This window comes from Lissotriton helveticus, chromosome 11, assembly GCF_964261635.1.
Source record: "Lissotriton helveticus chromosome 11, aLisHel1.1, whole genome shotgun sequence".
Classification (NCBI taxonomy): domain Eukaryota; kingdom Metazoa; phylum Chordata; class Amphibia; order Caudata; family Salamandridae; genus Lissotriton; species Lissotriton helveticus.
The window spans coordinates 862,361,031-863,514,463 of record NC_136072.1 but is presented as its reverse complement, the minus strand read 5'-3'; the positions used below and the strand labels follow the sequence as shown (position 1 = coordinate 863,514,463).

At 44.4% G+C, this 1,153,433-nt stretch overlaps 1 protein-coding gene and 1 pseudogene across 5 annotated transcripts; one reads left to right on the top strand and one right to left on the bottom strand.

The window, feature by feature from the left end:
* The first annotated feature begins 193,010 nt into the window (after positions 1-193,010).
* Positions 193,011-1,099,849, top strand: RTN4R (reticulon 4 receptor). Of its 5 annotated transcripts, none has more exons than XM_078665916.1 (5): positions 193,011-193,132; positions 345,781-345,968; positions 576,924-576,985; positions 897,338-897,458; positions 1,097,882-1,099,847. In XM_078665916.1, the coding sequence occupies exons 4-5, from the start codon at positions 897,398-897,400 to the stop codon at positions 1,099,306-1,099,308; spliced, it is 1,488 nt and encodes a 495-aa protein (XP_078522042.1). In that variant the 5' UTR covers positions 193,011-193,132; positions 345,781-345,968; positions 576,924-576,985; positions 897,338-897,397; the 3' UTR covers positions 1,099,309-1,099,847. The 5 variants fall into 5 exon arrangements, with proteins under 5 accessions (XP_078522042.1, XP_078522044.1, XP_078522043.1 ...); XM_078665918.1 differs by lacking the exon at positions 193,011-193,132 and adding an exon at positions 236,005-236,025; XM_078665917.1 differs by lacking the exon at positions 193,011-193,132 and adding an exon at positions 264,851-264,866.
* A 25,446-nt stretch (positions 1,099,850-1,125,295) lies between these two features.
* On the bottom strand, positions 1,125,296-1,144,606 carry LOC144790907 (E3 ubiquitin-protein ligase znrf2-like; annotated as a pseudogene).
* Positions 1,144,607-1,153,433: the final 8,827 nt, after the last annotated feature.

Here is a 1,153,433-nt window from a genome sequence, read left to right as displayed (position 1 = left end):
GAAGAAGAGCTGGAGAAGATGTGAGGAGAGACTACCACTTTGATGTGTGCTCTGCTGTGTTGGCCTGTAGTAGCTGTTTCTGTCTTGGGCAGTAGAAGGACTGGAGTGAACTTTCTGCAACTTCATGTTTGTGATTTTCTCCAAGGGCTTGAGGCAGAGCTTTCCCCCTGCTCAGTAAGTCTCAGGACTTCAAGTTTTTCTGCTCGCAGCACTGGGGACTGTGTGTTTTGTGCTGCAACTGAAGAAAAAGCAACCTGATGCCGTCTACGATGCCGCTGCTGACTCTGTGTCCTGAAGGCACCACAGAGGGCACTGTGGCAATGCCCCACTGCCACCCTGGTCTCACCGACGACGCCACAGTACGCCAACATCGAGCCGCTGCTTGGAACGTCACCTGTGGGCACTGCACTCCACACCGCCTCACTTCACGTCGTCGCCCTGGTATCCCCGATGATGAGGCTCCATGCCGACATCGACGCTGCTGCTTGCACCGTGGTTTGAGGGCACTCCTCATAAGTTATTTGATGTACCAACCTTATCCCTCACCGTAGCCTTGGCCTACTGACGCCGGCACCATAGACTCCAGTTTGTCAACCGAAGACATCGCTTCAGCAACGACGACGCTGCTTGCATCGTGACCTGCCAGCACCGTGACGAGCACCGCATCACTACGCACCACAGCCCTGGTCTCATCGACACCACTGGACAACCGTCACTGACCTGCTGCATGCACCGTGACCTGAGGGCACCGCACACCACACCGCTGCACTTTGCACCGCAACACCTTCCGCTTGCCAGCGTTCCCGACTTCAACAACGAGGAGTTCGATCTGGAACCCGTGTCATTTCAAGAGCACGACGACTCCTGCACCGACCTCCAGAACCGATGCCTGTGGCCCCCATGCTTTTGGAGCTCAGCGAGAGGTCGCCAATGCCCTGCATTTTTAAAGGTACTGTTTTGCGGTTCTTCCCGACACCGTAGCTGGCCTACGATGCTGCAGTCAGCCAGAACTGTTTGGGTTTGTTGCTATCGGCTTGTTCTTCCCTTCATCCATCCATTTTCTCACTTTCTTTCAAACTCTTTTTCCATTTATATTTTCCTGCCCTCTTTGTCTATGTATACTTACTGCATATACAGAATGGTATATCCAGTGTACTGATGTATATAGTTTTAGAATAGGTAAATGTTGGGGGGCGTGGCTTAGGAGCCTTTGGAGATGGCCGCGGTTCTTGGGAGCTCCGCCGCGATGTGAGGATTTGGTTCGGCCCCAGGACTTATTTCTTTTGTCCGGACCTCAATTTGTTCCGTTTTGCACGTCGGAACCACACCTGCCTCTAATGCGTCGAAAAATGGCACTCATGGTGAGCCTTTTGACTGATTTTTCTTTCTCCGTTTTGTTGCTGCTCCTCAGCGTAATTCTGTGGCCGCCATTTTGTTTTCAGCGTTCCGCTGACCTCCGTTTTCTTTCTGCGACATGGATTTTTCTCTCAGAAATTCCTCCCTTTTTGGAAATATTTTCTTTTTTCTCCATTGCTCATGAGGTGTGACTATCCTAATCTTGCTGAGCTCTCAATTTCGTTGATATTATTCTCTACTCTCCCGCTTTCCGTCTCTCCTTTATCACTGCATTCTCGAGACTCCTCACACTCTCCTCATGGCGTCATCTCGACATAATCGTACCAACTCCTCTAAGCAAACTGGTTTGGATGACTACAATCTTTTCAGCGTTTTACAAGAGTCTATCGATGGAGATGTCGCTGATCCCAATGCTTCTAAATTGACTCCATTAACTTCCAACTCTCGCTCCAGCTCCAAACCAACTACTAAGGTGCCCTTATCATCGGCGGCTCCTTCTGGCAAGCGAGTGAAAACAAATCCACCATCTCCGACTAGCTCGTCTTCCACAATTTCTATGGAGCTTATTCTGGAGGAGATTCGGGCTCTTAAGCCTCACATGGAAGAAACTAATACTCGTTTACAAAATCTGGAGTCTTCATGGTCGCTCACTGAACAAAAGATTGGAGAGTTGGAGAATCGTGTGGACTTAGTTCAAGGTATCACCGATCAAGTCCCCCTCATGTCTAAGGAAATCCCCTATCTTAAACAGCAAGTTGAGCAATTGGAGAATCGTAATAGACGCAATAATTTACGTATTTATGGACTGGCGGAAAATCTTGAAGGCTCAAATCCAATCTCCTTTTTTCAGTCCTTCCTACCACCTCTCTTGGGTCTCCCTGACACTCCGCCATTGAACATTCAACGTGCTCACCGTCTTGGTCCACCTACTCACTCTGCTTCTGTTTCTTCAAAACCAAGAGGTGTTATTCTTTACTTTTTGGAATATACCGAACTGCTCAAAGTCCTTCATGCAGCTAAACAGCGTGGTAAACTTACTTGGAATGGCTCTAACCTCTTTTTTGCCCAGGACTATGCCAAGGCAACGGCGGATCGTCGGAAGAAATTCTTGGAAATGAGGCCTGCTCTACGCAGTCTTAATGCCCGCTATGGTCTTTTTCACCCTTGCCTTTTCCGTGTGACTTACAATAATAAGACCACCACGTATGAAGACCCTGCATTACTTCAGCGTTTCCTGGACAATTGCAGTAGCAGTTCCATGGAAGTTCCTCTGCCCTGATGGACTATTGCTTTTTCCTTCATGTCTTGTTCATGTATTATTCATGTTTTTTGACTCTCGTTTCTATTTTGTATCGTTTACCTCATTTGCTGTCTTCGCTTGTTATATTATGTATATTTTGTTGCAGTTTCTAATGCTTTTTTCCTCATTCCCCCTGTAGGTAGCGGTTTTGTGGTCCTTCAACGTTTTGTACCCTCTTTGTTCCTTCCTGAGGGTTGTTCCTCTCCTCATGGTCCCGTACTGGAGTTTCCTGTTCGGCGTTCCATTTCCTCATGTGGCTTCACCACCCCTGTTCTCTTCGTTTTCTTGTGGTATGTTTTTCGTTACTTTACTTTTCCTCGAGTACTTTCCTCTTTTTGTCCCCCTCAGCTATGTTCTCTTCTTTTCCCTCCTCTCATTTTTTGTTCTTTTCATTTCTTTTCTTTCCTCTTCATTTTCCTGCCTTTTTTCCTCGTTGCGCTTCATTTATTCATTCCACTACTTCTTTCCTCTTTTCTTCTCTTTGTGTCATCTTTCCTTTTCTTATTTTTCTTTCTTCATTTACTCAGAATTGTTTGTATTGCGTCTATTATTCTTGTTCATATTCTTATTGTTCCTATTGCATTGTTAATATGCCTTTTGCTATTTTCTAATAACAAAACACTTAAATGACGATAAACGTAGTTTCATGGAATGTTAGATGTTTGGGGTCTCCTATTAAGAGACAACGTGTTCTTTCGCATTTAGCTCATTTAAAAGCAGATATTGTTTTACTTCAAGAAATTAATATTAAGGATGTTGAAATTTCTAAGTTACGTCGAAATTGGGTGGGCCATGTTTTTGCCTCCCCTGGTTCTGGTAAGCGTAATGGGGTTGCAGTTCTGTGTCATAAACGTCTTTCTATTGAACTCATTAATTAAACTGTAGATACTGAGGGACGTTGGGTAATTGTATCATTATTGGTTAATAAGATCCCCCTCACTATTTTCAATATCTATGCTCCCACTGTGCACGACAAGTTATTTTGGCCTCAAATTCTTTCCTCCTCCATGCAGCTTTCAGATGATTATCTTATCCTAGGTGGGGATTGCAATATGATTATGGATCCTTTTCTAGACAGAAAATCTACTTCCCGCTTTCCCCCTTCCCAAGCCCATTCTCAATTTAAAGATACCATATCTCAACGCTCCCTTGTAGACTCCTGGAGACTTTGCCACCCTACCTCACAAGAATATACCTTTTTCTCTCCTGTACATTCTTCCCAATCCCGAATTGATTATCTCTTTATTTCCAAACCTTTGACGCAACACATCACTCACTCAGACATTGGCTCCATTCTCATTTCTGATCATGCTTCTGTTTCCTTAGGTCTTGATTTACTCCCCTCTATTAAAGGTACTCGTCGATGGAGATTCAATAATTTCCTTCTTCTTGATCCACAATTCACGTCTGCCTTCCTTGATTTTGCTCCCCGCTTTTTTACAGAAAATGAATCTCCTCATACCTCCCCTCAATTACTCTGGGACACTTTCAAAGCGGCTTCTAGAGATTTCATTATTTCATATGTTGCTAAAAACCGCCGTCTTGCACGGCAATCCTTAACCACTTTAACATCTCAAATCAAACAACTGGAACATTCCTATTTCTCTACTAAATCTCCCTCTGTTCTTAATCAACTTATCAATGCTAAACTCTCCTTTAATAAATTATCCACTGATTCTGCTAACTTGATCTTACTTAAATCTAGTGCTAAATTTTACTCCTCTCAAAATAAAGCTGGAAATGTTCTTGCTAATTATCTTAAAGTTAAAAAAGAACGGACAAAAATTGAGTCGATCGTCTCTTCTTCTAATGTTACTCTTCATAAAGACAAAGAGATTTTGGAAGAATTCACTCACTTTTATCAAACTCTCTATACTCCAGAATCCCCTCCTTCCCCCTCGAGCATTGATACATAACTTTCCACCATTACTCCCACTCAAGTAGAGGACGTTGACTTCTCATCTCTTGATAGAGACATTCTCCCTGCAGACATTTTAAAAGCCATTCATGTCCTTAAGACCGGTAAGGCCCCAGGTCCTGATGGTTTCTCCATTGAATTCTATTCCCATTTCTCCTCTTTTCTCGTTCCTAAACTTCACCAATTATTTTCTTTTTTTATTACTTCTCAGAAATCGGAAGGTTCATTTCAGGAAGCCCTCATTTGTCTTCTCCCCAAAGATAACAAGGATCATACTCTATGTAAAAACTATAGACCAATATCTTTATTTAACTTAGACTATAAAATATTTGCAAAAATTCTTGCATTACGATTGGATAAAATTCTTCCTCAACTTATCGGCAAAGAGCAATCTGGTTTCATCAAAGGTCGACATCTTTCGGATAATACTCGCCTTTTCTTTAATGTTCTCAGCAAATCTTCAAATTTTCCCCACTCTCTGGCTGCTATCGCTTTAGATGCTGAGAAAGCTTTTGATAGGGTCAATTGGTCTTTTATGTTGTCTACTTTATCTTGGTTTGGTTTTGGCTCTAAATTCATTTCTTATATTTCTTTGTTATATTCTTTTCCCAGGTCTTTTATTTTCGCTAATGGTTTAGTCTCTTCTTCCTTCCCCCTTTTTAGATGTGTGCGTCAAGGTTGTCCTCTTTCTCCTCTTCTGTTTATTTTGGCTTTGGAACCATTTTTATCTCAGATTAGATTAAACTCTGATATTTCTGGTATTCCTTATGGGGATAATCAACTGAAGCTTTCTGTTTATGCGGACGATATTCTTTTATTTCTTTCCCATCCTCTTACTTCTGTTCCAGCTTTCTTGTCTGAGGTCTCTTCTTATGCTAGTGTTTCCGGTTATAAGCTTAATGTTGACAAATGCGAAATCCTTCTCCTTAATACATTTTGTTTTCATGTTGATTTTTTATCTTCTTCTTTTCACTGGAGTCCTTCTAAAATGAAATATCTGGGCCTTTGGTTCACTCCTTCGATTAAAGACACGGTTGCATTAAACATTAAAAATCTTCTTACATCCATAAATGATTCTACCACTAGGTGGCATCCTTTGTTCTTATCTTGGTGGGGTAGATTAGATTCTATTAAAATGATGCTGGTTCCAATAATTTTGTTTTATCTCTCTAATCTTCCTGTCAATATTCCAAAATCTTGTTTTAAATCCATTTATTCTATCCTATCCAAATTCCTGTGGCAACACAAAAAGGCGAGGATGTCTTTTGCAAGACTTAAACGTCCTAAATCCTTAGGTGGTGTTAATTTTCCAGATTTTTCTTCTTATCATTCCTCTTTTTTTCTTTCACACTCTTCTCCTTTGCTATTAGAACCAAGCGAAGATGCTTCTTCCTTCCCATTGTGGTGTACACTTGAATCGTCCTTTTTTCAGCATTTTTCCTTTAAAGAATTTATTTCTCTAACACACATCCCCTCTAGGTTGTCTTTTCCTATTCTTAAACTCTCCAGGAACATTTTTCTTCCTCTTTTCCTTAACTGTCTTGATGAGAGAACCCGTTTTTTGCATTTTTACATTTGGTACAATCCTCTTATCAAGCTTAAAAATAAAACTCTTTTCTGGAAGGATTGGTATTCTCTTGGTCTTTTCTGGGTTCATCAAATTTTTCAAGATGGTCTTTGTCTTCCCTTTTCGTCTATCCAATCTCGCTTTTCTCTCCCTTCTTCTTTCATTTCCAAATATATTTCATTATGTGCGGTCGTTCAAGCTTCATATGACTCTTTTGCCTCTTCTTCTGCTCCTCCTACCTCTTCCTCGCTTACTATTCCTTTTCTTTTATCCTCTCCTGCTGCTTCTCTCATTTACAAACATTTCCAAGATATTCCTCTTACTCGTGACAAGTCTAAAGTAGAACAAGATTGGGAATCTGATCTTGGTACTTCTTTCACTATTCCAGTATGGCAAAACATTTGGAATAAACTAAGGAAATCGTCTAGAGCCGCTAATACTACCCAGACTTTATTTTTTATTTATAATCGGCTTTTGGTTACTCCCTCTAAATTACACGCTACCACCCCTTCTATTCCTTCTACCTGTTGGTCCTGTTCTGCTGCTTGTGCAGAGCTTAAACATATGCTTTTCACACGCCCTCTCATTCAAGTTTTTTGGACCAAAGTATGGCAACAAATCAATTCCATTTTCTCTACACACTTTCCATTCTCACTCACCCATATTTTTCTAGGTAGTGTTTCTGATATTTGGTCTTCCCCAACCTCCTTTTCCAATATTTCCATTATCGACCTTCTCCTAGCAGTTGCTTTTCAACAAATTACTAAATCTTGGAAAAATGCCTCAAATGTCTCCTTTCAAGCATGGTGGTATGGTGTTTGTTACAACCATAGACTAGACAGAGCGTATGTATACCCTATTCAACTTGCTATCAAACGTGATTTATTATGGTTACCAGTTACTACTTTTTTTGATATATCTGCTCCATCACGTTCTTTGCATACCCCTACCCATGAAGAAGTTCCTAAACCCCCTTGATTTGCTTATGATACCTTCTCCCTGATATGAACAGATTGCTTTTTTCTTATTTGCACTACTTTTAAGTAACAGTTTTCCATATTTCCTGTTTTTGATATTTTCTGCTTCTGCTACTCTTCATTGATACCTTTTTCTTTATCTTTTTCCTTTTTCCTTTCTTACATCTTTTTCTCCTCTTTTCTTTCTTTTTCTCTTTCTCTTTTTTCTTTCTTTCTCTCCTTTCCTCTTCTTCTTTTCTATAGGTTATTTTTTGCTTCTCTATTGCATTGATTGCTTGTATTTCATATTGCTGTTTTTGTATCCTTATTTCATGCAATCTCTCCTTAATAATTCAATTTCAAAACTTTATTCGGAAACATGTAAATCATGTCCATAAAAGTACATACAACAATACAAATAAAAGAAAAAACACTTAGTCAATCGCAATCAGCTACAAATACGGTGAGATACATATAACAAGCAAATAACACACTTAAAAATTTCCCAATAAATAAGATAGAATAAGAATATTGATAAATATATTTAAAAAATCATGATTTTCCTATAGCTGATGGCCCTGAGTAAAAAACTAGCCGTATAAAAACAGATGTCAGGGTGATGCAAGTTAAAAAGTAATTTCATTGCCGCTTTAACAGTTCTTGCTCCAAATTTAATAAGTAGAGGTTTTAAAAAGAATTTGCGACATTCGCTATACAGGTTGCATGTAAACAAAAAGTGCTCTGTGCTTTGTTCTGAAATATTGTCGCACCGACATGGACCGGTAGGGCGCTTCTTAATCTCAGGGAATGCAACCAATAGGTGGACCGTACCCATCCTCATCCTGGTGAGAACAAACCGATGTTGCCCTTTGGTCACCTGGGCGAGGTAAGGGTGTAGGCCCACAGATTCATTCAAATGGTTATAACGTATACAAGTAGAAAGTTTAAGATCATCCGTAGCTCGTCTTTCTGCACAATGATTTAAAAAAGTTAATTTCAGACTCTCCTTGGAGAGATCCGAGGCAGAACAGTGATCTAATGTAACGTTAAGCCCAAATACACTAGAGAAAGAATCAATTGTGTACTTAATCCATGGGATTTTAAGGAAATAGTCTAGACGTAAACAATCCTCGATAATGGCCCTGTTAAATGAGGTTTCGTCTTTTATCCAGACTGAACGCCACAACATCAAAGGCCTCAACAATAATAGATCATTTATATGATGTAGTCCTAGTTCTTTATGGACCAAACTATTAGCAGTAGAAGTCGGGAGACACAACAATTTTTTCAGAAACATATTCTCTTCAACCTGGAGGGATTCAACCCTGGATACCCCCCATACCCCTGCTCCGTAGAGGGCAGCCGAGAGACACCTGGCTTCAAAAATCTTGAGCATTTCTTTAGGCCTTCTACCACCTAACTTACTTGCAAATGCAAATATTCCATTGGCGCTCCTGATCATTTTGTCGCGCACCACCTTGTGCTCGACATCCCAGCGACCATTTTTGGAAAAATTAACTCCCAGGTAGCAGAAGTTTTCCACGGACTGCACCACTTGGCCGTCAATGAGATACCTATAGGGCTTTTTAATTTTTACCTTACTAACTCCGCACTCCATCACAAATGTCTTGCTTTTATTAATGACCAACTTTCTTTTCTCAATAAAGGCCACAAATTTATCAATCAAAAGCTGTAGACCCCGAGGAGTCCTAGAGAGCAGCACAGCGTCGTCCGCATAGAGTAACACGGGGATGGTACTTGTGTTTACTCTAGGTGCGTCGGCTGGCGCCCTCTGTAAGACCGAGTCTATTTCGTTAATGAACAGAGTGAAGAGCAAGGGTGCCAATACACACCCTTGTCTGATACCTCTCCTGACCTTGAATTTGTCTGTGCATTCGCCCGAAGGCCCATACCGGACACACGAGCTAAGCCTCTCATATAAACGGGCCAGAAAATATATGATTTCCCTGGGTGCTCCCATTTCTAACAAGGTGGTCCATAATATGGCGTGATCCACTAGGTCAAAAGCACTGCTCAAATCAGCGAAACAGAGGTAAAGTGAACCCTTTTTCGCACGGGTATATTTCCCAATCAATAGCTCCAGATTTAAGCATTGTTCAATGCAACCCCTCCCTTTCCTAAACCCATATTGGCAGTCTGTCATTATTTTATTAGTCTCTGCCCATTCTTCCAATCGAACGAGGAGTACACGACTCATAATCTTAACCGACGAATCCAACAACGAGATTGGCCGGTAGTTTTTGGCGTTTCCTCGGTCCCCTTTTTTATGAATGGGGACTATTATGGATTCGGACCAGGTACACGGAATAGTATAGCGAACAGCGGCGTTAAAAACTTTGGCTAGTACTGGCCCCCAAGTCTCGGGCGCAAATTTATATACATCAACTGGGACACCGTCGGGTCCCTGGGCCTTACCGCCCTTGCTAGCCCTGATACTACTTAGGACCTCCTGTAAGGTGATATCTAAATTAAGTACTGGCCAAGAGCAACTTTCCGGCAACGTTACCATGTCAGGATTAAAAATGGCAGAAAAATGCTGTACCCATGATTCCTTACCCACGTTTGAGGTTAACGTGGGAAGTTTATCATCTCTTAAAAAAGGGCTATTTACTGCTGCCCAAAAAAGCGTACAGTTATTCGATACAGCCGCCAGATCAAATCGCTCCCAAGCTTCCTCACGTAATTCGGCTTTCCTTTGCCTAAGAGCTAAATTATAATCAGATCTAAGCTTAACTACAACTGTTTTATCTCTAGGTTTTGTGGATAATGCTTTTTTTAATGTTTTCAATGCCACAGTGCATGCATTATCAAACCATCCCCTGGCCTTGGAGTTAAAATTTCCAGCAGACCTAGTAAACTTACTGCTAATAAAAACATTGATTTTTGTAAAATGGAAAATACAGGCCATCATATTTGAATTCTCATCAGTAATAGAAATAATATCATTTAAACAACAGGAGATAATGCAATTTGAAGTTACTTCAGCCTTATCCCCTGCCCACCTTATTCTAAATCCATTTGGCCTATGTACTTCAATGTTTGAAATAGCACTACTATCTGGGATTATACAAGCTTTCCAAAACCTAGTTTCAATAACAAGACAGTTGTGGTCACTGACCATATGATCTACAACCTTGACATCGGAACTAAAATCAGCTAATTCGGAAGACATGCAAATAAAATCAATCACAGTGTTCGCCCCTCGCCCTACAAAGGTTGGCAAACTAACGCCCTTCCCATCCTGTTCAATCTCTAAAATCTCTAAATCATAGGCGAATAGGAAAGAGTTCAAAGTTTCACCATATGTATTATGTTTGAAGTGCATAACTGGCTCTCCAACACGATTCAAGTTACCACACAACCTTTGATTAGAGAGAGGGCAAACAGAAGTATTAAAATCACCGACATATATGTATTCAAAAACCGTATTGGAGGTTTTCATCAGTTGTTTGATTGCGACATCAAGTTCTACAATAACCGTATATCTACTGGCATCAAAAACGTTATTGTACATATTAATCAACAAAATGTTTTTACCTGCCTCATCCGCTAACCATAGTAATTGAGAATTATTGCCCACTGTAATATATTCCTTCACCCTGATTCGCATTTTCACAGAAATCAGAGTTAGCAAACCTCCTTTGGCCCTCCCTGAAGTAGTTGCCACTGCTGGTAGCTCATAGGCTACAAAACCGTCAAGCCCCTGGAAATTTGTACACCAGGTCTCTTGCAAGCATAAGATATCAAATGTTCTAATTAGTTCTAACCACCCTGGTACATTTAATTTGGAAACCAGTCCTGCTATATTCCAACTAGCAATAAAGCAAGTTGTCGATGATGCCCCCACTAGGATATTGCGGGATATACCCACAGGCTTAGGCAGTATACTACCAATTGTAATTGGAGGCTGATGTAAATCTACTCCTGCAACCACTGCGACAGACTCATGTCTGACCTCTTGTCAATCGCAGTTGTTAAGACCAGACAGGGCATCAAATCTATTATGCAATAGCAGACTAGGTACTAAGGGGGATGCCCAGCGATTATGCAGATTCAGATTATTAATCAAATTGTTATCCCATCCCAATGCTGGCGTTTTCGGTAGGGTTACATTTTGCTGTTCCCCGTGGAAAAATTTTAATGTTAGGGGAACCACCGTACCTCTTCTACGCTGAGGTGGAAAAATATGTGTTAAAACATTGGGAAGTATATTGGGATGAGCAAATGTTATTGCCACGCAGTCCCCTTTAAATCTTTTAGGGCGGTTCCCTATCCAGGGAATACGTTTAACTGTTTTGATATCATGCGCTAGTTGCTGTAAACCACCAGGCGCTAACCTCATATTACCAGAGAGCCAGTGAAGGGCCTTACTACTCAGAGAGCTGGCTGACTCGGTGATGCCGTCATCCAACTGGGGTACATTAGCTAACACTAATACAACTGGTGAAGCTTCCTCAATAAATTGGAGAGGGTCTATACCGTGGGCTTGTGCTTGTGGAATATTAACTGACAACGGGCACCCTTCTACTGTTGTAATATTATGATTAGCTTTGGGTGCCAACGTATGGGCTTGATCAGTCAACACGCCAGATATGCCTTCTACGGCATGATCAACACCCTCTATAGTGTTTTTTGCAGATAATAAAGTATTAAGACTACCTATTTCCTCCGTCAGCTTAGTTTGCAGACCTCCAAGCCTTTTAACTTCCGCCTGAAGCTTATCTATTTTTGAGATCAGAGGTTTTACAATTTCGATAAGTTTGCCCTCTACAACCTCAAGCAGTTTAGCAAACAATTCATCCTCTCCATTATTTCTTATAGTCCCGTCCCCTACTGCCTTTGGGGGAACTCTCGCGGAACCTGGAGATAATGTTCTTTTCCTTTTCGCTCTTTGTCTTTGACCACCCTGTTTCCGTTGGTTCTTCACACAGGCACGCACAGGTCGAGGTGTGTGCTCAATTAGAGGTGAATCGTCCTCTACAGGACCAGTAACAGTGTCTGGGTCAGAATCAATAACGCTATCAAAGTCTACATTCAAAATAACAGGAGATACTAACGTGATCAGTGGCTGACTGTCAGACTCAATCATAGGTGAATCATTAGTTGATACCCTTGTGTCCACCATCACAAAAGGACTATCCTCAGCTGACATAGGCAAGGTAGGGCTTAATCTGCGCAAATCTGGTGACTGGCTTAGCCCTAGTGATTCTCTCCTTTGTTCGTTTATTTTCTTTACAGTTTGCACAACATAATTATCCATGGTATTAGCGGGAACAACAGCAGGTTTCTTTTTGGTTGCCATATATGTAACACGGTATACAACTGGGGGACTGTGTCTTACTTGTGGATATGTCTCTGTTGAAACAGGGGGTCGGGCCCTGCCCCTGCCTCTTCCTGCCGATGAGGGCCGTAGAGGGCCCGCCCTTTGCCCGGGCTTCGCCCCGGGCGTCCCGCTCGCGTCCCGCGAAGCGGGTAGCTGCGGCGCTTATGAGCGCCTCCTGGCGCCTTCGCGTCGTCAGAAACGCGCGCCGCCGCGTAGGCTGCCGGGAGTTGTGGTCCCGGAGCGGCGGCGCGTGGAGTCAGCTGGTTTTTGACTCTTGGCGGTGGCGGCGTGCTGCAGGACTTCCTCGCTGCCTCAAATGACTCCTGGCGGTGGCGGCAACCTTCAGGTAAGTCTTTCCTTGTCTCCCCCCGCTCCGCCGATAGCTGCGGCGCTTATGAGCGCCTCCTGGCGCCTTCGCGTCGTCAGAAACGCGCGCCGCCGCGTAGGCTGCCGGGAGTTGTGGTCCCGGAGCGGCGGCGCGTGGAGTCAGCTGGTTTTTGACTCTTGGCGGTGGCGGCGTGCTGCAGGACTTCCTCGCTGCCTCAAATGACTCCTGGCGGTGGCGGCAACCTTCAGGTAAGTCTTTCCTTGTCTCCCCCCGCTCCGCCGATAGCTGCGGCGCTTATGAGCGCCTCCTGGCGCCTTCGCGTCGTCAGAAACGCGCGCCGCCGCGTAGGCTGCCGGGAGTTGTGGTCCCGGAGCGGCGGCGCGTGGAGTCAGCTGGTTTTTGACTCTTGGCGGTGGCGGCGTGCTGCAGGACTTCCTCGCTGCCTCAAATGACTCCTGGCGGTGGCGGCAACCTTCAGGTAAGTCTTTCCTTGTCTCCCCCCGCTCCGCCGATAGCTGCGGCGCTTATGAGCGCCTCCTGGCGCCTTCGCGTCGTCAGAAACGCGCGCCGCCGCGTAGGCTGCCGGGAGTTGTGGTCCCGGAGCGGCGGCGCGTGGAGTCAGCTGGTTTTTGACTCTTGGCGGTGGCGGCGTGCTGCAGGACTTCCTCGCTGCCTCAAATGACTCCTGGCGGTGGCGGCAACCTTCAGGTAAGTCTTTCCTTGTCTCTCTCCTTAATAAAGTTTCTTTGAAAACTTAAAAGAATAGGTAAGTGTTTTAAATATGATGGTAGTACTGCTGTCATGTCTTGTGGATGTAGTTTGGTTAGTCATTATGATATATGTTACGTATATAGCAGTCCTGTCTTACAATTATATATGTCTGTACCTCTTATTGTGATAAATGTAAGTTGGTATTTGTATTATGTTTATGTGCTCATATATTTATGTGTGTACATGTTTGTTAAATTTATAGCCCTGAAGAGGTCCATTATTGGACGAACCGCTTTGGTTGTGTTGTGTTCTTTTACAAAAAGAATATTATGAATAAAAGAAGAAACTCTAAGAAAAACACTATGGACATGGACCGGGGATTTCTTTTCTTATTGTCAAGTAGTGCACCTTTGCATTTTGTTTGAAATTATTATAATCCTGTATTGGATTGCACTGTGGCAGTGAGTACATAAACAGTGTGCACACATGTTGCAAGGGAAATTCCCATTCAATATATAATAACTAGGGATAGTGGGTCAGGTGCTTGGGCTTTACAGGGTATACTGTCAATTGTTTCTTTTTTTGCCGACTCCAGGTATGCTCATCTACTGCCAAGACATTGATGACCCTCACTGTACATGAAGCCGTTCTGCAGCCTGAGGGTGAAGAAAAGCTTCAAACAGTAACTTTGAGAACATTTGTTTATTTTGGTATGTTTTAAACCTCAATGGGAAGCACTCTGAAATCCTTGGTGAAGGAGAATACATTTTTTATATATTTGAGTGGAATCTGTAGTGACTGTGATGAGTGTGTTCTTTCTTGGCTTCTAGTGCAGAGAGCAGAGCACATGGTTCTCCCTTTAAATGACTATGAGTATGCAAATGTGCAAAATCACTTTTAAACTCCGCCAATTTGGCTCCACCCCATCCACCCTAGTTTATGCAATGGTCTTTATGCCTTTTGCCAGGATGATCACAATCACAAACCTCCTGTGATTCTGAGCAAATCACTTAATCTCCCCGTGCCTAAAATGAATGTGTGTCCGTCCTCATGTAACGTAACTGGTGCTATGTAAAGCGCTCTGATACCTGATTTGGTTCGGGTCTAGTTCGCGGTATATAAAAGTCTGCAAAAAAAAAAATTATGAACAGCTTACCAAAAGGCCCCCACTGCCTTTTCAGCAGATTTAGTGAAGCGTTATTGATTCTGAAGAATATGAGGACATGCTTCATTTAGTTAAGAGGAAGTACACTTGTTTGGTTGAGATTTATCTCTGGTAGTCTTGTCATATTCTCTATATGACGTTTTATATCATCACAGACTTCTGGATGAAGATACATGTGGAACAATCACAATTCCAAAATGCAGACAAGATCACTGGAGACATGCCTGTTCTGGCTCAGTTCCTCACATAGCAACTGACACATCCAAAGTGGTACTCAGACACCCCCTCACACACTCATTGAGCCACTCTCACATACATGCATAGACTCACACAGCCCCTCACACACCCACTCACATGGCCATACAGTCACTTACAGATCCATAAAAGCACTCACACACTCACTCACAGACTAATACAGCTATTTACATATCTACTCACACACCCATACAGCACCTCACACACCAACAAAACTACTCACATACCCAAACAGCCACTCACACACCCATTATTCAGAACCATACAGCCACACACACACACACCCACAGACCCATACAGCCAATCATACATGCTCTCACAATCCCATACTGCCACTCACATACCTACACAGCTAGTCATGCACCCAAAAACAGACCCATACAGCCACTCACATACCCAGTCACCAACCTATACAGCTACTCACACACCCACTCACAGACCCATACAATCTTCCACATACCCATGCACTGTGCCATATAGCTACTCACTCAACCATAAAATCACTTACATACACCCATACAGCCATTCACACACCCTGTCACTGACCCATACAGCCACTCTCATACCTACTAATAGACCCATACAGCCACTCACACACCCACTCACCGAGCAATACAGCTGCTAACACATCTGCAAAACTACTTACACACCCACTCACAGACACATACATCAACTCATACACCCACAAAACCACTCACATGCCCATACATAATCAGACACTCGCTCACAAACCCATACAGCTACTCACACACCTACTCACTGACCCATACCGCTACTCACTGACCTATACAGCCACTCACACACCCGCTCTCGAAGGTAAATCAAAATTTAAAACCCTTCAAAATTCACAAAAAAAAAGGTTACATGGACTTTATAGTTAGGAAATCAAATTTAAAAACCTTAGCAACTCACTGATGAAACCAAGGGTTACAAGAGCATTATAGTTCGGCTCAGCTATCACTGGTAGAAAACCAGTGAAATTCAACAGTTATAATTACCTGAGCTAACTATAAAGTATGCCCCTACAATGCATTGTTTATGACTTCACATATTACATCACTCATGTCTACTCAGAGATATCACTGATGACATCACTTATTGGATATCAAATGATATCAGTGAGGAATCACTGATGACATCATCCACAGAACCACTCACACATCCACCCAGACCCCCACACAGCTACTCATGCACCCATTACACACCCATACAACCACTCACACACCCCCTCACTCATCTACAGAGCCACTCACACATCCACTCACCTACACAACCACTAACTTATCCATACACCTACTCACACAGCCACTGATTCACCCATACAGCTACTCACACACCCACTTATTCACTCATACAACCACTCACCCACTCACTCATCCATACAGCCTCTCAACAAAGCCACTCACTAACCAATACAACCATTCACACAACCACATACAAACCCAGTCACATATCCATACAAGCACTTCCAAGTCTACTCACTCACCCATACAACCACTCAAAGGGACACTCACTGTCAAGTACAGTCGCTCACACACCTGCTCAGTTAACGAAACACCAATTTACTCACCCATATAGCTACTCAGTCATGCATAGACTCTCACACACCCACTCACTCACCAATACAGTTACTTTCACAGACACTAACTCACCCATACAGCTACTCACACATACACTTATTAACCCATACAGCTACTCACATACCCACTCACACATGGATAGACACAGTCACACAGCCACTCACATAATATATATACATATCACTCACTACTAGTACACAAAATATAATGATTTAACTTTTGTAGTACCTTAGCATATATGGTTAACACTCATAAACTCACAATTACTGAATAATGGCATCAGTGATGTCACTGATCATGTCATGAGTAATGTAATATGTGAAGTAATAAGCAGTGTATTGCGGGGGCATAAGCTTTATAGTTCAATCATGTTTCTAAAAGTGCTGAATTTCTATAAGTTTGTACATGTGAAATGTGAGCCTAAGTATAACGTCCCTGTATCCGTTGTTCTTTTCAGTGAATTTCTAAGGTTTTTTTTATTTCAATTTATAACTATAATGTCCCTGTAACCTTTGGTTTTTCAGTGAATTTCTAAGGTTTTTTAAATTGTATTATCAAACTGTAACCTGTTACCTTTAACCTTTGGGAGTGAGTGTGTGAGTGAGTGCATGAGTGTCTAAGTGTGAGTGATTGTGTGAGTTTCTCACTCAATAGGAGTGTTAGTAGTATCTAGGCAGGTCCATGAGTGTATGCATGAGTGTCTGAGTGGCTGTCTGAGTGGGTGCTTGAGTGTTTGAGTGAGTGTCCCAGTCGGTCTGTGAGTTGGTATTAGAGTGTCTGAGTGACTTTGTGAGTGCCTCCATGAGTGTGTCAGTCACTCTGTGAGTGCATGGGTCTGTGAGTGGGTATGTGTATCTCTAAGGGAGAGTGTAGGTGGTTGTGTAAGTGGCGGTTTGGGTCTGTGAGTTGTGTGAGTTTATGAGTAGGTCTGTGAGTGGGTGTACATGTCTGAGTGGGTCTGTGAGGGGATACATGTTTCTGAATGGGTCTGTGAGTGGCTGTAAGGGTCTGTGAGTAGGTGTATGAGTGTCTCAGTGAGTATTTGAGTGCATCTGTAAGTGGGTGTAAGTGTGTCTGAGTAGGTCTGTGACTGGGTATATCAATGTCTGAGTGGGTCTGTCAGTGGGCACGGAAGTACCTAAGTATGTGAGTGGGTTTCTAAGTGTCTGTGTGGGTATGTCAGTAGCTGTGTGAGTGCCTTGGCCACAAATAAACACCACCTGCCCTTTTATCCAACAAGAGTTCACAGTTTTGCCCAAACAAACTACCCAAGTGGAGTTCTTTCTCATTGTGAATTACTAAGTGCTACCTCCTAGGGTACTGTCCAGTATGCATTCTAAACTACAGCTGCATAATGGAGCATTAGGAAATGTCACCAGTGACCTTATGTGTGTTTTGGCAATGTGATTGCTCCTGGTGTGTCTTTATTTAGAAATATGTGATCACATGAATCTTTCTACAAAAAAGACAGCTGGAGCAGCTGGCTAGAGAGGGGAACATGGTGGCTGCGAATTAAACAGCCGTGGGCTGACGATGAGGAGAACGCTAATCAACAAGTGATCCCCCCTTGATAAATACCACTGAAAGATTGTATTGTGTCATGTTTAATGCTGCCTCAGCGGTTTCGGTAGGTACGACCACGGCTGGTTCCAGCTCTGAGGTGAAGAGTGCAATCCTGGCATGGGAGAGAGCTGCTGTACAGCAATGACGTAGCCGGGCAGTGCGAGCTTGCAACTACGGTTGTAGAGCCAGCACAAGCACAAGCTGGCCAGAGGGAAGAGAGAGCTGCATACACACTGCTCCCATAGGAGTCAAGCTTACTGCTGGATCCCAGAGAGTGACAGAGAACTGGGGAGTCAGCAGAGGAGAACAGCGGGTGCAATGGCCCACACCTATGGTGATGAATTCATTGGCCCCAGCGAAAGTAGGTAATTCCATGGATAACCTCGCCAGGTACACCATGCGCACACAGGCAATTGCAACTTCCATTGGGGTAAGTTCTGGGTTACATTTACCACCAGCTTTTGTGGCCCCTAGTGATAAGGACAACTGTTAAGGTAGTGGGGCAGGGACGGCCCCCAAAAAAACAGGGAAAGCAGGGAAATCTACAAAGCAGTCAGGAAATAGTCCGCATGGTAGGGGCAAAAGAATCTTGCCCCCCAGGTCAAGGTCACCCCCTCCCTCAAATCTTTCTATAAAGTTTTGACCCAACCAGTAATGCAGAGAGAGGACGGTAGGGGAGAAGGAAGTACATCCCAGAGGGGCCTAGGAATAGAAAAAGTTAATCCTGCGTCAGCTGCTGATAAGGATACTCCTTTTGATGATCGCAGGAGTGCAGAAACTGGGAAAGGGCCTGGAGAAGGTCTCAGCAGTGCCTTTCAGATATTCACACCGAATAGTTTCAGTGTGCAGGTGGCAGGAGATGAGGCAATTCCTATTGAGAGACACCATCAATATCCTCAACAGATGACTCAGACAAAGGGTCTGAGTGGTGGTCAGTCAGAGGTACGTTTAGCCTTCATTCTTCTGGATGTGAAAGAGGAGATAAAAACAGGGTCAAGATATGGGAGGCCCACCAAGCTGATATACAAACCTCCTGTGCCGCACTGGTGCAAAAATTGGAAAAAGTACCTGTCTGGACCGGCGCATTAGAGGAAGAGGTAATTTTGATGAGAAAAGAAATTGCTAAAATTCTGCTGGACTGGGTGCACTACCTAAAGAGAACCTAGGATTAAAGGAGGATCTGGAAAGGATCGAGAATCATTCAAGAAGGAATAACCTGAGGTTTTTAAATATCCCAGAAGCCAAAGAGGGCACTAACATCAAAGTATTCATAATCAAGCTGCTAGGGGATTTGGCTCTTAAAGAGAGGACAGACATTAACTTAGATCAAGAGATACAACGTGTGCATCGGGATCCCTTTAAAAGGAAACCCTCAAAGACAGAAACCGAGAAAGATATTTCTTTCATACTCTGTTAAGGAGATGATATTAACTGCAGCCTTGACGAATGGCCTGTTCACAGTTGACAATTACTCCTTCTCTATTCGGTCGGATGTTTGCCGTGTAATGGGCCAGAAGCAGTGGGAGTTGGGCAAAAAAGTTGAGGAGCTAAATAGGCTCGGTGCTAAGGCCCAATTGAAATTTCCTGTGATGCTCCGTGTTATGTGGGACAATCAAATGCTCAAATATCGGACAGTAGAGGAAGCGGACGCTTTGATTGAATTATAAAAAAAGGAGGAGCGTCCTGAGAGGATGCCCTTAATGAAATAGCAAGTATTTATTTATTTATAAAGTTTTGCATATCGGGAACAAGACCCAGGAGGGTATCAGAGCGCTTTGCAGTTGAGGTATGTAGGATAAGCACAAACATTACAAATAGGTTTAAGACAAACGTTACCAATAGGTTAAAGACGAGAGCATGACAACCACATGATTCACAACATTTAAAAACAAGACCGGACAGATCCAATAATAGAGAATAATAGGCAATGTACCCAGTACACAGTACCAGTAGGATTATAGCCTGCCAACCCTATTAAACAAGGGATTACACAAATGGTAAAGATAGCGATCAGGTAATGAGAGAGAGACATTCCATAAATAACATAGAAAGTTGTGGAGTGGCCTGTTCACACTATTAAACCCAGAAGTGTAACTGTGTACTGCACAGTCATAGCATCAGAGAAGAGAGCAGTATTGAGGCAGCTGAACCAGGACTTTATGGCAGGAATTTCGACATTAGGATTTTTTTCACTTCTTTTTTGAAAGAAGCGGTGGATGGGATTCGACGAACCTCCGGTGGAAGGGAATTCCAAATCTTCAGGCCATGCCCGAGAATCCTCTGCTACTCGTTCTCTTTTTGTGGGAAATTTGAGGTTTCAGGAGCAGTGAATTTCGAGACGGATGGCCACCCCCTGATAATTCAAGTTTGTGAGCCAGATAGATTGGGTCTTGAATTGCAGTGCTTTGTGAGTCAAGCAACAGATCTTTAGTTGTATTCTAGCTTCATAAGGTAACCAGTTTAGGCATTTTAAGGCTGGGGCTATGTGATCATTTCTTTTTGTACCAGTAAACAATCTGGCTGCGGCATTAATGGAAGCCGTAAGTGGAACCAAGCTTTGTTTGGGGAGACTGCAAAGAGTGGAACTGCCGTAGTCAAGCCCTGGCATTACTAAAGCTTGAACCACCCATTTGAAGTCTCCCTGGGGGAGGAATGGTTTCAGATTTCTTAGTAGCCTCATCTGATGTTTAGCACCCTTGGTTGCATTGCTATTATGTTTCTGCATGTTCAGTTGCCTGTCTAGGGTGATTCCTAGAGATTTAGCAGACTGGATAATGTGGGAGGAGCAGTTGAAGGATGAAAGAAGATACATTGAGAGGTCAATCTTGGGGGCATGGTTAGGGGGACCAATGTGGAGGAATTCTGTTTTGGAGGTGTTGAGCATTAGGTCGTTTTCAGTGAGCCAGTTTTTGGTGTTCATCAGATGGAGTTGATTGAAATGAAGTCTTACGGGGAGGAGACTTTCAAATAAAATTGGGTGCCATCTGCATACATGTGAAAGAGAATGTTTGCTGAGTTCAGGGCATTAGCTAAAGGTTCCATGAATAGATTGAAGTGTATGGGAGAAAGGGCAGACCCCTGTGGAACCCCAATCAGGACTGTAGATGACTGAGAAAGGGATTGATTCACTTTGACACTTTGAGATCTTTTGTGGAGAAAGGAAGCGAACCATTGCAAAACCACACCTGATAGACCCATCCAGTGTTGTAGCGTGGAAAGTTATTTGCTGTGGTTAACAGTGTCGAAGGCAGAAGATAGGTCAAGGAGAATGAGGAGGCAGGATTCATTTTGGTCTAGCAAATTTAAAATGTCATCCAAGATGTGAGTGAGTGCCGATTATGGGCTGTGGCCTCTCCGAAAGTCTAACTGATGTTGATCCAGCAGTTGGAAATTCTCAATGTGAGCACAGAGTTGAGATTACACACACTTTTCTTAAAGTTTCACCAGCGTGGGGTTGTTGGAAATAGGACAGAATTCATTCAGTTTAGAACTGTCTGTGGGTTTTTTTTAGAATGGGGGATACTTGCGCAGCTTTTAGGCAGTCAGGTATTATGCCTTGTAGTAATGAAGCGTTAACAATCTTTGTCCAAATGGGAAGGATGGCAGCTTTAATTTCTTTGAATATGGAAGGAGGTAGTGGGTTATTAAAGTGGTTGGAAGGTTTTATCGTAAGAAGAGTGTTGTAGATGTCATTTTCACAAAGGGGTGTAAAGGTGTGCTAGAATGCATTGTTCTTGGTACCAGTACTAAGGAGGACGGGTAGTTCCAGGTGGTTAGGTGGAGCAGTGCGTCCTTAATTTAGGAGAAGAGCCCTTTTTTATTATAGGACTATATTGATGCTTGATGTTTTTTCGACAAAGAAGGTGACCAATTCTTCGCAAGTAGGAGAGTCTTCACCATGGTCAGTGCGGATGGGCGCCTTGATTGATTGTTGATTAACAATTTCGAATAGTTTCTTGGGGCGATTTATGGCTTGATTAAGTTGAGATCAGAAGTCAGCTTTAGCACTCTTGATTTTCTTGTTGTATGAACTTCTGATAGTACGGCGTTCCAAGTTAAGGTTGTTGTTGAACCATGGTTTGGAGATTTTAGAGGAGGCATTTTTTTGTTGCAGCTGGGCTATATCGTCCATGATACCGGAGATAGAGGCATTATAGAAATCCGTGAGGACATGAACATCTTTCATTTTTAAATGACGAGACCAGGCTTTTGAACAGCAGATTGCTATCTCTTCAGTGTTAATATTTCTAAGGTTCCTTATCCATGGCTTCATTTTCTTGGGTTGAACGCTCTTTGCTAACACCTCCCTGTTAATAAAGAAGAAGATGTAATAGTGGTCGGATCTGTCGCAAGGGATAATGAAGTCTAATGTGATAGTGTTACCTTTGGATATGATGTGATCCAGAGTTTATCCCTTGTTGTGAGTTGGGCTATCATAAATTGAGTCAGCTCATGATCCAATTGGAAGGATTTAAGACAGTTCATTGCGTGATCGTTTGAGTTAGGCCAGTGGAGGTTGAAGTCTCCAGGAAGATTTGGGAAACCAGAGGGTCACCAATGGATGAGATGATTTCCATTAAATGCTCAATGAAGGAAAGATTGTCACCACAGGGGGTGGTATAATGTGTGTAATTTACAGACATGGTGGTTTTTGCTGGTAATGTTCTATGCTGAGATATTCGCTGGAGGATGGAGTGGTGAAATCAGATTGGGAAAGCGAGAGTGTATTTCTGTGTATACAGGCTATTCCTCCACCCTGATTTAACTCTCTGTCCATACGAATTATGTCATGGCGAGGTAGGACTAGAAGGTCGAGTATAGGTGTGAAGGAGTCGTTTAAGCAAGTTTCTGTGAGGATAATGATGTCAAGCTCATTGGTTAGGAGGAGATCATAGATGTTGGAGACGTGTTTACTCACTGATCTGCAATTGAGTAGAGCGCATTTCAATTGGTCAGTCGAGAGAGGGGTTAATGCTGGGAGGATATTGATGCACTGAAGGTTGTCAATATTTATGCCTCCCAGGTTGTGTGATGGTCCTTGGTCAGGGTTAGCTTGGATAGCTTGGATTTGCCCCATACAGGACTTGTTAGGTGATTGGGAGTAGGATAGGAGTAGCTCATGGATCTCAATGGATGAGAGGATAGCTTTCAGTCGTCTGGGGCGGGAAGAGGTATTCGGGAGAGGTAACATTTTCCAAGTATGGTGAAAGGTGTGTGTGCATGGCCAGTGGAGGAGCTGCACTCTCCATGTTTATGTGACGATTCTCTATAGTGCTAAGGGATCTGAGTAGAGGTAGGTGTTCGGTAGTGATGTCTTTCAATTCCTGAAATTCCTTTGTGAGAAGGTGCATGTGGCTAGATATCTCCTCCAGACGCACAGCCCAATGTGAGAGTTGATTGAAGGGTTCCGGAGGTGAGGTGGGGTTTCGGTAGATAGCAGAAGGGGCCAGGGTGGTCATGAGATAGTGAGAGGGAGCGGGTGAATAAGAGTGATCTTGTGGATTACCAGTTAGTGAGGCGAAAAGGTCCATGTTTGCAAGGCAGGCGATAGGGCTTAAGGGGGGGCGGATGGGATGTGGGGGCAGAGAGATAGAGTGGGATGGGTGGAAAGGGTTCCAAGCAGGGCGGGAGGGTGGATATGGATTGGGCTAAAGGCAAGTTAGGAAGGATCAAGCAAGGAGGTTCACAGGGGAGAGGTAAGGCGGAAGAGCTAGAGAGGATTCCCCTGCAAGGATCGCAGTAGATAACCATGTGGAGTTTGGAGAAGTGAGTGACACTATGGGTCCAGGATTTGAGTGATTCACTGAAAATGAGGACATTGTATTCTCAGGAGAAACTAAGTCAGTGAACTTAGGGTCACGGCGCTCTCCTAAGGCATGAGGAGGAATATGATTGTTGTCATCTCAGGCATGAAGAGATTGGTGAGTGTGAGATCATTTGGAGTTGGCCGGGTTAAGCAGGGATGAGGAGACTTGGTACAGCGTGGCGGATGGAGGGTAGTGGGAGGGGTCCACAGTTACAAGCATACTGCTAATTAATTTCGCTCTCATAGGGTAACCCTTACAGGCCTTATGCCTGATAGTCATGGGAGGATTCCTGCAGGAGGGAGAGGGGGGAATTGGGGATGGGTTGGGGGGGGTTAGGGCACTGGGTGGGAGAAGTGGGAAAAAAATAAGTCCTTTATAACACCTAGTTATATTACCGCAGCTGGCTATTAGACCTGGCATCATTGGCGTGAGTCTCCCTTCCATTTTGTACTGATTGCCTCCTCTGTTTTTGATAAGTTTTTGCTGGGTATATGCTTTGGGCACTGTGCCACTGCTATTCAGTTCCAAAGTGTAAGTGCTCCCCATATTAAATTGATGTACTGATTCGTTATTCCATGATTGGGTTATTTGATTTACTTGTCAGACCCTAGTACAGTGCAACATGTGTGCCCAGGGCTTGTAAATCAAATGTGCTGGTGGGCTTGCAGCACTGGTTCTGCCACACACAGAAGCAGCTTGTAAGGTGTGTCTCAGGCCTGCCATTGCAAGGCCTGTGTGCAGTCTGTGACTGCCATGTCAATTTGGCAAGTGCACCCACTCGCCAGTCCCTGAACCTTACAGTTGCTTCATATCAGACACCCCTATGGTAGGCTCAAGGGCAGGGTGCATTGCAAGTGTAAGGTAGGACATGCCCTGGAGTGTGTAGCATGTCCTAATAGTGAATTACAGCAATTTTTGGTTTTCACTATTGCAAGGCTACCTGTTCTCCATAGGCTAGAATAGGCAGTTAGATTATTACATTCTTTTAATCCTAACTGACTCAGGGAACATGGTAGAAATTCGAATTTGGTATGATTGAACTCAGAATGATAAAATACATATTTTAGTAAAGTTGGTTTTAACATTCTGTGTTTGAAAATACCACTTTTAGAAAGTAGGTATTTTCTTGCCTAACTGTCCAGGCCTGCCTCTGCTAGGTTCTGTATTCCTTGTCTGGAGTTTTGAATGACAGGGCTGGGGATTCCAGGAGACAGGCTGAGCCAGCTCAGTGGTGAATTGAGAGATCTGCATTTAGACGGGAGGGAGGAGTTGCACCTGGGACCTGAATAGGGCTGGGCCTTCCCTCTACAATGCTGGCTCCACCTCCTGTGGTGTGGCTGATGTCTCTGCCCTGCACTGTGAAAGGGAGGAAGGAATCATGTAAACAAAGTGCACAGCAACTGGTTTGGACTAGGCAGAGGCCTCTCTGCCTTCAGAGAACAAAGGATTTTGGGGTATAAATATTGGGACCCAGTCCCAAGAACTTTACATCACTTCTGGAAACAAGGAACCTTTTGCCACAGAAAAGAACCAAGGAAGCTGCAGGAGTTTGACTGCCCCTCTGCCAGTGTGCTGTTTGCTGGGTTGTCCTGCAGTCGTCTCTTCATTGCCAAGGAAAGGAGAAGGAACTTTTTAAGGAATTTCATCACCATACAGAATATTCTCCGAGGGCTTGAACTGTGCTTGCCTTCTGCTGAAGTCTCAGGGACAAAAGACTTCACTACCACCTCCCCCTGTGAATTTCCTTGCTGGGAATTCTATCTACATACGATGCATCGAGAGGAAGCATGTCGCCGCCGCAGCTGAGATCGTCGTATCGCCGGAGAAGCATGCCGCCGCTGCATCTCCCAGGAAGTGTGTCTTCATCAAAGCTGCCTGCTGTTGCATCACCGGAGAAGCGTGACGCTATCCAGAGAGTCGACATGGCATCCCCGGAGGAGCGTGTAACAGGGCCTGCGTGGCTCCAAAGTACAGGGTTGTAGCAAGACTGCCAGGGCGTCCACCCTCTACGCATCATCATCGCTGCATCAAGGGCGCCATCTTCTCGCATCGCAACAGGATCATCGCATCGAGGCTCCATCTTGCGCATCGCAACGGGCCCGCAGGACGAGAATCTACGCATCAACCCCACACCGGTAAGGATCACGACGCATCCCCTACTCTGCCAAGCATTAAGGCATGACTCATCCTTTCTCCCGGATCACGGAACCGACGCATCTCCCCTTTTGCGAGCGTTTTGTTCACTTTGCGTTATGCATGTTATGGTATGTTATGTTATGTTAAATTAGCTTATATAGCGCATGGCTGCCCCAGCAACAGGGCATCCCAGCGCTCGCAGACAGGAGCAGGGGGGCAGGACACAGCAGGAAAGACAGCAGGGTATGGTCACTTTCAGGGAAACAAATGCGGCAGCCTCCCTAGATGGAGGCGAACAGCCAAGTTTTGATATGTTTCCGAAAGAGCCAGTGATCTTGTGTGCAGCGCACCTCAAGAGGGATAGAGTTCCATAAGGCCGGGGCCAAGGACCTAAAAGAGCGACCACCTGCTCTGCTCTTGTGCACTCTAACGGTGCAGGCAAGATGCAGGTCTGCGGAGCGCAAGGCACGTGTAGGCACATAGAAGGTACAGAGTCCCTGCAGTATCTGGGGGCCCTGGCCGTGTAGGATTTTGTGGGTTAGGCAAAGGGTCTTAAATTGGATTCTCTGTTTCATGGGCAGCCAATGCAGATGGTGCAGTAGATGGGAGATGCAACAGTATTTGGGTACGGCAAAGAGAGTGCGGGCAGCCGCATTTTGAGCCCTTTGAAGTCTTTTAATGACCATTTTATTGGTGCCCAGTAGTAGTACATTACAGTAGTTGAGATGGGATAGAACCATTGATTGGATGATCACTTGGAGGATAGGGGGCTCAAAAAAATCCCAAAATGGGTTTGAGGCCGTGCAGGCGTCCGAAACAGGTTCTGGCAACTTTTTTTGCATGAAGCTCGAATGAGAGGGAGTTGTCCATTAAGACCCCCAAATTCTTAACTACCTCTTTAGGTTTAAGGGGAGGACCCATTGTTGAGGGCCACCACTGGTGGTCCCAATTATGAGTCACGGCCAATCAGGAGCACCTCCGTCTTTGAGGAGTTGAGTTGGAGATAATTCTCCGTCATCCAGTCCGAGATGGCCGGAACATCTTCCTGGAATTTTAACTGGTCTGACGCGATGTTCTTAGAGAAGGTGAAAATCAGCTGAGTATCGTCCGCATATGAGATCATTTTGATCTTCCGCTCTTTGGCCAGGAGGGCAAGAGGGCAGACGTACACGTTAAACCGCGGGTGGCTGAGAGCGGAGCCCTGAGGGACGCCGCAGTTGAGGGGGAACCTGCCACACAGATATGGCTGGGCATGAATCTGGAAGGAGTGGTCAGATAGAAATGACGCAAACCAGGCCAGGGCCCCGCCACTGACCCCGATCTCCCCGAGGCGATGGAGCAAAATCTTGTTGGAGACCGAGTCGAACGCCGCGCTCAGGTCGAGCAGGATCAGTGCTGAGATGTTGCCTAGGTCTTGTGATGCTCTCAGTTGTTCAGTAACTGCCAGCAGGGCGGACTCCGTGCTATGCCTAGCACGGAAACCATTTTGTGACTTGTCCAGGATCCCATTGACTTCCAGATATTTGGTCAGGGTAGATTTAACATGGGCTTCCATCACCTTGGCCATATACGGAAGGAGAGAGATAGAACGGAAGTTCTCTGGCAGGAATGCATCCAGAGTGGGCTTCTTCAGCAAGGGAATAACCTTGGCATGTTTCCACGATAGAGGGATTATTGATAACTGGAGTGATCTGTTGATCAGTTCCCATCCCTCAAACAAGATGGAGTCGTGGAATGGCCTAAAGGTGTCTGGTTTAACTGGGTCATCAGGCGAACCCGACTTCACCTTAGTGGCCAAATTTTCTAGATCTAAAGAAGACAAGGATGGAAGGGTTTGTAGGGTATAGGAGCGGTCGGATGGACTGGTGGATAAGCAAGATTTAAGAGTAGATCTTCTAATGTCCAATGAGTTGTAGATGCCCTCGACTTTATTGATAAAGAAGCGTGTTAGAGCTTTGCATTGCGAGTTGAGGGCTATTATGTTGTTAGTTCCCGCTGGTGCTTTAGTCAGGTCATTTATCAGGGAGAAAATCATTTTAGACGGACTGGAGCTTGAATTAATCATATTGGTATAGAATGCCGCTTTAGTTTTTTGTATAAGTTTGTGGTATGTTTTAGTGGCTGTCCTATAGGTTTTTTTTGCTAGAGGGTCGTAGGAGCGCCTCCAAGCGCGTTCCAGAGTCTTATAGTGTTTCTTTTCTGATGCTAATATCTCGTTGTACCAGGGATGCGACTGCTCTCGTTTGGCCCTGGACAGTTTTTTTGGGATGCAGTGGTCCAGCAAGTTATTAATCCACCCCCTATAGGCTTTGTCTGCTTTTTCCAGATCGTTGGGCCAATCTGGGCAAGAAGATTTTAAGCTGGACTCAAGGCTGGAAACGTCCAGTTTGTGCCAGGGGCTCCTCCAGAGAGGAGGGGGGAGATTCTGCCGGCAGGCAGCAGATGTGCTAAGGCACATGTGGATAAGAAAGTGGTCCGTCCAAATTAATGGAAGGGGAGCATGGACTTTGAGTGCCCGAATGTTGGAGAACACAGGATCCAGTAAGTGGCCTGCAAGATGACACGGACCCTCAACTAGCTGAATTAACTGACAGGCTTCCAAGTCTCCCAGGAAGTTAGTGATCTCGTGGGAGTCAAGGCGCTCCAAGTGTAGATTCAGGTCACCTAGAATATTGAAATTAGCTGTCTGCAGGGCAAGTGTAGAAATGGTGAGGGTCAGGGCATCCTAGAAGGCACCCACTGGCCCCAGGGGGCAATAAATAAGAAACCCGGTAAAACTAAAACTGTCTAAAATCCTGATCTTAAATAGGGCACATTTGCAGTCAGGTATAATCAGAGGAGAAGGAGTGCAGGAGTAGGCAGATTTAAATATCACAGCTAGCCCCACCCCCCCTGCCGCTGGGTCTATTCTGAATAAGCATCAGATAGCCTGTCGGGAGGGCCAGGGCGGGAATGGCCGTCGAATCACTGGTTAGCCAAGTCTCAGTTAAGAAGAGTAGGTCCGGTGACCGGTCCAGAAGAAGATCGAATATTTCTTTCTTTACTAGGGACCTACAGTTGAGGCTATATATATTGAGACTTGTGGGTTTGAGAGTCTCTGAGGATACCTGAGGGTCCGCTTTGGCCCTGAACCCACATTTGATGCATCGAGTGTGTGGGGTGTCTGGGTGCCAAAGATAGTCAGCACAGGGTGCTTTGGCACGAAGGGTAAGCAGGTATTCCCGGGAATAGAAGGGCCTCTGTGCCGGCCTAAGACCAGGGGTACTGGCGTCTGGCGGCGGACTGGCGCGGACAGGCGCAGACGGGCTTGCCTTTGGCATGCCTTCGGCGCGCCCGCTGCGTGCGTCTGCTGCACGGAGTGCTGGCATACAGGCTTTGTAGCCTCGGAGGTCCCGCCTTTGCCGCAACCCGGAAGTGTGTCACCCCCAGGAGGACCGGACACAGGTCTGCTGACGCCCTCCACACAACCGGCTCAGGCCGTGGTGGACCGGGGCTCAGACCGGGGAGAGGGTGTGGGAGTGCGGGGAACCTAGACGATGCAGGTATGGACAGAATTTCAATTTTTAAATCGCAACTTTTAAAATAAAGTAAAAACAATCGCCGCTCTTCTGCAAGCTAGCGCCTTACTCAGCTGGCGCTTCCGCTGCGCGGGAGTGCTGGCATACAGGCTTTGTAGCCTCAGAGGTCCCGCCTTTGCCGCAACCCGGAAGGGTGTCACCCTCAGGGGGGCCGCACACATGTCTGCTGACTCCCTCCACACAACCGGCACAGGCAGTGGTGGACCGGGGCTCAGACCGGGGAGAGGGTGCGAGAGTGCGGGGAACCTAGACGATGCAGGTATGGACAGGATTTCAAATTTTAAATCGCAACTTTTAAAATAAAGTAAAAACAATCGCCACACTGCTGCAAGCTAACGCCTTACTCAGCTGGCGCGTCCGCTGCGCGGGAGTGCTGGCATACAGGCTTTGTAGCCTCAGAGGTCGTGCCTTTTCCGCAACCCGGAAGTGTGTCACCCTCAGGGAGGCCGGACACAGGTCTGCTGGCGTCCTCCACACAACCGGCACAGGCCGTGGTGGACCGGGGCTCAGACCGGGGAGAGGGCGCAGGAGTGCGGGGAACCTAGACGATGCAGGTATTGACAGGATTTCAATTTTTAAATCGCAACTTTTAAAATAAAGTAAAAATAATCGCCGCACTGCTGCAAGCTAGCGCCTTACCTCAGCTGACGCGTCCGCATCCAGGTACTTTGTTGAGAACTTTGTCGCATTTATCATCAGCTTGAACTAAGCAACTTTTATCATCTTTAAGTCAACTTTAAGTATAGTATTGTGGATTTATGTCGTTTGTGGTCTTGTGTTAAGTCTATTTAAAGAATACTTATTTTTATAAAACCTGTGTTATGTCCATCTGTAGTGTTTTCGCTGTATTACTGTGTATATTCACAAATGCTTAACACACTGCCTCTGAGATAAGCCTGTCTGCTCGTGCCAGGCTACCAAGGGGGTGAGCAGGGGTTATTTAGGAGTGTAATCTCCTTATCCCGACTTAGAAGTAAGGGTCTCTATTTTGACAAAGGTGAATACCATTGCCAACTAGAGACCCCCAGATCTAACACTGGCCAATTCAGGATATCAGATGATATGAAGGTCCTCAAACTTGTGAATGATGGCAGGGGTAAAGAACTATCGGGCATATGCATCAACATTCGGTAATACCTGTCGGTAATACTGAAAAATAACGACTCGGTATTATGAACATGCAAACCGCGATGCATCAAACTAATCGTTAAAAATTACCGAGTCGTTAATAATCGCTATTAAATAACGATTATAAGCCAGCGAGAGTAGCAAAAACCGAAATCGGTAATACCGATTCGGTATTAGTGATTCCGGTATTAGCGGATTCGATATTAACGAAAACGGGAAATTTACGCGACGCTTCGGAAGCAGGCCGATGACATCACAACCAGGAAGTAGGACAGCCACGCTGCATTCAGTGTTCGGAGTAGCACAGAGGAGGAGGCAGAGCACAGGAGCTGAGGACCCTGACAGAACCAGTAGCAACCAGGAAAAGGCAAGCAGGACAAGATGGAGAAGGAGGCCCCCCAGCATGGAAAGGACACACCCCGAAAGCGAAAACGGAAGTTTTCAGATAAGGAGCTGGAAATCTTAATAGAGAGTGTGACCAGCAACCATGACCGACTCTTTGGAAAGTTGTCGCTGAAGGTGCCAGAGGCAGAAAAAAGAAAGATGTGGCTGCGCATCACGGACAAGGTGAATGCCTGCGGAGTCACCCACCGCAGCATCGACGACCTAAAAAACGCTGGTACGACCTGCGTAAGAGGGCCAAGGAGAGGATAGCGCTGAGGGTCAAGGATGCTGCTGGCACAGGAGGGGGCACATCCAATGTGACGCCTAACACAGCCCTGGAGGATCTAGTGGAGGCCACCATAGAACCAGAAGCTGTTGTGGGGGTCACAAGTCTGGACACCTCAGGTGCTGCGGAAGGAGGACAAGGTAAGAAGCATGGCAGCGTAACGATGCAGCGTGTACTAAGTCCCTGCCCAATCCCCCATGCCAGACCCAGTGCACATGTAGCGTTGCCCTAGACACACACCCTCACCACTGTGTTGCACCATGGGAGATGTAGTCAATACATGAATGGGTGCATGCCTGAGCCCAGAGATGAATACAGCAGCCAAGGGTCAAATGTCAGTCACAAAAAGTAATTTATTGTGAGATGCCACAGCTATTGTCACATACTATACCATGATAATAACTATGCACTGTTTCACACACAGATGCATCCCCCATCGATTCTGACGACAGTGGCCGCCTTGTCATCTCGGAGACGCCAGAGTTGTCAGATGCGGAGTGCTCACAGGGAGCTGAAGTCATGTCCTCCCCTTCACCACCACGGTGGACAACACCTCCACCGTCCTCGCGGTCCAAGCCAGCACCACCACCACCACCATCCTCGCGGTCCAAGCCAGCACCACCACCACCACCATCCTCGCGGTCCAAGACACCACCACCACCACCAACACCACCACCTTCCTCGCGGTCCAAGACACCACCACCACCACCACCAGTGCGGGCCACTCCGCAGAGCCGCAGAGCCGCAGAGCAGATGTTGCCGCCCTGTCCGTGATGGAGTCAGATCAATGTTCATCACACCCAAATGTTCCACGCCAGGCTGTCGTCACTCCAACCAGCCAAACTGCAGGCCGACAGCGCATCAGGCAGAGGGGTGTGCCCCCGGGTCGGGCTGCTGCAAGACCGGTCGATCTGTCCGAAGGGTACGGAGTTGTGGAGACCCGGATGCTGCGTGTCCAGCGCCTGCAGGGGAGACACATGGGTGCCATGAAACTCACCATGACAAAACTTTGCAACAAACTTGGCAACATGACTGACGCTGTGCGTGAGCACACCACTGCCGTATCTGCCGGCAACAAAGATATCAAGCTTTGCCTGCAAGAACTGACACGTGCCATAGTCGCAGGCCAACAGAGTGAGCGCCGGCGTCACAGGCAGATCATGCTGGCAGTGAATACTACTAACAAAGCCATCAATAAGCTGTGCAACAGCACGGCTGTGCTGTCCCGCAGGTCCGTGTCCCTGCAAGTGGAGCTAGGTCATTATTGTGGGGATGTGGCAAAGGCCCTTGAGAGGGTGACCACTGCAGTGGAGCAACTGCAGCCAGGGTCAGCCAGTGTCAGCAGTCTGGGAGCGGAAGAGGGGAGTGAGGCAGCCTCCAGTGTCAGCAGCGTCTCCCTGCCGGACACCAGCGTGAGGAGGCGCAGTGGCCGCAATGCAACTGCCACTGACTCCCATCATGTAGAACCCGAGGAGTCACAGGACAAGAGACTGGGGGTACGCGGCAAACGGAAGTGAACATGTGGCAAAGTCACACTGTCCTTGGTGAGGTAACCATGGCCAGACCAAAGTGCCGCACGCGTCACCTGTTCTGAGAAGGGACATTTATAGTTTTAATTTAACTGCAGCAGCAGCATGTTTGTGTTACGTATTTCTGCACCAGTCAGGTGTCCATGCCCATTAAACCCTTGCAAATCTGTTCCTGTTGTCAAGTCACTCTCTTACCTGTCTCAGAAATGATTCCGTGTGATGTATGTCCGCCTCCTTTGCCCTTCAGCTGTGTTGGGCACATGTGCCTGTCGGTGTTGTGGGGGGGGTTGCTGGGCACGTAGTTCATCCTCTCCCTCCACCTCTATGTGTATCCCCCTGCGCGTGGCGATGTTGTGCAGGATGGCACACACAGCAATGATCTGGCAGCAGGTCACTGGGTCATACTGCAAGGCACCTCCAGTCTTGTGCAGTATTCGGAAGCGGCTCTTGAGGATGCCGAATGTTCGCTCAACCACATTCCTTGTGCTGATGTGTGCTCTGTTGTAGCGCTGCTCTTGCGGGGTAGCTGGGTTGAGATAGGGAGTGAGGAGATATTCACGCAATGCGTATGCGCTGTCACCTGCAGGATGGGAAGAGAATGGTAATCAGCATGAATGAAATTATACATGTGGGGATGGAGTGGATGGGGAGTACGATGATGCAGCTACATGTACCTAGTAGGTGTCCCTCTCCGAATTCACAGTTGATCAGGCGCCTGTGGAGGCCACAGTGACGGAAAATGTAGGCGTCGTGTGTGCTCCCGGGGAATTGGGCTACAAGGTCCGTAATGATGAACTTGGCATTGCACACCACCTGCACATTAATAGAATGATATGATTTCCGGTTGCGGAAAATGTATTCGGTGGCTGATGGAGGACAGATGGGGACATGCGTGCAGTCCACACACCCTATGACATGGGGGAATTGTGCCACCTGGTAGAATTCCCTTTTGGTGCGGGTAAGCTGCTGGGGGGTTCGGGGGAAGGTGATGTGGCGATTAATAAATGTCAGCATGGCCTCTAGGAACCGGTGGAAGAAGCGTGATAAAGCACTTTACGACACGCCTCCTGTCTCAGCTATTACCCCCTGGAAGCTTCCAGATGCAAGCAGGTGCAGGCAGCATAGGACCTGCACATGGGCTGGTATGGCGTTGGTCCGACGGGTCTCGTGCTGCAGTAATGGTGCCAGGTCTGCTATTAGGTCCATTATCATGGCACGGTTGAGTCTATACTTGGCGTACACCTGTTCCTCGGTCTGCCCCAGCAAAGTGATGCGCACCCTGAAGATCCTGTCCTGTATCATCCTCCTGCGCTGGGCCTGGGCGTTGATCCTCCTCCTCCTAGCAAGCACGTAGAGGGCAGCCATTTTGGTGTACATGTGGGGTTTTCCAGGGCATTTATGAAGGGTTACTGATTGTCAGCACCTGCTGATGGGGTTAGTTGTTTTTTTTCTGTCCTTCTGTTAACTTTACCTCCTGATTGTGATTCCCCTTATTTTGCTCATGCTAAATAGCGATTTTAGGGATTTCCGGTATTAGCGACTGTTCATGCATTCCATTTCGATTCGTTATTGCCTATTCGGTATTTCCGAAGTATGCTTTGGGGTTCGGTATTTCCGAATGTCTGTTTAACGAATCGGTAATTTACCGCGGAGGATTTTAGCGGATCTTTATTTTTTTCCGATTTTTTGTTTGATGCATTGCGTTTTATGGTTTTGCGTTCGGTATCGGCCTGTTTTACCGATTCGGTGTTTTACCGGGAGGTATTTTCGTTGATGCATATGCCAGAAAATGTCTTAACATGGAATGTAAATGGTCTCAGATCCATAAGTCGGCAGAGATTTGTGATGAGATACCTGGAAGACAGTAAAGCCCGGGTAGTTATATTACAAGAAATGCACCTAACGGCAAGTTAAAGTAGAGCCCTATATTCTAAATCTAGATGGGTTGAAAGCTTTGTAGAATTCTGTAAGAGTTGGAATCTTGATCAGGAAGGTAGTTGGATGTCGATCTAGTCTCATCAAAAACTGATAGCTCAGGTAGGTGGGCCTTAGCAACTCTTAATATTCTGGTATAGAATCGAAATTTGCCTAGCATAGTAACGGTAAGTTTCAATTCTATTAAGGACACGGAGGCGAGGATTATGCTTGTCCTTCTTCGCTGTTTATTACAATACAAAAACCACAGCAGCCCAGAAAAGCTCCAGAAAATGCTTATATGTCCCAAACACAGGGAAAAAGCATTAAACTAAGAAAAACAACGTGATTTTAGTACAACAAACTACAAATCCCATCAGTCCATAGTACTAAGGATAGCATCAGTCCTTTTACAGTGTCCATGACGTCTAGATAGGGTGTCCATTTTGTGTCTTCTCCCTCTTTCTTTGCGCGAGTCACGCCGACCTCTCATTAGTCTTGCTTGGAACCCTCATTCCCTAAAGGAAGAGACACAACAGCGTAAGCGTTGTAAACCAAACTATACGCTTAAACAATCATAATTTTGTTTCACTTGAACAGATTAAAGTCAAATTTAATGACAACCGAACAATGCAAAAGACATTCCAGAAATCAAAACCTGGCTACTTACTGCATTACGGGCGGGAGTCTTGCCTCAGAAAGCTCTGGGAGGGATAATCCTCGCCTTCGTGTCCTTAATAGAATTGAAACTTACCGTTACTATGCTAGGCAAATTTCGATTCTATGTCAGGACCGGAGGCTTCAGATTATGCTAGTTCAAAGCTTACTTACCACCAAATGCGCAATGTCCACCACTGGTTTGAAATAAAACCTCTTAAATGTGGAATCCGAAGACCAGTCTGCAGCACGCATCAGGTCCTCTAAACGAGCACCTAAAGAAAAAGCCTTTGAAGCCATTGCTCCTCTAGCCGAGTGAGCTCCAAATTGCTTAACGTCAATGCCTGCTTCTTGTAAAACCCAACGCACCCACCTAGCAATGGTGGGGGAGGAGACAGCCTTGTGTGGCTTTCGCAAAGCAATGAGCAATTGTCTTTCGCCCGGAGGACGAAGTTCTGTTGTCATATCTTCGTACGCCTTGAGGCAATGCACTACGCACAACTTGGGAGTATCTACAAAAGCTGGATATGAGATCGTCCTTGATGCAGACTTAGTACGACGGCCCACTGTAAAAGTCACACCATCCGGAGCAAAAACTCTTGCCGAGATGTCGATGGCCCGCACATCCGAAACCCTCCGACAAGACACCAAACACAAAAGCATGGCTAGTTTTGCTGACAATTCTTTCAAAGAAAGATATTTGTTAGGTTGCCATGAAAGGAACAGATTCAGAACGACGTTGACGTCCCAAAGAACGGAATATCGTGGTTCCGGGGGTAACGAAAGCCTAATCCCGCGCAAGAGCCTGCATACGAAAGGGTGTTCTCCAACTGAGACCCCTTCTACCGGCTCATGAGCTGCCGAGATCGCAGAACGCATTGCGTTAATGGTACGGTATGCCAGTCCGTCGGAGGCCAATTCCGCCAAAAAACTCAGAATTGGCACGATGCCTGCGACCAAGTGATCCAAATCCCGTCGAAAACACCAACGCACCCACTTGGTCCAAGTGGATCGATATCTCTTAGTGGTGCTGGGTGCCCATGCCTTTGACAAGAGATCCTCAGCCGATCTCGAAAGGCCTGGGAGCGACCAACGTCGCCTGAAAGCCGCCACACCATGAGGCGGAGAGCGCCCTGCGCTAGAAGGTGGTGTGGTTCCCCTTCCGGATTGAGAAGAAGATGAGGAAACCGGGGGAGTAGGATCGGAGAATCCCAAGAAAGTTCCAGAAGAACTGGAAACCAAACTTGATATCTCCAAACGGGCGTCACCGCCACCAACTCCGCTCTTTGGCGGCGAAGATGGGCCGCCATCCGCACAATCATCGCAAAGGGCGGGAACGCATAAGCCCTCTCCTGGCTCCAATCCTGGAGAAAAGCGTCCGTGGCTTCCGCAAGAGGATCCGGCCTCCAGCTGAAGAACCGTGGGAGCTGATAATCCAGACGGGTCGCAAACAGGTCCACCGAGAATGGAACCCAAAGATCGTTCAGCTGTTGGAATACCATAACATCCAATTTCCACACACTGGAGTCCCGCAGATGCCTGGAGTGCCAATCCACCACCTGATTGGCCCTCCCCGGTAAGTATTCTGCTGTCACGGATACATGGTGGGCGAGACAATAGTCCCAAAAATCTTTTGCTAGATTTGCTAGCGCCCGAGACCGAGGGCCGCCTAAGTGATTGACATATCGAACGGCTGAGAGGTTGTCCATTCTCAGGAGAACACACGAGCTCGCTGACTCCCTGGTCCAGCAACGAACTGCGAAGGACCCCGCCAGGAGTTCCAAGCAATTTATGTGCAACTCCTGTTCCTCGGAAGACCAAGCGCCGCCTGTGGAGAATTCCCCGCAGCGGGCGCCCCAGCCCGACCTGCTGGCATCGGACTCTATCACCAGGTCCGGAGCCGAACCGAAGATCGCCCGGCCGTTCCAGGCCTCCATATGGGCGAGCCACCAGGTCATTTCCCCTTTCACTTCTCCCGTAAGGGGTACCAACTGCTCGTAAGACACACCTCTCCTGAGATGATGCGCCTTGAGACGTTGAAGGGCCCGATAATGGAGGGGGCCCGGAAAGATTGCTTGAATGGAAGAGGACAGAAGTCCTACTACTCTGGCAATCTGACGTAGGGAAGTGTGCGATTTTGCCATTGTTTGTCGCAACACATGCCGAATCTTGGCCACCTTCCTGGACGGAAGACTCAAGGAGGCTTTGAGCGAATCCACGACGAAACCGAGGAATACCACGCTCTGGGACAGAGAAAACACCGATTTGTCTCTGTTGATGACGAAACCTAGCCCCTGTAGCAAGGATATCGTCTGCTGAAGCTGAAGTTTGAGCTTCCCGGGGCACTGCGCCATCAAGAGGATATCGTCCAAATATACGATCATCCTGATACCCTGGCTCCGCAGGACTTCCACCACCGGGTGCAGTAGCTTGGTAAAGCACCACGGGGCAGAGGAAAGCCCGAAAGGAAGGGCAGTGAACTCGAACACCTGATCGTGCCAGACGAACTGAAGAAACCGACGATGCGGTGGATGAATGGGGACCACTAGGTATGCGTCCTTGAGGTCCAAACGGACCATCCAATCGTTCTGGAGGAGCACATCCCGAAGAAGATGGATCCCCTCCATCTTGAAATGACGGTACACCAACCATCCGTTGAATTCTCTGAGGTTGATGACCGGCCGTTTGCCCCCATCCATTTTCTCCACAAGGAAGATATTGCTGAGGAACCCCGAGGGATGACGAGTTGATCGACAGATGGCCCCTTTGTGGAGTAGCGCTGAGACCTCCTCGTCGATCAACTGCGCATCGGCCAATGAAAAGGTTATCGGGCGAGGAGGGTTTGTCTGGTGAGGCTGATCGTAGAACTCTATATGAAATCCGCGCACAGTCTGAAGGACCCATGCGTCTGCAGTAATTGCTGCCTAAGCATCTGGGAAAGCCGCTAGCCGACCACCAATTTGAATCTCGTCTGTCGATATGAGACTTACCGTTTGAATTGCTGTTGCCGGCGTTGTTCTTGTAACCGCCTCGCCCCCTGAAGCGTTGGCCTCTCGTAGGGTAGAAGTTTGTATAGTTGGCTGAGGTATTATATTGACCTTGTCCGGAGCCTTGCCCCTTGTTGGCAAAATGTTGACCGCCACGGCCGGTCGCGTGGCCCCTACCGCGACCGGCCCTCGGGAAAAACGCTGTTGAAACACCCGCTTGATACTAGACTGGGCTTTATCGAGGGATGTGAAGGTTGAGACAAACTTGCCCAATTCTTTTATAAACGGGTCCCGAACAGGCCCCCTTGGGCTACTGCCCCCGCCTCTGAGGAGGCCAAATCCCCCAGCTTTGGGTCCAATTTGATCAAGAGGGAACGCCGACGCTCTGTCGAGAGGGCGCAATTGGCATTCCCCAAAAAGATGACGACTCTTTGCGCCCAATTCGACAGAACGTCGGGAGAGATGGCGGCACCTGACACCTTTGCCTCCTCCGCCATGTCTAGGATCTTAGTGATAGGACCTATTTCGTCGAGCAACTTGTCCTGACAGCTGCGCCAGGAACGATCTATGCCTTTGCGTGGGTCCTTGACAAATTTAGCCATAGAGGTGGCCATCTTAGCATCTACCTCCGGTGTCAGAGCGACTTTTCCCTCCAAGGTTGGACGCGGGCACTCTCCCCGCAAACAGCTCCTCGCCTCCTTCTCCAAGGGTTTGCGGAGGCGCCCGCTACAAACTTCGCCACCTTGTCCCCAGGCGCCCAAGCAGCCGACCGCGGATGAACGATTTCATCCGGATCCAGCATACCCGAGCTGTCCTGGGGTAACTCGGGGGCGGATCTGGACGGGCGCCAAGACCGCACCGAACCCTCATCCTCATCTGAGTCTGCCGGTGACATCCCCCCCGGGGATGAAAGAGCCGTTCCCAAAGACACCGACGGAGCCGATGCTGGTGGCGGCGCAGGGGTGGGGTTGGTCACCGTCGCCAGAAAAGCGTCATGCAGACGCTCAAAGGCGTCCCTATTCACACCCTGCGTCCCCCCCGAGCACCCCTCCTTGCAAGGCTTCTTAGGAGCAGGTGGGTCTCCCCCTGTAGGGGCTGGGGCACCTAAATGCACCTGCGCCAACTTTGCGCATTCCTCCACTATACGGGAGGACAGGCGCTCCTCCATGGGGCCTACAATCTCGGTCACGCAGCGGTAAATAGAGCTGTCCACTGCGTTATAAAACTCATCGTCATTAAGATAATGATGAGTCTCCTCCTCTTCCTCGTAATATACCTCCTCCATGCCTAGGGACAGTAAAGCCAGCAAACTGGTCAAAAAGAATGATGGAAAGAGGACAGTGCCAAATACCTCAGCACCAAATTTGGGCAGGCCCTAGGCGAGCACACACTTTGGACTGGCAGGAACACTAGAAATCGGGGCAGCACCAGCCCCAGAGCGTGCAGACCCTCCAAATTGACTGGGTCTTGACCGCCCCCCTTGCGCGCTCCCTTCCCCTGACGGGAAAAAACTTTGAAAAGCTGCAGAGAAAGGCTGTGGGCCAAAGCGCGGTTAAAACCGCGTTAAATTTTTCGCCCGTAGGCGGCAACGCGGTAATCACACCGCAATACAGACCCTTTGCGGGCGTGAAAATTCGGGACAGTACCGACCCCCACACCGAGGGCGTTCAGGTGAGGCGGCGGGGCGAGGCTCCGGAGCGTTTCTCTCCTCAGCGCGGCTTCCGACACTAAGGACAAGCCGCGCTGAGGGCAGAGAGACGCAAGAGCTCCCCCTAGCGGGCCAAGAGCGCACCGCACAGAAACATGGGGAAACAGATCGCGAAAGGGATGAGTAGCGTCCCCGTGATCAACACGGGCCCTGTAAGGAGAAAAGGCACAATAAGAAATACGCCACAGAGCCCTCCCCAAAATTATGAATCTGGCATAGCAAACCAAAATGACAATAAAGATAAAGCGCACATAAAGGGAAACTACTTAACTGGCTGCGAAGCAGCGAAGAAAGAGGAAGAAGACACAAAATGGACACCCTATCTAGACGTCATGGACACTGTAAAAGGACTGATGCTATCCTTAATACTATGGACTGATGGGATTTGTAGTTTGTTGTACTAAAATCACGTTGTTTTTCTTAGTTTAATGCTTTTTCCCTGTGTTTGGGACATATAAGCATTTTCTGGACCTTTTCTGGGCTGCTGTGGTTTTTGTATTGTAATAAACAGCGAAGAAGGACAAGCATAATCTGAAGCCTCCGGTCCTGACATAGAATTTGTATGTGCAGGATTTTACGGCCCAAATTTAGATGACCCTTCAGCATATAGTAAATCTGGAGTGGAACTTAGTAGGGGTAAACACCCCTGCAATTATTGGGGATGATTTTAATACCCTTTTGGACCCTACCCTGGATATATCTACTAATAAGAGTGGAGCCCAAAGCCCCGAGGACAAGGCAGGCTCTCAAGCATATGCTTCTGGATATAGGTTTGGTAGACGCATGGAGGGATCTAAAGGGTCCAAAGCGTGGCAATACTTTGCACAACAAACAATATGGTGAGTTTTCTAAGTTAGACTATATGTTAGTGGATAGAGCGTTAGCTGGGAAACTAATTTCCATAATTTCCAGGGCACATCTCAGACCTTGCCGCAGTCTGTTTTTGTTTATGGGGTTCGGGGCAAGCCATAATACGAGATGGATATTCAAAAGGACTATCCTTCTCGATTCAGATGTTGTTACTCTTCTAAAAAATAGCGAGTATTGACTTCCTGAATAATGTCTGCTCGGCCCCCATAGAAGTAACTTGTGAAACTTTCAAAGCATATATTCACGGGGTGCTGCAAAGTCAGGTGTATTTTAAGAACAAGGCAGATAAAGCGGATTTGAGAGGATTGGTGGAAAGAGTAGGGATGGAGGCTAGGTTGCAGCAAAGCATAGGGAGCAACTGGGACAGAAAGAGAATATCGAATCAGCTGGAGGAGACTGGACTGAACTATAAAATTAAACTGAAAGAGAAGTGCCGAGAGCGTTGGTTAACAAGGTGCATGCAGCAATTTTAATATGGGGAAAAAGCAGGGGAATAGCTAGCTTGGAAAATGAGGGTAGAGAGGTCCCAGAATCATATTAGAGAGCTGATCATTAGCCCCAAGGGTAACACCTTGAATAAGAAGGAAGAAATGCAGGCCCTGTTGGTCTCCCTGCTTTCTGGTTTATATATTGAAGATGTCCAGCCAGATGTGGGGGACTTAAGGAATGGTTAACTGGTGTGGGACTTCTGGGGATCATAATGGAGGGTTGTGACTCTTTGGATGCTTCAATCACTGAGGGAGAAATCAGAGAGAAGATCCTCTGAATAAAGAACTGGAAGGCTGCGGGTCCGGACGCAATACCTGTTAAGCTCCATAAATCAAGAACAGAGGAATTAGTCCCAGAAATGAAATCACTATTTAATTCAATTTATAAGGAGGCAGGACAGATTCCAAGTTCATGGAAAGAGGCTACAATTGTTCTGATTTTCCAACCTGCTAAGGATCCCAGGAAGGCAGACTCATACTCCCCAACCTCCCTGCTAAATGCTGAATATAAAATCATTATTAGCATTTTTGCAGGGAGATTGGCATAGTAAGCCCCTCAGTTGGTACATGTGGATCAGAAAGGATTTGTCCCAAAGAAGCCCATCAAAAAACCTACGCAGTTGCTAATAGGCACTATTGATCTTGCCACTACACGCTCGATCCCCTTGGCAGTTGTCACGATTGATCTGGTTTGTTGGGCATTCTTGTGGGCGGTATTGGATTTGATGGGATTTATCGTTGGTTTTATCTCAATACTTCAGAAACTTTATGAAAACTCCTTGGCCAAAATTATTTTTAATGGTTTCTTGAAGAGGAGCTTCAATATACAAAGAGGCATGAAGCAGGGGTGTCCCCTGTCACCCCTCATGTTTAACCTCTACATCGACCTCTAGCACACTCATTACTAAAAGATGACCAGATTGTCCCTCTCTATATGCTCCCTTTTTGCTGTAAGATAGCGTTATATGCTCATTACTTGATAATATACACTATCTGGGTATTTAGGGAATAACTCCAAGACGAAGGTAATATGTTGGATCATTGATGATATGGAGGAATGTGTTCAGAGATAAAGAATCTTGGGATTATCATTGTTATCCAGATGGATGAGATCCCACTATGTAATTTGAAATGGGTGTCCAAACAGGTGGACAGGTTCTTATCTGGATGGAATAACCTGCCTCTGACCATCTATTGGCAAGTCAACCATATCAAGATGTGGATCCTCCCCAAGTTGACGTATTTAGTTAACTGCATTCCACTCAAGTTTACCAAGGCGATAAGATCCAGGGAAAAATAACCAGCTCTATGTTGGCCTACTGTGGAGCAAGACTTGTAGGGGAAAAAGCTAAGGCGAAGGTTGGAGAAGGGCGGTTTAGCCCTCCCTGATCTGAATATATACTGCTTAGCAGTTAAATTAAAACATTTCTGAATGCTATATTGGGAAAGCCGGATTCCACAACTTGGTGAACACTCTTGGGAGAGATGGACCAGGTGCCTTCTTATAGAAGTTCAGAGCTGTTAAAATTCTTTAAAAAAGTATGGCTGAAGATTTTAAAGACAGCATTAAGCCTCTGGTACTGGGTGAGAAAGGCACTTAATATCGGGTACTGCTCATAATTTGCACCAATCTGGGACTCCCCAGGTACTCCAGAGTGCAAGTAGGACAGGCTGTCTCCCCCTAAGGCAGGCAGGAGTAATTATCTAGGGGATCTGATGATGGTGGAGGGTTTATTTTCTTGAGAGGCATTGGGAGGAAAATTAATTAGGGTACGCTTTGGGATGGCATCAAATGAAAGCCCTATTGCAGGCCTGTTGTCTATCAAGATTTAACAGTAGATTTGGGGGCCTGTCACATATTCCATTCCTAAGGGCTTACGAAGGGAAGATTCCTCCGCTAGGTCTGTATGTAGGAGAGGTTTTTTTCCTTGATCTGACATATGAATTGGACAGATTACAAGTAGTTGTGCTTAAAAGGCCTTTTTACCCACCCACCCCTCCAAGGCACCATGGTTCAGGCCATAAGGAGAGAGTGCAATCTGGTCTCCTGGTACCTGGCGGCCTTTACTCAGGCCCTAAGATACTTTAATACACTCTTAGAGCATGATGAGGTGTCCAAAGTCTCCAAATTTAACTGGGAAGAGATTAAATGTAGTGAAAGAATGTGGGCAAAGGACGTAAGAACCAGAATAATTGCTCTTAGGAACCTCCATTCATGTTAGTGGTACAATCACATCTTCGTTCCCCTTCCCAGGCAAGTACACATTGAAATAATCTGTTGCTTTGGTGTCTGAACCAAATGACCTGTTTGCAATAAACCATCCATCAGTTTCTCAATCTCTACTCTGGGCCAGGACACTGTTTCCCATTATTTATCACAGTTACCAGACCCAGGATAGCGAAATGAAATATTAAGGGTTAGGGTGAGATGTGGCCCAATCTATTCATCCCGCCCATACTCGGCCAGAGTTCATAATAATAGTGGTCTCTGCCCCTGCCCCTGAAAGTTAAATGCTCCCTACTGCATATACTTATGGGCTGTGTCTTTTATCTTGCAAATCAAATTATGTTTTTAAGACCTCTATTTTTTAAATATGATATTCTCCATAGGAGCAAAGCTGTGGAGCTGGTTTCAGAAATGTGTTACTTAGATGTGGCAGTTGGAATTGCTCGATTTTTGCGGTCTGTTAAACAGAGTTTTAATAATGAACTGTAGTGAGTAGGGGTTTTTGGGTAGTTAGGAGGGGGCCATTTTAATGATTTTAACTGTCAATTGAGTTTTTCAAATGTTTTATGGACAATTGTCCAAAAAAACTTGTTTTTCTACCTACCTACCTTGGGAGGCGTTGAGAGCAAAAACTGGCGATAGTTTATCCAGGTTTAAGTATATGCAGCTCGCGTCTTGGTTTATGGCATCCACCCTGGAGATTAGGGGGGAGTGGGAATTTGAGGCCTCTATCTAGGATGTAAGACCATAGAACAAGGAGGTAGCCAATTGGTATTGACATTTTTTAGAGGCAGAAGATAAGAAGCCGGGGGCACCTCATACCATTTGGACAGATATATTTCAGGGAGAGGATATACAACCAATATGGTTTGACTCGTTCAAATTGTTATATTCGGTCGTCACTCCTGAAAACCTTAAATGACACAATTTCTTCACCATTAATAGGCTATATTGGGCTCCTCAAAAAATTGCTACGCTTGTATCGCAGCCTACCCCCAGAGGTAGAAGATGTCACTGCCTAAAAGACAATGACGAACATATCTTTTTCACATGTCCAGAGGTTATTGGAATGCTGTTGAGTCTACTATAAGGAGCATTAAGGTGACATCTATAGTTCTGAATTCTGTCTTAGTCCTACTGGGGGTTGATAAAATCACACATAGCATCCTGAGCAGCAAGCAAAGTGGCCTTGTCTTCTACCTATTGCTTTTAGTTAGGTGGGAGATTTGTAAACGCTAGACTGACCCATCTTTCCCCGCACTATGGAGTGGCTTAAAGCGGCTAAGTGGAGGAGTCGCATGGAGGTGGAATGTAAATCAGGAAGAGCGGCTGAGGTGTGGGTGGACTTTATCAGGTGGATTTCATAAGATGGTCAGGTACTGAAGGGACAGACCCAAATAAAACACTATTGTCCCATGATTACACCAGGACATAGCACTTGGGGTTGGCCCTCGTGGTGAGATCAGGGAAGTGGAGGCCTAAAGCGAGCAAATGTAATGGACCACGAGGTGGACAGAGAGTGTCAAGATAGTCTAAGATTTGTAGACAATATAGTGAAATGAGGACAAAAAAAACCAGGGAAGACGGCGAGACTACAAAGAGGCAAATTGCCACCAAGCAAGGGTCTTTGCTCCCAACTATCGGTGAGAAATGCACTGAGGGAACCCTTGTTAAGCTGTGAATCATCAAGGCAAAAGGCAGGAAGACCGTTGCACACTACTAAGGTGGGAGGAGCCAAATGGGCAAAGCTTCCAAGTGATTTGCACATTTCATTACTCGCATTAATTTAAAGGGAAAACCATGGACTCTGCTCTCAAAAGGAGAGGATAAGGAAGAAGGCACTTGTCGCAGTCGCATACAGATTGCGCTCTAAAAGATCAATCATTCATTTACCTTCACAAAGGATTTCAGATCGTTTTTAAATATGGAATTGCCAAGAAAACACACGTGCTTTGCCTTTGCCAAGCTCAGGAGTTAGGTTCATTTGTCATTTACAGAAGTGGAGCTTCAACAGGGGCATCTGCCCTGTTTATATTTGTAAGTGCATCCTGTTGAGGTTTAATTTTGGAGAAATGTATGTTAGGGCCAAAAGGACCGTAATGAGGAGGGTGACCCCATTCCCGTTGGCCTGGCCAAAATGTAATGGGGAGAGGGCTACACGGTCCTCTTCTCTGGGCCGCTTTTGGTCCAGGGGACCCCATCCCCGGGGCCCGGCCAAAATACAATAGGGAGGAGGGTCTGTGGCTCTCCTCCCTGGGTGGAATTCGGCCCTGGGGACCCCATGCCTCAGGCTTGGCCATGTCTCCCTAGATGCCCTGGAGCCCACCCAAGGCACCACAAGTGCTTTGTGACCAGGGGAGACTAATGGATGGCCCCCAGGGTCCCAGCCTCATGTGGGAGCTGGAATTGCTCCTGCCCACAGGGAGCAGCTGGAAATGCAGCTCTCTGCATGCAGGAGCAATAATTTCATCTCTTTCCCTGCCCATATGACACCTGGCAGTGAAAGTGATGAAAACTGTGCTTCTAGCAAGCGGGAGCACTTTGACAGCTCCCGCTTGCTGGAAGTGGAGTGTTTGCTTTTGCTTGGTGAGAGCTGTCAGAGTTCCCACCAAGTGAAAGCAACAGCTATATCCAGCAGGCAGGCACCCCAGGACACAGCAGGAGCAGGCCCCGGGGGTGGAGGTCCCATGTTTTGCTCTGGGATTGGGACCGCAGTCCCTCTCCTTTGTCGTGCACTGGCAAGCCGTTGGGAGGTCGTGCACTGGCAAGCCGTTGGGAGGTGGTGGTGCCCAGGGCCATATGTAGCCCAGGAGGGAGGGCTGTGTGCCCCTCCTTCATTAAAAAAAATTATTTGACCCTGGGGAGGTGTTGGTTCCCTGGGCAGGAGGTCCACGAGAAACCCCTCCATTTTGATGTATTTAGCTCCAGGGAAGTGGTGGTCTCTAGGTGTTTAAAAAGCCCTAGGAGGTGGTCCATGTGCCCCCCTCTTTTTTTAAATATAACCTGGGGAAGGTGATGGTCCCTAGGGCCCGGGAAGTCCATGTGACCCCCATATGTTTATATAGTCCCGCAAAGGTCGTGGATGTAGGGGCATAAAAATGCCCTAGGAGGGGTTCAAGTGTGCCCCCTCTTTTTTTTTATATTGCCATGCCCCCAGGACACATTTCGGATGCTGTGACAGTTTAATTGTTAGGAAAAAAGATTATCAGGCAGATGCATCAAAGAAAATACCGGGAGCAAACGGGCAGATTCTCAGAATCTGGCCGTTTGCTCCCGGTATTTTTGCATTTGGGATGCATCATCCCAAATGCAGAAATCGCAATTTAAGGAATCTCTAAATAGCGATTCCTTAAATTGCTCTTGCATTTAAGGAATCCCAAAATGAGATTCCTTAAATGCAATGCATGAAACCCAAAAAAATAGCGAATTCTCTAATAGGGGGAGCAATTTACCATGAAGTTGAACTTCGTGGTAATTTGCTAAAACTTTGAAAAATGCACTTTTGTGCATTTTTCAAAGTTACATGTTGCGCACACACATGCCCTTAGGGTGTTGGACACCCTGGCACCCTTGAAATAGCGGAACATTAGCGATTCGGTAATAGCTAATCGCTAATAAGGAATGGCTTTCCCATTCATTCCTAAAGCCATTCCTTATTAGCGATTAGCTATTACCGAATCGCAAATAAGGAATCTGTAGGAATCGCTAATAACATTGCGATTCCTACATGCATCCCGTTTTGCGAGTCTTTAATAGCGATTCCTTAAAATTCGCTATTAAGGACTCGCAAAACATAACTTTGATGCATCTGCCAGAATGTGTTGGCTGGAGAGGTTGTATGACAGAACAACACATGCCTTACAAATCCTAACAATTAAGATAGGGTATACATATTGACTGGCTGCTGAAGGGATCCAATATAAGCTTGTCTGGTATACAAGTATGCTGCTGGTTCTATATCTTTGCAAATATTATGAACTAAAAACGATGCTGCAATGCAGCCTGACTTAAAAGCAGTGACGAATTTTAGACTAATGGGAAATAGGATGCATGAAAAAAAGTATTTGGGGAATATTTACTTTTCGCTGTCATTTTATTCTTATTTTTAAATATCTTCTTTAATATAATTCTTACTCATATGAGCTGTAGAAAAATATCATATAATACACAAAAATCTATTCTAAAATACCAACATTTTGTGCACACTAATTGTTTCAGCATATGATGGAACTTTCCATCTCACCTGCAGTGATCGTATCATCATAATGATAATTCTACTTGTTTTTATATGTTGTGCTTATTTGAATTCAAACATAGATTCATAGTCACAAAATGTATTCCAGAACATTTCCAGTTTTTAGAAGATTTTTTTTTATCTTTTGAGATTTAATCAAACACTTGGATACATGTACTATAAGCTTTATTTTACTTCATGACTTTGACTTCTAATTTATCCAGCCAGTACACATTTTTCATTCTTTCTTATGCATATTGCAATCATTTTTATGATTGTACCATCTTTAAGAAACTTTACTCATCAGTATATTTACTTTCATAATGTGAATCATTGTTGGTTATTTAATGTACCTAGAAATGAGGGTGCAAGAAACCTAAAAACTTATCACAACATGTGAGTCTATAGATGTCATCCCTGTTGTGTGGTCAATTTGATTTAACATTGCCTTACCACAACAATTAATTTTAAGTAAGCCTGGGTGGAATTTGCAGCGTTTTGCTACATGGATCTCCGCAAAGTGACAAAAAAACTCAGTGAGCAGCAGAGTGCGTTGGGGTCATGCCGTTAGTGGTGATTTTGAGTGCCGGATGTTTGCCCCACGCTGTTAAATTATTGTGAACTGCACAATTTATACAAACGTCAGAAGAAAGACAGTCTTCCCTAAAATCTCATACAATGCATAAAATGTGAAATAAAGTGCATGTGCCATAAATCATTAAAGATAAAAAAGGAGAGTTAGAAGGATGAGTCCAGGACCACATCTAAACTATATGTGTCATCAAGGTAACTAAAGTGAAATCATGCCCTTAAACCAGCTTTCATTTAATGAAGGCTAGCTCAAAGTTTCACTGCAGATTTTAGGAAACTAAGAACAAATAAAATAGAATCTCCATGCAACAATTGTAAATAAATAAGGGCTGGACGCACCTGCTTGAATTCCAACCTCCTTAAAATAGGGATAAGAAAAGCTTACCGGGGGGTCGCATAATATTTACAAATTATTAAAAGATGAAGCCTGTCCTGTGGAGACTCACTGTCGCAGCCACGGGGTTCTAAAATCTGGCCTTTAATATTGCCATGTGGCAGGGCCAACAGGAGGTGAAAGAGATCCAAATGGAACCTAGTTACGAAAAAGCGTTCATAGGTGCTGAAAGGCCCCAGGAGATATGGCACAGTCAATGTGTTGTTTTCAAAACTAAACAGTTATGAACGCTAGGTTTCCTTAATTCCAGCTCTTCCCTCTCTAATTTCCTTAAGCTGCAGAAAGACTCCCTGACCCACCACAGATCCTTCTCAGTCACTGATTCTGGGTTTGTGAATAATTCAACTCTTCCCAATATTTCAAAGCTGCTCTTTATATCTCTAAGCCAGGGAATGTAATGGGCATAATCAAGAGCCATACACTCCTTCAGGATCAATCGACCTAAATATGATCCTTCATTCAGCCAGATTTGCAGCCAAAATGTTAGGGGTAAAGAGCCAATAAATCAGAGAGATAGGACACCCCCAGTTCTTCATGTACCACCATGTTAGACATTCCCTGGGGCACACCTAACAGAGGTTTCTGGACTCTATTCTCAGCCACTTGTAACTCGTCCATAGTGACATTACCCCATATTTCGCTACCATAGGAGGCTTTAGTGATACACTTAGCCTGATATATCTTTAAAAGTGCCGCAATCGGTCTCCTACCCAATTTGGAAGCAACATTTTAAATGGCCATCTATTAAAACCCCCAAGTACGAGAAAGCATCAGTACGGGGAACCTGAGCGGATTCAACCACAAATTGAAAGGACTTTTTTGGACAAAGTCCTACCTGCATCACATAGGATTTGAAGTAATTTATTGACATATCCAAATCCACCAGAAAGGAGGAGAAAGAATTAGGCAAAGTTTGTAACCCCCTAGCGGTCCTAGATATAAAGACAGTGTCATCCGCATATAATAAAACAGCCAGACCACGTATGAATACCTGGGGGTAATCTACCCTTGTCTTCGTTAAAACCAAATTATTAATGTATAGATTAAACAAGAAGGGGTCTAAAATACACCCTTGGTGTACTCCTCTTTTTATTGCAAAAAAGGGGGAAACCCTAAAACTTGAGAGAATCTGACCTGAGCCTTTGCCGCTTGGTGGAGGTCTTCCAGATAATAAACAATATTGCCATCTACCCTGATAGCCAACATGGTCTGCCAAAGTTTAGCCCTATTCATGCGATCAAACGCGGATGACGGATCCATGAAGGCCAGATAAACAGTACCGGGGCGGGCAATTGTATATTTATTAAGAATCATAGATAGATTAAGGCACTGGGCCATGGATGACCGCCCAGGGCGAAACCCACTTAACCACTGAGTCCAGCAGTGATATTGGTCTATAACAATGGTTGCTATCTCAGTTGCCCTATTTAAAAACAGGCACTATGGTAGAGAAGAGGATCTCCTTTAAGGCAATGTGCCTTATGCACAAGTCTCTTCACAAGAAAGGCCCGTCTTATTTTCAAGAACGGTGCTCATGGTACCGGCCAAGCAGAAGCCTTAGAACCAGTTCTGCCTTCATGGTCAAGGTTCCAAAAATCAACAGAGTAAAGTGGGGAGGCAGATCGCTAGCATATCGGGGTGAAAGTTATGGAACTCCCTTTTTCTGGCTCTCCGTTCACAGCCAGCACCGCAGCTATTTAGAAAGCAGCTTGACTTGGCTGTTTCCACCTAAGCAGCTTGATTGTCCACGTTCGAGCTCTCTTTAAACCTTTAGTACCTGCTCTCGGTCTGGATCTGCTTAGCGCTAAAACACCTTTGGTAATGCGTGCATTATAAAACTACCTCATTCATTCATTCATTCAAGTAGCCCATGACTCAGGACAACCGGTTTTTGCTGACGCATTCATAACTGCTGTAATATGGGTGCCCAAAATGTTGGGTCTGATTTATAAGGATCCGACGGAATGCCATCAGGGCCCCGGGCTTTATTGCTTGACAACCCGTCGATGCCATCCTTAACCTCTTCATTACTAAAAACCAGACCTAAGGTACCTGCCTCGCAACCAGAGGGGGTGTTTTGGTCAGGGGGACACTGAAACATAGCTTCAAAGTAATATGGCACCCACCGCGCTTCCTTCCTCGTGATTCAAGAAGGGGCAATTTATTATGCTCTAAAACCTTGAATTGTCCCTCAGCGTTCTAGCCTCAATTAACTCCCTCCAAACTTCCTCTTTTAACATTGACTAACGTATGACCAGTTCTATCTTGTACTCCCTTCGGCATATTCTGACTAATGTGGGATCACTTGGGCTCTTATTTAAAACTTCCCTCAGCTTCCTGGCTGCCCTAGAGCAATGAGAATCAAACCATCTATGGACCTCAGTGACAGGACGCTGAACCGGGGTACTTAAAAAGGCACTTATTTTAGCGGAGATAGTTTTAAAAGCACTAATGACCTCTCCCAGGGCAGTTAGTGTGGTAGTACACAGTGCTAACTTGTTATTGCACGTGATGGTTATTGATTCGTAAAATACATCTGGGGATATCTGGGCCCATTTTAACTGTCTTCCCAAATCTGTTGGTCTCAACACCCCACACTGCCCAGTCCCCCTCAGTGTGCCAGTAGGGGCCCGCTAAAATAGACACACAAATAGTTATGGTCACTATGTGCGCTGGTCTGAATAATGAATCCAGTGAATAGTTCGAGTAGAGGCATTGATACCAGTATAAAATCAATAAATGAATCACCTCCCCGCCCATCAAAGGATTGAATAGGGGCCTTACTACAGAGGTCTATAGAGCACATTAGGGACGATAAATCAAATTTATGTAAAAGGCTATTCAGTGTATCACCTTGTGGAGTATGTTCAAATTGAATTCCCCTCACAAGTGGACAACCCATATTAGTCAGACTAGAGATCCTGGTGTCACCACATGGGTGAATATAAAAATCCCCAGCAATCACAAAAAATGTAAAAGCAACATTGAGATGTTTCCTTAGAAAGGAGCCCATCATTAAAAAATATTGCACTCGGCCTTAGCACATGACGTTGAATTATAAAAGTTAAGAAGACCCAATTTGCGGGACCCCTTAAACAATAGCAAGGACTGCAAACACGGGCTCTCCTTTGGCAGTACCCATATCTTACATTCTGCTGCCAAAGAGACATAGGTTACAAGACCACCTCTTGATCTTCCCGCAAGTGATGGGGTAGCCGGAACGAAGAATGACTTGTAGCCCTCCATTGGTAAACTGCTCTCGGACAACTATGTTTCCTGCAGGCAAATCACACTGAACTGCTTTATAAATGAAATCCACGTGGGGTCAAGAAACTTTTTAGCTAAGCCAGGTATATTCCATGATGTAAAATTGCAATCAAGTTCGCCCCAAGTCCCATTGCATTGCCATGGTGTTTAATGCTGAGTAGTTGGTGTCACCAGGTCCCCGGGAACAGGCCCGCTAAGTAACAATTGTCCAGGGAGCCCAAAGGTGCAAAACGATTTGATAATTACATAAGAGGTAAAACTAACTGTTGCCCGCCTTGTAATGGCCAATGCATATAATTCAAATTAGAATTTAGAATTAAATGTGTGTGCCTGGGATGTGGGTAGGATGGCGTCTGCCTATTAAACGGGGTCCTGATGATGTTAGGCATGTTATTCCAACCAAATGACTCAAGTTTGTAGAAAAATCCAAGAGGTAGAGCCGTAATGGGTGACTGGGGGCCAAGAGGGGCGTTAATCAAGGCTGAAGCCAGAATCCTTTTTGAGATATGAGGCCTGTTAAAATTGATAATAACACAGTCACCCTTGCAGAACTTGTAAGAGCTACCTTACCAATTAACCCTTTGCACCATGTTAATGTTTTTCTCCACCATTGTGCCTAAAGCAGTGTTGCAAGATAGCCAATGTAAGACTTTGTTCTTCAGTTGAGAGTAATCCTCCTTGATACCTCGAGAGAGAGCTGGCACATTCCCCAGGATCAAAACATATGGCGTTGATTCCGATGGGAGGTGTATAACAGGCAGATTCTGCATGATAACCCCCCTCCCCACTGAGGTGGCTCTCCAGCCATGTTACTCTCCGGGATGGGTTGATCCCATATGCTTGACCTTTCCACGGGGCCCATATTTGAACCAGGATTTAAGACTGTATGATTCAATGAGGAAGACGAAAACTGTAGGATCTGTGTAGAGCCCCATGGTCACTTTGAAGGGGAAGGTGGATACTCCCTGATATTTTACACGTGAGGCTGCCAAAATGGGTCCTTCTGTTGCCAGGCGACCCCTTAGGGCCTTGGTTCAAAGTTAACGGCCTCCCCCCTCTCAGGCATACAACATTTAAGATAAAAAAGTCCCTTTTCAGTTAAGGTCAGACATTTAAATAATGAGTCCAGTTTGGAGTCCAGCATAACCTTCAAAGAATCCTGGAAGGAATCTAGTATATATGTCATAACTGCCTTTACTTGGTCAGTTGGGAGCTTCTGGGTTGTCAACTCGGCTCTAGGTCTTTTGGCCTTTCCCCCAGGCCTTTGACCCTTTCTTTTTGTGCCTGACCCTTGGACAACCGGCTCTAATCCTCCCAGTCTCCCTTGCGTGGCAAATCCAGCAGTTATCGGTTGCTTAATAGGGGTGCCCACCACACAGCCCTGGATTGGAGGTACATCCCCTTGGGGTTATTAACCACAATGGTGGGTGTAAAGGGTAAATATTGACTCATTGTACAACTGTCCAGGCCATCTGGTCCTTGCACCCTGGAGTTGTTTAATAATCCATCAACACAGTTCGTGATCGTAAGGGCACTTGCTGGCATGGAGGGGGACCCTTGCCAGGGGACCCGGAGAGATGCCAAAACACCAGCTCTATCTCTTTTTCAAGCACTCTTGCGGGCCACTGTAGGAAAGAGTTCATAGCCACTACTGGGTCTGACGCGGCTGTAGTCCCCTTGCTTCCCCCATGGCACACCCCGACCAGTATGCTTTTAGGGCGCTTCAGTAGTCAACACAAATGTAACAACAGTTGAAAACTATTTGCGCATACACCTGGGCACTGTAGCCCTATAACCGGCTTCAAATAGAATTTTTACCAGTGCCAAAAATAATAATGTGAAGGTGATGCTGCCTCCCTACGTGCTCCTCAGCTGCTGGAGCTGACGAAATGGCCAAGCTAGCTGTAAGGAGATCCTGTGCTCGGGAAAGATCAAGAAAGAGAAAGCCAAGAGGATAGGCCCAGCCCAGCCTCCTCCGGTCTCTGATGGGCTAATGACAGCTGCAACTGGGCGCAGGCTCCTGGGGCTTGAAGTTCATCTGACCCCTCCTTTACTGCTCAAAAAACGGGATCGGAGGAATAAAGAATTATTCACCAAAAACGTAGTTCAACACTCATTACTGAGCCCAAGGAAAGGCAGAGATGAGGCAATTGGCTTCATATATATAGCCCCATTTCATCCATATCTTTCAAATTAAGCTACTAGTCCCAGAACTTGAGGCGAAATCAAGGAAGGTGAAATCTAGTATTGAAAAGTCTAAAGGTTATTTCCCAATGCGTTTTTTGAAACCTATATTAATGGATAATGATCAATGTCGTTAGCATGACCACTCTAGAATCCTTAACTAAGGTGAAATATAAAGTTAAATGAACAAAGGATCTGCAAAAGGCCACGTAATCCCTAACATGCTACAAGATAAAAAATAATAATGATATATCTTAGAATCCTTCGACTCGGGCGTTTTCTAAGTGAATGTGTTTTGAAAAGCAGTTTTTGATACAACAGGTGTCATGGTCGCTACATCAATCATTCCTAATAGGAGGATTGTAAAATGACAAAACTACTATAAAAAAACATGGCAAGAGATACAGTTTTGCATAAACAAAAATACATAGATTGGAAGCTTACAATATTATTTACAGCTAATGTCATACATTTGGCTTAAGTGAACTAAAGAAAAATAGAGGAAGGAGAAATCGATTCCTATACTGTCAAAACTAAAGCAATTTAGGAAAGATTATAATCACATGATGCAAAGGCAAAGTCCGTACAAATCCTGGATAAAATAACCTCTGACCAAATTATCTCAAAAGCATTAGACTAATTCATTGCATGGGTGTTGCAAAATTGTGTGATTTTCTTTTCACAAAGTTCCATGAAAATTTCACAAAATTACACTATTCAGGTGAAACGTGGTTTCCGGTATCTTGCTTGACTTTTTTTGAGATACCACATCGAGAGTTATTTGAACAGAAAATGTCTCTCAGTGAGGCATTCTGTGAGAATCAGTCACCTGTGAGAATGTATTATGCAAGCTGTGTGTGCCCTTTCTTTTGTATAATGAATGATTGCAATTAAAATGTTACCCTGGCCAAATTAATGTCCAATAGGTTGAATCGTAGGCCTGAGCAACTGTTGTCAGCCACCCAAAAATTGAGTCATTTATTCCTACTTCATTTCACTGATAAAATCTGGAACATGTGAAAGACTTGGGAGATTTCCAATACCATCTCTCCTAGTGTTAGACCTGGCATTTCTTGGCTTGGTTACCCCTGACTTTTTGCCTTTACCTCCTATTTTTGATGCTATGATGGATTGTGTTTTACTGGCTTAGATGCTTTGGGCACTTTGCCACTGCTGATCAGTGCCAAAGTGCAAGTGCTCCCTGTATAAAGTGTTATGGTAATTGGTTGTCCATAATTGGTATGTTGGCCTTACTCGTAAAGTCCCTAGTAAAGAGCACTATGTGTGCTTGGGCTGGTAATGCAAATGCTAATAATGGGCCTGCAGCACTAATTGTGTCACTCACACATGTAGCCCTAAAGAAAGAACTCAGGCCTGCCACCGCAGTGCCTGCACACAGTTTGCTAACTGCCATGTTGTCCTGACAAACGCAACCACTTGTCAGGCCTTACCCTTCCCTTTCCATGCACATGAGACACCCCTATAGTAGGCCCATGGTACCCCCTTGGCAGGGTGCAGTGTCTGTGAAATGTCGGACTTGAACTGAGGTGTGTACCATGTCCTGACAGTGAAATACTCTCCATTTCGTGTTTCACTGTTGCAAGGCCATCTTGTCCATTGGACAGAATGGGGAAAGCAGTGTAATATGTTTCCAGCCTATCTTCCCATAGGATTAAGATGGAGAGGTGAAGTTTAATGTGCCTGAACTCACAATTTAATAACATAATTGTGAAGGTGGTTTTTCAATTGTGTGTTTAGAAACCACGCTTTTAGAAGAGGCTGTTTTGTTTCTTCTAACAATTCTGTGTGTCTCTGCCTGGTTGTGGATTGACTGTCTGGATTTGAATGTGATAGGATCTAGGAAATGTTTTGACCCAGGGGAGGAGTGGGTGAGACAACAACAGGCTGACCTGCATCTGGACTGTAGGGGGAGGAGTAGCCCCCTGGATGTGAAGAAGCCTGTGCTGCTGCCACAAAAGAATGGCTCCACCTTCTGCTGAGTGATTGAGGAACCAGACCCCCACTATAAAAGGAAGAAGGTGTCACTGGCAGGGAGACACCCAGAACTGGTTTGGACAGGGGTCAGTGCTCCCTGAACACAAAGACTTCAAAGACATTTAGGGGTATAACTATGAGAGTTGAAACCCATGAACGTTAGACTGATCAAGACTGAAAAGGATTGAAACTACTTTGTGGTCAAGAGGAACCTCTACGAAAGGAGAACAGCTGAAGAGACTGAAGAGAAGGACTAGCCCTTGCTGTGTGTTCTGGGGCTGGCCTGCAGTTTGCTGATTTAACTAAGGGGAGGCTAAGGGACTTTGCTGTGTGCTGTGTCCCCCTGCTTGAAAGGACTTTGTTGTGTGCTTTGTCCCGAAGTAACTTGTCTCCAAGGGCCCGAAGAGAGCTGGCTCCCTGTTGTGGAAACTCAGGAACATAAAAGTTTTCAAGTGTGTGTCAGCGATGCAGTGTGCGGGTGCTTTTTGAAGCCTGAGACCTTCATAAGCATTGCCCCGGGACTGTGTGGCCGGAAGCCCAACTGAGTCTCAACGACACTTTGTGCGTGTGCAGCCTGAGACTGCCATGGGGTCTGGGTGCTGGTTGGAAAGTGCCCATGACTGCAGTGGCCCCGCAGTGTGAAGCATCATCCATGCTGCTGTAAAGCTGTTTGTGGCCTGAGCGGTCATCGTAACTGAGGCTGCAGATCAAGATCACCGCCGCTGGCCCAAGCCGCAATGTGTTAAAGGATTTAATGTAGCTAAGGAAGTCGTGAGGTAATCGTGATCGTTGTTCGCAAGAGGAATCTGCCCAAGATCGTCAGCAACGGAGAAGGCAGTGCCGTAACCTGTCCTTCTACAGCGGTGCCTTGCATCAGAGCTACGTCATCATCTGGAGTGCCCAGCTGGACATCCGATGAGCCGGGAGAGAGAGAGAACAAGCAAGGCAGAGCATCCCCAGGTAAGGCTTGGACTCCGGTCAGGAGCCGCAAGTGTGTGTGGCCTGTGGAGGCATGCAGAAGGAGTACAGGAGTGCTCCTGTATCTTTCCCGCTGCATCTCGCAATAGACGGGCTGAATACTTGAGGGGCCCGGACCTGCCTGGCAGTACCGGGCCGCTCTCGGAAGTTCAGGACTTTTGTCTGTGGTTGGAGCCTAGTGGTGCCCGCGCTAATCACGTCGATTGGCCTGGTATTATTCCTACATTACAAACTGCCTTTTTAACATGCCTTAGGGATAGTATTAATCCTGCATTATGAAATGCCTGATTACGTGCATTGAGGATTGAATTATTCTCGCATTACAAACTGCCTAATTACTTGCATTAAGGAGTGTGTTATACTTGCATTACGACCTGCCTAATTACGTACATAGAGGATTGAATTATTCTCGCATTACGAATTGCCTTATTAGTTGCATTAAGGAGTGTGTTACACTTGCATTATGAACTGCCTGATTATGTGCATTGAGGATTGCATTATTCTTGCATTATGAACTGCCTGATTACTTGCATTGAGGAGTTCATTATTCTTGCATTATGAACTGCATTAGTCTGGCGATACGAACTGCATTTCAAACTGCATAGCATTGCATTAGGACTGCATTTGAACATCGTGAACTGCTCATTAATACCGCAAGAACCTACAATTGTTATTTGGCCTAATAACCAGCAAAGTGAAATATTACGACTACACATATGATGGATTCTTATCGTTTGGTATTACCGTATTTTTCTTCTTGATAAAGATACTGCTATTTTCATACATCAGTGTGGTGGCCATTTTTGGTGTTATCACTGTTTCACTGGGAGTGTGGTTGCAACTACTTTACACATTGCCTTGAAGATAAGCCTGGCTGCTCGTGCCAAGCTACCCGGGGGTGAGCAGGGGTTATCAAAGAGGGTGTCCCTCCTTTCCCTGACTAGAAGCAAGAGTCCCTATTTGGACTAAGGTAACTGCCTCAGCCAACTAGAGACCTTCAGTTCTAACACCTAGCAATCTTATAAATATCATTACAAACCTCAAACCAATACATTATTTGCTAGAACCCATTACATCCAGATCATTAAGGATAATTTCTGTTGCTTTTACGTTGCATTATCTGATGAAATTAATGCTTCTCCCAGCCAATGAATAATTTCTTGCTCAATAAAAAAGACACATTTCTCCTTTTCCCAAGAATTCCAATCTTGACCCAGCAAACCTTGCCAACATTGACCCAATTTTCAAACTCTGCTGGCTCTTGAAATCCTTTAAAAACTACAAGAAAACGAGTTAAATTCAATTCTAACATGGGGGTGCTTACAAGCTATAAACAATCTGGCTGCAAGCCCAGATTCAGACTCAGCAAAACATCAGCAACCTTAAAACCTTTAAAAGATGTCTGTCTGATTCTGCACAAAGAGACCCATGTTTTTCAACAAGGTCAAATTCTTAAACCTATATGAAACCAAAGTAACAGTGCTATTTCCATTAGTTGGATAATTAACTCACTAGGAATGTGGTTTGAATGGATGTCAGTGCCTTCTGTATGGTCTCCAAAGACTCCCGCATCGGTATGTTGGTGTATAGGGAGTCTTCATTTACTGTTAAAAGAATATACTGTTCATAGTTAAATGGTATAGAGGTAATGCTGATAATTAAACATAAAGTCAGCGCTATGCTTTACTGAGGATGCAAATTTGTCACTTCAGATTTGCATAGAGGTTGAGCTCCATCAAACCCGTATTTAGGATTCTATACTGTAGGTATCATAAATGTAAAGAGTGATACATTAATATATATTCTTTTGATTTATATGTCACACATAATATTGAGAATTACGAACCCGTAATTTGGAAGATGCTTCGACCATTTTGGAACTCAGATCAGACAATAATTCACTGGAGTGTGTGACAGAGGCATGACCAACTCATGTCATATAATATGAAAAATGATCCTTGTGTGATAATATGGGCTCTTTTTTCACTGACTAGTGGCCATTAAGACAGATGTCATTAGTCCTGATGAGAACATAGGGTCAAAAGGTCACTGATTCATCTTAGGATGTACTTTGATTGACTCATTATGGAAATCTGTGACAGAATTGGATGATTCATACTCTAAAATATACTTAATAAACAAGCTTTGGTACAAATAGAGAAAGCATATTTTTTTAAAAAGAGATACATCTCGGACATTGTTTTTGTTTATTTAAAGAGACTAATTGAAGCATATGCAAATGGATGATTGTTTAACTCACACAGACATTGTCCTTAAAAGGCCCTGAATTTGTTAAAGCAATTGGTCTTTCAAGAACAAACATGTCCTGTATATTCACTACATATTTTTATAGTGCCAACAGTCCACGTTATCACTGAACGGGGAGCTGTATCACCACCCTGTATTACATTATTAAACAATACATATCGTCTGCATGGAGCTTGTCAACGTGTTAGAAGTGGTCTTCCTCAACAAAAGTGTCATGTGATGGGAAGTGGACGCCATCTAAAACTCAATTTTCTGGGTGAAATGTGATGCTCCACAATATTGTGTTTCTGCTGAAATGGTGGAGTGTCAAAGGTGAGTATTCATTGGAAGAACCTTTGTCTCGAAGTATGTGGCCCAGAGGATGAGCTTTTCCCTGGAGATTTAGGTCAGGGATTTGACTGGAAGGATGCATGGTCATCCACTACTTTTAAGGTTACCCCCAGGTAAAAGATATATGTCCAGGTATAACTGTACACTTCAATATAATGCATTATTAACTGTGCAAAATGACTTTGGGCCAGATGTACGACCCGTTTTTGCATGCGCAAACGGGTTTGCGACCCGTTTGCGCATGCAAAAACCTACAGGGCCGTGTTCGATTCCTAAATAGCGAGTCGCTATTTATTTGCAACTCACTATTTAGGAATTGTGAGATGCAATTAGGAAAGGGGTGTTCCCTTCGTAATTGCATTCGCAAATCAATGTACACATTTTTTTTTACCGCAATTGCGGTCGCAAAGCACTCGCAAATTACCACTCTCTTCAAGAGGGTGGTAATGCAGTTGCAATTTGGAAGGGGTCCCATTTTGTGACTGTCTCAAAAAATATTTTGAAGAACAGGCAGTGGTCCCATGGGCCACTAACTGCCCTTAAAAAATTAAACGAAAACGTTTATTTTATTATTTTATTTAAATGCATCCCGTTTTCCTTTAAGGAAAACAGGATGCATTTTTAAAAAACTGTTTGTTTTAAAAGCAATCCCAGACATGGTGGTCTGCTGAGCCCAGCAAGTAAACCATACCTGGGATGGCCTGTCATTCCGAATGGGCTTGAAAATTGCAAGAGGCTCATTAATATTAATGAGCCACGCAATTTGCGGCCCCATTGGGAATCACAAACAGTGGTCGAAACACTGTTGTACATGCAAAACAGCGCCTCACAAATTGCGAGTTGCATAAGACTCGCAAATTGCGAGGCGATATTTTGAGTGTCGTACATCTGGCCCTTTGTGTTTGATGCCTTCATTGTTGTAATATCACTATTTAAATCACACAGTTTTAACCCGAGTGACGGAATATTGAGGAAGATCCTCTTGTGTATTTGTGAGTAGGAACAATTTGATATGTTAACTATCCTTGCCTTGGTAACACATTTATTATTTTGAAATATTTGTATCTAAATCTAGATGAACTGTAACTTAGAACTTCTTTTTTGTCATTGGTTGTGTTGTATTGACTTTATAGCTGAATTGAGGTGGCAAAGTGAGCTAAAGAACAATGATGGATTCAACCCAGATCTGTGACAGGGAATGAGAGTCTGAAAAGTTTCAGCGCTCCGTCCATGATCTCCTTGTGTTTGATTTGTTCACCCTAAGTTGGCAGGGTATGCCCAGACATGAATCCCTTGCTCACTCTGCCACTGTATTCAAGCTAGCCTGGCTGATGAGGGGTGTTACCCCAAAACCGGCCCCAGGATGCTTGTTTCCGGTTCAGGGAAAACCTGGCTTGGCAGTTCGGGCTGGACTGTTCCCATGAGGCACAGGGTCACAACTGATTTGCACATAGCTGGGTCTGAACTGAGGTGGCAAAGTGAGCTAAAGAACGATGATGGATTCAACCTAGATCTGTGCCGGGGTGAGTGTCTGAAACGTTTCAGCGCTCCGTCCATCATCTCCTTGTGTTTTTATTGACTTTATTGCCAATAGTTGGTATTTTTATCATTTTATATTTCTTGTAAGTCAAAAAGTAAAGAAGAATAAAAACAAAAATAGTTCTCACTATTTCTGTTTTCCATTCATGTTCTTACATTCATGTTGATTAAGCATTTTATCACCAGGGCTTTATTCTTTCTGAATGAATTAGTACAAAGCAAATCTGACTGCTTTAACATCATAGACAATATTTTAAATTAGCTACCAAACCACTGTGTATTGCCGATTTCTTTCGAAAACATTGAATTACAGATGGAATCCAGTAACACATAGTTAGAGGTTTATGTAATTGTTTTGGGCACAACAATAGTTGATTATTCTTAACATTTTTTAATTATTTGTGAAGAATGAAGAAAGTGAAAATATTTAGTCCAAAGTTTTAAGTTTAATGAAACTTTATTGATATTGTAACATAAGATAACAAATGCCAAGAGAATATATCCGACCAAGTTACAAGTGAATGTACTCATAAACAAAGTAATGTATACTATTATAAAACTCAACATAAGTAATGAGTGAGGAAAGAATAGAGATGAGGAATTGGAAAGGAGGGATCTAAATCCCTTATCTTAAAATTGTTTAGTAAAGAATATATTGCATATCATGTTTTACAATTAAAATATAATGATATATATTTAAGAAAAACACAATAAGGTATGGATATGGAATAAATTAATATTTCATACATCAAAGTGGCTTGGATACTTCATTAATGTTTCCAGAAAACAATTTGGAGGTTGCTGAAAAACTGGATAAAAATTAAGTTACAGGCGACCATATTAATTCTTGTTTGATCAATGGAGTCAAAGATGTTACAAAGCCTTTATCTAATCTGTGATCATTACACATCCCATACCATCAAGCCTGGAAGATGGCTTTAGAATGTTCCTTCAGGTGTTTTATAATTTGCTGAAATAACACAGGTATCAGAAGATTAGTTATATGTATATTGAATGAACAATAATTCAATTTTTCTGATAAATTAGCAAAATAAAAAGGTATCAGTAATACTGAATGAGGTAACAGTTTGACATAAAATTAAGTTGTTACCAAACTTTAAGCAAAAAAAGTTAGAAATATTTAATATATGTCTGCACTAGCTTCATTACAACCATCAATAAGTAGGCGAGAAAGGATTCATTTTATGCAAACAATCAGATGTTAATAACAGGCTTATGATGAATTAAAAAAAATCACGTTTCTGTGGCATTGGCAGTATAGGATGACTTATTTAGTTGTTGATAAATAATATTCCAGTATAAAAGATGCCATGAGGTATTTAAATCTTGATCCCAAAGCAATTCAATTTTAGACTTTGATCTCTCTATATATGCAGATATTTTTAATGTTTTATAAATGGGGGTAGCCTTTGATATGGTATGATTGATTCACAAAAAATGGTTATCCTGTGAAGGTGCTATAGCTACACCTGCAACTAGGGAAAGCATCCATTGTGATAATAGAGTATACGTATTCTTATAATCGGTAAGAAAATGAAAACATTTCTGTATGTTTCAAAAATCAAATTAATTTCATCAGAAATGAAATGATGCTCCCATTTAATTCCTTTTTGTCTTTAAGTAGGGCAACACATAGATTTATGTTTGATTTTAATCAGTTCATAATAACATATGGTGGAATTAAGAAATGGAAGGCTGTCATTCTGGGCAGATAGCGGTAAAGGTTGAAAGAAACTAGACGTTTAAATATAAGTAATGCTAACTTAGGAGTTTTTTTGTGAATTGTAAAAATTCCTTAAATGAAAACGGAGACATGAAGGTCTTTTCTATGTCCATCCATAGTCGGAAAGGGGGTATTATTGAATTCTAAAAGCCAAAAAGAAAGGTGTTTGTAAGCAAAGACTTGCTGATATAATATAAAATCAGAAAAATTAACACTTTCTTTGTCTTTAGATATTTTTAGTTTGGAAACTGAGATACATTATTTTTAATTATTCTATAATAACAAACTAGTAGGGACTATTTGTATGTTCATAAATGAAAGTGGAGAATATTTAGGTGTATCATGGCAAATTGTATAACATAACTGAAACTAGCACCATCTTTATTGAATCAAAATGACTTCACCATGAAAGAAAAAGAGGACTCCATCTGGAAACGTCAGCTTAATTATACCTTTGATAGAATTAGTAAATCATTCACAGCTATTTTATTTAGCTAGGGTCCAAAGAAAATTCTGAATTGTCAAACGTGTATCTGAAACAATAATGTTTTTAGGGAAACAACTCCAAATTTCCCAAAGTTTAAGTTACACCCTAAAAAAGAAGAAAAAGATTGAGCTTCCTTAAGAAAAAATGGAAGTGAAGATTCTGGGTTTAATATAAATAGAAGGATATCAACGGCATACAATGACAATTTTAATTGTTAGTCATTATATATCAATTATTTTACTTTATTATTTTGGCATACTTTTGTTAAAGATGGTCCAAGAGCCAGAGTAAATTAAAGTGGTGATGGTAGACAACTTTGTCTTACCACTTTTTGTAATTTGAAGGTTGCAGGAGAAATTCAGTTTACAAAAAGTGCTTTAGATTCACAGAATAATAGTGAAATTGAATGTAGGCCTGGGCAAAATTTTAATACAGCTGTATTTCTGGAGCAATTAAGTCAATTTCACATTACTCTTGAAGTGAGCTAAAGAATGATGATGGATTCAACCCAGATCTGTGACTGGGGGTGAGTGTCTGAAAAGTTTCAGCGCTCCGTCCATCATCTCCTTGTGTTTGCTGTGTGAAATCCTATGTCAGGTGTAGGATTAAAAGTAAAGAAATTGCAAGCAAACAATGGTAATTATTCTGTAAAAGATTGGTCAAATAAATTAACTTTCAATTATTAAGGACCTAGCAGAAGAAGAAGAAAGTCCATGTTAATTATAACTAGTGCATGCTCAAGTATTAAAATAACTGCAAAATCAGAATTCATTAATAGTCTTGTTAATGCTTTACTCAGGAAAATATAATAAATCCAATTCTGTGAATCATGAACTAGATAATAAAAGGTATGCTCTTTTTTGTTGGAATTCTCCAAGCAGCAGTAAGGGAATGTAGGTAATATTGAGTAACTGCTTTTAATAACTGATTTTACATAGAATTTGAAATGCATTTGACTTTGAAATTTCGATTTAAAATGTGATAGATTATTTGGTTTCAGTCACCACCAAATACCAAATTATCACCTCCATATTCCATTAATATAGAGGCAATTTATGTTCAAAACTTATTATTAGATTGAGTTATTTTATAGACATTGAATATTGTAACTGGATCTTATCAACTATGAATTTTTAAATTAACCATCTTCCTTCATTATCATTTTCTGGAGATACTAAAACAAAATGTATTTCTTTAGAACTAAGCATGATGATACCATTTTTCTTCCCATGAACAGTTGAAATTAAAACATAACTAACCCAAGTCCTTTTTTGTTGTTTAGTTTCATCTTCATTTTATTGAGATTCTATCAACGTAACGGGTACACAAATGACCATGCAAGCATCTTGATGTTCCAAGAAAATATTTTAAGTACCTTAAGTAACTATTTAAAAACTTGTTGGGGGTACTTTGCTTTAACTAGAGGGGAGCTTTAGTGTGCCAATTCCTTCTTACCAGTTGCAGAGACATGAGCTTGATTGCTGGTCTTCCCACCTCGGTCCGATGCGGTGTCACTACCGTTGTGCGGATGGTGGGAAAGACAGAGCCAGGTACTTCTGGCCGGTACGGTCAGCTCTCTAGTTGTCCGAGGAGCATTTCTTTAAATCCCGCATGCCTCTGTGGCCGTGCAGTGGACAGAAGGACTATGGCAGTGTCTCCGAGCCCGCTTTGCGGTATGGCAAGATAAAGCAGCAATCTTTTTAATAATTGAGACATTGGGCTATTTTAAAACTTGTTGGGGGTACTTTGTTTTAACTAGAGGGGAGCTTTAGGGTGCTAATTCCTTCTTACCAGTTGCGGAGACCTGAGCTTGGTTGCTGGTCTTCCCGCCTCGGTCCGACGCGGTGTCAGTACCGTTGCACGGAGGGAGGGGAAGACAGAGCTAAGTACTTCCGGCCGGTACGGTCAGCGCTCTAGTTGTCGAAGGAGCATTTCTTTAAATCATGCATGCCTCTGTGGCTGCGCAGCAGACGCGCACCGCCGGCGAACTGAAGGCGCAGCAAAGGCAAGCCCGTCTGCGCCCATCTGCACCCGTCCGCGTCCGACAGCGGCTAGGGGACAGAACCCCTGTTGGATTTAAAACTGGACGCTCAGATGCTTTGTGCGCTCTGTCCCATGATGGATGAACAGTGTAAAGACAGCATAAAAACAGAGGGTAAGAGTTGGCAATGTAGCCACTGCTCGTTTATTGCGGATGTACTAGCAGAGGATAAGGAGGTAGGCCCCTCATTTAGGCTCTCCTTAATTAATTGCAAATCATTGAGGAAGCATAGAATTGAGATCTGCGACCATCTGACAGAGGGTCAAGTAGATGCATTATTCCTCACCGAGACCTGGTTGGATGTGGATTCTGTACCAGAAATTCTGGAGGCACTCCCTAGTGGATATGGAATAATGAGAGTGGATAGACTGTCCGGCAGAGGAGGGGGCATTGCAATCATTCATAAACATGATATTCAGTGCTTTCTCGAGTCGGCTGATATAGCAGACAGTGAGGCAGGCTTTTTTACGATTAGGGCAGCCACTAATTATGTCATCAAAGGGCTGCTGGTCTATAGACCTCCGGGACCCTATATGAGGTTTTCACCTAGTTTGATTGAGTACCTCATTCAACCTGCACTACGGTATGGAAAGCTACTGGTGTTGGGCGATTTAAATTTGCATTTCGATTATGCACTCAACTCGGGGGCCCAAGAGATTCGCCAGGAACTGGCAGCGTTACAATTAATTTTAAAATCAGAACTTCCCACGCATAAGCTGGGTCATCTACTTGACCCTATTTTTGCAAACTGGGGTGCTTTGGAAGTAGAGGCCCCGCTTCCAATTTTGTGGTCTGATCACTTCCTGATTCCTTTTACGGCAAAGCTGCCCTTGCCATAGGCACAGGAGAAAGTTAAGATCGGCATAAAATATAGGAAGTGGGTTGGTTTCTCTCAGGGGAATTTTAATCAGACCCCTCTAATGGAAGGGCCACCCTGTGATTTGGACGATAACCTGGCTTGTGAAGCCCCAGAGAGACGCCTTTTGGGTGCACTTGATTGCACCGCACCCTGGTGAAAAAAAATGTCTAGTAAAAGACTCAAATCAGCTCCCTGGTTTGGTGAGGAGTTAAGAATCGCTAAGTCAGCATGCAAACGCCAAGAAAGGCGCTGGAGGAAGGATTTTTCTGTCCACTTGAAAAATGAATATTAAATCAGCCATAAGAATTACCACTCGCTCATCAGAAAGTTCAGGGCTGCTTAATTCAAGGAAAGGATTGAAACAGCTGAGAATTCAACCAAAGAGCTGTTTAAGGTTTATAAAGAGATATCCTCCCTGGCGACCATTGCAGCACCTATTGCAGGCTCAGAAGAATCCCCCAATCGAGTCGCCGAGTACTTTGCGGAGAAGGTGGAGAAAACGTATTCCTCCTTTCCTGACTCCGCTCGTGGTGGCAACAGGGGTGAGGTGGAATTTGCTGATGTTCTGGAAATACTGTGTCTTCACGAATTTTCCTTGCCCCCTCCTGACACTTTTAAACAGAAAGCCATCAGTATTATATCGGGCTCACCTAGGGATCCTGCTACCCCTAAGGTGCTTAGAGGGAGTATTGAGATACTCGAGCCAATTATGAGACACCTTTTAGAGCTTTCTTTTAGCTCAGGAGTGGTCCCAAAAAAATGGAAGCAAGCAGTTGTTCTCCCACTCCAAAAGAAACCTCACATTAGTATGGATCAGCTTGACAATTTGCGACCTATCTCCTTGCTCCCACTATTTTGCTAAGGTTACGGAGAAGGAAGCTAATTTACAACTTACGGCACATATTTGTAAAAATAACCTTCTCCATCCAACTCAGTCAGGCTTCCGGGCACTCCATTTCACCGAATCCGCCCTATTGTTTTCGATTGAGAACATTCGCATATATGTGGAAGAAGGGCAGACGCCGGCCTTAATTCTTTTAGATTTAAGTGCCGCTTTTGACACTGTGGCCCATCATACCATGTTGCAAGACCTCAAGAGAGGAGGTGTAACAGGTAGTGCCCTGAAGTGGATGGAATCCTTTCTGTCTGAGCGCAGTTTTCAAGTAGTGCAGGGAGTTAATTACTCCAGAGACATCAAGTTGACACAGGGGGTGCCTCAGGGCTCTACCCTGAGCCCGACGTTGTTTAATCTTTATGTTGCCCCCTTGGCTAAAATCTCTGATAAATTTGGGATTAAAGCCCTGTCCTATGCCAACAACACCCAACTGGTGGTCTCCCTCACCCAAGAACAGGTTGGGGCTGCCTTCAATTTTGTGGTCTGCCTTCACGAACTGGCTGTGTGGATGGCAAATAACTGCCTGAAATTGAATGGCAACAAGACCAAGGTGCTGGTGATAGGGAAGGCTTCATCAGTCTGGTCTTCGGCATGGTGGCCCCAGACCCTGGGTCCTACCCCCACGCCTTGTGAAAAAGCTAAGAACCTTGGGGTATGGGTGGATAAGTTGGATAACAAGCTTTCTTTTGACTATCATACCAGGTAGGTGGCAGATGCCTGTTTTGGAATTATACGGGGTCTACGGAAAACGTTAGATGCTCTTCCCACGGCATCGAGGAAGACTATGGTGCATGCTCTAGTAACCTCTCACCTGGATTATGGCAACCTTCTGTATCTGGGTGCAACTGCCAAATGCATGCTGAGATTGGGGTGCATCCAGAATGCAGCAGCAAGACTGGTTCTTATGCTTCCAAGGAGAGCCTCGGCAAAAGGGGCTCTGGCCTCCCTACACTGGCTCCCAATTAGAGAGAGAGTACAGTTTAAGTCCCTGTGCGTTAGACACCGGATTATACAAAGGAAGGGTCCCTCGTACTTGCATGATTTTTTAATTTCCTATGCACCAACCAGACATTTAAGATCTAGTGGGATGGGAAAGGTGTGTGTTCCCATCATCAAGAGAGCAACAATGGGTGGCCGCTCCTTTCTCTATCTGGCCGCACAGCTGTGGAAAGCACTTCCTCAGAGTCTCCGGCTGGAGTGCTCTGAGTCTATTTTTCAGAAAAAGGACTGAAGACCCGTTTGTTCCATGCTGTTTAATTTTAGATGAAGGTCCCCTGTTGTTGCTGAGTTAAGCTGGTACCATAGCGCGGGGACACACTGGCCCAGTGTAACCATGCGCTCTATAAATGCTACTATTATTATTATTATTATTATAATAAACAAAACATCAAAACACAAACAAAGATTATTTATCATAGGAGTAAAGTAGCAAGAGGAAGTTGATAATAGTTTATTTGAAGAGCATCAGAAAGAGCTGAAAAAAGGGGCAGATATGATAGTAGAATATGGGGAAAAGCGTTAGTATGCCGGAAAAGAGAGGAAAGGATAGGGTAGTGGAAGGGAAAATTGAGATACTAGTATGAAGAATAAAAGATATAAACTAAATATTGTACCTATAAAAAAACAAAAACAATTGAGGTGGAAGAACCACAAATTGGACAAGACAAGTCTTCACTCCAGGAGGTCCAGAAAAGGGGAGACATCATAATATAATGATATGAAGGAGATGATCAGAAGGATACCTGAAAGGAAAAAGCATAGAAGGAAGTTAAGAAAAGGAAAGAAAAAAGTTTAATAGGAATATTGACATTCCTGAAAAATAAAAGGGTAAATTATTAGAACATCAAGTGAGAAGAAATTACTTATTTATTTAAGGAATGTTTCCATAGCTTCTCCTCTATCTTTATCTGTGAATCATTTTAATTTCATAGGGTCTTCATAATTAGTAGTTTTGTCATTACAGGTGACTTTGAACAAGCATGTATGAAATTGTCAAAAATGTGCATTAATAGATGAAAGAGCAGGGCTCATGTCCAAAAGCTTCCTTTGGTAATCAGCAGTTCATTTAGCAACATTTTACAAAAAGAATTATGTTTTTACCAGTCCATGAAATGTTCTTTTTGATGTTGGGTGAGAGAATGACTTTGAGAAGACTAGAAAATTCTAAAAATAAAAGTACAGGTCCTCTGGATGCAGCAGATAGTGAAGTGAATTGAGGTATCTGCCCAAATCAATGCATTCTTCATATTGTTAGTGAAATTGTTTTTTTATTTTTTTATTTTAAAAGAATTTATTATACTGTAAAGGCTGTACACAGCATTAATGCGCCTACAACCCGGAGGCTGGCAGTGAATAAATCAATATACTCAGACTATTACACAGCTCAATGGCCGACAACCCGGGGGTCCAGCAGCGAAGTCAAGCCTACAATAAATCAAACAATAAGTAGCCTCGTTGAAATAATGTTTAGAAAGCCCATTTGAAATATAACGTACGTCAAACGTGTCCCGTTGTGTCTAACTGTACTATGCGTAAATTTTATACAAAAAAAAAGAAAACAACACCCCCCAAACCCTGTTATGCCAACACCTATCCAGTGTGTAACTTATATTTCGTCCACGTGTGTCATGTGAGTCTACTGATGGATGACTAATATCATTAACCTACTCAAAAAACGTTGCCCTTCCAGAGTCTGGCAAACTCTTCATAATGTCCGCATTACACTCACATCCTCCATCCTATAAAGCTAGCGCCCCCCCGCTGAACCTCCCACTCATACAGTCGCCTCCAGACAATGATCCACTCCACCCGCCTCCAGCCATGTCTCGTAAGATCCCCAGATCTCCTCCCGGCGGGATCTAGCAGGCATCAGTTCCCAATAACGTGTCAGTTGGTGTTTGCAGTAGGTGACAGAGTTTAGCCAAGCTCTGACTGTAGGCGGGCTAGTTGTCTTCCAGTGGATCGCCACCTGACGTTTGGCCAATAGGAACAGCATTGACACCAACCTCCGACTCCCCCTGGGAAGCGACTGAGTATGACTCAACAGTGCTAGCAGTGGCGTGAGCGCTACCTGAGTATTAATAATGTCGCCAATGTGACGGGCCACCTCTACCCAATATTGGGATATTGGACTACATGACCATGCCAAATGTAAAAAGGTAGCATCTTGTTGGCCACATCTCCAACAGTTAGTGTCCCCCAATAGGCCCATGCGGTGTAATTGCACCGGTGTGCGGTAAACCCTATGTAGGAAATTGAAATGTATTAGCTTAAGCCGGTAATTGGGCGACAGATACTCCAGCTGAGAGCAGCAGTAAGTCCACTGCTCTTCCGTGATTTGTGAACCTGTGTCATTCTCCCAATCAGCCCTCGAAGTGTAAGCGACAATGGGGGATGACTTTTGTGTTTCAGTATATATACGCATGATCAATTTCTTGGGAGACGGATTAGATAGAACATTCTCCAATGCAGGGAGAGCCTGTGGTTCCTGAGGGAATTCTGAGTACCATGCCCTACATGCGGCTCTAAGTTGGTAGAACAACAGGGCATCTGACGCTGTGGGCGCCCGCTCCCCGCACATGTTTTGTAGCATCATAAATGTTGCCTCTAGGAACAGGTCCCCACCAGTCACAAATCCGCGCGCCTCAGCCCTGAGAGTCGTGGCCTTGTCTGTGAGTGGGTCAGCAGGGGTTTGCCCCCCAGTGGCATGGATGGAGCATAAAGGGCCCTTACCCCAGCACGTTTCGCTATTTTATGCCATGCCCATCTTGTTGCCTCTACCGTATCATTTTCTGTTGTGGTCGTTTATATGCCTGATACACTTCCCTATTTAGAGGGACCGGGGCTGCCCTATCTATTTCTATTGCCACATGTGGTTGGAATGACGTCAGATGCTGCCAGAAATGCAAAAACTGCGCCTGAGCACTGTATGCATAGAGTTCGAAGTCCAGGGCGGCAAGACCGCCCTGGATGAAGGGCAGTGTCAGCAGGTTCCAGGCGACACGCGGTTGTCTGCCAGCCCACACCAACTCAAGTACGGCCGTCCTGAGTCTACGGAAGGAATGTACAGTAAGTGGCATAGGTATATTAATGAATAAATACAACAATTTAGGTAATACAACCATTTTGGTAATCGCTATACGACCAAACAACGACAGGGGAAGTCGTTTCCATCTCTGGACCCTTGCTTCAAGCCAGTCTATAACTTTTCCGTAGTTTGCCAGCCACAAGTCTTGCACGGTTCTACTGATTGTTATACCTAAATATCTCGTCTCCGACTCAACCCAATCGATCGGGTATTCCGTCGTGAAATGTTCTGTCTCTTCGGTAAGGGCTAATATCGTAGATTTGGTCCAGTTAATTTGTATCCCAGTGAGCCCCCCATACCGTATCAGTTCCCTCATGATAACATCAAAGTTGTCTTTGGGGTTGGTCATATAAATAGTCATGTCGTCAGCATACATGGAAATTAAAAGACCTCGAGACATAAACCCTATGCTCCTGTGTGTGTGGTGCTGGCGTAGCCTTGCCACTAGGGTGATGGCAAAGAGCAAGGGCGATAGGGGACAAACCTGTCTCGTGCCACGGGTAACGATAAAAGGGTCCGATACCTGGCCATTCACAGGCACCCTCGCCACTGGACCGGAATATAGAATTGGAATCTGCTGAATAAAAGGCAGGCTAAATCCCATACGGGCCAACAGTTTAAACAGGAACTTCCACTCCAGTGAATCGAAGGCTTTAGTGGCGTCAAGCAGAGCGGCCACCACCTGCCAGGTAATGTAGGACCCCAAACAGTGTGCGTAAATTGTGGGACGTCGACCTCCCTGGTATGAACCCGGATTGGTCTGGAAGCACTATCTGGGGGAGCATTGGTTGAAGCCTATTGGCCAACAATTTGGCATATATCTTGGCGTCAAGATTGATTAAGGACAGGGGCCTGTAGGAGTAAGGGGAGGCAGGGTCCTTATCAGGTTTGAGCAATGTTATGATCATGGCTTCTCGGAGTGTGGGGGGCAGTTCGCCTAACTCCAAAGCTTCATGGTATACCTACAGTAAACGAGGGGCCAGTATGTCGGCGTACTCTTTATAAAAAGCAGCCGTTAGGCCATCCGCGCCAGGGGCCTTGTCCGGGGGCATACTGCCAATAACCTTTTGTATATCCTCAACAATAATCGGCATATTCATGTAAACTCTGGCTCCATCATTGGCCACCACAAGTGTGGAAGGGTATGCTCAGATGTGAGTCCCTTGCTCACTGCACCATCAGGATTCAAGCAAGCCGGGCCGAAGACGGCTGTAATGCCAGAAACCGGTTCCCCGGAAGCTTGTTTCCTTTCCAGTAAAGAATTGGCTTGGTAGTTTGGTCTGCCCTGTTCCCATGATGCACTGGGCCAGGGTCAGACTAATTTGCATGTAGCCAGGTTCTGAGCTGGGATGGTGCAGTGAGCTAAAGAACGGTGATGGATCAAGCCCTGATCTTTTGACTGGGTAGGAGTGTTCTGCTTAATTCAGATACTCTATCCATCACCACCCCCTTTATAAACCATCATTAAACCAAGCCAGAGCCACCGTATCCAGATAATCTACAATATCAGCCTCCGACGGTCGCGTGGTGGATGTGTATAGTTGCTGATAATAGTGGGACATAGTGGACAGAATCTCCCGCGGCGCTCTAGCAACCGCATCGTTATCTAGTTTTAGTTCTGTAATATAGTCAGCACCTCTAGGGGTTCGCAGCAGACCAGCTAGTGTCCTCCTGGCTCAGTCACTTTCTCCATATCGTCTCGCCTGCGCATATTTATGTAAATAGTTCGTCTCTCTATCCGCCTCTGCTTGATATTCCGTCAATTTTGACCTAATTTTTGCAGTGGTGGCCGGGGATGGGCTATTCTGAAAAGTGCGCTCCCGATCACCAATTTCCTGCTCCAGTCTGACTAACGTACCCCTGATGTCACGTAGTACCCCAGTTCACAACGCTATACAGTTACCCCTAATGACCACCTTGAAAGCTTCCCAGAGCGTACCGGGCGAGTCCACCGAACCTTGATTAAGCATGAAATATTCTTCTATTTTGTCCCGCAATCCTTCCCTGAAAACCTGATCTAATAGTGCAGAAGACGGAAAACGCCAGGCAAATGGCTGAATATATTGTTCAGGGACAGGCAACACTAGCACAGCAGGTGCGTGATCCGACAGGGTGCGAGGATAGTACACCACATCAGATACCTTGTTATGAATATCTTTTGATACAAGCCAGAAGTCTATCCTTGATCACAAGCTCCTATGGTGAGTGGTACAGGTTCCCTCCCTATCTGTGGGGTGTAGTACCCTCCACGAATCTACTAGATGAAGATCTCGTATTATGTCGTGTAAGGTTAGCGCAGCCCTAGGGTGATGTTCACGTGTCGCTCCCTCCCTGTCTAATGTGGGGGATAGAACTACATTAAAATCTCCTCCCCATAGTATCGCCGAGGGACCTAGTGTTAGTATTTGGTGTTGAAGAGACTGGGAAAAATCTGAATCGTCTGAGTTTGGGCCATATACATTAACTAACAGTGTGGGGTGTTGTAAAGTGTGCCTCGAACTGTAACAAATCTGCCCTCCCTATCCACTACCGTCTGAAGAGTCTTCCACTGCAGCCCTCTACGGATAAGAACAGCCACCCCTCTGGAGTATGTCGAATAGCCAGACACCAGTATTTCTCCCCATCTATTATTCCGAAGAGTGCATGCTGCCGTGGAGGGCAAATGCATTTCCTGGAGAAAACAAATGTCTATCTCATGCCTCAGCAAGTAGGCCTGGTCGAGCCTCACCTTTCTGCGGTCATTAAGACCCCTTACGTTCCAGGACATACATTTAAGCGATTGTGTTCTACGCTCCTGAGGAGAACCACCTAGGTTGCATTAGATCGAGCCATGTCCGAAGAACCATCCAACAGTGCAACAGGGACACAAGGTCCCCCTAGAATAAAAAGACACACCAGGTGCATACATATCCACACAGTATGAGGCAGAACAACTGTAGTGAAGAAAAGAAGAAAAAAAAGAACAACATGTCCCTCCCCCCTCCCACACCAACCCCATGCAAGAGAAATGAATTGCCACAATTGCAATACTTATCATAAAGTAAAGTGCGTACAGTAAAAGGAGTATTATGAAATAATACTGTAAAAGCATTGATATGGTTTCTTAGCCATATGATACTTTAAAATGGATAAAATATATACATACATAAAAACATTGACTAACGTACTAAACTGGTGCTTCTAATCTACGCCTACCCCGGTGTACCTGACCTAAGCCTAATACGTGGGAAGGAGTAACTAAGTAGCAGTTTAAGTTAAGTTGGGTTTTTGCCAAGGATCTGAATCAAGAATTCTCTTAAGGGTTTAGTCAGCTCCGTACCTTGGTAAAAGAATGTAGGAGGTCTTGTATCTCTCTCTCAGGACTCGACCTCCCAGCAACCCGCAAGGGTGGCTGGAAACACCGGAGCTGGATTTTCTCAGCTGGAGAAAAAGACAGCGTCTTTCTCAGTGCGTCAAAAAGTAGGGGCGGCTTCCTTCGGCTCCTCGCATCAGCTGGGCTTCCGGACAAGTAGATAGCCGCTCTGCTCCAAACCACCGTGTGTTTGCTTAAGGCAACGTAGGTATATTTATACCTGAAAGGTGCCGGGTTTGACGTAAGGTTGGACATAAGACGTCACCAAGAACTAACAGTTCTTTCTGACTCTAGGAGTTCTTGTGCAAATCAAAACAAGAGCAGGGGTATTTCCCGGGCTGCTGAAGGCTTGGTTTGTTTAAAGAACGCGTTGTACTTTCTAGGAGTCTAGGGGATTAGCCTTGCCGTATTTGGACTGCATGGGCTATTACTAAATATGGATATGATTCTTATGCCTCTATAAGGATATTATTTATTATAGCCATATAAGGGCATAAATCGGGAATATCGAATTAGGGTCCTAGATAGAAACACAACACCCACTCCACGAATTAATGTCCATCATTTCTAAAAACGAAGCAATATTAAACATAACGATGCATGTGTGTTTTCCAACCCACCCCAAAATACATTATTTGCATTTGAAATGGTATATGGCAAATACACGAAAATGAGTATTGGTACTGTACGCTTTTCAAGCAGTGTTATCATTTAGTTAAATGCATATATATATCAGCTGAATGAATTGTGAAAATTACACATGAAATGGCTCTGAATACAGAAAAGAAGGTCGAGACCATTCCATCACATATTTATACAAATGTTGTACATGTGCTAGAGGCTGAGGTAAAATATTGTCTCTAGAGTTCCTAAAATAGAAGCTCTGTTCTCTAAGAATAGTTCTACTTTAAGCAGAGTACTTTGTGCCAGAAAAACTGTAAATATTTTGGAAGTGAAAAAAAATAATTTCGCTCTCAAGGGAAAAAATAGCTCCAATTGTTTTCAGTAGCTGTGTTTATCAAAACTGAAGGCCGAATTCAGAGTTCAGGGAACTCTGTGTGCTCGTTGTTTAAAAAGTTGTTCTTTTTGTTCAGGGGAGAACATCATTTCAGACAGACTTGCAAAAAATTGGTCTACAACATCAGGTGAAAGTTCGACCAAGTTCGAAAATGCTGAAATTGTGCATATGTGAGAATGATTGCTATCATCGATGTCAGGATCAGCAATGCTGTTTGGTGCTGCTTTCCTCTCGTACTTCACTGCCACCTACTCGTAATGGTGAAGTCTCAACGAATGCCGTCATCAGAATAGGTAGCCGCTGGGGACAACACGATGCATGAGTCGTTACCGGACCTAGCAAAGTATCGATATCCATCGGTACTGCTGATGGTAGTGTAAGACAGACGTCCAACACGCATTCTTCTCCGCATAGCATACATCGAAGCACAGGTAAGATGCAATTTTGCCAGATTGGTCTGAATGAAAGAAACCAAGTTGTACTTAGATCTCTTAGCCGGGCAAATCCGAGGACTTTAGTGATGCGGTCCCGGTAGCATATAGCTAGGATCGTTTCTCCCATCGTTGCTGGAGTCTTGGCTGTGGCTTGGTTTGCCATATAGGAGCAGAAGGATCAAAAATAAAATTCCTGCTACGAGTCCCAAAAGTAGAGGCAGACCGCCAAATAACGAATGCACAAAATTCGGGATAATGCCCAGAACTGTTTGAAAGGGTGCTAACAGTCCCGAAAAAAATGTCTAAAATACATGTGGGATGCCACTCATATCAGACATGTTTAAAATTTGACCTAACATTTCTACGAAATGCACGGGGCAATTTGTTGATAATAGGGAATGTATCTCTGCCGCTGTCCTTGCAACTTGCAGTTCATACGTCTCTTTGGACGAGGTTAAAGGCACAGTTGTCTGTAAAAGAATGGATTTCATTCTGCTTAAAGTATCAATTCGAATAGAAGAGATATTCAAAGAAGGCCATATTGCCGCCTCCATGTCTGGATTGCTGTTTGGATACAATGCTTGCATACAGCAAGTGACCATGGAACTAACGCTCACGAGATAGGCTTTTCCTGGCACCATGCCACTACAGCTGTGGTCACTTTTTAGCACATAACTGCCGTTGGAAAGTTGTCTGAAAAATGTCTCTATCTGTGTTGCAGGAGTGCCGTGCAGGAGACATGAAAGGGTATTTGAAGACCCTTCTCAGGCTCCATGCAAGTTAATACCTTGACACAGAAGTGCACCACTTAGTGATTTTTTACAATAGTTACCACTAAGAAATACCTCCTTTTCCCTTCACTATAACATGTGTGTGTATTAGGTAATTTCCATGTTGACTTGATGTATCCTTTACCCAACCTTTCATACAGGCCTGCTAGTATATATTTTTGGCAATACTTAAACTGGAAAGTTGTTATTGGGATTGTAATCGTTCCATGTATTATCCATTCAATGACAGGTCTTTCTGACATTGTTAATGGTAATCTCTCAAGTTTTTCAATGCTCAGAATCGTATAGTCTGCTCCTTTTTGTGCCAAACTGATTTGTTTATCCGTAAGGTTAAAGATAGAGAATAATGACGTTGTGTTGATTAAACGCCATGGCACGTAGCCTGAACCCAGAATTTGCAACGTCCAGCCAAGCTGTACAATAGAACGTAATTGGGACTGACCATGTTGTAACATTAGCAAGTCCTGCTCTATTATATCAATAGCAGATGATACAATGCTGTCCAGTGAATATATTCTGGAGGACAGAGTCGTTAACCCATTGTCCACTACAGAAAGTGATTTTTCCAAATTAATACGATCAATTTCTCGTATTTTTTCAGCTGTTTCTATTTGTGTTACTTTTCAAGCCTCATTGTAAGCAGCGTATACACCGGCATATATGAAACGTTTTTGACGCTGTGTGCGTGGTCCCAGTATGAAATCACGCAAGTCAGCACCGTCTTTGAGTAAAGTCGAGTGTTGCTTAATTTCAGCCAGTGTGGATTTTTGTAGCCACTCAAGGCATAGTTTCCCTACACTGTATGTTGTAACTATCCCTGGATGTTGTCTCTGGGAATATCTTGGGTCTGGACTGTTCAGTTTTAACCCCTGTATTTTGTTCAGGAATCTATCTTGACAATTATTTGTGTCTGTGGGTCAGATCAACCATTTTCTCCAATCAGAATTTGTTCTGTTTTGCTGTAAAATATGGGATACGTCTATCTCCACATCTGTAGTGCTATTACTATCAGGTATGGGCTTCGGGATAGACGGTTTATTTAAGTCTTTTATCTTGGCTAGACCAAGACAGGTTGTTTGCTGAATGGTGTCATTCAGGAATATTAATTGTTCTGGGATCATGCAGGCTCTAAATAATGCTTCTAAACCTTGGACCTGCCATTCTTTTGTACCCCAGATGGTTTTTGTTTCAATGTTGTTTTTCCAGAATTCAAAACCAAATGTAGTCATTTTTTCATAAAATGTATCAGAATAAATCAATTTAGTATTTGTCAACATTGTTTTCATTCCTGTCTTATTTAACATTTTAAAATAAAACGTCTCTGCATCACTTGTGTTAAACCCTGAGAAGTATGGGAATTTCTCATAAAATGTCTTCGAGCTGCCTTTAGGCGGTGTTGCACAATGTTCCCATTGGTTATAATTAAAAACATTTCTAGGTTGAGCAGTTTTATGCAAATAGTGATGACCAAAATGATTATAACAATATAACTCTTCATAATTTGATGAACCCTGCAAATATTCATGTTCTGTGAATTTTGCTGACATTACTAAATCTGACATCATGTTATTAATATTTTCAAAGTCCCAATCATCAGAAAAAGTACTTGGTTTTACAAAGTCACTTAATGAAACCTTTAACTGGTGTGGATATTTCAAGAGCTCAATCGGGCCATAAATTTCATAATCCGTTTTGTCCCATGCTACCCCACCGGGTATTGGATTGGCTGTGATGTTCACTGATGACAGTTCTCTTTTCTCGATGTGAGACGACTTGTGAGGCTTTAGGACCAAGTTGATGTTCTGACTTGCTGTGTCCATTGTACTGTTTTTCCCTTCAATGAATTTTTCCAAAACAAAGAACCATGATGAGCCAAAGCAGGAGCAAAAGTACACCTAACACAATCCAAAATTCAATCCATGGAGAAATCAGTTAGGTTTCTTTGAGGTGATGAAAGAGTTCAGTTACATTGTCTTTGAAAGTTTTTGTTGCTGGCGTTTCTTCATGTTCACTTGGATCATCAGAAAAGTCATCGAAATTGATGAAGTAGCCAGATGCAGTACTGTCAATTGTTGGAATTGCTTCCGGATTTTCTTTAGTCTTTGGATCTTTCTTGGAAACATTAGTATAGTCCGATTCTACATCATTGTAGACAGGTGATTCTTGACGAACTGTTTCAATTTGGGTTTCAAGAGGCAAAGTTCCATGGCTTTATGCATAGTCCTTTTTAATTCACTGCAGGTTTATCAAAAGTGCTTAGTCTTTCAATTTGAACCTCTTGGATTGTAGCAAGATTTGGTCTTCTGCTATTTCTTGGGAGTCCACTGGGCCTACTACTTATTATTGGCCACATGATTGTGGTTTTACCAGGTCGATGGATACAACTCGGTTCTCCTTTTTACCAGCAAGGGGCGGTAGTACTACTGATGGCGTGCAGTCTAAATATCGAGTTTTTAATTTCGAATGGACATAATATCGACTCCAGAATATCGAGATGGCAGTAATATCGAGGTAAGTAATATCAATGTATTTTTTATCGAATTTTATGTTTGTTAAAAAATATCGACTTTAAAAATATCGAGTCATTTATATCGACATTAAAAAATATCGTCTTTTTGTTAGTGAAAAATATCGAAAGTTAAAATATAGAATGTCAGAATATCGAATGTCATGATATCGACTGTTATAATATCGAATTTTATAATATGGAATATTTAAATGTACACTGTTTATAATGTTTCAATTGTAAATTTTTTGTTTAAATATATTAGTTATTTAGTTATTTTTGTATTATAAAAAATTAAAATATAATATTAAATATTTTAAAAATATATTTTAAAAAGTATAATACTTTTTAGGAGCGGGTAGTGGGTTTCTAAGGGAATAGGGTGGGAAGTGTTTTAAAATATTTATAAAATTATTAGTTATAAATGTATAATAATTTTTAGGAGTGGGTTGTGGGTTTTTAGAGGAATAGGGTGGGAAGTGTTTTTAAATTTATAACCATTTTTTTCAAAATTTTAAAACATTTAGAACATTTTTAAATTATTTATGTTTTAGGAGTGCGTTGTGTGTTTTTAGGGGAATATGGTGTGAAGTGTTTTTAAAAAAAAGTAAAAATTAAAAAAAATGTACATTTTAAAATTGAATTTTTAAAATTTTAAAATACATTTTGAACATTATTTCAATTAAAATTGTATTAAAAGAAAATATTTTTTTATAATATTTGAATGTAAATTTAAAAAAAATTGTGTCTGGACATTTTTTATTTATATTTATTTTTGGTGTTATAGTGGAATAGGCTGGCATTTTTTGTACAATGTTCAAAAAAATTATATTTATAATTTATAATTTCAAAAATGTTTAAAAATTAAAATAAAATATAAATTTGAATGTGTAAATTTAAATATTTTATAAAAAAAGATAAATATCAAAATTAAATTTGAAATAAAAATAACATTTAAAAAAATTCCAAATTTTATTTAAATTACATTTTTTTTTAAATTAAAATTTCAAATTGTGCATTGAACAAAGTTTTTAAATGTATGTAAATAAAATTTAAAAAAAAATATTTTTTATTTTTAAAGGAATATTTGGATAAATATTGTTTTGTGGTGTTATTGATGAATAGTGTGGGATTGTTTGTTAACATTTTTATTTATAAATAGAGGTATTTTATTAAAAAGTTAAATAAAAAAATTAAAAGAAAATTAAGAAAATTGAATGTTTTCAAAATAATTAACAATTTATAAAAAAAATTACTTTTTAGTGAGAATAGTTTGCTAAAAAAAAGTTATACATTTATAATATTTATTTAATAAATAATATAATTTATAAAAAAAATATATTGGTAAATTGTTTAATATGTAAATTTGGATTATAATGAAATGTATTATGAATTTGTTTTGGTATTGTATGGATATAGTGTGGTATATATCAACATTTGATACAGTATTTAATCTTTAAAGAAAAAAATTATTAAATAGTTTTTATGTTTACTAACATATTAACATTAATATTTAGTGCATTGGGAATAATATTTTAAATGGTTTGAATGTTCTGCAACTTCCTTGAGTTTATATTTGGTGGTGTGGGTTTTGTAATTTTTATGGATTTAGTGTCCAGCTACTTTCCTGAGTTTACACTTGCTGGAGTGGAAATAGTAATGTATATGGGTTTAGTGTCCAGCACCTTTTTTGAATTTATACTTGGTGGAGTGGGAATAGAAATTTATATGGGTTTTGTGTCCAGCACCTTCCCTGAGTTTATACTTGGTGGAGTGGGAATAGTAATTTATATGGGTTTAGTGTCCAACCCTTCCCTGAGTTTACACTTGGTGGAGTAGGAATAGTAATTTACATGGGTTTAGTGTCCAGTACCTTCCCTGAGTTTATACTTGGTGGAGTGGGAATAGTAATTTATATGGGTTGAATGTCCAGCACCTTCCATGAGTTTATACTTGGTGGAGTGGGAATAGTAAATTATATAGGTTTAGTGTCCTGCACCTTCCCTAAGTTTATACTTGGTGGAGTGGGAATAGTAATTTATATGGGTTTATTGTCCAGCACCTTCCCTGAGTTTATACTTGGTGGAGTGGGAATGGTAATTTATATGGGTTTAGTGTCCAGCACCTTCCCTGAGTTTATACTTGGTGGAGTGGGAATAGTAATTTATTTGGATTTATTGTCCAGCACCTTCCATGAGTTTATATTTGGTGGAGGGGGAATAGTAATTTAAATGGGTTTGGTGTCCAGTACCTTCCCTGAGTTTATACTTGGTGGAGTGGGAATAGTAATTTATATGGGTTGAATGTCCAGCACCTTCCATGAGTTTATACTTGGTGGAGTGGGAATAGTAATTTATATGGGTTTAGTGTCCAGCACCTTCCCTGAGTTTACACTTGGTGGAGTGGGAATAGTAATTTATATGAGTTAAGTGTCCAGCACCTTCCCTGAGTTTATACTTGATGGAGTGGGAATAGTAATTTATATGGTTTTAGTGTCCAGCACCTTCCCTGAGTTTACACTTGGTGGAGTGGGAATAGTAATTTATGTGGGTTTAGTGTCCAGCACCTTCCCTGAGTTTATACTTGGTGGAATGGGAATAGTAATTTATTTGGGTTTAGTGCCCAGCACCTTCCCTGAGTTTATACTTGGTGGAGTGGGAATAGTGATTTATATGGTTTTAGTGTCCAGCACCTTCCCTGAGATTATACTTGGTGGAGTGGGAATAGTAATTTATATGGGTTTAGTGTCCAGCATCTTCCCTGAGTTTATACTTTGTGGAGTGGGAATAGTAATGTATATGGGTTTATTGTGCAGCACCTTCCCTGAGTTTATACTTGGTGGAGTGGGAATAGTAATTGATATGGGTTTAGTGTCCATCACTTTCTTTTTTTTAAATTTTTTTTTAATTTTTCAATGGCAGAGGCATACAAAACACAAGGATGAGAAAAGAAGAACCACACAAAAACATAAAGAACTATAACAATCATTCGTATAGTTGCTAATAGTTGCTAATACTTCGTTGACAAAACCAGGTAAAAAATTAGATGAAAAAGAAGAGAAAATAAATCAATAAAATACATGAAATACAAACAGAAAATATCCCCTTTTTGCAGATATGGATATCAAAAAGATTAGATCCAATTATCAATAGGAGACCATAATTTCCTGGCAAATATCTTCTTTTTGTGGCCTTTCAATTTATGCACTGCTTTATCCATCCTATATACATTTAGTAACTTTCCCAACCATTGCTCAAATGATGGTGGGTCAGCATCAAGCCATCTTGAGGTAATACAGAAACGGTAGATAGACATTCCAATAAACAAAAAATGTTCTTGATCAGCAGATAAACTCTCGGGAGGAACATATAAGCCAAAAATAATCAGAGATGGACATAGCTTGATATTAGCGTTAAGCAAATTAGTCAAAAACTTTTCTATCCTATCTATATATACAGATAGTTTAGAACAACTAAAAAACATATGACACGAGTCTGCTGCTAAAATACCACATCGACTGCAATTAGAGCCTTTCATGGCTTTCCATTTGGCCAATTTTGCAGGTGTGTAATAGAGATCTAAAGATGCCATATAATGTTGGCTTTTAAGGGAACTGTTGATTAATGTTTTATTGCTGATCTCAAACGCCCTTGCCAGATCTATCCCCTCTATGCACAGTTTCCTTTCCCATTTCTGGGCTTGTTGGTCAAGATCATCATGCAGCCTGTCAACCATTAGCTGATAAATTGTACCAATGCGGCTATTCCTCCTACCGCTCTCCATAACAGTATTGATCTCCATTTCGTCACTATATAAGAGATTTTTTTTTTCCAAAAAGCTACGAATTTGTAGATATTTAAAAAATTTGTTTCTGGAGAGACCAAATATATCTTGAAGTTCAATAAAAGACATTAAAGCCCCGTTTTGGTACAGTTGTCCGATTGAATGAATCTGTCCTAATCGAAATCGAATCGTGGAGATATCTTGAAGGGTACCAGATACCGAGATATTACAACAGATGGGTGTATAGAAGTTATATTTTGGAATTATCCGTAAAGCTTTATTAATTTGTCTCCATACCAGAAAAGCAGAAAGTAGAACCTTGAATTTTGTTTTTTTATAGTAGCTTGGCTCCATGAATATTAATAAACATTGGCGCACATGAGCTCCCATAAGCATTTCGAAAATGGATGGTGACAAAAAGATCTCATTAGCATGATCATGAAATAATAGAACCTTAATTGTTTTAAGAGTTATGGCCCAGTAGTACATTCTAAAATTCGGGACTCCCAACCCACCACGGCCTTGCGGTAAAATACACCATTTTAGAGATCTTCTTGAGCGACGATACCCCCAAAGGAATCTAGACAACATCCTATCTATTTTATTAAAAAGAAGCATAGAAAAAAATAGGGGTATGGTTCGAAAAAAATAAAGGAATTTTGGAAAAATCAACATCTTGATAACATTAGCCCGTCCGAATAAAGATAGATGTAAATTATTTATCCTTTCTAAGGTTCTATTAGTAGATATAAGTAATGGATCCAGATTTAATCCAACGATGTCATCGACTTTAGATGATATAGTTACACCAAGGTATGTAGCAGTATCATTTATTGGGATATCGATGGGTGTCCCAGTTTTAGAATGTACAATTTGGGTTTTTGAGATGTTTAATTTATATCCGGAAAATTTTCCAAATTCACTGGCAATTTCTATTATTTTGGGTAGGGCAGAGGAAGAATCAGGGGTTACGATAGCCACGTCGTCTGCGTAGGCTAGGACTTTGTGGTCAATCTCATGGAGTCGGACAGGTAAAATACCAGGTTCTGTAGTTAATCTATTCAGATAAGGTTCTAAATAAAGTGCAAATAAAAGTGGAGAGCAGGGGCACCCTTGCCTAGTCCCCCTAGTAATTGAAAATGGGCTAGAGATATCCGTGCCTACTCTTATTACGCCCTTTGCATTTAAGTAGAGTGACTGCACAGCTTGAATAAATTGTAGTGGAAGGCCCTTCCATTTTAGCACAGACCAAAGGAACCCCCAATCGACTCTGTCGAACGCTTTTTCAGCATCAAGTAGAATAACTCCGACTGGGGATTCCTTTGCCTGAGCCCAGTCCAACAGTGCAATAACACGTTTAACATGATCTGTGGTGTTCTTATGTTTAATAAACCCATGTTGGGTATTGGAGACCAAACCCGGCATCACATCGTTTAGTCTATTTGCGAGAATTTTTGAATAAATTTTGCTGTCAGCTGTAATCAAGGAAATGGGCCGATACGAGCCTAATTCCTTTGGATCCTTATTCTTTTTGACAAAAACGACTATAGTGGCCATAGACCAGGAGTCGGGAGCTTTGTCTTGGAATGCTAAATTAAAGATTTTAAGCAGCTCTGGTTTCAGCAAAAATCTAAATGTCCGATAAAATTCAAGAGGAATCTGGTCGGGCCCCATGGCTTTGCCAGCAGCTAGACTCGTAATAGCCCCTTCAATCTCTTCCCAGCTTATTGACTTAGCAAATGTATCTATATCGTCTGTACTCAGAGAAAGTTGGTTAATAGTCTTAAAATAATCTATGGAATTAAGAGTCTTGTCAACTTCATTGTTGAGATCGTTATAGAGCATCTTATAGAAACCATGAAATGCCTCTAATATGCCTTCCCTACTTTCGTGAAGGACTCCATTTGAATCCTTAACACACTGTATTTCATTGTAAGACGATTTTTGTCGTAAACGCTGTGCTAAAATTTTTCCTGTACGTTCGCTAAATTCGTACCGTTCCGTTTTGTGTTGTTTGAATTTTGCGGCTACCTCCTCAGCGATGTGTGTGCGGAGGCCTGATCGTTCGATAGTTAATCGTGTTTGTACATCCTCTATATTAGCATTATTTTTGCATGCGATAGATAAATCCAACTCGATCTGCCTAATCTTATTTAGCCTGTCCCTAAAATCTATTTGCTTTTTTTTCCTCTTATAATTTGCAAAGCTGATTGTCTCGCCCCGTACAATGGACTTAAAAGAATCCCAAACTATTTGTGGAGAGGCGGTGTCGTTATTTATTAGAAAGTAATCTTTAATGATATTAACCATAAATTGAATATATTCTTCATCTAATAATAGATTTCTTTGAAATGACCAGGATCTGGTGGAGTTTGGGCTATCAGTAGAAAATTGTATCTCAGCAATTATGGGATTATGGTCTGAAATGACTTGTGGTAATATCTCAATACGAATTTTCTCCAAAAAAATTGAGGATACAAAAAAATAATCTAGACGAACAAATTTATGATGAGGAGTAGAGAAAAAAGTATATCCAGGGTCATTATAATGGAGTTTATTCCAGACATCAGTTAGCCCATTACTTAATACCAGGTCTCTCAGCGCTTTATAAGTTTTAACCTTTCGGCCCAGATACCTCTGCTCTAATCTAATATTCCAGTCAGCTGGCATGTGTATATTTAAGTCTCCACAAATAATAATCGGTTCTGTCCAAGTAGATAGCTCTGCGTTCATGATATTAAACAATTCGGCATCATCCAGATTAGGTCCGTAAATACAACATAAGGTAAATTTACAACTTCCGATTTTTAGCTCAGCCAGTCCCCATCTACCCCATTTGTCAGAGAGTGTTTTTAAACATTTCCCTACTCCTTTGCGCATACAGACTGCTACGCCTCTTTTTTAATACCCATTTGTTTGGAAGTAATCAGAACTTCCAATCCCAAATTATTCAAAAGAGAACGCTTATCCCACGAAATATGGGTTTCCTGTATGCATAACAGATCGATATTCAGCGCCTGAAGCATTGTTCGAAACATAGCAATTTTCTTTAAGCCATTAAGACCATTAATATTGATAGTACATATTTTCACCTTTTTATACATAACAAAAGTAATAAAGAAAAATTATCGACCAACATCACGAATATTTGTTCTTCAACGATATCAATTAGATGCCTTGTAATCATCCCTGTGTTGAACACCTCTGCCTTACACCCCCACCACCAACCCTTACCCTTGCCCACCCCCACCCTTACCCCCTGAACCCCTCCCCCCACCCTCCCCACTATATGAGGCACAGGAACTATCAGTTCCTGAAGCGTATGGGTGCCGTGTCCCTGACCCATGGCGTCCTTACTAAAGAAAAAGAAAGAAAAAAAAGAAGAGAAGAAAAAGAGAGGAGAAAAAAGAAAAAAGAAGCGAACGAAGAAGATTCAAAAAGTTCAGAAAGCAGAGAGGAGAGTATAGAGATTACGAAATATAATACTCCTGCATTTGAATAACCATTTAAACAGAATAATTATTACGACCAAGTCCTGTATTTGTCACAGTATACATTGAAATTCTTCTTATTATTCAGAGGGATTCCAAATACTCTTTAGCTTTAATAGTAGAAATAAAATATTTTGTTTGGCCCTTATATATAGTCTTTAATTTTGCGGGACCCTGCAAAAATACAGTTACCTCCTTCTTCTGAAAGTCAGGGATTAGTTGCTTCAGTTGCCATCGTTGAGCCACAGTGGCCTGGCAGTAATCTGGTCTCACAAAAAACTGACAGCCTAGACCATCCGCTTTCTTATCTGGTCTAGCGTTTACAAATATCGCTTCACGGGCAAGGAAATTATTAAATGATACCAAAATGGCCCTGGGATAATTTTCTTGACCTTGCCGTGATTTCCTTGTTGTAAACGGGAATCTGTGTGCTCGTTGTACTTCTCGAGCCCAATCCCAATCAGCAATTTCAGGAAAAGCATCGCTTAATAAATTGATGATAAACTTCCTCGGATCTCCTCCTTCTTTGTTTTCAGGGATCCCCAAAAAACGTAGGTTGTTTCTACGGGCCTGATTTTCCAAACTGGCTAATTTATCGGATAAGTCATCCTTTTGTACTTTAAAGTCTCCAACCTCTTGTCTTTGAGCCATGCATTCTTCTTCAAGTACCGATATCCTGGCCTCTGCTTCCGTGACCCTGTCAGCTGTCTCTGAGCATAATTTAATTGCACGTCTTACTGCGTTTTTGACTTTGGCACATGTCATTTGCGTGCGTTGATTCTCTGCCTTGCTCTCTGCTCTATGACACATCATGGTATCAAATATTGTTTTCAATGTAATCTCATCATTGTTCTCTTGCTGTGAGATATGATCATGTATACCATTGTGATTAGACCCCGGGATATCATTAACCACTGAAGCATTCATGTTATTTGGTGAGTTAGAGTCAGCCTCTTGGCTCATGACATGAGAAGATCTCTTCTTTCTTCGTTTTTTCTTTATAGTGGTTACCAGATTAGAATTATCAGGACTCAGGCTAATCTCACCCTCAGAAGATGGACTCTCAGCGCTGAGGTCTGCCCAGTCTTTATTCGCTTCATCGGATGAAAGCTCTGATAGTGAATAAAATTTTTCAGAGAGCTCTTGATTATGCTCTTGATTATGCTCTTGATTATGCTGCTGCACAGTAATTTCTTTTGCAATTCGTGGTTCGCTTGGGGCTTCATTTAAATATAATGCCAGCGATGGAAGCGAGCATGCTCTATTCGTAATTGCACCACCCAAAGTTGGAACTACATGTCCCATAATACCCTTCCTTGATAAGTCAGTTGGGGCCTGAATGGGCGCTAAAGTAGAAGAATTATTGGGGCTGAGCTGATTGTCACCGCTTACAGCGAGTTGATTAGTGACCTGTGCTGCAGTTATATTAATTATATCAGTGCTTCGATTGTCGTTGTCAATTATTTTCTTTTTTGCAGCATGCTTTTCAAATAAGTCTGGTAAAGTCTGTGATGCTGGACTTTTTAAACCAAGTACTTCATTAGATTTAATAGTAGCCCCTTTATTAGCGTTCTTACCCTGTTTGGTGGTTTTTTTCCCAGGGATCGATGGCGCTGCCTCTGCCATCTCAGTCTCCTCGTTCTCCTGCCCCACGTTGTTAAGTTCAGGCCCAGGTCCAGTTTTTCTGTTACTGCGTGTGGCAATACAAGATGGAAGTGGCGTCCTCTTTTTTTTTCGTGAGCCGCCTCTGCCGGGAAAAACGTTGTTCTGTGCCCAGCACAGGCAAAGTGTAGCACGCCACAGCGGAGACCGCCGATTGAACTCTAGGAAGTTTAGCAACATTCGTAGCTCCGCCTAGTACAAGGATAGTTTGTAGCAAATTATTGTAACTGTGTGCTGAGAAGACGCAATATAATTATTTCCTCTCCTCTCTGTTTTTTTTTGCGAAGACGTTTTATTCTCCACGCTTCTGTGGCTTTTATTGACTCATCCGCCAAGCGCTTTCCCCTCTACTGGAATCCGCTCAAGGGAAGTCGGAGGTGATCAACGCCTCACCACCATCGCGGAGCCTCCGATCCACCCCCGTAATCAAGAAATGAGGAAAAGCCGTCTTCAGGTCGTGCGGAGCTCCGCCTTCCATCTACGAGCAGCCCGAGCAGCCCGAGCAGCCCGGCCCGACTCGACCCAGTCGGCAGCCACAGCAGGGACTGCGCGGACACTGACACCGGCAGCCAACCGATACTATTCCGCAGTCTTGCCAGGTAAGTAGAGCTCGTTTAGCTGCAGCCATCCATAGCAGCGCGAAAATGGCTAAATTTCTCCTTCTTTACCGGTAAAACGGTAGAACGCCAGGAGCGAGGGAGCAAGCTGACTACACAGCCTTCCCCACGGCAGCCATCTTGCCTCGAAGTAGTGTCCATCACTTTCCATGAGTTTACACTTGGTAGAGTGGGAATAGTAATTTATATGGGTTGAATGTCCAGCACCTTCCATGAGTTTATACTTGGTGGAGTGGGAAGAGTAATTTATATGGGTTTAGTGTCCAGCACCTTCCCTGAGTTTACAATTGGTGGAGTGGGAATAGTAATTTATATGGGTTTAGTGTCCAGCACCTTCCCTGAGTTTATACTTGATGGAGTGGGAATAGTAATTTATATGGTTTTAGTGTCCAGTAACTTCCCTGAGTTTTCACTTGGTGGAGTGGGAATAGTAATTTATATGGGTTTAGTGTCCAGCACCTTCCCTGAGTTTATACTTGGTGGAGTGGGAATAGTAATTTGTATGGTTTTAGTGTCCAGCACCTTCCCTGAGTTTATACTTGGAGGAGTGGGAATAGTAATTTATATGGGTTTAGTGTCCAGCACCTTCCCTGAGTTTACACTTGGTGGAGTGGGAATAGTAATTTATATTATTTTAGTGTCCAGCACCTTCCCTGAGTTTATACTTGGTGGAGTGGGAATAGTAATGTACATGGTTTTAGTGTCCAGCACCTTCCCTGAGTTTAGACTTGGTGGAGTGGGAATAGTAATTTATATGGTTTTAGTGTCCAGCAACTTCCCTGAGTTTATACTTGGTGGAATGGGAATAGTAATTTATATGGGTTTAGTGTCTAGCACATTCCCTGAGTTTATACTTGGTGGAGTGGGAATAGTAATTTATATCGGTTTATTGTCCAGCACCTTCCCTGAGTTTATACTTGGTGGAGTAGGTGGGAATAGTAATTTATATGGGTTTAGTGTCCAGCACCTTCCATGATTTTATACTTGGTGGAGTGGGAATAGTACGTTTTTTTGGGTTTACTGTCTAGTTCTTTTTGAGAGTTTATAATTGGTGCAGTGGGAATAGCAAAAGATTTGCAAAACAAATCTTTCTTATTAGTAGGATACTATAATAAATTTTTTGAACAAAATATAAAAAATATAGTAGTAATTAAAATTATTGTTAGTGTAGTAGTAAATTGATCTATAAAATGTAAGAATTATGACATTTTAAAATGTATCTCTTATTACAAAATTTAATATTATAATAATATTTATTTTGAGTATTAAAAAAGGAAACACACACAGGGTTAAATGGAACAATTTTAAAACAGTTCATTAAGATGGTAAAAAAATGGGAAGTAGAGGAATTTTTTTTATTTGCAGTATAAATTAATAAGTAAATAGTGTTTATTATCACCAAATATACAGCAAGTCAATATATATATTTATAAAAAAAATGATACATTGTATTTAAATGATGTTTATGTTTATTCACATATATTTTTCAAGAAAATTTTAATAACAAAAATAATTACATACTGTACATTTTATTTAATAACAATTATTTTAATCACATAGACATTGGGAATATTGTAATAATAACATGTTGAAAATAATTGTTATATTTGTTGTACATACATTTTTTCATATTTTAAAGTACAGAGCATTGATAGATACATATGTATACATTTTTTACAATAGTAACATTTTTGTGGGTTACAAAATGGTCGTTGTTTTATTTAGAAATTAATAAAATTAATATTGAAAATATTAATAATATTAATTTTTACATAGGTAAATAAACAAATAAATATTTAAATACATACATAAGTTTTAAAATAATATTAACATATTTATAAACAGAATGGTTAACACAAGGTTATATATAGAAAAACTTTTAACATATAAGTTAATTACAAAGTGTACATATAAATTATATTTTCTTTTTAACAGTTAGTTAAATAACAGTGCAATATTTTTTTTAAAGTCAAGGATATTTTAGAAATATTTTAAAAAAAGTTAACATTAATTACAAATAATGTAAGACTGAGTTTATAATTTTAAATTGTTGAAAAATAGAAATTAAATAGCTTTTTGGCATATACAGGGACTATTTTTTAAGCGCGTAATGTTATTTTGCCTCATTTGGTGCTGGAACAGCTCGCGGTTGGATGCTGCTTCGCGTTGGAGAGGGTACGTTTGTTTTCATTGTATTTTATAAGTTAATGAAGGTATTTTAAGTGTATGTGTGGCGTGTTTAGGTTTATTTAGATAGTATTATCGATAGAAGATTGTGTTTTAGGTGTTAGGTACAGTGTACGATATTTGATTTTTACCACGTTTTAGTTGTAGGTGTGTGAGGTATGCTAATATGTTTAAATGTTTGTAAATGGATATGTTTACAGTATAAATATGTGTTTTATATATGTATGGGTGTTTTTGTGTGTGTGGGTATGTATTTTTCTATTTTTCAGGTTATCGTCGCGTTTTAATGTTTTGGAGGAGGACCTTTTTTTTTAAGTTGTGTGACGAGTATTATATACTCTTATTTTTACACACATACTTTGGTTTTCGGGTTTTCCAGGAGCGATTCTTTTTTAAATTACTATTTTCGGGTTTTGAAGGGTACATCCTGTGGATTACATTTGAGAGGAGTCGCTATGGATTTGCTCGTATTTGTCATTTTTTTTTTTGCCTTCCTTGGATTGTATGGATATTTTGAACGCTTTGGTATGGATTGTTTGACATTGGATTACTTTTAAAAGGTGCAACGGAAATGTAAGTATTTAAAAAAATGTTTTTGGGTGGGAAAACTGTTTTATTTTGTTATTTAGTTAGGTTATATGTAACATTTTGTAAATACATTATCATAATACATTTAATATATGTTTTTACTATGTATTTGATAGATTAATTACAAATTGTTACATATGACAAACGAAGGAATTGTTAAATTTAGACATTCCTAATGTTGAATGTATAGTTATGTTATATTTTATAGAATAGTTTTAGCTATCATTGATAGATATTCCAGTCCTTTGCTAGTTGGATAGAGGGTAACTTGGCTTTGGAGTGTGTTATAAAAAATTTTCGTTTCTTTGGTTAGTTTAGGTCCAATCAGGGTTACTGATTGCTCCATTCGGAGCTCTTGGTAACTCTGCTCTTTTTGTAAGGATTGTATTATTTTGTGAAGGGTAGGTGTCCCTCTGCCTGTAGTTGATTGGAAGGCATTATGCCATCCTTCAACTGCATTGTTAGTTTTTGCTTCCTTATTTAGTGTGCTAAGGTAGATATTCCACCAGGCGATTTGATATTTAGGTTGTCTTCTATGGCAAGATCTGTGTAGCCTTCCTACCCATGTATCTTCGAAGTAGTCAAGCATAGGGCTTAGTCTTTCTTCGTTTCTTTTATAGTAGGGGCTGTCTATTAATAAGTTATAGTGTTCAGCAACATCTGTCATAGGAACATAGGCTAGGGCGATTAGTTTTTTGATTTGATAAGCAAAGGTGCTATCTGTGGCGTATTGGATACTCAATGTAGATTTTTGTAGATGTCGCCATATACATTTATTGAAATGATAATAGCAACCTTCTATTGCTGTGTGTGTGTATGTTTTAAGGATACTGTTTATCATTGCTTTCTCAAAGTCAATGATTATTCTTTGTGGAAAATAGTCGTTAGTATGTTGTTTGACTTCGGTTAGTATTTCTTGATAGGTAGATTGCTGTTTGTTTGGTAGGAGGGCATATGGGAAGGGAATATTAGCATTTTGGAAATGACCGTGGATAGTGTACAATTGGTAAAAAGGTTTAGGACATACTGAAAAAGTACCATCCATCATCCAAGTTTGGCATTGGCTAAGTTTAGTCATGTTGTTTGCTGTGGCAAACAGTATAACTCTTTATCTTTTGATTTGTTGTATTATAGTATAAATTGTTCTTTACTGTGAGTTACAGAGAGTTCAGGGGGAATTTGCACTTCTTCAAAAGTTGTAGGTGTGGGAGGAGTAGTTGATGTAGCTCTTTTTTGTCTAGCTACAGATCTTTTAAGGGATTCTATAGATGGTAGTTGGCTAGAAGCATGTTGGGGTAGTACACTTAAATGATGTTTTAAAATAGCATATGTTGGTTGATCAGTACTAGTACTAGCTTCTTTGAGGGAATCAAGCATTTCTTTAATCTCTATTTCTGTTACATTGGGTGGGTGATTATGTTCCTTAGTATAAGTAACAGTCATTTCCTGAGTTATAGCTCTGCCATAACATTTGTTAGAATAGTATTTTGTACACTTCCAAAAAACTTTCAGATCTTTCTGTTTCTCTTGGGTGTAAACATATCCCATATAACAAAGAAGCATTTTCCCTTTTTGAGGATAAATACATTTTGCTCCTTCAGTCATGCTTGTCTTTAGGTGCTAGGAGATAATTAAATGAAAATATTAGGAAAGTATTTAAATAATAAAAGTTGTATTCTAATAACACAGTTTATCACATTTATTATTTACCTGTATATCTTTTGATGATTTCAAACTGTTCTTTTCAGGTGTTGCTTTTATTCAAACTGTTATTTTCAGTGTATTTCTTGTTGTACCTGTAGAAATTGACAAAATGTGTTACAATCTTTTACAAGTATTTATGTTTTTTTGGTTGTGATCTGGTAGGTAGTTTCTACTTTGTTACCTATCTATTAAAGTTGGAAGTAGTGTTTTAAATTATATACTTACTTTTTGTCTTTTTAGTTTGTAGTACAGATGTTGTGTAGGTCTTCTGTAGTTTATTTTTCTCTGTAGAAAATAGAGTAGAAATAAAAGAATTGTTTTAGGTATTTGTTTTTTAAATACAGGTGTGAGGCTTGAGACTTAGATTTTAGATGGATATTAAGGTAGTAGTACTTACTTTAGATAGGTGTAACTCGTTTTCTGTTGAAGTCAATCATTTTTCTTTCAGAAATCCTGCAGAGTTTCCCCTTCCTTTAGTTTGGAGATTTTGACTGCATTTTTAGCTTGTTTAATTGTTGTTTTTATAGCATTAGTTTAATAGTTTCTAAAATGTTATTGGTTATTTAAATTGATAGCCTATTCTTATTTGTGGATTTGAATTTTTTTAAATGTTATGTTAATTGGTTTCCTTATATGGGTGACGCCAATTTCGATTTTTTTATGTGTAAGGCCTTTTTTAAATATAGGTAATGTCATTTTTATGTATTTTAATTGCTAGAATATTTATAATCTGCTGTAAGAAATGTTTTCTTGTTAGCAAAGTTGTTTATGTGTTTTAAAATGTTTGTTAGATGTAAAATGTTATTTTTAAATGTTTGCAATATTTATAGTATGTTTTATATATTTTATGAAACACTTTGTGAATATTTGTGATGAGTATAATATTAATTTTTAATTATAAAGTGCATTATGTAAGGATTTAGTAAAGTCGATATTTTTTAAAATACGATACATTTGTATTCTATATTTTTGAATTCGATATTTTGACTATGTTTCATGTTAAGATGTGATGATCGATATTTTAAAATGCGATAATATTGTTGGTCGATATTGTTGTAGTCGTTGTTTTTTTTATTCGATATTGTGGTTTCGATATTTTTGTGTTTTCTTGTTTAAGTATAGGGAATCGATATTTTAGTAGTCAATAATTTGTCACCGATATTTTGTCCAGTCGAAATTCGGTCTGTCGAGGTTATGTCAGTGATCCACTACTGATCTTGTTCCGCTGACAGCTAAGACAGGTACTGCTTTTCTGTAAGAAGGCCCAAATTCCTTCTTCACCGCGATCTTTTCTCTGACCAGATCCCCAATCTTTGGAATCCAGACAGATCTTGCTGGGACAGGTGGTTTTTCTTCAGTGGCTGTTGGCTTTAACTTTATATTACTCAGACTTCTTCATGTTTCATTTAAGTCCCGTAAAACAGCTAAATGGTCTTTGATATGAAAGGCTTTTTCTTCTACCACTGAAGTGTGACTATCTAAGTCCTGGATATGCATTCTAGTACCGAACAATAGTTCGTAGGGAGTGAGACCTTTTAGAGAATTTCTTGGCAGATTGTTAAGATTACGTTGGACACTTGTTAAATGTTTGACCCACCCATCACCCGAACCTAATACCCTCGCCGTTATAGATTGCTTATTGTCCCGTTTTTTTCTTTCCACTACCGCATTTCCCTCAGGATGGAATGGAGAAGAGTACCGCAATGCAATGCCCATGCTGGCCATGGCCTCCTTGTAAGCCCTAGAGCTAAACGCAGGACCCTGGTCAGAATGTAGCATGCCAATTGCGTATGTGCTGATAAAGACTCGCAAATCTTTTATAACAGTTCTGGAGTCAGCCGAGTGATGGGGCCACATCCAAATGAATCTCGTGCAGAAATCCATTGCGACCATGATATATTTATAGTTGCCATCCCTTTGTAAGGGACCACAGTGGTCCAAGTAAACACACGCTAATGGTTTATCTGAGATTAGAAGGGGCGTCTTTGCTGGTCGTTTCACTGTTGATACTTTCATTCTTTGGCATATTTCACATTCTAGAACATAGTTCCTAGTTTGTTTTCTCATGCGCAGCCACCAATATCTCTGTTTTAATAACGATATTGTGGCTGAAACACCAGCGTGTGCAGAATCGACCCCTTTGTGTGCCGCTAAACTTAGTCCTAATCTGTGTTCCATGTTTGGAATTGCCTTATCCCCCACTCCAGGGATTCGAGCAAAAGGAACATTATTCGCATCAGTTATGTATGAGTACTTTACTGGAAAGCCTTTCGGGAGTGTTTTTCTATAATTTTTTAATGAAGCACTGACAGCTTGCATTATGTCGCTGTCTATTTTTGTTTTTGACCAGGTGATAGCCGCTACGGAAGCCGTTTGCACAGCTGCCTTCGCGGCTTCATCAGTCAATGAATTCCCCGCAACATGAACGCCATCACGTTGATGACTCAGTGTATGGATCACGTGAGTCTTGTGTAGTTCTTTCTGTAAAAGAACTACTTGTTCCCAAAGCGTTTTATGCTTGATTGTGCCACCTTTTGCATCTTTGAAGCCGTTTTGAACCCAGTTCTGCAAGTATTCATTGTAAGACTGGACGCAGTAATATGAATCGCACACTATTAGTGTGGGGAATTCGCGATCGGTATTTTCAAGCGCCATCTTAAATGCTAGTAGTTCAGCTCGCTGAGCTGTACAATCTCCTAGAGATTGGGCTTTAGTGACGAGTGGTCTAAATTTTCCTTCGTGCCAACGACCTTTAACAATCGCCGCGCAGCACTGTAAGCTTGTTTACCCCCAACTGCGGGCTGTGCAGATCTGTCTGTATATATTATACAGCCGTAATGTTCCAGAGGCAGGATTTCGGTTGGCAGAGGACATTCATATTCATATTGGAGAAATTCTTGCGTTTTTAAATTAGGATCAAATTCGTATACTACGTCTGATGCAGCAAGAGAATTAACCCATTGTATCCATCTCGGATGTAAATGTAAATGTATTTCGATTTATATAGCGCACGAATCACCCAGGGGTCTCAAGGCGCTTGCTTAGGGAACCCGTCCTGGTATTCCCCTGTGAGATACCCCGGCAGGGTATTCACAAGGTGAAAGCCAGGCATCCCGCCGCGAGGGGCCGTAGTGGAGATTAAGCAAGCTATTGCCCAGAGTCGCAGAGTGTGACCCCGTGAGTCGAGTAGGCACCGGAGCGAGAATTGTCGAGTCCGTGGAATTTTTGAGCCCGAGACCCGCCGAGGCGGGGAATCGAACCCTGGTCCACGGCTGATCTCAGCTTCCGGGTCTGCCGCCTCTAACCACTGAGCCACGCTTCTCCACAATGTGGAGTGCTTTAGCATTTGGAATGCTTGCTCTTGTTACTGCTTCTAGAGCAGGTACTGGTGTAACAATTATTATTCGTTTCAGCTTGTGTGTACAAGTGTGATTTGTAAGCTATTGGTACTGTTTCTCCCTCATTAGAGGTTAGGTACGTAATTCCGCATCTTCCTGGGATGACTCGGATTACAAGGTTGCATACGTTTTCGCGAGTTTTAGCTAACATGTCTGTTTGCAATGATCTTAACATTTCTGTGTGTTTCTGAGTCCATAATTTAGAATGTATGTTCTTCCGAAATTCAGGAAACCTAGTATTGATTGTAAGTTCTTCAGCGTTTTAGGTGCTTGGAGTACAGCACACTTCTCTAAGAAGTTGTCTGCTAGGCTTTTGCCTTCACTTGATAATTCATATCCTAAAAATAGGACAGTTAGATGGGCAATTCGTGACTTTTTAAAGTTGAATTTGTAACCCTCAGCTGCAGACCCAAGTATTATGGTGTTCACTCTTTTCAAGTGTGTCTCCAGGTCATCATCTGTGAGATAGATGTCACCGACATAAGATAATGCCTCGTCATCATATATTTGTAGTAACTCTGTTACTCTTGCTGAGAATAATCCTGAGCTATTCTTGAATCCCTGTGGGAGTGTACAGAAGTGTTTTTGCGACCCCATTATTGAGAATGCGGTCAAATACCTGCTTTCAGGTGCAATGTTTTGACAAAAGAATCCATTAGAGATGTCTAATGTCATTTTATACTTTTTACGCACAATGTTATTCATTAGTGCTGCACTGTGTGAGTTTTGTACTGCAAATGTTTTGCAGCAGGAGTTTAGGTGTCTGTAGTCCAAAACTAGACGATATGAATCGTCTGGCTTGGAGACGGGAAACAAAGGATTGTTCATTTTTGAGGTGCATGTTTCAATCACCTCCTGATATTCAAGTTGATCTAAGATCTCCCTGACTTGCTTTTTAGCTTCTTGCTTAACTGGGTACTGCCTTTGTGCAGTGGGTTGATTTTTTACCTGGATTTTGTGAGGAGAAGAATCCTCATCCCATCCTACATGATTTTTATATAATGCAGGAGCTTGGGCAACTGCCCATTTTCTTGCAAATGTATATTTTTTATGAATTGGAATATGATTTGAGAAGGCAGGCATAATCATTTCTTCGCCATGAGGGTACTCCCTGACAAACTCTGGTGGCCAGTCTTTCTCAGCTAAAAGGATGTCATAGCCTTTCGAAAGGTTATCCCAAAAGAGACCCCTTACTTTCCTAGTCTTGTCCCCCTCTATACGTAATGTTATTTCGTATAATTTATGGGGTTTGCTAACTCTGGTGTCTGCAGTTTCCACTTGAATGTATTCATTCATGTCCACTGTCTCCAGAAGATTCATCAAGATCTTGCGAGCTATGGTCACTTCTGCTGCGCTGTCTAGCATTGTCTGGGCCTACTCTCCGTTTTTCAGTTGTGTCCTCAGTATCCTCGGCATGTTTTATTATTTTAATACTGGCTACCTTCTTTCTTGGAAATTGTAATTTTTTACTTTGATGAGCAGGTTCCTTGTCTTTGGACTTGACGTGCTCTTCCTTGTGTTCTGACCGCCCTCTTCTTTCCGATTTCTGTGAGGAAGTCTGAAAAGATCGAGCGGGACGTGTATCAATATCTTGATATCTATCAGGTTTTCTCAATTTATCCCTATCTCTAAGGTTGTATCTTTTCTCAGAGGGCTCCCTCTGGGGAGACTTGTGTCCTCGGTCTGGAGATCTTTCTCTCCATTGAGGAGACCTTCCTCTGGACTGGAATCTTTTCTCTCTGGGAGTGGATTGTTTATTACCATCCCAACTCTTTTTTTGAGTATTCAGATTATTTTTAATAAAAGTTTTTTCAGGATTTTCAAGTAGTTGGGGTTTTACTGGTTTCCCACCCAAACTATCTCTACCTAGTTCTTCGTAGGATTTTTCTATGATTCTGGCAAGTTCAAAAGGTTGTTCTGCTATATCTGTTTCTTTCAATTTCTGGCGGATCGCCACAGATGCTGCTTCTCCTTTTATGTTGGCTAATAATATAGCCAAGACCTGCTTGAAGTCTTTCAGTAATTTCATACCCAGAGTTAAAACAGGTTCTGGACCGTATTCATTTTGAATCTGTCTTAGTACGTCTGGTATAACCGCCATGGACGGAACACCATGTGTTTTTATGTAAATTGAATTAAAGACTGTGCCCCAAGTGTCACAGTCCTCCACATGTGGTGCGATCCCCATTGGAAGACAGATGGTCAGAATTCTGTGTTTCTCAGTAGGCGTAGTATCAGGAAATACTGCCTCTATTTGACTGATTTTTTGTGCTAACCAGAATGGAATTTGTTCCCGTTTCGCGGGTATTTTGCCAATGGCTGATTGTATATTCTGTGGTGTGATTTTATTTGTGTTCCCCTGGTGAGGGGTGGTCTGTGGAATTATTATTGCTGGTTGGACTTTTGAAGTACGCATGACATATTGGACCAATTGTCTATGTATTTTAATTAGCAATTTTAGCTGAGTTAAAAGTTCCTGGACTGACATTGTTTCAATGTCTGGATGTGGTGTGTAGCTGGCTAGAACCGGCCACGTCGCTCCTGGTCTACCTAGTGGACCATGCCTGCTGATGTGATTTTGATGTTTTAGTGCGCGATTAAACCAGAGCAGGTGCTTTTGGTAAGTTAGTGGGATTTCAACGTCCTCAAAAGGAGCGTATTCATCCGGAGGTTCCCCTATTTTGTAATAGTGGAATTCGTGTGTTACAGCGTGTGCTGCTGGTAAATTTATCCATGAATAGAATACCTCTGTCTGCCGATATTCATGGGCCTCTACCACGAATATGACTGTACCACCTCGTGATGATACTCCATTTACTATAAGTTTTTTAGTTATAGTTCTACTTACATTTACCGGAATGATATATGTATTCGGGTCATTTTCATTAAACCCTGTAACATCGAAACCCGGTTGATTCGCATCTACTGCAGCTTCACCGGTTTCATTGTTTTCTCCGTCAGTTGACATTGTGTTAATGAAAGTTTGCAGAGCAGGTTTCCAAGGAAGCAAAGATTAGGTGCACAATATTTTGGAACACTGTATCCTTCAACGTTGACTAAATCAAAAACTATACATACGAATCTCTTCCTACTAAGTTCCGCCGGATTTTAACCTTTTACCCACTCCAGACGTCTTTTGGAGTTATTACGGGAAAAAGGGGTCTGTGTGAAAAAGCACGACTGAGTTACTCTAATGTCTTGCGTTAGATTATCGCCTTACCAAACGTTGGGCGCCATGTAGTGTAGTTCCTATATTCCCAATAGGCTCTGCGCATTGGAAAAATATAAACAGCAGTGTAGACGTAGGACTGAGGTCGACTAGGTCTCTACTGACTATATTAGACTTAATTAGTTTTGCCAGTTAGCTCAGAGGTCACTAGAAACTTTCTCGAATGTTCAGGAAAGAGTTAACTCTCCAGATTTAGACAAGAAGAGATTAGCTTCTGTTAACCGCATAAACATGACAACTTTTCTCCCTCAGAATAAAGAGTGTATCTCTAGAGTCGTGTGAAAACAATAGACAGTTATTTCACTCAGTCAATCGTGCGTACTTAGTATCACCAGAGTGCAGAGAAATAGAGAGATGGGCGTTTTCAATAAAAGGTGTTATTTATTGAGCAGTCTTCTTTCTCATGCAAGAGAAATGAATTGCCACAATTGCAATACTTATCATAAAGTAAAGTGCCTACAGTAAAAGGAGTATTATGAAATAATACTGTAAAAGCATTGATATGGTTTCTTAGCCATATGATACTTTAAAATGGATAAAATATATACATACATAAAAACATTGACTAACGTACTCAACTGGTGCTTCTAATCTACGCCTACCCCGGTGTACCTGACCTAAGCCTAATACGTGGGAAGGAGTAAGTTATGTTATGTTAAAAATATTTATACCGCGCTCGGTCACCAAACGGTTTCATGGCGCTCAAAGACAATTGCGGGGGGAACAGTGCAGCGGAGTGACTCAGTAGGCTAGCTGGAAAAAGTGAGTCTTGAGTAATTTGCGGAAGCAGACATATTGAGGGCAGAGTCTAAGGGAAATAGGGAAGGAGTTCCACAAAGTGGGGGCCAGGAAAGAAAAACACAATCCTCCATGCTTTTTGCGTTTATACCTTGGGACCATCAGCAGGTTGTGGGAGATGGACCGGAGATCTCTAGAGGGGGTGTAACGCTGAAGACTGGATGTGATAAAAGCGGGAGCTTGATCTATAAGGGCCTTAAAGACAGTACAGCCGAGTTTGAACATGCAGCGATAGGCCACGGGGAGCCAATGCAGTCTCCTCAACAGAGGCGAGACATGTTGATGTTTGGGCTGAAGAAAGACAAGTCTTGCCGCCTGGTTTTGCACCAACTGCAACCGGTGAAGATGGTAGGCAGGTATTCCAACATAGAGGGAGTTGGCGTAGTCAATACGCGAGGTAACAAGAGCCATAATGACGAGGATGAGTGCCTCGGTGATGAGGAACCTATGAATTGTGCATATCCTGCGCAGATGGAAGAAACAGGATGATGTTACTGCATTATTTTGAGGCCTCATAGACAAGTCACTACATATGATTACGCCCAGGCTCATTACCGAATTGACAGGGCAGGGCGATGGCCCAAGGGAGGGGGGCCAGAAACTAGAATTCCAGGAGTTAGCTGGCCCACCCATCACCACCAACTTCGTCTTGTTAGGATTAAGCTTCAGCTGACTATAGTGCATCCACTCAGAGATCATAAGCATAGTGGATTGAAAGTTGGTACAGAAAGAGGGGGAGGAATCAACAGGAAAAATCAATTGTAAATCGTCCGCATAATTAAAAATAGTAACGGGGGAGTGACAGAGGGAAGCTATAAGAGGTTGCATATAAAGAGTAAACAAAAGTGGCGACAAAGCAGAGCCCTGAGGGACTCCACAAGATAAGGGGGAATAAGAGGCGGAATAAGTGGACAAGTGGACTGCCTGGGAACGCTGGTGCAGAAAGGATCTAATCCATGTAAGGGCCACGCCTTGGATACCCGCGTTATTGACACGGTCGATCAAGATGGCATGCTCGACCATGTCAAAAGCAGCCGACAGGTCCAGTAATACAAGAGCCTGGGCGATATTCTTGTCGGCGCCGCGCCTCAGCACATCCATCACGGCCAAAATAACAGCTTCGGTGGAGTGAGCTGGCCGGAAGCCAGCTTGCTGGTTATCCAAAAAGGAAGAGCCCTCGATGAATGCACTGAGACAATGAGTGACGTAGGTCTCCAAGATTTTCCCCAAGTAGGGAAGAAGGGAAATCGCTCGAAAGTTACTCATGACCGAAGGGTCGGCACCAGGCTTTTTTAGTATGGGAACTATGACCGCCTGTTTGAAAAGATCTGGGACCATGCCAGTAGCAAGCGATTTGTTGAGCAGTGACAAAGGGGGGTCAGGACAAGCCAAAAAGATTTCTTTAAGAATTTGCGGGGGCAGCAATCATTAGGGGAACCAGAGCTCACTGAATGTAGCAACAAAGTGAACTCGGTCAGGGAAATGGGAGGGAAAACATCCAGTCGACGGGGATTCATAGGGGGCAAAGGAGGGGGAGTGGGGGAGGAAGGAAAGGGGATGTTGTTTTTGATGGTGACAATTTTTTCAATAAAATACGAATTCAGGGAATCACAAAGAGCTTGAGTAGGTAGGGGTTGAACAGTAACCCGGTCCGGCAGGGAGAGCTCCTCAACTATAGAAAAGATGTCCTTAGCCTTGGAGGCTGAGTCCATAATTTTCTGAGAAAAGTAGGAGGTTTTGGCCAATAAGATAGATTTTTTATACTGTTTCAATAAATACACATACTCGATTTTTGATATATGGTCGTAATTACGCCTCCATCGGCGCTCAGCTTGGCGAAGGGACAATTTATCCGATTTCAATTGATCTGTGAACCAATGCTGAGCGTCATAGGGGACGTTTAGTTTTTATAATTTTTAACGGGGCTACTTTATCACTGGCGGATACCAGCCACTGCTCGAGAAGACAGGCCTGGTCCCTAGGGGCTGTAGAGGGCAAGATAGCATGGAATACTGCGAGATTGGCATGCTTCCAGTTACGGGCAGTAAAATTGGTGATGGGGATAGAGTGAACAGGCAAAATGAGGTTAATAGAAAATGAAATAAAAAAGTGATCGGACCAGGAGCAAGGATACACTGAGGGAGGAGAAATATCAAGGTTGGTCGTCCACACTTGGTCGAGAATGTGACCTTTGCTATGAGTAACTACAGTGATATGCTGACTGCAGTTCAAACCGAGTAGGAGATCGGTGAAATCCTCAGAGGGATTACTCTCACGGGGGTCGGTCGGCCAGTAATTAAAGTCGCCAATGATAAGAATTTTGGCGGAGTTAATGACTAGCCGGGAGACCAATTCGCCAAACTGTTGAGAGAAAAGGGGCATGCAGTCCGGAGGTCTGTAAACAAGGACACAAATAAAAGAAAGCCTAGGAGAGGAGAATTTAAGAGTGAGACGGTCAGTTTTGGCAAGAGTAAAGGTTTCAAGGGTAGTAAACTTATGCTGGGAGCGAATGATAGCTGCGACCCCCCCACCGGCTCTCCCGCCGGCCCTATTAGATTGTAAAATATAGTAGCCAGTGGGGATAGCGGCAAGGATATCCGGGGCAGAGTCTTCAGTTAGCCAAGTTTCGGAAAGAAGAAGGATATCTACTTTATCATCGTCCAACAACTGAAATATCTCAAGCTGGTGTTTCACCAGCTAACGAGTGTTAAGATAAACTACCACCAGAAATTGTGGCCCAGGGGACCCTACGCCAGGTGTGATAGTAGGAGAAACACCGTGTCTTATCAGGGCACTCGAATCAAAAGTACCTGGCACCAACTGCACGAGAGTGCAGGGGGCCAGAGTGTTGGAGGGCAAAAAGGTCGACGCGGGAATAGGAGGTCAGTTGGGCATGATGCATGGCCGCTGGGCGCCACCGGCCGCGGACGATAGCGGATGGGCGCAGACGGGCGTAACTTTGGCGCAACTTCGGCGCGAAGTCAGCGTGCCCGCTGCGCTCGTCCGCTGCGCTTCCGCCATGTCCCCATCTTAAATACCCCAAGGAGAGGAAACAGCTAGCACGCTAACTTGCGTGGAGAGTGTGGTGGCAGGAAGTGGTATGGGGCGTGTTGCTCGCAAAGAGACCCTCCGCTCGATCGGCACACAGCCGCGGCGGAACGGGGTCAAGAGCAGAAGTAGCAGCACATAAGTAGCGTTTAAATAATTTAAAAATTACATCAAGTGTCTAAAAATCACACCAAAGCAATAAACGTAATAAACAGAAACACGAAGGAGGCTAGCGCTATGTGAGCTACGAGCAGCCGAAATCGCCGCTATCGTCACAGGGAGCACACAGCCAACCCCTAGAAATAACCTAGAGCTTCAAAACAGCTAGCACGCTAACCTGCGTGGAGAGTGTGGCGGCAGGAAGTGGTGTGGGGCGTGTTGCTCGCAAAGAGACCCTCCGCTCGATCGGCACACAGCCGCGGCGGAACGGGGTAAAGAGCAGAAGTAGCAGCAAGTAAGTAGCGTTTAAACAATTTAAAAATTACATCAAGTGTCTTAAAATCACACCAAAGCAATAAACGTAATAAACAGAAACACGGAGGAGGCTAGCGCTATGTGAGCTACGAGCAGCCTGAATCACCGCTATCATCACAGGGAGCACAGAGCCAACCCCAAGAAATAACCTAGAGCTTCACAACAGCTAGCACGCTAACCTGCGTGGAGAGTGTGGCGACAGGAAGTGGTGTGGGGTGTGTTGCTCGCAAAGAGACCCTCTGCTCGATCGGCACACAGCCGCGGTGGAACGGGGTCAAGAGCAGAAGTAGCAGCAAGTACGTAGCGTTTAAACAATTTAAAAATTACATCAAGTGTCTTAAAATCACACCAAAGCAATAAACGTAATAAACAGAAACACGGAGGAGGCTAGCGCCATGTGAGCTACGAGCAGCCTGAATCGCCGCTATCGTAGCAGTTTAAGTTAAGTTGGGTTTTTGCCAAGGATCTGAATCAAGAATTCTCTTAAGGGTTTAGTCAGCTCCGTACCTTGGTAAAAGAATGTAGGAGGTCTTGTATCTCTCTCTCAGGACTCGATCTCCCAGCAACCCGCAAGGGTGGCTGGAAACACCGGAGCTGGATTTTCTCGGCTGGAGAAAAAGACAGCGTCTTTCTCAGTGCGTCAAAAGGAAGGGGCGGCTTCCTTCGGCTCCTCTCATCAGCTGGGCTTCCGGGCAAGTAGATAGCCGCTCTGCTCCAAACCACCGTGTGTTTGCTTAAGGCAACGTTGGTATATTTATACCTGAAAGGTGCCGGGTTTGACGTAAGGTTGGACATAAGACGTCACCAAGAACTAACAGTTCTTTCTGACTCCAGGAGTTCTTGTGCAAATCAAAACAAGAGCAGGGGGATTTCCCGGGCTGCTGGAGGCTTGGTTTGTTTAAAGAACGCGTTGTACTTTCTAGGAGTCTAGGGGAGTAGCCTTGCCGTTTTTGGACTGCATGGGCTATTACTAAATATAGATATGATTCTTATGCCTCTATAAGGATATTATTTATTATAGCCATATAAGGGCATAAATCGGGAATATCGAATTAGGGTCCTAGATAGAAACACAACACTTGGAATTAAATACTGAAAAATGCAATGAGTTTGTTTCCTTCAACTCCTTCGGGCAACCCATTTATACTAAGATTATTGCTTCTATCACTGTTTTCTAAATCTTTTCCTGCTTTTTTGAGGAGCAATTTTGTGCAGCATAAAGTCAATTTTCTATGTGTAATCCTGTATATCACTCACGCATTATTCTACTTTAGCTACTTTCTTGTTCATATGAGACCATTTATCATCTAAGATTTCGAACCTTTTGTTAGTTTTTACTATGCATGGCGTTACAACCCCGATTTCTTCAAGTAAAATTTCCATGGATACAAAATGAGTAGATTTGATGTGTGATGTAGGGTCCTTCTTTGATTTTTTGAAGTAGAATTAGTAGATTACATAGTGGCTTTACCAGATGGAGATGGTCTAGAGATACCTGAAATTAGAGATTAGAGATTCCAGTTTGCACTTTGTATGGTCATCCATAATGTCAAACTATGAGGGAGAATACAAATAGTCTTATACAGGGCATACGATGCTCAGAAACAGCCAGTCTCTTATACCATTGAAGCAGCGAGTCTTAGTCAATTTAAGACTTCAACTTCATGTCATCAGTTTGTCATCAGTTACCGCATCTGCGAGGAGAAGGAAGCTGGATGACCACAGAGACTCAACAGTAGACAACGATTTTCATTTGGGCCTAAGCAGGCTCTATGTTCACTTCTTTTTAAAAATAATATAAAGTATATCTGTGATGTGTGTTCCGAAAATGTTACAGTGCTTAGAAGGAGAATGTATTTTCCATGCCTATTGCCATTGTTACAATTTACTGTATTTCATTTATGCCTATAGTGGTGGTTCCCAATATGGATGTGAGGAGAATACGTGACAGTGTATGAATATGGCAGCATAGCTGAAATACATTGACTGTGGATGCCATTAAAAAGATATAATACATTCATAGATCAAACTCTGGTGATAGGGTTGGATTGGCCTTAAATGATTTCCTATTACAATAATGCAATGGCAGGGCCTCCCAAATTGTCTATTTTTAATGTTAATTTACTCTCACAGGAAACTTTGAGACAGATATTAACATCCATTTGTCAGTCATGGGGATGTGGCCAAGTTGGCAACCAAGATGGCTGCTTGGTATTGAAGCTCCGCCGAGCATCGTCCAAAAATCTAATTTGTCGGGCAACCACTGGCCATACCATGTGCATGGCACTAATATAAGCCTTTCCTTTCAGTGCAGAAAACAACATTTCATGCCACTGGCTCTGCTTTGGCCCCTGACTAGCACCAGCCGAGGAGATCTGCCCGCCGTGACCTGACACGGTATTCGGAGGCCCCACAGGATAAGTGCCTGTGGGTGATCCTAAGGGCGGGGCTGCAGTGTGGCCTGAGGTGGCAGCTGTTAGTTCAGCTGTCCCTGCACCTGGTGGTGTCAGACTCGATCACGCATCCTCGGGCTGGATCAGCCTGCCGGACAGTGGGGCTAAGGTGCATGTCCCACCCGTGGATCTCCTCCCGAGCTGCATCACCCAGGGGCTCCCTGCCGGGCCCTTTTCCTCAGCGTCCCTGTAAGACTTGCATTTACTCTGCTGGCAATGACTGGGGATACTAATTGCTGTGGCAGTGGGTGTGTTTGCTGCCACTTTGATGGCAGGGTGACGTGACCCAGCCTGCCTCTTTTACCCTGAACTAGAGTTCTACGTGCGGCGCTGTATGACGCTAATAAGTATGGGCCACTTTTCACTCAGCGAATGAGGCTGGGGCTGCCTGTTTTCATTGCTGGCCCCTGCGCGGCTCTAACCCTCCCGTCTGCCCTGGACTGGGGGCCATATTGGTCAGACCTTGGCCCTGGTGGATGGGCAGTCCACTTGTCATATCTACCTGTGCACTTTCTGCCTCTTGTATGCATCTTCTTGTGCTGGTGAGCAGTGCTTATTCCATTTTGTGCCATCTGGGAAGATGGGACTACTTGATCAGATCATGGCTGCTGCCTCATGAGGTTTGGAAACTCCTGCCCTTTTTGACAGTAACTCATTCACTGATACCTTTGTGGTTGAGAGCATGCATCGATTGCTTGGTCCACGTCTGCGCCCTGGGGCACAGCTGTGACAGATTATTGCCAGGATTCTGAATATCAGGGAACATGATACAGCTCTGCACCTGGCCCAAGTCAAGGGCCTGCTCCAGTATCAGGGTTTGGCAGTCTCCCTTTTTCCTGACTGTACTCCACTGGTGTGGGAAGCCTGTAGTAAATTCACAGAAAGTAAGCAATTTCTACAAAAGCGCAGGCTCAAATATGGAATGCTTTACACTGCATGTATTTGTGTTGAGTTGGATGGTCAGCAGTATGTTTTCAACACCCCTGCAGAGGCTGCACAGTTCTTCAAAAAACACTTACCAGGCGGATCCTCTCTTTGCGATGGCCTTGGCGCTTGCTCCCATGTGGACTCGACGCCCACTTCACCTGGTGCACTTGAGCACTAGTGGATCTGTTTTCATTTGCCACATAAAATGTTTGCCCTCAAGTTACTTTTTCATTGCACTGTTCTAGCCTAACAGATACTTGCCATTTGGCCATTCTTATTCCATTTCAGTTTCCCCATATTGACAACGTGCTTGATGATCAATATTGTTTATTGAAACTCTTATTGGCTTTGCTCCTCTGGGCGTTAGCACCTCCCCCAAGGTGTATACCACTATGTTTATATATTGTTTTTTTCAAGGTGTTTCAGGTTATCCAGCTTCTGTTTTTGCTGGGGTGAGTGGGAGGGAAGATTGTTTGTATTTTCTTTGTCTGGATTATTGAAGCCATTTCTCTTTTGTGGTACATGCCAAAGTTACAGAAAAAAATATACAGGGGAGCCCGAGTATGTGGATATAGGCAGAGACTCTCGGGACAATACTAGCAAAGGCCAACCCTCAGGAAAAGGGTGGAAGGTGTCAACTGCCAAAAGGACTGATTGGGATGAAACTACGTCTCTAGCTGATAAAAGGAAAGGTAAGTTCATCCAGGGAAAAACAAAACCAATAGTAGAGGTCCAGACCACAGTGTATGCACAAAGATACAAATGACTGTTTGTTTGAAAATAGGAACGTGATTCAAAGATATACAAGGAATTTTTATTATACTTATTAATCTTTTTTATTCTTTTTTATTTCTCATAGTTAAGTACAGAGCCAAAGGAAAAAATCATGAACCATATACAATAGTCATATAAATCAATGGAACACAAAATAATCAGATGCATAATCATAAGAATCTCCCACCCCACAGACAAAGGGGTCGGTTTTTACAGTGATCAACCAGATTTCCCCTACTCTTCCGGTCGCAGTCACCCTACTGGATGCTGAAATGGAATTCGACTATCTCGACTGGCCCTTTCTTCACGCCACTTTAGCAAAATTGGGCATCCCCAATGGCTTCTGTAATGTGATTTGTTTATTAGACCAGGATACCTTAGACTGTCTGCATCTCAATGGTGCACTCTCAGAGCCCTTTCACGAGGCACCTGACAGGGATGCCTGAAAGAGATGCCTACTCTCTCCCCATTTGTTTAGAATTGCCATGGACACTTTGATGTGTCACTTACAGGAACAGCATCTTCAGAGGGGCCTCAGAATCCCACGTGGAACACTATTGGCCTCCCTTTACACAGACGGCATACTGATGTTTGTGCGTGACCCTCCTATCAATTTGCCTCCACTGGTCCAAGAGATACAGTGGTTTGGTATCTTCTCCAGATTACACTTTAACTGGCGTAAACCTGAATATTTCCCACTTACCAATGCCACAATGACTTGTAACCCCCAATTGTTCCTACAGTGGTACACAGACTCTGCCAAGTACTTAGGTTTTCATATTCGAAGGGATCAGTAAGAGGTAATCGGTCGCAACTACGGTCCTTCCATTGACAAGCATAAGACGCAGGTGGAGCGATAGATCAGACTCCCTTGGGCATGGCTAGGGGAATAGCCATCATTAAAATGTGTTATCCTGTTTTCTTTACTTATTTTTAAATATTCCTATTGCCCTCAATAGAAGTTTTTTTGCTTCTCTGTATGGACTGCTATTCCGACTCATATGGGCTGGCCTTCGGCCTTGTATTCATTGGGCGATCCTCATACTTCCTTAGGAGTACAGTGGCTTCTGTGACCCGGACCTCAAACTTTATTATTCTATAGCCCAGGCACATTATACCTACTATTTGTTTCCCCTGGATCCCTGCATGCCGTTCCGTAAACCTGAAAGGGCACAACTACTGCATCTTCCATTGTCCACCATACTAACACAGGGTCTTAAACATGACCCCAATACAATACAAATACTTGCTAGTACTAGCTGGGCATGGTTTAGACTTTCGTGCTACCTAGGGGAAGATTCTCTATATTCCTCACATATTCCGCTACTTAACAACCCATGGCTCCTGCTTACTCTTGAACACCTGGTGCAGCATTCCCTTCTCTGATACGACTTACAGGTCTCAGGTGACCTGTTTAAAAGAAGATTTTATGTCCAGGCAATCATATTATCTGTAGCAAATTAGAATTTTTGTTGGAGCTCCCATTTCAGTATGCAGGGGACTGAAGACTATGTGGGTGCATCCTTGAGTGACAGCTACGGCCTCAAAGTTTATAAAGGACCCCTTTTCTTTGAGGTTTTGTAGATTCTTGATTTTTAATTAGATCCTAATTGGGTTTTGAAATTTCAATATCAATGCAAATCATAAAAATAGTCAAAACAACAATAAAGCACAGTGCAGATCTGCATGTCAAAACCCATACACAATGGTAGAGTAAAATGTAGAGGCCAAGGGCCATTCTTGACCTAGTCATAGATAGAATTGACTGCTTGTAGAGGGTTGGGCAGAAGGCCATGTACAGTGGCTTGATTTCATAAAAGGTGGACCTAGCCAGGGCTTAATTTGAGCCGGAGCTTGCCGGTGCTTAGCACCGGCACCTATTTATGAGGGCCGGGTCTACAGTCACGCTGCATTAAGTGCACCTGTCCTGCCGTCAGTAATTGATTTACGAGTTATGCGGGGCACTTGCACACACAGAAAGCGTGTGCTGTGCTACTGCTGTGGTGCCGTAAGGGCTGTGCTGCTGTCTGTCACTTAGTTTAAGTTACAGACGGTCCTACTGGTTGTGAGTTGACTCGATGCATGCAGTAAATTGGCAACACTGTCGGTGACGTGACTGACACTGACTCCTCCGATTCGATTCCCAATTGCCTCCTCCTCACTCTCTGGAATCTCTTCAAGACTTCCTGCCCCGGATCAGGCCCAGTGGGCAGGCACTGCGCACTGTAGTACTTGTTGTTGGGCAGGGTTTTGCTGCCCTGGGCTGGTCTTCTTCTGCGGAGGTTGGGGCTGTGCACTGCAGAGGCAGCGATGCGAGCGCAGATTATGCAAATGAATGCACGCGCATTTTCGCTGCCCGCCACAGCATACCCGCACCTCTCCTCACCAGCCATCGAGTATCCAGTTGTGGTGACTGTAATTACTACTCAACCAACGCATGCTGCCTTTTAAAGTAGCGGGAGCCGGGAGCTGCTTGGACGAAGGTTGAGGTTGGCGTTGGCTACTGCTGCAGTACATTATATCTCTGGACTGCTCAGCAGGTGAGGACGAGCGAGGCAGGGCCTGGTAGGCCGCAGGCGCTGTGACGGTGATTACTGGGTAGTTTTTTTTAATCATTGTCCTGATTGGTCTACCGGCATCTGGTCATGATGGCCTGGGGTAGGCCGGCAGCCGAATCATCATAATTTAAATAAATCAAGCTGCGCAGGTAAGGCAGGGCAGGGCCTGGTAGGCCGCAGGCACAGGATTTATGTTTTTTTTTCATCATAATTGTTGATTGGTGACTGGTTTGATCATGATGGTGAGAGAGCGCAAACTGACCTAAATGTATGAGTGCATCACACTTACCTGTAGTAAGCACAAATCATGAGGAGAAATGCCATGAGTGCTAATAGTATCTGCAATTATATTCTAAATGTATAGCTAATATAGAGATTTAAGTAGAAGTGGAACTAACACAGAAATGTGTGACACTATATGATTTTATTAGATGTGATTATTCCTGAATCCATGTCGTGTAGCTGTTAAAATGTAAGATGGTAGGTGGTTAAACGCAGAATGTGGTAGGCCTCAGGGCCAGAGCTGGAGGGAAAGGGAAGGTGTTTCTTTTCACGACACAGATTGTATTAATGTTTTGGTCATTGCATTAATGGGCCAGGATTTATAAAAATGTTTACTGAATAATAGAATAAGAGTATTAACATGCTTTAATTAATGAAGAAGTTGAATGCTATAATCATTATGAGAAATATTGTAGGCCTGAAATGTTTTAACGTTGGTTTACACGTACATGTCTGGGCCAAGAAATGTTGCAAGCCTTTTTTTTTTGGAAGTCTATGAGAGTTGGGTTCTTGGCTGCAGATGGCTGTCTGCAAGAGGAAAGGGGGAATCCAATTATAAATAATATGAATAGAGGTCTGTTCAGTAGACAGCCCAGACATGGAGGAGGGTTCCGGAATGTTTAAGGGGTATCAGCGGGCCGGAGAAGAGTCTGAGAAGCAAGGTCAACTCTAACGTATGAGGCCCAATACAAAGCATCATGGAAAAAGCCAGAAGCTACACCACGTGAGGGGCGTCTCGAAAGGGGCGTCTCAAATGTTGTTGACTGTTTTGTATTAGGGACAGCACCCCTGGGTGGAGTTAGAGCAGATACCTGAGGACCCTTTAGAGAGCGGATGGGTAGGCAGAGAGGGGTCATGACTGGAGAACTATAGGTTTTCACCAAGAGACTTAGAGTGAGTGACTTCCCTTGGGGGTCATTCACTGCTGACACCTTTGTTAGGTTGGGACTTGGTTAAGTAGGGATACCATCTAGAGCAGGGTAGGGACTGCCTAACCTGTGCGTTTTCCTCCAACTTAAATGAAGGAGAGATATGCGTCAATGCTGATAGCTTTATTATTCTTAGAACTTGTGTTAGTGATTTCCGTTGCTCGTCTGAGGGCTTTCCGAGAGCACATGTATGTAATTGGACCTGTGTACCTCGTGAATCTCATTCTGAGATGCCTGTATTTGCAGCTTATCATATCCTTACAATAAACTTTTGAAAGCTAGAAGTTGTTTGTGATCTTTGGGAGGAGAGTCCTTTATTGGGTGAACTAACTTGGAAATGGATGTACCTTCTACCTTAAAGACAGGCAACAAAGGTTCAGTCGACCAGATCGAGGTTTAGATCAATAGTGCTAAGGTATCGATCAAAATCTCGCCCTTCCAGTTGGTAGCTATAGAGGATGGTTGCCTTCTTGAGGACGGTAACCTAGGCCAGGTTAGCTTACCCCAAGGCCCCTAGAAATCGATGATCGGAAGAACAGCCCGCCGAAGAAGATCCGGATGACGTGAGACAGAAAAAGCAGCAGTATCGGTCGAGAGTGAGTATAAAGGGTTATGCGTGTTAGATTGCGGTGTTTTGTATTGTATCTATGTTGTAAGGTCTGGCGGAGTTGAATGTCTGTAGAGTGACTGTGGAACAGGTTGTGAGCGCGCGCAACCGGTGGAAATCTTAAGTTCAAGGAGAGCTTAAGTGGTTCGGGTGTATCGGACACCCAGAGTAATTGTCAACTAGTGTGAAGGGGGTCATGAGGTACCATTGATCACCCGAAAGACCGAGATAGGGGGAACGTAAGAGTGAGTGCGTGAGTAACGGACGCTGGTCGGAAGTTACTGTGTGTGTAAGCAACCTATCAGAGAGACGATAGACATTTCGTCAGTTGTGTTGACAATTACATATAGACTGTGGACGTACAGTCGAGAGAAGTGACCGCTTGGTCGGAAGTAGTCATTTTTCGGTGTATGAATGGGACGCATGCATAACCGGGAGACGAGTTGAGAAAGGAGGGGTGCTGCTGCGAAGCGGAGAAAAGTGACGTCAGAAAGTGTCGCGACGTGATTGGCCGGCCGGAGAAAGACCGCGCTGTGATAGGCCAGCTAGCAAAGACGTCAGACAGGGTCGCGACGTGATTGGCCGACCGGAGAAAGACCGCGCTGCGATAGGCCAAGTCAGCAAAGCCGCGACAGGATTGGTGGATTGTCATCAGGAAGTAAACAGAGTAGCGAGGCTGGATATTGTGCGCATAATTATGAAGTGTTTTAAATGGTTGAAAGCGGTGTTTAAAAAAGAGAAGCGGGGATCGTATGAAGGGGAAGAAGCCCCGCCGGAGGGTACGCCAGCTCGTTACATGGCAGTGAATGTTGGGTTGCATACGATCCTCTGGATATCAGAGTGGAGTAAGATTACGGAAGGAAATGAGGAACTGACGTTCCCGAAGTACGGGACGTTCAGATTAGAGGTGTTACATCGATTAAAATCAGTCATGACCTCAATGAGACCCTTGCCTAGACCGACCCAGTTTGAAGCCCTTGAAGCATGGATTAGGGCAGCGCATGAAAAGAATATGAACAGACGACAAGAAAGGGTGAAACGATCGGTAAGGGCAGTGCAGGATGCCAGGTGGGATGCGGATGCTAAAAGATGGAGAGTGCATAACTTGGAAGTAAATAAACTGTACCCAGTGTTAGAGGTGCCCGTAAATAAAAGCCCCCTAGAAGAAGATGATGAGAGCGAAACAGAGGACAGCTTGATAAACAGATTATTGACAGACAGGCCACCCCCGTATAATAGAGCAGGGGGAGAGGTCGAGCATACGGAAGGAGAAAAGGGGGGCAATGCAGGAGAGCATAGACCGCTTCCCAGTTCAGAGTGGGATCCTGAGGCAAAGAAAGAGTTGTCCCAGCCTAGTCAGGTGCAACAGGTGGTCGGTAGGTTTGTGGTGCAAAGAGCGCCGGAAACGAAGTGCGCCACATCCTACACATTACCAGATGCACTACAGGTGCCTGTTACCATAGGTCCTATAATATCGATATACGACCAAGAAAGAGCAAGAGGGGAAGAACGGGTACAGAAGGACAGAGAAAGAGCAGGGACGGCAAGGAGGAACGATACGATTAATTCCCCAAGTCAGATGCCGATACCAAAAGAATGGAGCACTCCGGTGCACCCAGTAGGGGACCCAGGAGGAGATCCTGGGGGCCCTAGATGGCCAGTGGATCTGAGGGGATCTGGACGAAAATCCTTTCAAGAGCTAAATGAGTACATGAAGCAGTGGGATGAGGCAGTGAAGGCTCAAAAGAACATCATAGCTGCGGAAGCTGAAAGGGAAAGTCAGGACAGCCGAGCTCGGACTCACTGCGGGGCTGGGGAGAGCAGCCCGGAGTGGGACTGTAGAGAGAGAGATAGTAGGGGAGTCACCCCTTGGGCCCGGAGTGGAGATAGAACAGACCTGGAAAACGGGGGCCCCGGGAGTGGAGGGGTGGCGCGCCCAATACTCAGTGAAGGGGAGAGGAGAGCACAAGAGTACAGAAACAGCTTTAAGTGTCCACACTGTGTGCCTGGCACCAGAGAACTGAATGGGAGTTGTGAGAGGTCGCACCATAGACCCTGTGATGACGGAAATGAGCGCAGCCCAGGGAATATGGGGAACCAGGAAGGATCGTATCGGATACTGAGCGATACGAGGCAAAGGGAGAGTAGCGACCAGAGGGAAAATAACAGAGAGGTGTACGGTGAGAGGAGAGAAGAAGAAGAGAGTGGGCAGAGCAAGAGTAGGGGTAACAGGCCCGTGTTCCATCACCTTCCAAGATCGGATGGCCGAGCATGGGACCTGGAGAGATGGGAGCAAGGGAGGGCACCCATTAACTCTCCCGAGCCCAAACGCAGAGCTCGAAGTTGGGATGGTAGGGAGACCAGTGAGCCCCCTTCGAAAGACATATTGCGAGCTGAGATAAAAGCTAAGAGACTTGATGTCGCCAGCTTAAGGTCAGACCTGGACGACATGGTAGATGGTACCCTGCCTTTAGAAAGAATGGAAATGTATGAGCAGGATGAAATACTGTATATGGCAAAGGACATCACTCGAAAGGCGAGAGCAGTCCATGAGAAGTTAGTCGAACTAGCAGGCAAATATATGGTGGATCTGTCAAGAACCAAAGCATTACAGGGTAACCACAGGCTACATTACACAGATCGAGACCTAGATGAGAGGAGAACGATTGGGCTGAAAACGCACATAAGGGAACTGATCGCTGGAATAAGGACATGGAGGGCACTAGATAAGTGGGAAGAGAGGTGGTCCAAGAAAGGGACCGGCAGGAGAAGCACGCTTGGTATGACACCAGGACTGCAGGGAATAGAAGCATACCCTTTGCGGGAAGTTGCAAATGGGAACTATGTGCATGTCCCTTGGAGTAGGGGAGATTTAGCTGCTTTTACCACCTCCTTCCCCAAATTGCGGGAAAACCCAGTGGAGTGGTACAAGCAAGTCGAGAGGTTTGTAAAAATCTCAAAGGTCCTATGGATAGATCTGAACACGCTGTTTGACATTGTAGTACCAGGAGATCTGTGGACAGCATGCAAGGTTAGCGCTGAGTGGCCCACAACGGAGCCAGAGAGAGATGCTAAGACTAATGGGCCGTCCGAAATTGGGATGGCAAAATTCGAGAGAGTGATGACTTTGCTGAAAGAGAAAGTGCCAATGCAAGACATAGATTGGGTCAGAATAGACCGAACCAGACAGGAACCCAAAGAGACAGTCCACGAATATTACGAGAGATTGCTGAAGGCGTTTAAACAGTATAGCGGCTTGGATGTAATGGATCCAAAGGACATAGGGCAATTTGTGTCCAAGTTCGTCCTGGGACTGAGACCGGATATTAGTTTAATGATTCAGCAACACTCGATTTGTTGGCAAAGTAAACCCCTAGACGAAATACTGAGATATGCCAGGTACTGCTGTGATGAGATAGACTCCAAGGCTAAGAAACTAAAAGAAAAGTTGATGGTGGTACAGATGCAGGCAGCAGGAAAGGGGGGACCGCAGCAACAGCAGCAAGGAACAGGTACAGGAGGAAAGAAGCAGTACAGTCAGAACAAGGGCAATGAGGAGAGTTCTACCTTTAGACCCAGAATAGACATAGCTGCCTTGAAGAAAACGACTAGGTGCCACCAGTGTAACGAGGTGGGGCATTGGAAACGCGAGTGTCCCTACAATGTAGAGATAGGAGAACAAGAGATAGAGGAGGAAGAGGTCCAGAGCGCACCTACAAGAGGGGTGACGCCATACCAAGGAAAGGTGCTCAAAGGGGGGGGGGCTCCTCCCCGAGCCCAGTTCCCGCAGCCTCCTCGAGTAGGGACTGTGGGTAAGACCTATAGACAAATGCCCCTGTTTGTGGAAGGTGAAGAGTGCTATTATGTGGACCCATTAACCGGACAGAGAGTGGAAAGAGAAGACTGCACCCTCGGGGCAGCCTTAGAGGTGGACCAGAGGGGACCCTATGTCGAAGCAGAAGTAGCAGGGTGCCCTACGACATTTCTGGTGGACACAGGAGCCACTAGGTCCACGATCAGATCAGCTGCAGTTCCAGACCTGCCCATGTCTGGAGAGACCATACAAGTGGTAGGGGTCGCAAATAGGAGAATAACCAGCCAATTGACAGAACCGGTACAGGTGAAAATAGGGAAGTATAGCGATGAGCACCAATTTGTGGTTTGCGATTCAAGCCCTGTGTGTCTGCTAGGGAGAGACCTGTTGTGTAAATTGAATTGTACAATATACTGTACACCTCAGGGAGTGGAGGTATTGACCAATGATGATGACGCAGACTTCAAAGTTGCAAACTCAAGAATATGCGTGGAGCTGTACCCTACTTTGACAGTAGATGAGCTCCCCTGGGACTTGAGCGAGACAGTGGCACCAGAAGTATGGGATTTCACTGGGGAAGAGATAGGTTTGGTCAAAGGGGTGGACCCAGTGAAAATTGTAGTGAAACCGCATGCTGAGTTCCCAAGAACACCCCAATATAAATTGACTCCAGAAACGATTGCAGGCATAAAACCCGTGATCGAGTCCATGATTAAACAGGGAATACTGAAAGAAATCGTGGGTAGTCCATGCAACTCCCCGATTATGGGTCTGCAGAAACCAAATGGGAAATTTCGGATAGTGCAGGACCTTCGAAAGATTAATAACATAGTCGTTTCGTGTTGTCCAGTGGTACCGAATCCATCAGTGATACTGTTTCAGATTCCATTCCAAGCAGAGTGGTTCACAGTGATCGACCTTTGTCAGGCTTTCTTTTCGATCCCTCTGGACGAAGAAAGCCATTTTCTTTTCGCATTTAAGCTGGAAAATCGCGTCCTAACATGGTGTCGTATCCCTCAGGGGTATACAGAGAGTCCATCGATCTTTAACCAGCTTTTGAAGAAAAATCTTGAAAGTCTAGTGCTGCCCCAGAAGTCAGTTCTGGTCCAGTACATAGACGACCTCCTCGTGGCGTCAGAAACAGAAGAAGCTTGCAGGGAGGACTCCATTGCTTTGTTAAATCACCTAGCTGCCAATGGGCACAAGGTGTCCCCGGGAAAATTGCAGTACTGCCTGACAGAAGTGCAGTACTTAGGACACAGAATAGAGAAAGGCAAACGAAAGGTGTCACCAGACAGGATAGAGGCGATCATGAAAATGAATGCGCCTAAGACACAGAGAGAGGTCAGGATGTTTCTAGGGATGGTGGGTTATTGCCGACAGTGGATCGCGAACTTTTCACTGAAAGCAAAACCCTTGCAAAAACTGACGCACAAGGAGGTGAGCGATCCGGTACCATGGGACAAAGACTGTTTGATGGCATTCTTACAGCTGCGAGAGGACCTGTGTCGTGCTCCGGCATTGGGAATGCCTGATTACAATAAACAATTTTTTCTTTACTGTTGTGAGAGAGAAGGTTGTGCGTTGTCTGTGTTAGTCCAAATCCATGGGAATGCCCGTAGACCAGTTGCTTATTTCTCGGCTACTTTAGACCCAGTAGCCGCAGCGTTGCCCGGATGTCTCAAATCCGTTGCTGCAACGGGTGTCAGCATTGAAAGATGTGAAAATATCGTCATGGGGCACCCGTTAGAGGTGTGCGTGCCCCATTCTGTTGAATTGTTGATGACCAGGACCAAAACACAGCATCTGACCAACAGCAGGCTCACGCGATATGAGCAAGTTATTCTTGCTGCAGAGAATGTGACCCTCAAGAGATGCTCTGTTTTGAACCCTGCCACCTTGATGCCACTTCCAAATGATATCGAGGATGATGATGAATGTACAGACCATGACTGCCTCGATGTGACTGAACTATGCACCAAACCCAGACCCGACATCGTAGATGAGCCACTGACCGACCCAGACGAAATTTTCTTTGTCGATGGCTCATGTGTAAGAGACGAAGTTGGGCAGTTGAGAGCAGCTTACGCTGTTTGTACAATTGCTGGAGTTGTGGAAGCTGGGTGCCTGGAAGGAGTACACTCCGCTCAGGTAGCCGAGATTATTGCCCTGACACGTGCTTGCTTAGCAAGCAATCAAATTCGAGTCACCATATACACCGACAGCCAATATGGTTATGGGGTAGTTCATGATTACGGGCAGTTATGGTCTCAAAGAGGGTTCATGACCTCTTCAGGCTCTCCCATTCGCAATGGAGAGTTTGTGCGCCTGTTGTTAGAGGCGTTGCAATGCCCAGCAGGTATCGCAGTTGTAAAGTGCACCGCACATACCAGAAATGAGGACTTTGTTTCAAAAGGCAATAGATATGCAGATGAAGTTGCGCGGTATTGCGCGGAGCAAGGGTACTCTTTCACAGAGGTGGAAGTGGGCGGAATAAATGTAAGAACTGAATTAGCCATGATATTGGAAACTGTTGATACTTGGGATGAACTGTCAAACATGCAAGAAAATGCTCCTGATATTGAAAAGGAAACATGGGAAAAGGCAGGATGTGTAATGGGTGAGTCCCATTTTTGGGTCTCAGCAGACGGCAGAGCAGTGTTGCCCAATGAGATGGTGAGTCCAATGGCCAGACTCATACATGGTCCCGTACACTTAGGGAGAGATGCTATGCTGAGAGTGTTTAGACAGACTTGGTACAATCCTAAGTTTAGAATAGCAGCAGAAGCAGTGTGCCAGCGTTGTGTGACCTGTCAGCAGCTGAACGTAGGAAAAAGAACACCAGTTACACTGAGTCACATAGGAAGGTCTGGAGGTCCATTCAACCGAATGCAGATAGATTTCATTGAAATGCCAAGGTGCAACCGCCTCCGCTATGTCCTGGTGGTTGTTTGTGTGTTCTCCAGATGGGTTGAGGCATACCCTACACGTAGGTGCGACACCCTCACCGTGGCCAAGTTACTGCTTAGGGAACTCATTCCGCGCTTCGGGGTGCCGGCCTTTTTGGAATCAGATAGGGGAACGCATTTTAACAGCGAGCTTGTGAAGATGATTTGTGTAGCGCTAAATATTGATCAGAAGTTGCATTGCAGTTACCGACCAGAAGCCTCAGGGATTGTGGAGCAGATCAATGGCACGATCAAGGCCAGGATAGCGAAAGTGTGCTCCTCAACGACCCTGAGTTGGCCTGACGCCCTGCCATTGGTCCTCATGAGCCTTCGTAGTACCCCAGACAGAAGAACAGGGTTGTCACCACATGAGGTGTTAATGGGGAGAGCAATGAGGCTGCCATCTGTCCCAACTGCTGCACTGTTAAATATCACAGATGATATGATCCTGGACTATTGTAAGGGGCTGTCTGACGCCATTCGTTCTGTGTCCCTTCAGGTGCAGGCTGCCGAGGTTCCATCGTGCCAGGGCCCGTGCCATGACCTGTATCCTGGGGACTGGGTCCTGGTGAAAAAACATGTGAGAAGAAGCTGTCTGGATGTTCGTTGGCGTGGGCCCTTCCAGATCATCCTGATCACGAACACAGCTGTGAAGGTGGGAGGCCTGCCCAATTGGATCCACGCGTCACATACGCGAAGGGTTCCAGCACCTCTGGAAGAAACAGCTCCTCTCTCGGATAGACGTCCAGCAGAGGACCGAGAAGCCATAGAGGGGGCTAGCCAAGCTGTAGAGGTGCCAGCGGAAGCAGGGGAAGAGTCTGACCAAGCTGAGGACGGTCAGTACAACAGCGAAACAGACGACGCTACAGAAGGAGAAAGTAGCTGGGAGTACGAGTCAGACACTGACCGGTCTGAGAGAGAGAGAGAACAGACAAGAAGGAGAAGGAGTAGAAGGGCACGTGGAGAAGCTAATTGGCCGCAAAGAAGGAGCTCTAGCCTGAGGTCAACTCCAGAAGTAACCCTTCCTCCGATATCAGAAGACTCAGATCCGGAAGAAGGTGCTCAGGGCGCTGAAGCACCAGACCGAAGAAGGTCAAGAAGAGTGCGTGTGCCTAACAGAAGATACTCCACACCTGAGTGGACATATCTGGCGACAAATGTCTGTGAAACCGGAGACAGGGAGGATCCGAGCGGTGGTGGTGTCCAGTTCTGAGCCCATTATCACCGTGGAAATACGACTGTTGGTACCCGGTGTCGAACAAGAAGGGTCACTAACATTCATGCTCCCCAGACCTCCCCGCCTCAGCAAGTTAAAACACATGTTTCTTTCAGAATTGCAATTCCCCGACTTTGGTACAACGATAACAGCACATGAAGAGCACAATCTTCGTTTGGAAATATTGAACTATGCTATTGAAGCTGCAAGCACAAACCTGATAGTAGACTGTTAAGGACTTTGTAAATAAAGCAACCAGAAAAAGAAGATTACCTAGCGCCCAGGAAGCAGAGAATATTAGGGAACTTCCCTTGAGTTGACGGAGAAGGGCTAGGGTTGTCTTTTTGAACTGTTAAAGGACTTTTGCGAAGAAGGTTGTCAGCTTCCAGTTGTGTGGATTCTAAAGACAAAAGGATTAAAAAGAGACTGTAAAGGAACGAGAGGAAAAGAACTTTTTGCTAAGATAAGAGAGAGCCATATTGTCTGACGAAATGGAGGCCGGCACCCCGAACCGCAGAGCTAAATGTATAATAGGTACACTAATAGTAGGAGTGATAATATTAATAGCTTTAGTGGTAACAATTTCTTATGTAAAGGGACATGAGGAAGAGGCAAAGGTAACTGATGTGAATCCTGTAGAAACGCTTACATCTACTGTTGCTGGTGAAAAAGGGGAAAACACTCAAGAGAAAGCGTTATTAGCTGCAGAAGCCCGCAGGTTACATGTAGATGAGTCCCAAGGAGACTTTAGGTCAAATGCTTATGCTAAACTCTTATATGAATACGTGGATGCCATGGAGGTTAAGGATTGCTATGTCTGCATGCAGTTGCCGGCGTCTGTAGATGAAGGAATTCGATATCATCACCTCCCGCTGACATATGGCATTACATGTAGCTTATTGCTTAGTATATTTTATGAGAGAGATAGTTTTGAATACTATTTCTCCAATTATGATTCAGTGTTGCCAGAAGTCCCAAATTATAAGCAGATGAACAAATGGGATTACTGGAAGAGTGAAGACAGATTGGCCAAGTTCTTCATTCCTTGGATTACCTTAGATACTTCACATGCCCGTAGAAATAACCTGACATGCAAGGTGTCAGAAGTCGAGAAGAAGTTCATAGGGCAGGTGGATGATCGTTACAGGAGACAAAAGATTTTGAAAAAATCAGGACAATGGAAAACAGATTGGACCGAGGAAGAGAAGGCACACAAGAGAAAGGGTAGTAGTGGTCCAATAGCTTTAGATAAAACGCAGAGAGGAAAGCTATGTCTTCACCGAGCCAAAACGTATTATGAAAATGTATACGTTGGAGAAGTCGACTGTGAACATGCTTTCAATATAGAGTACTATACTAAAGATTTCCTGAAGGGAATGCAAGTGATTCCAAATGTGTATTTTGTATGTGGAAGAAATGCCTACGTGAGACTACCTGACAACTGGTATGGATCATGTTACTTAGCAATTGTCTTCCCCAAAATATATCATGCACAAGACTTAGTGATCATTGAGGGCAAGACATCTTCGAGGGGAAGGAGAGATGTAGGAGATGCCGAAATGGTTGGAGATGTCTTCGGAGCTATGTTCCCTCTTTTAGGTCTAATCCTTAATGATGTTAAAATTAGACGGCTGGCAACAGTCGTCGACAGGTTGTCTGCCAGCACTGCTCAGTCCTTAATGCTGGTAGAAGGAGAGATGCAATCGATAAGGGCTATGGTTCTTCAGAACCGTCTTGCGTTAGATGTCCTACTAGCAAAAGAGGGCGGAGTCTGTAAGGCTTTGAAGGTCCAGGAATGTTGCACTTACATTCCAGACAATTCAAAACCCCTTGAGAAGGTTATTAGGAACATAACTGATATTCACAAGGAGATCGAAGACTTGAGTAGAGAAAATGTCTGGGAAAAGGTGGGCCACGGAATGAGTGCAGTTGGTGGGTGGATTTCCACCTTAGGCAAAAGCTTTGTGTGGTATATTCTAAAACCTGTCATCATAATATTGATCTGTGGGATCATATTGTGGGGATTGGTGAGGGTATTCAAATGGTACAGAGCAAGAAGGTCAGAAAGGGCCCAAAGAGAGCAGCTGCAGAGATTGGCTGCCATACAAGATAATCAGTATAGGAGTCTGAGGGCTCTGGAAGCGCAGAGGCAAGTTATGCTACCAATAACTGCAGTTTAAATGTTAGTGATGACCCCGAGAGGTCATCAAAGGGGGGAACTGAGAGAGCGCAAACTGACCTAAATGTATGAGTGCATCACACTTACCTGTAGTAAGCACAAATCATGAGGAGAAATGCCATGAGTGCTAATAGTATCTGCAATTATATTCTAAATGTATAGCTAATATAGAGATTTAAGTAGAAGTGGAACTAACACAGAAATGTGTGACACTATATGATTTTATTAGATGTGATTATTCCTGAATCCATGTCGTGTAGCTGTTAAAATGTAAGATGGTAGGTGGTTAAACGCAGAATGTGGTAGGCCTCAGGGCCAGAGCTGGAGGGAAAGGGAAGGTGTTTCTTTTCACGACACAGATTGTATTAATGTTTTGGTCATTGCATTAATGGGCCAGGATTTATAAAAATGTTTACTGAATAATAGAATAAGAGTATTAACATGCTTTAATTAATGAAGAAGTTGAATGCTATAATCATTATGAGAAATATTGTAGGCCTGAAATGTTTTAACGTTGGTTTACACGTACATGTCTGGGCCAAGAAATGTTGCAAGCCTTTTTTTTTTGGAAGTCTATGAGAGTTGGGTTCTTGGCTGCAGATGGCTGTCTGCAAGAGGAAAGGGGGAATCCAATTATAAATAATATGAATAGAGGTCTGTTCAGTAGACAGCCCAGACATGGAGGAGGGTTCCGGAATGTTTAAGGGGTATCAGCGGGCCGGAGAAGAGTCTGAGAAGCAAGGTCAACTCTAACGTATGAGGCCCAATACAAAGCATCATGGAAAAAGCCAGAAGCTACACCACGTGAGGGGCGTCTCGAAAGGGGCGTCTCAAATGTTGTTGACTGTTTTGTATTAGGGACAGCACCCCTGGGTGGAGTTAGAGCAGATACCTGAGGACCCTTTAGAGAGCGGATGGGTAGGCAGAGAGGGGTCATGACTGGAGAACTATAGGTTTTCACCAAGAGACTTAGAGTGAGTGACTTCCCTTGGGGGTCATTCACTGCTGACACCTTTGTTAGGTTGGGACTTGGTTAAGTAGGGATACCATCTAGAGCAGGGTAGGGACTGCCTAACCTGTGCGTTTTCCTCCAACTTAAATGAAGGAGAGATATGCGTCAATGCTGATAGCTTTATTATTCTTAGAACTTGTGTTAGTGATTTCCGTTGCTCGTCTGAGGGCTTTCCGAGAGCACATGTATGTAATTGGACCTGTGTACCTCGTGAATCTCATTCTGAGATGCCTGTATTTGCAGCTTATCATATCCTTACAATAAACTTTTGAAAGCTAGAAGTTGTTTGTGATCTTTGGGAGGAGAGTCCTTTATTGGGTGAACTAACTTGGAAATGGATGTACCTTCTACCTTAAAGACAGGCAACAAAGGTTCAGTCGACCAGATCGAGGTTTAGATCAATAGTGCTAAGGTATCGATCAAAATCTCGCCCTTCCAATGGCCTGGGATAGGCGGCGCAGGCCGGCGGCCAAATCATGAATTAAAAAATAAATAAAGCTGCGCAGGTGAGGGCTACTGGTTTACTTTTTTATTTTGATGGCCACGTCACTCTGATCATGAGGATGAGAGGTAGTTTTTGATCCCCTGGTTTGATCATCACGATCATGTTTTGTTGCCAACTTGCCAGTAGTGGGTGCACTGCAGTGGGCATGTAGGTACGTTGTGTACACACTTGTTCTGTTCTCTGCAGTAGGCTGTCAGGGGGCGAGTCTGATCTCCAAGGATACACTCCCTGGTGGTTTGAAACCAGCATCGAAACTGACGGTAGTCATAGAAAATAGGTGCAAACTCCATTGTCCTCTTCCAGTCTCTATATTGAGTTTTTCTACAATAAGATGTGAGCAGAGTTTGAGGAGGAACCCGAGGAAGCTTGCACTGACACCTCCTACCCTGTGCTCCTTACACAGGCCAACCCGATGACGTGTGGGCGCGAGACGAGTTACGAAGCCTTCCTTTTCATATATTTGCGCCAAGAAGCCCTACTAAACTCGTTCTTAAAGCAACCCGGCCTAGTGCGCACTGAATGAAGCCCGTTAGCTTCATGGGGGCCTGGAGAACTTCCAGGCACAAGCAGCAGTGTGCGGAGGGTGGGGGTGCGGTGGCCATTTGGTTGTCACAGCGAAGAGCAAACAAAAGGATGGAGCATTTAGAATGAACTTGAAACTTACGTTTGCTGCACTCAAATCCTGAAGGACAGAAAATATATACTCAGTCACTCACGCTCATCAGTGATTTGGAAGCTGGTAAAGGTTAGAGCCAGGCCTGAAAACAAAGACTACAACTCAAAGAGCCACAGCAGGCAAGTGATACCTTCAGCTCGTCTTGGACTTAACCAAACTGCACTTTGCATTCTGGGGCTAGTAGTTTTGTTTTTAGAATTAAAAGTAACGGAATTACACTCCTAGAATACACCTTGTATGGCGATATTATATTCAGTAACAAATAAAACACAGCAATGTAGCATTACGGATGTAATTTCTGATATTTACTAAATAGTATTTCAGGATTTACACAATTATTTTTTTTCTGACTCGGCTCATGCTTCGGCTCCCAGATCCCAGCTAGGTCGGCTCGGCTCTGGCTTGGCCCTCTACCCATAGATTCTTAGGTTTTCACACTGCTACTCAGACCCAATGTGAGCCTCCACAGGGTGCAAGTAAGACGAATGCTCGCTCTTGCTAGGGTACAGCGCCCTGTAGGGGGAGACCCACTGAGAGGCCGCTGTCGCAGAGAGATTTGACTGAGCTACTCATACATGCTGGACAGACTTTCTGCCTAGGTCTCCCGCGTGCGACCTCTTATTGGGTGAACCACCGCTTGACAACAAAGAGAACCTAAATACAAAGGATACACCCGGACATCCTACGCTGTGGCATAGTGGCATACACAGCTTCCAATCACTCAAAGAATGGATCTCTGGCATCTCTTGATAACCCAACACCAAGAGGCGACTGAGTCTTAACTATATAACATCAATGTGTTCATTCAATCACTCACTCAACTATTTGTTTATTCAAACTTTTATTCATTAAATCCTTCTTGTGTCTGCATTGCATTTTAATGGCTCTGACATACCCTCATTTCACGAGGCCGGCTCCTGGAAGGCATTGATCCAGGGTGAGGATGGTAAGGGCCAGGCAGGATAGGAAGCGTTCTGAAGAAAGGTGTACTCCAAAGAGCAGTCATGGGGACTTTCATTCTTCGCATGCACACCCTACTTGGTTCTAGCTTTACCCCCGCTAAGTCAGCGAAAACAGGCCCTCAAAAATGTGTTTACCAAGTTTTATTTCATTTCCCCACTCAAAGACATCTTATGCTTCACTGCACTATCTTAAGATGCTGCATCTCTTCCTGGCAGGTGACATGTTGCAGAGGGGTTGCTGCAGAGTCCATGAATGAAATCAAGGAGGCTGGCATGTAGGGAGACTGAAATAATCAAATCCTTTTGTTAACGTTTGGAGGTTATCAGCTAAGCTAGACCTTCTGATTAGACTTGTAGCTGACGTAAAACCTAGCTATGGTAACACACAGTACAGGAGTGCCAGGCTGATGCAAGCACCACACAAGCATTGTCCCGCTCCACGCCCAGCTCGCCACACTGATTCAGTGTCACTGTGTTACTATCCGGGTATCTCACAGGCTTTGAGTTTGTTCTGTAACTGGTGGATGTGAGGGAAGTTTACTTTTCTGCTGCTTGTCTTTTTACTAAAGTACAATGGTCGTTTGACTGTCATTGTTTGGGGCTTCAGCTGCTGCTCTGTGCATGTGAGCAATATCTGCACTTCTGCTGCTGGGCATGCTGTGCCTGGTCTCTCTATGTGATGGAAGCTTGAATTGCTGCTGTACATGCTGTGCCTGGTCTCTCTATGTGATGGAAGCTTGCATTGCTGCTGCACATGCTGTGCCTGGTCTCTCTATGTGATCAAAGCTTGCACTGCTGCAGCAGGGTATGCTGTGAATGGTCTCTCTATGTGATGGAAGCTTGCATTGCTGCTGCACATGCTGTGCCTGGTCTCTCTATGTGATGAAAGCTTGCACTGCTGCAGCAGGGTATGCTGTGCCTGGTCTCTCTTTGTGATGAAAGCTCACACTGCTGCTGCACATGCTGTGCCTGGTCTCTCTATGTGATGGAAGCTTACACTGCTGCTGCACATGCTGTGCCTGGTCTCTCTATGTGATGGAAGTTTGCACTGCTGCAGCAGGGTATCCTGTGCCTCGTCTCTCTTTGTGATGAAAGCTCACACTGCTGCTGCACATGCTGTGCCTGGTCTCTCTATGTGATGGAAGCTTGCACTGCTGCAGCCGGGTATGCTGTGCCTGGTCTCTCTTTGTGATGAAAGCTCACACTGCTGCTGCACATGCTGTGCCTGGTCTCTCTATGTGATGGGAGCTTGCACTGCTGCAGCCGGGTATGCTGTGCCTGGTCTCTCTTTGTGATGAAAGCTCACACTGCTGCTGCACATGCTGTGCCTGGTCTCTATATGTGATGGAAGCTTGCACTGCTGCAGCAGGGTATGCTGTGCCTGGTCTCTCTTTGTGATGAAAGCTCACACTGCTGCTGCACATGCTGTGCCTGGTCTCTCTATGTGATGGAAGCTTACACTGCTGCTGCACATGCTGTGCCTGGTCTCTCTATGTGATGGAAGCTTGCACTGCTGCAGCAGGGTATGCTGTGCCTGGTCCCTCTTTGTGATGAAAGCTCACACTGCTGCTGCACATGCTGTGCCTGGTCTCTCTATGTGATGGAAGCTTGCACTGCTGCTGCACATGCTGTGCCTGGTCTCTCTATGTGATGGAAGCTTGCACTGCTGCAGCAGGGTATGCTGTGAATGGTCTCTCTATGTGATGGAAGCTCACACTGCTGCTGCACATGCTGTGCCTGGTCTCTCTATGTGATGGAAGCGTGCACTGCTGCAACAGGGTATACTGTGCCTGGTCTCTCTTTGTGATGGAAGCTCACACTGCTGCTGCACATGCTGTGCCTGGTCTCTCTATGTGATGAAAGCTTGCACTGCTGCAGCAGGGTATGCCGTGCCTGGTCTCTCTATGTGATGGAAGCTTACACTGCTGCTGCACATACTGTGCCTGGTCTCTCTATGTGATGGAAGCTTGCACTGCTGCAACAGGGTATGCTGTGCCTGGTCTCTCTTTGTGATGGAAGTTTGCACTGCTGCTGCACATGCTGTGCCTGGTCTCTCTATGTGATGGAAGCTTGCACTGCTGCAGCAGGGTATGCTGGGCCTGGTCTCTCTATGTGAGGAGGGATTGCACTGCTGCGGCAGGGTATGCTGGGCCTAGTCTCTCTATGCGATGAGGGCTTGCACTGCTGCTGCACATGCTGGGCCTGGTCTCTCTATGTGATGAGGGCTTGCACTGCTGCTGCACATGCTGTGCCTTGTGAGTCCCAACTAGTCAGCAGTGACAGTTGGGGATGTGGTTGGGGCAACTAGAGTAAGTGGGTGGAGCCACAGGTGTAAGTGGGTGGAGGCGGAGCTGGGGGAAGTGGGTGTGGCCTCCCCCCAAAATTTGAGCACCTGCACTTCATATTTTACAAATTAAGCACTGGACCTAGCATATCCTCAAAAACACCAATTCAATGAAAACATGTGTTAATGGGAAGTTATGTTTTCTTCTGCTCACGGCATCATAATGTGTATTTTAAAATAATCTTTGCAAATCAAAGTTATGAAAAGTCACAACTCCTGAAACTGACCAGTTATTGATAGTTATGAAAATCATAAATTGTGTCACCACCATACTATGGAAACCATAATTTTCCCAAATACACTGCTTACATCTTATCTTATCTTATCAATGACTTGTAAAGCGCTCGTACACCGGTTGGTTTCATAGCGCTGAGGAAACTGTGGGGTTGCCAGTCCAGAGCAGATCATTCATAAGCCTGTGTGAATAACCAGGTTTTGAGAGATTTTCTGAAGTGGAGTAGGTTGGTGCTGAGGCTGATTTCCAGAGGGATGGAGTTCCACAAGCATGGGGCCAGGGTTGCAAACCTGCAACCCCCTTGGCGTTTCAGTTTGAAGGTGGGTACCGTCAGAAGGTGGAGTTGGGCTAAACAGAGATTTCAAGTGGGGGTTTAGCAAGAGATGAGGTGGTCAATGAATTTGGGGCTGCGACCGTTTAGGGATTTGAACACCAGGCAGCCGACTTTGAAGGCGCAGCGCTGGGGCACGGGAAGCTAGTGCAGCTTCCTGAGGAGGGTGGAAGCGTGTTGCCATCTGGGCTGTTTGTGAATTAGTTGGGGCGCTTGGTTCTGTACCAGCTAAAGTCTCTTAGTGAGGACGAGTGGAAGTCCCAGGTATGTGACTTTTGCATAGTCTAGATGACACAGGACCAAGGCTAGCACCTCCTGTACCAGTGAGCGTGGGACAGTAGCCTACTTATCTTTCTGATTTTACGTAGCGGAGACCACCGTGCCAATGTTTGTTTTTAGGGACAGGTCGTTACCTATGGTGACCCTAGGCTTTTTACTAAGATGGAGGGGGTGGGGGAACCCAAGTCGCTTGCCCAATATTGTGGGCCCCACTGATTGCGACCTCCACCCCCCATCAGAATTAGTTCTGTTTTGCTAGGGTTGAGTTTTTAATGGTTGTGGTTCATCCATTGCTTGATGAATGTCATGGTAGATTGAAAGTCAGATATTGATTCAGGGGAGTTGTCGATTGAGAAAATAAGTTGGAGGTCATCTGCATAGCTGAAGGAGGTCACTTTCCAGTCTTTCACAGATCTTATCAATGGACGAAGGTAGACAGTGTTTTACAGTAGGTTTAACAGTGTGGTGACATCTGCATTTTTCCAGTTTGCCGGGAAGGTGTCTATGCTTTCGGTGGAGTTGGTAATTGTGGTGAGAGCAGGGGAGATGAAGCTGCTTCCTAGGTTGTAGATGAAGTAGGGAAAGAGAACAGAGGAGGCTGCTGAGAGGATGTTTTTGTGGTGTCTATGTTCGATAGGGCTTTCCAATGGTTGTTTGTCTATTTGGTGGCTGTGGTTGGGTCCTGCTGATCCAGGAGGTTTGGGTTGGTGGGCTGAGGGTTGAATTTGTTGTAGATCATGGAGATCTTTTTGTCGTAAATTTTGAGAGGGTGTAACAGAATTTGGTATGGGGTGATATCACTGTTCACTGATGCAAGACTGGAGAACTCCTTGACTATGGCAAAGAGTTATTTGCAGTTGTTAGTGCTGGCTTCTAATCTGAGGGCAAGGGCTCTTTCTTTGCATCTAGTAGTTGTTTGAGGTAGATGATGAAGGCGGCTCTGTACATGAGTCTTGCGGTGATGTTGTTGTTTAAGTTTCTATTTTAATTTGATTGTTTCCAGCAGTGTTTGTTATTCCAGAGGTCGTTCATGTACCAATTTGGATGTTTGCTGTGGTCTTGTTGGTGTTGATACGGGGAAGGGAGAGATGTGGTCATCGAGGCTGGTAATCCAGTCATTGAATATTTTACTGTCGCCATCAGGGTAGTTTTGTGATAGTGTGCAGTTCTTTTTTGGGAGGGTGACTTGGTGCGCAGGTATCCTGAAGGGGATGATGAAGTGGTGTCACCATGTGAGTGGTGTTATGTGGGTGGTGGTGATCGTGTTGTTGGAGGGGAAGATTTTGTTGATGGCATAGCAGGCTGTGTCAGAAGGTAATTGGAGTAGCAGGGTGAGTCGGTGGTTGATGAGGCTTTTGAGGAGGGCCTTGGAGTTGGGGTTTGTGTTGTCTTCCAGCTAGCAGTTGATGTCTCCAGGAGAGGATGCAGTTGCTTGATCTGATGGAGAGGGGAGTGATGAAGTCCACAATGTGGTTGCAGAATTCCACTCAGGGGCACATTGGATGACAGACAATTGTGCTCTTTGGGGTGGTGTTGGTGCCCGTTTGCATTTTGAAACATGGGTTTTCCATGAGGTTGGTGTCTGAGCCTGTGGAGGTGGTGCAGTCGATCATGTTTGTTTTTGTGGATCATTGCAAGTCCTGTGCCTGGTTTGTGGGTATGGTCTCGCTGTATGTTTTTGTAGGCAGGACGGATTATGTTAGTAATGTCTGAGTTGGGTGCTGGGTTTAGCCAAGTTTCAGTCTGGGAGAGAAGGTCGGGGTGGGTTGCTGATTAGGAGGTTCCCGATTTCTGTGGAGTGTTTCCCCCATGAGCATACATTAAGAAGCATAGGGGACAGATAGTGTAGGGTGGTGGTGATGTCGAGCATTGGTTGTTTGGTGGATTGTGTTGGTTGTTTGGTGGAAGTCGAGTTAGCGCATGAGGGGTTGCTACTGAAATTGAAGTGGGTGCAGGTGAAAAATCATACTGTGGTACAAGGAGAGGCTCGGCAGCAACGTGAAGGCCGGTGTGTGGTGTAGAGCCCTTGGAGGATTGTAGCTGAGCAGAGGCAGCGTTTATTGGCTCCTGTGTCTGCAGCTGCTGTGATTGTGGTATTTCATTAAATGGTATGGGGTCAGAGTTCCTGGCTCTGGGCATTGTCAAAGGCATGGATGAGCAGCACCAGTCGCAAAGTAGCCTTCATAAAGTAGATTCTGAGGTGGGAGGGGCTTTGGTGGAGGTGGGAAATCTGGCGTTGATAGTGAAACTAGACAGCATCAAGCTGCAAAGATTGAGAGAAAGGCAGACAGATGTTTTTGCTGGCAATATGAGCAGTCATCTTGCAAGCAGGAGACCAGGTGCCTTCTCAATGCAGTCACATTTGGAAACATCTGTTCTTCTTTGAGACAATATGAACCACTTACATTTGAAAAATGTAGCTTTCACTGGTTCTGTTAGTAGATCAAGCCTTCAATGTTTGGAATGGAAATCAAGTTGTGAAGTCAGAACACTACATTCATCAATGCATGGAAACAATCTGTTGAAAACAGCATACTCCATACTAAAAGCTTTCACATAAACCTTTTAAAATAGCATTCCATAAATCGCATAGCTCGGGGCTAAAAGGAATTGTAGACTGATGCAATATTTTTGACTGAGCAAATAACCATTTATGTATATTATTTGGAGAGTGGTTCTCCAGAAAGTGTTCCGAATTCAGTGGTCCACAAGGTTAAATTAAAGAAATGTGAAGATTCATTGTTGGCGGAAAAACCTGATACTCATTTGACACCATATTCCATAAACGTGAACATGGCCAAGGTTTGAACATTTTAGTTGAACATTAGGTTATCCTTAAAACAGATCAAGCTATTGGAAGGGAGATTTCAGACAAATCTCTTACATTCTAAAGGGCTGATTCACTGAAAGATAATTTAGTAGTAGTCATCTAGTTGTGATAAACCACACCACTTGCTTAAAAGAGAAGCCAGGTTTTTAGGAGATCTCACAGTTTAAAAGCATATAAATATGGCATTAATTGTGAATCATATGTAACTCCTTTCTCTACTTCCCCCACCACTCCAAAATGACTAGAAATATGGGAATTGCACAAATAATTATGCCATGCATGTCCAAACCTGGCCCTGCTCAGGCAAAAAAAAAAAAAATCAAGTGCACAAAAGGAGTGCTGGACATCTTAGGGCAATACACCATTCAGATGGTAATTAGACTGCACCCCTAACATTTTCAAAAATGTTATGAGGATAGGGACGATTTATTACCATATTTTGCAATTGGTTATATTATTAGGAATATCCTATCAGTTTACAGGTATTAAGGCCTTGTTACATATTTGAAGATAGTTTATCTCAAATTTCAAACATTCAGGAGAAGATGCTTCATTCCTCAGGCAGTCGGGCAGCATTGTGTACAGTGTAGGTGTAATCCCCCTACTTAGATCGCACTGGCATTTTGTAGTTGCCTGCATGTTATATTGTAAGGTGTTTTACCAGCCCTGCTTAGCCAGTGCCTGTGCTCTGACTCATTGGAATGTTGGAGTCTGATTATGCCTCGGAATGTTGGGACTGAGAGGGGCAGAGTGACAGTTTGTCATGGGCTGAGCAGCTGACTGGCTGCTCCTGGTGGGGTTCTGATTTACTACATAACTACATGATGTCCTGAACCTTACTACTTGTTATCTTCATGGAATAAAGCATCTTGAAATACGGTGTGCTTCCACATCCTGTTGTCCCTCTTGAAATACTACCTTCCTGAGTGGACCTTCTTCACTACACATTTCTATAATTGCAATCACCCAGAGGGTGTTCCACAAGCTGCATGAAGCATCCTGTGACAGGGTAGGAGGCTGGAGTGCGGGGGTGTGAATAAGACTTATAAACTGTTCTTTCCAAGATGTTGGTCTGCCCCACGAATTTTATCTGAAGTTACACCAAAATGCAGTAAAATAATTTTGTATGGTCTAGTTTCTGTTTGAATCATATATAAGGAGGCATTTCCAAGTGATTGATGTATTATAACAGATTGTACCCCTATATTTTGTCACATTTTCACCACTATTTCTGTTCCTGGTTTTTGTTTCTTGCAGTTGGATGTTCTACTGGATATTTCAGGCTATTCTTGATTTTTCTGTTCTTCCCCTCCCCCTCCTCCCGTTTACTTCCTCTCAGAGACTTGATCCCCCCCTTCGCATAACACCCCTTACTATGGCGCCTGACTCGCCAACCCCCCCACCCAATCCCTACCTACACACCTGAAACCCCATAGCCTGAACTCATTCACTATTAACTTCCCCCCACATCTCTCTGCTAAAATGAGACATAGCTTTAGACAAAAACTAAACCGACAACACAGAGAAACCCTATTCACAGACATCTACCACTCCTCCTCCAAAGGTCTGATTAAGATGGACCTTATTTTCTACACGGAGAGGCCAGAAGATTGGATCTCCAGGCACAGAACGCATCTCCACATAGCCAAAACCACATCCGCACTGCACAGCTGCAAAGTAACATCCCTGCTCCCAAATAGCGCGTCTAGAAGTGGGACCACATCCGTGACCATCTACAGTGACGGCACTGTCCTCATTCAGGCAAGCAACGAGAACGTTGAAACTTTCGACTCCCTCTTCCACTCACTTTGATCCGCTCTCCCCCTCCTGCCTCGCCCTCCTCAATCCAACTCCCGCCTACCACTACACCCAACCCTGAAGCTTTAGACTCCCTCGTCCCCCAACTCCGATCTGCTCTCCCCCACCTGCCTCGCACCACCTCAACCCTACTCCCACCTACAGTTTCTCAGCAGCAAAAAGAAACTCAATCCACATAACCACATTCCCCCACCGAACAGCTCCCCCGAGTCTTCACCCAACACAATGTCCCTACCAAACATGCGCCACAGCTCCCTAAGGATAACACATCCTTACCCTCCTACCGGTTACACTCATAGCAAACTCAAGAAGGTGCCCCACAGACAGTGACCTGTAATCTCACTAGATCCCTCACAGACCTCCCTCCTAGGATCTTAAAAATAGACGACCTGTCATACACAATAAATAAGAGACAACACTGCTTCAACCCGACCTATACCTCACAAGGTGAATCCCCCCAAGGTACCTTCAACCCCTCCCTCGACTCAATGGCGCAGCGACTCGCGTCACTTGAAAACCAAATAGACTCGATCTCCCGGGGTCTAACCAAAATCCTCTCTAAACTAGGTAAAGCTAGCAGATACCACCAATCTCCTCCTTGGGTTCCCCCCACTGCCAACACCAACCACCAGAAGAGCCCCTCTCGGCCCTCAGAAACCCCTCACCCTCAGAGACCCCCAAGAAGGGGCTCGAACCCTGGCCTCAAATAGCCTTAACCTCAAGACCCAACAGAACAGAAGCAGCCATGTCCGACACGGAAGCAGCCATTCTAGCCTCTTAATATGATACACCACCCTCCGACTCCCCAAAATCCAAAATCCAAGTGATCACAGGTCTCCAAAAATACCTCCCCTACACAAAACCCCCGAGACCTCCCGTCCTGACCACCATACCTAGGGCGCCCAAGGAAAAGATCGCCAGCAACAAAGAGCCTTTCACGCATGACATCGGCATTGCCTTTCTCATGGACACCTGGCTCAATAAGCTATCCCCACCATGCCTAGACATGCTTGTTCCCCCGGGCTTCTCCCTCATCAATTAAGACAGAAAAGGCCAGCAAGGAGGAGGGGTAGCTATCATCCATAAAGCCAACATGGCCATCACTGAAATAAACTCATTCGACTACAACAAATTTGAATGTCTCTCAACCAACATCAAGACCAAAGATAATGGCTCCTTACTTTGTCATGAGACCAACAACCTGCTAATCCAATCGCTGTCCAGTCTCCTCTGTGACAACAATTTAACCCAGTACTGCACAGAGGAGACACACTACAAAAGAGCCATCCTCGATGCCATAATCACGCAAAGAAACAAAATCACTATCAATCACATACTCCCCGTTGACTGGTCAGACCACCACATGATCTTATTCCACATAAACCAACTTACTCTCTCTCAACCCCCACTGCAAGACCCCCCCAAATGGTTGAGAAACCTCTCCCAGGTTACCAAGGGAGTCCTACAAGAAGAGATAAGCTCACTTCTCCCAGACAACACTGAGCACCTCTCTACTGATTGTTACAATGCCAAGCTAGTATCCTTGCTTGACAAAATAGCACCCCTAAAACTCAAAAAGAGTAGTGCCATCCCATCCAGATCATGGTTCAACTCCGAACTGAACTCCGAAAGGAGAACACTAAGAGCCAAAGAAAGAAAATGGAGAAATAACCCTACTTGTATTCTTCGTGACCAACTCAAATCAGCCCGCACGAAGTACAACAACCACATCAAAAACAAAAAATCCAGCTTTTTCCGCTCGGCATTGGACAGTGCCAAAAACAGGCCCAAGGAGCTCTATAGCATCATCAGACAACAAACCTCTAAGCCCTCCTCTGTGCAGGCGTCTAAAGAACTATGCAACAAGTTCGCCAAATTTTTCAAGAACAAGATCACAAATATCAAACTCTCACTGGACGGCATCAAAACGCACCACGCAAAGAGCAGCGCGGCTGGGTCACTAGGTCTTTCTCCTGGTCCCTCTCCCAATTCCTGGCTTAGTTTCCATCCTATTCAAGAAACTGAGATAATCACGCTGATCTCCACCTCCAAACCCTCAGCCCATGTCCTAGATCCCATTCCTCCCCTACAGACCAAAAAAATTAAGCACGCTCTAGCTCCGCTCTGGAGCACGATCATAAATAGCTCCCTGAAAAGCGGAGCAGTCCCTGACTGCCTCAAAATGGGTCAAGTCACACCCCTGTTGAAAAAACCCGGCCTAGATGCGACAGATCTAAACAATTTTAGACCTGTGTCGAACCTCCCCCTTCTCTCAAAAACACTTGAAAGATGCGTACTATATCAACTAACCCAGCACCTGGACAACATCAAGCTCCTTGACCCCCACCAGTATGGTTTCAGAAAAGGCTGTAGCACAGAAACCGCGATTCTCAACATCATCGACGATATACATGGATCACTAGAGTCCGACCAATGCTGCCTCCTCATTCTCCTTGACCTCTCTGCAGCATTTGATACTGTTGATCACAAACTCCTCATAAGGACTCTCCAAGAAAGATCTGGCCTTGGCGAGGTAGTCCTCAAATGGTTCTCCTCCTTTCTCCACAACCGCACACAAAAAATAAAAATAAAAAACTTCACTTCCGACCTCCAGCAAGTCAACAGGGGAGTCCCTCAAGGCTCGGTGCTTTCACCACAACTCTTTAACATCTACATGGAACTTCTTTCCAAACTACTCAGAAAAGCTAACATTCACTTCCATCTCTACGCTGACGATACCCAGATCTATCTGGAAACGACCTCTCTCAAAGACATACAAAGACTTAATGATGTGTTGAAAGATGTCCAACGCTGGCTGACAAGCAACCACCTGAAACTAAACCCTGATAAGACTGAGACACTCCTTATCTCAAATAAGGAAGACAATCCCCAAATTGCCGAGTGGTTAAAGGCCATCGATGCACTCAATGAGAATCTTACTCCAGCGGACTCTGTAAAATCCATAGGCTTCACTCTTGACCCCAAACTGAATATGACGAGACACATTAAGAATTCGGCCAAAAGTGTGTTCCTTAACCTCAGACCACTGAACAAAATAAAACCCTATATTCCACCCAATGATCTCAAACAGGCCATCCAATCCCTGGTTCTGTCAAGACTGGACTATGGGAAAGCAGTCCTCTCAGGAATCCCAAAATCACATCTGGCTCCCATCAAAACAACGCTACATGCGGCTGCCAGATTGATCACCGGTATCAAGAAATATGATCATATCTCCCCTGCACTCAATGAACTTAAGTGGCACCCAGTGGAAATGCGGATTAGCTTCAGAACAGCCTGCCTCACCCATAAAGCCCTTCACACCGGCAAACCTGAGTACCTGGCGAAAAAACTCATAAAAGCCGGCCAGTCCAGGAACCTGAGAAGCTCAAACTCCCTCCTACTCATCCCACCTAAAACCAGAAAGAAAAAAACTGCTGATCGATCTTTCACCGGAAGCGCTCCCAAAATTTGGAATTCCATTCCCCCTCCGATCAGATTCATTCCCTCTTTTGCAGAATTCAAAAGCCAACTCAAAACCCGGTTCCTCAACCGCTCCCTAGGAAGTGGATAGTGGGGAGCAAATACCAACCATCGAACTCTGCTCCCGCTCGAAGACTCCGAAGGTCCGTGAAGGCAAATATGTCCTACACTTCAATGTGTTGCTCTTGTATTTTTGCGCTCCTCTGTGGATATGCCTCCCCCTATTTTGTATCTGATGATTATTTGTGCTATGCCTACTGTAAAGCACTCCGATACCCTGGGGTCTGGCCAGCGCTATAGAAAACTTCTTAAATTAAATAAAAAAATGTACTTTCCAACAAGAGCTACAAGATTTTCAAGTGAAATAAATTGTGGTATTGGTTAGGGGGGTGAGTACCAGTCCCAGCAATATCTACAAACCTTGTCAGGGTGTACCAAAAGGATCATAAAATAGACCTGAGCTCTTCCCCCGGTACCTATAAAACAGCACAGACAGGCTTAACTTAGCAACGTGGATTTAATCAAAAGTTTAAACATAACACAAGAACAAACCCTAACCAATTTACAACATAGAGTAAACTTTAATAAATAAAATGACACCAAAATGACAAAACTCCAATAAGAGAAAGGGAATTGTGAATTTTTAAAGTTTAGATATAAAAATAGCATAAAAAATGTTAAGCGCAAACTACTGTCATCAGCATGCGCTTTATCAGTACCTAGGTGCAAGTTGAGGCTTGCCGCAATGGAGTGTGGATCAGACACAGAAATCAGGTTCAACACAGCTGGAGGTTTCACGCTTAGGGGTCCATTATGATGACGGGCGGATTGCCTCCGCCAGGGTGGCGGTGGCCACCGCCACCCTGGCGGAGGCAATCCGCCCGACAAGCACTCTTGTTTTCCCCTCCGCCAGATTAGGATGGCGGAGGGGACAGCGGCGGACGGAAAGACCGTCCGCCGCTTTACCGCCGCGGTCGCCCTGCGACCGCGGCGGTAATGGATTAATATGGTGGCGGTGTCCAATGGACACCGCCAGCCATATTACAATGCCACCAAGTAGAGGCCTTTCCGCGGCGGCAATGCCGCCACGGAAAGGCAGGCGGGGATTGCTGCGGGGGCCCCCTGCAGGGCCCCCAGGTTGCCACCATTGTTGGGGGGCACATGGGGGGTACCTATGGTACCCCCCACATTTGCATATGCAAAGCGGCAGGCACCGCGCGGTGCCTGCCGCTTTGCATATGCACATGCAAAAAAGCATTTTTAGCATTGTGGCGGGCGGTGCAGAGTGCACCGCCCGCTACAATGCTAAAACTACAGGATGTGCCCGCCACTGTAGCGGGCACATCCTAATTCCCCCCACGGGACCCCCGCCCTTATGGCGGGCGGTCCCGTTCCCCACTATGGTGACGGGCGGACAAAGTCCGCCCGTCATCATAATGGACCCCTTAGTCTCTAAAAATGGCAGTCAAAGACCCTCATGGGGAAAAGGCAGCAGGTTGAGGACGAAGAGGGTGTCACGTCATCAAATAGCGCTGGACGAGGTCATGGTCACAGAAAGATTTGCACAAATTAATCAGAGCTGCCAGGAAGGGATCACATAGCTAGCTGCATATTTAAAGCTGAAAAGTCTTCTAAAGAGGTATTTAAGGTGGTCAAATCTTTTCTCAAGCCAAAAGCATTAGAGACCGGGGAACAACCATCCCTCTCTCTGTGCGAAAACATTTCTGACTTCTTTGATAACAAAATCCAGAAGGTCTACCAGTCTTTTTCTGAGGTGTGTGAAACAGAAGATTCTGACAGTAAGGCAGGAGGCGCACAAGAGCCGTCATTCACGAATTTTAGCCTGATTCCAATGCAGGAAGTGTTGGCGGAAATCCAGGCGTGTAAGTCAGGGGTGTCATGCTTCTGGTACCGGCAATCACTGTCTGCCGTCGGAGTACGGGAGCAAGCAGAACTTCAATACCCAGACTCCTTGCGGGGCACGCAGCACGTGAGCGACGTCCTCCCCGCGGCCGCAATATCATGACGGCGTTCGAGGAAGAGAGCGCCGATAATTCGTATGAGAACTGTGTTGTTGGTGGATAAGCGCTAGCGACTCTTGCTGAGACCCACGGAGAGGCGGTAAGGGTGCACCTGCACCAAACCTACGACCGCTTCCAGCCGGGTGTAATCACTCGTTTTTTTTTGTTGAACCGCTCGGAGGGCTCCGAGAGCGGTGTTTTGCTTCATTGACTACTGTGAGTCCAGACCGATTCCTCTGTTGGAGGAGACCGTGACTTCCAAACGGTCTCGTGCAGGGGACTCGGGTCTGGGACTCTGTTTTGATACCTTGTTACCTCGAAGGAACAAGACTATCCTTACAGTCTCAAGAGGTATCTAGCAAAGAGGTATTTGCTATGGTGGCTTTACAGTGAACTTGTCCACAGGGATCAAGCCATAACTGTTGGTTGTTTGTACATTGCATTTGGGAGCAACCCGTATAAAACCATTATACTTACCAGTGAGATTACAAAGGATAAAGCTCTTGGTTGTGAACTCATTTCTTCGTGTAAAATACTATGGTCTTGGGATACAAGCCTTCAACGTTTTCTTTGTTTTTTCTATTACAGGAGAGAGTAGGGGGTCAGTACTCACGGCGAGATAAGGTTTAGCCTCGCACCACAGTGGTTATGGTATGCATGCTCTCTTTATAACATGTCTGAAACGTGATACGTGTACAATATAACCCAGGGTAACACTGTATTCCTTGTCTCTTGTGTTGCCTTCATAGAGTGTATAGCCGCCTTATTCTGCCCTCCTCTCTCTTCTATGGTTACAGCATTACGTATTTTGCTTTACAGGTGAGGGAAAGGAGTCAAAGCGTGTTACCACTGTCATTTTGTATGCTATATATATATAGAGTGTTATTTATGGTTGTTTCCTTTTTTTGTCTCCCACAAGATCTCCCTCCCCGCTGTCCCCTTCCCTCCCCGCGCCCCTCGCTTGATTTCCTCTAAGTCTGTGTTGCTTCACTAGCCAGATTTGGGGCGATCTAGAGGTGAGCTTCTTAAACTACATCTGCACCATCCTGAGGATCGACAGGTGGAGCCTGACAGAATTATCGGCGCACAAAACGTATTTCCTCCCGGTGGTGGTGATATTAAGGATGGCTACCCTAGATGACGTATTAGCTGCTTGGTTTTTGGTACAGACTGAGCTAGCAGCCTCCCGCCAAGAAACAGAGGTTCTGCAGACGAGGGTAGACGTGATGCAACATAACCCCTTTGATGCAGGGACTCCCCCTCCCCCGGCATCAGTGGTTGTGGAAATGCCCGTTCAAGTCCCTCTGGCCCCTCCTGAAAGGTTTTTTGGTGATAAGAAAAAAGTGCAGGTATTCATGACGCAAATCATGCTCCACTTTGCGTGTAAACCCAAACTCTTTCAAACCAACCAGGCCCGAGTGGCCTTTCTTATCTCCTACTTGGGGGGGAGGTGGCGCAATGGGCTGTTCCAATAGTGAGGGGTGAGGACGCCATGCTCTTTGATTGGGATACCTTCCGGGCTGCCTTCGAGAAGACATTTGATAAGCGGGCTGAAACCTTCTCTGCTGATAAAGATCTGTTGAAACTGCGACAAGGCCCGAACGACTTAGTTACCTACCTGAATCATTTCCGGAGGTTGGTCGCCGAAACAGATTGGCCTGAAGCTAAACAGTCCGTGATATTTTACCAAGGTCTTACAGAAGACATGAAAGATGTTCTGGCGCAAGTGGACCCCCAACCACAGACATGTGAGGCCCTGATTGACCTAGCCCTTCGACTGGACCATCGGCTCAGAGAACGAAAAGGGGATCATAAAAGAACCGAGTCCTCCTTTGTCGACAAGGGACATGTAGCAGTGAAAGCGGAAGGAGGGTCCGAACCCATGGAGGAAGGAGCGGTACGGGCGTCCCTCACGTTAAGTGAAAGAGACCATCGGAGAAAACAAGGGTTGTGCTTATACTGTGGCAAAAAAGGCCATTTCCTCAGGGAATGCCCAGTGAAACCCAAAACTGGAAGATTTCGTCCCGGCCAGATGGCAGTAGTCGAGAAGGGGGCGGAAAACTCCAACGCTTGAGCAACACTGAAGGGATCAGCTCAAGCACTTGCATCATCCCTTCTGTGGATACCAAAGATTTCCAGGACCCTGATCACTTCTTCATCACTATGGAGATTCGCATTAACCAAGAAACTCAAAGCCTTCGGGCCATGGTGGATTCGGGGGCAATGGGCTGTTTTATGGACAGAAAGGAAGCAGTATGTTTGGGGGTTCAGTTGTTGAGTAAACCAACACCTGAACAGATGTTTGCGGTTGATGGGCATGAGTTGGAATCCGGTCCCATACGTCAACATACTCAAGAATATGAACTGACTTACGAAGGACACCATCGAGAAAGGCTCTCTTTTAACATCATCCAAGCCCCTCTGTATGGCATTATTTTAGGTCTGCCCTGGCTGAAAAAACATGAGCCGGAGATCAACTGGACGGATCACTCTCTGCTGTTTCGGTCGGAATATTGTCAAACGAACTGTCTTATAGAGGTCATGTTACCGTCAGTAGTGTTAGCTACGGGATTGCACATCGCCACGGCCGCAGAAAAGGAAGTGGAACTTCCATCTCCCTACCACAGTTTTGGCAACATATTCAGTGAGACCCAAGATGAGGTGCTTCCGCCGCACAGAGAATACGATTGCCGCATTGACCTGGTCCCGGGAGCAGTGGTGCCCTGCGGCAGGATATATGCACTAACCCAACCAGAGAACCAACACTTACGAAAATACTTAGACATGCTCCTGGAGTTGGGGTTCATACGTCCGTCCAGGTCTCCTGCTGCGTTGCTCCTCTTTTTTATTCCAAAGGCCGAAGGGGAATTGAGGTGCTGCATAGACTTCAGGGCATTGAACACGATTACCATAAAAAACCAATACCCGCTCCCATTGATACCGGTGTTGCTGGAACAGGTATGGCACGCCTGTATATACACCAAACTCGACCTTAGAGGGGCATACCACCTCGTTCGCATGCGCAAGGGGGACGAATGGAAGACAGCCTTCAAGACGCGGTTCGGGCTATTTGAATATCCAGTAATGCCCTTTGGGCTGTGCAATGCCCCAGCCGCTTTTCAATTCTTCTTAAATGAAGTGCTGCGCGATTTCCTGGACATCTTCGTAGTCGTCTATATAGATGACATTCTTATCTACTCGGACTCCACAGAAGACCACATTCAGCACGTCCGACGAGTCCTGCAGGCCTTACAGGAACACCACCTCTTCTGCAAACTCACGAAATGTGAGTTCCATGTTCAAAAGGTGGAGTTCCTCGGAGTGATGCTCACCCCCGCGGGTCAAGTCATGGCCGAGAGGAAGGTACAAGCGATTCTGGATTGGCCTCGCCCCAAAACCGTCAAGGATGTTCAAAGTCTGTTAGGCTTTGCCAATTTCTATCGGCGATTCATCGGTAATTTCTCCAACCTCGTAGCTCCACTCAGCCGGTTAACCAGGAAGAACGCTCCGTTTGTCTGGACCACGGAAGTACAGGGAGCTTTTGAACAGCTAAAAGCAGCTTTTACTATGGCTCCTGTCTTAGTACATGCAAATCCGGAGCTGCCCTTCATCGTGGAAGCAGATGCCTCCGACATCGCAATAGGGGCTGTTCTATCCCAATGACATGCTACCACAGGATACCTCCATCCTATCGTGTTTATGTTTCGGAAGCTGAATACATCGGAACAGCATTACACCATAGCAGAAAAGGAGCTCCTAGCGATCAGGGACTCCTTCCTGGAATGGAGGCATTGGCTGATGGGGGCGTCACACCCAGTTACGGTTTATACTGACCACAGAAACCTGCAGTACATGAGAGCAGCAAGACACCTAACCCCGAGACAGCTCAGGTGGATGTTGTTCTTCGCGGAATACCGCTTTGTTATCACCTTCCGGCCGGGAACAGACAACAAGAAAGCAGATACTCTCACACGCCAAGAACAAGGGGGCTGTGGCGAAATACCTACAGAGAGGGCCATCATTGAACCCAGCAAAGTGTTAGGAGTGGTCCACTCTGAAGACTTTCTGGTGAAAATACGGAGAGGAATACAAACCTTCCATTGGAAACAATGGTTGAAGAGACATCCGGAATGGCGCTTACACAATGGCGTTCCCTTGAGAGGCAAACAGGTGCTTCTAGCCAATAACGCCCTAAGGAAACAAGCTTTCGAATGGTGTCGCGCGCTTCCAAGTGCAGGCCATATGGGTACCACCAAAACCCTGGAAACCTTGCTAAGACAGTTCTGCTGGCCCTCCATACGGTTGGACGTCTTAGCTTGGGTAAAAGACTGTAACACTTGCCTACGGATGAAAACAGACCATAGACCACCACAGGGGCTCCTACAAACTATGCCTACAACCGAAGTACCTTGGGAGAGGTTTTCTGTAGATTTCGTTGTAGGGCTTCCTAAGGATCAAGGGATGACCGCTATCGAAGTGGTCATAGACTATCGGACTAAAATGGGCCATTTCGTTGCCTGTAAACAGGCTCCTTCCTCCGTCCAGCTAGCACACATCCTCCTAACCCATGTTGTTTGTCTCCAGGGCCTCCCCAGGGTCATAGTTTCAGACAGGGGTGCTCAGTTTACTTCGGGGTTTTGGGGGGCCTGGTGCGCTAAATTGCAGATCTCATCTTCCCTCTCGACGAGTTTCCACCCTCAAACAGACAGACAGACAGACCGAGAGGTTGACAATCAGTCAAAGGGAAATCCCTGGGTGCACACTCATGTATGGAACTACTATATCTCCATACCTGTCTTTGTAAGCATTCAATCATCAGATTTAAAAAACTAAACAATGAATTTTAATTTCCACACTAAATTGGGAACGTTCACAGTCTTTTTAATAAAAAACATAAACACATTTACACAAAATGACAATTTAAAATTTCAAAGACCCATCTTTGAAAGAATATAAAAAAAAAATTTAAAAAACCATTGATCATAACAGTTCATTACAATTCATTGCATATACACAAGAGTTGAAATCGAATATAAAGCAACAAGATCATATAAGGCAAAAATCACAGGCAAGAATTACATTAAATCACAATAAAAGAAAATATCAACAACCCCCTACACAATGTGGCTTACTGATATCTTTACCACTATTGATTGCTGGATCCAAAGGTCATTGGTTAATGAAGGAGTGACACCAATAGTACCACTTATATGTGTGTATCAATTGTTCACTGGACCTTATTTGGATTCTACATAAGAAAAGAATGCGTCGACGCGTTTCGGTGCAGAGAACACAAGATACTGTAGCACCTTCCTCAGGACTGCCGTTTCTTTGGGGTCACCGGTTTCAGAGATTATTGCTTAACACCCTTTCTGTAGACATATAGGGAGAAAGCAAGGTATCACTATTTTAGGTAATTTATGACACCATAGCATGATATAAAGGTCTTATCACATGGTTATATTATATCAACAGAAGTTTTAATTATTAACACTCTTATCTGTATGTTACTGTTGTCAATTTATCTCACTTTTTTCAAATATGGGATCTTGGGAAGCCTTCACTTATTCCACACATTTGGCCTTACTCGGCTTGCGGATTCTACTTTTCCATTCAGGACATATAATCAACATCTTACATGGGTTACACAATTTATCACAAGCGAACATTTCTACATCTAATAACCCTCCGTTTCCATTTTAGTGTGGAAATAGATGGAAATTGGAGGCTGAGGGACCTGCTCATTGCCTTATCTGAGCTTTTCACTTCATTGCTTACATACACTGTAGGTCTTCTCAAACACACAGATTCTTACCATATAGGTTTAAGGCAGGGCACCACTGGAGGTGTAATGTATCAATCCAGGTCCTGACTTCTGATGTAGGTTACGCTCGTTCCTAATGGGGGCATGAAGGGTAATCTCAATATCTTTGTTCCATGGGTACTATCCTAGTCATGCACATTAAAATTTGGGCCGTTTACCTTTACAGTCTCAAGGGATGGGCGGTGGAGAGCCTCTTCTCCTCTTTATTCATATATAATGGCACCTTCACTGTTCTTGAGCCAACTGTATGAAAATCTAATCAGGATATAAAGACATGGTACTATTTAGGGATATAACCCCCGCTTATTGTGACGTTATGTCATCCTCAGTTTTCTATATATTTTTTTGTTAAGGCATTAGCCTCTTGTCCGGGCTTATGTATTTGGATTATTTACCTTTATGTGAATTTAGAGCCTGGAAGTGGTAGACCTCTCCACTCTCTTTTTGATGTATGGGGGTACTACCGCTCTTCTTAATCCGTTAAAATATTTATCTATTTGGACAAGGAATATCACATTAGAGGCATAGTGTTATTTAGGGGTTAAGTCCTCCTTAATTTTACGAGTTTAATTAACTCTAATAAGATCGCCCATAACAGTTTGACTCATCTTACCTTAAAAATTATTAAAACCTTTCCTGAACGGGCATATATCAGCGGAGTTCCGTAGGTGAACTGGATATGTTCTGTTGGGATAGATAAGTGGACATACATGTATGTGCATCTCACGCATGAACTTATCTATTTTTAATTGCATTAGATCTGCCCCTCTATAGTTATCAAATTTCTATTGTTATGGTATCTCCCTTATTAATGTGGGCCTTTAGCGTTATAGTTCTGTATATGGGCACAAGCTGTCCTACGTATCCCGGGTTCCCTTAATGGTTGACATTCGGTAGAATGCGTGATTTTATCTCGTTGTAGCCATATGGTGCTTCGCTGCATATTATTTTTCTTTATTCCCCAGGGCGGGCTCTCCGTCCCGTTGCCTTAATACTGTCTGGGTGTACGAGATCCCCTTGCCTTCTCTGTAGGTGAATTCTCCCTCAATCCCACGGGGCTATTTGAATTCCCACTTTATTGAGGACTACCTATCCGTACTCCCTTATGAATCCTATCATAGTACGGAGCAAAGTGGCCCACCCCCATGTTACGTCTGATTAGTACCCTATTCTCACCTTTTTCGTCGGAAGATCGCGTTTCTGCCTCGTTCTCTCACCTTCGATGCCGGGAATCGGAGAACGCTATATTTATACAGGTTTCAATTTAGGTTAGTTAGTCACACCTGAGTCGCGCGCCTGCGCATGTTAGTAAAGATATTCACGAATTGTGACGCCATCTTATTGTGACGCCATCTTAAGATGGTGTTCTAGTCGTTTTACGCTATGATTGCGTACCATTATTTTTATGTTGGGATACTTCATGATAATTCTTAGCTGAGATTTCCGTATTCTATTTCAATTTAGGTGTATCAACGAGTTTATTCCAATTTATTTCCCATTTCCTTACTCTTTTCTTATCAACCCCCGTTTTTTATATCGTTTTGTCTGTATTCTTTCATTACCATTTTGAATATATTCCATACCTTCCGGGGGTATTATTGTGGGCGTAGTACCATTAATAAGTGCCGATTAAGAGAGTGTTTTTGTTCCCCGATGTTATTAGCTCTGAGTGATCTCAGGCCCTTATCTGCGCCAGTAATCCCTTTACGTTTTCTGACCAGATGGGACTATAGTACCTATTTTGTTTCAGAGGAGGATTCCGGCAATTCAACATTGCCAGTAATATAGCCCCCAATTTCACACTGGTGATAACACCTTTTTCTTTTTTCAGCAGGCTGCAATGTTATAATATTGATTCTAAGGTATTTGTGTTCGTCCCTTTTTATATCTAATGGGTATTTCATCAAACTTACCTTCTCTGTTACCCTTACATATACCCTTTAACGTCTCAGATTACCTCTCGTTCTATAGCTTTTCTCTAGTTCCTTACACTTATATTAGGGCTTCCCACTCTTCTCTTGAGTTCAGGCCACATCTAATGGTGTTAAATTTTACCATGAACCATTGTTCCTGCTGTTTCCTCCTATTTTTGCTGTTTCCTAATCTAGTTTGTTCCCTTATCCTCTCTAAGATTACCCATCTCAGGTCCTTTTCTGTGTGTCCCTTCTCTTTCCAATGTGCCACTAAAGGTGCATTCTCTTTGTTGTTTTTAATAGCAGATTTATGTTCCCCTATTCGTAACCTCAATTCTCTGCCCGTCTCTCCTATATAGGCCTGATTGCATGGGCACAAGATCATATATATTACATTTTTGGTTTTACAATTGTTTAGCGTGGTAATTTCTTGGGTGGCTCCATTGTGTTCTACCTTTTTGGTAACCATACACAGATCACATATGCAGCAATTGCCGCACCTGTGATTCCCTACTGCTTTGGTCCCTAAGACCGAGAGGTTGAACCAAACGCTCAAACAATACTTGAGATGTTTCGTAGACACCACCACTGATGCTTGGGTTGATTGGTTGTGGACAGCGGAGATAGCATATAACAACGCTATTCACTCCTCCACGAAGCTCACGCCCTTCTATTGTACTTATGGTTTCCACCCACGTTTCCTTCCTTTTCTTCTACCTTCCTCCGCTACCAGGCTTCCAGAGGTGCGCTACAGACTTCAGTTGATGCGCAAAAACTTCACTACAGCGCGCAGGAATCTAGAGAAGGCTAAGGCATGCTACAAGGCTCAAGCTGACAAACACCTTAGACCTGGGATAGGATACCAACAGGGTGATTGGGTGTGGCTATCCACCAGAAACATCAGGTTTAAGAAACAGAGCGTGTTCAATCCCAAGTACATTGGCCCCTACAGGGTAGTAAAACAAGTCAACCCTATATCGGTTAAGCTGCGTTTGCCTGCCCATTTCCGTATACATCCAGTGTTCCATATGTCATTGCTGAAACCCTCTGCCCGTCCTGTGAAAAGGGCTCCTGCTCCTATCTGGGTGCAGCATGAACGGGAGTATGAGGTGAAGGGGATCCTGGATTCCAAAAGGGTGAGGGGGAAGGTTTGGTACCTGGTGTCTTGGAAGGCCTATGGCCCGGAGGAGGACTCATGGGAGCCCCGGGATGCTATTCACGCTCCCCGCCTTCTGGCTCGTTTCCATCGTTTGCATACTGAGGTGCTTTCTGGCAGTCAGTGACTATCGGAAGGGGGATGTTCTGTCATGCTTCTGGTGCCGGCAATCACTGTCTGCCGTCGGAGTACGGGAGCAAGCAGAACTTCAATACCCAGACTCCTTGCGGGGCAAGCAGCACGTGAGCGACGTCCTCCCCGCGGCCGCAATATCATGGCGGCGTTGGAGGAAGAGAGCGCCGATAATTCGTATGAGATCTGTGTTGTTGGTGGATAAGCGCTAGCGACTCTTGCGGAGACCCACGGAGAGGCGGTAAGGGTGCACCTGCACCAAACCTACGACCGCTTCCAGCCGGTTGTAATCACTCGGTGTTTTCGTTGAACCGATCGGAGGGCTCCGAGAGCGGTGTTGTGCTTCATTGACTACTGTGAGTCCAGACCGATTCCTCTGTTGGAGGAGACCGTGACTTCCAAACTGTCTCGTGCAGGGGACTCGGGCCTGGGACTCTGTTTTGATACCTTGTTACCTCGAAGGAACGAGACTATCCTTACAGTCTCAAGAGGTATCTAGCAAAGAGGTATTTGCTATGGTGGCTTTACAGTGAACTTGTCCACAGGGATCAAGCCATAACTGTTGGTTGTTTGTACATTGCATTTGGGAGCAACCCGTATAAAACCATTATACTTACCAGTGAGATTACAAAGGATAAAGCTCCTGGTTGTTAAGTCATTTCTTCGTGTAAAATACTATGGTCTTGGCATACAAGCCTTCAACGTTTTCTTTGTTTTTTCTATTAGAGGAGAGAGTAGGGGGGTCAGTACTCACGGAGAGATAAGGTTTAGCCTCGCACCGCAGTGGTTATGGTATGCGTGCTCTCTTTATAACATGTCTGAATCGTGATACATGTACAATATAACCCAGGGTAACACTGTATTCCTTGTCTCTTGTGTTGCCTTCATAGAGTGTATAGCCGCCTTATTCTGCCCTCCTCTCTCTTCTATGGTTACAGCATTACGTATTTTGCTTTACAGGTGAGGGAAAGGAGTCAAAGCGTGTTACCACTGTCATTTTGTATGCTATATATATATAGAGTGTTATTTATGGTTGTTTCCTTCTTTTGTCTCCCACAAGATCTCCCTCCCCGCTGTCCCCTTCCCTCCCCGTGCCCCTTGCTTGATTTCCTCTAAGTCTGTGTTGCTTCACGAGCCAGATTTGGGGCGATCTAGAGGTGGGCTTCTTAAACTACATCTGCACCATCCTGAGGATCGATCGGTGGAGCCAGACAAGGGGCACCAGATGACTCCTGCCCCCGAAAAATTTGGAAAGTGATGGCACACTCTCTCAAGCATGTGTTGTCACACATTTGGAACTCCGAATCAGAAAAATCTTTATTTGGTTATTTACACAAAACAACCATAAAAGCACAATTTGATAAAAACATCATTATAAAAACCAAATATCTAAAATCCTCTTATCCAGAAATATAAACATGTTTGATCTAGTGCAAAGATTTACAGAGATTCTAAGCAATTTAACCCTCCCTACTGTTTCTAAATTTTAGGGCTAATTTTAAAAAGCTGATTACAAATAAAGTGCCTTCGTGTTTTAGCAGCTGTAAATAACAAAGTGCCTGTCTAACCTGGGTAAAATTCAATTTTTTAAGAAGAGGTTTAAGATAAATCCTCCGAGGTGTATCATAAAATGAACAAATAAATAAAAAGTGCACCAAGTCCTGCGGAGAGACATGGTCGCAGCCGCAGGACGGTAGCACTTGGCCTTGATGGCTACCTTTTGGAACTGCTAGCAGTAAATGAAAAAGACCCAGACGAAACCTAATTAACAAGAAACGGTCAAAGCTTGGCATTGGCCAGGACAAATGAGGTTCCATACTGAATGTGGTTTGTAAAACAACATATTTTCCGACACTGCTTTTGTTTAGTTCCGCCTCCTCACGCTGTAGGTTCTGCATAAGGGAAAAGGTGTTCTTCACGAACTCTACATCAGCTATGGTGATAGAGTCAGGGTTCAGGAAAAGTTCAGGGCGCCCTAATGCGAAGAAGCAATTTTTCAGGTATTTTAACCATGGGATTTTTAACATATTGTCCCATGATAAAGCTTCTCTCAAGAGCTGGTGGTTTAACGGTAAATCCTTATTAAGCCAACATTTCAACCAGCATGTTAAGGGTCTTAGTGCTATGATGTCACTTAAATAGGGAGAAACTAGTTCTTCGTGCACTATAAAGTTAGCAGTTCCCCTCGGGACCCCCATCAGCTGTTTCAAGAAATTATTTTCAGTTGCCACCAGATCATTAACAGCTATATGCCCCCATAACTCACTTCCATAACAGCCTATCGCCACGCTCTTGGCCTAGTAAATTTTTAACAGCGCGGCAATTGCCCGTTTGCCCATTTTCCTTGCAAAATTAAAAATGGCCGCATTAGCCCGGGTTATCTCCCCCTTTTTCCTCTGTATGGCGGGTCCCCATTTCAGTTGATTATCGAACAGGACCCCCAGATATGAAAAGGTTTTTGTTGTAGGAATCTTCTCCCCGTTTACATAAAATGGGAGCGTCTTATTATGTCCTTTGCCTACATTCATTACAAAGGATTTTGAATTGTTAATGGCAAGATCCCGGGTTTTCATAAAACTGAAAAAGGTGTCAAGCAACTATTGGAGGCCTTTTGCAGTCCTAGCCAGCAGAACGGCATCGTCCGCATAAAGGAGGACCGGTAACCCTTTGCGCCCAACATAAGGATAATCGGCTCCTGTATTTAAAAGATTGTTCTCTAAATTGTTAATATATAAGTTAAAAAGAAACAGGGCCAAGATACAGCCCTGTCTTACACCCCGGTGTACTCCAAATTCCCTGGTTACCTTCAAGTCCTGGGAATATCGAACATTAGCCCGGGTGTCCTGGTGTAAATCCACCAAAAAGTTGACCAGGTTCTGTTCCACCCCCATATTTCCCATGGCCTCCCATAACTTGGCCCGGTTGACACAATCAAAGGCCGAGGAGAGGTCCATAAAGGCCATATAAATTGTGCCCTGACGTGCCAACGTATATTTTCCCAGAACCATGTACAGGTTAAGGCACTGTGAGATGGTGGAGTGACCTGGTCTAAAACCATACTGAATCGGGGAAATTATGTTGTTTTCTTCAGCCCAGGCTGTTAACCTGTTCAAAATTACACCTCCCACTACTTTGACCACCGAGTCGATTAAGGATATTGGCCTGTAGCAGGTCCTGCTATTTCGGTCCCCTTTTTTGAAAACTGGGACTATCGTGAATACCCCCCAAGACTTAGGGCATCCGTGTTCTGCAACTGCGTTAAGTACAGCAGAAAGAACGGGCGCCCATAATGATATCCTTGATTTAAAAAGGTCCGGGGGCAGGCCATCAGGCCCGGGTGCTTTATTACTGGATAATGATTCAGAAAAGGGGGTGGTGATGAACAGAGTGTCTGAATTAAGCAGACCACTCTTACCCAGTCCAAAGATCAGGGCTTGATCCATCACCGTTATTTAGCTCACTGCCCCATCCCAGCTCAGAACCTGGCGATATGCAAATTAGTCTGTCCCTGGCCCAGTGCATCATGGGAACAGGGCAGACCAAACTACCAAGCCAATTCTTCACCAGAAAGGAGACAATCTTCCGGGGACCGGTTTCTGCCATTCCAGGCGTCGTCGGCCCGGCTTGCTTGAATCCTGATGGAGCAGTGAGCAAGGGACTCATGTCTGAGTATACCCTTCCACGCTTATGGTGGACAAAATGATTCAGAAAAGGGGGTGGTGATGAACAGAGTGTCTGAATTAAGCAGACCACTCTTACCCAGTCCAAAGATCAGGGCTTGATCCATCACCGTTATTTAGCTCACTGCCCCATCCCAGCTCAGAACCTGGCTATATGCAAATTAGTCTGTCCCTGGCCCAGTGCATCATGGGAACAGGGCAGACCAAACTACCAAGCCAATTCTTCACCAGAAAGGAGACAAGCTTCCGGGGACCGGTTTCTGCCCTTTCAGGCGTCGTCGGCCCGGCTTGCTTGAATCCTGATGGAGCAGTGAGCAAGGGACTCATGTCTGAGTATACCCTTCCACGCTTATGGTGGACAAAATGATTCAGAAAAGGGGGTGGTGATGAACAGAGTGTCTGAATTAAGCAGACCACTCTTACCCAGTCCAAAGATCAGGGCTTGATCCATCACCATTATTTAGCTCACTGCCCCATCCCAGCTCAGAACCTGGCTATATGCAAATTAGTCTGTCCCTGGCCCAGTGCATCATGGGAACAGGGCAGACCAAACTACCAAGCCAATTCTTCACCAGAAAGGAGACAAGCTTCCGGGGACCGGTTTCTGCCATTCCAGGCGTCGTCGGCCCGGCTTGCTTGAATCCTGATGGAGCAGTGAGCAAGGGACTCATGTCTGAGTATACCCTTCCACGCTTATGGTGGACAAAATGATTCAGAAAAGGGGGTGGTGATGAACAGAGTGTCTGAATTAAGCAGACCACTCTTACCCAGTCCAAAGATCAGGGCTTGATCCATCACCGTTATTTAGCTCACTGCCCCATCCCAGCTCAGAACCTGGCTATATGCAAATTAGTCTGTCCCTGGCCCATACTCAGATGTGAGTCCCTTGCTCATTGCACCATCAGGATTCAAGCAAGCCGGGCCGACGACGCCTGAAATGGCAGAAACCGGTCCCCGGAAGCTTGTTTCCTTCCCAGTACAAGAATTGGCTTGGTAGTTTGGTTTGCCCTGTTCCCATCATGCACTGGGACAGGAACAGACTAATTTGCATATAGCCAAGTTCTGAGCTGGGATGGTGCAGTGAGCTAAAAAACGGTGATGGATCAAGCCCTGATCTTTGGACTGGGTAAGAGTGGTCTGCTTAATTCAGGCACTCTGTTCATCACCACCCCCTTTTCTGAATCATTTTGTCCACCATAAGCGTGGAAGGGTATACTCAGATGTGAGTCCCTTGCTCATTGCACCATCAGGATTCAAGCAAGCCGGGCCGACGACGCCTGAAATGGCAGAAACCGGTCCTCGGAAGCTTGTTTCCTTCCCAGTACAAGAATTGGCTTGGTAGTTTGGTTTGCCCTGTTCCCATCATGCACTGGGACAGGAACAGACTAATTTGCATATAGCCAAGTTCTGAGCTGGGATGGTGCAGTGAGCTAAAAAACGGTGATGGATCAAGCCCTGATCTTTGGACTGGGTAAGAGTGGTCTGCTTAATTCAGGCACTCTGTTCATCACCACCCCCTTTTCTTATTACTGGATAGGCCCATAATACCCTTCTCCACTTCACGAATAGAAAATTGCAGAGGGTTGTCACCTGGATCACCTCTTTTATGTTCTGGCTGTGGCGTTTTTCTATTAAAAATAGATCTAAAATGGGAGACCCACTCTTCTTCTAATATATGCGTGCCTACAGAGGAATCGCCTGGGGATTCAAACAGGGGTGTATTTATAATCCCCCCAAAATTTTGCACTATTTCCAAGTGTTGTGGGATCTAACAGCTTTTCCCAGATGGAAGCTTTCACTTCTGCTTTACGTACAGCCAAAGCCTTTTTATAGGTAAGGCGAGCTGCCCTGATACTTAGCGGATCCCTCGGTCTGGCTTTTAAAGCCGTCTTTAAGTCACGACTTGCCCTCGAGCAAGAGAGATCAAACCATTTAGAGTCACTACAAGCCCGACCTGTGGAAGGTATGGTTAACATTGCCCCAACTTTTGAGACAATGCCATCATAGGCTAAGAGAATTTCTTGGGCTGAACGTACTGGAGAGACGCAGGTTGATAACTCGATGTTGCACGTATTATTAATCTGTTCGTACAGTTGGGCCGAGTTCACCTTTACCCACTTTAAGCGTCTTTTGCCATCCGTACATTTTAGGACCCCACCATCTACCCTTTTTTTTTGCACATTTAAGATCTTGCCTCCTAAGTGAATGCAGACCGGATTGTGGTCGCTAAGTGAGTTCTCAAGGATTTTAAAACCTAACATATGGGTGCTGAGAGTACTAGAGAGAAGTATGTGATCGATATAGGAACCCCCAACGCTGCCTTTATATGTGGGGACTTCATGAAGAATATTATCGTCCACCTGAGACATGGCAGTGATTAAATCAAATTCATCCGTAAAATTGTTCAGCAAATTGCCCCGGGGGGTATGATCAAAATGAAAGCCTTCTAGTCTGTTACAACCCATTAAACTGGTTACGGTATTTGCTGGGTTCCCACAGAGATGTACGTTAAAATCCCCTGCAATGACAATCTGGGATGAAAGTCTCTCTATATTATCCCTAAGGAAACTGCCTAGTTCAGCAATCTTACAATCCCCTTTTTTGTTAACAGCATTGTAAAAATTAATCAAAGTTAATTAATCTTTCCCGTTTTTGACCGACAGTATTTGGATGTCGTTGTCACAGAAGGAAAATCTTTTAACAGAACATGTTAATGCTAGGTCAATGTACACAGCCAGACCCCCTCTAGCTCTACCACTCCTGGACGGCTCGGCTGGCACAAAGAAACTTTTGTACCCTTCTATGAATACATTGTTTCCTACCAGCCATGTTTCTTGTAGGCAGATTACTGGAAAGGATTTTATAAAAGTCACCCAAATTGGGTAATTGATTTTACCCGCTAGTCCAGCAACGTTCCATGAGATTATGTTGTGCCTTCTTGCAGTTGAATCTGTTGGGCCGGGACTTCATCCCCTGTGGCTTATCCAAATAAAACCGCAAAGCTTGACTCTGTAATATCCCCTGCAACTATTTCCGAATCAAGGTTGATGATCCGTTCACTTATTGGAGTTTGCGTTTGTTCACAAGTCTGTGCGGGCAAGGCAGTAGCTGACTCATCGTATGTCAGCGGATCATAGGCTGACATCACAGGTCCTGTAAGGTCCTCGATTTCATTTATTTCCACAGATGTGACATTCAGCAGTAGTTCTGAAGCGACCCGTGGGGCTAAATCATGGGCCAGAACTTCCTGCGGCTTATCCCTATTTACAACAGTGTAACGTAAATATAGGAGGGTATCTGTTATTGATGTTAAGGTCTTTTCGTAATGTCAATCTACTACCTCGAGGCCTTCCTGCTGATGGAAGGCGTCAAATCGATTGTAAGTGGGTACCCTATACTGAGTGTGGTAGTAATCATAGTGACCACTTCCAAAGGTATAGTTTGGGCGTGTGATATCATTGGCCAGTGAAAGGTTATCATGATATGTATAGTACCTAGGTCTATGTGTGTGCTGTCGATGTATGTTCCTTTGGGCCGTGAGGGGCGGGGGATAGAAATAGCTGAGATCTACTGTTTGGATCCTGCTTTCTAGATCACCTTCCCTCCAGCCGCTAATGTAGTTTGCCACCCGCCGGTCTTTGAAATTTATTATGATGCAGTCACCTTCATAATTCTTTTTCCTCTGTCCCACCCAGTTTAATCTCCTAACATGTAGGATTTGTCCACTTAGAGAGGGGGGAATGGGCCTACGTCTAGTTAGCCAATGACTAACCTTATTTTTTAATTCTAGGTGACCTTCAAACTTTCCTGCATCTAAAGTGGGTACTCCTATCATTACCACCATTGAAGGGGTGGGATTCCGGGGGTAAGTCAATGCATGAAAACTTGCTAACTGGTGCCGATCTTTTGGGTTGAACCTGCTGACTGAAGCTATTGACGTTGTCGTTGTTTAAACCCTCAGCTGCCCACTCACTCTCGTCCCCCCCTTCTGTAGTTTCTGGTCCGGCCTTGCTAGGCAGCACACTTAAAGGGACCGTCTCATCTGTACTCCCACCTGTTATCACAAGAGAAACCATTGGGGGTTCTTTATGCCCCTTGTCTAATGGTTTTGGTAACTGTGATTGTTTAGCCAATTTACACTTGGCTGATGTGGCTACAGGGGTGTTCTTATTGATTGTAGGGCACATTGGCTTGGCTTTGGTTTTATGATGGATCTGGGTTTGGGGAGTTTTTACATACTTCGTCAAGATTTCATTATTTCGCAGATGAACTTCTCCCATCTTTTCTAATTTCTCATCTATCGTGATTACTCTTTGTAATAGAGGGAGCATAAGAGACTTCATTAAATGTTCTATTTTTGGCATGAGAGTCTCCACGTAAGTGTTGTTATTACTTGTCCTATTGATCGGATTAGTGTCAATATCAATAGTCTCGAGGCCTATACTACTCTCAGAGGCTGTCAGATGACTTTGGTCTACTGATTTGGGAGTTTGTACTGCGATGTTAGAGTCTCTCTGTGCTGAGCTCACAGTTACCCCCTGGCCAAGCATGTAAGGACAACCTGCTTTCCCGGATAACAAAGTCAGATGGGGGGATTTGGGATGATGGAGTTAACTGCTTGTTCTCTATATCAGGGAAGCCTGCAAAAGATTCCATAAGAATAGAGTCTTGAGAATATGCTGTGTGGGTAGATGAATTAACGTGCGTGTGCAAGTCCTGGGTTGGCTGAGTGGAAAGGCACATACTTGGAGGTAATGAGAGGCGCCTCTCCGTGCTCTCTATCGCATTGACAACAACCCCTATGGTCTTTTGGAGCATTCTATCAATCGCGGTAAGGCTTGGAGGAGGTGTAGTAACTTGAGGCTTTTTCCTTGAAGTAGAACGGGTCGACATAGGTGTACTTTTGGTCTTACTCATTTTTATGGTAATATATCTTGGTATAGTTATACGTAGACCCTTATACGGGATACCACTCAGAGTTTATATACAGACAGAACGATTGAGTTGGCTCAATTAGGGAAACATGTACCAGGTCACATGAAAATATATACAAAGGAAATATAGAGAGTCACCTTTGTCGATGTCCCAATAGATCCAGGAGGGGTGGCCCAGCCCAATCTCTTCAGGCCTCTGAGGGCCACAGAGGGCCCGCTCGCGTCCCGCAACGCTGAAGAGGCGCGCTTTATGTAGCGCCTCCGGGGCCGGAAGATGGCGATGGCAGCTCCAGCCGCAGTGCCTCACGGGATCAGCAGTCCTCCGCTCGGCGGCCACTGGTAGCTGGAGCGGCGGCGGGAGGACTGCGAGCTGCAATGGAGCTTGGCTGGATGAAATGCGAGCGATGCGGGGATCAGGTAGGGCCCAGAGTTCGTTACCCCAGCAGGAAAAAGGACACACCGGCTCCACCGGAGAGGCGCGCTTTATGTAGCGCCTCCGGGGCCGGAAGATGGCGATGGCGGCTCCAGCCGCAGTGCCTCACGGGATCAGCAGTCCTCCGCTCGGCGGCCGCTGGTGGCTGGAGTGGCGGCGGGAGGACTGCGAGCTGCAATGGAGCTTGGCTGGATGAAATGTGAGCGATGCGGGGATCAGGTAGGGCCCAGAGTTCGTTACCCCAGCAGGAAAAAGGACACACCTGCTCCACCGGAGAGGCGCGCTTTATGTAGCGCCTCCGGGGACGGAAGATGGCGATGGCGGCTCTAGCCGCAGTGCCTCACGGGATCAGCTGTCCTCCGCTCGGCGGTCGCTGGTGGCTGGAGCGGCGGCGGAAGGACTGCGAGCTGTAATGGAGCTTGGCTGGATGAAATGCGAGCGATGCGGGGATCAGGTAGGGCCCAGAGTTCGTTACCCCAGCAGGAAAAAGGACCTGGACTTTGGAACTCATGCCTTGCTTCCGACATTTTTCCCAACATATGGAAACACGCCACACTTCTCCCCCTGCGGAAAAAACAAACGGGGATCCTGGGGATCTAAATAACTACAGGCCTATCTCTCTGCTGCCTGCCCCAGGTAAGATGCTGGAAAAACTGGTGCAGCGGCATTTGACTAATTTTATTGAGAGCAAAGGCAGCCTACATGATACCCAATCTGGCTTTAGATCGGGTATCAGTACCGAAACGGCGCTCTTGGATGTGGCTGAGTCGGTGAGGCTGGTGGTGTATTCAGGGGCATCCACTATGTTGGTGCTCATGGATCTATCGGCGGCATTCAACACTGTTGACCATACCTTGCTGTCTCAGAGACTTAAGGAGATGGGCATAGGGGGCACGGTACTGGCCTGGCTGAACTCCTACTTAAGCAATCGCTCCCAGAAGGTCTCACTACAGCCATTTGTGTCGATGCCAAAACCACTATGGTAGGGAGTCCCTCAGGGGTCAGCGTTGAGCCTTCACCTGTTTAATCTATACCTTGCTCCACTGTTCTCTCTGATCGCCAGTTGGGGGGTAAAAGCTATTTCATATGCTGATGACACCCAGCTGGTCTTCTTTTTTAAAGAGCAGTCTGAGGACTCCTTCAGGAGCTTCAAAGGCTGTCTAAGAGATATTGTGTTGTGGATGAATAACAACAAACTGAAACTCTAGGCAGGAAAGATGGAGAAGATGTTTTTCAGGAAAGAGTCACCTCCAGCACAGGATTTTTGGTGGCCTAGAGAAATGCCCCCCATTCCCTGCAGGCAGTATAAAAATCTTTGTGTGAAGTGGGAGTCTGATCTGTCATTCTTGGCTCAGATACAGCAGGTGACTGCCACCTGCTTCAGTAAACTCAGGAATCTGCGTACATTTCTGCATCTACTGCCAGAAGCGTGCCGGAAAATCATAGTCCATGCCATGGTGACTTCCAGGCTGACAATGCCAACAGCCTATATTTAGACCTACCACAGTACCTAATTAGACGCCTTCAGATGGTCCAAAATGCGGCTGCGAGACAGATTAGGCAGGTCCCTTTCCGACATCATGTCTCTCCGCATTTAAAAGAACTCTACTGGTTACCCATGGCTAAAAGGATTGAGTTTAAGGTGCTGACATTGGCATTCTGAGCCACTCATGGCACCTGCCCCAGCTTCTTGAAACTAAGACTATGTGGCTATAAGCAGACGGGATCTTTAAGGTCTAACTCACAAAGGCTGCTCTGCATACACCGCTTCAACAAGGCCCGCCTAGGAGGTAGATCCTGTACGGTTGGGGTAGCTTAGTTGTGGAATTCCTTGCCAGATGACCTACGCAACCTAGAGGCAGAGCCTCTTTTTAGGAAAAAAGTTAAGACCTGGCTCTTTAGGGCAGAATAATGGGTCTGTGGCTTTGCTCCTTGGTTTCCATCTGCATACTGTTGATCGCTTAGCACTGGGACACCTCTGTTTGAGGTAGCTGTCGCGCTTTACAAGTGTCTGTATTATTATTATTATTATACTGCTGCCGCTGACTTTTGGCCCACAATCTGTGAGTGGGAGACATTTTAAGTTTGCCTCCAAGGAAGGTCACTTACTGGACAAATACTTTTGGTGCATTCATCCAATGAAGATTTCTACCTTCCGACATAGTCACTTCTTTGGAGCATAGATTCTTCCATCATGGCAAGGCTGCAGGCTGTAACCGAACAGGGCTACAAGAAGCCGATACCTTCTCCATGACATCGCATAGAATCCGATCTGCTCCTGAAAATAAGCTCTGAGCAGGAGGAGCCTGAGTCTTTGAATTCAAAATGTTTCTAAGTCCCAGGTTTCAGGATATGGTAATAGTAATACATTTTGACATCAGTCAAAGGTCCACGACTTTGGAGACATCACTTGAGGGTCAAGGCTCACTCCAGAAGAGGCAGGCGTCTGGGTCTAGGAGAGGGCCAGTTGGAACTGGTCAGCTGGGAAATTTCAGGAAAGGACCGCTTATAGATTCCTGTGTCCCTGTAGCTTGAACAGGAGGTCTGCCTTCTGACCCTTGGAATCCATTTCTTTGTCCTGGGTACACATGTGAGAGCGGGTCCAGTCCTATTTTGCTCTTCCACAAGTCTAGAATGTATTCTGTGGAAGCCACATTTAAAATCCTTGCCACTCCCTAAACAATGGGGTAAAAGTTCCCAGGGGTAACCTTACCCAGTTTTTGTAGCATCTCCTGTTTACTCTACTCAAAACAATACCAAAGTGATCTTTCTACCTAAACTCAAGATGGCAGAACCTTTCTTCACCTGTGCAGAGATCCTGTGCCCACCCCAGAGGTGTGGACAAGGAAATGAACAACTCCACCTCTATGGTCATTCAATATGGGGGGCTCCTTGCCCTTCTGGGATTGGTGCATACCTGAATGGTGAAACAAATGGGCCATATGCCAGCTAACATTTGTCTGTGACAAGGTAGGGCTCTTTGAAGTTAATAACATTTCTGACCATCCTACCAGAGCAATGGACACACCTTCCTACACCCAAGCCCTTTGCCCTGCCATGGCAGTAGTTTTCACATCTCATCAGGGGGGCTGGTTAGATGTCAGGTGACAGTTGGAGCTCATGAAAATTAACCTCCAGAGGCTTTAGGCAGGGAAAAGGTAACTTTATAAAAGTACCATTCCAAAATATGTAATACAAATCTGTATTTACTAGTCAATTAGGCTTCTATATATTTTTTCAAAAAGTTCAGAAATTACATTTCTAGTCGTTCCTAGGAAAATATAACATTATTAAATTTAACATTGCATTCCAGTGCTTTCTTATGGAACAGCCAACGTTGCCACAGTGAAAGTAACTTTTTCACCATAAAGCCATGTGTAACACTAAACTTTTACATGTTCTACTTTCAAATGTAATTCACCGTGCCATATGGGCCAAAAGGCCTCCGTAGGGGTGACTTAGTAATATTTAAATAAATGTTTTGACATTTGTCAAAAGGGGTTATTTTGGCAGGTGGGATTTGCAGCTTAAAACCTACAACGAGAGCCAAGCACAAATGGCACAATTGCAGACATGTTTGCACTGTGACTGCGGTGTGTGGCACAATGGGTGCTGCAGCTACCTGGTGAAATGTAACTTATGGGTCATGGGTACACTCTGTACCATATAATAGGGACCTATAGGTAAGTTAAATATATCAATCAGGGGTACGCCAATTCCATCATGCTGTAAGAGGCAGAAATGGCACGTTGCCACTGATTAGCAGGGTGAAAGTGCAATGAGATCTACAGCCAGCAAAAACAGTCAAGGCAAAGATGTGGGGGTACACCATGCAAATGACACTCATTTCAACACTGAGAGATCTAGTTTATCTCTTCTTTATTTTTTCTTCTGACCAGTATCCTCTAAATATGACACTTGACACATTTCTTGTGTACTATTTCAGTCAGGGTGGCACTGTGGCTACTTGCAGGAGTATCCCTTTCTTTTGGGAGTCAACAAGGGGATTCAACACCCCTTCTTAGCATCCAGTCTTTTAAAATCACTTGGAGTTGAGATATATAACTGAACTCAAATCACATGGCCTTGGTGTTTTAATTATAGTTGTGAAACTGTCCATTCTGGAATATTATTTTGTCTGTTTGAGAAAATGGGTTAAAAATTAACTCCAGGAGGCTTTTAAGTTGTGTGTTTTGGAATTGTGATGTATTTACCTTCTGTTTGAATTTAAGAATGTGTAGGAAGCTGGCTCTCTATATAATGTGCCAAAATGAGGTACATAATACATAGAGTCCAAGCAAACATCAAAAGAACTACTGAGACACTAATAACTCCCCAAATTCTCTCTTTTGTGGTAGTGTGGGCAAGCAGTTAGGCATAACAGAGGGTAGTGCTAAGCATTTATTACACACACAAAGGCAGTAAATGATACGCACACTCAATAAAGAAATTTGACACCAATTTATAAAAATAACACGCAATGTTATATACATTTAGATATCAAGATCATTGGATTTGGGTAAGTACTTTTCAAGTTATTAATTTTTACAGTTTTCAGAAATGGAAACAACAAAGTTATTCTGTGGAGGAAAAACATGTATTGCATTCCGTCACTTGTCAGAGACATACGGGACGGTTCTTCTGGACCTGAGGTGAGTGTGGGGCAAGGTCAAAGGCCACATCAACAGGTCACCTTGGGAGACTCTGGGGCATCCAGGTGCTGAGGTTTGTCATGGCGTAAGGTGTCCCTTTCACTTCAATGAAGGAGTGGTCCAATTTTCAAAGAGGTTGCAAGCAGGAACTGGGGGACCAGGGTGGGGGAACCCGCAGGAGGATCGCTCCTTGAGATTCTCAGGCAGATAGGGACACCATTGGTGCACTTCTCCTCAGGCTGTGGGGTTTGGTGCAGTCGTGTTTTTTGCCATCAGGATTCTGTACTGGAGTCACTGACAGTTGTAGGGGGCCTGCAGAAAGAGGCTGCAGGGGCCGATTGGAAGTCCTGTCTGTGCAAATTCAAGTGTGGGCTTTACTCTTGTGGGTCTGGGGACCACGTTGTCCCCGTCACCTCCCTTTGACTTGTGTTTGGGAGCGCAGGTGAATAGGTGCTTGGAGACGTCAGGTGGTAATGGTCACAGACTCACTCTTTGTCCTGGTTTCTGCTGCAGAGGGACTAACAAGACAGCTTGGGCACTCATGATGCAGGTTTCACTGTCCCTGAAGTCTTTCGATGTGCAGGTCTGTCTTCCTTGGAGTTGGTGTCTGGACTGGACACAACAAGCCTTGGCTGCTGCAAGGTGTCCAGTACCTCCAGGGATGCAGACTGTGCGGCTCCTGTCAGTTCTGGCAACCCCACACTTGTGAGAGGATGAATATGACCTGTAGGGACACGGCTACCTCTTCCTGTGTGGCTGCTGCATCGATGGACTCCATAGGTGGCAGGTCGGTGTACCGGGTCTTGCTTCTTTGGTGTCTATGGCTGTAGGGGAGTAGCTCCTCTACTCCAAGGGAGTTAATTCAGGCAATTGGTAAAGCACTGCCCGCCCTCAGGGGTTCTTGAAGAATGCATAGCAGCATGATGAGTCTGCTTCTTCTGTGATTGTTGGAGTAGAAGTCAGGCTAACTGGGTTGATTCCAAGTCAGTTGTTGCTCCTTGTTTCTCATGCAGGACTCTTCTTTGTCCACTCCTCTTGATTTATCAGAATCTGATGTTATGGTATCATTGGTTCCATAAATACTCAATTTAGAGCTGTTAAGGGGAGTGAGGGGTAGTAGCCAATTGGTTCCTTTTCCCTGGGATCACTACCCCCCGCATATGACCACTTCCTGTGGGAAGTGGGCATAACCATGTACCTGAATCCCTAAGTTTGCAATCATCAAGATGGCCAACTATTAAAAGTGAAGTCCACTTCAGGTAGCCCACCTTGGAGGTGGCACTAGCCTGGGGGTGCAAGCACCTTCCTGACTTGCTAATTTACCCACTTGTCCAGGTTCCAAAGGGCTCTGGACAAAGGGGGTGGGCTTCCTCTCCTGTGAGGGAAGCCAGACTTGGATATCAAAGGCTGTGGCGTCTTTGAATCAGCAAGTCACCCTGTGGAAGAGGGTGTGAACACCCTCCACCCAAGTGGGCTTTGTTTCTGACCCCCTGAGAGCGGAAGCCCTCACCATTGGGGTTAGAAACTTGTCTCTGGTTGCAGGCTGGCATGAACCAGTCAATCAGTACACCAATGACTGAAAGGTTTTCACCTCTAAGCTTCCCTATGTGTACATGTATTAAGAAATCCAACACTGGCATCTGTGCCAGTGTTGGTTCATTAATACAAGATATTTGATACCAAACGTCCCTAATTACAGTGAAACTGTCATGTAACTGTGGAACTCATTTTTACCCATGTCCAGCACATGAACTCAAAACAGCTTTCCTGTTCACTTGAAATATATAGTAATAGAACTATTCATCACAGGGGCACACCTGCTCATGAAGATATGTCCTCACATAAAATAAAATGCACACTGCCTTAGGTCTTAAAGGCCTGCTGTAGGGGTGACTTACATATATTAGATGCAGTGGTTTTGGCATGACACACCTCATGGTTTGCAACAATGTCACACAGCCCACAATGGCAGTCTGTGTGTAATTTGTATGTGGGACTCTTAGGGTGGCATAATATATACTGCAGCCCTTGTGGAACCTCTTTATTACCCCTGCCCCAGATACATGGAGTACCATTTACTAGAAACGTACAGGGGTGCTATGGTCCTTTGCCGTTCGTAGCAGAATTAGACAATACCTAGTTTTAGGGAGGGAACACTGGAACTGAGGTCTGCTTAGCAGACCTCTGTTCAGTGGCGGTTCTTATATATGGGTGGAGGGGCTACGCCCTCGTCCTTTTTCTGCCCCCTAGTTGTGCTTTTTTATTCATCAACTAACTGAAAGTAAAGCAATCATTTTTTCGAGTAAACTGCCTCAGGCTGTTTGCTACACAGACATTTACTTCAGGCATGAGGCAGAGTTCGCAAGTCATGTTTACGGGTGCCATAAATCATGCACTCTGAGCATGCGCCAGCAATCGTAGATTTGCCGGTCTGATGAGCTCAAAGCCCTGAGGCTCGTGACGTCACCAGCTCGGCAAACCCATTGTATGCCCTGCTGAAGGACCTCCCCCGCCAATAGAGTTAGCCCTGGGCGCTGTCTGCTTCAGCTCTGCAGAGGCCAGGGCTACACGTCAATCATACTTCACCAAGCCTCGCTGTCACCCCCACCCTACTCTGCCCTGTGACCAATCAGACAAGGGCCCTGTGACCAATCAGACAAGGGCGGGCTAAAGTGAACAGAGAGAAGCTGCGCCATGAATCCTTGCTTGAACCTCCGGTAAGTGAAAATTAAAGTTATATATTTCCAGAATAAAGTCAAGTGTGTAAAATGCTTGCGCCTGTTTTATCTCTCAGCAAGCTATAAGTGATTAGCAGTTTTTAACTGTGTTCGTTCGTGCCCTCCTGTCAGGCATTAGCATAGCTGCCAAGGTTTCAGCTTGCTATGTGTGACATTTTCATAATTTCATTGTATTTATGAGTGACATTTCAACAACTATGAGCGACACTTTCTCACGAGCAAAATCAAGCAAAGAAGATGAGGGCAACATAAATATCAGAATTTGGAGTTCATGAGGGACTATGTTTGAAAACTGAAATGTTTGCGGTCTCTCAGCAGGGCATTGGAAGCAGTCAGATCTTTTGAGATCCAGCCTCAGCAGATATGACTGTAAAACAGTAAATCAATGGTCGCAATGAGGACAGGCAGCAAACTGGCGTCACTCAGGGAGCAGCATTTTACTGTTAGCTAGCCGAGGGGGCGAAGTACGATATGGTGAAAACTAAAGTGAACTGGCGGAGGAGTCACTTTCAGTCAACTCTACTGACATGGAACCTGCAGCAGCGGACTCACTGCCAGCACTCATTATCTGCACTCATTCACCTGCAACGCACTGAATATACATTAGTGGATTTATATGCACTCACAGACAAAAATCTGTTCATCATAGACCTCTACACAGGTGAGATTATCGAGGAATGTGCACTCACTCCTGCCACTGCCGCACATGTGAGATTACCACAAAACCTGCCTCTGAATGTGCACATGCACACCTGACATCCTGTGTACACATACCTGTGAGCCAGCTCTCCCATATCGAAGCAGAGACATTTTAGGAGGGAGACAACTAGTACAATGAAGCCAATTTGGGCTTCAAAAATCGGGAGTCTCCGGCCTGAAGATGGTCTTATTCTTATCTATGTAAATTTTACTCACCTCAAATGCTTAGCAAGTTAAGTGCAACAGAAACTCAGGCTGATGGAAGCCTTATAAACCATGCAAAGTACCGACTTTAAACGTTATGTGTAGCACGATAACAAGCACATTGGTAAAAAAAACTTCAGTACTGCTCCTCCAAAACCGTCTTATTGACATATTTCATCTTTTTGTTTACCTGTAGCTGCGCAGCTTCGCAACTCTAATAATCAGCCCAGAGCAAGCTCCCTAACTTTTCCGAATCTTCAAGCCTTGGCATGACCCAGCCTGTGGTAGAATGTGCGCTCAGCCATGAAGGTGAACCTGCACACCATTCTGTTATTCTGGCCAAACCACCCAACGTGCCCAGGCCTAAAAACTGAGCCACGTGACTGGTGCTACTTTAAAACTCTTCGTTCAGGTTCGCACCGTATAATAGCAAAGAATATCAGAGGCATGTGTTGTCAAAACACAGAACCTATGGGGCATATTACCAACAACTAGCGATAATTATCACTATGTTGGTTTAGCGGCGATATTTTTATCGCCGAGCTGCGGCGATTTTTATCGCTTAGGAACCTTGCTATTATCAAGGTTTATCTCCTAAGCGATAAAAATCGGCCGAAATGCATGAATATCGCTGAAAAAAATATTACCGAGCTAATGCTCTTAGCCATGTTATCCACCTACCATTGGATAACATGGCTAAGAACTGCTCAGGGGCAGGTGTTAGCTTTTGGAGATAATATCTCCAAAAGTTGGTAATAGGAGATAGCGATGTTAGCGACTGTTTCCAGTCGCTAACATCTTGGCACGCCCACTTTGCATGTCATTAGTGATAAATATCACTGACATGCAAAGCGGGGCCCAAGATGGTCGCTATCTCCTACTAGCTGTCGCTAACTGGTGTTAGCGACAGCTAGGTAATAGGGAGATAATGTTATCTCCGCTTTCTTGGCTTTTAAAGACAAAAAAGCGGAGATAAACCCCCTTGATAATATGCCCCTATATTTCCTATACTGGGATTGGGGAACAACTGTAACTGAAACTTTTAACGTTTTCTCCGCACTGCAACCGCATGGTGTTAATCAAAACTCGGGTGGGCTGGTACTTACGAATCATTTGCCTCCGGTCTCCTTAGTCCAGTGTTCTCAGAGTCTAGCCGGCTGTTCTAAGAGTCTGCTGCTGTCCGGTGACATTGTCCTCGGGCGGCCGCTGCAACTGCCGGTCATCGACTCCATAACGTGAGTTCGGTAATGAATTATAGAGTTTAATGCGGGCTCACAAGATTTTAGACAGCACGCTACGACGGCCCGCACTGTGCAGGTGCGAGGAGCAGGCAGTGCTGCGAGGGACATGATTGCAATGGTGCCCACAAACCAGTAGCCTCCCGAACCATTCTTCCCAAAACAAACTCCCCGCCTTCCTTAGCAGGACGTGACGTCCCTCAGGGCGCCAGATTGATATAATCACTGGGCACTACCGTGACGTCAGGCTGTAAGCAGCGCAACGGAAAATATTCACAATTTAAACATTGTTGCACAGTGCAGTGAGCCTGCCAACAGTCATAACTTGGCTGCAAGAACTAAACCTGCACCAGGAACAGCACGTGCAGTCTCGGGTGGTGCACTGTCAGCTGCCATGCTCTCGATGATATCGTTTAGGCAGTGCTTCGGTGAGGCGGCTGACGCACTATACATATGCGTGACAATGCATTTCAGTGTGGTGTTGCGGAGCACCACACTGAAATGCGTTAGTCTAACGCCCGATGCGTGATGCTTGGCAGGACTGCATTCGTTTTTGGCTGGAATCCCGAAGTTTATGATAGATCCCTTCAACCATAAGGGGTTGTAAACTGTAGCTAGCATTTAGTTGCAGGCAAGCCTTGATCACAATATTTGGTGTGTAAATTCGGTTGCACACCAGCACACAACATCAGCTGGCCGCTTCTGAGGGCTGGGTTGAGCAGCAGAGTATACGTGGGACTGACAGAGCGGAATTCTAGGGCTTGGATTCCAGCTGATAGGAATAGTAGTCCTCTATGTGACATTTTAATGGTCTACTTTCTGAAATACACTCTTAATAATAGAAGCAGTGTAAAATTACCCTGTCCTATTGTAAACACCGCTCAACACAGTGCACACGGCAGCTTTACATTGGTAATATAGATAGAGCTGTCCTGTATCGGACTACTCCCTGTTATGCTCTTTGGGGGATTTTATGAAGCACAATTTACTCCCCCCTGAAAAGGTTTCTTGAAGCTGTAAAGGGAAAAAGTACAGCTACTAAAAAGGTGATGGAAAAGGCTTATGATGTAAAATGCAATGTGTTTGGTAGTTTACAAAATTTCAGAAGGGATGAATCATTGCTGTTATCCATATCCGTTGTTGTGTTCTCCTGTCTGTTGGCATGCCCTGCCTGTGGTTGTGCTGCCGTGTCTGTTGCACCAGCCTGCATTTTGTTGTAATGATCTGGTTGTTGCAGTGTGCTGTCTGTGTTTAGACAGCCCTGAATCTGTTTGCACTCCCCTTTTTCTTGCGCTGACCTGTTTCTTGTGTTTCTGTGGCATTGACCTCTCGTTTATTTTGCCACACTGTATGTTCCACTGCCCTATATATTGTTGCGCCCCCTGGTTGTTGCCCTGAACTGTCAGTTGCTGCGCTGCCACGTGCGTTGTTGTGGTGTCATGTCTGTTGCAATATCTAGTCTGCTGCGCTGGCCTCTGTGTTTCTGCTGCACTCTGTTATTGCGCACAGCCCTTCATGTTGCTCTGCCTTTGCATTACCCTTCCCTGTGAGGTCTTGCGTTGCACTGGCTATTGCACTGCCTGCTCTCTGGTTCTGCTCATCTGTCTCCTCATGTGCCCTGCATTACCCTGTTTGTTGCACTGCCCTGCCAGCTGCACTTCCCGGTCGGTTGTTGTGCTAATCTGTCTGTTGTACTGCCATGTCTGTTGTTACGCTGTCCTGCCTCTTACACTGCTCTGCATCTTGCATCTCCGCACTGGTTGTTAGACTGTCACCCATCTTGTTGGTCTGACCTGTTTTTGCACTTCCCTGTCTCTTACTAATTTGTCCTGCCTGTTGGACTGCCCTTCCCCTATTGCACTTCCCTGGCTCTTGTTGTGCTGCACTTTCTCATGTTGTGCTGCCTAGTTTTGTTGTGCTGCATTACTTCATGTTGTGCAATTGCATTGTAGGTGGGCAGGGTGGCTGTACTGCAGTGCAGCAGTGTATGGTGCGGGGCAAATACACTGTAGTTCTCTATGGGCATGGCGCCTGCACTGTGTAGATGTATAATGTGTACAGAGCAGATTGACTGCCTGTAGCTGTGAGTATGTGGGGCCACTTGGACCGGAGATGTATGCAAAGAAAAGGTGCAGTGTGGCTGCATGTTATGCACCCGCAGAATGTTGAACGTAGTTTACTGTGCGCACTGTGGCATTGTGCATATACACGGTTATTGCAGTGCAGCACAGCGGTTGATACTCTTGACTGCAGCGGTCACTGGCTGCTACGGCCGGGATTGAAGTGCACTTGAAGTGTGCTTGCTGGTACATGCTGTCTGATGTTTCCTTTATCTGTGATTTGCTGTAACAATCTCTTAGACTGCATGAAATAATCATGCACAGCCCGTGCAGTAATTAATCAGTGCTGAAATAGGGTCAGGAGCTGGTCTGACCATACCTCAGCCCGGGCCAGCTCTCTCCAGAGCCTGCTTTTGAGGTAGAGGATCTGCGCCGATGAGCGAGGAGAGGCCGTCAGAGAGCATGGAGGAGAGGCCAGTGAAAGGTGACAATCGGAGAGATGGGAACATAAAGGAGGGAAGAGCAGAGGGGAGAGAGAATGGAGAAACTAACAAGAACACAGACAGCAGGAAACAATACAAATGTATTGCTGGCAGCCACTGCAAAGTAAGTGCGTTGAGTGAGGGTTAAGTGCCCGGTGCTGTTGTCTGCGGTGTCTCGAGTCTGTGAGTCATTCAGTGTTGAATTTATGATATAGGCAGCTGAGAATCCGTATTTGGGGCCTCTTACATCCTCTTTCGGAGACTCGAGTCGGCCGGGCCTGGTCAGATCCCATGTGGGACAGCGACCTGGAGTCCAAACTGTTGATGCTCTGCTACAGACCTAGTCAACCCTTGTAGCCGTTACCCAACGGGACAAGCAGACACATGCGCTGTATTTTGATAACAGAAATGGGTGACAGTGACGTTTATTGATGTCTGCATTGGGCTGCGCTCTGCATAATTCATCCCAAACATGCAACCCACACAGAACAGAAGGATTTATGAGCAGGCACAGAAAGATTTGGTGTCGTGAGGAAACCTGCATCCTTGCTACATATCCTTTGAGTAAAACTGTTCATACAACTAGGGGCACACCGGGCTAGAAGCCTTGAAAGCAGACTTGTAAATAAAGCACCAGAAAAGGGAGACAGGGGTTGTGATTGTAGGGGGATGGGAGAGATGGGTAGATTTACAGAGAGATGACGAAGAGGGGCGGTGTCTTCTATAGTTAGATAAAAAACTAGCTAGTTAATGCAGATAGACGAACGGACGGATAGCCTCAAGGAGGGAGGACCAACTGAAGGACGGAATAAAGGATATGAAGCGAGTGACAAAAGAGAGAGTGTTACCACGGAGGACGGAGAACAAATAGATTGCTAGAGACAGTAGAGAGAAATCAAGAGACAGACACAGAGTGAAAGAGGGTGCAAAGAAGAGAAAGACAGACCTAAATATGGATGTAGATAGAGATAAAACGACAGGCCTAAAAAGAGAGAAAACAGATACTTGGAGATAAAGTCAATGGAAAGCAAAGAGAGAAGGGACACAGAACGCACCTGTAAACCAAAATGTCATGCCTGGTGTGTAATGGAACTAACCTGGATGTAATTGATAACATAAGAGAGAGTAAATAGATTGATAAATAAAGCAAGAGAGATGAAGCGAAATTGAAAGAAAGATGAAGAGCCAGAATGAGAGGAGAGAGTGAGAGTGTGTGTGTGTGTGTGTGTGTGTGGGAGAGAGAAGCGATGGATTGTTAGAGATAATGAGAGAGAGGAGGTGAACCAGAGAGAGATGGAGTTAAGCAGAGCCAGAATGAGAGTGTGTGGCAGAAAGAGAGAGGGGTATAACGAGTATGTTGAGCTAGAGAGAGAAAAAGAGGGACATAGGAAGTAAGACAGATATGGGTATGAGCATATGTATACAGTTATCTCTACTATAATCAGACACTGGAACAGACCATTGAATGTTGGAATGTAAAGTCTTGTCCCGCTTTGGGGTAACTTAAAATGTTGTCTGCTACAGGAATTTTTAAATATGAGGGAATGTTAACTTGCTTTGTCAAGCCATGCATTGTAGACTGCACTTAGCCCACATGAAATGACACGTGGGAGGCCTGCTTTGGCAGTGAATTGGATCTGGAATTTCTGAGTTTGAGTTGCATGGTCAATATTTATGTGTCACTTTTATAGTTATTTAGACTGTGTTTCTGTTTTATACTGTTTCTGCCAATATGTAACATTGAGCCACAGATTTGGTTGAATTTGATTGCAGTGGCTCAGTTTATTTGGTGATTCACAATTCCAATCATGGGTAACATATGGCTTGTTGAACATAAATGAGATGTACTTGCAAATTGTTGGATTGCGTATTGCATTTCAGGTTTTCAATTTGACCAAACTTTTGACTTCTTACCAACGAAATACGAGGGTCTTCCTGGTCGAGGACCACACTGCTTTTTCTCTTATCTGTCTTGTATCAAAACCCTGCTGGACTATGGGTTGAAAGAAAGCTTGAATAAGCAGCTACCTATGTCATACGATATCTTTTTATAAATGTAATAACTGCACTTTCACAATTGCTTTATTAACCTTCCTGCTTTCTCAAATTTGCTTGAAAATGCACCATTTGTCCACTGTTTTTTCAAAAATTTCTTGGGGGGAATCCCCCCGAACCCTCCTTAGGTTGTTCGGGCTCGCTCGCTACGCTCGCTCGCTGCGGTGCAGTATGGCAATCATTTTACGCCGCACCACTTTCAAATGTCACCAGCCGCCACTGCCTCTGTTCACTGTCAGACCTGAAAATCAGCATCTACTAGCTACAAAGAGGGTAAAATATGTGTGGGGGATATCTGCAAAACAATTCTCTACAGGATGGCATAATCACAGTGGTGTGCAAGTCCATGAGAATGACTGGGAGCTTGATACTGTTTTCCACAACTAATATTTAATCTTCTTCCCTTGGTTCAGCTACTGTGTCAGCCACCGACAAGTCCTCGGAAGAACAAACCCAAAAGACAACCCAGGTAAGTATAATGTAACGATAATAATAATTAAAAAACTACGCTCCTCTCTCAATTTTTTGGGGTATCACGGTTGGGTTACTTAACCGTGACTCAACTCAGCCTCTCATTTCATATCGCCATCCTGAGATTTCTCTATACTTTCGCTGTCCTAAAAATATAGATAAATAAATATATATAAAATATTATAACTGCTGAAAGTTCAGAATGATGAAGAACCCTGATAGATGCATGGACCCCTCTATTGTTGTTTTTCTTCTATTACTTTGAAGTTTTCAGGGTGGGGACTGGAATTACAACAACGACTATAAATAGGATTTTGGCCTGTTCCCATCACCTTCCTACTACTTTGAGCTATGGGCACTCTCCTGGGAAGCCAGAGACCCCTCGGACTGTGGTGAGCACTGGGGTGCCAGCAGTGGCATCCACCAATCATTGTATCAGGTATCTTCAACTTCGACCATCTCTTCTTGGGAATCTTCTTCTGGCAACACTGCTGATCCTTTTACATTACTTCTAGCACCGGGTCATTCTCTCGTGCATCTGGATTGTGGGAGCCCCAGCATGTGTAAATCCATCAAATCTGGAGAGTTTGTATTCATGCTCCCCTCACTCATCTCCTCTCTTACTTTCTTCTCAGAAAGAAAACCAGTTTATGGATACCTTAAGAACAGGTTTGCATTATTTTGATCTTTTCCTTTTCAGTCATGTTTTGTAAACATGAATTAGTGTAAACTCAAAAATCATCTCATTACTGTAGGAAAGTAGGGTCTGCTTCTATGGTTACCCCTACTTTTTGCCTGGTGCTAAGCTGTATTATGGCTAGTCTGACTGGGATCCTGCTAATCAGGACCCCAGTCTATCTGTGTTATCCCTAAATTATTGTGTTGAGTACTTTGGTACGGGGCGTTGCTTGCAGGCCAATGGCGATGGACGCTTGAGCTCCGTGCAGACCTACTAAACTATTCTATAACAAATGCTGGTGCCCTGGTACTGTGGACGCACATCGGACTCTGCTGGGCCTGGGCAGTCCCTGTGGCCATAATTGGGGGTCCTGAGCGATCGTGCCGCTGCGGCAAAGAGAAAGGAGGTGAAGGGGGCGTGGACGGCAGCCGATGAACATGGCTGCTGCCTGAGAGAACTTCAGTCCTCCGGGAAATCCCTCGGCCATCCGCGCATTGCTCCTCAGTCGGAGTCAACTGAAGCGGACAGCGGAAATGTCGGCACTTTAGAAAACCATATTGGACCACCCGTGACGTCATCACTTCCTGATCCTGTGATGTTATGCCAAGTACAGGAGACGTGGCCTTCCAGACGCACCAAGACCGGGACCTATGTTTGTGGCTGATCCCTCCCAGCGTCCCTACTTTCTAACTTCTTGCGGAGGCCACAGGCGGAGTGTGCCGCAACTTCATCCTGGGGCCCGCCGTGAATTGATCCCAGTGCCCTGGATTTTCAAGCGACTCTCTGCCAGCAACAGCCCAGACTTGATCTCCAAGATGAGACCCCTCTCCCATGTAAGACATGGTGCTGACGGTAACCCCGAGGACCAGGCCCGGGCACTGTAATTCTCCTGGATTACTGCAGCCACGGATACAGGTGCTGGTGCATCCCAGACTGTAAATTCACTGGATGCAGGCTTGTGGACTTCTCCTGCGCAGGCTGTGCTAGGGAGGTGACTGCTGGCTGAGTCTTACAGGGCGGGGCCCTGCTGATACTCAGGGTTTGGCGCTTTCGGTGTAGTGCTGCTCCCAAGTCCTACTAGTGCACTCCTTAGCGGGATCCACTGCCTGGAGGAGGGCTAATTTGGGGCCCCAGAGTACCTATTACCTCTGCCTCTCTTCTGCTTTTGGTGGCCTGAATCTGGCGAGTTGCCTTTCACTGTTATCCTTGGGTCAAGCACGGAAAGTTCCTAGTCGGCAGCATTATCCTTTGTTCCTGGCTTGCCTCTTCACCTTACCTGGTGACATCACTGGAGGGTCTCGCTTAATACCGGCACGTGGAGTGTGGCCCTACCCTGTTGACAAGTGGGGGTGCCCCCGGAGCAAGAGGACCCAGTTAAGGATCAACAACAGTCCGATCCACCTCAGGCATTCGGTGACAACCTGTTCCAGCAACAATTCGCTCATATTTTTGAAGCCACAGTAGACACTAAAGAAACATTACATCAGGACATTAGCAATGTGGCAGTGGGGGTAGGCCTCCTGAGAGCGGAGCACACCAAGCTGGCTGAAAGGGAGAAACAAACTGAAACATGGTTGGCGGACCTGGCATTGGCGCAGCAATCTTAACTACTCAGATGAGGGATATCTCTCCTAGGGTACACTGACTGGAGACGAGAGCTGAGGACTCCAAAGGGCTTAACCGCAGAAACAACGTTAGAGATTTGGGCCTTCCGGGGGGAATAGAAGGCGCTTACATGGTTGCTTACCTGGAATCCTGGTTCCGAGATGTTGTGGTGCTGGAGGGCCTCTCCCCGTTTTATACCTTGGAAAGAGCTAATCGGGTCCTTGCTCTTCCCCCAGGCGCCAGAGAGACCTCCTCAACGGGTGGTAGCCCGACTGCTCCATTTTAAGGACAGAGACCTCCTATTGCAGAAAGCACGCACAGCGGGACCCTTTCCAGTGGCTAACAGCAAGGTGTCATTGTTTCTTGATTACACCTTGGAAGTACTACAACATCGAGCCTCCTTCCTGACAGTCAAAAAGGCCCTACGGGATGAAGGCATTCAGTACTCCTTGATGTTCCCGGCTCGACTGCGGATTGTATTGGACTGCCAGACACAATTCTGCAAAGACCCCAAGGAAGCTTGGGACTGGAATGAAACTTTAAAAATTGGGACAATGCAGGGTCATACACTATCTCGGGGGTCCGGCTTGACTGAAGGATCGAAGGTGGCGGCCCAACGTAAGGCTTTGCTGACACCTAATCCCTCTCAGACAGAGAATGAATGGACCAATGCCTTACTGGTGGTGCGGGAGTTGCTGCATGGTCATAAGATGCTATCAGAGGTAGAGACTGGATCGGAAAAGGCTTCCAGCAGCTCGGACTCGGGCACATCCCGCGATGGCAGTGTTAAGTTGCCGCATGTCACTCCGGCCACTACGGTCAATTTGCTTGATTGTGTCACTGTTCTTTTCTTTATTTTTCCTAGCTTGTTCTCTGTCTCACCTTCTGTCTGTTGCTTTTTCTTTCTTTCGATTCTCCTGTCTTGAAATTATGCTCTCTCGTTGCTGTGATGACAAGATGATGGTGGGTGGCTTTGTAATATCATTGTGCGTCCCTGGATTTGAGACATTGTGTCAATTGAGGCATAGGCGCAGAGTTTTCTTCTTGATTACGTATGTAGTTGTGTCCCCCTTGATTCTCTGTAGCTCTGAGAGGACATTGTTTGTATAGCTTAGTTTGGATGGGGACTAGTGAGTAGAGTATAATGATAGCTTTCGTCACCATTCATTTTTTGACAGGTGGCCACGCCCCCCGGAAGTGACGTAGGAGCCGGAAGTCCCGCCCCCGGAAGTCCCGCCCCAGGAAGTCTCGCCCCAGAAGTCCCGCCCCCAGAAGTCCCGCCCCCTGAAGTCCCGCCCCCGAAGTCCCACCGCGGAAGACATGACCCCCCGGAAGTCCCGCCCCCCGGGAGTCCCACCCTCAGAAGTCCTGCCCCCAGAAGTCCCGCCCCCCTGAAGTCCCACCCACAGAAGCCCCGCCCCAGAAGTCCCGCCCCGGAAGTCCCTCCCCGGAAATCCGGGGCCGGAAGTCCATGGCCGGAAGTCCAGCACATGTGGGGCAATCCAGGAAGGGGGGGCAGGTATAATGTGTGTGAGTGCCCTTCACACAGGAATTAATGGATGTGTATGTGTGTCAATGGTGTAGAGTGGTGGTGCGGGTGTGGCTAGGGCTAGCGGCAAGGCAGGCAGTAGGGCCTACAGGTGTGTTTAGGGTTGTGGGATGGATTAGCAGAGACTTACCTGTGTGCGCCATGTTTGTTGGGCAAGGAGGGACATGTCTGGGCATGCAGAGACATGTCTGGGCATGTTCAGCGGGTAGGTGTGACGGCAGTCTGGTGTTGCTTGAGCAGCGGCAAGGTCCATCTGTGGAATGGGGCCCTAGAGTGCTGCAGGGTCTTTTTTGGGGGATAGGCCAGCCCCTAGGAGGCATTTCTTTTTACATGAGTGTGGCGTAATGGGAATGATAAACATGGCCATCTTGTAAATCAGCAGCATGGGGCTGGCAACATGTCCATGCATTGTTCTGTAACATGGAGGACGGTCATGCATCACCCCCAGTCTGCTAGGCTGCCATGGCAATATTTTGCACAACCTAACTTTTAAAGTGTCTGGTGTAAAATGACACTAATTATGAAAAGAAAAAGAAATAAATATTTTAAGGTCTCCGATATAAAATGAAGCCAGTTATGAAAAATAAAGACAAGTGCACGGATATAAAATGAAGCCAGTTATGAAAAATAAGGACAAGTGCTGTCCAATTGTCATTTCTTTCTATGAGCGTGTAATGTGTTAGGGATAATAAACAGGGGGCCAGGATGTAATGCAGCTGTGGGCTGTGTAACAGACCAAGGCATAGTTTTTTAGCCTCTGTAATGTGTTGTCACAAACCTAAACTGCAGGGTTGCTGGTGCAACATCATGCACAGCCAAAGTTGAAAGTCTCTGATGTAAGTGCCATTAATTATGAAAGAAAAGTAAATAAATATTTTAAAGGCTCTGATGTAAAATAATGCCGGTTATGAAAAGGAAAATAAAATAAATGTTATGCAATTGTGGCTTTTTTCTACGTGGGAGTAATGTGTTAGGGATGATAAACAGGGGCCAGTATGTAAGGCAGCTGGGGGCTGTGTAACTGACCCTTGCAGGGTTCTTTAACAGGGTGTGTGTTGCCACAGACTTATGTTGTAAGGTTGTTGGTGCAACACCATACACAGCCTAACTTTAAAGTCTTTGGTGTAAATGACACTAATTATGAAAATAAAAAATAAAAAATTATATAAATAAGGACATGTGTTATGCAGCCGAGGCTGAGCTCTACGTATGAGTGAGAGGGCAGGGCTTCTAAACGTGGCAATCTTGTAAAGCACACGTCAGGGTACAGCAACATGGACAGGCATATTTTTGTAACTGTAAAATAGTCTGCTACAGCCCATAAAGGGTTGGATGGCGCAAGTGTCACAAAAGGGGGCAAACCAGCCATGGTGATGTAACAGGGTGAGAAAAAATGCTGGTGCAACACATAAAGAGCAGGACGAACAAGAGGCTCATAAGAGCGGCAAAACTAAAATGTAAGTTTGCTGATGTAACATTCTTCCGCCTAATTTTAAACAGTCTAAAAGACTGCAAAGACACGAAGAGGCTTCTACATAAGAGTCAGCTGGCAAGGACTGATAAGCATGAGAGGGGCAAAGAAAGTATGACATTTTCAAAGGCCCTCTTTTACATTTGGGAGGCTGCAGAAAAAAATTGAAGTGTAATACGTAAGCTCTCTCTCTCTCTCTCTCGCCACGAGTTTCCCGCCTGTTAGAGAGAGCCTACAAGACTGCTTTATCAGGGTGTAACATATATGAGTGTACAATATTTTTAAGGCGAGCTTTTACACTTTGGTCTGGTTAATACGTAAGCTCTCTTAGCCATAAGTTCCCGCCAGTCTAGAGGACGACTCCATGGGCTTTTATCAGATTGTAACAGGTATAAAAATAGGGACATAACTTAGACACACACTGGCACTCTGATGAGTGTTTTGGAGTACCTAAATGCATCTTTGTGAGTGAACAGACTTCGACAGTAGACCAGGTGTAGTGTGTGTGTCCTCCACACAGGAAATAATGGATGTGTAGGTGTATCATAGGTGTAGAGTGATGGTGAGGGCTGCCTGGGGCTTGCTGCAAGGCAGCCAGTAGGGCGTACTAGGGGTGTTTAGGGTTATGGGATGGGTGAGCAGAGACTTACCTGTGTGCGCTATTTTGGTGGGGCAAGCAGGCACATGTCTGGGCATGGATGGACATGTCTGGGCATTTTCAGCGGGTAGTTGCGGCTGCAGGCTGGTGTTGCTTGAGCAGTGTCGAGGTCCATCTGTGGAATGGGAGTGTTGCAGGGTCTTTTTGGACATAAGTCAGCCCCCTAGGAGGCGTGGCTGATGCCTATGGAGTTCCTGAGTGGTGGACTGTGGTGTAGGGGCGTAGCCATAGCCAACCAAGGGGCAGGACTTCCATCGGGCCCAGAAGAGGCGGGAAGCTAGACTGTTTGTTTGCTGGGGCAGTAATTTTGCCGCCTAATTTTAAAAAGTCTCTGCTGTAAAATGACAGTAGTTATGAAAATAAAATAAAAATGAATAGAGACATGTGTTATGCAATTGTGGCTTCTTTTCTATGTGTGTGTGTGTGTGTGTGTGTATAATGTGTAAGATATGATAAACGTGGCTATCATGTAAAGCAACAGCTGTGGACTGTGTAATAGGCCAGGGCACTGTTTGTAACATGGTGGAGTATGCTGCAGCAACCCTAGACTGTTAGTTTGCCAATGCAATATTTTGTATAGCCTAACTTTAAAGTCTCTGGTGTAAAATGATGCCGGTTATGAAAGGGAAAAATAAAATAAATAAATATTTTAAAGTCTCTGGTGTAAAAATGATGCCAGTTATGAAAAAGAAAATAAATAAAATAAAAAATAAATAAAGACGTGTTATGCAATTGTGGCTTCTTTCTACGTGGGAGTAATGTGTTAGGTATGATGAACACGACTATCATGTAAAGCAACAGCTGTGGACTGTGCATGGTTCTTTAACAGGGTAATGTGTGTTGCCACAAACCTATGTTGTAAGGTTGCTGGTGCAACACCAGGCACAGCCTAACTTTAAAGTCTCTGGTGCATAATGATGCCGGTTATGAAAAGGAAAAATAAATAAATAAATATTTTAAAGTCTCTGATGTAAAATGATGCCGGTTATGAACAGGAAAATGAGTGCGTATTTTACACCTTTGGAGTGTGCAGAGAAAAAAATATTGAAATGCATCACGTAAACTCTATTTCCATGAGTTTCCCGCCTGTCTAGAACACGACAAGGCTTCTACGTGAGGAGAGAGGTGGCATGGACTGATAAGCATGGGAGTCTTGCAAAAAGTGGCGCTGAGGGTCTACAAATATGCACAGTCATGATGTTGTTAGACAGGGAGAGGTCGGTGAAAGTATGACATTTTTACACCTTGGGAGTGTGCAGAGAAAAAATTGAAATAGGGACGTAACTACACTTGCACTCTGAAATTTCTTGGAGCACCTAATTGTATCTTTTCGGCTAAACAGGCTTTGGCAGAAGACTACAGAGTTAACATGGCGCAGAGGGGAAACAGCCACCCTGATGAAACACTCTATACTTAATGTAAGTAGCTATGGATCTTGTTTTATTCTATAAGGCAGTTATGGTATTTGTTAAACACTTTAGACAAGGAATAACTGTAAAATAAGCATGCATATAGGTATTATTGTAGTACTATATCATAGAGACCTAACAGCTTTAAGAGGGTAGAAATTACAAAACAAAACAATGCCTTTTATACACATATCTTAAGTGTTGGCGGTCTTCAGGATATGTACAATGTGGTAGGGCCGCCTAAAAGCCGGCATCTGCTGTATTACAATGGTCCATTTGTGGTAGGTGCACTGGCTGCTGCTCTGCGCACTTGTTCTACCCCAGATACTAAATTTTATTGACTGCTTGCCTTCCCCTGCTGCATCTCCTGGGAGCACACTCCTCAGCATACTGATACACGATATTTACTTAACACAGCTTGCATTGCAGTACTTGTAGTGCTGGCTATTCTCAGTCTCATACTGTTTAGGGGCAGTACAGTAATGTTATTGGGAAATCGACATTCACAATACTTCCTATCAACATTCTATGCATTTTCGCATTCATTTGAGAAGACTATTGATGTTTTCAGGGTGAGTGTGCCATGAGGCTCCTAGGCTAGTCCATTTGTATTTACAGCAACCAGGATACAAAGTGCACATCAGAGGGCTCAGACAACACCAATGCATTTAACGATTACAGACGGGGCATGACATTCCTCAGCATACTGCCATTGTATCCCCTTATTTGGCACCTCTGATAGCCTCCTCGTGATTGTCTTCTGTACAGTCGACTGCTGTATTGACAACACTGTTTTATTGTAGTTTTACTGCTTTGAGACCATGGCTCATGGATACACAGGTTTTTCTCTCTTGATCTCAGTTGCAAAAATTGTGCTCTGTAGACCATTCTTCGCAGTGGTTAATTCGTAAAAAATAAGTGCCGGGGATCATGTCAGGAGGCAGCTTTCACCAGCCCATTTCTCTTGTAGGCACGTCCTAAAACAGAACCAACTACCAACCACGAAAGTGGGGAGACGATGTGGCGTAATGGCCAGAGTTGCTGACTTTGGCGCAGGGAACCAGGTATGAGCCACGGCATCGGCTCAACATCCTGTGATTCTGGGCAAATCACTTAATCTCTCTATGCATAAATGAACGTGTCCTTAAATGGTGCTAATGAAAAGCACTGGTGTTGATGATTAAGCGCCGCTGAGCACCGGAAAACACCGGCTCAAATTAAGCACTGATTCTTCTGCTTCTTTGTGCTAGAGCTAAAACATACTGGAACCTGTCAATCTGTGGAAGCTATTCCTAAATGAAAGGGCCTTGAAATACATGTGCTGAGGCAGGAGGACAGATCCATACTCCCCATACACAGAGTATACTCCTTGTGTTGTACATTCCGAAAGGTGCAATCCAGTGTAGATAGAAAAACACACATTTTGTTTTTGTCCACACCTATGTCACTCACGATTACTAACAACTGGTGCCCCGGGTGTTGGAACTAGGGGTGCAGCAGGTGGTACAGCACCCTCAGACCTGGAAGGAGTTAAGAAAGGTGATGGAAACAGTGAAACCTTTCAATCTGTGAAATTTTCAAACAACATTAGCAATGTGCTCAAAAGCAGTGAAAGATCAACGGAAATTAAGAAGAGCCCAGAGAACAAAGGTATGCCACTCATGTGAGTGGATGGTATCAGATTACAAGAACGAGGCACATGAAAGGCACCAATGTAACCAATAGCACATTTTTTAAAGTTTGCCAACATCGCAAACAAGAATCATTTGAGTCTTTTAATTGGGAAATGTGGAGACAGACATGTGTTAAAGTAGGGTGGGAAAACAAACCATTCCACAAATTATTTTACCCAGTCGTGCATGCATGGCTAAAACCACTCTGATTTATTAACGGTCTCTTCTAAGTAACTCAGTTCTTTAATATATATATATATATATATATATATTTTAAATAAATTGACAGTGTATTCACGTTTCATAATATTGCACCATAATGCAAACTGAACCACATTTTCACTAAAAAAGGTCACAGACTATCATTCACCCGCCATCATCCCTTCAGCACCCCACTTAAAACTTTTTTTGTCATGCTCATTTGATACACTTGCTTGTTCAGTAACAGTATGATGCTCTTAGAACACCTACAGTTTTAGTGTGCTGAAGCCCCTGGTCAGCAGCCTGAATCAGAAAGGTGTTCTGGCATCACTGATGGCTTTTCTTGTGTGAGATGATGGGTGGTGGTCTCATTTAGGATTTCACCCTTGTTCCCCAGCAGATGGGGTGCTATCCGGTAAGGTGTGAATTGATCTTGACTAACGTTTTGAGAGGTGAGTTGCATTGTGCTGAACACAATATAGTGTGGTGTTAAGCTCACTGATTATAATGTCTGCCTCCCACAAAACGTTAGTCCAGATCAATTCACACCTTACCGGATAGCACCCCATCTGCTGGGGAACAAGGGTGCAATCCTAAATGAGACCACCACCCATCATCTCACACAACAACTCTACACTGCAACCACTCACTACAACCATATACCCAGGCCCGTTGCCGTACCTCACAGCACCCACGTTGACTTCATACCTCCACACATGACCATACATTCTATGGTATACAACACAGCACACCCTACTGCACCACAACACACCTCCCTGTTCACCATACCACATATGCCACACAGCAACACAAAACCTAACACCACACTAATGTACACCACACCAAAACGCAACATCCTACACATTGCCCCGCCCCACCATACAAGTATACTTATACCAGATTATAACATCCCACACTTTATACCAAGCCACATCACATGCTATCATATTGCACCCCACGCACCCATCAACCCCTCCCATAGTTCCCTATGGTTCCACGTCAGACTACACCACACCATGCAGTAAACATACCTTTCAATACCACAACTATCCAGATAAGCGTAATTACATGCAACATCACAGCACAGCAGGACTATACAACAACAAAGTTCCCTTAGTACATATCACCACACGGCACCACTGAACACACCAACATACCGCACAAGACAATCTCATATTGCACTACTCCACTCCAGTCTATCTCACTACAGCACATTATATCATACACCAACATATTCCATCATGTCACAAGATCAATTTTCAAGACCCTCTCTCTCAGTACCGATTCCACTCTCAACACACACAATACCACACCGTGCCACACTTTCTCAAACTTTGGCACACCATATCATTATGTCTCACCTTAAAGGTCTGTGTACCGCATCACCAAATGCCACATAACACCATACCTCACCTTACCACCCTAATTTGCAATGTAATTACTATAAACCCAATGTAGTACAATAGCCAAAACCACCCTTGACTCCCCTACACCACCCTACACTACCCTCTGCAATACCACATCAGTCTAAACCATCCCAACCAGCTTCTTTACATAAGTTACAGCAAGACACAAGTCTGACACAGAAAATGAGGGTGCTCAACATCTAGTATAAACCATCTATCTATTACGGCAAAACTCTTCCCGTCGCTTTGCTGCACCTCACAGCACCCTGTTGACTTCATAACTCCACACATGACCATACATTCTATGTTATACAACACAACATACCCTACTGTACTACAACACACCTCCCTGTTCACCATACCACATATGCCACATAGCAACACAAAATCTAACACCACACTAATGTACACCACATCAATCTCCACCACACCAAAACGCTACAACCTACTCATTGCACCACCGGGTACAAGTATAGTTATACCAGGTTACAACATCCCACACTTTATACCAAGCCACATCACATGCTATCATATTGCACCACAGACGTTCATCAACCCCTCCCATAGTTCCCTATGGTTCCACATCAGACTACACAACACCATGCAGTATACACGCCATTCAATACCACAACTATCCATATAAGAGCAATTACATTGCACATCACCTCACAGCAGAACTATACAACAACATAGTTCACTTAGTACATATCACCACATCGCACCACGGAACACACCAACTTACTACACAAGACAATCTCATATTGCACCATTCCACTTGAGTCTACCTCACTACAGCACATTATATCCTACACTAACATATTCCACCGTGTCACATCATCAATTTTCAACACCACATCTCTCAGTACCACACCACTCTCATCACACACAATACCACACCATGCCACACTTTCTCAGACTTTGGCACACCATATCATTACGTCTCACCTTAAAGGTCTGACCACATCACCAAATGCCACATAACACCATACCTCACCTTACCACCCTAAATTGCAATGTAATTACTATACACCCCGATGTAGTACAATAGCCAAAACCACCCTTGCCTCCCCAGACCACCCTACACCACCCACTGCAACACTACATCAGTCTAAACCATACCAACCTGCTTCTTTACACAAGTTACAGCAAGACACAAGTCTGACACATAAAATGAGGTTGTTCAACATCTAGTATAAATCATCTATCTATTATGACAAAACTCATCCCTTCATGCTACCGCACCTCAAAGCATCCTCCTTAACTTAATAACGCCACCCAGGACCATACATTCTATGGTATACAACACACCATACTGTACCACAACACAGATCCCTGTTCACCATACCAAATATGCCACATAGCACCATAAAATATAACACTGTACCAATCTACACCATAGCAAAACACAACATCCTACACATTGCACCACCGGATGCAAGTATACTTATACCAGATTACAACACCCACACATTATAACAAGCCACATCACAGGCTATCATATTGCACCCCACCCATCCATCAACCCCTCCCATAGTTCCCTATGGTTTCACATCAGACTACACCACACCATGCCGTAAACATGCCCTTCAATACCACAACTAATCATATAAGAGCAATTACATTGCACATCACAGCACAGCAGAACTATACAACAACAAAGTTCACTTAGTACATATCACCACACGGTACCAGCGAACACACCAACATACCACACAAGACAATCTCATATTGCACCACTCCACTGCAGTCTACCTCACCACGGCACATTATATCATACACTAACATATGCCATCATGTCACATCACCAATTTTCAACACCACATCTCTCAGTATCACACCACACTCAATACCACACCTTGCCACACTTTCTCCGACTTTGGAACACCATATCATTACATCTCACCTTAAAGGTCTGTGTACCACATCACCAAATGCCACATAACACCATACCTTACCTTACCACACTAAATTGCAATGTAATTACTATACATCTCATTGTCGTACAATAGCCAAAACCAAACTTGACTCCCCACACCACCCTACACCCTCCACTGCAACACCACATTAGTCTAAACCATACCAACTTGCTTCTTTACCTAAGTTACGACAAGACACAGGTCTTACACAGAAAATGAGGGTGTTCAACATCTACTGTAAACCTACTATCTATTACAGCAAAACTCCTCCGGCAAAACTCTTCCAGCAAAACCTCACACTGCCGGGCCATACAGAGCTGTAGTATAATATAAAAATATAATGCAAACCATGCCACCCTCCCCCAGAGGCATCCGCTTGTTTACTCCACAAATTGGACAAACAATAAACTCGAGGCTCAGGGATAGAGACACACCACAACAGTGCAAACTGAGCAAGACCCCACAAACACGCTGACAACAAGTCAGGAATACACAAGTCTGATTTCCACAATAAATGAACCTTCTGTTGGAGAGCAAACTGACATAACACTTAAGGGTGTTAACAGACCATGTAAATAGTGTAGGGTGGCTAAATAAAAACACCTACCATAACATAACAAAGAGTTCTTTCCTATTTGCACGGTTGCTACTAACACAGTATCAGGTTTACTTCCTTGCTTTCTGGACATCCTAGTCCATTTTCTTCTTCGGCTCAATACACCACAGAAAGTCCTATTTTGTCACACTAAGTATGTAGATTTTAAAGGTCGCTATGGTGATTGAGGGATGTCTACCTTGGTCTGGGACACTTTTAATTGCACGAGGATTTGGAAAACAAAAATCTTCTGTCATCAAAAATATGGAAGGTCTAGACTCATCAGCAGAAGTGCTCTACGGCATGAACCACCGTAGGATCTGCTTCTCAGGGAGTATGAAAGGGGTCATCTGTTGAACGATGTCACATGAGCTCTGAAAAGCCATCAGTGATGCCAGAACACCTTTCTGATTCAGGCTGCTGACCAGGGGCTTCAGCACACTAAAACTGTAGGTGTTCTAAGAGCATCATACTGTTACTGAACAAGCAAGTGTATCAAATGAGCATGACAAAAAAAGTTTTAAGTGGGGTGCTGAAGGGATGATGGCGGGTGAATGATAGTCTGTGACCTTTTTTAGTGAAAATGTGGTTCAGTTTGCATTATGGTGCAATATTATGAAACGTGAATACACTGTCAATTTATTAAAAAAAATTATATATATATATATATATATATTAAAGAACTGAGTTACTTAGAAGAGACCGTTAATAAATCAGAGTGGTTTTAGCCATGCATGCACGACTGGGTAAAATAATTTGTGGAATGGTTTGTTTTCCCACCCTACTTTAACACATGTCTGTCTCCACATTTCCCAATTAAAAGACTCAAATGATTCTTGTTTGCGATGTTGGCAAACTTTAAAAAATGTGCTATTGGTTACATTGGTGCCTTTCATGTGCCTCGTTCTTGTAATCTGATACCATCCACTCACATGAGTGGCATACCTTTGTTCTCTGGGCTCTTCTTAATTTCCGTTGATCTTTCACTGCTTTTGAGCACATTGCTAATGCTGTTTGAAAATTTCACAGATTGAAAGGTTTCACTGTTTTCCATCACCTTTCTTAACTCCTTCAAGGTCTGAGGGTGCTGTACCACCTGCTGCACCCCTAGTTCCAACACCCGGGGCACCAGTTGTTGGTAATCGTGAGTGACATAGGTGTGGACAAAAACAAAATGTGTGTTTTTCTATCTACACTGGATTGCACCTTTCGGAATGTACAACACAAGGAGTATACTCTGTGTATGGGGAGTATGGATCTGTCCTCCTGCCTCAGCACATGTATTTCAAGGCCCTTTCATTTAGGAATAGCTTCCACAGATTGACAGGTTCCAGTATGTTTTAGCTCTAGCACAAAGAAGCAGAAGAATCAGTGCTTAATTTGAGCCGGTGTTTTCCGGTGCTCAGCCGGCGCTTAATCATCAACACCAGTGCTTTTCATTAGCACCATTTAAGGACACGTTCATTTATGCATAGAGAGATTAAGTGATTTGCCCAGAATCACAGGATGTTGAGACGATGCCGTGGCTGGTTCCCTGCGCCAAAGTCAGCAACTCTGGCCATTACGCCACATCCTCTCCCCACTTTCGTGGTTGGTAGTTGGTTCTGTTTTAGGACGTGCTAACAAGAGAAATGGGCTGGTGAAAGCTGCCTCCTGACATGATCCCCGGCGCTTATTTTTTACAAATTAACCACTGCGAAGAATGGTCTACAGAGCACAATTTTTGCAACTGAGATCAAGAGAGAAAAACCTGTGTATCCATGAGCCATGGTCTCAAAGCAGTAAAACTACAATAAAACAGTGTTGTCAATACAGCAGTCGACTGTACAGAAGACAATCACGAGGAGGCTATCAGAGGTGCCAAATAAGGGGATACAATGGCAGTGTGCTGAGGAATGTCATGCCCCGTCTGTAATCGTTAAATGCAATGGTGTTGTCTGAGCCCTCTGATGTGCACTTTGTATCCTGGTTGCTGTAAATACAAATGGACTAGCCTAGGAGCCTCATGGCACACTCACCCTGAAAACATCAATAGTCTTCTCAAATGAATGCGAAAATGCATAGAATGTTGATAGGAAGTATTGTGAATGTCGATTTCCCAATAACATTACTGTACTGCCCCTAAACAGTATGAGACTGAGAATAGCCAGCACTACAAGTACTGCAATGCAAGCTGTGTTAAGTAAAGATCGTGTATCAGTATGCTGAGGAGTGTGCTCCCAGGAGATGCAGCAGGGGAAGGCAAGCAGTCAATAAAATTTAGTATCTGGGGTAGAACAAGTGCGCAGAGCAGCAGCCAGTGCACCTACCACAAATGGACCATTGTAATACAGCAGATGCCGGCTTTTAGGCGGCTCTACCACATCGTACATATCCTGAAGACCGCCAACACTTAAGATATGTGTATAAAAGGCATTGTTTTGTTTTGTAATTTCTACCCTCTTAAAGCTGTTAGGTCTCTATGATATAGTACTACAATAATACCTATATGCATGCTTATTTTACAGTTATTCCTTGTCTAAAGTTTTTAACAAATACCAGAACTGCCTTATAGAATAAAACAAGATCCATAGCTACTTACATTAAGTATAGAGTGTTTCATCAGGGTGGCTGTTTCCCCTCTGCGCCATGTTAACTCTGTAGTCTTCTGCCAAAGCCTGTTTAGCCGAAAAGATACAATTAGGTGCTCAAAGAAATTTCAGAGTGCAAGTGTAGTTACGTCCCTATTTCAATTTTTTCTCGGCACACTCCCAAGGTGTAAAAATGTCATACTTTCACCGACCTCTCCCTGTCTAAGAACATCATGACTGTGCATATTTGTAGACCCTCAGCGCCACTTTTAGCAAGACTCCCATGCTTATCAGTCCATGCCACCTCTCTCCTCACGTAGAAGCCTTGTCGTGTTCTAGACAGGCGGGAAACTCATGGAAATAGAGTTTACGTGATGCATTTCAATATTTTTTTCTCTGCACACTCCAAAGGTGCAAAATACGCACTTATTTTCCTGTTCATAACCGGCATCATTTTACATCAGAGACTTTAAAATATTTATTTATTTATTTTTCCTTTTCATAACCGGCATCATTATGCACCAGAGACTTTAAAGTTAGGCTGTGCCTGGTGTTGCACCAGCAACCTTACAACATAGGTTTGTGGCAACACACATTACCCTGTTAAAGAACCATGCACAGTCCACAGCTGTTGCTTTACATGATAGTCGTGTTCATCATACCTAACACATTACTCCCACGTAGAAAGAAGCCACAATTGCATAACACGTCTTTATTTATTTTTTATTTTATTTATTTTCTTTTTCATAACTGGCATCATTTTTACACCAGAGACTTTAAAATATTTATTTATTTTATTTTTCCCTTTCATAACCGGCATCATTTTACACCAGAGACTTTAAAGTTAGGCTATACAAAATATTGCATTGGCAAACTAACAGTCTAGGGTTGCTGCAGCATACTCCACCATGTTACAAACAGTGCCCTGGCCTATTACACAGTCCACAGCTTTTGCTTTACATGATATCCCTTATCTATATACTTTACCCAAGATCCACAAAGGTATGGACAACCCCCCGGGACGACCAATTGTCTCTGGGATTGGGTCCATTTTAGAGCCTGTCTCGAAATTTGCGGACGCTTTTCTCAGACCGATGGTTCAAAAGACCTCCACCTACTTGAGAGACACCAAGGATGTTCTGAATCTGATAGAAGAAGTGGCCTTCGATCCTAACACCCAGCTATTGATTAGCTGTGATGTGGAGAGTCTGTACACCAGCCTGCCACATCAAGCAACTTTGGAGATTATCGAGGATGTGCTCTTTGAAGACTTCTGGGAGTATCAGACACCGCGCAATGTGGTGATGGATTGTGTCTCTCTGGCACTCTCTGGCACTGAAAGAGAATTTCTTTGAGTACAACGGCACCATATACCTACAAAAACACGGTACCAGCATGGGAAGCACATTTGCTCCTAGCATAGCTGGACTATACGTGCACCATCTGGAGATGACTAAAATACTGAACTCAAATAACCCCTTCAAAGCCAACATCAAATTGTGGAAACGATACATCGATGATATCCTTATCATCTGGGATGGAGATGAAAAGAACTCTGAACAGTTTCTGACATGGTTGAACCTACAGGACGACTTCCTGAGATTCACCAGTACAACCTCCAGGAGCAACTTAGTTTTCCTTGACCTAAACATCTTTCCGAAGAATGGGAGATTGATGACCACAACCCACTTTAAAGGTACCTCAAAGAATTGTCTTCTCATGTACAATAGCTTTCATCCCAGACACCTGCGGGACAACCTCCCGTACGGTCAGTTCCTGCGTCTTCGCAGGAACTGCACAGAGATTGACAATTTCAAAAAACAATCGGAGGACCTGAAAAAGAAATTAAAAGCACGGATGTACCCAGATCGCATCATCAACCAGGCATACACAAGAGCAAAGAACAATTGCCGTGAAAGCCTACTGGAGCCAAAGATACCAAACGTTGAAGAGAAACGACCTATTTGTGTAACCACATACAACACCAGCTCCAATTTGGTGACTAAAATCATTAATAAAAATTGGAAGATCCTGAACAGTGGAGGTCTGCAGATACCCAAACCGATGTTTGCCCACAAAAAAGCTCAGAGTCTAAGAGACGTCTTGGTCCACACAAGACCGAAATCAAACAATAACAACGCACAAAGAAACCCGAACTTTGTCCAAGGCCACTATCCATGTGGAGGGTGCAAGGTTTGTGGCCTTACCCAGAAGAGCAAAAAGATAACATTCAATAATGGAACTAGCTGGGAACAAAGGAGTTTCAGTAACTGTAACAGTGCGAACGTGGTATACATGATCACCTGTCCATGCAAACTTGAATATGTGGGGATGACGAGCAGGGCAGTAAAGATCAGGATAGGCGAACACACAAAAGTACCATAAAATGCAGGAAATCTAGTACAAGACTCACCAACCATTTCCTTGAAATGAGCCACAAACCAGAAGATATTCAATGGACAGTGATCGAAACAGTCAGCAACGAAAAAACCCTCTTAGAGAAGGAACAAAGATGGGTATTTCGTATTCAGTCACATAAGATTGGGCTGAACGATGATATCCCCTGGGCCCAACTATAATGTACCCTCTCGGGAGTGGATCTACTCACTATCCAAGATAACTTTCTCTATCTTATCTAATGAAATGCCATGTTTCACAACAAAAGTGGTAATTAAGGATGTGCACCTTTTCTGACTGTGTCACTACAGTTACTACACAGAGCATGGACTAAAATATAAGCCCCGTGAATCCTTGGTTTTATTTTTGATCCTCTGGTATGGACATAACGAACGTAATGAGACATGGAATGACCATAGTCTCTGTACAAATAAAATAAATGTCACATTATGACTATATATATTAATAAGGAATTTGCCCGGCACCTAATAGGCTATTACACATTGTGTGCGAGTTAAATCTAAATTACTGCGCCCCCCGATCAAGAAAAAGGAAAGGGTAGAAAGACTTCCGTCCTTTTCCTCACATCGTGCCATTAGGTGGCGGCCATCTTGGGAGGTTTGCGCTCTAGTCCACACAAGATTGCCCGGTGACAATGCGGAAACGAATGCGTCTTAAGCAACACGAGACACTCAAGCACGGCATTGCCCGGAGCAGCACGGGGGTGGGAATAATGTTTCTTTTCCTCGTCGGACATGTGAGTAATAGACTCTGACCTCGAGTCTTTAATAAACGGGTCACGGGGGCAAACAACATCTTTGGATTTTGCTCCGTTGGTAAACCAAGGTGCGGTTTTGTTTTTACAGTAACCGCGGAGAACACCCCTCGCCTGCAAGCTCATGGGGCATTGCAATTAACTGAAAAGTGTACGTATTGTAGTATTAACAAAGTCTTACAAAACGGCTAGCGTTTTCTTTCATTCGGTCTCAAAGAAACCTAAGGTGAAGGAGGTCCTTTCCTACCTTTAAATTGCTTGTTCACTGGTAATGCATTGAGTCGTGATTGTGTGTGTGTATGATGAGATGACAGTGGAACCGAGCATTTTGAGGTCCCTGTTCTTAACCAGCGACAGAAAGCTGGTTCCAACTAATGCAATATCCTTCCCCATTTCAATGTATTTAGGGGTACTATTGCCTTTGATATATAAGGCATGCTGGTACACAACTAATTGTTTGTATTTACCATTTGGATTGCGATGTTAATTTACGCATATATGTTGCTTTTCTCTCTTTTTCCTTTTCTCCACAGAGACCACAATAGGTCTTTTTTTGGCACTACTTGTATCATTTTTGCTTCACTGGGCCAACTCATGCCCCGAAGCACAAACAGTCAGCTTATTTTTGCTGTGCTGTTTGTAGGACAGTAGGCATATCTCTGTAGAACTGAGTATATTCTAGTAGGGATCGTTTTTTGGTCCTGATGAGTAAGCAGTAGGGGACTGTTTACGAAACATGTCGACTAGGTAGTTAGCTAATGCTCTACCTCACAACCCCTTCTTAATGTTCCCAGCTAGAGAAGTGAATAAAACATTTTTTTCTACTATGCCAGGGAATTTTTAAACTTTTTTATAAACCACTTTTTTGAGGTCCCTACACTTTCACTGACACCTGTGCACTCACACATAGCCACTGTCACAATATAAGTGCTCCCGCGTATTCGTTTGGTCGTAGCACGCCCCGTCCCGTTATAGGGGCGGGAAGACCCCTATGATGAAGCATGACACTATTGGATTTTTTTAGTGTGTGAGGGGTATTTTAAAAAGCACATTGCGCTCTGGTCTTTCCATCCTTAAGAGAGAGCCTAGCACGTTTGTTAGAAAAATCAAAATTAATATAAATATTATCACTTTTTCACTTTTTTGATAGAATCTCTTTGATTATAAAAGCTTTACATGATAGCCACGTTTATCATATCTTACACATTATACACACACACACACACACACACACACACATAGAAAAGAAGCCACAATTGCATAACACATGTCTCTATTCATTTTTATTTTATTTTCATAACTACTGTCATTTTACAGCAGAGACTTTTTAAAATTAGGCGGCAAAATTACTGCCCCAGCAAACAAACAGTCTAGCTTCCCGCCTCTTCTGGGCCCGATGGAAGTCCTGCCCCTTGGTTGGCTATGGCTACGCCCCTACACCACAGTCCACCACTCAGGAACTCCATAGGCATCAGCCATGCCTCCTAGGGGGCTGACTTACCTCCAAAAAGACCCTGCAACACTCCCATTCCACAGATGGACCTCGACACTGCTCAAGCAACACCAGCCTGCAGCCGCAACTACCCGCTGAAAATGCCCAGACATGTCCATCCATGCCCAGACATGTGCCTGCTTGCCCCACCAAAATAGCGCACACAGGTAAGTCTCTGCTCACCCATCCCATAACCCTAAACACCCCTAGTACGCCCTACTGGCTGCCTTGCAGCAAGCCCCAGGCAGCCCTCACCATCACTCTACACCTATGATACACCTACACATCCATTTATTCCTGTGTGGAGGACACACACACTACACCTGGTCTACTGTCGAAGTCTGTTCACTCACAAAGATGCATTTAGGTACTCCAAAACACTTGTCAGAGTGCCAGTGTGTGTCTAAGTTATGTCCCTATTTTTATACCTGCTACAATCTGATAAAAGCCCACGGAGTCGTCCTCTAGACTGGCGGGAACTTATGGCTAAGAGAGCTTACGTATTAACCAGACCAAAGTGTAAAAGCTCGCCTTAAAAATATTGTACACTCATATATGTTACACTCTGATAAAGCAGTCTTGTAGGCTCTCTCTAACAGGCGGGAAACTCGTGGCGAGAGAGAGAGAGAGAGCTTACGTATTACACTTACATTTTTTTCTGCAGCCTCCCAAATGTAAAAGAGCGCCTTTGAAAATGTCATACTTTCTTTGCCCCTCTCATGCTTATCAGTCCTTGCCAGCTGACTCTTATGTAGAAGCCTCTTTGTGTCTTTGCAGTCTTTTAGACTGTTTAAAATTAGGCGGAAGAATGTTACATCAGCAAACTTACATTTTAGTTTTGCCGCTCTTATGAGCCTCTTGTTCGTCCTGCTCTTTATGTGTTGCACCAGCATTTTTTCTCACCCTGTTACATCACCATGGCTGGTTTGCCCCCTTTTGTGACACTTGCGCCATCCAACCCTTTATGGGCTGTAGCAGACTATTTTACAGTTACAAAAATATGCCTGTCCATGTTGCTGTACCCTGACGTGTGCTTTACAAGATTGCCACGTTTAGAAGCCCTGCCCTCTCACTCATACGTAGAGCTCAGCCTCGGCTGCATAACACATGTTCTTATTTATATAATTTTTTATTTTTTATTTTCATAATTAGTGTCATTTACACCAAAGACTTTAAAGTTAGGCTGTGTATGGTGTTGCACCAACAACCTTACAACATAAGTCTGTGGCAACACACATTACCCTGTTAAAGAACCCTGCAAGGGTCAGTTACACAGCCCCCAGCTGCCTTACATACTGGCCCCTGTTTATCATCCCTAACACATTACTCCCACGTAGAAAAAAGCCACAATTGCATAACATTTATTTTATTTTCCTTTTCATAACCGGCATTATTTTACATCAGAGCCTTTAAAATATTTATTTACTTTTCTTTCATAATTAATGGCACTTACATCAGAGACTTTCAACTTTGGCTGTGCATGATGTTGCACCAGCAACCCTGCAGTTTAGGTTTGTGACAACACATTACAGAGGCTAAAAAACTATGCCTTGGTCTGTTACACAGCCCACAGCTGCATTACATCCTGGCCCCCTGTTTATTATCCCTAACACATTACACGCTCATAGAAAGAAATGACAATTGGACAGCACTTGTCCTTATTTTTCATAACTGGCTTCATTTTATATCCGTGCACTTGTCTTTATTTTTCATAACTGGCTTCATTTTATATCGGAGACCTTAAAATATGTATTTCTTTTTCTTTTCATAATTAGTGTCATTTTACACCAGACACTTTAAAAGTTAGGTTGTGCAAAATATTGCCATGGCAGCCTAGCAGACTGGGGGTGATGCATGACCGTCCTCCATGTTACAGAACAATGCATGGACATGTTGCCAGCCCCATGCTGCTGATTTACAAGATGGCCATGTTTATCATTCCCATTACGCCACACTCATGTAAAAAGAAACGCCTCCTAGGGGCTGGCCTATCTCCCAAAAAAGACCCTGAAGCACTCTAGGGCCCCATTCCACAGATGGACCTTGCCGCTGCTCATGCAACACCAGACTGCCGTCACACCTACCCGCTGAACATGCCCAGACATGTCTCTGCATGCCCAGACATGTCCCTCCTTGCCCAACAAAAATGGCGCACACAGGTAAGTCTCTGCTAATCCATCCCACAACCCTAAACACACCTGTAGGCCCTACTGCCTGCCTTGCCGCTAGCCCTAGCCACACCCGCACCACCACTCTACACCATTGACACACATACACATCCATTAATTCCTGTGTGAAGGGCACTCGCACACATTATACCTGCCCCCACTTCCTGGATTGCCCCACATGTGCTGGACTTCCGCCATGGACTTCCGGCCCCGGATTTCCGGGGAGGGACTTCCGGGGCGGGACTTCTGGGGTGGGGCTTCTGTGGGTGGGACTTCAGGGGGGCGGGACTTCTGGGGGCAGGACTTCTGAGGGTGGGACTCCCGGGGGGCGGGACTTCCGGGGGGTCAGGTCTTCCGCGGTGGGACTTCGGGGGCGGGACTTCAGGGGGCGGGACGTCTGGGGGCGGGACTTCTGGGGCGAGACTTCCTGGGGCGGGACTTCCGGGTGCGGGACTTCCGGCTCCTACGTCACTTCCGGGGGGCGTGGCCACCTGTCAAAAAATGAATGGTGACGAAAGCTATCATTATACTCTACTCTAGTGTTTTAGTACTTAAGGGATTGTTTATTGGGTTTCAGCGTGTCACCTTAAGCGCTTTGGCAGGGAATCGGCGTGTCACCTTAAACGAATTGGAAGGGCACTGTGTACTTTTACATCATGGGTTCTCCACCTGATTTAAAATGTATATCATGGAATGTCAGAGGCATACATTTGGAATTTGGAATTTGGAGGGGTATTTGTAAAGCGCGGCGTTCGCTCCGGAGGGAGCATCATGGCGCTGTGAATCCTTGAGCCCAAATCGCAGAGTGGTGGGAAGGGGGAGTTAGATGGCGGATTTAGTCCAGTCGTCAGGGAGATTAAAAATCCAAGTTTTGAGGAGCTTCCTAAAGGGTTTCTCAAGAGTCTGAAGTCTGAGGTGTCTTGGCATGCTGTTCCAGGCTTTGATGGCCAGGGTGCTAAGGGTTTTACCTCCTTTAGACTTCAGATTGAATTTGGTGGTTGTCATAAGGTTTTCTTGAGAGGATCGAAGGGAACGAATAGGTTTATAGTGAGGGAAACGTTTGGTAAGGTAAGCAGGACCAGTATTGTTGAAGGCTCGAAAAGCAACAATGAGGATTTTGAAGAGTATTCTCTTGTGCAAGGGGAGCCAATGCAGGGTCTTGAGGGCTGTGGAGATTGACGATCTGCGAGGGAGTTTTAGAACCAGGCGGGCAGCGGTGTGTAACACACTTAGAAGTTTCGAGAGAGTGTACTTTTTAGTCCCTGCCATAAGACCGTTACAGTAGTCCATAAGATGGTGCGCCACCATAAGCTGCAAGCATATTTAGTGCGCAGAGGGGTTCAAATCGCTTTCCTCCAGGAACACACATTACAGACAGGAGCGACTAGCTCTGCAGCTTAGATGGCATGGTCAGGTCTTTTATACGACTTATTCGTCCTTTACGCGGGTGGTACTGATATGGATTAGGGCCGAGGTCCCTTTCCAGCCCACACAACAGCTTGTGGACCCAGAAGGTAGATATGTGGTGGTTGCTAGAAGATTAAATGGCAGGGATATAGTACTGGGCAGTTTTTATGCCCCTAATACAGAACAGCCGGCATTTTTTACACAGCTCTTGGGGAAACTGGCTCCACTACTAACGGGGTCGGTGCTTATGGGTGGTGACTTTATCTCTATACCTGACGTACTATTGGACCGGTCTAATCCACTCCTCCCTGCCACACCCATTCACAAGATTTTAAAGGCTAGGAGGGATTGGCAACATAGGTGGGGATTGGTTGACACGTGGAGGGCACAACTTCCGGGAATACGTGACTATTCCTTCTTTTTGGCTCTTCATGAGCTATCTGTTCGGTTAGATGTGATACTCTGTTCCCCAGATATTCATGTTGAAGTCCAACATAGTGAGAATCTCACTAGGACACTCTCCGACCATAACCCCCTGCTTTTGTGGATACTTCAGGCTCATGTGCCCCCCTAGATCCCAACTTGGCGATTAAATCCAGAGCTGTTGGACCATCAGGTCTTTCGCGAAGTGGTGGGTACTGGCATAACACAATACTTTCTAGAGAATACCGGCACACCATCATTGTCTGCTGTAGAATGGGATGCTTTTACAACGGTTTTGAGGGGACACCGCATTTCCAATATGAAGGGGTTACATAGAGTGTTACTGCAAGATATACAGACTGCAGATCAACGATTGCGAGAAGTGGAGCAAGAGCAGCCTGGGCAGCATGATAGGCAGAAAGACCTGCTAAACGCAAGGGAGGCAGTCACCACACAGGTCAAGAGATTGCACTTATAAAAAAATATCAAGTTCGCACTCATGCAGAATGAATCAAAACCGGAGCATTAGTAGCTTGGCTAGCTAATCCTGCAAGACGGGGGACAGTAATCCTAGAGCTCTGTAGTCTGACTGGGGAAGTTTGCTATACCCAACAAGGGATTAATGAACAGTTTGATGCGTATTATATGGATCTCTATCAGAGTAAGGTGTCTCTGAATGATGATATTATTGGAGAGTTTGTAAATGCGGTAGACCTTCCAAGATTAGACAGAGAGCAAGCGGGGCTACTGGGTCGAGATATTGACATTGGGGAAGTGTATCATATTTATTATTTTTTTTATTTTTTATTTTTAGATTTCTAAAGCGCGTAGCTACCCTGGGGCGTCCCAGCGCTGACATACAACCTATTATTCCAGAGGGGGAGGGGGGAGAGCTAGGTTAATGGAAAGAGCCAAGTTTTTAGTTGCCTGCGGAAAGTGAGTAAGTTGTGTTCTCTTCGAATGGACAGCGGATGAGAGTTCCATAGTTTAGGGGCATTGTAGGAAAACAATCTTCCCCCTGATCGTGCTCTGTTTATTCTTGGAATGCAGGCAAGGGAGAGAGAGTCAGACCTGAGTTGTCTGTTAGGGTGGTAGGGTTTGATGAGGGATTTCAAGATTGGCGGGCCTTTGCCTTGCATTAGCTTGTGTGTGATGCATAAGGCCTTAAAAGTGACCCTTTCTTTGATCGGGAGCCAGTGGAAACTTCTGAGAGCCGGTTTGGCCGAGCATCTGGACTTGGTACCTGTAAGGATTCTGGCGGCTGCATTTTGGGCATATTGCAGTTTTTTTAAGGTTGCGGCCGGAGCTCCTAGGTACAGGACATTTCCGTAGTCCAATCTAGAGTTCACCAGACCCTGGATAAGCATTTTCCTAGATTGGAAGGGGAGAAGATGGCGGATCTTTCGTGCTTGTTGGATGAGACCGAAGCAGATGCCAGAGGTTTTCCTGGCCTGGGTCTTCAAACTAAGCTCCTGGTCTAGCCAGATCCCCAGGCTCTTGACTTCTGCCTTCGGGGTAGGAGGTGAGCCCATGCATAGAGGCCAAGAGAGGGACATTGGGAGTTTGCGTGGGTTGCCTAGCAGTAGAATCTCGGATTTCTCTCCGTTTAACTTGAGGCGAGATTCGCACATCCAGCAATGGATGTCATTTAGACAGTCCGCCAAGTTGTCCAGACTTTGACTTGAGTGGTTTAAAGATACCACCAATTGGGTGTCATCAGCATACATGACAGTTTTTATACCAAATGGGGTAATGACGTCCTCTAGGGGGGACATGTAGACATTAAAAAGCGTGGGGCTCAGGGAGGAGCCCTGAGGAACCCCACACTGAAGGGGGAACGATTTGGACAGCACAGGTCCGTCGGACACCTGAAAGGTTCTACCCCCCAGGAAGGATTTGATCCAGGACAGGGCGGTACCAGAAACTCCTGCCGAGCTGACTCGGTGGAGAAGAATGGAGTGGTCCACCGTGTCGAAGGCGGCACTTAAGTCGAGGAGGATCACTGCCACTGATCCTCCTGCGTCTATGATGGTTCGTGCCTCTTCGACTACGGCAAGAAGTGCGGTATCGGTACCTTGCCCCGGGGTAAATCCTGTCTGGGAATGGCGCAGGAGATTGTTGGTCTCTAAAAAGAGAGACAGTTGGAAATTAACAATTCGTTCGGCGATTTTTCCCATGGCCGGGAGGAGAGAGATGGGTCTAAAGCTGGATAGGTCTTTAGGATCCAGGTGAGGTTTTTTCAGCAGCGCCCTAACTGTCGCTTTTTTCCAGTTCTCTGGAACAGTGCCGGAGGCCAGAGAGTTATTAATCAGTTGGGTGAAGGGTGCGTGATAGTATCGGCGACCAATTTTAATTTGCTCAGCGGAGCAGGATCTGAAGGGGCCCCACTTTTCACTGATTGTAAGGTAGATAAAACAGATCAGTAGTGACCTCGGGGAAAGCTAGGAGGCGTGGGGTGTCTGCACTCGGGGAAGAGATGCTGGGAATTTGGGAGGGGATGGGGGGTGGGAGGGATTCCAAAATATTACTGATTTTTGTAGCGAAAAATTCTGCTATTTGGTTGCATCTGGTACCAGATGGGTCTGGTGCCGTGACAGGAACCGGGGTTTTTGTGAGGAGGCGCACAATGCGGTAAGTTTCTTTGGAGGAATTAGAAGCTGTCTGTATTGCTTTCTCGAAAAAATTTGTCTGTGCATTTTTTATACAAGATTTGTAATGTTTTATCGCTGATCCATATGCGATTTTGCTTTCGTGTGCCCAGTCCCGTCTCCAGAGACGCTCGAGTTTTTTACACTGTTTCCTAAGCAGGTGCAACTCTTGGGTAAACCATGGGGATTTAAGACTTCTTCTCTTACTGGGAAGGGGTTTGACGGGAAGGGTTGTATCCAGGGATTGAACTATCCAGTCGCGTAGTTGCGCGTCTGCCTGGGATGGGTCGTCGTCTAAAGCTGGCAGGGTCTCAGCAAGTGTTTGAGCCCATACATTTGTGTCCAGTTTCTGCCAGGGACGAGATGGAGGTTGCTCCAGGGGAGTCTCCGGTATTTCTGCCGATAACTTAAAGTTAAAGGGGATAAGGAAATGATCTGACCAGGGGATAGGGGTGGGGGTATTCACTATTAGCCTCGGAAGGTTTGAGAATATCGGGTCTAACATATGGCCCAAGGTGTGGGTTGCATGGCTGTTTTTTGAGTTAAGACCAAGAGAGGCTAGATCGTTTTTGAGATCGGCGGCTATTTTGTTGTTTGGATCGTCGAAGTGAAGGTTAAGGTCTCCCAGGACCGTAAAGTTGGGAGTAAGGCAGGCCAGAGAGGTGATGGTTTCTACTAGGGAATCGCAGATGAGTCGTTGATATCCTGGGGGGCGATAGACTAAGATCCCTGAGAGGGTTGTATCTGGTGGTAGATGAATGAAGAAGTGGACGTTTTCACAGTCCTGGATTGGGCTGTCCTTGAAAGTGCAGGACAGGTGGTCACGGTAGATAATAGCTATCCCTCCACCGGTACCAGAGGGTCTGTCCAGATGTTTTGTAAGGTAACCTGGGGGGAGTGCTTGGATGATGTCTGGGTCCGAGTTGACATTGATCCACGTTTCAGTGAGGAAGAGAACCTCAATCTCCAAGGGCTGTAGAAGCATGTTGATTTCTACTTGATGTTTTGGGCGGGATCTACAGTTCAATAAGGCCATGTTGATCCGGCGGGGTTTCAGAGAGAGACGTGGTGAGTGTTTGTATGGGCACAGTGCGCAGCGGGATTGTCCTTCATTTAACGGTGATGAACTCTGACAGGGAGTCATTGCACCTCTTAAATTAAGGAGTGTTTCCCGGGTGTATCTCCGAGGGGATGGAGCACGAGCAGGGGTCCTGGGCTCTAGGCTCGGTCTGGCGCGGACGGGCGCAGACGGGCTTGCCTTAGGCGCGCCTTTGGCGCGCAAACGGCGCTCCCGCTGCGTGCAAACAGCGCTCCCGCTGCGCTCGTCCACTGCGCTTCCTGTGGATGCACATATTTTATGCCAGAGATGGGGAGGAGGGGGGGGCGTGGCCTAAAAAAGGGGCTTGGCCTCCCTCGTGGCCGGTGATGGCGTCAGGGGGAGTGATTGTGGGGGCTGCGCAGCAGCGCTGAGATCCGCTGTGCGTTTGCCTATCCCAAATGAGCAGTGGTCTCCAAGTGGTCTTCCTAGCTGGTGAGTTTAAAAAGCAAGTATTTTGTGACAATCAATTTTTTAAAACACTTCAATCGAGTTCTAAAAAGACAGAGTAGAAGGGATAGAAAGGCTCCCGGCTTCCGCCTCAGGAGATAGGGGTATCTACCAGTCGCTAGAAGTCAGCGGTGTTATATGCTCGGCGACGGGGAGCGTGGGCTAAAAAAGGGGCGTGGCCTCCCTCGTGGCCGGTGATGGCGTCAGGGGGAGTGATTGTGGGGGGCTGCGCAGCAGCGCTGAGATCCGCTGTGCGTTTGCCTATCCCAAATGAGCAGTGGTCTCCAAGTGGTCTTCCTAGCTGGTGAGTTTAAAAAGCAAGTATTTTGTGACAATCAATTTTTTAAAACACTTCGAGTTCTAAAAAGACAGAGTAGAAGGGATAGAAAGGCTCCCGGCTTCCGCCTCAGGAGATAGGGGTATCTAACAGTCGCTAGAAGTCAGCGGTGTTATATGCTCGGCGACGGGGGGCTGGCCTAAAAAAGGGGCGTGTCCTCCCTCGTGGCCGGTGATGGCGTCAGGGGGAGTGATTGTGGGGGGCTGCGCAGCAGCGCTGAGATCCGCTGTGCGTTTGCCTATCCCAAATGAGCAGTGGTCTCCAAGTGGTCTTCCTAGCTGGTGAGTTTAAAAAGCAAGTATTTTGTGACAATCAATTTTTTAAAACACTTCAATCGAGTTCTAAAAAGACAGAGAAGAAGGGATAGAAAGGCTCCCGGCTTCCGCCTCAGGAGATAGGGGTATCTAACAGTCGCTAGAAGTCAGCGGTGTTATATGCTTGGCGACGGGAGGCGTGGCCTTAAAAAGGGGCGTGGCCTCCCTCGTGGCTGGTGATGGCGTCAGGGGAGTGATTGTGGGGGGCTGCGCAGCAGCGCTGAGATCCGCTGTGCGTTTGCCTATCCCAAATGAGCAGTGGTCTCCAAGTGGTCTTCCTAGCTGGTGAGTTTAAAAAGCAAGTATTTTGTGACAATCAATTTTTTAAAACACTTCAATCGAGTTCTAAAAAGACAGAGTAGAAGGGATAGAAAGGCTCCCGGCTTCCGCCTCAGGAGATAGGGGTATCTAACAGTCGCTAGAAGTCAGCGGTGTTATATGCTCGGCGACGGGGGGCGTGGCCTAAAAAGGGGTGTGGCCTCCCTCGTGGGCGGTGATGGCGTCAGGGGGAGTGATTGTGGGGGGCTGCGCCTCAGCGCTGAGATCCGCTGTGCGTTTGCCTATCCCAAATGAGCAGTGGTCTCCAAGTGGTCTTCCTAGCTGGTGAGTTTAAAAAGCAAGTATTTTGGGACAATCAATTTTTTAAAACACTTCAATCGAGTTCTAAAAAGACAGAGTAGAAGGGATAGAAAGGCTCCCGGCTTCCGCCTCAGGAGATAGGGGTATCTAACAGTCGCTAGAAGTCAGCGGTGTTGTATGCTCGGCGACGGGGGGGCGTGGCCTAAAAAGGGGCGTGGCCTCCCTCGTGGCCGGTGATGGCATCAGGGGGAGTGATTGTGGGGGGCTGCGCAGCAGCGCTGAGATCCGCTGTGCGTTTGCCTATCCCAAATGAGCAGTGGTCTCCAAGTGTACAATCAAACATATGGCGCGGAATAAGACTCCTGGAGTTGAGGGCCTGCTGATCGATTTTTATCTTACCTATATCGATCTATTGGTTCCTACTTTAGTGACACTTTACAATGATGCGAAGCGAGCGGGACAATTGCCAGTTACAACTCGCGAAGCAATAATTATACCATTATTGAAACCAGGGAAACCACCTTCGGATAGAACTGCCTATCGCCCGTTGTCTCTGCTAACCACTGATTACAAGATTCTAAGTTGGATCTTGGCAAACCGGCTACTACCACACATGGTTCACTTAATACACAATGATCAAGCGGGTTTCATCCCGACCAGGAATACAGCCATAAATATAAGGTGTCTGCTTAACATCTTGGATGCTAACGCCTATCAAAAGGAATCTGCCACCATTCTAGCGGTAGACATAGAGAAGGCTTTTGACAGCTTGGAATGGCCCTATTTATTTTCAAGTCATGCGCAGTTTTCGCTTGGGAGTTGCTTTTGTGGCGTGGATGGCTTTATTATACAACCGTTCCACTGCCAGAGTCAAAATGGGCAGACTGATTTCTGATAGCTGCACTGTGAATCGCGGGACGAGACAGGATTGTCCGCTCTCCCCTCTATTATTTGCCCTGGCCATGGAGCTGTTAGTGGCCCAGGCTGGAACGGGACTGTGGTATCCCGGACTTCGCGTGCAGGATCGGATTCACCATATTGCGCTATATGCTGATGACCTGCTCATGTTTTTAGCTAATACTGCTGATGCGCTCATTGGAGCAAAACATTTGCTTCATGATCTTGGTACTGTGGCTGGACTGAAGGTGAATTGGGCCAAGTCCTGCCTGTTCCCCACCCCCTCATTGGATGGTGGTCCTCAAGCTACAGATGGGGTACAATGGGAATATCGCTGTTTGACATACCTGGGGACTCGCATATATCACACTCAAAATGATTTAGTGGAGGGTAACATGGGTAGAGCCATCAGGGGTCTTAAAAGCAACCTTGAGTTTTGGAGTATACTGCCTCTGTCGGTGGCCGATCGAAAGGTCCTTCTCAAGATGGTGACTCTCCCCAGGTTCCTATACTATTTTTTAACCTTACCTGTTTGGATACCAGCAAAGGTTTTTACACAACTTAAAACAATGTTTACAGGGTTCCTCTGGGCTGCTGGTAGACGAAGAGTGGCGATGAAAGTGCTAATGAGACCAAAATCGGAGGGAGGTCTGGCGGTTCCTGACCCTGAGACGTATTATTTGGCAGCTCAACTGCAGTGGCTTACCCAAGCAGTAGCATTGTAATTTTGAGGACTTGATGAGCATGAAAGAGGACTGACCCCCGGATGGAGACTCTCCCAAATAATCTTACAATTGCCACTATGACTTAAGTTCCTTTCCAATGAGTTGAGGACATTTCGGCTCTGTTGTAATAGGAATCAGAGGCAAGCATAGATCGCACACCCTTATGCCCCTGAGATCCCCTTAGCCATGTGTGCTGCACTACCACATGGCAGTAACTGGGACGCGCTAACGGTTTAGAGGGAGAAGGGACTGACTGTAGTCGGGGAATTATATGAGAACACTTGCTTCCCTTTGCTACATTGCAGGAACGGTATGACTTATCACGCAGTGATTTTCTGCTCCATTCGGCACTCATTGCGGCCATTCAAAAACACTGGAGAGAGGGGTTGCTTGAACCACAGATATCAATGGCCTGACAGTATGTAGTATCAGCAGCGGGAACCTTTAAAGCAGTCACCTGCCTTTGTAGGCGTATAACACAAGAGGCACTGACTTGGTTAATGACATAGCGACTAAAGTGGGAGGAGGACCTGGGTAATGAGATTCCTGAGAAAAAGTGGGCTGAACTAGTCAAACGGGTGTGGAAAAGTACTAGAAATGCCCGCTTACAACTGGTGCATTTTTATATCCTACACAGGGCATACCTTACCCCAGCCAAAATTAAAAAATATTTTGATACTAATTCAGCAATGTGCCCACATTGTAATATGGAGGGGGCTGATTTTCGTCATATGATGTGGGATTGTCCTCAATTGGAGAATGATTGGGAAGAGGTAGTAACACTACTGGACGAAATCACTGATTGATGTGTAGAACCCACTATAGGCCCCAGCCTGTTGCACTGGTTCCACCACACATCAAAGAATAAAGTCACTAGCAAGTTTTTGGACTTGGACCATCTCCTAGTTAAAAGAGACATTACAGCACATTGAAAGTCAAAGAAGGGCCAAAGTGTTCAGAGATGGAAGTCTGATTTACTCAAACGGGCGGAAAGTGAGGGAACCGTTAGATTACAGCTATCTAAGCCCGCAAATAGTGAGAAAGCTCTAGAAGCAGCATAGGCTTGGGAAACTTTAGTAGTATTGCTGAAAATTCCAGATACTGACCTGGATGAGGACCCTGTAGCTGTTGGATCTGCTGAGTGGACCTGATTAATGCCTAATCTATAGCTTAAGGCATATGCCCTCTGCACCCAGAAATCCTCCTGCATCTGGCAAAGAGGTATTTCCACTTTCACTTTATTTACTTGTACTGAATCTAGATGTGGATACTGCCATTGTTAAGTGTGACCCGCCGGGGAGGGGGGAGGGATACGAGGGAGGGTGGGAGTTCAGTTTAGTATTTTAATTGTGAGACAGGGATATTTACTACGGTATTCTCTATGACTGATGGTTGCCCATACTTTACTTGTTTAACAATGATTTTGTTGACATCTGGTTCCGTTGTAATGTGGAGTGGCACTGTAAATGTCTGTTATGACTTTGTCATTTGTTACTAGGCGCGGCTATACTAAATTTTCTTATAGGAACAACTGCTTGCCTATATATTCTGCCGACAACTGTATTGTTATGTTTTGAAGAAAACAATAAAAAAAAGTGTTGAGTACTTTGGAACACTCCAGATTGGATACTTGGCTACCCTTAACAGTCCCTAGTATATGGTACTAAGGTACCCAGGGCATAGGTACTCCAGATGTCTCCCATAGGCTGGAGCATGCATTATGCCACCCATGGGAGACCATGCAAAATGGATCTACAGGCCTGTCCTTGCAGACTGTGTAAGTTGGTGCTTGCACTGCCTACTTAAGTTATAGTTTTACTATATCTAAGGGTCCCTGGACTTGAAACCTATAAGTCACCCCTATAGTAGTGCTTTGCAATCCTGAAGGCAGGGTTCTAAGTGAGAGGGTGCCCCTGCATGAGCAGGACACCCCTGCAGCCTACGGAGTCCATTCTCCCGGGTTATCAGTTAAGCAGCCATATACTATATAGAGGGGCACCGAGTAATTACGTGCTGACCATCTCTGATGCAACAAATCCTATCATGTTTGGTGTCAAACGTGTTGGAATCATACCTCCCATACCGTAAATGGTATAGGGGGTATGATTTCAAGCACTGGAAGAGCCCTCTGTTAGGCTCTCAGTGTTCCCAGTACCAGTCTTCTAGACCCAGACAGCACAAAATGGTTGCTGCCGACAAAAGACACATTTCTTCCCTCCTGCTGCTGAGCCAAGTTTGAACAGAGGAAGGTGTAACATTAGGCATCCTGTCACAGGGAGGTGTGACCACCACCCAGACAGGATTTAGTGTATTGGGACCAGGTGGGTTTGCTTGCAGCCCCAGAAAAATTGCATGAGAGGGACGCTTGGGGTCCCCATGCATAGTCCAATTCAAAGCAGTCACTCTGGCATAAAACTGGACAAAGAAAATGGGGGTAACCTCCCCCGTCAAGACCCTCTCCTGGGATGGCCCCCTGAATCTTCTCAACCCTTTCCGTAGGATACTTAAGGACTTACCTGGGTGTAGATCCCTATTTCATCATGAGATAAGATTCACAGCAGACACCACTGCACTTCTACCGTCTGGGCACTCTGGACTTCACTGGACATTGTTTGGGCCTGACTTAATTGCCCTTCCAGTTTGCCTCATTGTCTTTGCCTGTGCATTGAATGGGAACCTTCCAAGGCCTGTGAAACATCAAAGATACCTGAAGTAATCTCCCTTGGAGTGAAGGAGTCACTTCCCTGCATGTGCAGGCACTGCAACTAAGTCGACTAGTCTGCAGAGCCTGAGCTCCTTCGGACTCCGTGGGCTCTGCAACACAGGTGGTGGTTTTCCCACAGCTCCTGAGGCCTGCCCTAACCTCTCACCAAGTTTGAGGCCAGAATCCCTCGTGGGGGTTGCAATAATCACACCCCTGTGCACCGTGTTCAACTTGCAGTTGAAAAGGCTTGTTGGCTTCTTTGCAAGAACATCTTCTGGCTCCAAGTAGTCCCAACCTCTGGCACCTCCAGTTGTTATATGTTAAATTGAGGCCCTAACATAGGTGCACCGTTTCAGAGGCACAAATCCTTCGTGCCACAGAGACAGGCAGGCCCTTTCACCCAGTTAAGGCCCTTTCAGCTACATTAGCCCTCCCTTTAGAATAACGAGCAACAGAGGCTGTCCCTTATCTGATGTGTGCTCTGGGCGCAGAAGATGGTCCATCTTAAATACGTAATCTCCATGTCCAACAGTGACTAACCTAAATTACAACGAATTCTTAGAAACAGACCCTTAGATCTTGGGATTCTCTCTAGCACAGGATTATTGATTTCTCCAAGAACTCATTAAATATGCATGAACCACTCTTACGTCAATACTAGCATTCCAAGGCACCTATCTGGTATAAATATACCTCCCTTTGCCCAAGCAAGGCAGAGGAGACCAAGACTTCCATGCCGACACTCTGATATCTGAGACGCTGCAACCTGCGTCATGCCACAGCTCCAGCTGGCAGAAGTCCCTCACCCACCCTGAAGGGTCCAGCTCGAGAATCAGCATGAAGTCCCACTAAGGTAATGGGGTTAGACTAAATCCTAGGGGGATTCTTGGCTCTCTAAGACCTACACACATGCTAGGTACACTTAGGTACATGTAGTTAGGCATCATAGGGGTATAGGCTTTATCTTAATGCATTCTGTTTTTCATGTATGTGTTCATTACTATTGCAAAATGGTAGAACTATACAATGCCTTTTTATTTAACTGCACTGCTGGCCATAATTCTCTGCTACTGTCCAACAGTTGTCGCAGCACATATAACCAGTTCTAGAATAACAACTGTGCAATACATATTATTGTAAACACTCCCAACAGTTTCTTCTATGTACTTCTCTGAGATGAGCGACTGAATGAAAAGTAGTATATTGTTTCCACGATCCTGAGGGATCAGGGTTTTATGTTATGTGGTTGCCAGAAGCTATTCCCTTCTTGTCTTCAAGAAGTTTCTAGTGGCCTCTGAGCTAGCTGGTACACAGTAGTTTAATATACATAATAGGGACATACAGACCTCAGTCATATGCCAAGCCTATCGTGTATGTTATTCCAATGCGCAGAACCTATAAGGAAAATAGGAACTACACTACATGGCGCCCAACGTGATTTTGGCACTTATTTAACAGTAGAATCTGAGTAGTTCAGTCATGCTTAATCTCAGAGACCTCTACTCACAAAACGCCAGAGACGTCTGGAGTGGGTAGGCACAAAATTCCGCCACAGCTGAGTAGGCAAACTTCGTATGTAGTTGGTTAATCAAGCTTGAAGGAAAAAGTTCCCATGCAATTGTGCCTTTTTAAAACCTTATCTGAAAACCCTTTTTAGGACCTTTTGTTTTCACAACACAATGTCTGTCGAAGCAGCTGCTCCTGTCACTGGACACACGTCTCAAACGACAAAGAGGAAGCAAATGCAATATATTTTGCACCCAAAATCAGGCATACACTCACACAAAATCCCCTCAGACATGGTTTAACACACCAAGGAGGTACAGTAATATTAATAGAGGCACACAGAGATTATCAAACAGATGTGTTCTATTCTTGTGTTACATTCCCAGCAGTAAATGCTACAACTCAGACTTTTCATTCTTACATACATGAAAAAGTCCCAGCGGTCTACACTCCTTTTGAGGAGATTAAGATTCCGCTCACTAACCAGGACCACAATTTCTGGTTTAATGGCACCCTACAATAAATGAATAAAACCAGGCTCGGTCCACTAGGTAGACTAGGAGCTACATGGCCGACATTAGCCAGCTACACACCACATCCTGACATTGATATAATGCCACAAGATGCACTACTCTTACAACATAAAGAGTTAGTAAAACTCTTACAGAGCCATGACGCAACTCGTCATGAGGACACTTGGTGTCCTGCCCCCAGTAGCTACAAATGAGACAGCTCCTACACAGAGCACCACTACTAAAATCACTCCACAAAACACACACACAGAAATGGGTAAACTGCCCAAGAAACGTGAACAGATTCCTTTCTGGGTAACTCAGAAAATTACCCAGTTAGAAGCAGTATTTCTAAATACCACACCATTTGAAAGCATATAATGCTAACACTCTGCTTGCCCATAGGGATAACACCACAGTTAGAGGACTGCACCAATTGGGGTACAGTCTGTGCTGCCATATATACCAGAACTCATGGTATTCCTTCCTTAGCTGTATTTCCAGATGTCTTACGACAGATACAAAACAAGTATGGACTTGAACCAGCTCTGACCTTAGGTATGAAATTACTAGGTAATTATGACCAGGTATCAACAATAATACTAGCCAACATTAAAGGGGAAGCAGCTTCAGTGGCGATCCGCCAACACCTAAGAGAGGTCAGTCTTACAGACCAACCACAAGAACTTCCCAAAATAATTAAAACTGCATATGCAGAACAGGGAAGGGATAGTTTGGGTGGGAAAGCTTTTAAAAACCATAGCTAATGGGCAGTCCTGAGTAGGACACTTCTAAGCAGACACCTACTTCTTCTAAAAATAAGTGGGATAATAATAAAAAAAACAATACTTTTCAGAAAAGATTCTCAGTCCCGAGGTAGGTCTCCTCAACAGGAACCCTCTACAAAGAGGAATAACCTTTGGAATAGGGATAATATTAGGAAACCTCTGTGCTTACTTTGTAAAAAATGTAGTACCGGGGCTCTCAACAGGTGGACACTTGAGCTTGCACCATCCGTTGCCCCTGGCAGCACTGCCCATGACAGCACCAACACACTACTAATCATCTCACTCTTAAAGGTGTGACAATTCATACTATTACAGGCCCCCAAAGCTATAAGAATTGCTTTGGAGGCAAATACTACTAATTGGAAATGTAAATTTAAATAATGAACAGAAGTTGTTGTGCTCGTACCTAAATTGGCAGACATCACTACCATGTGGCAGACAGTCATAAGCCCCGGCACAAATTAAGCACTGGCTCAACCAGACAGGTATCAGGATACTGATACAGATTTCTCTCAACAAACAACACAGGGAGAGAAGGAAAGTCAGCACACAAAGAAGAGCGCAAGCAGTCCAGGAACAAGCAGGCTCAGGACTCTTCTAAAACAGAAGACAAGCCACACCACAATTAAAAAAATTAAAAAATAAAAAAGAAGAAAGTTGCAGCTCTCAAAGTTAGACATGCACAGAATGCTAAGGACTCAACTTCTGAACGGGGATTGGGCTCAGACAATGCTAAGACAGAGCGTCAGAAATAACAATAGCTCGCCAGAACCTGAAGGAATTTCTGAACAGCAAAATTGAATGACTACATCACGGTGGAAACACCAGACAAAAGGGTGAGCGTCCCACACAAGTTATATGAAATAACACTCCGCATGGAGGAGGACGAACTCAGGAGAGTAAAAGGTCTCTATGCGAAGAACCTATAGTCTGGTTTTGACATACTGTAAGCAGAATAAGATTAGCCGCCAGCATTCGTCAGGGAGCACCCAAAGAGAGAAAGTATATTTTTCCTGCATTTTCGAACCATGTTCCTGTTCACCCTATAGATACATATGCACGGGAGTGGGCAGTAGCCCAAGCTCCAGCATTGTATAAAAATCATGCTGGATGGGATGAGGACTCCACCCACCATGTGATCCCGTTAATAGTTTCACCACATCCTCAAAGACAAAATCCTATTAAGCAAGAAGCTAAAACACAGGTCAGTTAGATCTTAGATCAACTTGAATACAAGGGGATCGTTTGAAATGCACTTCACAAATTAACAATCCCTTGCATCACTTATCAAAACCTGATAATACATTTAGTCTAGTTTTCATTTACAGACACTTGAACAAAGACAGATCCTGTCCAACATGCAGATAGTGCCCCATTAATGAATAACATTATGCGGGAAAAAATACAAATCAACACTTGTTGTCTCAAATGGATGTTTCTGTTAACTATAGCACCTGAAAACAGGTACCTAACAGCATTTAGTATATTAGAGTCCCAGCGGCAATTTTTGTCATTTCCTCCGTGGGTATAAGAACAGCCCAGGGGTATTTTCTGAAAGAATTTCTGAATTGCCAAAGCACTTTGATGAAGAAGCGTTGTCCTATATGGAGGATATTTATCTAACGGATGACCTATTGAGGAAACACTTGACCAGGGTGAGCATTATGGGATTCGCCTCTTGGGGCTACACATTTAATTTTGAGAAATCAGAAATTGCCCACCTTAGTGTCCTATTTTTGGGATCCGAGCTTTCAAGTGAAGGGAAAAGCCTGGCAGCTAACTTTTTAGAAAAGTGTGCGCTGTTCTAGCCTCCAAAGACATTAAACAACTTCCAATCAGTACTGGGAATCCTAGATTTTGGCAGAACATACATTTTCGATTTCACAGAGAGAGTAAAAACCTTTCTACGACCTTTTCCAAGCCTGACTTTTCAGTCAAACACTAGTCACAAGAACACACCAATATTATTTGTTCACTCCAGGAAGATATTATTGCTTCCAAATACATACACACATGTGTAAACTTACACCAATTGGTACTCAGTATCATTTTGGGTCAATGCGGGTACACTTATTAAACCTATAATGAAGGTGAAACTGTACCAATCGCATACAAATTTCATCTGTACACAAACACAGAAATGAGTTTTAATTCAACAGAAAAAAATTCTGACAACCATTCAGACTTCTGTAATAAAAGAAAGAGCACTGGTTCATGGAAAGAGGCATTATTGTCGTCACCCCAGTACCGGGGCTAGCATTACTTATGCCAAAGCCTAACATCCAGAAAGGATACAAAGGGCTATTTATTTTGCTGCATCTGACTTTGAATGCAGATTTGATCCAAGTTTAAAAACACAGGCATTCCTACAATATGAAAAAGAACACCATCTACCAAATGAAATCTTGCCTCTAGATCAGTATGAGTTTTAATTTACACTGATGGGTCTGCACTACCGGCCGCCTTTGTTAAAGATCAGATGCTGGATGGCAAGGTAATAGCACGACTTGGTTGGCAGCTTTAAAAGTCCTGATACTTGCACTTTTAAACACGGATATAGAATTCCCCACACTCATTGTGTGTGTTTCCTTTTACTGTGTGCAATGATGTAATAAATATTTACACCATTGGGAACTAAATGGGTTTAAAGATGAAACAAGGTGGCATAATTAAACACAAAAATTATGGGAACAGGTAGTGGAGTTGAAAAACGACCTACCAAAAACTCACGTAATTAACACGCTGAGTCATCAACATGATGGTGTGCACGTTGAAGGGAATTCAGTGGCTGTTGAAGCCACAAATGGGGCTGTTCACACAACTTCAATAGCTGCGCACACTCGTCCAACAAGAATAAGACGGTTAGAATATGGTGACTGTAATTGCTTCACGCAAAAGCAGCACAGCAGTACCTAAGACATTTCCACTCAAATACTTCTACAAGTTAGATGCAAACAACATTCCATATGCTCAGATTCCTGGAGTGGGGGATAGAGTATTTCCAAATATGGATAGTAGGCAGGAATTAATCATTTAAAACACACAAGGGCTCTGCGCATTCAAGGGTCATAGCTACCATTTCTTTATTGCAACAGTGCTGTTGGTGGCCAGAGATCAGAAGTCAGACTATTGACTTTATCTTGAACTGCAACATCTGCAAACAAATGCCAAGCTACATCAACACAAGACCTGCGCAGGTCCCATTGCTAGACAGCATCAAACGGTCCACTTGATCGTGTCATGTAACAGGACCACCATGGCCCCTCAAATTTTGAGGTGGCTTAAAAATATATCTTAGGGGCAGTGGATCCGTGTTCAAGTTTCCAATAGGTATGACCTCAGCAATCGGCTGACGCTCAAAACTGTTATTGAAAGAGTTGCGAGTCCATAACAGGAGATACGCAATCAACGTTACACCCTGACTGTGGCTCCACACTTGGCTCTCGGCCATGGAAGGGATGGACGTAATATTGCGGTACTCCTCTCCAACGCCGTCCTGAGGGAATTAAGGTAGAGGAGAGGAAGGACTGGGGCATAGAGCAATCCTTAACAGCTAGGGTATTAGGCAGGGCATTAGTGGGGTCAAACACTTATATGGATTCAGGGGACAATACACACTCAGCCAAGAAGCTCTCTAGGAGGTGTGACTCCATTTACGAATGTGGGAACCTGATCATAAATGTGAAGGCACAGTGGAGGATGAAAAACATTCTGTATCAATGATCATTTGGCTGTTTTACAGGAACTAAGGAAACAATGAAACAAACAAAGAATCTGACAAAGTGAAACAGGCCGCCACTGGGAAGTCGAGTTAATCACGACAAGATCTGTCTGAATCCCAAAAGTCGGGGATCTGGGCAGAGAGAGAAAAAGATCACGGACACAAAGGAATTTGGCCCCTCATACAGAAATACATGTGCCAGTCCTTCAAGTGAAAGGAACAAGAACTGTACTTTTGCCACATCCTGCATTGATAAAAGCACCAGATTCATTTCAAATGAAAGCCTCAACCAAAAACGATGTGGCCAATACTGAGTAGTAGGCCTTGTGAACTCCACAGTAGTAGACCTCACTCTCACTACTATTCAAGAAATTCAAACTGAAAAAGGTCATCAGTTTTGAGAAATCAAATCCATGGAGTGGGGGACTATGCAACAATGCAATGGAACTAGTTCTCCTTGAGCCAACCGTTCAAATTCAAAATAAAAGTCAAGACAACACTTAAGTTGCAATTTGGCCAAAAACAAATGTGTACAATAACGTTTTTCAACAAAAGCAACAACTAATAAATGCTTCAATGTTTTTCAACAAAAACATCACTTAATAAGAGCATCAATGTTTTTTCAACAAAAGCATAAAATAATAAAAGCTTCAATGTTTTTCAGCAAAAACATCAAATAATAAATGCTTCAACGTTTTTCAACAAAAGCATCTAATAATAAAAGCGTCAACGTTTTTCAATAAAAACATCAAATAATAAAATCTTCAATGCTTTTCAGCAAAAACATCAAATAATAAATGCTTCAACGTTTTTCAACAAAAGCGTCAAATAATAAAAGCTTCAACGTTTTTTCAACAAAAACACCAAATAATAAATGCATCAATGTTTTTCAACAAAAACATAAAATATTAACTTCAACATCTGAACGTTTTTCAGCAAAGACATCAACTATTAACTTCAACATTTCAATGTTTTTCAACAAAAACAGCAGAAATAACTTCAACTAAATACAATGCAATTTCAACAATTGATCTTACACTGGCTATTTCATTAACTGTGATACGTTTTCCATGGCTCCACGTGAACAGGAAGCGACAGCCAGCCCAAAAACAAACAACAAACATGCAAGTACAAACTTTTGAACCTTTTCCTTTCCAAAAGATACAGACCTGGCTTCACCATGAGTAGAACTATGGGATATTTCTGGGTTCATCTTTTTCTGTTCTACAACACAGGATTAACATAAAACTGAAGCCACGTCCATTTTCAATTCAAATGCAAAATAGACTTATTAATGTATTCAGCCTGAACAAGCCTTTATATTCTAAATGATGTACCTAATAATCCAGTTTTTAATTCTGATTAATGTATTTTGAGCTTTCATTCATTTTATCATTCATTCAGTGATGTCATTACCTTCAGTACATTTTCTAAAAATTGGGTTACTGATACAGTGTATAATATGCTGTCTGTTTTAGGAATAATTGCTACATTATCAGATCATGAAATGTTAGAGATGTATTCATATTGTGGCGCTTTATACCTGTTACCTTCATTAAGGTTATCAACTACACTACATGTACATGTATTTTAATGCATCTAGAAATGTGGTTGTTTAAACACCAGTAGGAACATTGCCAAACACCACCAAACACCATCGCACGGGGGTGGGATAGTTGACATACATCAGCAGGGGTAACATTAGATGCCATTTACAAGACAACAGGACAGACCCAGTTAGGAAAGTATGGGTGGTTTGACCTTTTTACACAAGGCGTGGTCCACAGCGCCGGAGCTCGGAAGAAATCTACCCGAGAAACCCGTGTGAGTCCGAGCAGCAGCCCCCTCCCCCCCCCGAGGCAGCGCAGTGAGGTACGGTGAGGTGCGGCGTTGCGGCGGATTATTCCTCGAGAAACCGCCGAGAAAACTGCTGAGCTAAGTCCAGAGCCACAGAGCCCCTGAGTGACTATATGGCCCCCGGCTCTGGCTTTTGAGCTCTCTGAGCCCCGAATACCGAGGAGACAGGCTGCCAGCCGCCACCCCTGGAACCCCCGAGTTGTGCCAGGCTGCCAGTTACCCCCGCACCCGCCCCCACCTCCAGCAGCAAACCATCAGCCATAGCACACTGAGAGCTGAGCGCGCTGTGAAGTGCTGTGAGTGCAGGCGGAAAGCGGAGTGAGGCGGGGGGCTCGGTGGTGGAGCAGGGGCCCGCAGCTCGCTGCGCACGCACAGCCACGCACCTGTCTGCTACAGAAGAGGCTTTTATGGCCGAAACTGTCCAGATAGGTGTTGTACGCGGAGCCCCCATTTGGTCAAGTTGCCAGTCTGGTCGCCTGATCACTGACCACTGGCTGCTGCTGAGCCGCCGCCCGCTGCTGAGGCAGCTCATAGGACCTCAGCCGGTCTGCTCCCTTGTGCCGCTCAGAAACTCAGAGACGACGATGCCCTTGGGTGGGTGCTATACGACTGAGTGCACAGAGGGGCTGAGCGGTGGCGACCCTTACTGAGTGAGCTGGCATCTACAGAGTTGGAAGGAAGAGCGACAACTGGCAACTTTCATCAGCGCAGCAAGCCGGAACTCAGTCAGACTGTTCTTGGGCTGTCGCTGTTTTCGCAGTTCCTTCCCATCACATTTGGGCTTTCAACACTATTGAGAGGAGACATGGGGTGTGTAAGTCCCACCCCCGTCAAGTCCGCAAATAATACCTTGTCGGCCCGTCATGGAGAACTCTAAGCAACTTAGAAAACTACCACGGAGAAAGGGCACTACTCTCTGTTCCGCCTCCCCCGGGGGGGGTTCAACAGGAGTCGTCGCCACCTCAAGATCAAACGTCACACTCTGGTGGCCTACCATCGCAATCTCGGATCAGCGACTTTTTTGGTAAAACTGTTTTCCAAAAGGGTTCTCCCTCTTCCCAAGCAATACAGCACGACGTGGATTCAAATGCTGATACTCAGATTGACAACCACTGCTTTTCCAGCCCTACCTACATCAAAAGCACAACCCCGGAGAACCCCCCTCTACCCTCGCCCAAATCCTCTGTTTCACATGAGACCCACTAGCTGCATACGCTCTCCCAGTAAGACGTCATCATGATCCCGGACAGCTTTTTTCTCTCACTAAGTGCCTCCTTCACAGCCCCGGGAAATCTACCCTCACCAGTCTTCGGCTCTGATTCCTTAAACATCACTGCACTAAACACCGCGACTAAGCTCCAATTCCAAGCTCAAGTCCACGGCAGCGTCTTGTCCATATCGTCAGAATACTCTGACAACTGCAACACGGCTGATTCAACACCGAAGCCCCCACCACAACACAGCCTAAGATTATGTCCAGGCGCACCCCCAATCAGCGATAACGACCTCTCATCTCTAAACAAGAGCCCAAACTATGAAGGCCCTTTGTTACCCAACAAATTATCCAACTGATTCTTGGCTTCCTTAGAAACTCGAATCGATGAGCTTCGGCCCGCATTCAAATTCTTTTAGAACTCTACTAGAGGATCAGGAATCTCCCGTGTTTGCCTCTTTGGACCGCACAAACTCTATCTCGGTCTCATTGGCATCTCTTCATGCAAAGCAACATGCAATCGCTAAAGCCACGCTATAGCAGTCGCAGAAAATGGAACTGCAGATCAATCTAATGCAAACTTTGGCTTCAGCGCTGTCGGACTTGGGTTCCAGGATAAGCTCACTTGAAGGCTTGGTGGGGCCAACGGGCAACTTGACTTCCTGCTCTTGCTCTCCAATAATCAATAAACTCTTGTCTCTCCCCGAAATCTTGGGCGCAATCATGAAGAGCGTGAAGTGTCACAGTAATGGATATGGGTCACCTAAATCCACGCAAGAGTCTCAAATTCCATTCACCTTTGAAGAGCCTTTATGCCCCGCCACACCAGCCGGTCCACCATCAGGGAGAAAAAATACTCCCCCTTTTGCCGACCCAGCTATTAAAAGTTCGGCCAGTTTGTTACCGGCAACCAGCCCCGGTCACCCTATAGTGGGCTCGGAACTCACAGATACTAGCAGTCTAACATCAACGCAGCTAGCATCTACGCGATCGGACTGCGCTGACACTGCCCATACTGATTCAACCCACAGTTCTTCTAATCTTCCAACGAAACCTTCACTGTCAAGGAGGGAGAGAAAGAAACTTAAAAAACAATCTAAAAAACAACGCTTAGCAAAAAGGAGAGCGGGACTCGAAGGGTTAGCGGCACCCAGCACGCTAGCTACTAAACCAAGGGGCCCCTCTTATTTCCCCATTTTCCTCAAAATCCAAAACGAAAACCACCGAGACAAGCATGACCGCTGCGGGTTAAAAGGATACCAGCGATCAGCCCGGGCTATCAACACAGGGAGCACTTGCGGCCACAAAAGCTATCTGATTATATTCCACAATGACAGCGAATGGATCATCGTTAAATAAAACCACAGGAACAACTATCCATGACCAAAGCCTTAGCAGTCAGAACAACACTGTACAGTCTGTATCAGCAATCCCAGAAGCACGGAATAGTCCACTTAAATGCCAGGGAATGGCAAAAATGTTGAACACGAACCTTCAAAGTGCGATAGAGGGTAAAGCGATAGGTCGTTGTGCGTGCCATCTACCAGAGGATTCAACTAAAGTCGGTGGGGATTCCTCTATGCATATGCAGAGGAATGTTTTGTCCCAACTGACACAAGTCCCGGGAACGACAACACAACCGGGGGGGAACAATCACCCACCTAAAGCTCGCCCCCAACATCTGAAGGCGCCAGCACTTTTAACTGAAATAGCTAGGAGTCAGAATCACCAGCGCCCGGAAAATGGAGCAGAACTCGTCTTTTTTCCTCACTATGGCCAGAAGGGCCCATATGATATTCTTAACAGAAATAACCTTATCCGTCTACTCAACTGTGTTCCAGCGCTGTCCGGGGTCACTTCCTCAGACCTTACATTGGTCAAGTTCTCCTCAATACCAGGGAAAGGGGGCTCAGAGGCCACCATTACAACGTGGTCCCAGGAATCCATCAGGAATGCAATTTTCAGGGAAGCTAGTCTATTTGAAAATTGGGGTATCGAAATGTGGGTTCCTACTCAACAAAAATATCCCCATGTTCTTCTCCCGCAGGCCCCAGTGAAGCAGCCTATTAGCGTACTGAAGGGGTCCCGGGGTGCAACCCATGCCTGGCTTCCAAAAGCGTCGAAAGTGGACAATCTCATAAACATTGCATGCCATAATAATCAACGCCTGGTAAGTTGCAAACTCAATCACCCTGTCTCCCACGCTAACGACAGCCATCATGGGCATCCTGTCCTAGAGCCTCCAACCATCTCTGCCCAGCAGCGTCCTTCCTAACAAGGAAGCCAACCGGATTGACTCTAAACTAACAATCACGTCCTGGAATGCGGTCAGGCTAAAGTCAACTTTTGCCTCAAAATCAGCCGTGGAATTTCTGAACAAAAGCTCTATCATTTGTTTCCAGAAGACCTGGTCTTTATCCCTATCACCTCTGCTCGGCTATTACGAACTCTTTCAATCAGCCGCCCAGCCCAACTCACACAGAAGACCTTCTGGGGGCCTCTCTATTTTCATCAAGCACAGGTGTAAGATAACGGCCACACCTATTCTTCGGAACATGACGACAGGGCAGACTGTACTTATTACCACAAAATCAATTGTAACAGATTTACTGATAAAACACCTGGAAGATCTTTTACTGGAATTTGCGTCCGCGGAGGTTCTGTTATTAGGGGACTCCAACATCAAAGACCTCGCTATCAACGCCCTTTCAGCAATCAAAACCAAAGAGCAAGAAGCGATGACCACCTTTCTAACAATTCACAACCTCCGCTCTGCTCAGCAAATTACCCTGGAACTGCATCAGAGTGCTCATTTTTTGCCAACGTTTAGGAATATTTCGACTATTGATTACATCTGTCTATCACCGCTTCTGGGAAATAAACTGGTTAGGATGGAAATTCCTTATCGCTCGGAGAGCGACCACAAACCCCTAATGGTAACAATGCACTTGCAAATGCCAGTCGCCCGTCGAAATAACAGAAGTGGGGTACTCCACGCAGGTCGAACTCCACACCTTGGCTAGAAGAATCAAATGGGACTCATCGGGCTCTGCCAAGGTGGGAACTTGGCTTAAGGGCGAAACTCCTAATTTCAGGAACAATGCTCCTACAGATTTACATCACCGGTGGGACAACGCCATTGTCCAATTACAGGATCTCTTAGCGGGCCCTGTGGCTCATCATAGATCACCCGGGCCACGCCCAAAGCAAACCTATGATCCAGTTCTTGCCTCCCAAAGAAAGACCCTTAGGAGGGCTGTGCGCCGGCACAAATTGATCGGAACTGTACACACTGCCAATAATGTGGCCTCACTGCGAAAGACCTTTAAGAAACTTTCGTGGGAGAACAAGAGACTAAAAGAACAGAATGAGTGGCTAAAAATATTCGCTTTGCTAAAGGGCAACAATCAGTCCCAGTTTTGGAGTCACATGAACAAGCTCCATTCCACGAACAAAATGAGAGGAAACGAGGTTTGTGAAGAAGATTGGACCCTGCACGTGACCCAACTATATCGTAGTGACGCCCCGGACCCCGTGGTGATTGAATTAAGAGACCGTGCTGACTCCACCCAAATAGAAATTCATGAGCTGAGCACTGTAGCCGAGGTCTCCAAGTATCTGCGAGCCATGAAGAACGACGGTGCCCCAGGGCCCAACGGCCTTCCTGCCGGGGTATTCATACGTGCCCTGGAAGAGTGGGCGGAACTTTTGACTCCCCTATACAACAACGTGTTTAAGACATGTCAGCTACCGGACTCATGGTTAGGCTCGATTCTGTGCCCCATATTTAAGAAAGGAGACTCTACGCTACCGGCTAATTATCGACTCATTGCCCTACTAGATCTTGAGGCAAAGGCATATGCCCGGTGTCTTCTAAGGTCGCTTGAAAAATGGGTTGCAGAAAATAACATCATACCCTACTATCAAACAGGGTTTCGGGCATCGGCCTCTACAATAGACAACATTACAACTCTAGCCATTCTGAGTCAGCAAGCAGCACAAAAAAACCATCTCCCACTTTACTGCTGCTTTATAGACTACAGTGCGGCCTTCGATAAAGTGTCTTGTAACATCTTATGGAGGAAGCTGAATAAGTGGGGGATTCCGCAGAGCCTTCTAGGAGCCCTCATTTCCCTGCATAAGAACACGTGGGTGCGAATTAAAACCGTCCCAAAGACAGTCTCTTCAAAAATCGCCACTGAAGACGGGCTAAAGCAAGGCTGCGTCCTTGCCCCTCTCTTGTTCAATCTTTACACAGGTGACCTTGGAACCTTCCTGGAGAATAGTAATCTTCTTCTGTCAAAACTGGGCCCTGCAAAAAGGACTCTGCACATATTACAATACGCTGATGACATTGTAATAATGGACCAAGCAAAATCGGGTCTCCAAAGAGCCTTAAGTATGCTCCATACATACAATACTGTCAACGCCCTTAAAATCAACCAGGAAAAGACCAAGGTACTGATATTTGACGGATGCAAGAATAAGAAAAGTCTAAAGTGGAACATTGGGCATGCCAGGATTAATACAACTTCAAAATATAATTACCTGGGAGTCTGGTTCAACGAGACGTCTAGACCAGTAGCTCATCTAGCCGCCCTGAAAAGAGAGCAGGAGCAATCACATACTCCCTGACCCGACTGAACCTGTCTCTGGGCAGCCCCTCCGCAGAATCTATTCTGAAGGTGACCAAAGCTACATTTCTTCCTGCCTTAACCTACGGGCATCAGGCCTTCCCCGGCGCATGCTCTGTTAGTCTCAACCTCGCTCAAATTTCTACCTTTAAAAAAATCTTCCATCTCCCAAGTTTCATCCAGCGGACAAGACTACGTTTGGAGCTGGGCCTACAAAGACAATCAATCTATTGTGAGGCAGACACCCTGAAGTATTTTATAAGGACATTAAAAGCTGGAGACAATACCTTAAAATCCCAGCTAAAAGAAACTCTTTCTAGTCCTGGTAACCCTTGGAACACTCAGATTGTAAAGGCCATTACAGTGCTAGAGATTGACAACTTATCTCTTCTTTCAGACACCATTCCATACTCAGTCTGGAAAAAACTTATCAATAAGCAGGTCAAACTAATCTCCCATCGTATGGACCTTCAGGCTGTAAAAACATCTAACATTTTGCTCCCCTTGAACTCCTCGTATCTTCCCGGGAAACCGCAATCTTATCTCCAGGAAAATTTAAATACAGCGGCACGGAAGAACATAATGTTTATGCGACTTCTAGGCCTGCGTTCGACGGCCTTTAACAGATGGGCCCCAACAAGTGAGGGGGGGGCCTGCAGATTGTGTAACTATCACTCCGAATCATGGTTGCATCTCCTGTGCTGCTGCCCCGCCTTGGCAGCCCCAAGAAGGTCTCTTTTAAAACCTTTGTATTTAAAATGGGGCATTAGGACATGCTGGGAGGCCTCGGCCCTGTGTTTTACGTCCACAGACACTCAAGTACTTGCAAGGTCTAGAAAATTTGTGAGACTTTTGGACAATCTTTTTTTACCTTCCTTGGTTCCTGTGCTCCCACCCCCCCCCCCCCCCCCCCCCCTCAAAAACTCATTTCGGACTTTTTTTGTCCCCCGGTTTAGTATCCTCTGTCTTAATCTATTTTTTATTTTGGGCTTGGTACAGTAATAAGTTTATCTTGGCAATTAAAATACTGTTTCCATAATAAGTGTAATGGTCATTAAGCCTTGTGAGTTGTTTTTCAGCTCTGTCTTTTTAATACGATAAATGTGATAATGTTGCTTTTTATAGCAATGGTTTTAAGTAACTGTGCTAAAGTTATAAAAACTTCAAACTACACAAATACCTGTCACAAAAATTATTCCTGAATGTCACCAAGGGACTCAGTATACATAGGCCAGACCTACGTTATGTACAGATAGCATCCAGAGGTAGTGAAATCCTACAGGGTAGGGAAGTTGTGCCTTTTTTGGCTAGAAGCCCCAACACTGACAGTAGTGAAACAAAGGTTTCCTTTGTAAAATTCAATGCTTAAGGCAATCTGAAAACCATGCTTGTGCAGCAGTTTTATTTTTCATTTCACACCAGCTTCAGAAATATTTTTTCTTTTTTTCAAAATAGCACTCTTAAATACAGACTGCCCCTCTTTCCTTTTTGATAAATTTTATCTTTCACATACAATCAGTGTGATACACCTTGGGAATACCTTGAACAGGAACTATACTTCTCATGGTTTCTAATATTTAAAAGACCAGTCTGAAAAGACTGCAACATACCTGTTCTCTGATGCCTGTTTTTTGCAATGAAGAATGCGTGGTCATCATCTGTCTGATACTTCCAAAGGCTGGTTCTGCTGAAGTCCCATGATTGGCTGTGTCACAAGCGTATTCCCATCAAACCAAAGCATTCCTTGCAAATCTTGTGGGTGCCTTTTGCTTCCTTTAGCAGCACCAAGGTATTGATTACAGCACCGGCTGCCTCAGAACCAGCGATTGGCAGCACTGTTCATTCTGTGCTCCCACAACGATTCTGCGAGATATTAAAAAAGGACTGTTCCCTACAGCAACTAGCAACAAAAATGTTGTATCTCTCAGCAAGCACTTTTTAATCTCTATTTTTGCAAAACATGTCCTGAAACACATTTTTTCTCTTATTGTTTCAACTTTCACCGAGTGCTTGGAGCTTTCCCACTAAATTGACCTTTTGTTTTTTTCTAAAGAAAGCATGGTCTTCTGAAACAGCATGTAAGAGTTTTCAATTTTATAAACAGAAACTTTTATAAGTAACTACTGACTCTAAAGAGTATTTTTTTAATGACACTATAGATTTTTCCTGCCTCCACAGAGTTTATAGTAATTTTACATATTTTAACAGCTGCTATTTTTTCAGCTCATAAACCACTCTCATGCAACTGCCTGCCAATTATATGCAAATGCCTATTTTAGTCATGTAGTTTGCTTTTAATGGGTTATTAATGATTGTCCATATATTGGAGTGGGTGTTATATGTTAAATTGAGGCCCTAACATAGGTGCACCGTTTCAGATGAAAAAATCCTTTGTGCCACAGAGACAGGCAGGCCCTTTCACCCAGTTAAGGCCCTTTCACCTACATTAGCCCTCCCTATACAATAACGAACAACAGAGGCTGTCCCTTATCTGATGTGTGCTCTGGGCGCAGAAGACGGTCCATCCTAAATACGTAATCTCCATGTCTAACAGTGACTAACCTAAGTCACAACGAATTCTTAGAAACAGACCCTTAGCTCTTGGGATTTTCCCTAGCACAGGATTATTGATTTCTCCAAGAACTCATTAAATATGCATGAACCACTCTTACGTTAATACTAGCATTCCAAGGCACCTATCTGGTATAAATATACCTCCCTTTGCCCAAGCAAGGCAGAGGAGACCGAGACTTCGATGGCGACACTCTGATATCTGAGACGCTGCAACCTGCGTCATGCCACAGCTCAAGCTGGCAGAAGCCCCTCACCTACCCTGGAGGGTCCAGTTTGAGAATCAGGACGAAGTCCCACTAAGGTAATGGGGTTAGACTAAATCCTAGGGGGATTCTTGGCTCTCTAAAACCTACACATGCTAGGTACACTTAGGTACATCTAGTTAGGCATACTAGGGGTATAGGCTTTATCTTAATGCATTCTGTATTTCATGTATGTGTTCATTACTATTGCAAAATGGTAGAACTATACAATGCCTTTTTATTTAACTGCACTGCTGGCCATAATTCTCTGCTACTGTCCAACAGTTGTCGCAGCACATATAACCAGTACTAGAATAACAATTGTGCAATACATTTTATTGTAAACACACCCGACTGTTTCTTCTATGTACTTCTCTGAGATGAGTGACTGAATGAAAAGTAGTATATTGTTTCCACGATCCTGAGGGATTAGGGTTTTATATTATGTGGTTGCCAGAAGCTATTTCCTTCTTGTCTTCAAGAAGTGTTCTAGTGGCTTCTGAGCTAGCTGGTACAAAGTAATTAAGTGTATTATACATAATAGGGGCATACAGACCTCAGTCCTATGCCAAGGCTATGGTGTATGTTATTCCAATGCACAGAACCTATAAGGGAAATAGGAACTACAGTACACAGTGACCAGAACCTTCAGCCACACCGTATTGTGTGCATTGTGGCCTGAATCTTTTGGTGAGCTGCTTGAGGTCCTCTCGAGACTCCAGTGCGTCCGGCCTGTGGGTCCACTTGAGCTTCACACTTGTTACTTTTGGGCTCCATGGATTGCTCTGGCCTGCCCTGACTCCCCTGTCTTTGGTCAGTCCCCAGGACCTTGCTGTTCCCAACGTTGCTCCTCATCTGCTTTCTGCTTGGCATTCCTTTGCCAATTCTTGTTGGTGCTACTGAAGGACACTGACCCCTCAGCACTCAACATCCTTCCTGGGACAGCTCATACCCAGGTCCTGGTTGTTCTCGGCGTCGCCTGGTCCTCACAGCTGCAGAGTCAAGGTCATTGTCATCTTCCCTAAAACACCGACATTGGAGGGCATTCGTTTTCCAAGTCTCCTGGTAACTCCTGAGTGGCATAGACTCTGTCCCCTCTGTTTTCAGGTACTCCTCTTCAAAAATCCACATCTAGATTCCACTGACACTTTCTCCTCTTCAGGCAGCGGCACGTTTCTGAAGTCCTCCATTGGGTTCGACAACAGTTTCCGACACCACTTCACACGTATGATCCCAGCTTCCCTGGTGTAGGTAACGTGGGTACTAGGGTATCCATGGATGGAGTGACTCTCCATCCTTCTATATTCCAAGGGTTTATTCAGAGTACACTGGGAAGGGTCCTTAATCTTTACAAATCCAACCGCAACTTGCACATTGAATTGTACAGAGCATGTGGTTGTGTTCCCACACTGCACACGCTCTCTGTGTGGTCCCTATCTACTCACCTTAGGTGGTTCCTTGGAGTCCCAGCACTTCTACATCCTATAGACAATGTCTTGACTCGAGTCATGGTTCTTATACTACTTACTTAGTAGATTGTTTGGTACCACCTTGTGGCCACTGTGTATTTTGTCCTATTGACTGTGCTTCTTTCTAAAGTATTGTGTAAATTGTGTTTATCTCCATGTTGAAGAGATTGGAATGTACTAGAGAGTATTATATAATAAATACATATTTTTATAATACTTGATGTGGTTCTTTTTCACTTAATCTATACTATAAGATTGCATTCTGTTAAAACAAGCTGCTTTACACTCCTTGTGGACTAAGGCATAGATGCATCAAGCGAAATTGCGATCGCAATCTCTGCGAAACAGCTATTGTGATTGCAAATTCCGCTCCCGCAATGCATCAAGTACAAAAGCAGCAAATAGCAAATTCGCAAAACAAAGAATCGCAAAACCATTTGGTAAACCCCATTGCGATTCCTTAACAGCGATTACCCACATTTTTTGCGAAATCAATAGCCAAATCGCAATTTAAGGAGAAGCAAAACCAGGTAATAAACATGAAGTCCAATTGTTGAAAGAAAAAAAAGGCAAACAAGAAACAGGTGTTGGGTAAATCAAACACACTTAAGGAGACTCAGTAGGAGCATGAGGAAAGTCACAATGCCAGGTCTCTACATCGTGGCAAGGCGGCTGAGGCTCCAGGCTGCAGCCCAGAACCGACGCAGGATCCAGGAGCGCATCTTCCGGCTGCGGATTACACTCCTGGGCCAGACTGAAGAGGAGATCTACTCCAAATACAGGCTCAATGGGGCTATGATAAAGAAGCTCATCAGAGACCTTGACCCCCTGATGCAGCACCCAACACGGTGGACAAATGCCATGCCCACCCATGTCCAAGTCCTGTGCTGCCTGCACCCCCTGGCCTCCGGCAGCTTCCAGGTGATAGTTGCAGTTGCAGGGGGTATATCACAGAGCACAATGCCACGCTGCCTACAGACTTTCCTGGACGCCATGCTGAGCAGGATACACCACCATATCACCTTCCCAACAACCCAACAGGACTTAATGCAAACAAAGCTGGACTTTTATCACACTGCCCATTTCCCCCATGTAATTGGCTGCATCGACTGCACCCACATTCACATCTGTCCACCCGCAGAGACCGAATACATGTACCGGAACCGCAAGTTATACCACTCCCTCAACATCTAGATGGTCTGCAATGTGAAGACCATCATCACAGACATTGTGGCCCAATACCCGGGGAGCACGCATGATTCATTCATCTTCCGGCACAGCGGCATACACTCCCGCTTGGCCAGGGGTGATTTTGGTGAGGGACATCTCCTAGGTAAGTACACATGCCCACATACAGTATGTTAAGACCATGTTGCTGCACATAACTGGCACTGACCCTCTACTCCTACCTTCAGGTGACAGCGCCTACGGCCTCCGTGAATACCTCCTCACCCCATACCTCAACCCTGCTACACCACAGGAACGGCGGTACAATGCTGCGCATATACACACCAGAAATGTGATAGAGCGGACATTTTGCATGTTAAAGAGTCGATTCCGCATCCTCCACAAGACTGGCGGGTCCCTCAAATACCGGCCTGATGTCTGCTGCTGCATCGTGGCCGTGTGTGCCATACTCCACAATATTGCCACCAAGCGGAGGATACCTGTGGAGGTGTCTGGTAGTGAGTCAGAGGGGGACAACCTGCCACCTGCACATGTGCATCATGCACACGGGGAGAATCCTGCTGAAGGATACAGGCGCCGCACCAACATCACACTGAACTATTTCTAGTGCACCCATACCCCTCACACAACACTGCACTCATGCATGCCACATGAGTTAATGACATGAGAAAGATTTGTGTTCAAAATAAATCTTTTGTTTAGTTAACAAGCTCTCGATGTGCTTTAAATCTGCAAACATGTGTGCTACTGTATTGAGTCATATAGGTTCTTGTATCCTGAGCAGGCGTGCGTGGTTACCTCACCTTGGCACTGCCTGAAATGTAGTCACTGGCGCCTCCTGCCGGACGCACCCTGTCACCTCTCAACCTCCACATTGGGAGTGTCCTGCCGTGATGCAGCGTTGGGCCGGGAACTGCGGCGCCTTTCAGGTTACACCGGCACAGACAGGCTGCTGAGGCTAGATGTACCCTCACTGGCATCATCCCCCCCTTGCATGGCCATGGCCAGATACCTGTTGGTTCTCTACAGCGGTGGTGACCTGCTCCAGGGTCCTTGCAACATCTAGGCAGCATTGTACCATCTGTATCTGCATGGCCAGTGACCTGCGCAACAGCTGGGAAGTGGCGTTCCCAATAAGGTGGTTTGAGCGGGTGTAGGCAGATAGCCGTGTCAGCAGCTGGTGGTGGCGTCTGCGTGTTATGTCCTGCTGCGCCACCATCAGTTGGTTGCTCTCCTTGACAGCTGCAGTTAGCTCCTGCATACTCTCAGTGAGTTGATTAATGTTGCATGCAGTTTTGGAGAGCTGCTGCTGCATTGCTGCTATGTGCTGTGCCTGCTTGCGGTGCACAGCAAGCATCCGAGCCTCAATACCAAGGCCTAGGTTATGTGCCTGTTGCTCCATGTCTGCTGGGGTGGCCACAGAGCGCTGCTGCCTCAACCTGCTGCTTGCCTGGGATCGCACAGAGCTGTGTGTCGTGTCTGCCTCCTGGGTGGTGGTGGGATCTGCTCCACTGGCATGCGCGACGACTGGTGAGGTTGTGCTCCTCCTATGGCTGCAGGGGTGGCCCTGTGTGTTTGGGAAGGTGCTGGTCCAGGTGCTGGTGCAGGTGCTGGTGCATGTGCTGGTCCAGGTGCTGGTGCTGGCTGGCTCTCTCCCTCCATCTCATCAGGAGTCTCCACAATGTGGAGTGTCTCGCTATCAGCATCTGCAGCACCTGTGATGTGAATGGATGCATGATTAATTATATGATTCAGGCACCTGGGATGTAGCAACATGCATGCAGGCTAGCATTCCCTGACTGGCTTTAGGGGTATGTTTCACTTGACTATTCTGACTGTGTGTGGCTATCAGGGACACTGTCACACTACAGGTCCCACAATGCAATTGGGCGTTTGGGAGGGGCAGGGACTGCATTACTGGGGTTACAAATTTGGCTTGCTCTGGAGGCATGAGCATTGTTAGGGGACGGGGTCGCAGTTGCATGGCTCTTACCTTGTGATTGGTGTGTGGCACAGGAGGTGTCCAGTTGAGTGACCCCCAGGCAGGCTGCAGGGTTGATGGTGTCCTCCACTAAGTCCTCCATTGGGGTGTTCGCAGGGACTGTGGAGTCTCCTCCTCCCATGGCCAGTCTCTCCCCCAGTCTCTCTGCAATACGCTCCTTGGCACGGCCTCTGAGGTCGTACCACCTCCTTTTGAGGTCATCGATTGACCGGTGTGTGACTCCAACGGCGTTGACCTTGGCCTTGATGCGCAGCCAGATGCTCCTTTTGGTTGCCTCGGGCACCTTCCGGGACAGCTTCCCAAACAGCTGGTCATGCTCCCTGCTGACTTCCTCTATCAAGTACTCCAGTTCTTTTTCAGAGAACTTGATTTTGCGCTTCCTGGCTGTTTCCCTGGGTCCTGCAGCTCCTGGGACATTCTGAAATCGATGTGTATCCTGTATTGGGACTGCAGGGTGTGTCTCTTGGAGCTCAGTGCTCTGCCTCCTCCTCTATCCAGCTCTGTGATCCAAATGAAGCATGGAGCAGGCTACTTCCTGGTAGAGATGTCATCATTGTGCTCAAAATGCCCCTTCCCGTTTTTGCGATCTCCCAATCTGCGAGATCGCTATTTGCGATTTCGGTATTTGCAAAATCGCAATTTGGGGTTGGGAAACAGCAGATTCTGCGATTTCATAGGGATGTTGGCAAATTCGCCTATGGCGATTGCGGCCGGTTGCGAATCGCAGTTATTTAGCGATTTTGGTGATGCATCCCATTCTGCGAATTCTGGATAGTGAATCGGTATTTTTCGCTATTTAGGATTCGCAGAATGGGTGCTTCATGCATCTGGGGGTTGCTGTCCAATCCTACCTCTGCTAGGTTGTGTATTCCTTCTCTGGAGTTTGAGTGACAGGGCTGGGGGATTCCAGGAAATAGGCTGAGGCAGCCCAGTGGTAAATAGAGAGATATGCATCTAGATGGGAGGGAGGAGTTGCACCTGGGATGTAAATAGGGCTGGACCTTCCCTCCACAATGCTTGCTCCACCTCCTGTGGTGTTTTTGATGCCTCTGGCCTGCCCTGTGAAAGGAGAGAAGGAATCATGTCAACAAGGTGCTCCAGGGCTGTGCCTTCCCTCCACAATGCTGGCTCCACCTCCTGTGGGGCGTCTGATGTTTCTGACCTGCACTGTGAAAGGAAAGAAGGAGTATACCATTGCCAACTAGAGACCCCCAGTTCTAACATCGATCACAGGTGTAACTTGGTTGATTATTTTATGTGGTCCCTGACATTAATTCAACATTTTATTTTATGAGGACTGTAGGAGCAAATGTGCTAAGTCCCAAGGATGAAAGGTTCTGAGCTTAGCTTGCCTGTTGGAAAGAAACTTTTTATCCACTTGTCCCTTCTTCATATTTTGGGAGACTGTCTCTCTTAATTTCCTCATTCTTATCTGTAATTTGGTGAAATATCCAAAAGAGGTTAGTAGTGTCAACTTCACTCTCCCAGGCTTCTCAATACAAGTCAAGCAAGATTCTTGGCTTTCTCCCAAAGAGTAATTCATAATGAAAATGACCCTTTTCCTTTTGTTATTGGCACCGAATGGCAAACATTGCCAAAGGTAACATCTGATCCAACGCTCGAGCCTCTAATCCCAGTCATTTTTTAGGATACTCTTAAAAACGGGGTTGTGCATTACCAAAAACTCATCAGTTTGGGTATTGATAACAGGCAGTAAGAAGTTGCTTTATCCCCGACTGTGAGCACACTTGAGCCATCAAACAGGATTTTAAAAGGGGTACCATGGTCAGTTATGGCTTCCTTATGAAAACCTACCCTTGAAAAGATGTCAATCATGGCATTAGAGAACTAGGCTGTGTTAACTTGTTTCTTGGAATATCGGATCGCATAATGAACCATGACAAGGACAAACCGGTGGCATCTTTTAGATGGATTAAGAGGACCTATTATATCCATCATCACTCCTTTAAATGGTACATCAATTATAGGTAGAGGGTAAAATGGAGCTCTGGGGGGGTTGTATTGACTATGTTTTTGGCTGATTTTATACTCTTTACAAAACTGTTTAACCTGGGAAAATATCCTTGGACTAGAAAAAACGTTTTTGCATTGTTTTCATAGTTGTTTCTTTCACAACATTTCCTGCATGTAAATGTCTATGGGCCAGGATTTGGACTTTTGTTCCTAAAAGGTTGAGATACTAATAGCTGGCTATGTTGATCTCTCCCACCTTGCCTGTATAATAAGAAATTACTCTTAAAAAAAAGGGGTCATACCTCTCTCTCCTATTCTCATTCCTTGGCACCTCTCCATGCTTCTTGTAACAGTGGCACTGGCTGGAAGTCCTGATCACTTTCCCAGATCTCTGTTTCCTCTAGAATTGAAATAGACCCTTGATAATTTTCCCTCCTCTGTTTATTTCTATTTTTTCTTCCATTTACAGCTATAACTTCCCAGTCCTCCAATGAAAAAGAGGCATCTGTTAACCACAATTCTTTCTTCCCCTGACATTTCTGTAGAAGGGACTGAAACTGGGGACCGTCTGTTCCTAAAATGAGAGACTGTCAGATGTGGCACTACTCCAACCTTCATATGTGTCATTTTATCTTCTTTATTTCAAATGCCCGCCTTCGCCAAAGGGTACTCCCTTTGTTTCTCATGTACACACTATATCTTAATGGTATCTTCTACATGATTGGAGCTCATGTCCTTTATGCAAGAAGCCATTACAAACTACCTGAAGCCTGTTCCAAGTAGGGCCTGCACTGGTTAACCATCTACTTTTAATTGATAATGGAGCTGAGATGGTTCAGCTTCTTCTGCACATAAGACTTTCTTAGTAACCCAAAATTCCATTAGCTCTTCTTCTTTCAACTGGGGTCAAAATCTCGCAATGTGTCCTAAATTCCTGCATTCACAGCACGGCGGCCCTGAAATTTGTGAGGCCACACTCCTATTTGCATACATGACCATGGGTTCACATCTTCTGGTATAAAGAGAATTTGATCTTTTACTTAATGGAATTGTTTTACTCTTAACCAAGGGTTCCTCTTTCAAATGTCTATTCTCTTGAGCTTGATTGATGGAGAAGGCAATTTCTACCGCTGTCATTATTGTGACATTACTGTGTTGTTTGACCCATCTTAGTGCAGTTGGCTGGTGTGAGTTCAAGATATTTTCTAAATAGATCTTCTCTAAGATTTCTTCCTTCATACTTGTTTCTGATTTCAACCAGGGATCAGCTAGGTCTTTCACTCTATAAAATAAGACTTACGGAGTTGACTCACCAGTTTCTTCTGTCAAAATGTTACTCAATAGGCATTATCCTCAACCCCTATTTGTTACTAAATACATGTTTTAAAATCCATGAATGAGATGAGTCCCCTAGGTTTAGCGGCCTGGTATGCTGTTTGTAGATCTCCTGTAAGCAAGGGACCAAGATACTGACCCCCACCTATCTGCGGGGTCACTTTTTTCGTATTGCTTAATACTTACTACAATTTCTTTAAATTAAGCCTGTCTGTTCTGTGCCATAACTATTGGTGCTTCAGCCCAGGTTTGTTTATTGTACTTGTGTGCTGAACCTGACAAGATTTTGGGTTTAGTACGTGGGAAGGTCTCAAATCCTCTCTACTAATAACTCAATGTTCTGCAGTGCATCCTGCTTGGAGGTTCTTGCTACCAAATAAATGGCTAAAGAGGGGTCTCATTATGAAGTTTTCTGGCTTCATGGAGCCCTGCTCAGCTACCGTTTTGGACCTTGCATCACTGCTTGATTTGAGTAATAAAAGGTAAGTGAGTCAGAATGTAAAACGTAGATCTGAGACAAAGAGGCAAGTTTACCCTAGTGGCAAAATTGCCTTTGTGGCTATATTTTCTATGTTTATTCCACTCTTAGCTTTTGGTACCGAAACTGATGGCCTCATTGGGAGCAGTGGCCCAGCAGATCTGACTTTTAGAGAACCTTATCAGCTACATAATCCTACCTTGCCCCTTTAGAGGGGTTGAACTTCCAGCAAATGAGACACCAGGTAAAGGCTTTGACTAGTTTGATCTACGGGTTTACTAATCTATGTCCTGATCAACTGCAACCCATTTTTATAACATTGGCACTTTCCATTGTTTAGTGCCTTAGAAAATAATCATCTCTTGCTTGTTGTGCCTCCAAAATTTTCGCCCATTTCTTTTTTATGGCAGTAGAACTTTGTGCACTTTACCCTGTTAATCAATAGTAAAGTGCCTGAGTACTCCTTTTAACATGGTTGAATTGCATAACCCTAATTGGTATATTTAACTTACCTACAAGTCCCTAGTATATGGTACAAGGTGTACCAAGGGCCTGTAGATTAAATGCCATTAGTAGACTGCAGAATATATTGTACCATCCACTACAGTAGCAGTGCAATCCTGGCTTCAAGTTACCATTTTATCCTAACTTGAATGCAATTTGACCTGTGAAAATAAATCCTTTGGACAGGTCTAAAGCTTCTGTTTAAATAATAATAAGTCACCCCTGAGCCAGCCTTATAGCCAATAAGGCAGAGTGCATGGTATTTAAAAGCAAGACATGTTGAAAGTTAATGTTAAACATTACCTTACTGTGACTAGTGCCTAAAGCTATTTTCACTAGCAGGGTTGACTGTTCCATAAAGAAGCATAGGGATACAGTATCAAATGTAAATATACTATCCTTGGCTAGGAAACATTAAAAATATAATTAATTCTTGGACTCTTTGAATAGGTATTAAAAGTCCAATTTATTGTTGAAAACAGATTTGTAATAGATAAAAAGGAAAAGGCACTTTAAACTGAAAAACCCAATCATCTGCTCTGCCTTAACATTACGCTGACTTCTGATGGTATCAATGACTAGAGAAGGTGGTGCCATTGAAAGTTGGGATAGTGAGAAAATCACAAAACAAGTATAGTTAACACCTTATCATCTAGGATAATCAGATCTTTTACTGCAGTCTGGACACTCAGCTCGTGCCCCAAAAAAAGTATCCAAAGGGACTCTTTTGTTCAGATCATCTTAAGCCTATTAAATTCTCCGATGGGAGTCCCAAATTCACCATTGGTAAACAAGTAAAGACATGACAATCTAATGAAGTAGCTTAGTCAAAATAATTTAAATAGGATTCCTGTAAAAGCTGCTCATCAATGTCCTTTGACATGCAGAGTTCATGCTTGTAAAACCTGAGATAAATGCAATCTGATCTTAGTGAGATCGAAACATAATCTGCCGAAACAATCAGTCCAAAACCATGCTCTTTAGTGTCCAAAATGTATGTTAAGATTTCATGCAAGTGGTGTAAAATTTTAAGAAGTCTGGAGTTAAAAGTTTTTTTGAGAATCCATGAATAACCCAACATGCTTACAGTGCTCGACAATAAATATCACGTTCACATGTCATGGCTCCATCCTGGCAATAAACTCACAGTTTGCACATTCAGTCTCAAGGCTTCATGGAGAAAAAGTGACTAAGTGAGTACGAAGAAATTTTGAACGGACAAAGGTGCCAAAATAATCTGACCAGAAAGGGACCTTTCCTGAGCACAAAATTCTAATTTCTTTCACTCTGAGCTTTCAAGCTAAAGTTCAATGTCTTCAACGAGACTTCATCCAAAGGTTATCCAACATCATAGAGCCTTTTTGGGCTACAGCCTGCAGCCTGACCCAACTGAAGATTATGGGCCTCCATTTAGGAGACTAAGCCTGAAGGTAAATTTTCTAACCTGGTTCCTGTATCCAACCTGCGCTCTAATGCAGTAGGTCTCAAATCGTACCTCGGTACCGGTCTGCCGCTGGCAGTTGAGCGCGGTTGGCGCCTAAAGCTTTTTGGTGATATTTGAATTTAAAAATGTAAAAATTCATTTCTCTGGTTCTTCTTATTGCATTTTTTTTATTTTGGCGTCATTTTATTGAAATATACTCTAATTTCCTAAATTTCTTCATGATTTTTCTTGTATTGTGTTCTGACTTTGCTACTGTTTTGGTAATGCATACATACTTTACATATTGCCTCTAAGTTAAACCTGTCTGCTCTGTGTATAGTTACCAAAGGGGTTGAGTGCAAGTTAATTTAGTGACTTTAAATGTTCACCCTGAAAAGGCTTGTGTTTATTACATAGGGAGGGTAGTCACTCGCCGTAACTAATAAACCCAATACCTTACAGGTGCATTTAGCCTAAAAATCTAATAATCCATATCTCTTGTTACCATGATATGATTTTGGATATTTGTTTTAATTTTATTTATTGCATTTATATTTTTGCTTAATTGGCTTGGAAATGTTATTGTTTTTATTTTTTAACTTTAGAACAATTTTGTGCTGCATGAATACTTAACACAAATTTCTTTAGGAACTGCTTTTAACCAAGATCAGTCGGGATAAATTCTGGGATACCATATGGAAAAAGTGTGTTGACCTAGCAAGGCCTCAATTTGTAGCTCTGTGTGAGTTTTTTCTTAAGTTACTAATCCTTACTCTTCCAGCTACTTCATGTTAAGCATCTTAGCGTCAATGGTTGATATGAAATCCCGCATTCTTGTCAGATTCGCTAGGGGTTCGTGGCCCCTAAGCAATGAATAAATAGATTGGTTATATAGAAAAACATGGATTTTTAAATGTATCAAGGCATTATTTCAGTTTTAGTATACTTGTTGGGTAGATACCTAAATGACCACAGGGTTTACTGTGGGAATAAAGCAAATTCAGTTACCTCAAAAAAATACATAAGAGCCATAAGCTCAAACACCAAGACCCCAGGCCTGGACAAAGATGATATGGCTCTTCCTGTGTTCATGATGAACAGAGTCTGCTGTTACAGCCCATAAACTCGCAAAACCTTTGTTAAAAGGGAGATGTCTCTGGTCAGATGATGCATACCCTATCACTTCTCAGAATTGAGCATGTTTTGTTGAAAATCACTTTGCTTTTCTCCATTTTAATTATTTTGTCTTGAAGAGAGGAGGCCACAACGTCGCTTTGGGGGGTTTCACAATGCCATTGCTAAAATAAGTCAGATAGGGAAACCCTCGTCAAGCCAGGAGGTTGAAGACGTATCCCAGCCATCAGTGCCACAACCAAACACAGCTGGAGAAGTGATCAGTATAGAGGATAGTATTAATTAAGGGGAAATAGATTAGTTGGATGTTTGCACATGTTTTACCTATCCTCTGATTGAAGAAAAACAACACCTGAAACGTTTACATGCAAGTCTATAGTTCAGACATTCAGGAGAGAACTCTTGGGACATCAAACATCTGATGCCTCTTTAACGTCAGCTATAAGTGCCCACCATTCTGCTCTTATCTTAGGTCGACACATAGCAGTTAATCTAGAATATATCCTCGGTTCTCCCTCCTGAAGGTTTACAAAAAATCGTCTTCAGTACGCAGATATTAACAACTGGGACTTATAATAGATCCCCGCAAGGTACAACTTTGATCTCATTTTAAAAACCTCTTCTTTGTAACTCAAAAAAACAATCATTCTTAAAAAACAAAACATTTCTTGTCTTCTTCACAGTACAAATGAAATTTTGTAACCAAGAATAATAACTATTGAAAATACTAGAGTGAAGTACTACTAGATACCACGTCTGTAAGTAATGGTTAATCAACAGAGTGCTATTTCTTTGTACATTCATGTCCTACTCTTTTCTACCTCTCACTGATCTTATTCTATCTATATAAAAATAGGTTGCAAATTAGATGGTGAAGAAATCTATGTATTGTGTAACAGTGACCTCATAGCCTATAAACATCTGGTGTTACATATTAAACTGCATATATATACACAGAAGAGACAGTTATCCACAAGGATACGATTATATTTACAAATTGACGTTGTAGATACTGGAAGTTCCTATAGTGAATAATTAGGGAAACATTAAACAAAGTTATAATGTTTATTGCTGCTATAGATATCATGAAATGTAATGCAATTACTGAACCTTTAGTTATTAAAATGTAAGACGTTTTTGTATAATAGCGACCAATATATTCATATATGTATTTTATGGGTTTTTTATTTAGGTCCCCTTTTTTGCACATTGCCATGTCTCTAACTTGCGAATGACGGTCACCTGACGAAGGCCACTGGCCGAAACGCGCGTAGTGTTCAATTCCACCGCATTGCCTTCTTCAAAATTTCCATCGACCGAATATATCGTACAGCACTGTTTATTTTCCCTATTTATGTTGTTATGTGAATATTTGTAATGTATGCAATTGAATGTAATCTATGTAAACAATATATTTTCATTACAAAAAATAGTCGAAAAAATATAGAAGGAGAAATAATTATAAATAAAATCGTCTTCAGATTTTGATACATCATTTTGTCTCAGCCAATACTTATTTAAGGTCGCTTGACATTATGAGTTTAAGTATTAGGGCGGTACAACTATAATTAGTTTGCTATTTAGTTCCTTTCCTACTAGCCTCTTTAACGTCAAGCATAAACAATAGTACAAAAGTTAGACACATACAAAATCAAATGACGAGAACAGCTACTACCAGCTAGAAACCTTTTTTGGCTAAAGGTACAAAAGGCTTCCTGATGGAACCATGCAGGATGAACAGATATTTAATTCTAAGGTAAAAAGGATGGGCCACATCTGTCCAAAATGCTGGTTTGGGAAGCAGAATACCAAAATTATTTTTAAAAAGTCTTACAGACCACAACAATGAGGTCCATGCTTAATTTCAGTTTTGTTTTAAAATATTGTTTTCCGCTGTTATTTCGGTTTCTCATACATAGCAACTGTTAGAGATTTAAAACTTTGCGGTCAAGATAACATTTTAAAAAGTGTAAAAAGCACAAATACCTTACAAAAAATACTTTAAAAGAGGGTTTTCAGAACTGCCAATTCAGCTTAAACAATAAAATGATGAACGTTTTTCTTCCTTTGCTTTTAATACTAGCACATTCATTGCCCAAGAAATATTAGGCATTAAAGTTGTCATATGAATAAAAAACCATTTAGTGATTGGTGAAGAATTGTGAATTCTAGGTGTGACCCCAGGGGTAAATCGCAATGACTAGCCTTTTATCAGGCCCTGTTTTCAACTCACCAGACAGCCTACTCCTCCCACACATGGACTTTGGTCATGTGTAGCCTAATTAGCTGTAGGACACAACACAAGAAAAGTCCCACACCAATTTAGAAAAATAGAGTCGAATTTAATAAATATTTGAAAACAAAATGACAAAAAGAATTTAGCAGAAGCGGAGGTATGCAATTTTAAATTTTATGGTGAGTATAGGGCCTAAAAGCATAAAGCACAAATCAGGGCAATATGATCATACGAAACTGGATGAAGTCACAAGCTCAGGCCAACCACAATGGAGCATGAGCTGGATACAGGGATCAGGATTCTCCAGCTGAAAAAGTTACCTCCTAAAGTCCAGCACGAAGAGTCCAGTTTGCAGTGGAGGAAACTGCAAGGAGCAGGGACAGCATCGCAGATGGTATTCTCTGTAGTAAGGAGAGCAGGCCCGGAGCCTGGGGTGGTGGTTGTTGCATGCGCAAATCCTGTTGGGCATCACAGATGATCGTTCTTAGAGATTCACACTGGTGGTCACTGTGGGCTGTCGATGCTGTTGTTTAAAGTGCATATCTCTCATTGCCGGTTGTCACTGGAGGTGGTTGCTGTATCGTGAAAAGTTGGATTCACAGGCATTTTTCCCTGGCCGTCGGTGCGGGCAGCAAGATTTTGGCACGCACGGGGTCCTTCACAATTACAAAAAGGTTAAAACTTCAGAACTTCCTCTTTCATTCTAGGAGGAGCTCAACTAATACCACAACAAGGTTGCAGGACCCAAGCGGCCGCCCCTCTTGGTGATCATGAACTCATTCCAGCAGAGGCCAGCAGGACTCAGGCAGGTTCAGTTGCATGTCTAGTGCAGCAGGTCAGCTGGGGAGCTGTAGAGAGGCCTCTGGAGCATTGTGCCCCTTGTGGCTCAGAACAGGTCAGCCACTTGACTTTTGGGGTCAATTCAGCCTGCAGGTCTGCAGATTGCAGGTCTAGTCTTTCTTCTTATACTGCAGTGCAGGTCTCCGAAAGCAGTGTGGTCCGTCTCCTGTAGTATCCACAGGTCTAGGACTGTATACCTGGTGCCCCCCTTTGTAATGAGTGAAATTTCTGGAGGTCCACCCCTCACCCCCCACAGACGTGTTTGGAATTTCAGGCCTCCATGCCCTGGTCCCAGTCTGTCTGGGGGCCCAAAAGGCTAGTGTGAAGTATTTTATGTGTGAGCCAAGCAGTGCTCTTTGAAGTGCATTTGTGATTGGTGACAATTACGCCCCTCTCATCAAGTCAGGATGGCCCATCCTGCAAACACCCAGACCCCCCCTACTGCATGGTTGTTTGGGAGGAATACACAAAGTCCAACTACCCCTAATAATGTGACTCAGGAAACTGGCTGCAGGCACCATATGGTCAGGGAAGAAAATGTCAAGATTCTAAAAGTGGGTTTTTCAGAATTGTTACTTGAAATCTGACTATGGCATTAAAGGGAGTTTTAAACTACAATTCCTCAAGCACCACACATGATATTTCTACCTGCTCCCAAACAAACGTTATCACTTATTACATGTAAAAAGATAACCGAATAATATTCTATTGGAGAGGTAGGCCTTGTGTAGTGGAAAACAAATCTAAGAGTTTATCACTACAAGGACATGTCCAAATTTTTAAATACAACACACCCTGCCTGAAGTGCTGTTTAAGGCCTACCCTATGGGTGACATATCTATTAAATGTGAAGTTTTGGGCCTTTCAAAATATTTATTTTTCCAGGTCGAAACAGCAATTTCAAACTGAACAAATAGGCTGCAATGACAGACCTGAGGCATGTTTAAGCAGGTGGCACAATAAGTGCTGCAGACCCACTAGTAGCATTTATTTTCTAGGCCCTAGATACAGGTAATCCCACTTTACTGGGGACCTACAAGTACATTAAATGTGCCACTTAGGTGTAAGCCAAATTGACCATACTTAAAGAAGAGAGAAGAGGTGAATTAGCACTGTTCATCAGTGTTAAGGTGCACAGGGTCCTAAAAGCCAATACAAACAGGTTCACAAGCAGGAAGGTTAAGGCAGAAGGTTTGAGGGTGATCCTGCAGAGGGGGCCAGGTCTGACATGACACCCTTTGACCCTAAAGCCAGGGTAGACTATGCAATACCTTGATGGGATTTCTTGCTCAGGCAATAGAATGTGGAGAATGCCCTTCTACAGCAGAGGCACTTGTCAGTTCTATGCCCTTATGCACATAATTGGATCCCTCTGTCAGTACTCTCCTGAGACACTGGGCTGACCCATTGGAAACTCTTGCCCTCTCCTGTGAACCCCATCTGTGAAGCACCTAACCTTAACTTGTTTTCAGATACATCTGAGTAGGCAGACAGTACCATGATGGCCAACAAAGTGATGTGGCCTATTCCTCCAATTAGATCGGACTTATGTCCCCAACCCAAGAAAAATTCCACCTATAACAGCAGGGCTCAGACAGGTCCCGTTCAGCAGGTCAGTTGGGCATTTACATAGAGGCCTCTGGAGCTTGTTGTGTTCCTGTAGCTCACAACAGGAGTTCAGCCAGCTGACGTTTTGAGTCTCTTCAGCTTGGGATGAAGGGTGCAAGTCCAGTCTTCCTTCTCAGACAGCAGGGCAATCCTTCCTTGGTATCATCCAGAGCTCCAGGAGTGCACTCGAGAGTGGGTCTAAGGATCCTATTTTTAAACCTGGTCTCCCCTTTTAACTGGGAGAAACATCTGGAGTTTCCTCCTCAGAAAATTGTCTGCAATTTCATGCATCTGTGACTGAAACACTTGTTGGCTCTCGATCTGTCACAGAACTTACATATGAGAAGAATCCACATCAAGAATCAAAGAAAGATTGCAGAATCTACTTTGACTTGTGTATATACTTTTGTGGACATAAAATAGCAGCTGCTATCATTGTTTTTGCTTTTGTAACTTTTACGTGTGCTAGGGACTTCACAAATACTAGAGTTGCAGCTGAGGCCACAGAATCTGGGGAGGCAGGTGGTTCTCTACACCTTTTAGCACCGTGCTAATATAGGAGAATAAATACATATATATAGTGAATACATCCTGTGGCCCCTGTCCCTAAGAATAATGCCACCAGTCATTCTTTAGTATCTCTTCCCTGGTAGTAGTCTGTCTCAGGGGGCACAATAGGTTACTGTAAAGAAGGGGCGGTGGGTGGGTGAGGGTGTGGGGGAGAGAGGGAAGGAGGGAAGGAGTGTGTGTGTGTGCGTGTGTGTACAATGAGCAGTGTCCTTTGAAGTGTGTGTGTGTGTGTTTGTGCGCTGAGCAGTGTCCTTTGAAGTGTGACATGTGACAGCTCCACCCTTCTCATCAAGTCAGAATTGCCCATCCTGCCAACACCCGGACCCTCTATTGTTTGGCTGTCTGGGAGGAATACACAAAGGCAAACTGTCAACTACACCAAGTCATAGGACCCAGGAAACAAATTCAGGCACCAAATGATAAAGGCAAGAAATTGCCAACTTTCTAAAAGTGGCATTTTCAGATTTGTGACATAAAAAAATCAGACTTACTATTAAAGAATGTTTTAAATTACAATTCCTCACATAGCAAACATGACATTCTTACCTGTTCCCAAACAAAAGTTATCATTTATCAAATGCAATAAAGTAACCCAATGTTAACCTATGGGCGAGGTGAGCTTTGCAATAGTGAAAAACAAATTTGAGAGTTTTTCACTATCAGTAGAGGCAAAACTTAAAAGTTCATGTCTAAATTTTAAATGCTGGTACAACAAGGTAGTGTCACAGTGGAGAGCAATTTAAACAGATAGACAAAGCAAGAGTTAATCTATTGTAGCTGAACAAAGTAAAGCACCACCATACAGTTGTTCCACCAATGGATGTGATTTTATTTCATTACAACATTGAAATGAATCAAAATATAAAGTACAAAAAATTCATAACTGAATATTTTTCAACAAACAGGTGCACAAAAGGGTGAAGTGATAAGTGCTTGGGAGGGATAGTGAGAAAGGACAGTAGTGCGCATACATATACATCAGTAAATAATTAGATAATGGACTAGCCAGACAGTTTCCTGCCAAATACATTAAATGTCAGATCATAACATAGTTGCAGATATATATTCTTTGTCATATATGCCTGGCAATAAAATAAAGAAGTTTTGACGTTTCAACCTCTAAACGGAACAGCAAAATTGGCGCATTGGGGGCGGGGTCTTCATCAGGTCTGAGGTGAGGGTGAGGAGAAAGCACCAGTGAAGACAGCTATATTGCTTCAGGCTGCGGGTAAATAACCTGATCTGCCATCACTTCACCCTTTTGTGCACCTGTTTGCTGAAAAATATTCAGTTATGAATTTTTTGTACTTTATATTTTGTTTCATTTCAATGTTGTGATGAAATAAAATCACATCCATTGATTTTACAACTGTATGGTGGTGCTTTACTTTGTTCAAATACAATAGATGAACTCTTGCGTTGTCTATCTGTTTTAAATTGCTCTCCTTGTTGTACCACTATTTACCCAGGTCCAGAGGTTGCCCGGGTTTCCCCATTGCTACATAACTCTAAATATTTAAATACATCACACCCTGCTCTATGGGCAATTTTGGGCCTTCCCTGGAATGACTTATAAGTATTTGTTAGAAATTAGGTTTCTGGTTGACTGGGGTGTGAGCCCTGGTCAAGCAGCAACTATAATCCTAGTCAGGATAAGACACAAGCAAACCTCAAATTAACCTGTGCTCACTCTCTGGTACCTTGGCAGCGAACAGTCAGGCTTAACTTGCAGGCAATATGTAAAGTATTTGAGTAACACTTCAAAGAGTAAAACAGTGGAAACACCCCTCACAAAGATCCTACACCAGTTTTAGATAAATAGAGTATATTTTAGTACATAAAACAAGACCAAAATGACAAAAATCTAATCAGGTTAACCAGAGATACTGAATTTCAACTTTTTGAGGAACAATAGTGCCAAAAAGTGCAAAGCGCCAACAAGGGATATCTGGTCATGCAGGACCGGGATAAAGTCATAAGTTCAGGCCATCTATAATGGAGTATGTGCTGGCTACTGGGAGCAGGGTAGGCACGCTTAATAAAGTACCTTAAATCCTGGTTGCGTCCCATTGTGTAGATCCGAGGCAAGAAGCGTCACGCAGTCGAAGTGATGCGGTGACACTGCGGTGCAAGGTCCTGTGCATCATCATCGAGGATCCTGTTGAGAAGGTTTGCAATGCGAAGTCCAGATGCCGAGGATACAGTATGCAGCTGCAGCAGTGCATCGGTTCTGAAGAGATGCAAAGCTGCAATGAGAAAGCCTGCAAAGTCAATGAGTTGCAGTCAACTAAAGATTCGAGGACCTGGGCCGGAGATGCACTGCACCATCAGCGATAGGTTGATTCCAAAGATACAGGGTGATGCAGACCTTCTGCGCTGGGCCCATTCCATGCAGCAGGGGTGATGCATTGGTTCTGCTCAAGAACGCACCGTTGAGCCAAGGAAATGCATTGGGTCGGCTCAGGATGTTCCGCTCAGCAGAGGAAATGAATTGGTTCCCCTAGTAAGCAAGTTAGTTTCATTTCCGAGGGTCCAGGACTGGGGTGGCAACACTTGACAGGGTTGACTCACAGATGGCAGAGTCCAGGTGCAGTTGCAAGGTTGTTGGAAGCCTTTTATGTCCCTAAGGCTTCAAATGAGGAAGCCAGCCGACCAGCCCTTGGAGTGTCTCTGAGTTCTGGGTTCTAGAGGTACAAGTCCTGTCCTTCTCACCCAAGCAGGAGGGTAGTGGGCAGCAGGTCAGTCTGAAAAGCTGGTGTTCAGCAGAGTAGCAGTCCAGCAGAGTGGCAGTACTTTCAGCAGCAGAGCAGTCTGTCTTCCTGGCAGAGTATCCACAGGTACAGAAGTGTACTGACATGGTGGTGTCTGAGGTCCAGTACGTATACCCATTGGTGCCTTTGCAGAGGAGGAGACTTCGAGGAGATGCATTTGAAGAGAGCCGATGTCCCCCCTCTCTGCCCTGTAAGTAGTCTCAATGTAGTGAGTTATGCTGCCATTTGTGTGTGGACAGGACATAGCCTATTCAGGTGTGAGTGATGATGTGCCCAGATCCTCCATCCCTTCCTGCCAGGATGGCCCATCATGTCACACCTAAGCTCCCATTGTGTGTGGCTGTCTAGGTGGAATACACAAAAGCCAATTGTCAACTACAACAAAGTCATGTAATCAGAGACAGGCTGCAGGCACCAAATGGCTAAGGTATGAAAATAACCACTTTCTAAAAGTGGCATTTTTAGAATTGTAACTTAAAACCCAACTGCACCATAAGTTAGGATTTTAAATTCGGATTTAAGAAGCACCAAACTCAATCCAATTATATATTCCATTTGTAAATTACACGTATGCATTGTAATAATAATCCCAATGTTATCCTAAGGAAGAAATATAGGCCTTGCAGAAGTGGAAAACAAATTTAGGAGTGTTTCACAAGTAGGACATATAAAACTTGAAATTACATGTCCTACTTTTTAAATGCATTGCACCCTGCTCTCTGGGCTGTCTAGAACTACCCTGGGGGTGACTTATGTGCATTAATAAGGAAGGTTTGAGCCTGTCAATAGGTTTATCTTGACTAGTTGACATGGCAGTTTAAACTGTACAAACAGGATCTGCATTGTTAAGCCTGAGACATGTTTACAGAGTCACTTAAGTGGGTGGCACCATCAGTGCCCACTAGTAGCATTTAATTTACAAGCCCTGGGCGCAGGCTGTGCTCTTTACAAGACTAATAAGTAAAGTAAATATGCAAATTGTGGATAAGTGTGGAAAAGTCAGCCCATAACGCACCTGATGCCCAGGCTGCTGGCGCAGGACGCCTCTTAGTTCCCATCTTGAACAATTACCAAATAAAGAGACGGGCGCTGGAAGCAGGAAAACAAGAACAGAGTTTTATTTTTCATGAGGAGAGCCTGTCATTTCGGACACTCGCATAGTGTCTTCAGGAGGTGCTCTCTCCTCCCACCCACCCCACTCCATCTATATATCTTTTCTCTGAGGCTTCGTCTTTTATACACATGTTTATGATGCACAAACATTCCTTATTACAATAAAGACACTTTGAAGTAGGAAAAAAACATGCTTGGAATCCCAGCTTCAGGCTTATTCCCATACCAGTCGGTCAGATGTCATCCTCCCCTCCTGAATGTAACAAGAGATTGTGATCTCTCAGCCGGACATTCCTACAGGACACGAGGGCAGGAGGGGATGATCAGATCAAAGGTTGGGCAGGCGATAAGATCGTGCACTTCGGCTGGTGTATCACGGTTTTGTTATGCTGGGCAGGAAAAAGGGGGTGTACATTCACAAGGCTTGGTCTTAGGACTTGGGATCGGGTCGAGAGGCCAAGTGCAGCCGGGGGGGGGTCGTCAGCTGAGGGGAAGGGTGTTCTTGGGAGGAAATGGGGGGGTGTGGGTCAAGCAGGAGGGCTACTTCTAGAGCAGGGTCACGCAGAGGGAGAGGGTCTTGTGGCCGATGCATGAGCAGTGCGCGCGGGGAGGGGTGTCGGGAACAAATGGGCAGAGAGGCCATGGTGCCTAAAATGGCTGTCGTGCACGTGTGTGCATGGGTCTATGCTGGCGGGATAATACAGTCAGGGTTTAGCGATATCCGTTCTGCTTACAACAAGGGGTACAGTGAACACAAATGAACGCCGCTTATGTACATATACATTGCCATTTTCAACATAAGCCAATGTTACCATGCTTTAGGGAAAGAGCACAGGCACTTTAGCACTGATTAGCAGTGGTAAAGTGCACAGAGTCCTAAGGCCAACAAAAACAAATTCAGAAAAAAGGAGAGGAGGAAGGCAAAAACTTTGGCGGTGAGCCTACAGAAAGGACCATTTCCAACCATATTGAGAATTAAGTATTAGGCCTAGCAAAGGGTTTATTTTGCCAGGTCAAAATGTCCATTTAAAACTGGACACACAGGATGCAATTGTCGGCCTGAGACATGAAAAGGCCAAGTAAGTGGGTGGCACAATAGGCATGTAAGCTCCCTGGTAGCATTTAATTTACAGGTCCTGGATATAGATAGGACCACTTTACTAGAGGACACTTTACTGGAGAAGTGTGGCTGTGGGGAAGTGTGGCTCAATGGTAGGAGCGGCAGACCCTGATGCAGAGGTCTAGCCCAGGACCAGGGTTCAATTCCTCGCCTTGGCGGGTCTTGGGCTCAAAATTCCACGGACCTGATCATTCTTGCCTCGGTGCCTATTCCAATCATGGAGTCCCACTCTGCAACTCTGGGCAATAGCTTGCTTAATCTCCACAACGGCCCCCACAACGCTATGGATGCCTGGCCTCCACCTTGGGGGTGCCCAGGAGTGGACACCTCACAGGGAAAGCCAGGATGGATTCCACAGCGGTATTCGTACAAGCGCCTTAAGACCCTCGCGGGTGAGTAGTGCGCTATACAAGTATCAATTTACATTTACTAGAGACATACGAGTACATTAAAGGTGCCAAGTGGGTGTAGGCCAATTTTACTGTGTTTAAATGGGAAATCACTAGCACTTTAGCACTGGTTAGCAGTGGTAAAGTGCACATCGTCCTAAAAGCTAATCAAAATAGGTTCAGAAACAAGAGAGGTGAAGGCAAAAAGTGTAGGTGTGAGCCTGAAGTGAAGGCCAGGTCCAACAATCAGGATATATTTATACAAGCATAAGAGATATGTTGTGAGCTGCAGAGAGTTTCAGACAAAAATAGAACTTTAATTCATTCGAGGGCCGAGAATATGCTAGGGAAAGTTGAAATGAGCTATAAAACAGGAGGAACCAAAGGAATGAGCAAGCCCTCCATCCAATCCCACAATCCCCACGACAGCCAGGCCCTGTACCCAACCCATCTTGAAGGTGCAAATGATTGGCCTGTGTAACTGTGTGTATTTCTGATACTATTTTTCAAGGTCCATAAACTTTGGGGCAGGATCATTGACCCAAGGACCTGTCTGACAGCTATGGGCTCTAGCCCATGTTCTTTGCACTAGGAACCTTGTATGAAGTCTGAAAGCATCATGAGAAAAATGTAGAATGTATGAGGTAACAGGGAGTAGTTCCTCTGAGCCCACTCACATTGGCCTTGATATTAGGAGATTCTCCTCCAGTCCAATATAGTCCCTTTTAATGTGTTTGAAGACATGGGAACCGAACCCAACAGCCATAATGTAGCCTCAACATAACATTTCCGACTGCATGCAGCCAATCACAGTGACCAGACCCACTGATCTTAATTAGTGTTTTCAACACCCATTGGATGTCAGAAAAGATGTCTGGTTTAGTGGATTTTTTTTTTTTTAAATGTAGCCTCATGGACCATCCTAGAACCTATATTAGGGCACTGTCTGTCAATCACTGATCAAGAAATACAAAATATTTTCTCAGACATACCCTATGTATCCAGATTTATATCAAATTAAAAAATGCACTATTCTTATTAAAGTTCTAGTTTCATGCCAATCTGATAGCATTCTTTTTAGAAAGTTTTAGTATGGTGGTGAGCAAACTTTACTGTCAGACACTGAATGGGAAACACAGCTTGTGTTTTCTGTCTTATATTTTTCCTGCCACAGGAATCTATACAAAGCTCCATGTGCCAACACTGTATCCAGCCATGTCAAGTTAGTGCCAATCTTTATGCAGAATTGTCAAACAGAGCTACAGTTACAGAAACCAAAAAGTCAACCAGTAAATTTGCAGTGATTCTTGTCACTCATGAGGATATCCAGGTTCTGGCAGGGTGCAGTTAATTAGTCAAATAGCCAGGTCTTCGGGGGCTTTGGAACTCTACAGAAATGGGGAGGTCCTTGGATGAAGGGGTAGCTTGTTCCATTTCTTCTCTGCTAGGGAGGAGAAGGAGAGACCTCCGTATCTGCTATGTAGGATGCAGGTGGAGGGGGCTAGAGAAAGGGAAGTGGAACAGAGGAGTCTGGCTGGCTGATGGAAGATTGGGCACTTGTTCAATTAGGCAGGTCCGCAGTTGTGTAGGGCCTTGTATACATGGGTCAGGAGCTTAAGATGGCATCTTTTCTGTACAGGATGTCAGTAGAGTTCCCTGAGTTAGGGGGTGATGTGGGTTTATCTAAGGAGAACCAGGACGAGTCTGGCTAAGTCGTTCTGTATGGTCTGCAGTTGTCATTGGTGGTGAGCTGTAATCCTGCATAGAAAGCACTTCCAGAGTCCAGTGCTGCAGATGAGGGCCTGGGTGAAGGCGCTTCTTGAGCTTTGGGGTTCCTATTTGAATATCTTAGGAAGCACGCAGATGATGAAGAAGCAGGAAGAGTGTGAGATGTTGGCCTGGTATATGCTGTTCACTAATTAAAGTGGGCACCTTGTACCAGTCCAAACAATCCTTATTGGTGATTAGGTTAAAGACAACCTGTATTGAAAGGTATCCTAGTGGTAGCTATGGAGATCAGCCTTCAGGCTAAGTCTCGAAGGAATGTAAAGCAGCTTGTTTTACCAGTCTATAATCTCCTGAATGACCAAATGAAAGGAGAACCACACCAGGTATATATAAAATATATGTATTTATTTCTAAACTCTCTCTATGAGATTGGAGAACAAGGCACACAATATTACAGTACTAGAATGACAGTAAATAGCACAATACACAGCGGGCTCCAGGTGGAGACTGAACCATATACTAAGAAAGTGGTTTAACACCCATGACTTGACTAGACACAGTACCTAGAGCATGTAGAATTGCTGGGACCCCAAGGAACCACCCAAGGTAGTGACACAGGGGACCCACGGGGTACGCGTGCAGTGTGAGAACACAGCCGCGAGCTCCGTACAATCCTATGGGAAAGTCGAGGTTGGAAATTTAAAGATTAAGGACACTTAGGAGAGAACTTTGAGCAAACCCTTTCATACTTAGAAGGTTCTAAAGCCAGTACCCATGTGAGCACCGGAGTACTCGTTTCACCTAACCCAGGGAAGCCAGGTTCTTAGGTGTCAAATGGTGTCGGGAATCTTCGTCGTTTTCAATGGTGAGATGCTGCAAAGTGCTGCTGCCGTGAAGAGGAAAAGTGTCCGTTGTAATCCAAGCCTGGATCAAAGCTGAGAAGAACCTGAAAGCAGAGGGGACAGAGTCTGGGTCACTTGCCAGTGACCAGGGGCTCGATAGAAGAATGCCCACCGATGTCAGGTGTTTTAGGCAAAAAGAGGTGAAGCTGGACTCTGTCGCCAGGGGGACCAGGAGATGTCAACGATGACCAAAGTCCACAGGCAAGCTGTCCCATGAAGGATGTCGAGTGCTGGGGGTCGGTGTCCGGATTTAACACCAACAAGCCCTGGCAACTGCAACCCATGAGGTCAGAGAAAAGATGCTTCAGTGAGGACCAGCAAGGTCCTGGAGACTCCCCAAGCAATGGAGAGTCAGGGCACATCTTGAGCAACCAGGTAAGCCCACAGAAAGTTAAAGTTGCCTTCCCAGGGACCCACAGGAAAACAGACCAGGGATCGCAAAGGGACCTTGAGAGGAATCACAAAATACCAGCCCATGGAAAACTCATGGAGTGTAGGCCAGTAATCTTCAGTGGAATCACTGCTCAGGGTCTGGACTACAAGTTGCCCAAAGCACAGCCTTAGGGGTCGCCGGAAAGCAGATGCTTCTGCAAATGGACACGGTGCCCAGGGGTTCGGGTTGCACGGTCCCCACGATGGATATGGGTCTCAGGTTTGCTGAACACACTAGTCAACGCCAGGGACACTTGGAAATATACCTCCTGTATTGTAAAAGTCTTTGGAGTCCTCAGGAGCTTCAGAGTTGCAAACAGGTCAGATGTGTCTTTGGTGCCTACTTAGCAGGGGAGTAACTCCTTTACTCCAAGGGAGATTCTTCAGTCATCCAGCGTTGTGCAGATCATTAAAGTACTTGGTTTCTGTAGCAGAGTTTAGTCCAGGTAATATCTAAAGTCTGTAGCCAGGGGTTCCTACCTTATACCCAAGGCAGGGGTGAGACAAACTCTGGGGGCCCACCTATGGCAGGGTCAGGACAGAGGGGTGGCTACATCCATATCCTTTGTCCAGTTTCATGCCAGAGCAGGGGCTGATAGTCCCTGCAACTGGTTTGAACTGGACTATGCACAGGGACACCAAATGTGCCCTCGATGTAGACATCAAAGCACTCTTGGAGTGCACCAACCCAGCCCCAATACACTTAAGCCTGTCTGGGAGGTGGTTATACCTCCCTGTGACAGGAAACCTATTGTCCAGCCTTCCCCTGACGGAGTTTCTTCCAGCAGCAGGAGGGTAGACTTGTGTCTGCCACTTGCAGCATCCATCTTGTGGTGCCAGAGTCGAGAAAGCTGGTACCAGGTGTACCAGTGTTGTCATATTTCTCCCTCTATGAGGGTGGAATCATACCTCCCACACCAGTTACTGGTGTGGGAGGTATGATTCCAAGGTGTTTGACACCAAACACAACAGTGTTCTGTGTTGCCGTTTTAAAGTTAGCATTTAACGCGAGGTTATAATGCACTTAAGAGTAAATGGTATGGCTGCATCACAGAACAACCCTGGAGAATAGATTCCGAATGCTGCAGAGGGGCCCTGCTCATGCATGGGCACCCTCTCACATAAAACCCAGCACCCTGCCTTCAGGATTGATAAGGCATGCCATAGGGGTGACTGATAGGTTTATATGTGCAGTGATAAGGTAGATATAGTGAACCTGTATCTAAGTAAGGGGTGCATGCACCTCCTTGCACAGGTTGCAGTAGCAGACCTGTAGTGTCAATTTGAGTGGCCTCTCAGGGGTGGCATAATATATGCTGCAGCCCCTGGGAGACACCTGGGGTACTGTGGCATCCTGGTCCTGTGTGTCTGTGCCTCATGACATAGCTGCGCTGATGTCATGAGACACTGGATTCTCAGATGGAATGTTATCATTTGACGACTAAGCAGTTGTATCTTACTTTATTGCTGGCTGGATGTTCACCTGTGGATGAGATCTTTTCTTGGAATAAACCTCTACTTTTACCTACAAATTGTGGATCCTTATTTTACATTTGGCGACGCAGGATGGGAAGAAGAAGATAAGATCTCAACACCTATCTCAAGATTTTTTTAAAAAAAAAAAAAAAAAAAAAACATTTGTTCCTGTTTAAAAGGATTTGTTTCTTTGAAAATTCCTGGATACTTGAAACAACCCGAGATACCTGGTGACATTCAACTCTCAACTTTTTAATTACTAATTCAGACACTTTTGCGCGTATTTTACATAGCACACTCAATTTCTCAACCTGCATTTTTTGAAATACTCTCCTACCTGCCAACGTCTTTACAAGCGCCTTCACGAGCGAGTGTTCTCGCGAGCTGCCTTTGCCAGGAGAGCGCCATTGCCAGATTCTCGAAGCTTTGGAACGTCGGCATCTTGCTTCACCTCGCTTCTCGACTCTTCACAAAGCCTGCCGGGAGACACGCAAACGTGCCGCAAGGCACCCTGGGAGTCACGCAGACGTCGGCGCCATCTTTGTTTGGAGAACTCTTCGGTTTCCAGTTCACAATATACACGTTACGCGCTAATCACGTTATGAACACCGCTAGTCATCGCTATTCTTCTATTTTACCCTGAACTCTCTTATTATCTACAATATTTACCACCCTCAATATCAACAATATTAAGGTACTGTCTTCTTTCCTTTTCCAATATTTGACACTCTCACTGGAAAGCCCTGTTGTCTGGTCTGCCACTGTGACACACACACATTGTAATGTGTCCTGCCACTGTGACACACACACATTATAGTGTGTCCTGCTTCTGTGACACACACACATTGTAGTGTGTCCTGCTTCTGTGACACACACACAATATAGTGTGTCCTGCTTCTGTGACACGCACACATAATAGACACTTCTTTTCTTATTTTCATTTTGTGCTCTAATTTTCTTTATTCAACAACAAAATGCAAAATGTCACTGCTCCCCCTTTCTTCTTGTCTTCACCTGGGGATCCACCAATTAGATGGAAAAAATGGCGTAAAGTGTTCGAAAGGTATGCAAGGGTATGTGGATCTAGTTTGAGTGCAGAAAGGAAGACAGCTCTACTTTTACACTGTTTGGGGGCAGAAGGACAAGAGGTATTCGATCATTTACCCGACATTGATGATGGTAGTTTAAATGAATATGAAATATGTATTGCAAAACTAGATGAACATTATCTTCCTAGAGTCAGTACAATTTTAGAAAGATATCATTTTGGTCGGAGAACACAAATGGAAGAAGAAACGATTGAGAACTATATCACAGCGTTAAGGAAACTTGCGTCCTCATGTAAGTTTGGGGCAAGTCTTGATGAACATATTAGAGATCAGTTCATGCTAGGATGTTATATTGAAAAGGTGAGAGAGGAATTGTGGCAAAAGGATGAACCTTCTTTAGAGGAGGTTCTTACTATTGCTAAGAGGATAGAACATTCTATTAAGTGTGTAGAAGTCATCAAAAAGAATGGTGACAACAAAACTACGAAAGAGACTGTAAATGTTGTGAAATCTACTACTAGATCAAGTGAAAATCAGCAAAAAGACTCTAGAAATGAAAATGTTTCAAACAAAATTCCTTATAAAAGAAAGGATAACAGTTTAGATTTCTCTCAAGTGAAGTGTTACAGATGTGGTAAAATAGGGCATTTTGCCACTGATAGACAATGTCCAGGTTGGAAAGCTTATTGTAGTAAGTGCAAAAAGAAAGGACATTTCACCTCATGTTGTAAAGGGGGAAACTATAGAGGTAGAGTGAATGAAATATTTTATGATTTTGAAAATGATGATAATCTAGATGAACACCTAGATTGTGGACAAATTTATATTCAAACTGTGAGTGCTGAAGAAGCAAAAAATTCCCCTAGTGATGAAATTTTGGTAGAAGGTTATCCTACCAAAGTTTTGTTCGATTCTGGGGCAAAGATTACTATTGTGGCAAAAGATTTTTTCTTGAGTAAGTTGGGACATAAACTTGAGCTCTCACGCCCTGATATAAGACCATTTGGTTATGCTGGCCAACCCATTAAACTACTTGGAGTTTTTGAAGGTATGATTAATTATAAGAATAGGATGGCCAAGGCAAAAATGTATGTTTCTCAAAAAGGAGATAGCATAATAAGCTGGTTTGCTCTTAAGGAATTGGGCGTTATGCTTGATCCGAATTCGACACCCCCTATTCTCCTAAAACAACCCTTTCCCTGCACACCTCAAATTGTTTCATTAGTTTCTCATGATTTCACTAGTGAACTGAAAGCCAAATTCCCTAAAGTTTTTTCGGAAAATTTAGGATGCCTTAATGACTATTGTCATCGGATCATCTTGAAGAAAGATGCTGTACCTGTCTGCTGCAAAGTGCGTAATGTACCTGTAGCGGTCAGAGAACAAGTTAAAGATGAACTTGATAAGCTGGTCAAGGGAGGCATTATTGAGACAGTAGAGGGAACGGAGTGGGTCGCCCCGATTGTCGCAGCCAAGAAATCGGACAACTCTCTCCGTCTCTGTGTTGATTTAAGAGAACTCAACAAGTGTGTGGTTACTGATCACTATCCTCTACCCAAGATTGCGGACATGCTTATGCTTCTTAAAGGTGCTAGAATTTTCAGCACCATTGATCTAAGGTCCGCGTACCATCAGATTAGGTTGGAAGAGGACTCGAAAAACTTAACCTCTTTTGTGACACCATATGGCACTTTTAGGTTCGTTAGACTACCATTTGGTTTAGTGTCAGCCGCATCGGTTTTTCAGAGGGCATTAGAAAAGGTCTTAAAAGGTTTACATGGTGTTAGAGTCTATCAGGACGATATTCTTGTGTTTGGCATAGATGATCCTCAACATGATCTTAGGCTATTTGCTGTTCTAAGAAGGTTGTGTGATGCAGGTTTGACTGTTAAGATTGAGAAGTGTAAGTTTAGAAAAACTTCCATTGATTATCTAGGTCACACTATTACAGAAGGAGGAATTTTGCCTAAGGAAAATCTGATCTCTACAATTTCTAAGATGTCTCCCCCACAGAACAAGGAAGAGTTGATGAGTTTTTTGGGACTTACTGAATATTATAACAAATTTGTGAAAGACTTTGCCTCTTTGTGTACTAATATGAGGTATTTGTTGAAGAAGGGTGTAGACTTCATTTGGGGAGAGAAATGTCAGCGTGAGTTTGAGGTCATCAAAGAAAGGCTAACCTCTGCTCCGAAATTGAGCAGTTTTGATCCTTCTGAGAAATCTATCTTGATTACTGATGCAAGCCTGAAAGGTTTAGGTGCGGTGCTTGTACAGAAATTTGAAGGCATTGAGAGGGTCATTCTTTTCTTGTCAAGAAGTTTGAAGGGAGCTGAAACTCGTTACTCAGTGATTGAGCGTGAAGCTCTTGCTGTTTACTGGTCAGTCAAGAAGCTTAAAAACTTATTGTGGGGAACCAATTTTGAGGTCAGGACAGATCACAAGCCGCTTTGTGAAATTTTAAAGAAAAAAGGTATAGATGCGGTGTCTAGTAGAATCACAAAATGGGTTGTTGGGTTACAGGATTATGATTTTAGTGTAAAGTATCTACCTGGAGTAGAGAACAAAGTAGCTGATGCTTTGTCTCGCCTTGTTCCTAGTTCTGAGGTTGAGGGTGAGGAAGATTGTGATGTTGATGATGAGATGGTTTGTGTTGTGGAAGAGGCTGTCGTTAATAAAGAGAGGTGGTTGAAGATGGTTCAGGAAGATTCGACTCTGGTAGAAGTACTTAAACTTCTAATGACAGGATGGAAGATTAAACCTAAATGTAGTGAAGGTCTCGAGAAATTTTGGCATGTTAAGGATCAGCTTTCTGAACAAGATGGCTTACTTTTCAGAGGAACTAGATTGGTTCCACCCCTAGCTCTTCGGGATGAGCTAATGTCTTTAGCACATATCGGTCATTTAGGAATCTCTAAGACTAAGGAAATTTTAAGGAGCTCGTATTGGTGGCCAAATATGGATTTGGAAGTAGAGCGCAAAGTTAGGGATTGCATTGACTGTGCTCTTAGTGAGAAGGTAGTAAAACCTAAAGTCCAACCCATGGTGATTAGAGACAGACCGGATGCGCCCTGGAAAGAAGTGGGTTTAGATATTTTAGGGCCTATTACTTCAGCAGGTTGTGAGTGGTATGTTCTTGTTCTGGTTGATTTCTTTTCTAGATGGCCAGAAATTGCCATAACTCGTGGTATCGAGACTAGGCATGTAGTGGATTTTTTAACTAAACTTTTTGCTAGAGAGGGCATCCCTAACGCCATCCTCACAGATAATGGTCCCCAATTAGTCTCTAAAGAGATGGAGAATTTTCTGTTAGAGCAAGGAATTAAACACAAAAGGTCCTCCCTTTACCACCCAGAAACCAACGGTATGGTTGAGAGGTTTAACCGTGTCCTTAAGGAAACTATTAGAATGGCTAAGTCCGCTGGTACAGATTGGAGAACAGATGTCTTTAAGAAGATTAAGGTTTACAGGTTATCTCCCCATGCCGTTACTGGAAAGACTCCTTTTGAACTTTTTAGATCACGCACTCCTAATACCCTTGTAGTACCAGCATGGGTCAATGACTTGCAACCACCTCCTCGTGATGACTCTGATGAGTGGATGTTGCGTGAACTTTCTAGAATTGAGTCTAGAAAAAGGATGTTTGATAAGAGACATTCTGTTAAGGTCACACCTGTTAAAGTGGGGGATTGGGTACTTGTTAAGAATCCCTGCAAAAACAATAAGGCTCTTTCTGCTACCTTTAAGAAGCCTATTCGTGTCATCAAAGTTTTCAAGAACGCCATCAAAACTGCTGATCATCGAGTTTGGAATTTAAACAGGGTGGTGGTGGTTAGTAATGATCTTGTGGAAGCTTCTTGCAGTCGTCATTCTCAAACTCCTAGAGTTGAGTCCTCCTCACTTCTTCGCAAGTCTGCAAGGGTTTCTCATTCTCCTAAATATTTAAAAGACTACGTCACTGTGTGATCATTGTTTTAACATTGTTTGTTTTCTCTTATAATTGTCTTGTTGTTATTAGAAGGGAGATGTGTGGCATCCTGGTCCTGTGTGTCTGTGCCTCATGACATAGCTGCGCTGATGTCATGAGACACTGGATTCTCAGATGGAATGTTATCATTTGACGACTAAGCAGTTGTATCTTACTTTATTGCTGGCTGGATGTTCACCTGTGGATGAGATCTTTTCTTGGAATAAACCTCTACTTTTACCTACAAATTGTGGATCCTTATTTTACAGGTACCTATGTCCTGCGGGGGGTCGGGTCCCTTTGGTTGTTAAACTGGAGGGACATGGTAGGTTTGGAACCACTTGGTCCCAGATTTGCCTTTGCCCAACAGAGTCCATCTGGGGGTGGTCCCTACTCAATGTCAAGAGGGATCCCTCAGTGGGTTGAGGAATTTTCACCTGGCTAGGGCTACTAGACTGGGTGCCCCTAATCTGTTGATGGGGGGGTTTCCTCTGGGCAGTGGGCCTTTAGCGCTCCACTGACCTCCTTGACCTCTTCAGCCCTAGGCTGATTGAGGTAGAGGAGAGAGGGGCAGGATACCTGATCCAGACTGGGTACCACCTTGGAAGGGTGCTTGCCATCAGGGGTGTTGCCAAGCCAGTCCTGACCAGTGACCACCTCTGGGGCAGCTCCTTCACCAGGGGTAGGATCAGTTCCCTGAGGAAGTTCACCCTTACCTATAGCCTGGAGGGGAAAAAATACTTTTTGTCAACCCTTCTACTCTCTGGTGGAGTAGAGTGGGCCATTCTTTCAGGCTCCACCACTCCAAAATTTCCCTGGGGTTTGGCTGAGGCCCTAACAGCCCCACCAACTCTCTCAGGGAGGCCTAACATTCTTGAATAGGCCTGGTATTCAACTTCAGCCCAGGCTGCAATTTCAAGATCATTGCCCAACAGGCAATCTACAGGCAAGTTTGGGGACACTGCCACTTTGTGCCAGTGACCCCTCCCCAGCTGAGATTGACTATGGCCATGGAATGATCTATCCTGATACCATCAATGTTGGTCACCTGGTACTTAAACTCAGGTAAAAGCTGTTGAAGGGGTACTACTTTACCTGTCACTATGGTGACACTAGCCCCTGTGTCCCTAAGGGCCACAGCTTTCTGACCATTTATTAGTGGCTCCTGTCTGTACCTGCCCAAGGAATTGGGGCTGACAGTAAAAGTAGAAAATCCCATGCCACCATCACAGATTGAGGAGGCCTATGAAGGGGACCTTTCTAAACCATGGTCCACCTCAGTTCCCCATGAAAACCCACCTAACTGTTTGGGTGCACTACTACTACCTGGGGGATTTCTACTTGTAGTACCAGGAGAAGTGGTAGTATTGTTTGGAGGAACAATTTCCTTATTGCTGACCCTAGGGCAACTAGGATAATTTTTCCAGTGGCCAAACTTCTTACAGACATGGCAATAAGGTTTCTTTTCAGGAGAGGGAGGAGTTTGGGACCCACCCCCAGGAGAGGACTTTTGGGGCCCTGTGGTGGATTTATCTTTTGATTTATCTCCACCTTTCTCTTGGTTCTTGGAAGAATCTTTCTTCTGGTCACTACCCTGATTTGTTGGCTTTACTCTGGTTCTGACCCATTTGTCTGCCTTCCTTCCCAGTTCTTGGGGAGAGGTCATATCAGAGTCCACCAGGTGCTGGTGGAAAAGCTGGTTTTGACAATTATTAAGAATCTGCTCCTTCATAATCAAATTGTACAATCCTAAAAAGTCATGCACCTTTCTGCTATGTATCCAACCTTCCAGAGCCTTAGTAACACAATCCACAAAGTCAACCCAGTCTTGAGATTGTACCTTTTGTGTATCTCTGAACTTAATCCTGTATTGCTCAGTGGTTAAGCCAACCCCATCAATCAGAGCACTCTTCAAGCCTTTGTAATTAGAAGCATCCTCTTCCTTAAGAGTGAGGAGCTTGTCTCTACCTTTGTCTTCAAAGGAGAGCCACAACAAGATTGCTGCCCACTGCTCCTGAGGGACCCTCTGTACTTTACAGGCTCTCTCAAGTGCAGTTATCCATTTGTGGATGTCACCACACTCTGATAGGGAGGGACAATCTTGTTCAGGTTCCTATGGTCATGAGTATGTTCTCTAGCTCTAGGGACACTGTTGCTGCCACCATGGGGCTCTAGACCCAACTTTTTAGAAGCTTTCTGAAGATTTAGGGATTCCCTGTCAAAGGCCAATTACTCTCTCTTGATTCTGAGCTGAACTCTGTCAAAGTCAATCAGTTGGCACTTTCTATCCTACGAAGACTCCCTCCTGTGAGAAGCAGAGGTCCTATGAAAAACAGAGGTCCCTACAGATACACCAGAATGATCAGACTCCTGAGAAGGAGATCTGGATGTTCCTGGCACACTGTTAACTCTTCCTGGTAGAGTGAAGAGAGGACCACTTGGGCCTTCTCCTCCCTCCCCAGGAAGAATTGGATTGTCCAGGTTAGGATCATCTTGATCCTCCTGGTCAGCATTGGATTTCTAGTCATAGAGGTTTTCACTTCCTGGCCTTTCATCCTCTGCTGGCCCACCCAACGTGCCTGCCCCATCAGGCACTGGAGTCTTTCTGAGGTCATCTAAAAGCAAAGCCTCTATGAGGGGTTGAGTATTTGGGTTTTTCCCTGTCTTCACCCTTCTAGAAGGACACATATTTCTCAATTCCTGAAATGAGAGATGGTCATACATAGTAAGCAAGGAGTCACTGGCTTCTGCCCTAGAAGACATACCAGTGTTATGTGGTGTAGGCACCTACCTAACCTAGGGGCCGATTATGATTGCGGATAATCAGCATCCCCCGGGCCGGCGGAATCCACCGCCGGCCCGGAGGATGCAGATTATCCGCTGCGGACTGGAAAAAGACCCCCCGCCAGATTAGGATGGCTGGGGGATCTATTTTCCGTCGACCGCGGCGGAAAAGCACTAACATGGCTGGCGGTGTCTGTCAGACACCGCCAGCCATATTAGGATAGCTGCGGTCATATGCCTTTCCACTGCGGCATTTCCGCCGTGGAAAGGCATACGGTGTTGTCTTCGGGGGCCCATTGCGGGCCCCCAGGGGTGAAGTGGGGTGGGGGGTGCACATGGAGGGTACCTATGGTACCCCCTGCCTTTGCGTGCAGGAAGCGGCAGGCACCACGCGGTGCCTACAGCTTCGTGTATGCAAAGGTAAACATGCATTTTTTTTACATTGCGGCGTGTGCTGCTTCAAGCAGCACCCGCCGCAATGTTAAGAATACAGGATGTAACCGCCAGGGTGGCGGTCACATCCTAATTGGCACGGAGGGACCGCCGCTTCCCCTGCGGACGGTCCCTCCTCCTCTGGGGTGGCGGACGGACGCAGGTCCGTCCGCCATCCTAATAGGCCCCCTAGTGTGAACTACCAAACTCTCTTGAGTTGGAGAAAGGATGTGCTAGGCCCTTGACTTACCTAACTCCAAGTTCAGTAGAACTTACTTTATTCTAGACTTGATTTATATGTACCCAAGTACCTTAAATGGTTTTCAGTTAGTCACTCAATGAGATTATCTGATAAAACAATAGCAAGCTTGAATCCCAACCGCTGAACACCAATGTGAGAAGTTGATCTGGTATATGCTGTCCACTAATTAAAGTGGGCACCTTGTACTAGTCCAAACAACCCTTATTGGTGATTAGGTTAAAGACAACCTGTATTTAAAGGTATCCTAGTGGTAGCTATGGAGATCAGCCTTCAGGCTAAGTCTCGAAGAAATGTAAAGCAGCTTGTTTACCAGTCTATAACCTCCTGAATGACCAAACGAAATGAGAACCACACCAGGTATCTATAAAATATATGTATTTATTACTACATTCTCTCTACTAACCTCTTTAGGAGATTAGAGAACAAGGCACACATTATTACAGTACTAGAATGACAGTAAATAGCACAATATACAGCGGGCTGCAGGGGGAGACGAAACCATATACTAAGAAAGTGGTATAACAACCATGACATGACTAGACACAGTGCCTAGAGCACGTAGAATCGCTGGGACCCCAAGGAACCACCCAAGGTAGTGACACAGGGGACCCACGGGGGACACGAGCAGTGTGAGAACACAGCCGCGAGCTCCGTACAACCCTTTCAGACTTAGAAGGTTCTAAGTCCAGCACCCATGTGAGCACCGGAATACTCATGTTACCTAACCCTGGGAAGCCGGGTGCATAGGTGTCAAATGGTGTAAGAAATCTTCGTTGTTTTCAATGGCGAGATGCTGCAATGTGCTGCTGCAATGAAGAGGAAAAATGTCCAGTGTGATCCAAGCCTGGATCAAAGGTGAGAAGGACCTTTGATGCAGAGGGGACAGAGTCTGGATCACTTGCCAGTGTCCAGGGCCTCGATAGAAGAATGCCCACTGATGTCGGGTGTTTCAGGTGAGAAGAGGTGAAGCTTGACTCTGCAACTACGGGGACCAGGAGATGTTGACAATGACCATAGTCCACAGGCAAACTTTTCCACAAAGGATGTCGAGTACTGGGGGGTCAGTGTTTGGATTGAGCACCAACAAGCCTTGGCAACTGCAACCCATGCGGTCAGGGAAAAGATGCTTTGGTGAGGACCAGCAAGGTCTGGGGACTCCCCAAGCAATGGAGAGTCAGGGCACATCTGGAGCAACCAGGTAAGCCCACAGAAAGTTAAAGTTGCCTTCACAGGGACACACAGGCCAACAGACCAGGGATCGCAAAGGGACCTTGAGAGGAATCACAAAATACCAGCCCATGGAAAACTCATGGAGTGTAGGCCAGTAATCTTCAGTGGAATGACTGCTCAGGGTCTGGACTACAAGTTGCCCAAAGCACAGCTTCAGGGGTCGCCGGAAAGCAGATGCTTCTGCAAATGGACACGGTGCCCAGGGGTTCGGGTTGCATGGTCCCCATGAGGGATATGGGTCTCAGGCTTGCTGAACACACTAGTCAACCCCAGGGACACTAAGAAATCTACCTCCTGTATTGTAAAAGTCTTTGGAGTCCTCAGGAGCTTCAGAGTTGCAAACTGGTCAGATGTGTCTTTGGTGCCTACTTAGCAGGGGAGTAACTCCTTTACTCCAAGGGAGATTCTTCAATTATCCAGCGTTGTGCAGATCATTAAAGTACTTGGTTTCTGTAGCAGAGTATAATCCAGGTAATATCTAAAGTCCTGTAGCCAGGGGTTCCTACCTTATACCCAAGGAAGGGGTGGGACAAACTCTGGCGACCCACGTATGGCAGGTTCAGGACAGAGGGGTGGCTGCATCTATATCCTTTGTCCAGTTTCATGCCAGAGCAGGGGCCGATAGTCCCTGCAACCGGTTTGAGCTGGACTATGCACAGGGACACCAAATGTGCCCTCGATGCAGACATCAAAGCACTCTTGGAGTGCACCCACCCAGCCCCAATTCACTTAAGCCTGTCTGGGAGGTGGTTATACCTCCCTGTGACAGGAAACCTATTGTCCAGCCTTGCCCTGACGGAGTTTCTTCCAGCAGTAGGAGGGCAGACTCGTTTCAGCCACAGGCATCATCCATCTTGTGATGCCAGGGTCGAGAGAGCTGGCACCGGGTGTACCAGTATTTTCATATTTCTCCCTCTCCAGGAGGGTGAAATCATACCTCCCACACCAGTTACTGTTGTGGAGGTATGATTCCAAAGTGTTTGACACCAAACAACAGTCTTCTGTGCAGCCGTTTTAAAGTTTGCATTTACTGCGAGGTTATAATGCACTTAAAGAGTATATGGTATGGCTACATCATGAAACAAACGCAGAGAATAGATTCCGAAGGCTGCAGAGGGGCTCTGCTCATGCATGGGCACCTTCTCACATAAAACCCAGCACCCTGCCTTCAGGATGGATAAGGCCTGCCATAGGGGTGACTGATAGGTGTATATGTGCAGTGATAAGGTAGAAATAGTGAACCTATATCTAAGTAAGGGGTGCATGTACCACCGTACACAGGTTGCAGTAGCAGACCTGTGGTGTCAATCTGAGTGACCTCTCAGGGGTGGCATAATATATGATGCAGCCCCTGGGAGGCCTCTGGGGTACCTATGCCCTGGGTATATAGTATTCCATATACTAGGGACTTATAAGGGTACCCCAGAATCCAATCTGGAGTCTACCTAAAGTACATGAACAGCCTATTTAGGTAGAAAGTGGATAGACTGGAGTCCTGATTAGCAGGATCCCAGTCAAACTAAGTTGAAAACCAGCAAAACACCAGGCAAAAAGTGTGGGTAACTATGCAGTCAAATTCCACCTTCTGATAAATAGGAGATGGAGTAGACCAGAGTTGCCATGGTTAGCTTGTAGACCAATGAGAAGCTAAGGTTTTTAAGAGGGTCAGTGGGGGTAGCAACAGGTCCGAGTTCTGAAGGCCAACAGGATGCATCCTGTTGGAAGCTTTTGTTTCCAAAGATCACTACCTCTGTAATGTCAGTGCTGAGCTTCAGGCAGTTGTCCTTCATCCAGTTGGTGACATCTATAATGCAGTTGTGGAAGATAGTCTTGGCATTGGTGATGTCTTCGGAGAGGATGAGTTGTGTGTTGTTGGTGTAGGAATTGAATGTTGAGTCTGTGGGTTTTGACGATCCTGGCAAGAGGTGTGATATATGTGTTAAAGAGGGTGGGACTGAGCAAGGATCCTTGGCTTATCCACAGATGATTTCCTTGGTTTTTGGGGGAAGTCAGAGTTTTTGAGTTCTTCTGGTGAGCAAAAGTTGGAATAGATATGTTTTTGCCTAATTCTTTATGCATTGCACCTCAAGTTAGCATTCACTGCACTATTTTATATTCATCCGTCATTTCGTGCCATGATCGAAACTAACTTTTGTCTCACTCGTTCTGCCGCAGCAGAAAGTAGCTGCAATATGTTCTCTTGTATTTCCGCATGGTTAACCTTTGCAGTGCTAATGAATAAAGTGTTTTTGTCATCACATATCTTTCTCACTGGACAGGCCTGCTCCCACCCTTAGAGCAGCGGGCGCAGGCAGAGTAAACTTGACGCTGAGAAAGCATGTACCAGGTCCTGGGATTGCAACTCAACTTTGTGTATCCCCTTTGTTCACCAGCTACCAACTGGAAATTTCCAGTCTGGGCGTGTCTTTAGTGATTCTGAAGATATACATTATGTGTTATCATGTTGGCAGAGGTCAGTGCCTCTGCAACAAAATAAGGTGGCTGGTCAGACCGGACTCCACTCAAGTGTACTTCTAATAAATAACTTTTGTTTTTATTCTCTAATATCTGACCGACTCTTCATTTGTGAGGAAGGCCGAGAGGTGGTAACGAGTGACCCTGGTGGCCCCAATCGGGTCACTTCCTTCACAAAGAGGCAGCCCTGTTCAGTGGAAACTAAGAGCTTATTACTAGTTTGGTGGCCCAATAGACCGACGAACCCATAGGGGGCAGTCTGACCACTGTCACACTATGTACCCACCCGCAGTATTATGTCTGCGGTGGTTGGGCCGCCATGAAACCGCCGGCGGCTATGGGATCAATGATCCCACTGGGTCGACAGTCTTTCACCCGCAGGAATATGCTTACGGTGCCACAGCCAGCACTGTCAAGCATATTCCGAGTTGCCATTTCACCCCCCTTTTCAAGGCAGTGAACCTGCCATAAAAAGAGTGGCAGAATGGTACTAAAAGGCCCCTGGTGGATTTGGGCTTGGGGTGCATGTGGGGGGCACATGTAGTGACACTCTGGATTTGGAACCACCCCACTTTTCTGTATGGTGTGGCATATATGCCACATCTTAAACTTGTAGGAAGATGCAGTCAGCAGCGCTCTGACTGTGGCAGTCTGCGGGATAGGCTCTTCTATGAGCCTAGCAGACCGCCGCCACCAGACCGCCGCAGGACCACCCGACAGACCAGGATGTAATTCCTAATCTGGCGATCAGTCAAACCACAGCTTTGGTGGTGCTGCAGCAGATGAAGGGTCGTGTTGTACCCTCCGCTGTAGGACTGTCCAAGTCGTACTAAGTCCCTAACACTTAATCAGAACTACATTTCAGTTATCTCTGCATTTGACACAACAATGGTAACCATGCTATATTGCCAGCTACAGTACATAATGCACCAGAGAAGACAGAAAAGAGCACGGAAATCAGAGTCCCTAACAAAGATGTCATGTAAAGAATAGTAATTGGTTGAATGAGCAATCATTCTGAACTCAAATGTATTCTGCATGAAGGGAGGGGCTTCTGATGGATAAAGAATATAGAATAGGTCACATGGGTGCATTGCTCGTCCATTGGAAAGCTACTTAGTCCAAAAGTTGCTGAGATAGAGGTGGAGTGATTGGAATTAGAGGACTTGAACTTAACTTCAGGGCAGTGCAACCGGTGCGGCTGCCCCTGGGCGCTAACCTGGAAGGGGGAACTGACCTCCTGGGAGGCGCTATATTTAGCAATAACCTATGATTAAAATGCACCTGCTGCAAAGTTCCTTCTAAGTCCAGCGATCAGGCAGCAATAAAAATATCAAGTTAACTCTTATGATTAATGTTCCTGCAAAAGAGAGGGAGCGCGAGAGAGAGAGATCGAGCAGAGCTTTTTCTAGTTTCAGTTTTGACTCACCATAAATTAGCACAGAGGTTTAGTTTGCCTGCTGCAAAGAACAGATCTGTAATCTATGTGGATAGCTGAGTGGATTAGTAAAGGAGCCTGTACGAGCGCTTTAAACAAAGGAAATGTTTGTGAGAGGGGGCGCTATCGCGAGATGAGGGGCTAGGTGGTACTGAGGGAATCCGAGTTGGAGTTAATGGGGGGGGGGCAAAAAATACTTTTGCGTCGGGCGCCACCAGCGCTAAAGCCGGGCCCGGTGCCTACAGCGAATGTATGCAAGTAAAAGAAAATCCGAGACTGCGCTTCCAACGCCTACTAGAAACATCCCGCGACATATGTACCATAAGTAGATTCGATGTTTCATATTATAGCACGCATTTAAAATTAGCATTTATATGCATCGGGTATCTATAAAGAACTCCGAAATCCGCGGAAGCTTTAAGTTAGATGAAATACGGGAACGTGCGATAGCGGGTGTGGGCGCACAACCCTACCACACGCCTTCAAGAGCTCAGATGCTGTCCGTGGTCTGCATTCAGGCTGCGGCGCTCGGTGCCCCAGTACCATCTTTGTCACACACTCTCTGTCCTTCCGTAAACCGCTTCGAATCTGTGTTTTGAATGTGCATTTAGTTACACGCTCGGTGGTCCTCTGCCTGGGATCGTGGCTGCTGTCCAAACTTCTTCTGCGTAGGTCCTGGGTCTGTCATCGCACGATTCACCACAGCCCTCTTTGACGAACGGCTCTGTGGCAAGGAGAATCCCCTGTGGATGGTGCTGTGACTGGTGACTTGCTAATGTGAGTATTGTGGGGAGTGCGCGGCGTCGACATTCAATACTTCTCCCAAACAGCTGAATATGTAGTGCAGATTTCTAATAAGCCGTCTCGACATTCGAAGCGCTCTATTTTGCACAAACATTGGAGCGATAGGGTAATTCTGCTAATTCTGAGTGATAGGGGTTGGATCTGTTCTCTAAATGTCCAAAACCTCTTTTCTTTGTGCATTTTATTTCAAGGGGATGTAGTGATCCAGTGTGGTAAACTGCTCTTTCAGGTAAAGCCCCCGTTGTGACAGCTCACGGGGGGTAGTGGCAACACCCGGTGACAGCAGCGGCTTCCACTCGGTATCTTCTCTGCAGCTCCCAGGGACCCCCTTTATCGCGGAGTCTAAACGCTAAGTTTACGGTGTCCGAACTTTCCCCAGCCCTCAGCAGACAGCGTCCTCTTCTTGTCCCCCCGCTCCATTGCCTCTGCTGCGTGTGGACCGCACCTGCCGGCCTCCGGGATAACTTCCGTCTGGGACAGATCACCCTCCTCCTGCGCTCCGCGGATCTGCGGTCTCCCGCGATCCCCCGGCTGTGATCTGTCCCGCGCCCTCCCTCCCTCCTCTCTCCCGGAGACGCCTCTCCCTTCCTGCCTCTCCCGCCCCCTTTCGCCCTCGCACTGCAGCCTGTAAATCCGACCCAGGCAGAATCCGCTCTCTCTCGTAGAACCACATGATCCCATAAAACATTCATCGCCTCTCAATCCCTGATCCAGCCCCATAAAACATTCATCTTTGCTTTTTACTCTCACTGCCTGCGCCCGGTTCGGTGGCGGGGAAGCTGCGGAGAGGACCCGGCGCCCGGAGCGCCCGCCCTGCAGGTGGAGGTGGGATCTGCGCAGCCGGAGGAGGGTGGATGCAGCGCGCCGGGCTCAGTTTGGACCGGACTCCGTGCTTCTGTGGACGCCCGTGATTTCAAGGGTCCTGACGTCCTCCGCGCGGGACCCCAGCGCACACTGGAGGCTTCGGAGCGCCCCAGAGGCGGGGTGCTATCTCCGGGGACTTCCGATTGAAGTTTGACTCAGGGTTTGCTCTGGTTGTGGAAGGATTGCACCCGCCTCGAGACCCGGTTTGCTTTTCCAGAGGCGCCTCGCTCGCAGCCTGCGATGAGGAGGGGGTTCGCTGGAGGTAAGTGGAGTGCCCCCCCCCCCCTATTTCCAGAACCTAAATGCGTCTTCCATGCTTTGGACTCGAGTTCCCAGATTTAAATATTAGTGCGAGGGTGTATGCATTTTAAAAGTCTCAGGTGACTCGATACCTGTGTAAAGATTGATCGTGTTCAGCCGAGATGCTCTGCCTTCTACCAACTGGGCACTTTCGCCTTTGGGGCTTGGCAGCGGGCTGCGTCTGAGCTGTTCTGGCGACGAGGCTGTTCCTTAACTAACTGTCAGCCTGGTCCGTATGGGCTCTGACACTAAAATTACCTCAATCTTTGTAACACACTAGCCTGTCCCTTTCTTGTTTTAAGAGTCCGTTTCCTGCTTCTTTTAGAATGTTCCGAGACTGTACTTTCATTTATTTTATCCCCGAGCCTCCGTAATTGTTCTAACCATGGACCCTGACTTCCTCTAACGCCAAGACTGTATACCGACTGTTCTAGCGGTGCAGGCGCTCTAAGATGTTTCTAAGCATCAGGGGGATCTTTTTAACAATAAGGATATGGCATAATAGTATTAATCAGGTCGCACCTAGAATGTTTAATCAACCGGGCTGTATTTTAATTATTCTGCATTGAAGTTAGATCATAATTGGTCTAAGAAGGGTCTGTATCTTCTGACAGCGAGTATTTACCTTAATCTGTCCAAACACGAGCCAGTGTTAATTGTTCTCACTGAGTCTTTATGCTAATTGTTATGACAATGAGGTAATGTCTTAATTGCAATGAGGTGTACCGCGCGAGCTTTAATAACGTGGTTGTGTCTCAATTGCTCCAACAATGAGGTTGCACCTTAATTGCTTTAACAACCAGGCTCTTTTTTTCACGAATGGTATTGAACTTTGATTGCTCTTAAAAAATGCGTGCAGTTGTTAAACGAGGCTGCGTCTTAATTGCTCAATCAATTAGGCGGCATTTGAATTGTTTTAACAATGAGGCTTTAATTCAGTTGTTCCAACAATGCTCCTGCCCTGTGATTTGTTCAAACAATGGCATATTGTTGCACTAAACAGCTTCGGGTTCCCTAACTGCGAGGCTGCCGTCGCCCGCGCACCTCTCCCTGCAGGGACAAGGCGCCTCGAGTCCCCTAACAGTAAGGAGGCGCGTTGCGGTTGCTCCAGTGCCAGTCTGACCGCGCACCTATCCCTACAGGGATGGGGCGCCTCGAGTCCCCTAACAGGGAGGAGGCGCGTTGCTCGAGTGCCAGTCTGCACGCGCATCTCACTCTGCAGGGCTGAGTCGCCTCGAGTTCCCTAACAATGAGGCAGCGCGTTGCCCGAGTGCTAGTCTGCACGCGCACCTCTCCCTGCAGGGATGGGGCGCCTCGAGTCCCCTATCAGTAAGGAGGCGCGTTGCTCCAGTGCCAGTCTGACCGCGCACCTCTCCCTGTAGGGATGGGGCGCCTCTGGTCCCCTGACAGTGAGGACTCGGAGGCGCGTTGCTCGAGTGCCAGTCCGCCCGCGCACCTCTTCCATAGATGGGGCGCCTCGACGTGTGCCCTAACAGAGAGGGGGCGCGTTGCTCGAGTGCCAGTCCGCCCGCGCACCTCTTCCATAGATGGGGCGCCTCGACGTGTGCCCTAACAGAGAGGGGGCGCGTTGCTCGAGTGCCAGTCGCCAGCGCACCTCTCCCTGCAGGGACGGGGCGCCTAGTTTCCCCCAGCAGTGAAGAGGCGCGTTGCTCGACTTGCCTGCAGAGCTTCCCTGCAGGAATGGAGGGTAACAAACGGCCCTTCCTTACCCTGCCTGCTTTCTATGTTCATTTTACAGAAGGCATAGGCGGCAGCTTGAGGACAAGCAGGAGGCAGGGTCTGTGCTTATTATGAGCCCAGCACACGAAGAAGCAGTCGTGGGTTGTTTCAGCTCACGATCAGGACGAGAACATATTTAGAAGCCAATGCACGCGCTCTGAGTCCTTTCCTAGGCTGATCGCTTTAATCTAACTTCGCCCCACCGGACGCCGTCCATGCAGTGTAGGAAGACTTAGTACAAAAGGCGGGACGTTATACGAGGATATAAGATACCGAGGGGCACCGGGCACTGCCTGGGCCAGAGGGACCGAGGGGGGTCACTTCTCCAGAAGAGATATTGGAGGTCGGGCTTAGGGGCGCCCCTAGCCCAACTCAACCCCCCGCACTCTCCGAGTTGATCTTCGTGGCACAGATAGAGCTGTTCCAGGTCTGACTAGCTGAGCACTTGTGTGACTGTCCCCAGAAAGGGGCCTTGCTGCTTCCAGGGGGGCTGTACTGATTTCAAGCTGAGTTATTGGGAAGCAGGGAGGGTACACTCTGAACAAAAGTGAGCTGCAGTGAAGGCCATTGGGAAGCTGAAAGGGTGAATCCTGGACACAAGTGAACTGCAGTGAAGGCCACTGGGAAGCTGGACGGTGCCTCCTGAACAAAAGTGAGCTGCAATGAAGGCCACTCGGAAGCTGAACGGTGCCTCCTGAACAAAAGTGAGCTGCAGTGAAGGCCACTGGGAAGCTGAAAGGGTGAATCCTGGACAAAAGTGAGCTGCAGTGAAGGCCATTGGGAAGCTGAAAAGGTGCTTCCTGAACAAAAGTGAGCTGCAATGAAGGCCACTCGGAAGCTGAACGGTGCCTCCTGAACAAAAGTGAGCTGCAATGAAGGCCATTGGGAAGCTGGAAGGGTGCCACCTGGACAAAGGTGAGCTGCAGTGAAGGCCACTGAGAAGCTGAAAGGGTGAATCCTGGACACAAGTGAACTGCAGTGAAGGCCACTGGGAAGCTGGAAGGGTGAATCCTGGACAAAAGTGAGCCGCAGTGAAGGCCATTGGGAAGCTGAAAGGGTGAATCCTGGACAAAAGTGAGCCACAGTGAAGGCGGGAAGCTGAAAAGGTGCCTCCTGAACAAAAGTGAGCCGCAGTGAAGGCCATTGGGAAGCTGAAAGGGTGAATCCTGGACAAAAGTGAGCCGCAGTGAAGGCGGGAAGCTGAAAGGGTGCCCCTGAACAAAAGTGATCTGCAGAGAAGACTACTGGGAAGCTGAAAGGGTGAATCCTGGACAAAAGTGGGCTGAGGTGAAAGTCACTGGGAAGCTGAGATGGTAAACATCGATAAAAAATATGAGCTGCAGTGAAAGTCCTTGGGAAGCAGAGATGGTGCCTCATGATCAATAGTGAACTAAGCAGTCCGTGGGATCCAGGGAGGGTTTACCCTGATCAGGAGTGTGCTACAGTGAAGGTCATTGAGAAGCAGAAATGGTGGATCTTGATCAAAAGTGAGTTTCTGTTAAATTGGAAAGCAAAGAGGGTGCACAGTGATCAAAAGTGATCTGTAGTCAAAGTGATCGGGAAGCAGAAAGGTTGCTCATCTGCTCAAATGTGCGCTGCAGTGAAGGCCATGGGGGAGTCGAGAGGGTGATGAAAAAGGAACTGAATTGAAAGTCATTGGGAGACCGAGCGAGGAGCCCTCGTCAAAAGTGAGCTGCAAATAAAGTCTCTAGGGAGCAGGAAGGGTGGAGCCTGCTGAAAAGTGAGCTGCAATTAAAGTCACTCGGTAGGAGGAAGGGGAACCCTGACCAGAATTGAGTACGTTGCAGTTCGCTTCCTGGGAAACAAGGGGGGCGCTGTCCACCTGGGATTCAGCTACAAACAAAACGAAGGGAATGCCGAGCGGGTCCCCGTATTATATAATGAGCACCTAAAGCCGTTGGCGAGCAGGAAGGGGGCCCGATATACCACGGTGAGCAGCAGGAAAATCCGCCGGGAAGCTCAGGGACTTCTCTCTGCACAGGACCGGGCTCAAATGGAGCCATTGTGAAGCACAGAGGCCGCAGTGTATCAAAGAGCAGGGCTTTAAGTGGGTTGGGTCCTGCCGGTATTCAGCAACGGCAGTTCTTAAACGCAGGTCCTAAGACAGGTCTCTATCGGGCTCTCCATTGTTGGTCTCAGGGCAGGAAAAAAAATCTTAACTCTGCAGCAGTGCCACCCTTCCCTGCCAAGGATGTAGCTTCAAGGAGGCTTGTTTTGATAGGTTCAGAGTCTCATCATATCAGAACACAAGAATGTTCAATATTCTATACAAAGAAGTCATAGTTGTTGATTCTTTATCTTAAACAACTAACAACCATTGGCAAAGCCAATAGCTCTGACTTGCTGTAGGTGTAATGTGACATATCTAGATGTTTTGACAGAAGCATCAACATACCAGTCGGACGGCAAGCTGTTCTAAGCACACCATTTTAGTTTGCCACGCCCTTAGTTGCATGGCCACGCCCCTTTGAGAGACACCTAAAGCCCTGCCTATGGCTGAGCTGTAAAGAGTGCCATGGGACTGCAGCTCCTATGGGTGAGCTGCAAAGAGGCGGGGGGGGGGGGAAGGGGGAGAATCGGATCACTGAGAAGCACAGAGACTGCTCTCTTCAAGGGCCGAGCTGCATGGGGGTCTCTGGGCTGAGCTACAGGGGGTCACTGGAAAGCACAGAGGCTGCTCTCTGCCAGGACTCCGTTGTAAGGAGAGTCACTGGGAAACACATCGGCTGCTCTCCACCAGGACCGAGCTACAGGAGGGTCACTGGGAAGCACAGCGTCTGCTCTCCACCAGGACCGAGCTACAGGAGGGTCACTGGGAAGCACAGCGGCTGCTCTCCACCAGGACCGAGCTACAGGAGGGTCACTGGGAAGCACGGAGGCTGCTCTCTTTCAGGACTCAGCTGAAAGGATAGTCACTGAAAAGCACAGAAGCTGCTTCCGTGCAGAGCTGAGAAACAGAGAGAGTGATTGGGGAGCACAGAGGCAGCTGGCTGCCTGGGGTTGGGGATAAAGAGAGGGGGGGGGGGGTCATCAGGAGGCACAGAGGCAGCCGTCTGCCCAGGAATTAGGTTAAAGGAGAGCCATTTGGGTGCGCAGAGGCTGCCCTCCGGCCGCTGGGATGCAGGAGCAGCCACTGAGCAGCACTGATGCTGCTCTCTGGGCAGGACTGAGGTGCAAGGAGAGGCACAGGGAAGCACCGAGGCTGCTCTCTGGGCAGGACTGAGGTGCAAAGAGAGGTACAGGGAAGCACCGAGGCTGCTCTCTGGGCAGGACTGAAGTGCAACGAGAGGCACAGGGAAGCACCGAGGCTGCTCTCTGGGCAGGACTGAGGTGCAAGGCGAGTCATTTGGACGAATGGGGGCTGTTTTCTGTCTAGGACTGAGGTGCAAGGAGAGGTACAGAGAAGCACTGAGGCTTGTCTCTGGGCAGGACTGAGGTGCAAGGAGAGGTACGGGGAAGCACTGATGCTGGTCTCTGCCAGGGCTGCTCTGCAGGCGGTGCACAGGGAAGCACAGACGGTGCTCTATGCTAAACCAAACGGCAAGGAACGTTAATGTGAAATCAGGGGACATGTCAAAGCAAAGAAGTCTGTTGTGAGCCTGGCGGGCTGCTGCTCCCCACTTGTGTGAGGTGTAATGGAAGCTCTCGGGAGGCCGACCCCGGGCAGAATTGGCGTACAGGTGAAGCCGCTGATGAGGAGAGCAGCTCTTCGCTGCCCCGGAATGAGCCACGAAGTCGAGTGAAGCCGAGCACATGCAGGGGTCGAACCGTGTGGCCGCCCTCCGCAGCCGAAAGAGGCTCGTACCCGAAACACCCCCCCCCCCCCCCCCCCACACACACACACACACACAGACACTCCCCACACGTACACAAGAGGTGGGAGCAGGGAGGGGCGAGTGTCGGTTAACGCCTGGTCCACCCGTGTCATTGCTCTCCAACTATGGTGGCTGGTTAAGAGCGAGTTTCCCGCCCTTTCGCAGGCCCAATGCTACATTCTCACAAGTGCTCAAACCAGGCAACCTAGGCACGGGTTGTATATTTTAGAGCTATTGGGCATATCCGGAGAACATCCTTACCGCTCAACCTGCGTTCACGAAACACCACCCTGGGAAGCTCCGGAGCACCTACCCTCGCGCCGCAGCCTTTCACTTACATAACATGGCGCGCCCCTGAGATCCGATGTAGAGACACTGGAGACCGACGGCAAGTGCAAATTAAACAAAAACAAGAACAGACAACTAAGCATAAAACACCTGTGCTTATTCAATGCATATACATGTGCAAATAAAAACAAAACAGTGCATGTATATTTTATCTATAAAATGATAACGCATTTTACATATGAATATCATGCAATAAGTAATGATTTAGAAATACACCGACAAATATATTTGTTTAGTTATTTATTTGGTTTTCCACAGCGCCTAAAAATATATCACCTTGCCAGCACCATTCTAGACCCCAAAGCGTGCACGCTGAAGGCTACTATGGGATGGATGGACAGATAGACGGACGTTCGGGTGTGAAGTGCCAGGATGCATGGATTATTAAATTGTAGATTGCAGGGCTCTTGGGTGGATGGGTGGTCGGACGGAGGGAGATGGATGGCTAGATGTGAGGTTCCAGGGTTGACTCGATGAATAGATAGACAGACGGATGAAGGTGGATCTATGAACGGACGTGGATGAGTGGACAGACGAACAAATAGGGGGGGATTGTTGAAAGTTCCATGAAGATGGATAATTGTGGTGGATTGATGGATGGGTCTTTCCAGTCTGATGAATGGATATAGACGGCAGGACGGATGCGCAGACTGGAAGAGAGAAATGAACGAATAGACGGGTGGAGGTCCCAGGCGGAGGTGCATGGACGGACGGATGGATGGATGCAGGGGTGGATGGGAGGTCCCGGGCGGATGGGAGCATGGACTCACGGAGGTGTATGTTTGGATGTGAGATGCCAGGCGGATGGCAGGATTGACGCACGGAGGTGCATGGATGGATGGATGACCCAGGTGGATGGAAGGATGGATGCACAGAAGGATGGACGCATGGAAGTGCATGAATGAATAGACGGGTGGAGGTCCCAGGCGGAGGTGCATGGACGGATGGATGGGATGTCTCAGGTGGATGGAAGGATGGACGCACAGAAGGATGGACCCGCGGAAGTGCATGAATGAATAGACCGATGGAGGTCCTAGGCGGAAGGAAGGATGGACGCACGGAGGTGCATGGATGGGTGGGAGGTCCCAGGTGGATGGAAGGATGGACGCACGGAGGTACATGGATGGACAGATGGATGGATGGGAGGTCCTCAGTGGCGTCACTAGAGGGGTGCGGGGGGTGCGGACCGCACCGGGTGACACCAACACATGGGGTGACACCAATCTGCACTGCAGCCTCGCCTCTGCTCTAACCTTTACTGTCGCTCCCTGTGCAAGCTTGTTCCTCATGCTGTTCACACTCGCCAGTGTCTCGCAGGAGTGAGAAAGACAGAGAGAGCTAGAGTGAGAAAGACAGAGAGAGAGGGAGCAAGACAGAGAGAGGGAGACAGAGGTAGCTAGAGGAAGTAAGACAGAGAGGGAGCTAGACAGAGAGAGGGAGCTAGAGGGAGTAAGATAGAGAGAGAGGGAGCTAGAGGGAGCAAGACCGAGAGAGAGAGGGAGCTAGACAGAGAGAGGGAGCTAGAGGGAGTAAGACAGAGAGAGAGAGATAGAGTGAGAAAGACAGAGAGAGGGAGCTAGAGTGAGAAAGAGAGAGGGAGCTAGAGGGAGTAAGACAGCGAGAGAGGTAGCTAGAGGAAGTAAGACCGAGAGAGAGGGAGCTAGACAGAGAGAGGGGGCTAGAGGTAGTAAGATAGCGAGAGAGGGAGCTAGAGGGAGCGAGAGAGGGAGCTAGAGGGAGCAAGACAGAGAGAGACGGAGATAGAGGGAATAAGAGAGAGGGAGCTAGAGGGAGCAAGACAGAGAGAGAGGGAGCTAGAGGGAGTAAGACAGAGAGAGAGGGAGCTAGAGGGAGTAAGACAGAGAGAGAGGGAGACAGAGGGAGCTAGAGGGAGTAAGACAGAGAGAGAGAGGAAGCTAGACAGAGAGAGAGGGAGCTTGAGGGAGTAAGACAGAGAGAGAGGGAGCTAGAGGGAGCTAGACAGAGAGAGGGAGCTAGAGGGAGCTAGACAGAGAGAGGGAGCTAGAGGGAGTAAGACGGAGAGAGAGGGGGCTAGACAGAGAGAGAGGGAGCTAGACAGAGAGAGGGAGCTAGAGGGAGTAAGATAGAGAGAGAGGGAGCTAGAGGGAGCAAGACAGAGAGAGAGGGAGCTAGAGGGAATAAGAGAGAGGGAGCAAGACAGAAAGAGAGGGAGCTAGAGGGAGTAAGACCGAGAGAGAGGGAGCTAGAGGGAGTAAGACAGAGAGAGAGAGAGGGAGATAGACAGACAGAGAGGGAGCTAGAGGGAGTAAGACAGAGAGAGAGGGAGCTAGAGGGAGTAAGACAGAGAGAGAGTGAGACAGAGGGAGCAAGACAGAGAGAGAGGGAGCTAGACAGAGAAAGGGAGCTAGAGGGAGTAAGATAGAGAGAGAGGGAGCTAGAGGGAGTAAGATAGAGAGAGAGGGAGCTAGAGGGAGGAAGACAGAGAGAGAGGGAGCTAGAGGGAGTAAGAGAGAGAGGGAGCTAGAGGGAGGAAGACAGAGAGAGAGGGAGCTAGAGGGAGTAACACAGAGAGAGAGGGAGCTAAAGGGAGTAAGACAGAGAGAGAGGGAGACAGAGGGAGCAAGAGAGAGGGAGCTAGACAGAGAGAGGGAGCTAGAGGGAGTAAGAGAGAGAGAGAGGGAGCTAGAGAGAGTAAGACAGAGAGAGAGGGAGACAGAGGGAGCTAGAGGGAGTAAGACAGTGAGAGAGGGAGCTAGACAGAGAGATGGAGCTAGAGGGAGTAAGATAGAGAGCGGGAGCTAGAGGGAGTAAGAGAGAGAGAGAGAGAGGGAGCTAGAGGGAGTAAGACAGAGAGAGAGGGAGCTAGAGGGAGTAAGACAGAGAGAGAGGGAGACAGAGGGAGTAAGACAGAGAGAGAGGGAGACAGAGGGAGCTAGAGGGAGTAAAACACAGAGAGAGAAGGAGCTAGACCGAGAGAGAGGGAGCTAGAGGGAGTAAGACAGAGAGAGAGGGAGCTAGATAGAGAGGGCTAGAGGGAGTAAGACACAGGGAGAGGGAGCTAGACAGAGAGAGGTAGCTAGAGGGAGTAAGATAGAGAGAGAGGGAGCTAGAGGGAGCAAGACAGATAAAGAGGGAGCTAGAGGGAATACGAGAGAAGGAGCTAGAGGGAATAAGAGAGAGGGAGCTAGAGGGAGCAAGACAGAAAGAGAGGGAGCTAGAGGGAGTAAGACAGAGAGAGAGGGAGCTAGAGGGAGTAAGACAGAGAGAGAGGGAGACAGGGGGAGCTAGAGGGAGTAAGACAGAGGGAGAGAGGGAGCTAGACAGGGAGAGAGGGAGATAGAGGGAGTAAGACAGAGAGAGAGGAAGCTAGAGGGAGCTAGACAGAGAGAGGGAGCTAGAGGGAGTAAGACAGAGAGAGAGGGAGCTAGAGGGAGCTAGACAGAGAGAGGGAGCTAGAGGGAGTAAGACAGAGAGAGAGGGAGACAGAGGGAGCTAGAGGGAGCAAGACAGAGAGAGAGGGAGCTAGACAGAGTAAGACAGAGAGAGAGGGAGCTAGAAGGAGTAAGAGAGGGAGCTAGAGGGAGCAAGACAGAGGGAGAGGGAGCTAGAGGGAGTTAGACAGAGAAAGGGAGCTAGAGGGAGTAAGATAGAGAGAGAGGGAGCTAGAGGGAGTAAGATAGAGAGAGAGGGAGCTAGAGGGAGGAAGACAGAGAGAGAGGGAGCTAGAGGGAGTAAGAGAGAGAGGGAGCTAGAGGGAGGAAGACAGAGAGAGAGGGAGCTAGAGGGAGTAACACAGAGAGAGAGGGAGCTAGAGGGAGTAAGACAGAGAGAGAGGGAACCAGAGGGAGCTAGAGGGAGTAACACAGAGAGAGGGAGCTAGAGGGAGCTAGACAGAGAGAGGGAGCTCGAGGGAGTAAGACAGTACCTAGCGCCGTACAGTTCCGACAGAGGTGGTCCATGGGGTAAGTCGTGAGGGGGTGACACCATGAGTTACCCGCACCGGGTGACACCAACCCCAGTGACGCCACTGGAGGTCCTAGGTGGATGGTAGGATGGACACACGGAGGTACATGGATGGATGGATGGGAGGTCCTAGGTGGATGGTAGGATGGACACACAGAGGTACATGGATGGATGGATGGGAGGTCCTAGGTGGAGGGTAGGATGGACACACAGAGGTACATGGATGGATGGATGGGAGGTCCTAGGTGGATGGTAGGATGGACGCTTGGAGGTGCATGGATGGATGGGAGGTCCACAGGTGGATGGAAGGATGGACGCACGGGAGTGCATGGATGAATAGATGGATGGAGGTCCAGGCAGATGGAAGGATGGACACACAGAGGTGCAGGGATGGATGGGAGGTCCCAGGTAGATGGACGGACGGCATATGGAAGGATGGATGCACGGATGTGCATGGGTGAATAGATGGATGGAGGTCCCAGGCTGAAGGAAGGATGAACCCACGCAGGTGCATGGATGGTTAGGAGGCCCTAGGTGGATGGTAGGATGGACTCACGGAGGTGCAGGGATGGATGGATGGATGGATGGATGGATGGATGGATGGATGCAAGGTACCAGGCGGATGGAAGGATGGACGCTTGGAGGTGCATGGATGGATGGATGGGAGGTGCCCAGGTGGATGGAAGGATGGACGCACGGAGGTGCAGGCATGGATGGACGGAAGGTCCCAGGTGGATGACTGTCTCGATGGAGGTGGAGTGATGGATAGATGTGAGATCCAAGGCAGACAGATTGGGACGGCGGATGGGGAGTGTGGCCCCCGGGTTGTCACATTCGGAAGAGGGCTCCAGGAGCCCGCTACCCAGTGTCCCCAAGAGGCCCCACGGCCTTCCCGCTCGTCTTGAAGAAAGGAATTACTAGTTCAGAGAGTGTGCCGGGCACACGAATCATTAACTGAATCGTTGTCCCACTTTCGCTCGTTTACATGTCCATTAGTGAAAGGGAAATCATCTCGGAGTTCACACACGTTCCGCACGAGCTCGCGGCTCTGGCTTTGGGACTCGAGGAATCATTTTAGGAACCGAACGCCCATCTTACGAAGGCCCCCAAGTGCAATAATGCGCGCATACGACACGTACACTTCATGCTTTGTTCACTCCGGGGTTTTCAAGTTGATAACTTCTCTTTGATGTCCTACTTGCAGCCATTTCCCAGTGTTAGGGTATAATTCCAGCAGCTGCATTCTCTCTGGGAGCGCGCGCACAGGGGGCAGCGGGCGATCGCACGTATTCAACTGCAGACTGAGGGGAGGGACACAGCCCAAGAGTGAGAGAGATGCGAGTCACGAAGCAACTGCCCTCCCACACCCGTGACAATTACCATGATATTAAACGGTCTAGTGATGCCCGCGTTATGCATGCCACAGTGCTCTAAACAGCGCGAGAGGCCGGTTGGGAATTCAACGCCACCAATACCCCTGGTTCCTGTACACCGAGCAGTATTTAATATTTAGACAGCCTGGCAGTAAGGGGTGTGAAAGTTGACAATTAAACAGGCCCCAACAATATGTGTACAGGGACAGACTAAAAGGTAGTTCTGCTGATCTACAGATGTGTGGGTTTATTGAGATACTGTCAGACTGACGGATGCGTAGACAGGTATGCATTCAGAAAAATAAACACGTCTGCACATATAGAGAGATACTAAGATAGATAGGCATTCAGATAAATGAAAACCCAGAAACAATCAGGTTGATGGATGGATGGACAAAGGCAAATACATGGGCAGAGGCAGCTAGATGAACAAGACGATGAACAGAAAGATGGGTTTATAATACGTTTTGATAAATGTACTTTCGAGATAAGAATTGTTTAATGGTGGTCCCAGCTGTGAGTGCAGTTCTAGAATTTACATACAACGAACATACATGAAAATCATACGCATAGTCAAAGGATTGTCTGTACTGATTTCTATCTCAAAATAGCACAGTTCAGAATTCATCCGGAATGGGGTATTTTAGATGAACTTTCTGCCCATCATGGACTTAAAGTCAATCATACCCTGCCCCTCCCACCCTTTACCCTCAAAGAATCCTAAACAACTAATGGCATTTTCAACATATTTTAAAGGACCATACAAACACACTTTTGCGTTGTCCCCAATAGTTTATTCAAATGTCACTTGGAACTTAATGTCGATTGGAAACAAGCACCTTAAGGTCAAATTCCCCAAACTGATTTCATGTGCATGGAAATGTTCTTAAAAGAAGGTACAGCATTTTTTGTCATTCCTCGGGTGTAAATGCCCCCTCCACCCAGACTTTCAACGATGTAGGATCCTTTAATGAATATTGGTGAAAACAAGCATTTATCTCTTTTGAAGCTAAGCAAGTCAGGACATTCACTTATCTATGATTGTTTCGAAATGTGAGCCTTCCCTGAGTCTTCAAAGAGTGATGGCTAGTATTATATGCCATCAATCTAAATAACACCTTCTGGGCATGTCAATGCGTGTCACAAAGCATAAAGCATTAAATGTCTGTAATGGGCCTCGTTGTTTATCAACTACATTGCATTTTTCCCCCAGAGAACATGTATATCAGGAAATACCCTAATGTGAGTTTCCTAGACAATCAGTAGAGTGATATTTTGCACTTAAGAACATCTTATTGCTTAACCAATTCACACATACTATCCTGGCCCAATTGCCTTCTCTCCTACTCCTTTCCTCATTTATCTATCACTTCTTTTAGGCTGCAGTAACCATTCATGCTCACTTTAAGCATGGCACTCTACAGAACTAGAAACTTTGGGATGAGGGCATATGCATATTCCCAAGTAAACACTGGACGCAGAAAAGGCTCTGTTTCTATTTCTCCAAAATGTTTCTTCTGGTAAAAGCAGCCATGCTCCTCTCAACTGGGGAAACGTAATCGCCGATTTAACCTATGGTTAAAAGCTCTCGTTCGCCCTGTATCTTCTTTGGTAAAACTCTTGTCTTCAAACTGCAGCTGAGATATGTAATTAATTGCAAAGGAGATGAAATTAGAGGCCAGAGCTGCCGACTTTGGAACTAGGGTACAAGGTTCGAGCCCTGTCATGAGATTAATATCCTATGATTCTGATTAAAACACTGGAACCCCGTGCCTAAAACACACACCCAAAACAATAACAAGTTAATCTTTCCTTGTATAATGTAATCAGGTGCTCATGTATAGCGCTCTAATGCTCGTCTCAAGATGAAAAGTCACACAAGGAAGAGATACAAACAGAAAGAAAAATTGCAAATGTACAAATAGTAAAGTCACTCAAGGAAGAGATACGAATGGATGTACTCTAAGAGTCACATATGAATGGTAGAGAGTACAAAGGTCTACTGCATATACTAGTGATTAGAGTTATCTCTATATACTTAGGGAAGGTAAATGAATGGATATACTCTAAGAGTCACAAAGGAATGGCAGAGAGTACAAAGGTCTACTTCATATACTAGTGATTAGAGTTATCTTTATATACAGAAAAGCAGAGTTCCATTAAGTCGGGTCGGAGGGGGGATGCAGTCACAGCATCAAGGGAGGGTGGGAGAGATACACGGGTATGGAGAGAAAGCAAATCCGAAAAGGGAAGAAACATTTGAGGATCGTAAAGGGGGAAACAAGGGAAAAGGGTTAAAGGACGAGGGAATGGGCAAGACGGCGGGTCAGGATTCAGAGAAAAGCGGCCGAGAGCAGCAGCAAAATGGCGGCCAGGACAAAAGAAAAAGTAAAGAAGTCCACTCCCTAAACTGTCTTGGAAAGCTAGCAACCTGCAGAAAGTCTTAAACTAGCAGCCAACAAAGACACCAGACAACTGAGGTAACAGAGTGACAATATCATGCACTAGACAGATGTTGATCAATCACATTCTGAAAAAATTGTTATCTTGAGGGAAAAAAAACGTTCACAAAGTCTTAAGTAAAGGGAATTCTAGTAATCCAGCCTAAATTCAATCATCAAAGTACCTGTGAAAACTCTGCCACTATAAGTAAGTCTGTAGGATTTTGCAAAGTTCAGCTGGAATGAAACGATTTCCATGTTCTGCAGGTTTAAGGATAGATTAGTATTTACCCCGAAACTCTAAACAGTTTATTGGTATTTTTAGTGACAGATATGTCAATAGAAATGTACAACAATAAATACAATGTCAGGGTCAATAGCATGCTCAGTTAACCAGAAAGCACAGCAACTTAATGGTTACAGGCAAGTTTGCAATCCAAGATCGGCATGTATCTATACATATCACAGGATAACCACTTCTATATTGCACGCATAGGCAAGATAAGTCATCCATGGGCAACATTTTCCGATATTCTTGAGGGCATCTATGAGCGTCATAAAGTAGTCCTCCAGTGCCGTTCATTGATCCATCCCAGCCTGTCATGCTTCGAGTTTTGGGGCCTCTGCAACTTACCAGTTTTGGGCAATATCCTTCTTGGGTAGAACTAGGCCCACACCGAGCAAGACATCTGTGTATTTATTGATGTCGTGGTCATCAAGTAAGTCTAACAATACAATCTTGAGGGTAGGGAAAATACATTGTACCAGTACCTCTGAGAAAGCCTTGGCTACTCTGTCTGAAGATTTTGTATTACACTGCAGCTCCAGACCGTACAGTGGACGGCTCCCTCCACCACTTAGCACATTGACTGTAGTAGGACAATCACCTACTTCCTGACACAAGTGGGACATAGAAAAACATCAAAAAGGGAGGTATAAGGAAAAACAAAGAGGAGGACTCCTCCAAACATGTATGCAAATAATCAAGGAGGGTCACAACTATTATGTCAACCTCGTAAGGGGTAGGGCTTAAAACTAGTTGACCATTGAAACTTAGCGACAACATCCCAGTAGTCTCTCAGCATCCCCATTTTTTAACCATATCGACTATGGGAACCAACAAGTAATGTTTTTCCCACTTCCGGGGATGCCTGGCTCCACCTTGGGGACTCCCAGCAAGGGACCATCCCACAGGGAAAGCCAGGACGGGTTCCCCAGAGTTATACAGCGCCGGGACGCCCCGTTGCTGGGGCAGCTGTGCGCTTTACAAGTATACTACATTTAGCCAGATATTTTCTAACTCAGTCTTTATGTAAACCCCCACTCCGATATTTATGCATTCTGGATAGGCATAGATACTATCAGTGCTCCCACGTATCAGTCGGTCACAGCACGCCCCTTTCCGTAGCGGGCTAGGGAAGAACCCTATGAAGAAGCATGCCACCAAGGGATATTTAAAAGATATTTTTTTTCTTCCTATTACATGGTTGACGTAATATTCCTTTTTCAAAAGAGTGATTCCTCTTGATTATTTACTGTGTTGCTCCTTGTCTCACACACTCTGTTTTATTGTTTGGTTAGGTAATTTAATTTAATCTATCACTTTTATCATATTAGCACTTTGATGTGTAGCACTATGAATGCACTTTATAGAAGTAGTCAAGACACAATATATGCCCTCTGAGGCTGAATCAGTAGTGTGTGGGACAAGGAGCAACACGTGCACATTTGGGCATAACTGCAGGTGTGTTTAATTAAAGATGCACATGCTCAAATATCGATATCGATAATACCGCACGGCAGGGTTTTGGCATTTGCACCATGCAGATAAAATTATAAGCGTGGGCAGTCCGTATTGTGGACTAAATCGGTAAAGTCTTTAGCAAACGCCGATGTTACATAATTTTATTGTATTTCATAATAGAATGTAATTGAATGTAATGAATGACTGGTGTTTAATACTGCTCCGCATGTTAATTTGTGATCACACCAATTTTAGTCTGTAACAATGTTGAGTTGGTAAACTACGAGTCTGTCTTCCATTATACTGTGTCAGTGGTTCTACACGAGACACGTCACATGCACAGCATTTAAAAAATGGTTGATTTTGATAAAACAGTGTTGGTGAGCAAGCCTGCTGGTTCAAGCGAAATAGTCCGATCAGCAGACAAATAAAATCTTAACGATTTGTCAAGACATGGCGTCGTCATTCCTTGGTTGCTGAGGAGTGTGTATTGATATATATCCCAACACACTCCTTCTCATTACGCCAGTTCCTTGAGCGTGAAGAAAGAGCACCGACCACTGAAGTTCGTCATACTGCAATGTTTATTTCTGCTCATATATATATATATATATATATATATATATATATAAATATACACACACACACACACACACACACACACACACACACACACACACACATGCATTGGAAAGAAGCTGATGAAAGAGATTTACTGTTCAGAAGAACAATATTGTCTTGCCCATGTGTGTATATGTACTGCTGTGCTTTCTGGTTAACTGGATGTGTTATTGACCCAGAAATGTTATTCATTGTTGTTCATTTGTATTGACCTATCATAAATACAATTAGATACCCAGACAAATATACTTGGCCTACCAATGAGCTAGGTACTTTATCAACTCAATGTAAATAGGTAATTTATGTCTTTATATTAGTGGTCCAAATTCCGATTGTAACTCACTGAAAAGAAATAGGTTTGCTGTTCAGAAGAACAATATTGTCGTGGACCTATGTATGTATGTATGTATGTGTATATATATATATATATATATACATACTGTGTATACATACATACTTAGGTCCAAGACAATATATATGTATGTATACATAGTATGTATAGATACATACATGCATTGGTCCAAGACAATATTGTTCTTCTGAACAGCAAAACGCTTTCATCACAATGTGGCACAAAGGCAAGCATGTTATGTAGTAACATGTGCAAAATAAAAGTGTCCTATAACATGCACAGTTAGGTTAACATATAGAAAACAACATTGGGCCATGCAAGAAAAACACAACATCCTCCCTTTGGTCAGGATACTAACACAATAAAAATCACTAAGAAGTATGAACAAAATTAAAAGGTATACAAACTCCAAGCATAGCTTGTAAAAGTGATATTCTGATAGTTATAAGAATTCTAAATTTGGAAAAATAATCGAATCATGGTGCTTCAGTGGAATCCATAATGTCATTTGCTTATTCAGAGGCCAGGGACTCCATTAAGGAGTATGAGGCTGCAAATGATGATTGATTAACAGCCCAAGTCACAAGTTCCAAAGAACAGACACGATCCTTGGTCCCTTCCACTTTAACCCAAAACAATTTAGGCTTGATTGTGCTACACTTTGAAGCCTTGAATCCATTTTGTTGCCAATAATGTTGATTATCATTAAAGGACTGAACACAGTAATAAGAATCATACATAATAAGTGTGGGGAATTTAGGATCCATATGTTCAAGCGCGAGAAGCAAAGTCTTCAGTTCAGCCAACTACACAATGCAGTCTCCTAGAGACTGTGTGCAAGTTGTTTGAGGGTGGAAAACGCCATCTGACATATCACCAGTAACGACAGCACATGCGGCTGAATATTGTTCCTATGGAACCTATAGCAGGTTGAACTGAACCATTACAGAAATAGTATATTCATACTGATCAACAGGCAGAACAGTAAATAGCAAATTATAAACATGCACATACTGTAGACATTCTTTGTTTACAAAGGAGGGTTAAAGACAAAGTCCACATCAACAGCTGTTAAGGATGTAGCCCATTGCATCTCCCTAGGATGGAGGGCCTTAGCTTTAGAAACACAAGCTTTTGTGATAACCTTTAAGGCTGGTACAGTAGTAACAACAATATTGTGTTTCCCTTGAGCAATTGGCCTTTCTTTAAGGATGGCCATCTGCACGACCCTCAGATTTTTTTCAGTGGTAACAAAACACATTTCTGCTCCAGAATATAAAGGCGATTTCTATGCTATAGGCACTGTTTCACCTTTGTTAAAGATGATGTATGTACATCCAACAGGATCTGGTAAAATTTTGATTACCAGATTTGTGGTATTGACACATGTATGCAGGTGACGTGTTTCAAGCAAGTCAGATTATAAAGATCTGAAAGCGTTAGCATATTTTGATGTCCAGCATTCAGTGGAAAAATCAGGGCGTATTTAATGAATAAGGAGGTTTTATGTGTTGTGCGTAATCAGGAATGTATGTTCTGCCTAAATTTAGAAATCCTAGCAGAGACTGCAATGTTTGGAGGTTGCCATTGTGCACATTACCCCCAAAATTGAGGGCCACATCTTTTCCCTCATGTCTTTCTTCATATCCTAGGAAAAGGACACTCAGAAAACCTATATGCGACTTTTTAAAATGTTGAACTTGTAGCCAAGTTCAGAAAATCCCAATATTATGCAATTTACTCTGGCCTAGTTTGGATTGAATTCATCGTCCATCAAGTAGGTGTCATCTACATTGGAAAGAGTATCATTGTCAATTTCATGAAGAATTGACACAATTCATGCCTCAAAAACTCCTGAGCTGTTTTTATAGTCCATAGAAAGTCATGCATAGTGCGTCAGACCACTCGGGGAGCTAACATTGAACCAGTCTCTGCTCTCAGGAGCCAAATAGTGACTGAAAAAATACTTTGAAAATATCCAATGTTGTTCTGTATTTTTTACAGACTATATTGTTAATGAATGCAGTGCTGTTTGTGTTTTCACAGCAAATGTGCATATATGACTATTAAAATGTCTATAATCTAGGCCAATGTGATAGAAATTATCTGATTTTAAAACAGGAAAAAGAGCATTGTTTATTTCAGAGACAGAGGGTTTAATTACTCCTTGGTACGCCAACTGGAAGAGAATTTCCTTAACAAGCGCTTTGGAGCCCAGTTTAATACGGTACTGTAGTTGTACCTGTGGGGCGGACCTTCTAGGAATAACATGATATGGGGAATCCTTATCCCAACCAACATGATTGAGGTATAGTGCAGGGGTCAAAGCAAGGGCCTATTTGGATGCGTAAGCTTGTTTTACTTTGTCTGGAACAAGGTGATAAAAGGAACAATCACATCCTCACCCTCGGGGGATACAAGTAGAAAAGGTAGGCAATAATAGTCCTCCACCAAGAGGATGACAAAAGATGTCAAAAGACATAGTTAAGTTGTCTCAAAATATTGCCATTAAGGTGTATTTAATGTACCCTTCAATTTGAATATCTAATTGATATACTGTGTCTGGAGGGGCTACATGTATATCCGTAATTTCAACTGTAACACGTGTTTCAGTTGCTTTCACTGCCAGAAACTCCTGGAGATTCCATAAAAAAGAAAAAAATTGTCATAGACCTTGAACTTGCAGGCCACAATGCCTTCACCATTCTCTACCCGCCCAACCTCTCCAAAAATGCTACAAAGAAGTTCAAGCACAGGATTATGATAAATCATCCTGAGACTCTTGTTTTAGATCCATACTTCTGCATTAACAAAGGCATTATTTCCAATGATCTTATCTTCCACACAAAAACATGTGCCCAATGGAGAAATTCCTTCTACGCTTTGCTCCGAATCTCCAAAACAAAGAAAACCCTGCATGCCCTCAAATTGTCGGTCACCGCCTCGGACCTATGCCCAGCGAATGCCACCATTACTATCTACAACAATGGTAATATTATTTTACAAGCCTCTCACGATAATCTCAATATCATAGACCGACTCTTCCCTACTCTCAAGATAGCAGTAAACAGTAAGAATAGCACACTCACCGCACCCTCGCATCTTCAGGATTTAAAGGCCTCCCTAACTCCTGTTCTTCAAAATACCACATCAAATTCTCCCAATCTGACAAATGTCGTCCCTGACATTGTGCACGGCCCCCCAGACAAGTCTGATCCAAATACACATGGGTCTCTTGGCCAAGCTGAGACTGGGTTGCAATTAGCCACCAACTTCAGCAGTGCAGAAACCTCCAGTAATCCCTGCCACCCAGTCTGTTTGGTCGAAGCCACACCTATATCCCCCAGACCAGAAGAGACGGGGTTGGGGCTTTGCTACCGATCTCATCATGACGGACGCACCACTGTTATCCCTGCCGTCCTCACAGAATGGCACCAAATGGGATGCCACCAACACTGACCTCCTCTCCCCCCATTCATACAAAGCGGATCACTTAGATCCCCCTCACCCACTGTCCTCCTCGATATCTGAAGGGACCCTTACACCCGCTACACTCACCCCGACCAACCAATCACAGAGCACAATGACCATTCCCCAACCTCACGAGGAAGCCTCTATCCAGCTGCCTCGCCTACATACTACACCACTCACGGATGTGGACCCCACAATAAACCTCCCGGTTCAGCTTCCCACATCGACCCCTATTGAAGTTATCCCCAAGCAAATGAAAAACGTGATTTCGCAAACAAAAGATACTGGTGGTTTGCCCTCCATAATGGATCATACACCCGTACCCAATGTAGATATCCCCACGCAATTGGAGAACATGACCATGCAAACTGGCACTACGAGCGGATAGCCTTCCATAACTGCCCATACACCCACACATACTACCGTCTTTCCCAATTCCGTCTGGCTCACTCGACTTAATGAGTTAGCTACTGGCCTATCCCATCTCAAGGACAAAATGCATAACCTATCTTCTATCACTAAAGAACGTCTTAACATACACAGAGCCACCAAAGACACGTGAACCAAATCAGTCTCCAAACGAGAAATTGCATCCCCTTGAATGCTCACACCGAGAACACTAGTCAGTATAACCAAATCAATGTCCAACCTAGTAGACACATTTCCTAGTTCACACCCTTCAAAAACACTAATCCGGGTAGTTTACCCTCCCCTTCGTGGCCTTAGATGGTCAAGCGATGAACTATCAGACAGTCATAGACAACCTCCTTACATCCTATGCCAGGGATACAGACAACAGTATGTCGCAATGTGACCCTTTTCAATCAATTGTAACCAATCCCCTCAGAGAACCGACTCTCAACAACAGGTCCGTAAATAAAGATAACCTCACAAATATCAACTTAGAACAGATTACCCTAAACCACTCTATTAACAAGTTGAAGTGTGGGCTCATTAATTGCAGATCTGCTAGCAAATATACTACTGATATATTCAATCTCATTTTAGGCAATGATTTAGACATTATGGTCCTCACAGAAACTTGGCTAAATAGTTCCTCCTAGCCCATCCTCAACTTACTGGTTCCTCCTTCCCACAACCTAATCCGATTAGACAGAATAGGGAAACTAGGGGGAGGGGTAGCCTGAATTTATCGTAACTTAATATCAGCCAAGCAAGCGGACTCCATCGGGCCATCCTCCTATGATTATCTATGTATTAATATCTCTGATGCTAAGCGCATCGCCAGCAAGCTTCACATATTCTTCCACACCCCAGGTGATAACTTGACTTGTATCAACTAGATAATGTAGATCATGGCATCCAAAGCCAACTCACAAGTACCTCATATTTTCTTGTGTGACTTTAACCTCCATTGGGCCAACACAAACTATCATATTGTAGGCTGTCTTAAAGAGTTTCTGTCAGAACAGGAGCTATCTCAATTCTGTGACAGCCCAACTCATAACAAGGGAGAGACACTGGACCTCATCATTGCAAAAACAAACATTGTCCTACTAGAATACATCACCCCATGCGATTGGTCTGATCATTATTGCATCCTCTTCTCCATCAATATCGAAGTTACTCAAAAAAGGGACCAACCCTCAAAAACAAGACCATGGAACAGGAACTTGCAAAATATCAACCCCATCACCTTGGTAAACCGTTGCAACTCCGCACTGACCCTCATGATGGACATGACTGATGTACATGACCTCACAACCTTCTACAATTCCACTCTACTCGAAATCCTGGACTCTACAGTGCCACTCCAGGAAAAAAACATCTCCTCTAAGATTTCCCAACCTTGGTTCAATGAGGCCCTGAACTCAGAGCGACGGCATCTAAGAGTTGCAGAACATCTATGGAAATCTGCTTCTACCACTGATAACCATAGCACCTTAGAAGGTTAAGGAATTCATACAATAGGAAGATTCTTAAGGCAAAGGCAGATTTTTTCAGAACCCAGCTGAACCAAGCTATCAACCGGCCAAAAAAACTCTTTGAAATAGTTAAGCAGCAATCATGCAATACGACTAACTCTAGGGAACTAAACAACCTGGCCACACTTACCTGTGATGTGCTTGCTAATTTCTTCCACGAAAAGACTAAGACCATCGAGCTAGACATCCAATCCAAGATGGCGTTCCCGCAGTCTATGGTCCAAGATTTTAAATGTGGTGCTCTATTCGAAGTACATTTTAATAATCCAAGGGAAGTCACAAAAAACAATGCCTTATGGCACACCTTCTCGCCAATCTCACAACAAATAATCGGCAACACTCTTCAAGCAATCAACCCCTCCAATCATTTCTCTGACCCCCTGTCTCCTGCCCTGTTCAAAATCTTAAAAACATCTATCCTACAGCTATGGGCTATGTTTGTTTGCTAGCACAATCACCTAATGTTCAATAACTGTATATTGTTCAAAGTCCTGCAGATTCCTGGCCCTCTATGTTTGTTATCCATATATTTTTGTACAAATTGACACATTTGAATGAGTCTATACCACCTCATCCATTTATGTTCTTATACTGTAAACTGCTCTAATACCCTCGTGGGTCACGTTCGCGCTATATAAAGCTTTATAAATAAATAAGTGGTGACTTCTGCAGCGCTGTTGAGGAAAGTCACAGCCCAACTCTTGTTCAAGAGGAGGGTTCTCACCCTTTGTGGCAATGTTAACAGACCAAGCTGCTAATTTCTTGTTCTGAAATAGGGCTTTATATTGAAGAGTTTTGTCCTCCTTCTTTAGCTTTATGTCAGACGAGAGTTGTGTCTCCCTTTTCGGTTTCACATACACTTCTTGTCTGTATTCAGATCACCCTCCTCTGTCCTACTGCTAGTCATACAATTTCCGAAAGGAACAAGGAGAACGTGTATTTGGAACCTGATACCAGTCTGGAGTCTTGATTTTAGTGCGATCATAAAAATCGTATTGTCTCTCAGAGGACTCCGAGGCGAAGAACTTCTGTGAGGTTTAATTTTCTGGTTCTGTTTAGATTTATTCCATGTTTTTTTTTTGGTCTGGAATTCTGGTCAGTGCTAGGTTTTCCAAGTGGTGGTACTGAATGTCTGGTTACCAAATTATGGTGTCCTAATGATGTAAATACATTAGCAATAATTTTAGGTAGCTCATGTTTGTGGTCGGCTACCGCCACCACGGTAAGCCGCTGGCATATAGCCAGAAATACTGCTTCACCTTTAACAATAGAAATAATTTTTTCGGAGACTACGGGAATATTACCCATTAGTATCATCCCCAAATCAGGGACCTGCCCTGTGTTCATTCTGTATCTGTTTGAGAATGTTTGGTAGAAGGGCCATCGAGGGAGTGCCATGACAGAGACTATAGACTCTGGCAAAAATAGTCCCCCAGGTGTTGCAGCCTGCACCAGTGGGAATCAGTCCAGTGGGTACCCACATAGTTAAAATTCTGTGCTCATCTTGTCAACTTGTAAGGGCAAACACCACTTCAAGGTGATCAATTATTTGGGAAATCCAATAATTGAATTTACTCACGATTAGTGGCATGTTTGCCCATAACTGAATGAACAATTTAGGACTAATAACAGGCGCTGCAGGCATCTGCGCTTGCACTTGCAGACCAAGTCTAGTGGGACCACCTAACAATGTATGCAAAATAAATTGTATGAGGCCTCTGTATAAGACGACAAGAGCATTGTACAAACTACAGTTTTGCACTAGATTTAGATTAACTAAATCAGAGTATGGTGTATACCAAACTAATACCAGGCAAGTAGCTCCCTCATTACTGAGAGGATCCATTTGAACCTGCCCAGGCACCTGAGGAAGGGTGCCATTAAACTAAGTCTGGTGTTCCCAGACCGTAAAAGGAATTTCAACAAGTGCATAAGGTCCATATGCAGCAGGTGTCTGTGGGACAGTGTATTCATGAAAAGTATTAGTGTTAGCACCCACAGCTGTAAATAGAACCCAAGAATAAAAAACTTCAAAGTGGCAGCCTGCATCTGCTTCTACTACAAAGATTACAGAAGCTTCTGCATTTGGGACTCTATGTTGTGTTAAATGTGCATAGATCGCTGGTTGGCAGCAATAGCTAGCATCATAAGTAACTAGAACTGGATTCAAAGTGTAATACCAAGTGGGTGTAAACCTATTCATATTCAAGCTTGAAAAACCAACAGAAGTAGGTAATCCCTAAATACTGTGTAAGATTAATCCCTAACACCACGGACGTCTCCTATAAAAGGTATGAGGGTATTGTGGACAAGCACTACTCAGGGATACCGTAAATCAGTACCTGACCAAAACGTTGGGGTGCCATGTGGCAGGCATTACGCCCAGGAACAGAACTGTGCTTGAGACCATAGAACATCAGCATTAGGGTAAAGATAAGGAGAAAACCTAGCGCGGAGATACTCTACTACTAACCTAACTTAACATAAGGCAAAACGCTTGGGGTGACCCTGCAAAAAGTGCCAGTTCCATTACCCTGGTTTACAAAAATCCAAGGAAAATTTTGACAAAGTGTTGCCTTGATGTGATCAAGAAGTCTAAGAGACTCCAAAAAGGTCTCTGCATGAGGAGTCATTGAAATGAAAGGGCGGAACACTGATTAATAGCCTTTTATCTTGATGCTGCTATTTCTGTAACTCATCTCGCGAAGTAATTTGAAATGTGATAGGAAAAGTGAGGATGGTCATTTTTGGCCCAAGTAAACAACTTTGCTCTGGAAATTGTTTACGTGTTCTATCAGTTTATATGTTCCTACTTGTTGCAAAATTCCTGAATCAAATGGAGACAAACATGGCTTAACATTTTTGCTTACCATCTTTCAAATTACTTTTTGTATTTACCCTAATGGTGTAGTGCAGTACAAACCAACCACTACTCCTATTCATTTACTCTCAATAGAATGTAAAGTTAAAAAAAACATACAATTTTACTATAACAGTACCAGTGCTTCGTAACAGACAGGTGCATATTAACAAGTGTAGAAACTGTTATAAGTTTTAATGTACTTCACAGGAATATGTGATTCTCATTAACACAAAGAAGGGCACAATTGGCTTTCAATTACTGTAATCTGAAGACTTAGTTTAAAATAAAAAAGATGGATGAAAAACAATAAAAAAGAACAACACATACTAAGTAATAAGTAAGTAAAGTTAAGTGTTGTTCCACCTGCACTGGCACTGAGGTGCACTTCTTTTTAAATGGATATTAAAATGTGATCAGTAAAATTGCAGTCACTCACATTTCAAGAGAGCCAGTGTCTGAAGTGGGCTGACCCAGTCCCCTATTCTGTGTGCTGAGGTCAATGACATGACAGTGAATGAAATTTGAGCAGACCAATAAATAGAGGATGATGACCCAAAGCCTTTCTACTTATCAATAAAGGTATGCATTTTTTTAATGAAAGTTTTTGAGCACAACAGATACGCAAAACTGGTAAATGTATTCCTGGGTTAGACCTAACAAATGGTTGTTGAAAATGCCAGTGTATTGCAATTATTTTCTCCAAAGATCTTCTTGTGTCTCTATACTAAAAGACAAGTAGAGGGTGGTAGGCTATATGGAAATCTAGAGAATTTGCAAATGCCTAGGCCTCTGAAAAATGGATTGGATTTTCAATATGTGAGTCACATTTCAAGGCTAAAATGTCAGTGACTGCTCCAGCATACCAGCATTTCAGAGATTCTGCTGTATACGAGATTCTACAATGTTATCATGAGCCATTCTCTACTGAAACTATCTTTTCCTTGCAAAATGTATTACCAATGTGTCACTTTCTATAGGAGGCAAGATTCAAGCCATTACATGTCTCGGCCTTCCACATACAATAAAGTGTGATACACTTATGCTCGATGAGAGGCAAACATTTGAGATGTTGCAGGGATTCTGCTCAGTAACAAAGCTATGCAAGGGACTATAGAACATCAGCATGTAGGGACTGTAGGGTCTGAGTCATCAGTATCTATGAGCCTGGGTCAAATGAGCTATAGTGCGTTACTTGCCCTCCTAACCTTTCCAGAGAAACAAGTGAGTTTGCACCCCAGAGCACAACGCGCTTGACCCTCACAGAGATCATGGGACTGGACACATCCTTTCACTCTCTCACTTGTACTTGTCCACAATAAAATAAACAAGGGACACAAAGAAAGTATATAATAATTATTTAAACTATAGTGCTCTAAGATGCAGTATCGGCGCCACAGTTAGACAACAAATGCATACAAAAAATATTAGTAGCATGGCTAACAAAGCATATACCACAAAAAGCCCTGCCATTTTATATAACAGATTAGCCTAAACCCCTACCCCTTTCTACTGAAGTGAAAGAATTATATATTAAAGATCTCTGGGATTAGTGGCAGACCCTGTACCTTAGCATACATAGGTGGATGTTCTTCATCTCAGCTGATGCAGCACTCTTGCTTCAAGAGCTTTGCTCAGTTGTGTTTTTTCATATCCTTTGTCCTCCATTTTATAACAAGACGTGTGCTCACAAGCAACAGCTGCATTCTCTTGTTAAGTCTAAGTGCTAGTGTCTGATCAGAGAGAATAACAAGGGACATTGTTGTTAAATCTTGTCTAGTGTGTTCACACTAAATCCCAGAAAAAGAATAAAATGCAAAAATGTGCTAGTTCTGTTTGCAAATACAATGTGGCACAAAGGCAAGCATATTAAGTAGCAATGTGTGCAAAATAAAAGCTGCCTACAATGTGCACAGTTAGGCTAACATAGAGAAAATGACAATGGGCCATGCAACAAGCACACGACAGAGACTAGGGTGGGTGGTGGCCTTTTCCATGCAATGAATGCGAAATATGCTATTGTGATATTTTCTGTAAATTTGTTTAAAGAACAAAGCAGTGACTCCTTCAAAAACTGAATGGCAATATGAACAGCAAGAAAAAAATGAATGACACAGAGAAGAATTAGGTGGCTGAGGCCGCCATTGCATCTAAACTGGTCTATTTGCACAGAAAGTTAACTTGGGCTTACATTGTGCCTTAGAGATGGGAACGTTTTGGAGTGGAGCCACTGGTAATCAATGTCACCTCACTAAAGTCAGAAGAGTTGTAAAATATTCCAGACTTACTTAAAGAATGTGTAGCAAACTAACCAAATGCATTCAAAGGGAGATTGTGGCGGAGAGTAGTCCCTGCCTCCAAGACAATGAGAAGAAATGACTTCCAGGTGCAAGATAAGCACTTAAAACCAGCACTCAACAGCTTATTTAGGGGGTTGTTTGAAGCGTAGTGGTTTTCCCTCATCAGCCAAAAATGGAATTATGTTCTGTCTGCTCTATTAAAATAATACCTGTGTATATATTCTGAATAGAGTGGAAGGGATAGCCACAGTTTTTGCCATATGTACAATGTCTGCCAAAGTTTAAATAACCCTGTAGTCTTAATTGATAAACATTAGTCTTAATCACTTTTTATAATGCTACATTGTCTGGTTTAAAGCCAGACGAGTGAACTGTGGTATGTCAGCACAAGCGGGTACTGTGCTGCTAGCTCTTAGCTCAGTAGTTAATTTGTAAAAAATAATAACTACTGCAGCTCTTGTCAGGAGGCAGCTTGAACCAGTTGATTTCTCCTTTAGTACCACCTAAGACAAAGCCAACTACTAACCATGAAAGTGGGGAGAGGGTGCGATATAATTGCCAGAGCTGCTGACTTCAGAGCTGGGCAATCAGGTTCAAGTCTTGGCATCGGCTCAGCATCCTGTGAATGTGGGCAAATCACTTAATCTCACCATAAATTAATGTGTCTTTTACTGGTGCTCATGAAAAGCACTGGTGCTGATGATTATGTGCTGATTATGTGCTGTTGCTGAGCACCAGAAACCATTGGCTCAAATTAAGAACTGTTTTAGCCACTATAGGGATAGCAAACTCTTCCTATGAGCGTTCCAGGTAAATATTTGAAATGAGCGAAGTGGTATCCGCCATGTTTTCAGCAGCAGTGGTGGCTGCCACTGAGTAGCACGGGTGGGGTAGATAGAATTTTGTTTTTTAAGTTACCTTGATGAGGGTCTGCCGCCTCTCGTCATCCTCTTCTGTTCCTGCTTGAAACAGGAAGCACACCCAGCCTCCCCAAAGCCAATCACAATGATGCAATGCAGCATTGTGATTGGTCTGAGTGCCATGATTTGGCTCTTAGAATTCTTGAGGATAGGACAATATGGTCACTGTTACTCTGCAAAACATGTTAAAATGTGAATCATACTTGTCGTCTTCTCTCAAAATTCCTTCAGATCCTTGCTATTTTCCACACTAAGGGGTCCGTTAGGACGGAGAAGTGGACCACCCGCTAACAGTGCGGGGGTCCCGACAATGGCATTAGGATGCGCCCGCCACAGGCGGGCGCATCCTGTATGTTTACCATTGCGGCGGGCGGAGCAGGAATCTCCGCCCGCCGCAATGGTAAAAGTGCATGTTGTGCTTTTCAAAGCGCAACATGACAGGCACCGCGCGGTGCCTGCCATGATTCACTTTGAAATGCGGGGGGGTACCATAGTTCCCCCATGTGCACCCCCCAAGCCACGGACTCCCAGGGGGCCCGCAGGGAGTCTCCGCATGCCTTTCCGTAGTGGCATTGCCGCCACGGAAATGCATTGTGCAAAGCCCATTGTAATATGGCGGGCGGTGTCTAAAAGACACCGCCACCATGTTACTGGTTTTCCGCCCCGGCCGCGGTCCCTCCCGCCATCCAAATCTGGCGGGGGGGAATTGGGCTGATGATGTCGGACGGATTTCCTCCGCCAGGCTGGCGGTAGCCACCTCCAGCCTGGCGGAGGAAATCCGCCCCACATCATAATGTCCCCCCAAGTCATGTTTAACCAAACATGGCCCTCTGAATAAGGCCATCGCAAAAAATAAACGGAATACTTGCAATTGTTTTTTTGTGAAAGCACACTATTCCTTTGGTTCTCTTGGAAAGCAAATTAATATAATATTGGCCAAGGTAATACTTCTACTGCTTAAGTGATGGTTCATTGTGGAGGCACACACCAGAACTCAACTCATGTTCACCATCAATGGGGTGGGCAAATTGCTGGTGAAGGTTTGTAGAAGATGCCCCCTTGGGCAATCTCCAACCAACGTGTGTGCTGTCGGGGCTGGTTGGAGGTGGCATGTACACTTCCTTTGGTGCATTAGACTGTTCCATCTTCCAGACCGGTTGTGTCTCAATTCCACAGTAGGCTCCAAGGTGTCAATGAATGACATGTTGCACTGCTAAAATATTTAAAGCGTAAACAAAATACTAATCTAGTTTCTTCATCCTGAAATGCTTCCCAGGACATTTTCTGTGGTTCTCTGCTCCCTTCAGACTTCATTGGAAAAGGAGTTTAATTTTCTCAACAAAAGAAGTTGCATTTGGGCAACACTACAAAGGTATTAAAGACACTACGCCTGTCGGTTCATGGTGAGTGATGAACCGTGTACGATGCCGAGGTTCTTGGCGTGGTCTGAGGGGGTAGGTGGGCTTCTGAGGGCAGTCGGCTACCAGGTGCTGTCCCATGCAGAAGAGGTGGTACTGAGGATGAGGACTTCTGTCTTCTCAGCGTTGAGCTTCAGGCAGCTGTTGGTCATCCAGATTGCACCGTCTTGCATTCCTTTCTGGTAGTTGAGTTTGGCAGTGGTGAGGTCTATGGTGAGGGAGAGGATGAGATGGGTGTCATCGTCGTGGGATACGATGTTGAGGCCATGTTGTCGGATGATAGCTGCGAGGGGGGCCATGTAGATCTTGAAGAGGGTGGGGCTCAGTGATGAACCCTGTGGGACTCCGCAGGTGATTTTCGTGGGGTTGGAGAGGAAGGGTTAGAGTCTGATCCTTTGGCTTCTTGATGCCAATGTCCACTTAGAATAATAAATCGGAGTGTTTTCAGTATAGCGTGTGACCCACTGTAACAACTATTTGTCTCTGTATATTTTGTCTTACTAAAGTGTTTTGTTCCCATTACACTTTACCACTAAGACGTGGCAGTTGTTCTCCTATGTACGTCACATGCAGCTAAAACATTGTGAAATGTAAGTAAACGTTAGAAATTAATCTAGCAAATGTTATGTTTGCATAGCTATAAATCTGAAAACCTTTGACATGGTCAGTGTTTAATTTGTAACAGAATAAGTGCCTGGGCCCAAAGTTGTGCCTATAAACCCAAGGCCAGCATTATCGAAGCTCAGGGAGTTAAAAATCAAAGCTGTGTGTTCTTGATTCCACCTAATGTCTTTTTAATCCATCCTCAAACACTGCCTGCCTCCTTATAATCACTCTTGTATGCTCATTTTCATCTTTACTTTCTCTCTTTGTCACCGTGTTTCCATCTTCCTCTTTCCCCTCCGTTCCCTCTATTTTATTTTCTCTCTCTTGTTCTGGATCAAAGTCTGTTGAGTAAAAATCAGTGCTGGTGGGCCCCACTTGCAACCAGAAGCTCAAATTAAGCACTGGGCATGGTCTGTTCCTTTTACACTCCTGAATGCCAGAAAGAGTGTGACTAGGTTTAGGTTACAAACTGAACTCAATTTGCAGCAAGAAAAGGAAAAAGCAAACACAAATATTTCATGATGAAGAAATGATCAGCAGTTTGTCATAAGAATGTGGATTCTGTTGGGCTGGAATGTGTAGCTTGGATGCCTGATTCATGGAATGGAAGTGGAGAAGTGTGGCTCAATGGTTAGAGCGGCAGACCCTGATGCAGAGGTCTAGCCCGGGACCAGGGTTCGATTCCCCGCCTCGGCAGGTCTTGGGCTAAAAAATTCCACGGACCTGATAATTCTCGCCTCGGTGCCCATTTCAATCATGGAGTCCCACTGTGCAACTCTGGGCAATAGCTTGCTTAATCTCCACAACGGCCCCCACAACGCTAAGGATGCCTGGCCTCCACCTTGGGGGTGCCCAGGAATGGACACCTCACAGGGAAAGCCAGGATGGGTTCCACAGCGGTATTCGTACAAGCGCCTTGAGACCCTTGCGGGTGAGTAGTGCGCTATACAAGTATCAATTTACAATTTTTGTATGGGGAGCCAGGAGACTCAGAGAGAGCCGTTGGGAGAGAAGACTTGGAGGTTGTGGATTTCTGTGCTTCCTGTGATCGGAGTCTATTACTTGGCAATCAAGTGTTTCTTATCCAGATTGCCTAAATGTAGCTACCTCACACATGAATGAATAATTGATTGGCTTTATATAGCATATGGCTACTTGTAGAGTGTACCAGTATTTTTTGCATAAAAGAATAGCTGGAAGGGTGGATGTACCGTTGAGTACTGAACATTCCATTAAAGTTTGAATAAGTAGGTCTTCAGGGATTTTTTTACGAGATGTTTTATCTATGATGGATCTCAGGTGGTCTAGCATCTGGTTTAATAATTTTGGAACCAGGTGTGATGAGGGAGGAACCCCAGTCTACACCACGCGTGCAAGGGCTTTCATTGTCCATAGGGAGGAGGCAGAGCCTTCACTGTTCATGTGTGCTGCTGTGTGCAACTGAGTCAGACCTTCGGTATACTTATGTTGGTGCAGGGGCGCAACACAGGCCCCTGTAGCCCCCGCGGTGCGGGGGGCCCAAGGCTCCAGGGGGGCCCCTCGGCACTGCACTCTGACAAGAGAGCTCCTAATTGAGCCTGGAGGGGGCCCCTTTTCCTACTGTGCAGGGAGGCCCCCTCAATTTTCATTACGCCAGTGTGTTGGTGATTCTTACCCAGACTGCCACAATATGTCAACTTCACAGCTGCCATTTTACAATCTATCATTGGACAAAAACCAAATACAAGGAAATAAGCATTAGAAAAGCCAGTAGTTCTAGCCTAAGTTATTTGTATTGCTTATTTTCCAAATGAATTTAAAGAAGGGTGTTTTGGGATACAGTACCACCCCTGAACTCCACACCACTGACAGTGCCCTTTTAACACTGATAGGATTATATACTTGTGCCATTTCTTTTCCGTCATTCACTTTTAAGAAACATATGAACTATTTTAAATGTAAATAAATCAATCAACACATTTAATGTTATATAGTTTTATATAGTGCTGGAATATCTGAGGGTGTTTTGGCGCTGCCTTGAAGAAGCTGTGCAAAAGAAACAATTGATGGATGGAATGCTTGACAATGCAAACATTCACCCCCAGTCACAAGGATCTGGGTTTAATCCATCATTCTTTTGCTCACCACACCACTCTACGGGAATGGCATGGTGAGCAAAAAAAACGATGGATTTACGCCCCGATCTCCGTACTCGGGTGAATGGATGACATTGTTCTGCATTCTGTCCATCAATTGTTCTTTTTGCTTGAAGAAGATATGAGCTGAGAGAGTCAATAAGAACTTTTATTGGGTAAAAAGCCATGTTTTAAGAGCTTTCCTAAATTGTAACCGGTTGGTTTATTCTTTAACATCAAGGGTGAGAAAGTGCCACAATTTTGCGGTGCAAACTACGAAGCTTTTGCCTCCCCAACGAGACTTTCTGAACTTAGGTTCCCCCACATTTTTCACGGTCATAGAGCATAAAGATCTACTGGAATGTACCATGAGAATTTCTGAATTAAGTACTCTGGTTCAGTGTTGTGCAAAGCCTTGAAGGCGATATTCACTTGAATTTCAACCAAAGGGACACCGCATAATTACAAACATATTTTTTCTGAATTCACAACGTTAGCAGTAGTTCAGTTTTAGTAAATGCCTTAAAAAATGCAGCCTCCCAAAAAAGGCAGCCTCGTGTTGTGAAACCCCCTGGAATCCTTTTCTTTCCTTGCAAGTGCGAGGGAGTTCTTTGCATGCGGGTTATTTGCGCTACTGCCAGCGGAGGGATATCCGAGCAGCGGTGAAGAGGAGGCTGCAGGGGTAGGAAGCAGCACTGCGGGCTTAATTAGGTGTGTTCGCATCCCTGTGGATTTCTGTTCCAGCAGAGCGGCTTCACCTTCATTAAGATGTATCTGTAGGAGCCGCGCGCTCCCTTTCATGTCTGTGAGGCTTTCTTTCCAGAGGGCCAGATGCAGCACTCTTATACCTTCTGCAAGCACAGTGGCACGGAGAGAGATGCGTGCGCGCGTGGGCAGATATAATAATGAAAAGCAAAAATGGAAGATCGGAATTTTCTCACTCGCTTTCTTTCTGTTGGGTGCTGGAATTTAGAAAAAGATCTCCTTTCTCTCCAGCTACGTATTAGCTTAGTATCCTTGTCAGTGTAGTGCTATGTTAACAGTGTGATGTTGTAGTCCTACTACTATGTCTGTAACCTCTCCCCGTTTTTTGGTTTTGAAAATCTGGTCACCCTACATGCATGATATTTGCACCCAACAATGTTTGATTTTGTGGTTTTTCTAATAGAATTGGGCAGACCAGATGCAAATAGAAATGGTGGCCAATGAGCTGACTAAGTTAGAACGGTTGCATGGTACGAGTTATCCGCAGGCACCCCTTCAGTGCAGGGCCAACATATTTCATATGGCTCAAAAGCGCAGGGAGAAACTCCCCCGGCATCATGGGCACTTTTTATGTGGGTCCTGGGAATAGACCTCACTTTTGTAGGGTCTGTCTCGATGTCTCAGAGGACCACCAAACATCTGAGCTGGCACGGTGGAGTTTATGATGTTGCCTTTTTCCACCCCTAAGTGGCACCTGGTAGGGAGCTGGTGGCCGTTTCCTGGGTAAAATGCCCACCAATGCCGCAAAGCAAAATTTTGTGGCCCAGCTGCTGCTGGAACGATGGAGCGCCCCCCTCCGCCACACTAAGGACACTGGCAGGCGGGTCACTAGGGTACGAGACGGGGGTACCACGCGGGTGGGTGGCGTCCCCCCACTTATTTTACCAGGGGACGCCGTCCCCCCTGCCAAACAGCTGGACTTCACTCTTTGGCCTCTCTGGGACGAGGAGCTCGGCACCTTTCGTGACGTCACTTCCTGGTGTGACGTCACTTCCGGTGACAGCGTCCCCCCACTTCTTTTTTTACTACTTGTGCCCTGGGCGTCACCATCCTCTAAATCAGCACGTGCGGCCCAGACTGCAGCTGGTGCAAAGGACACTTCAACAACGGGCACTTCTGTATAGATGGCTTTGGTGGTGTTTGGGTACACAGGTATCACAAAAGGGCGTGCAAGCGCTTCGAGTCAAGCAGCCCTCTGGCTGAGTTTTGCAGCAACATCTGTGGGTTTCTTTCTCTCTAATGCACTACATAATGTATGTTGTTTCTGAAGCAGACGCTGCTGTGTGCCTCCCATGTATTATGCCTCAATATATTTTCATATTAATATTAATGTGTAGGTTATCGCTTTAACAGCTGGTAAATAATGTGCTCTCTCCTAGTGTAACACACAGGGGGGTGGGTGTTTATCACCATTCTAACACAGCAGCCCTTGCCAGTCATATGGAAATCCGCCTGGACTATTCAGTAAATAGCTCTAAATAGGGTGGGAATAAATGACTCATTTGTTGAATAATGATTTAATCAATAAATGGACAGAAGGAAGAGCTAAAGGAATTATGCAGTTATATTTTTAGGTGATAGGTGGCTTATCCCAAGTGTAAGGTCTTCCATGTAGTCATTCGCAGACAGATGACAAATAGCACCACTTTTGGCTCGTTGTAAGTGGTTTGCTGTTCTGGTCTCCCATCTTTTAGTTGCCTCCATGCCTTCTCCCTATTAACCTCATAGGTGAATTGATGTTTGTGCCCCATGATATTGTCAGCCCCAAACCCCTAATGTGTTGATTCCTCTTCTACTAAGAGGTATTCATTCAGATGACAATCAGATAGATGGAAATGCCTAGTTCTTATTTACTGGGATATTTTGTTCTATCTCCTCAGTGTACAAATGTATAATTGGCATATCAATATTGAGTGATTTTATTTTTTGTAATGCTATTTTTTTAATGAATTATTAAGATTTTTTTTCTTTCCTGCTGGAGCATCTACATGTCTCCATTTCAAGCCGGTATGTGTCTTTTTATGTTTTCTGAATTCATGTTTTCTGAATTCATGTATGAGTCTGGAAAACTATCATTGAACATTAACCCCTTGGCCGCGGCGGAAATTCCGCCATGGTGCTGGGGGGAGGGTGGCCGCGTGGCACTGCCATGCTGGTGACGAAACCACTCCGTCACCAGCCACGGGTGGGCTGTGCTAATGACGGAGTGGTTCCGTCACGGCCCCGCCCACCTAATAGAAACACTCAGTGCAGGCTCGAAATGAACGCCGCGCAGGTGTGGCGACCGGGCCGTGACGGAACCACTCCGTCATTAGCACAGCCCACCCGTGGCTGGTGACGGAGTGGTTCCGTCACCAGCATGGAAGGGGTTAACAAACACATAACTTCAAGGGAAGTTGTTTACAAGACTAATTAAATACAATGTACATGGAGTGGGCTTTCGTCAGCACCCTTCAACCACAAGCTGACTTAGATCATCTTCTTTCACCCACTGTTTGAGACATTGTCAATCATCTCATCTGATCTCATCTCAGCTCATAGGGGCATTGCCTTCTAACTATCATGCTATTGGTTGTTTGGTGTATATGTCCACCTCTTTAAGACTGCTTGCTAATTAACCCTGGGTGTAGTTCCCGTTATAGTGTTACACGTAGCTAAGCGAAGTGCACTACGCAAGCTACGCGAACTGCATAGTGCGGTAGGGAAAATGCTGTTCCCACTGATTGCACTGTGCCGGATGCTTGTCCGCACTGTGCGTAGCGTAGTGTTCCGCCCAGGGTTAGCTTGCTTCACAATGCTACAGGTAGGATTTTACAATTTACAAAGTACACTCTACCATCATACTTTTTGCAACATTCAAATATTTTTCTTATCCGTGTATGTGTGTATAGAAAGCAGTGGTTTTACTACAACATGCGTTTTGTAATGTTTTTGTCATAACTCAAGTGTGAACCTAACCCTACCATGGCCTCCAAGTTGACTTTTGTTAATAACACAAACAATACCACAATTATACCACACCCACCAATACCACACCATCACCAGTTCAACAGCCAATGCCACCACCAATCGTCCCACAAATACCACCACCAAAGAAGATAACTCCTGTACTAGGAAAACCACCAATACAACAAGATCATCAACACTGCTAACTGTATTATCACCACCACTGTTTTATCAGTAATTGCACCATCAATGGAGCAAGCAACAATGACACTACAGTCACCATCACCACCAACACCATCAGTTCCACCCCATCAACAATGCTGCCTTAACCATATCATCACTGCAAATACCACACTGACACCACTAGCAACGCATACAAAAACAATGCTACCAATGCCATCAACAATAGCACCAAGACCACCTTTCATAACAAGCACTGGCAAAGCCAATATATCTGGCTTTAATATGCTACTCCATGGACACCTATTTTGTGTATGTGCTGTCAGATAATACCCAGGCCTATTGGTTTTGCTTGTCCTTGTTTTCCACGTTTCTTAATAAATCAGATGAGCGACCACTGGTGCTGCAAACAAAAATAACCGCGCCTTGAATCCGCCTTAATACGATCGCCATTAATGCAGAGCCTTCTATTTTATTTGCGCTGCTTTCGTTCTCACTGGCATCAATAATTGCCCATAAACACACCGCCAGTCCTTAAATAAACGTCACGTTTCAGTGCAAGTGAGATGAGCTCGGGTTTCCCGGCCCACGCCCGCACGCTGGTGTCAGCAGCGCAGATGCTGTGTGAAGAAAACTCCCTTCGGCGTACGCTAGGGGGCGGTCCGCCCACGTCTGTGCACAGGGAGCTCATTAGTCCGCGGATCTTCCACACTTGGAGCAGTCACGGCCCGAAACAATTCAATCAGCAGCTTCTAGAAGGTGGGAAATAGCAGGCGCGCTTTTATTTACGTACCGCATGTCTGTTTGCACATCCGCTTCCCTAATGCACATCCCAGTGGTTGCCGGGAGCCCCCATTAAATTATAGAAAATAGAAAACATACATTCTCAATGCCCTTGTGCAGAAAATCCCTCCTCGGAAGCATTCATCTCAATTTTCTTGTGTTCCGGAATTGATTTAATTCAGATTAACACCCCTCCCGTCCTCTCTATATCAGCGTGTGCCCTGGTTTCAATGACACCTGCTTTTCAGTGAATGCATTTTCTAGGCTTGTTCTATTTCGTGCTTTTTTGCCGCTTCTTTCTAACACATCTCCCCCTTTTCAGAATGTTCCCTTTGCAATCTGCATATCTTGCCACCTGCTTTTTTTGTGACCTACTTAGGTTCCCATTTTCACATGGTTTCTACAGATAATGAAGCGGACTTCAATACTGTAGCACATTTTATACCGGTGACAGGAAGGCTTTCTCTGAGGCTGGGATCACTGGCAAATGCACCCTCAGAAGCGAACAGGCACAACTCATGGCTGCGTGACTTTAATGGCACAAACGAGCTAAAATCGGTAAAAAAGGAATGAAACCTAGAGCGTTCTCCACCGACTGAGAATAGTTCAGTCATTCTACCCATTACTTATTTTTTATGTTATTTAACTTGAACCAGTCTCTGACCGGTCTCTCTCAGGCTGAAATCACGGGCAAAGGTACCCTCTCGGAACACCCAAGGTTCATTTATGTAATTGCAAAAAATGAGCTAAAACGATGGAATGCAATTCAAATTAAAGGATTACAAGTGTAAGATATTAATTCACGCATTTAAATAGTCAAATATTGTGCTCTCTGATTTCTAGCAGTGATAGTTTTCCTGAGGCTGGAACAATCGGCAAAGACCCCATTATGGAGAGAACTCTTCAGTATAACTGACCAGAGGCACAATTAGGACATCCCTGGGTATTTGTTAAAGAGGAAAGTCATGACTGGTTACCTGCAGCGTTCTAAGAGAAAAAACAGACGCCTCTATTTTTATGTCATTGACAAACCATGGCTACGCATGGATGACCATTGTTTAGTGTTTTACAATATAGAGTAGACAAAGGTCTGCTCCGGAAAATGTGAGTCTAGGCCTCTGACGACTGTGAGGTCACTGTGTAACCCCAGAAATGTGGAGCAGCTGAGCAATGATTTTTTGCTCAAAGTGCATACTATACACGCTCCTCCTTATCTTATAAACTAAATTAACCCGTTTTACCTAGTACCTTGAATGAGAGTCATAAAACAAAATAAAGCACAGAACAGAATGTATCGAAACAGGATGCAACATTAAATGCAATTAATTGTGCAACTTCCTGGCACATAAATCAGCGATTCTCCATCTGAAGCAGCAAGAAAGACCTACAGCAGTAACAGCTAGAGAAAGTGACTAACAGCTCTACCACCACAACAAAAATTGATAAAGTGAGAAAAAAATGAACCCTCCAGGGGTTACACCACTAACCCCTAGCTAGTGCAGATGTGAGTCCTTGTGCCTTCATCTGTGGACTTCCCAGGGGTTTGGGCTATTGGATTCGGACTGATAATCTTATGTGAGCCCAAGACTATCCCTTACCGCAGCTTTTCTTTACTTTCCTTATTTACTGCTTCTGATGTGAGCTCAAGACCATCCCTTACCCCTACTTTTCTTTACTTTACTTATTTACTGCTTCTGATTTTACCACCTTTCACCTCCATCACTTGTTATACCGCCTAGGCGTTTTATTTGGCTCGTCTCAGCACATAATGCAAGAGGGCTTTCCACCCAACAGACTGGATGCCAATGTATGAAAACAGGATATTTCAATCTGGACGGGCAAGCTGATATCTGCTTTCTGCATCAGTGTGGCGATTATGGAACATGTGGTCTTGGACACAGAAGTCCTGTCTTTTTCCCTCCTCTAGAGGATGCTGAAGGCATCATTTGGTCTGGTGGTGCTAACACAAAGAGGAGAGCTAGGTGGCATTAGGCAGAAGAAAAGTTGTAAATCTTCACTCTCATGTCCCAGTTATGACTTCATTGGTTCCCCTTTGCTTCCTCGATTCTCTGTCCCACTTGGTTACTGAGTATCCACCCTCCACTCTGAACTGCCGCTGAAGCTGAAGAACAGTGGTAACAGCATCAAGGGCAAGAGCTGAAACAGAACAAGGGTGGATCAGAAATGCTCAGTGTACCAAGCTGATGGGTTACACAATGCTGCTACATTAAGATATATTGAGGGGAAATACCAGTCGCAGCAGGTATGATTCGCAGGTGGGGGGGGGGGGGCAGGGCTGGTGTTCGTGCTAGGAGGGGAGTTGCTCAGAGGGGAGGTTTAATAAAAAATACAAAATAAAAGTAAACATACCTTCGCCGGCCCGGTTCTGCGTCGTCGGTCTGTGTTGTTCTCTCTGCAACAGAAAGCAGCCACAGGCAGCCTCCCTCCCCTCACCTAAGCCAACCACAATGCTGCAATGGCAGCATTGTGATTGGCTGGGACACTGACCACACCGGCATCTATGGGGATGCCATTTTCTCCATGTAGGCTGCCTGCAGCCCACATGGAGAAAAGGGAGAGTGTGTATGACTGGTTTCGTCCGCCCTCGGGCCGAACAAACAGTCAGCACCCTCAGAGTGGACAAGCCACTCCTCCCCTGCTATAGAGCAGGACCACCCACCCCCCAACTAAACCCTTCAGTTGGAGAAGCAGAAACGTAAAATGGTACTTCTGCTTCTCAAACTGCGAGAAAGCAGTGGGGTGACGCTCCTCAGCGCACATGGAGGAGCCGCCCCATGGAAATAAAATCGATTTCTCTTAAATGCTTGCCTCCTGCTTCACCCAACTTCTCAATTCCCTCATTTCGCACAAGCAGGGAGGCCACAGTCTACATGCAATCCTTACCTCAGGACCTGCATTGTGTATTTAGCTAGTAAACCACAAGATTCAGAATGGGGTTCGACTGGCCTTCAGGGCAATCTCACTGTGCTAGAAGTGCCAGTCCCACAGGAAGGTGTGCAAGCCAGTAATGTGGCTATTTGTGGGCCAGTTTTGTGGTGTGGTGGGCCAGGTTTGAGGCTGAGTGGGGGTCGGTATTGAAAACATTGATATAAAAAGACTAAGATACTGCTGCAGACGATTATATGCTAGAAAATCACGAGCAGCAATATCACCTGACATTTATGCTGTGTCCTAAATATTTTTTTTTAATGTTGTCCCAGATTTTCTATTATTAACTCAAATGGAGCAATAGTTTTATGTATCATAATTAGGACATGATAGTTCTATCAGATTACATTCCGACAACAATCTTGTGGTTCCACCCCCTAACCGGCACTACTGTGCAGGCAGTGAAGGGTTGCACTGGGTGCACACAGCAATGCAGGGGGTATCTCAGATGCTATGGAGGAAGCTACACCATGACATATATATATATATATATATCGTCATGTAATCAAGCCTCTGGAGAGAGGCGAAACGCGTAGGTATGTGTATGTGTATACATATATATATATATATCTATCCAAAACAACAGGGCTCCTGCTGGCAATCCCTCACCTTTACCAGGGGTGGCTCGTTCCTGGCGGAGCAACCAGCAATAATATCCTTTCAAAAACGGCGTTCCACAACGGGCACTCGGGCAAAGAACCACAGCTCACGTGTCTAGTCCAAAAAGTAAGGTTTATTACACCATAAACCCAAACGTGGCGCGTTTCGAGCTCCACAGAGCCGTTTTTGAAAGGATATATATATATATATATATATATATATATATATATATATATATATATTCAAGGTTCAAATGATCTTTATTCGGATTTTAGTGCATCCATAAAAGTACATACAGAATGAAAATACAGTTAAAATACAAAAAAGGTTAAAAACATATATAAAAGATTAAAAACAGATTATACAGTTGGGCCTAAGCAGCATATATATCATAAAGTGCGATGTACAAGTATAAAGTGCAAAATACATGGTGAAAGTAGGGATAATAATCTACTGGAGTACTTAATCACAAAGTTCAGTTTATGTACTCCCGAAGTGATCGTTTATATCTAGGCACATATACAATTAAATCTGTAATCAATTTTGCAACTGAATGGTAAAGTGCAAAGTGCAAAGAATGTATCAAATAACATAATACTATTGACCATTATCCATGTTCCATGCTTGCCCTCGATCTCACACAAGCTTTTATAAAGCAGCTTACAGTATATATAACTTCATCTATATGCAACGTTTGTAAAAATTTTAATGCGAGATTATAATCTCTGAGGTTATATTTGCGAAGAATCGGCATTAAATATTTACAGGTATACAATTTGTAATGGCCACAGAAGAAGAGATAGTGCAACAAACTTTGTTTTCCGCCATGAGGGCAGGGACAATCCAACTCTTCAAGTCTTTTGTTATAGCCAAGAGGGAAGCTGAACAAATTAACTATGCTTCCATCCCGAAACCTAAATAAAAGGCTCCGATTCCACTTTCCTAGTGGTGTTGACAAGTATCTGTAACAATTATTCAGGTTATCACTGCCTGAGTCAATAATGCGCAGATATCTAATAACAACAGGTTTAATAGATTCTGATCTCATACGTTCCTCTTTATATGAGTCAAGCAATGCCCGTTTAATACTGTTCTTATGAGCGGGTACAATAGAGTTAGGGGAACTAAATAAAGAGCCTTGGCCCACGCTCTGCAGGCTATTCTTGACTGCATCCAACCAGGGTATGTGATGGAATCTATCACTTAACAAACAGTCAGATATTATACTGCGCGTTAGGGATGCCGCAGGATTTAACCGTATTTTAATCCAGAAAAGAGCAGGCCTAGACCTAATAAAATCAGCAATATATGGCAGCCTCAGTTCATTGTGACAGATAAATGTGGGGGCACAGAGAACTCCCCCCAGCACCCTCCTACAGAATCTGTTTTCCTCCAACTGGAGAGCCGTGCTGTTACAATAACCCCACACTTCTGCTCCGTATGTCCCAGTTGGCTGGCATTGGGTACGATAAATGTTGAGCAGGGGTGTGACAACATCAGCCAGTTTTGGTTGTCGGAGAGATAAAATTGAATTGATTGACTTACCAATTTTATTTCTCGCATAGGCAGCATGTGGCTGCCATGAGCCTGAGTTGGAGAACAACAACCCTAGGTAGGGGAAAGTGTTAGTGCATTTTAAGATATTGTTGCCAGATTTGATTGAAGTAATATTATACTTTTTTGGTCCGCAGTTCATGATAAAAGATTTTTTAAAATTGGTATTTAAACCAAGGTCGGACATAAAGGCAACAAACCCAGAGATTAAAATGCGTAAGGCATTCGGGGTACGCCCCATTAATACTGCGTCGTCCGCGTAAAGTAAGGTAGTAATTGGGGAGCCATTTATAATTGGGACATCCTTAGTAATCTTACTCAAAGTGCTACTAAACCCATTGATATATAAAATAAAAAGCAGTGGGGCGAGTACGCAGCCCTGTCTAACTCCTCTGCTAATAAAAACATCATTGGACAGATCACCATCATTATTAATTCGTACTCTCGCTTTTAAGTCCCAATGTAAATCAGAAAGAAAATACACCAGTGAGTCATCCAAACCATAGTCAAGCAAAAGTGACCACAACCTAGAGCGATTAACAAAATCAAACGCGGAACTCAGATCCATGAAGCCTAAATAAAGAGGGGATATTTTAACAATAATGTATTTGGCCATAATTAAATTTAAGTTTAGACATTGTTCAACAGTGCCTACTTGGCTTCTAAATCCCAATTGACTACAATGAAGAACATTGTTGTCCTCAGCCCAATTCCTTATCCGTTTAAAGATTACCCTTCCAAGGACCTTTAACGTGTTATCGATCAGTGAGATCGGACGGTAGCATGCGTGGTCCGACCTATCACCTTTTTTAAATATCGGTACGATAACGCTGTTCGACCAGGATTCGGGAATTGAGCTATCACACAGATTATTAAATAGGTTGCATAATAGAGGGGCCCAAAAGTTGATTTCTGATTTAATCTGGTCAATAGAAAGACCGTCCGGGCCGGGAGCTTTGTTGCTAGCGCTGTCAGTTATAGCATCCTCGACCTCCATTATTGTGAAGGTCAGAGGTTCGGCGCTATTGGGTAAGTGAACAATATCTAGAAGAGTATCTGATATAGCGTAAATTTGGGAGAAATGTTCTACCCACGCCTCGCCCGTTATATTACAGTTAATTGGGTTGATGCTAGAGCCAAATGATCTTAAGGACTTAACCTCTCTCCAAAAACCTGTGGTATCCTTTAGTGTGGCAGTACGCGTAAGAGATTCCCAGTGATTGATCACTAAAGCCTCAGATCTAGTATATAGGGCAGTTTTATATTTTGATCTTAATTCTCTCACGAGTATGACATCCCTTGGGTTCGTTTTTAAAGCAGCCCTCAGGTCCCTATTGGCCTTAGAGCAGGACAAATCAAACCAGCGGGGATCATGAGCTGTATTCTGCCTAAATGGTTTGGAGGATTCTCTTTTAATGGCCCCACATAGGTTACCAAAAGCATCAACCACATCACTAGCAGGACTCAGATGTGACAGGCAAGTCTCTACTGTCTCAGGGTGTTTTTTAATTACTCTTGCTAGAATGTCTTTATTGTCCACCCCTTTCCATACTAGTCTTAATCTATCGGTGGATAATGCCAGAGTTTGTGGTCCAGTCTCTAACTTTGCTGCAGCCTTCATGGTCTGTGGAATATGTAGATATATTCTAAGCGGATAGTGGTCGCTATAAGCGGAACAAATGACTTCTGCTTTTAGAGTTATATCACTTAATGTTGGGCATGTAAATATATAGTCTATCGTAGAAGCACAGCCATGACCTATAAAAGTAGGTGTTGTTGTTTTATTTACGCTAGAACCTGCGGTTTCCATTACATTTACTAGGTCGCGGGATGCTAGATGGTTTTTCAGGTCCTCGCCGTTTTTGCATAATGGGCTGTTGCGATACATATGGGCATTAAAATCCCCTCCGATGCAAATGCCATCAAAAGACCCATACTTATGCCCTTCCATAATATCGTCAATAAAAGTAAACAATGAAATAAAATTATTATTTGGACGATTTACAAAATCATTATTATAAAAGTTAATAATACTGTTGCAGGGTTTCTGTACTCACACAGAACTGTGCACAGAGGAGTGGAACCTCGGCAAATTAGGATGTCCCAAAACTTACCTTAGCAACCAACTCACCCCTTACCGAGCTAGCTACAGTGTCTCATTGGACATATCAAACACCCAATGTTTAGACAAACCAGAACATGAACTTACAGTACCTCAGGGTACGTGGGACTCATGAACACTCTTTCGTTATATTATCATTACAAACCAGATCATGGAGTAAAGAAGACACATGTGCATTTGAAATGTTTATTTACTAATGCCGTCTTCTCAGGCGCAGTATCTTTGATAATACAAGTATACTTATTATCAGTAGCAAAATTATCAGCATAGTTACTAAGACATAAAAAGCGAATGGTGACAGCATGTTAACATGCTGTAATGAATAAGAGTTAACAACACTTATATCTCACCCTCCCTAACACATATATTATATTATTATCTAAGAAGGTCTCTTTGGGTTGTTTTAGGGCGGGCCCATACCTTAGTGTCCTAGCATGAAGGAATCACATCAGCATACACCAGCTCTCTCTGCATGTGCACCGCATCAAGTGTGTTAACAATTCTCGTGCAAAGCAATATCAATCCCGCCTCAAGCCCAAGTTGGCAAAGGCTGCACTTGTGTTATGACTATGAAAGCGTGGAGATCAGACCTCATAACAATTCCATATCGTGTTGCTCCTGAAACTTCAGCACTCTCCGTGCAGACATGGTTTATTAAACAAGACTGATATCAGAGCAATAACATATTATTCTCACATACACCACGGCAAACCACTAGGTTGAAAGCTAAGTCAACAATTAAGGGTCGTGTGCAGAAGTTGCAGGAAAGGAAAAATGGCGTTTAAATCTCAAATGTACCTATGCTAACTTAACACGATATAAGGATATATAGGAGCTATACAACAATACACAATTTCATTCTGTTAATGTATGTCATAGCCATAAAACAATTACCCGGTGTAGGGATCAATTTGGTTTGCACCCCAGATTTTATTTTGGACCAGATGGATAGGCCCCCACTGGGCCGACCCATATGAGAGGGGGAAGCCTTTAGGTTATAACAGCAAAATCCCTCCATTGTTGGTGCAGTTAAACACCAAGTTTCTTGTAGCATCAATATGTCACAGTTGTTGTCGACCCAATTTAGCCATTCTTTAATTTTCAACTTGGATTTTAGTCCTGCTATATTCCAGCTGACAAGAGATAGTTCAGAATCCAAGGACGGATATATATATATATATTTTTTTTCTTAGTTTTATATGGGAAAACTCGACCCGAAGGCATCAGAGCGCTATACATGAGTACCAGTTGCATTACAGACACACATTCATTTTTAGGCACGGGGATATTAAGTGATTTGCCCAGAATCACAAGATGTTTGAGCCTCCCGCCAGACTCGAACCTGGTTCCCCAGCTTCAAGGTCGGCCGCCCTAGCCGTACAGCCACACCCTTTCCCCATATTGGGTGTGCTATGGCAGGCGTTGAAGTAAACATGAATCAAATTGAAACTAAATCAATTGCTGCTTGACCCACCATGGCCCTGCACACATACCTGCACCAAGTTAACCTCTCTGCAGCTATAAACCGCTAGTAGTCACAGGGGCACTGAATGTGCCAATAAAGGCCCATTGCCATGTCCCATCTGAAATGCCATCAGCAACTAATGGGTAATATGTGAATGGGTGGGATCAGTAGGCAAGAATGCTGTTGTTACTTGCCTTTGCAGCAATAAATCTGCAACAATATGAAGGGAGGGATGCTAGCTGCTGTGCTGTATTGGGATGCCTAACACAGGCATGGAGGAGCTTTTGAGCCAGACAGACAAACGATATAGTGTTTGATTGAGTATTTATTTCTCTTGCAGCCTAAGTGTTTAAAGGTTTTGAAAAGATACCCTCTTGTATTTAGTGGAAAAAAGATTCCCCAGATATTTATGAACCTTTGCTTCACGCTTGCAATAGTCTCCACACAGTGTTCACTATCAAATCAAAAAACTTCAGAGGAGTCAACAACCACCCTCGTATCGTGTTCATTATGAACCAATAGGACCACATTATGCCTGTGCTGAATGCCTTCCACATTCTCCCTGTAAAGGAAAGAGGAAACTTCAAATCAGATGGCTCATCCTCAAAATCTTACATGTCTGAGCTCTGAATTGCCTGTCAATTGGCTGTCCCTTATGTTTCCGCCAGATTCCGAAAGTCTTCCTATCTCAACTTACTATCCATGACTCCAACTAGTTTCAAAACATTCAGATAAATTCACATTTATGTACAAGGCTTACCAATCTGACTCTGGCTAGCTCTTCCCTTGCATGCCATCTTCCATTTTTTCATCTGGCTCGCTGATCAGATGCCTAAAACCGGTTTTTGTCCCTTCGTATTTCAGCCCCCTCACCCAAGACTTTGTCACCTTCCTATCAGTTTACACAATTGATGGATTATTTCAGTTGATAATATTAATCCTGGAGATGCTTAGTTATTACCTAGAACGTCACACATTTTCAAGCTGTTATCAGTGTGGGCTCCTCCGCTATAGCAGAGGAGCGTCACCCCCCACTGCTTTGAGCAGTTTAAAAGAAAGGAAATTTAAATAGAGGATCATTTTTTGTTATAATTGTATGTTTCCTTCCTTTGCGGGCCAGTGGGAGGGGCTGCTCTGCTCACGGAGCAGGGCAGGGTAGGAGAGGAGTGGTTTGCACACTCCTAAGTGTGCAATGACTGTTTGATAAACCCTCTCAGGCCACCCAAACCATTCATGCACACTTTTCCTGTGCTCCCCGCAGGCTGCATTACAGCCAGCAGGGAGAACAAGCCAAGACCCCAATTCCCTGGTTGAGCGTCGAACCAGGAAACTCAAAACCAATCACAAAACACCACCATTTCATTGATGCCTACGAAATGAGACATATGTTCACAGAACGATGCTTCCTGTCACTCAGGCACTTGTAGTTGCAATTGCATCTAATGCAAAGAATTGGCTATAAGATAATGAATGACAAAGTGCCTTGGGGTGGTGGTTATTTATTTGCAGGAGTGTGTTCCTGTCAGTTAACTCTCTATACAAGTTGGTAAAAAGTTTCCCATCACACATTGAATGATGGTGTCAAGAAAGTTAATACTTGTGTTACTTTAGGAATCCGCGAAATCTTTGTCTTTACTGTTATCGTCTAGCTACATTAGAAAGAAAGACATTTCAGTGCGAAAAAAGTACACTCTTTGAAGTACCTTTACGTTGTAGGTAAAATTTGTTGAGAACCTGAAAGTAGTTTTTTGGGTAACTTCCAGTCATAGGAGAGAAATACACTTATGGTGAAATGTGCGTGGTCCACTACTCCACACAAGCCACCTAGAGTATGTATTAAAAAACGTCGGAGTTGCTTTGATTTATAAATGCGGGCTACATTTACCCTACGCAATTTGTGAATGGGGGACAATTTTATTTTAGTGCTCAGGCCCATTTCCTGTACTTGTCCCACCCACCTAGTGCACATTGCATCTATATGGTTCCGCAATCAGCTACCCGCTTCATCGTCTCTTCAACCCTCGTTGGTGATATTCTAATAGTATGTGAGGGGCGAGCGGCAATACAAAAATCCCAATTTGTCTTCCAATAAGGTTCATGCTGGGGGACGAAAACCATATCAGAGACCTGGTATGGAACCTGTCTATGAACATTACAATATTGGGAACAAGGATAAAGTTTGAAAAATACTTCAGGTCAACTGTGTTTTTAGCTGGCAGGGAAATGGGCACACTATGGAGGACTCCAAAATATATATTTTTTAACTTCTATGCAACTGATGATGAAGTGTTGAAAGAGAGACTGATAACCGATCCTTACTTTATACATTTCATCAAAAGAATTTAGAGTAAAGACTGGAGAAGTGAGGCAATGTTTCAGTTTTTGTCCATCAGTGATTACGGGATCTTGGATCAAATGAACACTGCAAAAGACACTTTAGACTACCATCGCTAAATGGATCAACACAGTGGCCTCAACTAAGATCTACAACAAAATACGGCACATTTTTAAATAAAATGGACTTGTGCTCACCAGCCTCTTTCCCACCCAAGGCACCTGCATGTCTAAAGCTATGTGCAGCAGTCTCAAAGCAAAGGGCCTAGTCAGAGGCAAAATCCCTGCACCCAACGCCATCTTTCCCAACCAGCTTCCTGAGGCTTTCATCCATGCACAATGGAGTGCCCGGTAGCAGCAATCTGAAGGGGCCTCTGGCTCAGCACCAAGAAGCATGTCCCACCAAACCAGCTTCCATAGGCAGCAGGCTCTGGATGCCCAGCACACGTATTGATCCACCCACAAAGCACCTCCTTTGAAATTTGTGCTTTTATTCAGTCAAGATAACAATTAAAAAATACAAAACTGGCCTTTTTTGCACCACAATTGTTTTTTTTAATTTTTATTAAGGACCTCCCGTACTTTTTCCTGCATTCAAATATGATTTTCCATTTTGAGCTTTCGCTAGGCTGAGTTTGTTACACACTAAAATAATGCTATTTCTGACTGAAAGGGACATTTTGTTAAAGCTGCTTTTTGCCCCCTGAAAGAAGAAACGTTTCACCCGTCAGGGAGGGCCAGCCTGCTCTCATTTTGTACTTGATCAATGTTTATCACGCAAACCATTCCTCTACATTTCCCCCCACAATTCTGAAGTCAATTTTTTCCCCTTAAAAATCACAATTGAAACCTTTCTTCATCCAACTATGTCTCCGAAAAGCACATATGTCATAGAACGATACCTGTATTTTGAAGCCCCGAGTGCAGCCAACAAGATATATGGGTATTTTGCTTATTTTATATGATAGTTTATAAAAAAACTGATGAAGGATGTTCAGAAAACCATAAAAAATCGCAAACTGCACCAGACGAATTCATCACATCCAAGTTGTGTTGCAATCCAGGGAAACCAAGTGCTTTGTATTATCAGAACCCTGATATATATATATATATATATATCTAGAGAGAGAGAGAGGGACAGAATATATATATATCTAGAGAGAGAGAGAGGGACAGAAAGCGTGAGACTTTACATTCCACCCATTTAGAATATATTCATTGTGTTTGTCTGGGCCAATTATTAAGCCAAACATGTTACAAAAACATGAGATACTAATTGCGCAGTGTTGATTTAAGGGCTTACATTACACATTCTTCTTTGTTGAATACTTGTCAACATTTAAGATGGAGAACAGTTGTAGTGCACTGTGAAGTAGCTTTAAATAAGTATGAATAAATAATTAGACAAAAGCAGCTTGCCCAACCCAAAGAAACCCTCACTAGATACAATTTAAAATCATGTAGCAGCTAATGCCAGAACATGCTATTCAATTTTGGGTCATACAATCTTCAAACCAACCAAGGCTACTTGAAGGGTACCTTTTAATTCTGGATGTATTATGTCAGTGATTTTGTTGTCTTGAAAATTAGAAGCTTAGTTCCAATAGTTCCACTACATGAGTGTTCTCAGAATAGACTTTTATTGGAAATCTTTTCACTCGCTTGGTGACTTGAATGTTTGTTTAATTGGTACATGATCAAAACATGCAACCCCAAAAGTCTCGTTAATGTATTGGATTAAAATTGATATGTTTGACCTGGCCCTTTTTGCAGGGTTTATGCCCAAAATGTTTGCCTTCTTCCTACTATTTTTCTGACCCCCTTTGTGTTGGTTTTACAAATCTGAGCACTTTATCACTGCTAATTAGTGCTAAAATGATTGTGCTCCTTTTCTTTATACATGGCTTCCACATGTTTGGCATAGTTAATTTACTAGTAAGTCCCTTGTAAAGTGGTATCCAATACACCCAGGCCCTGTACATTAAATGCTACTAGGGAGCCTGCAGTGCTGCTTGCGCCACCCACAGAAGTGGCCTTTCAAACCTATCTCGGGCCTGCCACTGCAGGGTCTGCATGGGCAGTTTACACCCACATTGACTTGGCATTTAAAACTACTTGCCAAACCTTAAACTAGCCTTTAACACATATAGGGGACCCCTAAGGTAGGCCCTAGGTAGCCCTATGGGCTGGGTGCTGTGTAAGTAAAAGTAGGAAATGTACCTTTATTGTGTAACATGTCCTGCTAGTGACAAACAGTCTATTTGGTATCTTACTAGGGGGGGGGGGTCTACTCCTCTAATAGGCTAGCATTGGGAATTCCCTTATATGAGTTTAAATGGAAATTCCTGATCTGGAATGAGTAGCATTGCCCTGTTTGGTATGTTTAGAATGGTAGTGACAAATGCTGCTTACTGGTGTGGTTGGATTTTACATTACTATTTTAAGAATGCCACTTTTTAAAAAGTTACCATTTCTCTGTGCTTATAACTCTAGTCCTACAGCCTGACTCCAATCTACATCCAGGGCAGAGTGACAGTTACACTTTGTTCAAACTTTCCAGCCACAACACAGGTAGGGCTGGACGTGATGAGAGGCATCTGCATCCACCTGCATACTGACAGTCTGCCTGGGCCGGGAGAAAGGGAGGCAGGGTGCACCCACATTTGTATAGGCTGTGGCCTGCACTCACACAAAGGGGTGATTTAACCCCTACTGTACGTCTGGAGCCAGGGCTGAGTAGAGAGGGGGTGTTGTGCACTTCTAAGGTTTCTGTGAAGTCACCTCTACATCCACGACATTTTGAGTATAAGTACAGGGGCTCAGATCACACTTTTTTAGAGCAATTTTGTAACTGGGACTGAGCCTCATCTGGACTGTACTTCTGTTGTTTGCCTGCTGCTAATGGGTGGCTTAAAGAACTTACTGGACTGCTTTTTTGTTTGTTGCCCTGCTGGAACCTGCCTCTGTTCTGCCAAGGGACTGTTGTTTTGCTAGGAGAAACCGCCATATGGATTTGCTGCATTATGGGATGGCCTGCTGCATACTCACCACCTCTGCGCCCTGCTCCTACTGTTCTCCAGGGGTTTGTTGGCTGGCCCCAGTTCCCTCAGAGTCATGCACTAGCAGGCTTGTCTTGGCACTCCGGAGGCTGACCAATTTAATCTTCTTGATTTAAGTGTACAGTGAGCGCTTCTTCTTTCATCCTCCTTGCTGAAAAAGTCAGCACCGCCCGACTAGGTTAATGGAATCCGCACCCCCAAATGGACCCTACTCAGACTGCCAGGGTGTGTTATTCTGGAGTCAGACAAGACTGCTCCTTTTTCTTTTCAGTATAGTGTGGGTGAAACGCTTCATCTCACATGTGGGCACCCCTGGGAAGAAGGAGCTACTCCCCACCCGGGGTGAGCTCTGCATAGGGTCTGACGTGTCGACAGAATGTAGTGAGTCCTATTCATGCCCCACTCTGGCAGAGGGGTGTTTAGTGTGGTGCTTTTCCTTTTCCTCCCAACTCAGGCTGCTAAGGCACAAGAGGCTCGAGCCAACAAGTATTATTGAAGGAGGGCATGTGCCCCGACAGCCAAGGCTTCCTCATGTGGCACTGGCCATCTCCAGAGGGGTGGAGCAACATCCATGGAGCAACACCAAAAGGCGGCAACAACTGCATAGAGAAAGGTACTGTTGGATTACAGAGGTACTACAGCCCGCTCATTCCAGTGGGTGACTAGATTGCCTCCGGTGCCACCACTCTCCTGTTTGGTGCGGCGCTCTTCCTTTTCCCCTGACTCACACAGTTGAAGCAGAGTGGGCATGAGCCTACAAATCATACTCAATGAGGTAATGTTGCCCCGACAACCAAGTCTTCCTCGTGTGGGGGTGCCCATCTATGGAGCGGTGGAGCAACACCGGCAACGACTGCTTCCAGAAAGGTACTGTTGGATCAAAGAAGTACTATAGCCACATGCCTCCCTGTGAGGGACTTGATTGCCTCAGGTAACGCCACACCCCTGCTTGGGAGTACGGAGAGCAGGGGATCGGACCTCTGAGCTCCTGCAGAAGCCTCTTTCATTGATGCCCTGAGATTCCAGTAGTAGAACGGTTGCGAGCCGCTGCTCTATTTCGCACACAGGAGACCAAACAAGGTCTTCTGACTGGACCCTACAGTGTGTGGGAGCCCCCACCTGAGCCGCACCTGGGGTGCTTACACTTGCAGACTAAGTGGCAATGTGGGGTGAGACCTCGATGGAAGCCCCCTGCTCCAGACTTGACGCAGTTGGGAAAAATTACAGTAAAACACCTAAGGGAAGCGCAGGCCTGCTTGTGCCCCACAGACAAATTCTAAATTATGCCTTCTAACCTGGCTCTCTAGAATTACAGTAACCCCACTGATATAAGGACAGGGGTCCCAGTGTCCGTATGTTACTGACATGCTGAGGGTGATGTGTTGATGATTTATCTACTCACAGAGGCCATGGGATATTTTGAGGTTTTATGCCCCACCAACCTGCTGCATTTTCAATGCCCTGACCATATTCTATGCCGTTTTTGGTACCTGCACTGTCAGGATAACGAGTACTATGTCAGTAATTGCATGATGTGCACAGTATTTCTAATTTATATTGTTTTGGTCTGTTATGTGTACAATATATACTATATTTTCATATATAACCTTGTGTGGAAACTCTTTTATGGTGTATTCATTGTGTCTCAATGTTGTGTAAATGCTTTGCACATTGCATCTGGTGATAAGCCTCACTGCTCTGTGCCAAGCTACCAGAGGATGAGCACGGGTTATCTTTGGTGTGTAACTTAATTGTCCTAACTAGAGTGGTGGGTAGTTTGGCCCCACATTTCAGTTGGCGTGCAGGTTGGCTATGTCCAAGTTGAGTCCTCCTCTGGGCACCCAAAAAATATCATAGCTACCTGCCTACATCTTAGGACTCCGGATCCCGAAATGCATTGTGGCAGAAATCAAACACTGCTGGTAGGATGCCATGCTCATTTCTTCATTTAACAATTCAGTGAGCTTTTCACCCGCATGAGCTTAAAGCCACACCAGGATAGCTTTGTTCTACATAATGGATTACTCTGTCACCGCAATAAACATCCATCTTCATATTTCATGGCTCTTGGAGTTCTCTACTTGACAGAAGAGCGTGGCTCCACAAACAAGGGGACAGAGCACCATATATGTAGTAAAACCATGGGAAAAACCAATCAGACATACATAAAACTTTCAGCCAAATATCCACAACACTCTTTTTGCATCTCTCCAGGTTTTTTCAATTCTAAGTAGGTACACATAGATATAAAATTTCCACAGAGTCAGGAGTAACCAATCCATTATTTTCCACTTCTAATCAATTTTTAAGCTGTAAAAGTTGTAGGAGGGAAGGGAAAGACAAGAGAATTAGCCTACCGGTGGCACAGACCGCTTAATAGAGGTCTTTCCTGAACTTGGGCCCAAGAGGTTTCAACGATGTCTCCTGGGGAAGCCTGTGTCAGGTCAGTGCTCTCTTTGAGAGATAATGTATTCCCACACCAAATCTGCATGGAAAGGCCAATGCTGAATACTGTTTTCAGCACATCTGCCCTGGGAGTCTTTCTCCCCGAAACCCAAGTCCTCAAGAACATTGTGAAATCATCAGTAAACATTCATCTTCCTGCAAGTGGACCGCTTATAAGACACCTGCAAGAGATGTCGCCTGCTCCAGACTCAGCTTCTGAACCTTTCTACAGCCCCCCACAGCATAACCTGCAAATTCATCACACATCTGCATATACACACAAACATAAGACCTGCCTACATACACACTCACTCTTGCACCTGTAGGAAAGTGGTGTCTAAATAGGAAAAACAAACATTCAGTGTTAGAAATGGGGTCTCTAGTTGGCAGTGGTTTGCACCCTGTCCAAGTACCGACCCTCACTCTAGTCAGGGAAAGTAATTTGCACAATAGGAATAACCCCTTCTCATCCCCTAGGTTGCTTGGCACAAAGCAGTCAGACTTATCTTCAGAGGAAATGTGTATATATTTGTACGCTCACACAGAGGATTCGATATCAGTGGAGGCGTTTCACAACTGTCTGCAGGACACGGCCCGCTGGCTGCGGGATAACTCTTTACAATTTAATGCAGGAAAGACAGAGGTTATCTTTTGTGCTGCTAACAAGATCTTACATCTTCCCTGCAACTTCTGGCCTCCGGGATCTTCACCTGCAGTTCGGCCGGCAACAACTGTCCGTAATCTGGGCATTATATTTGAAAATAAGCTTTCCTTGGAAGCTCAGGTTACTAAAACAACTGCCTCGTGTTTTGCGATCATTAGATCCCTTCGAAAAATCTTCCTTCACTACCTTCTCAGGTACGTGCCCAAGTAGCAAGATGAACGATTCTCAGTAGGCTTGACTACTGTAACGCTCTCTTGCTCGGTTCTCCTAATTTTTTGCTGGACAGACTTCAAAGGATCCAGTCAGAAGCTGCCAAACTAGTCTTAGGGTGGTCAGGAAGTTCCTCTGCCTGTGCAGCGTTGGCAGAACTCCATTGGCTCCCCCTGAGACAGAGAGTGCAGTTTAAATCCCTCTGCCTTGTTTTTAAAGCCCTTCATGGGACAGGGCCCGTGCGTATGTGAAACAAATGTGATTGGTACACCCCCACAAGAATGATTCGCTCCTCATCAGTGAGACTAGTGAAGGTTCCTAGATTTAGGAAGGTTAGGTCAGGGGGTAGATCCTTTGGGGTAGCAGTGGCTAAATTGTGGAATAGTCTTCACTGGGAAATTAGGAAAATTAGGGAACTCCTTCCCTTCAGATAAAGTGTAAAGACCTGGTTGTTCCCCACGATCTAGACGCCGGACCCCGCTCCTGACTCACTCCCCTTCTGAGCTACTAAGCGCCAGGATGCCTGCTAGGCAACAGTGCGCTCTATAAGTTGAATAAATAAATAAATAAATAAGTAACATGTTGATACACCCCAAACGGACTCCACACCAGATTAAAAAAATATTAATATTTAACTGATTAAAAAAAGAACAAAAACTATACAAATCCAACATGGACAACTCAAGATATGACTTTTCAATGGTAGATACATTTGTAGTGCTTTAGAAATCAATGGTTGCTGTTGACCAGGACAAAGTACCCTAAATGCGTGTGGTGGTGGGGGGGTGAGGCGTTAAAAAGGCAGGTGATATGTCGATTCCTTACTGCTATGCAGGTCGGTACACATTGGTTCTTGGGGGCAATGTGTTGCATAGAGGAGGTGATGCATTACTGTAGGCAGTCATGCGTTTGTTCCTTAAGACGGTGCAGAGTCGTTGAGTCACTAACGCCCAGTGACGATGCATGGCGCTGGGGAGGTGATGCGTCATTTGTGGGCCCGATACCGTGGTTCCTTACTGCGGTGCTGTGTCATTGATGAAATCAGTGCACAGAGACGGTGCATCAGTGATGCGTCGAAAGTCAAGTTGTGCTGCGTCGATTCCACAGTGGTGGAGCAGGCACTGCGTCAGAGTCAGAGCGGTGGATCGCAGACCTTCGTGATGCAATGCTCAAGACTCATGCAGCAGCGGTTCCTCGGAGGCACTTCAATGAAAAGCCAGGCCTGCGTTGAAAGCCGTTGTCATTGCGTCAAGTGGGGTCCAAACTTCGGATGCCGGCAGCGCCGATGCTTCATTTTTGCGAGTATGTGCCGATTCTGAATGATGCTGGGAGTCGATGCATTGATTTCTCTACTTGTTGCACCATAACTCACTTCCAAGGACCAAGGAACTGCAGTTAGCACCACTAGGCAAGACAGGACTCTTAGCGGAGGTGCTGGTAGGTGAAATGTCTTAAGGCCCTGAGACTTCTTAACAAGAGGCAAGCTCAGATCAAGTTGTTGGAGAACCTCAGAAAGCAGGATATACAAAGCAAAATCCAGTGCTTTCAATCTCAGAACAGAAGTCACTAACAGTAGGCCAGCACAGGAAAGCAAACAGCAAAGTGGCAGTGCCTCCTGAGGCAACACAGCTCTTCTTCTTGGCAGAATGTCCTCAGTCCAAAAGTATTCTGAGTATGTTGTGTCATAGATCTAGTACTTATACCCATTTCAGTCTTTGAAGCAAGCAAACCTCAAAGGAAAGTCTTTGTAGTGCACAAGACCCCACACTTCCTTGTCCTGGCTCCGAACACACTACAGGGGGATGGAGACTACTTTGTGAGGTGACAGGCACATCCGTATTCAGGTGCAAGTGTCCACTCCTCCCCAACTATAGCTCAGGAAGACCCATCAGCCTGGTGATGGGCCATCATGATATGCAGGGCACACCTCAGGTCCCTTTGTGTGTTACTGTCTAGAGTGAATTCACAAAGCCCAACTGTCATCCAACCCAGACATGTATTCTAGGGACAGGCAGAGACACAGAATGGGTAGGTAAGAAAAGGCCCAGTTTCTAAAACATATGACAATAAAACTGGCCTACGATTTAGGGGTGGGACAGTGCTGGTAAACTCCCCTAAGCTACGCGGGAGGCAGAGTTTTTTCCCGAACTCCTCGTTCCAAGCAGAACACGGAATAAAAAAAAACCTGAGTGGAGTTCACCGCCCACCCCTATTTCTATAGTGCGACTAATCACCTGAGGGGTATCCAGGTGTTGGAGTAGGTGTGAATGTCATCTGCAGGGTCTTAGTTGAGGAGCCAGGTCTTCAACTTCTTACAGAAGTCCGGAAAGTAAGGAGAAAGCCGATAGCAGCAGAAGAAGGTTCTGTTTCTGTGGATGCAGTGTGTGTGTGAGCGAGCGGCAGCTTGCAGGTGTCTATTGGGCTGGTTGAAGTGGAGGACAGGAGTAGAGGTATGCTGGTCCAATGTTGTGCAGTAGCTTGTATGCATATGTGAGGATTTTGAATTTCCAGTATTTGTGTATCAGAAGCCACTGGAAATTTGTGAGGTGAGGCGCAATGTGGGTGCACCACGGGAGGTCCAAGTCAAGTTTTTGTTCATAACATGCCATAGCGACATGCCTTCCCTTAAACAAATAGGAACTTTGCCACTTGTACAACATCATGTCTTTGATCAGTGCTCAACTTGGGCATGCTTTAATACCCAAGCAAAGAGTCACTCAACTACACATTCATATTACTGCGTCTCCAGATGTAAAATCTAGAAACCTTGTGTCTTCCTAATCATTCAAACAATATAGAAGATCACTCTAGGCCCTCTTAGTCTCTGTAGAAAGGAAAAAGAGATGGACAGTCAAAAGGGACTTCTTCATCACAAGTTCTGCATATACCTGGACAGTCCTCAATTAGTTTCTTCATCCATGTTCACATGACAGTTCCCGTTGCCAGCTGTCCAAACAATAAACGTTGCATGCTCGGTAGGTGAGAGCAGTGGCATGTCATTTTACACAGGTTTTACTCAGAACAATGATCTTTTTTTGACTTTTCATAAAGCAGTGCCACAGTGCTTTTCATGGTCTTCTCTATGAAAGAATGAATGAATGGGAGAATTATAGAGCGCGCAGCAACTCCAAGGAGCATCCCGGCGCTAACCAAGGAAATCCAGTGGTACACACCCCTAACACAAGACCTTTTCACCCCACAGAGAACAGCCATGTTTTGAGTTTAGTTTGGATGATGTCTCAAGGTGGATCTGACACAATTCACATTGGAGCTCATTCCAGGCTTTGGGAGCACAGAAAGAAAAGGGTTTACCACCCATATGGGCCTGCTTAAAGTGAGGGATTGACATAAGTAAAGCAGGGCCAGATCACAGTGCTCTGGGGGCGGGGGAAGATACTGGACAAAATTCTTCCCCAGATTCCCAGGGCTGGACAGATACACAGCCCTGTGGACCAGAACTATGGCTTTAAATAGGATGCATTTCCTGACGGGCAGCCAGGGGAGGGCTTTCAAAGCCAATGACACAGAAGAGCACCTAGGCAGATGCAAGAGAAGTCTTGTCACCACATTTTGGACCACCTGCAGGTGGTTCAGCAAAGCCTTCTGCACTCCTTAATAGAGAGTGTTTACGTAACCCAAGCGCAAGGTGATTAGCGCATGGATCACAACTCTCCAAGACTCCAGCAAGAGGAGTGGAAGACATTTTTTCAAAGTGTGGAGCATACCGAAACATTGGCCCATAACCGCAGAAATCCTGCAGCTGCATGGATAAGGCAATGTCCAACTTCATCCCGAGGTTTTTAACAACCAAAGATGGAGGGGCGGAGTTAGCAGAACAAGAGGCCAGAGATCCTCCCAGCAGTTTGACACATGTGATCTGTAAGACCCCAGATGAAAACAATCTTGCTCTCAAATCTCCTTTGGGTGCTACATCTGAAGTCGATCACTAGTCTTCACAGCAAAACCTACCCACTAAGCTATCCTAGAGTCTAATATAGTATAAAAGCAACTATTTTCACTTTACCTAGATCCTAGATTGGCACCAGACTCCAAACAGTTTTGAACAGAAACATTGGTGTGATCCCAAGTGGGATTACCACAGCGGCATATCAAAATGGAATTTATAAAGTGTAAGGCTACTCTATAGAGTGTCCCGGCGCTAATGGTTCATCGACCACTGATCTCGCATGTGAAATATAAGTTAAGAAGCACAATGAAACAACCAAGTTTTTAAGCCATGTTTGAAAGAATCTGCATCCTTAATAGCACACAGGTTCAGGGAAAGACCGTTCCAGCCCAAAGCGACCAAAGCCGAGAAGGAGGTACCTCCCCAAATTCTTTCTCTTAGTCTTCGGTACCACCACCAACAATGCATCTGCAAAGCGTTAAGTTCTAGACGGATGGTGAAATGAGTCTTGGTTAGATAGCTGGAACCTAGGACATAGAAGGCTCTCTGGGCCAACACCAGTCCCATAAACTTCACTTTCTCCTGAATAGGCAGCCACTGCAGTTCCCTGAGATGGGAATGTTTTGAGTTGTTTCTCAGGATGTTAGGCAGGAGCCGGGCTGCATCATTCTGCACAAACTGGGGTCTCTTGAGTTGGTTCAGAGGGAGACACTAATATAAGACATTGACATAGTCCGGACGTGATGTTATGAGGGCATGGACTACCATTGCCCTACACTGAGAGGGAAGCAGGAACAAGAGAAGAGCAAAACAGGACCCAACTACACTGTCGCTGCAAACCATTATCAAGTTATTTTCGGTGCTTGCCAATTTTGGCTACCTTCTATTGTGGTGAAGCGTGGCTCAATGGTTAGAGCGGCAGACCCTGATGCAGAGGTCTGGCCCAGTACCAGGGTTCAATTCCCGCCTCGGCGGCTCTTGCACTCAATTTCCCCGGACCTGATCATTCTCGCCTCGGTGCCTAGTCTAATCATGGGTCCCTCTCTGTGACTCTGGGCAATAGCTTGCTTAATCTCCACAACGGCCCCAGCAGCGCTTGGATGCCTGGCTTCACCTTGGGGGTGCCCAGGAGTGGACATTTCACAGGAAAGCCAGGATGGGTTCCACAGCGGTATGAATACAGCGCTACGAGACCTCTGGGTAGAAGTGCGCTATATAAATACAAATACATTTACATTTACATTTACATTACTTCTTCCTTTTTAGGGGACACAAAACTGAAACCAAACTCTGCAACTCTTATGTGGGAAGCATCTGCGGGTCATCTTTTGGACTGGGCCCTTCAGTCCTGTTGATCTGTGATGCTCCTGAGATTTTTACTGCCAGAGATTAAAATTGAAGGTTTTGCAGTCCCTCTAACAGATAAATAATTTTCATGTTTAAATCATTACAGCCATTGGGGGTTGATTGTTATATGTACCTTAATCATTTTATAGATATGTGTAAACGACCTAGACATTTAAAATCGAAACAAAATTCCAAACTAGCGCTGCCCACGAGGAATGTGGAACATACAGGATGGCAATTGGAAGCAGAGCCAATCTGTTTCCTAATTCTCAGGAGGCTGCACTCTGACAGCAGAACGTATGCCTTTTGCTTGTTAGAAGGCCATGGCAAATATAAGTGCTGGAAAAATCATAACACCATTGCAACACAAGGCTTAGCAGCTTTAAATTAGAAGACACGATTTTCACTGTTCTCATTCTTGCTTTCAAATATATTTACAGCGGTGTGAAAAAAGAGTGTGCCACGTGAAATAGGTGTAAGATTTGAGAAATAAGTGGGATCAAAAATGTGTTTGCGGCATCGCATCTAGTGTTTGCTATTTCTCACGCCTGTGCAGGATATGAAACCTTTAACTAAACAAACTTTGCAGTGGTGCTAACACCAGTGCAAATTCATTTTGGCCTATTTTGCAATCCATATAATGCAGGATTTTGCAAACAAATTTTGCCCAGTCCACTTTACAATATGTCGGTAATTCCAGGACCAATAGGATAATATAGATTTTACATCCAATGTGGAACATGATTTTAACAAACTATACATTATCAATCCTTTCTTTAAACAATGAAAAAACTGATTTTTTATTTATTCTGCTGCTTATTTAATAAGATTATAACACAAGGGTTCGCCCAAACATAGTCACTGGGACCTGGGTAATATCGTTACTGAGAGAGAGGGGTCCCAGTGTGAAGTCATCAATTAACACAGTTAAATCAAAATATAAAGCAATAAATGTAACTACACCGTTTTTATTCACAGTGTAGATGTATATTGAATACCAAATCTTTGAATTAACACTTCAAAAAGGCTGTGGAGGGCCCCAGAGAGGGAGGGAGGTGATAGGGTGAGGGTAGTGTGAATAGGAAGATAGTGACTTTAAAAACAACCAAATGGCGTAATCAATATTATAGATTATTGCGCTTTCTCTTAGCGCTGAACTGGTATCTTTTGTCTTTTGTCTCTTACTGATTGTGTGCGACACAAGCTCCCGGGCTCCACAATGACAGGCCTCTGATTCGAGCATTTGACCAAGCCCCCAGTTCATTGAAGTCAGCGACCGCCCGGGTGTAAAAGCCGAGGGTCACCATAACAACAGTCAACATTCACGCATCAGGATACTTCCTGACCATGTGACTGCAACGTCTGATGACGAAGGATCTCCCTGATTGGCCCATTCGTGGGCATCGACAGAATGCGGCCACGCCCACCCGGAAGCCGATCATTCCGAAAATCTCCATTTAATGCTCTCCTGGCCCCGCGTCCACATCTTCGGGGTCCGGTCGAGGGTAGATGCAGGTACACAGCGGGTGCCGAGCGTCGAGGGCGTGAGTAGAAGCAAAAACCTGTTCACGATTTCACTACCGAGCTAAGTATTTCTCTAACGCTATACGACTGACTGTACGGTTACTTCCTTTGTTTTGAAAAACCGCAGGGTGTGCCAATTACGTTCCCACCCCCCTCCTGAGACCCATGGTGCGAATTCCTAACACCACGAAAGTGAGAGATATTTTTATCCTGTTAGCACGATCGTGCCTGCATTTTAATTTGATAGCTCCAAGGCTAATACCTTCTTTTTAATCAACCATACTTTTACATAGCACGAATAGCACACAGCACTACCCACTGTTTAGCATCTATAAGCCCAGGGACTACGGTGGTGATAACTATATCGTTACTTTCACCACGATTGTCTCTCAAACCACGCACTGGAGCACTAGCGATGTACAGTGTTCAGCATCATCACTGAATGTATGTTTTGTCCTTTCTGTATGTCCTTGTCCTTTCCATTTACAGGTGCAGAAACCCTTAAGCTGGAAGCCTCCTAAACCAGGAGTAATTAGGAAGACATTCTTCTCTTCCTAATTTCTTTGCACTTTTTTCACTTTTTTGTTAATTTTCACTTTCACGCCCCTAGGTAAGGGTGGGCCTTAGCGCGTCCATTCCACCAGGGTTTAGCACACGCAGAGTCCTGATTAATGGCAGGTAAAATTACACCGTTTCGTGGCTGAAACATGTCGACTGATATTTAGGAAACTACCACTCAACTAATTGTGGACATTATTTCCAACACATAATTTTAAACCTATCCTTAGTGATCATTTAAATAAAGTTATTTTGATACACTACGGACTGTTTTTAACCATTCACCACTCACTAGTTAATTTTCCTTTGCACAACACTGCCTGAACTCACCAACCCCCTCCGCAGTAAATCTGGCGTTGCAGAACACCAAAGAGACACTCGGTCTCTTTGGTGGGGCCGGATGATGAAGCATGTCATCACTAGGTGGTGAGTGAGGGCTTTCTAAAAACTTCGTAAGTGAAGCCGTTCGTTTGCTCCTTCTTGTGGTCTTGCATAATCTAAAGCATTGGACACTCTTTTTAATAAAGCATGCAACAAACTGATGCTCCTTCATACACTTGTTACACGTTTGATAAATCGAGAAAATGTATTTTCTCTACATCATGTTTTGGGGCCCACCCAGGAGGGCGGGGGTGGAATGACCGACCACAGACACTGTATTAAGGTGTGACAAAGGCCGCTTTATTGGAAGCAGGTGCATCCTGAAAAACCCAGTAACCTTGGCCTGTGCCGAACAAAACTAAGCCTCACTAAATAAGGAATACCTACTCCAACCCCCTACACCCTCCCCTAAAAGATATCCCCCAAACACAACATACTCACAACATAACCACCACATCTCCCCGCGGCCGGGTGGGCGAGCAAAAACCACGAGCCCAGGGACCCCCTCAGGCCGCTGTCACAGGATGTTCCATACGCCCAATCCCCTCCTTGGCACAACACTCCTTCATCTCTCTATGAATTTTTCTCCTGGCCCTGTCTACCGCCCCCGGACGCTCCGCCCCCCGCCAGACCCCCCTAGGGATGAACTCTGACCAGATCACATGACATCCTGCCCATTTTGACCGAATTTCCAACAAGTCCCGTTTCATTTGCTTCATCAGAGCCAGTCCCTTGCACACAACCAGGTCGTTTTCCCCCACATGAATGAGCACCACATCCAGACACACCCCCCCCGCACCACGTTATTCAAAACCGGCACCAGCTCGTGCCAACGCATCCCCCCTTTTCCCCGCCAATGACACCTAAACAATCTGTTGTCCAATTCCAAATTAAGGGTCCCCCACCCCTTGCGTTCCGCGTCCGTTGCCGCCCCTATTCTAAAGGAATGCGTCCCGAACGCCATGGGGTCCTCACCCATCCACCGCAGGGCATGCCGCAGGACCCCCAACACCTGCCCCACCGTTACCCATCCGACCATCCCTCGACCGAATACCTCCCCCCCCAATCTCCTGCCGCCCGGCCGCCAATCGCATTCCCCACTCCGCGGGGCACACGTCGTCCAACCTCCCCGGCCCCAACACTACCCAGGTCCCCACCCCCCGCTGATCAGTCTTGGACCGCCTAAGGCGCACTGCCACGTCCCTCGCCTGTACCTCCACATCTTCCCACAGCACCCCCCTCCCGTGCTTCAGACCCACCAGCTCCGAGACCCAGAACGCTCCAAAAAACAGCCACGACATGAGCGTGGAGAACAACACCGCCTCCCCTGCATCGCGACACACCGACGGCAGCGCCGATATCAGTCCTCCCAGCATCTCCTCTGTGATGGGCCGCCGCTGCCTTACCCGCGCGCCTTTCTCCCGTGCCCAACCTTCCAACAGCCTCGTCCCCAACTCCCCAGCCGATGGCGCATACCTCCACCACAACTTTCCCATGAAAGCCACCACCGGCAATTTACCCGCGATCGTCATTTTAGACAAGCCCTTATCCATCAGGGCCAGGATGAAACGCACCACCTGCTCCTCCCTCTGCCACCGGTTCCCTTGCCTTACCGCTCCAGAGTGTCGAAATTCCGCCCACGCCTGTTCATACGCCCTCCACGTGGATGCCGCCACCGACGCCTTCACCAGCTGAACGACCCTGCGTCTCCCACCGAACATATCTCCGACGGCACCGGCGTCTTGGTCTCCTCCGCCTCCGTGGCTAGCCCATGGAACCTCTGCCACTGAGAATGAGACAAAGCATCCGCAATGTCATTGTCCACCCCAGGCACATGACTGGCCTGAAACAAGATGTCATGCTCAAGGCAGCGAAGCACGAACACTCTCATCAATTTGAGTACCTGCGGATCCCGCGCCGACTGCCTGTTCACCACCTGTACCACGGACATGTTATCCACTCTGAACAACACCCGTTTGTGCGCTAACTCCTGCGCCCACACTGTCACTGCCACCACCAACGGGAACAACTCCAAAATTGCGATGCTGCGGCCCCCCGCCTGCCACTGCGGCGGCTACTGCTCTGCGCACCAGCGACCCGCCCAGTACAAACCGAAGACTCCAACACCCGCCGCGCCGGAATACATCGTGACGTTCCACTCCCAGTCCTCTGGCGGTGCCATGGGCACCCCATTAAAGCGCTCCAGGAACGCCAGCCACATCCGCAAATCCTCCTTCGACCCCGCCGACTGCCTCATGTGATGATGCGGCAAAGTCAAACCCGACAACGCCAGGCCCAACCTACGGCAGAACGTACGCCCCACTCGCACTACCTGACACGCAAAATTTAAGTGCCCCAACAACACCTGTACTTCCCGCACCGTCACCTTCCGCCTTTCCAACATGCTGCGTACCAATGCCACCATCGCCGCATTCTTGTCGTCTGGTAGGCGTGCTTCCATGGCCGCTGATTCGAGCTCTATGCCTAAGAATGACAGCACCAAGCTGGGACCGTGCGTCTTCTCTGGCACCAGGGGAACTCCCAAGTAACCCATTAGTTCCTGGAAATTGTGCAGCTGTTGCTGACAATCCGTCAAACCGGGCCGTCCCACCTGAAAGAAATCAATCAAATAGTGCGTCACCATCTCAGAGCCTGTGCGGCAGGAAAAAACCCACTGCAGGAAAGAGCTAAAACGCTCAAACAACACACAGGAGATCGAGCACCCCATCCGAAGTGCCTTGTCCACAAAAATGCTCCCCTCTAATTGAATTCCCAACAAGTGGTAATCCTCCGGGTGCACCGGAAGCAACCTAAATGCCGATTTGATGTCGCACTTCGCCATCAGAGCACCGGGCCCTACTGCCGCCACAATCTTCCGCGCCACGTCCACCGACGAGTACGACACTGACGCGAGCTCCGCCTATATGAAGTCATTCACAGATGACCCCTCCGGCCACGACAAGTGCTGAAGCAGCGTGAACTGCCCCGGCTCCTTCTTGGGCACCACCGCTATCGGGGAGATGATCAGATTCGGCACCGGCGGTTCAGCGAAAGGGCCCGCCATCCGGCCCTCCCTCACCTCTTTGAACAATTTTTCTCGCACAACCACTTTCCGCGCGTTCACTGACTTCAAGTTGTCCGCCCAGCGCGCAATCCGCGGCCCCTCGTATCCCAACCTAAAACCGTCCCGGAAGCCCCATCACAGAACGGCCGCATCGTCCACCCGCGGGTAAGCCGCCATCAACGGCTCCAGTCGGTCCAGCCTAACTGGCGTACGAGCCGTTTCCCAGGGCTCCTGCCCCCCCCCCCTTCCCTCCTCCCCTCCACCCAGCCTGGTTGCCCGCTGCTGCCTGCTGGTACCCTCCCGCTGCATGCTGCTGTCCCGGGGGGCCTCCGACACCCCAGCAGTGCACCACCGGGTGTCTTCGCCCGCACTACGAGCATTTGTGGCGAAAACAGCACACCTGCCAGCCACATGCCCCCTTGTTGAAGACCCAACAAGCCCCGACGGTATTCTGTCCTGCACTCTCTCCATGACCCACCCCCCCACGGGTGGGGCGGGCGGAAAAGGGGGGGCGACGCGAGCGGCAAACCGCTCGCCGTATAAATGGTGCGGCCAAACTTCGAACCGCCCTTCATCTGCTGGTACAAATCCGAGTCCAGCTCCTCCCATTTTGCGTCTGGGTCTGCCGCCATCCTTCCGAGCCCGAAACTCTTCGTCGTAATGTGACCAAGCGTATCCGCCATATGTCACCTGTGCCCTCCGCACCACGTCCATATACTTGAACAGCGCTACGGCCCTGTCCTGGTACTTCTCGCAGTAAACGCTCGCATATATGAGGAAAGCCGCCGACCAATTGTCAATCGTCAGCGGAACTATGGGGCGCCTGGCCAACTCCTGTTCCTCCTCCTTCGATCCCTCCTTACATGTGAGCTCCCTATGCAGGAGCTTCAGCATCTCCACGTACTCCCCCTTCCAGATCTTCTCTCTCGTCGCCAAGGAAAGATGGGCCCCCAGTGGCTTCGCCACCCCCATGTACGGGAGCTTGCACACCGGTACCACACAGCTCTCCTTCCCCCCTGCGGCTGCGCCAGCCATCCCTGCGCCCGTCGCAGCTCCGCCCCCATCCGAAACCAGCCCGGTGCCCCCCTCCCCGCTGCCAACGACACCGCCGTTGCGCCCCCTTCGCCGACCGCCCCTGCGCCCGCTGACACTACTGCCACCACCACCGACGCTCCCCCGTCAGTGCCCACCCCCGTGTCCGTCGCATAGCGGCCCTTCACCAGCTGCACCAAGTCCTCCCCCATGCCTCTGTCCCCACCGAGACCTGCGCGCTGCGCTTCCTGCCCCAACCGCACCCCGCTCCGTTTCCCACCTTACCTGGCGTCAAGGCTGGCGTCCACACCGGATCCCACTGCCTAACCAGTGGAGCTGGGGGGGCCATCACTCTGGGCGCGTCCAGCGGCGGTCGAACCTGCAACATACTGCCAACAGCATTACTGTCCCCCCATCCTGAATTTCCCCCTCCTCTTCAGACTCGCCATCACCATCCCCTTGCTGCCATTCTCGCTCTCCCACCTGGCCATCCACACGACTCAAACCCGCCTTCTCCCCACACACCCTCATCAACGCACCCAAGTCCACACTCACTCTCCTCCCATCTGCTACATCTGACTCGTGCTCAATGTTCACCGCATCCTCTCGCACTCTTCGCCCCCTGGCGGCCGCTCCGACCCTTCGGGTTTGGGCGGGCGGGGACCCCATGGCCCGTAGGCTGCCATGATCTCCTGCCACGTCCTTCGTTGGAGCGTGACCGCCCGTACTAGGCAGAGCCGGCCCATCCCCTCGGTGGACCGGAGCCACAAGCTGCTCACCCGAGAACCTCTCCCACTGCTCCTGCCAAGGAAAAAACGGAGTTCAGCAGGCCGGGGAAAAAATGCCCCCATTCCCCCCCACTCAGTGCCGGCTCCCCAGCCCCTCTGCGGCCCCCTACCCTAACCCCCGGAATGCCCCCCCCCCCTTGTCGCCGGCCACTCTCGCCACCCCCCTACCCCCTCCATCCCCTCCCCGCCCCAGAACCCCCACGCCGCCCGACCCCGATCCCCACCTTCCCCCCAACCTGGACCCCCCCAGCTTGGCCCCCCGCTCCATGCCCCCCACCCCGGTGCGCTACGATCCACCTCTTCACCCCACTCGGCCCCCCCCAGGCCCCCTGAATCCCCCTCCCCTGCCTCACCCCCGGCTCCCCCCAGCGACCCTCCCCCGCACCCCCCGTCCTCCCCCTCCCTCGCTCCCCCGCCGGCGACACTGGCCTGCTGGGCCCCACCACATTCTCCCCCACCCCAGAAGATGATCCCCAATCCAGGTCCGTCTCTCCCCCCCTGTCCCAGCCCCTCCCCCCTCCCCCTCCAGCTCAGAATCCTCGATCAGTAATGGGGACTCCCCCCCCCAAACCCCATTGCCCCTCCCCCCCTCCCCCCACCACTGTCCCTGTGCCTTGCCCCCCAGCAGCTGGTCTGTCCTCCCACCCCCTACCTCCTGCGGCCTCGCGCTTGGCCCCCGCACTACCAGAGGCCCCCTCACCCCGCCCCTCGTCCTGCAGTGCAGTACCTGCCCCACCCTCCCTGCCACGTGTCACCTCACTCACCGGTGTCCCACCCGCCCCCACCTCTCGCCCCCAGCCCCGTCCACAAACGCCAATCAGCCCTCGATGCTGCCGCTGTTGTTCTCCCCGCCACTCTCCTCCGCGTCCTCATCGTCGCCCGCCCCCGCCGCCCGCCCTCTGCGCTGCTCCCGCCCCTTTCTCCTGTACCACGAGCCCTCCGCGGCCGAGACCACGGGGGCCCGCAGGCTATGACAGCTGCCACGGCGCCGTTGGCAGCGCGCCGTGGCGGCCTCACCTGCCCATCCGGCCGTACCGGGTCGAGCCACCCTGCGTCCCCCAGCACTCTCAAGGCCTCCACCACTCGAGGATCCTGCATACCCGCCATGGACACTGCAACCAACAGGTACGATCGACGCCTTCCCGAAAATAGCGTGGGCACTGCCCTTATCACCCGAGCAGGAAAACACCAAATGCCACGCCAACCACTACAAAAACCACGAGCCCAGGGACCCCCTCCGGCCGCTGTGTCACTGCCACCGAAATGGTGGACTGTGGCACAAGATGGCCATAGAAATACCCCCCAGCCCAACCAGCCCAAAAACCCCAGCCCAAAAACAGCCCAAACTGCACAAGGAAGCCCAACCAGCCTAAACCCCGGACAACCAGTTCTCAGGTCTTTCCCCCCCCCCCTCTGGGCCCCGAATCCCCCCGAGGGGGGCAGGCCTCCCGATGGTCGGCCGCCCCCCTCAAAACCCCATTGTAAAAATGGCAAAAAACGACTTCAATTTCTGCCATTTTTGTCCTCGTGAAAATACTACTTTCTCAAATTGTCATTACTCGGGCCAAAAACATGGAGTGACTAGGTTTACTACTGTTTTGGACTAGTGCACATTTTCTGGAAGACTACCCCACGTATACGTGGTAGGAGTCTGGAATACCAAACTGGCCGCTTGCATGAAAAGTTACATTTGTGTGGAGTTGGTGGGCAGTGTATGTATATGATGTGGAAAACTCTTTTAAGCTTTGTGGAATGACTGTGTGCTGTTTGTAAAGCCGCTTTTGTAGGTGTACGATCTCTGCGTAGGGTTGAAATAAGTAGCTGTATGTTTTAAAACTAAGCCTGGGCGGTGAACTCCACTCCACTCTACATGCGGAGTTTACGGAGTTTCCCGCACTCCGCGTTATGCAGAGCTCGCAGTGTTTTTTTCCTCACTCACGTTCACCAACGTCACGTTGGCGAGCGCAAGCGAGGAAAATCAACCTCCCGGTGAGATTTTTTCTCGATCGCGATTGTCAACATCAAGTTGGCGAGCGCAAGCGTGGAAAATAAACATCCAGGCGAGATTTCTCAGCGCGGGGTGGTCAGGTTTCTCATTGCGAGTGGTCGCGTATGCTCACGACCCCTCGCAATGAGAAACTACTTGTTGGCGTTGAGAAAGCTGGCTCTCGAGTAAAAATCTACTCGAGCGGCAGAAAAGAGAAAGAAGGGACTGCTTGCGCTGTGCAATGTGCCGTTCGCAATGATTGCACATTGCGGACAAGCATCCGCACTGTGCAATCACCGCGAACAGCATTTTTCTATGGAACTCTGCCACATACGGAGCTCCGCGTAGTGCAACAGAGTATTTTTGCACTTTGTGTATCTCCACAAAGTGCAACTCCGCGAACTCCACCCAGGGTTATTTAAAACGCCTTTCACATGGAACATGTGTGTGGTATATGAAACATTCGAGTGCTGCAATCTGCAGCTCTAATTCGATGCAATTGCTGAGTGTTCTTTGTAGGTTGAATGTAGACAATGAAATGTGTATGCTAGAAGTGTGCTATGTGAAAAATGATTTTGGTACCGGAAATCAATGTGTGGCATGGTAAACAGGAGAATGGAGTGTAAAGCAGAGTTTTGTAAGAGCGTTGTATGGCTGGAATGAAAAATAGCTGTATAGTGTGTACATTTGGAGTGCATGGTAATTTGAAGTGAATGTACGTTATTAGAAATCAAGATGCAACCTGTAAAATGGGTGATTACAAAATATTTGTGTAATTTGTGAATAGAAAGAAGAGCGTCCTGTGTGTAGAGTTTGAGCAATGTAAAGAAATAGTGCTAAAACATGGTCCAAACTGTTGTACAAAATCTGAGGTGTGTAAAACAAGTGTGTGGTATATGAAATTGATAGATGGAATGGGTGATTAGATGTAATAGGTGCCTAATAAGAGAAATAATTAGTGTATCCTGTGAAAAATGTTTGAAAGTGATATAAATTACGTATGGTATTATTAGGCACTAGCCTCTGGAGTAAAAACGACTGCTTGTGAACTGCGTACATGGTACATTGATATGCAAAGGCTTTGTGGTGGGCACGATAGTTTTTTCAGCATCTGAAACTGTAGTGTTAATAATACTTGGTATGCATACATCGGAGTTTAGAAGGGAGTCTGGCGTGTGGTATGTGAATAGAAGATGGGTTCGTATAGCATGCATAGGTAGTACCGAAACGGATTGTAAAGTAGTGGTGAGTGGGACACGAAATGAGCTGCGATGTGTTAAGTGCACGAGGTGTCATGAGATTGATGTTTCAATTGGATGCTCTACAGAACGTTGACATGATCCAGTTGGGCACTTAGCGGCAATGATTGCACAGTTGTACATTTGTCAGGCAAGCAATCTTAAGAAGTGTGTGAAATGTCACAATGCTCGCCCAAAGTCTTGAGTTCGTCCCAATGGGATGTTGAGGGCCATCCTGTACCTAAAGGTGATTGGTCTCATTAGGTTTATTTAAAGGGTGGACAGCCTATTAGAAGAATCCTGTTTCAGATTCTTCCTGAAAATTGGCAAGCAGTGGAGGGCTCTGCGTTTTTGGCCGAGTGACTTTTGCGCCATTTGAGAACTTCTCTGAAAGCATACTTGAATCCTCTGGATCCTGTAGGGCAACTGATGTAGGCAAGGCTGGTCTTCATAGATTCCATAGACATTCTGAGAAGGACCACATAAAACCTTCATTGTCGACAGATTTTTGGCATACTTCTGTCCACAGTTTGCTTATATTTTTATTTTATTTCCGTCTTTACTGTTGTATATCCCATTTTTGTGTGTGAACATTCATTGCTGATATGTCTTTCATTTTATGATATATCTATATGTGTTGCAGTATTGCCCCGTGTGGCTTGTCTATTTTTATATTTGGTATTTGTTTAGCACAAACCCAGTAAAAAAGCAGCATATCTCAGTACAGGGTTATGAAAAATCGGTCAGAGGATTCCAAGCTGTGCTTAACTTGATGCGGTGGTTTCCGTGGCTCGGCACCAGCACTTGATTGTGAACAGGGGCACTTATAACAGTCTGCTACATGGTGTCACTGTTTGTTCTTCAATTTAGAGATGAGCAAAACAACAGTTATTTATTAATTCAATATATATTTACAATGACTAATACCTGCTGGACAAACCATTCTTATAGCTTTGGGGACTTGGCATAGTCCGAAAAGTAACACTTGAGGGTGCTTGATGGTTATTAGTTGAGTTGATACTGTCATGGGCAGCGCTGGCAGGGGCAATGGGTGGTGTAAGCTACAGTGGTCTCCTCATGAGGGCCCTGGCACTTTTTACAAATCAAGCCCTGAGCCCAAGGTAACCTGAAGTTCTTATGCCGCATCTGTAACAATGAGAGGGTTTGCTTTCAGTGGGCGAGAGATCCCAACCCCATCCCTACTTTTACTGACTCTAAGGTGTCCTTTTTAGCACTCCACTCTAAAGATAGTGAGGGAGAGCTGTCCAAGGCTGATTTAGGGACGTGCTTTGGGCAATAATCTCAGAATGTAGCAACATAACAAAAGAAACTCAATCGATAAATATCCTGTAAGTGCTTTATCTTTTAAAAAGAAGTGCTCTAATGCACACACAATGAAATACTCTGCACAATATCACACACATGTACAAAATGGAAGGTAAAAAACATATGGCAGCAACCTCTAATTTACCGCACAATCTATTGGTGTATGGGAAAGAAGAAATTCCCCTCTCCAGGTGTTCTGAAAATCTTCTTTATTGATGAAGATCAACAGAGCGTTCCAAGTCGGAAAAAATGTTACACAAGTTATAGACACTATAACTTCACAAGCCTGTAAGCACATAAAGCTTAATGGGAAACGTTCCAAAATATGGCCCCCTTTGATAATCTATAATTTTCTATAGTCAGTGGTCTTCGTACTCCTACAATTTCTACAGAAAATAAACACGCCCAGACTGGAGAAAACAAGTAGGGTCTGTGGTGATGGTCTTCACACAGCAGTCCATGATGAAAAGACCAGAACACCCACAGGCCAGGTCAGGGTTAATTGGACCAAAGGCATGGCTCTCTGGAGGCACAGTCATAGCAGGCAGTGGAATCTGCACATGTCCCCACCCAGGCACAGAGGTGCAATGGAAGGCAGCTGGTCGTGCAATGGGCCAGACTCAAGCAATCAGAGTATTTGTAGTAAGTATTTTTTCATATGTGTACATTCATCACCTGTGCAGTCAAAATATACATAAATGAATCAACATGTAAAAAAAAAAACATGTATTGCCATCAGAAAGACCACGTGGTGCCATCGGTCAAATCATAATACGGTGGGCAGGAGACCACCGGCTCAGCATTCATCTTGTGACCGCTGCGTAGGCGGTACAGGGCAAGACCTTCAAACCTGTACTCAGGCCCACAATCGTCAATGCGATAAAAAACATAGAAGTAGACGATAAACAAACTTGTAATAAAAAAACAAAGAATATTTGTAAAAAAAGGTTATGAATTCAGTGCCACCCCAAGTGATCACACAGTAAAGAAACACAAATGATGACTGATGGTGTGTGTCTATGCAGGGCAAACAACTGGGGTACAAATAAGATTCTGGGTTCAAGCTTATGAATCCATAGTACAGACACTTAATTTTTGGGACTAAACCTAGTCTGTTTGCTTAAGTGTCAACACCGTTTCGAACTATAAATTAGTTATAAGGTCATCATCAGGACAAAGAAACAATAGGAAGGTACCAGTGTACTTGTGTCAGCACCCTGGCGCGAGTGTTTGTGAAAGGTAGGCAGTAGCTTTTTACTAATTACCTGTTAGTCAGGTGAGGGCTACAAGTCACCTGTGGAACGAGAGAACTGTCAATACATTAAGACAGTTACATTCCGGTGGTATGAATGTCACTGTCCAGGATTAATAATACAAAATAATTAGGGAGTCACCCTTTATGGCGAAACGGGGAATGGGTTTATAGTCAACAAAAAAATAAAAGATTTTCCCTTTTCCTGGTTGTGGATGATAGAGCGGACTGCAATATACAGCCCTTCTATCACTGCGTTTAATCAGCAGCTGGGGGGTATGATCCGGTTTAAAGCGCACCACACAGTAACAAATTTACAGGGGAGCTAATCAGTATGGATCATATTCCTTTCTTACTTAAACATGCATAGTTATAACAAAATTCAGGGATATATGAGTGGTAAGACAAGAGGTAATGCTCAAATAATAGAGGTTAGGTTGATTTAAGTCAGTATATATATTTATCACAAAATTGATATTATACATTTTATTAACATTTCATAAAAACAAAATATCCATTTTATACAAAAGCATAATCATAAAACATTTTCTATTGAAAATTATAATTAAAAGAAAAAGCACAATAAACTGTCGACGCGGCGTTTCGGTGAACCAGTTGAACACCTTCTTCAGGACAATGCTTTCTATGGTTAAAAACAATCTATACAAAAGATGTAAACAGAAAAACTTTATTACTAAACATTCTATTCAACAGACCTCTTTATTCCATTTCTTAAAAAACTGTAATTATTCCAGTTAGTATTACCTCTGTCTTCTAAACATCTCTGTTTATACATTACATGTCATTTCATTCAACAATAAGAATATTCAACTACAAGGGGGGATCATCTATAGAAATCTATGAACAAAAGATCTATTTTAACTTCTACCATTTGTTGCCCCATGGTGTCTCATTTCTTGATCAGCTTTAGTATCCAGGTTTAGCATGCTAAACCATAAGATTCTCATTTTAGCTTTATTATATTTAGCTCTATGGTGTATGTCCACCAAATACTACTGGTATAGTTATGTTATGCCATTGTGATGGTCCTCTTGGAGTAATCATCATAAAAACGATTGTTTACTGTAAATCGTAGAATTGACTTACTTTGTATTTTATCAGGCAGGGTTTTGTATATCTTCTCTGCTGTTGAAGTTATTTCTCAAGCTGCTGGTTATTCATTACCAAATGTTAGGTATGGGAACAGAGATATCTTCACTGATTATTGATCGCTCGCTTGGTACATTTAAAGCGACAATTGTAAAGAATTTTTTTTTGCTGACCTTTGATTAGATAAACTTGGTCCTAGTTGGTATTTTTTCTTTTTTTCTTTTTTGAGTTGAACAGAAAATTCCCCTTCTGTGTTGTTTATTAAGATATTCATCTGTTCTGTTTTGGACTGCAACAAGTAAAAGTAATCAAAAAAGATAACATTTTAATCATTTTTATAACTGTCCAACCCTATTAGTTGCTACAAGGAGTTTCAAATGATAACGCTTACCTCTAGTACGTTATGCTAGGGGTCTTTAACAGGTTGGGTGTGGTTTAAGCATCAGGTAACTATAGAAAACATAACCATGCGTTATTAGTTGCCCACTTCTAACAGAAATAAATTCCATTATTCTCACTCTTCATTGTCCGTATTACCTTTTGATTGTTAACTGTGAGCAACCTTCTCCTTTTCTGGTTGATCAGCTTCTTGATCTCCCTGCTTTTATATTTTCAGGGATTCTATTTATCAAAAGATAGAAAAGATCAAATTTTGTTCTAATGGTCCCTTCTAATAGATTCAAGAAGAAGAGGTATTAAGAATAAGGCTCTAATTCCTTATTTTTGTAGTTGATTAACCTAAGGTTAAAACTATTATTTGAGAGGGCCAGCACTTACTCGTAAATTTCCTCGAAGCTACTTCCACACCGTCCTGTATCTGGGCTGCAACTGAGATCGTGGTTCAGTTTTACTCTCTTACTTATACTCTGGTTAATTGAATAACAAGCACCTAATTGATTCTGATTAGGAGAGTTTCAAGCGTTTGCCTGGCCTTATTCCTGTGAACACTTCGGCCATCTTGGAACATCTTCTACCTATTTGTTTAGATCTTTCTTGCCCAGGTTAGTATTCTATCTTAATACATTGACCTGTTGTTTTGGGTTCCACTTTTCTTCCCTATTAATGTAAAAGATCAAACAAGATCAAAAATACATTGTTGAAACCATCGCGGAGGTTCTAGCTTCACGTCTTTTAAATACTCATTTAACTAGAATTTTTTGTTTATTAATTTATTAATCAATTGTACTCAGGAGAATTGCCGTTTTTGCCCATTCCGCGGTTCCTATATGTTTTGATGGCTGTTTAAATATCTAGTTGGGTACTACCCAAACGCGATCTTTTTTATTGTGCTTTTTCTTTCAATTATAATTTTTAATAGAAAATGTTTTATGATTAGGCTTTTGTATAAAATGGATGATATTTTGTTTTTATGAAATGTTAATAAAATGTATAATATCAATTTTGTGATAAATAAATATACTGACTTAAATCAACCTAACCTCTATTATTTGAGCATTACCTCTTGTCTTCCCACTCATATATCCCTGAATTTTGTTATAACTATGCATGTTTAAGTAGGAAAGGAATATGATCAATACTGATTAGTTTCCCTGTAAATGTGTTACTGTGTGGTGTGCTTTAAACCTGATCATACCCCCCAGCTGCTGATTAAACGCAGTGATAGAAGGGCTGTATATTGCAGTCCGCTCTATCATCCACAACCAGGAAAAGGGAAAATCTTTTATTTTTTTGTTGACTGTCCAGGATTGAGCCTCAAATGATGGAAAATTCTGAATATTGAGTACAGCCCTGGAAAATTATGAAACTTCTTGTGACAGGAGCCAGAGTTCTGCCTGCTCTGCCTTTACCCCACATGGGAACATCCTGCAAGTGTATGTCTAGTAGGTTAATTTTATACATTTTTTATCCCCAGGCCCTTCCTCTGCAAAGAGAAGGCTATGCTCCTTGCACAGGCTTGTTATTCACTGTGAAGTTTGAATGGTGAGCTGGACCCCAAAATAGGTGATTATGCCATCAGTGTAACATAAAGCATGAATTCCATTAAAGATGGCTCAGAGAAATGTATCCAATTTTATAAGTGCATAAACAAACTCAAATTAAGTCAATCTGACTGTTAGAAATGGGGGTCTCTAGTTGGCAGAGGCAGGTACCTTTGTCCAAATAGGGACCTTTGCTTCTAGTCAGGGTAAGGGGGGATACATGATTTAGATAAACCCTGCTCATCCCCTTGGTAACTTGGCATGAGCGGACAGGCTTATCCCAAAGGCAATATGTAAAGTATTTGTATCAACACTCACAGTAACACAGTGATAACACCACAAATGGACACCACACCGGTTTAGAAAAGTAAAGTATCTTTATGCAAACATTAACAAGACCGAAACGAAAATCCAACATACAAGTATTAAGAAAAATGACTTTCAAAAGGTTTTAGCAACTGAGTCCATAGAAAACTATGGATGCGTGATTTCTTGCAAAGTACCTGTAGTTGCGAAAAAATTCACCAAGCCAAGCAGCCACAGCGATGGGAAGCGTTGAAAAACAAAGAGATGTGTTGATTCCCAAGACCCTCGTGGGTGCGATGCAACAGTTACTCTGTGCATAGGGGAGCAATGTATCTAGTCCGGTCTGTAGAGGGAATCGATGCATCTATTTTGGGATGACTACGATTCTTGGGTGATATGTTGTGGAAAACTTGCCGCACACGGACGATGCATGGAAATCTGGGATGCGTTTACGAATGAGGCGGCGAGCTGCGCTGAGTCGACCTTTTCAGCCGCAATCCCTTGATGGGTAGATTCTCTTGTTGTTGTGTTGCTTTCCAGTTCCCAGCAGCAGAAACAACCTCCAGAGGCCCCACACAGTCACAGGCACTCCTGGCAGGTCAGAACACCCAGCAAGGAAGTTCAGGGGAGCTTTGGGTGAAGTCTTTGTGTTCGTGAGACTTCAAAACAGGAGGCAAGCTCTATTCAAGCCCTTGGAGACTTTCCCCAAGCAGAGGACACTGCACACAGCATAGTCCTTCTTCTTTCTTTGGCATAAATAGCAACTACAGGCCAACCCAAGACACACAGCAAGGGCAGTACTTCTCATCAGTTTCTCCAGCTCTTCTCCTCAGCAAAGGTTCCTCTTGATTCCAGAAGTAGTCTAAAGTTCAGGGGTTTTGGGTCTTATACTTCTACCCCAAAATGTCTTTGTTCTCTTTGTGCAAGGGGCTCTGAGCCCAGTTCTGGGAGGCACTCTGCAAGTGTACAACAACATCCATTGTCAGTGTGAGCCTTGGCTCCAGACACACCAAAGGGGGGTGGAGCCAGCATTGTGGAAGGCCGGCACAGCCCTATTCAGGTACAGGTGCTACTCATCCTACCACTCCAAATGTAGATTAGCCCTATTCAACCTTGTGCTGACTAATTCAGGGAAGGCAGGACACACTTCAACCCCCACCCTCACCGGTGGCTGGCTGAGAGAATGCACCTCCTCAGCCTTTGTCACTCCAAAGCCAGACAGTCAAAACACATCCTAGCAGAAGCACACAGGATGGCTAAGCAAGAAAATATCTTTCTAAAAGTGGTATTTTCAGACACAGAATGTAAAAATCACCTTTCCTAAAAGATGCATCTTTAGATTCTGAGTTCAGGTATACTAAACCTTATTTTCCTATCTGGTCCCAGTGGTAAGTTATATTTATAAGATGTTATAAATTAACTTCCATGCTTTTCTATGGGGACAGATAGCCTTACAATGGTGAAAAATGAAATTGGCAGTATTTCACTATCAGGACATGCCACACACATCAGGGCATGTCTTACATTTCACATATACTGCACCCTTCCCACAGGGGTACCCTGGGCCTACTTTGGGGGTGACTGACATGTAAGAAAAGGGGAGGTTAGGACCTGGCAAGTGGGTTCACTTGCCAAGTCGAAATGGCAGTTAACAACTGCGTACAGACACTGCGGTGGCAGGTCTTAGTTACTGTTTCAGTACTACTTGTGTGGGTGGCACAATCAGTGCTGCAGGGCCACTAGTAGTATTTTATTTACCAGACCCGGCACAATCAGTGCACTTTAATCCAGATCCCATTCACCTCAAGGCTACTTGTGAGCAGACGCCATGCTGACACAGGCAAGCAATTCTTTCCTATCTCTCCACGTGTACAAGCATGTTTGAACACCTCACACACAACCTGCTCTGAACCCTTTATCCGTGTTGTACACAGCAGTTGATCTTATTTTAAAAGTGAGACACTGCCAGTTGCAGCTCATATGCATTTTAGCTGAATCTTACCCTTACCCTTCATCAGAGGGACCTAGTCACGTCAATGGTTTAAAAACAACTGTCTAATAGCTAAGCACTGTTTGGGTTTCATGGACCAGAATTTGTATTCCTACATGTGGCTGAGGCACAGATACAGTGAACGAGTAATTTGAGAGTTAACTGGGTTCTGAGAGCAGGCTGTAGTTGTATATATTTATCCATATCTCAGCGAGCAATGCTTTTATCTTATATGCTTATCAGATGTTTAAGCTGTTTTTTATGTATGTATAATGCATTAGATTCTGCAATCCCTAGCGATGTCAGAACTCTACTGTAATAAGTTATTACAGTTGAGTTCTGACATCAAAATGCCTGCTGCCAGAACCAGCAGCGGAGGTGGAAGGCAGGTCAGGTCACAAGCATAATTAAAGCAGCTTTTTAAAGAAACTAAAAACAAAGCCTTGCTTTTCTTTCTTCATCAGTACTTCGGAGACAAGCAGAAAGAACATGTTTATTTTTTGTACTCCTTAGATAATTACAGAAAAGGTAAAGTTAGAATCTTTCTGCATTTTTCTACAAAGTCGAACTATTGCAGTTTTTTTTAACTGACTTGTATTGCACTGTTTCTAATCTCTTTTTGCAACAAATATCTAACCGTTTTTGATGTGTTTTAATTTGACACTTTAAGTTGTGTTTTTATTCTTCATGTTTGCAAACATGTTCTCTCCTTTATATGAAAGAGTTTCTCATTAAGGTTCTAATTGTTTTCAGGGAAAGGTAATGGTGTTTCCATGTTTTAATGAGAGAAAGTAAACCCTGAGCTAACTTGATGAGGATATTGCAAGTCACCTCGGAGTTTCATAACCTTATAAAGGAATTCGCTCTTTGGCCTCGTTCCACTATATGATTATGGAACTCCTCACTGACTCGCAGTATCAAGAGGTACCTTTTATGAGGAATCCACTGTTTTTAAATCACTCATTCACTTCTTTGGGTTTAGTACCATGATATCAACATTTAAATAAATAAGTTAAAAAATTACCCCTTGTATTTATTTTTAAGCATAATGTATTTAACTTTATTCTTTTTTAAGCTAATGCTCTGATGTCATAGCAGGGGTTATAGGATTATACCTCCTTTAATCCTTTGATGTTTTTCAATTTTTGGAAGTACGTATAGAGTTACTTTAACAGTAATCTCATTGAGACAGAATGAAGGCTCTTGCAGCTTCGCTTGACAAGTGAATCAAAGGAGAGCGAGAATCCTCCTTAACATCATTAGCTCTAATGTTTTGTTGAAGATGACTGTGTAGAACTGAGAGTATATGAGAGCTCAAAATAAAAAAGGATACCCAGACGTTTTGTAATTGGGTTGGGGCATATGCCTCTTCCAAACAAAGACATTCAAACCAATGTACCTCTATCAGTGTATAGATCGCTGACTTGTAAAGATGCATGTAAAGTTCTGATTCATCCGGCACTGGATGCTCAATGACGTGATGTTTTTGTGATTCTCCTGTTATTTCTGCAATGACATTTACATGTGTTTGTTATACATGCACCTTTGGGAATGTACCTGATAGTGTCAAGTTATCTCCCCTAGTGTTTGCACCTAAGTTGTGTGAGTATCTGGTAATATAAAATTATTCCAGCTAGTGGTTGCATGCAAATCCTGAGAAGAGCTGATGATAGATATGGACACTCTGGGGCTCTCCACTTAAAAGCATTTTTTGGAGGGTGTGAAGGATAGAATTCTGGCTCGCTGCAGTGTGTCACACAGAAACAAGTGAATCTTTTCTGAAGATAGGTTACTTACTCTGAACAAAATTCCAAACTGCTCAGTAGTAGTTTAAGATCAGCTGTGTCTTATGTCACCAACAGGTCAAGGTGGATCAAGAATACAGGAAGTGGAATTATCAAAGGCTGCCAGAAGATCCTCTCTTATGTTGATCAACGTTGTCTCTGAACTTGCTTGTGGTCTGATCCCTGACTGACAATTGTGTAGCAGCTGAGGAGATTTTGACTTTGGTGTTTCTTTTATGACCATTACCTCTGCAATTCTTTCCACGGTAAGGGAGATTGAATGTAGAATGATAGAAGAGATCTGAGGGATAGCTGTAGCAAGTGGTAATAATTGCATGCATGTATTCGTTAGGAATTGCCAAGTGTTTAAGATAAGGATTCAAAATATCTGTTAAATCTAGTAGAAGAATGTTTGAACATTTGGATGCTTACTCACTGGTTCCAAGGCAGTTTCGTTAGTCTAAATAAGTAACAATTAGCCAATGAAGAGCATGCCGTTTTTTCATTACACTGATTTGAGTTTTAAAATTTAGGGGCCGATTAGGATGGCGGACGGAAATGGGTACTGTCCGCCATGGTGGGGGAAATTTTACTCCCGGCTGCGCCGCGGAGAAACCGCGGTTGGGATTAGGATATTCATGTCACGAAACTCCGACCGCGGCGGACGGAACACAACCAACACCGTCCGCGGTGGACGGAACACAACCAAGTCCGTCCGCGGCGGACGGAGTCCAATGAACAACCACTGCCGCGGACGGAAATGACCGCGGAAAATAAAACATGTACCGCCATCCCTGAGAATACTCCGTGGCCGCAATTAGGATAAATCCGCCCGTACAACGGAACTCACAGCCATCCACGTCCGCGGCGGAAACAATGCAACGAGAACCACAGCATCAGGGCGGAAGGCCAACACGCACAACATCCCTAGCGCCTAACAAATGTATGAAAGTGCACCGCAAGTCCTAAGCAAACATACGAACATTGACAAGGCCCCCCCCCCAGCACAAGCCACCATGACACGTCCCAATTATCCAATAATGCACACAAGTCAACACGCCCACCTACCACCTGACTGCAAACAACCATCGAGACACGACTATAAAAAGACACCCCCACACAACCACAATCCCTTGCACCACAGCATTGCTGCCAGCAAGAGGGCCATTCGAGACACTGCTAACTCACATAAAATCACATAGAAGACACCCACCCACCACCCTACCACACAAACACCCACCACACAAATCCTACACATCACACACCACACACCTGCACCTCCCAACTCACTCAACTCACACACTGAGCACCACACACCATGGCACCCAAAAAAAACCCCAAATTCACGGAGACAGAGTTGCGGGTAATGGTAGATGAAATTATCCGTGTGGAGCCCAACATCTTCGGGGCCCAAGTCCAGCAGACGACCGTGGCGCAAAAGAACCACATGTGGGACAGGATCGTCACTCGTGTGAATGCGTCGGGGACTGTGCCGAGGACCAAGCACGACATTCAGAGGCGGTGGCATGACCTTAAGACCAGGGTCAAGGGCATCCGAGCGAAAAACCACGCCAGAGCCAATCTTACTGGCGGTGGCACACCCCCGGAGCCCATACCCTACACCGATTGGGAGGAGAAGGTGCTGGTGATACTACACCCAGAGAGCCTAGACGGCCTTGACGAAGGAGAAGAGACTGGTGAGTACAAACCAAGCACCACGATCAGCACGACATGGTCAGGCTCACACAACTGAGAAGAAACATCCCCCACGCCCCAACCCATGCACGTCGGACACCAACACACTAACATGTCCATGGCTCCCAACAGGCCCCCATGTTCACGGGGAGGGTGGTGGTGGTGGTGGCGGTGGTGGAGGGTGGGGTGTGTGAGAGGCCCAAACTACAACTCCCAACAGGCCCCCATGTGCACGTGGAGGGTGGCGGTGGTGGAGGGTGGGGTGTGTGAGAGGCCCAAACTACAACTCCCAACAGGCCCCCATGTTCACGGGGAGGGTGGTGGTGGTGGTGGCGGTGGTGGAGGGTGGGGTGTGTGAGAGGCCCAAACTACAACTCCCAACAGGCCCCCATGTTCACGGGGAGGGTGGTGGTGGTGGTGGCGGTGGTGGAGGGTGGGGTGTGTGAGAGGCCCAAACTACAACTCCCAACAGGCCCCCATGTTCACGGGGAGGGTGGTGGTGGTGGTGGCGGTGGTGGAGGGTGGGGTGTGTGAGAGGCCCAAACTACAACTCCCAACAGGCCCCCATGTTCACGGGGAGGGTGGTGGTGGTGGTGGCGGTGGTGGAGGGTGGGGTGTGTGAGAGGCCCAAACTACAACTCCCAACAGGCCCCCATGTGCACGTGGAGGGTGGCGGTGGTGGAGGGTGGGGTGTGTGAGAGGCCCAAACTACAACTCCCAACAGGCCCCCATGTGCACGGGGAGGGTGGCGGTGGTGGTGGAGGGTGGGGTGTGTGCGACAGGAAACAGAAATGTCTACAAATCAATGTAACCATGTACTGTCCACATTACTGACCTGCTCGATCTTGTCCCTCAGGTGATCGTCAACTGACTGGGGAAAGCAGTACCCGGCCGCCAGCCTCGCCTCCCACACCTACAGGACTCTCTGCCGACGACGACACAGGCAGCTCCGGGGCGGAGGATGGAGCGGGACCAAGCACGCAGCCAGGGCCATCTGGCTCACAGGGACTCCCGGGACCAACCAACGTCGCATGTGTGACTCCCGCGGCACCCGTCTCTGTGATCTGCACAGTCCCCACCACCACCAGTACCACCAGTACCACCAGTACCACCACTACCACCACTACCACGAGCACCACGACTCCTGCCGGTGCCACCCAGCATGACCCAGCGCGCAACGCTGGTCCAACCGCCCCACACACAAGCAGGGTGAGTGGGCCACAAACACAGGCAACGGGACAACTGCCAATCAGGCGACCCACACACCGCCGGTCAGAGGAGGGACAGCTACCCGAGCCAGTGGCACAGTCCCTACAAGCTCTTGCCAGGTGCCAGGCCTCATACGACCGGTCCCAGGCAAACGCTGATCGTGTTCACGAGGACTCAGTGGACAACACCAACAGCCTGCGCGAGATCTCTGGCATCCTTGGCCAGATGTTGGTGATCATGGGCCAGCAGGCAACGATGTGGAGGGAATGGGTTGCCCGGAACAACCCCCCCCCCCCTCCACCATGTGTGTCAGCGCCACCGCCACCGTCACCTCCGCCTCCCCCGTCACCTCCGCCTCCGCCTCCACCGCCGCCACCACCACCTGAGCCCCTGGCGACGGATGTGGCCCATCACCAACCTGCCCTCCCAGCTGCCTCTGTACCACCTCCGAGACGGAGGGGGCGGCCGAGGCAGGAAGTTGCTGAGAGCAGTGTTGGAGCGCCAGGCACACGCTCCAAGAGGGGACGACCTTGACAATGCCACTGCCTGTGCCAGACATTCACCCTGCAAACCATCCTGTCCCACATAGACAATCATTGCCACTGGTCTGCTGGACTAGCCTGACACCCCCCAATGTGGTGTCAGCACGGAAATTTCATCTGCCATTACCTACAACTCCAACTCCCTCCCTCCCACTTACTTGTAAATATTCACCAGCACAAAAGCACAACCTGTCAATAAATTGCATTTACTCACACAATGATGTTTTGCCTCCATGTTTATTCACATGATTGCCATCAGATACAGACGTAAACAGGTACAGGGATCATAGTCGCACATGATCATGGCGCTGCGGGAGTGACCTAGAGAAAACCAGAGACAGCAAACACACGTCAGTAAAGAGATTCACACACATCACAACACAATGCACAGCAACATTACACAAACGACAACCATCACACAAGCATGGGATGGGAGCACACACATCATGGACACTCCTATGTCCAAAGACATGAAGACACACATGTGCAACCATCACAAACCACACCCAGCTGAATAACCCCATATCCACACAACACCAGAAAACATACATGAGGCATTGTCAACCGCCACTAGAGGTAGATACTCACATTCAAGGGAAGTAGCGATCAATGAGCTGGCGCCTCTGGTCCACACCTTCCTCCTCACCACTATCCTCATCAGTCGACATGGGTGGGATGGGAGGCCGAGGAACTCCTTCGTCTTCAGGGTCCAACAGCAGTTCAATGTCATTGCGTACTGCCAGGTTGTGGAGCATGCAGCAGGCAATCACGATCTTGCATACTTTTCCTGGTGAGTAAGGCAGTGCCCCTCCGGTCTTATCGAGGCACCGAAACCTAGACTTCAGCAGTCCAAAGGTACGTTCGATGACTCTCCGTGTCCTTCCATGTGCCTCATTGTACCGCATTTCACCCGCCGTCCTCGGATTACGTAGGGGACTGAGGAGCCAGGGCCGGTTTGGGTAAGCCGAGTCGCCTATGTAGGGGGATGACAGAGACAAACATCAGAACAAGATATGGTGGGTACCCCATGCAACACAGAGATCACAAGAGTCCCCACTGCACACTCACCAACAAGCCACGCTTGACCGGGTGGCAGATTTGCCATGAGTCGTGGGACATTGCTGGTTCGCATGATGTGGGCGTCATGTGCGGATCCAGGAAATCTTGCACACACATGGGAGATGATGTTGCTCGCCAGGCACACCACCTGCACGTTCAGCGAATGAAAGTGTTTGCGATTCCTGAACACTTGTTCGCGTGCCCGTGGTGGAATGAGCGCGATGTGCGTGCCATCAATTGAGCCCACAACGTGAGGTATGTGGCCCAGTGCATAGAAACCAGCTTTGACAGCTGGCAACTCTTCCGGACGTGGGAAATGTATGTACTCATCCTTGTACAGCATCATAGCTGTTAACACATCCCGAAGAACCGTGCTGAACATTGCCTGTGACATACCCCCGGCACCTCCAACTGTATACTGAAATGTGCCAGTAGCGAAGAAATGTAGTACCGCCATGACCTTTGCAGTGGGTGTAAACGAGCCAGGATACGTTCTACGTGGCTGCAGATGAGGAGCCAATTGAGCCACAAGCTCCAGCAACCGACGTCGATCCAGCCTGAATTTCCGAATCACCTCCTCGTCTACCATATCCTCCAGCTGAGTGTATGGGCGATGCACATTTGGAGCCCTCCTGTGTGGGAGAGAGATGTAACTTAGGTCAACGTACAAACGACGCATACGTGTACAACTCCATCACATGTGTACCTTACTGACATAACTCCAGTCGTCACCCTAATGTATCGTAGACACATCACAGACACTCATGCAACTGCATGCACACAAACGATAAGTTTACACACGCCATGTCATCAAGCACAAATGCCACCACCAATGATGATGTGCATACGGTAATGACATGCATGGTGACAGAACGTATAAATCACATACACGGAATGCATGTGTACCACCACCACTGTAGTCACCTCGACACAACAATAAACCGACAACAGATGCATGAATTGGCCACACAGCCGTGATGTACTGTGTAGTTGTGAAGATGTAACAACGTCTGTAGGGTCAAACCCGACGTCAACACGTACGAATGCACATCTGTTGGCCATTGTGTGCCGACCGATGTCCATTGTATGGACACACATGCTATATTGTATGACATATGACCTTTCACAATCACGCTCACATCCCTCATGACGCAACTGCACACAACACATCACGGTGCAGCGTCTGACAAGATCACATATTTGGCGCCGCCATGGCGGTGCTCAACTTCCGCTACTTCCCAAAGGCAGAATGCGGCCTGCGTCCCTCTTCCCATTGGCTGCATGTGCAGGGACCGTGACGGGCACACATCGGCAACCGCACGTGCAAGCTTCAGGCACGGATGCTTCAGTTGCAACAATGTACTATCACTGGCGCCTCCATGGCGGGGCACGTACACAGCGGGGGAGGTGCAGGCCTATACACCCTGCAGATGTACTCAATGGACATGCCAGTTCATGACCCCCCTTACAGTCACCTTGCATCATCCACCGTACACCGGCCGGAGCGGCCGGCCCATGAACAACCGCCGTGCCCGGCCATGAACAACCGCCGTGCCCGGCCATGACCACAACCGCCATGGCCGGGCACGGCCATGAACAACCGCCGTGCCCGGCCATGAACACAACCGCCATGGCCGTGCCCGGCCATGAACAACCGCCGTGCCCGGCCATGAACAACCGCCGTGCCCGGCCATGAACAACCGCCGTGCCCGGCCATGAACAACCGCCGTGCCCGGCCATGAACACAACCGCCATGGCCGGGCACGGCCATGAACAACCGCCGGTCCCGGCCATGGCGGTTGTGTTCATGGCCGGGCACGGCGGATGTTCATGGCCGTGCCCGGCCATGGCGGTTGTGTTCATGGCCGGGCACGGCGGATGTTCATGGGCCGGCCGCTCCGGCCGGTGTACGGTGGATGATGCAAGGTGACTGTAAGGGGGGTCATGAACTGGCATGTCCATTGAGTACATCTGCAGGGTGTATAGGCCTGCACCTCCCCCGCTGTGTACGTGCCCCGCCATGGAGGCGCCAGTGATAGTACATTGTTGCAACTGAAGCATCCGTGCCTGAAGCTTGCACGTGCGGTTGCCGATGTGTGCCCGTCACGGTCCCTGCACATGCAGCCAATGGGAAGAGGGACGCTGGCCGCATACGGCCAATCGCAAGTAGCGGAAGCTGTGCACCGCAACAACAGGGCCAGTCATTGGCCCATTTCACGATCACGCTTCCAGGGCTGACCAATTGCTGGCGACGTATGCCACTGACACGTGCTGAGGGCCCTATATATGTGTCTTGGCCAACATGAAACTTCCTACCCTGGGGACCAGTGCTGCCTGTGACCATCACCTCGACCTGCTGCTGCTGCTGCTGAGCTGACCACCGACTGCTGCCTGTGACCATCACCTCGACCTGCTGCTGCTGCTGCTGAGCTGACCACCGACTGCTGCTCTAGTGCCATACTCCGTGATCTTGCCATGTCGAGTGGCAAAGAGATCCGGTCTCGACCCTTCACCGCCGCGGAGCTTGATGTCCTCGTGGACGGTGTACTCCGCAACTATGGACGCCTCTACGGCGCACCGGGACGGGTGGTAAGTGCAGTGTGGGACATGTTGGTGTGCATGAGGGGGCCAAATGATCAGGCCTATTTATATCTTAGCTGTGTAGTGTGGGCTAGACATATGTTCCTGATTGTGCATGGCTGCTGACAGTAACGTCTTGCCCCTATGTGTGTGACAGGCCACCTGTCCACTGACTTAAACCCTTTTGTCTCCCATCATGGTAGGTCAAGCTGCACCTTCGCAAGGACCTGTGGAGGACCATAGCACGGGAAGTACGGGCATTGGGGGTGTGCAACAGACGACATACACACTGCCACAAACGCTGGGACGACATTTCCAGGCTGAGCAAGAATGTAGCGGAAGTAACACTGGGCCTGATTCCAAGGACGCCCCGTCTGGCCCGACGCTCCATGACCCCTCTCATGCACCGTATCATTGCAGTGACGCATCCTGACCTGGCCGAACGTCTGAGTGCCGATCAACAGCAAACTAGCGGTGAGCATACTGTCTGTGTAGGAAACTTGTGAGTGCTATGCATGTATTGGTGCACAGACACACTATTGAGTTCCGTGTTGCGTATGTATGCCTGTGATGCCATTTTGGTCCCATTGGGTGGTACTCATTTGACATCCAGGTCCGCCATGTTGACACGCCACTTGCTTAGTAGTTGAGTGTTAAAGCACATCCCCTAGTGGTCCATGTCCCCATGGCAGAAAATGTGAGGATGACTGGTAGGGGTGGGCCATGTGCAGGCTGAGGGCTCATGAACCTTTGTCTGCTATGTGATTTGGCTATCCTGTTCCTTCTGTACGTGAGTGTGCCCATGACTCACACATCTTTTCTGTGCATTTCAGCTTTGACAGAGGACGCTCAGCCACAGACGGTGGAGAGTAGCCGAGGAAATGAGTCCGGCTCAGACTTCGCACACACGCAGACTGACACGGAGGAGGCCAGCGCCGGAGAGGGGGACAGGACCGTCCCTGAGGACTCGCATGTGGAGACACCATCGTCCTCCTCGTCGGACACTCTTGGTGAGCCTGCACTGTTGTCACAGACTGGGAGTGGGCACTCATCACCTTCTGTCGGAAGACAGCACACAGGGCCCACACTTCCGCCAACTGCACCATGTATTGTTCGTGGCCGAAGGAGTAGGGGGAGCAGAGTGGCGTTCGGTGCAGGCACCGCTGCCCCTGCCACGGTGAGCCAAAATGCACTGTGTGCTGAGGCCGTTGATCTGCTGCGACAGCTGTGTGTGGGTCAGACCAATATGACAAATGCTTTCCAGGATCCTGATAGGAAGTTGGGGCAGGTGGTGGCATTCATGGAAGGGATGCATGGCGATCTTGCAGGTCTACACAGGACAGTGCAGTCATTGGCAAGCAGTGTGTCGTCTGCAATAGTACAGTCGAATGAACAGGGTGCTACTTCTGTTTCCCCATCTACACCGCTGGATGTCTCAGGGGGTAGTGATTATTCAGAGCAGGACTCAAATACAGGTTATTGCACTAGAAGCAGCGTCAGACAGCACGTCAGGGCACGCAGGGCACAGACCCCATCCCCTAGATCAGCTAAATCTGTTCAGGTACACGACGTCAGATGCACTGGAGTACACACACAGGATCCACAAGTGTTGTTGGGGGACATGCCTTCCGGAGCTACACAGGCATTCAACACGAAAGGTACTCCGAAGGCAAGGGATACTCACATGTCCATGGACTGTTCCTTGGACAAGGCCAGTCAGAAGACAAAGGCACCTACTGAGAGCAGGGAGACTCCCAAGAGCAGGCCCACAGCAGAGGTAAGGGACACTCCCAAGGACAGTGAGAAGACTAAGGCACCTACTGAGAGCAGGGAGACCCCCAAGAGCAGGCCCACAGCAGTGGATAGGAACACTCCCAAGGACAGTGAGAAGACTAAGGCACCTACTGAGAGCAGGGAGACCCCCAAGAGCAGGCCCACAGCAGTGGATAGGAACACTCCCAAGGACAGTGAGAAGACTAAGGCACCTACTAAGAGCAGGGAGACTCCCAAGAGCAGGCCCACATCAGTGGATAGGAACACTCCCAAGGACAGTGAGAAGACTAAGGCACCTACTAAGAGCAGGGAGACTCCCAAGAGCAGGCCCACATCAGTGGATAGGAACACTCCCAAGGACAGTGAGAAGACTAAGGCACCTACTAAGAGCAGGGAGACTCCCAAGAGCAGGCCCACAGCAGTGGATAGGAACACTCCCAAGGACAGTGAGAAGACTAAGGCACCTACTAAGAGCAGGGAGACTCCCAAGAGCAGGCCCACATCAGTGGATAGGAACACTCCCAAGGGCAGCGACACACACAGGGAGCAGGTGTCTGCTGGAGGCAGGTGCACCACAGACGACAAGTCTGCTGGCAGGAACAGGGCGGCGAGCAGGGCACAGGCTACATCCAGAGACAACACTCCACCTAAGGATAAGGCACATCCTACGGACAAGGCATCTAGCATGGACAATGGCGCAATCAAGGACAGGCATACTTCACCCCTGGCTGCACTGAGGCTGATGTTTTCTACTAAACGCCAAACTGATGTCTCCGCGGCGGAGTCCCCCCATACCTCCACTCCCATCCAGGCCAGTCAGAAGCAGAGGAGGGTGTCCCCTGTTGTTGCATCCCCCATTACACATCATTCCGAGTCCAGGCGGCAGGCACAGAGCAAACGACAAGCAGGCTCCAGCACGTCCCCCGAAACCAGATCCCCGGCAGCAGTTGCTCCACCTATGCTGGGTGGTGATTCTTTGGAGTCCCCACCACTTGCCAGTCCTGTCCTGTCCAGGGTGCACTCACACCTCCCTAAGAAACGCAGACACACACCATTGACACCTGCAAACCCCGATTTGGCTCTAGGTGAGCTATCCCCAGCTCCCAGGCCCACCCTGCCTCCTGGCCCATACAGCCCTGTGGCTCATCATTTCAGTTGTCCCAGTGGCGCCGGTGCAGTTGACTCTCATGTATCAGATGGTGGCACAGTGTCAGTTGTGCCCTCTCCTGTTGCAGGTCCTGGCAGTGTATCTGGGTCTATGGCTCACGTGTCAGTTAGAAGATCTGTGGCTGTGTTGCACACTCCTGTTTCTGGTGCTGGCAGTCTGTCTGGGTCAGTGGCTCACGTGTCAGTGACTACATCTGTGGCTGTGTCTCACACTCCTGTTGCTGGTGCTGCCAGTGTGTCTGGGTCCGTGGCCCATGTGTGTGTCACTCGGGCTGTGGCTGTGTCTCACACTCCTGTTGCTGGTGCTGCCAGTGTGTCTGGGTCCGTGGCCCATGTGTGTGTCACTCGGGCTGTGGCTGTGTCTCACACTCCTGTTGCTGGTGCTGCCAGTGTGTCTGGGTCCGTGGCCCATGTGTGTGTCACTCGGGCTGTGGCTGTGTCTCACACTCCTGTTGCTGGTGCTGCCAGTGTGTCTGGGTCCGTGGCCCATGTGTGTGTCACTCGGGCTGTGGCTGTGTCTCACACTCCTGTTGCTGGTGCTGCCAGTGTGTCCGAGGCAGGTAGTTCACGCAGTCCCCCCTGATTCTGTGATGTGACGTGCTGTACACTTCACTCAAATGTTAATTCACATGGTGTGTCCATTGAGAACTGCGTGGCACTCTTGTGGTCCCTGTGACGGGTTGGTAGGGACACGTAGTTGTGCTGCCTCTGATGTACCTGCTCTGTAATGCACAATGCCCTGTTGATGCTCTGATACTGCATGCTGCCCTCTCGTTACCTGCTATGTTGTACCTGCTCTGGTGCCCACTTTGCCCATGTTCACGCATACACTGTGATTTGACCCCTATTATTTGACAATAAAGGTAGTCTATCAAGTCTCGTGGTCTGTCGTTGTCATTCCTGCTTGCGTACTACAAATGTGTATTCGTATATGCTTCTCATCAGTGGTTTCGGTAACATGACACTCCCCCTCCCTACGTCACGTCCCTTGCTGGTATTCCCCTCCAGACAGCCAATGGTTTGTACCTTACCTGCGTCGTCGTCCATAGTAGGCCATGACTAGGACGTGGTGGATCGCGAAGAGCATCGGGAAAGCGTGTAGCGCCGGGTCCATGGTGGTGGTCAGCTTGCGGTGGGTATCTCGGCTGTGTCACCTATGTTCGCTGTGGGGATTCCGCCGTGTTAAGACAGGTTGTTTTTCCGCAGCGGTTTTATGTGTGTTTTCCGCCATCTTGATTTGGGGGACGGTCTTCGACGTCAGTGCGTACGGCGGAGCGTCCGGATGTGTTCCGTCCGCCGCGTGGTCGTGTGTAGTTGGCCGGCGGAGCGTGTTTTTCCGTCGCGGACGGAAATTTGACACGTTTTCCTATCCTGATATGGCGGACGGAGTATCCGCGGCAGGCGGACACGGAAAAGGCTTTTTCCGCCTACTCCAGGGCCGCGGTGGCTCTTCCGTCCGCCATCCTGATCGACCCCTTAATTTGTATTGTTGACAAATGCTTACATGTCTTCAAAGAGTTCAGATGTGTAAAAAAGAACAGACAAAGAGAGAAGAAGATTCAGTATCCTCCTTGCACAATCGGAACATTTCTTTTGTTTCATTAATGCTGAAACCAATGAGATTTGAGTAGAGAGCTTTTTTGTTCTCACCACCTCTTTCACAAACTCAAATGCATCGGGAAGCAGTTTTTACCCACTTGGGCCATGTTTTTTATTCAGTTGAGCTTAAGTTCTCAGTCTTCTGCTTTTAGGTCGAGTCTGAGCAGCGCATGCGCTGCTCTGGAGCCATTCTCTATTTGAGTATGGAGTTGAAGCTCCATCCACTCTCCGCCCATATTTTTCATTGGCTTGAGTCATTGTCTTTTGTAAATGCTGGCATCTGAGTCATTAAGAGGCTTGTTAGTCCATCCTTAGTACGCCCTTGTCTTCATTTGTCACCTCCAATGAGGACTGGCCCATTTACTTCTGTTGGTACACAGTCTTATTTAGTCTTAAGCACTATTTACTTTCACGAGTTTCTCCTACTGCAGGCACAACATGCTTTCCTGCAACATTCACAGCGCCATGCGTGCTTTCACTTTCCAAGCAGCCCGGGACAATGGCTGCCGCTTCTTAGAAATTAAATAGGTCTCGCATTTACAAGAGTTTCAGCTATTGGCATTGTAAATGATAATGCCTTTTATCTATGTAATCATTATCAAAACAAATTAAAAAAAAGGCATTGTCATTTACAATGCCAATAGCTTAAACTCTTGCAAATGTGAGGCCTATTGCTTCACAAATGCTTGTCTGTTTTTGCTGGTGCCTACCTAAGCCATTTTATTTGCCTAATGACCTGGTTCAATTGTCGTTATGATGGATAGTTCTATTTGTTTAGCGTAGCATGTGATATTTCATTGCAAATTCTCTATAAATCGGGTTAAGATGAGCTCTAATTATTAGGCCTAGGCTGTGAATTCCGTTCCGCTGCCGGAATTGGGGTAATTTCGCGTTTCGTGGAGAACACCAAATTGGCAAAAATTCAGCGACCCGCGGCCTCACAGAACTTTTTGCTTATTTGCTCTTTCAAAAGGTGTGTTGGCAAGATATTTCTCCCCAAGCACGCAAATAGCATTTGCACACAGGAAAAATGCCGCATGAACGGGCGGAACAAGCAATTCCGCATGTTCGCGGAACTTTTGCCTGCTCGCGGAGATTGATAAGACGGGTGAAATATTGTACCACATGGGGCATGACATAAGAACAGATGCTTAATTTGTGCAATTTGTGTGTAAAGTGTGTGCGTGTTGTGTGAAGTGGGCATGTGCTGTGTGACACAGGCCTGTCTTCGCCATGTTGTGTGTGCTGTTTGGAAAGGCTGCCTATCACATAAAAGGGGGGTTCTTTTACTCAAAGACATACATTGCATAAAATATGTTTTATTATGGTAAGTGAAGAATGCATGTGAAACAGATGTATTTTATAACCTGTTTAGGGTTGGTGAGGCAATTGAGTGGATCTGAAAAGATCCATTTTACATATGACAACCTTATTGCCTTTGATTGGAATATACCAGTTCAGTATGCCCAATCCTGAATCGGGGTGTGGGTCACCAAGAAATTAAAGTCCAATGAATATTGAGAGCCCCTTTGATAGAACAATCTGACATTATTGAATCATTTATTGAAAGTAGGTGTAAAAATGGTTAGGGAGAGCTGCAAACAGGAACAAAAACGTTATATCCATGCCTGATACGCCTATATACTTACAGGAGAAATGTGACGGGATCTTTACGTTAAGAAAGGCCCCTGTTAACAGCTCCAGGCCCTTATGGAATGCAGTTGATGACTGTTTCAATTCAAATAATCCTCCCAAAGTCTATTCATTTTGAATTCATGCCACTTAGTGCGTTTCCAGGGTGACGCCAGTGATCCTGGTTGTTCTCTCCCCCACCTCTCCCCACCCTCTCTTTCTTGATCCATGCCTTCGTATACCAACTAATACATTGTATACCCTCTTTTTTTTACAAAATCCGCTCTAGTATAATGTGCCCACAAATTAGATACATAGTAAGGGAAGTTTTCCCCTCAGCATGATGTGGAGTTGTTGCCAATATTGTTGCCTGTTCTCAGAACCTTATGAATTGTTTTTTTGGCTTGGAATTCTTTCCCAGCATCTGTTTGCTTTGGCATATTTATCCCCTCATGGCAGTATGAAGAAGTTACTCTTATGAACTTGTTACAATATGATTATTTTGGTCAAATAAATAAAAGGAGATGAATTCAGGTGAAGTGAATGTGCACTTCACATGTTTCTAATCTCAAACCAATATCTGTGTATTGACAACCAATCACCAGTCACCGTCGTGTACTAGCGATAATTCTGTGCGCAGGAGTAAGGCTTGAAATACAGAGATGAGCTTTCTCAGCACTGGCGTATAAGAGTTTCTGATGTGAGAAAAAAGAGCCTAGACTACACTTTCGCAAGGATCTATGCATTTCTCTGTGATTGAGTAAACTTCCATGACTCCCTTTGTGTGCTGAAGCTCTTACAGGACCACTATGTACTTGAACATTGGTCTATTTTCCTATTGCTAGGGTCTTAGTACATCTTTAATACACTGATGTTTTTGATTATTTATGCATAATAATATTGGGAAACAGGATTTATAACAAGGTTTTTACCACATTGTACCTTTACCACGCATGTTTTTAGAACGCATATGCTTTTACAGCATATACCTTTACCACACATTTAAGGTAAATTCAGGAGTGTGAAGGGCCTCCCCCCCACAAATACATTGTTTATATATATTAAATGTAGATACATGAACAATGCGTGGTAAAGACATCCATTATAAAAGCTTATGAGTTGTAAAAAAAATGCATGGTAAAGGCAAGCAGAGTATTTGCCTGCGTTGTTCCGTCATACAACCACAATTATTTACAATAAGATAAAAGTGTATACTGCCTTATCAGCTATTGTTGTCCACGTCTGATATCACTACGAAACTGCAATAGGAACAAGACATTACTTCTTGCCTCTAACAGCGTTTTACAGTTCAGTACTAGTATCGCAAAGCTTGCGGCTAGAACCCGCACATAGCTGATGGCAACACGTGGACATTACTGCCCTTAAAAACGTAATTGATCACTTAAGTTTAGAATCCCTTCAAGTTGTTGCCTTTTCATGTCCTCTATGTGCCAAAGAAATATTTATCACTCTCTGTTTATTTAGCACAGTGCTTGAAAATAGTGCTGGAAGGCAGGAATATATATCCTCATGTTGCAACAGCGGTAGCTGGTGTTAACCGTAGCATATGTTAAAAGCTGAAAACGTTTACTTAGTGTAACTGTCTAAAATACATTATAGCTTCTTGCATTGCACGTGTCTGCAGTGCTCGCACAATGGACATATGTGTCCACATAGTGCACACCCTGCAGTGTCCTGGGGTGCCTACCCCCGGGACACTGTAGTTTGCTATGGCCAACTAGCCCACCAGGAACCTCCAGTATGCGCCAGGGGGCTGCGTTGCAGAGAGGTGTAATGTTAATTAACCCCCGGAGGGCCAAATCCCGGGGGCTTTATAAAAATACAGTGTGGTGGGGGGCCCAATCCCCCCCACATTGCCCCGGGGACCACCACCACCCAGGGTAAAGTATGTATTATAGCAGGTGGCACACGGCCCCCGCAGCCCCGGGGACCGCTACCCCCAGGGGCTTAAATGTATAATGAGGGGGCCTCTAAGGCCACCCGAACACCGGGGACTGCCACCCCACAGGGCTTTAACATGAGGTATGGGGGGGCTCACGGCCCCCCACAGCTCCGGGGATCGCCACCCCCGGGGCTTCTTTTAAAAAGAAATTAAAAAACTGTGTGGGGGGCTCAAGCCCCCCCCACACACCCCGAAGACCACCACCTTCCTGGGGCACTACATATTTAAATTGGGGGGTCCGTGATGGACCCCCCAGCCCCGGGGACCACCACCCCCTGGGGCTTTTAAATGTTGGGAGGGGGGCCATGCGGCCCCCCTCCTGGAGCCTTGTGGTGGCCCTGGGGACTGCTACCCCCCAGGGCCGGCTCCTGCAGTGTCCCGGGGTGCCTACCCCAGGACACTGTAGTTTGCTATGGCCAACTAGCCCACCAGGACCCTCCAGTATGCCCCAGGTGGCTGCGTTGCAGAGAGGTGTAAAAAGGGGCATGGTCTCATTACACCTCCCTGCAACGCAGCCCCCTGGAGCGTTTCTAGAGGGGGAACTAAATCCCCTTGAATACTGGGGGTCCCTGGGGGCCAACTAGCCCACCAGGAACCTCCAGTATGCACCAGGAGGCTGCGTTGCAGAGAGGTGTAATGAGGCCACGCCCCTTTTTACACCTCTCTGCGTTGCAGAGAGGTTGCAGAGAGGTGTAGTATATATTAACTGAAAAAACCATAGGTTTTAGGGGTGTTATAGTTGGACATTTCACTCGTACACAACTATTGAATCTCCTCTGTTATAGTTAATTGTACTAAGTATAACTCCTGCGCCCGCAATCCACTGCTGATGATGTCACATATTACATCATTCATGACATGGTCAGTGACATCACTGATGTTATCACTGATGACATCATCCAGTGAATGTGGTTTGGTTCGTTTTTTAAATATTTATTATATATTATATATATATATTATATATTATATATTATATAGCAATCTGCATTGAAGAATGAGTGGTTATATAAATATAAACATCTAGATGGAGGATTTAGTAGCAGTGTGATTGACTGTTTACTTGACTAATTTATAGTGTCTCACTAAATATATTGGATAGTGACTAAACTGTGTGAATATCTGTATCACTTTGTCAGTTGTTGTGTAAACTGCTTCTCCAGTTGGTTACTAGCTATGTGAAAGTCTACATTAGTTATTGATTAGTTAATTGAGTATTTGTATGGGAGAGTGAATGTATATGTGGTTCGGTGGGTGTTGGGTGACTGCCCAAAGATGGGTGAATAGTTGATTCAGTAGGTATATGAGGTTAGGACTACATTTTATAACAGTTGTTTGGGTGAGTGAATATATTTATGGGTATGGTGATGACCAAATATATCTCTCAATGGTACATGTCCAACAAACTAGAAAAATAAAAGGCAGTGTATGTGACAGTTGTATATAAATAAGTAAACATGATACTCAGTGATTGTATGAGTGACTGTATGGATAACTGTATACTTGTAATAGTGATTTTATAACACACTAAGTAAGAGTTACAATCTATATGAATAGATAATGTGGTGTTTGTATAAGTGTGTAGGTTTGTAAATGAAAGTATGATCCATTGTTTGCATAAGTGAGTAGGATGTGTGTTATGATTAGCTGTCTGCTGTAGAATCTGGAGTGCATTGCATCACAGTTGGTGCTGAGCATTCTGATGGCAAAGAAAATTCAGTTGGAAGCTAGACTTGTTGGTGGTTGTATCTATTAAAGCTGACGCTTGAAACACTGCAAGATTTGAACTTTTATCACTGGCGACGTGGGAAAAACCTTGATTGGGGACAAGCACCCACAACCATCAATTCCCCTGTGAACCTATATTCGGATTTACGACTGGATTATTTGGACTACGATCATACTTCCTGGATTCTCGACAAGGAACAGTTCTACAGATGAAACTCAACACTCCTATATTGACAGAGGGGAGGTATAACGTATGTATATTTTTTTCCTATACTTTCCGAACTTTAACTTACTTTTTGGTATTGCTCGGTCTCTCACGTGTTCAGGTTTTATTTGAATGACTGTGCGTGCTGGCTTGTGAAAGAACTGGCTGGCTCGAGAGGAGCATTCCAATTTGCTCGCGCTGACTCGTGAAGGTCAGTTGACTCAGGCGGAGTGTTCTGACGGAGCTGCTGACCTCATCACGTTATTCACGTTAGGTCACGCACCGTGCTACGGCTTGACGACACAGTGGCCATTTTTATTGACTCGGGAAGCTCTTTCTGTCGGAAGCTCCATAACTACAGCGTGAGCATTATAACGGATTTCTACAATACATCGGACTGTTTAAATCAACTTTATTAAATGTATACACCAATCTCACAGTGAGGATTTCTTTTCAGTTTTCATTTTTGGTAAATTTTTATTGTTACATCGTTTTATAGAAGCAACTTTATTGAATCGTTAACAAGAGTACAAGAGCATAATTTTCTCTGTTGTTAGTACTGGATGTTCATTTAACAATGGCAACAGCCTCTAGCATAACACATCCCCCTTGTACCAAAGAACTCTCAGCCTCAGAGGAACTTTTCTGACAATGAAACTCGTTTCTCAACTGGTAGAGATGTTCCAACATCTAATGAACGTGACACTCATCAACAACGCTCTTCTGTTAATCAAAAAATGCGTTGTTATAGATGTGGTAGTTTCTTGCATTACTCAAGTTTTCCAACTGCTATCCAAGAGACAGTATATGTAATAATTGTGTGATCAAAGGGCACTATGTTCGTGTTTGCAAGTCAACCAAGAAAAAGTATGTGATTGAGGAAGTTTCGGATGTTAATCGCACTGTTGTGGTGTCAAATATAGCTGTGAGTGATGGAATGATTGACTCTGAACAAATTAGCATGCCTTTCTGTAACATTGGTGTGGACGGTAATGTATTTAAACTTATGGCAGACTCGGGATCTCCATTCACCTTGATTGGTAACAAAAATTGGGATGAGATTGTAGGATTATAGAATGTAACACTTTCACCACCTGACATTTCTCCTGTAAGTTATGGAGGGTCACAAATTGAGGTTCTGGAATATGTAGTTGCAAAGATCACATTCAAAGGAAAGGAAACGGTTGGAAAGTTATATGTAGCTGTGAGGGGAGACAATCTCCTAGGTTGGAGACATCAACACGATTTAGGAACAGTTCCTAATCCGTGTGCTAAGAATCCTCAAGATCAAGTCATGATGGTGGAATAATTGGTTGGTAATTTCTAACCTGTATCGATTGATACTGTGTGTGATACAAACAAATACTTTAAAGAATACCCTTAAGTGTTTTCAGATACTCTTGGTTGAAAGGGTTCGAGCACAGAATCATTCTTAAGCAATTAGTGAAGCCTTGTGTCCACAAGGTACGGAGAGTGCCAAATATGATGGTTGAGCCATTGAAATTGGAGACTGAGAAATTGTTAAAATTGGGTGTGATTGAAGAGTTTGAAGCTTCCGAGTGGTTGGCTCCGGTGGTTTTAGCGCCCAAGGATGGTGGTAAGTCAGTGAGAATGTGTGTGGACATGCGCGGACTGAATGAATGGATCTGGGTAGATCGCCAGCCCCTTACAAACATATTGAAGTGCATTAGTTTGCTGAAGGGAGCTAACATTTTTAGTGTGCTAGACCTTTAGTCAGCGTATCGCCAAATTGTACTACACAAAGACTCACGCCATTTAAACCCTTTAATGCTGCGCACGTTCAGCGGACGTCGCGTGCACTACCTCGGTAGTACTGCGCACATCCGCTGAACGTCGCAGACACACCCGCGCAATAGAACGTTCCGCACCAGTGCGGAACGTTCTGCGCAGCGGAGGGGTTAACATCCTTTGTTACTCTTCTGGGGGCATATCAGTTCCTGAGGATGCCTTTCGGGTTAGCCTCGGTGGCAGCCTGCTTTCAGAGAGTGATGAAGATGGTTCTTGGAAGTCTACGGAATGTGATGTTTTTTCAAGATGACATCTTAGTTTATGGAAAGGATGAGAATGAGCATGAAGATGTGTTGAGATCTGTCTTGTGTAAATTGGGTGAGAGTGGACTTACTCTCAAGAAAAAAAAATGTCGGATTGGTCTAGAATCTGTTACTTATCTTGGTCATGTGATCTCAGGGAATGGTATACAACCAAAGATGGAACTTGCGGAGAGCATTATTAAGGCTCCTGCACCAGAAGACAAGGAACGGATTAAATCTTTTTTAGGTATGGCAGAGTTCTACTCTAAGTTCGTCAAAGGTTTTGCAAGTGTTGTTGAAACTATTAGAGTTCTCTTAACCCCTCCCATGCTGATGACCAGCTCAGCTCGTCATCAGTCACGGTGCTCGTGTGCTGATGACGAGCTGAGCTCGTCATGGCCGTTAGAACGCTCACACGCGGTGATAATTCCCCTGCTGTGCTGAGCGTTCTAAGGAACGGGCATGGCCGTGACGAGCTGAGCTCGTCATCAGCACACGAGCACTGTGGCTGATGACGAGCTGAGCTCGTCATCAGCACCGGGGCGCTGTGCGAGCCCCCCCCACCCCCCAGCACAGCGGGGGAATTACCCCCACAGAGAAGGGGTTAAAAAAAGGTGTACGGTTTGCTTGGTCGACTGAGTGTGAGAAGGCCTTCAATACTGTAAATTTGGAAATTGGGAAAATGCCAACTTTGGGTCACTTTGACTCAAAGTTGAAGACTATTCTTACAACGGATGCTAGCCTTAGAGGACTTGGGGCTGTCCTTTCTCAGATTGTGAATGGAGAAGAATTTGTTGAAGCTTTCGCTTCTAGGGCTCTTAGGGAAGCTGAAATAAATTACTCTTGTATTGAGAGAGGCATTGGGGTATTCTGGCCAATACATCATTTTAAATTTTATTTGTGGGGAATTCCGTTTGTTGTGAAGTCTGACCATCGCCCCCTTATACAAATATACTCATGTCATCACAATGATCATATGACCCCTAAGTTAAAGAGATGGAGTGAAGGTTTAATTTTTCGGTGCAATATATTCCAGGTCAGAATAATAAACCTGCAGATTGTTTGTCACGTCTACCCATTGAGATCGAGAAAAACTGGAAGATGTTGAAAGTGTGAACTGGGTGATGGAATCATCTGTATCTAAGGAAGAGTGGTTATCGTGTGTCAAGAATGACAAGGCGTTTTCATCACTTAAAACTGTTCTCTCCAGGGGTTAGCCTGCTTATGAAGATCTTGATTATGATCTGAAATTGAATTGGACAGTAAAGAACGACCTTACTTTTTATCAAGACAATCTAATGAGGGGTGACAGGATAGTTCCACCCAGTGAATTGAGAGATAGAGTTGTCAGCTTGGCTCATGAGGGGCATCTGGGAAGAAGTCTTACCAAGGCACGAGTCAGAGAGAAGTATTGGTGGCTTGGAATGGATCGGATGGTGGAGTCTGTAGTTAAGGATTGCCATTTGTGTGCTGTCAATGATAAATCTCGCACCACTAGTCAATCTCCTCTTTCACCTGTGGAAGTTCCTGATGCAGTTTGGACAAAAGTTGGTATGGATACAGCTGGCCCTTTTGAGTTGATGCCTTCTCATGAGAGATTTGTGATCCTTTTGGTTGATTACACTTCTAAATGGGTAGTCTCGAAGTGCATGGGTGTTGTCAATTCCAAGTCTGTGATTGAGTTTTTAAAGGATGTATTTGTTTCAGAAGGTATTCCTAAATACTTAGTTACCGACAATGGAGTACAATTTACCTCTAATGAGATGGATGTTTTTCTAGAGGTAAAGGATCTTGGTATTGTTCATCAAAAGACGGCTCTGTATTCTCCTCAAGCCAATGGTCTTACAGAGAGGATGAACAGGGTTGTAAAGAGCTGTGCGTTGGAATCTAGGACCTCTTTTAGTAGTGTGTTGAGGGAAACTTGGTGGGCTCATCGCACTGTTCCCAATGCAATTATGCAGAAATCTCCTTTTGAAGCCTTGAGGGGTAGAGTGGCGAACTCCAAGCTCAACCCGGTTTGGCTTCCTGTGAGGAATAGTGATGATGGTGTGACTGGTGAGTTGAATAGGAAAGACAAACTTACTGAATACCAACGTAAGTATAAACAACGGTATGATGTCAGGATGGCGGTCAAAGTGAAGAAATGGAACTTGGGTGATCGTGTTTTGGTAAAGAAGCCTAAGCATGGTCACAAGGGTGCCTCTAATTTCTGTAGTCCTTTCATCATTATTGCAATTAGAAAAAATGTTGTAACCTTGGACAATGGTTGCACATGGAACATGTCCAGATTGACAAAGTTCACAGATTCTAAGGAAGGTCCTGTTATTACTCAGCATGTTGTTCCTCCAAATAAGAACTTGAACACTGGACATGTGTGTAGGCGGGACAGACATTTACCTCAAAGATTATGTCCTGTATTGATGTATTTTCTGTTTTCTTGCTAATTCACTTTATATTTTCTTCAGTTTTTTTTTTAACTTAATGTTTTGATGATTGTTTTCTATTTTATTAATTACTTTGTAAGGGGGATGTGTTATGATTAGCTGTCTATTGTAGAATCTGGAGTGCATTGCATCACAGTTTGTGCTGAGCATTCTGATGGCAAAGAAAATGTTGTTGGAAGCTAGACTTGTTGGTGGTTGTATCTATTAAAGCTGACGCTTGAAACACTGCAAGATTTGAACTTTTATCAATGATCTCATAAGTTAATAGGATGTGTGCTGGTGTGTAATGTCGATATAGGTGTATAAGTATATTTGATAGTGTTCTATTGATCATTGACAGCATGTATGAGTGAATCTATAGGTAAGTGATTAGATGTGTGTGTAGATCTAGGAATCACTGAGTGGGTTTTTAGAAACTTTTATTGGTGTGTCAATGGATTCAAATATGGTACTCTGTATTTTACACTGAGTGATGAAAGGTTAAATTAGTGTATGATGAGGTGTATCTGATTTTCACAAGGATGAGGTCATCAGTGATGTCATTTCAGATGACATCAGTGATGTCACTGACCATGTCATGAATGATGTAATTTGTGACATCATCAGCAGTGGATTGCGGGCGCACAAGTTATACTTAGTACAACTAACTATAACGGAGGAATGTCAATGGTTTTGTACGAGTGAAATGTCCAGCTAACTATACCACCCCTAAAACCTATGGTTTTTTTTAGAAAAAAAAAAAATATATATATATATATAAGTATGTATGTGTGTGTGTGTTTTATGAAGGTGATGTCCAACATGCAAAATGGCCTTCCTTCCTTCGTGTATTCTGTGAGCAAGCTTTGGTTCTATGCAGACTCTTTAAGCTGATGCCATCCTGAAACGGATGCTCGTGCAGATGATACATCTCATCTTTCTGCGACATCCACTTTATTAACCTTTGGGGACCATTTCTGTTGTTGTACATTACCCACGTGCCCCAAATTAATAGGGTCGCCCTGGGCTATTTATGCAAATAAAGAGGTATAATGTATCGCATTCTAGGAGTCCTGGTGGGTGTAAAGAAATAACAACTCTCATAGACAGTTAGAGATTAGCAGAGCAGTGCCTTATTCATCACACCCTAGCTGGACCAACTTCCCACCAAGGAATTTTGACACACAACAGATATGTGTTCTGCAATAGAATGTCACGAGCCCTGTGTTCTTGCCATTTATTTATTGCATTTACTTTTTTGTTTTTGCAGTTTTATATAGCACAAACTCGACCCGAAGGTATCGGAGGCTTTACATGAGCACCAGTTGCATTACAGATGGACACTATCCTTATTAGGCATGGGGAAATTAAGTGACTTGCCCAGAATCACAGGATGTCTGAGCCTCCTGCCAGACTCCAACCTGGTAACCCAGCTTCAAGGTCAGCCGCTCTGGCCGCTAAGTCACATGCTACATCCTAAGGGTGGGACATCACAGTGGGCTTGGCTCTTTTAGCTTGAGAATTACATAGCTGTACAGAGAGCACATCCTGCATGCGAACATTTCGAAACTAAACACAAAGTAAAACTCTAGAACTTTCCTTACATTTTCAGGGAGTGAAAAAAGTCATACTGCTGCTTGTCGTGCCATAGGTGTTTTGCTACTCATATCCCATCCGTATCAATTGGGTCTTATTAAAACAACATCTTTCTCTCTGTGGGGCCTGAATGTAACTGGTTTCTTCCCATCTTTCTATAACTACAAGAATGTTCTGTGTTTGACTACCTCGCTCCTGTGTTCACACCGCACTTGCACTGGTTCACATCATTACACATATTTTCATTTTAATTCTACGGTATGGGATGGATTTTTTTTTAAACATCTCTGTCCCAAAAATACCTCTAAGGATGGAGTGAGCATGTTATCCAGCGCTATTGGTGGTTGATGGAGTAAGAAGATCATTGGTGAGTTACAAGGAGTAAAATACTTTTACTGTATGTATCAAGGATATTCCAGCGACCTCCTCATTCTTTGATCTTTTAAAGAAGCATCACATTTGGTTGTCTACCTCTGTGGCAAGGGCAATCCTTGGTGACTTGAAATATACCTATGCAATAGAGAAGGGATTCTTTACCCCTCATTTAGTTTGTTGTGAGAATCCGGAGCTACTCGTAGGTAAAGCACTATGTATGATCTCTGGGTATGAAATAAGACTGAGTGAGTGCAAATGACACATTAAATTTGTTTCATAATCTAAAGCACATTTTTCTTAAAGTCTTTTGGAAGGTAAACTGTGAAAAGAGTATATTGATGATGGTGCAGTGCAGCTCCAAAAATTCTTCATAAACCATCACCTTAACCCACGGAGCTATTTACTATTTTCTCACAACTGGGCCCATAACTCTTACCTTTCATTCACCCACACATTTATTCTACTCCGAGGATTCAGTGAAGACCTAAAAGGAGAGCCGCACTGCTATAGCGGAGTGTATAAACGTTAAATGTATACATTATTTACAGCTGCAGTTTTAATTTAATACCATGGTTTTTCTAAAAGAAAGATTTAAAACACCCCACTATTAATTTTTTCAATGGATCAGCTAGTAAAAGTTTACTAAAGGACAACAAGACCTGCTTAATTCTCCATGTATTTAATTTTGATTTAGAGATTAAATCTCCCAGCATGATCTCTACGTTTTTACTTAAAGGAAACAATTCAGTTATGCATTAATAATCCTGAAAGAAAGGTTAAATTCAAAACATTTATTTATAAGCATGACAGTTTAGGAAAATAAGAAAAGTGTATATTACCCAAATGTAGAAACGCAGACATCAGCACAAAAATAAAATAGTTCCCAAAGAAACACCTCTCTATCTCTCTTGATGTTCCCTTCTCATAAGACTTTGCACCCATTCAAAAGTTAAAGTCCAGAACATTTCAAAGACCCTACACCATAAGAAAAATTGTGCAGAACGACAGCATCTCGGGGTTCAAAGATCAGGTCGAAAAGCAAGCTATTTTCAAAGTCCCAAATGTCCTCTTTTATACACTTTTCACTAACTTATCTGTCTAAATTCGTAACTCTTATGTCCTAAAATGTACGTGATTGGTCAATTTAGAGTTGGATGAGCATCACCTCATCGTTTTACTGTTCCATTTATGCAAAGTCATCCTTATGACTAGAAAAATAGTGGTGCTATTGTTCACATTTTTACTTCCTTCGAAGTGTCTTTTAATTTGTTATTCGGTGTCCCATTCCCACGAGTTAACTTGCTGACTTCAACAAACTTGGCATGTGCTCCATGAGGCAGGCCACGCTGTCCTTGACCCATACTGCTCAGGCACAGGCAGCTTGCACTTCCAATTGGCGCATGCGTACTTCGACCGCCACCTCGGAATTACAGTCAGCTTCCATTTTGTTTGCTCACACAGGCCTCAATTTAGGAACTATTACAGAAACAAACACAAACGTAAATTTACGAAGTAAAGCCTTTCTGTTTACCTCCCCCTTCTAATAATATCCCAGTTAGTATTTACCTAGTTTTAAGCGACACATATGCATGTTTTTACTTACCAATTTTCATGGTTTATGCCACAAATAAACAGACAAAAAAAAATTTCAATTAGATTACAACAAATGCGTACCCTTTATGACACAATATACGATAAATTAGTAAATTATGCTTGGCAATTTCATGCAAATTAGTATCCCACGTGTATTTGTGTGTGTGCCTTCTATTCTATGTTGGTTAATTTCAAAACCATACGTTTAGTACATTTTTTATGTTATGGATAGTTAATTTTACATGGGGTATACAAAAATGTTGTTTCCACCTTGCTTCATCAATGACAAATATTTGCATCTAATACTCACTGGTACAAAAGTTTCATCAGTGACGTAAGATTGTGCCTCTATAAAAACCACAGAGGAACAGGTAAAATATGGGGCATGTTGTGTGGTATCCATGGAACCTACCAAATGAACCACCAAGCCTGGAGTCATGGCTGTGCCGAAGACTTTCACAGATTAGTCGAAGATATCTATAGCAAATGAATCGAAGATATCTACAGCTGATATGTTTTCCGGTTCATGAGAGTGGGTGGGTATTGTATACTCCTTGACAGAAAAGATCATTGAGAATAGATTGGTTTCCAAGGAAATCTGTGCAATGGAGCCTGCTGTACTCTGACATTAAGTGGAAAATGGTTCTTACATCTGCTAAGGGAAGCATGTTATCCTGACCTTTAGATAGTCCGGAACAATGTAAAGGTTTTTGGTTCCACCACTATATTTTAGCCACTAAGAAGGCTATGCAAATATGGACACTAGGCCTGGTAATTAAGACCCTCGATAATCTGTAGCATTGCAGTGCTCCTATTGTTCACAATTGAATGTTGATAAGTTTAGTTCAGGTAGATTTACTGAAAAAGATTAAGGGTTGAGCACACACACTTTTAGTACATATTTGCACTTTTTATTACCAACATAAATTAATAAAGTATGAAGCAAGTTTATCATACTAGATAGGGTCTAACCTACACTCTATAACTAGTATGAAAGGAAACTCCAAGTGGGTGACAAAGATCTTGCAGTGTGCTAGCCAAAGGTGCCTAACATACAACTGTAAATGTTTCATGTGTATACATAAAGTTTACTCAAAGAGTATGTTTTATTTTTGATTCCAACAGGACTTCTGTGTTAAATACACGCTTCAGATCCCATGGTAGTCCCTCTGGGGATCCAAGCAAAGATACTGAATAAAAGGACATTTATAATGTTTCCTTCAACGTAAGGTGCTTTGTCACAACCCACCATCCCGTTTTGTAAAATTGGCCTACAAAATTGCCAACCCCCCCCCTCAAATTCATGGTGACCCCTAAGTGTTCAGGCTTCTCTATAGTTCCTCAAATATTCTAATGCATTAAGAAATGTTATATATTCATTTATTATTTTCTTGTGGGGAAAGGAGAGTCGGCATAAATAAAATGATAGACACCACGTTCTAGCTCTTCTTCCTCGTCTTCGATCAAGTACCCCCCATCCGACTCGCATACGCTCATCTAGCACTCCTCCAATTAAAAAGTAAGTATCTTTTGCATTGCCGAAGATCATTCTTCTATTTTGACGACCAAACCACTCGATTATTGTATAACTGATATTGTCCCTAGTATAATACAGCTTCTTTAATGACTACGGCACTATGGACATAATAGAATAGTCTGTAACATTGCAAGAAAAAATAGAATGAGGATCTTCTTCAATGAAAAATAGTCTCTCTATATTATCTGCTGCACTATTGACATAAATGAAGGACTAATATCTACAATATAAATTATGGTGCTTTCATGTCTAGTAGGATGAGGGGTGGTGAGTGGGGATGGTACTTCAGCAGAGGCGTAGAATGGAGAGGCACTTGGCTGCGTGCAGCTATCCCAGATGCTAATGGTAGTCAAGGTTTAAAAAATATATTTTTTGAAAAAGGCTTGGTGACCTTTACACCCCCAAATATGAAAAATATTGACATGTCTCCAAATCCCAAATCTTTGAATACTTGATTTATTCTGAGTTTGCACGGTGAGAAGTAGCAGGCTTCCTATGTCCTCCTATGAGAGGCTGAGCCTATAATCAAATGCACCTCTAGTGCTTTTCAAGTTAAATATGTCATAAACAAGGATATTCATTTTCAAGTCGCAGAAGGATACTCTGTTAGCCGTGTTTGACATGTTGGCTCTAAGTTAGTCGCAAGGCTTGGCTGTTTAGGACTATTTTTTGTGCCCCCTGTTTTAAACGCCACCAGTATCTGCCACATTTTTACAAACCATGTGACCTCTGACATCGCCCTTGTCTCCTCTTCGTTAATGGAAAGCGTGCCTTGAAACATGTGTAGGTATTTTGCATTGCCTGGTGCATTTTTTTATTTATTCTCAAATTGGGCCGAGTTTCTAATACAGGCACACTTCACACATTTTTATTTGGAGCATCATTAAGAAGGCATTGCAGACACGCTGCATAATACAGTAATCTGAAGTCCCAAAGCTCACACCAGTGCGAAAAGATAAATCACCCAATATAATATAATTCTTATTCTTCTTGAAATCTTCAAGCACATCACAGTTTTTTCATATGCTCTCCACCTACGCACATTTGTTAAAGAGGAAAAAAAAGAAGAAAAAACATCAAATGCTACAGATCCTTTACAGAATTAATTGTGATATTGAGAAGAAGGCTCTGTGAATCTGATTCCACAGATGTATTACAGATAAGTATTAGCTAGGGAAGCTCAACAGAAAAAGTCCTGAGTGAGATGCTGGCTAATAATGTAATCTTCTAAAGGCTGTGCACATATTCTAATATTCTGTTCACTACGATTTTAATGAGTAAATTTTTACTTGTTTGGGGTTTTCGGAATTTAGTGCAGTGACATTGAATATTTGCTGGTTCTAGGCCACCATGGGGAGCTGTCAGAAGCAGAAAACAGCACAGGGGTCTATGTGCAGTGCTTTATTTGTAAAAGAATAAGTGCAAAGGCCCAAAGTTTTCCTCAATAGCCCGCCACCAGTACTGCTGAAGCTTGGGGTTGCCTATTGCCAAGGATACCTAGTGTTAATTCTGCCTAATGCCTTGTTAATCCGCCACTATACGCTTCCTGCCCCTTTATCTCACTCTTTCTGGTTCTTTCTATTTCATTCCTTCAATTCTCCGTTTGTCACTGGATTGCTATCTTTCTTCTTCTTTCTTCCTTTTCTGCCCTTTTCTGTCTGGTTCTTGGTCAGTCTGGTGATTACAAATATGTCCCGAGTCCCAAAAACAAGCGCCGGTGGGCCCCACCTGCAACCAACACCTCAGATTAAACACTGTGTGTGCATTGCTTGTTGCTCATCCAGACCCACAAATATGGCTGGCAAAAGATTCAGAATGGAAGCAAACTCTAATTTATTCCTAATAGATTTTGCTAAATAGTGGGGTTTTTCATTTAAAGTAGTTTCCTGCCCACCAATATTTTATTTTAGTTTGGAGACATTCAAGCCCACATTTACTAAAATTTTGCACCGATTTTGCTCAGCGTTGTTCAGGTTTTGCTCGAGTTGTTCATTGGGAGTCTTACATGAATTTAGCTTTGATGTAAGTGCAGGTCATTGGAAGGGATTTCCAAAGAGGTGCTTCTCGTAAGTGGACTGAGCAGAATCTTGATGGAACACATAGTCGTTCGGGGTGAGACAAGGAGGTTCTGGTTAGATGAGTGATGGCTATGTGTTGTTGGATGCAACAGGTTACAAATGAAGAAGCATCCTTCATGGATCCAGGTACAGAACCTGACAATTTGAGCACTAACAATCATGAGCTCCCTATTTCCCCACCCCCTTGAATTCTGACTAAGTTCCTTGACTTACTTAGTCACACTAAATCTGGACCCCACTCAGACCCTTGCCCGCCCAACGTGCTACATGACGCATCGCATAAGTTAGTCTGGGTTTTAACTACTTTGTTAAAAACCATCATCAGTGTAGGCATTTTCCTCACAGAATGAAAAAAGCCTCCATTCTTCCTTAGTTGAAAAAGCCTTCACGTAATCCTAAGGAAGAGAAAAGCTACCGACCCATTTCACATCTACCTTTTCCAGCAAAGGTCCTCAAGAAGCATCTTAACAATATTCCCTCAAAGTACTGAGAGAAGAATGAGTTGCTGGATGAGGCACAATTCGGCTTTAGGTAAAGCTACTGTAGAGTCAGCTTGGGTCGTAGTTTCTGAAGAGATAAGACATATCATGGATAACGGAGGGAGGGCTTGGACCTTTCCCAGCCTCCCCTACCGTGATCCATGCAGTCCTGCTTGAGCGTTTAGCAGGACTTGGGATTGTTGGATCAGCACATGATCTTCTCTTCAGCAGGTTCTGGCCCTTGGAGAGTTAGACTCAAAACCCTTTTCTCTGCCTTGCGGTGTCCCCCAGGGTAATCATTGAGCCCAATGCTTTATAATACTTATGTGGCCCCCTTACCTAAGCTGATTCATTCCTTTGGTTTTGCCTCAGTGTCTCAAGCTGATGACACTCAAATTGTTGTCTCAATGTAGATAAGGTTGCCAACCAGTTCAGCGGATGTATGTGTACTGTTGTCAGCTGGATGAGTGGCAATTGCCTTAAGCTAAATTTAAAAAAAGAAAAGGTTCTCCTCTTCAGAAAGGACTATTCCATTTTGGATTTAATCCTGGTGATCTCAGACTCTGCACCCCTGTATCAGTATCCAAATTCAGGAACCTCTGGGTAATGTTCAATGCTGGATTTTATGGATCAGAACAATAAAATATCCTTTTGTTGCTTCTTTCTGTTGAGAAAAGTTCTGCCTTTTATACCTTTTGATTTGCAGAAATCGGTTGTCATCACATTAGTGTTATGCAGATTGGATTACTGTGATGCCCTCTATCTCTCCACTACACAATGCTCTCCAAACAAGCTTCAAATGCTGCAGAAGGCAACTGGTCGTCTTCTCATAAAGATACCAAAGCTAATATCTGTTTCAATTGTCCTATTGGACCTTCACTGGCTTCTAGTTAAAAAAAGAGTGGCCTTCAAGGTTCTTAGCTTGGCACGTAAAGCACTGCATGGTATTGAACAAGGCCGCCTCAAAAGTAAAATTGTATGGTGCACCGCAAACACTGTCGCGATTTGCAGCCTCCAAATCAGTCATTGTTTCAAAAATTAAGAAAGCGTTATGGGTGGCAGAAGCTTTGTTCACTCCACCTGTCGACTTTGGAACAGTTGATATGGCAAGCTTCCAGAAAACAATTAAATCCTGGCTGTTCTCTATCTCTTTAGTTTTCCTTTTTTCCCCGAGGTGTGGTGAATGCTAGCAACAAGACGACTAAGAGCATTCATGTGCTCTATACATTTTGAAACCAATTGTGAGTCACTTAGGTTTGTTCCTGAATTTGAGGTGTAAATTGAAATGTGTTTCTTTTGCATGGAGATGACAGGAAAAATGAAACAAGGAAATGGTGCAGTCGAGAATAAATGTATAAAGAGAAGATGAGTAGTAGGCCCAGGACAGGGTATTGTGAGATTCTCCTAGCAGAGATGTGGGGTTCAAGAATGAAGAGCTCCTTAAGACAGAAAGGGAGCAATCAGTGAGTATGTAAAACATTTGATTGCAGCATTAGTGATGCCTAGATTGATGAAGGTAGAAAGCATCTTGTAGTGATGTCACAAACTTTTGTGCAACCCAAGGCAAAACATTTCGGTGGGGCTCTGAAAAGACTGGAGACTTGTTTTTACAGCATACCACGCCTAGTTGATTTAAGCCATACATTCTTAAGGGGTGTACAAAGGCCAGGGTTTGATGTAGACACATCATTAACTGCCCTGTGTAACTGTTTGCCTAGTGTTCTATTGAAAACTTCACTGATCAATTGGTCAGGGGTCAATTCATCACACACTGTATTGATAGAGCATTCAACAAAAGCTCGTTATATAAGGAACCCTTATTTAGCAGATACCCTAAAAGAAACCAAACACATTGAGGTTTCCCAACTTTCTGTCAAAGATCTTGTGTGTAGTCTCTGGTGGGAGAGGTGTGGCTCAGCGGCCAGAGTGGCTGACTCCGGAGCGCAAGCGCAACAATCACAGTTTCAATCCCCAGCGGCAGGTCAACTCAGCACCATGTGACTCTGGACAATAGCTCACTTGATCTCCCCGACGGCCCCAAGCACCTTGAAACCTTAGGGATGATATGTTAACGCTTTACAAATATGGATCATTATTACCATTAATAATGATAATGGAGTTAGAAGGACACTAATGGAAGTACTTTTTAAACTAAGAAATGTGTTTTTTATGTGCGGTCAGCAAGCGCATTCCAAAAGGGAAATGTATTGCCCTACATTACTTGTAGGTTGTGTAGCAAAGTTGACTATTTTTGACAGAGTATGTCAGAGTTCTAAACAAATGTACAACCAGGTAGCAACTAAAGGGGACTAAGGACAAGAACAAGATGGTTAGCAGCTAAAAGAAGACCTGAGTGATATCATTTTAGTTGTGAGTTCAGAGTGGGCGAGGAAGTGAGACCTTTTAGAGAGTGCAAATTCATATGAAGACTAAGTAGGTAGAAAAATCGTGCATCTTCTTGTGCAGGTGCCAGCATTACCATGATTACAGAGGAAAATGTCAGCATCACTTGGAATAACAAACATCTGCAATCAACAGACAGTGCCTCTATATCTTATGAAGGGAAGAAAATATAGCCACCTGGTTATTTTTAAGTGGTATTGGAGTTCAAAGGGAGAAATATATGAAGAGCGAAATTCTATATAGCATTCAAAAGCTGGTTTTATTAGCCCCCCTTCAAATGATTCTTAGACTGGGAGCAAAGGAACAAGTATTAGTGATTTGAGAAGAGAACTTTAAGAGATTCCCCAGGGTGTTTTCTGGTGAGCAAGGAAATATCTCCGGCTTCAAACCCAGGATTAAAGTAAAAGAAGGAGCTATTACTGTGACACATAAGTTGTGCACTGTGCCTTTTACCATTTCCGATAACCTTGAGATGGAATTAGAAAGTCTCTGTAAAAGAGAAGACATTGGACCTGTAGAGTTCTTTTTATGACTTTCGCTGCCGTTGGTTGCAAGTAAAGCTAATGATGAGTTCCGCATGTTTGTGGATCTCTTCACCTAAATAGAGAAATATATATGCTCTCTCACCCCTCCCAAATAGGTGAGAAATGTTGGCCACTTTAGAAAGGTCAAGATGGTCCTCGAAAATCGATCTGGGTTCAGCTTACCATCAAGTCGAACTAGAACCAGACCTTGCCATTATACAGCATTTGTGTCGTCTTTCGGATCTTTTAGAACTGTTAAATGCATCAGTTACTCAGCAGATAATGTTCCATATGCCCAAAATGATGTACTCATATTTGCACAAGATCGCACAGCACATGATTGTATTCTAGAGAAAATACTGAACATTTTACAAGACAGAGGAATTGTTTTGAAAAGAGGTAAGTGTGAATTTCTCAAGGACAGGGTTGAGTATCTAGACCATGTGTAAGAAATTGGGTTCCGGGTTGAGGGGGATGAAACCCTACTCACAAAGCAAACACAAATCTTGTCATGGTGAATTTAGAAGCAATTCCAAAATTAACCTGTGCTCACACACCTCTGGTAGCTTGACAAAGAGCAGTCAGGCATAACTTAGAAGCAATGTGTATTGTATTTGTGCAGCACAATAACAGTAATACATCGAAAACATAGCACAAGAAACATTGCACACCAATTCAGAAAAATAGAGTAAATTTTAATAAATACATCAAAACCAAAATGATTAATCAGTAGAAACGGAGATACACAAACCAAAAGCACAAAGTGGCAACTGTGGATATCTAGTCATGCTAGATTAGGACAAAGTCACATGTTCAGGCCGACAAGGATGGAGCGTGTGCCAGCTACAGGGACCCAGATAGGACCCACTGATCAAGAGTACCTTGAATCCTGGTTGCAAACAGTTGTGGTGGAACCTAGTTTGTCCCTCCGAACCCGATAACCTTAAATCCTGTTTACGAAGAGTTGTGGAGTCCCGCGTTGAGGATGCGTTGCACAGCCAAGGCAATGTGAGGCCTGAGTCTGAGATGCATTTGTACATCCCTGGTTCCAGGGGCCTGTGAGGCTGCCATGTGAGGTCCTGCATCATTGTCGAGGAGGTCATTGATGAGGGGCTTGCGATACGTGGTCCTGTTTCAAGGAAGCGGCTTGCACCAGCTGAGTCTGAGCCTATATCATTATAGAAGCTGCCGTCAATTTGAAGCGTGCGATGTGAGGGCCTGCCTCGAGGATGCATCATGCAGTGGCAGCTCTAATGAGGGTGTGTACTGCGATGTGAAGTCTTTGCATTGGGAAAGTCCACGCAGCAGTGGCAATGTGTTGGTTCTGCTCTGGATTGCGCTGTGCAGCAGAGGGAATTCGTCTGTTCTTATGAATCCACAGGTGGCCTGCAAGAGCACTTTCAGATCTACTCGGAAGGGCCCAGGGCTGGGATGGCACCACTTTGCCGGGGAGGGCTATCAGATGGCAAAGTCCAGGCGCTGAGTTCAATGTTGTTGGAGTCTTCTGTCGCTGGGGCTCTAGTCAGGAGGCCAGCCAACTAGCCCTTAGAGACCCTCTGGGGACTTGCGTTCAACAGATGCAGGTCCATTCCTTCTCAGCCAGGCAAGGACAGCAGGGCAGCAGAGCAACAGTCCATAGAAGAAGCAGTTCAGTAGAGTGGCAGTCCTTTCAGCAGCACAGCTGTCATTTTTCTTAGCAGAGCGTAAATGTCCAGAAGTGTACTTAAGAGTATGATCTAGGGATCCAATATTTTTACCTGCTGCCCACTTTGAAGTGGAGAACGCTTCTAGAGTTTTCCACCCCCCTGATGCGTCAGGCATCTCCTTCCTCCCTGTCCTGGTTCCAGTTTGTTTGGGATCACAAAAGACCAGTGTAGAACCCTTTGTTAGAGTGCTTGGCAGAGTTTTTATGATGTGCTAATGTTGAAGGGGACAGTGCCTGCCCCTCGTTAACTCGGAGTGACCCATCCTTCAAACACCTATCCTCCCTTTGTCTCATGTCTGGGAGCAATACACAAAGACCAACTGCCAGCTACACCTAGTCCTGTGACCCAGGAACAGGCTGCAGACACCAAATTGTTAGGACAAGAAAATGTCAACTTTAGAGTTCTGTGTAAAAATTGGACTTTCCGACTGAGAGCTTTTAATTACAATTCGTTAGACACCAAAATTGACCTGTCCGCCTGCTCCCAAATCAAATCTACGGCTTTTTAAATATAATAAGGTAACAACAATGTTATCTAATGGGAGAGGTAGGCCTTGCAGTAGTGAAAAATGACTTTAGGAGTATTTCACCACCAGGACATGTAAAGTTTGAAAATGTATGTCCTGCTTTTAAAATAAACTGCACCCTACTTTCTAGGCTGCTGAGACCCTACACTAGGGGTGACTTATCAGTATTAAAAAGGAAAATTTGGGCCTGGCAAAAGGTTTATTTTGCCAGGTCGAAGAGGCAGTTTAAACTGCACCCAAAGGCTGCAATGAGAGACTTGAGACATGTTTAAATGACTACTTTAGAGGGTGGCACAAACAGTGCTGCATGCCCACTAGTATCATTTAATTTACAGCCCCTGGGTGCAGGCAGTATCACTGTACTAGGGACTTATTGGTGAATTAAAGGTGCCAATTGTGGATAAGTCAATCCTACCATGTTTTAAGAGCACAAGCACTTTAGCACTGATTACCAGTGGTAAAGTGTGCAGAGGATTTTCGCCAGCAAAAACAAAGTCAGCAAAACAGGAGGGCTGTATTCAAAAAATGATAGGAGAACCACACCAACGATGTTAGGTCTAATACAATAATATATCTGAATGTGAAATTGAGCCCCAGCAACAATTGATGAAAGCAAAATAAAAACCATCCATGCCAAAGGCTAAGACTGGGCTGAAATATTTTCTTGGTCTCAGTGAATTGTACACTCTTTTTATGCTGAACTATGTTTAGGAGATCAAATGACTGACCAATATACTGATGAGTGTTGAGTTTTTGTGGTATCAGAATGCCAAGGGGTGTTCGACAGGTTCAAAGAACAGCTGCTAGGTGCTAAGGCTCTGTGTGGGTTTGATTTTTTTTTTTACCATTCTGTGAGACTGTGAATGTCAATAATGCAGAGATTGTGGAAAGAGTCATTCCATATCATAAGAATCTATAACAATGATGATAACCTGCACACCTTTAAGGTATTCAATTTTATCAAATTATACAAATTTCCAAAGTTCATCCGTGGTGCTGCCCTCTCATCCTGACTAGCCCCTGTCAGGTATGATAATACTCCAAAAACAAAAACAAACAGAACCTGTTTGTATATAAGGACGCACTATTCACGTGCCCTTACGGTGCATCAATTATACATTCAAAGTAATTATGTAATCTATGTTATTTGAGTTCTCTTAACCAATGTTCATAATCACACATATATTTCATGCTTATATATAAGTTTTCATCAAAAGTTTTACTCAAAGTATCACAAAAGATATATATCAGTCAGATAACAAACAATGTATTCTTGTTTATTTTCCTGATAGTTTTTTATTTTCTAATTTCTTCATTGTTCGGGCAAAGTCATTTACATTTCCCAATGCATTTTGATGGGATACCTTAATCAGGGGTATACTTTACATGAGCTGAAACTGAAAAACAGCCAATCTATGACGTTTGTTCTCCAGCCACGATCCGCTCAGATATCTTGAAAAAATGCTAGCTGGTAAACCCCGTTTTCCGCTGTCCGACAATTCGTAAAACAAAATCTCGGCTTTTCCTTCCCACGTATACATGTATACGTGGGAAGGAATAGCTGAATAGTGTTTTTCAGATTATTTCAGTACTCTTGAAAGACCTTACTATGAGCTCTTTCTTTCCTCTCCTTTGATTAAGAACTTCTCCCTGGCCCATGGCACAGAATCCACATCACACAGCATGGTAAAGAGTCTAACATATTCAGAGCTTTGTCACTTAGCACCTGATCTCTGAACCAAACACACCATGGCATTCTTCTTCCCACACAAACTCAACACTCTTCTTCAGCATATTGGTCAGACATTTTACCCACTAAGCATAATTTAGTATAAACCCCAACCCAGGAATTTTATCACCCTGGACCTGGCTGGCTCCTGCAAAGCACCTCTACTCTGGAGGCTAAAAACAAAAGCTCATAGGTTCGACCTTTTAATATTCCTTTTAATGTGACTCACAAATGTTCTGCATGTTTTTCAGTTGAAGTGTAGGGCCCTGAAAAGAGTGAGGTCCATGACAATAATCCTTGGCTCTAGTGCACATGAGGCTGTAGAAGCAAAGAGGTGTGGCCAGAGCTATAAAGTGAAACCGAGCGATCAAGAGGTATAGGAACAGACAAGTTGTGTTTGTTATGGGGTGTGGGTATGAGCCTAGCAGTGCTGTAAATGAGGAGCATCCAGACGAATCTCGGATCCATCACTTATTGACCTCTGAAACAAAAGGAGCAACCCAGTAACCCAGGGACCTGGGCCGGCTAATTTTTAACAAAAAGGTGGTCCCTATGAAGGAAGTGTAGCCTTTGACTTCCATGGCAAAGTGTCAAGAAGAAATACAAACACCTCTAACACAAATAACTTAGCATTACATATTTATCTTTTTATTTTATTTTATTTTAGGAACTTTTTCTTTGATTGTTGCCAGTGAGAAGTAAAATTTATATTTGCTCTATCGAACACAAGGTGCTCCAAAAAAAAGGGGTGTGATGGTACAGTGAGTGACTATAGGTGCATAAAGTGCATCCCTGCTATGTACAAAAATATATATATGTGGCTGTTAGGAATAATATAGTGTTAGAGATCAACCCTTGAAAAGCGAGTGTTGATAGCCACCGTCAGTTTCTTGAAAAACAGTCCACAAATGTTTTTGTTAACGTTTTATCCCCTGGACTTAGATTATTTAAAACGGGGTCATCATCAGGACACAGAAATATGTAGGTGACACTAGCTGATTGGGGCAATTAGTCAACCAATCAAGAGAATCTTTAAACATCAATCTTCAAACAGTTTTCAAAACAGGTATTCATACATATTTGGATAGAAGGTATATAGGCACTGTAAAATCATGTGTACATCATTGGGTCAGTGTGAAATGGACTTCAAGGAGGTTGCTCCAGTCAACAAATTCCCTGTACAAAAGTGCACGAGTGTATTGTATGTGACCGGAGTTGCTGTAATTTTTCTTATTTCAATCCAGTTGAGTCCAACATAAAAGCCCTTGCTTAAAGGGTCATCTGCGCTCATTGTGTTAGAGTCTCTTCCTGGCTGAGAGCTGTCTGGAGCCTAACACCTAGACATTATTGCAGTGGTGGGAAACAAAGTTAGCAATTGCACTAAGTATTTAAATAGCACTTACTAATTTGTTGTTTGTATTTAATTTCTTTTATATCACTACTAATCCCATTTTGGGTGGTAGAGCACGTTGCATCACACGCACATACCATGAAGATAATGACATGGAAATCAGGGAACAGGAAAGATTAAATAAGACACATATCACACATTTTGGCATGCATAATATGCTAAGAGTGTTTGGTCTGGAAAAACACAAAGCCAGGATTTAAAACATACCCAGTGATTGGGGTTGCCTGTACTAATACGGCTTTATGAGCCAAAATGTACCCTTAGGATACTGAAAGATTGAGAAAATAAGGTTCTAAACCTGTGCCTGACTGGGCTATATTAAAAGGATTGCAACTTTTAAACTGCAAGTAAAAAAACAGATCTCTGCGACAAAAAGTAGTCACACGCTGAGCTATCAACATCAAATACATATATATGATATCCATGCAACATGTTGTGCTAGGCAGAAGGCACATTAAGCCTCTATGCTACTTTATGATGAGTTAAAACTGACTAGAAAAACCACAGACTTCTCCAGCAAAAGCATTAACCCCAGGCATATTTTACTGGTAAAATTGTCCCCTGAAAATTTCCGAGCACACACATCTCTCTCTGGCAGGTGCCTTAAGTCCTTTAAAAAAAAAAAAAAAAAAAAAGCTGTTTATGGCCAGAACAGATTTACTGTCAAATGTGTTCCTTTTGGGAATACATGTAATAGTTGCCCGTCATTAGTTGCCCATCAAACTCAGCTTTTCGTGTCCCCACCGCGTTTTGCTGCTATAACATAGAACCCAAAGTTAAGGGATCCCCGAGCACGTTTTCCCATTGTCCAGCCCTGGAACGTGATTGCAGAACAGAAGGCAGTTTTTTTGTGGAGTGGGTGCCCGTAAACCTGACTGTAGGGTATAAAGTAGCTTGTAAGGTGAAGACAGTGGCGATATGAATATACACCAATAAGCGCTGAATTTTCAGGAAACATGGAAGTTCGGAGACCGGATGATAGTTTGTTAGTAGAGAATGAGGATTAATACTACTTTGTACCACCGAGACCGGATACACTTCAACATTTTAATATTCTACAGGATGCATGGAAAATTCAGAGCCAGAGGCTAGTACAGATGTTTTCACAGTTATATGCAATGTAGCTAATTCACGTTTTTGTGGCCAGGCACGTAGATATTTGCAACGTTCTGATAAAAAAAATGGGCTCATACTAGTCCTCGTGACCTATTGCCCTAGCCAGCATTAATGTGAGGTCACATGTACACCATTGCCTAGACAAAAAGTTTGAGTTTTTAGTAAAAGAAAAACAAAAGCAATCCACACACATACACAGGCAGGCTGCCAAAAGAACAATTTATTCTGCATTTTAAAGATTTAGGATGATGTTTTGTTTTTCGAAATGCAGCCCACAGAGCCTGGGGTTTTTAATCTGAAAACTTAGCAGACAGATTTAAATTACAATATCCGAACATCAGTCTATCTGGATCTCCTCTGAGAAGCGTAATTGCTTAAGTAGGACAGGCTTTTATCCTGCTTGCCACATGCATGATTGCACCATTGATAATCCATCCACGTTTGTTATATAAATTAATTGGCACTCTGAGAACTGTTGGCACTGCAAAAATGTTATTTTGTGCAGTTTCAGTAAAAGCTGAGTGGTCCTGTTCCTGCCGTGTGCTTGAGATGGCTGCTTTCAGACTACATTAAACATGCTTTGGAACAATGACTAAACTGTAGTAATACATATGTCGCCCTGTAGGTAATTTACGTCGCCTATTTATGAAAAATTGAGTTACTTTATGGTAACATATTCCCTTGCTCTTTCAAAATGGAACATTGTGTTAAAATATTGGAAATGCACATTTTAGCCTTTTACTGACATTAGAGTTGAACGCCTTCTGGTGCATTCTGTTCTGAAGGTTTGCAGGAACTGAAATGGACACTAATCATGGAACTCAATCAGGGGTAACAATTGCTTGCACTGTGGTACACTTCCAGTGCCTGTGCTGCCCCTATTGTAATGGACCATGAAAGTAGTGGCTGGAACAGCTAGTAAGGAGGACTCTAAGCCCTCTTTACCTTCCCAAACCCACTCCTTCCTCTCATGCTAACTACTCTGCAACTAAATGGCTGCTGTTAAGGTGGCAGGCGTAAGCAAGGTTCAACCATGCGATTTCATCAGCGAAAAGTTACGTGTGATGTCACACCTCCTACCCCTGTCATTTTGGTGACTCTGAGTCCTTGACTTTAATATTGGTAGCTAAACGAGTGAGGTCTATATTAAGTCGGTTCTGTCAGTCATGTGTAGCCTCAACATTTATTTTGAGAGAAAGCTGACAAGTTTATTTTTTTGTCGGGTTGTGTGAGATGCGTATGGGCCCATTGCAGCCTCTTTATAATATTCTGGGGAAGAATAAAAGGCTGTTGTACCACAATACTGCATTGTATATATCGACCTGCAGATCTGAGGACCTAATTTTGACAGAAATAATAATAATAGTAAATCTACGCTTACCGAGACAATATTTTGGGAGTCAATATCATGGTTATGATAGATCTGTAGTTTTAAGTTTGATGTAATGTTCGACTAGCCCTTTTTGCAGAGTTATCCCAGAACGTTTTGCCTTTTTCATGTATTTTTTTCTGACTTGTTTTTGTTGGTTTTATGACTCTGGGCACTTCACCACTGCTGATCAGTGCTAAAGTGCATGTACTTGGTAAAATTGGTACATTTGGTCTACACCTGTTAGGCATATTTAATTTTCCTGTAAATCCATTTTCCAGTGGTATCCCATATGCCCAGGGCCTGTAAATTAAATGCTACTATTGGGCTTGCAGTGCTGCTTGTGCCACCCACCAAAGTAGCCTTTCAAACCTGTCTCAGGTCTCTGCCGCTGCAGGGCCTGCACACACAGTTTACTGCCACAGTGGTTGCCATATCCGAAATTCTCCTTTTACTACATATAAGTTTCACCTAAGATAGGCCCTAGCTAGCCCTATGGGCAGAGTGCTAAGTAGGCAAAAGGTAGGATATTTGCTGAACTATGTGGCATGTCCTGGTGGTGACAAACAGACTATTTGGTTTTTCACTGCTACGAGGCTGCCCTCCCATAGGTTTATATTGGGTATTCCCTGATGTGTGCTTCAGTGGTAATTTCTGATATGAGAGGGATAGCGTGACCATGATTAGTATATTTGGAATAGTAGCAATGAATCCTGCTTTGTAGTGAAAGTGGATTTGTCATTACTATTTTAAAAATGCCACTTTTAGAAGTGGGCATGTCTTGGTGCTTTTGTGTCTTTATGCACTGCCTGGATGTGTAGTTACCATCTTGTTTTGACTCACTCAATACAGTCACAAAGGGGGTTAAGGTGTGTCCTGCCTTTCCTGGGTGACTCAGCGCTAGGCTGACTAGACCTTGGCTGCATTTAGATTAGTGGGAGGAATTTTCCTTGTACCTGAATAGGCCTGGATCTGCATTTAGAGTGGTGGGAGGGGTTACACCTGCACCTGAATAGGGCTGTGCCTGCCTTCTACAATGATGTCTCCTCCCCCCTTGGTGTGTCTGGAGCCAGGGCTTGGAATGTTAATGGGGGTGTTGTGCACTTCCAAACCGTGTTTGAGTGCCCCCCGGAACAAAGGCTTTTGAACTACTGATACATGAATTCAGACACTGCGTGGACTTGTAGCCTCCTGCTGCTGGAATTACAGACTGCACCAGAGACATTCCAATGCTGTCAGGAGAAACCGCCACTGATGTTTGCTGAACTGTGCTGCCCTACTGGAAGGATTACCTCTTGGCTGGCAAGGACCCTGTATGCTGGCCTGTTGCCTGCTCCCTGCCCGTGTACCCCAGTGATCTCTTTGTTGGGCAACCTGCCCATTGGATTTGAGAATCTAGCCCTTGGTGAGCGCTTTATTGCTCTGCAATTAGAGTCTGTAGAGTGCCTTTGAATGCTGGTGGCCCTGCAGCTCGAATACTGAGGCCCTTCCCTTGTGGTGGTGGAGCAACTGGAGGGGATAACCACTACAGAAGAAGGGCTCTCCCGCTTCCAGTCGTGTTGCCTGCATCATTTCTGTTGATCCGCAGCTGGGGCTCTGCTACGCGGCCCCCAGCTGCAAGACAGCACCCAAGCAGTGAGGAATCCGGCCGGGGATTCCGGCCAACGTCAGAAGGGGCGGGCCCAGCTACACCCGGTAGTGAGCAGAGCCTCACAGGCTCCATTCAGCCGCTTCCTGCCAGTGAATGCCAAAGGAGGGTGACCGTCCACGGTTGGTTCCGCGGACGAGAGGGCGCAGCACCGAGGGCCGTCCTTAGATGCTGCCAGGAAGGCATGGGTGAGGCAGACCTGCTTATCTCTAACCTGGTAGTCCCAGCAGGGTTGTAAAGCGGTCCTCGCCTTCAGGCAGTATTGGAGTTCCTCGGCTGGCCCACACATTCGAAGGCAGCTACTGTTTGCTCTCCTCACAGCGGAGAAGACCGAGCCGGGTCTCCTTGCAGATCACAGTGACTGTTTCTTCCCACCAACCTCCCTCATTGGGTGTATACTTGGTGGGGGCGACTGGCTGCTGTAGTGATGTTTTGTAACTCATCGCTGCATTTTATGCCCTAATGCAGTTCAGGTACCTTTATACTGACCTGATTTGTGTCCTTGTACTCATGGGATGATACATGGGCCTTTTATGATTTAGGTGTGACCTAAACTGCTTGTTGTGTACCTTTGCATAAGTGGTTGCATTTAATGACCTAAAATGTTATGTGCAGGAGCTGCAGGATAATTCACAGTTATGGTGGACTCTACAAGTATTTACTTTAGTGCGCTACTGGTGGTGATATGATGACTGCCTGATAAGGCAAAGTGACTGAGTAATCTATGTGACGTCATGGCAAGTGCCCAATGGCACAGTCATTTATGTTATTGTGGTCTAAAGTGTTTTATGAACACTACAAAGGATATTTTTATATAATCTTGAGTAGAGTCTCTTTTTGTGGCGTGCCTCGTGTGTCACTGGTGTTTGGGTGTGTTGAGTAAACACTTTACAGTATACGTCTTGGATAAGCCTGACTGCTCTGCCAAGCTACCAAGGGGGTGAGCAGGGGTTATCTTAGGTGTGTAACTCTTGTATCCAGACTAGAGTGGTGGGTTCTGCCTGGCTTAGGTGCATACCCTAGCCAACCAAAAAACCCCATTTCTTACATATGGGGATATGCAATAGTTAGAAATTCCGGAAGGGAAGTCTAATGGGGAAGACTAGGCCTACAACAGATTCAGCCATGCTGACTGAGCAGTATCGCCATCCAGTCTTTCAGGACATCATAACTTTGCTACAAATTTAGGTTGGAAACACATTTTAGTGTATGGAACCCAGCTGTGGGCCACATGCCAAAAGTATGTATAGCAAATGATTGTTTCTAAACATTTGATAAATTAGTGGAAGGTGGTAGACAAGAATTTAGGTGTGTCAGTAGTGTGGCTGAGGAAAATTATTGCATCAAGAGATTTTGCCCAGGTCAGTCCCGTAAGTGGATCTGTATCTTGCTGCTAAGCAACACCTGTGGAAGTATTTTTCAAGAATGCTGGTTTCTTTTAGAGATCTGCAATAAAGGGACAGCTACCAAAAAAGAGTGGCGGACCTCCCACTTTCCTCTTCGTTTCCCCAATCTTTTGGAAGTCGTAGTTTTCCCACCCCCCAATCCTCACTTCAGAGACACGACACCAGTGGAAATTGCGTCTCTGTTATCACCCTATTTAGAACAGACTCTCTGACGCTTTTCCTCCCAAGGTCCACTTGATCCAGTACCTCCCCTGTCAAGTATGTTACTATGTGTTAGCATTAGTATGTGCTAGGGTGTTCAAATGTATTCTTTGTTGGCCTAATTGTTGTATTTTTTCTGGCCACAACTTTTGTATTGCCTGCGCTCTTCTTGAATTAATGTTATATATGTTCCCATTTGTGTTTCTACTTCTGCTTTTTTATTAAATGATTATGTCCAGTTGGACAGCTAAATATAGAGATCATTGCATTTCTATGTATAAATGTCTGCAAATGTTTTTCTGTTAGGGACCACTGTTCCTTAATACTTTCTGTAACCAAGGTCCCTGACCACCCTTGTCTCTGTAAAACCTGTCAACCACAACATTTACAATTGAAGTTCACATTTGTGTCCCAGGTGTGAGCAAATTACCAACACTTGTGCGACGACATTATTTTTTCTGTTTCCGTTTTTTTTTATTTTTATTAAGTGAGGTTATACCTGACAGGCTGCTATTGCCACTGGAGTCTTGAAGGTGAAGCACAATGTAAATAAAGGTAACCAGGGTTGAGCAGAATCTAAACCATAAAATTGTCTGGGGAAATATAACTATCCAACTATGTATATTGTGGAAGAGAAATAAGGGGCTCTAGTAAAAAACAATTCCAATGCATCACCAGCGCAAATGATGATCAAGACATCACCACAAAGAACTTTTCCGAGATATGACTGTAGGTTGAGTCAAAGACGAAACCTGCGGCAGTAAAAATGAAAATAAGAACATTACTGTACAATGCGCTCTTTATGTTATGTTATGTTATGTTAATTTTGTCTTTTATAGCGCACGGCTACTCCGATAGAGTGTCCCGGCGCTTTTATTTGACAGCCTGCGAAAGACAAACACAACACAAAAATAAAAAGACAAAGCCAGCAGATAAAAGAGGGGAAACTAAAGGGCAAAGAGTCATAGAATGTGGGTATCCCTAATACCCGAAAACAAACCACTTGCTTCACTAAATTAAGCAACTCTTTTGAACCCTTGTTGGTTAGTGGAGATCAGATTGACAGCTTTGCTTTTCGTAAATGATTAAGAAATGTGTCTGCAATTCACATTTCTCTGGGTTGTGCTTTGTGTAAATCCGGACTGGAACATTTAGTGTTCATCTCATACTACAAAATTAATATAGACATATTTATGCATTTGCTAAGCATTCCTGTTATGTGTGATTGCTTGTTTATATAAGTTGAGCTATAAAACCATTACAGTATGTCCGAAACATGTCCACATTAAGCATGAGTAGGAAACATGTCAGTGGAATTGTGGCCATAATGTGTTCGTTCACATAATATAACCCCAAATTTCCAATTTCAGGGCCTCAATGCTTGAGTTGCACACTTTAAAATTGATATCCAAGGCCATTCGCTCAACATTCACTGCTTACCATCCAATCTTCTGCAAAATCCTTGGTTACTTTCCCCTACACTAACCTTCTACCGAACAGCATACAAATGATTTCACTGGCCCTAATTCAAGCAAATAATATATCCTCCTCATCGGTCTGATTAGAGATGTAATGCCGGCCACTGCAGCCTCTGCAGCACAATGGGGCACCTGAACTGTACAGGTGCCACCTTGCCCTTCAGAGGGTCCCCATTCAGTCCAAGGTCAATAAATATCATTGAATTGTGGAAGACTCGGGGGCCCCTCTTCACATTCTGCAGGAGGGCCACTTCATTTTGCGATATGCCACTGGTCTACTATGAAAAGTTTGCTCTAGTTGGGGTGCAGTGTGCCATTTACACCCCTAGGCCCCAGGTGCCACTGCTACATCATTGATTGCTACCACCTCATCAATGCCCATATCCAGAGCTGGTCAAATGACTGATAGATATCAGTCAGAATTCCATTGTCACTTCTTCAATGTCAAGACAGCCCCGATGCCCTGTTCTCATTCCTTTCTGCCTCAATCATTCTGTACGCAGGTCAGATGCTGGAAATCTTTCAATTACTCAATTTGAATTTCTCCATCTTCAGAAAGAGCTCGCCTTTCCTGGAACCCACCAGTTCAACACCAACAACCCAAGTTCATTGACTCATTATATGTCTTCAGAGCATGCTCAACTTCACTCCCTATGAAGGGCATCAGGCAGCATAGTATCGGACACAGGCCGTAATCTGCTAAACTCCAAAATGCCCACATAGGCCCAGGTAGGCAATGTCTATTGCATGGAGGTTTTGAGGCACATCTTCATGCATGTGCAGTATTTACGTATGATTTTGATTTTGTCGGGATTATCATTAACCTTCCAGTAGTCAATCACAAACATTTAAACAAAAAAATAGCTGCATGACAAGCAAGAACAAGCATTTGCAATGCAATCGGTCTCGCCTTTGGGACCTTGTATGTATTTAGCTATGCAGCACCCTAGCCTGGATGCTGAAACATCTACTGTTCTTTAACATGGAGGGAAAGAATGCACTAAACTGCGTGCCATGCCAGGTATGGGAACACATGGAGAAATATTGCCTTTCAGCGGGAAATGGTATAGTCCAAAGCTCTGTTTTTAATATAAAATCAGGGCCTTTGGTGGTCACACCACTGAAAATACAAGATTTTAAACAAATATTATTGTCTACGGGTGCTCGTGAAAGACCATTTCTATGGACTGGAATCTAGAAAATCCTAAAGTGATTCTGGTACTGACCTCTGCTGGTCGTTTTCTATCAAGAAAGTTAAATAGAGCCAGTTTTCAGAACATTTTTAAAAAAGAAACTCCCTCAGCAGAAAGCAATTTTGGTATTTTTCTGACTTCTACTGGTCATTTTCTATCAATACAGTTAAATAGAGACAGTTGAACAAGCAGAAAGCAATTCTGGTATTTACTGACCTCTACTGGTCGTTTTCTATCAAGACCGTTAAATAGAGGCAGTTGAACAGAAAAAAAGGTCCCTAAGTGGAAGCAGACAATTCCTAGGGCTGATCTGCAGAGCCCACAAAGTACATACACATGTAAGTATATACTATAGTATTTACAAGAAATCTGGAATGCTTGACCTAAAAAGTAGGATAGTAATTTTCTCATTCTTGGTGGAAATTATAACATAAGATTACAGTGGGGAGTGGGGGTCATCTGACTCCTGGCAGCCAATGAGAAGAATTCTAAAATATTAACAGAGCAATGCAGCCCCAGATGGCCATTGCTGTTCAGAACAAACAGAAACGTGTCAGAAATCTCTGGTTATGGTTCCATCTTCCTCAGCTTGGGCGGCGCACAGAGACTGGGGCCTGTCCTGTGGCCCAGCAGCCTGGGGTTTAAGACTCATGCCAGATAGAATGTCGGTGTGAATTCACTCACAAAATATTACTCATCAAACCTGACTCGTAATCCAGTTACATGGAGCTGAGGATCGCATCTGTCAGGCTTTAAAATGTTGCTGTGAACCTTGGATTCATTTTCTTGCTACAATCCTGCTGGCCCAAGCTCGATTGTCTGTGTTCACTTTTGAGATTTGAGCATCCTGGTTCTGGTCAACGTAATTGCAAACAAACACAAGCCATACATGAAACGGGAGACATCAATGGATGACAATTAGTACACGCTGCACAACAACACCCAGCAATGTAATCAGGGCTTTCTCCTTTAGGCCATTCCTGAAGCAGACACTCTTTTACAGCAGATTTCAAGCGAGTCTCGTGGCATGAAATGCTTTGCAGAAATATGAGAGTCTGACCAGTGGGAGCCATCGACCGGAGGCCTCCTCAGACTATTTTTAGCACGAACAATACCACGACTGGAAATACTGTCAGAGCTCTGGGGAGGTCTGCAGGTGTAAACTTTCACCATTTCTTATAAAATCTCTGAATTCAACACTTCCAATGCTTAGCATCCTTCCTCTAGCTATGCTTCTCTGGATGGTCTACTCCGGCCCCCCCAGTATCAGATATCCAGGGGGCGTATTATTGAAGGCACTGGTGTGTGCCTTATGGAATCCAAACTGGTGGATCAGGTACAGCTTGTAGCTGGGCATCCCATTACTAAAGGAAATGTTAGCAAAGCCAATAGGTCTGGCCTGTGCAAGACTGCAATGTTTGTTTTATCTATCACTTTTGAAAAACTTGCCAATTTTACAGAAATATGAAAGGTATCAAATTAAAATATTGGAATAGCTTGCCCAGAAATGCGCTCCTTTTCAGATGGAATTTCACATAATCATTTCTGTAAAACACGGGAAATCCATGGGTAATATGGGGCTAGGGGGGTATGTTTTTATAAAGAAACAGGGCTTCCTTAGGGAAAGAATGTCAAACAATCAAATATACATATAAATTAATGAGGCCCATGTATGTTATCCAAATGGAATAATCATATATATTTATTCAATGCACATAGAAAACAATGATGTGGGAAAACGAACACAAGGAACTCACATATTACTTATAAACACAGGCATATAAGTGTGACAAAACAAAACACAATGGTTTAGTCACAATCTGTCAGTATCAATCCTCATGTATACAAGAATGAACCATTATAGCAATTGAGTCTAGGTGCCATAGTCGATGTTTCGATCCTTTGGCACCTAGTGGCACATCAGCGATGAGACAGCGAGTAGAGGTGATATTCCAATAGGAAAGGGGCACAATAAACATTGACGTTACAAGACACCTCGCAATATTCTACCTTTTTATCTTTCTTTCTGCCCATCAGCAAAAGAGTGCGTCCATCCCTGTCACCTTCTTCTGTAGTTCATGCTGGTAGTCTCCTGTGCCTCCAGGCTATGTACTTCCTTATTCCTGCCTACCTGTGTCCCTCTGCGTGCAAGTCACCTCCTGCTGTCTTCCCCTTCTCTTCCGGGGCTTCATGTACCATCTGATCTCTTTACTGCCCTCAGGCTGTGCTGCTTCTCTTACTTGACAATTTGGTGGAGATGGGATGTTAAGATAGCAACGGAAGTAGTCCGGATGCTACCTGGATAGAATGCTAACCCCATTTGGTAGATTCTTCGCTCTTCCACAGAAATAGTGTCTGTGTAGCGCCAGTTTACCGAGATTCACCAGACCCGGCTCCTACCTGTGTCTTGCTCGCTGCAATTGCAACCAACATTGCAATTATAGGTATCTGAAACTCTAGACCTCGTATGCAAGGATATTCTTACATTGGCTGCAGCCGCACTACAGCACCGCAACTTCCTAAGCTGGTTAGGGTTGTGTGTATGTGACTGTGTTTGTCATGGCTACGTATAGTGTCCCTCTCTCCTTTTCTTTTCAAGTTCATACATTGACTCAGCGGCAAAACAAGATAGGAACGCAACTCTGATCCTTAAACACAGCATCGCCTCTACCAATATAGGTCCCATAACAAACACTCTCTCCATCCCAAGGCACTCTTGTGGGTAGAGTGCTACCCATCCTCAATATAGCTCACTGCTATTTTTTTGTGTGGAGTTTTATATAGCGCAAACTAGACCCAAAGTTATCGGAGCTCTTTAACTCTTCGAGTGCTCATGGCCAGCTGCGGCCCGTGTAGGGAGTTTGCGGTGGGGCAGGCAGGCGGGGCGGGGGGTGATAAACACCGGAATCTGGATGATTGCAGGTAAGTAAATAATTAAATTAAAATAACGAATTTCGTAGCGCGCCCTGCATCGCAAAATGCCCACGCTGTATTAATTACCCGCCTGTGCGAGAGAACTAATCAGTGGGCGGAGTTCGGATGGCTCTCGACCGTCATGAACACACGCCCACCGTGATTTATGATGGCCGGGAGCCGTCCTGAGTACGGGAGCACCACGCCCAACACCGTCCTGCCTCGCACCGCAGTGGAATGTGCCCCGCGGTGAAGGGGTTAAACGAGCACCAGTTGCATTACAGACGGACACATTCATTTTTGTTAGGCACAGGGAGATTAACTGGTTTGCCCAGAATCACAGTATGTTGAGCGTCTCTGCCGAAACACGAACCCAGTTCCCCAGCTCGGAGGTTGACCTCTCTAGCCGTTAGGCCACATTCTCTCCTGCTTCTTCTTTGGTAAGAAGTGCTGTATAATTGCAATACAGTGAAAGCTTGCAATGCTATTGCAATGCTTTGTTTCTGTGGCAGTGCTTAATTTGAGCCGGTGGTTTGGGGTGCTTGGCACCGGTTCTTGTGCAGTTTGTCACAAGGTGTGGCACTGTCTGACTAATTTAGAGATGAGCACAACAGCCGATTAATAATTCAATATGCATTAAAAATTACTATTTCCTGCTGCCCAAGCCATTCTTATATATTGGGGGCCTGAAATAGTCCGAATTGTCACACTTGTAGGAGTGAGATAGTTCGTAGTTGTGTTAGTACTGTAACTGGCATCATAACAGGAGCAATGTGTAGTGCAAGCTGCAGTGGCCTCCTGACGGGAGCCCTTGCACTTATTCATTTTACAAATTAAGCAGTAGCTGTGGATGTGTGGGCCTGTGAAAGCAACCGCTGCTATTGTCTGTGTATTCTAATATTTATATTCTATTCTAATTCTATTTAAATTTTCCATATTGCGTTTATTTGAAAAGGCTTGCACAGCTGCTTCTTCACTTTTGTGACGTGTGCGAGGGGCATGATTAAAATAAATTATGGAGGCCAGGCCGGCGGAATACAGTTTTCGTACCGAGTGATAAAGTCAAACACCATCCTTGTGAGAGCCATCGCGCTTCAGAGAACAAGTCCGCATTGTATGTTTGTGCCCTTTCGTGGAAGCGCATCAACAAATCTAAACGTGTAGTCATATTTGCTTTGCTCCGCAGTACAACAATTTCCATCATGGTCTTGGACTGCCGGCCACCTCCCCCCTTGAACACCGACTGAATTACCCAATTCAACCAGTCAACACAATGGGGGTCTTTGGAAGTCAAGGGGGGGGTACGGCCCCCCCCCTGGCCGTATTTATTAAAATATAAAAATAAATCAAAAATTTTAATCAAATAAACATTTCTGACAATTATTAAAATGCACACTTTTCAGAAAATTAGATTGACATCCGTTTTTGACATGGTATGATGGGCTAACCTTAACAAATAGCTAGTACAGCGTGTTTCCTAACGTAATCTAATCATCCTGAAAATTAAACTGCATTCTAATATTTTGAATAAAGTCCTACGGCAAGGTCGCCAACCGGTGTCAGATCCTTTTACAGCTGCGCTCTCACGTTGAAGATGCGCATGCGCAACCCAGGGCACGTTACACCCACGTGCGCTCCCTGAACTCCATTTAACCATAACAGGAGGGCCCAGACACTCGCGCACCTTAGTGACGTCATAGTGTTGTGAGGGGTGGCTACCAGCCTGAGGAAAGCGTAGACTCCCTCCCCCGCACCCTTTAAATTACTGGAGATCATATCCTGCCCCTGAAGTTCTGAGAGAGACCAATGGCCCCTCCAGCGGGCGGCCCCTTTCGTGAATGGGTCCGCCCCCCCGTAAGGACCTTAAAATGCTGCTCACCGATTAATGACCTTACCGCCAGACACACCTAATAAATACGACATTGCTATTCTAAAGGAAAAAAGGCCTAAGGATAAAATTGTTAATACACAGCAAAGCACAACACATCTACATATACAGATACTCCTGTAAGCGGGAAAAAAGGGCCTAAGGAAAGAATTAGTTAAATATCACGGCACTGCACAAAATGTTTAAAAACTGTTCTACCTTCCAGTAAACGGGAAATTCCAGGCCTACTGAATCAAGCCCCCCTACCCCTGTATTCCGGCACATTGACAAACCTGATACTTACCATTTGCCAAGCCCCAAGGTCTGCTAATTAGGGATGGAGGGTGGGGAAAATTACACGCCCCACGGTGGGGCGAGGAGCAAGCCTGGGAGCGCGGGCACAAAGAGGCCGCTTCCCGCGCTCCCCAGGCTTTTAACCCTTTCGCCGCCGCGACCCCGCCCCCTCGCCCCGGAAGCACACCAGTACTTCCGGGGCGAGGGCGCGGGGCAAGCGGCCCCGAAAGGGACGGGGTGTGGGAGGGGCCGGGCCCCGCCATGCTTGCGTGGGGGCCTATTGGCCCCCCCTTGTATCATGGTCTTGGACTGCCGGCCACCTCCCCCCTTGAACACCGACTGAATTACCCAATTCAACCAGTCAACACAATGGGGGTCTTTGGAAGTCAAGGGGGGGTACGGGGCCCCCCCCTGGCCGTATTTATTAAAATATAAAAATAAATCAAAAATTTTAATCAAATAAACATTTCTGACAATTATTAAAATGCACACTTTTCAGAAAATTAGATTGACATCCGTTTTTGACATGGTATGATGGGCTAACCTTAACAAATAGCTAGTACAGCGTGTTTCCTAACGTAATCTAATCATCCTGAAAATTAAACTGCATTCTAATATTTTTAATAAAGTCCTACGGCAAGGTCGCCAACCGGTGTCAGATCCTTTTACAGCTGCGCTCTCACGTTGAAGATGCGCATGCGCAACCCAGGGCACGTTACACCCACGTGCGCTCCCTGAACTCCATTTAACCATAACAGGAGGGCCCAGACACTCGCGCACCTTAGTGACGTCATAGTGTTGTGAGGGGTGGCTACCAGCCTGAGGAAAGCGTAGACTCCCTCCCCCGCACCCTTTAAATTACTGGAGATCATATCCTGCCCCTGAAGTTCTGAGAGAGACCAATGGCCCCTCCCGCGGGCGGCCCCTTTCGTGAATGGGTCCGCCCCCCCGTAAGGACCTTAAAATGCTGCTCACCGATTAATGACCTTACCGCCACAGGCCAGGTAGTTAACCGACTATCTGGACCCCCCCAAGAACACACCCCTTCTAGAAAGGTCATACTCTCCCTGCAAAAACTTCCACCCACGCCAGGATGTTTCTTATAAAAAGGGCATTCCCCTCCTCTGTCAAGTGAACCCCGTCCCGCAGGTAGAAGTGCTCCCCCCAAATGCAACCATGAGGGATGGTCTGTAAGACCGGAGTCCTAAATAACTTGTCCAGCTTGTTGTTGACCCTCTTTAACGAGCTATTCAACGCGCTGACTGAGTTTCCCCCTCTCCATTCCATTCTAGGTATCAGTTGTGACCATACTACAACACTACCTGGTAACCGCTTCGCTAGCCAACCCGCTGCTGATATAATTTCTTCCAGGAGGACCCTTCTACCCAGACCTGCCAGATCATTCCCCCCTAAATGAAGGATTACCGCCGAGGGAGGTGTAGTATGTCGTGCTAGTAAGTCCGACATATAGTCCCTGAACTGATTGAGGCGGAGCCCCCCCCTGCCATGGAAGGAGACCGTGCACCCCCTACTTTCCACCCTCTGTTTGCCTGATCCTGCAAGAAAAATTTGGTTAGCACGCTTGACATATGAATGCCCCACTACCCAAATGACCACTGTCTTCTGTCTGTCCTCCTGGTTCCTCCATGCTGTAGTTAAGTTGCCTTGATGATCCATGGGTAGTTTCCGTCCTGCGTCACAGGCCCGTGAAACTGTAAATAACCAGAAAAACAGCAGGTATTAGCAATACTCAAAATGGCGGCAGCTCTCACAACATGTGCAACCGCACGTAGCGTTTATAAGCGCTTGAGGACCATCTCCCAATTCTTTGCACACTAGTTGTGGTCAAACCCCTGGCTGTTGCTTCCGTGGCTGCCCCTATCCGGAAGGAGTGTGTCCCAAACTCTTTGTGGTTATAACCAGCTTTTGCCATGCTCATGGCTAGTACCCTCTGGAACTGAAATCTGGTCAAAGGAGTCCCATCCCCATGCATTAGCAGTGACCCCACACACTCCTGTGCCCGCTGTCTTATCAGTTCCTCCACATGTGTCACCGGGCAGCAGGGATTGTTCCTTGCCCGATGTAACGCCAGGCTTTGGCCCCTAGCATCCTGATCAGTTTTAGATTTCCTGATGCTGATCCACATAGTGTCGCCCCTTATGCTGATATCCCGCAGCTGAAGGCCGCCTATCCTATCACCTTTGTTGGCCGCCACGAGTTCACCTACCCTGAATGCCCCATAGAAGGCTAAAGAGAAAGCAGCTTTAAAGAGGCCCACCTCAGACGTAGAGCTACATGTGTCCGGTAGCGCGAGGAGAACAGCTGATAGACGTTCAAAACCTATGGGTTTCCTAGAATCTATGGAGGGGGGCTGCATGCGCCGCCATCCTTTTAATGCCTTCTGGGCCTGGAAGCTGTTCGTAGGGTCCCTGCCCCCTTTTGCCCGTGCGAAAAAGGAGATAGCGGCCTTGTGCCTGTTGGCTGTCGCCACCGTGCGCCCTTCCCTGTGTAAGTTGCCTAAGTACCCATTGAAGCTAGCCTCCATAGTCCAACTACTCTCCCAGCCCTGTCCCAGAAAGTGACAGTAAGACCTGAACGCCCCTTCGTATGCCGTCCTGGTCTTGGGTGCTAGGCTGGCTGCCACGAGGTCATGTAGTTGGGGGCACCAATTTGCCAAAGAATCGCCGGGAATTGAGCTGGCGTTGTCTCCGCCTCCGGCAAGTGATCCCTGAACACCTGCATCTTAAAGCGAGAAAGGGCATCAGCTGCATTGTTTAACACCCCTGGGACATGTTTTGCTCTGAAAAGTACATTCCTTGTCATGCAACACAGCACAATCTCTTTGATCAAGCGTAAAATGAATGGACACCTTGCAGCTTGCTGGTTGATGCATTCAACCACTGACATATTGTCTGACCAGAATATTACCGATCTGTTGGCCAACTCCTCGGGCCAGACTTTCAGTGCCACCCAGATTGGGAAGAGCTCGAGGAAACCATTGTTCACCGTCAGCCCGCTCTCCTCCCACCAGGCGGGCCACTTCTGTGCCACCCATTTCTTGCCAAGGATGGCACCAAACCCAACACTGCCTGCCGCATCGATCCATAAACCAATGTCCTCCGAGGACACCGTCGGTGCACCCCACAGCACTCTGCCATTGAAATCCGCCAGGAATGCAATCCATATCCGCATGTCCTGGCACACCTCAGCAGACAGCCGTGTCCGGTGATGTTTTTCACGAAGACCCCTCATGGCCTGTGCAATTGAGCGTGAAAAGGGGCGAGCCATAGGAATTACTCTCAACGCAAAGTTCAACTGCCCCACTGTCTGCTGCAACAGTCCTAAATTCACTTTCTTCGCTTGTAAGCACAGACCTAGAGTCTGTTTGAATTTCTGGATCTTTTCTACTGGTAATCTAAAACAACCCTCAACAGAATCCAGTTCAATGCCTAAAAATTCGAGGCATGTTACTGGTCCAACTGTCTTCCCCTGCGCCAACGGGACCCCGAAAGAGCGCATGAGCACGCCAAATTCCTGCAATGCTGACGCACACTCCCGTGAACCCGCCGGGCCCAGAAAAAGAAAGTCATCCAGGTAGTGCATAACCCACTGGTGACCCGTACGCTGTCTTAATGCCCATTCCAAAAAGGAGCTAAACTGTTCAAAATAAGCACAAGAAATTGAACAACCCATGGGCATACACTTATCCATGTAGTACTTCCCCTTGAAGGAGAAACCCAGCAGGTGCTGGTCCTCTGGGTGAACAGGGAGTAGTCTAAAGGCTGACTCAATGTCTGACTTAGCCATCAGTGTTCCCGCGCCCAAACTCCTCAGCATGTCAGCTGCCTGATCGAAGGACGCATACTTCACAGAGCAAATTGTATCATCAATAGCATCATTCAATGATGTCCCCCTCGGTGCGGACAAGTTGTGGATGAGCCTAAATTCCCCTTGTTCTTTCTTAGGCACCACCCCCAGAGGAGAGCACACAAAATTCTGCGTGGGAATGACGTGAAATGGTCCCGCAACCCTACCCAAACGCACTTCTTTACCTATTTTTGTTGACACCAGGGTTGGATTGGCAAGGACTGATAGCTGATTTCTACACTGTGGTCTCCCGACATACCCCCCAGCAGGAATTCTAAAACCATGTGTGAAACCCTTTTGCAGTAGCCTGGCAGAAGTGTGATTGGGGTACCTGTTCAGCCAGGGGATCAAAGCTGACAACTGAATGGGTGAATGCGCTATTATGGGGTGGATCTTACTATTCAGGTTTCTTCCTACCCCTGTTTCCTGAACCACTGTTCTTATTGCGGCATGTTGTTTCTGGGTGGGAAGGGTGCCCACATATGTTGCACGCGTGCCTGAACTTACAGGTACCTGGTGCCCTGTGACATGTCCGCCTGTTGAAATCCCAACATACCCCCTTCGCCCCTCCATTTGTTCTCTGTTTTTGGGCCGTCTCCCCACCTGGTGCTGATCGAAAGGGCTGTTGGAACGGCTGCTGCGGCCTGGGGGAATAACCTCTATTCGCAGTAGCGCTAGTGCTTGCACCTTGACCCTTCTCGAATTGGTTGTGCCATGAGATAGAATCCACCTTGTCCCACGACAAAGTTTTATCAAATTCCTTGGATTTTCTGAAAGCGATATCATATTCCTTCCATACATCCCCTGCATGATTCTCATGGAACATTGTTATTCTACTCTGATAGCAGTTCATGGCAGGTTGCATTCCCTTAAAGCGTTCGCCCATTACCGCGCCGTACACTGCAAAAGCCCTCACCCAGTTGATGATGTTTTCTTCCACCCTGAATTTGTACAACTTCGCTCTCCATGCACTGGGCAACAACATATCCTTCTGTGATTTAGCATATTCCCATTCCCTGTTATCAACCAGCAATGAAAAAATATTCACATACTTGTCAGCCCATATCATTTCCTTCACACTTTGTGACACATGCTGTGCTAAGCACTCTCCCCTAGAGGGCAATGTTCCCTCGCCCAGCAGCGGCTGTGCAATCTCCTTACCATTGTTGTCGGGTAACGTTGCTTCCGCGGCCTTGGCACCGCCTCCATCATTTGCTGGACCTGTTTGGGAAGAAACTGGTGCAGGCGGCGTGGCGCCCCTACCACTGGCCAACAATATCTGAGTCACTAATGTTTGTTGCTCCGTTGTAAGGGCCGTATTGACCGGCAACGCACCCCCCCTAACCATGGAAGAATAGCCGCCACCTGAGCTGCCAGGTCTATTGGCACTGGCCCCGACGCGGGGATGGGAGTAGGGGCTGCACCTAGGGGCACCGGAGCCTGTGGTGGCGCGACGGGTGGCACCGGTGCCGCCGCCGGCATTACTGGCACAGTTGGTACTGCCACTGGCAACTGGGGCACCGGGGCTGGAACGGGCACCGGGACCTGGGGTGGCGGGAGTGGGGCAGCAGGGGGTACCTGGGGTGGCGGAATTGGTGCAGCAGGAGGTAGAATGGGAGTAATACTCTGTGGCTGCCCCCCCCACCCTCTTATTTCTTGCCCGCCTGGGTGGTGTCACAAAGACGCCCCTTGGCTTGGGCGGTACTATCGTCCGCTTGGGTCTTCCAGATGGACCAGCCTGGGCATCTACTTTGGCCCCCAGTTCCGCTAAAGTCCTATCCAATTTATCAAACTTCCCCAGTCTCTTATCCATTGCAGACATTCTGCGCATCATTTTTTGTAACATTACACCCACATTTGGATTGCCACGCCCCCTTCTTTGAGACATATTTATGAGCACACCGTGCTCCGTACCTGACCCAGTTGGCGGTGCACGACCTGCAATACCTGACCCGATCGAAGGCGCCTGTGCTGGTGTATGAAGACCACAATCTAGTCTCGCAGTCCTGAAAAACAAAGAGCGTTACCTTTCCAACTAGTGATAATGCACTAGGTAAGACCTTATACCGGTAAAACAATATTAGCAAATTCGACTTTGCTTACCCACCAATTTGCATAGACACACAAATCCTTAACAGGCAGTAATGTTAAAACATATACTTGCAGGATTATACCCATGTAATACACAACTGTATCACCCAAAACGAAAGCGCTATGAATCGTGCAGTAATCAATTGTGGCTAATCATAAGCGGGGAAAAATTCCAGTTCCAGCTATAGCACAGCAGAAATAACCCACCAACTGATGCAAGCAGTCACAGACACGAATATTCCTTAAAACGCCACACTGCGCAACAAAATGAGACAGTGCCGCCAATGGTTATACTGCTAAAGACAAGCCCCGCAAGATCAAGCAAATATCACGTACTGAACCTTGAAGATCAATGTACTGGCATAACAACAGGCAGTGTCATACAGATCATAGTAATAGCGTTAATTGGACATTAGTAATGACAAAACACCCTGCCAGGTACTACCCTGATTAATTGGCATGCGCTTCTGTCTGCATTTCATAAAACGATATCATTTGGCCTTTTCACCAGCCACATTCCCAAAATTGTGCAATGCTTGATTATTTATATCACACCCCCTCTGGTCTCCCCTCCGTTCCCTGCCCTAGCTGAGCCTGCTTAGCTTCAAAAACGAGAAGGGACAAGAGCCAGTCACCGGTCGATGAAACTTGCCCGGTATAACAAAGGCAGCCCCAGCTGCTTGTGGCCGCTCTCTGGAACCTAGCTGAGCCTGCTTAGCTTCAAAAACCAGTTACCGAGGTCGAGAAAACTTGCCCGGTATAACGAAGGCAGCCCCAGCTGCTTGCCGCTCTTGGGAACCGCCGACGAGCCCCACCCGCCCCGCACAATACCTTGAGTCCCGCTGGCGTCTCAGAGATGCTGCGCGCCTCGTGCCTTTCACTTCACCGGTCACGACTAGACGCCGGCCCCAACGAGAAGCCGACAAAGACAGTCCTCGATTCGAGCCCGCCAAATGCTCCGTGCCTCGCCTCCACAGCGTCGCGATGACCACGTACTCCTTCGCGGGAAAACCTTCGAACGCCGCTCAAGTCTTCGCGCCCGACCAACCTGAAAAATAAAACTAGAGAAAATTACACGGCCCCACGGTGGGGCGAGGAGCGAGCCTGGGAGCGCGGGCACAAAGAGGCCGCTTCCCGCGCTCCCCAGGCTTTTAACCCTTTCGCCGCCGCGACCCCGCCCCCTCGCCCCGGAAGCACACCAGTACTTCCGGGGCGAGGGCGCGGGGCAAGCGGCCCCGAAAGGGACGGGGTGTGGGAGGGGCCGGGCCCCGCCATGCTTGCGTGGGGGCCTATTGGCCCCCCCTTGTATTATCAAGGCGTACGTGGAGTTAGAATAGTTAACACACACGAGCGAGCATGCACTGTTAAATGTGCCCATGCTGTACTGGATTAGCATTAGTGACACTGACTGAAATCCGTTTTACTATGTAAAGGCTAAAACTATTGGCTTTGCCGACAATTGTTTTCCTAGCTTGATCCTCGACATGCTTGACACACTTTTGAAATACCCTTAGAGTTAGAAGGGAGGCATATGGTATCTTTACATTTTAAAGCCCAAATAATCCACTCTAAAACCCGAAGTAATACAACAAGTACAAAGGGGCTGAGAGCTAAAAGCATGTAGATAGCTTCAGAAGCAAACCATGAAGGGAGGTCTGTTCAATTCCACGCCCACCGCTATACACAGACTGGGACTGCTGCTCTCTGCTCACCTACACACTTCCATTGTAAATGGTGCTCATCTTTGTAAATACACAGAAGCCATTTGTAAACCCATCTATTTGAAGCACCACCTATAAAAAGAAAGATAATTACACAGAGAAAACTACGGTGAGACTAAAAGTTTCTCCTTAAACATATTCTGTAATTTGGAGTAAAAAGTTCTATAAAAAAAGTGTCCAAGTACAAAATTAAAACACCAAGGTCTAAACTATAATTGTGCCATGTAGACAGTGTGCTTTTTTGCAAGGAATAAGGCTTTTGGTGGCATATTATTATTTAGTACAGAAACCTAAGAGGAATGCTGCTGAGCATGCTGCTGAACTCAGCACTCTGACGTGCCCCTCTTTGGAGTATTTATAGCTTTTTTTAGCTGTTTTGCTGGAAACGAAAATGCATTCGCCATAGATTGCAAGAGTAGGTACACCTTTCCTAATCACGAACACAAAAAGGTGGGGTTTCTTTCATTGGAAAGAAACTACCCTGAAGGGAGGGGATACCTTCTATACGATTTTATTACTTCGTAAACTAAAAAGGCATACACATGTATTTGCATGCCACAGGGAAGGCTACTTATCTGTGCAGAAAATGGTATTTTAGTACCAGAAACACTGAGCCTACGGACAAAGACAAACAGAATGGTATGTAGTGACCACACACTCGACCTTTATGAAGCATGCTACATGCAGGATTTCTTACATTCTGTTCATATCAAGTCGATTTGTAATATACAGGCAAATGACTGGTCTTTTATTAACTGTGAGGCTGATAAAAGATCAAAGTGAAAACACGCTATAGTAATAATGTAACATAAGTGGTCAATGCAAACCATGCATCAGTTATAAAAGCTGAGTAACGCCATAGGGCGGCTGTCATCATAAAAACAAAATGGACATGCACATATGCTCTGTGATTATATACGATTTATCCTCACGGGTGCATTAATCAAGCCACACAGGGTGCAGAAGCTGGTTATGCCCTATCGTCAAAAACTAAGGTCCACAGGGTTAACATGTCATACATAAAATGAACAAAGAAAGATTGACAAACTGTAAAATTAAGAATATTAACTCATAGGAGATGAAGGATACAGGAGAAATACATTTAATCCAGAGTAAAGATAAGTCCCATCCACCAGCTAGCTGGAGCCAGGTGCAACTGACTCTCAGCAAGCTCACAGGATTCCATTGCCATGGTGCTAATCAAAAGGTAACACAAGCACACAGCATATCTACATTATAGTTTACAAGTTAATAACTAAAATAGAAGTAAGCACAATGTTACACAAACACAATTGTACTATTAGCTGGCCCACTTTGTGCAGCTAGTTAAGAGCCTTACGTTTAGAAAGTAGTTGTCAAGGTCTTTCTAGATTAAACAACAACCAAAGGCCATATGGGGGGGGGGATAGGTTAGAACCTATTAAACTGTTTTGAGCTTCCAGCGTACAAAAAAGGAAACGCTTCAACATGGCTGTATACCATCATCAGGACCGTAGTCCAAGTACTCACGATTGATTCCAAGGGTCCCAAAACAGCCATGTACCTAAGGCGTGGTGTTCCACATATACGCCTATGTGCTGTGAGAGCATGATGGGACTTCTAGTCCTGCATCATGTGCATTGCTGAAAGAATGTAATTAATAGCATATTTACACAGCGAGGCACGTCTTGCGCTGTGAGAACATGCTGATTAAGTGAGAGAATAGCCATTATGGCGCATGCGGCGCCACGAGCATTCCACATTATAGTTCCACTTTGAGGCACGTCCCGCGCCGTGAACACAATGAAACATTGAGGCATAGTCCTGAGTCTTACGGGAGATAGTACAAGAAGCCTAAGGACTTCAGAGCTCCCATATTTACAGATATAAAACTGAAAGACATCACTTTCTGTATTACTACTTAAGGTGTAGTGTGTTTTACTAGGTGATTGAAAGTTGACACATATGGTCTTATTCGCACTACTTGCAAATGCCGGCACACACTTCATGTCACAGACTCAGTAGCCCCTGGGCGGATCGGGACAGTGATGATAACTGGTGGTGTGCCCCTCATAGACCGGGTTCTCAGGGTATGCAGGTCTGCATCCTTAAAACAACCTTTTAGTCCATTACTACTGCATACCATATGGGATATTGGACTAGGTGAGTGCAGCGTGGACAAGTATATATTTATATATGTGTTGCCCTCTGTCAGATGTTGAGGTCTTAGCTACCTCTATGTAAAGGCGGATGAAGTCCGTGTTTTAGTGAAAGTCTATTGATAACCATTCAGCGGTTCTCAATAGTAGGGACGGTTTTTTAGAAGTTGGTGCCAAGGAATGTCATTTTCGACCCCCACTTTGTTGGTTCACATCTTATAGAACCAGCTTCTTTTTCAAGAAGGACTTGGGTTGTCCTTGTGGGGTGTGTTACTTTTTCATGTATCGTCCAGTGTAGGTCACTGTCACCTTGGTTTTTCCCTACATAGTGAGCTGTGAGTCTTGTGGTTGATCTTTTGGGTCAATAATTTCTTCTATGCTCACTGATTTTGATCTTGATATTTCTGGAAGTCATACCCACATATCCTAATCTGCATGGACATACTATCAGGTACATCACGTGGACACTGTTACATTTGTATGGGCTCTTTGGTCCCAAGGTGTCCCGAGTCCCAGGTCTAGGGTCTTTGAGTGTTTTGTCAGGCTATATACTGAGCAGTTGCCACATGGGTAATGTCCCATCACCGGGGGCAGCCTCCACAATGTGTCCTGTTGCTCAGTATTGGTATTCATGGTTTTTGTATGGACAAACCTATCCTTTATACTTTTGTTCCTCTTAAAGGAAAACAGGGGTTTTGCAAAAGTCGATTGGTTAGACATCCTTATCCACCAATTCTTGTTAATGATCCTTTTGACCTTGTTTGAGGAGGAATTATAGATGCTCACACAAATCAATGCTTCAGTTTTGTATTTGGTATTTGTGTCAAATAGGGCTTCTCTTGAGTAAGGGTTTATTTTAATTGTATTTTTCACGGAGTTTTATATAGCGCAAATTGACCCGAAGGTATCAAAGCGCTTCACATAGCACCAGTTGCGTTACATGAGGACACATTCATTTTTGTTTGGGTTGTATGTAAAAAGAAAACCTTTTCTTCCCCTGAATCTCAAGATATCCAACAAACTTATTTTGTTTCTGTGGTTTTTTTTTTGTTGCATTGGCAGATGGGTACTTTACAGCTTTCCTAATTTTCATAAAGGTGAACAGCTTAATTAGTTCATTTGCACCCAAGGTAGTGCCAATGTGCATCTCCAGGGCATTAATAATATAATGCTAAAATGAATGTCCCAGAATCCATTTTTGATTTTGTAAACTGCTGTTATGTCCATACTAATTAATTTTGGTAAACTGGAAGTTCAGGGTGTGTTCTTGGTAGTTGGAACATGCCAGGCACATTTAGTACACTACAAATAAAAAAAGTCACAGCAGTTCCCATGTGGAGCTATTGCCAAGGAACAACCTTCCAGTTTCATGGATGAAAGAGAGAGGGTTGTATAAGGAAGGGGTGGGTGATAAATTCCGCTCCACCAGTGAAGTTCACAGACTTTTACCCACTCTGTATAACGCTTGTAACACAGAAACCTGGCAAAATTCCGCCAACTGCCATGTCGTGGAGTGTTTTTTCACGCACGGCTTGCCAACATTAGGTTGGTGAGTGAGAATTGACATCTGCTAGCGCGATTTTCAGGTGCTGAGATGGCACCCGGCAGGATTTTCTCAATGTGGGTGGTCGCAACCGTTCACAGTGAGAAAGCTGCCCCTCAAGTAGAAAATCTACTCAAGCAGCAGCAAAGAATCTGAGCCCTCTGCTGCCATTCATGCTGCTTTTGCAGGGCAGAACAAGCACCCAATGCTAAAAATCAGCGTGAGCAGCTCAACGCGGATTTCTGTCCGGTCATGGAAATCCACTGAATCTCGCAGAGTTTTTAAGAAACTCAGCGAGTTCTGCCCACCCTTAACAAAAAGACTGTTGCAAGTTGCCAACACTCATTTACAAATGCAATATGTTCACTTTTATTATATTTCACTGTATTAAGAGTAACTTTGTTGTAGTCGTAAGGAGTATGATTACATGATGCTTTAATGCGTGGTAGTTGATTTACACTTGTTCACATCTTCACCTGATCTCTCTCCAAAACACGGAACATTGACAACAACTTACTTTTCTTGGGGTTCTGAAAGAGGGTTGCCAAAGCATGTCCTTCTGGTGTACGTATATTCACTTCCTTCTGTTCTCCGAGTATATGAGGCTTCTCCTCGGATGGACTCTCACCAGACAGAGGGCTGGTAAATAAGCAACATCCTTATGATAGGAACACGCTCTCCCGCCCTCTCTCATCGACCCCCTCAAAGGAATGATGTAGCGAAGAGATGCCAGGTGAGCATATGCTCATTAGCTCTCAGGCCTCGTTTACTTTACGCCAATGAGGTATCTTCTTAGAACTAGGGACTTGAATGAGACAGGATCCACCACGCACAAGCATGCATAGGATAGCGTGCATGCGGTCTATCTCACTCTCTGAAACTCAGGAAGGGTTCATGTGTCTCTTTTTCTGTGAGAGTATTGGATGAGCATGCACGGTATGGAAAGAGGGGGTACTATGCACTGTCCTTATCTTCTTAATCCAAACACCTTCTTAAATCCAACACTGAGCTTATAGAGTGGTTGAACATTCCATGTCCCACTCCCCCAACCAGTCCCTGCGAGGTTGTATGTCAGAATATCATAGTAAGAACTATCGCTTGAAAAATGTAGTGTCCTAAATATTGCATACCGAAATATGAATATTTGGTGTACATTTTCTATTATTGGTTCCAATGAAAAGATATTTTGTAAACAATATTTAGGACACAGTATATCATTTGAGATGCTGGTACCCCTCTGATATGCTATGGCTTTAAGAAAAGAGTATCTCTCCCATTGCAGACCATGTAATGGAATCTTCCTGGGAGTGGTGAGGAGTAGAAGATACGACAGCTGTAGGGAGTGTTAATATAAATAAAATGATTTTGTTTTTGCCACACAAGGCACAAAACCTAGTGCTCCATTTACAATAGGCTGGAATCAACTACATCATGGTAACATTAGCGCACAGTGTGCCATTAAGTTCAACCCACAAATCGTCATCAACTGGTCAGCAGGTGAAGAAAGCACGTTACACGTCCTCAGAGAACAAACGGATATACGAGATCCCCAAAAGCTCAGATATTTCACGTACTCTCTTCAATTTATACCTTGCGCCTTCCATCAATAAATGGGTGACACACAATTTTTGTCCTCAAACTCTGCAATATTACATTCATAGGTCTTCTCAAACCATGCTTAAATAAAATACAAAACTAGGTCTTCTACTCAATCCAAATAAGACCAAATTTCTGTTCTATTCCACTTTCTTAGAAGCAAACCGTGGAACGACCTTCTTGAATTCGTGAAACGAGATGGTTTCATCCCTCACACAGTAGCCAACTGTAAAGTCACTGAGCTGGACTTTGCATTCCTCGCTGGCACTTACTCCACACATCAACAGTGTAACCTAACCTTCTAAAATCTTCTTCATTCCCTCAACAAAGGTAGAGATCATAATGCTAAAAGATCAATTAAAACTGCAATTCACGCTCTATTGATTTCCAGATTATAGTTTAACAACATGATTTTATCTGGTGCCCTTCAATCTCACCTTTCCCCTTAAAAATCTATACTTCATTTTGTACCTGGAATATTTACTTCCTGAAGAAAATATTACCACATATCTCCATTATGGCGCAAACTGGGCTGGCTAACATTGAAAGCAAGAATATTTTTCAAGGTTTGCTTCCTAGCCTACAGTGGGATACATATTCATAGTCCATCCTATTTATAAATTTACTGCCTGTGTATTGTAGGGGGAGCAAAGAGATCTATGTAACCTCTGCAACCTGAACATTGAAGTCCTTAATTTCAAAACATCCTTAGCACAGGACAAAAGGGGGCAGTAATTTCAGCTCTGAACTGACTAGCAACCCATATCCGCACTCATCCCACCCTCCAGCCAGTCATGAAACACCTGAAAAGGCATTCATGCCACACCTTGCTTGACTAATTTCTAACTCACTAGGAAGTTAATATATTTCTGCCTTCTTTCCCATACTTTTACCCCTACCTTATCTTAATTGATGAACAACTAAATAGTGGTGGGTTAAAGGAGCCAGTCAGTCTTTAACTTTGCAGGTGGCAATGTGGCCTGTTTTTCTTAGCAGGCTAGAGATCCCTCTGCAGGAGGATGCAGTGAGTGAATGGAGACGCCTGCAGGGTGATGTCTGGAGAGTACAAAGGAAACTCTTTCCCTCCTTTCAAGGGATGTCTTTGTTTGGCTCATGATAGCTCCTTTGCTACTGCACCAACATCTATAAATTGGGTCTGGTGCAGAGGCAAAGCGTTCCTTCGTGTGCATGAGGGCCATGCAATGCTGGTGTAATTTGTGTTGAAGAAGAGGCTGAAGAAGCCTTTCCAGTCCCTTCTGTAATGCCACAAATCATCCTGGGGCACAGAAAATGGGCACGGATTCCAATTAGCATCAAGGGTACTATGTTTAATAAGACAAAGTAGTGTAAAAAAATCAAAGATTTATCCAGCAAGAAACAAACGATGAATGCAAATTTTGGGCATTGATTGGGATTCCATATAGTTATTGGAGGAAAGAGATGCAACATAAATGCTAATAAATTCATCTACAAGCTCTCCAACCTCGCTTTAGCTATTGATCTGGACTTTGAGATCATGTTTTACAGTGTCTTTTGAATTTGCCAGCATGTAGACCATAGATCATTGCGATAATGTCAATTGTTTAAGTTCATCTTGCTGTGTCTTCATCATAGCCTCCTTCTTGCCCACCGCATTGTTCAGGGTAAGGCAGGTCAGCACTGACAATGTGAGCACCGCCATGGTAAGTCTTCTATATGCCATAAAGACATTAAATACGTACTACAGGACCTTATGTGTGCCTGAGGTGCTATGCTTTTGCTGCACAGGATCACCAGCACCTCAGCCACAGTATGGTCAGCTCAGAAACCCAGAAGACTAGCATCTTGTTGGCGTGGGCTCCATTCTGTTATGGAGCACCTTCAATGCACAGTCGGTACAGCAGCAGGTGGACACATGCCAGCACCAGAGGTTCTCTAACCAGGTTACCACCAGTAGTGTATTGCGGCATGTTGCCTGCCAGCTCACAGCCAAGCACTTTGAATGCCTCTCTCCATTCAGCAGCTTCAGGGTCCACGGAGAATGGGTGAGCCACAATATGGATCCGATACCTGCTCCACCAGGCAACTGAGGCACTCACTGGGCAACATGTGTTGTGGTCTAAAGCAGGTTGGCAATTAACTTTAGCTGCCACTAGACCTGCAGCACATTCTTCTCTAACTTGATCACCGTGTAGTAGCTAGTAGCAATCTCTGCATGCTAAGGCCCCCTTTTCAGAGGCTTTTATATGAGAAGTAATCAAGACTATGACACTTTGGTGTTTGGCACCTCTGATATTCGTAGCACCAGCCACAGGCTTATGACTGGCACTTATTTTTATTGAGAAATTGAGCACTGTAGTACCATTAATTCAAGGAATTTAATGCTTCGAAGCTCCTTGAATTTTCCAGAGGTGAGGTATTTTGATTTTCCAGACTTACTTTCACTGTGCCTACCACCTGCCATTTATTTATTTTTTATTTATTTGGTGTATTTTGATATAGCGCACAGCTACCCCAACGGGGTGTCCCTGCTCTCCTGTGTATTTTTTTGTGCTGGCTGAGGTGTTATTTAGAAAGAAGATGGTCAGCAAAACAGGTGAGTTTTTAGAGCTTTCTGGAAGGGTTGTTCTTCCTGAATCAGCCGAATGGAATTAGGTAACTTGTTCCAGAGGGCAGAGGTTAGTACTTGGAAAGTTCTTCCGCCTGAGCGAGTTTTCTTAAATCTGGGGGTTGTGAGGAAATTTTTTGAGGAAGAACGAAGAGTCCTGGTATTGTTGTAGGGGGTGAGACAGGTAGACAGGTAGGCAGAGCCCTTGCCTCTCAATGCACGGTGAGCCAGTACCAGTGCTTTGAATTCTGCCCTTTTTTGTATAGGGAGCCAGTGAAGTCTGCGACGGTGGGGTGAGATATGCTCGCGTAAGGGAATACCACCAACCAGTCGTACTGCAGCATTCTGAACTGTCTGTAGTCGATGACAGAGACCTACAGACAGACCAGTATACAAGCCGTTGGCGTAGTCCAGGTGCGAGGTAATCAATGCCTGGACTACAATCTTCCTGGTGTTATTGGGTAAGAAATCGATAAACTTTTTCACCATTCTGATCTTAGCGAAACATGCTGCAGAGACTGTGTGAACTTGATGATGCAGTGTGAGGTTGGGATCCCATCTAACCCCTAAATTTTTCACCGAGTCTTTGGGTAGGTGTGGAGCACTCAGATCAAGGGGCCACCAGATGTTGGGATCTAATGGGGACGGCTGGTGAAAGAAAAGTACCTCCGTTTTTACTGCGTTTAGCCTGAGGAAATTGTTGTCCATCCACTGGGCGATTGTGCGAAGGCAGTTTTTTAAAGGGTCAAAGGTTGTTTGGGTAATGCTGTTAAATGAGAACAGAAGTTGAATATCATCAGCGTAGGAGGTGGCCTTTATTCCAGCTTGGGCGATGATATCAAAAAGGGGAGAAAAATAAACATTAAATAGGAGAGGACTCAGTGAGGAGCCTTGGGGGACTCCCCAACGAAGTGGGCGGCTGTCTGAGGTGTATGGGGGGGTGAATACTGCCTGCGTACGGTTAGACAAAACGGAAGCAATCCAGTTTAAGGCCGTACCCTGGATACCTTTAGATTGAAGGCGGTCCAGGAGTAGGGCATGGGAGACGGTGTCGAATGCTGCTGACAAGTCAAGCAGCACCAACACCGCTCGTGATCCCTCGTCCATCCTCCAGCGCACTGCGTCTGCCATCTCAATCAGTGCCATGTGATATGTTGCCTAGTTTGGACACATCAGGCTGAAAGAATCTATATATCCTCACTGTCACAAGTGGTACAGGGCAGAAACAGTGTGCATGGCTTGGTTGTACCAAATCCTTTCCCTGGTTCTACAGCCCCATCCCTAGAGCAACCGATTGAAGGAAAAAGAAACGGGTCGAAGATGTAAGGAGACGCTGGTCCTCCCTCTAAAGGGCAAGGACATTTCTATCCGGTCATCCAATTTGATATTTTTAACTCCGCCAGGTTTGTAAACCTGGTGCAATTTATAACATTTTTTATGAAGTTCTGATTTTGTTAACTGCAAATATTTACATCCCTTCTGAAGACATGCTTCTGGAAGAGGCTGATCAAAGATCCATGCAGTGGTGTAATGTGAAATGATGGGGTACCACCTGCAGAATGTTAAGAGTGGCCCCCGATTATCTTGCATTTTACAGATATTCAATGGCCTTGTGTGCAGTGAGGCCCCTGTGAAGAGTTTGGGGCCCTAGAGATCTGCGAGACCCTTCCACTGCAGAGGCCCCTGCTTCCATGTGAAATGGAATACTCACTATAATCTGCGCTTAATTTGAGCTGTTAGGTTCCGGTACTCAGCACTGGCACTTATTCATCAACACCAGCGCTTTTCATGAGCACCATTCAAGAACACATTCATTTTTGCTACGATTATGTGATTTGCCTAAACTCACAGGATGTTAAAACCATGCGGAGACTCTAACCTGGTTCCCCAGCTCCGAAGTCAGTCGCTTTGGCCATTACGCCACATCCTCTCCACTTTCATGGTTAGTAGTTGGTTCTGTTTTAGGCGGCGCTTAACAGGAAAAATGGGCTGGTGCAACCCCCTGCAGAGAGCCACCCCACCCCCCACTAATTTCTCTAAAAATGAACATGAGGTATTTCTAGAGTGTAGACCTAGGTGAGAAGGAACAGAACACTTACTGATGCAGATTTCCCTTCATGGCACTAATATTTCCTGCCACAATCATTCCGTTTTGAACAATTTCCGTTAAGTCGGTTCCCAATGGAAATAGCCTGTAAGTTAGGATAGCCTCTAAGTTAGTGTGTCTCGACATACTAAGTCTTTACTCTAAAATAAAGGGGAGCAGAGCAGCACATTATTGCTCCTACAAATCACATCTGTGGATATTGCCTGGAAGAACTATCAAATATGTATTAAAATTAGAGATGACAACGCAGTGCACTGTGGGGCTGCCTGGGAAACGGTCACTGAAGAGGAATGAAAATCACCGACAGCGACCGAGTGGAAAAATATTCAGCAATTAACGGCTAACGTGCAAATGCACAGGGGTGTGATCAACGTGATATGTGTCTCTAAGAAACGAGGCAAAGGTTAAATCATGCTCCTTTTTACATCGGGAACGCTGGTGGTTTCCAGCAATCAAATGTACCTCCGAGTTTAGGGAGCCGGCGCTACCCACTGCCTCGGTAAGGGTGAAAAATGCAAATCTGAAATGCTTGCAGCAATGTCAGCCTTTCTCTACAAAATGCCAGAGGCTAAAAGTTGTAGCTGTGACCAGCATTTCAATATAACTGGGGCATGGCTTCACCTGGCCTCCTCGCGTTGTTAACATTAGACAGCAGGATCTGCTGTGAAATATGTGGGGGCCACCGGGGCACCCGTGGAGCATACATTTGTAAATTATTGTATTTGTTATTTTAAATAATTACAGGGGAAGGACTTTTTAATATGGGAAAATGTGCAATATAAGCAATTGCTGCAGGGTTAGACTTCTAATATTGCCCATAGGTTTAGAATAGGGAGCACAATTTCTGATGTTATTCGAGTTCTTGGTTTTCTTCATTTGATGTGGGTTAGGTCATTACCAGCAGTGCAAAATTAAATTTTCTCCTAAGAAAAAATTTTCTTATTGGCCATTATTTAATATAAGCATTGGCAGAGATAAAATAGATATAGTCTCTGCAAATTATGGGGGGGGGGACTGCCACCCCACCCGCCAGAGCCCTCAGGCAGAGGCAACCATCCTGCAAATCCACGGGTGGACTTGGGGGGGAAAAAAATCCCAGTGAGAGCAAGAGAAGTCCCAAGGGAGAGCAGGCAATTGGCAAAGCAACCAGGCCTACCAGGGAAAAGAAACTCTTTGGGAATCTGGGTCAGGGTCAGTGGCGTGACAAAATTTGAGGGTCCCCCCACGCTCTGGGCACAGTGAAGAACTCTAAGCCCTTACACGTCCACAGTGCTATACGGGGCCTCCTGGAGCTCGGCCCCCCCCTGCACCTCAGGGGCTATTGTTACATCACTGGTCAGTGCATGTTGGCAGTCCACGGACAGACAGGCAGCAAGATGTCTGATAGGGTAAGTTTGCACCTTTTTACCCTGTTCTAACACCCCTGTTGACTGCCCAGGTGAATCCGTTGGCTTTTGCAACCTATCATTGCCATTCTCTGGAAACCCGAGAAAATTCAAATGATGTGGCCACCATTGGGCTGCCGACCTTGACCGGTCAAGTCTGGCCTTCACCAGTCTTCAGGGCCCTTTGATGGTGCGATGCATCCTCTTGTACAATGTCAGCCTTTCTCTGCAAAATGCCAGAGGCTAAAAGTTGTAGTTGTCAACAGTATTTCAATATAACTGGTACATACCATCACCTGGGGTCCTCACATTTGGACAGAATCTGCTGTGAAATATGAGGGGGCTACCGGAACGCCTGCGAAGCATACATTTTGTAAATATATATATATATATCTCCTCCACAGCGGTTCCTTCTCGGGAGTTTGTGCAGCGCTCGCACATATGCGGTATCCTGCGGCAGAACCCAGCCGCTTACTATTCCAACAACTATTCCCCGAAGGGGAAACAACGGGTCGCACAACCAGCTGGGATTTAAACAGCAATCCTTTTTATTTTACAAATCAAAGGGCAACTAGCGCATTGATCTACGCGTTTCGGTGTCACTCCACCTTGCTCACGATCACCGGGTTTGCCCCACCCTCAAACATTTAAACACATTTTTTTCAAAGTTTAGCATTTCCTGTCACATGTTATGCTAAGGATTCTGGTCCTTGTAGTTTTACCGGTTGTTTGAAACAAAATAGTACTAAAAATGCGCACAATAATCACAAAAAATAAAGTCTGTTGGTAAATATTAAATGCATGAACTCATACGCCTTCCAATAGGCTATTGTCTCTATTGTTTGTTCTGCCTCCCAATAGGCAAATACCATTGCAACTTTTACTCTACAATGTTTGCTGGGTTCTCATTGCATTTGTCATTTCATAGGTGCACATACAATTCCTCCGATTGATTCAACCCATTCGGGTGCAGGGTCCTCAGGTTAATGATAAATCTTGATTCAGCTTGCCTTAATTTTTTGGCTCGGTCACCTCCCCGCTCGCCTTTGGTGATAGTTTGTATGCCATAAAATCTCAGTTTTTGCCAGTCACCCTGGTGTGATTGTTCCATGTGTTTGGCTATGGCATTTGAGCGGTCCTTATGAATTGTTGCACGCATATGCTGCAAAATGCGATTTTTTAATTCCACAGTTGTGCTCCCCACATATTGCATAGGGCACGGGCATTCCACTACGTATACAGTGAATGGTGTTTTGCACGTAATGCATTGTCTGATTTGCCATTTCTTCTTATTAGCCAACGTGATCTCTTTAGTTTGTTTCGCAATTTGGCACATTTTGCAACCGTGACATTTTACGAATCCCTTGGTTTTTAGCCAATCGTCCTGTCGTTTCCTCTGGAAGTGGCTGTGTATTAAATTATCCTTCAGGTTTTTTGCACGCCTATATGTTATTGTTGGGTGCGTTCCCATGAACTCCTTTACGGTATTGTCCAATTGTAGAAGTTTCCAGTTTTTCCGGAGGATCTTGGATATTTTGTCACTTTCTTGGGAGAAGTCCATTATCAAACGGATTTTGTCCGTTTCTGTGTCATCCTCTTTGGAAACTGGAAACTTCTACAATTGGACAATACCGTAAAGGAGTTCATGGGAACGCACCCAACAATAACATATAGGCGTGCAAACAACCTGAAGGATCATTTAATACACAGCCACTTCCAGAGGAAACGACAGGACGATTGGCTAAAAACCAAGGGATTCGTAAAATGTCACGGTTGCAAAATGTGCCAAATTGCGAAACAAACTAAAGAGATCACGTTGGCTAATAAGAAGAAATGGCAAATCAGACAATGCATTACGTGCAAAACACCATTCACTGTATACGTAGTGGAATGCCCGTGCCCTATGCAATATGTGGGGAGCACAACTGTGGAATTAAAAAATCGCATTTTGCAGCATATGCGTGCAACAATTCATAAGGACCGCTCAAATGCCATAGCCAAACACATGGAACAATCACACCAGGGTGACTGGCAAAAACTGAGATTTTATGGCATACAAACTATCACCAAAGGCGAGCGGGGAGGTGACCGAGCCAAAAAATTAAGGCAAGCTGAATCAAGATTTATCATTAACCTGAGGACCCTGCACCCGAATGGGTTGAATCAATCGGAGGAATTGTATGTGCACCTATGAAATGACAAATGCAATGAGAACCCAGCAAACATTGTAGAGTAAAAGTTGCAATGGTATTTGCCTATTGGGAGGCAGAACAAACAATAGAGACAATAGCCTATTGGAAGGCGTATGAGTTCATGCATTTAATATTTACCAACAGACTTTATTTTTTGTGATTATTGTGCGCATTTTTAGTACTATTTTGTTTCAAACAACCGGTAAAACTACAAGGACTAGAATCCTTAGCATAACATGTGACAGGAAATGCTAAACTTTGAAAAAAATGTGTTTAAATGTTTGAGGGTGGGGCAAACCCGGTGATCGTGAGCAAGGTGGAGTGACACCGAAACGCGTAGATCAATGCGCTAGTTGCCCTTTGATTTGTAAAATAAAAAGGATTGCTGTTTAAATCCCAGCTGGTTGTGCGACCCATTGTTTCCCCTTCGGGGAATAGTTGTTGGAATATATATATATATATATATATATATATATTTTATTAATTACAGAGGAAGGGCTTTTGACATGCTAAATTGTGCAGTATAAGCTATTGCTGCAGGGTTATATTTCTGTAATTGCCCATAAGTTTAAAATAGAAAACACAATTTCTGATTTGTTATTCGTGTTCCCAGTTTTCCGCATTTAATGTGCATAAGGTCATTAACAGAAGCGCGGAATTACATGTTCTCCCAAGAAAAATAATTCCTTATTGACCATTATTTAAACGAGCATTAGCAAAACCAGAAGGTTTTTCCTCTGGGAAATATTTTGATTTTGTTAATTTATTTTAAGACATGTTGCACAGCATCATGAGCTGTTAAGCACTGTGGCTTCAATTTTTTTTATTTTTAAAAGCTATGACACTGTCAGCATTGACAGTTGATGCTGCTGTGCAATATTTGTAAAAACAGCAGAGGGAGATGGGGAGTTAAAGCAACACAAGGCAGGGCAAACAACAAGGGCGGGCGGAATGAGGAGAGGTAGAGATGTTCTGCAAACCAATGCACTCTTAAGAAGTGCTTGGTTAAAAATAAAGAAAAATACCTCTGCAAGCGGCGACACCTAAATTCCTTGCCACCACTGTGGGTGGTGGAGGTGTGGTAGCAAGCCTCAACCAGGCCTACTAGTGCAAGGGATTTGCCCTTCTCTGATTAGAGTCCTTAGACCAATAATAAGAAGTTGGCACAGAAGCTGGAATAGAAAAGACAGAGTTTATTAAACCTCATGAGGTGGAACTACATTCACACAACACCCTTCGGTATAGTATAAGGTAGCACACTGACTGGAAGGAGCTGGGTCCTTTTATACCCACACAGGGGCTCAAAAGAAGGCAGTACAAGTACAAGCTGCTGTTCTTAGGCACATACAAGGTCATACAGAAAATGCACATTCGACAAGTGGGAGGAGCTAACAGTTAGCTAGTTGGAGTTAACACATCCTGACAGTTACATGCTTAGGACAGCTGTATGCTCTTCTGAGCATGTGCAAAGTAGAGGAGACTAAACATATATTGTCTCTAGGCCTATTTCAAGAGCAGTTGACAGGAAGGTAGGACAGAGCACATGGCATACAAAATGGCCGACAGAAAGACAAAATGGATTCCATAAAACGGGCAATATAGGTCGAAAAAATGGATGTCTTCTGCTAATGCTTAACTTAATGATTTGCTAAACTACCACAGAGGGAGTCCGAATTCCTCCGGCCACCAGTTAATGGGCAAAGAAGAAATATAGCCACCAAAAAGTAAGATCTCTGTTTTTGAGATGCTGTACTTTAGGCAATTCCTGTTCATCCAGTTATCCACTTCTAGCAGACATTGCTTGAAGTGAACCGGCTCATCTAGTGCTTGCTTGAAGCTAGCCTTAGATGAGCCGGCTCAAGTCCAGGCAATGTCTTCAAGCAGTGTCTTCTCTCCACAGTCAATTTGCAGTTTTTGGACTTATGAACAGGTTTGAGGGTTTGTACTTGCAATATTTCCTTGTTGGCCTTTCACATATCTGCTCCTACGACTGCCTATAACTATTTATTGATATGTGTTACCAAACCTCATATTTACTTTTTCCTTTCAAATTGATTCATTGTAACCCTGTGACAAAATATTCCTTCCAGATATAAAAATCACCCTTTATCCTGATATATTTCACTCACTTTTGTTTTACCGCTAGAGGTATGCAATGACTTACACCCTCAAGTGTTCTCTTCAATACCTAGGTAAAATATGACACACCTGTGAAAGGATTCCCTGGGGACATTGTGTAAGCATCTCCATCACACAGACTGTACATTTGTAAACACCTCAGAGGAAAGGGTGCTGTCACAAAGGAGGTTGGATTGCTTAGATACTGATAGCTGTCCAGGTATTACTTGGGCTAATTGTCATGTAAAAAAAAATAAAAAAATAACATGCAGGCCCTATCCAAGTGCAATCAGGAGTACTCCGATGGACAAGCATAGTTTTTTGCCACACTGAAATGCTGCTTGAGTACACAATTTTGTGTTGGATCTTTTTGCGTATCTGGTTCAGTCAAGAATTTTGAAAGGCTCCTACATCATTGATTTTCAACAAAACAATGTTCCTTCTGGCTTTGCGATCTTATTATGTGTTTTCTACTGTACTTAAAAAAGGTGAAACGTTGTAGTATTCATGGATCAATAAAAATATTGGCAGGTAAACCTGTACACCAGTTAGAAACAAGGCCACAAAATATTTACTAAAAATCAAAGTCTATCTAAAATAATCAGTAGCAATTATTAAACCCCCCCCAACTAAAAAAGATGGAAGAAAACGTCTAATTGTGTTACCGCAGTACCCGATAATGGTATTCTAGATACCCTTTAAACTCATTAATGTCAGAGTCAGATTATAAGATGAATATTTCAAGACCCTACTTGCTGCATTGTCAAAGGTTAGAGAACAGTTGGTACATCATGGTGGGCTCCGTGCACCAATGAGAGACTGTGCGCAAATGCACGTCGCTTGTCTCTGCATCTCTTCGTTAAATTTCTCTGTCTACAGAATCAGTGTTAAGGCCTTAATTTGTGAATTGGAATGAGCACTGCAGTCAGCGGTACTTTATCATAGAATAGCCACTCCGCCTCGTTGTGTACTCCAAACACCCGCCCAAATGTGAAAACATCCCATCATGCTCCAGAGCCTAATCTCTGTTCAAAGCATAATTTGTTATAAAAGATAACAAATGGATACTGGTCTAAAGAAACACGAGATTGCCATATTAGAATGAGATCTACCCAGGTTTTTCAAGGCAATCTTCATAAGTACATTTCTATATAATCATGGAGAGCTTGCAATTATCTGTAGACAAGAAATGTTGTTGAACCCTCAAAGTCTAAGGCCTCACATAAATAGACAGTCCCTGGTTAGCTTATCAGCATCAAGAGATACGAGAGTTCTCTCTGTCCAACTTTCCCCAAGGTGTCGGCTCTATACGTTGAGGGCACCAGTGAGAAACTTGTGATGGATGCGTCTGGATCACAAGAGGTTGTAGACAATCCATAATAAAAACTAAAACCTACTGCTTATTCTTTATGTAGTTTATGAAATCAGAGAAGGAAGACTTAGAACATAGATTTTTAGAATATTCTAAATATATAGGACTCCTAGGACAGGTGGCAGAAAGTTCAGGGATAGTGGAATGGTTCCCATTTAAGCAAGGCAGTGGATGGAAGAAGCAAGGGAAGAGGAGAAGATTGTGTCATATAACCTCTGAAACCACAAAGGGGGGACTGTGAATCTATCCTAGGAATGTAGAAGCAAAAACAATTTTTTCATTAACAATGTCGCATCATTAAAAAGTATTACAGAGTATAGAAACATACAATAGTCAATACTAAACTATAAGTACTGCTGATGCAATAGTTAAGGAAATGATGGTTCACGCGGAATATGATCACATACCAGGGCAGTCAATACCCCTTGTATGGAGATGAAGAAAGGCACAAAACACATTAGACTTCCAATATGTTTAGGATACTGCAATGTAGTTTAGAAGATCAGTAAAAACCTATGTGTTAAACTACTCCTACAGGCTCTGATGCTCTTTTGATCTCATACTATACCGCTCCCTTAAGACCATTCTGTTTGAGTTCCTCTTTTGCTCCTCCATCTTGCTCTGACATGGCCACTCCGAGTATTGATCAGATTCAAAAGTAACAAAATGTATCCAAAGGGTAACTTTCAACTAGGAAATGTAAGTTCTCACCAAGTTCTAGTCAATATAAAGAACAAGTGAGCTAGGAACAGTGAAAAAGATGTATTTTAAAGTGAGTCTTAGCCGCTGTCTTCTTTTTTTAACATTACCTGGAACGGAAACACATCAAACCTTTTAGAAGATGGAGGCACTAAAGGAGCATTTCTTTCTTTGCATATATGCTTTTGACCAGAGCTGGATCCTTGTTGTATTTAGTGCAGTTAAGTGTCAAAGATTGTGCCCTATCTCATTGGTAAGAAAACATGAGCACGTGATGAGCAGGATCTTTAAGGGTCGGAGCTTCAAAAAGAGACCAATACACAAACCCATAACATGATAGAAAGTAATAACAGAAACAAATGTGGGATTTATGACTCCAGAATATTACACAATGGTAATGACAGATGGAGAGAGTGCCCCATCCATAGCACACTATTTAAGAATACATACACAGGACAAACCCTTTTTTTTTTTTAAAGAATCTCAAGCATTGTATTGCCTTTCTATATGGCCTTGATTGACATAGGTAGACTTGAGATTGTTAGACCTGACAGCCTTAGGGTGTTCTTCCTCCAGAATCTTTGCCTCCTGCCTCCAATTTTGCTTAATTCTTTTTATTGGCCTTAGGACTCTGAGCACTTTACCACTACCAACCAGTGTTGAAGTGCATGTGCTCCTTCCCTTAAACATGGTCTGATTAACTTATCCACAATTCACATATTTAATTTACTCATGCATCCCTAGTAGAGTGTACTACATGAGCCCAGGGCCTGTAAATTAAATGCTACTAGTAGGTCTGCAGCACTGATTGTGCCACCCACACAAGTAGCGCTTTAAACAAGTCTCAGGCCTGCCACTGCAGGGTGTGCACTTTACATTGGCATGGTGACCTGGCATTTTAAACCCCTTCCCAAGCCTTAAACTCCTCCTTTATCAGCCCTAGATAGCCCATAGAGCAAGGTGCTGTGTAATAAAAAAGGGTATGTAATTTTAAGTTTGGCATATCCTGATGGTGAAAAACACCCACATTCGTTTTTCAATACTGTGAGGCCTCATCTTCTCGTATGTTAACATTATGAATTCCTTATTACATTCACAAGCTGTAATTTCTGAGTGAGAAGGAGTCGCTCTATTGTGTTTCACATCATTGGAATGGCAGTGATAAATCCTCTTTACTGGTAAAGAGGGGTTTATTACTACCTTTAAAAAAAATTCCACTTTTAGAATGAAGGCATTTTTCTGCTCTTAGGTCTGTGTGCCTGCAGCCTGTCTCCATTGCACGTCTCGGGTGGGTAACACCTGGCCTTTGAGCATTCTCTCTTGCCAGCCACACACAAAAGGAGCTTAGGTGTGACTGAGTGTCTATCCACAATCTGATTGGCCATCTTGAGCAGGATGGGAGGGAGGAGCTGACATACCTGAATAGGCTGTGTCTTGTCCTCACAAAAAGAGCTGCATACCCCCCTGTAGTGGGTCTGAAGCTAGAGGTATAAGGAAGGACCTATGTGTACTTCAAAACCCCTCTTTAAATTCACCTTCACTTCAAAGGCAAAACTGGGTATACGTACTGGGTCTCTGACCCTACCAAATCAGACACATCTGGGCCTATAAAGAACTCTGCCAGGAGGAAGGGATGCTAATCTGGTACAAGGGCTGCAAACTTGCTGGACTGCTGCTCTGGTAGAACTGCTTTTTTGCTGTGCTGCCCTGTTGCCTGCTACCCTCTCCCCTGATGAGAAAGGACTGGACCCATCTCACTTGAACCCAGACTCCAAGGGCATGGTGGATTGCCCCCTGTTCTAAGTCTCAGGGACATTAAATATTTCTCATCCAACCTGCAACAGTACCTGGTCTTTGATTGTTGCAAGTCTTGCCCTGTCAAGTGGCGCAAATCCAGTCCTGGGTCCTTGGAAATGGGTATAAAGTGCTGCAACAGCTAAGATATCACGGATGAACAACTTTGCGCCAATCGAAATAGATGCATCTTTCTCGATGCCAATACATCACTGCTGCTGCACGGACCACAGAAATCGCTTTGCCTACTGCACAGCTCATCAACTCCAGGTTCTGATGCATCCTTGACTGTGCTTGGCTCGGTGCTGATGTATTGCTTTCTGCTTCCTGGATCACCTACATGCCTGCAGTTTGACGACGCATCACCTCGGTGCTTCTCGCATCTTTACTCTCAAAGCATCTTTGACATTGCACAGCTCAGAACCAACGCATTGCTTTCATTGAAAGTATCAATGTCAACGCATGGCCTCCCCTGCCCCAGGCTGGTCCTGTATCTGATCTGCTCTCCACCGCGGTAGGCCTGAATGTTTGGATTCACCCCAGTTAAGCACATCCCCGTCTGGCGCTTTCAGCACTATATTTTCATTTATTCTTTAGAACATGATAACTCCAATTATACTAATTGATTTTTTGATGTTTCGGCCTTGCTTTTTGGTCATAAAAATGTAATCTTTTGTTCTAACTCGGTGTGAAGTCTTTTGTGGTACATTCACTGTGTTTGACTTGATCCCCTAATGTTTAACTCATTCCTTCTTAACTTAAGTCTGTCTGCTCTGTGCCAAGCTACAAGAGGGTGAGCACAGGTTAATTTATGGTATGTATCTCAAGATGTAGGCACGCATGTTAGGGTAGGTGATGCAGATCAGTGCACCCAGCAGAAACACCCGTTACGGTGCGGGCGGACATGCGATAGCCTATGGAGCGATCTGAATTTTACCAATTGGTCACAACAGGAGCGGTTATAATTGAGCTGACACCACCCTGTAGTTTTCACAAGGGGAACCGTTCTACTTTTATTACAGGGGTTCTTTACTTGTTTATTTGTTTTTCACTTCTTAAAATTATCCTTTTTTGGTCTTTTGGTCCTGATGAAGCGCCAAGGATCGTTTTGACCATTGGAGGGCGTGAAACATGTCAACCTGATAGTTACTGGGGTACATTATTACCCAGTCAGTAACACATGACCTACTTTATTTTTGCCTGTAAAAGGAATCTATATATGAAAAAGTCTTTAGGTTATCCCCTAGCCAGTTATAGTCAGTCATTCACTCACTCACCCTCACATTGGATAATCTCACACTCTCACTCATACGGCGTAATAAAAGGATCCTTGCCAAAGTGACCCTTTGGTACACCCGTAGGGCATTGCAGCGCTGGCACGACGAGGAGCAACGCCTAATGATGAAGCATGACTTCACTCAGGATGTGTGAGGGCAACAAGAGACAAAATCTGTGATTGTCTCTATTTTGAGGTTGGAACCAAGACTCCTCTGTTCTCTCCCATTCCATTTCTATGTGGATAATAATGGTGTCCCTATAGGAACTGTTACCCACTTTTTGGATTTATGTGTATATGATGTACCCTGACTAGGATTGCAGATCCTGCCTGGACCGGGTGAATACCTCTGCCAATCAGAAACCCAATTTCCAACAGAGATGTATCCAAAAATGTGTGTTTTATAAAATAACATACAAAATGTTATATTTTAAATGTTGCCACATTCAGAATGAAGTCCAGTTTTGCAAATTGACTAGAAAATAGCAAGAAGGTGGTTTTATTGGGAGTATTCAATAACACAACCACTTTGTGTGGTGGGAAGGCAATTACAGAACTCACAAACTTCTTTATTAATTATGGCACTTTTTTACATATTTAAAAATACAGTAAAGATTGTATGCGATGTTTCCTTGTTTGATCACCAATACAGCTTAGTAAGGTTTGTGAAATCAATATGTTTCTTACCTGAATGGTATGAGCCAGAGGCCAGATTCTTGACAGTGCTGAAAGTGAAGATGGGTTTATTCTAATCTTAGGAGTATCAGGTAGGCTTTCTTTACAAGTTTGGTTAGATCCTCAATATATAGTTTTTGCTGGCCCGATACTCCTAGACTTCTCTTAAAGTATAACTAGGCACGCTTGACAAGTCTCAATTCAAGGACATAACACATCTCAGAGCAAAATATTGGGTCCTTCTAGGCTCTACAGCTTCATAGTGTTTCCCAAGGCATCCATCGAACAGTTGTCTACTCGCCTTCTCAACCTGTAGTGTCATACCAGGGCGAGCAATTTTAAAGCAAATGCATTTTGCCTGTTAGAAGTTATTTGAGTTCTAGTGAAAATCATGTTTTTTCTGAAGGTGATGACCTGATGTGTATCTGGTAATATTCCGTCAGCCAAAATCAGCAGATAGTGGATGTAAGAAATTAGGTTGCTGGTTGAGGGGTGTAAAACCCTACTCAAGCAAGAAATTAAATCCTTGTCAGCTTGAGGTGCAAGCAAGCCCCGAAGTTAGCCTGTGCTCATCTCTCTGGTAGCTTGGCACTGAGCAGTTAGGCTTAACTTTGAGGCAGTACATAAAGTATGTATGCAGTGCTTCAAACAGTAATAAAGTGAAAACACAACACAAGAAAATCCTACACCAATTTAGAAAAACAGAGTAACTTTTAATAAATAAAACATGATCAAAACAACAAAAATCCAATCAGAAGAACCAGCGATATGCAGTTTTAAAGATGTGAGCAAAAATATTGCCAAAAAGCTGTGGACATTTGGTCATGCTGAACTGGGCAAAGTCATAAGTTCGGCCGGACTGTGATGATGGTTGGCTACAGGGTTCCAGTTAGGCCCACTGAGCAAAAGTACCTTAAATCCTTCGGAGCGCTTTGGAATTCCTGAATTGAGGATGCATCATGCAGCAGCATTCCTAGGACATGTTAAACTGTGATGCAAGGTCCTGCACCATTAAGGATGTTGTCAATGAGGGGCTTGTAATGCAAAGTCCTGCATCGAGATGTGTCATGCAGGGCTTGTGTCCTTATCAAGGATGGCCTCGATGAGGAGCTTGCAATGCGAAGGCCTGCTTCGAGGATCCGTCGTGCAGCAGCAGTTCCTGGAAGTCTGTGGGTGGCAATGAAATGTCCTTGTGCCGGAGGATCTCCACGCCGCAGAGGTGATGCGTCTCTTCCGCTTGGGGTTCCGCCGTGCAGCAGAGGAGAGATGTTGGCTCTGCTGAAACCACTAATGGGCTGGAGGATTTACAGGCCCTTTTCCAAGGGTCCAGGACTAAGGAGGAACCACTTGGCAGGGTAGGACTTACAGATCGCCAGCCAACTAGCCCTTGGAGTAACTCCTGACTCAAGGGTTCAACAAATGTAGGTCCACCTTCTTACTCAAGCAAGATGGCAGCAGGTCAGCAGAGTAGGGCAGCAGACCTTCGGAGCAGCAGTGCAGCAGAGCGGTAGTCCTTTCAGCAGCACAGAAATCCTTCTTCCTGGCAGAGTCTACTGGTCCAGACGTGTACTGAAGAGTTGGGTCTAAGGGTCCAACATTTACAACTATTGCCCACTTTGGACCGGAGGAAGATTATAGAGGTTTCCACCCCCTGAGCTGTTAGACATTCCCTTCCTCCCTCTCTTGGCCCTATCTTGTCTGGGTTGACAATAGACTAGTGATAACCCTTTATGAGAGTGCCCAGGCAGAGCCTTTGTGATGTGCAAGCATGGTAGGTCATAGTTCCTTCCCCTCGTTAACTCAGAGTGTCCCATCCTGCCAACACCTATCTTGCCTTTGTCTCACTATCTGGGAGCAATACAAAAAGACCAACTGCCAGCTATGCCTAGTCGCCTGACCGAGGATCAGGCTGCAGTCACCAAATGGTTAAGACAAGAAACTACCAACTTTCTAAAAGTGCCATTTACGGAATTGTGATTAAAAATCTCACTTTACCAACATTTTATTTGCAATTCTCTAGACACCAAACTTGAACTGTCCACCTGCTCCCAAATAGAGTTTACAGATCATTAAATGTAATAAGGTAACTCCAATGTTATCCTGTGGGGAGATAGGCCTAGCCAGTAGTAAAAAACAAACGTAAGAGGTTTTCACTGCCAGGACATGTAAAACTTAAAAGTACATTCCGTGTGTGCTTTGTAGGGTCTACCCTTGGGTGACATATGTATTAAAAAGGAAGCTTTGAGCCTGACAAAAGGTTTCTTTTGCCAGGTCGAAATGGCAGTTTAAAAAACTGCACCTGGGCTGCAATGGCAAGCTTGAGACATGTTTAAAGGGCTACTTAATTGTGTGACACAATGAGTGCTGCAGGCCCACTTGTAACATTTCATTTACAGGCCCTGGGCACACATAGTACCACTTTAATAGGGACCTACAGGTAAATGAAATAGACCAATTGGGCGTAAACCAATTCTACCACATTTTAAGGCGAGAACACAAGCACTCTAGTACTGGTTAGCAGTGAAGTCACACAACCCAACAAAAACGGGTTCCGAAAACAGGAAGGTGGAGGCAAAAATGCTGGGGATGACCCTGCAGAAAGGTCAAGTTCAACAGCTTTGAGTAAAATACATGACACCTTTGACAAAAAGACATCACTGGGCAGTCTATTTCAACTGGTGGATGGTAAAAATACTACAGTCATTAGGAACCATACTTTACAGAATGCTCGGTAGTGAATAAAGCCATTTCCTACTGACATGTGAGTCATTCAACATTATACTAGGGTATACTCGAGCAGGATGAGAACTGCATGAGGTAATGTCTTTGTCCAGTGGAACGAAACACCAAATCTGTATTGCACCTTAGCAAGACACAGCACAATAGCACACCAATATAATGTGTGTGTGTGTGTGTGTGTGTGTGTGTGTGTGTGTGTGTGGTGTGTGTATACTTGTAAAGCGCACTATCACCTGAAAGGTATCTTGGCGCTTTATACCGCTGTGGAACCCTTCCTGGCTTTCCCTGTGAGATGCCCCCTTACTGGGCACCTCCAAGGTGAGGCCAGGCATCCTAGCGCTTTCGGGGCCATTGTGGAGATTAAGCAAGCTATTGCCCAGATTTGCAGAGTGGGACCCATGATTAGAGTAGGCACCTAGGCGAGAATTATCGAGTCCGTGGACATTGAGCCCAAGACCTTGCCGCGTCTGGAATTGAACCCTGGACCCAGGCCAGACCTCTGCCTCAAGGTCTGCCGCTCTAATCGGTGAGCCACACTTCTCCAGACTTTTGCTTACTTTACCTGGACAGATGCTGTGGAGGAGGATGTCAGCAGTTCACACCAGGGGTATGACATAGAGCTTGACAGAAATTTGAAAAATATCCTTTAAACACTAATCTAAGTACATTATATTTATTTATTTATTTATTTATTTATTTATTTAGTTATTTTGAAAGTTTTATATAGCGTGAACAAGATCTTTGCAGATATCAGAGCGCTTCCTATGTCACTTGTAAAAAGACAATTAAACAGATGGAATATCCTTCACGTTGTGATGGAGTAACCTGTCTGTAAACTCTAAATCAGGACCTTAGACTCTCTGTGAGTGTGTGTGAAGCGGAGTGGCAATGTATTCCCTATCCCCCCAGGTAGGATGAATGATGTTGCTCTCCTCTGAGCAGAGCCATTTTTTCATCTGCTTGATCACTAGGCACTACAATGCTGGGGGTGTATATCGGAGCCTAAATTTTCCAAGATTTGTTAAAGAAGAATACCGTTTGTTACTCCCTCTGCACACAGGTGGTACTGCTCAAAGGAAATATTTACTACCATTTATAGACTGTGTATCATGTAACTAATTTAGCGGGCAAGAGCATAATTCTTCTGCTGGTCTGCGCATTACATGGCTAATTATGAACAAAGAACGTAAGGATAAATCACGGGTCACTGCTGCTTGGCCCTCTTTTTTTTTGCCTTTCACCTTCTTTCTTCAATTAGGGTCATTACTGGTAACAAAAAAAAAAGTTAATAGGGAACTTCTCATCATGCATTGAAAAACTAGAGTTACAAGTCAGCTACCATAGTCCGTTTTAGCAGACAAAAATTGACATCTCTGTAATAATGCAAAGGAAACATTTGACAAGGTAGAAGAATAGATTCTCCGACTTTCGACATATATCGATGTCTGCTGCATGGCCTACCTCAGGCAGACTTTTTATAATTCATACAAGGATAGTTAATCAAATCCTCTGCATAGTTGTCATTAAAAAGACCCATGTAGATTTGTTTCGTGTTGCCTTCATATAATCATGCCCATATCCACATTGTGATATTTAAAGTGCCACAATTCCTTACCAAAGTGAATGCATATTCTGATATGCATTCTTGGCTGCTGTCCTCAATTTGAGCCAGTGGTTTCCGGTGCTCTGTACTGGCCCTTTATTGTAAACACATGCACTTGTAACAGTCTGCCAGAAGGTGGCAGTGTCTGGCTAAATTAGGGAAGTGTTCAGAAATAATATGCGCGCAAGGGATTTTATTTAAAAATTCTAATTATAAGCCAGATTGGGAAATAATTAAATTGATTACCCATAAAAATGTAAATTGGAGGCTAAATGTGAATTATTTTTCTAAAGAAAAAACAGTATTGTTACCACACTAACAATAAACATGAATGCATACAATGAATACATAAAAAACCAGGGTTTTTTAGTCAAAAAGTTATTATTTTCTTTACAGTGAATAAAAAGGGTACTTGCAAATGCATTGGGGACAAACGAGAAGCATACTATATACTTCTACTGTAAATCTCCAGAAATAAGTCAATACTGCTAAACAATATTAATGCAATGATTTCAAATCAAACGAATAAATGAAAATCAAAGAAGATAAATGAAAATCAGGCAGAATTAGACTTAGTAGTCGACGTTTCGGTCTTTGGGAATGATTTCATAAGACCATCATCAGGACTTCATTATTATGCAATGGGAATGATGACCCTAAAGAAAAATGCATCAGTACACTGCCTAACGGTCAGAGATGCAGGTCGAAGTATATTCCGAACAGCAATGAGGGACAATTTGAAGCCAGACCTTTGAGATGTTTAAGGCACTTATGTGGCTGTTATTTGATAGTGTTTATTTGAATCCTAATATTGTCTGCAGGTTAATGTCATCTGCAGGATAGGTTCCAGAAGATGTTAGAAATCTTAACACGATTTGGATAGTTGTAAAGCACAGCACGACTCGCGTTCGGCAGCGTCAGAACAACAGCGGCATAGGAACAGCTGAGACCTATGCCGCTGTTGTTCTGACACTGCCGAACGCGAGTCGTGCTGTGCTTTACAACTATCCAAATCGTGTTAAGATTTCTAACATCTTCTGGAACCTATCCTGCAGATGACATTAACCTGCAGACAATATTAGGATTCAAATAAACACTATCAAATAACAGCCACATAAGTGCCTTAAACATCTCAAAGGTCTGGCTTCAAATTGTCCCTCATTGCTGTTCGGAATATACTTCGACCTGCATCTCTGACCGTTAGGCAGTGTACTGATGCATTTTTCTTTAGGGTCATCATTCTCATTGCATAATAATGAAGTCCTGATGATGGTCTTATGAAATCATTCCCAAAGACCGAAACGTCGACTACTAAGTCTAATTCTGCCTGATTTTCATTTATCTTCTTTGATTTTCATTTATTCGTTTGATTTGAAATCATTGCATTAATATTGTTTAGCAGTATTGACTTATTTCTTGAGATTTACAGTAGAAGTATATAGTATGCTTCTCGTTTGTCCCCAATGCATTTGCAAGTACCCTTTTTATTCACTGTAAAGAAAATAATAACTTTTTGACTAAAAAAACCCTGTTTTTTGTGTATTCATTGTATGCATTCATGTTTATTGTTATTGTGGTAACAATACTGTTTTTGCTTTAGAACATTAATTCACATTTAGCCTCCAATTTACATTTGTATGGGTAATCAATTTAATTATTTCCCAATCTGGCTTATAATTAGAATTTTTAAATAAAATCCCTTGCGCGCATATTATTTCTGAACATATTCTTGGCCCAAGCCCGCAAGGGTTGATTGGGTTGCTCACCCTTCCTAGATATAAATTAGGGAAGAGCACAACGACAGTCAATTACTAATTCAATATACATTAGGAAATTACTATTTCCTGCAGCCCAAGCCATTCTTATGGCTTTGGGGGCCTGGAATAGTCCGAATTGTCTTACTTCTTGGAGTGTGATGGTTAGTAGTTGTGTTGTTAATATCATTTGCAGTGGCAATGTGTGATTCAAGTTGCAGTGGCCTTCAGGCAAGGGCCATGGCACTTATTTTTGTTTTACAAATTGAGCACTGCTGGGCTGAGACCAATGTTCTGTTCCCAGACAAATGTGATCATCTATATAACCTTGCTATTTGTCAAACGTTGAAGAACAAGATCTGGCATTGGCTGTTTCCTCTTTTGACCTCCATTTGATTTCTTGCTGGCATGTCCATCGTTTGATGTTGTCATTGTTTGAAGGCTCTACATTCATGCCCTCGGCCTCTTAGTAGTAGTACAAGAATATAAGCTCATTGGAGGCTAATGAATGGTAATAAGGAATAGACAGTTAGTGACGCACATATTGAGGATTCACTTAATATTGAAGATATCAGGTTCGGTAATAAAATCCAGATTTGCAAAGCAGGCAGACCACAGACTGTACAAACAACATACAGCTATGAATAATTTAACAACACAGGCTAATGGAGTAATTTGTGAGAAATCTTAGGACTTCAGACAGGGTTGGACTGGTACAGTAGATAGACGCAGGCACCAAAATAAAACTGGCCCCCATTAGTACATTAGAAAGGTAAAGAAGTGGCCCATATTTGCAAATTAGGGCAGTTGGAACATGTAAGGACACATTGTATAAGTGTTTTGTAAAGTACGGAAAACTGCATGAATGTGAGCTTGCTGCAAGCAATGATTGTTTTAGTATCAGGGAAATCAGCAGTAAAAACCAGCCCAGCATGCCATAAAATGAGGTTACAAACAGTCAAATAATGCACTCCACACACTGACCTTTCATACCAGCCATCGGACAAGTAGCGGCTGCTAGCAGACGGGGTAGTGGGTTGAGCGGGGATAGCTGGGAGGTGGGTGGGGATCAATAGAAAAAAGAGAAATAAAGGACTTACCTGGAGCGGCCAGCCACCACCTCTCCAACGTCTTCATCCTATACATCTGCCTCTCTCTAGTCCCAGCTAGCAGCAGGAAGCACCCGGGCATACAGGCTCCCCTGAGCCAATCACAATGCTGCAATGCAGCGTTGTGTTTGGTCTGAGTGTCGTGGTTCGGTGCTCAGACAGGGAGAGGAAGCCTGTGCATGTTCCTCACCAGGCTGTGTAATGCAGCCTTGTGGGGAACATGCAAAGTGCGCATGACTGTTTGTCCGCAAAAGAGGTCCAGCAACAGTCATAAGCACTTAGGGAGTGCAAACCACTCCTCCCCCTGCTCTGGCCACCCCTGCCCTGGCCACCCCTGCCCTGCCACTGACTGCAATAGGAAACATAAAATGATGATAGCATTACATTATTATCATTATCATTTTCTTTTTCCTTTTGAGCAGTGGGGCAACGCTCCTCCTCCGTAGTGGAGGAGCTGCCACTGAGTTGGCTAGGCACTGCCTGATTGCCTCGCGGGACAGTCCGACTCTGACTACAGCCTTGAAAACGCATTTACATTTGACTTAAAATCGAAACAATTTGGTTCTGCAGCTACTGAGTCTCAAGTAGTGACAACTGAAACTATAAGATCATCAAAAAGATAAAATACTAATTGAATTGCACATGCAAGCAGCACGCTTACCTATTCAGCACCACTTCCAGTCCTGCCCTCTGCCCAAAAGAAATAAAACTGTCGGATGAAAACCCGTATTCTGTGAGATACACCCTCCGTGGCCATACAGCAGCCCTGCTCAACAATACGTGTTCTAGCGTACAGGGCATTCACAAAATACTGAGCCACACTTAATTATTAAACTATGGTTTTTCACTCATTAAAGCCAGCTGGCCTTTGCCTTCTCTGTTTGTAGTAGAACCCTCGTACGAACTATGTAGACATTATACAAATATGCCACCTTATTTTACCTCTAGCTTGTTTTCAAGATTTTCTTTGCATCTTCTTGAAAAAAAGTAAGAGCTCTTCACAAATAGCCAGGCGGAGATGGGAAGAACGAGGGATAATTGATCACAGGCTAATGCTAGATAGAGCTCTACCAAGTTATTTACGTGTCGGATAAGCCTAAACCCGAACTAACTAGGTGCTACTTCTCCCCACTTTAATAGACAGTTGTCTGTTTCAGTAAAACAAAATAGCAGCGGCAATAACACTCGGGAAGCGTTGTATCTGATGCCTAATGACTTTCCCCTCTGCCCATCAGGGTCATTGTTTCAGTGCCTGAACCCACACTTTCTTACAAACAGAAAAGGAGTATTAAAAGGCACAGTGGGAATGGATGGAGCCTGTATCCGGGAAATCCAAATTAATAAAAAAGAAAGGGAAAACTGACATGTACATTGCATGTCAGCAAAAAGTTAGGAATAAAATGAAATAAAATGGTCCCGATATCAATATCCCAGGATTTACCACCTGAGATTACTCACAGGGTGACTACTGGTCCCATTAAAGCCACATAAAACGGTTAGAATGTTCCAGAAGGCCAGCTATTGCGTTCGAAACCCCCATTGCAATGCAAAAATCGACAGACTGCAGTGCAAGACTGCTACTCAGGTCAGTGGAGGCAGGGGTCAGTCCACTGTCCATCTTCATTTATATGCCAAAAGAATTTCTGTTATGAAAAATGTTTCAGCCGTGTTTTTACTTTACCCACTCTGGGAAGGATTGGGGGGGGCAATACTGGGTGCGGCCTAGAGGAACAAAACTTCTCACCTTGGAAAAAAACATTAATTCATGAAGAGGCTTTAAAAAGGGCAATCCTTTCAGCATCCAGATACATCCAATATGCTGCATATCAAAGGGTCAATAGTGCACTTCAGGCTGTTGAGAGGGAATCATGCATCCTATTCTCGGCTCTGAAATTCTTCAAATGTATTTTATTACCCAATGTGTTCAGCACAATTAGTCACAGAGGGGCAAACAACCTTGTGGGGGCCTCAACGGGCATCACAGGCAGAATTTATGTCTCCTGCTGGAATTACAGAGGGTTGCACAAGGATGGCAATTATGCAGCGATTAAATATGTTGACAGGCTGCATCCAACCATGAAATGTCGGCACACGATGGAAGCTTAGCCTTAACCCTTGCAATCATTTGATGCAGAATGATGACAGATGAGACATTCATTGACTGGGACCCCCCAGGCAGACAACGGCTACTCTGCTAATGAAAGATAATGCTCATGTATTTGCTGCCTTGTGTGTCTGTGAAACATAACATTTTAGACTCCAACAACATCGAAAGGTTCCTGGTCGAACATTTTTTAATGAAAATGTCTGGGTGAAGATATTTACAATAAAATATACGTTTTCCAAATATTCAATGAAACCTTGCTTCTGCAAATTTTCTTTAGATCGATGGTGAACACACCTACATGCCGTTGCAGGTCTTTTTATTGACACATATCACAATACCGACCTTTTACTTCTGGATTTTCTCTTGCGGGAGAAAATGCCTTTGAGACAGTAATGAATGCTTCTTCATGCGAGAGTGAGTAAGTAGGCGTGAGTAATTGAGTGCACATACCTATAGAATACACCACACGACACAAGTAATCCCTGGGTGCAGATGTTGGGAAATGGGCTTCCAATTTTCTTCTTGAAAGACTGCACGAGTGTCCTGGAGGTAAAGAGAGAGCATTCTAACAGAAAACTATCTGGTCTCTCTCCCGGTGTCCTAGCCAGGAGCACCGCCACCGACTTCAAGGCTAGGTCCTGGGGGATGTTAGTATAGAGTGATTCTATATCTAACGTTACCAGTGGTTTCATTGAAGGCAGTATGCTCTAGGATGGAAATCATGTGTCCTGTGTCTTTAATATAAGATTCATATTTGGTGGTAAGAGGGCAAAGGAAAGTATCTAAGTATTTGGGCAGAGGTTCTGGGCATGAATTTATAGACGCCACAATAGGTCTAAGGAGTGGGTCTTCCACATTTTTATGTGTCTTGGGGACGCCATAAAAAAAACTTTTGTAATGAAAATAAACAATCAGAAAAATAAAAATAAATACAATGAAAAATAACATGTCTGTTTGAAACTCTTTAATGTGTTGCATCCATTTAAAATTATAGATTGACTCAATCTAAAATAATACAGGTCAGTTTAGAGGTACCTTATTGGTATGCTTTTTCCTTTGTTTCTCCCTCCTCTGGACCTATAATTAACTGTGGGAGTACCCTTTATTGCTCTTACTCAATCAGCATTGAATAAATGGTCTCCCCAGTACACCCCACTGTGTTCTCTTGATTGCCCGTAATAGGAGTGGTCATTTTGGTTATATATATATTATATTCACAAGCATATAGTAATACACAAAAACTTAGTACAACATTAACAACGCCAGACCATCTGTCAATAAAAAGACAAGCTAAGGTATACTCTAAATGGATTGTGTTGGGTGAAGTAGTGAGGCCTGGAATTATAGGTGGTGACTGATACAGAAACCTACTTCTCTAGACCACTATCTCCCAGTCCTGTTTTTAAAGAGTTGCAGAACCTTTCTTTAACTGTTGCTAAAAATGTAACTTATTGTGGCAAGTACAATAAAGTACGTTTGTGAGACAGTGGCAAGTTTTTTCCTTTGCAACCTCACAAATGTGTTTCTTGAAATGCAGGCTCTGTTTATCAGTGCTCACAAAAAAGTCATGGTAAAGTTTATTGTTTAGGTTAATTAAAACAATTACAAAAAAGAAAAATATATTTGAGTACACATATCCTCGGATAAAAGTTAAAAGAAAAGAAAAAAAGAAAAGGGAAAAATTTTAAATACAAGAGACCTTTAGTTATAAAAGCAGTAGTGCTAAAATCAGTGGGGTGTGGGAGCTAAGCATTGTTCATTGCGTCCTGTCTTGGCCATAGCTCCTTAGGTCTAATTTGGGCCGAGTTCTTGGCTTGTTAGTTTGAACTCCACTAGTTTCAGGAACTTCACCAGCTTTCCAATAAGTGGGGGAAGACCCGGATCAAAGCAGGCGAGAACAGCTTGTCTGCGTGTGCAAATTCTTTGTTCGTTGAAGGAAGTTTTTAACAGGACTGCTCTTTCCTCTTTCAGCTTCGGGCAGGTGCATAGCAGATGTTCAAAGTCTTCATTCCCTGCACCGCGCAGCCTGCATTTTGTCCCGCAGTTCCATCTCAGCCATGGTTGTAGATGTGGTATGGCTGGTAGGATACCTAGCCTATGTTTTAGAAAGGCTTCTTTAGTTTTCCTGCCATACCCCAGACCAAAATACGCTTGTAGCCCCGGTAATTTATATGTGCCCAGAGTCATCCAGGAGTGACGCCTGTGGGAAAAGATGGCTTTATCTTCCACGTGCGACTGTCTCTTAATGCTCTTATTTGCTATGTGCTTGAATTGCGCATGCGATACTGAAGTATCCCATAATTCTTTCAGTCCTGTGACAGTCAGCGACTCTTCCAAATATTTTTTCGCCGGCATCTTGGAGAAGCTGCACAGTTCTCGCCAGAGCTGATGGTTCAGTGTATTATCTGGTGCGTTCTTTATTTTGTGCCAGGATTTTATATATGACCCCCTCCGTGCAAGCGTTTGGCAGGTCAGTCCAAATTCTAACCGGATCTGGGCTTGTGAGGTATAGGTTGGCAGGTTAAAAAGGAGTCTGTAGGCCTTTGAGATGATTATGTCCAGCAGTTTCGCATCTGTGCCTCTTAGTGCCTCACTACCATACGTGATAGACGACTCTATTTTGACTTGAGCCACGCGAAGCAGTGACAGAAGGGTTGGACCATTCAAATTTGTCTTTAGTTGTTTGAGTGTCGTGGCTATCAGCATACCTTTCCTCTTTATGGCCTCTAGGTGATTTGAATAGCGACCTTCTTTATCAACTAAGATTCCAAGGTATTTATATTCCCAAGCAATTTGCGACTATCTTTGTTCCAAGTACCCAAGTTTGCGGCTTTTTATTTCCAGTTATTGACAAGACTTTGGTCTTGTCAATATTTACTTCTAGCAGATTTTCTTCGGCATATCCGTGGAGCGTATTGATAAGATTCTGGAGACCTACTTTCGTATGGCTAACCAGGACCACGTCATCTGCATAAGATATGCTCGGCAGCGCTTTGCACCCTAATCGGGGGGCATGGGCATTGCAAGCCTCTAGAGCAGGGGGCAAGTCAGCTGTAAATAAGTTAAAAAGGGTGGGTGCTAAAACGCACCCTTGCTTTAGATCTTTTGTAGTCGGAATACGCCTAGAAAGGTGTGTACCGTTCCCGAGCTTTATCTGAACCCATGTATTGGTGTGCAGTTCAATCAAAAGGTTTAGTAAAGGCGCGGGGATGCCCCAAGAGGCCAGTTTTCTCCAAAGGTTGCCTCGGTTTACATTGTCAAAAGCTGCTTTGAATTCCACAAAGCAAAGGTGAAGAGCCTGTTTGGTCACCCTTGCCTTGTCGATGAGTAACGATATTGCCAGGAGGTTTGTTGTTGTTCCGATGTCTCTGCAGAATCCCGTTGGACTAGATGGAATTATGTTACGGCTGGTTGCCCATTCGCGGAGCTGGGTCAATAAGAGCCCTGCGAAGTATTTTGCCTCAATGTCAAGAAGTGCTATAAGGCGGTAATTATTTGGTAATGTTCTGTCCCCCGCCTTATATATTGGTGAAATGATTGAGCCCCTCCATGAGGCAGGAAGGTGCCCAGATTGGCTAACAGACATATAGAGGGGGTCAGCGTTTCTACCCAATATTCCGGCTCGAGTTTAAAGAGGGCTGCAGGAATTCCGTTTGGCCCTGCTGCCCCGTCCTTTCTTCCTTTGGAGATTAGTTTCCTAAGTATAGCCGCAGTAGTATCGATTTTAGCTTTTTCACATGATGATGTTATTTGTGGGGGCTGGCCCTCTGGAGCAACCTGGGCTTTACTTGTTATGGCGGCCTGTTGATTAAAATGTGTGTCTAGGAAAGATTCCCACGAGGATTTGGTTATATAAGATGTTATACCGCTGGGTTTGGGATTTAGCAATTTATTTATTGTGGACCAAACTGGGTGCTGTTGTTTTCCTTAGAGTCGTGGTAAAGTTTGGCCCAGAAGTCTTCTTCGTTGGATCTTTTGACCACCCATTTCAGTTTTTTGAGGTCCGCCCGGTGCTTGTGAAGCTATGCAAGAATGAACCCGTCGCCCGGACTTTTTCTCAACAGTCTTAGGGATTTATTGATAGCTTTTTTGTGGGTTTTTAAAGCTAATTTCTGGGTGCTAGAGGTCTTCCAAGTGACCCTGGAGCCAAAAGATGGAAAGTGCTGTACTGTTGTTGAGTATTGGTTAGCAAAATCAGCCGTAAAATTTTCCCATCCGGCTACTGGGTTGCCCAAGGGATAATTTAAGCTATTAAGTTGAAATTGTGCTGCTTGAAGTACCTCCAGCGTGTTTGCAACCGAGGTTTTAATTCGTTTAAGGTTTATGGTATGACTGGCATGTGGTCCTGTTGGGTTTGAGAGAATTAAGTCCGGAAGAGCACAAATGGAGACTTCTTGGGGGCGATGGTCGCTATCTCCCTTGTCGCCTAGGTTGAAGCCCAATACATGATGAAAAAGTGAGAGAGAGACTAACGTGTAGTCTATTGTAGAGGTTGCATTGCCTGAGTAAAACGATGCCACAGATGGAGAGTCTTCAGGGAATCTTCCATTTAGGACCCTCAGGACCGTTTGTTCCAGGTCTTCCAGCAGCTCCTTTGCGCGCTTGTGAATTTTACCTTGGCTACTGAAGGATTGGATTGGAATGTTCCAGTGATAAGACTGGGCCTGAATGTCACTGTTTAAGGATGACCCTAAAATACATTGATTGAAATCTCCAGAAAGAATAAAATTGACTGAAGTTTGCGTAGTCATGACATGATATAGATGGTCCATTAGGAGTTTCCCCTCTTGTTTTTTCTTTTTTGGGTTGATGTAGATGTTAATCAACTGAACCTCTTTCTTCTTTCCCCCAAAGTTTAGTGAAATCACGACTGTATTTATAGCCGGAGAGTTGGTGGTAAGTGCCTGCACATTGCCGACAGTTGAGACTTTGATATAGGTTGCTAGGCCTCCTGCGAGCCGTCCAAATTTGCTTTTCCTTGTGGCTGGGGTGTGGTAACAGGTGTAGCCTTCTATGTGAACCGGCTCCTCCAGCCATGTTTCCTGCAGGAGGATGATATCGAATGATTTCACATACTGTAGGAAATCAATATCTGCTGCTTTGTTATTAAGCCCATTTAGATTCCATGAGCATAGTTCCAGGTGTGGTGGGGCCGAGCGCAGTCCTGGCTCCATTAGATTCCCTTGTCATTGGAGATTGCTAGGTGTATTGCTTATTCTGAAAAGTCGGTAATCAAGTGAGCTATACGAATTTGCGACCATTGAGCAGTCGCCTGAGCAGTTGTAGGGGATCGACCCAAAGCGCCCCTTAGCACAGACCTTGTCATCGAACTTGTTGTTGGTGGTCCGTGCCTAGGTCTCTCAAGCAGGGGCAACGGATATCCTATGTTGTGGTACACGGCAGATTTAATCCACCATGCTTTAAGGAGATTTTGCTCTTCTAAGATTTTATTTGCAATTTCGGACGAAATCCATGTTGCTTTTGTCGCTTCGTTACCGTTTTGCCGGTCCGTTTCCATGAATTCTATAGAAAGAAGGTCGGCTGAGGATAAGTTGTTTAGTGCAGGGAAAGGTGCTAAGTAGCCGAAGTAGGTTGCCTCTATTCAGAATATCGAATCGACCCTTTGATTCGTACTCTGGAGTAAAGAGGATAGTGGTAGAGTTCCTATTTGGATCATTCGACTGAGCTGTTGGCGAGTTGGTGGAGACTTGGGTCCTTATGTTGTTGTTGTCGGACTGTGGTAGGATTTCTATGAGAGTGTCCCCGGAGGAGAAATTCTTAGAAGCGGAAGCAGAGGGAACTATAGGGACGCCCACTATGGTGGAAGATAGCGGAGTTTGGGGGCACAGGGGCCCTGTTTCCATAGGTTCTTTAGCTCAAAATTTTTCACAATGTGTGGTAGTTGAGGCTTCTCGTACCAAGTCCGTACTATTCTTTGGCCACGCCCCCCTTAGTTCGAAAATCGGTAGTAGTTTAGATGGGCTAGCGTCGTTCTCTTTTTCATGGCCACGATTTGCCATTTTGTTTGGGTTTCCAGTATCGCTGCCAGGCAGGACCCAACCAACCTCCTGCATAGATGCCCCTTTGGTAGCTGCCGCGTATGCTCTATTTGAGGGAGATCTGTGCCCCATAGAGATTGGCTCTCCGCTGGCATTGCTTTCTGTCATTGGGCCAAGGTCTTGCTGCTCTTATCTTTTACTTGGCCTAAAGAGTGGGTAGACTTCTGGCATATTTGTTGTTGTTTGTTTTTTGCGACCTTTCCTTCTTTGCTGCCGCCGACCTTTCACGTTCAGGGGTGGCGTATTGACCTTTAGAGGTGAAGAGGAGCTTGTTGACGAGTGGCCCAGTGGCAGCACCGGTGCAGCCTTATCTGCAGTACTGATTATAGTAGGCCCTCCTGTTTGTGGTGCCAGGAAGAGTGTTTCGCCAGGAATGATGTACTGGGGCCTTTCGATAGGCCAGTTTGGCAGCCCATCTATCAGAGAGGATACTATTTCTGGAAGTGCTGCCAGTTTGTCAATGATAGGACCGCAGCTGCATGCCAGCTTTTCCTCGTGCTGGGCTCTGCTAATTAGAGAGTTTATTTTGCCAAGTTTCTCGTCAATCCGCCCAACAAAGACAGCCAAGGTATCAAGTAGAGTCAGCTGTAGATCCATTTTATCAGATTGGAAGTGGAGAGTGTCTACGGTTTGTTGCATGGTGTTTAGAAGGATGTCCCATGTTTTTGACACATCTGATACTTGAGACCTAGGTGAGGACCTTTTTTGCGATGTCAATTTGTTGGGTGTTGACGACAGAGAAGAGTTTGGTAAAGTGATTGAATTTGAGGAAGTACCCTCCTGGTCAGAGCCCCTTTTGGTAGGCTGGATTTTGCTGATTAATTCCTCTGTAGGCAAAGATGGTTTAGCCAGTGTGGTCGGAATATAGGAGACAGCTAGTTCGGCCCACTCTTGTGATCCCAAATAAGTTGAGTTGGCAGAGCCGTCGCTCCCAAGATTTGATATGTTTACCACCGCCACCTTCCGGTGTTCATCTGAGGTCTGGTCTTTTACAGTTTCTTCAGTTGACTGTTGGTGAGATTTTGAACTGTCCAGTTGGTCCAGGAGGCTTTTATCAGTGATCAGCGAGTTCTTTGGATTTTCTGGGTTATCGCTGCTTAAAGCTTCTTGCCATTTATAGAAATCCTTGTCACTTAAGATTGTGAGGTTGTGCAAAGAATGCTTTGGTTTCTGGTTGGTTAAAAGTGAGGGTAGAGTAATTGGTATAGGTGGCGAGTTAATGTGCTTGAGAGAGGAAGATAAATGTGGGGCCGACATGGCCAACATGGCTCCCCTGTCGCCTGACCGCGAGACTGATGGGCTACCTTTGGCCATATTTGCAGGCTCGCCTTCCCCCAAGGGGCACTGTTTTCCCCTCAAGAAGTGGACCCGATGCTGGTAAGTCATCTGTTATGAGAGAGCAATTTGTGATGCCGCTTTCTTGATCCAAGGATTGGTCTTTTTGCTGTTCACAAGGGGATAGTGGAAGAAGAGAGTCCTGGAGACCCAGGATTTTTCCAATGGATGAAAAGATAGCGGAGAGTAGATCCTTCAGAAAATTAAATTTTGATGTAATTTTTGGTTGTCGAAGGTTGGGGCGAGAAAATGCCGCCGGTGGGCTTGATCGCTACATACCCCGATCGCTCCTAGAGATGAATCCTCACTCCCACTAGCTTCATTTACATTTTCCTTTTTATTGTCACTTTCTGCGGGTTGCTGTTTTACCTTTGCCTTGGATTTGGGCTTATTTTAGAGGTGGACCCTTTTCTTGCCTGACCTCATGCTTTGGTAAAGCTGATAGTTAAGCGAAATAGTCGAGAAAGATGGTCGGCTGTGCATGCTTGTACTCCAAAAGCTTTCTCAGTGTCTGATATCACAATCACAGTGTCTGGTGTCACAAGGGCGAGATGCAGGGGGAAGGGGGCACAATCTTGCAGTGTCCCAGTGTCCCAGTATCACGATATCCTGTTATCGCTTCCCCCCCCGCCTCACTAGCCACTTGCCCCTCTCCCTTCAGGTCTTCCGAACCGTGGGACACGGCAGCTCACCTTCCCACGCTGACGCCGCCGATGCCGCTGACACCGCCGCTGCTCCTCTGCTCCTCTGACTCCGCCACTCCGCCACTCATCAGCGCTCTGTGCTCTGCACTGCAGTGCTCCGCTCCGTCACTTCCCCGCAGCCAATCCTCACTGCAGCCACTTAGCCGAAGACTCAGCTAATTCGACCGAATTTAGCTCCGAATTGGGCTCCGGCAGCCACCAAGGATCTCTCGATGCGGCCCGCCACGGCAGACACAGCACCCGTTGCTCTTTGAATTCTTACGATCTCTTACGAGCTCAGTTAGTTCGCTACTGTGCAGGTTGCTCTGGCCGCCGCCGGTATCGCTTCCACCCGCGATACTCAGAGCCGGTTTCCCTCATCGCTTCTCATCGCACAGCTCCGGCTCCGGCTCTGGCTCAGGCTTACACTCTACAGCTCTGGGGCTCCCCTCAAGCCCGCTGTGGACAGCCGTCGGAGCTATTCGTCTCCTCCCCTCTCCTCTCGCGGCTGCCAAGAGCGAGTGGCTAGTGGCTAGTGCTCTGTGGCGTTAGCTGCTCTCTCATGGAGAAAATATTTGCTAAAAGTAGATTTGTGTTAGATAAAACGTCACGAAAAACGCATTCAATTGCAAAATTATCTCGTAAAAATAAATTTTCCAAGATACTCTTTTTCTGCTATTGAGGGTAGGCAAAGTCCACGCGTTCAATAAGCCCTGCAACCTGTACAGTGTGAAAAATGTGCCAACCTCTCTCAGCTTTGACGGTGAGGTGTAAATCTTTTTTCCGTTCTACTGTAAAGCTGCTAATCTAAAAAGAAAAACAATGTTCTGGACAGGATGAACTTTCCAGAAGGGGTTGGAAGGCACAGAATGTACCTTCCAACCAGCTCATAGAGTTCTCAAATTCTGATTGTCAATAAGCACCATTGCATTTGTTTATAAGGATGTATAAACCTAGCCCAGTGATGTAATGCAAGATGATGGGCCCCCTGAAGAAGTGCACCTAACAGATATTCTAAGACTTCAGGTTGAATGAGGCCCCCCTGACCCGTCAGGGTCCCTCTTGCACCATAGGAGTTTGTTATGCCCTAGCATACTGGAAAATATTCATTTTGAATTAGTTTGGATCACTATTGGGCAGGTAATGAAATGGATTCTGCATATTTCAATTTTTGCGGATCTACTTTTCAACCAAAGAATTGTGTAAAAGGTCAAGTGAGAGTGCACAACTCCAAATAAATTAGAATTCATCACGAGATTCTCACATCCAGAAAAAAAAGTGAATGCAATGCCAAACAGACACATTACACTCTTACACATTTATGAAAAAAGTTTTGTCATTTAAACTTTGTCAATCTCGTTTAAAGATGCGAGAAAACAGAATAAAGACCACTTTAATAGCACAGAAAATGAAAGGACCACAGATGCCTACATAGACACCTGTTTCTTTGACCTCCTTAAAACGCTTGTGGCAGGACTTTCAGCCAACGCAAAAGTCTATCAATCTCGAGATGAAAGAGATAGGAAGGTGAAGGACTATTTAGGTTCCTGCACATTCCTCCTTTGGCTGTTCTATGTAAGGCTGCAATTTGGATCTGACTCACTTTCATTTCTCATATTTTCATAATATTAACGCGTAGAGAGCTGATGGATAACAGATGGGTGCTAATTCTGAATTCTGATTGGTTGACACTACCAGACAGTGAGCATTGTTTGCCTATACAACTTCACAGTTCATTTTAGGGCAGGGTGTGCCCAACATAAGTCCAGGTTTCAGTGGCAATGTAAATAAGTTTCATAACGAGACGTATTAAAGCATAGGTAAGGTGGGCAATTGCCCAGTGCCACGACCATTCAAGAAGGCCTTGTGAGAGTGAACTTTTTCTTCAGCCCACTTGTGTGTTTCTGTATTTCAAACCGTAATGAAAGATGCATTATTAATTGCCATTACTGGACTTTAATACGCAAAGAAAATGGGTAGTAAAATTAAAATTTGTTCCAAACAGCGCCCCAAAAATATTTCTTGCCCGGAGCCTCAAAAAAACCTGAAGATAATGTTGGTTTCAGGCTAACTGTATGTAAAAAAGAAATCGCCTGAATGGCTTTAAATACGGCATGGGTATAGAAATGCAGAAATCGCACTTGCACAGTTTTTGGGAGAACATGTTTGTTTTCAGGACGATATATCGCACCATACAGTGCCATCATTCTGGAACGTCAACTTATAAAAAGGTAAATAATTCAGTGCTGTAAAACAAGTGCTGAGGAAGATTAGTGAGATTAAGGGTGCGTGACCTGCACAACGTAACATAGGAATGCCAAATCCATCCATCCTACAAGGCTCCGCATTACAGTCTTACAGTACACAATGCTTAACGTTTACCAATAGTTGCAGGTGGTAGGTATCTAGCACTTATTTGTGGGAATGGGGATCTAATTGCCTTCTTCATGCTTAGACTCATAGCAAGTTAGTGAAAGGCAGATGAAAGAACAGTATTAGAAAACTTTGACAACTGGTAAAAACAGGAAAGAAAAATAACCTTCAAAAGTGACATGTGGAAATTAGACTAGGGAGACAGGGTTGAAAGCCCGTTTTGGACAGTATGTGAACAGAGAGCTTTGGGTTATCCCATTGCCCGTCACTGGTTGGCTTTCTAGTCCATTTAATTTGCTTGTTTGCTATTTAATCACGTTCCTTTCTCTTTTTCCATCCCTGAAGCAAAGTTCCATTGCCATCCTTCTGATTCAAAAACGTGTATCTTACCACTGCTTGCATTCTTAGAAATAATTTTGCATTTCTTTTAGCATTCCATGAGACTGCATGGGCTCTCTTACTCTCTTTACCCTTCCTCATGCCTGCTTCCATTTCACAACCCACTTATTCACTATCCTTGTTGATTTCCTAACCGTAGCTTGTCTGTTACTTCCTCCACTCCTCCCTGTGTAGCTTAGAATTTTTAAAGAATACCTCACCTCTGTTGCTCCCCACCCGTCCCTCCTCACTGCCACTGATTGTTGGCGGAGGTTACTTGATCTCCCAGATTCCCTCTTCTAACCCCAACACATCCATATTTTTCTTTACTTTAAAAAAAATATTTTTAAGAGGCTTTGGCCATTATAGTATGCTACTTGGCCTGTCTTTTTCTGAAACAGAGATTCTGAGTAGGGGTGGGCGATAAATTCCACTCCGCCTGCGCGGTTGGCAGAGGTTTGACCACGTGTAGCATGGTGGTCCAGCCAAATTCAACCAATGGCTGCATGGCAGTTTTTTTCCTCAATGATATGCTGATGAGCTTAAATGAGAATTGGCATTCCCTAGCAAGATTTTCAGGCATTGGTATGGTACCCGGTCAGATTTTTTCAACGGGGCGGTCGCGACTTTTCACAATGAGAAAGTTGCCACTCTAGTAGAAAATCTACTGGAGCGGCAGCAAAACCAACTCAAGAAGCAGCCCCCTCTGGCACACTGCATGGTGTAGATTGTGCTCTCTTTTTTTAGCATGGAACACGCTCCCAGCACTAAAAATCAACGCAACCTGTACATTGTGCTTGTTCGCACAACTCTGCGGAATCTCGCTTCATTTTCATGTCACTCCACAAGTCCCACCCACCCCAAATAATGAGCACATTTTAATAACTATTTGAATTTACTGCTCCAAAATAGGGATCTGCTATCTTGGAACAGGAGATTATAAAAAAAATGGTTGCTACATAATGCATCTGCGCGTGCATGTAAGGTGACATATGCACGCATTTAGTTCACCACACTTGGGCCATCGGAATGTCATGAATCATATGTGTTTTGTGAGGAAAGTGGTTTATAATATAGTGTGGTTGTGCGACCTCATGTGTAATAAAGACACAATTCTGTATCCGGTCCAATCAGATTCATTTGTAAAACCTGAGCTCCATCCTGGGTAGCCATGGCTCAGAGCAGGCAGGCTTTATTACAGGAACAATTGTAAAGCTTTAAGAAGTACAGAATGAGTTAAATAAGAAAAAACATGCAATACAATTAAAATCACGACCAATTTGTAAAAATAGTTTCCATTTTAATTTTTAAATAGAAACCTCAGTGACAAAAACCCACTGGTGTATTACAGAGTTATGAAGTTTCAAAGAAACAACAAATCATAGCTTTAACCTAATGCAATAAAGTGTTGTAACCTACTATGACTTGCGGTTTAGGGTTAACAATGACTGGTGACTTTAGAACTTCTTTTTGTGTACTCTTATGGGTATGAACACCAATAGGATCCAGCTTTGAGGACCAGTCAGGTACCTTTGAACAGTTTCCTCGAGGTTTAAGTAGTCTCCTGTCCTGTTCCAGGTTGCATGAGGAAGCCGCCATAGATGTCAATAGAGAAGTCTTAATGCATGATGCTGACTCTGCAGAGGATGTTGAGCTAGTGTTGGAGTCTTCCTGTGACCACATCCTGCTCCACAGACATAAGGGTGACTTTGGCTTCAGGAGTCTTTGTCGATGAAGTTCGGGTGGAGTCCAACACAAACCCAATTGCCTCTGATTGACGGGTCTCCAGTTACAGCAAAACCGGCATTTCTCTTTAACTTGCAGTTACTTCCATGCTGGGCGACCTAACTGAAGTGCGACGACTCCAGCAGACTCTGGTGGAACTTTTGAGGTTTAGACTTAGTCTTCCAGGCTGCACCTTGGCATCCAGCAGCAGTCAGGCTTCTTGGTGCTGGGCTGTCAAGGGTGCAGGCTTCTCAGCTTTATGGCCATGTGGGAGTAACAGGGACTCTGGCTGACAGGCTCTTGGTGTCACCTTCTCTGAGGCTTGGAGAGGACTTTTTCACAAATGGAACACCACAGACTTAGTACTTTCTCTGCTATGTCAAGATGCAGCAGTTGCAGTCTTTCCTTTGGTACAGCCTCTCTTTGCTGAAGTGCAATCCTTCTTCAGTTCTCTCTCCAGTACAAACGTGAACTGAGTGCTGTGTACCAGGGGTGCCAATGTTATGCCTACTACGAGCCTAGAGGAATATAGCAACTAAATAGCCAATGGCTACTAGCTTTCCTACTTCCTGATGATTATTTCCTCGGAGTGTGCCATCTAGACAGCCCATAATGAACTATTCTTCCCATTTCCAACATTACCGAACCTTCTCTTGGTGTGGGAAGCTGCCTATCCCGCCCCAGAGGTAAGGCAATCAAGGGGCTACATGCACTCTGAAAAAACGATTAGACAACAGCCTCTTCATCTCTGCCTGACATGCCAGCCTGTCTGCTAAAACAAAAGAGCAGCCCCTTCAATGTGCAACTACCGTTTGCCCTTCAAAGGTGACTTCCCCTTTGAAGCTTCCTTTTGGATTCACACATACGCTGTCCATTTGGCCAGGAGGAGGTCATACCTCTTCTCTTGGCAGGTCCTTTGTTACTCTTCCTAAGAGTCATTCTCACTTCTCCATTAAATTGGATAAAAAGTAGGGGATCTCAAAGGGGCGTGGACTATGTAATTAAGGGCATGGCTTAGAACACCAAAGCTAAACATCTGTGCTTAGCATAGTGGGCATCCCGACTGGTATTTTGCTGTTTCTCTCATTGCATCCAGGTATAGAATACAGCAAGTAACATTATACCTACAAGCCAAGACTATTCGCTTTATCAGTGGTTGTTAGTTGCATAAGACAAATAAGAAACAACTATGGCTTTGTTATATATAACATTGAAAACGCTTCAGTTCTGAAATGATGAGACTGTGCAAGAACTATAACGAGTCTCTTTGAAGTTACATCAAAGGCAGTAAAGGGTGGTACTGCTGCAGAGTTAAGATTTTTTTTTTCATCCCGAGGGTGAAGAGCAAAAATGGAGAGTCCAATAGTGACCCATCTCTGCAGCTACTTTTTAGAAGTGGCTGTGCTGAGCACCGGCAAGACCCGACCCACTGAAAACCCTGGGGGTGATCATGGATAAATGGGCATTTCTTTACATTTGTGTGATGAGTTATGCTGATGCACACATTCTCTCACATTTTTCCATTTTACTGAGGCTGTTCAGCATTGGAAATAACATTTTTTTGCCAAAGATAAGTAACATCAGCAAAAAGCATTGACAAAACCAATAGGCCTCTACAGGCAAAGCCAAAAAGGCGAGGCCTATTAACTTTGCCAATGCTTGTTTTACACATTAAACATTGACTGATGTGCCCCTGTTGCCCTCCAACCCAAATCCAAGCGTTGCACCCTCTCGGGAGCATTTTGGATGCTGTTTCCTTTTCCTTGTACAATATCTCCACAGTTGTTGCTTGTCACCGAGCTTAGCATCGATCGCCGCGCTGCTGTCTCCTTCGCAGCCTTCGATCTTTCATTTGCAACCACTCTTTATAGGAATACAAAGCAGGCCCTCGTGCAGCATGTTCTATCTAGTATGTGTCTTCCCTCGCTGATGCTAAATCACTTGTTTGCCATTTCAAGGCATTAGCCCGGTGGCAGATTCTTCGGCTCTACCTGATTGCTATTGAACCCCTCTCCAAGGTGATCTATAAAGTCCGGGTTTATGAAGACTTTCCATCTGTTATTACATGCTTGCACGTTACGTACTAATCAAAAGAATGCAGCCGGGTACCGGAATCTGCTGTTGCATTCATGCTAGGCAGCTCAGTTCTGCAAAATGGCCCAGTGCACCTGGAGATTTTCTTTGCCTAAACTGAAGGAAGGTTTGCCTCCGACAAGCGAGTTACCTGTTCCACCTGTCTGCAGCGATGACGCGTCGTGTTAGGTCAACGCATTATGCAGCGGGCTTGTGCGTCCTTTACATATTGCATAGCTACACAAAGCTGCAAATTTTCAATTAGCATTGAGCCAAGCGGCACATTCAAAGCCCACATTCCCCGCAGATTTACATTAGCACCTGCAGGGATAAAAACCTGCGCTCTGACAGGTTATCTCCGGCGCGGATGCTGGGAATCGCCTCCCAGCTTTCATTACTTCGCAGTGGGGCTGTGATAATGCGCGGGACTTTGGCGCGCCCGTATCTCTGGTGAATCATTTGCATTTGTTCGGAGCACAGAGCGCGCGCCTCCGGCTGTCCCGGACCCGGCAGCCGCCAGAAGAACCCTTTGTCTTCTCCGTTGTCGCAGCTCTGGAAAATTCTTCCCAGAAAGCTGCACAAATGGAGTGTCGCGCCCTGCATAAAGTGATATCGCTGCCAGTTTTTTTCTTGCAAATTGGACCCATCCACCAAATCGTTTCAGCTTTTTCCTTTTTAGATGAGCGCACAATAAGATAAGATGGGATCCGCATTCATACCTTGAAAAAACAGACAGTACTGACCTCTTATAATGTAGAATAGGAAATGCCCGCGCCATCAAAAATGAACATCATGATGTGTTATTGCGGCGCTAACAATCCAAAAGTGGTATTTTTTGGGAGCCGAGCAAACCCAATGAAGCTTTGTTAAATATGGCACTCTTTTCGGCCACAGTGGATTTGACATGTTTCCACATAAAGACAAGCATCAACTTTATTTATATGCTAATATACACATCTTGACAACAGGAAACAACTCTAAACAAGCATTTACAATGCAATGGTCTCGGCATCATTAAAGGTAGAGCTATTGGCATTGCTCATGACATTTCTTTTTTTTTCTTTAAATCATAAATAAATGGCATTGTCATTTACATTGTCAATACACACCACTCTGCACTCAACTGCACTCACCTGCACTGCACTGCACTCACCTGCACTGCACTCACCTGCGCTGCACTGCACTCACCTGCACTGCACTCACCTGCACTGCACTCACCTGCACTGCACTGCACTCACCTGCACTGCACTGCACTCACCTGCACTGCACTGCACTCACCTGCACTGCACTGCACTCACCTGCACTGCACTCACCTGCACTCACCTGCACTGCACTCACCTGCACTGCACTCACCTGCACTCACCTGCACTGCATTCACATGCACTGCACTGCACTCACCTGCACTGCACTCACCTGCACTGCACTGCACTCACCTGCACTGCACTCACCTGCACTGCACTCACCTGCACTGCACTCACCTGCACTGCACTCACCTGCACTGCACTGCACTCACCTGCACTGCACTCACCTGCACTGCACTCACCTGCACGCCACTGCACTCACCTGCACTGCACTCACCTGCATGCCACTGCACTGCACTCACCTGCACTGCACTGCACTCACCTGCACTCCACTGCACTGCACTCACCTGCACTGCACTCACCTGCACTGCACTGCACTCACCTGCACTGCACTGCACTCACCTGCACTGCACTGCACTCACCTGCAATGCACTGCACTCACCTGCAATGCACTCATCTGCACTGCACTCACCTGCACTGCACTCACCTGCACTGCACTCACCTGCACTGCACTGCACTCACCTGCACTGCACTCACATGCACTGCACTCACATGCACTGCACTCACCTGCACTGCACTCACCTGCACTGCACTGCACTCACCTGCACTGCACTCACCTGCACTGCACTGCACTCACCTGCACTGCACTCACCTGCACTGCACGCACTGCACTCACCTGCACTGCACTGCACTCACCTGCACTGCACTGCACTCACCTGCACTGCACTGCACTCACCTGCACTGCACTCACCTGCACTGCACTCACCTGCACTCACCTGCACTGCACTGCACTGCACTCCACTGCACTGCACTCCACTGCACTGCACTGCACTCCACTGCACTGACCTGCACTGCACTCACCTGCACTGTACTCACCTGCACTGCACTCACCTGCACTGCACTGCACTCACCTGCACTGCACTCACCTGCACTGCACTCACCTGCCACTCACCTGCACTGCACTCACCTGCACTGCACGCACTGCACTCACCTGCACTGCACTCACCTGCACTGCACTCACCTGCACTGCACTCACCTGCACTGCACTCACCTGCACTGCACTCACCAGCACTGCACTCACCAGCACTGCACTCACCTGCATTCACCTGCACTGCACTCCACTGCACTCACCTACACTGCACTGCACTCACCTGCACTGCACTGCACTCACCTGCACTGCATTGCACTGCACTGCACTCACCTGCACTGCACTCACCTGCACTGCACTGCACTCACCTGCACTGCACTCACCTGCACTGCACTGCACTCACATGCACTGCACTCACATGCACTGCACTGCACTCACCTGCACTGCACTGCACTCACCTGCACTGCACTGCACTCACCTGCACTACACTGCACTCACCTGCACTGCACTGCACTGCACTCCACTGCACTCACCTGCACTGCACTCACCTGCACTGCACTCACCTGCACTGCACTCACCTGCACTGCACTGCACTGACCTGCACTGCACTGCACTCACCAGCACTGCACTCACCTGCACTCACCTGCACTCACCTGCACTGCACTGCACTCCACTGCACTCACCTACACTCCACTGCACTCACCTACACTGCACTGCACTCACCTGCACTGCACTCACCTGCACTGCACTCCACTGCACTGCACTCACCTGCACTGCACTCACCTGCACTGCACTGCACTCACCTGCACTGCACTCACCTGCACTGCACTCACCTGCACTGCACTCACCTGCACTGCACTCACCTGCACTGCACTCACCTGCACTGCACTCACCTGCACTGCACTGCACTCACCTGCACTGCACTCACCTGCACTGCACTGCACTCACCTGCACTGCACTCACCTGCACTGCACTCACCTGCACTGCACTCACCTGCACTGCACTGCACTCACCTGCACTGCACTCACCTGCACTGCACTCACCTGCACTGCACTCCACTGCACTCCACTGCACTCCACTGCACTCCACTGCACTGCACTCACCTGCACTGCACTCACCTGCACTGCACTGCACTCACCTGCACTGCACTCACCTGCACTGCACTCACCTGCACTGCACTCACCTGCACTGCACTCACCTGCACTGCACTCACCTGCACTGCACTCACCTGCACTGCACTCACCTGCACTGCACTGCACTCACCTGCACTGCACTCACCTGCACTGCACTCACCTGCACTGCACTCTACTGCACTGCACTGCACTGCACTCACATGCACTGCACTCACCTGCACTGCACTGCACTCACCTGCACTGCACTCACCTGCACTGCACTCACCTGCACTGCACTCACCTGCACTGCACTGCACTGCACTCCACTGCACTCACCTGCACTGCACTCACCTGTACTGCACTCACCTGCACTGCACTCACCTGCACTGCACTCACCTGCACTGCACTCACCTGTACTGCACTCACCTGCACTGCACTGCACTCTGCACTCACTACTCTGCACTCACTACTCTGCACTCTGCACTCACTACTCTGCACTCACTACTCTGCACTCACTACTCACTACTCTGCACTCACTACTCACTACTCTGCACTCACTACTCTGCACTCACTACTCTGCACTCACTACTCTGCACTCACTACTCTGCACTCACTACTCACTACTCTGCACTCACTACTCACTACTCTGCACTCTGCACTCACTACTCTGCACTCACTACTCACTACTCTGCACTCACTACTCTGCACTCACTACTCTGCACTCACTACTCACTACTCTGCACTCACTACTCTGCACTCACTACTCTGCACTCACTACTCTGCACTCACTACTCTGCACTCACTACTCTGCACTCACTACTCACTACTCTGCACTCACTACTCACTACTCTGCACTCACTACTCACTACTCTGCACTCACTACTCACTACTCTGCACTCACTACTTACTACTCTGCACTCACTACTCTGCACTCACTACTCTGCACTCACTACCTCACTACTCACTACTCTGCACTCACTACTCTGCACTCACTACTCTGCACTCACTACTCACTACTCTGCACTCACTCCTCTGCACACTCACTCTGCACACTCACTCTGCACACTCACTCTGCACACTCACTCTGCACTCACTACTCTGCACTCACTACTCTGCACTCACTACTCTGCACTCACTACTCTGCACTCACTACTCTGCACTCACTACTCTGCACTCACTCCTCTGCGCACTCACTCCTCTGCGCACTCACTCCTCTGCGCACTCACTCCTCTGCGCACTCACTCCTCTGCGCACTCACTCCTCTGCGCACTCACTCCTCTGCACTCACTACTCTGCACTCACTACTCTGCACTCACTCTCTCTGCACACTCACTCTCTCTGCACACTCACTCTCTCTGCACACTCACTCTGCACTCACTACTCTGCACTCACTACTCTGCACTCACTACTCTGCACTCACTACTCTGCACACTCACTCTGCACTGTGCACGCTGCTGATATCATGGAATCTTCCACCACACTTTCTAAAACTCTATAGTCCGAAGCATAATAGGCACAGAACCAAAAGAAGGGTAGACATTGCTTAAAATAATCTTATTGTATTTATGAGAAGCAAAAGCGAGACTGTGAAATGTGCTGAATATCAGTTTGTTACGAATCAACAGAGTGGAGTTAGAGAACCAAGAAATAGTAATTTAGAATCCGGGTTAGAAGGAGTAGTAATCACAAGCTGAGGATCAACGGGCGCGAAACAGCGTGGTGGGCGCGCAGGAGACGCAGCGTGAGCGTGCACATCAGCTGAAGATCGCTGGAGAAGACACCGAGCCTGCTTGCTGCCGTGACTGACCCGCTGCAGAGGGAAAGAGCCCGGTGAGTGGGGGTAGAGGGGGGGGGGGGGGTGGCAGAGAGGGAGTGGGCAGAGAGGGAGGGAGGGTGTGTGTGTGTGTGTGTGTGTGTGTGTGTGCGTGTGTGTGTGTGTGCGTGTGTCTGTCTGTGTCAGTCTGGTGTGTGCTTGCCTGCCTGCCTTTGTGTGTGCGCGTCCACAGACCCTGGTCGGCTCGTGCACCGCTCTGTACTCCCTTGGGAGCTTACATGGCGACAATAGTTCTCGTTGCCGAGACCTAAAAAGGGCAATTTATTAATGCTAGCAAGATGCTGCTGGCTAAAATACATGCTACCCAAGGGGTGGTCTACACCGTACACTCCCAATCTGCTGTTGGAGGTCCTTCCTGGAACCTACACCTACTATGGGCACCCAGAAATCGAAGCCTAGAGGGCAGCGGGACCGGACATATGGGGAGACCTGTTTGCAGATTTGCAATTACAGGACTTCACGGTTTGGTGGACGTTTATGGGATACCACCGGAGATATTCCTGCTCTACACCACCCTGTCAAAGCACTTCTTATACTTATGGGGTAACACTTGTAACAAACCTACCTCTTCCCAGCCTCTGCAAACCGTATTAACTCATGGACAGGGTAGGTGTGCAATCACAGCGATTTACAACTCTTTTAGGCCTGATCCGACACCCCTGTTGGTCCCATTGTACGAGTATTGGGACACAGCACTGTCCACTAATATTACCGATAAACAATGGACACAATGCATAAATCATCCCAGAGTTGTATCACCAAATGCTAGGCTGAAGTATACACAGTTCAATTATCGCCACCATACATAATTAACACCATACAGGCTTGCACGCATTTATCCCACCTCGACATATGTCTGGCTCCAGAGGCACCATTTCCCCACATAGTGTGGACGTGTCCATGTCGCAGACCATTTTGGGATGAGGTGGCTGGGACACTAACAAAGGCAGCAGGCACCCCGATAACAACCCAGGGACCACATTTTCTGCTGGGAATAACGAACGCCAACGCACCGCGCAAGACTCTCAATAAATTCTTGGACCTAGCACTGGTGCAGGCAAAGCGCAGAATAGCTATGTCTTGGAAGTCGGAGCAGGCCCCAGCACCCAATTATGGCTCCAGGACCTCCGTAGAGTACTTGTCGCAGAACATGAGTCACACTCACTAGATGCATCTAGGCTACCCTCACAAATCAATCCCCGACAAGGGCAAGAATATTTGACTGCCATCGAAACTAAGCTGCACACAATTGTCTCAACTAACATAGAATGCTCCCTCGCCCTGTGCACCACCACAAGTAGAAGTGAAATCACCACACATACCGCATATCCTCACACTCTACAAACCCTTGTCTGGACATGGATGTGTAGGCGCTGTGTGGGCACACACACAGCCTATGGGGTTCTCTCTCCCCTCCACCGACACTCCCTGACCTCACACTTGCTCGCCCACACCTGACGGCACGTAAACAGTTCTTATTCCCGAATATAAGGCAGTCGATGAAGGAAAATATTCAGTTATCTGCAATTCTACCGATAGAAACAGTAAGCTTTGCGTCCAAGTTATAAATTGTCAATACTGGTTAAAAAATATTATTTTGAGTTACTGTGAGACACTTCACCACAGCCGCTTCTGTAACCTGTGCTGTAGTAACCTACAAATGTCAGTTAAAGCTCAATTGTATAACCTGCTGAAAATGAATAAACATCTATTTAAAAAAACAAACCTATATGATTATTCAAAATGTTTAATCTTTTTTCCCGCGTGTTAACCCAAGTGCCGACTTTTGTGCCAAATTTGGGAGCACGTCCCGGACGACGGTACCAAATGCACAGGTAGTGCATGTGGAAGACCCCCGCCATCAGTGCATGTTTAGTTTTGCCCTTGGTGACATCAGGGAATAATAAAAGGAAGTTGCGCAGCGGGAGTCAGAGTCAGTCCACGTCGCATCTAAAATAGCGTGTGCACTTAATTTCTTTCTAGGCCTGTCAGTACGCCTCATGTGACAGAGAGAGTTGTGGACGGGGTATCCCTGCACTCCATATTTATTTTTCTGTGGTCCACCTCCCCCTACAAACTACATCTCCTCATTCCCCGCACTCTGCGTAGCTCCCTTCCTGCTAAATCCCCTGTCCAGGCTTCGGTTTGCCTTAATGCACACTCGCCGTTTCTTTTTTGGTATTGAGACGTTCCAATGACTTTCATATTCCCTCGACAGTTCACACTTCTATTTTTTCAACAGAATTAATATTTACAAACATCTGCTTTAACACCTTCCATGCTAATGACGGAATGGTTCACTCATGAGCACAAGTGCAAGTGTGCTCATGACGGAACCATTCCGTCATGAGAACACTTAAAAACAAGCAACCAGTAAACGTGTCCGTCCTAGATAAGCAAACGCATTTTAAAACAAGAGGTGCTAATGCTACCTGCTGTGCGTCTGAGATGCCACGGAGTGCTAGCGGAAGAAACGATCGCTATTGTAAACAAGCTGAGGATCAACGGGCGCGATACAGCGTGGTGGGCACGCACGACGCAGCGTGGGCGTGCACATCAGCTGAAGATCGCCGGAGAAGACACGAGTCTGCCTTCTGCCGTGACTGACCCGATGCGGAGGGAAAGAGCCCGGTGAGTGGGGGGGGGGGGCGGCAGAGAGAGAGAGTGTGAGAGTGTGTGTGTGTGTGTGTGTGTGTGTGTGTGCATGCATGCATGCGTGCGTGCGTGTGTCTGTCTGTCTGTGTGTGTGTCTGGCGCATGCCTGCCTGCCTGCCTGCCTTTGTGCGCGTCCACAGACCCTGGTCGGCTCGTCCACCTCTCTGTAGTCCCTTGCTAGCTTACTAGGCGACAATAGTTCTCGTTGCCGAGACCTAAAACTGGAGTTCAAGCAAGTCTTAAAATGGAGGCCTCTCTAAGGAACGAATGTGAAAATTGTCCTTATTGATTCCAATAGGTTAAATCTGCTGAAAATTGTCAGGGGGGGGGAGGCCCTAAAAGGTGTAAGCATGCAGAATGTGGTCTGTTAAATATGACTTTTTCACATTGTGCCTCATTATCAAATCGAAAAGTCAGAATAGGTAGTATTTACCACACCTACATATGGCTCCCCCATGCATGGCAATATGTGCTTGGACTGGCCCATGAGTGGACCACTGAATTGCAATCTCTACGTGGAATCGCAATTTAGAGTGTTGCGATTTTTATTACAGCTGACAATTACTGGGTATTATAAAGTTAGCACCCCTCCCATTCAAGTTCGGCAGGTTAAACCTAGAAGAATTTAAAGGAGAAAAAAATACTTGGTAAATAATGATAAATGCCACTTTTTTTACATGGTAAGTGCCAGAAGCCACGTATTAGTCCCTACTTCAAGGGCAAAAGTTGTAATAGGCGATAATAATAGCACCAAATAAAATCCAAACACATCGGTGTCAGATTTATTCTGTTATGCTAATTATTGCTTTCCATACTGGACTATGTGTAATGAGGTCAGAGGTGTGGCAAATAGCCCACCCAATTCATGCCAGCTTGCAATGAGGTCCTTAGATCGTCAAAAGAATCCTGCACATAAACACTGTTCTGGCTTATTTTTCACTTATTTTATGTTCTTACCGTCCATAACATCCTTTCCTCACCCTGCTGCCAAATACTAATTTTTTACCTTTTTTGCTGCCATACAGTCGAAATCACCTTTAGCATTGGTGGTGGATAGTGCAGCAATCTTTGTGGGTGTCACACTCCCCGCAAATTACCTCCTTCACGGATTTTGTCCCTACCATCCTCCAATAGTACCCCTCATCTCGCCTTAGCACCTCTCTCACATTTATTTAATAGAGCTACTCATCCCAATGTAGTGTCAGAGCTCTTGAGTTCAGAAACAAGTTATGTATAGATTAGGTGCTTATGGGTGTTTGTTTATTTTATTGATCACATTATATAAATATGATCTTAACAATTGTATCTATGAGTACTTCCCTACTGAAATATTGAGGAAAACCTATATATATCAAAATAAAAACTATGGTGTCCATAAACTCCAGAGTTTATAGACTAACCCCGGTTTTTCCTTTGATATTATTAACGGGTCCTGCATCTGTGTGCTCACACTAGCCCTGCTAGCATGGACGAGACCGTAAACCCACAAATAAATTAGCTTTTACTTACAGCAACACCTGAAAGTCTGAATTTCCAACTATCTATTCATACTTGCACATATGGAAATGTATGCAATGCAATTTAATATCTCTTTATTATTTTCTATTATACATGTATACCCTGTCTATGTAGTTGATTACTTTACTCCTATTGTAAAAAAAAAGGAAGAAAGAAAACAAAACCTTCAGCTGTCGAATGCACCACTCTTGCTCACCCTATACCTCTCAATATATCCTCTACCTCCTCTCTCTGACTCTTCTCAAACCTCATTCTACTACTATGCCCTTCCTAAGATCCTTTATTCACTCTCTCCTCCTCTAACCCTCATTGACTCAACCCAAACATCAGTCTACCTCTATGATCTCTCATATAACCCTTTCTAGACTCTTCTCTCCTCTGTCACTCCTTCACCCACCCCAAACCTCATTTTACAACTAGCAACTCCAAAATAACGCACCCTAGACTCTTCCCTCCTGTATCCCTCCTTTCACTCATCCTGAACTTCATTTTACTGCAATGATCTCCCCAATAACCTTTTCCAGACTTTTCCCCTCATCTAGCCCTCCTTTGACTCATCCCAAACCTCATCTAAATAATATGATCTTCCAAATACCACTCTGTAGAGTCTTCCCTCCTCTATTCCCTCCTTTATCCTAATCAATCAAACAACCAGACTCACATGTTCATCGCTCAAATTAACAACTTCTATTTCCCTATACCAATCCGCCACTAATCCTTAGGGTTTCGGAGTAGCATGCTACTCACCCAAAAGTGTTCCTTTGCCTTGTCAGTGGTAGTAAGAGCTATATAAATACAATTTCAATTCAGAGGCAATGAGTCATAACAGTGTGTAAAACAATGTATAGGAAATGGTATTTAAGACAATGAGGGCTACAAGATTTAGGAGTAACAGGTCGCCCACACTATAGACTTTGTTAGAAATGTGGGTCTCTAGTTGGCAGTGGTATGCACCTTGTCCAAGTTGGGACCTTTCCTTCTAGTGAGGGTAAGGGAGTTACACACCCAAGATAACTCCTGCTCACCCCCTTGGTGGCTTGACATGAGCAGTCCAGCTTATCTCAGATACAATGGTAAAGCATTTGTACCAAACAAACACAGTAGCACAGTGAAAATACTACAAATGGACACCACACCAGTTTAAAGGTTTAAGCAATTCTGTCCATAGAACGCTATGGATGTGGTGATTTGAGCACAAAGTACCTTTGATGTGGCAAAATCCACAAGGAAAAACACCTGCAGAGGAGAGAAGCATCGGAAAACAAAGAGATGCGTCGGTTCTTGAGTCCCTGGGGAAGCGATGCGTCAGTTCTGCTGCATACAGGAGAAGTGTTGCGTCAGCTCTGGACTGTAAGGAGAAGTGATGCTTCGAAATCCAACGGTGGTCCTGTTCTGCTGGTGATGCAGTGGAAAAATTGGCACTCGGGTTCTATGCGTGGAAATCCTGGTGCACTGGAGTCTATGATGGTCTAGCAAAAAAGGCGCTGCATTGATTCTTCAAGGCACAGACTGGTGATGCATCGATTATTTCAGCCACAAGTCGGAGCAGAGGTATGAGACATCGGAGACTTAGTGCTCTGGACTTGCGCTGAGGCGGTTTCTTCAGCAGCAGACAGGCACTGTCGATTTCTTTGGCCGCACAGCGGCAGTGCCTGGAAAATTGTATCACACAGCGATGCTGCATCAGAGAAACAAGCGCTGGAAGGGAGAAGCATTGGTTTTTGAGTCTTTTGCAGCAGGAACTACCTCCAAAAGCTAGACTGGCATCACTTGGCAGGTAAAAACTCCCAGCAGTGGAGTCCAGTGATGCTGCAGGTGAAGTCTTTGATGGTCCTGAGACTTAATAACAGGAGGCAAGCACACACAGAATCCTCTTTAGCAGATACCAAATCAAAGTCCTGTCTCCAAAACAGAAGCAGCCACTGCCGGCCAATCGAGCAAAGCAACACAGCAAAGAGGCAATTATTATCTTAACTTTCACATATGCTGCACCCTGCCCATGGGGCTACCTTGAGCATACCTTGTGTCTTACATGTGGAAAAAAGAAAGGTTTGGGCCTGGTAAGTGAGTGCACTTGCCAAGTCGACTTGGCAGTTCAGAAATGCACTCACCAACACTGTAATGGCAGGTCAGAGACAAGTTTACAGGGCTACTCAGGTTGGTGGCACAAACAGGGATGCAGGACCACTAGTAGCATTTGATTTACAGGCCCTTGGCACACACAGTGCAATTTACTAGGGTTTTACAAGTACATCAAATATGCCAATGCTGGATAACCAATCATAATTACATTTTACACAGGGAACACAACTGATCGGCAGTGGTAAAGTGCCCAGAGTACATAAACCACCAAAGACAAAGTCCTGCATACCATCAAAATTAGCGCATGTAGAGGCAAAAAGTCAGGGTAAGCCACGTCAAGTATGTCAGGTCCAACAGGCATGATAAGCTTAGAGTGCTTGGTCTGGTGAAACAAAGGGGCAGATTTACTAAGTTTTCACGTGGTGTAGGGACCAAAGTTGCTGTGCTACATTATGTGAAATGGATAGAGAGCAAAACAGCCAACTATCTACCAAGATACAGTGCTCTTACTCTCTCCTTCAGTGCTGGTGTACATAAGGCTGCTTTGTTCCAATGTTCAGCCCCTTGCACCATAGTGCAAAGTTGTGTGTGTGACGTTAAACATACGTTTTATACTGGAGGGATACCCGCCTGGAACAAAATTCTATGCTTTGACAAAGTTTAGTAGTTTAAGGCTTTGTATGTCTAGTGCAGAACTCATGCAAAGTTCAAAGGTTTGGAGAAAATAAATCTTTGTATGTTGGACCGCTGGCGCAGGTAGCTGCCAGTTTTGGTCTTACAATAGTGTCATACGCCGATGACACACAGTTGGTTGTGTCACTCAATGGCGACTCTAATATGAGCGCCTCCACCTTTCAGGCAGCCCTTAAAGCTGTCGCCGGCTGGATGGCGAATAATCGCTTACAACTTAACGCCACCAAGACGGAGGTTATTCTCTTTGGTAGGGACAGTGAGCTATGGGGAGACCAATGGTGGCCTCTTGAATTGGGCCCTGCTCCCACTCCTGTAACTGAAGTCAGAAATCTGGGCGTATGGCTTGATGATCAATTGTCATTTATTCCTCACATCAAACGTGTCGCGGGAACTTGTTTTGGCGCTTTACAGTGCCTACGGCCTATTTTTAAATGTTTTGACGCGGACACCAGGCAGATCATAGTCCAAGCTATGGTATTGACCAGATTGGACTATGCTAGCTCCCTGTTTCTGGGTGTTAATCAAGCTGAGCTAGCCCGTCTTCAGCGGATACAAAATGCGGCGGCCAGGATGCTGGTCGGCCTCCCTAAATTTGTTTCTGCTCGCAGTACTATCCATGATCTCCACTGGCTCCCAGTAGGCCAAAGAATTAAGTTCAAGGCTTTGTGCCTTACTTTCAAAATTCTTAACTTGGCCTCCCCTCCTATTCTCACCCAGACCATTCTTCACTACGTCCCCTCAAGAGCCCTTCGGTCTGCAGGGTCAAATCTGGCCATTATTCCTCGTTTTAAAAAGTCCAGAATGGGTGGCCGGTCCTTTTCGGTGATGGCGGCTACACTGTGGAACTCTTTGCCTGCCTCACTTCACTCCATCCCTGATTTGTTTCAGTTCAGGAAACAATTAAAAACTCATCTATTCTCCTTTGTTTAGCTTTAGTGCTACCTGGTCCTTTCTGTTGTGTTGTGTATTCCTTCTCCAATAAGCGCCGGGACGCCTCTTGGCTGCGGCATCTGTGCGCTATACAAAATAAAATAACATAACATAACTGTATGCCTGCCTCGAGGAACCATTTTTTAATGCAAATACCTTTCTTCCAAAGGTAATAAATAGGGATTTTTCATCAAAATCCATGAGTGGGTGCTTGGGAACGTCCATGTACCACACAGGGTACGCCTACTTGATGGAAATTAGCACATAGTTGGACTTTGTGTTACTTTAGAGCTACTTTAGAGCACAATTTAGGATTTGACTTGCAAAGTAAATCTAAAAGCAACATTTAGCACCAGGTTTACATCACTTTTGTGATCCTTACCAGGCGGAAAGTGTTAGTAAATCCGCCTCATAAAATCAGGACTTGAAATGTAACACAATTGGGGTTTCAGACTAATTAAATATTACTACTCAAAGGAATCCCTTTGAGGAATATTAGAATAACAAAGGATTGAGGAAAAAACAATACGTTTCTAAACTTATGCTTGGAATTTGCATGCAGCGCTTTGAAGAAGTTCATATCTCAGTGTGCTATATTGAAGGATTGTAACTTATGAACTCTAAGTAATTCATGGAGGATCTCTGTGACAAAAGCAGTAACAGAATAAGATATGCACATAAAATATAAATTCATGATCTGCGTGTTGCACGTTGTGCTTTGTACGGGGAACATTAACCCTTTATGCTACTTCAGCATGAGTCAAAGTTTTGACTAGACAAATCACAGATCTGTCTATCTATTGCATTAGCCACCAGAGTTATCGCACCATTGTTATTATGCCCTGAAAAATGCCCGGCGTACAAACATCTCTTCAGGCTGCTCTTATCTTGCCTCAGCTTGTCACACAAAGGGCACCCCTTTGAGCTTAGCGCCCGATGAGTCTGCACCGGTTGCAACGTCCTCTTTCCAACACTGACCACATTGACTGCTGAAAGGCATCTTCTTTGGGCAATCTCCAAGAGGCACCATTCACAATTCCTGCATCATCCTGGGCTCAATACGGAGTGCACATTCCTCATATATTTCCAGTGTCCGCCTGTTGAACATGGAAGGTTTTTCTAAACTTTGTGTCTGGTGCTGAAAGCATTATGAAGCCATTCAACTGGCTCAGATTGTATAAAATGCACCAATAACAGGCTATTTTGAAATAAGTACAAAAAATAGTTTTCAAGATGGTTAGTTGTAAATTTTATTTTTGCATTTGTTGGACATTAAAAATGTTGGTGCTAAATTGCATTACGATGGTGCAAAGAAGCCATCCACTCAAGAGGCTGGCATCAAGCGCTGAACACCAGTGCATAGCATGTAATCTATCGCCTATCGGAGATGTTACTCCCTTACCAGTAAACACAAGACCAATCGTAAGCATACAAAATCACATTATTTAGCAAGATGTAAACATTTTGGTATGAAGCCATGACAGTTTTTGGACCCATCCTTGTGAAAAGCAAACCCTTCCATCACCTGGTCTCCATCTTGAAATGAACTTTGGAAAATACTTTGAATGTTCATAAGCGCTATCTATAAACCATACTGTTCTGACCTATGCTACTGTATCAGAGCTAGAGGTGCCAAAGTATGCTGGTCCTGCTCTTCTACAACCACAGGGCCATGTACTACTTATTTAAAACCCAGGTGACATAAGGCATTCACTGTCTCACCAGGTAAGTCCAATAAATTCCAAGCAGCACACAATCAATACAAGTTGGAACGAAGGAAAGAAATACAGGCAGGTTAACAATCCACATATTACATATGTTATGCTGTGGTATATGACAGAGCATTTGAAGTGCACTCTTATTAAAAAGCTGCCTTTTTAGTGTTACGCTGTATAACTGCAGAAAGAAACCGGCTACAAGTGAACTGACAAATACTGGCATGACATACATTCCTTTTAATGAATTTCCAGACGCTTAGATGACAGATTGAGAAGACAATGTCAGCAGTGAGAAACTCCATATAATTGAGGCCTGTGCAGATAAAAGTCTACTGCACATCTTAGATCAGTGACAAAAGGGACTTCTAAAAGTAGGTTACTTTCAGAGTGTAGATATCTGGTAGGCTGATAAGGGTAGACCATGTCCTTTACAAACAAATGACCAGTTCCATAAAACAATTAGTGCCCACTAAAAAGACCCTTGAATTGAATCCTGTACAGACTGGAAACCATTACAAAAATTCCAACACACAGTAAGCATGGTCAAAGTGAAAGGTTTTAGTTAGTAACCAAGGGTCATATTATGCATAACACTGCAGGGGTGCAATGGGCTTATGTGACCTTTTTAGTGTCCCCAGGTGCTACAGTATTACAGAAGCGGCTGCAGATGCCTTCTTAGTCTTTACTGTAAAATGGATTGTACCAGTGTTAATTGTGTGCTGGCACAATCCTAAGAGGCCATGCTCTCATTTGCATGACTGATTGGCCCCATGCTAATTAGAACATTCTTTATCATTGTCCCCGAGTCACATTGCAGTAGTGGGTGCAGAGTTAAATAGACCTTTAGAAGGCACACTATCTGCACCAAATAGAAGTGAGGCATAGGCCACACCCTGCCATACAACCCCTTATAAATCTGCATGGCAGTCCCAGGGACTCACTGAACATCCCACTGGAGGACAGTGTAATCACTTTCTGCACCCGCCTGCAGGGAGAGCTCTACCTGCCTTTGAAATGGACACTGCTTTACTGTCTCCAATGGAAGGCTGACCGGCGGCTTCGAATTGTTACTCCTTTCAGTAATGTAATGCTCCCAGTGATCTAGCACAGGCAGGGCCTTGCCTTCAAGAAGCACCTGCAGTGTTGGATTTTTGTGTTGGATAGCCAAGATACTTTCCCCTACCAGGACAAGCTTTAAAACGTATCGAAAATCTACACATTGACCTCCATTTCAAGTAGTCAAGAGTGTATTACTGTATGGTTTTCATAGGTAATAATACCAACTATTACTAGAAATGGATTAGCCAGGAGATATTACAGCACACCGTAATACCACACCCAGTTTCACCACTTGATTTGGCATTCACAAATTCCACCTGCTAAAAGCCATGTCCTGCTCTCTAAGGAGATGACATCACCGCACCATCCACCTTGACTGTGTAGGGGTCTCTAGCAACTGGCTCTACTACCACACATTTCAAGATGAGTCTGTGCCATACATGTAAACTACTTTGGGACTTTATGGAAGGAAAAACGTTCACATTGCTAATTTGGACTCTGCTCTAACTTCTTCACTCCTCAGTCACGCATTCTTCCAGTTTAAAGCACTCTTTGCATCTGGTTTCTCTTGTTGCTACACATTATTAACACATGCTTCCATTTTTTGTAACATTTATCAAGGAAACAGCTTCAAGATGGCAGCACACAAAATGTTATAGTGCTGTTGACTTGCATCGAGGCACTTGTCTTTGTATCTGTGCATGTAAAAGCCTTGACATGTGTCAATAAATGGTCCGTACATGTTTCGTGGGCCCGGATTTATTTCTGAATCGGACTGCATGACCCAGTGTATAGTAATTGTAAAGCTCTTCAATAACTGGTGGCACAGCACCCAGCATAATGTGGTGCGCGGCTAAACACGTAAAAGGTCCATTAGGTAAGACCTATTGTCTTTGCCCACTCTTGTATTTTTCAGTTTTATATAGCACGAACTTGAATTGAAGATATATGAGTGCTTTACATGATCACCAGTTAAGTTACATTAGGACACTTTAATTCATTATTTATTTTTTTGGTAGGCAAGGGGAGATTCATTTGCCCAGAATCACAGAATGTTAAGCCGACGCCGAGACTCAAGCCTGGTTCCCCTGCTCCGAAGTTGGCAGCTCTGTCCATTATGCCAGAGCGGCCGACTTTGCAAAGTCTAACCTTATTTTGGTTTTATTATGCTTGCTGCGTATTTGTGCCGCCATACATTCCAAAATGATGTACTGCCTTTTTTTTGCTGCAAGTCATGCCATACTAGCCATGAGCCTCCATCTTCAGCACTGTCTTCCACTAACACAAATGTATTTTTAGCTCCAGTTCCACGCTTAAATTTCCCATCTGTGCTTGCTGCCTGCCAGCTAACTTTATTGCGGAAAACATTATTCTGGGATAATTTAATGTACAGTCGGTGTATGTTATCGTGCCCGGGGCAGCTTTATGCGCAGTTTCACAGCACATTACATTGGTGTAGTGGTCCTCTGAGCTCGCTCAGACAGCCATCACCCACTGCCTGATCAAAGGACCCAGGCATGCATTTTATGAAGCTGTTTCCTCATTGTTAAAAGCAGCACAACGTACAACCCTGAGGCGGTATAGACGAAAAAGACGTTACAAAATGAGGAGCATGACTTTTTAGGAAACCCTGTTGGGGTGCATGATGGTGACCCCACAAATAGAGACAGAAGGAAGGATTTGCTTGTGGATGTTGCCTGTGCCAAGTATAGTGTGTTTATGTTCCCTTCATCTCCATTAGTGGTTGGTCGTGTGGCAGCATGCCAGTACTTTAAGAGCACACTGGAGTGGAAATATATCCGCCTCTTGGGAGGAAAACACGGGGTACAAAGTGCTCTTCGCTGCGCAAAACCACTGTCTGCCAGTTGAGCTATGTGAGGCCGCTGGGCGCGTGGCTCTCTTACCAGCAAGGGGAAATGTTGTGTTATAAATATGCAACTTGCTCTGAGATCCAGCGTCAGGGAAGCCCCAGACTGTCATGGCGGTCGGGCCTAGGCGGATGGCCCGCGTCTCCCACCCGTGTAGCGCTGGCCGACCGACCATGTCTGCACTTGACATGAAAGACAAAAACAAGCCCTCTTGATTTATTCATGGCTTTGTTTATTTACTGACAGCATGTCATGCAGAGAGCAATGCAGGTGCACTGCTGCGGAACATCATCTAATACAAGGCAGAGCGGAGGGCTGAGCAAGAGGTGCCTCGCGAGTGTGAAGGAGACAATGGGTAATCACATGGAGCAAGTCAAGTGCTTTGCTGTATTTTTACCCATCATGCAGCAGTCTTATGAAGTTTCTCTATCGAAGCCTGAGTTATGATGGTTGCAATTGTGAGATAAGGATCATGATTAGGGCCGGACTGGGAACAGCCACCTGCCCTGGCGATTGCTGCCCAACCAGGCCTGGGAGCCGGAGGGGGTGGAGGGAGGAGGTACGGGGAGGGGTGTTAGAGTTAGAGTGCTAGTGAAATGCAACGCTCCCACTTTTGATACAGGGGGCCGATATTGCAGCACTGCTTTAAAACCACCCGCCTGTAACAAAAACCGCCCCCCACATCTTCCGGCCAACCGGGGAAATGCCCGGTGCCCGCTACTGCCAGTCCGACCCTGAACATGATGTCAGCCACTCACAAATACCCCCAGAGCGATGAAACACTCCTCATTTTCTACCTCCCTCCAGAAAACTTTGTTGCTTAAAAGGTGACATGCTGGTACTTGACAAAACAACAAAATAAAGAAATACAAGAGACCAGTAAACCTACTTTAAGTGTCCATCATTGTCTCCATGGCTCCGGATTCTATGCTGACATCTGCTGTAGCTGTTTCTCTTTACCTTTAGCGCGAAGAAGCCCACAGGCATTAGTTGCACTTTATAAAGTATTCAAATTCAAATTCTCACTATGCACAGCATATTGGAACAGTGACCCATGTTGTATCAGATGGCATCCTGTGTCATGAAATACCAACTAAGCACTTTATCACGGCTAACCATTGTTAAAGTGCTTGTGCTTTCTCTCTAAAACATGGTACAATTGCCTTATAACCAATTGGCATATTCATTTTCTTAAAGTCCCTTGTAGAGTGGTATACTATATATCCAGGGAGCTGTAAAGTAAATGCTACTAGTGCCTTGCAGCACCTATTGTGCCACTCAGGATGGGAGCAGAGCTGAGCACAGCCACACTTGCAACTGACTAACCTGTGCCTTCACACAAGGCTATTAACAACCATACATTGTCTCTACTGCCAACTTGGAGCTTGGGCAGGAGAGGCAGGGACGTTTATGAATTTCAAAGCCACTGACTAAACACTTGTCCCACCTTCCAGAACGAGGGCACCAGGGTATAATAAGGGGACCTTAGACACCAACTCTTCAGTACACTTCTAAACCCGTGGATACTCTGCCAGGTAGCACTGCTGTGCTGCTACAAGGAGTTTCGTTCTGCTGGACTACTGCCCAAAAGGAACTGCTGCCCTTCTGTGCTTGCCTGCTTCCTGCTCCCCTCTTGTCTGGGGAAGAACTCGACCTGCAACCTCATCTTGAACTCAGGACCCCAGAGTGACTCAAAGTGCTAGTCTGCTGGCCTCCTGATGAGAGCATCAGGGACACAAAAGGCTCCGTAAACGGCTCTTGAACCCTGCTGCAGTGAGGTCCTGAAGCCCCAAATGGTGCCTCTTAGGTATTGAACCCTCGTTGTGGTTCATGGGCTCCTATATAAAGCTTTTGGGCTCTTCACAACCGTGAATGGACCTTTTTGCACTGAAAACCAGTTTGAGCCACCGTCACCCTTTCTCTTCACACAGCAGCATCAACTGCCCCAGTGGACCACCAATGTGCAGTACCAGCCGCCAATCCCAACACCCAGCCTGCTCTTCGCACCATACTTACAACTGTCTGCAACATTCTCTTTGCTCCTTTTGAACCTCTGCAACTTGAACGTGGCTTGGCACAAAACTTGAGAAGGTAAACCTTCAGCCTGACTGATCTGGGACCTTATCCGACCTGCACTCTTTAGTGGTCAGCCTGAATTTTTTACTTTGACCCAGTCCAGTACGACCAGATGCCCGCAGTTGGCACTTTGTTCTTTTAGGTGCTATTTTTACACTTTAATCTTTAAAAATATAACTCCGTTGTTAGACCTGACAGCCCTAGGGCCAAATCTTTTACCTACTCCTCCACTTTCTGAACTCGTTATTGCCTGCTTTTGCTCTCTGTGTACTTTACCACTGCTAACCAGTGCTTGTGTACTCTCTCCTAAACATGGTAATATTATCCCCAATTGGCATATTTAATATACTTATATGTCCCTAGTAAAGTATGCTACATGTGCCCAGGGACTGTAAATTAAATGCTGATAGTGGGCTGCAGCACTTATTGATTGTGCCACACACTTAAGTAGCCCTCAAACCGTAGCTCAGGCCTGCCGTCACAGATCAGGTGTGGGCAGTTTGCACTGCCTTTGCGACCTAACATGATAAACCTCTTGCCAGGCCCAACCTATTCCTTTTTTATAGATATATGTCACCCCTAAAGTAGAGCCTGGATAACGCACAGGGCTGGGTCTAATGTATTTAAAAGGCAGGACATGTACTTTTAATTTTGATATGTCGTAGTAGTGAAAAACTCTTAAATCCTTTTTTCACTACGCCAAGGACTGTCTCTCTCATGGGATAACATTAATTGCAAAGAGAGGACATTTTCAAGTTTGGCATCTCTAGAATCACAATTCAAAATCACATTTCATTTAGGATGAAGTCAGATTTTAAAATCCAATTCTGAAAATACCACTTTTAGAAAATTAGCATTTTCTTACTTTAGCCATTTTGAGCCTGCTGCCTGTCTCAGATCAGTCTTGGGTGGGTGACAGCAGGGCTTTGTGTAGTCCCCCCTAGACAGCCACACATAATGGATGCTTAGGTGTGAATTGATGGGCCATCCTGGGAGGAAGGGAGGAACAGCTGGAGCCAGTCTCACTTACACCTGAACAGGCTGGTCCCTATCTTCACACAAAGGGCTGCATACCCCCTGTAGTGAGTCTGGAGCCAGGTCAGGAAGGGAGGACCATGGTGCATCTCAAAGACTTGTCTCTGTAGTCTCCCCACTTCAAAGGCACACTGGGTATAAGTTCTGGACCTCTGACACCATGACTTCAGTACACTTTTGGACCTGTGAAGACTCTGCCATGAAGAACGACTGCTGTGCTGCTGAAGGAATGCCACTCTGCTGGACTACTTCTTTGCTGGACTCCTGCCTTGCTGTGCTGTGCTGCCCTGCTGCCAGCTGTTCCCCTGCCTGGGTGAGAAGGACTGGGTTTGCATCACTTGAACCAGAGTGACTCCAAGCGTTAGCTGGTTAGCCTCCTGATCTGAAGCCTCAGGGACATAAAGTACTTCCAATGGACCTGCTTCTGCACTTGTCTCTGCAATCTGCAAGTCTGCCCTGCCAAGTGGTGCTGCCCCAGTCCTTGACCCAAGTGAGGGCTAGAGTTCTTGCTTCAGAAAAACCCACACATCCAGTCGAACTAGTGCATCAATGCCGTTGAGTGGATCAGGACCAATGCATTGCCCCTGCTGCATGGATAGGAACCAGAGCATCACTCATGTTGCGTGGATCAGAATCAGTGCATCGCTCCTGTTGCGTAAATAGAACCCGTGTTAGACCTGGTATCATTGGCGTGAGTTTCCCCTGTATCTTTCCTTTGTCTCCTGTTATTTTTCTGTTTGTTGGACTTAGTTTTTGCTGGTCTAAATGCTTTGGGAACTTTGCCACTGCTGTTCAGTGCCAAAGTGCATGTGCTTCCTGTAAACTGTTGTTATGGATTGGTGATTCCATGATTGGTATATTTAATTTACAAGTCTGTCTCTAGCACAGTCTACTGTGTGCGCCCAGGGCCTATAAATCAAATGTTGCTAGTGGACCTGCAGCACTGATTGTGCCACCCACATACGCAACCTGTAAATGTAACTCAGACCTGCCACTGCAGTGTCTGCACAGTTTTGGTACTGCCATGTCGACCTGGCAAGTGCACCCACTTGCCAGGCCCTAACCTTCCCTTTTCTTATATGTGAGTCACCCCTAAGGTAGGCCCAAGGGACCCCTGTGGGCTGGGTGCAGTGTATGTGAAAGGTATGTGTGTGGCATGTCCTGATAGTGAAATACTGCCAATTTTGTTTTTCACTTTTGAAGGGCTATCTATGTTATAGGATAGAATGGGAATTCATTTACAACATCTTATAGATATAACGTCCCATTGGGACAAGATAGGAAGATAAAGTTTAGTATGCCTGAACTCAGAATATAAAGATGCATCTTTTAGTGAGGATGATGTTTACATTCTGTGTTTGAAAATACCACTTTTAGAAAGTAGATATTTTCTTGCTTAGCCATCCTCTGTGCCTCTGCTAGGTATGTGCATTGACTCTCTGGTTTTGGAGTGAAAGGGGCTGGGGATGTGTTCACTGTAGACAGCCACTTGGGGGTTGAGGTGTGTCCTGCCTTTCCTTGGTGTGGCAGGGCTGGGCTGAATATACCCGGGCTGCATTTAGAGAAGGAGGAGGAGATTTTCTTTCACACCTGAAAGGGTGTAAGAAAACAACACATCACCTCACCTGGGTGGCACTAAGGAACCAACGCATCATCTCTCCTGGAGTAAGGAACCGACGCATCACCTTCCCTGTGCATAAGACACCGATGCATCACCTTCCCTGCAGCTGTTCTTGCTTTTGATTTTGACGCATCCAAGGTACCTTGAGTGAAAAGTGTTGCATTTGCAATTTGCTTTGAATAGCATCTCCATTTATAGCATCTGCGACAACGATGATGAATCTCTGCATCGTAGCTCTGCACTCATTGGTGCAGATGCATTGTCACTGTAGGGATCTGTACCAGAGCATCAACTCCTCTGCGTCGTTCGGCACCAACGCATTGCTTCGACCTTCATCGTCGATGTTGATGCAGCCAGGATCAAAGTACTTTTGTTCAGCGGGCCTCACTAGGTTCCTGTGTCCGGCCCACCCTCTATCGTAGTCGGCCTCAACTGTTTACTTACTCGTGGTCCGGTATGGCCAGATAGCACAAATAAGTCTTATTGCTTCCAAACACTATTTTACAGTTTATTCCTTAAAAAATCATATCTCAAGTTCTACTTGTAGTTTTGGTCTTGTTTTATTTATGAAATGAAGAGATATTTTTCTAACCTGGTGTGCAATCCTTATTTTGTGGTGCTTGTACTGTATTATTGTTTAAGTGTTGCACAAATACTTTAGCACACACAAGGAGATGCTGAATGGAGCACTGAAACTTTTCAAACACTCATCCCCATTCACAGATCTGAGTTGAATCAATCATCGTTTTTTGGCTCACTTTGGTGCCCCAGTTCAGAGCCGGCCATATGCAAATTAGTCTTGACCCTGTTCCTCATGGGAACAGTTCAGCCTAAACTGCCAAGCCAGGTCTTCCTTAGACCAGAAAAAAAGCATCCTGGGACCGGTTTCGGGGTAACACCCCTCATCAGCCAGGCTATCCAGTGGCAAAGTGAGCAAAGGACCCACGTCTGGGCATACACTACCAACTTAGGGTGAAGACAGCAAACACAAGGTGATGATGGGTGGAGCGCTGACACTTTTTAGACGCTCACCTCCAGTCACAGATCGTTCTTTAGATTCTCAGTTTCAGTGCTCAGTCCATTAATTCCTTGCGTTTGCTTTGTTCGTCCTAAGTGCGCAGGGTATGCCCAGATGTGGGTCCTTTGCTCACTTTGCCACTGGATTCAAGCTAGCCTGGCTAATGAGGGGTGTTACCCCAAAACCAGTCACATGGTGCTTTTTTCTGGTCCAGGGAAGACCTGGCTTGGCAGTTCTGGCTGAACTGTTCCCATGAGGAGCAGGGTCAAGGCTGATTTGCATCTGGCTGGCTCTGAACTGGGGTGGCGTAGTGAGCTAAAGAACAATGATGGATTTAACCCACATCTGTGACTGGGGTGAGTGTCTGAAACGTTTTGGGCTCCGTCCATTATCTCCTTGTGTTTGCACAAATACTTTGCACATTGCCTCGAAGTTGAGCTCTGTGCTAAACTACCAAAGAGTCAGCTTTGTTTAAATGAGGGTTAGCCTACTTCTTACCCTGACTAGAATTGTTGTTCCTGCTTGACTAGGGCTTATGCCCCAGTCAACCTACAACCGAGTTTCTAATACTAGTTTAAGTGATTGGATTTTTGTCAATTTGGTCTTGTTTCATTTTCAAAATGTTGCCCTATTTTTCTAACTTGGCGTGGGATCTTTTTGTGTGGTGTTTTCACTGTTTTACTGTTTGAAGTATTGCACAAATACTTTTCAAATTTCCTCTAAGTTAATCCTGACTGCTCTGTGATAAAGCTACCAGGGGGTTAAGCATATATTAATTTGGGGTTTGCTTGTGCCTTACCCTGAGGAGGATTGTGGTTGCTGCGTGTTCAGAGCTCACCCCTCATTTTAACCAGTAATCCAATTTCTTCCAGCAAGATAACCTGTACATTGTATAACAGATGGCAAAAATACAGGCTGAAATAATGTCGAAAGAGTTTTCTTAGCAAACCATATGCATTCACATGACACTGAATGCATCCTAGTAGAACATGCCATGTGAGGATATTTTCTGAGTAAGGGATCTGCATTATATTTATTTTATTAACCATTTAAGTGTTTCCACAGAATACACTTGAAAATGACAAAAAAGTTTAAACACAAATGCAATGCAAAAATGTAAATACAAAGTGCATAAAATAATCTAGTACATCAGTAAAAACATTTTTAATAGAATAAAACATTAAAATACAAATGACGCATCTCGTAGAGGTATTATTATAATATAACAAACATTAAAAAAAAACTTATGAAGTAGGAATATGCATTCACTGTTGGAGGGTTTAACAATAGGTCATCTGCTTTCTCATACGTTACTATAAAGTGCTTAGAAATGACTGGATTAACAAATATTCCCTTAGGATGTAAAAGCCCCGGACAAAAAATATAAAAAATGACTCAGATCCTTTCTTGCAGCACCACAGTATTGACAACCAGGATGAGAGGATAACCCCTCCTTTTTAGTCCAAACATTCTCACTAATCGGCATTTGGCTGAATCTATATTTCATAAAAAATCTTCATACCGATGGACCTAGACTGGCCTCTTCTTACAAACATAAAACTCAAGTATATGTAGTCTTTTGATCTGTGAACAATGTGGCAAACCTTCATTAAGCCCTCTTTCTTTAGCACCTTCTTTAAGGGAGGCTTTAAGACAGCACTGCTCAAACACAACAACATCTCTTCACTATTCAAAGCCATATGTTCAAGAGAATAGGTATAAACATTCCCAAATGTACACCTGAACATATAGCAAGAAAAAGGTAGGAGTATTTTGAGTTCTGAAACCTTCTGAGCTCTTGCCTGCTCCCAAAGAGAAAACATGTACATTGCCTGATTGTCACCCTACTCAACAAAAGTTAATATGAATGCACAGAAGTTCACTGGTGTGGGCAGACTTCCTGTCACTTGTTATATAAGTAACAAGATATCAAAATGCACATCTTGATGAGTTTTTTTAAGTGATATCGAGGAGTAAGCAGACAATGTATTTAAAGTACATTAAAATGATTTTCTTTCTGGGAATTTTCCCTATTTCTGAAATTAGCAAAGCTCATATATGCAGAATGTCCTCAATGATTTCTTAGTTGTTATGTATTTTAAGCTGGCAAATAGTATCTGAAAAAGGGATTGAGATGGCACTTGAGAAAAATAGACCGAAACGACTTCACATTTGTCATGGAAGCGTAATTTTTACTACAGCCAACTCCTCCGTCTAGTCGGCGAGAAAATGGTTGAACGCCACTTTTGCTTACAGTGAGCTTATTTCACAAATAACAGGAGGAAATCAAATGCATGAAACGTCTATATATTGGATTTAATTAATTGGAATAAAAGTTGCACAAGATCAAAGCATGTAGTTCTTTATGGACTTGGAAGAGTTAGAGTCCCAACAGGACGGATTAGTGAGTAAATCGCTAGCCCTGACATCTGATGTGATGTGCAAATTATGAGCTAAACTATACCCCAAGCCAACACAACCTTCCGTTCTTCTAAGGTTGGTAAATTTAGTATCATTAAATTGATTACTAATAATACAAGCATTCCAAGATTGTAAATGTGTGTTATGAATCACTGTACACAAAACTTAGATGAAAACGTGAGTTTTTCATATGTACCTTTTTGACTTTTTTTCTGTACTGGGAGAGTTCCCTCTCCTTCCCGACACGAAATTGACTGTGCTTACTCACCACATGCATTTTTGAACATGGCTACTTCAGCCTGTTTCAGTAGAAACTATGGGTGACCTTAGCTACAAAGTTAAGACAACAACAACTTACAGCCAAAATAAAGGATGCGTGCCCAGGCGAGGACAACTGCGCAGCACTGTGACTTGTTTATGTCATATATGTCATATTCTGTATTGTGAAAACACATACCAATAAAAATTATAATAAAAAAAAGAAACAGGCGAGCCAAAGGTTATAGCGAACATTCTTTTTATCCATTTTTGCAAAAACAACACACAGTGTTTTTGATAGTCCACATTATTTGAATAGAAATAATCACAAGGGGGACCTACTTGCTAGGGATCGCTGGACATAATTTGTATGGGGGAAGTCAATAGGCAACTCGCACCGAGTTATAACTACTGGACTTCAAAACTAGAAGATGGAGTCATCAACTTGGAATCAAACTAAGGGGACGAGGGAAGCCACACATTTATGACTAAATTGCATAGAGAACAAGCATTTACAATGCAATGGTCTCGGCATTATTAAAGGTAGAGCTATTGGCATTGCTCATGACATTATTTTTTTTTTTTTAAATCATAAATAAATGGCATTGTCATTTACATTGCCAATAGCTTAATTGTTTGCATATGCGAGACCTATTGCATTAGCACCCACACACACAGGGGGCAGGGGCAGGAGAGCAAGCACAACGAATGAGGGGGCAAGGGCAGGAGAGCAAGCACAAGCAACGAGGGGGCAGGGGCAGGAGAGCAAGCACAAAGAACGAGGGGGCAGGGGGCAGGAGAGCAAGCACAACGAACGAGGGGGCAGGGGCCAGGAGAGCAAGCACTGCCAGGGGTCAGGAGAGCAAGCACAACCAGGGGGTAAGGGAGCAAGCACAACCAGGGGGCAGGGCAGCAAGCACAGTGAGGAGTAGGGGAGCAAGCACAGCAAGGGGGCAGGGGAGCAAGCACAGCGAGGGGGAAGGGGAGCAAGCACAACCAGGGGGCAGTAGAGCAAGCACAACCAGGGGGCAGGAGAGCAAGCACAGCCAGGGGAGCACGCACAGCTTGGGGAGCAAGCACAGCCAGGGGGCAGGGGAAGAAGCACAGCCAGGGGGCAGGGGAGCAAGCACAGGCAGGGGAGCAAGCACAGCCAGGGGTAGGGGAGCACGCACATGGAAGGTTAGTTTAGCAAAGATTTACTTTGCAAATCGGATCACAGCCAAATACCTCTTTCCAACTCAAGTTGATGAGAAAGGAAGAATCCTTCACTCTGGCAGAGGAATCACTTTATTAAACTCACTGTGACTTTAACTTTTCCAGACTGGATTACAACAGTATCTAAGTCAGGGCACCTGTGAACAATGTGGCAAACCTTCATTAAGCCCTCTTTCTTTAGCACCTTCTTTAAGGGAGGCTTTAAGACAGCACTGCTCAAACACAACAACATCTCTTCACTATTCAAAGCCATATGTTCAAGAGAATAGGTATAAACATTCCCAAATGTACACCTGAACATATAGCAAGAAAAAGGTAGGAGTATTTTGAGTTCTGAAACCTTCTGAGCTCTTGCCTGCTCCCAAAGAGAAAACATGTACATTGCCTGATTGTCACCCTACTCAACAAAAGTTAATATGAATGCACAGAAGTTCACTGGTGTGGGCAGACTTCCTGTCACTTGTTATATAAGTAACAAGATATCAAAATGCACATCTTGATGAGTTTTTTTAAGTGATATCGAGGAGTAAGCAGACAATGTATTTAAAGTACATTAAAATGATTTTCTTTCTGGGAATTTTCCCTATTTCTGAAATTAGCAAAGCTCATATATGCAGAATGTCCTCAATGATTTCTTAGTTGTTATGTATTTTAAGCTGGCAAATAGTATCTGAAAAAGGGATTGAGATGGCACTTGAGAAAAATAGACCGAAACGACTTCACATTTGTCATGGAAGCGTAATTTTTACTACAGCCAACTCCTCCGTCTAGTCGGCGAGAAAATGGTTGAACGCCACTTTTGCTTACAGTGAGCTTATTTCACAAATAACAGGAGGAAATCAAATGCATGAAACGTCTATATATTGGATTTAATTACTTGGAATAAAAGTTGCACAAGATCAAAGCATGTAGTTCTTTATGGACTTGGAAGAATTAGAGTCCCAACAGGACGGATTAGTGAGTAAATCGCTAGCCCTGACATCTGATGTGATGTGCAAATTATGAGCTAAACTATACCCCAAGCCAACACAACCTTCCGTTCTTCTAAGGTTGGTAAATTTAGTATCATTAAATTGATTACTAATAATACAAGCATTCCAAGATTGTAAATGTGTGTTATGAATCACTGTACACAAAACTTAGATGAAAACGTGAGTTTTTCATATGTACCTTTTTGACTTTTTTTCTGTACTGGGAGAGTTCCCTCTCCTTCCCGACACGAAATTGACTGTGCTTACTCACCACATGCATTTTTGAACATGGCTACTTCAGCCTGTTTCAGTAGAAACTATGGGTGACCTTAGCTACAAAGTTAAGACAACAACAACTTACAGCCAAAATAAAGGATGCGTGCCCAGGCGAGGACAACTGCGCAGCACTGTGACTTGTTTATGTCATATATGTCATATTCTGTATTGTGAAAACACATACCAATAAAAATTATAATAAAAAAAAGAAACAGGCGAGCCAAAGGTTATAGCGAACATTCTTTTTATCCATTTTTGCAAAAACAACACACAGTGTTTTTGATAGTCCACATTATTTGAATAGAAATAATCACAAGGGGGACCTACTTGCTAGGGATCGCTGGACATAATTTGTATGGGGGAAGTCAATAGGCAACTTGCACCGAGTTATAACTACTGGACTTCAAAACTAGAAGATGGAGTCATCAACTTGGAATCAAACTAAGGGGACGAGGGAAGCCACACATTTATGACTAAATTGCATAGAGAACAAGCATTTACAATGCAATGGTCTCGGCATTATTAAAGGTAGAGCTATTGGCATTGCTCATGACATTATTTTTTTTTTTTTAAATCATAAATAAATGGCATTGTCATTTACATTGCCAATAGCTTAATTGTTTGCATATGCGAGACCTATTGCATTAGCACCCACACACACAGGGGGCAGGGGCAGGAGAGCAAGCACAACGAATGAGGGGGCAAGGGCAGGAGAGCAAGCACAAGCAACGAGGGGGCAGGGGCAGGAGAGCAAGCACAAAGAACGAGGGGGCAGGGGGCAGGAGAGCAAGCACAACGAACGAGGGGGCAGGGGCCAGGAGAGCAAGCACTGCCAGGGGTCAGGAGAGCAAGCACAACCAGGGGGTAAGGGAGCAAGCACAACCAGGGGGCAGGGCAGCAAGCACAGTGAGGAGTAGGGGAGCAAGCACAGCAAGGGGGCAGGGGAGCAAGCACAGCGAGGGGGAAGGGGAGCAAGCACAACCAGGGGGCAGTAGAGCAAGCACAACCAGGGGGCAGGAGAGCAAGCACAGCCAGGGGAGCACGCACAGCTTGGGGAGCAAGCACAGCCAGGGGGCAGGGGAAGAAGCACAGCCAGGGGGCAGGGGAGCAAGCACAGGCAGGGGAGCAAGCACAGCCAGGGGTAGGGGAGCACGCACATGGAAGGTTAGTTTAGCAAAGATTTACTTTGCAAATCGGATCACAGCCAAATACCTCTTTCCAACTCAAGTTGATGAGAAAGGAAGAATCCTTCACTCTGGCAGAGGAATCACTTTATTAAACTCACTGTGACTTTAACTTTTCCAGACTGGATTACAACAGTATCTAAGTCAGGGCACCTCTGGGATAACAGGCTCAAGATGTTACAGATTCAAGCAGCTAAACTGTATGATTTAAAGAAACCAGCCACACCACCAGCACTTTAAATGTGATCCACTCACTTTGGAGAAGAAAATTAAAAAAGCTGTAGTCTGTGCAGAGATTCTCCATTGGCGATAGAGCACCCTACTTATCGCGAGTTGGTAGTTGACTTTTTTTCACCTCCATGCTCCAAATGTTATTGCAGCGAAAAACCCCAATTAGCACGATCAATAGCATCAGCCCTGTCAAATTGCCTTAGAGACAAATAACATCACAGTAAGTGTAGCCTCACAAAATACAATAATGTACATTAAATGGAAAAGGAGCGTCCAAATGAAGGGTAAACTATCAAACATTAACAACGGTTACATTGCAATAAATCGCACTGGGTCGATAACCAAGTAAACATAAATATCCTAACCATAACCTCAATGCCATGGGCAAGAATTCTTCATTAGTTAATATAAAATGAATGCTGGAGCTAATGGTTAATATGTATATAGCTGTATATGTGTGTATGTAATTTTTATATAGCACAAACGTAGCCAAAAGACAGTGAACATTGTAGAGAGGCCAAGGTAAAGATGCAGTCAACATGTGATTTTAGTGTAGCTGGTTTCTGAACTGTTAGTGCAGCATTATGTAGTGATCTTTTAAAAGAAATGTATTGACAACTTTTTCCTAAATTACGTCAGGATTTGGGCAACTCGGATGGCTACAGAGATGTAGTTCAAGATTCTTTACGAATATATACAGAAGGCCGGTAAAAGTTTTTGCTTTTCTTCATAAACAGTCTGATGGTGTCCTGGCTTCGATATGTGGAGAGTCACCAGATATTGTTTCTTATCAGTCAGTTGGGAAGTGGTAGGTGTGTGACTGCTTTGTATCTATATGATGCAGCTGGTTTTAGAGCTGGTTCAGGATGGTACGGGCATACGAGGTGGTGTGATGTGGTCATATTTCTTCAAGTCCTTGATGGGGTGTGCTGCTGCATGTGTGGAGTCTACAAGGATGAGGAGTCGTGCACTACCCCCATCCAAATACATACATATCAAACATACCGGTAGCTTAATAAAAAGCGTTTAAAATGCTGCTCTACAACAGTGATACCTTAAACACCAAAGTATTAATGTTCTATTACCGTTATCGCTACACTAAAATGTTTATTTTGCAATTACCACAAGGATGAGGCAAGTGCATCTGCCTGTATAATGGGTGCTCTTGATATGATATCTGCCTTCACTGGGATCAGGCGTGTTGCGTTTCCCATAACATCAGGAAGCACTGCTTAATAAGAACTATAGAAACATTACGACGCCACTCAATAGAGGCCTCCAGAAACATTAGGTGTTGTTCAATGTGTGTTTTCAGAAATATAAAGGCTAAGTAGGTTTACCGGGAAACATCAGGGTGCTGTCAAAAATATCAGATGGTTGGGGCTGCCTGATAAGGGCTCCCAGAACCATTTTGGGGCTGCAGTAATATGGTGTTTCTGCTCAGTGAGTAGAGTTATCAAGCCAATGTTGCTCGATGAGTGCTACCACGGACTGTGGATGCTATAAGTACAACTACACCAAGATGGGGAATTTGATCTATCACTTTACCAAGTGCAGCTGTCATCTGGGTAATGTCCCAAACATTAGCTGCTAGCAAAGAGTGATGCGCTTCTGTGGTGTTGCAACTAAAACAGACAGACTCCTAACGTCAGCGCATTGCTCTATGGCTGCTAGTAATATGTTCTAGGAGCATTTTTTTCGCCCAGTAAGAAGCACCACAAATCAGCAGCCTGGTGTAACAATATTGCTGGCAGCTATTGATACGTGACGAAAAAGGATTTAAAAAATACCCCGACTGCACCAAGATGTTAAAGGGAATCCAGGGCTGAAAAACTCATCTTAACACCAGTCACTGCTTCAAAGATTTCACAGCAACCAGTCTGTGCTGCCCAGGAACTAGCAAAATACTACCTAACCCGCTCTTGCCGCGGTGTAGTTCTTCGTGAAAACTACTGCCACCACATTCCCCTGAGCGTGCCCCAGCACTCTAGCTCGCCACCCTGTCCTGGGCACCCTCACCGGCTCCGATGTCCTCGGATTCCCGGATCACCCAGTGATGGTGTCGCCGGCAGCAGAGATAGGAAGGAATGCGGGTGTGCTGTCCAAGAACTAGCAAAACACTATCTAACCCGCTCTTGCCGCGGTGTTGTTCCTCGTGAAAACTACTGCCACCACATTCCCCTGAGCATGCCCCAGCACTCTAGCCCACCACCCTGTCCCGTGCACCCTCACCGGCTTCGATGTCCTCGGATTCCCAGATCACCCAGTGATGGCGTCGCTGGCAGCAGAGATAGGAAGGAACGCGGGCCGGGTGCGTAAGTTGACGTAACCAAAGAGCGCCACCGGCTTAAACTTCCTCCGCCACACTCTTCCTGAAACGATGCTTGGTTTGGAACGCTAGACAGGAAACCACGTCAGTACAGTGGAAACCGCTTTTTAACCTGCAACGCCGGAAATTATATTGAAGCCAGGTTTTTCAAATGCGATCCGTGGAAGTAGTTGGACATCTTGCAGTTTTAGGGGGCAGGACAGCAAGCACTCACCTGAGGACGACTTCTTCCGGCGGCGGTCGGGCTGAAATTGCTTCAGCAAAGCGCCGACATTTTCCGATTCGGTGCGTGGTTTTCGTTCTCTCCTCTTCCCATTGGCTGGAAGGTAAAATTCCAGCCAATGGGAAGAGGAGAGAACGAAAACAAGAAAGAGAAAAAACACGCCCCTGAATCTAAAAACATTAAATCTTGGCTGCGCAGTGCAACGCTAGTCCGAGACCTAAAAAGGAGAGGTCTTCCGATAATATTAGGACACATCCATGGTGTCCCTACGAGGTGGTTGAGCTGCAGGTTGAGGGTTTCATTGGCATTACTGCTAATAACGTTTACAACAATGGAGCTTGTGCTACTGAGAAATCTTGGCGATTCACTGGGTCTGTCCTTGATCAAAATTGTCAGTGCAAAAATGAGGCTACTTTGATTCAATGCTTCAAACAGGGGAACTCTTAAAGACGATTTTTGACGTAGGCTTGAAGAGAAAAAAGCATTTATATAAGCAAAATATTTTTATTTTTTTGGATTGGTTATGACATTTTAATTGATGAGGGTGCATACAATGTTAATTTGCATTGTAATTTTCTTAGAAATAGACGTTGTCAGTACTTTGGACAAAATAGTATCACATGATTTGATTCAATGTGGCAGTCTGTCTACCATGTTCTTTAAGAAATGTGAAAGTACATTTGGGTAGAATATAGCCCTGGACAGAAGTGGTGATGTTATCAATTCTTGTGCAATTTGGTGCAGGGATGGCTTTAGGATTGGTGGGGGCCAGGGCCGAATGTTAGTTGGCCCATATGTGACCATTTGCCACCATTCTCTCTGCAGAGAGGCCAAAGGTTGGAGGGGCATGTAGACTAGATATTTTCTGACCCAGTGAGAGAAACTGGGAAAACATGCTCTGCCTTCAGTCTCACCTCCAGAGCTCTCAAACATGCCCGGTCCTCCACATCCATCCACTTACTGAGTGTGCCAGGGACTGTAAATCAAACACTACTGGTGGGCCTGCAACAATAATTGAACCACCCACATGAGTAGTCCTGAAAAAGTTTCTCAGACCTGCAACTACAGTGTCTGCATGCATTTTCAACCGCATGCGCGCTAGCGGTTTTCCCGCTGCGCGCTGCGATTCGCAAAAACCCTCGTTACGTGACAAGGTCAGCTCGTCACACGTGCAGCGCAGGTAACGCCCATGACGAGCTGACCTTGTCACGCGCGTCGAAAGGGTTAAACTGCCATGTCGCCCTGGCAAGTGCACCTACTTGCCAGGACCTAGCCTTCCCTTTCCTTACATGTAAGGAACCCCTATGGTAGGTCCAAGGTACCCCCTGTGCAGGGTGCAGTGTATGTGAATGGTAGGACATGTACTGGTGTGTGTGTGTGTGTGACATGTCCTGATAGTGAAATACTGCCAATTTCGTTTTTCACTATTGAAAAGCTATCTGCCCCATAGGATAGAATGGGAAATACTCTAACATCTTACAAGTATAACTTCCCATTGGGACAAGATAGAGAAATAAAGTTTAGGCTCTCTGAACTCAGAATTGAATAGCATCTTTTAGTGAAGATGTTTTTTAAATTGTGTGTTTGAAAATGGCACTTTAATAAAGTAGGCCATCTCTTGTTTAACCATTCTGTGTGCCTCTGCCTGTTTGCGGATTGACTGTCTGATTTCGAGTGACAGGGGTTGGGGATGTGCATTCACTGTAGACAGCCACTGGGGAGGTTGAGGTGTGCCTGGATGTATCAGAGCTGAGCTGCATGGGGCTTGGCCGCATTTAGTGTAATGGGAGGAGATTTCCTTGCACCTGTATAGGGCCTGTCTCTCTAGCACAATGCTGTCTTCACCCCCTGCGTTCATGCTGCACCAGTGAGGACAGAACAGGTTTTGGACTGGGCTTAGAGACCCTTGCACAAAGAGAACAAAGACAACATGGGGTATAAGTAGTAGACCTTACACCCCAGAACTTTAGATCACTTCTGGCCTCAAGAGGAACCTTTACCAAGGAAAAGAGCTGAAGAGCTGTGAGGAGGATTACTGCCCCATTGAAGTGTGCTGTTTGGGGTTGGCCTGTCATTGCTGTGTCTGCCAAGGAGTGGAAAAAGACTGGTACTTTGCTTTGAACCTTCTTGAAGAAGATTTCCATGGGCCTGTGTGTGCTGACCTCCTATTCCGAAGTATCATGGACACCAAGACTTCACCCCAGCTCCCCTGAACTCTGCTACTGAGAGTTCTGACCTGCCAGGAGATGCCTGTTCCAGTTCCGGGCCTCTGAAGGTTGTTCCTGCTGTTGGGAGCTGGAACAACGCCTTCCCACTCGTATCCCCGAGAGGCACCTGCTACCGACTAAACCGGTATCGTAAATCGTTTGGCTCCCATCGCGGCGCTTGTTATTTCCTGACCCCTTTTCCAACTAATTGTTTGGTTCTAGAGGCTTGTGGCACATACTCAAATGTCCTGATGATGATCCCTTTGATTCAAAAAGTGGGATCGAAACGCCGTCGACTTAATCATGTGCCATATACCATGTGTATATAAAAAGTATTATGTCGTTGTAATGGCGCAATTTGTAAATATTTGTTCATACTGAGATTCAAAGAACAATTTTTCCTTTTTTGCCTAAAAGCCCTTTCTGTGCACTTTGATTGTACTAAAGTGTTTGGTGTGGTTGAATGTGGTACAGGCTTGTACCCCACAACGAGAGAGTGTTGAAGGATATTCTCCATTTACTCAGTTGAATTTATTAAATGTTTTTGACCACTGTCCGGCTGGATAAGTCATCCTAAATGCAGGTTCCATTGTGTCTGTATTTATTCTAATGACCTATTGAATATTGCATGGGACCACTGTTGTTCTTGTAAATCGTTGGGAGCTGGAAGACACCTAAAGAACTGAAAAAATTGACGCATTGTACTTCTTGCAGTTGTTTTTCCGACACAGCACTGCTCTGAGAGAAGAATCTCCACACATCGCGGTGGTGCTGCAGAACCAATGCAGCCCCTGTTGCTGCTGCAAGAACTGACGCATCAAGGAATCACGGCTAAAGAAATGGATGCAGCGCCACTTGACACCTCCGCATCAATTGCCGATGCACCCCGGATTTCCACGCTTCGTTCTTGTGTGGCAAGTTTTGCCGATGCATCACCCACGGATCAGAATCATCAGGGAGTTGATGCACCACTTCCCCCTACAGACCGTATTCAACGCATCACTCATGTCGTGAGCACTCTCACAAAGCTTCTGGGGAAAAAGCTAGGTGTGTGGACATTGCAGGGTGCATAACCCACCAACTCAGTGTGCTTCTGATGCCCCCGAGTTTTGTGCCCGATACGGTGGCACCTCTCAGCATACCCTAAAGCCAGGCCTGATCTGGTTTTAACTTTGTAAAGCCCTAGTAGACGATAAAGAAAAGCAGGCAGCTGCTTCTTCAATGTCACAATAATGACACCTGACTTAAGAGGAGGGGCTGATTGAGCGCCCGGCAGAAAAAAACAACCACACGGACAAGGAGAAAAATTTCTTTTTTATTGACTGCACTCCTGAGAGAATTTCATCCAACTCATCAAAACATTTAAATGTCTATAGATATCACTGGTTTTAATCCCTTATTTAGAGTTTGTGCAGCAGAGCATGACCGGGCTGCCATACATAGAGTGCCTTTGACTATAAATCACTTGTGAAAGGGCTTACAAGACTTAACTTAGACAGGCTGCTCGCCAGATTGACATTCCACATGGGTACCTACAGTGTAAATCTGCATGCAACTTTGCTTTCTTCTTTATCCGGCGGGAAGATATTCCATCTGCAGCCATTGCCTATTCAGGCACTGAAAGCCCACTTACTCCTAGTGTTTCCATCTGTTACAAGGGTGGAAAACACTTTCAAAAAGGTCGTGTACTTTCTACGTTTGTGGGTGTGGACAAGAGTTTTGATTGACAAAGACACCCCAACAATTCTCCTCTATTAATCCAGCAACTCACTACAGAGTCCTTACTCTGCTAATCAGGATTTTCATTTAATTAACATCAATCTACATTTTTGCACACCTGAGCAACACTAATGTGTTCAAAATATTTTGTGACTGAGTCCCTGCATGGGTGCATTTCATTATTTGTGGTTTCATATCCTGATGGTGGTGAGAGCATCGTCTGGAGATCTAAAAGAGGTAAAAATGCAGTATGGATGTTGCAGTTTTCAGCACTTAAGTAGGCATGTCCTTAAGGTTCACAAGGTGTGACCTGCAGGTGACTGTGAGGAGATAGCGTAACATGTGGGTCAAAACAACAACAAAAATCAATGATGTTGACAAAAATGATCTGAGAGGGTTATTTTCTTTTCTGGCGCTCATTGTAGACCTAGGCTGCCCAGGCAGGTTTAAGGAACATCGAATCATGGAGAAAAGTTGTGGTTTCGTAACCAAGGTCTGGGTTGTGTAGTGAGGTATTTTATTTTATACAGAGAGACACCGAAGCTTCAATTGGTACCCGGTGAGAGAAAGGGTCCAGCTAAACCCAAATGACAGAAACTTTGAGATTCTTGATGAGTTGAATGATGCAATCGAGGACTAACATGCCCACCCATATGAGCTCTCACTGACATTGAGTTAGTTGAACTGCTTCTTAACGTAATTATTAGAGGATTATTGATTAAAGTTTAAAATTTTGTCCGTTTAAGCTGCTTCCTTCAGCCTTGGTGTTAATTAGACATGTGTTTTCTGCCAGTTTAATGTCAACTCATTTACTTTGCTTGTCTGCCCTTTTTAGGTCTCAGCTTGCGAGAAACTGCGCACATGCGCAGTCGAGCTGGCGAGACTTAATGAGGTAGAGAGAGTTTCACTAGCTAGGTTAAGCCCCGCCCCTCTTTTCCATTGGCTGGCGTCCTAAACGGTGGCCAGCGATTGGAGAAGAGGTCCTAGTGACGTTCTTCTTTCTCTTTAAGCCCTGTCCTTTTCAGACTGGGTTACTTGACTTACTGCTGGCGTAAAAGGTTTCTTATCTTCTTTATGGGTCCAGATGGCCCCATAAAGAAGATAAGGAATCTTTTACCACAGCAGGAAGTTGGGGCAACCAGTCTGAAAGGGAGAGGGCAAAAAGAGAAAGAAGAACGCTGTCTTTTTTTAATCAACGTGTTTGCTGCAGTACGTTCCAAACACAGCAGAGACTTCCACACTGAGGGTGTTATTGCGTGAAACTACATGCTTAACTATGCGCACTGTTAGTGGACATGGCTGGGATTTAGCAGATGCTGTCATCAGAAGCCGCAGTTTCCAGGGTCTGCCTTGCCGCCTGCCTAGGGCTGAGGCAACCACTGAGCTGTTTACTCCCCCGAAAGGAGCGAGAGGCGCAGGATGGTACCACGGGTGAGTGCCCCACTGTGCCGCCGCGTGAGCACAGATTTTAAAGCTGGAACACTGCAGTGGGTGACAAGTCCCCCATACTTTGGAGCTTTTAAGACCCTAGAGTGTGAAGATGAGGGTGCAGGAACCCGGCGGGCACTGGGTGGGGACCAGCACAGAGGCCGGTGCTTTCAAGGTAAACACACCCTCCTCCCCGTACGGGTTTATGCTATTTCAGGGACAGCTGAGAGCAGGACCACAGTAGTCGTCGGGAGGAGCACGCGTTACACTAAAGTAGACGGAGCACGCACAGGGCACCTCCCACCACAGCCCTGCCTCGGAATCGGCCGGGCGTCTCTTAAGTGAAGTCTGGGTGTTGTGGCCAGAAAACCAACCCAAACCGAAGGTGGATCGCTTTCTTTGGGAGGGACAGGCTGGCACGGTGCCCGCGCCACAGCTGAAGAAGCTGTACCGTGGCTCGGGTGCAGTCACAGCCCCGCCCGAGGCGTGCAGGGAGGCACCTTCCCTTCATAAAAGCACTCGAGTGCTATTCTTGGCTGGAGGTCCTCCCAGCTATTAACAGCCCATCCCACACAGGGTGGGAAGGAAGGGGTTCCCTAGCCAAGCTTCCCCGCTCTGGCCCCGTGGTCTACCGCCCCGTATCTGCCACTCCCCTGCCCGAACAGCCTGGGACACTTTGAGGGTTATTATTCATCTGTTTAACCAAATGCGTCACCCCCACCCCACCCCTCCCCACATTGTAAGGAGCTGGTTTGCGGGCGAAAAATGGTTGCAAGAGTGCTAGGATACCGGAACACAAATGACACGTGTTTTTTGCATTCTTTTTGCATAACGTGAATGTAAGCTTACGCCTCAGATGTTTGCAATACACTGGTACATACTCAACATGACATTGGTGGTGTATGAACGCGCCTGCTGAACGCCTACATTTTGCATGCTAAGAGGCGGGCAGAGTGCTCTACATAAAAAAATGAATTCTTATATAAATATACCCGATCAACTCTTCCGCCTGAGGAAGACCAGTGACTGGAGAATCTCAACAATTGTGGAAGCGACTTAAGAGCCCCGACCATCCCCATCCCGAGGGGGTAGGCGTGTTCTAAAGCACCCCCAGAAGCCGCCCCCTCCTGTACATATTACATAATAGGAAAAGGCTCGTTTGCCATTTTGGGAGGGAGGGAGGGGAAGGACGCATGTGACAAACACCCGGACTCATGATTTGAGGGAAGGAAAACTACCCCCCCTCACCCCACTGGAAACTCAATTGTATCAACAAAACAAGTAAAAAGGGAAAGAAACGATAATCAGAGGACAACTGAACTAACTGCCCGTTTTATATTATGGGGCACACCCCTTAACTTGTAGTGGCGGTGCCCGCGAGCTCCTTGAGTGTCCCCCTCTTGCTTGCTGTGTGCAGGGTCCTCACAGAGTGTCTGACATGAACCCCCAGCAGCAGCAGATCAGCAGCAGATGGCCGCCATCGAGACGGACAAGGAGTTGACTAGCTGGACTTCAGTGCGGTACGCTATCCTTCTTCGAGGTCTTCTGCTTATGCCTTCTCCTGCACGGTAAAGCGAGCACCCCAGCAGGGACTGCACAGGCCTCTCCTCTCATGTCTAGACTGCAACACTTTAATGACTTTAGCACTGCCGGGGTCAATCGGTTTAGAAGGGGGGGGACCGTCTAGTGATCCATTGACTGCCACAAAATTACTGCCCAGGCATGCCAACTTGCAGATATATTTCGCATTGGGGGGGGGGAGGGTTTGAGGGAGGATCATATAGGGGATGCAGCAGTGTGAGAGAAAGCATTGTGTGTAAGAAAGGCAGCAGTGTGTGAGAAAGCAGTGTGTGTGGGAGAGATATCAGTGTGAGAGACAGCATGTGTGTGTTCAAGGGAGAGACAGCAGTGTGAGAGAGACAGCAGTGTGAGAGATCTTTTATTTATGTTTTGGTTTTTGAAACATAAAAAAAACACATTGTTATTTGCAATGTCAATAGCACAAACTCGCGTAAATATGTGACCTATTGCATTGCAAATGCAATAGGTCTCGCATTTGTGAGAGATTAAGCTATTGGCATTGTAAATGACAATGCCGTTTATTTATCTGTTTTCAAAACCAACACATAAGTAACATTTTTGTCATTTACAATGTCAATAGCTCTAACTTTTGCAAAGGCGAGACCGTTGCATTGTAAATGCTTGTTACAAAAATGGCAGGTCAACAACGTGACTACTTATTTCTCATAATGAAGAAAGTGAATTGAGGCCAGGGTCTAATTCATGAAGAACGCATTTCTGGAGCAGGAGCCTATTTGCAGCAGTAAAAGCATCTGAAATGTTTTTGTCCTTGGTGGTTACATTGAGGGAAAAGTCATTTGTATAATTTTTGAGAAAAGGGAATATTTTGGTCGATTTGCAAAACTGAATGTTCCAAAACATTGGAGGTCAGGGAGATCCAGATGAGTGGTCCGCTGAACTACTGGGCCAGTTAGTGGTCTCTGATAGGCAGAACGAGATATGTGCGCTTTCAGCAGAGCAATCCATGTGTTTACTTAATTCAATTGACTGAGGTTCGCTGCCCTGGGAAAATATTTATTGTACCTACTCGTCAAAGATTTTTTTGTTTTCAAGAAACAAATTCCCAAAGCAGGAGGTAATTCCTTGAAAAGCAAAGAACCATGACCCTAATGCACAGGGAGATTTCTTCCTGCACATTGGGCCATTGTGGAATTTTCCTTCCCTTGACAGCCTTGTCTCACTTGACAGTCCTGGCATGGAAATATAGTGACAGTTGCCATACCCTGAATAAGACCCGCCAACTGTAATTGTGACCTGACAGAGCTATGGTAGATGGGCCGTCAGTCCTGGGTGTTCCACCGTGGAGTTAGCTGAGGGTCTGCCTTTGAAAACCCAATATTTTCCCCGACTCTCCATACAGGGGGAAACTGCGAGATTCATGAGCCAGGAGCACCGACAATCTACACAGTGTTACTACGCTCCCAAACTCTGGAAATGCTCTAATCTAATACTGGTTCGGAATACGTTTTTCTATGTGAAGGCGTCTCTTTACCTACACTCCAATTCCTTTCCAATTTAGGAAAGACTTCTCTTAGCTTTAGGAGTAGATTTATTTGTGTTTTAAGGCCATATAAAGTGCATGTTAATACTCACAGTTTTACACATGTTCCAAATATTTTGCATGGCCAGACCGAAACACTCACCTAACTTCCAATTTTCCTACTCCACTCTTCTAACTCACAACTACGTAAAATCTACTATATGTTTCTGTGTCTCATGCTTTTGTCTCCTAAGTGGTAGCAGTTGTTCTCTCTTCTGCAATTGAACCAACTTTTAGTAGTCATCTTTGAGTGATGCAGTCTTTGCAGACCAAGTGTGCCATGATCTCATCAGTCACCAGATCTTCAAAGGTGTGAGTCTGACTCTGGGTAGGAATCTGGCATTGCTTTAGCTTAAGACTCATGTGTCTTCTGTTCTGCTTGCCATTTCACGGCCATCTGCTGCAGGCTCTGGTGCATCAATGTGAGCCTGATTTTGTCAATGATGCTGGCATCTGTTGTGAATAGGCCTGGGTAGGGTTAGCAGAGTTTTACTCTGCGGAAGTCCATGGAGAGCCATAAAAACTCTGCTGCGCTCAGTGCAGTTCCACCAGCCACAGAGTCTGTTAAGTCGCGCTGCTCACACTGAATTTTAGTACCAGGACTTTTTCTCCACTATAAAATCAGCACCAACGGCACTACGTGTTGCGCCAAACAGTGCTGCTGCTTTATGCCACTCGAGTAGACATTCTACTTGCTCACTGCTCCATCAGGATTCAAGCAAGCCGGGCCAACGACGCCTGAAATGGCAGAAACCGGTCCCCTGGAAGCTTGTCTCCTTTCTGGTGAAGAATTGGCTTGGTAGTTTGGTCTGCCCTGTTCCCATGATGCACTGGGCCAGGGACAGACTAATTTGCATATAGCCAGGTTCTGAGCTGGGATGGGGCAGTGAGCTAAATAACGGTGATGGATCAAGCCCTGATCTTTGGACTGGGTAAGAGTGGTCTGCTTAATTCAGACACTCTGTTCATCACCACCCCCTTTTCTGAATCATTCTACTTGAGCAGCAGCTTCCACACGCATGGCAGATTTTTCAACGTGACTGGTCGAGACCTGCTGCGACCGCCAGCGATGGAAAAAGCTCGCCTTGAAGAGGTCTAGTGCATTAGTTTTTCTCGCAAGTGCTCACCAACTTTCCATTGGTGAGCCGCTTATGGAAAATCAACTCTGCTTCGCAAACTTTTCAGAACACAGAGCACATAGTGGGCAAAACTGCGCGGCCCCACCAGCCGAGTGGGATTCTTCACCCACCCCTAGGTGTGAACCCTTCTCATTCTTGTGCCTGGTGTCCCACATTATGCGCCTACCAGACTATGGGAGAACACTTCGCTGGTGGAAACCTCACTACGACTGGCCTGTTTATTGTCTCTCTGCTGGGCTCCCACCTCCACCCCCACACAGTCATCGCTGACCAGGGGTGTCTCTGGCCCTACTTCTGTGTACAGTGGTAATCAGAAATTGGATATGGAAGTTCCATAGCTTGGAAAATATAGATGGAAACATCGATGCACTGTCCATTAAGGTCTCCTTTAACCCCTTCCACGCTCATGACGAGCTGTGCTCGTCATGAGGTAGCCTCCTCGCACGCTCATGACGAGCCCAGCTCGTCACGTAACATGCGATTTAAAAAAACTCAGCGTATGGGCGGAATTCCGCCCGCACACATGCGGTTAATCTATTTACAAAACGTTTGCATATTTTTAGTGGTCACTCAGATTATTCCTGCAAGCACCAAATGTGGCAAGCAAGAAGTTTAAAAAAACGTTTTGCCTCAAGAAGTTTAGCCCAATCAGCACTGTCTGTGGAAACAAACTCCTGCAAAGGGCCTCATCTAATTATTGCAAGTCTGCTCATATACAGACTTCTAAATATCATGTTAATATTTCAGTTCCCAAGTGTTAGACTTTGAATTATTGTTCACTTCAGCAAAAGCGAACGACTTTCAAAATGGTCTCCAGGTGTTAAACATGCTAATCTTAATGAAATGAAGCACGTTGACCGCTGTGGTGTCTATTGTCAGGAACTACATACCAAATGTGCTTAATTGAAACACATGCCAAATCTATTTAATTGATATATTAGCGTATTTTTCAAATAGAAAGAAAAGTGTAACCTCCCTGCAGTTGGCCATGGCCATTGACGATTGTGACATTACATGTTACATTAATTTGCAAAGCTGTTTGTAAGGGAAGTGTAGCAAGGGACCTTTCCCGGTTCTTGTTTATTATGCAGAAATTACTACGTCCAATGGTGTTCAAGATGAATATATTCAAAATAATAGAGAGACTTGAATGCTTTCCTTACGTTTCCTTCTCTGTAGTCTTCAGTACAAAAGACCCATGAATGGCTTTGTATCCTGTAAATATAGAATGTGCCTTCAGTTCAGTTGTCGATGCGAGCATGGCAGGGCACGTAACACAATGCATTTTCTTGTTGCTATTCATCAATGCAGCAAGATGGGCGTTAGACAAAAGAGCTCAAGGTTTTCATTTCAATTAACATTATGCGATTACAACTATGGAAAATGGCACAGTGAAATGAGGGAATCTGAACAAAGCAAGAGATTACAGAAGATTGCAACTATACGTAGTTTCCCCTTAAAGGTATGTGTGTAGATATGCTTTCAAACATTGATCCGAAAAGCAACAAAATGTTATCCTCACTTTGTCACTATTCAGACCTGCTGCTCCGCTGTGATATTCCTTTGAGGGTCCTCCCCACCCATTTGCTAATGCATTCAAATATAGTCAATAGAAATCCTTGTCGGTTTGGCCTCTCATTGGTGTTAGCGCCCAAACATTGAGAGGGCAATTTGATGACCAGTGCAGACTCAAAACACTTACAACAAAAGTCTTCTATTCTTGACGCTCATCCGTCTTAAGGCCCACGGATATAATCATCAACCTTTAGTAACGTAATGTTCAGTCAATGATGAGAGGTTTGAAATAATGTTAAAGCTTTACTTCTCATTCAGAGATTTGTATTGTTTTTGCTGTTTTTATTCAGATTAGTAAATTTACAGAAATATCGAGAAAAGGTTTCATTAGAATCAGCATAATAATGACAGCGTGTTCCATTAAAGAAATAATTTCTATCTTAGTCCAAGAGTCCTAACCTAAATAAGAACCTATAAAGATTTCTCGTGGAAAAGAACAAGATTCTGTAGCATTTAGTTAGCTAGAGAATAAACTCCCCATAAAGAGTTATTCAGGAAACTCAGCCGAGTATCCGAACAAGTTGCAGTAGCAACTGTTAATTAGTCAAGGACACCTAATCACAGCAGTAGCTATGATCAACTGTAAGAGAAAGTCTCCCCACAAAAAGATCAGGATAATAGGAAATCACTGTTTGCAGTAGCACACAGCAATCTGGACAAGAATAAAGGAAACAGAATGCATAAGGCATTGAGGGTAAGGTGGCATGGTAAAGAATGGCATTAATTAATCTGCAACCAGGAATACTTATATATGAAAGCATAAATCATTTGCAACATTCAGCATGGTTCATCCAATAGTCTGTTGTCTCTCCCCCCATTTCCCAAGGTAAACATTCATGCTGGTGACCAGTTATCTAAATGTTTCTAATTTTTCTTGCACTAGATACATGAGGGAAGGTTCTCATGAGAAACTTTGCAGGCTTATTCTGTTAGCTGTTGCCAGTATCCCATTGTGTGGACAAAGGGCTAGTCTAAAGCAATGAAACATTTCTATCAGTAAGTCTTGATGGGAACACACAAGCCAATATCTTCAGAAAGTTCAACATAGCTAATGCTCTATTCATTATAAAATTTAGCAAACTACATTATTTAGTGAAATGAGGAAAACACATGGTGTGAAGGAGCAAAGGAATACATTTCTTTTAGAGTGGCACATTTTAAAGTGATGAACGATTTTACAGTTAGAGGATTAAATCAGCAGTTTCTGGGAGGCATTTTAATTTAATGTCAAGCAGAAGCCTACATAATTTTCAGGCCCTCGTAGAAGCACATTAGGAATGAGAGCCTACTACTTATTTAAACTGCACCTTTATTTTTTACACGTTCAAAAAAGCATCTTCTCCTATGGTGAAAGCTACATGATTTATTTATCAAGTTCTAAAGAATAATTTTCTATGTTTTCTGTTTTCTCTTCTACAGACATGATAAAGTTAAAAGCATTTTATAATGTCAGGCACATTTTCTTCGTGGTTAACCAAGCCAAATTTTATGAAACATTTAGACTTTAACACTGGCTCCAGTACATGGCTTCCTTGTGCGAAGCGCAATGTCACTTGCAATGGGAGCGCAGAAAGTAGGCATCCTTTATCCCCCTATTGTCTTCTGATGGCACATGAGAGTGCATGCAGTTTGCAAACTCAAGAGGGTGCATGGGCACAGTATGATTGTTGCACTGAAAGGAGGTGACTGAGCATCACTACTTCCATTTCCACCACACTGTATGCAAACTGGAAATTTCAGGTGCAGTTTCCGATAACACTAGAAATTGAAGATCTGCTTATTTCACAAAGATAAAATGAAGACTTTTGATCTATCACAATCTATAAAGTATAATACAGGCTAACATGGGTGTGTGTCTACCTTCTGAAAGGTTTTGGTGCTTCTCCAGAAGTTCTTCATACAACTACTTATTTCCCATTCATCAAAGTACACATTTGAATGCTTAATTCAGGCTCTTGGACAGTACATTTCACCCGTATCAATGTTCCACCTAATCAAATTATAATCAGGAGCAATTTAAACAACAGTAAGTGAAGGGTGGTTACCAGCATGTACTGGTTTTGCAATGGCTGGCTCCGGTTGCGCACGTGACTGTAGAAGGAGGACTCAAAAAGAGATCAGGACCATGAAGATCCCTCGTGGGTTTCCATAAAGGTACCTTTTCCTGGGTGTGAGATTCAGGGGCAGATTTACTTTGTTTTGTTGGGTTGTATCACTTTTATAGTGCAGCCCGACCCAAAATTCTGTTTTGCATTTACTTATCCACCGTGTGGCTTTGCATGGTTTAGTAAATACAAAGCAATGCAAGGCAGAGCCTAGCTCTACCTTGTGTTACTTTTCATCAGGGTGATGTTCCATGGGTCAAGCATGGGCGTTCCCATGCATCCACCCATGAATGTTGGCGCATTCTCAGACTTAATAAAGCTAGTAACCCTGGAAATGCACCAAAAAGCTATGCCTCCCTGAAGAAAACATAAGGAGGAGTCATTTCTCTGTTTCTCATTATTGCGTTCTCTCACTATGCATGCCAAGCTTTACAGCATGCATAGGAAGAGGTATTTGCCTCAAAGGTTTTCTTTGTGCAGGAAGGTATGCCTTCATGTACAAAAACAATCTTGCTTGTAACAGAGACACCCTTGCACAATAGTGCAAGGGTGCCTGCATTGCCACTAGGCTGCTCACAGTGAGCCAGCACTAAGAGACAGCAGAAATGCACCATATCATAATAGATATGGCACATTCCTGATGTCTCTTTCACACAACAGAGCGCAGTAACTTTGCTGCCCTGCGTGAAATGTAACTAAATATGCCTCTCACAGTTTTCAGCATTGCTCAATACTACAGAGGGACATACTGAAGGAATTAAATAAGTTTATGACAAGCAGTGTTTAAAGTGTATGAGAGTTGTTGAAGTTTACTTGTATGTTACTTTGGCTCATGTCTCTGGCCAGATGTGATTGGATGCTTATTTGAGGAAAAACAACAATTAAGTTCAATTGCACCAAAGGAGCATCTTGAATTTTCCCTATTAGGAACATACCCGAAAGTAAGTTTTCCTTTCTCATTATGGGATTTGGCCAGACTTTCCCCTAGAAAATGTAAGGAATGTATTATAATTTAGAGATATACAATACCACTCACAATGCATTAGCAAAAAATAAAACCTCCATAGTTTTTATTACTGCCTTCCTAGAGAGTCATTTAGAGTTTGGTTGAATAAGTGAACACATCATTTGTCCCTTGCCTCCCTATAAAGTTGCTGTTCTGCCCTCCATTTAGAGTTAGGGGAACTATTTGCTGTGCCTTACCCAGCACAATTGACAGAAAATCTTGACCCGGCGGCCCATCCACGGTTAATTCATGAGTCCATAGTGGTGTTTTCCCAATCCTAGTTTTTTTTTAAAGGGCTGCAATCTGTCATGTTTTTGTTCCTAAGACATTTAGATGGCAGGAAAGAAAACATTGTTATATTGCTGTGGTGCAGGAAGACAGCCATTGTACTTAAGGAACTTTTCTTCTTTTCCAGCAACAACCCCATGCTTTGGGGGTTTGTTGCGGGGAATCACAAATATATGCTAAGTGGCCCACTTCAATATGTCAACCGCTTAGCATTCAACAGCAATGAAAGTGTATCATAATAGAGTGGTAGGCAAATGGTCAAAGCTTAACTGAGGCCTTAGGACATGCAGACTTTGGAATTAGAAAGGCATGACCCATTCTCTTACACTCTGCAGAAACTGTTACCCACTACTTCATTGTATTCTTGCATGTCTAGACAGAAGAAAATGCTCCTCTTTCATCAGTGGGTATTTGTGATAGAGCACAGGCTCAGAGAAGAGTGTTGGACACTTGTCTGAGTCATCACTATGGTCAGAGAACTGGAGAGTCTCCAATTGGAGACCTGAGTGGTTCTTTCCCAACTGCCTGTACTACAAATCAGGACCATAGTTTTGCATGTGACTCGAGCTTCAAAGAGCTCTTTGGGCATTCCTTCCTACTCAGTGGCAGCCAGCATGGCTCGCAGGTGGCGTGGCAGGCGCAGGGGGCAGGGCGGTTGTGGGCAGTGTAAAAAAATAATAACCACTTACCTTGCTGACGGGTCCCGCATCTCTGCTCTCCTGCTGTCCTTACCTTGACTTGAGGAACAAGAAGCAGGGCGAGGCTCCCCTTATCAATCACAATGGTAAGCACCCAGGCTCCCCTGACCGATCATAATGCTGTAATGCAGCGTTGTGATTTGTCTGAGCGTCCTGGTTTGACGCTCAGCCAGGGAATGAGGCCCAGGCATGTTCTCCATGCAGGGTTTAGTGCAGCCTGCATAGAGAAAGGGGAGGAAAGTGTGCATGACTGGTTTGGGTGACCCGAGAGGGCTGGCCAAACAATCAGGTGGAATTAGGAGTAGGCAAACCACTCATTCCATGCCCTGCTACGAGAGCAGAGCAGCCCCACCCACCTGTCCACAAGCTAAGCAGCACAGAAACATAAAATGATAATAACAAAGTTATTATCTTTTTATGGTTCTTTTACGTTGCACTGCTTAAAAGCAGTGGGCGATGCTCCTCCGCCATAGCGGAGGAGCCACCACTGTTCCTTCTGCCTGTCACTACACAAAAACCCAACATAAAATCGGAGCATATGGTGATACATGCATCTTCAGTGTACATGAATGTGATGTTAGGATTAGTATTTATACTTGTACATTTCACAATATCTTAGTAGTTGATATTGTGAAGCTATTTTAACAGGATAATATTTAGTAACACTGTGATATAGTCACACAACACATTGTGGGAGTGTAAGGGGTTACGGTGGCGTGGACAAATATGGAAATCCTTCTACAGACCTACAGTCCCTTTACAAAATATGTGTACAGTCATATGAGTCATCATCACAGTGACGGTAAAACTCTAGTGTGATTGCCTGTTTCGTGGTGTTCCAAGGCTGCTGTCGTTATTTGCAGGGCTCTGCTTTCGAAGTACACTTTCACTGATATGCTGATGTTACCGTGAGGATTCAGACACTGTCTTAGCTGCTGATCCTGAACATGTGATAATCCAGAATCATTTTATGTCAGTTTCATTACCCTGCCTGTAAAATACAAATTGGTAAAGGATGTAAACGGACGCCGCCTCTTACTATATAATTAGAGCCATCCTGAATCGATCCGCTTCTTGAGATACTACACTACCACGCAATAAAAATTGAGGTAGTAAATGCCCCGGTCACTTACTGTTGGTTATTCACATATGCATCATACCACAATGATGTCTTGTTTATATAAAAACAACTATTGTCATGTGATGATTGCGTTTTAATGATTTACTTCATCTATTGTTCACACTGTGTTTCTTACCTTAACTCCTTCGCCGCGGGGCTAATTCCCCAGCGGCTCTGTGCGGAGGGGGGCGCGCGCAGCGCCACGGTGCTTGTGACGAGCTTAGCTCGTCACGCTGCACGGTGGCGCTGTGCTCATGACAAGCTGAGTTTGTCATGACCACGCCGGTTTTTTCAGAATGCTCAGCACAGCGGGGGAATTAGCCCAGTACAGCGCAACAGTGCCTCATGACGAGCTGAGCTCGTCATGAGCACTAAAGGGGTTAAGGAAAAAACAAAACAAAAAATTTCGTATTTTAGATTGATAATGATCCCACCCCAATCACTGTCATCATGGAAGACAGACGAAAAACTGTAAATATTAAAATTACAATTTAAATTGTACTCCTACCGAGAAAAAAAAACTACTTAAAGGTGGAGATTTTCTGAAGCCTACTGGCTTAGGCAGACATTTTGTCAGCCCTTTCACAAAACAATGATTTATGTCCATTTAATAATTATATTTTTCGTTTTATACATTGTTGATAAACGCACCATGAGTTCTCACTCAGGAAAAAAGTGGACTTCTTTAAAAACAATGTTATCCACAGCATTTTTTCATTATTTATTTATGTTTTTATTATAATACACCAACGTGCAACCTTTCACCACTTTAGAGTGTGTTATGTGTGAGGCAATTTCCGCAAATAATTTTCATGGTGTATTCACTTTCAAACATTTCTCCCTTGAGACTCCAGAGATTAATACTCACGGAACATTTCTGCTAAAGTGCTTTCAGAATATGTATTTTTTAAGAAGTTAGCTATTTTGTTGATAATCCATACCACTGCAAAAAAAGTCACATAGAATCCCTTCTCTCCCTGAATGGCATAATCAGCAGTACAGGTGATCTCTTAGGATACCTGCCCAGCACTCTAAGTCTGCTAAAGGGGTATGCAGACTTGCCAACTTCCAAAACTATTTCACTGTGTGGGAAGGGGCGTGACCTAAGAGGAGGCGGGGCCTTGTGCTTAGAGCTACCTAAAAGGCACTCTGCACCCTCCCTCTACCAGCCCCTCTTCCCCCAAAAACATAAAAACACAAGCTTGCAGAGACTGCTGCCGAAGTCCTGGGGTGTTTTCACATCTCTTGAAAGACATTGACAGAACAGAACTTCCAAAAACAAACTGGTGAAACACTGTGTGATCTTGGTTCCTCACCGTGTGACCTTGTGAAGGGAGCCGATATTCCGTGGCCCACAATGGCACCCTATGAAATGACAGGTCTGGGTATGCCAAGCAGTCTGAACTATGTGAAGCTTGTTCACTTAGATTTATTAACCGCATGCGTGCGGGCGGAATTCCGCTCGTACGCTGATTTTTCCGAAACCGCATGTTACGTGACGAGCTGGGCTCGTCATGAGCGTGCGAGGAGCCTACCTCATGACGAGCCCAGCTCGTCATCAGCGTCGAAGGGGTTAAGACAATTAGACACCTTTTAACTACTTCACCACGGGGCAAATTCAGCCACGGTGCGAGGGGGGGGCGGGATTGGGCGTGGCGCTCAGATACTCATGACAGCTCCCGGCCATCATAAATCACAGTGGGGGTGTGCTCATGACAGCCGGGATCCGTCCAAACTCTGCCCAATGTAATTTACCCGCACAGCGGGGATTTTAGTACCGCGTGGGCAGAGCGGGAAGGGTTTCGGACGGCTCCCGGCCGTTATGAGCACACGCCTACCGTGACTCATGACGTCCGGGAGCCGTGATAAGCACGGAAGTATTTAAAAAATGAACAAAAGTACACACATCAATTTGTCCGGCCTGATTTAAAGAGCCCGAGCCAGGGCCGGACTGGCTACCAGGCAGTTGTGTGTGCTGCCGAGCTGGGGGCTAATTTTTCTGTGGTGTGAGCTTATTTCGTTGATGGGGACCTGCGTGCGCTTTGAAATAAAAAAAGCAAAACGAATTTCGTTTTGCACACACAGGTCCCCATCAACGAAATCATCCCCCTGCTCGGCATCACACACAACTGCCCGGTAGCCAGTCCGGCCCTGGCCCGAGCTCAGAAAAACAAAATCAGCATCGAAACTAAGAAAATGTAGCCCACAGCTTCCAGGCCCAAAAAAACGTAAGAATGAGCAGGACAGGCTAATTATGAAGAAATGAGCAAAGTCCTCCCCTTGGGGCACTGGGCTGGGGCTTTGTGAGTCTAGTAAATTGTTTCCTGTTTTGCCATGCTCATGTGCTAAAAGGCACTGCGGGCAGGATGAGTGTAATGTGATCAACACAGCACTCCCCCTGGAGCATTGGGCTGGGAATACGTGCTGATGAACTAAAAGGCAGTGCCTTTCTTCTCGTGGTGGCTGGTTTTACCATTCTACAATGCTGCTTTCACAGCCTCTGAAAACCAACATTCTGTTACAACTTTACAAAACAAACACCAGTGCATTGTCTTTCAGACAGACATGCTAAAAGGCAGTGACTTTGTGTTGATGTTTTAGAGCTTAGCCCAATTCCGCTCTTCTCAGCCAGTGAAAAGCAACGTTTCTGTTTTGTTTTTGCAGTTTTATATAGCTCTAACTTGACCCAAATGTATTCGAGCCCTTTTTATGAGTACCAGTAACATTACACAAACTCACATTAATTTTTAGGCACTAGTTTAAGTAATTTGCCCAGAATCACAGGATGTTGAGAGACACAGAGATTCGAAACTGGTTCCCCCTTCAAAAGAAGGCACTCTGGCCATAACCCCACATTCTGTTACAACTTTAAAAAAAAGCCAACACAGGCACACTGTCTTATAAACAGAGATGCTAGAAGGCAGTGCATTCCTGTTGGTGTTTCCAGAGTTGTGACACAATGCTGCTTTTCACTGTTTATATGAAAACCAACAAGCTGTCACAACTTAAAAAAAACACCAATACAGGCGCATTGTTGGATGTATGACGTTACAACGCAGGCTATTACAACGCCTGCCTTTACAACGCGGTTTTTACATCGCATACCATTACAACGCATAGCGCTTTTGGGTGCTGGATAGTGAATAGTTTAATTTACTATTCCAACTCCAGACCCCGTGGACACTAGGGAAGGTGTTGGATAGTAAATTAAACGTATTCCCTATCCTAGAGCGCCCCCCAGCGCAATGCATTGTAATAGTTTGCGTTGTAATGACCGCGTTGTAATGGTAGTGCGTTGTAAAAGTTTCGTTGTAAGTGATGTTTACCGCATTGTTTATTGGTAAAATATACCAATAGACATTTCATAAGTATGTGTGTTTCTTGATGTAGGGGGAGGGGCTGGGCTCGGATCGTGTTGGGCTCGAGGGCCTATGAAGACCCCGAGCCATAGCCAGGCATCTGGCTCGAGATTATTAGGGCCCACCCATCTCTAATCTAGAGAGTCAGGTGGAAGGATCCACAGAGAACGATGGACAATGATGAATTCGTCAGATTATCTCAATGTTCCAAGTTAAAGATTGTCCTATAGTAGGACTTTGAGAATCCCAACCGTATTTGCATATAATGCTTAATATTGTCCACCTTCAGACTAATAAGGTGTCATAGTACACTTTGTGCTACACCATGGTTATGATGAATTAACTTGCACTTGTTGATGCATAGACTGAGATGTGCATTGAATTGCAGCATGGATGCAATTAAGCTGTGTATTACATAGTTGACGGTAATTAGCACTGTATTTTTGGAACTATTTGGTGCTGGTAAAGGTACATTGGGCTCTGCTGGAGTTTCCTATGCCCCATTTTATCGAGTGGACATGTAGAGAGCTCCAATGTATGCCAGGAGTGGAAGGATAGTCCAACAAACCTAATGCTGTACCATCACAATCTATAAATAACCGTGATATACCACAACACCGATAATACAGTAATAAACTGCATGCATACGACAGTTTAACACACATCTCGGAATTCGTACCAGCCAGTGCCAAAACAATGCCCTGGCATAGCTAACTTCTGAAAGATAACAACGGCTCAACGTGTGACAAAAGCATACCATGTAAAGCTTGAGACTGTGTGCAATATGACCATAACAAAATGCACTGTCCACACAGTGTACTCACACCTGCAGTGAGCAGCACAGCAAAGCCCTTGGGTGCGATGAGTGACTGCTCACACCTAAGGGGGAAGCCTGGGAGTTCCATGTCACCGCCAAGCCACCCACTGAAGGGACATCCTCAGGGTGCAGTGATTGTACAGCACTTCATATGTCAGGGCACATTCTGATGGCTTGTTGCCACTGCACCCACAGATGCACCGCTGGTGGGCTGGCACTAGTTATATTGCAGAAGGAATCACACAAGTGACTGTGGCTCTTCCTGTTATACCAAAGCAAAAATCTGCTTCTCCACAACCTCTAAAAAAACAAGGATTGCATTGATAATAAAGCTTTTGCAGAGCCAATAGTTCTGGTATTGTTTGCAGACGTTTGGCTTTGTCAATGCTTATTTAGCTTTGTCACAGTTTTTGCAAAAGTAGTGTAACCCATTCTCCCATGATGTAAGTGGTAGTGGAAGAAAAATGTAAACACAACAACAGACCAATAGATGAAGAAAGCAGATTGAAAGCCCATACAAGTATGTCAAATGTATAACTTCAGTAACGTCAAAAGGTCTTGGTTAACACCTAATATTCTCCATTACCATTTAGTCTGTGTATAAGTTTATAGTTTGATTAATTAAAGTCACTACAATCATTTTGGGACACCATGATAAAATAATCTTGTGTACTTTACATTTCAGTTATAAGAAACATCTCATATTACACTTAGTCAAAGTTAAAGTTACCTCAGCTATAACTCTGCAGGAAAAATAAAAAGTTGGTTAAAAACAATAAATATCTAAAGGACGTCCAGCAGCAGCTTAATACAACAAGAGTTTACTTTTCACAAATCTAAGTTTTCACTCGAAATTGGACGTATGCAAATTGTAAGACCTGTTCAAGACTTACAAAAATAATCACCATATTTTAGCTACTGGTCGGCTGCTGTTGACAGTAGGACATGTAACAAACATATATAAGACTTTTATGTCAAGATACGTGTTCACAGCAGTTCGCTTTATACAAAACCTAGGTCTTCATTCAAGGTGAGACATGCAAATTATTAACAAGTCCCAGGGCAAAAATTACTAAAGTGCTAAACGTTGATTCTCCATCTTTAACCTTCTAGTAAGTCACTATTTAACAACAGAAAGCTCATTCACAGAATCTGTGCACATTTTGCTGAAGTACTAATAATTTGTAGACTTTTATGATAAGATGCATGTTCCCAAAAGTTCACTTTATACAAAAACGAGGTCATCAATCTAAGTGGGCTAAGTGCTAATCATTAACAAGCAATATGCAGAAATTGCTAATGTGCTTTAAATGTATTATCTTTCTTAAACCTTCTAATTAGTCACCATTTAACAAATTACAGCTCAATAACAAAACCTGTGCAAATGTTGCTAAAGTGCTAACCGTTAATTTAGTAACTTTTTACTTCTATTCACTTATTGATTATCGGAAAATTATATCTAAAACCTTCATAAAACATATGATATAAGCCACTAATCCCGATGGGGCATGTTCAGAAAATTTGCAAGTCATGCCCAACCACATTAAGGAATTTATCATACATTAGTTCATATTGCACTTACGTATATTAAAATCAATTTTTTGTTTAAAATAGAAATACAGCAGCTAAGATGAGATTTAAAAAAATTCCATATCATTAAAAAAAATTAACAAACCGGCAGGTAATCTGAGTTGACTTGCTAGCTAGAGACAGAAAAAATGGCTTGACAGCATGTTCTTATCCCTGCTTTTAAAATAACAGGTTTTCATAAAATTCGGCTAGCACATATCAGGCTTCGGTGGACACATACTATATGTGATAGTGATTCTTGTGGATAACCACACACCCTGCAACTGCTAGTTGGCCATTCTTGGATCCATTTTGGTATTGCATCCTGAGTTGGATGCAGGCTAAGTCTTAATTTCAAAAATGTATCCTGCATGCGTGATGGAAAAGAGACAGTCCTCACACAATTGACACATTTTAAGAATCACAGAAGCGGGTCACCCTTGTTGCCTTACTTCTCTTCCTTGTGCCTTCATCTGTACTGTTTCCGGGCAAGTGGGGGACAGGAATGAACTTACCATTCACGTCTATCCTTTTTCTTCCACCCCCACTGGCGCTTTTCCCATTGCGTTACCCAAATTCTGCCAGCGACCTTTTGGTGCATTTTACTACATTGAAAATGTTTCCATCAAGAACCTCAGTGTTCTTTACTCATATATCTCATACCTTTTAATAATTTGGACATAATTTGTCGCAGCAACATTTGCAGATTCAACTATTCTAAATACACTCTTTGCCTGAGCAGGAGTCTAAGGAATCTTTGAGATTGTGCCCTCCATTTGGATATCTGAGCATGCTCTATTAAATATTATTTCATTAGTTCTGGGTCCATATATACACAAAAAATATAAAAAGAAAAATATATAACTGGAAGTGATACCCACATTAATGTAAATAGCAACCTTCGCGGTTGAACAATTCCTCCCCCTCAAGCCTGTAAGCGCTCTGATACCTTCACGGGTCTGGTTTGCGCTCTATAAAACTATAAATAAAATTAAATAAATATTATATTACCTCATATATTTAGACCTTATTTATGCAGATGTTTAAGCTTGCTGTTAAGAATGTTCAACATTTTATATTTTTCAAAAAATAGGCTTTTCCATACTAATCGATAAAAAAAGTACATTTAAAAAAAAAAAAGTCCATTAAAACTGTATTAGTAGACCGTGCTTAATTTATACAAATAAAAAAAATGAGTGCCAGGGGCCTCCTCATGCACTATCTATTGCTCCTGCAAGCGCTACCAATGACTGCTCCAACACAACAATTAACCGTCACACTCTTACAAGTGTGACAATTCATGCTATTCCATGCCCCTAAGGCTAAAAGAATGACTTGGGAGGCAGGTATTAGTCATTGTAAATGTAAATTGAATGAATAAACAGCTGTTGTTGGGCTCATACCTAAATTAGGCAGACAGAGCCACCATGTGGCAGACAGTCAGAAGCGCTGGTCATTAAGGGCTGGTGCCGAGCACCGGGAACCACTGGCTCAAATTAAGCATTTTGCATAGAGGCTTAGACTGCCCCCTTCGAGCTGGGCCCACACAGTACAGTTTTCTCAGGCGGATTCCAACTGGGCTTGAATAAAACACACAACAGCTGGCAAACCGAACAAGGTCCTTAACATCCGGTCGAGGCATATGGATTTTTTCATGATTAATACATTCACCCAGCTAACAAGCAATGATGTGAGTAGATAGGCATCTCCTAAAGCATGTGTACTAAAGGTGTGGGTGATAGACTAGAACAGCAATCCTTGTTAAACATTGTGCCTGTTGTAAACGTGTCCGGTCTCCTCAATTAATTTTCTAGGATAGTCGACCCTGATAGCGTATGTTCTGGTTTCAATCTTGTATGTCACATTTCCTATTCGTGTTTGTTATTGGGGATGCATGTTCTCTTATTTAATAAGCTGTTTTGTGCATTCCTGGTGCACTGTACAGCTTGGCTCCACCTATGCATGCAGCTGCCGGGACAGGTCAGTAATACTGGATCAATGAAAGCCTTTGTCTGATGTGCTGAGTGGAGACACTGCAGGGCTCTGGGGAGGGGAGGATCAGGTACAGCAGAAAGACCTCATTATTTGGTTTTCATGTGTAGCTGTTATGAGACAATTACAGTGTTCCAATGGGTGAGATGTCTCAGGTGGGAAATAACGGTTCAATGATTTCCCTTTTATTATATTAAAGGTTCTTAAAGGTATTTGCTCGCAGGTTTATTCCCCCTAAAAGGCATGGTCCTCGTGTGGCACTGTTTATTCATGTACTTTCAAACAAAAATAAAGATAGTTTGATTGCGTACTTTTGCTAAAATTGTAAAAACATAACTTCAGTATATGCTTGTGCTAACATTGGTGTTGTATGATGATGAGTTTCAGTTTATTATTATTATTAATGTTGATAATACAAAATAATATTAAAATATGTATTTGAAACTGATCATACACTGTTAACACCAGCATACACTAATGTTAACATTTTGAAATTGTAGCAAATAATAATACTCCTTGCTATTATTATTAATTGTATTAGCAACATTCTTATTAATAATGCTAACCGCCATAACAATCATGATTAAATACCCTTGTTTACAACTGTTGTGCATGTAAAACATTACTGCATAAACTATATATGCAGATGCGAAGACAGATACATAAAAACTCCATGAGATACCGCAGAGTTCCGCCTACAGGTGGAAAATATGCCTCTTGCAATGCTCGCGCTGCCATTTAGCCCCATTAGCGCGAGCCACGCTGAAAAATCAGCCCGAACAGCACCATGCGTTACCCAAAAGAGTGGCCATTCGAGTTCAGTTTGCTGCCGCTCGAGACGAAAATCGACTCGAGCGGCAGCAAATCTGCTTGAGCGGCAGCCATTTGACTGCAAGAGCGGTGTTCGAAAATCACGCTAAGGGACGCCAGATTTCGCTCATGCTCATCAGTTCGCATTTTCTGGGGCTTTACATGAAAAGAAGTTCACCATGAGGCGATTGGGTGTAATTTGTCCTTTACTCCGCTGTAAAGAATAACGCACTGTGACCAAAATATTGCCAATTCTACAGGTGGAATGAAACCTTACACCTACCCCTACTATTAATCCTCAAAGCTGAGGGAGTGTAGGTCCCTCCAACATCCAAAGGTAATAAATGCGTTATTCAGATTGTACATATTTGCTGTGTCAGGCTGCTTTCTTCATGTTTAGTATTTACAAAAGTGTAAACCAATCACAGGGCACTGGACGTAAAATGAATGCAATGTGATATAACCCTGTCAAATAGGTCTTTAGGACATTAACAACAGTGGGCCTGATTAACAAAAGTGATCTGAAACAAAATCCTAACTTTATGACTTTTGGTATTCACAAAGCTAACTTTACTACTCCTAAATGCCCTTTGTGAATACTGGAAGTCATAAATTTTGGATTTTTTCTCAGATTACTTTTGTGAATTGGGCCCATTGCTTTCCTTTGTAAAGTCATTATGGAGTGCTATCTTGAAGGCAGTAAGCAGGGTTTTCTTCGATTTATTAGCCATGAACACAACATTGAAACTTGTCTAAACATTGTGTAATCCTATACCATCCAAGACTAATGTTACTAGCTCCTGGGTGGTAAACTAACCAGAACTGATGTGATCTTTGAGCGCAATTTTAGTACCTTTTCACTGTACTGCCTTATTTGCTGCTTTTAGCCTTCTACAGAATTAACATTGTCAGTGCTTTAAAATATTTATAACTACAAAGATGTATTAAGCACTTAAGCTGAGCGCAATGCAGCAGAAATCTCCTCGTTGAATGAAGTTTAGTGGAACTGAAATGCTATTAGACTGTAAATAGAAACGTTATATCAAATCTTTGAGCCAAAAGAAAAGGAGCCAGTTCTTGGAGTGCTGCATTCCAGGACTGAAGAGTGGGTATGCTCTCAGCGCCACTATATAAGCTGACATTGCTTGAAGAGAACCATACAACCATATAGGCTGATGAATGTTATGTTCATGCACACATTCCATGCAGACCCTTTCAGAGTGCCCCTATCTGGACGGAGAGTCAATGACATAACACATAGAAACGTCAATGTGCCAAAAAGCCCCCAACGCTGTAGTGTTTTTATGGAGCCACCCTTTGCAGCAGAGCTGCACTGTACAATACTCTTTTTATGGATGGCAGGTGTTACTAGGAAATCTGTCAAGTCTAACTAATGGGATGCATGTGCAAATGTTGTCATACCATGTCTTTGACAATAGCAAGCTCAGATCACTTGCTAGATCTCTGCCAGATCATTTTGATAGCTTGCTCCCTGGGTCTGCTTCTTAAATGGACTAATGCATGCAATGCCGGAATCGGTTTGACCTCCTCCTCGCAGATATGAGTCCTGGTGGGTTTATTTAGAATTTTATTCTTCCAAGGTCGATAAAGTGAACTGAACGATATTGAATTGGGTTGTAATATACCTCTGTTATTCAGTGCCAAGATGCCCATTGGGGTGAATGTAGATTGCACAAAATACACGCTCTGTTGAAATGATCTTCTTTGGGGTGGCTTAAAAAGGTCTTAAAATTTTCCATGACATACCAGTCTTTTGGACTACTTGTCTTGACAAAGTAAATACCCTAAACCCCTTTATAAGGGTGTAAAATGAATGTTTTGTTATTGCAAGCCACCCAAGACAATTCTAGAGCTTGTACTGTTTATAATCAGCAGCTTGGGTAAAACATGCATAACGTTGTAGTGCTTCTTTGTGTCACCTAGTTCTTGGTCTGTTCAAGGATGGACCAATAGTTAAGCAACATTATTTTAATGCAAAACAGTTTATTTTTTTATTACATGAGTGGCAACATCAGTGATATCAGGACATGGGTTTCTTTGTTAAAATATTTATCACACATTTAAGGTATGTTTATGTAAATACAATTTATTAAATATGATTAGAAATGGTTTCAAAAGTACTTTTTTCCATTTTTGCTAGTTTAACTAAATATTTACTTTAGTGTTACCTATGCAGATTTAAAGAGATGGTTGCCTTGTGCCACAGTAAATTATTTGCAATATGGTTCACTGTGTCTATATCCCATCCAGTGGCGTAGTGGGAGAGGAGTAAGAATTGCTAATAAACTGAAGATCCAATGCCATTGGTCCAACAAATGAACAATCCAGCAAGATTGTTTCTTATTGTACCCTCCCTAGGAGGATGTAGGTTGGAATACGTCCCTCTACTTCAGTCTAGAGGAGCACCTCAAACTCTGCTGTCTTCTCGGTCCCTGCATTCTGATGTAACAGTGTTTCTGTAACTGACTACGTACTGCCGGTCTACCCAGAAAAACATTGTCTCTTAGGCACTCTTATTTCTATGCAGGCAATCTTGGAGACTCGGGAAATACTTGTATTGGATATTTTACATGAATCACACAAAAGGTGATGGAAAGAATAGTTGCAACACGTCTAACCTGTGGAAATTGTTTGGGGTAGCATTCCAAACCATCTTTCTTTAGCTCACCATGCCACCTACTTCAAAACCCTTCTTTTTCTAATTGTATAGTGGATATTTTGCAATTTCTTATAATCTCAAAATCTTGTTATTGGCTATTGTTTAATATGCTCACTAGACATTTGTAATTTCTTAACAACTGTCCACCAAGATCACCTTTCTTCTGGTGCCATCCACCCATACTTATCAGCAGCATTTGCCACACTGACCAGTTAGGTCACGCTTGCACCCCTAGGTATTATTGGCAAAGCAGTTTTCGTCCTCTCTTTTCTGGTGCTCCTCACTCTCCGTCTCTATTTCAATCAGCATTCTCAATGCTCATTTCTAAGTCATCTTCTGCTTTCCCTTCACATAACCCCTTATTAGACATAATTTCCTCCTTTAGTTTCTCAAATCTACCTACACTAGTGATGCTCAGATCTTTTTCTCCTCCTTTTCTCTGACACCCAACCTACAAATAACGTTCATTGACTCTCCACAGCTATACAGAGTTCTTTGCTACATCCTTATGAACTACTCAAACTTGCAGAATATCTACTTGTGCCTCTTCCGTCCCCACAACCGAGCAGCATTTACATCTCTATTTGACCTCTGCTATCTAATCTGACACAATCCCTTTGACACTAAAATCAACAACTTCCTACAGGTCACCTGAGGCACCACTGTCCTCGGTCATCCTTAAGTATCTCTGGCTCACCCCTCCTCCAAATTCCTAAAGTAAAAACGTGTGGTGGTGCAAAGGGAGATTCTTTCAACTTACCATGCTTCTGGCTCATAAAATGGGGAATATGCTGTGCCTCATTCTCAGACAAATAACACATATTCTTCAGAAAAGCAATCAAAATTCATTTTTAACTAGGGAAGCCACCACCAGCATTCGTAGGCCTTGGTTAGTTTTGACTGAAGTATTATAGGTTTAGTGTCAAAATCCCACTAGGGGGCATATGTGGACTTTATACCTCAATCAACTGATGAAGTTTCCATTACAGGGTGGAAACAATCCTGCAGTATCACATACAGGAGAGTTAATAAAAAATAATGGCCCACCCTCTCTGGTCAAATTACTTACTATGTGAGGGGAGCATCATAATACAAGAAGAGATTACTTTACCTGGTAGTGTTATCTATTTGAAGCACCCTGCTTTCACAGACTACACTTGCCGCATCTATGCTTTTTAAAGGCCTGTTGCTTCCTAGGTTTGCCTATTATATCAGTCTGTTTCTTCCTAACTAAGGTCGCATGACAGGAATCAGAATTCATGCATATATACATGTGTGAATTTCATCATCTGGAACATAAATGGATTAGTTAACATATAAGGTTGGCCTGCTGGTCATTAGTAGGGTAGAGAGTAGTCACAATTTGAGAGCTACCCAAGAGGTTGGGACATCCACATGAAAACAGGGAACTCCTCAAAGGTTTTGAGAAGGAGATTCCCCTGTTCACCATCTTTCCAAAGAAAAAATGCTCTCAATCACTTTCCCTGTACTCCTATCCATTCAAGTCTATTATCTCAATGCATTGCTGCATTGACTATAGCAGCGCCGCCCTCGCCAGAATCTCCACCCAGCTCCTCAGAAGACTCCAGACCATATAGAACGCTGCAGCCAGGCTCATTCTGGACCGCCACAAACCAACCCACATCGTCCCCCACCTGAGTCACCTCCACTGGCTTCCCACCCAGAAGAGATGCCAGTTCAAGATCCTCACACATGCCTACAAAGCCCTCCACGACCTAGGATCTGTCTACACCAACGATTGACTAAACTTCCACCAACCCTCTAGACACCTGCGCTCCTCTTCACTCACCCTCGCACACCCACCCTCTCATCCACCGCAGCCACAGAGGTGGCTGCTTCTTCACCTACATTGCTGCTAAAACCTGTAATGACCTTCCCCTCCAGCTCTGAATAACCCCCTTGCTGGCAGACTTCAGAAAAAGACTCAAGACCTGGCTCTTTGTCCGAGACACAGAGCCCAGATACCCCTAGGAGTGACAGTGTTGTGCTTTATAAATGCTGTTTGTTTGATTGATTGATATTTCTGCTACCACAAGGTACAGCTTTGGACACTGAACAGTATAAGGAAAACAGAAAATGACATGAAATACAGCATGCGCAAGAATCAGGGTCTTTGCTAAATTACACTTGTGTAACAAGCATTTGCAATGCAATAGGTCTCGCATTTACGCAAGTTTGAGTTATTGGCATTGTAAATGACAATGCTTTTTGTTTGTTTTGGTTCTTAAAACCTAAATAAAAACAATAAAAAAAGTCATGCAGGTGAGCGCTGCATGCACAAAGCGGCAGGCACCGCGCGGTGCCTGCCTCTTTGTGCATGCATATGCAGGGGGGAACCATAGGTACCCCCCATGTGCACCCCCCAACACCCTGGGGGCTCGCAACGAGCCACCAAAAACGAAAGACCACATGCTTTTCCACGGCGGAAAAGCCGCCGCGGAAAAGCATGTCTTCTGCCCCATCCTAATATGGCTGGCGGTGTCTGATAGACACCACCACCATATCAGAGCTTTTCCGCCGCGGTCAGAATGCGACCGCGGCGGAAAAGCGGCGGACGTTTTTTCTGACCCACTAGCCATCCTAATCTGGCAGTGGGTCTTTGGAGCCTCCGCAGCGGTGAATCCGCATCCTCCGGGACGGCGGTGGCTTCCGCCGGACCGGAGGATGCGGATTCACCGCGATCCTAATCGGCCCCTATGTGTGTTAAACCAAACGAAAGATTTGTTTGCACAGCAGAAATGCTGAACTCACATATTTGAAGGTGCGCAGAAATGAAATAATGAAGAAAAAGGTGGCTCTGTAAATTAATTGTGCAAAAATCAAGAGCGTTGAACCTTATGAAGCATAAATACAGGCAGTGTTTAAATACCGTTCCATAAGACTCAAGTTGTGGTGCTGTATTAAGTATGCCATTTGTAACAAACAGGCATGCGACATAGTAGAAATTAAATTGAATCCTTTGTGACCTTTAAGGAGTCCTGAGTAATAGGTGACAATAGATGAGAGATAAAATATGCGAGAATGAAACCTTTGAATTGAATTGCTGGTCAATAAATACACTTTGAGGGAACGTAAAATACAACATTAATCTTTTACCTTTTGGGAGCTAAGAGGATAAAGAAGTCAAGTATGGCTTTGAGTAAACAAATGCATTTTAAAAAGGGGTCAGTTGTTTCTTGGGGAGAATTGCAAAGGACTGTTACAAAATAGGAGGAGAATCCATTATAGGAAGTTGTATTGAGTGCGGTGGGAGAATCCTAACTAATAAGAGCACAATGAACACTATCATATCACACGTGAAAGTGATAAACAAATATTTATGAACAGTATCCAGTGCACGGTCACTCATGGCCCAATACATAGTATATGTAGCAGCTTAGCAAGGGCATAATCACTACAGTTAATTTTTTTAACTATAAATATTAGTTAAAAAGACACAAGGAGAAGCACAAGCTTCACCTATCACATGTCTATTTTAGAATCAAATTCCCTGTTCCAGTTTCTCTGCAAACCTCTATTTACAAATGTCTAAATGTGGCTGGCCCATAATGCTCCAGCTCAGATTAACAGATGTTTGTCAATTTACCATTAAAATCAAGAGATCTCTCCTAAACACCTGCAATAGCTCTCCTCAAAGTCCAGACTTATTTGCTCAAGATACCAAACAGGAAATATGGTTCAAAGTTTACTCTATCTGCTCTTGCCAACCAGATCACTCCTCTTCAGCACTTTGCCATTTTATTGTATATATAGCCTTTATTTCAAGCAGACTCTGGTGTTCCGATACAGCACCACAGTCATAAATAGTGTGTAAGGTAGGACCAATGCTACATTTATTCTAGAAAAACCAGACCAAATAAATCGATGAAAAAACAACATTAAAAAATTAAATCTCTGCCGGAACTACAGAACGCCCCAGCCACAGACACCTCTGCACCAGTCTGTTCCAGGAAGTTCTGCTCCACATGACAACTCAATGGGAGAGCTTTGCTCCTCATGACAACTCAAGGGGAGAGCTGTGCTCCTCATGGCAGACTCCATTAAAAGATACATTATCTCAGTAGACCCAAGCGCTGCCACCTTCCACCTAGGCTCAGTCCTGACACGATTACATTCTGGGCCTTACATGCAAAGGATCTCCATCCACAGCATGATGGACATGACGACAAAGTCTAAACTTTAAGATATCAGCAATGAGGATATTTAAATAAACAGACAAATAATGGTAAATAATTAAGAGTGTAAATGTTTTTATTTGCAATTGGAGTGCTTTTGGTGCTGTAATAAGTTCACTTTGGTAGCAGATTCAACTGTTACAGCTGCTTCACAATGAAGCCAGGTGTGGTTAGTTGGCAGACTTAAGCAAGGACATTAACTAACTACCTCCGTTGTTTTGTATAAGTCCACAGACCCAGAAGTACAGTAGTTCCTGAGCGGATGAGAAACAATTATGTTTCAAGAGGTCCACTGTTGCAATTTACGTTGCTTCTTAAGAACCATTCTAGGATCTGCGTGCAGACAGTGGGCGATATACGTATATGCAAGGTCTCACTTTATATACTCCTCTATCATTCAGTAGGCCCGTTTCAGAGGAAGGCGAGTCTGCATGGAAAAACGCAAGTGAATTGCACATCCGTTGTGATCTTAAAACAATGGCTCATATGCCACTCTTGGAAAAAAACATTATTAAAGGATAAACACCAACATTTTGAATTTGCTGCAGAAACAGATACGTTTACTTGTCCTCCATTAAAATGAGTAAACCCTTAGGCACAAGCGCTCGAACATATTTCAAAATTAAACTGGAATCTTCCTTTCGTTTAGGAATCTGAACATCGGCTCCAGAAGATTCAAGGCCTTCGTTGCCTCCATCTCTAGGTGAGGCAGCGTTACAATGAACTTCACGCCCACCCATGTAAAGTTCAAATTCCTGGGTCCTAATAGCCTACTTATCTGATCACAGCCTTGCCCATTACACATCTACACACTCCCCAACTTGTCCGCAGTTTTTTCTTTACCCGTATACACTCACTATTGTCCCACATCTCCGGCTTGACAACACACAACCTATTACCAGTTCCAACCCCCGCTTCTGGTGTAGAAAGGCTGCTCCCAACCCCAAGGATCCCGTGTCCCGTAACTCACCGAGCGCAGTCTGAACAGCGACTAGTTTACAGCAGAGGAAACGACCTGGCGACTGCGGTCACGTGACGAGTACGTAAACCGCTGCGGGACGCACATGCGCTGTCTCCCCGCCCCTGGCACCGCCTCCTCCTGCAACACCGGGCCTCCGTTTCGGCTGCCGTTTGGCTCCTTATTGGTCTGAGGTTACACGAAGGGGCGGGACAGACCAGGACCGAGAAAACCAAAATAAGAGAGTGGGTGAAATAGTATTGGCTATCCTCCTTGTTCTGCCGTGTTACTCAGGGGTCTTCTGCGCGTTCCGTGCACGGAAAGCCCTCTCAACCACAGAACTGTCTAGAGAAGATACCAGAGTTAGAAACAACACAATGCACGTTACCGTTCAAATGATGTTATAACAAAGCCGCTAAAGTTAATACCTGGCGTAGAGCCAGTGCAAAATGACAAGCAAAACGGCGTAGTGGGAAAAAATATATATATAAATATTTTTTTTAACGCTATACGTAGAACTCTGAAAACTAAACGTGGTTAAGGTCACATGTTGTGTCTAATTTTAGTGCTAAAATGTAACATTTGGGGGGCGACTCGCTATGTTATTTCTGTTTTTTCAAGATCAATGGAAGATGTGTTTAGTGTTTGATCTGACTGTGATATAGCGTTAGTTTTTATTGCCCCGTAGTAAAGAAAAAAGTAACCAATAATTGAGTAAATAAAATAGGCCAAGCTCTGCCAACCTGGTGCAACATTTAAGTTTGTATTTTAATAACTTAATGATATGCCACCAAAATAGATTTATAAAAGAAAAGAATTACGGTAGCGGCCGCAAAGCTCTACTAAACAAACAGTTTTTGCTGGGGTGCATGACGCACCGTGCAGTTAAAATGATAGCGGACCAGAGAGGGAGCATGTCTGAAAGGAGTTCTGCCTCCTGATTGGCTGTTTAAATAAACACGGAATAGAAAGAGGAGCCGATGCGGGAATCGAAACTAGTGGTGCGCGTGCACCAGAGGAGCGGAGGCAAGGGAGCGCGAAGACGCCGAGACGAGGTAGGGGATGTGTGTGTGTAAGCGCCGGGGGTTCTCTGTGTATGTGTGTGCGTGCGTGCGTGTATGCTGGGGGTTCTGTATGTGTGTGTGTATGCGTGGGGGGGGGCTGTATGTGTGTTGTGCATGTGTTGTGAAGAGCCTGCCGGAATCGGAGCGCGTGTTGACGCGCGCGATCTGATCCGATTCCGGCAGGCTGCTGCGTGCGCGTGACAGTCTCTTGTCCTCTCCCTTTCAGTCCTTGAAGGCCAGAATGATTACAATAGTCTCGCTCTGCGACAGCAGGCCTTTGGCCTGCAATCGCAGGGCGAGACCTAATAAAAATGGTACACAGACCTAATAATGAGAACAAGGTCTGCAGGCCAACCAAGCCCAGCTGACTACCACTCAAATGCTTATCTTCTAGTCATTGTTATCCCAAACATTAACAAAAATTAAGGGGATCTATGAATTGTGATCAAATTGTTGATTAAATGGATAGATTGTACATAAAAACGTATATCAATACAAAATACAAATTGGTGTAGGCAGATCCTAGGTCGTGGAGGGCTTTGTAGGCATGTGTGAGGATCATGAACTGGCATCTCTTCTGGGTGGGAAGCCAGTGGAGGTGACTCAGGTGGGGGACGATGTGGGTTTGTTTGGGGCGGTCCAGAATGAGCGGAGAAGTGTGGCTCAATGGTTAGAGCGGCAGACCCTGATGCAGAGGTCTAGCCCGGGACCAGGGTTAAATTCCCCGCCTCGGCTGGTCTTGGGCTCAAAAATTCCACGGACCTGATAATTCTCGCCTCTGTGCCTATTCCAATCATGGAGTCCTACTCTGCAACTCTGGGCAATAGCTTGCTTAATCTCCACAACGGCCCCCACAACGCTAAGGATGCCTGGCCTCCACCTTGGGGGTGCCCAGGAGTGGACACCTCACAGGGAAAGCCAGGATGGGTTCCACAGCGGTATTCGTACAAGCGCCTTGAGACCCTTGCAGGTGAGTAGTGCGCTATACAAGTATCAATTTACATTTACATTAATCAATTGGCTGATTCATGTAGATTTCACCAATCATCATCCTCTGTATCCATGAGTATTATTGATGTTGACAATGTTGTATGTTTACTAATCGGGTTCCTGACTAAACTTACTAAACCAACTAAAAAAAGTATTCTATCCAGCCTGCTTGACTAAACATCATGCACTTTTCAGAACAGTGCCAGTAGCCATCAGAGAATGAGGGGAATGAATAATACAAATGCCTTATTTGAGATGGTTGTGAAACTTCATTCTATTTCTCTTGCTGGGATGAAATGGAAATGATTTCCATTCTCTAATGGAGTTCAGCAAGAACTGTGTTAAGGGTGAGCGGCGGTGTTTTTTTTTCTTTTCTTTTTTAAATCGATGTGAACAATGCAAAACATACAGCTAGAATAGCGTTGTCCATTTCTACGGCTTTGTAATATGGTCTGCAAAAAGGAGTCTGCAGCAGAAATATCTGCCACTGTGAGCAAAAGGGACTCAGCAGCAGAAACAGCTACCGCTGTGGAATCCTTTCACATCTGCTCTTCGTTGGTCACTGCAATAAAGAACATACGGTGATATGCCATTTTGAAAAATGCAATAATCATATTTTTTTATCAGATTTTTTGGGCAGGCTGAGCTGAGTTTGTTCTTATGTGTATGGGCATCAATTCTATACAGGACAAAATATGTTTAAAAAAAAAACGAAAAAATCGAACTCACAATTGCAGCTGGGTGGCTAGATGATTTATTGGGAGATAATCAGAATGCTTAAATTATTGCAACACTATGAAGGAACTATGTCTCCGTTCCTCTTGGGTCATATTTCATATTACCTTCTTCTCCTTTGGCTGTTTCAACCATGTGACCTTACTAACAAATATGCATACATGGTGGTAATAGAACACGCTGGAGTGCTGTATGGCGACATGATTGGCCCAAATTGGAAAGAATTCATGTAAGTACATTTATAATCTAGAAGCTCAGATGAGTTTTGCTTGTGCAACTGATGGTACCATGCTTCTGTCTGGCAGCCAAAGTGTTCCCTGACCTCACTGCAGTAGGAAAAAATTGGAGCCACCCAGCTGAGGGATGGTAGACAAAGGGTCTCTGGGTCCACCAGACTGAATAACAGTGCCACTGGAGAACAGCAAAGGATCCTGCCATATGCTTCCCTTTGTCGCAGGGACGCTTTACCACACACTTTGGTTTGCTGCAGCTGCTTGTTTCCGATGACCCAAGTCTGCAATGATCACCAACACTGCTTCCTCGTTTCCCCACGGTTGATTCTGCTTCTTAGTGGCTCATTGCTACCAAGTCATGGCACACCTTCTGATGACTCCTTTGCGGCACCTTCTCTCCATGCTGACTGTCCCCAAGCTCACTGTAGACTCTTCTTCCTGTTGAAACTCTAGGTTTCTGGTGGCACATAGATGGGCACTACCAGGTACTCATTTCAGCTTTTTTTTGCTCAAGGCAGCCTGTGTTACTTTGGATTTCCGATTCCATCGGGAAATGTAAATACGAGTAACATAATACAATAGTTTAAGCCAGATGGGGATTATCTTCAAACCTTAACATCTTAATTATTGGTTTGGTTTATATTCTGGGATGCTCTTGATGATGATCTTGAAGATATTCAGTTTGACTCTTTTGGAAGTGCCCAAAGGTGTGGATGAGCAAAAGCAACTGATGAAGCGTAAGTTGAAAAGGAGCATTTCATGGGTAAAAAGTAACTAGAAAATATACATACTCCCCATCCCTACTCACATTTTTTGGGGGAATTTATTTTACCTTGGCTAGCTTTTGTCATTTAGTCGGATGGACCCTTTCACTTCTCCATGTGACTATCACCAGAGAATTGACTCATTGCATTTTTCTTAAGAGAATGAATTCACATGTGCCCTGCCAGTGAGTAGGGTCAGTATAGCATGAAGGATGCTACTCTTCCCAATGAGGTGGCACCTTTGCATGATCTACTCCTGCAAGGGAAGTCACAAAGTAATGAAAAGTACTGTAAAAAATAGTGTGAAGATCTGGGCCCACAGTGGCTTTGCACGGTCAGAAGCACCAGCACTGATAACGAATGCTTAACACATACTTCAGGATTTCCTGCTGATTTACACTGAGACTGCCATGTCCATCTCTGTGCCACCCAGTGCTGTATTTGAGCAGGTGCTTTCAGATGCTCAGCACATTTCACAGGCTACAATTTCTGACCCTGCAGGTGGTGGTCTCAATATTAATTGTTCAAATTCAAAATAAAAAGAATAACATACATTGCAAGGCGACTGGCTGGTAAATGTTCATAGACAGGCCAGCACACGCCTGCCCAGGCAGGCATGATTGTGCATCACCACGATAGTGATGATGTCATCACGCTGATCACAGATCCAAGAAGTCATCGACAAACTATGGCTTGCATTCTATTCCCCGAGTCTGTTTCACCCTGCAACTGCCTGAGCCTAAGCCTCCTATTGGTTAATTGTATCTGGGGGCTGGCTTATGACTGAGTTGAGGCAAGGAAGCAGCGAGAGTGCATCTGGAACTTGGGAGTGAGGGCTCTTGAGGAAGAATAAACGAAAGTAAGTGTGGACTTTCCACGTGCTGCGTAGCCAAAGTAGCATTTCCTGCAGCCCTGCATTGCTGCTATCCTCCTCAACGTGCTAAGTGCAGCTGTGGACCAACACAACTTGTGTGTGCCATGGCATCACCTTTAGAATCTGTGCGCTGCACCCCAACATAGCAATTGCTGAGCATGCGAGAGTCCAGTAGGCACCACAGCCATACTTACTGACATTGGCAGCATTACGGGTGGGGACAATTCCTGTGCTGAAGCAGGCAGGGTCACAGCAAGCTGAACAGTGGATGCTGATGCCGTCGCCATCCCTGGACCTAATTACAGGCAGTACTAGCAGTGACATCACCTGCTGTGCTCGAGCAGCCGTCTATTCCGCAATAAACCCAGTCATACCGCACTGATTAATATATGCAAAAAAAGCATTTTCATTTGTTGTACATTTTGTTTTTGCACTCGGTGTAGGTAAGAAAATAGAACACGCCATCTTCCACTTCTTTAGGAATGACAACAGGAAAACGCAGAGTTCAAATTAGCAGGGACATGTACAGGCTGACGACAGGGGTCACAGGCAGCAGCAGTGTTATAGATGAGAGAGAGAGCAGGAGTAAAGAGGAGAAAGAAACAACAAGAGAGGACAGATATAAGATGGAGCTAAGTAGAAGAAAAGGAGAGCAAATCAGATACAAAGAGAAAGCTGCCATGATGTGTAGAAGAGAGCATTAAGAAGAGAGAAGATAGAATGAAAGGATGTAGAGGACAGGACAGAGGAAAAAAAGCAGACACATGATAAAACGTAGACACATCTAATCACTGCTAGAAGACTGATAGTAAAGAGCCAAGATCGAGGGGAGAGAGAGCAGAGCATGGATAAAAGTGAAGATGAAATAGGGCAGGGCTATAATAAATAGAGGGCAAATCAGAAATACAGGGAATAAGCTAACACACCAGGTGTGACAAAGAGGATAGAAAACAATTAGAGAGGTGAGCGGATAGACTCTTAGAGCAAAGACTTAGGGGACAGACAGCAGATCAAGGTTAGAAGACCGAGACTGAGGCAGTGAGACTGTTGAAAGCGGGGCTCACCGGAGGAAGAAGTGAGCTCTGGGCAAATTTTCAGCATCTGCACTTTTTTTTTTTACAAATTAAGCCCTGGGGCCACCTGTGAATCAGAAGCTCAACAATCACTATCTCTAACTTAGAACCCAAAATGGAACTCCATTCTGCAAGGATAGCCATCTTTTTTGTAAATCTGTTAAAGTCTGAGGAATATGTTTCCACAATTACATTGTCATCAGAAATATCTCACTATCAGCCTTGGAATTCTAAACAAGAATACATCTTGAAAACAGGATTTTCCATTGGAATAAATTGTGAGTAATCCAAGTCCTGGCCCAAATATTCTAATCCTAATCAAATGTTTCTTTGATTGAAATCAATTAATGGTCCAGTCAGTCTGATCTGAGTCTGCATTTTTAACATTAGAAAAAGGAGATACAAGGAAATCCTTACTCGTCTAGTGCCAGAGTACATTAAACTTTTCCTCCTTATTGAATTAAGCAGCTGTGTGTGTCAAATGGAAGCCTGCAACAATCTACATTTAGCGATTCATATACATAGTGACAGAGGGATTACCACTGATTAATTGGTTAGGTGGTCTTGTTTTCTTTTCAGTCCAAACAGGACAATGTTTCAGTATGTTGTCTTTTTGGGGTGGCCTTCTTCGGGAATTATATTTTGAATAGCTATTCTTCAGTGTAATAGATAATGATGTTTCTGTAAGTGTTCTATTCCAGTGTGGCCTAATTAATGTGTGAAAAATAATGACTTGTTGCTCAGCGTTCATGATGGTGCCTCCGACAACTGATCTACTTTAAAAAAAAATCTCACAATATGTTCAAAGAATTTTCAGGAAAGGTCCTGAATTGTTGGCTAGATCTGAGTTATATTAGAAAGGCTGCATCGGGTAGAAAAGGCCATTGTTGCTTGTTTGAATTTAGATAACGATAGTAATTATATTAATAACTTTCTTTTAATATAGCATATCTTGTCGTACATCTGTTGCTCCTAAGTGCTGTAAACAGCAACAGAGATGTTTTAAGACAACTTCCTAAGGGCCTCCTGGGAGTGTATTTTGTCTGGATCACTGTCTATTTTTCTACTTCCACCTTTCCCTTTCTCTCTCTCTGCCTCTGACTTTTTCTCTCTGTGCCAAGTGTCACCGTAAAGATTTATGTTTATGTATGACTCCATTTCTGAAACTTTAACATATAATTCAATATTGTTTGGCATCATGCAATCTTGAAAAAATAGAAAAGATTAATAAAGTGCAAAGTTATTCTGAACATGGGGTACTACAATATGCATTGTCGAGTGCCAAATAAAATCTAAATATGACACTTAACAACAGATGTTACTATTCCCTAACTGAAGGTACCCAATGTAATGCTCATCAGATGGACGGAAGACCATGATTGCCAACCCAGGATTCAAACTTGTGACCTTCAAATCACCACAGTTGTCAGCTGCAAGCATTAAATACACCATTTCATGGTTAAAGCACTAGCTTTGTTTATTACTTTAATTAAACCATAAGTAAATGTTGATGTTAAATGATATATAAGCATTGCACCTTAGTGTCGCTGCCTGACTGAAATGTCTCAGTCAGCACATTATGACATGTCTTTCGATCACAGATCCAGTTCAATGTCTAGGAAAAACATCACATTCAACCACTCAACCTGCACTGGACTGATTGTTGAATAGGTCTATGTATTACAACTTGTCAATGATTATGTTGGTTTGCTCACTGTCAAACGTAACCCACCGATGTTCTTTACCATTTAATTTGTAGAAAGATCTAAAGCTGACTGCATTTTAAAGTTAAAGGACAGGGGGGGTTGAAAGTCTCACCTTCCTTTTTATTGTCTGGCTTGACAGCACAGCTGTCAAAAGACACTTATATGAGTTTCACTTGAAAGGAGCTTTGGATCCCCCACATGCGGGAAGTCAGGAGTACATGTTTTGATTGGGGAGACATTGTCTGCATCCTCAAAAAAAGTGCTTTCCCTTCACACCGCTGTGATCATTTTATTTATTTATCCAACTGCCTGAGCTTGAACTATCAGTGGCACACACATGACATTGTAAAGCTATTAGAGTGTTTTAGATAACTTGATAATCTAGGGCATTTTTCTCTGGCAGCAGAACACATGGGAGGAGGGCAGTCATTAACCTGCAGTGATTTGTAGGGTAAGTTTGAAAGTGCATCTGTCTAACCATTTAATCAACACCAGTATTCTTCTACAGTTCTATGCCTTTCACACAAATACCTATCCATTCCCATGCTATCTCCGTGAAATTCGTCATGTTATCATACAGTATTCCTCTAAAGACAGAACTATTGGCATTGCCAAGTTTTGTTTATCTCTTGCAAATATCCTGGGGGGTATCATGATGACTCTTCCCTGAGTCATGCACCTTTTTTTGCATTTGAGATGCCTAAAGTTCAAACATATAACTGGGATTTACTCAAATTAATGTATTAACTTTAAAGAGAGCAGGCTGATAACAGAGAGCAGAGATTATATGTCTTAACTGGGAGAAATTCTGAGTTATATGTTTGAACTTTAAACATCCCACACACAAAAAAGCAGGTGTTCTACTCTGCACATAACCATCATGATATGGCCAGATTTCTAAAGTCTGCATGCAACTAGTGGGTGCTGAATGTTTTTCCTCAAGCCTCCTCTTGCATAATTTGGGGGTGTTGTGTATTTTGCATCATGTTTGTCCTACTAGTTATGCTTTTTCACATCATTTTGGGATAAGATACACTGTTATGAGCAGAAAACATGCAGCAGCGGCTGGCACAGATCGGGGGAGGAGAGTGGGGGGAGCTGGGAGAGGGTGGTAAAGAATAAAAAAGAACCACCTCGCCACATCTCGCTGTGTTCTCCATCGTTCTCTCTGGAACAGAGCACCCAGGAAGCAACCAGGCTCCCCTGAGCCAAGCACAACACTGCAATGCAGCGTTGTGATTGTTAAGCACCCAAGGCTCCCCTGAGCCAATCACAGCGCTGCAAAGCAGCTTTGCAATTGGCCTGAGCATCGTAGTTCGGCGCTCAGCCAGGGAATGGGACCTTGGGCATGCTTTCCACCCAGGCTATAATGCAGCCTGGGTTGAGAACATGCAAACTGCGCATGAATGTTTGGCTGGCCCCAGACGGCCGGCCAAACATTCATGTGCACCCTAGGGAGTGCAAACCACTCCTCCCCTTACCTGCTCTGTCAGCAGAGCAGCCCTGCCCCGTCCTGTTCGCAAAGCTGCTGCATCAAGAAAGAAAAAAAATGTTAACTTAATTATTAACATTTTAATTTTCCTTTTTTCCACTGCTTAAAAAAGCAATGGGGCGATGCTCTTCCACCTTAGCGGTGGAGCTGCCACTGAAAACGTCTAAGAGGAAATGCAGAGCCGATGCGTGCTGAAGCTGCAAGACATGTATTTTTGCTCGAAACTGTCTCCTATAACTTATTACGTGGTTATGCAGATGCGTACACTTTTTAATCGAAAATGCAGCAAATGTATTTGGAGTAATAAATGTAGTTTTAATTTTTTTTTGCATATTATAGGAGGATAATGTTGCAGTTTTGCCCTGGCCTCCGAGTATGCAGTAACATTTAGTTTAATTCAATCATTAACCGATTAAATATCAGTAACTGTGACTTAGATCATTTCCAGAGAGAGACATGCAACGTCCAACATACTATTTGCTCAAATTACAGCTCTGGAAAAAATTCTCTGCTTCATAATCTCCTTGGACACACACTATAAGGAACATATGCAGGCCGACACTCCATTTGTAAAAGTCACCAGATATCACTTTTGTTAGAATCCATTAGTATGATTTTACAGAGAAAAAGCCAAGCACTATCTATCCTTGGCTTTCGCAGAAATGTGAAACTGAAAGGATTACATTGGTAATAGGTCTGCATATTTTATGGACCCATCTTTTCTATTGACTTTAGCTATATTTAATTGACAGGAGACAAGAAAGTGTCCATCAACCTCTGACCCTCTTCGCGAGGAGGCATTATGATAATGGATTGATTTGTTTTACTGCCTTTAAGTCAAATCTATGACCATCTTAACTGTGGACCGTCAGCAGATAGCATGATATTTCCGGGTGTTTAAATAGCATTCATTATAAAATGCCTGAGATGTAGAAAAAGGAAGTGTTCACTAAATGATATTGCCTGGAGAAAATAAGTAAAAGATCCAATTGTTACTATCGTAATTCTGATTCTTTGTGTTATTAGTAATAGATCAATAAAGCGTATGTGTTGCTGCTATTCAATAATTTTGTAACATATTCTGTATATAACATATAAAACGAACTGCAGAAACATGATGTTTTACATTACACTACTTACCCCTAAGGCAGTTCTGATCAATTGGGAGTTCACCTTTTGCCACACCCACCTGCCTCACCCCCATTATGTCTCCCATATACAGAACCAACTTCAATGTGACGACATGTATTTGTTTGGAATTGGTTTGTCAATAGTCCATTTTCAGTGGTTTTTGTTTTTCTTCAAAATGAAATCATCATTATTGCCACTGGATCTGACATTCTTGGCTTAGTTTCCCCCCAACTTTTTGCCTCAATCCTCCTGTTTTTTCTGACCTTAGGACTATGCACGCTCTAGCACTGATAACCAATGCTAAAGTGCTTGTGCTTTCTGCTTTAAACATTGTAACATTGGCTTACACTCAATTGGCACATTTAATTTACTTGTAAGTCCCTATTCAAGTGGTACTACATGTTCCCAGGGCCTGGAAGTTAAATGCTCCACACCACTGGAGTCAAGCTATCCAGGCTGATGAAGGCTGATAGCCAGAAACCGGTCCTTGGATGCTTGATTCCGGTCTGGGAAAGACATGGCTTGGTAGTTCAGACTGGACTGTTCCCATGAGGCACAGGGTCAGAGCTGATTTGCATATAGCCAGTGTCTAACCGAGGGTGGTGTGGAGTGCAAACAAATGATGGATTTAGGCCCAGATCCTTGAACTGGGGTGAATGTATGACATTGTTCTACATTCTGTCCATCAACTGTGTTTTTTGCAATTTTCACCCCGAGTGGGCTGGGTATGCTCAGACGTGAGTCCCAGGCTCTCCACACCACTGGAGTCAAGCTATCCAGGCTGATAGCCAGAAACCGGTCCTTGGATGCTTGATTCCGGTCTGGGAAAGACATGGCTTGGTAGTTCGGACTGGACTGTTCCCATGAGGCACAGGGTCAGAGCTGATTTGCATATAGCCAGTGTCTAACCCAGGGTGGTGTGGAGTGCAAAAAAACGATGGATTTAGGCCCAGATCCTTGTACTGGGGTGAATGTATGACATTGTTCTACATTCTGTCCATCAACTGTGTTTTTTGCAATTTTCACCCCGAGTGGGCTGGGTATGCTCAGACGTGAGTCCCAGGCTCTCCACTCCACTGGAGTCAAGCTATCCAGGCTGATGAAGGCTGATAGCCAGAAACCGGTCCTTGGATGCTTGATTCCGGTCTGGGAAAGACATGGCTTGCTAGTTCGGACTGGACTGTTCCCATGAGGCACAGGGTCAGAGCTGATTTGCATATAGCCAGTGTCTAACCCAGGGTGGTGTGGAGTGCAAAAAAATGATGGATTTAGGCCCAGATCCTTGTACTGGGGTGAATGTATGACATTGTTCTACATTCTGTCCTTCAACTGTGTTTTTTATGAATGGGTCTGCAGCACGGAATGTACCACCCACTTAAAAAACCTTTTAAACTCGTTTTGTGCCGCCATTGCAGCCTGTGTGTAGTTTTAAACTGCCATTTCGACCTAGCAAAACAAACCATTTGCCAGGCCTAAATCTTCCTCTTAAATGCATATTAATCACCACTAGGGCAGGCCCTGACATACACTGGGCAGGGTTCAATGTATTTAAAAGTATTTTTAACTTTTACATGTCATGGTGGGGAAAACATTTTAAATTTGTTTTTCACCACTTTAGCATTCTGTCCATCAATTGTTCTTTTTGCATTTGTCACCCCAAGTGGGACAGGTATGCCTGACGTGGGTCCTGTGCTCTCCATTCACCTGGAGTCAAGCTAGCCTGGCTGATGAGGGGTGATACCCTGAAACTGGTCCTAGAATGCTTGTTTCCTGTCCAAGGAGGACCTGGCCTGGCAGTTTGGGTTGAACTGTTCCCATGAGTAAAAGGGTCAAGACTGATTTGCATATGGCTGGGTCTGAAATGGGGAGGCATTGTGAGCAAAATAACAATGGATTTAACCCAGATCTCTTGACTGGGGGTGAATGTCTGCATTCCGTTCATCATCTGTGTGTCTTTTACTTTTAGAAACTTGGCATTTTCTTGTCCCAACTATTTGGTGCCTGTGTCCTGGGTCTCATGATTAGGTGTAGCTGGCAGTTGAGCTTTGTGTATTACCCCCAGACAGTGGGACAAAGGGGAATAATTGTTGGCAGGATGGGCCATCTCTGACATGACAGGGGAGCGGGGCTATCACCTACCACACTGCACATCACAAAGACTCTGTCTGAGCACACTCACAAAGGGTTTCACACTAGTCTTTTGCGTCCCCAGACAAGCTGCAGCCAGGGCAAGTAGTAAGAAAATGCCAGCTACCTCTGTAAGGGGAAATTCCAGAAGCTTCTCCCACTTCAAAGCTGGCACAAGGTATAAACATTGAACCGTCAGACTCAGCTCTTCAGTACACATATGGACCTGATCAAGATGGAATGTTACTCTGTAGCCCTGCTGCCTGAGTGAGAAGGACTGGACCAGCATCTTGAACCTAGGATCACCAGTGTGACTTTAAGGGCTAGTTGGCTGGACTCCTGACAAGAGCCACAGGGACAGAAAAGGCTCCAACAATCCTAAACTCGGCACCTAAACGCTGCCTGCTGTGAGACTTGGCCAATATCCTAAGTGGTGCCACACTGGGTCCTGGACTCGTGGAAGTGGGTCTGAAGGATCTCTCCCAGCCAAGCAGTAGTCGTTTGGGGTAAAACTGACGCATCACGATGCATCTCCATATCGGTATGGGCTCTGCACAATGCTTCCTTGATGCAGGTCCCTGCAGCTCCTCGGAACCACCACTGAGCAACACCTCCTCGAGGCAGGACCTCGCATTGCAGCAAAATAATTCCTTGGAACCGCTACTCCCCAATGCATCCTAAATGCAGGATTTTACATCAAAGCATGCTGCCCATCAGAACCGCCGTTGCACAGCGTATCCTCACGCAACACTCTTCAACCAGGATTGAAGGTACTTTTTATTGGGCCTAACATGATCACTGTATCCGGCATTTGCTCCAACGTGGTCAGCCTCAACTTGTGACTTTGTCCCGGTCCAGTGCCACAAGATAACCACAGTTGGTGCTTTGTGCATTTTGGCACTGTTTTTACCGAAATCTTTAAAAACACATATTTTTAGTTCTAGTAATTGGATTTTTGTAATTTTAGTGTAAAATAATTTATTCAATTTTACTCTACGTTTCTCAATTTGTGTGATATTTTTCGTCGGTTGTGTTTTCACTTTATTACTGTCTGACATGCTGCATACATACTTTACACGTTGCCTCTAAGTTAAGTCTCCCAGCTTTTCTGCCACGCTACCAGAGTGTTAAGCACAGGTTAATTTGTGGTTTGCTTGTGTTTCACTCTGACAAAAAAGTGTGGTTGCTGCTCTGATTGGGTATATTGCCCCTCAACCAATAACCCAATTTCCTAAACACTGGTCATGACTTTAACATGGATTATCACCCTCTGGAGAAGACATTAATTGTGGTTAATTTCCCACTCTTCAGTCATGGAACTGAGCCAAAAGAAGGGGTTAATAATGTGTGGAGGGGAATTTACAGTGATTAGTGCACAACATCATATGGCAAATAAGGCAATTGCCACCGTCAACCTCAAACACAGACAAATAAACATGTCCACATTTCCTTTTTGTTTAATTTTTATGCTATTCACCCTGCAATCTGGGCCACAACAGTAGATAGTACAGTATTGGAAATATTCTGATTGGATGACATAATTTCAGTATTTTATGCACAGTGCAAATAAAATGGTATAAAAAAAAGATACATATTTTAAATCTCAAGCAATTCATTAATAACCATAAATAAATCGTTTCCCTATTATATAAACATAATATGAATGTTCTTCAGCATTGATGTTGCTACACCTATAAGTTATGTGCTGCTAAATTAAAACATAAAACACGTAAATATATATTTACCAAATTAAATTGAGTGCCCACGTGTCATTTTCAATCCAAAATACTTAGATTTCTAACTTTTTCTCACATTCACCTAGATCTCTACATCAGGGATGGAAGAGGCCTTTTGCCTAATATCTTATGTGAAGAGAACGATTGTAAAGCCCACAGATCTGTAGTTAATATGCTAGCACTTGCAGAGTAAGCACATTAAAACTAGATGAGAAACTAAAGGCGGCCTTTATTGAAGTCTCTCTCATTAAAAAGCGCCTTCAATGAGTTCAATGTAGGCACTGGAGAAGAGATGGAAGTATGCACCTAAACAGCCAATAGCATTAGGTGAATGACAGTTACCCCCTTGGGTTGCGCCAAGAGTTAATTACTAAAGTCTAAGCCAAAGGCAGAAAGAGACTTATTGAAGAAACCAAGTCATTCAATTGGAAATATTAGGTCTGATTTACATTCGTGCTGCCAAAATCCAGACATAAAAAGGTGCCTTGCTTTGTGCAATCCCTCTCAAACTAGTTGAGACACTGATAATGTCATAATCAGGTTCTGGAAATGTGCTTCTGCTGTTTGCTCTATCCAAAGTAAAACACTCTCACCGTTTCAGTGCGGCGACTCGGATATAGTGAGTCTGTAATTATGGCAGCATAAACAATTCAATAATATATACATTTTTTGCTATTAATTTGGGCACCTTTCAAAAATTCTGACACAATTTGGCAGATATTTGACCTGTTAGGCTCTATCCAGATATTACTTTTCAGGTCAGGCGATCAAATGTATTTATTTTTTTAATTTGGGCCCATTAACAGTCCTTAAATCCATGTTTGAGGACCATCTGTGACCAATAATAATATATATCTAACTTTTCAACACTTTCATATCAATCTGAAACATTTTTGTGATGCTAATTCCTTGAAAACTGCTGAATAGATTTACACTAATGTAAGGAAAGGCGAGTTGCAAGTACATTTTAAATTTCATGACACATTTTGTGTAATTCCATTCAGCATTTCCCGAAGCCTGATTAAAATGGAGAAAGTCTTTTTTTTATATACCCCCTATTTTTTCACACTCCTCCTTGATGGGAAGTATGCAACTTTCCATGCCGAAACAAAATAGCATTTAGTTTGGATATTTTTTTAAAACATTTGTGATGAATCTTCGAATGGTGCTGAAGTTAATAAAAAAATAACTTCATTGTCAATGGAAATGGTCACCTAACCATTACTACAGATATAGCATTGTATTTACACCAAAACACTTAAAGTTCCTTAGCTATGGTTAACTCTAAAACATATCTTGCACAACTGCCATGCAAACAATAACGTTCACACGTATTGCAATACTTATCACCTCATAATTATAGAAATAAATAAGAGGACTTCACAATACGTCATTTAACTACAACCAGAGGCGCAACTAGAGCCAAATTTTGGGGGGGGGCTAAGAAAAAAATTCGGGGGGGGGGGGCTTAATCTTTTAGCAATAGGCAGAGTGGAGCTGCAGGGGCTCTTAGAAGTGGTGAAACAACTGCATGGCCTCATTAACATGCAAACGGTAGACTTGTGAAGTGCCCTTTGAGTCCATTGGGTGTTGTGCGCCTGACTACAACACATATAAGGAAAAAAAAATCATACATTAGCCATAGTCATGTCATTCATAACATCATTTTTTAAGTCATTTTTTAAATTGAGGAGGAGTAATCCGAATCCTGGGAGCCGAGGTTCAAGAAGGGAAAAGGTTCCTTTGCTTTCAGATGAACCTGGGTCTTGATCCATTGGCCTCCTTGCCAGAACAGGAAAAATCCTTGCTCGATGTGTCACCTAACAAAAGAGGATAATTACTCAGTCACATATGAATTTCGGTGTCTCAATCCTATAAAGTGACAATTCGTCACAAACTAGTGCTTACATGCTTTCCAGTACATTTACTGTGTCCCACTACCAAAACAGGTATATTACAGGTCCTTAAAGTACATGGAAGTCTTTGAAACTACACAAAATCAGCCAGACAGAAATTTCTCATGCATGTGTATTTTATGTTTTTTAAAAATATTTCTCCCAGCACTGAACAAAACTTATGTTGCAAACCTACAAACCTACAAGAGGTGGTACCTTTATTTATGACCTGTGTATAGTTTTAACATTTTATCTAGCTAATTACCTCCTATTGACGCAAACTCATTACACTTTTAATATTGGAAGAAATTGAGCAGTTGAGAATTCATTCAGGCCATGGTGCCGAATATGTTGTGCAATTATTTTTTATTACACTGAACATTTATGGCACGATTTCATCAGGGAAGTCCAGAGAGGCCTGCTCTTATTAAGATAGATGTGCATATCTCTGCAATATTACTGACAAATAGGCCAATTTATTGCACTAATCCCTTGTCCTGTCCAGGAGATGACCGAAGTGTCTCTCAGTATTAGTAGTAAGGACATTATTGAATATACAGTTTAAAGTGAGGTAGTAGACTTATAATTGCAAATATCTATATGTTAGTAAATAAACCACATGGTTTCTCCTCATTTTGCATTCATGCTGAATTCGCAGACATTTTCAATTGATAGATCGATTTGCAAAATACCTTAATATAAAGTCGAAAGGACCAAGCCCAGTATTTTTACTTGTTTAATGTGATCCCGTTTAGTATTTCTTCATGGAGATCTTGATGCCTCAGACACCAGAAACGACCACGGGGCTAACTCAGATACATAGGTGGTGGCAGGTGACTTGCCTGCTGCTGCTGGCCACAAAGATATCACATTTTCTGGCACTTTTCCTCAAAAATTTAACCTCTCTCTCATCTCGTTATGGGGCGACTGTGACTGGTGACAGTCTGTTCTATACGTTTAGTCAGTGCCTATAAAATCACCTACTAAAAATCAATTTAGTGCTCTTGCATGACACCTTGTCCTACCATGATTGCCATGTTGTAATTTAACTGTTAAGAGTGAGTGAAATCCCTTCTAGAAGATTGTGTACATGCAGTTTAACTCACACCCCATAGCAACTGCATGAAATGGCCACACCCACTACATGAGTTGCTTCTCTCTTTCTGACGCCTGAGGCTAGAACACAAAAACACTCCAAGATCAGTTCCTTCAAGTTTCCCATTATATAGGCTTGCAAATGCTATCTTCTCTGACTGACTGGAACATTTCAAACTTGAAAATGAATTCTTCCTGATTGGAGTTACAGCACCTTTACAGGTCCTAAATGACAATAGATATTGATGCTATTAAACCAGTTGAGCAATGTCAAGGGCCTGAGAGTACATAATAATGGGCTTCCCAATAGTGGACCAGCAGGGCCCGCTTCCTTCTTGCTCAATCACTAACCTTTATGTGCCTGCCTTTCTACCCAAAAACGTAATTTCACCAACGCAAAAGCACCACCAGCTATTGTCTGGGGCCATACTAGCCAACCTCTTGAGAATAGTGGAGTTTACCCAGACTGAGTACAGCTGAGCCGCAAAGAGACCTAACCACCTAAGTTTCAACACCACCAGGAATTTACAGGTCAACAGAGAGCTGACCCAATATAGAAGGATCATACCCTCCTTCATTTTTTAACAAGAACCCTTCGCCCATGATTGGTGACCCGGAAGAATATCAAGAATATCCCTGGTAAAGCACCAATCAAATTCCAATGAGATTTACAGGAGTGTTTGCTCAACACCCCTTTAAAGATCAATATAAGATTTGGACCCCATTTGTAAGTTAGACTCACTTGGAATCCATGTGTGAAGTTAGGGTCCACACACTCTTACTTTGTTAGAATAGCTATGCATTAAAACTTTAATTGCCCAATTCCAGTGACAACAATCATACTATTTTTCCATTTCTGCTCTCTTGACCCTTCAGCACCAAGAAACACTTTTAACAGACTCAGATCGGACAAACTATCCTTCAGGAATATGGCTCCAGTGAGCAATTAAGTGTGCCTATTTCTAACCTTAAGCTGTTTTATCCCTCAGGGACTAGTAATCTCCGAATGTGACCAGAAGGAATTTAGAAGTAGGCCTATTTTACTGACCAGTGGCCTTTATCGCTTAGCACCAGCTGGATGGCTCCAATCCAAAGATGACAGCGGAACATCAACAGTCAAGAAACGTGACCGTTTTTCTCACCTATGGTCCTTACCTATAATTGAAAAAATACCAAGGATAAGTGACTACTGAGGAGCCAGAAAATCATGACTCTCATGCAAAGAAATCAAAACAATTTTAAGAAATATCTTATTTACAAGAACTTTTATTATTTTTTCCTATCAAGGGGGTGAAACAGTACAAAAGCAAAGGGACCATGGATATTAAACATAAGAGTACATGTCCCTCACAAAACCAGAGATACCACATGTTAGAAAGTGAGTTAATTTGGAAATGGGATGCCCTGACCAACGTGATACACACACAGTGGTAAGTCTCAACTCTGTTCTTGATAAAACGCTGCTCAAACCTCATAGCTGAGGCAAAAACAGCATTTTATTCTCCAGAGAAATGTGCATTAAGATCAAGCATTTTAATTTCAATAAAATAACAGTAAAATTGGCTAATTATTCTAGAAAAAAAGAACCATTAATGATTAAAAAGACAGCAAAATTACCAAAACCAGGTAAGGGGAACCTGAAATATGCTTTACTTAGGTTTTAAGACCAAAAGCACCTAGTAAAAAGTAAGGCATCAAAAAAGATTGCAGGTGACCAGGGCCTAGCACAGTTTCAGGCTGACCATGATAGGAGTAGAGGTCATAACAGTGAAGCAGGTGAAACCGGTCAATAATTTTACCTTGGGACTTATTTCAAAGTCCAAAGCTGAAGGAAGAGAAGGTCCCTTGAAGATGGACACGTTATCACTGAGCTCCTGAGGGCTCTGGTGGTTTTGTTCCAAGGTGTTACCTTTAGACTGTCACTTTTTTTTTCAAAAATCACCAGCGGAACAAGACTGGAAGCTGTAGCCATGCACAACTTCAGAAAGTCAGTTATCTCTTTCATGAGGTCCTATTGTACCAGCTCTTAGGGCAGCGAAAAGCTTCAAGAATGATGTACCCGAATTCCTTAGCCCACCATGGGTACACCCTTTCTGGGAAAGCCTCAGAACCATGTCCCAATCATCAAGAGGTGGACAAAATGGAATCCCATGTTTCTCCTGGTCACTCTTCCAGCAGCCCTCATTTGCTTTGGGCAGGCTTATAAACAACTGACCTCTATCCAACCAGGGCCACTGCAGGATTCAGTTCACAGTGGTTAGCTGGGCATTGAAAAGAAGGTTGTTGTGTGTCCATAGAGCAAGCAAACAGAAGGTCAGCTATTGACCCTTGCAGAGTAGTTTCAGCCTCAAGTTGCAAGGATTTTTGTGTCTTTTTTATCCAGCTGTCAAGCAGTTATCTTCTTTAGGATGTAAACTTTTTTGGGTCAAACATTTAGAGACCGCTTTGCATATATTTGCAACTCTAAAAGTCACTATTATTCAGACTGTCAATGTCAGAAATACTCTGCAATGTAGATTTTCTTAGTACGTTATGAAGGAAAGTCTTAATTTTATTAAAGGCACAGGGAAAGTATTATGCTTCTCTGATCTTGCTTTAATTGAACAGCAGCAGTCAAGAACTAAGTACTAAGTATAGTCCTCTCTTCTTTCGCGAGAAGTTAAGGATAAACATTAAATAAAGGAAAAATAGATCGCACAATCCAAAGAGCCAACATAAACAGTTGCTGTCATCACATCCCATATGGAGGAGAAGAAACAGGAACATCTGAAAAAATCATAGACGGAATAATCTTCCATGAGGAAACAGTCCAGGTGGAGCATTCCTTAGGTGGTAGAAGGCGTAGGTGCTTGAGTTCTTTTCAGGGTAGGAAAAAAACATGAAGTTAAACCAGGTTGCGGTGGCATAGTACTCTCCTCCATGTCTTTATTACATTCAAACTTTCCTGATAACTTATAAGGAAAATCTATATTTTATTGCAAGACCTGAGGCTGCTATTATGCATTTTCAAAGCATGTTAACTACAACAAAAAATGCAGTATGCACAGATTTACAGTAGAAAGTACAGAAAACATTATCATTAAACCAATCAGCTGATCTCAGAATGTCCTCCATATGAGAGCCTTCCCAAAAAGCTTTGGAGGCATGGTTCCTCTAAAGGAAATGGGCACCAATAATGGAAGTATTAATTCCTGCCAGTGACATGACCCACTTGATCCAGCGAGTGAGTGTAGGGGAAGATACTGGTTTGTGGGGTTTTCTGAATGAACATAGAAGCTGGTAATCTGATGAAGTCCTGAGATCAACAGAGTTCAGTTCATATACTTTGAGATATTGTCCAACACAAAGCTTGGGTTGATATGGAAAGTAGGGATAAAAAAACGGAGGTTAAATCTGTTTTTGTAAGTCTACAAACTGTAAAGAGCACACCTGTCAGAGTAAACTGTCAAGAGGAAATATCTATAGCTCTAACATCGGATAAATGTTTGATAGACATCAGACATAATAGCATGGTGAGCTTTGCTGAGAGCATTTTCAATGCAAGGTTAGCATTATCCAGCCACAAAATAAACAAATTTAAAACCACATTGACATCCCACAGCATACTGTACTTGGAAACAGGAGGATTTGAAAATGTTACTCCCTTTAACAGATTACAAACTAGTGAATGTTCTCCCACTGGTTGTCCTTTGATGTAAGGACGATTACATGACCGTTAGTGGCTCCTTCATTGGAATAAACTGGGGTGACCTCATGTAGTTACCCTCTTCACCTTAACAACAGGAGTCTGTAACAGGTCCTGTAAGAGATACATACAATGGTGGAGCTGAGCTCAATCAAAAGGTGTTTGACTCAAAGCCTGTTAAACTCTCTCCCCTCCGCCACCCAGATTCTTTTCCTCTAGACATGTTGTCCTCTTATGGCACATGGAGGCCCGAAATGCATTGGGTTTTTTAGACGAACAATAAAGGACTGCTTGTGAAGGACTTCTTGCTTCAATCGCATTCTTCTTAGAGGCCTGGATTGGCACAGTATGAATGTAAGAAAGTTGAAAATTGGCACCTGAGCCCGATTTGTGGATTGAAGTTTAAAAACAATGAATTTAAGTTTAAAACAACGAATAAAGATAAGGTTTAAAAAAAAAGGTTGAAAACTTTAAGAATTGATAAAGAAGTGTGAATATTTGTGCATGCTAAAAGCGGCACAGAGCTGTGCATTTGGTATAGGGGCTGTATAGTCCCTCTCCTTATATGTCCTCTTATGGCAGGCATCTTCTTTTTCTTTTTTTTATTTCAAAAGATTTTATTAGAAAAAGATTTTTACATATACGGTGCAGAGATAGTGAAGGCAATACTTGTCTTGTTGTAACGCCGTCAGTGTTGCAATTGGCATACTGTAGATATGATGGGACACTTATACGTTGGGTATGCATTCACGAACTATGACGTTTGCTGCCTTTGGTGATCTTATGTGTTGCCTTCGAGAGAAGGAAAAAGATAGTGGGAAATGAAAGAAAAGAAAAGAGAGGACAGGAAGATTAGTGCGTTAGTTAGCAGCCATGATTCCAGAGCTTGCGATGGGAGGCGGCTGGGTGTGGGGTACCGAGACGTGTGGGCTGCTTAAGGTGGTTTGTGAGAGGCCAGGTAGTTGTCCAAGGAGTGCCACATCTCGCCCTTTGAGCGGCATTTGGGTGCGTGTTTTAGTGTTATGTTGTTCGCTCCTCTTAGGAAAGTGATCCAGTTGAACCAACTTTTGAAGGATGCTTTCCCTGTGTCTTTCCAATTAGAAAGGATAGTTTTAACAGCAGCTGTAAGCAGGAGGTCAATCAGTTCGTTATCGTTTTTTGACTGGATTTCTGGAGCCATGAAAGCGGTGACTACACCTAGGAAGTCTGGTTGTGGTGAGTACCCAATTACGTTATAAATGAATTCCCTTATTCTTCCCCAGAATGTCTTGACTTTGGGGCAGTAAAAGATAAGGTGCGCTAAGTCTCCTTTTTGTTTGTGGCAGTTCCAATATAGGTCGTTATTACGGAGCCCGAAAGCTGCCAGGCGAGCTGGGGTCCAGTACGATCTATGAAGGAGCCAGTATTTGGTTTGTGCTAGGATTGGGGTGACTTTTATTTTTTGGTGCTGATGTCCGGAAGTGTACCCTCTCCTTCTCACTGAAGTGTAAAAGAGATAGTGAGGTGCAAGTTTTTTTCTCTGCAGAAGCCAATGATTGGAGAATTCTTTCCACCCTCATTCTAGGTATTTTCTCACAAATTCCCTGCCTCCTTTTGCAGCACTTCCTCCCTTGGTTTTTTGTTAACTTACCATTCAGCACTGAAACAAAATGGCTCCTGCCATCCTCCACCTGAAGGCACTGCAAGTGGTAAACATATGCAATGAATGGAATGCTTGAATTAATCTCAGCTACTGATGGTTGACCAGGACTATATTCCAGGCCATAGTTCTTTGCCCACTCTGCGACTCAAGACAAGTACTTCTACTAGCAAGTACGTTTTGGTCCTACTCCAATAGGAAAAGCCCAGCCTACACTGTCAGGCAAGATCCTCACCCATAACTGTTAGTTTTCCCCAGTGAAAGTATACGCAGCACAGAAGCTGGAGGGGGTAAAGTGAAGGATGCTGAAGTGGAAGACCTAAAAGATGGTATGTCATGCCTTTGAATCCGTTTTACCAACTTAAAAAAATATGTAATTTGAAGGTATTTTGTGAATACCAATTAATTGAATTTTTGTAGGTACCAGTGAATTGATTTTTTCATTTCAAAGGATTTTATTAGGCATTTCCAAAACAAAAACATAAAGCAAAGACAAACGGTGTACAGAGAAAAAAAATGATGGGATACATCAGTTGGATAGGAATGTAACAACTTCAGCAATATGATACGCAGGTGGTATTGTCACAAACGGTATACAAAAAGTGTGAAGTACAAGGTACAAGGTGATACAAGGCACTGTACACTAATGTTAGTGAATTGAAATTTTTTGACTGCCTATCATTGAGAAGCAGTTTTTGAAAACTATGAAGAACCAGTATTTGGTTAAAGATCAACTTCTTTCTGTGAATTGATACCCTGAAGAGTTAAAAAAAATTAAAGTCAAAATCCACTTAATCACACCCTTGCAATTTGAACTGCAGACGAAGATTACGAGCTGAGCTGAAAGGAAAGAACAATTGCAGGCTGCTTTCTTCTAGTATTGGTAGCACTACTATACTATAAGAGTGTAATCTTTCTAATTGGAACATTAATGCCGTTATAATTAGAGTTACAGCATACACAGTAGCCTCTCAAATGGCGGTATTATTACAGCTGAAGTTTTTTTATCGAATGAGTACTGCGGCCAGGATAGTTGCTACTTTGTTATAGAAGAGCAGGCACATGATATGCACTCTTAATCCTTGCCTTAGTTTGTCTTGAGATCTAAAGAAGATTTGAGAGGCCTGCAACAGAAAAAACATTGCTTCCAGAAGATAGAATACGTTACATCAGCAAGTACTGGTCTCTAGGAAATCCCTTATTGACTAGTCAGAGTTCTTTAGTGTGGCTGGCTTAAGAACAAACGCTACATTCAAGGTGACCATCAAAGATTACTTAATTTGTAAAAGATGAAAAGGATCCAATATAATGGTATGTGTTACTAGCAAAATATGTAAATTACCCAAATTCGACTTATGCGAACTGGTTACAAATTATGTGTGCATTTACACTGCGCAAATAATCATGAACACACAAACAACAGCCAAATGTTCAGATATCAGGTGCACTCGACAGATAAGAACAAACCAAAAGAAACGTCTTTGGCTGTGTCACCTGTCACAAGAAGGACCTCTAACTCAGTGAGATCTCATCTATAACCCGGCAGGTCAATTGTCAGTCTGGGGAGAAGTGCCAGTCCACCCAAATATATTTCAAAATACAATTTCCCTCAGAAAAATAAATAATGTGGAGAAAAAACGGATAGAAATAATTTTAGGTTTACAATTCGAAAAGGTGGAAAATGTATATATGCACTATGCATATTGCCCTCTTAAAGAGTAAATACACATTCATACAGAACATAACAGCATTGGTAAAACCAAGAGCTCTTGCCAACATTTTTGTTTTCGCTGGAGGAGCACCACATGTGCGCTCATATGGGTGGTGTACATCATTTAATGCATTTCTTTTGTTTAATATAAATAGTTTCAAGATGGCCAGCATGCTTGTGTATATATATATATATATATCACAAACTTGTAATGGTTTTTCATTTTAGTTTAAGAAAACAATCATTCTATTAAGTCACTGAGCATGCTCAGACAGATGTCCATTTTGGAAATGTTTAGACCCTTTTTAAAATGGCCTTTTCGGCTAATAGTGTGCAGACCAGAAAAGGGTTTGGGGGCAAGCGGACCACTGGGGGTCCATAGTTTTTAATAAACAGACGGGTTGGGAAAGGAATGGGGGCCTAAAGGGAGGAGGAGAATTAGTTTGTCATACTTGCTATAAATGGTCTGATGTTGGCTGTAAAAAATAAAAAAAAATACAGAGAGACCTAACTGCTGCTTGGATGAATAAATACAAGAATAGGGAAGAAATTCACCAAATAAGAGCAGAGAAGTGAGATGGATGGACAAAAAACACAGCAAACCATGGGAAAGGAGTGGAAAGAAAGCACACTCCAAGTTTATATTTAATATATTAGGTCGTCTGTAAATAGATAGTTGGGTCTAGCCCTAAAACAAAGATCATAATGTAACTCAGAAACTCTTTTGTAAGTTTGTGTTTAACTAAGAGGCCTATATAGTAAGGGCAAGAGAGTTATTCAGTAGCAGCTGATGACATTTGAAAGTGGTGAGGTGTAAAAGTTTGGTAAGAATGAAGTAGTGATGCGCAAGCCCAGCTGTCATATGGAGCGTTTGGGTCCAGGGGTCCCCCCCCCTCCTGAGAAAGTTTTGAATAAAGAGTGTGTAAATGGGCCATTTATAAGCAAATTTGCGAAAGCAAGAAGGTTAATAAGGCAATTATGAAAGGGTAGTTATAATATCGATAAAGGCACTAGCTATAATAAACTTGAACAGTGGAGAGCTACTTCTAATCTTGGATATTTCATTTAAAAAAAAGTAATTCTGGCAATTCAAACTTGGATCATGTAAAAAAACGTATCCAGGGTGTGCCAATTACAATAAGACCTGTAGAGTAAAGCAGCAGAATGCAGAAGATGGGGGCAAATGCCTGGTTGGAATTTCAGAAACCGGTGGGGTTACAACATCCAGAGTTCTGCTGTAAATCTATGAAAACACTTGGGAAACTTGCAATATCTTTGTTCTTATTAAATATTTTATTGTGTTTAGATAGAGGAACAGCAATCTGAAGCCTCATTTTGGTTGATAGAGTGTACTACAAGTGGACTAAAACATTCGAACAACCAATAAAAGCCAATTAATTTCTACTTTGCTCTTTTCATTTTCTTTGGGGTGGGGTGTTTATTATATCAATCAACAGGATAGAGTCACACATGCCACTACAAATAAACCCTTTTGCAGGTGACATGGACTCATTCTTTCAAGCCAATGTGGGAATGTGCAAGGAGGCATGGAACATTTAAGGCCCAGAAAGAGGGTCACATGGGGTGGGGGAGATGTGGCTGTGGCATTCCTAGGAGGTTGCAGAAAAATAAAGATTCAGAGATGTGACAGGAGCAGTAAAGGGGTGAGAGACGAGTGCCAGAGCATTCTGGAATGTTTCTTAATAATGGAATTTCATTCCCGCCACCCATCAACAGGGTTTATTTAAGTTGCTTTGAAATATCAAGTTTGCTTCTATTCCTTTACTAGATGCACTCTATACCCATCCTTATGCCCCCATTCTTGCGCCTTAATAAAAACCAATATCTCTGAGTGATGGATCAGCGAGTTGGTGGCAGCTGGGCACAGGTTGCCATTTCCCGAAGGGCCTCTTGTTCATTGTTGGATATGTGGAGATGGATGATGAGGGGGCCCGGCAGCCAGCTTGGGGAGTGTGCCACTGCTAAGCTCTGCCTTACCACCTCCTGACCTGGCCCCATCCCTGCCTCTCTCCCTCGGGCAGCCCCCCAACCCCACCCCCCCCCCCCCCACCACCACCGATCCCTCATCCCAGAGTAACCTCTAGTCCCTTTGAGGAACACAGACTCAATGGTCTTCACTGCTGCTCGTGATACCAGAGAATGATACCATCTGGGATGGTAGAGACACTATTCTGTATACCGTGGGAAGGGGCGTAGCTTCCATTGGTGCAGCACCACAGGTTCAGTGACACCGGGGCTCAAATGATCCTGGTGCCCACTAAATCATGATTACTCCTGAATTTAGAATTCAAACAGTAGACAGAGGGCCCATTTTAATCCTTGCATTAGAACATGTGGGTACATTACTGACAACAGGCCCTGAGAAGTGATTGTGTCCGGTCATTCATTGGCACAGCTTGGGTCCTGTGAATCACAATCACTACAGGAAATACAAAACTAAATCCTGATATGCCATAAGTTAAATATAGCAGGCAATAAGGGCAGTCCCCTGGGGTGCATACATGAAAATATGTTGCCAAGCAAACTAGCAAATATTGTGCCCTATGTTTCATTTACCAGGTCCACAATTTGCTCTGTCGATAGTGCCCAAATTGTGGCCCGGTCATAATAAGGGCTACAATAGTAGGTGGTAAGAGTACAGTCTTCCACAATTTCTACATGATGTGAAACTGTTTAGAGGAGGACTGTCTGAGCTCAGAACCAGCAATACAAATTGGAAAGAAACCAGGGGTGGGCAGTGCCTTTACCTTCTTACTGCATTTATCTATAGCAGCGGAGTGGAGAACCCCGCTTCACCTCCAGGCACTGTTCCTGTTGGGCCGCTCCAGGTCACCCTGGGCCCCTAGGGCTTGTGTCATCTAGGGCCCTCCACCAGGCAGCCAGCTCAGGAACACGTCTGTGTGTGCTGCAAAATATCACACTCCAGGTTCAGCCAGTCAAGACAGGCCAAGAATGTGCTTGTTATTCCTCGTAACACCCATATAGTGTAGGCTCACTTGCTGCTTCACCCAGTGCTGTCCATTCTGGCAAGAGGCTCCTTTATGGCCTGTAAGACGAACAGGTGAGGCAGATAACTCGTCATCAGCTACCATGTAGCCACGCCCACAACCTTGGTCACTCTCAGTCACTATCTCTGTCCATCCTCAATGGCAGAAGCAGTTCTGCTGTCTGGCCGAGGTCAGATGAAACTTAAATTTCGTCCAGCTCGAGCCTAACCAATCCTCCATCTACTCTCATGAGATTTTCAGGATGAGAGAAGCTTCAGGATTGGACAGAGCAGGGTAACCCAGCTCTCCTTTGGAGACTGGAAGCCTGCTTGTGCACTCCCCTGGCTGTTTAACACAGCTGCTATAGGAGCATGCAGAAGTGTGCATGTTAGATGGACTGGTGCAAGGCAACCAGCCAATCCAATATACACAGTCTGCACTTTAGTGTCATCTCTGCTGCCCCCTACGCTTCTCATTCGGAGAATGTGCTCAGCCCTCACACCTGCTATGGCATGCACATGATAAAATGGTAATTAAACCATTTTATTATTTAAGTTGGTTGACTGCTGTGCTCGCAGCAGGCAGGGCGACGCTCCTGTGCCCCAAAGGAGAAACCACCACCAGAGTTATTAAAAAGAAATGATATGCTTTAAATTACCTCATTAAAAAAAATCAATTCCCCAATTAGCCATCAATCAGAAACTGACACTTCTTTTAACAGGTTGGTACTTGTATATGCACCTTTCATGAGCATTATTCCCTTTTCATCATTGTTTCCATTATTTAAAATGACTTCAACTCAGTTTTATTCAAAGCGTTATTTCCACCACAACAGTGTCTCTCACACACACACACACAGCTTTATACACAACAACTGTTAGTCACTGGCTATAAACGAAATACAATTCTAAAAATGAGTATCACTCATTACCCTCTCAAATGCAAAGTCCAATCTTTGGCATGTTACAAAGTATGCCACTGTGTATGTATCCCTGGTAACCATTCGGTGGTTGATACTAGGCTTTAAAATATTGAATTTAATTCTATTTTATATCAATCGAATGCCTCCAGGACCATGCATGGGCAGTTCACAAATGCAGCTGCAAGCACCATATCGAGCTGTACTCTGCAACCATTTGGAATTACAAGAAACACCTATATGAACTTCTCATCTCGTAATTCTTGAAACGAAGATGATGCCACAGACTGGATATTGTATTTGAGGCTCCGAGTCCTGATGAAGACTTCAGACCTTCGATTTCCCATTTTGGAGTTTGAAACATGCGGCATCATTGCAAACTCATAGTGTACATACCCTTTGATTTGAATATTTCAAAATGAACACTAATCAAATGACTAGGGAAAAAAATCAATTACACTCTGAGTGGGGATAAGAAACTGGCTCACATAATAGGCCATGCAAACTACACACTTGTTATGAGTGATCTTCATTTTAAAATAGTATGTTTGTTGATGGCTAGTCAATAACTTATTGTAGCTAACAACACTGTGTGGGTGGTCATTGCATGTTAGGAATAAAGTATTGAATACAATTGATTTGGAATATCTTTCTCAGATTCCACATAAAATTGAAAACATTGAAAAAATGATCAAGAGTGAATAATGCTAATGCAAGAAGCACATCCACACAACAGCTTGCATACAATTTCATGTTATAATTGATGGCAGATTGGGGAATCTTTTCTTTGGACTTTCTTAGTATGCTTCGTCTCCAATGAAACTTAATGCAAGCCTCCTATACTATGGTCAATTTAAAATATTTGGCTCTGAAGCATGTCCTTTAAGATATTCTTGCATTTATGTAATTGCTAGGAATCTCTGACAAGTGTTAGATTCACATAAACAGTAAGAAATCTACAAGTATAGTTTACTTCTTTCTGTGATTCACATACATTCGCTGAAACCTGTATGGAACGCTGCACCAGGCTCAGGTTTCCATACATATTCCTGGGAAGGTCATCTAACATTTCTAGTGGGATCATGTTCCCATTGTGAGGAGCAATACACTTTCCCGTGAAGAAACTCCTTTCTCTACACCCCAGCAAATCTGACAGTAATCAATTCTCCGTCCCAGTCCCACCATGGAAAGTGATTTATGCCAGCCCTTTGCACGTGTAAAAACTCTACCGCTTTTGGGGTTGAAGAGGAATGAAAGATATTTGCAAATGCTGACAAACTTCCACGTTTGTGGACATTCACAGACGTTGAAGGCTAACCATGATTTGGAATTCCCATTTTACTACCCCTTGAGGGGGGATTTACATATACAGAGACCTCTGCACTCACTGCAGACATCCCCTCAAACACATTAATGGGTTTACACCTGCCAGGAATCCCTTTGTTAATTCCTGGTAGGTGTAAAACGATTGAAATCTATTCTAAACTTCGTTTAAGGCCAAATTAAATGTTATGAATAAGGACATACATATTTTAAATTTCAAGCAGTGGCCTGAAAATAGTGCTATGAGAGGCATGTTAGAGATGACAAGAGCTGCTTGCAGAAACAAAATCATGGAAGGAGCACCTCGAATTATAAAAGAGCAGTCTAGCTGATTACGCAAATCTTGGAAATAGGTTTCCCAGTTTTAAAAACATAGCTAAAACCAGTGATAAGGAACATGTACAACTCAATTATGTTTTCAGCAATGCTAAGAAAGCCTCCTTTGTTCTGAAAATACATTCTTGAGTCTTGCTTAGTCTGAATAACTGGTGCGTGAAAATCCGTGTGTTTTATTACAGCAGAATCTATTAAAATTTCATGAAAAAGAATAGGAAAACAGTTGGGCTCCAGAAAGCGGCTGGCTAGCAATGAGCAAATAATGCGCGGCGCTGTACGGCTAATGGTGAAATGCTGAGCCACAGCAGTAATTTGTTCACAGGAAGATATGCACTTTAATATTTTCAAGGATATAGTTGACAAAAGCAATGCCTTTGCTTGCAAAATTATTTTTTCAGGCCCACGTGGACACTGCTCATGCCAGTCATGAATTGAACAACATAGATACAATAATTTAAAGATAAATAAACAAGTGCAGATTTCATGGCAAGTGTATTGCATATGTTTAAGTCAGAACATCTATAACGACTGATCTCTAATAATTGGGGCAAGGTGGTATATTTCTTTACCCTGCGAAAATGTAGATGGATACGAATTTTGAATATCCTAATATTTTTGTCACTCTGCTATCACAGTGGGGCTCAAGAATTTTGGACGTGAATTTAGAAATCATCCATTTACCACAAACGGGTAACGATGTTACACTTAATTGGTCATTTCAGCAACAAATATACTTTAATTTGATCTCATAAACATTACAGTTATTCTTAAGCAGGCGATACTATTTACAAGCGACAATGATTATTTGTTTAGAAGAGCATTTTAGAGATGCCACAGGAAATGTATATATATGATCCATTATGTAAGAAAATATAAGGAAATTGAATGGTACGTAAATCCTATATTTAGTTGCATAGTCTTTGCTTCACGTAGTAGCTAGATATGAAAAATATCCATTATTTTCTAAGCAAAAAATGCGGAATATGTATCATTCATTTAAGCGAGTAGAGAGTTAGCATTTGATGTATTGGCTCGCCCTCATGGGTGTCCGGGTTGTGCCCTGCTTGTTTTCAACTCTTGTTTAAAATAGTAATAGGAAATATAAATCTATTTTCCACCATTAATATAATAGTATGTGCAGAGAGGTACCTGCAGCAGCCATCAGACATGGTTCCCAAAGCTCTCCAAGTCTCTGGCCTCGGCTCAGTGGCAAAGCATGCCTCAGTACCTTTCCATTTGTGATGTGCTGCAGTCTCACTGGTGAAGGTAAGCCAAATGTTTCAGGCTTCACCCATGTGGCGTTTGGGGCTACACATTAATCAGTGTGTCCCCCTAACTCTCTCCTTTCTCTTCATGGTGTGGGGGTCAGAAACCTCACTGACCCCACCCTGTGGTGAGTTGGGAGAGAGTGGGGTAAAAACTCATGAGCCTGAAGGACAGCTAGCTGAAAACTAGGAGCCTGCACACTGCACAAGCACTCAACCATGACAAGTTGCTACAAACCGGTGACTCTGAGATACCGAAGCAGTTTTTGACATACAGGTCACCCACTGAACATGTACAGCTTCAATGGCAAAATGATGGCACTGGTATATTGTACGTAATTCTTGGCTTGGGGCACTAATGGGATATGGGAGTCATCAATGGTAAAATGTTGGCACTGGCACATTCACAGCAATTATTGAGATATCAAGGGGCATCTATTGGACAGTTTGAAAAAAATGGGGTCAACTCCTGGAGGACGTTTGTCTTTATTGGCTTCGCACACTTTGGAATAACTTGAATACCCTGGTATGCATGTGAAAATTTTGTTTTTTTACAATTAATTACTCAGCACCATTTTTAGGTCTCGCCTAGCTTTGCTGCGCACATACTCAGCTCACTCGGAGAGATTTATTGCTAATGAAGCCTTTTAGAAAAGGGCTTTAAGCCCCACCCCTCATTTCCATTGGCTGGCATCACCGCTACGCTAAATGATGGCCTGCCATTGGAAATGACCTTTCTGGGTTGCCTCCCTTTGGCTTTTTTGTCCGGCCCATCCGGACTGGATCGCATGCTTCACGGCTGTCCTGAAGCAGTTTCTTATCGCACCGAGGCGTGTTATGTCAACAAGCCATGCGATCCAGTCCGGATGGGCTGGACAAAAAAGGAGACATGGCGTTGAATGTTTATTTTTGCATCTCACTTTCAATTTAAAGTGAAAGCGCGATGCAAAAATAAACAGCGGCTGACTGGCGAGTGATTTTTTTTATGCTGCCTCATCCGATGCCCCTGCCAGCATGCTCCGTTTCCTGCTCGTTTACTTTGATTCGGAGCTCTGTGCCGCTTAATGGTCACCGGAGACACAAGGTAACTAAGTGCGTAGGCTCAGCCCATGGATTTGTTTTTGGTGATTTACTTTATTTTCGTCATGTGCCTTTTGTAGTGCACAACACGCCATAACTCGCGACAGCCGCCATGGCGCAGCCATGTCTTTCTCCCAACCTGCAGCTGCCGTCCACCTGCCCCCGCTTCTCTCTCAAACATTGCCCATGCCAGCATGCTCCATTTCCTGCTTGTTTACTTTGAGCTGGACAGTGCCCGAGGGAGAGCCCCGTGGGGTTGAGTATGAGTTGCACACAGGTAATGACTGTATATAGAGATAATGATTTTTTTATATATGTGTTTTTACCTGTGTTTTGTCGTTCTAAGCATCTAAACAACCTAAGTTAATGGCATTCATTATTAAATCATCATCAGAAGAATGAAAGGCTTTGTTAGTCCTGCCTAAACTTTACCTTGCACCCGGCAGATCACTCGCAAACATCAGCGGCAAGTGTTTAACGCATGTGGCCGCCCTGCCACCTTCTTGCTCTCCAAATTGGTCTTTGATAAGACTATTTAGCAGGCTTACCCGATACACCTCAGACCTGAATTATCCTTTCCTTTGATGTGAAACAATACTACAACTCCCATAATGCACCATGGTCATTAATTGGATGTCCAGGACGGGATACACTTACACCGTGCGACTGTTCCAGATTTTTGCCCTGCCACGATAAACTCACTGAGCTACCTCGGCGTCTCAAACGTCTCTTGCTTTGTGTTGGACACCTCTGGTATATTTGCAGCTAAAAGCCAGCTCGTCTCAGAGTAAACAGCTAATATGGCCTGCATGCGTTATAAGGAGAAATATTCTACGGTTATCGAATGATAAATTAGTTTTGGCATATTAAAAAAATATTAAAAGGAGAGTGCATTAGGTCATCATGTCAGGAGATGGATAGAACAGAGCCAGGTTTCTTTTTTGGCCGGAAGTACCAACGTGTGTACTAAACCTTAGCATGACATAGTGCCTGTATGATACATAAATACCCCACAAAAATATGGCACAGATACTTTAAAGTTAATTTTAAAAAATGTCAGCGTATGTGTTTCAGGTTAGTGCATTAGTTTATATCATTCCACTGTATGAGCTACAGTAAAAATATAGGGGCAGATTTACAACTTCTGGCGTATCTCTGCTAATCAGCAGGGATGCGCCAGAACAGTTGCGACAAGCCAAACCACCCGTGCGCCACCACTGATGCGTCGCATTTATAATGCGGCGCACCGTGGTGCACGGATGGGCAGATGCGTGTCACATCCCCCGAGGGAAAGGCGGCGCATTGCTGGAGTCGCAGCTCCAGCAAGGCTCGGGGTGCCCCTATGCCTAACATGCTGCATCAATCCTTATGCCTGCTTCAAGCAGGCGCAGGGTTTTGACGCAGCATGGCCATAAAAGTGACTGAGTGAAATCTTGTAGATTTCACTCAGCCACTTTTCTGAGGCGTTCCTGGGCCAGAAGGCCCCCGTGTCGGAACGCCCACATGTGGCACAGGGCTTTACAACGTGACGCATCTCCCAGATGCGTCACGTTGTAAATACCCTGCAGCATGGCGCTGGCTTTGCGCCACTGCTGCATCACAAAAGTGATGCAACGGCGGCGCAAATGTGGCGTACGGAGCTTGTAAATATGCCCCATAGTTTCCGAACATGGACGTTGAAACCTTAAAAAAATACACTGTTATGAATGAATCATGACGTAAGTGTGTAACATGGACTATAATTATATTACCAATGCTGTCATATGCGGAGTAACACCATTGTCTACCTCACTATGTAGTAGGTTCGATTCTATAGGTCCCCGTTGAACTGAAATGCTTCAAAGAATGAGGCTGGCCGGTCAAGGAAACGGACGTACAGTGACATAAAATGATTTGATAGGTTCACAAAACTTGTTTAACTAGTGAAGCCGGGATTAGCGTCCAGCCAGGTTTACCAGTTTCACATAGCGCAGAGAGGCAGTGGACGGACATAGCTCCTCCCCCCTTTCAGGGTGAAACCCCAGGATGATGCTATAGGTCCAACTCACAAACAAAAGGTAACAAGCATTTGCGATGCAATAGGTCTCGCACTTACACGAGTTAAAGCTATTGGCTTTTTAAATGACAATGTTTTTTTTTTTTTTTTTTAAACGAACGAAAACAAATATAAACGGCATTGTTATTTGCAATGTTAATAGCTCAAACTCGCATAAATGCGAGACACATTGCATTGCAAATGCTTGTTATTTAAAGTGGTTGGGGCAGCTATAAGAAGTAGGGATTGATTGATTTGATTGCTTTGGTCACTCGTTTTAATTCAAGGCTGTATTACAGCCTCCTACTTTCAAACATCCCCAGCTGTCAGTGCTGAGTTTACCCTTCATGAGGCTAATAACAAAATAGGTCGCCCAAACTATACTCTAGCAGAAGGATGGAGGGCAGAAGCAAATTCTTCAGACATAAGCCACCACAATATACGGTGGTAACCCCCTGATTTATATGTATATCATTGCTAGCAATTGAGGCCCATGCTTTCTACGTCGGTGATTCTCATTTAGGACCATGTATTTACCAGGACTCAGCAGATGGCTCTGCAACAGGAAATAGTATCCTGTACTAATACCAATAATTGTCTTGCTTTATGCAGGACTGACATTTTAAGTGGAAGGTTTTAAATGCTCAGAATTAAGTCAAATGTTGGGTTGATATTTTTTAGCTGCAGCTTCAGCATCTAGTAGTTGCCGGTGTAATGTTCAGCACCCCATTCATAACCCTCCCGCTAGAACCTGAGGCGGATGGTGGGTGCGGATGAGCGGAGGCATTTTTAGATGTCCCATAGTTATTTTAACCTGTTGTGAATTGCGCAGACTGCGAGCTTTTTTTAAAAACCTTTGTTCTACATAGATCGTATTTCGCGCTGACTGCTAGCGCCTGAAATACCTTACTAGTAATGCGGCATTATTTTGACCTTTCGCTGATTGCTAGCGCTTTTTAGAATTTTTAGAATTTTGGGCATTTTGTGTTCCTTTACCCGACTGTGATACTGTGTACTTCCCTCTCCTTTTACCTTCAACACCTGAGGCGGAAAGCCGGGTGTCTTCTCGATTTTAATTTTCCTGCCTGAATCTTCATTTCTCCACTTTGCCTGGTGGTAATTGCATCGCCTTGGATTATTTTCATTTTTCCCATACCCGGACGGCCGACGAGGTCCCGCTGGGGTATTCTGGGACCAGTAGGCGGCCTACACTAATAGCGGCCATCTTAGGAGGAGTCCGGAACGCTGGTCGGCGGACCAGTGGTGCGGGCTTCCTCACTTTCGCCTGCTAAGCCATATAACTAGAGGCCCTCTCCTCCGCGTAGCGGACGTGTAGTGCGGGCGCGCCTCTTTCGCACCTAAGGAGCGCCGAAGGAAAGCCCGTCTGCGCCCGTCAGCGTCCCGGAGGCGGACGGGTGCGGCTGGGTAGTGCCCTGAATTTTTGCTTCTAGTGTTTTGGTATTATGCTGACCTACAAGGCATCTGAGCTCTCCTCTCTTAGGAAAAAGGGGAGCCATTGCTGCACGGTTTTCCCTGGGCGGCCAAATGGCAAGAGGCGCTGCCCCGGTTGCGGCTGGCTCCCGGGTAATGCCCTTGCCTCTGTTGTTATCGCTTCTCCCATCAAGCGCTCATGTTTGCTTTTAAACACAAGATCTTTGAGCAAACATGCTCTAGATATCTATGAGCTCCTGGTCACTGAGGAGCCGATATGTCTATTCCTTACAGAGACGTGGCAGGGTGACTTCTCAAACCCAGATATAGCCACGGCAATTCCCCCTAATTATGTTACTTTTAGGCAGGATAGGATCAAGGGCAGGTGTTGCGTTTGTGGTAAACAGAGGTGTCACGTGTTCCATCGTTCCAACTGATGAAATTCCAGGTTGTGAATCCCTGGGCTTTTCCATATCTATATCACCGCACCAATCTTGTACAGGGCTGCTGATTTATAGGCCACCCGGACCTATTGGCCCCTTCCATGAAGAGCTGTATGCTGTGGTGTCGACACTTTGCCTTAAAGCAGAGCATTGTATGCTATTGGGGGACTTTAACATCCATATGGACATCGGGACTGATGTTGATACTACTAAAATCCGGGATATCACCTTCCCCCTACGACTCTCCCCCTACCTTTTTGTACCCACTCATAACAAAGGCCACACACTTGATCAAGTGTTCTCCACCATTCCTATTGATATCTCCACCCCTACACCAGTGTTATGGTCCGACCATTTTCTAGTCAACTTTCATATTCCTTGCGCCAATAAACCGGTGAGTAATGCCCTTAGTCGGCCTTGTCAGGCCCCTCAGGCTTACCATCGTGTCACCCCGGAGATGTTGGCCCAGGCTTGTTTATGCCATCCATGTCCGCTGTCTGGTTCTTTAGAGAGGGATCTTGACTCCCTGCAGATGTGGTTTACGGAAAGATTAGATGAACTTGCCCCTGTGACTTCCTCCCAGCCGAGCCTCTGCTCCCTGGTTTACTGAAGCCTTGGCTTCGTCGCGGCGGCAATGCAAGGCCGTGGAAAGATCCTGGCGCCGTTATTACAACAACACGGCGAAGCTGGCGTATATGGCTTCCATTAAATCCTACCATCATGACATTCTGTTAGAGAAGAAAGCTTATTTCTCTAGGAGAATAGAGGCTGCTGCAAACACCTGTAAGGAGATATTTTCCATAGTGAGGGAATTTACCTCCCCTAAAACGAGTACACCGTCGTGCACACACTCGGAATCTTGGGTGACCTCATTAGCCAACTTTTTCACTAGTAAAATCAAGACAATTCAAGACTCCTTCTTGTCATCTGGGGTAGTGGCAGCACCCGGCACTAGCACCTTGTCTGGCTCTCTAGCGGGTGTGGAGCCCACTCTTTCTAAATTCCCATTACTTTCCGCTGCAATATCTCCGGATATCATATCCAAATTAAAGTCAGGTTCCCCTCTGGATCCCTGCCCAGCCAAATTCTTGGCGAGAATGGCGGAAGTAATAAATCCCTTAATCAACCCCCTGCTGAATCTTTCTCTCAGCACTGGAGTGGTTCCTCCAGCCTGGAAGCAAGCTCTGATCTTACCACTGCTGAAAAAGCCCAATTTGGATCCGGAGGCTCATGCCAATTATAGGCCTATCTCCCTTTTGCCAGCCTTTGTCAAAGTCGCGGAGAAACACGTACATACCTCCCTCTCCAACTTCCTTGAGAATAACAACCTTTTACATAGTACTCAATCTGGCTTCCGCACTAACTTGAGTACTGAGACCGCTCTGTTGGAAGTGACGGCAGCAATCAAGGAGGTATTGGATGCAGGAGGCAAGGCTATGCTGGTAATGCTCGACCTATCGGCGGCCTTTTACACCGTCCCCCATGAGGGTCTCCTCACCAGACTTAATGAGATCGGTCTGCGGGGGACGGTGTTCAGCTGGTTCAGATCCTTCCTGGCGGGCCGGTGTCAAACGGTCTGGGCCCCTCCCTTCTCCGCCGCGGTGCCGCCACTTGAGGTGGGAGTCCCTCAGGGGTCTATTTTGAGCCTGACTCTTTTTAACATCTTTATGACCCCTCTGGCGGCACTGGCGGAGTCGTTTGGTGCCCAGATCGTGTCGTATGCCGACGACACTCAGCTCCTTTTCACCTGTGGGAAGGGGTCCAATTTCGATGAGGAGAGCATTAGAGGCTGCCTCGGGGCTGTGTTTAAGTGGTTTCAGCAAAACAGCCTCAAGTGTAACTCTGATAAATCCGAGGTGCTCTTTTTCGGCTGCCGGTCTGAACCCATCTGGCATTCTTGGTGGCCTGTGAATATGTTTCCACCATTGGCTGACTCCTCAATGGCCAAGAACCTTGGAGTTAAGATCGATATTGACTTGTCTATGAAGCCCCAGATTCTTGGCCTAACAGGGAGATGTTTTGGTCTTCTTAAGATGCTGCGTAAATTCCTTCCGCTGGCACATAGGAAAATCACGGTGCAGGTGCTTATTGGGTCGCGCCTTGATTATGCCAACATCCAATACTTTGGTTTGCCAGAGTACCTTCTCCAACGCCTGCAAATAGTTCAGAACTCGGCGGCGCATGCCATCTTTGGCCTCCATCGGCGCGCCAGAGCATCTGAGCTCTTGCAGACTCTTCACTGGTTGCCCATCCGAAAGCGTATCGTTTTCAAGGCACTTACTCTGGCCTTCAAAGCGCTTCATGCTACCGGTGCCAAATACATCCAGAGGCGGCTGGCTTTTTATCAGCCTTCCAGATCACTGAGGTCAGAGTCGTTGGCTCTTGCCACGGTTCCGGTTATACGAAGAGTGCGGGTTGGTGGCCGGTCTTTTAGGCGCTTGGCGCCCCAGCTGTGAAACATGCTGCCGGTCACTCTTCGCAGGAATGCTAATCTGTTAGCCTTTCGGAAGGATTTGAAATCTTGGCTGTTTGTTCAGTAGGGTCCCCTCCTCCTATTTTCTGCTCCCTGTCCGTTTTGGGTTAAAAGCGCCGGGACACTCCTTGGAGTAGCTGAGCGCTATAGAAAACACCCCCTAACATTAACATTAACATTAACCCCAGGAATCCAGAAAACCTAGGCTATTCTTTGACACCTCCAGTATTATTCCGTCACTATGAATCACATATTCCCTAGCTGAACAAGTCTCTGGTGCACTTTGCCGTAGATTAAAATCAAACTATGAAAATTAAAGCTTACTTTTATTGCAGTAAAATTAGCTTTTCCCCACTAGAACATGTCTGTGGAATTCCCATATTCATAATATGAGTGAAATTGCGTAAAGAGGCAGTTGAAGCCAGTGCTTAATTTGTAAAATAGTAAGAGCCGGTGCCCAAAGATTTTCTCAGAAACTCGCAGCCAGTGCTATTAAATGTTAGGATTCCAAATATAAAGTCTTGATTCTTCCACAAACTTATTTCTTCCAACACCACCAGCCACTCCCGGTCCCTTTATTTCACTTTTGCAGGTTCGTTTTCACACCTGTTGTCTCCCTTTTTGCACTTTTTCAATTTTTGTCTTCCTCCTCCTTCTTTTAGTGTTTTTCTCGATTTTCCTCTTGCTCAAAGGCTGATGAGGAAAAGTTAGTGCCAGTTCCCAAAAACGAATGCTGGTGGGCCCCATCTGCAACCACCTGCTCAAATTAAGTATAGGTGGAAACTCAAGGAGGTGCCAGAAGTAAATTTGTGCAGCTACAAAATGGAAAGGGAAAGCTGCAGTTTAGTAGATTCCAAAACAGAATCTAAATTGGACAAGGGGAAGATTAAGGATGCGTTACAAGATATCTAAAAGATGATAACTGCCTGCTGCTCCTGAGTTCACATTTAGAATTCTGCCATTGTAAGAAACATGCACAAAGGTTGAGCGGTTTCCTGATAGGTATCTGCCAGTGCAATTAAATACCAGCTTAAAGGTTATAAATACCTCAGCAGCTCCCGGAGCCGTGGCCAGAAATTTCCAAGTGTTATGAAGAATCGTTTATCATATTTATGTCAAGGTTTCTGCAGTGATTCACATGCTTATGCATTGGCCTCAGAGCTCGATACCTGCAGATAGAATCATAATTGCTCAGGCGTTAATTTCCGAGCTGGAAGACCTCTTGGAAATATCCTCAGAACAGATGGGCCTTCCTCTCACAGAGGAATGGAATGTTTATTATGTCTGTGTTGGGTAAGCCTGGTGGTAGGTCGCTCATTGTTGTCGTCAGGGTTGCCTTATGAGGTGAAAGCAAGGTTTTCAATTGCTTATGATGAGGTGTTCTTTGTATAGAGTGATGTGGGGAGTTAGTCAATGAAACAGAATGCAGCAAGCACGGCCTCCTTCTGGATGAAGGTTGTTAAGGTGTTTTTTAGTTGTTATTGAGCGGTGTTTTGTTCCTGAAGGTCTCATTAGCAAGGCCCTGTTGTAGCTAACATACAGAGCTGGAATAGTGCACTCTGTGAATCATTCACAAAGTTAGTTTCATATCCAAACAAGCATTGGCAAAACTAATACGACCAGCTTTTAAGTGCTAACACATGCTTTTTTCAGTGTTCAAAGATAGACATAAAGAAATGCTGTTTACTTATCTATGTCTGGTAATGCCAGACATATCAGCATTGCCAATGTTTTAGATCGAGTACCCTTGTTGGTCCTTGTTAGGCTTTGCCCATCCTACAGGGTCATCGCCAAACTTTCTTTCCTTCACCCTCCTGTTTTCTGAACTCATTTTGTTGGCTTTTAGGACTGTGCGCACTTTACCACTGCTAACCAGTGCTAAAGTGCTTGTGCTTTCTCCTTAAAACATAGTAATATTGTCTTATCCACAATTGGCATATTTACTTTCCTTGTTAGTCCCTAGTAAAATGGTACTGCATGTACCCAGGGTCTGTAAATTAAATGCCACTAGTGGGCTTGCAGCACTGATTGTGCCACCCACTTAAGTAGTCCTTTAAATATGTCTTGCGTCTTCCATTGTAGCCTATTTGTGCAGTTTTAAACTACCGTTTCTACCTAGCAAGATAAACCTCTTGCCAGGCCCAAACAAGATAGATTTTATTGGGGGTTTAATTGAGTAAAGTACTGATACAGGAATGATATATAGAGGACTGAAAAACAAGTTCCTGTGGAGATAATATATACGGTAATTCAGGTTAATACTGTAATATATGGTGCATAGGAGCAGCTTGTACTGTACATGGTGGGTATAATTGTATTCAGTATATTGTGAAGATGTGGGGTTTTTAATGCAGTGTGTATGGAGTATTACAAGGAGCTGACTGGAAGGTGGCTGCAAAGAAGGTTACCACTGCTGATTGTATGGTTTTTGATAGTAAAGAAAGTAAGCTAAAGGTGAAAGGATAGAGAGAGAATAGGCCAGGCAAGGGGGAGAAAAGGTGTGGGAGATGTGGGGTGGGATGTTTAGGTATGAAAGGAGGGGTTTGGGTATGGAGTGGGTAGGGGGCACTTTTTATTTAAAACATATACGCCACCCCTAGTGTGGGCCTAAACAGCCCAGGGGGCAGGGTGCATTATATTTAAAATGTTCGACATGTAATTTTAAGTTTTACATGTCCTGGTTGTGAAACATTGTTTCATTCATTTTTTACTACTGCAAGGCCTACCTATCCCACGGCATAACATTGGAGTCACTTTATTACATTTAATACACTGTACCTTCCAAATGAGAACAGATAACCAGTTCATATTTGTTGCCTTTGGAATTGTAATAAAAAATCATCTCTTATGGTAAAGTCGAATTTTAAATTGCAATTTTAAACATGCTGAATTTTAGAAAGTTGGCCATTTCAACTTTAGCCATTTAGTGCCTGCAGCATGCCACTGGGTCACATGACTGGGTATAGCTAACAGTTAGGCTTTGTGTATTCCTCCTAGTCAGCCACACAAAACAGAGAGCTTAGGTGTGCATGGATGGACATTACTGGCAGGATGAGAGGGCAAAGCTGGGTACAGCCCTACTTACACTTGAATAGACTGTGTCCTGCCTCCACAAATTGGCTTGCATACCCTCTGTAGTTAGCCTGCATGGCAGGGAAGGCGGAAAACCTGTGCATGTCAAAGGGAAACCTCTAGAAGCATCTGCCACTTCAAAAGAGGCACCTGGAACAAATAATGGACCTCAGACACCAACTCCTCAGTACACTTCAGTAACTTTTATTTATTTATCTAGGAAGCTAATAGAGCGTGCAGCTACCCCAAAGGGTTTCCTGGCGCTATCGGCGGACAGTAGCATGGCATAGCAAGAAGAATATTTAAGAGGGCAGGTTTAATCAGGGCTGCTAACAAGGAGAGTTTTTAAGTTCTAACAGAACTGAAACTGTGAGTTGCAGGATCTGAGAGCAAACTGCAGAGAGTTCCAAAGTTTAGGGCCCAGCACTGAAAAGGAGCGCCCCTTAAGACGAGCTCTGAGAAACCTGGGCATAGAAAACAGTGCAAGGTTGGCTGATCTCCGCACTCGGTGGGGACATATGGAGACACCAGGGTTTGGATATAAGAAGGAGCAAGACTGTGTCTAGTACGAAACATAGAACGCAAGGCCTTGAATTCAATATGTTGGTCAACCCTCAGCCAGTGCAGTACCTGCAGCAAGGGAATGATGGAAGAAAATCTCAGCAGTTGAAAGAGAAGGCGGGCAGCCGCGTTTTGGATGATGTGCAAGCAACAAATCAAGGCTTTGTCAGCACCCAGATACAGAACATTTCCATATTCCAATCTGGATGTAACCAGAGCGTGCAGCACTGTTCTCTGTGAACTTAGGGGGATCAGCCAGAGTATTTTCTTAAGCCATTTCAGAATGGAAAAACAGAAGGCAGTAAGCTTAGTGACCTGTGGTGTCAGGGTGAGATTTTTATCAAGATCCTGCCACGAAAAACCACTGCTGTGCTGCTGAAAAGACTGCCACTCTGCTGGACTGATGACCTTGCTGGACTACTGGCTTGCTGCCCTACTGCCTGTGACAGAGGGATAGGACTTGAACCCAGGACTCAAGTGTGACTCTAAGGCTAATCTCCTGGCCTCCTGTTCAGAGCCACAGGGACTTATCAGACTTGTATGGCATTAGTCTTTACATTGCATTTTAACTACACATACCATTATCACGCTTGTACATCTCTTAACATTACAAGTACACTTACCACGCAAACAACAAACAAGCACCCTTTCACCACACATACCAGTGCTCTCTCTGTGCTGTAAATGTCCTGAATGTGTTATAGAATGTAAATTAAACGGATCTATATGCTGCACTCTCTGTTCTGATTGTCCATCCCACTCCAAAGTGCTCTATGTTCTATAAAAAGTGGGGTTCAACAGCTTACGTCCAGGAATATTCATTGAAAGCTAAAAAGGAGTATCCATTGCCGTCACTTTTAGTACTCTGCAGTGCAGTACATAGGGTAAATGTGAGGGACACTTTCTCTGTTCCTAGCTGTCAATTAAAATACATGAAGGCTTGGTACAAGAGTTTGCCCTAAGACCATTATGTACCGAGTTAACTGCCACTCCTTATAAATTATATATTTCTTCCCAAGGAGACTGTCTCCATTGTGGCTTGCATGTGTGATACATTGACTGTTCTTCTTGGGTCCTTCTAGGCCATGGCATCATCCCCGTACTGGTCCATTCTGTCCCCTGGGCATTTGAGCAAACCATGGGCTGAACATAATAGCAGTTTGGGCAACCTGCTGAGTGATGAAACCAATTGAAGTCCTTTTGGCTGTCCATATAATTTTCCCCTAGCGTATGTGTTACTCTAGCTCAGGATTAAACAGTATCTGTCACATTGTATGACATTACGACGCGTGATTATTTATTTTTTCCTATTTAAAAGAATAAGGTGCAACACTGCCATCTACTGTTAAAATAGGTGGCAACGTTCACAACGCCTGACCTGCTCTTTGTGTTATAACGACAACCATATGCAACGCTTTCCTGCTCTTTGTGGCCTCTCCACCTTGAACTGAACTCTTTGAGCTGGACCGAGAAGGTAACTTTTCAGCAGGACCAACCTGGTCCCTCTATCTGATGCACGCCCCATTGAGGTTGGTTTCAACTTGTGACTTTCTCCCATTCGCGCATGACTTGATAGCCACGATTGGCGCTTTGGGATTTTTGGTGCTATTTTGACTTAATTCTTTTAAATTGAATATGTCCAGTTCTACTGGTTGGATTTGTGTAGTCTTTATTTATTACATTTTTATCCATTTTTCAAAAATGGTATGGGTTTTTACTTGTTTTCTGTTTTCACTTTATTATTATTTGAAGTGCTGCACAAGGTACTTACTAAGTTAAGACTGCTCTGTAAAAAGCTGCCAGAGGGTTTGACCACAAATTAATTTGGGGTTTGCTTGTGCCACACGCTGACAAGGATTGTAGTTGGTGCTTGAGTACAGTTTCACCCCCCTCAACCAGTAGCCCAGTCTCTCACAGTCCTATTTAAGGAAGTATTTGTTGAGACAGGTTGCAGGACTCGTGAGTGTACTGATAGATTTATATATGGAGGACCAAATTTGACAATTATTTATTATGAAGTTAGGGAAGTTCATACTATTTACTTACCCCTTACAATGCAATGTGGGCCAGTTAGACCCTATAATATAAAGAGTGTCTGTTGTGCCATTTCTTATACATAGGTAAGCATCAAACATACCCTCAGAGCTATTTTTCCAAAATTTCACAGGTACCTCGAAGCTTAGCATGTGACTAAGCTACTCATCCAGCCCAGTTACTTCCACTTCAATAGTAAGAGAAACGTAATTCCTTGTTCTTCCCAGTCTGGCACCTTTCAATCAGGTTTGGCCCATGTCTTTACAGTTAATTGCATTGAAAGTGGTAGAAAATTGTTGATGGCAATGCAGTATTCCTCTAGGACAAATGTCTGTACTGACCTGGGCCCAGGCTTAGGCCTGTTACTTTTATGGTTATATCTTCAGCTAATAGGATTTTAGAGGAGAATAAGGAAAGAAAGAGTGGAAAGGTGAGTTTAATATATTTAAGTGATTTATTGTTATCTAAGGAATGGCTAGTAAAGTAACCTGAAAAGCAGGTGTAATAAAGAGAGAGACACAAGGCGTTTCGCATGTTAGGAGAGCTGAAATATCACTGCAACCAGCCAGAGAGAGGTCCTGAAGCATAAACATTTGAATGACGTTAGACTGAAAGTACTGGAAATCTACTATTGGAGACCTTAGGCAGGTGATGAACCAACATTGAGAGATACGCTGAGGAACAGGAGAGAACATGTGGATGCTTCAGGGTTATATGGAGCATAGGCAGGAGCATTAGCAGTGACCTGGAATGTGATAGATGATGCCCGACACCGGGAGCACTTCCGGTACAGCTGGGCATGTTGGGGGCAGGAGCAGCACTGTAAACCCCTTTGAACGCTCACTGGCACATTGCTGACAACAGGTTAATGGAACTCAGGGGGCAGTAATATGGGTCCGGTGGTGTCTTGTGCAAGGAAGAGCCATTATCTCAGCTCTTTTTGCACTCCATGTGCAGCTGTCTCTTACTTCGATGGGGACAATCTGCAGAGGTTTAGGAGTGCAAATGATCTTGGGCTAGGGGTTGAAGGATTGCTTTCTGTGTACAATGTATGTATGAGATAAAGAATAGAATGTGTGATGATTACTGTACTTTTCAGATGTAAAATAGTTCCTTGTGTATTACAAAGGAATCACTAATAAGTCCTGCAGAGAATAGTGCTGTCAAGCCAGGCTTTAAAGGTGAATTGCAATAGGAGACTCTATTTCCTGATTCACAGAGCAATGGCAAGAGCATTTTTCAAAGTGCAATTTGTGATAGGCATAATGTGTTACTATGGTGTATTACATTTAAGGTTGGGGCAGGAAAAAGTGGTGTCTTGAGGGTGGTCATGCAAAATGTGGTGAGATCCCACAATTTTGCAATATTGTTGCTATTAACAAACATTTTGCACACAGCTTCCTTCCCTGCTATCTGACTGTCTGGAATTACTGCTCGGTAAAAACAGGCGCCATGTTCCGGCACCTTAGAAAACTGGTCCAGTCGTGATCAGGTGTAGCAGCATTCCATACAGGAATTTCACTCTGCCTGACTTGTCATCAGGGCCTTAGATGTGGAATGGATTTCCATCAGTCGATACTGCAAGTCTCTTCTGGCAGCAGAGTGACTGCTTTTTAGGTCAAGCCTAGCGGCAGCCCTCATGCACTGCTCGCTCTGCGAGGCATGCAGTAGTAGAGTATGCTGTGTAAGCCTCGCCCACTCCTCACCAATACTTTTCATTGGCTGGTGTCATTGCCCTTGCTAAATGCTGGCGTCCGATTCATTATGAGGCTTGTTAGTTCCTCCTTGTTACAGCCTTGTCTCTATTTGTTACTGCCCATGAGGACTCGATATTTTACTATGTGCTAACTCAGGAGCTTTCATTACCAGTTCCAAGAACTATTTACTTCAGTAAGGGATACAGAACGCACGGGGTGCCAGCTTTGGTAATGGCGGCAACTTCCTAACGTAATTTGCATTTTTTTTATTTTAAACTTTAATACGGATCGTGGTGCCCGCTTCAGGGACACCGCGCTCAGTTTCTTATTTTTTAATTATTTAATACCGAGGGGGGTGCCTGCTTCAAGGTCACCGCGCTCGGTTTATTTTATTATTTTTTTTAAATGAAATAACAAGTGTGACACCCGCTTCAGGGACACTGCGCTCGGTTTATTTTAGTATTTTTTAAAATGTTATACCGAGCGCGGCACCTGCTTCAGGGACACTGAGCTCAGGTTCATTTAAAAAAAATTACTTTAGTCATGAGCCCGGGGCCCGCTTCAGTGACACGCGCTCTTTCTTTTTTTTTTTACTTAAATGAGAGCGGTGCCCACTTCACGGACACCGCGTTCTGCAATGCAATAGGTGTTGCTTTTGGCATTGTAAAGGACAATGCCTTTTAATTTTTAATAAAAGGCCTTGCCATGTACACTGCCAATAGCTCCAAAACTCGCAGTTGCGAGACCTACTGCATTATAAATGCTGGTTACTTAAGGTGGAATGAATTGTATTTTTGTGTAATCTGATATTATTTCTGCTTTTGATCATGTATTGCCCAGCTGAAAATGATAAACGTGCTGTATATGTACTCTGAGTGTGATAAAAGTTTGCCATGCTGCCGCTCTCATGGCCATTTTGGTTCATAAGGGAAACTGGCACTACTGCTACCAATGATGTGCCTGTTCTGTGTGTCTTAGTGAAGCTCATTACACAGGGAACATTATTGGAGTTTCAAGTAACAGAATACATCCTCCGAAATAACTGGATCTCTGCCAAAGTAGTGCTTCCCTTTCTGTGAAGTAATGGTGAAACATTCTTCACTGCAATAGTGGATCGCCTATGGTCTTTTTGCAAATGATCGCTTCATCATCTAGCAATGGCAACTGGCCCAGGACCTTAAACAGGAAGTACTGGAGCGTTCCACATGCTAGTCCTTCTTTGTCAAGCAGTTGGCTTTGTGTGCTGCTGAAGTGTCTGTCTCCCCTGTTGCCATGGCACTACAGGAGAGGACTGACTTCACCAGGATGCTCTTGATTCTGGCCCCTGGGCTACTTCTTAGCGCTACATAGCCTCTCTGTTGGGTTTTGGTATTGGCATGCTGGGGAAAACAATGGCACACCTATTTGCTGTCCAGAGATTTGAGAGTGGCAGTTGCCAGTTGGATCGCCACCCTGCAGGTTGTGTAGGATCTTGGTAAATACATTTCTGCTTACAGGTAGAATTGGTGCAATGAGTTTCTTCGAGGAATTTTACACTCACCAGCAGTGTCACGACAACTCAGGAGCATTATCTTTGTAGCACCACTTGTCCTTACTGAAGAAGCTATCTAGAAGTAAACCATTAAGTCAAGGTATGAGGAGTGGAATAAAGCAGTTGAGGGAAGGTTTAGAAGTCCAGAGGGGGAGAAACAAGGATTGATGCGTGAGAAGAAAGAGTGGGAAGGGAGGGTGGCTGCATGAATAAGAAGGGATATAATTTGTGCTTTCAGAATCACTTGGCAGGCCATGATTGAAGATAGAAAATGCAGAAGGCGCCTCCTTCCTCCTTAGAGAGCTGAAATCCTATGATTGTCATCTCTCATCAGGATGGGGTCTTCTGTGGACGTCCTTCGGTTAAAATAAGACATTAATATCGTGTTTCGCTCCTCCTGGGGGGCCAGGAAGCTGCCTTCACGGAGACATGGCAGTTTCTTCTAGCAATAAAAAAGATATATTTGACAAGGCAGACCTGACAAATCTCAGCCTAAGTGAAATGTCATGTAAGCTTTGCTGCATTGCTAACCAAAAGAGCAAGCTCAGGTACACAGAGCAACATCTCTCAATAATGGGCTTTTAAAGGCAATTTCAGCAGATATTTTTGATTGACGTTGTCCAAAGATATTGCAGCTTTAATATTTCCATCCGAACACTCGCATTCCCTTGAAGTTTTCTCCCGCACTGCACTGCATTCTTCATATCTTCCAAAATGGCGGAAGACTTTTACAGAGCCTGCACCAGTGAAGACAATCTGTATTAATCAACATTAAACTGGATTCGATCCACCATAATTACTAGTGAATGTACGGGTGGGTTATCCCCATTTGAGTGAAGCAGCTTGTTAACAATCTAAAGGATAGGTGTATCCTATAAAATGCAAAAACAAATGACTAATGCATGTCAAATCACAGCTATTATGATTAAAAAAGGACGTAACAGTGGTAGCTATCTCGAGAAAGCACTGAGCACCAGTACTAGCCTCTAGAGGTCTGCTTAGAAGTTATTTAAAAAAATCACCTCTAAAGTTTGTCAAACACATGGAGTGCTAAATCGTTAGGCAACAATGAACTGTAGAAACCCCCTTGTAATCAAACGCATTTGCATTTCTTGGACTACAGCTCTTCTGTTGAAAAATGCACAGTCCTTTGCAGACACAACCACAGGCACCCTGCTCACCCCTCTAGGATAAATGTTATCCCTTTTGGCCGTGGTTCATACCAAGTTCAAAATATATTCTCCAAACCGTGGATAAGGGCTGCTTATTACATACAGACTCCGTGGCTGATACACTGAAGGACACAACTGCAGAGGGATTAGGAGGTGAGATCTTATCCTACTATGTCAACCAAACTACAAAAACATCTTCGATTAGTTTCAAATTATATTCTAAATAGGGGGCATATCACAAGCCGATGTGCAAGGCAGGGGTGTCCACCACTGGTGTATGAGGAAAAGAGCCTAAAAGATTTTAAGACACCCACATGGGATAGATTTGCAAAGAACCTCACATTACCATCCTCGTCCGTCTTCCTCGCCACAGTCACCAAGGAACACCCCGTGTTCCAGACACAGCATTTACCCATAAATTAAAAGATCCTCACCCAATATGGCTGCCTGACAGGTAGTACCTGTCACCTGGCCTTGCAAGAAATGGAACCCAGCATGACAGCACAGCACAGAATGTTTTCGAGCATGAAGGCTCCACTCGGCAACTCTACCGTGAGCACACCTAAGCTTAGCTGCAGCCTGTGTCTAACTGAGCTAAGACTGACAAACTGTAGACAGTGTAATGCACAGAGTGACTCTATGTCAGGATGCTTATGATGCTAGCCATAGCAATGATCCTCAGGGAATGGCTGAATAATCACAAGCCTAGAAGCTGCGGCAAGGAGGGGTTTCAATTTCTCCTCACCCATGTTGTATGGCTTGAAGTCAATAAAGTCCATGGGAGCTCTAATGAAGGTGAATCAGTATGTATGCCTGGCAAACATCTTGGATTGGCCACCAAAGCTGTGTTTGTATTATTGGGATGACTGTGCGGTGTGTGAATGGAAGAGTGTCTCTCTTTGTACTAACACTCCAAAGCGTCCAAATTGTGATGTCTGGTGGCAGCAGGAAGATCAGAAGTATAACATGGCTCACCTAAATGGTGTATTTTCAGCAAACATTACTTGGAAAAAAGTAAAAGTCTTTAAAGGTATTGTGAGTTGTGAGCTACTTTTAATTAGATCCACAAAGTGCCATGGTTGATACAATTGGTGATGACATTCCCTATGCCAATGCCTAAATCCAGCCGATATGCACCAGCCTGTTTTAAAGGGGCTGTCCAAACCCACAATCTATGTGGATGTTATGTTGTGTGTGACAACATGAGGTCTTGATAGACAACTAAAAAAGACTGTCAGTACCGTACATGCACATCTAATAAATTATTTTTACATGTGTCCTGGTAACCACAGTGAGCAGGAAGTTACAGTTACCACTGTCTTCTGAGCGGAGATGCTGGTGTTTTTCTTTCATTGTTCAATATGTTTTAAAAAAATGTTGCTCTCCAAGTTCCCACTACTGACATGCCTGAACTGTAAGTACTTGATCCATTGCTCTCGGGAACAGCTCTTTGTTGACCTTCTCCCTATCAAGTCTAGAAGTTGCTTGACATCATTTCTCTGCTCTGAGGTCACTATCTGACACTGAGTGTCCGTATTGACTCTTACACTGTCACTTTTCTTCCCTAGGCAGGGACTTCATGTTCTTCACGCCTGTCAGCTACCACGCCTGACATTCCTAGTATGACATGCTTCCTCTGTGGTATGATTTTTTTCAGATGAATCTAAATCATCATCATAAATCTTTATTTTCCATTTTTACCAGTGCATATAAAGTGCATTAAAGAAAATAAAGGCATCCCTGATACAAATATGTTTACATCATATATAAAATGCCTCACAAAACAGAATTAATATTTAATCTATAAACTCTGATGGTTAAAAAAACAATCCCCACAAAAGTATAAACTGCATTGTCCCTTTTCACTAACCCAATCTGTCAGGCCTTTCTAATAATCAGGTATAATACATAAATGTTTGTGTATATCATATTACATGCCTCGTAAAACGTTTCAAATTAATTTATAAACTCCAATGATTAAAAATACAATTCACGCAAAGCTATACAATCTGTTGTGACTTCGATCTTAATCTTAGCCATCTCTTTTTTATACTTCACTATCCCATTCAGTCAAGGCCCTTTCTAGTAATCCAGGAGACCTAAAAACATTGCCATAACAGAACTACCAAAGATTAGACACATTTTGTTTTCATGAAGTGCAGGACGGCAGTGTTTGAAATGGTATTTTTGCAGGAGTGGGAGAATGTACCTGATCCTATGTGAGTTATAAAAATTACAAAAAAAATAATATATGCAGGTCGAACTAGACGGACCTTTTTATCAGGAGGACATACTGACAGATTGTTTCGCGAATAACTATTCTTGGGAAAACCCATCATTACCGATACATAGTTCAGACAAAATCTGACTAGGATGAAACGGTGTTGAGGATTTGACACAAATATCAAATATGGTTCACCCACCTGAGTAAGGACGGGGGCATGTGAAGTACTGAGGTTTTGGTGTGACTTGCATCTGCTTGGTTGCTTGGAGACATAAATCAACAACTGGAAGGTTTAACAAATAGACCCCCAAACCCAGACTTTCCAGCGTTGTTTTCACGTATTGCAGCCATGTGATCTTATATATATTGTCCAGGGCCATGCAGTCCATGATGATATTTTGGATCACACTAACTGGGTCTCTCTTCCAGATCGAGTGCCATAACATAATCAGAGCAAGTCTCACTATGTCTGAAATGTATGAGGCCTCTAGCTCAGCGTGACAACTAACATTTGCACAATTACTTGGGAATGCTAGTAATCTTTTGTAAAAGCAATCCTCTATGCTTTGTAATTGATCAATTGCCACCACCCCTCAGACCCCCACCCTTTACAGTGACAGATTTTGCACCATACACCTTTTTAATTAACTTGGGATTCTTGGAACCCACCTTCTTAATGAAGCTGAAGATAGCCCGGCCACTTTTCTCCATGGCCAGGACCCTATTATCCTCCATGTTTGACCAAGTATTTTTTCTGTCAAACACAACCCCCAGGTAAGTAAAAGTATCCACCACTGCCAATCTATGAAACCATATGTGAAACAGAGGGAGTTGTTTGGGATGTGTGCCTAATCCTAATACAAAGGATTTGGCTTCATTGACACAAAGCTCCAGACTGGTCATGAATTTGGAACAAGCCTCTAAAAGTTTCTGTAGCCCCACCCCAGTTCCTGCAATTAACACCGCGTCATCTGCATAAAGCACTATTGGGAGGAGTACTGCGTTAAATCACAGCTGCCTGCACCCCATTAGTGTATAAAGAAAATAAAACGGGGGCAATGACACAACCCTGTCTTACACCCTATTTTATTTTAAAAGGCCTTGTGCATTCTCCATCCCTGCTATAACAAACCCAAGTGGTGGCTTGAGCATACATCTGATGGTTAAAACAAACTATTGGTGCGTCAGTGCCAATCTATTCCCAAATGGCCCATAATTTTGGGTTAGAAACAAAATAAAAAGTGGTGACAGGTCAATTAAGGCCATATACATTTTTCAGATTTTGCTGATGTATATTTTGCTATGGTTAAACTTAAATTAAGACATTGGTCTATTGTTCCCTTTCCTTTTTGGAAACCATACTGCACTGCTATTAAGATATTGATCTCTGTGGCCCAATCCTCTAATCCATTTAGCAAGAGTCATCCCATCCATTTTGCTGTACTGTCTAGAAGTTAGATAGGTCTATAGTTTTGCTTGGTTATACCTATACCCCTTTTTAAATATAGCAATAATTATTGTTGTGCTCCATAAGACTGGTGGGCCCACTGTATCTATAATATTAAAAATATTAGTTAAACATGGAATCAAGATCTCTTGACAAGCTAGAAAAAATCTATTGGGACCCTGTCCGGGCTTGGTGCCTTTAAGGGGGTACATTGAGCCAAGCCCAATCTCATCTCTGCAATATTGAATACCAAGGTCTCCTTAATAGGTGCCTGTGGAAAGTTATAAAAAGATTCTAAAAGCACATCGGCAGCTCCAAAAATTTGCTAAAAATGAGCTACTCATCCACCCTCCCCCACTTGAGTATCTAAGGTGGGATCAGAGTCCTCTATAGAAAATGGTGCATTTATCACTCACCGGAAATCCTTCATGTTTTTTGTGTCCGCTGCAAGTGACAAATTCTCCCAAGCTTCCTCCCGCAGGCCCCTAATCCTTGCTATCCGTGCCTTCCTGCATTCCTTACGCAGGGCCTTTACAAGTTTTTGGTCTCTTAGGCTGGATCTAAGGGCACCATTTAGAATTTTAATAATCTTTGACGCATTGAGGAAACCTCTGACAACCTCAGAATGACTCCGTTTTCCTTCAAGGGAGTCTAAGATCAGGCCAGCAGTCTCTCAACTTCTATTAACTTCTCTTTTATGCTTTGTTGTGTCTGGTTCATCTTATAGCAGATATTCCTTGTGACTAGGAAGCTGGTCTGGAGCATTATCAGCTTAACTAGCATTGAAGGAATAAAAGGTGAGGGCGAAGTGAGAGGAGTTATGTATAAGATGCCACTCTCTAAACATGCTGATGAGTATATGTAATGTGACATATGCATGATAGTGATTAGTATGTCTAATGGAGCCATGTGGAAACAAAGTAATATCTGACAAGACATCATCCATAGCAATTAGAGAAGACAGTGCATGCTTATGAGTGACAGTACAGGACAAATCATGAGCAAATGATAGCAAGATTGTAATTGCTAGATCATACATTGCTCACATAGAGCCAAAAGGGTAGGCATGCCGCATGACATTATGGCAGTGTTGCTGCATGTCCTGAAGTGGGATTGTCAGGTCATTAAACAATCCAGCATCAATATGTTTTAGGTTGCCTAGCACAGGAGGGCACTGTACTAGCAATGCACCACCACAAGCATAGGCATGTCTTCCAACCAAACCAGTGCCACTTATGGATTCACAGCACAGACAGTGGCAATGAGCACTCAACTGGTAGTACTGGCACTGTCATCTCCAGATCTCCAGCAAGCAGCACTAAATCTGCCATTTCAACACCAACTACCCAATTCACACCCAGTCATCTTCCATCGAGGCTTGTCACCACTGCTCGATCTCTGACCAGGGCATACATGGTGCCACCATCATTATTACACCCATTGTGGCAGCATAAATTCCACAAAGTGGCAGAGACATGGCTAGGCATGATGTGGGGAGGAGGAGGAGCAAGAAGAGGATGTGCTATTATCAGATCAAGGAGCAAACACAGACTGGATGTAACTTAAATAGGCAGTGGGGAGCCAGTGGCAGCTAGAATATGTCCCCCTGTGCCCGCCACCTCTGTTGCCCAGATATTGGATCAAATGTCCTGAAGGATTGCTGCAACAGAGACGGGTCAAGTTACACTGCAAGCAAACTCATTTTACTCCACAGAAGCTATTGTGATGGAGGGTAATCACCTGCAGTCTGTGTGACATTATCGGTCAGGAGTGAGGGTGCAGCTCCAGGAGCACAGATATGCCACATGCCATCAGGTTCTATTGCAGCATGGACATGAGGTGTGTCCAAAGGCAACGTGTGGGTGAACTTGCAGAGAACAGGGCAAGCAGATGGGCCATTTGCTGTATGACACATGCTGTGCATGAATGTAAATGCATAGTTGCAGGTGAGCATTTTGTCACTGGAGGCAAGTATCCATGCATATAACGGATGCAGTTCCAGCAGTTGCCCAACATATGGACACATGCTCCTGGCAATAGTTCCAGAAGCCATTTCCTCAACTTTCCACATCTTAAAATGTCACTCCATCAGGCCTCAGAGGAGGTCTGCTCCTACTGCCAAACACTCTAGCCCATGTACAATCAAAAAGACTACACTACGAGAAAATTCATGAACATTGTTCAAATGACAGTGTGCAATTCAGCAGATGGGTAGTACGTGTGGTACAAGGAAAAAGTGGGTTTAGCCTATGGCCACTAACACATTTGGGACCACTCCAATGCCATAGAATCGTGTCTTTGTTGCACTGAAAGTGTGTGTGTCATTGGGAAAAATGATGGTGAGACATAAGTCTATCACCTGCCTAAGGAACATAACCAAGTGGCTGATTTATTGCATGTAGATGGCCACCGCACCCACTGGTGCACCACCCCGGCAAATGGCTAGTGTAGCCTTGGGGAAGGAGTCGGGTGCCCCAGAGGGAAGGGGTCAGGCAGAAATGTTCCTGGTCTCTTTAGGAGACAGCGAGATGGTTCCAAGAGCTCATCTGCCTGATAACACTAAAAGGTACAGGCAATGAGTGACGATCAATGGCCATGGTGTGGAGGCTCTGGAAGACAGCAGAGCCAATGGGACCGTTGTCGGCTGGAGTCTGAGGAGCAGGTGGTCCCCAACACATTCTACCCAATGGTTGCTGCTGACAATTCAGAGTGCCTCTGCAAAGTGGCACAGGTTCCCTTTGAGTGGGGGATTGGTCTCAGGTACCTTGAAAGTAGCAGTGAGGCCAGCCATGCCTGTTGACTGTCTACTAGGCATTGATTTGGAGAGCTCCCCTTGGCGAAGGTGGAGTGGAGGTCTCATTTGGAGTTGTTGGGTCTGCCTGAGAGGGCGTGTGTGACCACTCGGTGCATGGCACCCGGTAAGGGTATTCAAGAGGACCTGGAGTCTGAAAGAGTGACCCAGGTGCCTGCCAGAAGGAGAAGAGGCAGGGGGTGCTGGAAACCGTCCCCCAAAGTTCCCACAGTCAGAAGGAGGCAAACCCTGAGGGGGATGCCCTGGAAATTATAGGGGAACAAGAGGCTGAACTGGGGGACCTGCCTGAGTTGACCCATTGGTAGCAGGAAGGAGGCCCCTCCAGGGAGGAATTCTGCCAGGAGCAGCAGAGGTGCCTTTATCTTGTTGGTTTGCCACAACAGGCTACAAAGTAAGCCGAAGGTGATCAGTCTGGATCACATTGGATTTATTGGGAGAACTGTCTCCTGCATAGCAAGCCTAAGGATGCTGAGCCTGGGTCGGCCCGTGTGCTGGTGGTACCCAAGTGCTTCATAGCCTTCCTACTGGGTCTGGCTCATGATGTGCCTGTGGCAGGACATTTGGGGCAAGACAAGAACTTTGAAAGCCTTCTCACCCACTTTTACTGGCCCCAAATGTGTAAGAGTTCTGATACTCATTGTAGGTCTTGCCAGACTTCCCACGCGGGAAGTGTAAGGCTCCTCTCCAAGGCTTCACTGCCACCAGAAAACAAAGGATTTTGGGATATAAATATTGGGTAGGTGACTAGACGCCCTACGCCAGGAACTCCGAGGTGGTCTCCACCAAGTCCTGGCCCCACCCGGTCAGCTCGAGGAAGCCTCCGTAGTGTAACAAACGGTCCTGGGAAGGGTCCTGAGGAAAGGACTGCCATACGACACCTACCAGGTCGTATACTGGGCCCCCTGATCACGGGGGAGCCCTTGCAAATCATATGAGCACCCCTTGGTCCTGACGAATTGCTCTATAAGCAAGAAACATGTTGACCATCCACTCACCAAGGGTTGAATGAGGCTCACTACCTTGATAGTTCTGCCTCTATACCCCTTGTATTTTTAATAGAGCAGTGAGCCATATCATTAAAATCCCAATTTTTGGACTCCACTGACTCCTTTTATTTCACCCACGCTCACTTTTGCACACTCACATATTACCTCCTTGCATGGTCCCCTTACATCCACACACCCTTTGGCGAAGGAATAGAAGATCCCCGCCAAAGAGCAACAAGTATTGTTGCCCGACAGGCATTGCACTGCCAGCCTGGCGCAGGGGCAGGGTACCGATGATGACGCTGAACGATCACCGGGTGGGATTACAAGTGTAGTCCAACCGGCGACTTGTGTGAGGTACCCCAAAAATTCCAAGAGAGGGTTCACTACACTCACCTTTTTACTGTTTGACCCGACAAGAGAGAGACCAATGACAGTCCTTTAGCTGACTGCAACCGGGGAACTCTGTATTTCTTTTTGTTGATAGTCTTTCTAGGACACATACATTGGACCCCTTTAAATAATTGTCCTAACCCTGTGTTCCTCCCTGTTGATACAATATAAATATTGGGGCCCAGACTTTCAGTTCAATTCTGGGAATCACAAGGAACCTTTGCCAAGGAGAAGAGCCAAAGAAGCTGAGGAGGAATACTGCCCCTATGCTGTTTGCTGCCTGGGGTTGGCCTGCAGTGGCTACTTGCTGCCATGGAAAGGACATTGCTGTTTGCTGTGTCGCCTGCTTGAGAAAGATCTCCAAGGGCTTGTATTGAGCTTTCCCCCTGTTCACAAGGTCTCAGGAACATCAAAGACCTCACCAAACTTCTGGGCACCGTCTCTGGAACCGCTGGTTTCAGTTGCCTGGAGAACAAAAGGGTAACCGACTCTGTCATCGAGTCCGTCGCAGGATTCTGTGTCCTGAAGGCACCGTAGAGTGCGCTGCCTCATTTCGCAATGCAACCCTGGTCTCACCAACTCCGTCAATGAGCCGCTGCTTACTTCACGTCCTGTGGGCATCGCACCCCGCAACGCTTAGGTACACGCTGCACTGACCTAATTGACTCCACTGCTGCCCGCCTCGAACATCGACCGGCTCCGTCACCGCATCGTGACCTGCCAGCACCGCATCGAGCATCGCCTCACCCTGCAATGCAAGGCTTGGTCTCACCAACTCTGTCAAGGATCCACTGCCTGCAACGAGCCGTGAGGACGCCGCACGCTGCAATGCTTTCATCTCACATAGCAACTGCGACAGTTGCCCCAGACCGGCTCGTACCTGTTGTCGGCCACAACAACAAAAGGTACTGTCTCCGAGCCTGTCGACGCTTTTGCTAACCCGTATTGATGCGGTTGGCAGGAACTGTTAGACCCAGTCTATTCAGTATCGCAGTCGCCCCTGACGGAGCTACCGAGTCAGAGGAACGGTATTTTCATTGTTTTCCTGCAATTTAAAGGTTATTTTGCACAAGTAACTATTTTTTAGAGTATTGTATGTTGGATATTTGTTGTTTTTGGTCTTGTTGGCTTAGATAACGTTTACTTATATTTCTAAACTGGTGTGTTGTCCATTTGTAGTGTTTTCACTGTATTACTGTATATGTTCACAAATGCTTTACACCATGCATCTGAGATAAGCCTGTCTGCTCGTGCCAATATACCAAGGGGGAGCAGGGGTTATTTTAGAAGTGTATCCCCCTTACCCTGACTAGGAAGAAGGGTCCCTAATTGGACAGAGGTACCTACCTCTGCCAACTAGAGACCCCCATTTCTAACAGAAAGCCAGCAGTTTAATAAAGGGGAGTACTTCTGTCCTGATGGCAATATTTCATTCCAATCCCACTCCTATATTACTGAGAACATGGTTCATGTTCTCCATGTGCGACCTGTATATCTTCAGCGCATAGGTTGGAGTCATATTCAAGGGGTCGAGGCATGTCAGAACTAGTTTATGCTTTGACGAGTAGTTAGATCCCATGCTGGTTGAAGAACTCCACTACATGTGCATGCTTCCTGGTCAGGTAATAAATGACAAGTGTGGTTATTCATGGGCTGGTTTTAGAACCTTTTGGTAATTCTAGTTACCGGTGCCCAGTGGCTCCCTTATGTGGCGTTATGTCTTTTGGTTTCCCTCCCCCCGAAATTACATATTTTACCAATTTTCCATGACGTAATATGTTTCACTTTTTGTTGAAACTGAGTTATGATTGTGCGTTTCACTTGTCTTTTTACTTTTTGCACACAATTTGCACCTGATCAGGAAATGAGGAGTACATGTGTGCTAATTCCTTACATGGAAATGCTTCCCACTCACCTCATGATGGCTGTTTTCTATTTTCTACATTTGATTTTACCTCTCGGTAATTGTGGTTGTATTTCTGCAGGTGAATATTTTGGAAGCTATTTTAAACCTAATTTGTTCTGCAAGAGGACTCTTGCAATTTTACTGATCTTTATTTCTGCATGCAATTTCTCTGCATGCAGAATGATTTGTATTCAAATGGAGTGAAATGAACACATGAAACTTGGCTCTGCCTTACTCATAATCAAGTCTGTGTTATAAATGTGTATAAGCCTTATCATGTTAGTGCAGGTTTTGGTCTTTTGGGCACGGCCAAAAAATGTCTGCGAATCCTCTTGTCTCTTAGGATCATGGTTCTTCGGGCTGTGGTGATGTCTCAACTGGATTATGCTAATGCCCTTTATGGAAGACTCCCACAATATCTACTTCAGAAACTACAAATTGTTCAGAACGCTGCTGGTCGCCTAGCCTTACATCTTCTGAAGCAAGCATCTATCCCTTCTCACCTTGCATTGGCTTCCTGGGAGAAATAGGATCTTGTTTAAGAACTTGACTATTATGCATAGGGCTGCACCATTCTGGGCCAGATTATCTGTGCTTAGAATCTAATTCTACTCTCCCTCTAGATCTCTGCGCCCTTTTCATGGCCATCTGGTAAAAGTTCCTAGGGTAAAACGAGCTAGATCCGAAGGCAGATCCTTTTCCCTCCTGGAACCTCAAAGTTGGAACAAGTTGCCTGTGGGACACTGCCAAGTAAACAATAAATAATTGTTTAGAAAGCAACTCAAGACTTGGCTTTTCACTCTCTAATAAGTTCTTTCCTACCTGTTGTGACTCCTATTTCTTTGCAGCTGCGGGTCACTCCTCTGAGTAGCCATGCTCTTTAGAAATACCTCCATTAAATGATTCATTCATTATCAACACAATTCATTGCAAAAGAGATGACATCAGTTCTGGGCAGGATATAACGCATAACGTTACCCTTACTTGACCTATTCATATCACTAGATGAACAATTTTAGACACTTTGTCTTTCCAGTGGGTGATAAAAGTAATTTAACCTCATCGCTGCTGCCGACGGCCAACAGCAGTCGCGTTCACTACCTCGGTGGTGCTGCGCACTTCCGTTGGCCGTCGCGGCCCCGCCCGCTCAATAGAACATTCCTCACTAGCGCGGAACGTTTGGCGCAGTTAGGAGGTTAAGGTACCATTATGTTTATGTTTACCATTCAATATTAGTTGGTGGATGATAAATTACATGAACTTCTCTGTATAGAGTTATCCTAGATGATAGCTGCTTAGGAGTTACCGTTGCCATGTATATCATTTCAAACTGTTTTTGTTCCAGCAATAGATAAATAAACAATATATACATGTGTAATATTGCAAAATATAGTTTCTAGGATTCTGTTTAGATTTACTTTAGTTTTCAGGACATTATTAGAACACATGCTGCTAGTGCGGAATACTTTGTTCTTGGCATGCACTAAAGTTCTCAAACCGCAGTAAAATATTTTGATTTCAGAACTTTAATACCATCAGGTCCGCACCTGTTGAATCCCATTATTGATTTTTACATCTTTGCATATAATGCCTCTACATGTCTGCACCCAATCTTAGCTAATTTAATGAGGGAGATGTACAGTGAGCGAGGTAAAAAAGACCTATGATAAAACTGCAAAACATTCTGAAATAGGAAGCGAAGCCTAGACACACTTCTTCAGTTTCCTGTTGTTGCAATCGATTGTGATCAAATTGTCTGTTTATGGTTTATATCATAAATCCAATGGCCAGGGCCTTAAAAGGCAAGTTGTCAATAATTAATGTGAATCTGGTAACATGACTATCATACTACCTGGACTATTAAAGCATATTTTTGACACTGAATATGAAGAAAAGCAGTGCACTTAGCAAAGTCACGCTGTTCAGCACATGAGCTGCAGTATGGTAGATTTTCACATGAGGTGCATCCCCATGTCATTGCCTCATTTAAAAAAATTAAAAAGTTGGTGAAGCATCATCCGACCAAAACAGGTTGCACAAGCTTCATTCAACTCAGTGGACTACCACATTGGTCAAATACGATCTAAAATCTCATGATTTTCATAAAACTAAAAACGCCAACCATTCGGCAGAAACATTAGGAGACAAATCATCCATGTTGGGTTTTGGAAGTGCATTGCTTTGTGGGACTAGAAGATGCCAGACATTGGAGGAAGTTGACATGCCTTTGGGTGGCACCCTGAACCTCATTGGATAGAGGTGCCTACTTCTTGTTGCCCCAGAACAGTGAATAAATGTGTAAGATCTGCATAGTCTCTCAGATCTGCTGCCTGAAACTACAAGGAAAAGGACTACCCTGCTGGAACCTGGATTTACACCCAATGGACTTCCCTCTGAATGACTGTGCCTTCTGCACAATCTGGTAATACAGCCCTTGGGACTCTGCCTTGCTTCAAAAAGGACTAAGGTGCCTCCAATGGACTTTTAAGGATTTGGCCAGGTGCAGTGTGGAAATTATGGTCCAGAAATCCGAGAGACCATCTTGGAGATTCGAGCCCTTTGGATTGGTGATTATGACACGTTGAACCTACAAGGACACCTTCAGGAGGCACCTCCTGAAGTTTGGAGAACTTTTGTGAAAAATCTTTATAAGGTGACCGACCCGACGTCAATAGTCAAATCGTCTTCCTTAAAGTGCGACCTGACCAGAATTTCAGGTTCACCACACTGAAAGCTCCAGACTTCCAGGAACCAGGAAGATCCAGACTTCCAGGAAAGTCAAGTCGTTGAACCCTCTCTGAATCTGGCCTGCTGTGGAGGGTCGAGGGATGTCGGAAGAAAAAGCTCCAGAAAAGTTTCTAAATGTGAAGGTAAAATATTGACTGGGGCCTCCCGCTTAGTGTATCCAACTAGGGCTCCATTGCGGTTGTACTCAAACTTTGACTTTGTCCAGGTCAAGCATAACCAGATGTCCCAGAGTGGCACTACATGTTTTTGAGCACTATTAAGTGATTAATCTTTACAAAATCTTATCTCCAGTTCCTACATTGGATTTTTGTTGTTTTGGTGTCTGTGTTCATAAAAATATTTCCTATTTTTATAAATTGGTCTGGGATGTTTATTTTGTGTTGTGCCTTACTTATTTTATAAATTGGTGTTTTTCAGTGTTTTACACTCTTGTCCCATAGGTTAGGCCAGACTGCTCATTGTCTACTACCAAGGGTTGAGCAAGGGGCTAATTTACTGAGACCTTTACTGGCCCCTATACCATATTGATGGCCGTATTACTAGTGGTAGGTGCATTTGTACCCCTACCAATAACCCACTTTCCAACAGATACACTTTTTGTGCATGAAAAAGGCATTCCTCTGGGTGAATTTGTCAATATGATGAATGTCAATATTTAAAAAAAAAACATACAAACATGCTTGTTAGAAAAGATTGACTAAACGGGTACCTAGAAATCAAATTTCCTGCCATATCACATGCACCTATCCTTGACTCATTAGCTGTGCTCCTGTTAATGTGCACACATAAACAAAACCCATCTACTAAAAGAAAGAGCACAGTATCAGTGAGTAAAACAGTTTCTGTGCAGGTTTAAAAATGCTTGCTTATTCATACATCTGTACAGTGTATGCAAATTAAAACTTGGCCCATCTTACTTTCTTTCTAGAATGCCAGAAGACTAGAAGCCAGAAGTTGGACAACAGAAGCTTCAAAGCATGTGGAGTACAGGTACTCAACGCAAAATGTCCCCTAAAAAACCCTATTCAGAAAAGAGGGGCAGGATCTATTGTATAATACAGCTGTGTGACCTAGTGTCTATGTTGTTATGCTCACACTGGAGTTTAGATACCTCATTTTTGGTTTCAGATTTTCCACTTGACCACAAGGTAATTGAACAAGGAAATCCGTCTTTTTCTGCACATCTACCATTGTTTTTGTCCTAACATCAACATAGTGTACTCACCAAACCAGGCCATGCTACATTAGTTTTGCGCTCTATTTAAAAGCAAACATGTTTTAATTTCTTTCCAAATTGTCATCATTGTCACTCTGTAATATTCAAATAATTACAGATATGAGAAGGACGTAGACAAAGTTAATATTTGTACCACGCACCTCTGAAACACAGAATGCGATGCAACTGCCTGAAACTTAATGGCAGCAAGACCGAGGTGCTCGTGGTGGGGGGATGCCCCTCTGTGTGGATGTCGGCTTGGTGGCCGCCCTGCCTAGGAGAGACACCGGTTCCCTGTCGGGAAGTAAGGAATCTTGGGGTGTGGCTGGACGCTGACCTGGCCTTTGGCCCCCAGATCGGCCGAGTGGTGGAGGTTTGTTTCGGAGTCTTAAGAACTCTGAGAAAGGTCTTGGAGTTCCTGCCCATCTCTGCTCGCCAGACGCTGGTGCATGCCTTAGTCACCTCACGCCTGGACTACGGCAGTTTGCTGTATCTGGGGGCCACGGGAAAAGCTCTCAAGCGCCTCCAGGTGCTGCAGAATGCCGCCGCTCGCCTTATTTTGAGGCTTCCTAGAAGATCTGCCTCAAAGGCAGCGCTCCAGGCCCTGCACTGGCTTCCTGTTAGGAGCAGGGTGGAATTCAGGGCCCTTGCCACGTGTCACCGCATACTGGGTGGCAAAGCCACGGCCCCGCTACAGAGTCTGGTTACCAGGTATGAGCCCACAAGGACTCTGCGCTCCTCTTGCACAGGTCTCCTGAAAATTCCAAAAATCAAGAAAGTGGGCATGGGGGGAAGGTCGTTCAGGTACCTGGTAGCGAAGCAGTGGAATGACCTTCCGGCAGAGCTACGTCTGGAGGCCTCAGAACCTGTGTTTAGGAAAAAACGTAAGACTCATTTATTCAGACGGGAGACGGATGCGCTGGCTGCCTGGACTGCCTACTCCACTTTTCACAGCGCGGGGACACGCCTGCAGACGTAAACCAGGCGCTTTATAAATCGCCCTAATAATAATAATAATAAATATTTTCCTGCAGCACCTGATGCAAGACACACGTCTGTTTTATAAAAATACAATAACACCTTTAAACATTTAAAGGAACTTAGTTTCAAGACTACACTTGTAGGTTGGTGGTAACCTGGGCTGAAAAGACAAATGCTGAATTCCTTTTGACTATTCATTTTACAGCTATTCTGTAATAAGATATATATTTGGCCTGAGCTCAGTTCAAGTTCATTCCAAAAGACAAATTCATGTCTTTGTGTGATCTCACCCATTCACAGCCTAGTTGCCCACTTCAAAGGAGTGGCTACATATTGCCCAGCAATTGAGGGATGAAGCAATTTGAGAATTTCAAGAAAGACATCTGTTTTTTAACAACCTTCTTTAGTAACGTTTTCCTTTAGAAAAGGGGGCCAACAGAGCCAGTGGTACCACGCTACAAAGGTGAATAGGGCCAAGTGATGGCCCAAGGAATGAGATTTATTTTGAAGTGCAGTGGTGTGAACAGGGATGGCCAGTAGTGGTATTGTGAAGCAGCAAACAGATAAACTGAGCTGAGACAAGGAGTTACCATTTTTTATTTTAGGTGCAAGGATAGTTTTTTTTTGTCCCAGTGTGGAAAAATACAAACTGGGGGGGCACTACCAACCAGAATATAAGATCCTTAATTATTGCCCGGCGATGTCGCCTCTTGAACCCACAAAGAAGTTAAACTATTGGAGAGGCAGGCGCTGGAGACTGGAAGGCAGGAAACAAGGTTTTTATTCGCTCCGGAGGAGAACACAACGAAAACGGACAGAAGGTATCGTTCTGAGGTGCTCTAACTGCATCCCGGAGGCCTGGCCTCTTATACACGAGTTTATCTCTTTATTACATGTAACACATTCTCGTTGATACTTTGATGTACGGAAAGACATCCTCAGAATCCCCCCTTCCCAGCCCGTTCCCATGCAAGGCTACAGTGGAAGTCCCCGCCCCGTTCACAACAGGTGATGATCATTGCGCAGCTGGGTATTCCGCCGATTCACGGAGTGTGCGGGTTTCGATCGGATCTCGTGGGATGGGGGGGGGGCTTTGATCATCTCGGGGGTCCTTTGAGGAGGGAAGCTTCCTATTGTATGGGGAGGGGCAAGAGATTGGTATCGGCAGAGCTAGGTGTCGGCCTGGGAACGGGGAAGACAGACGGGCACACGGGGAAAAGGGGTTTGCATCAAAAGGGCCGGAGGTCATGACGGGGAAGCAGGGAGATGTCGCGCTGGGAACAGGATGAGGGCCTGGGGCAGAGCAGCGCCGAAGAGGGGTTTATGACTCAAGGCAGGTGCAGGCAGGGGGGGGGGGGGGGGTTGCCAGCGAAGTTAGGAGAGAGAGAGAGAGACGCGCTGGCTCTCGGCGAGAGCAGGGAAGCCATGGTGTCCAAAATGGCGGCTGTTTTACGCGCACAAAAGGTTTAAGGAGAGCAAGAGGGCGCCGATAATGTTGACGGTTTTCAGCCTAACTTTTAACAGTCCTCCCTTTTCAACATATCTAGCCAACTTGCTTACTCAATGTCAATTTTCATCAAATTCCTAACTTCGGTATCATATAATGCCCTCATATGTTCGCTTCCAATGTCCACAGTTTTGGAAAAAATACAACTCGCACATAAAGAACACATAGGTGGCAAACATTGAATTCCTAAGCATAGGCCACATATTACAACTACGGGAATCAGGATAATGGTGAGCAGTCTCCAGCCCCAGCTTTTGACGGTGTCCCAGAACCAACCACCAAGCGACCATTCTTCTTGCTCTTGGTGGACTTCCGAAGAGAGTCTGTGAAGATGTTCGATGGCTTTGTACACTGAGGGTGAGTTGTCCGGTATGTATGTACAACAGCTGGCCCCAATAATGCGGCATGCTCCTCCACGGTCCGCCAGAACTACATCTAGAACGAGGCGGTTCTGAAGAGCCACCAAACGGACCGCTTGGAGCTCGGCAGTGTTGTTGGCAAAGATGCCCGCTGTGATGTTCATGGTTGTCTCGACTGCCTGAGTCAAATGTCGGATGGCACGGCTGTTTGCCATCGGGCCCCAGAGGGGGACGAGTCCTTTCATAGCATCGAGGAACTGTGCTCCTGTTGAGTCGGCTTGCTCAACGTCTTTTGCTCGTTTTTGCCTGTGGTGATTCGCTGGGGCCACATAAGTTGGAGGAAGGACGAAGGAGATGTAGCAAGTGCCCCCCCAGCCTTTGGGGAGCCAGGTGTAGGCCTTCGTGCCACAGATGAAATACATGTTTGGGGATGACACAAAGGAAGGTGGATCCGTGGAGTCCAAAGTTCTGGTAAAGCGGCAAGCGCTGTGACCCACCAGCTGTGTCCCAAGTCCTTCTACACACATGTGGCCTGTGACGTTGATGACCGTCAGGGCTACAGTCAGAGTGGCAGCCGTTCGTTTCCGCAGATAGGAGAAGGTGGGTCTGGTTGGATTGTTGAACACCTGCATTTCGATTCGTTCTTTGGCCGGAATGTCCATTTGGATTGAGTCGCTGGGGGTCAGCGGGCAGAAGTGTGTCTTTGTCTTGTTTCGCCCGGCCCCATGAGAAGAATGTGCTGCAGCTCTGCTGGAGGTGGCATTTTCCGTATAGCTCTCTTGCAGGAGGATCAGCCAGGCAAGGCAGGAGCCGTGGACGGAGAAGGGTGAAGGGATGAATGGTATTGAATGTCCAGTGGCATGGGGTAGCAACCCACAGATCCAGCAGTTGGTGGCGTTGGTGGCAAGATTGTGCTGGTGAAGTAGCTGCACGAAAGAGTTGTTCCAAAACTCCTTTCGCCTCTCTCTTAGTTGAGGAGAGAGCGAAATTAGATAATGTTCCTTCATGGTGGTAGGCTGAGCAGTGGTTAGGAATGTTTCGTGAGCAGGTGCGTGTTCTTCCATAATCCAGAGCGTAGTCATGAGGAGAAAACAGAGGAGGATTACGATGAAGAGTGCAATTGTCTTTGAGCTATGGAGTCTGTCTGTTCTCGGATTTCTGTAGTGGGTATTTCCTGTTGTCTCAGTCGGCTTCTTGTTTGGCGCTTCCATCATCTTCTTATCTGGCGCTTCCATCATCTTCGTCTTCAAGGTGCTCGGTAGTGGGCAGGACCACAGACTCAGTTTTAGCTTCTCTCCAGGTAACCCTTGGTAGTTTGGGTCACCGTTCTGAGATTCTTTAACCTAGTCCGTGGCCTACTTAGCCGAAGCTCCCTCCTTTCGACGCAGGAAATACCCTTCTCGAGATGGCACAGTGGGGTCAGGATGTTTTGAAAGTTCAAGTGTCTCTGTATCAGGGTAGCAGTTCAACGATGGTCGGTCCCGGTTCAGGAGCTCTTCTTGGGTGTTGACGGTGTCTGTCGTGGCCAGGGCTGGAGAGACCTTTTTGCAGTGATGAGCGTGCAGCCAGTGTTTCTTCCCCTCCACTCGAAGTGCGGTCCGAGTGGTGATCAGCACTTGCCAGGGGCCCGTCCACCGGGGTTCCAAACTCTTTGATCGCTGAAAGTTTCGGATCAGCACGAAGTCCCCCGGCTGGATGGCGTGACCCGGACCCCTGGAAGCATCGGGGATGGCCTGCCGCACCTGCTGATGAAGGACAGACAAAGTTTCAGTCAATTTGTACAGATAATCAGACATTAGGACATCCGGAACGTCATGAATGGACGTTGGTTTCGGGGCAGACCAGACGCTCATGGGTCGACCGAAGACAACTTCATAAGGGGTTAAGTGATGTCGGGTGGGGGTAGAGCGCATCGATAGCAATGCCAATGGGAGGGCGTCTGGCCATTTCAGGCCCGTCGTAGCCACTATTTTGGCCAGTTTAAGCTTTAGTGTGGCGTTGTGTCGTTCGACCAGCCCAGCAGATTGAGGGTGGAAGACTGCGTGGAATTTCTGTTTGATACCCAGCCCATTTAGGATGAGCTGGATAACGTTGGCTACAAAGTGGGGGCCATTATCACTCCATAAAACACGACAGAGGCCATAACGGGGGAAAAACTCTTTTAACAGGACCTTTGCAGTGGCCATAGCGGTGTTGTCACGGGTCGGATATGCTTCCACCCATTTGCTAAATGCGCACACCACGACAAGTACATATTTCAGGCCTTGGCATCTGTCTAGCTGGATGTAGTCCATCTGCAGGACTTCAAATGGGTGGTTTGGGACCCCAAATCCCCCCCGGGGTACTACAGTTCCCTTCCCGGGGTTGTGTTGCAGGCATATTAAGCATTGTTGGACCAGGCGTTTGGCGGAATCTGGGATCTTGTCATTGTGCCAAACCCTGGAGACAAGTTCGATCATGGGGGCTGATCCTATGTGGGCTGGGGAGTGTGCCATGGATAATATGGGAATCAAGTATGAATCAGGTAGCAACCATCTGTTCGTGTCTTTTGTCCGCCAGCAGCCTTCATCGTCTTTCAATCCCACCCGTGCCCATTCAGTCAATTCGTGTCGTGTGCTAGCCATTTGTATGTCTCTAATTGTGTCCTTGGCGTCAGTCCAGTTTTCTGCTTGTGACCTGGTCACGTACATACGTGTTGTCGTTCTATTTTCAGCTGTCGTTCGGGCGGTGATGTCGGCTAGTGCATTTCCCTGTCCAATAATGTCTGTCACCTTCTTGTGTGCCTGGCATTTGATAACGGCAAGTTTGTTGGGGAGGAGGACAGCTTCGATTAAGGCGGAGACTAAATCCCCGTGCAGGATGGGTGTGCCGTGTGAGGTCAAGTATCCTCTCTCCCTCCAGAGGAGCCCAAAATGGTGAACCACCCCGAAGGCATACTGGCTGTCGGTGTAAATGTTCGCCGTGGTTCCTGTTGCCAGGATGCAGGCTCTCGTCAAAGCAATCAGTTCCGCTGCCTGGGCAGATCGCTGGGTGATGCGGGCTGTTTCTACTACAGTTCGAGCCGTGGTGACTGCATAGGCAGCGGAAGTGGTACCATCGGAGAGTTTGATGCAAGAACCGTCCACCCACAACTCCCCGTCGGGGTCAGGGAAAGCTGTGTCTCTGAGATCGACCCTACTCCTGGTCTGTTCGTCCGTAAGAGTCACGCAGTCATGTACGGGGTGCACATTGGGGTCGTTCTCTGGCAAGGGTAACAGAGTTGCTGGGTTCAGTGTGGTGCATCTTTTCAGGGTGATATGGGGGGCAAGCAAGGTTAGTTCGTATCCAGTCAGTCGTGCACTCGTCAGATGTTGCGTCTTGGTTTGGTTCAGGAGGGTGTCGACCGCATGGGGTACCAGTACCGTGAGGGAATTCGAGAGTACAATCCCCTCACTCTGTCGGATAGAGACTGCAGCAGCAGCTACAGCTCGAAGGCAGGCAGGCAAGGCTCTGGCGACAGGGTCAAGAGTGGCAGAGAAGTAAGCGCACGGTCGTTGCTTAGGACCGATGGCCTGGGTCAGGACAGATAAAGCGCACCCCTCCCTTTCGTGAGTGTAAAGGGAGAAGGGCTTTCTGTAATCAGGGGTACCCAGGACAGGGGCTGAGCAAAGGGCATCAAGATAGGGCTGTTGCAAACGTTGCTAACCACTTCCTCTACCACTCCTGCGTCTATCAGCGACTGGATAATCATTACCAATGCCTTCTCGCCCTCTGGCGATATCCGATATTGTGGGAGTTTTGGGAGTGTTGCGTCTGGTCGGACAGTAATGTGCACTGGGTCAATTAACATACGCCCTACGTCCGAATCCGCTTTTGCCCACAGATACGGAGGCAGGGTGTCAAGCAGGGACGCGTCGACGTCGGTGATGGAAAACATGTGTCGGGGGGAACAATGTTTAAGCAGAACAGGGTTGTCGTAAAGAAACACTCGAACTCCATCTTGAGAACACCTAATCGTCGCTCGGAAGTGTTTCAGTAAGTCAAGTCCCATAATGGCGTCAGGGCTATTGGAGGAAAGCAAGAACGTGGTGTCGGTGGTGTTGTTTTCTACGTCAAAGAGAATCGGGGCAGACAAAGGGTTGGTGGAGGGCGTTCCATCGAAACCTGTCGATGTTATGAGTGAGCCAGACAAGGGTGCCCTTGGAATCAGTCGTTTAGATAACGCACTACGTGTTGCGCCAGTGTCTACCAGAAATGGAGACTTGGTACCCAGGACCTTAGCAGTGACATAAGGGCCCTGCTGGTCAACATAGAGCTCGACTGGATCCCTCCCTCGCCCTTGGCTGTCCTATGCAAAGGTGTGAGTGTCGTCATAGTCAGATTGTTGATATTGGTTCTGTCTGGGTCGATCGAACGTATTCGGTCTGCTTGATCTGTCATTAGTCGCGTCATTTGGGGGCCCTCGTTGTGTTCCCTTAGGTCTCGGTCCGTCTGCTACATCCCTGGGGTCTCTGTTCCTGATCATTTCCAGGAGAACTGGGCACTGGGATTTCCAATGGCCAGTCCCTTTGCAGAAAGCGCACTGGTCATCTCTAAGGTCTGTGCGTCCACTGTAGGGAGTCAGAGTGCGGTCCTGGGGAAATGCAGTCTTAGGGACGTTTGTCTGGTAGTTTCCCCGGTATTGGTCTCGTCCTATAGTCACCCCTTGCAGTTTGGCAATCATCACCCTCTCTTTTAAGTCTTTCTTCTTTTTCTCTGTCGCCCTATCGTTTTCATTTTTCTGATGCTCATAATATTGGGCCATTTGAAGAATCGCTGTAGGTTTGGAGGCTGCCCAACTACTCTCGCTGGCCTGTAGTTTCTGGGAGATGTCCAATGATAGGCCCTTAACATAATTCTGGACAAACAGATGGTGTCCGGTTGCAGTGGTCATGTCCTGGCCGCTGTAATCGGAGAACACCGTTTCAAACCGGGAGAAGTATTCCGATACATCCTCCTGGGGTTTTTGGCGACAGGCTGTTACTATCGACCAGTCCACTTTCTTTTCTGGAATCAGGGTTTTTAATTTCTCTACAATTTTATCTGGGAGGTCTAGAATGGATTTCAATGGCTTTTGTCCTGGTCCCCGTTGTTTGTCCAAGTCATCGAGTTGTGGCCAGGTATGTCCGAACAGCTCAAGGTGGTCGACTTTCCGGATTTGCTTCCACACATCAGCTGGTAGACATAACCCGAAGAACAAGTCGATGTCAGCCAGGGTCATGATAGTTGAACCCAGGGCTGTACCCAATTCAGTATAGAAGGCAGTGGGGTTTTTACGTAGGTCGGGTAGAGATTTCCGGAATGTCAGTATCTCTTGCCGGTCCCATGGCTGGTAGACCCAGTTGTATACTACCCTTCCCTTCGCATCTTGGTTGTTTGCATCATCGTGAGTCCCTGTACCCCGAGGAGGAACCCAGTAAGGGGCAGCCTCACGTATCGGCATCATGGTGTTAGATTGCTCGGTTGGTGGTTCGGTCACTACGGGGGCCGCGGATTTAGCTCCCGGCTTTCGTTCAGTGAGGTGGCGGAAAACCTCAAGCGTACGCGTAAGGAGGTCCGACACATCACACTCGCCCTCATCCCCGATATCGACCTTCCGGTACAGAGTCCTTAGGCTCTCGGGACCTTTGTCTCGATATCGGTCCTCGTATGCATTCAAGACATGATAACACAGTCGTACGGTAAAATGTCGTCTGTGACTCCCTGTATACGAGCTGAACATATCTGTGATGTACTCTTCATCATCCTTCCTTTCTACCAGTGTCCTTGCTATTTTGTCGATCCCCGCTCGCTCATCTTTGTCTAGCCTGTTTGTTCTTGCAAGGCCAGCCCCTCGAGTCTCATGCTCGTCTAACGTTGTCGTTGATGCGGGTTTTAATACAAGGGGTTCGGCTGGCACAGAGGCCATTGGGGCCGACGCTGCGGCGGTACCTTCGTTTGTACCTGGGGGTGGCGCGTGCTGCGCCAAGGGCCGAGAAGGGGCGTATGGAGGGGGCATGTAGATGATAGGAGGACCTAACAGCAGGTCCTCATTGGCTTGTCGTTTCGAGGGTAAATCAGGGTAGAGCATGGAGGGGGTTCTAACCGGACACTGGCTTGGCGTTTCCCTTTCTAGTTTCTGTTTAGCTTTCTCTCTTTCCTCTATCTCCCTTTTTAGTTTCTGAGCAGCTAGGTGGGCTGCTTTTTGCAGCTCTTTTTCCAACCTACTCTCAGTTTTCTTTTTACGCTGTTCAGTTTCTTTTCGCCACATGCCGAAGCTATCAAGCATAGTGGGTGTTGTCTTGTTTTTACCTAGGGCAGTCTCTAGCATTTTTATTTTATCATCATCGAAGGATCCTGTCAGGGGCCATTGACTTTCTTGACCCTGTTTTGTATATTTATGCCATAGTTTACTATAGGCAATAGCGGTCAATCCATGCTTCATGAACATGTCCTTATTAGGGGTGCCTTCCAGTGGGGCTGGATGGTCCATCTCTAATAAGCGGTCCGGGCTAAACAGGCTACCAATCAGTGGGGAGAAGACAGACATGACGGCTCGTAACGAGGGACTAAAAAGTCAGCACTGCCTATCTTATCACTAGGTGCAAAGACTAGACAGAATATTTCTATTCTACGTTGTTTGCAGGCAGTGAATACCTCATGGATCACAATAACCAAAGACCAACAAATAACAATGGGGAGAATGAGTAGGTCCGCAAAGATCTGCGTTACCTACCTTTTTCACTATCTGCAAAAAGGGTGGTCTCTTCCCTGTTTGCAGACAGGGAATCTCCAGGAAACAATAATTTTGCGAACAACAGTTCAGTTTCAAGCAATTATAGGGTGAGGGAGAAAAAAATAAGCACGGCTGCTACCCTACCTATCCTCCACTGCTTGCAAAGAGAGAGACCTTTGTTTCTCCGTTTGCAGACAGTGAATCCCTCATGGATCAAGATAACAAAAGACCGACAAATAGCAATGGGGAGAGTGAGTAGGTCCGCAAAGATTTGCGTTACCTACCTTTTTCACTATCTGCAAAAAGGGTGGTCTCTTCCCTGTTTGCAGACAGGGAATCTCCAGGAAACAATAGTTTGTGAACAACAGCTCAGTTTCAGGTGACTATTGAGTGGGGGAGAAAAATAAGCACGGTTGTCTGCCCTACCTATCCTCCACTGCTTGCAAAGAGAGAGCCTGTTGTTTCTCCGTTTGCAGACAGTGAATCTCCAAATAAACAAAAAAGAGCAATACTAGTATTTAACAATCAAGCAATTTTTTTCGCAATTTGTCGTGGTAACACGACCTTACCCGGACCGCATGGACAGTTTCCTGACTTCCGAATCCAGCGCCCGATCGTCCTCTCTTCTTCGTTATCCTCGCGGCACTCCTGATGGTTCCCAGTCAGGACCGTAGATCACTCGAGAGAGGTCTGTTCGGAACCAGTGAAGTTCGGATGATCGGCTGTCAGACGAGGGTCTATCGGACAGACGCGTTCCCGATCGTTGCAGTCGTTCACTTTGTCGTCAGGACCTCTCCCACTGGATCCATGGGTCGCTGATGGGCCCCACGCTTGGGACGCCAATTGTGGAAAAATACAAACTGGGGGGGCACTACCAACCAGAATATAAGATCCTTAATTATTGCCCGGCGATGTCGCCTCTTGAACCCACAAAGAAGTTAAACTATTGGAGAGGCAGGCGCTGGAGACTGGAAGGCAGGAAACAAGGTTTTTATTCGCTCCGGAGGAGAACACAACGAAAACGGACAGAAGGTATCGTTCTGAGGTGCTCTAACTGCATCCCGGAGGCCTGGCCTCTTATACACGAGTTTATCTCTTTATTACATGTAACACATTCTCGTTGATACTTTGATGTACGGAAATACATCCTCAGAATCCCCCCTTCCCAGCCCGTTCCCATGCAAGGCTACAGTGGAAGTCCCCGCCCCGTTCACAACAGGTGATGATCATTGCGCAGCTGGGTATTCCGCCGATTCACGGAGTGTGCGGGTTTCGATCGGATCTCGTGGGATGGGGGGGGGGCTTTGATCATCTCGGGGGTCCTTTGAGGAGGGAAGCTTCCTATTGTATGGGGAGGGGCAAGAGATTGGTATCGGCAGAGCTAGGTGTCGGCCTGGGAACGGGGAAGACAGACGGGCACACGGGGAAAAGGGGTTTGCATCAAAAGGGCCGGAGGTCATGACGGGGAAGCAGGGAGATGTCGCGCTGGGAACAGGATGAGGGCCTGGGGCAGAGCAGCGCCGAAGAGGGGTTTATGACTCAAGGCAGGTGCAGGCAGGGGGGGGGGGGGTTGCCAGCGAAGTTAGGAGAGAGAGAGAGAGACGCGCTGGCTCTCGGCGAGAGCAGGGAAGCCATGGTGTCCAAAATGGCGGCTGTTTTACGCGCACAAAAGGTTTAAGGAGAGCAAGAGGGCGCCGATAATGTTGACGGTTTTCAGCCTAACTTTTAACACCAGGAAATAAAGTGTATTACCTCTCTGAAAAAGGAGGCGCTGGAAGCCTGGTTATTATTTTCGGGTTTGCTCGATCTGATCATCCATAAATGACTTCTTCAAGCTTAAAAATAAGGAGAGAATCTGCTTGAAATTTAAAAGGAGATGTCCCTGCCTTTGTAACTGAACTATTCCCGTATGTCTTGCAGGGTATTGGAGAGAGTTATTTCCAGCTCTGTCTTGAACTTCTATTCCAGTATTTTGCTCCAGGGCCTGTGACACCAGCCTCCCTCTGACCCACAAGGTTAATGAGGGCGTGAAGTTTCTGCCAAATAAGACTTCCTGTATGGAACACTGGAAGAATTTCAGAGGACAGCCTGTACCTGGGTATTTCCTGTGGGTTTGACACAAGAGCTTTAGGACCCCCTTTTGTAACTTGAAAATGTAAATTGGTGTCTGAGGAAACAGCCAGGACAACCATGCAGGCCTCCCTAAAAAGCCACAGCAGCCTTACCCTTTGCCGGGGAGGTCAAGGCTGCACTGGGACTGTTTACTCTGTGCCTCATCTCGAGGAGCCCTTTCTGGCTACTCTTTCCAGGACTGTCCTGCTGAAGATCACCATAAAAAGTTTGTAAGCCCCACAGCAAAAGGTTTTAGAAGGTTCAACTGCCAATTTCCATCCAACAGTATTCACTTGTAGGTCTACAGTGATAGGTCAATGAGCCTGTATGGAGGATGCGGTAGCATTTTTTTCACATTTTCAAGCATGTTGTACACAATAACCCTGAATGGCTTTTCCCAGTGCTTACAAATGTGGAGTGCTTTTTCTTCATGATGTTTGATCTGTATACCTATTTTTTTATTTAAAAAAGAAAATTATGATGTTCTGTCTTTTGTCTAATGTGCTGTATATTATTTACGTTGTTTATTTATTAACTTTATTTTTGTTTGACTAGCTATTGGGACTATGTACCTAATACATTTTCTCTGCCCTATCTCTGAAGAAGGTCTTTCTTATTTCTCCATGATACAACTGTTGAGCCAGGCAATTCTCCCAAAAGTCAGTTTTCCTTCATTTGACCATTGCAAGAGGTCATCCCCAGCAGTCGTCAAGACTATGACCTCCTCTCCCAGAGTCTTTCACTGTACATTAGTTTCCAGACAAACTATGTTCTCTCCCTGTGACTCAGACTGTAATAAGGTGCCATATAAAAACATCTTTACAGTGTGATCGTACTTCTGTTGTAATTGGGTGCCGTCTCCCTCTTTACATCATACTTTCCCTAATACGTTCTCAACTGGGCCCTATCCATGATACTACTCTTTACCAGGACTACAGTTGCCATGTAAAATCCTTTATAGCTCATGGATATAGGTTTGTGTCAGAGCAAATACCAAAGTAAAACCATATATTGAAACGTCCAAATGCAGAGACACAAATCTCAACAAAAATGGTCTTATGTTTGGGGTTATGTATTTAATTTGAAAACCTAATTCAAAGTGTCATTTGTATTCTAAAAATGAATATTAGAGTGAACCTGATGGATAGGTATCTGGGATTCTCTATTCTTCAAACGTTTTTATACTCCCCCTCTACCCACAAAGTAGGCACCCCCCGCTATTTCCTTTCAGAATATTTAAATAATTCATTTGAATGATGTGGAATGGACTAATACACCCTGTAAGACATGGCACCTAAGACTAAACAAATAATAACATTTATGTGCTATGGCATAAGGAATGCTTGTTGGTTTAATAGATTAAATGAAATGTGTCTTGTACTTCTTATTCTGTTTAAAGGACTCACAAGTTAATGATATCCAGGCCTATCATGTGTGTTTTTTCAAATTACCGTTAAGCTTGTACGTAGGGGAGTGCGAATTGTACATAACTTGCTTTCACATAATTACGCAACATTTCACGCAATTCTGAATAATGTGAATCTGCCATTAAGCACTATATTTGAGCATAAAACGCATCCTCGTGTCAATTTTTGATACAAGGGAGTATTTTTTAATTAAATGAAAAGAAAAACAAAATTTCTGCAAAGAATGGTCACTCACATTGTTGTTGTTGGCCTTGTTCCCACACTCCTGCACTATAGTTTTGCCACAAACAGCTGCAATTATGCAATGTGGCAAAATGGTGCAATTGCAGGAATTTCCCATAGCACATGTAACCCAAAATTCCGGAAAAATACGAAAATTACACAAGCGTAATGAAATTTCTCCCGAGTCTACTTGTTGATCTTATATGTGAAGAAAAATCTCCGACCAGCGTTCTGCACCAAAGTATCGTTAAATCTTACTGGATGACTAATGATCCTTAGCCTGGTATGTGATGCTAAGCCTTCGATTTCCTGTTATTGTCTGTTTCTGTAAATACAAATCACTGCCCTCTGGTCTCTAGCTTAAAACGCTATTATTCTCGTGGCAAGCAGCATTTAAGATTTACTCTGGTGTTCTATGTGTGCAGTGCCTCTTTATGTAAAACGACTCTCCGCATTAAATATTTTGTGTTGATCTGAATTAGCTGCTTTTTTGTCCCGCTTTAAAATATGTTCCTAAGCTGCTTTTAACCCAATCTTTTTGTTCAATTTTTTTTACACTGTTTGGTGTTTTCCATTATCTTGAGCTTTTGTCAGGGGGCTGCACAGTGAAGAGAGAAAGACAAGGAATTATGATTTATGGAAACTCGTTTTGAGATCTGATTGATTGTGAAATTATTTATAATACAGAGATAGTGTATGCATTTGATGTTTTACTGCTAACAGCAATGTACTCTTTCAGAACTAGACTCCGTGCAACTGCTTCACAGACAGTGCTTCATTTTAGAGAAAAAAAACCATCAACGTAAAAGAAGCTGCATTTCAATGAGACTTGGATTTTCTCTATTACTTTCTCGCTTTCTTTTTTTAACAATTGTTTACATTAAGACAAGTAAACAAAGTTGTTAAATCTTCACTGTGAAGGAGTAAAGCTTGTTTGAATCAAGGGTTTCCATTCCATAGTGAAAGCACATGGTTACAGTGTGACTTTTAAATATTGGAAGTGGACAATGTCTGGGATGTGGGGTGAAAGCTACTAAAATGGCCCACAGGACATTGTGGATGTAACGCAGAGAAATCCTTCTTCTCAGGAAACTTTGAAATCATTCCTGATTTCTTACTTCATATGCATGCATGTATGTTAATTCATCAAAATATCTGGGGTAGTGGAAGTGACATTACACACCCTTTGACCCCAGTTACATCAAAAGTAGTGAGTTCATATGAGGTTTGACAAAGGTATGTCATATGGCATGTGATACCTCATGTATTTTGACTCTGATTACATTTCAGTAAGGGGTATCTTCAAAGTTTAAAACAGCACATTAGGTGTGCCATTGTTTAAAGGAGACTGCAGTTACAAAAACAGATCTATACAAAGTCTATTTAAGTAGGTCTAATGTTTTAAATGGATACTGTAGAACATAGCTTGTAAAGTAACAAGGTACAGGCAATAAATGCCAAATCCAAATCCCATGTGAAAAATGTGGGTCATGTCCTATTCGGACATGAAAGTGCCATCTCGTGTAGATCTGAGCAGAATTTTGATTACACTGCCGTAAGTACTTTCGGTAATTCCGCATTTTGATGCATAACTACTGATCATTATGCATTTATTCTTGCTCGTGCAATTAAGAGTAATTTAAGGGGGAAAATCCTACTGCAAGAGCACATTTAGTGAGTGCAAACAGCAGCTTGTGCTCGCTAATTTTGTTTTTCTGCATTTAGTGGTTTCTTAACGCAAAATGCATACTTGCATCCATTTTGCATTCCAGGGCGCATTCTGTGCTAAGAAAATAGTGCTAAATGCCGGTAGTAAAAGGAAAAAATCCTACCCCAAGAGCACGTCTAGCAAGCGTGAGCAGCTGCTCACATTCACTATTCATGTTCTATTGCATTGTGTGCTATTTCTTAGTGCAAAGTGCATCCTCGTGTCCAATTTGGATGAAAGGGGGCATGATTGCACTAAGAAATAGCGCTAAACACAGAATTACTCTTCTTGCATAATTCAAGAATAATGTTGCGGAATTCGTAGGTAATTGCGTATGATTGACGGAATAACGCGAGTTGCATCCATCCCTAATCTTGTGTATTTAATATGACGGAAATTATTTTCTGTATATTTCATCTAATAAAATATACAAATAAAGGTAATTGGACATTATAGGGCACCACAAGTTGCAGACAGTTCTTTCCTGCCTTAATGGAAAGGAGAAAGCTATTGATGTATGAGCAAAACCACTGGAATTTACACACCCAACTTCGACTGGCCAGATTCAGTATCCCCAGGTGTAACCCTAGCCTTCAATGCTCTGTACAACCTCTCCAAGAGCAATTCCACACTCAGTGCCAAGTGCCACCTTCACATTTTTAGCTCTAGCCGCCAGTACGTAGGCACAGTGCAATCGACCCTGAGCATACTGCAGTTTCATTCTGAGCCTTTATACTATATTATAACTGGAAATATCATTAGCTCACCATACTTTTTTTAATTACACTTGAAATCCAACCGTTTTCCAATTGAGCTTGTAATGAAATATATGCAAGAGTGTTTTTTTGCCCGGATGGAGGATGAGTGAAGTATCAGTAAAAAAATCGGTTTCATTTTTAGGAGGTGAGAGGTCATAGAGGTAAAATGTACAGCAATCATCGATCAAGTCACTTCTTCAGTATTGCAATCCTGTTTCCACTCACCGTTACTATGCTAAGTAACTGGTGCATTTGTATATCTCAACAGTGTGTAAAACTGAGTGACCTCGCAGTTTCAAACCTGTGGTCATGAGAACAAACGCAGATCCTTGAATGGGATGCATTGGCCTACTGAGAGAAAGGAAGCTGCTTATAGTAACACTCAGTGACAACACTTCTCAGCAGCGCTGTTATACCAGGAAAGCACAGTGTGAACATCTCTCAACAGTATTAACGTGCACGGTACAAGCACGTCCCAGAGGGGCTGTTATTCTAGCCATTGGCAGAACCAGTGCACTTTTTATGGGACCATATTAGCACCTTTCCACAGGCTGCCAAACCAATAATGGAACATGGAACAGAGCCAGCAATCCATTGCAGATACTGAACATGGATCCAATTCGATTCCCGCTCAAAGAGCTCTCCCTCCTCCCATGCAGAGTTCTCCATCCCCCACACGCGTCACTTTGCATGCAGTCTAACAAAATGCAAACAGGTCTGAAGCTGTAGCAGAACTTCCTGCAGTCAGGGGATTAGACAACACTGTATATACTTTGGGCCTGTAGTTCTAAGAGATTGTGTGATCACAAGCCCAGAGATTCGCCAAATCAATGGGCTTGTGGTCACAAAATCCCTTTTTCTTATGTACTAACCCCATTTTGTGATTCAGAAAGGCATGTCAACTAGATGTTTTGTCCAAACTTTTTGTCAATATCGTATGTATGAATGGTCCGCGACCAGAAATTCAGTCACAACCACTAATCAGTTACCAACTCCCTAGTTGGGTGATGACTGATTCACAAAAGGCAATGGGTCTTCTTTAGATATGTTCCTCTTTGTGAACTAGGGGGGGGGGGGCAGCCATGGGGGAAGTAGGAAGTTATCCAGAGAACCACTGGGTGCTCCATCAGATGTTTTCCAAAATGGAAAACCTTTTTTAAAGCAACCCCAGCTCTTTAAGGCACATGGGCTTGTTTAAAACAAAAAACACAGTTTCTGTGTTGGATTGAAATAAGAGGGATGGCTGTCTGCTATCCCTTGCAGGACCCCATCCCTTTGATCACTGCCAATCACAGGAAGCTGAAAATTGGGACCTGCCTAATTTCCAATAGGCAGTGGACAATATGGTTTATTGAATAAAGTTGTATAAAGTGCAGCTATATGTACAAGGTAATATAGAACCTACCATAGTATTGTGGCCATTATCTGGGACTCGCTTTCTTGAGCATTCACTAACGGTGACACGACTTACTCTTGATCAGACGAGTTCTGTGCTAGTATTTACACAGTCTCTTAAAGTGCACTCCTTCTGCATGTGAACATCTTTACAGGTAATTCCATGTGTCACTCAGAACATACCATCAGAAGGAAGATTGCACATTCAGAGGGCCTTCATGTCCAAAGCACTCAACACCTCACCTATGCTTGGTGTCTTGTGCCAAGAGCCTGCCATGCCTTGAGCCAACATCTAGTGACCTATGGACCTGTCCCTACCTCACTACAACTTCTACCACTCTCCGAACAGAGGACACAATTCATGTCTTGTCCTTGTCATTTCAGGATATGACCTGTCAGTCCGTTAGAGCAAAAGGACTGACTAGGCTGCCCCATCCTCGACTTGCTCTGTGGCATACACCTAGCTGCCTTCTGTCCCTCCGGACTGGACACACGCTCTTGCATGCAGGTTTGGTTCTGCTAGTGCACAGGCTCAACCATCCAGCAAGCCCTGCATGACTGTCCTGGCACTCACCCAATTACAAACCAGTTCATTTGTGACAGAGACCACAATGTCACTGTGCTGATAGCCTCTCTTACAGAAAGTATACACCCTTCTTCTGCAAAGACTCAGAATGTGTTATTTAAGTGTCTGTGTCACACCTCCTTTCCCCGCCATAACAGATATGGGGCTCAGATCCACACCGGCAGTGGCACAACAAAATATGAGGGTTCGAATACCTCAGTAGCTGCAGCTGGTGAAGGGCACACTGGTCCCCGCTCACATATGATTCACAGTCCCACTGGACTAATGAAAGCCAAGCTCCATAAGGCATGTGAGCAGGTGTTTAGCATTCTAACCCCAGGGGGCACATCAGCTCAGATTCTGTTGTCTTCAGCTCCAACTGAACTTCACTGCACTCTGAAGTGGCTTTCACACCCCAACCAACTTCCTAAACATTTGTTTCAGTAGCAAGGTCAGGGTGAGGAGTAAAGATGCTTTCAGTGTGAAAACGTTATTTTCAAAGCCTGCCTTCACAAGGGAGGTGCCTGGGGTCACAAGAGGCAAGAACGGGGTGTCATCTGCGACCTTTAGCAACACATTATAGACATCGTCGTTTTAAAGTGTGTTTGAGATGTTGAGAGACTTTCAAGCTACTCCTTATCAGGGACCACTGAATAGGTCTACCTGCATCTCACTGGAGAAAGTAAAAATATCACTAAAAATGTTTTTAAATGTCATTTCCATTATGCATTTCTGCAAATAACATGTTTTACTATAATTCAGTTAAATAACTTCAGAATAAGGGAGTACTGAGAAGGGTTTAGGGATTCAAACATCTCAATCACCACCTCTTCAGGCACATCCCTTGACATTCTCTATGGGATTTGAAGCATTTGTGGTGCGTTCTCATTGATGCTGAGAAATGTAAGCTTACGCACCCTCATTAGAGGTCTGTATTACTACTTGAAACTAGTTAGACAAAAATGGAATTCTAAGAAGCTTCAAAATGAGATATAACTCCTCAAGATTGTGTAGTCTAATTTGAGGCACTCTTTTTATGTCAACCAAACTAACTGTTGCACTGACATAAAGTGGTTTGCCCATAAAAACGAGGTCAAGAGGTGGAGCCTAGATTTGAACTCAAGTCACGCTTTAATTCCAGGACCTTAGCTCTGGACCACCTCCACGAAGAAGAGAAAGATCCAAACTTGGCCATGGGTTAATTTAATTGATTGTTTTCTTGTTTATAGCTCAAGAGCATGCTTTTTGGCACAAAAGGCAGGGAAAGAAGAATGCGAAATGTGACATGGCCTTAATTTGCACATTTCGCCATTGAAATGGTTTTAGGTCCAAACCCCACTCCATTGGGAAACAGAGGATGGATCATTTATGGTTTTTTCGTACGTTTTGTGATTATGTCTGCATTTTGTGGTTCACCGTAGCCAACAAACCACACCAACCGCATCACCCGCACTGCCACAAACATTGCAGTTTGTTTTTACCTTTTGTTCAGCCCATGGCAGGAGGAAGCAGATTTGCAAAACTTCAAATATATGCACCACGATCCACGTACGCTTACCTTAGAATAAACAATCAATTTACCCGGCCCTACTGAGATTTATGGCATGACTCCAGCTTGCAGAAAAAAATTGATAAAGTCACTCTTGCCCGATAGCTTCAACGAAGAATCCCACCAATTTAGGATAACATTTAATTATTTATACTACATGTATGCAATTGCATCATTTTGTATAGCTCATATTGCTTTACAGCCATGTCAAAGGACATATATGTTATTTAGAATCATGTTATTTACTACCTCAAAGCTTGTTACAAGTATCCAAATGATGAGTGTACTGACAATTTCCTGTTTCAAAGCACTCAAGTACTCCATAGAGCAGGTCGCAATGACCTTGTGCACAAATGCTGTACAACAGCTCAGCATTTTCTTCCATCTATATTGGTCATAAAAACAGCTACAGCAATAGACTATAGATGGTTCAGCAAAGGTCACTGCGTTAAGAAAGCTCGTCTTCAAAGACCCAGCTCCATTTGAGTGCTCAGCCCTATGCATTGCAGCGCCGAAGCACTGGGTTCAGTCAATTAAAATATCACTTTCCATCCTCGTAGTCAGGAGGCTGGAGAAGGAGTAAACAGACCTGCATACGCTCAGTTCATGAAATAATACACAATATCTTGTGGTTCCAACGTAAATCAATGCTTCTTTAGCTTTAGTGGTTTTCATTTTGAAAGGTGTACTCTGGAATTACTGCAGGGTGATTTATTCTGACCCAATATTGCTTATTTCACGTATGTTTCCTAGGTTCTTTTTTTAGAGTAGAGCTCACATGCAGTCTATTCCTGTACATTTGAAGGATTTGTTTTAAGGTTGATAGGAACAGACAAGCTCAGCAGAAGACTGACATGCCCACATTAAGCTAAAAAAATTAATACTGCAGCTTACAAGTAACTCCAGATCACATAGATTCACTCTCGTAACTATAACATTTACTTCAAGACATTCATTTTCAAGAAAACCAAGACAAGATGGTACCAGCTTGCAATGATGGAGACTGTGAGGTCTTAGCACCCAGAGACGGAATTCTGAACCATACTCCCAGCTCGTATCTGCTCCTATCTGTCTAGTGGGTACCACCCTGTTCACAATGTCCCTGACTCTACGATGACCTCAGGGAAGGATATCCTGCTTGCCACCCACATTTAACAAAACCATTGATACAACATGGCCACATCTCACCACTTTGAAGAACTTGCACAGGCTGCCTCAACAAAATCTGATGCATCACTACCAAAGAAGCAACAACTGGTAGATTAGCCTACCTGGCCAAAAAAACTAGGTGGCAGATTTAAAATAACGGTTCTCAATAATGCCCGGCTCAAAAACAAGGCGTACGGAAAAAAACTGATCAAGCCACCTCCTTCCCCATACAGTGCATCCAGTACAACACCCTCTCTCACAAGACAATTACATCATCACTCTTGCACTTAAGATCGAAAAAAAGATAATATTTTCAAGGATCCTCTCAATGAACCTTAGAAGGACAATTATATTTCCTTGTGCCTCTAAATCACCTTCAGAAAATACCTTCCTCTTCCATCTTCACTGTTGAACTCATTCTTGAATAGCTGTCACCTCCACAGACGTGTTTGCCCTATCAATGTGTGCAGCATGTCGTTGCTTGCAAGTTAGGTACGAATGTTTAGTAATTGAGTAATAGCTGGAGCTGTAAGGATTATACATTTCTTCAGACTTGTAGGAGACAATTTGAAGATTATTTCTAGGCACTGTACGACCAAAGCACAACACAGACTTGAAACTTAAATAACTATAGAACACACTGTATGCTGGACTGTGGGAATTGAAAGTTGGGCCACACAAAGAAAACAGCCTACGTGCAGCCACTCTGTGTTATTGGACAGCATGCAAGGGTAGAACCACTCATGCTGCTCCTTGGAATCGTCTTTGCTTCCCTTTCCCTTCATAGTCCCTGCTTTACATCAATGGGTAATGCCAAGTTCCCAGAAAATTACCACATTGCCCCTTTCCACAAACTTCCAAAGTGAAAGTCTTTTCTCCCAGGAGGTCCCTGCTCTACTGTGATAGAGACCAAAATTGACAAAATTCTTCTCCATATTTTCCTACATTTTTCTTTGCCTCAGTCCATGCTCTCCATGCCACTGGAGTCACGCTATCCTGGCTGATGAGAGGTGAAACCCCGAAACCAGTCCTAGGATGCCTGTTTTCAGTTCAAGGAGGACCTGGCCTGGCAGTTTGGGCTGGACTGTTCCAACTGGGGGCAGGGTCAAGACTGATTTGCATATGGTTGGGTTCAAACTGGCATGGCATGGGGAGCAAAAAAAGAATGGATTTAGGTCCAGAAGTACTGGGGTGAATGTATGACATTGTTCTGCATTCTGTCCATCAATTGTTCTTTTTGCATGTTTCTCATCAATGTAGTTTTCTTCGTAGCAGTAATCACAACATTAAAATGTCGCTGTATACTGACAGACTTATTCACAAAGGTAAACTTACACTTGGTAGAAAGTTTACATCTTTCTACAGGTAATCTCAACTGTCTATGCTCAAATCTATATGCTGCTAGGTGATGGCCGGGGTAATTGAATTTGAAATTAATAGATTTTATGTTTACATTTCTTTATTGATTTTTAATAACCAGACAGCAACCACAATACAATGCAATCTGCAGGTATTGCTATGAGCCTCAACAATTGGGCTGGCTTAATCACAAGAAGAAAAGAAAAAGGAACAGAACAAACCCAGTCCCCCCATCTCTCCTCCCCCTCCCTCTGTAATATGAAACTCCATAACATACGTCCCCAGAACTACTCCCGGTTAGGAACCTCTAGCCTGTTGTGACCTGTAACCTCTGGTGTGTCTCTTCTTCTTGTGGTGTTGTGTGAGGTGGTTGTTAGGTGTAATAGTCTCAAATACCTTGGACAAGAAAGTTCTTTAAATTCTGAGGATGAGAGCGACAGGAAAGGTTTCCAGAGGTCCTGAAATGAGGGCCCTGGCTTAGAGAGTGAGAGAGAGATTTTCTCCATGCCCAAGATTTGCCAGAGCCTCTGGAGCCAACCCAGGTTTGTGGGCGAGATGGTCATCCCCCAGTGAGATAGGATGTTTTGGAGGGCCGCTCCTTACGCTAATGCAATGTGTCGACCCCTCCGTGATCGAAGTGGGAAGGTGAGGGGGTTCGGAAGCCCCAGCAAAGTATAGGCTGGGAAACGAGGGAGCTAATTGTCGAAGTGGGTGTCAATTTCACCTAACACTTGTGACCAGTAATTTGATATTTGAGGGCATTCCCATAATAAGTGAGTTAAGGTTCCCAACGAGGCACATGCTCTCCAGAATTGAGTGGATCAAGTCGGGTTACCTCTATGAAGCCTTGGTGGAGTGAGGTACCAATAGGTTGCTATTTTCGTTGCTGTTTCTATGTTCCCCACACTACGTGTCGTGTGTCGGGCCCATAATATATGTCTGACCACACTTTCTGTGAGAGCCTCCTTCCCAGCTCTCCCTCCCATCTAAGCTGCCCAGGTGATTTATCTGTCCCGGGAATTTGTCTGACAAAACTGTAGTGTTCTGTCGTCAGACATGAATCTGTGTGCTTTGTCACTAACCATTTCTCAAAAGGTGTAAGAGCTCAATGCCAAATTTGTTGAAAGTGAAAACATTCTACCTCTGGGAGGTTCTGTTGCGTGCGGTAAACGACAAGGACCCCTCTAAATCAAAGAAATGTCCTATGGGCCGCCGGCCTTCTTTAGTCCTTTGATCAAATGCAGCTGTTTTGAGACCAGCGGTGAACACAGGGGTGTGTGCAATAGGCATGATAGGGGAGGGAAATGTTGTAAGTCCCCGAATTGGGGCAACTCTATCCCAGCTGAAAGTGTTGAGTGTGTGGCCTTTGATAAGTATAAGTTGTGCGGCTGCTCTGATTTTGTAAGAAAGGGGACTCCCCATAAAGGTTGTCTGGCTAGGGATCTATCCATGAACAGCCAGTGCTTCTCCTATTCCGGCCTTGACCATTCTACCAGGGGCATCAGTTGTTCTGCCCACTAGTAGGCCTGCAAACTTTGGGATCCCCAGACCTCCCTTTGGCACACCAAATGTAGCACTCCCGATGGAAGGTCCAGTGGAAAGATCTGGAATAAAAATATTATCTTTGGTACTTAATAGATTTTAAAAATACTTTTATTGCTGATTTTACTGACCTGTTTTAGCTGCTCAGAACAAGGCCATGGTTAGAGGACGATGCGTTGGCACATAAGAGGCACTATTTTGGGTTTGGCAGTGCTCTAGTGGTCCAGGTACCTAGTTAAAGTCTGTGTGTTTATTGATGGCCACAGCGCAGCCGTACAGTGGATGCACACAACAAGTGCACTACTGGCATGCCAAAGGCAAGCCAGTCTGCGCCCATCCACGTCCCAACCCTAGCCAGCGCTAGCCATATTGCTGGTTGCATACCTGAGGTAGGGTCCAATATCACTTACACTTCTGCGGAGTTGCATGACACAAAAACACATATTAGGAACTGTGCAATCTTGTATTACTGGAATTTGAGGGTCATGTTAACTGCTGTTTTTGCAAACTTCTTGTTCACTCTCCAAATCTAGGAGTTGGGGAGTGGACAGCATGGCCAGTGGCCCTGAATAGACTAAAAGCACCTCTAATCAATGTATGCTCTCTCCCCAAACTTTCTCTGGACATTTATAACCTAATTGATGAGGAGCAATTAGATATCCTCCTTATGAGTGAAATCTGGCTAAATGAGGATTCTTGCTCACAATTGCAATAAGGCCTCCCTTAGACAGAAGGCAGGTGGAGTACTGTGGTAGCCATAACACTTAAAAATACACTGAAATGTTCCACTTTCTAGGTCATAGAATTGGTAGGCACAGAAAACCTGGGTTTTTTGCATTTTACCTTCCGCCAGCTGCTCCTTTGCAAAGATCATGCTTTATCACCCCAATTCCGGGGTATGCACGAGACTCTACCCACTCTATCAATCAGTCAGCACCTGTACAGTAAGCATGGGCGTAAAATTCGTTCCGCTCGTGGATTTTGCGGCTTTCCCGCAATTTCGCGATCCGCGAATCGCGGCAGAATCTGCGAGCGGGATGAATTTTGCTCAGGAAGCACTTACAGGGTTAAAGCAGGTGCCCAAATTGAAGCTAATTTCTTTGTAACCATTTACCAGCTCAAATTCAGTAACGCATTATAATCAGCCCTAGAATCTAGTGAGCACGATCGATGCTAGGCAGGTGTGCTTTCTCCCCAGATCTACCATGTACATAGCTTTAATCCGTGATGGGGGTCTAGGCATCCACGAGTTTCTCGAGCGCAATCCCCCTGTACTTCCAGTGACCAGGAGGCTGCTTTCTCCTCAACTGCTGCGCTGATCGGCCTCTGACCCTTTATAAACAAGAGGCATGTGAACTCGCACAGAAGCCCGGCCCCAGCCCACATACACTAGGCTATGCACCTCTTCCCGCCCTTTTCCCCACTGTGATGGACAGCTCACTCGAGGGACCTCGGCGCCTATGGGCACGGTGGCAAAGTTACAGACACACGGGGTCACTGGAGACAACTCTTCTGGGCCTTTACACAGCTGTAGTAAAGGAAAAGCACAATACATTTACCCAACGAGGTAGCACTTACTGCTTTCTCCTCATTTGCTGCGCTGATCGACCTCTAACCCTTTAAACGAGAGGCATGTGAACTCGCACAGAAGCCCGGCCCCAGCCCACACACACTAGACTTTGCAACCTCTTCCTGCCCTTTCCCCCACTGTGATGGACAGCTCACTCGAGGGACCTCAGAGCCTATGGGCGTGGTGGCAAAGTTACAGACACACGGGGTTACTGGAGACAACTCTTCTGGGCCTTTACACAGATGTAGTGAAGGAAAAGCACAATACATTTACCCAACGAGGTAGCACTTACTGCTTTCTCCTCATTTGCTGCGCTGATCGGCCTCTGACCCTTTAAACGAGAGGCATGTGAACTCGCACAGAAGCCCGGCCCCACCCACACACACTAGACTATGCAAGCTCTTCCCCCCCTTTCCCCCACTGTGAGGTAGCACTTACTGATTAGCAAGTAGAAGGTACTCCAGTTAAGTATGGTGCAAATTGCAAAAAAATCTTTGCGGACCCCTGATTCGCAAAATTCGCCCATACTTACTGTACAGCATAGCTTTTCACCCCAAGGGTATCCAGGCTCTTTGGTTGCTGTACTCATTTGAAAAGTCAGGTCTTGAGTCTCTTCCTGAAGTCCATCAGTGAGTGCGATGTATGGAGGTGGAGAGGTAGGGCGTTCCAGGACTTGGTGGCAAAGTGGGAAAAGGAGCAGCAATCAATGTTGCTGTGTCAAATGTGCGGTGTCTGAGCCAGGGTGAGTAAGGTAGAGTGGAGGTGTCTGGATGGTTGGATGAAGTTCAGGCGGTGGTTCATACTGGTCCTTGGTTGTGGAGGGCTATGCAGGCGTGTGTCAGTAGATTGAATTGGCATCTTTTCTGGACGCAGGAGCCAGTGAAGGTCCCTCATGTTGTGGTGGGTGATGTCGGTCTGTTTGGATAGGTTGAGGATCAGTCTGGCTGCTGAATTCTGTATCATCTGGAGCCTTCTAATGAGTTCAGTGGTGATGCCTGTATACAGTTGTAGTCATAGTCCAAATTGCTGTTGATTAGGGCTTGTGTGATTGTTTTTTTATGCTTATGGGGAGCCACTTGAAGATTCTTTGGAACATGTGGAGAGTGTGGAAGCAGGCAGAGGATACTGTGTTGATCTGTCGTTTCATGGTGATTTTGCATTCCGGCATAGTGACCATTTTTCAGGTGTGGCCTTTTGGTGTGGGTCAGAGGGAGGTATGGTTGGCAAAGATCAGCACTTCAGCTATGTCCATGTTGAGGTTCAAACAGTTGTCCTTCATCCAGGCTGGAACGTTCTTCATGCAGTTCTGGAAGTTGGTCTTGGTGGTGGGATCTGCAGAGAGCGAGAGGATGAGCTGTGTGTCATTGGCGTAGGATATAATGTTGATTTCTTAATGTGATCAGGCGTAAGCCACACCAGAGGAATCCAAGATGAGCACTGTGGCATTCCCAGAGGACGAGCATTGCAGTGCACCAGTCTTTCATGGTGACCTCTTGCGGTTAACACCAGTGGCACAGGTAAAAGTAGAAATGGGGCCCAAAAAGGGTTTTTTAAGAAGCCTGGTGTCGGGAGGAAGAGTGTAGCGATGCAGCAGCAGACAAGCCATGCGACAGTGAGGAGAACCAAGAAGGAGAGAAGACGTCTGGGCCGAGAGGAGGACTTGGAGTGCAGAGAGCCAGATGACTGCAACCCTGCTGTCATACCCATTGAGCGGTCTCAGGACACGGGAGGAAGCTGTGGTTCCCAACATTGTGACCCTGGAGTGCTGTGGCCTGAGGCAAGTTCCTGGGATACAGAGAGCGGTATTCAGGTGGTGGGCTGGAATGTGGCCAAGTGGTGGAGGGGGTGGGGTCTAAGAGCACAAGTTAGCTAGTGAGCTCCATTTCTCTGGAAACACAGGTACGGTGACAGACACACAAACAGAAAAAATAACGATAGTATTCTGTCTGCATCCCTCTGATCACATATTATTATTTTTTTGAGGGCTGAATTACTACTGACTCCTGACCTGTGAGCAAAACAAATGGAGGAGACAGAGAGGGGACTTCCGGTTGAGAACAGGAAACACCTATTGGAGTAAAGACAAGAAGGACATTTCAAGTAGCGAGAAGGAAACCATAACTATATGAATAGCTGTCCCAAGCTGTAATAATAAAGCACTTCAACCTAAAATTCCGACTGAGTATCTCTCTGACTGGTGGTGTCTGACAATGTTGGCTAGTTCTGTGTGTGTGTCCCGAGAAGAATGACGCAATCCATCTGAGTGTGTCTTCCTTTATTCTGATCTGGTGAAGTCTCTTGTGTTTGGTGGGAAACTGTGTTGAAGGCTGTAGTTAGGTTGAGGTTGATCAGGGTGGCCAATTCTCCTCTGTCGAGAAGGGTGCAAATGTCATCCGTGGCGGTGATCATGGTGACCTCAGTCCTGTGTTCGGCTCGGACACTGGATTGGGAGGTGTCTAGCATGTTAATTCTCTCCAGATGTTTGGTGAGCTGACAGTTGTTGGCCTTCTCCAGGACATTGGTGGTAAACGGTAGCAGCGAGATGGTGCGGTTGTTCCAGGGTTCGCTAGAGTCTGCAGAAGGTTTCTTGAGGAGAGGTCTGACCTCTGTGTGTGGCTGTGGTGATGGATGCATTGAGGACATTGGTGAGTTGATGGCTGATCTTGTTGATTCCTAGGTTTAAAAGTCAGTGGGGACAGGCATTGGTGGGTGCTCCTAAGTGAATGGAGTTCATGATGCTTGTGGTGTACGGTGTGGTGAGCGGTTCCCATGCGGTGAGATGTCGGTCGGGGGAGGCTTCCATTGGAGTGAGGAGGTTGGTGGGTTGTGGCTTGAAGTTCCTGTAGATGGTGGGTATCTTGTGGAAGTAATTCAATGGAGTTTCACAGAGTTCCTGTTGGGCAAGAGAACTGTGACAATGGTGAAGAGCTCCATGGTGTGGTTGGCGCTCGCCTCAATGCAGTCTGCCAAGGCATCTGCCCTCGCGTCTCTATCACCCAGGCGTTGCACACAAAATACTCAACTATACAAAGTTCACAATCCTGCTTATTTCAACATTAAGATTGACAATCCTTCAGATAGCCTACCCTGAAGCTTCTGATATGGTTGTAGTCTTTAAGCTATCTATGACCCCCCCATGAGACCGACACGCAGAACCGGTCACATAATCAAATCAATTTTCTCTAATACCTCATTAGGTCTGGAAAGCCCTAGGGACATTTTATGGTCAGACCATTTACTACTACCACTCTCCTGGCCCTCTCTTAAGAACAAGACAAGAATTGGTCCATCCCCTGGGAGCCGTACTTTGAATAAGTTTGATATATCCACCCTGCAGGAGATCTTAGCATCTTCTATGCCTACACTAATCAGCAAGGTTGCGTCGGACAAGGTGACAGTGAATAACTGACTTAGAGCAGCCGCAAGCATGATTGCCCTTGAATCTAGCTTGAGTGCTACAAGACAATGTCCTCCCACCCGCTGGTTTACTAATGAACTAGCAGGAAAAAAAAAGTACAGTAAAAAATTAGAACATCAATAGAGAAAACACTAATCTGAAATAGACAAAACTCCGTATAAAGCTGCAGTGAGCACATACTGTAATAATATGAATCTTGCACGACACACTATACGCTAACAAAATTAGGTTAGCGCATTATAACGTCAAATTAAGTTTTACATTTGTGTCTGACTTCGTGGATCCAAAAGTAACCACAGCCCCATTTGAGACTAATGCATCTCTAAACACAAGGTTGAGTGTGTGCTCCGTGGACAGGATTTTAAAGATACGGGACAATCTTTCAAAGATGATGGGCAATGAGCCTACTGGTGTTGTTCTAAATCAAATAATGCCCATGCTCAGGGTAAACTGTCACATTTCAATTCTGCAAACTTCAGATTTCAGCTGTGATTAAAACGTCTTGTTGGATGCTCAGGATGCTCAGAACATTTCTTAACTTCCTCCCTTGGGAGGCTCAGAAGTCCAGGCATTGATCCTCTCTAGATTGAACTAAGCTAACATTCTTTACCTAGGGGTCCCGGACTACCTAATACAGTGGGTGCAAATGGTGCAGAACACAGCAATTTTCTTTATGTTTAAACTCCCCCAACATGCCTCGGTCTTCTACTACAGTAACCAACTGCATTGGATACAGGTGAAAAATAATCTATTAATGCTTTGACTGGGGTGCACTCAGGGCCAGATGTAGGTAATCCCATATTACCGATTCTTAAATACCGAATCATACCGACAAGCAAATGGGATGTAGGTAATTACAAAATTACCGAATCGGTAAGTTTTGGTAATTACCAAATCGGTATTTACCGATTCGGTAATTGCCATTCATTCCTATGGGCCTGAAGGCTCACCCACCTTGAATTTTGTTTATTATTGGTTCCGATTGGTAATAGTAAATGTGGCCCCAGAGTCTTAAACACTATCTAAAAATATGCATTTACCCAGTGTTAGTTGGACTGATGATAGACTAGTAAATCTGACTATGCTATATATATATGCATTTCTCCAATTTTAGTTGGATTGGTATTAGAATGGTAAACCTGACCCCTCACCTCCTCTCCCTCCCACTAAATAGATGCACTTCCCCAATTTTAGTTGGATTGGCGTTAGTATATTTCACCTTCCTCTCAAGTAAATGTTAATGTATTTTTTTTTAAGTGTAATACATTTTGAAAAAAGCATGTTACTTTTTTAAAATGAGAAAATAACATTCATTTCTGAAGATACAAAATTTTACTTTCAGATGCTTACAAAAATATTCTAATAATTTGTTATACAATTTAAATACGTTTTAATGTAAAAATTATAGTTTTGAATATTTTTTATTTAAAATGCTTATTGCTAAAGAATTGCAGAATAAATTAAGTTAATTATATAAACTAGATTTTTTTAAATTATTGCAACTTTAAAAAAAAGTCATATTTTAATTAAGTACATTTGTTAGTTTTACATTATATTAATATTTGTACACTATATTTTGTTTTCCTATGCATGTGATATTTCTAACAGTAATTGTATACAACAATATTATTGTAATCTATATTTTTGTACTATATATAGTTTAACTGTAGATATTTTTGTTGGTTGACAATCACAATATTTTGGTAGTCAATAGTTTGACATTGAGATTTTGATAGGTCAATATTTTTGTTGTCGATATTCAGGATTGCAGTCATGAAGAAAATATTCATGAAGTAATCCTAGTTTTTGCTAGTAACAAGAATGGCAGGAAAATCATGTCAATGATGCCAGTCCTAAAGGTTTACGGTACTGTGAGAAACAATATCCTTGCTTCTTCCTGGGATGTTAGCCTACAAATATGTCCACGTGGTACTCGGGCCAAGACCATAGTGCAGTGAGAAATGTCAAATGACTTTTTGCTGGGATACATATTTGTTGCATTGTATAGGGTTGCAAGTGTATAATTGATGGTCTCAGCACAATTATTTATATATATATATATATATATATACTAGCAGCCCACCCCAGCGTTGCCTGGGGCAGAAAGGGGCTGAGGGCAGCATTTGAGGCTTTTTGTGCACTAAGGGCTCCCGCCCGTCCCTCTGTGCACACCCGCTCCCACCCCGACACCCTCCCGCCCCGACTCCTCCCGCCCATCCGTCTGTGCACATCGGCTCCCGCCCCGACTCCCTCCCGCCCCGACTCCAATGTGCCTTTACCTTACCTGAGCCGCCGCTCCTTCCCGCACTCCTCACTTCACCGCCGCTCCTCTTCGTCATGATGCACCTGAGCCGCCGCTTCTCCCCGCGCTCCTCACTTCACCGCCGCTCCATGTCCGCCGCTCCTCCTCGTCATCACTCACGTCACGGCCAGCACTACGTCGAGGCCAGCGCAGCGTCGTGGCCGGCGCTACTTTCAGGGCACTACTTTCTTTTAAAAGTTATATTTTTAAATTTAAATTTAAATTTTTTATAGCCTATGTCCATCTGCACACCCTGACAATTTCTACAATGTATCGGGTGTGTGGATTGGCGCTGCGGTTCCCGAGCTTACCTTGCCAAAAGGTTTCTGTTCTCTCTTTATAATAGTAGTATATATATATATATATATATATATATATTCACTGGAAAAAACCATATGTTTCAGGCCTTATATAGTTAGGAATTAGCATTTAAAAAACCTTTGAAATTCACTGAAAAAACCATAGGTTTCAGGCCTTATATAGTTAGGAATTAGCATTTAAAAAACCTTTGAAATTCACTCAAAAAACTATAAGTTTTAGTGGTGTTATAGTTAGCTGGACATTTTACTCATACAAAACCATTGAAATTGCTCCTATATAGTTAGTTGTACTAACTATATTTCGCGCACCCGCAATCCACTGCTGATGATGTCACATATTAGATCATTCATTACATGGTCAGTGACATCACTGATGACATCTCAAATGACATCACTGATGACATCACTGATGACATCATCCAGTGAATGTGGTTTGCTTTGTTATTTAAATATGCATTATATATATAGCAATTTGCATTGAAGTATAAGTGGATATATATAAATAAATATTTGGATGGAGGATTTAGTAGCAGTGTAATTGACTGTTTACTTGACCAATTTATAATATCTCACTAAATATAGTGGATAGTGACTAAACTGTGTGAATATCTGTATCACTTTGTCATTTGTTGTGTAAACTGATTCTACAGTTGGTTACTAGCTATGTGAAAGTCTATATTAGTTATTGATTAGTTAACTGAGTATTTGTATGGGAGTGTGAAAGTGTGTGTGGTTCGGTGGGGGAGTCTGTGACTGTCCAAAGATGTGTGAATAGTTGATTCAGTAGATATATGAAGTTAAAACTACATGTTCTAACAGTTGTTTGGGTGAGTGAATATCTTTATGGGTGTGGTGATGAGCAAATATATTTCTCAATGGTACATGTCCAACAAACTAGAAAAATAAAAGGCAGTGTATGTGTCAGTTGTTGTATATAAATAAGTATACATAAGACACAATGATTGTGTGAGTGACTGTATGGATAACTGTATACTTGTAATAATGATTTTATAATTCACTAAGTATGACTTACTATCTAAATGAATAGAAGAAGTGGTGTTTGTATAAGTGTTTTGCTAAGTAAATATGTAAGTATGATCCATTGTTTGCATAAGTGAGTAGGATGACTTCATATGTGAATAGGATGCGTGCTGTTGTTTAATGTCGATATAGATGTATAAGTATTTTTGATAGTGTTCTATTGTTCATTGACAGCATGTATGAGTGAATCCATAGGTAAGTGATTAGATGTGTGTATACATCTATGAATCACTGAGTGGATTTTTAGATACTTGTATTGCTGTGACAATGGATTTAAATATGATACTCTGTATTTTACAAAGAGTGATGAAAAATTGTAATAGTTTATGAAAAGGTGTATGTCATTGTCACGTGGATGATGTCATCAGTGATGTCATCAGTGATGTCATTTGAGATGTCATCAGTGATGTCACTGACCATGTCATGAATGATCTAATATGTGGCATCATCAGCAGTGGATTGCGGGTGCGCGAAATATAGTTAGTACAACTAACTATATAGGAGCAATTTCAATGGTTTTGTATGAGTAAAATGTCCAGCTAACTATAACACCACTAAAACTTATAGTTTTTTGAGTGAATTTCAAAGGTTTTTTAAAAGCTAATTCCTAACTATATAACTCCTGAAACCGATGGTTTTTTCAGTGAATTTGCAAGGTTTTTTAAATGCTAATTCCTAACTATATAAGGCCTGAAACCTATGTTTTTTTCAGTGAATTTGCAAGGTTTTTTAAATGCTAATTCCTAACTATATAAGGCCTGAAACCTATGGTTTTTTCAGTGAATTTCAAAGGTTTTTTTAATGCTAATTCCTAACTATATAAGGCCTGAAACCTATGGTTTTTTTCAGTGAATTTGCAAGGTTTTTTTAACTGCTAATTCCTAACTATATAAGGCCTGAAACCTATGTTTTTTTTCAGTGAATTTCAAAGGTTTTTTAAATGCTAATTCCTAACTATATAAGGCCTGAAACCTATGGTTTTTTCATTGAATTCGCAAGGTTTTTTAAATGCTAATTCTATTAGCGGATAACGTTTTTATATATTAAAACGTTTTTTAAATCTCAAATGCCTGCTTTGCTAACAGAGTTTTTAAGCACAGGCTCTTTTGTCTCTGGTGGCCATCTTGGGAGACTGCATATCAGATTATTTTTTATGAAATATAAGAGGATTTGAGAAGTCACTCAAAATGTGCCCTAATTTTTCTTTCTTCAGCACTAATCATAATTTCTATGGCAAAATGAACCCCCTCATTTTGTTCCTTTGCAAATTAAATGTTTTAAGTGTTAACACTTTATTCCAATCAAGATGACTTCAGGTGTGCCATACTTTTGTCATAAGTAAGACTGTTAGCGCTCTAGTTGTTCTTTAGAACACTCTGGGACATTCTGTCATTGGGCTATAGTTGGGCAACATCTGGCTGATATTTGGGCTACATTTGGTTTTTTTTGTCTCTGGTGGCCATCTTTGGGCTACATTGGGCTACATTGGGCTACATTTGGGCTCTAACATATATATAGCCCAATGTAGCCCAATATATATTTTTTCAAAGTTAATTTTCGTAAAAACCACTGGAGCACATATCTTGAGACATAGCAAAGGCACATCGGGCTACCAGTCCCTACAATTTTGCCAAGTTTGGTGGAAAACCATTCAGCCGTTCGGGCTAAAAGTGAGTCCAACCGCCCTATGGAAATTAACATGGGGAAAACATGTTTTGGGACCCCCCTTTTATCTCGGCCCCCGCTTGACGAATCCCCCCCAAACTTTCAGGGAAGGACTGGAGCGCCGCGAGGCAAAGTTAAGGAAAATTGTAGGAAGATTCCTCAACCGGCGCCAAAGTTATTCCCAATAGAATGTTGCGATTTCCCTATGGAAAACAATCCTAACTATATATACCTACTGGCTATCGCCAGTAGGTAATATATATATATATTTCTTATAATCTATGGTTAATAAGTTAATACATTTTCAAAAAATCTGCAAATTGTTCTAAATGTACCCAAAATATGTTTTTAACAAATCAAACCCACCCCTATAAAAAGATATAGACTCACAATAATATCACAAATGTAAAAGGAACAGAATAGAGCCACAGAGGGAACATAGGAGGGAGAAACTCGAGGGCAGTATAGATTGTTTACAGAAAGGGTGTGAATCACTGTTCCTAGATTTCCCAGCACCATTTTCTATAATGCTGGTAATTTGCCCTACACTGCTCCAATATGTTGACTTTTGGTCCTACTCCTATAGCTTTACAGGAAATCTTCAGAACCTGGTGAGGGTATATATTTTTAAGGGTACTCTTTACAAGGCAGTTTTAAATAGCCCTTCCACCATACTGCTTCCAACAAATCCTGGCATCTTGAGTTGTAAAATACACTGCACTGTCTAACAATCAATCTCATACTGCTTACTGTCAACTCGCTATCATCCAAGCGACATACCACTTAGATGAAGTTCAAAAAGAGGAACATTATGTCAGATGGTGAGGTAAATCATATAAAGGTAACAGTAACAATAATATACTTACTGCATCAATGTAATGGTAGGCAAAATACAGATGGAATGTAGTCGTAGGTCGATTTGTTTGATCACGGGGAAATGTCATGCAACCAAAAGCATACGTTTGTTGTTATTAAAAGATACACAGTGCATCGAGTAATCATCATTGGCCTCTGTGTGATTTGTCAATCAAAGTTACTGAATACTACCTCCATTGTTACTTTCAAAACCTCTAATTTCTTTCCAATTGTAAAGAAGCTCCATGTATAGGAAGATATTGTCATATTCTTTCACCCATTATACATACATGGATTTTCTACCTGAAAGATCTCTGTGTGCTTTGATAAAAATTTTGGCTGGCAGGCTGCATGCTTTAGAATGGCATGGGTTCCTGGAAAAGACTTCTGGGCTTGTCGTTGTTATATGACTGACCACTAAGAATTCTCTTTCGATGCTGCAAGTTATGGAATAACATTTCCTGTGTACGATGTCTTAGAACTATACTTGTCAATGCATTAGCAATAGTTTTTGCTTTACTACTCTCGAGAATGTCAATTTGAGCACAGCAATGTACGCAATGAAAAGTAAATGCCTTAGTACAAAACCTTTGTTTCCTAAAAAGACAAGTTTGAAATTACATGTTTTTCTTGTTGCATTGTATACTGTAGCAAGTGTGTCATCTCTAAGCTTATGTCTGCATTCCCTGCATTGCCTTTTTTTGTAACCATCCCACTCATTACTATCATGGTCACAAAGGACATACCAATAAAATATTTAAATCATATGGAACTATTGCACAGGTTGCTGTGAAATAAGAAAAATATTTCTTGGGTCCCTGTGAAATTTAGTTTTTATCATCTTGATGACAGCCCAAACCATTCTCCACAGTTTTAGCAATGCCAATTGTTCAGGAAACCTTCTTTCGATAACAGGTAAACAAAACAAACATTCTATTTCTAACTAGTGCCCCTAGTTAGCTACATGTTACAGAGCCGAAGTTGTCTTCATAATTCGCATCAGGTTTTACCAACCACAAATTGTGCAGGGAAAAACAGATGATAAGTTAACCCCATTACAACGCAAATTTATGACAAATGGGTATTTTCATGTACATCAGGATTTGAGGCAGTTTGCATTAGGCCCTTAAAGTTTCAGGTTTCTGGTCTCTGTTCTTAAAGAACTATTACATGCATTGGACTGCTCTTTTGCATTGCGCCTGAGTGATATCTATTTGTTTTGGATGTTGAGTACAAAACTGTTCCATATTATTGTGCGATGCTTTCTGTGCGAGCACTAGGAGCAGATTCTTCTCTTACAGAAGTCCATTCTCAATTGAGGTGCTAAGGAACATGTTATCTGGGTATTGGATATCTAGCTGATCTCAAATAGAGGCTAAGCGCAAAGGGTTTTTTGCCTCTTGCAATTAGCTCTGCTTAGTACAAGGTTTTCTCAGAATATTTCCTGTTAAGTGTTTGGTGCTAAATCCAACAGCGGTTTTAAAACTTACAATCAATGGACATAGAATGATTATGGGTGACACAAGTTTCTCAATCTGAAACCATTGTCCAGAAGCCCGGTAGTCTAGATTGATGGAATATTCTCTCATATTTCTTACTTCCTGGAGGCTCCTGATATAAAATTAATCTAATCCATGGCCCAAAGAGGGTGTAGTTGATCAAAGATGTTCTAAACAGATTTCTGCAGGCAAATATTATTTCAAATTTGACATCTGCTTTGTTCTGGAAAAGATAATCCAGCTCCTTTACAGCGCATGGAGACAACCCTTCCAAAACACTCGTAGAATGGGCACATATTCTTGCATTTCTTAAAGCCACGGAGCTCTATGATTGGCACATTGCACTAGCCTTTAGAAATCTGACAAAAGGTTGCTCTGTCTGGATCAGGAGTGCTTGGAAAAGTGTGGAGAGATGGAATTCTATATAAAATTATGCACTCCATAATCAAAGTGGCAACCTCCAGATTGAATATATTTTCTTTTGTTAGTCCTATAAGTTATTAAGTGGTTAAGAGTAACATGCATTTACAGCAATAGAGCAGCTAATCTGGCTACACTAAGATCTCTCCAATTCCTTTCCAATCCCCCTCTCAAAGAGGATTTTGTGGACAATATCTACATCACGTGTGTCATTGAAATAGCTTTGCAGATAAACAAAGTGGTTCCTTGGTCTTTCCCAACCGAGTTAATGTGCCCTCACCAGGTTGAAAAGGCACTCCCAAAAAAAAAACTGAAGAATTTGAAGAAAGTGAAAGGTAAAGGGAATGTTTACACTACTCCTTTGCCATTTCTCTTGAATTGCATGATGGCTCCTTACAATCATGTCATGTTTACTATTAGAATCAGAATGAGCAAAAAGCACTTTGGCCATTCACGAAGTATAAGGCTGTACAGTGAATATTCTCAGAAATACATGTTGTAACCAAGGCACAAACGGGACCGGACTGGGAACCGAAATCGGCCCTGGCAAACTGCTCGGCCAGGCCTCCCTGAGGGGGGGACAGGAAGTGCAGCCAAGCTCTTTGTTTGGGCCGGTTTTGTTACAGGGGCCGATATTTCCGGGCCCCCGGTAACAAAAACGGCCCCACAGGGGCCCAAAACCAGCCCCCACCATGGCAGCCAACCGGGGAAATGCAATGCCCAGTGCCCGCTATGGCCAGTCCGTCCCTGGGCACAAGGAGACCCAACATTGAGAGAAAGATTTGAAGACGATTGAAGGCATTCCTGGAATTGTGACATCATTATTTCAGGAATTTGGAATTAATACATAGACACCTAATCAGTGAATTTATCACCTAGGTTTGAAGTAATCACCTTGCCATGCCCTTTGCAATAACAGGACTTTCCGCAGTAGAACTGCAATTGCCAGGATGTGTGAATCCATGCAAAGGGGTTTCCATAGAACAATGACTATGGCCCTCTTTACATCAACTGAAGCATCCCAGAGTTTTATCAGACACTGTTAAGATCAGGGTCCCATTGATCATGGAATGATAAACCTGGGATGTTAACTTCAACATGGCTATCGAGAAACATGCCGATCTGAAATAGAAATAGCATTCGTCAAGCTTTATGAATCCACATGTGGCTATTGCTCTTCTAATGATGGCTGATAAAAGAGACTTCTCAAAAACATTCCAGATTTTCAGCTTCGCTGGAATTTATGGAGGCCTGTTTGGGCACCTCTCACTCTTGTTAACTTCAGATTACTCACACTGGCACTAGACCCTATGTGTTGCCCTCATATTTGCTATGGCCAACTTGTAATTAAATTCATTCTCCGATAAAATTCTATAGTTATCCCACTTTCCCACCATCCCGAATATGGCCTGTTTGGGCACCTCTAACTCTTGTTAACTTCAGATTACTCACACTGGCACTAGACCCTATGTGTTACCTCATATTTGCTATGGCAAACTTGTAATTAAATTCACTTTCCGATACAATTCTATAGTTTTACCACTCTCACACCATCCCAAATATCTTCGGTGAGCCAATCATGAACCACAATTTGCAAATGCTGGAATGAAAATCTCAGACTTTGAGGTTCATTTGTCATGCCACACCTTCCTTTGCTACGTTCGAGCTATAAGACTGTTTCTCTCGAACAATAGCCCTGCTTCTTGCTCTTGCTGCCTATATATAGCCCAACCTGAAATATGCCAATGACACCACAACATGCCACACCTCATCCGGCTGGCAGTTACTGGTATGACTTTTCTCCAGGCGCCATCCATTAAATTCCAGATCTTCTCACTGCCTCATAGTTTCACTGTCAGTCCTACAACTAACTAGATAAAGTGTGTATTTTCTACGAAATTTTGTAAAATTATGTGGAATTATGTTTTTAGATTGAAATGTGGTTTGCTAGTATCTTACGTGACTGTTTCTATACAAAGGCATTTTTCACATTAAAAAAGTCAGACAATGCAATCAGGAAACTGGATCGAGCAGAAAGTGTCACTCCCATACATTTTCTGCATGAGCCAGTCTCGCCAGGCGAAAAATATGGGTAGTTATATAATGTAAAAGTTTGATAAATTTCATAAATTTCTTTAAATGATAAATTCTGGAACTTTTCACGTCGCCAGCCTAATCTCAATTTCCCCCAAACGCACTTCTTGCTGTCCCAGAACAACACAACCCTTCTTCTTGCCCCTGACATTCTTGTTGTTAGCCTTGCTCCCATCCAGTAATTTTTCCCCACTCTTGGGCATTCTGGAGCCCTCATAATTCAATTTGGTAACACTTGGTATATGCAGCACTCCAACAACGAAACCATGCCATCAAGAATTATTATTCCCAATATGCAAATATTGATATTGTAGTGACAAAATTGGGTCATAGAGTCCCACTGGAATGTCTCTATATAAGAATACTTCCTACAAGTGAACTACCCTATGGATTTATATTGCCTTATCTATAACTGTATCTAATTAACATACCATTAGGGTCCAGACATTAGGTATGGTTTCCAGAGGGTGTAGCTACACCTGTAAAAAAAAAAGTGGTCTGCTGGGCTGAGGTGTAACAAAATAGTAGGAGGAGGTGCTCTTAAAACCTAATGTGATAAAAAGTTCCATTAAAGAAGATGGCGTTTTTGGCCTGAACATTGTGTCCTAATCTTCCAAGATCCGCATGCATACTATGGTGATGATACATTTTCTTTCTCCCTATCCTCATTTAGCAAAGGCAAGAACTCCAGCCTCTTACGGCTAATAAGGGGGAATATAGAAATATTTACGTTGCCACCCTCTGGTCCGGACATGGTCTGTGGGGCATCTTCTGTGCCTCCTGATTCAGTGGCTGCAAGAGCAGCATCATTTGCCGAGAACACACAGCACCAGCGGATGAAGTGAGTCAATGCACTTAATTGTCATGTGGTGGGTGCCCTCAAGCCTAAGGCCGGCCTAGCTCAACCAAACTCTTCAACACCAGGGAATAAATCCACATTATTAAAGCTCTGCTCAATATAGGCGGCTCAGCGCTCAATTGTAGCGGAGTGATGCGGATCGATAGCCCATCGCTGTCAATGCAGCTTGAGATATTGCACCTGCCACTCAGGCTGATGCTGTGAACATTTTACAAAATATCCCCCCTTGGACGGAGCTTTGTCTGCATTGTCGCCTTCATATGAGGAATGGCTTCCGATAATTGGCAATCATTTCTCATAGCTGCCATGCTAAATAATTCTATGGCCGCTATCTTTATCCAATTGTATCAGAAATCCAGAGGAAAGAATAGCATAGACAAAAAAATTGAATTAGAAATTGAGCCACGTTCTCAAGTTAGTTATGCAGAGGAAGCTGTGTCGTTATAGTGAATAGAACTAGATGAACGAGAATATATGTGAATGTATAATTGGAATAGATGTCCATTCATCCAAGATGCGTCAGCCTGTATGAGGTGATTAGAGGCCGACATAGGCGCTTAGCATTCATTCGCTGTGGGCAGTAACTCCTCAGATGTGGATGAGAGGTCTCTCAAGAGATATTTCACATGTGTATGGTGCTCCTTGAAGTGAATTCGATTAGGGCATTTCACTGCACAGAATTAAAGCAAGACATTGGTGGCTCAGTGATTGTGCAGACAGTTGTATCCTGTCTACAGCATCATGAGAAACGTTTTCATGAGTTCAACGTCCATGTGTGTATTTGGACGGGCATGCAAAGTCAATAGGTATGGCTATCAAGTGCCAGCACATAATACAGACATTTTGAAAAAGCTGTTTACATTCACTGCATGCACAAATGGGGTTCATCACATTACAACTTTCCGACTGGCTTTGCCAAAGCTTGTAGAAAAGTAGAAAAACAGGACTGTGCGGGATACAAGGCAGGGATCAGGGGCTGAATATGACTAACAATGTAAAGATTCTGTGTACTTTTTAGATGCAAAATAGCGGCTATTTATTTGGAAGCACTTCCTGTAAGGTGGAATGATACACTGAACAACCAGTAGCATGAGTTGAAAAGTAGTGCTCCTCTAAGTTATGTTATGTTATGGGTGGTTTGATAGCGCGCTCAATTACCCTGGAGTATCCTGGCGCAGAGCGAGAGTTGTGAGGAGGCAAACACTACAGATAGAGGAGAAAGAATTACAGCGACATTTTGAAAAGATAGGTCTTGAGTACTTTGACATTTTGAAAAGATGGGTCTTGAGTGCTTTTTTAAAGAGGTTAAAGTTCTGTTTAGTGGAGCCTAAGCCCAAGCTCTATATATATATATATATATATATTTTTTTTTTTTTTAAATAATTGGTAACAATATGTCTTGTAGGCAGCTAAGGTGTCAATCTAGACTTAGATATGGAAGACTCCAACATGGTTCCGTGTGGATCAAGAGTGCTTTTTGTGGTGTGGGAGGCCATTCCCCTTCGAGATCAGGTGATCCTCGGTGCCATCAAAGGAAGGACTCACTGTTCTTGAATCCACAGATGCCTACCTGCATGTGGATTTATGTATGAGAAATCACTACTTGTCTATATATACACTTATCTTCACAATGTTTTGCTCTTTGGTGATACTTCATCCACTTTATTGTGCTCCTATACCTTGGCTTGAGGTAAGGCTCTGCTCAGAGTGGTTACTGCATTAGGCCCATGGTCATGAGCAGTGAATATGAAAGCATGAGAACTGAACGCAGTGTAAGGCTAGAGAACACACTGTTTCTAACAATTACAGTGAAGTAGCTAGACCTATTGCCACCCGGGACTGCCCCTGAGTTTAGTGGGTGGGGCGTGGCCGCTGACCGACAACTCGACATGTTCCTGGAGTGGTAGTGCTCGGCAGGTTACTCGTTCTGGGGGGGTGGTGGTAGTCGACAGACACAACTTGCTCACCTCTGCCGCCCCCAAAAAGAGTGCCGCCTGGGGCGGACCGCCCCCTCGCCACCCCCCAGGTACGCCACTGAATGATAACTGCAACTGCAATGCATGGATAGTTTGGGTTCCAAAGAATTCAACCAGAACGTATGTCTAGTGGCTTCTGTGTACAGCTGAAGGATGTGTGCAGTGAGGTTCGGCAGGATGTGTTTGTGGCCATGACCAGTGTCCACCACATACTTCCAAGTGCTCTGCAAAGGGTGTTTGGTCCCAGAAGATACGTCACCTTAGCACAGCTGAAGGCAGTCTCCTATGTATCATGGGGACAGCAACGCTGGTAACATGATGTGTCTGAAATTCAGAAACTGCATCCCGTAGCTGTGAGGGAGAGGGCACTCCTCATATCCATAGGTCTCATCAATGATGTAAATAGCGATGTAATATGAGGTATCATTGCTAGTCTCATTTGTGGCAGTGGTTGGTAGATCATGAGGCGTACATTAGGATGGTAATTATGACTGTTTCGCTCATCACAATTGGTAAATGTCAGTATTTTTGCTTTTAGATTCTTACCATAGTGACCCATTAGCTGAACTTTTATATACAAAATGTTTTTAATTTATTGCATACATTTTGCCTTTATAATAACCATCCAAAATGTCCTTCTGATATTTTTTCCTTCGAATATATATATGCTTGATGTAGAACAGACTTTTAAAAGCACAACATGGAAAATATGTGAGGAAGCCAAATTAATCAATTGCTTGTGAGATGTGTGTAACCTGGAAGTCAAAGTTGTGATTCCCTGAAGATCGTTCACTGATGTAACAGCTCATGTCATCATTAATTACAGCATTCTATGTAACCAGGTACATAGTTTGTGGAGGTGGTTTATGTACACTGCGATATTCGATGCAATATGTTCATGCATAACATACTTTTCACTAAACGCCTTGGCTTATTTAAAATCACTCCTTACATCTTGATACAAATATGGTCGATGTTTCTTTAGGGAGTTATGTTTTCCTTTTTATCAGTCATGTATTTGACAGAAAAACCATTCCCTGCAACTGAAACCAATTACAGGGAATTACAAAGATTTGCTGAGAGCTCCCTATCCATCCCGGTAAATAGTTTTTTTTTATTAGATGTCCTCCTTGTTCTTGATCTGTCTGCAGTAATCTACATGGTCAGCTTGCACGCCTTAATGTGGGGTCTAGAATCAGTGGAGCACATTCAATGGGAGTCCCATGATGCTTTGGCGGCATTCCAGGTGGAATGAAAGAAAGGCTCATATTTGGGCACTTTGGGGCCCATTAGGATGGCGGGCGGACTTTGTTCGCCCGCCATCCTGTCCTGGGAAGGGACCGTCCACCATAAGGGCGGGGTCCCGTGGGTGGAATTAGGATGCACCCGCCACAGGGGCGGGTGCATCCCGCATTTTTAACATTGCGGCGGGCGGTGCTGTAAGCACCGCCCGCCGCAATGCTAAAAATGCATGTTGTGCGTTTCAAAGCACAACATGACAGGCACCGCGCGGTGCCTGCCATGTTTTACTTTGAAACGCAGGAGGGTTCCATAGGTACCCCCCAAGTGCACCTCCCACCCAATCCTTTACCCTGGGGGCCCGCAACGGGCCCCCAAAGCAAAGACCGTATGCCTTTCCACTGCGGCGGCATTAAGGCATAGGACCGAAGGCATTGTAATATGGTTGGCGGTGTCTCGCAGACACTGCCACCATATATACGCACTTTTCCCGCCGGTCGCAAAGGCCGGTCGCAAAGGCGACCGGCGGAAAATCGGCAGACGGTCTTCTCGTCTGCCGCGGACCCCCCAGCCATCCTAATGTGGCGGGGGGGTCTACCGCCGGCCTGGCGGGGGCAATTCGCCCGCCATCCTTATGGGCCCCTGTATTCCCCCCCTACTTCCTGTTCCTTTAATGATCCCCCTTGTAATCTTTCACATGTACTGTCACCCACTCACAGAAATGCTCATCACTTTTGGTGTCAAGCTACACTAAAATGAAGATAGTGCCCACATGCATTTCTGAGTATCCATTTCCAACATCATGTGTACCAACCTACTAAATTGCCTTGGTGATAAAATGAAATGTCTCGTACTAGCTTAGACTCAAGAATTCTGAAACTGAATTAACATTCTCCTCCCACCGCACCTCATGTGCCACGCATTACCATTCTCTCAATACCCTTTTTCTTAGAATCAAAAATGATAATATTAGCACACAGACCATCCCAGAACCTAAAGACAAGATACTCCTCATCTCACTGGACAGGGATCTCTCACTAAAACCACAACTAAAAGTTCTCAGGGCTCCACACCGCAAGTTTTGCAGTATCTGTCGTAGTATCTTTTTACTCTCATCCCTACACAAGCTACAGTTATCTCAGCTTATTATGATCGAAGATTGATGCCTACTCTATAAAACCCCTATAGTGTGACTTTCACAAATAAAGCTTAAAAAGCTAAAAAATAATGCCGGCAACAGCTAGTTAGTGAGTAACGTATTGAAATCCACCTGCAGCACCTTAGTGATGCTCCAATATGCCTTAATCCAACAAAGAATCTCCTGTAAACCACTAACTACAGTTAATCAACCATACTAGTATGCAGCTCTATCCATCAATGCACAAATGCACCCAGATTCTACTTCCAGTCTTTCAACTCTCATCTCTAGACTGTCCAAACACCCAAGTATGGAAAAGCACCAGACACAGCTCTATTCCTCCTAGCAACTCAAACCTAGACCGAAATGCACCCAAATTTCCACACAACACCATGAGCACTCCTCTTTGCAAAATCTCCCACACAAGGACATAGGTCTCCCTCCACCTAGTGGTGTTTCGATCAGAGGTGATTCGGTCAATGGTTTATTCATTACAGGTATTCTGATACATACTGTTACTTACTTTTATGTTTGCCCTCTGCAACCTTATTGATCAGTCGTAGAAGTGAAACAATGATAAGGATATGGCTCCTTGCAGGCTCCAGTAAAATGCTTACTTTCTTTCTCATATATGCAGAAGATATACAGCCCATATCAAACTTCATTGCAGCTTATTTTGTAGTTTTCATTTCTGAGACATTGGTTCGAAGAGGCCAAATCAAAAATTATCTTTATTCAGTTATTGTAGGACCATAAAAGCACAGAATAAAACATTTACATCTTCAGAAATATAAATAACATTCTAAAAACATCAGAAAACAAATAGTCATTAAAGTGCATAGATTCCTCACACTTTGATAGCAGCAATGATGTAGCTTAGAACAGCAGTGCAAACATCACGTGATTCCAAGCTTTGCAAATAGATCGAATCCTCTTTGTAAGAATTAAGGCTTTTGTGCAGTAGGGCAGGGGGTAAAAAGCACAATCTAAAAGAGTCATATAAAGTACAAAAGAACATAAAAAGAACAGTTGATTGGGCAGTAACACAGTCCCAGTGGCAATGTGGGAGGGAAGGAAACCAGGAACCCGCTAGTGGAAAAGCCACAAGGTAATTAACTATGGTTAGTCTAAATCTAATGAGAAACAAATCTGTACAAAGAGGCCAATTTTCTCAGTAAAATACTAATATGGACCTTAAACACAGTTTTCACTCAAAGAATGCTCTCTGTCTAGGTAAAAAAGGGATCAAGTGCAATATGCTCCTAACAAGTGTGAGTGCTAAAAAGGATGCAAATAGCCCAAGTTGAAATGACTCCTAGGTCCTGATTAGCAATGTGGATCTAATTCTTTTTCAGGTGCAAACTCCTGAGTTGGGAAGATTTAGCCCATCCATTTATTGCCCGGGTACTGTTTGTCCAAGTGCAAATTCCATACCTTGGGCTATCTGACCCACAGGTTTTCAGCAAATAAAACAAAGTATCTTCTTCCCAATAATGCATACTTCAGATTTGCACCCACTGGAATGTGCACATTCGGCGGACAGCAAATCATAGATTCTCACTATTAGCATATATTTTCACCAGGTTTTACCTAACTAAAGCAGGTAGGCTACAATAGTGCGGGTAGGTATTGTGTGGGAAACATCCAGTACCACACGGGCATTGCATCCCAATGCCTTTACATCACGGGTATTACAACGCAAGTCGTTACAACGACTTGCGCTGGATGGCACTATTACCTAAGGAATAGTATAATTTACTATTCCAACACCTTTCCTACTGTACGTAGACTGGTGTTGGAATAGTAAATCATACTATTCCTAAGTCCTGCGCCCTCCAACGCAAGTCGTTGTATTTACTTGAGCTGTGAAAACTGTTATGTAAAGATCCGCTATCATTTTGATCACGTTGTAACGTCACATATTCCAATGTACACATGAACGAATAGCACATATACCATTAACATACGACCAAAATGCTGCCCCACTTACGGTTTTTTACCTGAAACAGAACTAGCAGCAAAATTGTAATCAAAGCCTTTATGGCAGTGCTGTCCAAAGTCCTTTCAAACAAAAGTTATAAGCCACCTTCTTCCAAAACGGCTTTCAGTATGGGAGAAGTGAAAAAAAAACATTCCAGCCGGAGCTCAGTTAAGCAAGTTCCGTCAGAACCATTACAAATTGATCAGGAAGAGAGAATGGCTCCTTAACATCATTAAGTGGTGACCTTTAAAATCGCGCAGTCTCCTTGACAGCGAGAGATGACAGAAGCAAGCATTGCAGACGGATGGCGCGGCCCGGGAGTAAAATCAATGGCTTCATCGAGGTGTAGATTCCCAGCGCCGCGCGCGCCCCTGGCCCGCCATCGCCTGCCTTTCCCAGCACATTTCTTTTTTACTGTAGGATAAATTCCATTTGGCACGCACAATGAATTCTCAGAGTGGCACGTCAATTTTTACGAGCCGGCGGCGAGTACAATTGTGAAAGAATAATGAAGCCAGCAGGAATTCATATCAATTTACTTTAAAAAAAAAAAAAAAGAAAGAAAAAAAAAAGACCATTTCCCGTGCCAAAAACGAGTATTATATCGGACCTTCATGAAATTTCCCAGATATATGCTTCAACTAAACACCTAAAACCAGCTCCTGCCACGTGCCCTACTTTCGGAAACCATCGTCTCCTCTCAAAGACTTTGTCATCTTGTTTTCAGCACAAACGGATATACCTTGCGGTAATTTTATACTTCTTAATTGACTGATCTACTGATCTATCTGGCCCACAGTGCCCCGAGGTTCCCACAGTGGTTTGCCGTGTTATATTAAAAAGATATTCACAAATACACAATATGTCTGAGTGCTAGTGTGTTTTGCTTCGTCATAATTTACCCTCCCAAACATGTAATTCTCCTTTTTCCTCATTAAACGTTCAGTCTTGTCATCCATATTCCAACTCTGCATAAAGTTATACTAAGTTCTTAAGAAAAGGATATCCTGTCTTCCATACTCCATCTCTGTGTAAAGTTATGCTAAGTTCTTGAAAAAAAAAGATGTTTGTCTCATTGGATTGCACCACCAGTGGAAGTACCCTGTCTGGAAGGAGGTAGAGACGGGCTGCCGCTTTCAGTGCACAACGATACCCACAAATCAATTCACAGGAAATGTTAAAATAACCTCCTCCCATGAGCCAATAAACAACTCCACTCAAAAGAGACCTTTGATGGGTGTAACAGCAGAGGAGAACATTGTCTCCTACACTGGTGTAGCTGGGCCTGCACTTTGTTGCGTTTCATTAGGTCACATGGCGTCCGCTGGCCTTGTGCGGTCAGAGCACTTTGCTTTGCTTTGGTTCCTCAGCTTTGCCTAATGGACCAAGACTACCTTAGGAGATTCTAGTAGTGGTAACTGACAGGGCTTTCACAACCCTCGGTCTCTGGCAACACTCCACACATCCATTAGGCCAATGTACTCTCATCGATTGCACTAGCCTTGATAATCGTACTACTGTGTGTGAACAAACTACCAAATCACAATGGAGCAGACAAATATGCAGGCATGCCTTTTATATTATTACTGACGTACTTTGGCATATACCATACTTGCTAGTAGATATAGTTATGAAAAAAATGGCTTTTCGCAGTTTGCTGAAAATGTAATAGATAGAGGGCATGAGACCCTCAAAAAGCAAGGATGCAAGATGGAGTCACGCAAGTGAAAGATGTGTGGGAAAAAAAAAGTTTCATTAAAAAAAGTAAGCCAGGTGATATGCATTTGTATCAAAGTTTAAATGCCTGCCTACACTTACATTGACTCTGCAATATTGACTACCAACATATTGTGAAGGTAGGGCACTGTGAAGTTAAGGATAGTAGATCTATCCTTACATATGCCTTCCTGATTAGGGCCGGCCTGGCAGTAGCGGGCATCTGGCGTTTCCCTAGGATGCTGGAATGGTGGTTGCCGGTTTTAGAGCAGTGGTGTGTTTTTGTTACTGTGGGACGATTTTGCAGCAGTGCTGCATTATCAGGTCCTAGTAACAAAAGCAGCAGTGATGGAGTCCAGTTTAGTTAAGCAGCGGGGCTTCACACTTGCACTCTCGTCCACCCACATCCCACCACCCCCTGGTCCGATAAAATTGCCACGGCTGCTTTGCGTTCTCAGGCCGGCACTGTTCCTGATCAATTTGTTGGTAGTCCATATTGTGGAATGGATTTTTGCGCAGGATAATAGTCTTGATCATGAAATTGTGACCTATAATGAGAAAGACTGTGCAAAATGGGGGACCAACAGAGTACTGTTCGGGGACTGAGTTCTCACTTTCCCGAAAATCAACTAGAATTGAACATTTCAAGTGTGATTACTTGCTGGCAGTAAGTTCATAAAGAACTTCAATGGCTTCATGAACTGAAAATTGATGTATCAGAACCATCTTCTGATTGGGTCTTGCTGGAGTAACTTGTGAGGGTGGTTGCATGGGTTTAGGTCATGGTTAAGGGCTATATTTAATGTATTTGCCCTCTCCTTCAGCATGGACTCCTGGTTAGTCTGAACTCATGTATGGGGTCACCTGACATACCAAATGGAAGTTTACTAACTATGATGCAGAGGTTAAGTGAACGTTCATCAGAAATTGATAATTAGCGATGCCAAATCCAAGATGTCTTGATAGAATTGAAAGAAAAATAATTCATGGCATCCAGAAGATGTCCTATGGAATACGTGTCGGAAGGCAGAGCCTCATCAGTTTCCATTGCCTTATTGGACTTTCACAATCAACAAACCATTATGCTATTTATGGGGTTTTGTTAACTCTTTCTGTTCTCCAGTCCTCCCGGCTGAAAGGTTTTAATCACAATAACTAAATATGCATGAGCCAGATCCTCATCCACTGCTCTGGGGAATTCACTCTGACGAAGACCTGTGTGGGCCATACTCTTTTATCCAGTTTAATGACATTCAATGTATTGACATCTGGAGGATGCATAACTGAGTGGAACCTGTCAGAATTCAGACTCATGTTCCATAGATCCAAAACTGTTTCACCAACAAGCACTTTCACTGAGCTACTTTGCCGGAATAATTGATGTCGCTCACACGTTCAGCCATTCTGCCCTCAGGGTCATGAAAAGCCTGACGAAAACGAAGCAGTCCATGTGCATCAGTGCCTAACACTTTCATTGTTGGGTCTTATTATCACGTGGGAGTTTCGGGCCAAATTCTGTTGCAATAGCAATCAGTGCCTCATTACAGCAAATAAGTGGCATTTACAATGGAAGGTTTGAGTCGTTAGTGGTAAATCTGTGGTGTTTATTTCACAATTGTCCTAGCACCGAATCTTTGTTCTTTTTTATCCCGTGACATACTTTGTATGTGTATTTGAAGTATAGCAGTGAACATAAGATCAATTCTAAACATCTCTTGTGTGCTTCGAAGCCTATAAATTGTTGTACAAGAAAGTCTTACAGCCGTCAAAGGTCTTCGATCCATCAAGGTTCCCCTAATTTTCATGCGGAAGTCATGTTAAAAATGTGCATCCCTACCAATCATTTTCTAGAAAGAGTGCTTTACTCATGCAGAGTTGGGAATCTTATTGATCCCCAACCCTAAAAAGCATGTCTTGAATTACCCTATCACGGGCACACGTGCCCTAGAATGCTATAAAGTGCTGCTCTCTAACTATTGCAAGTGGGTGTATTTCTCTCTCGGACCTCAGTATACAATTCAAGCCCTGTCCTTGTACGGAATTATGATGAAAATTGTGTCACCATCTTAGTGCGTGGTGGCAAATAGTGCTATTAGGGTGTTCCAGAATTCAGGCACTAGGTAGAGCGTAAATCCGATGTGTTGTGCATTATACTGTGGCAAAGGCTGGTTGGAACCTGCTGTTTAGTGGTTGCCCATTTATTTTCACCCAACACATGCTGTCCTTCTGTCTTTGACACAGAGTATCCTTCCCTATGACTCAGAATGATACACTCAGTATTATAAAACACACTAGTAACAGAATTCCAAACTGTGTTGATGTGATGGAATGGGGAGCAAAACGTTCATAGGACTCAAGCAAAGACTGAGCGGAAGACCATTTAGAAGCAGCGGAAAATGTGCAAAAAAAGAGGACCTACCAATCTTCAAACAACATAAATGTGTATTTTGTCTAGATTTACAAATCTAATACCGTGCAAGCCGCCATTTTCTATACAGAAGCAATTAAAAGACGTGCCAGACTCTGATGTACTCACAGAATTGTGCTAAACACAAAATGGAGCTTTTGTGTCCTAAAACACAGTTCCTGTATTACACAGCATGTACAGGCCCCACGTTGCCTTTTTTAATGAAAGGTTTTAACAACGTTGTATAAAACGTCCCATTGCTCTAGCAAACTCCCAAAGCGCCGTGACATTTCAGAGAGTCACGCGCAGGCGAGCGAAGAAACATTTTGTGCAGACAGATTTCAGTAGGTGGAATACGTGAATAATGGCGGCATGAAAGCGTATTATACGTTGTGCAAAATGGACGGTGAAAGGAAAACCTGGCATGTAAAGGGTAAGATAAGATGGGCTGAAATACGGCTTCTATTAAGAAGAGGTGCTAAAAATCCAATTCTGGTGTTTAAAGACAGGAAATGGTAACTTTCCTCTAAACCCACTAAATCAATGTATTTGTTCTATGTAATATCCAAATATGCCTAACTCGCTTGCTAAAAGAATTCCCAAACACATTACCCGGGCTTTTATTTTATTTGAACTTCAATCTCGCCCTAATGCGGTTTGCGTGATCTAATTACGGAACATGTACCTCACAATTCTCGAAATAACCCAATTCTGCAAAACGCCCTGTGATGCAGTTACACGACTCTTGGTACGGGTTGCACTCACCCACCTTTGGGTTGCAAATGTGCTTCCCGAGGCCGAAGATTCGCGGTGCTCTGTGTAGTGTGAACCAACGGCCGCCTGATGAAGATGGCTATCACGTTCACAGACTCCAGACGCTGAGAGGACAAGGACAGAGCGTGCGTCTGCGGCAGAGAGGGCTCGAAAACAAGCGCGTGGAGGTCAAGTGATGAAACAGAGGCCAGACGTCGTGAGAAAAAGCAAACGATAAGTCATCCCGGTCGCACAAAATGCGGTTACCATTGCAGTTAATGTGTGCAGGACCTGGGCTGAAGATGTGAAAGTCTATTGTTTCAGAGCGCCGTTGCCTTTTCCTCCTTCTCCTGGGTGATGCTACAATTTGATATAGTATAGTACAGGCATTGATTTTAAAGCAGTACTGGCCAGCACCCTTTATTGCACTAATCGTTATGACTTTTGTCAGGTTGATACTGTTCCACTGGTTGTAGGGGAAGATTATTACCGGGAGTATGGCACTGTATAATGGCAGGCACAGCCCTATGGTGCTTTCCCCAGTAGTTCTTCCATCAGAGGTGGCCTATATACAGGGCGTCTCCACTGCATAAAGGTTCCAGTGCATTTATTTATTTATTTTATTTACAGAGTTTTATATAGCGAAAACTTGACCCGAGTTGGGTATCTGAGCGCTTTACATAGTACCAGCTGCATTACATGAGGACACATGCATTTTTGTTAGGCACAGGTAGATTAATTGATTCGCCCAGAATCACAGGATGTTCATTGCCTAAACTGGAACCCAGTTCCCCAGATTCGAGGTTGACCGCCCTAGCTGTTAGACCAACTCCTCTCCCCATGTTTCCTCCAGCAATGTAATCCATTGTTGTATTGCACACCTGATGGGCCCTGACCTTCCACAGCAAAGTAACCCAAACCTTTAGTGATGTTATCTTGGGCAGTGGCTGCAGGAGTCACTTGCAGACCTTGTGGAGACGTGGGACGTGATGGGAAATCCAGGGGACCCTGCAGAGTTCGGGGAAGAGTGTTTAGGAGGCCTTGTGTGGGTGAGGTGCCACACTTCCTTCCTGGCACTCCTGTGGTGTACCCTCGGTATTCTTGTACCCTTGGCCCATTATACTTTGTCTGATCATTCTATATTGTGGCATTCTGCTCAGTTGAGAAACATGCCTTCTCTCCAATAACTCAAAAATCATACTCCTATCTGTCCTTCCTTCCGAAACATACACAAAAGGACACATACTGTTCTTTAGCAAGCCCAGATTTTATAAATCCCTACATATACATAAATACATTTATGCATGGGTACATAAAGAAGGCAATACATATGTAGGACTAGAGGTGTCAATTTTGTTTAATTTAAACCTATTTAAGTGCTCAATATGCTTTCGTTTAATTGTTAAACCATTAGATATTTAATAGAGATCTATATTTCACCTGCCAAATGTCTTCAAAATCAATAAACATTATAAAAGAGAATAATGGCTTGCCTCATTAACGCTAGTCTACAGTATTTAATTTGAGCCAGTAGCTGCAGCACTTACTTTTGGGGATCAGCAGTGCCATCTTAACACAAGGGCACGCTGGGAAATTGCCCGGGGGATCCACGAGCATAGGGGCCCCATGCAGACCAGAATTTAACACCATTTTTCCGTTGAGCATTTTTATTCTTGTGAGTGGTTGTGTAGGCAGGTCCCAGTGCACTGCTTTGTCCAGGGGTCTATAATACTAATAAGACGGCCCTGGGGAACAGTACGTGTTTTTTTACCTCACCATACTTAGACATAGCACAAGAGAGTGAAAAACACACATGGGGAAAAGAAGGAGGAAGAGAAAGAAGGAAAATCTGTGTTAAAGAAAGAAAGCAGCAGCCTGCCAGAAGGAGGTAAAGGAGCTGGTCTCATGGCTTAAAGAGGCATGAGGTGGAACCAATATTATGCATTTAACCAACAGGAGGACAAAGTTCCTATGCCAGGGTGCAAAAAGTCACCCGTGCATTTAAACACAGAGAAAAATAATACAAAAAGGGGGAGAAAAGAAATCCTAGGTATAGGAGACCCACATGTGAGAAGGAAAAATCATTCTACATCCTCTGCTGCCTTCACACACCCTTAAAGGTGTCATGCTTCATCATCGGGCGTTTGCTCCTCGAAGGACCGGCGCGGCAATCCCCTACAGGTCGCCCAAAAGGTCACTTTGTCGCAGATCTTTTAAAGGACTGCCGGATGGTGCATGAGGGTGTGTGGGTCAAAACAAGGGTCATGTAAGTGCGTGCAGGAACGATAAAAAAGTTAATAGAGGGTAAACATACAGCGATAGTATAAATGGTATACCCTGAGCAGTCCAAAAACTGCTGAAAAATATTGCCCCAAAAGGCACTCTATGCCTGGGTGTCAAAAGTCATAGTAAACATGTTTCGCGCCTGCATCACCATAAGGGTCGTTAGCGCTTCTTCAGGACCAGAATAATTAAAATTTAAAGTGCACGTGAAACAATAAGAATAGATTAAAAATACCCTCTACATCAGTCAAGACGGGGAAGTAACCTGTATACCCTCGTTATGGTTACAGCTGCTAGATTGACGTCGCTGCTGAACGATACCTAGCACTGCTAATAGTGTTACTCCAGTGGTCAGAACAATAGACGCCCGCTCCCTCCTCAACACCTACCCCGCTTGGACGGGGTGCGAGGAGGGAGCACCCGCACATAATTCCCGGTCATATGCGGGCGTCCATTGTTCTGACAACAGGAGCAACACTATTAGCAGTGCCAGGTATCCTTCAGGAGCTGCTTCAGTCTAGCAGCTGTAACCATAACAGATCCTGCGGCTGGGCCCGGGGGGGCTACCAGGAGGGCTTGCCTCCCTGGGCCCTGCAATGCCCTTTTCATTTATGAGGACCTTTTCCTGGGACCTTTGGCTCCATTTGCCCTTGTTTGGGACCTTGTATTTTTGTTCTCCCCTATAGCGCCTTGTGAGCACTTTATTTTTGGTTTCCAGGAGAAAGGAGCACTATGATCCATTTGTTTTATCCTTCTCCAAGCGGGAAGAGCGTGGGCTGTGCAGCGCCGTGCTGCAGCCCTTGTCTGAGGGAATCCTCATGGTAGGGATTCCCCCGTTATGCCTTGATAGCGGGTGCCCACCCCACGGTGTATTTGGGATTTGGGGGGAGCCTACCCCTCATTGTCCACCTTATATTTTATTAATGAAGCGGGAGCCCGCCCAGCGTTTCACCGCCGCATTCCGAGTCGATATCGAAGCCTTCTCTGGGCCGCTCTCAGCGCGACCCGGAAGTCAGGCAACCCTTGTTGTGACGTGGGCGGGGTACCAGGAAGAAGTGCGTCCAAAAGCAAAGCTGGGCGGTATGCGGGGAGGAGGACGGGAGCCTACCCCGCCTCCTCCAATGCCCATGACAAGTCCCGGGTCCCAGGAGGGGGCCCGGGTGAAGCGGGAAGGCAGCAGAGGCCGCCGATGGCAGCGTGGGGCTCCCAAGAGTGAAAGGGATGCCCCGCACCGCAAGAGAAGTGCTGCCGGTCCCGCAGCACAGGAAGGAGAAGACCGGAGCCTTGCGGGCCCCGGGGATTGCAGCAGGACCCCGGGCGGAGCCTCCCCAGTGAGAGAGAGCAACACATATACCGGTGAGTGGAGCCTGAGTGGGGGCTGAGTTGGGAGCCCTCACAGTGCTCCTCCCTATTCCTTTTGCCTCCCTATCCTTAGTGGTGCTTCCCAGCTGCGCCACAGTTGCGGGCAGATGCATCGAGGGGGCACAGGATTGTTGAAAGGGCCCAAAGGGTCCTGTGTCCCCTACATGTCAAAGCATTGACGGTGCCATTTTCCTGAGCGGCCCCCGCCTGATAGGGGGCCTCTCCAACGCTGGGGGCAAATTCATTTGGGGGCATATCTGTTTCAGAGCCCTGTGTGGCTCCAACGATGGCCATAATTTTTTTAGGAAGGCCCAGAGGGGCCCCTGTTTTTCTTGTTTGGGTAAATTTTTCTTCAAGGCCCAGTGGTGCAAGGGCCTGTATTCCCTTGATCGTAGCTGCCTGGCAAGAGCCCGGGCAGCTGCAACGATGGCGCAGATTTATTCAGGAGTCCCTGAGAGTGACAGAAGCGGCACAGTGGTGCCAGGCCTCATTGGGTATTTACAGCTGCTCAGCAAGTAGTGGGCAGCTGCACCGTTTAGGCGCACAGTTCTTTGGGGGTATGTCTTGTGAAGTTAGGGGTGAGATGCACTCCTTGGCCCCAAACTTTCCCACCCGCCCAGCAAGTAGTGGGCAGCTGCTACGTTTAGGTTTGCGCGGTGGCTCGCCCTTGACTTTCGCTGTCTAGGCAGCAGCCCTGACTCTTTGGACATAGGGCATTTGAGCCCCTTTTTGAGATGGCCAGTTGGCCAGGGGGATTGTTAGATTGTAGGGCGCCAGGCCCTAATGTGATTGTGGTGCTAGGAAATGTAATGTATGTAGTATGATTACACACCCTGTTTTATACCTCTAAATGTGTTTCTTATGATTATGAGGTTGTTTTGCATATTCTGATTTATGCTAGTGAGATTGGTTTCCTGTGTGATTTATGCCCCTAATGTGAGTTATGCTTTGGAGGTTAGGGTCTAATGTGTTTAGACTTGTGAGATGATTGCATAATGTGTTTATGCAGGTGAGGTTGGCGCAGAATGTAATTCGCGCCTGATGTGATACTGTACATAATGTAGTTTATGGTAAAGGCTGATGCTATGTAGAGTGATTACCAGTGTTTACTGGTTGTACATTTATGACCTGTTTCACTTCTACTAAGTTTGCTTTGTGATGGTTCTGACAGTGGTCCAGTGGGCCTGGTCATGTGTAAATAATTCCCTTGTAGATATGACCCAGTGCCAGGTGGCACCATGTATATTATGTGTTTACTATACTAATGTGTTTTGAGAATACCAAGGCTTTTTTTGATATAACCTTGTGTGGAGTTCCTTTTGCAGTGTGCCTGGGATGTTGTTGCTATGTGCATGCGCAAATGCTTTACACATGGCCTCCGGGATAAGCCTGACTGCTCGTGCCAAGCTACCAAGGAGGTGAGCAGGGGTTATCTTTGGCGTGTAACTCCCTTGCCCTGACTAGAGTGGTGGTCTCTGCCTGGCTTTGGCGCAATCCTTAGCCAACCAGAGATCCCATTTCTAGCATAATGCAATTGGCTAGTTGGGTATATCCTTCCACCTCAACTGGAGTTCTTGCACTGAGCTGTATAATGGACTACTTTACAACTAAAACTATTTCTGTCTGTTCTTGCTGGATACATCCTGTGTGCCTCGCTCTAATATGGTAATACACCATGTATCAGCAAATGTGCTAATACAACGTATATTAGCACATTAAACCCAGACCTACTGCATTTGCCATTGCTTGTTATTTTTCGTTCTGAGTCATAATTCCTAACTACTGCACAATTTTCCATGTTCTTGTCCCCTTATGTTTATTTCTTAAACTTGTGAACACAATGACTTTTGAAAACATACAAAGATGACCCTATCGACGATTTTTATGATGTAATCTAATCCGATGGCTTCGCTCTAAAGCAAGGGTGAGCATAACTCCTGTAACGCACTTTATATTAGCTCACCTGCCCCCCGAAAGAGGGCCCAAACATGTCCATTGATTGGGTACGCATGGTGGGTTCCACATTTTGCTTTTTTCGTGATGTCCCTATTGGGTAGGACTGTTATGATTGTAATTTTTAGCTGTTCTTATTGCAATTATCTACGGTTTTACTAACAAACTTTTACAATCTTTTATTGTGTAGTTTCCGACAACTGTTTTATCTTTTGCGGTGCAATAGTGCACTTTTATGTTCCGGCTGTGCACATTCTTCGGTCTATTTCTGTATCGCTTGTTAATTTGCATCTTTTTAACCTGTTTCAAAATGCTGCTTGATGCTTTTATGATACCAGTTATCAAAATAAAGCAAATGGTGATTATGGCATATGACGATATATGCCTAATGTTTTGTAGTTTTGAGTCATATGAGTACAAAGAATTACTCAAACTACTTTGATTACTCCGACATAATTACATTTCACCCAGGCCTACTAAAAAGGTTCTGAATTATCTGGGGTTCATCTAAACAATTATGTTCAAGAAAAGTGTTTAGCAGTTGACCAACATTAGCTTAAGGAAAGAGGATAACCTTAAATAGCACTGTTGTTACATTCTGGTATGAGAAGGTTACAGAAGCATGAATGAAGAATTATTTTTTAATTAAAACAAAAGTGGAGGTAGAATATTAATGCACATATTCACACGAAGACAAGTGGAAGATAAGGGGGGAGTGGACTCAGTCATATAACTGTAGGAAGGATAAGCGAGTTAGTAGGAGAAAGGGAGTGTTTGCAGTTATTTTCTGAAGGAACGGCATTTGTTGTGCTTCGTCCCAAATAACGAGAACAAAGCAAAAGACTTACGTTTTCAGCTTTCCTTTATTTGGCATATAGATCTTCAGTTCTATGAGGTTGGGCTGTGTGTAGCACCGTCACAACCAGAGAGGAAGATATTTCCAGATAAGTTGTCTGGTTTACTAGATGGATTGCATTTTCATTTGATGCAAAGTGTTTTGAAATTGATGTGTGCTTGGAGAGGTAGAGGCTAAAGAGCCTTGAAGGTGGGGCTGATGTGGTTGTTAATTCGGTTGTTTATCAGTATGAACAGAGTTTGATTTAGATTACGTTTGGTCTAGACCATTGTCATTCTGGATTGGACAGGGTGCAAACGGTATCTGAGGTAGTTTATTTCAGATGCTGATGTTAATTTAAGCTACAACTGTGTAAGATCTGAAGATAGCTGGTTAAGGATGGATTCTTAGAGAACTCCATAGCTAATGAGAAGTTTTGGCGATTTTGAAGATTCCATCTGGTCCTATTGCTTTTGGCCTCTTAAATAAGTGGGCTGGTCGAATATAGTAATATTCATGTTTATGATGAGAGTATTGAATATATTTTTTGATCAACTATGTCAGAGGCCACCAAGAGGTCAAGAAGGCTAGTGGGAAGCAATTGTCATTGGAGTGGAGGGAAAATAGTAAGAATAACATTAGAGACCAAGGGAAGCAGAGCCTGATGATCACTATAAATCATGGAAACCACCTGTTTGGCATTTGAATTTATTCATAAACCCTCTCCACGCCTGCGCTCAAAGTTCCAAGTGCAGGCATATGCAACTGTGCAACTGCAGAGGCAGTGTAAGCTGTCAGCTGTTTAACTGAAAATGTTTTTCAAAGCAGAAAAGGTGTCATTTTCTAGGTGGGAGCACTGCTTTCAGATAACAAGGACGTTATCTTCCAGTAAATGGCCATTCAGGAATTCATTATTGGCATTATGAGCAGCCAGGATGTTTGTTTAGTAGGATTTCATGTGCTATTTCCTCTGTGCTAGAAGGCTTTCCTGTGTGGTTGCTTGCTCATTGATAATAAGCACTCAAGGAAGGACACCTGGGAGTCTTTGGCACAAGGGAGAATGCTTCATTCAAATAATGCTACCAAATGACCTATCGGATCCCTCGCCTTCAAACGTAACACGCAAAGAATGACTAACCAGAATACAACTGAAATGTGTACAGTTGCTCCCCGAAAGAGCATGTTAGGTGATGGAAGACACATATTTGATAATGCAGACATATATTCTCACAGTAATATGTGTCATTCGATGGATTATACATTTGACACAGATAATACATTGGAATTTTACACACATTCAATGTATTTATTTTGTTTTTATTGTCTACAAAGTGTTGAGATTTGTATCCCATTCTTTCATCCTAGCAATACACAGACTGAACGTTTGTTTTTGCTTCATCTCGTTTTGTTTATGAACAACATAACCTTTCGTGGCTCTTCATGTACTAGTGTCAGATTCTTAGTTCAAGTATTGATCAGCCAGGCTAGGGAGAAAATGTAGGTGTGTGAAATGAGATTGGCGCGGGACAGTTTGTTTAATTTGTTGTATGTCAAATAACATATATTTACAGACTAGTCATAAAGGGTTGTGTTGATTTTATTTTATATAAACCAGAATGTGGAAACTGCTTGGTCTCAGGCATTTTAAGGCATGGGCAAAATGGGCTCTGGCCACCTTTCTAGAGGCCCTATCATTAAGCTTTCTGGATAGTCCCAGACAATGGCATAGTGCACACATTATGGGGCCACCCTGAAAAACATGAAAACGGTCTCCAGTTCTACAATAAATCATAAATATTCAAAGGCTTTGCCCTGAATAGGGCCCTCCTGAAGGACTGGGTTCTCCCTAAAGGTTTGGGGGCCAACTAAGAGGGCTGTCAATGGTCAGACCATAGTTCCCGAGGGCTTGAATGATCTGAAAATGGATAATAAATTCAGACTTGTTCTTAGCAAGGGGCCCCAAATTATGTTTTGCCCGGGTCCTCCAAAATCCTTAAGATGTGCCTGCTTGGTCTTGACTCAAAGCATGCATTCCTCCATGAATGCTCTAAACGAGCCCTACAGGTTTCAATTTATCAGACTCTTCTAAAGTTTCTCGCCTACCACTGAAGGTTTTCAAGTTTGAGTAGCCTCTAGTATCACCGTAAGTCTCAACATCAAGTATTTATCACTTCTTGTCTCCCCTCCAGTTTCTAAAACATATCAGTGCCTCCCCTCCAGTCTCCATTTTCTATTCTAAGCATTGGCCCAACTCGCATAGGACAGTCATCATTGGGCTCAGTCACATCCTGCAACATCTGTTGATTTGATTAGCGTCTCTTCATCTGATGCCACTTTGGTGGCAGTAACATCCTCTCTCAATAACCTGCTTCTTCCCTGGGGTACCAGAATCAGTCAGTCACTTTCTGCTCCATCAGTTGCTTCTGCACTAAGAATCAGTCTTTCTAATATGGGGATCAGGTTCCTTTCTGTGACTTCACTTGCCTTGATGCTTGTAAACAGCCAGTCCCTGTCCCACCGACTGTTTCTAAACCAAAGATGTGTGACCTCCAGTCTGAAGATTAGCTCCTATGCTAATATTCTACTACTATTATATTGGATGCTGGTTACAAAATGTACCACTGTATACTTAAAGGGGATTGCCATCCTTACTTCACTTTCTGCTTATTTACTTGCAATCATCCCACCTAAAACTCAGAGTCTTTCCCCATCATGTCTACCTAACTACATACTTTCATTTTAGTTCTATACCGTGGGTTAAAAGCATTGAAAATGACACACAAAGTCAAAAACACTGCCAGACAGTCAGGCTGTTTAACCATAGGAATTGCTACATTCGGCAAACAAATGCACACCAGGGGCCGTATTGTGCATTGTGCTCTGGAGCACTATGAGCATGTGTACCTGCTTTGTACACCCCGGGGCACAATGATCTTACAGAAGGGGATGCAGATGCTTGTGCTTCCCCTTCTGTAATACTGATAGTGCTGGCACACATGTACCACCAGCGCTATCATGCGAGGACATTCCCTCATTTGCATGGGGGTATGGCCCCATGCAAATGAGGGAATCACTTTACCTTTGAGCCTGCGCCATATTATGGATATCGGCACAGAGGCAAACTTTCCCCTAGGATGTGCACTGAAAGCGCAACACGGAAAAGGGGTGCACTTTCAGTGTGCCTCCCAGAGGCAGCCTTCTGGAGGGAGTAAAGGAGGTCTTGTGGACACCGTCCCCAGACATCACCCTGCGGGTGGGTGCAGTCATTCTCTGCACCCACATGCCTGCAATGGGATCTCTCTCCCCTCTTCAAAGTGCAGACGGCATTCCACCTGCACTGTGAAACATGGAATGGCTTAAAGCAGCCGCTCCATACTTCACTTGAATGCTCTGTCCCGAGGGCAGCATACGTTTGCGGCTAAACCTAGGGGCAGCACATTCTTTCTAATATGGTGCACTGTCTTTGTTAGACCTGGTCCTTTTGAAATGTTTATCATGAAACATTTTGCATTTTGCCTCCTATTTTTTTGACCCTATTTTTGTTAGCTATAGGATTCTGGGCACTATACAATTGCTGATCAGTGCTAAAGTGCATAAGCTCTCTGTATAAATTATGGTCTGATTGGTTATCCATGATTGGTATAATTGATTTACTGGTAAGTGCACAGTGTGTGCCAGGACCTGTAAATCAAGTCCTACTAGTGGGCTTGCAGCACTGGTTTTGCCACCCACATGAGTAGCCCTGTAAATGTGTCTCAGACCTACCACTGTAGTGTCTGCGTCCACAGTTTTACACTGCCATGTTGTCCTGGCAAGTGTGCCCACTTGCCAGGCCCAAATCTTCCCTTTACTTACATGAAAGGCACCCCTAAAGTATGCACAAGGTACCTTCATTGGCAGGATGCAGTGTATGTGAAAATTAGGACATGTACCGGTGTGTTTGGCATGGCCTGATAATGAAATACTGTGTATTTAGTTTTTCACTATTGAAAGACTGTCGGTGCCATAGGATTATCATTGGGGCTGCGCCGTAACATTTTATATATGTAGCTTACTATAGGGATAAGATAGAAAAATGGAGTTTAGGCTCCCTTAACTCAGAATTTAGTAATGCACCTTTTGGTTTAAAGGTGGCTTTTAAATTCTGTGTTTTTAAATGCCACTTTTAGAAAGTGGGCATTTTCTTACTTTACCATTCTGTTTGCCTTTAGCTGTTTGTGTATTCGGCATCTGTGTTGGAGTGACAAGAGCTGAGGATTTGCATTCACTTTAGACATTCAATAGGGGGGGTTCAGGTGTGTCCTGGCTTGACTGGGTAACTCATCTCTGGGCTGAATAGACCTGGTCTGCATTTAGAGTGGTGGGAGGAGTTTTGCTTGCATCTGTATAGGCTGTGTCTCCTTTTTCACAATGCTGTCTCTGCCCCCTGTGGTCATGCTACACCAGGGAGGACAGGACTGATTTGGACTGGGTTCAAAGACCCTGACAGCAAAGTGAACAATGACAATTTGGCGTATAAGTGTTGGATTTCAAAACCCAGGACTTTAGATTACTTCAAGGAACAATTGGACCATGCCAAGAAGTAGAGCGGAAGGACTGTGTGAGGAGTGCTGCCTTTTCTGTGTGAGGGGTGGATTGACCTGCAGTTGCTGCTTCTGTCTGTGGTGGAGGAAAAGGAGTGACTCTTTTTACCCTGCTGTGGCATCCTGCTTGTGAAGAATCTCCAAGGGCTTGTGGGTGCTGGCCTCCAGTTGGAAGTCTCAGGGACACAAAATACTTCAGGAAAGAGCCTTGCTGAATTTAAAAGTAACCTGCCTGTAAAGAGTGCTGGGAGCTGTGTGAGGACCGCTGCCCCTGATGTGTGAGGGGTTGGTTGGCCTGCAGTTGATGCTCCTGGCTAAAGAAGGGCTGAACTGTCCTTCGCCCCTTTTGTTAGAAAGGGGAAACATGTTCAGGAGATTCCTTAACCAGCGTTTATGGAGTGCTGCCCTGGGGCTATTTTCCCTCTTGTGTCCTAAATAGCACAAGGGGAGTGCTGTGAGAGGACTGCTGAGGTGTAAATGGGAGAACTACACAGCGTGTGGTTCCGCAGCCATGAAGGAGAATCCAGAACTGCTGACAAGAATCGTACTCTGAGTCGCAGTACAGGACGAGTACTCCTAAAGATCTGCTGAACCCCTAGTAAACCGGCTGTGGTGCTGCCAGATTGGCACCTTCTTGGCCAGAGCACAGCATGAGATGTGAGCGACAAAGCTCTCCTCCCAGTGCCATGGCAACCCCGATGCCCTGGGAGCTCATGCCCCAACCGCTCAGGAGCCGAGCAGGACGCACAGGAACAGTGGAGGAGCAATGCTGGTGATTTGCTAGGAGGTGGGCCGACGAGGAAGGCTGTGATATCTTGTGATGCATGTGTAATAAAACTATAGCCATTTTATGTCCTCTGGTTATAATTTATGTGCTATAAGTACTGAAGAAAGTGGTTTATGTGCAAGGTACGGGTACTGATTCAGTACACTGGAGGTGATGTTATGTTTGGCTGATTGAAAACACCCATGTTTACACAGCAATTTATGTGCAAGGGCAGTAACACCCTCATAAGTAGTGTGTTCAGAGACTGCATGTTATGGGCAGGCAGGGTGTAAAGTGGTGTTTGCATAATGTTCGATGACGTGTGCAACTTTTAAGTATTTACTTCAGTACACTACATGCTATGTAAGGACCATTGCCTAGTGGCAACATGATTTATGTGATTATGGTTTAAAGTGTTTTATGTACAATACAAAGGATATTTTTATACAACGTTGTGTGGAGTCGATTTTGGGGTGCGCCAAGTATGTCACTGCTGTGTGTGTGTGTGTCTGTTGCTCAAACGCTTTACACATTGCCTCTGGGATAAGTCTTACCACTTTGCGAAGCTACCAGGTGGGTGAGCAGGGGTTATCTTGTGTGTATAACTCCCTTACTGTGGCTAGAGTGGTGGGTTCTGCCTGGCTTAGGTGCATAGCCTAGACAACCAGAAATCCCATTTCTAATAGTCCGTGTTTGCACTTGGCGCAACTTTTGAAAGGTGTGCCATAGTGCAAACAGGGAAAGTGTGCCATATACATAACTAGGCCCCATATCATGTGACTGAGGCCTGTGTAACAGGTCTCAAGCCACACCAGATGTCAATCCAGCTGTCAAAATAATACAAAGTAAGAAAACAGGATGAAAAATACTATACAGATCGAATCCATACACCCAAAGTATGTTGTGTACCTATTAGGCAACCTTAATTTCATGTAGCTTGCGTCTTGCTTTTCTGTGTTCATTAAAGACATTATTTGAATTCCTACATATGTCAGCATTGTGCTTTACATTGTACATGCATTTGTAGCTCCTAAATTTGCCTACTGAAGATGGGGAAGAAAAACTTTGTAATGCTTTTGCACTGCCGTCCACATTCATAATTGAATAATTCTGCTATACTGATGCTTGTATGAAGCAATATAGTCTTTTAAGTAAAGAAAAAAAATGCTTTTGAAATCACTGTATCAGCCTCATCTTAGGCCCTGAAGAGCGAAATACAAACTGAGCTCCATCGTCAATTTCCGGCCCAATTAAAGTATAGCCCTAATGAGCACCCATACATTCTTCAAATAAAGCCTTCAAGGGCTAACCAAGATTCACGCGTATCCCTTAGGGATGTTGGTCTGCCTTCGGATGTTGCATCCTTTTCACCCGCTGCAGCATCTTGCCATGGGCAGTCTGCAGGCTTCGAAGCAGAATACAGTGATTGTCTTATTTGGTATTAAAGATTTCATCATGCACCTCAAACTAGCCTTTTTTTATAGCACTTTTTCTGATGTACACATCAATAATTTTCACCTACACCACGCAATTGCTATATATTCACACACAAAAATATATATACATACACACACAAAAATTATAGAAGGACGACCCTCAATGAAGTACAGCAGGCCAAAAATGATGTTTATTCCAGGCTTATGGCTTGGAGAAGTATGGGTCTTACCACGATGGAGGAATACAAGTTCATGAAGAATGAATTTCCTGTAACACCGGTAATTTACTTTATTCCTAAAATTCACAAAAGCAGCACAAAGCCACCTGGTCGACCCATTATCTCTGTCTGCAACAGTATTCTTGAAAACATTAGCACATATGTAGACTTTTTTCTTCAAGATCATGTTAAAAGTTTACCTTCATTTGTATTGGACACTGGTGATTTTTTAAGAAAACTGTCTGACTTTAGATGAGAACCTACTTACCTATTAATTTCCTTGGATGTCACGTCCCTTTATACAAGTATACACCATAGGGGCGGTACCAATGCAGTGCAGCATTTCTTAAACTCAAGACCAGCATGTTTAAATGAACATACCAGAATGATTTTATCCATGATCAGTTTGTGTTTAGAAAACAATTTCTTTTTGTTTGCTAATCAGTATTTTCAGCAGATTAGGGGAGTGGCGATGGGGGTCTGCTTCTCTCCCAGTAATGCCTGTTTACAAATGGGATACTGGGAGGAGCAGGTCCTCATGACCAATTACCTTACTATCATGAATTCAAAAGTTAAGAAATGGATGAGGTATATAGATGACCTTTTTATTGTCTGGGATGGTTTGAGAAGCGAAGCGGAACAGTTCTTTGTGAGCCTCAATGTGAACACTTTGAATTTAGAGTTCACAAATAGCATCAGTGCCAATACTATCTGTTTCCTAGATGTGGAAGTATTTGTTAACAATGGTAGATTAGAGACAAAACTCTACCGTAAACCCACAGCAGGAAACTCAGTTCTGCATGCTGCTAGTCACCATCCAGCACACCTTATACGGAGCATACCATTTGGTGAAATGCTCCGAATTAGGCGCATATGCAGTACTGAAAATGATTGCATACAGGCTCAAATGGAGTGCAAAGCCAGGTTCCTGAGGAGAGGTTATAAAGCACAAATCATAGACAAAGCTATGTGTAGAGCTAACTCCCAGGACATAATCACCCTTCTGACCACTCACCTATCTAGAAAGGGCACAGCAGATACAACAGAGCAGGGAGCAACCAGGCTTATCCTTACATACAGCAATCAACACCAGATTATTCACAGGATTGTGAAACGCAATTGGTCGCTTATTACAAGTGACCCGGTTGTGGGTACTTTGGTTACTAAGGCCCCCAGTATAACATATAAGAGAGCAAGAACCATGAGCAATTGTCTAGTTTCTAGTAGCCCAGAAGTGCGGACCACAGGATTGTGGTTGAACAGCAGCAAAGGTTTTTTGAAATGCTCTTCCTGCAAGGCTTGCAGGAATGGAGTAAGCACGTCTGAATATATGACTCCCTTCAATACTAAACATATTGGCATCAAACACAAATTGACGTGCAGGACGGAGTACGCAGTGTACGTGCTGGAAGGTCCCTGTGGTCTAAGGTATGTGGGAAGTACGAGGCCACAGGTGTACAAAAGGATCCTACAGCACCTTAGGGCCATCACCAATGGAGACACTGCGTACCCAGTCGCCCGTCATTTTGATGAGTGCCATAACAAGAATGCTGCTGAACTAAAATACTTTGTCATAGACACGGCGCCACCATAGAGGAGGGGAGGGGACCGTGAGTCTCAGTTACGAAAATGAGAAACAAGACATATAATCTTGCTCAACACAAAGACTCCTAATGGTTTAAATGCAAGTGAGGATTGTTTACGTATCTATAACTTTGCACCAGTTTTGGAGAGTGTAATTATCTGTGTACATAACTATATATATTAGCTGCATCAGCGTATTTTGTACAATTTATTTTTTGCACTTTACATATTTTTCATGGATTTCATCACTGGGTAACAGTAAATTTTTGCCATTTTTATTTGCGCAATTTGCACTGCTAACTTTGCACAGCAATTTGAGATTGCCCTCTTGGGCTGTATTGCATTAATGAATTTGGCTAGTTTAAGATGGGTATTTCCTAGTTTTATGTATTATGTAAACAGGATCTTTGTCTTAAACATGATTTTAGCCATACATTGTAATATTTATGGAAGTTTATATACTGTATTTTAGCGGCAATGATATGGAGTATTTATATTTTAAAGCATATTTATTTATTTATTTATATGTTTTTATAATTATTCTAAATTGCTGCTAAATACTATTGTCTCAATAACTGCGCCTCGTTTTGCTGCAATAATTTTCTTAACTTGGTACAAGGATTAACCTAATAGGAAATTATTGCGTTTGATAACTATGTGAAATGACATTCTGTTTTCTATGTCTATTATAATAATGGCACGTAGCACTTTAAAAGGTGAATATCCGCCCCATCAATGCCTGTCATGTCATCAAGGCCTCGCTAGGCCAAAACGCGTCATGGCGGAATGGTGTAGAGCACATTAAAAACAATTAAGCACCTTTACTCGGGTCTGCCTCGTCTTTTTCAATTGCTGTAAAGACGTCTATTCTACCTTATATATATATATATATATATATATATATATATATATATATATATATATGTATATATATATATATATATATATATATATATAATATGAGCAACAAATAATCCTTCTGTTTAAGAACTGCCAGGATGCTCAGGAATGCTTAAATCATATTTATTGAGTACAGCCTCAGTACCAACGATTTTCGGCTTTCATCTTGCTCACTGTATGGGATGAGAGCCAAAGTTGCCAATTACATACATTTGTTCACTGCAATTGCTAACAGAAAAAACTGTGCGAAGTGTATGGAGAGCAGCATAAGGTGGTCGCCATTTTAGCACATGCTTATTCCATATCAAAAATGCTATAAATGCATTGCATCATATTCTTTACTAATTCATAGTGTATTATTTAAGATTTAAACAATGATCATCCTATCACCTATTTCAGTGCCTTGATACATAATTACTGATGCAAATTTTATCCGTAAGAAAATAAAGCAGAGTAGGAAGATTAAACAGCCAGGAGTATCTGTAACCATGCAGAATATCCCAGTGTACCCGAGATGTCCCAAGAGTTCATTTTTTATAAATGTCTTTACTTCCAAACAGTAAACCAGTGCATGTATGCATTCTCCACCAAGCATGTATCTCTCTTTGCCATGCCAATGTGGGCTTACATTAACAAAATTCCTATTCTGCTACCTCGAAGTTTCCACTAATGAAAAGGCGCTACTTCTCTTTCTACTCTCCTTGAATCGATAGTGCTATATTTCTGTGTCCAAAAAGCAAATAAAAACATCAAATTACTTCATTATAAAAATTCAGCTAAGCATTCGTTCTCATAAAACCACATGATCTGTTAATCAAAAGATTTGCAGAAAAGACAAATACAAAATTCTAAAACTGTACAAAAATTTGTAGACGGTCTTTACATAGTAGGGATGCATTATGCTTTACTTCAACTGTATTCTTCAACTAAGTACATTCCTCATGCTCAGAATTAACCTAGATGTACAGCTAATTCCTCACTTAGATTCAACCCTATGGGTTTCAATGTGTCAAAGTCAATTACATACTTAGATTCTAAGACCCTGAGTCTCTGTCACCACCCCTCTCTTGTGGTCCAATTGCATGTAATACTTCAAAAGTTAGAACTTTCTCATTTTGTGAATGTACTTCCTTGAAATGACAAGCCACTTGATAGTGCTCATCACAATGTCTTATTGCCCGCTTGTGTTCAAACACTCGATTCTTAGCTTTGTGAATGTGCTATCAATTTCGTATTTTCCACATGGGCAAATAAGGCAATAGATTAAGTATTCTGTATTGCAATCAAAGCTTCCCTTGATTGTGTGTTCTCCTTTGCTACTAGGAACCTTTATTTTAGTACAACTAACACAGTTGATACACGCCTTGAATCTCATGCAACATGTGAACCCTTCTCTTCCTGCTCTCATTTGCCCACTTCTCCTCTGTGATGTAATCATATTGTGGCTCAACTCATCCTTCAATGATGCACTTCTCCCAAATTTTGTCTGTGGTGTAATATGCAGATATTTTTCCAGTATCTGATCAGTTTTCAAAATATGGCAATTTGCAATAAAGATTTTTTTTTATTTTGAAAGATTTGATTGGAAAATGTTGTGATGAATCTGACCTGATCATATTTTGTGTCTTTTGTCTCAACCTTAGGGTGGAGCAAATTGGCTCTGGAGAGGGTCTCCACCTTTATGTATAGCTTGTTGTATTGTTTTCTTGCTATATCCCTGCTCCTTGAATCTCTCAGTCATCACATCTCTCTCCCCTTCGTATTCTGCCTGTGTACTGCAGTTATGTTTCGCCCTTACTAACTCTTCATGAGGGATGCTATTGATGAGACTGGGCGGGTGTATGCTTGTAGCGCTTAGTAAGCTGTTCCCTGCTGTTTTTTTATGGTGTAATTTAGTGACAAATTGGTTTTTCAGTACTGACATTTCTACATCAAGGAATACTATTTTCTTCCCATTTGTGTGTGCTGTGAGATGTACATAGAAATCATTTTTATTTAAGGCTGAGACAAAATCCAATGCAGACTTGTCATCTCCCTTCCAAATGACAAAATATGTCATCAATAAATCTGGTCCAGATCACAATCTGGTTGTTCATTCTTTCCCATTGGGTGGACACCTACTCCTGCCACCTGTCCATGAAAAGATTCACGTAACTGGGGGTGAAGCAGGTGCCCATCGCTCAACTTTGTACCTGTTTGTATATTTGTTGGTCAAAATAAAAGAAGTTATTTGTCAGGCAATACCACATCATCTCTATCAACATTTGTGTGTGAAACAGCAAAGATATTCGTCTTGCACGTAGAAAAGGCCTTATCGCTTGGATCCCAGGTAATGTTGAATACAAGTATATAGACTGGTTACATCCATTGTCGCTAATACATAGTCATCCTCCCAAGTCACTCCCTCTATTAGAGTTAGAAAGTGAGTAGTGTCCTTCAGGTATTTTGGCAATGTTGTTACAAAGGGCCTAAGATAATAATCAAAGTATTTGAAGGTTAGTTCCATTTGTGAACCCGTTGAAGACACATTGGGTTTGCCAGAGGTTGTTTTTTGCATGTTTGTGCAGTTTTGGTAGAAGGTACAAAATCGGACTTTAGGGTATTCATATATATATATATATATATATATATATATATATATATATATATATATATATATATATATATATATATATATATATATATATATATGTATATATATGGTGTGGTGGATCGTTAATAAACCCCGCCTTACTATCGGTGGTCAGGAACTTTGGATATATATATATATATATATATATATATATATATATATATATATATATATATATATATATATATATATATATATATACACACACACACACACACATGTATAGATATATATATATATATATACACATACATACATACGCAAGTTTAGATGGAGAGCAGCTCTTTTATTTGAAGTACCCTTCAAAAACCACTGACACTCTGAATCTTCTCGCTCCAAATATCTGCTTTTCTACTAGAGTTTTTAAGCAAAGGATTAGAACAGTGCCATCCATGCCGAGCTAGAAAGTGACAAAGGCCTTTGCCGTTTTTTACAAATTAAAGTGACACTATAGTTAGGAATTGTAATAATATCTTACTTTATATTAAAATAAAATTAGAAATTTAGTAAAAAACAAACAAGCGAAGCAGCAATATAGTTAGGTGAATCAGTCAGTTAAAACATAATGTTTTAAACTAACAAAAACTCTAAAATTTACCAGTTCTGATAATTTCGACTATAGGAACTATATCTTACGCCCCCACAATGCACTGCTAATGATTGCACATATTACATCACTCTTGACATGTTCTACTACATCATTGACATCATCTGAAATTACATTATTGATGACAACACTGTGCATGGGGGGTGCAAGTTATAGTTACTTAAAACTGGCTGAAAGAATTTACACCAAATCACAAATAGCTTCTGAATAAAGCTCTAACTTTCTGCCAAATTTGGTGTGATTCTATTTAGGTACTTTTCTGTATCGGAGAGAAACATTTTCTATGGTAATTAACATGGGAAATCACACTATGGAGATTCCTTCTTTTTCTTGCTTGACAGACCAATCCAAAACTTTCCATGAAAGAGAGGAGGTTGGTCAACTTTGTTGTTGGAAAGGTTTGTGCAGATTAGTCAAACTGCCCCAATGTAAAACAAAAGTTCTTCCTATGTAAACTCTGACCTAACTATTATAGAGCAGTTTGGGCTTGCTTTAAAAAATGCTATCATTATCATTGTTATTGTGATAGATCAACAACATAAAACTAGGCAGCATTCCAATCCTACAGTGTTGCTTCTGTGTCTGCGAGGAGATCTGGTTATTAACGCAATGGTATGGAATCACTTAAATGTCTTCTCTCTGATTTTCTTCATATTTCCTCTCTGTGTTTGTGTGGACTCTGAAAGACACCGACACAAGATGCCTGGGAAAGAGATTCATGAGCAATGGCACAGCATCATCTTCTGATCTAATGTGTGGCAAATATGGGCTAGTCTCCCGGGCCATAAAAATAAAGGGATATGCAAATTATTACTGCCCAATTCCCCAACCCTCGCAGAAAACTCTCCCTAGGACTTTCAATTGACTGCAGTTCAGAGGAAAAGATGGTCGGTCTAGCGCTCTTCGAAATTAGCATTCATGCAAATACAAGAAGTTTTGGGAAAATTACGTGAAATGAAGAAGCCATTATGTAGTTATCTATAATAGGAGGAAATGATTCCCCATATTAACTTTTGATGCAACAACCCATTTTGCATTAACAAAAATTAGAACAAAAAATACAAGTGCCATGAGCTACAGATGTTCACATTATGGTTGTTCACGTTGGCCCTTCATACTAGAGCTATCACAGGCACCCAATCCTTGCTGATCTCGCCCCATTGCGAAGGGAAGTACTTACTACGCACTACTTGGTGTGCAACGCAAGTAATACCGGCGCACTCACCACACATTGACCTCTGAATGTTACCTTGTGGCAGGGATAGTGCTCCTCATCCACTTTCTCAACATGTCCAGTTACAGGGATAACACGCTCCAAAATACAGCACTTTTAACACACTGATTGCTGGGACAAGGAGCGTAACCAGCACTCCTTGGAGAACACAGAGAGCACAAGGCACAGGCAAGCAGGCAGGTAGACTAGCCCATCAGGGCCCTTGGAAACAAAGTGGCAGTCCTTCTAATAGTCTCACAGGCTACTGGTCAGTACAAGCAAGGGCGTCCAATGGCAGTTTCTCCTGGCAGCATCACAGTTCACTCTGGCCAGGTGCAGTCTGTAGAGCCAGCATCATCTGGTTACAAGTCCACGCAGTTTCTAAAATCATGGGGTCACAGCTCCTGTACTTATAGTCCAAAAGTCTTTCTTCTGGGGACACTTCAAACAACTTTCAGAAGTACAGAACACCCCCATTCATTCCCAAGCCCTGGCTCCAGACACACTACAGGCAGTCGCAGCCGGCATATCCCGTGGGCGGTGGGCGGGGAGGTCACACGCAGAGGGGGTCACGTGTGGGGGGGTAATTTTAAATAAATTATAAAAAAGTTAACTTACCTTCACTGGCCCGGTCCCGCATCATCCTGAGTTGTCACTGCATCTCTGCTCCATACAGGAAGCAGGTAGCCTCCCTCCCCTCCCCTAAGCCAATCACAATGCTGCATTAGCAGGGTTGTGATTGGCCAGGACACTGACCACACAGGCGTCTATGAGTAGGCCATTTTCTCCATGTTCGCTGCATGCAGCCTACATAGAGAAAAGGGAGAGTGTGTATGACTGGTTTGGTCAGCCCTGGGGCCGACCAAACAGTCAGCACCCACAACAGTGGCCAAGCCTCTCCTTCCCTGCCGTAGAGCAGGACCGCCTACCCGCCTGCCCCCAACCAAACCCTTCTGCTTTCTCTCAGTGCGATGGTATTTATAATACCATTTTGTTTCTGCTTCTCGCACTGCGAGAAAGCAGTGGGTCGATGCTCCTCCGCCCACATGAAGGAGCTGCCCCTAACTACCGGGGGGACAGTATTGTGAAAGTCCGGCATGGCCCTATTCAGGTGCAGGTGCAACTTCTCCCACCACTCTAAATGCAGCCAAGGGCTATTCAGTCCAGCGCTGAATCACCCAGAAAAGGCAGGACACACCTCAAAACCCCTTGTGACTGTCTAAAGTGAATTCACATCCCCTTCTCCTGTCAGTCTAAACCAGACATTGAATACACAACCAGGCAGGGCACAAAGAGTCATAAGCACACATAAATGCACACTTCTAAAAGTGGCATTTCTAAAATAGTAATAACAAATGTGCTTTCACCAATAAACAAGATTTATTACTACTATTCCAAACATGCCAAACATGGCCACGCTATCCTTTTCATATCAGAACTTACCACTGAAGTACATATCAGGGAATTCCCAATACAAATCTATGAGAGAGCACCCTCACAGCAGTGAGAAACGTAATAGGCTGTTTTATACTACCAGGCCATTCCACACAACTAAGGCACATGTCCTACCTTCAGGGTTCCGCACTATCCCCACTGCTTTTCAACCTTTACCTCCAGCCGTTGATTTACTCTCTAGCTAACATGGGTTGTCGTCTATTTAACTACGCCGACGACACCCAGCTGCTGCTGAGTATTGACAATACGCTCATGGCACAAACTAGCGCACGGAACATTCTTAGACATACAGTCAGCTGGATGACGGCAAACTCGCTGAAAATAAATCCGGAAAAAACTGAGGTATTGGTGGTCTCCACCTCAGCCTCGCCTTGGAGTGATCTCTACTGGCCCCAGGAATTAGGATCTTCACCGATACCGAGTGACAAAGTAAAAAGTCTCGGAATAAAGATTGACAACGAGTTGTCAATGGCCAGTCAGATATCCTCAGTTGTAGGGAAGTGTACTGGCTTAATCAGACAGTTACGAAAGTTGGCCCCTCTTCTCTCCTTCTCCGCACTCCGTATGGTGGTTTCGGCCACCATCGTCTCGAGGCTGGATTATGGGAACGCCCTTTATTTAGGCCTGCCTAAAATCTTGATTAATAGATTGCAGGTGGTCCTGAATGACGCGGCGCGTCTGATCTTCAAGCTACCTAGAAGATCCCATGCCTCTCCTTTACTACTCAAGCTACATTGGCTCCCCATTGAACAGAGGGTGGAGTTTAAGAGCCTGTGCACAGCCCACAAGGCCATCTATGGGCAAGCCCCTGCTTACATCAAAGAGCGCATGGAGGTGTACATCCCCAAGCGAGTCCTAAGGTCTGCCGAATCCCAGCTTCTGGTCTGCCCTCGTTATAAGTTAAACACCAAAGGAGGGAGGTCCTTCCAAGTTCTGGTTCCGCAGAACAACCTACCAGAATCACAAATTTGAATTCAGTTGTTTCCTTTAATAGTTAGGGCAGGAGGACAGCCTCAGTGTGCCTTAAGGAATCCTATAGAATCACATGATAACACTACACATTGCAATCTAAACTAAAGGGTTTGACATCGATGTATACAGATTGTGGAAGCAAAAGTTGTAAATAGCAGGCAGGTTAATTCATGTTTATTCTTTCTTAGTTGTAAATAGCAGGCAGGGATTCATTTAGTTTATTTTATCTTAGTTCATTAATTCATCTTTTTTCAGCTATTTATTTTTTTCATGTCACTCTTTTTTTTCTTGTCACGTTTTTTGGTATATTCACACATTGGGTCTTGTATTTTTTGATAAAGTTTTGTTGATTTGAACATATTGGTGGTCGGCGAGTATTTCGCTTTCGTCATCAGTGATGATTGTCTGTTTAAAACGCGGTGGTTTTGGAATAATGATTGATTTACATAAGGGAATTTTTACTCATATCACAATTGCGGGTACATGAGCGGACTTTTTGTAGTTCTACAACTCTTCTGTTGTAGTCAGGTATAGTCTGTTGTTAATGTTTAGGATGGGAGTCCGACCGGAAGGGATCGTTATAAGCTGTTAACGATGACACGGAAGTGCATCAGACAGCCAGGCGGATGAGTTTGAAAGGCACTCGGCGCGTTTAAGAGGTATGCGAGGAGGGTTTTACTTTGGCAAAGGCAACGAGCGGTTAACATTTTAAAGGTATTGATGTTACCTTTACGTTTTTTGTAGGTACCGAGGATTAAGTAGACGGACTCTTGGTGTGATTTACTGCTACAATAGAGGTGAGCAGCTGGCGGGGACTACAGGCATTACGAATCGTGTGCATGAGGATTGTGTCACTGATTTCAGTTATTGCATTTTTTTAGAGTCAGCATCTGACCACGAGATTGGTTGTTTGGACTAAGTCATAGTACTGGTTTAAAAAGGTGAGCAGGGTATCAGTATAACACTGGTGATTCATTTTTTATTATCTTGCCGTGATTGGTTGAAGTGATGTTTTGGATATTTTCATTTCAGAAATAAGTCTTCAAATATTTGCGAGGTATGTTTTGCTTACGTTGGCACTCTTGGTGGCTGGGCACTGTTTAAGCATGAGTTCTTTCACGTCTTTGATTATACATGTTGTGTTTTAGATTGTACTAGTGTAAACAGATGTAGTGTGGGCATAACAACATCCATGTGAACGTTGCAGTATACATTTCATGTTGATGTATTGTGATGATTGATTTCATTTTATGCGATAAGGCATCGTTTCATATTGTTTCCTTGTTGCTTTTACAGTTGACTACTGGAACCCCTGACGAAGGGACAAAGAAGTCCCGAAATGCATTGGGTGGTGGTTCTGACAAATTTGCAAATATTAATGTATATGTTTGAAGCTTGAAATTTAAAATCATAGCATGAATAATGTTTATGTTCATGATCTGAAGATGATTTAAAAATAAATGTTATGACATGGTATAACATTGGTCAAATGGTTTGAACATTTTAGAATTGTTCTGAATTTTTTCATTTAAGTAGTGCGCACTGCAGCCCTAATAGCCCATGTGGTGTTAGGCCATAATTCATAGTTGTTCACCAATACTTAGCAGGTATTAATGCAGAGCAGCACACATACCGTCTAAAAAGAGTTTAAAGTTAAGGAGAGTGTGCGACAATCATCCACATATATCTTATGTCTTCTGACTGACAAATAGCTGCTTATTTAGAAACTGGCTGTAGGTTTATTTCATTTGATTTCAAAGTGATGGGATTTTGTAAAAGTCACCTATGTGACAATCGTACTGGGGTACAGGAAATGAAAGGAAAGGCTGGAGGGTTTCAACTTTTTTCTAATACACAACATTTAAATACCTTTAAATGAACTATGCACATATTTTAAAATATATCAGCAATCAGGAAAGCACAAATGAAGAAGAATTGCAATTCTGAAATGTGATGGAAGCAAAACTTTTAATAGGATCAAAACTAATCAAGACACTTGGTGATGCACAAATGAGGAATATTCACACCCGGTTTCCACATATTATCGTTTGTGCTCTATAAAGTTTTACCAGTATAAATGCATGTCTATTTAAATTTAATGGAAAATGTGCTGTCTGTAAATGACAGTATGCTACCACTCCGCTGCTGCAAAATACACTACTGACTACAAACCAGACCCTTACCACTGAATGACTGTCACATTAGCTACACTTGCCTTTTTGTGTGACACTTGGATTTGTCACAACCCCTAAGACTTCAGTCATATAACATTCATTGGAGCACCCTTGCTGGGAAAAATATTATATCGCCATTGTAGACATTTCTCCTGGATTTATCTTCGCCTCTTAAAGAGATTCAAAGGATAGATTCTGTGGTTAAAGGAAGGTTAGTGGCAACTTCCTGGAAAGGGGTGTTGGGGCTGCAGATACTTTTGTAGAAGTTTTTTTCGGCTGCCCTTCTGAAATACAGACCTTGCAGTAATTTATTAAATGTTATAGTGAAAATAACGGTGCTTTATTTTGTACAATAATAATTGCATTGCTTTCGGCTTTTCAGTGTCTTCACATGTCACTCTAAAGGTATGCCATAAACCTTGTGCAATGTTTAATGCAGCACGTCACTTTCCATCACTGGCGTAGCTGGGGGGAGGCGGTCCGCCCCAGGCGGCGCTATTTTGGGGGTGGCGGCCTTATAATTTAATTGGACACTCCTGACATAAATTATAAAGGATGCAGCCAGTGTCACGCAGCGCCTGCGTGAACAGCGAGCCTGTTAAGCGCCCTGTAACTACCCCGTCTGTCGTCCCTGTCCCTGACTGTCCCAGGGCCGTCAATCTTGTAGCGCACGAAAGCGCTACCAATGACGGCCTTGGGCATACTGTTTGGCCAGCCCTCGCGCGCTGAAATGCAGCACAGCAGCAGTGACTGAGGCGTCATTTGCTCGCCTCCTTCACTGACTGGAACTCTGAAACGGCGCCTCTAACTCCTGTGTTCTTTGCGAAAGGCAGCAGCAGGTGAGGCCAAGAGCTGTAACAGATGCAGCTCCTCACTGTGCCCCCATTGCGCCCGCCGTTTAGCCTCTCCTTCCTGCTGCCCCGAATGAAATGCCTTAACAGCAGTCTAAGGTGCGCCCCACCCGCCCGCTCCCACAGTCACAGGCCTGGGACAGTGTAATATAGTTGACAGTCTAGTAGCTGGGATGGGCGGAACTAGATGGGCTGAGGGGAAGAGGAGGGGCCAGAACAGGATGAGGGCAGTTAGAGTAGGGACCGAGTCGAGACAAGTTGTATACAATAAAGCTCCTAAAATATAAGAACCTGTGTCTGTGGTTCTTTGTAGCAGGATGCTACAACTGGCGACGAAGGTGGGATGAGCAAGCCCACTGCGTGCAGAACCCCTAGAAGACACCCTGTCCCCTGCAGCGTCGAAAAGAGAAAGTCTGCTGCTGTATGTGATGCTGCCATCCAAAGGAGAGATAAGTAGTAGGTGACCCTGCCCCCTCCTGTAATTGTGGGAGCCCAGAGGGAGCCGCTACCACGAGCGCTGAAACGCTCGAGAAAAGAAGAAGCCTTCGCGCCGAAAACGCGAGCTCCGCCTGATGCGTGAGCTTTGGCACGCTGTCGGCACCGGAGAGCGGGAGCTCCGAAAGTGAGTTGGGAGCCTACCCCAACCTCACCCGATGACTGCTGTGGCCAAAAGAGTGTGAATCCAGGTGGGGACTGCCCCACGAAGGTCTGTTGCCAAGCACTGCAAAATTGGAGCCGAGTGAATCCCGACATCGGAAAACCTCACCCCCGATGCGTGAGCTTTGGCAGGGCCCCGCTGAAGGAGCGCGAGACCGGCTCCGAAAGTGAGTTGGGAGCCTACCCCAACCTCACCCGATGACTGCTGTGGCCAAAAGAGTGTGAATCCAGGTGGGGACTGCCCCACGAAGGTCTGTTGCCAAGCACTGCAAAATTGGAGCCGAGTGAATCCCCACGTCGGAAAACCTCACCCCCGATGCGTGAGCTTTGGCAGGGCCCCGCTGAAGGAACGCGAGACCCTGCAAAGTAAGGCGGGAGCCCACCCCATCCTCACCTGACCGTGGCATTGACCAGAGGGAGCCAAATCTGGAGTATGCTGACCCTGGAAGCAACTGCCGGTGAGTCCTGTGTGAAGAATCAGGTTGAATGAAGAGAGAGAAAGTAGTGCCTGCAGATAACCACGGCGGCCATCTTTGAGTCAGGCAACTCTTGGGACACCATCCATGTGCGAACTGTAGGCGGCCATTTTGAAGTCAGGCAAGAGGTGATAAGCAAGCATTGGTTGAAGCAAACAAACAAGCATTGGCAAGAAAAGATAAACAAGCATTGGCGAATGGAAATAAACAAGCATTGACGAGAGCAAAGAAACAAGCATTGGCGGAGACCAAACAGACATTAGCAAAAGCAAACAAGCATTGGTATATGCAAATAAAACAAGCATTGGCAAAGACCAAACAAACAATGGCAAAGACAAGCAAGCAAACATTGATACATGCAAATAAACAAGCATTGGTACATGCAAAGAAACAAACATTGGTATATGCAAATGAAACAAGCATTGGCGAAGACCAAACAAATATCGGCAAAGACAAGCAAGCAAGCATTGATACATGCAAATAAACAAGCATTGGTGCATGCAAATAAACAAACATTGGTACCTGCACGTCGACAAGCCTTGGTATGTGCAGATAAACAAGCACTGGTAAATGCCAAGAAACAGGCATTGGTAAGGCAAATAAATAAGCGTGGATAACGGCGCGTGAACAACGATGAACAAGTCTTGGCAACCAAAACAGAATAAGCACACGCAAACACGAGAATGAATCAACTAACAAGCACGAGCAACCACAAGAGTGACTTAACAAACATGCATTGACAAAAACAAATGTCAGCACGGGTGGAAACCCGAACATTGAGAAACGCAAGCGAATGCGCAGTGGCGAATGTAATGAAGTAACACGTGTCTGCAAAATAAAAGTAGCACAAGCGAACACCAGGACCAAGCAAAGACAACAGCACAATGGAACAAGCATAAGCAAATGCAAGAGACAGATAAAGACGACGCTGAGCACAAACCGAAGAGCGCCGAAGGGAGAAGAGCTGCTGGGCAGAACTGCAGAAGACCGAGAGGAGGGCAGTCCTACAGAGGACCCCGGAGGAAGTAGAACCATCCAAGTTCATTCACCAGCGCACACAGCGCATACTGTGATGGTTACAAAGACTATCAATTTCTAAGCAAACGACCAGACCAAAGACCTTGACCAGAATCTCCCTCTCTCATGGCCGGAAGAGACGTAGCACAGCGGGTCACTCCAGACATTGAAGTACCGCCCCCAGCGGTGCAGACTGTTGATTGGATCTCGGATCTCAAACGACACTGGTGGCTCGAAGCTTTGGAAGATTTCTTAAAAGCCAATGGTGAGCAAAGAGAGAGAAAATGTCTGATACTACTCCTCCACCTGGTGGGTCCTGAGGGCCGATGCCCAATCAGGACATTTTCCAAAGAGGATACAGATATCTATAAAAGACTCCAAAGGGAGCTCTGTGCCCATCTCAACGCACAGACAGATGTGGATCATAATCGCATGGTTTTCAATACAGCACGGCAGGAACCAGGCGAACCGTTGCCAAACTTCATCACTCGGTTACAAAGTCTGGTACGAGGCTGCCACTTCAACACTTTTACAAATGAGGATGCGGTTCGACTTCGGATAGTTGAAGGTTGCACAAACCCTGACACCAAGCGCAAGATTCTGCAAGGGCATTGGTCGTTAAAGGAAATCATCAAGAAGGCCGAAATTGGAATGCAGATAAAAGCAAGAGACGGTTTCAAGGACGTGCACCTGAGAGCAAACCATCAAGATACCTGGGAAGATAGAACTCAGAAAACAAACAAAACTGAAAGGAGAGAGAGGGAAGGCAGACCAGCAAAAAGACAACGGGAAAGATACAGTGACAAAGAAAGTGACAAGGACTACTCAGAATCAGATGACTCAGAGTCAACCATCCAAAAGACAATTCCAAGGAGTTATTCGCCCCCCAGGAGTTCCTCAAGGAGTCATTCAAAAAGACAACGGGAAAGATACAGCGACAAAGAAAGTGACAAGGATTACTCAGAGTCAGACCCCTCAGCGTCCGACTACTCAAAGTCAACCAAGGATTACTCAGAGTCAGATGACTCAGAGTCAACCATCCAAAAGACAATTCCAAAGAGTTATTCACCCCTCAAGAGTTCCTCAAGGAGTCATTCAAAGTATGATACACAGTACTCTAATGAGGAAAGAGCGTCAAGTGGGACAGATCGCACTCCTGGACAAGAGGGCATACTGCACAACAAGTGGGAGAGGAAGATAAACCCTAGAAGAAGGGGTCGCACTGGTCAACACCTGAAGTCGGCGCAGGAACATCAGTCGTCAAGCAGTGAAGACGAGTCCAAGGAAACATCTGGTAGGAGACCACATCAACCCCAGATCAGAGGTGTTAGAACACCAAACAAATGTGAAGGAGAAACAGGCCGCACAAGACGGACTGATCCTCCACAGCAACGAACCAGAAAAGATCCATGCATCTTTGGCTCCCGCGACAACGAAGAAACGGAGAGGAAATCGTTAACTTCAGGCGAGAAGGACAAAGAGGCAAAAGCTTGGGATCAAGCACAAGGAACAAGCATGGGGTCATCAAACAAACCCCCAAATGAGACAGCATTGAAGATGCTCCAACAAAGACACACGGAGAAGCATCCCAAAGACAATTCAAAGGGAAAGAGCAATTTGTCACGGACTACGGAATTCAAAAATCCATTACCCAAGACAGTTTCAAAGAAACATTTGAGAAGGAATGGGAAGAAGGCTCTCTCTGACGCGGAGCGCACATCCATCCAATCCTGGAAGTTGACAAAAGACTTCTCTGACCCAGAGAACATGTCTGTCCAATCCCGTGAGTCGACCAAGTCATGGTCCCGACAACAGACATGGCGTCAACCACCCGAACGCACCATGGAACCAAAGGACATCCTTCCCGTCAAGAGCAACATGTCACACACTAAGGTCTCTGAATACTCAGTCACTCCACCTGACAACCTGTCATGTCAGTCACAAGTATATCCAGACACAGATCAGACACCGTCACCCCTGAAGGGGTCCGCGAGGCTGACTCACAGGACCTACAAAAGGAAAACAGAGACAGTGGACCTTAGTAACCGGATGGGAAGGGACCAGCCAGTCACTCCGCAAGGAAAGCTGGACGTCTCAGGAGAGAGAGATCATCAGATGAGAGAGAAACATGCCTATGCACAGACGCCGGACGTGTCAGTAGAGAAATATCATCAGATGAAAGAGAAACATGTCTATGCACCGATAGCTCACAAGCTCCCCAGACAACCCGAGGCCGTGAATGAGTTATCGAAACAAACCAAAACCGTCTCCTCAGATAGCACCGTACTGTCTGGCCTATATGACCCTGAATTGGTGGGCAGTGTTGCTCTCGACCGGGCCAGCCAAAAGGAAGTGAGGGTAGATGCGGCGAATGAGTTACCGAACCAAACCAAGACAGTCTCATCAGGTAACACCGTACTGTCTAGTATACATGACTCTGAATTTGAGGGCAGGGTTGCCCTCGGCCGGACAAGAAAAAAGGAAGCAAAAGTAGATGCGGGTGCTCGGAACAGGACCGGAACATTATCCACTCGTGAAAGAGATCGAGCATCTGAACCAACCGTAGTTACACCACCGGAAAGAAACATGAGGACTGCGGACCGTGAGAGTAAACAGTTTACACGCAACGTGGTCAAGAATGCCTTGATCAAGACAACAGAAAGATTGACCAAAGCCAAGCTCACCACTGATTCGACACTACTGAAGCTTGAAGAACAGGCCGTCCGCCAACCCGTGTGGTGGATTGAAGAATTGCGTACACTGAAGACATTAAGCTCATTTTGTTAAGAACGGGGGAGATGTAATATAGTTGACAGTCTAGTAGCTGGGATGGGCGGAACTAGATGGGCTGAGGGGAAGAGGAGGGGCCAGAACAGGATGAGGGAAGTTAGAGTAGGGACAGAGTCGAGACAAGTTGTATACAATAAAGCTCCTAAAATATAAGAACCTGTGTCTGTGGTTCTTTGTAGCAGGATGCTACAGACAGAGGCCTACTTTAATGCACCCCTGGGGAAGCCGTCTGCTTTGGATCATGGCAGTCGCCCCCCCTGGCCTCCTCGTTCGATGGTTGTGCCAGAGCTGAGTCCAGCTGCTACCAGGGCTACCTACGGCGCACAGACAGCGTTATCAGCTCTTTGATCTCCGCTTTCCATTCAGGTAAGCCAGAAATATGCCTCCTGCTTTATAATTTAATGTTTCTTTTGCAAAGTGTTTAATTGTGTTAGTAAACAATGTATTTTTGTGACATTTGGGTAAACTTTAGCCTAGGGAGTGTTGCGTGACGATTTAAAAATGACATGCATTACTGGGCTTATGCAATCACTAGTAATGCAGCTGGTGTTGGCATGTTGTCACTTTTCACCAGTGGGTGCATTTACATGAAAACATTTTCATGTTTCCCTTCTCCGCTGCCCAGTTGGGGTCGTGCACAACACTTACGCTGATCTGTTGAGTTTGTGGGCTGCAGGATGTTTTCTCTAACTGCAGCCTCCCCCCGCCCCATCTGGACCTAATTGGCAGGCCAGACGAATCTGAACTTCACACTTACCAGTGAAATCCTCCAGTCATGTGCGTTTGTGACAGGCTGGAGGAGAGGCCCTGATTGCACCCCTAACATGACCAACGGGAGAGAGATACTACAACAGAAAGACTCTCTCTCACATGACAGCGATAGCAGCAGCAAGCAGCACTGTAACACCTTTAGAGAGCAGAGCTGGCAGAGAGGAGTCGAAAGCTGGACTGACTGTGTGGATCACTGCTCAGGTGCGAGGCCATCCCTGCTGTTTCAGTGTGCAGTGGCCCGGAGTCTGCAGCTGTGGTGCACTTCGTCATAAGCTCTTTTAGTTCAATATTAAACCGGTTAAATCTTACTGGTAATTTTGCATTCATTTATCACTACGGGCCCTCGTGTGAAGTTAGTTCCCTTCCCTTTCTGGCGCTGTGCAGAAGTTTTAAGCTCTCCTTAGAGTATTTTGTTGCTCAAATTGGTTTCATTTCTGATATTTACGTTTCCCTCATCTTCATTGCCTGATTTTGCACACAAGAAAGTGTCACTCATAGTCACTGTATGCTGTCATAATTACACTGAAATTATGAAAAGCTCACATAGCAATCTGAAACCTTGGCAGCTATGTACAGTTTAATAATTAGTGCTTGGGCCATCACCACCATGGAGTGGCACGCACAGTCTGATAATCTCTGATACATTATTTGTCACACACAATCAATTTAGTTTAAAATCTGCAGGCAGGGCTGCTCTGTCTAATCATCCTTCTGAGTAAGCCTGGTTTATCTGCAGATCTGATTTAAGCACAGTAAATCTGCAGGCCCGGCCGCAGGGCTGCTCTGTCTCCTCATCCTTATCTGATTCATGGGCGACCTGACTAACTGGGTTTATCTTCGCAGACTACGGGTCATTGCGTGACAGTTTTACCAGCCAGGCTGGCTCTCGCTGGTCTCTCGGCACTGGGGCCCGCCCGGGAGGGGAGGTGTCGGTGAGTTTCTTGTTGGTCAAATGTCAGTAATTTCTGATATTTAGAAGTTTCCCCAGTCTTCATTGCATTATTTTTGCTCGCAAAAAAGTGTCACTCTTAGTCATTGAAATGTCACTCATAATTACACAAAAATTATGAAAATGTCACACATATCAATCTGAAATCTTGACAGTTATGAGTCGAGTCTGGGGCAGTGGTAGTGCCTGAGCGATTTGCTGCAGACTGCAGCAGAACCAACCCCTTTGGTAGAGACCCTGCCACCACTGTGGCGTACTGGAGCCTGAGGAAGGTAAGAGCTAAACAGTTGTCACAAGGGGAGGAAAGGATCTTTGGTAAGTGGCAGGGCAGTGGGCACAAGTCCTATAAAAAGAAGTGGGGGGGACTAACCAAGTTAGCCAGTCAGCAAATTACATCATGACATGTGCCATCCATATCTGCCAAGGTTTGAGATTGCTATGTGTGACATGTGCATAATTTCAGTGTGGTTAAGAGTGAAATTTCACATTTTCTTGCGAGCAAAATTCGAGCAATGAAGATGAGGAAACATAAATATCAGAAATTAGACCCAATCAAATAATGCTTTATTCGATTTTGTTTTAAAATCATGAAAGCGTACACATAAAGACAATCATAAAAAAAAGGCAGCAAACATACAGACAGTAATACAATGCAGTCAAATATCTACAGGAAAAAATATCTACTAAATTAAGAAACTTGTACCCAGACTTTTGAAGTACTTTCCAAATTTAAAAAGCGTGCTGTGTTTCAAATTGGGATTACCAACTAATACATGAGGCTATCCCTTTATACAATTTCATCAGTAGTTAAGATTATTATACCGTGAATCAAGTCTCTTAGATGCAGAAAGAATATTACTACCACTGAGAGTATGGAGACTCCTTCCCAGCAGATGGGTATAGTCTGCCTTTGATCTTATTGGCAGTGTATATGGGGTACTTGGGTAGAAATCATGTAAGTCCCACACAGATATGGGGCCGTCTCCTTTTTGGGGCGGGTAGGAACGTAGATAGGGGACAATGTTCCTATTTCTAAATTTCACTAGAACCAGGTCCCCACTGATGTCTTTGGGTAAGGACCCTAGCCAGCCCACCCTTCTAACACACAGGATTCCACCGTCATGATGGAGTGTAAGTGGTCTGTTTTTAGATAGCCAGAATATGACCTTGTTTAAAAGTTCCTGGCGTCTTTCGTGTTTCCCATGGGAGGGTGCCGGTATTCCTGAGAGAACAAGGACAAATGGGGCGGCTTCTGGAGGTAAGTGTAGGGTTGCTTCTCTGTTTGGGTCCACTCTAACAGCGGTATACTTAGTAATCCCAGATTTAGGGGCGACTTTAGGGGCAGTTGTAGCAATTTTATTGGGCAAAGGAGCATTGGGGGCTTTAAATGGGTCAAAGCCATTAGGTATTACCTTCTTAGAAGTGGACAGAGAATTGATTTTAGTGATTTTCTCTTTACTTATAGTAGTTGGCGAAGGGGCTCTTCCCCCATTAGATGCATCTTTGATGGTTGGTGGAGAGTTGGCTTGAATAAGTTTCTCAATACCAGTTAGTCTATCACCCAGAACATTAATTTTTTCTACCAATGGTAGTATGATGGAATTTAACAATAGCTCCAACTGAGACAGTAGAGAGAAATGGGGAGAAGATACTTGGTCGTCACAATTTCCAGCCTCCACCGTAGTTAAGGTGGGGTTAGTGACAGGCGAAGTAGGACCAACGCACAGTTTTGGTATTTTCAGTTGAATCCCGCTGTCATTAGACCCGTCATGCTTCCTTTTAGCGTTTAGGCCCTGAAACAATGCAATACCTTGGGTGTTGTCTTTTAGAGATGGTAGAGATGAGTCACAAGGTTTCCTAATTGGGGTAATGGTGCAGGTGCCTTTTACGGGGGATGGTGATGCCACCGGGGCATACTTAGTGCCACACAAAGTGTTTATTTCCTCACAAAAAGACAAGTTCTGCAGACTATCAGAGATCAGTGGGGGAGATTGCCTAGTAACTATAGGTTGGCACAGGTCACTCTCAGCTTCGCAAGAAGCGGGCAATGTTCTACTGGTCATGGTAAAATTTAAAGTCCCCTGACCTGGGTCGCGCTGTGAAGGAGATTTCTTATTGGTCCCCTTGCGTGACATATTACAGTGTGCTACAATATAAACGATGATGGTGGCTATCAAGGGAAAATAAGCTGTCCATAAAGTGTCAATGAAAGGATAGGTCAAAACGATATACCTCCTCCTCTTGTCGCGTAACCAAGGGGGGTGGCCCGTCCCGTCCTCCTCAGGCCTCTGAGGGCCACAGAGGGCCCGCCCTTTGCCCGGGCTTCGCCCGGCGCGTCCCGCGCGCGTCCTCGTGGTACAAGGGGCGGTCCAGTCTTTATGCGCCTCCTGGCGCGCTCCTGCTCTCGTCGCGCCCCTAAGGATGCTGGGGGATGTAGTTTTCAGCTAGACCGGTGGAGCCAAGCCTGGCCGGTCGTCCAGTGTGCAGAAGGGGTGGAGCCAAGCCCGGCCTCAGGGGAAAAGAACCTGGGAGCCCCGGTGGGGGAGAGCAGCCCAAACGAAGAAAAAAACCAATCAGCAGGACACCAGAGGACTCGGCCCCTGTCCAGTCTTTATGCGCCTCCTGGCGCGCTCCTGCTCTCGTCGCGCCCCTAAGGATGCTGGGGGATGTAGTTTTCAGCTAGACTGGCGGAGCCAAGCCCGGCCGGTCGTCCAGTGTGCAGAAGGGGCGGAGCCAAGCCCGGCCTCGGGGGAAAGGACCCTGGGAGCCCCGGTGGGGGAGAGCAGCCCAAACGAAGAAAAAACCAATCAGCAGGACATTAGACCCATTTGAGCAACGAAAAACTCTTAGAAGATCTAAAACGGCTGCAAACGACTGCTGCAGCTGACTATAATTAAAATGACAGCTATGGACCTCTAGTAAGCAGGTCACATGGCTCCGCTAAGAATTAACACCAAAAAGAGAAAGAACCTGCGGTTAGGCTGTAGAATTGCTGGAGCGAAGCTGTGCAATAAGAGCCACTGACAATACAAGACAACAGTTTAGTAGAGAACACAGATCTTTACTGGACCCCATTAATGTAGAAGGGGTATTGCTGGGTGCACATGACGCATTGAGAGCTGTAGTGGCAGGAGCATCACCAGAGCCTGCCTTGATGTCCTGGCATAAATATCTCTAGTGTCTCACAGCGAGTGACAAGTTACACACCAAGTGTAAATACATCAGACAACACTTCAAGCAAAGGTTGAAAAAAACATTTCTGCCCCATGGCACAGAAGCAGCTTGGTCTTCAGTCGGGTATTCAGTCCACCCTGCATTGCTGTTTAAAGCCTGCAGCACAGCTGGTGTTAAAAGACCCCTAAATCCAACACCCCACCTTCAGATCCAGATTCACACAGGTAAGTGCAAAAGTAGTCTGTCTCGAGTGACGGTCACAACACACACTGATGTCTGTGAACATGTGGCATTGTGGATGTTTGGAGAGAGCTCAAACCAGGAGAGAAGAATCACTAAACTCAATGCTGCTCTCTCTGTCCCACATGGGACCTGGGCCCAGACTATAACAGGGTGTGAGATACCCTAACACTAATGTCATTTGCCTCAGGCCTATACCATAAATTCATTAGAGTCAGCTGACTCACGGACTCCGGCCACCACAGTGAGCATGCGTGTGATAGCATGATTGCTGGGCAAGCCACAGGAGAGCCTGTGAGACACACATAGCGGTCACAGTCAGGCAGGATGACAGATATGTTTGAAAGTATTTTAAAAAACTCACACCAGTATAATGAAGCGAGTGGCCCCGGGGTGCTGTGCGCAGCCCTCTACAACTGCAAGTTTGGATAGTTAACACTTACTTGCACTAGTTAATAGATCAATGTAAAACTAGCATTCCAATGAGACATGTGAGAAGCATTTGTACCCGAAATTTGACAGTGAGGTGAGATTCAAACTTCGAGTCCGAGACTTTTTTGATTTCAAAAATGTTTTATTGATAAAGAAGAGATATAAAGTATAAGGATCAGAATACAATTTAAGTGATACACTAATGCAAGAGAGCTATACAATCAGGGGCTAAGCTTGAGAAATAATTTAAGTAAATGCATATAAAATTAAAAGTAGCCAGTTATAAAATATAGAATTCAATTAGGGGAAAGCTACTAGCCGGGTACTAAACAAACGTATCACTATCAAATATGGAGATGGGGACAGGGGAGGAAATAGAATAAAAGAAGAGAGGAAAGACGAGAGAGAGCAATAGAAGGATGAAAGGGAGTAGAGGACAGGAAAAAGAAGAGAAAGAAGAAGAAAAAAGAAGAAAAAGAGGAAGGATTCCCACAGGACTAACCAGCCTAGAAAACTGAGAAGACAACACTTAGACAGACATATCAAAAGGAAACTGAGGAACCAACCCTTTTGAGGACAACTCCATATAATCATCCAAAGCTTTCCAAACCCCACTAGAAATAGATGGGGAAAGGTGGGCTTGATTAACCGACGTGTGAGCACTGCGTAAAAAGGAAACCCAGGCCCACCATGTATGATAGGAAATCAAAGAAAAGGACTTCCATTCCATAAGAATAATTTTCACCGCAATAGAGAGGAGGAGATCCAATAGCTGTAATTCCAGTGGATCCAATGGGAGAGGAGTGGGGGCAGCCAGTGGGCCCAATAAAATTAAAGGGAAAGAAAGTTGGAACTCAATACCAAAAATAAGAGAGAGATGTTTATGGATGAGGTCCCAAAAAGGCTGAAGCAAAGAGCAACCAAAAAACATATGGTGAAAATCGCCCGGCAATAAACCACAACTCCAGCATAGGTTATCATCTTTAAGATTTAGCGAGTGAAGACGCACAGGCGTCCAATGGAGGAGATTGATAGAGAAAAACTTAGATTGCATTAAAGATGGTGCAATTTTATTACGAAGAGAGAGTTTACCAATTAATTGCCAAGTCTACGAGGAAATATGATCTGTAATAGCAGGATCAAAGTGGTGTAACCACTTTTGCTGAGCAACCGTCTGTGCGGGTAGAGAAGCAGATGACAAAAATTTATAAATTTTGGAGGCGACGTGACCAGATTTGATCCAAATATGAAAAAGTGAGATGATAGAAGAAGTAGGATGAAGACGGACTTTAGCAAGGGCCACTTTAATTTTTAAAAAAGTATAAAAATCAAGATTTGTTAAAGAATGCGTTTGAGCCAAGGTGGAAAAAGGCAATGGTTGATCAGAAGCATCATATAGATGTTTAACAAGAGAGATCCCTTTATCTACCCAGTAGGACATAAGGGTGGGAGTAATGTTGAGTTTAATTTTGGAATTCCGCCAGATAGAAGACCACCTAGTTTTGTGTAACGGGATTGCCACCTTCCTGTCTACTTCCCTGATCGCAGCAATTGTATCAATAATGATAGAACGAGAAAACAGGATATGTAAACTAGATGTCGTGCAAAAAGAGGCAGTAGGCAAAGGGGATGCTAATTCTTGTTCTATGAGCAACCAAGAGGGAACATAAAGAGATGGAGGAGAGAACCAGAAGGCACCTTGAGAGGCCAGAAAGGCAGTTTGGTATTTTTCCCAATCGGGAAAATTGCAACCTCCCATATCACAAGGACGACGCAAAAATTTGTATGCAAGTCTAGCACGTTTGTCATTCCACAGAAATTTAGAAGTCAGACCATTGATTTCGCGAAAGAAGGAATCTGATAATTTAACCGGAAGCATGGATGAAACAAAATTAATAATTGGTGTGATCATCATTTTGAGAGTCTGGAGGCGACCCCACCATGAAATATGCTTCGGAGACCATGTATCCAAAAGACGACGGACTTTAAGGAGGGTCTGGGATTCATTATAGGCAGTTGTAGCATAGAGAGTAGAACAGAAATAAATCCCTAAATATTTCAGGTGTGTAGACTGCCACTTAAAGCCCGCTGAACCGATATGAGAGGGGAAACAATAGGCATTCAAAGGGAACATTTCCGTCTAATCTTTATTTAGGGTATACCCTGAGACCGAAGAAAAGAGGGAAATGGTATGTGAAATAGCAGGGATTGCCAAAGCAATATCATCTGAAAAAATGAGAACATCATCTGCGTATGCAGCAGTTTTAATACAGTGAGGCCCGAAACAAAAACCTTTAATATCCGGATGTAGCTCAATCAGTCGAAGAAGAGGGTCAATAGATAATAAGAATAAGAGTGGGGATAAAGGACATCCCTGTCTAGTGCCCTGACGAAGATTAAAAAACGACGACGTAGCACCATTAACTCTAATGTTAGCTTTAGGTTGAGAATATAAGGACATTATCATATTAATGAAAGAGTCACCAAGATTGTGCGCGCACAAGACCGCACGAAGAAATGACCAAGAGACCTTGTCGAAGGCCTTTTCCGCATCAAGGGCCAAGGCCGCGGCAGGGAGTTGAGATCTTTTGGCAGCACCGAGAACATGACAAAAAGTGCGTATATTGTCACGCGCAAGACGGCCTTTCACAAAACCAGTTTGAGAAGGATGAACAAGAAGAGGGATAAAGGATTCTAATCTTTTGGCCAGAATTTTAGCAAAAATCTTAGCTTCCATGTTAAGGAGAGAAATAGGACGGAAGTTTTTGGGATCCGAATGATCTTTCCCTTCCTTCGGGATCACTACTATAGTAGCTTCAGCAGCCGTACCAGAAACAGATCCATCCTTAACAAAAGAGTCAAAGAGAGATTGTAATTTGGGAACCAGCGTAGGTAGAAAAGTTTTATAAAATAAAATTGGATAACCATCAGGGCCTGGAGCCTTGCCAGAACGAGTAGCTTTAATTGCAGAAATAATTTCTTCGGGGGAAATAGGCTTATTTAGAAAAGTACGATCATCATCCGAGACCGACTGAATCGGAACCGAAGTTAAAAAAGCCTGACAACGATCAAAAGAGGAAACATGAGAAGGAGTGTACAGTTTATTATAGTAGTCACGAAAAACTTCAAGTATTTCCCCTGTTTGAAATTTTTTAGAACCTGTGTGGTCAGTAATAGAAGAGATTTGCGAGGACTTAAAAGAGAAATCCTGAAATTTTAAGGTAGCAGCCAAAATCTTCCCAGCACGATTTTTTAACAACAACTTCTTGGATTTCTGTGCTTGTACTCCAATATGAGCTCTTTTAGTAACAATGGTATTATATTTGTATTTGAGTTGTTTTATTAGCTGTAAACAAGATGAGTCTTTAGATTGTCTAAAGGTGGCTTCCAGAGATTTAATTTGAGAAGACAAATCTGTAAGCTCCTTTTTAATATCAGAATTCCGTTTGGACATACACTTAATCACTTGACCACGGAAAGTGCATTTAAATGAGTCCCAAAGAACGACTGGGGAAGAAACAGAACCTTCATTTTCATGAAAAAAAATATCTATAGCTTTAGAAAATTCATCAACCTGAGAAGCATCATGCAAAATTTCGGTATTCAACCTCCATGAACGACCGCGCAATTTAGGGGCAAAGGAGGACAATGTAAAGGTAACCGCCACGTGATCGGAAATCAAAATAGGATGTATAAGCGGAGAAGAGGAGGATGAAACAAGCAAAGAATGAACCAGGAGATAGTCAATACGAGAGAAGGAAGAATGAGGCGAAGAGAAGAAAGAAAAATCGCTACCAGTAGGGTTATGGAGTCGCCATAAATCTTGAAGATGAGTAAAGGAACACATATGAAGCATTTGTTTGTGAGATTTAGGAGGACGAAACTGAAATGCAGAGTTCCTGTCTAAAAGAGGATCCATTGGTAAATTAAAATCTCCGCCTACAATAAGATTGCCAGAGTGCGGGGTGTCATTTAATTTTTTGGTGATCGCTTTCCAAAAGGCCGGATCATCAACGTTAGGAGCATAGATATTCATCACATACAGTTCATGCTGACCATCCGACAACTTAGACAACAGCCAGCGACCCTGAGAATCATGATCAGAAGAAAGTATAGATAAACCAGAATTTTTTAAAACTAATGTAATAACCCCATTTCGTTTACCAGATGCATCAGAACAACAAACATCCGAAACCCATTCCTTCTTCAAAAACAACGCCTCTCTGTTAGTGACCTTGGTCTCTTGAAAAAGAATCAGGTCAGAAGACAGAGATTTACAATAATCTAAAACTTTCGACCTCTTCACAGGATGATTCAAACCCTTAACATTAAGGGATAAGACATTTAAACCCGGCATGGAAATACAAAATAACAACGAAAAGACGACATGGATGACAAAACAAGAAGCAACCTCACACAAACAAAGAACAACTCTACACTCCTAGGAAACACAGAGGGAGAATCCATGTGGGGAATCCAAGAGAAAGAGGAAGAAGGAAGAGAAGAAAAGAGAAAAGAAAGGAGGGAGAGAGGAAGCAGGAGGGAAGGCCTAAAAAAGACCAACATCATACTAGGGAGAACGTGGAAAAGGCGAGTACGGGTCCCGTACTAGGAGGAAAAGTAATCGATCACCATAGCCCCAAAATATAACAAGCTGATAGCAGTAAAATAGGAACTAGTAACAGACAAAATTAGCAACGCAAAGCTGCATAACCATGTGAATAGACATAATGTAACGTAATAAAATTGTATAAACACATTCAGTCAGCAGTCTAATAACAGAAAACATAGCAAGAATAATTAATACTAGCAGAGAAACTGATTAGAAAAACAAAAGCCAGAGGCAACTCATGAACAATAGATGAATGCATGACGATCAATATGCGCATCCTAAAAATAAAAACATAGTTAATAAACAAACTATACCTGTATATAATAGCAATATACAATTAAAGTAGAAAAGACCGGAACCTACAAATATGTAGGAAATAAAGGAAGAAAGACAGAAAAATGGAGAGAACAGAAAAAGATAGAAAATGACAAATATGAGAAAGAATAAGGCAACTAGTAAGAGGTAAGCGTCGAGAAAGGAGAAAAGTGGCATGAAATAAATACTGACATAAAGTAAGAACAAGAAGAACAGAATACAAGCTAAAGAATATGACGTTGGAAAAAAGGAGCGAACAGAAAACAGGAAGGGCCCAGAAGAACAGGAAAAGTCGATCAAATAATCTTGGAAGTTAACACCTACATATAGTGATAATATGAATAGGCAAAATGTACCTAAGCAGAATGTATAATTACATTTAGTTATCAGTCTAATGTCAAGAGATATAGCAATAACAATTAATACGATCATAGAAACTGATTAGAAGAACAAAAGCCTGAGGTAACTCATGAACAATAGGCGATTACTGACGAACAAAATACAGAACCTAAAAATAAAAATATGGTTAATGAACAAACTATAACTGTATATAATAATAAGATATAATTGAAGTAGAAAAATAAAAACCGGAACATATCACTACGTAGGAAAGAAAGGAAGAAAGATAGTAAAAAAAAAGATAGAAAAGAGAGAGACAGAAAAAAGACAGAAATGAGAAAAAATAAGGTAACTAGTAAGAAATAAACGTCTAGAAAAGAGAAAAATGATTTGAAATAAACAATGACAGAAAGTAAGAACCAGAAAAGCAGAATATAAGCTAAAGAGTATGACTCTGGAAGTAAAGGCTAGAACAGGAAGCAGTATGAGCATCAGAAGAACAAAAAAAAGTTCATCAAACAGCCTTGGAGGTCAAGAACGATGCAGAACCACAACATGAGAGGAGAGATCCAGACATGGAAAAGAAAGCATCCAGAAGAAGGAAAAAGACAATTCAAGTGCCCGAGGCACCAGAAGACTGCGAAGTCGCTTTCTGAATCTCCATCTCTATCTCCAATTGGTTGTCCAGAAATGTAGCTAAATCGGCCGGTTCATCGTAAATTCTAGAACGTCCTTTATAAGTAATGCGGAACTTCGATGGACCAGAAAACGAAAAGGGAATGTTCATGTCAGAAAGACGTTTCCGAAGATTAAGGAAGCCCTTTCTCCTTATGACCGTATCTCTGGCAAAGTCCTGAGAGGTTGAGATTCGATGACCGTCCCAGATGACTTGTTTAGCTTTGCGCATATGAGAGAGAATCTGTTCAGTATGCTGATGGCGTAATGGCTTAAAAATAACTGCTCTTGGCTGGGTTGCCGATTTAGACCGAAACGTTGGAACACGATGTGCTCTTTCGATCTCAAACTCTCTGAGGAATGAGATTTGTAAGGTGTCCGGAATCCAATGAGATAAGAACTCTATCATAGATGAAGATGATTTCTCCGAATCTTCCGGCAGACCAAAAATGCGCAGGTTAGATCGACGGTTGCGATCTTCCTGCTCAGTGAGATCTCTTCGCAATGCCGCCATTGAGCGCTCCATGTGGTTGATGGATCTGGAGTGTTTGTGCATACCATCCTCTGCAGAGCTGATTCGTGATTCTGTAGCAGATACACGAAGAGAGAGGGCTTTAAAGTCATTCCTGATAGCAGACACGTCCACTTGCAGTAAATCTGTATTAGTTTTCGTTGACTGCGCAATATCATGTACCTCATTAAGGCGCGTTAATATGGTGTCCAGCGTGGAGGTAGTGTCTGACTGAGCAGACTCAGGCGTAGGAGACACCGACTTAAGTCTTTTCAGTGACGTGCCAACATCTTTAGAGTCTTTGTTACTCGTGGAGCGACCCATACTTGTAGCCATGAAGGAGTAACCTCGAAGAAAAAATATATAACCACTTGCAGGAAATAGAAGAGCAAAAACTGTGCAGACTGTAGCCCAAAATAAGAGATATAACACACTTAGCTTAATGGACGCTTATTAGATAATAGCGGCGGGCTGATATGCAGGACAGGCAGGTAGCTAACAAGTGATACAGCTACAAGTAATTCAGGAGGGCACAGCACGGAGTTCGCAGGAAAAAGAACCACACCTGAATAAAATAACTGTACTGAGAGAAAAATATCGCGCGGGCAACTTAATTTCCAGCCAAGCAGCAAGAAAATAGCAGAAAAAAGGAAAAAATGTTACCAATTGCAGGCATCATAGAGGAACATCTTTGACAGCCACCACGACCTGAAATATTGTATCGACAACAGCATTCCTGAGGAGAAAGTGCCAACTGCGTCAGGAGCAGGAAATGGCGGCCGTCCGTGAGGAAAACGAGCATCAGACAGAAATCATGCAGCCGGTGAGTAAAACAGCAGGAAAACCTCAACAAACAGCTCCTTTCATATTCCGCTGCTGAAGGCTGCCTTTTCCGGCCACAGGGGCAGTCGGGGAACGGAGAAATCAGCCCGACGGGAGAACTCGCCTCGGAGCTCAAGCGCAATCCGCCATGCTGAAGCGGCGCGCAAGCCACGCCCCCTTCGAGTCCGAGACTTAAGCTCACACAATCACAGGGTTGCGGATGCCAGGGGCGGCAATCTGAGGGATAGCCCCGGGTGCCTCAAGCTCTAGCTATGCCCCTGCTTTCCATTATCTAAGAACATGAAAAACCGAGGGAAAGCAACTCATGCGACGTATTTGACAGTATACACAATAATAAATAGACAATACAAAATCATTCTGAGCGAGTAGCCAGCTTAATATTCCTATTTAAATTCCTTCAGTGATTCCAATTTATATTTTTTTTCTTTAGAGCCACAGGAGAACTTCGTACAGTAGCTTTGATTCAACATCGTGTTTGATGTGGATTTCAACATTCAATAATAAATCACTCTCCTCGTCCAGTCTCTGCGTTTATTTGCACTCAGTGCGAACTGACTACACAGCTAACCTGAACTCTGGAGTCTGTCTGGAAACTTGCACAGACTGAGCGTGTTTACAAAACTGTTCATGTATCAAAATGTTCTAAAATCAGAGACCTATTAAGACACGGGCAAAGTGAGCAATTTGGCAGGGCACCAACCTTCCAGGGGCCCCCTTGGGAAAGTGATGTTTTTCTCTCTCATCTTTATTTCTCTACTTCAGCCTCTCTCTTTCTCACTGTCTACCTTTACGTCTGACTGATTTTGGGATTGTTTTGGAACCTGGGCATACACGTATTTCAGTTTGACCCCTGTTTCTGAAAGCATAACGTATAATACAGTATTAGTTGGCATCATGCAGTCTTGAAATAGGAGAAAATGGATAAAGAAAGTTGTTCGAAACACGGGGCCCCTAAATGTCTTGCCCAGGGGCCAAACATTCCTAAACATTACACGGGCTACAGTCCACATCAAACAGAACGCTCATTTGGAAATCAACTTCCATTCACAAAGAAACTGGACTTAAGAAAATAAAGAACCTTTAAAGGGCCACGTCTTTAACCTGAACCAAAGTTTTGTTAGCGAACAAAAAATCAACTACGGTTAGTTTTAAATAAATTGTCCCATATACTGAGGTCTCAACATTTTTATCCCAGGATTTCAAAGTGTGCCTTATTCAAGGTTTGGCTACTGATACCATAAAGTTTAATGTTGGCCCTACTCCCCGATAACCTCCTGTTAAACTATCTGATTCTTACATAAATCCAGAGTCTCTGGGAATCTATCCTGAAAAGTTAAAAAAAAATTCACCCTCTTATCCCCTTCTCCTCTGATGTGCCATTCTGTTTTTCTTAAGTCTCACCTAGGAGCACTTGTGCTGTCTCTTCGAGTCATGCTGTATGCAGGTATGGACTTGAAGCATTGCCCATTTTCTACCCATCTTTTCAATTGGCTCTTGTTACTGTTCTTTCTAAATGGTTGTTTTGGAATCATCAATAGGCTTAGTAGTCCCTCCTTAGTACCACCTTTTCTACTTTTGCAATCTCCCAGGAGGACTGGCCCTTTTACTTGTGCTGTTACTCAGGATGTTTTAATTACAGACTGTGAGCATTATTTTTTTAAAGGACTTTCTCCTACCAGCTGTTGCAGGCAGGACATGCACTCCCGCAATTGTTTTTTTTTTTTTAAACCAGCCTTGTTTCACCACTTCCAAATGCTCAGACAAAACAGCATGCTATGCGAGGGGCCATCGTGTAAGTAAAAAAAATGTTTTTTCTTTCAGAACGCGCTTTATCTTTAACATGGTGCACTCGCACCTTTCTGATGTTGTGCAGTCCACACCCAAATAATATTTTTTATTTAAATTAACTACAAAGCTCCACAAATTTGCTATTTTAGATTAACAGCACTGGGGCACAGTCAACAATGGCGCCGGCCGCCCCATCTCGCACGAGCGCTGCGCTTTAGGTTTCTGCATGACTCCCGCTTTTACAGTAACACAGGCTAATGTTTTTTACCTACCCATGTGGCAGAGTGCAGTACCACAACGGAGAGCCCTTTGGGACTTCTTTTAGCCACATATGGTACTGCACCCTGCAACATAGCTAGGTAAAAAACATTAGCATTTAGAATGCCAATAACCCCAACATTTCAGAGTGTAGTACCATATGTTGCCAAAAGAGGTCCCATGGGACTGCACCCTGCAACATGGGTAGGTGAAAAGCATTAGCAATGACAATGGCATTAACTCCAAGTCCAAGAAATACGAGACCTATTGCATTTTTAATACTTGTTTTAATCTTTATTATTGATAAATGACCTGTAGGAAAAACCAGCAGAAATATTTATCATCAATGATGCTCAATCTACTTGCCCCACACTCTATAATCACCACCACAGCTCCCCAGCCTGCATCACATCGCTGAACATAGTAAAAGGACTACCTTTTATACATTTCAGAAAATCCTTCTTTTATGTCGATTGTTCTATTGGGAGTAGCAGAAGGACTATCTTTTGACTAGTAAAGATAGGTGTTATTTCTACATCTCTATATAAATATTTTGTTTTAATAACAGTGAACTCGACCTCTTTTCTTTTGTCAAAGCTTGCCAGATCACTTACAAAATGTGTGATGTTGGAGGATACAATAACTCAAGCCTATGCGGCAATGGCTTACTTTCATTGAAGTCTCCCTTGTCCGCCTTTTCCTGGCCTCCGTTCCAAGTCTTATACAGCCATTTCTCACACAGGGGTCGATTCCGATCCGGTAAAAAGCGCTCTGAATCGTCGTATGGAGCGTTTTTTCCCATACGAATCGTACCTGTAAACGTCCCGTACGTACAACGAAGTACGATTCGTACCAGGAGCCGTACTCCGTACGAATCGTACAAGACACCATACGACTCTAATCTCCGTACGATTCTCCCTCGGAACCCGCTGTACGCGACATCTGTACGGTTCGCGGCTGGTTTTTACGACCCAGCAAGTACGATACGTGTCGGGTACGCACCGTACGACACTTTTTCTACGGGAGCTGAAAACAGCCGTAAAAGCAGAGTTGGCGCCGAAACAGCCCCCCGGGTACGGTGCGTACCCCCCATGATCGCAGGGGTACACACTGTACCCCAGCGATCATGGGGTGTACGAGCCGTAGCCCATTGTACGATCGGTGTACGAGCCGTACCCCCATTGTACGATCGGTGTACGAGCCGTACCCCATGTACGATCGGTGTACGAGCCGTACCCCCATTGAACGATGTACACCGATCGTACAATGGGGGTACGGCTCGTACACCGATCGTACAATTGGGGTACGGCTCGTACAACCCCATGATCGATTATGGGGGCACGGACCGTACGGTGTGTATGTGTTTGTGTGCTTTTCCGTACGACTCGCCCTTACCTGACGTGGACCGTACGAATCGCGTACTCATACCCCGGTCCGGATCGTACTCGTCGGGTCGTACGGCATGTGTACGAGTCGTACGGTATGTGTACGAGTCGTACGCTTCACGGTTTCAGCCTTGCAATACATACGGATCACGACGATTCAGACGGATTCACGGAATACGGATCGTACTTCACGACTCGGATGGATGGGTACGATTCGTACGGAGAGGGCTCCGGATACAAATCGTACGGACGTTTTTATTCCCGAATCGGAATCGACCCCACAGTGTAGGGTGACCAGGTGTCCCGGATCTTCCCGGACAGTCCCGGTTTTTGGATCGCTGTCCTGGCAGCAGTGCTTTAAGTGGGCCGGGTCTCAAGGGGTCTGAGCCCCGGCAGTTTTTTAAAGGGGGCCTTGAAACGGGTCTCTATCGGGCTCTGTTTTGAGCCCTGGCACAGGCGGTCCATTTTTTTTTTCGGACTGCAGTGACAGCTGTCACTGCAGTCCGGAAAAAAAGTGCCAGGGTGCAAAACAGTCCGAGACCCGTTTGGAGACAGCAAGCACATCGATGTGCGCTGCCCATACTGCTCACTTCTCATTAGAGGAGAAGTTACGGCATGACGTCATGCCAGGTGAGCGTTGTGGGGGAAGGGAAATCCTTTAAAGAGTCACTTTCTTTCTGGATTTCCCTTCTCTTTCTGAAACGCAAGAGCAGCAACATTGTGGTATGGTCACCAGGGCTTTAATTGGAAGCTTTTTCAATATTATATGTAACAAGCCATAGTTGCAGCGTATTTATCCTATGCAACTAATAGCTATTGACAAAGCCAATAGTACTTACTTGTTGTAGGTATGATGTTACTTGTTGTCTCACATATCTGGATGCAATGACAGAAACAGCAAAATACAAGTTGGGCGGCACACTATGCTAAACACATATTTTTAGCGTGTTTTAAAGCCACGCCCCTAATTACACTGGCCACGCCCCCTTTGAGAGACCCCCCAGATTTTTCATCCCACTTAAAGCCCTATCCGGCAGCTTTAAAAAAATTAAGCTCATGTCCCGGTTTTTAGAGATGGTTGGCTGAAAACGGTGGGAGGTATCTTTTTAGGTTTTGCAAAGCAGTACTAGTCAGCAGTTGTTATAAAAAAGCAATTTAATTAACAGACATGCTACTGGCTTTAAAATCAGCATTTTATGTATGTTCTTACAGCCTCTTCTGTAATTCTCTGCTAAGGTAAGCACTGTCATTCTGTGCGCAGGGTTGAAGTAAAATTGTAGTCCTTCTTCTATTTTTGGGAAATGTCCCGGTTTTTGGCTTTAACATTCTGTTCACCCTAACACAGTGTCATAGCACGCATCGGACCTTAAATATTAGAGTCAAACTGCCAGATAACGTTTGTGTCATTTAATTCGCTATCCCCATAATGCTAAAGGTAATTAACTCGAAGTAGGGAAAGTGGTTAGATCGGAGTCGGCAGGAATCGTGCATGGGTGTCGTAAGGTTACTGCAAATTGTGCTTGTCAGGCAGTGTGGTCAGATCATACAGATATACACAAGGGAAGAGAGCGGACCAGGCTGGTCATCATTAAAAGAAAAGAGGTGAAAGGACAGGCAGATAATATTCCTCCAGACACAAGGGAGGAAACGCTGACTTTGGAAAGTAATTACATTCAAAATCGGAGCAGAAAGTGCTTATAATTGGCACAACTGGAACTTTCTATAGCACTCGGATACGTGAGTGTTAGTCTCACTGAATATGTAACCTTGGAAATTGTGACAATGCCTGATTTAAGTAGAGGTGATGTAACGTAACTAAAGATAGTAGGAGGGATAGTTTTAAAACAAATAAAGTAAATCCTAAAAACAGGGCCGCTGGGATTCAGCGATTTTGGGGCTGCTGTGTTTTCCGCATAATTGTGCATTTGCTGCATTTACCACGAACCCATCATCTGGTGCGTAATATGCAGATTATAGCAAAATAAATGTTTCTAGCTCAAATGAATCAAAAGTTATTAAAAAAAGTGGAGATATGTTGCTACCAGTGGTAGGACCGTCCCGAGGTTGATTAGTCACCATTCTTTTGCTTATTGGTGTATTTGGGTGTTAAACTGGTACTTGTGGGGTGCAATAGACAGTATTAATGTGTAAAAATGACAAAGAAGTGAAGTACTGCTACCATAAAGTATGCTGCATTACACTACAAAATGTTCCTTGTCTTGCTATATAACTTCTTAAAAAGTCCTCCACTGGCACATAATTTGGTCCTCCTCCTCTGCCACATAATTCCGATGGCACTGCCAAAATATTAGGCATAAACATATGCAACTGGGACAAAAAACGTGTAAGCTCCAAGCCAGCTTTGGCATTTGTACAGTGCAAACCAAAAAAATAGACGTTTTCTGATGTAGACAAGAATGCACTTTTCCGAAATTGCTATTGGCTTAGAACTAATTAACCCTTTTAGACCTTTCCATGTTCACATTTCTTTTTAATGTGCATCGGTTCTGAACCAGACACAGAATGCAATAGTTTGAAGCCTTTAATTGAATTAAATATTGCCAACAAAAATCTTTATATTTGAATTTTACAGTCTACAATGTCATATTTAAATTATTTCTAAATATTATGGCCCTTATTCGAAATGGTAATGTAAAATCAAATTGGGCAGAAGCTCGAATTTCTGCCGGATTTCATATTGCAAGACGCTCTTTATTTCCTTATGTGGTAATGCCACATTTGTTTCAGAAAATTAACCTGTTAGTGCCAAGGGAAAAGTCACAAAATTACACCATGGCATGAGGTAATCCATAAAATGTATCGTAACATGTTATTCCCCATTCTATAGGTGCCTAGACATTGTATATTACTGCCCTGAAGTGCTCATCATATAGATTATTCAATGGTGTTGTGTATGCAGAATGACCGACTCCAAGAATCAAACTCCTCATCCAGACAAAATCTAAATTCAGGGGTGAAAAACATTCGCTCTCTATTAACAAACAAGTGGCACATCAATCGTGATGTTACAGAAAGCACCATGAGGTAGCTTTTTGAACTCCTATATTTTTTATGAGGATTGGACACTTTGATATTATAGAAGGGTCTGCAGATGCCTGTGCGACCCCGCCACCGCCAGAGCCAATCTGCACGAAGGGATGACAGACGTAGCCAAATGGATGTCGAACAGCCGCCTGAAACTGAACTCGGACAAGACGGAAGTCCTCATCCTGGGATCATCACCCTCCGCCTGGGACGACTCCTGGTGGCCCCCCGCCCTGGGCAGCGCACCCAAACCCACAGACCACGCACGCAACCTGGGCTTCATCCTGGACTCCTCCCTCTCCATGACCAGACAAGTCAACGCCGTCTCCTCGTCATGCTTCAACATCCTTTGCATGCTACGTAAGATCTTCTGATGGATCCCCACCGAGACCAGGAAGACGGTCACCCAGGCCCTCGTCACCAGCCGTCTGGACTACGGCAACTCCCTCTACGCCGGAACCACCGCCAAACTCCAGAAGAGACTCCAGCGGATCCAGAACACCTCAGCACGACTCATCCTGGACATCCCCCGCCGCAGCCACATCTCCGGACACCTGAGAAACCTGCACTGGCTCCCGGTCAACAAGAGAATCACCTTCCGGCTCCTCACCCACGCACACAAAGCCCTACACAACCAAGGCCCAGGATACCTCAACAACCGCCTCAACTTCTACGCTCCCAAACGCCAGCTCCGATCGACCAGCCACGCCCTCGCCGCCGTCCCCCGCATCTGAAGAGCCACCACAGGAGGAAGGTCCTTCTCCTACCTAGCAGCCAAAACCTGGAACTCCCTTCCGACCCACCTCCGCCTGACCCAAGACCACCTCGCCTTCAGGAAGCAGCTCAAGACCTGGCTGTTCGAGCAGTAGCAGACCCCCTCCCCCCAGCGCCTTGAGACCCTCCGGGTGAGTAGTGCGCTATATAAATGCTTTGATTGATTGATTGACTGTAATTTGGAAAAATCGAGTGTACAATTTTTGCCCGATCCTAATGGGCATCCTCGGGCATGGGGGCATTACTGAAACAAGGTGCTTTAAAGGCAACATTCAGCTTGATTGTTTGGGGCCCAAATCCCTGGAATTTAAGTTTTTGCAAGTCTTAGAATTGTTACTTGCCTGTGTGCTGTTCAAAAACCCCAGTCTATTAATATATTATCCAAAAATTCTTTGGAACCTCTGATACCACTATAAAATGACACTGGAATCCTTCAATTTTTTATATCTTCTGGCGAAATGTGATTAAAAGTGAAACACAACACTCTGTTTCTCCCCAAAATACCTTCTGGGAAAACCTCAAATTTCCACTTATAAGGCGGTCTTGAGTTCCTTCCACTTTTTCCAAGGATATGGACCTAAATAACTTAAATCCTGACATCAAGTATTAACAACTAAAGCCTTCTAATGATACTGCTGTCATTAATATTGTTTTCTGAAGGGCAGTTAAGTGATACATGCAAGAGAGCGTGACCTGCTAAAGCCGAGTCGAATACTTATTGCACAGAGAGTGTAATTGGAGCTCAGATGACAAGTTGCAAACAGTTTTGTTCTGAATCTAATAACACGTTTCTTTAATCTGGTACCCTTCGAGGTGAGAAGCTGATGCAGTAAGAGAAGTTACCATCCGCATCTGAATTACACATTTTGCACAAACCAGGGCATTTAAACTGAAAAAAGAAGCTACAATATCAAGGTAGGAAAAACAGGCAAAATGAGGAATATCCTGTTTGAATTGGTGGTGCATACAAATTTCTTTAGTCATTCCCTATTTCTCAGGGTCCCACTTGTTTTTTTAGCATTTGTATTGCGCGACAAATCAACGAATTTCGTTTTGTGCAGTGCATCACCAAATGCGATGCAGTGCGCGCCACGAAATTCGTTTTATTTATTTATATGTTTACTTACCTGTTAAAGTCCGTAATCCATACATTACAACTCCCCCTACCCCTCCCCCCTCCCTACGTCACCGCCCTGCAGTTACACCTACCACCGGCCGTGGCTAAAATCAAGGTCATAGAGTTTTCCAAACAAATACTCTGAGAGTAAAGAGAAGTTATAGAATCAGGCTAGACTCCTCCAGTCTGTTCTGATGTTAAATGAGGACACGGTGACAAGTAGGCAGGCAGGCACTGAACTGACGCGTTCAGAGTACGGAGATGTGCCTGCGATGGGAGATGAAGGCTGATAGTGAACATCTGTCACCACCAGCAGCATCTGGCACTTGCACAACTGAGGCAATCAATGAAAGGAGCAGGAATGAGATGCATCTTTTGTGGACAGACAGGATCGCTCCTGATGCAGATGTCACTTGTAGACGAGTTAGAAATATCTCAAGCAGAGGAGAAACTGTGCTATTCCAATACAACACAACTTTCATACGCTTGTGAACGCACCCTAGGGAGAACAAACCAAGTTGTGCTTCCCCACCGTTGCTTTACTAAGAAAAACAACTTGCTTTTTTCACTCTAGTGCTTCCTATTGCACTTTTACACTGTTTAATTAATAGACGTTACTATTAACCAATTAAAAGAAAAACAATTTATTGACCTCGGAAGAATGAAGACTCTCTGCCCAGAGACTCATGAACGTCAGGGCACTGGCGATATGGCAGCTATCTTACCGGATCCACTAAATGTGACAGGCATTCTTTTAAATCAAAGCCTTCTTATCTGTTTATCCTATATTCCTTATGTGGAACTCCTAGGAGCTCCAAATCATAATAAAATTTGATTGATTGACAGGCATTTTGTATTACTTTTAAAAGCCATATGAAAGCCATTGTTCTCTTGTGACTAATATTGTTTTATCCTCATGGGCCATGTTATGGAATACTCCTCCTCTTCTGAAAGGGCGTTGGGGGTATTTGCCCTGCAAGGGGGGAAGCTCGTTTCGCAAAAGGAGTTGCTAGTGCGCACCGTCCGCCTGTAAAATGGAAATGGATGGTGATGGTCTAAACATCCGAGCAATCCTGAAGTGTAATACCCAATTGCTTCCTTCATGTAAATCTGCTTTACCCCTTGCAGATCTCCATAGTGAGGTCTGCACGGGGGACACACTCCCAAAGGACATGCAAGATACCACCACTGTTGCCATGTATGCCATTAAGGAATCTCCCAAGTGTGTGGGGCACTTTGGATGGGATACTACAGAGTCATAGGACACTAATACACTACTCCACCAAAGGTCTACATCCCTTTTAAAGGCTGAGTAAGGGTTCACATGTCTACTTCCTGTCAGTGCGAATAGTGCCATAGCAACAGGATGTACATACGCATGTGCACATCCACCTCGGGTGAGCGATGCCTGCAGCACACCAGTGCTTAATTTGAGCCTTTTGGTTTCTGGTGCTCGGCACCGGCACTTAATCAGCAACACTGGCACTCATGACAGTTTGTCTAATTTGAAGATGAACACAGAAACAGCAGTTAATTATTCCACTTACATAAAAAATGACTAAAACATGCTGCACAAGCCATTCTTATAGCTTTGGGGGCCTGAAAGGGTCTGAAGTATCATACATATAACAGTGTGAAAAATTGTAGTTGGTACTGTCATTGCCAGCACTGGTAAGTAGCAGTGGGTTCCTGACGCTGGCCCTGGCACTTATTTTTTCACAAAGTAAGCACTGCACCGCACTGTCACTTTGTCCTGCAAGACTGTCTCTCTTTCACTGTACGCTACACTCTCTCGCCCAGTCGCACATCCTTGTGGCGTGTTCATGACCTATAGTCCACATTATTTCTTCAGTGAATTGGTGCAGGTGAGCACAGGGCTACTATAAGGGACACAGCCCCACAAGTTTGTTTGTGACCAAGTTGAGAGGATGGGCAGACAGCAATACCGTTCAAGGCTGCTAATCACATTGTAAATAATGCATGTGTTCATTTGTTATAACAAGTTACTTGCAAGAGAGGACTATATTTTCCAGAAGAAAAAAATTGCTGAAAACATTCCGGCAATATAATAAAAATCTATTTTTCCTCCTGACCTTAACTTTATTGTAGAGTAATGAGCGATACATTCTGCCAACATGCTTTTACTTCCTACATTTCTTTTTTAATTATTTACCTTGGACCAACTTTGTAAAGGCCACAGCTGTTTGAAAAAATATTTACCTATCACAAGCTACACATCACAAAAAAACTCCACTGATTATTGTATGTATCGCAAGATGTAAAATATCATGTCACTAATTGCAACAGCATTTCTAGTTCTTAGTCTTGGCCTTAAAGTCATCAATGAATCGTTGTTATGTTAAGATCTGCTTTTCTGATTTATGTTATCCTCTGCTATGTTACGCTATGTTATACTATGCCATGTTCTGATACTTTGCTATTCTATATTATTTTATGTTATTAAATGTAATAATATAGAGATATTTTTGCACGTATTCTGGAATTAGTAGTGCTTCACGTTGTGTTAGAAATGGCGGTCTCTAACTGGGAGAGGCATGCACCTTTGTCCAAATAGGAACCCTTGCTTCTAGTCAGGGTAAGGGAGTTAAACACTTTACATAACTCCTGCTCACCACCTTGGTAGGTTGACACGAGCAGACAGGCTTATCTCAAAGGCAATGTGTAAAGTATTTGTACTCAAAACACACAGTAACACAGCAAAAACACCACAAATGTACACCACACCAGTTTAGAAAAATAAGGTGTCTTTATCTAAGCCAAACAAGACAAAAACAAGAAAAACCAACATACATGTATCAAATTATGACTTTAGAACAGTTATTTAAAAATAGGACTTATAGAAACAAAATATATCCACGTAGGGCTATTACAACATTGTGACAAGCATAAATCTAAGTATGGCGCTGACCGCAAGGTGCGTGGTGTCTGGCATGGATTCATAATAACCCCCAAACAACATTACCTAGAAAATGAAGTCTATGAACAATGCACAGTGTCATGGAGGTGAGGCGTTGGAGCCGAGGTTGAGGTCCTTTTATTGGTTGGCGCAGGGGAGGAGAGGTGTTGTATCCATGAGGAGGTGATGCGTTGAGTCCAGGACAGGGGAAGTCAGCGGTGTCGGTAGTAAGGTGTCAGCTCCTGTGAGGCAATGTAAAGTCGAATAGGTCCTGAAGTCACACTCGTCGGTTATCGTCTCCACAATAGCGGGATGCTGGTGGCATCGATGCGAGCGCTGGCACCAGGAAGGTGATAACTTCAGGCGTCAGCAGGTGTTGAAGGACATCAGAGCTGCGGTACAGGCGGGGCGGTGCGGCCTCGGTGAGGGTTGCGGTGCCACTGGCGGTGTCACAGGCAGCCTCAGAGTTGTTTTTCTTGCTTTGCAGCACCAACCACACAATCCTCAGGGCCCAAGAACTAAAATTGGCGCCCTTTTGAATGCAGGAGTCCACACAGGAGTCCAGGTGCTGATCAGTGGATTGCAGGTGATGTATTTGTGTCCCTGAGATTTCAGAACAGGAGGCCAGGGCACACACAAGCCCTTGGAGATTCTTCTTCAAGCATGTTCACAGTAAAGTTCCAGTCTTTTTCCTCTCCTTGAAGAAGCAGCAACTGAAGGCCTTCACAGCAAAGCACACACATCAAAGGAGCAGTACTCCTCCTTACAGCGCTCCAGCTCTTCTCCTTGGCAGAGGTTCCTCTTGAATCAGAAGTTAATTATTTCTCAGAGGTTTAATGTTTATTACTTATACCCCATGTTCTGTTTGTTCTCTTTGTGGGAAGGGTATCTGAGCCCAGTCCAAACCAGTTCTGTCCTCTCTGGTGCAGCATCACTACATGAGGTTAGAGACACTGTTGTGCAGAGGAGACACTGCATATTCAGGTGCTAGTGAAACTCCTCCCACCACTCTAAATGCAGCTACGGTCTAATTAGCTCAGCTATGAGCCACCCAGGAAAAGCAGGACACACCTCACCCCCTCCTTGTGGCTGTCTACAGTGAATGCACATCCCCAGGTCCTGTCAATCCAAAACCAGACCACCAATACACAAAATAGCAGAGGCACACAGAATGGTTAAACAAGAACATGTCTACTTTCTAAAAGTGGCATTGACTAGCACCCAATTTAAAAACCATCTCCCTAAATAGATGTGTTATTAAATACTGAGTTCAGAGAGCCTAAACTCCATTTCTGTTTCTGATCCCATTGGAAAGTTATACTTGTTAGATGCTATGAAGTAACTCCCATGTTAGTCTATGAGCCAGATTGTCTTTCAATGGTGAAAAACGAAATTGGCAGTATTTAACTATCAGGATATGTAAAAAGCACCAGCACATATCCTACCTTTTACCTGCATTGCACCCTGCCGGTGGGGGTACCTAGTGTCTACAGGAGGGGTGCCTTACATGTAAGAAAAGGGAAGGTCAGGGCCTGGCAGGTGGTGCTCTTGCAAGGCCGACATCACAGTTACAAACAGTACAGTGGCATGTCAGACAATCATTTACAGGGCTACTCACGTGGGTGGCACAATAAGCAAGCCCAATAGTAGCATTTGATTTACAAGACCTGGCACACACAGTGCACTGGACTAAGGATTTAGCAGTAAATCAAATATGCCAATCATGGATAACTAATTATAATCATAATTTACACAGAGAGCATATGCACTTTAACACTGATCAGCAGTGGTAAAGTGCCCTGTGTCCTATAGCCAACAAAAACAGGGCAGAACAAATAGGAGGAAGAAGCAACAAATTAGGTGTTAACTCTGTAAAAAGGGCCATTTCCAACCCATTGTCTCTGTGTATTCTCTTTCAGCCTATGAACAAAGGTATGTAGAGTATGCAGGCTCTTACATCTTTGGGTACTATAGGCTAAAAGGGGGAAACAATTGTGGAAATGCTAAAGTGGCCAAGATACATCTTACGTATAATGGCGTAAAAACAAAGTGAGGTATTCAGGGTAATTTCTATGCTTCAAGTGATCACATTTAATGTAGGCACATTCTGAACCCACACCCCCCCTTTGTTAGTACAGCAGAAGGCTGAAAACTCAAACTGAGGGAATGTGGTACCTGCCATGTCAAGGGCTTCTCAAAGGCTTGTGAGGTTATCCTTGCAAGAGGTAGAGAGGGGATGAAATGCCCGCCTGTAAGGCTTGTGAGGCAAGGATGTCTACATGGGAAGCTCAGGAGGAAGGTGACATCACTTATGAGAATAACCAGTGGAAGATGTTGTGTGCTAGGGATGCTTTGGAAACAGGTGATTCCTCCCTACCAGGGGATGAGATCCGGCTTTGGGAAAGATGAACTAGGAGAAGTCCACATGGAGGACTAGGAGGGAAGTGGCAACTGTTTGTTAGTTGATAGAGACTCACAAGACATGCTGAGGTTGCAACTTTCTTTTAATGCCACTGTAATCTACATTGTTTGATACTATGCACTACGGCTTTGAATGTATTCCCCACATGCCACTATTAACGTGTCAAAATACTCAACTGATAACTTAGTATTACGTAAGTCTGATATTTAGACATAATAGCACACTTTCCAAAGACAAAACATGGCCATGCCTGCATTTTGTAATACAGCATTGTCAATGTAGCATGTTTATGATGTTATCTTGCTATGGATTATATATTCTGTAAACGTGGCCTGTATGCAATTAACTCAGTTTCATCTGCGTCTATCTTAACTTGGTATTAAATTGCCTTATGGACTCAGGAGGCAGACTATCGAAAAGCAGTAGGTTTAGTTGGTAGGTTTGCCATTCTGTAGGCATCCTTGGCTATACTTATCTGTCAATTGATCGTGGGATGCCAATCTATCATGAAATATCAAAAGGTGTATTAACATTGTATATTTCGGAAAATGTAAGGGTATTTTTTTTTCTCAAGAAAACCGTGGCCGGGATCATTTCTATTTGAGCAAAATGTTAAAATAATGAAAAGTTACATTATTTTCAGGGAAATATGGTTTATATTTCTAATTTCCAGAGATCTTAGCAAATGTGTAAACCCACTTATGTGATATTCTAGTAATCCTGGCATTAGCTTGGCAGCTCCAGACTCGGGAAGACGCCTAGGGTTCTAAAAGTATTATATTTACTTTTTTGTAATTACAATCTCTTGTTCCTTGCCCTTGCTAGTTAGCAGCAAATTGGTGACTGTTTAGGAATAATTTAGGTACTAAGGTTCCCTCACCCACACTTGTCCAACGATTTGCTGTTGTGGGGCTAAGGGAGGAAATTTGTGGGAACGTTCTCTTCATTGTCCACTCTCAAAGTTGTTCCAAACGAGAAGAAGATGCCCGGAGGATCCAGATTTGTCCATGAAGGATCATTTGCCAGTGGAGGCCTGTCTTTAGTGGGTGGGCTAGAATCCTGTACTCGTAGTTGGAGCAGCACAATGGCACTCTTACTTTCAATCATAATACTTTGCGATAGTAAGTATGTGCTAAGAAATCAATCCCTACGTTCAAAGTGCTGTTGGATTAAAGTCTAGAACTGGCTGAAGGTGGCACACACGGCATAGGGTCACTTTTCTCATTTCTTACCCTCTCAGTTGCCCCTTTCCAAGCCCTTACCACCATGGTCGGATTAGTAAGACGAGCACTCGGACATTGGGCCGGCATCGGAGATGCAGCTGTTGACTGCTTTTTTGGGCAGCGTGGTAGCCTATTTGGGCTGTGTCTGTGTTGTTCAGATGCTGCCGGAGGCCCCGTGGAGGCCTGAGCGGCCTTTCTGGAGGCTTAAGGGCATCTTTTACCTACCTTCTACCAACGGGGCGGAGGTGTCATTCCCAGTCTCTCTCTGGGCCAGACCATTTATGAATGCAGATTGAGCAGGGGAACTGAGGAGAAGGACCTCACTTATATTCAGGTGTGGTTCACGACTGTGAACTAATCCGTGTGCAAAGAGTCCTGGCAACATTTGCATATTTTCATTCTCAGTGAAGTTTATAAAACATGCCTCTCTTAGAGCCCCTCCTCCAGTGGTTTGCTAAAAAGGCACAGTCCGCAAATGTGGGCCACTTTTTTTTAGGGTCCCCAGGCCACTTTTTGATCCCAATCCAACCCTCCTTACCACCTAGCAGAGGCAAATATTTTCTCTCTCTCTGCGTCCATATTTCTGCCCTCCTTACCATCATGCCATCTTCTGATGCTATGTTCGGCACATTGATTGGGAGCAATGTAACTATCTGAGTTTCTGTATACTCCAGCGGCCTATTCGGGGGCATTTATAATTCAGTAATTTCCCAACAAGCATTGTGGAACCAGCGACTAGGGCAAACATTTTAGGATTTAAAAGCCAGTTTACAACGATGCTGATAGATTCCCTCATGGATTGTTACGCAAAAAGAGCATTTTAAAGTACTTACAGGCAGCAATTGGGTTAAAGCTCTAAAGGTATTTAAATATGCTGGCAGAGTTTGCAGAATCTCCTCCAAGGACATTTTCAGAAAATAAGTTGGGAATTAGGCAAATGTTACTTTAGGAAACCAACAATGGTTACTATTCGATGTGAATTAAACTGTATTTCATGTTTAAAAGCGAAATGTTTAGGAAAATCAGAATGCAAAGTGTATTTTAAAGGATATTTATTTGGGATCATTAAACACAGCTTGAAGTCTCTTTTACAGAAGGGTTGACGGCTTCTTGATTCTTTCTCAAGGAATTTCTCGCATAATTAGTGAAAAATACTGCAATAATAATAGCATTTTACACAAGTCAGGAAGTACTGTCCATTTGCAAAAGTGCAAACCGCACCAAACACTTCATAAACAGCCTAAAAGATTTCAAGAATTCACTGAACAAATGACGTTCTCCTTGCTCTCAGGTAACCCTCGTTTGGGGAGAATAATCCTCATTTCAAGTCAAATACTTGACCTGGTCCTGGTTGTACCCTTTGAAAATATTCCTTCAATCCACTGGGTTTCAATAGCAATTTCAAGTCAGACACGAATTTCAGTGTCACAAGATGCTCATTTGAACCCATTGGAGGTCAAGTGCAACAGGCAATCGAAAATGGCGTTCAGGTAGCGCCTTCAAATAGTACAAGCCGTTTCAAGTGCTAGGAGCTATGCATTCTGCAGAGAGCAAAGTAACTATTAAAGACTGATGACAAAATCGCCCTGCAATACAGCGAACACAATTATCTATTTACTTTTTTATGCTCAGAGACACATGTAGCCCTTCTTACAGACGTGCCTGTAGACCAATATTGAGTACATCAACCCTTTCCCAGTTGGGGTGGTAACATTGTGGAGGAGAAGGTGTGTGGTGTACTTAATAATGATACACATTCAACTTGAGTAATATGGCAATAAAAACACAAGATACACGTGTTTGAGCTACATGTGGTTTGTGAGCGAGAATTAGGTTGTCGTCATGTTTTTTTCCAACTCGAGCAGGTGTGATTTTAGGTTTGTCTTTAATTCAGTGAAATAAGAGGTGACTCTGAGTTGGTAAGGAAGGACCTTCACTTAAAGGGGGCAATTGAATTTAAAGTACCTAAACTGTAAGGGGAAACAAGGAGGTGTTGGTACAGCAAAGAAATCAGGATTGGTAGATTGCAGTGGACGAAAATGGTGCTCATCTAGACTGGACCCTACCCAAGGACACTCCCTCTGTAACCTCCCAAACCAACTGCTTTACATTTCTCATCTGAAGTCTGGCTGAGCAGTGTAGTGTCTGTCGCATGCTGTGAAGTGTGTGCTGAGGTGCAGCCATGGAAGAGGGCATCATATATAGCCTCATACATCAGGCCAGGACCTGCAAGGACACGAACAACAGCTGGAAATAGCCAGACCCCGATGAGGGCAGAAATGCTCTCATGGGATGCCTTAAAGTTGAAGACACCAGGAGGTCCTCTTCTTCATGCCTGATACCAGTACCAGGCAGCAGTGCTTCCAACAGCCAGGGGCCAGCCTGCTCCATTATACAAGGGGGCAGTCAAGGCATCAGCTGCGTGGCTTCATGTCAGCTTCTCCAAATTAATGATCAGGAACAAATATGGAGGAGGAACGAAGGCACTAGACATCATTTAAAGACAGTGCGTCCAGGATCTGTAAACAACATCTCACAATATGCCCCGAATAAGTCTTCCATGCACTTGTTCAACATTGTGCACTGAAAATGCAGCAATGTCAGTCTAGCAACTGATTTTAACAGGTTGGGATGTCTATTCAGCTCTTTACATTGCTGAGCTCCTCATGTGGGGGCCTCATCTATCACCCAGAACTTCATTCTGAGACTGAGAGTAGGTCCTGAGATGGTCGCCTACATAGATCAGATTTGCCGCATTGGATCTACTACAGTCTGATATAGAACATATGTTATTAATATTATTCTTAATGTTATATTTTGCATTCCCTTCCACAATGTCCACTCTTATGACGAAATTCTAGAAAATATCATGTTCTATCACTCTTTGCCACCAACGACATTTTCATTACCATTAGTATTTACCGAATTGATTGGTATTTAAAATACCTCTGGCTCTTAAATTATAACTATCACTGTCAAATATTTAATTATGAGGAGATGTGGTAGGGCGCAATTCCCTGTCCTCACCAGAGACTAGGCCTGGGCGAAATGCCAATTATGCTAGGATAAATGTTGCATTAAGCTTGTTACAGAAAATGTACAACATTACACAATTATGCCTGCTTGGTTCAAAATTACAGCATTTAAGCAATGCAAGTAACTGGAACGCATGCGCCTGTCGTGTTTTTGGTGCTATATTTAGAGTAGAATGCAAAGTGGACATGAAGAAACACTTCATGCTAAAATAAATGGATAAGTGGCAGATTTCGCATAATTAAACATAATGCTATTTAATTTTCCGAAATTTGACATAATTACACACATTTCGCACACCCCCACTCGATACACTCAAACTTCAACTCATTTATTTGCAACATATGGGTACACCCTTCCATTATATGGTGTTCGGTAACCTATAATGTCAGATAGGTCACCAAACAACACATTATTCCAAAATATACATTTTCATTGTTTAGCCACTCAACTTACATAACGGGGAACAGAGAGATATTGAAAGGCCAAGAAGGAAAATCTTACATCTTCAAGCACATTGTCTTGATCACTGCTGTATTGTTATTCATAGTGGAGCTAACCTGAGGGCTGATGAAAAACCTCATAGCAATACAAACCTCTCTGATTGCCAAGGTCAGTGCATGGTTGTAAATCTGAGCATCCTACTGTTTTATATTGTGGTTGTGAGCCTTAGTTGACTGGTCCACCACTCCCGAGCACTTAGACTGCAGTGCGTTACAAGCAGGCTGCCGACCATCTCTCCATCTCTAGGTTCTCTGATAGTTGCTGATCGATTCAACAGCCTATCTGAAACCTTTCTATATCCCATTTACAAAGTCCATTTTGCTGCTGATGTAATTAAGCTAATTGTTAACCGAGTTTAATCTATGAAGTAAAAGGCCAGATATATTCACGGAGACGTCGAGAAGCTGCAGTAGATTATGGCTTCCTTTAAGCGTGGGATGATCAACTGCAGACAATGCATCTTTTGCTAAGTGCCTAAAAAGAAAGGAGATGCGATCTGCTTTGGTGGAGGGAGATGTTTTCCTTGTTACATATAATAGGTGGATACGCCCAGGATTACACATGCAGTTTTCTCACAACTAATGCTGAATCAGCTGTCTGTTTTTAGGCCCATTGGCTTTTATTTTTCCTATAGAATTTGTCTCTAAACAATGAGTGAATATAAGATTTATAGAGCGCTAACTTAGCCCAAGGGCGTCAAGGCGCTAACAGCAGAGCAATATGTGGGGGAAAAAGGCACACTCGGACAGACATCTAAGAGAACAACCAGGTCTTTAACATCTTTCGAAAAAGAGTGTGAGCGTTGTCCCGAAATTTCCTCAGGGAGAGTGTTCCACAATTTGGCTGCAGCAATTGAAAAGGATCTCCCGCCTCATCTCATCCTTTTAAACTTGGGAACAGTAAGGAGATGTTGCTTGCTGACCTGAGATTCCTAGTGGGAACATAATGGTGAAATAAGCCTTTAATGCCATCAGGACCCAGGCCATAGTAAGCATTATGAGTGAAGCTGTCTGCTCAAACTCTTCTGCCTCATTTGGACTAACTGCCGCCTTACCTGCCAGAGAAGCCCTTGAAATCGCCGGCACTGCTGCCTTCGCCGTTACTCCACCGCTGCCTGTCACCCCCCCCTGCCGCAGCCTTCCTCCATCAGTGCTGCCCAGTGCGGGGGAGAGTGAGAGTAAAACTACAACTCCCAGCGGCCTCTGCGACCGGAAGTCGCGTAGAGGCGGAGCGCGCCAGGAGGCGCTTAAAAACGGCCTACATCTCCCGCGTCGCGGGAGCGCGCGGGGCCGCGCCGGGCTAAGCCCGGCAAAGGGAGGGCCCTCTGTGGCCCTCAGGGGACCGAAGAGGCCGGGACGGGCCACCCCCTTAACCTCTGTTCATCAGACACCCTGGCCACAAGAAAACTCGCATCTCAGGTACACAGAACATAGTAACACATCCACATCACAAGTATGAATAAAGCAAGGAAAACCCTGGTGGCGACTAGATCTATAACCCGATCAAAATCTGCTAGCACGCCACTACCTACTATAACTGCCATAGATCTCATGCTGCAAAAAACTATTGGCGTAGTGGCAAATGCCATACAGGATACAGAGAGACGACTCTCACTGACCCCGGATATGTGCTTTCCAGACCTGTCTCAGCGCACCACCGATAACACACACACCATGGATGTCACAATTAACTCCCAGGAATCCTTGTTAATGCAGTCGTTTACAGATTTGCCAGGTTCACATATTAAAGACAATACACCGAGAGCCTTGTTTACACGTCCTGTTAGGAACTCCATGGAGAGTAGCCCTCTGGTGACGACCAGTCATGGCAACATTACAAGCTGCCTGCACACATCGTTTTTATACCCAGACGTTCAACTACTGGAGGATTCAATACCTACCACACAACCCACGTCTGGGATAACTTATGACCCATCAAGTGTAATTCAGCATCACAGGAAAAAAAGAAAGACAAAACTCCCGTTGAGGAAAACCCATCGCCCAATAACCAAATCAAAATACTCAATTAAAGATATTTGGTCAAAACTTAGACAGGCTACGATCACTACAAAAACCATGACCGGGATTCCCCTGACACACATCCAGGTCCCAGATACACTCCCAAGTGAGAAGAATATTACTGAGAGTAACCCGGTTAGAGATGAGACAAGGCAAACAGATCAGCCATCTACATCGAAAACATCCCTCTTGAGCGAAATAGAATCTATGGTCAAATCTCTCCTACAGCCCATTAGCAAACAAATTATTAACATAGAAAAGGCTCTAGGAAAATTTGAGAGAGCACAAAACGAAGTTTCCTCTAGCATGCTTAAAATACTTAAAACAACCAAACCTACATCCATTTTTGTCCCAGCAAGTAAAACCCTCAGCGCTAATAACACTAAAACTGCGAAAGCCACTAGAGACACAACAGATAGTGCCATCAAACAGCTTTCGCATCACCGACAGGGATCCCCAGCTACCCCAAACTTTGTAACTACTACACAAGTAACCCTTAATCTACCGCAGATAGTAGCCACGTCTACGAGTAATACGCAAATTCTACAGGTAGCTGATGAGACTGATGATAGTGAATGGGCTGCCGAGGGTTCCCCCCCAGAACTAGTTACAGCAAATACAGAGCCGTTGCGACACCCTACATTATTAACATCGAATACTCCTAGTAAGACAGTAGGGGCAAATCAGTTTAAATCTGTGCCAGTAACAAGTTCTATCTATATAAACCTCCCACCTGAATCTAATGCATACACTATTGTCATGATTGGGGTTCCCAAGCTGGCCGACAACAGGGGGGAGACTTACACGGAACTAAAAAATAAGGTAATGCAATGGTTAACTACACACAGACCACTTCCCTCTCACATAAGCGGGCAGATCTGTCACGTGAAGAGAGTAGACTGGGTAGGTTCAAGATTTAAATCAACAGAGGGTGATTGCATTGTAGTTCATTTTAGAGACAGACGAGTGGCAAACTTCATCACTAGTTGGAGGAGCTCCTCGACAAATAGCCTAATTCGCACGATGGGTTTAAGCTACTTCTACCCCTCCAACATAAATGGGCAAAACAAAAACCCTCAGACTTATCATGGCCAGGAGGGGTCGCTGGTGCCTCGAGCTCAGTATCAATCTTGTGCGCCCCCTCTTGCCCCCAGCCAGGTGACGTTCTTAGATTCTGAACAAAAAAGACATGTACAATTTTGGGAAGGCAGACCTTATAATTATCCCCCAACAATGTATGAGAAAAGGGAACCTGCACCATATATATACAAACAAGATCATACACATCCATATCTGTCCCATAATCAATTCGGGGTTCCGACCTCTAACAGATACGATGCTCTATATGCCCACGATTATTTGGATGAGGTGGATTGACTGACAAGTACCCTGCCCCCTAGTACTTCACCTGGTCTTCTGAACCGGGTGGAACAATTTAACATAACATGTACTGATAATTCAGCAAGCACTTTAATCCCCCCAAGAGTGGTACCTGTTATTAGTACAATAGAGCCCTTAAAAATCTCTCCTGAGAATTTCTCCCTACAAGCGGTACCTACTCTCTCTACTTATGAATTATGCAGCCCTCCTCCTACAATAGCTCCTACCCTGCCACTCAGCACAGGAAACCAACTAACAGTTGTAACAAGCCGACCAAATCAAGACTTGCATCTGCTAATCAGTATGACCCAAGAGTCATTGTCCGACCCTGACGTAGCTAATACCACAAAAATCCTGTCATGGAACATAGCAGGACTGGCTGCAAAAGTAAAGGACCACACGTGGGTGGAATTCATAAGGAATTTTGCTATGCTATGTTTTCAGGAAACATGGCTTGTAGATAATAATGTTTTCATTGAGGGATTCCAGAGTTTCTTCGTGCCAGCAACTCCATCGCCTAGTGGCAGACCAAAGGGGGGCTTGGCAACATTCATCAGCCTCTCCCTTATCTGTCAGGCTAAAACTAAACAACTGGAAAACAGGAACATACAGGTTATGGAGCTTAGGAAGGGCAGAAAGGCACTAACCTTGGTCAATTTCTATAACTCAGTAACACCACCAGGAGAGTGTAACATCGTTAAACTTCACAACTATCTGCAAGGTGAAATGGCAAAATTGCCACGGAACATAATAATCACTGGTGATTTTAACGCGCACATTTGTGGAAATCCTGTTTTGACAACTATGGGCTCCTTGGGGTGTGAAAACAGGTCAGGTCTTCATTTTGCTCACTGTCTACGAGGAACCCATGTCAATAATCTAATTGATGATCTGAACTTGAGTGTCGCCATGTCCCTGAAAGATGACTCCTTTATCTTCGAAGTACCAACTTATAAAGGCTCCGAGCATGGCTCCTTCATTGACCATAATCTTCTCTCTGTTGATCTGGCAAATTTAGCCCTAAACTTCAATATACATGAAAGCATCTTTAGTGACCACAATCCAATCTCAATTGAACTAGGAGTGGGACTCTTTGATTTACGGAAAAATCACAAAGACATGGGTGCTCTAAAGTTGATCAATGGAAATCGTCGTTTGAAATGGTCCATGATAAATAGTGACACTCTGTACAAATCTGTTAAAACGAGTTGCAACCAGGAACTCAATCTGTGTGTCTCTGAGTCCACTCCACCTGAAATCATTTTATCTGCTTTTGCTGTCGTGGTTCAAAGAATCGGCCAACTGCTATCTGTACCAGTAAAGGGCCCAACTGCTTGCCAGCCAAGATGGTTTGACCACGCTTGTTCGGTAGCTAGCCGGAACTTGAAAATGGCCCTTAGGAAAAAACCAAGGGATTCCGCACATATAAAAATCCTGCGATCTGAATATAAATCAACTATGGCATCCCGAAAAAAGGACATAAAAGCACAGGTCTGGGAGTCTTTGCTTGACCCATCAACCCTGGGTAACAGCTCTAAGTTCTGGAGCATAATAAATAAGCCTATGTTTGATGACCCCAATGCCTCCAGTCTTGGAACCATTATACCCGAGGATGAGTGGGTCTCCCATTTCAGTTTAATTTTCAAGAGCGATAAATCACAGACGTTAAATGAAATTAAAATCACAGAAAAAGCTCCTTTGCAGTTCACAGTTGAAGAAGTTGAGAAGGGGATTCGTGGCTTAACCAGTAATAAGGCCCCGGGCCCAGACGGCCTTCCTCCAGACTTATACAAATCAAATATCTCACTATGGGGCCCAATCCTCACTGCGGTTGTTAATGCTGGAGTCGCAACTGGGAGCCCAAAGTCCTGGGGGGCCTCAACCATAGTACCCGTCTACAAGAAGGGTGATAGAAACAATGCAGCTTGTTATAGGCCCATCTCCCTGATAAATTCAGTTGCAAAGGTAGTGGGAGGAATAATTTTAAATAGGCTGACCACGTGGGCTAAAATCAACAATGTAATGTCCCCTGTTCAATATGGGTTCAGACCAGGGCACTAAACAATAACTCAATGCCTGAACCTATATTTAATTTGCGGTAAATATACTATGGCCATAAAAGGAAACGTGTATATGGCCTTTATGGACTTATCATCGGCCTTTGATTGTGTCGACAGAGGCAGGCTTTGGGACGTTTTGCTCAAAATGGGGGTTGAGAAGAATTTGATCAACTTTTTAGCCGACCTCCATAGCGATACTCGAGCAAATGTCCGCTATACAAAAGACCTGAAAGTTACTATAGATTTTAAGATAAATCGGGGGGTTAGGCAGGGCTGCATTTTAGCGGCGTTTCTTTTTAATCTATATATTAATGGCCTTGAGGAGCATCTTTTAAACACAAAAACTGATAACCCATACATAGCGAGAAAGGGCGTGCCTGTCCTGCTCTATGCAGACGACGCCGTCCTTATCTCCAGAACTGCACTGGGCCTTCAAATATTACTTGATTCTTTTTTTTCATTCATGAAATCACGGGGCCTAAGCATCAACAATACAAAATCATTTGCCATGAAGATAGGTTCCGGTACAAAAAAGTCTTATCCCTTCTTTGTTAATGGGGAAAAAATACCGATAACAAAGACTTTTTCATACCTTGGCGTATTGTTTGACCATAAACTTACTTGGGGACCTGCGGTAAGGAAAAAAAAGGGAGAAACAGCAAGGACAAATGCTGCAATAATAGACTTCGCACGTAAAATGGGAAACACGCCAGTGGTTGCTCTGATAAAACTATATCAAGCTAAAAGCACCGCTGTGGCCTGTTACGGGAGTGAACTTTGGGGTTTTGTTCCTGTGAGTGACCTCGTTACAACTGAAAACAATTTCCTAAAACAAGTACTAAGTCTACCCAAAGGCACAGCTAACTTCTCCACTCACAAAGAACTTGGTATGCCCTACCTAGGAGATAAAATAGCTGTCAACCCCTTGCTGTGTTGGTTAAACTGCTGGACAAATGATGCTATACCGTTTACCCAAAACATCCTTCTTGAAGCACTTACTTGGGAAGGGAAATACAAGATACCTTGGTTAAAATATATCAGAAACTGTCTTCATGAACTGGGTCGGCTGGAACTTTTCCTAGCGCCACAGCAAGTATCCAAACAAGAAGTAACCCATGTGAAAGATATCTTTATGTTGAATCGGCAATTAGCTAGGGAAGAGTCTGAGCTTAAAAAAGGTAGTGTGAGGAAGCATTTCTTAACAAAATCATGCGTGCAAATTGAACCCTATCTATCCTGGCCCATTTGCAGATATGATCGTTTTCTGATGTCCAGATTTCGTTTTGATTTGTATCATCTGTTGCTAGCCGTGCCTAGTGGGGCCCATAGAGGACAAGTGTTGCCAGCTTGCGGCTGCGACAGTAAGTCTCCGCAAGACCTGGCCCACTTTTTATTTATATGCTCCTACTACACGATACCACGCAAACAGTTCTTAAAACCCCTTTTTAAACAAATGAATTTTGTACAAATAAGGCCTGCATTACTTTATCTTCAAATGCTACACTGTGAAAGTACCATGTTTTTATGTAATTTTTTAAAAACAGCCCTGAAATTTAGAAAAAGCATGAAAGGTTAATTTTAAATTGTCTTTTTAACACTGTTCTGAATTGTCTTTTTAACACTGTTTTGAATGTATATGTTTTTATTGTACTTTTATGACTGTATTGCATACAGCCGAATAAAGGAATTTTGAAATTGAAAAATTGAGTGAAGCTGAGGGTTTTGAACATAATCAAACAAGGGTCTTGGCATGCATGGTTTTTTCTCCTTACATGTTAGAGTCCCTGACTGTTTTATCTACTTGTGCCTGCCACGCCTTACATGGAGGACCCAGACATAGAACACAAGGGAGTGTAACCTCACCCTAAACAGGGTGGGGCGACCATAACTATAAATTAGTGGCCCAATGATGGACATGTTGTCCGGTCAAGGATTTCCACCAACAGAGATTGCTGAGGCTCTGCTGGGTGAAACACATTGGTTACCCAATATCCAAATGGACTGGCAGTACTACGAGGTTGGCAGAGGGAGTAGCTATAGTTTTTTGTGTTGGTTCTCTAAATAAACACCTCGCTTTCTCTGGCTTCTTTTTGTATTTCTCTGATCACATTAGACCATGGAAATGTCTTTATTAGTTCAATTTAAATCTATATAATACTGTGACAATGATGAGTAATAATATCAGCTGCAAGTCAGACTAGAGCATCACTGCATCAAAGATACAGGTACAATTAAAGGGCTTTTGAGAGCTTTGCAGATACCTGCATAGAGAGATAGTGGAGCCCAGTGCTTGGCGGTATAGAACGTACCACTAGTAGATTGATCACCATATGGGTAAACTCATGGATGGACAAACTGAAAAGGCCCAAGTAATTTTGGGCAGTTTCCTGTAAAGCTATTATCACACTCATTGGCAGTTTGGAAACCTTGTAATTTAATTTTGTTTCATACATTTTGCCAGTGGGGTTCTGTTATTTTGTAGCACTGTCAATAAGTGCTACTGTAGTAGTAGATTGGTTCAGCCAGGGGTGATCGAGGTCAGAGTATAATGAGAATGATACATCGGGTGATTAATGTTTTGGGTCTGGTGGGATACTTAATGGAAAACTCTAGATGGTGCTGCTTTACCCGGTGCTGTGCATCTACACAAATGATTGAATCTGTTAGGTGCACCTCTGTTAATACATGCACTTTCATGCTTTTCTGTAATGGAAAACATGCTTCTGGACTCTCTTTTCCTCTACCTTTCCATTTAGACCACTGTTCTCTTTATTTCATCTGTCCCTTTTTCTCATTCACTCTTCATCACATCTGCTACTCCCTATGTTACTTGTTTACCCCCTTTTTCAATCACCTTTCTCTATTAACTTATCCATACATTTAAATAATGAACCTGTTAGGGTTGTAATGGTCTGTGTGCTTTCGAGCCCAGCATAATACTGGTTGGGAAGATGAGAGGTACGCCTTCCTGATTTAGAGCACCATTCTCTTTGTTCGTTTAAAGCTGAGCCTGAACTTGATTTCAAACTAGCTTAAATGATATGTGTTATAGCTAAGACCCTCCTTAAAGAGTGTTCCCAAATATCTCACAAAAGATGAACAAAACATGTGCCTTTCTATTTGGTTACAGCTTCCTTTTTGGGAGAGGCATGGGGCCTGATATAAATGTTGCCAGAGAAGAAACTTGGTCGCAACAGAGTTCCCACCCTGCCAAGATTATGGTCTGCCCGCCTGATTTAAAATCAGGTGAACCATAGTTTTGATGACAGTAGAGACTACTCTATCTCTGCCATGCTCAAGCCCCTCTGCCTGCCTGATGGAGTAATGGCCATCGGAGCTTTGACTGTGTGTTCGCCCACCTACTTTAGATGGGTGGACATACAGCTTGTTTTCCATACCCGTCACTGCCAGGAAAAACAAGCCCCCCCCTCCACCTCCTGGCCATAGGAAAAAACACCCATGGTGAGGGGGATCTGCTTTTTTTATTTTTAAAAAGACAATCCCAACTTTTTGAAAATATTAAACAATATTGTATGTTTGCAAAATAGCTCCGTCATGTTGATGGAGCCATCCATCAAAAATACAATGCATTGACCGACGCCATAGTGACTGTGGTTCCTGCCAATGTCTGCTTGACCATTGGATATTTCTAAATTTTAAAGGAGGCAACCTCTCAGGGCGACAGCAAACTTGGCTCCATTGCCCTGGTGTAGAAAAGTGCCACCGCAACCATTAAATGGGCCTTCACTTTTCAGGATTTAAAGCTGTGGTCACCAGGCTGATAGTTACAGCAAATACTTTAACCAATTAAGATATTTTAGGATCTGAAAATAATTACATGATATTTAATACACTCAGGGCCTGAAATCTAGGAACTCACTTCTAGGAGCTTGCAAAGTCGCAAAGCTTTTTTTAATCCGTTGCGTCCGTTTGGTTTTTTCAAAGTTTTACACAAATCATAATTCAAAGCTATATGCTATTGTGCATGGAAAAATTAAGCAAACTGAACTTTCTGAGAAAACTTCTGCATGTGTTTTCCGGAGAGTTTAAAGAGATAACTATGCAAGAAGCAATGTTCCCTCTAATTTTTTTCCTCTGTGTGCGGCATCGTAGGGTCTCTGTGCGCTGCAGCCATGGCTATGTGCGCCAGGAACCAGACCGTGCGTCTGTGCAGCGCCAAATATCCGTCCAAACTTTTGCTTAAAAATCTGAAAAGATGGTGCATTTCCACACATACAGTGCCACGTTAAACTATACTATGTTGTGTGGTTAGGTTTGCCGTAATTTTTAGAGCAAATACAAGTTCAAAGCACTTAAAAAGTATTTTAAAGTTGGGTAAACTAATTACATCGGTGGTACTCATAGTACAGCCCGGGGGCCACCAGCGGCTCGGCATGCCTTCATTGGCGGCACACGGACCTTGCCTTTTCGTTTCTAGGCAAAGTGGAGATGCATGTGCTGTAAGAAGGAGTGAAAAAAACATCAAAGCCTCATTAACAAACAAATGTAAGCCCTGGTGAAGTACTCAGGCCCGGGCTGCCACAAACGAATGGGTAAGTGGGGGGGGGGGGGAGGTTGGGGCTTAAGCCCTTTCAGCCCAATGGGCGTTGCGCGCCTGGATGTAAGCACATTCAGAATTTGGACAATTGCACCTAGAGACCGAGACAGATAGGGAGAGATACCGACAGATAGGAAAAGAGACAGAGACAGAAAGGGAAAGAGACATATAGGGACAGAGACAGAGACAGATAGGGACAGAGACAGAGAGGTAGAGAGAGAGAGGAAGGTAGAGGGAGGGATGGAAGTAGAGGGAGGGAAAAGGGGGTAGAGGGTGGGAGAGGGAGGTAAGGGAGGTAGAGAGAGAGGGAGGAAGAGAGAGAGGGAGGTAGAGAGCGAGGTAGAGGGGGCAGAGGGAGAGAAGGGAGGTAGAGGTAGAGGTAGTGGGAGGTAGAGAGGGAGAGGGAGGGACAGAGGGACAGAGAGGGAGAGAGGGAGAGGGAGGGACAGAGGGACAGAGAGGGAGGGACAGAGAGGTAGAGGGAGGGACCGAGGTAGATGGAGAGGGAGGGACAGCGAGGTAGAGAGAGGTAGAGAGAGAGGAAGGGACAGAGGGACGGGGAGGGAGGGATAGAGAGGGAGAGGGAGGGACAGAGAGGGAGAGGGAGGGACAGATGTAGATGGAGAGGGAGGGACAGCGAGGTAGAGGGAGGTCGAGGGAGGTAGAGGGAAAGGGAGGTAGAGGGAGAGGGAGGTGGAGGGAGAGGGAGCTAGAGGGAGAGGGAGCTAGAGGAAGATGGAGCTAGAGTGAGGGACAGAGAGGGAAAGGTAGGGGAAGGTAGACAGAGAGGGAGGGAGAGGAGGGAGAGGGAGGGACAAAGAGGTAGAGGGAGGGATTTAAAGGGAGGGGGAGGGGGAGGGAGAGGGAGGGACAGAGAGGTAGAGGGAGGGACAGAGAGGGCGGGGGAGGGAAAGGGAGAGGGAGGGACAGAGAGGTAGAGGGAGAGGGAGGGACAGAGAGGTAGAGGGAGAGGGAGGGACAGGTAGGGACAGAGTGGGAGAGGTAGGTAGAGATGGAGGGAGAGAGAGGGAGAGGGAACTAGAGGGAGAGGGAGGTAGAGGGAGAGGGAGGGAGAGGGAGGGAAAGGGAGAGGGAAGGACAGAGTGGGAGAGGTAGGTGGAGATAGAGAGGGAGGGAGAGGGAACTAGAGGGAGAGGGAGGGACAGAGAGGGAGAGGTAGGGACAGAGTGGGAGAGGTAGGTAGAGACAGAGGGAGAGGGAGGGAGAGGGAACTAGAGGGAGAGGGAGGTAGAGGGAGGGGGAGGGAAAGGGAGAGGGAAGGACAGAGTGGGAGAGGTAGGTGGAGATAGAGATGTGTAAACCTTTCTTGTCACTACTGAAAATCGAAATCTTTGGACTGTAGTCTTCATATATTGTGCCATTATGAACTATCTGCACTACAGTTTGGTTTAAAAAGAGTGCAGTTGTAACAAATAATATTGTCATGATCATGAGGGAGGCACTGATTGCTGACATCACGCAAACCTAAGTTAGGTAACATCATTTACACAGTAGGAGACAGAAAATGAAACATCCTGAAAAGACAGACACTAAACATAACCCTGTTTTCTAGCAGCAGGTTGTAAAAAATTGTCTTATGTCAGTTTTCAGTGTTTTTTAGATCCTTTGCACTTTTTTGGCCATGTTCTGTTTTCTTCTTTCAAGGGTTGCTATAAACTCTTTCTGGGACTGATAGTGGAAAATTATTTCTGTTCGTGATTTGGTCAGTGCTTCTGAATAGTATGGTGGGAAATGTAAGCTGAAGCTAATGGGCACTCAGTAGGGAACCCTGGCCTTATGAGAAACTTTTTTATTAAATATACAGTCTGCACCTATGGCCAATGCAAAATGATACTTTTTTTGCATGCTTTTTCCTCACCCACCCACCAGCTGGTGAAACGATGCATAGCATGTGAATCCTGAGTAGAATCACACTGCAAAATATTCACAGCCTCAGTCACCAAGCACCCTTTTCGTTAGTCCAAGAATCTTTCCATCAACAGCATAAAGTTAATGTTTAGCAATTTTGTTTTCCATGGCACGCTTCATCTCATCTTTATCACTCAATGTTGCTACAGTCCTGCTCTTCCCACCGACTAACCAGGCCCCCAAAATCCGTTTTGTTCAACTTTTTTATTTCCCTGTTTATCCAATTACTCCAGCTTCTTACAGCATGTACTCGTTAATCATACCTTTTTTTTGTTGCAGGGTTATATTTTACTTCACTCCCTAGTCTGACAGTTACTCTAGGCTTACTCTGAGTCCGATTTGATCCTTTTTTGACTTAAAGCCAATTGCTGTTGACTGACAGTTGCCCTTACACTGAACAGGAACAGGGTTACGATTAAAATATTAGTGCAGAAATATCTACTGGGGGGGGGGCATACTCAAACTGCTACTTCTGTGGACATTGTGGACAGTGTCTAAGTTATTGCTGCAAGCTTGATAGACCTGTCTCCCCAAATATTTTGCCACTTTCTTTTTTACATAAGTGTCTTGCAGTGTTTTCAATAAACGTTCTTCCAAAGCTATTGCAGCGTTGCACTTGCCTTTCCCCTTCTTTCTTTCCTCTATCGTCATCACTCCTTTCTCCTTTCATTCTACTTGTTCACTCATCACCGAGCTCACCTCGCTCCTCTCAATCTTAATCTCTGTCACCTATCTCCTGAATGATGAGGCTCAGAGGTCAGAGCAGGGCAGATGCCCGGCCGGGGCAGCTCGTGCACACTGCGCTATTTAAATATAATGAGAGAGAGAGGCTCCGATGAGCCTCTCTTCTGACCCTCGGGGCCCAGGCGTGCGTGTGCAGTGCACACCTTATTATTTAAGCGCCTTAATTCCCCTTGATGAAGTGAGGGGCCCGCTGGAGCGTTCCCCCCCTGCCCCCACAACACGGGGGCTGTGGGGGTCTGTATTGCGCCCCTTGTCCTCTGTCTGTTTCGAGAGCAGGGAATCCGTGTGTGTTAGGAAAAGGCAGGCTGAATGTGATTGGTTCCGGATTTCGTCGATGCAGATTTTTAAGCAGTAAATTACCCAGGAACTCCTGAGAATGCTTTATTGCGAAGGATGCGTCTGCCTGTGCATCTTTCGATTCTTATTTTGTTATGTTATACAGCCATATGTTTTTGTTAGAGTTGGAGATGCCGAACGTTTTCTTACTGTATGTAAGAATGGTTTTTACTTTTTCTCTCCGTGAGCTGCAATCGAAAGTTTGAAGACCATATTATTAGAGAATGTTTCCGTAAGTCTTAACTGAGGAAATAAGTCACTAAAGTGTGTGGTCTTCCAGCTGTAAGGTTTCCTTCCAAGCGCAATGCGATTCTTTCAGTGCACAGTTGTTGATGTGAGTTGCAATAAGCACGAATACCAATACAAAATTCCTCCCGCATATAGAAAGCAGCGGTGTCAGGAAGTGCGCGCTGAATACTGCGCGCTGAGGGTGACTGCTCTGCGCGCGCGCTCACCCGCGCAGCTTATTGGGAACAGTGGCAAGAAGTGAGAACTGCAATCCCTTGGTAGGTTTTGGCTACATTGGATTCTATGAGATTGACAATTAGCTCACTAAGATAATTTTACTCAGCTCTATGCGTTTCTTACCAGGCAAACTTTAACTACAGGGTGACATAAGCCAGTCCTGTGCCAATAAGCAGTCTTAATACACAAAGGAAATCCCCAGTCACTGCAAGAGGCACCATCCCAGTTTGCACAATGCTCAACAGCACGAGTCTATTGGGCAGCACCTGTCCCCACAACAGGCAGTGCCACAGGAGACATACCAGGTGGCCTATGAGTATAGGTCACTGCTCCAGAGACACCTCACAAGCTGCAACTGGTTGCAGTAGAAACCATTTGAAACTAGTCAGCTGAAATTGCCCCCAGGCTTCAATTGGAGAAAGGTATTTTTAAGATGACAGTATCACATAAGCCTCCTGTTATGATATGTTAACACAGTAACTAAGCACAGCAGGGCATTCTGATAACAACCTATTATGCTGTCTGCAGTTCCTGGAAAGAAGAAAGGACAGAAGCTTTTTGTAAAGGCTGAATGGACAATTGCAGCAAGCAGCGGAAAGGCCAAAGAGCAAATGCAGGTCAGTGAACAACTGTGAGACCTTTCTCAGTGGGAAGCACATTCAAGAGATTAACCTGGCAGAACATAATTGTTCCCTTGAAAGGAACAATAACCTACCCAGACATCCTGGAGGCTTTGTTCATCTTTCAATGGATCACATATTTCCTGCTGGCTTCTGACACGACCCTGGCAAGCTCTTCATGTTCTTCAATTATTCTTTTGTTGTAGTAGCCCTGTCCTTTTGTTGAAGACATCTGTCCACATGGTAAGAGGTACGTCTTTTCACACTTAAAGTTATGTACAGGCAGATTACACAAAGGAAGTATTTTGTATTTTTTTTTTAACTATTGCCATGTTTGTCAGGGATTGTACAGTGAGTTTTGTTGAAAAGTTTATTTAAAGTTTGAGAAGTTGATTTAGATTTTTCAGTATTTACTCTCTGTGAGGATGGCAGTGGACATTACATCTGCAACCCTGATGAACAGAGTACCACAATATTTAAGGATCAAAGGAACCAGCTTCACGACAGTTCCCGTGAATGTACCAACATTTTGGTGGACTCCCATCATCAGTTTTACGGCTGTGCACCAAAGTTTTATGTTTCTTAAAATCAAACTTGTAAAACGCCATGACCCTCAACAACAATTGCCTTTTAGTTATATATCCCTAGACCTCCCATCATGATGGAAGTAACATCTGCCAGTTCGCCATATAGGTTTCAATGGGATACCACAAGAGCAATTAAGCTTTGAGAAACTCTTAGGTGTTTCTTTTGAACACTCCAAAATTCCAAAGGAGTTTTAGGGTGGCAAGAAATGGGATGACACCCAGAAAAGTCTTGGACTGACTTAGCGCCTGATTTAGATCTTGGTGGACCTGGTCCGGCCATCACTTTTTAGACTGTTTCGTTGCCCGCATACTTGGCAGTCCACCCACTCAATTTAGATGTTGGCGGGTCCATAGATGAAAGACTGTCTGATTGCCACTGACTCCACCAGTATTTCCCCTCGCTTGTCGATGGCACCATAGGCAAAAGCGGCTGTCAGTGGGAGTCCAGCCAGGATTACCGCCGGCCGAATCACAATGTCCCTTTCTGTCAGCATAAATGTGGTGGGCCTACTTCCATACTTGAGCTGGCAGATTCAAAGAAAATGAGGTAAAATTGTACTTTTTTCTGTTTCCCACTTCTGTTTCTATCTTGAACCCCAATGTCCAGGTCCTTTCTTTGCTGGTGAAAGTTGACCATGCCACTACTTGACTCTGTTGTAAATGGGTTCAAAGGTTACTGTTTTACACATCTTACTATGAATCACGTGTCAACATTTCCTTCAGCCTCATGTATTTTTACATTGCCATTACATGAAATGTTATTCTTATGTGTAATGCATTAATGTTCATTTAATAACGTATCATTGTCAAATGAACACACCTGTGTTAAAAGGCTGTGTTTTTGGTGCATACTGGTGTGCATTCAATAGTGTGAGTGTGTTGTACGTGAACTATGCTATATGTACAAAAAGGGGTATGATTTATTACATACATATATTTTTAAACTATGTTCAAACAAGATGCCTGTGACATGAGAGGCACACTGCAGGGCTCTCCCCTCCGGGCTGAAATGTCTCAGCGCGCTTCTCCACGTTGCAAAGAGTAATGTGCCCGACGCGTTTCTGGGGGACTCCACCCCCGTCATCATGGGCTGCTTCCAGTCAAATCTCAATGTATTTCACGTGATTTATGGACTTTTTCTATCAGGCAAATCCATAGGCAAACATGTGGCCTCTTGGTTGGAATTATGGGATTTGTAGTCCGTGGTGAAAAATACACATCGATAGTCTCGGGTGCATGGTGCTTCAATTTAAACTACCCACAACCTATATGTGTAGTGTGACAGTATAAAAGTGGTACTTACCAGTCTCCACTCTACCAGTGGTACTTACCAGTCTCCACTCTACCAGGGACTCACTATGTCAAGAAATCACTGCTAGGGCAATCCCAGCAAAATAGGGAAATCTAAAATGGCTCTGTGCAAACCACACAGGCTTGTTGGCAATGGAGTACTGTTAGCCAGCAATGGAGACAACCGCATCGATGGAGGTGCGCTGCTTATGCAACAGTAAATAGTCTGTCAATGGAAGGCGATTCAGTCAGCACACATCTAAATATGGCAGGCGGAACTCCGTCAGCCTGACAGAGTACTTGTAACCGCGCCTTCACAGCGATTTACTCACTGTTTACTTTTGTTATCAATTTGGTTTTTCACTTGTTGCACCTCACCTGGGACTTCCTCAAGATTTATGTAATACATGCTACATTCAATGCATATATATAAGTAAAAGCACTTAATTCCATGAATCAATCCAACATAAAATTGTGACAGCTCTCAGTATATTTAACAAATGACACTACAGCAAAACAGACTTCATTGTCACCATGTGACTATAAGAATTGTACTACTGGTATTCACCTTCTTAAACTTCTTGATTTAAGATGTGGTAATAAAAACCATTTGGTGAAAAGTTCATAAAATTAGCAAAATAATAAAAAGTGGAACAGTGTCTGCTTTGAGAAATTGTTAGAGGGACAAGGGACGATGGTATCACTGGCATATTGACCTAGTGGAAAACAGAAACCGTAAAGTTCCAGCCCTGGACCTAAAAATAGTGATCAATGTTTCATAGTTCATAGTAAATTCAGCTTTTAACTACGGGTGGACTGCGAATTCCGTTCTGCTTGCGGATCTTGCGAAATTTCTGCATTTCCGCGTGGAATGCGGAAATGTCGAAACTTCCGCAAACCGCAGCGGAACGGAATTCGGGGGCACCAGGAAGCACTTACAGAGGCCTGGTGTGTTTACCTTGTCCATCGTTCAGTTAACCAATGCTGTGATCCTGCCTCAGTGCATCTCCGACCATGCCCCATTAATGGTGCCTTAATGCCTAGTACTTAACAGCTCAAGATTACTTGGCACACATGAATTATGCGCTCCAAACCTATTTCAGAAAAAATCAGGACACGGGCCAGTCAGCCTGCACCCTCTGTATGGCTAGCAAGTCCACAATCTGCTGCCATGCTACAGAGTTCATCCGTGCTCGGGAGAAGCCTAGCCTTGCCTTGATTACTGCCAGAAGGCTGAGATCCTCTCACTCAACCTGCGGAGCTGGTCAGACAGCAAATAGGACTTTGAGCAGCGACTGGTGGCTGGCTACTGTCCGGGAGGTGGCGAGGCGGCTCTCACTTGAGGAGGCCTGACAAGGCTGGAGGCCATCACCTCGGAGTGTGTACGAGCTTGGTGATAAGTCAGGGACATTTTTTAGTGGCTTGCACCCACAGTGGTCACCTCCAGAGTGATGCAGCATATTTTGGATGCCTGGGGTCGCATGCAGACTGCTACCTTCGATATTGTGGGTGTGTTTGCGAGCTACTACAGGGGCCCCTATGGCCATGAGCCACAACCTCACCAGAAACAGGCTCACCAACTAGTAGCAAGTATTCCATTGCCCTCCAATCCCCAAGCCTTGGCCTGGGACTTAGATCAGGCCGCTATAGCCAAGGGAATTAGGGAGGAAACGTCATTGTCGCTCCTAAAAGCTTGCCACTTGGGCAGATTCTATGGGGCTCTGTAATTTCCTCGGTGGCCTACCTTACCAGGTCCTGTATTGATTTTGTTGATGTGAGCATGCGTCTGTGTGTCTTAGAGTGAGACCCTGCATAACGGGCACAACAAGAAATCTCCGTGAGCACGTGAAATTCTGCGTGCTCGCGGAGATTTCTTACTGTTTTGCAGAATTTTGCGGAGGGCAACTCCGCAAATTCCGCTCACCCCTACTTTTAACTCTATGTTAGACCTGGTAGCCTTGGCGTGATTCGCCCTCCCTTACTTTTTGACTTCCACCCTCCTGTTTGCAGACTTCATTTTTGTTGGCTTGAGGACTCTGCAATCTTTACCACAGCTTAAGTGCTTGTGCTTACTAATTAAAACATAATAGAATTGGCGTATACCCCATTGGCATATATAATTAACTTGTAGGTCCCTACCTGTGCTCAGGGCCTGTAAATTAAATGCTACTAGGCCTGTGACACTGATTGTGCCAACTACTTAAGAAGCACTTTAAACTTGTCTAAGGTCTGCCACTGCAGCATGTGTGTGCAGTTTTAAACTGCCATTTCGACCTGGAAAAATGAAACATTTTTTCAGGCCCAAACTTTCCTTTTAAATACATGTAAGCCACCTTTAGAGTATTCCCTGGACAGCCCAGAGGGCAGGGTGCAGTTTTCACTACTGCAAGGCCTACTTCTCGAATAGGCTAACATTGGAGTTACCTTAATATATGTAAAAAGTAATCAGTTCCAAATGGGAGCACCTAACCAGTTCATGTTTGGTATCTTTGAAATTGTAATGAAACATCCTCTCTCGAGCTGAAGAAAGAGTTTAAATTATAGTTTTGTAAATGGCACTTTGAGAAAGTAGGAATGTTCCTACCTTAGCCATTTAGTGCCTGTAACCCATCCCTGGGTCACATTAGTAGGTGTAGATGACAGTTTTATTCCTCCAAGAGAGCCACACACCGTAGAGAGTTTAGGTGTGCCTGAATGGGCAATCACTGACAGGATGAGAGAGCAGAACTAGGTACAGCCCTGCTTACACCTGCATAGGCTGTGTCCTGCCCCCACACAAATGGCTGCATACCCTCTGTAGTTAGCTGCAGCCAGGACAGGGAAGGGGAGGATGCCTGTGGATTTCAAAGGGAAACCTCTAGAAGCTTCTTCCACTTCAATAAAAGGCCCAGGTATAAATATTGAACCACAAACACCAACACTTCAGGACAATTCTGGACCTGTGGAGACTCTGCTAGAAAGAAAGATTGTTGTGCTACTGAAAGGACTGCCACTCTGCTGGACTGCTGCCCTGCTGTTCTGACCTGCTGCTGATGGCCTGCTGCCCTCTTGCCTGGGAATGTCTAGGCCAGCATCTGTTGAACCAAGGACCCCAGTGTGACTCCAAGGGTTAGTCGCCTGGCCTCGGGGACAGAAGGCTCCAACAACCCTGACCCCAGCACCTCAACTCTGCCATCTGTGAGTTCTACCTGCGAAGCCCATCTGCTACCCCAGAACCCTGGACCCTTAGAAGTGGGACTGAAGGTGCTCTGCCAGCCCATGCATGTCAGCAGCTCACCGTGTGGAAAAGCAATGCCGGCTCCCACAGTAGGCGGGAAGCCGACGGGACAGTGGAGGAACTGGGGACCCCCCCAACGGTCCCCAACGAGAGATCAGGCCCCAGGGGATGTGGTCCCCGGGACCATAAATGGCCTGAGGAGGGGGGCCACGCAGCCCGTCTACCCATGATAACATTTTTGTTTTTTATAAACTACGCAAAGTCCCTCCCTCCAACAATTTTCATTAAAAAAACACTGGCCATGCCCCGGGGGATGGGGTCCCTGGGGCCGAAAATGGCCCCGGAGGGGAGGCCACGCGGCCCCCTTCCATTATTAAAAAAGAAATGAATAGGGGTCAGGCATTGGGGTATGGGGTGCCCAGGGCCAATAAAATAGGAAAGGAAGGGGGGGCCATACAGCTCCCCTTCTTAAAAAAAATTTAATTTAAAAAAAAGACCGGCATCGCCCCAGAGGCTCTGCCCCCTCCCTGCAGCACTCTGCAAACGTGTTGTAAGATGGGGAACTAATTCCCCTTGAATACTGGGTGTCCCTGGGGGCCAACTAACCCACCAGGAACCTCCAGTATGCGCCAGGGAGCTGGGTTGCAGAGAGGTGTTCAGAGGCCATGACCCTTTTTACACCTCTCTGCAACGCAGTTCTGTGGCGCTTAATGAAGGTACTTGGTGGGGTACTTGGACCCCAGGGACCATCAGGATTCAAGGGGACTTAATCTCCCAACTTAAAACGGCCACAGGGCATGTTTGCACACATGTCAACTCAAGCCCCCTCCCTTCACCACTGTGCAAACGCAACCCATAGTGCATTTTAAGAGGCAGTTTTAATCCCCCTGCCCTATTATGTACTAGGGCCTTACAGCGAAGGTCATGCTAATCACAGGGTACCCCAACGCATAGTGTTCCCTAGTGTATGTAGGTTTTTTCGTTGTATTCTAAGTGTCTTTTAGCATAGCACTAGCTCTAGGCCTGGTTAGTTAGAGTCAGTTACGACCAGTACCCATCTGAAAAAGTTGTGCGCACAAGATGAGATTGGAACAAGGCCTCTTTCTGCTCCTGTGTTGGTTCTTTCTGCACATGTCTTGCTTCTTCCTGCACTTTTCTTCGTCTTTGTGGACTTCTGTTGCTTCTTTCTGCATTTCTTTTGCTTCTTTCTGTGCGTTTTTTCTTCTTTCTTCACATGTCCTACCTCTGTAGGCATAGTTAGAAACTAGCATTTAAAAAAACCTTTGAAATTCACTGAAAAAACCATAGGTTTCAGGTACGTTATAGTTAGAAATTAGCATTTAAAAAAACCTTAAAAATTCACTGAAAAACCATAGGTTTCAGGGGTGTTATAGTTAGTTGGACATTTCACTTCTACAAAACAGTGAGTTCCGCTAACTATAACTCACGCCTCCGCAATGCATTCCTGATGACATCTCAAATTACATCACTGATGACATCATCCATGTGATAATTTGATGCATCTTCTCACACCTAATATAACCTTTGATACACCCACTCTAAATTACAGACTGCCATACTCAAAACCATAGACACTCCAACAGCAATAACTACATACACACTCACTGATTCTTAGTTTTACACACACATCCACTCACTCACCCGTACAGTCACTCATACTTATGGTCACTCAGTAAAGGACTATCATATGCACTCATACACCTATATAGACACTCACATACTACCACTCATCCATAGAGGTACTCACACACCTAGTCAGTGATGCAAATATTAAATCACACTGCCATTACTCACCTATACAGTTATATGCACACCAGCTCACTTACTCATACAAAAACTAGTACATTCTTCCGCTCTTATACAATCACTGATACAAGCACACACTCATCCATACAGCCACTGTTACAATCACACACTCTCACGTATAGCCATATATATACTCCAACACACATATACACAGCCATTCACATATTTAGTTACTCACACATGTACCACTGAGAAATACATTCACTCACTAACACACCCATACACACACTCAGCCACCCATTCAGTCCATCACAGATGCACTCTTGAAACCATGCACCCAGTGAATCACCCACTCACACATCTATGCACAGAGTCACACACACCCCACCCACATAAACACTCAGGCACCCATACAGATACTCAGACAACCAATCAATAACCCAGATAGACACTCATGTAGCTATTCGCAAACCCATGTGGCCGCTTACACACCAACAGACTGATACAGACATTATCACTCACTTATAGAGTCAGTCACGCACCTACTAAATTATCCATTCTGACACTTATAGAGCCACTCATTCTTAAATACGCCTTTCCCTATATAAATTAAACATATTTAAACTTTACAGAAACACACAGTCACTGGATAATGAAATCAGTGATGTCATTTAAGATGTCATCAGTGATGTCACTGACCATTTCATGAGTGATGTAATATGTGACGTCATCAGCAGTGCATTGCGGGGGCGCGAGTTATAGTTGGCTGAACTAGCTATAACGGGGAATTTCACTGGTTTTCTATGAGTGAAATGTCCAACTAACTATAACGCTGCTGAAACCTGTTTTTTCAGTGAATATATATGTCTCCAACACTTGCATCAGCAAATTAGGACCGCACTCCATGGAAGGTGAGACACAGTCTTTATTATTGAAAATAAGCAGCTACCCCTCCCGCAGTAATGTCCTTTGGCCTTACGCGTTTCAATGCATCTTCCCATCTTCTTCAGAGGCCTCCGTGAGCAGGTAAGAGTTTGTGCGTGACCCTCTTCCCCTGCATGCTCTCATAAATACCAATGATTGGCCTCCGGTGTGCCGATAATAAAACCATTTACATTGCATGCTGGGTTACCTAGTTTTAAAAGCCCATCTTGAGCCCCTGGAGGAGACTCTGCTTGTTTGGAATTAACATACCTCCCATATTTTCATGGCGCGTCTCAGGCCGTGGAGGCTACGCAGCACCCGTGCAAAAGATGAAGGGACCGTTCGAGGGGGACTCTCTCCTTGAAATGGGCATTGGGAGGTATGTTAATGCCAAACATGCAGAGTCTCCTCCAGGGGCTCAAAATGGGCTTTTAAAACTGTCCTTAAAGAAACGTGAGCATGTTAACCCACTGGAGGGTGCTATTGGTGCATAATGAAGAATACGTAACCCAGCATGCAATGTAAATGGTTTTATTATCGGCACACCGGAGGCCAATCATTGGTATTTAAGAGAGCATGCAGGGGGAGCGGGTCACGCACAAACTCTTACCTGCTCACGGAGGCCTCTGAAGAAGACGGGAAGATCCATTGAAACACGTAAGGCCAAAGGACATTACTGCGGGAGGGGAAGCTGCTTGTTTTCAGTAATAAAGACTGTGTCTCACCTTCCATGGAGTGCGGCCCTAATTTGCTGTTGCACATATATATATATTATATATATATATATATATATATATATATATATATATATATATATATATATATATATATATATATATATATATATATATATATATATATATATATATATATATATATATATATATATATCCAACCATAACAGGAACACCCATGCAAGGGCGGCCACAGGGAGCAAACATATTCACAAAGAGGCATGGCAGCATGCTGGTGGGCGGCTTGCTGAGGCTTCATCAACAAGATCTGTTGCCAGACGCGTTTCAAGAGTAAAGACTCTCTTCTTCAGTGGCATTGTTATTGGGTCTCTGAAAGCGCTGTTCAAATGCGCACTTAAGTAATAACACCTGCCGAGTAGGGCGGGCCCCGCCGCCCGGCATCCTGGATGTTGTAGTGCGCATAGTCTTGCTACAGTGAGCGCGCCATTCCAAATGTCCAAATTAATAAAAGTACCCATGTGGGTTTGATGGGGACATCAGCTCGACACCCACCCTGCTTCTTTGCTGCCAGCGTGATGGGGCTGACACCGCCCTGCTGCAGTGCCTGTCCCGCTCCCTCCTCGTTCCCAAACTCCTAAGTAGGTGCCTGGCGAGGCTCACGGAGTGATGGACCGCTCCTCTCGACCGGGACCGGCCGATATAAATCCAACCATAACAGGAACACCCATGCAAGGGCGGCCACAGGGAGCAAACATATTCACAAAGAGGCATGGCAGCATGCTGGTGGGCGGCTTGCTGAGGCTTCCTCAATTCGCATTATATCGGACGGTCCCGGTCGAGAGGAGCGGTCCATCACTCCGTGAGCCTCGCCAGGCACCTACTTAGGAGTTTGGGATCGAGGAGGGAGCGGGACAGGCACTGCAGCAGGGCGGTGTCAGCCCCATCACGCTGGCAGCAAAGAAGCAGGGTGGGTGTCGAGCTGATGTCCCCATCAAACCCACATGGGTACTTTTATTAATTTGGACATTTGGAATGGCGCGCTCACTGTAGCAAGACTATGCGCACTACAACATCCAGGATGCCGGGCGGCGGGCCCCGCCCTACTCGGCAGGTGTTATTACTTAAGTGCGCATTTGAACAGCGCTTTCAGAGACCCAATAACAATGCCACTGAAGAAGAGAGTCTTTACTCTTGAAACGCGTCTGGCAACAGATCTTGTTGATGAAGCCTCAGCAAGCCGCCCACCAGCATGCTGCCATGCCTCTTTGTGAATATGTTTGCTCCCTGTGGCCGCCCTTGCATGGGTGTTCCTGTTATGGTTGGATTTATATCGGCCGGTCCCGGTCGAGAGGAGCGGTCCATCACTCCGTGAGCCTCGCCAGGCACCTACTTAGGAGTTTGGGATTGAGGAGGGAGCGAGACAGGCACTGCAGCAGGGCGGTGTCAGCCCCATCACGCTGGCAGCAAAGAAGCAGGGTGGGTGTCGAGCTGATGTCCCCATCAAACCCACATGGGTACTTTTATTAATTTGGACATTTGGAATGGCGCGCTCACTGTAGCAAGACTATGCGCACTACAACATCCAGGATGCCGGGCGGCGGGCGGCGGGCCCCGCCCTACTCGGCAGGTGTTATTACTTAAGTGCGCATTTGAACAGCGCTTTCAGAGACCCAATAACAATGCCACTGAAGAAGAGAGTCTTTACTCTTGAAACGCGTCTGGCAACAGATCTTGTTGATGAAGCCTCAGCAAGCCGCCCACCAGCATGCTGCCATGCCTCTTTGTGAATATGTTTGCTCCCTGTGGCCGCCCTTGCATGGGTGTTCCTGTTATGGTTGGATTTATATCGGCCGGTCCCGGTCGAGAGGAGCGGTCCATCACTCCGTGAGCCTCGCCAGGCACCTACTTAGGAGTTTGGGATCGAGGAGGGAGCGGGACAGGCACTGCAGCAGGGCGGTGTCAGCCCCATCACGCTGGCAGCAAAGAAGCAGGGTGGGTGTCGAGCTGATGTCCCCATCAAACCCACATGGGTACTTTTATTAATTTGGACATTTGGAATGGCGCGCTCACTGTAGCAAGACTATGCGCACTACAACATCCAGGATGCCGGGCGGCGGGCCCCGCCCTACTCGGCAGGTGTTATTACTTAAGTGCGCATTTGAACAGCGCTTTCAGAGACCCAATAACAATGCCACTGAAGAAGAGAGTCTTTACTCTTGAAACGCGTCTGGCAACAGATCTTGTTGATGAAGCCTCAGCAAGCCGCCCACCAGCATGCTGCCATGCCTCTTTGTGAATATGTTTGCTCCCTGTGGCCGCCCTTGCATGGGTGTTCCTGTTATGGTTGGATTTATATCGGCCGGTCCCGGTCGAGAGGAGCGGTCCATCACTCCGTGAGCCTCGCCAGGCACCTACTTAGGAGTTTGGGATCGAGGAGGGAGCGGGACAGGCACTGCAGCAGGGCGGTGTCAGCCCCATCACGCTGGCAGCAAAGAAGCAGGGTGGGTGTCGAGCTGATGTCCCCATCAAACCCACATGGGTACTTTTATTAATTTGGACATTTGGAATGGCGCGCTCACTGTAGCAAGACTATGCGCACTACAACATCCAGGATGCCGGGCGGCGGGCCCCGCCCTACTCGGCAGGTGTTATTACTTAAGTGCGCATTTGAACAGCGCTTTCAGAGACCCAATAACAATGCCACTGAAGAAGAGTCTTTACTCTTGAAACGCGTCTGGCAACAGATCTTGTTGATGAAGCCTCAGCAAGCCGCCCACCAGCATGCTGCCATGCCTCTTTGTGAATATGTTTGCTCCCTGTGGCCGCCCTTGCATGGGTGTTCCTGTTATGGTTGGATATATATATATATATATATATATATATATATATATATATATATATATATATTTAATTACATCTATATCTATCCAAAGCAATAAAGGGGCCATCTTTGTTGCATCCGTGAGATAAGTTAGAAAGGTAAAGCCAGCTCCTTCTCAGAGGGATGGAAGATAATTGTCAACAAAAATGATTTTCTGCTATTTGTAGGAGAGAAATTGGCGAATTCCCATACCCTGACAACATAGGTGGTGGTGGTAAATGTAGAGGAATGGCATTATCGGTTTACCACCTAGTGATAGAATCAAATTAATTAAGGCTTCTATCGATTGTGACTTTTGTCTTCCTATGGAGGCGTCAATTTGCCATCTTTGGCAAAGTGAGGGAAACTGGAAACCTTTGTCATTTTTTTTATAATTAACTGTGATGGTATGCATATTGAGTTTTATTTCCCTCATTTGCCATTTTCTGGACTATGTGTAGTTAATGTGAGGGTCAAGGTTGGCAATGAAGGTGTACAAAGCAGCCACCAGTTTGCTCAGACTGATCGTGGAGCATATCAGCAAGGCTGCATAATCTGCATATAATAATGCAGGAGTAGCTACAGAGTTCATGACAGGTACAACCTGAAACTCTTCTGCTAAGGCTGTGTTCAAAATATTATTATATATGACCAACAATAGCAAGGCCAAAATACATCCACGTAGTACCCGATGTTCAAAGCTTAAAGAATAGGTGCATTACCCTAAGGGTCCAAATCTCACTCGTACAGGTTACAATGCAAGGTGGCAAAAAAAATGCAACAAAGGCAGGTGTATTCCTATTTCTATTCCATTCTATTCTCACACTTCTGAAGCATGTGACTACCCAAATGTGTAGACCCCTTTCAGTTCCTATGAATAGTAGTGGCAGAAGTATTCAGACTGTAATTATTTGACAAGTAGCAAATATACACAGTGTTACATTTCTCACATGTGAAACATGCTGGCTCTGTTGATCAAAGTCCTCCTTCTCCCACAGTGGTAGATGTATATAGGATAGAGTCCCTTATTGATTGTAGATGAGCACCCCGATGTGCAATGCATAATGCCTTGAACTGTAGCCTTTTATTTACTGGCAGCAAATATAAGGAGGCTAAGAAGGATGAAACCAAGTGATGTTTCTGTATTCACAAAAGAGTCCTGGTCGATGCGTTTTGGATAGTTTGGAGTTTTTTAATCACACATTGTGGGCCTCCCACAGCCACAGTATCTCAGATGAGCAGCCACAGTATCTCACTGCCTAAAGGTTTATGACATTACAGAACACTCCTGGGAACCTGCTTGCTTTGCTCATGCCCATCGTTTGATTGGAGAGTTCCATGTTAGATGCCCAAATAAGAAAGACCTCCGTCAACTTCCTGGAAGAATCTACCAGGAAGGGTACTGCCAGGAATTCGAGGAGGTATCTGGCTAACATGGTTAGGAGGGATTGCACAACCCCAAGCAGGAGGACCCAGAAAGTGAGAAGACAGAGAGACCACTTGTTCCTTATATACTTGCACGTGGCAGGAGATTTGGCTGTAAAGTTGGCTGAAAGCTAGTCAATATTCCTTTAAACTAAGGTCAGTAACTAGACTGCTAACCATATCTGTGTGCTCACATCTGGGTTAGGAGATCAATTTCCTGTGCTTTCTAGGCAACAGGAGTATTTAAGTCTGTCGTTACTAAGCAGCAACTGCCTTTCAACTCTGTGTTGTGTCGTATGGCTTTCATTATGGCCAGTTTGGCACTGTATTCCCATTTCCCCCCATCTTTCCTGTTTTCTCTCTTTCCAGTTCACTTATATTAGAAGGGTTTGGGTTGGGGTTGCTTATTTGTGTGCTTCTTTACACTGTGTAAAGTCATCTGAGTCTCCTCACTCTGCTCACTCAGGGTCCTAGAGTTATTAGTCTTTATATTGGTTGGCGTGCGACTTGTAATAGCACACTCCACGTAGGATTTTGATAAGCAGTGATAAATACTGAGTTGACTGTATGGTTGCTCCTTTGTATATAATTTGCGGACAATCATGGGCTTCTTTCTAGTCCGGAACCAAATTATTTGTGGACATTGACACTCTCCTTTACATACAGAAAAGCAGGCTAGTGGCACATGTGTGTCATTCCCTCTGATTAACCCCTCCCATGCTCGTGACGGAACCGTTCCGTCACGAGCCTCGGGTGGGCTGTGCTGGTGACGGAACGGTTCCATCACGGCCCCGCCGCCGCGCCTGCGCGGCGCTGATTTCGCGCCTGCGCGGCACATTCTATTGAGTGGGCGGGGCCGTGACGGAACCGTTCCGTCACAAGCACAGCTCACCCGCGCGCCGTGACGGAGCGGTTCCGTCACGAGCACGGGACCCCCGTGCCGTTGCCCCGCCCCCTTAGCGCTGCGGCGGAATAGCCGCCGCAGCGAAGGGGTTAATGTGCATGTGTCCAGCCCTTTAACAGAGAATGAAGAGACAACTGGTATTCTAGAAAACAACTTAACCGTAGGGTCAAGCTTGATACATTTCCATCAATGGTGCAAACGTCTTGTGAGGAGGTCGCATCTTTTGCAGACACGTCCATCTCATGTTGAGGGGTAAGCTTAAGATCTCAGTAACAGTGCAGGATTCTTCAAGCTTCCACGCTTGTCAAGGGCAGCACCAGCAGCGTGGCAGGCTTTCCAGAGCCTCAGCAGAGTTTGGCATTCAGAAGATTGTCAATGAGCTACTGACCAGCTCTAGTTTATGCGCACAAAGGTTGGAAGGAGGAAGAAGAGCTGTGCACAATCACTGTCACTATTCAGAGAATCTTTACAGTTTGAATGTCCAACCAACCAGGGAGAGGCAAGTTTTCCCATCTCCCAGAGGATTTTGGAATAGGAGACCCCTCTTTCAGCATGCAAAAGGATGGACCAGCAGGAAGATGAAGTTGTCCTCTGTGTGCAGCACTTGTCCTCCATCGGACAAATGTCATTCATTCATTACGACAAACATTTGCAAACAGATATGGGTAATCAAAGCAGCCAGTGCACCAATAGTGTTCACAAATACTTTTTATACTAGTTAATATATACTAATGTTCATGCTGCTGATGATTGCACATAATGCTTGCAGACATATTTTGTGGAAGCATATATACAGGAAGGTGTACTATTCAGTCCGGGCCTCTTGGCGTAATTGTGCATGCCAAGGCTAGTAGGCACTTCTTTTGGGTGCGTTCATGCATTACAAAAACTCAGTCACCCACTTGCATCCAGCGTTCAGTCCAATGGGACTACAGGAGAGCTTACCTCTACAGGACCATGAAGTTCTAGGCTCTCAGAGCTCATTCAATAGATACACGTAAGTCACCAATCTAGATTGTGTGGCCCCAATGTTTTAGAGAACCATTAAACTGGTGCCAAACTTGAAAAAGACAGAGAAGAAATCATAAGAAAAGTGGGGACGTCAGCTACAAAAGATGTCATAGACTCTTGATCTTAAAGACTAGTTTTACATGTAGGAACAGATGCTATATTGATAGCCTTGGAAACTCAATACCTCATTTTATTCACAGACCCAATACAATTCAATCTTTAATATTTGAATAAATACAACCATTAGAATAATCCATTAATATTTCACACTCACCTATGCAGTCATGTGCACACACCACACTTAAACACATGTATAAACACACACACTATTAGTCCAGAGTGTCTCGCTATTATTTTAGATGGGCAACCTTAAAGAATGAGACGCTGCCTCATGTGCAATAACTATTCACTTCCTGGTGTCTCCCATGGGAAGATTCAACAAGTGCACCACTCTTATAAAATGGTCTGAAATCCGTAACCCATGTCTAGAGGTGGGCTAGCCAACGAATTAACAGGCAGTGCAGAACCAGGGCTGAGCCGGCAATGGTCTGGTTTGGCTGTAAAAGACCACACACAATCTGAGCCATGAAAATGCTTAAAATGTAAAACATCCCATAAACAAATGATAAATTCTCTTCATTCTTTTTTTGTATTGCTTTATTACTGTACATCAGATTATATCACTGCATTGAAAGGCATTTGCTAAAAGTGATAGATTTTTTAAAAACATGAACTTAGAAACATTCATTCCCCCATCTCCGCCCTGACAAATTTGTTGTTAGTTACTGAAGAGGCAAGCTAGTTATGTGCACCGTATAGGTTGAAATGATTCGTATAGTACATAGAGCAGCATTAAATTCAATTAAGTCAAACACAAGGGAAGCTTTTGCACAGCATACATTCTTCTCTCTAGTGTTATAATGGAGAACAAGAAGACTGAGTGAAATAAATTATTTGGCTAGGATCACACAAACTGGTCAAGTGGGAAAGCTGGGTTTGATGCCATGTTTTCTGGATCCACTGTGTGCAATTCAGGACTAGATAGGTATATTGTTCTCTTGTTTTACATCAAAGGATAATACTTTGTCTTCAATACTTGGAGCATGAGGTTGGGCTCCAAGGTCGAAGAGGCCTTTGAGCAGAGCCATGCCTCTGTCTTGAGCGTTCAGTAACTTGCCCCTACCTACTCATGTCATGTAGTGATGTTTTCCAGTCAGTGGCGTAGCTAGCCCTTTGGCTGCCCATGGTGGTCCCTAATTTTGCCCCCCTCCACCCCGCGGCTGGAACGAAGAGCGGGGTTGCTGGTAAGATCTCCAGTTCTTTTGCAGCCTTGCGGCAGCAGATTGTAGAGCATGGGGGAGGTGCCTGCCCGAGACTGCAGGTAAGAGCGGAAGAGTGGTGGGAGGCCACCGCTCCCAAAACTTGTGCCACCCGGGGCGGACCGCCCCTCCCCTCCCCGCTAAGCCACTGTTTCCATTTACAGCTGTAGAAAATGGACTCCACCTGATAATCTGATGGGCAAAACATATCTGCTGTGCACTGTAAAATATTCGATCACTCATACAAACACACTTCTAGCCCAGTGACAGATGGTGGTTTCTAAAGTGTATGCAACCTGTACAGCGTTCAGAGCCTGCCGAGGTCTCTGGCTTGAGGGCACCTGGCCCGCCAGGGCCCTGACTGACGCTGAGCTTCATTGACTTGCTGGATACACTGCCACTCTGAACACATTCCAGTAACATGTTGTTTCTGGGTCCATTAGCGAATGCTAAATGCCAATACAATGCCTATGAGGCACTGGCAAGCACACCGGAGGAACTATTAGAGGAAGTACCGAATGAATTCTTAATGGACAACACCGAACTCAAGTGAGGCGCGTTTATAGATAGAAAAAAAATACAAAAACTGCTCGTTCATTATTAAAAAAAGAAATCCGCCAACAGAGAATTATTTATTCACGAAATTAGGTACAACCCACAGGAGAAAATATTCAAGGGCTCTTTCGTGGCATTTTGCTCAACATGTGCTGCCAATTTTTCTTTCTAATATAAGAGAGAAATATTTAGTTTGGCTGGAGAGAAAACATAAGAATAGGAGTCTCTTTTTTAAATGAAGCTTTGGTTTTTGGACTGACTTCAGATTTCGTGAAAGAAAAAACATTTATCTACGATATGCGAAAAATAGAGATCCCACCGTATAACGTATATGGGGTGGGGCAACAGAATACACATCAGAGGCAGACAAGTTTGAGGAGAAATCAGGAGAATTTCAGTCAAGATGGGGTCCTAAAAGGTCGTCAGAGTAAAGAAAAATTCGTCACAGGTTTGTTTTGTAAATTCAATGTTTATTCTGTAAAGACATCAGTGTCAGGGGCCAAAGCTTTTATTGGGAGCCTGCAGCTGGCACTGACAAATTATGAGGTTGACAAATACCAAGTGTGCTTAGTCTTGATTCAATCTCTCGTCTCGTCCTTCCACAGCCCTACACTTTTCTTCACTTTATCTTAGTCGTACATGTTCTTTTTCATCCCTGCTTTCTCCCTTTGTCTCTCTTCCTCCTCCCTTTTCCCCTTTCTCTCGTGCTCTGGCTCAAATTCTAATTATGAAAAATAAGACTTCACCTCCGAAAATGATTGGTGGTGGCCACCACTTACAACCATCTGCTTAAAGGAAGCACTGGGGAAATAGCCCTTAATATTGACAAAAATAGAAAATGTCAAACTCAAAGGTACTTGGTTGAATACACTTCATAGCCGATGAGATGTTCTGTAGAACCCCTTTAAGCTAAACCCTGCGTGATCTTTTATAAAGGTGGCTTTCAAGCCTTTGTGAATCTTCAAATGGAATTTGGATAGATATACAAGTCTTTGAGCACTTACCTTTTTATTGGAATGTGCCTAAGCTAGGAATCTCTAGGGGAGGTATGAGTTTAAGGGCACAGATTCATAGCAAAAAAGCATTCAATTGATTGTTTCAAAAAGGCAAGCCTGCAAAAAGGGAGAAACCGGGTGGAAGAAACGAAGGCTTATTGAAGGAGGCTTGAGAGGATTTCAGCTTTGGAAAATGGTCAAATGTATCTCTGAATGGCACCTAAATATGGCAGCACGTTTGAAATGACAGTAACCTTTCTCAGTAGGCTAATGCTTCTGCTACGTGGTTCTGTTCACAACCTGCAAATCAGATGCTTGAATGTGTGCAGGGATGGCTCTAAGAATCTTCAAAAGTCACTAAAAGAAGTATTGCTAAAGTGGATGTTTGTAAAATGTCATGATTGACATGCACGTCTGTAAGCCTGGGCCTGGGTCAGTCCTGTGCAAGGTGAGCCCAAGACAGCGTTTCATCCTTCTGAGGTTGCGTAAATAAGTACCACTGAGATGAAAATCATTAAAGTTTGTAGAGTATGCTGAAGACATGCATCACTGAAATTCAGGTGTTTAGAAGGCAGCAGAGTCAATCACAGATGGGTGTGCTTCACTCGGTTTTCTATCCTTCGGAGACTAGTAAAATGGTTATGGTGGAGGTGGGTAATATTACAGTGGCCTGTACCAATGAGATACGCTTTGGACTGGAGCAAAGTTATTCAAATGTCAATCATCTTTTGTGCTAGCTAATACCAGAGCTATTTGGGTAAAATATTGCATAAAATATTGAGTTTTCCAACGTTATGCATGTGTAAATCTTCCAGTATTGGTTCCTGGATTGTATTGTGGTACTTGCACTTCAGTTGTAAACATTGTAAAAGAAAGAAAGCCAAGCATACCACAATGCAAAGAAAAGCTCTATGATGCAATGAACTGCTCTACCCTGACTTGGGACAGGCACCACTGCATTTCAATAGATTGGATAACCAGATGACTCATCATCAGACTAATAACTGAGCTCCAGTGCTGGCCATTTATTGAATGGATCAGTGTATTCCTGATGTATTAGTATTGGATCAATTGAATTGAATAATTAGGATGACATATCAGATGACAATGATTTGGAGAAAAAAAAGGGTGTTCATCGGAAACCTGGTGTTCCAGTGAATTTCTCCTTTCAATAAGTCTTATCTTTACAGCTCTTTGTTAAACATGCATACTTTAGACCAAGCTTTAAGCGCCCATGTGGCTCTCAAAATCAAGGAGTACTTCAACCACAAACCTGTAGAACCTCTCATCCAAGCTCCCTTTCAAAACCATTCTCAAGGAGGCAGCGAGGCAAGGACGTTTTCCATAATAACTTTCTAGGCCAGAACATGTTGTTAACTGAGCTCTTAACTAAGACAACAGCACTACAATGCCACACATCTGGCAGTGATGTCCTATAGAAATATACTACAACATTTCTTTATATAGAGCAATCTGCCTACCTTACAAATTCCATACATGGTTGTTGTCTGTATGACCTTGGCACAAAGACGTCTGAAGAGGCTTTTTTCTTGCTTAAAGTTTTCACCTGTTAAATAAGAGTTACAGCTGATTCATATTTTAAATAAATTGTCGCAACCACTGAAAGCAATTAACCTTGCAGATCACACTATTTTTTTATATAGCTGTAGGGAAAACTGCTCTCACATTTTCAGTCTACTAATAAACGTCTGACAGTCTGAAACCGCCTCAAATCTCCAAGACGTTCTCAACTATTTGCAGACTTTGGATCTCACAGAATATGTAGCCAGGACAATTAATTTCAAGATTTAATCCAGGAGTGAAGTCCATATTAGTATATAAGACGTGAGCTGATTCTCTCACTTTTAGAAATGCCATGTTGCCAACATTTATTGTGATAAGCTTGCACAGTTCTGTTACATAGTTCTTCCACTGCATTTAGGCACTTGACAGTATGATGGTCAAGTAGAACAAGTTTACCAATCACAGAGGTCTGTAAGTGTGAATGTAATTAGGTTCCCCTCGAGAGGTGGGAAATATGAGGGGTGCTTTTAGGGCTGCTGCCTTCTGGATGATCCCTGCCAAAAAGGCATGGGTTGATTTACAAAGATATCCACCTCCAATTCTACCTGGAATGTGAGGGAAAATAGAGAGCTGTGAGACCATTTCACACACAAAGGACAGACAGGTACTCTGAAAGTAACATGTATATAGTGCAACACGGCATTGGAATGGTCCTGTGTTTTATGTTGGCTTTTTCATAGCCAGCCTCATCCCAGGCGGTGGCCTGTGCTCAGAACCAGTCTGGTGAGGTTTTCCATTTCCGGGGGACAGAGGGTACTCACTAAAATAGTTAACACGCTGAGAGAATTGATAGAGCACCGGCAGTGGAAGTAGCATTCTGCCCTCATTAAAAACATAGGGCATCTTCATGATGGTGGGCGGACCGCCACTGACAGGCCATCGGTGGCAGTCCACCCGACATCCAGGCCATCGGCCCAAACGCTAGATTACAATATTGGCGGTCGGAGCACAGAGGTTGGGGGTAAAGGCTTCCGACAGGATCCAAGATCCCGTCAGGGCGGCGGTTGGACTCCTATCCCTACAACAGAGGCAGTTCCTGCACAGGCACAGGCGTAGGGATTAGGATGTTCCTTTCTGATTGCCTTTTCATGGCAGTCTGACCGCCATGAAAAGGTAGATTGAAATGGACTTTGTGGGCCCCAAGAAGGGCCCGTCCCCTGTGGGTCACTGTTTTTTTTTTCGTATTTTTTTGCAGAGTTTTATATAGCGCAAACTAGAACCGAACCGAATCAGTTATCAGAGCGCTTTACATAGCGCCACTTACGTTACATGAGGACACACTTTCATTTTAGGCACGGGGAGATTAAGTGATTTGCCCAGAATCACAGGGGGTTTTTGGCGTCGTTACCGAGACTCGAACCCAGATCCCCAGGTCCGAGGTCGAGCGCCTTAGCCGTTAGGCCAACCCCTCTCCCCTAACTGTTAAGTGACAATGGGGGCACATGTAGTCCCCCCGGCCACACATCCATGCACTGTGTGCCTGGCACCACATGGTGCCAGGCACATGATGCATGGATGTGCACAAAGCGCCTTTTTCTTCTGAGGCTTGTGCTGCAGCTCTTTTCCTGAAACGCAGCACAAGCCATTGTGGAAAAATAATTTTACGCCCACCTGCACTGTGGTCATGTTAGGATATGACCACAGTGCAGGTGTACGTACAATGATGGATGGACTAACAATTCCTTGTATGATTGTCTCCTGCCCGAAATGATGACGGTTGGCAGTCTGCCTGACCGCCTTCGTATTAAGGACCATAGATTTTTCTAGAACTGATTGCAGTAAAGGGACAGGAAGCTCTGTAGAAAAGAAGGTTGAACAGTGTGGGTGAACTTTCATAAAATAGGATTATGTCCCTTTAGCAATAACTGGCCAATTAGTACAATAAGATGGGCTCTCCCCGAAAGACCTCAGAACACAACTGGAAATGGAAGGAGACAAGAAGGAGAAACCTGTTGTGTTTTTTGCCTGGGAAATGAATGAGGTTTTGGATTCCACATTCTGTTGTCCCTAAGCTTTGGAAGTGCTTCTCATGGATCAGGCTAAATGCCTGATGTAGTACCAGGGACACAAAAGACAAAGAAGTGCATCTCTGTGGAAGACTGAGCTGACTAGATGAGACTGGACTGTGGTTTGCTATGGTCAGAGAGAGTCGTTGATCCTGTCTCCCAATGTTATCTGTGCTCGGGTATATTAGAACCTGCTGCTAGTTGTCTGAGAGCTGTAGAGTACCCGGGAAGAAAACATCAAGCATCCCGTGAAGTTTAGACTAAGAAGACTTTTCAACCTCTGTATGACAGGTACACGCTGCTCCGAGCGAAATTTATGGTTTACCAGCAAAACCTTCCATAATTTTTATAATTTTTCATCACCCTTGCAACACTAAATTCCAGAAATTATGCTATTATGCCAAGTCGTGTAATTAATTGCAGTTTGTGGCAAAACTTTAGAGCAAGTCCACAGGAAGAACACGAACAAATAAAATGCAAGTTTGCTGCTGTTTACAGTACTTAGGATTTTTGCTCTTTTTTTTTTTCTTCAAAGAGTGAAATGTGTCCTCATGTCCAAAATGGATGCAAGGATGCTTTTGGTATTAAAATATAGCGACAAATGTCAAATTTGCATTTCACGTTATTACTAATAATTTTCCTCAAGTTTTCTGAAATTTCAAATAACTACACGAAAGCAATATACTAAAATTTAAACATCCATAGTGCTGAGTTTAAGAAAGGTGCAACTTAGAGTACAAGATTTATTATTTATTTCCATCCACAGCATTTTGCCCACAAAAATAAACTTCTGTGGGGCTTTGAAATGAAATTGTCCGACTTCAGGAAGCCCTACTAAGCCACGGCTCCCAACCTTGCCCAGTTAATTTATTTTGAGTTCTGATGAAAGAGAAGGAAAGTAGGTGAAGAAGACAAGGTTACGATAACTCTGATGTCTGCGATTTTCAAGTTTGTCGCGCTCTGTGCTTATTAGTGCCAAAACCACAGGCTTAAAGGGGAAACTGAAGTTGAGGTTACTGGCCTTGTAGATCCCTTGGCAGTCTTGCCCCACTGAAGGATTTTGAGCACTAGGGAAAAAAAACTAAATGCTGATGTAGATACTGTCTGTGGCAAAAGGCTTCCAAGTGACCCCTGTGGTGGAGGGAGCTTAGCAGCTGTTCCTCATCTAGCACCAGTTCTAATTCTACTAGTCTACGGTTTCTTCTACAGAGAAACTCCGCTTGTCCCTTATGTCCCTGGGACCACTGGTGGGCAGCTGGTCTGACTCTTGCCTTGAAAAGAATTTCCAAAGCTTTGAAAGAAATTCAGGCTTCATTTTTCACCATAGGCAGACACAGACTCTATTGACCTTTACCAGGTGCCTGTGGTGTTACGAAGTCTCTAAGGTGCTTGCCTGTTTCACAATAGCCACTGGGTAGTGATCGGTGATAAGACATCAACCTATTGTCAGAGGCTCTCATGCTTCTGTTCATCCCTTTTTGCAGCGGTTATCTTTATTTTCACAGCCAATACCTTAAAACTCTATTCTGGAGGTTCCTCCAAGATGCAGGACCCCATGTTCACTGTGCTGGTGTCTTTTCAGTCATCCGTCCCATGATCTGGCATATGGACAATAGAACCCCTATCTCCCAGCAAGAGACAGACTCAAAGTGATGCTCGGATGCATTGACTAGAGGCTACCTATGCTACCAGGCTACCTATAAGACAGGCCTTTTCAAAGGTGAACTCACACCAGGACCCCGTTCCGAGTATCCCCATCGTCCTGGTGACTGTCTGTGCCTTGCATTACCATGACATTCCTAAATGGTTAATGGTAGATAAAACTACTTCTACTGCTATATTTAACGAAACTCCGTGTTCATCAATTAATTAGATTTTTCAAAAATATCACAAACCACAAAGATGGCTTTCCTACCTCTTTCTGAAACCGGCTCATTAAATATGAATTTTAATCATTTAAGCAGGGCTTGGCAAAGAGGAGAAGGCTGCTTCAGCCCTATTGAGTAAATTACACTTTTGAAACCTGTTATTGCAACATCTAAATCCCATATTTGGCAAAGCTCATACTTCTACATTAAAAACCCATCCCTGCAGGGCTCCAAGGCACTATTTATGGGTGGCTTAGCTAATGTAAAATGTAGGCTGTTCAGCATGTCAACAATGTTTTACTTTTTGGACATTTGCTGGCTGCAAGTTTTTGCTGCTTGAGTTTAGGCCTGCAAGGGCAGCCCTGGAGCCATGCTGCTAAAGTCATTAATTAACAGCATTAGGGTGGTGCGGTGGCACGCATGTGAGTGATGTACGGGCACACTACATCCCACATGTACCATCTGGCCTTTCTGCCACTGACTCCTGTCTTTGTGTCACATCACTACTAATTTACTAAGGTGTCAGGTAAGCTCATTCAAATTACCCACAGTAACCACGTTTTACTGGGCAAAGCCCATAGAGGGAACGTTGTTTAGCAAAACTCCGAGCCAAAATATACCAATAAATTCAGTCTCTGTTAAAGAAAATAATCTAGCAGGGCCACAAAGAAAGGCATCTTTAAATGATGCCGATCACTGGATGATTAGGCTGTGTGTAAAGTGAGTCTGTCTCATGGGTTTAAACCTTCTACTGTGTTTTTCTATGCTAAAATGTTGTTGTTCCTCTGTTAGTTGTTCATTTCACTTTCGGGGAATGTTTGAGTTATGAGTAAAAACCAGCACAGGAGAGGTCACTCTGCCACATTAGTACGAAGGCTGCAGGATTGGGGGCAGCTTTCAGGGCAAGGTGGGCTGCAATGACCCAAACGTACCCCAATTCCTCCATTCGAGTCACGGCTGCTGAAAGTATAGGGGTGGTTTGAACACTTTTATCCGGGCTGATTTGAGGTTTGCTCAGCCCTAGTGTAAAACCCTTTAGAAAGATCTCCAGTGGTGGGATGCAGGTGTGATCAGAGCTTGAACCCCATGATACACCCATACCTCTTTCTGCTAATTCAAATGCCTATTACACATTTTTTGTTTTTTTCCAGCCACATTTCAGAGTCGTTTCCGCATGTTCGCTGATTGTTAGCTCATACTGCCATGGGGTGGGTGGAATAGGTATAAAAAAGAGCTTTCACCTTGTAGAGTTTCTCATGAAAAGCAGAATTCAGCAACTATGAATCCATGCAAAAGCCATAACTGTACCAGGCCAGACTCGCCATTGTGCCTCTCTCGCCATTTACCTGGTGGGCCACAAGGTAGGGGGCTGCTATGACCAACCCCTTAATCCCCAATCGACCCGTTCTGGTTGCAGCTCCTAGCAATGTGAGCCTGGTTGGAAATTTCTGCATGGGCTGATGTTGGTTTGGAGCCCAGCACTGAAACTGAGCATTCTCACTTGCTGAAAAATCTCTATTGCCTAAGTCCTTTGGTAAATATTGAACCAAGGATTGCAAGAGTTTCTTCCTGCTTATTTGTTGGTGAAATATTGTGTCTGTTTTAAAGATCGGATGAAAGAGCTCTAGAGCCAAGTGTCCATATACCAGCTGCCTCTTTAATTCCCACAATGTAACCCCTCAATTTAAAAGTAAACATCTCCTCCAGGTTTCGAATCTCTGACCTCCATTGAGATAAGGAGATAAGCAAAAGTGCAGCTTAAGCCTTTCCTGAGCATTCCTTTTAAAATACTATTTAAAGAAAAGAGGGGCTTTATTCTGCACAGGCTTCTGTATCCTGGAATGGCCTTTCATTGCACATCCGGGCTGCATCAGGCATTGCCGCTTGAAAGAATGGCTTGTTTTGTGCAGAGCAGACACTACATTTAGAAGATGCCCTAACGAGAACCCAACCTGTGATGGGTCACAGCAGTGTGTCGTTTACATAATTCAGAGCAATCCAGTGACCTGTGGTTTGAGAAGAGGTATCCGAACAATCGTCCAGGTCATCAAAAACCCCATTACAAACTATGTTAGGTTAGATAGAACCATGAAGTCTCAGAAACTGAACCAGACCATGTCTAGCTTTCAACTATTCACCCTACCAATACTAGCGGTACCAGTTTTCTGTTGCTACTGATCCCTAAACACAAATACAAATGGAAAACGGTCTGTCTACCTTTCTGCGTTTCTATTTAAATACAGAAAAAAGCACCATGTTGTGGTACCCGAACTCTATACTTACATGGAAGTCCAACGGCGAGAGGCTCGCAGTGGCGCAAAACAGCCACCCGCAGCCCCTGCGGTGCGGGGGCCCCCCAAGTTCCATACTCTACCAGGAGAGCTCTTTAAGTATTCCAGAGGGGGCACCACCATGTACCATGCAGGGGGGTCCCCTCAAGTTTCGTTACCCTAGTGTCTAGCAGTCTGCCTGGTCTCCATGCCAACCCTGCAAAAGATAAAGGGGGTAGTGGAAAAGGACTCATAAGTAAGGGTGTAGTACAAAGAGAAGGACAGATGGGAGCAGAAAAGGCAAGAGCAACAAAAGAAGACAAATGTGTTTCCAGCACGACAGACTAGCAAGGAAACTGTAGAAGCAGACCACCTGAGTAGGATGTCATTGCCACCGAGTGGCACCAGAAAAGGGGTTATGCCACGGAGAGAGAAATCAGAGCGGGAGAGGCGTGCTGAATCATGCCAAAGCCGGTTGACCGCTGATCTAAGTGTGCTCCAGAGGGGAGGGACAATGGACAAGAACGAACTTCAGGCTGACCAAGGGAATTGGTGGACAAAGATATTATTGGCCAGCCCGTCCAGTTCCACACCAGTGCCCAGCCATGGCATTGGGAGCCTGTAGCATTTCCATGTGTGTTATATACACAAAAGATAGTTTAGATTTTCTGATATTTTCCGTGGGGAGAAGTCTGCCTAAGAATAATACAGAAAGGAGAGAAGATACACGATTGAAAAAGGGGTTTTGGTGGAGGGCGAGCTCGCTCCCCTAGGACAAACCAGAAAATTGGGGAAAACTGTCCGTTGTCATTTCACTCAGGGTACCCCGGTGAACCCCAAGAAGCTAACACAAATAAAAAGGGAACCCAAAATATCCAATAGAAACAGGAAATAAACCAGAAGAAAGGGAAACGTATATGGAGAGATTTACTGAATGTACTTATACTTACTTGAGCGCCCGCCAATTTTTAGGCACATCCTGAAGCAAGGTCACCCGCGATGCCCCGGATCTAGGAAGAGGAAAAGAGGAGGAGTCAACCCCGAGAGATGCCTACGGAAAATGAACCCCCTGTCATGAGGATGTTACAGTCTGTAAAAAATATTGCTTATTGTAAAAAACAGCGACAATAGCAATAAATCTAGAGATTGAAACCATTTTCTTGTAGCTTTTGTTGTACCTGGCCTACTCTCCAGGGGTCCTCTTGTGCGAGGTGCTTAACCACTTCGGCGCTGATGACGTGCTCAGCTCGTCATCAGTTGCGCCGCTCGCACGCTGATGACGAGCTGAGCTCGTCATGTAACGCGGCTTTTTGAAAAAAGCCGCGCAGCGCGAAAATAGCCGCAGCGCGCATGCGGTTAAAGCTGATAAATATAATGGTCAGGCCAATGGCTGTAAAGATTGATAAAATAGAATGTTCAAAAAGGGCAATGTTTTCCTATTAAAGCTTAAATAGCAACACATCTGCATGTGTTTCTACTAGAATGTGAATTTGTTCAGATGGGTATATAAATACATGGCCACATACATCAATAAAAGTCAAGAGACATGCAAGTGTGACTGCACATTTACCAGTGAAATCAGAGTGGAAGCACAGTTTAAACCTAATTTTCCAATTAACACAAAAAATGTAGATATGAGAAGAAAAAAAAATATATGGGAAATACAGACATAATATGTCTAATAATAATACAGACGTATTATGAACATAATGCATAATATATATGATAATACTGACGTATTATCAACATCTCTGTATTTCTTCAATGTCAGTTTAGACCACAGCCGTTCAATACATATCTCGCCAACAGTGTAATGTGAAGAATTTTGGGGGACCAGGGCAAGAAATACTTTGGGGGCCCCTGTTTGGCACAACTTTGAATGCTATTACTCGTTTTCTGCCTAGTCAAGTCCTATGTTGCAATATTGAATTATACCTTGAAGGTTGGGATACAAATATACACAGAAGTGAGATAGACAGAAAATGTACTTTACCAAAGGAGCCCTTAGAAAGTGTGGGCCCAGGGCAAGTTCCCATTTTGCCCATGCCTTAAAATGTCCCTGCTTGCCAAATGCATAAGAAAAATACACAATGTATATTTAAACACAGTTCACGTAAATATTATATATGACCTGCATTTAGAAAGACACCCTTGGGTTGATGCAGTGAGCAACCACAGGCTAATATTTGAATAAACATGGGGAGCTGCCCTTTTCCATCACCGCTATTTGGATTTCTGTAAAGTCGGAGGCTTGTATGAGATAAGGTCTCGCAGCTGTCATCAAATCAAGAGCTGTATCCCATAAACCAGAGTGGTCCTTGATCCATATAATATGTGTACAAACATGTAATAGATGCTGATACAATGTAAATATATACAAAATATGCAATCCATGTAAATGTATGGTAATTCATGCAGGGCTTTAAGTGGGCCGGGTCTCCAGGGGTCTGAGCACCGGCAGTTTTTTAAAAGGGGCCTCGAAACGGGTCTCTTTCGGGCTCTGTTTTGTGCGCTGGCACAGATGGTCCGTTTTTTCCCAGCAGTTTGCTGTCACTCCAGTCCTGAAAACAGGGCCAGGGCATAAAAAACAGCCCGATAGAGACCCGTTACGAGAGAGCAGGCACATCGACGTGCTTTGCTCACACTGCTCACTTCTCACTAGCAGAGAAGTTACGGCATGACGTCATGCCAGGTGAGGGTTGTGGGGGAAGGGAGAAGGGAAATCCTTTTAAAGAGTCATTTTCTTTCTGGATTTCCCTTCTCTTTCTGAAACGCAAGAGCAGCAACATTGTGGTAGGTTCACCAGGGCTTTAATTGGAAGCGTTTTCAATATTATATGTAACAAGCCATAGTTGCAGCTTATTTATCTTATGCAACTTATAACAATTGACAAAGCCAATAGTCCTGACTTGTTGTAGGTACGATGTTACTTGTTGTATCACATACCTGGATGCAATGGCAAAAACAGCAAAATACAAGTCGGGCGGCACACTATGCTAAACACAGATTTTTAGCATAAGTGTTTTAAAGCCACGCCCCTAATTACACTGCCACGCCCCTTTGAGAGACCCCCCAGTTTTTTAATCCCACTTAAACCCCTGAATTCATGTGTATATCGATATGTAGTTGCATACAAAACATCTCCCAATTCAATAAAAGGATAAGTAGAAATGGTGAGGGGGAAACCCTGATATAGCCCTGGACATATTCACCCACGTGATACATCCGAAAGACTGGTAAGTCGCCTGCCACCTTCAGAACCCCCTCGTAATTTTAAAATATGCATGATATAAGCAGGTTGTATTGTAAGATGAGCAGTGAATATTCGAGTTGTTAGTTTAGTCATTTCGATTCCTATAGTTTCAAGGACCTTTGGATAGATTTAAGTGTGACAAATCCGAAGTCGTAAATTGAGTTGCAATTTTACAAATCTGTTGTTAAACAACTCTAAACCAACTGCAGCTGTCTAGCCAACAGTTCGTACTTTGTTCCTGGAGTGACAGCTGCAGGTTGTGGGAGTGGACTTCCGGTGCGTGCCTGGGCCCTCGCGCGCCCGCTGTACAGACAGAGACTCTCTGATGTGAAGCTCAGCGCTCAGGCCATGTGCAGTGGTTGTGCAAGATGGATGCCGACTAGTAAGCAGGGCTCATTATGAAGTCTACAAGTAGCAGAAAAGAGCCCGAGGGACCCCCTCATGCAATGCACACTGTCTGGGTTAGACAGGGCTGCCCTGAATATTGATTCGGTTGCCATGTAAAAGCAATCTTGTTTCTTTTTTGTCTCTACACGCTGCCGAATGCAGCTCTCTCCTGTAATTATTAATGACTGGTTAATGTTAGACCCTTGAGTGATTTTGTATCACATAACCTCACTGTTTATGTTTTCTAAATGCAAAATGTTGTTAAATAATATAAAGCTAAGACGCCTCCACATATTTGTTTTCGTGCAACAGTGGAAACCCCACGTGGTCGTGCACTGCTGCATTGACACCGTTTAATAGGAAAAAGATAAAGGCACTGTACATTTTTATTTGACAACCGCTGTGAATGACTTCCTTAGAGCTTCCCCTAGGAAAATGTATATTTTATTTAAATATTTTTTCGGAGGATTGGAGACTATCATGTGGATATTCAATGATTGCATACTCATAAATTTGCTTTGTAAATGTTCATCTCTTACATGGCATATTCACCCTACATATGATGGTACATAGAAAACCACCTTAGCTTGTTGTTACACATCCCTTCAACAAGGTATGGTTTGAAAATTCTATGTAAGGACCGGAGGCTCCGATTATGCTTTCTCATTTCTTTATTAGAAATGCTCAGCAGCCAATTAGAAAACAGTAGGAAAAAATATTGCTACAATACCCATGAACACCCAGGGTATCACATGATAAACCATAGAGTAACCAGTATAAAACGCCCCACGGAGAATATCATATCCTCTTTCTTTGCTGCTCTGGAGCCAGTTAAGTGCCTTACTCTTTCACTTGCATTGTACTTATTGCTTTATTCTTGCTAAGTTTATGGGTATTTGATTGCCTTTTGCTTACGCTTGTATGTCGCTTATGTCGGCTCTATACGCGCTGCTTTTCGGCGTCTTTTGTAACCGCCCGTGCTAGTGCTGCACGCGTCTGTGTCCGGCGAGTGTTTACTCAACTTTCCTTGTTCTGTTTGTAGCGGGGAGCGTGTGCTCGCCTCCCCGGTTCGGGCGCTGTGCACCCGCACCTGCCTTTCTGTGGAGTGGGAGTTTGGGGGACTGTAAGGACTACGCGATTGAATCGCGTAGTCCTTTCTTTGTTTTTCAATCGGCAGACGGCCGTTCCGTGCATGCGCGGCGGCCATTTTGTGTGTTTATATCCGTTCTTACACTGATTTCACCGATGAAGCACCGCTATTTAGCGGTTTTGCCCACCAGCCTGCTTTTATTGTCCCCATTTACGCCCAAATTTATTAAAATCCACTTTTGGACTGTATAATTGTCATAGGCATTGCCTAGAGAGGCTGTTTACAGCAAGCCCTCCTTCCTCTTTCTATTCACCTTTGCTTCAGTCAGGTTCATTCCTGTGACATTTGGCTTGCTTTTGGGGCCTTGAGCCACTCCCCTGATTTTTGCCTTCAGCAATACATAGTTCCTTCCTCTGGTGGGCATTATTTTGTACACTTGGTGTAAACATGAGGAATACTATGAGGAAGATGAATATTATGACAAGGATGCTTCTGGTTCCATGGAGCAGGATTTAGTTGAAGCTCTGGACCAGGGCGTTCAACACTCTGTGAATAAAGCGCTAGTTCGCGCAATGAAGCGCCACCTCTCAAAATACGCCATGCAACAGGGTTGGTTGCCTTCCACATCAGGGCGTGCTTCTTCATCAAAATCCCCCCACAATCCTCATAAATGCAACTTTCAGAAATTGGCAAAGACTTTGTCCAGTGAACACTCTGATCATAAATCCTCCAAGGAGGCTTTGACCTCACAGGTTCCATTGACGGATACTGATGACTCCACTTCACCTTCTTCTTCAGATCAGGATGGTACTCCACCTTCTAAGAAAGCTCGTAAGGAGCATTTTGTTGATGCACCAACGCATCCTCAGCTTCTCACTTTCGAGCCATCAGATATTGTACACCCTAATTCCTCCCCTTGGCTTCTGTCACCAGCCGTGGCTGAATATGTTCAGGCACATATTCGTCAGCCATTTGAGAAGGATGTTAGAGCTCGCCTTCGGTCAGAGTGTCCGCATCCTGACTTGGCAGACAAATTGGCTGACACTCCGGAGGTGGACCCTACTATGGTCACATATCTTAAAACGTATGCAAAGGACCCAAAAAGGGTATTGACAGGGCATGGCGTTCCTGCCAAGATAAATTGCTGGATTTGCTGGGTCCTCTTACAAAAATCTTGGACCTGGGGTTTCAGGCCAAGGAGTCTTCAACTCTTGTGGACCGGACAAGTTGATTGAATGGGCCCAGAGGGCTATTTGTCAACTAAGGAATGCCAATTGCGCAATGTCCTGAAAGCGTCACCGCTCCATTCTTCTTAAATTGGATCCAAAACTGGCGAAACTATCCTCGTCCGAATCCGGCCCGTTAGCTCAGGGCTTGTTGTTTGGCCAACCATTCCTAAAAGAGTTAACGAAATTTGTTGCGACCTTTAGTGGGTTGGATAAGGCTCAAGCGACCCTTAGGAGAGCCTTTCTCCCGGTTTTTGCGAGGGCTGGACGATACAGGGGACGATCGTTCGGCCGCGGCTCCAACCAGAATGCCCAGCGGGGATTCCAGTCCCAAAAGGATGGAGGACAAGACTCCGGCTACAATAACAGAGCCTCTTTCTATCTCTCTTGTAAAAGGGAGAGGTCAATACAAAAAAGGACGCTACGGTGGTACCCAAGGAGGACATCATGACTCCAACGCTTCAGGTGAGATTGATCCCAGCTTCAGAGGTTGTCTTAGGGGCAGGATTTAATTTTTTCTACCAAATTGGCGTCTGATCTCCAGCGATGCATGGGTGTTGGAGACTGTCCAGGGTTACAGGATAGAGTTTTACAATTCCCAACATCAGTCCCATCCACCTCTTCCCCTCGTTTTTTCCCTTCAAGAACAAGAGTTCATTTCAGCGGAAATCAATTCCCTTCTGCAAAAAGGGGCCATTCTTCGAACTTCACGCCATCCTCAGGGTTTCGCAAGCACCGTTTTCTTGGTCCAGAAGAAAGGGGGCGGGTCCCGGTTAGTACTCAATCTCAAAGAATTCAACGGAGGAGTGGTTTATCGCCACTTCAAGATGGAAGGCATCCATCTTCTGAGGGATCTTTTTCGGGAAGGGGACTGGATGGTCCGTCTTGATCTGAAGGATGCATATTTATCGATTCCCATTTACGGTCCTCATCGTCGGTTCCTGCAGTTCCAATGGCAAGGGAGTTGGTTCGAGTACAAGGTTCTTCTGTTCGGCCTCTCGTCGGCACCTTGGTGCTTCACGAAGCTTCTGAGGCCCGTCGTAGAATCTCTGCGAGCCCGTGGTGTTCATCTAACTATCTATCTGGACGACATTCTGATCATGGCAGATTGTCCTCGAACGTTGATGACACATTTGGAATGGTCCATCAGTCTTTTGCAATCTCTGGGTTTTCTGGTAAACCCTCAGAAATGTGTATTCCTTCCCTCTCAGTCAAAAGAATTTCTGGGTTTCCAAGTCAATTCCCTCTCTTGCCAACTCCTCTTGCCCAATCAGAAGATCCGTTCCATCAAGAGGGAGTTGAATTTAGTTTTGTCTAAACAGAGTGTGTCGTTGAGGTCTATAGCTCAGATTGTCGGTCTGTTAGCTTCCTTGATTCAAGCAATTTTCCCGGGCCCTCTACATTACCGTGCGCTTCAAAGTCTAAAGATCCGTCATCTCCAGAAAGGCCTTCGCTATTCAGATCTAGTCCCTCTTTCAGAGGAAGCAATGTGGGAGATGCTGTGGTGGTTGGAGCACATGGAATCCTCGAATGGGCGAGCGCTGTTTGGAGCATCCCCTGAAGTGGTAATAGAATCTGACGCCAGTCTGTGGGGATGGGGAGCCCGTTGCGGTCAATTGTTGACGGGAGGTTGGTGGTCTCAGGAGGAGTTGTCTCTCCACATAAATTGCCTGGAACTACTAGCGGGGTCTTTTGCAATCCGGTGTCTATCTCCGCGCCAGACTAACTGTTGCATACTCCTCCGCATTGTCAATGTCTCGGCAGTCCGGTATGTCAACAAGTTGGGGGGGGCGAAGTCCAGGACTTTGGCGGAAACCGGCAAGGATTTTTGGCACTTTTGTCTTCAGAGGAAGATCACAGTTATTGCAGAGTATCTTTCCGGCCGCAACAATCTGATTGCGGACTGGAATTCACGACATCTTCGGGATTTCAGCGATTGGAGGCTTCACCCTTGAGTGTTCCGCTCTCTCTCCCGTGTTTGGGGTCAGTGCCAGATCGACCTGTTTGCCCATGCCTCAACACTCAGCTTCCCCTGTTCTTCAGTTGGCGTCCGGATCCGGAAGCCCTGGCCACGGATGCATTTCTGCAAACCTGGCCATCCCTGTGTTACGCCTTTCCCATGTTTAAGATGATTCCCAGGGTTCTGGCTCGCACAAAGCATTGTCAGTCGGAGCTGATTCTGATCACTCCTCTGTGGAGGGCTCAAGCTTGGTTCCCAGTTCTCCTGGAAATGAGTTGTGCAGTGCCGATCCTTTTTCCCCAGTGGTGAAACCTCTTGCTGGATCCCCTCGGCAATCTGCATCCCCTGATCGGGTGAGGCTCTCTTCTCCTAGTTGCATGGCGAGTTTCAGGGATCGCTGGCAAGTCTCAGGCCTTTCGCGAGACGCTACCAGATTTATCAGCGAGGCTTGGTCCCCCAACACACACAAACGTTATGGAGGGGCTTGGAAACGATGGTGTGGTTGGTGTGCTCAACAGGAGGTGGATCCTGCTTCAGCGGATGTCTCTCTGATTGTTAATTTTCTGGCTTCTATCGCCTCATCCGGTCTTGCTTATCGAACGGTGAATAATTTCCGTTCTGCCATTTCCACTGGTCATATCACTATTGATGGCAAGCCTGCTGGAGAAATCCTTTGATTTCTAAATTGCTTAAGGTGATTCGGCTGCTGAAGGCACCGTGTCCAAAATATGTTGACTTATGGGATGTTTCCATTGTTTTGCGATTCTTGGAGGTCTGGCCATCCAATTCTTCTTTATTCCGCAAGCAACTTTCAGCGAAATTGACTATGCTATTGTGTCTTGTTTCATGCAAACGCATTTCTGATGTTCATGTATTGGACCTAGAAAGTCATAGTTTCTCACCTGAGGGTGTTACTTTTGCTATTTCCAGACGCACTAAGTGTAATACGTCTTCAATTACCTATCCATCCTTTCCTAATAATCCGTAACTTTGTGTAGTTCAATGTGTTAAGGATTATGAGGTGAGTACTGTTCCTTTTCGTCAAGATATGCGGAGTCAATTGTTGATTGCTCTACAGAAACCTTTTCCCCTGTGACCCCAGCTACGTTGGCCCGTTGGGTCAGATGGCTCATGAATGAGGCTGGTATTGATGTTTCCAAATTTGGTGCACATTCAGCACGTGGGGCTATGGCTTTTAAAGCTTTTTCGATGGGAGTGACTTTAATTGACATCATGAAGGCCGCTGATTGGTTGTCTGATTCTATGTTTAAAACTTTTTATTATAAACCAATTGCTAATATTGCTTCTTTTGTGGTGGATCAGCTTTAAACAAGCATAACCGGAGCCTCTGGACCTGACATAGAATTCAAAATTTGCGAACATACGTGACAAGAATTTTCAATTCTATTAAGGACACGAAGGCGAGGATTATCCCAACTGTATTTCTGCATTTCGCAAGTATTGACTTTGTTATTGATTGTTGCACATTACATGTTATACTTGGTTTCTTATTATTCCTTGTTTGTTCCTCCCTGTATATTGATGTTTGTCCTACACAGAAAGAATGTGTATTACGATTCTATGTTTCTTTTCAGGTTCTGATCCTAAATAGAGACTTCTGTCCAGCGCGGTTTGGCCTACCTGTCAGTTATCTTCGGTTTCCAGTTTGTCCACGGCTGCAAGCATCCGGTCTTTCCCCTCAGTGGATTTCTGTTTGCTGTTGGTTTAATCCTCCTACGTCCCTCATATTGGACTAACCGTTTTTCATTTTGAACTGTTTTTATGCGCCAAAGAAAGAGGATATGGTATTCTCTGTGGGGAGTTTTATACTGGTTACTCTAAGGTTTATCACGTGATACCCTGGGTGTTCATAGGTATTGTAGTAATATTATTTCCAACTGTTTTCTAATTGGCTGCGGAGCATTTCTAATAAAGAAATGAGAAAGCATAATCCTCGCCTCTGTGTCCTTAATAGAATTGAAAATTCTTGTCACGTATGTTCGCAAATTTTGAACTGTCCTGGATCAGAGATCATTGCACTTCAATAAGGAGTCTAGCGTAGTGACAAAAAAGACATCCATTTAGATGTGTGGTGGAATCAGCTAGCCTTTTCCAATAACATTCCTAGTTATTTTATGTTGTTTTTTTCCGAACAGATTTTACATCATTTTAAATGGTAGATTTATATAGCTCTGCTTATCAACTGTGAAGGTATCCTGGCACTGTCCACGGGTATGGGGAGATTAGAGATTTGCCCAGAATCACAGGATGTTGAGCCAACGCCAAGGCTGCTGAGCCACATCCTCTCCTTGCGTTGGGTGCCTTTAAAGTAAGCCTCTGCTTCCTTTCCACAGGTCCTGTCAATCAAAACTGCATTGTTTTGGCCAATAGCATTGATCAGATATTATCAGTTTGATTCTGACCAAAGACTGAGGTTCTTGTTTTGCCATTGTTACTCTTAAATGTTTTTAGGACCACTCATTAATGGAGCGTATGCAGGAGTATAATGAGTTCTGTACCTCCTGCCTCACACAGCAATGGTAATACATAGTGTGGAGCTGCAAGAGCTAAAGGCAGAAATACCTATCCATAAATTGGTTTCTTTCTTACTGCACAACAGATGTTAAAACATGTGGCTCATGATATTCCAGGCCTCTGTTGGCTTCCTTAGGCACAGCAGTTCTAATCTTTTCAGCCATGTGCTTTGCATAATAGAGTTTTCTTGGTATTCTGGTGAGGTTTTTGCAAAACAAATTTATTCGCTGTCATCCTTCTACGTGTTTTTCATCTGCTCACGATATCCTCTTTATTATGCATTTCTTTTGCAGTCCATGGAAAGAAGAAAGATCATTTTTGCCTCAAGACACTTTAATTCAGCTCTCTGTTTGAGGGGAATCCCTTTGGTTTCAGAAAGTTGCAGAAATAGTTTTTATTTCTTCAGGGCCATGGTGCTCCAGGTGGATATTTACTTGACAAAAACAAATTAAACAGGTAGGCAGGAAAGGAAGGGTAGACTGATAGACGGGTGGATGGATCCTATACAAAGATTTAAAGGATGTGGCAGGAGCTATGACATTGGCAGTTTTGTGTCTCCACCAACCTACGGCACAGCTTCCACCATGCCAAAATCTGAATGATGCCAATCGGCGAACCAATCAACGATAAAGAAAATCTTTTAGATGGATTTTGGTCGCCATTTACCTGGGCTGACCTCAGTCTGGTTGCAAGTCAGAGTATCCATATAGAAATATTGCCAGGCATAAGTATGGCGGCCTAAATATTGTTTACAAAAATATCGCCCCACTGGGTGTAGATTTTCCATTAACTCCAATGTAATAATATTTTTGGGAACAATATTTATGATCCAATATTTGTCAGACAATATTACGACAACAATATTGTGGTAGCATACCATCAGGCCAGCAACCTGCAAATGGAAGGTGCTTAAACATTGTGTCTCACCCGTGCATTAATAAGTTGATTTTTCTCTGGATCGCTGCTCTTGTACAGTTCACTAGGCTCTGCTCAGGTCATGTTTCTATCACCGAAAACCATCATGCATTTCAATGAGATCGCCTCTTTCATCTGTAATTATAAGTTATACAGATGAGCATCTTAACCTCTTTGAACAAGCGACCATGCATTTTACCACCCGTGCCTCCAGAGCTAGTTTTGTGGTGTTAGCTTTTACCCCATTCACTTGGAACCCTTCAGATTATTCTCTGCCCTTTTGCATCCCCTCAGTCTTGTTGAATTTTTGTCTTCCCACAACGGCTGTTAGCTGTGCACTCAACCACAAGCTGAAACTGTAGTCCTGAACTGTAGTCCTATGTGTATAGTCCTTGAACATCCATGCAGCTTTCCCTGTGTAAAATCCAGGAAGGCGGCAGAGTGGCTCAGGCTTTTACAAAATGATGCCCAACATATATTGTTTTTTAAATGGAGTTTAACACAAGCTAGCCAACTACGAGTGGCAAACACAAACGAGCCCCTTCACACCCCACCCAGCAACTGATAAAGAACTCCCTTGTTTACATTTGCTACACTTTCTTCTTTCTTGCTTGTGTGTACCTCTGTGGTTAGCTGGGAGTCTGCGGTTGCTGGCTGACTTTGGACATTAGACAGGGAAATCCTGACTTTTTCTCAAACAGGTCGATGCTCGGGGAAACATTTGTTTCAGGCCATATGGGATAGTCTGTGACTCATTGACCTACTTGCATTGAGAGGACAGCCTGCTAACTTTTCACAGACACTTCAGCCACCTTATGTTGAATTCACATTTAAAAACGAAATTAATGGGAGGTCTTGGAAGGCTCACACTGCACGGGCGTGGATGGATTTCATTGAAAGAAACTGGTCAATTCGTCTCAGCTATGATTCTAGCACAGGGGCTGAAATGATGGTTTGAGGACAGATGAAAGTATATCTATGCAGAATTGCCTGGGATCATTCATAACCGCACAAGGGGCGAGGATTATTTTTTTTTTTTAACCAGCAAAGGGGAACATCTCAAACTTTTTTAGAAGTTTCCGGGTTACCTTCACCAGAGTAGTTTTTCCGGACAATAACATAATTTCCCTCACATACCAAGATGGTTTTCACTCTAGCTGAGCCTCGCACCTCCCTCCCTCCCATCGCCAGCTCCCTCAAAACGACAGGAAAATAAAAATAAAATGATACTAAACATCTTTTATTATAGTTTTTTTCTCCTTTTCTGGCAAATCTTTTGGGGATCGGGCCATGGGAGACGACAGGGGCATGAGGAGTGGTAGTGCACTGTGATCAGTGTGCATGCCAGTTTGGCCAACCAAACTGTCATGCGCACTGAAGCGGTCTCAAACCTGAGCTGCATTGCTGTGTTGGAGAGAGCAGGCACAGGCTCCCAGTCTCCCTGGGAGTTCAAATCCAGAGCGCTAAGTCCAATTCTGACACTGGTCTCATGACATGAGAGCGAGCAGTGTCCGGATTCACCGCACTGGAGTCTGGGCCTATGAGAAGAGAAGCAGAAGAGCGTAACACAGCCGGCTTCAGGTGATTTTTATTTTGCTCTTGTATTTTTATTTTGTCACCCCTGGTCCAATCCCACCCTCCTTACCCGCTGTCCCAGCCCCAGACCACCCCACACTCTTCCACAACACCAGCCACTACTGGGCCTGCGTCACAAAGAAAAGTCTTATTTTCCCACATGCAAGCACCCGTAATTCTGGGTGTAAATGTGCCACTGTTGGAAATTCAAAAACACTACCAGCTGAATCTTTCCAAGTGTACAAGTAGTAATGTCATGTGGTAACTGCAATTTCCCCAACGTGGAGTTCTACTCGGGTTTCAATTTGGAATTGGGGAAATTAAGCCAATGTACAAATTCATAATTTTTCAGTCTTTTTTCCCACAGGGTAAAATGTCTTCCTCTAAACCCAGGCAACGTTTGCGGGTGTTTCAGTGCCCTTGTCACCCGTAAAGCAAAGTCATTTCGACTGCTTGCTGGAGTAAATCTCCAGCCCACGTACAGCCCATTTACGGAGTTCAAGGGGTCAAAGAGGCTGCAAGTGCAAACAAAATCATTTGTGAGCATTCACCAACTTTCAAGGCAAATTGCTTCTTGATCTGCACACTGCCCTCATTTTATTCGGGTTTACCACTGCATAATTGTACACAGTTGTGGCATATAATTACCCTGCAATAAAACCATTTACTCCTGCCAGGTATCTTTGAAACTAACTTTTTTTATGGGAGCAAATGGCTTTCCAAATCACACCTTTTATATTTACTGAGAAGTGTAACTTATGCAGAAACATCTTGGCACAATAAATATGTACCTGTGCAACATAAATCATCTCTAAAGTCAATTTTCAAGCAGAAGTTAAACATTTGTAAAAGTCAGTAAAAAATGTGGTCGGATCTGGAGGCTTAGTGGATCAATACATCCACTGTAGGGTCCTGTATTCGACCTCATGGTCATAGGCTCAAATCCCAGCGGGTCCACTCAGCCTTTCATCCTTCTGAGGTCGATAAAATGAGTACCATTGCGTTGTGTAACAATAAACATCTGTTATTTAGTGCTGAGCGCGTGCTTTACAAATACACGTTATGTTATGTGCAACTTTGTACAAATCTAACATTTACCTACCAGTGCTAAATCAAATGTAAAAAAGTTTCCTTTTTTACCAGAGTAGTGAAATTGCCCCTGGAAGGTCTAGTCCGTTTTTAATTTTCTATATTCATTTTAAATATTGTATATGGATTTTTTATGTTTTGCATAACTTAGTAATATAACTCAAGGTGCTTCATAGCAGATGCATGAAAAATGCACAAAATGCATATTCTGTAGAATAACAAATCCTGCTGAAGTGTCGCTATTCGATGCAACATATGTGAGCATGTTTTTGTTCGTGAATATGCCTAAAACAGATAATTATGTTAACTGTTCATTATTAGCCTTCCTGATCACAGGAGTTGGCGGTCAGTGTCAGGTGTTCAATTTGTAATATTTAACCTGCTGGTTAGTTCAAGATTTGTGTGTATTTTATTCGCTGCATTGCTTTTTGTGTATCATTAGTTTATGTTTTGCATTTTATATGTTGATATCTGTTTTGTTTTTAATTGCGTTCTCGAGGCTGGTTGTATGGCAATGGTACTTGCACATTGTAAATATTAAAACACTCAAGCAAACCTTTTTCATACTTTCTCTAATCCTTCACAAAAAACAAGAGGTGACGGTGGTGGCCTTCCCTTGTTAATGATGCACTTGGAAATATATCAGTGGTGAGTGACTATTCAGACTGCTGCAAAGAAGTCGAGGTTCAACAATTGTCTTTATCACAAAGTGGAAGCTGTCTGTGAGGTACACCTTCCACTGTCCGAGTGACAGCTTTGGGTGTATGGACGAGCTGAAATCAGTTCCACAGCCAGTGTGATTTGATTTGATTTATCAACTTGTAAAGCGTGCAAATGCCCGTGGGCGTCTTGGCGCTATGATAGATCCTCCTATCTCAAGAACGGTGTCTAGAGTTATGCAGAGAACAGCCAGGTTTTTACTTCCTTGTGCTCCCCTTGCTGTCAATTTTGTGATGTGTATTCTGATTTTGGAATGGCAGCCCCTCTCTCTTTAAGGGGCGGGGACTGCTTGAACTACACCAGTAAAAATCCGAGATGTGGGGCTGCTATCCCTTGCTCCTCCATCCCAGCAGTGGCAGCCGGCCTCACTCAAGCATTAGAAGAATACATCCTGAACCATGAATATTAATGAAGCAGGATTTCTGTAAGTGCCTAAAATGGCTCACTTGCCATGTTCATGTGATTGGCAAAGATATATCACACAGGCAGACCAGAAGTCTATTGGTGTGTCCTGTACACTTAGATGTGTACACAACACATTTGTAGGGTATGACTTCACATTAAAGTAGTGAGTGTTCCTAGTTGGGTGTCAGGAGATCAGAGAAGTGAATGCCCATACAATTATAGTGTTTGTGGCACATATGCACATTTCACTATGTATTTCTCACACACATCTTCTAATCTACTGTGCATTTGAGTGATCCTGATTTACAATGTGTGAAAAACTCAACTGATTTTCAGAATGTTGCCAGAAAATTTGATGATGGTGGAGCATAACCTCTTGTTTTTTTCAAATCTCATGCAGAGAACTCTATTTCTAGTGGTTACAGAGAGCTGTGGAAGAAAATGTGCCTCTATTTGCTTCAATAGAATTCATTTACTTAGAGTCAAGTCTATCTTCGGAAGACATGTTGCACTCGATGCCTCTATGTGCTCTCAAGAAGCTAGATTTGGTTCCGATGGTAATTTCTTAATTGTAAAACCTACCAAATATCAATGCAACAAGCGTCATTTTTAAATTAATTTGCACTGGTGAAAAACGTGGCAAATCCATTTGCAAAATGTTTACTAATTGTGTAAGAGGGAATGGATCAAAAACATATTTGCACTAGAACAAATATAGTTGAAAACAATTTTACACTCAACTTGGATAATAAGCATGTTCGAGGGAAAATCAATTTTCTCTATTTAGCATTACATAAGCAGAAATGGGTAAAAATGTTTTATCCCCAATAAACTAGGGTTTTTCACAGACTGGGTGTTGGACTTGACCCTTTTTGCAGGGTTATCCCCAAACATTTTGCTTCTTCCTCCTATTTTTCCTGACTTCTTGCTGGTTTTAGGACTCTGGGCACTTTACCACTGTTAATCAGTGCTAAAGTGCATATGCTCTCTGTTTAAATTGTGAACATCATTGGTTATCCATGATTTGCATATTTGACTTACTGGTCAGTCCCTAGTAAAGTGCACTAAGTGTGCCAGGGCTGGTAAATCAAATACTTCTAGTGGTGTTATATGGCTCTTGAGGAAATTGTCGACATTGCTAAGTAAGCATGAGCTTTGCTGCCATGATGCTGCTTTTGCACAGGTTACTACATTACTTTGTTTTTGCAAGACTCCGTTTGTGTCTTCCACATGAGAACCGTCTGCTTTTCACATTCTCTGCTGTTCCTGGAGTTTGGTCTGAACACAAAGTGCAAGGTTGGTAAACAATGCCCCTTGTTATTCTGTTCTGGTTAGTCCCTAGCATCTAGACATAACATGCTAAACACTGCTGCAATGCTGGAGACTCATGCTTTGATATTACGGGGTCGCAAGTTGTTTTAACTCACTTGGAGAAAGCCTTTCCATGGAGAAGAGCTATGCTGTTCCTATGATGTAAGCCTGACATCCAGGTTTTAAGGTATGGGGTCTGCTGTCAAAGTCCAGAGATCTTCCTTTATATAAAAAAAACTTCTTCCAGTCCAAGGGAGGGTGGTTAGGCCTTATAGTCCTTTTTCCACTGTGTTTATATAATTAATTCCCACTTTGTACTCTATGGAATTGTAATAATGCTAATTGTTTTGAGTTTATGCATTTTGCTGCTGGTAGTGGCTTGTATACTATATTGTAGAGCACAATAGTTAAAATAAATATTTTTAACTATTTCAGGGACTCTGCCAATTCTTATTGTGGACAAGTATGTTTTGCTACTACGATTCCTGAGAGAGTCAGGAGTGTTGTGTTCTGGGTTGTCTCATCATTTGTAGCTTAGTGATTTTTGGAGGAGAACGAATGAGACACTATAGCCATTTGGTTTGGGGATTTTGGGTACTAAGGTGATAGGTTGGTACACCCCTATACACTGAAGTCCTGTTTTCCTGCGCATAGTTCTGTGTATGTGCAAAATCCCTGCAACATTGGGCCCGCAGCACTGATTGTGCCACCCACATGAGCAGCTCTGAAAAGGTAGCTCAGACCTGCCACTGCAGTGTCTGTGCGCCGTTGTTAACTGCCATGTTGGCTTGGCAAGTGCACCTACTTGCCAGGCCCTAACCTTCTATTTTCTTACATGTCAGTCACCCCTAAGGTATGCCCAAGGTACCCCTGTTGGCAGGGTGTATGTGAAAGGTAGGACATGCCCTGATGTGTGTGGCATGTTCTGATATTGAATTACTGCCAATTTTGTTTTTCACTATTGCAAGGCTACCTGTTCCCATAGGACAGAATGGGGAGTTTGTTTATAACATCTTATAAACATAACTGCCCCTATGAACAAGGTAGGGAAATACATTTTAGTATGCCTGAACTCTGAATGTTAACATGCATCTTTTAGTGACGGTGATTTTTTACATTCTGTGTTTGAAATTACCACTCTTAAAAAGTAGGTATTTTCTTGTTTAACCATTCTGTGTGCCTCTGCCTGTTTGTGTATGGACTGTCTGGTTTTGTAGTGACAGGGGCTTCGGGAGGTGCATTCTCTCAGACAGCCACCGGGGGTGGGGTTGATGTGTTGTCCTGTCTTTCCTGAGCAAGTCAGGGCTGGGATGATTAGACCTGTGCTGCATTACGAGTAGGGGGAGAAGTTCTCACTAGCACCTGGATAGGCCTGGTCTGAATTTAGAGTGGTGGGAGGATATTTCCCTTGCACCTGAATAGGGCCTGTCTGCCTTACACAATGCTGTCGCCACCTCATGCCGGGAAGGTGCCCCAGAGAGTACAGAACTGGTTTGGACTGGCTCAGAGACCCTTGCACAAAGAGAACAAAGACATTCTGGGGTATAAGTATTAGACCTAAAACCCCAGAACTTTACACTACTTCTGGAATCAAGAGGAATCTCTGCCAAGGAGAAAAGGTGGAGAAGTATGCCCTTGCTGTGTTTCTTGTGTTGGCCTGCAGTTGCTGTTTCTGCCAAGGAAAGGAGAAGGACTTTCCTGTGTCCCCTGCTTGAGGAAAGTCTCCAAGAGCTTGAGTAGAGCTTGCCTCCTGTTTTGAAGTATCAGGAACACATAGCCTTCACCCACAGCTACCCTGACCTTCCTTGCTGGGAGTTCTGACCTGCCAGGAGTGCCTGTTGCCTCTGGAGTTTTTTTCTGCTGCTGGGAGCTGGAAAGCAATGCAACAGCAAGCAAATCGACACATCTCTTTTCTTGCAGCAGTTTTTCCGATGCAACGCCGTGGTACGAGAAGAATCTCCCCACACTGCTGCTGAAACCGATGCAGCACCTGTCGCTGCTGTAAGAATCGACGCATCGAAGGATTGCTGCTGAATAAATCGATACAGCACCGCTTGACTCTGCCGCATCGTTCGCCAACGCATCCCGGATTTCCACGCATCGTCCCTGTGCGTCAAGGTTTCTCCGATGCATCACCAGCGGATCGGAGTCATCTCAGAATCAACGAATAGCTTCCCCTACAGACCGGACCTGGCGCGCCGCTCCCCTGTGTCCAGCGGAACTGTCACATCGCATCCCCGAAGGTCTCAGGAATCGGCGCATCTCTTTGTTTTTCAACACTTCCCATCATTTGTCCTAATACTTGTCTGTTGGATTTTTGTCGTTTTGGTCTTGTTAAGTTTAGATAAAGATACTTTATTTTTATAAACTGGTGTGGTGTCCCTTTGTGGTGTTATCACTGTTACTGTGAGTGTTGATACAAATACTTTACACATTGCCTTTGGGATCAGCCTGTCTGCTCGTATCAAGGGGGTGAGCAGGGGTTATCTAGAGTGTGTATCCCCCTTACCCTGACTAGAAGCAAGGGTCCCTATTTGGACAAAGGTGCCTACCTCTGCCAACTAGAGACCACCATTTCTAACACTGGGTTTTCTACCTTAATATATTTGTCAATCATTGAAAATGATTTACATGCAATTTGTATGTTAGATATTGTTTCTCAAGTTGTGCCCTTATTTTTTTCTCTAATAAAAATAGCAGTAATTTAGACTGGAGTACAATCTGCAACATGTTGTTTCACATGCAGCAAAAGCTGTGTAATCGTTTTGCACCAGTGCAAAGTCGCTGTACTTGGATACAATATATCATGCATTAAGATGTGAAAACAGCTCCTGATGGACTGATATGAGTTAATTGAAAATAATATGCTCCGATTTCTACTCCTCCTTTGGTATGGCATCTTAATGATGAATGATGCGGTCGCTTTACAATTTGCCTCATCATTAGTTGAAGGCACAGTACCACTTCCAAAAGGTAGTACCTGCTCTATAATATACGTGATGAAAAGCCTCTATAAAGCATGACCCGAGCCTTCTTTGATTCCTTGGTAGTGGCACATAATTGCTAATTAGTCAAAATGGTGCAGGGATCAATCTTGGTTACTTTGTTGGAAAAATTATGACCGGCATGCAAATTGGGAAAAAAGCAGATCTATAGCACTTTGAAGGCTGAATCCTGAGGTGCTGCAGGAAAGATTGGTATTTAGTCTTCGTTGAGACTAATGAGACATGCCTTGAGGATGCAAATCACAGGCTTGCTTCAAACTCATATTAAAAGTATTCGAACTGTGTCCAGAACAGTACTACTAACATTTATTCCTGTATACCTTTTTCTTTTAATACTGATTAGCATTTGTTTGACAATAAATTTACTAATAGTAGCATTTGTTACTTACAGTTTTCATAAATGCCAGAAAATAATATTAAGTCTGTAGGAAAAAAATAGTTATTGTTAATACAATAGCTCAATGAGTAAGGAGTCCTCTAATGTGATCTGTGCAGGGGTGGTTCCTCTGTTTGAGCGGAGGAGCGTTGGCCCACTTTATTGCCCCATAGACGGAAAAAAATAGTAATGAAGTTAATTCATTATGATTTTATTTTCCGTCAACCCGTCCTGAACCGAGTGTCAGGACAGGGCGGGTCTGTTCAGTGGTAGCAATGATGGGCTGCCTGACTGTGCATTTGTTTATAGTGTGCATATTCCTTTGACCGGTCATCTTGCGACGGCCAGCCTGGCATGCACACTATAAACCTCTCCGCCCAGTTGCATTAGGCAGCCATATTGAGAGCCTACACAAGCCTCCAGTGTCCTTGGGAGCAGCGAGAGAGGCCGTTCCCTCCAGTCCTGGCCCTGCTTTCATGAAGCACCAGGATTGGTTAAGCCCAGCTGGACGTGATGTCAAGAGAAGAAAATGACTAGAGTGAGGAGGACGTGTCTCCAGAAATCATGGTAAGTACCTTTAATTTCTTTTGTATATTTAATTGTAGTTATGAGCCTTTTTTAATGTATTAAATCTTATTCCCGACCTCTAACCGGCAGACTTTCCAGCCGCCACTGGATATGTGTGTAGTCTGCAAGTCCTTTGTTCGAATTCTGGCAGGGTGAAATCATCCTTTGTTTTTAAGAAAGTGTTGCATTTGGTTCTTTTGGACAGGATGATAGTAGCAGCACTTATTTAGAGCACTGCAAAATGGCAGCTTTGCGGTTCCAATGGCAATAAAATAGCGCAAGTTATTTCTTATATATCTAAATATACAATAATTCTTTGGATGTCAAAAGATTACATATATCACAGATTACCATGGGCCATAAATTGAGATATTTCAAGTCCTAGAGTAATTCCCGGGCCATGTAGAGACAAATTGTGACATGTAAGGTCGTTTTCATTGTGTAGATTGGATTTTATTAGGTATCTTTTATGGCCCAGCCCCATTCCTATCGATCACTATTCTCCATACTTTAATTTCAGAAGTGTGTGTGCCCTGCTCCCATGCATCGAAAATAGTTGTCTTGTGGTTTAACCCACCTCTCTTTTTCAAACACGTCTATTTCCGTAAGAAGTCCTTTTATTCTTGGGCCTTCTTCCTGCTTTCTTTTGCGAATAAGTTTTTTAGGAGAATGCACTCACTCACAGACTGTCCCCCTATCTCGTTTACCCTCTACAGATAACGTCCATTGAATCCCTTGCTACTGCAGTAGTCTTGTTGTCTTCCACATTGGCTTGCGCTTGGTTCCTGTCTGATGTGGCAAAAAACTGAAAAACTGATATGCTGCCCTGAAAAATTAACAGTGGCCAAGATTAATTAAAGCATTCCATCTTTTATTTCTTGGTTCCTTAGAGTAACGGGTATGTTCAGACATGGGTCTCATGCTCACTGTGCTATAGGACTCAAACTAAACAAGCCCTGCCAAGTTTTTCAGGTGCATGCTGATGTGCTGATCTCTCCATGTTTTTTCTTTGAATTCTGGAACTTGTAGTAATGTTTATTCCATTATAAAACAGGACTGTAAGTCTCACAATTCAAAGGAACAAACCTAGACTGGAGCAGCACATCACGCATGGACCTGGAAAATGTGGTAGCTTGACAGCTATGCTACACCCTTCTGCGAAGTCCCAAATAGGATGAAACAAATCTGGGGTTGCATGTGTTCTGCTTAGAGGGGGCCTGGCTCGGCAGGAACAAGGCTGATTTGCCTAAGTTTGGCTCTTGCCTGAGATGGCATAGAGGGCAAACAAAAAAACAGTAGACTGGGATGTGGTCCGAGTAATTACCTGTGGCTGAGATTACTTCAAGTATTATACCCATCCCTTATTTGTGTTCCTCAGTGAGCCATATGGAGGACTTGCAGAGAAGAAAGGAATTGAGGGGATGCCTTCCCTCAGAGATGTGTGGTCTAAGCATTTCTAGAATGTTAGAGACTGAATGCGTGTGTGTGGTTACACTAGTTCCCTCGTTGTTTCTAGCAAGATGTCAGTACATCGTGAGGGGTCCTAGAACAACTTACGTAAGAAATACTTTTTGGTGCTTTCAGGGTGCTGTATTCTAAATGGTGGTGTGGGTTCTGTTTAACTCTGGATTATGTATTCGATGGGAAATATCCACAGTGTGATGGAGCCAGAGAAAGCGAGAAAACAAGGTGGCATGGGTGCAGCCTGTCCACTCATAAAAATTAAAATGTTCACATTTGTTCAAATGTCTATTGTAAGAAAGTAGGTTATTAATATGTTGGAGTTTCCACTCTCAGCCTGCAATAATACCATAATCACTAATCGGTCCAGTCAAGTCTCAGTAAATTAATCCTTGGTAGTTTAGCAAATGAGCAGTCTGGCTTAATTTAGGAGACAGGTATGTTTAAAGTATTTAAAGTAAATAAGTAAAAGACACAACAAAACGTAAATCCAACACCATTTTAGAAAAATAGAGAATATTTTTATTTTCAAGTCAACACCAAAACTACGATAATCTAATGTACGGAACCGGAGATATGAATTTTTAAAGATTTAATCAAAAATTGTGTATTTTAGTGCCAAAAAGCTTAAAGCATCACTCACGGGTATCTGGTTACACTGGACTGGGACGAAGTCAAATTTTTAGGCCAACCATGATGGAGTGTAGGTCAGATAAGAAGAGGACTAGGTCACCGGTTAAAGGTTTACCTTGGGACTAAGGGGCATATTATCAAGGACCGGTGTTAAAATTATCGTTGTTTTATCGGCAGGAAACTGCCAATAAAATGGCGATAATGGGCTTGATAATACGCCCTTGTTAATTCCCATAGAAGCCCATGTTAACATAGGAACATGGGCTTCTATGGGAATTAACAAGGACGTATTATCAAGCCCATTATCACCGTTTTATCGGCAGTTTCCTGCCGATTAAACTGCGATAATTTTAACACCGGTCCTTGATAAAATGCCCCTTAGTCATTTTCTTGGAGCTTTTCTCTTGACAACGACCTCGTCGGTAGGTCCTCAGGTTTCTCTGGTCTGAAGTTTGAGCCGATGGCGGCAGCCTGCTACAGCTGGGCGGCTTGGTGAAAAGATGGGCATCTAATCTTTGGTGAAGAGGGTCTCTAAGCAGTTCTCAATGGCTTCCCTATCAACGTCAAGTTGAGCTATGCCCGTGATCTTTTCAGCAGGACGAACCTGCAAGGTTGATCCGATCTGCTAGTCGACATTGACGGCTGGACTCTTGGCATTGAGCTAGTCTCCTCCTATAGCTGAGACTCTTGATTTCCTCTTGAGGGCTAGAACTCAGTTTCCCACAATGAACCTGCAAAGTTGAGGAAAAATCCAGTTGCAACTGGTCAGCTGGGGTGATCCTCTCTTTGGCCTGGCAGGTGACTTCTTCCTGCTCTGTTGCACCTGTTGTCTATCAGAGTCCACTTCTTACCTTTGAGTCAGGCACAGTCCTTTCTTTGTGGAGCCTTATGATTGAAGCAGGTGCAGGCCTTCTCAGTGTAAGCCTTCTGTGGTGCAGTACAAGGTTCCAGCAGGGAAGTCCTCCTTCTGATGTTCCAAGCAGTGACCTGTGGACTTTAAGCATGATTACATGATTGGCAAATTGATTCAAAAGGTTTTAATTGCTTTGAAGGGCTGTTTAAGGCCAGTGCACAGTAGTTTCATCCTTAATTTCCAATGTCCAATTTAAAGCAGAAATCAACGAGCTGGGGTGGGGGAGTTGTATTTAAGTAGAGCTTTCTTTGAATAGCTTGTAATTTGTACACATTTGTTAAACATCAGCTACTTTGATTTTTTCACAAGGCTTTCTTTAAGAGGGTTTAGAGGCATAATTATTCACATTTACTTTTTAAATGAAAATCAGAACAATCTCACATAATTTTTGAAAATTCTGAAGTTGATCAGATTGTCTCCGGAAACATGTAACAATAAGACAATGTTCAACAAGCGAGGAAGACAGTACTCAGTTACGCAATTACTGGTCTGAACATTAAAGGCAGGTACAAAATTGGCAGATCAAAAACATAAAAACTAAAAACAACTTAAAAAAGCCCAAATCTGAATTATTAAACATTATTTAAAATAAAAAAGGCTGGTCCACCATGACATTGAGGAGTATGTTTAATTTTGGTGCAAATCGTTAAAAGAAAATAATTATCCTTTGCAATTTTACAAGGTTGAATAGCTCCTTGGTGCAACAGGTACTGCATCGAGGCCAGAGAATGTGAAGTCACTGCTGCTCCCTAATTATGGCTTTTATTACCTGCTTAAAGGTTCAGTGAGACCTTATTCTTTGCTTGCATTCAGGACTTGGTATCTTTGAGGCACAGCTGTGTATCCAGAGGCTGAAGCATATATGGTTCTTGTGTCATTCAACTGTTGATTTATGACTGTTTAATATTTTATATTCTTTATAATAAAAATGTAAAGATTGAAGTCATAAATATGGAATTGTGTTTCTAAACTGCAGTAGGATTCTTCCCGCTCCTTCCATGACACATCTAGGCCTGGACGTAGGACTACGCTACGTTTGCGGAAGGTGCACTGCTACTCGAATTGCACGCAGCAGAGTGCAAAAGCGTGTAGTCAAGCGGGCATTTTTTGCTTGCTCGCGGTCCTCAACGTCAAGTTGGTGAGCAAAATCAACATCCTGGCGAGACTTTTCCCTCGTTCGCGATCAGCAACATCAACTTGCCGATCACGAGCTTGGAAAATAAAGCTCCCAGCGAGATTCTCAATGGGGGGAGGTCAGGTTTCTCATTGCGAGTGGTCGCGTCTGCTCGCAACCGCTTGCGATGAGAAACTACCAGTCCGCGTTGGGAAAGCTGCCGCTCGAGTACAAATCTACTCGAGCGGCAGAAAATGACAGCTTGCACTATGCAAGATGCCGTTTGCAATGATTGCACAGTGCAGACAAGCATCCGGCACTGTGCAATCAGTGCAAACAGCATTTTCCCTAACGCACTACGTAGTTTGCGTCGCTACGCGTAGCTTGTGTAGTGCACTTCGCGTAGCGGTACTACGCAAACTACACCCAGGGTAAGGCACATCAGTCTACTAGAAGAATGTGTCAAGATATCCGTGAATTGTTATGGTTCTTGGTCCAGATTACATAAGGAGCAGTTCTGGGTGAATACGGGGGCGCAGCTACCATTTGTGCAGCAGGTGCAGTGGCACCGGATCCCAGAGTCCTGAGAGGCCAACTGGACTTTGATCATTTCTGTGATTTACTACTACAACAGCAGTCACTGGGGCCATTTTCGTGACTGCACCAGGGCCATGACGTCCTCGCTTCCTTCTGGGCAAATATGCTCTATGCTGAAAGGAGATGCGCATTCAGTTTATCTCTGGATTTTGTGGTTGAAAAGGTTAATATTGTTTTGAGACTATCTGGTGTCAAGGAAGGCCCAGCTCTTGGGTACGGTTTTAGATTTATTTCCTCTCCCCTCTATAGTGCCTCGAGTGGGTGCCTACATGCAGCTGGAGGGATGGCAAGATAACATTTTTTTTTTAAGTATCAACAAAACCAAACGCAGTGCCTTTATCCGAAACTCATAACTCCACTATTGGCAGGCAGTTTCCCCAGAAACTCAGAACACAGAAATACAAGTGTGCACAGTTCAAACTATCTATCACACGCTTTTTTTACGGTATCCTGCTCATTCTTATATTAATGTCATTCGTGCAAAGAGAGACTAGAATTGAAATTACTGCTTTGTTAATTTGTATATGACCCCTTAAAACCAACTTGGTGTGACTTATTCGCGCGCCCTATGCGGCTCTCTCCCAATCACACATTCAACCACACAAGCCATCCACGTACAAATAGGAGCACGTCTATTCCGCGGAACGGAAAACCGCTCTAAAACCTAATTCCGCTAAGCTAGGCAGCAAACAAAACAGGGTCACGGCTGAATTGTTCATCTTCACAGACGTGCATATGGAAACTCTCCTGCAACATAAAAAGCATCCTAAATTTACCTTCCAGGATGCATCAGCCTGTTAAAGCACTTTAATCTGCAGATTTATTTCCCCAATCCATATGTGCGCGCAGATGAGATATATTACAGTCAAAATGGAGACGGCCCCAGCCTTCTTATGAGCGCTGAAAATCTAATATGAGCCAAGTTTACAAATGAATACAAACTGCCGGAGTTCCAATTATTTTGTTTATTATTTCAAATTTGGACTGTGAGAAAAAAAGTGTGTTTTTTTTCGCTTCATCGCTTGTGGATTAACAGCGTCACCTAGAGGATGAAGGTACGCAGCGCGTGCAGTGATTTCCCAACAATACATAAATAAATAGATCGGTGTCCACGGCATTGGTGGCAGCTCTTGTTGAAGTTGCGGCGGACACCCCCCCCCCCACCCCCGCCCCACCCCAATCTTCACTGTACACGCCCTTCAGAGTTCGCATGAACAGTCATTAAAAGGACAGCGGTAGCGGAAGAGAAAGCGTATACCCTTTGAACCCGGATAATATCGCAAGGTTCAACCCCCCCCCCCCCCCCGTGTCTCAAGCTCAGTCCTTGGAACGCTTATTAATTGATGCGGAGTGCTCAGGGAGAGGATGAGAAGTAGGCAGCCTGTAAACTGGTCTCTTCACATCCTGTTTACTTTCTGTTCCTGCCACTCATTCGTGTCCCAAGAGACCAGGGGGGTGAAAGCGCAGTGTCAGGTGTTCTGAATGCCAAGCCAGCGGTAGCAGCTCGTTGACCTGGCTCCATTTTATAAGAGTCTTGTAAAAACGCAATGTAAACAAATAGGTTATCTTTAAATGGACATATTTACAGCACATTTCAGTATCCCTTGATGAGTGTTGCCATCATATCTGGCCCAAGGTCCACTTAGCAACTTATTGTACAACTTTGATTGTTTACATTTCCCTTAAAAGACAAAACATACTCGGAAATTTTAATGCACAGTCAAGCTCACAATGATAAGTGGGTCAGCGGTTTAAGTCCTGGGAGGACAAGCTCGGCTCTCTGCCTGTGGTCTTTTGAAGGCCGTGCCATTGTCTCCATAAAAGTAACACCTGTTATTCACAGCTCGGAAAGTAGACTACGGATCTGAGAGCTGCACAATTATTTAAGAGCTTTGTAAACAGGAGATGCCACCTTAAGGCTATTTCACAACACAGAGATACAGAAAGACCAGGGGTTAAAAGGAGGCAGTCGGAAGTGAGTCAAATTCAGTGGGGAACTCGGCCTGTTATGATAACAGGCGTTACCGTTTTTAAGAGTGCCCTCAATGAAAAGGCCTTTAAACAGTTCAGTTTAAGAAGTTTGCTATGGCACGGCGGTTTAGTTCTAACCATAGGCATGCTAACGCGGGATTACTGGTTACTAATTATCTTACCAAATCCCAAACTATGTCGACTGAATCGTTGGTACCTGTCATTGAGTAAAGGTAATCTCGCAATAAGTCAATCAATTTAAGAACTTACACCACTCTAAATGACCACTGACCAAAATTAAGTTTTAAAGATTTAATATAAAGTCAAAGATAACTGAAGATACAAACTTCTCAAGATGAGATTCAAAAGGTATATCGGAATCACTATGAACATGAACTTCTTGAATAGTCTGAGTCTGAAGAACAAAATAATAAGTACAAGTTCGAATACCATCAGGGTTGCTAAAATGGATACAAGTTGCAACCTCAAAGTCATTACAGAAAAGAAAATTAAGGTTAGTCTGTCCCTACACTATACTAAATGACATCCCTACTTAACAAGATCTTAACCCTCTAGGTGTCAGCCGTGGTGATTTCCTAAGAAGATCACACACTTCTCTTTGTCTCTTCTCTGATAATGGGTCTCTCCTGATCAGCCTATCTGCCTACCCATCCGCTTCCTTAGGCTCCCAAAATCATCTGCTCTGCTTTCCTCCCGGGTCACTTTCCCTAATACCAAATCACATTTCCAACAGAAACGCCCCTTGGGACGCCCCTCACGTGGTACATCTTTGCGCGGCAAACTCCATGATGGTACTCTTGAAGACCCTCGTTAAAGTTGACCTTGGTTCCCAGGCTTCTTCTTCCGTGCGCTGATACCCCCTGAAATTCCTGGAAACTCCTACAGGCCTGCGCAAGGCGCCACTGAACAAAGTCCCTTTCATTCGAGCTGATTAGGACCCTCGCACCTGCATACAGCTCTTCCTGCAGTGGGCCTCAAATTCCAGACTTCATCATATCTTAGGCCATAAAACACTCTCAGAGCTTCATACTGGACACCTCACGACCTCTCCTCTAACGAGCACATGACGATTTAAACTTCATGACATTATCAGCTCTGGCCTACTTGATTTACATGCAGCAGGTTCCTGCACTCTTAAAACGTTAACTTGATTTAAACAGCAAACATTCTTAACTAGCATACGTTTCTAAAATAACACATCTATAAAGCATATACTTTTAACCCTAAATTCAATAGTACATTTTGAAAGAACCATGTCAACCTTGTCTCACATTATTTTAGCAGCACGTTTAGATTTGCTTGTGAATTGCCATGAGGCCTACACAAAATACTGGGTTTTTAGAGTTACATTCAACTCTTACATTATTCCTTTAACATGAGAACATGAGGTTTTCATATTCATCCCAAACATTTCTACATTAATCTCACACAGTTATGATTATTGTTACTCTACTTAAACATTCTATGCATTTCACCACTGAATATAAGACACTCTGTGTATTTCACTTCTAAATATAAGACACTCTGTGTATTTCACTTCTAAATATAAACACTCTGGTGCAAAGTACATGTTAACTAACTACGTGCTTGTAAATATGGCGTACTTATACATTTTTTCAAACTTGTGCTCTCTCAGTCCCCCCTTTGATGACCTTTAGGGGTCATCATCACCATGACACTAAAAATGTAGAACCTTCAAAGTGAAGTCAGGACAGTACCACTTCTTTTCATACTCTCTAATGCTTTCAGACTCTTATATTGGGTGTCCTGCATCGCTGTCAACTCTTCTTCCTGTTTCTTCATAGCTCTCTGTAACCTATTTGCTCTATACCATTGATACAAACGCACCAAACCCCACAAAGTGATTACACAAATCACTACTATGATGATGGGTTTCAATATGTACCAAACGATACCCTTTCCTAAGTTGGCAAACCAACTTCCAACTTTACCCATTCCATGGCCTACTTTTTCCCACACATTTACCTTTGCCAGGTCCTCAATTTCGTAGTGTATGGCAGTGATGTTTTGTATATACTTCTCTAGAGGCTTTGAATTGTCTGGAATGTAAGTACAGCATTCCTGGACCTTCAAGGCCCTACAGACTCCTCCCTCTTTTGCTAACAGAACATCTAAAGCAAGTCGGTTCTGAAGAACCATTGCCCTAATCGATTGCATCTCCCCTTCTATCAGCATCAAGGACCTTGCAGTACTGGCAGACAGTCTATCTACGACTGTAGCTAACCTCCTGATCTTAATGTCATTCATTATCAATCCTAAGAAAGGGAATGCAGCACCTATTACATCTCCAACTACTTCTGCTGCACCCAGTCCTCGCTTCCATCTAGTTGATATTTCTTTCTTAGGCGTCTCTAAATTCTCAACATGATATATTTTAGGGAAGACAACAGCCAGATAGCATGATCCGTACCAATTATCTGGTAACTTCACATAGGCATATCTTCCACATACAAAATATACATTTGGTATTGCTTGCATCCCTTTCATGAAGTTCTTAGAGTAGTACTCCAATTGAAAAGCATGTTCGCAATTTACTTGTCCTACATAAACGTTTTCATAGTAGGAGTAACTCCTGTGAATGCACAGTTTCCCCCGTTTCTCCTTATCCAAAGCAATTGGACCAATACTTCCTTTTCGTTGTTGTGCCCTTTCCTCCTTGGTCCAATCTGTTTCCCCTTGTCCTGATGCCTTCAATGCCTTCTGCTTTCTGTATCTAGTATCTACCTGTGCTATAAACTTTTTCTCAACTTCTGATATTTGACAAGTCAGATTGTTGTTTCGAGCATGTGAAGTATCTAACGTTCTCCATGGAATAAACCATTTGTGTAACCTGTCTTCGCTTTTGTAGTAGTCCCATTTGTTCAAATGCTTGAAATTCGGAACCTCTGGCAATGTCGAGTCGAAATTCGAGAAGTAATACTCAAATCCGTCTCGTCCATAAAACATACTTAACAATAAACTGCACGTTATTCCATATGTCAACGGGAGATGATGGTATTTGATACCCTCCTCCACCGAAATTGGTAACTGCATACATACATAGCAGTCCTTTACCTCCATGGCATCAACATATTCATAAAGCAACTTAGCATAAGCATTTGACTTGTAATTCCCCTGTGATTCATCCATGTGTAACCTTTTTACTTCTGCATCTAACAACGCTTTGTCTTTCTCATTGATGTTTCCCTTCTCCTTAACTGTGGTAGTTCTCGGTGTTGACACTCCCCTATCCTCCTTAACTGTGGTTCCATCCCCTTCGTGTCCCGCTAGGAATGAAACAGTTACCACTAAAATTATAAGAGAAACCACTACTCCTAAAAATGTAACAGCTATACATTTTGCCCTGCGGTTCGGGTTGCCAGCCTCCATGTTCTCAAACAGTGTAGTTTTCGACTATCTTCCAGCATTCACTTCCTCTTCTTTTCAAACAAAGTCTTTCTCTCTTGCAATGTCTTTCTTGAAACACTTGGAAGCTTGACAATTTGTTTCCGCAAAACAGTTCAAAGTCCAGTAGAAATAGACAACCCTAGCCCTTCTCCATCCACTAAAATGAAACCCCTATCACTTTTCTTCTTCCACTCGGCGCTAGGTTATCTTGCAACAAGTTTACAATTTCTTTTCAAAAGTCTTATTTTCGTCTGAAGTTATGTATGACTCAAGGAGTGACACTACTTCTTCATAAACGTCCATTCGAAGTATCATTCCCTCAGGTTCTGGACAGTTCGTACCACACCATGGAAAGTCAACCTTTTCTAGGATTATTCTCCTTATTTCGCTCAAGACAAGTGGACGGACGAAATTGAGAGTTAGCGTTTTTTCAATTTCTAATCCTGGTACTATCAGTTCTATATCCACAATTACAAAGGGGTCCGTTCTAATCAAGATCACTTTCTTCACTTTTCCAGATCTGCACCCCTTTGAAGACATTCGTAGTATGGTTTTAGTCCACAACAATAAGCACTCCTAGCAATTCTACTACTCGTTCCAGCATTTCCAAACGAAGAAGAGTTCCCTCCAATATTGGATATCGTGAACAGCAAACTGGAAACTCAACTGTCTCTAAAAGCAATTTTCTTATTCCACTCAGGAGAGCAGGATGAACGATGTTGAGTGTCAGCAACCTTTCGGTCTCCGCTCCTGGCAGTAGAAACTTTATTTGCACTGTGATGATCGGGTCAGTTCTGATCAGTTCCACTTCCCTGATCCTCCCTGTTCTGTGTCTCCCAGACATCTGCAACAAGGTAGGTCCAATCGGGAGTAGAGTATCTTCTGCTAGGCACTCGCACTCTACTTGATCTTCTAAGACCCTCCTCGGCTTGATCCTGGATATCTTCTTCTGGATCTGAGTCTTCGGATATAGGAGTAAGCGTTTCTTCTTGGGCCGACCTCAAACTTAGCCTTCTTCTTCTTGTTGGCCAAGTGGCAGCTCCAAGCCTTATTCTCCTATTCCTTGTCCTCCCACTTGGTTCTTGATCGCTCCGATACGGATCTGAGTCTGAGTCGTATTCACTTCTGCTCTCTCCTTCAGTTGCGTCTTCTGTCTCACTGCCGTCCTGCCTTCGCTCTTCTTCTGAATCCGATGCGTTCCCAACTTCTTCCGACACCCCCTCAGCTGCCTCAATCCCTTCTTGCGACTCTTCTTCCACTTCCGGGCTTTCGTCTGGGATGGGAGCTGTTCCTTCTAGAGGTGCTGGAACTCTTCTAGTATGGGATGCATGGATCCAATTTGGCAGCCCCCCGCACTTCACCGCGGTGTTCGTGATCAGGATTACCTGAAAGGGCCCACGCCAGCGAACATCTAGGCAGTTCTTCCGGACGTGTTTTTTAACTAAGACCCAGTCCCCTGGGTTCAGGTCATGACACAGGTTCCTCGCTGTTGGAACTTCAGCCGCATGCACCTGAAGGGACACAGAATGGATGGCGTCAGACAGTCCTTTACAATAATCCAAGATCAGATCATCTGTAATATTCAATAGAGCAGTAGTTGGAACTGTAGGAAGTCTCATGGCCCTCCCCATCAGGATCTCGTGGGGAGAGAGACCTGTCCTCCTATCAGGTGTGCTGCGCATGCTCATGAGCACCAATGGAAGAGCATCTGGCCAACTCAAGGATGTGGATGCCACTACTTTAGCCAATCTATTCTTCAAAGTGCCATTCACTTGTTCCACAATTCCTGAAGCTTCTGGTCGATAACTACAATGCAGCTTTTGATCGATATTCAGTGTGGAGCACAACATCTTCACTATTTCGCTGTTAAAATGTTTTCCTCTGTCCGATTCCAAAGAGGCAGGCACCCCGAAGCGCGGTATCAACTCCCTGAGCAACAATTTTGCCACTGTGAGTGTATCGCACCTACGTGTAGGGTATGCCTCAACCCATCTGGAAAATACGCATACAATCACCAACACATACCGAAGGCGATTGACTCTTGGCATTTCGATGAAATCTAGTTGCATTCTATTGAAAGGCCCCCCTGACCTCCCAATGTGACTCAGTGTGACTGGTGTTCGTTTGCCTACGTTCAGTTGTTGGCAGGTAACACATCGCTTACATACTGATTCTGCTGCTATTCTGAATTTCGGGCAATACCAAGTCTGCCTAAAAACCCTCATCATAGCATCCCTTCCTAGATGTACTGGACCATGTATTTCTCTCGCCATGGGATTAGCTAATTCTTCCGGTAACACAGCTCTCCCATCTGCTGAAACCCAAAAATCCATTTCACTTCGCACACAGCCTGCTATTTCCCATGCCTTTTTCTCTTTTTCAGGTGCGTTCTCCTGCATTATTCTTAAATCCTCCCAAGTGTCTACAGTTTCTAACATCATACTTAATTCAGTCTTTTCTTCTGCACCTTCTATTTCCACCTTTGAGAAAGAATAACTTCATCAGCATATCTATTACCTTGTGACACAAAATCTGTATTCTTAGTATGAGCTACACACTTCACCACTGCAATATCAACAGGACCTTGTAATGCTTCTATCAGCAATCTCACAAATTCTCCATTTCGAATGGGCGAACCAGAGGAAGTCATGTAACCCCTCTGAGACCACAACTGCCCGAAATCATGAACCACACCGAAACCATATTGGCTGTCCGTGTAGATGGTGACTCTCTTTCCATTTCCTGCTATGCAGGCATGAGTTAGGGCAATAATCTCTGCTACCTGTGCGGAATGTACTCCTTCCAGGCAAGCGGCTTCCACAACTCCAGTAATGGTACAAACAGCATAAGCTGCTCTTAACCGACCAGTATCGTCTCTTAAACATGAGCCATCGACAAAGTAAATCTCATCAGGGTCAGACAATGGCTCATCCACTATATCTGGTCTGGGTTTCGTGCATAGTTCAGTCACATCAAGGCAATCGTGGTCTTCACATCCTTCGCCTTCTATTACAGTAGGTAATGGCATCAAAGTAGCAGGATTCAAGACAGAGCATCTCCTGAGAGTCACGTTTTCTGCGGCAAGTATAACTTGCTCATAACGCGTGAGCCTGCTATTGGTCAGATGCTGCGTCTTCGTCCTGGTCATTAACAATTCAACTGAATGTGGTACATACACCACTACTGGATGTCCCATTACAATACTTTCGCTCCTTTCAATGCTGACACCCGTTGCAGCAACGGATTTGAGACATCCGGGCAACGCTGCGGCTACTGGATCTAATGTAGCCGAAAAATATGCAACTGGTCTACGGGCATTACCGTGGGTCTGTGCCAAGACTGACAAAGCACATCCCTCTCTCTCACAGCAATAGAGTGAAAACGACTTTTCATAATCTGGCATTCCCAGAGCCGGAGCACGACATAAATCGTCCCTCAGCTGTAAAAACGCCACCAGACATTCTTCATCCCATGGTACCGGATCACTCACCTCCTTGTGCGTCAGTTTCTGTAAGGGCTTTGCTTTCAGTGAAAAGTTAACTATCCACTGTCGGCAGTAACCCACCATTCCTAGGAACATTCTAACCTCTCTCTGAGTTGTAGGCGCATTCATTTTCATTATCGCCTCAATCCTCTCTGGGGACACCTTACGTTTCCCTTTTTCTAACCTGTGCCCTAGATACTGTACTTCTGTCAGACAATACTGTAACTTGCTCGGAGATACCTTATGTCCATTTTCAGCTAAATGATTCAGTAAGGCAATTGAATCTACTTTACAAGCTTCCTCTGTTTCTGACGCAACAAGTAGGTCATCTATGTACTGTACCAGAACCGAGTTCTGTGGCAGTACTAGATTCTCTAGATTCTTTTTCAACAACTGATTAAAGATGGATGGACTGTCTGTGAATCCTTGTGGAATTCGACACCATGTTAAAACGCGATCTTCCATTTTAAACGCAAAAAGGTACCTGCTCTCTTCATCCAATGGGATTGAAAAGAAAGCCTGACAAAGATCTATCACTGTGAACCATTCTGCTTGACATGGTATTTGAAACAATATTACTGATGGATTCGGTACCACGGGACAACATGAAACGACTATGTTGTTAATCTTTCGTAAATCCTGAACTATCCTAAACTTCCCACTAGGTTTCTGCAAACCCATAATCGGGGAGTTACAAGGACTGCCCACGATTTCCTTCAGTATTCCCTGCTGTATCATTGACTCGATCACAGGCTTTATTCCTGCAATCGTTTCCTGGGACAATTTGTATTGAGGCGTTCTTGGAAACTCAACATTTGGTTTTACCAGAATTTTTACCGGTTCTACCCCTTTAATCAATCCTATATCTTCTCCTGTGAAATCCCACACCTCTGACGCCACTGCATCTCTTAAGTCTTGTGGAAGATCTTCTACAGTCAGAGTAGGATATAGTTCTACACAGAATTTTGAATTGGCCACCTTAAAGGTAGCATCATCGTCGGTAGTCTGTACCTCCACTCCTTGTGGGGTGCAGTATATGGTGCAATTCAATTTGCATAACAAATCCCTACCTAACAGACATACCGGACTCGAGTCACAAACCACAAACTGATGTTCGTTCATGTGGTTTCCAATTTTCACAGACACTGGTTCTGTCAAGGGACTAGTCATTCTTTTATTTGCGACTCCTACCACCTGAATTGTTTCCCCTGACATCGGCAAGTCTGGAACCACCGCTGATCTCAGAGTCGAACGAGTAGCCCCAGTGTCCACTAAGAACGTAGTGGGACACCCTGCCACTTCTGCCTCAACAAATGGCCCTCTCTGATCCACTTCTAGAACTGCCCCGAGGGTACAGTCTTCTTCACTGCTCACCCGTTGTCCTGTCAATGGATCAATGTAATAACATTTTTCTTCCTCGATAAACAGAGGCATTTGTTTAAAGACCTTTCCTCCAGCTGCTATCTTCGGTGGCTGTGGGAATTGGGCCCGTGGAGCCGAAGTCCCCCCTTTGGCCACCTTACTGCTTGGGACTGTCACTTTTTGCACTGTGTCTTCTTGGACCTGCTCTTCTACTTCTTGCTCTCCGTTTTCAGGGTTAAAGGGACACTCGCGTCGCCAATGCCCCACCTGGTGACATAGATGACACTTTGTCGTTTTCTTTAAAGTGGCAAAGTCTATCCTAGGTCTCTGCCCTTCTTCATTATCTTTGTTCTGACCATTTGGTTTTCGTCCCATCCCCTGCTTCTGCTGGCCACCCTTCCCAGCGGACTGCATTTGCACCACCATCAATTTCTCCTTTAGATTCTTGGCTTTAGAATCTATCTCGTCACTGCAGTACCTCGCATATCGTAAAATCTCATCTAGTGGTTTGTTCTGCCAACAGATTAAATGTTGCTGTATCATCAAACAAATATCAGGTCTCAACCCCAATACAAACTTTGACACGAACTGCCCTATGTCTTTGGGATCCATTACATCTAGTCCACTGTATTGCTTGAATGTTTTCAACAATCTTTCATAAAACTCGTGAACTGTCTCCTTGGGTTCCTGCCTTGTTCGGTCTATTTTTACCCAATCTATATCCTGCGGTGGTACCTTATCTTTCAGCCATGCTATTACCCTTTCATACTTTCGCATGACTATCTCAGCTGGTCCATTAGTTCGAACATCTCTCAATGGTTCAGCATTTGGCCATTCGACACTAGTCTTACAAGGGGTCCACAAATCAGATGGGACCACGATGTCAAACAACGTGTTCAAATCTATCCACAATACTTTCGAAATTTTAACAAACCTCTCTACCTGCTTATACCACTCTACTGGATTGTCCCGCAACTTCGGAAATGAGTTGGTAAATGCAGCTAAGTCTCCTCTACTCCAGGGCACATGTACATAATTTCCATTTGATATTTCTCGCAAAGGGAATGCCTCCATATGCATTACCCTTCCCTCTGGGGTCATCACATTTGTACTTCGTCTAACCGTGCCCTTTTTCGACCACCTTTCTTCCCATTTATCCAGTTCCCTCCACACTCTTATCCCTGTTACCAGCTCTCTTATGTGTGTTTTTAATCCAGTAGTTCTCTTCTCATCTAGATCTTGGTCTGCGTACTGTAATCTGTGGTTACTCTGTAATGCCCTTGTCCTAGACAAATCCACGGCATACCTGTCTGCCAAATCAGTCAATTTCTCATGAAACGCTCTAGCTTTCCTAGTAATATCCTTTGCCATGAACAATAACTCATCCTGTTCATACAATTCTATCCTTTCCAAAGGCAATGTTCCATCTATTATCTCATCAACATCTGATTTTAAACTAGTAACATCAAGCCTTTTTGCCTTAATTTCAGCTTTCAAGACACTCAATTTAGCTCCTCCATCCGCATCTCTCCCATCCCAGCTCCGAGATCTACGTTTAGGTATTGGTGAATTATAGGGAGTCCTCCCCTGTTCCCATCTCTCTAAGTCCCATGCCTTTCCATCTTCTCGGGGTGGGTGGTGAAACACTCCTTCATGCCTCATAGTCTCTCTCTCCCCATCCTGGCTAGTTTCACGGGATGCAGGGTAAGATGTTCCATTACTCCCTCTTTCTTCCCTACTTCCCTGTGATTCCTGATTATTCGAGGCGTGGCGGGACCTATCGCTGTTCTCCTTTCTCCAATGTTGAACGTCTTCCCCAAGTGTATGATGAAGGCACCTAAACCTATTCTGAAAAGCCCGTACCGCCTCATCTCCTCCTTTCCCCCAGAGACGGGACATTTCCTCACATTCTACAATCCTAGTATTTTGTTCCGGCTGTTCTCTCTGATTTGTAGGACATGCATCCCCTCTGTTCTCTTGACTTTGGCCTTCCCGGCCCTGACTGCTTTCGCTGGCCCCACAATGAGATACAGTCCCGTTACCCCTGCTTTCCCACTCTGGTTCTGTTCTTGTCCTGTTACTTGGAGATACTACGGACCCGTCCCATTCCCTCAAATCAGCTCTTAACTCTGAAAAAGATCTTGGCCGTGGTCCCCTTAGATCCATTGGTCCTCTCGGACCTCCCTGTTCTGAATTGGGAACGACAGTTGTGTCTAATGGTGTGTTCCATGTTACCGAACCTGGCAATTGTTTCCATGCATTTGTCACATTATTCCTCCTTTCCATCTCAATCCTTTCCCTATCCAATTGCCTTTGTTGTTCCCCTCTATCTCTCTCAGAATTATAGATCGAAACTATGGGTCCTATGGTAACAGGCACTTGAAGAGCGTCTGGCAATCCCACAGACTCAACCCTTTCTGTGGTTGGCATTTTCTGCACCACAAACCTTCCCACTACACTCTGTACAGTGTTGTTTGGAGGTGTTTCTCCGCCTTTGCTAGGTGTCCATTCCGATATAGGGAGTGGTGTATATCCCTCTATGTCATTTCCATCTTCCCTTGCGAGCCCTCTATCTTCTATTAACCCCACTCTCGGAGGTGGTCTATCCATTAACAATCTGTTTATCAGATTGTCCTCCGACTCGCTTTCCTCGTCTTCTTCCATGAGGTTTCCTCCTCCTGACACCTCCCTCATCGGATACATTTTCTCCACCTCAATAGTCTGTACTCTCCAACGCTTTTCCTCCTCATCCCATTTGGAATCTCGCACTGCCCTTACCGATCGCGTCAGTCTTTGTTGACGCCTGTTCAAATTTCGGTCGTGAGCAGCCTTAATCCATGCATTAAGAGCCTCAAACTGTGTTGGTCTGGGCGAGGGTTTCAATGAGGACATGGTTGCTTTTAGCCGATGTAACACCTCTAATTTAAACGTCCCGTACCTCGGGAACTGCATTTCCTCATTCCCTTCCGTAAGCTTATTCCAAGCCCCAATCCACAATATCGTATGCAGCCCAACATTCGTTGCCATATAATGAGCTGGCGTACCCTCTGGGGGAGCCTCTTCCCCGTAATAATGTTCACTTCGTTTACGTTTAAAAATCCCTTTCAAACACTTAAAACACTTCATGATTTCTCTTTTCTCCGCGTTTGTTTACTTCCTGATGATATTCCACCAATCTCGGCGCCGTTCTCACTAACTGGCCTATCCGTACGCGACTTTCCTCCGACGTCACTCTAGCCGCCCAACCAGAGCGCGGTTCTAGCTAACGTCACACCAACCGCTCAATCACAGCGCGGCTCTAGCCGACGTCACCCGTCCCCCTTCGCAGCAGTTCCCCTCCTTTCTCAGCTCGTCTCCTCGGTCATGCACGCATCCCATTCATACTCTGAAAAATGATTACTTCCGTCCAAGCGATCACCTTTCTTTGACTGTACGCCCACAGTCTTTCTGTAGTTGTCACCCTAACTTGGCGAATGTCTTTCCGATCACTTCCAGACAATCGCCTTCTCCGATAGGTTACTCACACACAGTAACTTTCGACCAGCGTCCGTTACTCACACACTCACTCTTACACTCCCCCTATCTTGGATCCACGGCGGTCAATGGTACCTCGTGACCTCCGTACTATGGTCGACAACTACCCTGGATGTTCGATACACCCAAAACCACTTAAGCTCTGGCCTGAACTTAAGATTTCACCAGTACACCCGTTTACCAGGTTACCAGTTTACCAGGTTGCGCGCGCTCACAACCTTCTCTCACTCACACTACAGGCATTCAACTCCGCAAGACATTACAGTACAAATACAACACAAAACACCGCAATCTGTTCACGCATGACCCTTTTTATACTCACTCTCCGATACTGCTGCTTTTCTCGCACCGTCTGCACCTTTCGGCACACGATTCTTCCGCTGCTCGTCTCTCGACGTCTCGGGCCTTGGGGTAAACTAACCTCTCTAGATTACCTTCCTCAAGAAGATAACCATCCTCACTCTGCTACCAACTGCTAACGCGGGATTACTGGTTACTAATTATCTTACCAAATCCCAAACTATGTCGACTGAATCGTTGGTACCTGTCATTGAGTAAAGGTAATCTCGCAATAAGTCAATCAATTTAAGAACTTACACCACTCTAAATGACCACTGACCAAAATTAAGTTTTAAAGATTTAATATAAAGTCAAAGATAACTGAAGATACAAACTTCTCAAGATGAGATTCAAAAGGTATATCGGAATCACTATGAACATGAACTTCTTGAATAGTCTGAGTCTGAAGAACAAAATAATAAGTACAAGTTCGAATACCATCAGGGTTGCTAAAATGGATACAAGTTGCAACCTCAAAGTCATTACAGAAAAGAAAATTAAGGTTAGTCTGTCCCTACACTATACTAAATGACATCCCTACTTAACAAGATCTTAACCCTCTAGGTGTCAGCCGTGGTGATTTCCTAAGAAGATCACACACTTCTCTTTGTCTCTTCTCTGATAATGGGTCTCTCCTGATCAGCCTATCTGCCTACCCATCCGCTTCCTTAGGCTCCCAAAATCATCTGCTCTGCTTTCCTCCCGGGTCACTTTCCCTAATACCAAATCACATTTCCAACAGAAACGCCCCTTGGGACGCCCCTCACGTGGTACATCTTTGCGCGGCAAACTCCATGATGGTACTCTTGAAGACCCTCGTTAAAGTTGACCTTGGTTCCCAGGCTTCTTCTTCCGTGCGCTGATACCCCCTGAAATTCCTGGAAACTCCTACAGGCCTGCGCAAGGCGCCACTGAACAAAGTCCCTTTCATTCGAGCTGATTAGGACCCTCGCACCTGCATACAGCTCTTCCTGCAGTGGGCCTCAAATTCCAGACTTCATCATATCTTAGGCCATAAAACACTCTCAGAGCTTCATACTGGACACCTCACGACCTCTCCTCTAACGAGCACATGACGATTTAAACTTCATGACATTATCAGCTCTGGCCTACTTGATTTACATGCAGCAGGTTCCTGCACTCTTAAAACGTTAACTTGATTTAAACAGCAAACATTCTTAACTAGCATACGTTTCTAAAATAACACATCTATAAAGCATATACTTTTAACCCTAAATTCAATAGTACATTTTGAAAGAACCATGTCAACCTTGTCTCACATTATTTTAGCAGCACGTTTAGATTTGCTTGTGAATTGCCATGAGGCCTACACAAAATACTGGGTTTTTAGAGTTACATTCAACTCTTACATTATTCCTTTAACATGAGAACATGAGGTTTTCATATTCATCCCAAACATTTCTACATTAATCTCACACAGTTATGATTATTGTTACTCTACTTAAACATTCTATGCATTTCACCACTGAATATAAGACACTCTGTGTATTTCACTTCTAAATATAAGACACTCTGTGTATTTCACTTCTAAATATAAACACTCTGGTGCAAAGTACATGTTAACTAACTACGTGCTTGTAAATATGGCGTACTTATACATTTTTTCAAACTTGTGCTCTCTCAGGCAAAAAGAAGACTGTAAAATGAATAGGTAGTGCAATTCAATAAACATCTCTTCCACACACAAAACCAACTTTACAACAAAAAATGTCGACTTTGGAAGGATAAACTAAAACGCGATTATGCTATGAATGCCCTCCTACTGAGCAAAAACTTTAAACTGATCAGCTGTGGATAAGGAAGAACACGTAAAACCAGTGATTTACTCCACAAAACACCCTCTCACTAATCCTAGTTCCTTGACCAACATAGCCAAATGTATGAGAGACAACTACCTCCAACTAACTCCTCAAGTACTGATCTTCGGGAAGAACACTTCGGCATCAGACCACAGCTGGTGGCCTGCAGAACTCTGACCTACAATCACACTGACTGATCATTCACGCAACCTCTGCATCATCCTCAACAGCTAACTGACCATGAAATGATAAGTCATCTCAGTCTCCTCTTCCTGCTTCCACACACTTTGCAGGCTCTGCAGAATCTTCAGATGGATCCCAACCCACACCAAAATGTACATCACTCAGGCCCTCGTCACCAGCCCTCTTGACCATGGCAATGCCTTTTACACTGGCATCTCCACCCAGTACCTCGGAAGACTCCAAACAGAACGCCACAGCCAGACTCATCCTGATCTCCCCAAAATAACCCACATTGACCCGCACCTGAGAGACCTCCACAGGCTCCCCATCCAGACAAGATGCCAGAATTGAGATCCTCACTCATGTCTACAAAGCCTAGGACTTGCCTACATCAACCATCGACTGAACTTCCACCAACCCTCCAGACACCGGCACGCCTCACACGCCCTCACATAAACCCCTTGCATCCATCGCAGACACAGAGGTGGCCACTTCTCCTACATCGCTGCCAAGACCTAGAACAGCCTTCCCCTCCAACTCCGTAAAGCCCCCTCGCTGGCAGACTTCAGAAAAATACTCAATATGTGGCTCTTAGACTGAGACACAGCGCCTAGATACCCCTAGGGATGACAGTATTGTGCTTTACAAATGCTAATCGATTGATGAAGGTATACTTAATGTAGGCTCAAGCATGACTGTTCAACTACAGTTCCTGCAATACTGAATGTGTTAGATTTGTTTACCTCCGTGTGAATAACAGACTGTCTATGTGACCTAAAATTGACAAACATTAACTTAGCCCTTTTCTTGCTCAAAGCAGCAGAACCCAGGCAAATGATGTCACACGTATCACCAAATTAAATTTAAAAAAATCACTCACACCTACCACTAGCCACGCTCAACACCACTACCCACAATACCATCAGTTCACAATATGCATAACCTCTCACAGTGCTATTCCCCCACATCCCTTTTTCTACATCAATAACAATCCATCCCCCTCACAATAACCCATAGCTTTTCCCTGGGTCGGCTATTGTTTAGATGGAACCATGGGCTAAATAACATTTGGTCTAATTAAGGAGAATATATCAACAAATTCCCCCTTCCAAATCTTCTCTCTTGTTTCCAGCGTAACATGTGCCGCCAACTTACCACGCTTGGATAACACAGAATCATGACCACCAATTGCTGCACACCCTTTATCTACTTCCTTGCCTGAGCACTCCACTGCCTTACCTGCAGTGAACCCTGTTGTCGCCGGTAGTGTGGGGGCCGCTTGACCCACCGGCTGGAGGGGGGTGTTCAATGTCGTTTCCGGCACTTTTCCAAGAAAGCCATCTGTTTACTCAACTCGCCGAGCACCCCCCCTGTGCCCGTCGGCGAAGCCCATGGTGCAACCGTCGCGCCGCCCGTTGGGTTCCCCACTGTGGGAGCACCCAGTTACGCCAAAAGAGTAGCTACTGTAGCCAATATACTTGCTGTGGCTGCTTGTCCACTCAGTGCTCCCCCTGTGGGATTGGCGCTACTACTAGTATTACTTCTGGTATTATTGGGATTGGGGGCTGCCGTCAAGGCCTTCAACACCCCTCTAATCTCGGCCAATATTGTGCCCACATCCTCCCGTCCCTGTCCTGAAAGCACATGGATTGGCTGGGGGGGTACATCGAGAGAAGGCTGAGGGGCTGGGTTGTGCACCGGTACTGAAGGTACCATGGGAATGGGGGCAATGAGGCCAGGTGCTGGGAACCCTGGAGGTAACAGCAGCACTGGTTCTGGCAAGTTGGGTGTTGGTGCTGCGGGCCCACTAGGCAGTGGGAGTACTGGCTGCAGAGGGGTCGCCGGAGGGGCAGGTGCAAGAGGATGCTCTTCTGGTTCCCTGCCCCCCCTTCCTTTCTTACTCACCCTAGGCTTCTTTACTAGTGGAGGAAAAGCAGCCTTTGGCGGAACTATGGTTCTACGAGGACGGACCCCCGCCACTGTCTCAGGGACCTCCTCACTGTCTCAGTTTGGTAAAGGTCTATAGTCAAGTAGGAATGCACATTTATACACAACAAATTATTGTAATCACCATAAGAACCCAGTAAACAAAATGATTACCCACAAGTGCAATTCTATTAAATTGTATACTTTTATTTAGTCAAGTGAAATTCTATTTTCTATTATTTCAAAATTATACTTTATATACATATATCTCTGTTTTTTTCCCATTATCTGATTGAGTTTGTTTTAACAGTGATTTATGGGTCATAAATTTTGTACATTAAAACTATTTACAAACAAGCATAACACATAGACCCAGACTAGTGATGTATGCAATACAGCAAGGTTATCCACGACGCGCGTTTCGGCCGGTTGGCCTTCCTCAGGTGGTCATGTATTGCAAGGCGATGTGATGTATAACCCAGTCTGCTGGCATAGTTTTCAAGTGGGTGTCACCAATCATTACTTGCGGACAGATAGATAGCTTAAAGTTGCAGTGATCATATATTTAAGAAGCTGCTATGTAGCGGTTGATAGGATGTATTTCGTAAAATGTTAAGGTGTATTTCTAATTGTTCGAAGCTGTGAGCGTGGAGAGTCAGGTTTCACGAGACTTTGTTGCTTCTCTATGTTCGTGAAATTTGACGATGTAAGTGAGCTATGACTCTCATTTTCGTGAAGGCATGGCGACGTTTCCGCAGATGACAGCCCAGTGACACCCACTTGAAAACTATGCCAGCAGACTGGGTTATACATCACATCGCCTTGCAATACATGACCACCTGAGGAAGGCCAACCGGCCGAAACGCGCGTCGTGGATAACCTTGCTGTATTGCATACATCACTAGTCTGGGTCTATGTGTTATGCTTGTTTGTAAATAGTTTTAATGTACAAAATTTATGACCCATAAATCACTGTTAAAACAAACTCAATCAGATAATGGGAAAAAAACAGAGATATATGTATATAAAGTATAATTTTGAAATAATAGAAAATAGAATTTCACTTGACTAAATAAAAGTATACAATTTAATAGAATTGCACTTGTGGGTAATCATTTTGTTTACTGGGTTCTTATGGTGATTACAATAATTTGTTGTGTATAAATGTGCATTCCTACTTGACTATAGACCTTTACCAAACTGTTTTAGTTTCCCTATGTATAGCAAGTATACCATTTTTTGATATATAGGGGTCCCCTTCTTTCCAAAGTGTTGACCTCCTCACTGTCTGACACCTGAGCTTCCCCGCCGTGTTCCTTATCACTATCATCATCCCTGCCTAATTTTGTTAGCACTAGTTTCAATAGCTGTGCTATTTCTGACTAGCCCTCCTTTCTCTTCTGGTTGCGCTTGGGTGGCATTCTGTGCCTATGACCAGTCCACTAACAGTGTGAGAAATCTAATTCGGGTCAGCCCCCCCTCCTTGCTTTAATGAACAGCACGAGACACAATGGTACTTAATGTTGCCCTTATTTCATGATATCACATGCGCGTTGACTGAGCTCTATTGCAAACATAATCAAATTCACTGTAACTCACGCACTGCCCCAGCTCCCCTCAACGTGCCACCAATATGCCATACAAAGGGCGAGATGCGAATCTATTGCCGCGTCGATGCCCAAGATCATGAACAACCCCAATGTGACTAAAAGACACCCTGGAGCACTTCTGGATATGAGCGCCGCACACTGCTGCACCGGGTGATGGGCGTCAAACTGCCACAATAGTTTACGCGCTAAAACACACACGCTGCCTTAATTGAGGCACTCTACATTTTTTCACCGGCGTGTGAGCAAAGGAACCACAGGAATCCGATGTACTTAAAAGCCCACTCTCCGCCTAATAAATGACCGGAAAATGAGCAATGGCCGGTACTGGGATCGAACCCAAGACCTTGACTTTTATGCAACACCCTCTAACCAACTGAGCTAAACAGCCGTCATGCTCGCGACAGCCCATACCGCACTACTGCTGTGACCCAAACAGTTGATGCAGACTAAGGACCTCCCGAACCCGCTGCTAGCATGCCCTCCTCAGGAATAATCAAGCGCAGGAAGGATAAACACCCGCTCACCCGTATCCCCTGTAATTGTACCTGAAGGAATGCCCGCCGGGTGCCAGCCCCCACAACGTTACCACTGCGATTAAAAGCGCGCAAACTAACTCCTGCACTGCTTACAGTGACTCGCCCCCCACGCTTAGCGTGCCCCAGGCAGTACCCCGCACACAAACCCTAGATCACAGAGGGAGGCGCCGAGCCCACGAATTGGTACACTTAATCAAAAACAGGGGGGGACACCGTGCCGCCACCGGCGTCCAGCGGGGCCAAGGGACCTTGCACCACTCACCTCTGGCGGCCCACCTTGCCCCAAAGGAAGCTCAGCGCTCCCCACAGCCCCAGACACCTCACCTCCGGATCCAAGGCACCCGAGACGCTTCACGACAGCCCTCCACAATCCGACCTTCCACGAGGCGATTAACCCTACGCATGCAAGCCAACCGCGGTTGGAAGTTCAAGTCCAAGATCGTTTCCGCTCCACTGATCCAGGTGTTAAAGAACTGGAAAAGAGGAAGAGAAGAGGTGAATCTAGGGGCTAAATAGCCCCTCCTGGCTCCGCCCCAATTTTCCTCTACTCCGGCCGGATGTGCGTCGTAGGTGACCCGGAAGTACTTCTACCGGCCAGTAGCCAATCGGGCTACTGGACCGGACTCTGCTGGTGTGGCGTGGGTCCGGGGGGCGGGCCCTTAGGGTGCACTCGCCGAGATCTTGCGCTCTTCAAATGCATCCCCCTCACAATAACACATAGCTTTTCCCAGGGTCGGCCATTGTTTAGATGGAACCCAGGACTAAATAACATTTGGTGCCTTCTTGCTACATTGGAACCAATCACAAATAATATATAGTATTTAGCTACAGGGGTCTTAGTAATGTATGGAGTTTACAAATGCTCCTCTTTTGTTCACTACTCCCCCTTCAGAATGCCAATCTCGTAATGCGAATCCCTATTCATTTTATCATTACTGTACATTGTGTAGTATCATGGTTTGACTGCTCATCCATATTTTTCCAGAAAGTCAAGGATCCTTAAATGACCCTAACTTTCTTTTGTGGACCGTATAATTTCAGTGTTGCTCTGTTAGTCACCACACACTTTCTCCCACATAAAGAGATGTGTGGCCTCTGTCATTGTCCATTCTAGGGAACTAGGTCTGACAGCATGCAAGTACCATTCTTGAGCATTTAGATCACTAACACATACACTGATGAGCTTGTCCCCAGCCCTCACAACAGCGAGAAGGTAAAATCTCCACTCGTATTGATCACCACACCACCATTTTCTTTCATATAGGTAATGACAAGTCGGCCATCATCCTGTTACCATTCTGTTTCTTACGTTTATATTTATCACCAACTGTACGCCCCTTTATCCTTCAATGCCCAGCTATATGTGAATATGAGATGAGCAGTTCTGCTGCCTGTATTTCATACTAAACGGGCATAATTCTGAACTGATTAAGTAATCAGGTGACTTGAAATTATTTTCTCTTATTCATGCAGTTGTAAATTTCCTCCTAACATCCTTAGTGAACGGACTACCAATTTTATTGCATACATTTTGCATTTGGCATATTTTACGAGCTGAACCTTTTTCCCTTGTTTAGTATGCCTTTCTCTTCTTGAAATACAAATTTCACTTTCGTTTAATGTCGTCTTCTCATATCTCCCCCTGGATTCAGTCACCTTAGATCTCTATGTTTTATAATTGTATGCCTTAATCATGTCTCATAAAAAGCTTCCTTCTCTCTGTTGCCCTTAATCTAGGAATCTTATCCCATGGGACACTTCTCACAGATGTTCTTAGGAGTATGAAAATCTTCTCTTCTGAAATCAAAAACCATGGTTGTACTTGCCCCTGGCACCAATGATGTTCTCAGTACAATTAATTGATAATCAAGGTCCCCAGGGTTACTATTGCTTCTAAATATGTTACCTCTTCCTAGTTTCTTGCTCTTATGCTGTCTAGTCTTGTGGCATCCTTTCTTGTTACAGTCCCTACCTTTTGATTTATCGATTAGTGTAGCTACACTGATGCTACACACATGTATTTATTTATACAGGATGTTTTATAAAAATGCACACGTCGCTGCCACCTCGCATCCAGATTGCGGAGAGTGTGATATATGGGAATGCATAGTGAAGGGAAAGGTGACATGAAAAGAGTGTTTTATGAATAGGGCATATATTCTCACATGCACCTCATCATCAGTAGACACTCTCAACCATCATCGAAATGCATAGTCGTTCTCCAGCCAACTTACTCTCCAGCTGCATGTCTCCAGGTGTTACTCTTTGGCTTACATCTCAAGGTCACTCTTCCACACTTTAAAGTCTCTGGGTACTTTTCAGTCTAGTCGTTCCATGTTCACTGTCAAGCACAAGGCATCAGGTAGTCACTCACCAGCCATGCACTAGCAATCAGTTTCTGATTGACTTTAAAACAAGCAGCAGTAAAATCAGTAGCTCAGGCATTGGTAAGCTGGTGCAGTGGCTATATTTTTGGAAAATACAAAATAAAAATATGCCTTCACCTAAACATGGTTATGTTTTGGTTGCAATAAAAAGTCCAATTCACCAATCAGGCAGTTTTACTAGCAATTATTTTAAATAAAAAAACCTTACAGTTGTGCCATGCATTTTATAGCTAATATTTATTAAGCAGTCAAGAATAAATCACCATCTAACCAGGCACTCAAGTCACAGGCATCTACAATGTTGCAATGGGGGAACAACTATAACAACGTGGGCATTATCCCGCGCTGCTATTACAACGCTGCTTTTATAACGCAAGTCGTTACTACGACTTGCGCTGGAGGGCGCTGTTGGATAGGGAATAGTTTAATTTTCTATTTCAACACCTTCCCTGCTGTAACGTGGGCTGGAGTTGGAATAGAAAATTAAACTATTCCACTATCCAGCGCTTACAGCGCAAGTCTTTGTAACGACTTGTGCTGTAAAAACAGCGTTGTAATGGCACGCGGGGTAAAATCCAGCATTCTAATGCCATACAACCTTGCAATGTCACATAAGCACTTTATAAATAGCTGATATGTAAAGTTAATGTATAAATACACTAAAAAACAATGTTGAACCGGTATTCCACTTAAGAAAAAAGGAACTATTTTTGTTAGATAAGAACAGTGTGCCCAGGATTTGGGCAGTCACCCAAAGTAATGTGTGCCAATGGGTAATAGGGGCAGACCCATTTTTTTTTCTATATGGCATGATGTGCAGAAGCAAAATGTGAATAACAGTATAACAGACAAATAGATGAAGGCATTGACCAAAAGCCCCTCTGTTTATTTATGTATAAGCTTAATATTGTTTGGGAAAACTCAGTTGTAAGGTAAGTCATTAAAACTGTTTAGAAGGCAAAAATTAAAAAAAGAGACTCACTGCTCTTTCAGGGCTGCCAGAATGCGCAGTGTCACGAGGGTATAGTGCACTGCAACACATGAAGTGGTCCTTGTAGGCTCACTCTTTTAATACCGGCCTTTAATAGCCGGTATAGCCCGCTACGGCGGGCTATAAGGCTATATTAGTATCTTTACAGTGACTTCAATACTTGTTTTTTCTCGTACGAAAGTGTCTCTCAAAGTGTCACACATTTGTCAGTAGAATGTCATTCATATTCTGACTAAAAACATGGAAATGTCACACATGAGCAGTCTGAAAACTTGGCAGCTCTGCAAAGCCCAGCACATAAACCCCACCACTCCTCACTCAGTGAAAACATTTTAGAAGTGGCATGTCTAAAATTAGGAATTGCTTCAAAAGTTACTTGACCACACACACTAGGCTTATTTTTTGTTGTTGTAGAAAATGTACCCAACAGAGAAAAATATACACAGATGGTGTTCATGTCTATGAACAACATTTTAACTTGACTTGCTTGTTAACCTTCGCTGATTACGACGGCATTAGCAAGCAAAAGACATCCGCGTTCCCCAACAGGCGTTCCCCCTAATGAAAAACCTAATTTGTAATACGCGTGCTTGTTTTGTCGAGATCCAGTTAATCTTTATGAGATTAAAACGTTGGAATCAGATTATTTCGGTACTTTTCTCACATACTAAATAATGTATGAAAACCAAGAAACAGCTTGAACAAAATGATTTTTGGGAACAAAGGTTAACTTTAATAATAATAAAGCGCTGAAGGAGGTTTGAGGGCTTAAATAGAGAAGGCGGCAAGCAGTTGGTCTCCCCGTTACCTCACAAAGAAAAGCCTGTTTCACCCTTAAACTGTACGTTTTATAAAAATAAAGGAAGGATCTCGCAAGCCCGATGGGCTTCTGGGTAGGGGTAATAGGCACTGGTGTGATCATGAATGGCTTCGTGACGCAGTTCACTCTTTCTGACCCAGAGTCCGAAGGGGGCGAAGCTTTGTAGCAGAGGTGTTCAGAATAGGGACAAATCGAGTGCCATGTTGGATCTTAAAATGAAATCAAAATGGGAAATAAAAGATTTGCACTACAAAGCATTTATTCCTCATGTGTTTGAACAGAGTGCTAAAGGTGCAAGCTATTTAACTCTTGCAGAACATTTCTAATGAGGTATATAGAAATCTGAACCAGCTTCCCAGCTGCCTAGCTGCCTAAATTAGTCTTTATTGGTTGAAGCCTTCTAGTCTCCCTAACATTGTCCCTGCAGTGCATCACTCCCGTCAAAAAATCATTAACGTAGCATTTCAACTGGTTGCCTGGTAGCTCAGACCCTCTTTTAAACGGGACACCTGATCCAGAAAGGTACTTTTGAGCATGTGTTAGAAATAGGGTTTCTGGTTGGCTAGGGTATGTACGTAAGCCAGACAGAACCCACCACTCTAGTCGTGGTAAGGAAGCCACACACTGAAGATATAACCCCTGCTCAACCACTTAGTAGCTTTGCAGAGCAGTCAGGCTTTTCCCAGAGGCAATTTGTAAATCGTTTGCACAACACACACACACACACCAGTGACAAACTAGGCACACCACAAAAAAGAATCCACACAAGGTTATATACAACTATCTTTTGTATTATTCATGAAACACATTAGACGACAATTACAAAAATCATTGTGCCACTAGGCACTTGTCATGAATTCACACAGAATCACATAAATCTCTTGGCTAATCGGGCCATTGTAATAACACATGTAGTGCTCTGAAGCAATGCTCATAAGGCACACCCGTTACAAAATAGCATAAAAACCTTCTGCACAAAAACCATGACTGAACTTATAGGCCACTTCCTGATAATAAGCAGAATCCTGTTACTGTAGAGCAAGACAACATATATTGCAACAGAATGTACCATAACCCACACAATGAGCGGCACCTGCACTCTTATTAGATGATACATGGTGTCCTTCCCATAGGCTACTGGGCCCTCTGCCCCTCTATCACCAGAAGTGTGACAGTTTCCTACTCGGGGGACCTGTCCTGGGATTGCCCCGCAATGCCCCTTCTCAGAACAAGGGCTTTTTAAAAGATTCGTGCCACTCAAGCAGCTGCCCCCTATCATGTGGCTCAGCTGCTGACACCGATCTTGCGTGTTCACTGCAAGAGCCAAAATTGATCAAGGCCACTTGGACCCAATAGTGGGACAATCCTCTCACAGGAGACCTTCCGTGGTCTCCAGTTTCCACTGACCTGCCGACTCAAACAACGTACCGTGGGCTTCCTCTTGAGGAGACCGCTGCAGTGGGTTCTCGACTCCTTTTCAGGAAAAAACCTTGTTGGGCCAGGGCCTTCCGCCCTGACTCCTTGACCTGCAGCTGCCCGCAACCAAGCGGTGCAGCCGCTCTATTTAGAAAAAGGGGTAAGGGGTCGGCAGTACATGGAGCAAAGTGTCTGTTGGCTCTGCTATCTTTGGCCCTGCCCCTCTGTGATGTTGGTGTTGGTAGACAACACAGAGGACTTCCTGGCCAGGGAATCCTTGCTCATCTTGATCCGCTGGGCAGCCTGGGGCACGTAGCAGAGCCAGCCTGCACCAAAACCACTCACGGTACCGGGACAAGAGAAGGCAAGGTAGAGCGCTTTGACAGCATTAGCTGTACCCTCCCGTGACTCAACCAACGCAGCCTATGTGCTGCACAGCTACACAAAGTGCCATGTCCTCACTTCAGGGCAGGGGAAGGTCACTCCTTGGAATTGGGTAGCGCAAACTTCAAAGCGCTCACCACACACTTTCAGAACACCGGGAGGGCAGCACTGCTTCATCCCTGGCGACACTGGGGCAGAAAACAGGCCACAGGCAATCCAGCACACAGGGTCATTTAGCAGAGTGGCAGTCTCATCAGCCACCAAGCAGGTTAGTCCCACAAGCAGGTAGTCCTAAATGGCGGTTCCTCCTGGTTCACAGCAGACCTCTGGTTACAGTCCACACAGTGTATCTTTTTTCATGGGGTCACAACCCCTGTCCTTATAATGCCAATGTCTTTGTTCTGGGGACACTTCAAACACTATATTGAAGTGCACAACACCCCCATTCACATTTCCAGCCTAAGCCCCAGACACACCAAAGGGGGTGGGGGAGCCAGTATTGTGGAAGGCAGGCACAACCCTATTCAGGTGCAGGTGCAACTCCTCCCACAGTTCCAAATGCAGACCAGGCCTATTCAGATGCAAGGGAAATTCGTCTCTCTACTCTAAATTCAGCCAAAGTCTATTCAGCCTAGCGCTGAGTCGCCCAGGAAAGGCAGGACACACCTGAACCCTCCTTGTGACTGTCTAGAGTGAATGATCATCCCCTTACTGCTCTCAGTCAGAACCAGACGGTCAGTACACATACAGGCAGGGCTAAAAGTCACATAAGTGCAAAGAAATGCCCACTTCTAAAAGTGAGTAAGCAGGATTTATCACTACTATTCAAAACATACCAAACATGGTCACGCTACCTCTCTTAGATCAGAAATTACCACTGAAGCACATCTCAGGGAATCCCCAATGCAAACCTACAAGAGGGCAGCCTCATAGCAGTGAGAAACAAAATAGGCTGTTTGTCACTACCAGAACATGCCACGCAGTTAAGGCACATGTCCTACCTTCTACCTACACAGCGCCCTGCCCATAGGGCTAGCTAGGGCCTACCTCAGGGGTGCCTTATATGTAGTAAGGGGAGTTGCAAACGTGGCAATCACTTTACATGCCACGTCTCTGCAGCAGTAAACTGTGCCTGCAGGCCCTGCAGTGGCAGAAGCCTGAGACAGCTTTGAAAGGCTACTTCAGTGGCTGGCGCAAGCAGTGCTGCAAGCCCACTAGTAGCATTTAATTTACAGGCCCTGTGTATAGGGGATACCACTTTACAAGATACTTACAGGTAAATTAAATATGCAAAACAGGTGTAGACCAATTTTAACAAGTTTACAAGAGAGAGAGCACATGCACTTTAGCACTGATCAGCAGTGATAAAGTGCCCAGAATCATAAAATCACAAACAACAGGTCAGATAAAATACAGGAGGAAGGCAAAAACTTCTGGGATGACCCTGCAAAAAGGCTAAGTCCAACAGTACGTTTAAACTTTTGAGAAAGTTTACTTCTTGCCAGTATTACCATGCATACCTACTGGGAAAATGTAATCATAATGCGAAACATGAAAGACGGCAAGAAAATTTGTGAATCAAGGGTTTGACATTTGGCATGAAGCCTCACGTGCCAACTCAACATTTCATGCTACTGATATGTATACAGTGCGTATCATTAAAATGGATATAATTCTAATATCCTGTATTTGCAGTGATTTGAAATAGCAGTTACTGTTGTATGAAGTGGCTCATTAAAACAGTTATTACTATTATCAAATGTGTACAGTGCTAGTTTTTGTTACAGGAAAAGGTATTTTGTCATCTCACTGATACAAGAAGGGATTTCGCTGTAATAAATTATACTAAATTCCTTGTTACATTTTGTCACTTTATGTAAAAAGAGCCCTGCAGGTGCTTGACTTATTAGGTGCTATAGCAGACGTGCTTTTTGCTAACATTGTAAAGAAAAAAAAGTGTTTTTCAGCAAGAATAACTCTGTGAGTAATTCATTAACAGATGCTAGCAGTTGCCATTTACACCAACTAGCGTATAAGGCATGTTGAGAGTTGATCTTGGTTCAATCAGAGACAAAGAAGACAGGAGCAGGCATGCTATAGTAGAAGTTACACTGTGCAAAATAAGAACAGAGACTAGCGCTGCTATGATTTGGAGAATGGTGGGGGTCATTATACAGCATGTGATGTATTGCCTGATGATGAAATTGCATCCACTACACTGTAAGAAAAGTATACAAATACTCTGCCTGGCTCTACTTACTGCAAACTATCCAACTGTACATTTCTAGTCAATTAAGTCCCCGAACTGTTCTCAGCTGCCCTTCCTAAGCTAATGTGTGTCACAAACATCATGTTCAGGTCTCTCTGCCAAAAGGCATGAGCCATTGTTTCTGTTCTGGGAGTAGTTTTCACAACTTATTTATTAAGGGGACGCACTGGCAGTGCTATCTGCCAGCAGGCGTATTCTAATTAGCCTATTGAAGGTCAAGCCAAAGTCTTTTTAGTAAACATTAAAAATTGTGTTTGATTTGTTCTGATAGTTTTCCCCCAAACCAGAGCCAACATTTTTGATTTAATTCAAACGTTTACTTTTTCCTCACAGGACAGCTACTGCTCTTCACAGTGAAAATAGCTTCAGGGGCTTGTCACTATAGGTGCTTGCCAGCACTAGATTCTTGCATGTGCCATTTTTAAATATTGCGCTCCCTACCTTGTGGATACAAGGCCTACTTAGGGGTGATTTTTTAATTTTTAAATGGAGGAAACCTTCCAGTAAAAAATAGTTATTTTAACCGGTTTGCTTGCAGGTGGAAAAAGATTCAGTAGTTAGGCTATGCAGGGAGGGCTGAAGCCATATTTCCTTTAACACTCTTGTAGATGGAACAATAAGTACCTCAGTCCATAAGTGACATTTAACTTTGTATGCCATTGGTGTATTTTCCTGCACCATGTACTACGGTCTTACTGTAAACTGAAATATGTGAATTGAGTTTTAGCCAATGTTACCATATTTAGGGGTCAACGCATATACACTGGGACCTGTACAGTAGTGCCCCAGTGTGCAGAGTTTAAAAAACCCAGCAATATCAGACTGAAAAAATGGGGGCGGTGTGACCATAGAAAAAGAGACACTTTATCACACCCACCCACTCAAGTACGAATTTACAACTCTCCACCTTACTGGAAACATTTGAATCTGAGTGAAGGAGTCTTTGTTTATGTGTGTGTCTGTGTCTGTGAAAGTGGTTCTGTGTGGTTTTTGTGAAAATAATCTTCACCCCAAGATTCAGACTCTCTCACTGAATTCTAGGTAGTCTTAGAAATTTTGACTTGGCAACCTGATCCCTCCGTTCCTGCTGAGGCTATACTCGTGCCCTGGGCTGCTCTTTGTCGATCTCTTTACTATACTAGCAGGGTAACCCTGACTCCGACTGCTCTCTTTATAGTAATAATCAGCTTTCTAGGGTGCCAATCCTTGTTTGCCTCAATGATACAGAGGTCCTGAATTCTGCTCCCATGAGGAACAAAGCATTACTAAGCCCCAGAAATTAATCAAGTGGCACATTTGTCAGCTATTGGTTATGGGTCAAACTTTTCATCTAAATGCAAAAAAGGGGCATATCACAGACCCAAATTACACTTGCAGAGGTTCATTATTTACAGGATGCAATGGACAGAATCTTGCAGCAGTTTGTTCTTTGTGGTGAGATACTACCTGCTTTCCACTTCTTTTTTCTCTGTGGCAGGCGGAAGAGGATCAGTAAAATCAGTACATTTCACAGATTCACTATGATATTTGCTTCCGCTTACTGCAGAATAAAAAAAATAATAATAATTAATAATAATAATAATAGTTCATTTGTGGAGCGCCTGGCTACCCCAAAAGGTGTGTCCCCGTGCTAGAAGCACTTCAATAGGAAGAGACTGCTGGGCTAATGTTTGTACAGCCAGGGTTTCAGTCCTCTGCGGAAGGTGGATTCACATTCGTAGCCATAGAGGAAGTGTATTCCAATTCTTGGCCGCTAGGTAGCCCAAGGATCGGGCGCCCATCCTAGCTTTCCTTATCCTGGGGACCTTGAGCAGGTCGATCTTAGATGGTGGCTGGAGTTGTTCGGAGGGAGAAAGTCATGTAGGTAGCTGGGGCATTTTCCTTGTAGGCTTTTCTGACAGAAACACATGGCTTTAAAGATGACGATTTTCTGGATAGGCAGCCAGTGTAGGGAGTCTAGAGCTTTTCTTGTGGAAACACGCTGGGAAGATTGAGAACAATGCGTGCCGCTGCTTGTTGAATGCGTTGGATGCGCATCATGCAATCTTTTGGTGCCCTTAAACCGATCACTACAAGCTGTTAACAACTAAAGGCTTTATTTAGAGTTCGACATACCGGATACTCAATTAAAAATGTGGCAGATGTCCTGTTCATCATATTACAAGTACCTTACAGCCTATGGCACCTGTAATACTGCCTAAGAGATATCCACAAGGTTTTAATGGAACATTTGATCCATTAAACTCTAAATATGTCCTTATTCTGCAACTTGTCTCTCCCTCAGAGACACAAATATTCTTCTGTAGCACTATTGGATTTATAACTTGCATGTGGCTTTCTGCTTGGCACCCCTCACAAACAGAATTTCAATAAGTGACAAATATTGACAATGGAGGGTCATAAATTACATTTTAAGTACATCAAATAAGGTGTGTGCTATCTTTACCCTTTGTAAAAAATATCTTTTTTCTAACCCACCCAAATTGGTTTGAATGTCAGATACACTTAGGAGCAATATACTGCCCCTTCCAAGAGCAGTGCAGTTGTAGAAATTACAATCTTTCTAAAGTCGGATATTTGGAAAAGAGCCATTCACTGAAAAAGAGCAATACAACGCAAAACTGCTTATCCTCATTGTTAGAACTGGGGGTCTCTAGTTGGCAGAGGTAGATACACTGTCCAAATAGGGACCTTTGCTTCTAGTCAGGGTAAGGAGGAAACCCTCTGAGATAACCCCTGCTCACCCCCTTGGTAGCTTGGCACGAGCAGTCAAGGCTTATCAAAGGTAATGTGTAAAGTATTTGTACCAACACTCACAGTAACAAAGTGAAAACACCACAAACTGACTCCACAACCGTTGAGAAAAATAAAGGTATTTAATCTAAACTACACAAGACCAAAACGACAAAAATCCAACATACACAGTTCAAGAATATGGTTGCAAAAGAGTTCTTAAAGTTGCGATAGAATAATCCACAGTTGCGTGAAAAGTTCACTGTTGCGTCACGTTTAGCCAACAGTACCTTTAAATACGACAAAGTTCCAAAACAGAAGCTGGTGCGGTGGAAAACAAGCAATGCATTACTCCTGAGACCTTGGGGAGGCGATGCGACAACTCAGCTCGATGTAGCGGGCGTGTTGCGGTGACGCCGGTCTGTATGGGGAAGGATGCGATACCTTGTATGGATTCCGGTGCGGAGGTTTCGTAATGAAACAGCTCGCAAAGGCACGATGCGATGATCCTTGGGGCTGCAACGATCTCCAGGGCGATGATGCGCGGACCAGTGGTGATCTTCCTCTCGCAGCTCCTCAATGCGATGGCTCTGCGACGATGTTCGCAGCGACGTGATGCGGTCCACAAGCAAGTGGTGCGACGGTCTCACCCAGTGACGACAGGCTCTGCGACAATATTCGCAGCAATGGTAATCTTCCTGCACCGGACTGGTGCATCCCGCAAACGAAGGATGCGATGACTCTGGCAGCGGCAACAGGCGCTGTGACGATCTCAGCCTTCGTAGTGGTGGGAGTTTACTCGCACTGACGGGGATGCGCTCCACAAGCGAGTGATGCAATAACAATTCTTGGTTTCCAGCTTCCCAACACAGGTACAACTTCCAGAGGCACCACAACTGGCCCAGGCACTCTAGGAAGGACAGAACTCTCTCAGCAAAGTTCAGGGACGCTGGGTTGAAGTCCTTTTGTTCCTGGGACTTCAGAACAGGGAGCCAGCTCTTCTCAGGCCCTTGGAGATTCCTTCAAGCAAGGGGACACAGCACAAACCAAAGTCCTTCCCCTCTCCTTGGCAGTAAAGCAACAGCAGGACAGTCTTCCTTCTTCAGTTTCAGCTTTCTCCTTGGCAGAGGTTCCTTCTTGATTCCAGGATGATCTATTTTTCTGTAGTCAGGGATCCTATACTTATACCCCTAAAAGTCTTTGATCCCTTTGTGCAGGAGGGCTCTGAGCCCGGTCTGAACCAGTTCTGGGTGTACCTTGAGCACTTTGTTTTCCTGGCCTCTCCTTTCCTTTCAGGGAGAGGGGCAGGGTCGTCAGCCGCCCAGCAGGAGGTGGAGCCAGCCTTGTGGGAGGCAGGCACAGCCCTATTCAGGCCCAGGTGCTATCCCCTCCCACCACTCAAGATGCAAATGCAGTCATTCAGCCTGGGGGCTCACAGCCTCTGTCACTCTCAAACCAGACAGTCAACTCACAAAAAGGCCAAGGCACACAGAAAGGTCAGACAAGAGAACAGCAACTTTCTAAAAGTGCTGTTCTCAAACACAGGATTTAAAAAACCTTTCCTAAAATATGTGTTATTAAATTCTGAGTTTAGGGATACCAGACTTTTATGTCCTATCTTGCTCCTATGGGAAGATATGCTGGTACAACTGCACTGTCCAGACCTAGGAACATCCAGGTCTGCAGGGTGCTCTACCACACGTCACTAAGGTTTCTTTTATTGCTATTGACTTAGTACCAATTTGTTTATTGCATTAATTTCCTGACATAATCACTTTTCCAAAAAACACTCTTAAACCAAAGATATTATTTTCATATTTTCTGAACCAATGTATTGATTAGTTTATTCATAACATTCAAAGCATATGGAAGACAATATTATTTGATGTTCACATGCAATGTTATTAATGACAAAAATAAAGTTAATAACATAAAATAACCCAATGCATTTCGGGTTCTGTGGAACCCTTCTTCAGGGGTTGCAAAATGTACTTAGACTTTCAAAAGTTTTCTTCTTGACTTTAAATTTCGTGGTAGGACACTACAATACAAGCATTTGAATCCCAAAGTTAAACATTGACATTCCATGATGAGATTTACAAGATTAATTTGGGATAGGTTTAGCACATGTGTCAAAGGAATTAGGAATTGAAAAAAGTGTGGTAAATAAATGATAAAAAGAAAAAAAACTTGGAGGACATGGCAGTTCACAGACTGCACACAGGCACTGCGGTTGCAGGCTTGAGACACCATTTTAGGGCTACTCATGTGGGTGGCACAATCAGTGCTGCAGGCCCACTAGTAGCATTTGTTATCACCAGCCCTGGCACACTAGGTGCACTTTACTAGGGACTTCTGGGTGACACAAATATGCCAATCATGGATAACCATTCACAATAACAATTTACACAGGGAGCACTTGCACTTTGACACTGATCAGCAGTGGCAGCTGCGGTCGGCAGTAAGAGTTCCTGCAGGGCGGTGACGTGGGGAAGTGGAGGGTGGGGGGTAGTAATGTATGGATTATGGAATTTAACAGTTAAGTAAACATATAAATAAATAAAATGAATTTTATTGCGTGCACTGCATCACCAAATGCGATGCAGTGTGCGCAACGAAATTCGTTGTATTTATTTATATGTTCACTTACCTGTTAAACTCCGTAATCCATACATTACTACCCCCCACCCTGCCCCACCCCCTCCCCACGTCACCGCCCTACAGGAACTTCTACTGCTGACCGCGGCTGAGCAGTGGCAAAGTGCCCAAAGCATCTATACCACCAAAAACGAAATCCAGCACAGCATCAAAAATACAGGAGGTAGAGGCAAAAAGATAGGGGGAAACCACGCCAAGGATGCCAGGTCTAACACTCATGATACAGATATTTTAATGTTTACAAAACATTGATGATTCCATGAATTAAGAAAAGCTTATGGGTGCATGTGAGCATACATTTGTTTTGTAATCTGTTACAGGTGCGGGATGAATAGGTAACAAATGTATTCTAGTTTTCTTATCTTTTATTTTAAAGAATAACAAGTCTGAGCTTTTCTTTCCCTTTGGTAAAGTTCCACAAGGTGAACGGCTCCTGGCTGCTCTTCTATGGTGAGATTCGGGGTGTTCTACTCGACGGCCTCTTTCAGGTGTCCGTCGATACAGGGATTTATCCGGATCCGTCTTGTAGCTCAAGGCAAACAACAAAAAGGAGAATACACCGTGTCAGTTTAAGGTTCACTGTATCTACGGTGCTTAACAAGGGAAGGGAGTGAGGACCTAATCACACGTGCCACACATCTTAGTAACTACCGACGCCGTGAGAGGGAAGTGCTCAGGGAGGGGTAACACAGTGCTAAAGATGTGGGAGTGCTCAGGTTATCCAGCGGGCTTCCCCTTGTAATGCACCCAGCCCCTGATCTTGTCTCGTACCTGTGCTAGCCATACACCTCCCTCGGGTGTATGGCTGGGCGAGTCGCGGGGTCGTTGGCCTCCTGGCGTCTCCCGACTCTCGTCTGCTTCTTCGCGTCGCTTCTCCGTCTGCCTCTCCTCCTCCGACCTCGTCTCCGCGTTCTCCTCTCCTCGGTTTCTCCTTCCGCCTTCTCCACTCTGCCTCCGGGTGAACAAGCACACCGTTGATTCGCCCTTCTCTGCATATGACGCCTCCGCGTCCTGACGTGACTCCTCCCACTCGCCACTCCATTCAAAGTTAAAGGGCCACTGACCCGTCTCCTCATCTTGTTGCTCCAGTTCGTCGTCGACGTTCTGTGGGGAGTATAATTGATGAGCAACGGTATCAGCGTTCTGTTCATTCCTTCTTAGTATGTTCCCCTGGTTTAGGGACAGACCCGGCCCGTTACATACCTCCCCCTCAGGACACTCACGATCGGTGAGTGGATGACGGGACAAAAAGTCAGCGCCTACGTTCTCACTGCCTTTTCTGTGATGTATGGAAAATACATAGGGTTGTAGTGATAGGAACCAGCGCAAAACTCTAGCATTATTGGCCTTGTTGCGAGCCATCCACAGTAGCGGAGCATGATCCGTAAAGAGGTCAAACTTCCTTCCCTCGAGATAATAGGCCAGTTTGTCAATAGCCCATTTAATCGCGAGGCACTCTTTCTCAATTGTAGCATATTTCAGTTCACGTGGGAACAGCTTCCTGCTGACATAAAGTATTGGGTGGTCGTGCCCGTCCGAACCCATTTGGGAGAGCACAGCACCAATACCGTAATCAGAAGCATCCGTATGCAATGAAAATGGCCGAGAAAAGTCTGGGGAAGACAGGACCGGAGTAGATGTGATGATGGACTTCAATACTCTAAAGGCTTCCAGCATTTTATCGGAAGGTCTCACCGGTGTGGACGATTTCCCAGGTTCCCTCAGTGCGTCTGTAAGGGGGGCGGCAATTTCCGCAAATTGAGGAATAAAGCGCCGGTAGTAGCCGACGAGCCCTAAAAAGGATCTGACTTCCTTTCGGGTTGATGGAAAAGGGGTGTCGGCAATTGCCCGGACCTTTTCAATCTGAGGTTCAATGAGTCCGTGGCCCAGAACGTAGCCAAGATATTTAACCTTTTGAAAGGCCATCTTACATTTTTTTGCGTTGACAGTGAGCCCCGCTTTCCGTAGGGCACTGAACACTGTGTGCAGATGGCCCATATGCGTATGCCAGTCCGGACTGAATATCACAATGTCGTCTAGATATGCCGATGTGAACTCAGACAAGCCATCCAGGACAGTGTTCATTAGACGTTGGAACGTTGCGGGCGCCCCATGTAGCCCGAAGGGGAGCACTGTGAATTCAAAATGTCCCTCCCGTGTGGAAAAGGCAGTTTTCTTGGCATCATCCGGATGTAATGGAACTTGCCAATAACCCTTAGTCAAATCCAGGGTAGTGATGTATTTCGAGTTGCCCAGTTTTTCAATCAACTCGTCCACCCTGGGGATGGGGTATGCATCAAAGAGGGAGATTTCATTCAAAGCCCGAAAGTCCATGCAAAACCTCCTGCTACCGTCAGGTTTGGGCACCATGACAATGGGGCTAGACCAGTCACTTTTAGAAGGACGAATGACCCCTAGACGAAGCATTTCCTCCACCTCATGTTTAATGGCCTCTCTCCTTGCTTCAGGGACTCGATATGGTCTAATTCTAACTTTCTTGCCCGGAGGGGTTACAATGCAGTGTTCAGCCAGGGACGTACGTCCCGGTTGACTGGAAAAGACACTCTCATACTGTTTCAACGTACCCATTAGTTCAGCCCGTTGTACATCCGTCAATTCCTCATTATGCGTAAGCAATTCCATAGTTGATTCACCGTGGCGGGAGGCATCCGCCAAGTTTACCTGAGATGGGGGAGGTCCTAGCCACTTCTTTAAAAGGTTGATATGGTACGACTGTTGTTTGTCACGGTGAATCTGTAACCTATAGCTAGTGCGACCAATCACTTCTACAACCCTATATGGACCCATCCACTCGGCCTTAAATTTGTGGGAAGAGGAGGGCAGTAGGACCAAGGCCCAGTCATCGACCTTGAGCTGTCTCCATTTTTTTCCCTTGTCATAAGCAACCCTTTGTCTGCGCTGACTATCTTCCAAATTGGTAAAGGCAAGATCCCGTAATTTACCCAATTTAGATTTCAGATCCCTAGCATAGTCTAGAGTCGCAGCCGTTTCCTCGGTAGCTTCATTCACCCATGCATCTCTAGTCATCTCCAAAAGCGAGCGTGGTTGTCGGCCATAAAGCAACTCGAATGGCGACGTCCCCATACTGGACTGTTTTTGAGCTCTTATGGCGTAGAGAGCTAGGGGTAGCACTTTATCCCAATCCGCTCCGCTGACCACCATCATTTTTCGGAGCGTGGCCTTCAGGGTGCGGTTGTAACGTTCCACCAGTCCGTCCGTCTGGGGATGGTAAACAGAGGTACGGATCTGGTGGATGTCCAACATTTTGCAAATTTCCTTCATCAGTTGTGAAATGAAGGGAGTACCCTGGTCCGTTAAAATCTCTTTGGGAAAACCTACTCTACTAAACAGTTCGATCATCTTATCCCCAATTTGTTTGGAGTTCGCCACTGACAACGGAAAAGCTTCCGGAAATCGAGTCGCATAGTCAACTATGACCAAAATGTGTTGGAAGCCTTTTTTTGTCCTAGGTAGAGGGCCAATAAGGTCCATTCCAACACGTTCAAATGGCTTCCCAATTATCGGCAACGGTTGGAGTGGGACAGCCGGGGGTTTAGTCATATTGAACCGTTGGCAAATCTCGCACTTCTTACAATATGATTCGGTATCCTTATAAATACCTGGCCCAAAAAAATTTCTGAATATAGTTTGGGTCGTCTTTTCTGCGCCAGTATGACCGGCGATCAGATGGCTATGACCAAAAAACAGCACTTGCTCCCTAAATGAGACAGGTACCAGGAGTTGAGGTGAATCCCCCCTTTTTCCTATCCTATACAACAGCTCATCTTGAATAACAAACCCGGGATATGAAGTTGCCTCCTCGGGCCTCCTGTGTGCCTGTTCCCATGCATTGAAGAGAGTGGTGTCATTTATTTGAGCAAACTTAAAACTTTTATCGAGAACCCAGGGGTCCTGTGCCAGAACCGCATGTATCGGTTCGCTACGTAGTCCGGAGGACCCAAATCCCTTCTCTCCGCGACCTGTGTCGTTTAGTTTCCCCACTTCCTGTATTATAGGTGATGCTATCCGTTCACATATAATTTGTGCCACTCTGTCCCCTTTTTGTACCAAAAATGTCTCCGTCCCAAAGTTGAAGAGGAGAATAATTACATTACCCCTGTAATCGCCATCAATCACTCCTGCCCCCACGTCTATAAAGTATTTAGCGGCTATACCAGAACGAGGAGCGATTCTGCCATAGCAGCCGGGCGGGACTGCGATTTGTAGGTCGGTCTTAACCAAGGCTTTTTCTTTGGCCGGTATTTTGTATTCATACGCACTGTATAAGTCATATCCGGCAGCCTTGTCCGAACCCTTGGTGGGTGATGTTGCGTTTGCTGATAACTTTACAAAGTTCAGGCAGGTCAACCCTGGTTCTACCCCCTGTTCGACATTACTCTCCCGTGTAGGGATGGAGTCATTCATCCCTTTCTTGGGAGTATCTTCCAATTCTTTTCTAAACATGTTCAAGAAGCGGGGATTGTCTGTCCCAATGATTATATCTTCAGGCAAGTTGGACATCACCCCCACCCTCACTGTCTGGGGAGTCCCCACTGTAGGTACTATCTCAATGTTAGCTATAGGATATAACTTGATATCCCCGTGAACACATTTAATATTAACAGTGCCCCTAGGAATGTATTGCTTTGAGGTGACGTATTGTGATTGTATGACCGACTGTCGACAGCCGGAGTCTAACAACGCTAATAGTGAATTCCCATTAACTTTCACACTTACTCGGAAGGCACTGCCAAGCTCCGCTGAATAGAGAACAGTTCTGGGGAGATACCCAACTTCCATAGGCTCCTCATCCACTCTTTTTTTTGGACATAAACGGGCGATATGGCCCCACTGACCACAATCGAAACATTGAGGGCCAAATGTGCCTGGGGTCTCTGTCCGCCATGTACGGGTTCTTACTGGTTCTTTTCCCTTAGGGACATTTCTGTCCGGTCGTGTAAACATTTTTTTGTCTCTCTCCAGGTCAAACGGGACGTTTCTTGGCTGGGCTCTGGAAAAGGATGATGCCATCTCTACGGCTTGGGCGGTGGTTAGGCTATGGTGTTGTCTAAGCCATTTTTGGGTAGCATAGGGGAGAGCTTCCAGAAACTGCTCCAGATATATTCTGTCAAGTATTTCTTCTTTGCTACTAGTGGCAGGGGTGAGCCATTTATCCGCGGCCATTTTTAAGCGTACGAACAAGGTTTTTGGATTTTCTCCCACCGTGCCTCTCTCCTTACGAAACCGCAGCCGGTAAGCCTCCGGATCTAGTCCTAGATGGTCTAGTATTATTCTTTTTATTTCTACATATGTAGTGTCTCCGTTGGGGTTGGCCACTTGATAGGCGGCTTGCGCCTCCCCCCCTAGTAGTGGGGCTAGGAAAAAAGGCCATTTCGTTACCGGCCACCCACATGCTCTAGCTGCCCTTTCAAAGTTTAATAAGAAGGCATCCGGGTCTTCTCCTGACCTATATTTTTGTAGTGACACGGATGGAGCTCCATGTGCCATGGGTCTTTCGGCTGTTCCTCCCCTAACCACTGGGTCACTCCATGGTAGATCCGTTTTTTCCTCAATGGCTTTTTTTAGTGTTTCTCTATCTGCTTGGGCGGAGACTAAATGTTGTTCTAGTACCCATTCGAGTCTTTCCTGCCCTTTTACGAGTTGTTGTACTACCGTTTCCATCTTTTCTTCAGAGATGGTATCTATGCCCGCATTCTCCACCACTGTTACAGGTGCGGGATGAATAGGTAACAAATGTATTCTAGTTTTCTTATCTTTTATTTTAAAGAATAACAAGTCTGAGCTTTTCTTTCCCTTTGGTAAAGTTCCACAAGGTGAACGGCTCCTGGCTGCTCTTCTATGGTGAGATTCGGGGTGTTCTACTCGACGGCCTCTTTCAGGTGTCCGTCGATACAGGGATTTATCCGGATCCGTCTTGTAGCTCAAGGCAAACAACAAAAAGGAGAATACACCGTGTCAGTTTAAGGTTCACTGTATCTACGGTGCTTAACAAGGGAAGGGAGTGAGGACCTAATCACACGTGCCACACATCTTAGTAACTACCGACGCCGTGAGAGGGAAGTGCTCAGGGAGGGGTAACACAGTGCTAAAGATGTGGGAGTGCTCAGGTTATCCAGCGGGCTTCCCCTTGTAATGCACCCAGCCCCTGATCTTGTCTCGTACCTGTGCTAGCCATACACCTCCCTCGGGTGTATGGCTGGGCGAGTCGCGGGGTCGTTGGCCTCCTGGCGTCTCCCGACTCTCGTCTGCTTCTTCGCGTCGCTTCTCCGTCTGCCTCTCCTCCTCCGACCTCGTCTCCGCGTTCTCCTCTCCTCGGTTTCTCCTTCCGCCTTCTCCACTCTGCCTCCGGGTGAACAAGCACACCGTTGATTCGCCCTTCTCTGCATATGACGCCTCCGCGTCCTGACGTGACTCCTCCCACTCGCCACTCCATTCAAAGTTAAAGGGCCACTGACCCGTCTCCTCATCTTGTTGCTCCAGTTCGTCGTCGACGTTCTGTGGGGAGTATAATTGATGAGCAACGGTATCAGCGTTCTGTTCATTCCTTCTTAGTATGTTCCCCTGGTTTAGGGACAGACCCGGCCCGTTACATAATCAGACTATAAAAATAGAGTAAGGTAACAGAGAAGATTGTACAAAAGATTTTCACCATTGCTCACCATTTCCTCTATTTTCTCTTGATAATGACCTGTTTATTATGCAAATCTCGGGTTCTTCTTGGAAATCTTCTTCTCTATCCTGTACCAGGACCGAACTGCATATTTGAAAAAGCCTGGCAATTTTTGATAATCTTAGACCTGGTATCCTTGGCATGATTCTCCCGTAACTGTTTGCCTTCAACCCTCCTGTATTACTGACTTCGTTTTGCTTGCTTTAGGGCTCTGCACACTTTACCACGACTGACCAGTGCTAAAGTGATTGTGCTCTCTCCTCAAAACATGTCAGAATTGGCTTATACCCAATGGCATATTTCATTTTCCTGTAAGTGGTACCGCATTCTCCCAGGGCCTGAATATTAAGTGCTACTAGTGGGCCTGCAACATCGATTGTGCCACCCACTAGCCTTTTTAAACATCTCAGGCCTGTCATTGCATTCTGTGTGTGCATTTTTAAACAGCCATTTTGACCTTCCAAAATAAACCTTTTGACAGGCATAAAGCTTCCCTTTAAATACATTTGTCACCCATAGGTTAGGCCCTGAACAGCTCACAGGGCAGGGGTGCAGTTTATTTTAAATGTTGAAAATTTACATTTAAGTTTTACATGTCTTGGTTGTGAAAAACGTCTCAATTTGTTTTTCACTATTGTGAGTAGCGGCGGGCGGAAAACTCTGCTCCGCCCGCGGAGTTTGCAGTGATTTGCCTACTCTGCGTTCCGTGGAGAAGCCAAATCTCCGCACTCTCTGCAGCAGAGCAGAGTTGGCCAGCCCCCGCCTCCACCCCCCCATTAGCAATTAATTCTATATTAATAAAAAGTAAATTAAAAAACACTTACCTGTACTGCTGCATCTCTGGGCTGCCCTTCTCTTCTTCCTCGCCATCTGGGTAATCCATTTAAAAATGGCACTTGCGCATTTCTAGCAAATGCACGGGCGTGCGCACAGTTTTCACAAGGATTACCCAGACGGCTAAGAAGTGGAGGGCAGCCCGGGGATGCCGCAGTACAGGTAAGTGGTTTTTAATGTATTTTTTATTAATGTAGAATTCATTGTTAATGGGGGGTGGAGGTGGGTGGCGGAGAAAAGTTCCATGGAGTTTGTTCGCAAATCCATGGACCACAGCGTAGCCCCACTACGCCAACTACGCCCAGGGTTAATTCTGAGTCCTATATCTCCCATTGGATAACATTGGGTTACATTATTACATTTAGTATGTGACAACTTTTGTTTGGGGGCCGGTAGGAATGTCATGTTCGATGTCTGAGGAATTGTAATTTAAAACCCTGCTTTATGGTAAAGTTGAAGTTTAATTTTAAACCATATTTCTGGAAAGGCCACTTTTACAAGGTTGGCACTTTCTTGCCCTAACCATTTGGTGCTTACTGTCTGTTCCTACATCACATGACTAGATGTAGTTAGCAGTTGGTCTTTGTGTATTCTTCCCAGACAGCCACACAATAGAGGGACTGAGTGTTGGAAGGATGGACCATAGTAACTTTATGAAGGGGGCAGAGTTGTCACCGATCACACTTGCATTTCTAAAACACTGCCTCAGATCATACACAAAGGACTTCACACTGGCCTGTTGTGCCTGCAAACAGACTGGGATCAAGGGAGGAAATTCCAGACACCTCTGAAGGGGGATGGCTCCAGAAGTTTTTTCCACTTCAAAGTGGGCACCAGGTATAAAAAGCATTTGCAATGCATTACGTCTCACATTTGCATGAGTTTGATCTATTGGCATTGTTAATGATAATGCCTTTTATTAATGTGTTTTGAAAACCTGCAAGCGGTTCGTAAACACACACTTTGAACTTGTAGTCACTGCTTATGAGAAGCAAGGCTGGCAGTAACTCTGCCTCTTTTACTGCCAGCCTTGCTTCTTTGAAGCAAGGACTACAAGTACAAAGTGCATGTTTATGCACCGCTTGCAGGTTTTAAAACATAAATAAAAGGCCTTGTCATTTACAATGACAATAGCTCAAACTCTCACAAAATGCGAGACCTATTGCATTGCAAATGCTTGTCATTTTAGGAGCAATGTAGGAGGAAGCCTAAACTGGTTCTATGCATGCTTGGGATGTGTGCGAGTAGGAGTCCGGACGGGAGGTTTATGAAAGGATATATGGCTAGGCAGGGCCGCTGTTAGGTAGTGCTTTCAAAGTGAGGATGATATGTTTGAACTGTGCACGCTTGTGTACATGGAGCCAGTGGAGATCCTTGAGATGTGATGTGATGTGTGTGCTGCGTTGGAGTCTGAGAGTTTGGGTTATGAGAAACTCAGCATTGTTGCATGCAGTCCCATCTGAAATGCTGCTGTTACTCTAAGCTCTCCTAAGTGGACTCTAGTACCACCAGTTTGATCTGCCTGTGCTCCCCACTACTAACCGAGTCAAAGAGCTGCAGAGGCGTAGTTGGTATCTGTATCATCAAGCTGCCTGGCATGGTGTTATTCTGCACAGCCTTCCACCACTGCCTCACAGCAAGATATATCAGAGCTGAAATTGTAATTGACTCAAAAGTCATCTCCTGCTGACTAGTCCTGCTACGGCCTTCTCGCCCTTCTCACCTAATGTAGCTGGACTGCATTACTATCTAAAGTAGATTTGCTAGTCAACAACTGTACTATATGAACAAAAAGGTGTCTTATCTAAATAAAATCTCATTTTATACTCCAGTGTCTTGACATTAAACGGAATATCCTATAGACAAACCCTCTGAGATCCATAAACTCTGTGAAGCGATGCATATTAAACTGACTATCCCGACCAGGCAGTACACGTAACTTCTGCCTCTTTATTCAAAATGTTTGTGAGAAGTAAAATACAGATAACTCTTTAATACACCACAATCAATCCCTACATACAAAGTTCATTTTGACAAATAAATACATATTTGGACACACAAACGGATCCTGCAAATTTTTTCTCATTAATCAACAAAATGGTAAATGGTAAAATATCTGTAGTCTTTGACATGTTTCCTCCAAACTAGTCTATTCCCTCCTTACAGGTAATGCCTTTGACATTCTTGGCCACAGATACTCAGTTTCACTTGTTAACCTGTGGTCCCTTTTAGTTGTTATTTTTGGTTTTAGAACGATGAAATGTTGGGCTATTTGAAAAGTAAGTAAATTTTTTGGCTGACTAAAAGTCCCAGTGGAATTATTTAGTTAATTTTGAAGGCTCTATTGATAGTCCCTCAATCTTCTAATGGGTTGAGGCCAATGTCAAGCACAGTTTCAGGGAGGACACGATTTGTGTGACCTTTTAAAAAAGCCACAGTTGATGCTAGTAGGACAAGGTGGCAAGAATTAGCTTTAATTATTATAGCTTTGGTACAAAGTTTATACTTAATAAGACCTGAATTAATAAAACAGCCCAAACACATTGTGGTGACTTAATTTAAATCTACATACAGCCAGAATATAGATTGCCTGCACCATGGTCTACATACAAGAACTGAAGCGATATGCAGATTTCAATTATTTACAGAATGACGCAACTCCGGATCTCATATGCCGCCTTGTGCAAGGGGCCAGTGATGATACTTAGGAAAGGGTGGAAATATGTGTGCACCTCTGCTATGAGAGCATTACAAATACCAACAAGATAACGTTCTCTCCTCCTGATCTGTTTTCTCTTGTACAGCCCTCTTAAAAAGAGATGTTAGAGGGCAACCTTCTTAAAATAATAATCAACAGATGCAGGAGCACATTTTAAAAACAAACGATAGTAGATTGCTTCCAGTTTTTATGGTTAGATTCCCGGTTCCACCATTCCTAGGGAGCACAATTATATAAAGTTGCGTTTATTTAACATATGCATGACCACTGGGCCCATGTCGAGGGACTTCCTCTAACACCTTCCTAGCCCTCTCCAACTGCCAGAAACACCACAGGAAGGGAGGTCATAGGAAAGAAGGGCATCAGGGACCCGACGAGACAAAAGGATGCCATGGTCAGAAAAGGGAGTGAAAGCGATTGCCAGGTGAGCTGAAGACAGTTTGCTACAGGGCAGAGACGGCTGAAGTCATCAAGGCTGAGCATGGTGCTGCTGTTAAAAGCATGCCTCAGGCAGCTATACTGCAGAACCTGCCGTCCGGTGGCTTTTAGGCTTCATCCTAAGTCACAGAGTTTCCTATGTAGCTGTCGCTGCTGCTCAGTGCTATCTGGTAGCAGAAGGGGCAGCGGAGAAGGCACAGGCAAAAGTGGGGGGAGTCTGTGGGTGAGCGTGTGTCTCGCTCCGCATTAAAGTAAAAAAAAGAATTTCAACAGCAGAAACAGTGAAAGAACAGGGATTAGCTTGTACACTCACTTCTGGGGTATGCAGATGGGGGAGGGCTTATAACACAATGCGGAAGAGAGAAGGCAAGCTATGCAAGCAGTGAGCGGCAGCAAGCAGTGCATGGCGGAAAGCAACATTTATGAAAGGAGTTCTTGGAAACAGCACATGAAGAAAGATGGCATATGTAAACTGTAATTAACCGGTGCTCCTAACCCTTAAACGGAAGTAAGGTATTGGCTGCAGGAACGAATTAGGAGGCAGGAAAGAAGACCGACGCTGCACTAATTCTATGGGTAAGCAGGAGGTGGGAATAGAAGAGTAGTGTTGATTACAGCAGCTCTTGCAGACAGAGCATGCGTACTGATGCTTGACCTAAAAAGGGGACTCATAGACCCAAGCTTCCATACACTCCTGGATCTGTGGACACTGCAGAAGAAGGAATGCCCTGCTGCCTGATGTCTTCCTTAATGTATGAGAAAGAAGACTTGACCTGCAACCTTCATCCCAGAATATCTGAGTCTCTCTGACGGATTAGTTAGCTGGCCTCCCGTACTGAGCTACAGGGTCCCAACTAGCTCCTGATGCTGCCTGGCAACTGCCCAGCTGACCTGCTGCACTGGACCTGCATGAGTCCTCCTGGATTTGCTGAAGTGATTTTGTGACCCCAAAGAGGTGCCTCATAGGTTCTGAACCCTTGGAGTGTCATTTGGTTGAGCTCTTCCTGGAAGAAAAGGAGATATCCTGTAGTTTTAAGCTCTTTGCAACCATGAATGAACTTTCTTGTGCCAAGATATCCGCCCATGCAGACCGCCAATGCAAAGCTACCAGACTCTTCGCTCTACAGTGACCCCCACCGACGACCGTCAAGGCGAGATCTGTGCTTTGTGCTACAGCATCAAAGGCTGCATGTGACTGCCAACTAGAAGCTCTAGCATTGACCTCCCATGACGCCAAATATAATCTCGACACTACAGAGATGGCCAACTCGGTACATGGCCCGCCCTTTACTCTTCAGGGACAACCATTCACAACGCTTTCTTTTCTCTTTGTGGCCTCCTCCAACGCGAACTGGACTCTTCGCATCAGACATTGCATAGGTAACTTTTTCAATGGGACTAGCCTGGTTGGTCCCTGTACCCATTCCTGCATTGCATTACAGTCGGCCTGACCTTGTGACTTCCACCCGGTCTCACATAACCAGATAACCGTGAGTGGCGCTGTATGCTTTTAATTACTCAACTTACTCTTTAAAATTGCCTATCTCCTGTTCTACTGATTAGATTGTTGTCATTTTGATGTCAAATAATGTAATATATTTTACTTAATTTTTCTAAATTGGTTTGGGATTTTTCATGCTTTGTGTTTTCACTTTATTACTGTTTAAACGCTGCATAAACACTTTACACATTGCCTTTAAGTTAAGCCTGACTTCTTTTGTGCCAAGCTAGCACAGCTTATTCTTGTGGTTCACCCTGACATAGACTGTGACTGTTGCTTGAGTAGGGTTTCAGCCCCCTAACTAACTATCCAAATACTCACAATGACAATATTGGTAAGTAGGTAGGGTGGGTTTCGCTGCACAGCGTAAACCAAAGAGTATGATCCAGCGTGTTGAAATGTATTTAAAGGGGGGTCTGCTCTCCCCCAGAAGGAACTTAACTGAAGGGGTGTGGGGGTTCCTGCATCCCCCAGAATGATCCTTCCCCCAATCGTATTAGGGTGCAAAGCAGACTGGGAAAGGATGTGCAGCCCTGCAGTGGAATTCTGGACTACGCTGCTGTCTGCATAAGGTGTCACCAAGTATGTGATGCAGGCAGTCACATTTGTTAAGAAGGATTTTCTCACGTTTACCTTTCCTTTTGAGCAAATCTTCAGGGAGTGGGTATTCTAAGGTGGGAATGGCCTGAAAGTTTGAGAACACCAACAAACAAATAGATTTGTGAGCATCCATAAACCTTTACTCAGCCCATTCCCAAACTCTTTACTACGTAACTATACATTATTATATATTTGCTCTTGCACAAAATCTTTGGCATGTGAGTAAATAGGATATTCACAAACGTTTTCTAGGTGTTCTCCCGAGGCCCTTGGAATGTTGCAACTGCCCAGCTATACTCTTGAACTTGTTTTGAATTCCCAAAATATTGTAAATGTATTTCAAAAGTAGAAGGAAACCTATGTTTAAATATAGTTACATTTTTTAAAAATATGGGACAGTCCAATTAGAGCTAAAATACGCGAGTCAAAAATTATATGAATACTACTACACATTTTTGTTCTCACTTTCTGAACTCCGACATCTTAAACCTTCACCAGTGACCTTTGTGAATGCACTGGCAAGTCATAAATCACCCCAAAACAGACGTGTATGCTTCAATCCAAGTGTTCATAACTTGAGCAAGTTATTGCAATCGCTGATACAGTGACCTAGCCAGGAGGGTATGAGAACACCAGACGTGGAAGGGTTAAAGATGGAAAGTCGTAGGGAACGCGCCATATATGCAGGGAAGCGACTGAATCGCGGTGTGTCGGAAACAATAATACAGTTATTGCGGGGAACATTCAGCATTGATGGTGACAAGCTCAAATCGCAGACCTGTAAAGACTTCGAGGCATTCTGAGAATTGATAGAGTGTGCAAGCAGGAAAATAGATAAAAAGTCAAGGTGAGCAAAAGGAATGAATAGCAGTACGCAGAAATGACAAATTGGCATCAATAAAAATAAAACATTTCGATTAGGTGCTGGCGATTTGTGAGTCACATAATGCACTGTGTGTTCGAGGCAGAGAATGAAACGCGTCCCTGGGGAGGACGGAGCAAGAAAGGACAACACGCAGATGGGAAGGATATTAAACAGCTATTTCAAACATGTCCTACAACTGACTGTTTCTCAGAGTACACTCTATGTGAAGCACAATCCTGTAATCACAGCAAGGTGGAAGGCAGCGAGTGGAGGAGAACTTAACACAGAACCTTAGCCAGACTTAACAGACATAAGCCAACGCAAACGTAGGTTTCAGTAGTTTTCATTAAGTCTTTAGAAACATTACAGATAACGATTTTGCTTAAACAGAGCTTGTTCCCTTCCACCACACCACTCTCCCCACAATACCATGCGCAATCCGAATTTCTTCTCCATGAAGGAACGACTTGCAAATGCATGGAGTCATTTGTCACGGGTCATGTGTGGTGATCTGCAGTACTCTGTGTCTGGGGCGTGACAGTGATCTGGCACCTTGCAGGAAGTCGTAAAAAGGCGCCTTCCATGTTCTATCATAGTACCGATGCTTGTCTTCAAAGTAGTGTGCGATCTTTCCCATCCCTAACAGCAGACCACTGCCATGACAGCGCCTGCAGCATGTTCCTTTATGGTGTGGCATGCAAGCCACACTGTATAGGAATAGGGGTGAAATTCCCAAGGGGCACAACATGTGCCCCCCGCATTCACCCCTAGGCCCAGAAGCGTCAGGGGGCCCTGTTGCCTCTCCGTTACCTTTTTCATGGCAGGCTCACCACTGTGAAATGGGCGGTGAAAAGCCAACCAGTAATATGCTTGGCCGTACTGGCATTAGCACCGTCTGGTTGCAGACCGCCAGCCCAAGGGGAAACTTATTCTTGGCAGAGCCAGTGGTCTAATGACAGTCTGACCGCCACACACAATATTGCGGGTGGACCTGCTGTGGTCGGACTGCCACTGCGAGTACGGCGGTCCTGAGGACCACCGTACTCGCAATAAGGCCCTAAACCTGGAACACCAAGTGACATTAGAAGGACAGTCTGATGAATGCATTATCACAAAAACAGGGACCTGATATTTTCAATTCCCTATCCCATTACTTTGATATAATTTATATATTTATTTTACAGATTTCTCATACTGCACAAACTGTAAACAAGTCTTCCTTCCTTCTATAATTCAATAATTCCATTTATAGCCACCTCCTTGCTGTACTCTGCACCTCCTTTAGAGCAGTACTAGACACAGGCAAATGTCTCAGTTTGAAGGGTCCTAAAGCCCCTCACATAGCAAACGTCAGAGCATACACTAGGCAATATGGTCTTCTAAAGAGCAAAATCAACTCACTTTCAATAGTTCTGTCAGACTACAAAAACCTCTATTTTTGCATTATGCTCCTCAGTGTCATAATGACAGGACATCCATCTAAAACATTCTCTTCCACTCCAATAAGAAACTATTATCCATCAAGACCCTGCGACCCTGATTTCCTACTTAATGCACTCACCATTACCATTGCAAGCCGTTAAAAACTGCCCCCTCCAGAAGTTCAGAGTGGCAATCTATAGATCAAACTTTGTTCGAGTAACCGACTCAAATTTCCCAGAAGTAGAAAAGGACGTGGCAGAAACCCAACTCCCACAGCCTAAGAGCGATCTCAAGCATGCACACATTGCTAAAATTGCAGGGCTTCAAATACTTCCCTCTCCAAAAGAGCAACATCAAATTATACATCAACTTTTGGTTTAGATTACAATTCAAACAGTATTTGTTTCAATTTGAAATATGTCAAAAACACATACTGTATGGTTTAAACCATGTTGGACCTACTCTGTACACCACTCCTAAACCAATGGTATACAACATACCTAGGCCAGCAGTAATAATTATGTTCTTATATAATGGCCTAAAGATAATGAAGTCCTGCCATGGACAAAACAAACTGAAATTAATTGAATCCAAAACTGAAATCTTAATGTGAGGCCCAGAATAATTCCTTCATAAGTTAAACAGCCTCTTCCCAACTGACACCTTCTTTTTTCAAAAGTTCAAAAGGAATTTGTTCTCGAGCTGAAAAGTCGTAATAAAATATACATATAAATGTCATAAACACATACTGACCATCATTTTACAACAAAACAATGATATCAAATTAAAAATTACATTAATCCTAAAAAATTACTTTGCAACTCACTAATACGACTCTTGGCTTAAAACTCCAACTCTCCAAGCAGGCCAGATATAGGAGGTTACAGCCCTGTAAATTACTTCTATGTCAGACCTAGAAAAGCAGGGCCAAGGCAGAAGTATACTTTTTAACTTTACATTTCCTAAAGAGAGGCACCAGACACCTCTTATGAATGGACATTGGTCTAGAACAAAAAACCTCTTAAGCATTGACTTTTTACTTAAGGATGGTAACACAGCACCATCTGTAATTAGAAAAAGTGCCAATTTATCATTACAAATCTTAGGGGAGAGGGTAAAGATGTAGATCAGTAAGGAAGACACCTATAAGATTAAAAAATAAACAAAAATGTGTGGGTGCAATCACACAGCCGTGTTATACCGGTAAAAGGCTCTGCATTTTCCTTGTTGTCTATAACACACTCTTGCCATAGAACTACTATGTTGACACTTCTATAGCTGCTAACAAGGCAACATTGAGACAATGTGAATTTAAGGTATGCCACAGTTTATCACTGTCCACCAAATGAAAGACAGATTCCAGGTCATGAATCGTGGGGCTTTCTTTAGTTGGGTGTCTTTAATGCCAATAATCTTAAGTCTCGTGGCCTGATCAATGGTTTCAGTGCCGCTCCTAAAACTGACCTGAAGATTACAGAAAAAATCCCTAACCCCTGCCAGTGAATAAAATCAGCCATAGAATTTCCCATCACCATCCAATAGTGAAAAAGGCCTGTAATTATTAGGAATCAATCTACTGCATTTGTTGTGCCTAGCAACAATTGTGGCATTGCATCATGATCTTTGAACAACATTGCTAGAAGTTACTGAGCTTAAAACTCGAAAAGAGCACCGGACCATATTTTCATAGTAGTTTGATACAAATCCACTGGTAAACTATATGGACCAGCAGCATTACTGGTTTCTGTCACGTTACTGGCATTTCCACTTCTGAGACTGTAAATGCAAGGTTTGTGCGACCATGGGGACTTGGACGTGTGTAGCATTTGCTCTTTCAACCGGTGCTCTAGTATGGAATGAGTACACATTCTCAAAGAGTATGAGCAGTCATTTGCCCTAACACAAATTACTGAACTGTTCCTTTGACCATTGTAACCACATGTCACAATTTCCCCAAATTTCCTAGAATCTTTCCAATGAACAGCATACTTCAGGTTGCCCTATATTCTTTGGTTGCTGCTTTTTGGTATTTTTTTTTATTCACTATCATTTTTTTGTAATCATTCCTAACATTTGACAGTGTTATCAAACTCCAAACAATCATAAGAAACCCGAGTGTCCGGTCGGGCATGGAACTCGGCATGAGCTCACAAGACTCAGCCTGAACTCCTAGACAAGATGAGTACCAAATTCTTCTCTATTATCATATATTATAAAAACATCACCTTTCATCCTTTCTAAAACAAGTGTGAGGTGTTGGTTCTCTATTGAACATCTATCTTGAAATGGCAACAGACAAAGGTACTACAAATGAAGATCATCTTTCAGGGACTTCTTTTTTACCTAAAAGAAATGCTGCCTATGCTTTAGTGTCAAAGAGCAAATTAGTTTTGAGGTTATGCTTTGCAAATAAATAATAATGTTAACCCCTGTGGGCTTCATCGCCTCCTTGATCTTTACTAAGTTTTATATTTAAACATGATGTAAATATACATTCTGAAAATGTATTTGAAATGACGGTAATACTTAGAAAGTCTAACGGATTGTGAAATCTTGTTCCATAAAGCTAGATCCATCATTGAGATGGGGTGCACTCTCCTAAATACGTAAGTTTGTTGAAGGAGTGTATAGCATCTGTCAGAAGGACGGCGGGTCTTTGTTTGAGAAGTACTTAGACAATGGATAGACTGTAGAAGCACTTTTTACCTTTCGCCTGCACAGTGCTCAATATATATCTTAAAATGGGCTTGCATGCCACCTTCACTTCTTATTTGTCTGTGCTTGTCACTTTACTTTTTCATCATTTATATTGGTTGCAGCATTGTATTTCCTTTTTTGGGGGGTGTGCTTCTCTTATCAGTTACCTGTGGCCCAATTCCTCATTCTCATCCACTGTTATACACCTTTACAGCTGAAACTTCTTCTATTAGGTTAAGACTGGGATCCGACTCCTTTTAACTAAAGTTTATGTACTTTGCTAATGTATTTGAAGAATTATTTTCATGGCAGCTCGCATTGCTACATGTCTTTGTTTCTCCGACACTTTTATTATTTAATTGGGCCTTTATTTAACTTTCCCTAGCTGCACACATTTGTTCGATTACAATCGATTCTGCATTTTTTTGGAGGGCCTTCATATAGTGCACTAATGCTGGTCGAGAGGCACCTACGCTTGCTTAATCAACACTTTTTATTTTGTAAAGGCAAATAACTGAGTGAATGCTGTCTGCTGTGACTGTTTATATCTTGGAGAGCTCCTGGCACAGTCAGTGAGGCGTGGTATGCATCATGCACACCTTTCCATAGGCAGGTGCCCTCACAAGTCAAAGTCAACCCCTTCTTCTCTACCACTGCTTGCGGTTACAGAATCAGCTGAAGGCATGCCACCTGAAGCCTCCGTGATCACCATCCTTTGAGGAGCTACACTATCAGGCTACTCTTTCGAGAAGCTTTCTGATGCACATCACAGGAGGTTACAAAATTATACTCCATTGCTTTTCCTCTCACATCCACAAAAAAGGTTAGGTGGATGGCTTATGGGAACACAGACTTGCATGCAAGACTCACGCCTTCCAAGTATTCCACCAGATAAATGTCTAAGACATAAGTATTTGGTATGAATTGTTAGCATATGATTAACAATGTGTGTGGGGGACATTATGACAGGACATGAAGAGGGTGGTGTTAACAGACCATCCAGGAAGAAGGTGCGCACCTTGCCTTAGTGCTTTACTGTGTCTGCAGTCACCTGCTGGACACATTTTCTATGTACCATTCCGTGACAGGCAAGCTCAACCCACAGGCGGCAGGATTGAACTGTCTCTTACTGCTTGCGCAGCAAAGTTTGATCCAGTAACTTATCCCAACATAAGAACCCTCTAGAAATAAAAAAAACTCTCATAGATAGAAAAGGTAAGCATATAGATGTTTGTGGGAGATAGTAATAACATTCAGAGCTGTAGTGCACTGTTTCCAATACTTGTAGGTTCTAAGACTTGATGTTAGGCAATAATTGAATAAGATGGTTATGTCACATTTTACACAGCCATAAGAAAGTGCAGTCTAGAGCAGGGGCATTAACCTGGCCCACCTAGAATGACTCCCTTTGTATTCTCTGTGACGGATGAGCCATTTTGGGTATTGCCAGCTTTGCACATTTTGAGTATACCCTCAGGACCCCTTGTTTTACAAATCATTTTGGTTGTTGCAACGCAATTTAAAGCATCAGTGATCTTCAGTTGTTAAGACAGGGTGTAAGTTTTTTCTGTTTAACAGATAGTATCCTTAACTTTTCCTGCATGTAAAATGTGTATAATGCAGCTAGGAAAATGGCAGCACCATTTTTGTATTTCGTTGTTACAATTATGAAACTCCATGTAGTTATAAAAGAATATTAGAAGTTATCAATCACCTTTGATTACCTAGAGACTATCAAACTCAGTGATGAGTGAAACATTGACAAAGTATCCCAAACTGTTTGTTCCCTTCATGTTATGGCGCTCATACAATTCTTTTTGAGTGTAGTAACCCCAGGAATAATTTACATGTAAAAAAATATCCAGAATAATGCATTTGTCAGAAGGTTAGTCAACATTAAACATCATGTTGTCATCTAAAGAGGGACGGCTCTCAGTACATTTTAAAAATCACAAACTTCTATTGAGACTAATAAGATGGCCAGTTACAAATACTGAAAAACTTCTGCTGTGACATGCAGCAGAAAGGAAACCTACCCTCCTTCGAGTTACTCTCCCTCAATCCACTTCCTCTCCCCCCCATGTGTTGCTTTCCTATTCGAAGTCTAGCCTTACCTCGCATGCTCCTTGTTGCTCCCTTCTCCCCTTCCCCAGCTTTTCTCTTGTTATTTTTAACCTCCTCTCATAGGCCAGTTTTTGTAGCTGCACTAGCGAGTGACTCTTCTTAGTTGCAGCTATCCTGCCCAGAGAGTAGGTGCTGTGACCAGGACATCTTAAACCTTTATTTGATTCATCCAAAACTTAACCTTTCCGTTCTTTCTTTTTTACGACCCAGATTTCATTCATTTCTTTTCGATTTTTTACTTGCTCGCTGACCAGCTCTTCATTTTTTCTTAAATCCTTACTTATCTTCTTGCTTCCTTCCTCAGTCCCTCTTACTCTTGTGCTTTCCTTTATTGATTTTATCATTTTGTATCCCTGTCTCTTACCTCGTAACATAGTGCCTGGCATTCAGGTATGTCCGTTAACCATATCAGTTTTACACCTGCTCACCAAGCTGAAATTTATAACCAAAAAAATATTGATAATCACATAGGCGAAACCTATTTTATTTACCAATGCTTGTTCATGAAGAAAACAACTTTGAAGTAAAATTAATGGTGGACTGACTGCCAATGCAATATTTACAAGCTCCTTGCTTTGCAATTTCAACATTTAAGTTTTACAGCTAATCTCATTGAAGAATTCTGCAATCCTGTGTATGTACACTTAGTTCAGAAATTTCAATAACAAGAATTGAAATCATTTTTTTATATCAGTTGCATATCTAGTATGAAAAGTAGAATCTTTTGAGGGTCTTCATTTAAAATTTTCAAGGTTTCTCACATTGTCCTTTTGACTGTATAAGTGAAATGTTTTCATTAAATTTAATTCCCACTTAACCTCATGATCGTTTTGGATTAGTGGTCTCACCAAAGGTTGTTTGAGCACGGAAGGAGAATGGCCTGGCCAGATTGTGGTTTAGATACATCTTTGCATCATTCAATTTAGAAAAAATCTAGCAGTCAAGGTTTGTATATCCTGTGGGCCTTCATTCAGGTACTACATCTGTGATGGTTAGGCTGAAGTACAGATGTGTATCATTCATCCATGTTAAAATGCAGATTTGATAACAACAAATTCTCTCAATAGTGGCAACACAGACATTAGATGACAGGGGAGAGGATGTGGGCTCACTGCTAGACTGCCGACCTTGGAGCTGGGAAACCAAGGTTCGAGCCTCGGGGTCGACTTCACATCCTTTGATTCTGGCCAAATCACTTAATCTGCCCGTGCCTACCAAAAAAAAAAAATGAATGTGTCCTTATGTAACTTAACTGGTGCTCATGTACAGCGTTTCAATACCTTCGGGTCGCTTCAATACCTTCGGGTCGAGTTCGCCCTATATACATTTGCACAAAATAAAAGAAAGCATCAGAGGGAGACATCATTTTGAATTACTCCAAAAATCAGGCAGTTCTGGTATATGTTTGATAGGAAGGTTTTTAATGTTTCGAGATATTTTCAGACAGTCGTATAGAATTTTTAGCCCTACATTAAAAGAAGTGACTGAATGATCAAGTAAAAACATCATTTAAAGTCACTCTAATATTTGAAAGTTAGGGAGTCATCCACACCAAATATTGAATGGGACTATTTTGTTTATGTGTCCATTGCAAGTTTGCTGGAGATTTCTTGACTCATATTGCACATAATGCAACAGATTTGTAGCTCAAACAACTGCCTTACTCATAAGTGATACTAGGGCCAGAGATTAAGATTTCACGTCAGTGAGGGGCATCTTTCCTTTTGGAAGTGTGTGTGGGTAGCTACAAGAATCCGCCCAAATGTTTTTAGCTAGTTCATAAATGTTAGGCGTTTAAGTAATCTTTTAGACAAGACAAGGTAGTTCTTTAGCAGCCTGAAGAAAGTTACGTTTCTTTGGGAACTGCAATGTGTGCATTTATGAGGTTAGGAGACCATCGGAGACCGGTACAGAAATTAACCCTCCAATCCCCACGCCCAGTTAAGTAATTCACTATTTAACTAGTTGATGGAGCTGTAATTAAGCCTTCCAAATGTTTGGATTATTCATTGATGAGAAATGAGGATTCGTATCATCATCAGCAGGATGGCCTTAATTATTGAGGAGTCGGGGCTAACATGCAAAGGCTGCTCTTCACGTATGCCATGGAGAGAAAAATGACTCGAAATGGGGAACTGAGGGAATGTCTGTTAAATGGATGCGCCGCGCATCAGAGGCGTCGGGGAGATATTGTTAACACCCCCCGGTGCCTGCGGCCATAGGCACAGCTGCAGCGTGCAGAACAGGAGGCGCTGGGTGGCATTACCGCCTGAGCGCAGATAAATCAAAGAGAAGCTGGCATTGTTATCTGGTGAAACAGCCCTCGCGCCTCACCTGAGGTGTTCTGCGTCGTTCTGAAGGCCTCATACGTTCATAATGTGTCTCCTAGAAGAGACAATGGCTCGACGGCGTGGCATGCATTGTCGCCCAAGGCACAATTTGCGGCGAGCAACTTCACAGCGCTAAGAGCGTATACTGTTTCAAAGCCTCTTCGATTTCTGTTCGGGAGTAAAAAGTATGTTCAGCTCAAATACATTGTTGGACTAGCAGGGTGTGTTTATCCTGCAAATTCTTTGGAAAAAGATGACATTGAATTATGTTATAATTTATGATATAATTATGAGAAGGACCCTCGTTACTTAGGCTAGGTAATTCTATTAGTTTGCAGTGAGTCGAAACTTAAGTGTTAAGTTCCTGTGCATCAAATTAGTTATTTAATAGTATTATTATAACCTCGTCTGTAGGCAATTCGTTTGTAATTTGAAAGTTGCAACTTCAGATGCAGGCAGGGACCATTCAGCGCTCCATCCTTCCATAGATGATAAAACATGGACTGTTCGGTCATAGTGATGTGGCGGACTTAAATAGATAAACTTCCAGGTAGTGCTAATTAGCAGGGGTGATGTTTAACATTATGTAGCAAATTGTAGGATGAGCAGGTTTGCTCCATTTCTGCTTGTTGTAGTCCGTGTTGTTTTGCAGCATCTAAGGTCAATGGAGCTTCGGGTATCAGTATCAGTAGGTATCAGTAGGTTCCTCAGCTTTCACCTCTGTCGTCTGTGGGTGGGGGTGCTTTGACAAACAGTGGCTTTAATTGGTCCTACATTTTAATGTTTTAAACTGATTGCATCTCTCCAAGGGTAGGTTAAATAATGTAATGTTATCCTGTAAAATGTCATAAAATATCAAAAATACACTCTTATAGCACATTTTCATTTTCCAGGTTACTTGTGTGCCTCTTTTCATGTGGTAGTGCATTACAGGTTAAAGAAAAAAGCTTTGCAAGATACCAGCAGGAGACAGGCTGAAGCAAAACGTGCCTAACAAATAAAAAATGAATGTGTCCTCGAGGTACGCAACTGGTGCTCATGCAAAGCGTTCTGATACCGTCGGGTCAAGTTCGCGCTATATAAAACACCGTAAAAAAATGTCTCTTGTCAATTTATTTTCTGTGCTAATGAATCTCTTGCGTGTATAAGTCATGCAAAGTTTCATAATTCAAAATTTGAAGTAATTTTGGAAAATGTGTGTAATACGAAACCCTGGACTTTTCACACATTTTTCCAGCTTAATTAAAATTGCCCCAAGACTTAATTTCTACTACTACTAGGTGCAGAAATGTAATTCAGTATTGTACACCTCGTTCATTCAGGAGCGATAGAGAATGACACCAGAAAAGAGTGGGCAATATAGAGCGAGTAAGATGCATGTAAACTGCAACTGTCCCCAAAACACATATTGGGGCTGGTTCCTCCTCTCTCCAGGAGGACAGGAAGGAATGCCCTCGCCCCTGCATCTTCTGTCTGTGAATGAGGTGTGTAGGGAGAGCTGTATCAGCGTAACTCAGTACTTTAAGTGCAGCATTTGCCCTGGAGTTTATGCATGTATACAATGCAAATTACAAAAAATAGAGGGAGAAGGAGGTTAAACCCAACCAGGTCGGCCTCCAGTCAGTATTTGCAATACAGGAACCCTATGTGAAGGGTCCGGAGACCTGGTGGGTGTTGTGTGGTTACTGCTTACTAAGTCAGTGTGTACCAAAAATGTAAGAAAGAAAAATTTCTTTCTAGAGTCCCCTCACTCACCGGGGTTGCCCCACGGTGACATGCTTCATCATTGGGGCCATCCCAGTTCTCTACGAAAAGGGGCGTGCTGCGACAAGGCGACTACGCTGGAGCACTGGTTTTGTGAGATGACTATGTGTGGTGCTAGTGTGGTGATGGTGGAGTGGGTGTGAAATTAAAAATACCGTGCTAGTGGGCCTCAACAATTTATTTTGCTCCTAGTGTGGTATAAAAATTAAAAAGGGGTAACACTGTGTTCTAACTTTTACTGAGCTAGATCAGTGTTAAGGTCGACATGTTTCAAGCTCCCCCAAGCTTTTCCTCAGGACCATACAGGGTCCAGCCCTGTATTGCCACTCCTGTTTTCAATTGAAAAAGTATAAAAATAAATACTAATTATTTATATTAATAATAAACGCTGTTGATAAAAAAACATGCGTGTAGTTGTACATACGGTTGGTATTGTACTCGTAATGCTGTAAAAGAGAAGAACAGTTGTTTAATGGTAGACACCCCCTCCCGAAAAAGGGGGAACAACTCACATGCATCTCACTTCCTCTAGGGCGTGAGTGTGCCCTGGGCACCATACTGGTGCGTGCTGGTTTTCAAACCGGTGTAGAAAAATAAAGCACTGTGAATCAAGTGGTTTAGTGATTTTACACACAAGACAAACAGACTTAATGTGACTACTGACAAGACACACAACACATACACACAAAATAATAGCATGGCTGATGGTTATATTTACATAAACGAGTGTTTTTTAACACCCCATGGTCTTAGGCAAGGGCAGGAACGCCTCGTGGAAACATTGCTGAAAAAGGAGTTTCAAGGTTAGAGTTAGACGGGCTCCCTTACTATGTTGCCTTTTAGAATTGCTGGTATCCCTGCAACCTAGCCTCGTTGTGTACTTACTTCCTATCGGCAGACCCGCTCGGTAATACCTGATGCTTCCTCACCCGACCGCATACTAAAGAAAAACGGGCTCCCAGTGTGTTTTGAAGGCGCGAGCTTTCGGGTTGCACTGAAGTGTCTGTACACTAGAGCGCTTGCTTGTAGCGGCCATCTTGGGAGGATGTCATCGCGCTTAGCGCGAGTGATCAAGAGTTTTCAGTATTACTTTGGTATTATACCGATTTAGAAGGTGTAAAGCAATTTACAATGATGCTGGATATGGGGGTATATTTATAAGATAATTTAGAACCCAGGTATTAGGACTCGGAAAACTGTTGTTTTTGCAAAATAAGATTAACATAAATTTAGAAAACGGATTGGGGACATTGGGCTGACAGGCTATATTGCCTAATGGCAGTAGTTAGTAAATGTAGAAGGTCTTATTTGTGGTTCGTGGGACACTATATCGGAGTGTTGGATTGGTTTCAGTTTTACAGTTCATTTCATATTAGCAGCTGGCCTAAGGGCGAAAAGCCCCCCACGGGATTTCATCATTAAGCCCAAGGGTGTCTGTATGCAGACGGAACACCCATCTTTGCTCTTTCTCATGGAGGATTCGTTCCAGGTTGTCTTTGTTTTTGACTGCCTCTATGACCACCCAGGTCAAGTCGTTAGGTGTATGGTTCTGTTCAATGAAGTGGGTGGTCATTCTTGTTGTGGCTCTTTTGCACCTGATGTTACTTCTGTGTTCTACTATGCGGGTACTGACCTTTCTCGTGGTCATACCCACATAGTGTAAATTGCATGTGCAAGTTATCAAATACACCACTCCACTGGTATTGCAATTGGAAAATCCCCTAAGCTCCCATTTCGTAGTGTTGTTGAAGGTTATAATTTTGGTTGGGGAAGTCAAATGACAGACACTACAATTGTTACATGGGAAATGACCATTAGGTAATGGTTGGGATCTTACTGTCTGGGTTATCGATGTAGGACGGGTATGGACCAAGTAATCTTTCAAGTTTTTACCCCGCCTATGGCTGAACATTGGGGTTGGTATGTTCAGGCCGCCGCTATTGAGTATTGGCCAATGTTTTTTGATTATTTTGGACACACTGTCAGAAACATGATTGAATGTAGTGATACAGATGGGTTTTTTGTTCTCAGGTTGTGTTCTTTCCTTGGGTTCTAATAGGGCTTCCCTATTGTTGTTGGCCGCCCGCTTCTTAGCCTCTTTGATCAATTTATTAGGGTATTTTCTGTTTCTCAGCTTGTTGCTCAAGTCCTCCGCTTGGGTTAGGTAGTCAGATTTTTTACTGCAATTCCTGCGTAAACGGAGGAATTGCCCAAACGGGAGGTTTTGTTTGAGATGACGAGGATGGAAACTATCAAAGGTTAAGAGGCAATTACGTGCTGTCTTGCTGAAGTGGGTTGTTGTCATCAGTCTGCCTGACTCAGCATGAATGTTTAGATCCAAGAAAACTAGATCAGTCTTGCTCATTGAGCAAGTGAACTTCAGGAATGGGTCCTGTGTGTTGAGCCAAGTTAGAAAAGTCCGTGCGTCTTCCTCCGTGCCTTCCCATATCAACAGAATATCGTCGATATAGCGTTTCCAATGCAGGATTCGGTGTCTGTGGGGATTTCTCTCATTCAGTATTTTGTTTTTCTCCAGTTGATGGACGTACAGTCCGGCTATGCTCGGCGCAAATGTACTGCCCATACTGGTCCCGTGTTGTTGTTTGTATAGGGTTGATTCGAAACGGAAGAAGTTCTCACACAGTGCTAATTGGCAGCATTCCAGTACTACATGGCGGGGGGTGTGGAATTCCCACTCGCTCTCGTAAAGTACTTCCTCCAGAATCTGTAATGTCTCTCTGTGTGGTAAGCTGGTATATAGACTTTCGACATCCAGACTTATCAGAAGACTGGATGTCGCGTCAAAAGTTAGATTTTGTAAGAGGCACAGTACGTCCTTAGTGTCCCTCAGATAGGTATCCGTTTTTTGCACTAAGGGTCTGAGGAAAGCATCCGCGAATTGTGAGAGAGGCTCTAAGATTGAACCTATCCCCGAGACTATAGGCCTCCCTGGTGGATTGTCTAGTCTCTTGTGGATTTTGGGGATGGTGTAAAAGTATGGTACTGTTGGCTTCTTATTTGTTAGGAACTCAATTTCTTTCTTACTTAGCCAATCGTTGGCTTGACATTCCTCTGTTAGATATGCAATTGAGATTCTCAATCGTTCTGTAGGGTCTTCATCCAGTATGGCATAGTTCCGTGTGTCTCCTAGTAGGCGGAGGCACTCATTTCTGTAATCCGTGGTATTCTGTAGTACAATTGCACCGCCTTTGTCGGCTGGCTTGATGGTAATGAGGTTGTTCTTTGACAGTTCTTGCAATGCTGATTGTTCAGCTTTGCTAGTATTATGAAATACTTTGATTGTGCGTGGGTCTAACTCCTGTGCCTCTCTCATGATCGCTTTTTCAAAAGTTAATACTTCCACCGGTAGGCTGTGTGCTGAAAGGACAAAATTCGATTTTTTTATGCAGTCCTGTGTCACTCTTTGTTCGTTCTGTAGGATCTTTGTCTTGGAAGAATACCTGCAATTTGACTTTTCTCAGGAACTCCTTTAGTTCAACGCACAGTTTGAACTTATCTGTGGTAGGGGTGGGAACAAATCCTAAACCCTTATTCAGCACTTGGTTCTGTGTGGCTGTGAGGCTTAGTGATGATAGATTTACCACTAAATCGGGTTGGTGCTCGTGGTTGCTTCCGGGGGGCCTTTGCTCCGTGTATGACGTGTTGTTGTCACCACTGGTTCTGCCCATTGTACTCCCTGGCTGGGTTTGTTTTTTGCTCTCTGCGTCTGACGGCCTCTCCCTAAAAAAGGTTTCCTTTGGTTGCCTTGGTTTCCCTGGTCATTTCCCCAATTCTGATAATTGGGTTGATTGTACATTGGTGGGCCATAGAAAAAAGGCGGGGGAGGAGGGCAAAAATTATTATATGGGTCCTGGTACATTGGCCACATTGGTGCTTGGTTGCCTCTATACCCTCTTGTGTTGCCTCTTCCTCTTCTGGGTCTTCTGTTGGGGGTGGTATTATAATTGCTTGATCCCCCAGAGCTACTTGATCCTGTGTCAGAGCCATCACTGTCGGTGTTGTATCCAGGGTTTCTGTTGCTGGTTCTGTAATCGTCCCTGATATAGGGATATACTTTATCATGAGCAAAAGATTTCTTGTCTTTAGACAGTTTTATGTATTTTGAATCCTTTAGGCTGATTTCAAATTCAGACATGGTTTTGTTAAGTTCATTTAGTCTTTTTGTGAGTTCAGCTGGAGTCTGGAAAGACTTGAGGCGGATCTCCATGGAATGGATCTCTTCCTTCAGGGAGTCTACTAATCTGGTTGCGGTTTTTATAATTAGGACCAGCCAGTCTCTGGTACAGTGCCAGGATATTTGTGACCAATCTAGTTTAAATTGTTTATCATGCTGGAAAATAAAAGGTTCATTCCTGACTATAAGGCCTCTTGGTGCTGCGTTGGCTTGTAAATATTCCGCCATCATGACACCATGGATCAGTGTTTTTATCTGAGTTCTTTTCAATTCGGTCAGTTCGTCCCAACATTGGCTTGCATCACTGTTTTCTCCTGTGGGTGCCCCTGCATGTGGTAGCATGGAGGCAATAGCTCTATCAACTTCATCTTCCGAGAATGATAATCCTGTGTTCTGTGCCATGGTTTCTTTTAGTGAGAATTACTGTGTGTGTGATGTCTAGTCACTTGATCAACCAGGTGTGTACCTTTCAGTTGACCTTATCTTTAAGAAAAGACTCCCGCAGCCCGTGGCTGCTTGATGCATAAACAAAAAATAGAGGGAGAAGCACGCCCCTTTTCGTAGAGAACTGGGATGGCCCCAATGATGAAGCATGTCACCGTGGGGCAACCCCGGTGAGTGAGGGGACTCTAGAAAGAAATTTTTCTTTCTTACATTTTTGGTACACACTGACTTAGTAAGCAGTAACCACACAACACCCACCAGGTCTCCGGACCCTTCACATAGGGTTCCTGTATTGCACATACAATGCAAATTACACATTCACAAATTACTTTTTTTAAATAGCTCATTCACAAAATATGTTTTTTGAAATATTCTCACAGTGCCAATAGTTTATGGATGTGTACACATCTGGAAACAGATTTAGTCAATCTGAGTTATTTTGCCCTAAGTGCTTTGTACACCATGTTATATATCGTGAACAGGTTGTATTTTGCTCTTTACTGCAGTTAGTGTTGATTTGAGACCACAAAAATCAATGTATATATACACATTATCAGCTATTATCATCATTAATATTATCATTATTTTTATTTGTGATAAGGGCTCTAGATTCCTAAAAGTAAAAGCAAACGTGTCTTCCCTTTTGTACCTAAAAGTGGACATGGCACACAAAGGAATGCAGACAGAAGCAGGGCCTCGTGAGAATATCCAAAAAGTTTCTTGTTAGAAACTGGGTTTCTGATTGGCTAGGGTGTACACCTAAGCCAGGCAGAACCCACCCTTCTAGTGAGGGGAAAGGAGTTACACACCGAAGATAACCCCTGCTCACCCCCTTGGTAGCTTGGCAGAGCAGTCAGGCTTATCCCAGATGCACTGTGTAAAGCATTTGTGCAACACACACACATCTGTGACACACTAGGCACACCACAAAAAGAGACTCCACACATGGGTATATAAAAATATCCTTTGAATTATTCATACAAAACAGACCACAATCACATAAATCACTGTGCCACTAGGCACTTGTCATAGAAATGCATGGATCATAAATTGCTTTGCCACTAGGCAGCTGTCATAAATATAGAGCTCGTATATCACTTTGCCATTAGAGGTAAAACACCTTAGACCACACTCACTTTGTATGTTATGTAAATCAGATCAGACCATAATCACATAACCCAGTACTCACCTTTCCATAAGGCACTGGTAATAAACATCACAGTTAGTGTACTAAAGCACATACTTATAACTGGTACATTAGTCCACAGACTCCTTGTACCGTACATAAAGCACATTTGCTAACAACTCAGCAAACATCATGCTGCCCCTGCACATACCAGTTGTTACTCTGGCTGGTAAAGCCTCAGAATGACCTAAATCATGACATCAGATCATAGAATGTAGCAATCAGGTTATACATCAGTCACCTCTTATCACAGGAATCATGGTACTTTGCTGTGTGCAGAGATGGCATTCCTCTATGTTCTACTCATTGCTTCTCAGGTCCAGTGAGGCAATTGTGACCCTTCAGCACCCCCTCCTTATGTGTGCAATGGGGTAGGCTGAGGGCGCACTCCCATATATGACAATTTTGAGAAGTGCAGCTGCCCTCAAATGTACGGTGCAGCTGCTGCCGATACAGGGGAGGCTGCACTGTGAAAAATACCCCTCCAAGATATCTGTCCAGATGGGGTGGACAGACACGCCCTGCTGCCGTTGGCAGGAAGAACTCGCTGGGTCCCCTGCAGGCCGATATCCTAGTTGTGGCTGCCTGTAGCGCAGCGCAACCGCATCAGACCCAATGCAGTCTCTTCGTCTGTCCTAAGCCTCACACTGACACGACCCCCCAGCAGATTCCCACCTGCTACTTGGGGAGCTTTTCTCTGGTCAGGGGGGATGTAAAGCTTGAGACCCTGTTTAGCAGGGTGTCGCCACGCTGGCCTGGTGCAGCTGGTCGATGTAGGCTTCTCCTGGTGATGACATCACATGGGGATCCGGTGAATGAGGGAAGCGGGAGGTTTCTAACATCCAGTCGCTCTCCCTTTCCCTTACAGAAACCCTTCTCCTCAGTCATGAATGCCACTTTCCCTGCTTAAAGGAGGCAAGGGGGCTGCTCCAGGACAAACTCTGCCCCTTCCTTTCCAAATCATTAACGCTCTGATCCACACAACTTGGGGGAGATAAAGTCACACTCACTATTCACTGAAAAGGTAACTTGCTAACGATAGCACTACACACACGCTGGTTTCCTTTTCCCAGAGGGCTTACACTGTCCTCAGTGCTCTAACGTGGATTACAGCAGGAGTAAAATTGCTACCCACATGCTGGGCTTGCAACCAAAAAGCGCTCCTTAAGAGCTTTCACTTTAGAAAAGGGGAAGAACAGCCCAGTCCTTTCCTCTGCAGGAGCAGCAACTGCAGGCCAACCCACCCTCACACAGTATGGACAGTACTCCTCACACAGCTCTTCAGCCCTCCTTTGAGATGTAGCAGGTTTACGTTTCTTCAAGTCTTTTATCTCCCTGTGACTTCCAACAGGAGGCGAGCACACACAAGCCCTTGGAGATTCTTCACAAGCAGGACACCACAGCAGGGCAAAAAGAATCAGCCCTATTCCTCCACCAGACAGAATCTGCAACTGTAGGCCAACCCACCCCTCAGTCAAAAAAGGTAGCGCTCCTCACACAAACCTTTTGCTCTTCTGCTTGGCAGGGTTCTCTTGTTCCTGGAAGTAATGTAAAGTCCAGGGGTTTTAGGTGTAATAATTATACCTCAACATGTCATTTTTGTCTTTGTGGCAAGGGTCTCTGAACCCAGTCCAAACCAGTCCTATCCTCCCTGGTGTAGCAAGACCACAGGGGGCAGAGACAGCATTGTGCAAACGGAGTCACAGCCTATTCAGGTGCAAGCAAAACACTTCCCACCACTCTAAATGCAGACCATGTCTGTTCAGGTCAGTGATGAGTCAGCCAGGCAAAGGAGGGCACCCCCCCTCCCCAATGACTGTCTAGAGTGAATGTACATCTCATCCCTTGTTACTAATACGCCAGACACTGAATACACAGCCAGGGGCACACAGAACGGTGAAGTAAGAAAATGCTCACTTTTTAAAAGTGTCATTTTCAAACACAGGATTAAAAAACACACCTTTACCAAAAGTTTTGTTAATACATTCTGAGTTTGGAGAATCTAAACTTCATTTTCCTATCTTTTCCCTATGGAAAGTTACACATGTAAACATGTTACAGTGCAACCCCAATGATAAGCCTATGGGACAGATAACCTTTCAAAAGTGAAAAAATAAATACACAGTATTTCACTAGTAGGACATGTCACACACACTAGTACATGTTCTTCCTTTCACATACACTGCACCCTGTCCATGGGGGGTACCTTGGGCCTACCTTAGGGGTGTCTTACATATAAGGAAAGGGAAGGTTTGGGCTTGGCAAGTGGGCACACTTGCCAGGGCAACATGGCAGTTTCGAACTGTGCACGCAGACACTACAGTGGTAGGTCTGAGACTCCTTTAAAATGCTACTCATGTGGGTAACCCAACCAGTGCTGCTAGCCCACTAGTAGCATTTGATTTACAGACACTGGCACACACCGTGCACTTTACTAGGGACTTACCAGTAAATCAAATATGCCAATCATGGATAACAAATCATTGTCACAATCTACACAAAGAGCATATGCACTTTAGCACTGATCAGCAGCGGTAAAGTGCCCAGAATCCCATAGCCAACAAAAACAGGGTCAGAAAAATAGGGGGCAAAAGGCAAAACATTTGGGGATAAACCTGTCAAAAGGGCCAGGTCTAACATTTCTTATATAGAAATATTGTGTCCTAAATAGCAAGAACCAAAATATTGTAAAGTTAAGTATATATAGGCAAGCAAAGTGTTAATATTCTTTGCAACACATCCCCCTACCCTGGAGACCTGTATATAGTGTCAAGGTACATGTGTGGAGTTAGGTAGGTAAATCTATACTTAATTATACACATTCACTTTCAAAATATTTTGTAAATGATCTAATGACTATATATTTTGGTATGAGGATATTTTGGTAGTATACCGCAGGTCACTCAATTGTTTCGTTCTCAGTCCCATTTTGAATTTCCGATTTTGTATGACTCCAGTGGAAGCACGTTTTCACTGCAGTGATGTGACTGCTGCAACCTATTGGGTTCGCTTGTCATAAGAGCGATTTCCATAATTCACTTACCTTCTAACGAGGACACATGCATAAATGTTACTGCACAGCCAGCTTCATTAAAAAGCACTGGCAAAACCAATGGGTCTGGCTTGCACTTCGAGTCCTGACTAAAACATTGAAAACACCTAGGTGGCAAATAAACTAAACAAAATATGCCTTCTGATTGCTATGCAACTAGGAGATAAAAAATGTGTTCTTTTGGGAATCAATCTACTTATTAAAATATAGGTGCCGCTCATGCATTGCAATGCAAAAACGTCATAGGAGATGGAATAATAAATCCAACAGCAAATAGCACAGGGAGAGAGTGAAATATTGCACTGGGTGGAGCAAAAACCGACTCTGTGTATATTGTACAAACAGTCGGCAAAAATAGTTCTTATTGACAGCTGAGCTGTCAAGCTACACCAATAAAGGTTATTTGTGTGTGCATTTTTAACAGTCATTTATTTTCATGCTTGAATAATTAATCGATGACAACAGTCATGCTTTTAACACGAGTTCAATGGACTATTATTAAAGAGAATATTGCTTTCAGTCAGACTGTCATTTATCTTGACAAAATAATGTGATCAATATTGAGGCGTAGGGTGTCACGTTTTCATTCCTAAACGTGCAGAGTGAAGTAGAGGTCTTATATTATCTTTGGGACTGTACAACTTTCTGAGACAAGAAAATGGGACAGCGTTAAATTAACAATATAAGTTATTACATATTAACCTTTATGTGTGACTACTTGGTGATAGGTACGGCTTGGTGGTTAGCTTGTCAACCGTGGGAGCAATAAACATCGTATATAAATTCCTGCTTTTCCACTTCGCAGCACAGTGTGATCCTAGTCAATAAGCATTACTCCCCCATTTGTTATTTTCCCTAATCTTCTAAGAAGGAGGACTTTTAAGCAGGCTGAACGAGGGTATGAAGCGTTCCATCAAATGATAAATCTTGTTTGACAACCAAACATGCATGTATAACACAAAGCAAAACCCATCTCCAGACTAGCAGGGTTAATTATTACCTTGTTGTGCCTGGCAATGGAGTACCTAGATCTATTGCCACATGGGGCAATCTCTAGGTTTACCACCTGGTGTAGGTAAGAGCGAGGGGGAGGAGGGTGGAGGTTGGTGGTGGTCCACAGACCACTTGTTCTCAGGGAGGTGGTAATCGACAGGCAACTTGCTCTCCTCCGCCGCCACCAAAAAGAGTGCAGCTGGGTCCGACCGCCCCCAGCTACGCCACTGATGCCTGGTGTTAATTAATGCATAGCGGGTACTGCACAAAGTTGGCAGCACCATACACGCTCCAATGCAATCCTTAGTAAATCACCCCCAAAGCTCAATAGAAAAGAAAATGCCATAGATGGAGCTTGTAACGCAGACAGCAGCAGTGAGATCCCCACCACCAGAACTCTCTTAATCCTTGCTGCTGTTGTGATCTTTTTCTGTACTGAACATTTACAAATTTCCCACTAGTGCCTTCCAGTTCCTAATTGCTGCACATATGTCTATAAGAATAAAGCTTGAATGACCACACTTCCCAAAGACAGGAGGCGCCACCCCATGTGAACCTTGCCTGCTTGTGGCTGGCCAAGCATCCGCTTTCTCACGTACAGAGACAAGAGGCGGCCGATGCCTATAAAGAAATGTCCTTGGCACCAAATGGAGCATGAAATGAGCCTTCAAAAACACTACACAATGGCACATTAAGGAGAAAATATATGACTCCAATTTAAAAAGAGTAATCTATTTTGTCAATTTTTTGGGGGAATGAGACAATAACCTCGACTTAATGAGATTGGTGGGTTTCCTTTTAGCATTCGCATATATCACCTGCACCTATGCAGAAAGTACCAACCATATTCAGCAGCGAGACAAATTGTATTGGTTTTCACAAAAATAACTGGTCTATAGGTAAAAAGTCTGTAATTTGAGGAATTCTGCTCACTGAACCAGCAGTGGACTGTATCTCATTCCACCTACATCTTTTTGCCCATGCAACAGGGAATACAGAGAAGATACATAATTCTTAAGGCTTGCTGTTCGTCCCAAGACAAACCAGTGAGGCAGTCAAAACTTGATAGTAGTGCATTAGTTTGGTAGAAACCAAATGCACGGCTGGATGGTGAAGATCCACCCTTGATCTAAGATACTCGTGTTAATGGATAGCATGGCTCCCGAGTCTGCATCTTTACTTTGCCGATGTATGTAAGGAGCCTTCATTTGTTTGGGGAGAGAATCTTAGGAGATGTTTAGCTCATTTTAAAGTTGAGCATTATCTCTGAACATTTTATCGATATTTGCACTGCTTCTTCGCCCTGGTTATGGCTTGTATTGCAAGTGCATGTTAGTATTTAGAATTAACTAAAATGTTGAGGCTAGATTGATTGTTCCAAAGGTGCTATTGGTATCTACTGGTTACCCACAGTGTAAACCTTAGTACATTTTGCCAAGCAATGAAAGATGTAAAATTTAGAATCTCCAGGAATTTAATGCAGAGGGGAACATTTTAAGAATTTTCCCTTGATCCCAAATGTTTCCTAAGTGCTTTTTTTATTGCCTTCAAAGTTCATCTGATGCATTTTTCATCCACACAGTGCTGAGATAAACTTTGAACTACTTAGTGTAGACCCACATTGGTGTAAAAAAATATAGATGGCAACAAAACATTAGAGGTGGTTCTAGGGCAGCTCATATTGGATTTACTGAGTTAACGTTTCCAAAATGAATTCAATTTGCAGTGTATCTTACCACCTTTAATGCTATTCATTTTTTGCGACAAATGTGACCCAGAGCTAGAAGGTGGCATACAATTGAATCAGGATTCTCAAATACAGTGGTATCAGTGTGCGATGACGATTGAACCCTTGCCAGAGGAAACTTTTTTATTATTTCAGCATGATTTCTACTGAGTACATTGTGTAGATTTGCAGATTTGACAGGACAAGACCATCTATTGCATAATGTCTCAAAGTCATAGAGTATAAAACAAGGTTGCACGTGTCTTTACTGTAATCTTCATTTTATTGAAGTGAAAAACTCTTGGGTCCAATGCTGATGTCACTGTGGTGGCATCTGCATATATTGACATGTTGTCCTTGGGTTAAATTATATGAATATGCAAATGGATGAAAAACGTTAGCTTCCTCAACATATCAAGTCTGCACATTTGGGAGACATTTAATAGGGTCATGTATCACGTTCCTACGCCTCCAGCAGACGTTATTGTTGTGTACCAGTTGAAAGGTGACCACAAATGCGATTTATACATTATTGTTTACTGTGAACAATTATTGAATATATCATTGGCTGGGTTTGATTTTCATTTCACACAAACCTGGGAGAAAAACATAAGGTCCATTTCTTCACCTTTATCTCAGCATCTGATTTTAACTCATGTACATCATCAGTGTTCTACACATCCATTGATCTTGAATAGTGTCTCCCAATTTTAGGCATACATTTGCATAAATGTGTGTTGTGCTGACTTTTGGGACAGTGATCACTCTCTCAATCTACTTGTGAGTATTATATATTCTTTTTGAGAGAAACTCTTCCTGCTTTTGTTACCTTAACTGCCACTTTTCTTGAAAACATATTTATCACAACCCTCTCTGCAAAGATTGTTGGCTTGGGTTTATTGTTAAGTCGTCCGGTGACATATCAACTTGCCTTCTTGAATTGATTAGTAGAAACACAACTTGTCTAGATGCATGTGTAATAGCTGCATGAAGTTTCAATTTAGGTGACACAAGTACTCTGCATCGCACACCTTCCTCCGTTAACAGGGTTATCTGCAGCAAATAATTTGTTCTACCAATCTACATCTAGAGGCATTCAAAGTAAATGTGTTGCATTAGATTCATTTGCAAATTTTATTAATGAAATGTCAGCTTCCATCTTTGAAAATGGGTGGCCAGTGTTACTTGAAATATATTAATTAGTGTGTAGTTTCCATATGCTTCTGTATTCCTGGGCTGAGGACAACACTATTGGGTATGAGAACTATATTTCAGACTTAGTGCCTGTCAGGTTACTTCATCACAGACGTAACGAATATCTTGTCCACCGTATTTAAAGTACATTAAATCCTATGGCACTTGTAATAAGGCAGACAGAGTAACCCGTCCACCAAACTCTAAATCAGGCCCATACACTGATACCTTTTGAGTGTAACAGTGTCCATCAGATAAGTATAGATCCAATCATTATTATCAATATTTCTGCTTTCTTTTATTTGGATTTGAAGGCCAAACAATAATACTAGATGCAATCCACTTGTATGCTCGTCCTGATAATAATAGAATTACCCTATCAATAGGTATCTTAATTAATACTTAAATTGTTCTGCCATGGCTTAAATTAGATGGTGAAACAATCACATATTCTTCCATAGAAATCCACAAAATCTGACATTGACATAAGCAATCTGTATACCCAAGTAGTATTATAAAAGCAAGCAGAGTGAAAGGCAATAACATATTAACGATGTGTGAGCATGTTGTGCATAGTGACTATGATGGGTATCTCAAATGAATTCAGAAACAATTACACGTGTTTCTTTTCTTTAAATCAATGGTTCTCATTCTGTTATAAAGTCTTAAAGTTAACAATTGTCGACACATCTCTCAATTGACTGCTATCCTATGGTCATTATAAAAGGACATGAAAGCAGCTTGACATACATTAGCAAATTGCTTTTGTGACGACACTCACTCCACTCTTTGTCAAAGACCTGAAATCATTATCTTAAGCTTAAAAGATAAATGAGTTGGTTAATTTATCTTTGGTAGACACATGAGTATTTGACTGTTGGCTAAACCCTCTGGGGATAATTTACATTAATTTTATATTGCTTTCCCCCAGATGCTGTGTATGTGCATTTGCATGTGTGACTTGCAGCGAGCAATCATTCTGGTTTCTGATATACCTCGTGAAAATCATTGGTCAATGTTTGTTGCTATGACAATAGCTAGAGTATATATAGCAATGCAATGGGTTGAAGTTAAGCCCAGCACACCCCCAACACAATTTAGCCACCAATGTTTTTCATTTATAGAAATAAAATGAAAATACTTAGGAAATATTCATATACAATGAATACAAATACAAAACAATGTGTTCTCTTTGTACTTTCATTATTAGGCAGTTGAGTGTTTCGGGAATGAAACACAAAGGCAATAGAGAGTACACTGTAAAAGACACTTTCCATACTTATAAATGTTTTTGAGAATCGGCCCCAAAGTTCCCAAATTAGGACACTGATATTATTTATGAAGTTACTAGGTGGATTTCCAGGGTCTGCCCTTTATGTGTACCTCATAGTGTAGGCTAATACAGTGAGCAACTTTACATCAGTTTAGAGAGAGATTGAGAAACGTAGAGAGAGAGGGAGAGAGAGAGAAAGAGAGACCGAGAAAGAGAGAGAGCGAAAAAGAGAGAGAGAACATATAGAACTGTATGAGAAATGCAGTGCATGACCTTAACCCCTTGGCGGCGCCAATTACCGCCGCGGCGCTGGGGGGACGGGGGGGTCATGCGATGCCGCCGCCATGCTTGTGACAGAACCACTCCGTCACGAGCCACGGGTGCGCTGTGCTTATGATGGAGTGGTTCCGTCACGGCACCGCCCACTCACTAATTCGCCCGCACAGGCAGGGAATCCGTGCCGCGTGGGTTGAGCGGCCACAGCGTGACGGAACCACTCCGTCATCAGCACAGCGCGCCCGTGGCTCATGATGTAGTGGTTCCGTCACTAGCAAGGAACAGGTTAATAGTTATACTGTGCGTACCTTCAGTGTTATATTGTGTGTATCCTCAATGTTATATATAGTGTGCATATATTAAATATATACATTAATGTGTGGGCAGCTATACAGCACAAGCTGTCTAACCTCGTTTTTCATATGTGATGTCACCGCTGCAGAAAATGGTGCCTAGTTATAGATTTCTTGTTCCTTCGCATTTGGGTTATAAAACCTTCCATATATTCGATGCATAGAGTGGTGTTTCTTGCCACTCTGCTGGGCCTTCTCTCCGCCTTTCATACCTTCCTTTACTTACACTGCCTCCGCTCTGTTTCACATCGGCTTGTCTCCCACTGAAATATATTGAGCCTGCCAATATTTAAGCGACATTGCAGTTAATGTTAAAGACAGACAACACATATCACCTGAGGACCATGCTGTTCGGTTGTCAGTCACTTGACAGCCACCGCAGTCCTTTCTTTTCTGCTCTCTGATCCGATGCATTTCGATTAACTTTGTCTATCTGGAGTCACTTCATACTATCGTTGATGCAAGTATTACATGTTTTTATATCTAATAGAGCATAGGAAACTATGTTTATTGGCTAATCAGTCTCACGGGAAATACAATAACAATATATGTTCTGAAACATAGATTTGATTGCCACCTAACCAGTATTTTGCCAGCACAGGCAGTACCTAGATGTCAAAATCTGCATAAAAATTGGGGAAGGCAGCAAAAGTCAATGTTTTATCCTTTGAAGTGTATTGGTAAAATAAACAATGAGCAAACTTCGAAAGTATTTTGAAGTTATCCTCCTGTTCCTAAAAGTTATTTAAAGTAAACAGAGGAAGTATTGCAGTGTTAAAAATATTGGATACAATTTTACCAACATTTTAGTCATATACCTTGCTCGTGGCCCTTCTGTAATCTGGCATTCCTTACCTTTGACAGCATAGTCAAACATCGGCGTTGGACTATGCACACATTTGAGGCTTGTTAAGCATGGCAAGTGCATTCTGGGACAGATACACAAATACATATATGCAACAAAAAATGTACACTGTTGTGAAAATGGTATGAGAGGAAAGAAGCAATGTATGCTGCAATGTGCACAACACACGTAAAAGCATTCTAACCTGCTGTGGTGGTAAAAGGACAAAGGAACAAATGGGAAGTCAAACATTCAGACAAAGGCTCCTCACAATGAGTCATCACAGTTGGCTGGAGAACAAAATTAATAAAACGAGCTGTAATCAGCGTGGCCCTCATTACGAGCCGTCCCTAATTGTTGTAATACTGAGGGACAACTGTAGGTTTATCGCCTGCCCACACACAAGAATAGATTAAATCCACATATAATGTGACCTTACATTTATATAACTACATAGGGGTATACAAGGATTACCTTGATTATCATTACACACACTAACGATCACAGTAGCCCAACACCATCATGTGATTATGATGGCCCTTCATATACCATATACCATGAAATGCCATTAACGTATAATGTGACCTTACATTATATAGCTTCATAGGGTTTACCAGGATTTCCCATGATTATTGTTACACTCTCTAGAGAACACAGTAGCCGTCCACCACAATGTGATTATGATGGCCCTTCATATGATTTGACCACATACTTGGTTTATGTCCTAACACTTAGGTGTGTTTGTAAACACCGGGGTCGGAAAATAACATGGATCTTCTGAATAGCTATCTATTTTACCAGTGTTTTGACCATTTAAGTGTGGGATAAAAAAATTCTGGTCAAGAAGATTGAGCTATCTTTGAACATGAAACTGATAATGTGGCCTCAAAGAAATTAGTCCGTCCTGTTCCATAAAAGTTGACAAAAGATTAAACTTTATGGTTGAGCATTTGGGCTTGCCGGATCGACTGCCGCGTCACTCGCATTGTTGAAAGTTAGGCTGAAAACCGGCAACATTATCGGCGCCCTCTTGCTCTCCTTAAACCTTTTGTGCGCGTAAAACAGCCGCCATTTTGGACACCATGGCTTCCCTGCTCTCGCCGAGAGCCAGCGCGTCTCTCTCTCTCTCCTAGCTTCGCTGGCAACCCCCTGCTTGCACCTGCCTTGAGTCATAAACCCCTCTTCGGCGCTGCTCTGCCCCAGACCCTCATCCTGTTCCCAGCACGACACCTCCCTGCTTCCCCGTCATGATCTCCGGCCCTTTTGATGCAAACCCCTTTTCCCCGTGTGCCCGTTTGCCTTCCCCGTTCCCAGGCCGACACCTAGCTCTGCCGATACCAATCCCTTGCCCCTCCCCATACAATAGAAAGCTTCCCTCCTCAAAGGACCCCCGAGATGATCAAAGCCCCCCCCCATCCCACGAGATCCGATCGAAACCCGCACACTCCGTGAATCGGCGGAATACCCAGCTGCGCGATGATCATCACCTGTTGTGAACGGGGCGGGGACTTCCACTGTAACCTTGCGTGGGAACGGGCTGGGAAAGGGGGGGATTCTGAGGATGTCTTTCCGTACATCAAAGTATCAACGAGAATGTGTTACATGTAATAAAGAGATAAACTTGTGTATAAGAGGCCAGGCCTCAGGGATGCAGTTAGAGCACCTCAGAACGATACCTTCTGTCCGTTTTCGTTGTGTTCTCCTCCGGAGCGAATAAAAACCTTGTTTCCTGCCTTCCAGTCTCCAGCGCCTGCCTCTTCAATAGTTTAACTTCTTTGTGGGTTCAAGAGGCGACACCGCCGGGCAATAATTAAGGATCTTATATTCTGGTTGGTAGTGCCCCCCAATTAGAAATTCCACAATTGGCGTCCCAAGCGTGGGGCCCATCAGCGACCCATGGATCCAGTGGGAGAGGTCCTGACGACAAAGTGAACGACTGCAACGATCGGGAACGCGTCTGTCCGATAGACCCTCGTCTGACAGCCGATCATCCGAACTTCACTGGTTCCGAACAGACCTCTCTCGAGTGATCTACGGTCCTGACTGGGAACCATCAGGAGTGCCGCGAGGATAACGGAGAAGAGAGGACGATCGGGCGCTGGATTCGGAAGACAGGAAACTGTCCATGCGGTCCGGGTAAGGTCGTGTAACCATGACAAGTCACGAAATAATTGTTTGATTGCTTGTTTGTTCAAAAAAATACTAGTATTGCTCTTTTTGTTTATTTGGAGATTCACTGTCTGCAAACGGAGAAGCAACGGTCTCTCTCTTTGCAAACAGTGGAGGATAGGTAGGGCAGCAGCCGTGCTTATTTTCTCCCCCACTCAATAATCACTTGAAACTGAACTGTTGTTCACAAACTATTGTTTCCTGGAGATTCCCTGTCTGCAAACAGGGAAGAGACCACCCTTTTTGCAGATAGTGAAAAAGGTAGGTAACGCAGATCTTTGCGGACCTACTCATTCTCCCCATTGTTATTTATCGGTCTTTTGTTATCTTGATCTATGAGGGATTCACTGTCTGCAAACGGAGAAACAACGGGCTCTCTCTTTGCAAACAGTGGAGGATAGGTAGGGCAGTAGCCGTGCTTATTTTTTCTCTCCCACTCAATAATCTCTTGAAACTGAACTGTTGTTCGAAAAACTATTGTTTCCTGGAGATTCCCTGTCTGCAAACAGGGAAGAGACCACCCTCTTTGCAGATAGTGAAAAGGGTAGGTAACGCCAATCTTTGCGGACCTGCTCATTCTCCCCATTGTTATTTATTGGTCTTTTGTTATTGTATCCATGAGGTATTCACTGCCTGCAAACAACGTAGAATAGAAATATTCTGTCCAGTCTTTGCACCTAGTGATAAGATAGGCAGTGCTGACTTTTTAGTCCCTCGTTACGAGCCGTCATGTCTGTCTTCTCCCCACTGATTAGTAGCCTGTTTAGCCCGGACCGCTTATTAGAGATGGACCATCCAGCCCCACTGGAAGGCACCCCTAATAAGGACATGTTCATGAAGCATGGATTGACCGCTATTGCCTATAGTAAACTATGGCATAAATATACAAAAAAGGGTCAAGAAAGTCAATGGCCCCTGATAGGATCCTTCGATGACGATAAAATAAAAACGCTAGAAACTGCCCTGGGTAAAAACAAGACAACACCTACTATGCTTGATAGCTTCGGCATGTGGCGAAAAGAAACTGAACAGCGTAAAAAGAAAACTGAGAGTAGGTTGGAAAAAGAGCTGCAAAAAGCAGCCCACCTAGCTGCTCAGAAACTAAAAAAGGAGATAGAGGAAAGAGAGAAAGCTAAACAGAAACTAGAAAGGGAAACGCCAAGCCAGTGTCCGGTTAGAACCCCCTCCATGCTCTACCCTGATTTACCCTCGAAACGACAAGCCAATGAGGACCTGCTGTTAGGTCCTCCTATCATCTACATGCCCCCTCCATATGCCCCCTCTCAACCCTTGGCGCAGCACGCGCCACCCCCAGGTACAAACAAAGGTACCGCCACAGCGTCGGCCCCAATGGCCTCTGTGCCGGCCGAACCCCTTGTATTAAAACCCGCATCAACAACGACGTTAGACGACCATGAGACTCGAGGGGCTGGCCTTGCAAGAACAAACAGGCTAGACAAAGATGAGCGAGCGGGGATCGACAAAATAGCAAGGACACTGGTAGAAAGGAAGGATGATGAAGAGTACATCACAGATATGTTCAGCTCGTATATAGGGAGTCACAGACGACATTTTACCGTACGACTGTGTTATCATGTCTTGAATGCATACGAGGACCGATATCGAGACAAAGGTCCCGAGAGCCTAAGGACTCTGTACCGGAAGGTCGATATCGGGGATGAGGGCGAGTGTGATGTGTCGGACCTCCTTACGCGTACGCTTGAGGTTTTCCGCCACCTCACTGAACGAAAGCCAGGAGCTAAATCCGCAGCCCCCGTAGTGACCGAACCACCAACCGAGCAATCTAACACCATGATGCCAATACGAGAGGCTGCCCCTTACTGGGTTCCCCCTCGAGGTACAGGGACTCACGATGATGCAAACAACCAAGATGCGAAGGGAAGGGTAGTATACAACTGGGTCTACCAGCCATGGGACCGGCAAGAGATACTGACATTCCGGAAATCTCTACCCGACCTACGAAAAAACCCCACTGCCTTCTATACTGAATTAGGTACAGCCTTGGGTTCAACGATCATGACCCTGGCTGACATCGACTTGTTCTTCGGGTTATGTCTACCAGCTGATGTGTGGAAGCAAATCCGGAAAGTCGACCACCTTGAGCTGTTCGGACACACCTGGTCACAACTCGATGACTTGGACAAACAACGGGGACCAGGACAAAAGCCGTTGAAATCCATTCTAGACCTCCCAGATAAAATCGTAGAGAAATTAAAAACCCTAATCCCAGAAAAGAAAGTGGACTGGTCGATAGTAACAGCCTGTCGCCAAAAAACCCCAGGAGGATGTATCGGAATACTTCTCCCGGTTTGAAACGGTGTTCTCCGATTACAGCGGCCAGGACATGACCACTGCAACCGGACACCATCTGTTTGTCCAGAATTATGTTAAGGGCCTATCATTGGACATCTCCCAGAAACTACAGGCCAGCGAGAGTAGTTGGGCAGCCTCCAAACCTACAGCGATTCTCCAAATGGCCCAATATTATGAGCATCAGAAAAATGAAAACGATAGGGCGACAGAGAAAAAGAAGAAAGACTTAAAAGAGAGGGTGATGATTGCCAAACTGCAAGGGGTGACTATAGGACGAGACCAATACCGGGGAAACTACCAGACAAACGTCCCTAAGACTACATTTCCCCAGGACCGCACTCTGACTTCCTACAGTGGACGCACAGACCTTAGAGACGATCAGTGCGCTTTCTGCAAAGGGACTGGTCATTGGAAATCCCAGTGCCCAGTTCTTCTGGAAATGATCAGGAACAGAGACCCCAGGGATGTAGCAAACGGACCGAGACCTAAGGGACCACCACGAGGGCCCCCAAATGACGCAACGAATGACAGATCAAGCAGACCAAATACGTTCGATCGACCCAGACAGAACCAATATCAACAATCTGACTATGACGACACTCACACCTTTGCATAGGACAGCCAAGGGCGAGGGAGGGATCCAGTCGAGCTCTATGTTGACCAGCAGGGCCCTTATGTCACTGCTAAGGTCCTGGGTACCAAGTCTCCATTTCTGGTAGACACTGGCGCAACACGTAGTGCGTTATCTAAACGACTGATTCCAAGGGCACCCTTGTCTGGCTCACTCATAACATCGACAGGTTTCGATGGAACGCCCTCCACCAACCCTTTGTCTGCCCCGATTCTCTTTGACGTAGAAAACAACACCACCGACACCACGTTCTTGCTTTCCTCCAATAGCCCTGACGCCATTATGGGACTTGACTTACTGAAACACTTCCGAGCGACGATTAGGTGTTCTCAAGATGGAGTTCGAGTGTTTCTTTACGACAACCCCGTTCTGCTTAAACATTGTTCCCCCCGACACATGTTTTCCATCACCGACGTCGACGCGTCCCTGCTTGACACTCTACCTCCGTATCTGTGGGCCAAAGCGGATTCGGACGTAGGGCGTATGTTAATTGACCCAGTGCACATTACTGTCCGACCAGACGCAACACTCCCAAAACTCCCACAATATCGGATATCGCCAGAGGGCGAGAAGGCATTGGTAATGATTATCCAGTCACTGATAGACGCAGGAGTGGTAGAGGAAGTGGTTAGCAACGTTTGCAACAGCCCTATCTTGCCCATTATCAAGAAGCAGGGAGAGGGAGATGAGAAAGCATACCGTTTCATCATCGACCTCCGAGAGATCAACAAAGTGGTGGTACCCCAGTACCCTGTGGTCTCAGACATCACCACCATCCTGACCTTGATTCCATCCACTGCCACCACCTTTTCCGTCATCGACCTCAAGAACGCATTCTTCTCCATCCCCATCCACCCAGACAGCCGATATCTCTTCGGCTTTACCCTAAAATCCCGCTCATATAAGTTTTGCCGAGCCCCTCAAGGTTACACGGAGAGCCCTAGCATCTACAGCCAGGCCCTCAAAAGGCAACTAGACCAAGTCCGGTTACCCGACGGGGTGGTGTTGGTACAATATGTCGATGACATCCTTTTGGCAGCCGACACCACCCCTCTAGCGGTTGCCGCCACCATTCAACTCTTGCACTTCCTTGCGGAAAATGGCCACAAGGTCTCCAAGAAGAAGTTGCAATTCTGCCTACCCCAGGTCACTTACCTGGGCCACCTTCTGTCCAAAGATGGAAGGAAACTCACCCCTGATCGAATCCAGACCATTCTAGACACCCCTGTCCCTAAAACCCAGAAGCAGGTTCGCTCCCTATTAGGCCTCACCTCCTTCTGCCGACAATGGTTGCCAAACTTCAGCCTCGTTGTAAAACCACTGCTCTCTCTCCTAAACAAAGACGTCCCTTTCCCACTCCCTTGGACTCCTGAGTGTCAAACTTCCTTCACGGAACTACGAGATGCCCTTTGCTCAGCCCCTGTCCTGGGTACCCCTGATTACAGAAAGCCCTTCTCCCTTTACACTCACGAAAGGGAGGGGTGTGCTTTATCTGTCCTGACCCAGGCCATCGGTCCTAAGCAACGACCGTGCGCTTACTTCTCTGCCACTCTTGACCCTGTCGCCAGAGCCTTGCCTGCCTGCCTTCGAGCTGTAGCTGCTGCTGCAGTCTCTATCCGACAGAGTGAGGGGATTGTACTCTCGAATTCCCTCACGGTACTGGTACCCCATGCAGTCGACACCCTCCTGAACCAAACCAAGACGCAACATCTGACGAGTGCACGACTGACTGGATACGAACTGACCTTGCTTGCCCCCCATATCACCCTGAAAAGATGCACCACACTGAACCCAGCAACTCTGTTACCCTTGCCAGAGAACGATCCCAATGTGCACCCCGTACATGACTGCGTGACTCTTACGGACGAACAGACCAGGAGTAGGGTCGATCTCAGAGACACAGCTTTCCCTGACCCCGACGGGGAGTTGTGGGTGGACGGTTCTTGCATCAAACTCTCCGATGGTACCACTTCCGCTGCCTATGCAGTCACCACGGCTCGAACTGTAGTAGAAACAGCCCGCATCACCCAGCGATCTGCCCAGGCAGCGGAACTGATTGCTTTGACGAGAGCCTGCATCCTGGCAACAGGAACCACGGCGAACATTTACACCGACAGCCAGTATGCCTTCGGGGTGGTTCACCATTTTGGGCTCCTCTGGAGGGAGAGAGGATACTTGACCTCACACGGCACACCCATTTTGCACGGGGATTTAGTCTCCGCCTTAATCGAAGCTGTCCTCCTCCCCAACAAACTTGCCGTTATCAAATGCCAGGCACACAAGAAAGTGACAGACATTATCGGACAGGGAAATGCACTAGCCGACATCACCGCCCGGACGACAGCTGAAAATAGAACGACAACACATATGTACGTGACCAGGTCACAAGCAGAAAACTGGACTGACGCCAAGGACACAATTAGAGACATACAAACGGCTAGCACACAACACGAATTGACTGAATGGGCACGGGTGGGATTGAAAGACGATGAAGGCTGCTGGCGGACAAAAGATGCGAACAGATGGCTGCTACCTGATTCATACTTGATTCCCATATTAACCATGGCACACTCCCCTGCCCACATAGGATCAGCCCCCATGATCGAACTTGTCTCCAGGGTTTGGCACAACGACAAGATCCCAGATTCCGCCAAACGCCTGGTCCAACAATGCTTAATATGCCTGCAACACAACCCCGGGAAGGGAACTGTAGTACCCCGGGGGGGATTTGGGGTCCCAAACCACCCATTTGAAGTCCTGCAGATGGACTACATCCAGCTAGACAGATGCCAAGGCCTGAAATATGTACTTGTCGTGGTGTGCGCATTTAGCAAATGGGTGGAAGCATATCCAACCCGTGACAACACCGCTATGGCCACTGCAAAGGTCCTGTTAAAGGAGTTTTTCCCCCGTTATGGCCTCTGTCGCGTTTTATGGAGTGATAATGGCCCCCACTTTGTAGCCAACGTTATCCAGCTCATCCTAAATGGGCTGGGTATTAAACAGAAATTCCACGCAGTCTTCCACCCCCAGTCTGCTGGGCTTGTCGAACGACACAATGCCACACTAAAGCTTAAACTGGCCAAAATAGTGGCTACGACGGGCCTGAAATGGCCAGACGCCCTCCCACTGGCATTGCTATCGATGCGCTCCACTCCCACCCGACATCACTTAACCCCTTATGAAGTTGTCTTCGGCCGACCCATGAGCGTCTGGTCTGCCCCGAAACCAACTTCCATTCATGACGTTCCGGATGTCCTAATGTCTGATTATCTGTACAAATTGACTGAAACTTTGTCTGTCCTTCATCAGCAGGTGCAGCAGGCCATCCCCGATGCTTCCAGGGGTCCGGGCCACGCCATCCAGCCGGGGGACTTCGTGCTGATCCGAAATTTTCAGCGATCAAAGAGTTTGGAACCCCGGTGGACGGGCCCCTGGCAAGTGCTGATCACCACTCGGACCGCACTTCGAGTGGAGGGGAAGAAACACTGGCTGCACGCTCATCACTGCAAAAAGGTCTCTCCAGCCCTGGCCACGACAGACACCGTCAACACCCAAGAAGAGCTCCTGAACCAGGACCGACCATCGTTGAACTGCTACCCTGATACTGAGACACTTGAACTTTCAAAACATCCTGACCCCACTGTGCCATCTCGAGAAGGGTATTTCCTGCGTCGAAAGGAGGGAGCTTCGGCTAAGTAGGCCACGGACTAGGTTAAAGAATCTCAGAACGGTGACCCAAACTACCAAGGGTTACCTGGAGAGAAGCTAAAACTAAGTCTGTGGTCCTGCCCACTACCGAGCACCTTGAAGACGAAGATGATGGAAGCGCCAGATAAGAAGATGATGGAAGCGCCAAATAAGAAGCCGACTGGAACGACAGGAAATGCCCACTACAGAAATCCGAGAATAGACAGACTCCATAGCTCAAAGACAATTGCACTCTTCATCGTAATCCTCCTCTGTTTTCTCCTCATGACTACGCTCTGGATTATGGAAGAACACGCACCTGCTCACGAAACATTCCTAACCACTGCTCAGCCTACCACCATGAAGGAACATTATCTAATTTCGCTCTCTCCTCAACTAAGAGAGAGGCGAAAGGAGTTTTGGAACAACTCTTTCGTGCAACTACTTCACCAGCACAATCTTGCCACCAACGCCACCAACTGCTGGATCTGTGGGTTGCTACCCCATGCCACTGGACATTCAATACCATTCATCCCTTCACCCTTCTCCGTCCACGGCTCCTGCCTTGCCTGGCTGATCCTCTTGCAAGAGAGCTATACGGACAATGCCACCTCCAGCAGAACTGCAGCACATTCTTCTCATGGGGCCGGGCGAAACAAGACAAAGACACACTTCTGCCCGCTGACCCCCAGCGACTCGATCCAAATGGACATCCCGGCCAAAGAACGAATCGAAATGCAGGTGTTCAACAATCCAACCAGACCCACCTTCTCCTATCTGCGGAAACGAACGGCTGCCACTCTGACTGTGGCCCTGACGGTCATCAACGTCACAGGCCACATGTGTGTAGAAGGACTTGGGACACAGCTGGTGGGTCGCAGCGCTTGCCGCTTTACCAGAACTTTGGACTCCACGGATCCACCTTCCTTTGTGTCATCCCCAAACATGTATTTCATCTGTGGCACGAAGGCCTACACCTGGCTCCCCAAAGGCTGGGGGGGCACTTGCTACATCTCCTTCGTCCTTCCTCCAACTTATGTGGCCCCAGCGAATCACCACAGACAAAAACGAGCCAAAGACGTTGAGCAAGCCGACTCAACAGGGGCACAGTTCCTCGATGCTATGAAAGGACTCGTCCCCCTCTGGGGCCCGATGGCAAACAGCCGTGCCATCCGACATTTGACTCAGGCAGTCGAGACAACCATGAACATCACAGCGGGCATCTTTGCTAACAACACTGCCGAGCTCCAAGCGGTCCGTTTGGTGGCTATTCAGAACCGCCTCGTTCTAGATGTGGTTCTGGCGGACCGTGGAGGAGCATGCCGCATTATTGGGGCCAGCTGTTGTACATACATACCGGACAACTCACCCTCAGTGTACAAAGCCATCGAACATCTTCACAGACTCTCTTCGGAAGTTCACCAAGAGCAAGAAGAATGGTCGCTTGGTGGTTGGTTCTGGGACACCGTCAAAAGCTGGGGTTGGAGACTGCTCACCATTATCCTGATTCCCGTAGTTGTAATATGTGGCCTATGCTTAGGAATTCAATGTTTGCCACCTATGTGTTCTTTATGTGCGAGTTGTATTTTTCCCAAAACTGTGGACATTGGAAGCGAACATATGAGGGCATTGTATGATACCGAAGTTAGGAATTTGATGAAAATTGACATTGAGTAAGCAAGTTGGCTAGATATGTTGAAAAGGGAGGACTGTTGAAAGTTAGGCTGAAAACCGTCAACATTATCGGCGCCCTCTTGCTCTCCTTAAACCTTTTGTGCGCGTAAAACAGCCGCCATTTTGGACACCATGGCTTCCCTGCTCTCGCCGAGAGCCAGCGCGTCTCTCTCTCTCTCCTAGCTTCGCTGGCAACCCCCTGCTTGCACCTGCCTTGAGTCATAAACCCCTCTTCGGCGCTGCTCTGCCCCAGGCCCTCATCCTGTTCCCAGCACGACACCTCCCTGCTTCCCCGTCATGATCTCCGGCCCTTTTGATGCAAACCCCTTTTCCCCGTGTGCCCGTTTGCCTTCCCCGTTCCCAGGCCGACACCTAGCTCTGCCGATACCAATCCCTTGCCCCTCCCCATACAATAGAAAGCTTCCCTCCTCAAAGGACCCCCGAGATGATCAAAGCCCCCCCCCATCCCACGAGATCCGATCGAAACCCGCACACTCCGTGAATCGGCGGAATACCCAGCTGCGCGATGATCATCACCTGTTGTGAACGGGGCGGGGACTTCCACTGTAACCTTGCGTGGGAACGGGCTGGGAAAGGGGGGGATTCTGAGGATGTCTTTCCGTACATCAAAGTATCAACGAGAATGTGTTACATGTAATAAAGAGATAAACTTGTGTATAAGAGGCCAGGCCTCAGGGATGCAGTTAGAGCACCTCAGAACGATACCTTCTGTCCGTTTTCGTTGTGTTCTCCTCCGGAGCGAATAAAAACCTTGTTTCCTGCCTTCCAGTCTCCAGCGCCTGCCTCTTCAATAGTTTAACTTCTTTGTGGGTTCAAGAGGCGACACCGCCGGGCAATAATTAAGGATCTTATATTCTGGTTGGTAGTGCCCCCCAATTAGAAATTCCACAGCATGATGCTGCTACCATGCTCAGAGGCATAAACATGCTGATTGGCGACGTGAGCACAGCTACTTAGTGCTCACTGTCCTCTAGATTAGTAACATTCAGATATTGACGAAGATAGTAACAGGTACCATGGTGGGCAGGCCACCTGCCTTGATTAAGTACGTTTTAGGAAGGATTGCGGCCGCACCGCTAACAACAGCCTTACCCATGGGCCATTTTTCGAGAGTCTGAGCATAGTCAACGAAACTACCCAGGGGCATTAAATGATAGTGATTTACTTATCCAACAGTGTGTGACTACAGGCACTGCCCCCCGCAAGATTAATGTTGCCCTAATTGAGTGTGATAAAAGTAGGTGACCGTTCTGTTGGAGACGCTTGTGTCTGCATAACAAGTCACTTAACAAGCCTTGCATGGTGTTACCTGGCTGTTAGCATCACGTATTTTCTGCTTGGACTCTAGTATCATGTCTCTAGTTACTTTCGTTAGATAGTAGAGAGTTAGTCTGCCTCAAGTGGAAGGACAAATGAATGGGTTTGCCATACGTTCACATACAGGTAGTGAAGAAGCCATGCCAGTATGATTTCAAAGTGAAACATGTTACCCTCGCCTGCATAAAGTATGCAGTTTGTGATTAGATGTGAATTTCGGTTCCCACAGGCATGCTGAATTGATGCAAAAATCAGTGTTCACACATGATGAGCACACTGCATGGCACTTGCAAGTTCTGCACAAGATTCCATCAGTTATATGAACTACCATTTTTTTTCTATGCATTATGTCTTCTTTTATCATATCCTTTCCAGAAAGAATATGAACATTGGTGAAAATCGTAAGTCACAAATCACTCCACACAATTTACACATGCCTTAGCGTGCATGTGTGTACTGACTAGGAGATTCCTAGCAGTTAGCTTGGTCCTGAAGAAAGCCACTGTGACTCATATAGCATGCAAGATTGGCTGAAACGTGTCAACCTGACAAGATCCACACAAGGATGAGAGCTATCGTTATTTTCTCACAGCACATCCACCAGTATTTTTTTTCACCCCTACCCAAGGGGTCCACAATAAAACTCCCAAAGGAACGGATTCTCTTGAGGTAGTTTTTTAATTCATTCACAAATTCACTGTTTCACACACAAAAAACAGCGCCGCTGTAATCAGGTGTTGTAGCACACCTTAGATGCACTAGGCATCTAAGGCGGGAACTCAGTGATGAAGCATGCCACCAACAAGGTTGGTGGGTAAGGGTTTTTAAAAAAAAAAAATACTGGGTTTTCTAACATATGAGTAGAAAACACTTGTGACAACTTGTTGGCATAGTAGCAAGCTCGTTTTCATGTGTTTGATGTATTGATAAAGGAAGAGGAGCAAGCTCACTTCATCTTCTCACTCTCTTTTTTTGTTCTTGGTAATACTTCTTGCACCTCATTAAATCTGACTCCACCAAATTGGAATTTACTGGGTGCGATAAATACCACTCAATTATGAGATTTGGGAAATATAATATGCAGATTTGGTGCTTACGGTACCATCTGTAATAGGACATTTCCCACTGATGAATATTGGCAGGTATGACCGCAAAATTGTGACGTTTATCATTTCAGCAGTTGCTTGCTATTTCAAAATTAACCAGGCCACATGTAAGGAGAACCCCAGAGGAGATGCTAAAATCAATCACGCATTCAGCCTGCAGACTGAGGCCCTGATTATAACTGAGTCCCCATTTCTGTGCAAACATCCCTAATACTGCTATGAAGCAGAAAGGTGACTGCTACAATACTGCCAGGAGAATTAGTGTAATTAACCTTGCAAGAAACCCCTGCAGTTGTAAAACATGCAAGACTGCATCATGAATGCGAATAAGAAAGTTTAATTGTGGAGTAGAAAATATTAAGGACTCCCTCTCCTTTAAATACGCATAGGGGTGAGCCTGCAGAGTGCTTCAAAGGATAACGGCATTGAGATAAACGCAGTTGATGCAACAGTTTAAATCGAATGTGTCTATCAAATGCAAAGTATGTTAGAACACAACTGTGGCAGCTTGTACATATACTGAGTTCATCCAGACATTTCAAAAACACTATCAGGAACAATAGTCCATTCATGCACATGCAAACAGTTGCAAAGTGTATCCTTAATTTACATAGAAAAAATCTGTGGAAGCGTGGATATCGCAGGTTACATAATCACGACTACTCAAATGTGGTTCTGTATGGTGACAACCAGTTGATTGACAGGAGAACAGGGGCACCTTTAGGCTAAGAGAATACAGTAGAGTTGCATTCGACATCTTCATAAGGAGGGCATCATATTGCCCAGATAAATAGCAGATGTGAGTCACAATGCCATAGGAGCAGCATTGAAGGTTAGATGACAAAATGTGATTTCCTCCTAGACGTTCAACTATCTTTACATCAAACATGCATGTTAATATACACACACAAGGGCACACATCATCTTTGTCTCTGATGCAGGAGATGGTGAGAGCAAAGTGAATGAGAAGGAAAGTCATTAGTAAGTTGAGGGGTGGAACTAAAACTTGAATAAGGCAGTGTCAACAATACTGACCCCCTCAGTGCCCAACCTCCCAGTGGCTAGCATGAGATGAATGAAGGCATTGGATGCAATTAAGTGCACTGTTTACTTACCTCTGCCACCTTAATCTTGCCATTTTTCTATGTGATGGATAGTCCTGCATTGTTTACCGCTTTACCTGAATTAAAACATACCACCACTAAAACCGAGGCAGAAAAAATGCCACACAGGGCGCATGCAGAATACAAACAAGTTCACAACCATGCCCTCCTCTCCTTCATGCCCCGCCAGAAATGGTACTCCAGTGGTTACACCAGACATGTGCACCAAGGAAAGCACAAAATCACTTCTCAACAGAATATTCACATCCTTGGGTATCAAAACTTTAAATTATTTTGCCCCCGCCTCCCAAACGCGATTGGAGAAACTCTCTGAATCTCTGAGAAAGACAGCAGTTGTCTGTTTTGAGAGCACAATGAGGATCAATGAAGCAGCATCAGGGGCACCACATAGCAGTGCAATTTAAATGTCTCTGAAAGCGTGTGGGATAGCGATGGGTATACATCAGAAGCTATACTGCTTAGAAAGAAAAGAAAGTATTCCAGAATTGACCATGACTACTGTTGGACTTGGCCCTTTTTGCAGGGTCATCCCAGAACTTTTTGCCTTCATCCTCTATTTTTACTGACCTGTTGTTGGTGGGTTTTCTGACTCTGGGCACTTTATCACTGCTGATCAGTGCCAAGGTGCATGTGCTCTCTTCAGTAAACTTTATAAGATTGGTCTACACATGTTTGCCATATTTAATTGGTCTATCAATCCCTTGTACAGTGGTATCCCATATACCCTGGGTCAGTAAAGGAAATGCTACTGGTGGGCTTGCAGTGCTGCTTGCGCCTCCCACCGAAGTAGCCTTTCAAACCTGTCTCAGGCCTCTGCCACTGCAGGGCCTGCGCGCACAGTTTACTTCCACTGTGACGCGGCACATAAAGTGCTTGCCACGTCTGCAAATTCCCTTTTACTGCATATCAGTCACCCCCTAGGTAGGCCCTAGCTAGCCCTATGGGCAGGGTGCGGTGTGGGTAAGAGGTAGGATATGTGCCTTAAGTGTGTGTCATGTCCTGGTAGTGACAACCAGCCTATTTGGTTTCTCACTGCTGTGAAGCTGCCCTCTCATAGGTTTGCATTGGGGATTCCCTGATATATGCTTCAGTGGTAATTCCTGACATGAGATGGGTTGCGTGACCATGTTTGGTATGTTTTGAATAGTATTGATAAATCCTGCTTATTGGTGAAACAAATGTATTACTACTATTTGAGAAATGCCACTTTCAGAAGTGGGTATTTTGGTGTGCTGTGTCTTTGTGTCTGCCTGATGTGTAGTGACCATCTGGTTCTGACTGACAAGGGTAAGGGGATGTGCAGTTACTCCGACCAGTCCCTAGGGGGGTTGAGGTGTATACTGCCCTGCCTGGGTGACTCAGCACTAGGCTGAATAGGCCTGGTCTGCATTTGGAGTAGTGGGAGGAGTAGAACGTGCACCTGAATAGGGATGTGCCAGCCTTCCACAATGCTGACTATACCCCCCTGGGGTGTGTCTGGGGCCAAGGCTTACACTGACAATGGAGGTTGCTGTGCACTTGAGAATGTAATTGTAAAGTGCCACCAGAACTGGTTTGGACTGGGCTCAGAACCAAGGGAGAACAAAGACATTTCTACTATAAGTACTGGGGCTGTGACCCTGATGTTTGGGGAATTTGTGGAACTGAACTAGAAGAAGACACAGCGTGGACTGCTGTGTGCCAGAAGGAACTGTCATTTGGGACTAACCTGATGCCTGCTGGGCGGCGGAAGGGACTGCCGTCTAATAAGAGGCACAGCGTGCTGGCTTGCCAGTGCCCTGTTCACTGCTCATGGGGAACGCTCTGTACTTGAGAGCACTTCTTGTTCCCTTTCTTGGTATCCATGGTGGAGACAAGCTAAACCTCTGTTTCCATTGCTTTCGCAGCGCATGGTAAGTGCTCCCAACTTTATCGTCCTGAGCCCAAAGGGTGGGCTCAACCCTCTATACGGCGGGCGCTGAGTGCGTCTTTGCTGGGAGGATGGCCAAAGACCCGACACAGACTTCACTCCGTATTCTGAAGCCACCGGAAGTCAGGCAGAGAAAGCCTGGTTGTGGGCAGGGCCTGACAACAAGATAGAGCTGGAGCCTCGTGGGCTCCGCATGCAGGGAAGGACAACCGGAGCCTCGCAGGCTCCATTCTGTGACTTACTGGCTCCCACCACCTTGGTGGAGGGAGAGGTGGGTCACCTTTAGCATCAGGTCTCGGCGAGGAGACCAAACAAGCCAGAAGAAGGCCCAGTGAGTAGGGCCTCCGGGGTGGGCACGGCTGCCCCCACCTTGTGCACTGCATCTGCCCCAGTGAGTGGACCCATGTTAGTGTACCGACCATTGTTTTTCCTTCTTGGGTGCTCCGAGCAGGCGGGTGCCAGGTCACAGCCTCATCGTGCTTTGGGCAACTGACCTGAGGTTTACTGCACTCCGGGCAGAACCTGGGGGCTATTTTGGGGGCCTTGTGCTGGGAGGGATCGTCGCAACCCCTACAGGGGAGTACATGCATGGACAGTAAGAGGCCTGGTAATTAGGAACTCCTGGATATTTTTATCACATGGTGGAGTAGGGTCAGTTATAGTGATTCTGCATAATGCCTGGTGTTCACCTATATTTTGGGCTAATTGCCAAGGATGGCACCCCATGCATTACAAGGGTGATTGGTATATGCCTAAGGTGGGCATAATGTAATTAGGTGATGTGCACTCTGCAAGTGTTTATTATTGTGCACTGTTGATGTGGTTTATACCAAATGCTTTTCCAATCTGTGCACGCTACATGTGGTTACCATGGTGCACTGTGGATGATGTGTTGGCATTGTGTTTCATGCTCAAGTATAATTCTGCCAGTAGGTACTGTTCGCCCTAAATGTGATGATTGACAATGGCCTGATTGGCCAAGTGATTTATATAAATCCCTGTGATGTTGTAACAATTGCCTAGTAGCACAGTGATATATGTCATTGTGGTCTAATGGGTTTTATGAATAATACAAAGGATATTTTATATATAACCTTGTGTGGAGTTTCTCTTGTGGTGTGCCTAGTGTGTCACTGCTATGAGAGTGTGTTGCACAAATGCTTTACACATTGCCTCTGGGATAAGCCTGACTACTCTGCCAAGCTACCTAGAGGGTGAGCAGGGGTTATCTTCAGCATGTAACTCCCTTGCCCTGACTAGAGTGGTGGGTTCTGCTTGGCTTAGGCATATGCCCTAGCCAACCAGAAACCCCACTTTTAACAACTACTGAAAAATATTTTGGAAATATTGGAGATTACAAAAAACCTAACACACCTGGCCTGGCTGTATTCGTAGTGCACATCTGAAAGTAATTGTTATACAGTGCCTAAGACGCCTCGGTGGTGGGGTGAACCTGCCTTTACCATTATTTAATAATCTGTATCTTTAAGCAACAATTATCTTGTTACTCGATAAATGGAAATATCTCATGAGCCTTTTAATGGGGGATTTAATATTACAGACCATAACGGAAATCACTAGGAGCCTTTGTTCTCCATTGTAAGCTTTAGAGCAAGTTTTGAGTTCAATGTTAGAGCTAAGTTTACAAAGAAGACTTTTGTCCTAAAACGGATGCGAGACAAATCGCCTTGGGACAGTCTTGTTAGCACAGTTGGATCACAGACCATTTTGCTTAATTCCTTCATGAGAATGGTTTTGAAGGTCCATAACTGTAAAGTTGAGGGGCCCTGTGGATCAGCATTCATTGAACGCAAGGGATTGGACCCACCAGGTGACCAGAGACCATACGGCAAGCAGACCTGTCCTAGCATGTTTCGAGACACTTGCGTCGATCATCAACCTACTGCAGGCCCTCAGCAGCGTCGACCAACTAGATCCTTAGAATCAACAACATTTGAAACTAATGACAAAATATCTGTGTACTCTTTGAACCCTGAACTCCATATGGACATCCTGTACAACTTATGCTTTACAAACTTTTTGTTATGCAAGGGAAGTCTTGTGTCTCACAGAGTTTTTTATTTTCATATGCACAAGTATATTTTTCTCTCATAAGTGTCAGTTTCTTGCCGGTAATTTATGAACATTGTAGGTGACCACACTCTTTCCGTAGCTTTTTCGTGCATTTCACTATGAATCGGTCTCACTCTCGTAAATTGTGAGAATTTTAAACTGAAGTGCATATTTTGCTTTTGTTCTTCTTTGCAAGTGACTCTTAAACCTCCTCACCCAGTACCTCAAGAATTTTTTTTTCCAAGTGTACATCTGACTTACTTTGACTTCTGAGTGACTAAACCTAAATTACACTCCCGTAGAAAACAATTGCAAAAGTTAAGATAATCACTGGTGCTTCTCTACCTGGAATTACATATTTAGCAATGTTTCGTAGATTGGCGAAAGGTATGCATATTTCGCGTGTAAAAAAAAAAGAACAATGTGACTTTGCACAGTCCTACTCCCAACATGCCTTGAATTCAGAGATTTACATACTAGCTGGCGGATTTGGAAACCAACAGGTTCAGCATGTTTGAAAACATATAAATAAATAAGCACACGGAAAAGTGGGGGAAAAAAACATTATGATCTGTTGTGGGTTTCAAAATGGACACCAAGCGTTCCAAAACGAGCTGAGGAGCCTGCTGGCAGTGAAGAGATTGCAAATTAGTGAGCAGGCCAAAGTGAATGAACAACAGCAATCCTAATAGGCCTCGGTGAATAGGAGGCAGCAGGCTGGATTACAACCTGAAATAGAGCAGGCCGCGTGCTCTACAGGAATATGGCATTGTTATTTTTTATCACAATGCTCGTCCCAAACACCTCACAGTGACTCATTCTTAATAATAGGGTGTCATGGGAAATCTAGTGGCACACCGTATGATTAACGAGGACCATGGACCATGTTTCCTCTGTACTGCCTTCCACATACACAAGATTAATAGTCGGAGAAGCGAGAAGAAGAGGACAGTTGTGGGCGCTGTCTATTCCAGAGGTGGCAACGGCTGTAATGAAGCTGTGCATCTGACAGGATTCCAATAGCCTGCAGCTCCATCAAAAATGGCTGTCACTCGTCACCGTCCCGCTGCATTGTGGGGAATCGCCGTTTCTGCATCTCCATCTCGAGAACTGGTTGCCATATGGATCCGGAAAGAACTGCCTGGAGAGCCTGGTTTAGCTAGCCCCTCAACCTACACTATCATATGTTTCACAAGTACGTCAGATAATTAAAGCTGTGTCCCTCCCTGGAGTGATGCCTAAGGTTTCTGCTTGTTTCACCATCTATTGACTTGCCACTGGAAGCAATGCCACTGGCATGTGCTTTGGCGGTGCATTCTCATTAGAAACGGCTTATAAAATATACCTTATCTTTTATTAACTATGCAGTAAAATATACTGCTATTGTTAAAAGTGAACCCCTTTACTCACAAAAGCACAGACACGTTGGTCAGATACAGAGAGAACCAGTTGATGGGCCCAAATTCTGATTTTTAGTAAGCTTAGCTGAAATGCTTAATGTTTCCACTGTATTTACCCACTGCTGAATTTACTTTTTTATTCTTTCATTTAATTGTATTTCGTTTAATCTAGGCCACGTACTAAATTAGCTGCTTTAGGGAATTTGCAATATATCCAACCATAGTGGGGAGGGAAAAGGTACCAGGGACCGTAAGGTGGTGGAAAAGGAATGATATGCAACCAGATAAAGGGGAAAGGAGAGTACAAGACCGCAGAGGTGAGGGAGCAATATTGATTGAGAATTGTCCCTTTTATTTATTTTATTTATTTATAAAGTATTTCTTTAGCCACTGCTTGGTCCCTTAAGTGTCAGTTCATAAAGCATAAACCATACTGCACACATGAATGAATGACACTCACTTCATAAATGAGTAATGTTCGTCTGTATAACTGTGACAAGCCTGTGCCACTGCACCCATGCTGCTTACATTACAGAAAATTAGGCACCACCAGCTGAGAATAAGAGAAGGGTCTAGGGAGAGTAGGGAAAATTCGAATGCAGCTCCTGCTAAAGTGACTTTTGGGAATTTGCGAACAGTGAGTGATTTCCTAAACACATGTGTCTGCACTTATCTCAAATTGATCTAATGTACATACTTGGGAAGGTTTGGAGAAGTGCGACATTCTGTCCAGTGTTGTCAGAAGTTTTGTGTGAGTATTGGTAGTCATTTAAAGTGGGGAACAAAAGAGTATGAAGTTAAAGAATTTACTTCCATATTTTCTATGCCTACACGTGCAATGTATGCATGGTGTAAATTATGCATGACTAGGTTTAGGACAATGAACATATATCTGATATGAATTCCGCTCACATATGAGCATACACTGCAAAGTGCACATATGGAGTATCAACTGCAAAGGATTATATCTTAAATAGCACCCATGCATAAGAACCCTTCACACCATCGGAGCCTTTAGCAACCATCCCTTTATGCCGTTATGGATAGCCATACTGAAATGTCTCAGTCTTGAGCTCTAACAATATGATTAAGTGAGTTTTTGAAGCATACCTTGCTAGAATAACACAACACAAGTAAAATAAGCATTGGCAAAACAAATAGGTTGTCTTTGCAGAAAATGGGATGCATAAAAAAAGTTTCCTTTATTGAAAATCAGGGGCAATATGGTAGCCTGCTGACCCTTGCAGGCCATCATCTTTCTGAATGTGACCAAAAGGATTGAGTTATAATTTACAACCTGCGAAAGAAATATTAATTAGATAGAATTACAACAAATTCCGTTTTTTTAAACTGATCTAATGGTACATAAGTTGGTAATTAAAAATATTTATTGGACATACAAATGCTGGTCACAATTGTACATTAGCACTCAAAAATTTATATATGTGAGGAAACCCAATCGAAACCTACGTTGCTTTAACACCGGAATTGGACACAGTGTTCCCGGCAATGCGGATTACAGCTTTTTAACTCCCAACACGTGTGCGAAGAACTTTAGTCACACAGCTTTTCATTGAAGCCTTCCAGCGTTCGTATTTTTTTGGCACTTTCCGGTGTGGAGGGAAATCCAGCTGCATAGCTTCTGGGTCTTCAAAAAGATATTGCACTGAGAATAACCATGAGACCAAGGAGCTTGTCTTCTTGGATGCCCTGAAGAAGCCCAGATACGGGCGAAACGCATTGGCTGTAGTCATAATTTTCCAAAGACTATGAAATAAAAGATCGAATATATAAAGGCATTATTTCGTCTCATCTGTTCATGTTTGGCAATTTTGCCAATAGTATGTCATAGGTTGTTGTGGTTGCCTCTCAGATCCTTGTGTTTTTATGTGAGGATATATTTTTAGTAAAAAAAATATTTCTTCACGAACACAGACCTGAAAAGTGTATCTTAATAAGGCTTCACCTACTCCAAACAAAATTTGCAGTGCATTATTTGTAATAGTGCGCACTGTGCTAATGTTTCCGTCAAGCACATCATTTTAAAAGTGTGCCATTTGGGCATGTTAATATCCAGGCAGGACTTGTTAACTTCATTGATTCAACATGATTTATTGGAACCAATGCAAATCTCAGGGCATCCCTCATTTACGGATGAAGCGCTGGGATGGGTACCTAAAGCCCTCACATTTCTTTTCTAGCAGCCTGCAGCTAGAACAGGCTGCTGCAGGGAAGTCTCAATGCAGACAAAAGTGTCTACTGTCTGCTATGCCATCGTAAGATGTATAATCAAGGAAGACAGAATTACACGTTTAATGCATAAGTGATGAAATACAGATTCACACTCCTATGCCTGGCTTAGGGCAGACATGTAATTTAGAGCTCGTGCATGCACAGGCCTTCTAAGGCTTATAGATGTTAATGTGCTCCCATAGGTCAAGTAGGTAAAGAGGGGGGGAGCCTTCTAGATCTGTAGTCTGGTTTCATTGACATATGTGGCTCATAGGAGCCAGTCCACCACGCAGCAGCGCATGCTTACAGGGCTCTTTAGTCAAAGGAATGCTGGGCTAAGGCTGCTATGGCAGCACATACGTAGGACAGCCGCGGGGTCCCATTGAGAACTGAAACCTGCTTCCAACAGAAATGTAGCCACACATTTCTGTGAAGTAAGCCTTTTTTCATCTCTTCCATTGGTGAATCACAATACACACAAGATCATTAGGTCTAGTGTTTGCCAAGACCTTTTGAGTTCACTAAAAGTGTATGTATAATATTCTTATAGAGGCTTCCTGCATGCCCTATTCAACCATTGGTGTGTTAATGTCTCCTTCATATCTTTCTTCCGCCCACTACAGCATACAGCATTTGGCAATGGGTCAGCCCACCTTAAATATTGACTAACTTCGTGTGTGTTGTCATTCTGCCCTTTCACAGAAAGCACCTCCACACACAAGTAGTTCCCTTCAGTGCCAGGGACTACTATGCAATATGTTTTTTGAGACAAAAAATATATTTTCTTTTTACAGACTTTTTTTTTTAATTGACGTGGTCCCAGCAGCTTCATCAACAAAAAACCAAAATAAATCAAACAAATCAAACCTTGACAAAGCATATGAAAAGGCTGGAACACAACACCCAGACCTAGTGTCTTTGCCAATGCTTGTTTTTATGATGATAAGATAAAACATAATTATTCACAAACACACCCTGAGTGGTCCCCTTCGATCTGAGCTGTGCGCCGTCTTTCAGAGCCGTGAGTGATGAGCGATGAGAGTAGCCTTTTCAGAGGGGAGAATCTCTCAGCACACATGATTTCCTCGCATTATTCCTGCGAGGACAAATGTGATTAGAGGGGCCGCTCTCTCGTGCATTAACATTTTTTTTCATGCGTGTAATGCATTTAGCAGAAAGTTAGAGTGGTTCCCAGTAATATCGGCAATTAGATTACAGCTGGCAAGCCATGATTTTCTAATCTTCCAGACAGTGTAAACACAATGCCACTTAAACAATAATGTGATGATTTATACTTTCAGCTTCGGGTCGCATGGAAGCTGCAATCTTTTGTCATTCGTCTAATTATTGGCGGAAGTGGTTGCACATTGCCATCTCCTGCAAGCGATTATTATTATTATTGATAATAACAATAATAACGCCATTATTATTAATGTTACTAATTCCCAGCCCAGCCATGACCCATAGCCTTTGCCATTCGAAAACATAGTTTAAGAAATAGATTAATTCATTATTTCTTCTGAAGGTGAGCGCTTCCTGCCTGGAACAGCATTTTATCATTAAAATAAAACGCAAAATTAGAACTTGTTTCTAGTGGTACCAAATAAAGGAGACCCAAAGATGGTTGTACTCCTATATTAATTACTCATCAAGACGAAGGTGGGGGGCGGGGTGAAATTGGCTATTTACGTCTTTCTGAGCAAGGAGGGATTCAAAGGGGATCCATAAACACATACATGCATCACATCTATTTAATTCTTAGAGATCATCCAGAAGCATGGGCATGAGGCGAGGACATCTCCTGAAACCAGTGCATATACATGCCCAAGTGGTAATATTAACAGCATCAGGATGGCGCCCGTTGCTTCTGACAAAGGCATGCGAAAAGCAGGAAAAGTACCCACAATGGAAGGAGAAGGGGAAAGAGAATGTAGAGGTATATGGTTGACTCATTAAAGTAAGTCAACCATGCATGCAGGCCGAGATATAAAACTGCATGTAGGATTACATTAAGTCTTGCAGGACAAATTACTTCTTGTTAGCGACTACCAACTAAATTGCGTCTATGGCCAAGATTCTCAAGACCAGGCGCATTCTTTCATATCCAATAGATTTCGTTCCAGAGCGGATAACTTAACTATAAATGTCTAAATCATAAAATAAAATATTTACAGGCATACCGTTCTACCAAAAAATACTATCAAATGCAATAGACGAAAACACGTTTGTGTGAATACACCCATTGCCTGCACAATAGGAAGGCACTGCCCAGAAGGACAGCAAATATAAACAATGAAGTTTATAATTCAAACAATGAACGAATGCATTAGAGATGAATATATTGTATTAAGCCAGTGTGCATTTCAGTGTCCATATCTGGTTTCCGCATGCCACATTGTATCTGGATGGCTTCATCAGGACACACTAAGAATATTGCTCATCCAGATTTGGAAAAGATTAGAAGAAAAATTAACAAAAATCAACAGAACAGATGAGACGTCAAACACCTTTTTAAAATTATAGTACACTTGCATACCCTATTATTTGCTACTTTTGTAGCCTACACTGAAAGCTGTGTATCACTGTAGGGACATAAAGTTCGACTGTTAGCCTGATAATCTTCCAGGTCATGATGCATACGTTTTTGAACTTATGTATTTTACCAAAAAGTCATTTTATGTAAAGGAAATCAACTCCACACATTAGAAACCCAATTTGAAGCGTTTTAATCAGAAAGACCCGTCCATTAATGTGACACACCCACCAACATTTTTAAACTAAAACTAAGTAATAGCAGAAGTGGAGTAAATAAATAATTGAACAGAAACAAATTAAACTACAGGGTGGAAGACCGAATATAACCGCCAATTCAATGCAATGCCGGAAATTAGGTCAAGTGAGTGATAAGCCTCAATTAATCACCTATAACGTTGTAAAAAATACATAGAATGTTTAAAAGCCAAGCTAAATATTTAGTGAAGCAATGTACAGCTTGAAGAACGTCGAAAACAACCCTACTGACTTCTAAAATGTAAAAGAGCAATGTAAGAATAGAAAGTATGTGTCTAGTAAAAATATTATAACGTGTATAAAGCAGAAGTTTGTAGAAAGTTCATTAAAGTTAAAGCTAGCGAGGCACACACAAGTTGTGGACCCCCTATAGCTTTCAGTTGTTTTGGAAAACAGTAGACAAAACTTTAACTGGGGGGAAGAAACCACCCCAAGTGTGGCTTATCTCAGAGACACAAGGACATCGATAATTTTACTTATCCCATGGTACCTGCTTTCTTTGATGGGAAGCATATCTTTGTGTCATCAGAGGTTAGCATCACTGGAAGGAAAAAAGAACCAACCTTTCGTTAAGGTTGAATCTTTAATTCCTTAAATGGTGGAGAGCAGAAAAGCAAAACTACTATTTCATGCATGGTTGTAGTGACCAAAGAGCCAATGGCAAACTAGCAGAATATACTGACCTAGTAAAAGTTGAATTCTATCATTTACTGCTCAGCTACATCCCTGGTACACTTACATTGCCTCTCTTTGGGATCTCATCATGAAGGGTAATCAAATCAAACTAACTCAGATTTGTTTCAAACTGAATAAAGATCTATTCTTGTAGAACAAAGTACTACTATGGGGGTTTCTGTCGCTCTGTTTGGCAAACTTTGTATTGACATTCCATTGGCGAAGTTTATCCTAACTAATACAGCAATTCCGCCTATAAGATAAGTTTCTTGCATTGATATATATTGACTGTCATTCTCATATGGAAAGGTTTGATGGGAATGCTTGATACGTTTTTAACTTGGTTGAATATATGTGATCATAAATTATGTTTTATACTTCTCATCTTCATCGACATTATCCCATTTCTCAATGTATTGATTTTTGAAAGAGGTACATTACACTACACTGCCTTGTGTTAGAAAAAAACAAATTGACAAGAACGTTTGCTAATCGATTGCCCACGTTCAGAAGCTGTAGCTGCTTGCCACTTAGACAGTTTTTATACCTGTGGTTTCACTGAATTTTCTTGTGACTTCAACTTGTTAACTTAAAGCGACAGTGTAAGTATTTTGGTTCTATTACTTGTAACCTATCAGAGAATACCAATATAAGAATAGTATGTGTAGAGTCAGCATATTAAGGAAGTGTCAATGAAGAGGTCCACTTTTCCAGAAAACTTGAAGATATTCACTAAACTTTGATGTGATGTTGGTGGGTAAAGTTTCCCAACTATGAACAATTTCACCAAGGTGAACCTTCGCGAGGGCACTGGAATTATGCAGCAAGGGAGTACCAAAGAATGCTGCAGGTTTGACTAAATTATGCAGCAAGAAAAAGCTAATTATGTGGCATAATGTGGCACATTTTCTATAGCATTACTTCATTATTTGGACATTTTTACACTTGGTAATACTACATAGGCAATGGTTTCACCTCATTAGTACCAATATAACAACCAAATGCAGAAATAAACATCTGAAAGAGGACCAAGTAAGCTTTGTGAATGTCTTTCATTGCACGTAAACACATCTTGCCACATATTTAGTAGCTTTTGACCATTTGAGCTAGAAACAATCGTTTGTTAAAATCTGCAGACGACGCAACAGATGATGGACTATGTGGCAAATCCATAATTAAGCGGGAAAAAAAGCAGTTGAAGAATCACATAATTCCAGTGGCCCTGAATTTAACCTAAAAGTGACCTGTACATCTGCATTCCAGCAGCAGCATGGCTCACTCATGAAATGTATAGCAACCAACATTAGAAATTGATATCCTGGGATGGCAGGTGATGCAGTTGAGGCATAGTTTAAGGCCATATCCATAAGGCTAAATCTTAGCAACGGTAACAGTGTTGATCAAAGGGCCTTGCTGGAGAGATACAGTGAACCAACTCAGAGGAGAATTTTGCCAAGTTTGTGGGTGGGTTAGGGCACATACTGGGGTTGAGTGCAGCTAAGTTGTGCAAATCCACCCCTAACTTCTTCTGCCCTCTTCTGACAATGGAAATCATTTCCAGCTGCTGCAGAGGACTGCGGAAGATGAGCAGTTTTGTAAAATTTGACATGCTTTGCACTTCTCAAAGCTTTGGCAGTTAAAAAAATAAACACGTGAAGTTACAAGTTTCTGTACTTTGTAAGTTGGCGCACCTATATTAGACAATCAAATCAAAGGGACTTATTTATAGTTTGGCGAGCTGAACCCTCTTCTGGCATGTCATAAGAGGGATGTACTCTGCAGGCCTGGTGGAGTACAACCTGCCATATTTAGAGATTTCTGCCAGTAGGTGGAGCTCTCTGTTCCTTCAGCTTAAAACCTGCCATGGGGCTACGCTGAAGGTACTGAAACTTTGCTTAGAAGGTTCCATATTCAATGTGCTATCACAGCAAACTCCCAAAGCAGTTTTTTTTAGAATTTTTTTTTTTTTAATTATAATCCTGCACGCTTGGAGTTTTTACCAGCTCGTGCATGTAATAAATCCGTTTTCCTCTTTGGGGCTCTTTGGCATTGCCTGGTGGTGTCAAACAGGGGAAAAAAAGTGATATTTTTTATTTTTGTTATCCTCCCCCTCCGTTCTGTGGTAGCAGTCAGTGATGCTCAATAGGTTAAAAAAGAGAAAACCCAAGGTGACAGAAATAACATTTTCAGTACAGAGAGACACTGCCAGACCATTTTATTTGGTAATAAAAGAAAAGCGCGTGTATGGTCTAACACCTTTTCCAACGTGACACTTCTCTTCTTCTTTGTTTTCAAATTTAGCAAGCTGTGACATTATTATCAAAGGTGTTATTTTACCTGTCCGTGAACGACTATCCCTTCGGGCTTGATGTGGAGTTATCTCAAATGCAGCCATCCTGCCATCATTATAATAACGTCTGCAGCGTCATAAACGCAACATAAATGTCATTATTTATCTAGCATGCTGCAGTAAGAGTAAACTTTTTTTATTTTTTGTTTTTATTATTCACCACGTTTACTTCCCATTTCATTTCGAAAATACCCGACTGACAAGCCATTAACAGCATCACTTATGTCAGTCATTGATGAATGTCTTTGAGACATGTTAGGCGTAGGGTTATAAAGTCACTTTGAGACTGTTTGCTTTGTACAGTGGATTTTTTCCACATTTCTCTAACAACTATGTGGTGTTTCCTAACCCTTTTAACATTACCACTGTCTTTATCATATCTGATATGTAATGATAACATGGCCCACGAAGGTGATAATGTACATTCTAGTGCCAAAACATCATATTGTGCGGGCGTTCTGCCATCTTTGGCTATACAACAGCTGATGGAGCACTGATTCAATCTAGGATACAACGGCTGTCCCCACTGTACATGGCAGAAAGTAAACGGTAGTGTCTGAAACATATATTCCAGCCTAGGGGCAAAACAGAAATGTAGTAGTTTCGTGTACATTGCATGTGTGAAGACCCAGCCATTGGAGTTATGCGGCAGGGGAGGACCAAATTATACAGCACAATAAGGCAAATTATTATCGTCCTCCCTTCTTATTTTGTCATTTGTACACACGTTAACACTGTGCGGGCAAAAGTTTCACCTTATTAGTAAGTTTCACCTTATTAGTATCACTTTCACACCCAAATAGGCTATTAGCAACATAAAGAGGACTCATCTTCGTCATAGGGCATTCCACAGGGCTGTAAAAAGTGTTGATGCATTTTTAGTAACTTGTGATCCATTCGGGCTAGAAACATTGTATTTGGTTAAAATCTGCAGGTCAGGCAGATGATGAAGTATGTGGCAAATGCGGCAACCCCATAGGCATGCGAAAAACATAGCAGCCCCAAAATCACATAATTCCACTGGCCCTGGCATAAACACACAGTTCAAAGTTACAAAGTTCAGACCCCGCGCATTTTATATTTTCCATGCAATACTACTGAATTTATGGCGTTATGTCTGCTTTACAAGTAACTTTTGTTTGAGTTATTTTATGCTGTTTTGACATCCGTGAGATGCATTTGCTAAAACAACAGGATTTGTTGAGTTGAGGCTGAAAAAACTGGACATGCCTCAGCGCTCGGTCGAAGGCGGCGGCGGCTTATGCAGTCAGCTAGGCTCACTGGTTCAGGTTGAACAAATGCAGAATCAAAACACCCGCCAAGAATGTCAATGACCTAATGAAAGCCCATCCAAGCCTGGAAGCTACAGAGACACCTGCCAGATCTTTCATTATTAACGTGCCAGCTGGAATAAAGTACCTCTATATGTACTTGTCTGATGCTTCTCTAGCAGTTAATAAGAAAGCCATCTTATCCCATGATGATTTCATGGGTCATGACATTGTCAACATCATGGATGCCATGTTAAAACATCAGTATCTCTCTTTCACTTCAAATACTTGCTAATTTCTTGGATCCGTCTGAAAGAGCTTGTAGGCTCCTGCACGTACTTATTTATTTAGATGCCTTTTTACAGAATAAGCATTGGCAAGTTCTCAGGAAAGGCAGCTTATCTCGGCTTGTGTGCGAACACCCCAAGCTTGCTCCTCTTACCCATGCGCACTGTTATGTTAGCCTGCAGAACAATGCCTGTCTACAGCTCTACCACCTTTTTCAGTGGCGGCCGGCATGACTCACGGTTGGCAGGAGTGGGTGCCGGGTGGGGTTGAGGGGGGCGTGCATGGGCTTACACAATGAAAACAACAGTGCGGGGTCCTGTAACATTCCGCAAAAAGCTATTCATTCCCCCCGTGTTACCTACCTGGAAGAAACCAAGCATTCTGGGATTGGTAGTTCGCCTGTTGCAGATGACCGACACGCTTAGGGGTGGAGCGGACCACAACCAATCGGCTAGTGGCTGGACACATAAACCCACGCTGTTGTTTTTAACCCCGAGACATTGTTGGCACTGAGGAAGGCTTATGAAGCCGAAATGCATTCGCCATTTGCACTGTGCTCAATTACAGTTGCCTCCACGAGTTCCCCATACGTGGCCTCTTCTTCTTTTTTGAGTTTTCTTCGAGATATATATATATATATATATATATATAAGAAAAACGAGTTGCCTCCAAATGAGATTGCCACACCGGGTAAGTTTGTATCCTTTTAATCGGGAAAGCACAACAGCATCACAACCAGTGTCTCAAAACACCAATGTCATAGCCAGACGCGTTTCGGCGTTCCATTGCCCTTGGTCACTGGCAGGAGTAGAGAGCAGTTGAGGCAAATCACGTGCAAATTAAATCTCCCGCCCCAGTGGGCGTATGCACAGATGTATCTTGGTACTTGTGGTTTGCCACAGTCAATGCAAGCCCCAGTGGGCTCCGCTCTCCCTCCCATACTTGACAATTCAAACCCAAGTGGGCATGCTTGGAGCAGTCTGTGTTGTATGCCGATGTTAATACAACTTCTCCGATCGGCTTACCGCTCACGCAGCGTCCTTTGTTGTTGACGTTGCAGACCCGCTCTTTGCAGCGGTGGGGCTCTCTCGCGGCCAGGCTGGCCGCTACACACAAGAAAAACGAGTTGCCTCCAAATGAGATTGCCACACCCGGTAAGTTTGTATCCTTTTAATCGGGAAAGCACAACAGCATCACAACCAGCGTCTCAAAACACCAATGTCGTAGCCAGACGCGTTTTGGGCGTTCCATCGCCCTTGGTCACTGGCAGGAGTAGAGAGCAGTTGAGGCAAATCACGTGCAAATTAAATCTCCCGCCCCAGTGGGCGTATGCACAGATGTATCTTGGTACTTGTGGTTTGCCACAGTCAATGCAAGCCCCAGTGGGCTCCGCTCTCCCTACCTAACTTGACAATTCAAACCCAAGTGGGCATGCTTGGAGCAGTCTGTGTTGTATGCCGATGTTAATACAACTTCTCCGATCGGCTTACCGCTCACGCAGCGTCCTTTGTTGTTGATGTTGCAGACCCGCTCTTTGCAGCGGTGGGGCTCTCTCGCGGCCAGGCCAGCCGCTACACATAAGAAAAACGAGTTGCCTCCAAATGAGATTGCCACACCCGGTAAGTTTGTATCCTTTTAATCGCGAAAGCACAACAGCATCACAACCAGCGTCTCAAAACACCAATGTCGTAGTCAGACGCGTTTCGGGCGTTCCATTGCCCTTGGTCACTGGCAGGAGTAGAGAGCAGTTGAGGCAAATCACGTGCAAATTAAATCTCCCGCCCCAGTGGGCGTATGCACAGATGTATCTTGGTACTTGTGGTTTGCCACAGTCAATGCAAGCCCCAGTGGGCTCCGCTCTCCCTCCCATACTTGACAAGTCAAACCCAAGTGGGCATGCTTGGAGCAGTCTGTGTTGTATGCCGATGTTAATACAACTTCTCCGATCGGCTTACCGCTCACGCAGCGTCCTTTGTTGTTGACGTTGCAGACCCGCTCTTTGCAGCGGTGGGGCTCTCTCGCGGCCAGGCCAGCCGCTACACATAAGAAAAACGAGTTGCCTCCAAATGAGATTGCCACACCCGGTAAGTTTGTATCCTTTTAATCGGGAAAGCACAACAGCATCACAACCAGCGTCTCAAAACACCAATGTCGTAGCCAGACGCGTTTCGGGCGTTCCATCGCCCTTGGTCACTGGCAGGAGTAGAGAGCAGTTGAGGCAAATCACGTGCAAATTAAATCTCCCGCCCCAGTGGGCGTATGCACAGATGTATCTTGGTACTTGTGGTTTGCCACAGTCAATGCAAGCCCCAGTGGGCTCCGCTCTCCCTCCCAAACTTGACAATTCAAACCCAAGTGGGCATGCTTGTAGCAGTCTGTGTTGTATGCCGATGTTAATACAACTTCTCCGATCGGCTTACCGCTCACGCAGCGTCCTTTGTTGTTGACGTTGCAGACCCGCTCTTTGCAGCGGTGGGGCTCTCTCGCGGCCAGGCTGGCCGCTACACACAAGAAAAACGAGTTGCCTCCAAATGAGATTGCCACACCCGGTAAGTTTGTATCCTTTTAATCGGGAAAGCACAACAGCATCACAACCAGCGTCTCAAAACACCAATGTCGTAGCCAGACGCGTTTTGGGCGTTCCATCGCCCTTGGTCACTGGCAGGAGTAGAGAGCAGTTGAGGCAAATCACGTGCAAATTAAATCTCCCGCCCCAGTGGGCGTATGCACAGATGTATCTTGGTACTTGTGGTTTGCCACAGTCAATGCAAGCCCCAGTGGGCTCCGCTCTCCCTACCTAACTTGACAATTCAAACCCAAGTGGGCATGCTTGGAGCAGTCTGTGTTGTATGCCGATGTTAATACAACTTCTCCGATCGGCTTACCGCTCACGCAGCGTCCTTTGTTGTTGATGTTGCAGACCCGCTCTTTGCAGCGGTGGGGCTCTCTCGCGGCCAGGCCAGCCACTACACATAAGAAAAACGAGTTGCCTCCAAATGAGATTGCCACACCCGGTAAGTTTGTATCCTTTTAATCGGGAAAGCACAACAGCATCACAACCAGCGTCTCAAAACACCAATGTCGTAGCCAGACGCGTTTCGGGCGTTCCATCGCCCTTGGTCACTGGCAGGAGTAGAGAGCAGTTGAGGCAAATCACGTGCAAATTAAATCTCCCGCGCCAGTGGGCGTATGCACAGATGTATCTTGGTACTTGTGGTTTGCCACAGTCAATGCAAGCCCCAGTGGGCTCCGCTCTCCCTCCCAAACTTGACAATTCAAACCCAAGTGGGCATGCTTGGAGCAGTCTGTGTTGTATGCCGATGTTAATACAACTTCTCCGATCGGCTTACCGCTCACGCAGCGTCCTTTGTTGTTGACGTTGCAGACCCGCTCTTTGCAGCTGTGGGGCTCTCTCGCGGCCAGGCCAGCCACTACACATAAGAAAAACGAGTTGCCTCCAAATGAGATTGCCACACCCGGTAAGTTTGTATCCTTTTAATCGCGAAAGCACAACAGCATCACAACCAGCGTCTCAAAACACCAATGTCGTAGCCAGACGCGTTTCGGACGTTCCATCGCCCTTGGTCACTGGCAGGAGTAGAGAGCAGTTGAGGCAAATCACGTGCAAATTAAATCTCCCGCCCCAGTGGGCGTATGAACAGATGTATCTTGGTACTTGTGGTTTGCCACAGTCAATGCAAGCCCCAGTGGGCTCCGCTCTCCCTCCCAAACTTGACAATTCAAACCCAAGTGGGCATGCTTGTAGCAGTCTGTGTTGTATGCCGATGTTAATACAACTTCTCCGATCGGCTTACCGCTCACGCAGCGTCCTTTGTTGTTGACGTTGCAGACCCGCTCTTTGCAGCGGTGGGGCTCTCTCGCGGCCAGCCGCTACACATAAGAAAAACGAGTTGCCTCCAAATGAGATTGCCACACCCGGTAAGTTTGTATCCTTTTAATCGGGAAAGCACAACAGCATCACAACCAGCGTCTCAAAACACCAATGTCGTAGCCAGACGCGTTTCGGGCGTTCCATCGCCCTTGGTCACTGGCAGGAGTAGAGAGCAGTTGAGGCAAATCACGTGCAAATTAAATCTCCCGCGCCAGTGGGCGTATGCACAGATGTATCTTGGTACTTGTGGTTTGCCACAGTCAATGCAAGCCCCAGTGGGCTCCGCTCTCCCTCCCAAACTTGACAATTCAAACCCAAGTGGGCATGCTTGGAGCAGTCTGTGTTGTATGCCGATGTTAATACAACTTCTCCGATCGGCTTACCGCTCACGCAGCGTCCTTTGTTGTTGACGTTGCAGACCCGCTCTTTGCAGCTGTGGGGCTCTCTCGCGGCCAGGCCAGCCACTACACATAAGAAAAACGAGTTGCCTCCAAATGAGATTGCCACACCCGGTAAGTTTGTATCCTTTTAATCGGGAAAGCACAACAGCATCACAACCAGCGTCTCAAAACACCAATGTCGTAGCCAGACGCGTTTCGGGCGTTCCATCGCCCTTGGTCACTGGCAGGAGTAGAGAGCAGTTGAGGCAAATCACGTGCACATTAAATCTCCCGCCCCAGTGGGCGTATGCACAGATGTATCTTGGTACTTGTGGTTTGCCACAGTCAATGCAAGCCCCAGTGGGCTCCGCTCTCCCTACCTAACTTGACAATTCAAACCCAAGTGGGCATGCTTGGAGCAGTCTGTGTTGTATGCCGATGTTAATACAACTTCTCCGATCGGCTTACCGCTCACGCAGCGTCCTTTGTTGTTGACGTTGCAGCCCGCTCTTTGCAGCGGTGGGGCTCTCTCGCGGCCAGGCTGGCCGCTACACACAAGAAAAACGAGTTGCCTCCAAATGAGATTGCCACACCCGGTAAGTTTGTATCCTTTTAATCGGGAAAGCACAACAGCATCACAACCAGCGTCTCAAAACACCAATGTCGTAGCCAGACGCGTTTTGGGCGTTCCATCGCCCTTGGTCACTGGCAGGAGTAGAGAGCAGTTGAGGCAAATCACGTGCAAATTAAATCTCCCGCCCCAGTGGGCGTATGCACAGATGTATCTTGGTACTTGTGGTTTGCCACAGTCAATGCAAGCCCCAGTGGGCTCCGCTCTCCCTACCTAACTTGACAATTCAAACCCAAGTGGGCATGCTTGGAGCAGTCTGTGTTGTATGCCGATGTTAATACAACTTCTCCGATCGGCTTACCGCTCACGCAGCGTCCTTTGTTGTTGATGTTGCAGACCCGCTCTTTGCAGCGGTGGGGCTCTCTCGCGGCCAGGCCAGCCGCTACACATAAGAAAAACGAGTTGCCTCCAAATGAGATTGCCACACCCGGTAAGTTTGTATCCTTTTAATCGCGAAAGCACAACAGCATCACAACCAGCGTCTCAAAACACCAATGTCGTAGTCAGACGCGTTTCGGGCGTTCCATTGCCCTTGGTCACTGGCAGGAGTAGAGAGCAGTTGAGGCAAATCACGTGCAAATTAAATCTCCCGCCCCAGTGGGCGTATGCACAGATGTATCTTGGTACTTGTGGTTTGCCACAGTCAATGCAAGCCCCAGTGGGCTCCGCTCTCCCTCCCATACTTGACAATTCAAACCCAAGTGGGCATGCTTGGAGCAGTCTGTGTTGTATGCCGATGTTAATACAACTTCTCCGATCGGCTTACCGCTCACGCAGCGTCCTTTGTTGTTGACGTTGCAGACCCGCTCTTTGCAGCGGTGGGGCTCTCTCGCGGCCAGGCCAGCCGCTACACATAAGAAAAACGAGTTGCCTCCAAATGAGATTGCCACACCCGGTAAGTTTGTATCCTTTTAATCGGGAAAGCACAACAGCATCACAACCAGCGTCTCAAAACACCAATGTCGTAGCCAGACGCGTTTCGGACGTTCCATCGCCCTTGGTCACTGGCAGGAGTAGAGAGCAGCTGAGGCAAATCACGTGCAAATTAAATCTCCCGCCCCAGTGGGCGTATGCACAGATGTATCTTGGTACTTGTGGTTTGCCACAGTCAATGCAAGCCCCAGTGGGCTCCGCTCTCCCTCCCAAACTTGACAATTCAAACCCAAGTGGGCATGCTTGTAGCAGTCTGTGTTGTATGCCGATGTTAATACAACTTCTCCGATCGGCTTACCGCTCACGCAGCGTCCTTTGTTGTTGACGTTGCAGACCCGCTCTTTGCAGCGGTGGGGCTCTCTCGCGGCCAGCCGCTACACATAAGAAAAACGAGTTGCCTCCAAATGAGATTGCCACACCCGGTAAGTTTGTATCCTTTTAATCGGGAAAGCACAACAGCATCACAACCAGTGTCTCAAAACACCAATGTCGTAGCCAGACGCGTTTCGGGCGTTCCATCGCCCTTGGTCACTGGCAGGAGTAGAGAGCAGTTGAGGCAAATCACGTGCAAATTAAATCTCCCGCCCCAGTGGGCGTATGCACAGATGTATCTTGGTACTTGTGGTTTGCCACAGTCAATGCAAGCCCCAGTGGGCTTCGCTCTCCCTCCCAAACTTGACAATTCAAACCCAAGTGGGCATGCTTGGAGCAGTCTGTGTTGTATGCCGATGTTAATACAACTTCTCAGATCGGCTTACCGCTCACGCAGCGTCCTTTGTTGTTGACATTGCAGACCCGCTCTTTGCAGCGGTGGGGCTCTCTCGCGGCCAGGCCAGCCGCTACACATAAGAAAAACGAGTTGCCTCCAAATGAGATTGCCACACCCGGTAAGTTTGTATCCTTTTAATCGGGAAAGCACAACAGCATCACAACCAGCGTCTCAAAACACCAATGTCGTAGCCAGACGCGTTTCGGGCGTTCCATCGCCCTTGGTCACTGGCAGGAGTAGAGAGCAGTTGAGGCAAATCACGTGCAAATTAAATCTCCCGCCCCAGTGGGCGTATGCACAGATGTATCTTGGTACTTGTGGTTTGCCACAGTCAATGCAAGCCCCAGTGGGCTCCGCTCTCCCTCCCAAACTTGACAATTCAAACCCAAGTGGGCATGCGTGGAGCAGTCTGTGTTGTATGCCGATGTTAATACAACTTCTCCGATCGGCTTACCGCTCACGCAGCGTCCTTTGTTGTTGACGTTGCAGACCCGCTCTTTGCAGCGGTGGGGCTCTCTCGCGGCCAGGCCAGCCGCTACACATAAGAAAAACAAGTTGCCTCCAAATGAGATTGCCACACCCGGTAAGTTTGTATCCTTTTAATCGGGAAAGCACAACAGCATCACAACCAGCGTCTCAAAACACCAATGTCGTAGCCAGACGCGTTTCGGGCGTTCCATCGCCCTTGGTCACTGGCAGGAGTAGAGAGCAGTTGAGGCAAATCACGTGCAAATTAAATCTCCCGCCCCAGTGGGCGTATGCACAGATGTATCTTGGTACTTGTGGTTTGCCACAGTCAATGCAAGCCCCAGTGGGCTCCGCTCTCCCTCCCAATCTTGACAATTCAAACCCAAGTGGGCATGCTTGGAGCAGTCTGTGTTGTATGCCGATGTTAATACAACTTCTCTGATCGGCTTACCGCTCACGCAGCGTCCTTTGTTGTTGACGTTGCAGACCCGCTCTTTGCAGCGGTGGGGCTCTCTCGCGGCCAGGCCAGCCGCTACACATAAGAAAAACGAGTTGCCTCCAAATGAGATTGCCACACCCGGTAAGTTTGTATCCTTTTAATCGGGAAAGCACAACAGCATCACAACCAGCGTCTCAAAACACCAATGTCGTAGCCAGACGCGTTTCGGGCGTTCCATTGCCCTTGGTCACTGGCAGGAGTAGAGAGCAGTTGAGGCAAATCACGTGCCTGGCCGCGAGAGAGCCCCACCGCTGCAAAGAGCGGGTCTGCAACGTCAACAACAAAGGACGCTGCGTGAGCGGTAAGCCGATCGGAGAAGTTGTATTAACATCGGCATACAACACAGACTGCTCCAAGCATGCCCACTTGGGTTCGAATTGTCAAGTTTGGGAGGGAGAGCGGAACCCACTGGGGCTTGCATTGACTGTGGCAAACCACAAGTACCAAGATACATCTGTGCATACGCCCACTGGGGCGGGAGATTTAATTTGCACGTGATTTGCCTCAACTGCTCTCTACTCCTGTCAGTGACCAAGGGCGATGGAACGCCCGAAACGCGTCTGGCTACGACATTGGTGTTTTGAGACGCTGGTTGTGATGCTGTTGTGCTTTCCCGATTAAAAGGATACAAACTTACCGGGTGTGGCAATCTCATTTGGAGGCAACTCGTTTTTCTTATGTGTAGCGGCTGGCCTGGCCGCGAGAGAGCCCCACCGCTGCAAAGAGCGGGTCTGCAACGTCAACAACAAAGGACGTTGCGTGAGCGGTAAGCCGATCGGAGAAGTTGTATAAACATCGGCATACAACACAGACTGCTCCAAGCATGCCCACTTGGGTTCGAATTGTCAAGTTTGGGAGGGAGAGCGGAGCCCACTGGGGCTTGCATTGACTGTGGCAAACCACAAGTACCAAGATACATCTGTGCATACGCCCACTGGGGCGGGAGATTTAATTTGCACGTGATTTGCCTCAACTGCTCTCTACTCCTGCCAGTGACCAAGGGCGATGGAACGCCCGAAACGCGTCTGGCTACGACATTGGTGTTTTGAGACGCTGGTTGTGATGCTGTTGTGCTTTCCCGATTAAAAGGATACAAACTTACCGGGTGTGGCAATCTCATTTGGAGGCAACTCGTTTTTCTTATGTGTAGCGGCTGGCCTGGCCGCGAGAGAGCTCCACCGGTGCAAAGAGCGGGTCTGCAACGTCAACAACAAAGGACGCTGCGTGAGCAGTAAGCCGATCGTAGAAGTTGTATTAACATCGGCATACAACACAGACTGCTCCAAGCATGCCCACTTGGGTTCGAATTGTCAAGTTTGGGAGGGAGAGCGGAGCCCACTGGGGCTTGCATTGACTGTGGCAAACCACAAGTACTAAGATACATCTGTGCATACGCCCACTGGGGCGGGAGATTTAATTTGCACGTGATTTGCCTCAACTGCTCTCTACTCCTGCCAGTGACCAAGGGCGATGGAACGCCCGAAACGCGTCTGGCTACGACATTGGTGTTTTGAGACGCTGGTTGTGATACTGTTGTGCTTTCCCGATTAAAAGGATACAAACTTACCGGGTGTGGCAATCTCATTTGGAGGCAACTCGTTTTTCTTATATATATATATATATATATATATATATATATATATATATATATATATATATATATATATATATATATATATATATATATATATATATATATATATATATATATATATATATATATATATATATATATATATATATATATATATATATATTACCTACTGGCGTTCGCCAGTAGGTATATATAGTTAGGATTTTTTCTCTATGGGTTTTTTGAAAATTCTATGTCTAATAACTTTGGCGTTTGTGGACGGAATTGGCTGAAATTTTCAGGAAAATGGCACATTTTGTTTCTGAGCAGCCCTTGAAAATTTGGGGGGGGGTTCGTCCAGTGGGGGCCGAGAAAAAAGGGGGGTCCCAAAACGTGTTTTTAACATTGAGTTTTCCATAGGGCGGTTGGCCTCACTTTTAGCCCGAACGGCTGAATGGATTTGCACGAAACTTGGCAAAATTGTAGGGACTGGTAGCCCGATGTGCCTTTTGTAGGTCTCAATATATGTGCTCCAGTGGATTTTGAGAAATTAACGTTTAAAAAAAGATATATATCTGTAACAGCGGACCGGTTAGCGCTCTGGTTCGCGGACTTTTCGCGCAACGGAGCTTTGTGAAGCGAAGCTGATTGGTTCTCCGGCGTCTGTCAACATTCCAAACAGTCCGTAGCGGCCGCCATCTTGTCTCTCGGTAGGATCGAGAGACAAGAGGAGGTCAAAACAAAGGGGGAAATAACTATAAGGGGGCATAGTAGATCCTCGCTGACCCCCTAGGTTTGATGTGGAGGTTTTAAAAGGGCCCCGCGGGGCAAAAAAAAATAATAAAAATAATAATTGAACGGCTGAATGGATTTGCACGAAACTTGGCAAAATATTAGGGACTGGTAGCCCGATGTGCCTTTGCTAGGTCTCAATATATGTGCTCCAGTGGATTTTGAGAAATTAACGTTCAAAAAAAGATATATATCTGTAACAGCGCTCCGCTTCGCGTAACGGAGGTTTGCGAAGCTGATTGGTCATTCTGTCACTGGGCTATAGTTGGGCTACATCTGGCTGATATTTGGGCTACATTTGTTTTTTTGTGTGTCTGGCGGCCATCTTTGGGCTACATTGGGCTACATTGGGCTTCATTGGGCTACATTCGGCTAATTAGCAAATAGCTCATCGCAAACTAGGAATGGTAAAGAATCGCTATTTATTCCTTAAAGTTCGCTATTTAGGAAATGCAAATAACTTTGATGATACATATGGCGGTTCATCTCTAACAAGATAAGAAGCATAGGGATAGATTTATGATGACTGGCGCATCACCAGGGATGTGTTAGTCATTCTGTGCCGCTGTTCCGTCACCTATGGTGTGCTGCATTTACAATGCGGCGCATCATGGGGCAAAAACAGCACAGATGCGTGATGTATCTGTGCCGTAAAGGTGGCGCATTGCTGGAGTTGTATCGCAAGTGTGATGAAGGTCCAGCAAGGGTCGGGGGTGCCCCTGTCGCAGGGTTTCTGTTCTCACACAGAACTGTGGACAGAGGATTGGAACCTCGGCGAATTAGGGTGTCCCAAAACTCACGTTAGTAATCAAAAACTATTTAGCAAGCTAGGTACAGTGTCACATTGGATATAACAAACTCTCAATGTTTAGACAATCCAGAATATGAACTTATAGTACCTCAGGATACGTGGAACTCATGAACAGTCGGTCGTTATATATTTCTTAGAAACCAGAACATGGAGTTAAGAAGAACACATGTGTATTTGAAATGTTTATTTACTAATGCCGTCTTCTCAGGCGTAGTACCTTAGATAATAAAAGTACACATATTATCAGTAGCAAAATTACCAGCATAGTTACTAGTACATAAAAAGTGAATGGTGATAGTATGTTAACATGCTGTAAATGAATAAGAGTTAGCAACACTTATAAGCAGCCGCGGGCCGTGGAGGGAGTTACGGTGAGGCAGGGAGGCGGGGAGGGGGAGAAGCAGGGTGGAGAATACAAGTACACATATTATCAGTAGCAAAATTACCAGCATAGTTACTAGTACATAAAAAGCGAATGGTGACAGTATGTTAACATGCTGTAAATGAATAAGAGTTAGCAACACTTATAAGCAGCCGCGGGCCGTGGAGGGAGTTACGGTGGGGCAGGGAGGCGGGGAGGGGGAGGGGCAGGGTAGAGAGGGCTCCACCCTGCTTCTCCCCCTCCCCGCCTCCCTGCCTCACCGTAACTCCCTCCACGGCCCGCGGCTGCTTATATCTCACCCTCCCTAATACACATATTATATTATTTGCTAAGAAGGTCTCTTTGTGTTGGTTTAGGGCGTGCCCATACTTTAGTGTCTTAGATTTGAAGGAATCACATCAGCATACACCAGCTCTCTCTTCATGTGAACCGCATCAACTGTTGTGTATGTGTGTTCGGCAAAGCAATATAAAACCCGCCTCATGCCCAGAATTGGCAGAAGTTGCACTTATGTTATGAGTATGAAGTCGTGGAGATCAGACCTCATAACAATTCTGTATCGTGTTGTTCTTGAAACTTTAGCACTCGCTGTACAGATATAGTTTAACAAGTAAAGCAGATAGTAGACCAATAACATATTATTCTCATGTAAACCACGATGAACTACTAGGTGGAAAGCTAAAGCAACAACTAAGTGTCGTGTGCAGAAGTTGCAAAAAAGGAAAAATGGCGTTTAAACCGGTAATGAGCCCATGCTAACTTAACACGGTGTAAAGATATCCAGGACCTAGATGACACCTCCTCATGATCCGGAAACGAACTGAATAAGATAATAGAAGTGCCATCTCATGAGAGCAGATTGCAAGTTTATATGTGGACGGTCCGCAAGGTAAAGCATTAAAAACTAGGAAAATTCAATGCTAAAGAAAAATAAAACAGCCAAGTACTTTATCGAGTCTTAAGCCAATAGGCAAGGTAAATAATAAAAACTTGACAAATAAGTCAATGAATTGTCAATGAAATGCTAGTACTCAGCATATGAAACATGAAAAAGGTCTATGACATAACTGTGTATGCAAAATAAGCTGCAACAGCCTCCAATAGGAAGTCACCGTCTTCATCCGAAAACAGTTCAGCCATCCAATTTAAAAGCGGAAAAGAACATACGTGCTCTCCCAGCACCGGATCCTCTATCACCATCAGAGGACAGCTCGGTGGGTTTTCAAGAAAGCTGTGTTCCAAGAAAGACTGTGCTGCCGCCAGTAAATTCCAGGGACCAAGTAGTCCATGCATCAATGCCACAGCCATAATCCTTTCGCCAGGACAAATCAACTCGTGAGTAATGATAGGAGTCATCAGCTGATTAAAGTCGACGTCAGGAGAAACCGGTCCGCAGAGACACAAATCAATGGCCCAATCGAAATCACAGGTCAGGCAGTGAAATACAGGCTGGACACAGGTGAAGTAGGAGAACCGAAAAGATAATCCATATGCCGTGCTTAATATCGCCAACGGCATTGTGCCATAATATTCTAGCATGCGATTGCGGAACAGTGTCAGCAGCTGCAGGGTCGGAGGTTGCATAGGAGGGACATCCATATTTAAAAATGTAAAAAAGCACAAGAGCGTCCGCTGGTAATGCAAGTAAAAATGCAATCCACGAACCAGAGTGGAGAAAATGGAATGAAAGGGAGCAGGGATGACTCCAAAGATTTTCTCAAATGAAGTCACGAGACCACTGGTAACAACTTTAAAAAAGTGTGCCAGGGATTTTGTGGAGGATGCGTTAAAGATAGTCGGAAACATGTTGCTGAAATTGAAAGGCAAACCTGTGTACGGGTGTTCGCTATGTGAAGTACGAAAGTTTCACGGGCCGAACTCAAGGCCACCTCTCTCTGAGACAAAAGAGCTCTTATTCTTGTCATGCCGTTGAAACGTGTCCCAAGGTTGGTATTTGTGGCCAGATTGAAAACTCCCTATGTTCATGTGTGGGAGGAAATAGAACATTTCTGCAGCAAATAACCCGTTCACTTACTGTTACGATAAAAGGAATACTTTTAATTAACTCAGAACAATCTTCATTATTGAGCATCAAATAACTACCATTTTCCAACAACTTGAACGTGGGGATGATAGCAGGAACTGGCGTGCCTTGCAACACGCAAGCCATATTTGGTCGGTGTTTGTTGCATGAATCGTGTAACTGTATGTGCCTACACATTAGTGAATGATCTGGCGTCTCAGTGCATTCCTCTCCATTCAGATAAACTTCTTGATCATCTTTGAAACATCTGTATGTGTATGGAAGCGACCAGACCTCATGAACAAAAGCACTACCTAAAGGTTCATAAAGACCTATTGGTATATATTTCATACAATTTGAAAACTTATATAAAGCAAAAGGCAGCGTTATTAAACCGTGGATAAGGCATGTTGCCAAAAAACCCGCAATCCTCTGCTGATGATGTCACTGAGCATGTCATGAATGATGTAATATGTGACATCATCAGTAGTGGATTATGGGTAATAGTATCTCTAGTTTACTCCCCTATAGCTGTCTTTCTTTTAACATAAGTGTGTGTTTCCTTCCCTTATACTTACTGTTTTTGGTTCGCTTCCAGTTCGCGTACCAGCGAGCGAACTAGGAAGCGAACTAAGAGAAATAGAGGTTGGCACAGTTCCAAATATTGTACCAATTTTTTAATAACGGGGAGGTAGTTCTGAAAAGAACTTTTTTTTTTATTTTTCTGAACATTTTTTTACTGTTTTTGAATTTTTCGGAACAGTTTTATATTTTTTTGGGTTTTTCTTGGAGGGGGCAATGAAAACGATTCATTGTAAAGGGCTCAACAGGAGCAACAAAACAAAAAAAAGAAGTATTTATTATTTTGGGCGTTTCGGACAAACTTGCATATGATAGTCAATAGCTCTGTTGATCAGAGTGATGCTTCTTTCTCCGTAGGAAATGAATCCATCGCAAAATACGCAGGTGTGTTTTACTTCACCAAATCTCATTTGTATATTTGGCACCATCTCCCTGCCCTCTGGTCCCGTTACTTCCGGTACAACAGATCTTCTGGCCATAATAGGGAGATTATCTAGGTCGTTCCGAAACTGTGCAGCACTGTAGTTGTTAGGATGCCACCTAGTCATATGGCGATGCATTGTGTAGTTTCCGAAACTGTATTTTTTGTCGGTCCCTCTGGACAGTCTATCTTGACATATAAGGCAAGTTACGTATCTTGCATTTACTTTTTTCTGACCTTTGGGAATTTTAAAAAATTGCCAAATGAAGTTTTCTTTCCGGTGAGACGTCTTGGGCTGCTCAGGCAAAAACTGCCTCTCTTCGTGCTCGTCCTCCTGTTCCTCTTCTTCTTCTTCTTGTTGAATTACAACTTGAGCAGGTGGTCCACTCTTCCTTGGATGTGGTGGAGGTGGTGGGGAAGCACCAGCTGAAGCTACTAAAGAAGCCATTGCTCAGTGATCACAAAGGGTCTTTCTCTCACAATGATGAAAGTCAGAGTGAGGAAAGAAGGAGGGATTTTCATCATTTGGGAAAAACAAGAGTTCTCAACCAATCAAAAGTGTTCATTTTAGATTATATGACCTAGTCTTACATCATTAGGAAACCAAAAGTGAAATGAACCAATGAAAAGTGTTATTACCAAGTCACATGACTTGCTGTGTTTACGTTAAGCGCTTTGCAGGGCCTCCCTGTTTGCTTCCAGAAACCTGCGCTTTGGCACTCGCTTCGCGTACCAGTTCGCTAACGTAGCACGTCATATGACGTATCAAGCGACAACGTGGAACGTCATGCGGACGGGAGGCGTCACGATGTTGTTTTCTAACGCGGCACTTGCGGTAAAGAAACGTTTACCGGCTCGCGGTCTATTTCGCGGCATCAAGGTCAGCTAACGGGAAGCTTCCTGATTCGCGAAGCGGGAACGAAGAAAAAAAAATATTTAAAAAAAAAAATATTCATAAACATATAAAATATATTTTTGGATTTAAAGAAGAATACATTTTACAGCTACAGATATTAGCTGTTAAAAAACCAATGAAATTCACAGAAAAAACCATAGGTTATAGACCATATATAGTTAGGAATTAGCATTTACAAAACCTTGAAAATTCACTGAAAAAACCATAGGTTATAGACCATATATAGTTAGGAAATAGCATTTAGAAAACCTTATTTTACTCACACAAAACCATTGAAATTCCATATATAGTTAGTTGCACTAACTATATATCGCGCACCTGCAATCCACTGCTGATGATGTCACATATTACATCATTCATGACATGGTCAGTGACATCACTGATGACATCACTGATGACATCTCAAATGACATCACTGATGACATCACTGATGACAACATCCAGTGACTGTATGCTTCTGTAAAGTTAAAATATGTCTTACATATTGAAGAATGAGTGGATGTATAAGTGTCTGGATGAAGGATTTAGTAGGTGCATGACTGACTGTATAAGTGAGTGATTAAATGTGTCTCACTGAGTGCATGGGTTAGTGACTAAACTGTTTTAAATTGTGCATCATTGTGTCTGTTGTTTTGTAATCTGATGCATGTGTTGATCATTAGCTATATGACTAACTATATGGGTTATTGATTAGTTGCCCAAGTATTTGTATGGGAGACTGAGTGTGTGTGTGGGTGTCTGGGAGGTGTATGACTCTGTGCATAGATGTGTGAGCAGTTGATTCACTAGATGTATGGGTTCAAAAGTGCATGTGGAAACATCTGTATGGGCGGTTGACTGTGTGCATGAGTGTATTGGTGAGTGAATGGATATCTCAGTGCTACATGTCAAAGTAAGTACATATGTAAAACACAGTACATGTGATAGTTGACATATATAAATAACTGTGCATAAGAGCCAGTGAATGTGTGAGTGGCTGTATGGATTATTGTGAACTTGTATCAGGGATTGTATAACAGAGTAAATATGTGTTATTATATGTTCCAATAAGTAAGGTGTGTATAACTATATAGTTGAGGAAATCGAGGTGTGATTGATTCTTTGCAAGACTGACTAGGTGTGTGAGTAACTCCATGGATGAGTGACAGTCTGTGAGTGTCTGTTTACACTGAGTGTATCTAAGGTTATATTAGAGTCTGAAGAGGTTCATTGTATCATCACATGAATGATGTCATCAGTGATGTGATCAGTAATGTCAAATGAGATGTCATCAGTGATGTCATCAGTGATGTCATTTGAGATGTCATCAGTGATGTCATCAGTGATGTCACTGACCATGTCATGAATGATGTAATATGTGACATCATCAGCAGTGGATTGCAGGTGCGCGATATATAGTTAGTGCAACTAACTATATATGGAATTTCAATGGTTTTGTGTGAGTAAAATAAGGTTTTCTAAATGCTATTTCCTAACTATATATGGTCTATAACCTATGGTTTTTTCAGTGAATTTTCAAGGTTTTGTAAATGCTAATTCCTAACTATATATGGTCTATAACCTATGGTTTTTTCTGTGAATATATATATATATACACACACACACACACACACACACACACACACACTTATAATGCCGCCGGGTCCCATGTCTCTGCTCCTTGCTCCTGCTCTCCTGATGGGACTCGAGGATCAGGAAGCCAGGAAGAACAGCCAGGCACCCCTGACCAATCACAATGCTGAAATGCAGCATTGTGATTGGTGTTGAGCGTCCTGGTTCGATGCTCAACCAGGGAATGGGGGTCTGGTAATGCTCTCCATGGAGGCTGTAAAGCAGCCTGCATGGAGAATGGGAAAAGTGTGCATGGCCCAAGAGGGCCGAAAAGTCATGACTGGTTTGGGTGGTTCGAGAGGGGCAAACCAAACAGTCATTGCACGCCAGGAGTGGGAAAACCACTCCTGTCCCTGCTCTTAGAGCAGGGAAGCCCCGCCTACCCGCAAAGGAAGAATAAAATGACAATAACACAAAGTAGCTTTCATTTTATATTTCCTTTACTTTACACTGCTCAAAAGCAGTGGGGCGACGCTCCTCTGCCATAGCGGAGGAGCCATCACAGACCCTTTTATTGCAATACTCAAACAATATGTACATCCAGGTTTTTGCTCAAATAACCATTGTACTATTCAACACAGTGGTCCAAATGTTATTGCCCTTGGCCATGAAGGAGGCTCACAACTACATTATATAACTGAGATAAAGCCTGAACTTTCCCAAGAAAGGATTACTGTAAAATCTCTGCATAAGGGTACCTCTGTCCCCTTCAATAGGAAAAATGCCTGTGCAATAACCTGTTGGTTTCGCTAACTTCTAAGCATTAGAAAACCACATTCCTATTTTCTCTGCTCTCCCTGTTTAAATTATCCCACTCTTATACTACACAATGACGTTCTACAACTTCACTAATCAGCAGGGGACTAAACATTAATATCCAGTTGAACTGGGAGATCTCTATACTTCAGTCGTCTTCACCTCTAGACTCACTTAAAGTTAATCAAGTCGTTCCTGACAGTGTTTACCTGTATGGAATGGTTACTAAAAAAATGATTGAGTTCGGCTGACTACCTTTTCATAGCTCGTCCTCTACTAACAAAACAACTGTCTACTCAATGGTGGGGAGTTGGAAGACTCAACAAAAAATTATCCGACTAGAGTTACACATACCCAAAAGCCTCCAAGTACTAGTCATGCTCATACCTCACTGCAGGAGTTAGACAGGAGGAAACCACCAGGAAGTGTATGGATCTTTCTAAAATAAAACGTTAACATTTTAAAAATGTTTCCAAGATTGACATAACCTTAAGTCCCTTCAAAGTGTGTTTCAAACTTTAGCAGCCAGGTCTCAAAAATTGCAACCCACGTTGGATCGTACGTGACTGTAAGACACACAAAGAAATGTTGCCATTGATGTTTTGGGGGGGCTCAAATGTGTGACTACCATACCAAATCAGTTGTGTTATTTCCTAGTAAAATAAGGCTGACATTGTAGGACTTATGTTGCGGGGTGAGGGTTTCAGAAAGTTATAGAGTAAGAGAGCCATCAGACGAGCAGCTCCACAGGAGTAAGTATTTCCAGGACAGAGGCTGGTTACTATAGCAAGGTACAAACCTTAATGAAATAAAAGGGATATCACAGGGGCTTTCTGTGCAGCTAAGAAATGTCATTTTTTTATGTCGGGTCAGAAAGGCTACTAACCATTTTGCATTAAATAAACAGTTAAAATACATGGGTGACTCGCTATGCTTGTGTAAAAATCCATCTCTTATATCCTTATTTAAGGTGACTTGTGACGTCCCTAATCACCTGTAATAAAGAAATGATGCCAGTCAACTATAATAACTTCTTATGATGCCACAATGCCTCTTGCCAGAGGCAACAGCCAATGGGAAAGGCAGGACAAAAAACATGTTTGAGGCTGCACTTTAACAAACCAATACGAAATTGTACTTTTACTTCTTCTGCTCTGTTTTTCTAGATGAACAGTTATACTTCTGATTTGTATTACACTGAATCTTATTATCTCTTTTCACAAAACATCTTTTTTTGTGTCTTTAATTTTTCACTAGAGATTCTACTTTTATTCATCATGTTGGTGTAGTATTGAGCATCCTCGTGCAATGGAGTTGCACGAGGATGCTGTGTTGTGATTCAATGTGTGTTCCACATTCCGGAGTCGATTGGTTCCTGCGAGGTTCTCCACAACATTGGTCAGTTGCTGGATGTGCCTTGCAGATGCTGGACACTCCTGGTTGTGGGTATTGTAATATGGAATATAAACTTCAATTATCTACATTCCTCTTGTGGAATAATTTATCACAGCTTAGCACGAGGATGCTGTGTTGTTATTTAATGTGTTTTCAATCATTCAATCAATCAGGACATTTGATAAGCGCGCTACATACCCTTGAGGGTCCCAAGGCCGCGTTGGGAGGGAGGGGGGGGGGGGGGTTGGGTGCTGCTACTGATCGAAGAGCCAGGTCTTGAGAAGTCGTCTGAAGGTCAGGAGGTCTTGGGTCTGCCGTATGTTGGTGGGGAGGGTGTCCCAGGTCTTGGCGGCGAGGTGGGAGAAGGATCTGCCGCCGGCAGTTGCTCTTAGGATGCACGGCACTGTGGCGAGGGCGAGGCCAGCTGAGCGGAGCTTGCGGGGAGGGGGCGTAGAAGCTGAGTCGTTTGTTGAGGTACGGTGGGGCAGGGTTGTGGAGGGCCTTGTGTGCTTGGATGAGGAGCTTGAAGGTTATCCTCTTGTTGACAGGGAGCCAGTGTAGGTCTCTCAGTTGGGTTGTGATGTGGCTGCGATGGGGGATGTCGAGGATCAGTCATGCCAAGGCGTTCTGGATGCGTTGCAGCCATCTCAGGAGCTTGTTTGATGTTCCTGCGTAGAGGGCATTTCCGTAGTTCAGCCTACTGGAGACGAGGGCCTGGGTTACTGTTCTTCTAATTTCGGTGGGGATCAACTTGAAGATCCTGCGGAGCATTCGTAGGGTGTTGAAGCAGGATGAGGAGACGGCGTTTACCTATTTGGTCTTGGAGAGGTGGAGTTGAGGATGACCCCCAGGTTGTGTGCGTGGTCAGTAGGTGTCGGGCTGTTCCCAGTGATGTCGGCCACCAGGAGTCGTCCCAGGCTGACGGGGTGGAGCCGAGTATGAGTACCTCCATCTTGTCCGAGTTCAGTTTCAGTCGACTGTTCCTCATCCATTCGGCAACGGACTTCATTCCTTCATGGAGGTTGGTTTTGGCGGTGTGAGGGTCGTTGGTGAGGGAGATGATCAGCTGGGTGTCGTCGGCGTAGGAGATGATGTTGAGGTTGTGCTGACAGGTGACGTAGGCGAGGGGAGCCATGTATATGTTGAACAGCGTTGGGCTGAGGGAGGAGCCCTGGGGTACGCCACAGATGATCTCGGTGGCGGTGGAGCTGAAGGGGGGGAGGCGGACACTCTGGGATCTGCGGGAGAGGAAGGATGTGGTCCAGTCCAGGGCCTTCTCTTGGATCCCGGCGTTGTGTAGGCGTGCTCGTAGTGTCTGGTGGCAGACCGTGCCGAAGGCGGCTGACAGGTCATAGAGTATGAGGGCTGCTGTTTCTCTGTTGTCGAGCAGGGTCCTGATGTCGTCGGTGGCAGCGATGAGGGCGGTTTTGGTGCTGTGGTTTTCTGCGGAAACCGGACTGGGATGGGTCCAGGATGTTGTTGTCCTCGTAGTAGCGGGTCAGTTGCTTGTTGACTATTTTCTCGGTGACCTTCGCCGGGAACAGGAGCAGGGAGATGGGACGGAAGTTCTTGAGGTCCTTGGGGTCCACCCTGGGTTTCTTCAGTAAGGCATTGATCTCGGCGTGCTTCCAGCTCTCTGGGAAGGTTGCAGTCTTGAAGGAGGTGTTGATGATTTTCTGGAAATGGGGTGCGATGATTGTGCTGGCTTTGTTGAAGACGTGGTGTGGGCATGGGTCAGACGGGGCTCCAGAGTGGACAGAGTTCATGTTTTTGATGGTGTCATCGTCGTTGACGTTGGACCATGCGATCAGGCTGCAGGTGGTTGCGGCGGTAGGGGTCTCGGTGGTTGGCGGGGCTTTGAAGCTGTCGTGGAGGTCTGCGATCTTGCGGTGGAAGTATGTGGCAAGTGAGTCGCACAGGTACTGCGATGGGGGGATGTCGTTGGTGTTGGAGCTGGGGTTGGATAGTTCCTTCACGATGTTGAAGAGCTCTTTGCTGTTGTGTGCGTTGTTATCCAGGCGGCCCTTGAATGCGGTCCTCTTGGTGGTTCTGATGAGTTAAAGGTGTCTGCGGGTGGCGTTCTTGAGGGCCGTGTAGTTGTCTGCTGATCGTTCGCGGAGCCAGTTCTTCTCCAGCTTCCGGCAAGTATGCTTGGAGGCCTGGAGGTCTTCAGTGAACCAGGTGGCTTTCTTGCTGGTGTGGCTGTTGGAGGGTGTCTTGAGCGGGGCGAGGGTGTTGGCGCAGTCGGTGATCCATTGTCGGAGGTTGAGGGCGGCGGTGTTGGGTTTGGTGGGGTCGGCTGGTGGGCTCGCTGCTCTTCGGTAACTTTTTCCCAGCAGTGACGAGGCATCTGTTGGGTGCGGCGATGTGTGGTGGGCTTCCTGAAGGTAAAGTGGACGCAGAGGTGGTCGGTCCAGTGGGGTTTGGTGGTGTGGTTGAAGGAGACATGGGGGCTTGCGGAGAAGATGGGATCTAGCGTGTGACCGGCGGCGTGGGTGGGAGCTGTCACAAGTTGTCTGAGTCCGAGGTTGGCGAGGTTGGCGATCAGGGTGGTGGAGTTGGCGTTGTTGTTGTTCTCCAGGTGGAAGTTCAAGTCCCCGAGGAGGATGAAGTCTGTGGAGGCGAGGGCGTGGATGCTGATGAAGTCGGCGATGGAGTCGCTGAACTGTGGTCGGGTTCCGGGGGGTCTGTAGATGAGGGTTCCTCTGAGGTTGGTGTTGGAATCGGTGTGGATCTGGAAGTGCATGTGTTTGGCGGTGCTGAGGGTGTCGTCGGTGTTGGTCGATACTCTGAGGGTGTTCCTGTGGATAATGGTGATTCCTCCTCCTGTTCCGTTAGTGCGGTCCCTGCGCGTGATCTTGTATCCTTCCGGAATGGCAATGGTGATGTCGGGTGTGGAGGCAGGGTTCAGCCAGGTCTCTGTCAGGAAGGCGACGTCAGGGGAGGTAGAGTCGAGGAGGTCCCAGAGCTCGATGGCGTGCTTGCGGGCGGAGCGGGTGTTGAGGAGGATGCATCTGAGGTAGTTGGGTTCCTTGGTGGGCGGTGTGGCTGGCCGGATGCTGGTGAAGTTGCAGTTCCGGCAGGTGAAGGGTCCGTGGGTGCGCTTCGGGGTTGCTCGGTAGCAGGTGAGTTCTCGGTCGGGGTTGAGTGCGTGGAGAGTGCTGGTGTCGTAGTGCAATTGGGTGTCGTGGCATCTCCTGGGTCCAGGGGTTCTGGCATTGGGCGCAGTCCTGGTGCGGACGGGTGCAGACGGGCTTGCCTTTGGCGCGCCTTCGGCACGTCAGAGGCGCGCCCGCTGCACGCGTCCGCGCAGCGGCCTCCATATAAGTGGAGCAGGGAGGGTGGAGCAGTTGGGAAGCTGGAGCGTGGCGGCCTATGATAGAGAGCGAGGGGGCGTGGCCACAGGGAAGCAGCAGCGGGAGCGTGGGGCAGAGCAGGGTACTGGCAGAGAAAGGGGGTCAGGGGCTAGTGAAACCAACAATGGCAGAATAAAAGAAACACACTAAACAATACCAAGGGGCACAGGAATGATGGGCAGAAAAACCAAGTACACGGCAGGCGCCGAGAGGCGCTGTGCATGTTCGTGAGTTGAAGTGTACCCACCCGCGAGGTTCTCCGCAACATTGGTCAGTTGATGGATGTGCCTTGCAAATGATGGGCGATCCTGGTTGTGGGTGTTGTAATAGGGCAAATAAACTTCAATGATCTATATCCCTCTTGCGGATCAAGAGGGATATAGATCATTGAACTCTATCACAGTCATTTATCACAGCTTACAAACATGCTGTCTCTTTCATAGAAAAGAGCACCACACCTTTTGATTTACACGTTTTGTGGGAGGGGTGATGGAGTGACCATATATTATAAGTAATAAAGTACCCCCTGACATACATCACAAGGATATTGTGAGTCACTTCAAAGTTCAATGACGTTTTAAAAAAAAACTACCTTCAGCTTCATTCCTCTATGTGGTCACAGAATTCATTTGCGGCTTGCAATTTCTGATTATGTACGGCAGGCGGTACTTTATTCCATTTATAATTCTGGTTAGTTTATATATGAAAAGAAAATTGCCGAGCAATAACAAAATAACAGAAGCCGTTCACACAAGATATATATAAGATGATAATGGTTAAATCACAAACTCTAAAACCATCAAAATGTTTATGCCAAAACACATCTCACTTCACTCTGTAGACAAAATTAACCCTCCTGTCATCTAGCCCCCTCCCCTGCTAACCTCTGAGGATATGGGCTAATTTAAAATGCTGCTCAATGGCGCTGTACACATACATAGAGCTGTCAGAAGGCTTCGCCTTTCTTCCCCCCCCTGCTGATAGACGTGTTGTGCAGCCTCAAAACCCCCAGCGAGCGGCTGCCCGTCGATCAAAAACAGGATGGCCAATTTACAGCTCGACGCAGGCTTTTATTTTGACAAACTTAAAAATATCTTGTGGAGACAGTTAATAAGATATTCCTTTGCAGCAATAATGCGAGTTGCTGTGCCATAGGAGGGAAATGCCAGAACTGTCAAAGTCAGAGAGCAAGTGTTTGTGCACGGCGAGCCTCAATGCCAAGCACGAGGAACGGCTTAGACAGAGCTGCAAATGGATTGAGGCAAATCCGTCTATAATTTAAAGCACAGATTCTCGACTTAATGCTGCTAGAACATTTAATTAGTTGAAATATTCCAAGCAGCAACATTTTCTGCACTCTAATCCAGGTCAGCATATTTCAGTACCGTATTTCCTGATACAATGATACATGTTGCTTAAAAAACGTAGCAATGATTAGTGGCGGTTCAGACCTGTGCAATGAATTATTTTCACTGGTTGACTCTGTAATTTACGATCTATTTCACCTTACATATATCAAATGGAATTTGTATATATTGATGACAACTATTTCAGCATTTAAACACGAAATAGCTCATGAATATCATAGGATGCTGATGCTATTAAATCGAGTGTGACATGATGGTGTAATTTTCACAAATATAAAAAATGCTTTAAAGGAATGACGTCATTCCTGGCAATTACAGACCTGTCAACATGTAAATAAATGTCACTGTGTAAAGAGAGAGCGTGATCATGGAGGGGACGGGGCCGCATCCTGAGAGCTACCGAAGAGGCACCCTGCCTTCCATCAAGCCCAAACTACAAAGGGTCACTGAGAATGTCGCCAAAGTCCTAGAGTGTTTTCACACCCCTTAATGGACATTGGGCCACATGCATAAAAACATTTTTTTAAACGGGCGCAAACGGGCAGATTCTCAGATCTGCCCCTTTGTGACCGGTATTTTTGCATTTGGGATACATCATCCCAAATGCAAAAATCGCAATTTAAGGAATCGCAAAATGTGTGATTACTTGAATTGCGATTGCATTTAAGGAATCGCAAATTGCGATGCCTCAAATGCAATGCATGATGCCAATTTAAAATAGCGATTTCGCTATTAGGGTATGCAAATTACCGTCAGATGAAATTTGACGTAATTAGCAAAAACTTTGAAAAATGCGCTATAGTGCATTTTTAAAATTTCCTGGTTACGCACACACATGGCCCCACGTGTGTGTGTAACATTTGTTCACATTACATTTTCAGGGGTGTAACAGGGTGTCCTTTTGGCACCCTTGAAATTGCGCATGCAATTACCATTCATTACTATGGGCCTAGGAATGAAAAGGAAGCCATTCCTTAATTGCGACTCGAAATTTGCGCATTGCAATTAAGGAATGTGTAGGAATCACTATTTTTTTAGCGATTCCTACATGCGTAGGCTTTTGCGATTCCATAATTGCGATTCGTTAATAATCGCAATTAAAGAATTGCAAAAGTCTCCCTTGATGCATGTGCCCCATTGTCTTCTTACTGCCTCCAAAGACAGGCTTGAAAGTCCCTTTGTGTAGTGGTTGCCAGCACGTCCTCCCTACCACCCAGTGATTTCCTCTCCTCACTTGGTGACTGTGTGAAAAGAACCAAAATTGCATAGCACACAGTGGTACCGTGTGAGTTGGCAGGTCTGTAACTATGACGTTGTTCTGTGTCCATATAGAGATCATAAGATCCAGAGTCAGACAAATACAGTTGTAGAGATTAAAAAACTGATCTGCTGGTGTTGGTCCTCTTGTTTATATTCCTGACTGAAGCGAAGAAGCCACTGTGCAGGGGAGGCCATTTGGTTAGGAAAGTAAGGTTTGGAGAATATAAGCCAGTGACCTCATAGGGGTCTGTTGCAAGACAGATTTCCACAATGAATGGAATAAGGAATAAAGTTGACTTGCAAAATTCTGGTTATATTTAGGAAGGGACATTTTTTCCTTTATTCTTCCTGGTGATATTGATACCCTACATCCTTCAATATCTGCATCACTAATTTTTTATATATATATAACAATTCTTCATTATGCTTTTTGAAATTTGAGACTGAAACATTCAAATGGTGTACATCTTAGGTACAAAGGAATGTAGTGACTGTAAAGCACTTGCAAGGATGTTAAAGGCATACAATTTAAAGCCCATGTTTAGTCTGCAGTCACTACCACTCTATAGCCTTATAATCTGCATACTCGACAGAAGGAATGCCCAGAGTACATCAACTAATTCCTATCAAAAGAGGGAGGATATGATTCTGTCTTACAAAGTACATTTTGGTGACCCTCCAAGCTATGAGCTACTACTTTGACGATCGGGGACAGCCTTACGAAGGGAAGCCAAATATTCTTGAAGATACCTGTCTGGTCTAACATTCAATATATAATTTGATCATGAGCGGCTTTTACAGCTATGCCTTGAATCTAGTCAGAGTGTGTTGGTGGGGTTTTGTGCTTCCATCACCTCAAGATCGCAAGTGTTGCTACAGCCAATACCATGTCAATCCAATGATTTGTGTGACTGGTGATATCGGGCACATTTGGAGTGCTGTCAAGAAAGATCAGTTCTGCATTGGGCTGTAGGTTAAGATTGATGCGAGAATATGTGGAGGAAATGTCAAGAGTGTACGAAGTGTACCATGTCTCCTTCTTGGTGTCCACATCTCCAGCAGATAGCTGTGTGGTGTTTGGATAAATTGGCCAGCTGTAATCTTTGCGGGGAACAGTGCCAGTCATGCAGGAGTTTGAAAAAACAAAGCTCTGTCTAGCTTTACTAGGCCCCTGTCAAGTGTGTCAATAATTCAACCCAATCTGCCATGGAGTTGTCTTTCCCTAGTTCTTCTGTCCATTTCACTTGTAAGTATATCCTAAGAGGGCAAGAGTGAATCTCCTCCATTTACATTTGTACATTTCAGATACAACTGTACATGAGCTCCTTCAGTGCAGATAGACGTGGATCTCCATTTGTTAGAGGGGCCGTGAAATTGATAAAAGAGCAGTATTTTATTTGGAGATACCTCCAATTTTGTCTTGGGCCCTACTGAAATTCTCCCTGCAGGTTGGTGAATGGTTTGAGTTCAGTATTCTATAGCAATTGATCGATTGTGAGGGTACCGCAGTCTGACTATGCCACCCAGTGTATTGTGTGTCCATTTATTTGAATAGGCTCACCGCCGCCAACCCACCAGTTTACATGTTATCTCATGGTCTGGTGGACGGTCCCTTGGCATCCCCACGGTGGAGCCTATTAAAAAGGCACTGCAATGGGAACATCAAAGCTTTTTCCTGCATGTTATATACTGTAAAGTTCATGGCATGTAGGAAAGGGGGTACATGCAGACAGTAGGGTACACCATGTGCCCCCCTGCATGCATCCCATGACCCTGAGAGAACTTGGGGCCCTGGAGGGCCTCCTAAGTTTCCTCACCTCTACGCTTTTCATGGCAGATTCACCGTCATCAAAAGGGTGGATGTTAGGAAACTCATAATATGCTTGGCGGTACCACAGCCAGCATATTGCAGCCCTCAGACCGCCACGCCACCGGCAAGGATCACAGATACCTGGCGGTTGCGGCGGTCTTATTGTGGTCCGACTTCAGTACTTGTAATCCAGCAGTCAGACCACTGGTGCGGCAGTCCACGGCTGCCACCGCACCGCAAGTTTGGCGGTCCTATGGATCGCCAAACTCATAATAGGGCCCTAAGTCAGAATGTAAAATCTTTTATTCAGGACAAACCAATGGTGTATCCGACCCAAGTCCTTCATGGTCTGACTGAAATCGCACCTAGGTTACAGTGTACCACTTCCATAGACCATCATTAGTGCTTAGTATTTTTACTCAAAATTTTAAACTTCATATTTTTGGCTCCCTTATTGTATTCTTGGTGTTTTGGTGTCATTTTGTTCATTAACATGTACTCTATTATTCTAATTTCGATTAAGATTTTTATTGTTTGGTGTTTTAACTTTATTACTCTTTCGACACTGCATACATAGTTTATACATTTCCCTAAGTTAAGTCTGTCTGCTTGTGCCATAACTACCAGGGCGTTAAGCTTGGGTCGATTTAGCAATGCTAGGGTTTACCCTGACAAGTTAGTGTTTTTATTCCCTGCGGATGGGCTTTCACCAACTCAAAATAATTCTTCACTTTCTCACAAGTATGAAAACTAAATTGTTAATATCTTGCACCTTTCACAGTTGTGAAAGCTCTGATTTAGTATCCACACATTCACATAGCCACAATCCACACGTATACACAACACAAGGTGAAAATATTACACCCTTCTGATTACAGCAATGCTTACCAGGCATTTACTTTTTCAAACTATTGTCATGTTTTTCATGAGATTACTTTGTCCATCACTCAGTACAAAGAAATTCTATACTGTTATTTTTGCGAGGGTGAAAAAGGGAGACCTGACAGGTTTTCCATTACCATGTCTTAAAGAGAGATAGGACACAACGTGAGTTTTTAGCTGACATGGGTGGCAAATTTACTTTAATTTTTAGGAGAAAATAATCTCCCTTGCCATGGGATAGTGCATGGAGAGGAAACAAATATGTGTCTATGATTGCAATTATTTTCAAAATGCGGACAGGGCAGCTGTCCAACTGTGAACCGTTTTGGGGCTCTTACACCTAGACAGGTGTAAGAGGGCAGGCAACGCCCATTGGGCTCAAAGGGTTTCAACTCCCCCGTCGTGTGGGTCAGCCCGGGCTGAGACCACTTCCCAGGCACACCTCAGCTGCACTGGAGTACTTCACTGGTCTTTAAAAGACCATTTGCTTGTTAATGAGGCTTTGTTGTTTTTCACCCCTTCTTAGAACCCCTGCATTTCCACTCTGCCTGTGGCTGGAAGAATCAGCCCCCCCTTGAAGTTTTTTCTTAACCCTCCCCGAAATTTGGCTCTAGTTGCGCCTCTAAACCCAGACCTCTTTGCCTTTGCGCACAGAGCAGCAGGGCAGTTAACCGCTTTCCAACCCTCTTTTGCCCTAATTGTTTTGAGTGTGAAGAGAGTTAGGGCAGTTTCCGCTGTCTCAGTCCACTTTTCCATAGGAAATTGTGACACAGAGGAGTCAATTTGCCAATTGCTTTGCTAAAACAGTCTTACATTTGTCGAAATAGAATTCCACATTTTTAAATAAAATAGGTAATATAGAATATGTGAATCTCATAAAGTTCTGCTCCCTGTAAACCATCACTCAGGAACTAAAATGAAGCACAATGGAAAATCCCTAGGCAAGTTTTCGTGGAGATCGGCACTTTACTTCTTGAGTTTAATATGCATTGGGAATTTGTGCCCACACAAATGGGAAATCAAAACCAAAAGAGACACTGGAACACATTCAAAAAGAGTTAAACTGCTGTAATTTATATAAACTTTATTCAACTAGAAGTTTTCTTTTCACAGAAATCCCAAATCACCCAACCTTAATTGGTAATTTCTTAACTTTCCAGCTGAGTATGAGGACCGGCAGGAAGCATTCAGTGCAGCAGCATTTTTCTAACAATTTTGCTGACTAGCTTTTGGCTGTTGTAATTGTCAGCCATCCCTTGGGTCTTTTCTCTGATGAGTCTAGCATCCATGTCCCTAATTGCATTTTTCTTTCAAAATGTGTGTAAATATACCTCGCTCTGTCTTTTTACATGCTTCTAACTTTGCATTGCCTGAGTGATGCCCTCTGTGACCAAAGGGAACTTAGAGGCGCACATGTAATCCATATGCTGCAGATTGATGCACGGACGTCACTTTTCCAAAATAAAAGGGGTATTAGAAGTGGCATCATACATGCCTTGACTCTTATGAAACCACAGAGTTGACCACTTGTCCCACATTTAGCCAATCAATATTAGTACCTAATGTGGGCCGGTGATTACAGAGCTCCCAAGTATCCCAGTTCCATGCATGTCATCCTGTCCTGGTTTTGTTTGGTATCCTGGTATTTTGGTCTCATTTTAAATCCGGATTACAATTCCCAGATGTGAAGGCTAAACCAGGACTGGATGAGCTACTCATGTATGGAACTGGGAAACGCCTGAGCTATGTGGTTGCAGGTGAGTGGTAAAGATCACTCCATTTGGAAGACTGGGGCTTATTTTTCATCCTCGTACTTCAATCTAGGGTTTGCTCCTTCTACCCGTGGTACAACCGACTGATGACCCACCAGATATCGCCTAATGGCTCTCTAAAATCTTTACAGAATTCTAGAACTCTCGATCAGGTGAGAAAATATTATGAAAGTTATCAAAGTTTGCCTTGCAAACATTAAACCATCTCTATTCTAACAATATTTGGCAATGCTCATGGGTCTGCATTTAAGATGTTTCTTTCAATTTACACCTGCATCAAACTCCCTCGAGTATTAGTTTCTTCCCTTTGATGTGCCTCCGGTATTGTTTCACCCAATTACATTAGTTTTGAGGTTAACACGGCATTTTCACAAAGAGCCAACTTACATTCCTATCTATCCCCTATCCTCATTGAGTCTTAGATAACACTATTACAGGTGCAACTCAGTGCAGGAATGACTTACAGAACAGCTACAGCAGAGCACACACTAAAGCCAATTCTGAGAAAGCAAATCACCAACCACTGGGTCACTACAGCTGTTGGCTCTCCTACCTAACCTTAACACATAGAAAACGTAGGTTAGAATCAGCGTTTTCTCTTTTTACCCAACTCGTACCTTTCCATATCAATGTGCCTTTCTGATTTTATTTTAGTTATGTCATTTATCGTGGACTCGGTGGCAAGAAGCAGAGAGTCATTTTATTGCACTGAGGCACCTTGAATGTGAAGTGTTGCACATAGAGCTGAACAGTGTGTAGGGTCTGGTGAAGAGGCAGTAATTCGTAATTGGTAAACCCTTAGACAGCATGCCCGTACCCTTCAGTAACTATAATTCACACTCCCTCCATGTACAGTTTTCTTATCAATAATTTTTCCTGCCAATATTGCAGTGATGTTATCAATGATGTCATAAAAGATGTCATGCGTGATGTAATATGTGGGGTAATTAGCAGTGCATGGTGAGGGAGCGAGTTATAGTTACTTAACATGACTAAAACTGGAAAATTTCATTGGTTTTTAGAGTTTAAAATGTTATATTGTTACTGAACATTTCACCTAACAATAATGTTATCTTAAACTTTTGTTTTTTTCAGTGAATTTCTAAGTTTAAAAAAATGTAAAGTAATGATAAATTACCGTAAGTAAATCCAACCCCCGCTACACACAGCCTTTGGCCGTGCATGGCGGAGAGGGGTGGGAGGAGGTTGGCCGCAAGACCTGCAGCCAACTCTTCGCATGCAGCCAATCCCATTGCGCGCACAGCCTTTGGCCATGCGTGATGGGGGGATTGGTTGTGCAGGCCAAATCCTGTGACCAACCCCCAAAGGAAGTCAACACATCCCCCAGGACCATTTTTTATAAAGGGGAGGGGGGTCACATGACCCCCTCCCCGAACACATGATGGTCCTGGGGATCCCATCCCCCACGGCTACATATAATTTAAAGGGGAGGGGGCGCCGTGTGGTCCCCCTACCTGAGCCTCAGGCCGTGAGGACTCCATTCTCCAGGGTCTTATATATTTTAAAGGGGAGGGTAGCCTTGTGAACCCTCTCTTCTCACCTTATGAGCCCATGGGGACCCCATACCCGGGCTTTTTTTTTTATTTAGGGGAAAGGGAGCTACGTGGGCCCCTCCCCAAGCCTTATTAGGCCCTGGTGAGCCAATAACCCAGGGCTGATTTTTTTTCAATTTATGGGGAGGGGGCCAACCGTCCTGAGCCTTATTAGGCCCTAGGGACCTCATCCCCCAGGGCCACTAACTAATATAATGGGGAGAGGGCAATGTGGCCCCACCTCCTGGGCCTTATTAGGCCATGGGGACCCCATTTTCCAGTGCAGTTTTTTTTAAACTAAAGGTGAGGGGGTCTCATGGTACCCCCTTCCAAAAGCCATTATTGGCCCAGGGACCCCGTCCTCAGAGCCCTCATTATTTGGAGGTGAGGGGGTCTCATGGTACCCCCTTCCAAAAGCCATTATTGGCCCGGGGACCCCGCCCTCAGAGCCCTCATTATTTGGAGGTGGTTACCCTGGTGCTCACCCTGAGAACCCACCATATACTCAGTGAGGCCCACAGGGGAGCCCCAAGGCCGGCATTGCTACTAAACAGAGGGAGCAGCTACTAATGTTGCTACTTCTGGGTGGGGGTAATATTTAATTCTGTTTCCCTTCCCACATCAGTGTGGGCATGGAAACAGACCAAAAATCTGCTTCAACTGGAGGGAGCATTTTTAAAGCTTCCGCCAGCTGGGAACAGACTTTGTGTTTGCTCCTGTATGGCGGCAGTGTTGAAAATGCTTTCCCTGCCGTGCTGGTGAGGGCATAGAAACTATGTCTCGGTGGTGAGCTCCCCGGGACATAACTAGTGAACCATCCCTGGCTGATGGGGTTCCCTGGGTCAATATTCCACTAATGGCTCGAGGTTGGGGACCACACAGCCACCCTCCCTTTTCTAAAGTTTAGCAGCACCAGGGGTTGGGGTCCCAAGAGCTTTTGGAGGCTAGGGGGGGGGGGGGGGGGCACGTGGCACCCATCCCCCCAAAAGTATGTCGTCCCCAAAGATGGGCTCTCCAGGGATCAAAGAGGCCTTGGGAGGGGGCAGTGTGCCCTCCTATCCCTCACAAATACATCAGGCCGCAGGGGAGGGTGTCCCCGGGGCCGAAAATGGCCCAGGGAGTTGGACTGCATGCCCTGAAAAATACATCGGACTCTAGCGGATGGGGTCCCCAAGGTGGAAATCATCCTGGGCAGGGGGGCTGCATGCTCAACACCCCCCTAAATAATTAAATGGGTCTGGGGATGTAGTCCCTGGGACCAAAATGAGCCTGGGAAATGGGGCAAATGTGCCCCTCCCCAAAATACAAACACATCATGCCCTGTTGGACCCTGGCCCACCCCAGGGTTTATTAAAGAAACAAATGCAGGAGCTCCAGCTTGTTTTTTTTGTTTTTGTTTTTTTAATAGATCCACGGTTCCTCCACAAATTTATGGCAACATTTTTTGAAAACATATTTTTGGGCCCAGGGGGGGGGGTCCCTCCACCAGGCTTAGGAGGACAGGGTATCCCTACCCTGCCCCCTTTTGCCTTTTTTTAAAACTTTTTTTTAGGACTCTAGACTGAGTCCCAAGTCCTAAGATGGCAGCCACCACTTCCTGGTTGAGGTGGTGGCAGCCAATCAGATCTCAGCTTGAGATCTGTCGGGATCCTCTGAGCTCCGTGTTCCTATATATGCAGAGCTTTTGAGCATTAATTGCTCAAAAACTACTGAACAGATTTACACCAAAATACAAAAAGCACTCTTTCTGGGCCAAGATCTAGCTTTCTGCCTAATTTAGTGTAAATCAGTTTCGGCTGTTGCTATGAATGTTCACTCCGAAATTCTACATGCGCAAACTAGTCAAAATTTTTTGGGAAGATTGCAGCACTTTGGGGGTCATTCCCATCTTGCCTATGTGACAGTTTGGCAGACCTAACGTTGTTACACTTCATTAATGTCCGCATTTTTTTAATCTTCTACTTCCGTACTTTCTAAAAACTCTTAATGAACACTTTAGGGCGCCAGAAATGTAGAGAAACACTGTTTCATCTTCAGCTATTAAACAGCCAAGATGTATGTTTTAGCATCAGTATGTTTCTCAACGCTGCAGTAAGATGCTGGAAACCTACAGAAGGTTAGACCCCTGGGTGTGGTTTGCTCCCTCATATTTTAACAAACAACTCATTCCCAATGCAATATTTACAGAATGTATTACTGCTTTATTTTTATTTTGCGTTTTATCTTGTGATATAGCTGATATACTTTTTGAAACAGATTGGTTGATAATGTATTGTATCGATTATACATGGCTTTTAGATTTTTGCATGTTTTAAGTGGATGTTTTTAATATACTTGATTTTGTTTTATGGACACATTTTACAGCATAAATATCATTGACTTGATTTGACTAGTCAGAATGTGGTACTTTCCAAAGAAAAATTGTGGAAATTCATCAAATGGGGCCAACATTAATAGTGACGCAAAAATGCATTTCCTATGACTACCCAGTGGTAACTTCCACTGGATTATATATATATATATATATATATATATATATATATATATATATATATATATATATATATATATATATACACACCAAAATGTGGAGTTAAGAAGAATAGAAAATCTACACTTGGCTATACATACTTTACAATATTGTAATATTTGTTGCCGATATGGTGACATCAGTCAGGCCATGAGGGTGGGATCCAAGCCAGATTTCCAAGCTATGCATATAAAATTATTTTATAAATAATTACTATAAATGGGAATAATTTTGCATATTCAGTGACAATTCAGAAAATCTGGCATGGGTCTCACCCTCTTGGTCAGGCTGAGGGCACCCTTTCATCAGGAAAAAAAACAGTTCAGCACTTTAGTCAACAATTTCAAATGAATAAATAGGTAATCCAAGGGCATCTGAGCCAGATGGCAAACTGAGGTCTTGATGTCGCCATGCAAATGGCATTCCTCACAGTGGCAACCTGGGAATGTAGTTTATCTGGCTCAAAGAGCAAACAAGGCCTCACCTGTTCAGCAACCTGAGACCCAAAGAACAAAACCTCTTGAAACTAATATGCCACAGCTCCCGAAACCAAGCATTTCTGTTGTTCGCGCATCCTTTTCTCCTCCCTGTCTCGGTCTCTTTGTATTTTCCACCCCTGGCCTTTGAATGGACTTCATTGTATTGTGCGGTTTGTGAGATCTATGGTCTACCAAAGACCAGTTTTATCACGTTAACATGCAAATGTGCTTCAGGCCATTTGTATTTCGTTTGAAGCTTTTTGTATAGTTTTTGATGTACATTTGAGTGTCAAGTTGCTCTTTGTGACCGGTGAATGGTTCTTTTCCCTTTTTGCCAGTTAGATTCTGTTGAGTAGATGGCTCATATTCATTTAGAGACATATCAGTTTATTAAGGTCATGTTTAAAACATGCAATAAAGTACTTAATACATAGTAATATCTGTAGGTAAGTTTCTTGCTATTTATATTCACCAGCCTACTGTCTAGAGTCCAAATACCAGACTGAAACTTGAGTATTTATTTCAACAGTATCCGTGAGATGTTGCTAATGGGTTTGAATGAAGCACATAATGAAATGTGAGGTCTGTAGTTAAAGCATTCAATAACTTGGCCAAATAACACTGCAGAGGTACAACCAGTGCTTACGTGGTGGGCATAGAACCCCTTTTAGGGACTGGTAATTATATTTCAGCATTGAACTTTAAACAAAAGCAACATGGCACAAAATGGACAAAAAAAGGGGTAGAAAATATAGGAAAACATTGAAAATAAGAGTAAGCTGGGATCAAAAAGAGCCTTCATTAAACTGGGATAAAGAGGCAGAAACAGTAAGGCAGGGGAAGACAGAGGCATGGGGTGAAAGCAAGTATATGCAGCTCTGTTATTCCACAAGCCTGGCATCCAACAGTAGCAGAATCCTATGAACAAACCTTTAGCCCTGCAGTTACAGTATTGCAAATTAAGAGTTGGGTACAGTATTCCTTTTGCAGTTAACAATGCATGTTCTATATCTCTGTTCTCTGAACTAAAATAATATAAATCTTCATCGAACAAAGGTGTCAAATGTATCTGCCCACAAAAGAATCTTCATTGGGAGTGAATTTGGAATTCCTCCCTCTCTGAGCTTTCCCGCTTCACCAAAACTTTGTTCAAAGGCTATCCAGCCTTGTGGAGTCCATCTTGACCACAGTCTGCTGCCTTTCAATTCAGAAGACTTTTGATTTCCATTTCAGAGACTAAGTTAGAACATAAAACGTATGACCGGGACAAACCTGGCTTCTGTATCTGACCTGCTCTCCTTCAAAGTAGGCCTTACATCACACCTAGGTACTGGTCAAACACAGCTATCGCAAAAAGAGCCCACAGGTACAGAACAAGGGTCTGAGGGGCATGTGGACTGTGTCAATCATGCTCGGGAGGGGGATCCCTTTTAAGTGCAGTTTCCCTCACACACTAAGGGTGTCATGCTTCATCATAGGGGTGCCTCCTCGCAACGAGAGCCTAGTCTTGACGTGGGCTACAACCCCCTCGCTGCGAGGGAGGAGCACAGGGATGTTTTATATTGGTAAGGAGTGTCATTCTAAAAGCCTATGCAAGTGTGGTATGTTGTGAGTAAAGTGCAGTGCTAGAGTGAATGTAGTTAAAACTGGCTACAAGGTTAGCTTATAACAAGCTTTATTCAGCTACCTTGTGACAGGATTAAAAACAAATAGCTAGTAATGTAACTGCCGACATTAGAGACAGCTGCATTAGAGGACGATCAACATGTTTTGGCCTTGGGACCTATCAAGGTGTCATGGCCTTCATCAGGATCAACAAATAGCTACTGAAATTAGTGAATGAATGCAACAATCAATGGGTGTGAAAGTAACAAAAACGGTGGTATATAATACTGAACCAGTGGTCCTATAGTTCAGTAGATTCACCGATGGAACCCAGATAGGTTAGAAAATTCACCTTATCTGTCCTGGGCTATTAGCCAAAGGTACACACGCCATCCCAACCGCTCAACGTGAGCGTGGGTGCAGGGATCGTATGTCCAACCGACTGGGCAAACACAACCAGATGACTGTGATTGACTCTGAATGCTTTTTCACACTATTTTCATTTAAAACTGTAGAAATTCACATCTCCAGTTCACTTTATTGGATTTTTTTTCCTGTTTTGTTCTTTAAATTATTCTCTATTTTATGAATTTGAGTGTTATTTTTAGGGTGTTGTGTTTTCTACTTTAACTGTTTTGGTAACTCTAAATGCTTTTCATATTTTCCTAAACTGAGCCTGTCTGCTTCATACCATAGCTACCAGAAGTTGAGCTCAGATTTAAATTACAGAAATATTTACTGAGCTTAACAAGAATAGCAACATTACTTGTGGTAGGCTACCACCCACCTCAACAAATAATCCACTTTCTCAAACTCACAAACTCACAGGTTTATGGGTTTTAACTAATTTATGCAGGAATACATGTCCCGGAATGCCCCCCACCCATCCATGGTGGTAGATTAGTATACAGGTAATAATGCAGATTGTTGCTGTCATATTACTTATAAACAAATCCGTTTACAAGTGCAAATCAAAGCAAGCTTTATAAATGCCAAACATAGTTTACCCTCAAATTAAGTTATCTGCACACACAAGTTCAAATTAGTTGCACAACGAACTCTTTGAATCCAGACCATATGTTCTATATTTAATTTATTGAGATCAAGTTTCTTGCTCCCTTCAGCAAAACAGTACACACATACCCTTACAAGCATTTATATTCACTGGAACCCAATATTTTAATGTGTACTGATTTAAATGAGCTGAGAAAACATCTAAATATATCCATGTGGGGGTGGACTAACACACAATCATTAATTAGGCCTGGAATTGAAAAGTATTCCTTTAATTGTTTTTTAAATCATCTGGATTTAATTATTTTTGCAGACCTTTGCAAGTAATGCTTGGTGAGACTTCAGCAACAGGCACCAAAGAATTAAGATTTTAATTGAATTTAGTCAGGCAACAGCCTGCGTATTGTTAATTTGGCATTTAAATAATCGAATGATGCTTGAAAGCATTGTTTCTGCAGCATCCAGCAACTCAGCCCTGTTTGCTAAAAATGTCAAGTCTGCCGCCGCTAAATGGAACAAGCGTAATAAATGATGTACCAATCGCGCCCCACTTCAGTCCGAGGACATCGCACTTGCACGTGCGGTATTATACAACAAAATGGAACATTATGTGTGACTGGTGGAGAATTGTTTTTTCAACCTAGGTTTCATTGCGCCCCATATCATCACTCTGAACCTTCACAAGCCTACAGGAGGGCAATTGAGGTAGCACAGAAGGGATTCCAGTAGAGCGCTAATGGCTCATTGAGCTATATGTCTGTGCAATCTTTCTGGATGCAGACTTTTGTTTTTAAAGTTGTCCAAGCCTGTGGCTCCTATTTAGCCAGAGTGAACATTTCTTCATTTCTTGATTGAAAGTGAGCGGGGCTTAATTTGTTCTGGTGGTGGAGGTGGTGGGTGCCAGCACTTATATTGGGTAGCCTGGTATTACTTTGTATTATCAGATTTTATCGCAGAGCAAAAAAGAGAAAAGTGGAAAAGGGAGAAAGAATGAGGAAGAGAAAGATCGGAAAACAATTGGCAACATCTTAACCAGCACGATAACTCCCAACAGCAACAGAGTATTTAAACACGTACAATCACTGAACCATCTTACTACTACGGATCTACAGTCAATCAAATTTGGCCATATTCCGGGCTCAGGAGCACCCTAACCTACCATAACCAACTGGGACTCAGTAACAACCCAAGATGCAATCCTCAAAGAGGCTTCAAACTTTGAGGACTGGGGCATTGAGCTAGAGCCCAAAAAACCTCAGAAATACCCATATGTTCTAATAGCACCCCCTGACCTCCTCCCAGAGGAAGCATATTGAAGTAGGGAGCCTGGGGAGCTACCCACGATTGGTTAGTTGGGTCCATGGAGGAATCTAACCCCCTAAGGATCCATTGCAGTTCAACGCACTGATCATTCAGGTGGCAATCTGCAGCACAGTCCCTGGAGGGATCAATGCAGCCGCCAAGGGCCAGCAATTTCAACACTGTTTCCTAGCACAATGGAAACGTTCCCCCTCACACCATCCACAGATAAGTAACTCAGCATCAAAAGCTCAATTTTCAATCATCAACTGGAGACATGGTTGCTGAACCCTACGACATTATATGGATTCCATGAAATCATCCACCCAGCTACGCAAAGAAGCTTTTTCAGGCGACCCTCGGGGGCCTCTCTATCTTCCTAAAGCAAGGAGACATAGTGTCAACTTCCATTCCTACGCAAGACCATAGTGACCTGCATGCTCTATCAATAGAAGGCCTAAAATGTGGTCAGAAGACCTTCTCCTTGCTCCTCAATAGCTATTTGAATCCTCGCAAATCCTCCAAAGCAAGTGCCTTGGGGTCACTGTGCACGAGTATAAAAGAAATTATTGAAAATGATCCAACCCACGAAATTGTGTTAGCTGGGGACTTTAACACCAAATACCTGGGTCAATATAAACATGCAGTAAAAAAAGTCCAATGAACAAACCCAATTCAACGACCTACTATCCGCATTCAGGTTAACATCGGCAGACAAGATATAGCCAAACATAGGAAACAAGATCCCCCACACGTTCAAAAAACATTCTACTATTGATTACATGTTCATGTCAAACTACTTGACAATCTCCAAAGTTTCGACATTGTAACCCATGGAGAAAGTGATCACAACCCTTTGGTCAGAAACCTGAACCTAAACCTCCAGATAGCTGATACTGGCCAGGTGCTAGATCTCTCAAAAAGAGATGAATTACACAACTTCCCCAGGTGGCCAAATGGCACGAGGATGGGACATCTCAATGCACAGGCTCTTTACCTGGGTCATCATTTTTCGGACGGAGCACCGAGGAAGCAGATGAGAGGAGGAGGACCGCAATATAAGGGCCTTTGAGGGGCAGTGGGGCGATTGGGATGGTCGCAGAGCGCAAGTCTAAATAAAACATGGAAATAAGCTCCGAGTGAAAGGAATGAACTTAGTAACTTGCACTCTACTAGAACTTTCGACCCTTTCACCTGGGCTGATTCTGCACTACAGCCATTGGACTTTATGATGTACAAAAGATTTTTTTAAATTAACTTTATTACTGTATTGTAATGGTTTTAATTAACGTATGCAAGAAATAAATGAAAACAAAAAAAACAATGGCGAAAGGAAAAAGTAGAGAAAAAAAGAACCTGCAAGGGTGAGCTACAGTCTGAAAGTATAATGTGGTGAAAAGAGGTATAAGGTGGAATCAAGTATGGACGGCCTTTATATTTTGCAAACCCAGCATTGAGCCAAGAAAACCTCAATCCAGTCAAGGTGAGATGGGTTGGCTAGATAAGTTTCCTCGGCCCTAAATGGCTCTTGTACACCCTCTACTTTAATTTTGCATTACAGGGCCACCCAGCCTAGAGAGAAGGCCAACGGGCTAGAGGAATGGGATACTGTGTTGGGAATATAGGGGTCCCAGATTATCTAAACCAAAATATCTACAACGTTAGTAAATTTAAGTTTAGATTTACCATACATAACTCTACATATATGTACCTTAACAATATTCAAAGTATGTAGATATGGAGATAAGAACAGTAAATCTATACTTACCTACATATAGGCATCCCCTCGATATTTGGTAACCGGATATTCGAGACTACAACTTGCAGGGATCTGCAGGGGACTTCTCGGGGGATGTATTCTAGAGCTTTTTGGGAGTAACTGGGCCAAGCTAGGGCTGAGTTAGGAAACACTCAATGCACGATGGAACAACGAATGATCTGTGTTGGTTTTTGTGGTTGTGTCTCCATATTAGCTTGCACTTAGGATAAGCTAATTTCATATGCCATTGCTTTTGCCTTTGTTTGTTATGTGTGTGTGCTTTGAGTAAAATACCTTAAATTGGTAACAGATAACTACATATATGCAATATACATGCATGCATCCCTACAAACATTCATGCATACATACATACGTATGTATGTAAACAGGTAAATGCTAAGATATCACTTTACAATGTTGTCATGAGAAACCAGTGAGCCAAGCTAATATTACAAACTTCTGAGCATCCCATGATCGAGTTATACAAAACCTTACAAATAAGTGGATTATATGACCTGAAACGAATCTAGAAGACACAGACGGCTTACTATTGAAACATGCCTTGAATCTAATAAATAGCATTAACAATGATGCTATTTTGGTACTTAATTGGATTACCAATAGGATTTGAAATGAACAGACTAAATAGTGCTAGTAAACAGCATACAATGTTCGACAAGTAGCACCCAGGTGAATGTGTATAAACATTATTGAACATTAAAGTGGCATTTTATTTTATCTGAAGACCACTCATATGTTCTTTTTAAACCATGTCAACAATGTCATCGTGCACATCATAGTGTTTGTTTTGGGGTGATGGTATTTTGAAAATACTGAAATTAGTAGCAACAATAACTAAAACAAAGTGATGAAGAAAAACAACTCTAGCCCTTTCTAATAGATTGTTCTTCTGTTTTTTTCCTTGACAGAGAGATGAGACAAGGACAACATTTCCCATAATTCCCAACCAAGTTGGATCAGCAACCAAAATGAGATCAACGAGCCATTCTGCATACAGTGACTTCTGTACTCCTCCCCCTGGAACTCTGGGTAATAATTATTTGATTTACATTGGAGGTGCTTTCACGTAGATGTCAGAAATTATTACATTTATTTTCCAAATTATCCGCTCTTGGAAATTGCTTTTCTGTTAGGAAAGGGCACAACGTTTGTCTTACCGCCTCATTCCAGCACGGTCACCTGTGTTATTGGAGTATATACAAAGAGACCAAGGCTATATGATGCGACATTAGTGTACATGAAAAACAGACACACATTAATTTTCATTTACCACATCGTAAATCCAGTGCTTAATTTGAGCCGGTGGTTTCCAGTGCTAGGCACTTGCACTTATGACAGCCTGCAATATGGTGGCACTATCTGTCTAATTTGGAAATGAGCAGAGCAGTTGTTCATTCATTCCATGTGCATTAAAACGGCTAATACCTGCTGCCAAATGTATTCTTATAACTCTGAGGGTCAGGAATAGTCTGAATTGTCACACTTGTAGGAGCATGATGGCCAGTAGTTGTGTTGATACGGTCATATGCGGCGCAGGCAGGCGCTATGGGTGGTGCAAGTTGCAATGGCTGCCTGACGCGGGACCTAGCACATAGTGTACTAGAAATCAAGCACTGCGTAAATGGGGCAAGGCAACACTCAAAAATACAATTATTAAACATCAGGTTTGTCTCCATCTCCTATGTGCTGGTCTTGTCTGGAAAAAAGTTCATCACGCGCATTCTAAGGACCTGTAACAGGAGGGCATACTGTGCATCTCTCCACCTTGGCGGCGTATCACCACCATAGGTCCTAATGCAAGGAAGGAAATTCTGCCCTCCCTGGTCCTTTGGTTGTGTAGTGAGAAGCAGCCACTAATGTGGGTAAAGTGGGCTCTTTCCACTCCTGGAACCCGGTGCCCACTGCACCTGCTGCACCACTGATAGCTACACCCCTGACCCACCAGACATGAATGAAGCCTTTTGCTTATCAGCAACTCCTTGCTTAGCAAAACTATCTTTGTGCAGAATTAATAGTTGGCACTTGCACGGGTCAAAGGTTGCAGCTGTTTTTCATTTTTATACAATTGTTTAACCACATACAAGTCTAAAGAGAAAATAATAAGATCGAAATAATTGATATTACCAGGAGCGCGACTGTCTAAGAGCTATGGTTTGCCTAATTATTTGTGAAGACTGCATGAAAACTTGTCCTAAAATACTGGAGGGGATGTTGTCAGCTGCTGTCCCAGTGTGTTTCAATAGTTGTAGTGGTGGCTGGTAAAGTGGCTGTCTGTTGTGCCGGAACAGCAGTAAAGATCTTACTTCTGATGCACAAACGCCCATCAGCAGCACATGACTCAGAATTATAAGGGGTGCAGTATTAGGCAACCCAACAGGTGCCTGTCTGCACGCTTTTCTTCAGGTGAAATCTGTTCCAGTTCATGCAAACTGCACACGTTGTCCTAAATTTCGAAGTCTGCAATTCACAATTCTACGGTAATTCTGCTGCACCCGGAAAATAGCGCATCCCGTGGTACTTGTATTTACTGAGTGTGCAAAATCCACCAGGAATTGTGCAGGATTTACATTTGTTTTGTTTGTAGATTTATATAGCCGACTTATCACCCATAAATGTATCCAGGCCCTGCCCATGGGCATGGGGAGATGAAGTGATTTGCCCAGAATCACAGGTTGTTGCGCTGACCAGAAGCTCGAACCTGGATCCCCAGCTCCAAAGTCGGTAGCTCTGGCTGCTGGACCACATCCTCCCCCTCCCTTAAATGCGGTTCTAAAGACTTTGGGGCAGATGTACGAAGGCCTTGCGCCGCCGGTGCGTCACTTTTTCCCATGTTAAAAATGACGCACCGGCGACGCAAGGCCTTCATAAATCTGCCCCTTTGAATGTATCTTAGTTCAATAGTAAGTTTATTGAGGGAGAATGAAAGAATGATACAAAAATATAACATTGCAAAATTACATATGATAAACAACCTAAAAATGAGAAACAAAGACAATCAATGTGTAAATCAGGTTAGCATAGCATACAAATGAGAATAACAGTGGTACACATGTAGTCGGTTAACAAAGGATAATTACCATGTATGTCGAAATTATGATGATATACAATGAGCAATGACATTACAATATGATATGAATATGAGGGAAGTCAAGGAGGTTTAGACACTTCTTGATGTAAGGGGTTTAAAGAAAGAGAACGACGGGCACTAGCATCAATAACAGTGGAATAGGTAGCCATAAATCTGAAAGTTTCAATGTCCTATGTATCGGATATACAAAGGTTGTGTCCAGTCTATGATTGTAACAACCAACATACCACCATGCTTGACAAATTGGTGCAATCCTTCCAATTCCTGGCAATTTGCTGAAAGGCAACTGCTAGCAACACATCTATTATTTTTATATTAGATTCACAGTTGGCCCAAATAGGGGATAAACTTCCTAAGAAAACATGTGAAGCGGAGAGAGGGTAATTTGAGACCATACCTTTTCCCAAAAACTGTGAACGGACTCTGAATATATCTTAAACACTTATGTTTCTGCACTGGTGATATAGGTATGATTAGGTAGGCCAACAGTGTCATTAGCAATTGCAAATGTAGCTAAATCACCACCAAAAACCTAATAAAATATTTATGCCATTGTGATGCTTGTGAATTCCACCTCTGGTACCACCACTCAAAGCAGGGAAGTCTCCTTCAGCACGTTCTATTTCCAAAATTGATCAGGAATGAGTGAACTCACAAACAGGCAATTATTTCCAAACTATTGAGCTGCTGTCAGATTACCGGTTTGTGATTAATAATAATAAATAATAATTCCTATACGTAAAGCTTGAACATGTCACCCTTTAAGGGTTTCAAGGCACTGGGGCCGTCGGGGAGATTAAGTGAGCTATTGCCCACAACAGGTGCCGGGGATCGAACCATGAGCCCCGCTCTCCGAGTCAGCTGCTCTGGTCACTGCACCACACCTCTTAGTGTACAAAGATAAAGTGTGAGCTTCTAGGGTAACCAAAAAAAACCTCCTCAATGCTGTTGAACTATGTTCTGGAGAGGTAACAAGCTTTAGGGTCCTGGCTTATAATATACTCATAATTATTTGAAATATGGACTCTGCTACTAATATATTATGAATCTAAGCTGCACCTTCAGGTTATCAGTAATAAACTAATTTGCAATAGTCCTTGACAGGTGTTTCAAATTGCTGTTAAGCATAATAGTCAATACAGTACTTGTAATTAAACAGGCCCTGGCAATAATGTTCACATCAGGCGCACTTTATACCAGTGGTGTAAGTGTAGTAAGACAGCCTGATCCTCTCCAGTTGGTCAGAAAGTGTGACAAAAACAATTGCTCCAATTGGTTTATATGACAGCCACATGTTTTCAAATATTTAGAGTAAAAAGCAGCAGGATTTACAGGTGGTTCACTTAGGGAGCTTCTTCAGTATTGCAATACTTCCCAGTCTGTGACAATTAAAAGGACCAGGCTTTCTCCGAAAAAAGATATCTTTTATGCACCTATTTAAAAGAAATATGAGCCTGATACAAAGATGTTAAAACACTGCATTCAGATTAGACAAACATGCAGGTCATGGAAGATACAGTACCTTTTACATGCTAAATCCCACTGGGCTGCGTCTTAAGGAATTTCGGGGCCCTGAGCAAGACATATTTTAGGGACCCCTGTTCAGAACAACTTTGCATTTTATTACTCATTTTCTGCTAATTGAAGAAGGAATGGTGCCAAACAAACTAAGAAAAGGGTTTGCACAAATACTGTTTATCAGACCTGTCAGCCTTAGGGTGGTCTTCCCCCCCAATGTTTTGCCTTCCTTCTGCATTTGGCATTAGTACTCTGCACTTTAGCACTGCTAACCAGTGCTCAAGTGCTTGTGCTCTCTCCTCTAAAAAGGGTGATGTTGGTTTATCTCCAATTGGCGTATTTTATTCACTTATAAGTCCCTAGTAAAGTGGCACTGTAAGAACTGGGACCGCCAGTTCTCCGGGGGGTAGCATGGCTCGAGCAGGAAGGCGGCCAGGGGCTTTTGTGTAAAGCAGCCACTTAACACACACATCCAATGAAACCCACAGTGGCGCAATAATGGAGACCACACCAGAGGTTATATTTGAAAAATCAAGATCTTTTATATAGGCTTTCAATTAGAGCAAGGCATTGGTAATTCATTAGCTTTTCAAATAAGCATTTCATTAAGACATTTCAGATATCACGTGCAGGTTGCATTTCCTGAGAAGAGTAAGCATTTCAGTAAGGCTTTTCATTAAAACTACAGCCAGCTCATCTATGCAATTAAACATTAACTGACCCCGCCTGTCGCACCAGACTCTTGGACAGGCAAAGGGGTAATGGTATGAACCTGGAGGATCCTACAAGATGCGACATTTATAATGCATCTAAGCAGCACATCAAACCTCTCATGGACGCTTCTCCTGGAAAGAATAAAACATATCAGCAAGTACTTATCAGTCTAACAAAGAACTTCAAAGAACACAGCCTTTAGTCATTTGTGACAAGCCTTTCTTCTTGTGAATACGGGTCGGCTGCGACCCAGATCAGACCATCAGCATGTTATGGAAGTCCACCTCTGCAAGAAAATTCAGTACAGTGAAGTGACTCTCCCTCTCATTAAACAGGCTTGTAAACATGGTACACTTTAACCCTTTCAGGCTTGTAAATATGGCTCACGAAGAATAATGCAGGCTTGTAAATATGGCTCACGAAGAATAATGTAGGCTTGTAAATATGGCTCACGAAGAATAATGCAGGCTGGTAAATATGGCAAAACAATGCAATGAGGCACATTCAGAAAGGGGCCAACAGGGCCCAGTCACAGTTAACCCCGGGGGAGGGGTGACCTCGGGTCTTACTCGGCCTACCGCCCTCCTCCCCAGGGGGTTACCTCTCTTATTCGGCCCTCCAGGGCCCTTGCGTAGTCGTCGGTAAAGGGGGAGGGGTGTCCGACCCTCCTAGAGCCTCACTCGGCCCAGCGATGTGCCGGACTGGCTTCGGGGCACCAGGCGCCGGGGCCGGAGCGAGATCAAGGGGTGAGGCTCAACCGGAGGGGGCTCTCTGGCTCCGCAACCCCCTCCGAGGGGAAGTGCGGCTTTCCCCGAGCGCCGGGCTTTGTCTGCGGGGCCCGGCTGCAACAGCCAATGGTGAGGTAGCTTGGGCGGGGGCGCGGCCGATGACGCGGCGGCGCTCCCGCTCACGTGACGGGGCCCAGGCAAGCTTCAGGCCCGTCACGGCCTGAGGAACTTGGTGCGGCGGCCCTCTCCTGGTACCGGGGGCCGCCGGGGGGAAATCGATGTCGGCGCTAGCCACAGCGCAGGGCAGGCGGCCTCGGGACAGGCCGATGGTGCCGCTGAGGCGTCGTGTGGGCGGCCTGGTGCCGCGGGGACAACTCGAGGCACCGAGGTACAGCGCTAGCGCCGATCCCGGGTAGCGCTTGGGGGGCTTCACAGAGCTAGGTGCTGGCAGGACAGGGAGGCAATCTCGACGATCCCTGACAGAGCAGGCAGCCTCTGACACAGCCCTGGGCAGGAGGGCAGATTACAGCGCTCCACAAGTTAGTCAGTCAGAACTGCAGGCAGGATGGGGACAATTTATAGCGCTTGTCATTCAGTTCAGAAAGGGGGAGACAGGTAGGCCCAGCTGAAGGCAGGGGATGCGCAGGGCAGCTTAGTCCAGTACCTGGTCCCATGGAGTAGGTTTCTTGGCGCTTGGATGGTTCTGCGCCCTTAGTTGCTTGTTTCTTGAAGTTGCTGAGGAGAGGGGAGGGTGATGAGTTGAAGGCCTGAAGAATTTCTCCTCAGTCACTGCAGATGGGCCCTGGGGTTCCCTACCACTGGGCCAGATCAGGGGGCTAGCTTTGGACACCTCACTGAGCTTAAGAGGCAGCACCTAAATCATGTCACTCCCAGTAGCATAGGTTCCTCACTAGGCCCTCCCGCCTAAAACTCCTGCGTGGGTTCCCCAGGTCAGTGATGCCCCAACTGACTAGAAAAGTTCCCTCCCTGGCTTACATATGCCCATGTCAGGTGACCACTCTCTAAGGCGGGAAAAGTCAGGTCCGCCTTCCTTCTGGAAGGTTCCAGGAGCTTCCCCACTCTAACTATGGACAGGGGCTGGGTGGCTGGTGTTGCAACAATGTATGGGGACCCAGCCTGCTCCTGGCAACTAGGGTGCTACACTAAAAAGACCACGCTGCAGTAGCAGGGGCCAGTGGCAGCCATGTTGAAAGTAGAGAGCACCTGCACCCTAACACAGATTAGCTATGAGAAGGTGCCCGAAGACCTAGGGGCCAGCAAAAAGTAGGTGGGAAAAATGAGGCAAGGGCAAAAAATCACCGGGAAAGACCACCCTAGGGCTGACCGGTCTAACAGGCACTATATGTACCCAGGGCCTGTAAAGTAAATGCTGCTAGTGGGTCTGCAGCAGAGGTTGTGCCACCCCTTAAGTATCTCTTCAAACATGTCTTAGGACTCCCCTTGCAGAGCCTGTGTGTGCAATTTTACCTGCCATCTTGACCCGGCAAAATAAACCTTTTGGGAGGCCCAATCCTTCCTTTTTTATTATATATAAGTTACCCTTGCGACATCCCCATGGGCAGGGTGCAGTGTATTTAAAAGGTTGGACGTGTCCTTTTAATTTTTTTATATCCTCAATTCCTAATTAATAAAACAACTCAATATATTGGTCTGTCAGGCATTGTTATTCTGTCATAAGGTCAGATATTGTTAATGCAGAACTCCTGGCTACCGCAAAGAGTGTGGATGGGGATACATACACCATACAACTCACACTGGTATCAAATTCCCTAGTGGAGAGCTTATATAGCTTAGGGTGGAGAAAGGACTCCCTCCATCGAACACCTCCATTACATTTAAACATAATCTTTTTGAGGATTTATCTAGTCAGTCTAGCTTTAATTCAGTAACATCTGCCAATTTAGAAACTTCCATGGTTGATTGATTTGGTTGGGTAACTTCCTGCATTTATGAAATAGAGAGAAAAATTAGCTCGCCCAGAGCTTTGGAACAAAAGGTAATGGCCCAAATAGGTGATGAACAATCTAGGGTCTAACCAAATCAAATAAGAGACATGGGCACCTGATCCAGTATATAGACCTGACTTTGTCACCTTCTACAAACTAGCTCGCTTCAGTGCAAGTGGGAAAGGAGGGCCCTCTCTCTTATTTAGATACGTACCTCTCCAAGTATGAAAATCTACCCTTTTTACATCGACTCTGATGACATTTTCAGGATCAAACTTCTGGGCACAGACCTTATTCCATATTATATTTATAATTGAGAACTCGAGGGTGGTTCCACATAAAAGATGATTGACCAATTTATGGATCATAGGAATACATTTGCAACTCATGATAAGTTGATGTTGCTAGTAACTTCAATGTATCCTATGAGCCTTTGGATGTAGGCTGTTTTTGGCCTTCGAGGAGGAGGATGAGTTATGGGGGATACCACAAATTGAGATGAGCCTGGTAAAAATAGAAACAGTCATCGCTCACCAAGTCTTGGTGTTTACTGCCATGTAGGGCCTGAGAGACTGCACTGGAAGGACTCTATACAATCAAAAAGGAGCCCACACCGTCCATTGACTGGGCTCCATGAATGGAATTGATTTTACATTATGATAGCTCTGCCTATTTGGTCTGATCTCAAGGACATGAGAGTGGTTAATTGATCCGATAGTGATTACAATGACCTCCATTGCACCTTAAGTATTTTTTGGGGGCCTTCTAGTTAGATCCCCATCTCGAGAACTCAAGACTTAACACACACTAATGATGGAAGAAGTATAAAGTGGACCAAAGTAGTATTACAATAAGGACTCCGGGACCACATGAACAGAGAGTTGATGAAGTCTTTTCAGTACCTCAAGACTATGATGACCAGCACCTATGAACCAAAAACTGTAGCCGAGGCACACCACCATCTTTTTAGAATATTGGGTGAGTGCTTTGTATCAAGACCTAGTATTAGAGTGAATTCCTCAAAACCCTCTGGCACCTGGTATAATAAAGAGTGCACCAGGGCCAAAAAAGACCTTAGGAAGGCCTTGCAGAAAGGAGGTATTTCATCTTTAAGAGACAATAAGATATCTGATATTTGAGTATGGAAAAGCACAGAGGGAGTGGTAACATAGGCTTTGGGAGGTTTTATACGAGGCCTCGGTGAAGAGGGATTGTAAGAGGTTCTGGAAACTAATAGCAAATTAAGGGCTTAAAGTCTAGTGGTAGATTTAGTTACTGCATCAAAACGGAAACCTGGCATGCTCCTTTTGCAGATATCATGGCTGCTGTATAGCTGGGAATGAAACTGAGAGTAATGTATTAAATCTGGTGGATCACCCGGCCAGCCCATTAGCTAGCTCATGCCACATAACCTTGGCAGACACCAAGAGAGCAATTAAATTAATAGCCCCTGGGAAAGCAGCAGGGCCAGATGGGGGTGACTGGTGTGACTTGTTACTTGAAGATATTTAACGTTGGACCAAGTATGTGAACATTTTAGCAAATTCAATAGTAGATGGAATGGAAATCCCAGGAAGCTCGAAGGGAGCCGAATTTCTCCCAGTTATTAACAAGGACCAAAGGGACTTACCATCTAACTATGAACCAGTAAGTTTGATAGACGTAGCCCAAAAAGTTTTCAGCAGACAAATTCTATTTAACCTAGAGGAGTGGATTTAGAGCAATTCGATACTTCCAAATTTTCAGGCAGACTTCAGACACCATATTAGTACTATAGACCAGGTTTTAGGCTGGTAGTGGTGTATTGGAAAACAGTGATCCTCAAAAAGTCCCACTTATATCTGGTCTTCATTGATCTGGAAAACATCTTTTGATTTGGTCCCCTGTCTTAAAATGTGGGAGGTTGTTAGACACGGGGTACCCCTTAATCTTCTAGGAGTTATTGTCCACCTTGTTGGACTTGGCCCTTTTTGCAGGGTCATCCCAGAACTTTTTTCCTTCCTCCTCTATTTCTTTGACCTGTTTTTGTTGGATGTATTACTCTCTGTACTTTACCACTGCTGATCAGTGCTAAAGTGCATTTGCTCTCTCTTGTAAACTTGATAAGATGGGTCTACACGTGTTTGGCTTATTTAATGTACCTATAAGTCCCTTGTACAGTGGTACCCCATATACCCAGGGCCTATAAATTAAATGCTACTAGTGGTCTTGTATACACTGCTTGTCCCACCCACCGAAGTAGCCTTTCAAACCTGTCTTAGGCCTCTGCCGCTCCAGGGCCTGCACGTGCAGTTTACTGCCTGATGACGTGCATTGTAAAGTGATTGCCATGTCTGAAGCTCCCCTTTTACTACATATATGTCATCTCTGGTAGGCCATAGCTAGCCCTCTGGGCAGGGTGCTGTGTAGGTAAAAGGTAGGACACGCGCCTTGACTGTGTAGCATGGCCTGCTAGTGACAAGCAGCCTATTTGGTTTCTCACTGCTGTGAGGCTACCCTCTCATAGGTTTGCATTGGGGATTCCTTGATATGTGCTTCAGTGGTAATTGTTTATACGAGAGGGGAGCGTGGCCATGTTTGGAATAGTAGTGATAAATCCTTCTCATTGGTGAAAGTGGATTTGTCATTACTATTTTAGAAATGCCACTTTTAGAAGTGGGCATTTCTGTGTGCTTATGTGTCTTTGTGCCCTGCCTGATTGTGTATTCACCATCTGGTTTTGTCTGACAGGAGAGAGGGCATGTGCCTAGCCAATTACCCCATTATAGGTACCTCCCCGCTTGGTTTTGCAGTGTGTGCCCCCACGCGTTTTGACGTATCTTGGGGCACGGGCAGTTCCTCCTACTCCTACTGCTTGGAGGCGGTGGATCAAGAGATTATGGTCCACCGTGTCGAAGGCAGCCAACAAATCGAGAAGGATCAGAACAGCTGTCCCTCCTGAGTCGACTGCCTTCCTAACATCCTCAGTGGCAGTAATAAGAGCCAACTCGGTACTGCGAGATGCTCTAAAACCAAATTGAGTGGTGTCCAGTTTCTGGTTTCTCTCAAGATATAAAGATAAATGAGAGTTCATACATTTTTCAAGTACCTTGGCAGGTAGAGGAAGCCGAGCAATTGGGCGATAGTTACTTACGTCTGATTTGTCCAGATTAGACTTTTTTAGTAGAGGCAAGACTGAGGTCTGTTTCCAGGCTAAGGGAAACACGCCTTGCTCCAAAGCCATGTTAAGAACAGGTTTCAATTGCTGTGATACTAAATCGGCAACTAGGCCAGTCACCTAGGGGGGCAGGGATCCAGAGGGGTGCTAGATTTTATGGTGGTTAACAAATTATAGGTTTGCTCAGGAAATAATGTTGGGAATTCGTTAAAAAAAGGGTTGATATTAATGTGATTTTAAACATTGAATAAGAGAGGGCTGTGTGGTGGAGGAACCTGTGCTTAATTTTTTATGGTCAGATAGTTCTTGACTGGAGAAGGTATTAAAGATATCAGACACTTTCATGCGGAGGGCCGAGGCCAGTTGGTTACAGAAGGACTGATCTATTGAATTATCCTCAATATTCGGGGGATTACTTAATTTGAGCACAATAGCAAATAATTCTTTAGAATTATTTTTTGCCTGATTTATCCTTTCCGTGAAGTAGTCAGATTTAGTGCTTTTGATCAGATCTTTATACTCGGCCAGACATTTTTTGTAGGATTCTCTATCGCTGTGTTTATAAAATGTACGCCAGCGCCTTTCCGCTATACGGCAGTGCCTTCTAGAGGCTCTAAGTTCTTCCGAGAACCAAGATTCAGTAGGTGCCGATAAGCTGTTCCTACCCTTCTTGAGGGGAACTGCCAGCCATACAGCATTTGTTAACCAAACATGGTATTGAGATGAGGCAGTTTGTGATTATGTGATTGTGGTCTAATGTGTTTGATGTGTAATACAAATTATATTTCATATAACCTTGTGTGGAGTCTATTTTTGTGGTGTGCCTAGTCTAGTGTATCACTGGTGTGTGTGTGTGTGTGTGTGTTGCGCTAACGCTTTACACATTGCCTCTGGGATAAACATGACTGCTCTGCCAGGCTACCATGGGGTGAGCAGGGTTTATCTTGGGTGTGTAACTCCCTTACCCTGACTAGAGTGGTGGTTTGTGTCTGGCTTATGTGTATACTAAGAAACCACTAAGAAACCCCATTTCTAACATGCCTCCTCCATTAAACTTATGCACAGGTTCTATGGGGGCCAAAGGGAGAGCTGGCAGATAAAATGTATACCTCTAAGGGAGTCCGACAAGGATGTGTAATGGCACCTTCTTTATTCTCGATATACTTGAATGGGGTTGTATCATATCTTAAAGATTGTGTTAATGATGCACCTAAGTTGGCGGGCAGTAGAGTTTCCCTTCTCCTGTTCAATGATGACACACTCCAAATTTCAAAGACGCCTCAAGGGTCGCAGATGTTGGTGGACATATTAGCAGAGCTCTGCAAAGAGGATTAGTGATCAATCCTGAGAAATCTAAGTTCATGAGGATGAACCTGCACAGAGCATTTACTGGATCTGTTTAAATATAAGGCGTACCCCTGGAAAGAGTCTCTGACTTTAACTATTTGGGTATCACTACAATCTATACAAAAGGAGCTTGTGATTCATCCAAATAATGATAGTGTTCCAAGCAGTGCGCTCATATATTGTCCATTCTCTGTGGATCCAATCAAGAAAATCCCAAGGAAGTCTTGTTTAATTGGAAAGCCAATTCCAAATGTATTATTCAATTACATTTTTCAACACAAAGGTACACTATCCAATTTATCCAGCCAATCCGATTCGTCCTGCTTGGACATCATCAGGGCTTCTAATATCATGATAATCATTTGACTTTAAATTCCATGTCTTGCGCCCATCCTTCTAGTATCAACCTTTGTTTATTGCAAATGCCAATTACGTTCCACGCTTCCTTCTAGCGTGTCTCCAACACTGTCCTTCTTTCGTACACCGTAAGACACTCCGTTTGTATAGATTGCAGTTATTGTTGGTGGCCCAGTGGCGGTGGCACCACATAAAGTAGGGCGGGATCAGAACTTTGAGAATAGGTATCCCAGAACAGACACCTGTGCACACTTTGCTTGCCACCCTCACCGCCATTTTGTGTATTATTGATTATTTGGGTATCACGTTGACGAAAAACATGTCTTGGGTGAATCAGATTAAAAAGAGTGCTCTTAGTTTGTCTCACTACTTGGCAGACATTCTTAGACCCTTATGATCTGCTAGAACTAAATGGATCTCACCGGTCCTAAACGTTTGTAGGGTCAGGGCAGAGGCTAGAACCTTCTATGGGTCAGAGATTTGTGTCTGCTCGATAATAACTGACCTTAACAGAGCTGAAAATGATTTTCTGCACTCTCTGGTTAATCTTCCAAAAAGTACCCCCCTTGTACCACTGACTTAGGACTTGGGGCTGCACGTAGTGGCTAAAAAGGCAAAATTATGCAATCTCTTGTGGAGTATTATTTGGCCCTTAAGGAAGTAACTACTTTGGATCAGTCCTGTTCCATTAAGTGGGTCTCCTACATTAAAACTAGGCTTACAGAAATTGGTTTGGGTACATACTGGGCACAGATCTCCCCACTCTTGACCAGAGAAAAGCTCAAAGTTACATACTGCAATTGAGTTAATGAGAGAGCACTTTGAAAACACAATGATGGTTCCCTGACAGTGGCCTTTTTAGCATTTAAGCTGCTCTGTGCCTTCGAGCACTGGATAGATTTTTTGGCAGCAACAGGGGATAGATCCCTGTTTCTTAAATTAGGGTATGGCTCATTGCCTCTATTGTCATTTTCATCGAAACGGAAGCACCTGGTTGGTGGTCGATGCCACTGACCTGGTTGCTCCAGTGCTGAGGAGGCCCTCAATCACTTTTTTCTTTAGTGCCGAGAATATAAGGCTAAGAAAAAAATTAATACTTCCACTATGTAGGCTTCTGGGGTGCAGACAGGCAATGGTGGCTCCACCACTAAGGTGGAGGAACATCGCCCCACTGCTTTTCAGCAGTGTAAATAATGGAAAAATAAAATGATAATAACTCAACGTTATATCATTTTATTTGTTCCTGCTGCAGTCATTTCGGGGGCGGGCGGGGCTGCTCTACTCACAGAGCAGGAGGAGGAGTGGTGGCACTCTGAAAATGTGCATAGATTTTTGGCCGGCCGTCTTGGGCCGGCCAAACAGTCATGAGCACCTCGTATGTTCTCCACCCAGGCTGCATTACAGCCTGGGTGGAGAAAATGCCCAGGCTCCCAGTCCCTGGCTGTTCGCCAAACCATGGTATTCAGAGCAATCACAATGCTGCATTGCAGCATTGTGAATGTCTTTGGGGAGCCTGGGTGCTTCCTGTTCCGGCCGGATTGGAGGGACAACAAAAGAGAGACGGGGTGACAGATGTTAGTTTCATTTTCTTTTTTAGACCCATTCTGCCCCTCCACCTGCCCCATCCCCACCCGCCTGCCCCGATTCATGCTGGCCTGCACTGCAGACAGTAAAGTGTGTCACTTGGGCTGCTGAGCACCGGAACCAATGAAGCTATAGCATGTGCAGTGGCCAAATATTTAAGACAGTGTTGAGCTATACGGTCAGAGCTTTGGACCACTGAAGTGTACAATATGAATGAGCATTGGGAGTGGTACTCCAAATGAGTGAGGCCAAAGCATATCTGACTTTAAAGTTCTCTTTCCCGATAACAGCAATCAGTCAAGGAATCGTAAGCATGCTAGTCACCCATGAGGGTCTCAAGGCTCTGGGGGTTGGGGGTGCGGTGCTCCGTCCATCGAAAAGCCAGGTCTTTAGCATCTTCCTGATGGTGTTCAGGGAGGGGGCGCGTCTGATGTCTGCTGGTAGCTGAATCCAGGCCTTGGCTGCAATGTGAAAGAACGATCTTCCGCCTCCTCTGGCTCTGTGGATGTGCAGAGTTTCAGCTAGTGCGAGGTTGGATGATCACAAGTTTCTTTTGGGTAGGTTGAAGTTTATTCTGTTGTTGAGGTATTTGGGTCCGCTATTGTGCAGGCATTTGTAGGTGTGGGTGAGAATTTTGTAGGTGGCTCTCTTCTCCATAGGCAGCCAGTGCAGTTGTTGCAGATGTTGGCTGATGTGTTTGCGCCAGGGGATGCAGAGGACGAGTCTGGCCACGGTGCTCTGTATGGTTTGCAGTCTGTGGAGTGGGGGTTTGTTGATGCCGGCATAGAGTGTGTTGCCATAGTCGAGTTTGCTGGTGATGAGTGTCTGGGTGACTGTTTTTCTCGACTCGGGGGGATCCATTTGAAAGTCTATCAGAGGATGCGGAGTGTGTTGAAACAGCTGGAGGTGACGGCGTTGACCTGTTGGTTCATGGTGAGTGATGAATCTAGTACGATGCCAAGGTTCTTGGCGTGGTCTGAGGGGGTAGAGGGGCTTCCGAGGGCGGTGGGCCACCAGGTGTTGTCCCATGCTGAAGGGGTGGTTTCAAGGACGAGGACTTCAGTCTTCTCAGCGTTGACTTTTAGGCAGCTGTTAGTCATCCAGACTGCGACTTCTTGCATTCCTTTTTGGAAGCTGAGTTTTACGGTGGTGGGGTCTTTGGTGAGGGAGAGGATGAGCTGGGTGTCATCTACGTAGGACACGATGTTAAGGCGTGTTGTCGGACAATGCCAGCGAGGGGGGCAATGTACATGTTAAAAAGGGTAGGCTCAGAGATGACCACTAAGGGACTCCGCAGGTGATCTCTGTTGGGGCGTAGAGGAAGGGCAGTAGTCTGATCCTTTGGCTTCTTCCAGGGAGGAATGAGCGGATCAAGTCTAGGGCAGTTCCTTGTATGCCGGCGTTGTGTAGTCTGGCGACTAGTGTGCTGTGAGAGACGGTGTAAAAGGCTGTCGACAGGTCGAGGAAGAAGAGGGCTGCGGAGTGGCCTTGGTCCAAGAGGATGCAGATGTCATCTGTGGCGGCGAGTAGGACTGTCTCGGTGCTGTGGTTGGCTCGGAATCCGGATTGGGACGGGTCGAGTACGGCGTGCTCTTCGATCAATCGTGTCAGTTCCCTGTTGACTGTTTTCTCTGCCACTTTGGCTGCGAAGGGGAGAAGCTAGACGGGCTGGTAGTTTTTGAGGTCGGTGGGGTTGGCCGTGGGCTTCTTCAGTAGGGGCCTAACATCGGAGATTACTGCCCTCTCCCTTCCATGGTTGGTGTTGTTTTTGGCACTATTATTACTACTATGTTCTGCTACACTGCTTAGTGGTTGCCGATACTTATACTTCAATTTTGCTTCTAAAGTTTTAAGCATGGGCATTGATGTTTTTGTGTTATTTTATTGGTTTTATATCTAAGATTTATCCCCTAACAGTACTGTGTCTGGATGATTGTATGTATTATTTTAGATTTATACTTTGTTGCTATTGCGTTGACTAACCTTGACCAATAGAGAAGGATTTGCCTAGGTGAGGCCAAGATGTCTAGATTAAGTTAATGCACTGTTAGAAGCACATAGCGGATTTGAAATAAGGTTTTTGTCCTCCTGTACCTTGTTCTTTCTTTTTTCTTCCATTTGGTCTTTGAGCCCCACTCGTATGTGCCATCTAACTTTAATGCCTTGTTTAGATGTATGTACTACAGTAATGGAATTAACATTTTCTCCAGACCATTTTTTAATGTTTTTTATACAAAATTAATTCTGCTAATTTCAAAGTATATTGATGAGTTATGAAGTCAGACTACTTGCACTTTGTTGTCTGTGGGCTAGGTTGCATATGCTCTTTTGAACTCCTTTCTGCTTTGGCTTATTACAATTGCTATGCAATCTGTCACACACTCTGTGAGATTATGAACGCTGCATTCTTGCTATTAAGTTGTGTATATTTTGTTTATGTTTTACACTTTTATGGCCGTTGGCCGAATGAAGTTATTTATTGATTGATTTATTTAAATTTGTTGAAGCATGCAGATGATGTCCACAAACCCCTTTGACCCACATATCATTTGAGATTTGATGCAGGCTATACAGCTATTCCTATCCTCAATGTATCACTACTTATAAAGGTTTCTCATGGATGCCTAGTGTGCCATTGCCTCTAACATTGTCCACATTGCTGCTCAGATTATTAATACTGAAACTAACATGCATTGATGCCACCTCAGACCCCTAACCTACAAGGGTTTCAGTGGTAATTTTAGCTTTTAGCAATAATTAGACAAGGTGTTCTGCAATAATCCAGGAACGTAATCAAACAGGGCTCTACTCTTGATTCATGGGAGACGACAACAGGCCCCTCTGAACCGAATTAAAGGTGTACCTTGAGGTCATGCAACTCAAAGCAGACGCAATTATTAAATATTAACCTATTTCAATATTAACAAGTAAGGCCTTCTGCACTATGCATTGACATCAGAGTATCAACTTAAATTTTAATATAGACATCGCTCAAAAATATCGCCCTACACCTGTTGCTGATAGAAGCATGTGTACGCTGCAACTGTGTTCATGAAAGATGTTTTGTATTGCCATATATAGGATTATATTGTGCAGAATAGGCACCTGCGCCGTTCAAGTGGTAAAGCGAGAATCAATAGTGAGTAGGATTCCATTTGAGACCATGATCAAGAGACATACAGAAGACCTCATACCTGCCAAGTTGAAGAACAATCTCAGGGGTGAGTAGGGGGCGGGTACTTGAAGGGGGTGGGGCCGCGTGCCGAGAATGACCTAGGAGGCTCTTTTGAACCCCATCCCGCCCTCAGCCTCTTCTTCCCAAAAAGAAAAAAAAATAAGAAAAATGTTTGCTGAGGCTGGCGCCCATATCCTGGTGTGTTTTTTTCACACCTCTTAGTGGAGGTCGGCCGTGCAAAGCCTCGGGAAACAAGCTAGCAAACGACTATTAACAGTGGTTTTTCAGTTCGTTTTCCTGCCACCCAATGATATCGGCTCCTCGCCGGGAGACTGTGATGGGAGCCGATATCCTGTGCCACTGGGTGGCACCGTGTGGGTTGGGCGGTATGAAACAGCATTATTTATTATAGCAAAACAGATTGATAAGGATAACCAATGAATAATAATAGACACTATAACAAAGGTCTGAGTGGTATGTTCTTTTACAACGGACACTTCAGAGCAACAAACTGCAGAAAAATTGAGTTGCGCTTTATTTGACATGTTTCTTTAACATAACTCAGAAAAAAAATGCAACACACCAGTATTGATTGGGCGCCAGCTAAAAGCACTGTCGCTTTTCTTGAAGTAATTGTTATAAAACACTTTGAGAAGTTACTTCGAAGTGGACTTGATAATTATTTTTAACTTGTTGAAACTTATGAAGTGTTAAACCGTCATTCTACCTTTCTGACTTTGGCCTGAAAATCCTCAAGTGACAGTAAGACCCGGGGCCATCTGCCGCGCGCCTGCTGTGCAGAGAACCATATTCAGGACCGGGCAGCTTACTCTGATGAGGTGCGTCACTGAGCCTGCCCTGTCCTGAGCTAGACAGACGTCAGAAAGCAACATGTCCCCAGGAGACAATCGCCTCCTGTACACTCTCTTTTCATTTACCTAGAATGACCACAGTGAAAAATAAATAATTGAAGGAGTTTGTTGCCATCAAATAGATGACTTGGAGGCGAATTTACATGGCTTTGCCAAGCAAGCAAGTTGTCAGACACTTCCCGTGGAGGCGATTGCAATAGATGTGTTCATACTATCATTTGAACTAAAAGTACATTATATTCTCAAAGTATATATTTATAATAATTTTACACGATCTACTCCGTATCCAACAGCACAATAATGACCATAAAGCACAAAATTCAGGGGTGTTACTTCAAGGGATGCTTTGGTTGTTACACCCCACTAATAAATGTATTTTCTGGTAAATAGTTTGGTACAGCTGCTTGATTTTTTTCAAGGCTATATAAGGAAAATGATTCCTGAAGTATGATAATAAGTCAGAGAAAACGTATCACTCCATATCGACCAAAGGACCAACAACGTTACTGAGAGTTTTTATTTTAATTCATTAGGGTGCCACATTGTAAGCTGTTTTATTTACGGGTGTAACAAGTGTTCCGATATTTATTGTTTGATATGATTTGAGCAGTGATCGCCATTTTGTTTGGGATCATCCTGAGGCACATTGTAGCAACAGATGTGAAATAGTGTATGAGCACCATTCCTTAATGTGACTGTGCTTCAAAGGTCGGGATGAGCGAAACCTACACCACAGTTAATTTTTATATATTTGATTTTATTATATTGTTTGGTATCATGAAATCACTATCAGACTATTTTCTGACATACATACTGTGTCCTAAACACTGCATACAACATGTTTAGCCCATGGGAGTTTATATTAGAAAATCTACACAATATTAAAAACATAATATTTATACCAGATGGTATTGCTGCTAATGATATTATTACAAACCACATATTATATTTTGGAAACAACGTTTTTCCTTGTCACTTCCCTGGCAGCCTTAGGGCAAGTGAAGTAGGGTTTTCTAAACCCTTCATAAACAAGAAGATGCAAAGCTAAAAGGCCTAGCGTTTTATTAGAGTGTTTTGAAATTGATGGGTGAGTTTCTGTTTTTTTGGCTGTGTAGTTGGTTCAGAGACTGAATGCAGGTGGCACATGTATGGGTGAATATGGAAGAAAGAATTGATGATGAGAGGGCATAGGCATGAATGAAAGGATGATAGAACAGCAACCACAAAAGTAGAGAATAGTTTCCTGCCTCTCACACATCGTCCGACCCGCTCATTCAGACATTCACTCAAACCACAAATGCATGTCTTACCATGTGTGTGTGGTTTAGCATAACTCCCAAAAAGTAGACAGATGAACACACATACTAGCCAATGAACTGATGGGAGCAGAAAATATCCATTTGGGATGATCATAAATCATCTCACAATTACAGTGCCTAACAACCTTAGCCGGTGTAACCAGTATAGTAGTTCTTCTGAGATGTTCATTTAATAATTTGATAAATTGTACATGTTCCTCAGTAGCTCTAATATGCTTAGGGAGAAAGTCATGTGCAAGGGCAGCTCCAACAGGAATGCAAATGTTTACCAATAGTTACATGACATAGTAGTAGGCTTATTTATTTTACAGTGGCATAGTAACTTGCAGTCTGCGGCCTCCACCCACACTTACATAAGTTTCCTGAGGGGGCAAACTTCCCACCCCCCGCTCTTCAGCGCGACATCACGGGGCGGCAAAGGCACTCAAATTACCTTGCTCCGCCACTGCTCCTTTCAACATAACAAATCTCCAGGGTGCTTTTTGGTTAACCACTAATCTATAAGAAACTATCGACAAGCCAGTTACATTCCAATGTAGGACTTCAATAGGCCTGGTTGAAATTGTAATTACGCTGAGGAAAAACATGCATTTCCTGATTTTTGCATTTTGTGAAAATGTCTCTAAGTTGCGAATTAAGTGATTTCACAAACATTTTCAAGCAGACATGCACCCCATGTAAACAAAGAAAAAAGTCTCTTATGTTACCAACAGAAACCTGTCTCCAGTAAGTATTGCACACGTATTTTTTTACTTGAGGTGAGCGCTTGCTTACACAAACATTGGTAAAGCCAATAGGTCTTGCCTTTATAAAGCAAGTGGCAAGATATTGGCATTGCCAATGTTTGTCGTATAAACCATGGTTAAAAAAACTAAAACATTTCAAAATGCTGGAGTAAAAGCAAACAAATACCCTATTGTACCTCAAGCTGTACACTGTACAATGTCTTGAATCTTTATAAATGGCATGGTTTATATTTCGAATACTTTTCACTTAGGAAACTTTGAAAAGACTTTAAAAAGAATAAGTAAGTGTCAGAATGTAATGGAAAAGGCCGGCCAAGGCCTAATTTACTTTCCACAGGACTCAACCATTTGGTCCTCTGCAGTAGCCCAAGAGGCAGATGTATAGGCTTCTAGGAGAAGTGCCATGCTAAGTACACCTTCTGCCTCACACATCAGCTGAATGAGCACAGCAGGTGACCTTTCTCCCAGTGCCAAAACACTTTTGTGTGCCAAATATTGTTCTTTCATGCAATATGTGGCATGTAGGAGATAAAATAAAAGCAATCTTTGAAGTCTTCTCTTCAGCCATACCCCAGTAAAAACATTCCTGATGCTGTGCTTTCACTAACTAGCTGGGAGGGGTAGGAAGCAATACAGCGTACCGGAGGGAGAGGAAGCCGCACACGAGGGAGGGAGCTAGAAACATCCTCTCTCGTGGAATGCAAAATGAAAAGGAATATGACTTCCTTAAATGTGAGCAGTGGAAGGATACAAGTCAGCTAATCAAAAGGATAATATAGAGGATATCCTTCAGGGCAGTAACAATTGCAGGAAAAGAAGGCATGCTAATAAATAAGCTAGAACATAAGGGTGGTAATAAGGCTATCTGTTGGTGAGTCTGAGTGGGATGTAAGTTCAGAATAAGAGATGATTTCTGCACTGTCTGGTAGGCGAGACCTAATAAGAGAAATCGAAAAATTATATTTTCATAAAATGTACATGGAATTTTATGAATTTCATGAGAAAAAAATATGCAATTTCACACACCGCAAATTCCAGTCACAGCCAAGGTGAAGATGCTTCACTTGAAAGAGCGGCTACTGAAGAGTCAATAGTGATATTCGAGGTCAAAATATTGAAAAAAAAGTTAAAAGGGCAGAACAAAATCGCTGCTATTAAGACTTCAATCTGGTACTTTGTGAAAACGGAACACATTATTATTTGATGACAATAATGACTGAGAAGCTACGATGTATTTTATTTAGGACACAATTTTATTTATTTGTGTCGGGATGGCACTTGCTCCTTTTAATACCGCCCTAACCATTTTATTTGTTAGTCCGAAGAAAGTTAGCAAAATGCCCTTAAAACTGAAAAGAAATCACAGAATTCAGATACTTGGCTGTATTTCTCCTGAGATTCGTGCTTGAGTGAGAAATCGCATTGGAGATATTGTGGAAAAGCGTTATACATTTGACATGTACATCAACACAAATATTAATGTGTGACTTCCCAAAGGCCTCATGTCCGTCAATTCACTATATCTCATGATGGGTGTAGGCCCTCAACAATCTTAACACCCTTGGCAGTTCACAGGGTCTAATTACATCTTATAAACCTAGTCAGAGCTGCTCAGGCAAATTTCTAAAATCCCTCTGGCCACTTGCATGATTCCTTGGCTGAATGTTCATCTCGAGAGCGCTGTTTTCAAAGATGCCTAGACCCTATATCAAAAAGACATATGGTGTCAAATGGTGGATACATGTTAAATTGGATCAGCTCACACAGCAATCCAGCTATTAGAGGGGCATATAGGAAAGAAGTAATTGGAGCTGTGTCACTTATACATGCATGAGCCGCCTGCAAGTGGTTTGCCACACATCCGATGAGCCCTGCCAATTTTCCTAGGTCCATGCATGATGTGCTACTTCAATTCTGGGAATTGAAGTCTTGTTTATTTCATTAGAAAACAGGACTACAAGTCCCAGAATTAAAAGGAAAAGATATGGACTAGAGCAGCACATCAATCATGGACTTGGGGGACTTGGCCGACATGCCCATTTATAACACATACAGTGGTTTAGGCAGTAATTTCCAGTTCCACTCTCACAGCATCACTTTTTCGGCCAGTGCCTCTGCTTAGTGCACACAGTACAGCGCCAAGTTCTTAAATAGGAGTAATAATACATTTTGTAAAAGATTGAGAATTAACATATACTCACATGACTGCTTGTTTCCATCTGAGATAAGACTTTTGTAGGTACCCTGGAGGAAGCATAACCTCCTGTTAAGCAGAGCACCATCAGTTCAGAATTGTACTAAGTCTAGCCACTTGTCATCAGTGTGCCTGCAAGAGACACATTTTGAGTTTTGAAAGGCCTTTCAAACATAACTCTTTCTCTGATAGTTATTGATGTGGCAATCACCCTTATTATTCCACGTGTCTTTGCTGTTTGCTCCCAGCCACCTTTATAGACAAATCTATAGTCTTTAAATACATTATATGTGCAAAAGTTACCAATTAAACTTTCATATTCTGAGATCTTCACTTACTTTCCAGTGAGGTTTCTACCACTGGAATGAAATCCCACTCTGTTAATAATAGAAAAAATCAATTTAGACAGTGTACCTCAGAGGGTGTTCCTGGAACGGCATGGGGAGATGAGCTTGAGGGTCACAGCACATGTTCACAATCCCAGGACCGAGTATGACAAAAATGCAACAAGCTAAGCAGAGTATTGATACAGCTCAAAAACACAAGTGAAGGAAGACATTCGCTAACTGAAACACATCACCGGGTGGGTCTGGACTTGGTATCAAGTTGGCAGCCACCTTTGAATAACCATTTGTCAGACCCCATTCAGGAGGCTTTAGGGCAGGCAGGAGCTACTGGGCCACAATCATGTAGAATGATGCCTTTGCTAGTCTTAACCCAGGGCCTGCCTTACTATGGCTCTGCAAACTGGGCCATGTACAACCCTTTCCACACTTGACTCTCCATCGTTGAAAGACGAGTAGTTACAAGTTTCTCAGAGAGGTTAGTGTCTGGTTTAGTCAGTTTCCAGAATCAATACCACCTCCCCCAACAGCCCAATAAGGTCTGTATCCAGGCAAGTGTTGCTTTTTTTGGAAATGACAAGTGCTACACGGAAAACATAGAATTCCTCTACGCACTCAATAATGCACAAATACTAGGTGTGAGTCTGGATGCCGTACGGGTGTCTTCCAACTCCACCTCAACCTGTCTGTAGTGGATCCCTTCCCTTGAACTGCTGCAAACATTTGGGTTCAAAGTTTGAGATAGGTCTATGGGTGCAGTTCATGTTTTCCCCTCCCCTGGATTTGTATTAGCACTCAGTCTAACAGGCCGAGGCCCGTTTAGTCTCTCAACAAGTTTGCAGCAGCAACGCTGGTCCTTGTTTGGCTATCTGGCGGAGTTTACCTTTTAGAATTTGACCTGCCGAAGGAAGCATCCAGACAGCACACAGAAGGCTTCTCAGGGGGCTCAGAGTAGACTGCTGTGCAGCGCATCACTCAGTGGATAGCAGCAGGAATAGACACTTCTATCAGAAGGCTCCTTCTGGGTGATGTACTACAGATCATGGCTTATTCCTGCACACCGGTGGATACTTGACATACGGTACAGCTCACTCCAATACTCCGGTGAGTATTTGGCGCTCCTTTTATGCGATGGCCACATACCTTCAGATTATGACCCAGGGTGGCAGAAGCGAAGTGCTAATCAAGGCATACAGGGCCTTAAAGAGATGACCTGAAATCTTCACTAGGCACCCATGGGGCACCTCCTCTTGTATCACCTAATCTTCATCACTGACTTCAACTTAATGGCACACTTGGCAGTGTCATGGTAGCATAGTCCACTTTGAGGCACACAGGCCACAGCAATCACTTATCCCAGACTACAATCAGGACTAACAAGCAAGGCACATCGCTCCAGGTGTCTAGTAGCTACGATGAGGATGAATGCCAAAGGTCACACTGAGCAATCCAATAGTGCTGTAAGTCCCTTAGTGCACTTGCTTAGAGAGTTTGTTGGATGGACCCTATCCCAGGGTCAATTACTTCATACCCTTCCATGATTCACTCCTGCAGAGTTACTGCTTTCTTGCCTCATTCAAAGGAAGAATATCTTGGCACCAAGAAAAGTCAAGTAATTCCTTGTTCAGATCGGACTCCAGGCAATGTTCCCTTGCCATTTGGGAGTTAGTTGTCCATCAGTGCAACACCAACCCTTGACTGCACAGTAGTATCTGGGTACTATTTGGAGTATCTCCTCCTCAGTAGAACAGACTACAACAACAATCAAAGATGGGTTTTAAGCTCCCATCTTTATACAGGTTTTGCAGACAGAGGATGTGTTTTCCAGGTATGCTTCCTTGAACCGGTTTGAGTCAGTTCCTCTTTCATCTGTCCTGCCAGGCCATCTTCTAGGACTGGTCTCTGTCCAAAAGGATGCTCTGCTTAGCAGGACAGTTTCCAGGCTGCATGCAGCTATTTACAACCTAACCTCATAGAGATCAGGAAGGGAGACAATCTGTGCCCCTTCAAAGGTCTCCTTTCCTGAACAGGTGCTGCAGGCCTCACCCTGCATCCCTGCCATCTACCGAATATCAGGTACTCTTTCCTCCCCATAACGTCTGGTGTACCCCCACTCACATCTAGGAGATGAAAGCAACACAAATATGCGGTGTATAGAAAGCAACCTTTCCTCCATCTAGTATTCTGGTCCAGGTTGTGAGCTTCCATTCCAGAATGGAACCTGCAGGTCTGTTTCACCTGTATATGGCACAGTATTACGTCTGATGCACATGAACAAATACAAAGCACAGGGTGTTGCGTACAGTGTTCCGGGTTCATTGTGATCAGATGTATGGGCCTGCAAGTGTGCACTCATGTGTCACAGGTTAAAAAAACCTGTCTCTAGAATTACCTAAAACTGCCTGCTGCCACCAGCGCGTTGCACACATTAAACCAGCAACAGGGCCGATAGTCCTGTGTAACTATGAGAGTACGCTTAGTGCACTCCTCACGTTTAAGAACTAGGTACAGAATCCATCTTTGTCAAAAGACATGGTCTAGGTTAATATGTGCCAACAAAATTAGTGTGTGGCATGACCAAAAATAAAAAATAAATGATCACGGGTATGCAGTTCTAGCATGCAGGGCAGGGGGCAATCTTGTCCCAACACCATTCACATGCACACAGTTTCGCATTACAGATTCAAAGTAGCCAAAATGAAATAGAGTTAGCTTCCACTGAGAGCAGAGGCTGAAGAAAGGGGCTAAGTCAAAGTCAGTTTCAGGTGCTAGCATCATTTTAATACATGTATTCATTTTGTTGATAACAAGAGGTCGGTAAACAGCTGAATCTCTTCACCAGGCAAAAAAATCATTACTCGGAAGAGAGTCAAAAAAAGAGGTAATGCATTATTTTAAAATAGAAAAAACTTAATACCTTTTCTCAAGAGCGTTTCAGTGTCAAAATGTAGATTACACAAGTTGCATCTGGAGTGCAGAGAATAAATAGGCAATCACTCTTGTTGTTTTGTAGAACTGGCAGTTTTTCTTGGAACAGACATTCATTAATTTCAATAATTTAAAACCTGTAAACTCCTCCAGATTAATGATATGCTCCCGAGTGAGATACGTTGTCACTTATGAATTATTTACTGTAATCAGGAATGGTCTTAAATACAAAGTAAGCATCCAATTAAAACCATTCAGTTGGAAAGAAACTGCAGAAGATACTTTGCAATAAAATGTTTTCATGGATCAAGTCAAAATCCACTGCAGCTTTGTGCATTGGTTGTAAGAGTATGAGATGCAGTTCAAATCATTTCAAAATTGCAATAAAAAACAGTCTGGTGTGAAATATACAACAGTTATCCATCACGCAGCAACACCACTAGAGATGCCCTGAAGTATGTGGCAAAATTGTCTACTGTCAAACCAAAGCATGTTAGCTCTAATATCAACAAATAGTGTGATCCTGTGAAAATCGTGTTATAATCCTGTGCCTCTGTTGTTATAGCTGCCAAAATTCGAAACCTTTCTAAACAGCCTGCAGCTGGTGAAAAAGTAATCTAAAACCCTTGACATTTACACGTACATAAAACAAATTTACTCTTTATTCCCCCCCGGTTTACCGCCTTTAAACTGAACCCGCTTTTGTTGGCCACAGGACTCTGTGCACTTCACTCCTACTAATCAGTGTTAAAGTGCTTGTGTGCTCCCTTTTAAACATTGTAACATTGGTGGACTTCAGCACTCATTGCGCCACACACTAAGTAGCAATGTAAAGAATTTCTCCAGTCCTACCCTTGCAATCTGTGTGTGCAGTTTCTAAGCTGACACTACGACCTGTCAAAATAAACCTTTTGCCAGGCCTAAACCTTTCTTTTTTAGTACTTATAAGTAGGGGTGGGCGAAGAATTTGGCTCTGCCTGTGAAGTTCGCAGAGTTTTCCGCACTCCGCATTCCGCATGGAGCATGCTGCACGCAGTGCTGTTTGTGCTGATTTTATAGTGCGGGACAAACTACCGGCCCTAAAATCAGTATGAGCACTGCTACATGCCATACTTCACTGAACTCCATGGAGCACGGCAGAGTTTTTGCATCACTTTGTGGAGTTTCCCTGAGCAGGAGACCCTAAATGCCGGTAGGAAAAGGATCATAGTGCCTAAAATGTAGGAGCCAGAACAGGGGGAGGTGCCTTCTCCTACGTCATGGCCAAGACCTGGAACGAGCTCCCTATCAACATCAAACACGCCCCTTCCCTGAACTCCTTCAGGAAGGCTCTCAAGACCTGGTTCTTCATCTTAACCCCCCCACCCCCACTCGTTGAGAACCTCACGGGTGAGTAGTGTGCTTACAATTTCCCCTGATTGATTGATTTCCCCTGACATGCATAGTTAAAGTTTTGCATGTCCTGGCAGTGAAAAAACTACAAAGTCATTTTTCACTGTGTCATGACTGACACTTGCATAGAAAAACACTGGTTTGCATCATAAAACTGTATAGTGCTTCAATTCCGTTGGGACCATGATTCAAGGTCTAATTTTAGTGTTAATTAAAAATCAAACTCAATGGTCGTCATATTTTATACTGCTATTCTAGAAATGGCACTTTTAGTAAGTGCAAAAAGAACATGTGATGGACTGAATGCTGAACAATGCAAACATTCACCCCACGTCACAAAGACTGGGGGACTGGGTTTAATTCTTCATTCTTTTGCTCACCACGCCACCCCAAGTTTAGACCCAGCCATATGCAAATCAGTCGTAACCCTGTTCCTCACGGGAACAGTTCAACCTGAACCGCCAAGCCAGGTATTTACTGGAATGAAAACAAGTATCCTGGGATCGGTTTCGGGCATCACCCCATATCAGCCAGGCTAGCTTGAATCCAGTGGCACAGTGAGCACAGGACCCACTTCTGGGCTTAACTTTCCCACTTTGGGTGATGCTTCGTAACCGGTCCAAGAGTGCTTGTTTTCTGGTTCAAGGAAGACCTGGCTTGGCAGTTGTGGCTGGACTATACCTATGAGGGGCAATGTCAAGACTGATTTGCATATGACTGGGCCTAAACTGGGGTGGCATGGTGAGCTAAAGAATGATGGATTAAACCCAGATCTTTGTGACTGGGGTGAATGTTTGCATTGTTCAACATTCCGTCCATCATTTGTTACTTTTAACAAGTGGTGATTTCTCTGCCTAACCCAAATGTGCCTTTCTGCTAGTGTCACATGACTGTAAATGGATTTCATGTGGGGTTGCATATATTGCTCCCAGACAGTGGACTAACGCCTTGGGTGTTGAGAGGTGTTTTTTTTATTTGAGCAGGATGGCCTGGGGTGAAGCCCAGCTCCCTCCTGAGCTTCAAAGGGTGCCGTTCCTGTCACTGGCAGTTGTAGCTCACACCTAGGCCTGTCTCCCATTGTCCTACTAGTCTGCTTGGCTCCAAAGAGGAAGAGGGGCTGCTGCAGAACTGGTTTGGCATGAATGACCATAACGGAGGGTTTGCCCATTTTCATAGCCACAATCCTGGTTGGGCACAGGCAACTCTGACCAGGTGAATAGGAGTTCTGCCATGTTGGATGTAGGTAGAGGAGGACACTGTGGGATAATTTACAGTAACACACAGGAAGTGTTGCAAAAGTGGGCATTGTCATCCCAAGGAACATTTATTCTATTGGGTAGGGAATGGCCAGGAGTTCTCCTTGCCCGGAGGCTGATACTGGCCATAAAAGTGGCAACCCTGGTACCCTTTCCACAATACCCCCGATGATGTGGATAATCCAAAGGAGGACTGCCCTGCTGTCTAAAAACGTAGGGAAGACTGGCCCTGCTTGCCTTAAACCGAGAAGTGACTCCATGGGTCAGTTGATTAACCTCCTGTTTGAGCCACAGGGAGACAACAAGCTTAGAGGCCTTTTCCTGTCACTGTGCAGATGACTATTAAAACTGGACTTGACCAAGACCCTGCCACTGGCCTTTGCTGGAGTGAGTCTTAACCCCTAAGTGGTGCCCTCTATATCCTGGTCCCTTGGCTGGTGCGAGTGTTCTACTTCTGTCCAAACAGCAAAAGCTGGGACATGGAAACATTTTGCTAAATTTCCCTCTTAAGAACCGGCGATAGTTTTGGACTTCCGCCAAGCTGAAGCCATCTACATTGAATCGCCAGTCAGATTCAATTTGCTGGTTTGCCCAGCTGCAGAAGATCTGACTTTCAGAAAAGTTTAAGCCTAACGTAGAGGGCTTCACCAGGATGAATGCTGAGCATCAATTCATTGACATTGAGGCTTTCAATGGCATTGACTTTGGCCGCTCAGAGCTTTCCCGACTCTATTGATAACCACACCCAGAACCCACTGTCATCAAGCCCAACTTTGGATTGAGCTTGCCCCGTTAACAACTCATCAACCACCACTTTTCCTTCGGAAAAAAATCTAAGTCAGAAGGTAAACTTTCCAGCGGGACAAACCTAGTCCCTGTATCCAACCTGGGCTCCATTGTGGTCAGCCTTAATTTTTTACTTGACCCCGCCCAGCGCAACAAGATAACTGTAGTTGGCGCTTTGTGCTTTTTGACAATATTTTTAATTCAAAATGTAAAAAATCATATGTCCGTTTCTAATTGTTTTATTTTTTGCCCTTATGATGTCATTTTATTTATTAAAATACTATCTTTTTCCAATGGATTGGAGTTTTTCTTACACGTTGCCTCTATCTTAAGACAGACCACTTTTGTGGCAAGATCCCAAACAGTGAAGCACAGGTTTATTTAGTGACTTGTGTAGTTCAGCCAGACAAGGATTGTGATTATTAATTCAAGTGGGTTCTTCTCTCTTACCTCAACTAATACTCCAGTATCTTATAGCTACATAATGAATGCCTTCAGTAAGGCAAAAGTGTCCTCCTTTCTGCACCACCATTTGAAAAACAGCTTAACACTTAATCAACTTCATGATTTAAGCCATTGCAGAAAAAAAGATTCAATAGAAGACTGGAAAGCATGGTGGTGTAAAGACAGACCATGATCTCATCTGGTGTCTGAAGGTGACAAAAATGGAAAGACGTTGTTCTCTGTCGCAACATCAGAATAATCTAAACATACACAATAAAACTTTGCTGCTGTTGAGAAGAGGTTTATTAGAAGGTGTAGGCAGGTACCTACCACTAATGATAAGGCCACGATCACAATAGAAGGTCCAGTTAAGGTCTCAATAAATGATTCCTTTGCACATCCCTTGGTAACTGGCTGTGAGCAGGCAGGCTTACTTAGGAGACAGGTGTGTAAAGCATTTAAAAACACCAATACATTGAATAAGCACAACACACGATAAAAACCCAAAACCAATTTATAAAAAAAGGAAACATTTTATGATTAAAATAACACCAAAATATCAAATATCCAATGTAGGGAACTAGAGATATTAATTTTTAAATAATAAATTCTTTCTAGCGCCTAAAAGCCAAAAGCAACACGTTGGGACATCTGGTCATGCTTGACTGGAAAAAATCAAAGTTTCAGGCTGCCCGTGATGGAGTGTGCATTGTGTACATTGAGCTGTAGGGCCCAGTCAAGTTTTTACCTTTTGACTTAGTCACATTTGTGGAGCTTTTTCTCTCAACGTTGAGCAGGTCTCCTCAGCAGGCTGGGTTTGGGTTTGACTTTGGTGCCTTGCTTCAGCTGGATGCCTCGGTTGATTCCTGGAAGCCTCTTCTATGATGAAAAGCTCCGTAGCTGCAGCAGGACCTACAGAAAGTCCTTTTGAGGTTCCAAAGTGTCCACAGCACCAATCCAAGGATCCAAAATCTCTGAGGTGCTCCTTGGGACATTGGGACTACAATTCCCACAGTGCTTCTGCCCAAATCCTTAAAATTATAGTTGAAGATGGTCAGCAGGGTTTTTCTTGGTGGAGATGATGCAGGTGGAGTTATTTTAACCTGTCGCTTTCAGGAAATAAACTCCAACTTTCCAAGGCAAATTCATTTTTGGGCTGAAGAACAAAGTGTGCAGCAGATGCAGTCCTTATGAGTGCAGTCCTCCCTTGTGCAGTCAGGGGTCCAACAGGGCAGTCCTCCTTCTTGTAGTTTCAAGGCAGGGATCTGAGTTGCTGGGCAGCTCTCCCTCATTTATCCAGTCAACTGGTCAGGCAAGCAGGGGTGCGGGGTGCCACTCTCAATGATGACACCTTCCCCTGAAGTGTGGCAAATTCTTATCCCCGAAAGCACTGTTCTATAAAATTCAAAATGGAGAAAATGTCTCCTGAAGATTAAGGTCTGGCTAACTCTACCTATAGGTGTGGCTAACTTTTCTGAACCTTTTCCTTCCAGCCCCTCTGTTACTTCAATTACAGGGCCTCCCATCTGGCTGGGGTGCAGGAAGTAGGGGTGGACTGGTTCTTGTCCTCACTGTCTTTCTCCCTTAGAAGACCTGTTTGGCTACCCAGTCACCTTCCTGTTTTTTGTTCAGCTACTGCAGATCTCCTCCCACCAGATGTCTTGCTTTCCTTCCTTTCAGTTACTTCACACCTCATCAGAGCAGTTTGGCTCAACCTGTCAAAGGCTGGCCAATCAGAAGAGGCTGCTACAGGGCTGAATTTACCCACAATGAGGTGGATGAGCGCAGGAGGAATTACTTAACAACAATTGTTAACCAAACAGAACAAATATGTTCGGAATGCCAACTCAATAAATTATGGTGCAACAAATTCAAACAAAAACAAATAAAACCATACATACTCAAAAGTGATATTGCTAACAGGAAGAAGCTCCCAATCTCACTTCTGGGCAGGGCTGCCCTCTTTAAAATGATGGCCCTGCCAAGATTTCTCTATTCCCTACAAAACACTTTAGATGCAGTTCCCACGTGTTACTTCAAGGAAATTGAGGGCCTGCAAAGGGACCTATTATTGGACAGTAGACCTCGATTCGCACTAAATAAACTAACACTACACTGTTACGATGAAGTCATCAGTCTCCCAAACATCAAGAAATACTACTTGTCCTCCCAGCTGGCGGCAATCAACCATGGTACGTTTGGTCGTGCAGACGACCCAGGCTAAGCCATGGACAAGTGACTTCTTCCGGGAGGGGGCTATGGTATGTATGTATGTATGTATTTTAATGCTTGTTAAGCGCAGCTGTCACCCAGCGGGTATCCTGGCGCTGAGATCAGTTCCACCATCAATTCTACAAATTAATCTGCTCTAGGGAAAAGAAAAGTTTTAAGGTCCTTTTTAAATAAAATCAAATTTGGACTGCTCCTCAGTTTTAGAGGTAGAGTGTTCCACATTGTGGCGGCCGTAAAACTAAAGGCGCGGCCACCCATTCTCACTCTGTTTATTCTGGGGACATTCACTAGGAAAGCTGAGGCGGATCTCAGAGGTCTGGCAGCCTGATACCACGAAAAAAGATTTTGCAATGGTATTGGTCCTTGACTATGCAGTGCCCCAAAAACCAGGCACATAGCTTTGTAGGAGATCCTCTGCTGGACCGGCAGCCAGTGCAAAGATGCCAGAGCTCCCGCAGAAGACGCCGAACGAGGTAGGGATAGGGCTAGTTTAGCCGCCATATTTTGAACCCTCTGTAATTTGTGGATCAAAACTTTTGGGGCTCCTAGAAGTAGTGCGTTACAGTAGTCTAACCTACTGAGGATGGTACTACGCACTACTTCTACTCTGGCGTCCCGCGGGAGAAGCGGCAGTATCCTCCGTAAAGCACGGAGCAGGCCCATACATGTCCCAACAGTCCTGTTCACCGAGGCATCCAATTGTAGGTTCGACTCGAACATAACTCCCAGATTGCGGGCCGAGTCTGCTGCCTCCACCGAGCCTGGAATTGAGCTAGGCCAAAAATCTTCCGGCAATGGGCGAGGTAGTCGGTCAGAAGAGCAGTGCAATATCTCCGTTTTTGTGCCATTGAATTGAAGTGAATTGGCTTGCAACCACTTTGCTGTGGCCGACATACACTGATGGAAGGTGTCCCTCGACACTGCCTCTGAACCCTCAAAAGAAAAAATCAATTGGGTATCATCGGCGTAGTTGATGACTTGAATGCCGGAAGATCTTATAAGTTGTATCAGGGGGCGGAGGTACAGATTAAAAAGAATTGGACTTATCGCCGAACCCTGGGGGACACCCTGGTTCACCTGACGTGTAGCAGAGCGGAACGGTGGTAATGTTACTGCCTGTTGTCTGTTATCCAGATATGATGATAACCAAGCTAGTGCTGAGCCCGTTATTCCCGCATTACCGAGACGGTCCAGAAGGACCTCATGGTTTACCGTGTCGAACGCGGCCGACATGTCAAGCAGTACTAAAAATGCTGACTTGTCCCTGTCGACACGCGTTCGCAGATCATTCAACACGGTAACCAGAGCAGTCTCAGTACCATGGCCCGGTCTGAAGCCAAACTGAGCTACATCCAGACTGGAGTTGGATTCCAGGAAATTGGCCAAGGCTCTCGTAACCCACTTCTCTAAGATCTTTATCGCGAATGGTAACAGCGAAATAGGCCTATAATTGGCTGGGCAGAGGGGGTCCAAGGTAGCCTTTTTTAGCAAAGGTGTTACAATAGCCAATTTCCAGCAGTCTGGTACAGATGCAGTAGCTAACGATTGGCAACAGATGGAGTGGAGCGGGGGGAACAGCTCGTCCTGGAAGGCCTTCCAGATCTTATGTGGCATGGGATCAAGAGGAGAGCCAGATGATACACAGTTAGCCAGAGCACAAAACTCCTCCAACGAGGGTATTGGAAAGCTCGGCAGCTGACAGGCAAGCTCCTTGTTCATATTTGACTCCAAAGCCAGGTGACCTGGGAACACAGAGGGACAAGAACCAGATGACATCGGTTGCGTAGAGCCCTCAAGGCCCTTCAGAATGTTCCTAATTTTGTCATCAAAAGCTGTGGCTAAAGAGTCACAAAGCTCCTGTGACACCGGAGGAGATGGTGTGGCACATGTAGGATTGGCTAAGCTCTTTACCAATTTGAACAGGGTCTGAGATTTGTTCGATGCCTTTGCCAATGTCTCTTCCAAGAATTTGGCTTTGGCATTTCTTAGCTGGAGCTTATATTCTAGTAAGATACCTTTGTAGGCGGCCCTGTCTTGCTCTAAATACCCTTTCCTCCATGTGCGTTCTGCTTGTTTGCAGCGCAGCTTTGCCTGGCCGAGTTCCTCGGTAGAGCTCTGTACTCCCGACCCAAGCGATCCTTATTAACAGGCCCCACAAAACATTCCGTTCAAATTTGGCATGACGCCACTGGCTCTTTGGGATGGAGACACAAGTTAACGTTAGCTACCCCTCTCTGGGATTCTGAGAAATTGGCCAGTCTCTGGAAAACGAGACGTTTCGACAGGTGGGATCTTAGTGGACTTTCTGCGATCAAAGATGTTTGGGGGAAGGGAGGGATAAAAAATAAATAAATAAATAAAACCATATATTTTCAAGCCCAATTGTTGGTACTGCTTTACATTTGCTTGTGTTTTTCTTCCAAATATCAAAAAAGAAATATAAGAAACAATTAAAACATCACCAATATGTACAAACTTACATTTTTTATAAACATAGGGTCAATCTCGGCCTCTCCCAATCGAATCTTGAGCAACAGAATTAACAAATATTTGATGGTTCTAATATTCCTTTAAAAAGGTTTGAAATCCACCAATAAATGTCTCGGGACATACAGTATTTTCTTTATTGCTCCTGATGCTATTCCCCATCAGAAATGGTTAATTCACAATTTACATATATGGATTTACTTCTCCAAGAAGGGAAATGGTTGACATGTTTCAGCCTTTGATTTGTTTAAGGCCTGATCAGGACTGGTAGTAAAGGGCTGATCGATTATTTCTCGACTTTTTCTGGCAAAACCTAAATGCAAGATTGCAATCCTGCTCGTCCCAGTAATGGTAATTGGTGACAGGGACAAAAAGGCAAATAAGGGTGAACCTGCCCTTTCCTATATGACTTATAATCCATCTGAATTAAGGAATGAGCTTTCAGGGCTATAGTGCAATGGAAATTTAAGGCTGAATTTAGGCACATCAAAAAAATTACGTTCTATAACTTCTTATCTGACATAGTTATAATAAATTCAACCATGGCAGTAGTTGGATTAATTTTCACTATTATTTTGACACTTTGAAATATCATTGTAGCTCACTATGGAGCTAATGCACTACAATTATGAAAAACGAAATTGGCAGCTTTTCCCTCACCAGGGTTTATAAGATATCTTTTAAAATGTCCCTGCTTATAATTACATAGAACCTTACCCTTGGAACACCTAGGGGGAGACCCCCTAAGGTAACTTCTATGTAAAAAATTAAGTAGTTCAAGACTTTGGAAATACCTTTAATTCCAAAGTCAAATTTGTATATAGTTTTAATTTAAAAGCAGCCTACAAGGCAGGGCTGGCTTTTAAAATGACAGCAGGCAACACAGCAGTGCACACTGAAGTGTGTCAAATCTACTGGGCCTCTAAGCCCATTTGCCCTACCAGAAACTAGGAACTTACAGGTAGGCTGTCAGTACCAATAGTAATTATATCTAATTGGCATGTATCTTTCACACTGAGTACAGGCCCTGGGTCTTGTTAGCAGAGGTCAGGACACAATCAGAGTCAGAAAACCAGCATCTAATAGTCAAAATGAGGGCAACAAGTGTGGGGATCCTGCAAAAGCTCTTATTTTTCAGACACCCCTGCCCCAGCCAACAGCCCGGGAGACTCAGCCCAACCCTGGGAGAGTTTTTCTGCTCTATCAGGCGAGAACGAAAGTAAAAAAAAAACAGGCTGTACATTTGCAGGGCCTACTCTGATTTACATCCTACTGCTAAGGTCACTTCCTCTTGTAAGCTGACCCCTCTCCACAGTAAAAAGACCCATTCTAAACTGAACCTTTGTCACAACGGTTTCATTTTCTTCCTCCCTTTTTAGTTTGGCTAGTGAGGTGCCAACCTCCTCTATTTCTAACTTTGCTGGGGCAACACCTAACTTACTCACAGAGGTTACCCAATACTTGAGCAACCCCACTATGACCAACAGAGTCAGAGGGCCTAACTTAATTTTGGTAATGGGCTCTACCTCCAATTCCAAGTACAGTGCTGCCATGAAGGCCAGCACCCAGCAAACACTACTTAGTAGTGACAAGATGGCCGCCCGGTGAGGAGTTCCGTCCGGGAGCTCCCGGCCATATACGGCCTTTTAGGCTGTATTCCCCGGATTACCACCTCCCCCGGGGATGGCCCGCTCACCTGGGTCCTTGTTGCTCCTCGAGGCCCCATTCCAGCGTTTTTGAGCCCGAGATGATCGTCGGAGCTGGCGCTTGAGGCTTGATGCTTTTCTCGCGGAGTTCCTGAGCCAGCATGGCCGATGTGTGGTGGAGCCGCTCTGCTCGGGTTGTCCGGCCCATGTATCTTGCCACGACCGACACCTACCCAGCTGGGCATAGGGCATTGCTCCCCTCCAGACTCCGCTGCTAGTCTTTTCTCCCCCCCCGCCATATCCTCTTCATTGCCCGGTTTGGAGCACTGGACGGGCCCCTTCGCATTGTGGCTCTGTGTCCGATGCCCGATACTGAACTCGTCTCTCCGGAGAGTTGCAGAGGAGCAGGGTGGAGACTCCCATTCCTGTCTCTGAGCGGCCCGATTGCTACTGCCTTTCTCTTCAGCCGGCCTGCCTGCTTTGCCTCGTCGCGGGACTGATCGATTGACTTGCAGACACGACCGAGGTGAGAGGGTGCCGGCGCCGCTCTCCATGGCTGCTCTGAGCTCTTCACTCCTTAACCTTATCGCAGAGGAGCCCCCTCCGATTCTTCTAGCTTTGTGCTCGCCTCTTTGCTAGACCTCGGGCCGATTTGGGTCACGGGGGAGGTTTAGAGTCTGTACGGCTCTCCGCAACGACTCTTGAGCCTATTTTTCTGCAATTCCTCCTGGTGAGACGCTCCTTCCTGCTTTCCTTTGACATTATTTTTAGACTTTGCCGCCTCCCGTTCTGCGGACAGCTGCCTTTGTTCCCTGACCCCTGGTCTCTGGATTGAACACCTCTGCCCCCGCTGCTCATGGATGGGGTGGCTGTGGACTTGGGCCGTCTGCCTTTCTCCCTCCGGACTTGATGGCTGTGGTGACCCTCCACCTTGAATGTCGGACTTGGACCTTGGTGCTCCCGCCATTTTCTTTTTATGGCTCTCTTCTTCTACCGCCCCTCTCCTGATCCGCCATTTTGGCGATCTCTGGCCTCTTCCTCTGTCCCAGCGACCTTTCTGTTGTCACTCCTGTGCCTCCGAACCACCCCTCGCTGTCTTGCTCGTTTTGTCTCGCTCTTGCTTTCCTGTCCTTTTTCTGCCTTACTTTCCCTTTCTCTCTGTCCCCCCTCTTCCTTCCCCTGCCACTTAAATTGTTCTTGTCTCTTACTTTCAGCCTCTCTTGAAACCATCCCACTGCTTTTCGTTACCTCACCCTGCGCCATCCTCGAGTTTTCTCATTTCCCTACCCCCTGTTTTGTAATGTTTTATTGTGTGCAACCTCCCACCCTCCCTTTGTGCTGTGACTGCATCCCCCGTCCGACCCCACTTATGGAACTATGCTTTTCTGTATATAGGGATAACTCTAATCACGTATATGCAGTGGACCTTTGTACCATCTACCAATCCTATGTGACTCTTAGAGTATATCCAGTCATATCCCTTCCCTATGATAATAGAGATAACTCTAATCACTAGTATATGTAGTAGACCGCTGTGCTCTCCACCATTCCTACTCTTGGAGTATATCCATGTGTATCCCTTCCATATGTATATAGAGATAACTCTAATCACGAGTATATGCGGTTGACCTTTGTACTCTCTACCATTCCTATGTGACTCTTAGAGTATATCCATTGTATCTCCTTGTGTGACTTTACATCTTGTACATTTGCAATTTTTTCTGTTTGTATCCTTCATGTAACACATGTAATCCTAAGTCCTTATATTTATCAACTGGTCCTTATGTAAAGCGCTCTGACACCTTCGGGTAAAGTTTGCGCTATATAAAATCGCATAAATAAATAAATAAATAAAATTAATACTTACAGCTATAAGAATCCAGAACCACACCATACGCTCTCCAATGCCAGGTGGCTGAGCTGCTTTAGGAGCAACTGTGGCTTCCAGGAACCTCTTCTGCTGTTCAGAGTGAGGAGGTACTATGTATTTTTGGAGGCATTCTTCTTCCACTCTCCCTACTGTCAGTGGAGGACGAATACCCTACTGTTTGACAGCTGCCTATCTGCTTAGTACTCCCTGGTGAACAGCAAAACACACAAGATGATGGACAGAATGTTGCACAATGGCAAAACATTCACCGCCAGTCACGGATCTGGGTTTAATCCATCGTTATTTTGCTCACCAAGCTCCCTTGTGGCCAGGTGACGCCTCACCAATACCAACTTTGGGTTTCTAACTTAGTGGGACAGAAGACCCTTGGCTCACAGGGTCACTCTTCAAGAGGGTCATACCTTTCCTATTTTTCCCTTTCCTTTTGGGACGTCAGTCTCCTTACAGTAGGGACTGGGTATCCAGGATCTTTGGGTTGGGGGCGGGCACCCTAGGTGACCACTCCATCTGGGATCAGACCAACCTCTGGGAGGCAATTGCCTAGGATATAATCTATGGGGAGGTCAGAACTGACTTACACTTTATACCAGCTAATGGTACCCTCCCTCTCAAGGGGCACTAAAGTTACAGGTTTAGTTATGACCTCAACTGGGGCTACCCGTGCTCTCCTTGTCTCTCCCGGCACATACTGATTGGGAGACACCAACCTGTCACTCACCATGGTGTGACTGGCACAGGTGTCTCTCAGGTCAGTGGTAGGGATCACATTCACCTAAATGGGGTGGAAGTGCCTACTCCTACCCTCAGGGATCACCAGTTTACCACCCGGACCAGTCTCCCAGCACAATGCTTTGAGGACCTTATCATCTGAGGAGCCCTCCTCTATGGCTACACTGGAGAGCCCAGTGCTAGCCACCTTCTTGTAACAGGCAGGGTCACCCCTCAAGTGACCTGACAACTGAGAGTCAAAGCACAACCTGTTCTCCGAGTAACTTTTTAGCCCCATGTCGCCCTGCCTCTGCTTGTCAGAGTTGGGGTGGGATTTGCTCTCATTCTTTTTCGGGTTCTGGAGTACTGAGGGAGTCTCTGTGGTGGGCTCACCACCTCCGTCCTTAGGTTTTTCTAGACTTTACCCCCCTCGGAGAGTCTCTCCCTTTGGACTTTTAGGATACTCTTGCATGCACTCCCCTATCAGCTGTCTCCCCCTGTTCCCTTGAACCAGACAACTTAGAGTCAACTACATAGTGGTATAACTTGTTCAGGTACATATTATAGAGCCTCTCATAGGTACTTACCTTGTCACCCTGTATCCAGCCCTCTAGTGCCTTTCCTGAGATGTCTACTAAGTCCCCCCGGCATTGGTTGCTAACTTTCTGGGTGTCCCTGAGGTTCATCCTGTATTGCTCTGGGGTGTGACCACATTTCTCGATCAGACATTGCAATATGTGGGAGAATGATTCTGCTGCTTCCCCCTCTAGGGACAGGAGCCTATCCCTCCAAGCTACTGGGATCAACTCCCACTGGGCTGAACCCCAGTATTTGGAGTGGACCCTTCTTGTAATAAGGGCCCTTTCAAATGCTGTCAAGCCATTTATCAATATTATCCCCCTTCTGGTACTTAGGAACTATCCCCTTGGGAAGTCTGGGATCAAACCCACCACCTCTAGACATCTTTTCATCTTCCTCTTCTTCACTGCCACCATTCTTTCTTGCTTTTGCCTCTGCCCACTTCTGTCTAGTTAGGTTCGACTTCAACTCTTCTAGAGCTATTGAAGCTAGCTGAGCAGCCAGCTCTCACCCTTTAAAGATACAGAAAGTCATACGCTACATAAGCATTGACAAGCCTGACTAAAAGCAGATACCATAACTCAGATTTTAATGGAAGCAGTGAATCATATAGTGCCTATGGACGATATGCCCCCAACATCTAATCCCATGTCTCATACTAATTTCTATATTATTCGTTTTTAGCATCTCATAATATTTGCATCGCAAAAGGAACATACCCGAAGGTACACTAAAGCGAAAAAAATAATGTTTTGACTGGAATGGAGTTTATCTTAATCGTCCTTTGAAAAGAAAAAGACAAAGGGCCAGAGTTACAACTTTTTCAAGCAATGCAGGACAACAATTAATTTTGCTATACTGCATTGCAAAAGGGGGACAAAACTGTGCAGAGCCATACCTATTAAAATTGCCCCACTGCTACAGCCCTCCGCCAGCAGTGGCTGCCTTGCACAAGCTCATACCATGGTGCAGAGGTGTGTGTGATGTATCTAGTATGGTATTTGTACTAGAATCATAAACTTCTTGTACAAAGCTTGAAGATAACTCAGAATGACCCTACACATTAGATGTGTCCTGCGTGCTTCAGCACACAGACAATGCATGCATCTGTTTTAAAAATTAAAACATTTCTACTTCCTAACTCATGCTTCAAGAAGGCATTTGTTTCTGATGCAAGCCCAAGAAGTAGCATCTTAATAGATCGGGCTTTGAGTCAAAACCCCTAGGCATTTCCACTGATCCAACCAAGTAATGCTCCGTTTTGACACAAGCAGCAAGGGGCAGATTTTGCACTGGGAAAAGGGCAACTTTCCATCACAAAATAGCTTTTATGCTGAAAAGTAAATATCAATGTACCACTTTTCAATGGTGCAAAGGCTTCGTAAATCAGTGTAAATCTATCTAGTGCAGTTCTAAAGCTATTGTTTCACCATTTCAATAATCTGTGCTTGTGTAGCTTATCAGCAAATCTTAAACTATGAAGCTGAAAATGCAAATTTGGACAACAAATGAATTCTACATGAAAATCATGACGTGAAGAATGGAAAAAGAGGTCAGTTTATTAATGATTTGTTGTCACCAGCTGGGATGTTCTCAGCGTACTTAATCATCAGTTTGTTATGTCGATATATCCATAAAAAGATGTGATGGCAATTATTGTGTCTGTAGCTTCAGAAGACTTCTTTACTGGTGTCCTCCTTTTTCTGTACCTATTGATTTCATGGTTGCAAATGTCAATCCTTTGTGTGTTGCACTGCCCGGGACACGTGGTAACATTTTCAGCCTAGTAGCATGGTGAGTTGGGATCTATTGACTTAGAAAAACGTTGCAGCAGTCTAGGGGAAACAAATGTATTTCGAGCATTGGCATGCAAGAGTTTATCAGTGGTGGAGCTGGACTTTGGCTGGGATAGGATTTGCTTCAGACAATGGACTGCAGCTTTAATAGTGCTAGAGGTTTGTAGTATTGTGAATAGACCGAGCCTCTTTCAGGTACCCGAGGCCTCTTCGAAACGTCTGCCAATTACAATGAATTCAGGCAAGGTGGGGTTCAGTTTCAGACAGGCACTCAACATGCAGGCTTAGACGCAGCTGAGCTAATCATTGAGCTGACTGATGGTGTTTGTGCAGTTGAATCTTGGTGGTGGATTGATGAAAGTCACTGCAATGATCAGCCAGGAGTATGTGGAGTACTTTGGAGGTCACAGGTGAGGTTTGATCCCTGGAGTGCTATAAATGTCACGAAAATTAGGTGAGATTTGGAGGCATGAAACCAGATGTGCTGCTACATGAGGAAGAGGTAGAAGATGAACTCACCTTATACAACAATACTCTCACAATCTATCCACATTGACAGGAAATTTATCAACGGTGAATGGTCGATGGTTTCAAAGACCATTGATCGATGAAGAAGGTCAAGGACACATATGTGCAATGCCAAAATCTCCAGAAGAGAGCACATAGCCTTCCAAGGCATTACTACTAAATATTGAGTGCCTACTTTAAGGTCTGCAATCTAAGATGTTGCGAGTTATCACTCCTTGATGCAACATAGTCGCTCTACCTCTGCAAGACACAGCAGTCCCATGACTGCATTCTGACCCTAACTTCTCAACGCTGACCCCGACATCTCATCACTGACCCCGACATCTCATCAAATCGCTTTTTTATAGCAGCCCCCTCGTAGGACAAGGAATGCAATACTAGTGTTTTGAGAATACAAAGGAGGAGAGCGATATCTCTCCCTGGCCTCCATGTCATTATGAAGGACGGCTTTGTATTGTGCCAGATTACAACATTCAACAGAGCACCATAAAATGGCCGAGTCACATCATTGCATCAGCAACACAGCCCATCCATTGCCAAGGATGTCAGCCTAATGTTATTTCCCAAAAGAAAATATTATCCATCACATTAATCTCAGATTTTAGATGCTTAGAGCCCTTAGAAAATTGTATGCAAAGAGGAATGCTCAGAGGTATCATTCATGTGGGATTGTAAAATAATTCTTACCAAGATGTAAATAGATCAGTGGGAACAATATAATTTAAAAATAGATTTAGGGCGCCTAGTACGATATTAAAACATCACGTAAAACAAAATTCGGAGCATCTTTAAAAAAAATTACAGAGTTTCATTACCAATAGTGAGATGTGGTAGCCAATTTCATTAGCTTGTTTAAGTGATCTAGAGAATGCTTCCTAAAATCATTAACTGACAACAGATTGTTTTAATGCAAAGGTTGTCTGTTTATTACTTGTTTTACGAGGTAGGAGGGATTACTCGTCACTTGTCAAAAATGTAATTTTATTTCCATAGGCAAGAATTTAATCACACCCGCTGAGCCTTCTGTTCCATTCATTTACATCGCAGGAGATAATAATATTCAAAAGAGGCATAGGGGAAATGGAGGTGCATATTGCAAATTAATGTTTGATTGTCATTTTATTGCAAAAATCAGCCGACAGCACCCAAAATAAATCTAAACTCCGCTCACCAATTCCTCCTGGCAGATTGAAAATGTAAATAATATTTAGGTCATTTAATTTTGAAATTATTTTCATATTCCATGTACTGAACAAACCTCAGGTTCTCTGCGTCACCGTTGAAGTCGATGGTGCAATTGCAAGAAAATGGAGCATTTGTTATGCATATTTCTTTACATGTTTGTGTGTATCAGTCGCGGCCAGTGCAGGTAAGCGTGATGGGGTGGGGTAAGTGACAGACGAGGGAAAATAAAATAAATAAATGAATAAAACCACTTACCTTGCACTCGCCGCATCGCACACTGGGCGATGCAGTGAGCGCAAGGTAAGCGGCTAGATCATTTATTTATTTTATTTTCCCTATTCCGTCGTTTGTCACTTACCCCCTGCCCAGCCCACACCACTGCCTCACCGTGCTTACCTACACGGGCCACAATTGGTGTGTATGTATGCAGACTGATACTTGTGTTGCAGAATCCTGGATCAGGAGATCTGATGCACTGTATTTACTGGAGGGAAGAGGAAATATTCATGATAACGTGCATAGTTGAGTGGGATGGAGGAATAAATATATGGTGATTAGACCCGATGATTGTCTAGTCAGTTGATGGCTTTGTTTTTGGGAAAGCATGGACAACCATAATAAATATCTTCCCCCAAAAAATATAATTGTAGTGGTGTCGGAGCTAAACTTTGGCTTGTATATTTTATGTATGTATGCATGCATGTATATATGTATGTGGTATCCGTAAAGCGTGAACCTAGCCAAAAGGCAAGGAAGTGCTGTACAAGGTCAAGGGCAAGGAAGGAGTCAACAAGTGATTTACACCTCCAACATACTTGGGGCAATAGATTCCCTTCTCCTTGAAAAGTCATACTTTAAAACTCTATAATACTAGCCCAAGCAAAATTCAATTGCACAAAGAACATAGAAAGGAATTAAAAGTGCTGGACCTTCCACTTGGAAATATCTTGAAACAAATGTACCCAGGTGAAGTATTTTACAAAAACATATAGAATGTCCCCTTCTGGGAGGATTCCAAGAGCCACCCATACAACTTAGGACCAACTAACCTTCAATGGAACCCATCTGCAAACCATGTTCAAGATACAACATATCGCTATCTGCCTTGGACGAATCCATTAGAGTTCCCAAATAGGCACCAGAATTGTGGCTACTCACTCAGTCCAGCAAACAGGTTTGAATACAGCTGGTGACAAACCTTAAATCACCACACAAAAAACACATAAAAGAAAAACGTCCCTGAATCACAGGGAATGGCTACCGTCATCCAAGTCACACGTTAGTGAATTCTGCAAGACTTGTCTTCAGTGAGCTAGGGAGAGTGACAGATTCCATGGGGTTTCCAGCACCAGTAGCAGAGTTATTAGAAGTCATAAAGAAAATATTAATGTGGGTTATCCTTACTCAGTAGAAAGAAATGCCAGTAATGGACAACACAATAAATGCAAGATTAGAGTACGTACGTTTTAGGTGAATTGTAACACATGCAAGAGGGTAACCTGAGATTTCTGACAACCTTCGGATCCAGCTGTTTCTCACTGGTCTTCCACACAAGGGCGTCAGGCTCTTCCTACCTAACCTCACTTGGCCTCTGGAAATAAAACATGTTTGCCCAAACTAGGACTATACTCTTTCCTGTCTTCATTGGAACAGCAGCAGCAGCACTTGCACAAACTTTATCTGTGCCTCCGGGGGGGGCAGGGGGCTCAGAAAACATTTTTATAATGAAAATTCAAGCATCCCTTAAATGGAAGGATTTCCCTGATTGGAGAATAATGGTTGGATTCAGAGTTTTTATGACTGAAAATATCTGGAGATGAAAGTGGTCTGCCGCGGGTGGTTGAATGCCATTGGAGAAGGAGACAGACCCAGATCTTCAGTCACCCTTCCTCCAGTTGATGCAGCGAGTTCATCTCCATTGTGCTGCTGCTTCGTTGTCCTCTCTTTTGCATCACATTGGTGCTTTCTTTCAATTGAACACTAGTGATAACAAGCATTTTCAATGCAATCGGTCTCGTCTTTGGGACCTTATATGTATTTAGCTATGCAGCGCATTAGCCTGGGTGCTGAAACATCTACTGTTCTTTAAAATGGAGGGAAAGTAAGCACCAAATTGCGTAACATGCCAGATATGGGAACACATGGACAGAAATATTGCCTTTCAAGGGGAAATGGTATTGTCCAAAGCTCTGTTTTTAATATAAAATCAGGGCCTTCAGTGGTCATATCACTGAAAATACAAGTTTTGAAAAAAATATTATTGTGTACGGGTGCTCGTGGAAGACAATTTCTATGGACTGGTGTTAGACCTGGCACCATTGGCGTGGGTCTCCCTTCCATTTTTTCTGTTGCCTCATGTGTTTTTGCTGGTATTAGATGCTTTGGGCACTGTGCCACTGCTATTCAGTGCCACAGTGCAAGTGCTCCCTGTTGTAAATTGATGTATGGATTAGTGATTCCATGTTTGGCTATTTGGTTTACTTTTCAGACCCTAGTCTAGTGCACTGAGTGTGCCAGGGCGTGTAATCCAAATGCTGCTGGTGGGCCTACAGCACTGGTTGTGCCACCCACAGGAGAAGCCTTGTGAAATGTATCTAAGGTCTGCCATTGCAGAGCCTGCATGCAGTCTGGTACTGTCATGCTGACTGGGCGAGTGTGCCCACTTGCCAGTCCCTAAACCTTCCCTTTTCTTCATATCAGTCACCCCTATGGTAGGCCCAAGGGCAGGGTGTGTTGTAAGTATAAGGCAGGACAAGACCTGGTGTGTGTGGCATGTCCTAATAGTGAATTACAGCCATTTTCGTTTTTCACTATTGCAAGGCTACCTGTTCTCCATAGGCCAGAATGGGCTGTTAGAGTTATTACATTTTATAATCCTAACTGTCTCAAAGAACATGGTGGAAATTAGAGTTTAGTATGTCTGAACTCAGAATAATAAAATACATATTTTAGTAAAGTTTATTTTAATATTCTGTGTTTGCAAATACCACTTTTGGAAAGTAGGTATTTGCTTTTTGTCACATTTTGTCACACAAGTAATTTTCTAAGGTAGAGCTGACAAAATCCTGGATGCAGTAAATGCTGAATAAAATATTGAAAAATACCTGGGATTCTACAGGCCTGAAGCCATGAAAAACAGACTTGTAGAATTAAATCAGCACATTGAATAGCTTTCAACTTTCTTCACTTCAAAAATACAAGACATCAATCACCCCATAGGCCGCAACCCCAAGCCATCACCATTCCCATAAAGAATAGAACTACCTCCCCAGCCTTAAAACTGCTGAGCTTCAGCCAAGTAATGGAAACAACCCTAAACATCAAAGCTTGAAACCAAACAATTTATCACAAGCTGGTAGGGGAGGATCAAGGAAATAACTACTGATCTGGCCCCATATACTGGATGCTGTGATCTTTGTCAAAGAGGGCAAGGCCCTGTACTTTTGCAACATGAGGCAATTTCTCTGCTCGCGAAAAATAAATCTTTGGCCTCAGCAACCTGGACATCTATTATCAAATACCTAAAATATTGTTCCCATGGACCATTATACAGAGGGCAGCAATTCAATACAGAGAAGAACTCCATGCATGCTAACAAGTGACTTATGCCATCATGATAGAAAACCAGCTGAGAGGACAGGGTTTGTTTGTATAGATCTCAGCTGAATTTTATTCATACGTCGCAAGATTGTCTCATTCCACTTAACTACCTTCCTTGCGAGGTGCCAGTTTTAGTTCAGTACATACAAGCAATTCCACCAGTATTTACACATCTATGTAGATGATACCCAAATCCAACATCCCCTGCAAAACATACTGGATGAGACGTGCAATGTTGATGGATTTCGCAATCACATATTCCATTGATATAACAGAAAGCTGTATGCGTCTCAACAGCAATAAAAGATGAAAATATTGATTATGGCTCTTTCGACAACAATCTGTTCACCTGACCAGACATGATGGGTGAGGCTGCGATCTGAACAGCAAAGGTCAGAAACTTTGAAAGTGTGTTCGACAGTGGATGCCCTTCCTACCTCAGATCAATAGAGATATTAACCCCTTCACCGCTGGCGGGATCCCCCGCTGTGCTGGGGGGGGAGGCGGGGGGCGCGTATAGCGCCCCCATGCTCATGACGAGGTCAGCTCGTCATGAGCCACGGCGCTCCGGTGCTCATGACGAGCTGAGCTCGTCATGACCGCGCCCGTTCCAATGGAACGTTCAGCACAGCAGGGGAATCAGCCCAGCGTGCGAGCGTTCCATCTAACTGGCGCGGTCATGACGAGCTCAGCTCGTCATGAGCACCGGAGCGCCGTGGCTCATGACGAGCTGACCTCGTCATGAGCGCTCAAGTGGTTAAGGTTACTAACTATGAACCAACATCCTAAAAAGGATGATGTCTTTATCAATTCAGCAACTTTATAGAATGAGGTAAAGACCGAGGTATCGCTAAGTGCAAAAAAAACAGATGATGGACGGAATGCTGAACAAATAAAGCATTCACCACCAGTCACAGGTCTGGATTAAATAGATTGTTTTTCTGTTTGCCACCCCATTACAATTTGGGCTCAGCCATACGCAAATCCGTCTTGACCCTGCCAGGGCCGGACTGGCCATAGCGGGCACCGGGCAATCCCCCGGTGCGCCAGACGGGTGGGGGCCGGTTTTGGGCCTCTGGGGGCCGTTTTTGTTACAGGGCCGTTTTTGCAGCATAGCTACAAAATCGGCCCTGTAACAAAATCGGCCGAAAACTGGGCTCCGGCAAAGAGCTCGGCGGCACCTCCAACCTCCCCTCCCTCCCCACTCGGGGCCAAGAACTTTGGGAGGGCCGGTTGTGGTTCCCAGTCCGGCCCTGGACCCTGCTCCCCATGTGAACAGTTCATTCCGATTTGCCATGCTAGCTCCTCTCTGGACTAGAAAAAAGCATCCTGGGACCGGTTTCGAGGTATTGGGTATTGCTAAGGACTGCTAAAATTCTCAATGCCAGATTCTTGCTGAGATATGTTCTGGTCTCACATCTACCATCTGGAAAGCTGGCTAAGGGCAGCAGCAATATTGTGTTCTAGAGTGCAAAAACCTGACCACAATTCCAGTGCCTTAATAAATCCTGACACAGAATTTTTTTTATATAGTGTGCATGTGATAGATGGTGTCATTTAAATAAACCCAGAACCTCCAAGACGATCCCACAGAGGATTTGCAGAACAGCACAGGCATGATGCAGTTTTAAGTTTTCAAAATATACTGACCTAGAGGAAAGTCGGTCCAGGATATGGGGGCCACACTCTGGAATAGTTTCTCTCTATCCTCAGCAACACCCAGCCACATGGCTAAAACCCTATAGGCATCCCAGTTTAGTTTTGTTATCCAAGCCAAAGATTGATCGTCCCATGAGTTGTCCTGAAGCAACCAATGGGATGCTTGCTGGGCGTTATAGAAAAAATGAATTAAACGAACAGCGAAAATAGGCTATTTAATGTGGCAGATTTTCACCCACCAAGATAACGAATGTGCAGACTCCTATAGAAAGGAAGCTTTCAAAAACAGAATAGAAAAATAACACCCTTAAGGTTGCACACAAAGCACAAGAAAATTTCAGATGAAGAAGAGACAATATTAATAAATGCTCTGGCTAGAATCATCCGGCATACCATTTTTCATTAAAATCAAATGCATTAAGTCATTATTAAAAAAGTATTTCAGGAGGATAGAATAAAGCCGTTTATTATGAGTTAGGTGGTATCCTAGTCCCTAATTAACATGCACATTTGATCAGAAGTTTAACATGATACTTTCATCAAGTGTGAAACATTTAATTAATATAACCATTCTACTATTCTACATAATATTATTGTAACGTAACAATTTGAATCAAGCACTTGTTTTTAAAATCTGTGAGTAAACCTTCAGGTCACATAGTTGAATTGCTGACCCAACCTTTCATCCTTCGGGGGATGAAAATATGAATGTCATTGTACTGGGTAATAATGGAACCAGTTATGTACAGCATGCGGCATTCCTTATTTCATGGTAGACCTTATATAAAGAGCAAAGTATGATTGAGATGATGAAGAATGGCTGTGAGAAAGTATTTCGTTTTTTTATGGGTATCTGTATTTGTTTGGCTGACTGGTAATGCTGTTTTTTTAACTTGACGCACTCGAAGAGACCCCAAAACATGGTAGAATTGGCTTATCACCAACTCACATATTTAACTTTGCAGGAAGGTTATAATAATATACGGTGCAGGAAAATACAACAATGGCATGGCAAGTTAAATGACAGTTGTGAACTGCAACACTTTTCTGCTACCCACTAGACCGACAAAGGAAACACTTGTGTAGCCCATCTACTGCAGCCTTTTAAACCTTCTGATGACCCTGCCACAAAAACCTGTTTTGAACCGCAAGTACCCTCCTTTTACACAATAAATAAACCACCCCTAAGCAAGCCTTGTAGCCCACAAAGTAGGTTGCCTAGTTTTAACAAGCATTTGGTCTGGCATTCACGTGAGTTTGAGCAATTGCCATTGTAAATGACAAAGCTTTTTATTTATGTTTTGCGTTTTACACATAAATAAAAGGCATAGTCATTTACAATACTAATAGCTTAAACTCTCGCAAATGCCAGAGCTATTGCATTGCAATAAAGGGCCTTCTCGACCTCTTGTTAGATTGTAAATATCAGAGGTAGAGACCTGCCTGCGATGTCTTCGAAGTAGTGATAAATAGTGCAGTGAAGAAGATGTGCAAGTGTTGTAAATTACACAGACACAAAGTGTGAAGTGAGAGTTACATATGATCTGCGCTATAAACACTAACAAAGCGCTCCAACACCTTTTACACTGTAATCATACTGTCATGGTTCAAGAGAAAGAGTGGGAGAGGGGGCTTATTTCCTGCGCTTTCCGTGATTTTTGAGTGTGCAGTGTGGCATTGCGTAACGTCATTGCTATCTTTGGCCTCATAAACACTCCATCTATAGGAGGGTCCAGGCTTCACCTCCTGGTGCAGGGCAGGATGTGCTTTAGGGCATGCATGGAGGGAGGGATGGTCTTGGTTGCAGATCCAGCCTGGTACAGTGCCCCTCCTATTACTAGTGAGCGAGAGGCGCTGAGGTGGTGGTGGTGGTATTGGTGGTGGTGGTATTGATGGTGGTGGTATTGGTGGTGGTGGTATTGGTGGTGGTGTTTGTGGTGATATTGGTGGTACTTGTGGTGGTACTGGTGGTGGTACTGGTATTGGTGGTACAGGCACTGGTGGTGGTGGTATTGGTGGTGGTAATGGTACTGGTGGTATTGGTGGTGGTACTTATACTGGTGGTATTGCTGGTGGAACTGGTGATATTGGTTGTACTGGTACTGGTGGTATAGGTGGTGGTGGTACTGGTGGTGGTGTGGGTGGTACTGGTACTGGTGGTGGTGGCACTGTGGTGGTGGTACTGGCGATGGTGGTACTGGTGGTGGTGGTTCTGGTGATACTGGTGGTGGTGGTACTGAATGGTGGTGGTATTGGTGGCAGTGGTACTGGCAATACTGTACTGGTGGTACTGATATTGGTGGTGGTACTGGTGGTGGTACTGATGGTGGTACTGGTGGTGCTACTGGTAGTGGTATTGGTACTGGTGGTGGTGGTGGCGGCACTGGTGGTGGTGGTACTGGTGGTGGCACTGGTGGTGGTACTGTTGTACCTGGTACTGGTGGTGGTGGTACTAGTGGTGATCGGGTACTGATGGTAATGGTGGTGGTACTAGTGTAGTGATGGTGGGGGTACTGGTGGTGATACCGGTGGTACTGGTGGTGGTATTGGTGGTACTGGTGGTGGTGGTAGTGGTGGTGGTACTGGTAGTGGTGGTAGGGGTGGTGGTGTTCGTAGTGGTTACTGGTGGTGGTGATACTGGTGGTGATGGGGTACTGATGGTAGTGGTGGTACTAGTGGTGGTGGGGGTACTGGTGGTGATACCGGTGGTACTGGTGGTGGTGGTACTGGTGGTTGTATTGGTGGTACTGGTGGTGCTAGTGGTGGTGGTACTGGTGGTGGTGGTAGTGGTGGTGGTACTGGTGGTAGTGGTACTGGTGGTGGTGGTACTGGTAGTGGTGGTGGTGTTAGTAGTGGTGTTACTGGTGGTGGTGATACTGGTAGTAGTGGTGGTAGTGGTGTTACTGGTAGTGGTGCTGGTGGTGGTACTGGTACAGGTGCTACTCGTGGTGGTATTGGTGGTGTCGATATTGGTGGTGGTACTGGTGTTATGTGTGGTGATACTGGTACTGCTGGTATTGGTGGTGGTATTGGTGGTGGTAATGGTGGTATTGGTGGCTGGTACTGGTGGTACTGGTCATACTGGTGGTGGCGGTGGTGGTGGTACTTGTGGTGGTGGTACTGGTGGTACTGGTGCTGATACTGGTAGTGGTACTGGTGGTGGTGGAACTAGTGGTAGTGGTGGTACTGGTGGTGGTGGTACTGGTGGTGGAGGTGGTACTAGTGGTGGTGATGGTGGTACTGGTGGTGGTACTGGTATTGGTGGTGGTGTGGTGGTGGGAGTGGGAGTGGTAGTGGTACTGGTGGTAGTGGTGGTACTGGTGGTGGTGTTAGTGGTGGCACTGGTAGTGGTGGTGGTGTTACTGGTAGTGGTAGTGGTGGTGGTACTGGTAGTGGTGGTACTGGTGGTGGTAGTGGTGGTACTGCTAGTGGTGGTGGTTCTTGTGGTGGTGGTACTGGTGTTGGTGATACTGGTGGTAGTGGTGTTACTGGTAGTGGTGGTGGTGGTGGTACTGGTGGTGGTACTGGTACAGGTGCTACTGGTAGTGGTGGTATTGGTGGTGTTGATATTGGTGGAGGTAGTGGTGGTATTGGTGATGGTACTGGTGGTATTTTTGGTGGTACTGGTGGTGGAACTGGTGGTATTGGTGGTGGTACTGGTACTGGTGGTATTGGTGGTGGTGGTATTGGTGGTGATACTTTTGCTACTGGTATTGGTGGTACTGGTCATGCTGGCGGCGGTGATGGTACTTGTGGTGGGGGTGGTACTGGTGGTTGTGGTTGTGGTAGTGGTACTGGTGGTGGTACTAGTGGTGGTGATGGTGGTACTGGTGGTGGTAATACTGGTGGTGGTACTGGTGGTGGTGGTGGTACTGGTGGTGGTGATAGTGGTACTGGTGGTGGTGGCACTGGTGGTGGTACTGGTGTGGGTATTGGTGGAGGTATGGTGGTGGTGGTACTGGTGGTGGTGGTACTGGTGGTGGTACTGGTAGTGGTGGTATGGCACTGGTAGTGTTGGTGGTACTGGTAGTGGTGGTACTGGTGGTGGTGGTTCTCGTGGTGGTGATACTGGTAGTGGTGGTGGTACTGGTAGTGGTGATGGTGGTACTGGTGGTGGTGGTACTGGTGTGGGTATTGGTGGAGGTATGCCGGTGGTGGTACTGCCGTGGTGGTATTTTATTTATTTATTTAATGCATTTTTATAAAGCGCGGACTTTACCCAAAGGTGTCAGAGCACTGTACAATAGAACCAGTTACGTTACATGAGAGAACTGTTGCAGGAATAAAACAAACAAAAATAGCATGAACAGACTGTACAAGCAAAAGTAAGAATAAATATGACAAATTTTCCAATGACTAAAGAACTTCCTGGCGAACAAGAGCAGGCCATAAAATCAAAACAACGCAGGCAAAAGGAACACAATTTCAAACATAGCAAGCACAGGATGTACAAGCAAAAATATACACATATGTACAAATTTACAATTACTAAACAACTTCCTGGCGGGGTCTGAGAAGGAGGGAATTAGTTCTGAAAGTGTCTTTGGAATAAAAGAGATTTGGGGTCCGCTTTGAAGATCTGGATGGAGGTGATGGCACGGAGCGAAGGAGGAAGCGAGGTTCAGGTTCTCACCGCATTACCTGAGAATGATTGTGCCAACAGTTTTTTTGTGCCAACAGTTTTTCTCTTTTGAAGGAGGGGGGTTCAAGAAGGAACTTTTCCGCATTCCGAGAAGGTCTTGAACCTCCAGACAATATAAGATTATTCGCCAGATAGCGAGGGGAGGAAGAGTGCAAAGCTTTGTGGGTGATGCTCGCTGTTTTGTAGATAGCTCTAGCCTCGATGGGAAGCCATCGGAGAGAAGACAGGATGGGAGTGATGTGGTCACTTCGTTTGGACCCTGAAATGAAGCAAGCTGCTGAATGGAGGACGGATTTGAGGGGGAAGAGGTGAGATTTGGGAAAGCCAGTCAGAAGAGAATTACAGTAGTCAAGTCTAGAGAGAACTAGCGATTGGACCAAGGTTTTTAGGTCATTTTCCGGGAAGAACTGACGAATCCCCCATAAAAGTCGCAGTTGATAACATGCGCTCCTGGCCATGGAGTTGATGTGTGATTTTAGGTTGAGTCTTTTGTCAAGTATGACACCTAAGGATTTAGCGCAGTCCACAATGATGGGTTTACTGTTGAGTTGAATTGATTGATCCATCCAGGCTTGAACAGGAGGCGGAGAGAGAGAGCTAGATATGAGGAGGAATTTCGTTTTGGAGGGATTGAACTAGCATCCAGTTGTGAATAGTGTTGAGAGTAGAGCTGAGTAGTGAGAGATCATGAGGGGAAGACACCTTGAGGTAGATTTGGGTGTCATCCGCATAGAGATGGTAGAGGATTCCAGATTTGCATAGAAGGTTCCCTAATGGTTCCAGATAGAGATTGAACAGAGTGGAATCAAGGATAGAACCTTGAGGGACGCCTTGACCAACCACCAGTGGAGACGAGAGACTATTTGCAATCTTGATCATTTGGGATCTGTCTGAGAGGAAAGAGGCAAACCATTTGAGTACTGTGCCTTCCACGCCCATTCTCTGTTGGAGAATGTTATGGAGGGTGTTGTGATTAACAGTGTCAAAAGATGCAGAGAAGTCAAGAAGAATCAGAAGGCACGATTCCCCTCAATCGAGAATATGCAGCGCATCATCGATCACTTGCAGCAGGGCTGTTTCAGAGCTGCAGTTTTGAATAAAGCCCGACTGGAACATGTCGAGGAGATTATTGTCCTTAATGTGTTGGGAGAGTTGTTTTGCAACACATTTTTCTGTGATCTTAGAAAGAAAAGGGAGATTGGTGATGGGGCGGAAGTTATTGAAGTCATTTGTATCTGCAGAGGTTTTTTTTAGAAGGGGGGTGACCTGACCTGTTTTGAGGACACTTGGGAGGGATCCTTGACTGAGGAAGAAATTGACTAGCCTGGTCCAGTAGGAGAGAGTGTTATTATATAAATCAATGGCGATGCCACTGGGAATTCGGTCAGAGGAATGGTTGGAGGGTTTGGTTTTGCGATGCATTTGAGGAGATCAACCTCTGAGATGGCGGCAAAGTTTTGCCAAGTGACTAAGGATTTTCGCTCCTCGATGGGGGTGGGGTGGGTGACCTGTTCCACCAGAGATTTTACCTTTTGATCGAAGAATATAGCGAACTTAGTTGCTTTCTTTGATGCATCCTCAGGCTTGATGGTTTGGGGAGAACAATTTGGGTTTTTGATGAGGTCGAAAAGTTTTTTGGGTCTGTTTTTAGCTGAATCGAGGAGGGATCTGAAATATGATGTTTTTTCCTGGAAGATGTGTTTGTGGTATATGGATCTTGCTGACCGTAAAAGAGCGAGGTTGGGGGTGGATGGAGATTGTCTCCAGTGCTTCTCCAAGATTCTAAGGTTTTTCCTTTCGTCATAAAGAGCTTTGTTGAACCAAGGAGCTGATGGGGTGGGTCTTTTCCTTTTGCTTTGGAGTGGAGCAACCTTGTCGATTTCGACTGCGAGGATTGAGAGGCAAAGTGGAGTGAGGACGTTGACATCAGTATTGGGGTCTAGACTAGGAAGAGACTGCATAGCAGAATCACATAGAGTCTCAAGATCAATGATTTTTGTGTTGCGGAACCACGTAGAGGCTCTTTTGGGTTGGGTGAGAGTGAAAATGTGAGAGAGGTGAAAACAGAAGGGAATGAGGAAATGGTCAGACCAGTCCACACGGATGGGTGAGGCAGTGGTAATCTGGTCTGATTTGGAAATCACAAGGTCCAGAATTGAGCCCTTGGCATGTGTAATTTACGAGCAGTGGTAGTGGTGTGGTACTGGTGGTGGTGGTACTGGTGGTATTGGTGGTGGTGGTATTGGTGGTGGTAGTGGTGGTATTGGTGGTACTGGTGGTATTGGGGTGGTACTGGTGGTATTGGTGGTGGTACCTGTGGTACTGGTTGTATTGGTGGTGGTATTGTTGCTACTGGTACAGTTGGTACTAGTCATACTGGTACTGGTGGTGGCAGTGGTGATGGTACTTGAGGTGGTGATGGTACTTATGGTGGTGGTACTGGTGGTGGTAGTACTGGTGGGGGTGATAGTGGCACTGGTGGTACTGGTGGAGGTTGTACTGGTGATGATGGTGGTACTGGTGGTGATACTGGTGGTAGTGGTGGTACTGGTGGTGGTGGTACTGGTGATGGTTGTGGTACTGGTGGTGGTACTGGTCGTGGTACTGGTCATACTGATATTGGTGGTGGTACTGGTGGTGTTGGTACAGAGGGTGGTGGTACTGGTTGTACTGGTATTGGTCGTGGTGGTGATGGTGGTTGTACTGGTGGTGGTGGTACTGGTGGTGGGGGTTGGACTGGTTGGACTGGTGTTGGTACTGGTGGTAGTGGTGGTACTGGTGGTGGTGGTGCTGGTAGTGGTAGTGGATGTATTGGCGGTGGTGGTACTGGTAGTGGTGGAGGTATTGGTGGTGGTGTTGGTAATAAAACAGGCTTTGGAAAACAACCAGTCAGGTGGCTTTAGTATAGATGACATGTAACACAGATGTGGTGTCGTCAGCTTCAGCCCATTAGCACACGATTAAGTACTACCTGGAATTCACATGACTTAATTTGCTAATCCTTTCTAATTCCATTTTACTTGGGGGAGGGATCGGGGGGCGTTGAAAAAGACATGACATAATGCTGGGTTCAAGTGATTAAAAGTAAGCAACCGTGTTACAGGGCGGCCGTGCTGCTTAAAAAAACACAAGCATTTGCAATACAATAGGTCTTGCATTTACACAAGTTTAAGCTATTGGCATTGTAAATTACAATGCCTTTTATTTATGTTTTAAAAACTAAAACAAAAATAAAAGGCATGGTTATTTGCAATATCAATAGCTCAACCTCGAGTAAATGCGAGACCTATTGCATTGCAAATGCTTGTTAGATTAGTGAGTAGAAACCCTCCCTTTCGCCCCGCGCGACAAATGAATTAAATAAACAAGTGCGGCCGCTAAAGTGAAAGCGGCACACCTGCAAATAAAAAAAAATAGTGCTTACTGACTTATGAAGGAGACCGTGCTACACCAAAAGTAAAAGATCCAGTCCTCATGGGAGGTAACAATTGGCGACAGGGCGGTAACAAGGAGGGACTAATAAGCCTCATTATCTATCCGAAGCCAGAGAGAAGGTGAGGCTTCCACAGCATACTCGACTACTGCATGCCTCGCAGGGCAAGTAGCAGATGTGCTTTGCCTCTAGGCTCAACCCTAAAAAAAAGGACATGCAAAGATGTATTGCTAGGAATGTACCTACAGTGACTAGCCCCCAAACATTATTTTGAATGTGAAGGGCTCCAGCTGTCCTATGAGAAAAACTAGAGGGTCCATGCCAGTTCTTTACACAAAGACATAAAACACACCATGGCCAGACGATATAAGCATGCCCTGCACCACTGAACCTGAATTCACCAAAATGTCAGAGGTGTCAGAAGTGGTATCATGCACCCTTTGACCTCTGATGATGTCATAGTGTAGCCATCTTCCTTCACCCTTCGCTTCTTATCAGCCTCACATTTAACCCGGATTAGTTACTGTTCAGGCAAACGGTGAATATGAGATAAAGTAAAGAGGGCCTTGTGACCCTTTGGCCATGTAGCTGGTTTCATAACCCCCTGAGACTAGAGGTAGCAAGGGGCATGCCAGGGAGGCAAGCATGGGATAGCAGCTGCTACCTCGAATGATGATGGCGTTCCAAAACTTTCTGCAGCTCAGCCAAGTAGAATCAGATGATGGAACTCATTCCCCTACGGACTTTCTCGGACTAGTGCATCTAATGCAGTGCATTTGGTAATGAATTATTCGGAGTACTCCATTTTCCAGAAACAGCTCCCTTAACTAACCGGAACATACATCCGTAATAATGTAATGATAGATGTGCATCAACATTTTTTTATTCCTTTTACCACACCAGCTGATTGCCGACAACTTCAATGTGGCTAGAAAGAAATCTCACTGGCCATTAGCACTTATCTCTCCCACCCAGCTGAGCACAGCAGAACTTGCAAAGCCAATGCCCCTTTCGAAAATACCGTAAATGCTCATCTTCCGAGCACTCTTTTCAGACCTCCCTTTGACCTTGCCGTTTTCTCATTCCAAGGTAACATGAGGTGAAATAACCTTTTCCATGTAATACACCCTTACCCATGTTTAACAAAGAATGCGTGGGTTTAGGCTAGAGCATGCTCCTCTCCTGAAACGAATTCCCTCTCAAACTCATTGAGGGAAATAATCATGAAGTTTTAATTTCACTTTTTGGAAGTAGCTCTCTGCTGAATCCTTCAACAATAATATTTACCCTAACTCCACACACCACATTTTTCACTTTTTTTTCATTACCAAGCCAGATATGTTGGCTCATTGCTCTAATGCATCTACTGGATGGACCTGTGTTAGATACCATAGTCACAGTTTTGGCAGGGCCACTCAGCCTTTCTTCCGTAGGAGGTCAATAAAATGAGTGCTTTTGAGATGTTTGATATTGAACATATGTTCATTTTCATAGCACTAAGAGACCCCTTTGTGGATGCATGCATGCCCCTCAAAAATTCCTGTTGTGTTAAAATCTGTGGCTTGTATTGGTTTTATTGGTATTATTTCGCTTTTCATGGATCTACCAAATTTGAAACATGTTTGCACTGATCAAAGAGTTTGTTTGGCAGGAGGCTGTAAATCATGTTACAATAGTGCAATGGGGACATGGCCTTGTCAGCTCCAACCAGTGGTTCATGTGCAGGATTTATGGTGTTTTTTTTATCATGGCTAGTGAGAATTCGTTTTTTCCCACACTTGCACTAAAGGGGGATGGAGGGTGAACTCTGTATCACAGATTTATTCCACGTGCTTTCATTTATACCTAGATGATAGCATTGAGATTTGGACAGTAGGCACAGAGATGTGCCTTAGGCATTGCCCAGTCCCAGGACCACATTTACTAAACTGTTATATGGGGTGGGGGGGTAATAGACACACTGGGGCTGGGGTCCCTAGGGCCACAACAGGCTTAGGGCAGGGGGCACATGCTGAAGGCTTAAGACCAGGCCCATTGGCCATCTCCCCACGGGCACAGCTGAAGGCTGCACACAACGTGCGGTTGGCTGACTGTGGGGGTTGGTCAAAGGGCCTGGCACCAGCCCAGGCCCTGCAGCCAATCTCTCACCGGGTACGTCCAAAGCTCTTGCACAGCATGGTGTTGGCTGCTTCAGGGTGGGTTGGCCACTGGCTAGGCTCTGTGGCCAATCTCCCTCTGTGTATGGCCAAAGGCCATGCGCAGCGTTGGGTTAGCTGCTGGTGAGGAGGGGCAGGTTGGCCACCGAGCCTGGCCACAAAGGCCATCCACGGTGTATGGTAATAAAATGTTACTTAACGTAAAAACAAGGGTTAAAGTAATATTGTAGTTTAGTGAAATGTTCAGTAACAATGTAACATTTTAAACTCCAAAAACGACACAAATTCACAAGTTATAGTTGTAGTTATCTCAGGTAACTATAACTCATGTCCTACAGTAACTATACCCCACATATTCCTTCACTCATGACATCTTCTCTGACATTATTGATAATATCACTGCAGCATTTGCAATGAAACTAGTGAAAATTGTGCATGACTGAGGCGAGAGTAACGGTTACCTTAGGGTGAAAATGATAGTTACTCAAAAAAATTGCTATAACTGGGGAATTTCTGTAGTTTTTTTAGTTTGAAAAATTACGTTACTTGGAACATTTCAAATAACTATGTTACTTTTAACTTCGTTTTTTTCAGTGAGTATATATATCTATACATGTATATATGTGCCTGCATGATGACCTGAAGCGTGGGGCTGCAGTGGTGTTTGGGGACATAAAGAGACACTGCGAGCCTAATTTTCACAGGATATTGGCAATTTGCAACACCGTTGGTTGTACCACAATACCGCCATTCCACAGAATACCCCCCCGCAGCACCTACCTGGACCACAGGTGCATCCTGGGACCTGCCGTTTCCACAAATTGCGGCATTGGTGAGCAAGCACGAGGTATCGGGGGCGGAGCGGATCCTCTCCAATGGGGGAGCAGCTGGAAATTCATAATGGGTGTTTCAAATGCCGCCTGTACATTAATGGTACAAAAGGGGGTGGTGATGAACGGAGCATCTGAATCAATCAAACACTCACACCCAGTCAAAAGATCTGGGTTTAATCCATCACCGTTCTTTAGCCCACTCTGCCACCCCAGTTCAGACATGGCTATATGCAAATCAGTCTGACCCTGTGCCTCATGGGAACAGTCCAGCCCGAACTGCCAAGCCATGTCTTCCCTGGACCGGAAACAAGCTTCCGAGGACCGGTTTCTGGCATTCCAGCCGTCTTCAGCCCGACTTGCTTGAATCCAGTGGCAAAGTGAGCAAGGGACTCACGTCTGAGCATACCCTGCCACACTTATGGCGGCCAAAAGCAGTACAAAAGGGGGTGGTGATGGACGGAGCATCTGAATCAATCAAACACTCACACCCAGTCAATAGATCTGGGTTTAATCCATCCCGTTCTTTAGCCCACTCTGCCACCCCAGTTCAGACATGGCTATATGCAAATCAGTCTGACCCTGTGCCTCATGGGAACAGTCCAGCCCGAACTGCCAAGCCATGTCTTCCCTGGACCGGAAACAAGCTTCAGAGGACCGGTTTCTGGCATTCCAGCCGTCTTCAGCCCGGCTTGCTTGAATCCAGTGGCAAAGTGAGCAAGGGACTCACGTCTGAGCATACCCTGCCACACTTATGGCGGCCAAAAGCGGTACAAAAGGAGGTGGTGATGGACGGAGCATCTGAATCAATCAAACACTCACACCCAGTCAAAAGATCTGGGTTTAATCCATCACCGTTCTTTAGCTCATTTTTGTTTCAAATGTTCTGTTCTAAATGACATTTTCACCTAATTATTGTTATTGTTATTGTTAATTCCGGCTTTTATAGCGCCAACTCACCGGCAGGTCTCAAGGCGCTTATGACCGAAAGGCAACAACTACATAATTATCAGAAGGAGGAAAGCAACATCATGTTTAGATTGAGCTCAACGCATCCCTGAACTGAAAGGTTTTTAGGATTTTTCTGAAACGAAGGAGATTACCTTCTTTACGGAGGGTCTCAGGTAGTTTGTTCCAAATTTTTGGGATCAGAACAGAAAAGGATCTCCCCCCTTTTGTGGCCAACCTAAACCGGGGGCACACCAACAACTGTGCGTCTGAGGACCTTAGTCTTCGTTCCGGTTTATATATCTCCAACCGTTCCTTTATGTAAACGGGTGCTTGCCCGTAAATTGCCTTATGGGCTATACATAAACTTTTAAAGACAGACCTTTGCCCAATAGGCAACCAATGGAGGCTCTGCAACAGTGGAGAGGCATGTGATCTTCTTGGGAGCTTAAGAATTAGACGTGCAGCGTCGTTTAGGACCACCTGCAATCTGCTGATCAGGATTTTTGGAAGGCCCAGGTAAAGGGCATTTCCGTAGTCCAGCCTTGAGATTATCGTAGCAGAGACTACAGTGCGAAGCATGGACTGGGATAAAAGAGGGACTAACTTGCGCAATTGTCTAATTAGACCGTTGCAGGTGCCTACTATAGAGGAGATCTGACTACACATTGATAGTTCGCTGTCAATCTTAATGCCCAAGCTTTTCACCTTATCCACTGGTGTAGGAGTTGGACCTAATTCCTGGGGCCAATACAAGTCACTCCATGGGGAACATGTAGATGATACAAATAGAACCTCTGTTTTTTCAGGGTTGATCTTCAAAAGGTTCCTAGTCATCCAAGTCACTGTAAATCTTAGAACATCTTGCGCGTAAGTCTGCGCCAACACTGTGTTCTCTATGCTCAATAATAGTTGGGTGTCGTCAGCGTAATTAAATACGCGACATCCCATCTTTGTCAGGGAGCTTATCAGTGGTTGCAGGTATAAGTTGAAGAGGAGTGGGGACAATGCGGAGCCTTGAGGGACCCCGCATGTCAGATTCCCTACCTCCGATACCTTATCCCCCAGCTGAATCCTCTGTGTTCTCCCTACTAAGAAAGATTCCAACCACCTATAGGCCGTGTCTCGAATCCCGAAATTAGCCAGTCTATCCAGGAGCAGGGTATGGCTGACAGTATCGAACGCCGCCGATAGATCTAAAAGTATCAGGGCGCTCGGTTTCTTGCTGTCAGCCATCCCTCTAAGCTCGTCCAGCACCGAGAGCATCACCAACTCGGTGCTGTGATGTGCACGAAACCCCGCCTGCAGATCATGGAGAGAGTGGTGTAACTCCAGGAACGAGGCCAGGGACTTCAGTACATGTTGCTCAAGGATTTTTGACAGGAACGGGAGTTGAGAAATTGGCCTATAATTTTTCAGAATCTTAGGGTTTGCTCCTGATTTCTTCATTAGCGGCTTCACTCGAGCTTCTTTGAAGCTAGCTGGTAGCCGTCCTGTGTCTAATGAGTTATTCAGGAGGGAGAGGATGTGGTCTTCCAAGGTATGGCGTGCTAGACGAAATACACTAGGGGGGCAGGGGTCCGCCGGGGAGCCAGATTTAACTTTGCTCATGAGTTGCTCAAGAGTCATCGCATCCATCAGAGGAAAATTTGAAATATGGGTTTCCACAGGAGTCTGGGCGGCCTGCGACTTGATGGATTCAGTCACATTACCATTCCCAATGTCCTGTAAAATGGTCTCTACCTTCTCTAGAAAGTAGCTTTGGAAGGTGTCGCAACTGATTACTATTTCCATATTTTCAGGTTTTTTGCTCAATTCAGTTAGTATTTTGAAGGTTTCCTTCTGGACATTTCCAGCTTGCTTTATACGATTTTCATAATATTTAGCTTTAGTGTCCAGGATGAGCTTCTTATAGATATTGAGCAGGGTTTTATATTGTTCTCGACTTTCCTCATCTTTTTTCCTCCGCCAGTTTCGTTCTGCATTTCGAAGCTTCTTTTTATGCTCCCTTAGGTCAGATGTAAACCATGGAGCTCCCTTTCCAGCTCCTTTTACCCTTTGCTGCTTTTCTGGTGCAATCTGATCAATTGCTCTGATCAGATTGCCAGTAATGTCCCTATACTCCTGATCGAGGTCAGTATTAGGGGCAGTTGGGTAAACCAATTCCGAAAGGGTAGAAGACAAAGTTTGTAGATCAACTTTCTTCCATTGACGGACCTTCTTCATTTTAGGTGGAAGTTACATCGGCTTTGCATTAATGGGTACGTCACAGTAGATTAAGTGATGATCCGACCAAATGCAGGGTGAAACCCTCAGAAGTGCTACTTTAGGATCTAGTGTCCAAATAAGATCAAGGATATGTCCTTTTATGTGTGTGGGGGTTTCTATCAACTGTCGAAAACCCAGTGAGGACATAGTGGTCTCCAAAAAGCGGGCTGCTGGTTCCTTTACTTCCCTATCCCAGTGAAAGTTAAAATCTCCGGTTACTACTATATTTTTATATCGGGAACAAATGTCCGATATAGTAGCCATGAACAGATCATTAAAGCCTGGGTTTGAATTAGGTGGACGATATACTGTAAGGATCACTAAACACAGATTATCAAACACAATCTTTACTGCAAGTGTGTCTGCTAAGTCCACAGTTTCTGCCAGTATTTTAGTTACGATTAAAGATTTCTTAAATATAATCGCTACTCCCCCCCTCGGGCATTATCAGCACGATTGTGCCATACTATATCATACTCACTCGGGACAGCTGCTATGATGTCTGGTAATGAGCTATCCCCGAGCCAGGTCTCCGAGAGGGTAAGGACATCAATATCCTCGTCTTGGAGTAGGGTAAAAATCTCCAGGTTATGTCTATGTAGAGACCGTGTATTTAGGCAGGTCAGCTTTAAAGAGCGTGACAGAGTTTCTGGTAATACTGTGGGTGATTTTAAAATGGACATAGCGTCCAATAAGGCTGTAGTGGCTGGGTCCAGAGGGTGTCCCCCCGTATCTAAATGATACAATTCTTCCGAGGAGAAGATGCGCCGCTGACCAGAAATCCGTGCCCCCGCGCCCGACCGTGCGCGGACGGGCGCAGACGGGCTGGACTCTGGCGTGACTCCGGCGTGCTCACGCAGCGCGTGAACGCTGCGCGTCAGCATGGCCGCCCTAAATACCTGTGAGTGAGGCACTAGCGCGTCAACAACGATGGCGCCGCCGAGCGTCCAGTGCTTCCCCTAAGATGGCCGCCGGTGAAAGGGGTGGAAAAGGACCCGCAAAGCGCGGTGCTTAGTTTCAATTTTATCGTGCGGGTAAGTGGGATTCGATATGGCCAAAGTTAAAACCAGGGGGAAATAACAAAAATGCAAATAAGATACAAAACGGGTATTTTTTAAAGTACAGCTCTAGCCAGCACGATATTGCTTCTCGAGCGTGGTCGCTGTTAGGCGCTGCGATGCTATGTAACGCGCCCTGTCTAGTCAAGGCAGAACCCTTGATTTGCCCGCCCTAAATACCTGTGAGTGAGGCACTAGCGCGTCAACAACGATGGCGCCGCCGAGCGTCCAGTGCTTCCCCTTAGATGGCCGCCGGTGAAAGGGGTGGAAAAGGACCCGCAAAGCGCGGTGCTTAGTTTCAATTTTATCGTGCGGGTAAGTGGGATTCGATATGGCCAAAGTTAAAACCAGTGGGAAATAACAAAAATGCAAATAAGATACAAAACGGGTATTTTTTAAAGTACAGCTCTAGCCAGCACGATATTGCTTCTCGAGCGTGGTCGCTGTTAGGCGCTGCGATGCTATGTAACGCGCCCTGTCTAGTCACCACTTTGAAGGAATTGCATCTGGAACCCTTCCTTTTATTCTCGGCCCCTGCTGGACAGATTACCCCAAAACTTTCTAAGAGCTGAGGTGGCTGAAATTTTTGGGGCAATGTTTTATCAAATAGACCCAATGTTATTAGCAAACCAAAACACATTCTTCCTATGATAACTAAGTACTAACTACAGCTGACAACTGCCACTGAGTAATTATATACATTACCTTTTCACACTTCAAGTGCCCATACATTATGCATAAAGGAACCAGGGAACCTTGGGAAGTCTCAAGTTTTATGTTCAGAGCAGCTCCATCATATGGCACACTCTACAGCACCACCAACAATCAAACTGCTCACCTCAAATTTCTTTTTTTCTACCACAGTTTTGTTAGCACAGGGTCATCTATGCTGAACTAGAAAAGTGACAAAACCTTTTGCCATTTATGCAGCAACATTTTTAAGCATAGGGGTAGATAGTTGCATCCACGCCAATGTGAACAAGCATTGGAATAGCCAATAGGTCTTGCCTTTGGGACCTTATAAGTGTTTAGTTATCCAGCCCAATATCCTTGGTGCAACCACATCAACTGTTGCTGGCTGAACACTTATAAGGTCCCAAAGGCAAGATCTATTGGCTATGCCAATGCTTGTTTTACAAGACATATATTAGCATTTTTTGTGTTGCCATGTGAGTTTTTTTTTCTTTTTAACATAAAAGAAAGCCATATGAAATGGTTAAAAATCATTATAAAAAAATAATATATACCGACATTTACAAGCAGGCGGTAAGTGGCATCGTAAACTCCCAAAGTAGATCAAATATTACATTGGCAAAAAAGTTATACAAACTTATAGTTGTTTCAGTCCTAAATTCATTGATCAACGTGAACTGTAACAAATGGGAATAAAATGGGAAAGGTGTGAAATGCGTCCAACATCGTAACAATTTCTAAAAACAACATTTTTTTTATCTCATAAGGTGCTGGACTTAGTAGGCTTCACATTACTGTCGAATTCATATTAAAGGTGGGCAGAGGAAACAATGTTAACACCTTAAATACTGTCACTATTTGAAAATAGTGTCCAAACTCTTAAAGATTTAATAGGGGGCTCAAATAATCAACCACAATTCTATATACAATGTTTCAAACCGCTTAAATCTACGTCAGCGCTATATATGAAAACATAAGAATTTATTTACGGGCCTCTCCCTACAGCTTCATTGAAAACACGATGTGAATTTAGACTATATGAGGGCAAAACATATGATTGGATGCAATTCATCATATTCCACGGTGTTCTTTATTTTTTGTCGGATAACATTTTTGAAAAAAAACTATCAACCGATATTGTTTATTTAACGTTGGCGATGCAAAACAGTTTCGTCTTTTCAGAGCATTCGACTATATGGACAGCAGCAAAATGTACATGATGCCGGCTACTTGCCCATGGTGCTGTAACTGATGGTTTCTTTGCCAAGGCAGACCACAGGATCGGCTGAATCCGGTTCAATGCTCAATGCAACATTATTGAGAATGGATAAACGCTTTTTATTCTTCAAAAACGGAATCAAACCATAGTCGCAAGTATCTTCAGTAGTCAGGTGCACATATTCCGTGGCAGCGAGGAATTTGCCCACTTTAAAACAAGCACATTCCTCGTGCTAATAGGAGGCAGCAGGGGGATGGGCGAGAGGAAGGGGCGAATGAAAGCGTTTCACTTGCGAGAGCGAGCAGCACCAGGAGCGATCATTGCTACCATATGGCGCCACGCGCTTCCGCAAGTGAATCGCCACACGTGCACGCGGTGCCATCGAAGGCAATGGAACGTGTGCACTAAAGCGATTGCAAAAGGTCTTTTTGCCTAAGCAGCGCATTCGCGCCGCGTAGGCGAGACCTAAAAATGACAAAAACCATTCCAGGCACAGTATTTGAGCTTTGGATTGATAAAATACCATGCAAGCCAATCTGGAATGAATAACAAAACTCTGATACATTTGTTTTGCTCTTATTAGAGATGGTCAGAGAGGTATGGCTTTGTCAAAGGGTGCAACCAGTATAAGTCAATGTAATATCCCTTTAAAATTAGAGCTCTGCATGCATTGAGCAACAAAGGAATCAAGGAACTTGGCTACTAGGATTATGCAGCGTGGAGGAGCAAGTTATGAGGCAAGGTTTTATTACTTATGCACCAAAAATTGACAATTATGTGGCACATTCTCTGGAGTATTATTTGCATCCATTTAACCATAAACAATACGTTCTTGAAATCTGCAAATTTTGCACATTATACAGATGATTATGTGGCAAATGCAATAAATCCAAAATTATGAGTTAAAGGCTGCCATCATAAAATCTCATAAATTGTCTGGCCCTCATGATTGTCCATTGGATAAGCAACAATGTATTAATGAGCAATGGTGAAAGAAAGAGGGTCATTAAGTAATTCCTTTACAAATGCTCCATCCAGGTCCAGTTACTGACCTGATCATCTGGCTGTGGTTGTAAAGAATACATTGCCTCCACTCAATGGCAGTCCATAATATTCCCATCCAATTTTCAATATTTAGAGTAGAACACCATAGTTGACTGTACCATACCCTGCAAACATTTGAAGTAGCCATGTTATGCAGTATGCTAATGAGATGTTGTTGCATATTTTCTAGTGTGGTTTGCTGCCATTTGTCACTGCATCCACCAACCCTGCTCCCTCAGACAGCCCTGCTCATGAGATTTAGGTTTCCCTGCCAAAGGTTCATGCAATTCTTGCTGAATTTGTTTTTGGCGATACAGTAAAACATGGCAACATGGTGAAACAGGTGGCATTTTTTACCAAAAACAACTCCCTAAAGTGGATTTGTTTTTGGAAAACAAACAATGCATTAGAAGTTATTTTTCAGTGTGAGGTGGACATTGATCCATTTTCCGTACTTCGGGGCATACTGTGCCACCGCTAGGTAGGATGACAAACCAAGGTAACAGCAAAATAAAAAAAACACAAATGAAATTGGAGATGGCACTTCAACCTAACTCTCGATAGTTGACCGCTAGAAATATTTTACGCCTAACAGCAACAAATCACTGCAAAAACAGTTTAATCAACACGGATGTTGTTCGGGACATCTGACTATATTTGACAGATATCTATGTACAACCCCTTTCTAAAGAAGACCATTCAAATTTACTATTGTTATTGTCATCTTTTTTCTACCTAGAAGCAAGCCTTTAGATAATTATCCATGAACCAATATGGGGAGAAAGGCACGTGGGCCTTACGGATTGGTACCAAGTGGTTCTGCCCATTATTGCTTTTTATATGTCTTCTGTGTGCATATCGGTGTGATTTACCAGTATGTCTTCTCTTTGAGACAGACGCTAGGCTTCAGTGGTACCAATTATGTTGATGTCACCAGCATCCTGGCATTAATTCCGGAAATTCTGACCAAAGGGCCATCAAGTGATGTTACTTTCTGCGACGTCATTGAGGTCAAAGTGTGCATGACGTCATATCTGTAACCCCTTGCATTTTCGTGATAAATGGTCATTCTCTTAGACCTGAGTGGGACACCCAGATCCACAATGTCCCTTCAGTGTATGTAGCGTTGTAGAAGCGCAAGCATTGCAGCTAGGTTTGCCACCTTTCCCAGAGAAAAATGACGGCCATTTGTGGTTGTTTTAACTTTCTGCAAAGGCCTACCCATGATACTAAATAGGGCTGCAAACAAAATCGTATATATATTATATTGTAACATTTATTTATTTATTACAAGATTTATAATGCGCATGGCTGCCTCAGCGACAAAGCGTCCCAGCGCAACCAGAAGCCTAACCGGAGCAATAGAACATAGCAAGTGAGGGATATCACAGAGTGGAGAACAGCCAAGTCTTTTCTGTCTTTGTTTACTTTACTTGGCAGTCATGGATCATTAACAAAGCCCTAAAACACATTAAATAGTGCTTTACATTTATATTTGCCATTTGAAGTATGTACAGATAAGGCTAAAAATACAGGCTCTGGGAGATTTCACTTTTTTTTGTACAGGGCGGGAAAACAAAATATCAGTGGTTCCGGTAGGAAACCGGTTAAGTGGCAATCCTAATGGCAGCCAACGTTGAATATAAAACGTTGCAGTCTGCCAGTCAAAAAATAACGTGTTTGTTTTGCATACAGTCATTGACTGTTTGTAATGGGTGTTTAGTTAGAAAAGGTACATTTACTGCACAACCAGAGTTTTATTTTAAGGCTATGTGACTAATATGTCGCGTCCACAGCTCCTACGCACGTGCTCACGTACTTCACCGCTGCGTAGGGCCAGTCCCCTGGGTATAGCATGATAAACGGCAGGCTGGGATCCGATGGGACTGCACAAGACTTCCAGAGCTCATTATCTGGTTCAAACTATTTGTGGACAGCCTCTTCAAGAGGGGATATTCTATTTCGAGCATTCTCTGTAAATGTGCATATTTCTGCTGTACTGGAACCTGGAAGCTTGCATGGATTGAAAAAGATGATGGTTTGCTGTTAGCTCAAAACATTGTTGCAGATATGCGGCACCCAAATAGACATTAACACCAGGCTAAGCATGCGTCAGTTAGAAGGCATATTGTGTCCGAAATCCTGACTCTCTACACAGAACGCCTAATTGCGGGGATATCAAAGTGCATGTGTGACTACCTCTGTTTCTTTTGCAATACAAATAGTAGAGCTTTTTGTCACTGTACTATTTATTTATCATTCCTTGGGTTGCATTGGTTAGCTCTATGTTAAAGATATATATATATATATTTATTTATTTATTGTCAAGGGGGGGGGGTCTGCCAATAAATGATCTTTGGTGAAATAGAGACTTGGAGTGCCGTCTATTTTTCTAACTCGAGGAAGTTGGAGTGTGTGACTATATATATATATATTTGGTATGTGAACAAGCTCCCCTGCGGAGCGAAACGCGTCATTCTGTAATAAACGTTTTTCCTGCATACTCACTCGAGTTGGATCGTTTTTTAGCTTTTCTGGCCGTTTGATGTGGCGTCCTGAGGTCTGCACCCTGCCGTAGCCTGTCGTCCATTGACGGGTTGGGATTTGTTCTTCACATATATATATATATATATATATATATATATATATATATATATATATATATATATCTCACCTCAAAACGTCTTCATTCAACCAAGATCAGCCGTACTCTCACCCCATGACCCATGAAGCTGACACACTGTTGTCCAAGTGCTTACTACCACTTTTTAAATATTTTCTTAATGCAACAACACCCAACACAGGACTATTACGCATTTCGGCACACACCTTCAACCAGGCAATCCTGTGTCCCACAACCACAATATTTTTAAACCCATCAAATGATCATTGCACATTTCCTGTCTCCCACGTGGCTGGTATGCGTACTTTCTATCTTTGTCTCAAAACAGCAGCCATCTTAGAGTCCAAATATATATGCTCATATTATCTAATTATTTCAATTTTATTTAAACTGAAGGGACTGCACCACTTAAGTACATCGCTAAATGATACTTAAAATAGGATTGGTCACATTCAAAATGCATCATCTTCTTCTATCTATAATTGCACAGTGCATGTATATATCTAGGAAGTCCCTTGATTCCGTACCTCTAAATCCCTTAAAGTGTACAGTGAGAGATAAAGTGCATGTGTATAAAGCAATTGTCAATATATCTCAATCTTGGTACCTCCCTCAAATATTGCACATGCCCTGTTTAAATGCCTTAAAGTGTCAGGTGCTCAGATAGAGTGGATATGTATAACCCAATTGTCAACATATCTCAATCTTCATATCTCCATCAAATATTGATCATTCCCTTTTTAAATCCATTAAAGTGTCAGGTGCTCAGATAAAGTGCATTTATATATAACCCAATTTTCAACATATATTATTCCTAGTATCGCCACCAGATATTGCACATGCCCTATTCAAATGCCAACATTTTTTAAATGGACCTTTAATACATATGTTTAATAATCCTCACTAAGCTGCCATTCAAATGTATCAAACACACAAAGACACTCATAAATAAAGTGCTAAAGTACATCTGATACAAATAGTCCCTTTTATATGGGTTCAGGCATACATTAATAATCATTCTAAATTAATGTACCAAGGTGATATAAATAGTTTACAAATTTCCCAAATAAAAATACTAAGTATGTCTGAATTCTATAACTCCAATAGATATTGCACAGCCTAACTATAGATCCCCTTTGCCATACATTGGATTCGGGTCAAACGGCGGCACTAATCCTGCTGGATCTAAGTGCCGCCTTTGACACTATCTCGCAGAGATTTTGCTGTATCGGCTGGAAGAGGTGGGCGTCGGAGGACAAGCCTTGGAGTGGTTTAGAGCCTTCTTAACGGGAAGAAGCTTCCGGGTTTCCACCCCACCGTTCCTCTCTAAAGCACACATCATCATAGATCAAGGTGTTCCTGAGGGCTCGGCTCTCAGCCCCACGTTATTTAATCTTTACGTGCAGCCACTGGCTGCGGTCGCTAAGCTATGGGAACTTGATATGGTCTCATATGCGGACGACACGCAGCTAGTGGTAGCCCTGACTGAGGACACCATCCACAATGCCACCAGATTTAAAGGTGGTGTCTCGGCGGTTGCAGACTGGATGACGCTTAACTGTCTGCAGCTTAACGCTAGCAAGATAGAGGTCCTACTTGTTGGCAAAAACACATCTGCTTGGGGAGGACATTGGTGGCCTGATACTCTGGGGAACCTCCCGGATGCTAAAACTGAGGTAAAAAACCTGGCGGTCTGGAGGGACTCCTCTCTCAGCTTCTGCATCCTTACTAAGAAAACAGCAGCTACGTGTTTTGGGATTCTACGGAACCTTAGACCCATTTTTAAATTCTTCGACCCTCACACTCGCCAGCTCATAGTCCAAACTACCATCCTCTCCCATCTTGACTATGCCAGCTCCTTGCTGTTAGGAGCTAATCAGGCAGAGATTAATAGATTGCAGTGGGTTCAAAACGCGGCTGCAAGATGCCTAGTAGGCCTACCTCGCTTCCTTTCGGTAGCAAGTACCCTGAAAAACCTTCATTGGCTTCCAGTGGCCAAGCGGATCAATTTCAAGGCTCTTTGCCTATCATTTAAAATCATTAAATTAGATTCCTCACCCGCTATTTGTGCACTACTTGTGCCCACTCGAACTCTGCGATCGGAAGGCCAGAATCTTGTATGCGTGCCTCGTGTGAAGCGTGCAAGGGCGGGTGGACGCTCCTTTCGCTTCATGGTCGCTAAACTCTGGAACTCGCTGCCAACTTGGATACGCAGCCTAAACGATCTGCTCACCTTTAGGAAAGCCATCAAAACTCACCTTTTCCCCAGTAAGCGCAGACCATGATGTTTACTCTGCAGTGCCGGATGTCAGTTGTTTCTTGTGCTTTTTTTTAGGGAGCGCTGGGATGCCCCTTTGCTGGGGCCGCTGTGCGCTATAGAAATTTGCATAACATAACATACCATAACATAACATACAGATGCCATTGTTATTGCTATGACATCGTTAAAGTGCCTGTGCTTAATTGCACTCAGTTATCTCAATCCTAGGGGAAACATAGATATCAGAACACCAATCTCTTTACTTAAAGGAACATAAATGTGGTAACTACATCAATCAGGACAACCCTGTGCAACCCATTTCAATCCATATTTACATTTATAGCACAATGCTTATATCCACCTCTGGTAGCAACTCCAGTTATCACTCTGCTTGATCAGGAATCTATTTGGCATACTATAATGAGACTTTGTTTCAGCAGAGCCATGGCAGGTGTTCTTAAACTATTCATAATGTAGAATAAGGTGTAGGTGCTCTACAGATTATCAAATTATCATTCTGAAATTCGGATATATACACAAATCATTCTACCCATCTAATTACTAGAAAGTCCCAGCATAAGACAGGATATCCCGCCTATATGCTATTAACTACAGAGCAGGCATTCACAGTTTAATCAGGTCTGATCTACCAAGTCCATATTTCTCATATTTCCATGACTTTCATAAATGGGCATGCAGCTCAGCATCAAGATTGTGGCCCCACGGCCTTTCAGTTCCCAGGAGAACAATCATTGTACATCCACACTGCCGCAGTTCTGATTCCCTGTTGGCTATGCCGGGGTGCGCTTGATATGCTTTATTCCATGATATTGCAAGGGGGCCAGGCTCCCATGGTGCACTTCCCTCAAATGTTTATCCATGGTGTATGACCTATCCTGATGCCTAAGAGCCCTAATATGCTGCAAAATACTGAATTGAACCTTATTGGCCATGGTACCCACATATCTCATTTGACAACCACATTCTAGGACATAGACAATAAATTCTGTCTCACGTGTGGTCTTCTCCCTGATCACACACATTCTTCCCTCATACATCTCATAGCTGGCTCGATTGAATCCGAATTTGCAGGCGTTGCACATTGCACATCTCTTAAAGCCCATGTTTCTACTCGTTAGCCAATCGGTTTCTTGAAAAAACATTTTAGTCAAAATGTCAGTGTACTATTTCTTTTTTCTTGATCATTACTTGCATTGAGTTGGTTAGTGCTATGTTAAAAAAAAAATATATATATATATATATATACACACACATAAATATACACACATTTTGACATGTTGCAACAATTTTCAGTTACATTTATTTTCGACCACTGGTGTTTTAATATTATGTCCTATTTACACTTCTTTGCATGCAGATTTTAGTACAGACTCCACACTAAAATCTGCATGTTCCGTCTCAATGTGGAGGGGCTAAACTTGTAATGGCGAAAGTTGTTGAGTCCGTTAAATTCTGAATCCCATGCCATCGGATTTCGCAAAAAAATGCACCCCTACTCTTAATGGAGCTTAAGTGTTTTCCCAGTGCATTCATAATATTGACCAAAATATATTGTTTTCAATACTACTCTTTTTCAATCTTAATTATTTTGAACCTGTATAATTTTTACAAAGCTACACACTCAAGTATACAAGGTTTAATATGAAAATATTGCCTCTTTCCATTGATTGAATTTGAGAAAGATGGTTTGTTTTACATGGTCTTGTCTTGAATGGTTTGTATCTTTAACTAAAGATTTACAAGTTTGTCTTACCGAATCTGTGCATTTTATTACAGATGTACAGGGGGACATTTAGCATTCTTCTAGCGAGCATCAAGAACGTTTTAAAAAATAAAGCAGATAAGACTCTGTAGCTTTGAAGAGTACAGGGTCAAACCCCGAGGGCATAAGTGCTTCATGAGAAGCATTCTGAGCTGATGAGGTGTGCAGCAACACATCCAAAGGGATGGGCTCTAGACAATTGTTCTTACTGTTCGGTCATATCCTGAGTGTGTAAGCATTTCATCAGATGCATTCTGAGTGGATGAAATGCATATTTGTTTCTTGGGGCAACACCTTCTATAACAGTTATCATTCCATGATTTACTGCTTGACTTATGCTTGTTTTTTGGTCACAGTGATGTTTGATCGATGGATGGAGGGGGCAGTGTGTATTTGTTTGATTTTGTGGAGGCTGGGCTGTCCTCAGAGATAATGGTGCACCTAGTGTTGATGCTTCAAGAGTGGCAGTCTTGTTGTTTGCTGTTCTGATTTGGGGAGGATGTGTTAGGTCTTGTGTTTGATATGTCTGCATTGATGACGACTGCTCTTCCCAGTCAAATGAAGTGATAACAGACAATGTCACAAGATTGTTTATGGATCTGGCCTGGCACTGGATTCAGGCACAATCAAGAGTGGCAGATGGCCAAAGCCCTTCCAATCAATGCAAGAGGTGAACAATGCTTAAGCCAGGAACTGAGGGACACATGCAGGGAAACCGTCAACAGGTGCAGAGAGAGAGGAAAAAAAGCAGTTTATGAAGCAGCGAAATTAAGTGCAAAATGCCCAGTAAGAAGCACAACAGAATCAACACGAGAAGATTGTACATTCAATGTAAACTCGAACCATGCTAGTGAGACAGAACAAAACAATACCCCCAAGATTATTGATGACCTGATTTACTACTGGGCCAAAGGGAAAATGAAGCAGGGGATCGTGCGTATGAGGAACTGGTAAGAGACTCATGTTTCCTACAATCAAAAACACTTAATTTCACTAAATGCTTGGGAGTGGACAGGTGAGACCGTCAATACAAAGGGGAGGAGGCATCTTTGCTGGATCCCAAAAAGGACTCTCCAAGGTGAGTCAGACCTTTTTAATTCAACCACTTACAAATGTCGCCATGGAGAATCCTCGGGGCTCCGGAGAGGCCAATGGACCGTTTGGAGAATGAAAGCTTCCCTAAAGAAGGTCATTAGAACATCATGGACATTTAAAATTTGCGAGGAGGCCATGACAAGAGATTGGAATAGTTTAAAACCTTTTATTTTGTCGTAAGGTTAGAATTTCCAATTATCTTTATTCAGTTTAGCAATTCACAGAAACCCAATGAACAAGCTAAAGGACCTATTCTAAGTATGAACTCATGAAGAGTTCCATTGAAAAAGAGTGAGCAGAAAGGAATGAACTTCTCATAAAGAGTAGTTCTTAAACTCTCAGCCGAGTTTCCTACAGTTGCAATACCAGCTGTTTTTAGATTAGTGATCTGTGCAGTAGCATTGATCACAAGTTAATAAAGGCAAATCACCTCAAGAATATCTAAAATGAACCATCTCTCCATAAAGAAGAGTCAAAAGAAATATCCAGCAGCAGTACCACTGGAAGGGTAAAGAGAATCGAGGGGTGTGTATAACTAGCTAGAAACACTCATTATTATTGTTCTCACACAAGTATCGACTTGTGAAGGCCTCTTCACTTGATGTCCCGTCAGAACAGTTTGCAAGGTGGTATTGTCAGTCATATGACGCATCTTGTTCTAATCCCCACAGTCTGCGCTCTTGTCATCTGGGTGGATACAGTATGTAGCAAAATTGTTACATGAGGGCAGGTTCCCATGAGAACCCTCTTACCTAAACTAAATGATGCACTATAAGCTTGTCATGTAGACAAAGTCTAGTCAATAATGTGAAATCATATATCATCTTATTCGGATGCAACATGTCACCATTTATACTTTACGGTTTCAATAAGACTATAATGTTCTATGAAATTATCTAAAATGGGGTGAGGCACTAAATGAAAATGATAATAAAGTCAGCACATTTCTAAAGCTGACATCAATTAAGGCAGTTTCACAGAATGCTTTACCGTGAATAAAGGTCGAAAGGAAAGCTGTGGGCCTAGTTACGGCACAAACTAGGAAAACTTTGGGCTGTGTTACTGCACAAGCTAAAGCATAGTTATTTGGTGCAAACTTTTGAAAAACACACATTTACAAATGAAGCATTTCTAATGAAATCTTTCCATTTTACATTAGTTATAATGCAATATATTTTCAGTTTACCTATTAATATTCTAGCAAAGTGCATTCACGGTTTTATCTGTGTGTTACTTTCTAAAACAAGCATTTCAATAGCATTTAAATGTGTTCAAAATTGGAATTCTAACAGAAAATAAGTCAATTTCTGAATATTTGGTCTTTTTCCCAACTAAATCTTAAAATCACTCTTGTCTCAAGGAGTGGAAATATGTAATCTAATAGGTTGTTTATGGATAAGAGACGTTTTATTTCCAGATCTGAGGAAAGGGGTTTCTGAGAATATGGAAGCCTAGAAAAGATCAATAATGAGTTAAAAACATCCAATAGGGGTTAGTCTGGTAAATCCGAATCTGCACAATATAAAAAGCCTCACTGAGAGCTGACATGGTTATTTAAAAATCCCACACATAACCAAAAAAACACTGGTGAGTAAGGTCACACAATACAAGTTCATCACCTAGAATATTAAAGGGATGAAAGATCCCACCAAAATATTTAAAATACAACCATATTGTAACAGAAGAAGGGCCAAATTGTTTTCCTCATGGATACCCATCTCTCATGGAAGGAAGAAACAGTATTGCAGAAAAGATGGAGACACCATTACTATACATCCAACTCTGCACACGTCAGGGCTGTCTTGGTATAGCTCTATCCTTGGCTACCATTTCAGATAAGCAAGTGGAGAAAGAGAGTGAAGGTACATGATAACAAGTAGCACAGTAGCACACTATAGGAACTTGAGCTGTCGTTGGCCTATGCCCCTAATTATGACCAAAGAACATTTCTTAGTACAGTGTGGCATAATTTGTCCGAAGTAGCACATGGCCCAGTAGTACTGGGGGCAGATTTCAACAGTGAACTTGATGTAAACAATTGCCCAACTTGGTAGTGGTAAGAAATGCTGGAATGCAGAGGGACTGGGTAAACACTGAGGATTGACGGATACATGTAGGGCACATATGCCCACTGATGGCGGGAGTCATTCTACTCATCAATGAATGACTTACATGTCAGACAACAGGGAATAGTCTGTGCCCAAGTGGATTCTCCAGTAATGTAAGCAGAATACCTCTGAAAGACATTATCGGATCACAATCATCTGTTCATCATACAAAGAGGAGTGATCCCTACAGAGCAACTACAAGTCACAGCACAGGAGGACACCGCTTTTAGAGCTACATTTTGAGGTGAGATACAACAATATTTTAGATGTAGTGAAGGGATAGGATGCAGAATCTTGTGGAACGGGATCCTTCAAGGTTAAAGTCAGTGGCCTTTGTATAAAATAATTTGCAGGAGCCAGGCAAACCTAAAAAGGGAAATTGAAGATTAGGAGTGAATAATGAAAGATACTAAGAAAAAAGCCTGAAAATGCTAAGTTAAAGGAGAAATTTTCGAGGAAAGGTAGAACCTCGCAGAGCTCACTGAAAGGCTTAGATGGTTTGACTACAGGGCATGTAAAAGTAGATTGCATATTAAGAGAGGACAAAGTCTTTTGCTAGGTCTACACACAGACTGAAATCAATATTCTATTTGCAAAACACTTTACATAATTTTGACAAAGAGCACAAATATGTGTCAGTCAGGGATTTAGAGGAATATATAGGGAAAGCTAGGTGTGAGGCATTACCACCAGAGACAAGAGAAGAGTTGGAGTTGACATATCAGAGCAGCAATAATCGGATAGGCCAGGACCAAAACTGTGGGCTCTATTGGCTTTCCACCAGAATTATATGTTGCAAATATAGATGTAATGGTGCAAAGATTAGACATGCTGTATAACATAGCGTGCAAAAGCACACCCTGCCAGTGACCCACAAAGCACCTTACCGAAGTCCCTTCATAAGAAATTGGGTTTTTGATTGAGGGGTGGGGAAAACCCTTCAGACACAACAATGACAATCTTTGAGGCTGAACCACAAAAGTCATTAATGAACCTGTGCGTAACCCTGTTAGCTTGGCACAAAAGCAGACAGGCTTAACTTTGAGACACTGAGTTAAGTATTTATCTAACCTCCAAACAGTAATAATGTGAAAACACAACACAATATATCCCACATCAATTTAGAAACATAGAGTTACATTTTTGAAAATTCGATCAAAACAAGAAAAATTCAATCTAGAAAACCGGAGATATGCAATTTTAAAGGTTTAAGTAAAAATAGTGTCAAGAAGCAAAAAATGCTAACTGTGGGTATCTGGGCACACAAGACCAAGCCAAAGTCACAAGTTCAGGCTGACAATGATGGAATATGGACTCGATACATAGACCAGGTTATTCCAGCTAAATAAGTAATTGTATCTGTTCTATGTGTTAGGGAACTGTTAGACCTGGCACCATTGGCGTGGGTCTCCCTTCCATTTTTTACTGTTGCCTCCTGTGTTTTTACTGTATGTCCGACTCTGTTTTTCTGGTCTAGATGCTTTGGGCACTTGGCCACTGCTGTTCAGTGCCAAAGTGCAAGTGCTCCCTTCCTAAATTAGTGTTATGGATTAGTGATTCCATGATTGGCATATTTGATTTACTAGTCAGTCCCTAGTACAGTGCACCGTGGGTGCCCAGGGACTGTAAATCAAATGCTGCTGGTGGGCGTACAGCGCTGATTGCGCCACCTGCAGAAGCAGCTCGTAAATGTAATTCAGGCCTGCCATTGAGGGCCCTGTGTGCAGTCTGGGACTGCCATGTCGACTTGGCAAATATACACACTTGCCAGGCCCTAACCTTCCCTTTCTTACATGTCAGGCACCCCTAATGTAGGCCCAAAGTACCCCTGTGGGCAGGGTGCACTGTATGTGAAAGTTAGGACATGCCCTGATGTGTGTGGCATGTCCTGATAGTGAATTACTGCCAATTTCGTTTTTCACTATAGCGAAGGCTACCGGTTTCCATAGGACAGAATGGGGAGTTTGTTTATAACATCTTATAAACATAACTGCCCTGGGAACAAGCTGGAAAAGTAAAACTTAGTTTGCCGGAACTCAAAATGTTAAAGTACATCTTTTAGTGAGGGTGACTTTTACATTCTGTGTTTGAAAATACCACTTTTAGAAAGTAGGTATTTTCCTGCCTAACCATCCAGTGTGCCTCTGCTAGGTTTATGCATTGCATGTCTGGCTTTTGGATGACAGGGGCTGAAGCGGGGCTGTGACTCCAGAAGTCTGATGAGTCAGGGCTGGGCTGAATGGACCTGGGTCGCATTTAGAGTAGGGGGAAGAGATTTCCTTTCACCTGCATGGGCCTGGTCTGCCTTCAACAATGGCATCACCACCTCCTGCCAGGAAACTGCACCAGTGAGGACAGAATTGGTTTTGGCTGGGTACAGACACACTCTGCATTCAGAGAACAACGGATTTTGGTGTAGAAAAAGAGGGGCCCAGACTTTTAGATCACTTCTGGGAATCAAGAGAAATCTTTGCCAAGGAGAAGAGCCGGATAAACTAAGTAGGAATACTGCCCCTGTGCTGTTTGCTGTCTGGGGTTCGCCTGCAGTGGCTGCTTACTGCCAAGGAAGGAGAAGAAGACTGTTTGCTTTGTCATCTTGAGGAAAATCTCCAAGGGGGCTTAAAACTGAGTTTGCCTCCTGTTCTGAAGTCTCAGGGACACAAAGACTACACCCCTTCTGTCTCTCTGCATCTGGAACTGCTGTTTCAGCTGCCACAAAAGGAAATTGCAACACAGACACCGGCGAGCGATGCCGTGAGCTGCACCAAAGCCATGGGCACTGCTCGTGAAGAGCACGACGCACCGCCCTGACTTGCACCGTAGGCCCGACGCCTGCTGACACCGTGCCACATTGACTCCGAAGTTGTCATCGAGGCCACTGCCTGCACCGGAGCCGAGGACACCACTCGTGACGTCCACAACACACCGTCCCGACTCGCACCGAAGCCCCGACTTCAACGACGATGGTGCTTCATCAACACAGAGCCGATCCTCCATGTGGGTGACTCCTGAATTCATCCACATTGTACTGTTGTAAGGAACTGATGCCTCACCACCATTCATGACATCACCTCCCCAACACAGTAAGGAACCGACGTCTCACCTCCCCTGTGCTGCAGTAAGGAACAGAGGCATCATCTCCCCTGGGGTTGTAACAAACCGACGCCTCAGGCGCCAACGAAGCCTCACCTTCCAGACACTGTGCATCGTCTTTGCTTTCATCCTTTCCAAGGTACTGTTCTGTGTGGGTCTACTTGACTCCGGGCCCGACACCGGGCACCTTGTGGTCGGTGCCGTACTTTGAGATTTTCATCTGTCACAATGTCGTTATAACTCCTGGTGGAGTTATTTGTTACTACGCGCTTTGAGTGAACAACCTGTTTTTAAGGATATCTTGATAACTGTATTGTGGATTGTTGTTGTTAGGTCTTGTTTTGGTTTAGATAAAGATTACTTATTTTTCTAAACTGGTGTGGTGTTCATTTGTAGTGTTCTTACTGTATTACTGTATGTGTTCACAAATGCTTTACACACTGCCTCTGAGATAAGCCTGTCTGTTCGTGCCAAGCTACCAATGGGGGGAACAGGGGTGATTTTAGGAGCGTATCTCCCTTACTCTGGACTAGAAGCAGGGGCCCCTATTTGGACAAAGGTACCTACCTCTGCCAACTAGAGACCCCCATTCCTAACAGGAATGTTGCACTGCTGCTGGCAATACCACTTCTATGTTATGTGTTGTGTCTGGCAAAGCTTGGTAAAACTTGCTTTCTGATGAAAAATTAAAACAATTGGTATTAGTAATGGGTTGCACTGGCTCCGCACAGAGCCAAGTACTTGTTTTTATGCTGCTGCAATGTGTAAAGTGAAGTCACTTAAACTAATATCTGTAAGTCAGTGCATTATTTTAAACAGCATGGCTCAAAATCATAAAGAGGTAAGCTGTGCTCACTGTTGCAAGCTAAACTGTCTGAAAATCAAATCCTATCTTTGAGAAATATCAGGTTATATGAGTTCACTATACAGGCGCAAAAATGCAGGGACCTACCGCAGGTGCATGAAAACAGGCACTCATTTCTGCATAGAGTCAGTGCAGTCCATAATTAGGAAGCTGAGTCTTTTTTTATCATCCACTTTGAATATCACATAAGTAGTGTTAAAAAGTGCCCTTTTTGCCATGGTCACCTTGGCCTTTTGCTCTTGATGCTGTCTTTATAGATCTGGAATTGCACTGGGACCTGCGACCATACCCCAGTGACAGTGCTTTTCCCTTAAACTGTAACTGTTGAATTGGTACACTCAATTGGCAAGCAATTTTCACTTATTCTAAGTCCCTAGTAGATGGTACCAGTGGTACCCAGAGCAAGGGTGATAAATGGGGTCACCAGGACTGCAGCACTATATTGTAACCAAAGGAAATGTATGTCGGCAGATCTGATATTACAGCCCTGCACAAGCAGCCTGTCTGCTCGAGATTGACTCTGCACACACCATGTGTCGCAGAGCCACACAACTGACTTAATGTAAGTAAGTCACTCTTAAGGTTGTCCCCCGAAGCCTAGGAGGTGCAGTAAATTATATCAAATGTGTGAATATATATGTACCTGTAAGTGATCAGCGGTCCATACAGTAACATGGGTTGGTGACTGAGGAAACGCCCAATAACAAGCTCCATTATGGAACATCTGAATTGTGTTTGGTATCAAACACCATGCTTTTTCACCCCAACACGATCCTCATGTCGAGGGTGGGCTCGCATGGACAGGGGTGTCACCCTTCATGGGTACACACCTCGGATACAAAGCTCCAGTACCTGGCGGGCTTCCAGAGCCATTTGCAGCCAAGTCAAGAGTCTCCACCCTGGTGGAATCTGCTATCACTTCCTCAGGACAGAGCAGCGGTGGCTGGCAAATTTACAATATGGTGAGACGCTATCCCCAAAACACTCTCAATATATGTTGCCACAGGGTCTGAATGCGGTCTCCGTCCTGGTGCTCTCCTCCTCACCGCTGCCTCGGGCTGAAAGGGAGGGACTTCCTCCCTTGTATAACCCAAAACCAAACTATACTGGAGCTGTGCTGCAGCTCCAGGATTGGTTGGATCATGCTGTGTGCTCCTTTTGAGGCTGGGGGCCTGCCGCTGTAATCCCTTGGCTGTTTCTCAGCCCTGTGATTGCATTCTCTGAAGTGCCCATGTCAGATTGGCCGGCTCTAGACAGTCAGCCAATTTGACATTCCCACTGGCAGAGGGCTGCATTAATAGTGCAATTGCACTTATCAGCCCGCCCTTGCGCTGTAACAGCGTGAGCCTGGGACACATTAATAAAATAGCATGTCTTATCATTTTATTTATGTGTGTGCCTGCTGCACTTGCAGCAGGCTGGGTGGTGCTCCTCTGCCATAAAGGAGACAAAGTCCTGGGCAGGAAGGAGGTCGCACTTACTCCCTCCCAGGATGGCTAGGGTTTACAGTAATCAAGGCATTGAGACACCTTTAGGTTGGGCTAGAAGGTCTGTATAGCCAAGGAAGGGTTCTGCCATCTTAACAGACCCTGAAATAGAGTATTCTGGGTTGCACAGTGATGTACACCCATGGGATGTTGTCACAATAGGGGCAGGTTAGCCACAGGGACCAATAGCACATTGGCCACTGTCCCTCACGCCCTTAACGCCTCCTAAACGGTTGATTTAAGGGGCTCCCCTGGCACCCGATTTACAGTTCTAGCTTGGAAAATGAGAAGAGGCACAAATGAGATGGCGTCACTGACAACAGAACTTTTAACTTTGCCACAGCGCAAAGAGAAGACACTTAAGTGCCCTGGAGAGGCTATATACTGGAACCTTGTGTCGACGTGTCTGTGGCTAAAGCTCATTGCTCCCAGCAAGAGAGACTTCAGTGGGCACCAGAAGCCAAAGCAGACTCCCCTGACTGGTGGAACCAGTCACCTTAAACCTGCAGAAGAATCGACAAGCTACATCACAAGAATTGTGACCTGCTGGACCTTTCAAGAGTGAGCCCAAAGCGAAAGGGTGTCCTGGAAGCCTGGAGTCGTAGCTCAGCTCATGCCAAGTCTTGAACCGATAGTCCACACCTGACGACCTCCAGCTGCTGAAGTACCCGAGAAATACATTTGCCACAGCCAATGCTTGATGATCGCCAGTCCTGTGATCAGCCCTTTGAGTGACATCCCCAGCCCGAGAGCAACTCACAGTGACTGATGTCAGCAATGACCCCTCTGCTGTGTCCCTGCATCCGGAAGTTGGAGTCGTCGAACGTGTGGTAAAGCATTTTTGGAGCCTCCTGCCCCGTTGATCGACAGCTGCCAGGTACCTCTGCATCTGGAGCCGACGAGCAAGGTAGAAGAAATGCAGCCATTGCACCCAGGTCCTGAGACCCCAAAGGCTTTTACTCTCCCAGGGCACAGTGTAACTCCATCACCAAGTGTGGTTTTGCCACTTGCTGGACTTTTTGACAACTACTGTGGATCCCATCAGTACCAAGGACAGCCAAGTAACCGCTGCACCCGGACTCTCTGGGCAAGGTATCAAAGTAACAAATGTCGAGTCTTGGTCTAGGGACCTGCAGAACCTTAACCACCAGAGAGTTCAGTGGAACTCGTCCTGCAACTATAGTTTTGCTAAGTGTTTTCTCTCTGTGAACATTTGACTACTTTCAGTGCATTTCTTGTTTAATCCTTTGAAAACATATAACTTCGGTTATATGCAAAGTATCAAGTTTGTTTTTTGTGCTTATATTTTATATATACATATATAATCTATTTTTATAATTTGGTGTCAGGGTCTCTTTCGAGTAATGTCACTTATTGTCAATGTTGGTACAGTGAAATGCTTAGCACATGTTCCTCCGAGTACACCTGACTGCTCTGTGCCACACTACCAGGACCGAGCTAAGGCTGCTGAGGGTGAATCCAAAGTCCATCTCTATGTGTTGTGCTGGTATTACACATTAAGGCCTCCCAACCATATCATATTATTATATGCAACCTTGCAAAATGAAATCAAAGGTGCTCTGGCTAAGACCACCTATTCTTTTTGCATTTGAGGCACCAAAAGTTCATAAGTTTAACTTAGAATCTCTCTGAGTTAATGGATACATTTCAAACAGTTCGAGCCAGAAACATTGAGCAGATTGTTTCTAAGTTGTTCCGCCTGAAGTTGATGCATTAACTTAGAGAAATTCCGCACTTTAGCCATTTTACATGTACAAAACACGCAATCGGCTGTACACTGAGCCAATACTGCCCATCATGATGCTAGCTCCTGTGGCCATATCATGATACCATTTTCTGAGCGATGCCTGTCCAGGATAGAGCTGTGTATTTCTTTGTGTCGTACTGAGCACATACATTAACTTGAAATATGTCCAAATTAATGTTCTTCTGAGAGCAAGACTTCGAAACACAAAGAAGCAATTACTCACCTGTATTTCAAAGCTTTTTTGCCAGCAAAACATACACTAACTCGGAGATACTTTGTGTTAATCTATGCACAAAAGAACCGAAAAAGAAATGCACAAATGCCTTCGGCACAGGATGGAAAACTGGATCAAGATGCACCCCTTGTTCTTATTTAGCATTAATGAATCCTACTTTCTCTTGTTTATCACAGCCCAAATTATGATTTGAAACAATTGACTACTTTAAAGATTAAGATGATCCTATTGAATCAAATGCATACATTTTGCACGCAATGGAAGAGGCTCTATGTGCGTTTCCAGTGTCTTCACTTTATAAAAACGTGTAATATTTAATGCATCAATTTCTGAAATGTTTTCAGAGGTAAAATGTGTCGTAAAGACATGTGTAAAGCCATAACAACGTAAGGGATCAAGCCTCACTGCAGATTGACAATTTTCAGAGGATGCAGGTTCTTATATGCACGGCGTGTGGCCATCTTAATGTGAGAAACAGTAGGCACATCCATAATTAAAAGGCTCAATTGTGATAGCACTTCAATATTTTAAACCAGAAGACAGCTCTCCAGCATGATACCACCCACAGCTCCTGGAACGGCTGCCAATGGTTTTAGCAAACTATGTGGAATGCGCGTTTGCAGATGTTATCAAAACTGCAGTCATAGCGCCTATTGTTATGCCTAGAACCAGCGTTAGTGAGTAGACAAGAGGGGTCTCTCTTTGCATCACTATTGTGAAGTGCCCTGAATTAGAATCTCATACCAGTATGACAGTGGATTTAATCCTTCATCTACCCTCGCAATCGCCTATTCATTCAAAAGTGTGACATTCTTCAATCCATTCTTCTGTGCATCAGTTGTGCTAATATGCAAACCGTGACCAATTATTCACCTCTTGGTAAAAAATGGATTGGCCACATAAACTTTTCTTTCAATAAGACATCTTTTATTGGGTTTAGATGAAATCATTTTTTGAAGGCTGTTAGATTGATATTCAAAATAACTATTACAGCTTTTTAAGTAGTCAGCGTTTTCAAGTTTCAAAAAGTTGCTATGTTATGTAAAAATGCCCTGAACCTTGTAAAACTTCATAATAGCGTAGTATACCTCATTCAGGCTTCCAGAATCTAAATAGAACTTTTTCATCCAATACAATGTGCATAACATGTTTAAATGTTGGAAAGGTTTGATTTGATTATTAACGTAAGTCTACAGAGCTGTATTTATAACATTATAACAGCACGTTTCCAAAGTTTATAAGGTTGGAATATTTTCTTGAAATTACCCAAATACTTGTTTTAAAAAATTTTCAATAATTTGTGGAACGTTAAAACGTCACATTTTCGAAAATGATATCCATTTATTAGAAAATGAATATGCATTAATGTTCGCTTTAAAAAACAAAAAAAGCGTGATTTGACAGAGCATATGCATGAATTCAAAGTTTGAATATGCTGGGACTCTTTCATTAAAATGTTATAGAAAGGTTTTGAAATATTCAAATAGGTATGATTGCTTGAGTTGGAATCGTGGAGGGAGTGCCCCCCCCCCAGGCACGGTTAATATATTTCTAGGGTCCCCACAGTAGTTTGGCCCTACCTCAGTGGTTAGATTGGGGGTGGGTTGAGTGGTCTTAGTAGTCAGACTAGACACAAAGGAAATACATTTCAAAAGAATCGGTGAGGCTGCTACATGATAGCACTGGTCCACACTCCCATCCCTACAGCCCCAGCGGTCCTTCCTCCCATCTGGTGGACAGACTGGAGGTTCTAACCCAATCTGCCCCTCCTGGACAGAAGGAAGCCCGCTAGCTTTCCAGGATATATAAAAAAAAGAGATATGGGTGGGATGCGGCCTGTCCTGACATTGACAAGTACCGTCCACCTGCACTCCTAAAACCCTAAGTCTTTCCAATCTTGGCAACAGGCCACACAACCCAACTCACTCTGCCCATAAAGTCCTAAAAGTCTTTTTGCCCCCTCCCAGAGTTTGGCTTTCTACCCTAAGTATGGTCTACCTTGGGGCAGGGTGGCAGAAAGCACACTAGACACGAGAGGCAGTATTACAGAAGGTGCCCCATTTCTTCACCTGCATTTGGTACTACTCCTTGCCCTCCTCTGGCCCAGAGGAGTGTAGTCTTAAATAGGAAGGTTCTGTTTTGAATATTTTGCCAAAGTTTCAGTTGGGTGACTGTAGGTCGATTGCTATTAATCGACCTGTGGCCAATGCACAGACCCTTGAATGAGCAGTGATGGGCCAAAGAGGCAACCAGTGGGGTGTTTTATGGCTGGAGAGATGAAGTATCGTTACCAAAGGATGGGCAGTTGCCTAGCACTACATTCTATATTCTCTGAGACCTTCATGAAAGGTAAAATGGGGTATCCAATTTATAGGCTACTAGTATAGCCTAGACATGACACAGTCAAATAAAAGAGCAAATTAGAATTCATGTAAGAGTATACTTGTAGAAGTGTCTTTGTATGCCACGATATCTTGGTCAATAGTATTGATTTGAATACCTAAAAACAATATTGACTACCCCCCCCCTCCCTCTATGTGCTTACTCAAGGTTAGCACATAGAGGGAGGTGTAGATTTACTATTTTCATTCAACCTCTAGTTATCTTGGTTTTATATACCAGTAGTCAATATTGTGCAATTTACATAAACGCAGGTCGCCTATTAGTGGCATATTTTTTATTTCTTATCACTTTTTATTGTTTGTCTGTGAACTTTTTCACTAAGTACCAGGATTTAATGATGGTCTACCCTGAGCACAATACACTGTTTTTACAACTGTGTGCAATGATAATGGTAAAAAATGAAGTACTAACAGCTTGGCAACAACTGGAATATTATTTTTAATAATGCTATGGAGACAAGGACAACAAACAGCATCTCCCTTACATAGTGCTGTCATATTAATAACAAGAAACATTCAAGACATTTTCCAGAATTATCACAAAATATGCTTCTATTGTGCATATATCACTGTTCATTTGGGTACTAATAGTAAACATTATACATAAGTAGGAACTTTATAGTTGTTACTTTTTTTATTTCATGCTATTTTACTGCTGAATGAAACAAGTGTGTCTGAGGTAATTTTTGCTTCATTTGGTTTAAGAACATTAAATGAAGCTGTGGTTAATCTCTTAGACAGAGGTACAATAAAATCAATAACGCTTATTGCAACATCTATCATTTTGAAGTCAAATGAAAAGAAAGTGGAATACCAATTAAATGTCTGCACAATGATTACTGGGTAAAATAACATCAGAATTTACTTTCCAATCAAACAATTGTGTATACTGGGCAAAATTAGAATACTTTAAAAGAAAAGTTTGAGAATAAAAGTGTTGATTAGCACAAATAAATAAGGCAGGGCAGGTTCTAACACTAGAGTTGTAGCTTTAATATTTACTGTGAAGGTCCGCAGACACGTTCTTCCTGAACTATTCCCCTGCTGATCTGATCCTTCCCACTGGGTTTATGGTCTGACTTGACAATGCAGCAGTCACCAGAAAATTATGTGAGCATCACTATAAAGGGACTTTGACACCACCCAAATGTTGCAAGTCAGGAGCACATGCTCTGATTGGGCAGAAGTTGTGTGTTTCCATTAAAAAGTGCTTGCCGTCTGCACAGCTGGGATTATTTTATTTATCAAGCTTTTCTCTGGCAGCACCACAGATGGGAGGAGGGAATTCATGAACCTATATGGAGTTTTAGGTCTGGCTTGATATGTCAACTGTCACCTCACCTTTTAACCCACATCAATATTGTTCTACAGTTCTTTGCTTCCACACAAATACATATCCATCCCATGATATTTACTTGTAATTACAACATTCGTTTAAAGTCAGACCTATTGGCATTGCCAATGCTTGTTTGTTGTACTTTCAAATGGTCTAATGTATTTGTCACCCAGCAGGCAACCCTGATAACTGTTCAAAAGTTTATTTCTAACACTAAGGATCCAATATTAATATATTGAATATTTAGTTTTGTTATACTAGTTTTTTTACTCTCAATGTAATACAAGAAAAACCCAGTCATTTAAGCCCTTAATCTAATAGCGTGTCCTAGATTATTGGCCACCACTGGTTGCACGAGTATTTTACTACTGGTGGCTGTTTCGTACTATAAAAATGTGTTAAAAAGTCCAGGTCCTGCTCCAATCCCCCCCATTGTCAGCCAATCACCTGCTGCACATGAACTGCACAGTCAGCCAACCACTGCTGTGCACAGCCATGCACATAAGGGGACTGGCCTAAGGGGTGCAGCCCTGTGCCCATCCCCAGGTGGGTACCCAATACCCCCTGCACAAATCCTTTGTGCCTTTGTTAGGCCCTGTGATCAAACCCTGCTGTGCACAGCTTTTCGTCATGCACAGCAGGGGGTTGACACAGGTCCTAGTCTCTACCTAGGCCCTGTAAACAATCCAGTGTTCCCTAGCCCACATTTTTTTATTTTTTTAGTATAATTTCTACCATTACTGCGGTATCAACACACAAGCTTCTCCCCCTTAGGATAGTGATCCCTTGCAAGCTTCACTGGGGAGGCTTGCACAGTACTGCAGTACCGTGGGGTTGAAGCTTGAGTGGTAGCTACTACTGGTGTATTACAGTATTCAATGGGAATGACTCACTATGTCCCGCAGGAGTTCTGTGGTACTCATTTTGGAAAAAAACCAAATCATTTTTAGACCATAGGGTTGCTTTTGGATCCCCACCCCCAACAAGCAACGGATGAGTAAGTGTGTCCCGAACCTGCCCCTTATTCTACTTTTTCAAAAGATCAAGTACCTGAATCCTGTAATGGCACTGCAACATTTCAAAATGTTGGTAGCTCCTGGAATACCGAAAAGGTCAATTGGAGAAAAAGCTTCTCTGGCCAAGCAGAGTAACCTATTTAAAAAAAATGTTTAGTACATCAGGACTCCAGAAGACAACCGTCCAGCTATACTTAACTTTTAACCCCCTTCATGTCTACCCTGAGCACCTTTTTAAATGCAAAACACAGATTTGCACCAAATAATGAAAAGGGCGCTTTCTGAATAAAGTTCGATTTACGAAATTTGGTATAATTCCATGTAGCTATTTTTTCTGTATCAGTGAGGAAAGTTTCCCAAGGGGAATTACATTTGGATATAAATGTTTTGTGGTCACGCCATTTTCTTTAACTGCGCTTGACAGATCACCACAAACCTTTACTGGACGGAACTGAGGTGAATGAACTTATTTTTGTTTTAAGTTTCATAAAGATTCCTGAAGAGGCGCCAATATTATTAGTAAAGCAAAAAAAATCATTTTCCTTCAGAAACTCTGACCCAACTAGAACTACACAGTGGCGAGTGCCACTGTGCATAAGATGAATAAGTATGCATGTGTGTATGTATATATATAGATATAATAACATTACACATACAACATTCGTAACTTTATTTTTAGATCTAGCTTTGTTATAGTCCGCTTCGTTGATGCCCAGCTGCTCCTTTTGTAACATGGACGCCGTAACATTTCGAGCTTGTGCCCTCCCTCTCTCGGCTACTCACTGCCGAATGCAGAATGGCACATGGTCAGCGACTAGCTGCCGCCTCCCCCCCAAACCGGCACCCAACACCCAGAAACGTGGACACGAGACTTCTTTACTTTTTGGAAGGCGGGCGCTAGTCGCCCGGCCGTATTTATTAAGATATGAAATTAAAAAAGGTTTTAATTGCATGATCAACAATTTATACAAAAATCAGCAGGACATTAGATACAAAATTTTTGTCAACAAGTTTGAGAGCCTGACCTTAACAAAACTCTAATACATGTTGTTTCCTAACCGAGTCTAACATCCTCATCTTGATTTTTGTACATTTCTGGCCATATGGCAAGGTCACTACCGGTGTCAGGTCCTACAAGCTGCGCCTCCCCTAGAGACGTGCGCATGCGCAGTGTTACCCCGGGAATTGCCCTGTCTACGCCCTGAACTCCATTTACCCACTAAAGGAGGGCCCTTACTCTGCGCCATCCGGTGACGTCATGAGTATACGCGCGCGGGGTGGCTACCAGCCTAAGGAAAGCGTGAACTACTCCTACCCGCGCTCCTTTGCAGCATCAATTACCTTGCCCCTGGAGTTCTAGGAGTGGCCCGCAGGCCCCTCCCCCTGGGCGGGAACCTCCATAGGATGATGCCCGCCCCCTCAGACCTCAAATATGTGCTCACCGATAATGACCTTACCGCATGCCCCATACCTAATAAATACGACGACCTATGGGAAAAAATTCTAAAGGACAGCTACACTGGCTAATAAATAACAGCGACACCGTACAGCTACAAAGGGAAAAAAGGCCTAAAAGACACTTGGCATCACAGAAAAAGTACTTCACACACAGTTTGCTAAAAAGGGAAAAAATTCCTAGACAAAAGCATCATCAAAATATACCGACAGATCCATTTCTACTACCATGTAAGACATGTGGACAGTACCTTCGCAAACTTACCATTAAACCAGACATAATGAATGCCACAAGACTTTTGTTCCAAGGGATGGTGGGTGGGAAAACAAAGAAGCCCCGAGCGCGGGGCACACCGTGCTGTGAGGGAGAGTCCAGGGACAAGGGGGTCTCCTGGGCGCTCCCCACCTCTTTATTCTCCAGGGGCCAGGTGGGGGGGGCACGCCCCCCCCCCGGCCCGCCCCTCCTGTAGCCCGCCCCCCCTGACCCGGACCTTCTACCTGGTATCCGGGTCAGGGAGGCCGCCGGCCAATCGGTGGTGGGTCGCGCCCCCCAGGGCCCGCCCCCACCACCGAGCGACAACAATGGGGAAAGAGGGGGAGACGGTCGCCGCGCCGCCATGCGTGCGGGGGGGCCGAGGGCCCCCCTTTTCACATGGTCAGCGACTAGCTGCCGCCTCCCCCCCAAACCGGCACCCAACACCCAGAAACGTGGACACGAGACTTCTTTACTTTTTGGAAGGCGGGCGCTAGTCGCCCGGCCGTATTTATTAAGATATGAAATTAAAAAAGGTTTTAATTGCATGATCAACAATTTATACAAAAATCAGCAGGACATTAGATACAAAATTTTTGTCAACAAGTTTGAGAGCCTGACCTTAACAAAACTCTAATACATGTTGTTTCCTAACCGAGTCTAACATCCTCATCTTGATTTTTGTACATTTCTGGCCATATGGCAAGGTCACTACCGATGTCAGGTCCTACAAGCTGCGCCTCCCCTAGAGACGTGCGCATGCGCAGTGTTACCCCGGGAATTGCCCGGTCTACGCCCTGAACTCCATTTACCCACTAAAGGAGGGCCCTTACTCTGCGCCATCCGGTGACGTCATGAGTATACGCGCGCGGGGTGGCTACCAGCCTAAGGAAAGCGTGAACTACTCCTACCCGCGCTCCTTTGCAGCATCAATTACCTTGCCCCTGGAGTTCTAGGAGTGGCCCGCAGGCCCCTCCCCCTGGGCGGGAACCTTCATAGGATGATGCCCGCCCCCTCAGACCTCAAATATGTGCTCACCGATAATGACCTTACCGCCACAGGCCAGCATTGTTAACCGACAATCTGGCCTCCCCCCTCTAGCCCCTACCTAAGGAACGCTCCTACTTGCAAATCCCTCTAACCAAGCCCAGATATTGTCAGACCACAAGACATTCCCTTCTTCATTTAAGTGAACCCCATCCCTCAAGTAATACCTGTCGCCCCAGATACACCCATGAGGTATTGACTGTAACAGGGGGGCTCGAAACAACTTATCCAACCGTGTGTTGATCCTCTTTACCGAGTGATTCAACGCCCTGACCGAATCCCCCCCGCCACTGTAATCGGGGTATGAGTTGTGACCATACTAGCGTGCAACCCGGGCAGGTCCTGGCCATCCACCCCGCTGTAGAGATAATCTCCTCGATCAGAATGCGCCTCCCCAGTGTGGCCAAATCATTCTCCCCCAGGTGAAGTATCACCACTGACGGGGGAGATTGCCGGCGCGCTAAAAGCCCCTGGAAGAAGCCCCTAAACTGGTTGAGACACAACCCCCCTCTCCCGAAGAACGTGATGTCCAACCCCAGTTGTGCAGCCCTTTTCCCCCTGTCACCTGACGTAAAGACACATTCTGCTCGTCTCACATAGGAGTGACCCACAATCCAAACACTTTTCTTCATTGTTTCCTGGCTGTAGCTCCGCGCTGATGTATGTTGTTGGTGCCCGACGACAAATTCCTCCCCTGCGTAACAGGTCTGAGAAACTGTAAGAGAGCGGAAACAAACCAAGCGTGAGTGCCATGTAATCACAACATGTCAATTCGCACATAACGTTTGTAGCATTCTGAGGACCATCTCCCAATTGTCTTCACTCTCTCCACTGGGAGGCCCCCCGCCACCGCCTCAGTTGCTGCCCCAATTCTAAAGGAATGAGAGCCAAACTCTTTAGGGTCAAGACCTGCTTTTCTGACCACCTTCTCCAATACCCTCCTGAATTGATACCTGGTCAAGGGGTTACCGTCGGCGTGACAGAGCAGTGCCCTGCCCGCTGTGCCCACCAGCAGCCCGTGCAAGAATTCCTCGTGCCTCACTGGGCAGCAAGGGTTGGCGGGGGCCCGTTGGAGGACTATGGTGTGACCCCTTGCCTCCTGGTCGGTCTTTGACTTCTGAACAGTCACCCACATGGTGTCATCCCTTATCCTCACACTAGCCCTTTGTAAGCCGCCCAGTAGGTCCGACTTGGAACCTGCCACCAGTTCACTAATTCTCAGTGCCCCATAGAATGCCAAGGAGAATGCTGCCTTAAAAAGAAGCACCTCCCACTCCGAGCTACAAACCGTGTCCAGCGCGCCCAGTAAAGCTGTCAGCCGCGCTAATCCTATGGGCTTTCTCTTATCTTTATGATGGCCCTGAATACGGCGCCAACCCCTCAAAGCCTTACGCACCATAAAGGTATTAGTGGGATCACGCAAGCCCCTAGCTTGAGCGAAGAATGATACCGCTGCCCTATGCCTGTTTGCCATTACTGGAATGGGGTAACCCAATAAGGTTCAAGGACCTGGGTGAAACGTTATATAGAAAAACAATGGTCCCAACCAAATAGTTTCTTTCAAAGAACAAAATCTGTACTGAGTAAATTGTTTAAATGAGCTTCTTCAATCAATAACGCTCTATTGAATCAATCAATTTTAGCAAAAAACAATTTTCAACACATTAATTTTTGTCGAAAAACCTGACACAAACCAAAGTATTATTCGAAACAGTTCGGAGTTTAATGTTTCACTCCATTAAAACTCAATAATTGAATATATACACATTTTTCATTTATATACAATTCGGACTAACGGTAAAAAGAAGAGCAATCAGCTTCTAAAAGAAGTGCAGAAAAAAGGAGAAGAAATAGTGATTGTGATAAGAAGGGTGCAAGCCTCAAAAGAAAATTAGTGACAAGTGAAATAGAAATTCGGATTTGATTTATGCTGTACTCAGAATCCAGCTAGTTATTTTCTAAATAGGCCACAGATAGTTGTTATTATCTCCACTCATTTATACAGTCACAGGTGACATGTATAATGGTTTCCAGCGTGGTCCTATTTGTATAGCTTAAAGAAAGGCGTCGACGTTTCGACCCGTCTTTTGGTGCGTGGGCAAGTTGGAGCCTCGACCTGCGGGTCTTCCTCAGGACGGATGTTGCACATGCGTTTTTACCGTAGACTTCACACAACAGTATCCCAATGATTATTTATGGGCTGCCTCCATCATCCTATTTCGAATATGGACGAAAGATGTAATTCAATCGTAGAGACCCACCCTGAACTGGGTGGTACGGCGTCTGAGTTGGTTGTCCAGACCTTGATGGTTAAAATTCAAGCAGAACGTCCCTGGACACTTCTGTGTCAGGCGTTGTGCATATCAAGTGTCAGCCAGTTGGAATTTTGCAATTGTTCCAAAACAGTTCCTGATTGAATAAGTTACCAGGCGCTCTCTGACTCGCGTCTGTTGCCGCAGAAAATGCCGACCTGCCGTGTCAAGTTCAGGCGCCTGAACTTGACACGGCAGGTCGGCATTTTCTGCGGCAACAGACGCGAGTCAGAGAGCGCCTGGTAACTTATTCAATCAGGAACTGTTTTGGAACAATTGCAAAATTCCAACTGGCTGACACTTGATATGCACAACGCCTGACACAGAAGTGTCCAGGGACGTTCTGCTTGAATTTTAACCATCAAGGTCTGGACAACCAACTCAGACGCCGTACCACCCAGTTCAGGGTGGGTCTCTACGATTGAATTACATCTTTCGTCCATATTCGAAATAGGATGATGGAGGCAGCCCATAAATAATCATTGGGATACTGTTGTGTGAAGTCTACGGTAAAAACGCATGTGCAACATCCGTCCTGAGGAAGACCCGCAGGTCGAGGCTCCAACTTGCCCACGCACCAAAAGACGGGTCGAAACGTCGACGCCTTTCTTTAAGCTATACAAATAGGACCACGCTGGAAACCATTATACATGTCACCTGTGACTGTATAAATGAGTGGAGATAATAACAACTATCTGTGGCCTATTTAGAAAATAACTAGCTGGATTCTGAGTACAGCATAAATCAAATCCGAATTTCTATTTCACTTGTCACTAATTTTCTTTTGAGGCTTGCACCCTTCTTATCACAATCACTATTTCTTCTCCTTTTTTCTGCACTTCTTTTAGAAGCTGATTGCTCTTCTTTTTACCGTTAGTCCGAATTGTATATAAATGAAAAATGTGTATATATTCAATTATTGAGTTTTAATGGAGTGAAACATTAAACTCCGAACTGTTTCGAATAATACTTTGGTTTGTGTCAGGTTTTTCGACAAAAATTAATGTGTTGAAAATTGTTTTTTGCTAAAATTGATTGATTCAATAGAGCGTTATTGATTGAAGAAGCTCATTTAAACAATTTACTCAGTACAGATTTTGTTCTTTGAAAGAAACTATTTGGTTGGGACCATTGTTTTTCTATATAACTATGCCTGTTTGCAGCTGCCACAGAGCGCCCCTCCCTATGCATCCATTCTAAATAGGCCGCAAAGCCATCCTCCTGCGCCCATAGCACCTCCCATTGCTGCCCCAAAAAAGTACAGTAAGACAAAAACGCCCCTTCATAAGCCGTCTTGGTCCTGGGGGCTAGGCTAGCGACCACGAGGTCCTGTAATCTGGGGCACCAATCTGCCAAAGTACTGCTGGGAAGTGCGCTGGCGAGGGGTCGGCTGTAGGAAGATGCTCCCTGAAAACCTGCATTTTGAAGCGAGAGAGGGAGTCAGCTGCGTTGTTCAGAACACCAGGAACATGTTTGGCCTTAAAAACGACATTCCATTTAAGTCACTGCAAAACAATTTCTTTGATCAGACGAAGTATGAAAGGACATCGTGCTCCCTGCTGGTTTATACATTCCACTACTGTCATGTTGTCTGACCAAAACACCACTGATTGATTACATAGGTGTTCGGGCCAGACCATCAATGCCACCCATATTGGGAAGAGTTCCAGGAAGCCAATATTGGTGGTCAGACCCCATGTTCTCCATACCTCCGGCCACTGTTGAGCGACCCACCTGTTCCCTAGGATGGCGCCAAAGCCCACACTACCGGCGGCATCAGTCCACAGGCCTAACTCTGCTGATGTTGTGAGCGGGCCTGGCCAGACCACCCTGCCGTTAAAATCCTCCAGGAATGCCATCCATATAAGCATATCCTGGCGAATTTCAGACGATAGCCGAGTGCGGTGGTGTTTCTCCCTCAGCCCCTTCATTGCTTGGGCAATGGAGCGAGAGAAAGGGCGAGCCATGGGGATGATCCTCAGTGCGAAGTTCAACTGCCCTACCACCTCCTGCAATTGCTGCAGCGTGACCTTATCTTTCCGTAGGCATAAACGTAGCGCTGTTTTGAATTTGTCCACCTTGTCCCTAGGCAATCTAAAACATCCCTCCACTGAATCAATCTCAATGCCGAGGAATTCTAAGCAGGTGGTCGGGCCAACAGTCTTCCGGGCGCAAGCGGGATACCAAAAGCCCGCATGAGCACGCAAAATTCCTGCAATGCTAGTGCACACTCCTGAGATCCCGCCGTACCCAGGAAGAGGAAATCATCCAAATAATGCATGACCTGCTGGTGGCCCGTCGCTTGTCTCATGGCCCATTCAAGAAAAGAGCTAAACATCTCAAAGTAAGCACAAGATATAGAACAACCCATGGGCATGCATTTATCCATGTAGAACAAATCCCCAAAGGTGAAGCCTAAGAGATGTTGATCCGCTGGGTGTACCGGGAGGAGGCGAAAGGCTGATTCTATGTCTGATTTCGCCATCAGCGCCCTGGGCCCCGTGGCCTGTAATAAGTTAACAGCCTGGTCAAAAGAGGCGTACTTAACACTACAGATACCCTCGTCTATGGCATCATTCAGTGACGCCCCCCTAGGTGCTGACAGGTTGTGGATCAATCTGAATTGCCCTTTCTCTTTTTTGGGGACAACTCCTAATGGGGAACACACAAAATTGGGTACCGGCACTTCAGTGAAAGGGCCAGCTATCCTGCCTAAAGATAGCTCCTTGTCAATCTTGGCGGCCACCACAGCCGGATTATGCTTTACTGACAATAGGTTTTTACAGTGCGCGCTGCCTGTGTATCCTGCTGCAGGGATCCTAAAGCCTTTAGAAAAACCTTCTTGAAGTAGGGTGGCCGATGTGTGGTCCGGGTATCTGTTCAACCATGGAATCATTGCCACCACATCCACTGGCGTGGGGGGGCCTAACCGGTTTGTCTTAAAGTGGCTTTCCCCTACCCCTCTGTCCCGTGTTCCCATGCTTGGACCTACAGGCAGTTTCTGGATGTGAGGGGTGACCACAGGAGGAACATGCATGTCTAAACTTACACGCGCCCCTTGTGCAGGTGCGCCTATTAAAATCCCAGCACACCCCTTTTTTCTCTGCCCCACTGGCCCTAAACTTCCCAGGCACCTCACTCGTTTGGGGGGGGCGAAAGGGCTGTTGGGGTCTAACGGAGAACACCTTGACCGAACCGGAGAACTGAGGGGGGGGTGCATTATCCGAGAACTGTTTATGCCATGACATGGAGTCCACCGTGTCCCATGCCAATGATCTATTAAATTCCAATGCTTTCCTGAAATTCAAATCATACCCTTTCCACGCATCCCCAGAATACTGTTCACTCCACCCCACAATCCTGCTCGAGTAGCATGCCAATGGCGCCTGTAAATCTGGAGGTCGTTCAGCCTTAATGGCAGTGAATACGGCCCAAGCCTTAATCCAGTTGATCAGTGTTTCCTCAACCCTAAATCTAGCACACTGCACCCTCCATTCACTTGGGTGCATCCACTCCTTCAGTGTTTTCGCATGCTCCATTTCCCTATTATCTAATAACAAAGAATAAATATATACATATTTATCTGCCCAAACCATCTCCTTCACAGCTAACGACACATGTTGAGCCAAATTCTCACTCCTGGAAGGTAAAACACCGTCCCCCAAGAGCGGCAATGCCACTTCCTTACCAAGTGCGGGCACCGGGGCCGGCTGCCCATTCGCTCCATCCGGCTGGGGAAGACTTGGACCTGCAAGGGGAGAGGATACTGGCAATGCAACACTGTCGGCGACCGCTGCCGATTTGATCTTTTCTACAAACCTCGCCGCCTCTGCTGCATGATCTGCAGAATTTGGGAAAGCTCCCCCTTTTTGGAGCCAGGGCATCAAGGCCGTGATCTGAGTCAACAATTCAGGGGGCATTGAATCTAAATTCCTGCCTGGGACAACAGGTACCACTGGGGTTATGCCCAATGGTACTGGCGCAGTAGGCAAGGCGGGTGCCGGTTGTGGCAAGCCTGTAGCCGGGATTGCGGCCACCGGTGGGGGAGCAGACCCTGCGTCTCCTGGCGGCATGACAGGCGCCGGCACCACAGGGGCTGGGGGTATAGGCATAGGTATAAGCGGGGGTGGGATGACCGCCAGCGGCATGGCAGGTACCGGCTCTACTGGCCCTGGGGCGGGTGCAGCATACCTGGGTCTCTTGGGCTTAGACTTCCTCGGTGGGGTAACAAAATCCCCCCTTGGCAATGGCGCCGCCCTCTGGCGGACAGGCCTACCCGATGGGCCAGGGGCATCACCATGCCTCTCATTCAACCGTGCTTCCAGCTCATCTACCTTCCCTAGCCGCTGTTTAATTTCACCCATCTCACGCATCATGGCACGCATCATAGCCTCCATGTTGGACCCACCTTTACCACCCCGCGGACCTGGCATGATAAAACCCCAACAACCAGCTGCCTACTCTCCTAATATCACGACAGGCCAACTTTGTGTACCTTTCAGATGGAGGGTCACCAGGGTGCTTTTCGCACCATGCAACGGCGACCGCAACACTAGCGGCTTGTCCGCTTATGTAAGGGGTGAGTAAACCTAATGTAGACCCACCCGGCGGCCACCAGGAGCGATGAATGCCAGCCCCCCGTACCCCTCTTACCGACCAGTCCTGCGCACCAGGTTGGGTGTTGACCGTCCGTACGTCCTTACGCCAAGACACTGAGTGAATCTGCACGAAATAACGTTGTTAGGTGCCTGAAATGGAGAGATGTATTAACACCGTGCGATAACACAGGAGCAGGCTTATACAAGCCCAATTTACATACAATGGAGGCTTGAACCCCCCCCCGTTAGCTTTCTGGTGATGTGCACCACTAAACTTTTGATGTATCTGCAGACAATAACACAACACTCTCTCTAAGCCAGCAAAAGGGGCTTAAAGGCCGATTGAAGTAACTTCTTACCAACAATTGCCCCCCTTTGTTCAAAGTCACCTATATAAAACAGAATTTATAAGGCAATTATCGGGTAAGGCAATGCACAACACTCCTTAAACAGTTATTGAATATTACTTCGCCTGTTTTATTCACAACCTCCCTACAAAACAATTATCCCATGCCACCTAGCTTTATCCTTGCAATTGTAAGTTAACCTAGGGGTCTCCCATCCAGGTGCTGCCCTGGTCGACCCTGCTTCACTTCCCTGCACAGTCGCTCCCAAAAACTGCTCTGTGACCACCAGCGCGTGAGTCAGGCAATGCACTCAAAACACGTGCTAAATTAGCTTCACACCCAAATTAGGCTTATGTAATTCGTCCCCGCCGGCCTTATTTGCCGTTCAAGTGAGTGCGCTCACAACCGCTATTAAAGGACCTATTAAAGGACGCTTCCACTATTGTGAAGCACACAAATGCAATAGCAGTTTGTGCGCGGGTCTTTAACAGCCCACAGCAGCCTTCACACGCTGAGCTTCTCGAACACCTGGTCGTATTCCACAGCCGCTTCCGGTGTATCAGTACCCGCTACCGCAGCCCGCTACTGCAGTCCCCTGCCCCACACGCTACCTTACCGGGCCTCAGGCGATCGTTAACCCCGCACTCCCTGACGCCTCCGCGCCCCTGTGCTCCCGACGGCTCTCCGCAACAGGCGAGGCGATGCTCCCGGGCAAAGGCGGTGTCCCACGTGGCCGCGGCTCCCTCAGCCTGTGAACACAAAAAACAGAAATCACGACGTTCCAGGCAATGTTCCTCGATCCAGCGAGGTCCTGCTGCTCCGCAACGCCGACCGAACAGATACCTGAAAAAGAAAGCGAGATAATGATAAAACAAAGAAGCCCCGAGCGCGGGGCACACCGTGCTGTGAGGGAGCGTCCAGGGACAAGGGGGTCTCCTGGGCGCTCCCCACCTCTTTATTCTCCAGTGGCCAGGCGGGGGGGGCACGCCCCCCCCGGCCCGCCCCTCCTGTAGCCCGCCCCCCCTGACCCGGACCTTCTACCTGGTATCCGGGTCAGGGAGGCCGCCGGCCAATCGGTGGTGGGTCGCGCCCCCCAGGGCCCGCCCCCACCACCGAGCGACAACAATGGGGAAAGAGGGGGAGACGGTCGCCGCGCCGCCATGCGTGCGGGGGGGCCGAGGGCCCCCCCTTTTCATTCATTGCTCTTTTCAGCCTTGTTTGTTCAGGCAACGGTTTCCATTCGGATACTGCTGAACTATTTAAGTCTGTGAATAATCAGTGTAGGGAGTCAAGTAAGGTGGAACAAGTATTGACCCTCTTTCCACTGGAGTAGCTGCATTTACAATTGCACCCCAAAGGGGTGCTGGTGCCTGCAGGGGAGTTTATGCCCACAGACCATGCCAGACTAAAGGCATTAATCCATCCACCACTGCGCCTCTGCCGTGGGAAGCTAGACTGCAGCCGAGTGGCAAGTTGTGGGGGAACTGTGGTCTCTAGTACCCAGGTGAGAGCCTGAAACCGTAAGTAGCATCTGAAACCATGAGTAGCACTTGGTCGAAAGTGCTGCAGCATCCCAGTGCAAATAGTAGACAGACCTATTCTTTATTGGCACAGCACTTGATCAAGCGATTTTAAGGGTGGAGGTGGCGGTAGCAACAACGGCAGCATCATCAGTCCAGGAGGAGGTAAGATCTCTAGTGGCAAGACTTGTCTCTTGTATGGTGGTGATTTGACAATCATAGTGCTAACACTAGTGATCGTATGCACCAGGGTCATTGTTAATTTTTTTTAATACTCATAAGTTTTAGAAATTAAGGCAGAAAATGAGTGTGACAAGGCGAACTCTTATTTTATACTCATCTTTGAACACAACTTTGAATTTCTTTTTTTTACCGTCTTAAAAAAACCACATTCATATCATAGATATAACTTCTTAAATGTCCAGTCTTTTTTCTGTTACAATAGGCTGTTACTTTTTATGATTGAGGAATGATGACATCAACACCTTCCTTTTTTGATAAATCGGCTACTGGTGTAAAAATATTGCACTGAAACGTTACTATGTGAACAGGAGGGGAACATACAAGCATATTCATAAAAATACATCACATTTTCGACAGAATCGTACATCAGCAATTCATGTACATATAAAACATTTTTGGTAGGACTCATCAAAAGATGCAACCTGATTAATACACCTTAAAGTTCACGTAACACCAAGGATCTTCTCTTTCTGTAGATATATATGCCGGGTGAAGCAAATTCTGTTTGAATGAATACCATGGTACAATGGAGTCAAATAAAAATGGCTCATGTTGATTAGTTCAATAAATTTAATATCACATACCATGCAATCCGTCTGTGAATTGTAGATCAGAAGGCTAATTCCGCCACCAATGTGAGGTTGTGCTGGGCACAAATATGGCTGAACCCCCATCTCTAGCAGGACTGCCCACAACTTAAAAAATTAGATAGAGGCTGCCACCTCTCTATACACACAGTCTTCCAGTGTAATAATTGTAGCCTGAAGATCTGGTCCAATGAGGACATTTTTTCACTAAACCCTGCTTGGAACGGGCTAAGAATTTTGTGGTTCTCCATCCAGCTCTGTAGGCTGTGCAATAGCACACGTACAAAGATTTTTGAGCTGATGTCAATAAGGCTTATTGGCCTGTAATTTGTGGGCAACATCGGGGATCCCTTTTTATAAACTGGAATAATTTCAGCCCCGGCCCAACTAGTAGGGGTTGCCATACCTTGCATGACCGTGTTAAATAAAATCCAAAAATATGGGGCCCAAATAGTTGGTTCACTAAGTAACAAATCCCTGGGGATCTTGTCTAACCATGGTGCCTTTGCAGGAGCAATTTGGTTTAGAGCATCGGTTACCTCTGTAAGGGTTATCATCTGGGTATCATCCGCCGCTCTACGGATGATTATATTAACATTAGAGCGTTCCGCCTGCGGGGAATCACATGTGTCATTCATTACATTGACCTCTGGCTTTGCCCTCGAGTAGAGGTACTCAAAGTGGTCCCTCCACTCTTTTCCCCATAGGTTAGGCTCTATTGCCGGCTTTCCTTCGGAGCTACCCATGTTTACCACATTCCAGAATGTCTTTAAGTCACGGTGCACAGGGAGCTTCTAAGAGTTTCCCACTTGTCACTTTCTCATCCTTTTTCTGCCTTCTCAGTACTAGTTCAATAGGCTGCTCTGTAATTTTTAATCGGAGGTCTTTCATTAGCCTAAGTGGCAGAAACCAGAGCTTTTTTAGCCTTTTGACATTTTTCATTAAACCAGGGATGGTGGGGTCTTCTGTTATTACTTACTTTTTTGATTGGGAAGAAGGCGTCAGCCGTAGTGTCCGTTAACCTGGAATGGCTTAGGGCGGCCTTCAGTAATTCAATTTGGTTAGTATCAGCTGAGACAGATTGAACAGAGTCCATGAGAATCGAAATAACAGTCTGATGCAGGGCTCCTAACTGTTCTTGAGATTGGCTTAGTTCCGCCCAACGGACTATCTTCATACAGTTAGTAAGAGAAAATCTGCCATCAGCTGGTGTAGCCAAATCGGTAGTACTCTCAGGGATCAATGTAAGCAGTTCTAAAACTAGTACATTATGGTCATTATCGTGGCGCGGCACAATCTTAAATTCAATTGCCCTGTGCCATGATGTTATACTGACCAAATGTAATCAATTAAGGAGCCATGGCCAATTCTATTAAAAGTATGCTTTTTAGGGGTGTCCGACTTAGTTCTACCGTTACATACCCTCAATGAATGTTTTAATACAAGAGAGTTTATCTCGAGTACCAGGGAAGTCCATACTCTTACTAATGGGCAGGTTCTGTCTGGTACACCCCAATGTAGATCTTCTTCACACAGGTTATCCCTATTCATACCATCAAGGGGCTCGTACTGCCAGTTGAAATCCCCCCTACAATCAGCAGGTAGTTATCAGGGATGGTAGCAAGAAATGTCATTAGCTCGTCGAGTCTTTGATTCTTAACTACGGCTAACTGGTCTTGAGTAGACATTTATTAGAGCAACAGTAATCCTAGAAGGGAAATAAAGGAGGACAGACAGAATATCATTTGAAGATGTTTCTAACTGTGTAGATGTGCAGCCCAAGTGTGTCCCCACCCAGGTGCACAAGCCCCCAGCCGGCCTCACCTTTCCTCCTGATGACGCTGCTATGGTATATGTGGCATAACCTAGTTTAGGGTATACCCGCTTGCCCATGTTTCTTGAAACATACAGATTTCATGTTGCTCAATAAAGCTCCCCCAGTCAGGATTATCTAGTTTGGGGGCAAGACCGGCTACATTTCAAGATATAATTCACAGCCTCGATAGATCTGGCCAACTATCTTTGGCCGCATGTTCTGCGGACCGGGGGGGACAAAATCCCACCTGTACACAAGCCTAACTTCTGGGAAGTCTCGCTATTGGAAACACAGGATTGGCTGTGTGTTGTAGCCCCTATGGATTCTGCCTTGTTACCACTTACTGTCCCTCTCCACCTCCCACTGGTCTCCCCCTCTTCTAGTGTCATGCACTGATCTGTGGTCTCCCCTGCTTGGAGAGTATGTTCCTTCAACCATACCCCTTGGGATCGAGTCAATCCACTCCTTCAAGGACACCAAACCTGTTGGTTGTAGGGATATTAAAGAGTGGTTGCCTGGACCGTTGGAATTCCAGGTTGTCCATTTGGTAATTTTGATTTAGTGGCCTCCCCTCCTATCCATCTCTATAATGTTGGGGTCTCCCTGGGGGATAGAAATAACCTAGCGGTAGGGCTCTTATGGTCCCTTCCAGTCTCCAGTCATCCCTGCTTAGGATTACTCAGGTGACTGATGGATTTCTAAAATGTATCACTACACAGCCTCCCTGCAGTACCTTAGGTCTCCAGCCAACTGGACGGGTCGTTAGGATTTCTCCAGCATCCTCATAGTGGAATTGCTTGTTGTTAACTAACCAGAACATGCTTTTGTTTTTTAGCTCCAGGTGTTATTCATTTTGCCCCCTCCCAAGCTCGAGGATGCCTGACAGAATAACAACGTAGGGGGTTGAGGCTGGTGGTAGATTAATACACAGTGGAGGATTATTTTCTTTAGACGTTACAATACTTTTATTGGGTGCTACTCCCTCCTGCTGTCGACTTTCTTGCCATGGGCTGATGCTCTGTGGAAGAACAGGTGTTGATTTTACCCTAGTAGGGCTTGCAATACAGTCTTACTTGATCATGAACAGTAGTGGGTGGGGGGCCGCTCTGGCATGAGGTAGGGGCAGCCTTGCTGATACTAGATGCTGCCTGTATTTCTTGAACACTAGCAGTCCTTTCTCTTCCATTTGTGACCCCTGCCCTAGTCTCTAGCAGCATGGTCAACTTATCAACCCTTTCCACCAGCATTTTAAGTTTGTCCTTTACAATGGCCCTTACTTGAAATTGTAAGTCCACCACTAAATTTGTGATCCATGCAGGTTGTTCGATGCCCCTTTCAGTACTACTAGACAAACAACCTTCCCCACTATCATTATCGTCCGTAATTTCTTCTTTTGCCTTCTTTTTCGCCCCTGTTCTCACAGGTGCTTTAGGTTTTCGTCTCTTCACTTGGCACGTGGGTACTATCTACGTATGTAGTTCAACATTAGGCACCTCGTTGATAGTTATCTGGGCCCTCGGGGAGTTGCTAATCAAGGGACCGGAGGCTTGTGATGTGTCCGAATTTATCAATGGAAGGTCCAGATTTGGAGTGAGTGATAGCCGTCTCACAGTCTGTTCTATTTCTGTTGCCACCACTCCTATTGCTCTCTCCAGCATCCTGTCAATGGAGGTGGGTTTGACTTTGGGTTTTGGTTTCGGGAGAGCTGGTTGTTTCTCATCAGCACAGGTTCGCTTGCCCATTTTGCTACTTAATTTCAGCTTGCTTTGTTGCTAGCGTTGCTATGGGTTCACCGCTTATATTTTAAAATACCTGTTGGGCACCTGCTCTTATCTAGGCCGTGTACCAAGTGGTCCCAGATGTAGATCAAGTACAGCCCAGTAAAACAGGTAAGCCCGCCGATACAGTGTGAATATGGGGGGTTAAGGGGCAGGAACGTTGAGCCGAGCAATGTCCAGCTACCAAATCTGCATACTTCTTAGGCAAAAAAATCAAGTGGGGGTGGCCCAGCCCAGCCTCTTCTAGCCGCTGATGGGCGCAGACGGGCCCGCCCTTGGCCCGGGCTTTGCCCGCACGCGTACCGTGCCGCGGGGGTGAGGAAGCGCTTTATAGCGCAATGGAGGCACCTCCCCCTAACCTGTGGCAGTGCAGATGCTGTGGGAAACCTGCACATTGCACCCTGGGACTGGAAGCCCCACCATTGTGAGTAGCGGCACCAAGAAGACGACATGGCAGATGGTGGCAAGTGCAACCCCCTGGACTTAGGCTCCCACCAGGGTGTTTTCAGCGAGAGATGAAGCCCAGCTGAGCCCCGCGGTCAAAAAGCGTCCCGTGCCACGGGGGTGAGGCAGCGCTTTATAGCATGATGGAGGTGCCTCTCCCTCATCTGTGACAGCGGACATGTGGCGGGAAACCTGCACGTTGCACCCTGGGACTTGAAGTCCCACCAGGGTGAGTAGCAGACCGAAGAGGAGGACAGAGCAGATGGTGGCAAGTGTAACACCCTGGGCTTTGGCTCCAGCCAGGGTGTTTTCAGCGAGAGATGAAGCCCAGCCGAGCCCCGCGCCCTGATAACTTGTTTTTCTTCCATAGGACTGCATTAACTGTTTTTCTCAGGTGGAGACCGAGCACAGCTCAGCACGCTCCTCAGGAGGCGGCCCCTGCCTACAAAAGGGGATTTCACACAACACCTGACAAAAACTAAAAAGAGTAAAACTCTGTTACAGACGGGACTTGTATGAGATAGTATTAAGCAATTTGCGCCTAGATTTTGTTTTGAGTTTATTGTGTCTGAAAATGGGACATGGATCATAAATCATCGGCCAACCCGAGCGAAATATCTTAAATTTGACTGCATGGAGGTAATCTATTTCTGAGCAAGGTAATAAAAAAATCCTATCCAAACCCCCTCCTTGGCAGGAAACCGGAATGTACTGTAAGAGAATCTACCAGCGCTCGCTCATTTCCCATTTTGCACCCAAACGTATATTTTCATTAAGTGATCACGGTGGGAATTCCCCACACGGAGTCCTAGTGAGAACTCATGGAGGTGGAGATTAATAAGCAGCGAAACAAAAGGGTCTGGGGAAAGGGATTTCGAAATAATAAATCATGCTACCCTGTGTTCTGGCAAGACTAGCATCCTGATCATATCATGTGCAGTATTAGAAGGAGATTTTCTCATGCGCATCATTGACACCAGCAAGAGCAAACTCTTTAACAATATTCAGGAATGAAATATAGATTTATCATTATAAGCTGGCTGGAAGTGTTCACCGATCTTCATTAACATTATTTATTCCTATCGGCGGCCGGTTGCTTTACAGGAGTACAACATATCATACATTTTAATATCCTCCACTTAATCATTCGTATTCCTTTATTTTGCTACCGAGAATGTCAGCAGATATTATTGCACTAAAGTTTATGAATCTAGGTGAATATTGGATAATTCAAAACTATGACAAAATGCGAGGAATGCTATGTATGCAATACCTTTTATATAGAGATTAAAGGTTTGTGTTTTGTTATATGGAAAGGTTCATACAGTTAAAAACTTTTATATTGCATTGCAACAGCTTGTATACAGTGCTGTCTGCCCCTAAGGAGGTGATGAGGACTAGTAGCATGCTACTCCATGGGACACATAAGTATTGGAGGCATTTGTCATGCTGCGTGACAAATTAACATAGGGTTTATTAAGCAGTTGCTCAAACCACCTTTTACTACTGTATTATGAAAACATAATGTTGTCAGTGGTAATATATGACAAGAACATTTGAGAAAATTTGCACTTTTACATTTTATTGTAACTGTACTGCATTGTTGCATATTGATGTTGTTGTGTTTCGTTCCCTTTTTCCTATTCTGTTGCGATATTTCATTATAAGTTTTAAATGTATTATTATCTCGCCTTTCATATGCAATTGTGTTATTCTCTATAAATTACTTTAGATAAGTCATCAAATGCTGGTATATTTTCAGCCAATAGAAGCATGTCTTGAACGCTCCTATTTACTGCTTCACACGATGGTAAAATAACACAGCGCCTACTCTTCAATTTGATAAGACGCCAGCCAAAGACAGTAGCAGAAATCAGAGGGTGTAACATAAAATATTTTGAGTGGTGCCATTTCATATCCTTGGATGATAATTGGGGAAGTGCATGCTCTAAACAACGTTGAACGCAGTGTTATGAAAACAGGATTCTGATGGTGGTAATGTGTGACAAGAACCATTGTGCATATTTGTTTTGGGGTATCTTGTTGTGGTGGTGAGATGCGTAGTTGTTTTATGGGCTGCTGTGATTTGTGCTGCTTATTTAAGTCATTTTGTTGTGAGGTACTGCATTTGTGCTGCATTCTGATTTGCTGTGATGTGCCCTGTACCTGTAATGTTTTAATTGTTTTGCTAGGTTACTTTGTGTATGTTAATGTGCTATATTCTGATGTTTACTTCAGATGGATATATCAAAAAATGCTCTACACTTCCAGTCAAAAACACAACATGGCTTGAAAGTCCCTATTGCAAGCAGAGATTTGCCACTATCTGTTAGAAATTGAGGTTTCTGGTCATATACACAATCTAAATTGACCTGTGTTCACACTCTGGTAGCTTGGCACAGTGCAGTGAGGCTTAATCTGTCTAGAGGCTATGCACAATGCCCAACTGTCACCCAACTCAGACGTGCATTCAGAGGCAGGCAGAGGCACAGAATGGTTAAAGTAAGAAAATGCCAATTTAAGTGGTATTTTCAGACTTACAATTTAAAATCCGACTTCATGATAAATTGTGGTTTTAAATTGTGAGTCCAGAGACACCAAGCTCCAAATTTCTATCTTTTTCCCATTGGAAATTACTATTAAAAGATGTTTTGAGGCAATCCCAATGCTAACCTATGGAAGAGATGGGCCTTAAAGTTGTGAAAAATGAATTTAGCTGTTGTTCACTACCAGGACATGTAACATGCAAATATATATGTTCTCCTTTTTAAATACACTGAACCCTGCCGATAGAGCTACCTTGGGCCTACCTTTGCGGTGACATATGTAACAAAAGTGAAGGTTTGCGCCTGGCAAGCAGTTAACTTTGCTAGGTCGAAGTGGCAGGGTAAAACTGCAAACACAGGCTCTGCAGTGGCAGGCCTGAGCCATGTTTAAAGGCCTAATGAGCGGATGGCACAATCAGTACTACAGGCTCACTAGTAGAATTTCATTTATAGGCCCTGGACATATATAGTGCACTTTACTAGGGACTTCTAAGCAAATTAAATATGGCAATTGTGGATAAGCCAGTGTTACCATGTTTTGAATACAGAACATATGCACTTTAGCACTTGTGAGCAGTGGTGAAGTGGCCAGAATCCTAAAGCTAGCAAAAATGAAGACAGCAAAATAGGAAGTCAGAAGGGAAAAAGTCAGGGAAAACCACACCAAGGATGCTGGATTTAACACTATCCAAGGTGGTAAAATAATGCTGTTACCGCTCTAATAGTGCCATTATTAATAGTTGTACATTAAATGGTAACATGCACAAACGTCTTGTCACACATTACCATCCCAAGAATCCTATCTACAGTTAGAAAAGTTGTTTAGAGCAAGTACTGCTTTAACCTATCACAAAATGTTTTATTATCGGGCCCTGTACTTAGTATTCTAGTGCTCACTTCACGTAATAATGCCCTGTGTGTTTTCTGTAGGAACATCTCTCCCTCATCATTGGTTCAATCATTGTATGTTCGTACCCTCAATGTAACACTTTGCTAACTTTGAAGAAAGTTTGATGACATTTTTAGAGCATGACATTTGCATATGCATTTCTAGAAGCAGATGTCCTTATCCTTCTTGACATTATCATACGTTTAAAAACAAATTAATGACAGGAGGAAATGGCAAACCACACTGATATTGTTTTACTTTCTGGTATACAAGAATCCAGATGGAGAACCAACACCTACTTTACATATAGCACCTTTTACATTACTGCCAACAGAGGCCTCATTTTTTTCTCCCATGAAAGTAGTTGGGGTGGGGGGACTAGATTTAATGGCAAGCTGCCTAACGTGTAAAAATACCTTAACTAGTTGAAAAGGAAAACATACTTCATTTCTCCTGTTTACACATTTTCAAGTTCAATATATTTATTCTGAGCAGAATATTTCTTTAAATAGCTGCCTCCTGGCTTCCTCCAATCAAGCCTTATCAGATTTCATTTTCGATAGTGTGCCAGACTAGTTCCCGTTAAATACCTTTATAGATCTTTTAGGTTACAGACAGGGTTCTGTCACTGGAGAATACATGCCTGGAAAAGCCATCGATAAGTCTTTAAATACCGTTGCACCTACTTGGTTTTCAGTAACAAAACTGATAACCAAAAAATTAAAGTGAGATTATTTGTGCAACAACATGTTTATTTAAAACATACTTCAATGTAGACCAGTGTTGAAAAGTGTAAATTGGATAACTCTTACTCATGGCACATCTATATTTATAAAGTTCCAAAACAGGGCTGATAGTTTCTGCCAGTGGACTGACCGGAGCACCATTTGCTGTTAAAGGAAGGCAGTGTGAAAAAGAGTGACATCAAAGATTTTTAGGGGCATTTGAGAAATTGGGTTGTTGGTTGACTAGAGCCACACTCGCTTGCAGAGTGAACCACAAAAGTTCACTCAATTTATCAGTCAGTCAGTCAGTCAAAATCTTTATTTCGATAAATGAATATAAAAAAAAGGCACGGTACAAAAAGAAACATACAATCTTGATTAAAAACACACGTTATACAATAGTTAAAAATATACAACTTTAGAGATAAAAATCACATATCATGATTTAGCTAAGAACAAAAATACAAGAAATTTTAAAAATCATCACTGTTTAAAAAACTATGTAAAAAAATTAAAAATATATTGTTCCGCCATCCCCTTGATCCTGATATACATTAGTGATAATGTTTAACCACTAAAGTGCAAGGTGCAATACTTCATGACAATGTGTCCAATCTCTCTTTCACCATAAGTCCTTTCTTGGTGCGCACCGCACACACCAAGTAATTGGCTACATGAAAGACAGTGCTAGGGTCATTTAACAACTGCAAATAAAGAAGTGCTGGTCTAACTTGCAGAAACCCTACCTTTTTTAAGATTGGTACGAGATACTTCCTTCTTTCTGCTAAAAAAATGCCCACAAAACATAGTGAAATGCATAGTGTCTTGGATAGAGAAGCTATCACAAGAACAAGGAAGAAATTCATCAGGTTTACACCAGGTTGTGTACTGTCCTAATATCAGGTGAATCATATTCATGCGGAAGCGAGTCAATAAAAACCTATGATAGGGGTGGTTAACCAGAGTGAGGTAGAATTCAGGGCCAGGAAGGTTTGCAACCAAAAGATGTGCTCTAACCAGGGGTTTTGTTAGTTCCTTTTCCTCTCTTATTAGCGACAGCCTCAAGAGCATATCGCTTTTGGTTCTAGCAATATCAGCCCGGGATATCAACTCCGGTGAAGAAAAGAGGTCAATTTATCCATGTTTAACCCTGGGTAGCTTGGCACAAAAAACAGTCCGGCTTAACTTAAAGGCAAAGTGTAAAAAAACACGACACACAAACAGTAATAAAGCGCAACCACAACACAATCAACACCCCAAATCGATTTAGAAAAATAGAGTACATTTTAATAAATACATTGACACCAAAACAGCAACATCCAATCAGTAGAACCAGAGGTATGAAGTTTTAAAGATTTTAGTAATGAAAAAAGAACAAAGTACTATGTATATGAGGCCAGAATGGACTCGGTCAAAGTCACAATTTCTGGTCAGACCATGATGGAGTGCAGGTTGGCCACAATCACCAGGTTAGGTCCGCTGAAATGTTACTTTCTCACATTCATGCCAATAGTCCTGTTGATGGTAGAGGGGTCTGCGTGGGGCAGAGAGAGCTTTGCCGGAGGCTGCCGCCATAGCGCGAAGAGCAGGCCAGCTGTCGTGGAGGGGGGTTGCTGGAGCTTTGTGTTGGTGGTGAGGCTGTTCTGCGAAGCATCAAACTGGTGGAGCCTTGCACAGAATCGCGGTACGAGCAGCGAGATCTCAGTGTCAACAAGCCCATTCGTGGTCTTGAAGAGCCCAAAAGCTTTATTCCTGATTTCCGACCCACACCAAGAGTTAATGTCCTCAGGGGCACAACTTGGGGGCCAGGAATTCCCTTCAGCTGGGTCCAGATACTGATGTGGGAAGTTGGGAGCCTTTGTTATCCCTGAGGCTCAGATCAGGAGGTTAGCAGACTTGCCCTTGGAGTCACTCTGGTATCCCAGGGTTATAGATGAAGTTACAGGTTCAGTGCTCCTTCCTCAGACAAGGAGGAAGGTAGCAGGGCAGAAAGACACCAATTATACAAGGCAGCAGCAGTTTAGCAGTCCAGCAGTGGGACAGTCCTTTCAGCAGTAAAAGCAGTTCTTTTTCCTGGCAGAGTATCCACAGGTTCAAAAGCGTATTGAAGAGTTGGTGTCTGCAATTGTACTTTTATACCCTGTTGCCCTAACTCTGGAAGAGGGGAGAAGCTTCTAGACAGCAGTTTTGAAGTGCATGGAAGTTGCTGCCTCTCCTGCCCTGGCTGCAGTAACAATGTGGGGGTTTAGGCTCTTTGTGTGAAGGCAGAACTCGTGCCATTCAGTTGTAAGTGGGGCTATGCTCATCGCCAACCCCTGTCCTGCTAACAGACAGCCTGTTCAGGCACACCTAATCCCTCTATTGTGTGACTGCCTGGGATGAATTCACAAAGTCTGTCAGTTAGACCCAGTTATGTGGGCCAGGTTAAAGACACAAAGCGGATAAGGGCAGAAAAATGTGAACTTTCTAAAAGTGCGATTTTTAAAAATTGTAATAAAAAAACACAACAACTTTACCATTAAACAAGGCTTTTCACCACATTTCCAAACAGACAAAGCATGACATACTCACCTGCTCCAAATTGGAAATAACAGCATATTAAATGTAACAAGGAACCCTCAATGTTCTTCTATGGGAAGGGGTAGGCCTCATAGTAATGAAAATCGAATTTAGGAGTTTTTCACTTACAGGACTTGTAAAAATTAAATGCACATGTCCAACAGTTTAATAACACAGCACATAGGCTAGCTAGGGACCACATTAGGAGTGATGTATAGGTATTAAAAGGGGAGTTTAAGGTTTCACAGGGGGGTTGACATGCCTAGTCGACATGGTAGTTTAAAACTGCATTCAGGCTTTAGTGGCAGACCTGGGACATGTTTTGAAGTGCTACTTGAGCGGGTGACACAATAAGTAATTAAGGGACGACTAGTAGAATTTCATTGACAGGCCCTTGGTATATGGTTTGCCATTCTACAAGTGACCATCAAGTAAACTAAACATGCCTAATGGGTATAAGCCAATTTGGCAATGTTTTTGGGAGCAAGCACAAGCACTTTAACACTGGTTAACAGTGATAAAGTGCAGAGAGTCCTTAGGTCAACAAACACAAAGTCAGCAGAAGGTGGAAGGTAAAGGCAAAACATTTGGGGGTGACCCTGCAAAAACGGCCAGGTCTAATAGGTGCAGTTAGCATGACTTGGCGTTTACAGGAGGATTGCAATTGAAGGCTAAATTGTTGTTGTAATATTGTAATCAGTTGTTTTTGTTCTTTCAAAAATCTCACTAAGGTTCCTCTTGTGGATATGTAATAGGCCAAGACAGTTATAGGACATAATGATGTATTTAGTTCTACACATATTTAAATTCTAACCACCAATTATGGCAATAAGGTCTCAAGATGTATTTTTAAAGTCAGATAATAGGGAATTGGTAAGTTGCGCCATAACAATGGCACCTTAAGTGAAAAAAATCTTTCCTGTACAAGGAATTGTCCAGGATGCAATGCTTGGGTGGTTTCGACTTCAAAGGTAAGAGCAACCCCTTCCAGCAGCAATGATACAGATGAATGACTCCGAATAGCACACAGCAGATAGTGCCTTCTAGAAGGAGCTCCAGGGAGGTAAACGTAATCAGGAGGAAAATCTCCAGTAGGAAGCACAACAAGAGCACTAGAGCGGGAGGCAACAGAAGAAGAGTGGAGTCTGCAATGCTGAGAAACAACTATCCATGAGGCAGGTAGCACCTGTGTAGTTGATGTTGCTGGAGGTAGACGAGCTGGAAGCCAGGAATCAGGCTGGAGCTGAAGAAGCTGTCAAGAGCAAAGAACACAATAAAAGAACTTCTGAAAATGTGCTGCAATGCAGGGAAGACCTCCTTTTCTAGGGGAGGAAACAGGAAGCTAAGTCACAATCCTAGTCCTCCGCCCTGGTTAGGGAAACTTCCTTGGGCAACTGTTGGTGATCAGCCTTCTTGGTTTGGGTTCTATAACTCCTACCGAGACACACTTCCTGTGGAGCTATGGGAAGGAGAACCAGAAAAGAGTAGCACAGTACTGCGACACAGGATGCACTGCCAAGGAGAGAAGCCCTCACGAGGGAGAAGACCAGGAGGAAAGCCCGCACCAGGTAGCTTTCTGCATCACAAAATCAAGTAGATTATTCTCCATGGATTCCTGCTGCAGTTGAGCAGGAGGCCATCAGTTACCAACCTGTGCTGTATTCATTGTAGCATGGTAGCCGGGATGAGCACAGCAGCTGCATAGGAAGCCACAATAGCTGCATGAGAGAAAAAGGCCCGATAGGTATCACAATCAAAGAGTAGTCCTAAAAATCACATATATCTTGTTTACTGAAAACAGGATATTTTGTTCGGAAATGAAGGCATATTGTCAGACAGTCCCTGCAATTTTTAAATTGACACCCCATTCACTATGAATTAATATAATTCTGTATTGTGCCTGTAAGCCACAACCTGGGTGGGTTATTTTTACAATACAGTCTCCCTGACTCTCAGTTGACGATATCACTGTTACTACCAATGCCCTGTAAATTTCCTCTGATGTTACTGCTTCATTTATCAGTTACAATGCTACTCTGAATATTTGCTTTAGTATTGGATCAATGTATTTGTTACTTTCATATTTTTTTACATTGGTATTTCTTGTCCAACAGAGTTTTGGCCATCATAGGTTTTACTTATGCTCACAGTGATTCCAAACATGCTACTATGCATGACTCTAGGTACCTATAATTAATTCTACTGCTTCAGGTGCTCTATCAACAAGGTATAATAAGTCCTCTGACAACAAATCTACTTATTAATGTTTGGCTAATGCTTTTGGCCATTTGTACAGCTCTTCTAATTGTTGTTGAAAGTGGTATGAAGTTGCGGCACCTCATACTGAAATATTTGATTTAAACAAGAGGGAGCTTCCTGGAAAATGCTTTGATGCTGTAGTATTCAAACTGTAGAGCAGTCCCCGTCATGGCATGGGCATGAGGATCTAGCTTGGAGGCGAATGTTACTAGTGTTCCTGAAAATAAATATCTTTTCGGCAATATATTTAGTGGTGTGCTTTGAAATGTCAGAGGTGAACAACATACATAAAAGGACCACCTCAGCACTGCTACGATTTAGGAGAGAGGTGAAGATGCACATCTTTTAAGAACACTTCATTGCAGCTTGTGTGCAGTTTTAAACTGCCATTTCGACCTGGAAAAATAAACCTTTTACCAGGACCAAACTGTCCTTTTTTAAGATACATAAATCACCCCTAGGGTAGGTCAGGAACAGCCCAGAGGGCATGATGCAATGTATTTAAAAAGTATGACACTTACGTTTAAGTTTTCATCTCCTAATAGTGAAAATCTCTTAAATTAATTTTTCACTATTTCAAGGCCTACCTCTCCCATAGAATAACAGTGGAGTTAAATTAGTACATTTAGGATGATGTAATTTCAAAGTAGAAAAAGGTAACCACTTCATGTTTTAGGTCTTTGGAATAGTAATGAAAAATACTTTCTCACGGTGAAGTAGGATACATTAAGTTACAATTCAGAAAATGGCACTTTTAGAAATTGGCATTTTCCTGCCTTAGCCATTTGTGCCTGCAGCATGTCACTTAGTCCCTTGAGTGGGTGTAGCTGACAGCTGGGCTTAAGTATTCCTCCTAGACAGCCACACACAACAGAGAGCTTAGGTATGCTAGGATCGATCATCACTGGCAGGATGGGAGGGAGGAGTTGGGAACAGCTGTCCTTACACTTGAATAGGCTGTGTCCTGCCTCCAAACAACGGGCTGCATACCCACTATAGTTATTCTGGAGCCAGGGCAGGGGAGGCAGCTATCCTAAAAAAAGAAACCCCTCTAAGAAACAATTAGGTCAGGGAGAAAAGGGGGACAAGCACAGCAAACATACTACTGTACAAAACCTCCAACTTGACCTTTATTTCTTTAACATATGGGCCCAATCTACTCCATTGGCCTCTCCGAATATATTTTTAAAATATTATATATTCAACATCATCATTAAATTTAAGAAATATTTTTATTGATTTTTCTAAATAATTATATATGTTTTCATTTATGATACCAAGAGGTGATATTCTTTTTAAAGCATACATACTGTTAGTCTTTCTTTAATATTTTTCCTTTCTATACATTTCATAAATAAACCAACAATTCTATATTTCTTTACATAATAAATGTTGTAATCTTCAGTGAACCCCTAAATAAATACCATACAGTCAAATCACTCTATCGAATCCACATTCATTCCCGATCATACCATTCAAACTAGCAATCAACCCTGAAACACATACACATCCTAGTCAGAAGGGGACATAGATGTTTTGGGTCTCCATGACCATGTCATGGGCTGAGCGCATACAACTCGGTTGAAGTGCGTTTCAGTGGAAGGAGCCTTAATTTGACCACCTTCTTCAGGACCTTCTCAAGTCGTAAACTCTTCCTTTAGTGGTAGGGGTACAATCAGATATAATATAAGGGGATCACTCAGGATGCTGATATTTGGCTGGTGTCCCAATTCTGATAGATCATCTGTATCAAGCAACAATTTCTCCTTTCTAGACGGGTTCAATTATACCTTGCCAGGGTGAACCACACCACTCATCCTTTTGATTGAAAGATAAATATCCGTCCAGAATTTATCGAAGGTTTACATCGCCGTACATGTGCTGGTTTATGTACCTTTTATCTGTTTTTATCCCAAAACCACAAGGCGAGTGTGCTAGGAAGATCTGTTATAGTTTTTCATCCAGTACTCACAGGACGCTTAAGAAGACTCAAATTCTGTATGTTTTGTGTTGTTGTAATAGTTTTCCTCTGTGGGGGCTGCAGAATACCAAGGCAGCCAAGACAACGTGCAGCAACGGAGGCAGCAAACCTTCAAAAAGAATCCTCTAGAAGCTTCTCCCTCTTCAAAGGAGGCACCTGGTATACATAATGGACCTCAGACATAAACTCTTCTGTGCACTACTGGACCTGTAGAGACTCTGCCAGGAAGAAGGACTGCTGTGCAGCTGCAAGGACTACTGCAAGGACTGCCACTCTGATGGACTGTTGCCTTGCTGAACTGCTGGATTGTGGCCCTGCTGCCTGAGTCTGAGGGATTTGGACCCACACCTGAACCCAGGACTCCTAGAGTGCCTCCAAAAGCTAGCCTGCTGCTCCCTGGTCAGAGCCACAGGGACATAACGGGCTCAAAACCACCTTAACCAGCACCCATTTCCAGATGGAGCTAGCCCCAGACCTCCAAGTGTGCCTCTAAATGTCCTGGACCCTTGGTGTGCCCTCAGAGAAGCTGAATGTAAGTTTTTGGACTCTTCACCACTGAGAATGGGCACATTGGCATTGAAACCTTGTTACGCATACTGCCCACCTATGCAAAGTTCTGTCAGTCCGAGCCTTCAGGCTACAGCATCGAACTGCTTATGGGGAGTGCCAAAAATATCAACTAGAGAGTAAGGGCATGGACAATCACTCCTATACCCCTGTCAAGTATTAATACACAACTAAAGAGTTACTTAGTGAAGAAATAACACTTAATAAAAATTATTTACATGTGTTTTTACGTTTTTCTTTTCCTTTTCCCCTAGAAAGGCAAGCCAAATTTAATGAAACACCCAGAAAGGGCAACCCTTGCCCTTGTGCACACACAGAAAGAGGAAGAAAAATATTTTTCTTTTTAAAAGGACCCTCACTCACTACTAGTTGGTGACATGCTTCATCATAGGGTCCCCGCTGGGGTGACCGAGTGCCTCCCCAGCGTGCTACAACGCCTGAGTTACAGCGGAGCGGGATGATGGTGTGTGAAACAGTGCTCTAACTAATATGTGAGTTGAACTGTGGGTTAAATTCAGTGACCACTTGATTTTAGGACACAGGTTTCCTAATATAGAACCTTGGTTTGTCCGCCCTGATTTTAACCCAATACTGGTTGACCTTTATTAAAAAAAAATGTATAGGTTACAACCATGTATTTTTTAATTTCACTCACAGTTCAACTCACATATTAGTTAGAGCACTGTTTCACACACCATCAAAACCAACACCATCTAACCACCAAACATTTGGTACTCTTGAGGGAACCATTGTGACAGTGATCCCCTTGACCGCTGAGCCAAGGGTCATATCTTAATTTGACATACGTAGTACTGTTGAGATGGCCCATCAAATTCTAAATCAGGCCCTCAGGCTATTACTTTTCATAAAATGTCACGTCTTCTATTTTTGTTCAGTATGAATCCATATTTTTATTCTATTTTTTCATATTCTACTATACATTTTCTCTTTCTTTGTATCTTTCATTGTTTTTATTCATTTTCAAATCTTAACTCAACCTTCTTTCTCAATACTTCTTTAAGTTCATTGTTACCCCATTAGATTTCATCTAATTATAGTTTGTCTCAATTTTAATTTAAATAGGATTATTTTGTCAGTATGTATAAAAAGTGTAAGATCTTTGCTTTTAACAATATCCATATAAGTTGTTTTACAAAGTTTCAGTACCACTTTCCTATTTGTAATGCATGTTTATGAAATAATTTAAATACCTGTTGATCTTTTAAATTCTACTTTGATGTATGTAAAACCAGTATTCCCCAAAATTAAATTTAAAAAATACTACTGTATTAAAAACATACTTTTCAAAGACAATGTTCCCAGGTGTAGCTTGTTCAAATGTGGTGGCAATATCCACTAAAAAGATTTTACAAGCTACTAACCGCTATGCTTTGTAAAATATAATTGATGAAATATATCTTTTTGAAATTCGGTGAAAACTAATAGAAAGATATTAAGATAGACAAATTTGAAAATTGTAACCTATGCTTAAAATGAAGATACTCAATATTATTTTTGTACAGATAAAGAATTGTGCTCTATAAAGGGATGATCGGATACTACTTTTACTGACAGAAATCTCCACAGTATTTATATAGTGCTTAATGTTTTTGGAACCAAACTCCTGAACTACTAATTCCACGTGCCATTACTGTATGCCAACACTTTCTGCAGTAAATGCTGGAACATCTCCAATATTATAGGAATTCATGCAGCATTACAAGGACTTTAGACACTGGGACCACAACCCAGTGCAAACATCACTTCAAACATTAAATTAATATGTTTGTAGAGCATTTAGAAAGGAAATGCTATTTAGAGGTCCCATGAAATGGTACAAAGGAACGTGGTCTACAACACGTTCATAGAAAAACATTTTGTGCCTGCGTATGGTATGTTACAGATGCAATAAATCCATCATGATAATTGCTTAATCTCCAAAGCTAAATAAAGTCACTTCTAGTGACCAGTGACAGCCATAGAAAGTTATATACCTAAATGCTTGGATGAATGCCTTGAAATGCACTAACACTTTGTGTATTGAGTACTAAACAGGAGGGACGGCTCCTCCACTAAGGCAGAGGAGTGTCGCCCCACTGCTTTAAGAGTAGTCCAGAGGAAAAATAAAATGATAATAACGAAATGTTATCATTTTATTTTTCCTTTCCTAGGTGCACGGAGGGGCAGTGCTTGCCAGAGCAGGGGCCAGGGGAGGAGTGGTGAGCACACTCAAAGTGTGCATTAATATTTGACCGGCCGCTTTGCTTTGCATGTTCCTCACCAGGCTGCATTACACTGCCTGATGGGGAACATGTGCTGACTCCCTGGCCCTTTCTGATGGCAACGTGGCCAGCAGGTCAATTTTCTCTCTTTTAAAATTTTTATTTTTTTATTTTCTACTTTCCCTCCCACTGTTCCCTACCAGCCACCACTGCTAAACAGGTCAGATCAGCCATTGGTAATTGCATCATCCTCCTGACAGAAAAATAAGATTTCTTAGCCTTCTTAACTGTAAACTACTCATTTATCTTCCATTGAGTAGACTGCAGTACCTGACTCTCCGGAAAGGATGAATAGATTCATTTTAAGTCCTATAAAGCAATTAAACCAGGTATTACCATGGCTTGTGAAATGTGTTCTAGATTCCATCGACCACATGATAACACCTATCTTAAATATCCAAATGTAAGAAATTGGAGTGATAGTTAATTGGAGTAGCTACCCAAGTAATAATATAAATCCTGGTCAGGGTAAACCACTAAAATCAATAAATAAACCTGGTGTCAGCCATCCAGCAGCTGTGGCACAGACTTTACTTAGCGGCAATATGCAAAGAATATATGCAGTAGCAAACCCGTAATAAAGTCAAAACGCAGCATAAGAAAAATCCCAAACCAATGTAGAAATATCCAGTAGATTCTAATAAATAAAATTACCCTCCAAGGACAAAAATGCACAGCGTTATTGAACCATTGAGCCAGTCCTGTAAATAAGGTTCCTAGATCCAATAACTATGACTATATATTTTATTAGATTGATGCAGACCGAAAACAAATCAGTGCCTACTCCTGTACAGCCGGTCTCCAAATCTGCCTGCCACTTTAGGAGCTGGGTTTTGCAGAAAAGAGAAACAAAACAAATTACGTTTAATAACTGAAAACTAAATGAAAGATAAAATATGGTCAGATTGAAATACAGAGGGCTCGAACGTCATGCTAGAAAAATAACTAATATTTTAGGCTGGCCTGATAAAGTACAAATAGCTTTACAATACGTGAAACAATCACGATCACAGACATGCATTTTAATTGGCCTTTCTTTTAATTATAGAAATATATCCCTATGCTTTACTGCTTTGTGTATTAGATAAATTGAGAAGCAGACTTCTCCAGTAATCTCAGGGCTCATTTGGTTTTCAATAGATTTTCCTTTAATTTAGATCTTTTTATTTGCCCGCGCCATGGCATTGATCACGAGTTCGTTTGCAGACACAATAATTACATTATGTTTACTCTTTCGCCTCCTAATTACAGCTTCGTGAATAAAGCTACTTGAGAATATTTCAGGGTTAAATTTCGAAGTGGACACATTCCTTTACTGAATGTCCTGGAAAAAGAGGCTGAGAGTTCATTAAAGGTGTTTTGCAAAACTATAAAGCACTCACAGGCCTCATTAGAGTGCAGCAAAATGAACGTCCAATTACTACCATCATTACAAAAACCTATAATATGTGCATTAAAAGGATGTAGAGAGAATTGGGGAAATGTGAATTGCCCTGGTGCAGCATCAAATGTATTTTATTATTAACTGCAGTTTTTAGGTTGGATGTAGAGACACCACTAGCTGTCGTCCCAGCCTAATTTTACCAAATAAAATATATAAAATAAATAAAACTTCTTATATACATACCTATTGGGGATTTGGGTCAGCCCTCTTCATCCAAACGATCGGTAAATCTGCCATTCACTGTTTGCTTCCCCCACTAAAACACGAGGCACGTTGTCATGGACGAGCCCACTTGCTTGTACTGCTAGAGACCGCATTTTACCTTTCACACGTCCACATCTGCCTAAAAATAAGTGCACTTTGGTGCGAGGGATGTTTGCCTAACACTTTATTTTGTCCCTTATGTTTAGCCTTTTATTCTCTATCCTTTTTAGTAATCTTTCTGCTTCAAACTACGTCTTCAGGTTACAGTAATTTAAAGTCAATTGCACCTTTTCTGTGTACCCAAAAGACTCATATATTACTGTGATGTCCATTAAAACAAAAAAAAGACCTTTACACCTGTTGTAAGTAAACTTGCCAGCTAGCAATGTACCCATGCTGTTGTTTTTTTTATATATACTGGCTACTTTCATTAGTTTTTTGAAAGCTTTTAATTTTTGTGGCCTTTGCTTACGATGAAAACGTTTTAAAAATGAAACTATCACAACAGATTGCCAAGGCCATAGATATTGGCCTTGGTAATACTGGTTTATTAGGGGGGGAGTTTATTGAGCAAAAGTTCCAAGATACCCCCATTACAGATGCATGTCTCGAATTCACATACATGTGAGATGCTTTGTACATTTGTCATCCATTTTAAACATTTGCGAGCTGTCATAGTGATTATGGACCTTTTTGTGACACTCTAAAAACCATAAAGCATATGACATCATTCATGCAATGTCAGATGAAAAATGCTACAATGCCATACCAAAGGCATACTGTGTGTTATGAAACTGACAAAAGCGTTACATAGTATATTACGTGACAGAGCATGGCATAGAAAAGCGGCTTTCAATGCAGGAGTCCTCCTTAGGGTACGATTACAAGGTAGTCCGATTTTTGTATGGAATCCCATAAGGCCGACAAAGTTTCTGATATGTATCCCCTTAACGTAATTCCAGCTTGTATTAGTATTCATCCCATGGAGGGGGAATACCATGCAAACCCGGAATTTTCAGCACAAATGCTGTGCAGGGCCAGACTGGCCGTAGCGGGCATCGGTCAATTGCCTGGTAGGCTGGAAGGGTGGGGTCCGGTTTTGGAGCGGTGGGGCCAATTTTGCAGCAACATCGTCTCCCAGTAACAAAAGCAGAAGGGCTGGGGGCTGGTTTTGTTAACTAGTAGCGCATCATGTTTGCAGCACCCCCTCCCCCCAACCCATATCACCATAGTAGCATTGTCTTTAGCAGATGTCAGTTCCTAGAGAAAGTAGATGAGTAGTTCTGAGTAGCAAATTAATACAAACCGCTCTAAAACTAATGAAATAGGAATTTATAGGTCGCTGTCAGATCCGAAACAATCTGTCTCTTAAACAGGTCTTGCTTCATGCATTAAATCTGGAGATTGGAACAGTTACCACGTGTTCCTTAGCAGCCAGATGCAGGTTAGTGAGTCTTCTTCAGTTTTACGCTTACCATGATCTTCTGAAGAAACGGGTGCTCTTGATGTGCTTATATTGTGGAGTAGCCTTAGATTCATTAACAGTAGGGGTGGCTATAAAGTCTGCTCCACCAACGGAGTTGGCAGATTTAATTCCATACCGCTTTACACACGTAACACAGAGTTCTGGATAAATTCCTTTAACTGCTGCATGGAGTTTTTTCTATGTGTTTTGCACACCTACAGTAAGTTGGCGAGCGAGACTCTGCATCCCCTATTACAATTTTCGGTTGCTAGTAGGGCACCCAGCAAGATTTCTCCAACACAGACGATCACAGGTGGTAGCAACCGTTCTTGGTCAGAAATCAGCTGCTCGAGTAGATAATCTACTCGAACGGTAGCAAAATCAACTTGAGAAGCAGCACTGTCTGGTGCACCATACAGTGCTACTTGCACTGAATTATCAGAACGAGCTCCCAGCACTGAAAAATCTGCGTAAAAGTGCCTAAATCCTCCTGTTTGCAGATCTTTGTGGAACCTCGCTGAGTTTTCATGAAACTCCACGGAATTCCACAGAGTGAAACTATGCGAGATCCACCCACCCCTAATTAATAGGTTACCCAGTCCCTAGCTGTATCTCCGTTTCCCACTTTATGAGCAGTGTGAGATCATCCAGATCTAGTCAGATTTGCTTTTAATTTCTACAAAAGTAAGAAGGGAATTTTGGGAATTTTAGAGATGATCTTCTACTCCTTAAAAGATACATCTCCTCTTTTTCAGCTATTCTTGCCCACAATATGGCACCCACGAGAACATAGGATTTGATCACTGTGAACTTAGGATCTTTAGAAGATGTTCAGCCTTCACTTAAAGATTGAACGTTGCACCCATTTTTTAGTCCAAAGATAGCTCAGGAAAGCCAAGGCCCTTTAAAGCTAGGAACTCCTGCAGATGGCCACACTTGTCATGACCATTTGTAGGAGCTAATTGGATCTCTTTCAATTAAGTTGGCAGTGTTGAACATTAACATATTGTATAACCTAAATTTAACCAAACTCCTTTCAGGCTTTAAATTCAGCAAAATCAAAATCAGTAAGTTCAGTTATGGTATAAAGTGATTTTGCCATTATGTTATGCCAACCTACAAAGACACTAAATAGGGTACAAATGAAAAATATATTTCAAGGGTTGTTGACTGCTGCTGATCAATTGAACAGTCTGAACTTGAAACCCACTTTCTAACTACACGTATTGCTGACAACCCTGAAAGTGGACAACGGTGACCTTTTATACTCCAATCTATTTAATATTTTAGAACACCTCTATATCAGCCTTGTGCCTTGATAAAAATCGTTGGGAGATAAGAGAATGAAAATAATGGTGGCTGGCCAAACTCTATTCTTAACTTCTCGTGTGTAATCACCTTGTTCTTGATTGAAGTGTATCCCCAAAAATTGCCACATGTCCCACCTCCTTTTACTTATAATGACTTATATGTGATGTAGCCTTAGATATCTGACAGAGACTTTCACCCATATCCAATTATCATATGTCTATGTAGTTGACTTTAAAAAGTCCTATTAGGAGTCTTTGAAAGCAGACATGTGCAACAAGTGTGGGAAAGCCACTATACAGCGCTTAAAAACAGATAACAGAAGAAATGTTTGGAAACGAGGCTCTGACGCAAGCATTAAAACATCAGCGGCACAGCCCAAGTCATGTCTTAGTAGTTGGGGATACTGGGACTCTGTAGCACTGACAGCCTCACATATCTCGTAAGGTTTGTGGTGCACCATTTTTTCCATTTAAAATCGTGATTCAAACATACCTATTTAAAAAAGTTGTTCCAGAACCCTTTGACCATTATATAAGGAAACAAAGGTAGAATCCCAGCCAAACTGTAGTGTGCCATAAAAAACACAGCATTGGAATCAAGCTGGAGATCTGGCACTATATACAGGAATAAGCTGATACTTGGTTGATGAATGGCTTGCAGGTGTTGCCCTGATGATTTATCTGGTAGCAGCGCTCCTAAAGTGTTCACAGTATGCACACACCCCGGCATATACAACCAAACACACACAACACTCTCTTATGTTCACAAATACACACATACTGACTCGCATTCCAATCTCTACATTGGCCTAAGAAATTATTCGGATGGGCTCAGGCAAATCATTGCGGAAGCGAAACTGGGAACAAGTTGATGTAACATATATCCGTGTTTTTGCAAGATATAGTGGACAAGTGGATAGGTGAAAAAGGAATTAAATATCTTTACACTGTGTCAGAACTTTCTAAAACAATATTCCATGCTTATGAACATGGTTACAGATACCTTGATAGGTATTTCACCTAAGTTCATTTATGTCTTCTGCGCAAGACCTTTTGCCCTTAACGTTTTAAGTAGGACTTCAATTGCCCACCTAGACAGTTTCCACTTACAGACCAATTGTGTTTACAATGGGCTTTCCGTTGACAGTCATGGTGTAATCTATTTCTTCTTGAGCATTATGGTTTTCCCAATAGTCTGAAAGACATAGGACCTTGGCCAGTATGTCTGCCATGACAGGTTCTTGAAAATAGATTCAAGCTATTCATAAAGGGTTATCTCACCACTTTTTCTTCTCTTGTGACATTTCTTTTGGTTTAGTGTAGCTGTCATTATCCGAATGCACTTGCTTATTATTTCAAGTTGAGTAATTTCCTGAGGCTGAATTATTCTTGGGTTGTGCAAAACAAGGCTTTAGATTCAAAATTGTTCAACTGAGAATCTTCAGCTACTTGGGGATGATGTGCATCTATCTGGAAACCAGCCTCTGTTTTGCTCCTTGGTTTCTTCCAGGTGACCAATAACTGCACAATCTGTTGCTTGCTACTTCTCCAGCTCAGTGATGCATTCACAACTCTCCTGCTTCTAACTGAGCATTTCAAAATGTTGTTTTTTCTCATATAATCTCTTATCCCACAATCCCAAAGTTGGTAATTGATTGCTGGTTTGCAATTAGAGCCTCCTCTTTGTTTTCCATCTTATTCCATGAGATATAGAAAAAAAAGTTGTGCTGTTCAACTAGGGATTTTCTTTTGCTTTAAGCTAAGGCTTTATTGTTTGGGTCTCGCATTAGCCAAGATCTTTTGATTTTGCTAAAATTATATATATAAAAATATATACATATAATAAAATTACTTAAAGGGACTTTCAGCCTCCTCTCTTACTCCATTGATCTGTTACTGTGGCAATCACATTGTGCTCTGCCCACTACAGCAAACACCATGGTGCAACGGGTCAGCCTACCTCAGCCACTGGTTAAATTCACTTTGAGGGGCTGCATTTTGCTCTCTCACAATGAGCACATTTGTACACAAAGTAGTTCCCTTCAGTGGCAGTGTTTTTTGTTTTTACTTTATCAATATTGTAGTGCTGCCTTAGTGTTTGGAGCATGAGGTGAAAGAGCAGGATGCTTTATACCAGATGTGAGCACTGGCCACATTCCATGCTTTATCAGTTCCTGGCCCCTGCCAATACTGTTGTAAATTCCTTTTGGAGTGTCTCTTGTTTATCTGGTTGCTAGTATTTTAACAGCATTAAAACTGTTCGGTATTAAGATACCTTCTTTTTATTCTGCATGCAATGCACAAACCAAAAGCTTCAGTATTAAACATGTGAATTCATAAGCAGATTCTTTTTTGGAACATGTTTATTCTTGACTGAATTACACCAATGGTACTTTAAGAAACATTGCCCAGGAAGAAAAACAGCCTTTATCATGTTTATTTTGCAGCACTTATAACAGTTTTTAAATGTTTCCTTTTTTACTTCTTACTTTCCGTCTTTCTTTCTTTCCTTCTCTCTTGCCTTCTTTATTCCCTTTTCGCTCTTTCTTTCTCCTTTTCTGTCTTCTGTTTTTCTTTCCTTCTTACTTCTCTATCTTGCTTTCCTTCTTTCTTTTTCCTTTCCTGCTTTCTTTACTTCCTTTATTTGTTAATTCTTTCCCTCCTTCCTTGTCTTCCTATCCTTCATTTCCTTCTTTCTGTCTTTCTGTTTCTTTCCCTTTTCCTAATTTCTCCACTCTCTTCCCTTCTTTCTTTCTTTTCTTTTTTCTTCCTCACCTTCTATGCTTGCTTTCTTTCCTTTCTTTTTAGATTGAAGCCTACCCTGTGCATATCATTGGCATTGTGTGTTGTCACCCAACTTTGCATGCTTTCTATTTGCTGGCTTTGTTTGTTTCAGCACCTCCATCATTCTTTAGTCCCTCCTATGGAGCACAGCCTGTTTACAATGTTTTGATTGCCTCCTTGTATTCTTCTGTGAAAGCTCCGTTTTTTTCTGACTTATTTTCTTTGTTGTCAAGCACTCAGTGAGAGTACATTTGCTTTCCAGCCATCTCCCTGTGCATGCATCTCTTCCCTCTTCAAGCTCTGTGTCGCTGTTAAGTACTATAATAATAATAATAATAATAATAATAATAATAATAATCCACATTTGTATAGCGCACAATCACCCGTTAGGGTCTCTAGGCGCTGGGGACCGTCGGGAAGATTAAGCAAGCTATTGCCCAGAGTCACATGGTGCTGGGCTAACCTGCCACCGGAGCCGGGGATCGAACCCTGATCCCCAGATTCCAGCGTCAGTCGCCCTGGCCGCGGCGCCACACCTCTCTCCACTATGTGATTCTGTGCACCCTTTGCCCCCCACTGCAACACACCAGGTTGCTGTCTCACCTGTGGACCTCTGACCCCCTGCCACATTTCTCTCTTACACCCATGTTGTTTCTGCTCCCCTCTTTGTGTTTCTCAGTCACCTGCGTATGGTTCTCCCCACCCCCCCCCACTCCCCAGATTTGCATTTTTATGTAGCGCAGACCAGAAGGTATTGGAGTGCTTTACATGAGCACCAGTGACATTACACAAGGTCAGAATTCTTTTTTTTGTTTTTTTGTTAGGCACAGGGAGATTTAGTGATTTTCCCAGGATCCCGATAATGGAACCTGATGTCCCAGTTCCAAAATCAGCAGCGCTGGCCGGAACACCACATCCTCTGCCCCTTTTGACTAGATGGATACATTTCACTCCCTTCCGCGCACTCGTGATCCCCACCGTATAACTTGCAGTTCTGACAGCCTCCAGTTAACAGCATTACCAACTGCAAGGATTGCAGAATTCTACGCATGGTGCCACGGTCAGACCACAGTGTCCGCACCCCCCACTACCCTCAGTCCATACAGCATATCCTGCACTGCCATCGTGAGGTCAGTAGTGCTTTGCAGGACCCTTGGAGTTCATTGCCTGGGGCACACAGCATTACTAAGGAGGGACGAGCTAGGATTCACTACCATTAGCTTGGCTACTTACATTGGAGTGTAATGCTATTGAGCCCAAGGAGGAGACTAAAATCAAGACTTGGGGCAATCTGTGTGCAGTGCAGTCATTTAGCATGACATCTACAGCACTGCCTCAGAGCAGCAGGTTGTACTGTCACGGCTTGCCAATGCCAGTGGTGCATGCCTGGCTCTCCAGTGTTCCCGGTGGAAATTTCTCGAGGTAACTCTTAGGGTTTCAGGCTATTTACAATGAGCTGTTTTTCTAAGCGGGGTGTCTGCAAAATACTTGTCTTTTTACTTTGGTCAACTGTGTGTCTTTTCTGGTTGTGCACGTCCTTCATTTTCAGAGAGGAGCCATTACCCTTTGCCCTCTAGCCAAAAAACTAAAGATTCACAGTGCCATTGTATCCTCCTCGTGGTGAACCTATTTACCCATATTTGGTGTGAGATTGTGCCTAGTGCTTCCCCAACCCAGACACACTGCTCTTTGCACAAGGTCACAATCTGTTTTTAAGGCAAGCAGAGATTAAGTAGTTTGCCCAGACACATCAGGCACGCGCATGCGTTGTTTGCATTAGCAAAGATGAGTTTACTGTCCTAATGCTTGCTAAACTACCAGAGATGTCTACCTCCCAGGCAGAGGCAGAGGCGCACTGACAGAGTTAGGTTGACATTGCATTTTTGAATGCCAGAGATGTCCACATTCCAGGATGAGGGTACATTGACGACTAGTAAACTAATATGACTTGTTTGGTGTGGCAGGGTTTTCTGCATGTGGCATACCCAGTTGAGGTGCACTGGTGGAGCTGTACTTTGATATTACATGGTTAGAGTGACTGATTTCGAAATGCTAGACTGAGGTGCACTGACGGAGCTGCGTCTTTGCATTAAATGTTTTTGACTGACAAGACTGCCTAAAGCCCGGCTGAGGAGCACTGAAGGAGCCATGAGCTGAGAATACGTTTGAAGAGGCTGATACTTCCGCATTGCAATTCAGCGGGATGCACTGAAGGAGCCTTGAGTTCATGCCTCATTGAAGTGGCTGCAGTTTGTCCGTGAAGGATGAAGGGGTACCAAGTGAATTGTGTCATTGGCTCCGATGTTAGAACAGTAGAGGTTGCTCATCAGCACACTTAATGCTCTCTCACTCAGCTTTGTGAATCTGTTGTGGCTCACCCTACTGGAATGTTTCTGAATGCTACATTGATATAAAGTTCGGAGCTATGGGGGTTGCATGACACTTTTGGTTCAGCAAAAATGTCTTTGTACGTGGATTGAAGTATATACTGAGATTGTGAGATTCTGCTAGACCCACAGGCCATTCACTGAAAACAAACATGTTTCCCTTACCCAATCTGGCTTCAGCATGAGTCACTGTAAGTAGGAATTACTCAACAAAAATCACACAAGTAAGTGTCAGGAGCCCCCATCCTTCTCGTGACACCATGTTTTCTGTAATCAACCACACCCTCTTCTAATAACATTTATCTAATAATCAGGCATTTAGTATATGCAGGGCCACTGGAATTATGTGATTCTGTGGTTATGACTTTTTCATACAATTATGGATTTGCCACATTTGCCACATAACCCATCATTTGCTGCACAAATTGCAGTGCAGATTTTAACCCACAAATGAGTTTCTAGCTCCAACGAATCCAAAGATGCTGAAAGCATGGCCTCATGGGTACACGTGCAGTGGAAGGCTCTTTGCAAAAGTTAACAAGTCAGCTTTCAGGAGCTCATTTCTGTATTTGGTTGTTAAACTGGTACTAATGAGGTAAAATCTTTGGCCAGTCGGTATTACCATGTGTAAAAAATACAAAAAAGAAGAAATACTATTAAAAAAAAGTGCATCATTTTGCTGCATAATTTGCATTTTCTTGCTGCATAATATAGTCAACCCTGCCTCATATCTTGTTGCTCCCCTGTTACATTATTCCAGTGGCCCTGAATATATGGACTAATGACTTGGATAGCAAAGCAGCACAGGCTCTACTAGTTGGTATGGAATCCTAAAATCGTGTAATGAAAATCTAGGTCATAACAGGATCGATACATTTAGATGGGCATACTCTAAATGTACATTTCACCTTCCCCAATTTCATAAACGTGGATCAGCTGATTCAGTTTCTTTAGACCGACAATTCTTTTGATTCATTTTGAAATGATTGTGAAAGTTGTGACAGAGGAGGATAACACAAGGGTTTTCATACTTGCGACCCAAAAGTGAAATCTAGTTACTGCATCGAGCTGGGCAACTACTTTAATAGTGTTCAAGTGCTCCTGGGCAATACTTGAATGGAAGATGGCATCGTCACGAAGTTGAGAAACGTTTATAAAGTTATCACTTCTCCTTTGGATGATATAGTGTCTCACACCCCTTTTTGTAATACATCTAAATGTGTCAACTGTAAATGTTAGACTGCTAGTTTTAAATAAAAAACGGCATATTCCGACAAGCCTAGAGCCTTTCATGACTGCTTATATGTACAAATGGGCTGCCCCCTTGTAAATAGATTATTTGCCCAGGGACTTGAATTCTATTATTGGCTCTAGTGTGGAGCACATTTTTTATGTCCATGCTTAAGAATCATTCAATAGTATCCAAAAAACAACTATTTTATTACACTTCTTGGGTAAAATTGTTTCAAATTGTTATACTTCTCACATGAGGTTTTGAAAAAAGATTTCCAAACATGCCACTTTGATAAATATTTCAAAGATGCAAGTACCCATTTTGTGATAAATTCCTCAAGGCACTTAATTTTCAGAATAAAAAAATGATAGAATGTGTTGTATTTTTTCTAATTGTTCTTGTTATGGTATAATTTAATTTTAGGCATGCCCTAAATTGCATTATATCAATGAACAAAGAAAGGTGCCTCGCCACTTACTTTTTATCCCACACTTAAGGAAAAGTTGAGAACACTGTTTGTCGTACTCAACTAGGTATTTTTATTTATACCAATCAATTTTTGATTTCAAATTCTATTTTGTCAAAAACAACCTTATTATGGTCAGACAAACACATATATACAATATACATTCAACATATAGTGTGGCTTATATACATAACAACGTGTTGTCACAACAAATATTATTCACTATTGACAAAAAAATTTAATGCAAAAGCTTTTCACAACAGACAATAATATTTACAATGTAATAAATGAAACACAAATTGACAAATGAAAAAAGACTTGGTGCAAAACACAAAATTGGTGATAAAGTAGAAAAATTAGGAAAGGAGCGTGAAAGCAAATTCAAAATTAATTGTCAGCTAGCAAATGCTGGTTTCCAAATTGTCCTTTCTAATTGGCCGACGCGTTTCGAATCCAGGAGATTATGTACCGGATTCTCATCAGGGCACAATTACTCTGTCTGTGAAATTTAAAAAAAAGAGAAGAAATGACGTTTCAGTATTTGGGTTGGAAAGACAGGACTCCCTATGAAGTGCCATACAGCAGAAGGAACCTACCGGGTCTTCAGCAGAAACAAATTCGAGGTAAAGTAGTGAGTGCAGGCTGGAGCGGCTCCAAAAGGAGTCAGGGGGGCAGAACTACCTGCAATGAGGTGGATTAACATTAGCGCGGCTAGAACGTATAAAATGCACAGTTCGGTTGAATGGAAGACTCAAAAAATGCACATACCGTCAGCTACTTCTCTGCTAGACGGGGGCAGTCGCCTTCGGATGTAAAATTAAATCCTTCCGTGGATTTTCACTGAAGGGTAAGTCCGGGCGCTGTGTGTAAACAGTGCGGGGTTAATATGTGTGGCTGGAGTTGACTTGAACAACAAGCACTGAGCTAGGTGGCGAGAAAACATACCTTCAACTTTCAATCGCTATGCGCGAGGGGTCTGGTTCTGCGGGTAAACTTTACTTCAATGGCCAGCGCGTGCAATTTTCGCCGGGCTCCGATTCACTGTAAGCAAACGGAACCGGGTTAGTTTATTAGCACGATGAGCGAGAGTAAACAAAGGGGGCGGCGTGGCTCCGCAGGAGCGGTGCTTACCTCCGTGTTACTCGGTGAACGTATCCAGCATACTGCATAGATCCAAGGATTGACGCCACCGAAGTTGCCATGAAAAAAAGCACACCGCTGTGTGCTGGGGTTTATGGGATTTGTAGTTCTAGTTGCGCAACGTTCGCAGGAAAAATTCCAGGAGTGTGTTAATTGAGGAAATAATGAGACGAGACGAGTCCGGGCAACAGGACTGGAGGCACAACTGGTTTATAGTCTCGCAAATTCGGACAAACTGTTCAAGCCCTTACGAACACTGTTAAATTTTAAAATTAGATATGCTTCCTTTTTGAGGAGCAATCTGTCCAGATCCGCGTTATTCTGTGATGGACGTAGTGTGTACAGTACCGTCCACCTTAGCTCATTGGCATCGTGTTTGGCAGTCAAAAAATGTTCCACCATGGGAGCAGTCGTGATTTTGTTTTTAATTCGGGACCGATGTTGGCAGATGCGTGTGTTGACTTGTTGTGTAGTTTTGCCAATGTAAATTTGGTCACAAGGGCACTGCACCAAATACACGACATTCTTGGTTTTACATTATCTCATTAAAAGAATGACTGGTAAGCATTAAGCATGGACACTGGAAATTACACCAAACTGTAATCAAATAATGAAATACAATTATGTTTTTAGAACAAAGATAAATTCCTACAAATTTATTAGTATCCGGTTATAAATAAATACAACCCAGGAAATGTTTAAAACTCTTAAAAGACTAGCAGCTCCCCTTGCAGAGCAGAATGTTGTAGCTTCATTAGTAGATTTGGGAGATAAGACAATTGCTTTTCTATTGATTGGGTAAAGAAGATCCAAGAGGAATTCAAAGACTCTCCGATATCAGTAACTGGTTTCCTAATTTCTTATGGGCTAGCCCAACACAAGGACAATTCAGTAAAGTTGAACTACTGTCTACAAAATAATTTGACGAGCTCCATGTTAAAAATAAGCAGTCTGGGTAAGCACTTGGCAATTGTTTTTCTTCTTTCTTTAAAATATAGTAGATGTTACGGAACTCTATATCATCAACTCCACCTTAGGTACTGGGATTCAGCTATTATTTAAAAAAAGTAATTTGATACCCAAAATCATAGCACCCTCCAAAAGTGCTTGAGAGAGCAGTAACTCTGCTGTTGGAAATTACCCTTTCTGTAAGGTCATTCCCAAAATTTTTGCCTTCCTTCTCCTACTTTTTGCTAAATTCATTTTGTTGGCCTTAGGACTCTGAGCAATTTACCACTGCTAACCAGTGCTAAAGTGCACGTGCTCTCTTCTCTAAACATGGTAAAATTGGCTTACACCCAATTGGCATATTTAATGTAATTATATGTCCCTGGTAAAGTAGTACTGTATGTACCCATGGCCTGTAAATTAAATGCTACTAATGGGCCTGCAGCACTGATTTTGCCACCCACTTAAGGAGCCCTTTAAACGTGCCTCAGGCCTGCTATTGCAGAGCATGAGTGTACAGTTTTAAAGTGCCTTTTTGAAGAACTTGGTAATTTTCGCTCTCAGGGAATACTTACTAATATAACAAGAACTTTGCACAGACTCTGAAAATATGAAAATACATCTTTATTAAACTTAACATAGTGAGGCCACGTCACCCAGAAGCCGTAGCAGGTGGATGAGGTAGTCTGCTGAATGGTCTCAGCACAGACCTTTTATACCATTTATTATGCCCTAGGCACACATTTTCTCTTTGAAGTACATTATTGTTGGTCACTCCCAGGACGTGCACACAAAGCACTGTATGATGACAAACCCACTTTCAAGATAAGTCCAGGCCATAAACAATGTCCACATAATGCGTACATTCTCTAGCTGACAAGGCCGGATAAACCCAAAACAGTAAGATCACAGCCCATGCCATAAATAGCTTGTGGAGGCAGGAACAGGAACAGATGGAAGTAAGATAGGCAGTGTGTGTGTGCGATGAAAAGGTTTATGGCATGTTGTGCCTTGATGCTATCTCGCTCGGCCACTGGGAAAGGAACTGGTCTGGCAGGTTCGGCCTGGGGCAATGGTTTCAGCTTGCCCAGGTCAAAGAGAAGTCAATTAAGGTGCACGTGTCCTTTGGAATCGAATTTGGCTGTAGTTATAAGCCTATGTGAGGGCAACTCACAAAATGGCTGCAGTACACAAAATGGAAGCCAAGGGTCAGGACGAAAATGACGATTTCGAGGTGAAATCGTTACTGGAATATGACGAAAATGCTTGTACATAGTGTACTAGCCATTCTCGGTCTTTTGATATAAAAATCGTCATGCTACGACAAAGTTTATTACACGAGTCCAGAATTTTCAGTACCACAGACGCTCCTTTTGCCCTTACATAGGCAATAACCTATACTCACGCTAGTCTGAGTCCAGGTCTATATTTATCAAATCATCAAGATGTTGCTGAAGCATAATCCTATTACTTAGCGACTCTCTCGGGACAGGTCTCCTTACACACACAGTAGCACAAAGGCCATATATGACAGGACCAAATAGGAATGCCTCTATCTGTAGTATGTGGTATAAGACCACACAACCAACAATTAGTGATGTTCACTACTAACTGGTAGTGAAATGTAAATGTAAATGCAGAAACTGTACAAAAGGAATTATCAGTAAACTCTGACCTCCTAACTAGTCCATGTTCAGGTAAAATCTGGAAAGAATGCAAAGAAGTAGAAGTAGGAAGAGACATAGGTTGGGAGGTGGGTACAGATGTGAATTGGGCAGCAAAAACAATCCCACCCATAAAAGACAATGCCATGTTTAAAAAACACTAGAAAACACGTCATTAAGAACATATAGACAAAGTAGTGACCGCTATTACACATGAAATCATAATTTTTCACAACCCTAAGCAAAAGGTAGATCCTAAAATTATCTAGTAACATTGTAGGTTTTCCTATGCATTTTCTGTAATTTATTATATGTTCAAGTGAAACTGTGGTGACCCTCATTAATGCTCTGAGGTGAAAAGGGGATACTCTTCCACAGGAAATGGACTTTATTCTGCTTTTACTAAACAGAATACTACTTAAAAATAATGCCAGTTGAATAATAAAATCATTCTCCTAACACTTAGTCTATACAATCACACGGAAACCTCTTGTGAAACCAACTATGCCCAGAGTCTGTTCAAAAAGCCTCTCTGGCAGGCTTCTATTGTCCAATCAAGTCTGCTTCCGTTGTTGCATGGGCCTTTGGATTCAGGCCTCCCATGCTCTGATGCTCAGTATCTGTTGGAGTGCCCTCCTGGCAAACACTAATAGCTCATTCAAAAAGTCTCAATGTCTCAAGGCAGTGCACCGTATCTCTCCTCTGCGGCAGACACTACAGATATTGTGCTCTTCTCGTGCAGACCCGGGACCATTCTCAGACTCCAACACTCATCATTCAGTGTCAGAGGACGCTCAGGCCGCTCTTTCATGGGCACTAGAATGGAGTGCCTTTTGCCACTCTTGGATCCTCCGGTGCACTGCACTTCCGTTGAAGCAAGGGAAAAAGGGGTGCGTGGCCAAAACTCAGGCCAAGGGGCTCAAGGGACTGCACACTGTCAGAGGTTAACCAGCACATAACAGGCACTCTTTTGCACTGAAATCTCAAGAGACTGCACACTGTCAGAGGTTAACCAGCACATAACAGGCGCTCTTTTGTACTGGAATCTCAAGGGACTGTGGCAAAACCAGCTCCTTCTTCTTTTCTGATGTTGAACGCCTTCTGATGAAGCAAGTGCGATGCTTTAAACAGTTCACTGTACAACAAGAGGACTGCAGACAGGTGGCCTGCGATCTTCAAAGGGGTGGCCACAGCCATGGGACAAATCTGCGTTGAAATACACGGTCATTCAAAGGCAATACAAAAACAAAGGCAATAGGCAAAACAGTCTCTTCAATTGGGTTTCCGTGTGAGAGCATATCTTTCATCATCATAGCGACATGGGAATTCTATCTGAATGGATGTCCTCACACATAGTGGCATGTCTAATGGGGCAAACGCATTTTATCTCAATGATACACATAGTGTTCCAAAATTCCTCATCTAGAACATCTCAAAAGCGGGATCACATACATGTTATCATAATAATTGTGCATCAGGTGGGACTATGCAATGCAAAAGCTAATGATCAAGATGTGGGAACAAAAGACAAGAACTAGAGAGTCCTGGTATTTCCATTATTTAAAATACATCTGGTCCATTAAAATTAAAGCGGCAGAAAAAGGAACTAAAAACCAAATTAGAATAGGCATTGAATTTGTCATATTAAAAAACGTAATGTGTCTCCTATTGAGGTGGAAAGCTTATCTTACTATAGTATTGAGTCAGTTAATCAGTCCTAACAGTCCTAACAGTTAGACTGGAAAAACATCAGAATAGGCCTAAAGAAAATTCTTAGAAACCAGTCTAGTCATGCAACAGGGAATTATACATAAAATGGGGGTCCATGGTACATTACTGCAATCTGAAAGTGCGAACCTGAACACACTAATAATAAATAAAAGTTGACTGGTGAAAGGAATACGGAAAAGAGAATAGGACACAGCTAAAATCCCCAATAACTAGGCCTGATGTGCTTGGGTGATAGTCAGGCATGTGACAAAAAATGAAACCTGGTTTCTTTTATGGTCCAGAGCCATAGGAAGGCCACTTAGGAAGCAGAATAAAACTGACTAATGTGATATAGAAATTAGGTCACCATGTACAAGAGTGACAAATCTATAATTTATCCTTACGTCCAATCAGGATATATAATTTTAGGGCTGCCTGTTCCTTACAGAAAAGGGCAGTATCGTGACTACAAATGACACAATTTGCTGTTTATTTTTCTTCAATACTTATAGCCAAATTTGACATACACTGGTGAAGTGTTGTCTGTCTGGTTCACAATATGTAAAGAAATCATATCTGTGAATTTTAGTATCAGCGAAAATTTTACCCAACTGTTGACAGCGACACGTATCGTCATACATGTCCCTCACAACAACACGGGTGAATTTGTAATAATTTCTTAAGCGGCAACATACAACATAAAACATGCAAAAACGCACAAAATGGACGTCAAGCCATCAGATATACTCGCTGTAAAACGATAGCATATATAAATGAGCAGTGACGCATAATACCGTGTAAGGATACCCTCCTGTTTGACAGTAGATCACCAATAGTGGATATCTGCTGTCAAATACAACTTTCGGACACACAGAACCGGCAAGAACAATTCATGATAGAACAAGATACACAAACATAACAACAACATGAACATTTCTTTCCAAAGTAGTTACGCAAAAACACATCTTCGTCTAACCAACCAAACTCACGTGTCTTGTCTGCTTTAAATCACCCAGAACAATCCATGAATGGTCTGTAGGCAGAAGCAACAAAAAAACATACACAACACACAAGAGAGACATTTCTGACAACAAGCGAATTTCAATTATAACTTCTAATCAGAAGACAAAACATGATGCACATTAAGAAACACAAAAATAAATTTCCATTACTTAACTGTTACCATCTTGTCAGTCACCTTGCAACATGAAGCCCTTTTGACTTTTCCAAAGGTAAAATCCTTTCCCTGACACCTAAAATTAGCCTTGTGCCACAATCTCCATGATAAAAAAACTTCTTAATTGGCAAATCGTTCTTTCTTATTCATGTAGGCTTCAAAATTTTAGTAAAAGGCTGCATCCTATTTTTTTGTCTAAGATGTAATGCAACACTTCGTTTTCTGTCAAAATAAAAACGACTAGCAGACATTATTTTTTAGAGCAGAAATACAAATGTCATGATGTTGGGACTTTTAAAGAAACCTTTCAAGAAACCTTTTTTATATTTCCCTTTGGAATTAAGTCTTTAACTTTAAACCAGAAATTCCACCTTTCAGAGGCCTGTTTAGCAATGTTATTCTGCATTTCACAGAGACAAGGCTCGAATTTAAAAGGTCACAATGCCAACATGACAGAGACAGAAGGCCTACTACATTTACTGTGAAGGGTTCACACATACCAGTTTTTAGAACAAATGCTTGCTACCACCCTATACAATTGTACTCATTTTAAACACCTAACGTCTAAATGGGCCCCGCTAAAGTTAGAACCTTCAATCCTGATATTAAACACAAAGTTCTGCACCGGGCACATTGGCTCACCGAGCTATGAAAAACAACCTCAATAACAACCCGCAAGTTTGTATTATACCCAAATGTATGCATTTACTGAAGCCAGAGACACTTTCACTATGGTAAATGACAAGAATCTGTGTTAAAAAGCCATTTACCTCAATTTCGACTTTAATCTTTGGGGCACTTAAAAATAAATATCCTATAATTGTTTTACATATTAATCATCCTCAGGATGTTCTTTACACGTTACAGATATTTGACATTAGTCATATCTCATGTAAATCCTTGGAAAAAAGAGTTTTTTACGCCTGCGCCAAGTGAAAACCAACATGCAAATTACCTAATTACACCCTAACACATAACTTAAATCAAATTTTAATACTAGGAGGTCATAGTATGAGTATTATGCTTTATAAATATCAAAAAACGATTTTAAAAAACATTTATTTTTTTCCCAAATAATTTTTCCATAATTAATAATTTTTCATTCAATGAAACCAATTATCTGTTCTTATGATAACTCCACATATAAAGGTAAGCTGCATCCCTTTCCTATCATTTTTAGATGCATTCATTTATGCGCCTACGCACAAAAAGCCTAACTTAAAACATGACATTTTTCGCGCCATGTTTAAAAAGGGCAATCAGTATTTTCAACAGAACCAAAAATATACTTTGAAAAACATGTTTTAAGAGAGGAAAACCGTATTTGGAATGTCTTCCAGTGATACAAAGTGATGAACTTTATTTCTGTAACCCTCTAAAACACTATTCTGAAATGAAAAAGATCCAACTGTGATTAACTAACGGCTAAGTCCTGGGCTAAATAAACATTCCAATATTATTCATGGGCTTTGAAAAACAACATCTGCTGCCTTAACGGCAGGAAAGGCCGTGCACAGGGCTGAAACTGAAACCTGGGCACGCTTTCAGTCTTACTGAAAACAGACATTTCAAGTTTTTTAAAAATGCGCGTGAAAAAAGATGCATTTAAATCTAGCAAGAAAAAATTCACTTTTTTTAAAAGTGTTTGCCTTTTACATGTACACAATGCATGTAAGTAAAAAAAACACTACAAATTCGTTTTGCTACAAAAGACACAATTATTTTTGAAGCCTTCATATTCCTAGTGAATGTGAATTTTAACTTATCTATTTTAAGCATTTAACAGTTTGCACATATGCGTTTTTGCTTAGTCTGTAAATTAAATAGCAACACATAGCGATTTTTAGCATGTGACATAGTAAATTGCTGGAGTATTATTTAATTCCTACTTAATATTAATTAATCTGGCATTTTACTTAACAGACTGAAAACATCAAGAAACCCACAAACACACATTGAGAGCTCATTGCAGACATAAAGAGAAAGTATTCAAACACTCAGGGCACACAATACAGGGCTGTAGCTATTACTGAAGTTACACTAATGAGAAAAACCACATAGACATTGAAACACACATTGAACCCACAAATCGACACTCAGGACGAAAACAAAGCCATTTGTAAATACTAGCTGTAAGTCATATTTACAAGAAGCACGTCGCAATAGGGTTCCAAAAGACTGCAAAAAACAAAGCCCAACAGACTGCTGTATGTGCACGAAGCCACAATACACTTAATTCACCAGCTTTGGCTGGCAGAACACCAAAAATCGTTCTGCATATCTCCCCAACAAAAAAAAATTGCACAGAACAAAGGATCCTTGTTTTGTATTATGTCATATTTAAATTCCCTGGGGATACAAAATCACCAAGGAAGAAATATGTTTTTTAAATCTAAACCTATTTAGATATCCCCTTTAGGGGAAAGCCGGCTAATCCAAACGTATACAAAGTTGGCCAACACAAATCTCCAAATTCGCTAAGATCAGGCATCTTATAGCTCACTAATCTAGCTTCAAACTTCAAGGGGCTATCTCTATCGATACACTCGTAAATATACAAGACCCTCGGTTTTTGAAAATTGCAATATTCAAATAAAACTAAGGACAAATCAAACTAAGAACCAGACAAGGAATCAAAGAACAAAGGACTGGGAGCGACCCACTTATACTTAACTCTTACTTTTACTAATCAAAATGTTATCCAGATTCTAACTGTCAAGTTCTACATGACCTAATGGTCTTTTTAAGAATACTCACGCCAAAACGGTTATCAGTCAGGAGTGACATCATGTGGAGGATCAAAAATCAGGAAGGTCAGAAATATACTGGGCTGCAGAATCAAAGAATCTCCAGAATCCCCGTGCACAGAGTACCTTCTTAGTAGAATCTTGTTCTGTCCTCCTCAGTTTATTTCAGTCTCCTGGCACGATCACTCCCACAGAAAGTCACTTCTCTGATGATCCCCGCGTTAGGGCGCCAACTGAAGAACTTGGTAATTTTCGCTCTCAGGGAATACTTACTAATATAACAAGAACTTGGCACAGACTCTGAAAATATGAAAAGACATCTTTATTAAACTTAACATAGTGAGGCCACGTCACCCAGAAGCCGTAGCAGGTGGATGAGGTAGTCTGCTGAATGGTCTCAGCACAGAACTTTTATACCATTTATTATGCCCTAGGCACACATTTTCTCTTTGAAGTACATTATTGTTGGTCACTCCCAGGACGTGCACACAAAGCACTGTATGATGACAAACCCACTTTCAAGATAAGTCCAGGCCATAAACAATGTCCACATAATGCGTACATTCTCTAGCTGACAAGGCCGGTTAAACCCAAAACAGTAAGATCACAGCCCATGTCATAAATAGCTCGTGGAGGCAGGAACAGGAACAGATGGAAGTAAGATAGGCAGTGTGTGTGTGCGATGAAAAGGTTTATGGCATGTTGTGCCTTGATCCTATCTCGCTCGGCCACTGGGAAAGGAACTGGTCGGGCAGGTTCGGCCTGGGGCAATGGTTTCAGCTTGCCCAGGTCACAGAGAAGTCAATTAAGGTGCACGTGTCCTTTGGAATCGAATTTGGCTGTAGTTATAAGCCTATGTGAGGGCAACTCACAAAATGGCTGCTGTACACAAAATGGAAGCCAAGGGTCAGGACGAAAATGACGATTTCGAGGTGAAATCGTTACTGGAATATGACGAAAATGCTTGTACATAGTGTACTAGCCATTCTCGGTCTTTTGATATAAAAATCGTCATGCTACGACAAAGTTTATTACACGAGTCCAGAATTTTCAGTACCACAATTTCAACTTGGCAATACAAACATTTTTGCCAGACCCAAACCTTTCTTTTTAATACATACACATGCCTCTTAGGTTAGGTCTTGGACAGCCCTGAGGGCAGGGTGAAATTTATTTAAAAAGTTGGACATGTACGTTTACGTTTTACATGTCCTGATAGGGAAAAACTCTTAAGTGTTTTTCACTACTGCAAGGACTATCTCCCCGATAGTATAACATCAGAGTTTCCTTATTACATTTTATAAGTGTAATTTCCAAATGGGAAGCGATAGGCCCCTTCAAGTATGAGGTCTCTGGGATCATCATTTAAAATGCTAATATATGGTGAAGTCAGATTTTAAATAGCCATTCTGAAAATGCTACTTTCAGAAAGTTGGCATTTTCTTCAATCAATCAATCAATCAGGTCATTTATAGAGCGCACTACTCACCCGTAGGGTCTCAAGGCGCTGGTTTGGGTGGTGGGGGGTGCCGTTACTGCTCGAACAGCCAGGTCTTGAGCTTCTTCCTGAAGGAGAGGTGGTCTTGGGTCAGGCGCAGGTCGGTTGGGAGTGAGTTCCAGGTCTTGGCGGCCAGGTATGAGAAGGACCTCCCTCCTGTTGTCGCTCTTCGGATGCGGGGGACGGCGGCGAGGGCGTGGCTGGTTGATCTGAGGAGGCGCTTGGGGGTGTAGAAGTTGATCCGGTTGTTGAGGTAGCTCGGGCCTTGGTTGTGTAGGGCTTTGTGTGCGTGGGTGAGGAGACGGAAGGTGATTCTCTTGTTGACCGGGAGCCAATGCAGATCTCTCAGGTGTCCGGAGATGTGGCTGCGTCGGGGGATGTCGAGGATGAGTCTGGCCGAGGCGTTCTGGATCCGCTGGAGTCTCTTCTGGAGCTTGGCAGTGGTTCCGGCGTAGAGGGCGTTGCCGTAGTCCAGTCGGCTGGTGACGAGGGCCTGGGTGACCGTCTTCCTCGTCTCGGTGGGGATCCACCAAAAGATCTTGCGTAGCATGCGCAGGATGTTGAAGCAAGACGAGGAGACGGCGTTGACTTGTCTGGTCATGGAGAGGGAGGAGTCCAGGATGAAGCCCAGGTTGCGTGCGTGGTCCGTCGGTTTGGGTGCGGTGCCCAGGGCGGGGGGCCACCAGGAGTTGTCCCAGGCGGAGGGTGCGGAGCCCAGGATGAGGACCTCCGTCTTGTCCGAGTTCAGTTTCAGGCGGCTGGTCGTCATCCATTCGGCTACCTCTCTCATCCCTTCATGCAGGTTGGCTCTGACGGTGGCGGGGTCGTTGGTCAGGGAGAGGATCAGCTGGGTGTCGTCGGCGTAGGAGATTATGTTGAGGTTGTGTTGGCGTGCGAAGGCCGCGAGGGGGCTCATGTAGACGTTGAAGAGGGTGGGGCTCAGTGAGGATCCTTGAGGGACGCCGCAGATGACTTTGGTGGCCTCTGACTTGTACGGTGGTAGGCGGACTCTTTGTGTTCTTCCGGCGAGAAAGGAGACGATCCATTCCAGTGCCTTGTCCTGGATTCCGATGTTGCCGAGGCGCTGTATTAGAGTGCGGTGGCAGACAGTGTCGAAAGCCGCGGAGAGGTCCAGGAGGATGAGGGCCGCTGTCTCTCCGTTGTCCATCAGAGTTCGTATGTCATCGGTGGCAGCGATGAGGGCGGTCTCGGTGCTGTGGTTCGCTCGGAAGCCAGACTGTGAGGGGTCGAGGGCTCCGTTCGTCTCGAGGAAGGCGGCCAGCTGTTTGTTGACGGTCTTCTCGATGACTTTGGCCGGGAACGGGAGGAGCGAGATGGGACGGTAGTTCTTGGGGTCAGTGGGGTCTGCTGTGGGTTTCTTGAGAAGAGCGCTGAGTTCGGCGTGCTTCCAGCTCTCAGGGAAGGTGGCGTTGTCGAAGGAGGTGTTGATGATGTCCCGCAGGTGGGGTGCGATGACAGCGTCGGCCTTGTTGAAGACGTGGTGGGGGCAGGGGTCAGTCGGAGATCCGGAGTGGATGGAGTTCATGGTGCGGATGGTGTCTTCGGTGCTGATCGGAGTCCAGGTGCGGAGGGTGGAGGTGGGTGGCGTGGTTGCGGTTGTGGCTTGCGTTGGTTGGTTGCTGAAGCTGTTGTGTATGTCCGAGATCTTGTTGTGGAAGTAGGATGCGAGGGAGTTGCAGAGGTCCTGCGACGGGGTGATGTCATTGTTTCCGGCGTTGGGGTTGGAGAGCTCTTTCACGATGTTGAAGAGTTCCTTGCTGTCGTGTGCGTTGTTGTCCAGCCGGTCCTTGTATGTATTTTTCTTGGTGGCGCGGATCAGTTGGTGGTGTTTCCGGGTGGCGAGCTTGAGGGTGGTCATGTTGTCCGTCGTTGGTTTCCTTCTCCAGACTTTCTCGAGGGCTCGACAGTTCTTCTTGGAGCTCTTGAGTTCGTCGGTGAACCATGGTGTTTTTCTGCTGCAGGGTCTGCTGGGCGGGGTTCTCAGAGGGGCGAGTTCGTCCGCGCCGTTGTTGATCCACTTCGTGAGGTTGTCGGCGGCCTGGCTGGGGTTCGCTGAGCTGGTGGGGGGGTGCTGGCTCAAGGAGGCGGTGAGCTGGTCGGCTGTGATCTTGTTCCAGCTTCTTCGGGCAACCTGTTGCTGGTGGTGGTGGGTCGTCGTTCTTTTGAAGGTGAAGTGGACGCAGCTGTGGTCCGTCCAGTGGAGCCCTAGCTATTCGGTTCCAGCAGCCTGTCTCTGGTCACATTACTCGGTGTACTTGGCAGTTGGTCATTGTGTATTCCTCTCAGACAGACATACACAATGGAAGCTTAGATGTGACTGGATAGGCCTTCACTGGAAGGATGAGAGGGATAAGCTGGGCCTAGTCTCATTTACACCTGAATATGCTGTGTCCTGTCTCCACACAATGGGCTTAACAACTCTGCATTGTCACTTTAGCCAGCTTGGAGCCAGGGCAGGAGAGGTAGGGAGTCTCATGCACTTCAAAGAAACTGTTTAGAAGCTTCTCCCATCCTCCGGAACAAGGGCAATAGTGTATAAAAGAAGAACCCCAGCCACCATTATTTCAGTACACTTCTTGACCTGTGGATACTCTGCTAGGAAGAAGGACTGCTATGCAGCTGAAAGATCTGGCACTCTGCTGGAATGGTACTCTGAGGAAGCTGTTACCTTGCTGTGCTGACCTGCTCCCCTCTTGCCTGGGGAGGAAGAACTGGACCTGCAACCCATTGTGAAACCAGGACCTCAGAGTGACCCACAGACCTAGTCTCATGGCCTCCTGATCCGAGCCTCAGGGATATAACATGCTCCCCAAAAGTTCCTAGACCCATCTTCGGTGAGTTCCGGACCCCCAAGAGGTGTCTCTTGGGTCCTGACTCCTTGGTGTGACACTTGAGCTCTAAAATTCAAGCTTTTGAACTCTTTGTGCTAGCGAACATGCAAGTTTGCACCAGAAACACTGCTTGCACCAAAAATTAGCACTAACCGACTCAAGCCCGTCTCTTTGCCCAGCAAGCATCGATCGCCTGTGGACAACCACCAGAATGAAGTATCAGCCCACCCATGGGTGACGGCCAGCCTGTTCTTCACACCACGCCAGCCACCACCAGTGACACTCTCCCACTGAGTGCGAACAGGACTTTTGGCACAAAACTTGAGTAGGTAAACTTTAGCGGAGCAAATCTGGGACTGTAGCCGACCCGCGCTCCATCGCAGTCGGCCTGAACGTTTGACTTTTCTCCAGCGCAGCACGACCAGATAGCCACAGTTGGTGTTTATGCTTTTAGGTGCTATATTGCAGTCTATTCTTTAAAAATATATACCTCCAGTTCTACTAATTGGGTTTTCATTGCTTTGGTCAAGACAAATTTATGAAATTAAGCTCTACTCTTCCATCTTGGTGTGGGATACTTTTTGTGTGGCATTTTCAATGTTTTACTGTTAAAAGTGCTGCACAATTACTATACATATTCCTTCTAAGTTAAGCAAGACAGCACTGTGACAATCTACCAGGGTGTTGAACACAGGTTCATTTTAGGTTTGTTTATTCTTTGCCCTGACTCGGATTGTGGTTGCTGACCAGGGCTCACAACCCAGTCAACCAGTAACCCAATTTCTGATGTCTCCATTGTTAAGTTTAGTCATAAACTGAGGATTTTCAGACTGGATTTATGCTGGCAATCAATAGAAGAGTTATTCTGATCACAATGGTACCCGATGGTAGCATTGGTGGAGGGTGGATTATTTTAAATGTATCAGATTGGGAACCAAGGCATTCTCATACAGTCCAGTAAGGAGGTGAAACCCTTAGTGCAACTACTCTATTTTCAATGTTAGGCTTTATTTATATGCTTATGATACTCAAATGTCTTTGGTTTGAAATAAGGGAGTTAAGGGTTATGCATCTGCTTTCAATCATTGCTTGAAGCAGTGTAAGTCTTGATGAGCAAACGTTTTCCTAAAAAAAGTGCCTCTGAAAGATAAATGATATAATCACCATGGCAACATGGTTTCCAAGGACGACTTTTTCGGTTTCTCCTACCAGAAAGTATAAGCTGCGTGGTTGCAAAAATACCTATTGAGAACTTACGACGGGCTTGCTTGCCATTGGCTGGATTGTCACCCTCGTTTTCTTGCTATCTTATTAAGTGGTGTGCCTTCCTTTCATTGTGGCTGCCCTCCACAGGAGCTAAGCTTCTTTACCATCCCTTTTCACTTTCTGACTTGTATCCGTCAAATATTTGCTTTTAGGAATCTGCTTTTTGTTTTTTGTTAAGTACTTCATGAGAGGGCATGTATTTTACATCTCTTTCCCTTATGTGCTTCTCCCTCACCAAATCCTCACCCAACGCTCAGTGTGACTTTCTCCCTTGTGTGCTTCTTGCTCTCTCTCATGTGCTTCTCTCCCCAATTTCTCCCGCCCCTGCTCCAGGTTGCACTCTCGTTTATATGCTTCTCCCCTTGCTCCCTGTGTTGCTCTCTTGCTCACGTACTACATGTTCTTTCTCTCATGCACTTCTTCCCCAGCAACCCCTGCCCATGCTTCATGTTGCTCACTCAATCATCACCCTGCGCAGCTGTTACATTCAGGTGCTGCTTTTTCCATCACCCAACCGCTCACCCACCTGCTCCTCCATTGTCCTCTGCCCCTGCTGCAGTAGTTAAAAACATTTTTTTCACCGATCCAAATGGCAGCTATCATCATGGATCAGAAAATAGTCACCCACCTCATTCTGTAGCCAGATTCATGAGTGGTAATGGATGCATGCGCCTACAGAATGATGTGTCCACAAACAGAGGTCCTGTCATCGTACGATTTGATTTTTTTTGCCAATGTTTTGTGGCAACAAGCTTTTTTTCGCTGATTGGCAAAGCCAATAGATCCAGAAGGTGAGAGTTATTGGCTTTGCCAATGCATCCCTTTTTAACGCCTGCGGGATCGTCATTAATCCTTCTTGGCATTTACACAGCCCCTGTGTTGTTGCCCCCCGTAAAACAGCTAAACGGGTTTCTGCCCCTTGGTTTACCGAAGCACTGGCGGCATCTCGACGCCAGTGTAAGGTGGCTGAGAGGGCCTGGTGCTCACAGTATGACTCCGTGGCCAAGCTTGCGTATAGGACGGCTGTGAAAGCTTACCATCGTGACATCCTCCTTGAAAAAAGGGTTTATTTTGCAAAGAGGATTGAGACTGCCACTAACTCGTGCAAAGAGATTTTCACCATCGTGAGGGAATTTACGGCCCCACACACTAATGTGACCTAGGCAGCTCCTTCTGAGCCGTGGGTAGGTGCCCTTGCCAGCTTTTTTACCACCAAAATAAAGTTGATCCAGGACTCTTTCCCTCTAAAGGGCGGCTGGAGCATCTCCCTGCACTGAGGGTGAATCAGATCTAACAGCCTGCCTGGGTCCTGTCCTAGGCAGCTCCTTCTGAGCCGTGGGTAGGTGCCCTTGCCAGCTTTTTTACCACCAAAATAAAGTTGATCCAGGACTCTTTCCCTCTAAAGGGCGGCTGGAGCATCTCCCTGCACTGAGGGTGAATCAGATCTAACAGCCTGACTGGGTCCTGTCCTAGCAGATTTTCCGCCACTTTCAGCTTCCTCGTCTTTGGAACTTATGGCCAAACTTAAATCTGGGTCGCCTCTTGACCCGTGCCCTGCCAAATTTTTGGCGAAAATGGCGGAAGTCATTAATCCGTTGGTGAACCCAATTTTGAATCTTTCCTTGAATGGGGGGGTGGTCCCGCAGGCCTGGAAGCAGGCGATGATCATTCCTCTTCTCAAGAAGCCTGGTTTGTATCCTGAGGCTTTGGTCAACTACAGGCCCATCTCTCTCCTGCCTGCTTATGCTAAGATCTTGGAGAAGCACGTGCACATTGTGCTCTCCAGTTTTCTAGAATCCCACTATCTGCTGCATCCCACCCAATCTGGCTTCCGCGTCAACGTAAGCACCGAGACAGCGCTTTTGGAGGTGTCGGAAGCTATCAAGGAGGCACGGGATTCAGGAGGCAAAGCTATGCTTGTGATGCTTGACCTGTCGGCGGCTTTTGACACCGTCCCCCATGAGGGTCTCCTCGCCAGACTTCATGAGATCGGTCTGAGGGGGACGGTGCTCAGCTGGTTCAGATCATTCCTGGCTGGCCGCCGACAAACGGTCTGGGCCTCTCCTAGCTCTGCCGTGATGCCGCCACTGGGAGTCGGAGTCCCACAGGGATCAGTGTTAAGCCCGACTCTATTTAACATCTTTATGACCCCCCTGGCGGCACTGGCGGAGTCCTTTGGGGCCCAGATCGTATCCTATGCCGATGATACCCAGCTCCTCTTTACGTGTGGGAAAGGAGCAGATTTTTATGGAGAGAGTATCCGTGTTTGCCTTGGGGCTGTTTTCAACTGGTTTCAGCTTAACAGCCTCAAGTGCAACTCGGATAAATTGGAGGTACTCTTCTTCGGCTGTCGGGTGGATCCAGTTTGGCAGGAATGGTGGCCTGTCAACATGTTTCCTCCAGCGGCCTCTTCCCAGTTAGCCAAGAATTTGGGGATTAAGATCGATAATGGCCTGACACTGAGATCTCAGATCCTGGGTCTAACAGGTACATGCTTTGGCCTTCTTAGGATGCTCCGTAAGTTTCTTCCCTTGCTCTCGGAAGATCATAGGAAGGTTACGGTGCAGGCCTTAATTGGCTCGAGATTGGACTATTCCAATGTCCTTTATCTCGGCCTGCCGGAGTATCTCTTGCAACGGCTGCAGGTGGTCCAGAACTCGGCTACATGGGCCATTTTTGGCCTGTACGGACGAGCTAGAACCTCCGGCCTCCTGCAGTCACTTCATTGGCTGCCGATCCGGAAGCGGATTGTTTTTAAGGCCTTCACGCTTCTGGAGCGAAATATCTCTAAAAGAGGCTAGCCTTTTACTATCCTGCTCTATCTCGGAGATCGGAGTCTTTGTTTCTTGCCGTGGTCCCGCGAGTAAAAAGGGCACATATTGGGGGCCAGTCTTTCAGGCTGTTGCCGCCACAGCTCTGGAATACTTTGCCCTTGGTACTGCGTAGTACTTCCAATCTGTTGGCCTTCAGGAAGGGCCTCAAAACTTGGCTTTTTGCTCTTTAGTTACGCTCTTTTTCTGCTGGTTGGGTCTTTTATTCTCCTTGCTGTGTTATCTGCTACTGGTCTACAACAAAAGCGCCGGGACACTCCTTGGAGTAGCCGTGCGCTATAAAAGACTTTTATAACATAACATAACATAACATAAGATTTAGGAAATGGAGTCTTGACTCACTACTTTACTGCTACTTTTCTTCTGCAGTGGCTTTTGCCTCGTCTAATAATATTTGCAAAAACAGCCAGCAAGGGCATTTTACAGGAGAACAACACCTCAGCCATGAACTGGTCTCCCCACAAAAGGGACAAAATCAGACACATACCTCTTTATCTCCATAATCGCACTTCTACATTCCTGTCCCTTCACATGAATGCATTTTTAGAGAGTCTGTTGTCAGGGTTGGAATAAGAAAACACCATTATTACATAAGTACTTCTATGTCGTAAAAACTGTATAACTGTATGTCAAACTTCCTATTAGAGTCCGTAGGTGGCCATAAAGAAAAAAAAATACCTCAATATTAATCAAACACAAATATATCCCAGATATTCAATGTAGGAGTGCTTATGGACATAAAAGCTTTAATCCAGGCTGGGTTGGATGTAAAAATATCATGCGCAAGAATATCAAGCTACAAAAAAAAATAGCTATGCAATATTTTCCCAAAGTTTAAGGCAAATATATAAAGAAGTAATGTAGGTAAGTACTGATGTTCTATTCCTAACTCCATACCTATCTATCTAAGAATAACCTACTCTGTCCCAGGGTCGGAAGGATAGTTTTTACTTTGTGATCAAGAATGTTCTCTTAATAAAGTGAAATCTGGCAAGCACATATTACGTGTCCCTTTTAATAACCTAAAATTGTGGTTCTTAGCATCACAACCTTGGTCACTGTGTGCTACGACACCCTTCTGCGCTCAGCTTCCCTTATATTGCTCTTTTATGTCACACAAACCAAGACTTTAGATGGGTAATTATTGAGATTAGAAAGTTACTCAAGGGAGGTCGTTAATAGCCTCACCATCAAAAAGTGGAAAACTGTGCGGTTGTTAAGAAAAATAGGCCAACATTTAATAAAGCACACTGAATTAGGAAAATTGAGCCTGCAAGCTGCTCTCACCTGGGATCATGGCCAGATGTCTTTCTATTTGCCCACAGTATAGATAGTAGCAACAGCACATTTGTTTCTAATGCTTCTCTTGAGAGTCTACCTAACCGTATGTTAAAGTTGACCTTGATCTGTCAACTGTTCTCAGCTCATCAACAAACAGTGTATTCCACCGTCAGTTCCTTCAATATTTTTGTGAAAACTATCAGTGCTGAAAATCAGGGTTGTAGGAAAATAGGTTACTGGTTGAGGGGAGTGAACACCTACTCAAGTAGCAGCCACTATCCTTGTCAGGGTGAAACACTAGCAAATCTCAAATTGACCTTTGCTCAACCCTCTGGTAGCTTGGCACAAGAGCAGTCACGCTAAACTTAGAGGCAATGTGTCAAGTACTTATGCAGCACTCCAAATGGTAATAAAGTGAAAACAGACAACACAAGAACAATCCCACACCAATTTTGAAAAATAGAGTACATTTTAAGAAATTATTTGAGACCAAAACAACAAAAATCCAATCAGTAGAACTGGAGATATGCTGGTTTAAAGATGAGGGTCTAATATTTATACTCTGTGCCAGCTTTGAGTATGTGAAGGTTCTGGAGGATTCCATGCTCAGAGATGTTTAGACTTTCCTGCTTCCCTACGCTTGTGCCAGTTTCTTCGGGGACATAAAATACTAGTGTCAAACCCTCTGAGTGTACTGAAGCAGAGGCTTTGTGATGTGCAAGTGTGTTAGGTGACAGCTCTCTCCCTTATCAAATCAGAGCTGGCCCATCCAACCAGCACCAATGTCCCCTTTGTCCCACTGTCTGAGAGCAATACACAAAGTCCACCTGCCAGCTACACTTTGTCATGTGACCTTGGATAAAGGCTGCTGGCACCAAATGGCTAGGACAAGCAAATGAAAGCTGTCTAAAAGTGACATTTTCAGGCCTGTGACTTCAAATTCGACTTTATCATTAAAGTGGGTTATACATTACAATTTTTAGAAACCAAAATCAAGATTTGGCACTTGTTAAATGTAATCAGGTAACCAGCCCAATGTTATCCTATGGGAGAGGTAGGCCTTGTAGGATTGGAAACCTAAATTAAGATGTTTTCACTACCAGGGCATGTAAAACCTAGAAGTACATGTACAACTTTATAAACACACTGCACCCTGCCCTCTGAGCAGTTTGGGGCTCACCCTAGTGGTGACACATGGAATAAAATGAAAGGCTTAGGCCTTGCAAAAGGTTTATTATGCCTGGTCGATATGGAGATGTAAACTGCACATGCAGGATGCAATAACAGACCTGTGGAGTGTTTAAAGGGCTATTTAAGTGGTTGGCACAATGAGTGCTGCAAGCTTAATAGTGGCAGTCAATTTAAAGGTCCTGTGTACATGTAGTACCACTGTACTAGGGACTTAAAAGTAAATTAAATATGCCAATTGGGTGTAAGCCAATGGTACCATGTTTTAGGGGTTGAGCACATGCATTTTAGACCTGGTCAGCAGTGGCAAAGTGCACACTAAGCTCCTCATAAAAGTATTGGAGGACCAGTAGAGGAGCCTCTCTATAAATTAAGATGTGCATCTTCTCCTTCAGGGTTCTAAGGAATTCAGATTGTAGCATGCAATAGTGAACTCTTTTACTGCTGCCCAGAAGCTATGTAGCTTTTACTTCCCAGTTTTTTAAGGTTCTAGGTCGGACGCTATTTACAACACTGTTAATAAGAATCCAGATTTGGTCTCCTCATGCTACAACCGCAAGTAAACAGTAGCAGCCGAATGAAACCTGCTGAGCAGCAGACCATTCCTTGGAAACTTCAATCCCAAACACTTAGGTTTCGGCTTCTGACCTTGTCAGCATGAGGAAAGTTCCTAGGTGCCCCTCCAACCATCACTGACATTTCCAACATTTCACAGCTGTGTTGCTTCCTCGCCATGTTTAGACTCCTAAAAACAGTTGTTTTCAGTTGAAAAGTATTACAATGTTCCCAGTATTCCCGGGCACATATCGACCTCCGAAAAGCAGGTGAAACTATGTCCAGAAAAAGGAACAGATGTAGACATTCACAAGGAAGTGCAGTAATACTGTTTCATCAAAGTTATTCCCCATTCTCTGAGCCATCCAGTTTAGGTGTGGAAATACTGCCTGCTATCATTAATGTGTGGTGTGTTATTGCCACACCTTGCTATTGGCTTATGGAGTGCAATGCAAAGCTGCAAATCTGTTAGAACATCATTTGAAATTTTGAAATTTTATTTCAAACGTTTTCAAACTTAGCAACCTAAGAATCTAGCAACAACAACAACAACAACAAAAAACACAGAGGGGCTGAATAAGCGGCCCCTCATGGCAGCATGGAACCATTTTGGCTGCCAAAAGGTATATTGAGTGGTCTAGCACTGCTGGGCAGCCATTTTCCATCCCGTGCACCAGATACCCACCCGAGGGATGTCTTTAGCTGATTCTTGCTCTGCCCCTTACCCCACACAGTCCACTTTGGAGTGCATGTCCCTTAGCAGACGAGCTGCATGCCCCAACCCATGTGCCACAGGCTGTTTTCTTCTGCCTTCAGTCTTTGTCCAGAGGTTTGAGGCTGCCAGTAAATGATCCCATGGGGCGTCTTGCTTTTAAAATATCCTGCCTTGCAGTGACTGTGGATGGGCTTATCCTCCTGCGAGAATAAGTCGGGAAAAGTCGGGAAACTTAGGCAGGCATTGCCATTGGGAATACTTCTATAAAATCAAAGAACCTCTTTGACTTTTGGTTGAAAGCTGATCTATATGCGAACTGGAATTAGAGCTGCACAAAATCAGCACAGAACAGTCTTCAGGAAAAAAAAGCTTGACTTGTCTGTCAGTGCTAGCCATCTTTGACAGCTGCCTTGTACCCCCATCATTGGTGGCTCCTCGGCTAAGGAGGAGGAGCGTTGCCCTACTGTATTGCCCTACGCCATCATCCTTGACTCCTCCCTCTCCATGAACCGCCAGGTCATTGCAGTCACCTCCACCAGTTTCAACTGCCTTCACATCCTCTGGAAGAATTTTCAAGTGGATCCCCCCAGACTCCAGAAGGACCGTCACCTTCACGCTCATCACTAGCTGGCTGTACTAGGGCAACGCCCTCTATGCCAGAATCAACAAGTCTCTTCTACACAGGCTCCAGACCATTCAGTGGCTACTTCCAGTTTGGCCAACGGAGGAGAGACGATGTGGGAGAGAAGAGGAAACTGAATTTTCTTTTTTTACATACCCTTTACCCCTCGCCCCCAGCTCCACCACCCCAGATCCGTGCCCACCCCCATCCACAACTTTCTTGAGATTGGAGTTACATTTATGGTCAGAAAGAGACCCCTTTTTAGAAGTTGTTTTTCCTATCCGGGTGAATTTTAAAAATATTAATAAAGATCGTACACTGAAGCCATGTGGCATCTGTGTTTTATTAACTACAAGTTTATTCAGGTGGAAAAATGTATAGCCTCAAAATAAATATAGGAAAGAATGCACTATGTTCTTTCTGAAGAGGTCATTAACCACAAAATATAATTAAGGCTTGTAACCTCAAGGAGATGGCTACAAGTGGCCCTGTAACTTGGCTGCAGTTCTAGCACCATAGAATCACAGATATCAAGGGCATTAGTAATACCGAGACTGCTGATTCTCTTCAGATCAGAAGCTCATTGCGAAAAATATGAAGTAATGGTGGTGTACCACAAAATTGAGGAAAGTAATATTGTCCTAAAAGAATATTGTATACAGAATGCATACTACCACTATATAGTCAAGATGAGAATGTATAGTTGTGTTGTGATTTACTATTCTTAAATAAATAGCTACATACCTTAACCCCATGCGCGCTACGCGTTTTCCCGCTGTGCGCTGACTTTTTTGAAAACCCGCGGTTCATGACGAGCTCAGCTCGTCATGAGCGTACGAGAGGCATAACTCATGACGAGCTGAGCTCGTCATGAGCATCGAAGGGGTTAAAGATTTATGTGTGGGCTAGATACATAGACGTGGGTTGAAGAATAATTGATATTCTGGATGGAGTATTATAGCAGAATGATATTTAAAACGTAATAATTGTGTAGAATAATTGTGGTTGCGTGTTTGTATCACGATTCCTGAATTCCTACACATTTTTTCATCTGGACATTTACCCTGCTGTTAAGAGGCGGAGCGTCTGGGTGAGCTAAGGTGCTCCTCTGAAGCTTGTAATGTTGATGGGGAAGTCAGAAAAAGGCCCTAGAAAGTCCTACTTCAAGGGATCGTGAAACCTTCTGTGCTACTTTGTTCTCTCAGTGTGACATGCTTAGCTTAAGAAAATCCATGAATAACTGCATAACATAATGGGAAAAGACAACAGTCTCCTATATGTGCAATGAGATGTTAGGATATGGAGCAATTGCTTCGAGTCTTCTCTTTGTACTGTTGAAAGTGTTGACGTTTATTAAAAGATGTTCCCTGGCCATGAGTAGGCTACCCTTAAGCCAGCCCCAAATAGGGAAAGCATCCAACTGATTTGATTGGTTGTCCTGTCAATCAGGATCTTAACAATCCCTGCCAACTCATCTCACTTTCTCAGCAGCAATGCTCCCTAGCACATTCTTGACTTGCATATTAAGAGTAAGAGGTACTACCAAATATCCTCTATCTCAGAGGACCTCCACTGCCAAATTTGAAAATATTCAATTTTTCTGATAGGAAGGGAAGTCTGGTTTTGGTTATGGTAGGCGCATGCACAAAATTGAGGGCAAGACCCGGAAGGCTGAAGACCACTTAGGCAACTCTACTTCACAGGAGACTTCCCCAGAATAGAAGGAAGACAAGAGACAGCAGCTAGAGGTTAATTAGGGATTGCATGGGTCGCAGCTGCTAGCACTGGCTTGCCCTCTGACAACTGTGGCACTGCTCTTGCTACTCAAGGTTGAATGACGCACTAGAAGCAAGAGAACATAAGCAAAACTCTCAACACCCTGTACAGATTCCGACGGCTTATACTTCTCCTGTACCACTCCTAATGTGTGCATTGACTTGATGCTACACATAGGAGCATCCCCCTCACTTCTTGAATTCTGCAAGAAGCTGCATACCTGGCTTTTCGAGTAGTCCCACTAGACCTTAGGTATGGCTAGACTCACACCTGTTCAGTGTGGAGATACCCTCCCTGGTGATGGTGCACTCTACAAACCTGCATAGCATAACATTCTGTAGTTTCCAACCATTGTCTTTCACTTTGACCTTCACCAGCAAATAGTAGGTTGTGGAGATGCTAAGAGTTGGACAATGGGTCAAGCCAGTGATCTGATTGGACTCAACGATTGCACAGTCAGTTTGCTACCCTGGCATGTTTGAACATTGATATTCACAGTGACGGTAGGCACAGATCGGGGGAGGTGCGTGGGGGGGAATGGAGGGAGGATGGAATATAAAAAAAGATTTTTTTTTAAACGTACCTTATCGCCGTGTTTCTCCGTCTCTCCTCTGAGTCATACTCGAGCAACAGGAAGCAGGAACCACCCAGGCTACCCTAACCAATCACAACGCTACAATGCCCTTTGGAATGGGCAAATGACTCATCCACTGTCCTGCTTGGAGGGCAGAGCAGCCACGCCCGCCCCGACTGCAAAGCAGCAGGAACAAATAAAATGAGAATAACATTGAGTTATCATTTTAAAGTTTCCTTTTGTTACACTGTTTAAAAGCAGTGTAGCAACACTCCTTTGCCTTAGCGGAGCAGCCGCAACTGGATATTCATGGTGCATGAGTCTAGCACTCTCAGTTGTATGCATGCACCATGCTATTCCGTCTTCATAACAGCCCAAGACGCAGTATGCCTCTGGAGTGTTTTTTTTATGATCAGATGCTCATAGAGGAATTCAGAAATTAACAGATCTATTATCTCTGGGGCTCTCGAGAGCCTCATCTCTGTTGACTAACTCTCTCTGCTACAGCAAAAAAAGAAGGGTCCTAGTGGGAGCTCCCAACAACAAGAAACAGCAAATATCTTCTTGTCAATGTGCTACCTACATGCATTACAATAGTTCATTCACCCTAGAAAAATGACCCAGTCGCTGATTGAATCCCTCATTCATTCATTCATTCAATCCCCCGCCGCTTCATTCATATGCTCGCAAAGCACCAGCCTTGCACACACATGCGTGGTAGAGCTTAGAAACTATTGATCCTCACTGAATCACTGCTTTCCTCAATCACGATTTTGAGACAATTAAATACCTTGGGCTCCGGGGGTGCTGCTGGAGACCTCTGGAGTGTCAGATAAAGTAAAATGCAATCTCGGGCAGTTCGATAGGCCGAGCCTCTGCCAGCTACCTGCTACTTCTATCGATTACAAGGCATTATTATGCGGCTCCGCTGCAGCATGCAGTCGATAATCATTTGCAAGTCCCTACTGGAAGGACATGAAACACTCGTTTAGCAGAGACATTGCTTATGCTCGGGCTGTTTTCCGCAGGGTCTGTCGTGCTCTCCTCTAGCATTAAAATCTATTCCACATACAGTGGAACTTGACAATTTCCTGAACCAGGTTCTGATTTCAAGGCCTGCTGTAAAAAGGGCAATAACGCGCTAATGGGGCACCACTTTACCGTGATTGTTTGTAAGAGCAAAGTCCTTTTCATTAAAACACCTAATGCTTGTGGAAGTACGTTAATCAGCAGCAGAATTTGTGTAATGGAGCGTCCCTCATCAGGGCTGTGAGGACATTCTGAGTGCATTAGGAGAGAAGCTTCCTTTCTACTTCGAAAATAACTTTGTACGTCCTCACTTTGCCCTAATTTCATGACGGGGCATTACAAACTAGGTTGACAGAGGTAAATTATTCTGTGGATTTGACACTTCAAGAAACTGAATGGTTTTTCATACTGCACAGCTCTAAATCTGGTGTATTTAAGTATTCTCATTATTTTGTGCATTGTTATCCTTTGTCAGATCTTCTTGAGGTAGCATCAAAGATCTGTTCTAGATGCTGCTATGTTTTAGGTCTTGACTTTATAGTCCTTTACCTGTCTGTAGGCAGAATTATTGTTTACAATTTTAGGGTCAACCCCTTGCTCATGATTGGATATGTTTGTTTTCCATCTCAGTTGTTCTGCTCTTTATTCAATTTCTTTTCTCCCCTGATCTTATGCTCATCTTCCCCAGAAGAATTTCAGCCTGAAAGTGATTTGCCTGGGCGAGTTGTATCCTTTCATGGCATACATGAGTGGACTTTTAAAAAAAAACTTATTATTAAGTACTCAACTCAGTGTGAGTGCACAGGTTTCTTGCGCACGCCCCATTTTGTCTCTATACCCCTGTGCCAATCAGCACATTCTCGATTTATTCCTTTCAGTCTCCAAAGGTCCCTGTTCTGCTCCCCATGTAACTGGCCATGTATCTTTTTTGTATTTATTATTTAGTTTACCAGGTCCCAGCAGCTTCAAAGTGCTTCCGGAACGCATTCTACCTTTTTGAGCCTCATGTACACTTTTAATTAACAACAAAAACAAATGTATAAATTCTGTTCTATCATGGCCGTTCAAGTCAGAACAGTAAATTAAAGAAGGTCTTGTGCTTAATGACATGTGCACGAGTGGACACACACTACAGTATATGTGCATGCATCATCAAGCCATCTTGGCAAAGGTTTCTTTCAGTAGAAAACCGATTTCACCATTGCTAAGCATCTGAGCACATGCCTTTTGCATGTGATTGGCAACAAGCACAAGCCAATAGCTCTGCTTCCTAATGCCATAACCTACTGGCATTGCCATTTCTTGCTTATATTTGCTCCACATCTAAAGAATGTATGCTCTCTGAAATTACCATTTTGTTTGCAAAGTTACTCATATTAAAGGGAAAAAAATCTCCTCCATATTGAATAACATTTCCCGTAGTGCTATACCTTGCACCAAAACGTTGTGCAACATACCAGCGGGAGTTTGATTTGAGGAGAAAATGCCTCTTGCAAGACATTTTCTACTCCAATCAGTCTACTGCTGCCAACAATCATACGTTTTGTCTAATCTTAAACTTAGCAAACAGTTCATATTTTTTTCACACAACACAGAATGTAGGTACTATGCAAGAATTCACCAACAGAGCAACACATTTTCATAAGTCCTTTTACTGTATGTTCCTTTAAAACACTACCATAGATTCTAAAACTGCTTAAAACACCTAAATCAATGTTACATACAATATGCACAGTACGTCAATTGTATGCTATTACACAATGTGTAGCAAAATGTGGGTCCCCTTATCAATCTGGCTGTATGTGAAGTTGGCGTGGCTGTGTGACACAATACTGACTAAAAAAAAAGTGATACAAAAATATCATAGCAAAATTCTAGATGGATGACTAGAATATTGAGGAGGTAATTATTTTTACATATGCATAAATGTAGTATTAATTCCTAATCTATGTACCAAGAAGATATATATATATATATATATATATATATATATTACCTACTGGAGGTTACCAGTAGGTAGTTATAGTTAGAACCAGGTTTGCCTATATTTTTGGCGTCAGCTGACGAATTTTCAAGAAATAAAAAAAAAGTGTGCTGGTGATTCTAGTTGTGCATGGAAAGTTTCTGGGTGATCCATCAAGCAGGTGCCAAGTAAAAGAGCAGGAGGGTGTAAAAAAAATGTGCTTCCCATGTTAATTTCCAAATGGTTTTAGACATGACTACAGCCCGAATCACTGAATGAATTACAACAAATTTGGCAGAAAGGGAGCTTTCTGTGTATAAAGCATGCTTTTTCTTATTTGGTTTATACCTGTTCAGCAGTTTTTGAGATATTAATGGAAATCCAAATTTGTATATCTACGGTCGCAAAGATCTGCAGAGCTCTGATTGGCTGGCAACACTTCAACCAGGAAGTGTTGGCCGCCATTTTGGGACTCAGCGGAAAACGCAAAAATAGAAAAGGGGGCAGAGTATGAATATACTAGTCGGTCGTGCCACACGACCGACTACTGCACAGATTACAGGAGTGCAGCCTGGGTGGCACGGTACTTAAGTGGTACTCCTCCTTTTTGGAGGATAGATACTAAGAGGTCTGGTCCCCTCCTTTCCCCGCCACATCCCTCCTCTGAAGGTGGGTGTCCCCGAGGGCTCTATTCTGCCCCCCCCTCTTTTTAATATTTACATGTCCCCCCTCGCTCCTTTGGCTGAGCTTGCAGCGCAACAATAATATCCTATGCCAACTACACGCAGCTTCTATTTTCATGTCATAAGGGCGAGGACTTTGCAGGAGAGACAATCAACAAATGCCTGACTGGGGTTTTCACATTGCAAAGAGAAAATCAACTTAAATGCAACCCAGAGAATTCAGGGATAATCTACTTCGGCTCTCCATCTCGGTACAAGTGGAAACAATGGTGGCCATCAGACATATCACCTCCCCTCGCCTTGGTTAACATGGTCAAGAACTTGGGGGTTAAGTTGGATGATACCCTGTCCATGAAGGCCCAAATCCAGTCAGTCGCAGGATCCTGTTTTGGCCTACTGCGAATACTTAAGAAATTTCTCCCACTACTGACTCCCACCCATAGGAAGACTGTGGTCCAAGCCCTCATCATCTCTAGGCTGGTCTATGCCAATATCTCTATACCTTAGCCTTCTGGAGTACCTTCTGAACAGACTTCAGGTGGTCCAGAACGCGGCTGCCAGGGCGGTCATCATTCTTGTACCGAGAGCCCAGATCGCACCCCACCTGAAGGAGCTACATTGGCTACCCGTTCGAAAAAGAATCAATTTTAAAGCCCTGGTTTTAGCCTTCAAGGCTTTACAAGGTACAGGCGCACACTATCTCAGAGGGAGAGTAACACGTGTCCCCTGCAGAACTCTGAGGTCATCTTTCCGGAATCAGGTGGTTGTCCCTAAGTTCTCCCTAACCCGAACTGGAGGTCGTTCTTTCCAAGTTCAGGCGGCGGGTGTTTGAAACATCCTACCGGTGACTCATAAACAGGTGCATGAGTTACTCACCTTTAGGAAGATGTTGAAGACCTGGCTGTTCCAGCTCCAACCTTAAAGATAATCTCTCCCCTTTACAGGGTCCGCAACAGTTTTAGCTCCGAGGTTCTCAGGCGCCGGACCCTTTTGCCGAGTAGCTGTGCGCTCTACAAATATTATATATCATATCATACCATAACCCTCTAGATTTAATATTGGGGTCCCCCTCGAACCCCGGCAGGGCAATAAAACATTTTTTTTAATTCAGGGCTGTTTTTGCAAATAGCACAGTGAATTGAAAGAAAAAAACAAGCGCTATTTTATTGGAGCCTGCAGGTGGCCTACATCTCAGAGGCATGCAGTTTAGTTAAAAAATGGAGGGGTGCACGGGGCCCACCTCCAACAGCTTAATAATGCCCCAGGGACCACTACCTCCCCGGAGCCAATGTCAATATTAAGCTGGGGGCCATGTGGACCCCTCCCTGGGGACCACCACCTCCCTGGGACAATAAAATAATATATGTGGGGGCAGTGCGAACATGCCCCCGGTTCCCACCACCTCCCCAGGGCTAAAATAAACATTAAATAGGGGGTCACGCAAACCTCCAGAACCACCACCACCTCTCTGGGGCCAGTTACTTTTTTTTTATTAAAGGAGGCAGAGTCACGCAACCCACCTCTCAGTCCATGTACGGCCCCAGGGACCACCACCTCACTGGGGCCGGCTCATGCAGAACAAAGGAGAGGGGCTCTCCCTCCTGGAGACATATATGGCCCTGGGGACCACCACACTCGGGGCCGGCACCTGCTTTCTCTCGAGGTGCCCACCCTCAGGAGATAACTGTTTCCGTTTGCTTGGCGGCAGCTGTGACAACTCCTGCCAAGCAAAAACAACAATCTACTTGCAGCACGCACGACCTGTCAAAATGCTCTGGCTAGCTGGAAGCAGGGTTTTCATCTCTTTCCATGCCCACAGACATGCTGGTAGGGAACGAGATTAAAATATTGCTCCTGCATGCAGAGAGATGCATTTCCAGCAGCTCCCTGCATCGGGGAGCAATTCTGGCTCCCGCAGGAGGCGGGCAGCCAGCTGGCACCACAAGGGCCTTGAGGCTGCCCCGTGGTCCCCAACATGCATACTGGTTGCCACCGTCTAGGACCTTGTACGGGTGCAGCTGAGGAGGGAAGAGAGGTGAGGTGAGGTGAGGTGAGGTGGGGTGGGGTGGGGTGGGGTGGGTCTAATGGGTGAGCACATGGCTCTACTGTGTTACCTGCGGAAGAAAGTGCGGGACGGGAGACCGGCAGCTTTAATGGAGGCAGCATGGTGTTCTTGTTTGTTTGAAAAGTTGTACAGGCTTATGTGCTGTTAGAGAAAATTGCCATTTAATTATAGTTGTTTAGCCCGGGCAGCAGGTGGGACTAATTAAGAATCTTTCAGTGGCACCAGGAGACTACAGTTATCGTCCCCCGGCAGTACACTGAACCTTCATGCACATAACATTGGTGGCACATTCATTGCAAAAAGCACTACAGTCTTTAAGCCATTTGCCATAATCTTACCCTAATGGCTCCTTCTTACAAACTCATTGTTTTTCTCTTATTTTCTGGCCAAGCAAAGGAATAGCGTTTGTTATGTTTGATGTTTTATTGCCAATATTTTGCATGCCACAACACATGACTGTAGCTATCAGATTCCCAATGCTTAAGAAGTTGTTCTTCATCTGATCGCATTCCCTTTGACCTTTACGACCTTTTTGGGTTGTCTCATCATTCATGTATTCAGTGGAACAAAATTAGCAGGAAGTGTAAAGATGCAAATTCCAGGCAGGCAGTGCCTCAAAAGAAAGGAGACATGGAAGTATGTTTGAAGGTTCAGGCAAAAGGGTGCCAGGTACTGTTTTAAAGTGGGAGCTTAATCTTGGTTCGTGAAAGGGCTCCCAGTGCACATGTCATCTCCAAATTGGCCTCCCTTTAGCAAATAACTGCAACAGACATAAAACATAATTCGAATTGACCCGTTAGAAATGACCTACACTGCATTTAGTTGGTAAGAGGGTGTGATCTGAGGCACATGGCTTGCCCCTTCTTTTTTCATTTAAGAAAAACAATTCCCCTACTTTTTGTTGAAAGGCAACCGTGCGGGACAATTCCAACCAGTACAATGCTTGACCTGAAGTGTAAGGTTGGGATTCTCCTGTGCTGTGAAATTGAGGGAGGAGCAGACCGCAAAACAAGTCTTCTTGCCAGGGTGTCTCCTTGCCACTGGTTAATCTCCAATTGTAAATGGTGCTTGGAAGCCAGTATTGGCTTTAATTGATGGAATCACTTGAAGCTTTCTGTTAACACCGATATATTCTTTTTGAGTGGTATTGCAAGGAAGTTACCAGCTAAGCTGTGAAGCGTGTGCCTTTAAACAACAGTTCTAAAAGAAATTGCACTATATATAGTTTAGGTATTAATAAAATCTATATTTCTTCTATGGTCTATCATAATAGTTTGAAATAATGACGTACATGTATACAGTGCTTTCTGCCACAGACTGGGACTTTGTAACTATAAACATACACAAGTCACTATTCTTCAATGCACCAACCAGGATTCAATTCTGTGGTTCTCTGGTTCCACACACAGACCTCTGCAGCGCATTAAGTAATAGAGGTTTCATAATGTACTATAGTGCATTTCCCACTGATTAACTTACTTTCCATTTAAACCGTGCATTATTTTATATATATAGTTAGGTAAAAAGCTGTAAAATGTACAGAATATTTTGTTTTTTTAGCCACACCTATGACCCCGCCCCCATTTGCATCGCATTACAGTTGCTATGCTTTTTTTAATGCACTTCGACCGGTGGTTAGAACATGTTACTGTTGTTGTTAATTAGAATTTTTGTTTTTTAACATTTCACCTTGTACTGTCTTTTTAAAAGAACTTGTTATGCACCTAACACAATGGCCCGATTTAAGGGACTTTTCTAGTAATTTGGCCCATTTATTGGCAGTTGCCATACTTGCTCCTATGAGTAACACCAGGCCTGATTCCAAATAGGTACAGTTGACTTCGATTCTAAAAGGTGTATTTCTTGCATTGTATTGGTAATTGCTATGGTCGCATCTATACTGAGTCAGCAAGGACCGGGGCCAGTGGCGCTAAAGATGTAAAATGTCCTCTGCTATCCACTTGAAATTATAGCTTATGCGCTGCACTCACTCTCAGCTAGGAGAAACATGCAGCTTTTCAAACTAAACCCAGAAGGCTAATAAAAACTTCTAATAGCGATTCACAAATGAGAGTAAGCAGAAAAAATAGAGAAAGCTAGTGCTGGGACGGAGCGAATTGGCAGGCCTCGGGCCTCGCCCTGACTGATGCTGGGCTGAAAGACAGTAAGATGGACCTCAAGGGATCCATCCTGCTCCCTTCCTGCTTGAAGAAAGGCACAACACTTTGGTGCGGGATTATATTGGCTGCAAACGTATTTTAGTCACAACAGCATTGCTGAGAGACTCAACCTATTCGGAATTATTAGCACGGTTTTTATTGCAGGATATTTAACATAAACAGGATTAGAAGTTGGTCGTAAATTCATAAACATGAGGTTTTGATCAAGAGGGGTCACACATTCTACAGAAAATGCTCAAATAGGATGTTTTCCTCCGCCATATTTCGACAAGATAAACCTGACAACATGTGATCAGAGGAAAAGTACGTTTAATGAGGGAGACAATGCAAGAAATACATACCTAAATACTGATGTCTGCCTGCAATTGTAATTCCGAGGGCACAAACACACTTGATTATGTTAATACCACCCTTGGTGATTACCGTACCTGACAGTGCATATGTGCCATCCTGTATCCGTAATTCCTGATGATGTACTACTTCACCAATTTTCAGACAACTCATAACGAGTTACCTAAATTTAATGCAGCACTATCGGCTTGGCCATGCCTGATTAAAGGCCTAGAAGCATTTGTAGGTCATATATTGGCTAATTAACCCCCACTTATAGCTCCTAGGCAGGGGAAACATCGGTAGATTGTCCATTCCACCATACAATATAGTTACAACCAGCGGCCCACAAGAGTGAACATCAGCTGGAGAGGACTTTTAAAATGAGTAATTTGTAATCTCCGCGGAGTTATTATTTTCTTTAACAAATGACTGGTCAAAAAAGGTCTTTTTATTTATGTTGTCATTCAGTTTGTGCACTTAACGTTATTGTTATTTGTTGTCTTTTTTACTTTCTGTAAATTTGTCACATTACGATATGTTATAGGGTTGTAACAGTTCTGTATGTATGTACAAAATGCAAAAGGTGGCCCTTTGATGAAATGCTCAACAACTATAACATAAGTTGAAACCAATGAAGAACAGTATGTAAATAAAACACAAGGGCTAATGAAAATTAAATCATTGGTCCTTTTTCTTGAATTATCCTAGTAATCAGGCAGCTACAACTTTCTAAAAGTGGCATTTTCAGACCTGCAATTTAAAAACAAACTTCACTAAAATATGTGCTTTGAAATTGAGAGTCCAGAGACACCAAACTCCAATTTCCTATCCACTCCAATTGGAAGATACATTTTGAAGTGTTACACGGCAACTCCAATGCTAACCTATAGGAGAGATAGGCCTTCTGAAGTGAAAAACTAATTTAGCAGTTTTTCACTACCTGGACATGTAAAACTCACAACTACATGTCCTACCTTTTACGTACACTGTACCCTTCCCGTGGAACTACTTAGGGCCTATCTTAGGGTCGCCTTACATGTAATAAAAGCGAAGGTTTGGGCATGGCAAGTAGATGAACTTGCCAAGTTGCCATGGCAATTTAAAACTGCACACATAGGACCTGCAGTGGCCTGCCTGGGACAGGTTTGAAGGGCTACTCGTGCGTGGCACAATCATTGCTGTAGGCCCACTAGCAGCATTTGATTTACAGGCCCTGGGCACACACAGTGCACTCTTCTAAGAACTTATTAGTAAATCAAATATGCAAATAATGGAGAAACCAAACACCATTGCTTTTTGGGCACAGGGTACATGCACTTTAGCATTGATAAGACGTGGTTAAGTGCCCAGATTCCTAAACCTAGCAAAAAACGAAGTTCAGGACACAGTCAAAAACAGGGAGACAGAAGCAAAAAGGCAGGGGAAACCATGCCAAAAGATGGCAGGTCTAACAACTCCAGCAATTAAATGTGTAGCTCTGCTGTGTTTTCGCTATGGAGCTAGCTTTGTGCCCGCAAGAGCTGAATGTAATAATGCTCCCTTTAACACTTAGCTACCCCATATGTCTGATGACTTCGTTTGTTATTCATTGTTATTAATCATGCTCTATGCCCCAGAAATGCATCTTTACATGCTCCATAAACACTATCTCACTATGAAAGTCTCATCTCTCAATCTGACACGTTTGTAAGTTATTGCAAAACATCTCCACAGTCCTCGCCACTGTCATCTCTGAATGTCTCTGCCTATCTTTATTCAGGGGATTCTCTTCCTCCTGTGATTCAAGGGCACTCCACCAGGGGTGTTGCTTCCTCTTGGGCGTCTTTTAAGGGTGCCTCACTGAAGGTTGTTTGTGCTGATACAACTTGGTCCTCCCCTCATACCTTCATCTAACATTAAAAATTGAGGATGGGGGAACTGTTTTCTGGAGATTGTGGTTCAGCTATTCTTGCTGCCACTGTCTTCTCTGAACGTCTCAAAAAGAACAGCTGAACCAAAATCTCCAGGAAAACAGTTCCCCCATCCTCAATTTTTAATGTTAGATGAAGGTATGAGGGGAAGACCAAGTTGTAGCAGCACAAACAACCTTCAATGAGGTGCCCTTAAAAGATGCCCAAGAGGAAGCAACACCCCTGGTGGAATGCCCTTGAATCATAGGAGGAAGAAAATCCCCTGAATGAAGATAGGCAAAGGAAATGGCTAGCCTGACCCAATGAGAAAGAGTAGCTGTCGTAGGGTGATGACCTTGCCAGGCAACCCTAAAAGTGACAAAAACTAAATCCACCTGGTGAAAAGAGGCGGTTTGCTCAAGGTAAATACAAGAACCCTTGTCAAATCAAGAGAATGAAGTCATATTTTCTCTGACATAGATGGGGCAGGATAAAAAGGCAGGAAGAACAATATGCTGGGCCAAATGAAAAGGAGAGGGTACCTTGGGAAGAAAGGCTGGGTCAGGCGAAGGACCAACTTGTCTGGAAATAATGCTAGTAGGAAGGGTGACAAAGCAATGGGCCAATGTCCCCCAAATCCTTCCCCGACATGATAGACACCAGTAAACACACCTTAAGGGTCGGAAATTCCAGAGAAACAGAAGGCAATTGTTCAAACTGGGATGTCTGTAAGGCATTAAGGACCAGAGGACGATCCCACGGGAGCACAGGAGAGGAAACTACCTCGCCTCCTAAGGAAGAAACTTCCAAGAAGGTGAGACCCCAAGGAATCAAAAGAGAGGAGAGAGGAACCTCTGATAACCTTGATGGTGGCTCACTGGCTACAGAGAGTAGAGACTAGCATCTCCATCAAGAACACATCCCAGAGGAACTCCAGGACAGAACCCCCCTCACAAGAATCGGGAAAAAACCCCTTGAAGAACACCAACCAGAGAAATTCTTCTGGGGCCTTTCATAAACCCGAAGGGTACTGACCTTCCTAGAATTCTGAATGGAAAAAGCCACCTCGGTGGAATAACCCAAAGTGACTAGCCATCTCCTTTCATTTTCCAACCCCTGTACACCAGCTGCCTGATTGCCTGGTGTGACAGATGAGGAAACCAAAGCGGAGAAGGGGATAGCAGAAATCTCCAAGGAGGAGCAATGGCCAAACTGAGCTGGAGGGGGACCATGTTTGACGAGGCCAAAATGGGACTACCAACAGCACCACCACCTTCTCCCTCCACGCCTCCCTGCAAGGAAGAAGGGTGCAAAGCCTCTATAGGAGAGCATCCTGGGGGGAAGCAAACAGATCCAGCGAGAGCCTTCCAAAAGATCAGATGAGATAGGGACAAAGACACTGAGGAAGGGAGAAGGCGACTCAGCTGATCCGCATGCCCATTCTGTCTCCCCGGTGGATAGATCGCAGTCAGACCCAACAGGTCGGTCTTCACCCAAGACTCAATCAGATCTGCCAGCAGAGACAAAAGTGGAGAACGAGTACCCCCCATGTTCCTTCCAATTCAAAGGGATCCAGCTCTCCATTGGTGAGGAAGGACCAAAGAGTTTTGAGGGTAGCTCCCAAACGCCAAGGGCTCACAGCAGTTGTCAGGGAACAGGGCACTGGAGATTCCAAGGGCACCCCCTTTGCCAGGTTTTCCGGCAGCAACCACCACTGCAGCTGATGGGAAATGGTGGCTGGCACTGAAACCAAGGCATCGTAATCCTGGGACCTCAGGTTCCAGTGAGATAGAAGGTGATACATCAGATGGAAGAGATGCCTGTGAGTCCATGGAACCAGGAAAGGTGAGGCAGAGATGTTCCCCTGAACCCTCAACCAATCCCTTGCGGAAGACGACCGAGCATACAGTAGGGACTCCAGACGAGACCTGACCCGAAGCTGGCAAGCCTGTGGAAGAAGCACCTTTCCCAACCCTATATTGAAGAGAGGGCCTATGAACTGGAGCTCCTGAGACGGGATGAGGTGGGGCTTGCTTAGATAAACAAAAACCCATGGGACTCCAAGCAATTCCAAACTAGCTCCACTTCCTCCAGGGCCTTAAGGAAAGATGCGGAAGAGATTAGCCAGTCATCCAGGTAAGAAAACAGAAGTAGTCCCCGGGCATGCAACAGAACCACCAGGGGAACAAGGGCCTTCAAGAACAGCCTAGGGGGCTAAGGCCAACCCTAAGGGAAGGACACAGAACTGGATATGTCACCCTGGGGCATCGAACCCTGAATACCTCTGAGAAAGAGGATGCACTGGTATATGGAAATAAGCATTCAAAAGGTCCACGTATGCCAGACGGGGCCCACGAGAAATAAGGGGTAAAATCTTATGTAAGCTCACCCTCTTGAACTATTGGTAAGGAACGGTTTTGAGATCCAAAACTGGGCGGTAACTCCCACACACCTTCTGGACGAGGAACATCACGGAATAACATCACTGACCCAACCCATTCTTCGGGACAGGAATGATGGCACCCCTAAGGTAGGCCCAAGGGAACCCCATAGGCAGCGTGAAGTGTATGTGAAAGGTAGGACATGTACAAGTGTGTCTTACATGTCCTGATAGTGAAATACTGGTAATTCTGTTTTTCACTATAACAAGAACTAGCTCTCCCATAGGCTATCATTGGAGCTGTCTAGTAACATTTTACAAGTGAAAATTTCAATTGGTAACAGCTGGAGATTTGGAGTTTAGGTTCCCTGTACTCTGAATTCAAAAATACATCTTTTAGTGAAGATGGTTTTTAAATTGTGTGTTTGAAAATGCCACATGTAAAAAGTGGGCATTTCCTTGCTTTATCATTCTGTGTGCCTCTGCCCGCTTGAGGAATCAACTTCTGGTTTAGACTGACAGTGGTTGTTTGTGCATTCACTTCAGACACTCACACAAAAGGAGCTAGGGTGTGCCCTGTATAACCTGACCGGTCTTCCTGAGCTAGAGTGGTGGGAGGAGTTGTCACTAACACCTGAAAAGAGCTGTGTCTGCCTTTCCCAATGCTGTCTCCGCCCCCAGTAGTGTGGCTGGACCAGGGAGGAAAGAATTGGTTCTAGTAAGCAAGAGAGACTGTCTTTGAAACCTGCACACTTCAAAGGCAGAAAGTAGAATAAGTAGTATGGCTCTAGAGAAAACTTCTGGATTAAGAGAACCCTGCCACGAAGAAGAGCAAAAGAGCTGTCAGGAGGAGTACTGTTGCTTTGCTGGGTTGGCCTGTAGTTTCTGCTTCTGTCTGTGGGCAGTTGAAAGGACTGGACTATTACTTCGCTTTGGTATCCTGCTTAAGAATATTCTCCAAGGGCATCATGTAGATTTTGCCTCATGTTAAGAAGTCTCAAGGACACAAAGGCTTTACTGGTAACATCCCTGAACTCCACTGCTGGGAGTTCTGACCTGCCTTGTGGTGCTAATTCCAGTTCTGGACTCTTGGAGGTTGTTTGCTGCTTATGTGGCTCAAACTCCGCACATCGCCCTTCCAGCGTAGTTTTTCCCACCGCAAGCTGCGCTACCGTTGAAAAACGCATACATCGCCTCAGTGCGGCCAATCATATCGATTCAGCATCTGTCAGCGACCGAAGAAACCGCTGTTGCCCGAGTTTGGAGCACTGAGTCTCTAAAGTGTGAAACTCCCGCTTCGACACAGGCCCTGATGTGCTCCTGAAGAAATCGGCGCATCACCTGTCTGCAGTTATAGAAATTGACGCAGTACCTAGATTGCCGCTCCATAGGCCTGTAGCACCTAGATTTTCTCACGCATAGCACCTGTGTGCCAAATCTACATCAACAGTGGGCTTTCAGTAAGAAACCAACGCTTCACCTCCCCTCGCTGTAAGAAACTGATGCATCACCTCCTCTCCAGTAAGAAACAGAGCATCACCTCCCCTCCGTGGCAATAAGGAACGAACGCATCACCTACCCTGGAGCAAGGAATAGATGAACCACCTTCCCTTCAAGTAAGGAACCGATGCATCACCTCCCTGCATCTTTTTTCGTCCTGTAATTTTGACACATCCAAGGTACTTTGTGCTAAAATTGTTTGTTGGATTTTTGTCTTGTTTAGATAAAGATACTTTATTTTACTAAACTGGTGTGGTGTCCATTTGTAGTGTTTTCACTGCGTCACTCTGTGTTATATACAGATGCTTTACACATTGCCTCTGAGATAAGCCTGACTGCTCATGCCAAGCTACAAAGTGGGTGAGCAGGGGTTAATTTAGTTGGGTAACACCCTTATCCTGACTAGAAGAAAGGGTCCCTACTTGAACTGGGTACAAACCTGCCAGCTAGAGACTCCCATTTCTAATGGGCACACTTCACAAATCTACCCCACTGTTCCTCATCTGACCCATTAAAGTCCGGGTCAGGTTGGGATGAAACACTAGAGATTTTAGACACCGGGCCCGCGCATGTCGCAATAGCAGAATCCACAGCCTTATTAATCATGGCCTGAATGACATCAAGATCCATGACAACAGGCTGAAGAGAGGAAGCAGACTTTGATACCGTAGAGCCAGAAGAATCAGGCCTACTCTTCTCAGAGCATTTCCCCTCCATGCCCGCAATCAGAAAAAAACTGCTGACATGGTGGAAGAATTTCACTTCCTTAAATAACATCGACAGACACTGTTGCTAGGCAACACACACACGGACAGCATGACGCGGCATGCTGAGGACGATTCCCCGCGTCCATATAACCAAAAAAATGCCTCGAGGGCAGGCATTATACCTCCACTGACCGAGACCCACAGACTAGGCCCAAGAAGACGCCCTCCCCTGCCCAGGTAAAACCTCATTAATGCACCATCATACCCCGCTTTCCCACATGCATGAGCGGCAGCCTGAAAGCATGCTGTGGTAATCAAGGCAAGCCCCTGCCTCTCTCCCGGTGCCCTGCACCGGAGCAGAGGCAGGATGTCAAAGTCAGTGACCTCTGCTTCCGACCGCTAAAGCACAGGAGTGGTGCTGGCATACAAAACATGAGCCCAAAACACATCACCGCCACTCCCAATCACTCAGTGCAGGAGCAGCGGTACAAATGGAATTGGATGCCCCCAAAAGCTCAGCACGGGAGTGGCGGTACCAAATAATAGAAATAATAAAAAAGTGTGGACGCTATAGCAGTCCCACCTAGAAAATATAATAGCACATACTTAACACTGCTTGAACGGCGCTGGCAACGTAGGTCTATGGGTGTTCCCAGCTGGAAACAGAGGAAAAAACTGAATTTGGTTTGGGTTTTCCCCACCCTTACAGGCCAGGTCAAGGGTACTTCCTATCAGTTTGCTATGTTGGGTGGGATTTTTTTCTATGGGTGAATGCTGTGCCTCTTACACATTATGCTCAGAGGTGACTGTGACGAGGAAGACGGAGGAGGAAGGTAATGCATACGCTTTTTGCACTTAATTAGAATGAGCATGATAAAGAAAACTGAAAATAGGGAGCAGAGAGAGGAAAAGAAGGTGATAGACAGGGCGAGATCAGGAGAATTCAGGAATGCAGTACAAAGAGAAGTTGCCATAGAGGGAGTTAAAAAAGAAGGTGAGAAAACGAGGAAGAAAATTAAAGTTTGGAGAATGTGGAGAAATGTGATAAAGTGAAAAGAGGTAAGAAAAGTGGTATATGGGGAGATAGAGAAATAAAAGAAGAGAAAAGGAAATGAGAGGGAAGGAGTGAAAATTAGATGACTAGAGAGGAATAGGGAAATGGAGAGTGTGTTGGAAAATGTAAAAGAGTGGATAAGTAGAAAATTGGAGGAGGATGTATGTAAAGGGAATAAAAGAATAGGAGAAATTAGGAACTGAAAAACATTTGTTAAACGTGGTAACAAGGGGCTAAGGGCTACAAGTAAAATGTAAGAGGTAGCGTAGGATAAATTAATCAACTGGAAGAAAGAGTGAGAGAAAGAAATTAGCAACGAAAAAGATTAAAAGGGGTGAAGGAATGTCAGCAAAAAGTGCTGAAAGGCAGTAGTGGCTATTCCGCTAAGGCAGTGGAGCGTCACACCATTGTCGTCAATAGAAGAAAAAAAAATAATGATAACGTATTGTTATTATCATTTTCTTTTTCCCATTGTAGTGAGTGGCTCTCAGGCCCGTCCAGGGCTGGCCAAAGCAGGGAGCGGAGTGGTTTGCACTTCTTAAGTGCACAGGACTGCTTGGCCAGCTCTCTTGGGCCAGCCAAACAGTCCTGCACACCTTGCATCTTCCCACCATTACGCAGCCAGGTCAGGTACATGCAAAGCCTCCCAGTCCCCGTCTGAACGCCGTGATTTGATGCTCAGACCAATCACAACGCTGCATTGCAGTGTTGTGATAGGCTATGGGGAGCCTGGGTGCCCAGTTGCTTTCTGCTCCTTCCTGCTACCAGCTCAGAGACAGGAAGAAGAGGACGGAGAAGAGGCGGCGGCCGGCTGGCCCAGGTAAGTGTTTTTAAAATGTATTTAGTCCCGCGCACTCACCCCCCATCCCCTGCCCCTCCTCTCTGGATCGGTAGGAGCCGCAACTGCCAAAAGGGCAAGAGCTCAAAGGAGAAGGCAGGAAGGGGTGGGCATAAAAAGGGAAAGGAAAACAAGAGTGACAGTAGGTTGAAATTAAGAGTTTGTATGACTCATTCATCTGCCCATGAGCATTCTGGGAAGATCTATGTTAGAGACAGGTTTTCGTGGTTAGTTGGGTTGGATTGACTATGTAGGGCTAAGGGCTACCCCAGAACAATATCCACTTAATTAGCTTTCAATACACCCGTGTGATACAGGTGCTGTTGCAACCAGCACTCTTTTCGTCCGACGCCACTAGCCCTGCAGGATCTTGTGGCGTCATAGTTCCCACTCTAATTATGGGGCACGCAGAGCATGCTGGGCCAATGACTAGGATCGGCAGAAAGCCGCTCTTATGTTACGAAATCACTTGACAGCTTCGAAAAATGAGCCGTGAAAAACAGCCAGTTTTCACCAAGGGCTCGATGCGAAACTTGTCATTTTTCTCAATGTAAAATCACGTCACAAGCTGTCAAAATGTGCAAAGCATTACGTGAATCATTGCCTTTGAGACAGAGCGCTGGAGCACTGCTTACTTCCTCGGGACCGTCGGCTAATCTCTGTAATCTTCTCAATTTGCTTTCCCTGTGAAAATACGGTTCAGTGTATTCCAGGCTCATATTATGTGCAGATAACCATGCCGTTTCCTGCCATCCTATTATTACAGCATCTGAAAACATCACATTTTCAAAGCTGCTTGTACCTCCCAAGCGACACGGAAGGGCTTTGGCTAAAGGGACGCACCATTACATAATTCTATGACTTGAATGGGAAACTTGTGTTGAAATGTCCGCATGATGTGCTTTTAATATTGCAAATCTGACAATAAAATGCCCTACACAGTGGCAAGTAACAGTCGCATAATTATTCTAAAATACCCAACTAGAATGAACAGAGAACATTTACCTTTGAAAGTTACATATTGAAACTGCGCTACCTTCCTGGAGGAGCATACCGTTAATGGGAATTATACATGATTGTTAGAACCAGGGTCTGTAGTTGGCAGAGTTTTGTACCATGTCCAAGGAGGAGCCCTCAATCCTAGTCAGGATAAGAGTTAACCTGTGCTCACCCTTGGGTTGCTTACCTCAGATAAGTCAGGCTAAACTAAAAAGGCAATGTGTAAAGTATCTGTAGAGACACACACACACACACACACCCACACACACACACACACACACACACACACACACCACACACCACACACCACACACCACACACCACACACCACACACCACACACCACACACACACCACACACACAATGAAAACACACACACACACAATGAAAACACCACCAAGTACTCCTTACCCGTTTTGAAAAACTGCCAATATTCATTTGGTTAAAACAAGACCAAAACTCGAACATACACAATTCAAAATAAAATCATTCCAAGACTGAATGCAGTTCTAGCACTTAGAAAAACAATGGCTCCAACAGGGGCGATAATGACATGCTTGACGAAGTTGAATATCAAAGTTCGGGGCTGACCGCGATGAAGCGTGGGCCAGCCATGGAGTTGTATGGACCCTGGTTACAGTTACTTGGAAATGTTGACAAAACAAAGATGTTGCAAGGCGCTGGGGAGGTGAGGCATCGCTTGAGGCCTGTGCAGCATCAGTTCCTTACTGTCAGTGCAGATCGTTGGCACGTCCGGAATGCCCGGAACATTTCAAAGCACAGTGGAGGTGATGCGGCATGGGCAGCAGTTCCGCTGAAGGTGCACTGTTGATGAAGCGTTGAGAGTCAAGTCACCAGGCGTTGACTTTGTGGTGCCAATGTCACACCATGGGGCTGCAGGCGCTTCAGTGGAGTCGGTCATCAGAGACTTCGGTGATGCTGTGCTCGAGACTCGCACTGTTGTGGATCTTCGGAGTGCGGCGTTCGGGCTGGGTTGCAAGTCACAGTCATTGCGTTGAGCAGGGACCACGACTTCGGTGCAGGCAGTCGAATAGTGTTGAAGAACAGCACCGGCTATGAATTCACACTCGGTTGACTGGTTTCTTCTTATTTAGCACAGAGAACTCACTTCCAAGGGCACAGAAACTAGATTTGGCACCACTTGGCAAAGTTGGGCTTTCAACAGAAAAGCCCTGGTACTGTAGGTGAAGTATTTGAGGGTCCTGAGATTTCCAACAGAAGGCAAGCTTGACTATGCCCTAGGATAACCTTAAAAAGCAGGATGCAAAGAGCAAAGTCCAGTCCTCTCACTCCAAAGACAGAAGCAGCAGGTCAACAAAGCAAAGCAAGCAGCAAAGTGGCAGCCCCTCCTGGTAGCACAACAGCTCTTCTTCTTGGTAGAATGTCCTCAGTTCAGAGTATTCCAAAAATATGGTGTCAAAGGGCCAGTACTTATACCCATCTTAGCCTTTGAAGTTGGGAGACTTTAAAGAATGGTATTTGCACTGCACAAGACTCTGCCCTTTCTGGCCTCGGCTCCTGACACAATTCGGAGGGGTAACAGCTATCTGTGGGGGGGACAGGCAGAGCCATATTCAGGTGCTAGTGTCAGCTCCTCCCACAACTGTAGCTCAGGAAGACCCCTCATCCAGGTGATGGATCATCAGGATATGCAGAGCACACCTCATCTCCCTTCATGTGTGATTGTCTAGAGCGGCATCCATTCCAGACGTGTATTCTAGGGAAATGCAGAGTAAGAAAATGCCAACTTTCTAAAAATAGTATTCTCAGACTTGCAACTTAAAAACCCGCTTCACTAAAAGATGTGTTTTTAAATTGTGAGTTCTAATTTTTTGTATCTGTTCACAATTGGATGATACACTTGTAGAGTGTTACAAGGCAGTTTCAATGGTAACCAATTGGAGAGATAGGCCTTGGTATAGTGAAAAAATAATTTAGCAGTTTTTCACTAGCAGGACATGTAAAACTTGAGACCACATCTTTTAAATACACTGCACCCTGGCCCTGGGGCTACCTAGGCCCTACCTTAGGGGTGCCTGACATGCAACAAAAGGAAATGCCAAATTAAAACTGCATACACAGGCTTTGCGGTGACAGGCCTGAGACCGGTTTAAAGGACTCCTCATGCGGGTGGCACAATCTGTGCTGGCTGTCCACTAGTAGCATTTGATTTACAAGCCCTGGGCCCACACAGTGCATGGTACTAGGGATGTATTACTAAATCAGATATGCCAATCTTGGAGACTCCAAATGTCATTACATTTTAGACACAGTGCATGTGCATTTTAGGACTGCTCAGCAGTGTTAAACTGCCCAGAGTTCCAACACCAACAAAAATTAAGTTCAACATACAGTCAAAAATAGGTGGCAGAAGCAAAAGATAGGGGAAACTACACCAAAAGATGCCAGGTCTAACAATGATGTTGAATAAAATAAAAGCTGATCCACCGTTATTTTTGTGGCAAGAAAAGAGACGTGTTCTTTTTGGGAACAAGAGATACTAAGTTCTCAGAGAGTTTTGTCGTCTTGCTCTAAATAACATGTCCTCATGAGAATATAATTTACCACCAGCACTGCAACCGCTAGGACTTATTGAAGCACCATCCCTTTAAAACAATAAGGCCTACATGCAAAGCCATTTTAGAGTATGAAAACATACTTCGTTGTAGGCTTTTATGTACTCTTACACGCTTGTGAATGCAAAAAGTGTCCAACTTTTTTAGTGTCCATCTTTCTATTAGTAAAAGTTCAAGGAGGGCTCGATCCTTATTATCTGTACATGAATATTCTCTGAATATTTTCATTTTAGATATTTTGGGGCGAATTCTAAAAAGGTATGTAAGAGCACATAAAATAGTACTTCATGAGTATTGCTTTGCGTCTTTCAAAATGCCTTTGTGAATTGTCCCCAATGTGTTCAAATCAATGTGAACAAATTGGGGGCTAATCACAAACTCAATTTTGTAGGAAGTAAGGTAGTACTACAGTAATACTATACATGTACTACAAGACGCTATCCACAAACCTACATACAGAGACCTACTCATTCGCACAGAAGAGATCTCTGCAGAAGTAGTTATACGTTTTGGGAGCGTTTGTTTAGGGGTATTTAAGGAGAGGTTTAGTGAGGCATATACTAATACAAAGAATGAACCACAAAAGTGTAACATCACTGATATTCCCAACCTATAGTCTAAAGTTACTACAGCCCTTATAAACACAAATCAGTAATAAATACTAATGTACTCTAGTCCAGCCTTAGAGAAAGTGTAGCATCACACATGGTTACTTAGTAGTTTTAGTTCTAAAAGAATAAACCTTTAATTACATTTTTTAACTTTTATTTCAAATTAAATATTAAATGACATTAAATAAACATTTATTTTGACACATGAATGTGTCCTAATGTATCTTATTATTTCTGTGGTAAAATAATTATTGTAATTTATTTTACTTTTATATTTTTATATTAAAGTATTTTAAATCTTTCAAAGAAACTTAATAAACATTATCATTTTTTTCACATTTATTCCCACAAGGAGTTTTCCACCATGGTGGTGGAGATCGCCACCTAAGTGCCAAGTTACTAGTAGTAACTTTACACTTTAATGTTCAGTCTTAGATGTCTCTACCCCCTAAATTAAAAGGGTGGAGACATTTAAGTCTATACTTAGGTTTTAGCTACACTCGGAAATTGTGAAAAGTGAAAAAGTATAGGCTTACACCTGGGCGCAGCAGTAAATGTGCACAAGGGTAAATCTACACATGTAAATTTACTGTTGTGGATAGAGCCCGTCATTAACAAATACTGTATATAGTGGAATGCAACACAATGTTCACTCACTTGCTATGCCTCTGGTGAAACTCCATCATGTGCACTTACAGGACACATGTCAGGGATTCAGATCATCTGCCCTTAGCATACTGGTGCCCATCTTAATAGATGCCATCACTGAGGTTGTCTGCAGGGTCTGGTCTGGCCTTATATCCCGATCCCATAGGGGGTGGGATTATTATAATACCAAGATTCCAGTGACCCATGGGCTGACAGTGTGGCTTGTAGACCTGTTGTACCAATCTCATTAAGATATGCCAAGTTCAAGAGGGAGAAGGGATTTAAAAAACTGGCCTCTATTCTTCCAACATCCAACCCTGCCCCCCCCCCCCACCTCTGTGTTGAGGCATCCAGGACTTCCAGAATGGCCAGTCTGTCATCCGACAGAGAGACTCCTTTGCCTCAGAGAGTGCTACAGCAAAAAGGCAACCTTCCATCAGTCATGATGGTCTCTTCCAACACCAAATATCTATAATATGGTCTGCCCCAAAATTGGAAAGACACCTGCTGCAAGCAGTGGTTATGGGGTGCCTGCCCCATTGTCCCGCTCTGCAAGCATTATTGTAATGTATTGATTTCAGAAGATCTAACTAAAGATGTCTCTGCTGACTACATAATGGTGGTATAGCACCTGGCTGAGATGAGTGTAAGCAGAAGTCGCCATATGTGCTTTTTTTCTTCATTTTAGCAGAAGCAACTGTATCATATGTTGACTAAAATGTTCATGTTGGCATGAAGAAGGGTGGCCTGTCCATGTGGATGAACATCACACAAAGGTTATAGAAGTAGTTAAAACAATCTTAACTAAAATCACTTTTAACGGAAACAACATTATATTTTAATCTCCAAAAACCTTTTACCCAACAACTTCATTCATATCCATGTCTTTGCAAGCATTATCACCCATGAGGCTTTAGAATGGGGTAAGACATCAAAATGTTCTGGTTCCCTAGATGCGTGGTAATAGAAATGTAAGATATAGTTTAAAGTTATAATAACATTACTTCATAACAATGCCATATGAAAGTTTTTTCTTCAGGCATTAAAAAGTGAGCAACATGCACAATACTCTACACGTTGACTATCTCATCCCTTGCTGCTAATCGCCAGCTCAATGAAAAAGCTTCACAACAAGAGCACATATGTACTAACCGTTCACAAAGTTTCAAACATTTTGCTCTGACCATCCAATGTTTACAATCCATATCGCTCAATTAAGGGCTATAAAACGGGCCCGCAAAGACTTTTGGGATTCAGTGGGCAGTGAACTTCGTCACTAGCAATCAAGGCTCCATTCCCTCACTCGGTACCCTATGGGAGGCTGGTAAGGCCACCATTCGTGGCTTCGCCAAGGGCCAGCTCAAACTTAAATGCACGGAGCAGGATTCCCGACTTACCCTTCCAGAGGCTCAAGCCACCCGCATCGAAGGCCAGCCACCCGAGGAGAGGACCGAGGCCCTGGACAGGCGACTGTCATTTCTGCGAGACGAGCTCAGGCAGACCTCTCTGGGGGCTGCCAGACTGCTATGGAGGTCTTCGGTGGTGCGAGTTTACGGGTGGGGAGACAAAAATGGAAAGCTCCTCCATTGGCTGGCAACATAGCCGATGGCCAACCTCATCATTCCAGAAGTGATATCCCCGAACGGCGATGTCCAACGATCTCCGGCGGTGGTGGCTCAGTGCTTTGCTACATATTACACCACCGTTTATGCCGCACGGGCACCCACTCTCTCATTCTTGGAACTGCTTCACCGAGAACGGCTCCCTCTTACGCAACTTAGTGACTCTGAATCTTTTGTTATGCAGGTGGGCCCGAGACCATGGAGAAGGCCAATGCGGCAATTTTTTATTTCTCCTCCAAGACAGGGAGAAGACCAATAGGCGCAATGCTGAAGTTGTATCATGCCAAAAGTGTGGCATCTGTAAGCTACGGGAGTGAAATCTGGGGCCACAAAAAGGTTAACATCTTACAGATAGCAGAGAATAAATTCTTAAAGAGTCTGCTTTCGGCCCCTCAAAGTTACTCTAATATGGTGGTTCATGAGGAATTGGGTGTTCAGTATGTGTGTGACATTTTAGCATTGCGTCCCTTAGTATTCTGGTTAAAATGCTGGCTGAACCCGGAGCTATCCCTCACACACAATATAATACGTGAATGTTTGTCCCTAGATAAGGTTCCTAGAATTTTGTGGCTCAGATACATTAGACATAGCTTTGAAGGGATAGGGCGTGCAGAATTATTACATAAGCCTGAAAAAATTACTAGGATGGATGTGGAGCTTGTTAAGACTTCCTACCTGGCATTAAAAAAATTGGACCGGGATGAGCAGGAACTAAAAAAAGAAAGTTTTCGTAGATACATAATGCTCAAAACAACTTCACATAGGGTCAATGTCAACACATGAAAAGTTTCTCTTAACCAGGTTTAGGACGCACATGTTACATCTCTTGTTAGCAAGACCTAAGGGCAGTTATACTAGTCATGAGTTAGTATCCTGCGGCTGCGACGGCCTGTCTCCGCAGGACCTATCTCATTTTATGTTTTTCTGTAATCTGTACTCAGTTCCACGAAAACATTTTCTGGTCCTTATTCTAAAAAAGCTGACCTGCACTTTTATATTTGCAAATATTAAAGGATGATTGTATTCCATTTGTGGTGGGTTACTTAAAGTCAATATTGAAATCAAGACAATGTATGGACAACTGACGTGGGGCCTGATGAAATCTTGGAATAATTATGATGGGATGAGCTGTGAAATCTTAGTGCACCTTGCAAGCTGGTCTTGGCTCTTTTAAATTCTATTGATTATGGCCTTTAGCCTTTTTATTGTACTTTATGTATTTTTATATATGCCTGATTTTTTCATGTTTTGTCGCTATGTATCTTTTATAGTTATCCTTGTGTAGCCGAATAAAGTTTATTTTGATTTGATTTGATTTGACTCTGAGGCAGAGGTCCTAGACCTCCCGATCACTCCGGAGGAGGTCCATGCGGCAATTTCTTGCTTGGCTTCCGGTAAGACCCCGGGGCCAGACGGACTCCCACAGGAGTTTTACGCAGCCCACCGGGACACGCTGGTTCCCCACCTGTAGGAGTTGTATAAGGAGGTAACTGATAAAGTCTTGTTCCGCGCAGAAACCGACATGGCCACCATTGTGGAGATACCCAAGTCTCAGCCCCCCTCGAAAAACTGCTCTGACTACCATCCTATTTTGCTCATAAACTTGGAGCTCAAGGTGTTCGCTGCCATTTTGGCTAACCGTGTGCAGCCGTACCTGGCCAAACGGGTCCATCCTGACCAGTGCAGCTTCATGCCATCGCGGGCACCAGGCACTGCCTCTTCTTCTCGTTGACTTCGAGAAAGCTTTTGATTCTGTGGACTGGCAGTACCTAAAAGCGGTCCTGGTAGAAATGGGATTCAGGGAATACTTCTGCAAACTAGTGAAGGCGCTATATATCCGACTGAAGGCCCGAGTACTGGTCATTGGAGCCCTGTCACAGCCCTTACCCATACAAAGGGTACGAGGCAGGGATGCCCCCTCTCACCCCTCCTCTTGGCCCTAGCAATGGAGCCCTTTGCGTGTCTCATACGATCTGACCAGCGCATCATGGGGTGGAGATGGCCCAGATTAGAGGAGGAGAAAAGCGCTCTCTATGCGGACGACGTCCTCCTACACCTGGCGGAACCTGGGCAGTCGGGACCCCGGTGCCTTTGGGCGCTGAGTCTCTTTGACTGAATTCCATCCTGGTCCCCCTGCATCTCTCAAGAGAATGTTTTGAACGGCAGTCCATGATATTCCTTTGACTGCAGTCTTTCAAGTATCTTGGGACCTCGCCTGCGCGCTCAATGTAACTCCCTTAGTGAGGAAAGTCCGGGCTGACCTCCTTAGATGGCATACACTGCCACTGAACCCAATGGGCAGAATAGCCCTATTCAAAATGATGACTTTACCTAGGTTTCTTTACATGCTTCAGAACACACCCCTTCTTTTCTCACGTGCATGGTTAATGGGGATGGACAGTCTGGCCATCAAGTTCCTCTGGGGGGGTCAGAGGCCCCGTCTGCCCCTCACTCAGTGCCGGATCCCGCCCCTTGATGGCGGTGTGGGGATGACAAACCTGAATCTTTATCTACCCGGTTCCTTACCTTGAACGATTGGTTAAACGGCAGCTAGTTGGACTCGGCCTACAGGCTGGAACTACATACCCTAGGTTTACCGAACATTCAGGGGATGCTGTACTGAAATACTGCCCCAGAACCCTACCTGAGGTGATGCATGGGGTACTTCTGGCCTGGCATGCTTCTCTGCGCCACACCCACTGGGCAGGCAAATTGACTCAATACACTCCACTTTGGCAGGGCGTCCAGATCCGGGAGGTCACCGATGTATCTGGCTTTAGAGCATAGGATCTCATTCGGATCTCACATTGGGGGACATCAGGAAAGGGGACAAAATGCATACCTTTCAGGACCTTCTCAATCTGTGCTCCTTGCATACCTCGCAGTTTTCCCGCTACCTGCAGCTGCGCCACGCTCTCCACTCGCACATCCAAGAGGGCACCTCTATACCTGAATGCATCCCACCTGAAGCCCAGATTATGACTGGCAATCTGGGAAAAGGAGGGATCTCTCGTATCTACTGCTCCCTTACGAATAATACCCCGAACACACTGTCATGGCTCAGAGACAGATGGGAGGGATGGCTTGGGTCCTTAGACGAAGACGACTGGTGGGATGCCCTAATGGCCCCCAAAACAAATACAGCCTCAGCGTGGCTTTGCATGTTCCAAATATATTACTTACACGCCACTTATCTCACACCGCCACGCCTCCACCGCGCTGGGCTCCGTCCCCATGCATCCTGCCCATGCTAAAAACACCCACATGCTGATTTCTTAATATGGTATGGCTTTGCTCTGTACTCACACGCTTTTGGGAGTCAATGGTAGGGTAACCTACTGAGGTTCTTGGCTGGGAAGTACCTCCCAACCCAACGAATATGCTCCTGGTAATTGTCGTGGGGCTGGACAGCTCGCAAGCCGACAAACTTTTTCTGACTACAGCCCTGATGGTGGCTAAAAGAGATATCGAGGCGAACTGGCTGAACTCAACTGCCCCGCCATGTTGTGGTGGTGCAGAGGGGTGGACTGGTGAGCAGCACAGGAGGGGCCGATGTACGAGGCCAGGGGATACCCGAAGAAATACCGGAGGGCGTGGGGCGATAGAAGGCTAATGCTCTTGTTGGCTAATCGCGAGATGTGGTGTATGTTATTCTGCTTTATTCTTTGTTAAGTACATGTACAATGCCTTAAGGACACTATGCTCCTCATGTGAGCTGAGATCTGAGCTGGCTGTTGATCTTTTGTCTTATCACGTATGTCTCTTACAAAAATCAATAAAGTTGGTTATCAAAATATGAATTACGTTTTGATGATTCACCTATGAACTCTGGGTTCTCCTAGAGCTTTTCGTTAGATCAACAAATGTCGCTCGGTAAGCTGCCACAATAGAGACTGAGCAATAGTTTAGGGGGCATATTTATAAAAAAATATCGGAGTGTGATGCTGTGCAAAATTTGGCAGCACTGCGTTCCGACATTTTGAAAATGCAGGGATGCACTGTTTTCACAAGAAAACTGTGTACCTCTGTGTTTCCTCTAGCGCTTGTGCAAAGTTGCCAGGGTGCCTGTGTTGCAGGGATGATTGTTTATGTGCAGCATGGAACACCTTCCCGCACATAAACAATTGCTAAAGGCGATTTCCTCTTTCTATATGTGCTGCAGACTGCAGCACACGTGGAAAGAGCAAAAAATAGGAGAAATGAAAAACTTCTCCTCGTATCATCATTCTAACGTCTGGTATTCCATTACTTTTTTGGCAGTGCCTCACCCTGGTAAATCTGGGGCCCTCACCAGCCCTGCTTTGTCCTTGTCAGCCGCGACTCTCTCGTTCCAGACACAGCCCGTGGGTGCTGCATCTCCCGCAGTAGAACAGCCCATGGGGGCTGCATCGATCGCCCACTGAGAAGCGGACTTCAATACGAGAGTCCTCTAGTGGCGCCTGAAGCCAGCGTCATCGCCCAGCGCCAGCGCCAGGAGGCGCCTCAAAATGGGAACAGGGCTCCCACGGCGCGGAACGCGCTCGGGCCATGGGCGGGCCCGTCCCGCGCCCGTCCCGCGCCCGTCCCGCATCCGTCAGAAGCCGGAAGAGGCTGGTCTGGGCCACCCCACTAACCTCTTAGGAGCTTTGAACCCTCGAACGAATCCCCGAGCATCGACCCCACCACCTGGACTTTATTATCATATATCGGATAAGGCGAGGAGAGGACATCTTTACTGTGCCCCGCTGGGTCTGTTCATACTGTCAATAGCCTTATAGCTTATCACAGCAGGGGAAAGTAAACATTTTTATCGTGGACACTCACCCCGAGGGAAAAAACAGAGGACTGGAGTAGAACCTTATAGTGCTTTTTAGATTTTGGACTCTGTGGTCTGGATGGATGGATATTGGGTCATTTGGGATTAATTGCAAATTGTAATCTGTTCATTTAATAGGATGAGTAGGAGGAAAGCGAGGGACTCCATGGTGGGGGGAAGTGCAAGAGGGACATTGGGCGCATTTTTAGTGGGGGCGGAGTCGCTGTTGGTGCACGAGATTCAACTGGCAGAAAAGGGACTCTCACTGGGCTCATTTGCACTACAGAAGAGGTCATCTATGGGGCCCATAGCATTGGCTAGGTGACCTAAAGCTGATAACCCAGTAGCTAAAGACATCTTAAATGGCAATCATATTGTCATTAGCCCAGATGTTACAGACCCACAAGGGATAGAAATGTTAGCACAGACTATAGAGGTACCACAGGTGGCATCATGCACAATAACATCAGCAGGAGAGGAGACCGAGGGGGGTTGTGACCCACACATGGTTTCACCCGGTGAGCCAGGACAGCCAGGTCACGCGGGGGGAGCCATGCCTGGGCCACGACTTCAATTAGAAACGGAAAAACTCTAAGGAGAGGTGGGGAGGTGGTTACTAGATCAAAAAGAGCACGACTAGATAGAAGTGAGACCGGTTGGGTCACTACTCCATCAGTGGATCCTCTGGTAAAAACTAAGCGAACTTGAGGGGAGGGGAACACAATTGAGAACATCAAACCAAATAGGAAAGGTGCTCCTACCCAGGGCAGAGTTACAACCTTAGCAGGGCAACCAGAGAATTCTCAGTGTACAAAATGTAGGAAGGCAGGCAATCTGGGGGGAGAAGGTGCAGAAATGTGGACCAGGCTGGAAACTATGTTGAGTACTCATCTTGAGCCCCTACACAAGAAAATCACCCAAACAGAAGAGAAAGTAACCTTGTTGCTTGCCCAGATTAGTAATTACGTGAACGCTGTAGTGGCACCCACAGTAGATAGCTTGGGGTCTTTAGAAGCCTCTGTCCTTCAAGGGGCCGCATGCTCCCAGAGAGAAAAAGTGACACAACACATGGTTGTGAACGACAGCAGCAATTAACAGAGGCTGTTAATAAAGCCTTGCCTATGGGGCCCAGGGTGGGTAATGCCCCAAGCGTAAGAGGCGATAGGCGACATACTAGCCATACAAGAGAGGGAACCGTGGATCAGAATGCGAAGTCATCTGGGGGTTTGGAAAATAGAGGGGACCTAGCAGAAAAAGAACCAGCAAGGCAGAGTAGTCGGTCAGTACAAGATGATTGGGTTAGAGGTTCCAGGGCTTTGCCTGTGATAGATCTTTTAGCCGCGGCTTGCCCTTACACATTAGTTTTGACAGGGGTTCCCGCTCTTGGTGGAACTAAAGCGGAAACTCCACAAATGTTAATCAATAAGTCGGGCCATTGGCTGAACAGGAACCTGCAATTTAATATCACCAATCACAGGCACATTTTAATGGCGAGACGGGTGTCCTGGATTGGCTGTACTAGGAATTGCTTCCCAGGAGACACAGTGATCTTAAACCTCAGGTTCCCCGAACTGGTACAAGATCTTCTCACACAGGGTAAGGGGCTCTTTCGAGCAGAGGATGACTCGACTATTAAGATGTTACTACTGGGTTTCTTTTATAGAGACAGGAAGGGAATAAACTTAAGGGATAACCAGAGGACTGCTCAGACAGGTTATGCCCGAGAGGTGATTCCGGTTCATTTATCTAATCGTTATGACCTGCCCGCAAATGTTTCAGACCTAGATTATATTGATTGACGCAAGGAGAGTATATTACCTGAGGAGGAGGGAGGTTTGCATGCTGTACCCCAGACCATAGGCGGGGGAGGGACACTACGGCCACAGGCCGAGGAGCCCACGTCGCTGACCTCCGTTGAAGTTTCTCGGGGTTCAACTAGGATAGGGAATACTCCAGCCAATAGCATCCCCCCCCAGGCATGAAATCAGGGCAACAGCAAATTCCCCAGACACTCAGTTATGGCTCCATTAAGATCATCTCGTGGAACATAGCCGGGCTTTTGTCCAAACTATCCAACCCAGAATGGTTACTTTACATAAAGCGCTTTCAGATCATGTGCCTCCAGGAAACATGGGAGACGGACAGTAGCTTGTCCGCCCTGGAGGGCTATAAAATGTATTTTGTCCAGGCGTGTAAGGGAACTGTAGGCAGAGCGAAGGGAGGCCTAATCATATATGTGGATTTAAGCCTCAGGGGGAGGTGGGATGATCTAGGATGGGACTCAGAATGTGTGCAGGGGGTACGATTGTGTATGAGTGGTCTTAAGTTAATTTTTGTAAATTTTTATAATGCTGTTTTACCGGGACAGCCCTTAATAAGACTGAAGGAATTGGGGATGAGCGTAAGTGGGATATATGAGCAGGGGAGCCAGGTACCCCAGTTGGTATTATTAGGTGACTTTAATTGTCACATATGCCCAAACGTGGAACCTAGAAGGGGGAATTGGTCTTCATGCCCAGTAGAAGAGGGCCCGCATTTAGAGCGCACAAAGGAGGGGAAAGAACTAAATAAGTTGTTAGGATCCTTTGCCCTCACAAATACCATGGACTAGATCAAAACAGGGATACCGGCCTGGTTCATCCAACTTTCAAGGGAAGAGGCTGTGCCTCTTTTATTGATTATATTTTTGTTTCTACGTTATTGAGGACCAGGGTACTATGGTTTGAGATACAGTCAAATATATTTAGTGATCATAATCCACTGGTTATTTCACTCAGGGACCCAAATTTACCAAAGCCCCCCTCCCTGCATGGGGAAGAGTGGTGCTTTATTAGCTACCGACCAGGGGAGGAGACTTAGATGGTCTCAGGCAGATGGCGTTGCCTTCTATAGCGCTCTACTAGCAGACAAACAACAATGTGTTTGGAAGTGCCTAAAGCCATTGGTGGACGGGGCTGAGCTGGTTACAGCATACCAAGATGTCACTAAGCATATAGATAGCCTACTTAGAACCAAATCCAATGGGAGGAGCAAGGAGGAACCCAGGTGGTTTGATCATTGCTCTAGGGTTGCAAAAGAATTGAAAAAGGCCCTTAAAACAGTCCCTAGGGAAAAGAGCATGGTGTCCACATGTCGGGCACTCTACAAGCAGGCAGTTAAATGCCGAAAAACCACTTTGCAACACCAGGCTTGGGAGAATATGAGGGAAGCTGTAGAATCAATGAACATGACTGCTTTCTGGAAGGTTATTTATGACCCCTGTTTTCAAGAGGCTAATGACCCGAAGATAGCAAAACACATCCTACCAGCATCCTGACACGCGCATTTTAGTGGGCTATATAACTATGGCACAATCGAGGAAAATATAGTGGGTGAGGAAGGGGGTGGGAATGTAGGAAACATTAAATTTTCCTTAGGCGAAATACAGGCAGGCATAGAGGGGCTGACGAGGAACCAAGCTCCAGGGCCTGACGGGGTTCCCCCTGATCTTTTCCTAAGTGAGGTACAGTTGTGGATGCCAATCCTGACCAGAGTTATCAATGCTGCTTTAGAGTCAGGCATGCCTGCGTCCAGGTCTACAGTCACAATTGTACCCATATTCAAAAAGGGAGACCGAGATAGCCCACTTTGTTATCGCCCCATCTCCCGAATTGATGTCTCTGTGAAAGTCCTAGGAAGGGCAATTCTAAATCGTTTGCAAGATTGGGTGGAGGAAAACCATATACTTACTGATACCTAGTATGGGTTTAGATCAGGATGTTCAACAGCTAACCAATGCCTTAATCTATATCTATTAACAGCCAAGTACACCGTAGCCAGTCAGGAGACGGTGTACTTGGCTTTTCATGGATTTGACAGCAGCTTTCGACCGCGTGAATAAAAAAAAATGATGGGCAATTATGGTGGCTCTTGGCGTGGACCCGGGCATAGTGCATATTTTAAGAGCCATACATAAGGATACCTCTGCACGGGTAAGATACAATGACTGACTGACCAATTTTCATGCACAAGGGGGGTAAGGCAGGGATGTATATTGGCCCCGTTCTTATTTACACTTCATATAAACGGTCTAGAGCGGGCGCTGGTTGCCTTGGAGGTGGACTCGCCAAGGATTGGAATTAGCGGGGGTCCCCGTCTTGCTTTATGCAGACGGCGCTGTACTTCTCGCACGGACCCTCCGAGGTTTACAATGCCTTATAGATGGTTTTGTTTGATTCATGGAGAGTCTTGATTTGGCTGCCAACCTGTCCAAATCTTATATTATGGAGGCAGGAAAGACGCCAAAAAGAAAATACCAATATATGATTGGCGCACACGCCCAGGAAAAGTGCAGACATTTTCTTATCTAGGGATTTGACTTGATAGTCGCCTTAATTTTAAACCCCTTTTCAGACGAGAAATGCTGGTCCCTAGTGAGCTGAAATGGTGCCACTATGAATTTTGCACGGAGGGTGAGGCGCTGGTTGGCGGAACAAATTTTCAAATTGTATAACACAAAGTGCTGTGCCAAAATACTTTATGGGAGCGAAGTTTGGGGTTTTATTAACTCACAAAGTGTCCAAATCGAAGAGAATAAATATTTAAGACAAGTGCTGAGAGTTCCGCAAGGTACACCGTCAATTATCATCCATGAGGAACTGGGTGTAACTTATCTGAGAGATAGGTTAGAATTAAAACCCGTTAAATGTTGGATCAAGATTTGGACTAACCCCGAAGCATCATTAACCAAGGAGATCACAAAGGACTGTTTGGCACGAGATCAGGGAAGGAATATCCCATGGTTAAAATATGTGAGGTATTCCCTGTTAGCCCTGGGGTTTGCAGAGTTTTTAAATAATCCAACAAAATTATTACCACGTTACTTCGGTATTTACTTCGGTATTTACAAAATATGTGGCTGACCTGAGGGAGGATAGTGAATTGAATAAACCCTCTGTAAGAGCATATATTCTGACTAAATCTTGTTTAGGCATGGAACAGTATCTGTCTTTAATATACAATGCTCAAGACCGATTTTTAATAACACGCTTCAGGCTAGACCTATTACACCAAAGTCTAGCGGTGCCGGCAGGTTACACCAGGTTCACAGACCTGAAGGGTCCTTGCGGGTGCGACCCACGGTCTCCGCAGGATACCCTCCACTCTGTGTTACTGTGCCCCTATTACGAAAATCCTAGGAAACGTTTTTTAAAAAGCATTTTAAAAAAAGGGGGGTTTTAAGGAGGCTAATGTTGCTTTACTGTTCCTGAAATTGTCTTCAGAGGTGTTAACTCTTTTTTGTACTGTGAACTTCCTGAGGTCGGCATTGCGTTCTAGAAAGACAAGAGGTGAGGAGTGACTACAGTAAATTTAGCAACGTGGTCATTAGAACGACCACGTTTTAACAATGCATGCCATTACAACGCAAGTTGGAACAATGACCTGCTCTGGGGGGGGCGCTGGATGTTGGAATAGTATAATTTACTGTTCCAACTCCAGTCTGTGCAACAGTAGGAAAGGTGTTGGATTTTAAATCAAACTCCTTCTGACCACTAGAGCAAGTCGTTGTTTTGACTTGCGGGGTAATGGCATGCGTTTTAACACCGCGGTCATTGTAACAACTGCATTGAAATGGCATGAGGTGTTCCGGTTTCGGGGTAAATGATGTTTACCGCCCCAAAGTGTTTTATTCTCATCTCACTCCCCACTGCATTTTAACAAAACTTTACTTAAGTAGGCATTAGTGGATATGCTTAGAGTAAATTTAGTAACCTATTATGATGACTATTTTCTTTAGTAGAAATAAAACAGGCACTTTGTAGCCCTAGATCTCTGCTTCATTTAATCTAATATAGCTTCATAGACTTGACTAAAATTTAGGGTGTTTTCAACAGAATAGTGGCACACTGAGAATTAAGCCAAAATACCCTCCGAGCCCCTTTACATATTATCTTGGACCTTCTCTGCTAGTTGGTCCTCGAGCTGCACCTCAATGATGAGGCCAAACAAGATCAAAACCAGTCTGGGGTTGCTTGTGCTCCTGCTAGGAGCAAGCATGGCATATCAGTTCTGGCTGGACTGTACCCTAAGTAAGGGGTGTGCCAATGCTAATTTGCCTGTGAATGGACTCTGTAATTAATGGTCCAGTCTAGCTAACGAAACAATGTAATGGAATAACCCAGAGTAATTGTCTGTGGGTAAGATGCTATCAAGTATTTCTAACAATATTTTTGTTGACTGATAATCAATGGCATCAATATGGCATGTGAGCATTTTTGATGGGTTTGTGTTGTTTGCTTAGTGTGATATTTTGATTGTTTAATGTGTGATAGATATATTATTGAGCCATCTCATAGCGAGCTAAATTGCATTGCTGTGCTGTGTCAGGTGTGAGAGAGGGCTCAGCCATGTATATTATGTTTGTGATACTTCAGGGCATATAGCTGGGTATCGCATCTCACACAGGCACCTACTGTCAGGCAGAGAAAATGTTGGATAGGGATGAGCTGCAGACTACACATTAAGAGGGGAATTACAAACTTACCTTTCCCATGAACATACTGTCATTTACTCATAAATGACAAGCTAGGAGATTAACTTCCACTGACATGTTTTCGATACAGAAGAAAAGATATCTAAAATAATCAATGCACTATGTTTGTAGAGAAGAGCACAACTAAAAACAGGTAACCAATTCTCCATAACTAAAGGTAGTCAATGTAAGAATTCCTTGCTTTTTGCATTGTGGCTAAATGCACTGCATATAAATCTCCTATATATACACACGCCTACAAGACTGCGGCTGTACGTCCCAAATATGAATAGTTTGGGCAATGAAAATAAAAAGCCAAATTTACTAATGAAACGAGTTGGTGCTATTTGTTTTGTAATATAGCTCTCTTGATAGTGGCTTCTTGGAAAAAGCATCTTTTATGGTAAATCAGTGAGAAAGAAGGGGGACGGTGGAGTGACTTAGAGCCAGAGTTTCATACCAGTGTACACAGCAAAAACGTACATGTATATTTTACTGTGGGGTTTTAAGAAACGTTTCTCGGGATTTTAGAACCATGCAATAATCAAAGCCTGATAAGAAAAAGGATACAGTTTGTCTAATGTAACTCATCTCATTGACCCAGACTTGTGTTCTCCCCCAGTGGCAATGGAGAACAATTGATTTCAGAATCCTGGTACTCATAGTTCTCAAACAGAAAAAATATACATGTATCCCAGTGGTGGTTGACACTGGGTAGTTATGGTTAGGTCTGTGTTTTCATAGGAAATGCCTTTTTTGGCTTGCTAATAACTTTGGCACCATTTGCCGAATCGTCATAAAATGTTCCCAAAAAAGTATATATTTAGGCTAATTTAAATATGTGCCCGGAGGACGTGGCGGCCCCCGGGGGAGCAGTGTTGCTACCAGGCATATAAAAATGTCACTGCCCCAGAGAGGTGGTGGTCCCCAGTGCTTTCAATAGCCTGAGAGGGGGGGGGGTGCCATGTGCACCCCTCCTATCTTTCCAAAATGCCATCAGGACCTGGCCCACCGGGGAGTTTATTAATAAAGAAGCACAGGAGCCCATAACTCCTGACAAAAAATTTGCTTTTTTGCCCCAAGAGGCCAAGGGGGCAGGGTGTTTCGACCCAGCCCCCTTTTCTTTATTTTGAATGTTTTCAAGCCTAAAGATGGCTTCCAACGCTTCCTGGTTTGAAGTACTGGCAGCCAATCAGATCTCAGCACGATATCTCAGGTGGGGTTGCGGATCCTCCGCATCCCCAGTTGTATATCTGAAAGATCTTTAAATAACACTGCAGCTACTGAATGGATTAACATCAAATCACAAAAAAGCACTTCCTTGGACCAACATTTACCTTCCTGCCAAATTTGATATAATTGCGTTCAGCAGTTCGGGGTGTAGCCCAAACTAAAGGTCCTATGAGAATTAACATGGGGGAAAAGCGCTTTTAAGCACCCCCTGGTTCGCAGTCCCTGCTTGACGGATCACACCGAAACTTTCAAGATAGCAGCTGAAGTGAGCGCTGCATCAGTTTTGAAGATGTTATGAAGATTTGTCAAATGGTGCCAAAATTACTGGCAAATGAAAAAATGCTCTTGCTATAGAAACTAGATCCTAGCTATCACTTCCTACTGATGCCCGCCAGTAGGATGTGTGTGTGTGTATATATATATTCACTGAAAAAACCATAGGTTATAGACCATATATAGTTAGGAATTAGCATTTACAAAACCTTTAAAATTCACTGAAAAAACCATAGGTTATAGACCATATATAGTTAGGAATTAGCATTTAAAAAACCTTATTTTACTCACACAAAACCATTGAAATTCCATATATAGTTAGTTGTACTAACTATATATATCGCGCACCCGCAATCCACTGCTGATGATGTCACATATTACATCATTCATGACATGGTCAGTGACATCACTGATGACATCACTGATGACATCTCAAATGACATCACTGATGACATCACTGATGACATCTCATTTGACATTACTCATGACATCATTCATTCATTTTTTAATACTTTTTTTTTGTAAGCTCCCGGGGCGCGGACAGGTGAACGCACGGGTAAGCGCAATCTTGCGGCGCGCCCCGGGGCGCGTACTAATACGCGTCCCGGAAGCGCTATTGCCGCAAACGAAAACAACATCGTGACGTATCGCGTAGCCGCCACGCCTTGCGTCATAAGACACGTATCGCGTAGCCGCGAGATGCGTCTTATGACGCACCGCGTAAGCGCACCCGGAAGCGCATACGATCGCGCAACGTAAGCGCCCCGATGCGCTTACGATACACGTCCGGGGCGCGCCCCGGGGCGCGTAGCGTAAGCGCGTCAAACCATGTGACTTTAAAATAACACTTTTCATTGGTTCAGAACTTTTTATTTTCCACCCATTTCTCTCACTATTGCTTTGTACTTGGAGAGAGCAAGAGCTGTTCTGTCTACTCTATCTCCTACTTTTCTGATCTCCAGCAATGGCTGCAAGAGAGTCATCCAGCAGTGATTCAGATGGATTTTTAGATGAGGACCCTCCTCAGCAAAAGAAAAAAACCCATTTCATCTGGAAATTTTACGACATCCCTGAAGGACAGAAAAAAGTCAACGCTCCCAAAGTAACCTGCAAAATATGTGGGAGTAGTTTATCCAGAGGCAATCCTCTGAAAAAATATAGTTTTGGGAATGCTAATTTGATCAGGCATGTGAAAAGAAGACACCCTAACAACTTTGCCAGGGAGAGTGTCAGAGAGCTGGCACGGAATGTACCAACAGATGGCGGCAGCACCTCCACTGGTGGAGCAACACCTTCGGGACCACCCCGTGGAAGAATGGTCCCTAACATTCAGCCGGTGTTTGCAGGCATCACATTTTTGTGCACGGAGTGTGACGAACTGCTCTGCTATGGGGAGCAGAGTGTTGAACTGATTGCCCTAAAGAAGCAGCAACACCGCTGCTCTGCCAGTCCCTAAATTTTCAAATTTTTTTGCTCCTGTTGAGCAGTTTTGCAATCCCTGTTTTTGTTTTTCCCTTGACAAAAATCCAAAAAAAATATAAAATTGTTTTAAAAAGTCTAAAAAAAATATAAAACAAAAACAAAAAAATATATATAAAACAACAAAATCAAAAAAAAGTTATTTTCAGAACTACCTCCAATTTATAAAAAGAAGCTTTTTTTTTTTTTTTAAAAAGTCTGTCATTTTTAATCTCCATGGTACACTCCCCCGTAAGCTCCCCGGTGCGCGTACCGGGCGCTCCCCCCCCCGCGAAAATCGATTATTTTTTTTTTTTCATCCGCGGGAGCCTTTTATGGCCCCCACATCAAAAGTAGGGGGTCAGGGGGGTGTACCCTGCCCCCTTTTGCTCATTTCCCCCCTTTGATTCTTGCCACCTCTTGTGTCTCAATCCCACCGAGACACAAGATGGCGGCCGCTGCGGACTGTTTCGAATGTTTACAGACACCCGAGAACCAATCAGCTTGCCGTGCGCAAGTCGCGTGGCGCGCCTGAAGCGCTCCCCGGTACGCGTAGCGGGCGCGGCCCTAGATATATATCTTTTTTGAAACCTGATTTACTCAAAATTCACAGGACCACATATCTTGAGACCTAGCAAAGGCACATCGGGCAAACAATATCTACAATTTTGCCAAGTTTCATGGAAATCCATTCAGCCGTTCGGGCTAAAAGTGAGGCCAACCGCCCTATGGAAAACTCAATGTTAAAAACACGTTTTGGGACCCCCCTTTTTTCTCGGCCCCCCCTTGACGAAACCCCCCCAAATTTTCGGGGGCTGCTCAGAAACAAAATGTTCCATTTTCCTGAAAATTTCAGCCAATTCCGTCCACAAACGCCAAAGTTATTAGACATAGAATTTTCAAAAATCCCATAGAGAAAGAATCCTAACTATATATACCTACTGGCGACCGCCAGTAGGTAATATATATATATATATATATATAAAATCAAACATTTATAGGAGACACCACAAACGCTCAATAAGTATACTTGCCACCTATTATAAAAAACATTAATGTAAGAAAGCGACAGCAGGAGTCTAGAGGGCATTGCAGTGTGCTGACTTAGAATGACATTTCTCACATTTGTTCTGATAATTAATTGTTAAGCATTTCTTTTTCTAGTGCCTGGCACTAGCTTTACCGTAATGGAGTTTGCCAGTGCGTGAACTCTTTGGAGTGATACTTTGAGAAGAGGAGAATCGTTATTTAACCAGCACATGTACTCCACTGTGAAGAATAGCCGCTTGGTATGCAGCGCTTCACAACCTCTTCTGCCTCTGACACCTAATTATAAGTACGATGAATTATTGAAGGAGGAAAATCTAATTAAAGGCACTAAGCACTAATAAAATATTGTTGGAAATGCTACTGCAGGGCTTGCCTAATTGGCATTTCCTTCCTTTGTTGTGGGCGCAGTCTGTATGGGCACGTTAACTGGTAGCCTGATATAAACAATTATCTAAGGATATTTGAGGGTTCTTTGAAGAGAGAACATGTGAATACCATTCTTGTATTCAAGGGTTTTTGTTTCATATGAAAGATTCTCTTTGGACATAGGCTAATCACATATAAAATGCAATTTTTCTGATGGGTGAGTCTGAAAAGGGGGTTTATAGTTAACAACAGGTTACATTTGCATAGTGTTCATCTTGCTTTCTAGTTCTGAGGCATCATTTAACATTTATTAAAAAATACAATACATCACAATGAGGTAGAAAATGTGTATGGAGAATGGGATTGATTGGTGGATCTGAGAAGCCACGAGGAGGAAAATCATAATGTGAATGAGATAACGTTCAACAAACGTATTGCAAATTGATGATCGTTTGTCAAGAAATGTAAGTGTCAATGACTGTAGCTTTCTTTAGATCAAGGATCCTCAGATGCCAAAGCCATGCTATTATCCAGTATAAAATGCTTCATAGGTGCCGTTAGATCACAAAGGTGTTGAGTTGACAACTTTTTCAACCCAGCGGATAGATGAATCCTCGCCTTTTCAGGTTTGGGAAACTTAGTTGTTATCAACTTAGGAATATCTGCAAATGAATGCAGCAGAAAAAATATATAAAAAATATTAATTCTTACTAATATTTATTTCTCTTCATTTGTAGGCATTATGCAAATTTTTATACAGGTTCCTTTTTAATGAAAGAAGGCTGTCCAGTTGTTCTTTACACCCAATCCGAGAGCTGCTTTACAGTCGTAATAATTTATATCGATTTTACATGATCTAATTGCTTTAGAAAAATAAAATCTGAATGAGTCAAATTGGAATCTATCATGCATTAGGATGCAAATTACTGATTTTGTCTTGTTGTTCTTGCTGTGTTTCGTACTCTACAGAAAGGGAAATGAAAAGGGCTCTTGTACAGCAGCCCATTTTCTGACGTAATGGAGTTATGGAAGTAGATACCATGGAGTAAATTCTAACCCAGCCCATAAAGTATAAGTGTTGTTATTAACTACATTTTATTCAGTTCAGTTCAATACTCTTTATTTCGGCATCATGTCATAAAAGAGAGACACAAATAAATACATAAAAAAATACAAATCATTGTGGCCATATAAAAATTCCAAAGAAAATAGGAATAGGTATACAAGGCATAAAAAAAAATACATTAAAAAGTAATTAATAAGATCAATACAACGCAATCCATCTCTTTATAAATACAATAAACTCGTGAGCCAATCTTCCTTATATACTATTTCCTTATTCATTTTGTTATTCTGGAAAGAATTAAAGATTGTTTTTAGGTTTCGACCTGGCGAGGGCACGAAGTGCCCCTCCCAGATCGAAAACTTTTGTCAACAGTATGGATGTCGGCACCGCCTCTGTCTCTCATTGGCTAGCTCCATAAATGGAGGCTAGCCATTGGGAGACAGAGGCTGTCAATCGCGCTTTCTCGGGGAAAACGCGATTCGGGGGCGTTTCTCGGGCTTTTTTTAAGCCCCGCCCCTTTGTCCCGGGCCGCGCTGCGATTGGCTGCCGGCCCGGGACACCCCCGTGACGTCATTTCCCGAGCCGCGCTGTGATTGGCTGCCGGCCCGGGACACCCCCTGACGTCATTCCCGGGCCGCGCTGTCATTGGCTGCCGGCCCGGGACCTGACTTGTTTTATTCTTGCTCGCGCGCACACAAATCCCGGTCGCAGCCGCACAACATACGGCCGCCTCGGTACTGCTCCATGGCTCAGCATGCGTCTGCCGGCACTAAATATATATTACGGTAAGAGAGTTTGCTTCGGTACCTGTGCAGTGTCCGCAACATCGCCAGAGGAATGACCTGTATGATACTGCAGAGGTGAGAATTGGGTTACAGCATGGCGCCCGTGCCCCATGTGCAATAACAGACAACGAAAACTCATAACATGCACTTGCACCGTGAAAAGAGAATTACTTTGCTAAAGTGTTTTGCTGTTTGATTTTAAGAAATGTGGCAATTCCCAGTTCTTGTGCACGCACGTGCAGAAAACTGGTTGCCGAAATAGTATTTCCGCTGGCCGCCGTAGTCAGTCATGCCTTTAAAAACAGGGCAGTGATACGTTTTCTGTTGCTGTTGCATGGTCCGCGTTTCGATTGTCACAACCAGCCTTTCTATCCCACCTCATTTTTGACAAAACTACAATCTTAATTGGCCCTCCTGCTGACAGTCTCTCCAGAGAGGCCCAGGATTTTGAGCATGAAGGCTCCCTTGTATCTAGCAGCAGGAGTAAAGGGTAATGGCTGTGAGAGGCCGAGCCACGGAGGAGCAGAGCCACGGAGGAGATTGCTACCGAAGCCAATCCCTCCTACGTTGTGTGCTATATGTGTAAAAAAAAATTCAAGCGAGCTGGTATCACCGGCCTACCTTAAAGGCTAATAAATGCTACATGTTCTGTTCCGTCATTGATGCTGAGAAGGGGCAGCTGTTCCCAAGCATAGAAGCACTGCCTTTCAAGTCTTATGTATGTTTTCCATGAAGGGGAGTGTGAGTTTGGGGCCTGCTGGTAACCAATAGGAACTTCGGACTTGATAGGAGCTTCAGCCTGCGGAGTCAATCCGGTTTACCCGGACTTGAAAGGAGCTTCAACCTGCGGAGTCAATCCGGTTTACCATTATCCTTGCCTAATCTAGCTAGGCACATCAACCCTCTTACATGGTGTTTGCTTGAATCTTTGATTGGTAACTTCTAGTGCATCCATGTATGTGTCCCTTACATGTTTGAGTCGTTTACCATTTGTGTGTCCTCCACTTGATCTGAGAGACTGTTTCATGCATTATCTACCCATAATGTAAAAAATATATTATCTAATGTTATCCCTAGTAAGCTCCCTTCTGCCACGTCAGGTCTAATTTCCCAATCACTAGTTAATTTTTCTTATATGCCTTGAGTTATAAAATGGGAGCTTACTAGCCTGTTAACATGTCACCTATCTTGGAAACTCCCTGCGCATTTTTCCTCTTGTTATTTTTTTTTATTCTGATAATTGTATGAAGTTTTATTTTTTTACTTTAAATATGACTTAATTTGGGCCTCCTTTTTTTTAGGAATACGATTACTTTATAAATCTTTCGAGGTCTGGGTTCCACGTGATGGTTGGCAGGTCGAGGACACCCCAGAAATGTTGATCCTAGCTAAATCACCTGCATGTAAATAAGCTTTAGCTTGCGTTTAAATTGTTTAAATTTGCTTAGAGAGAGCATGTGGATGTTTTAGCCGTGATTGCAAACAATTACTTGCAGCCAAACAGTTGGTGACTAGCTGTTGAGAGGGGGGAATCAAATATATCCATGGAGAGTAACTAAAGTAGTTCGCAATCGATTATTGTTTTATCCACTTATTCCACATTCCCTAATACCTTGTATGTTTCTAGCATGCACGTCACAAGTGTACACAAAGCTTGGGGGGGGGGCTGTATGTGCAATGCAATTGTTCTCTCAATTGCGAGAGTTTAAGCTATTGGCATTGTAAATGACAATGCCATTTATTATTCTGTTTTAAAAACAGCATATAAATAAAAGCGATTGTCGTTTACAATGCCAATAGCTCAAACTCTCGGAAATGCGAAACCTATTGCATTGGAAATGCTTGTTTATAATTGTTAATCAAATCCAAAGGGCCTCGTGCCTACACTCGTCTGAAAGTAAACACGAGGATCGTAAGCTGGTGCTTAACGCACTGAACTGTCTTATTCATGAAAACAGACTGTACCCTGTCAATGGTAGATTTTTTTTACCTTCATACACATCGTTTGATAATTTTCTTTCTTATCTAGATGTCTCTTTGTTGATAGCATAGGCAGGTCGATGCTATAGAACAAGAGACACAGTTAACTAAATTCACTGGTAACTGTTTTGCAAGGAGGAAAAACATGAGAAAAACTTGTCATTCTCAAGGGAAATATCTATGTGCCCATAGTTTATAATATCTATCGATGGGATAGTAAGTTTTATCAGAGAAAATTATTTGTTTTCTTAAAATAACCCTCATCCACCAAAATGTCCCATGGTGGCATGCTTCATCATCGGGTTCTTCCCGCCCCACTGACTATGAGGGGAAGGGAGTGGAAGGGTCAGAAAAATAAGTGTTGTTGAAAAGTACCTGGCTGGTTGGAAGATAATATTTATTAAGTCCTTTTGCTGGTACGACTAAAACTGGGTACTAAATCCGCCACAGGAAGGCAGACTATGCCGAGCAAGGGCATTGCTTTGAGGACTGTTTGACTACAAGCACCCCTTCCTTCCCGTGAAGTGCTCATGGAACATGAACAATTATGTCTAAACAGAATCAGCATACCTTGTAGGTCTTAACTGACTCCACATACCTAGTAGGTACAATTAATGCATGAATTTAGCATTTCACCAATGTAGTGAATTTTACAACTATCTAATCAAGGCATACTAGGAGTGGTAATTGGGATCAATACCCCTGGTCCTGCTGAAAAACCTATGGGGTTAGGCTTGAAATATGTTGACCTGGAGACCATAACACCCATCATAGTTTAAATCTCCACTACCCCGGTTTTAGTAGTACCCACTAAAGCACTTAATAAATATTATCTTCCAACCAGCCAGGTACTTTTTAACAACACTTATTTTTCTGATCCTTACACTCCCATCCCCTCATAATCAACACCAAATAAAGTGCTCCCACATCTTCGTCATTCGTAGAACGCCCGTCCCGCAGCGGGCGGGATGAACCCAATGATGAAGCATGGGACATTTTGGTGGGTGGGGGTTATTTTAAGAAAACAAATAGTTTTCTCTGATAAAACTTACTATCCCATCGATAGAACAGTCACAAGTAGACTTTTTTAGTTTATGTACGTATTACAGGAGGCTGAGTTCACCTTGTAACTTACCTCTCCCTCCCACTTTTGTTTACATCCTAATTTATAATTGACAAATCAAGTGGGGGACAAGGAGCGGGTTAGATAGGTCCAGCACCTACGCTCCTAATTAGACAGTAAAGTTTAAAGAAGGGTGCAGTTCCTCATTGAAGGCAAGGGGGAGTGCTTGCAGGTGGATCAGATGAAATGACCAGATGGATCCAGGAGGGGATATGAGTGATCAGATCTGATTCCCCTGACCCAGCCAGGTCGGCAGAGGAGGATAGGTCCCAGCTAATACACTGCAAGGTCCCCTTTTCTTTCCCCAGCAAGGCACAGTTATCTGCCTTACCTACGGCGTATTACTAATCAACTTTGGGGTTGGATCCCCCTTTATGCACCGCAGCAGGTGCAGTCTAACTAATTTTGGCTTTAAACCCTTCTCTACCACCTGGGCTCCAATCCTCTGTAGAGTAGGTATTAACCTGGCCCTGATGAAATGCCACTGACCCTCGAGGCACCGACGCTTGAAACATGTGGCCCTCATTCAACACTCACTAAAGCTATCTCAGTCCATTATTACCAGCAATAGCTCCCTTGTTTTTACTGTGTAAAGGGAACCACCACTACATTAAAAATATTTTGGGGGAATCCCTTAGACAGTTTTAACCACTTGCACACCACCGTACACATACATCACCTCACCAGCACTCCCCATATGCCAAAAGATCAAGAGATCTCGCAGAAGAGACCATTGAAGGGCCAGTCAGCAATTTCAGCGCTGGCCCAACGAGGAGTGCCCTATGAATGATGAAGCATGAAACCCTTTTAAGTGTGTGGGGGCACTCAGATCAGATCACTCGGATCCCCTCCTGGATCTCTCTGATCATTTCATTGGATTAAACTGCAAGCGCTCCCCCTTCCCTTCAACTGCACCTTTCTTCAAACTCTACTGCATAATTTATAACACACTGTTGACTGAGTTGGGCAAACAAAATCTCAGGGAAAAAGGCAGATTGTTGAAAGGAAGAACTGGTAGCAAAGACACTGGTGAGTTAGTAAGGCTAGAACCAGGGTCCATACAAGACATGTCAGAGATGACTGCAATGGTATAGTAGTATCGATATATAAAATGTATCACCATATGAATTGGCCGCTAGTGATATGGTTTGATGCAAGCTTGCTTTCCTCCTGTTATGTAAATTCATTCAATTTTATCTTGATAATGTTCTCAGTATTAAATTGATATTTTAGAACAAAAGATTTCCGGAATCTTTAAACATTTTTATATATTTAATACAAATAAGCACTTAGGCGAATTAAGAACATTTAGTAAATGAAAAAATTGTGGGCTATGCTATGTTTGTACCAGGAAAAAGTTGATGAAGCAAAACTTTTTTGTTTCCAAAACACCAAACAAATAGAACTATTCAGCCTCAAAATAAGATCTATCTCTTATCTGTGGAAAACGGAACATCATGTTTCAAAATGTTTCAGAATGTACTACCCCGTCAAAGGTTACAGAATGGGTGTCACCATATAATTTAGCTGATCTTACATTCTGGGTCATTCCAAGACCATCTTTCTTTAATCTATATTATGAATTTCCAATCTATGAACCATCTTTCTCGCACTTGAAATAACCCTCTACTTTGCATAAAGCCCCAATTCGACCCTTGAATGTGACCCACCAGGCCAACAGAGGACCTGGCCTCCTTTCCACTGTTCGAGGACAAGCTGACTGAAAGCAATTTCTCTGTCTTCTACGCTTCTTTTGTGGGGTTCATGCATTGAAGAAACAAATTATCATAAAAGGCTGAGTTTATGGATTAAAAGCAAACGGATACTCATCAATTGATCCAACACTAAATGGAGTGTGGAAATTGTGAGGTTGGCGCACTGAACATCTGCTGTGTTTTTTAATGGAAGTTCTCCATCCACCAAACTCTAAGTGAAGCGCCTCAATTTTCTCGGGTATATTGTGAAGAGGTAACCTCACAAGATAAAAGGATGGAGGGAGTCCTGATTTGCAAATGGCTGTGTCCAAACTGGGGTGCCATGGTGATCAAAATAACTATAGATTTAACCCATGATCTCTTGACAGGGGTGAGTGTTCGAAAAGTTTTAGCACTCTGTTCATCATCTTGTTGTGTTTTCTATCATGTGAAGAGGGGTCAAACCTTGTATTTAACACCACCTCTACCCTCTTGGTTTTCAAGCCTCATAGCATTTATCCCAACACAAGATTTTGTATAAGTCAGTCTTTTAAGAAAACCCTCGCTCAATGCAATTTATCATCTGCAGTATATTGTCTGTGTAAGGAAACAGGCCACACAAGTTCAGAAAGAATAGTTATACAATAACGAGGAAGGAACAAGGGTAGTGTAAGGAATAAACTAGTGCAGCATGTCCTCACAGCACTGTTCTTCTCTGTTCCATTCTCGGTACCTCCTCTAGTCCCAACACTATCACCACATCACATACCCAAATAGCATAATATTTGACTATCTCTCTTCCTGCTTAGCTATCATAGCACAACATACACTACCTGCCACTCTTCTATTCTTTCTCTTCTGGCACTCTCTTGCTTTCTCTCACCCTCTCAAAGTGACACTAGTGCATGTTACTTTTTGAAATAGTTTCTATTGCCTGCGATCTCTCCTAGTCTCCTATTCGAGCTGTTCCTTCCTATGCACTCCTCTTGAATCCTTTCATAAGAAAGCCCCACTTTGAATCCTAGCCATATTAATTACATGTTGCCAAAGACTTTGACAGTTTCCCCCCAATACATATTTGTCTGGCTAGAAGTGGAAAATAAAAAAAGGGTCCAGGAGGCTCCCTTACATATCTGCAACTATATCTACTCTGTACTTGGAACATCAGCAGTTTCTTCCTGCACTGTAATACAAAGTGGTGTGGTGCCTTTACATCTTATTACCCCAAAAACATTGAACTTCTGCTTTGTTTGTCACTTCAAAGTTTATCTAAACTTATAATAGTTTATTTTATAGTTTTATGTTTTAATTAAACTTGTTATAGCTTAATGACTTGATTAAGCAGTAGAAATACCTAACTTTCATATTTTTTTTCTTCTTTTTAGGAAGCAAACTTCTATTTCTGGCACTCTGCTTGAACGTCCAGGACCAAGTCGACTCTTGTCCCGGAGCCTGTTTATGCTACAATGAACCCAAGATCACATTAAGTTGTCAGCAGCAAAGATTGACCAGCATCCCTTCAGAGATACCTGTACAAACCCAGAGGATTTACCTCCACAACAACAAGATAGCTCTGGTGCGATCAAACAGCTTCACTGCTTGCCGCAATCTCTCTCTCCTCTGGATTCATTCCAACAACATCAGTGTGATTGAGCCTGGCACATTTTATGGACTGGACAAACTGGAGGAGCTAGACATCAGCGACAATGGAAACTTGAAATCAATCAGCCCATCCACATTCACAGGGCTTACACACCTTCATTCTCTACGTATAGACAGATGTGGTCTGCTTGAGCTGCCTGATGGTATTTTTCGAGGGCTGTTTTCCTTGCAGTATCTATATCTCCAAGACAATAACTTGCAAGTCTTGCATGATGACACATTTCTTGATCTCGCGAACCTCACGTTTTTGTTTCTGCATGGCAACAAAATCAAGAGCCTGTCTGAAAATGTTTTCAGAGGATTGGTTGGTTTGGACCGGCTACTCCTTCATCAGAACAGAGTGAGTCAGATCCATGTGAGGGCTTTTCACGACCTTGGGAAAGTGATGACATTGTATTTGTTTAATAACAACTTAACCGTGCTTACAGAGGAGGTGATGGCTCCCTTGGTGTCTCTTCAGTATCTTCGCTTGAATGGAAACCAGTGGATATGCGACTGTAGAGCGAGGTCCCTCTGGAGCTGGTTCAAGCACTTCAAGGGCTCCTCCTCTGAATTAGAATGCTATCTTCCTTCCAACCTGGCCGGTAAAGACCTCAAAAGGCTTCCGAGCAGCGACCTGGATGGATGTGTTGATTATCCTAACCAGATAAGAACAAGTATATTCAGTTCCAAGACCAGATCAGGAAAGGTTACCACTGTAGACACACCCTTAATTTCAAAGGACAGTACCCAAAAATGTTGTCAACCTGACGTCGATAAATCATTTGTTTATGAAGGAAAACCAGGACCCTCTTCACACACCAGCAGGTTGTCCCCTAACAATCCTCTCAAGGATAAGGAAAACATGTCAAAAACAAAATATGTTGAAAATGTTGGGCCTACCAAAAATGGTTCTCAAAAGCAGATTAATGATTCTCCTTTTGGGACGTTTCCAAGTAATATTGACAAGCCGCTGACCAAGATGAAGCCTGAAATCATAAACCCAATAGAACCTTCTACAGCGCCAACAAAAAGGAGGCAGGGCTGTGTTAAAAAAACTCGATCTAAGACTCAGTGCCGCCTAGCCCAACCAGGAAGTAGTCCAAATCTGCACTTCAGTCTCAGTCTTTTGCTCATCTCCTTGGTGTGGAGCCTTATGTACCCTTGTTGAAACCAACAGTTTTTCTTGGTCAATGACTCTTCAGGAAACAGTGTGTTGAGCTCTGTAAGATGTTGCAACAGAAGTAAAACACTGTACACCCCAAGAAAGCTTTGTCACAACAACAAAAAATTACTGGATGCCTTTACAAAGAAAATATGGTGTATATAACTGCGTTATTCCCGGACCTGTGAGATATATATATTTTGCCCCTCAAACTGCACTCTGACTCAGAACAGCATTTGCTACAGCAGAAACAGTGAAAAACAAAAACATACTTAACAAAGAAGAGCAGGAAAAATGCTCCTGAAAGAATGTTTGACAATTGTTTGTAAATCAAAATCTTATTGAAAGAAGTTTTTCTTTGCAATGGTGATGCATTTGATGCTGTTTTCCCCTATGTTTCTGAATATTGCAGTTTAACCATGCTCATCTCTTGTCACACCATGGTCACGGGTAGCATTTGTTAAAGAATGCTGTCTTTTCATTCACAAAGATTGCGGTATTATATAGATATGCATTTTATTTTACTTGTGTAAAAGTATAAAAATATAAAAATAAATATTTCTTTTTCCTAAATAGTATATTACTTTTAATACAACAAATGTGCCTGTAAACAGTTTTCGAGCAACTTGCAATACTTAGAATGAGAATAGTTCTCCACATAAATACTATGCTTGTGATAGGAAAAGAATGAGAAAAAAAATCAGATAGTGTTTTATGAGGTGTATTTTCTATGAGAACAAAACATTTTGCATCCGTGACATATGAAAGCCTTTCGTCATGATAACTCATGGACCACGGCACATTCAAGAAAAACAAGCATTGGTAAATGCATTAGGTTTCGTCTATGTGATTAATAATAGATTTTTGGTAAATTTTAAGATAGTGAGCAGCTGCGCAATATAAGTGATGCAGGCGAAACCTAATCACAAGCACCAGGAACAACTGGAATTGTGCATATAATTCTTTATTTTATCTACAAACAAAAAACTATTGAATTTAATTACTATTTTTTTTTTGATAGGGCCTAGAAGCTCCTTAACAGTGCTGTGGAGCTGTGTAAAGTTAAGCACATTCCTGCTAGCTCTGACACACCCCTCAATCCCTGTACACACACGTTCCTTGCAGCATGGATATGAGGAGCAGCTCCTACAGTTCCATCTCACCTGCCTTTGATAGCAGAGTGTCCCCACTGGTGAATGGCTTCCTCCAATAGCACCGAGAGCCATGTTCTGGGCTCCTAGCGAAGGCTGATTTCCGTGCCTTGGATCTTAAAAAGCATCCTCCAGCTGCATTACCAGACGCACTCTAGCAAAACCCCTATCAATGCTGAACGAGGTGCCTTGAACATCTGCACCACAAAACAACTGCTGTGCACTCCAATCCGCCTTCATCAGGCTGTTTGGTCAGCAGCACATGCAGAAAGTGGTTGGAAAAATGTCTTTACATATGCACTTGTAACTAAGTATAATATACTTTTTACCAAGTGACGTCACGAAGTACAGCATTCAGAATACGTGGAAACGAAACATAAAATAGGTTGTTTGTTGAGTGAAGCCACCCTTTTCTATAGTAAATAGCTGTCCATGTTGAAGGAAAATTGAACGTGGATTTTTTCCTATTTGAGCACGTGGTCCTGAGGCGCACATCTACAAAGTCCAATCAGGTTGCTCTGACATGCAAAACCTATAACATTGTGTTCCAAAGTTGGGTAGCCCAGCTATGCCAAAAACTGCATGGCATGTGAACAAGAGGGATTAGTGAGTTTAATTAGCTCAGAAGAATGCACACTGCAGTTAATTAATTTAGAAAGTAAAACCGAGAACTCCAAGGCATATATAGATGAGTCACCTGTTTGACCGAATGAGCCACCAAGCAATACATTTAAATGCTAGTATTTAAGCTTATTTTAAGAGGTGATTAGCATTGTGTAAACTTTGCATACACACTATAAGAACAATTCTAACAAGCCAAAGCCTGTCCACATTAGCTTACTCACCACCACAGGTCCCTTCCGTAGAAATTCCGTCTGGCCTTGTCTGTGAGCACCAACTTCCTCCTACAGACTCATGGGGTGTGAAGTTCATGTAACTCAGAGTTGCTCAGTAAACAATTACTGAAGTGGATGCCTGCTTGTGCCGAGGTGGGGGGGGGGGGGGGGGTGGAGTGCACATGATGATGAATGCACTGTAGTGGGTCTCAATTGGTGCCCCAGGGGCACTAGGTAGTGTGTGCTTTCTCTGAAGCACAGAGAAAGGAATAAAAGGCATGTTGGAGGATCTCCACTGAGATAACAGCCCGCTTAGCCCACAGCATTTGGGCAGTGCTGTAGCTTTAAAGCAAGGGTGTAGCTCTTGCTCGGTTTTATTTTATTTCCTGATCATTGCTTGAGACGCTTAAAAGAAGTTACACCAAAGTTGTTGACCACAGTACTTTGCTGATGAGAAACGGATAAGAGAAAAACACATGGAAGAACAGTAAATACAACACCTACAACCAATAGAAACAAGGAAAAGTAAAGTAACAAGCACAAGGACCAATAAGAAGTGAAGGTGGGATGTAAGTCGTTTTTACATATATTTAATGCAATAGATTTCACGAGCACAGGGCATGCGCTGTGCAGGCAAACCGAAGAAAACACTGGCCGCTAGTGGCACCGAGTAATTCAGTTAGGGATTTTTAGGGCTCGACCTCTGGCAATGCGCATGCACATTGCAGATGTCGAGACATATTGGGGCTTAACGAGAGCTTAACTAAACTGGCGATTTGATGTTGTGCCCGTGAAAAAAGCGCGTGCACGCATCAAAGCCACCAGCCTCCCTCCCACAAGCTTCCCCCAGCGTGCGCTCTGGCATTTCTCCTCCCCTAATTATGCCCACGGCCGGCCGGCACATCAAAGGCTGCTGCTCCCCGTGCGTCTCGTCACCCTTACTCTCCCCTATTCTTCCCTTCTTGCCTCTTCCCGTCCCCCCTCCCCACCACAGCAATGCCGAGGGCTTGTTTCTAATGTAATTGGAATTCTGCCCCAAATCTCGGCTGGCTTGTCTAGACCAAAGCACAGCTCATGTGGCTTCACTAGTGAAGCACATACGATCATAGCTGCCTCAGCGTTTCCTGTCTTTTGCTGCGTAACCATCTTTAACCTTATCGCGTGATTACCACAGAGATGTATTATAATTCAGCAAACTCAGGCTAGATGCTTCTGGGTCGTGCGATAATCAAAGGCTGTCATTCCACGTCTGGAAGGATCTCTGCAGGCCTCGGGCTGGAGCGAATCTTGTCAGTGATGACACAGCTCTGTGCACATGGTGGCATCTTAAATCCCTATCAGCAGCACCTGGGCAGCTCGCGGCACATAAACAAGCAGTCCCTTGAGATTTGCGCGTGGACAGTACTACACCTCCCGCTCAACAGGCGCATTAGACTTCATTTAACTAATCTATGCATACTTAAAGATCTTCTTGTGGAAGCACGCACGGCTACATTTGTTTGTTTATACGACACTTGTATTATTTTATTGGGCATTTATTTAACTTAACATGGCTGCACAAAGTTGTTTGCATACTTTTGCTCATTTTCGCTGTTTGACCAGCAATGTATGACTGTATAAACTTGTTTATTACAGACAACAGGAGCATTCTTTTCTGGATAAATGTAACCCCCAAAGAACCCGCCCCCATCATGCGAGGAGCTTTCAATCAAACAGCAAGCATAGCAGCTGTTTTCCCGGCCGCTTTTCCCCCAATAGCTTTTACTTTAATACACACTTTAGCTCTTTCTTCTTATCTCTTTTCCCCTCCCCCTCTCGCCAGCCACATTTCTTTGCCTCCCTCTCTACCCCTCCCTCCAACGGCTTTCCTTCTTTGTCTTTCCTCCCACATCTCTCCATTGTGGAGTAGTGTGGCTCACTGGTTAGAGGCGGCAGGCCCGAGAGAAGAAGTCGGCCTGGGACCAGGGTTCAATTCCCGACGCGGCAGGGTCATGGACCTTGGTCAGCGGACTTGATAATTCTCGCTTCGGTGCTTACTCTAATCAGGGGTTCCACTCGGCAACTCTGGGCATTAGCTTGCCTAATCTCCACAACGGCCCCACCAATTCCGGGGATGCCTGGCTCCACCTTGGGGACTCCCAGCAAGGGACCATCCCACAGGGAAAGCCAGGACGGGTTCCCCAGAGTTATACAGCGCCAGGAGACCTATGGACGGGTAGCAGTGCGCTTTACAAGCTCAAAAACATTTACATTTACATTTACATCCCATTCCCTCCCCCTGCTGCTCTATGTCTTATCTCCTCCCTCTTCCTTTATCTCCTCTTCCTCCCCGGCACAGAAAGCTCTCGTGACCCGCAGTCCCTTCCCTCACGCCCTCTCCCTCCTGTCACCCTGATATTTATCACCAGTCCCCGCGCTCACATCATTCTCCTGTCTCTGCCCGCCTTTTCTTCTCACGGTCTCCTCTTTCTGTCTCCATCTTTTACGAACAGCCGCCTCCCTCCCTGCCCTCTTCCCGCAGTCTGCCTCTTCCTCCCCCGCCATGATAAACTGTTGTTTTCCATGATGTGCAGAGCAGCACCGCCCGGCCCAGCCCCCCTCCCAATCTCGTGTCTAGTTTCACCGGTGCAAAGTGTGTCTGTACTTCTCTCACGTTAAGCTTTAACTGCGTTTCCGCACTGTGGCCCACGGCTGTGTCCGTCCTGTTTTCAGAGCACAATTTTCACAATCGCTTGTCAACTGTTGGTGCTGACGGTTAATCATTCCTACCTTCGTTCTGTGCTCACCGACCCCTCTAGCTCTCCATTTCATCATACTCTTGTCTCTTATTTTCTTGCCCTTTGTTTCAACCTTTTTTAAAAGTTTTTTTTCATTCTTCTGTCCTTTTCCTGTTTTGCATTTTTCTCTTCATACCCGTTTCTTCATTTGTTGGTCCATTTTTCTTTCTTTTTTTCCTTATTTGTAATATCAATACATCTAAGTCACGTAAATACAAAACATGTTGCATTACAAATGCTATAGGTATCACATTTGCGAAAGTTATAACTATTGGCATTGTAAATGACAAAGCTATTAATTTAGCTATTTTAAAAAATAACACATAAATAAAAAAATTTATAAGACCAATAGCTCAAACTTTCCTAATGCGAGCCCTATTGCATTTCCAATGCTTGTTTTACTTATGCTTGTAGCTTTCATTTTTTACCCACCCATGGTACCTGTGCATCTTCCTCTTTACCATGTTCTGCCTATTCAACCTGTATTGTCCCTCATGGTGGCATATTGCCCATTGTCCCCGTTTAATGCCCTTCCTCTCTTTCCTACATAAGCGCTCTTAGTTGAGGTGCTGGGAGGTGCAGCAGCACCCCCAAAATAACCATGCTGGAGTTCAAATAATGAATAAGGAATACAAATGCCTTTAAATTTTGCTTTATCTCAACACATTCACTGTTCTTTCAAAGGCAGGTTAAGTGTCAGACTATTTCTTCTGACAAATATCGGCGTATTCTTTTAACAAAGTTACCTATCTGACAATCTCACTGTGTTACACGAAGTGTGAAAAGAAAGGCTCACCATTTTTTTTCTTTCAGAAGAACATGTAAACTCCTGTACAGCAAATGTACAATGATTTCCAAATATATCTGAAGTTAGCAAAGCATAAATGGAGCACATTTGTCTTGCAATTTGACAGTGAGATAGAAACAAGGATTTTAATAGGATAAAAACAAACCAAGGCACTTGGTGGTGTGCAAATGACAAATACTTGCTGAAACCAAATTTCAACACATTATCATTTGCGTGCTCTATATTTGTATAAGTAAAACTGCATGCCAGTGCGAAATTTGTTGCCATTTGAATGGAAAATGTTTTTTCTGTAAATCGCTGTGCCCTACTAGGCCATGTTTTAGTAACATATTTACAACAGTGTGCCCCAAAATGCACCACCAGCTACATACCATACGCTCAGCATTTTCCTGCTGAATGGGCATGGATCATTTGCTATACTTGTTCTTTGTATGGCACTTAGATTGTTTACAATCACTATGACTTCAGTGATGTAATGTCTATGACAGCACCCCCAATCTGAAAACTGTGCCACCACCACTGCTTCCTCGTTGTGTTCCATTGCTCTCTAGAGGTCCCTGGGTATCTGCCATCTTTCTTTCTGCCCTGTTATGATCTGCTACCCCTCTGACTTGTAGGCTGTGGTTGGTGTAGTTGCCCATGTGGCCCTCCTTCAATCCTCAATTGCAAGTAATCTTGGTGACACCTGTAGATTCTCTTTGAGTGCTTAATAATATAGGTACACACACCATCTGAAGCTAGGAAAAGACAGATGTGCCATGAACATCTCATAACCTATCTGGTAAAGGGCACACTTTTGGAAATGGACAACTCCTAACAGAGGTATTTTCTCTTCACCCTATCTCCAGAGACAGCACACACAAAGAGTTTGAACTTGTAACATCATTACAGGCTTTCGTTAGCAGGCAAACTAGTGCAAGAATATTTGCAGAATTATAGTAGCAAGTATTCCAGTTATTGTGGTATCACACAATGAACAAGTTGTGTATACTATGAAAAAAGGTAACATGGTCTTCTCAATATTTAGCCTACAGTGTCACTGCTAATGAAAATTTGCATCTTAATAGTCTGCCATTTAGAGAGGTTTACACATCATCTCATTCCTGTTTCATGAGGGCAGCCTGTCCCTCATACTCAAAGCTTAACTCAGAGAACTTAGCTGGCCTATGAGCCATTATCATAGGTGGGACAGATTCTCTGGATTCAAGCATTTGCACCTCTCTGCCTGAAAAAAAGAGCATCATATTTGTTCTGTTTTGAAAGGATGGCAATGGTAAGGTGTCCCCCTGATAGACTGTGTGAAGAATGACAATGGAATTTTAGTCAAAGGTGTAAATATGCATGAAAAAGCACTGGAAAATGGTGAATTAAGCGCAAAGAATTGCAATATACATGGGGAAAAGCCACACTACTCTAATACATACAAGCAAAAAAATCACAAACTATAAGTATATCCATTAGGCCACAAGCAAATGGAGAGCAGGTGAGCAGCGCACACATATGCTAAACGTGGTGAAACATGACAGCCCTACCTTCTCTGTGCTAAAGTGTGTCCATAACACCATATTTCTTCCCTGAGAGGTTCCGGTGCTTCTAATAAAATTCACCTCACCATAGCTACCAAGGTGTTAGTTACCCTATGTGTGACATTCCCATGTGTGTATGTGTGACATTTCAAGGCTTACGTGTCGCACTTTATTGTTGTTTAATTACACCCTATTGTAACAGGTGATGGTCTAAAAGGGACTACAACAGCCTGAAATCATCAAACACAGGTGATGTGGATAGTGATGTACCAGACCTGATCTTGTGAGTTACAGAATATTCGTAATTTGATCCTGGAGCCTCACCTATTGCTTCCAAGTCTTTCCTTATTGCCTCCCCCTCCTTCCTTTTATGCATATTTTTGTTTCTCCTCATCATGGCCATACTACTTGTCTTACTCATTCCTCCACTTGAACCTCTCTTCCCTTGCTCTCTCTTCTCCTGCACTCTCTTCTCCTGCACCGCTTTCATTTGTCTATCCATTTTCCTCATTCAATCTTCCCCTCTTTTGTCCATTCTTTACTCTGAATTCCCTCCCATCTCACTTGCCTCACTGCTTCAGTTATATCTACTCTCTCTCTTCTAACTCTTCTCCGGTGTCTACCTCTTACCCCTCTAACACTTCAACCTCATCCATTTCTCTCAGCTGTCCCACAACCCCCTTTCTCCCTCGTCATCTCAACCCTCTTTCCTCTCACCCTCCTCCTGTTGTATGCGTAGTAACGACATACATCCAGCAAAGATGCATGCAGGAAGTGAAAGGAGATCTTGACAGTTATTGTTGTGGCCTGGCAGGCCTCTGGAGCCTGGTCTCAGCTTATGCCATGATGGAGCTGTGCCCGTACGTTATAAATCTGCTTCAGAACCTCTAGTTGATGATACTTTTCCTCAGCATAGAAGCGTGGAGCGGGGAGAACTCGTTAACAATGTCAATCAATTCAATCAGAGTTTCCCTAAGCCCACAGTAACCACAGTCTACTAGGTATGGTTGGTTGATTTATTACAAAGCCAAAAATAACTGGATATACAGACATCTTCAAGATGAGGGTGTAGAAATACATCAGAACCAACATAAAACTAAATCTGCGAATAAGGTTGAGGTGGTTCAACATGCACAAGACAATTAATTCAAGTATTAGGATGCAGGAAATCCGAAAACATGAGTCCAAGATACCCTGCATTTAGGGTTGATGAAAATAGAGCATTAATCTGTCCCTACACTAGCGTTAGCGTGGCATCCCTACTTAATCATTCTTCGCAGCAGGAATGGTGACGGTGTCAGTGTGTGGAGTCTTCCTTAGAAGTCTCTCCATTCAGTGGGTCAGGTAGCATGACGCAAAGTCAGAGCTCGTTCTAATATGCTCGCTCTCCAAAAGCAAGGAAGTGGGGCACTCTCCCTAATTACCCACCCCAATTTCACAGGTGTCCTTCCAGGATTCCTTTTGGGTCACACCACCCCATCAGACCACATTCTCATAGGTACTTTTCCACAAGACTGCAATGCTCCTGAACAGTGACATGATTACCTTGATTCCCAGGCCTTCTCAGGTGAGAAAATAGAACAATTCTCCTTCCAATGTATCCTCTTCTCTCCTTGCCTCACTCCTAAAACAAAGGCATTATTCTAATCAACAAGGGTGCTTCTTCTACCTACAACACAAACGTGAGAAAGAGCAGAATCCAACGTGCACATGAAGTTTAAACTGTTAATTCTAATGCAAGAAATTCCAGGGGAAAAAATATTTCAGACCTACAAAATTTAGCTAACATAAGAGAAATGGAATATGCGCTTTATGAAGTTGCAAAGAAATCAAGTCACACCTGGGTAATATTCCAATCTACATATAAAATGACACAATTAATAAATAAATTCAATAATAAATGGTTGTCAGTTACACAACACAAGTGTTTTCTGTTAGTGTTTTCGGCTAGTTACATTTAATTTACACATTAACTCTTCGTGTTTACTATTTAATGTCCTAAATACATCATGTTTGTTATTACATTTGAATGTCCAAACACCTTATGTTAACCCCACAAAGCATTATATGTGGATGTGTTCTACACGTGTGATTATAATGCACCCCTACAAATGAAAATAGATTTGGCACCGTGAGCTGCTATGCAGGTTGCGGTCGGAAAATATTCACACGTCACAGGCTGGTGCAGTAACAATGAACCACGAGGTCTGGCTTTGCCTCTATTTATTCACTGACCCCAGCACATGATGGTCAGAACCACAAACTTGTCCATGCTGAGGGGTTTCTGTGCATGAGAACACCCATGTCCTAACGTAACAGTTATCTGAGAACGAAGACCAGTCCCTTGATATGTTGTACTTTATTCTAAAATGTTTTTAGCGTGCTAAAAATGAAATGCGTTTCCTTTGCAAATGGGCCATATAGCTAGTAGGTGTTCAAAACATATTTTCTCAGGTGGCCCGGATAGGCTTCATCTTACCATTGGGTGGAAAAGTAGGGACACACTGAGTGCGGAATCTCAATATACTCAGTTGGCTACAAGTGAAGGCTTAGCTCGTCTGCTCTCTGCAGAGTTAACCGCCAGTTGCATTCTCATGGCCATTCCTTTTAGCTCATGTGGTGCTGCCTTTGCAGACTACAACAGGCAAGGAAGGAGCCTCCCGGTATCATCCCGGTGCTGCAGCAGAGACTTGTCCAACTGTAGTTTAGGAGAGCACATAGCTGAGAGAGACCCCTTGGAAGGGGAGCAGCTCAGAGGCGGGTTCATTGATCTTAAGCCCAGGCTCACGTTTACTTGTCATGGTAAGACTCCGGCACAATTCACTCAGAGGCAATTTTTGTCAGGCTGCAGAGTAAGGACATTTTTGCTCGCTGGTGGTTTATTAGTGCCGCTGCCTCAATGAGTATGTAACAAAATAACAACAGAAGGGAGGTAGAGTAAAGAGTTAGGATTCTTACTCCACGGGCACTGTTACATAAACAAAAAGAATCCTACTCACAGTGGACAAGGGGAGTGTCGACCACGATTGTGGGGACACTCAGTGTTTTGTAAAATACCCCTCACACACCAACAGGCCCCTTGGTGTCATGCTTCATCATTGGGGCATTCGCACCCCTCTAACGGGATGCGGCGTGCTGCGACCTATGACTACGCGGGAGCACTGAAAGTATAGACTATGTGTGGTGCGTGTGGTGGAAGTGGTTTGGGTATTATTGAAATGTGAGTGGTGGGATATAGTGAAGATTAAAAAGTACCTGGCTCGTAGGTGTCATGGAAAAAACTTTTTTCACAACCCCGGGCTGGTACTAATAAAAGAGGTGCAAGTTGAGGTAGTTAGCTGTCGTGACTATGGACAGTACCTCTGGTGTGCGTCGACATGTTTCGGAGCTGGTGCTCCTTCTTCAGGACAGGGGCACCTTACTCACGTTTTTCTACTTGGTGTATAATTAATCAAAAAGTGAAAGACTATTTTACAGTGTTTTAAAGGTAAACTAAGGCTATAATGTGCCTACAGCGGTATAGGAACATGCAGTTGCATGACCTATTGTGTATAGGTTTCTTGCTTCATAAGCATAAAAAGAACGTCAGGGGGTTGTTGCTAAATTCGCAATAGGCTCGGGATAAAGTTACCTCCGTGCTAACCCTGACGCTGCTCCGCTGGTAATTCCTTTTAGCTCATGGGGTGCTGCCTTTGCAGACTACAACAGGCAAGGAAGGAGGCTCCCGGCATCATCCCGGTGCTGCAGCAGAGACTTGTCCAACTGTAGTTTAGGAGAGCGCATAGCTGAGAGAGACCCCTTGGAAGGGGAGCAGCTCAGAGGGGGGTTCATTGATCTTAAGCCCAGGCCCACGTTTACTTGTCATGGTAAGACTCCGGCACAATTCACTCAGAGGCAATTTTTGTCAGGCTGCAGAGTAAGGACATTTTTGCTCGCTGGTGGTTTATTAGTGCAGCTGCCTCTATGAGTATGTGCCTCATTCAGGAGGGGTCCAGGGGTGCAGTGACTAATGCATTTTAGTACAGTGATGTGGACACCAGCTCTAAAATGTGTTATTCTAACCCCAGATGCATGGTACATGTTAGGGCTGCCTCTTCCATCATGTAACACTGGCACATGATTTTCTCTACTCAAACTTGGTCCTCAAAACCCTTTGCTCTCAAATCTGCTACCCTAATGCCTCCAAGCTCGTTCTCATTCCCAACCCTTTCCTTTAGGTCTCTCCATCATGCACCCTTTGCCCTCCTTTCTGTGGCTACCCATGCATCTTAAAATGATGGTTGGAATTCTTTAATTAATCTCAGCCACTGGTAATTACTCACACCATTCCACCTCAGTTTGGACCCAGCTATATGTAAATCAATCAGCACCCTGCTCCAACGAGAACAGTCCAGCCCGAACTGCAAGGCAGGTACATCCCTGAAATGGGACACAAGCAATCCTAGGACGGGTTTCACCATAGTTAGCGCACATCAGCCAGGTATAGCTCAGTTCCATTGACATAATGCGCACAGAATCTACATCTACATCTGGACATTCCAGTCCCACTTAGGGCGACACACTAAAGTATATTATCAATGTAATGCTTGACTTAATCTTAGCCACCGGCAATTAATCCGGCCACATCCCAGTCCATTTTTATTTTGCACACTATGCCATTTCAGTTGGGACCCAGCCATATGCAATCACCCTTGATCATGCTCCAAAGGGAATGGTCCAGCCTGAATTGCATGCCCCAGTCCTCACTGAACTGGAACAAAAACAATTCTAAAACCGGTTTCGCCATAGTTAGGGCTCATCAGGAGTTATCTTACTAGCACTTGCACTGTTACCCTGGTGTCATCTTTCACCTAATTTTTTAATTCACTTGGTGCAGTAGTTTTTACTTAGATTGGTCCTGAAGAATGCAAGGGAACTATAGTCCCATTATTGCAGAAACTAGTCGACCTACTCTGACCTAGAGCAGTCTACCTTACGAGAAGGCCTTAGGTTACATTGTTTTTACACCGTTGGTATGCTAGGCAAACATGGAATAAATTTCTTTTCAAGTGCCTATTCAAACCAATTTTAAACGCACACTTTTTGGGTTTCTTTCACCTTATCACTTTTTCTAGCACTGCACACCCCAGTCCCACATCCAGGGCCACTTACCCATATCGAGTGGTCTACCACACTGTCACTGCCATTCCCCTTTGAGGGACCCCCTTACCACCGGGTTGACCTCACAGTGTGGCACCGAGCTTCTCAGACGGGTGGTACGGATAAAATCCCAAATGATGAAGGGCGGATCCGTATGGTGACTGATGGGTACTTTCCTCATCCTGTTGAGAATTCTCTGTGTTGTATCCCTTTGGTCTGCTGGGAAAGGTTGGTTCTCTGTTTCTTTTGGGCATATTCCTTGAGACCCTCTGGTACCTTTTGTTGTTGATGTGCTTGTTGGGGATTGTACCCAGAGCTAGGTCTGTAAATTTCCCCTAGGTCCCCCCCTACCGTAGTGTTTTGTTTTTTCTCATCAGGAGTTAACCAATGGTCTTCATTTTAAAGGACTACAATTCAATCTTTCTGGTACCCAAAACCAAAGAAGATATGCCACACCTCTGGATGCATGGTGATAGTTTCTATCAAACTCTACCCAATCACAAAACTCACTCTCCCCAGTCTTCAGAGAACTCAAATGACCATTAAACTTCTAGTCTATGTGCTGCTGTTTATAACAAAACTGGTGCCACTAAATGATTAATTGGAATCTACCATACAAAGTCTGAATGATCCTGTATCTGGGCTTACTTCTGTACATTTCCTGTATATACAGCCAGCCACCTCACGCCCTATCCCTTCTTATCTTTCACCTTCCAGCTGCTTCCCCTGCAGCCTCCCATTGTACTGCCAAGCCCATCACGGTCCCCCTGCGGACTCCCAATTCCTTCCTCCACCAGAATACTCCCTCACCATCAACCCCTCACATGAGGTAAACACAAAGATAATTCCCAAGTTACAGCATGGAACTGTCCCAACATTGCAGTACCATGCAAGAAGGAAAACTTTGATGAGAAATGTAATAGCTGATAACCCAACATACTGATTGACACCCTGATTTGCGTTTGCCTAATGTTATAAGGCAAGTATTGAAGCCCCTTAGTCACTCAATATTTATTTTATTTTTATTTATAAAGTTTTATATAGCGCAAACTTGATCCCGAAGGATATCAGAGCGCTTTACAATTTGAGGCAATTAAATAACTTCCCACCCTATTCCCCTATAAACCCACATCCCACTATGTCTCGGGGTGCCCCACTATGCATCAAAGAGCCCCACACACCGGGGCTCCTTCACGAGGTAACGTTTGAAATCTTGTGCGGTTTTGTTTGAGAGCAGACGACGTCTGTCTGTGCAAAGCCCGGACATGTAAATGTAACTTCACCTTAAAGTTTACTTAGTGTAGCCATTCAGGCTGTGAACTCGGACGTGACAGCGCGTTTGTATGGGCCTTGTACCTGGACCCGGCCTACTGACACTCCTCAGAGTGTTTCCTACAGCACAGACCTCCTTTCACCCACCAATTGATTCGATTTCTTTCAGCGTTTTCGCTCAGTTACCTCGCTGCACTGAGAACGGTGTATAGGAAAGTCACTGTTCAAACACAGTTACCAATAGCCTAAGAGGACCACAGAGATGGGACAACGATCCTAGAAGATCATGTTGTTCACTGGAAATAGGATTCATATGGTCTAGCCTTACCTTCTCTTTTTGGATCATTTGAGCCTTATGAGCAGGACCAATCTGATGCATTCTGAAAACAGAGCAGCAGATATATCTTAATATTGAGTGCAGGCTGAACCTTGCACAGCAAATACCCACCTGCAATTTAGAGCACAGACACCAGGGTATAAGGCATGCTTAGTACCAGAACGTTGCTCCACAATTCTCTACTGCACACATCCATTCAAACCTATGAAATGTTTGCAAAGTGAGTTTGTGTAAGTTATGTCCCTCATTCCTGTTCCCCTTCACTGGCCAACCTCTCTTGGACAGAGGCCATCACTCTCACAACATATCAAAAACGTAGAAATCTTTATAGGTGTAAGCTTTTTACTCATCACTCAGATAAAACAAGTCACACAGTAACACCTAAAATTGATGAAAGAAACCTCCCATTCCTATTTTTGTTCTTTACCAAAGTTATTGTCCAGACTAGATTATGCCAGCAGCCTCTGACTGAGTATTCTAGCCTGCCTATTTAAAGAAAAGAACTCATCTAAAGTACAATAGCCACATTTCCTCTACACTTTGACCCGAGAAGTTCCCACACAACCGAGTAACAAACTCTGCATTGCTTCCATTACATTACTGTGTGATGTTTCAATTGGTATGTATAGCAACAAGTCCATTTATGGCTTGGGACTAAAATCCATGCAGTTTCAATTCTCCAAATACACCCTGTACTGTTTCTTGAGATATTTTATAGGCCACTCCTGGAATAATACAGGGCACGTTCTCCAGCTAAATTATGGAACCCTCTTCCAAAACACATCTTTACCCAACAACCACTTAACATAAAGGAAGATGCTCAAAACATGCCTCTTTCCAGAGCCACAATACTACAGCTAGCTTTAACACACGACCTAGAGTAGCTACAGAAGATCAAGCAATCCCCTAATATTCTCCCTTAAATGCATCTGTGTCAATGAGGACACCCTCCCTAGGACAATAAAATTCCAAAGTTTTGAGGGAATAACAAAGCCCGAATCCACCTCGAGCAACATATGCTCCCTAGGATACAAAGAAAGTCTGATAAACCTTACTACCTGATTGGAGCAGGACTATCAACCTCACACAACAAGGAAACAGAAGAACTAACACAGCACCACAACCATATTCTGGTAAAACAACCTTTTACTTAATAGAAATGTCCTGTCATTGTTAATTCAAGCCACTCATCTGAATATCAAGCATATCATAAGCCTTATTATCCCTATAAAATAACAAAATAGACACTCTAGCGATGGAATGCATACTTAGTTGAAGAAGCACGAGGAAGCCTTTATAAAAATTAGCCACATTTATGAACTACTCTGCTCAAACACCAAGATCGACCTTGTACTGGTCGATCTTCCTCCAATCAACCTATATCAGACGCACATGAACATATTTTCCATGTTCATCTAAACACTCCATAATTGCAGTCTAGTTATCTTCTACCCTCTCGATACCCACACGCTCAGAGGGCTCCCATGTAATACATAGAGGGGCAGATTTACAATAACTGGCGCATCCGTGCATATCAGCAGGGATGCGCCAGTTATTGTGCGTCACGGCTCCGCCACCATGGATGGGCTGCATTTACAATGCGGGGCACCATGGGGCAAAAATGGACAGATGCTTGTCGCATCTGCTGCTGTAAAGGCGTCGCATTGCTGAAGTTGCGTCGCATGCATGACGCAGCTCCAGCAAGGCTCGGGGGTGCCCTATCCTTAAAATGCTGCGTCAATTCTTACGCCTGCTTCAAGCAGGCGCAGGGTTTTGACGCAGCATGGCCCTAAAAGTGGCTGAGTGAAATATTGTAGATTACACTCAGCCACTTTTAGGAGGCGTTCCTGCGCCGGAATGCCCCCCCCCCGGCAGGAACTACTACATGTGGCGCAGGGCTTTACAACGTGACGCATCTCCCAGATGTGTCACGTTGTAAGTACCCCGTACCATGGCACTGGATTTGCGCCGCCGCTGCGTCACAAAAGTGACACTACGGCAGCGTAATAGAGGCACAAAGGGCTTGTAAATCTGCCCCGAGTGCCACCTACTCCTTAGCCATCACAACCCCATAGGGTCTGTAGGATAACAAGTAACTCCTGGCTCTTATTCCATTTTCCTTCACTGGGTCAACAGCAAAAGGCAAGTTTTCCACGATCTGATGGGCAGAAAAACTCTGATTTTTTCCAAAAAGAGTTCTGTCGCCATTATCCTTATGTACATGCTGCACAACTGCAAACGTGATAACGTTCTGCGAGAGTTCACTGCTGGTTACTACCTTGGTGAGTGCTTGTAGACTTACAAAGAAACCAACCAATTTAAATCTGAATGCCAACCCTGCACCTCATCACGAAAAAAAAATACTTCCATCATAAATGTAAAACACAAAATGTCTGAAAACATGAAAGCACTCAAGAATATCACCCATAGAAACTCCACTTAACCACTTAATATTTCTTTATGCTTACTCAACCACGAAATCGACATTTTTAAACAAAAAACCGTTCACAACGTTTTCATCACACTTGCTACTGTGTTAGTAGCAGCAACAAAACACAGAAATGGGCTTCTCATTCTCTGATTTTAAAGAATGGCAGAATGTGAGCGGCAAACGCTGGAGGTGGTCACCCCGAACTTGGGATTGGACTTGAGAGTAAACAGCAGCAGCTGTGATGCCACTCATCATACCCAGCGAGGTGAATAGACACATGGCCTCCTTGAACTGCTTTTGTAACCAAATGCTCAGATCATCAATTCTGGAAAGCATTTACCGGTCTGTTTCCATTGCCCTGAATATGTTAAATAGACCTTCTTGCATACACACTGCATGGGTATGCCACAGCAGTGGCTATCAAAATGCCTACATGTTTAGCTTTGGTTTGCTGACCTGCTATGCCAATTTGAGCATTCGAGGAGACCTGAGTCAGACAGTGATCTGGGCCAGCAATTGAGCAAATCTTGGGCCAAGTCCCCTAGAAAGATTTTGTTAAGTTAAGACAATCGCAGATCAGTAGGAGGAAGGGGCCAATGTAGTGGTGAACAGAGTGTCTGAGTTACCTAAAGAATCTGACAATTCCAAATGTATTTTCTCACTCTTGTCATGAAAAAAATGATAGAACTAGTGTTTCAGTTATTGATTGTTGTAAACAGTCAATTGTTATGGAAAATGAGGTGACGTCCAAATGTTACCAGTACGTTTTAAGGCCCTCCGAGGTTCTACTACTTTAAAGCAAGTTGGGTTAGCTGCCTCCTTCTGCTCAATCTGAATGGTGTCACGTAGCTGGAAAAATTGCTCAGTGCTTGAGACTAAAACCCATGAATGGAGGAATGTTCTTCCCCTGCACTTGTTTGCATACCTTGTACCAGTGGCCCTTTTCAAACAGAGTCCCCAAAGCCGGTGGCAACACGCATTAGGAGACTTGACTGCAATTAATGTACAACTGCAGAGGAGGAATAAGTATGGGACAGTAGATTTCCATTAACCAATGCAGAGTACTTATATCACTCTAAATTGCTCCGAGGTAAAGAAGATCAACGAAGTGACAGCATCAACCTGTGAGCCTAGAGCCATAGCCACCAAATTAGCAAGATTACTCATAGCATTAAGTGGTAGTGAAGAAACACAGAGCATAGCCAAACATACGGCCACTCAAGCAACATCAGAACACTCTGTTTTGACAGACTCCAATTGAGTTGCTACAGCATGGCTCCAGAAATCATTTCTAATCAATACCCACCAATTTCTTGAAACCTTTAAAACACGCAAATCATGCATCAGTGGGGCCCATTACACTGCGCATTTACTCTGTTCTCTTATACTTAGCTTCGAGGCTTTTGGTGAATCACACTGGAGAAATGCTGTAATATTTGGTGGAGTGTCTAAAATCTATTTAAATCAGTTATTATTTACACCTATAGATTATTACACTTTACCATGGTTTTATTCAAACATTTAATTATTCAGACGCACCACCATAGTGGCAATGGATCTGCTAGAAAGAAAATTAGGCGTAGGAAAATCACAAGACCAGCTTTTAAAATTCCATTTCCCAATTTTATTAAAAGCAAAACTTTATTATGTCTGACATTTATGCATTAATAAATTCTTTATTCAGTAAAATCTTAGTCTTTATTTCAAAATGATCATTTTATTTAGAGCTCAGGAAAAATCGCTTATTTTAGAAATCAGTTAAAGTTTAGCAAAGAACATCTCCTAACATCCCTAACTAACACTCTCATCTTATCCTTCAATCCTGCAAAGCAAACAAATAAAATCATAAGAGTCTTACATCCAGGAATCGGTCATCGGTCGGGCAGCACTTCCAGATAGAATCGAAAAAGCGACCCCTTTTTGACAAAACTAGGGTTTTTTATACCTTAATTCCCTAACTTAATCGATCTAAAAAGTAACTATCATTTCTTATTCAAACTCTCATTGGACAATTTCATGGCCCCTCTCAGACGAGTCTCTGCCAGGCGTAATTATGACGCCAATAGGTGGTTCAATACCGCATTGAAAGAGGAAAAACTGTCCCTCCGGCAAGCGGAGCGTGCCTGGCGACATGCCTATTGTCCCACTCTTAAAACTGAGTATACTACTCGTCTGAACCAATATAAGAAGTCCATCCTTCTGGCCAAAACGGAGTACTTCTCTTCTAAAGTCTTGCTTGCTGAAAATCAGCCTAGAGAAATTTTCTCCATTGTACAAAATCTGGCCTTCTCTGACAGAGTAACCCTCAAGCCCTCCCCTTCCCAGACCCTCTGCGATTCACTTAATAGCTATTTTTTAGACAAAGTCTTGGCTATTAAGTCTAACGTTGTCCCTCCCCCCCCTCTTACTCGGATCCACAGCCCTTCTCTCCTCAGATGCATCTTGATCACTTTCCCTCTTTGACAACAGAAAATTTCCTGTCTCTCATCTCGACGGTTAAGTCAGGCTCTCCATCTGACATCTGCCCTGCACACATTTTAAAACAAATTTATCTGGCTTGTCCTTCCCCTCCGCTCACTTTTCTTAATAACTCCCTGTCTCATGGTGTTGTTCCCCAGACTCACAAATCGGCTATCATTATTCCCATTTTAAAAAAGCCTGGTTCTGACCCGTCCTCACTTACTAATTACCGCCCCATTTCCCTCCTCCCTTTCCTTGGTAAAATTTTGGAGCGTCATATCACTAGAACGCTCAGTATCTTCATGGAGGAGAACGGCTGCCTAGCCTCCCGTCAGGCTGGGTTTCGCCCGGCGCACTCTACAGAGTCTGTTGTCCTCTCTGTGTTGGACAACCTCAGAGAGGGCATGGATGCTGGCCGGCCCCAGGCTTTGGTCCTCCTTGATTTATCCGCCGCCTTCGACACGGTGGATCATTCCATCCTTCTCTCCCGTGTCGAGGCGGCCGGCATCAGGGGGTCTGCCCTGGCCTGGCTTGCATCCTTTTTAAAGGACCGCTATCAGGCCGTCCATCTGGCCAATTTCTCTGCTCCCCTTCAATTGGTCCACTGCGGAGTGCCGCAAGGGTCTTCTTTGTCTCCTTTATTGTTTAGTTTGTACATTTCCCCTCTTATTTTTGCACTTCAGGAGATGGACGTCACCATCTACAACTATGCTGACGATCTCCAATTAGTTTTTAATTTATCCTCCTCCCCTGAGTCCATTCACAATTTTCACTCTACTATGTTGTTTATCAGGGACTGGATGAGCTTTAATCATCTGAAGCTTAACCCCGACAAAACCGAGCTGGTGTTGACGGGAGGCTCCTCCAGTCCCTGGTCCTCTTCCTTTTGGCCTTCTTCCCTGGGTCCCCCTCCCCCCCTTCTTTTTCGGTTAAAACCCTAGGGATTAAACTCAATGCTCACCTCTCACTGCACTCTCAGATCAGTTCAGTTGTTTCTTCATGCTTCCTCACTCTTCGCACTATCGGTAAGGTGTCCCGTTTTTTTTCTTTCTGTGCCCTCAAACTTATTCTGTCTGCGATGGTGATCTCCCGCTTGGACTATGGCAACGCCTTGTATAACAGAGTCCCCGCTTACAATCTTCAGAGACTCCAACTATTGCAGAATCAGGCAGCCCGACTTGTCTACAATCTGTCCAAGTCTTATCATGTTACCCCGCTGCTCAAAGCCCTGCACTGGTTGCCTATCCGGGAGCGTGCCTTGTTTAAGATGGGCTGTATCACCTTCCAGGCAAGGGCAGGGACAGCCCCTCACTTTATCTCTTCTGAGATCAAGGCATACTGTCTTAGCAGAGAGTTGCGTTCCTCCTCACAATCTCTTCTGGTTGTCCCTTGTTTCAAGAAGAAGAGGTCAGGTGGCGCAAAATTTTCTACGCTTGCGCCTACCTTTTGGAATGCCCTTCCTCCCTCCCTTAGATCTTCCATTCATTACTCAGAATTCCGGTTCTTCTCTTCCCCTTGGTTTTATGTCCTAGTGCCAAGAAACCGTGTGGTGTATGTGCGCTTTATAAATATTTTAATTTCAATTTCAATTTCGGGGTGGGTGAGCATCATCTCATCATTACAACATCATTTTCTCAATGGTTCAGCAGAAAAATAAAGAGTCTTTCTTTTAGGACAGTCCATAGCTTAGCTATTTCATTAAGTTGAAACATCAACTCCCGTTCTCACGATCACAACATTCAAGCGTCCATGTCTGGCACCCATCCTAGGTTCCGGGCCAAGGCAGCCTTGAACCTCCTCGAGCACAGGCAGTTCACTCTGACTTGCAGGTTTTGGCGCGCCTGCGCTGTCCAGCTCTTGCTCACTGTTTACCCAAGCATACATCTTTTAACTCGGCCTCAGAAGCCACTTTTGGACCTATCATAGAAACAAACACAAATTCATGTTAATTATTGAATTTAAACCCATTCTGTTTACCTCCCCCATACTAATGTTTCCCATTAGTTGTTAACTAGCAAATAAGCCACACAAATGCTGTTTTATTCTTACAGAATCGACCACTTCTTAGCACAAAACGTATACAATAAGCACATTTAGTCTGCGTTTGTTTATATTAAAGCTGCGCATTAATTCACAACACAATAACAACACATATTAATTAATTATATGGCAACATGCAAGCAAAATTAGTACTCCCATGTATAATAAAATGTGTGCATCCTATTCTATGGTTGATTAATTTCACAAAACACCTTTAGTAAATGTTATCGTTATGGGACATTGACTTCAAGAGGGGTACACAAAATTTTGCGTTTGCCACCTTGCTCCATCAGAGTCAAAGCTACATCATACTGATTAAGCAGTAAGACCCCATTCCCAACCACCACCTTTAGATGGGCTGCTTGCAGTGCATTTGCTTGGGCTCCTCAGTGACAAACTGCTTCCTGAGTTTTCACAATCACTCTTTATGTGACAGTAGCGCGACCCATATCAAGCAACGTCGTCTCTAATCAGAAAATAAAACTCCACTTTCACTGTTGCCTACTTCAAAATCAAATCTGTTACACCTGTTAGCCTTAGGGTGGTGTTCCCTCAAACATTTTGCCTCACTCCCCCATATGTTTCTGATCTTTTTTTTTTATGGGCACTCTTAAGTAGCCTCACCAAACAGCCTCAGGTCTGCCATTGGAGCCTTATGTGGCGTTTAAACTGTCATTTCAAACGTGCAATTTAATTCTCTTTTTAGGCCTAAATGTTCCTTTTTTAAAACATACACGTCGCCCCTAGGGTAGACCATACACAGCCCTGAGGGCAGGGTACATTGTATTGGAAGAGTAGGAAATGTATTTTTAGGTTTTAAATGTCCTGGTAGTGAGTGAAACACTGTCCAAATCTTTTTTCACTACTGCAAGGCCTGCCTCTCCCATGGGATAGCATTGGAGTTAACTTATTACATTGAAAAATCTATGACTTCCAATCGGGAGCAGGTGGACAATTCATGTTTGGTGTCCTCAGAATTGTACTGAAATTATGGTAAAATCGGATTTTAAATTACAATTTTGAAAATGGCACTTCTTTCATGAGCCATTTAGAGCATGCAAGCTGCTCCTGGTTCACATGACGGTGAGTTGGCAGTTGGAAGTTTTGTATTTCTCTGAGACAGCCACAGACAATAGAGAATTTAGGTGTGCCTGGATGGGCCTTCACTGGCAGGATGGGGGCGGAGTTGGGCACATCCCCAATTACACCTGAATAGGCTATGTCCTATCTTCACACAAAGGATTGCATACAGCCTGTAGTTAGCCTTGAGCCAGGGCAAGCAGGAAATCTGAGCAGTTTAAAGAGAATTCTGTAGAAGGTTCTCCCTCTTCAAAGAAGGCACCAGATATAAATGTTGGACGCCATACACCAACTCTTCAGTACACTTCTGGACCTGTGAAAGACTGCCTGGAAGAAGGATTGCTGTGCTACTGCAAACACAGTCACTCTGCTGAACTGTTGCCCAGTGGGACTGCCGCCCTCCTTGATTTCTGCCCTACTGCACTCCTGCTTGGGTGAAAAGGACTGGACCTGCAACCTGTATGCAGGACAACCAGAGTGACTCCAAGGACTAGTCTCTTTTATCCTGCACCTGGACTCTTCCAATTGTGGGTCCTGTCTTGCTAATTGGCTATCCCAGTCCTGGACCCTTGGAAGTGGGCCTCAAGGTGCTCTTCCAGCCTATCTGTGGAACCAGCCGAACCTATGGATCTCCTTTGCTGTGCGGTGCAACCCCCAGCGGATTTGTCACATCGCTGCTGCTGCATTGATATCCCCAATGCAAGGACCTAGTGTCGCCTTCCCAGCCTCATCGGAACCATCTCTGTGCAACACATTCCTGACTCAGGCCCTCACATCATAAGCCTTTTGTTGACAGCACCCTCAGCGACGACGTAGGACTCTGGTTCCGAAGAAGCTGCAGGTCTTGCAATACAACCGGTGCGCAATTCATCGTCAGTGCAGGATTTCTTACCGCAAGTCCCCCTTTGTTGAGGACCTACCTGATGACAATACAGGATGTTGAATCGCAGACTCGCAGTTCCTCGGAACTGGCATTGTGCAACGCATCTCTGTCTAAGACCTTGCATCGCCTCAAATGTATAATGCATCCTCAATGCCGGACCTCGCAATACTCTGCAACCAAGATTTAAAGTACTCTCATTCATCGGGCCTAACTGGGTCCCAGCAATTGCCCGCAATCCATTGCGGTCGGCCTGAACTTGTGACTTTCTCCCAGTCTGGCACGACCAGATAACCACTGCTGGTACTTTATGCTTGTTGGTGCTATGTTCACTGCCAAGCGGTGGTACTGAAGGCCTGGTTCCCAAACTATCACGTCCCAAAGACTTATATACATTAGCAATAATGACTAGACACCCGTGTTTGTGCTCAGCTACTGCCACTGCAGCAAGTTGCTGGCATATTGCTAAAGATGCTGCTTCACCTTTAGCACTAGAAAGAATCATTTCGGAGATAATGGAAACATTCCCTACAAGTTTCATCTCCAAATCAAGGGCCCCATGCTCATTCTGTATCTGTTTAAGGACGTTCAGGAGAACGGCCATTGAGGGAATGCCATGACAAAGAGTGTAGGTTGTGGCTAAAATAGTTCCCCAAGTGTTGCAGTCAGCTAGAGAGGTAAGCCTGTCATTGGGTAAGCACATGGTCAGAATTTTGTGCTTGTCTTGTGGTCCCATAAGGGGGAACACAGCTCCAAGTTGATCTATTTTAGGGGAAATTCAGAATGGTATCTCTTCATGATTTATGGGTAGATTGTCCATAACTGTAATCTCAGTAAGCAAATTTGGCGAATATGCGTTAGGAACTGCCAGTACTGTGTATTCATGGAAAGTATTAAAATCCACGGTGAGAGCTGGGATAGTGACCCATGAATAAATGAATTCAACACAGAATGCTGCTTCCGCTTCAATTACAAAAATCACAGTGTTGTCCGCATTAGGAGTACTGTGTTGCATTAAATGCTGAGTTACTGTCAGGTGGCAATTAACAGTAATAGCTATCGGTTGAGCCATAGCAAACCAAAAATGGAGTCAAAGTGTAGCACAAACAGGGTGTAACAAAAAACATCTAAATATTCAAGCTTGAAAAACTAAATGCTACGTAATAAGGAGGGATCCCCAGAACCACAGATATCTCTGAAAAAAGGTGCTGGTGTACTGTGCACAAGCACTACTCAGGTTTCCTGCAACCAAGTACCAGAACAAACTTTGGTGGCGCCATGTTGCAGGGACTCTGCTCTGGAATAGAACTATGCTTGAAACCATAGATCATCAGTATTTAGGGACTGAGTCACCATACCAACTCAGTACCTATGAATAAGCGTAGGTGGAGTTCACAGAGTCTCGCTATGCAGAACACTCAGCGAAGTGACAGAAGAAAACTCCAAAATCTTGCACCATTACTGCTAATTTCTAGCACCTGGTGTTGGTTTAGCACTGTAAAATCAGCACAAGCAGCATCATGCACAGTGCAAGAGGGTGCTGTTACTTTCTGCCACTCGAGTAGAAGTTCTACTTGAGGGTCAGCTTCCTCAATGCAAACGGAACGTTTCTCAAAGCGGCCATCCATGACTGCCCACGTTGAGAAGCGGTCTTGTGTTGGATTTTCTTCACTTGCCAACTTACCGCTGGTAAGTGCAAATGAGGGAAAAACTCTGCTCCACTACGTGGAGCCAGTTTTTTTTTAAACTCTGCGAGCTTCGTGGAGCACAGTGTGTGAAAAACCCTGAAAACTCCACGAATGGAGCAGAGTTCACCGCACAGGCCTACCTATGACTCAGAATCCTACGAGCTATAGTGCTTCCTTGCCCTTCTAACCGTACCAGAGGAACAAGTGAATTGACACCCCAGAACACAACTTTCTTAACCCTCTCAGGGATTGCGGTAACAGTACACACCCTTTTACTCTCTCACTCATACTCACAATAAGATAACCAGGAGACACCAAAAAAGTTAAGAATATTTATTCAAACTATTGTGCTCTGAAATGCGGTATACAGACCACAATTAGAAAACAAATGCATACTAAAAATACTGTTAACATGGTTAATAATCCATAAATCATGAAAAGCTGTGTCATAGTATAAGACAGAGTAACATAAACCCCCCTCCTTCTGCTAAGGAAGCTAAATAATTATATTTCAAAGATCTCTGGGATTACTGGCATACCCCATACCTTAGCATTCACAGATGGATGTTCTACATCTCAGCAGATGCTGTGCTCTTGTCTCAGAACTCTCATAACATGTGTCTGTTTTCTGCTAATGTGCTCATCTATATGATAGGACATGGGTGCACATAAACAACAGCTGCATTCTTGCGTTATGTCTAGGTGTTAGTGCAGAGCCAGAAAGAATAACAAGTGACATTGTTGTTTAACCTTGTCAGTGGTGCTCAGACTAAATCCCAGGAAAAGAACAGAATCATATGAGATACCATGTGAAAGGGCAATGTGGCACAAAAGTAAATGTGATTATATAGGAACGTGTGCAAAAGAATATGAGGCCTATAATGTGCACTGTTAGGATAACAAAGGGAAAACTACAATTGCTAATGTAAGAAACACATGAAAGAGGATGCACATGCTCAATATTTGTTTTACAGAGTTGCACCAGCACCTAGTAGACAGCAATCTGACCCTCAGGAAGCTGGCAGAGGAGGCATCAGGAGGGGGACTCCAAAAATGGTGGTTGTGTCCCAAAATAAGAAAGAATGGGTGGAAAAATACACAAATAAGGAGTTCTCAAAAGGCCCCCAAAATAATTACCAAGGGAACACCAGTAACCAGCCCCAATCTGAGCCAAAGAAGAAATGGTTCTTTGGCAAGCAGGCAGGGAGGTTTGTCACCCAATGTACTTAATGCTACAAGCATAGGCACTCCAAAAGATAATGCCAAATGACACAAAAGGGCACAGTGTCTCACCAGTGGGCAGACTCCGGGGTTGGGGAGTGTAGCACTTGGGGAGGAGGTGGCCCCAGGTAGCTTGGGGAAGAGTACAGAGGTTACCTTGGTGTCCCTGGGGGATAAGGAGATGGTGCCAAAAGTTCATGTATCTTCCAATACTTCTAAGTATAGTCAGTGGGTCACCATTAATGGACAAGGGGTGGATGCTCTTCGGGAACAGGAGCCAGCCTGCGTACTGTGAAGTGTCTGCTGGTGTCCTCCGAGCAGGTATTCCCTCAATACATTCCATCAAGTCACAGACAACTGTGCAAGTCATATACTGGTGGTTCTGGTTCTCTTTCAGTGGGGGGGCGGGGTTTCTCAGGTTCTCCAAAAGTAGCTATGAGTCCTGCCATTCCTTTAGAGCACACTATCTGGAAAGAGGTGGAGCTCAGGTCACACTTGGAACTGTTAGGATTGCCTGAACAGGTCTGCATGACCACAAGGTCATTTCTGCCCAGGAGGGGAGTCTTGGAAGCCTGGAAAATGGCCCAGTTACCTGCCAAGAAGTATAAGGGCAAGGGACATGGAAAACCAACCCTTGAGGTTCCCTTGGTCCACGTTGACGAGGCATCTGAGAAGGACACCCCTGAGCCTACCAGGGAGGACATTACCACCCTGGGGGACCTGCCTGAACTCGATTGGATGGCAAGTTGAGGGTGGGCTAACTTTAGAGGGCTTGAGACAGCAAGCTGAGGCTCAGGCAGCAGGTTCCTCGACCTGGGCAGCCTATGTGCTGCTGGTTCCTTAGCGATACAGGACCGTCTTACTGGGGTTGGCTCATGATATTCCCTTGGCAGGACTTCTGGGGAAGGACAAGATCTTTGCCAGGCTTTCCCCCCACTTCTATGGGCCCCAGGGAAAGGTAGACTCAGATGTAGTCTATAGGTCTTGTCTGACCTGCCAGGCCAGTGGGAAATCGGGGAAGAAGCTTATGGCTTCCCTGATCCTTACCTGTTGTTGCCACTCTCTTTGTAGGTCTCAACATTGTTGGTTCCTTCGAACCCAAGACAGCTTTCAGCAACATGTTAATATGGGTTTTGGTGGACTAACCCCCCCCCCTCGGTACCCAGAGGCCATTCCTCTGAGGTTGGTGACTGTAACTGCAGTAGCCAGGGCCCTTATGGGGATGTTTACCCACGTAGGGTTCCCCAAAGATGTGTGTCCGACAGAGGCACTAACTACATGTCAGCATACATGAAGTCCATGTGAGATGAGTGTGGAGTGACTTACACGTTCTCTACAACCTATCACTCCCAAACCAACAGGCTTGTGAGGAGATTCAACAAGACACTTAAGGGAATGATGATTGGAATGCCTGAGCCTGCGAGGCATAAGTGGGACATCCTCCTGCCCTGCCTACTGATTACACACAGGGAGATGCCACAGAAGTGGGTTGGGTTTAACCAATTTGAGCTCTTCTATGGACAACCTGTTAGGGCACCTCTCTGCCTTGTGAGAGTGGGGGGGCAACTCTCAAGAAACCCCACAGGATGTAGTCAGCTATATGCTAGCACTTTGCAACCCGATGAAGAGCTTCCGGAAAAAGAATAAGCATTTGCAATGCAATAGGTCTCGCATTTGCAAATGTCTGAGCTATTGGCATTGTAAATGACAAACTTTTTATTTATGTGTTGGTTTTGAAAAAAGATAAATAAATGGCATTGTCGTTTACAATGCCAATAGTTTAAACTCACAAATGCGAGACCAATTGCATTTCAATGCAATAAGTCTTGTATTTACGCGAGTTTGAGCTATTAACATTGCAAATAACGATGACTTTGCAAGACTTTGAGCTATTGGCATTGTACATAACACTGCCATTCCTTTATCTGTTTTCAAAACCAACACATAAATAAAACGTTTAACCTTTACAATGCCAATAGCTCAAACTCGTTTAATATTTTATTCTATAGTAGAAGTACACAATTTAAAAACAACATATTTTAGCATGCTAACGAAAGTAATCATTAAATCAGTACGCATTCTGTTTAATTTCTCAGGCAAGAGGCAGTGTTTCAGAAATATGCAACTAAGATGTGAAAGGTCATTACAATTTTGAAATTGAATACGGCGATAAAAAAAACATCAGTTGCACTTACTGATACTCAGATGGTTAGTCTTACACCATGGTCATTTGTATTACTACTATTAAAATAACATTGTGGTGCATTCTCGATCTAGGGAACTCTTTGTGCAGTTTTTAACAGCCAATGTTCGTGTGTGCGTTTTGGTCACCTGAGGTTGGGAGAGTTTGTTCAGTGTTTAGTTTAGAAGTGCTTTGTGTTGTGATAGTTTCATTTCCGTGATTGTCTGACGTATTTTGGAGAGGCATGTGACAGTGCTGTTGGTTCCCCGCACATGGATCCAGGAGTCCAGGCTAGCATGTGCTGTCTGGGGATGACCCTTAGTCATTTTAGAAAATGTATACTCACTGAACCACTCAGACATGATCAATGTGGGACAGAGGGTGTGTTCCAAGCCCGGAAACGTGTATTTAAAATTCTAGCCACGCCAGTGGACATATTTGACAGCAGTTAAGTAAGTTTGCTCCCTTTGTTTTGAGTGTGCCTGGAATTGCCTACCATATTAATATTATCATCCTTCCCCGGCCGATAAACTAAGGAACGATGAGCCTCGCTGCAGCATCTTTTACTTAACTGGAGAGCGAAACTGCCAGTTGTGGGGTGCAACAAATAAATTGCCGCTGCCCGCGTCCCCCACAGGGGGACATCAGCAGGGCAGCCCCCTTAGTACCCATTAATTAGAGCACACCCCCTCCTTCAGTCCTCGCAGAAAGGGAGGCTCGGGCAGTTCACCAGCCCCTCCCCTGGCTGGGTGCAGCAGCGACGTTCATCTGGGGGAGGGCGCGTTGGGGGCAGGCCGGGTATTTAGGCCCCTGCCGCCCAGTATGTGACCTCTTTGGCAGTCGTTCTGCCCTCCCGGCTGCTTCCTGTCCGCCCTCAGTTCCGATCATCCTGCGCCTGCCTGCCTCGCTGACACGCCATTTCGAAGGTCGTGTGTTGTTCGTGGTCTCGTCACTGACCTCGGGCCCGAGAGTGCCTCTTGAGCATTTCCATCGGCTCAACGGTGAGTGCAGCTCAGCTACCCTCCTCCCCCCCCCGCCCCGTCCCTGGGCAGTACCAGGTTGCACAGGGGCCATGGCACTTTCGGCCATGGGGGAGGGGCGCGAGCTCAAGTTTGGCACTCTTGCCCCCTTGAATAGTGTGTTTGCCCCTGGGGGCAGTGCGGGACATTTGCAGGGTGAGTTAACATGGGGGCAGAGGATGGCTCAGCTGCAGCATCATGGTTGCCCGCGTGGGCTCGATCAGCAGCGTGGGTAAAGCCGCAGGCCTTCTCGGCATCAGTGCAGAGGGTCACGGGCATGTTAACAGGGCCTGGCGGGGGCTTGCAGAGTTGCTTGGGGAGTAGCGCTCCCCCCTACCCATGTGTGGCGATGGCCTTTCAGTCGACTGTTGCGGTGCGGGGCAGGCATGGTCGAGAATCACATCTGGTTTCATGCTGTGTGCATGGCCTTTGCACCCCCCCCCTGCACAGAGGTAGATGGGATGGGCCGTGTGGCCGGACGGCAGCAATTGGGGTGTGGGCACCGGCCCTTCTTTGGCAAACGACTGCTGAGTGTCAGGCGATGATTAATGGCCGCGCGTGGCATGCAGTGGGCGCGGAGGGTCGCAGCCTTGCCCCCTGGTCCTGGGCGCCAATGCCTAGGGGATATGGCCCAGCAGCAGCGATTGCGGAGGCGTCATGTTCCCAGCGGCCATCCGATATAGGCACGGGGGATGCAGTGGAAAAGCCCCCCCCACCGCCCAGTTCGCAGGGCAGGTCGGTGGTCTAGAGGTTTGTTTTTTCATTCGTTTTTTAAATCATGGGGCATTTGGGGTCCCAATGTTGCTCTCCCCCTCCACCCCCCCCCCCACAACACGGAACACATTGTGGACATGAGGAACACTGGTTCGGGCTTGGTTGCTTCCCAATGTTGCGGTAGTGCGTCTTCCGGCAGCCGGGAGCATTTGTAACCCGTTCCGCCCGTGCCTCTCTCCCAACTCCCCCCCGCCCCTGGTGAGCAATAACATTGCTCACTGGACGCGTGATGCACGATGGAAGCAAGACACCAGTTGGTGCTTCCTTCTTTGCTGGGGCTGCATGTCAGGCATGTTGGTCGTCTATCTTCGGCGGCGCGGGCATCACGCACAATCCATGGATTGGAGGCATGACTGTGGGGGCGGGGCTGGAGCACAACATGCCCCGGAGCTCTCCCCTCCTCCGGTAGCTTGGTCAGCAGGGCCCTTGCCACCTACTTAAGAGAGGAGGTGGGCCGTCAGCATAAATGCCCGACGCTGGTGCCCGAAACCAGTGTTTTAGCCGCCAGGTCGCGTCCACATCCTGTGATTCTGGGCAAATCACTTCATCCCCCCGCATCTGGATGTGTCATGCAAACACGATCCTCGTGTAAAGCGCTCCAATACCTTCTGGTCAGCTCGCGCTATATGTTAATAAAAAAAAAATTGTAAAAAGTTTTTCACGGTGGCCTTGCCAGACAGCCAGGAGCGGTTTTCCACCCGGAGCGGGCATTCCAGCTGCACCATTCTGGGGGCCATGGGTTCCGTTCTGGCCTGTGCTGAGTGGGGAGGGGAGTGGTCTATATGGTTCCCTCGGCCGCAGGCGTCTGAGGCTTAGACTGAGTCTCAGCACACCCCCGTGTCTAGGTCATTTTGTTGGGTAGCGCCTCTATTGCCACACAACGCCGGGCTTAATGTAAAGGTGCAGCGTGAAAGTGAACGGGTGCTTAGTGCACTCAATGTTGCAGTCGTCCCGGACCTGGGTGCTGTCAGTGAACTTCCTCATAATCATCCTCACTACTGCCATTCTTATGTGTAGCATGGGCCCAGCAGAAGCAGTCATGTGTTACCACGGTCGTCCTCGTCACTTGGTCGAAGTGTGTGGTGAGGGCGTGCCTGGAGAGGCTAGGGGGGGCCTCTGTCGGGGCCAGCCATCCCCCCACCTTTGTTGTTGGCCAGGGGTTTAGGTGCCTAGTTTCCCGGGTCAGATTGTATGCCACAGCTGCATGCACTCGGGCCCGGGTTTGTGGGAGACCTGGGCGGTCCGAAGTGACTCAATTGTGCTTGGCCGTGGTCATGTAGACAACTGCAAAGTTGGTCATCCTTTTAACTCAGCGGCGGCCGTTCGTGTGCTTTACACCACAACTGCCTTTATGAGCAGAGTAGTGATGTCATGGTCCCATTACGGGTCAGTGGTGATGCATAACTAGACTGTAATGCAGAAATAAAGACATGAGCTAAAAGGGTTTTATAGTAATATAGGCTTCTATCTGCTGCAAATAGATGAGAGCTTCAACCTCAGCGAAGGACTTACTAAATAGCAATCCCTTACCAGAAAGGGGAAAACACATCCATGAGATAAGGTGTCTCACAGCGGTGTCATTTTACTTCAGAACTGTACAGTGTTTGATGCTACGTTGCTGGGAAACACTGCTTAGGTTTAAGATGTACTCAAACATTTTATAACCTCCACCCAGGCCCTGGTCTCACAGCATTAGCCAAGGTTCTGTGGCACCCCGGGCACTTTAAGAAGCTCGGGCTATGCTTATAAGTAGAGGTGATAATAAGAGAAGGTTGCCACGTTCTGACTTCAGTTACTGTAACTCATTGAATAAGTTAGTGGTGCATTACTAACGAGTGCTCTGCAAAACGGTGCTGAATATGCAAAAAATAAATAAATAAATAAATAAAAAATAAAATTGGCCGCAATCAGCACTCGACGGGATGATGCAATTATTTCCGGGGTACGTCCCTAGGTGCCAAAGAATTGAGGAGCTATTGTACAAACACAACTCGGCACTGATGGAGTAGTTCGCATCTTCAGTAGGCACAGATGTCAGTGACTGACAATTTGCTTCTGTTCTCACAGGCTTTACGCAGACAGCATTGAGCTGCAGAAGATGCACAGGGTGCTACCGCATATGCCTAATTATCAGTTAAGTCCCCCAGCCCTGGCAAATTAATGTCAGGGTCTCTAAATGTGTGAATACAGAGTCTTGGTCGAGTTGGGATCTTGGAGGAGAGACTTCGAGCGCCACGAATATATCTGAAACTCCAGACGATAACTTATTAGCCTTATTCCTCCGCTCTTGTACTCCGGGAAAGAGCTGAGATCCCCCTCCTTAAGGCTCTCTTTATGCAATCGATTTCCTCCTCCAGCAGGCTCCTAAAGCATCCAGTCTTCCTTTGCACCCTTTGTACTCTAAACCCTCTCCCTGGCAGGGTAGCATAGGTTTGTGTAGTGTCATTCATAGTCTTTAAATGTCACTCAAGTGCACCGAAAGGATGAAAATATCTCACATAGCAATTTGAAACCGGTGGCAGCCATGGAGGGGGGCAGCCTGAGGGAGTTCAGAACCCTGTAAAGTTACAGGCCTAAGGGCCCTCCAGTGATGGTGCTTTCAGCGGTGGTACGTTCGCCGTAAGGGTTTGGTCTCCAATAGGGGCATCGTCTGATAGCTACATGAGTTCCCCCCCCCCCCCCTTCATTTGATCTTGCGCACGAGAAAGTGTCCCTCGAGCGGTGACACTGTCGCACTGAAATCAGTGTCAACATGAATTTGTATGTTGCAGGGGAGAAACTCAAACCTACTTCCCCATGCCCCAAGGTACATGAAGCAAGAGACTATCGTGAGCAAACAATACAAGAGGTAGCAAACGGTACATTTCAGAGCGCGTCAAAATAGGAACAGTACTAATACATGAGAGCACCATAAGTGAAAACATTGCATAAGCAAACGCCAAGTTACATGAAGCAAGTGTCAAGTGTGCGCAATCAATACAAGAGGTAGCAAACAGTGCATTACAGTAGGGAAAGTGACGTGGGTGCAAGTTACAAAAGCGGACTAAGTACAGGTAGAGGTATAATTCTGCAAGAAATGAAGGACACCCAAACACAAGAACAAACGTTACGTAGGCAAGGGCGGCACTTGTGCAAGTACCGGAACCAAAGACAATGTAAGAGGTAGAAGTAAGTGAATTGTGCATATTACAATAGAGTACCAAACACAGGTAGAAGGATACTTCTTCAGAAAGGGCAGACTCAAACCACAAGAACACACTGGGACTGGCACTGACTTAGCATTTGTATAATTGACTTGGGATTTGCCTTTACCAACTGCTTATGAGAATGTGAGGTGGCAACCTAGTTCTTGTAGCTGTCAACCAGGCTTTGGCCTTGCTAGCTGGGTGGTGTTGATGGCCCTTGTCCCATTACAGTGCATTCATATTGGTATATGAGGGGGGGCAGGGCGTTTAATGAATATGTTGTCTCAAATGCAGGAACAACGATAGAGAACCACACTATTCACATGAGGGGCCACCTGAAGTTTCAACAGGTATAAGGGCCAGAGCACATGGGGGTTGTGTGGGGCTGTGAGCACAGCTGGGTTGCGTGTAGGTCATCAGTTAGGGATGTGTTGCATGTCCTCCGGAAGTCTCATAACAAGGGGCAGGGACATGGGCAATAATGGAATGTGTTCTTTTGTACAGCAACTGGTACGCCAGTAAGGGGCTCTGATCCTGGCGATCGAGTTAGCAATAGGATTCCGGTCAATGCTGGTTTGCAATACTGTACAAGCTTAGTTCTGCTTATAGCATTCTGCAACTAACATTGTTGGCTAGGGTCTGCAATGCGTGGCACGTTTGCAGGCATTACGACCGGCAGGACCGGGGCATCTAAGTTCACGGAAATACAGGGTGTTGTCTACAGACAGGGGGACATGGGACACAGGGGCCATGACTTCATCCCCGGTCGCTCGTCCCTTAATCCCGCATTGAGAGGTACAAAGATGACTATCGCATTGGTCACCGTCAGACCTTTTTGCAGATATCCAAGGGAGTGGAATTTTGCAGAGGGAGGCATACATTCATGAATTCCACCCTGCCCAAACAGTCACAGGGATACACTTGTCTGATTCGCTACAGGCCTTTTTGTGCAACAAATGCCGGGGGCTGGCTGGCGTTGCAGACGTGATTGGTGTCGCCTGGGCGCACATTGATTATGACCTCCTTTCTGTGGCAATGCACAGCCGCTTTCATGATGTTTGGTGGGACCTGGCGTGTTCGTATGCTGCATTGTAAGATTTGAGGGTATGGATGCATTCTCATGCACCACAGCACAGGCAGTATGACTATCAGTTGCCCTTGGTAAAAATTTAGTTGGGGGCCCCCCTAGTTGGAGCAGCTTCGTTTGATACAGGCCAGCTCTCTCATGCCCACTTTGGAAGAGTTGACAGTGCATGGGCATACACTCCCAATTTCTAAATGTGTTTGCATCTAATATTCGGGGATGGTGATGTGTTTGCTGTGCGGTAACACAGCAGCAGCTCACTAATAGTAATGAACTTAGTAAGTGACTCTACCAACCACCATATAGGATGTTTTGACTTGATCTAAAAGAAACACTTCAGTGAGGTATGGGGGGGGGAACACAGGCTGCAAGGTGAAGTGTTGCAGGGAGGCCCACTTCAAGATCGGGTTATCTCACAAAGGCTGCCTCAAACCATGGTCTTCTTAAAGCTTCTTGCTGGTCAAATGGGAGTACATTACTGTAAGGGGTCTCCCGCATCCTCATTGATAAAGTGCATTCTTAGCTTCCAGTCACTCATAATGCACCGACAGGATGGAAATGTCACACATGGCAGTTGAGACCTGGGCAGACATGGATGGGGGCGGCTAGCTCTCAGTTGGCTAGGCAAGGAAGCTATCGACTCGTCGAGGGTAGCTTAACGGCTAGGACGGCCGAATCTGAAGCTGGGGACCCAGGTTCGAGTTTGGTGAAAGCCTCAAAATTATGAATGTATGCCTCCGTAATGCGACTAGTGCGATAGTAAAGCACTCTGATCTCCGGGGGAGTTTGCGCTATTTGGTAGCTTATTTATTTTATGCAACTAAACAGTTGGTCTGGTGGAAGATGTGTGCTCCATGTCTAGACGGGGCAGGTAATAACAACAGTCTTATTGCAAACTGCAGGGTTCACACGCATTGGAGGGCCCCGGGCTAGGTGCACTAGTAAGCGTACGGCCTGAGTCAGATTATTTAGTGGTTATTCAGGTCCTAGGGTGGGGCGATCTTGGGCAGTATTTACATGCCCGAAAGTGCATAGTGAGGAAGTAATAGTGTTCCAAGTGCCCAACTGTATTTTACACCTGAACAGGGTGCCTGTCAAATAGCTGCCTGGGATCCAAAGAATGCCCAAGAGGGGTGACTGGTCACGAGACTGACAGAATAGTTACTCTGCATGGTACTGGAAGGGAGAATGTCTAAGTAGATCTCAAAAGAACCTTCAACGCATGGTGGGGACAAGTAGTGACATGCCTAGAAAGGTATGCCTTGTAACGAGGGACAGGACGCCTAGGTAGATAGCTTGGTCGGCGTGCACAGGCAGGTGATTTCAACAAGGGCCTAGCTAAGCTTGCCACCAGGCAGGGGCTTACACAACTAAGGCGATTACATTAAGGTTGCAAGCATGCACCAAGAAATGGATGCTCAAGCCCATCGTCCGTAATTAACCCAAGTCAGATAATAACACCTGCGCTAGTGCCAGTATGGCAGGATAGTCCGCAAGGTGGGAGATGGCCAGCGTTGCGCCTTGCAGGTCAGGGACAGCCGCTCACACTAGCTGGAGCCTGCAAGGGGGATGAAGGTTAGAAACATAGACGGGGGGTGCTGGGCCCAAACCCTATCACAAAGCGAGAGCAGGTGGCGAGGTGTCTTTAAGGGACGGGCTGGGGCTTATAGTGCCGAAGTGGGTGAAACAGCTATGGCAAGGACACAGATGGGTCCCCAGCGAATCCGCCATGAAAGGGCTATAGCTAGACATGTGACCCACTATCTTGTAGTTCAACACCATTACCGTTATAAGTATCTAGGGTCACGGGCAGATAACGGGGTCCGGCCATCTGTAGGTTGGCACTTCACGAAATATGCAATGTCTTAGGAGGGACACCTTGCACTATTCATTCATACCTGTTGTGACCCCATTGTTTGGGGCGCCAGGGATAATTCGAACATAACTCTGAAGTTGTCTGATCAATGTGGCAAAGTCGGGATGGATATGTTTCTCCTGGATGTGCAGGATGCCCTTGAAGCTGTGGGATGCAAGTAGGGAACACAGAGGTGGGGGGCTCTGTCATCGACGGTAGCCTCTTCCAGAGCTGTGGCGGAGTTACAGGGCGATCTGGAGGCAGACGGGTACAGTAACCTCTGCGGCAGACCGGTACAGTAAGGGTATTTCTGCCTGGCACAGTAATGGTGCCTGAGCCAAAGACCTGGAGCTGCAGGGAGGTTCCGGGAAAACAGCGACGGCGCCCCGTTAGTCCTTCGGGCGGTTGGGGGGCCTGACCAACCGGGGGTGTGCCATACCACGCTCCGCCCTGAAAGGGGCGGGAGTATAGGACATGATCACGTGATCCGAAGGGGATCAGCAAAGGCTGCACTGTCTGGGCGTCATCCCTCCGTGCCGGCTGGCTCAAAAGGCGGGCGGGGCAGCGAGGGGCTGCCTGCGCTGGATCGACCGTAAGATCACCCACTAAAACGTCATACTTTTGTTGTATGAAAATAAACCTGCAGCAGTTCTTTACCCATATCAATGTGTCCTGTGTAATCATTATATGGGCAAGTGTATAAAATGCAAGGAGGAGCGGATGACAGTGTGGGCACTATGTTCAGCGTTATTCTTATTACGGATCCTTGACAAATCGCTTGCCTCAGTCTCTCTAGCACTCAGTCACTTGGGAAAGGATGCAGAAAGATTCCTGCGTCCCATGTGTGTCAGCTATGTGCAAGCTCTGTCTCTTGAAGAAACCTTTGGTAGAGTATCCAGTTACAAATAGTTTTAACAAATCCTGTTCGCATCCGACATGCATTTTTCAGACCTGCTGAAAAGGTATGGAAGAACTTATTTTTGATCCTAGTTGCATTTTTAAATAAATTACTTTTGGTGCTAACTGGTTCCACTTTTCTTCAGTTAACCAACAGAACGGTCCTTCCTTTTTAGCCCCACCCCCCGTCCACGCCACCCCCTTTCTCCCCAGAAAGGCCAATGTCCTACACAAGATTTTTCCAGAAATTGGTACAGCAGAATCTATTTGTGACTTGTCAAATACAGTTTCAAGGTGTGACGAATAGGTTTTCAGTTATTTGAAAATAAAAAATAAACTACATGCAACGCTGAATTTAGATGGAACCAGTGCAAGTACAAAAAACAAAGTTTGTTTCTATGATAGCGAGTCTAAAATACGGGCACCTCTTTTTCGACTAGCCGAATATAATACACTGTAGCCGATCAAGGCATACCCACTCCTTCAAATGAAAATATTTAGGAGGTATAAGACCCCAAGTGCTCGCACATTGTACAGCCTTAACATACTACCTCTAGTTACCAAATGGAAGAACTACAGGCCTGAAACGAGGTAAGTAACCACTCGAAGTAACATGCTTGACTGTACAGGCTAGGGTCTAGGCACTATGCACACAACACAGTACAAAGACACACATACCTCTGAACAGGTGAGGCGAGAGATGCGAAGGCAGCGATCTGATGAGGACCCGGGGTCCTCCATGGCCAGAAGTGGTGCGGCCACTGCCCCCCTCCTCGGGGGATACTGTAAAGAACAGGGTTAAACCCAAAATAAGTCACTGGGACCTGGGTATAAAGTTATTATGGACAGAAAGGGGTCCCGGACATAAGAGAACAATTTCAAATAAAGTGAAAAAAGAATTAAAGAAATTAAGAAAGAAAAGCAAATCAAATGAAGAAGCAGTGTTTTTATTCACACAGCAACTAATTCAACCTATTTTTGATTATATCATTCATACGAGAATTTATACTTCATCACAATACATTGTGCCCACATAGCAAGGAGGGGGGGGGGGGAAAGTGACGTGAGGAATTCAGTGAACAAGGAGTGAAATTTAAATAAAGTAAGCATTTATATATACCATCGGTCAATAATCATATATATATTTTTTTTTTTAAGAAGCAGTGTTTTTATTCACACAGCAACTAATTCAACCTATTTTTGGTTATATCATTCATACGAGAATTTATACTTCATCACAATACATTGTGCCCACATAGCAAGGAGGGGGGGGGAAGTGACGTGAGGAATTCAGTGAACAAGGAGTGAAATTTAAATAAAGTAAGCATTTATATATACCATCGGTCAATAATCATATACATCCATAGATTGATCTCCCTGATTCGGAGTCACATGAAATGCATTAGTCACTATATAGTTACACAAAACCATAAATACTCCTAATTGGCTATGCAAATCCTGATTGATATTTAGGAGTTGGTAAGCATAGTGGAAAACAGTCAACGTTTCGACCCTTAGCAATTGTAGGGTAGTTTATCTCTTACGAGGCGGGTCTTCATCAGGACATAGGGGCGGTGGGCATGCCTCCTAGGGTAAAGAAAATGTATAATACATCAGGAAAAAAGGTCTAAAAATCCCAAACTGTTGCCATAGCACAATAAGATGCTCGGCAAACTCACTTAAAAACTACACTGAGCGAGGGCTGACATAGTTGATGGGTGCATTTACCTTAGTGGAGATAGACTGATTGAACTGACTTCGAGTCCATCAGGCGTACATCGCGGTGTTTCTGACTACATGGAAAAAAGGGGGGAACGGATTAGGGTCAGACAGTAACCAGTAACATCTGCAAGGGATAACGCGGTAAAAAATGTAGTTTATATGTAGGTTTTACCTTGCTCCCAAAGATTTTTTATCGAATCCGAATTGATCTAGAAAAATGAAGAAAGACGAAGGACTCATAATTATGGGATCCACTTCGTCATGTTTGAAAACACAGGAAAAGAGTCATTAATTGGATAAAACGGGGGAGCCTGGAGCACCCCGAACACGCTTACCTTCCAATGGCTTGGGTCTGCAATTAATCTTGAAGGCAGGCGAGGTACCGAGGCAGGGTTGACCAGCGACTCGTGTACCCGGAAGGTCAGAGCAAGGGGTAAAAATCTATGTCACATCGGGTTTGGTCGTATCTAGAAGAGGACGAAGGACTCATAATTATGGGATCCACTTCGTCGTGTCGGAATCATATGCATCGGGTCATTAAATGGATTAAGGGCTTACCTTCCAATAACTTGGGTCTACAAATATTTCCGAACGCAGGCGAAGTAGCGAGGCAGTGAATGCCAGCGACTCGTGTAACCAGGAAGTCAGAGCAAGGGGGCGTGGTTACGTCTTTATTAACGTGTAAGCACAACTAAAGACGGACTTCTTGTTCAGTTACAAGGTTGTCAAGGACCCACCCGGTGACGTCTTGTAACCAGGGAAACAGATTGTTATTACGTTACCCAAAGGGGATGATCGGAGTAACTCACATTTCGTATAGAGGACGCGCCACTTTTTTGTATCTTTTTACAGCTAACCACCATTATTGAGATCGCACAGCATTTATGAGAAAGACACATATCACAGGAGCGTACCTAGCAAAAAAAAAAAAAAAAAAATATGATTATTGACCGATGGTATATATAAATGCTTACTTTATTTAAATTTCACTCCTTGTTCACTGAATTCCTCACGTCACTTTCCCCCCCCCTCCTTGCTATGTGGGCACAATGTATTGTGATGAAGTATAAATTCTCGTGTGAATTATATAACCAAAAACAGGTTGAATTAGTTGCTGTGTGAATAAAAACACTGCTTCTTCATTTGCTTTGCTTTTCTTTCTTAATTTCTTTAATTCTTTTTTCACTTTATTTGAAATTGTTCTCTTATGTCCGGGACCCCTTTCTGTCCATAATAACTGTATACCCAGGTCCCAGTGACTTATTTTGGGTTTAACCCTGTTCTTTACAGTATACTTCGAGCAGACGCTGTCTGCGAGGTTTCCTCTCTCGTATAGAGTTTGTAAATATTTAGACTTTTTAGCGAACACAGAATGGTAGATAAAGACATTCTCACCTACACTGAGGACTACATACAACAACTTCTCCATGATCCTGCCAACAATTTCCTATCTCCTAACATACCATCCATTGACTTTACACTCAAGGATAAGATTAGCAAATTGGAGCGGCTGGAGAAAAAGCTGATTAGAACAAAGCTACATGGACATTTTCTGGCACAGTGCCTACAATCCAACATTATTCCAGCTGGGTTGCAAGTGAAGGTAGAACCGGCGATATTTGTGGATGTTCCGAAATTTAGGGAGGGTTTTAGCTTTGTTGCTAATAACTGTTCGAGACACTGGATGGTGTTGGGAATTGAGACGGCTGCAGAGCAAGTCCAAATCCTCACCAAACAGATATCGGATCTAAGAGCTGAAATTTCCGGCGATACAACACTCACCAATTCCAAGGAAGCGTTGACTAAGTTGGTTGCCACGCTCCAGGACTTTGAAACCACAACCATTAAAAAGAAATTAGAGAAGCTTGCACGTGACGTACGGCTGTACGATAAAAAGAAGACTTACCCCTACCTACAGGAGGAATACTACCGACAGGATCCCCAAGGGCGATTCACCAATCGTGGTCGCGGGGGTTTTAGAGGCAGATGGAATTTTACGACGTTCTCAGACTCATCCTATAGCTCCGGAGAAGATTCTGACCAGACAGGCCCAAGTGGAGCTTTCGGATATCAAGATTCATGCGGTCCAGCCTACCCACCCAACCCTTTTTTAGGACAGGGTGGATGGAGACCACCACGAGGCAGAGGCAAGAACTGGAACAGAGGCACTGGCAGGGGACAACAGAACGCCGAAGCAGCATGGGACAGCGGACGAGGGAGGGGTGCGAAACAGGTTCACTTCCCTCAGGAGGAACACGGCGAGAGGTCTACCCGCCGAAAGAACTACAGGTGGTAAATACATCCAACATCCCTGTGATTAATATCTCTTCATACACTTTGAAGGATGAGGAGGTGAAAGTACTTAGGCGAGGTTTATCATTTGTACCGACAGCTCCACCGAATGTCTTCACAACGGTTGCGGAATTGCACAATTTTTTCAGGAAAATAAGACTCTGTTACTTTTTCAAGAATAAACCCCCACGAACGACTCTATCCACCACAGGTCTGCGAATACCATCGACCTTTGTCCCTCCAACCTATGCGATGACAAGTAGGATTTTGGCCTATGAGAGCCTAGTCTTACGGGATGTGAAGGAGATTCTACGTGAGAAGAAATACGTTAAGTATAACACCAGCAAAGCTGAAAAACTAGCCCTATCCTCTCTCAAGGCTAATAGGAATGTCATAGTTAAGCCTGCTGATAAAGGTGGTGCGATCATTGTCCAGGATGTGACAAAATACAAGGACGAGATCATGAGACAGTTGGATGATGGTATCAGTTATAGAAAACTACCCGGTGATCCATCAAAAGAGCTTGCAGCTGAGATCCTGGGAGTCACCAAAGATGGTTTGGAACAAGGATTCCTCTCTGAGCAAGAATATCAATACTTGAACCAAAAACACCCCCGCATCCCTACCATATATACATTGCCCAAAGTACATAAAAATCTGCAAAATCCACCTGGGCGACCCATTGTATCAGGATGTGGCTCTATTTTGGAACCGCTGTGCCGGTATATTGATTTCTTTCTAAAGCCGTTGGCAGAACAAACCGAAACATACTTGCGGGATACCACGCATACAATTAACCTAATGGATGGACGTCCTTTCAATTCCAACAACGAGCTTTTGGCCACCTGTGACATTGTGTCGCTCTATACTAGTATCCCACAGGAAGAGGCACTAGTGGTAGCCACCATGGCACTGGACAGACGTGTGGCACCTGTTCGTGTCCCAACTGCTTTCATCATCCTGCTACTCAAAATCGCAATGATGAGGAATTTATTCATTTTCCAGAACTGCTTCTACCTGCAAACGAAGGGGGTGGCAATGGGGGCTGCCTACGCGCCTGATTTAGCTATAATTTTCATGTCCACTTTTGAAAAAACATTTATTCTCAATGACTCTAATCCATTCAGGTCCAATATTCAGCTATGGATGCGCTACATTGATGATATCCTTCTGGTCTGGGCCGGTACGGAGATGGAAATCACCAATTTCTTCACTTGGCTAAACAAAAAATCCCAGGATATCCAATTTACCATCCAATTTGATAAAACAAAAATAGACTTTCTGGATCTTTCTATAATCGCCGAGGACGAAACCCTACATACAACCCTCTTTAGAAAACCAGCGGAACGCAATTCTTTACTCCAGTATTCCAGCCACCATCCTAGGGGTCTCAGGGACAATTTGCCCTATGGACAATTTTTAAGGATTCGGCGTAATTGCAGCAAGAAGGAGGATTACATGGAACAGTCAGAGATCCTGATGGATCGTCTGATTGAACGTGGATATACAAAACGCTTGACAAAAAGAGCCCGAAAAAGAGCATGGTTTAACCCAAGGGAGATATTGTTGGAACCCAATGAACGTACCAAAGACATGGAACAACGTCTGGTATGTGTAACAACTTTCTCAACCAAGAGCAATGAAATTTAAAAAGCTATAAATAAACACTGGACAATAATCTCGGAGGATCTGGGGGACAACAGCTTACCTCTGCATTCTTTCAAGAAGGCTAGAAACATCCGTGATCATGTGGTTTGCTCATTTTTGGATTGCTCACCATCATCAACCATCACTTCGCTGTGGAACCTTCCAGCTATCGTGGGCCATTTCAAGTGTGGAAAGTGTAAGGCATGTCCTTCCACCATTCAGACAAAGGAATTTTCTTTCAAAGACCACCGCATAAAATTGAAAACCCACACCAATTGCAACACCGCAGATGTGATTTATTGTATAGTCTGCCCTTGTGACCTAATCTATGTAGGTCAGACACAACAACGTGTAAAAATGCGATTCCTACAACATTGCAGCCGTGTCAGGTGCAAAGTGCCTGGGGCACCGCTAGTGGAACATTGTACAAAAGAAAACCATCCACCAGAAACTCTCAAGTGGATTGTACTAGAACAAGTAAAGCTTGGCCCGAGAGGAGGTAACATTGATCCTATCCTCAATGTGAGGGAATTGAAATGGATAGAATTGTTTGACTCTGTAAACAATGGTCTCAATGAGAACGAGAGTAGCTTTGTGCAACTGGCTGCTCTATGAATTATGAATAATCCAATGTCTTGATGGTGTGGGTACTTTCACTATCCTTTGACTTCTTTTCTCATATCAATATATGACAGTAAAGTATTTGTGTCCTTTTACCACCTTGTATGGTAGGTACAGGCACATTATGTAAGTCTAACCCTTGAGGAGTATCCATGTTTTTGACTGTGGTAACACCGACATGTTTGCTAGGTACGCTCCTGTGATATTTGTCTTTCTCATAAATGTTGTGCGATCTCAATAATGGTGGTTAGCTGTAAAAAGATACAAAAAAAGTGGCGCGTCCTCTATACGAAATGTGAGTTACTCCGATCATCCCCTTTGGGTAACGTAATAACAATCTGTTTCCCTGGTTACAAGACGTCACCGGGTGAGTCCTTGACAACCTTGAAACTGAACGAGAAGTCCGTCTTTAGTTGTGCTTACACGTTAATAAAGACGTAACCACGCCCCCTTGCTCTGACTTCCTGGTTACACGAGTCGCTGGCATTCACTGCCTCGCTACTTCGCCTGCGTTCGGAAATATTTGTAGACCCAAGTTATTGGAAGGTAAGCCCTTAATCCATTTAATGACCCGATGCATATGATTCCGACACGACGAAGTGGATCCCATAATTATGAGTCCTTCGTCCTCTTCTAGATACGACCAAACCCGATGTGACATAGATTTTTACCCCTTGCTCTGACCTTCCGGGTACACGAGTCGCTGGTCAACCCTGCCTCGGTACCTCGCCTGCCTTCAGGATTAATTGCAGACCCAAGCCATTGGAAGGTAAGCGTGTTCGGGGTGCTCCAGGCTCCCCCGTTTTATCCAATTAATGACTCTTTTCCTGTGTTTTCATACATGACGAAGTGGATCCCATAATTATGAGTCCTTCGTCTTTCTTCATTTTTCTAGATCAATTCGGATTCGATAAAAAATCTTTGGGAGCAAGGTAAAAACTACATATAAACTACATTTTTTACCGCGTTATCCCTTGCAGATGTTACTGGTTACTGTCTGACCCTAATCCGTTCCCCCCCTTTTTTCCATGTAGTCAGAAACACCGCGATGTACGCCTGATGGACTCGAAGTCAGTTCAATCAGTCTATCTCCACTAAGGTAAATGCACCCATCAACTATGTCAGCCCTCGCTCAGTGTAGTTTTTAAGTGAGTTTGCCGAGCATCTTATTGTGCTATGGCAACAGTTTGGGATTTTTAGACCTTTTTTCCTGATGTATTATACATTTTCTTTACCCTAGGAGGCATGCCCACCGCCCCTATGTCCTGATGAAGACCCGCCTCGTAAGGGATAAACTACCCTACAATTGCTAAGGGTCGAAACGTTGACTGTTTTCCACTATGCTTACCAACTCCTAAATATCAATCAGGATTTGCATAGCCAATTAGGAGTATTTATGGTTTTGTGTAACTATATAGTGACTAATGCATTTCATGTGACTCCGAATCAGGGAGATCAATCTATGGATGTATATGATTATTGACCGATGGTATATATAAATGCTTACTTTATTTAAATTTCACTCCTTGTTCACTGAATTCCTCACGTCACTTCCCCCCCCCCCCTCCTTGCTATGTGGGCACAATGTATTGTGATGAAGTATAAATTCTCGTATGAATGATATAACCAAAAATAGGTTGAATTAGTTGCTGTGTGAATAAAAACACTGCTTCTTAAAAAAAAAAATATATATATATGATTATTGACCGATGGTATATATAAATGCTTACTTTATTTAAATTTCACTCCTTGTTCACTGAATTCCTCACGTCACTTCCCCCCCCCCCTCCTTGCTATGTGGGCACAATGTATTGTGATGAAGTATAAATTCTCGTATGAATGATATAACCAAAAATAGGTTGAATTAGTTGCTGTGTGAATAAAAACACTGCTTCTTCATTTGCTTTGCTTTTCTTTCTTAATTTCTTTAATTCTTTTTTCACTTTATTTGAAATTGTTCTCTTATGTCCGGGACCCCTTTCTGTCCATAATAACCCCTCCTCGGGGGAGCTGCTGCCCGAGTCCTAAGAGCCGCTGCCGGCACCCCCGCTGCTGCTGTTGGGGATGTTAAAGGAAGACTGGGCCCAGGAGCCCACAGAGGTCCCGCCCGCGCTGCCCACTGCCGTGCTCCTAGTCCTGGGTCCCTGGAGGGCATGCTGGTTGGCGGCAAAGGCCTCGGCGGAAGAAGACCCGAGGGGCCCTGCTGCAGGGGCACACCTGTTGCATACACCGGCCGGACTGCCGCCGTGTAGGGCCCTGCACCCCACAGGGCTTGCGCGCTGCTGGTTGGCCGGTGGGTCCTGTTGCTGCTGGAGGGGATGTCCGAGTATTCCCTGGTGCGCCCATCTGAGGCGGGAGCACTGCTCTGTTTACCACCCATGTCCCTATGCCTTGCTTCCTGCTTTCACGCCGCGAGCCTGAGGGGCTCTGTGTGCACAGTCCATGCTCTCTCCCTCCTCCGAGTCAAGGCTCCTGTTGGATCAAGCGGCGCTTTGTTGGAGAAAACATTTGCATATTCCACATTCTTACAGAGCAACGGCTCTTTCCCCGCCTTCCTAAAGGTGTGCTGTCCTCCTGTCTGTCCCCATGGTTGGTCACCTGACATCCTCTGGGCAGTGTGGCCGGCCTACACGCCGTTGAGGCAGTCCTCCAAAATGGGTCGACTCCAGAGGACACCATGTTAGGTGCGCGGGTGAAAATTCAGATTGTAATCACGGGGGAGGGGGTGTTTATTTTTCAACTACACATGCATAGCAGGAAGAACCAAGCTGGTGGCAGACTTCTCCTTCTTCTGCTCGTCCCATCCTCCCGGCAGACGCTGGGAAGGAGAGCTGCACTCACGGAGAGGCAGACCAGCGGAAGCAGAAGAAATGCGGTTATTATTTCGACACACCCTTGGGACGGGCATGGGGATGGCGCGCACGGCAACTAGAGCACACGCCTCCTCTCCCCGGCTCACTTATAAACAGAGGGCACACGGGATGCATGTGCACAGCACGCGCGCGGTCTGACCTGATTGGTGAAAAGATTGATGAACTCTGCCTGAACCTTTCTGTCACACCTCCCTTAGATCAGAAAGATGGTCACGACAGCCATAAAGCAGACAATCGTGTCCGGAGGGGCCGTACAAAAAGCAGACAGGGTGGCAACCAAAAACCCTCCTTTTCAATGGGAAAAAGTTACCCAATGAAAAGGAGGGGCGGGGCTTACAGCACCCTTTTTCTAACAATATCTCATGCAGAGGCGTGGCAGCGCATGGGAGACCTAAAATGGACAATCTTGAGGCCAGTCAAGAAGTGATGGAGCTGTGGTATGATAATAAGGCCACTTTGGTCGAGTTTCGGCCTAGCCAGAAAATGTGAGTTATGAAGCCTGTGGAGTAAAGAGCTCTCCTGGAAAGGATCATGGATAGGCCCCTTTGAGGTTAAGGAGCTGAAAGGGAAGTCCACCTACCTATGGATCTTCAGACCCTTAGAAACTCCTAAGGTAGCTCCATATCACCTGTCTCAAACACCACTTTGAGAGGTCTGAAGTCAATATATTCCAGGTGACAGACAGGGTGAAAGAGGAAAGTGAGTTGCTCCATGCCTCCCTGTCTACCCAGGAGCATGAAGGGTCAGTAAAGGTTGTCATCCTCTCCTCTACCCCAGAGCAGCAAAGCAACTGTTGCCAGTAACTGGGAGAATTCACCTCACTGTTCTCCATCACCCCGGGATTAAACATTTGTGAACACATGAAATAGATTCTGGGAACAGTATGCCTGTCAAAAACTAAATTTACTGACTGTGAGACAAGGTGAGGGCCAGTATCAAGGAGGAGATCTCCAAGGTGCTGGTATTAGGAGTGACTGAGCCCTCGAATACTCCCTGGTCCTGCCATGTTGTGCTGGTAGAAAAGGCTGCCCCACTGGGCACCACCCTAGAACCAAGGTTCTGTGAGGACTACCGAGAACTCAGTTCCATAACTAAGACTCAAGCACACCCCATTCCACAAGCTGATGGGCTCACAGACAGACTGGGCACTGCCAAGTTTCCCAGTACTTTTGATCTCCATGTACTGGAGATTACTCAGACTGAGGGGGCAAAAAAGAGGTCTGTATTCTTGACCCCAGAGGGCCACTTCCAGCTCAGGGTAATGCCCTTTTGCTTAAAGAAGGCCCCTGCCAACTTTCAGAGGTTAGTGAACAGGGTCCTAGCTGGGAAGGAGGCATTCTGTGGCGCATACTTATAGAACATAGCTGTCTTCAGATCTAGCTGGGAGGAACACCTGTATCAACTCCAGGAGGTGCTTCACGTCTTGCAGCAGGTGGGCCTGACTATCAAGGACAGTAAGTGCCAGATAGAGCAGGGTTCCATGGTGTATCCAGACAACCTGTTGGGTGGTGGCAAGGTGCAGCCACCCCAAGCCAAGAATTACACTATCCTGGCCTGGCAATCCCCTAAAAGGTGAAGGCATTCGTGTGATTCACAGGATAATATAGGAGGTTCATGGCATCATCGTTGCTCCTTAACTGAGCTGACTTTTAAGCCCAGAAAGGTTCTTACACCTTAGTGTTGAGAACTCCAGGGGGTTGGTTGGTTCTCCACACTTTCAGCTGGGGGGGGGGACACATATTAGAGCGGTCAGCCTTAGGGTGTTCTTCCCACAAACATTTTGCCTTACTGCTTCATTGTTTTTTTGATCTTGTTTTGATGGCCTTAGGACTCTGAAGTTTACCACTGCTAACCAGTGCTAAACTGATACTGCATGTACCCAGGACCAGTACTTTAAATACTACTAGGCTGTGTCCTGCCTTCACACAAAGGATTTTATACCGCCTATAGATAGTCGCGAACCAGGGCAGATAGGAAAACTGAGCACTTCAAAGGGAATTGTGTAGAAGCTTCTCCCAATTCAGAGAATGTACTAGGTATAAATATTGACACAAACTATTCAGTACACTTCTGAACCTGTGAAAGACTGCCAGGAAAAAGGCCTTCTGGAAGGACTGCCACTCTACTGAACTGCTGCTCTGCTGCCCTGCTGTATTGCTGCTCTACTACCTGTCTGATAAGAACTGGACCTAAATGTGTACCTAGGACCACCAGAGTGACTCCAAGGACTAGTCTCTTGTAACCTGCATCTGGACTCTGTCAACTGCGAGTCCTGCCTTTCCAAGTGGCGCCATCCCAGACGTGTACTCTTGGAAGTGGGCCTGAAGGTCCTCTTCCATCCCCTATGTGGACCCAGCAGAACAGATGCATCTCCTCTGCTGCGTGCCGCAACCCCCAGCAGAATTGAGACATCACCCATGCTGCATGAATGTCTCCAAATCAAGGACTTTGCATAAACTTCACAACCCGCAGCCTCATCAGAACTACTGCTGTACGATGCATCCCGATGCAGGCCCTCGCATTGCAAGCCTCTTGTTGATGGCATCCTCTGCGAAGATACAGGATTCCGCATCGCAAGCCCTGCAGCTTCTTCAGAACTGACGAGGTGCATCTCCGACCATGACTTTGGATCGCCTTGGCTGTGCAACCCCTCCTCGAAATGAGATCTCGCCACGATCCACCATGAAGATTTAAGATACTCTTGTTGAGTGGGCTTGCACTTTATGCTTTTTGGAGCATTAGCCCAAATACTTAAACTTCCAAGATCATGATTTAGTTCCTCCTGAAATGTGAGCAGCACAGTATCCAGCTTGCCACCACCACAAGCACCTCAGTTAACTTTTGTTGGCAAACGCATCACCCATATCACATTTTTAGCCAGGAAGTCACATGCGTAGCAATCTGGCACTTTGATGACCATGCCAGAGGCAATCTACTTACTCTCCATGGCCTCTGTCATAGTACAATGCAAAAGAAAGCCATTGGCTTGCCCAGCCCACCTTTGTTGAGTTGAACCAGAGCAGGCCAGCTGAACATTCTCCCCAATCCTAGTATTACTCTGCTGCAGCCTAGCCTGCCTGCCCGCACTGCCACACATAAGAAAAGAGAAGGACACAAACTTCAGGTTCCTGTCCCCCTGAGGATATTGTATTGAGCTGCTCTGACAATTATTTTCCTTGAAATAAATCAGGTCCGTGAGTGCACCAAGGATGGGCCCGGGGACCCCCTCCTCAAATATTGCTAGGGGAATAATGACACATGACAGGTGCCCAACTCTTTTGCTCCAGTTTTGTAGTTCAGTAAAATTACTCATCCAACATAAGTGAAATGGCCTTAAATCATTTGAAACAACCACAGAGCGGAATAGTGCTAAAAGCGTGACTTTCCCCTTAAAAATAGAACATTCTACTACTGCCTAGGTACAATGTGAGTCATCCTAATTTCACTCTACATTCTTTACACGTTTCTAAGCTCAGACAGCTTCCAGCTAGAAAACAAAAACACAGCGAAATCTTCGAGTTGAAAAAATATACTTTGAGATCCCAATTACGTAAGTAAACTATTGAGCAAACATTATTATAAAGAAAAGTAAAACTAGCTGATCTAATTAGCAGTATAATTATTGCAACCTTGCTGCAGACAGTATAGTTGCCAAAATAACAAACAGCATGGTAATTATTGCTTTATACTTAGAATGGGCTTCATGTTTGCTCTTCGTTGGAGTTTTTTTCTCTATTTTTCCCTTTCCTGCGATATAGTCAATTAATACATTCCCTATTCTTGTGTTTGTCTCTCCAATGGAGCAATTAGGTTTCATCCTTGTTTTTCATTGGTTGATTGGTTATAGGTATCCTTCCACTACCAGCAGGGCCGGACTGGCTACAGCCTGCACAGAGCGATTCCCCGGTGGCCTGCCAGGGTGGGGGCCCGTTTTGGGCCGCTGGGGGTCGTTTTTTGTTACTGGGAGCCAGCAATATCGGCCCCCTGTAACACAATCGTCCCAAACCAGCCCTTGCAAACAGAACAGCCTTACCCCCCTGCCACCAGGGGTGCCGACTGAGCAGTTTGCCAGGGCCGATTTCGGTTCCCAGTCCGGTCCTGACTACTGGCATCAGAAAAGTATTTTTTGTCATCATCTGTTATTTAGAGTGGAGAAGCGTGGCTCAGTGGTTAGAGGCGGCAGACCCAGAAGCTGAGATCAGCCGTGGACCAGGGTTCGATTCCCCGCCTCGGCGGGTCTCGGGCTCAAAAATTCCACGGACTCGACAATTCTCGCTCAGGTGCCTACTTGACTCACGGGGTCACACTCTGCGACTCTGGGCAATAGCTTGCTTAATCTCCACTACGGCCCCTCGCGGCGGGATGCCTGGCTTTCACCTTGTGAATACCCTGCCGGGGTATCTCACAGGGGAATACCAGGACGGGTTCCCTAAGCAAGCGCCTTGAGACCCCTGGGTGATTAGTGCGCTATATAAATCGAAATACATTTACATTTACATTTACATTTAGCACTCCACGGGAGTGTATGTGATGTTCCTTTCTAGCCATCTCTCTCTCTCTATTCCTCCGTAATCAACCACTAGCGTATGACCTTTTCCTTGTGTCCCCACAACCTTCCGTTCACTCCTAACCCCCCCAGTCATGACCCTGTCCCTCCAACCCTGATCAGGTAGTTTTCTCTCTCCCTCCACCTCACCACTCCTATCCAAACCCATTTCTTCCTTCTGGGCCCTTTCTCTCACTTCCTCCTTCCAATATGCCACCTTCTGGCACTTGTTGCTATTGGCTTTGCCAATGATGAATGTTTTTAAAATTGCACCAGCAATGGCAAAGCCAGTCATCATGAAAGTGTCTTTTTTTGCTACTTCCAAGAGAGTGTCCAGGTTGCCTGACACACTGCACATGAGGCAATGTAGTGGTCATCCTGAAAGTGCTGCAGCCTTCTGCGCATGGTACCTGCTGCAGGAATTGGATGGACTCGATCTGATTGCATAACTTGGGGTTACAACCTCTATCTATGCTTCTGGGGCCTGACTTCACCCCTTGCTTGTCTCCTTGCTCCTCCTTCTTTGTTCTAATCCAGGTAGCCTGAAGTGCTACAGCTTTTTCCACATGCTCCTGCACTCTCGCCCCCATGGCTCCTCAATGACCCCCACCTCTGTATGCCCTTGTGAATCTTTAAAAGCCAATCCTCCGCCACTGACCACTGTCCCAGCTAGTCTTCTTGCTAATCTGAGACCGCCAAGTCTGACACCGAACTGGACACACTGAGGTCGCAAGATGAACGAACGATAAGAGCAGGCCCACAGGCAACAGCCGCAAGCCGCTCCTGGATCTGCCTTGGTCGCTTCTGCCAGGTGCTGTCTGCCTGCAGCCCCTCTGACAGCTAACCCGTTAAAGAGGCCCCACTGACCTTGCTTGCTTGATCGTGGCTGGGCTCCACCTCTATGGCTCCTTCATGGACTGTCAATGGTCGCAGCTGGAGGCAGCTACCATGCCATGATAGCAGGGCCTGACTGGCCGTTGCGGGCACCAGGAATTTTCCTAATGGGCCCAAAGGGTGGGGGCTTGTTTTTAGACCGGTGGATGCTGGTTTTTGTACAGGGGGTCGGTTTTGCCGCAGTGCTGCAATATCAGCCCACTGTACCAAAAGCAGCAGTAGTGTTTCCCACCATGATGCCCCCCCCCAGCTCCCCCCCTACCAACCTGGTCCTGGTTTTTTGTAGGAATTTGTATGTGTGCATGAGAATTTTAATTTGGCTGCACTTATGACTGGGGAGCCAGTGAAGCTTCCTGAGGTGCAGTGTTACGCCATCGGTGGTCAAGTATGAGTCTTGCGTCAGAGTTCTTGGTGGTCTGGAGTTTGTTTAGAATTTGTTTGGAGTTTAGGCATAGAGAGTGTTGCCATTGTACAATCTGCTGATGATCAGTGCTTGTGTCACAGTCCATCTGGTGTACTGAGGCAACCATTTGAAGATCTTTCACATTATGCATAGGATGTGGAATTAGGAGGTGCATACTGAGATGATAGGAGCTGTCATGTCTAGGATCACCTTTATATTTCTTGCGTGGTCTCTGGGTGTGGGTCCTCATGTGAAATCCCATGGGGAGGATAACAAACAAAGGGCAGAAGTGTTGAAACACTTTCAGAACTATGGGATGCAGTAACATTAGAGACATTAAAGTTTGGATATACTTACAGGTCTTGTTGCGGAAGGCCACTACTTCCATCTTGTCTGAGTCAATACTCAGGCAGTTGGTTCTTAAGCAGTCTGCTACCAGTCTGTCAGACACTGCACCGCTCTTCGGGATCTGGGTGATGCTTAGAGGGTCCCCCTCCAGACCTCCCCAAGCTCGGTTCTGAATTGTACCCCGAGCTTAGAGGTGATCTGGCGAGGGAAAAAATGTATAAGGCCAGGATGGTGCGTCCCGAGAGAAACAACCTGGAAAACAAAGAAGAGTTTGTTACCACCACTCTAGGGTACCTCACTACGTATACGTCTCCTAGAGGTCTAAGCGTACCTTGGTATGACTACCGGTGTGGAATCACCAAAGCGGTCACTCGACCCTCTTCTCATGTGTTACTCCGTGAGAGACACCTATAAAGATACAAGCACAGGTTATTCCCTTCCTGCTCTATGCTAGATGTCTCTATCCTATCCGCCTCCCTTTCGTATACGTACCAGAGTTCCACACCCCTGAGATTACTGCGTTAGTCAGGCCCCGCCCTTCACCGGCATAGGCAGCAGAGATAGCAATAGTAATCCTATTCTCAGCTTCTGTTCCCTCACAGAAGCTAGTTGGGAAGTACAGATGCACCAGAGCCCAAATCAAATAAAAGAAATAATAACCAAAAAAGAAAGAACGAATCACTAGAAGGGACAGGGAGTCAGAAATCCACTCTTCCTACTGCCTACCGCACATGGAGTCTACAGACTTTTACTGGGCTCCCACGTTGACAGTAGCCGTCGTCTCGTCCATCCCCCGTAGTGTTGTTCACTAAAGACTTCTCCCACCGATCCTGCCAAGGGAGAGCACGAACCAGCGTCCATGTCTTCGCGTTTCAAACAGCGAAGCACCACAGTGCCACAGAGCGCGTCAGCCGACACGCTCTCTCCGTTCCGAAACAACGAACCACCGCCTGTTGTGTCTTTGCACAGCACGGCAATGCGAAGCACCACAACCACTCCGAACTAGTGACCTTGTCACCAAAGCTTCTCCTCCAATGATGTCAAACACTCGACCCAGCCGAGTCGAATACTCAGGAGTCTGTGTCTTCGCAAAAGAACCAGCGAAGCACCACAGACACGTAGCAGAAGACGGGCAGCCGCACCGTCAATCCAGACAAGTAATCCAAATCCAATACAACCCGACTTCCGGGTTCTGTCCCCATATGTAGGTTCCGCCCCTTCTCACCTGGGCACCTGGGACTTGTAGTTTTACCCAATCTCGGTAAGCGGTAGGTAACCCCCTACACGCAGCACTTATAAACGGCAATTTTATAATACTTGACTTGTGCAACATGCTAAAACTCTCTATATATATCATGTCTCTGTCATAAATGTTGTTTGTCCAGGTATGCTTGAGGAGGGAATCCCCCCCTCTAACACCTATAGCACCTTAGTGAGTGCGACACATAGTCCACCACACTCACTTTACCTTGTAATTTTTAACTTGCACCATCACACATACACGGTCCTGAAGAAAGCCAGAATTAACAGAAGGCACTGGCTGAAACATGTTGACCCACACTGGATGCAGGAGGTCGTAATTCGCCACCGTCACATCCACCCAGCCTTGTTTTTAATCGCTGACAGGAGCCCATTTATTAAAATTTAATTTAGCCCTCGGGGACTGGGACTCCTGCCAAGCCGTTTTAATATCACTTCACTATTCTCACTACATGGCACTCTCAGTAAGATACCTGCTCCGCTGTAATCAGGCGTCGAAGCACACCCGGGACACATTAGGTGTCACTGGGTGGGCCCGATGATGAAGCGTGCCACCAACTAGGTCGGTGGGTGAGGGCTTCATGAAGACACCCAATCGGTGCCACTGAACATGACTCCTCTGAGTTCCATATAAGTCAAATGTAGCTAGTTCCTTTTGATATATATAAGTTTTGATTCTACCCACCAACACAGATCCTTGAGCTAAGTGTATGTTATGAGTGGCCTTGGTGGTGCAGATATGGTTGCCATACATGGTTGGGATTGGTAAAAACAAAAACACTAGAAGGCTTCCGACCGTTCAGAACTCGGCAGCCAGAATCACTCTCAACCTCCAACACTACACTCACATCACACTAAACCTGAAGAAGCTCCACTGGCCCCC

Coding starts and splice junctions, on each gene's coding strand:
- RTN4R (XM_078665914.1), top strand. CDS start 265,998: ATGAGGAGGGGGTTCGCTGGAG. Junction 266,020..576,923: donor GAGGAGGGGGTTCGCTGGAG/GTAAGTGGAGTG, acceptor CTTTCTTTCTAG/AATGCCAGAAGACTAGAAGC. Junction 897,459..1,097,881: donor TCCTCCCCCTGGAACTCTGG/GTAATAATTATT, acceptor TCTTCTTTTTAG/GAAGCAAACTTCTATTTCTG.